Source organism: Homo sapiens, chromosome 1 (genome assembly GCF_000001405.40).
Source record: "Homo sapiens chromosome 1, GRCh38.p14 Primary Assembly".
Taxonomy (NCBI): Eukaryota; Metazoa; Chordata; class Mammalia; order Primates; family Hominidae; genus Homo; species Homo sapiens.
Genome location: NC_000001.11, coordinates 985,479 through 2,019,856, shown reverse-complemented (window position 1 = coordinate 2,019,856; position 1,034,378 = coordinate 985,479). Strand labels below are relative to the sequence as shown.

General features: G+C 57.1%; 44 protein-coding genes, 20 long non-coding RNA genes, 7 other non-coding genes and 7 pseudogenes across 323 annotated transcripts in view, besides 297 other annotated features; 40 read left to right on the top strand and 38 right to left on the bottom strand.

The window, feature by feature from the left end:
* GABRD (gamma-aminobutyric acid type A receptor subunit delta) overlaps positions 1-512 on the bottom strand; it is an 11,414-nt gene extending 10,902 nt beyond the window's left edge. The window contains exon 1 of the mRNA NM_000815.5: positions 366-512. Coding sequence (NP_000806.2) covers positions 366-433 — 68 coding nt within the window. The 5' untranslated portion in view covers positions 434-512. The remainder of the gene's footprint in view (positions 1-365) is intronic.
* Positions 340-917: an enhancer, noted in NCBI's record as "H3K4me1 hESC enhancer chr1:1950379-1950956 (GRCh37/hg19 assembly coordinates)". NCBI's record gives its function as "activates a minimal SCP1, AML or CMV promoter by ChIP-STARR-seq in primed H9 embryonic stem cells {active_cell/tissue: H9 hESC(primed)}" and the evidence as "EXISTENCE:reporter gene assay evidence [ECO:0000049][PMID:30033119]".
* Positions 918-1,496: an enhancer, noted in NCBI's record as "H3K4me1 hESC enhancer chr1:1949800-1950378 (GRCh37/hg19 assembly coordinates)". NCBI's record gives its function as "activates a minimal SCP1, AML or CMV promoter by ChIP-STARR-seq in naive and primed H9 embryonic stem cells {active_cell/tissue: H9 hESC(naive and primed)}" and the evidence as "EXISTENCE:reporter gene assay evidence [ECO:0000049][PMID:30033119]".
* LOC105378589 (uncharacterized) lies at positions 1,769-6,659 on the top strand. Of its 2 annotated transcripts, none has more exons than XR_001737843.3 (2): positions 1,769-4,492; positions 4,857-6,659. It is a non-coding gene; the product is annotated as an uncharacterized LOC105378589 (long non-coding RNA). The 2 variants fall into 2 exon arrangements; XR_001737844.3 differs by having other exon boundaries at positions 1,769-4,676.
* Positions 15,913-16,207: a silencer, noted in NCBI's record as "tiled region #11961; HepG2 Repressive DNase unmatched - State 4:PromP". NCBI's record gives its function as "represses a minimal TATA promoter and a strong SV40 promoter by Sharpr-MPRA in HepG2 cells {active_cell/tissue: HepG2}" and the evidence as "EXISTENCE:reporter gene assay evidence [ECO:0000049][PMID:27701403]".
* On the top strand, positions 16,071-97,900 carry CFAP74 (cilia and flagella associated protein 74). The gene is made up of 39 exons (NM_001304360.2): positions 16,071-16,156; positions 28,882-28,967; positions 30,884-30,968; positions 31,202-31,345; positions 32,822-32,920; positions 34,367-34,471; positions 45,659-45,832; positions 46,810-46,920; positions 47,775-47,877; positions 49,041-49,198; positions 51,024-51,222; positions 53,331-53,486; positions 54,796-54,969; positions 55,990-56,108; positions 59,827-59,893; positions 60,648-60,737; positions 63,073-63,237; positions 64,007-64,166; positions 72,803-72,867; positions 73,418-73,540; positions 75,405-75,526; positions 77,701-77,829; positions 79,454-79,541; positions 80,090-80,263; positions 80,869-81,002; positions 89,521-89,797; positions 90,975-91,073; positions 92,111-92,250; positions 92,829-92,963; positions 93,096-93,205; positions 93,345-93,400; positions 93,510-93,629; positions 93,919-94,074; positions 95,337-95,466; positions 95,928-96,082; positions 96,358-96,490; positions 96,712-96,872; positions 97,134-97,268; positions 97,469-97,900. The coding sequence occupies exons 2-39, from the start codon at positions 28,901-28,903 to the stop codon at positions 97,568-97,570; spliced, it is 4,920 nt and encodes a 1,639-aa protein (NP_001291289.1). The 5' UTR covers positions 16,071-16,156; positions 28,882-28,900; the 3' UTR covers positions 97,571-97,900.
* Positions 30,302-31,501: an enhancer, noted in NCBI's record as "CDK7 strongly-dependent group 2 enhancer chr1:1919795-1920994 (GRCh37/hg19 assembly coordinates)". NCBI's record gives its function as "activates an origin of replication core promoter dependent on BRD2, BRD4, P300/CBP, MED14 and CDK7 cofactors, with strong dependence on CDK7, by STARR-seq in HCT116 cells {active_cell/tissue: HCT116}" and the evidence as "EXISTENCE:reporter gene assay evidence [ECO:0000049][PMID:35650434]".
* Positions 30,434-30,624: a silencer, noted in NCBI's record as "fragment chr1:1920672-1920862 (GRCh37/hg19 assembly coordinates)". NCBI's record gives its function as "represses an EF-1alpha promoter that drives an FKBP-Casp9 reporter gene in an ReSE screen in K562 erythroleukemia cells {active_cell/tissue: K562}" and the evidence as "EXISTENCE:reporter gene assay evidence [ECO:0000049][PMID:32094911]".
* Positions 32,397-33,087: an enhancer, noted in NCBI's record as "H3K4me1 hESC enhancer chr1:1918209-1918899 (GRCh37/hg19 assembly coordinates)". NCBI's record gives its function as "activates a minimal SCP1, AML or CMV promoter by ChIP-STARR-seq in naive H9 embryonic stem cells {active_cell/tissue: H9 hESC(naive)}" and the evidence as "EXISTENCE:reporter gene assay evidence [ECO:0000049][PMID:30033119]".
* Positions 33,088-33,779: an enhancer, noted in NCBI's record as "H3K4me1 hESC enhancer chr1:1917517-1918208 (GRCh37/hg19 assembly coordinates)". NCBI's record gives its function as "activates a minimal SCP1, AML or CMV promoter by ChIP-STARR-seq in naive H9 embryonic stem cells {active_cell/tissue: H9 hESC(naive)}" and the evidence as "EXISTENCE:reporter gene assay evidence [ECO:0000049][PMID:30033119]".
* Positions 39,318-40,275: an enhancer, noted in NCBI's record as "H3K27ac-H3K4me1 hESC enhancer chr1:1911021-1911978 (GRCh37/hg19 assembly coordinates)". NCBI's record gives its function as "activates a minimal SCP1, AML or CMV promoter by ChIP-STARR-seq in naive H9 embryonic stem cells {active_cell/tissue: H9 hESC(naive)}" and the evidence as "EXISTENCE:reporter gene assay evidence [ECO:0000049][PMID:30033119]".
* Positions 40,276-41,233: an enhancer, noted in NCBI's record as "H3K27ac-H3K4me1 hESC enhancer chr1:1910063-1911020 (GRCh37/hg19 assembly coordinates)". NCBI's record gives its function as "activates a minimal SCP1, AML or CMV promoter by ChIP-STARR-seq in naive H9 embryonic stem cells {active_cell/tissue: H9 hESC(naive)}" and the evidence as "EXISTENCE:reporter gene assay evidence [ECO:0000049][PMID:30033119]".
* Positions 46,038-46,205: a silencer, noted in NCBI's record as "fragment chr1:1905091-1905258 (GRCh37/hg19 assembly coordinates)". NCBI's record gives its function as "represses an EF-1alpha promoter that drives an FKBP-Casp9 reporter gene in an ReSE screen in phorbol 12-myristate 13-acetate-treated (for megakaryocytic differentiation) K562 erythroleukemia cells {active_cell/tissue: K562(+PMA)}" and the evidence as "EXISTENCE:reporter gene assay evidence [ECO:0000049][PMID:32094911]".
* Positions 46,463-47,026: an enhancer, noted in NCBI's record as "H3K4me1 hESC enhancer chr1:1904270-1904833 (GRCh37/hg19 assembly coordinates)". NCBI's record gives its function as "activates a minimal SCP1, AML or CMV promoter by ChIP-STARR-seq in primed H9 embryonic stem cells {active_cell/tissue: H9 hESC(primed)}" and the evidence as "EXISTENCE:reporter gene assay evidence [ECO:0000049][PMID:30033119]".
* Positions 48,393-49,174: an enhancer, noted in NCBI's record as "H3K4me1 hESC enhancer chr1:1902122-1902903 (GRCh37/hg19 assembly coordinates)". NCBI's record gives its function as "activates a minimal SCP1, AML or CMV promoter by ChIP-STARR-seq in primed H9 embryonic stem cells {active_cell/tissue: H9 hESC(primed)}" and the evidence as "EXISTENCE:reporter gene assay evidence [ECO:0000049][PMID:30033119]".
* Positions 59,276-59,981: an enhancer, noted in NCBI's record as "H3K4me1 hESC enhancer chr1:1891315-1892020 (GRCh37/hg19 assembly coordinates)". NCBI's record gives its function as "activates a minimal SCP1, AML or CMV promoter by ChIP-STARR-seq in primed H9 embryonic stem cells {active_cell/tissue: H9 hESC(primed)}" and the evidence as "EXISTENCE:reporter gene assay evidence [ECO:0000049][PMID:30033119]".
* Positions 60,827-62,489, bottom strand: LOC107984872 (uncharacterized). The gene is made up of 3 exons (XR_007065354.1): positions 61,704-62,489; positions 61,356-61,493; positions 60,827-60,955 (listed from the first exon to the last, which is right to left on the bottom strand). It is a non-coding gene; the product is annotated as an uncharacterized LOC107984872 (long non-coding RNA).
* Positions 60,927-61,566: an enhancer, noted in NCBI's record as "H3K4me1 hESC enhancer chr1:1889730-1890369 (GRCh37/hg19 assembly coordinates)". NCBI's record gives its function as "activates a minimal SCP1, AML or CMV promoter by ChIP-STARR-seq in primed H9 embryonic stem cells {active_cell/tissue: H9 hESC(primed)}" and the evidence as "EXISTENCE:reporter gene assay evidence [ECO:0000049][PMID:30033119]".
* Positions 61,567-62,207: an enhancer, noted in NCBI's record as "H3K4me1 hESC enhancer chr1:1889089-1889729 (GRCh37/hg19 assembly coordinates)". NCBI's record gives its function as "activates a minimal SCP1, AML or CMV promoter by ChIP-STARR-seq in primed H9 embryonic stem cells {active_cell/tissue: H9 hESC(primed)}" and the evidence as "EXISTENCE:reporter gene assay evidence [ECO:0000049][PMID:30033119]".
* Positions 79,968-80,204: a silencer, noted in NCBI's record as "fragment chr1:1871092-1871328 (GRCh37/hg19 assembly coordinates)". NCBI's record gives its function as "represses an EF-1alpha promoter that drives an FKBP-Casp9 reporter gene in an ReSE screen in HepG2 liver carcinoma cells {active_cell/tissue: HepG2}" and the evidence as "EXISTENCE:reporter gene assay evidence [ECO:0000049][PMID:32094911]".
* Positions 96,015-96,515: an enhancer, noted in NCBI's record as "H3K4me1 hESC enhancer chr1:1854781-1855281 (GRCh37/hg19 assembly coordinates)". NCBI's record gives its function as "activates a minimal SCP1, AML or CMV promoter by ChIP-STARR-seq in naive H9 embryonic stem cells {active_cell/tissue: H9 hESC(naive)}" and the evidence as "EXISTENCE:reporter gene assay evidence [ECO:0000049][PMID:30033119]".
* Positions 97,416-97,600: a silencer, noted in NCBI's record as "fragment chr1:1853696-1853880 (GRCh37/hg19 assembly coordinates)". NCBI's record gives its function as "represses an EF-1alpha promoter that drives an FKBP-Casp9 reporter gene in an ReSE screen in K562 erythroleukemia cells {active_cell/tissue: K562}" and the evidence as "EXISTENCE:reporter gene assay evidence [ECO:0000049][PMID:32094911]".
* Positions 99,214-99,806: an enhancer, noted in NCBI's record as "H3K27ac-H3K4me1 hESC enhancer chr1:1851490-1852082 (GRCh37/hg19 assembly coordinates)". NCBI's record gives its function as "activates a minimal SCP1, AML or CMV promoter by ChIP-STARR-seq in naive H9 embryonic stem cells {active_cell/tissue: H9 hESC(naive)}" and the evidence as "EXISTENCE:reporter gene assay evidence [ECO:0000049][PMID:30033119]".
* Positions 99,807-100,400: an enhancer, noted in NCBI's record as "H3K27ac-H3K4me1 hESC enhancer chr1:1850896-1851489 (GRCh37/hg19 assembly coordinates)". NCBI's record gives its function as "activates a minimal SCP1, AML or CMV promoter by ChIP-STARR-seq in naive H9 embryonic stem cells {active_cell/tissue: H9 hESC(naive)}" and the evidence as "EXISTENCE:reporter gene assay evidence [ECO:0000049][PMID:30033119]".
* Positions 100,342-100,981: a silencer, noted in NCBI's record as "silent region_100". NCBI's record gives its function as "represses an Ori minimal core promoter by ATAC-STARR-seq in GM12878 lymphoblastoid cells {active_cell/tissue: GM12878}" and the evidence as "EXISTENCE:reporter gene assay evidence [ECO:0000049][PMID:35858748]".
* Positions 100,342-101,261: a biological region, named in NCBI's record as "H3K27ac-H3K4me1 hESC enhancer GRCh37_chr1:1850035-1850836".
* Positions 100,460-101,261: an enhancer, noted in NCBI's record as "H3K27ac-H3K4me1 hESC enhancer chr1:1850035-1850836 (GRCh37/hg19 assembly coordinates)". NCBI's record gives its function as "activates a minimal SCP1, AML or CMV promoter by ChIP-STARR-seq in naive H9 embryonic stem cells {active_cell/tissue: H9 hESC(naive)}" and the evidence as "EXISTENCE:reporter gene assay evidence [ECO:0000049][PMID:30033119]".
* On the top strand, positions 100,578-102,266 carry TMEM52 (transmembrane protein 52). Of its 4 annotated transcripts, NM_178545.4 has the most exons (5): positions 100,578-100,675; positions 100,769-100,812; positions 100,923-100,964; positions 101,426-101,604; positions 101,695-102,266. In NM_178545.4, exons 1-5 carry the CDS (start codon positions 100,592-100,594, stop codon positions 101,973-101,975), a joined length of 630 nt encoding a protein of 209 aa, NP_848640.1. In that variant the 5' UTR covers positions 100,578-100,591; the 3' UTR covers positions 101,976-102,266. The 4 variants fall into 4 exon arrangements, with proteins under 4 accessions (NP_848640.1, XP_047275196.1, XP_047275192.1 ...); XM_047419240.1 differs by lacking the exon at positions 100,923-100,964; XM_047419236.1 differs by having other exon boundaries at positions 100,578-100,812.
* A 294-nt stretch (positions 102,267-102,560) lies between these two features.
* On the bottom strand, positions 102,561-104,597 carry CALML6 (calmodulin like 6). 3 transcript variants are annotated; one of them, XM_005244729.4, is made up of 6 exons: positions 104,484-104,597; positions 104,122-104,172; positions 103,242-103,416; positions 102,961-103,105; positions 102,783-102,883; positions 102,561-102,710 (listed from the first exon to the last, which is right to left on the bottom strand). In XM_005244729.4, the coding sequence occupies exons 1-6, from the start codon at positions 104,574-104,576 to the stop codon at positions 102,664-102,666; spliced, it is 612 nt and encodes a 203-aa protein (XP_005244786.2). In that variant the 5' UTR covers positions 104,577-104,597; the 3' UTR covers positions 102,561-102,663. The 3 variants fall into 3 exon arrangements, with proteins under 3 accessions (XP_005244786.2, NP_619650.2, NP_001317242.1); NM_138705.4 differs by having other exon boundaries at positions 104,550-104,597; NM_001330313.2 differs by lacking the exon at positions 104,122-104,172 and having other exon boundaries at positions 104,550-104,597.
* Positions 105,090-105,776: an enhancer, noted in NCBI's record as "H3K4me1 hESC enhancer chr1:1845520-1846206 (GRCh37/hg19 assembly coordinates)". NCBI's record gives its function as "activates a minimal SCP1, AML or CMV promoter by ChIP-STARR-seq in naive H9 embryonic stem cells {active_cell/tissue: H9 hESC(naive)}" and the evidence as "EXISTENCE:reporter gene assay evidence [ECO:0000049][PMID:30033119]".
* Positions 109,432-110,401: an enhancer, noted in NCBI's record as "H3K27ac-H3K4me1 hESC enhancer chr1:1840895-1841864 (GRCh37/hg19 assembly coordinates)". NCBI's record gives its function as "activates a minimal SCP1, AML or CMV promoter by ChIP-STARR-seq in primed H9 embryonic stem cells {active_cell/tissue: H9 hESC(primed)}" and the evidence as "EXISTENCE:reporter gene assay evidence [ECO:0000049][PMID:30033119]".
* Positions 109,432-110,414: a biological region, named in NCBI's record as "H3K27ac-H3K4me1 hESC enhancer GRCh37_chr1:1840895-1841864".
* Positions 110,365-110,414: a silencer, noted in NCBI's record as "silent region_99". NCBI's record gives its function as "represses an Ori minimal core promoter by ATAC-STARR-seq in GM12878 lymphoblastoid cells {active_cell/tissue: GM12878}" and the evidence as "EXISTENCE:reporter gene assay evidence [ECO:0000049][PMID:35858748]".
* Positions 110,435-111,254: a silencer, noted in NCBI's record as "silent region_98". NCBI's record gives its function as "represses an Ori minimal core promoter by ATAC-STARR-seq in GM12878 lymphoblastoid cells {active_cell/tissue: GM12878}" and the evidence as "EXISTENCE:reporter gene assay evidence [ECO:0000049][PMID:35858748]".
* Positions 110,731-113,855, top strand: LOC124903822 (uncharacterized). The gene is made up of 2 exons (XR_007065353.1): positions 110,731-112,630; positions 113,590-113,855. It is a non-coding gene; the product is annotated as an uncharacterized LOC124903822 (long non-coding RNA).
* Positions 112,112-112,261: an enhancer, noted in NCBI's record as "active region_45". NCBI's record gives its function as "activates an Ori minimal core promoter by ATAC-STARR-seq in GM12878 lymphoblastoid cells {active_cell/tissue: GM12878}" and the evidence as "EXISTENCE:reporter gene assay evidence [ECO:0000049][PMID:35858748]".
* Positions 120,361-120,450: a silencer, noted in NCBI's record as "silent region_97". NCBI's record gives its function as "represses an Ori minimal core promoter by ATAC-STARR-seq in GM12878 lymphoblastoid cells {active_cell/tissue: GM12878}" and the evidence as "EXISTENCE:reporter gene assay evidence [ECO:0000049][PMID:35858748]".
* Positions 120,521-120,570: a silencer, noted in NCBI's record as "silent region_96". NCBI's record gives its function as "represses an Ori minimal core promoter by ATAC-STARR-seq in GM12878 lymphoblastoid cells {active_cell/tissue: GM12878}" and the evidence as "EXISTENCE:reporter gene assay evidence [ECO:0000049][PMID:35858748]".
* On the bottom strand, positions 127,131-128,677 carry GNB1-DT (GNB1 divergent transcript). 2 transcript variants are annotated; one of them, NR_168264.1, is made up of 2 exons: positions 128,474-128,677; positions 127,131-127,957 (listed from the first exon to the last, which is right to left on the bottom strand). It is a non-coding gene; the product is annotated as a GNB1 divergent transcript (long non-coding RNA). The 2 variants fall into 2 exon arrangements; NR_168263.1 differs by having other exon boundaries at positions 127,131-127,829.
* Positions 127,986-128,235: a silencer, noted in NCBI's record as "silent region_95". NCBI's record gives its function as "represses an Ori minimal core promoter by ATAC-STARR-seq in GM12878 lymphoblastoid cells {active_cell/tissue: GM12878}" and the evidence as "EXISTENCE:reporter gene assay evidence [ECO:0000049][PMID:35858748]".
* Positions 128,296-128,395: a silencer, noted in NCBI's record as "silent region_94". NCBI's record gives its function as "represses an Ori minimal core promoter by ATAC-STARR-seq in GM12878 lymphoblastoid cells {active_cell/tissue: GM12878}" and the evidence as "EXISTENCE:reporter gene assay evidence [ECO:0000049][PMID:35858748]".
* Positions 128,516-128,705: a silencer, noted in NCBI's record as "silent region_93". NCBI's record gives its function as "represses an Ori minimal core promoter by ATAC-STARR-seq in GM12878 lymphoblastoid cells {active_cell/tissue: GM12878}" and the evidence as "EXISTENCE:reporter gene assay evidence [ECO:0000049][PMID:35858748]".
* On the top strand, positions 128,770-234,571 carry GNB1 (G protein subunit beta 1). 34 transcript variants are annotated; one of them, XM_047418046.1, is made up of 17 exons: positions 128,770-129,037; positions 139,955-140,070; positions 166,560-166,705; positions 167,177-167,287; positions 171,328-171,396; positions 171,821-171,979; positions 180,619-180,667; positions 194,358-194,460; positions 201,982-202,020; positions 203,995-204,101; positions 213,319-213,382; positions 215,276-215,438; positions 226,546-226,612; positions 229,261-229,462; positions 230,588-230,804; positions 232,420-232,535; positions 232,804-234,571. In XM_047418046.1, exons 8-16 carry the CDS (start codon positions 194,404-194,406, stop codon positions 232,524-232,526), a joined length of 1,023 nt encoding a protein of 340 aa, XP_047274002.1. In that variant the 5' UTR covers positions 128,770-129,037; positions 139,955-140,070; positions 166,560-166,705; positions 167,177-167,287; positions 171,328-171,396; positions 171,821-171,979; positions 180,619-180,667; positions 194,358-194,403; the 3' UTR covers positions 232,527-232,535; positions 232,804-234,571. The 34 variants fall into 34 exon arrangements, with proteins under 34 accessions (XP_047274002.1, XP_047274010.1, XP_047274006.1 ...); XM_047418054.1 differs by lacking the exon at positions 139,955-140,070; XM_047418050.1 differs by lacking the exon at positions 167,177-167,287.
* Positions 129,266-129,455: a silencer, noted in NCBI's record as "silent region_92". NCBI's record gives its function as "represses an Ori minimal core promoter by ATAC-STARR-seq in GM12878 lymphoblastoid cells {active_cell/tissue: GM12878}" and the evidence as "EXISTENCE:reporter gene assay evidence [ECO:0000049][PMID:35858748]".
* Positions 130,758-131,257: an enhancer, noted in NCBI's record as "H3K4me1 hESC enhancer chr1:1820039-1820538 (GRCh37/hg19 assembly coordinates)". NCBI's record gives its function as "activates a minimal SCP1, AML or CMV promoter by ChIP-STARR-seq in naive H9 embryonic stem cells {active_cell/tissue: H9 hESC(naive)}" and the evidence as "EXISTENCE:reporter gene assay evidence [ECO:0000049][PMID:30033119]".
* Positions 137,713-138,007: a silencer, noted in NCBI's record as "tiled region #3728; K562 Repressive non-DNase unmatched - State 14:Gen5'". NCBI's record gives its function as "represses a minimal TATA promoter and a strong SV40 promoter by Sharpr-MPRA in K562 cells {active_cell/tissue: K562}" and the evidence as "EXISTENCE:reporter gene assay evidence [ECO:0000049][PMID:27701403]".
* Positions 137,713-138,271: a biological region, named in NCBI's record as "Sharpr-MPRA regulatory region 3728".
* Positions 137,722-138,271: an enhancer, noted in NCBI's record as "H3K27ac-H3K4me1 hESC enhancer chr1:1813025-1813574 (GRCh37/hg19 assembly coordinates)". NCBI's record gives its function as "activates a minimal SCP1, AML or CMV promoter by ChIP-STARR-seq in naive H9 embryonic stem cells {active_cell/tissue: H9 hESC(naive)}" and the evidence as "EXISTENCE:reporter gene assay evidence [ECO:0000049][PMID:30033119]".
* Positions 153,112-153,289: a silencer, noted in NCBI's record as "fragment chr1:1798007-1798184 (GRCh37/hg19 assembly coordinates)". NCBI's record gives its function as "represses an EF-1alpha promoter that drives an FKBP-Casp9 reporter gene in an ReSE screen in K562 erythroleukemia cells {active_cell/tissue: K562}" and the evidence as "EXISTENCE:reporter gene assay evidence [ECO:0000049][PMID:32094911]".
* Positions 156,350-156,409: an enhancer, noted in NCBI's record as "active region_44". NCBI's record gives its function as "activates an Ori minimal core promoter by ATAC-STARR-seq in GM12878 lymphoblastoid cells {active_cell/tissue: GM12878}" and the evidence as "EXISTENCE:reporter gene assay evidence [ECO:0000049][PMID:35858748]".
* Positions 156,430-156,479: an enhancer, noted in NCBI's record as "active region_43". NCBI's record gives its function as "activates an Ori minimal core promoter by ATAC-STARR-seq in GM12878 lymphoblastoid cells {active_cell/tissue: GM12878}" and the evidence as "EXISTENCE:reporter gene assay evidence [ECO:0000049][PMID:35858748]".
* Positions 156,540-156,589: an enhancer, noted in NCBI's record as "active region_42". NCBI's record gives its function as "activates an Ori minimal core promoter by ATAC-STARR-seq in GM12878 lymphoblastoid cells {active_cell/tissue: GM12878}" and the evidence as "EXISTENCE:reporter gene assay evidence [ECO:0000049][PMID:35858748]".
* Positions 167,274-168,086: an enhancer, noted in NCBI's record as "H3K27ac-H3K4me1 hESC enhancer chr1:1783210-1784022 (GRCh37/hg19 assembly coordinates)". NCBI's record gives its function as "activates a minimal SCP1, AML or CMV promoter by ChIP-STARR-seq in naive H9 embryonic stem cells {active_cell/tissue: H9 hESC(naive)}" and the evidence as "EXISTENCE:reporter gene assay evidence [ECO:0000049][PMID:30033119]".
* Positions 168,261-168,761: an enhancer, noted in NCBI's record as "H3K4me1 hESC enhancer chr1:1782535-1783035 (GRCh37/hg19 assembly coordinates)". NCBI's record gives its function as "activates a minimal SCP1, AML or CMV promoter by ChIP-STARR-seq in naive H9 embryonic stem cells {active_cell/tissue: H9 hESC(naive)}" and the evidence as "EXISTENCE:reporter gene assay evidence [ECO:0000049][PMID:30033119]".
* Positions 171,828-172,067: an enhancer, noted in NCBI's record as "active region_41". NCBI's record gives its function as "activates an Ori minimal core promoter by ATAC-STARR-seq in GM12878 lymphoblastoid cells {active_cell/tissue: GM12878}" and the evidence as "EXISTENCE:reporter gene assay evidence [ECO:0000049][PMID:35858748]".
* Positions 178,276-178,335: an enhancer, noted in NCBI's record as "active region_40". NCBI's record gives its function as "activates an Ori minimal core promoter by ATAC-STARR-seq in GM12878 lymphoblastoid cells {active_cell/tissue: GM12878}" and the evidence as "EXISTENCE:reporter gene assay evidence [ECO:0000049][PMID:35858748]".
* Positions 192,946-193,849: an enhancer, noted in NCBI's record as "NANOG-H3K27ac-H3K4me1 hESC enhancer chr1:1757447-1758350 (GRCh37/hg19 assembly coordinates)". NCBI's record gives its function as "activates a minimal SCP1, AML or CMV promoter by ChIP-STARR-seq in primed H9 embryonic stem cells {active_cell/tissue: H9 hESC(primed)}" and the evidence as "EXISTENCE:reporter gene assay evidence [ECO:0000049][PMID:30033119]".
* Positions 220,226-220,275: an enhancer, noted in NCBI's record as "active region_39". NCBI's record gives its function as "activates an Ori minimal core promoter by ATAC-STARR-seq in GM12878 lymphoblastoid cells {active_cell/tissue: GM12878}" and the evidence as "EXISTENCE:reporter gene assay evidence [ECO:0000049][PMID:35858748]".
* Positions 221,599-221,648: a silencer, noted in NCBI's record as "silent region_91". NCBI's record gives its function as "represses an Ori minimal core promoter by ATAC-STARR-seq in GM12878 lymphoblastoid cells {active_cell/tissue: GM12878}" and the evidence as "EXISTENCE:reporter gene assay evidence [ECO:0000049][PMID:35858748]".
* Positions 221,689-221,798: an enhancer, noted in NCBI's record as "active region_38". NCBI's record gives its function as "activates an Ori minimal core promoter by ATAC-STARR-seq in GM12878 lymphoblastoid cells {active_cell/tissue: GM12878}" and the evidence as "EXISTENCE:reporter gene assay evidence [ECO:0000049][PMID:35858748]".
* Positions 229,640-229,823: a silencer, noted in NCBI's record as "fragment chr1:1721473-1721656 (GRCh37/hg19 assembly coordinates)". NCBI's record gives its function as "represses an EF-1alpha promoter that drives an FKBP-Casp9 reporter gene in an ReSE screen in HepG2 liver carcinoma cells {active_cell/tissue: HepG2}" and the evidence as "EXISTENCE:reporter gene assay evidence [ECO:0000049][PMID:32094911]".
* Positions 236,703-236,872: an enhancer, noted in NCBI's record as "active region_37". NCBI's record gives its function as "activates an Ori minimal core promoter by ATAC-STARR-seq in GM12878 lymphoblastoid cells {active_cell/tissue: GM12878}" and the evidence as "EXISTENCE:reporter gene assay evidence [ECO:0000049][PMID:35858748]".
* Positions 236,703-237,087: a biological region, named in NCBI's record as "Sharpr-MPRA regulatory region 14484".
* Positions 236,793-237,087: a silencer, noted in NCBI's record as "tiled region #14484; HepG2 Repressive non-DNase unmatched - State 1:Tss". NCBI's record gives its function as "represses a minimal TATA promoter and a strong SV40 promoter by Sharpr-MPRA in HepG2 cells {active_cell/tissue: HepG2}" and the evidence as "EXISTENCE:reporter gene assay evidence [ECO:0000049][PMID:27701403]".
* Positions 239,182-239,281: an enhancer, noted in NCBI's record as "active region_36". NCBI's record gives its function as "activates an Ori minimal core promoter by ATAC-STARR-seq in GM12878 lymphoblastoid cells {active_cell/tissue: GM12878}" and the evidence as "EXISTENCE:reporter gene assay evidence [ECO:0000049][PMID:35858748]".
* Positions 239,292-239,361: an enhancer, noted in NCBI's record as "active region_35". NCBI's record gives its function as "activates an Ori minimal core promoter by ATAC-STARR-seq in GM12878 lymphoblastoid cells {active_cell/tissue: GM12878}" and the evidence as "EXISTENCE:reporter gene assay evidence [ECO:0000049][PMID:35858748]".
* On the top strand, positions 239,343-268,625 carry NADK (NAD kinase). 12 transcript variants are annotated; one of them, NM_001198994.2, is made up of 14 exons: positions 239,826-239,952; positions 254,411-254,629; positions 257,822-257,905; positions 259,955-260,123; positions 260,614-260,756; positions 262,547-262,750; positions 263,200-263,354; positions 263,514-263,599; positions 264,381-264,483; positions 265,159-265,313; positions 265,474-265,573; positions 265,649-265,806; positions 266,208-266,290; positions 266,797-268,625. In NM_001198994.2, the coding sequence occupies exons 2-14, from the start codon at positions 254,451-254,453 to the stop codon at positions 266,951-266,953; spliced, it is 1,776 nt and encodes a 591-aa protein (NP_001185923.1). In that variant the 5' UTR covers positions 239,826-239,952; positions 254,411-254,450; the 3' UTR covers positions 266,954-268,625. The 12 variants fall into 12 exon arrangements, 11 of the variants coding, with proteins under 11 accessions (XP_047284587.1, NP_001185923.1, NP_001340570.1 ...); XM_047428656.1 differs by lacking the exon at positions 239,826-239,952 and adding an exon at positions 241,387-241,568 and having other exon boundaries at positions 262,547-262,676; positions 263,249-263,354; XM_047428631.1 differs by lacking the exons at positions 259,955-260,123; positions 260,614-260,756 and adding an exon at positions 239,343-239,575 and having other exon boundaries at positions 239,828-239,952; positions 262,547-262,676; positions 263,249-263,354.
* Positions 239,372-239,431: an enhancer, noted in NCBI's record as "active region_34". NCBI's record gives its function as "activates an Ori minimal core promoter by ATAC-STARR-seq in GM12878 lymphoblastoid cells {active_cell/tissue: GM12878}" and the evidence as "EXISTENCE:reporter gene assay evidence [ECO:0000049][PMID:35858748]".
* Positions 239,442-239,611: an enhancer, noted in NCBI's record as "active region_33". NCBI's record gives its function as "activates an Ori minimal core promoter by ATAC-STARR-seq in GM12878 lymphoblastoid cells {active_cell/tissue: GM12878}" and the evidence as "EXISTENCE:reporter gene assay evidence [ECO:0000049][PMID:35858748]".
* Positions 240,672-241,871: a silencer, noted in NCBI's record as "silent region_90". NCBI's record gives its function as "represses an Ori minimal core promoter by ATAC-STARR-seq in GM12878 lymphoblastoid cells {active_cell/tissue: GM12878}" and the evidence as "EXISTENCE:reporter gene assay evidence [ECO:0000049][PMID:35858748]".
* Positions 245,248-245,749: an enhancer, noted in NCBI's record as "H3K4me1 hESC enhancer chr1:1705547-1706048 (GRCh37/hg19 assembly coordinates)". NCBI's record gives its function as "activates a minimal SCP1, AML or CMV promoter by ChIP-STARR-seq in naive H9 embryonic stem cells {active_cell/tissue: H9 hESC(naive)}" and the evidence as "EXISTENCE:reporter gene assay evidence [ECO:0000049][PMID:30033119]".
* Positions 258,906-259,863: an enhancer, noted in NCBI's record as "H3K27ac-H3K4me1 hESC enhancer chr1:1691433-1692390 (GRCh37/hg19 assembly coordinates)". NCBI's record gives its function as "activates a minimal SCP1, AML or CMV promoter by ChIP-STARR-seq in primed H9 embryonic stem cells {active_cell/tissue: H9 hESC(primed)}" and the evidence as "EXISTENCE:reporter gene assay evidence [ECO:0000049][PMID:30033119]".
* Positions 266,204-266,733: an enhancer, noted in NCBI's record as "H3K4me1 hESC enhancer chr1:1684563-1685092 (GRCh37/hg19 assembly coordinates)". NCBI's record gives its function as "activates a minimal SCP1, AML or CMV promoter by ChIP-STARR-seq in primed H9 embryonic stem cells {active_cell/tissue: H9 hESC(primed)}" and the evidence as "EXISTENCE:reporter gene assay evidence [ECO:0000049][PMID:30033119]".
* LOC112268218 (uncharacterized) lies at positions 268,115-274,038 on the bottom strand. The gene is made up of 2 exons (XR_002958243.2): positions 273,960-274,038; positions 268,115-269,942 (listed from the first exon to the last, which is right to left on the bottom strand). It is a non-coding gene; the product is annotated as an uncharacterized LOC112268218 (long non-coding RNA).
* Positions 273,506-273,555: a silencer, noted in NCBI's record as "silent region_89". NCBI's record gives its function as "represses an Ori minimal core promoter by ATAC-STARR-seq in GM12878 lymphoblastoid cells {active_cell/tissue: GM12878}" and the evidence as "EXISTENCE:reporter gene assay evidence [ECO:0000049][PMID:35858748]".
* Positions 273,787-292,472, top strand: SLC35E2A (solute carrier family 35 member E2A (pseudogene); annotated as a pseudogene). 2 transcript variants are annotated; one of them, NR_173244.1, is made up of 6 exons: positions 273,787-274,133; positions 280,153-280,621; positions 280,800-280,935; positions 281,409-281,536; positions 285,022-285,167; positions 287,334-292,472. The product of NR_173244.1 is annotated as a solute carrier family 35 member E2A (pseudogene), transcript variant 1 (transcript). The 2 variants fall into 2 exon arrangements; NR_173245.1 differs by lacking the exon at positions 287,334-292,472 and adding an exon at positions 275,189-275,606 and having other exon boundaries at positions 285,022-286,941.
* Positions 282,566-284,038, bottom strand: LOC100129381 (ribosomal protein S7 pseudogene; annotated as a pseudogene).
* Positions 290,058-290,558: an enhancer, noted in NCBI's record as "H3K4me1 hESC enhancer chr1:1660738-1661238 (GRCh37/hg19 assembly coordinates)". NCBI's record gives its function as "activates a minimal SCP1, AML or CMV promoter by ChIP-STARR-seq in naive H9 embryonic stem cells {active_cell/tissue: H9 hESC(naive)}" and the evidence as "EXISTENCE:reporter gene assay evidence [ECO:0000049][PMID:30033119]".
* Positions 294,568-295,407: an enhancer, noted in NCBI's record as "NANOG-H3K27ac-H3K4me1 hESC enhancer chr1:1655889-1656728 (GRCh37/hg19 assembly coordinates)". NCBI's record gives its function as "activates a minimal SCP1, AML or CMV promoter by ChIP-STARR-seq in primed H9 embryonic stem cells {active_cell/tissue: H9 hESC(primed)}" and the evidence as "EXISTENCE:reporter gene assay evidence [ECO:0000049][PMID:30033119]".
* Positions 295,388-295,617: an enhancer, noted in NCBI's record as "active region_32". NCBI's record gives its function as "activates an Ori minimal core promoter by ATAC-STARR-seq in GM12878 lymphoblastoid cells {active_cell/tissue: GM12878}" and the evidence as "EXISTENCE:reporter gene assay evidence [ECO:0000049][PMID:35858748]".
* On the top strand, positions 295,500-317,478 carry CDK11A (cyclin dependent kinase 11A). Of its 6 annotated transcripts, none has more exons than NR_132739.2 (20): positions 295,500-295,599; positions 297,026-297,149; positions 298,146-298,261; positions 300,402-300,529; positions 303,379-303,511; positions 307,457-307,593; positions 310,217-310,339; positions 310,724-310,819; positions 310,905-311,063; positions 311,612-311,677; positions 312,273-312,332; positions 314,125-314,215; positions 314,832-314,953; positions 315,202-315,307; positions 315,513-315,634; positions 315,711-315,818; positions 315,917-316,033; positions 316,233-316,381; positions 316,588-316,777; positions 316,858-317,478. NR_132739.2 is itself a non-coding variant. In NM_033529.4 (20 exons), the coding sequence occupies exons 2-20, from the start codon at positions 297,039-297,041 to the stop codon at positions 316,948-316,950; spliced, it is 2,313 nt and encodes a 770-aa protein (NP_277071.2). In that variant the 5' UTR covers positions 295,500-295,599; positions 297,026-297,038; the 3' UTR covers positions 316,951-317,478. The 6 variants fall into 6 exon arrangements, 4 of the variants coding, with proteins under 4 accessions (NP_277071.2, NP_001300825.1, NP_001300911.1 ...); NR_132740.2 differs by having other exon boundaries at positions 310,217-310,378; NM_033529.4 differs by having other exon boundaries at positions 300,402-300,499; positions 312,273-312,448.
* MMP23A (matrix metallopeptidase 23A (pseudogene)) lies at positions 318,049-319,918 on the bottom strand (annotated as a pseudogene). Its single transcript, NR_002946.1, has 6 exons — positions 319,785-319,918; positions 319,343-319,510; positions 318,786-318,950; positions 318,599-318,709; positions 318,370-318,496; positions 318,049-318,249 (listed from the first exon to the last, which is right to left on the bottom strand). The product of NR_002946.1 is annotated as a matrix metallopeptidase 23A (pseudogene) (transcript).
* Positions 326,589-326,668: a silencer, noted in NCBI's record as "silent region_88". NCBI's record gives its function as "represses an Ori minimal core promoter by ATAC-STARR-seq in GM12878 lymphoblastoid cells {active_cell/tissue: GM12878}" and the evidence as "EXISTENCE:reporter gene assay evidence [ECO:0000049][PMID:35858748]".
* Positions 327,062-358,379, top strand: SLC35E2B (solute carrier family 35 member E2B). 2 transcript variants are annotated; one of them, NM_001290264.2, is made up of 10 exons: positions 327,062-327,408; positions 328,464-328,881; positions 343,011-343,479; positions 343,658-343,793; positions 344,267-344,394; positions 348,228-348,348; positions 349,706-349,759; positions 350,121-350,193; positions 351,385-351,530; positions 353,838-358,379. In NM_001290264.2, exons 3-10 carry the CDS (start codon positions 343,158-343,160, stop codon positions 354,073-354,075), a joined length of 1,218 nt encoding a protein of 405 aa, NP_001277193.1. In that variant the 5' UTR covers positions 327,062-327,408; positions 328,464-328,881; positions 343,011-343,157; the 3' UTR covers positions 354,076-358,379. The 2 variants fall into 2 exon arrangements, with proteins under 2 accessions (NP_001277193.1, NP_001104251.1); NM_001110781.3 differs by lacking the exon at positions 328,464-328,881.
* Positions 327,233-327,527: an enhancer, noted in NCBI's record as "tiled region #15043; K562 Activating DNase unmatched - State 18:Pol2". NCBI's record gives its function as "activates a minimal TATA promoter and a strong SV40 promoter by Sharpr-MPRA in K562 cells {active_cell/tissue: K562}" and the evidence as "EXISTENCE:reporter gene assay evidence [ECO:0000049][PMID:27701403]".
* Positions 327,239-327,398: a silencer, noted in NCBI's record as "silent region_87". NCBI's record gives its function as "represses an Ori minimal core promoter by ATAC-STARR-seq in GM12878 lymphoblastoid cells {active_cell/tissue: GM12878}" and the evidence as "EXISTENCE:reporter gene assay evidence [ECO:0000049][PMID:35858748]".
* Positions 330,877-331,377: an enhancer, noted in NCBI's record as "H3K4me1 hESC enhancer chr1:1619919-1620419 (GRCh37/hg19 assembly coordinates)". NCBI's record gives its function as "activates a minimal SCP1, AML or CMV promoter by ChIP-STARR-seq in primed H9 embryonic stem cells {active_cell/tissue: H9 hESC(primed)}" and the evidence as "EXISTENCE:reporter gene assay evidence [ECO:0000049][PMID:30033119]".
* Positions 332,520-332,677: a silencer, noted in NCBI's record as "fragment chr1:1618619-1618776 (GRCh37/hg19 assembly coordinates)". NCBI's record gives its function as "represses an EF-1alpha promoter that drives an FKBP-Casp9 reporter gene in an ReSE screen in phorbol 12-myristate 13-acetate-treated (for megakaryocytic differentiation) K562 erythroleukemia cells {active_cell/tissue: K562(+PMA)}" and the evidence as "EXISTENCE:reporter gene assay evidence [ECO:0000049][PMID:32094911]".
* Positions 339,253-339,547: a silencer, noted in NCBI's record as "tiled region #10763; HepG2 Repressive DNase matched - State 7:EnhWF, and K562 Repressive non-DNase unmatched - State 8:EnhW". NCBI's record gives its function as "represses a minimal TATA promoter and a strong SV40 promoter by Sharpr-MPRA in HepG2 and K562 cells {active_cell/tissue: HepG2 | K562}" and the evidence as "EXISTENCE:reporter gene assay evidence [ECO:0000049][PMID:27701403]".
* Positions 341,803-341,852: an enhancer, noted in NCBI's record as "active region_31". NCBI's record gives its function as "activates an Ori minimal core promoter by ATAC-STARR-seq in GM12878 lymphoblastoid cells {active_cell/tissue: GM12878}" and the evidence as "EXISTENCE:reporter gene assay evidence [ECO:0000049][PMID:35858748]".
* On the bottom strand, positions 345,422-346,574 carry LOC100288379 (ribosomal protein S7 pseudogene; annotated as a pseudogene).
* Positions 349,585-350,085: an enhancer, noted in NCBI's record as "H3K4me1 hESC enhancer chr1:1601211-1601711 (GRCh37/hg19 assembly coordinates)". NCBI's record gives its function as "activates a minimal SCP1, AML or CMV promoter by ChIP-STARR-seq in primed H9 embryonic stem cells {active_cell/tissue: H9 hESC(primed)}" and the evidence as "EXISTENCE:reporter gene assay evidence [ECO:0000049][PMID:30033119]".
* Positions 353,913-353,992: an enhancer, noted in NCBI's record as "active region_30". NCBI's record gives its function as "activates an Ori minimal core promoter by ATAC-STARR-seq in GM12878 lymphoblastoid cells {active_cell/tissue: GM12878}" and the evidence as "EXISTENCE:reporter gene assay evidence [ECO:0000049][PMID:35858748]".
* Positions 360,288-361,010: an enhancer, noted in NCBI's record as "NANOG-H3K27ac-H3K4me1 hESC enhancer chr1:1590308-1591030 (GRCh37/hg19 assembly coordinates)". NCBI's record gives its function as "activates a minimal SCP1, AML or CMV promoter by ChIP-STARR-seq in primed H9 embryonic stem cells {active_cell/tissue: H9 hESC(primed)}" and the evidence as "EXISTENCE:reporter gene assay evidence [ECO:0000049][PMID:30033119]".
* Positions 360,467-360,746: an enhancer, noted in NCBI's record as "active region_29". NCBI's record gives its function as "activates an Ori minimal core promoter by ATAC-STARR-seq in GM12878 lymphoblastoid cells {active_cell/tissue: GM12878}" and the evidence as "EXISTENCE:reporter gene assay evidence [ECO:0000049][PMID:35858748]".
* Positions 360,767-360,856: an enhancer, noted in NCBI's record as "active region_28". NCBI's record gives its function as "activates an Ori minimal core promoter by ATAC-STARR-seq in GM12878 lymphoblastoid cells {active_cell/tissue: GM12878}" and the evidence as "EXISTENCE:reporter gene assay evidence [ECO:0000049][PMID:35858748]".
* On the top strand, positions 360,853-384,632 carry CDK11B (cyclin dependent kinase 11B). Of its 27 annotated transcripts, NM_033489.3 has the most exons (21): positions 360,853-360,943; positions 362,359-362,482; positions 362,555-362,601; positions 364,373-364,488; positions 367,291-367,418; positions 370,220-370,358; positions 374,595-374,731; positions 377,349-377,471; positions 377,856-377,951; positions 378,037-378,195; positions 378,744-378,809; positions 379,405-379,580; positions 381,267-381,357; positions 381,974-382,095; positions 382,344-382,449; positions 382,655-382,776; positions 382,853-382,960; positions 383,059-383,175; positions 383,376-383,524; positions 383,731-383,920; positions 384,001-384,632. In NM_033489.3, exons 3-21 carry the CDS (start codon positions 362,593-362,595, stop codon positions 384,091-384,093), a joined length of 2,247 nt encoding a protein of 748 aa, NP_277024.2. In that variant the 5' UTR covers positions 360,853-360,943; positions 362,359-362,482; positions 362,555-362,592; the 3' UTR covers positions 384,094-384,632. The 27 variants fall into 27 exon arrangements, with proteins under 27 accessions (NP_277024.2, NP_001278274.1, XP_006711128.1 ...); NM_001291345.2 differs by lacking the exon at positions 362,555-362,601 and having other exon boundaries at positions 367,291-367,388; XM_006711065.5 differs by lacking the exon at positions 362,555-362,601 and having other exon boundaries at positions 367,291-367,388; positions 377,349-377,510.
* A 570-nt stretch (positions 384,633-385,202) lies between these two features.
* Positions 385,203-387,684, bottom strand: MMP23B (matrix metallopeptidase 23B). 3 transcript variants are annotated; one of them, XM_047432838.1, is made up of 8 exons: positions 387,483-387,684; positions 386,944-387,074; positions 386,737-386,876; positions 386,502-386,669; positions 385,945-386,109; positions 385,758-385,868; positions 385,525-385,655; positions 385,203-385,406 (listed from the first exon to the last, which is right to left on the bottom strand). In XM_047432838.1, the coding sequence occupies exons 1-7, from the start codon at positions 387,636-387,638 to the stop codon at positions 385,528-385,530; spliced, it is 999 nt and encodes a 332-aa protein (XP_047288794.1). In that variant the 5' UTR covers positions 387,639-387,684; the 3' UTR covers positions 385,203-385,406; positions 385,525-385,527. The 3 variants fall into 3 exon arrangements, with proteins under 3 accessions (XP_047288794.1, NP_008914.1, XP_047288793.1); NM_006983.2 differs by having other exon boundaries at positions 385,529-385,655; XM_047432837.1 differs by having other exon boundaries at positions 385,532-385,655.
* Positions 386,166-386,977: an enhancer, noted in NCBI's record as "H3K27ac-H3K4me1 hESC enhancer chr1:1568259-1569070 (GRCh37/hg19 assembly coordinates)". NCBI's record gives its function as "activates a minimal SCP1, AML or CMV promoter by ChIP-STARR-seq in naive and primed H9 embryonic stem cells {active_cell/tissue: H9 hESC(naive and primed)}" and the evidence as "EXISTENCE:reporter gene assay evidence [ECO:0000049][PMID:30033119]".
* LOC124903821 (uncharacterized) lies at positions 388,071-395,100 on the top strand. The gene is made up of 3 exons (XR_007065352.1): positions 388,071-388,212; positions 389,282-394,207; positions 394,480-395,100. It is a non-coding gene; the product is annotated as an uncharacterized LOC124903821 (long non-coding RNA).
* Positions 389,078-389,641: an enhancer, noted in NCBI's record as "H3K27ac-H3K4me1 hESC enhancer chr1:1565596-1566158 (GRCh37/hg19 assembly coordinates)". NCBI's record gives its function as "activates a minimal SCP1, AML or CMV promoter by ChIP-STARR-seq in primed H9 embryonic stem cells {active_cell/tissue: H9 hESC(primed)}" and the evidence as "EXISTENCE:reporter gene assay evidence [ECO:0000049][PMID:30033119]".
* Positions 389,131-389,280: a silencer, noted in NCBI's record as "silent region_86". NCBI's record gives its function as "represses an Ori minimal core promoter by ATAC-STARR-seq in GM12878 lymphoblastoid cells {active_cell/tissue: GM12878}" and the evidence as "EXISTENCE:reporter gene assay evidence [ECO:0000049][PMID:35858748]".
* MIB2 (MIB E3 ubiquitin protein ligase 2) lies at positions 389,252-406,126 on the bottom strand. Of its 31 annotated transcripts, none has more exons than XM_047446594.1 (21): positions 403,775-406,126; positions 403,243-403,349; positions 396,178-396,468; positions 395,912-396,083; positions 394,956-395,062; positions 394,672-394,866; positions 394,429-394,571; positions 394,204-394,311; positions 393,886-393,948; positions 393,103-393,207; positions 392,858-393,020; positions 392,650-392,783; positions 392,413-392,561; positions 392,028-392,184; positions 391,678-391,838; positions 391,458-391,584; positions 391,135-391,368; positions 390,546-390,823; positions 390,291-390,472; positions 390,153-390,218; positions 389,252-389,565 (listed from the first exon to the last, which is right to left on the bottom strand). In XM_047446594.1, the coding sequence occupies exons 1-21, from the start codon at positions 404,395-404,397 to the stop codon at positions 389,327-389,329; spliced, it is 3,804 nt and encodes a 1,267-aa protein (XP_047302550.1). In that variant the 5' UTR covers positions 404,398-406,126; the 3' UTR covers positions 389,252-389,326. The 31 variants fall into 31 exon arrangements, 29 of the variants coding, with proteins under 29 accessions (XP_047302550.1, XP_047302687.1, XP_047302693.1 ...); XM_047446731.1 differs by having other exon boundaries at positions 396,158-396,468; positions 404,224-404,357; XM_047446737.1 differs by having other exon boundaries at positions 390,546-390,724; positions 396,158-396,468; positions 404,224-404,357.
* Positions 389,381-389,630: a silencer, noted in NCBI's record as "silent region_85". NCBI's record gives its function as "represses an Ori minimal core promoter by ATAC-STARR-seq in GM12878 lymphoblastoid cells {active_cell/tissue: GM12878}" and the evidence as "EXISTENCE:reporter gene assay evidence [ECO:0000049][PMID:35858748]".
* Positions 391,051-391,150: an enhancer, noted in NCBI's record as "active region_27". NCBI's record gives its function as "activates an Ori minimal core promoter by ATAC-STARR-seq in GM12878 lymphoblastoid cells {active_cell/tissue: GM12878}" and the evidence as "EXISTENCE:reporter gene assay evidence [ECO:0000049][PMID:35858748]".
* Positions 403,423-403,512: a silencer, noted in NCBI's record as "silent region_84". NCBI's record gives its function as "represses an Ori minimal core promoter by ATAC-STARR-seq in GM12878 lymphoblastoid cells {active_cell/tissue: GM12878}" and the evidence as "EXISTENCE:reporter gene assay evidence [ECO:0000049][PMID:35858748]".
* Positions 403,543-404,592: a silencer, noted in NCBI's record as "silent region_83". NCBI's record gives its function as "represses an Ori minimal core promoter by ATAC-STARR-seq in GM12878 lymphoblastoid cells {active_cell/tissue: GM12878}" and the evidence as "EXISTENCE:reporter gene assay evidence [ECO:0000049][PMID:35858748]".
* Positions 404,693-404,862: an enhancer, noted in NCBI's record as "active region_26". NCBI's record gives its function as "activates an Ori minimal core promoter by ATAC-STARR-seq in GM12878 lymphoblastoid cells {active_cell/tissue: GM12878}" and the evidence as "EXISTENCE:reporter gene assay evidence [ECO:0000049][PMID:35858748]".
* On the bottom strand, positions 412,647-420,424 carry LOC105378586 (uncharacterized). The gene is made up of 3 exons (NR_147951.1): positions 420,241-420,424; positions 419,151-419,200; positions 412,647-412,984 (listed from the first exon to the last, which is right to left on the bottom strand). It is a non-coding gene; the product is annotated as an uncharacterized LOC105378586 (long non-coding RNA).
* Positions 418,090-418,232: a silencer, noted in NCBI's record as "fragment chr1:1537005-1537147 (GRCh37/hg19 assembly coordinates)". NCBI's record gives its function as "represses an EF-1alpha promoter that drives an FKBP-Casp9 reporter gene in an ReSE screen in HepG2 liver carcinoma cells {active_cell/tissue: HepG2}" and the evidence as "EXISTENCE:reporter gene assay evidence [ECO:0000049][PMID:32094911]".
* Positions 418,589-419,248: an enhancer, noted in NCBI's record as "H3K27ac-H3K4me1 hESC enhancer chr1:1535989-1536648 (GRCh37/hg19 assembly coordinates)". NCBI's record gives its function as "activates a minimal SCP1, AML or CMV promoter by ChIP-STARR-seq in naive H9 embryonic stem cells {active_cell/tissue: H9 hESC(naive)}" and the evidence as "EXISTENCE:reporter gene assay evidence [ECO:0000049][PMID:30033119]".
* Positions 419,249-419,908: an enhancer, noted in NCBI's record as "H3K27ac-H3K4me1 hESC enhancer chr1:1535329-1535988 (GRCh37/hg19 assembly coordinates)". NCBI's record gives its function as "activates a minimal SCP1, AML or CMV promoter by ChIP-STARR-seq in naive H9 embryonic stem cells {active_cell/tissue: H9 hESC(naive)}" and the evidence as "EXISTENCE:reporter gene assay evidence [ECO:0000049][PMID:30033119]".
* Positions 419,646-419,695: a silencer, noted in NCBI's record as "silent region_82". NCBI's record gives its function as "represses an Ori minimal core promoter by ATAC-STARR-seq in GM12878 lymphoblastoid cells {active_cell/tissue: GM12878}" and the evidence as "EXISTENCE:reporter gene assay evidence [ECO:0000049][PMID:35858748]".
* Positions 419,722-421,845, top strand: FNDC10 (fibronectin type III domain containing 10). The gene has a single exon (NM_001242659.2). It carries the CDS (start codon positions 419,842-419,844, stop codon positions 420,520-420,522), a length of 681 nt encoding a protein of 226 aa, NP_001229588.1. The 5' UTR covers positions 419,722-419,841; the 3' UTR covers positions 420,523-421,845.
* Positions 419,909-420,568: an enhancer, noted in NCBI's record as "H3K27ac-H3K4me1 hESC enhancer chr1:1534669-1535328 (GRCh37/hg19 assembly coordinates)". NCBI's record gives its function as "activates a minimal SCP1, AML or CMV promoter by ChIP-STARR-seq in naive H9 embryonic stem cells {active_cell/tissue: H9 hESC(naive)}" and the evidence as "EXISTENCE:reporter gene assay evidence [ECO:0000049][PMID:30033119]".
* Positions 419,996-420,115: a silencer, noted in NCBI's record as "silent region_81". NCBI's record gives its function as "represses an Ori minimal core promoter by ATAC-STARR-seq in GM12878 lymphoblastoid cells {active_cell/tissue: GM12878}" and the evidence as "EXISTENCE:reporter gene assay evidence [ECO:0000049][PMID:35858748]".
* Positions 420,569-421,227: an enhancer, noted in NCBI's record as "H3K27ac-H3K4me1 hESC enhancer chr1:1534010-1534668 (GRCh37/hg19 assembly coordinates)". NCBI's record gives its function as "activates a minimal SCP1, AML or CMV promoter by ChIP-STARR-seq in naive H9 embryonic stem cells {active_cell/tissue: H9 hESC(naive)}" and the evidence as "EXISTENCE:reporter gene assay evidence [ECO:0000049][PMID:30033119]".
* Positions 422,344-422,393: a silencer, noted in NCBI's record as "silent region_80". NCBI's record gives its function as "represses an Ori minimal core promoter by ATAC-STARR-seq in GM12878 lymphoblastoid cells {active_cell/tissue: GM12878}" and the evidence as "EXISTENCE:reporter gene assay evidence [ECO:0000049][PMID:35858748]".
* Positions 425,035-425,883: an enhancer, noted in NCBI's record as "H3K27ac-H3K4me1 hESC enhancer chr1:1529354-1530202 (GRCh37/hg19 assembly coordinates)". NCBI's record gives its function as "activates a minimal SCP1, AML or CMV promoter by ChIP-STARR-seq in primed H9 embryonic stem cells {active_cell/tissue: H9 hESC(primed)}" and the evidence as "EXISTENCE:reporter gene assay evidence [ECO:0000049][PMID:30033119]".
* Positions 442,261-442,803: an enhancer, noted in NCBI's record as "H3K27ac-H3K4me1 hESC enhancer chr1:1512434-1512976 (GRCh37/hg19 assembly coordinates)". NCBI's record gives its function as "activates a minimal SCP1, AML or CMV promoter by ChIP-STARR-seq in naive H9 embryonic stem cells {active_cell/tissue: H9 hESC(naive)}" and the evidence as "EXISTENCE:reporter gene assay evidence [ECO:0000049][PMID:30033119]".
* On the bottom strand, positions 442,786-444,910 carry SSU72-AS1 (SSU72 antisense RNA 1). Its single transcript, NR_197593.1, has one exon. It is a non-coding gene; the product is annotated as an SSU72 antisense RNA 1 (long non-coding RNA).
* Positions 443,202-443,371: a silencer, noted in NCBI's record as "fragment chr1:1511866-1512035 (GRCh37/hg19 assembly coordinates)". NCBI's record gives its function as "represses an EF-1alpha promoter that drives an FKBP-Casp9 reporter gene in an ReSE screen in phorbol 12-myristate 13-acetate-treated (for megakaryocytic differentiation) K562 erythroleukemia cells {active_cell/tissue: K562(+PMA)}" and the evidence as "EXISTENCE:reporter gene assay evidence [ECO:0000049][PMID:32094911]".
* Positions 444,721-444,790: an enhancer, noted in NCBI's record as "active region_25". NCBI's record gives its function as "activates an Ori minimal core promoter by ATAC-STARR-seq in GM12878 lymphoblastoid cells {active_cell/tissue: GM12878}" and the evidence as "EXISTENCE:reporter gene assay evidence [ECO:0000049][PMID:35858748]".
* Positions 444,801-444,910: an enhancer, noted in NCBI's record as "active region_24". NCBI's record gives its function as "activates an Ori minimal core promoter by ATAC-STARR-seq in GM12878 lymphoblastoid cells {active_cell/tissue: GM12878}" and the evidence as "EXISTENCE:reporter gene assay evidence [ECO:0000049][PMID:35858748]".
* On the top strand, positions 444,994-478,184 carry SSU72 (SSU72 homolog, RNA polymerase II CTD phosphatase). The gene is made up of 5 exons (NM_014188.3): positions 444,994-445,379; positions 454,941-455,084; positions 474,855-474,994; positions 475,870-475,988; positions 477,690-478,184. The coding sequence occupies exons 1-5, from the start codon at positions 445,300-445,302 to the stop codon at positions 477,789-477,791; spliced, it is 585 nt and encodes a 194-aa protein (NP_054907.1). The 5' UTR covers positions 444,994-445,299; the 3' UTR covers positions 477,792-478,184.
* Positions 445,031-445,190: a silencer, noted in NCBI's record as "silent region_79". NCBI's record gives its function as "represses an Ori minimal core promoter by ATAC-STARR-seq in GM12878 lymphoblastoid cells {active_cell/tissue: GM12878}" and the evidence as "EXISTENCE:reporter gene assay evidence [ECO:0000049][PMID:35858748]".
* Positions 445,431-445,510: a silencer, noted in NCBI's record as "silent region_78". NCBI's record gives its function as "represses an Ori minimal core promoter by ATAC-STARR-seq in GM12878 lymphoblastoid cells {active_cell/tissue: GM12878}" and the evidence as "EXISTENCE:reporter gene assay evidence [ECO:0000049][PMID:35858748]".
* Positions 448,871-449,372: an enhancer, noted in NCBI's record as "H3K4me1 hESC enhancer chr1:1505865-1506366 (GRCh37/hg19 assembly coordinates)". NCBI's record gives its function as "activates a minimal SCP1, AML or CMV promoter by ChIP-STARR-seq in primed H9 embryonic stem cells {active_cell/tissue: H9 hESC(primed)}" and the evidence as "EXISTENCE:reporter gene assay evidence [ECO:0000049][PMID:30033119]".
* Positions 479,233-485,079, top strand: TMEM240 (transmembrane protein 240). The gene is made up of 4 exons (NM_001114748.2): positions 479,233-479,567; positions 480,067-480,173; positions 484,060-484,268; positions 484,350-485,079. The coding sequence occupies exons 1-4, from the start codon at positions 479,511-479,513 to the stop codon at positions 484,496-484,498; spliced, it is 522 nt and encodes a 173-aa protein (NP_001108220.1). The 5' UTR covers positions 479,233-479,510; the 3' UTR covers positions 484,499-485,079.
* Positions 480,354-480,648: a silencer, noted in NCBI's record as "tiled region #185; HepG2 Repressive non-DNase unmatched - State 10:DNaseD". NCBI's record gives its function as "represses a minimal TATA promoter and a strong SV40 promoter by Sharpr-MPRA in HepG2 cells {active_cell/tissue: HepG2}" and the evidence as "EXISTENCE:reporter gene assay evidence [ECO:0000049][PMID:27701403]".
* ATAD3A (ATPase family AAA domain containing 3A) lies at positions 485,172-507,695 on the bottom strand. Of its 6 annotated transcripts, XM_047424288.1 has the most exons (17): positions 507,384-507,695; positions 503,999-504,223; positions 503,769-503,845; positions 502,445-502,546; positions 502,082-502,141; positions 500,867-500,936; positions 499,551-499,716; positions 499,240-499,309; positions 496,958-497,113; positions 496,290-496,346; positions 495,893-496,018; positions 495,460-495,584; positions 494,566-494,617; positions 493,326-493,396; positions 491,995-492,162; positions 490,526-490,634; positions 485,172-485,931 (listed from the first exon to the last, which is right to left on the bottom strand). In XM_047424288.1, the coding sequence occupies exons 2-17, from the start codon at positions 504,039-504,041 to the stop codon at positions 485,785-485,787; spliced, it is 1,599 nt and encodes a 532-aa protein (XP_047280244.1). In that variant the 5' UTR covers positions 504,042-504,223; positions 507,384-507,695; the 3' UTR covers positions 485,172-485,784. The 6 variants fall into 6 exon arrangements, with proteins under 6 accessions (XP_047280244.1, NP_060658.3, NP_001164006.1 ...); NM_018188.5 differs by lacking the exon at positions 503,999-504,223 and having other exon boundaries at positions 502,445-502,690; NM_001170535.3 differs by lacking the exon at positions 503,999-504,223.
* Positions 507,578-507,737: a silencer, noted in NCBI's record as "silent region_77". NCBI's record gives its function as "represses an Ori minimal core promoter by ATAC-STARR-seq in GM12878 lymphoblastoid cells {active_cell/tissue: GM12878}" and the evidence as "EXISTENCE:reporter gene assay evidence [ECO:0000049][PMID:35858748]".
* Positions 507,888-507,947: an enhancer, noted in NCBI's record as "active region_23". NCBI's record gives its function as "activates an Ori minimal core promoter by ATAC-STARR-seq in GM12878 lymphoblastoid cells {active_cell/tissue: GM12878}" and the evidence as "EXISTENCE:reporter gene assay evidence [ECO:0000049][PMID:35858748]".
* Positions 508,188-508,387: a silencer, noted in NCBI's record as "silent region_76". NCBI's record gives its function as "represses an Ori minimal core promoter by ATAC-STARR-seq in GM12878 lymphoblastoid cells {active_cell/tissue: GM12878}" and the evidence as "EXISTENCE:reporter gene assay evidence [ECO:0000049][PMID:35858748]".
* Positions 510,203-510,844: an enhancer, noted in NCBI's record as "H3K27ac-H3K4me1 hESC enhancer chr1:1444393-1445034 (GRCh37/hg19 assembly coordinates)". NCBI's record gives its function as "activates a minimal SCP1, AML or CMV promoter by ChIP-STARR-seq in primed H9 embryonic stem cells {active_cell/tissue: H9 hESC(primed)}" and the evidence as "EXISTENCE:reporter gene assay evidence [ECO:0000049][PMID:30033119]".
* On the bottom strand, positions 510,391-548,092 carry ATAD3B (ATPase family AAA domain containing 3B). 10 transcript variants are annotated; one of them, XM_005244806.4, is made up of 16 exons: positions 547,768-548,092; positions 542,507-542,583; positions 541,112-541,213; positions 540,749-540,808; positions 538,921-538,990; positions 537,554-537,719; positions 537,243-537,312; positions 534,686-534,841; positions 534,019-534,075; positions 533,622-533,747; positions 533,189-533,313; positions 531,943-531,994; positions 530,583-530,653; positions 529,433-529,600; positions 529,186-529,294; positions 510,391-510,652 (listed from the first exon to the last, which is right to left on the bottom strand). In XM_005244806.4, exons 1-16 carry the CDS (start codon positions 547,970-547,972, stop codon positions 510,506-510,508), a joined length of 1,761 nt encoding a protein of 586 aa, XP_005244863.1. In that variant the 5' UTR covers positions 547,973-548,092; the 3' UTR covers positions 510,391-510,505. The 10 variants fall into 10 exon arrangements, with proteins under 10 accessions (XP_005244863.1, XP_011540546.1, NP_114127.3 ...); XM_011542244.2 differs by lacking the exon at positions 510,391-510,652 and adding an exon at positions 522,009-524,372 and having other exon boundaries at positions 541,112-541,357; NM_031921.6 differs by lacking the exon at positions 510,391-510,652 and adding an exon at positions 522,009-524,372.
* Positions 510,845-511,488: an enhancer, noted in NCBI's record as "H3K27ac-H3K4me1 hESC enhancer chr1:1443749-1444392 (GRCh37/hg19 assembly coordinates)". NCBI's record gives its function as "activates a minimal SCP1, AML or CMV promoter by ChIP-STARR-seq in primed H9 embryonic stem cells {active_cell/tissue: H9 hESC(primed)}" and the evidence as "EXISTENCE:reporter gene assay evidence [ECO:0000049][PMID:30033119]".
* Positions 525,941-526,141: a silencer, noted in NCBI's record as "peak11 fragment used in MPRA reporter construct". NCBI's record gives its function as "represses an SCP1 promoter by STARR-seq MPRAs in K562 erythroleukemia cells {active_cell/tissue: K562}" and the evidence as "EXISTENCE:reporter gene assay evidence [ECO:0000049][PMID:32103011]".
* Positions 545,261-546,107: an enhancer, noted in NCBI's record as "H3K4me1 hESC enhancer chr1:1409130-1409976 (GRCh37/hg19 assembly coordinates)". NCBI's record gives its function as "activates a minimal SCP1, AML or CMV promoter by ChIP-STARR-seq in naive H9 embryonic stem cells {active_cell/tissue: H9 hESC(naive)}" and the evidence as "EXISTENCE:reporter gene assay evidence [ECO:0000049][PMID:30033119]".
* Positions 547,949-548,318: a silencer, noted in NCBI's record as "silent region_75". NCBI's record gives its function as "represses an Ori minimal core promoter by ATAC-STARR-seq in GM12878 lymphoblastoid cells {active_cell/tissue: GM12878}" and the evidence as "EXISTENCE:reporter gene assay evidence [ECO:0000049][PMID:35858748]".
* Positions 549,694-570,168, bottom strand: ATAD3C (ATPase family AAA domain containing 3C). Its single transcript, NM_001039211.3, has 12 exons — positions 569,099-570,168; positions 567,735-567,811; positions 567,423-567,492; positions 565,357-565,512; positions 564,338-564,397; positions 563,941-564,066; positions 563,508-563,632; positions 562,677-562,728; positions 560,626-560,696; positions 558,940-559,107; positions 557,149-557,257; positions 549,694-551,473 (listed from the first exon to the last, which is right to left on the bottom strand). The coding sequence occupies exons 1-12, from the start codon at positions 569,171-569,173 to the stop codon at positions 551,327-551,329; spliced, it is 1,236 nt and encodes a 411-aa protein (NP_001034300.2). The 5' UTR covers positions 569,174-570,168; the 3' UTR covers positions 549,694-551,326.
* Positions 557,212-557,271: an enhancer, noted in NCBI's record as "active region_22". NCBI's record gives its function as "activates an Ori minimal core promoter by ATAC-STARR-seq in GM12878 lymphoblastoid cells {active_cell/tissue: GM12878}" and the evidence as "EXISTENCE:reporter gene assay evidence [ECO:0000049][PMID:35858748]".
* Positions 557,292-557,371: an enhancer, noted in NCBI's record as "active region_21". NCBI's record gives its function as "activates an Ori minimal core promoter by ATAC-STARR-seq in GM12878 lymphoblastoid cells {active_cell/tissue: GM12878}" and the evidence as "EXISTENCE:reporter gene assay evidence [ECO:0000049][PMID:35858748]".
* Positions 557,457-558,231: an enhancer, noted in NCBI's record as "H3K4me1 hESC enhancer chr1:1397006-1397780 (GRCh37/hg19 assembly coordinates)". NCBI's record gives its function as "activates a minimal SCP1, AML or CMV promoter by ChIP-STARR-seq in primed H9 embryonic stem cells {active_cell/tissue: H9 hESC(primed)}" and the evidence as "EXISTENCE:reporter gene assay evidence [ECO:0000049][PMID:30033119]".
* Positions 564,779-565,278: an enhancer, noted in NCBI's record as "H3K4me1 hESC enhancer chr1:1389959-1390458 (GRCh37/hg19 assembly coordinates)". NCBI's record gives its function as "activates a minimal SCP1, AML or CMV promoter by ChIP-STARR-seq in naive H9 embryonic stem cells {active_cell/tissue: H9 hESC(naive)}" and the evidence as "EXISTENCE:reporter gene assay evidence [ECO:0000049][PMID:30033119]".
* A 6,806-nt stretch (positions 570,169-576,974) lies between the features above and the next one.
* Positions 576,975-584,167, bottom strand: VWA1 (von Willebrand factor A domain containing 1). 2 transcript variants are annotated; one of them, NM_022834.5, is made up of 3 exons: positions 584,036-584,167; positions 582,373-582,930; positions 576,975-580,776 (listed from the first exon to the last, which is right to left on the bottom strand). In NM_022834.5, the coding sequence occupies exons 1-3, from the start codon at positions 584,106-584,108 to the stop codon at positions 580,070-580,072; spliced, it is 1,338 nt and encodes a 445-aa protein (NP_073745.2). In that variant the 5' UTR covers positions 584,109-584,167; the 3' UTR covers positions 576,975-580,069. The 2 variants fall into 2 exon arrangements, with proteins under 2 accessions (NP_073745.2, NP_954572.2); NM_199121.3 differs by having other exon boundaries at positions 582,373-582,535.
* Positions 578,229-578,378: an enhancer, noted in NCBI's record as "active region_20". NCBI's record gives its function as "activates an Ori minimal core promoter by ATAC-STARR-seq in GM12878 lymphoblastoid cells {active_cell/tissue: GM12878}" and the evidence as "EXISTENCE:reporter gene assay evidence [ECO:0000049][PMID:35858748]".
* Positions 578,995-579,044: an enhancer, noted in NCBI's record as "active region_19". NCBI's record gives its function as "activates an Ori minimal core promoter by ATAC-STARR-seq in GM12878 lymphoblastoid cells {active_cell/tissue: GM12878}" and the evidence as "EXISTENCE:reporter gene assay evidence [ECO:0000049][PMID:35858748]".
* Positions 583,998-584,367: a silencer, noted in NCBI's record as "silent region_74". NCBI's record gives its function as "represses an Ori minimal core promoter by ATAC-STARR-seq in GM12878 lymphoblastoid cells {active_cell/tissue: GM12878}" and the evidence as "EXISTENCE:reporter gene assay evidence [ECO:0000049][PMID:35858748]".
* Positions 584,050-584,239: a silencer, noted in NCBI's record as "fragment chr1:1370998-1371187 (GRCh37/hg19 assembly coordinates)". NCBI's record gives its function as "represses an EF-1alpha promoter that drives an FKBP-Casp9 reporter gene in an ReSE screen in HepG2 liver carcinoma cells {active_cell/tissue: HepG2}" and the evidence as "EXISTENCE:reporter gene assay evidence [ECO:0000049][PMID:32094911]".
* Positions 584,308-586,624, bottom strand: LOC107985729 (uncharacterized). Its single transcript, XM_017003066.2, has 4 exons — positions 586,569-586,624; positions 585,786-585,894; positions 585,455-585,661; positions 584,308-585,321 (listed from the first exon to the last, which is right to left on the bottom strand). The coding sequence occupies exons 1-4, from the start codon at positions 586,622-586,624 to the stop codon at positions 584,707-584,709; spliced, it is 987 nt and encodes a 328-aa protein (XP_016858555.1). The 3' UTR covers positions 584,308-584,706.
* Positions 584,513-585,256: an enhancer, noted in NCBI's record as "H3K27ac-H3K4me1 hESC enhancer chr1:1369981-1370724 (GRCh37/hg19 assembly coordinates)". NCBI's record gives its function as "activates a minimal SCP1, AML or CMV promoter by ChIP-STARR-seq in naive H9 embryonic stem cells {active_cell/tissue: H9 hESC(naive)}" and the evidence as "EXISTENCE:reporter gene assay evidence [ECO:0000049][PMID:30033119]".
* Positions 584,513-585,408: a biological region, named in NCBI's record as "Sharpr-MPRA regulatory region 8235".
* Positions 585,114-585,408: a silencer, noted in NCBI's record as "tiled region #8235; K562 Repressive non-DNase unmatched - State 8:EnhW". NCBI's record gives its function as "represses a minimal TATA promoter and a strong SV40 promoter by Sharpr-MPRA in K562 cells {active_cell/tissue: K562}" and the evidence as "EXISTENCE:reporter gene assay evidence [ECO:0000049][PMID:27701403]".
* Positions 585,194-585,253: an enhancer, noted in NCBI's record as "active region_18". NCBI's record gives its function as "activates an Ori minimal core promoter by ATAC-STARR-seq in GM12878 lymphoblastoid cells {active_cell/tissue: GM12878}" and the evidence as "EXISTENCE:reporter gene assay evidence [ECO:0000049][PMID:35858748]".
* LINC01770 (long intergenic non-protein coding RNA 1770) lies at positions 585,284-589,700 on the top strand. 3 transcript variants are annotated; one of them, NR_125996.1, is made up of 2 exons: positions 585,284-585,669; positions 589,195-589,700. It is a non-coding gene; the product is annotated as a long intergenic non-protein coding RNA 1770 (long non-coding RNA). The 3 variants fall into 3 exon arrangements; NR_125995.1 differs by having other exon boundaries at positions 585,284-585,679; NR_125994.1 differs by having other exon boundaries at positions 585,284-585,679; positions 588,903-589,700.
* Positions 586,745-587,488: an enhancer, noted in NCBI's record as "H3K27ac-H3K4me1 hESC enhancer chr1:1367749-1368492 (GRCh37/hg19 assembly coordinates)". NCBI's record gives its function as "activates a minimal SCP1, AML or CMV promoter by ChIP-STARR-seq in naive H9 embryonic stem cells {active_cell/tissue: H9 hESC(naive)}" and the evidence as "EXISTENCE:reporter gene assay evidence [ECO:0000049][PMID:30033119]".
* On the bottom strand, positions 589,602-593,986 carry TMEM278 (transmembrane protein 278). The gene is made up of 2 exons (NM_001146685.2): positions 593,472-593,986; positions 589,602-592,303 (listed from the first exon to the last, which is right to left on the bottom strand). The coding sequence occupies exons 1-2, from the start codon at positions 593,727-593,729 to the stop codon at positions 592,070-592,072; spliced, it is 492 nt and encodes a 163-aa protein (NP_001140157.1). The 5' UTR covers positions 593,730-593,986; the 3' UTR covers positions 589,602-592,069.
* Positions 593,596-594,461: an enhancer, noted in NCBI's record as "H3K27ac-H3K4me1 hESC enhancer chr1:1360776-1361641 (GRCh37/hg19 assembly coordinates)". NCBI's record gives its function as "activates a minimal SCP1, AML or CMV promoter by ChIP-STARR-seq in naive H9 embryonic stem cells {active_cell/tissue: H9 hESC(naive)}" and the evidence as "EXISTENCE:reporter gene assay evidence [ECO:0000049][PMID:30033119]".
* Positions 596,570-599,691, bottom strand: ANKRD65-AS1 (ANKRD65 antisense RNA 1). The gene is made up of 2 exons (NR_187360.1): positions 599,293-599,691; positions 596,570-597,388 (listed from the first exon to the last, which is right to left on the bottom strand). It is a non-coding gene; the product is annotated as an ANKRD65 antisense RNA 1 (long non-coding RNA).
* Positions 598,581-601,437, top strand: ANKRD65 (ankyrin repeat domain 65). Of its 7 annotated transcripts, none has more exons than NM_001145210.3 (4): positions 598,581-598,724; positions 598,852-599,060; positions 599,265-599,805; positions 600,308-601,437. In NM_001145210.3, exons 2-4 carry the CDS (start codon positions 598,852-598,854, stop codon positions 600,755-600,757), a joined length of 1,200 nt encoding a protein of 399 aa, NP_001138682.1. In that variant the 5' UTR covers positions 598,581-598,724; the 3' UTR covers positions 600,758-601,437. The 7 variants fall into 7 exon arrangements, with proteins under 7 accessions (NP_001138682.1, XP_005244809.1, XP_006710710.1 ...); XM_005244752.5 differs by having other exon boundaries at positions 598,581-598,757; XM_006710647.4 differs by having other exon boundaries at positions 598,581-598,757; positions 598,833-599,060.
* Positions 600,912-601,361: an enhancer, noted in NCBI's record as "active region_17". NCBI's record gives its function as "activates an Ori minimal core promoter by ATAC-STARR-seq in GM12878 lymphoblastoid cells {active_cell/tissue: GM12878}" and the evidence as "EXISTENCE:reporter gene assay evidence [ECO:0000049][PMID:35858748]".
* Positions 601,529-601,608: an enhancer, noted in NCBI's record as "active region_16". NCBI's record gives its function as "activates an Ori minimal core promoter by ATAC-STARR-seq in GM12878 lymphoblastoid cells {active_cell/tissue: GM12878}" and the evidence as "EXISTENCE:reporter gene assay evidence [ECO:0000049][PMID:35858748]".
* Positions 607,778-608,665: an enhancer, noted in NCBI's record as "H3K27ac-H3K4me1 hESC enhancer chr1:1346572-1347459 (GRCh37/hg19 assembly coordinates)". NCBI's record gives its function as "activates a minimal SCP1, AML or CMV promoter by ChIP-STARR-seq in naive H9 embryonic stem cells {active_cell/tissue: H9 hESC(naive)}" and the evidence as "EXISTENCE:reporter gene assay evidence [ECO:0000049][PMID:30033119]".
* Positions 608,666-609,554: an enhancer, noted in NCBI's record as "OCT4-NANOG-H3K27ac-H3K4me1 hESC enhancer chr1:1345683-1346571 (GRCh37/hg19 assembly coordinates)". NCBI's record gives its function as "activates a minimal SCP1, AML or CMV promoter by ChIP-STARR-seq in naive and primed H9 embryonic stem cells {active_cell/tissue: H9 hESC(naive and primed)}" and the evidence as "EXISTENCE:reporter gene assay evidence [ECO:0000049][PMID:30033119]".
* MRPL20-DT (MRPL20 divergent transcript) lies at positions 609,173-611,509 on the bottom strand. The gene has a single exon (NR_170330.2). It is a non-coding gene; the product is annotated as an MRPL20 divergent transcript (long non-coding RNA).
* Positions 609,555-610,442: an enhancer, noted in NCBI's record as "OCT4-NANOG-H3K27ac-H3K4me1 hESC enhancer chr1:1344795-1345682 (GRCh37/hg19 assembly coordinates)". NCBI's record gives its function as "activates a minimal SCP1, AML or CMV promoter by ChIP-STARR-seq in naive H9 embryonic stem cells {active_cell/tissue: H9 hESC(naive)}" and the evidence as "EXISTENCE:reporter gene assay evidence [ECO:0000049][PMID:30033119]".
* Positions 611,366-612,032: an enhancer, noted in NCBI's record as "H3K27ac hESC enhancer chr1:1343205-1343871 (GRCh37/hg19 assembly coordinates)". NCBI's record gives its function as "activates a minimal SCP1, AML or CMV promoter by ChIP-STARR-seq in naive H9 embryonic stem cells {active_cell/tissue: H9 hESC(naive)}" and the evidence as "EXISTENCE:reporter gene assay evidence [ECO:0000049][PMID:30033119]".
* Positions 612,033-612,700: an enhancer, noted in NCBI's record as "H3K27ac hESC enhancer chr1:1342537-1343204 (GRCh37/hg19 assembly coordinates)". NCBI's record gives its function as "activates a minimal SCP1, AML or CMV promoter by ChIP-STARR-seq in naive and primed H9 embryonic stem cells {active_cell/tissue: H9 hESC(naive and primed)}" and the evidence as "EXISTENCE:reporter gene assay evidence [ECO:0000049][PMID:30033119]".
* Positions 612,120-612,309: a silencer, noted in NCBI's record as "silent region_73". NCBI's record gives its function as "represses an Ori minimal core promoter by ATAC-STARR-seq in GM12878 lymphoblastoid cells {active_cell/tissue: GM12878}" and the evidence as "EXISTENCE:reporter gene assay evidence [ECO:0000049][PMID:35858748]".
* Positions 612,490-612,619: an enhancer, noted in NCBI's record as "active region_15". NCBI's record gives its function as "activates an Ori minimal core promoter by ATAC-STARR-seq in GM12878 lymphoblastoid cells {active_cell/tissue: GM12878}" and the evidence as "EXISTENCE:reporter gene assay evidence [ECO:0000049][PMID:35858748]".
* MRPL20 (mitochondrial ribosomal protein L20) lies at positions 612,564-617,948 on the top strand. Of its 2 annotated transcripts, none has more exons than NM_017971.4 (4): positions 612,564-612,726; positions 612,838-612,948; positions 613,971-614,048; positions 617,601-617,948. In NM_017971.4, exons 1-4 carry the CDS (start codon positions 612,640-612,642, stop codon positions 617,772-617,774), a joined length of 450 nt encoding a protein of 149 aa, NP_060441.2. In that variant the 5' UTR covers positions 612,564-612,639; the 3' UTR covers positions 617,775-617,948. The 2 variants fall into 2 exon arrangements, with proteins under 2 accessions (NP_060441.2, NP_001305414.1); NM_001318485.2 differs by having other exon boundaries at positions 617,256-617,948.
* Positions 612,701-613,367: an enhancer, noted in NCBI's record as "H3K27ac-H3K4me1 hESC enhancer chr1:1341870-1342536 (GRCh37/hg19 assembly coordinates)". NCBI's record gives its function as "activates a minimal SCP1, AML or CMV promoter by ChIP-STARR-seq in primed H9 embryonic stem cells {active_cell/tissue: H9 hESC(primed)}" and the evidence as "EXISTENCE:reporter gene assay evidence [ECO:0000049][PMID:30033119]".
* Positions 612,790-612,849: a silencer, noted in NCBI's record as "silent region_72". NCBI's record gives its function as "represses an Ori minimal core promoter by ATAC-STARR-seq in GM12878 lymphoblastoid cells {active_cell/tissue: GM12878}" and the evidence as "EXISTENCE:reporter gene assay evidence [ECO:0000049][PMID:35858748]".
* Positions 614,105-614,397, top strand: RN7SL657P (RNA, 7SL, cytoplasmic 657, pseudogene; annotated as a pseudogene).
* On the bottom strand, positions 617,811-620,327 carry MRPL20-AS1 (MRPL20 antisense RNA 1). Its single transcript, NR_015434.1, has 3 exons — positions 620,168-620,327; positions 619,554-619,699; positions 617,811-619,252 (listed from the first exon to the last, which is right to left on the bottom strand). It is a non-coding gene; the product is annotated as an MRPL20 antisense RNA 1 (long non-coding RNA).
* Positions 619,041-619,584: an enhancer, noted in NCBI's record as "H3K27ac-H3K4me1 hESC enhancer chr1:1335653-1336196 (GRCh37/hg19 assembly coordinates)". NCBI's record gives its function as "activates a minimal SCP1, AML or CMV promoter by ChIP-STARR-seq in naive H9 embryonic stem cells {active_cell/tissue: H9 hESC(naive)}" and the evidence as "EXISTENCE:reporter gene assay evidence [ECO:0000049][PMID:30033119]".
* Positions 619,970-620,029: a silencer, noted in NCBI's record as "silent region_71". NCBI's record gives its function as "represses an Ori minimal core promoter by ATAC-STARR-seq in GM12878 lymphoblastoid cells {active_cell/tissue: GM12878}" and the evidence as "EXISTENCE:reporter gene assay evidence [ECO:0000049][PMID:35858748]".
* Positions 620,320-620,559: a silencer, noted in NCBI's record as "silent region_70". NCBI's record gives its function as "represses an Ori minimal core promoter by ATAC-STARR-seq in GM12878 lymphoblastoid cells {active_cell/tissue: GM12878}" and the evidence as "EXISTENCE:reporter gene assay evidence [ECO:0000049][PMID:35858748]".
* On the top strand, positions 620,522-634,146 carry CCNL2 (cyclin L2). Of its 14 annotated transcripts, none has more exons than NR_146722.2 (14): positions 620,522-620,838; positions 621,186-621,260; positions 621,515-621,624; positions 624,343-624,463; positions 626,397-626,461; positions 627,054-627,178; positions 628,282-628,560; positions 628,992-629,091; positions 629,294-629,398; positions 629,486-629,627; positions 631,114-631,231; positions 631,792-631,903; positions 631,988-632,080; positions 632,275-634,146. NR_146722.2 is itself a non-coding variant. In NM_001350500.2 (13 exons), exons 7-13 carry the CDS (start codon positions 628,295-628,297, stop codon positions 632,624-632,626), a joined length of 1,170 nt encoding a protein of 389 aa, NP_001337429.1. In that variant the 5' UTR covers positions 620,522-620,838; positions 621,186-621,260; positions 621,515-621,624; positions 624,343-624,463; positions 626,397-626,461; positions 627,054-627,067; positions 628,282-628,294; the 3' UTR covers positions 632,627-634,146. The 14 variants fall into 14 exon arrangements, 11 of the variants coding, with proteins under 11 accessions (NP_001337429.1, NP_001337428.1, NP_001307084.1 ...); NR_146723.2 differs by adding an exon at positions 631,347-631,365 and having other exon boundaries at positions 628,282-629,091; NR_135154.2 differs by adding an exon at positions 630,810-630,907 and having other exon boundaries at positions 627,054-629,091.
* Positions 620,630-620,809: a silencer, noted in NCBI's record as "silent region_69". NCBI's record gives its function as "represses an Ori minimal core promoter by ATAC-STARR-seq in GM12878 lymphoblastoid cells {active_cell/tissue: GM12878}" and the evidence as "EXISTENCE:reporter gene assay evidence [ECO:0000049][PMID:35858748]".
* Positions 626,395-626,895: an enhancer, noted in NCBI's record as "H3K4me1 hESC enhancer chr1:1328342-1328842 (GRCh37/hg19 assembly coordinates)". NCBI's record gives its function as "activates a minimal SCP1, AML or CMV promoter by ChIP-STARR-seq in naive H9 embryonic stem cells {active_cell/tissue: H9 hESC(naive)}" and the evidence as "EXISTENCE:reporter gene assay evidence [ECO:0000049][PMID:30033119]".
* Positions 636,752-637,293: an enhancer, noted in NCBI's record as "NANOG-H3K27ac-H3K4me1 hESC enhancer chr1:1317944-1318485 (GRCh37/hg19 assembly coordinates)". NCBI's record gives its function as "activates a minimal SCP1, AML or CMV promoter by ChIP-STARR-seq in primed H9 embryonic stem cells {active_cell/tissue: H9 hESC(primed)}" and the evidence as "EXISTENCE:reporter gene assay evidence [ECO:0000049][PMID:30033119]".
* Positions 637,294-637,836: an enhancer, noted in NCBI's record as "NANOG-H3K27ac-H3K4me1 hESC enhancer chr1:1317401-1317943 (GRCh37/hg19 assembly coordinates)". NCBI's record gives its function as "activates a minimal SCP1, AML or CMV promoter by ChIP-STARR-seq in primed H9 embryonic stem cells {active_cell/tissue: H9 hESC(primed)}" and the evidence as "EXISTENCE:reporter gene assay evidence [ECO:0000049][PMID:30033119]".
* On the bottom strand, positions 640,773-641,217 carry NDUFB4P8 (NADH:ubiquinone oxidoreductase subunit B4 pseudogene 8; annotated as a pseudogene).
* Positions 643,959-644,864: an enhancer, noted in NCBI's record as "NANOG-H3K27ac-H3K4me1 hESC enhancer chr1:1310373-1311278 (GRCh37/hg19 assembly coordinates)". NCBI's record gives its function as "activates a minimal SCP1, AML or CMV promoter by ChIP-STARR-seq in primed H9 embryonic stem cells {active_cell/tissue: H9 hESC(primed)}" and the evidence as "EXISTENCE:reporter gene assay evidence [ECO:0000049][PMID:30033119]".
* On the top strand, positions 644,650-646,121 carry AURKAIP1 (aurora kinase A interacting protein 1). 3 transcript variants are annotated; one of them, NM_017900.3, is made up of 4 exons: positions 644,650-644,703; positions 645,067-645,152; positions 645,412-645,857; positions 645,955-646,121. In NM_017900.3, exons 2-4 carry the CDS (start codon positions 645,101-645,103, stop codon positions 646,054-646,056), a joined length of 600 nt encoding a protein of 199 aa, NP_060370.1. In that variant the 5' UTR covers positions 644,650-644,703; positions 645,067-645,100; the 3' UTR covers positions 646,057-646,121. The 3 variants fall into 3 exon arrangements, with proteins under 3 accessions (NP_060370.1, NP_001120702.1, NP_001120701.1); NM_001127230.2 differs by having other exon boundaries at positions 644,650-644,782; NM_001127229.2 differs by having other exon boundaries at positions 644,650-644,860.
* Positions 644,660-644,839: a silencer, noted in NCBI's record as "silent region_68". NCBI's record gives its function as "represses an Ori minimal core promoter by ATAC-STARR-seq in GM12878 lymphoblastoid cells {active_cell/tissue: GM12878}" and the evidence as "EXISTENCE:reporter gene assay evidence [ECO:0000049][PMID:35858748]".
* Positions 644,860-644,909: a silencer, noted in NCBI's record as "silent region_67". NCBI's record gives its function as "represses an Ori minimal core promoter by ATAC-STARR-seq in GM12878 lymphoblastoid cells {active_cell/tissue: GM12878}" and the evidence as "EXISTENCE:reporter gene assay evidence [ECO:0000049][PMID:35858748]".
* Positions 647,152-647,919: an enhancer, noted in NCBI's record as "H3K27ac-H3K4me1 hESC enhancer chr1:1307318-1308085 (GRCh37/hg19 assembly coordinates)". NCBI's record gives its function as "activates a minimal SCP1, AML or CMV promoter by ChIP-STARR-seq in primed H9 embryonic stem cells {active_cell/tissue: H9 hESC(primed)}" and the evidence as "EXISTENCE:reporter gene assay evidence [ECO:0000049][PMID:30033119]".
* Positions 647,494-647,788: a silencer, noted in NCBI's record as "tiled region #3626; HepG2 Repressive DNase matched - State 12:CtcfO". NCBI's record gives its function as "represses a minimal TATA promoter and a strong SV40 promoter by Sharpr-MPRA in HepG2 cells {active_cell/tissue: HepG2}" and the evidence as "EXISTENCE:reporter gene assay evidence [ECO:0000049][PMID:27701403]".
* Positions 648,047-648,096: a silencer, noted in NCBI's record as "silent region_66". NCBI's record gives its function as "represses an Ori minimal core promoter by ATAC-STARR-seq in GM12878 lymphoblastoid cells {active_cell/tissue: GM12878}" and the evidence as "EXISTENCE:reporter gene assay evidence [ECO:0000049][PMID:35858748]".
* MXRA8 (matrix remodeling associated 8) lies at positions 656,316-667,168 on the top strand. 7 transcript variants are annotated; one of them, NM_001282582.2, is made up of 11 exons: positions 656,316-656,340; positions 661,310-661,401; positions 663,153-663,176; positions 664,105-664,407; positions 664,512-664,613; positions 664,705-665,175; positions 665,348-665,503; positions 665,625-665,664; positions 665,751-665,827; positions 665,929-666,009; positions 666,228-667,166. In NM_001282582.2, the coding sequence occupies exons 2-11, from the start codon at positions 661,353-661,355 to the stop codon at positions 666,251-666,253; spliced, it is 1,329 nt and encodes a 442-aa protein (NP_001269511.1). In that variant the 5' UTR covers positions 656,316-656,340; positions 661,310-661,352; the 3' UTR covers positions 666,254-667,166.
* Positions 661,169-661,288: a silencer, noted in NCBI's record as "silent region_65". NCBI's record gives its function as "represses an Ori minimal core promoter by ATAC-STARR-seq in GM12878 lymphoblastoid cells {active_cell/tissue: GM12878}" and the evidence as "EXISTENCE:reporter gene assay evidence [ECO:0000049][PMID:35858748]".
* Positions 661,619-662,201: an enhancer, noted in NCBI's record as "H3K27ac-H3K4me1 hESC enhancer chr1:1293036-1293618 (GRCh37/hg19 assembly coordinates)". NCBI's record gives its function as "activates a minimal SCP1, AML or CMV promoter by ChIP-STARR-seq in primed H9 embryonic stem cells {active_cell/tissue: H9 hESC(primed)}" and the evidence as "EXISTENCE:reporter gene assay evidence [ECO:0000049][PMID:30033119]".
* Positions 662,789-663,341: an enhancer, noted in NCBI's record as "H3K27ac-H3K4me1 hESC enhancer chr1:1291896-1292448 (GRCh37/hg19 assembly coordinates)". NCBI's record gives its function as "activates a minimal SCP1, AML or CMV promoter by ChIP-STARR-seq in naive H9 embryonic stem cells {active_cell/tissue: H9 hESC(naive)}" and the evidence as "EXISTENCE:reporter gene assay evidence [ECO:0000049][PMID:30033119]".
* Positions 664,466-665,096: an enhancer, noted in NCBI's record as "H3K27ac-H3K4me1 hESC enhancer chr1:1290141-1290771 (GRCh37/hg19 assembly coordinates)". NCBI's record gives its function as "activates a minimal SCP1, AML or CMV promoter by ChIP-STARR-seq in naive H9 embryonic stem cells {active_cell/tissue: H9 hESC(naive)}" and the evidence as "EXISTENCE:reporter gene assay evidence [ECO:0000049][PMID:30033119]".
* Positions 665,097-665,728: an enhancer, noted in NCBI's record as "H3K27ac-H3K4me1 hESC enhancer chr1:1289509-1290140 (GRCh37/hg19 assembly coordinates)". NCBI's record gives its function as "activates a minimal SCP1, AML or CMV promoter by ChIP-STARR-seq in naive H9 embryonic stem cells {active_cell/tissue: H9 hESC(naive)}" and the evidence as "EXISTENCE:reporter gene assay evidence [ECO:0000049][PMID:30033119]".
* Positions 665,729-666,360: an enhancer, noted in NCBI's record as "H3K27ac-H3K4me1 hESC enhancer chr1:1288877-1289508 (GRCh37/hg19 assembly coordinates)". NCBI's record gives its function as "activates a minimal SCP1, AML or CMV promoter by ChIP-STARR-seq in naive H9 embryonic stem cells {active_cell/tissue: H9 hESC(naive)}" and the evidence as "EXISTENCE:reporter gene assay evidence [ECO:0000049][PMID:30033119]".
* Positions 669,818-669,967: a silencer, noted in NCBI's record as "silent region_64". NCBI's record gives its function as "represses an Ori minimal core promoter by ATAC-STARR-seq in GM12878 lymphoblastoid cells {active_cell/tissue: GM12878}" and the evidence as "EXISTENCE:reporter gene assay evidence [ECO:0000049][PMID:35858748]".
* Positions 669,988-670,307: a silencer, noted in NCBI's record as "silent region_63". NCBI's record gives its function as "represses an Ori minimal core promoter by ATAC-STARR-seq in GM12878 lymphoblastoid cells {active_cell/tissue: GM12878}" and the evidence as "EXISTENCE:reporter gene assay evidence [ECO:0000049][PMID:35858748]".
* Positions 670,408-670,587: a silencer, noted in NCBI's record as "silent region_62". NCBI's record gives its function as "represses an Ori minimal core promoter by ATAC-STARR-seq in GM12878 lymphoblastoid cells {active_cell/tissue: GM12878}" and the evidence as "EXISTENCE:reporter gene assay evidence [ECO:0000049][PMID:35858748]".
* Positions 670,439-684,579, top strand: DVL1 (dishevelled segment polarity protein 1). 5 transcript variants are annotated; one of them, XM_005244733.5, is made up of 16 exons: positions 670,439-670,961; positions 677,099-677,168; positions 677,373-677,494; positions 677,701-677,804; positions 678,052-678,190; positions 679,354-679,447; positions 679,541-679,610; positions 679,680-679,819; positions 680,045-680,121; positions 680,208-680,275; positions 680,418-680,495; positions 681,204-681,335; positions 681,421-681,588; positions 681,674-681,880; positions 682,802-682,839; positions 683,342-684,579. In XM_005244733.5, exons 1-15 carry the CDS (start codon positions 670,792-670,794, stop codon positions 682,810-682,812), a joined length of 1,650 nt encoding a protein of 549 aa, XP_005244790.1. In that variant the 5' UTR covers positions 670,439-670,791; the 3' UTR covers positions 682,813-682,839; positions 683,342-684,579. The 5 variants fall into 5 exon arrangements, with proteins under 5 accessions (XP_005244790.1, XP_005244789.1, NP_004412.2 ...); XM_005244732.5 differs by having other exon boundaries at positions 680,418-680,570; NM_004421.3 differs by lacking the exon at positions 682,802-682,839.
* Positions 671,477-672,106: an enhancer, noted in NCBI's record as "H3K4me1 hESC enhancer chr1:1283131-1283760 (GRCh37/hg19 assembly coordinates)". NCBI's record gives its function as "activates a minimal SCP1, AML or CMV promoter by ChIP-STARR-seq in naive and primed H9 embryonic stem cells {active_cell/tissue: H9 hESC(naive and primed)}" and the evidence as "EXISTENCE:reporter gene assay evidence [ECO:0000049][PMID:30033119]".
* Positions 671,748-671,924: a silencer, noted in NCBI's record as "fragment chr1:1283313-1283489 (GRCh37/hg19 assembly coordinates)". NCBI's record gives its function as "represses an EF-1alpha promoter that drives an FKBP-Casp9 reporter gene in an ReSE screen in both phorbol 12-myristate 13-acetate-treated (for megakaryocytic differentiation) and untreated K562 erythroleukemia cells {active_cell/tissue: K562 | K562(+PMA)}" and the evidence as "EXISTENCE:reporter gene assay evidence [ECO:0000049][PMID:32094911]".
* Positions 672,107-672,736: an enhancer, noted in NCBI's record as "H3K4me1 hESC enhancer chr1:1282501-1283130 (GRCh37/hg19 assembly coordinates)". NCBI's record gives its function as "activates a minimal SCP1, AML or CMV promoter by ChIP-STARR-seq in naive H9 embryonic stem cells {active_cell/tissue: H9 hESC(naive)}" and the evidence as "EXISTENCE:reporter gene assay evidence [ECO:0000049][PMID:30033119]".
* Positions 672,938-673,816: an enhancer, noted in NCBI's record as "H3K4me1 hESC enhancer chr1:1281421-1282299 (GRCh37/hg19 assembly coordinates)". NCBI's record gives its function as "activates a minimal SCP1, AML or CMV promoter by ChIP-STARR-seq in primed H9 embryonic stem cells {active_cell/tissue: H9 hESC(primed)}" and the evidence as "EXISTENCE:reporter gene assay evidence [ECO:0000049][PMID:30033119]".
* MIR6808 (microRNA 6808) lies at positions 680,149-680,207 on the top strand. Its single transcript, NR_106866.1, has one exon. It is a non-coding gene; the product is annotated as a microRNA 6808 (primary transcript).
* Positions 681,854-681,913: a silencer, noted in NCBI's record as "silent region_61". NCBI's record gives its function as "represses an Ori minimal core promoter by ATAC-STARR-seq in GM12878 lymphoblastoid cells {active_cell/tissue: GM12878}" and the evidence as "EXISTENCE:reporter gene assay evidence [ECO:0000049][PMID:35858748]".
* TAS1R3 (taste 1 receptor member 3) lies at positions 684,543-688,577 on the bottom strand. 4 transcript variants are annotated; one of them, NM_152228.3, is made up of 6 exons: positions 688,321-688,577; positions 687,919-688,219; positions 687,051-687,833; positions 686,733-686,936; positions 686,478-686,598; positions 684,543-686,351 (listed from the first exon to the last, which is right to left on the bottom strand). In NM_152228.3, the coding sequence occupies exons 1-6, from the start codon at positions 688,509-688,511 to the stop codon at positions 685,393-685,395; spliced, it is 2,559 nt and encodes an 852-aa protein (NP_689414.2). In that variant the 5' UTR covers positions 688,512-688,577; the 3' UTR covers positions 684,543-685,392. The 4 variants fall into 4 exon arrangements, with proteins under 4 accessions (NP_689414.2, XP_047287527.1, XP_016857924.1 ...); XM_047431571.1 differs by having other exon boundaries at positions 686,478-686,595; XM_017002435.2 differs by having other exon boundaries at positions 684,543-686,598.
* Positions 688,578-690,960: 2,383 nt separating this feature from the next.
* Positions 690,961-695,055, bottom strand: CPTP (ceramide-1-phosphate transfer protein). 3 transcript variants are annotated; one of them, XM_011542200.3, is made up of 3 exons: positions 693,894-695,055; positions 692,825-693,021; positions 690,961-692,616 (listed from the first exon to the last, which is right to left on the bottom strand). In XM_011542200.3, the coding sequence occupies exons 2-3, from the start codon at positions 692,944-692,946 to the stop codon at positions 692,094-692,096; spliced, it is 645 nt and encodes a 214-aa protein (XP_011540502.1). In that variant the 5' UTR covers positions 692,947-693,021; positions 693,894-695,055; the 3' UTR covers positions 690,961-692,093. The 3 variants fall into 3 exon arrangements, with proteins under 3 accessions (XP_011540502.1, XP_005244858.1, NP_001025056.1); XM_005244801.5 differs by having other exon boundaries at positions 694,262-695,055; NM_001029885.2 differs by having other exon boundaries at positions 694,755-695,055.
* Positions 694,599-695,098: a silencer, noted in NCBI's record as "silent region_60". NCBI's record gives its function as "represses an Ori minimal core promoter by ATAC-STARR-seq in GM12878 lymphoblastoid cells {active_cell/tissue: GM12878}" and the evidence as "EXISTENCE:reporter gene assay evidence [ECO:0000049][PMID:35858748]".
* On the top strand, positions 695,197-708,257 carry INTS11 (integrator complex subunit 11). Of its 8 annotated transcripts, none has more exons than XM_011541647.2 (19): positions 695,197-695,276; positions 696,570-696,676; positions 697,877-697,949; positions 698,764-698,861; positions 699,328-699,401; positions 700,333-700,561; positions 704,239-704,337; positions 704,419-704,453; positions 704,895-705,033; positions 705,492-705,556; positions 705,936-706,125; positions 706,265-706,348; positions 706,733-706,822; positions 706,908-707,070; positions 707,157-707,264; positions 707,356-707,417; positions 707,489-707,631; positions 707,710-707,839; positions 707,933-708,257. In XM_011541647.2, the coding sequence occupies exons 1-19, from the start codon at positions 695,249-695,251 to the stop codon at positions 707,996-707,998; spliced, it is 1,983 nt and encodes a 660-aa protein (XP_011539949.1). In that variant the 5' UTR covers positions 695,197-695,248; the 3' UTR covers positions 707,999-708,257. The 8 variants fall into 8 exon arrangements, with proteins under 8 accessions (XP_011539949.1, XP_011539950.1, NP_001243385.1 ...); XM_011541648.2 differs by having other exon boundaries at positions 697,873-697,949; NM_001256456.2 differs by having other exon boundaries at positions 696,570-696,965; positions 697,873-697,949.
* Positions 695,279-695,408: a silencer, noted in NCBI's record as "silent region_59". NCBI's record gives its function as "represses an Ori minimal core promoter by ATAC-STARR-seq in GM12878 lymphoblastoid cells {active_cell/tissue: GM12878}" and the evidence as "EXISTENCE:reporter gene assay evidence [ECO:0000049][PMID:35858748]".
* Positions 696,227-696,736: an enhancer, noted in NCBI's record as "H3K4me1 hESC enhancer chr1:1258501-1259010 (GRCh37/hg19 assembly coordinates)". NCBI's record gives its function as "activates a minimal SCP1, AML or CMV promoter by ChIP-STARR-seq in primed H9 embryonic stem cells {active_cell/tissue: H9 hESC(primed)}" and the evidence as "EXISTENCE:reporter gene assay evidence [ECO:0000049][PMID:30033119]".
* Positions 697,500-698,008: an enhancer, noted in NCBI's record as "H3K4me1 hESC enhancer chr1:1257229-1257737 (GRCh37/hg19 assembly coordinates)". NCBI's record gives its function as "activates a minimal SCP1, AML or CMV promoter by ChIP-STARR-seq in naive H9 embryonic stem cells {active_cell/tissue: H9 hESC(naive)}" and the evidence as "EXISTENCE:reporter gene assay evidence [ECO:0000049][PMID:30033119]".
* Positions 700,194-700,884: an enhancer, noted in NCBI's record as "H3K27ac-H3K4me1 hESC enhancer chr1:1254353-1255043 (GRCh37/hg19 assembly coordinates)". NCBI's record gives its function as "activates a minimal SCP1, AML or CMV promoter by ChIP-STARR-seq in naive H9 embryonic stem cells {active_cell/tissue: H9 hESC(naive)}" and the evidence as "EXISTENCE:reporter gene assay evidence [ECO:0000049][PMID:30033119]".
* Positions 700,885-701,575: an enhancer, noted in NCBI's record as "H3K27ac-H3K4me1 hESC enhancer chr1:1253662-1254352 (GRCh37/hg19 assembly coordinates)". NCBI's record gives its function as "activates a minimal SCP1, AML or CMV promoter by ChIP-STARR-seq in naive H9 embryonic stem cells {active_cell/tissue: H9 hESC(naive)}" and the evidence as "EXISTENCE:reporter gene assay evidence [ECO:0000049][PMID:30033119]".
* MIR6727 (microRNA 6727) lies at positions 707,291-707,355 on the top strand. Its single transcript, NR_106785.1, has one exon. It is a non-coding gene; the product is annotated as a microRNA 6727 (primary transcript).
* On the bottom strand, positions 708,180-711,260 carry PUSL1 (pseudouridine synthase like 1). 7 transcript variants are annotated; one of them, NM_001346116.2, is made up of 8 exons: positions 711,137-711,260; positions 710,885-710,942; positions 710,584-710,771; positions 710,254-710,403; positions 710,006-710,176; positions 709,169-709,223; positions 708,786-709,017; positions 708,180-708,527 (listed from the first exon to the last, which is right to left on the bottom strand). In NM_001346116.2, exons 1-8 carry the CDS (start codon positions 711,211-711,213, stop codon positions 708,478-708,480), a joined length of 981 nt encoding a protein of 326 aa, NP_001333045.1. In that variant the 5' UTR covers positions 711,214-711,260; the 3' UTR covers positions 708,180-708,477. The 7 variants fall into 7 exon arrangements, 6 of the variants coding, with proteins under 6 accessions (NP_001333045.1, NP_699170.1, XP_024308825.1 ...); NM_153339.3 differs by having other exon boundaries at positions 708,786-708,948; XM_024453057.2 differs by having other exon boundaries at positions 708,786-708,965; positions 710,006-710,151.
* Positions 710,619-710,748: a silencer, noted in NCBI's record as "silent region_58". NCBI's record gives its function as "represses an Ori minimal core promoter by ATAC-STARR-seq in GM12878 lymphoblastoid cells {active_cell/tissue: GM12878}" and the evidence as "EXISTENCE:reporter gene assay evidence [ECO:0000049][PMID:35858748]".
* Positions 710,759-710,898: a silencer, noted in NCBI's record as "silent region_57". NCBI's record gives its function as "represses an Ori minimal core promoter by ATAC-STARR-seq in GM12878 lymphoblastoid cells {active_cell/tissue: GM12878}" and the evidence as "EXISTENCE:reporter gene assay evidence [ECO:0000049][PMID:35858748]".
* Positions 710,929-710,998: a silencer, noted in NCBI's record as "silent region_56". NCBI's record gives its function as "represses an Ori minimal core promoter by ATAC-STARR-seq in GM12878 lymphoblastoid cells {active_cell/tissue: GM12878}" and the evidence as "EXISTENCE:reporter gene assay evidence [ECO:0000049][PMID:35858748]".
* Positions 711,219-711,898: a silencer, noted in NCBI's record as "silent region_55". NCBI's record gives its function as "represses an Ori minimal core promoter by ATAC-STARR-seq in GM12878 lymphoblastoid cells {active_cell/tissue: GM12878}" and the evidence as "EXISTENCE:reporter gene assay evidence [ECO:0000049][PMID:35858748]".
* ACAP3 (ArfGAP with coiled-coil, ankyrin repeat and PH domains 3) lies at positions 711,927-727,466 on the top strand. Of its 8 annotated transcripts, none has more exons than NM_030649.3 (24): positions 711,927-712,088; positions 715,714-715,771; positions 716,576-716,695; positions 716,882-716,935; positions 717,811-717,869; positions 719,165-719,348; positions 719,655-719,699; positions 719,789-719,884; positions 719,952-720,026; positions 720,501-720,512; positions 721,178-721,290; positions 721,436-721,487; positions 721,744-721,844; positions 721,924-722,035; positions 723,224-723,432; positions 723,577-723,646; positions 723,748-723,842; positions 723,919-724,121; positions 724,303-724,410; positions 725,041-725,139; positions 725,229-725,455; positions 725,658-725,767; positions 725,924-726,034; positions 726,149-727,466. In NM_030649.3, the coding sequence occupies exons 1-24, from the start codon at positions 712,042-712,044 to the stop codon at positions 726,291-726,293; spliced, it is 2,505 nt and encodes an 834-aa protein (NP_085152.2). In that variant the 5' UTR covers positions 711,927-712,041; the 3' UTR covers positions 726,294-727,466. The 8 variants fall into 8 exon arrangements, with proteins under 8 accessions (NP_085152.2, XP_011538908.1, XP_005244772.1 ...); XM_011540606.3 differs by having other exon boundaries at positions 716,576-716,725; XM_024452993.2 differs by lacking the exon at positions 711,927-712,088 and adding an exon at positions 715,065-715,175.
* Positions 711,939-712,108: a silencer, noted in NCBI's record as "silent region_54". NCBI's record gives its function as "represses an Ori minimal core promoter by ATAC-STARR-seq in GM12878 lymphoblastoid cells {active_cell/tissue: GM12878}" and the evidence as "EXISTENCE:reporter gene assay evidence [ECO:0000049][PMID:35858748]".
* Positions 712,159-712,378: a silencer, noted in NCBI's record as "silent region_53". NCBI's record gives its function as "represses an Ori minimal core promoter by ATAC-STARR-seq in GM12878 lymphoblastoid cells {active_cell/tissue: GM12878}" and the evidence as "EXISTENCE:reporter gene assay evidence [ECO:0000049][PMID:35858748]".
* Positions 713,893-714,062: a silencer, noted in NCBI's record as "silent region_52". NCBI's record gives its function as "represses an Ori minimal core promoter by ATAC-STARR-seq in GM12878 lymphoblastoid cells {active_cell/tissue: GM12878}" and the evidence as "EXISTENCE:reporter gene assay evidence [ECO:0000049][PMID:35858748]".
* On the top strand, positions 715,045-715,128 carry SNORD167 (small nucleolar RNA, C/D box 167). Its single transcript, NR_145806.1, has one exon. It is a non-coding gene; the product is annotated as a small nucleolar RNA, C/D box 167 (small nucleolar RNA).
* Positions 715,083-715,683: an enhancer, noted in NCBI's record as "H3K4me1 hESC enhancer chr1:1239554-1240154 (GRCh37/hg19 assembly coordinates)". NCBI's record gives its function as "activates a minimal SCP1, AML or CMV promoter by ChIP-STARR-seq in naive H9 embryonic stem cells {active_cell/tissue: H9 hESC(naive)}" and the evidence as "EXISTENCE:reporter gene assay evidence [ECO:0000049][PMID:30033119]".
* Positions 715,684-716,283: an enhancer, noted in NCBI's record as "H3K27ac-H3K4me1 hESC enhancer chr1:1238954-1239553 (GRCh37/hg19 assembly coordinates)". NCBI's record gives its function as "activates a minimal SCP1, AML or CMV promoter by ChIP-STARR-seq in naive H9 embryonic stem cells {active_cell/tissue: H9 hESC(naive)}" and the evidence as "EXISTENCE:reporter gene assay evidence [ECO:0000049][PMID:30033119]".
* Positions 716,284-716,884: an enhancer, noted in NCBI's record as "H3K27ac-H3K4me1 hESC enhancer chr1:1238353-1238953 (GRCh37/hg19 assembly coordinates)". NCBI's record gives its function as "activates a minimal SCP1, AML or CMV promoter by ChIP-STARR-seq in naive H9 embryonic stem cells {active_cell/tissue: H9 hESC(naive)}" and the evidence as "EXISTENCE:reporter gene assay evidence [ECO:0000049][PMID:30033119]".
* Positions 716,885-717,484: an enhancer, noted in NCBI's record as "H3K27ac-H3K4me1 hESC enhancer chr1:1237753-1238352 (GRCh37/hg19 assembly coordinates)". NCBI's record gives its function as "activates a minimal SCP1, AML or CMV promoter by ChIP-STARR-seq in primed H9 embryonic stem cells {active_cell/tissue: H9 hESC(primed)}" and the evidence as "EXISTENCE:reporter gene assay evidence [ECO:0000049][PMID:30033119]".
* Positions 717,485-718,086: an enhancer, noted in NCBI's record as "H3K4me1 hESC enhancer chr1:1237151-1237752 (GRCh37/hg19 assembly coordinates)". NCBI's record gives its function as "activates a minimal SCP1, AML or CMV promoter by ChIP-STARR-seq in naive H9 embryonic stem cells {active_cell/tissue: H9 hESC(naive)}" and the evidence as "EXISTENCE:reporter gene assay evidence [ECO:0000049][PMID:30033119]".
* Positions 721,738-722,674: an enhancer, noted in NCBI's record as "H3K27ac-H3K4me1 hESC enhancer chr1:1232563-1233499 (GRCh37/hg19 assembly coordinates)". NCBI's record gives its function as "activates a minimal SCP1, AML or CMV promoter by ChIP-STARR-seq in naive H9 embryonic stem cells {active_cell/tissue: H9 hESC(naive)}" and the evidence as "EXISTENCE:reporter gene assay evidence [ECO:0000049][PMID:30033119]".
* MIR6726 (microRNA 6726) lies at positions 723,687-723,747 on the top strand. Its single transcript, NR_106784.1, has one exon. It is a non-coding gene; the product is annotated as a microRNA 6726 (primary transcript).
* Positions 726,919-727,464: an enhancer, noted in NCBI's record as "H3K4me1 hESC enhancer chr1:1227773-1228318 (GRCh37/hg19 assembly coordinates)". NCBI's record gives its function as "activates a minimal SCP1, AML or CMV promoter by ChIP-STARR-seq in naive H9 embryonic stem cells {active_cell/tissue: H9 hESC(naive)}" and the evidence as "EXISTENCE:reporter gene assay evidence [ECO:0000049][PMID:30033119]".
* Positions 727,769-727,838: a silencer, noted in NCBI's record as "silent region_51". NCBI's record gives its function as "represses an Ori minimal core promoter by ATAC-STARR-seq in GM12878 lymphoblastoid cells {active_cell/tissue: GM12878}" and the evidence as "EXISTENCE:reporter gene assay evidence [ECO:0000049][PMID:35858748]".
* Positions 727,832-739,421, bottom strand: SCNN1D (sodium channel epithelial 1 subunit delta). 2 transcript variants are annotated; one of them, NM_001130413.4, is made up of 18 exons: positions 739,191-739,421; positions 738,560-738,631; positions 738,247-738,446; positions 737,542-737,615; positions 735,767-735,879; positions 734,193-734,286; positions 733,579-733,931; positions 732,882-733,089; positions 732,558-732,748; positions 732,261-732,349; positions 732,021-732,184; positions 731,820-731,918; positions 729,469-729,586; positions 729,302-729,380; positions 729,163-729,220; positions 728,904-728,962; positions 728,717-728,792; positions 727,832-728,603 (listed from the first exon to the last, which is right to left on the bottom strand). In NM_001130413.4, exons 1-18 carry the CDS (start codon positions 739,193-739,195, stop codon positions 728,247-728,249), a joined length of 2,409 nt encoding a protein of 802 aa, NP_001123885.2. In that variant the 5' UTR covers positions 739,196-739,421; the 3' UTR covers positions 727,832-728,246. The 2 variants fall into 2 exon arrangements, 1 of the variants encoding a protein (NP_001123885.2); NR_037668.3 differs by lacking the exon at positions 734,193-734,286.
* Positions 728,257-730,550: a meiotic recombination region, noted in NCBI's record as "meiotic double-strand break mapped by DNA meiotic recombinase 1 chromatin immunoprecipitation followed by single-stranded DNA enrichment and sequencing in the germ cells of some male individuals with the PRDM9 A/A, PRDM9 A/B and PRDM9 A/C genotypes". NCBI's record gives the evidence for it as "EXISTENCE:chromatin immunoprecipitation-seq evidence [ECO:0000229][PMID:25395542]".
* Positions 728,257-732,477: a biological region, named in NCBI's record as "CEB15 minisatellite repeat instability region".
* Positions 728,930-728,945: a nucleotide motif, noted in NCBI's record as "nucleotide motif; similarity to the predicted 16-mer PRDM9 C binding motif, CCNCNNTNNNCNTNNC".
* Positions 728,995-729,007: a nucleotide motif, noted in NCBI's record as "nucleotide motif; similarity to the predicted 13-mer PRDM9 A binding motif (LD hotspot motif), CCNCCNTNNCCNC".
* Positions 729,560-731,849: a repeat instability region, noted in NCBI's record as "repeat instability region; Alu fragment from PMID:21087171, which displays instability of the CEB15 repeat region". NCBI's record gives the evidence for it as "EXISTENCE:restriction fragment detection evidence [ECO:0001124][PMID:21087171, PMID:25485533]".
* Positions 729,589-729,601: a nucleotide motif, noted in NCBI's record as "nucleotide motif; similarity to the predicted 13-mer PRDM9 A binding motif (LD hotspot motif), CCNCCNTNNCCNC".
* Positions 729,604-731,657: a tandem repeat, noted in NCBI's record as "CEB15 (D1S172) VNTR, 18 nucleotide repeat".
* Positions 729,929-730,501: an enhancer, noted in NCBI's record as "H3K27ac-H3K4me1 hESC enhancer chr1:1224736-1225308 (GRCh37/hg19 assembly coordinates)". NCBI's record gives its function as "activates a minimal SCP1, AML or CMV promoter by ChIP-STARR-seq in primed H9 embryonic stem cells {active_cell/tissue: H9 hESC(primed)}" and the evidence as "EXISTENCE:reporter gene assay evidence [ECO:0000049][PMID:30033119]".
* Positions 730,774-731,320: an enhancer, noted in NCBI's record as "H3K27ac-H3K4me1 hESC enhancer chr1:1223917-1224463 (GRCh37/hg19 assembly coordinates)". NCBI's record gives its function as "activates a minimal SCP1, AML or CMV promoter by ChIP-STARR-seq in primed H9 embryonic stem cells {active_cell/tissue: H9 hESC(primed)}" and the evidence as "EXISTENCE:reporter gene assay evidence [ECO:0000049][PMID:30033119]".
* Positions 730,941-732,477: a meiotic recombination region, noted in NCBI's record as "meiotic double-strand break mapped by DNA meiotic recombinase 1 chromatin immunoprecipitation followed by single-stranded DNA enrichment and sequencing in the germ cells of some male individuals with the PRDM9 A/A, PRDM9 A/B and PRDM9 A/C genotypes". NCBI's record gives the evidence for it as "EXISTENCE:chromatin immunoprecipitation-seq evidence [ECO:0000229][PMID:25395542]".
* Positions 731,321-731,868: an enhancer, noted in NCBI's record as "H3K27ac-H3K4me1 hESC enhancer chr1:1223369-1223916 (GRCh37/hg19 assembly coordinates)". NCBI's record gives its function as "activates a minimal SCP1, AML or CMV promoter by ChIP-STARR-seq in primed H9 embryonic stem cells {active_cell/tissue: H9 hESC(primed)}" and the evidence as "EXISTENCE:reporter gene assay evidence [ECO:0000049][PMID:30033119]".
* Positions 731,665-731,677: a nucleotide motif, noted in NCBI's record as "nucleotide motif; similarity to the predicted 13-mer PRDM9 A binding motif (LD hotspot motif), CCNCCNTNNCCNC".
* Positions 736,497-736,697: a silencer, noted in NCBI's record as "peak7 fragment used in MPRA reporter construct". NCBI's record gives its function as "represses an SCP1 promoter by STARR-seq MPRAs in K562 erythroleukemia cells {active_cell/tissue: K562}" and the evidence as "EXISTENCE:reporter gene assay evidence [ECO:0000049][PMID:32103011]".
* On the bottom strand, positions 739,250-745,855 carry LINC01786 (long intergenic non-protein coding RNA 1786). The gene is made up of 3 exons (NR_185846.1): positions 745,376-745,855; positions 744,558-745,054; positions 739,250-740,789 (listed from the first exon to the last, which is right to left on the bottom strand). It is a non-coding gene; the product is annotated as a long intergenic non-protein coding RNA 1786 (long non-coding RNA).
* Positions 744,519-745,157: an enhancer, noted in NCBI's record as "H3K4me1 hESC enhancer chr1:1210080-1210718 (GRCh37/hg19 assembly coordinates)". NCBI's record gives its function as "activates a minimal SCP1, AML or CMV promoter by ChIP-STARR-seq in primed H9 embryonic stem cells {active_cell/tissue: H9 hESC(primed)}" and the evidence as "EXISTENCE:reporter gene assay evidence [ECO:0000049][PMID:30033119]".
* Positions 745,369-745,418: a silencer, noted in NCBI's record as "silent region_50". NCBI's record gives its function as "represses an Ori minimal core promoter by ATAC-STARR-seq in GM12878 lymphoblastoid cells {active_cell/tissue: GM12878}" and the evidence as "EXISTENCE:reporter gene assay evidence [ECO:0000049][PMID:35858748]".
* Positions 745,579-746,158: a silencer, noted in NCBI's record as "silent region_49". NCBI's record gives its function as "represses an Ori minimal core promoter by ATAC-STARR-seq in GM12878 lymphoblastoid cells {active_cell/tissue: GM12878}" and the evidence as "EXISTENCE:reporter gene assay evidence [ECO:0000049][PMID:35858748]".
* Positions 746,003-765,945, top strand: UBE2J2 (ubiquitin conjugating enzyme E2 J2). 14 transcript variants are annotated; one of them, NM_194315.2, is made up of 8 exons: positions 746,003-746,191; positions 751,865-751,995; positions 755,027-755,074; positions 756,471-756,511; positions 762,547-762,649; positions 762,727-762,865; positions 763,732-763,812; positions 764,370-765,945. In NM_194315.2, exons 2-8 carry the CDS (start codon positions 751,865-751,867, stop codon positions 764,652-764,654), a joined length of 828 nt encoding a protein of 275 aa, NP_919296.1. In that variant the 5' UTR covers positions 746,003-746,191; the 3' UTR covers positions 764,655-765,945. The 14 variants fall into 14 exon arrangements, with proteins under 14 accessions (NP_919296.1, XP_047300295.1, NP_477515.2 ...); XM_047444339.1 differs by lacking the exons at positions 751,865-751,995; positions 755,027-755,074 and adding an exon at positions 757,467-757,588; NM_058167.3 differs by lacking the exon at positions 755,027-755,074.
* Positions 746,348-746,855: an enhancer, noted in NCBI's record as "H3K27ac-H3K4me1 hESC enhancer chr1:1208382-1208889 (GRCh37/hg19 assembly coordinates)". NCBI's record gives its function as "activates a minimal SCP1, AML or CMV promoter by ChIP-STARR-seq in primed H9 embryonic stem cells {active_cell/tissue: H9 hESC(primed)}" and the evidence as "EXISTENCE:reporter gene assay evidence [ECO:0000049][PMID:30033119]".
* Positions 746,856-747,362: an enhancer, noted in NCBI's record as "H3K27ac-H3K4me1 hESC enhancer chr1:1207875-1208381 (GRCh37/hg19 assembly coordinates)". NCBI's record gives its function as "activates a minimal SCP1, AML or CMV promoter by ChIP-STARR-seq in primed H9 embryonic stem cells {active_cell/tissue: H9 hESC(primed)}" and the evidence as "EXISTENCE:reporter gene assay evidence [ECO:0000049][PMID:30033119]".
* Positions 747,363-747,871: an enhancer, noted in NCBI's record as "H3K27ac-H3K4me1 hESC enhancer chr1:1207366-1207874 (GRCh37/hg19 assembly coordinates)". NCBI's record gives its function as "activates a minimal SCP1, AML or CMV promoter by ChIP-STARR-seq in naive H9 embryonic stem cells {active_cell/tissue: H9 hESC(naive)}" and the evidence as "EXISTENCE:reporter gene assay evidence [ECO:0000049][PMID:30033119]".
* Positions 754,263-755,462: an enhancer, noted in NCBI's record as "BRD4-independent group 4 enhancer chr1:1199775-1200974 (GRCh37/hg19 assembly coordinates)". NCBI's record gives its function as "activates an origin of replication core promoter dependent on BRD2, P300/CBP, MED14 and CDK7 cofactors, and independent of BRD4, by STARR-seq in HCT116 cells {active_cell/tissue: HCT116}" and the evidence as "EXISTENCE:reporter gene assay evidence [ECO:0000049][PMID:35650434]".
* Positions 768,424-768,703: an enhancer, noted in NCBI's record as "active region_14". NCBI's record gives its function as "activates an Ori minimal core promoter by ATAC-STARR-seq in GM12878 lymphoblastoid cells {active_cell/tissue: GM12878}" and the evidence as "EXISTENCE:reporter gene assay evidence [ECO:0000049][PMID:35858748]".
* Positions 771,630-772,410: an enhancer, noted in NCBI's record as "H3K27ac-H3K4me1 hESC enhancer chr1:1182827-1183607 (GRCh37/hg19 assembly coordinates)". NCBI's record gives its function as "activates a minimal SCP1, AML or CMV promoter by ChIP-STARR-seq in naive H9 embryonic stem cells {active_cell/tissue: H9 hESC(naive)}" and the evidence as "EXISTENCE:reporter gene assay evidence [ECO:0000049][PMID:30033119]".
* Positions 772,411-773,192: an enhancer, noted in NCBI's record as "H3K27ac-H3K4me1 hESC enhancer chr1:1182045-1182826 (GRCh37/hg19 assembly coordinates)". NCBI's record gives its function as "activates a minimal SCP1, AML or CMV promoter by ChIP-STARR-seq in naive H9 embryonic stem cells {active_cell/tissue: H9 hESC(naive)}" and the evidence as "EXISTENCE:reporter gene assay evidence [ECO:0000049][PMID:30033119]".
* Positions 772,577-777,404, top strand: C1QTNF12 (C1q and TNF related 12). 6 transcript variants are annotated; one of them, XM_047419982.1, is made up of 8 exons: positions 772,577-772,689; positions 775,360-775,476; positions 775,582-775,666; positions 775,752-775,903; positions 776,305-776,413; positions 776,705-776,795; positions 776,944-777,022; positions 777,211-777,404. In XM_047419982.1, exons 2-8 carry the CDS (start codon positions 775,399-775,401, stop codon positions 777,307-777,309), a joined length of 693 nt encoding a protein of 230 aa, XP_047275938.1. In that variant the 5' UTR covers positions 772,577-772,689; positions 775,360-775,398; the 3' UTR covers positions 777,310-777,404. The 6 variants fall into 6 exon arrangements, with proteins under 6 accessions (XP_047275938.1, XP_011539739.1, XP_011539738.1 ...); XM_011541437.2 differs by having other exon boundaries at positions 772,639-772,689; positions 776,691-776,795; XM_011541436.3 differs by lacking the exon at positions 772,577-772,689 and adding an exon at positions 773,135-773,343 and having other exon boundaries at positions 776,305-776,409.
* On the bottom strand, positions 784,816-787,620 carry B3GALT6 (beta-1,3-galactosyltransferase 6). The gene has a single exon (NM_080605.4). The coding sequence runs from the start codon at positions 787,576-787,578 to the stop codon at positions 786,589-786,591; it is 990 nt and encodes a 329-aa protein (NP_542172.2). The 5' UTR covers positions 787,579-787,620; the 3' UTR covers positions 784,816-786,588.
* Positions 785,253-785,754: an enhancer, noted in NCBI's record as "H3K4me1 hESC enhancer chr1:1169483-1169984 (GRCh37/hg19 assembly coordinates)". NCBI's record gives its function as "activates a minimal SCP1, AML or CMV promoter by ChIP-STARR-seq in primed H9 embryonic stem cells {active_cell/tissue: H9 hESC(primed)}" and the evidence as "EXISTENCE:reporter gene assay evidence [ECO:0000049][PMID:30033119]".
* Positions 786,539-787,220: an enhancer, noted in NCBI's record as "H3K27ac-H3K4me1 hESC enhancer chr1:1168017-1168698 (GRCh37/hg19 assembly coordinates)". NCBI's record gives its function as "activates a minimal SCP1, AML or CMV promoter by ChIP-STARR-seq in naive H9 embryonic stem cells {active_cell/tissue: H9 hESC(naive)}" and the evidence as "EXISTENCE:reporter gene assay evidence [ECO:0000049][PMID:30033119]".
* Positions 787,221-787,902: an enhancer, noted in NCBI's record as "H3K27ac-H3K4me1 hESC enhancer chr1:1167335-1168016 (GRCh37/hg19 assembly coordinates)". NCBI's record gives its function as "activates a minimal SCP1, AML or CMV promoter by ChIP-STARR-seq in naive H9 embryonic stem cells {active_cell/tissue: H9 hESC(naive)}" and the evidence as "EXISTENCE:reporter gene assay evidence [ECO:0000049][PMID:30033119]".
* Positions 787,221-788,378: a biological region, named in NCBI's record as "H3K27ac-H3K4me1 hESC enhancer GRCh37_chr1:1167335-1168016".
* Positions 787,519-788,378: a silencer, noted in NCBI's record as "silent region_48". NCBI's record gives its function as "represses an Ori minimal core promoter by ATAC-STARR-seq in GM12878 lymphoblastoid cells {active_cell/tissue: GM12878}" and the evidence as "EXISTENCE:reporter gene assay evidence [ECO:0000049][PMID:35858748]".
* On the top strand, positions 787,856-802,926 carry SDF4 (stromal cell derived factor 4). Of its 5 annotated transcripts, none has more exons than NM_016176.6 (7): positions 787,856-787,965; positions 790,911-791,389; positions 795,889-796,025; positions 796,500-796,613; positions 800,930-801,088; positions 801,224-801,399; positions 802,169-802,926. In NM_016176.6, the coding sequence occupies exons 2-7, from the start codon at positions 791,085-791,087 to the stop codon at positions 802,343-802,345; spliced, it is 1,068 nt and encodes a 355-aa protein (NP_057260.3). In that variant the 5' UTR covers positions 787,856-787,965; positions 790,911-791,084; the 3' UTR covers positions 802,346-802,926. The 5 variants fall into 5 exon arrangements, with proteins under 5 accessions (NP_057260.3, NP_057631.2, XP_047278067.1 ...); NM_016547.3 differs by having other exon boundaries at positions 802,053-802,926; XM_047422111.1 differs by having other exon boundaries at positions 787,856-788,350.
* TNFRSF4 (TNF receptor superfamily member 4) lies at positions 805,704-808,517 on the top strand. Of its 6 annotated transcripts, NM_003327.4 has the most exons (7): positions 805,704-805,874; positions 806,072-806,194; positions 806,764-806,865; positions 807,153-807,219; positions 807,719-807,915; positions 808,025-808,153; positions 808,232-808,517. In NM_003327.4, the coding sequence occupies exons 1-7, from the start codon at positions 805,730-805,732 to the stop codon at positions 808,300-808,302; spliced, it is 834 nt and encodes a 277-aa protein (NP_003318.1). In that variant the 5' UTR covers positions 805,704-805,729; the 3' UTR covers positions 808,303-808,517. The 6 variants fall into 6 exon arrangements, 5 of the variants coding, with proteins under 5 accessions (NP_003318.1, NP_001397638.1, XP_011540378.1 ...); NM_001410709.1 differs by having other exon boundaries at positions 808,025-808,517; XM_011542076.3 differs by lacking the exon at positions 805,704-805,874 and having other exon boundaries at positions 806,107-806,865.
* Positions 806,577-806,626: a silencer, noted in NCBI's record as "silent region_47". NCBI's record gives its function as "represses an Ori minimal core promoter by ATAC-STARR-seq in GM12878 lymphoblastoid cells {active_cell/tissue: GM12878}" and the evidence as "EXISTENCE:reporter gene assay evidence [ECO:0000049][PMID:35858748]".
* Positions 810,806-811,685: an enhancer, noted in NCBI's record as "H3K4me1 hESC enhancer chr1:1143552-1144431 (GRCh37/hg19 assembly coordinates)". NCBI's record gives its function as "activates a minimal SCP1, AML or CMV promoter by ChIP-STARR-seq in primed H9 embryonic stem cells {active_cell/tissue: H9 hESC(primed)}" and the evidence as "EXISTENCE:reporter gene assay evidence [ECO:0000049][PMID:30033119]".
* Positions 810,830-810,939: a silencer, noted in NCBI's record as "silent region_46". NCBI's record gives its function as "represses an Ori minimal core promoter by ATAC-STARR-seq in GM12878 lymphoblastoid cells {active_cell/tissue: GM12878}" and the evidence as "EXISTENCE:reporter gene assay evidence [ECO:0000049][PMID:35858748]".
* Positions 811,520-811,609: a silencer, noted in NCBI's record as "silent region_45". NCBI's record gives its function as "represses an Ori minimal core promoter by ATAC-STARR-seq in GM12878 lymphoblastoid cells {active_cell/tissue: GM12878}" and the evidence as "EXISTENCE:reporter gene assay evidence [ECO:0000049][PMID:35858748]".
* Positions 813,265-816,349, top strand: TNFRSF18 (TNF receptor superfamily member 18). 4 transcript variants are annotated; one of them, NM_148902.2, is made up of 5 exons: positions 813,265-813,472; positions 814,365-814,487; positions 815,371-815,458; positions 815,621-815,802; positions 815,889-816,349. In NM_148902.2, the coding sequence occupies exons 1-5, from the start codon at positions 813,286-813,288 to the stop codon at positions 816,011-816,013; spliced, it is 705 nt and encodes a 234-aa protein (NP_683700.1). In that variant the 5' UTR covers positions 813,265-813,285; the 3' UTR covers positions 816,014-816,349. The 4 variants fall into 4 exon arrangements, with proteins under 4 accessions (NP_683700.1, NP_004186.1, NP_683699.1 ...); NM_004195.3 differs by having other exon boundaries at positions 815,621-815,823; NM_148901.2 differs by lacking the exon at positions 815,621-815,802 and having other exon boundaries at positions 815,897-816,349.
* Positions 814,482-814,682: a silencer, noted in NCBI's record as "peak6 fragment used in MPRA reporter construct". NCBI's record gives its function as "represses an SCP1 promoter by STARR-seq MPRAs in K562 erythroleukemia cells {active_cell/tissue: K562}" and the evidence as "EXISTENCE:reporter gene assay evidence [ECO:0000049][PMID:32103011]".
* Positions 818,044-818,503: a silencer, noted in NCBI's record as "silent region_44". NCBI's record gives its function as "represses an Ori minimal core promoter by ATAC-STARR-seq in GM12878 lymphoblastoid cells {active_cell/tissue: GM12878}" and the evidence as "EXISTENCE:reporter gene assay evidence [ECO:0000049][PMID:35858748]".
* TTLL10 (tubulin tyrosine ligase like 10) lies at positions 821,921-845,977 on the bottom strand. 15 transcript variants are annotated; one of them, XM_047416842.1, is made up of 17 exons: positions 845,931-845,977; positions 845,536-845,641; positions 845,368-845,433; positions 840,759-840,951; positions 840,524-840,668; positions 840,120-840,200; positions 839,517-839,823; positions 839,256-839,374; positions 838,997-839,126; positions 838,042-838,116; positions 837,411-837,496; positions 836,810-836,981; positions 835,766-835,937; positions 834,748-834,888; positions 823,141-823,257; positions 822,671-822,764; positions 821,921-822,419 (listed from the first exon to the last, which is right to left on the bottom strand). In XM_047416842.1, coding segments are annotated over exons 2-17 (2,310 nt in total). In that variant the 5' UTR covers positions 845,538-845,641; positions 845,931-845,977; the 3' UTR covers positions 821,921-822,009. The 15 variants fall into 15 exon arrangements, with proteins under 15 accessions (XP_047272798.1, XP_047272797.1, XP_047272799.1 ...); XM_047416841.1 differs by having other exon boundaries at positions 840,524-840,951; XM_047416843.1 differs by having other exon boundaries at positions 840,524-840,951; positions 845,536-845,627.
* Positions 827,862-828,062: a silencer, noted in NCBI's record as "peak5 fragment used in MPRA reporter construct". NCBI's record gives its function as "represses an SCP1 promoter by STARR-seq MPRAs in K562 erythroleukemia cells {active_cell/tissue: K562}" and the evidence as "EXISTENCE:reporter gene assay evidence [ECO:0000049][PMID:32103011]".
* Positions 840,187-840,686: an enhancer, noted in NCBI's record as "H3K4me1 hESC enhancer chr1:1114551-1115050 (GRCh37/hg19 assembly coordinates)". NCBI's record gives its function as "activates a minimal SCP1, AML or CMV promoter by ChIP-STARR-seq in primed H9 embryonic stem cells {active_cell/tissue: H9 hESC(primed)}" and the evidence as "EXISTENCE:reporter gene assay evidence [ECO:0000049][PMID:30033119]".
* Positions 840,302-846,801, top strand: TTLL10-AS1 (TTLL10 antisense RNA 1). Its single transcript, NR_173246.1, has 2 exons — positions 840,302-840,492; positions 843,461-846,801. It is a non-coding gene; the product is annotated as a TTLL10 antisense RNA 1 (long non-coding RNA).
* Positions 843,742-844,260: an enhancer, noted in NCBI's record as "H3K27ac-H3K4me1 hESC enhancer chr1:1110977-1111495 (GRCh37/hg19 assembly coordinates)". NCBI's record gives its function as "activates a minimal SCP1, AML or CMV promoter by ChIP-STARR-seq in naive H9 embryonic stem cells {active_cell/tissue: H9 hESC(naive)}" and the evidence as "EXISTENCE:reporter gene assay evidence [ECO:0000049][PMID:30033119]".
* Positions 845,738-845,827: a silencer, noted in NCBI's record as "silent region_43". NCBI's record gives its function as "represses an Ori minimal core promoter by ATAC-STARR-seq in GM12878 lymphoblastoid cells {active_cell/tissue: GM12878}" and the evidence as "EXISTENCE:reporter gene assay evidence [ECO:0000049][PMID:35858748]".
* Positions 848,484-849,051: an enhancer, noted in NCBI's record as "H3K27ac-H3K4me1 hESC enhancer chr1:1106186-1106753 (GRCh37/hg19 assembly coordinates)". NCBI's record gives its function as "activates a minimal SCP1, AML or CMV promoter by ChIP-STARR-seq in primed H9 embryonic stem cells {active_cell/tissue: H9 hESC(primed)}" and the evidence as "EXISTENCE:reporter gene assay evidence [ECO:0000049][PMID:30033119]".
* On the bottom strand, positions 849,519-856,980 carry MIR200BHG (MIR200B, MIR200A and MIR429 host gene). Its single transcript, XR_007065348.1, has 2 exons — positions 856,599-856,980; positions 849,519-856,222 (listed from the first exon to the last, which is right to left on the bottom strand). It is a non-coding gene; the product is annotated as an MIR200B, MIR200A and MIR429 host gene (long non-coding RNA).
* MIR429 (microRNA 429) lies at positions 850,770-850,852 on the bottom strand. The gene has a single exon (NR_029957.1). It is a non-coding gene; the product is annotated as a microRNA 429 (primary transcript).
* MIR200A (microRNA 200a) lies at positions 851,905-851,994 on the bottom strand. The gene has a single exon (NR_029834.1). It is a non-coding gene; the product is annotated as a microRNA 200a (primary transcript).
* Positions 852,659-852,753, bottom strand: MIR200B (microRNA 200b). Its single transcript, NR_029639.1, has one exon. It is a non-coding gene; the product is annotated as a microRNA 200b (primary transcript).
* Positions 856,981-857,916: 936 nt separating the features above from the next.
* On the bottom strand, positions 857,917-891,173 carry LOC124903820 (uncharacterized). 2 transcript variants are annotated; one of them, XR_007065351.1, is made up of 3 exons: positions 891,099-891,173; positions 861,173-861,375; positions 857,917-859,368 (listed from the first exon to the last, which is right to left on the bottom strand). It is a non-coding gene; the product is annotated as an uncharacterized LOC124903820 (long non-coding RNA). The 2 variants fall into 2 exon arrangements; XR_007065350.1 differs by lacking the exon at positions 891,099-891,173 and having other exon boundaries at positions 861,173-862,168.
* Positions 861,115-861,184: an enhancer, noted in NCBI's record as "active region_13". NCBI's record gives its function as "activates an Ori minimal core promoter by ATAC-STARR-seq in GM12878 lymphoblastoid cells {active_cell/tissue: GM12878}" and the evidence as "EXISTENCE:reporter gene assay evidence [ECO:0000049][PMID:35858748]".
* Positions 861,535-861,714: a silencer, noted in NCBI's record as "silent region_42". NCBI's record gives its function as "represses an Ori minimal core promoter by ATAC-STARR-seq in GM12878 lymphoblastoid cells {active_cell/tissue: GM12878}" and the evidence as "EXISTENCE:reporter gene assay evidence [ECO:0000049][PMID:35858748]".
* Positions 861,785-862,024: a silencer, noted in NCBI's record as "silent region_41". NCBI's record gives its function as "represses an Ori minimal core promoter by ATAC-STARR-seq in GM12878 lymphoblastoid cells {active_cell/tissue: GM12878}" and the evidence as "EXISTENCE:reporter gene assay evidence [ECO:0000049][PMID:35858748]".
* Positions 874,421-874,940: an enhancer, noted in NCBI's record as "H3K27ac-H3K4me1 hESC enhancer chr1:1080297-1080816 (GRCh37/hg19 assembly coordinates)". NCBI's record gives its function as "activates a minimal SCP1, AML or CMV promoter by ChIP-STARR-seq in naive H9 embryonic stem cells {active_cell/tissue: H9 hESC(naive)}" and the evidence as "EXISTENCE:reporter gene assay evidence [ECO:0000049][PMID:30033119]".
* Positions 875,801-882,840, bottom strand: LINC01342 (long intergenic non-protein coding RNA 1342). The gene is made up of 3 exons (NR_038869.1): positions 882,747-882,840; positions 878,825-879,032; positions 875,801-877,118 (listed from the first exon to the last, which is right to left on the bottom strand). It is a non-coding gene; the product is annotated as a long intergenic non-protein coding RNA 1342 (long non-coding RNA).
* Positions 878,065-878,586: an enhancer, noted in NCBI's record as "H3K4me1 hESC enhancer chr1:1076651-1077172 (GRCh37/hg19 assembly coordinates)". NCBI's record gives its function as "activates a minimal SCP1, AML or CMV promoter by ChIP-STARR-seq in naive H9 embryonic stem cells {active_cell/tissue: H9 hESC(naive)}" and the evidence as "EXISTENCE:reporter gene assay evidence [ECO:0000049][PMID:30033119]".
* Positions 880,509-881,008: an enhancer, noted in NCBI's record as "H3K4me1 hESC enhancer chr1:1074229-1074728 (GRCh37/hg19 assembly coordinates)". NCBI's record gives its function as "activates a minimal SCP1, AML or CMV promoter by ChIP-STARR-seq in primed H9 embryonic stem cells {active_cell/tissue: H9 hESC(primed)}" and the evidence as "EXISTENCE:reporter gene assay evidence [ECO:0000049][PMID:30033119]".
* Positions 881,009-881,510: an enhancer, noted in NCBI's record as "H3K4me1 hESC enhancer chr1:1073727-1074228 (GRCh37/hg19 assembly coordinates)". NCBI's record gives its function as "activates a minimal SCP1, AML or CMV promoter by ChIP-STARR-seq in naive H9 embryonic stem cells {active_cell/tissue: H9 hESC(naive)}" and the evidence as "EXISTENCE:reporter gene assay evidence [ECO:0000049][PMID:30033119]".
* Positions 882,042-882,141: a silencer, noted in NCBI's record as "silent region_40". NCBI's record gives its function as "represses an Ori minimal core promoter by ATAC-STARR-seq in GM12878 lymphoblastoid cells {active_cell/tissue: GM12878}" and the evidence as "EXISTENCE:reporter gene assay evidence [ECO:0000049][PMID:35858748]".
* Positions 882,212-882,291: a silencer, noted in NCBI's record as "silent region_39". NCBI's record gives its function as "represses an Ori minimal core promoter by ATAC-STARR-seq in GM12878 lymphoblastoid cells {active_cell/tissue: GM12878}" and the evidence as "EXISTENCE:reporter gene assay evidence [ECO:0000049][PMID:35858748]".
* Positions 882,352-882,541: a silencer, noted in NCBI's record as "silent region_38". NCBI's record gives its function as "represses an Ori minimal core promoter by ATAC-STARR-seq in GM12878 lymphoblastoid cells {active_cell/tissue: GM12878}" and the evidence as "EXISTENCE:reporter gene assay evidence [ECO:0000049][PMID:35858748]".
* Positions 882,642-882,891: a silencer, noted in NCBI's record as "silent region_37". NCBI's record gives its function as "represses an Ori minimal core promoter by ATAC-STARR-seq in GM12878 lymphoblastoid cells {active_cell/tissue: GM12878}" and the evidence as "EXISTENCE:reporter gene assay evidence [ECO:0000049][PMID:35858748]".
* Positions 882,912-882,971: a silencer, noted in NCBI's record as "silent region_36". NCBI's record gives its function as "represses an Ori minimal core promoter by ATAC-STARR-seq in GM12878 lymphoblastoid cells {active_cell/tissue: GM12878}" and the evidence as "EXISTENCE:reporter gene assay evidence [ECO:0000049][PMID:35858748]".
* Positions 883,923-885,007: a transcriptional cis regulatory region, noted in NCBI's record as "candidate enhancer chr1.97 targeted for multiplex CRISPR interference". NCBI's record gives its function as "positively regulates NADK gene expression in K562 cells {active_cell/tissue: K562}" and the evidence as "EXISTENCE:mutant phenotype evidence [ECO:0000015][PMID:30612741]".
* Positions 890,873-896,954, top strand: LOC124903819 (uncharacterized). Its single transcript, XR_007065349.1, has 2 exons — positions 890,873-891,366; positions 892,425-896,954. It is a non-coding gene; the product is annotated as an uncharacterized LOC124903819 (long non-coding RNA).
* Positions 896,082-896,900: an enhancer, noted in NCBI's record as "H3K4me1 hESC enhancer chr1:1058337-1059155 (GRCh37/hg19 assembly coordinates)". NCBI's record gives its function as "activates a minimal SCP1, AML or CMV promoter by ChIP-STARR-seq in primed H9 embryonic stem cells {active_cell/tissue: H9 hESC(primed)}" and the evidence as "EXISTENCE:reporter gene assay evidence [ECO:0000049][PMID:30033119]".
* Positions 897,509-897,848: a silencer, noted in NCBI's record as "silent region_35". NCBI's record gives its function as "represses an Ori minimal core promoter by ATAC-STARR-seq in GM12878 lymphoblastoid cells {active_cell/tissue: GM12878}" and the evidence as "EXISTENCE:reporter gene assay evidence [ECO:0000049][PMID:35858748]".
* Positions 903,098-903,147: a silencer, noted in NCBI's record as "silent region_34". NCBI's record gives its function as "represses an Ori minimal core promoter by ATAC-STARR-seq in GM12878 lymphoblastoid cells {active_cell/tissue: GM12878}" and the evidence as "EXISTENCE:reporter gene assay evidence [ECO:0000049][PMID:35858748]".
* Positions 903,188-903,307: a silencer, noted in NCBI's record as "silent region_33". NCBI's record gives its function as "represses an Ori minimal core promoter by ATAC-STARR-seq in GM12878 lymphoblastoid cells {active_cell/tissue: GM12878}" and the evidence as "EXISTENCE:reporter gene assay evidence [ECO:0000049][PMID:35858748]".
* Positions 903,478-904,077: a silencer, noted in NCBI's record as "silent region_32". NCBI's record gives its function as "represses an Ori minimal core promoter by ATAC-STARR-seq in GM12878 lymphoblastoid cells {active_cell/tissue: GM12878}" and the evidence as "EXISTENCE:reporter gene assay evidence [ECO:0000049][PMID:35858748]".
* Positions 903,768-938,034, top strand: C1orf159 (chromosome 1 open reading frame 159). 3 transcript variants are annotated; one of them, NM_001330306.2, is made up of 12 exons: positions 903,768-903,797; positions 904,782-904,835; positions 927,754-927,866; positions 928,292-928,385; positions 928,874-928,981; positions 929,429-929,504; positions 932,260-932,355; positions 932,653-932,718; positions 933,845-933,979; positions 935,351-935,376; positions 935,474-935,942; positions 936,870-938,034. In NM_001330306.2, exons 4-12 carry the CDS (start codon positions 928,314-928,316, stop codon positions 936,962-936,964), a joined length of 1,143 nt encoding a protein of 380 aa, NP_001317235.1. In that variant the 5' UTR covers positions 903,768-903,797; positions 904,782-904,835; positions 927,754-927,866; positions 928,292-928,313; the 3' UTR covers positions 936,965-938,034. The 3 variants fall into 3 exon arrangements, with proteins under 3 accessions (NP_001317235.1, NP_001350454.1, NP_060361.4); NM_001363525.2 differs by lacking the exon at positions 928,874-928,981; NM_017891.5 differs by lacking the exons at positions 904,782-904,835; positions 928,874-928,981 and having other exon boundaries at positions 935,474-935,504.
* Positions 907,054-907,348: an enhancer, noted in NCBI's record as "tiled region #13538; HepG2 Activating non-DNase unmatched - State 18:Pol2; and K562 Activating DNase matched - State 14:Gen5'". NCBI's record gives its function as "activates a minimal TATA promoter and a strong SV40 promoter by Sharpr-MPRA in HepG2 and K562 cells {active_cell/tissue: HepG2 | K562}" and the evidence as "EXISTENCE:reporter gene assay evidence [ECO:0000049][PMID:27701403]".
* Positions 907,567-908,068: an enhancer, noted in NCBI's record as "H3K4me1 hESC enhancer chr1:1047169-1047670 (GRCh37/hg19 assembly coordinates)". NCBI's record gives its function as "activates a minimal SCP1, AML or CMV promoter by ChIP-STARR-seq in naive H9 embryonic stem cells {active_cell/tissue: H9 hESC(naive)}" and the evidence as "EXISTENCE:reporter gene assay evidence [ECO:0000049][PMID:30033119]".
* Positions 926,862-926,911: an enhancer, noted in NCBI's record as "active region_12". NCBI's record gives its function as "activates an Ori minimal core promoter by ATAC-STARR-seq in GM12878 lymphoblastoid cells {active_cell/tissue: GM12878}" and the evidence as "EXISTENCE:reporter gene assay evidence [ECO:0000049][PMID:35858748]".
* Positions 937,757-937,936: a silencer, noted in NCBI's record as "fragment chr1:1017301-1017480 (GRCh37/hg19 assembly coordinates)". NCBI's record gives its function as "represses an EF-1alpha promoter that drives an FKBP-Casp9 reporter gene in an ReSE screen in K562 erythroleukemia cells {active_cell/tissue: K562}" and the evidence as "EXISTENCE:reporter gene assay evidence [ECO:0000049][PMID:32094911]".
* Positions 937,954-938,655: an enhancer, noted in NCBI's record as "H3K4me1 hESC enhancer chr1:1016582-1017283 (GRCh37/hg19 assembly coordinates)". NCBI's record gives its function as "activates a minimal SCP1, AML or CMV promoter by ChIP-STARR-seq in naive and primed H9 embryonic stem cells {active_cell/tissue: H9 hESC(naive and primed)}" and the evidence as "EXISTENCE:reporter gene assay evidence [ECO:0000049][PMID:30033119]".
* Positions 938,656-939,358: an enhancer, noted in NCBI's record as "H3K4me1 hESC enhancer chr1:1015879-1016581 (GRCh37/hg19 assembly coordinates)". NCBI's record gives its function as "activates a minimal SCP1, AML or CMV promoter by ChIP-STARR-seq in naive and primed H9 embryonic stem cells {active_cell/tissue: H9 hESC(naive and primed)}" and the evidence as "EXISTENCE:reporter gene assay evidence [ECO:0000049][PMID:30033119]".
* Positions 939,566-939,665: a silencer, noted in NCBI's record as "silent region_31". NCBI's record gives its function as "represses an Ori minimal core promoter by ATAC-STARR-seq in GM12878 lymphoblastoid cells {active_cell/tissue: GM12878}" and the evidence as "EXISTENCE:reporter gene assay evidence [ECO:0000049][PMID:35858748]".
* Positions 939,726-939,805: a silencer, noted in NCBI's record as "silent region_30". NCBI's record gives its function as "represses an Ori minimal core promoter by ATAC-STARR-seq in GM12878 lymphoblastoid cells {active_cell/tissue: GM12878}" and the evidence as "EXISTENCE:reporter gene assay evidence [ECO:0000049][PMID:35858748]".
* Positions 945,359-945,858: an enhancer, noted in NCBI's record as "H3K4me1 hESC enhancer chr1:1009379-1009878 (GRCh37/hg19 assembly coordinates)". NCBI's record gives its function as "activates a minimal SCP1, AML or CMV promoter by ChIP-STARR-seq in naive H9 embryonic stem cells {active_cell/tissue: H9 hESC(naive)}" and the evidence as "EXISTENCE:reporter gene assay evidence [ECO:0000049][PMID:30033119]".
* On the top strand, positions 945,551-948,890 carry RNF223 (ring finger protein 223). Its single transcript, NM_001205252.2, has 2 exons — positions 945,551-945,841; positions 947,282-948,890. The coding sequence occupies exon 2, from the start codon at positions 947,291-947,293 to the stop codon at positions 948,038-948,040; it is 750 nt and encodes a 249-aa protein (NP_001192181.1). The 5' UTR covers positions 945,551-945,841; positions 947,282-947,290; the 3' UTR covers positions 948,041-948,890.
* Positions 949,794-950,559: an enhancer, noted in NCBI's record as "H3K27ac-H3K4me1 hESC enhancer chr1:1004678-1005443 (GRCh37/hg19 assembly coordinates)". NCBI's record gives its function as "activates a minimal SCP1, AML or CMV promoter by ChIP-STARR-seq in naive H9 embryonic stem cells {active_cell/tissue: H9 hESC(naive)}" and the evidence as "EXISTENCE:reporter gene assay evidence [ECO:0000049][PMID:30033119]".
* Positions 949,794-950,645: a biological region, named in NCBI's record as "H3K27ac-H3K4me1 hESC enhancer GRCh37_chr1:1004678-1005443".
* Positions 950,204-950,603: a silencer, noted in NCBI's record as "silent region_29". NCBI's record gives its function as "represses an Ori minimal core promoter by ATAC-STARR-seq in GM12878 lymphoblastoid cells {active_cell/tissue: GM12878}" and the evidence as "EXISTENCE:reporter gene assay evidence [ECO:0000049][PMID:35858748]".
* On the top strand, positions 950,520-954,222 carry LOC105378948 (uncharacterized). Of its 2 annotated transcripts, NR_168433.1 has the most exons (5): positions 950,520-951,296; positions 951,817-952,059; positions 953,059-953,111; positions 953,259-953,391; positions 954,024-954,222. It is a non-coding gene; the product is annotated as an uncharacterized LOC105378948 (long non-coding RNA). The 2 variants fall into 2 exon arrangements; NR_168432.1 differs by lacking the exons at positions 951,817-952,059; positions 953,059-953,111; positions 953,259-953,391.
* Positions 950,531-950,645: an enhancer, noted in NCBI's record as "conserved acetylation island sequence 30". NCBI's record gives its function as "activates a minimal heat-shock promoter by reporter assays in Jurkat T cells {active_cell/tissue: Jurkat}" and the evidence as "EXISTENCE:reporter gene assay evidence [ECO:0000049][PMID:17135569]".
* Positions 950,724-950,793: a silencer, noted in NCBI's record as "silent region_28". NCBI's record gives its function as "represses an Ori minimal core promoter by ATAC-STARR-seq in GM12878 lymphoblastoid cells {active_cell/tissue: GM12878}" and the evidence as "EXISTENCE:reporter gene assay evidence [ECO:0000049][PMID:35858748]".
* Positions 950,954-951,143: a silencer, noted in NCBI's record as "silent region_27". NCBI's record gives its function as "represses an Ori minimal core promoter by ATAC-STARR-seq in GM12878 lymphoblastoid cells {active_cell/tissue: GM12878}" and the evidence as "EXISTENCE:reporter gene assay evidence [ECO:0000049][PMID:35858748]".
* LOC100288175 (uncharacterized) lies at positions 953,404-960,123 on the bottom strand. Its single transcript, NR_148960.1, has 4 exons — positions 960,011-960,123; positions 959,464-959,577; positions 956,656-956,778; positions 953,404-954,027 (listed from the first exon to the last, which is right to left on the bottom strand). It is a non-coding gene; the product is annotated as an uncharacterized LOC100288175 (long non-coding RNA).
* Positions 953,880-954,380: an enhancer, noted in NCBI's record as "H3K4me1 hESC enhancer chr1:1000857-1001357 (GRCh37/hg19 assembly coordinates)". NCBI's record gives its function as "activates a minimal SCP1, AML or CMV promoter by ChIP-STARR-seq in naive H9 embryonic stem cells {active_cell/tissue: H9 hESC(naive)}" and the evidence as "EXISTENCE:reporter gene assay evidence [ECO:0000049][PMID:30033119]".
* Positions 954,381-954,881: an enhancer, noted in NCBI's record as "H3K4me1 hESC enhancer chr1:1000356-1000856 (GRCh37/hg19 assembly coordinates)". NCBI's record gives its function as "activates a minimal SCP1, AML or CMV promoter by ChIP-STARR-seq in naive H9 embryonic stem cells {active_cell/tissue: H9 hESC(naive)}" and the evidence as "EXISTENCE:reporter gene assay evidence [ECO:0000049][PMID:30033119]".
* Positions 955,358-955,717: an enhancer, noted in NCBI's record as "active region_11". NCBI's record gives its function as "activates an Ori minimal core promoter by ATAC-STARR-seq in GM12878 lymphoblastoid cells {active_cell/tissue: GM12878}" and the evidence as "EXISTENCE:reporter gene assay evidence [ECO:0000049][PMID:35858748]".
* Positions 955,808-955,977: a silencer, noted in NCBI's record as "silent region_26". NCBI's record gives its function as "represses an Ori minimal core promoter by ATAC-STARR-seq in GM12878 lymphoblastoid cells {active_cell/tissue: GM12878}" and the evidence as "EXISTENCE:reporter gene assay evidence [ECO:0000049][PMID:35858748]".
* Positions 957,457-957,957: an enhancer, noted in NCBI's record as "H3K4me1 hESC enhancer chr1:997280-997780 (GRCh37/hg19 assembly coordinates)". NCBI's record gives its function as "activates a minimal SCP1, AML or CMV promoter by ChIP-STARR-seq in naive H9 embryonic stem cells {active_cell/tissue: H9 hESC(naive)}" and the evidence as "EXISTENCE:reporter gene assay evidence [ECO:0000049][PMID:30033119]".
* Positions 958,600-959,443: an enhancer, noted in NCBI's record as "H3K4me1 hESC enhancer chr1:995794-996637 (GRCh37/hg19 assembly coordinates)". NCBI's record gives its function as "activates a minimal SCP1, AML or CMV promoter by ChIP-STARR-seq in naive H9 embryonic stem cells {active_cell/tissue: H9 hESC(naive)}" and the evidence as "EXISTENCE:reporter gene assay evidence [ECO:0000049][PMID:30033119]".
* Positions 959,906-960,545: a silencer, noted in NCBI's record as "silent region_25". NCBI's record gives its function as "represses an Ori minimal core promoter by ATAC-STARR-seq in GM12878 lymphoblastoid cells {active_cell/tissue: GM12878}" and the evidence as "EXISTENCE:reporter gene assay evidence [ECO:0000049][PMID:35858748]".
* Positions 959,906-961,132: a biological region, named in NCBI's record as "H3K27ac-H3K4me1 hESC enhancer GRCh37_chr1:994105-994948".
* Positions 960,289-961,132: an enhancer, noted in NCBI's record as "H3K27ac-H3K4me1 hESC enhancer chr1:994105-994948 (GRCh37/hg19 assembly coordinates)". NCBI's record gives its function as "activates a minimal SCP1, AML or CMV promoter by ChIP-STARR-seq in primed H9 embryonic stem cells {active_cell/tissue: H9 hESC(primed)}" and the evidence as "EXISTENCE:reporter gene assay evidence [ECO:0000049][PMID:30033119]".
* On the bottom strand, positions 963,741-999,737 carry AGRN (agrin). 8 transcript variants are annotated; one of them, NM_001305275.2, is made up of 39 exons: positions 999,484-999,737; positions 997,395-997,656; positions 984,533-984,580; positions 978,977-979,192; positions 978,460-978,684; positions 978,155-978,379; positions 977,695-977,901; positions 976,400-976,618; positions 976,125-976,319; positions 975,834-976,034; positions 975,600-975,748; positions 975,418-975,523; positions 974,580-974,696; positions 974,334-974,498; positions 973,981-974,124; positions 973,769-973,893; positions 973,592-973,697; positions 973,122-973,460; positions 972,900-973,037; positions 972,403-972,530; positions 972,170-972,284; positions 971,962-972,081; positions 971,492-971,845; positions 970,798-970,990; positions 970,406-970,621; positions 970,062-970,291; positions 969,820-969,954; positions 969,528-969,624; positions 969,266-969,430; positions 969,020-969,131; positions 968,814-968,825; positions 968,488-968,604; positions 968,212-968,404; positions 968,042-968,129; positions 967,841-967,864; positions 966,364-966,396; positions 965,880-966,104; positions 965,306-965,409; positions 963,741-965,033 (listed from the first exon to the last, which is right to left on the bottom strand). In NM_001305275.2, the coding sequence occupies exons 1-39, from the start codon at positions 999,682-999,684 to the stop codon at positions 964,876-964,878; spliced, it is 6,207 nt and encodes a 2,068-aa protein (NP_001292204.1). In that variant the 5' UTR covers positions 999,685-999,737; the 3' UTR covers positions 963,741-964,875. The 8 variants fall into 8 exon arrangements, with proteins under 8 accessions (NP_001292204.1, XP_005244806.1, XP_011539731.1 ...); XM_005244749.4 differs by lacking the exons at positions 966,364-966,396; positions 967,841-967,864; XM_011541429.3 differs by lacking the exons at positions 966,364-966,396; positions 967,841-967,864 and having other exon boundaries at positions 963,741-964,480.
* Positions 965,240-965,422: a silencer, noted in NCBI's record as "fragment chr1:989815-989997 (GRCh37/hg19 assembly coordinates)". NCBI's record gives its function as "represses an EF-1alpha promoter that drives an FKBP-Casp9 reporter gene in an ReSE screen in K562 erythroleukemia cells {active_cell/tissue: K562}" and the evidence as "EXISTENCE:reporter gene assay evidence [ECO:0000049][PMID:32094911]".
* Positions 969,067-969,166: a silencer, noted in NCBI's record as "silent region_24". NCBI's record gives its function as "represses an Ori minimal core promoter by ATAC-STARR-seq in GM12878 lymphoblastoid cells {active_cell/tissue: GM12878}" and the evidence as "EXISTENCE:reporter gene assay evidence [ECO:0000049][PMID:35858748]".
* Positions 978,868-979,077: a silencer, noted in NCBI's record as "silent region_23". NCBI's record gives its function as "represses an Ori minimal core promoter by ATAC-STARR-seq in GM12878 lymphoblastoid cells {active_cell/tissue: GM12878}" and the evidence as "EXISTENCE:reporter gene assay evidence [ECO:0000049][PMID:35858748]".
* Positions 979,633-980,311: an enhancer, noted in NCBI's record as "H3K27ac-H3K4me1 hESC enhancer chr1:974926-975604 (GRCh37/hg19 assembly coordinates)". NCBI's record gives its function as "activates a minimal SCP1, AML or CMV promoter by ChIP-STARR-seq in primed H9 embryonic stem cells {active_cell/tissue: H9 hESC(primed)}" and the evidence as "EXISTENCE:reporter gene assay evidence [ECO:0000049][PMID:30033119]".
* Positions 985,735-985,884: a silencer, noted in NCBI's record as "silent region_22". NCBI's record gives its function as "represses an Ori minimal core promoter by ATAC-STARR-seq in GM12878 lymphoblastoid cells {active_cell/tissue: GM12878}" and the evidence as "EXISTENCE:reporter gene assay evidence [ECO:0000049][PMID:35858748]".
* Positions 986,300-986,609: a silencer, noted in NCBI's record as "silent region_21". NCBI's record gives its function as "represses an Ori minimal core promoter by ATAC-STARR-seq in GM12878 lymphoblastoid cells {active_cell/tissue: GM12878}" and the evidence as "EXISTENCE:reporter gene assay evidence [ECO:0000049][PMID:35858748]".
* Positions 986,300-987,392: a biological region, named in NCBI's record as "H3K27ac-H3K4me1 hESC enhancer GRCh37_chr1:967845-968714".
* Positions 986,523-987,392: an enhancer, noted in NCBI's record as "H3K27ac-H3K4me1 hESC enhancer chr1:967845-968714 (GRCh37/hg19 assembly coordinates)". NCBI's record gives its function as "activates a minimal SCP1, AML or CMV promoter by ChIP-STARR-seq in naive H9 embryonic stem cells {active_cell/tissue: H9 hESC(naive)}" and the evidence as "EXISTENCE:reporter gene assay evidence [ECO:0000049][PMID:30033119]".
* Positions 986,529-986,649: a silencer, noted in NCBI's record as "fragment chr1:968588-968708 (GRCh37/hg19 assembly coordinates)". NCBI's record gives its function as "represses an EF-1alpha promoter that drives an FKBP-Casp9 reporter gene in an ReSE screen in K562 erythroleukemia cells {active_cell/tissue: K562}" and the evidence as "EXISTENCE:reporter gene assay evidence [ECO:0000049][PMID:32094911]".
* Positions 986,630-986,769: a silencer, noted in NCBI's record as "silent region_20". NCBI's record gives its function as "represses an Ori minimal core promoter by ATAC-STARR-seq in GM12878 lymphoblastoid cells {active_cell/tissue: GM12878}" and the evidence as "EXISTENCE:reporter gene assay evidence [ECO:0000049][PMID:35858748]".
* Positions 986,830-987,009: a silencer, noted in NCBI's record as "silent region_19". NCBI's record gives its function as "represses an Ori minimal core promoter by ATAC-STARR-seq in GM12878 lymphoblastoid cells {active_cell/tissue: GM12878}" and the evidence as "EXISTENCE:reporter gene assay evidence [ECO:0000049][PMID:35858748]".
* Positions 989,133-990,002: an enhancer, noted in NCBI's record as "H3K4me1 hESC enhancer chr1:965235-966104 (GRCh37/hg19 assembly coordinates)". NCBI's record gives its function as "activates a minimal SCP1, AML or CMV promoter by ChIP-STARR-seq in naive H9 embryonic stem cells {active_cell/tissue: H9 hESC(naive)}" and the evidence as "EXISTENCE:reporter gene assay evidence [ECO:0000049][PMID:30033119]".
* Positions 994,129-995,104: an enhancer, noted in NCBI's record as "H3K27ac-H3K4me1 hESC enhancer chr1:960133-961108 (GRCh37/hg19 assembly coordinates)". NCBI's record gives its function as "activates a minimal SCP1, AML or CMV promoter by ChIP-STARR-seq in naive and primed H9 embryonic stem cells {active_cell/tissue: H9 hESC(naive and primed)}" and the evidence as "EXISTENCE:reporter gene assay evidence [ECO:0000049][PMID:30033119]".
* Positions 995,105-996,081: an enhancer, noted in NCBI's record as "H3K27ac-H3K4me1 hESC enhancer chr1:959156-960132 (GRCh37/hg19 assembly coordinates)". NCBI's record gives its function as "activates a minimal SCP1, AML or CMV promoter by ChIP-STARR-seq in naive and primed H9 embryonic stem cells {active_cell/tissue: H9 hESC(naive and primed)}" and the evidence as "EXISTENCE:reporter gene assay evidence [ECO:0000049][PMID:30033119]".
* Positions 997,266-998,465: an enhancer, noted in NCBI's record as "P300/CBP strongly-dependent group 1 enhancer chr1:956772-957971 (GRCh37/hg19 assembly coordinates)". NCBI's record gives its function as "activates an origin of replication core promoter dependent on BRD2, BRD4, P300/CBP, MED14 and CDK7 cofactors, with strong dependence on P300/CBP, by STARR-seq in HCT116 cells {active_cell/tissue: HCT116}" and the evidence as "EXISTENCE:reporter gene assay evidence [ECO:0000049][PMID:35650434]".
* Positions 999,974-1,000,423: a silencer, noted in NCBI's record as "silent region_18". NCBI's record gives its function as "represses an Ori minimal core promoter by ATAC-STARR-seq in GM12878 lymphoblastoid cells {active_cell/tissue: GM12878}" and the evidence as "EXISTENCE:reporter gene assay evidence [ECO:0000049][PMID:35858748]".
* Positions 1,004,101-1,004,321: a silencer, noted in NCBI's record as "fragment chr1:950916-951136 (GRCh37/hg19 assembly coordinates)". NCBI's record gives its function as "represses an EF-1alpha promoter that drives an FKBP-Casp9 reporter gene in an ReSE screen in K562 erythroleukemia cells {active_cell/tissue: K562}" and the evidence as "EXISTENCE:reporter gene assay evidence [ECO:0000049][PMID:32094911]".
* Positions 1,004,607-1,005,498: an enhancer, noted in NCBI's record as "H3K27ac-H3K4me1 hESC enhancer chr1:949739-950630 (GRCh37/hg19 assembly coordinates)". NCBI's record gives its function as "activates a minimal SCP1, AML or CMV promoter by ChIP-STARR-seq in primed H9 embryonic stem cells {active_cell/tissue: H9 hESC(primed)}" and the evidence as "EXISTENCE:reporter gene assay evidence [ECO:0000049][PMID:30033119]".
* Positions 1,004,748-1,004,797: an enhancer, noted in NCBI's record as "active region_10". NCBI's record gives its function as "activates an Ori minimal core promoter by ATAC-STARR-seq in GM12878 lymphoblastoid cells {active_cell/tissue: GM12878}" and the evidence as "EXISTENCE:reporter gene assay evidence [ECO:0000049][PMID:35858748]".
* Positions 1,005,248-1,005,307: an enhancer, noted in NCBI's record as "active region_9". NCBI's record gives its function as "activates an Ori minimal core promoter by ATAC-STARR-seq in GM12878 lymphoblastoid cells {active_cell/tissue: GM12878}" and the evidence as "EXISTENCE:reporter gene assay evidence [ECO:0000049][PMID:35858748]".
* ISG15 (ISG15 ubiquitin like modifier) lies at positions 1,005,317-1,006,360 on the bottom strand. Its single transcript, NM_005101.4, has 2 exons — positions 1,006,281-1,006,360; positions 1,005,317-1,005,873 (listed from the first exon to the last, which is right to left on the bottom strand). Exons 1-2 carry the CDS (start codon positions 1,006,281-1,006,283, stop codon positions 1,005,379-1,005,381), a joined length of 498 nt encoding a protein of 165 aa, NP_005092.1. The 5' UTR covers positions 1,006,284-1,006,360; the 3' UTR covers positions 1,005,317-1,005,378.
* Positions 1,005,468-1,005,877: an enhancer, noted in NCBI's record as "active region_8". NCBI's record gives its function as "activates an Ori minimal core promoter by ATAC-STARR-seq in GM12878 lymphoblastoid cells {active_cell/tissue: GM12878}" and the evidence as "EXISTENCE:reporter gene assay evidence [ECO:0000049][PMID:35858748]".
* Positions 1,005,468-1,006,697: a biological region, named in NCBI's record as "H3K27ac-H3K4me1 hESC enhancer GRCh37_chr1:948847-949738".
* Positions 1,005,499-1,006,390: an enhancer, noted in NCBI's record as "H3K27ac-H3K4me1 hESC enhancer chr1:948847-949738 (GRCh37/hg19 assembly coordinates)". NCBI's record gives its function as "activates a minimal SCP1, AML or CMV promoter by ChIP-STARR-seq in naive and primed H9 embryonic stem cells {active_cell/tissue: H9 hESC(naive and primed)}" and the evidence as "EXISTENCE:reporter gene assay evidence [ECO:0000049][PMID:30033119]".
* Positions 1,006,278-1,006,697: an enhancer, noted in NCBI's record as "active region_7". NCBI's record gives its function as "activates an Ori minimal core promoter by ATAC-STARR-seq in GM12878 lymphoblastoid cells {active_cell/tissue: GM12878}" and the evidence as "EXISTENCE:reporter gene assay evidence [ECO:0000049][PMID:35858748]".
* RPL39P12 (ribosomal protein L39 pseudogene 12) lies at positions 1,011,567-1,011,797 on the top strand (annotated as a pseudogene).
* Positions 1,012,744-1,013,729: an enhancer, noted in NCBI's record as "H3K27ac-H3K4me1 hESC enhancer chr1:941508-942493 (GRCh37/hg19 assembly coordinates)". NCBI's record gives its function as "activates a minimal SCP1, AML or CMV promoter by ChIP-STARR-seq in primed H9 embryonic stem cells {active_cell/tissue: H9 hESC(primed)}" and the evidence as "EXISTENCE:reporter gene assay evidence [ECO:0000049][PMID:30033119]".
* Positions 1,017,578-1,017,717: an enhancer, noted in NCBI's record as "active region_6". NCBI's record gives its function as "activates an Ori minimal core promoter by ATAC-STARR-seq in GM12878 lymphoblastoid cells {active_cell/tissue: GM12878}" and the evidence as "EXISTENCE:reporter gene assay evidence [ECO:0000049][PMID:35858748]".
* Positions 1,017,768-1,018,117: a silencer, noted in NCBI's record as "silent region_17". NCBI's record gives its function as "represses an Ori minimal core promoter by ATAC-STARR-seq in GM12878 lymphoblastoid cells {active_cell/tissue: GM12878}" and the evidence as "EXISTENCE:reporter gene assay evidence [ECO:0000049][PMID:35858748]".
* Positions 1,019,195-1,019,244: a silencer, noted in NCBI's record as "silent region_16". NCBI's record gives its function as "represses an Ori minimal core promoter by ATAC-STARR-seq in GM12878 lymphoblastoid cells {active_cell/tissue: GM12878}" and the evidence as "EXISTENCE:reporter gene assay evidence [ECO:0000049][PMID:35858748]".
* Positions 1,019,345-1,019,724: a silencer, noted in NCBI's record as "silent region_15". NCBI's record gives its function as "represses an Ori minimal core promoter by ATAC-STARR-seq in GM12878 lymphoblastoid cells {active_cell/tissue: GM12878}" and the evidence as "EXISTENCE:reporter gene assay evidence [ECO:0000049][PMID:35858748]".
* HES4 (hes family bHLH transcription factor 4) lies at positions 1,019,760-1,020,893 on the top strand. 5 transcript variants are annotated; one of them, XM_047426320.1, is made up of 4 exons: positions 1,019,760-1,019,991; positions 1,020,070-1,020,165; positions 1,020,244-1,020,324; positions 1,020,425-1,020,893. In XM_047426320.1, exons 1-4 carry the CDS (start codon positions 1,019,884-1,019,886, stop codon positions 1,020,494-1,020,496), a joined length of 357 nt encoding a protein of 118 aa, XP_047282276.1. In that variant the 5' UTR covers positions 1,019,760-1,019,883; the 3' UTR covers positions 1,020,497-1,020,893. The 5 variants fall into 5 exon arrangements, with proteins under 5 accessions (XP_047282276.1, NP_066993.1, NP_001397629.1 ...); NM_021170.4 differs by having other exon boundaries at positions 1,020,244-1,020,331; NM_001410700.1 differs by lacking the exon at positions 1,020,070-1,020,165 and having other exon boundaries at positions 1,020,244-1,020,331.
* Positions 1,019,795-1,019,934: a silencer, noted in NCBI's record as "silent region_14". NCBI's record gives its function as "represses an Ori minimal core promoter by ATAC-STARR-seq in GM12878 lymphoblastoid cells {active_cell/tissue: GM12878}" and the evidence as "EXISTENCE:reporter gene assay evidence [ECO:0000049][PMID:35858748]".
* Positions 1,020,485-1,020,794: a silencer, noted in NCBI's record as "silent region_13". NCBI's record gives its function as "represses an Ori minimal core promoter by ATAC-STARR-seq in GM12878 lymphoblastoid cells {active_cell/tissue: GM12878}" and the evidence as "EXISTENCE:reporter gene assay evidence [ECO:0000049][PMID:35858748]".

Here is a 1,034,378-nt window from a genome sequence, read left to right as displayed (position 1 = left end):
GGCACCCGCCGGGCAGGGACCCGCGAGTGCCGCGGACCCGGGGACCCTCCACGCGCGCCGCGGAGCAGGGGAACCGGGAGGCTCCGACGCCCTCGCCCAGCCCAGGTTCAGCACCAGGACGGCGGACAGCACCGGGCGGGGGCGGCCAGCGCGGGGGTCGCCGCGTCCCGAGCCCAAGGGCAGCGTCCGGGCGAGTCCAACGAGGGGCCCGCGGGGCAAGACCCCGGGGAGGGAGGACGCGGGGCTCTCAGACTTGGGGTCCGGGGCCCGGGGCTCGCGCCGGCCGCTCTCCCAGCCGCTATCTCGGGCCGACGCGGGCCCCCCACCGCCCCCGACCCCGCGCCGCGCGGACCCCGCCCGCTCACCTGGTGCCGCGGAGCTGCTGCGCGCAGAGGAGCAGGAGCGGGGCCAGCAGCCGGGCGGGCGCGTCCATGGCCGCGGCGGGCTCGGGACGGGGTCCGCGCAAACTTGGCTCCCGGCGGCCGCACAGGCGGCACAGGCGGGCGGGAGCTGAGCGAGCGCGGCGCGGGCGCGAGGGGGCGGACGGAGCGCGGAGCCCGCCCCGAGCCCGCCCCAGCCCGCCGCTCCCTGCAGCCCGGCCCCGCCCGCCGCTCCCCTCTCCTCCCCCCGCCCCCCGCCCCATCCCGCCCCCCTCCGCCAGCCGCGCCCCCTCCCTCGCGGGCAGCTCTCCCTGGCCGGGGTCTGGCTCTCCGGGACCGCTGCCCTCACGCGCCGCAGACGGGACCCTCCGGGTGTCTTCATGGGAGGCGACACCGGCACAAGCCCCGCGTGGACACTGTGGCCCACGGGCGCGGCAGAACCTCGTCCCGAGGCGGTTTGTGGGGGGTCGCACGTCTGCGTGGCTGCTTCTGGCTGCGCCGGCGGTGGGTGGGGAGGGGGCCAGTCCCTGCAGCTGTCAGGAGAGAGACCCCCACCAGCGGCTGCTTCCAAAACCCTCCTGCCTTCGCGGGAGCTGGGGCCAGGCGACTTTGGGAGCAAGTCCTGATCCCTGGGGACCCTCGACGGGGGCGGGGAGAGGAAAAGCAGGTGGGGGCTGCGCCGCAGGCCGCAGTTCTGACTCTCCACACCTCTCATGGCCCCAGGCCCGCCCTCCACACCCCTAGGATCTGGGAAAGGGAAGGCCTCACACTCTCCTGCCTTGGATCTTTTGAACATAAAGTTGCGCTGCCATTTCCTGAAGCTGCTCACAAACTTTAATCATTGTTGTGTCAGTTATTCACTTCTGGGCTCGCGATGTCGCTGACAGCACAGTGTCAACCCCTCGTGAAAACACTTAAAAATGGCGAAGCTGTCCCCGAGGCTGCGTGCTTCTGGATGAAGGGCCCTGGCCGCACAGGGGCAGGTGGAGGAAAGTGCAGAGAGGGATTTGCTTCGGAATTTCCAGCCCAATCCCTACTGTGGGAAGTGGAAGAATGAGGCTGGTTCCAGTTTGCTTGCTTTATTTATGTTATGTTATGTTATGTTATGTTATGTTATGTTATGTTATGTTATGTTATGTTATTTTTCGAGATGGAATCTGGCTCTGTTACCCAGGCTGGAGCACAATCTCGGCTCACTGCAACTTCTGCCTCCCAGGTTCAAGCAAGTCTCCTGCCACAGCTTCCCGAGTAGGTGGGATTACAGGCACCTGCCACCACGCTCGGTTATTTTTTTGTATCTTTAGTACAGACGGAATTTCACCATGTTGGCCAGGCTGGTCTCGAACTCCTGACCCCGTGATCCGCCCGCCTCGGCCTCCCAAAGTGCTGGGATTACAGGCGTGAGCCACTGCACCCAGCCCTAGCCTGCTTTCTTAAATCAAGGAACGGGGCTCTAACAAGCCCAACAGGTCTCAACTCCAAGGCCCCCTTCCCGGCTGCTCACTGGCCCCTGCCGAGAGGGGTCCTTTGGGTACAGAAGCACTGACCTCCCTGTGTTCCCGGGGTTCCTGTCCGAGCCTGTGCTCTGCACACGTGCCCCTTCCCACGTGTCCCTTCCATGGATTAATTTAGGAGTTAATTCATGAAGAGGTGCCCAGAGCTTGGCCCGGCCCCCGGTGAGAGGCATTATTTTTATTCTTCCCCCTCCAGAACAGGGGTCTTGTCCGTCTTCTCCTTGGTGGTGTATTGGATGAAGTAGGTGCTCAGCAAATGTAGGAGGAGGTGCAGACTCCACATCTGCAAAGTCCATGCACCCACTGCGGCCAGCACGCCATCACTGCCTCCGGACAGTGCCCCGCCCTCCCTGTCTTTCCTTCCTGAGCTTTGGAACTAAGCAGTGAGAGTGGTTCATGGTCGCAATCCCTTCAATATCTGCGAAGAGCTTATCTGAGGATATCTTGGTGCTGATCACCTCTGAGAAGCAGCGTTGATCTTGACTCACTGGATCCGATTCATTCAGGATAAGCCACACCCTATTGCCATTTTCTTCACGCTCCTCTATTATCTGGGGCATAAAATTAACATTCAATTTTCTTCTTTTTCTTTTAAGAGACAAGGTCTTGCTCTGTGGCCCAGGCTGGAGTGCAGTGGCACGATCTCAGCTCACTGTAGCCTCCACCTCCCGGGTTCAAGGGATCCTTGCACCTCAGCTTCTGGAGGAGCTGGGACCACAGAGGCATGTCACTGCACCCAGATAATTTTCTATTTTTTGTAGAGATGGGGTCTCACTATGTTTCCCAGGCTGGTCTCAAACTCCTGGCCTCAAGGGATCCTCCCCCGTGGCCTCCCAAAGTGCTGAGATTGCAGGCATGAGCCTCCGTGCCCAGCCAATGTTGAACTTTTGCTGGAAAGTCGTGCTGTTGTGTGTATGTCAGTTGAAGCTGGGCGGGCATCTTAGCCAAATATCTGGTGGTTTGGTGGCATCAAATTGTCTCCTCTTCCTTCAGTCCTAGAGGCAAATGCATGTCCCATCCATCATTCACAGGTTTCTGCAAGGTTTGAAGTCTGCACACTTCATTTCCATTCTTTATTGTTCCTAACTGGTCTTTCTTTCTTTCTTTCTTTTTCTTTCTTTCTTTCTTTTTTGTTTTTGAGATGGAGTTTCGCTCTTGTTGCCTAGGCCGGAGGGCAGTGGCACTATCTCAGCTCATTGCAACCTCCACCTCCTGGGTTCAAGCAATTCTCCTGCCTCAGCCTCCCAAGTGGCTGGGATTACAGGCGCCTGCGACCATGCCCAGCTAATTTTTGTATTTTTAGTAGAGACAGGGTTTCACCATGTTGGCCAGGCTGGTCTCGAACTCCTGACCTCAAGTGATCGGCCCACATCGGCCTCCCAAAGTGCTGGGATTACAGGCGTGAGCCACCACACCCGGCCTCCTAACTGATGTTTCAGTTTGGATCTGAAGAACGGGAATTTTCATAATTTCTTTTTCAAGGTTTTTGAGAATTAGTTTGTTGCCATTTCCGAACTTCCATCCCATTGTGATGTGCATAACCAGTCGGCTTCCTTAGCCTCATCCTCCACCCAGGGAAGCTCCGACCACGCCAGCACCAGGAAGGCCAGCCGGGGAGCAGCCTGGCCCAGGGGTCAGGAGCCGGGGCCTGTGTGACTGGGGCCTGTGTGGCTGGCACCTGGTGGATGTGAGCCCCAGGACAGGGAGTTTCTGTGCCCATGAGATGGAAGCAGCTCACTTCTTGGCCCCTTTCAAGAATCTGGGAAGAGCTCCAGGAGTCAGAGGTCTGGGTGCCAGTCCCAGCTCTGCTCCAAACTGGCCGTGTGACCTCAGCGAAGTTATTTCCCAGTTTTGTTTTCTTCTTTTACAAAATGACAGGGTGAGAGTCGTGATTGGTTTTCTTAGTGTCAGAAGTGCTGAACTCTGTTAGAAAGCGTCTCAGGTTGTTTTGTTTGACAGTGACTACCCACTTTGCAGAGACCTGGGCTGCCCGCTCTCTGGGGAATACTGGAGGTTATGCCCCATCTCCTGTCCTGTGGGAGAACCCACCCTCCGAACGAGGCTCTGGTGAGGTTTTCACAATCAGTAACAAGGCCGATCTCCATCAATGGAAGTCTCCCCGTTTGAGATGGGGTGTGTGCTCCTTACCCAGGCTCCTGAACAAAACCCACCTCCTTGTCTTGGCACCACTGAGAGTGCACACCGAGGGGGCTCCAGCACCAGATTGTGGGAACAGTCACGAGAAAGCAGCTCAGACTTCACACCCAGAGCCCTTGATCCCTACACACCCAGTATTCCTTCACAGCGCTCTTCCTGCTTCCTGGACACGTGGAACTGCTTCTCCATCGGGGAGGATCCATCCAGAGCCCTTTGGGTGGGTGCTCAGGGCAATAGCTGCTGCCTCTTCCTTCTGCTCAGTGCTGGGAGGCGTTACACTTTCCCCATATGGCACGGAGCAGAACGTGCACCTTTGGCTCTGGAAGGAATGAACATCCTACCCGTTAGTTAGCCCTGGGAGTCACTGACTCGGTTCTTCCCTGGACACCAATGTCCTATGGAGCACACAGAAAGCCACGGAAGTGTGGTCTGCGGGTTGAGGTGGGTATTCAGATGCCAGCCTGCAGCCCACTTACATTGTTTCTTTTGGACTGACACCTTGCCGGATGCTCAGATGCCCACAGCGCAGGGGAAGGGACGGCCTAGAGTCCGAGGCGTGGGCAGGGAGCTGGCCCCCGTCCATTGCTGCAGCTCCGCAGCAGCAGGACAGCCCTGGGAGGTGGAGGTGAGTCACCGGGACCTGGGAGAGGAAACGGCGCTCGCTAAATTTAAACCTCCTTCCTGATGTATTTGTGAGGTTGTTCTGTTACTTTCCTGGGGAAATGCACCAAACAGAGAAAATGGCAGGGACACAGAGAAGAACGTTATCGAGTTAGGTGGTAATTATTAATCCTGTGATTTTCAGACGGACTCCGTTCATGTGGATAAGCAGAGGAAATTTGGCAGAAACGACCAAATGCAAAATACGTGTAGCAGCCTGAGACCGGCCGTCTACTGAAACAAAGGATGCAGTTCAGTCGGAAACCACGCTTAGCTGAGTAGCTGTCTTTAGCCATCCAGGCCCTGAGAACCAATGAACAACCCAGCTTGGCCGCTTAGAACATTTTTTCTATACTTGAGTTAAATAGATATCCAAGAACCATTACTCGTTTTTAATGTGGAGAAGTCGGTATTCTATTCTCGTGTTCTATGTTTTTTAAAGTGGCAATTTGAATTATTTCGTGCGATAGAAAACCTTAAACACAAAGTAACGTTTCTAACAAAAGGGCTGTCGATCAAGTGACAAACACGTCCTACTTTTAGATACAAGCACGACTGAGGCAACGGCACGAAGACGCCTAAAGTGGGCTGCTGGGGAGACAAGATCTGGCCGCGAATGGAACTCGCGGCAGCTCATTAACGGGACCGTCCAGCAGGAAGGTGGGTTGGCAGCCTTCTCCCAGGGCTCCCCACGATCCCTACCCCTGGTGTGGCGTGGCCTTCCTCCTCACATGTCGTCTGGACCAAGCAGTGTGTTGTTCTCATCCATAAAGAGTGATGGGCCGGGCACGATGGCCACACCTGTGATCCCAGCACTGTGGGAGGCTGAGGCGGGAGGATCTCCTGAGCCCAGGAGTTTGACACCAGCCTGGGTAGCATAGGGAGACCCTGTCTCTACAGAAAAAAAGTTAGCCAGGTATTCCAGAGGCTGAGGTGGGAGGATCGCTTGAACCCAGGAGGTGGAGACTGCAGTGAGCCGTGATCGCACCACTGCACTCCAACCTGGGCAACAGACTGAGACCCAGTTTCTAAAACAAATAATAAAAAGGCAGGGTGCAGTGGCTCATACCTGTAATCCCAGCACGTTGGGAGGCCAAGGTGGGCGGATCACTTGAGGTCAGGAGTTCGAGACCAGCTGGCCCACATGGTAAAACCCCATCTCTACTAAAATGCAAAAATCAACCGGGCACAGTGGCACACGCCTGTAATCCCAGCTCTTCAGGAGGCCGAGGCAGGAGAACTGGGAGGCAGAGATTGCAGTGAGCTGAGATCGTGCCACTGCACTCCAGGCTGGGTGACAGAGCTAGACACCATCTTGAAAAAAAATAAAAGTTAAATAAAAAGAGTGATGAGGCATCCTGAGATTCATTTATAAAATGCCGTGATTCAGGTCTCAGGGCACTGTCGCCCCTACTCACTTTGATGAAGCCAGTGCTGGGTTGCTGCTGAGGTGGGGAGGTTCATGGGCCAGGAACTGAAGGCAGCCATGAGAGCCAGACCCCTCCACCACCCCCAAGACAGCAGGGAACTCACTCCAACAGCCACCCTGGGATGCTGCCACAGCTGAGCCTGGAGGTGACCGTGACCCTGGCTGACGTCGGACTGCAGCTTTGTAAGGGAGACTGAGCCGGGACCCAGACCTACAAAAGCTGAGATGATAAACACTGTTTTAAGCTGCTGTGTGTCGCAGTGACTCGTGTGGTAGTGGATTTCTAGCAGAGCCGTCGTTCGTGTCTGCCTTCTCTCAGCTCAACACTCTGTAGGGCCACCCATGCCGTTGTGCATGTCAACGGTGGATTTTTTATTGCGAGTAATATTTCATTCCATTGCATGCTCACACCTCGGTTTGTTTAACTGTCTACCTGTTGATGAGCTCTGGGACATATGCAGTTCTGGGCTATTATGAGTAAAGCTGCTTTTAACATTTAAATACAAGTCTGTGTATGGACACATGTTTTCGTTTCTTTTGAATAAATATGTGTGGGATTACTGGGTTTCAAGGGGACTGTATGTTTAAGTTGGTAAGAAGCTGCCAATCTGCTTTCTTTTCTTTCTTTCTTTTTATCTTTTTGAGATGGAGTCTCACTCTGTCACCCAGGCTGGAGTGCAGTGGCGTGATCTCGGCTCACTGCAACCTCCGCCTCCCGGGTTCAAGAGATTCTCCTGCCTCAGCCTCCCGAGTAGCTGGGATTACAGGCGCACACCACCACACCCGCCTAATTTCTGTATTTTTAGTAGAGATGGGGTTTCACCATGTTGGACCAGGCTGGTCTCGAACTCCTGACCTCAGGTGATCCGCCCACTTCAGCCTCCCAAAGTGCTAGGATTACAGGCATGAGCCACCGCACCTGGCCTCCAATCTGCTTTCCAAAGTGGCTGTACTTTGTACTCCCTGCAGTAGTATGTGAGAGTTTAAGTTGCTCCAATGCTGATCAACACTTGACATTGGAAGTCTTTAAGTTTGACCATTTTATGACTGTGTGGAGGTATGTCATTGTGGGTTTAACATGCACTTTCTTTTCTTTAATTTTTTTTTTTTTTGAGACAGAGTCTCACTGTGTCATCCAGGATAGAGTGCAGTGGCGAGACCTTGGCTCGCTGCAACCTCCACCTCCCAGGTTCAAATGATTCTCCTGCCTCAGCCTCCTGAGTAGCTGGGATTACAGGCTGGCACCACCACGCCCGGCTAATTTTGTATTTTTAGTAGAGACGGGGTTTTGCCATGTTGGCCAGGCTGGTCTTGAACTCCTGACCTCAAGTGATCCACCCGCCTCAGCCTCCCAAAGTGCCGGGATTACAGGAGTGAGCCACCATGCCCAGCTTTTTAAAAATTTTTATTTTATTTTATTTTATTTTATTTTATTTTGTTAAATAGAGATAGCATCTCACTACGTTGCCCAGGCTGGCCTCAAACTCCTGGGTTCAAGCAACCCTCCTGCCTCAGCCTCCCAAAGTGCTGGGATTAGCGGAGTGAGCCACCTCGTCTGGCCAGCACGCATTTGCTGAATGGCTAATAGGCATCTTTTTATGTGCTTATTTATTTGAGTAGCTTTTGGTGACGTACGTGTCTGTTCAAATCTTTTAAAAGCCTAATGTTTTTAAAAATGAAGTTGTCAATCTCTCTTATTATTAAGAGTTTTTTCTATATTTTAGGTGCATGTCTGTTGTTGGATATATGTTTCGCAAACACCTTCTCCCAGTCTAAGGCCTGCTGATGCATTTTCACAACAGTATCTTTTGAAGAAACAAAGTTTGCAATGCTGGCGATATGGCCCTGTTTCTGTATGGGCCGCGCCCCACCCTGGCTCCCCTTCCACCCTGGCTCCCCTTTCCTGTGTGGTGGCCAGGACGCCTTCCTAGGCAAGTAGCTGGTGTCCTCGGAGGGCGCACCTCACCCATTTCCCCGCTGTCAGGATCTTGCCCTTGGCTCCCTCATGTCCCATCACTTGGGGGCTGTTGTCTCAAATATTTTGCTGAGTCTTTCAGTTGTTTCAGGCGTGAGGCAAACCTGTCCCTGTTACTCCATCTTGGCTGGAAGTAGAAACTTACCTTCATTTAAAGAACAAAATTAAATTAAGCCAGGCGAAGTGGCTCACACCTGTAATCCCAGCACTTTGGGAGGCAGAGGCGGGCAGATCACTTGAGGCCAGGCATTCGAGATCAGCCTGGCCAACATGGTGAAACCCCGTCTCTACTAAAAATACAAGAAGAAATTAGCCAGGTGTGTGGGAGCACGCCTGTAATCCCAGCTACTCAGGAGGCTGAGGCGGGAGAATCGCTTGAACCTGGGAGGCGGAGGTTGCAGTGAGCTGAGATCCCGTCGCTGCACTCCAGCCTGGACGACAAGAGTGAGACTCGGTCTCAAAAAAAAAAACGCAAAAAACAAACCAGCTGTACTGAGATAGGATTCACACAGCATCAACTTGCCTTCGCTTTGGAAAGTCATTTTCTCCCTGGGCGCGGTCGCTGGGGTCCTGGCACTGGGGCTCGTCTGGCCATTTCTTCTCCCAGCACTTCCAAGTCGCTTCTTGTCTTCTGGCTTCATGGTTTCTCGCAGGAAGTTTGCTGCCGTTTCTTTGCTGCACTTTATGAAATGTGTGTCTTTACACTCATGGTTGTAAAGAGTTTTTCCTTCTCGTTTTCATCAGTTTGGCTGCTGGCCATCTTGGTATGATTTTCTTTTTCTTTTTTTGAATAAATTGTATTCAACCTAGGTTATGTTGCAGCTCACCCCTCGTTACCAGTCTGGCAGCCAAGGAGGGTGGGGACAGGCCCTGAAGGGAGCCCTGTTGTCTTTCTGGGAAGACTCTGCAGTCTTCCTATACTTAGGGGGTGGGGGGCACAGGGTGCCAGCTCTTCCTCGGGAGGCATGAGTCTCCTCTGCAGGCTCTGAGGTTTCAGAAGAATCTGGGCAGCCAAAGCATTCAGGAGCATCCACCCAGATATCCCTGCCCCACGTATCAAGGCACCAGCTCATCTCAACCCAGACCTGGGCGTTGACACAGCAACCTGGCTTTGACTGAGAGTTGGTCGTCTTTGAAATTCAACTACGGGAACTCTCCAGGCCTCGTCGTGGTTTCCAGCATTTCCTTTTCTGCCACGGAGGGGACAAGGACCTCTCTGGCTTTCATGCTTAGTGTCGATGGCTGTTTGACCGTCTGAAACTTTTCATGATGCCTCTCTAGAGTGGGTTTTTGTTTGTTTGTTTGTTTGTTGTTGTTGTTGCTGTTGTTTTGAGACGGAGTCTCGCATTGTCACCCAGGCTGGAGTGCAGTGGCACAATCTCGGCTCACTGCAAGCTCCGCCTCCTGGGTTCACGCTATTCTCCTACCTCAGCCTCCCGAGTAGCTGGGACTACAGGCGCCGGCCACCACGCCCAGCTAATTTCTTTTTGTATTTTTAGTAGAGATGGGGTTTCACTGTGTTGGCCAGAATGGTCTCGATCTCCTGACCTCGTGATCCGCCCACCTCAGCCTCCCACAGTGCTGGGATTACAGGCGTGAGACACCGCGCCCGGCCTAGAGTGTTAATGCAACTTAATATCAGCCAGACCCCTGTACTGTTCTTAATATTGGCCAGAACGCCGTACTTGTACGCACCCTGGGCACCCTCCCAAGCACACATCTTTCTCAAATGCCTGAACCACTGCACCAGCCGCCGTCCTCCCAGGGCACTACAGGGAGAGCTTTACCTCGTGCAGGGCATCCATGTGCCACCCAGGATGGGATCCCATTGCCAGCTGGGCAGTGAGTGATCCAGCTCCAAACCCCATCGTGCCATCTGCCTTCTCAGACCATTCCTGGCACCACCTGTGCCTCTTTGTGCCCTCCAGTAAGCAGACCATGCAATGAAATCAGGAATGCAAAAGACTTGTTGAGAGCTCACACCTATGAAAGATCAAGGCAGAGTTGGGGAACCAGGCTGAGAAAGCCTTCAGGCCACAATACCCGTCCAACGTCTGTGAAAGAAAATTGGGAGGAAACAGAATCGGGCTGGGAGAGCCCGACCGCAATGCAAATCTCTCAACATTTTGGCCAACCCAGTGGAGGGGCATGGCAGGGCTCTGCAGCAGAGAATGCCCAGTGTCCACCAGGAGTCCCGTCTCAGGGGCCAGGGCTGCCCAGTGCCCCTGCGTGCTCAGTCATGGGCCAGGGGCCACCCAGAGAGTGTGCTCTGCTCAAACGCTGTTGCCGGTCCCTGCGGCACGGCTGAAAGCTGGAGGCTCCCTGCACGCCTCACAGCTGAACGCAAATCCATGCTCCAGTGAAGATGGAAGTGGCGCCCCTAAGGCTGCCACAACATTTCGGAATGGTAACTTAGTATCCAGCACCCTCCAAAGGTGGCCGGTGAGGGTTTTATTTTATTTTTAGAGGCAGGGTCTCGCTCTGTTGCTCGGCTGCAATGCAGTGGCATGATCACAGCTCACTGCAGCCTTGACCTCCGGAGCTCAAGCGACCCTCCTGCCTCAGCCTCAGGAGTAGCTGAGACTACAGGCACATGCCACCACACCCAGTTTTTTTTTGTTTTTGAGACGGAGTCTCGCTCTGTCACCAGGCTGGAGTGCAGCGGTGCGATCTCAGCTCACTGCAAGCTCCTCCTCCCGAGTTCAAGCGATTCTCCTGCCTCAGCTTCCTATGTAGCTGGGAATACAGGTACGCACCACCACACCCAGCTAATTTTCGTGTTTTTAGTAGAGACGGTTTCACCATGTTGTCCAGGATGGTCTCGATCTCTTGACCTCATGATCTGCCTGCCTCGGCCTCTCAAAGTGCTGGGATTACAGGCGTGAGCCACCGTGCCCAGCATTTTTTTTTTTTCTTTGAGACAAAGTCTCACTCTGTCACCCAGGCTGGAGTGTAATGGCACAATCTCAGCTCACTGCAACCTCCACCTCCCGGGTTCAAGTGATTCTCCTGCCTCAGCCTCCTGGGTCCCTGGGACTACAGGCACCTGTCACCATGCCTGGCTAATTTTTGTATTTTTAGTAGAGATGGGGTTTCACCATGTCAGCCAGGCTGGTCTGGAACTCCCAACCTTGTCATCTGCCCGCCCCAACCTCCCAAAGTGCTGGGATTACCGGCGTGAGCCACTTCACCCGGCTCCAGATAATTTTTTTAAATTATTTTTTATAGAGCCGGGGTCTCACTATGTCGCCCAGGCTGAATGAACTCGTGGACACTAATATATTTGAAGTGCTTCAATCCACTGCAATTTACTTTTCCTTTTGATACTCAGTTGATGCTTACTTTCGCCAGTGAGAGCCCCTTCAAACTGGCAAATGGATCCTCCGAGACAAACTAGAATCTGTGTTAATTTTCCTGCTTGCTGTTATGATGAGATGTTCTGGGGTCATCTTGTATGTTTTCTGCCTCATGTCTGAAATCCGTCATTTTTCCAAGAAGCCATGGTTTCTTTTCAAGGGAAATGGCAGGAAGAAACAATGGTCTGTGTGCTCCTCGCACCGGGACTGGTGACCGTTTGTAGTCCAGCACAATCCCAGGAATGAGGGTCCTTGTTTCATGTCTGTGCTGTCCACTGGGGTAGCCACCGGCCACAGAGGACTACTCAGCACCTGCAATGTGGCTACTGCCACTGAGGAATGCAATTTTACATTTTATTTGATTTAATTTTTTTTTTGGACAGAGTTTTTGCACTGTTGCCCAGGCTAGAGTACAGTGGTACAATCTAGGCTCACTGCAACCTCCGCCTCCCGGGTTCAAGTGATTTTCCTGCCTCAGCCTCCCGAGTAGCTGGGATTACAGGTGCCCACCACCACGCCCAGCTAATTTTTGTATTTTTAGTAGAGACGGGGTTTTACCATGTTGGTCAGGTTGGTCTCGATCTCCTGACCTCAAGTGATCCATCCACCTTGGCCCTGCAAAGTGCTGGGATTACAGGTGTGAGCCACTGCGCATGGCCTGATTAAAACTTTTTAATGTGGTAAAATATACACAAAACTTAACCACCTTCCCTGTATTACTTATTTGTTTTTTCTTTTTCTTTTTTTTTTTTTTTTGAGATGGAGTCTTGTTCTGTCGCCCAGGCTGAAGTGCAGTTGCACATCTCAGCTCACTGCAACTCAAGGATTTCTTGAGGCCAGGAGTTCTACACCAGCCTGGAAAAGATAGTGAGACCTCATCTCTGCAAAAATAAAAATAAAAATGACCAGCTACACGGGAGGCTGAGGCAGGAGAATGGCATGAACCTGGGAGGTGGAGCTTGCAGTAAGCTGACATTGCGCCACTGCACTCCAGCCTGGGCGACAGAGCGAGACTCTGTCTCAAAAAATAATAATAATAAAATAAAATAGAAATGAATTAGCTGGGCATGGTGGTATACACATGTAGTCCCCGCTGCTTGGGAGGCTGAGGTGGGAGGCTCTCTTGAGCGCAGGAGGTGGAGGCTGCGGGGAGCCATGATGGAGTCGCCGCACTCCAGTCTGGGGAACAGAGCCAGACATTGTCTCTTTGAAAAAGTTACTTTCTGAGGCCAAGGCGGGCAGATCACTTGAGCTCAGGAGTTCGAGACCAGCCTGGCCAACATGGTGAAACCCCATCTCTACTAAAAATACAAAAAACTAGCCAGGCATTGAGGCTCATGCCTGTAATCTCAGCTACTTGGGAGGCTGAGGCAGGAGAATTGCTTGGATCCAGGAGGTGGAAGTTGCAGTGAGCCAAGATCACTCCATTGCACTCCAGCCTGGGTGACACAGCGAGACTCTGTCTAAAAATAAAAATAAAAAGTCACTCAAAATTATCCTTTTTTGTATGGCTAACCCCCCCACATGCCATACAATTAGGTTCATTTGTTTCATTCTGTCTCCAAGTTTTAGATGCTTTTCTATTTTGATTTATTTTTGGTTTTCTAATTACACAGTTCTATAACTGAATGTAAGCACATTTAAAGAGATCTACTTTCTATTCCTGTGTCCTTCTGCCCCAGATAGTAACCTTTTTAATGTAAAAATATATATATATTCTTATTGCCACTGCTCCTTCTTACATAAATACTATACACACTTTTCTGCATCTTGATTTTTTTTTTTTTTTGAGACAGGATCTCACTTGTCACCCAAGCTGGAGTGCAGTGACACAGTCACAGCTCAGGGCAGCATCAATCTCCCAGGCTCAAGAGGTCCTCCCACCTCAGCCTCCCGAGTAGCTGGGGCTACAGGTGTGCACCGCCATGGCCGGCTAATTTTTTTTGTATTTTTTTAGAGTCAGAGTTTCACCATGTTGCCCAGGCTGGTCTCAAACTCCTGGACTCAAGCGATCCTCCCACCTTGCCCCCCAAAGTGCTGGGATTAGAAGCGTGAGCCGCTGCACCTGGCTGGATTTTTTTTTTCTTTTTTGAGATGGGGTTCACTATGTTGCCAGGGCTGGAGTACAGTGGTACAATCATAGCTCACTGTAGCCTCAAACTCCTGGGCTTGAGCAATCCATCCTGCAGCTTCCCAAGTAGCTGGGACTACAGGCTCAAGCCACCATGCCTGGCTCAATTTTTTTTACTTAACAATATGTTCTGGAGTCACTCCACAGCAGAACATAGAAATAAATGGTCCTTATACCTTCTTTACAGCTGACCTCCATCGTGTAGCTGTTCCACAGCTTCCTTAACCAACCAGTTCCATGGACACGGGGCTGTTCTCAGGCTGTCACTGTCCTTTCCTTCTTTCCTAGACAGTATATATATATATATAGAGAGAGAGAGAGAGAGAACGAGAGAGAGAGAGAGAGAGAGAGTTGGAGTCTCGCTCTGTTGCCCAGGCTGGAGTGCAGTAGTGTGATCTTGGCTCACTGCAAACTCTGCTTCCTAGGTTCAAGTGATTCTCCTGTGTCAGCCTCTCGAGTAGCTGGGATTACAGGCATGCGCCACCACGCCCAGCTAGTTTTTGTATTTTAGTAGACAGGGGTTTCACCATGTTGGCCAGGCGGGTCTCGAACTCCTGACCTCAGGTGATCCACCTGCCTTGGCCTCCCAAAGTGCTGGGATTATAGGCGTGAGCCACTGTGCCCGGCCCTTTCCTAGAAAGTATATTAACAGTTCATTGGGAAAGGTCCAGGGAGGCAAAGTTGATAAGGAAGAAGCCCTATCATTTCCGTGGAGTCGGGAAGAAGTATAATCTCTCTTATAAAAGCGAACCTGGGCTGGTAATGGTGGCTTGGTTCTATTCCTCAGATTCTGAGGAGGAAAGCGATCTGGCACTGCGGAAGGTGGGTGAGTGCAGAGGTGCTGTGGTGTCACCCAGCTACTTTCCACAGCCATTCTCACGGGTGCTGGGCATTCTGCAAGGTGTCTTGCCTCTGATGGATCAGGTTATGGGCCAGGATAAAACCAAAGGACCTCCCAGGCCTCACTGTGGCATCAGGAGCCGGCCACCCTGCAAGCCCTACACATGGCGGGCTGAAAGACTGCCAGGGTAGGGGACGCGTCCAATTCACTCGTGAGCCCAGTTCTTGGCATAGAGTGGCCCGGTGAGAGACCACTCCCTTTCCTCACACTCCCATGTCTCCATTGCAAACGGCCCCCACGGACCAGCGGTGCGAGAAGAGGCTCCGGTGTAACAGGATGCACAGTGAGATGGGCTGGGCAGCGGGGGATGGGGACTGTGGGAAAGGCAATGGGGAACGTCGGAACCGGCTTGGCATGTTGGGCCCATCTTCCGTTTTGTTTTTTGTTTGTTTGTTTGTCTTGAGACAGAGTCTCGCTCTGTCGTTCAGGCTGGAGTGCAGTGGCGCAATCTTGGCTCGCTGCAACCTCCACCTCCCGGGTTCAAACGATTCTCCTGCCTCAGCCTCTGGGGTAGCTGGGACTGCAGGTGTGCGCCACCACACCCGGCTAATTTTTGTATTTTTAGTAGAGACAGGGTTTCACCATGTTGACCAGGATAGTCTCGAACTCCTGACCTCAAGTGATCTGCCCAACTCAGCCTCCCAAAGTGCTGGGATTACAGGCATGAGCCACTGTGCCCAACCGGGTTTTTGCTGTTTTTAATTTTGAAACAGGGTCTTGATTTCGCTCAGGCCAGAGTGTGATGGCACCATCATAGCTCACTGACTTTGCTATTTACTTTTACAATTTTTCAGTTGGAGCCTTTGCTGGAACATAACATTCAGAAGTCTTTTTTTTTTTTTTTTTTTTTTTGAGCCGGAGTCTCACTCTGTCATCCAGGCTGGAGTGCAGTGGTACGATCTTGGCTCACTGCAACCTCCTCCTCCTGGATTCAAGCGATTCTCCTGCCTCAGCCTCCTGAGTAGCTGGGATTACAGGCAGCTGCCACCATGCCCTGCTAATTTTTGTATATTTAGAAGAGACGGGGTTTCACCATGTTGGCGAAGCTGGTCTCGAACTCCTGACCTCAAGTGATCCGTCCACCTCGGCCTCCTAAATTGTTGGGATGACAGGTGTGAGCCACCGCGCCCAGCCCGATCTTCCATTTGCAAGAGAAGAGGAAAATCCCCATTTTCACGGGAAACCTCCTAGTTTTTTAGGTTGACAAACGACTCCAAACCATCATGCACCCGCCCCGGTCCTCTGGGCCAACGCGCCGGTGCTGAGCTCCTCCAGGCCCCCCAAGTCTGTCTGTCACCTCCAAGCCTTGGCCCTGGGCCAGGCCTGGCTGTCTGGGACCCCGGAGACGTCCCCGCCCCGCGGCCTGTGGCCTGGCCCTTCAGCCGCGCCTCGGGGCCCGCGACCTCCTTGCCCCGGCCCCGGCCCGCGCGGTCGGTGGTGGGTCGGACCAAACCACCCGCTCCAGCCGGGGAGCAGAACGGGCGAGGCTCCCCCTCCGGCCACGATGGAGTCTTCCGTTGCCATGGAGCTGCCCGCCCCAAACCACGCCGCCGGCGCCGCGGAGGGCAATCGCCAAGGACCGCCGCCTGCCTGAGCAGCCCGGGGTGTCTGTGCCTCCGGAGCCCGAGAACCTGGGACCCAGGCCAGCCAGAGGTGGGTGTGGGGGCGGATGCGTTTGACCCTGGGGCTGAGCTGGAAGGGTTTGACCCCCGCCCCCCAGGCAGAACTCCGTCCCATATGAAACGCCTTTCCCGGAAAGCTGTGCCAGAAAAATGACTTTGTTAATAGTTCTAGTCCCTGGTTCGTTTCAGGGAACCCCGGCGCTGGCACAGCCTCTGTTGAGGGACCCGCCCCTGACTTTGCAGCAGATGTTATAATAAAGTATTATTATAACACATTTACAAAAACATTAAACAAAAATCAAGGGCCAGCCTGTCTGGTGAACAGTTAAGACTCGTGAGTGTCTGCCTAGCTAAAAAGGAGAGCATGGTCCATAGCCCCAAAGTCATTTAGTTTTAGTATGTATAACCTAGTTTTGGAAGCTGATTTGCCTCTAGTATTTTGTTTTTCTTAAAGGAATACTCCTTTTATCTGCATAAGCCAGGTACTGAGGTAGTAAGCAGGCCTGCTGTAGGGCCCACAGTTGAAAAGAAATGGACTGATATTCTCTGCATAACGATGGTGCATAAATGCGCATGTGCGACTTAGAGATTGGTTATAAATCGAACATCAGTAGCCACTACCCAAGTTAAGAAATAGAACCTCATCAGCACCCCAAAGTCTCTCCCCCATGCCACTCACAGACCCGCTCTTCTTGACCATGGCTGACTTTTTCTTTAGTTTTACTACCTATGCATGCGTCCCTAAACAATATAGTTAACTTTCACTTATTTTAAACTTTATATAAACTTTATATTTATATAAAATTTTAAAGATGATATATAAATTTCTTTAGTTTTACTACCTATGCATGTGTCCCTAAACAATATAGTTAACTTTCACTTATTTTAAACTTTATATAAACTTTATATAAAATTTTAAAGAATATATGTGGTGTTATATAAACAATATATAATATAAATATATAGACTATATATAATGCCACATATAGTTTTATGTAAGTTTAATAATATATATTAAACTTCATATAATACTACATATATTCTTTAAATTTTTGTTTTTTTGAGACAGAGTCTCACTGTGTTGCCCAGGTTGGAATGCAGCAGGGCGATCTCGGCTCACTGCAACCTCCACCTCCTGGGTTCAAGCGATTCTCCTGCCTCAGCCTCCCAAGTAGCTGGGATTATAGCATGCCTGGCTAATTTTTGTATTTTTAGTATAGACGGGGTTTCCGCGTGTTGGCCAGGATGGTCTTGAACTCCTGATCTCAAATGATCCACCCACCTCCGCCTCCCAAAGTGCTGGAATTACAGGCGGTGAGCCACCACACCCAGCCAACTTTCATTTATTTTAAATTTTATATAAATTTATTTATATAAAATTTTAAAGAATATGTGTGGTATTATATAAGGTTTATATAAGTTTAATAATATATATAAACTTTATGTAATACCACATACATTCTTTAACATTTTTTGAAACAATCCCAAACTTGTATAAAAGTTGCAAGCTCAGCACAAAAAAACTTCTCGTGAAGGATTTGAGAGTAAGTTGCCTTCATGATGCTCTGTCGCCCCCCACCCTTGTAGAGTGTATTTTCCACAAACGAGGACATTCTCCAACACAGCCACACATGGCCCGAGTCAGGAGAGGACACAGGCCTGTTGCCGTGTTTACCCCTCAGCCTGTCAAACACGCTTTGCCAGTTGATTGCATCAGGGCCCCAGCGTGGAAGGATCCAGCCTAGAGTCACTTTGCACTGAATTCTCACATACCTCTTTATTCCCCTTCAGTCCAGAACATTCCTTGGCCTTGCTTTGGCTGTCATGACCCTGACACCTCTGAAGGTCATGGGCCAATTACTTTGGAGAAAGTCCCTCCATTTGGTTTCGTCTGCTGTGTCCTCGTGATTAGATTCCCACTGCACGTCTCGGACAGGAAAGTCGCAGAGGTGACACCGTGGCCTGTTCATTCCATCCAGTCAGTGGCTCACAGTGGTCACGTTGTCACGTTACTGATGATGTTCACTTTGAGCTCTTGATTAAGGTGGTATCTGCCAACATCTCCACTGGGAAGTTCTTTTTTCCTTCGTAATTAACAAGCATTTTGGCCGGGTGCAGTGGCTCACGCCTGTAATCCCAGCACTTTGGGAGGCTGAGGAGGGCGGATCACGAGGTCAGTAGATCGAGACCATCCTGGCTAACACGGTGAAACCGTCTCTACTAAAAATACAAAAATTAGCCAGGTGTGGTGGCGGTTGCCTGTAGTCCCAGCTACTCGGGAGGCTGAGGCAGGAGAATGGCGTGAACCCAGGAGGCGGAGTTTGCAGTGAGCCGACCCTGCGCCACTGCACTCCAGCCTGGGCGACAGAGCGAGACTCCGTCTCAAAAAAAAAAAAACAAAATGAAAAACAAAACAAAACAAAAACACAAGCATTTTGTAGGAGGTATTTGGAAGCTATGCAAATATGTCATCACTCCCAGGCTTGGCCTGGGAGGCTCTCATGGTGGACACCTTCTTCTCCTGCCTGGGCTCTGATACCCTCTGCTGGACCACACCTGGGGCCGCCCTCTTTCTTCTCAGGCTCTGACATCCAGCTCTGAGCCTCAGCCACGCACACCGGCACCCTCCTCACCCAGCCAGGCACCTGCAAACAGCTCTGAGCCTCAGCCACATACCCTCACCCTCCTCACCCAGCCAGGCTCCGACAGCCCAGCCTGGGCCACTGTGGATCCTGCTCCACCTGCCCTACCCAGGGAACCTACTGTGACAGTGAAGGGAAGGGGGAGAGGAAGAGCATCAGGCGGGCCTCTGTCTTTTTCTCCTCGGGGTTGTGCGAGAGATTCATCCACACAGTGGCACCGTGGCCATCGGGGCTGTCTCTAAGCCTCAGGACCTGAGAATATGACCTTATTTGGACTTACAGTGATGCCTGTAAGTAGCTAAGAGGAGGACATACTAGAATAGGGTGAGTGCCTCATCTGGTATGACCGGTGTCCTTATAAAAAGGAGAAATTTGGACATACAAATGCACACAGAGAGAATGTCCTATGAAGATTGGAATTTTGCTGCCACAAGCCACAGAACTAGCAGAAGCTAAAAGAGAGGCCTGAAACAGGCCCTTCCCTCGTGCCTTCAGAGGAAGCATGGCCCTGCCATCAACTCGGTTTTAGACGATGGCTTCCAGAACCGTGAGACAACTCTGTTGTTGAAGCCACCTAGGTTGTGGTACTTTGTTATGGCGACCCCGGGAAGCTAACACAACAGGTGGGATTTTCTGTAGGGTGTGCTCCTGGGAGAGGAATCGCAGAGCCAGAGGGTGCCATAGGCAGGATGATCTCCCCCTTCCCCAAAAAACCCATGTCCTGGTCCTCCGAACCCATGCGCGTGTTAGGGGACGTGGCACGTCCTTAACTGTGAAGTGCCTGTTGACGTCTTTTGCCCATTTTGCTGTGGGGCTGTCTGTCTTTATCCATTCATGGATATTCCTTACATGGTCTTGACAGTAAAATTCTGGGTTATGTGCTGTGATTGTCTTCTACTTTGTAGGTTTTCTTTTTTCTTTTTTTTGAGATGGAGTCTCGCTCTGTCGCCCAGGCTGGAGTGCAGTGGCACGATCTCAGCTCACTGCAACCTCCACCTCACCAGTTCAAGCAACTCTCCTGCTTCAACCTCCTGAGGAGCTGGGACTCCAGGCGCCTGCACCACACCTGGCTAATTTTTTGTATTTTTAGTAGAGACGGGGTTTCACCGTGTTAGCCAGGATGGTCTTGATCTCCTGACCTCATGATCCGCCCGCCTCAGCCTCCCAAAGTGCTGGGATTACAGGCGTGAGCCACCGCGCCCGGCCTGTAGGTTTTCTTTAACTTTCCCTAGGATGTCATCTGAACAAAAGATTTGGTTTTGTTTATTTGTTTGAGACAGAGTCTTGCTCTGTCGCCTAAGCTGTAGTGCAGTGGCACAATCTTGGCTCACTGCAACCTCCTCCTCCCAGGTTCAAAGGAGTCTCTTGCCTCAGCCTCCCGAGTAGCTGGGGTTACAGCCGCACGCCACCGCGCCTGGCTAATTTTTGTATTTTTTGTAGAGACGGGGTTTCACCATGTTGGCCAGGCTGGTCTCGAACTCCTGACCTCAAGTGACCCACCTGCCTCGGCCTCCCAAAGTGCTGGGATTACAGGTGTGAGCCACTGCACCTGGCCTGAATGAAAATTTTTAATTGAAATGTGGGCGACTCTACCCAATTTTCCCTTTGTGCCTAATGTCTTTAGCGTTTTATTTGAGAAATTCTGAAGTAACAAGGCTCCATTCCCACCCCCCATCGACTCCCCGCTAACACACACTGTAGCTGAATTTTGATTTTTCCCATACGAGTCTTTAATCCACGTGAGACTGATCTTTGGGTGGGTGCCGACAAAGATGTCCATTCCGTGGCTGCTGTTCAGCAACCCTGCTTCTATCCTGCATAGCGCTAGTACGTGGGGGCCTGTTTCTGGCCTCTCTGATCTGTTCCATTGGTCTGTTTGTCTTGTCCAAAGCACTCTACTGTCTTAGTTTTACAGCTTTAGAATCAATCTTGATATCTGGTGGGGCACCCCTTCCCCCTTCAAAACTATTGTTCCATTGTTCTTCCATATACATTTTAAAATTCACCAGACGAGTTTCTCATTCTCTTGCTCTTGCATGTAGACACACACACACATTTCTGTTGGGATTTGGATAGGGGTTTTAGGGAATCTATAGAGCAATCTGGAAGGAACTGACTTCCTGACAACATTGAGTTTGTAGTGCTTGAACATGAGCTATTTATTTATTTATTTTATTTTTTAATTTTAATTTTATTTTATTATTACTTTTTTCGAGACGGAGTCTCACTCTGTCGCCTAGGCTAGAGTGCAGTGGCAAGATCTCAGCTCACTGCAAGCTCCGCCTCCTGGCTTCACGCCATTCTCCTACCTCAGCCTCCCGAGTAGCTGGGACTACAGGTGCCCGCCACCACGCCCGGCTAATTTTTTTTTGTATTTTTAGTAGAGATGAGGTTTCACCCTGTTAGCCAGGATGGTCTTGATCTCCTGACCTCACGATCTGCCCACCTCGGCCTCCCAAAGTGCTGGGATTACAGGCGTGAGCCACCGCGCCCAGGCTATTTATTTAGACTTTCTTTTAGAAAAAACTTTTATTATGGAAAATTGCAAAGTCAAAAAAGTAAAGAGAATGATAATACGAAGCCCCAGGTGCCCGTCCCTGCCTCAGCAACTATCAGCCTCACAGCATTCCTCTCCCATTACCCCTCCCTACGTGTAGATCTGGACTAGCATGTTTCAAAGAAAATCCCAGGCGATATATCATTTCACCTGTAAAAACCTTTGCAGATGCCTCTGACAGATAGAAACTCATTTTTAGCATAACCACAAAATCATCATCAACCCCAATACAATTAATAATTTCTTGTTTTTTTTGAGATGAAGTCTCGCTCTGTCACCCAGGCTGGAGTGCAATGGCACGATCTTGGCTCACTGCAACCTCTGCCTCCCAGATTCAAGTGATTCTTCTGCCTCAGCCTCCGAAGTAGCTGGGATTACAGGTGCCCGCCACCACACTCGGCTAATTTTTGTATTTTTAGTAGAGATGAGGTTTTACCATATTGGCCAGGCAGGTCTCGAACTCCTGACCTCAGGTGATCCACCCGCCTCAGCCTCCCAAAGTGCTGGGATTATAGGCATGAGCCACCACGCCCGGCCCACATTGATAATTTCTTAATGGAAACTAATGCCAGTTTGTGCTCACTTTCAGGAATTGTCTCAAAAATGTCTTTTACAGCTGGTTTGCTTGAATCGAGATTTGAACAAGATCCCCAGGTTGCATGTGGCCGACTTGTCTCTTGAGGCTCTTTTCACTTAAAGACCTCCCCTTCCTTATTTTCCTCCAGGCCATTTATTTGTTGAAGAAATGGGTCGTTTGTTCCATTTATTTTTATGTCTGTCTCCTTTCATGCTGCCCGAGGGGGTTCCTCGCATTCTCTGTAGAGGTCTGTGTGTCTTTTGTTGTATTTCTTCTTGAGTACTTCATGGTTTTTGATGTGATTATAAACGGTAGCTTTTCTAAATCTCATTTTCTCATTATTTCTTCTGATAAATAGAAATATACTTGCTTTTCATTATTGAAGTTGTACCAAGCAACATTACTAAGTTGTTTTAATTAAATAACTTATCTGTATATTTGTTTGGATTTTCTATGTAGAGTCATTTTATCTGAAATAATGACCATTTTTCCCTTCCATTCCTTATGCCTTTTATTTCCTTTTTTTTTTTTTTGAGACGGAGTTTCGCTCTTGTCGCCCAGGCTGGAGTGCAGTGGCTCAATCTCAGCTCACTGCAACCTCCGCCTCCTGGGTTCAAACGTTTCTCCTGCCTCAGCCTCCCAAGTAGCTGGGATTACAGGCGTGCGCCACCACGCCTGGCTAATTTTGTATTTTTGGTAGAGGCGGGGTTTCCCCACATTGGTCAGGCTGGTCTCGAACTCCTGACCTCAGGTGATCCACCAACCTTAGCCTCCCAAAGTGCTGGGATTACAGGCGTGCGCCACCGCGCCCGGCCGCCTTTTATTTCTTTTACATCTGATTGTTCTGGCTGGGGACGTGATGAATACTGAGAAGTGGTTTTAGAGAGCGTCCCTGTTTTGTTCTCGGTCTTAAGGGAATGTTTTTAATGTTTAAGTGTGACGTTTGCTGTGGTAATTTTTGGTATATATATACTCTATCACATTACAGATGTTCATTTCTTCTTCTTCTTTTTTTTTTTCTTTTTTTTTTTTTTTGAGACAGAGTCTTGCTCTGTCACCCAGGCTGGAGTGCAGTGGCATGATCTTGGCTCACTGCAACCTCCACCTCCTGAGTTTAAGCGATTCTCCTGCCTCAGCCTCCTGAGTAGCTGGGATGACAGGTGCCTGCCACCACACCCAGCTAATTTTTGTATTTTTAGTAGAGACGGGGTTTCACCATGTTGGTCAGGCTGGTCTCAAACTCCGGACCTCAAGTGATCCACCCGCCTCGGCCTCCAAAAGTGCTGAGATCACAGACATGAGCGCCCGCACCCGGCCAGTATTTCAGGAGACCTTCTTTCTGTTACTGCCAGTCCACTTAGAAGCCCACATGAGATTACACACACTTAATCTGATTTTTTCTCTATTTTTTCGTATGTTTAAAGTAGCTCCCATAGTGAATAATCTGATCAATCAACGTGAAGTGCAGAATTGAAGCTGCTGAGTCTTCCTGGTGAATTGAACATGCGGTTAGAATGTGTCCCCACTGCCGTTCCTGCTTTTTGCCTAAGTTTTTTGTCTGTTTCTAGACAACTCCACTAACTTCCTGTTTATGCTTCCTGCCTTTCTTTCTGACGCAATGCTTCTTAAGCTTGTGTTTTAGACGTCTCTCTCTTAAACTGTAGAGAGTTTGGGCAGGCACAGTGGTTCACACCTGTAATCCCAGCACTTCGGAAGGCTGAGGCGGGCGGATTACCCGAGGTCTTGAGTTTGAAACCAGCCTGGCCAACATGATGAAACTCCGTCTCTATTAAAAATACAAAAATTAGCCAGGCGTGGTGGCCTGTGCCTGTAATCCCAGCTGCCCAGGAGGCTGGGGTACAAGAATTGCTTGACTCCGGGAGGCAGAGGTTGCAGTGAGCCGAGATCGTACCTCTGCACTCCAGCGTGGGCGACAGAGTGAGACTCTGCCTCAAAAAACAAAAACAAAAACAAAAAAAGTTAGTTTGATTTTTTTTGGTTGTTCTTGGGTTTGTTGTTGTTGTTGTTTTCATTTTGTTTGTTTGTTTGAGACGGAGTCTCGCTCTGTCGCCCAGGCTGGAGTGCAGTGGTGCAATCTCGGCTCACTGCAAGTTCCGCCTCCCGGGTTCATGCCATTCTCCTGCCTCAGCCTCCTGAGTAGCTGGGACTACAGGTGCCCGCCACCACACCCGGCTAAATTTTGTATTTTTAGTAGAGACGGGGTTTCACCGTGTTAGCCAGGATGGTCTCGATCTCCTGACCTCGTGATCCACCCACCTCTGCCTCCCAAAATGCTGGGATTACAGGCGTGAGCCACCGAGCCCGGCCTGTTCTTAGTTTTTAATGCAACTCGATAATATACTTCCCTTTAGCTTGCTTATTTAATCTATATTTTTACTTAGGTTTTAACCTGAAAGTTTCTTATTTTGTCCGTTCTTCAACTGTTTTTTTTTTTCTTTTTTTTGAGACTGAGTCTCATTCTGTCGCCCAGGCTGGAGTGCAGTGGTATGATCTCAGCTCACTGCAACCTCCGCCTCCCGGGTTCAAACGATTCTCCTGTCTCAGCCTCCTAAGTAGCTGGGATTACAGGGATGCGCCATCACGCCCGGCTAATTTTTGTATTTTTAGTAGAGACGGGGTTTCACTATGTTGGCCAGGCTGGTCTCAAACCTTAAGTGATCCGCCCACCTCGGCTTCCCAAAGTGCTGGGATTACAGGTGTGAGCCACCTCACCTGGTTTGTTCTTCAACATTTTTACGAGAATTAAAGTACAGTCCTATCCGGCATTTCTGATGATTTTCAGTGTGATGCCAGCACACTGGCTAGCCATGTCACCACAGTGGAACTTCCACTGCTTCTTCAGCACGCTTTCCTGGGTCTCTCAGTTCCCAATCCCACTGCTCCCACTGGAGGACCACCTGAAGCTGCCCAGTCCTGAACCTTTCACAGCTGTGTGGCGACGTCGGGTTTGTTCTCAGCTTCTCCTGCAGAGGGTCAGCCAGCGCCTCTGTCTGCAGGGACAGCTACCCTCATCCCTCCACCTCCCGCTTCTCTTTGCTCCTGTTTCTCCCAATGACCCTTGCCCTGGTAGATTCATGTACTGAAAACAATAAATCTACCCCCTGTTGTTAGTGAGGACTCAGGAGAGATCAGAGGTGGCTGCCTGTTGGAAGTGCCGTCTTTAACCGGATGCTCAGTGTATATGGTTTAGTGTGATCATCTTCAGAGGAACTGTGTGTGTGCAATGACACCTTTTAGAAGACTGACATCCACGGGGTGTCCAGCAAAATGACGTCGCGGAGGCCGCATGGAATTCACAAGCACAGAGCTGAATAGGTTTGGCCATTTTCTAAATAGTTTCTGAAAATCCTGCCATTCAAAGACTAGCAGCTTAATCAGTTCTTTCAAGTGGAAAAAATATTGTTGGAATTTTACAAGATGCCTTAAAATTCTGCCTCCCAGGACTTTAAAATGCAATTGTTTCTTTGTAAGTTTAAAAAATTACTGGCATTGATACATTAATAATTTATCCAAGAAACATTGCTAGGCACTGAAAATATTTTTAGTGAATTATTCTGAAGCGATTGCTAAGTTAAGCAATGAAACACAGTCCTCTACAATTTTACAGTTTTAGCATCTCATACATAATGTCAACATTTATGTACATTTCACCCGGAATTACTCATTATTTCAATGCAAAATGGTAGTGCTAATTCCCAATGTTAAATGTCTGTCTCTATACTAGGTACATTGACTTAAAGCTTTTTTTTTTTTTTTTTTTAACCCTTTTAGAGTCAGGGTCTTGCTCTGTCACCCAGGCTGGCCTGCAGTGGCACAATCACAGCTCACGGCAGCCTCGACCTCCTGGGCTCAAGTGATCCTCCCACCGCAGCCTCCTGAATAGGTGGGACTACAGGTGCCCACCACCACGCCTGGCTACATTTTTTTATTTTTATTTTATTTTTATTTTTTTTGAGACGGAGTCTTGCTCTGTCGCCCAGGCTGGAGTGCAGTGGTGTGATCTCGGCTCACTGCAAGCTCCGCCTCCCGGGTTCACGCCATTCTCCTGCCTCAGCCTCCCGAGTAGCTGGGACTATAGGCGCCCGCCACCACGCCCGGCTAATTTTTTGTATTTTTAGTAGAGGTGGGGTTTCATTGTGTTAGCCAGGATGGTCTCGATCTCCTGACCTCGTGATCCACCTGCCTCGGCCTCCCAAAGTGCTGGGATTGCAGGCGTGAGCCACTGTGCCCTGCTGATTTATAAGCATTTGACATCAGCTGTTTTGTATATTAATCATGGTACAAGCACAATGTGATTAATAGGCGTTAAAACCAATCACATATTTAAGGTCTAATAGAAAACAGCCACCGGCCGGGCACGGTGGCTCACGCCTCTAGTTCTAACACTTGGGAAGGCCAAGGCAGGTGGATCACTTGATCCCAAAAGTTTGAGACCAGCCTGGGCAACATGGCAAAACCCTGTCTCTACAGAAAATACAAAAATCAGTTGGGTGTGGTGGTGCGTGCCTGTAGTCCCAGCTCCTTTGGGAGGCTGAAGCAGGAGGATCAATTGAGCCCAGGAGTTGGAGGCTGCAGTGAGCTGTGATCGCACCACTGCACTCCAGCCTGGGTGACAGAGTCAAACCCTGTCTCAAAAAAATAAAAGAAAGTTAGCCATTAAATTTAATTCTCACCAGAAAAAAATAAGTAAAGAGTTTGTGATTTTAACATTGTTTCTTTTTTTTTTTTTTTTTTTTGAGACAGTCTTCCCCTGTCGCCCAGGCTAGAATGCAGTGGCGTGATCTCGGCTCACTGCAACCTCCGCCTCCTGGGCTCAAGCAATTCTCGGGCCTCAGCCTCCCAAGTAGCTGGGACTACAGGTGCCTGCCACCATACCTGGCTAGTTTTTGTATTTTTAGTAGAGATGGGGTTTCACCATGCTGGCCAGGCTGGTCTCAAATTCCTGACCTCAAGTGATCTGCCCACCTTGGCCTCCCAAAGTGCTGGGATTATAAGCGCGAGCCACTGTGCCCGGCCTGTTTCTTAAGTGAAATTATTTAGTTCCAACATCTGGACACAGAAGATTCGGTACCAAGAGTTCCACACGAGCAAGCTCCTAACATTCCCAAAATGATAAGCAAAGTGTAATGATAATTTTGAAATTATTTAAGAATTGTTTTTGGGCCAGGCGTGGTGGCTCACGCCTGTAATCCCAGCACTTTGGGAGGCCGAGACAGGTGGGTCACGAGGTCAGGAGATCGAGACCATCCTGGCTAACACAGTGAAACCCCATCTCTAATAAAAATACAAAAAAATTAGCTGGGCGTAGTGGTGGGCGCCTGTAGTCCCAGCTACTCGGGAGGCTGAGACAGGAGAGGGGCGTGAACCCAGGAGGCAGAGCTTGCAGTGAGCCAAGATCCCGCCACTGCACTCCAGCCTGGGAGACTGAGCGAGACTTCATCTCCAAAAAAAAAAAAATTGTTTTTGGTGCCAGATGTAGTGGCTCAAGCTTGTAATCCCAGCACTTTGGGAGGTTGAGGTGGGTGAATCCTGGCTGAGACCAGGAGTTCAAGACTAGCCTGGGCAACAAAGAGAGACCCACCATCTCAACCAATAATTTGAAAATTACCTGGGCATGGCGGCATGTGCGTGTAGTCTTAGCACTTGTGAAGCTGAGGCGGGAAGATTGCTTGAGCCCAGAAGTTTGAGGCTGTAGTAAACTGTGATTGTGTCACTGCACTCCAGCCTGGGCAACAGAGTGAGACCCTGTCACAAAAGAAAACAGAAATTGCCCAACAGTGTTCCAGAGTATCCCTTTACACTCCCACCAGCAACGCGTGACGATGCCAGCCCTTCCATAGCCTTGCCAGTGCTCACTGTTGGCAGCGTTTTGATCTCAGGCATTTTTTTTTTTTTGAGACGGAGTCTCGCTCTGTCACCCAGGCTGGAGTGCAGTGGCGCGATCTCGGCTCACTGCAAGCTCCGCCTCCTGGGTTCACACCATTCTCCTGCCTCAGCCTCCCGAGTAGCTGGGACCGCAGGCGCCTGCCACCATGCCCGGCTAATTTTTTCTGTTTTTTAGTAGAGATGGGGTTTCACTGTGCTAGCCAGGATAGTCTCGATCTCCTGACCTCGTGATCCGCCCACCTTGGCCTCCCAAAGTGCTGGGATTACAGGTGTGAGCCACCACGCCCAGCCAATCTCAGGCATTCTACTCAGTATATAATAGTATCTCATTATGGCTTGATTCATATTTCCTTAAAGATACTGATGTTACACAGTTTCACATGCATATTGGCCATTTGTATATCTCTTTTCTTATGGAATTCCAAATCTTTTGACATTTTTTTCTTGAGATGGAGTCTCGCTCTTGTCCCCAGGCTGGAGTGCAGTGGCACTATCTCGGCTCACTGCAACCTCTGCCTCCCGGGTTCAAGCAATTCTCCTGCCTCAGCCTCCTGAGTAGCTGGGATTATAGGCATGCGCCACCACACCCAGCTAATGTTGTATTTCATTATTTTAATTTGGTATTTGCTGGTGGGAGTGTAAAGTGATACTCGAGGATACTGTTGGGCAGTTTCTTTTTTCTTTTGTGACAGGGTCTCACTCTGTTGCCCAGGCTGGAGTGCAGTGGTGCCATCACAGCTCACTGTAGCCTCACCACGTTGGCCAGGCTGGTCTGGAACTCCTGACCTCAGGTGATCCACCTGCCTCGGCCTCCCAAAGTGCTGGGATTACAGGCATGAGCCACCGCGCCCGGCCTCTTTGACCTTTTAAACTGGAGTTTGGACTTCATGTGGTTGATAGGAGCTCTTCATGTGTTCCAGATGTAAGACTTGTGTCAGATATGTGTGTGCTGCAAATATTTTTTCCTAATCTGTCGTTTGTTTTCTTAATGCCTTCTTTAAGAGAAATGGTTAATTCACCGTCTTTTAAATCTATGATTTTATTGATCTATATTTTGCGATCATCTTTTGCAGCTAATTTCTATCTCCCAGCATGGAGGATGACGGCAGCCTGCTCCCTGAGGACGAGCTTTTGGCCGATGCCCTTCTTTTGGAAGATGGTAATAAAGCTTCTTTCACAGTAACGGAAGTTTCAGCAAAAAGACAAACAAATGACATGCTTCATAGTAGCCCTTTAATTCCCTTTATTTCTGGGAGAGGGTATCTTTTACACTCATATTTTTCTCTCAAAGAGGGAGCTTATATTATTGTCTTTATTTGAAAGAAAGATAAATTGTGGCTGAGATGTTGAAGGCGGCAGACCATAGTTTTCTAGTTTCCAACATCAGTATTGAGAAATCTGATGCCATTTTTATCCCAATCCTTTGAATGTGACCTATTTTTGTTTTCTTTTCCTGGAAGCTGTTTTTAAAAAATCTCTGATGATCTGAAATGTTACTGAGACGTGCCTTGATTTGGTTCTAGTTCTGGGCACAGGCAGGCCATCGCAATCTGGGAACGCATTTCCTTCCCACCCCCACCCCACTCCCCACCCCGTTTTGGGTTCTGTTGTGTGCTGAGTCAGCTCCTGGCGCTGTGTGGCCTTCTCCCCCCTGCCCCCCGCCACTGTCTCCCTCTCCCGCCCCCCTTGTGACTGTGGCTTTCTGCCTTTTCCATCATTTTTACTGAGATTTAATGAAGGGAAGAAAAACTGTGTTCCCTTTGCCGTGTTTTGCCGGAAGTCCGCTGTAATCTTCTGAGATAGTGACCTTCAGCCTCTTTTGTCTGAGAACCCCTTTACATTCTTAAAAATTATTGAAGACACAGAGAACATTTGTTTATGTTGCCTGTATCTTTCCATACTTACTGTATCAAAAATTAAAGCTGGAAACATTTTAATACGTAGCCACTTAAAATAGCAATAACGAACCTATTGGCAGTAACGTTAAGAGTTGGGTTTAATGGAAGACAGCTGGAGTCTTAGAGCTGTCTGTTGTGACGTCACCTGTCATGCAGCCTCTGGAAAACGCCACTGTCCTCTCATGGGAAGAGAGTGAGGAGACAAATGGCGTGCGAGTGTGATCATGAAGACAGTTTTCACCTCACAGGCCCTGAAGGACACTAAGGGACCCTCAGGGTTCCTCGGATTTTGCTTTGAGAACCATCAAGTTAGACTTGTCAAGATTTATCCTAACACTGGCCGGGTGTGGTACCACCAAGTTAGTGCGTGTCAAGATTTATCCTAACACGGGCCGGGTGTGGTGGCCCACGCCTGTCATCCCAGCACTTGGGGAGGCCGAGACGGGTGGCTCACTTGAGGTCAGGAGTCCAAGACCAGCCTGGTCATCATAGGGAAACCCTCTCTCTACTAAAAATATAAAAATTAGCTGGGCATGGTAGGACACATCTGTAGCCTCAGCTACTCGGGAGGCTGAGGTGGGAGGATCCCTTGAACCTGGGAGGCGAAGGTGGCAGAGAGCCAAGATCACGCCACCGCACTCCAGCCTGGGCAACAGAGACTCCACGTCAGGTTCATGACTACGCCGAACGTCATGTTGAGGTCCAAAGGGAGTGGGTGGATGAGCAGAAGGAACGCTCGGGGGCCGTAGGCAGGTGAAAAAGGATTTTATTCAGCAGCAGCTCTCCCCAACGGCTTTGTCTCACACCGTCCGCCCTGTCCTGGCTGGTTAGTCCGGCGGCTCCCACACACACAGCTGCGTGGCCGGCTCTCCCTTGACTTCAGGGTCAGCAGCTTAACTCTTTCTCTGGACACCAGCCAAGCGGTGCTGTGCCCTTGCTCCCCGCTGTCCGTCTGCAAAGACGGATGTCCCTGACTCTCTCTCTCTCTCTCAAGGCGCCAGCGCCCCAGTCCCACTGAGTCACCCAGGCTGTTTACCTCTGCCTGTGCTTGTGTGGCTGCAGTGCAGCAGGTTCCTTACACCCTGTCCCAAAAAAAGAAAAAGATTTATCCTAAAACTTCAGATGCAAATGTTTGATCTGCTTTTTTTTTTTTTTAAACTCTTGCCTTGATTTCTAGAAAGAGATGAATTAGAGGATCCGGAGTTTGACATCAAATGTCTTCTACAGGAAGCTGAGGATGACGTGGACCCGGGACACAGCAGGTAACTCGGAGGATCGGGGGTGGAGGTGGGTGTGGGGGGGTGGGGGTGGGGGTGGGGGTGGGGGGGTGGGTGAAGGGAGCGGGGCGGCTGCTTCCTCCCTCCCACAGGCTGTAGCTCCCGCAGCTCCCGCCCTGAAGCAGAACTGTCAGGCACCTACCCCGGCAGCCACACCGAGGAATGAGTTCTGAGCCTGCAGCTGGGGTGGTGGCAGCTGACGTCCTTTTCATCCTAAGCTCAGTGAAAGAACTAGATACTGATGCTGATAAATTGAAGAAGAAAACAGCTGAGGACAGAACGCAGGCATTTCACCTGCGGCAGAACCTGAGCGCCCTGGATAAGATGCATGAGGAGCAAGAGCTTTTCACTGAGAAGATGAGGTGAGCTGGGGCTGAGGCCGCTGCACCTGCACCTCTTGATGCCCCCCAGGCCGTGACATGGGTGCAGCAGGGGTGGTCCTGTACCTGTCGTCACCCTGAGGGCCTGCAAGGGAGGGTCGCACAGGGTCTCCATGGAGGAGCAGTTCTGCAAGCCCCACCCGGGAGCTAGTGCCCAGCGCTCCCAGCCCCCTTCCCACAGAAAAGGCGGAAACAAGTGGCCCCGCTGCCCCCAGCGCCACCCAGAGTTGCCACCTGTCAAGCTTTCGTTGTAGCTTCTTTCTGTGTTTGTGTGTGTTTGTATTTTATATCTATGGGATTTTGTGCTAAATTATGTTAAAGCAAATCACAGACATGATACGTCACTCCTAAATATTTCAGCGTCTCCTAAAAACTAAAAACATTCAGCGGAGAGTGGTGGCGCACGCCTGTGGTCCCAGTGACTTGGGAGGCTGAGGCCAGAGGATGGCTTGAGCCCAGGAGGTCAAGGCTGCAGCAAGCCTGGGTGACAGAGCAAGACCCTGTCTCTAAAAATAAAAAACTGAAAGACAAATGTTCTTCTGCATAACTTCTTGCCCATAACTCGGGCACCTAACTTGGGTACTTCACCCGGGGAAACTACGATTTCCCTCCTCGGCTCCGGCAGCGCCCGTGTGTTTTCCAAGTGACCGTCATGGCCGGGCGCGGTGGCTCACACCTGTAATCCCAGCACTTTGGGAGGCCAAGGTGGGTGGATCACGAGGTCAGGAGTTTGAGACCAGCCTGGCCAATATGGTGAAACCCCGTCTCTACTAAAAATACAAAAATTAGCTGTGCGTGGTGGTGGGCGCCTGTAGTCCCAGCCACTTGGGAGGCTGAGACAGCAGAATCGCTTGAACCTGGGGGGCGGAGGTTGCAGTGAGCCGAGATCGCGCCACTGCACTCCAGCCTGGGTGACAAGCGAGGCTCTGTCTCGGGAAAAAAAAAAGCGACCTCCAGAGTTCATGCTCTGGGCTTTGCTCCGTTGTTTGTACCTGAGGCCTGAGTCGCCCCCAGGAGCTACCATGTGAACTGGATTCTGTCCCGGCCCATGCCCCACTGGTGACCTGGGCCTGCCTGGCCCGCTCTCTGGAAGATGGTGGAGGAGCTCCAGCTCCTCCCCTCCCGTGGGCCCCAGACCTCCCACCACGTGCCCTTCACACGCAGGAGTGCGCTTGTTTATGCAGACCCAGGTTCCCTCCCGCTCCTGCACCGTCCTCGGCCCTGGGGAGCATGTCACCTTCGGGTGGGGGCCACACAGCTGCCCCTGGGCAGTTTTCCAAAAATGGACGACAAGACCCTGCTTGTGTGGCTTGAAGGTGTTAGAGAGACCCCTGGCCCGGGTGAGGGGGGCTCTGGGGGTCTGGCTCTGCCTCACCTGGCCCCATTGCCACGCCCACTGTCACTTTGGAGGCTGGAGTTTCAGGGAACCATCATCTGACCTTTGTTTCCCTGTTCCAGAGGGGAGCTGCGCGCCTGTCGGCAGAGGCGGGACCTGATCGACAAGCAGCAGGAGGCTGTGGCAGCCGAGATCGCCACAGAGGAAGAGGCGGGCAACATGTAGGTGGCCCTCGCCAGGGGGCAGGGAACCGGGCATGAGGTCAGGGCCGGAGGTTCACTGGTTCACCCAAAGTGAGGCGTGAAGCACCTGCTGTGTTCAGGCCAATGAGGAGCCCCAGTGTGAGGCCACAACACGAACATGCAGAAGCATGTGAGGTCGGCACTGCTGGGGCCTGGAGGGCACTGGGGCTGGATCTCTGGGAGGCAAGGCCGAGTGGGTCAGCAGTCAGGGGAAGGCCTCTTGGGCCACTCTTGCCTGGAGCAGCAGGGTGAGGCAGCTGAGGGCGAGGTGAGAGGTGAGAGGCCTGCATGCGTCCCACACTCCCAGGTGGGAGGGGCCTGGGGGACGCTGGAAACGCCAACACTCACCAACAGGCATTGCTCCGGGAGCCTGGATGGCTCCACGGCTGCAGCTCTGGCCTCGCCTCACCCTCTGGGGGCACCAGGTGCCTGCAGGGCCTGCCGAGTTCAGCCCAGCCCTGGAAGGCCCCAGCAGGGTGCCCGACCTGGAGGGGCTAGTGCAGCCATGGGGAGCAGAGGGCCAGCAGCCAGGGGCAAGGGAACCAGCAGGTCCTCCCGGCCCTGGGGGGTGAGGGGCTTCGGGCCACTGCAACCTCTGCCCCTCCAGGTTTAAGCAATTCTCTGCTGCAGCCTCCGGAGTAGCTGGGATTACAGGCATGTGCCACCACACCTGGCTAATTTTTTTTTGTATTTTTAGTAGAGACAGGGTTTCACCATCTTGGCCAGGCTGGTCTTGAACTCCTGACCTTGTGATCCACCCGCCTCGGCCTCCCAAATTGCTGGAATTACAGGCGTGAGCCACCGCACCCAGCCCTCTGCAGGGTTTTGACCTGCCTCATTCCTGGACTGTGGCACCCAGGATCTAGGGGTGACTGCCATACCCGGCCAGCTGCTCAAAGCCCACCACCCGTGTCCACATGGCCGGGACCTCTGGCCAGCATCACACTGTGCCGCTCTCGTGGGCAACCGCCCACCGCCCGGGAAGTGGTCTCTAGGAACGTGGCTGGGCTGGCACTGGATGTGTGCTGGGGTGGATGATGCCCAGGAGGGGAACAGGAGGGAGGGAGGGGACCCAGGGCGCCCTGACGCGAGGGCTTGGGGCTTGTCGCACGTGCTGGGTCCTTCCCGGGTCACAGGCCTGGATGGCTGCTGCCCCCAGGGGCTTCATGCAGGGGCCACTGAGGGTCCAGGGCAGGCTCCCCAAGCCCTCACTCCCCCTGGGGCTGTGCCATGTGGGCACTGCCTGCCCAGCGGAAAGGGGCATGTGGAGAGCCTCCCGCCAGCCCCACGCTCCATTGGCTAGGTGGCCCAGTGCCGAGATTTCCCTCCTGAGCGAGAGGAGGCCAGGGAGTGCCAGGTGAACCTGGATGGCCCCTGGATGACTGAGGCCTGACACACGCCCGGCCTGTCCGTTCACCACTGCAGGGCCGCTGTGGGCCGCCTCCAGGCCGTGTCCAGACGCCTGTTTGCAGAGCTGGAGAACGAGAGAGACCTGCAGTCGAGGACTGAGGCCGTGCTGAAGGAGAGCGAGTGAGTCGGTGTGCAGCCGGGACTGGCAGCAGGCAGGCCCCAGAACGGTGCGAGTCCTTCCCATCTGGGGGCAGAGAGCAAGATCTGGGGGGTTTTGCACCTGACCGGCAAACTGCGGGGAAGTGGAAAGGGGACTCGGTGAATGCAGTGGTTGGAAGGGTTAGTCTTCACGTTGCCTTTTTCAGTTTCTCTGGGTTTGTTTATGTTCCTAGGAACTCCAAAATCAGGTTCTTTTTCCTCTTTCCTCGTTTCTCATGCTTTGTGCTTCCACAGAACAGCGAGCTGGGTTTTCAAAGCCCAGGAGAGAGACAGCTGCCTCGTCCTAAATGCTTTCCTGTGGAGTTGGGTTGGATGCGTCGAGTTGCCTTCGGCGAGTTTGGCAAGAAGGGGTTTGGGAAGGTGCACGAATTTCTCAGGGCGACTGAGGGGACCCTGAGCTGACCTCAAGTAGGACTCCCGAACCACACAGCCCCCAGCCCCGGGAGCTGCAGCCAGGTCCATGACATCCACAGCACTGACCCTGCACGTGCCCGGGATGACCTAAGCTTTCCAGCCTGGGCAGGGCAGGAGGCACAGAGAGGGCTGAGTGCAGGCCTCAGGCCACCCCACCCCTAAGAGTGCCCATGCCGCCAGCCCTCATGCAACCTAACATCTCAGCCTCACTCCACTGAAGACACCACTGAGCTTTGACCCAGTCTCTGACCTGCACTCACTGTGATGTAGTCACGACCCAGTCTCTGACCCACACTTGCTGTGACGTAGTTTCTGGCCCAGTCTCTGACCCACGCTCGCTGTGATACAGTCACGACCCAAGCTGGTGTCCAGTGCCCTGCACTGTGGCCCCACCTGTGTGGGCAGTGGGAGGGGTGCAGGGGAGGACAGGACGCTGAACCCAGCTGTGGCTGAGCGTGGAGAACACTGTCCCCTGCGACACTCCTTTGACAACTGGCTCTGTCATGCCCCTCTCACTGCTCAGCAGCACCTGCGCCAGGGTGAGGGGCTTCACAGGGCTAATGAACCCCAGAAGGCCTCACTTTACTAGGTTGATGTGATTGTCCACTTCTTTAAAAAAAAAAAAAAAAAAAGTTTTTGGGCTGGGCCCAGTGGCTCATGCCTATAATCCCAACACTTTGGGAGGCCCAGGCTGGTGGATCACCTGAGGTCAGGAGTTCAAGACCAGCCCAGGCAACATAGCGAAACCCTGTCTCTACTAAAAATACAAAAATTAACTGGGCGTGGTGGTGCATGCCTGTAATCCCAGCTACTCGGGAGGCTGAGGCAGGAGAATCGCTGGAGCCCAGAGGTAGAGGTTGCAGTGAGCCAAGATTGCGCCACTGCCACACTCCAGCCTGGGCGACAGAGTGAGCAAGACTCTGTCTTTTAAAAAAAAAAAAAATGGCTGGGCGCGGTGGCTCACGCCTGTCATCCCAGCACTTTGGGAGGCCGAGGCGGGTGGATCACAAGGTCAGGAGATCGAGACCATCCTGGCTAACACGGTGAAACCCCCATCTCTACTAAAAATACAAAAAATTAGCCGGGCGTGCTGGCAGGCGCCTGTAGTCCCAGCTACTCGGAAGGCTGAGGCAGGAGAATGGCGTGAGCCCGGGAGGCGGAGCTTGCAGTGAGCCAAGATTGCGTCACTGCACTCCAGCCTGGGCGACAGAGCGAGACTCCGTCTCAAAAATAAATAAATAAATAAAGTTTTATTTTGAAACAATTCCGAACTTACAGAAGAGCTGCAGAATGGCAGCAAGACCCCCTGTGCCCCTCGGCCCCGCATCCCAGAGCCGTGCCTGAAGCCCATGTGGCGTTGTGTCGAGGGTGGCCCCTCGCCTCCCCCAGTCAGAAGGAGCCTCGGTTCTTCTGTGACAGGCGGACGTTGCGGTTCTGAGGATTGCAGGCCAGGGGCTGTCCCGCACAGCGCCCGTGCTCGATGCCCCTGGGGGTGATGACCAGTCCCTCGGGTGTCCTCTCATGGGACACGTGATGGCTGCCAGCCCCACTGTGGGGCCGCTGGCTTCTTCAGTGCAGCGACACCGTTCCCTTGGAAACTGATGCGTAGCTTGTGGGCAGAAGCTTTGAGGCTGGGAAATCCCGCTCCGTGTCCCCTTTCACACGAGCGCTGGCATCCCTCCGTGTTTCTTGCCAGAATTCATTCCTGCTGTGATGGCTTCTAAGGGGTGAGTTTCCAGTTGCACCATCCCTTCCTATTAGTTGGCTTTCCACCGTTAGGGGAGCGTTCCCCCTCCGTGATCGCTCTCCGTGTAGGCTGGGGGTGCTGTGTCCCTGCGGGTATGATCCGGCCCATCAGGATTGGTCTGGGTGCTCCAGCCGCCTTGCGTTTGGCGGTGGCATCCTTCCGCATCCTGCGTTCGTGTCTGCCGCTCTGTGGGCGTTTTCGGGCACAGTGAGAGGCTCAGGTTCCCTTCTTCTTCCCTGCCCTTGCCTGGACCCAGACCCTTAACCGTCAGTAGACAGAGGTGGGAAACGCACGCAGCTCTGCCTGCCTGTATTGAAAACCACCCGTTCACATCTGTAATTCCAATTGCAACCAAAGCCACAGGTCTATTTCACCCCCTTCTCTGATGGTGTGAACCCTGCCTCCCACCACCCTCATTTCGGGCAGGTAGTTGCCCCATCCCTACCCGCAGGCGGCCCCGAGCGCCCGGAGCCCACCTGCCGCCCTCCTCCTGTGGGCCCGGCTGCTGCCGGACTGCCCGTGGACTTTCCTTTAAGTCAGCTTTATCTGGGTCTAATTTGCATGCAGTACAAAGCATCTGGAACGTTCCCTGCATATCTTCAGTGGGTAGCCCCACCCCACCAGGCAACCTCTGGTCTGCTCTCCACCCAGTGTTAAATTTTCTAGGACTTCACTCCAGCAGATGTTTGCAGGGTGCTCCGATGGAGCTCCTGGGCACAGCCTGAGGCATGGGGCTCATGCATATGCGTGTCCCCGTGTCTGTCCCTGGCGGGGTGTCCTGCATGTCCCTGCGTGTGACCACAGCTGGGACTCCTGCATGTCCCCGCGTGTGACCACGGCTGGGTGTCCTGCGTGTCCCCGCGTGTGACCACGGCTGGGTGTCCTGCGTGTCCCCGCGTGTGACCACGGCTGGGTGTCCTGCGTGTCCCCGCGTGTGACCACGGCTGGGTGTCCTGCGTGTCCCCGCGTGTGACCACGGCTGGGTGTCCTGCGTGTCCCCGTGTCTGTCCGTGGCTGGGTGTCCTGTGTGTCCCCGTGTCTGTCCGTGGCTGGGTGTCCTGTGTGTCACCGTGTCTGTCCGTGGCTGGGTGTCCTGCGTGTCCCCGCATGTGACCACGGCTGGGTGTCCTGCGTGTCCCCGCATGTGACCACGGCTGGGTGTCCTGCGTGTCCCCGTGTCTGTCCACGGCTGGGTGTCCTGCGTGCCCCCCGTGTCTGTCCGCGGCTGTGTGTCCTGCGTGCCCCCGTGTCTGTCCGCGGCTGTGTGTCCTGCGTGCCCCCGTGTCTGTCCGCGGCTGTGTGTCCTGCGTGCCCCCGTGTCTGTCCGCGGCTGGGTGTCCTGCGTGCCCCCGTGTCTGTCCGCGGTTGGGTGTCCTGCGTGCCCCCGCGTGTGACCGCGGCTGGGTGTCCTGCGTGCCCCCGCGTGTGACCGCGGCTGGGTGTCCTGCGTGCCCCCGTGTCTGTCCGCGGCTGGGTGTCCTGCGTGCCCCCGTGTCTGTCCGCGGCTGGGTGTCCTGCGTGCCCCTGTGTCTGTCCGCGGCTGTGTGTCCTGCGTGCCCCCGTGTCTGTCCGCGGCTGTGTGTCCTGCGTGTCCCCGTGTCTGTCCACGGCTGGGTGTCCTGTGTGCCCCCCGTGTCTGTCCGCGGCTGTGTGTCCTGCGTGCCCCCATGTCTGTCCGTGGTTGGGTGTCCTGCGTGCCCCCGCGTGTGACCGCGGCTGGGTGTCCTGCGTGCCCCCGTGTCTGTCCGCGGCTGGGTGTCCTGCGTGCCCCCGTGTCTGTCCGCGGCTGGCTGTGCCAGCCCCCGAGGGTCCCCGGGTTCCAGGCGCTTTCCCGCTGGGTCCCGTTGGAGGCAGCGCCCCCTCCCTCTCGCAGTCAAGGTCTCCGTGGCCAATGTGGTGACTCCTTTTGTCGTCTCTGGGCACTGCGGGCACAGGGGCACTGGACGGCTGGGTGCAGCTTCAGCTTCCACTCAGTGGGATTGTTGCAGGGTCTCTGCAAGGCCTCCTCCCTCTGGAACGGGGGCTTCCAGCGGTAGAGCCCAACGGAGAGAGCACAGAAACGAAATAGCACGGGTGTGTGCGAGGGGCAGCTTGGAGAGCGTGGTCCCCGCTTCCAGCGTCGGTCCCGGGAGGCCTCCGTTGTGGCTCTGGGACAGGTGGCGGCCACGAGGCTGGCCGCTGCTTCGGGACCCAAACCGCGTTCTGGAAACAGCACCTGAACCTTCCCCAGCACGTGTCCCTGCTGCCACACCATGCGCGTCATCCGCAGCCACAGAACAGGCCGCCCCAGCCCTTAGCCGCCTAAGGCAGCAGGCGTGATGGTCTCGGTTTCTGAGGGTCTCGGTTTCTGAGGGTCGTGGTCTGGGCAGGGGGTTGGGCTTGGGGTGTTCAGGCCAGCCCGAGAGAGACCCCGTGGAGGGGCTTCAGGCATGAACAGCCGAGGGTCCTTGGAATCATCTTGGAGACGGGATGCTGCATGTGTCTCACCCGCAGCTCTCCCAGGACCAGCATCTCTGCACGCAAGGGGCCATGGGCTGGCAGAAGCGTCTGTGGACTCACGGGCATTTCCTGGCCAGCAGGTCCCAGGAACCCCCAAAGAAGGCCCTAGAGACGACCCTGCCCGCTCACACCACCTCCCGGTCCTCAGCGCCTGCGCAGGTCCCATCCCTGTGCCCGGGGGCTGCTGTGAGGCGCCCACTGCGATCTGTGCCGGTGGCTTAGATACAGTCTCTCGTTCACCCGTCCTCCCCACACGGTAAGAGGGCGCCCACTGCGATCTGTGCCGGTGGCTTAGATACAGTCTCTCGTTCACCCGTCCTCCCCACGCGGTAAGAGGGCGCCCACTGCGATCTGTGCCGGTGGCTTAGATACAGTCTCTCGTTCACCCGTCCTCCCCACGCGGTAAGAGGGCGCCCACTGCGATCTGTGCCGGTGGCTTAGATACAGTCTCTCGTTCACCCGTCCTCCCCACGCGGTAAGAGGGCGCCCACTGCGATCTGTGCCGGTGGCTTAGATACAGTCTCTCGTTCACCCGTCCTCCCCACGCGGTAAGAGGGCGCCCACTGCGATCTGTGCCGGTGGCTTAGATACACTCTCGTTCACCCGTCCTCCCCACGCGGTAAGAGGGTGCCCACTGCGTGCCAGACGCCGTCCGAAGCCTTTGGGCCTCTCCCATGAATGAAGCAGCAGAGCCCTGCCTGGTGGAGGCTGCTTCGGTGGTGGGAGGCAGGCCGTGAGCGATCACACGCGTGTTCTGCGCAGCCTCGTCACGTGACACCTTCCCATGCCCAGCTCAGCACGACACGTGTGTTCTGCGCAGCTTCGTCATGTGACGCCTTCCCACACCCAGGTCAGTACCACACGCGTGTTCTGCGCAGCTTCGTCATGTGACGCCTTCCCACACCCAGGTCAGTACCACACGCGTGTTCTGCACAGCCTCGTCACGTGACGCCTTCCCACACCCAGCTCAGCATGACATGCGTGTTCTGCGCAGCCTCGTCACGCGACACCTTCCCACGCCCAGCTCAGCACGACACACGTGTTCTGCGCAGCCTCGTCACGTGATGCCTTCCCACACCCAGCTCAGTACCACACGCATGTTCTGCGCAGCCTCGTCACGTGACACCTTCCCACGCCCAGCTCAGTACCACACGCGTGTTCTGCGCAGCTTCGTCACGTGACGCCTTCCCACGCCCAGCTCAGTACCACACGCGTGTTCTGTGCAGCTTCATCACGTGACGCCTTCCCACGCCCAGCTCAGTACCACACGCGTGTTCTGCACAGCCTTGTCACGTGACGCCTTCCCACGCCCAGCTCAGTACCACACGCATGTTCTGTGCAGCCTTGTCACATGATGCCTTCCCACGCCCAGCTCAGCACGACACACGTGTTCTGTGCAGCCTCGTCACATGACGCCTTCCCACGCCCAGCTCAGCACGACACACGTGTTCTGTGCAGCCTCGTCACATGACGCCTTCCCACGCCCAGCTCAGCACGACACACGTGTTCTGTGCAGCCTTGTCACATGATGCCTTCCCACGCCCAGCTCAGTACCACACACATGTTCTGTGCAGCCTTGTCACGTGACACCTTCCCACGCCCAGCTCAGTACCACACGCATGTTCTGTGCAGCCTCGTCACATGACGCCTTCCCACGCCCAGCTCAGCACGACACACGTGTTCTGTGCAGCCTCGTCACGTGACGCCTTCCCACGCCCAGCTCAGCACGACACACGTGTTCTGTGCAGCCTCGTCACATGATGCCTTCCCACGCCCAGCTCAGCACGAAGAAGAGGCTTTGTGTGCACCCCGCTTGGCCACATGGGACCCACGGCAGGGCGCTGGTGCTGTGTCCCGGCCTGCTCTGAGGCTTCCCTGACTGCACCCGTATCCCATCGCTGCAGTGACAAATCCACAAACCTAACAGCTCAGCAGGACGCGGATTTATGAGCTTGCAGTTCTAGAGGTCATTGGCCCAACACGGGTCCCACTGGGCTAAAGTCAAGGTGTGGGCAGGGCTGGTTCCCCACGGAAGCCTCCGAGGAGAATCCATGTCCTCGCCTTTTCCAGCTCCAAAGCTGCCTGCGTTCCTCCTCCATCTTCAAAACCAGCCAGGTCCCATCTGTCCAGCCTCCAACCTTCATCATCACCTCTGCGACTGACCACACTGGCTCTTCAGATAAACTGGACTTGAGTGGGGTCCCCATCTACTTCAGCCCTAGGGACCCCAAAATCAATTAACCACCGCCCCAAACCCCTTCCACCCATCCCCGCTGAGACACGCTGCCCTGCTGCCCACCGAGGAACCAGCCCGGCTCCCTCCCAGGCCTAGCAGCACCCCAGGGCTCCACCACCCCTCCCAGGTCCAGCATCGCCCCAAGGCAACAGGGAGCCCCTCAAAGGCAACATCCCTGCCAGGCCCCCGCGCAGTCCGGAGTGCCCCTCGGTGCTTTCAAAGGGCACAGGACTCTCCTCACTGGAGCCATAATGAAGAACATGTCTTCTATATGTGGTCACACTCACTGTCACACTCACCAACAGCTGGATGCAGTGGCTCACGCCTGTAATCCCAACACTTTGGGAGGCCAAGGTGGGCAGATCGCTTGAGCCCCGGAGTTTGAGATCAGCCTGGGAACATGGTGAAACCCCATCTGTACAAAAAATACCAAACTTAGCTGGGTGTGGTGGCGTGCACCTGTAATCCCAGCTACTCAAGATTACAGGCTGAGGTGGGAGGATTGATTAAGCAAGCCCAGGAGGTCAAGGATGCAGTGAGCTGAGACTGCGCCACTGCACTCCAGCCTGGGCCACAGAGCGAGACACCATCTCAACAACAGCAACAACAAACTTTCCAACGGGTTGTCTCTCCAAACATTTGGATTCCTTCTGCATGACTTTCTGGCATCTAGCTTTCTGCAGTGTAGGTCTCTCTTGGGTCCAGGTTTCCTCGATCAGCTGAGTTTGTGATGGGAGCCGCCTGCAGTGGGTGGGTGAGCTGGTGGCATGTCCACATCAGATGCCCAGGCCAGCCTCGGACAGGCTCTTCCCTCTGCGGTCTGGCAGGGTTGGAATTCATTCCCACACACCTTCCCCCACGTCCTGCTGTGTAGATTGGCTACATTCTTCTCCTCTGGGATCCTTCTCCTCTCAGTTCAGTTCAGACTTTGTTCTTGCCCCTGGGAGCATCTGGGCCAGAGAGGATGGCAAGGGGGTCATGAGGAGCTCTGGCAGCCCCTCAGGGAGGTGTTACGGGGCCCCCAGGCAGCAGAGCCTGCCTTCGAGGGAGGGGAAGGCTGCTTCCCTGTGGACGGATATGCAGAGGGGCTTGGCGGTTTGGGGCACTCGCTCAGATGTGTGCAGATACCCTCAAATGTCCTCCCTCCCATTCTCAAAATCCCAATCTTTCCCAATCAGCCTCTGCTGTGGTCTGAAGGCCAGTGCCCCTGAAATTGGTCTGCTGGAACTCAACGCTATTGTTCGTCAGTCTTTGTGTCACTATAAAGAAATGCCTGACACTGGGTCATATAAAGAAAAGAGGTGGCTGGGCGAGGTGGCTCACATCTGTAATCCCAGCACCTTGGGAAGCCAAGGTGGGTGGATCATGAGGTCAGGAGATTGAGACCATCCTGGCTAACACGGTGAAACCCCGTCTCTACTAAAAAAAATACAAAAAATTAGCCGGGCATGGTGGCAGGCACCTGTAGTCCCAGCTACTCAGGAAGCTGAGGCAGGAGAATGGCGTGAACTCGGGAGGCGGAGCTTGCAGTGAGCTGAGACCGCACCACTGTACTCCAGCCTGGGCAACAGAGCGAGACTGTCTCAAAAAAAAAAGAAAAGAGGTTTGGGCCAGACACAGTGACTCACACCTGTAATCCCAGCACTTTGGGAGGCCAAGGTGGGCAGATCACCTGAGGTCAGGAGTTTGAGACCAGCCCGGCCAACATGGTGAAACCCCGTCTCTACTAAAAATACAAAAACTAGCTGGGCGTGGTGGTGCATGCCTGTAATCCCAGCTATTCAAGAGGCTGAGGCGGGAGAATTGCTTGAACCCGGGAGGTGGAGTTTGCAGTGAGCTGAAATCATGCCGCTGCACTCCAGACTGGCGGAGAGAGCAAGACTCATTTTAAAAGAAATAAAAATAAGAAGAAAAGAGGTTTGATTGGTCAGGGTTCTGCAGGCTGTACAGGGAACGTGATGGCATCTGCTTCTCGGGGCGCCTCGGGAAGCCTCTGGAAGCCTCCAATCACAGTGGAAGGGGAAGGAGCCGTGTCTCCCATGGTGAGAGGGGAAGCAAGAGGGTGGAGGTGCCACACATTTTCAAAGATCCAGATCTTCCGTGAACTCACTCGTCACCAAGGAGACGGCCCACCCGTTCATGAGGGAGCCGCCCCACGACCCCAACACCTCCCACCAGGCCCACCTCCAACACTGGGGGCTCCGGTTCAACACGAGACCTGCGGGGGACACGCGTCCAAACCAAATCCGCCCTGGAGGTGACGGCAGGAAGAGGTGGGGTCTCTGGGAGATTCGGCCATGGGGGCCCTGCCCTCGTGGGGGCGATTAGTGCCTCGTAAAAGGGCTTGAGGGAGCCTTTCTGTCCCTCTGCCACGTGAGGACACAGACAGGCACTGCCTTTGAGGAACAGGCTTTCATAGGCCATCGAAGCTGCTGGCACCTTGACCTTGGACTTCCCGGCCTCCAGAACTGAGGAATGAAATTCTGTTGTTTGCGAAGACCCGGTCGTGGGTGTTTTCCTACAGCAGCAGGAATGGGCGACGACAGCATCTGGGACAGCGTCTTGCCTCTTTACTAAGAGACCCTGCAGGCTGTTAGCTCCCACGGCCACTGGAGCACTGATCACCGGGCAGGGGAAGTGACAGCCAGCAGAACAATGACTGAGCGTTTTCCAGAATTGATGGGAGCATGAATCCTCAGATTAAAGAATTTCATGAGTCACGCGAGGGAGGAATAGAAATAACCCGCCCGTGGAAGCTCCGCGGAGTCCCCCAGACTTGGGGAGCAATGAACGTGCTGCATGACAGGACACCAGCCAGAGATCCGAAGTGACCCATGCTCCCTGGAAAGGAGCCCTCTGTTTAAAATTACCCCAACAAAGAACATGGTATGCCCAGTTTCTAAAATGCAGTGACACAACCTCGATGCCAAAACCAAGTGGGCGTACGAGAGAGGGAAAGTAGAACCCGATCTCAGGAGGCAAATCAGAAAACCCCAAATCAAACATTCAACATTGAAATCCAGCCACGTGTGAGACACGCAGACACACCTCCCTTGCCAAGTTGGAGTTTATATCCTAGGAGCCCCGAAAAAGGCTCAACGTTAGAAATCCTTGACATTAACACGTTAAAAGAGAAAACCATTGAGTATCTCAATTCAACATATGTTCATGATTTTTTCAAAAAGATGTAAAGCAGACTTTATTCACGGAGGGCCAAGGCGGTGGGACCCCTGCCCCGGGTGTTGCAGTGGGGAGAGAGACTGGACTCGGCTCCACAGGAAAAGCTTTTAACGAAAGACGAAGTGGAAATGAACATGATCGCGGGTGTCTAGGACAGAGCTGTGGCACACGTCACGTGGAATGTCAGCAATGCAGTGAGGATGCCGGCTCAACGCCTGCGTCTGACCTTGTCCAGGGTTCTGATCCTCGCGTGGCCAGCCCCGGCCTGAGCCGCATCTCTGGGTGGAACCGTTCGCAGTCTCCAGGAGCGGCTCCTTGCATCCCTCCACCAGGTGTCTCTTTCCAGGCCGCCTCTCCAGCGGCTCTCACCTGGCCGCTGTTAGAAGGACACTGTCCACATCCTCAGAAGGAACTTTCCCAGCCTGAGCCTCCACAGCACACGCACTCCTCCAACTAAAGATTCACCGGAAATTTCCCTGAGTTGTGCCAAGAACCAAGGGGCACTGTGTCATCTGGGGCCACCACAGACGCCACACTCACAGTCGAGGACAAATTCGCCCAAGACCAGGGGTCAGGCAGGTCCCCTGTCATCCAGGACATGTGGCCCCGGGCAGGGCTGGCTGACTCCACGCTCCATAGCCCCCACCCCAGGCACATTTGAAGACTGAGGGGTGGTCTTGGGTGCCGGTCAATTTGCACCAGGGATCCTCCAGCCCAGCCAAAGAGTCACGGCTGTCCCTTCCTGAAGGCCTTCCTCAGGCTGGGCAGGGCCTGCCCCAGGCCCACCGCAGCCAACGGACACAGCCTCAGGCCGGCAGGTGGCACGCGGGAGTGCAGGCCAGGCTCTAGCCGGGCTGGATTGAACCCATAGTGATTTTCCTGAGGTTGGAGGCAGGCAGGGCGGGCCTCAGTGTCTGGGTGACTCAGAGCGGAGATGGCCCCTAGAGGAGGGAGCTAACCCATCTGGGGTGTTCAACATCTGCCTGGAGGATTTGTCAGAACTCAATGCCGAAACCCCCACCCCAGGATGACTGTGGGGCCCGTCTCCAGCTGCTTTGCCTCTTGTTTGAAGGAACACCATGTGGCACATCGAGATCCAGGAGGGGCGACTCGAGGCCTTCCGGACAGCTGACCGTGAGGAGGTGGAGGCCACGGGGCGGCGGCTCCAGGTGCGCGCAGCCGAGCAGCTCTGCAGAGAGCAGGAGGCCCTGGGGAAGGTGGAGCGGAACCGACTGCTGAGGATCAGGTAGGCGACACCCAGGCCCACCTCCATCCCTTCCCAGCAGCTTCTGCCAGCCCCTCCGCCCTCTCCCCCAGGGGTCTCCAGATTCAGCCTCGCCCTCCACATCTGTCCAGATCCACCTCCACCCCTCCCTGCCTCCTCCCAGCTTGCTCCTCCACCGGGCCCTTGAGTCCTTCCCAAGTGTCAGGCACTCCCCTGCACCTGCCCAGAGCCCCAGCCCTCCCAAGATGCCGCAGCCACCATACAGCCGCTAAAGCTGGCTACTAAAGCCACGCTCCAGCAAGACTGCCCCTCCCCTTTCCCTCCGGCAGCCCCTTCCTCTTCCCAGCCAGGCCATTCTCTGGGCTCCATCCCCACCTCTGGCTGCTCCTTTGCACCCCTCCCACGGCCCCCACCTGCGTGGCTGTGGAGCACTCAGGCCCATTCCCCACACGTCTTCTGTCATGAGTCTCCTGCTCAGCCAGGGCCCGGCCACCTACTAGGCCAGTCCCCAAGTGCTCCACAGGCCATCAGGCCAGCTGTCCCAACCTGCCGTGAGCCTCTCTCCTCGGGACCCCCTTCTGGCCTCCATCCCCTCCCCCATCTCATTCCTTCCCTTCAGCTGCCCAGGCCACAAACCCCTGTGGAATCCAGGCCCTGGCTGCAGACACAAGGTCCCCAGCCCCTGCCTCCTCCCTCCCCACAGCACTGCTGTGCCTGCACCGTCCTCTTCCCAGACCCCTGCCCAGCTGGGATCAAACCTTGCCTTTGGTGGCTCCCTGGCACTGGAGCCCCAGTAGCGTGGAGAGTTTGACATCTGTGTGGCCCACGGCATCAGCTCTCCAGGGACCCTCGCTCCTCCCCAAGGGAGGCTGTGCGGGACAGAGCTGAGCGAAAGGGCCCACGGCGTCTCTGGGACACGAGCTCCAGCCGTGCAGGGCTTGGGGGCAGATGGGACGTGTGATGCCGAGTTTCCCTCTGACGGCCCCATATCCCCACAGGAAGTCCCTGAACACCCAGAAGGAGCTCGGGCTCAGGCACCAGAAGCTGCTGGAGGACGCCCGGAAGAACCACAAGGTTGCCGTGCGGTTCCTGAAGGCCTCCCTGGGAAGGTAGGGCCTCCCTTCGACGTCCTTAAGGAGAAACCCAAGAATACGGGTCACTTGCTTTTGTCTTGAAATGCCCTGATTTTATTATTTATTTATTTAAGATGGAGCCTTGCTCTGTCGCCCAGGCTGGGGTGCCGTGGCGCGATCTCGGCTCACTGCTCCGCCTCCCGGGTTCAAGCGATTCTCCTGCCTGAGCCTCCTGAGTAGCTGGGATTACAGGCACGCGCCACCATGCCCGGCTAATTTTTGTATTTTTAGTAGAGATGGGGTTTCACCATGTTGACCAGGCTGGTCTTGAACTCCTGACCTCAGGTGATCTGCCCGCCTCAGCCTCCCAAAGTGCCGGGATTACAGGCGTGAGCCACTGCACCCAGCCTCCTGATTTTATTATTGAATCACCACCTTATCATCAAAAACCAATAAGTGTGTATTTTTAGTGCTGAGGTACTGTTTCTTTTCAGAAGAGGCCCTTGAGATGCGCTGGGCGTGTTCCCGCCATGTCCTCGTGGCCTGGCCCTCCAGGGCATGTTCCCACCATGTCGTCATGGCCCGGCCTCTGCGCCAGCACCTTTTGCCCATCCCACCTCTTGTGTTCTCACCATTAATCACATTCCTGGTGGAAATGATAGCACCGAGGCTCCTGTAATTAACACCCCACACGGCATCGCTGTGTCACTTCCTCGGTTAAAAATGTGGCCGTTTGTGGTGGTGCATGCCTGTGATCCCAGCGCTTTGGGAGGCTGAGACAGGAGGATCACTTGAGCCTGGGAGGTCGAGGCTGCAGAGAGCTGTGATCGCACCACTGCACACCAGCCTGGGCGACAGAGCCTCAAAAATGTTTAAATGTCCTTCCTCAGAATCCGAGAGCAAGAGAAGAAGGAGGAGATGGAGTGCCACGAGTACATGAGGCGACGCATGGATGCGGTGGTGGCGCTGAAGGGCAGCATCTCCGCGAACCGGGTAGGCCCCCGCAGCCCCACCCAGCCTCTCCCTTGGCGCCCTGCCGGGGTCCGTCCCTGGGCCCCTGCTCCTTGGGAGCCAGGCCCGTGTCCTCTGGCGTCCAGGGCTGACCCGCGCACTTGGTGACCCCTGGAGGCTTCCCGAGCCTGTGCCACAGATTTGCCCACGGGTTCCGTGTGGGTCAGGGCCAGGCACTGGAGTCAGGCAGGAGCAGGCACCCCAGCCCTGCTCCCATGGGGCCTGGTCTTGTTGGGGAAGCAGTGGCGTCCTCATGAGACACATGGAGGGCCTGGGTGCCTCGAGGCCATGCCCTGGGGCCAAGGCTGGGGATTCAGGCTGGGAAAATGGAGGGAAGAGTGGGAACAGCATCTGCAAAGGCTCAGAGGTGAGGAGCAGAGGCGGGCAGGTGACGTGCAGGGACACCCAGCCCCACGCTTGGGATGTGCGGACAGTTTGCCAGTGGTCTCTCACAGGATCTGCAGGCGTCAACATTGGTTTAAGGACATCTGTTCAACGGCCCAGTGTGTGAGCATGTGTGTGTGCACGTTTGCATGTGTGTGTGCATGTGTGCATGTGTGACCGTGTGTGCACGTGTGTGCATGTGTGACCGTGTGTGTGCAGGTGTGCATGTGTGTGCACGTGTGTGCAGGTGTGCAAGTGTCTGCAGGTGTGCATGTGTGAGCGTGTATGTGCACGTGTGTGCAGGTTTGCATGTGTGTGCATGCGTGAGTGTGTGCATGTGTGTGCAGGCGTGCACGCGTATGTGTGCAGGTGTGCATGTAAGCACGTCTGTGCACGTGTGTGCAGGTGTGCATGTGTGTCCAGGTGTGCATGTGCGAGCATGTGTGTGCACGTGTGAGCATGTGTGTGCACACGTGTGCAGGTGTGCATGTATGAGTGTGTGCAGGTGTGCGTGTGTGAGCATGTGTGTGCACGTGTGTGCAGGTGTGCATGTGTGATGTGTGCATGTGCAGGTGTGCGTGTGTGTGTGCACGTGTGTGCAGGTGTGCATGTGTGATGTGTGCATGTGCAGGTGTGCATGTGTGTGTGCACGTGTGTGCACGTGTGCATGTATGAACCTGTGTGTGCACATGTGCAGGTGTGAGCGTGTGCATGTGCCCGTGGGTGCTGCTGCTGTCATCTCAGTGCTCTCTGTTTCCAAGGACACACTGCGGAAGTTCCAAGCATGGGACCGTGCCAAGGCAGAGCTGGCGGAGCAGAGGGTCCAGGCTGAGAAGAAGGCGATTCTGGCCCAGGGCAGGGATGCATTCAGGCACCTTGTCCACCAGCGCCGGCGCCAGGAGCTGGAGGCCCAGAAGAGGTGAGGGTGGTGGCAGAGGTGCCACCGGGAGGCACCCGCCCAGTCAGTGGGTGCAGGGAGAGCCAAGGGGGTTCGGCTTCACATTGAGCAAAGCTGCTCTCTCTCCCAGGGCGCCCACTCAGGCGGCTGTGGGGCACGGGAACAGGGGCTCCAGGCTGCTACCCTTGCCCTGCCTGGGCCTGACTCAGCCTGCCCAGCCCTGCCCCTACTCCAGTCCACGCCCAACCCTCGGCCCCTTCTCCCCTCCCAGACGCTGAAACCCCGGCCCCTGTCGAGAGCCTCCGGCTCCTGTCCTGACTTCTCACAAGGAGGGACTGGCGGGCTCTTTCCTGGCCCACCCAGAAGTCTCCAGGGAGCACCAGGCCCCTCCAGGGAACCTGGTGCTGCTGGGCCTGCCCTTGCTCACTCCCTGTCCAGGGCCGTCCACCTGGCTTCCTGCTGCCACGGCCTTGGGGCCCTCCTGGCCCCTCAGACCACCTCCTGCCAGCTTGGGTCCGTGGTGAACACGTTGCTTCTGGCTTCACTCTCTGTTCTTCTCCAAACGGGGGCCCATGTTGCCCTCTCGGACCCCCCACCCACGGGCCCCACTGGGCTTCCTGAGATCCAGACCTCGGGGCCAGGTTCCTACAAGGCCCCTCTCTCCCGCTCAGTCTCGCCTTTCCCAGCCCTGCCCGTAACGCTCCCCAGTGACCTCCACGCAAACCACCCTGTCCTGGGTTTTGCCCGAAGCTGCCCTCATCCCGGGAGCCTGGCCCTTTCTCCCCATCCCAGTCTCCCTGTCCACGGCCCTGGCCAATCACTGCTTAGGATCTGCCTGGGCGGGGGCTCCTGGCCCTCTCACTGGGCAAGGCATCCTCCTCTGGGTGCCACAGAGCCCTGAGTGCGTCCTCCCCACCCCCCTGAGTCACGATCAGAGTTCTCCACCACCCATCAGCCTGCCCACCTGGGCGGGGGGGTCCTGGCAGCAGCTCCACCGCCTATACATCCCTTAGCCTGGCGCAGGCCTGGCATGTAGGAGGCACCCGGGAAGTGCAGCTGCAGTGAGTGGATGAACATCTTTAGCCCTGGTGCTACTCTCAGTGGCAGCCCCACGCCAGCCTAGAAATAAGGGCTTGGAAGAAGCCCTCCGGGCAGCCAAGGCTGCTGGGGGACTGGGCTGCGAAGTGGGCAGGGCTGGGCCGGGCAGGGCTGGGCTGGGCAGGGCTGGGCAGGACTGGACTTGGAAGGGATGGGCTGGGCTGGGCAGGGCAGGGCTAAGCTGGGCAAGGCTGGGCTTGGCAGGGCTGGACTGGGAAGGTCTGGGCTGGGCTGGGCAGGGCAGGGCTGGGCAAGGCAGGGCTGGGCAGTGCAGGGCTGGGCTGGGAAGGCCTGGGCTGGGCAGGGCAGGGCAGGGCTGGGTTGGGCAGGGCTGGGCAGGGCTGGGTTGGGCAGGGCAGGGCTGGGCAGGGCTAGGCTGGGCTGGGCAGGGCTGGGCAGGGCTGGGCAGGACTGAGCAGGACTGGGCTTGGCAGGGATGGACTGGGCAGGGCAGGGCTGGGGTTTAAGCCTGGAACCTCTGGCTTGGCCTCTGCCCATCTGCTTCCCACTGGAGCTTGCGTTTAGCTCCAGGACCAGGAAGTTCCCACCCCAAGAGCCCTGCTGGGTAGGATGGAGTCCCCAGGAGGGAGCTAGGGAGGGGCCGCCAGGCGCTGTCTCACCTGGGGCTGCTGGGCAGGACCGGAGCCCCCAGGAGGGCGCTAGGGAGGGGCCGCCGGGCACTGTCTCATCTGGGGCAAGGTGGAGGCAGGGGACCTCTTGCACTCATCTGAGAAGCGACTCCACGCAGGGCCTTTGAGGAGGAGCAGAAGCTCAGAAAGCAGGAGATCATCAGTCGGATTCTGAAAGAGGAGGCTGAGGAGGAAAAGAGGAAGAAACAGCATCCCCCCACCAGTGCCAGGCACCGGCTGACCCTGAGGGACAAGACCTGGAACTACATTTCTGACTTTTGCAAGAAGACCACAGTCCCAACCAACACGTACACACTGGTGAGCAAAACGCCTTCCTGTAGACAGAAGCCGCACACCTGTGGAGGGCAGGTGGGGCCTCAGGGCTCAGGTGTGGTGAGACATCCTCTGAGGACCTCAGCACCATGGCCACCTGCAGGGGGTTGCTGAGCCCGCTGAGTGGCCGCCACTCAGCTCAAGGACAAGGGGACAAGACACACTACGGACCCACCACATGAGAGAGGCCCATGGCCGCAGCATCCCCAGCAAGGGTCCAGTGTCCTCCTGGTCTCGGTGTGCCCACCAGACCCTGCGTCACCCCCAGCAGTGTTGCTGCCCACCAGGCTGGGACCACCTTGCCTGGCCCTGTAGAGCTGGGTCAGCCGCCTGCCAGGGAGATGTGCACAGCCGTTCAGACCACATGCCTGGGATCACCCTGCTACAAAGCACTCCTGATAGCACCTAGAGGACAGCTTTCCTATCACTCATTCATTCACTCACTCATCCTTTATTCGTTCACTCACTCATTCTTTCTTCATTCATTCACTCACTCATTCTTCATTCATTCACTCATTCATTCACTCATTCACTCTTTACTCATTCACTCATTCATTCACTCACTCACTGATACACTTATTCATTCACTCATTCACTCATTCATTCACTCATTCGCTCACTCATTCACTCATTCATTCTTTACTCATTCACTCATTCACTCACTCACTGATTCACTCATTCATTCATTCACTCACACATTCACTTATTCACTCACTTACTCATTCACTCACTCACTCACATCCAGGGCCTGCTTGGTGTCCACTGCTGCTGCAGGCAACTGGCTTCAGTTGGGGGAATGTATTTCTAGTTTACCTTTCCCTAAAGGTGTGGGGTAGGGACGATGGTCCTCTCCTGAGTCTGGCACAGTGCTGCAGTCTCTGCCCTTGTGTACCCCAAAACCTGAAGGTCAAGGTCACTGCTGCAACCGATGCCCTGCTGGGAAAGAGAAAGCCTTGGGCTGCCTCAGCTTTGGCCTCCACAGGGTCTCTGCGGTGCCCTTCAGGGCACCAGAGAAGGTCCTTTCCTGCTACCCAGGCTCCCAGTGCCTGGGCTGAGCCTTTGCCCCATCCACCCCTCACTGCCCGTCTCACGCCGGGGCCTTTGCACCCGCCGATCCCTCCGCCAGGAGCACCCTGCTGCGCCTCCTTGCTCCAGAGAAGCCTCCCCTGCCCCCACCCCCACCCGTGAGCTGCTCCCTGCGATTTTCTGTGGCACCACCTGTGGCACTATACAGGTCACAGTAACAGCAATGCGCTGGCCCCGTCCAGACTTCCTGTCTGTCGCTCCATAGGACGGTCCCCAGGAAGAAGAACCCTGTCTACCCGGCCCAGTTCCCCCTTCTCCAGCAGGCCTGGGACAGAGCCAGAGCAGATAGGCAAGGCTCCGTCCCCAAACTCATTCTGAGGAAACCACCACAGCCATCCTCCTGGGGTCAGCCTGGGGCTTTTCCCGGGCATGGCTTATATCCACAGAAATGAGAACTGCGCCAGGCGCGGTGGCTCACACCTGTAATCCCAGTACTTTGGGAGGCTAGGGTGAGTGGATCATGAGATCAAGAGTTCGAGACCAGCCTGGCCAACATAGTGAAACCCCATCTCTACTAAAAATACAAAAAATTAGCTGGGTGTGGTGGCGGGCGCCTGCAATCCCAGCTACTCGGGAGGCTGAGGCAGGAGAATCATGTGAACCCGGGAGATAGAAGTTGCAGTGAGCTGAGATCGCGCTGCTACACTCTAGCCCAGGTGACAGTGCAAGACTGCGTCTCAAAAAAAAAAAAAAAAATGAGAACAGATGAGTGCCTGAGGATCGGCGCCAAGGATGCCAGTCCGTGAATTAGAACATTTTCCTATCAAAGGAAATATTTTGCAGACTCTTCTGAGCATTGTAGAAAAATATTTAATAATGTATTAAAATACTTATATTTCAAGTAGAAAAAGTTACAAAACCGTGTGCACCGCTATCTCCATGCAGAGTACGTGAGGCAGAAGAACGGGGGCAGGCAGCGGGCCATACCGGCGGGGGCTGGGCCGAGTTTCTCTTCCCTGTTCTCTGTCATGAGCGTGTCTTTGCGATGTTCCTCTCCCCGACTGCAGGACTACGAGGCTGCTGCAGGCCCCGGGCCCTCTCGGTTGCTGGAAGTCGTTTCCAGTGAGCTTATCCAGGGGGACCCCGGGGCCAGCTCAGAGGAGGAAACGTTAGCTGAGCCCGAGATCTCTGGGCTTTGGAATGAAGACTACAAGCCATACCAGGTATCAGCTCCTGCTCCTTTAGACGCTTGCAGACGGACCCCGGCCCTCTGTCGCCGGCTCGCCACCTCCCACGCCTGCCCCGGCCACACCAGCTGCTCTGAGGCTTCTCCTGGCTGTGCCTGCCATCTCCCGCCACCCTCTCCTGTGTGTGGACGCCCCCCGCCTCCCTCTCCACACTCATGCCTTTCCCTCTTCGCGGAGCCTGGAGGGCACCACGCGTGCTCGACGACCCCAAGCTCCCCCTGACAGACAGCTCGGTCACCATGGTGTAACGGGGAGGGACGGTGGGGCTCCAAAGCTGAAAGGCTGAGGGAATGACTCTGAGCTACTCCGTGTACTATTGGAGAAGCATCTTTCTAGAAGAAGCGTGCAAACTTTCTTTGACGGCCTTTTGTAAGAAACATGCCCCATCTGGCGCTGGGGTCCTTCTGCCTCTGAAAGAGCAGTTACAGCAAGACACGGTCTCTGCAGCAGTGTGGCTCAGGCTGTGGCCCTGTCCCACGTGGGAGGGCAATGCCCGCCGCCCGGTTTCTGTAAGCATTGGCCACCTCTACTGTCAGGGCAAAAGCCACCTGGTTCTGCTGGTTCTGGGGATGCCGGGCTGACCAGGGTGGTGAACAAGACAGGCCAGGCAGAGCCACCACCTGCCCACTGGGGACACCCAAGGGAGAAGGCTGCCTCTGGACAAGAGGAGGGTGCCAAGTGCCCCCCCCACCCCGGGAAGCCAGGGAGGAGGCTGCCCGGCTGCCGGGCATGGGCACCAGCAGGGACAGCCCACAGCCCAGAGCCAGGACCCACGCAGAGTCCAAGCAGCTTCTGAAGGGACAGTTCAGGACTCCAGTTCTGATCTTCCTGGTTGCTGGTGTTGGCCAGGGAAGCGGCTTTTCATCTGAGAAAGCCCAGTGTGTGCTGACACTGCCCGCTCGAGAAAACTGCTTCCTGCAGAACCTTTCAAAACCTTCCTCTTGTCCTGATTTAACAATCTGGAAAGTTCCCCCTCCACATCATTTCCCAGAAATCCACCTGAATCTGGAGCTGTCTGCTCTTGTTTCCTGGTTTCCTCTTTTTTGGAAGTGAGGGGTCCCTGCCTTGTCAATGGAGCAGAAAGTCAGTCGGTCCCCAGGGCCTTTCTGAGCAACTCAGAGCAACTCCCCGGGCCATGGGGCTCTTCCCAGCTCCAGCGCTGGTGGCAGCCGGTGGGGCTGGGCTGTCCGTGCTCTGCTAACCGCTACCCTCGCCTCCGAGCTGCCACCGGCGCCGCCCAGGTGGAGCCGCTAACAGCCCCAGCCTCTGTCTCTGTGACCCCCAGGTGCCCAAGGAGGACGTGGACCGAAAGCCCGTGGGCGGGACAAAGATGGACAAGGACATCCTGGAGCGCACGGTGGAGCGGCTGCGGAGCAGGGTGGTCCACAAGCAGGTGGTGTGGGGGCGTGAGTTCCAAGGACGCCCCTTCAACAGCAAACCGGAGCTCCTCCACTTCCAGGTGAGCCCGCAGCTGGGCCAGGAACGGGACGGGCAGCAGCACAGGACAGCAGGGGAGCCCTGCCGCAGCCCAACCCCTGACACCTTTTGCTTTTTTTTGAGATGGAGTCTCACTCTGTCGCCCAGGCTGGAGTGCAACGGCATAATCTCAGGTCACTGCAACCTCCGCCTCCTGGGTTCAAGCGATTCTCCTGCCTCAGCCTCCCGAGTAGCAGGGATTACAGGCGCCTGCCACCACGCCTGGCTAATTTTTGTATTTTTAGTAGAGACGGGGTTTCACCATGTAGGCCAGGCTGGTCTCGAACTCCTGACCTCAGGCGATCTGCCCGCCTCAGCCTCCCAAAGTGCTGGGATTGCAGGCATGAGCCACTGCGCCTGGCCTGCCTTTCGCTTTTTAACGCTGGAAAACCCGGGGGCTTCCTCAGGAGGCACAGGCCCAAGTGTGGACCTTCTCTTCCAGGAGGTGGAGGGAGAGGGCCCCATCCCCATGGAGGGCTGGACGCCAGTCTGAGCAATGGGGGTGCCGTGGCCCCGAAAGCCCTGTGCCACTTGGGGCAGTGGGGGTCCCCTGAACCTCGGGACAGGGATGTAGCAGGGACAGGGTGGGAACATGTGAGGCTGAGGTTGGTGCCTGGACGCCTCTGCCAAACTCTGCAAGACAGAGCAGGCTGTGGGCTCCTGTATTTGACCCCAGCTCAAGTCCATCCATGGAGTCAGGGACCCACCTTGGAACCCACAGTGTCTGAGCCTTTTCTCTTACTCCCACCTGCGGGCCCCAGCAAGGCCCTGTCCTGCCTCAAGTGGCGAAGGCTCTTATGTGACAGGTTCCACCCCCAGACCTGTCCTTCATGCACCCCAGGGGCCTTCTCGATTCTGGGAGAAACCTTGGAAATTGTTCCCTGGGAACCTCTCCCTAGTTGGCAAATGCTCACCAGCGGTTACCTTGAGGCAAAGCTGCCTCGGTGCTCACAGCACAGCCCCCTGTGACCCGCTCTGAAGCTGCTACCTCGGCCTTTCCCAGGACTTTGATATTGGCAAAGTGTACAAGAAAAAGATCACGTTGGTAAACACCACCTACACGATCAACTACTGCAAGCTGGTGGGCGTGGAGGAGCACCTCCGGGACTTCATCCACGTTGAGTAAGAGGACGGCTCAGACAGGGAGGGACGCGGTGCAGGGACAGCAGGAGGTTCATAGGTCCCTTCATGTTCAGAACGGCTGGAACAGGCTCTATATGGGCATAAGCCCTCAGGTCCGATTTTCACGAAGATTTTGTAGAGGGGGCTCCTCTGTCTTCTTGTGTCAAAGTCGTCCGAGACCGAGCCCATTTCCCTTCACGAATGGCTGGAACTTTGCCTGGCTGCCCAAGTTTCCTTTTGTTTTTCTTCGTTTTGTTTTGCTGCCTTTTTTTTTTTTTTTTTTTTTTTTTTTGAGATGGAGTCTTGCTCTGTCGCCCAGGCTGGAGTGCAAGTGCGATGGCGCGGTCTCAGCTCACTGCAACCTCTACCTCCTGGATTCAAGAGATTCTCCTGCCTCAGCCTCCCCAGTAGCTGGGATTACAGGCACCTGCCACTACGCCTGGCTAATTTTTATATTTTTAGTAGAGACCGGGTTTTACCATGTTGCCCAGGCTGGTCTCGAACTCCTGACCTCAGGCGGTCCACCTGCCTTGGCTTCCCAAAGTACTGGTATTACAGGCATGAGCCACCACACCTTGTCAGAGTTTCCTTTTGTATTGTTATGTTTTGATGTTGACCATTCTGATAAGTTTTCCCTGGCAATTAGCCAGTGTTTTCAGTGTCAAGGTGAAAGCTGTCTTCATTTCAGCACTGCCTCCCTGAATTAAGGCCGTGCTTTCACTCTGTAACAATGTTTCCATTTGCTTCCTTGCAGACTCCACTTACCTGTGTTTTGGATCCTCCTTGCTGGTCTTTGGTGTCTGATGTTTTCCTTCTGGTTGCCTTTAATGCTTTCTGCTTTCCTTTTCTTTGTTTTGTTTTTGACAGGGTCTTGCTCTGTCACCCAGACTGGAGTGCAGTGGCACGATCTCAGTTCACTGCAGCCTCAATTTCCCAGGCTCCAGCAATCCTCCTGCCTCAATCAGCCTCCTGAGTAACTGGGACCACAGCTGTGTGCCACCAAGCCCGGCTAATTTTTCTATTTTTTGTAGAGACAGGGTTTCACTGTGTTTCCCAGGCTGGTCTCAAACTCCTGAGCTCAAGTGATCCACCTGCCTCAGCCTCCCCAAGTGCTGGGATTACAGGTGTGAGCCCCTGTGCCTGGCCCATTTTCTTCTTTTCTCTTTTATTTTATTTTTCTTCATTTTTCCCTCTGACGGCCTTTTCCATGTTTTCTGCAATGTTTCTCTTTTCTTCTGCTCCTTAGTAACTTACTTTTTTTTTTTTTTTTTTGAGATGGAGTTTCACTCTTGTTGCCCAGGCTGGAGTATAGTGGCACAATCTCGGCTCCCTGCAACCTCTGCCTCCTGGGTTCAAGCGATTCTTCTGCCTCAGCCTCCTGAGTAGCTCGGATAACAGGCGCCTGCCACCACGTCCGGTTAATTTTTTGTATTTTAGTAGAGACGGGGTTTCACCATGTTGGCCAGGCTGGTCATGAACTCCTGACCTCAGGTGATCCGAGGCCCACCTCGGCCTCCCAAAATGCTAGGATTACAGGCGTGAGCCACAGCACCCAGCCTAACTTACTTTATTTTTAAGAAAGTTCTTTCTCTTCTACTTCCTGCTTCCTGCCAGTTTTCTCTTTGTGGACAGGTTTGTAGGTCCAGGATGGCTTTCGGATTCCCAGTTCAGGAGTTTCCACTCCCGCGAGCGTTGTGAAGTGCAGCTTCTCAAAAGAGGGTCAGCAAGGGCAGGATCCTCATTCCCCCCTTGCTGCCCAGGCTCCAGAGGGGCCTCCTCTTCTCCCACGAGGCATCTTCCTGAGGCTGCCCCCAGGGGCGCGTGGGCTCTGATGGCCCCTCCCTGAGATCAGCACTGACTCACTGGGACTTGGTATTTTCTTGTGGAGGCTGTGATGTTCTCTTTGGGGAGCTGATTTTAGGTCAGTCTTAGGGTCTTTGTTCCCGTCTCCTTCCTCTCTTCCCTGCAGTTTTTCAGACCTTCGTAGCTCTCTGTGAAGGCGGGCATGGAGAATGCATGCTGGAGGTTGGTGTTTACTTTTCACCTTATGGTTAATTTTAAGTCTGGAGGGTTCTGTGTCCTCTAGTCATGCTGAAGGCATGGGATTTCTGCAGCCCGCCTGTTTCTCTCATTGATCCATGTGGTTTCTGGAGGGCGCGTGCAGAGGTGGGTTTAGGTGGTCGCTGTGCTCTCAGCCACCGAGGCATTCCTCCCCACGCTGGGATGAGAACTTCTCATGGACGGTTATTTTCTCTCAACAGGTTGAGGCCACCACTCTCCTGCCCTCTGCCTCTTGTTGCTGGAGTGGGAGGTGGCCTCGGTCCAGGTGCTGGTTTTTTTGGAGGATACCTGGCTTTCCGCCTGCTTGCTCTGAGATTCTCTCATCCTTAATGTCCCGCAGCTCTGCTGTGCGTCTGGTGTGGGCTGATTTTTCTTAGACCTCACTGTGCTGTTGAATCTGAAGATTCAGATCTTTGAACAATTTTGGGAACTTCTCAGCCCCAGCTCCCCAGGCATCGCCCCTCCCCCATTCATTCTCCGGCTCTGCCCTCCTGCTCCTCCTTTTGAAACCTCCCCGTCGGGTTGGAAATTTCTTGTCTCTTTTTCGCATTGGGTGGTGCTCTAGGTGCTGCTCGGTTCACCACTTGTCCCCTTAGTGCTGCTAATCAACGGTTGAAATTGCTCAGTAAGTTTCTTACTCAGCTGCCCTGTCTCTCATTTCTAAAAATGCCAAGTTCTGTTTTGGATGAGTCTGCATTTCTTGACAGTGTCTTGTTCTTTTCTCACGTCTGGAATTCTCTATTTCTGTCTCTAACCATTTTATCTATACGTCCTCTAACATCCCCACTCCACGCTTCTGTCATCTGAAGGGTTTGGAGCTCGGCCCTGCACTCTGCTGCTGGTTTATGTGAGGCACGCACGTCCACCCTCTCGGATTCTGCTCCTCTCCCCGGCAGCTCCATCCCGGGCTCTGTGCAGTCGGCACCAAAGCATTTCCCTCCCAATTGGAGGAGCTTTGGGTTTGCTTCTGCTGGTGCCGTGGGAATGTTGCCAGCCAGGGACACATTTTACATTAAAATTTTAGCTTGTGCATTTCTAAACCAAGCACATTAGGTAAAATCCAACCTTGTGAAATCAGCCTGGCGTCAGGAATTCCTTGGGGAGATGCTCCCTCACCCTGATCTGGGCCAAGACAGACCAGCTCCCTCAAGTGGCCTGTGCAGTAGGGGCTATTTTTGTGGTTCTTTCCCTGAAAGGGGCTGAGAGGGTCCCGAGGGTCCCAGCTGTCTCAGGACTCCCAGTTCCAGCTCTCTTCCTGGCTCCTGCCCACAGCCCCCTGGTCCCATATTGGTATCAAAGCCCTAGAGCCCCGGTCCCAGGCCTGGCACCTGTGCCCAGGGGAACTGTGGCCCTCTCCGACCCATGGGGTCCCATTTCCTGGCAGTTGGCCTGGGGACTTGCCTCACGCCTTCAGTGATTAACTCCCTCACTCCACAAACGTTCGCACACACTGGAGCGCCCCCTGCCTGCCAGGTACTGGCGGCAGCAGGGAATGCAGCAGATCCAGCACTCCCCGGGGTGAAGGCGGCTGGGCAGGGGGCCAGGCCCGGGATGGGGAGGAGGCCAGGAGGCCCAGCCTGACTGTGCTCTGGGTGGTGAGGCGAGCGTCTGCCCTCCGCAGCACTAACCCCCGTGTGCTATGGGTCACGTCCTGCAGCTTTGACCCCCCTGGCCCCCTGTCAGCCGGAATGTCCTGTGAAGTGCTTGTCACCTTCAAGCCGATGGTGAGTCAGAGGGGCCCGTTCTCTCTCGAAGGGGAGGTGGTGGTGGGTGGAGCCTGTGATCGGGCATGGTGGCGCAGAACATGATGGGGGAAGGATGCACTTGGCCTCTCAGTGAGGATCACGCAGGCCCCTGTTTTGCTATTTTACTTCCAAAAATACACTCAACATATTCCTGAATGCTGGGCAGAACCGCGGCGCAGCTCCTCTGGGTTAGTGGCCGAGGGCGTGCACTCTCGGGTCTAAGTCGGGAGGGCTGGGATGTTCCAGGAAGCTAGTGTCCAGCCCTCCTGAGATGCCCTCTACTGACTCTTTCCCCTGGGGTCACCCGAGCTGGGCAGGTGGCAGGCGGCCCTGGCCCAGGTAGCCACGGCACATGTAACAGGCTAAAGTTACAGGAGGGAGGGGTGTGGTGGCTTATGCCTGTAATCCCAGCACTTTGGGAGGCCAAGGCAGGAGGGTCGCTTGAGCCCAGAAGTTCAAGACCAGCCTGGGCAACATGGCGAGACCCCGTCTCTACAAAAAATACAATTAGCCAGATATGGTGGCGCATGCCTGTAATCCCAGCTAGTGGAGAGGCTGAGGTGGGAGGATCGCTTGGACCCCAGGTGGGGGTGGGTGGAGGGGGGTTGCAGTGAATCGAGCAGGTGCCACTGCACCCCAGCCTGGCCAACAGAGCCAGACCCTGTCCAAAAAAAAAACAAAACACACAAAAGTTGCAGAAGTGTATTGTGGTGGGGGTTGTTTTATGTTTTAGATAAACAAGGATCTAGAAGGAAATATCTCATTTTTGGCTCAGACGGGCGAGTTTTCAGTTCCACTGAAATGTTCAACAAAGAAATGTTCGGTGAGTTCAAAGGTGTCCGAGCCAGCATTTCTCGGGGCATGCTGGCTGGGAACCCCAGTGGGGGACGGCATCTCCTGGGAGGGGGTGCAGGTTGGCGGGGGGACCAGGTGGAAGCTCCAATCTTCACCAGGGGCTGAGCCCCTTCTTCCAACAGCAGCTCAGGTGGGCCTGAGCCGAACCTTAGGTGGGGTCTCGAACGTGGGGCACTCGGACCAGTGCTGGAAAAATGAGACAAACCCTGCTCTGTGTGGAGCCCAGACTGCAGGGCCTGTGGCTCAGGAAAACTTAACATTCATCTGCAGCTCTTGGGGGGATCCCGCCTGATTCTTTTTAACTAAGAAAAATTTCAAGCATAGAGGAAAACAGAACAGCAGAACAAGGCTCCACGCGCTGCAACCCGGACCCCGCATCCTCCCAGACTCCACATTGTCGGCCTCGGACACCTTTGCTTGGTCCATCAACTGCTATATCTGTTGTTGCTGATCCATTTCAAAGTACATTAGTAAAATGTCAACACTCCACCCTCAGAAACTTCAGCATGCATCTCCAGTAAACCAGGAACCCACACATCATTGTCCCCCCGGCCCCCGCCGAGTAATTGGTCAGCTCGCACCGCACCTGCCACACAGCAAACGGCTCCTGGCTCAGCCGCGAGTGTGAAGCCCTCTGCGGCCAGCCCCGTCCAGGCTGGACTCCAGAGTGGCAGCTACGGCAGCACGAGCATCTCCCAGAGGACAGTGGGGACGTCATTATCTCCTAAGAATTCTCAGGTCAAGGCAAGTCTCACAGCCTGAGCCTGCGTCAGCGGGGCAGGAAGAGGCCCATTCTTACACTAGAGGAGGAACAAGCCGGGGCAGGCGAAGGGCAGAGGCGCGCTATGTCCCCCACCCCAGGAAGATCAGCAGACGCCCTCATGGTCACCCGTGATCCAGGCCACGCTGGCCCCAAGCCACCTTTGATGAGCACCTGTGTAACTTTCTCTGTCGCGTGCTTCCTCCTTCACCGCGTGTCGCCGTGGAGAGGGGTTGGGATGAGAGTCACCGATGGTGGCAGAGAGAGAAGTGTTTTCCTCTCAGTTTCTTCATAGGCTCACCAGTGTTTGAGTATTTGGTGTGTTCCAGTCACTTTAGTCTCCCTTCCTCTTGGCACTCAAGTGGCCCCGCTTGGGTTCATGCAGGGACCACTGCCGTCCTAGGGCACCCGAGCAGCTCCTTGCCCTGTGGCTGCCGCCTTCTCCTCAGAGCGGTCACGGTTGGGCCGGCACTCGGCTGTGCGGGCTCTTGGTGAGCCAAGACTCAGGCCCAGGACACCGAGCACCAGGGCCAGGGGCAGCAGGAAGTCCCCCGCCCCCCCGCAGACAGCCAGGCTCCGGCTCCCTCCTGCTCAGCCTGGGAGCCCGGCAGGAGTCTGGTACTGGCCTGCTCCACTCCGGATCAGCATCATGGAGCACGTGCCCGGCGAGGCCCCAGGTGTCCTGGCCAGAGCTGCCCCGGCCTCTCCCGCATTTGGTCTTTGCAGTGTCAAGTGCTCCTCTGTGACAGGAGCACCGAGACCCTCGGCTCCCCTGAGCAGGGGCTTGCTTCTCCCAGGGGAGCGTCCAGGCTGGGGACTGTAAAAACAGTAAAACCCCATCTGAACAAGGGGAGAACAGGACCCAGGCGGTGCAGGCGGGAAGGAGGCGGCCTCCCTTGGCTGGACCCCGACCGCCCTCTGCGAACCACGTCCATTTGCGTCGGTGGCCCCTGGTCCTGCCCCTGGAGCAGGAGCACAGAGTGGGGAGCCCCTGGGCCTCCAAACTCAGAGCCCAGAAAAGCCTCCCGAGGAGGGGCCATTGGGCAGAGCCGAGGTATGGCCCGGGCCTGCATCCTTAGCCAGCACCAGAGCTTCTGTGGCCTGTGGCCCACAGCGGGCATGGTGAGGCACCCCCATGGAGGGCGTGCTCCCGTTCTGGAAGGATGCTCCCTGGGTCCCTGTATCCAGAGTCCAGCTGACCTCACCCAGGAATGACACCATCCATCCTCAGGACCTCCAAAGCCCCGTGTCCAGGCTCCTTGTTTAGGCCCTGCATCCGGGCCCTGCGTCCTCTCACTGAACCCTTGTTACTCCGTGGCGAGGGGGCTCCTGCCTTGATGTTCTTAAAACCAGACTCGCGTGCCACACCTTGTCATGAGCAATACACACCTGATTTCTGGGTTGAATCGTGTACCTGCTTGTGCAGTGCACAACGCGCACAAATGCTCAGGGCAGCCCTGCCTGGAGCCACGTGCAGGCCTCACGCTGGGCACCCTGTGGGCCTGGCACGGTGGCCCTGAGTTCACTCCATGTCCTCTGGCAGCTGTCCCTCGACAAGGAGCTCATTGACTTCGGCAGCTACGTGGTAGGAGAGACCACGTCTCGGACCATCACGCTGACCAACGTTGGGGGCTTGGGCACGACTTTCAAGTTCCTGCCAGCTTCAGAGCCCTGTGAGATGGACGACTCCCAGTCTGCCCTGAAATTAGTGAGTGTGCCACTCAGCCATGGGGGAGTGTGGGGACCTGCCCCCCAAATCCAGTCCCATGTGGGTGAACAGAGGTGACAACATGAGGGTATCAACAGTGGGCCTGGGAGAAGGAGGGCAGTGTGGGGGCCTCCTCAAATCAGCCTAAGCAGAAGAGACCAGCTTCTTCTGTAGGACACCTGCAGTCACCTGGCCTCAGGGGCAGCAGCAGCAGGACACTCCCTTTCTCAGGCACGTAGCAGCAGGGGTGCTGGCCAGCAGCTCCAGGCCCGAGGGCCCCAGGAGACCCAGCCTCCCCCGACGCATCTCTGAAGCCCCAGGTGTGGGGGTGGGAGGACTGGACAGGTGCACTCCATGGCCACAGCTGCACCTGTTCCAAGTGTGAGCGCGTCTTGTCCTGTCACGGGTATGGGTGTCCCAAGGCTCAGGTGGAGAGAAGCCTCAGCCTCTAGCCAGCCAAGGAGGAAGGAGGGTTGGACCAAGAGGAAGATGTGGCTCACACTCCCAGGCTGGGGCAGCACAGCCATGCCCACCCGGCCTGGAGTGAGGGAGGCTGAGGGGTGACTCTGAGTCTCTGGGTGAGCTGCTGCTGTGATCCCACAACCAGGATGGGTGAGACGAGAGCAGGCAGCCGAGGAGGCAGCTGAGGGGCCACGCTGGAGCCAGGGTCCAGCCCCCAACACGGCCTGTCCTCATGGGAGTTCCGGCAGCTGACTGGGAAAAGGAGGTGGGAAACCTCCCAAGCCAGGATGTTGATTCTCCTCTCTAGAGCAGTCTCCTGACCTACGAAGATAAAAGCTTGTATGACAAAGCCGCCACCAGCTTCTCTGAGCAGCAGCTAGAGGGCACGGAGTCCTCCCAGGCGGACATGCAGAGCCGGAAGGAGCTGGAGAAGCTGGACAAGGAGCAGGAGGAGGAGCAGCCCGCAGGTGAGCCAGGCTGCCAGGCCAAGCCAGGGTGGGCGGGCGGTGAGGGCCTCAGGGCAGCATTCCAGGGGGCTGAGGGGCCCAGGGGAGGGCTGGAAAGTAGAGAATTTTCCTAGGCCTTCGATGTTAAGTGACGGTTAAGCAAGAAAATATTCTTATGTGCCACTAAGTGTTGTTTTTGGAGTGGACGAAAATGTACATTCACGTTGACGCTAACCGAAGACTTGAAGGCACCTCCAGCATTGGCCCAGCAGGCCCAGCACGGGCGGAGCCGCACAGGGCGGGGAAGAGGCTCTGCGGTGCCCCCTGGAGGGGCCGGGCTGCGGGGGGCTTCTGTCTAGCTCTGCAGCTGTGGCTGTTGTTAGACGCGCACCAGCGGGGAGAGGTGCCGAGAAACGGGCGGGCCCTGCCCTCCCCATGCCTCCTGCCCTGCAGCCCGCCGCCATCGGGAATCGCTTGCGTCTCCTCCTTGCTTCTCTTGATCGTTTTCCCACATACGCATCGAGATCCAGAAACCTCCGTCCTCCTCCTGTCTGTCTTCGCGTGGTGCGCGTTCCGCACGCCCTGCAGCTCAGCGCGGAGCTGGGCCGGTTCTCCACAGCCTGTGTGAGCCGCACTTCCGGTGTGAGCCGCACTTCCGGTGTGAGCCGCACTTCCGGTGTGAGCCGCACTTCCTGTCCTCACCACTGCGTGGCGTTTCCTTTCCTGAGAGAGCCTCGGGTTCTAGATCCGTCCTTCTGCCAGTGCACACTTGGGAGCGTTCGTGGTACACACTGTTGCGAAGGCCGTTCTGCACTGCCCCTTGGCCTGTGTGTGAGTTCCCACAGGGCACCTGGCTGGGGCTCATGCCTGCATCACAGGGCATAGCCAGCCTCACTGGCATCAGCTAATACCAAAGTGAGTTCTTTTTATGTTGAGACAGGGTCTCTGTCGCCTAGGCTGGAGTGCAGTGGTGCAGTCACAGCTCACTGCAGCCTCGACCTCCCGGGCTCAAGCAATCCTCCTGCCTCAGCTCCTGAGTAGCTGGAACTACAGGCACGCACCACCGCACCTGGCTAGTTTTTGTATTTTTTTGTAGACACAGGGTTTCGCCATGTTTCCCAGGCTGGTGTGGAACTCCTGAACTCAGGCTGTCTGCCCACCTCAGCCTCCCAAGGTGCTGGATTACAGGCATGAGCCACCTCGCCTAGCCCACCGAGTTCTTTTTCAAAGTGGTTGTGCAAGTTTACACTCCCACCAACAGTGTACAAGACTGTGCTGTCCAGCGTGGCTGTCACTGCCACATCTGGCTATTTAAACTTAAATTGATCCAAATTAAATAATAGTGAAAATTCAGGTCCTCCTCCACAAGGGCCACATTTCACATGCTCCATAGCGACCTGTGGGCAACGGCTGCCCTACTGGACAGCCCAGAAGCCCAGCTCTGCCTGGTCACAGAGGGTCCTACGGGGCCACACTGGGCTTGAGGGCCTTGCTTCACATCCGCAGGAGCACGAGGTCACACGGCCCGGGGCTGCTTGTCTGGGGGGCCTGCACCACGGTCTGCTGTTGAGATGTTGCTTTTTGGTTTCCCAGATCACCAGTGAGATTGCGTGTCTTTCCCTGGGCCCATTTACAAGTTGTATCTTCTTTGGTGTGACATCTCTGTTTAAGGCTATCCCTTGTTCTTCTGTGGGATTGTCTGTCTTCTTCTCATTCATTCATAGGAGCTCTTCATGCACCCAGATTCCAGCCCTCCTCCCTGAGGAATGTTGCAGGTGCTGCCTCCGAGTCTGTGGCTGGGCCTTCCTCTCCCTTTATGACGTCTTTTCTCAAATCAAAGTTCTTCAGTCCAGTCTTTGCATATTTACCAGTCATTTCTATTGGAATTTGTTTTTTATGATTTTTAGGCAATTTTTTTCTCCTCCAGGGTCATAAAGACATAGGACATCGCTTTTGTGTTGAGGTGTATGATCCACCTCAAATTCACTCCTGCTTGTGGTGGAAGTCAGGGCTGAGGCTCATTTCCCCTGGTGCGTGTTTGTGTATTCCACGGCACAAGTGGACTCTGCTATCCCATTCGATCCATTCGTTGTCCGTGTCAAAAATCAATTGACCATCCAGGCACAGTGGCTCATGCCTGTAATCCCAGAACTTTGGGAGGCCGAGGCAGGAGGATCACTTGAGGTCAAGAGTTTGAGACCAGCCTGGCCAACATGGTGAAACCCCATTTCTACTAAAAATACAAAAAATTAGCCAGGCGTGGTGGCGGGCGCCTGTAATCCCAGCTACTTGGGTGGCTGAGGCAAGAGAATTGCTTGAACCCGGGAGGCGGAGGTTGCAGTGAGCTGAGATCGCGCCATTGCACTCCAGCCTGGCCTATAAGAGTAAAATACTGTCTCAAAAAAAAAAAAAAAAGCAAGTCAATTGACCATATAAGCATGAGCTTATATAGTTCTCGCCTCTTTTTTCTGATTAATTGATCCATTTAATTATTCTTATGCCAGAGCCATTGTCTTGGTTATCATGGACTCAGACAAAGCCTTGAAGCCAGGTAGTGTAAGTCACCCAACTTTGTTCTTTTTTTTCCACAATATTTGCATTAGGGCCTCAGGATAGTTTAGGTCCTTTACATTTCCACATAAACTGTAGAATCAGCTTTTTTATTTCTACCAAAAAAGCATAGCATGAATCTGATTGGCATAGCATTGAATCTATAGATCAATTTGGGGAGAACTGACATCTTAACAGTATTGAGGCTGGGTGCAGCAGCTCACACCTGTAATACCAGCACTTCGGGAGGCCAAGGCAGGAAGATCGCTTGAGCTCAGGAGTTTGAGACCAGCCTGGGAAACATAGGGAGACTCCATCTCTACTAAAAGTTTTTTTTTAATTAGCCAGGTGTGGTGATGTGCCTCTGTAGTCCCAGCTACTTGGGGGACAAAGGCAGGAAGATGGCTTGAGCCCAGGAGGTCAAGGCTGCAGTGAGCTGTGATTGCACCACTGCATTCAGCCTGGGCGACAGAGACCCTGTCTCTTAAAAAAAAAAAATTGAGTCTTGTAATTCATAACCATTATCTCCTCATTTAACTAGGTCTGTCTTTCTTTCTTTCTTTCTTTCTTTTTCTTTGCTTCTTTCTCTCTTTCCCTCCCTTCCTTCCTTCCTTTTTTCTTTCTTTCTTGCTCATCAATGTGTTATACAGTTTTGGTCTGTTTATCCAGTCTGACAGTCTTTGACTTTCTTAGAACATTTAATCTATTTAAATGTGTTGTGATGATTGATATATTTGGATTCGTTTCTACCATCTTATTTTGTGCTTTACATTGGTCTTGCTTTTTTGTTTCTTTTCTTTTTTTTTTTTAATTTTATACTCTAGCCTTTTATCCTCTTCCTTTATTTTCTTCTCTACTCATTACAATGACCCCTGGCCTTTAAATTGGCCTCAGAACTGGAAACACCTTGGTCGGGCCCAGTGGCTCACGCCTGTAATCCCAGCACTTTGGGAGGCCGAGGCGGGTGGATCACCTGAGGTCAGGAGTTTGAGACCACCCAGGGCAACAAGGTGAAACCCCATCTCTACTGAAAATACAAAAAATGAGCCAGGAATGGTGGCAGGCGCCTGTAGTCTCAGCTACTCCGGAGGCTGAGACAGGAGAATCTCTTGAAGCGGGGAGGTGGAGGTTGCAGTGAGCTATGCTTCTCGTGGAATTCCCTGCGTGCTGAGCCAAAGCTGTGCTCTTCTGAGGGAGGCTGCCTGTGCGTTGGCCGCTCACCGATGCTCTTTCAGCCTGAATGGTATTCTCTGCAGTCTGCATGAGGCGGTTTGCATCACACAGGCTGGCCTCAAACTCCTGACCTCAAGTGATCCACTCATCTCAGCCTCCCAAAGTGCTAAGATTACAGGCGTGAGCCACTGCACCTGGCCATCAAGCAGATTTTCTATACTGTAGGAACTAACCATTGGAACACTTCACTAAAATGTGAATATCCCAGAACTAACTATGGATCAATGCAATTCCAACCAAAATTCCAGGAAGATTTTTTAATGGAAATTGACAAGGTGATTATAACGTTTATATGGAAAACCAGAGGACCTAGAGTGACCAAAACAATTTTGAAAAAACAAATTTCAAGGACTTACACTACCTGATTTCAAGATTACTATGAAGTACAGTAACAAGACAGTGTGGTGGTGAACAGAGATAGAGACCCAACGGAACAAGAGAATCCAAAAATAGACACACAATTATAGTCAACTGGTTTTGAACAGAGGTGCAAAAGTAATTGCTTGGAGAAAGAACAGTCTTTTCAACAAGTGAGGCCATAACAATTGGATAAACATAAGCCCCCTGATATAGTCTGGCTCTGTGTCCCCACCCAGGTTTTGTCTCAAATTGTAATCCCCACGTGTGGAGAGAGGAAAGTGATTGAATTATGGGAGAGGTTTTCCCCATGCTGTTCTCATAATAGTGAGTGAATTCTCATGAGATCTGATGATGTTATAAACATGCTCTCACCTCTCTCTCTCCTGCCGCTGTGTGAGACGTGCCTGCTTCCCCTTCCAACCATGACTGTAAGTTTCCTGAGGCCTTGTCAGCCAGGTGGAACTGTGAGTCAATTAAACCTCTTTCCTTTATAAATTACCCAGTCTCGGGCAGTTCTTTATAGCAGGGTGAAACAGACTAATACACCCCCCTCCAGTTTAACTTTAATTCGTTCCTCACACTGTAAACAAAAGTTACTCAAAATAGATGATGTACCTAAAAGTTAAGCCTAAAAATATAAAATTCCCCCCCGAAAAAAACACAGGAGAGAATGTGTGGCCCTAGGTGAGGCAAAGGTTTTTCTTAGACATAACATTGAAATTATGGCCCCTGGTTTAAAAATTGTAAACTGGACTTCGCCAAAACCAAGAACATCTGCTTTTTGAAAGACGCTGTTAAGAGACTGCAGAGATAAGCCACAGACTGGCGGAAAGCATTAGCAAATCACAAATCCGATAAAAAATTTGTGTCCAAAATATGTAATTTTCAAATCTCAATTGGAAAATAACCCAGTCAAAAAATGGGCAAAAGCCTAGGCGCGGTGGCTCACACCTGTAATCCCAGCACTTTGGGCGGCCGAGGTGAGCAGATCACCTGAGGTCAGGAGTTTGAGACCAGCCTGGCCAACATGGCAAAACCCCGTCTCTACTAAAAATACAAAACTTAGCTGGGCATGGCGGCAGACACCTGTAATCCCAGCTACTCGGGAGGCTGAGGCAGGAGAATCACTTGAACCTGGGAGGCGGAGTTTGCAGTGAGCTGAGACTGCACCATTGCACTCCAGCCTGGGCAATGAGAGTGAATGAAACTCCATCTCAAAAAAAAAAAAAAAATGGGCAAAAGACTGAACAGATGCTTCACCAGAGAAGATACGTACGTGGATGAGAAATTCGCACATGAAAAGACGCTCAACATCATTAAACATGAGATGAAGAAAATGTAAATTAAAACCACAATGGGACACCACTACACACCTATAAGAACAGCTAAATTATAAACAAAGAACAACAAGTTTAACAATAGCAAGTGCCGGTGAGGAGCAGCTGGAATTCTAATGCTGCCCCTGGGGATGCAGAATGGCATGGCCACCAGCGAAACGCTCAGCAGCAAAGCCAGACACCCACCAAGGCCACTCCTAGGTATCCACCAAGAGAAGCGAAAACTTAAATTCCCGCAAAAACCTGTATGTGAATGTTTGTAGAGAGCTTATTTGCAATTGGCAAAAACCAACAACTCTAATGTCCCACGCGTGGGGAGTGGATAGAGAAACCGTGGGGTCCCTGCCACACAGCACTGCCGAGCAGCAAACAGACATGAACCTTTGATAGAGGCAGTGCCGTGGACCAGTCTCAAATGCATCATGCTAAGGGAAAGAACTCAGACGCAAAAGACTGTAAGCTCTGTGACTCCATTTTTGTGACATTCTAGAAAAAGAATATTTTGGCTAAAAAAAGGCAAAACTGTAGAGACAAAATAGATCACTGGTTGCTGGGGCAGGGGAAAGGGTTGACTAGAAAGGGGCATGGGCGACGTGGGCACGGTGGGGCCATTCAGTGTCTTGATTGCTGTGATGAGTGTACAACCACATGAATCTGTCAAAACTTAAGAAAGTTCCACTAAGAAGAGTCCATTTTACTATATGCAACTTATTCCTTAAAAAAATAAAAAATAAAAAAAAAATCACTCACACAGAAACAACAGAAAGTACTGCGGTTGGCCGGGCACAGTGGCTTACACTTGTAATCCCAGCACTTTGGGAGGCCAAGCGGATCACTTGAGGTCAGGAGTTCAAGACCAGCCTGGGCAACATGGCAAAACCCCATCTCTACTAAAAATACAAAAAATTTGCCAGACATCGTGGCACGCACCTGTAATCTCAGCTACTTGAGAGGCTGAGGCACTTGAATCACTTGAACCCGGGAGGCAGAGGTTGTGGTGAGCCGAGATCATGCCATTGCACTCCAGCCTGGGTGAAGGAGCAAGACTCTGTCGAAAGAAGGAAAGGAGGGAGGGAGGGGAAGGAAGGGAGGGAGGGAGGGAGGGAAGGGAAGAAAGGAAAGGAAGGAAGGAAAGGAGGGAGGGAGGAAGGAGGGAAAGGAAAGGAAGGAAGGAAGGAAAGGAGGGAAGGAAGGAGGGAGGGAGAGAAGGAAGGAAGGGGAAGGGGAAGGAAGGGAATGAAGGAAAGGAGGGAGGGAAGGAGGAAGGAAGGGAGTAAGGGAGGGAAAGGAAGGGAGGAAAGAGGAAGGAAGGAAAGGGAAGGAAGGAAGGGAAGGAGGGAGGGAAGGAAGGAAGGAATTGCAGCAATCTTGCATGGTTCAGACATGGGTATTATCAGGCATCAAATATCAAATAAGGATGCTTAATACATTGAAAAGTACTACATGGTGAGACCCCATATCTACAAAGAAGAAAATTTAGCCAGGCGTGGTGACATGCATCTGTAGTCCCAGCTACTCAGGATGCTGAGCCGGGAGGATCGCTTGAGCCTGGGAAGTTGAGGCTGCAGTGAGCTGTGATCACACCACTGCACTGCAGCCTGGGTGACAGAGTGAGACCCTGCCAAAAAAAAAAAAAACAAGAAGAAAGGAAAGAAAAGACTAGAATAAGGAGGCCAGGCCATGGTAGCTCATGCCTATAATCCCAATACTTTAGAGGGCCAACGCAGGAGGATCGCTTAAGCAGATGTTTGCGATCAGCCTGGGCAATATAACAAGACCATGTCTCTACCAATATACACATAAATATATATATATATATTTATATATGCCAAGCATGGCTGCATGCATCTGTGGTCACTTGAAACCAGGAGGCCGAGGCTGCAGGGTGCAGTGATCGCACCACTGCACTCCAGCCTGGGCAACAGAGTGAGACCTCGTCTCTAAAAACCAAAAAGCTGCTGGCCCCAGAATCTGACCACCTGCGCTCAGGTCCAGGTTCTTGTTGCCGTGGTGACTCCTGAGGCAGCCGCACCCCTTCCACTTTCAGAACCGGGGACCCTTGGCCGGGCACAGTGGCTCACGCCTGTAATCCCAGCACTTTGGGAGGCCAAGGTGGGCAGATCACAAGGTCAGGAGTTCGAGACCAGTCTGGCCGATATGGTGAAACCCCGTCTCTACTAAAAATACAAAAATTAGCCAGGCATGATGGCAGGTGCGTGTAATCCCAGCTACTCGGAAGGCTGAGGCAGGAGAATTACTTGAACCCGGGAGGCAGAAGTTGCAGTGAGTCAAGATCACACCATTGTACTCCAGCCTGGATGACAGACCGAGACTCCGTCTAAAAGAAAAAAAAAAGAACAGGGGTCCCTGCGGCCTTTACAACTCCAGACCCCAGAAATGATGTGCATGGTGCTTCAAAGTCGCCACCTGGCTCCTGAAGAGCTCTGCCGTCCAGACGCTGAGCCCGGGGCAGGCTCTGGCAAGCCCGTGGGGGCTCTCCACAGTGACCTGGCCTGGCTGGTGGCCCAGCTGCTCTGACCCGACCGGGCAGCACGACAGAGGCCAAAGGAGAATGCCAACCTGCGCGTGGCCTCTCGAATTGCCTCTGTTCAGGTGCAAAGTCAACAAAAAGTCCTGCTCAGACTTGCAAGGAAACAGCTCTGCTACCCGGGGCCTTGCTGCTGACCAGCTGCCGGCTGGTGCCCCCAGAACCCAGTGGCAGATGGAAACCAGGAGCCTGCCACAGGGAAGTGATGACTCAAACACGCCAGTAGCAGGTACCCGTAGGGAACAGTACGCTACAGCTATGGGAAGTTAGGTTACCAGATATGATGGTAAGAGAAGAAACATCCCCAAAAGATGACACTGTTTTAGAATTTTCTGGACTTAGCTGTCCTTCCCACTCCAGCCTCTAATACCCTCGCCCTGGGCCAACAGGTCGTGAGAAAATGGGGGTCTTTGGGAAAGGGCTTCCAAAGCCCTCCGGGCACGGTGGGGACTGGCTGCACCCTCTCTGGGCCTGGGTGCCCCAAGGGGCCACACGGATGGCTCCACTATGTTCAGAAAGAACAGAGCCCAGGATATGGGTTTGGAGGTGGTGACCACGTCCCAAGGGGGCCTGGGCCACACTGCCTCCACCCTGCCAACCCTCACCTCTGGATCCCCCTTCTCTTCCAGAACCAGAGAGATTAACCACAGTGATACCTCCCAGCGAAGAGCAGACGGAGATCACGCTGGGGGAGGTCAGCCAGCTCAGGCCCTAAAATAGCTGCCACGATCCAAGACACCGCCCACCTTCCCCCAGCCCCAGCTGCACCCCAACCCACTGGCCCTCACTGCTAGGTGGCCCTTGCGTTTGACCAGAGACAGGCCAGACTTTGTCCACCAGGGACTTGCAGCCTCCAGGCCTCTTGTAATCTCAGCTGGCATGGGGCCACCGCCTCCGGCTGTGCAGGACGCAAGCCACAGATTGTTTCCCGGGTGTGGGGCACTGGGTGAAACTTGGGGTGGATGCTGGCCGCGGCCTCCCTGGCTGGGACACGGCCATGAGCTCATGAGCAGGGGGAGGATGTGGAGGAGTTCAGGCTGCCTCCAACTCCGCTGGCTGGGATCCCACGACAGTAAGTCCTCCAAGGGCTGGGCCAGGCCCAGGACATCTGTGGCCAAGTGGCCACCCAGGGACACGGGTCCTGCCACCTTCCATCCTTGCAGCAACATGCCATTGTGAGGGTTGGGAAGGGATCTTAAAAGCCATGAAGCCTGGCAGACCCCATGGCATCTCTTCCTGTGCAGGTAACAGAAGGGGAAATTGGCCCCTTCAGCTCCATCAAGGTGCCCATCGTCTTCACTCCGGTCGTCCCAGGCGACGTCCAAGCCAGGTTCAAAGTCACGTTTAAGAACCCCCAGTGCCCCACGGTGAGTATTCCTGCTGCCACGCCACGCACACACCCTGGCCCCTGCCTCCACAGCCTCATGTGGCAGCTGCCCTTGGCCACAAGGTCGCCATTTGCCCACGCAGGGATGGCCAGTTGGTGGCACGGATGGTTGGCACCACAGTTTACAACACACGCACGCACACGAGTGTGCACACACGCACACTGGCATACACAGGCAGGCATGCTGTGAGCACATACACGCATGCCCATGCAAAAACATGCATGTATACACATGCACACATGCACACACGCAGAGCCCACACACACGTACACACGCACACACGCAGTCCCGCACACATGCACACATGCAGAGCCCCCCCCACACGCACAAACGCACATACACAGAGCCCCCACACACACGTGCACACATGCAGAGTCCTCACACACATGCACACACATGCACACACGCAGAGCCCACACACACACGTGCACACACGCAGAGCCTTTGTTCTTTTTTTTTTTTTTTTTTGAGTTAGGGTCTCGTTCTGTCACCCAGGATGGAATGCAGTGGCAGGACCACAGCTCACTTCAGCCTCTAACCCCTGGGCTCAAGTGATCCTCCTGCCTCAACCTCTCGAGTAGCTGGGATTACAGGTGCGTGCCACCACACCTGGCTAACTTTTGTATTTTTCGTAGAGATGGGGTTTCACTGTGTTGGCCAGGCTGGTCTCGAACTCCTGACCTCAAGTGATCCGCCCGCCTCGGCCTCCCAAAGTGCTGGGATTACAGGAGTGAGCCACCGTGCCCAGCCCCAAGTGACAACTTTCTATGTTTAAACATTTCTCTGCACCCCCTATGCACCCGCATGGGCTGGGGCGGTTGCCTGTCCCAGGTTGAGGCTCCTGGCATCCTCGACAGTGTTCAGAGTCCTCGGCTCACCTCACAGCACCAGGACAGTACCACTGCCTAGGCGGCTTCGTGCTGGGCTGCTGCACTTCCCCAGCCCGGGGCTTGCTGGCCCTCCCAAAACCTCACTCATACTCTCTAACCTCCTGAGGCCCCAGGAGTCAGTGCTTGGGGAGAAGCAGATCTCACTGTCTTGGCTCACTGCAACCTCTGCCTCCCGGGTTCAAGCGATTCTCCCACCTCAGCCTCCCACGTAGCTGGGACCACAGGCACACACCACCATGCCTGGCTAAGTTTTGTATTTTTTGTAGAGACGGGGGTCTCACCACACTGCCCAGGCTGGTCTCAAACTCCTGGGCTCAAGCATCCTCCCACCTGGGCCTCCAAAGTGCTGGAATTACAAGTGTGAACCACTGTGCTCGGCCATAGAAAGGTTTTTTTAAACACCTAAATGTTAATGAGTATGAAGCTGACTGGTAGGTACTTGGTGATCCAGTATTCTGTTCTAGTAGTAGTTGAACATTTCGAAAATAAAAAGAATATTTGGCCGGGCGCAGTGGCTCACGCCTGTAATCCCTGCACTTTGGGAGGCCGAGGTGGGTGGATCCCTGAGGTCAGGAGTTCAAGACCATCCTGGCCAACGTGGCAAAACCCCATCTCTACTAAAAATACAAAAATTAGCCTGGCATGGTGGCGGGCGCCTGTAATCCCAGCTACTTGGGAGGCCAAGGCAGGAGAATTGCTTGAACGCGGGAGGCAGACATTGCAGTGAGCCGAGATCGCACCATTGCACTCCAGCCTGGGCGACAGAGCGAGACTCCGTCTCAAAAAAAAAGAATATTTTGAATGATATGATATGAAAAGTGCCACAGCCGTCCCAAAGAGTTAGAAAACTCAAGCCCATGAAACGTTCCTCCTGGGAGCTGTGTCAGTGCTCACCAACAATGCCTGCTGTGCCCAAGGAACTCCTGTTGCTGAGCTCCTGTGTCCATATGCAGCTGCATTTCAGGGTCGTGGGCGTGGCCATCGATGTGCCGGTCTGGGTGCCGAAGCCCAGCGTGGACCTGAAGATCTGCATGTATGACCGGCTCTACCAGGACTCTGTGCTCGTGCACACGCGGTGAGCCCCCTCCTGTCCATGCACACGGGGTGACCCACGCACACGGGGTGAGCCGCTGCCTGCCTGTGCACACGCGGTGAGCCCCCTCCTGTCCACGCACACGGGGTGACCCACGCACACGGGGTGAGCCGCTGCCTGCCTGTGCACACGCGGTGAGCCCCCCAGTGGCCAGCGGGGACATGGCACCTGGGGCTGCCACGGCTGCTGTCCAGGCCCTGAACGGCATCCTGTGTGGCAAGCAGGGGGCTTAGCAGACATGGTTGGGGAGAGGGACCTTGGTGGGGGGTGATCCAGGATCATCTGGGAGGCGCCAGTGTCATCACGGGAGGCGTCACAGGGAGGCAGGAGGGTCAGAGTCAGGCCGATTTGAAGACACTGCACTGTCGGCTTCCAAGATGGAGGAAGGGCCCCGAGCCCGGGGACACTGCAGCTTCTAGAGGCTGTGAAAGGAGAGGAGAAACCTGTCCCGTAGAGCCACAAGGGCACGGCCCTGCCCGCACCTTGGCCTTAGCTCCGTCTTGGCTTCTGACCTCCAGGACGTGGAGAGAATGAATGTGCCTCTGTGTTGTGGGGCCCCTAAGCTTGGGGCAAATCCTTTCAGCAGCCACAGGAAACGCACTGCCCGCCTGGGCCCGGCCAGAGTCCTCAGCCCCTCGTGGACACAGGCAGGGTGAGCCTGGAGGAGGAAGCCTCCACTTGCAGGGTTTGGCAAGGGCTCCAGACATCAGAGCAAGCAGCCTGCCCTGAACAGCCACGCCGGTGGGAAAGCGCAGAGGGACGGCGAGGCTGGGCCTGCGGGGTTTCCATGACGGAGCCCCTGTGCCACCAGCACCAAGGAGCAGGGTGTGCGGACACAGAGGCCCCGGGCACCGGCCCCAGGCACAGCCACCTCTCCCCGGTGACCTGGGTAGGAACAGCTCCCGCGGCGCCTGTCCTCCTGCTGTCGGACTCCTGTGGGCCCGGCATGGGCCGGGAATGTGCAGCCTGCGGTGACCCGGGAGCCAGCTGCGTGTGTTGGCGTGTCTGCGGTGGAGTCTGCTCGCCTCCGGCATCGTCCTACTACAGCCTCTCAGTGGCCTTGGAAACTTGACAGAAAGGGCCCAGGCGTGTCTGTCGGGCATTGAGGGCTGAGTGGGGCCCAGCTCTGTGGATGGTCTCCGGCTGTGGTTGTGTGTACCTCAGTGTAGCTGTGTGCTCATTTGTATAGACTCTGGCCCCATAAGGGAACCGGAAGGCAGAGCAGCGTCTGCCTGACGGGGAGGGCGCGGTCTCTGAGCACCCGGGCGCCCGCCTCCCATGGGGCCCAGCAGTAGGGGTGCAGAGGCTGGCGTGCCCAGACGCACTGTGGGTGGCCTCTGGGTAGTGGTCAGAGGTCAGAGGCAGGTCTGTGATGGACGGAGATGAGGCTGCCACAGCATGGGTGACTGTCGCATGGAAGCACAGGAGGGAGGAGATTTCTCACTGCCACACCCTCTGGGTCCCCCCTCGTGGATTGCCCGGGGCAGCTGTGGCGGGGCGGCCACAACACTGTTTAGCAGAGGCTCCAAGACGGGGGAGGGGAGGGAGGCTTCACTGTGGGAACAGGGAGGCTCCAGGTGGTCCTGAGGAGGCCGTTGGCTTAAGGGAGCCGGAGGTAGGGACCGGACAGACGCATGGCCTCCCAGGTGACTGGCGGGTACCTTGGCTCTCTCAGGCTCGTCTTGGGTTGGAGGCTGCTGTCATAACCGAGGCCTGTGGCCGTCCCAGGCCCCCCACGTGCCCTGTGCTTGAGCTGCAGGATGTGGGGATGCCCTGGGCAGGAGGCGGGCAGAGCCCTGGAGGGAGGGGTTCCACCCCTCATGTCCCCTCCAGGGCCCCGCACCCAGGGGCTGCCTGGCAGGTGCTCTTCCCGGAAAGCATCTGGTTCCCGAGAGCCCATTAGGACCGTGCTTCCGTTTCGATGTGGTTATTTTTAAGAATTCTTCATCAGATTTCATTTCAGAAAAAACAGCCCTTACAAAGCAGGGCTTTGAGGACTCCGATTGTCGAGGTGCACGTGCATGGCTTGGAGTGGGTGGGCTCTGAGCACCTCTCGGGGGCTTGGGTGCCAGAAATGTTTTAATAACTCCAGGCATTGAGCGCACACAGAATCACGACTGTGGCACCTGACCCAGTGCCCTGCGACACGCCCACAGGTCGAAAGCTGCCCTGCGCCTGAAGTTCGAGGTGTGCAAGGAGCTGAGGGCCCACCTGGAGCTCCTGCCCAAGACAGGCTATATCCAGGCACAGTCGTCCTACTCCGTGCAGCTCAAGTTCCTGCCGCGGTAGGTGCCAGGACGCCAAGGCCGGGACAGGAGGACGTGGGAGGTTGTGGGCTCCGAGGCGCTCCTCGCCACTGGCCACTCCTCTGTTCTCATTGCTGCCGGGATCATCAGCCTCCAGGGATGTGTTCTGGGGCAGAGGCCATGACGCTGGGGGGCAGTCACAGCTGGGTCTGTGGTCCGTTTTGGTTGCTTTTGTTTAAGATGTGAGCCGAGTTGAAGTTCATTTTTTTGTACAGAGGTTTCCAATTATTCCAGCCTCGTTGTTGAAAAGACTGGGAGGCTGCGTGTCTCCCATGCATGGCCGGTGGCTCTCATGGCCACTGAGGGTCTGCTACCTGCCGGGATAAGGTGGCCCAGGATAAGGCTCTGGCTTGCTACGGGTACCCTGCGGTCCGTGCACTCCCCCGCTGTCTTCCCTGTCTTCATCCCTTTCCCAGTAACTCCCTGGGGTTCTGTTTCAAGCTCAGTGCACACCTGACATTTGCTCCTTTACCTGTGTCTTGAGGGTGTCCCTGTCACCCAGCTGTCCCTCGTCTAATCCAAGGCTCTTCCCAGGCCTGCTGGCTGCATCCCCTGGTCTCTGCTTTTGCCAGGTGAACTTTGATTTCTGCGCTTGAACATTTGTTGTGCTTTGGAGACTGGACGTCCTGTGTCCGATCCCAGCCCCCCAGAGCTGCCCTCAGCATCCGGGCCGGGACCAAGGTCCAGACAAATGATGCTCAGTGGAGCTTGGTGGGGGAGGTGGGCGCAGCAGGCACGGGCCTGGTGGGACTAGGAGGGGAACAGGGCGGAGCTGAGCTTAAAATCGGCTGCTTCCTGGACTTGCCCCCGCCGGCCGCCTGTCACAGGGAGGCTGATGTTTTTCTTTCTTATTTTACTTCTCCTGATATTTCTTTCTTTCTTTCTTTCTTTTTTGAGACAGAGTCTCGCTCTGTCGCCCAGGCTGGAGTGCAGTGGCACTATCTCGGCTCACTGCAAGCTCTGCCTCCCGGGTTCACGCCATTCTCCTGCCTCAGCCTCCCGAGTAGCTGGGACTACAGGCGCCCGCCACCACGCCCGGCTAATTTTTTGTATTTTTTAGTAGAGATGGGGTTTCACCGTGTTAGGCAGGATGGTCTCCATCTCCTGACCTCGTGATCCGCGCGCCTCAGCCTCCCAAAGTGCTGGGATTACAGGCGTGAGCCACCGTGCCCGGCCCTTTTCCTGATAGTTCTTTAACAACGTTAACTTATGTAATCAGAGATCAAGCTCTGATTAAAGTGAAAATGCATTTTTAAAGGGCTTTTTAGGATTCCTTTACGATGCAAACTCCATATTAATTTGAAACATGGCTATTGAATTTATTCCTGTTTATTTAAACACAGCTTTTGAGCCACAGTCACTTGTGTTGCTCCCGGGAGTGACTGGCTACTTAGACACGCCAGAGCCCTCACGGGGCCACAGGGGCCACGTGCTCGTGGGTTCTGTGCGAGAGCAGGAGGGCGGCGCGATGCGTCTCCCAGCGCTGATGTTCCAGAGACGCCGTAGCTCTCACGGGATGTAGAAGCACCAGTGACAGTGGGTCTTATTGTCATTTCACAAAATGGAAAGAGGAAAGCACATTCGCCTTGTCTGCCTCTTTCAGACACTCCCTCCCGGAGGACGCAGGGAGGTATTTTGACAAGGAGACCCGAGTCCTGGAGGCCCCGATGACCATATGGGTTGCCGACCAGGTCTGTGTTGGGGCACTTCCCAGGGATGCTGGGCGCTCCTGGGTAGCAGGGGCTTTCCTGGGAGGCCAGGCCCAGCACCCGGGCGAGGGCCCCCAAAAGGGCTCATCCTCACTTGCCTTCCAGGAGGCGTCTAGCGGCCAGAGGGGCTTGCCTGCTGGGAGGGTGCTCATGGGCCAGAGAGAGGCCTCCGAGGCCCATCCAGGCCAGCAGGGCTGTGTCCCAGGCACCTGCACCTGCATGTGCACACATGAGGGGTGCCCCACACACTCAGCTGCACACGTCTATGCGCCCATGTGTGCCGCACACAGAGACACATGCACCCCACTCCACCTGCAGCAGGCTCTCAGCTGCCACCCACCCGCAGCTCCTCCCGCCATGTCAGGGAGCAGTCACAGGGAAGTGGGTTTTATGAAGAGACGGCCTCGTCGTGTCCTGGAAACAGTGGGCCATGGCCACAAGGCAGCAGCAGTGGTTGCGCCTCAGAGTTTGGGGAGCACTTGGTAAGTCTCCGAGTGGCTGCGAGGGCGCCTGTGCCCTTTATGTCTCAGAACAAGCCAGTGGGATTCACCGTGCATGCCATTGTCACCACCTCGGACCTGGAGCTCAGTCCCTCGGAGGTGGATTTTGGCTACTGCACCATCTATGAGGCCATCAGGACGGAAATCAGCCTCCACAACCACTCGCTCCTGCCCCAGGAGTTCGGGTTCGTCAGGCTTCCCAAGGTACCTCCTGCAGCCAGGCCTGGGGTAAGAGGGGTGAGGCTGGGAAGTCCTGGGGACAGGATGCAGCGGCCACTGCTCCAGGGTCCCCCACGCGTGGGCATGTGGCCCAACTTCCGCCTCTCAGCTGCACCCCTCCACACCTGGGCCTCCCCACCCTGCACACCAGCCCTGGGCGTGCAGCCCAACTTCTGCCTCGGTCCTGTGCACCTCCTGCGCTCCAGATCCCTCTCCCCGCTCTTTCTTCTGAAACTTTCCCCTGCTGGGGCCACACAAGGTAGCTGGGACGAGGCCCAAGCCTGGGCACCCCTCACCTTTCCCTGGGCTGCCCCGCCGCCAACACCGCCATCCTCCCTCTCTCTCCCCCCAGCACACACACACATATGCGTGCACACACATGCACATGCTCACAATTGCTCATGCACTCATACACATGTGCTCACACTCACACACTTGCTGACACACACTCGTTGACAGCGACACTCTCACCCTCACATTCGCTCACACACGATCACACTCATCTCTTACTCTCACACTCACGGCCCTGCCGCACGTGTGTCCACATGGTCTCCCCGTGACATGCCCTCAGAGCACTCTTCTATTTCCAGTTTGTGGACGTCCAACCCAACGATGGGTTTGGGACGATCCTGCCCCTGGAAACGCTGCAGTTCTGTGTGATCTTCCAGCCCACCAAGGCCGAGGAACACAGATTCCAACTGACCTGCAAGTCTGAGATCAACCGGTGAGCCTGCCAGGGAGAGGGGACGCAGGGGGCCTGGAGTGCCCGCTCAGGAGGGGCCCCCCTTCCCAGCTCCACCACATCCCCGCCCCTGACCCCATCTGCCTGGCTGACCACAGGGCTGGGCTGGGCAGCACTGCCGGCCAGCAGGAACCTCAAACCTGGGTGCAGAGAGGCCTGGGACCCAGGCAGCCTTGAGTTCTGGGCCCACTCAGACGTGTGTGTTTGTGTGTGTCGTGGGTGTGTATGTATATGAGCATGTGTGTGAGGACAGGCGAGTGTGCCTGTGTGTGTGTGTGAACGTGTGTGCGCAGACGTATCACTGTAGGAGCAGGTGTGAGTGCATATGGGGGTGTGTGAGTGCGTTTGTCAGTGTGAGCCTGTGTGTGTGTGAGCCTGTGGGAGTGTGTGTGTGAGCCTGCAGGAGTGTGAGTGCAGGTATGTGAGTGTATGGGGGTGAGTGCCTATGTGAGTACACGTAGGTGGGTGTGTGAGCTTGCATGTGAGTGAGCGTGTGTGTGTGAGTGCCTTGTGTGTGAGTGCATGTATGTGGGTGTGTAAGGTTGAGTGTGAGTGCATGTATGTGGGTGTGTAAGGTTGAGTGTGAGTGCTTGTATGTGTGAGCATGTGACTGTGAGTGCATGTATGTGTGAGCATGTGACTGAATGTGAGTGCTTGTATGTGGGTGTGTAAGGTTGAGTGTGAGTGCATGTATGTGTGAGCATGTGACTGAATGTGAGTGCATGTATGTGGGTGTGTAAGGTTGAGTGTGAGTGCGTGTGTGTTGGGTGTGTAAGGTTGAGTGTGAGTGCATGTATGTGTGAGCATGTGACTGAATGTGAGTGCTTGTATGTGTGAGTGCTTGAGTGTGCGACCATGCGTGAGTGCATGTGTGTACATGTGTATGAGTGCGTTTATGTGAGACTGTGTGTGTGCATGTGTGTATACACGCATGCTGTGCAGGGCACCCCTCTGGACACAGGTGGGTGGACCTGTGTCCAGAGGTGGACCTGGTGTTGTAAATCCCTGCGTGCTCTGAGGTCTTGTGCGACCAGCCAGTCTCTGCACCTCCCTGAGCCTGAGGGCGGGATAAGGAAGTGGTGGAGAGGGAGAGATGAAACTGGACCCCAGGCGGTGGCTGGTGGTCCTGCGTGGGTTCTTGTTGCTGCTGGGACCGTCAGTCTCCAGGGATGTGTTCTGGGGCAGAGGCCAAGACACTGGGGGGCAGTCACAGCCGGGTCTGTGGTCCGTTTTGGTCGCTTTTGTTTCCGATGTGAGCCGAGTTGAGGTTCATTTTTTTGCAGAGGCTTCCAATTATTCCAGCCTCGTTGTTGAGAAGATTCCATTCTGCCCTGAATTCCTCTGTGCCTTCATCAAACAATCGCCCACATTTGGGTCCTACTGACCTGGGCCACTGGGGCCTCCCTCCATCTCTGTGGTCCTTGAAATGTATTTATTGAAGACGCCAGGTGCGTTTGTCCTGTGGAATTGCCACAGGTGCGATGCTGTCCCGTGGTGTCAGTTCACATGTTCCTCTGTTCTGTGTTGTGGGTTCATGGGCAGCAGCACCTCTGGGCTAGTCAGACAGCCAGACCACTTCAAAAGCCACGCTGGCTCCTTCCCCAGGGCGCTAACGCCCCGTCGCCTCTCCCTCAGCCGCCTTTGGTGCCCAGTGCTTTGCACGTTCCATCCGTAATCACGGCCATGTTGCAGTTTCCAACCCTGTATCACTTTCTGAACTCTCTGAGGCACACGTGGAGTCCTTAGGCTGCTGCCTTTGATTCCTTCCTAACACGCTTCCCAGTTTGCTTCGCCGTTTACACAAATTCCACTCCTCATTCTCTCTCGTCTCATAACAATGTCACCTGTGATTCGACCATTTTCTACTGCTCATTTTCAAGTGCAATTATTTGTTTCTGAACTTTTACATTTTAATTTTTTTTTTTTTTTTGAGACAGGGTCTTGCTCTGTCACCCAGGCTTGAATGCAAGGGGTGCAATCACGGCTCACTGCAGCCTCCACCTCCCGGGTTCAAGCAATCCTCCCACCTCAGCCTCCTGAGTGTGGCTAGGACTACAGGAACACGCCACCATGCCTGGCTAACTTTTATATTTTTTGTAGAGATGGGGTCTCACTATGTTGCCCAAGCTGGTCTTGAATTCATAGCCTCAAGCGATCCTCCCGCTTCAGCCTCCCAACGTGCTGGGATGACAGGCGTGAGCCACTGTGCGCGGCTCTCCTCCTCACTCTCAGAAGGGAGCCCAGTTCAGAGAGCTTTTCTTTTTTCTTTTTTTTCTTTTTTTGTTATTTTTCTTGAGATGGACTCTCGCTCTCTCGCCAGGCTGGAGTGCAGTGGCATGATCTCGGCTCACTGCAACCTTCGCTTCCCGGGTTCAAGCAATTCTCCTGCCTCAGCCTCCCGAGTAGCTGGGACTATAGGTGTGCACCACCACGCCCAGCTAATTTTTGTATTTTTAGTAGAGACAGGGTTTCACCATGTTAGACAGGATGGTCTCGATCTCTTGACCTTGTGGTCCACCCGCCTCAGCCTCCCAAAGTGCTGGGATTACAGATGTGAGCCACCGCACCCGGCCGCAGATCAGAGAGCTTTTCTTTTCTTTTTTTCTTTTTTTTTTTTTTGAGACGGAGCATCGCTCTTGTTGCCCAGGCTGGAGTGCAATGGCGCAATCTCGGCTCACCACAACCTCTGCCTCCCAGGTTCAAGCGATTCTCCTGCCTCAGCCTCCTGAGTAGCTGGGATTACAGGCATACGCCACCACGCCCAGATAATTTTGTATTTTTAGTAGTGACAGGGTTTCTCCACGTTGGTCAGGCTGGTTTCAAACTCCTGACCTCAGGTGATCTGCCCGCCTCAGCCTCCCAAAGTGCTGGGATTACAGGCATGAGCCACTACACCTGACCTCTCAGAGAGCTTTTCTAACTCCATGGCTCCAGAGCCCCCTGCAGTTCGTGTGTGTGTGTGTGTGTGTAGTGCTGAAAAAAAAAAGGTCCCAACTTTCTTAGCTCTGCGTCCTCTGCTCTCTTCTTCCCTTCCATTTTCAGATAACCCACAAACTCAGCCAACATCATGTACCCTCCACCCAAAATACAGATCTTAGACTTTTATCCTACTTGCCTCTGATTTCTCTTTGTTGTTACAGAAACAAACATTCTCCCTCAAGTCGGAGCTGGCTTTGTTCTCCCTCCCTCCCCAGAGCCCGTCACTGTCAGGAATGCCAGGGGTCACACTTTCATTACATACCTGTGTACCTATAACCTAACACACACACGTACACACGTGTATACCTACAACCTAACAGGTACACACGTGTGTACCTACAACCTAACCCACGTGCACACATGTGTACCTACAACCTAGCGCGCACACACCTGTGTACCTACAACCTAACACCCACGTACACACGTGTGTACCTACAACCTAACACCCACACATACAGACGTGTGTACCTATAACCTAACACCCACATACACACGTGTGTACCTACAACCTAACACCCACGTACACACCTGTGTACCTACAACCTAACACCCACGTATACACCTGTGTACCTACAACCTAACACCCACATACACACGTGTGTACTTACAGCCTAACACCCACGTACACACGTGTGTACCTACAACACCCACGTACACGTGTGTACCCACAACCTAACACCCACGTACACACGTGTGTACCTACAACCTAACACCCACGTACACACGTGTGTACCTACAACCTAACACCCACGTACACACCTGTGTACCCACAACCTAACACCCACGTACACACGTGTGTACCCACAGCCTAACACCCACGTACACACGTGTGTACCCACAGCAACACACATACACACGTGTGTACCTACAACCTAACACCCACGTACACACGTGTACCTACAACCTAACACCCACGTACACACCTGTGTACCTACAACCTAACACCCACGTACACACGTGTGTACCTACAACCTAACACCCACGCACACACGTGTGTACCTACAACCTAACACCCACGTACACACGTACCTACAACGTAACACCCACATACACACGTGTGTACCTACAACCTAACACCCACGTACACACGTGTGTACCTACAACCTAACACCCACGTACACACGTGTGTACCTACAGCCTAACACCCACGTACACACCTGTGTACCTACAGCCTAACACCCACGTACACACGTGTGTACCTACAGCCTAACACCCACGTACACACGTGTGTACCTACAACCTAACACACACACATACACACGTGTACCTATAACCTAACACCCACGTACACACGTGTGTACCTACAACCTAACACCCACGTATACACCTGTGTACCTACAACCTAACACCCACGTATACACCTGTGTACCTACAACCTAACACACATACACACCTGTGTACCTACAACCTAATACACACATGTGTACCTACAACACACATGTACACACGTGTGTACCTACAACCTAACACACACGTACACATGTGTGTACCTACAACCTAACACCCACGTATACACCTGTGTACCTACAACCTAACACCCACGTGTACACCTGTGTACCTACAACCTAACACCCACGTATACACCTGTGTACCTACAGCCTAACACACGTACACACGTGTGTACCTATACCCTAACACTCACACATACACACACTTCTACACTTGCACAGATGTAGGGTGACCACCATGCTGCTGTACCCAGTACTGAGGGGCTTCTCAGGCCGCAGGACTTTGAGTGCTGAAACTTGGAGAGCCCCATGCAGACCGGGACCTCATGCCGGTGGCCTCAGACCCCTGCTGCTGGTCTGGATTTTGCTTGTCTCCCCTCAGCCTGGGTATTTTTGTGACTGATCCTCATGGGCACCACCAAAGGCTCCATGTTGGACCCATCAGGTTTGAGGCCTGCGGGCTGTCAGAGCAGCACCTCGTGGGAAGCTTCTAGTTCTAAACGCAGATATTAGAAAAGAGGGTGTGAAAATCAACCATCTAAGCTTCCTTTTCAAGAATTAGGAAAAGAACACAGTAAATTAAACCCAAAGAGAGTAGAAGAAAGACATAAAAAAGGTAAAAGTGGAAGTCAACGAAATAGAAATGCAATATTCAACAGAGAAAAACAACAAACTAAAAGTCTTTCTTGTACAATTTAATAAAATTCATTACCCCCAGCAAGACCAATGAGGATAAAAAGAGAAAACACAAACCATCAATATCAGGAGCGAAAGGGAACATCACCACAGACCCTAACAAATATCAAAGCGATAAGAAGAGAACATGATGAACATCTTTACACCAGGGAACCTGACAATTTTGAGGAAATGGACAAATTCCTCAAAATACACAATGGACACAGGAAAAATATAGAAATACCTGAATAGTTGGGCCGGGTGCGGTGGCTCACGCCTGTAATCCCAGCACTTTGGGAGGCCGAGGCGGGCGGATCACCTGAGGTCAGGAGTTTGAGACCAGCCTGGCCAACATGGTGAAACCCTGTCTCTACTAAAAATGCAAAAATTAGCCAGGTAAGGTGCTGCACACCTGTAATCCCAGCTACTCTCCTGAAGCAGGAGAGTCGCTTGAACCCAGGAGGCAGAGCTTGCAGTGAGCCGAGATTGCACCACTGCACTAAGCCTGGGCGACAGAGCGAGACTCCATTTCAAAAAAAAAAAAAAAAAGGTCAGGCACGGTGGCTCCCGCATGTAATCCCAGCACTTTGGGAGGCCGAGGTGCGCAGATCACGAGGTCAGGAGATCAAGACCATCCTGCCTAACACGTTGAAACCCCGTCTCTACTAAAAATACAAAAAAATTAGCCGGGCATGGTGGCGGGCGCCTATAGTCCCAGCTACTCGGGAGGCTGAGGCAGGAGAATGGCGTGAACCCTGGAGATGGAGCTTGCAGTGAGCCGAGATCGCACCACTGCACTCCAGCCTGGGTGACAGAGCAAGACCCCATCTCAAAAAAAAAAAAGGTCGGGCACAGTGTCTCACACCTGTAATCCCAACACTTGAGGAGGCCGAGGCGGGCAGATCACGAGGTCAGGAGATCGAGACCATCCTGGCTAACACAGTGAAACACCATCGCTACTAAAAATACAAAAAATTAGCCAGGTGTGGTGGTGGGTGCCTGTAGTCCCAGCTACTTGGGAGACTGAGGCAGGAGAATCATTGAACCCGGGAGGCGGAGGTTGCAGTGAGCCGAGATCATGCCACTGCTCTCCAGCCTGGGCAACAGAGCGAGATTCTGTCTCAAAAAAAAAAAGAAAAAAAGAAAGAAAAAAATTGACTACTAATAATAATCAATAATATCTCCACTCAAAAATAATTTTAGTGAGTGCTGGGCGCCACGGCTGTAATCCCAGCACTTTGGGAAGCTGAAACAGGAGGATCACTTGAGTCCAGGAATTTGAGACCAGCCTGGGCAACACCCCATCACTACATTTTTCTTTTCTTTTTTTTTTTTTTTGAGACAGAGTCTCGCTCTATCACCCAGGCTGGAGTGCGGTGGCGCGATCTCGGCTCACTGCAAGCTCCGCCTCCTGGGTTCACGCCATTCTCCTGCCTCAGCCTCCCAAATAGCTGGGACTACAGGTGCCCACCACCACGCCTGGCTAATTTTTGTGTATTTTTAGTAGAGACGGGGTTTCACCATGTTAGCCAGGATGGTCTCGATCTCCTGACCTCGTGATCTGCCCGCCTCAGCCTCCCAAAGTGCTGGGATTACAGGCGTGAGCCACCGCGCCCGGCCTACATTTTTCTAAGTTTTTTGTTTTTTGTTTTTTGTTTTTTTTTTTTTGAGGCGAGAGTCTCACTCTGTCACCCAGACTGGAGTGCAGTGGGGCGATCTCAGCTCACCGCAACCTCTACCTCCTAGGTTCAAGCAATTCTCCTGCCTCAGCCTCCCGAGTAGCTGGGATTACAGGCACCGGCCACCACGCCCAGCTAACTTTTGCATTTTTTTCAGTAGAGATTGGGTTTCACCGTGTTGGCCAGGCTGGTCTTGAACTCCTGACCTCAGGTAATCCACCCGCCTCGGTCTCCCAAAGTGCTGGGATTATAGGCGTGAGTCACCGCGCCCAGCCAATTTTTTTAAGAATTTTTTTTTTTTTTTTTTTTTTTGAGACAGAGACAGAGTCTTTGCTCTGTCACCCAGGCTGGAGTGCAGTGGCACAATCTCGGCTCGCTGCAAGCTCCGCCTCCTGGGTTCACGCCATTCTTCTGCCTCAGCCTCCCAAATAGCTGGGACTACAGGCGCCCGCCAGCACACCCAGCTAATTTTTTTGTATTTTTAGTAGCGACGGGGTTTCGCCGTGTTAGCCAGGATGGTCTCGATCTCCTGACCTTGTGATCCGCCCGCCTCGGACTCCTAAAGTGTTGGGATTACAGGCGTGAGCCACTGTGCCCGAACTTTTTTTTTTTTTTTTTTTTTTATTGAGATGGGGTCTTGCTCTGTCACCCAGGCTAGAGTGCAGTGGTGCGATCTCAGCTCACTGCAAGCTCCGTCTCCAGGATTCACGCCATTCTCCTGCCTCAGCCTCCAAAGTAGCTGGGACTACAGGTGCCCACCACCATGCCTGGCTAATTTTTTTGTATTTTTAGTAGAGACGGGGTTTCACCGTGTTAGCCGGGATGGTCTCGATCTCCTGACCTCGTGATCCGCCCTCCTCGGCCTCCCAAAGTGCTGGGATTACAGGTGTGAGCCACCATGCCAGCCTTTTTAAAGAATTTTTTAAAGCATTTAGAGCCTGTGGTCACAGGACATAAAAATACGCATTTGAATATTACAACATATGAATGAACACTTTCTGTTACCGACAAATGTGATAGGAGTATTGTCCTTTACAGCATAAAATATATACAATTAGGACAAAAATCAATGGGGAAAATACAGTGGAAATAGGCATTTGAGGAAAATATGAAATGTGAAGTTTCCAATGGTTAAAATAACCAGGTCCCGGCCTCTTTTTAATAGATGGTGGCAGGAATCAACTTGCTCATAATAGGCCTCGTAGACACCTGTGCTTCCATTTAGAGAAAAAGATCCGTTTTTAAAACGTCAATAAATATTTAACAAAATAAGCTAGAAATTTCCTTTGCAACTTCCTTTGCAACTATCTAAACTTGTGATTAAATTTTTAGCTACCCAGGACACAGTGGCACTCATCTGTAGTCCCAGCTACTCGGGAGGCTGAGGCAGGAGGACCTCTTGAACCAGGAGTTCGAGGCTACAGTGAGCTGTCGTAGTGCCACTGCACTCCAGCCTAGGGCAACAGAGCGAGACTCCATCTCTATTTATAAATGAATAAATACGGTTTAAAATTTTTAGCCACCCACCTCAAATGTGCACAAGGATACGCTGTATTTTCGAAACTTGTCAGCGGCGCAGTGACCCCCTGGGCAGCAGGAACGTGCATGTCCCTGTGAGCCCCCCCCGGGGCTTGTCCTCCACCCAGTGGCCCCCGCGCCTGCCGCAGAGGGACACGGACGCCCTGCACGGCTGAGGGCCTCCCATGCTGCTGCTTGCAGGTGCTTCAAGCTGTCTTGCCGGGCTGTAGGCGTCCACCCACCCCTGGAGCTGTCCCACTACCAGATCAAGTTTGCCGCCACGGCCCTATACGACACCTCCGTGGCTACAGTGTACGTCATCAACTCTCACCTGAGCATGAGCTCACCGACCCACTCCAAGCCCCGCATTGGCTCAGAGGACGCCTCTCCCATGGGGCCCACGTCTTTCGAGTTCCTGCTGCCCCCAGACTCGCCTATCACCATCTCGCCCTCAGTGGGGACCGTGTGGCCAGGAAAGGTGGGTGTGGGCCCCACATGCAGGCTGGGAAGCAGGAGCTCCACGCCACCTGCATTTACCCCTGGGGTGTCTGGCTCTGCCCACCCTTAACCACAGGGTTTCAACCCGGAGAACAGGGGCGGGAGTGAACCTGACCCTCAGACCCGAGCAGGGCCGAGGAAGGATCCATGGCCAATGTGCATGGGGGCCCAAGGCCACCCCCATCGGGGGGGGTCACAGTGCCCTTGGTCCAGCCTGACCCCGAGAGGCAGGAGCTCCCCAGGCTGCTGGCCTGGCCGGAACCCATCCAGGGCTCCCAGGTTGAGACTGGGGAAGGCTGTGTAGTCCCTTGCACCTGTGGACCTCGCAGGCCGACTGGGAGGACAAGGTGTCGGCCACTCCCACCCAGCACTCTACCTTTCCTGCAGAGCAGAAAGCTCTGGGCCTGGCAGGGCCTTCGGGTGACCCTGAGGGCTGCCGAAGGCCTAAGTGAGGAAGGGCATGTAAGGGACAGTTGGCTCACATGGGATTTCAATGAATGCAGTGATTCAAAATGGATTTCATTCAACTTAGCGAAAGCCACTCGGTGATGGTTCTCACCCCCACACACATTACTGCAGATGCAGCTCTCCTCTCCCTCCCCTACCCTCTCCCCTCGCTCCCTCCCTACCCTCACTCCCTCCCTCCCCTACCCTCCCCCCACCCTCTCCCCCTCCCGCACCATGTCACCCCCAACCCCATACTGCACACTGCCTGTGGGCTCTGTCATGGAGGGACCCTTCTGTGGGAAGCCATTTCCAAGATGGAGGCTCCTTGGAAAGGCTGGTGTGTGCAGGGACCAGGTTAGGGTGTGGGACTCGCCCGTCAAACTCAAGGCAAGGGCAGGCTCAGCTGTCACTGCTGCCCCGAGGACAGGGGACCCAGTCCCGGCCTGTCCAGGACTCTATTCTCAGCACCTCCAATCACAGGACTGCCCCCTGCATGGCCAGAGGGTTTGGTGCTCCCGCCTGCAGCCCGCCCAGCCTCCTGGGGGACAGAGGTCAGGGAGGGGCTTCCTGAAGGGGCACGCAGCCTGAAATCTCAAGGGGGAGGTGACCTTGAGGGGAGTCCACGGGCAGAGGACGGTAGAGTGCCCGCAGGGGCTCCGGGGAGGTGGAGGGAAGTGGCAACCCCTGTGCCCACGCTGGTCTCTCCTCAGAGGTGCCTGGTCCAGGTGGCCTTCCGGCCAGTGCTGCCCGAGAAGCTGATCCGCCAGGAAGCCCTCCCACTCCTGAACAAAGAAATGGAGACCAAATCTGTGCGTGGGGCCCGGGAAGGAGGGGCGTAGGTCGGGGAAGGGCCTGTTGCAGGAACAAACTCCACCGCCTTCGAGTCCTGGGGGGCTCCGGCCACGTGCCGGGAGCACAGGGTAGACCTTTCCCAAGCAATGCACGTGTCGAGCTGTATCTGAGGTTAAAAAGCTTGCTCACCAAGACCCTCCCTTCTCTCTGGAAGGCACTGCCAGGCGGGAGCAGGGAAGGGTGGGCTCTGGAGGTGGGGGCAGTAGGGGCTGTGACCCAGGGGTGCAGCGGATGCAATGAAGGGCCCCTCCAACAACCTGGAGGCCCCGGGAGGCGCACCTGAAACACGGAGTGTCCTGCAGAATCTGCCCCACAAGTGCCGGCCCTGGAGGTGGCCTCGAGGCTCCTGCCACACTCCAGATGCACCCTTCCCAGCCTGGCTTCCTCCCACGGGTTTGCCCTTCCCGGCCTGGCTTCCTCCCAAGGGTTTGCCCTTCCCGGCCTGGCTTCCTCCCAAGGGTTTGCCCTTCCCGGCCTGGCTTCCTCCCAAGGGTTTGCCCTTCCCGGCCTGGCTTCCTCCCAAGGGTTTGCCCTTCCCGGCCTGGCTTCCTCCCAAGGGTTTGCCCTTCCCGGCCTGGCTTCCTCCCAAGGGTTTGCCCTTCCCGGCCTGGCTTCCTCCCAAGGGTTTGCCTTTCCCGGCCTGGGTTCCTCCTGGGCGTGCACTCGAGGGGAAGCACTTGCCTTCGGCCTTCCGCGGTGAAGATAGGGGAAGGCACCAGGGTGGGGACCCCGGTTCTGGCCGCCTCCTCACTCCGTGCCTCGGTTTATCCTCTGGTGAAGCAGACGCCACAGTCTGTGAGCAGCTCTGTGGGGGTCTGTGTGCCCCTCCGCACTGGCTACTGTCTTCCTCGGGCGCCGGTCGGCTTTTGCGTCCCCACATTCAATCCCAACTGCGGCTCCCGCGGTTCCCGCACTGGCCGCAGAGGAGCCACGGGGCACAGCTGGCTGTGTTTAGGGCCCTGCACAGCCCCACAGCCAGTCGCTCCCCCCACAGTTCCGAAAGAATATGGCCCCCCAGAGGAAGGACCTGCATGGACTGTCATTCTCCGTTCTTCGAGCACAGAACCGCGACAAGCTGTTCAAAGTCTCTGTCCCCCACGTCCTGGAGATGCGGAAGCGGGAGCTGAGGCCCAGGTGGGTCCAGGAGGGGCTGCCCCACCTGCTTCCCTCCAGGCCCCTCTGGTGGGACCCACTGTGGCCCCTGTAGAGTCCCCTCCCTACAGATTGCCCGGAATGACCCATGTGGCTGGAAGGACTGATGCCTTCAGACACAGCTGGATCCAGGTGCTGCCTTCCTGGGACCTACCCACCCCATTTCCCCAGGCCTGACACCCCTGCACACAGCCTCAATCCACGGGTGGGGAGCAAAGCCACCACCCCCCACCCAGCCCCCCGGGTGCAGAATGAGCCCTGGGAAAGCTCTAATGGGTGCCTGTGGCCCCGGGAAGGAACATGGCTCTCTAGCCAGGGGCCAAAGGCACCTGCCCCAACCCCTAGCCTCCAGCCACCAGCTGACGAGGACCTGAAGTGAGTGATGAGACCCCCACAGGAGCCAGAGAAGGGTGGAAAAGCCAGTTTGTCAGACACAACTGGGACAGCCACAGCTTGGGACCCTGGGACCCTGGGACCCTGAGGCAGAGCCGCAGGGGTCCGGCCTGGGCCGATGGTGGGTGGGGGCAAGGCGGGAGCGCAAGCCTCTGACTTCCTTCTAGTTCCGACGAGTACCAGGCCGCCCGAGCCACCCTGCTCAGAGCGTTCCAGGCGAAGTTTGACACATTTGTAGTTCCCTGTGTTGTTGCCAGTGGCGACATCAAAGACAGGAAGGGGTCAGAACCCCTGAGCTTCAGGTGCGGGGTGCTCTGGCCAGAACAGGGTGTGGTCAGCCGCAAACGCGCTGTCCCTCTGCTACTGCCCAACTCTGGGGCCTGGGCGGGCAGGGGGCCGCCCACCCTGCCCTCAGCATGCCCTTCCTATCCCAGCCCCCACAACACCCTGTACCTGGAGCTGTGGTGCCCGACGGTGGCACCATCTGTTGTGGTGACGTCCCATAAAGGCAAGACCATCTTTAACTTCGGCGACGTCGCTGTGGGTGAGACGCTAAGCCCCGCCCACACCTCCACCCCGGTGCCCAGGCACACCCACGCCTCCCCCAGCCCCACGGCCCACCCCTGGCAGAGACGCTCCCTGGGGCCTGGGGCTGGGGCCTGACGCTCCCTGCCCCATTTCAGGGCACCGCAGTATCAAGAAGATCTCCATCCAGAACGTCTCTCCCGAGGATCTGGCCGTGTCCTTGTCCACCCAGCTCAGGCGGCCTGCGGGGTGGGAGCGGGGACCGGGGAGGGCGTGGTAGAGCCTGCAGACACCTGTATCCCCTCCTTGACGTGGACCCTCAGCTGGACTTCTCCCTGCTGAACCCCAACGGCCCCTTTGTCCTGCTGAACCACTCCAGCCTGCTGCGTGCAGGTGGGACCCAGGTCCTGGTGCTTTCCTTCTCTCCCCACGAGAGCATCCTGGTGAGTCCCAGGCCCACCCTGGCCACACTGCGGCCCAAGGCTCCCCACACTGCAGAACAAAGGCACTGGCCGGGGCGGGCATCACCTGTGCTCAGGCCTGGGACTAAGCCTGGGTCTGCGAGCAGCCTGGCCCCCAGGCCCTCACACCAGCCGCCAAGTGAGCGGAGCTGACAGAGCCCCCCCAGAGCTGTCTCAACTCCAGCGTTGAGAACCCACTGCCCCTGAGGCAGAGCTCCCCTCGTGGCTCCAGCAGACATCGGTTCCTGGCTGAGCGATGTGGTCTCTTTAGGCTCAAGAAACACTGGACATCATCACCAAGAGAGGCACGCTCACCCTCACCCTCATGGGCACTGGCGTGGCGTCCATGATCACGTGCTCCATTGAAGGCAGCGTCCTCAACATGGGCTATGTGATTGCCGGAGAGTCTGTGTCCTCAGGCTTCAAGGTGAAGCACACGTGGGCCCTGGTGCTGGCTCCAGCCTCCCAGGAGGGGTTTCCACCAGGCAGGACTCAGGCCAGCTGTCAAAAGTGACCCGTGGGTCGGAGAGCCCGTGGGGACACAGGTGGCCCCCTCTACCCCTCCTCTACACAGCTGCCGCCTCTGCCGCCCTCTCCTGCAGGGAACCCGGGGCCTGTTTCTGGGGAGGCTGCAGATGTCCCCTAGTCCTCCCCACCTCCCTGTCCTCCTTGGCGCTCTTTGTCCCTCCTCCTCAGCCCCTGCACAGAGCTCCCCCACCCACCACCCACCCCCTGCCCTGCTGCTTGAACTCACTCCTTTGGAGCTCAGCTCAGCCACCGGGGGCAAGGGTTTGCAGCCCTCTGCAGTGAGCCGCACTGCCCTGCGTGCTCTCATGCCTCGCACTGCCCTGTGTGCTCTCATGCCTTCACACCAGCGTGTGCCCTCATGCCTTCACACCAGCGTGTGCCCTCATGCCTTTGCACCAGCGTGTGCCCTCGTGCCTTCGCGCTGCCCTGTGTGCCCTCATGCCTTCACACCAGCGTGTGCCCTCATGCCTTCACGCTGCCCCATGTGCCCTCATGCCTTCGCCCTGCCCTGCGTGCCCTCATGCCTTCGCCCTGCCCTGCGTGCCCTCATGCCTTCGCACCAGCGTGTGCCCTCATGCCTTCGCACCAGTGTGTGCCCTCATGCCTCCGCACCAGTGTGTGCCCTCATGCCTTTGGACCAGTGTGTGCCCTCATGCCTTCACACCAGCGTGTGCCCTCATGCCTTCGCACCAGCGTGTGCCCTCATGCCTTCGCACGAGTGTGGGTCCGGGAGGGACACCTGCTTCTCCGCCTGGCTCAGGGCGGGTCCTGGAGGCAGAGCCCGAGACGGGCGTTGCATGGAGAAAGGGTGCTCTAAGGAGAGGGGGTGAGGGCAGGGAGGACACAGGTGGGGACGTGGGTTCAGCTAAGCTGGGCCTGAGCGAGACTCAGGCGCCCTGGAGGACAGGTGACACCCCAGAGCTGTCCACGCACCCTAGGCAGGGAAGCCGAGCCCCGGCCTAGCAAAGGCTGATGAGAGGCTGGAAGAAGGGATGTTGGCACACAGCTCAATAAACCGCCACGTGTGCTGGCGTCATCAGGCCACCCGGGTCCCCACTTGGGTGTGGCCTCATAGCACCAGCCAAGTCCTGGGCACCGACGACAGGAAGGGGGCAGCCAGGCAGGGGCTGGCGGGCAGTGACCGCGGCCTGCTCTCTGCAGCTGCAGAACAACTCTCTGCTCCCCATCAAGTTCTCCATGCACCTGGACAGCCTCTCCAGCACCCGGGGCCGGGGCCAGCAGCAGCTGCCGCAGTTCCTCAGCTCGCCCTCCCAGAGGACGGAGGTGGTCGGTGAGCGGGGGGTGGGGGGTGGGTGGTGAGCTGCGGGGGTGGGCGGTGAGCTGGGGGAGTAGGCAGTGGCCTGGAGGGGGACAGTTGGTGAGATAGGGGGCTGGGCAATGAGATGGGCTGCGGGCGGTGAACTGGCAGGGGCGGGTGGTGAGCTGGAGGGGGGTGGTCGGTGAGCTGGCGGGCACGGGCGGTGAGCTGGGTGGGGGGCAGTTGGTGAGGTGGGGGGTGGGCGGTGAGCTGGGGGGGTGGGCAGTGAGCTGGAGGGGGCGGTTGGTGAGATGGGGGGGGTGGGCGCTTGGATCCATGGGAGGAGTGGGGGGCGCAAGGCCATTGGGGGGACCGGGCAGGACAGGGGCTCTGCAGGGGGGCGGGCAGGGTGTAGAGCTCTATGCAGCAAGGCTTGGAGGGCAGACAGTGATTGCAGGTGGAGAAGGCCAAACTGCACCCCACCCTACCCGCAGGGACGCAGAATCTCAACGGTCAGAGCGTGTTCAGCGTGGCCCCCGTCAAGGGCGTCATGGACCCCGGGAAGACACAAGACTTCACTGTCACCTTCAGCCCCGACCACGAAAGCCTCTACTTCTCCGACAAGCTCCAGGTGGTGCTCTTTGAAAAGGTGCGGCTCTGGCTCTGCAAGCTCAGCCCGGCCCGGCCCTGGCCCCACGCAGGGCCTTGCCTTTGGCTGCACTGCTCCACTTTGGAGGCCCTGAGGGTACCATGGCTGGGGGACTCAGCACCACACTGAGGGCCGTCAGTGGAAAGACCAGAGTCCAGGGCCCCACGGGGCCCCCAGGCCGTCCCTGCTTCCTTCCCTGAGCCAGCCCAGCTCTCACCAGCAGGACCCCTGCCGCCGAGCTTCGGGGACAAGGCCACTCCACTTCTTGTCCCCAGAAAATCTCCCACCAGATCCTGCTGAAGGGTGCCGCCTGTCAGCACATGATGTTCGTGGAGGGCGGCGACCCCCTGGACGTGCCCGTGGAGTCTCTGACAGCGATCCCTGTATTTGACCCCAGGCACAGAGAGGGTGAGCCCCTCCCCAGGGAGGGAACAGACACGGGGCCTCCCGGTGCCCCTGTCCCGTGGATGGGGGCCCCGAGACCCAGCGGAGCAGGGCAGGGATTCCCAGCCTTCTACCCCAGAGCCAAGCAGGACAGCCACTGCTAACCAGAGTTCAGGAGTCCAGCTGCAGCCTCACCCCATGCCTCAGCCTGACCCTGAACAGCTCCCCTGGCCACACCCCTCCAGCCAGCTCCCGGCCAGGCCCTCTCTCTCCAGAAGCTGAGGAGCTGAGGCCCATCCTGGTGACCCTGGACTACATCCAGTTTGACACAGACACGCCAGCCCCACCTGCCACCCGAGAGCTGCAGGTGGGCTGTATCCGGACCACCCAGCCATCTCCAAAGAAGGTGCCCACAGCACTGCCCCTGGGGACACCAGGCAGCCCCCTCGGCCTCCCCTGCCCTGGGCAGCCCTGACCCTCCTGGCCTTGCCCCTCACTGGGCTTGTCCTGACAGCCGGGCTTTTCTCGGACTTCCTGTGGCAGCTGTGGGGTGGGCAGCCTGGTCAGAGCTGGGAGGGTGAGTGGAGCTGGGCACCCTCACCCCTAGTCCCACTGCTTCTGGGAGCGGTGCCTGGTCGCCAGCCTACAGGAGCCCCATACCCCACAGACCGTTGAGTTCAGCATAGACAGCGTCGCATCCCTGCAGCACAAGGGTTTCTCTATTGAGCCCTCCAGGGGCTCCGTGGAGCGCGGCCAGACGAAGACCATCAGCATCTCCTGGGTGCCACCTGCGGACTTTGATGTAGGTGCCTTTGGGCTCCAGGCCAGGGAGCCCTGGGAACGCCAAAGGCTGGGTGGGCTGACACCCCTGCCCAGTCCCAGGGGAGGAGGTGGCCGTGGAGGACCCAAGGGAGTCAGGTGGGCAGGGCAGTGGGAAGACAGCAGATCTCCTCTGGGTGCCCACTGACTGAAGGCCTCTTCTCCCCTCCCCTCCTGTTCCAGCCAGACCACCCACTCATGGTGTCGGCCCTGCTGCAGCTAAGGGGGGATGTGAAGGAGACCTACAAGGTCATCTTTGTAGCCCAGGTGTTGACTGGCCCCTAAGCCTCTGCACAGAGCACCCTCGGGCCCTCCTGTCCACCCTCAAAGCCCTCCCCAGGCTGAGGGCCAGGTCATACTACCCTAGAGCCTGGGACCTGGCCATCCTCTGCCAGATTCCAATAGGCCGCCCTCCACATGGCGCCACGGCCACTTCCTGCTGCCCTGGACCCCGCAAGCCCAGGGACATCCAAGAGCACCCCTCCTGAGACCCCAGACTCAGAAGCAGCGAGAAGGCCAGGCCAGCCCTCAGCCATCCTAGCCAGACCCCCTCAGAGCCCCCAGCCCCCAGGAGAGCCCTCCACAGCCTGTCAATAAATTTTTTGTAGGCCAACACATGCAGCCTGCAGTGTGGGTGACAGCAGGTTATTCCCTGGGGTGAGCACAGAATGGGAGGTGGGGACAGAGCCCTGGGGAAGCAGCCCCTCCCCTCACAGCCATGACACCCGCTTTGCCTGGCAAGGGCCTCCTAGAGTGGGGCCATCCTGCAGGACACCTGTGGGGAGGCCACCCTGACCCAAATTCAAGGAGAGCCCCCAAGCCTGGCACCCTGAGCAGCAGCAGGCAGCCCAGAGGGCCGGGGTACAGCTAGAGCTGAGGCTGACCCAGAACCGAGGGGCCTGGGTGGTGGGGAGGGCAGGGCTGCAAAGCCCAGGGCAGGCCCCGGGAACCTCCAGACTTTTCCCAAGTTCCAGGACCCCGGATGACCCCAAGCAAAGGTGAGCAGACGGTGGGGACCCCCCAGCCTACTCATGCCCTCCCCTCCACCCAGCAGGGGCCAGGTGAGGCCCAGCTCCTGCACTGAAGTCTCTATTTGTCTGAGATAAGTCTGGGCTCGGCTTTCTGGGCTCTGACCCACCCTTCAACAGAGAAGACCCCTCGCAGCCCGTGAGATGCTCCTGAAGCTCAGAGTGGTGCCTGCACCCCAACCCTGCCCTCTGGAGTCTGGCTTGTTGGACGCTGTCCCCACAGAGCCCACCCAGCCTGGCCCTCCTGTCAGTGCAGCACACCCACTGTGCCACCCCAACCAGCAGCCACCAGCAGACTGTACGCAGCCTTCCCTGGCCGGGTCGGGGGAGCAGATGGTGCTTCTGGGAGCTTTCCTGGGCACAGGCCTCAGGGACGCCGGTCTTGAGCTGCCTGCCCTCACCCCCAGCCCCCCAGGGCCCACAGTGCCTAGGAACTTGCCATTGCCCCAAACTTCAAGCCAGTGACATTGACCCCGCAGTGGCGTTTTGCAGGATTTCTGTCCAATGGGTCCCTTGCTGCCCTTCCTGCGGCCGACCCACCATGGCTCAAGCTTGCGCCACACCAGATGGGAGGGGAAGGCAGGTTCCGCCAGGTCCAGGCCAGGCCCCGGCCGCAGGAGGAGGTGCTACTGGATGGCAATGTTTCCTGAATAGGCCCCTCTCTTCTAAACCCTGACCCGACTCTCCTGCTGGCAGGCCTCTGGTACTGAGTGGCGAGGCCCGCCCAGCTCCTGCGTGGGGGCCGTGCCCACACCTTCCGGAACTCGGGGCTGTGGCCTCAGGCTGTGCTGTGCACATGCACTCCCATTCCCACTCCCGTGCTGGGCCTCCACGACCAGTGCAGTCAATGTGGCAGGAAGAAGGGCCAGGGGCTGGGGGAGCTGGGCAGGCAGGAAGGGCCCTTGAGGACCGTGGCACAGGCCTTGGGAGGTGAAAGGCAACTTCAGGCAGAGCCCAACAGTGGAAGGAGTGATGCAGTGAAGGGGCAGGTATGGGCAGAAGAGCCACGCAGAGGAGGCCCTGCCCTCCAGGGTCACTGCCCTTGTGGTAGGGGTGGGGGACACTGAGCAGCGCCCACATGTGGAACAGTTCTGAGCAAGGGGTGCATGCCCCTCCTGCAGTAAGATGGACCCTGCCCCTTGCTGTGCTGACCACCTCCCTTAGCCTGACCACCAGAGAGACGGTGTGCTGTTGGTCCCACGGGGAGCAGAGGGCACCAAGAGCCTAACAGGGCCCCTGGCCTGGTGGCAGAGGGATAAGGGTCTGGGGTCCCCCTGGAAGAAATGGCCCCAGGCCTGCCCCTGCACAGGGAGCAGCAGACATTGCAGGCTGAGGGAAGGGCACTGGGCTCCCTGTGGCCCTCGGGAATGGAGGTCACATTCCCCAGGTGGGGCATGGCCCCCAAGGCCAAGTGCTTTGGGAAAGTGGTCTGCACCCAGCGCCTCAACAGCCCAGAGCCAGGGCCAGGCTCCAGCCCCCTGGGCCAGCCCCCAGACAGCGCCTGCAGCGCAGGTCCACAATCAAGTGTCCAAACACCAAGTTCGGGATGCCCAGCATCTTGGTGGCGTTACCCTACAGTCCACCTGGAGCCCGCCTGCGAGACTGGACCCGAGGGACCACACCCAAGGCAGCCACGACTTTCCAGGCCAGCTCCCGAGGGTCCCCGGGCCACGCCCAGACCAGCAGCAGAGCAGGCCACGCTCGGCCGAGGTTAAGGCGCCGTGCCCGGGCTGAGGACGAGACCCACCGTCGCCTCACGAGTCTGGGCCAGGTGGAGCTGCGGGGTAGGGCTTGTGGCGGACAAGCCCTCTGAACACGTTGGGCGTGGCCCAGTGGGAGGGGATTGCGCTGAGCGGGGTATGGTGGGCGAGGCTTACGTTGGGCATGGGGCCAGTGGGCGGGGTTTGCATTGAGTGGAGGCCCAGCGAATGGGGGCGTCTCGTGGGCGAGGGCTCCTGTGGGCGGGGCCTGCGGCGAACAAGGCTTGCACTGGGCGGGGCCCAGTGGGCGGGGTTTATGCTGCGTGAGGCGTCCTGTGGGCGAGGCCTGCGACGAACGCGGTTTGCTCTGGGCGGTGCCCGGAGGGCGGGGTTTACCCTGCGTGGGGCGTCCAGTAGGCGTGTGCGCCTGTGGGCGGGGCCTGCGGCCAGCGGGGCCCGGTGGGCGGGGTTTACTCTGAGCGGGCGTTCTGTGGGCGTGTCATGTGGTGGGTGTGTCCTGTGGTGGGCGGGGCCCCATAAAGCCGCGCCGCCGGGCTTTGCTCCAACCTCCTCAGAGCATGGCCCGGGGGCCGCTGGCCGCCCGCGGACTGCGGCTGCTGCTGCCGCTCCTGCCGCTCCTGCCGCTCCTGCCGCTGCCGCAGGTGGGTCGGGCGGCGTTCTCTCTCGGTTCGGCCACCGCGGGGCGGGTCCCTGCTCGGACCACGCCCCTCCCGGGCTCACCCTTGTCCCCACAGGTGGCGCTGGGCTTCGCGGACGGCAGCTGCGACCCCTCGGACCAGTAAGTCGGGGGGGAGGGAGCCGGGGCCTGGCCCCGCCCTATGGGGAGGCACGGGTGGCGAGGTCGGCCGTCCCATGCCCCGCCTGCTCCAGGTGCCGCCGTCCCCACAGGTGCCCGCCCCAGGCCCGCTGGAGCAGCCTGTGGCACGTGGGGTAAGTGGAGGCCGCGGCGGAGCCGTGCGTCCGACGGTTCTGGGGCGGGGGTCACCGGGGCCAGGCCCGCCAGGCCCTTACCTCACCAGGCCGCCTCCGCTGTCGCCCAGTCCCGGCCGCTGGCGGGAACTGACCTGGAGCAAGCAGGACCTTCCCTCCCACCTCTCCCGCCTGGCCTCCGCGGGAGTCCCCTACGATCCCGCTCAGCAGTGGGGCACTCGCTGAGGACAGCGAGTCCTGGGAGTGAGCCCAAGGCCACCCCTGGCCAGCCCAGGAGAGATAGCCAGGGCAGGCCCAGCAGCCCGAGGCCAGGCTCTGGCCACGGCGGTCTCCGACATGGAGAGACATTGTCTGCTTTTTATCCTGTTAACCTGTCTTCGGTGGTTGTGCCACGACATTCCCCAGGGTGCAGGTGCCCGGTGGCCGAGGGTCAGTCCAGTGGTAGAGCCTTGCTCTCCTAGGCTCATCCTGCTGGCGGTCCTCCTGCTTCTGCTGTGTGGTGTCACAGCTGGTTGTGTCCGGTTCTGCTGCCTCCGGAAGCAGGCACAGGCCCAGCCACATCTGCCACCAGCACGGCAGCCCTGCGACGTGGCAGTCATCCCTATGGACAGTGACAGCCCTGTACACAGCACTGTGACCTGTGAGTGCCTAGGGGCCCGCCAGTTGAGGGTGGAGATGGCGGGGGTAAATGCCAAGCCCGCCTCCACGAACCCACTCTGGTTCCCTGCAGCCTACAGCTCCGTGCAGTACCCACTGGGCATGCGGTTGCCCCTGCCCTTTGGGGAGCTGGACCTGGACTCCATGGCTCCTCCTGCCTACAGCCTGTACACCCCGGAGCCTCCACCCTCCTACGATGAAGCTGTCAAGATGGCCAAGCCCAGAGAGGAAGGACCAGCACTCTCCCAGAAACCCAGCCCTCTCCTTGGGGCCTCGGGCCTAGAGACCACTCCAGTGCCCCAGGAGTCGGGCCCCAATACTCAACTACCACCTTGTAGCCCTGGTGCCCCTTGAAGGAGGTAGGAGAACGGACCAGAGCTTGGAGAACTAATGCTTGGAGCCAAGGGCCCCAGCCCACCCCACCGTCCCACACATTGCTGTGGCCCCAACCTCGGTGCCATGTTACACCGGCCCCTGGCGTCACCCACTAGGCAGGCTGCTGCTTTCAGCCTCAGCCCCTGGCCCAGCCCCAGCAGGCCCTCAGCCTGGAAGAGGCCCCTTGGGCCTAAGCCTCGGGTGGGAGCTCAGGGCCACCTGTGACGTCTGCATCTTCTTGGAGAGAGAATAAAGTTTGTATTTAAGTGGTCTCTGCCTATGTGGGAAGGACTCTGGGACTCCAGGGCTCTGGGAGGAACCCTTGGGCAGCCAACCCCCAGTGCAAGCAGGAAGGGCGAGCGTGTGGTCCCCGGCCTGTACCCAGTCCAGGTTTCAGGCTGGCATTCCTAGCCCTGAGCTGGGCAATGGGTGGTGTCAGGTGTCGTGGCAGAAATGACTGGGGCTGTTTCTGTGACTGGGCCAGGAAAACTCTTTTCCTTCTCCAGCCCCACGCCTTTGCCTGTTGCCCCCCAACCCAGGCTGGGACAGTGAGGCACACACAGGTTGGGCTGGAACATTTATTTTACACGGAGCCGGGGGAGTGGGGGCCAGGGGGCAGGGGCAGCAGCCTTCCCGGGCAGGCCTCCCCCGGCTGCGGCAGCTGCACCTACTGGATCAGCTTGAAGGACTCCCCCGTCATCATGGCCACAAACTCTGGGAACAGAGGGGCAGGTCAGCAGCTTGCCCCGGCCCAGCCAACGGCTCCCAGGGCTCCAGGCCACTCACCCTCATAGTCGATGGTCCTGTCCCCATCCTTGTCGGCCTCCTTCATCATCTGCTCCGCCTCCACCTCGTTGAGGGGCTCCCCTGCGTTCATTAGCACGTACCTACGGGGCCTGGCGCTGAGCCACTCCATCGGCCCTGCCCGTGCCCGCCCACCACCCGCCCCCAACCCGGGCCCTACTTGAGTGTGTTCCAGTCAATGTAGCCCTTGCCCTCTTTGTCAAAGACACGGAATGCCGCCCTCAGCTCGCTCTCCTGGTTCTGGGCCTTCTCATGGTAAACTCCCATTAGTGCCAGGAAACCATCGCAGTTGAAGAACCCTTTGTCTGCAAGGGGCACAGCTGGGGCTCAAGGGATGGGGCACAGCACTCCCCATGGGCTTTGCCTCTTCCCCCCGTAGGCACTGACACCTGACCCAGGGCCCCCCCGAGGCTGCCCACCCCACTCCAGCCATGAGCTCACTGTCTCTGTCCACATCCTTGGCCATTGAGGCCAGCTCACTCTTGGTGGGGTTGATACCCAGCAGGCTCATGAGCCACTCCAGCTCCCCCGTCTTCACCTCCCCGTTGCCCTCTTCGTCGAACATCTCAAAGACTCCCTTGTACTCCTTGATCTGCTCAGCCGACAGGCGCTCTGTCTGCAGGGGACACCCGCACCGGCCTGACCAGGAGCCCCTTCTGCCCCTGTGTCCAGGGAAGGGTCAGAGGTACCCCCTGCACCCATTCCTCCATTGGCAGCCTTTCAAGGTGAGTGGTAAGAGAGGAGGCCCCCAGCGGAGAGCAGGCTTCCAGGACAAGGGGTCACACGCCAGGGGTTTGCAGGGCCAGCAGGGCTCTGCCAGGCAGCTAACAGGGGCAAGGGCCAGACAGGCAGGAGCCAGCGTGCGAGGGAACAGCAGCAGCTGCAGGGCCAGGCGGGCCAGGCAGCGGCCCTGGAGCCTGGCAATGGACACCAGGTGAGGCAGGTGAAGGAAGCCGAGAGCAGGGTGGGGAGGAGCCCAGCCCTGGCCCGGGAAAGGCTTCCAGCCCAGGATTGGGATACAGCCCAGGAAGCAGAACCCTGGGCTCCAGCCTGTGTGGCATTCCGGAGGGAGAGTCCAGCACCGGGCCACACCTGCCTGCCACCACTGCTGCTGCCCATCTGGGAGCCAGCTTTCAGAAAGGGCTGCTCCACCCTGGCCCCGGAACAAGGGCTGTGTTGGTGGCAGCAGGGCTTGGCCCCCTCTTCTACCTCAGCCCCTTCCTGCCCAGGCTCCGTGGCAGGTCATTGCACCTCCAGGTTCCAGCTCAACCTACCCAGCCAGCCCACCAGAGACTCCATCGGGCACAGAGAGCAGCCTTACCATGTCGGTGGTTGTCTGACAGGATTCTGCAGGGTGGTGACACCAGGGCTGCTGTGGGCAGAGTGCTGGGGCAGTGGTGGCAGCTGAGTTTTAGCTGGGCCTGGCTGCCTGGGGTCCCCGGGGTCCAGATTCCAAGAGCCTTTTATGGGTGGGAAATCCTGCCGGCCCTATTTTGGGACAGGCTCTCGGCCTTATCCACAGGGCCCCTTCCCGGCCCGCTTTGGCCTGGGCTTCCCCTGACCCTGAAGATGGGCACCGAAGGCTAAGTGCGGGGGCCAGGAAAGGGCTGAGACATGGCGGGACCCTCACACACGCTGTTCCCCGTGCTGTTCCCTCTTCACTGGACCAAGCTCCAAGTCTACCTTCCCAGAGGTGCGGCCCTCCAGCAGGTCTTCATGGGACCCTGGTCCCATGCTGTCATCACTTACCAGTGAGATTTCTTGTTGAAGACCCATCCTGGCCAGCTGGTGCTCAGTGGCTCAGAGCCTGGCCACCCTCCCATCCTGGTGGACTCAACATTGGCCCCGTGCCAGCATGTCACAAACTCTCAGGACAGGTCGAATGAACAAATGCATGAGGCACCGCTTGACCATCTTGTACAGGAGGGGCTGAGGGTCCACCATTCAGGGAGGAGACAGCAGGACATGGGCTGGGGGTGAAGGGGGAAAGGGAGCAAAACAGGGCCTGGGGGCTGGGCTGCCCGCTGGAAGCCAGGCACAGTTGGGGGCTATTTTGGGGTTTCTCAGGGAAACCTGATCTCCCTTCCACTCAGAACAGCAAAGCTGGCTCCCGAGGGGGCCTGGTGCCCAGGCTGGTCCGTATCAACATGCCACCGTGGAGCACACGCCTGCACACGTGTGTTCCCTCCTCAGACCCGCACTGAGCCCTCCCTGTCTGGGTCTAATTACCCACCAGACTCCCAAAGCCAGGGTCCAGCTCCTCCCTGCCCCACCCAGGCAAGAGTGTGAGGATTGCAGTGGCAGGTCAGGGCCCTCAGGGTCACACTCACACCTGCCCCCCGACTGGCCCCTTGATGGCATGAAGAGTCTGAGCAGGTGGGGCACTCAGTGTCCCCCGCCAGCCCAACCCTCTGCCTGCCAGCAAACCTGCAGCTACAGGATGGCTCCCGCTGAAACCCAGGCCAGCTGCTGAGACTGCAAGATTGACGCTGACGAGGGCAGGCCAATGGCCCAGGGCACCTCCAGCCAAACGGGAGCCGGGGCTGGAGGGAAGCGGCCCTGGGTCTGGTGGGGCCAAGGGAGGCCCTGACCTTCATCCTGGCTGCTCCCTGGCCTCAGCTTTCCCCTGGGCTGGGGCAGGGAACAATTCACGCACTGAGCACCTTCCCCCAGGGGCATAGAATGGAGGGAGCCGCAGCACCCAGGCCAGGGCCCATCCTGGGTTCTGGCTCAGGGTCTCCAGGTACAGGCCAGCTGGGTACAGAGACACAGAGAACTGCACTGGCCTCGTGGCCCTGGACAAGTCCCCACCCCAACAACTCTCACAGCCAGTGGACAGCAGGCTCTGCCTCCTCCGTTCCCAGGCTTCCAGCGTCTGACATTCCTGGGCCACAGCCCTGAAGGTTCCAGACATCCTGATGGGCTTACGAGTGAAACTCAAAGCTGTGACCCCTGGAGCCCAACTTAAAGCAGAGGGCACACCCCCCGCCCCGCCCGTAGGAAGGGGCAACATGGCCACAACCACCATCAACCTCTCTCCTCTCCATCTAGGCTTCTACCCATATCCAAGACCCAGTACAAGCAGCAGAACAGGTCCTCGCCCTCTAACCCTCTCTCCTCATGCTGACCAGCCTCTGTGTGGCCTTCGGACATACCCCGTATCTCTAGGACCTGAGACTCATCCAATCTTTATTTTCCTTCTTGTGTCTCTTCTGATCACCGAAGGGCTATTCTCCATAAGAAAACAGAAAAAGAGGCTGGGCACGGTGGCTCACGCCTGTAATCCCAGCACTTTGGGAGGCTGAGGCGGGCAGATCACGAGGTCAGGAGATCGAGACCATCCTGGCTAACACAGTGAAACCCCGACTGTACTAAAAAAAATACAAAAAAATTAGCCAGGCGTGGTGGTAGACACCTGTAGTCCCAGCTTCTCCGGAGGCTGAGGCAGGAGAATGGCGTGAACCCAGGAGGCAGACCTTGCAGTGAGGCGAGATCGCGCCACTGCACTCCAGCCTGGGCAACAGAGCGAGACTCCATCTCAAAAAAAAAAAAGAAAAGAAAAGAAAACAGAAAAAGAGAAAAACCCTGTAACAATTAGAATGCTGCCTCAGCCACGTTCAGGTGCAAGTGCAGTTGTGTTCATGGCCGTACCCAGTTATGCAGCAGATCTCTAGAACCTTTCACCTTGCAAAACGGACCCCCGCCCCCATTAAACAGCATCTGCCCTCTTCCACCACCCCCCGCCCCCCAGCCTATGGCAATCACTATTCTACTTTCTGTTTTTAAGAATTCGACTCCGGGGGCCGGGTGTGGTGGCTCACGCCTGTAATCCCAGCACTTTGGGAGGCCGAGGTGGGTGGATCACAAGGTCAGGAGTTCAAGACCAGCCTGGCCAAGATGGTTACACCCTGTTTCTACTAAAAAAAATAAAAAAATAAAAAAATTAGCCGGGCGTGGTGGCAGGTGCCTGTAATCCCAGCTACTCAGGAGGCTGAGGCAGAGAATTGCTTGAACCTGGGAGGTGGAGGATGCAGTGAGCCGAGATTGCGCCACTGCACCCCAGCCCGGGTGACAGAGTGAGACTCCATCTCCAAAAAAAAAAAAAAGAATTCGACTTTTTTTTTTTTTTTTTTTTTGAGGCAGAGTCCCGCTCTATCTCCAGGCTGGAGTGCAGTGGCGCGATCTCAGCTCACTGCAACCTCTGCCTCCCAGGTCAAGCAATTCTCTTGCCTCAGCCTCCCGAGTAGCTGGGACTACAGGCACCCACCACCAAGTCCGGCTAATTTTTTATACTTTTACTAGAGACGGGGTTTCACCGTGTTAGCCAGGATCGTCTCGATCTCCTTACCTTGTGATCCGCCCACCTGGGCCTCACAAAGTGCTGAGATTACAGGCATGAGCCACCGCACTCGGCCTGGAATAGGCGTCTTTTTTAAGGCTGAGTAAAATGTTATTCTCGGGATGGACCACACTCGGTTTATCCACCATCTGCTGATGAACACTTAGGTGCTCCCACCTCTTGGCTGTTGGAACTGCTGCTGCAATGAATATGGGCGGGCATGAAGGTGTTTCATAGATGTGATTAGTATTTAAATCAGTAGGCCGGGCATGGTGGCTCATGCCTGTAATCCCAGCACTTTGGGGGACCGAGGCAGGGAGATCACAAGGTCAGGAGATCGAGACCATCCTGGCTAACATGGTGAAATGCCGTCTCTACTAAAAATAAAAATAAAAAAATTAGCTGGGCATGGTGGTGCGCGCCTGTAGTCCCAGCTACTTGGGAGACTGAGGCAGGAGAATGGCGTGAACCCCAAGGAGGCAGAGCTTGCAGTGAGCCGAGATCGTGCCACTGCACTCCAGCCTGAGAGACAGAGCGAGACTCCACCTCAAAAAAAAAAAGAAAAAGTATTTAAATCAGTAGACTTTGGGTAAAGCACATGACCCTCCATAATGTAGGGGGGGGCCGCATCCAGTTAGTTGAGGACCTTAAGAGAAAAGACTGAGGTCCCCCAAGGAAGAAGGAATTCTGCCTCCAGACGGCTGCAACATCAGCTCTTCCCTGGAGGTTGCCTACAGTGCAATCACACGGGCCAATTCCTCAAAATCTCTCTCGTCTGTGTATATGACAGACGTATATATACAGACATACACACATATACACATCCCCCTGCTTCTACCACAGAGGGTCACCGCAGACATCACCACTGCCACTGAGGGTCTCCAGTGAGAAGACACTGAGAGACCCCGCCCCACTCCAGGGCAGCAGCCTCAGCTGCAAACCCACCCCACCTGAGCCACATGACACAAGGTGGTCATTGTGTCCACAGGCAGGACTCTGATGGTCCCTGCAGGTGGTCTAGGACCCCTTCTGTCTGGTTCTGCTTCCCCCTTCCTGTCACAGGGGCTGACCCCTAACAGGGAGCTCCTATCCCAAACTCCATCTCAGGGTCAGCTTCTGGGGAGCCCCAGCTGTGACATGATGGATGTTGGCGGTGGACCCCCCGCTGCCAAGCTGCAACCAGGCACCAGTGCGGGACGAAGACACAAGCCCCTGCACAGTCACCTGTTACACTCACTGGTGGTGTGTTGGAAGGGCAGAGGGATGGACCAGGTAACTGCCACCAATCGAGGCTACAAATGGTAGAAGGAGAGAAAGGGGCACTTGAAAGCCAGGGGTGAGCCCAAGTGTGAGCGTCGGGGGCCCTCTGTGGTTCAGGCAGCATCTCTGCTCTCCACTCTGCAGTGGGAGGGCAGCGATTCGGAGGACCAAGCCCAGGACTTAAATCAGAGCCGGCAGGGCCCTGGTGGGGACATCCAGGTGGGTGTCCCCTGGAGTTTGATCCCCAGGTAGCTCTGAAGCTTCCGCGTCTGCAGGTTTGCTCACCACTCCATAGGAAGAGCTGACACTCCCACCCCCAATGCTGGAAGGACCCAAACCAGAGGCAACACTGGTTCCCCCGAGCCCCACCTGCCCTGGTAGCATGAGGTTGGCTCTGAGGGTGGAGCTGCAGCCGGAACCTCGCTGCGGTCGAGTGGACCCGGTGCTGCTGCGGCATCTACGGGGTCTGGACCCACAGGGCTCCCTTGGGCCTGGAGCACGGGCTCAGTAGGAAAAGGACTTCACGGCTCCCGGCTTCTCCTGCCGTTCCCTTCCTTGTGCAGCTTCTGCCTGAGGCCTCCTCAGCAGAGCCCAGGGCAAGCAACAGTGATGGGGTGAACACCGGAGCCATGGCCCCTTGCACACAGTGTCATCTGCTCAGCCCTGGGCTGGCCCCTTCCCACCCTCATCACCTCCAGCTGCCCCACGGTGGCTTCCTGGAATTCCCCCAAAAAAACTGTCCCTTTGAGTCCTCGTCTCAGTATCTGCTTACGGGAGCCCGGCCTGGACAAGGGTGAAAAAACAAAGTGAAGCCCGAACTCCAGACCCGCAGACCCCACAAGGACGAGGGGATGTGAGCCACAGGGCCCTGCACTCCCAGCACCGCACAGGAGATAGCTAGAGACAATGCCCTGGGCCTAAAACGCAACGTGAAACCTCTAAGGTGGCCACTAAAATGACTGAAACTGCTTGTATAACCTCCACACCTGTGGAGGAAAAAATAATGACGAAAATGTAATAAATCTAACAGAACACAGGAGGGGAGAAAGAAGCATAAATAGAAAGCAGAAAGTCACATTATAAAAGTACATTCAGGGCCAGGCGTGGTGGCTCTCACATATAATCCCAGCACTGTGGGAGGCTGACGTGGGAAGATGGCTTGAGCCAGGAGTCTGAGACCAGCCTGGGCAACATAGTGAAACCCTGTCCCTACAAAAATACAAAAAAAAAAATCAGCCGGGAGTGGTCAGTGGTCCCAGCTGCTCAAGAGCCTGAGGTGAGAGGATCGCTTGAGCCAGGGAGGTTGAGGCTGCAGTGAACTGGGATTGTGCCACTGGACTCCGACCTGGGTGACAGAGCCAGACCCTGTCTCAAAAACAAACAACAATAAAACAAACAAAAACAAACAAACAAAACAGAGGAAAGAGCTCAAATAGTTGAAAGTGGTTGTTTCTGAGAAAGGGCAGGCCGGCGGAGGGGCTGCAGGTTACCAGCCCTAAAAACCATGGATTATTTTGGGAAATGCAGGCTTGTCTTGGAACAAAGCCTTCCGGGACCAGCGCGCAGAGCTGCCAGCAGCCCCGGACCAGCAGCGAGAGCGGCCCCAGGGCTTCTCCCGCCATCCGCAGTCCTCAGCTGGGTTCCATAAAGCCGGGCTGTGCCTCAGCTTCCCTCTGCGAAGTGGGGGAGGAGGAGCGAAGCCCAGCGCGCCCTGAGGTGGGGCCTAGCGCTGCACTAGAGGCTTCTCGCCCTTTTTTTTTTTTTTTCGAGACAGAGTCTTGCCCTGTCGCCCAGGCTGGAGTGCAGTGGCGCGATCTCAGCTCACGGCAACCTCCGCCTCCCGAGTTCAAGCGATTCTCCTGCCTCAGCCTCCCGAGTAGCTGGGATTACAGGCGCCCGCCACCACGCCCGGCTAATTTTTGTACTTTCGGTAGAGACGGGGTTTCGCCATGTTGGCCAGGCTGGTCTCCAACTCCTGACCTCAGGTGATCCGCCCGCCTCGGCCTCCCAAAGTGCTGGGATTACAGGCGTGAGCCACCGCGCGCGGCCGTCTCTCGCTTCTTGCTTGACGTTCACGTGGCACAGCCTGTGGGAGCCGGTGCTCGCCACCGCCGTGCGTCCTAGCGGCGGCGGGGAAAGGCGGGGGAGCCCGGATCACCCGGCCCCGCCCCGTCACCCGGCCACGCCCCGTCATCCGGCCACGCCCCGTCACTTCCCCCCCCCCCCCCACGGCCCGCCTTGACGCCCGCCCCACCCTGTCTCGGCCCCGCCCCACCTGGAAGCCCCGCCCCGCGTCGGAAGCTCCGCGCTTTCCCACCAGACGGCGCTCGCAGGCCGCGCGGACTCGGGGCGGTCCCGGGGCCTGGGCGTCTGGCGTCACCCCGCTTGGAGTGGGAGCTGGGCCGGCCGGGGTCGCCGTCCGAGGCCGGTCGTGGGGATTTCGAGCACTGCGAACACGGCGCCGTCCGCGCCGCCCTCCGTCCTCGGTCACACACGGCCCTGTGAGTTTCCCTTCCGGACTCCCACCGTCGCCGGGAACGAACGGAGGCGCCGGCTGCGGCCCCGCAGGGTGCCCCGACCGCGGCTCCCGAGAGGCCCCTCGCCAGCAGCCGCCCGCGCCGCGGAGGGCTCGGCCCGACTCCCTGCTCCACCTCGGGGCGCAGTGGCAGCCAGGTTCCGGGGCTCCTCCGTCCGCGTCCTCTTCAGCCTCGTTCGAATGTGACAGCAGCTGGGTCATGTTGTCCAAACGTACCAGGAGCCCCAGATCCTCCCTGCAGCGCGTGCCCCAGCGCGCCCGGTGGCCCAGGAGCCCCTGCACCCCCGCAGCCGTCCTGTCCCGCCTCCTTCCAGCTCCCAAAAGGGACCGCAGATGGGGACTGCCGGAGTCCGGGCCTGGGGCAACACCCAGCCTGAGACGGGCAGGCCCTGGGCTCGGGCGGGCATGGATCTGGCCTCAGCAGGGCCCCAGGAGTCAGGTTGACTCAGCCCCTCACTCCTGCCACCCTCTGCAGTGATGGGGGGCTTCCTCCCCATGGTCACTCCCAGAGGTCCCAGCTCGGTGCCCAATCAAGGCCTGACCCCGTGGTCCCCAGGGGCTGCTGGAGAGGCCGCAGGGCAGGAGAGACAGACCCTTAGAAGTATGATGGGGGCCGGGCCCTAGGTAGCTCACACATGTAATCCCAACATTTTGGGAGGCAGAGGCAGGCGGATCACTTGAGGTCAGGAGTTTAAGACCAGCCTGGCCAACATGGCGAACTCCCCACCCACAACTCTACAAAAAAATACAAAAATTAGCCGGGCGTGGTGGCACATGCCTGTAATCCCAGTAACTTGGGAAACTGAGGAAGGAGAATTGCTTGTGATTGAGAGGCGAGGTTGCAGTGAGCCCATGTCGCGCTCGCCACTGCACTCTAGCCTGAGCAACATAGGGAGACCATCTCAAAAAAAAGGCCGGGCGCGGTGGCTCACGCCTGTAATCCCAGCACTTTGGGAGGCCAAGGTGGGCGGATCATGAGGTCAGGACATCGAGACCATCCTGTGAATGGTGAAACCCCGTCTCTACTAAAAATACAAAAAAATTAGCCGGGCATAGTGGCGGGTGCCTGCAGTCCCAGCTACTCGGGAGGCTGAGGCGGGAGAATGGCGTGAACCCGGGAGGCGGAGCTTGGAGTGAGCCGAGATCGCGCCACTGCACTCCAGCCTGGGCGACAGGGCAAGACTCCGTCTCAAAAAACAAAAAAAAGTCTGGTGGACAGGCTGGGCCTACCCCCAGGGGACCCCAGGGCAAGCCTGGGCAGAGCTCCAGGAGGCGTGCAGCAGCGCCCAGCCAGTCTCAGATGTGCGTCAGCCACAGGCTCCAGGGGCCACGTGCCTGGCCACACCTGCTGGTTTCCAAAACACCCAGCACCTGCAGGCCCAGCCTCCCCAGGAGGGGCAGCACCCCTGCTTGAGGACTCCTGGTTCCACCCAAATCCCTGCTGCTTGGGGTCCTCTTCCACCCCTGGGCAGCCCCCATGCCCTCAGGCCTCCCAGACCACCACCTTGGCCTGTGCCCCCTCCAGGACCTCACTGGTCCCCATGCCGTACCCCACCCCTTATTGCCTCCTCCAAGCAAACCTTGCATCAGCTCCCAGGAGACACACGCTGGAGCATGCTGGAGCCTCAGGACAGCATTCTAGACAAACAGCCTCAGGCCCCAGGGGCAGTCCCAGGAGAAGGCCGTGGCTTTGGGGTGAGTCCTGCCTAGGAGTCAAGGGGCTGAGACCCTGGGGGTTCTGCATGGAGCCCTGGGCCTGGATGGCCCTGCTGAAGGGCCACAGCTGCCCCCTCCTGCCCCAGGGCATGTGCTGTGGTGCCTGCCTCCACTTCAGAAGATGTCGGGGCTGCACTTGGGTCCCAGTCATGAGTCCCAGGGACTCCACTGCCCTGATGGGCTGGGCTGACATTGTACATTCTGGACTCCCTGAGGCCAAGGCCTGTTATCTCCAAGCCTTGAAGATGGGAACTAGTGGAGCCCAGGCCTGGGGGCAACACCCAGTCTGAGAGGGGCAGGCCTGCCTCTCACGCCTACCCCCAGAGAGCTTCAGCCACTCCCAAGGGCTGGCCAAGCTGGCCTGGGTGGACACTGCCCATCTTCCCCACGCCCAGGCCAGCACTCCCAGGAGTCCCTCCTGCAGGGATATTGGCAGCTCCAGGACAGTCCTCAGCTACACATGTCCCCACCATGTGCCCTGCCAGCCTGTGGCTCTGCAGGCCCCTGAGACACCCTCCCCATGCCTGCTTCTCCACCCAAACATTTAGAAGCATCTCATGCTAAAAAGGTCCAAAAAGCAGCCCATGCTCTCCCACCTCCGCTGTAACGGCTCTGCTGCCCCGTTGCTTACAACACCCAGGTGTCAGCCTCGACTCCCCCACTGCCCTCGACCCTGTGCCACCAGCAAATCTGTCACTCAGGAATACTCAGCCCTGCCCAACCTTCACAGCCCATCTGCACTCCTCTCTGGTCACCCTGGCCCTACGGGACGTTCTCCTCTCAGCCGCCAGAGGGGGTCATGTCCCTGCTCAGAGCCCCGCTGCTTCCCATCACGCTGTCGCCTGCCCTTGGTGAGCTGACCCCACTGGTCAGCGTGTTAGGCTGGAAGGACTAAGACACCACACTGTGGCCTGTGCTCAGAATTTATCTTTTTTCAGAAAACAGGTGATGAATGCTAATGGCCTTTTTGGCAAGAATGGAAAAGCTGATCCTCAAATTCATGTGGAATTGCAAGGGCCCTGAATAATCAGAACAATCTTGAAAACAAAGAACAAGGCCAGGCACGGTGGATCACTCTTGTCATCCCACCACAGTGAGAGGTTGAAGTGGGAGGATCTCTTGAGCCCAGGAGTTCGAGACCAGCCTGGGCACCATAGGGATACCCTCTGTCTACAAACAAAACATTAAAAAAAAATTAGCTGGGCATGGCCGGGCGCAGTGGCTCATGCCTGTAATCCCAGCACTTTGGGAGGCCGAGGCGGGCAGATCACGACGTCAGGAGATCGAGACCATCCTGGCTAACACTGTGAAACCCTGTCTCTACTAAAAAATACAAAAAAAATTAGGCAGGCATGGTGGCAGACGCCTGTAGTCCCAGCTACTCGGGAGGCTGAGGCAGGAGAATAGCGTGAACCTGGGAGGCGGAGTTTGCAGTGAGCCGAGATCGTGCCATTGCACTCCAGCCTGGGTAACAGAGTGAGACTCTGTCTCAAAAAAAAAAAAAAAAATAGCCAGGCGTGGTGGCGGGCGCCTGTAGTCCCAGCTACTGGGGAGGCTGAGGCAGGAGGATGGCGTGAACCTGGGAGTTGGAGCATGCAGTGAGCTGAGATCATGCCACTGCACTCCAGCCTGGGTGACAGAGCGAGACTCTGTCTCAAAAAAAAAAAAAAAATTAGCCGGGCATGGTGGCACCTGCCTGTGATCCCAGCTACTTGGGAGTTTACTTGGGCCTGGGAGGTAGAAGCTGCACTGAGCCGTGATGGTGCCATTGCACCCCAGCCTGAGTGACAGAGTGAGACCCTGTCTCAAAAAATAAAAATAAAGGCCGGATGCAGTGGCTTCTGCCTATAATAGCAGCGCTTTGGGAGGCTGAGACGGGTAGATCACCTGAGGTCAGGAGTTTGAGACCAGCTTGGCCAACATGGCGAAACCCCATCTCTACTAAAAATAAAAATTATGCGCATGTGGTGGTGCACACCTGTAATCCCAACTATTCGGGAGGCTGGGACAGGAGAATTGCTTGAACCTGGGAGGCGGAGGTTGCAGTGAGCTAGTATCATGTCACTGCACTCCAACCTGGGCAACAAAGCAAGACTCTGTCTCAAAAAAATCAAAAAAAGTTACCATATTACCCAGCAACTCTGGTCCTAGGTATATGTCCCAAAGAATTTAAAACAGATGTTCAAACAAAAGAATGTGTGTGGCCAAGCACAGTGGCTCACGCCTGCAATCCCAGCATTTTGGGACGCTGAGGGGGGGCAGATCACCTGAGGTCAGGAGTTCAAGACCAGCCTGGCCAACATGGTGAAACCCCATCTCTACTAAAAGTGCAAAAATTAGCCAGGCATGGTGGGCACGCCTGTATTCCCAACTACTCAGGAGGCTGAGGCAGGAGAATCGCTTGAACCCGGAAGGCGGAGGTTGCAGTGAGCCAATATCACACCACTGCACTCCAGCCTGGGCGATGGAGTGAGACTCTGTCTTGGGAAAAAAAGGAATGTGTATAACAGCATTGTTTATAATAGCTAAAGGACCACCCTGGGCAATAGGATGGGACCCCATCTCTACAAAAAAAATTTGTTTTAATTAGCCAGGCATGGTGGCAGGCACCTCTATTCCCAGCTACTTGGGAGGCCAAGGCAGGAGGATCACTTGAGCCAAGGAGGTTGAGGCTGCAGCAAGCCATGATTGCATCACTGCACTCCAACCCCACCACAGAGCGAGACCCTGTCTCTAATTATTTATTTATTTTATATTATTTATTTATTTATTTATTTATTTTGAGACCGGGTTTCATTCTTGTTGCCCAGGCTGGAGTGTAATGGCGCGGTCTCAGCTCACTGCAACTTCTGCCTCCTAGGTTCAAGTGATTCTGTTGTGTCAGCCTCCTAAGTAGCTGGGATTATAGGTGTGTGCCACCATGCGTGGCTAATTTTTTGTGTTTGTAGCTCTGTCGTCAGGCTGCAGTGCAGTGGCGCAGTCTCAGCTCACTGTAACCTCCGCCTCCCAGGTTTGAGTGATTCTCCTGCCTCAGCCTCCCGAGTAGCTGGGATTACAGGCGCGTGCCACCATGCCCGGCTAATATTTGTATTTTCAGTAGAGGCAGGGTTCTGCCATGTTGGCCAGGCTGGTCTTGAATTCCTGACTTCAGGGGATCTGTCCGCCTCGGCCTCCCAAAGTGCTGGGATTACAGGCGTGAGTCACCGCACCTGGCCCCCATTTTTGTATTTTTAGTAGAGGCAGGGTTTCGCCATGTTGGCCAGGCTGGTCTCAAACTCCTGACCTCAGGTGATCCACCCGCCTCGGCCTCCCAAAGTGCTGGGATTACAACTATTGAGCCCCTGTGCTTGGCCTCTGTCTCTATTTAAGAAAAAAAAAAAAAAAAGCCGGTCAGGCACAGTGGCTCACACCTGTAATCCCAGCACTTTGGGAGGCTGAGGCAGGCAGATCACAAGGTCAGGAGATCAAGACCATCCTGGCTAACACGGTGAAACCCTGTCTCTACTAAGAAATACAAAAAAATTAGCCAGGCATGATGGCGGGCGCCTGTAGTCCCAGCTACTCAGGAGGCTGAGGCAGGAGAATGGCGTGAACCCGGGAGGCGAAGCTTGCAGTGAACCAAGATCGCGCCACTGCACTCCAGGCTGGGCGACAGCGCGAGACTCTGGCTCAAAAAAAAAAAAAAAAAAAAAGCCAAAAGGTGGAAACAACCCAAATATCCATTCATGAATGTATGGGTAAAATGTGGTATATCCATAAAGTGGAATATTATTCAGCCGTAAAGAGGAAGGAAGTACGGAGACATGCTGTGATGCAGATGAACCTGGAGACCTATGCTTGGTGGAAGAAGCCAGACATGAAGGGTCACAGGCTGTGTGTTCCACTGGCAGGAGGCATCTACGACAGCCAGATTCACAAAAGAAGGTGGAACCGAGGTTACCAGGACCAGGGGGGTGGAGGAGGGTGGTGTGGCTGTTTAATGGGCATGGGGTTTTCTTGGAGGCAGTGAAGTGTTCTGATGCAGGGGTGCTGACGGCTACGCAGCACTGGGAATGTGCTAAATGCCACACATTGTACACTCGAAAATGGTTACAGCACACCCGGTGCAGTGGCGTGCACCTGTAGTCGGAGCTGCTAGGGAGGCCCAGGAGTTTGAGTCCAGCATGGGCAACGTAGTGAGATCCCCCATACCAAGAAAAGAAAAAAAATAGGCCGAGCATGGTGGCTCACGCCTGTAATCCCAGCACTTTGGGAGGCCAAGGCGGGCGGATCACAAGGTCAAGAGATTGAGACCATCCTGGCCAACATGGTGAAACCCCATCTCTATTAAAAGCATAAAAATTAGCTGGGTATGGTGGCAGGCGCCTGTAGTCCCAGCTACTTGGGAGGCTGAGGCAGAAGAATCGCTTGAACCCGGGAGGCAGAGGTTGCAGTGAGCCGAGATCACGCCATTGCACTCCAGCCTGGGCGACAGAGCAAGACGCCATCTCAAAAAAATAAAAATTTAAAAATAAATAAATAAAAATAAAAAATAGTTAAAATGATAAATTTTATGTGTATTTTATCACTTTTTTTTTTTTTTGAGACAGAGTCTCGCTCTGTCGCCCAAGCTAGAGTGCAGTGGCGTGATCTCAGCTCACTGCAAGCTCCGTCTCCCGGGTTCACGCCATTCTCCTGCCTCAGCCTCCCAAGCAGCTGGGACTACAGGTGCCCGCCACCATGCCCGGCTAATTTTTTTGTATTTTTAGTAGAGACAGGGTTTCACCGTGTTAGGCAGGATGGTCTCGATCTCCTGACCTTGTGATCTGGCCGCCTCGGCCTTCCAAAGTGCTGGGATTACAGGCGTGAGCCACCGCCCCCAGGCTTTACCACTTTTTTTTTTTTTTTACAGTAGCTCATGAGGCAGAACCCAACAAAGGGGAGCCAGCAAGTCACCAAGGGCGTGGGGCGTGTGGAGGAAGTCCCTTGTGGAGACCTCTGGGCCCTGAGCTGGGTGGGGGGTGGGGACAGCAGGTGGGACCCTGGCACCCAGAGAGAAAGATAGAGTCCCTGACCTCTTCACAGGGCGGGGCAGTGTGGTGGGGTCTTCTGTTGGAGAGGACGGCCCCCCGAGGCACTGTTGTGACCCGTGCAGCCCGGTGTGGCGTGGCGAAGAGCTCCGCCCAGTGAGCAGCTGCACTGTGGGAGTGCAGCTCCAGCCTGGGAGGACCCCTGGCCCTTCCCCTCTAGGTGCCTCTCTATCCTGAGAGAGCCTTGACCAGGTCCCCTGCTTCCAGGGAAGGCTACTCATGGCCACCCACTGCTGGAAAGGGCCCTGCTGGCATCTGCCTGTCAGTGACCTCCAGCTGCTTCTTTGGGACAGAAGGGCAGCTCCAGGGCAGGCAGGTTGGACTCTGGGTCCATCTCTGGGCTGCCCCTTACCTGGCAGGGCCCAAGAGGGCAGTGGGCAGGGGGCTCGGGAAGGCTCTGCCCTCCGCAGCCCCTTAGCTGGGCACCTCTAGGGGCCTCGCAGTCAGGAAAACCTTGGTGGCTGGACCAGCCACCCACCAGCTGAGGCCACAGGTGCGAACTGTTTCCCCGACAGGTGTAGGAGGAGCCCCGTCCGGGGTGCCGCCCCTGGGAAGATGAATCTCCTGAGCTGCCTGAGCTTCTTCCTCAAGCAGGGCCCTGGCAGGGGAGGCGAAGGGAGCTGGAGGCCAGGGCTGGTCCAGCCACCCCCGCATTCCCTGGACCCCTGGGTTCCCACCCAGTCACCTCTGCTCTCACTCTGGGCACTGGAATGGGGTGGGAGCCTCCGTCATCCTGCACTGGCCAGTGTGGCCCAGCTGTGCTGTCTCCCCACTCTCCAGCCTCAGGGACCCCACCCCAAGCACATCTAGGCAGGCGGGTGACACCTCAGGCCAGGAAGCTTGGCCAGGCCTGGGAGGAGGATGTTGAGGGACCGAGAAAGAGTCTTTCTTTCTTTCTTTCTCTCTTTCTTTCTTTTCTTTCTTTCTTTCCTTTCTTTCCTTTCTTTCCTTTCTTCCTTTCTTCCTTTCTTCCTTTCTTCCTTTCTTTCTTTCCTTCTTTCCTTCTTTCCTTCTTTCCTTCTTTCTTTCTTGAGACAGGATCTGGCTCTGTCATCCAGGCTGGAGTGCAGTGGCTCAACCACAGCTCACTGCAGCCTCGTCAACTTCCCAGGCTCAAGCGATCCTCCCACCTCAGCCTCCTGAGTAGCTAGGACTACAGGCACATGCCACCATGCCCAGGTAATTTTTATTTTTTTTGCGGGGCATGCTAGCTCACACCTATAATCCCAGCACTTTGGGAGGCCGAGGTGGGTGGATTACTTGAGGTCAGGAGTTTGAGACCAGCTTGGCCAATGTGGTGAAACCCCGTCTCTACTAAAAATACAAACATTTGGCCAGGCGTGGTGGCTCATGCCTGTACTCCCAGGACTTTGGGAGGCCGAGGCAGGCGGATCACGAGGTCAGGAGATCGAGACCATCCTGGCTAACATGGTGAAACCTTGTCTCTACTAAAAATACAAAAAATTAGCCGGCCTGGTGGCGGGCGCCTGTAATCTCAGCTACTCGGAAGGCTGAGGCAGGAGAATGGCGTGAACCCGGGAGGCGGAGCTTGCAGTGAGCTGAGATCACGCCACTGCACTCCAGGCTGGGCGACAGAGCGAGACTCCGTCTCAAAAAATAAATAAATAAAAATAAAAATACAAAAATTAGCCAGGCATAGTGGCGCGTGCCTGTAGTACCAGCTACTCAGGAGGCTGCGGCAGGAGAATCGCTTGAACCTGGGAGGTGAAGGTTGCAATGAGCTGAGATCGCGCCACTGCACTCCAGCCTGGGCAACAAGAGTGAAACTCAGTCTCAAAAAAAAAAATGTATTTTTTCATGTTTTGTAGAGATGGAGTTTCACTATATTGCCCAGGCCGGTTTCAAACTCCTGGGCTCAAGCGATCTGCCTGCCTCTGTCTCCCAAGGTACTGGGATAACAGGTGTGAGCCACCGCGCCCCCAGAAGGGATCTTGAGGGTTCAGAGCCCCAAGGCCCAGCTGGGGTGGCTGCCTCCGAGACAGTCCTTCTCACCCCCCAGGCCCTGCCCACTGAGCTCCCTCTCTCAGACCCCCACTTTCTGGGCACTGAGGGTCTTGCGTCCCCGTTTCGGTCTGCTCATGTCTCCGGTGCCTACCTAGGCCACCTTGCTCTCTTGTCTGTGTGGAGGTGTTGGGGGGTGGGTGTGGGCCGCTCTGACTGTCCGTCTCTCTGGGTCACTGTGCCAGCTTCTCCCTTCGTCTCACCAGGATGTGTGCAGGGCATTGTGCCAGCCACACTCTCAGCCTGAGGATGCTGGTGGCCTGTGGGAGGCCGAGGGGGCCCCAGAGAACAGCTGTAGCCTTCCTGCCAAGGGGCCACCCAGCCATGGCAGGAAATGGGGCTGGGGGCTGGGTGGTTGGGAGCTCCAACTGTCCCTGCAGAGGACTTGCAGATGGTGGCGTGGGGCTCCCACGATGACCCCACCCCAGAAGATGCCCTGCAGCACGCCATGGGGGCAGGGGGAGAGCAGAGGCCTGAGCCTGCTCCACCCCCGTGGGCTCTGTCCGCAGCCTCCGGGTTCAGGCTGGGTCAGGCCAAGGGTGAGGCAGCCTGACCTCAGCGAGGGGCAGCCAGCCATCCTTCGTCCTTGACCTCACCATGGGTGAAACCAACCATCCGATGTCCTTGACCTCACCAACCAACAGAGGCTTTGGGTATAAGTAGCCTAGCTGTTGCTCAGCTGCTAGTTTTTAGCCACGAGGTAGGTGGGGACACCTATGCATTTTCCCCATGCCCAGCAGCCTCTGCTCCCCCTGGCGACAGCCCTGCCTTTGTGTTGAGAGCCACTAACTACCGTTGGAGCCACACAAAATCTGAGTGAAGCCTTTCAGAGTCCTCCTGGGGTCAACATCCGGATAGCCGTCTTCTGAGCAGTCTGACTGCTGAGGTGGGGGTGACGGGGCAGTGGGGCTCTACCCAGCAGAGAAAGGAGGAGGCGCCACATGGGGACACAGAGCCATGGGTGGGTGGGCCGGGGGAGAGCCCGACGGGCTCATCTGGATCCAGATAGGCTTGAGGCTCAGCTGTCTGCTCATGACTCCTATTCACTGAGCCAGTCAGTTACCTCTTTTCATGCAAGCTGGCTTAAGCTTCTACTGCTTGCTACAGTGACTCCTGACTGACCCAGCTTGCATGTGTGTGCACATGTGTGTATACCAAGCTCATGTGTGTGCACATGCCCATATACTAGCTGGTGTGCATGCAAATGTGTGTATACCCAGCCCCTGTGTGTTTGCACATATGCATATATACCCAGTTTGAGTGTGTGCACGTGTGTATACCCAGTTTGGGTGTACATGCATACCCAGCTCATGTGTGTGCATACATGCATGTATACCCAGCTTGAATGTGTCTGTACACATGCATATATACCATCTGCTGTGCATGTACATGTGAGTGTACCGTTTGGGTATGCATGTACATGTGTGTATATCCAACTTATGTGTGTATATCCAACTTATGTGTGTGCATATCCAACTTATGTGTGTGCACATCCAACTCATGTGTGTGCACATGCACATTTACCAGCTCCAGTGTGTTTGCACACATGCATGCATACCATCTGCTGTGCATATACATGCATGTATACCCAGTTTGCGTGTGTTCACATGCCCAATCCATGTGTGCATGTACATGTGGGTATACCCAGCCCTTGTGTGTACACGTGCATGTACACCAGCTGATGAGCATGTACATGCATGTATACCCAGCTCATGTGTGCATGCACATGTGTACATACCCACGCTGGGTGTGCATGTACATGCATGTATATCCAGCTCGTGTTTGTCCACATGCATGTATACCTAGCTTGGGTGTGTGTATACACCCAGCTCATGTACATACATGTGTGTATATCCAGCTTGTGTGTGCACATGTGTATATACACAGCTTATGTGTGTTTGTTCACATGCACATATACCCAGCTTGGGTGTGCATGCACATGTGCATATCACCAGCTCCCATGTACGCACATGCATATATACTCAGATTGTGAATGTATGTGCACATGCACACGTACCTGTCTGTGCACGGCTTCTGGGTCTACAGGCAGGGGACGATGCTCTTTCCATTCATGGTTTTGCATCTTTCACTGTTAGGGAGGTTTGTGGGGTTTTTGTTTGTTTTTGAGAGAAGGTCTCACTCTGTCACCCAGGTTTGAGTGCAGTGGCGCGATGATGGCTCACTGCAGCCTCAACCTCCCCTGCCCAAGCGATCCTCCCACCTCAGCTTCCTGAGTAGCGGGTACCTGAGGCACGAGACATCATGCCTGGCTAATTTTTTTATATTTAGCAGAGATGGGGTCTCACTCACTATGTTAGTCTCAAACTCCTGGTCTGAAGTAATGCTCCAGCCTCAGCCTCCTAAAGAGCTGGAATTGTAGGCGTGAACCATGGCACCCAGCCAAGAGGTGTTTTTTGTTGTTTTTTTTTTTTGAGACGGAGTTTCACTCTTGTTGCCCAGGCTGGAGTGCAATAGCGCAATGTCAGCTCACCGCAACCTCTGCCTCCCGGGTTCAAGCGATTCTCCTGCCTCAGCCTCTCGAGTAGCTGGGATTACAGGCATGCACCACCACGCCCAGCTAATTTTGTATTTTTAGTAGAGACGGGGTTTCTCCATGTTAATCAGGCTGGTCTCAAACTCTCCACCTCAGATGATCCGCCCACCTTGGCCTCCCAGAGTGCTGAGACTGCAGCTGTGAACCACCGCGCCTGGCCAAGGTTTGTATTTTAAACCAAAGGTCTGTCACTCCTTGAATGGGGGATGACATTGAAATGCTCCTTGGCCAGGCACGGTGAGTCATGCCTGTAATCTCGGCACTTTGGGAGGCTGGTGGCGGCGGGGGGGTTGGATCACAAGGTCAGGAGTTCGAGAATAGTCTGACCAACAGGTGAAACTCCATCTCTACTAAAAAAAAAAAAAAAAAAGCCGGGCATGGTGGCTCATGCCTGTAATCCCAGCACTTTGGGAGGCTGAGGTGGGCAGATCATGAGGTCAGGAGATCGAGACCATCCTGGCTAACATGGTGAAACCCTGTCTCTACTAAAAATAAAAAAAATTAGCCGGGCATGGTGGCGGGCGACTGTAGTCCCAGCTACTCAGGAGGCTGAGGCAGGAGAATAGCGTGAACCCGGGAGGCGGGGCTTGCAGTGAGCTGAGATCGCGCCACTGCACTCCAGTCTGGGTGACACAGCAACACTCCGTCTCAAAAAAACAAAAAACAAAAAGCGAAAATTAGCTGAGTGTGGTGGCAGGTGCCTGTAATTCCAGCTACTCAGGAGGCTGAGGCAGGAGAATCGGTTGAACCAGGAGGCAGAGGTTGCAGTGAGCTGAGATTGCGCCACTGCATTCCAGCCTGGGCAACGCAGCGAGACTCCATCTCAAAAAAAAAAAAAAAAAAGAAAGAAAGAAAGAAAAGCCCCGCGTTGGCTGGGTGCTGTGGCTAACACCTGTAATCCTAGCACTCTGGGAGGCCGAGGTGTGCAGATCATGAGGTCAGGAGTTTGAGACCAGCCTGGCCAACACGGTGAAACCCCGTCTCTACTAAAAATACAAAAATTAGCCAGGCATGGTGGTGCGCCCCTGTAGTCCCAGCTCCTCAGGAGGCTGAGGCAGGAGAATTGCTTGAACTCGGGAGGCAGAGGTTGCAGTGAGCCGAGATCGTGCCACTGCACTCCAGCCTGGGCAACGGAGTGAGACTCTGTCTCAAAAAAAAAAAAAAGCCCTTCCTTTAGGTTCATCTGTGGTACTTAGGGCCACTGGACATAGTCAGGATTTCTATCTCTGTGCATGCAGTTTTGGGATTCTACAGTGAGGCCAGATGAGCCTGTGATAAAGGACTCTAAGGAAGAAGGTGGATTCTTCCATTGGCCTGCAAGGGAGGCAGGGGCTGGGTGTTGTCAGGTCTTTACTGGAGCTGGTGGTCTAAGCTACGCACCTCCCTCTGCGAGTGTCAGCCCACCTGGGTCTGCTCACCAGAGTGACAAGAGGCCACGTGAGTTTTCTCTGGGGATTCTGGTCCAACTCTAGCAGGGAGAGGAAACATGCCCCCACAATGCATCTGCTCACTTACACCATCACCTCCTCCACCCCCCAGCAGACACCGATTCCCCACTGTGTGTGCACATGTGTACATACCCAGCTCATGTGTGTTTGTGCACATGCATGTGTGTACCCAGCTTGGGTGTGCAAGCACGGGTGTGCCCAAGAAGGATGTGCAATTCATGATTCATGACCACGGGTTGGTGGCCAGGAGGGTCGGGGGTGAGAAGCATGGTGGGGAGCTTCGGAACAAGGGATGAGTCCTGGTGGGGGACAGAGGCCAACTCCCCGCACCTGCAAGACGGGGTCCAGGGGGCCACAGTCAGCCTCCTCTCAGAGGCCCCCAAGGCCCGGCATTCGCTCTGCCTGCCACACCAGCCTCCTGGGCCATGATGTCTGTGACCTTGTAGGGCAGTGACCCTCCCAGCTCTGCCAGCCACTCATTCACCAGCCACAGCAGCCTGCCCTCACTTTGTGCCTGGCTCTGCTGCGGTGACACCTCCTCACTGGCCGCTCCCCATGAAGCTGGGAACCAGGCCCCTACTCAACCCCCTGAGCAGAGCTGCCCTGCTTTGGCCTCAGGGCCAGAGCCTGGTGCTAAACCCACCCTGGCACCCAGTGGGCCTCAGCAGGTGTGTGCTGAGGGTTGGAGAGGTGCCATGGTCCCATTCCTCCACCAGCCCCTTCCTTTGAAAGCTGCAGGAGCTAATTAGGGCTTTCTTCTTGATCACCTACATTCTGCACCCCCTGGGCACCATCACGATGCTCTCCTCTCTCCCTCCCTCCTTATTCTCTGTCCTTTGGGGCCTGGATCTCACTGCAAGTGAAGACGACAGCAGAGGGCCGTGTGGTGGAGAACCTCACAGTGCTGGTAGGAGGAGGACAGACGCCCTGCAGGAGCCCAGAGCCCAGGGAAAGACAAAGGGACCTCTCCTGCCAGAGCTGGAAATCTAGAAACGTCCCCTGCAGCTCTGAGACCCTTCAAAGCCTGGCTGGAGCGCGGCGCCCAGGGCGCGCACAGAGATGGAGCTGTGGGTCCTGTCACATGCACAGATTGAATAATTCGGATTTAAAAGACCTACTTTCACATTAGACCATTTCCTGCTGAGAAGCAGGTGGGGGTGGGGCATCTGAATTGTATCTCCCGCTCCCGTGGGGTTTTAGAGAAGGCCTGGTGTGGAGCCAGTATCGGTGCAGCCGCCTCCACCCCAGGGCCCAGCTCAGTCTTGCCCGGGGTTGGGCACAGCTGACCGGGTATGGCTCTGGACTCAGGGACCCAGAGCTGACCGGGTGTGGCTCTGGACTCAGGGACACAGGCTGATCTCTGAGATCCTTGCAGAGAAGGGAGTGTTACTGGGAAGCGTTTGCTCTGCCAGGGAGAGGGCGGGGTGGTAGGTGAGGGCCAAAAGATACAAGAGGCCTGGGCTGAAGGGAATGGAGGCGGGGCAGGGAGGGCAGGTCTGAGGCCGGCTCTAGACCCCCCTGGGCCACCAAGGGCTCTGAGTGTCTCTTATCTCCAGGGATGGGCCCTGGCTGGAGGTGAGAAGCACCTTTGGATTCACATCGTCCTCAGGGCAGAGGTCTCTGCCTCCCAGGGACTGTGTACTTCAGAGGGCAGCCCCAGGCTGCAGTGAAGACCTGGGAGTAAGCACCCGGGGCCCCTGCTCCTTCCCTCCCTCCTTCCTCTCAACTTTGCCCTCCATAAACCATCAAATAGGATTTCTGCCTGGGCCATGGGGCAAGTTCCAGGGACAGCCCTGCCTTACCTAGAGGACCTACAGATAAGCTGGAGGTGCTGGGGCTGCACCCTGCCCCTTGGATATGGCCAGGGCGGGCACTGGCCTGGGGTCCTCCTGTGTGGCCTTCCTTCATGGCCCTGGCTGTACTGAGATGGGCTGACCAGGCTGATGGTGGCCTGTGGGACAAGAGAGCCCTGGGGTACAGCCCTGCCACTGCCCAGTCTGGCCCGCAGTGTGGTGCCCACTCCTCTTGAGGCTCCTCCATGGCCCTGGGCCAGGCTTGCAGGGACCTTCTGGGGCCTCTCCCATCCCACAGCTGCTGGAAGGTCTCTGGTGACAAACGGCCACTGCCCACTTTGGGCTTCCCTGCTGCTGCCTCAGCCTCCTCTCCCTGCTACTCATTTCCACTTTTAATTCAGGTGGTCATTGAAGGCTGGCATTAGGCCTGCCAGATTCTGAGGGCCACCTCTGACCCCTCACCTGCCAACGTGCAGAACACTGTCCCCCGACTCTGCATCGTCCCTCAGCCCTGGATGTGCCCCATGCTCCACCCTGCCCCTCGAGTGTCCGAGCAGAGAAGCCTTCCTGCGGAAACCCGGCTCTCCTGAAGTCCAACCACTCAGGTTCCTCGCACCCTGCCCTTGTTCTGGCCCAGGTGATGGTTCTGTCCCTCCTGATCCCTTGCTCTGGGCACTGGTCCCTGTGCTGGGTTGCATCTTCCTCACTCAGAACTCAGAGCCTATCAGCCACACCAGCTGTTCTCCGATGACCCCGTGTGCCTGGTGCCACGCTGGGCTGGTGGAGCAGCGGTTAAGAGTGGGCTTCACAGTGCTCACACTGCAACAGGGGGAGGGCCCGGAGCAGGCAGAGAGGCACCTGGGAGGGATGGTTAGGGCTGGGGAGACATCTCCATGGACGTGACACCCGCAAAGGCCTGAACTACACGAGGTTATGGGGAGACCGTCCCAGGCAGATGGAGCCACTGGGCCAAAGCCTGGAGGATGGAATTCGGTGGTGTCGGGGAGCATCAGGAGCCAGTGTCTTGATAGTGGGGAGGGGAGGAGGGGCCTGGACACTGGGGAGAGGGCGGGTGATGGGAACTGTCAATGGTTTCAGGCACAGGAGTGATATGATTGACAATTCAGGCTGTGTCCGCAGTGGCTCCTGCCTGTGATCTCAGCACTTTGGGAGGCTGAGGTGGGAGGATCGCTGGAGCCCAGGAGTTTGAGACCAGCCTGGGCAACACAGGGAGACCCCCATCTCAAAAAGAAAGAAAGAAAGAAAAAAAAACCCAAAATAAATAAATAAAATAAAAATTAAAAAAATTTCACTGGGAATTCACTCCTTGCTCAACTGTGCTAGGCAGGCAGGCGCCCCTGTGGGGGCGGGGCCTCGGTGGTCCAGCGGAGGTCAGAGGCCACGCAGGGTGAGGAGCGGGTAGCATATGGTGGGGTGGAAGCAAGGATGAGAGACTGGTTACACAGGAGATAATCAGAGCCAGGTTCCTCACTCCCAAAGCAGGAGGCCCCTCATTCCGAACAGGTTGAGCCCTGTAGTGTTGGCCTGGCATCAGAGTAAACACGTGGTGCCCAAGAAAAACAGACAAACACGCCCATGAAACTGTGTGTATACATATGCGTGTGGGCATGTACATAGATGTGTTCCCTTGCTCCGCCAGCTGCAATGACACCCCAGTAGCAATGAGCACATCCGGAGCCAGATCCCGGGCTCTGCATGACATTCTCCCACAATGAACCAGGCTGCAGCAGAAATAGCTGGGTTCAGGCTGGGGCAGGGAGAATACAACAGGGCCCTGGAGCATCTCGTGCCAGAAAGAAAGGGCTCCAGAAATGATGCGGACAGGTGAAGTGGGAGGGAGAGAGAAGGGTGGCAAGGCGTGGGTTCCCTGTCTGGTGGAGGCTCCCCTAGGTAGGGGGAAGCGCGTGGCACGGAGGGCAGGTGGCGGACGCATCTGGAAGCCGCACTTACTGTGTGTCCACTTTCTCACACAAGCACCATGCACACAAAACAAGAAGGAAAACGTCAGCTGAGAGAGGCGGGTGGTGTCCCAGGGTGTGGAGAGAGTAGAAGGTGGGAAATAGGTGTTGGAGGTGGCATGGCCCCTTGAGGTTGTGGCCCTGGTTGAGGGGAGGCCCAGTGGATGAGGTTGGGTCTCTCTCCCCTTCAGCTGTGCTGGTGCAGGCCTGGAGGAAAACGGACGCCAGGTTTGGTGTGGAAGGGGAGCTCGGAGGCGATGAAGGCCCAGGCAGGTGGAAGGTGGTGGTTGAGGACCGGGGAGCAGGGCGCTGGCTGGGGAGAGGCAGAGTGAAGAAGCCGAGGGTGAGGGGCAGCCGGAACTCAGCTGGAAAGACAGCAGGAGGCGGTGGGCGCAGGGGCGGGTTCCATGGACGTTCTGGAGGCTTCTGAGGACACCAAGCCTGGAAGCCAGGACATGTGGCCTTCTTGACTTCGTTCCCCTTCCTCACCTGGAGGTCTCCAGTCCCCGCTGTCCACTGCTCAGCGGCATGGGAGGAGTCCGCGGCCTTACCCCGACACTCCCGCCCACCGGCCCCCGCCCCTGCCAGGCGGCCCTGCTCGCAGCAGCGCGAGGAGCCACGGGGTGCTGCCCTCCTCCGCAGCCCGAGGCCCACTTCACACGCACTGAGCCCAAGCGCGAGTCTCTGCCCGTCAGCCGCGTCTGAGCTCGCCGCAGTCCCTGCTTGAGAGGCCGGGGGGCACCTGCGCCTGCCCGGGACCCTGACCTGCTAGCGGGGCCTGTTGCCTCCTCTGCAGGAAGCGATCTCGCCCGCGGTGCCCCCACCCGCCCCGTCCCCGGAGGGACCGCCCCCGCCCGCGGCCTTCCCGCCCCTGCCCTGTCGCTTGAGTGCCCCCCGCCCGCCGTTACCCCACCCCCGCCCCTGGAGGAGCCCCCGCCCACGGTTACCCAACCTTACCCTGTCCCCGGAGGGCTCCACGCCCGCGTTCCCCCCGCCCCATCCCAACTCCGAGGGTCCACTGCCCCGGTCCCCATCCCGCCCGGTCCCCGCAGGGCCGGGCCGCCGGGGGTCTCCCGGGGCAGCGGTACCCGAAGGCAGCAGCACGGCCCCTTTAAGCCGCTCGGACACGCGCTCGGGGCCCGATGCGGTTTGGACGCGCACAGGCGTGCGCGTGCCCGTCGGGCCTGGCGAGCGCGCGCGACGCGCGGCGTGCGTGGTGACGCGAGCGCGTGGGGTTTTCCGAGGCTGCGGGCAGGGGCCCGCCGCGCCCATCCCGATGGCTGGAGGCGTCTGAGGGGCGGACGGAGGCGGCGGCGGCGGCGGCGGGAGCGGGAGCGGGCGGCGAGTGGGGAGCGGGGCCGGGAGTGGAGCAGCCGCCGCGGCGGGACTGGACCGAGCCTCGCCGGCGCGCACCTGCCCGCAGCGCCCGCGGAGCGCGCAGCGCGGCCCGAGCGCGACGACCTGCCGAGCGGCGGCCGAGGCGGCGGTGTGGGCGCGTCAGGCCGCGACGAGGGCGCTGAGGTGAGCGCGGCAGCCCCCAGCCCCGGACCCGGGTCCTGTTCGTCCACCCGCCCGCCCTGGGGGCGCCCGCCCCGCCCCCACCCCACCCGCCGGTCGGGGCCGCGTCTTCCTGCCCCGCCCGGGTGCGGCGGGCGGCGTCCGAAGGGGGGGCCGGGGGCTGGGGTCCGAGGTTCGGGGTGCAGGGTCGGGGTCGAGGGCGGGGTCTAGGGAGAGGAGCCGGGGTCCCAGGCCCAAGGCTGGGGGCCGAGTTTCGGCACCGGGGTGCGGGGTTGTGTGCGCCGCGGGCGCTTCCCGTGGCGGCGGCCGGGGCCCCGGGGGCGCGGGTCGGGCGGGGCCGGGCCCTGCGTGGGGAGCCGGACGTGGCTCTCGGGCCCGCGGCGCGAGAACAAAGGCCGGGCGGGCCTGCAGGCGGGGCGGTGTCGGCGGCCGGAGCCCCCGCGCGGGCCGCCTATCGGGGTGACTTTGAGGGCCGGGCGGCCGCGGGGCGCGAGCGTGGGGAAGGGGAACAATGAAATGGGGAAGCCGGGCCGCGCGCCGCGGTCGGAGTAGGGATTTAAAGCGGAAGCCGGGCGCGGCGTCGGGAAATGGGAAAATAACGGTTTCGGCCCTTTTCGCTGTGTCGAGCCGCTGAGGCAGTCGCGCTGTGGCCTCGCCCTTCTCCTGCCGAGGCCCGGGTCTGTCCGGCGCTGGCGCCCCGCGCGTGTCGACTCGAGGGTTGCGCGGACCCCGGCCCGGCCCCGCGAATGAATGGGCCCGGTGGCCGCGCCAAGATGGCGCTCCCACCGCTGCCTTTGTGGGGCGGCCGCCGCCGCGCCGAGTTTCGGGGCCCGGTTTGCGATATTCCGAAGGCCCGAAGGTGGGGGAGAGGACAGGAAATAGCACAAAGGCTGGGTGTCTTCCTCTTGCCTGGATCGGCTTTTCGGCTGGAAGCGGGGTGGGGGTGGGGAGTGGGGAGATCTGTTGAAAATTCCACAGGGCTGTCGGCTGAGGCTTTTGACTTTTAAGAACCTGCTATATTTTTTCTTGTGAATCGATAGTTGATTCAAATGATATTTTAACATTTCTTGTGTCCGTTAAATTACATGGTTAGCATGCAGAAGCAGTATCAGCTTTTGTTTGCTTAATTCATCTTCATGGAAGCCTTTTTTTTTTTTTTTTTTAAGAGATGGGATCTCTTTGTAAAAGAGATCCTGTTAACCAGGCTGGTCTCGAACTCTGGGGCTCAAGCGATCCTCCCGCCTCAGCCTCCCAAAGTGCTGGGATTAGCGGCCTTAGCCACCGTGCCCAGCCTGTCTTCATGGAAGCTTTTTCTTAAGATTGTGAAATGGGCTCCTGAAGGAAAACGCCGATGTTAAAATTTGTGTTTTGAAAAGGGAGTTGGTGTACATTTACAGTTAGGGTGTACAGTACTGGACTTATGGGTAAATAGTGTAGAAATGGTAACCTATGGTTTTCTTTTGGGGAGCATTGGTTCATTGTATTTTCATGTTGCTATCTATCTGATAACATTAGTCTCAAATAGTATTAGGTGATTAAGCAGTTGCTGGTGAGATTATTAATTAAGAAAATATGAAGATTATTTTTCATGATTAGCAAATGGACGTATTAGTTTTGTGGAAAGTTTCAGTGAACTGCATACTGAATAAGGTCTTTGGAGCAAGCATTGTTATTGATAAGGTTTTTGCATAAGTTATTTTCTAATCTGAAGTGATAGTCTTTTGGGAGAGGGAGGAGCTCTTTATTGAAAGTAAGGTTTTAATTTTCATGCTATTGACATGCATAGTCTATTCTGGATTCTTTGGGAAGGTATGTATATCAAGAAAGTGGATAGGCGGTTCCTTCTTTGCTAACGCTGGGTTCGAGGCTGGGGATGGAGGTGGTGCCACTGACATGGAGACAGGTCTGAGAGCCTCCCCAGGGTAGGACTGAATGGTGGGTTTTGTCTTGGTTTATGCTAAGGCAGAACTTTCTTTACTTTTTGAGATGGAGTTTCGCTCTTGTTGCCCAGGCTGGAGTGCAGTGGCGCGATCTCGGCTCATTGCAACCTCCGCGCCCCCGGGTTCAAGTGATTCTCTTGCCTCAGCCTCCCGAGTAGCTGGGATTACAGCTACCACCACCACACCCGGCTAATTTTTTGTATTTTTAGTAGAGATAGGGTTTCACCATGTTGGCCAAGCTGGTCTCCAACTCCAGACCTCAGGTGATTCACCCGCCTTGATCTGCCAAAGTGCTGGGATTACGAGCGTGAGCCACCGCGCCCAGCCGGTAAGGCAGAACTTTCTAACGATTAGAGCTGCGCAGAAATGAACTGCAACTGCAGGGTCCAGAGGCTGATGCTGTCAACCCTGGGGGAAGGCTGGACTGCAGGTGTTGGGCGGTGGTCCCAGGTTACGAGCATTTGGTTTCATCAACACTGAAAGTGCTCCCCCCGCCCGCCTTTTTTTTTTTTTTTGAGATTGAGAGTTTGGAAAACCAGTTAAGTTCTGAGGTGCCTGTGCCCCCTCCCAGTTAAGTGCGCACTGCCCAGGCCCAGTGTGAGGATGACATTTTATCTTCTGCGGGAACCTTTCAAGATGAGTCTTATAGAGGAAACTGTTCCAACATGAAATTTCAGCTCAGAATTGACTTTCTCAAAAGAGCACATCCACTGGCCAAAAGCTATTTCTCTCGCGTAATCTGAATTTATGACAGAACCATAGTTATCTCATCAGACAAGTACTGACAGTGCTCTTCAGTGATACCTTTAAAATATTGTTTTTTCTTTGATATCTTCAGTTAATTCTGTTTTTTTGGTGGGTGGGAAAGTTGAAGTAAATTTTCTCAGATTTAATTTTAATCTTAGAAGATTCAAGAGACTGCAGAATAGTGTGTGGTTTTTTTATTGTTTGTTTTTAAGAGTAAAACCCACTGGGTGTGGTGGCTCACGCCTGTAATCCCAGCACTTTGGGAGGTGGAGGCGGGCGGATCACATGAGGCTGGGAGTTTGAGACCAGTCTGGCCAACATAGCGAAACCTCGTATCTACTAAAAATATTAAAATTAGCCGGCGTGGTGGTGGGCGCCTGTAATCCCAGCTACTCGGGAGGTTTAGGCACGGGAATCGCTTGAACCCGGGAGGCAGGGGTTGCGGTGAGCCGAGATTGTGCCACTGGGCGACAGAGTGAGACTGTGTCTCAAAAGAGTAAAAACCTCTGTAAATCCTTTTGATGCCCAATGACTTTGATTTCAAAGCTAGTATCATCTAGGTAGATTTATGTTGATCACTTGAGAAACAGAATTTGAAAAGTTAATTTATTTCTCAAAGGAGATGTTGTACTATCCTGCAAAAGTACCAGAGCTTTGTTCTCTTCCCTTTGCTTTGCTAAAAATTTCTGGGTCTTTTGGTTTATTTTATGTGTGTGTTGGTCCACTGGAAAAGTTGTAGCTTTGTAGCTAAAAACAGCTTTGATAAAAGGATGAAAAAGGTCTTCAGGGCATCTCTAGACTTCATCTACCATCAGTTGACTTTTTGTAGCTAATACTTTAATGAATAACATTGGTATTATTTTAGAAGTGCAGTGTTGGCATTTATTATAGTTTTGTCGTTGTTTTTCTCTGCCCGAAAGATTTGGCTCATGTTGGTCTCTAAATTGGATTACATTCTTACTGTCTGTGACTTTGGCTTTAGCATTAGTGGATTGGTAATAGATATTCTCAATTTTTAAATCTGGCTTGACCATATGGCAGGCCATGTTATTTTGAAACCCCTATTTAGTGTAAGTCTCACAAGACATGGAACAAAAATTTTTATAAAATTTTAAACTGGTTTGACCGGGCGTGGTGGCTCACACCTGTAATCCCAGCACTTTGGGAGGCCGAGTCAGGCGGATCATGAGGTCAGGAGATCGAGACCACCCTGGCTAACACGGTGAAACCCCTTCTCTACTAAAATTACTTCTCTACAAAAAATTAGCTGGGCGTGGTGCTGGGCACCTGTAATCCCAGCTACTCAGGAGGCTGAGGCAGGAGAATGGCAGGAACCCGGGAGGGGGAGCTTGCAGTGAGCCAAGATCGGCCACTGCACTCCAGCCTGGGCGACACAGCGAGACTCCGTCTCAAAAAATAAAAATAAAAAAAATTTTAAACTGGTTTACATTCTGATTTCAGGTTTGCATTTGTTAAGAGTGGTTGGAGAGATTATGAAGTAGGCAATTCAGTTAAGTGTTTGGTTTAGGAACACAGAATGAGGAGATAAAATAAATTTAAAATGGAAACTATCAGAAATTTATGAAACTGCAGTGTTCAACATTACTGAAAGAAAAAGCAGGGCCAACGTATATGGGAGTGAGTGTGTATGAAGAGAGAGAAATGCAACATCACATCAGCTGCTCTGGGAGAGGGACAGAGCACCACCTATTTCAAAGCTATGCATTTTGTTCTAGAACTTTGATTGAAGAAATAGAGACAATCTATAGACATTTGAGTTTGCTAGTGGATTAGTGGAATGCTGAAAGCTTTTTTTGTGAGACAGAGTCCCACTCAGCCACCCAGTCTGGAGTGCAGTGGCGCAATCTCGGCTCACTGCAACCACCATCTCACGGGTTCAAGTGATTCTCCAGTCTCAGCCTCCCGAGTAGCTGGGATTACAGGCACCCGCCGTCATGCCCGGATAATTTTTTAAAATTTTATTTTAGTAGAGATGGGGTTTCACCATGTTGGCCAGGCTGGTCTTGAACTCCTGACCTCCGGTGATCTGCCTGTCTGAGCCTCCCAAAGTTCTAGGATTACAGGCGTGAGCCACCGTGCCCTGCCGGAATGCTGAAAGCTTTTTTAAACCTTTTAGCCTCTTGTTCTTGTGTCAGTGCCTACCATTGGGTGCCATGGTAATCAGTGGAAATTACTCCTGGCTTTCAGTGGTAGAAAAGCTTTCTGTTTTATAGAGCAATGTTGCTTGCTTGCTTTTTTTTTTTTTTAAGATTAAGTGGGCCGGGCACGGTGGCTCACGCCTGTAATCCCAGCACTTTGGGAGGCCGACGTGGGCGGATCACGAGGTCAGGAGATTGAGACCATCCTGGCTAACACGGTGAAACCCCATTGCTACTAAAAATACCAAAAAAATTAGCTGGGTGTGGTGGCGGGCGCCTGTAGTCCCAGCTACTTGGGAGGCTGAGGCAGGAGAATGGCGTGAACCCGGGAGGCGGAGCTTGCAGTGAGCCGAGATCGTGCTACTGCACTCCAGCCTGGGTGACTGAGCGAGACTCCGTTTCACAAAAAAAAAAAAAAAAAAAAAGATTAAGTGGAAGTATTTCCTTATTTATGTCTTCTTAAATTAGAATTCTGAGAAAGACCCATTTTTTAAAAGCTTACTGATTTAAAAGACCAGATTAAGATTATCTAAGGTAATTCCTTTTTTCTTTCTTTTTTTTTTGAGATGGAGTTTCCTTCCTGTTGCCCAGGCTGGAGTGCAATGGCGCTGTCCTGGCTCACTGCAACTTCTGCCTCCCGGGTTCAAGTGATTCTCCTGCCTCAGCCTCCCAAGTAGCTGAGATTACAGGTGCCCGCCACCATGCCTGGCTAATTTTTGTAGTTTTAGTAGAGATGGGGTTTCACCATGTTGGCCAGGCTGGTCTCAAACTGCTGACCTCAAGTGATCCGCCCGCCTCCGCCTCCCAAAGTGCTGGGATTACAGGTGTGAGCCACCGTGCCCAGCTTAATTTTTAAGTTTATTCTGTTGAACCTATTTTGCCATAGATAAAATATTTTTATGATTTAATAATTCATTGCTCCAAACTTACTAATGCATTATATCAAGAGAGGACTTTATGTATTAATTCATTCACCTGTTAGAATTGGAATACTGGCCGGGCACGGTGGCTCATGCCTGTAATCCCAGCACTTTGGGAGGCCCAGGCGGGCAGATCACGATGTCAGGAGATCGAGACCAACCTGGCTAACACAGTGAAACCCTGTCTCTGCTAAAAATACAAAAAAATTAGCCGGGCGTGGTGGCAGGCACCTGTAGTCCCAGCTACTTGGGAGGCTGAGGCAGGAGAATGGTGTGAACCCGGGAGGCAGACCTCGCAGTGAGTGGAGATCGCGCCACTGCACTCCAGCCTGGGCGACAGAGCAAGACTCCGTCTCTCAAAAAAAAAAAAAGAATGGGAATACTAAGGGCATCAGTGGAATGTATTCTTGTTTACTGGTGGGTAATCATGTCTCCATGCATGTCTGTGTGCAGTCCTGTAGCACTTAGAAAATATATTCCCTATGTTGATTACAGACACTCAACTTCTGCCGAGTGTTGTAGTTAATAAAGCTTAAAAAATTCTGGGCTGGGTGTGGTGGCTCATGCCTGTAAACCCAACACTTTGGGAGGCCAAGGTGAGCGGATCACCTGAGGTTGGGAGTTCAAGACCAGCCTGACCAACATGGAGAAACCCTGTCTCTACTGAAAATACAAAATTAGCCCAGACGCGGTGGCTCACGCCTGTAATTCCAGCACTTTGGGAGGCCGAGGAGGGTGGATCAGCCTGGCCAACATGGAGAAACCCCATCTCTACTAAAAATACAAAAAATTACCCAGGCATGGTGATGCATGCCTGTAATTCCAGCTACTCGGGAGGCTGAGGTTGCAGTGAGCCGAGATCGTGCCATTGCACTCCAGCCTGGGCAACAAGAAGGAAACTCCATCTCAAAAAAAAAAAAAAAATTAGTCGGGCATGGTGGCACATGCCTGTAATCTCAGCTACTCGGGAGGCAGAGGCAAGAGAATCGCTTGAACCTGGGAGGCGGAGGTTGCGGTGAGCCGAGATTGTGCCATTGTACTGCAGCCTGGGCAACAAGAGTGAAACTCGGTCAAAAAAAAAAAAAAAAAGTCCGGACACTTTATAATTAGATGAGCATGTCAAAAGAGTCTACAATAGGTTTCAGAAAATTTCTCATAGGAATTTTAAAATAATTCCTAAAATCTAGGGAGTGAGAGAAATTCAGTAGTTTTCAAAAGGATTGGCACTGTCTGAGTTAGAGCCCAGCTCAGCTCTGTTGCCTCACTGGCTGATTTGCAGTGTTAGGACTTTTATTCGCACTGAAAATCAAGATCAGTTCAACTTCTACCCTTCCACTCCACAGGAGCTTTCTGTCCTCCCTGAGCCTGCCTTAATTTAGGCCACCTGCAGTGTTAGGACTTCTGTGTCTGTCCTTATCTGTGAAACAGGCTCCTAGAGCCTCCTTCATGGGGTCATTGTGAGGATTAAATGAGTCCTGATGTGGGCACTGATAACAGAGCTCAGTGCAAGGATTAGCTATTTCTGTTGCTGATGGCCTTGCTTTGTAAAAATTTCTTTTATGGCAAGGTTAACAAATGTTATAAGATGACAGTTTACTGAGATTTTTCTTTTTTTCTCCATGGTTCCAGAAGAATATTAATTCAGGGTGTGGAACATGCATATTAGCTATCTTTGCAAATCCCTATCACTTATTTACTGCCTTACTTTCTACTAAATCTCTCACATCCTTATCTTTTCTTGAAAGGTTTTTTTTTCTTTTTCTTTTTTTTTTTTTTTTGGGACAGGGTTTTGCTGTGTCACCCAGGCTGGAGTGTGGAATGTGATGGTATGATCATGGTTCACTGCAGCCTGGACCTCCTGGGCTCATACGATCTTCTTCTCTCAGTCTCACAAGTAGCTAGGACCACGGGCACATGCCACCGTGCCCAGCTAATTTTTTTTATTGTTTGTAGAGACAGGCTGGTCTCCAACTCCTGGGTTCAAGTGATCCTCCTGCCTTAGCCTCCCAAAATGTTGGGATTATAGATGTGAGCCACAGTAACCTGCTCTTAAAGGCTTTCCTTTACCTTTGTAGAATAATCTTGAACTATGCCTCATTTTGAAAACTGGTAAGTTTATGTCCTTTTTTTTTTTTTGAGACGGAGTCTTGCCCTGTCACCCAGGCTGGAGTGCAGTGACATGATCTCGGCTCACTGCAACCTCCACCTCCTGGGTTCAAACAATTCTCCTGCCTCAGCCTCCAGAGTAGCTGGGGTTACAGGCACCTGCCACCATGCCCAGCTGATTTTTGTATTTTTAGTAGAGACAGGGTTTCACCATATTGGCCAGTCTGGTCTCAAACTCCTGACCTCGTGATCTGCCTGCCTCGGCCTCCCAAAGTGCTGGGATTACAGGCGTGAGCCACCACGCCCTGCCCATTTATGTTCATTTTTTTAGAGAATTCTCCTCCTCCCATTTATGAAGCTAGATTTTTTTTTAATTTCACCAAAATTTGTTGACGTCCCTTGATTTGCTGATAGGGACAATAATTAAATATTTTCCACTTGTTTTTATAAAAACTGTAATGGTGATTTGTTTAACAGATGTTGACTTAGCACCTTCTCTCTTTTTTTTTTTTTTTTTTTTTTTTGAGTTGGAGTCTTGCTCTGTCACCCAGCTGGAGTGCAGTGGCACGATTTCGGCTCACTGCAACCTCCGCCTCCCAGGTTCAGGCGCTTCTCCTGCCTCAGCCTCCCAAATAGTTGGGATTACAGGTGCATGCCGCCACGCCTAGCTAATGTTTTTTGTATCTTAGTAGAGATGGTGTTTCACCTTGTTGCCCATGCCGCTCTTGAACTCCTTGGCCTCCCAAAGTGTTAGGATTACAGGCGTGAGCCACTGTGCCTGGCCCCAATTTAGCACCTTACTGGGTGCTGAGGCTGTGAGCCATAGTAGAATGCATGTGATCCAGGGCCTTGCTGAATTCATGGTCTAATAGGGAGCCTGACACGCAGGCACAGAGCGGAGGGCAGTGGCTGTGGCTCCCAGGGACACCACCCTGTCCAGAGTTCAGTGGCAGCTTCTCATTAAAAAAAGCTTTGAGACCTGAATTGGAGTCTGTCTGGCAGGCAGGTGGGGATGGAGGGGAGGAGTGTATCCTAGGCTGATGAGATGGTGTGTTTTTCATCCGGCAACCAACTGGTCTCCTTCACTGTCTCCAGCACCCCGCACAATACTGTGTGCCAGGTGCTCAGTAATTATTTATCAAGCGCATAAGAGCACAGCACATCCAGGGACGGAAGTTCCAAAGGGCTAGGAGAGTGGTTAGACCTGGAAGCCAAAAGGTTTACAGTCTGGATAAAGAGCTTTTACCTTGAGGCCGGGCACAGTGGCTTATGCCTGTAATCCCACCACTTTGGGAGGCCAGGGCGGGCGGATCACTTGAGGTCAGGAGTTTGAGACCAGCCTGGCCAACATGGTGAAACCTTGTCTCTACTAAACATATAAAAATTAGGCTTGGTGGCGCACACCTGTATTCTCAGCTACTCATTAGGCTGAGGCACAAGGATCACTTGAATCTGGGAGGCGGAGGTTGCAGTGACCCAAGATCACCCTAGCCTGGGTGACAGTGTGAGACTCAAAAAAAAAGAAAAAAATGAACTTTTACCTCGAGAGCTCCAGGAAGCCCTGAAAGAGTTTTAAGGAGATTGATCTGATGGGGATCATTACTTGGTAGTTGAGCGTAGAGTGCTCAGGGGAGGGAGGGGACTCTAGTCAGTTGGCAAAGCTGCTGTAGAAGAGGAAAGGGGTCTGGACCAGGTTGACGATTGATAAGACCTGGTGACCGAAGGGAAGGCGAGAGTGGCGAGAAAGATGTAAATGACCACAGGTTTCCGTCTGCCCTCTGGGTGGCTGTGGGTCATGATGAGTTTAGTTTGTGTGTGTTGGGTTTGAGGAGTCTCTGAGGCTTTCTCATGTTTTGCATCGAGGGTACGGCAGGCCTTATACTTTCTCCTCCCTGTCCTTGGAAAACTCCTGGCTGTGTGTTTGCACAGTTCACTCCCTCTCTCCGTTCAGGCATTTGTCATGTATCCCTTCCTCCGAGGGTGTGCTCTGATCTCATTGATCTCTGCTGTTTTACCCCACTCTTGTCTTCGTAGCCTGATAATGCTCTTCCCACTTCTTCTAAGCTCCATGGACACAGGCAGTCTGGTTCACTGCAGACCAGCCCCTAAAACGGTACACAGTAAATGCTGACGTAGTGACTCCTGTGCCTGTGAGTGGGGAGCTCTGGAAGATAGGTCTGGATGGAGGCAGGCCTTTGGGAGTTAGCAACATTTGGGTGATGATTGAAGTCTTGGGGAGCAGTGGTCACTTAGAGCAGTGGTTCTCAAAGTGTGATCGTGGACCCCTGGGGGCTCCTGAGACAGTTTCAGGAATTCACTTAGTCAGAACTGTTTTCATCATCATATATATATATATTTTTTTTTTGAGATGGAGTCTCTCTCTGTCGCCCAGGCTGGAGTGCAGTGGCGCGATCTCGGCTCACTGCCAGCTCCGCCTCCCGGGTTCACGCAATTCTGCCTCGGCCTCTCCGAGTAGCTGGGACTACAGGCACCCCCCACCACGCCCGGCTAATTTTTTGTATTTTTAGTAGAGGCGGGGTTTCACCGTGGTCTCGATCTCCTGACCTCGTGATCCGCCTGCCTCGGCCTCCCAAAGCGCTGGGATTACAAGCGTGAGCCGCCGTGTCCGGCCTTCATAATCATATTAAGATGTTATTTGACTTTTCATTGTGTTGACATATAAAAATAAAATAAAAATTCTATAGAAATACTGTTCTTGGCTGGGCATGGTAGCTCACACCTGTAATCCCAGTGCTTTGGGAGGGTGAGGCAGGAGGATCACTTGAGGCTGAGATTTTGAGACCAGCCTGGGCAACATAGTGAGACCCCATCTCTACAAAAAAATTTGAAAATTAGCCAGGCATGGTGGTGCGTGCCTGTGGTCCCATCTACTGGGGAGGCTGAGGCAGGAGGATTGATGGAGCCTGGCAGGTTGAGATTGCAGTGAGCTATGGTTGCACCATGGCACTCCAGCCTGGGTGACAGAGTGAGGCCCTATGTCTTAAAAAACAACAACAACAACAAAAAACAGCTCTTTTCTTTTTCCAGCTGCATATCTATGTGAGACTGAATTTTCCTCTTAGACTTCAGCTAAAACTGTGTATTGCATCAGGCTGAGAGCAGACACGATGTGAAGATCCATTGCTCCCATTGAGGCAGACAAGGTAAATGTAAAATGTAAAATATGGCTTATCACCAGATTATTTTTCTTAGAAAATAGTTATTCTTTTTTTTTTTTTTTTCCCTGAGACAGAGTCTCACTCTGTCACCCAGGCTGGAGTGCAGTGGTGCGATCTTGGCTCACTGCAAGCTCCGCCTCCTGGGTTCACGCCATTCTCCTGCCTCAGCCTCCCGAATAGCTGGGACTACAGGTGCCTGCCACCACGCCTGGCTAATTTTTGTATTTTTAGTAGAGACAGGGTTTCACCGTGTTAGGCAGGATGCTCTCGATCGCCTGATCTCGTGATCTGCCCGCCTCGGCCTCCCAAAGTGCTGGGATTACAGGCATGAGCCACTGCGCCCGGCCTAGAAAGTAGTTGTTCTTTATAAAAATGTTATGTATGGTAACATGCAGTGGGCTTATTTTCAAATGATAAACATTTTTAGGACATTTCAGTTTTAATTTATAGCACAGTAAATATTGATAGATCAAACCCTCATAAACAAAAGCCCCTGGGGTCCTTAATAGTTGAGGATGTAGAGGGGGTCTGAGCCGAAATATCTGAGCAGCGCTGGTTTAGAGAATGGGCCAGGCCCAGGGCACCTGTGGGGACCAGAGAAGTTCTCAGCTGGAGACAGGCACCCTGTCCCTGCCCCCATGTGCAGTACTGTAGGATTGTGCCTTTTCCTGGGGAGGAGAACTCAGAGATTTGTCAGAGGTGAAGACCCGTTGGTGTAGCTTGAGAAGAGGCCCTTGTGTTAGGGATGTGCAGAGGAAGAGAAACACTTAAAGGAGTGACCAGACTTTGGGAGACTCTCAGCACTAGTGTCGCAGAACCCACAGAAGGTATTCTGAGAGCAGAGGGAATGGTCCGAAGTTGGAGATGGATTCGTCAGTGGTAGAGATTGCTGAGGGCCAGTGAGTTCCAGTGGGGTGAGGAGAGTCTTGTAGGAAAGTAGTCGGAGAGAGAAGTGTGGGGCTAGGGGAGGCTCTGTCTGCATGGATTTTAGATGGGAATACTGAGAGGGCAGCGCCCATAAAGGGGAAGAGAGGAGAGATCTTTTGTAAAATGCGTATTCAGGGCCAAAGATGTGCCAAGGAGAGGCAGGTGATGGGCAGTGAATAAGAGATGCCAACTTGCCTTGGTGAGAGGAATGTTACCTATGCGACAGTGGAAAAGGCTGTGTGCTGAAAAAGATGGCGGACGAGTCTGCTGTAGGGCTCTAGGCATTGCTGGTGCTTCCATGTTGAAAAGGGTGGTCCAAACATTTGAGGAGAGAGTAGGAGGAGGTGAGAAGACAAACCAGACAGACATCTGGGAAAAGAGGGTTCCAGGCAGGAGAAGCCCCAAGTCAGGGCTGTGCTTGGACTTGGAATTGAAATAAGTCCTGGAAAATTGGTTAATCCCCGCTTGGCATACATATTATGTAAAGTGTGTTGGGAGAGGTACTTGAAGGTTTTCCTGTTGAAATAAATTCCCTACAACCTTAGCCTTCCAGTCCCTCTGCCTGACACTCCCATGGCAGTTGGTGCACTTGCGTTTTGCCCTGTTGAAGATGCCTGTGCCATTAGCTCGCATTTGTTGGGTATCTTTCTTGCACCAGGCACCATGCTGGGAACTATGCTATTACTGCGTGGTCCTCACATCAGCTCTGATAGGTGCTGTTAATAGCTCCATCTTACAGATGACTGGATCTACAGGGAGATTAGACAGTTGGCCGTGGTGACAGTGAACTTAGTTCTTGGGTCATTGCTCCTGGAGCCTATGCATTATAGACCTGCTGGTGTGAGCTCTTTCTCCTCATTCATCTGAGAAGACTTCTGTGTCTGCATTTGCCTCTTCCTATGTTAGTAAAAGGAACATTTTTCCACTGGAAAACAGTTACCAACAGTTTTGTCAGTGGCTACTCTATTATACCTTCAAACATGCCTAAATCTTATGTAACTCAACACCCAGTTAATCTTGCTATCTATTCTAGCCACTCTTCTTGTTTTTCTCTCTTTAAACTCCCCAACAGGCAGTCTGTTTCCATTGCCTCCACCATCTATCCTATCCTTTCTCTGGAGATCTTGTTCCTGTTGTCTCAGTTTTATTTTCAGCTTCTTCATTTTGCTAATAAAAACATCTAAAATGTTCATTGTAGTAAATTAGGGGCTTGGCATGGTGGCTCATGCCTGTAATCTTAGCACTTTGGGAGGCTGAGGCAGGAGAATCACTTGAGGCCAGGAGTTTGAGACCAGCCTGGGCAACACAGCTAGACCCTGTCTCTATTTTTAAAAAAATAAATAAAATTTTATAAAAAAGGGAAATTAGGAACATACAGCAAAAATCTATAATCTCTCAATCAGGAAATAACCATGTAAGATTATTATATTTCTTCTAGTGTTTTGTATCTCTCATGCATGTGTGTATAGAGATGTTTTTCCTCGGATTGGGGGTCCCACTCTGTGTGTGTGTGTATATATATATATATTTTTTTTTTTTTTTTTTTGAGACAGAGTCTCACTTATTGCCCAGGCTGGAGTGCAGAGGCGCGATCTCGGCTCATTGAAACCTCCACCTCCCCAGCTCAGGCGATTCTCCTGCCTCAGCCTCCTGAGTAGCTGGGATTACAGGCATACACCACCATGCCTGGCTAATTTTGTATTTTTAGTAGAGACGGGGTTTCACCATGTTGGTCAGGCTGGTCTCGAACTCCTGACCTCAAGTGATCCGCCCACCTTGGCCTCCCAAAGTGCTGAGATTACAGGCATGAGCCACCACGCCTGGCCTGTATATATAGATTTTTAAAATTGTGATTTTTCTACTTTGTAATTGTTTCCAAATGTCATTCATCTTGGAAAACATGAGTAGTAATTATGTAGATATCAGTGGTATTTCTTGTACCTGAATCCACGTGCTGGACATCCTGGTTCTGCCAACTCAGATTTGAGGTCTGGAGCAAGTTACTGAACGTCTCTACCTTAGTTTTCTTGTCTTCCAGGATTGTTGTGAGGACTGAATGACATGCTACAAATAAAATTCTTAGCTTCAAGCCAAGCAAGACCTCAAAGTGTTAGCTTCCAGTACCGCTACTACTGATGGTGTTTGACTCTGCCTTCATTCCTGAAATGCTTCTCCATTGACTGGGTGTGGTGGCTTATGCCTATGACACTTATCACTTTGGGAGGCTGAGGTGGGAAGATTGAGACCAGCCTAGGCAACATAGTGAGACCCCATTTTTGCATGTGTGTGCGCTTGCTCACTGGCTCGTGCACGTGGCCATGCACGCTCGCTCTCTCTCTCTCTCTCTCTCTCGTGTGCACATGCATGTCCTCTCTCTTGCTCTCTCTTTTTCTTAGCTGGGCCTGATGGTGTACACCTGTAGTCCCAGCTATCCAGGAGGCTAAGGTGGGAGGATTGCTTGAACCCAGGAGTTCGAGGCTGCAGTGACCTGATTGTACGACTGCACTCCAGCCCTGTCTCTATTAAAAAAAAACAAGTCCTTCTCCAAGCTGATCTGGGCACTTGATTTCTACCCTTGTGGTTCTGGCTTAGTAAAGGTCTTCAGAAATGACACAATGTTAGTTTCCTGTGGCTGCTGTAGCAAATCATCACAAGTTGGATGGCTCAGAATGAATTGATTCCCTCAGTTCTGGAGGACAGAAGTCTGAAATCAAGGTGTTGGCAGGGCCCCAGTGCTTCTGAAGGCTCCAAGGGAGGACACTTCCTTTCTTCTTTCTGGCTTCTGGTGGGTGCCAGCAGTGTGGCTTGTAGAGGAGTCACTCTCTACCTCTGTTTTACGTGGGCTTTTCTCAGTGTCTCTACTCACCTTATAAGGACATAGTTATTAGATTAGGGCCACCCTAATTCAGTATGACCTCGTTTTAACTTAACTAATCATACCTGGAAAGACGCTCCAAATAAGGTCACATTCCCAGGTTCCAGGTAGACATGAATTTTGGGGGGGGGGACACTGTTGAACCTGCTAAAGTTCCTAGAGCTTCATCCTTCGCCCCTTGTGTTTCTAGCTCTCTTGCCTTCCATGTCTTCCCATTCCCCTTGTGGCCAGCCTTGTGAAATGAAGTCTCTGTTGGAGGTTGAAGAAACTTGTAAGATAATTTACATAGAAAAAGGGGCCGGATGCAGTGGCTCACTCCTGTAAGCTCAGCACTTTGGGAGGCCAAGATGAGAGGATCACTTGAGCCCAGGAGTTTGAGGCTGCAATGAGCTATGATTGTGCCACTGCACTCCAACCTGTGACAGAGCAAGACCCCGCCTCTAAAACAAAACAAAATAGAAAAGGTAAAGTGTCCTTGGCCAGGTGTGATGGCTCACACCTGTAATCCCAGCACTTTGGGAGGCCACAGCGGGTGGATCACTTGAGGCCAGGAGTTTGAGACCAGCCTGACCAACATGTGAAAACCCCGTCTCTGCTAAAAACACAAAAGTTTAGTGGGGTGTGGTGGCGTGCACCTGTAGACCCAGCTACTTGGGAGACTGAGGCATGAGAATCACTTGAACTGGAGAGGTTGAGGTTGCAGTGAGCTGAGATCACACCACTACACTCCAGACTGGTAGGCAGAGCAAGACTTTGTCTCCAAAAAAAAAAAACCAGAAAAAGATAAAATGTCTTCTAAGCATGGGCCCCCAACTCCTGGGCTGTGGTCTCTTAGGAGCCGGGCTGCACAGCAGGTGAGAGGTGGGCAAGCGAGCATTCCCACCTGAGCTCCACCTCCTGTCAGATCAGCGGCAGTGTTAGATTCTCATAGGAGCGTGAACCCCGTCATGAACTGCACACGCGAGGGATGTAGGCTGTGCACTCCTTATGAGAATCTAATGCCTGATGATCTGAGGTGGAACAGTTTCATCCCAAAACCATCCCCTCTGTCTGTGGAAAAATTGTCCTTCACAAAACCGGTCCCTGGCATCAAAAAGGTTGGTGACCGCTGCTGTAAGGATTCTGGATGCTTCACAGAACGAAGCTCAGGAGGCACTTTTTTTTTGTCTTTTTTTTTTGAGACAGGGTGTCACTCTTTGTCACCCAGGCTGGACTGCAGTGGCACCATCTCAGCTCACTGCAACTCCGCCTCACAGGCTCAAGCAATTCTCCTGTCTCAGTCTCCCAAGTAGGTGGGACTACAGGCGTGTGCCAGCATGCCCAGCTAATTTTTGTACTTTTTTTTTTTTTTTTTTTTTTTTTTTAGATGGAGTCTTGCTCTGCTTCCCAGGCTGGAGTGCAGTGGTGCAGTCTCGTCTCACTGCAACCTCTGCCTCCAAGGTTCAAGCAGTTCTCCTGCCTCAGCCTCCCGAGTAGCTGGGACTACAGGTGCACACCGCCACGCCCGGCTTTCTCTGTACTTTGGTAGAGACGGGGTTTCACCGTGTTGCCCAGGCTGGTCTCCAACTCCTGAGCTTAGGCAGTCCGCCCGCCTCAGCCTCCCAAAGTGCTAGGATTACAGACACGCGTGAGCCACCACGCCCGGCCTAATTTTTGTATTTTTAGTAGAGACAGGGTTTTGCCATGTTGACCAGGCTGCTCTTGAATTCCTGGCCTCGTGATCTGCCTGCCTCGGCCTCCTAGAGTGCTGGGATTACAGGCGTGAGCCACCGCACCTGGCCAGGAGGCGCGTTGTGTTTATGCTTTGCTAGTCTTTCTTTTGTGGGAACTGAAGAGTGTTGTCCTCGGTAGCTTCCACAGGGATGGATCGAGGCTGCTGCCAGCATTTGTTCCACTGACTGTCCTTGGGGACCAGTAACCTAGATCAGAAGTCAATGAGAAGACATAAAGAATGCCTCCAAAGCAGGGAATCTTTCCTTCCCCTGTGAAAGTGCTGAGTCCCCTAGAGGCAGGTATGCGTTCCCTCTTGTATTTAGTCCCCACGCTGCCTGCCTGGATACATTGGTGGTTGTGACAGCTGGGGTGTGCCACAGGGATCCTGCTCCACCATGGAGAATTGTCCAGTCCAGCAGTCTCGGTGCCAAGTTTATTTAAGATGGAGTCTTGCTCTGTCGCCCAGGCTGGAGTGCAGTGGCACCATCTTGGCTCACTGTAACCTCTGCCTCTGGGGTTCAAGCAATTCTTCTGCCTCAGCCTCCTGAGTAGCTGGGATTACAGGTGACCCGCCCACCTCGGCCTCCCGAAGTGCTGGGATTGCAGGTGTGAGCCACTGCGTCCAGTCTCGGCGCCAAGTTTAAGAAGAGCATATTGTCATGGCCTTACATCAGTTATATGCTCCTGGGTAACAAACTACCCCAAAATGAAGCGACTTAAAACAGTAAGTCCTTGTTCATCATCATGTGGGAGTATGGATGTGGGCAGGGCTCATCTCTGTTCACTGTGCTGGCCACGCTAGCAAGGGCAATTAACAGTTGGCAGGTAGGCTGGCTTGTGCTTCCCATTGCCCTCACCCACATGGGCTTTCAGCCAGGGTGCCTCTGATCTCCTCAGCCTGCCTCTCCAACAGTCTAGCTCAGGCTTCCTCCCATAGTGGCTGAATTCCAAAAGGGCAGGAGCAGAGTTTGACAGGCTACTTGAGGACATGTTTAGAAGTCACAGTGTCACCTCTGTTGCATTCCCTTGCTTATTGCAAGTTATGAGGCCTAGCATAGGCCAGGAGTGCTGCCTCATGCCTGTAATCCCAGCCCTTTGGGAGGCCAAGGTGGGAGGATGGCTTGAGGCCAGGAGTTTGAAACCAGCCTGGACAACATAGTGAGACCGCATCTCTACCGAAAATGAAGAAAAAAAAAAAAACAAGGCTTAGCACAGGCTTGGAGAGTAGGAGATAGACTCTGGTCCTTAATGGTGGGACTTGCAGAAACCGTGGCCATTTTTCATCACAGCCTTTCCTATACTGTGTGACCTCAAGAACTTCCTGCTTTAGGATGCCCAGTTAATAATATGGTATCTGTGGGATGGAGTGAACTCTTTAACAAATATTTACCAAGTACTTACTTTGAGCAAGACACTGTGCTTGGTGATGGTTGAGTACCGAGAAGTTGCAACTGGTGGTTCATTCTCTGTGGGGAGATGGCGAACTGGAAGAAGCGAAGTTTGGGCCTGTGGTAGGTGCTGTGAGCTGTTGGGTGGAGAGGGCACTTGGTTTAGGGTATTGTTTAGGGTATTTAGAGTAAAGGCCTGAAGGATGAGAAGGAACCAGGTAGGCAAGGAGCCCCTATGCTTCAGGTGGAGAGGGCAGTGATTGCAGAGGCCCTGCGGAAGGGACAGCAGGCGAAGCTCAGCAGAGGTCCTGCGGAAGGGACAGCGGGTGAAGCTCAGCACACAGGAGCAAAGCTGTAGGGCAGAGGTAGGGGTGGAAGCCAGGCCTTGGCCACACGGCCTCAGGCAGGTGCCAGAGGCCCAGTTTGCCCAGGACAGTCTTGATTTATACCAGGTGAGGGTCCTCGTGCAGATGGTGCATTCTCTAGTTTCCAAACTGGCAGAGAGCTTGGATGTTTTCCTTGATGCAGTGGGAAGCCGTTGAAAAATTTTAAGCCTCAAGTGACAAAAGGTGAATTTTAAAAGATTGTTGAGGCTGGGTGCAGTGGTTCATGCTTATAGTCCTAACAGTTTGGGAGGTTGAGACAGGAAGATTGCTTGAGCCCAGGAGTTCAAGACTCTGTCTCTACTTAAAAGAAAAAATTAGCTGGGCATTGTAGCATACACTTGTAGTTCCAGCTACTGGGGAGGCTGAGGAGGGAGCATCGCTTCAGCCCAGGAGTTGGAGTTTGCAGTGAGCTATGATCACACAACTGTACTCGAGTCTGGGCAACAGAGCGAGACCCTGTCTTAAGAAAAAAAAAAAAAGAAAAAAGATTGTTCAGATTGCTGAATGAAAAATGGATTGTCGGGGGCACAGATTGAGACAGAGGTCATTTTAAGGAGACTGTTGATGAGAAATGGCGTGGTTTGGCTGAGGATGGAGACTAAGGAAATGGGAAGAAATGGGTGGTAGAGTCAGCCAGGTTGCTGATGGACCGGGTGTAGGGGAGTAGGGAAAGGAAGGAGGCCAGGATGATTTCTGTGTGTGCTTTGCACATGTAGAGGGTGGTGATGTTGAGCACTGAGGGGAGGCAAATCTGTTGGCTGTGCAGAGCCATGCCTTGAATATCTGAAGCTCAAAATGGGTATAGGGCAACTAAGTGCCAACCGCCGGCTAACAGCCTGTTGGCCTGGAGTCCAGTCTGGAAGTCTTGGTCTTTCTGTTTTTGTGATGGTCGGTGGAGGGGTTATTAAAAGGAGAGGTGGGGTGCCCAGCTATTAGAGGTTAGATCGAGGAGACACGGAGAGGTGGGATGTGACAGTGTAGGGTGCAGTTGAGGAGTCAGGTGAATGGGGGTGGGGAAAGGGTTCCCTTAAGTCTCACTCTGTTGCCGTGGCTGGAGTGCAGTAGCGCGATCTGGGCTCACTGCAACCTCCGCCTCCTACGTTCAAGCAATACTCCTGCCTCAGCCTCTTGAGTAGCTGAGATTATAGATGTGTGCCACCATGCCTGGCTAATTTTTGTATTTTTAATAGAGACGGGGTTTCACCATGTTGGTCACGCTGGTCTCTAACTCCTGGCCTTAAGTGATCCACCTGCCTCGGCCTTAATGTTATCCAAAATGCTGGGGTTACAGGTGTGAGCCACTGTACCTGGCCAAAGGTTCCTTAAATTTAAGGACTGCAGGTACTAGGTGGTCAGCCCTTTTGGTTTCACGGTAGGGAGTGAAAGCCAGATTGGAGTCAATTGAAACATAGGAGATGGAAGAGGAGACCACCTGTGTAGATACGACTTAAAGAAGGTTGCTCTAGAGGGCTCAGAGAAGGAGCTCAGTAGTTGGAGGGTGATGTGGGCAACAGTGGAGAGTTCTGTTTTTATTTTATTTTATTGTTTATTTTTTTGAGATGGAGTCTCTGTCGCCCAGGCTGGAGTGCAGTGGTGAAATCTTGGCTCACTCCACCTCCCAGGTTCAAGCGATTCTCCTGCCTCAGCCTCCCGAGTAGCTGGGATGACAGGTGTGTGCCACCACGCCCAGCTAATTTATTTTGCATTTTTAGTAGAGGTGGGGTTTCACCCTGTTGGTCAGGCTGGTCTTGAACTCCTGACCTCAGGTAATCCACTCACCTCTGCCTCCCAAAGTGCTAAAATGGCTTTTTATATCAGAAATGGGTTGAACTGGCTCTTGGCAGATGATTATTCTTACTGTAATTCCAGCAACGCTAACATGCGTAACAGCGCATAAGGAAGTGTCTGCTGAGCTCAGAATATTATGTTTTGGAAAAGACAAAGTGCGATTCAGAAAGCTGAGTTTGATAGGGAGGGATTTGATTTTTAAACAAGACGGGCTGATTATAGTGGCTTATAACTATAATCCCTGTAATCTCTGGATTTGGGGAGGCTGAGTTGCGAGGATCCCTTGAGGCCAGGAATTTTAGACCAGCCTGGGCACAATGTAGTGAGACCCTGTCTCTACAAAAAGTTTAAAAAACAAAATTAGCTGGGCATGGTGCCTGTAGTCCTAGCTACTGGGATGGCTGAGGCAGAAGGAGTTTGAGGTTACACTGAGTTATGATATGCCACTGTACTCCAGTCTGGGTGCCAGAGTGAGACCTTGTCTCAAAAAAGCAAAAACAAAACCCCACAAACAAAAACATAAGATTGTCTTTGGGCCTGGTGCGGTGGCTCACGCCTGTAATCCTAGCACTTTGGGAGGCCATGGCGGGCAGATCACTTGAGGTCAAGAGATCGAGACCAGCCTGGCCAATATGGTGAAACCCCGTCTCTACTAAAAACAAAAATTAGCTGAGCATGGTGGCGGGTGCCTATAATCCCAGCTACTCAGGAGGCTAAGGCAGGAGAATCTCTTGAACCCAGGAGGTGGAGGTTGCAGTGAGCCTAGATTGTACCACTACACTCCAGCCTGGGTGATGGAGTGAGATGTTGTCTCAAGAAAAAAAAAGAAAAGATTGTTTTTGAATCTGAAGACATAACAAAGCAGCATTACAAGTTGTGTTGTACAAGTGTGTTAGCGTAGGTTGTCCTTGATAAATGGAATATAAATAGCTCTGAAGTTTTTGTATATATTGACCTATTACAAAATCAGAGACTTTCTTTCGGGGTTGGGAGGGCAGTTTGAGGGTAGTTGGGTCATCTGGAAGAAGAGGCAGAAAAGAGGAACCAGCTACGTGATGAATAACTGTGATAAGACAAATAGGCTCCTCTACTGCCACCTCCTTGTTTTTTCCTGCTTACTATTTCTGTGGCTGTGATTGTTGGGATTCACGGGAGGAGGAAGCAGGGACAGTAGGAAAAGCTCCAGTTCCTGATGGACCTGTGTTGCTGGTGCTGCACTGCCTTTTCTCTGACTTCATCCCACCCACCTGAGAGACACTAAGGTGGGGGCTGAGGTCCACCCTGTAATTAAGCTCTTGGGCATGAATGGTTAGCTGAAACAAGACTGTCACCTTCTAGTGAAATTCTGTTTTTTGGATTCTTATAGAAGTCAGTAGTAAGTGTCTGAGATAATGAATGGTCAGATAACAACATAAAGGAGCAGTGGACTGACTAGAGCCTCTGGTCTTTGTAAGTTTGCTTCTTTTTTGTAAGTAACTTATTCTTTTTTTTTTTTTTTTTTTTTTTTTTGAGAAGGTGTCTTGCTCTGTTGCCCAGGCTGGAGTGCGGTGGTGTGATCTCAGCTCACTGCAAGCTCCGCCTCCTGGGTTCATGCCATTCTCCTGCCTCAGCCTCCCAGGTAGCTGGGACTACAGGTGCCCGCCACCACACCGGCTAATTTTTTTGTATTTTTTTAGTAGAGACGGGGTTTCACCTTGTTAGCCAAGATGGTCTTGATCTCCTGACCTCGTGGTCCGTCCACCTCAGCCTCCCAAAGTGTTGGGATTACAGGCATGAGTCACCACGCCTGGCTGTAAATAACTTATTCTTTATAGAAATTAACTTCAGAAGATTTTTTGAGTTCTTAGGCAAATACACTAATGGCATTTGTTTCATGATTGTTAGGCCTAAAACTTTTTCACTTTTTTTCTTTTTTGAGATGGAGTCTCACTCTGTCACCCAGGCTGGAGTGCAGTTGCACAATCTCGGCTCACTGCAACCTCCGCCTCCTGGGTTCAAGCAATTCTGCCTCAGCCTCCTGAGTAACTGGGATTACAGGTGCCCGCCACCATGCCTGGCTAATTTTTTTGTATTTTTAGTAGAGACGGGGTTTCACCATCTTGGCTAGGCTGGTCTTGAACTCCTGACCTCGTGATTCACCTGCCTCGGCCTCCCAAAGTGCTGGAATTACAGGCGTGAGCAACTGTGCCCGGCTAACTTTTTCACTTTTAAAAACGGGAAAACATGGCCAGGCACGGTGTCTCATGCTTGTAATCCCAGCGCTTTGGGAGGCTGAGGCAGGTCAATTGCCAGGAGTTTGAGACCAGCCTGGCCAACATGGTAAAACCCCATCTCTACTAAAAAATACAAAAATTAGTTGGATGTGGTGGCTCATGCCTGTAATCCCAGCTACGCGGGAGGCTGAGGCAGGAGAATTGCTCGAACCCGGGAGGCAGAGGTTGCAGCGAGCTGAGATCGCACCATTGCACTCCAGCCTGGGCAAAAAGAGCGAAACTCCGTCTCAAAAAAAAACAAAAAAACAAAACACACACTATATGAAGGAACCTTTAGATGCATTATTGAAGAGGTGAAAGAGAACTTGAATAGATAGACATAAATACAGAACTTGAATGCAGTATTCCTATATGCATGTGCTTGAATATTTTCAAGATGTCACTTGATTTGGAGAAGTAAATATTTGAGGGGAGTTCTAAAGAAAGAAAAGGGGGAACGTTTCCTAGTAGATTTTTTATAAGTATTATAGGTAAGTGGAACAAAGCAGTCTAGATACTGATCTATAAATTAATGGGAATTTATGATTAATGTAGCATTTACAATCAGTTGGGAATGGATGGTTTGTCATGTAAAAGGTATTGGATCAACTGGCAATCCAGCTGTAGGTAAAGAGTTTCTTAGTTTGACAATAAGGCTATAAGCTATGAAAAGATATCTGCTTAAGCATTCGGAACATATCTACAGCAAAAGATGCCTGTTTGGGGGCCTCTGAACTATAGTTCAAAGGCAGGAAAATTAGAAAAATGTTAGGAATATATATGATAAAGGGTTATTATTTTTAGTATAAAAGCATTTCTAAAATAATTGTTCCAGCAAGTCTATTTTTAGAAATTTATCCAAAGGAAGAAATAAGAGAATGCTTATTATAAAATTAGTTATAAAAGCCAAATATTTAAGACAGACAATGCTCAAAAACTCCTAGCTAGAATTTTTGGTATAAAAGCAAAAAATTGTCAGTAGCCACTAAAATATAAGCTCCATGAGGGTAGAGAACTTCATGTTTTATTTCCTGGTATATCCTCTGACAGTGCCTGGTACATAGTAGGTCTCAATAAATATTTGCTGTATGAATGCCTAGTCATGCTTGTCCAACCTGAGGCCTGTGGGCCGCATTGCAGCCCAACACAAATTTGTAAACTTTCTTAAAATGTTGTTTTTTGGTGGAGTTTCGCTCTTGCCAGGCTGGGGTGAAGTGGCCTGATCTCGGCTCACTGCAACCTCTGCCTCCCAGGTTCAAGCAATTCTTCTGCCTCAGCCTCCCGAGTAGCTGGGATTATAGGCGCCTACCACCATGCTTGGCTAATTTTTGTATTTTTAATAGAGATGGGGTTTCGCCATGTTGGCCAGGCTGGTCTCGAACTCCTGACCTCAGGCGACCTGCCCACCTCAGCCTCCCAAAGTGCTGGGATTATAGGCGTGAGCCACTGCACCCGGCCTAGAATTGAGGTTTTTTTGTTTGTTTGTTTTGAGATGGAGTCTCCCTGTGTGCCCCAGGTTGGAGTGCAGTGGCGCGATCTCAGCTCACTGCAAGCTCCGCCTCCCGGGTTGACGCCATTCTCCTGCCTCAGCCTCCTGAGTACCTGGGACTACAGGCGCCTGCCAACACACCCAGCTAATTTTTTGTATTTTTAGTAGAAACGGGGTTTCACCGTGTTAGCCAAGATGGTCTCGATCTCCTGACCTCGTGATCTGCCCATTTCGGCCTCCCAAAGTGCTGGGATTACAGGCGTGAGCCACCGCGCCCGGCCACATTGAGATTTTTTTTTAGCGATTTTTTTTTTTTTTAAGCTCATCAGCTATTACTAGTTAGTGTATTTTATGTGTGGCCCAAGACAGAATTCTCCAATGTGGCCCAGGGAAGCCAAAAGATTGGACACCCCTGGATGAATCTAAATGTCCATCAATAGATTGGTTAAATTAAGGCAGACTTGGAATGGCATACTGTGCAGTTGTTAAAAAGATTTAAGGTGGCCTTCCTTTATTGGCATGAAGAGATGACCACAATACAGTAAATGGTTGGGCATTTTGAATATGTATAGTTTGGGGAATATGGTATCATTTGATTGACTTGTGAAAAATTATGCACATATGTATCAAAGTCTGGAAGACATCCCTGTGAAACGTGGTATCTCATGGGGTGAATGGAGGAAAGGAACATACTGTTTTAAGATACTGTTTTCTGGCTGGGCGCAGTGGCGCACGCCTGTAATCTCAGCACTTTGAGAGACCAAGGCGGGTGGATCACCTGAGGTCAGGAGTTTGAGACCAGCCTGACCAAGATGGTGAAACCCTGTCTGTCTACTAAATAGAAAAAATTAGCTGGCCGTGGTGGTGCATGCCTGTAATCCCAGCTACTTGGGAGGCTGAGGCAGGAGAATCAGTTGAACCTCGGAGGCGGAAGTTGCAGTGAGCCAACGTTGCGCCATTGTACTCCAGCCTGGGCAACAAGAGTGAAACTCAAAAAAAAAAAAAATAAATAAATACTGTTTTCAAGGCCAGGCGTGGTCTCAAAAAACAACAACCAAAAAACAAAACTGTTTTCTCTTTATTTTTTGGAAAATTCGCCAAAGTCAGTGACAGAAAAAAGGAGTTATTTTTCATTTTGGAAGAAATGTGAAAGTGGATTATTTACATTTAAAAGTTTTAAAAGCTTTCTCAAGTTAGCATGACTGAAATGAGCACATTACAGGAATTTGTTTAAATCTGCCTTTTTAGGTACTGTAGTCTCCTGTTTCATAGACCTTGTAGTCATGTTTCTTGCTGTATCCTGTCACTGGATATTTTTGGATGCTGGTATTGTGAACATAACATAACTGTAATCCGGTAGTTCTTTTTGAGATGGAGTCTCACTCTGTTGCCCAGGTTGGAGTGCGGTGGCACAATCTTGGCTCACTGCGACCTCTGCTTCCCGGGTTCAAGCGATTCTCCTGCCTCAGCCTCCTGAGTAGCTGGGACTACAGGTGCCCGCCACCACACCTGGCCAATGTTTTGTATTTTTAGTAGAGATGGGGTTTCACCGTGTTAGCCAGGATGGTCTCGATCTCCTGACCTTGTGATCCGCCCTCCTCGGCCTCTCAGAGTGCTGGGATTACAGGCATGAGCCACAATGTGTTGCCTGTTTTTTTTTTTTGGTTTTTTTTTGTTTTTTTTTTGTTTTTTGAGATGGAGTCTCACTCTGTCACCCAGGCTGGAGTTCTGTGGCGTGATCTCTGCTCACTGCCACCTCTGCCTCCCGGGTTCATGCCATTCTCCTGCCTCAGCCTCCCGAGTTGCTGGGACTTCAGGTGCCCGCCACCACGCCTGGCTAATTTTTTGTATTTTTAGTAGAGATGAGGTTTCACCATGTTAGCCAGGATGGTCTCGATCTCCTGACCTTGTGATCTGCCCGCCTCAGCCTCCCAAAGTGCTGGGATTACAGGCATGAGCCACCACGCCTGGCCTGGCCTGGTAGTTTTTATAACAGATGTTAGATAGCAATACTCTTCATAACTCTGTACAAGGCAATCAGGCAAAACCAAAGGCCAAGTAAAATGTAATTGGTTAAGCTAATTGTAGCTGATGAAACCTTTACGTTTTGTGAAAGAGGAGATGTGCATCAGCAGCTGTAAGTGAGCACTCTAAGATGCAGTGAGTAAAAGGTGTTGGGAGATGAGCAACTAAAATATAACCTCTTAGTTATAAATTGCAGAACGAAGAATTTTACTCAGAGTACAAACTAGTGGAAAAAGTCTTTCGTATACTGGGTTTTTCAGAGTTCTTAGGCAAGATTATATAGTTTGATTTAAAGACCCAAAAATGTACTTCCTGGGGTGCAGGAATGTCAGGTTTCTGTTAGGTGGAACATGCTCCTCATGGCACAGAATTGGCTACATGAAGTTAACCTACAGGCCAGGTGGTAATCGGCAGGATGGGTCGGCCGGAGGGAATAACTTGTGATGATAGTGGGAGAAACCAGTATCATTGCGGCCGTTTTAACTACCTACTGTGTACTAGGCCCTATGCTATGAGCCAGAAGTTGCCACGCTACAGCCATCTCTTTCTGTGGCCCAGAAGCTAAGAATAGTTTTTTCGTGGGGTTTTCTTCTTTTTTTTTTTTTTTTTTTTTTGAGAGAGTCTTGCTCTTGTCACCCAGGCTGGAGTGCAGTGGCACGATCTTGGCACACTGCAACCTCCGCCTCCCAAGCAACTCTCTGCCTCAGCCTCCTGAATAGCTGGGATTACAGGTGCCTGCCACCACGCCTGGCTAATTTTTTTGTATATTTAGTAGAGACAGGGTTTCATCATCTTGGCCAGGCTGATCTTGAACTCCTGACCTCGTGATCCACCTGCCTCAGCCTCCCAAAGTGCTGGGATTACAGGTGTGAGCCACCACTCCTGGCAAATTTTTTAAATTTTGTTTTTTTGTTTTGTAGAGACAGGGTCCAACTATGTTGCCCAAACTGGATCCACCCGCCTTGGCCTTCCAAAATTTTAGGATTACAGGCGTGAGCCAGTGTGCCTGGCCCAGACCCTCTTGTTTTCAGTCACTGTGCAACACCACCTCCCACAGAAACATTGTTCTGTCCTATTCTTTAAAAAAATGTTATCAATTATGTGCTGCCATATACTACACTGAGAGTGGGGATTCAGTGCTTAAGCATAGGTAGGTTTTCTGAATTTTTCCAACTTAAATCTCCTTTGAAATCTTACTGTGTGTGATATCTGAAATTTGGGTGTTTGCTCACTAAAAGAACCTTGGAAGGAGAAGATCTCAAAATGAGCTATTTGTGGATGAAGAGTGAGTCCTGTGGGTTTTTGTTTTTTGTGTTCTTTTATAGTTAACAGAGTAGCAGCATGTAGAAGGTGGTGGAGCCTGAACACTAGGTTTAGCCATAGAAAGGCAGTTAGGTCTCCTAAGTAGACGTTTCAGTAAAGGGCTTTGTTGACGCTTTGCAATGTCTGGGGTGTGTTTGCCCCACTCCCAAACCCCTCCAGTGGCAGCAGCCACAGTGGGCAAGGGACGGCAGTGCTTTTCTGAATTGGTCAGGTTTCTGTGGGAGATGAGGCTCTAAAATCAGTCAAATTATCTCACATATTACTCAGGTTGGCTATAAATTGCATAACTTACATGATTGGGTGTTGTCACATACTTTCTTTTCTTTGTTTCTCTGTGGCCCTCACTGCTTCCATTTCTAGCCAGCACCACCTCACAACTTGCCCATCTGAGCCTCTGTTACTCATTTGTTTGGTTGGAAAACCTCTACAGCCCATTTGTAGACTGATGGCTGAAGAGGGGCAGTGACCAAGGATTGTGTTCATCTGATGAACAGACGCCAGTGATGCTGTTCAGCACCCTGCACCACCCGGGATGACCCCAGTGTCCACAGTGCTGAGGGTCAGACACATTCAGCCTGGGTCTAGCACTGTGCTCTTAGGTAGAGGGATGTGGCCTGGCGTGGGGCTGAATGAGGTTTGGTTTTCCCTCTTGTGTGTGTATGGCAGTTATTTGTGTGGACTTCAGCACCACTGCAGTTCAAATTCAGCCACCTTGCCTCCTCCGTGGTGTTTTCTAAGAGTCTCCAAGGTGTGATGCCTACGTGTAATACCTTACCGGGGAGCCCTCCTCAGCTTCCTTACCTTTCTGCTGGGTGTATTTGTTCTGCTTCTGTACAAATAAAGTACTGGCCAGGTGTAGTGGATTGTGCCTGTAGTCCCAACACTTTGGGAGGTCAAGGCAGCCGATTGCTTGAGCCCAGGAGCTGGAGACCAGCCTAGGCAACATGGGGGAAACCCTGTCTCTACAAAAATTACAAAAATCGGGGGCATCAGAGCACGGCTTGTAGTCCCAGCTACTCGGGATGCTGAGGTGGGAGGATTGCTTGAGCCCAGGAGGTCAAGTCTGCAGTGAGCCGTAATTGTGCCGCTCCAGCCTGGGCAACTGAACGAGACCCTGTCTCAAAAAAAAAAAAATTAATAAAAATGAAGTACTTTACACTACCGGGTAATAGACTTAGGAAACTGATTGTCTCACTCAGTGTGGGGAGAAGTTAATGGGTGGACTTCTCACTCAGACTGTTGTAATCATCTCCTAATTTACCTGACAAGCCTCCGAAGAGGAGGTCCCAGGAGTTACTTAGTGGCTCTTCATCCTCCAATTCATGGTACATGGGACTGCCACGTTGCTCTGCTAACATATACACTTTACTTAGTTATTTATTTATTTGACAAGGTTTTACTCTGTTACCCAGGCGGAGTGCAGTGGCGCAATCTTGGCTCACTGCAACTTTCATCTCCTTGGTTCAAGTGATTGTCCTGCCTTAGCCTCCCAAGTAGCTGGGATTACAGGTGTGCGCCACCACACCAGGCTTTTTTTTTGAGATGGAGTCTCACTCTGTCGCCCAGGCTGGCGTGCAGTGGTGCGATCTCAGCTCACTGCAACCTCCGACCCCCGGGGCTCAAGTGATTCTCTTGCCTCAGCCTCCCGAGTAGCTGGGATTACAGGCGTGAGCCACTGCGCCCGGCCTCCCTTGAGGTTTAAAGAGTACAGGCCAGTTATCCTGTAGGACATCCCTCACTTTGGGTCTGGTGGCTGCCTCATGGGGGGATTCAGGTTTTGCATTTTGAGCTGAATACCCCAGAGATGTGTCCTGGGGCTTCTCTGGTGAATGCTTCCAGTGCTGTCTGTGTTGCTTGAAGGGTCCAGTTTGAGCTCTAACTGGAGCCTCAGCACCAGCTCTGTTTTAGCCACAGATTGAAGCCTCCTTCAGGGTTGCTTCCAGCTCTGACCTGTGTCTTCCTTACATCCTCTCTTGCCCCTCCATCACTTCTCCCCCACCACCAACCCCCAACCCCCTGAGGATATAAAATCTCTGAGATGTGTCTGTTCTCAAGGCTGCTTGCCAATCCTGCTTCCCTTGAGGGATGCCTTTCAATAAGCAGTTACTGAGTTCCTGCTGGGTTTTTATTATTATTATTATTATTATTTTTGAGACAGTACACAGGGTCTTGCTCTGTCACTCAGGCTGGAGTGCAGCGGTGGGATCATAACTTGCTGTAGCCTTGACCTCTGAGGCTCAGTGATCCTCCTGCCTCAGCTACAGATGTGCACCACCATGTCCAGTTAATTTTTAAAAAATTTTTTTGTGTGTGTGGAGATGAGGACTCTTTATGTTGCCCAGACTGGGCTCCAAGTCCTGGCTTCTAACAGTCTCCCTGCCTTAGCCTCCCACAATATTGGGATTATGGGCATGAGCCACTGTGCGCAGCTGTGCTGGGTTTTGTTCTGAGACACAAAGATTGGGAAGTCAGTTCCCTTTTTTTTTTTTTTTTTTGTGAGACAGAGTCTCGCTCTGTCGCCCAGGCTGGAGTGCAAGTGGCAGCATCTCGGCTTACTGCAACCTCTGCCTCCCGGGTTCAAGGGATTCTCTTGTCTCAGCCTCCCAAGTAGCTGGGACTACAGGCTCGTGCCACCATGCCCAGCTAATTTTTGTATTTTTAGTAGACATGGAGTTTAGCCATGTTGGTCAGGCGGGTCTCGAACTCCTGACCTCAAGCGATCTGTCCGGCTCGGCCTCCCAAAGTGTCAGTTCCCATTTTTGATGAGCGTGTAGTGTGTTACAGCTTACTGCAAAGTGGAGGGGCAGAGCAGTAGGTGAGGCTTTTGGGGTGGATTTAGAGCTGAGCTGCAGTCTGGTCGGTTTGTGGGGACTCTTCCTCCCTCTTTTTTTTTGAGACAGAGTCTTGCTCTGTTGCCCACAGGCTGGTTTGTGGGGACTCTTCCTCCCTCTTTTTTTTTTTTTTTGTTGGAGATGGAGTCTTGCTCTGTTGCCCAGGCTGGAGTGCAGTGGCGTGATCTCGGCTCGCTGCAAGCTCCGCCTCCAAGGTTGACACCGTTCTCCTGCCTCAGCCTCCCAGGTAGCTGGGACTACAGGCGCCCACCACCACGACTGGCTAATTTTTTTTTGTTTGTTTGTTTTTATTTATTTATTTTTTGACTAATTTTTTCAACTTTTATTTTAGATTCAGGGTTGCATGTGCAGGTTTATTTCCTGGTTATATTGCATGATGCTCAAGTTTGGGTATGAGTAATCCCATCACCCAGGTACTAAGCATAGTACCCAACAGTCAGTTTTCCAACTCTTGCCACCCTCTATCATGCCCCTGTCTAATAGTCCCCATTGTCTATTTTTGCCATCTTTATGTCCACAAGTCCCTGATGTTTAGCTCCCACTTATAAATGAGAACATGTGGTATTCAGTTTTTTGTTGCTGTGTTAATTCACTTAGGATAATGGCTTCCAGCTGCATCCATGTTGCTGCAAAGGACATGCTTTCATTCCTTTTTATGGTTGCTATTTTTTACTTCTTCTTTGTTTACTTTTTTTTTATTATACTTTAAGTTCTAGGGTACATGTGCACAACGTGCAGGTTTGTTACATATGTATACATGTGCCATGTTGGTGTGCTGTACCTATTAACTGGTCATTTACATTTACATTAAGTATATCTCCTAATGCTTTCCGTCCCCTCTCCCCCCACCCCACAACAAAAACTGAAAATGGATCCCTTCCTTACACCTTTTTTGTATTTTTAGTAGAGAACAGGGGTTTACCGTGTTGGCAAGGATGGTCGATCTCGATCTCCTGACCTCCTGATTTGCCCGCCTCTCGGCCTCCCAAAGTGCTGGGATTACAGGCGTGAGCCACCGCGCCCGGCCTGCCTCCCTCTTCTTTCCCACCCCTCTCCCCCACCCCACTTCTCCTTCCTCTCCCCTTTTCTCTCCTTTAGTTTACCCTGCTCCCCCTTTCTTTACATTTTCTTTCCTCCCCCACTCCTGCCAATCAGTCTCCGTTGGCGTCTCATCCCTGAGGGCAGATTCATGGCACCTTTATGTCTCCAAATGCCTTTAGGCCACGATACATAGTTCACATTCCCTTTATTGAATTTTTTTGTTTGTTTGAAGAGACAGGATCTCCCTCTGTTGCCCAGGCTGCTCTCAAAGTGCTGGGATTACAGGCTCACATGAGCCACCACGCCCAGCCCTTTGTTGAATCTTTCCATCTAAACAGTTTAACTATTTATGTCCTAGGAAGTTAGGGTAGCCATTTGAAAACTAATCCCCGTCGGGGCGTGGTGGCTCACGCCTGTAAGCCCAGCACTTTCGGAGGCTCAGGCGGGTGGATCACTTGAGGTCAGGAATTCGAGACCAGCCTGGCCAACATTGTGAAACCCTGTCTCTACTAATAATATAAAAATTAGCCGGGCTTTGTGGTGCATGCCTCTAATCCTGGCTACTTGGGAGGCTGAGACAGGAGAATTGATTGAACCTGAGAGGTGGAGGTTGCAGTGAGCTGAGATCGCGCTATTGCATTCCAGCCTGGGCAACAAGTGAAACTCTGCCTCCAAAAAAAAAAAAAAGAAAATAAATACCCATAAATTGAAGGAAACTGTATTTTATTTTTAAATAGCCACAATTACTAATGGGTTGTACAGCTTCTCAAACTTCAGAATCAGATTGGACTCCGTCCCACCCCACCCCTTGTTTCCTGTTCCATGTTGATTTCATGCAGAGCTTGCTTTTTTATCACAGCAGCCACTGCAAACAGGGCTTTATTAGGATGTGACGTCATCGGGAAGGGTGTAGCTCCATCTGCTGTTGGAGCACGAACCCCCTCGAGCTGTGGCTCCCTTGGTGTCCAGCAGCTGATGTTCTGCTGTGCTTCCCTTGGCTTTAAAATGTCTTTCGGTGTCCTCTGAGATGGCTGCAGTGTCCCTGGCATCTTGTTTGTTTTGGGAGCTTAGGCTTTCATGGCCCACAGTCTGGGCTGGACTCATCACTGTGGTCTGGTGAGTGGGGGTAGTATGTTCCCATGAGAAGGGGACCCACCCTCTGGAAGTACCTGGACAAGGGTGGAAGGAGGGATCTGTCCCTTTTTAAGAATCAAAATTAAGTCTTCGGGGTGCTGCCTGTCACCAGAGGGGAGGCCATAGGATGCCCAGGAAGAACCCAGGGATGAGGGACCACAAAGGGGCCTCTCCAACATGCAGAATATGGCTTCTATGGTACAAGTGGAATTTGTCATTGAAAAAAAATAAAATAGTTAAAAACGGACTTTTAGAAGACAGTCTGTGTTTTTCTTGACAGATGCGACAGATGAACTGAAAACAAATGACTTGTCAGAATAACAAGTGACTGCCTTTATTGGATGTTCCATGATTCTGGCCATGGCCTTCTCTCCTGTTTTTGACATAGTAGGCAGATAAGGCAGTGGGGATATTCATGAATGCTTTTAAAGAAAAGAAAAAACACCAGTGACTGTGCAGTTGTGTTTTTATTTTGTGTGTTTTGGGGACTGTAATTGTTCTGGATTCTCCATTATGGATCCATGTGTGCTGCTTTGTGGCATGTCCTCAGCTAGTGCAGTGCCAGAGGGAAGAATTGCAGTAGCCCCTGTACCCGTGGCCTTGTCTTTTGAGGTATGGCACCATAAAATATCACGGTACAGTACGAGAGAGACCACATTCCCATAACTTTTATTACGGTATGTTGTTATGGTGGTTCTGCTTGATTATTAGTTATTATTGTTAATTTCTTACTGTGCCTAATTTATAAATAAAACTTTGTTACAGGATTAAGTTCCTATCATTTGTATAGGAAAAAATACAGCATAAAGGAAAAAATGTAGTCTATATAAAGTGTGGTACTATCCACAGTTTATCTGGCATCCCCTGGGGGTCTTGGAGCATGTCCTTCTCAGATATGGGGGTACTGCTATAAGTGCACATGTAGAGAAGTTTGTTCCCATGTTAAAGATATCGTCATTGCTTGGCCTACCCATGTTCCCTTCTCAGGTACTCCACCCATTGTCCCTTTGGCAAGGGCAGCTGCCCACAGGACTTGCTGTATCCTCCCCAGTTCCACAGTGTACCAGCCACCTGGCCTGCAGACAGTGAGGGAGTGAGTTGGTGCAGAGGAGACTCTGGAGACAGAGACATGGCTGACATTTGATGATTGCTGTGATTTAGAATCCTAGGCTGCGTTGAACCCTGTACAAGATGACAGTGATTGGTTAATAGAGAGATTCACAGAGGAGCAGAGAAAGCACACTGGAAGGAGAGAGAGAGGAGCCAGCCAGCCCCAAGAGCCATCCGAGACTGGGTTCTTGGTTCCTCTTTCCACTTTCTCGTTTCCAGTTTAGTTTCCTTGGGACCTCTCATATTCCTCCTCTCCCCACTTCCCAGTGAGAACCTTGGCTAGACTGGGTAGACTTTTGAAGTGGGGGTAAAGTGAAGTCAGGAGTAGTTTTAATTTTCCATTTCTAGAATTAATGATTTCCTAAAAGATGTAGTTAATACCAAATTTCCCATTAAGGCTTCTCATTAATCAGCAGGATTTTGAGACAGGTGATTGGACAGTGAATTTAATTACCTGGTGAAAATACCTGAAGTGATTAAAATCAGAGTATGCTCTCCATATACCTGGGCTCTCCTGAATGTCTTTACGGTATTACTGTTTTGTAGGATACTTCCCTCAGAAGAGTGAACAGTACAAGAGCCTTTTTCTTGGGCCTTCTGAATTAATAATATTTTTTGTTTTAAATGAAATATCAACTGTTTTCAGAAATTACATTCTTGGTTGTCCCAACATATCACCAAACTGTTAATTGCTACATTAGGTGGGATTGTGGAGGGGGAGAGAGGAACATTAAGAAATTCTAGGCCAGGCGCAGTGGCTCATGCCTGTAATCCCAGCACTTTGGGAGGCCAAGGCGGGCGGATCACAAGGTGAAGAGATGGAGACTATCCTGGCCAACATGGTGAAACCCTGTCTCTACTGAAAATACAAAAGTTAGCTGGGCGTCGTAGCGCGTGCCTGTAGTCCCAGCTACTCGGGAGGCTGAGGCAGGAGAATCACCTGAACCCAGGAGGTGGAGGTTGCAGTGAGCTGAGATCAGGCCACTGCACTCCAGCCTGGCGACAGAGCGAGACTCTGTCTCAAAAAAAGAAAGAAAGAAATTCCGGGCCAGTGCAGTGGCTTATGCCTGTTATCCCAGCACTTCAGGAGATCAAGGTGGGAGGATCACTTGAGCCCAGGAGTTGGAGATCTGCCTGGGCAACATAGCGAGACCCCATCTCTAATTTAAAAAAAGAAAGCCCTATTCAGGAGGTTGTGGCAGGAGGATCACTTGAGGCTGAGAGTTTGAAAACAGCCTGGGCAATGTAGCGAGACCAGCCCATCTCTGAAAATATAAAAGTTAGCCAGGTGTGATGGCACATGCCTTTAGTCCTGGCTGCTCAGGAGACTGAGATGGGAGGATACTTGAGCCCAGGAATTTGAGGCTGCAGTGAGCTATGATGGTGCCACTGCACTCTAGCCTGGGTCACAGAGCAAGATCGCCATCTCTTAAAGAAGAAGAAGAAAGTCCATTGATTAAAAAAATTTGGGAGGCTGCTTTACGCCATGAGTCCTGAGAACACAGTGGTGAAAAGGTAGAGGGCCCTGCCCTGAGCTCCCTGCTTATCACCTTCCCCAGATCAGTGCTGTCAACTTCACTCTTAGGTTAAGAAGGTCATAGCATCTAGTTCTGTAGACACTATTGCCTCCTCCTCTTTGAAATAGCCAAAGAAGCAAACACCAGGTGTCTCTCTTTCCCCAGGTTACTCTGATGTACTTTCCTCACTGGAAAACAGTGACTTAGTGTTTTTTCCTTTTATGGGAGTTTTTTTTTGTTTTTTTTTTGAGACGGAGTCTCGCTGTCACCCAGGCTGGAGTGCAGTGGCGCGATCTCGGCTCACTGCAGGCTCCGCCCCCCGGGGTTCATGCCAGCCATTCTCCCGCCTCAGCCTCCCGAGTAGCTGGGACTACAGGCGCCTGCCACCTCGCCCTGCTAATTTTTTGTATTTTTAGTAGAGATGGGGTTTCACTGTGTTAGCCAGGATGGTCTTGATCTCCTGACCTTGTGATCCGCCCGCCTCGGCCTCCCAAAGTGCTGGGATTACAGGCGTGAGCCACCGCGCCCGGCCGGGAGTTATTGTTTTGCTTGCTTTTTAAGTCATTGCTGGTTAACTTGGATGGAATTTGGGTTCTTTTTTCTTCTTTTCTTTTCTTTTTTTTTTTTTTTGACACAGTGTCTTGCTGTGTCACCCAGGCTGGAGTGCAGTGGGGGCGATCTCAGCTCACTGCAGCTTCCACCTCCCCGGTTCAAGTGATTCTCTTGCCTCAGCCTCCCAAGTAACTGGGATTACAGGTATCCACCACCACACTCAGCTGTTTTTTTTTTTTTTGAGATACGGTCTTGCTCTGTTGCCCAGGCTGGAGTGCAGTGGAGCTATCTCGGCCCACTGTAACCTTTGCCTCCAGGGTTCAAGCGATTCTCCTGCCTCAGCCTCCCAAGTAGCTGGGATTACAGGTGACTGCCACTGCGCCTGGCTAATTTTTGTATTTTTAGTAGAGACGGGGTTTCACCATCTTGGCCAGGCTGGTCTTGAACTCCTGACCTCGTGATCCACCTGCCTTGGACTCCCAAAGTGCTGGGATTACAGGCGTGAGCCACCACGCCCGGATGTATTTTTAGTAGAGATGGGGTTTCACCATGTTGGCCAGGCTGATCTTGAACTCCTGGCTTCAGGTGATCCATCCACCTCGGCTTCCCAAAGTGCGGGGATTACGGGTGTGAGCCACTGCACTTTTTAATTTTTTAAAGACATGACGTCTTACTATATTATCCAGTCTGGCCTCCAACTCCTGGGCTTAAGCAATCCTCCTTCCTCAGCCTCGCTAGTAGGTGGGATTACAGGCATGAGCCAATGCGCCCAGCTTAAAAACTTACTTAGGAAGGAATGTCTGGGACTAACAGGAGATGTATCTGTCTTCCTTAAAACAGGTTTTGTAGTGAGTCCCTCTTGCTGTGTATCTGCTGCTTCATTGTGGTCCCCTTCCTCTACCTTTTTTTTATGACTGAGCTTTTTTGTACTGTCAGAGTTTAATTTAAGAGAAGGATAGCAGTTGGACTGAACATTCCAGGATGGAGACAATAAAGTTAATTTGTCTCTCACATTCAGAGGTAGAAGTGGCAGGCTTTGTCAGTGTTTCAGCAGGTAAGAAATCTTGACTAGTAGGAATAAGTCAGAATCTCAGGGACTCTTTATACCTGTTCACCCTGTCCTTGGGACCCCGCTCAGATTTCTCCACACCAGAGTGGCCTTCTCTGGCCACCTTCTAAGAGAGACCTCCCCATCTCACCTGTTTCCCCTTCTTACGTAGTTTTATGTTTCCTTAGCAATGGATAGCAGTTGATGTATCAAAATAAAGACTTGCACTGTTCGCTTAATGCCTTCCTCGACCAACAAGCAAGTTCTAGAACAGCAAGTGCTGTGTCTTGTTTCCTACGGACTCCCCTGAGCTGTGGTGCCTGGCACATGATTGGAGATGGGCAGGTCGTTGTTGAGTGAGTGAATGAAGCCATACAAATACGAACCCAGATATTGAGGCCACTTTATTGTTAAATGTTTTATCAACAATTGACACTTCTATCCTATTTTCATGTTGTTATATAATATGACTATATATGTACTCAGACTCCCAAGTAAATATTTGTGCTTACTTTACTCTGACCTAAACTGGTGCCTGGCACCAGAGTAGGCTCACAAAATGCTTTTCTCACAGTGACCGCCTAACAAACCTAGACATTAGCTGAGGTTTATAGAGCACTGTGTCATTCTAAATAGCCTGAAGACATAGTTTCTATTATTCCTGTTTCCAGTTCTCTTTCTAAATCACAGATGATTTAGAATATGGGTTATAAAAACATTTCCAACTCAGGGTACTTTCTATATTTTGTGGGTTTTGCAGGAAATAAGCTAAGTTTTGGAAGCATGTCTTTTTTCTTGCTTGGTGGGGAGATATTTTACCTTTAAAAATTGGCTCTCATTCTTTGAGGCAAAAATATGTTCATGTTTCTAGGATTTCTCTTTAAGAGACTAGTGGTCAGAGTTCGGCAGAGACCACCAAAGTTGTCTGGGGTGTTCGTGCCCATGTGTTTGGCCCTTTCTAGGCTTACTTGACTCCCTGGGGAGGAGTACCTGGGAATACAGTCAGTAAGAGCTTTAAATTAGGCCAGGCTAAAAAGTTTGATTTTTTCCGTAGGAGGAGTATTTGAAGACTTCTGAGCGGAGGAGTCGCATGTCAGAGCTGTCCTTCAGAAAGATAAATCAGGCAGTGCTGTTAAGATGGATTGAAGTGGAAAAGAGGTGGGATAGAGACACAGATTAGTAACGGGCCAGGCAAAGATGGTAAGCCATCAAGAGGCTGAAGCAGTGGGAGTGGAGCACAGGGGCAGGAGGGGAAAGGGATGGAAGGGAGGCTTGAGTCTGTGCTGCAGGAGAGCTGGGAGGGACTGCCAGCAGGTTTGGAAAGGAAAGGGGTGCTGAGGCTTGCTTTACACTGGTGGAATCTGAAAGGATTGAACCCTCAGAGCGCTGCAGTGCGTAGAGCTTTCTAGGAACTGGGGTACATTCAGGGAAAGGGAATAAGGAGTGGATCCTCGACTTGAGAGAAGAACCACAAAAGAACCAGTTGAGGGTTCAGAAGGGGGCGTGACTGGGTGTGGCAGATGTGGAGCTGGGTTGGTGAGAGCAGGATGAGGGGCTGTTGCTGGCTCCTGAGTGTAGGGTAGGCCCGTAAGTTGCACTCCACTCAGGGGCTGAGAACCTGTGTGCATAGCAAGGCACACAAGACATTCACTTTTTTTTTTTTTTCTTAAGAGACAGAGTCTCACTGTTGCCCAGGCTGACATACAGTGGCTCGCTGCTGCCTTCAACTCCTGGGCTCAACCAGTCCTCCTGTCTTAGCCTCTGGAGTAGCTAGGACTACAGGTATGCACCACCATGCCAATTTTTTTAAAAAATATTTTGAGGCCGGGCGCCGTGGCTCGAGCCTGTAATCCTAGCACTTTGGGAGACTGAGGCGGGCGGGTCGCGAGGTCAGGAGATCGAGACCATCCTGGCTAACATCGTGAAACACCGTCTCTACTAAAAATACAAAAAAAATTAGCCAGGCGTGGTGGCGGGCGTCTATAGTCCCAGCTACTTGGGAGGCTGAGGCAGGAGAATGGTGTGAACCCGGGAGGCGGAGCTTGCAGTGAGCCGAGATGGCGCCACTGCATTCCAGCCTGGGCGACAGAGCAAGATGCCGTCTCAAAAAAAATTTGAGAGGCAGGATCTTGCTATGTTGCCTAGGCTGGTCTGAAACTCCTGGCCTCAAGTGATCGCCCCCTGGTATTACAGGCGTGAGCCACCACGCCTGGCTCCTAACGTTTGGCATCTCTTTTTATATATTCAACCACAATATGTTGATTTTTTTTTTTCCAGTAAAGTGAATGTCTCTTTATTTATTTTTTTTGAGACGGAGTTTCGCTCTTGTTGCCCAGGCTGGAGTGCAATGGCGCTATCTTGGCTCACCGCAATCTCTGCCTCCTGGGTTCAAGCATTTCTCCTGCCTCAGCCTCCCGAGTAGCTGGGATTACAAGCATGCGCTACCATGCCCGGCTGATTTCGTATTTTTAGTAGACATGGGGTTTCTCCGTGTTGGTCAGGCTGGTCTCAAACTCCTGACCTCAAGTGATCCACCCACCTCAGCCTCCCAAAGTGCTGGGATTATAGGCGTGAGCCGCTGTGCCCGGCCGAATGCCTGTTTAACAGACATTCAGTCTACTGCCAAAATAAAGTAAAGGCTTGTCCTCATGGTAGCCTGCAAGACTGTTTGCATCTTCATGTGAAGTTGTATGGCTTGCTTTTCTGCATTTGTTCTGTCCTCCTCTAGGTGTGAGTAGTGAGGTTTCCTCTTTGGCCAATATTTTTTTAAATTAAATTTAATTAATTAGTTAATTTTTGAGACACAGTCTTGCTGTGTCGCCCAGGCTGGAGTGCAGTGGTATCCCAGGTTCAAGCGATTCTCCTGCCTCAGCCTCCTGAGTAGCTGGGATTACAGGTGTGTGCCACCATGCCCTGCTAATTTTTTTTTTTTTTTTTCTTTGAGATGGAGTTTTACTCTTGTTGCCCAGGCTGGAGTGCAATGGTGCAATCTCGGCTCACTGCAACCTCCGCCTCCCGGGTTCAAGCGATTCTCCTGCCTCAGCCTCCCGAGTAGCTGGAATTACAGGCATGCACCACCACGCCTGGCTAATTTTGTATTTTTAGTAGAGATATGGTTTCTCCATGTTGGTCAGGCTGGTCTCAAACTCCCGACCTCAGGTGATCCACACGTCTCGGCCTCCCAAAGTGCTGGGAATTGCAGGCATGAGCCTCCGCGCCTGGCGCCTTGCTAATTTTTGTATTTTTAGTAGAGACGGGGTTTCACCATCTTGGTCAGGCTGGTCTCAAACTCCTGACCTTGTGATCCGCCCGCCTTGGCCTCCCAAAGTGCTGGGATTACAGGCGTAAGCCACCGCGCCTGGCCGGCCAGTATGTTTTTGAGAAAAATACATGGTGCCACGAAGTTGAAGGCAGCCTTCCCCTGAGGATTATAAAATCCAAACCCAACTGAAGACTAGATTGAATTAACCCCTCATCCCCACACAGTAGTGGCTCAGACAAAGAGGTGTACCCAATTCTGGTTTTATTGAATATCATCTGATAATTCAATAAAAAATTATGAGATACACAAAAAAGCGATTTCTTGTTAAGAGAGAAATAAATGGAAGCCAACTTAGAGATGACCCAGATATTGGAACTGCCAGAGACTTTAAATGACTGTGATGGATGTGGTAAAAGATTGAGTGAGAAAGGTATACAGCATGCATTATATGTGAAAAGATCGAGAATTTCAGGAGGCAGAAACTCTAGAAAAAGTTAAATTGAAATGTTAGAGATTCTTTAAAAACATTATAGATGAATAATTTTCTCAGTGAGTTTGTCAGCAGATAGGAAAGAATCAGTGAAACTGAAGATAGGTCAATAGAAATCCAAAATGAAACAAGCAGAAGAAAATAAACCAGAACAAAAATAGCATTTAGGCTGGGCGCGGTGGCTCACCCTTGTAATCCCAGCACTTTGGGGAGGCCGAGGTGGGCAGATCACCTGAGGTCGGGAGTTCGAGACCAGCCTGACCAACATGGAGAAACCCCGTCTCTACTAAAAATAAAAAAAATTAGCAGGGTGTGATGGCACATGCCTGGAATCCCAGCTACTCGAGAGGTTGAGGCAGGAGAATCGCTTGAACCTGGGAGGCGGAGGTTGTGGTGAGCCAAGATCCCGCCATTGCACTCCAGCCTGGGCAACAAGAGAGAAACTCCATCTGGAAAAAAAAAAAAAATTAGCTGGGTGTGGTGGCGGGCACCTGTAATCCCAGCTACTCAGGCTGAGGCAGGACAATCACTTGAACCTGGGAGGCGGAGATTGCAGTGAGCTGAGATTGTGCCATTGTACTTCAGCCTATGTACAGAGCGAGACTCCATCTCAAACAAAAAAAAAGTGTTGAGTAGTTGTGAGACTATAGCAAACTGTCAAATATACAGATAATTGGAGCCCTAGGAAGAAAACGGGGCAGAAGAAATATTCAAAGAGCTAATGGTTGAGAATTTTTTCATTAGTAAAAGACAACAAACCAGAGGTCTGTGAAGTTCAGAGGACTCCAAGCACCATAAATATAAACAAAAAACCCTCAACACCTAGGCACATTATAGTCAAACTGCTGAAAGTCAAAGAGAAAGTTTTGAATGTAGCCAGAAAAAAAGTATTTCATACAGGCCAGGCATGGTGGGTCATACCTGTAATCCCAGCACTTTGGGAGACTGAGTGGCAGACTCACTTGAGCCCAGGAGTTTGAGAGCAGCCTGGGCAACATAGCGAGACTTCATCTCTACAAAAAAAAAATTATCCAGGTGCTCTGGCGGTGCCTGTGGTCTCAGCTACTCAGGAGACTGAAGTGGGAGGATCGCTTGAGCCTGGGAGGTTGAGGCTGCAGTGAGCCAAGATTGTGCCACTGCACTGTAGCCTGGGTGATAGAATGAGACCTAGTCCCACAAAAGACTTCCTCAGACAAAAGTTGTGGGGTTTGTTGCCAGTAGATCTGCCCTGTGAGATGGAGGAAGTTCTTCAGGCAGAAGTGTATCCCATCACACTGCAGTTATCTTCTGGTGCTATATCTAGTTTAATATAAATCAGACCAGGCAAATGAAGAGATATATACAGCAAGGCCTAGCAGAGTCTCAAGCACACATCCTCCAAGCCCTCTCCCCATGGAGTCTCTCCTGACAAATCGGGGTCAATGAGCTTCTAACCAGGAAGCTCCCCTGAGCCTTGGTGTTGAGAGTTTTTATTGGGGCTTTGTTACTTGGGCACAATTGATAGAGCACAATCTCTAGCCCCTCTCCCACCCCAGTCAGAATGGTTTCAAACCCCAACCGTCTAATGTCATGGTTTGTCTTTCTGGTGACCAGCCTCTATCTTGAGTCAGCTCATCTCAGCAAAAACATGGAGGCTCATGAATAACAAAGACATGCCTATCACTCCGGAACATCCAATAGTTTTTGAAGCTCCTTCTGAGGAACTGGGAACAAAGACCCAGAAGGAGTCTTCAAAAAACATGTAGAAGTAAAATGCTAGACAGTTGTGTTACAAAGAGTGAAAGGGAAGGAATATCGTGACCCTTAACACAGGGATTAGGAGTGCTAACCTGCTGTGCAGTCAAAATTCTTCTATCACTTGACTCCCAAAACATGAACTACTAATAGCCTGCTATTGACTGGAAGCCTTACCGATAGCAGTCAAAAGACAGTTTTTATGTTTTATATATTATATATTTTTGTGATCAAGCTAGAGAAAATATTAAGAAAATCATAAGGGAGAGAAAAATGTATTTACTATTTAATGAGTGGAAGTGGATCCCTCATAAAGGTCTTCCTTCTCATTTTCAGGTTGAGGCTGAGGAGGAGAAAGAGATGGGATTGGTCTTGCTGTCTTGGATGGAGGTGGTGGAAGGGGAGGTAGGAGAGACAGGCATACTTGGTGGAACTTTACTGAAATACATAATTTCTGACTTCTTTCTTTTTCGTTTTATTTTTTCTTTTTCTTTTTTTTTTTTTTTTTGCCTGGGCTGGAGTGCAATGGCTCAGTCTTGGCTCACTGCAGCCTCCGCCTCCTGGGTTCAAGCGGTTTTCCTGCTTCAGCCTCCCAAGTAGCTGGGATTACAGGCGCCCGCCACCATGCCCGGCTAATTTTTTTTATTTTTAGTAGAGACAGAGTTTCACTGTGTTGGCCAGGGTGGTCTGGAACACCTGATCTCGTGGTCTGCCCGCTTTGGCCTCCCAAAGTGCTGGGAGTACAGGCCTGAGCCACCGCACCCGGCCTGCTTTTTCATTTCTCTAAAAAAGTTTCTGTATGATAGCAACCTTCTGTTGTATGCTTTAGTTTTAGTTCCTGTGCCATAAAAGCTCTGTGTCCTAAAGAAGTCAAGTGCAGTCTTGGGGAATGGGGACCTTCTGCCAGATTGCCCAGTGTCCACGTGTTTTTGGCACTGCTTCTTTCTCATCGTTTGGCACCACGTTGGAAGTACTGACATCTGTCAAGGTGTGTTCTGTTAATTCCTCTGGTGTGGTGTCTAATAGCTCTTGAATTTCTCTAAGATCCACATGTTGAAGTCCTTACCCACCCCCCTACCCTTTTAAAAGCATATGCACAGTCTTTTCATGATTTCCTCGTCTGGCTCTCGTAAATCCTGTGAGGTCAGGCGCAGCATCTGGACGTCGTCCTCTCCAGCAGGAGTTGATTGTTTCAGGCTCATGGCCTTCACAGCTTTTTCTGTAACAACCTTGGCATCTTCAGCAGGATAATCCTTCCAGACTTAAACAATGTTCTGTCTATTGGGATTCTCTTCCATAGCATTGACAATTCTTTCCATAGAGTACTGTGTGTTATGAGCCTTAAAGGTCCTTATGACCCCCTAATCTAGAGGCTGAAGGAGAGGTGCTGTGTTTGGGGGTAAGTAGACCACTTCATTGCCGTCAGTATTGAACTCATGGGGTTCTGAGTGGCCAGGGGCCTTGTCCAATATCTAAAGAACTTTAAAAGGCAATCCCTTACTGGCAAAGTGTACTTCCTGACTGCAGACAAAGAACATCGATGGAACCAGTCCAGAAAAAGGGATTTTGTTGTCCCAGTCTTGTTCCACAACCAAGAGACTGGCAACTGGTGTTTATCTCTTCCCCTTCAAGGCTCAGGGGTTAGCAGCTTTGTAGATAAGAGCAGTCCTGATCATAAACCCGGCTGCATTTGCACAAAGCAGTAGAGTTGGCCTCTCCCTGCCTGCCTTCAGTGCTGGGGCTCACTTTTCTTCCTTACTAATAAGTGTCCTTTGTGGCAGTTTTTTCCAGAATAGGGCACTTTTGTCTGCATTAAAAACCTATTCAGGAAGATTTTCTTTTCCTCAATGATTTTCTTCATGGCATCTGGGAACCCTGGTGCCTCTTGGTTGGCAGAAACTGCTTCTCCTGTTATCTTAACATTTTTTAAGCCAACCCTCTTTCTAAACTGATCAAGCCACCCTTTTGCTGGCATTAAATTCTCTAGCTTTAAGTCCTTCACTTTCAGCTAGAACCAGTGGCTCATTCCTATAATCTGAGCACTTTGGGAGGCCAAGGGAGGAGGATTGCTTGAGACCAGGAGTTGAAGACCAGCCTGGGCCACATAGTGAGACCCTCTCTCCATAAAGAAACAAAAAATTTAGTCACGTGCAGTGTGGCACATGCCTGAATCCTTGCTACTTAGGGGGCTGAGGCAAGAGGATGGCTGTGCCTAGGAGTTCAAGGTTTCAGTGAGCTGTTCAAGGCTGTCACCCACTTGGGTGACAGTGAGACTCTGATTGATTGATTGATTGATTTTGAGATGGAGTCTCACTTTGTCTCACAGCCTGGAGTGCAGTGGCATGATCTCTGCTCACTGCAACCTCCGTCTCCTGGGTTCAAGCGATCCTTCTGCCTCAGCCTCCCGAGTAGCTGGGATTACAGGTGCCAGCCACCACGCCTGGCTAATTTTTTTGTTTTTAGCAGAGATGGAGTTTCACCACGTTGGCCTGGCTGGTTTCGAACTCCTGAGCTTAGGTGATCCGCCTGCCTTGGCCTCCCAAACTGCTGAGATTACAGACATGAGCCACTGCACCCGGCTAAATCTTACTCCTTCTATGTGTATTGGCATTCCTCTGTAAAGAAGAGCTTCGCTTTTCCTCTTTTTTTTTTTAATTTATATGTTACCATGTGCTTGTGTGTTCTTTTTTTAGATCCAGTAAGGTATATTCCATTACCATTGTTCGTCATGTTGACCCTCAGATTGTCCTAAATTTGGCCAGCAGACTTCCTTCAAGCTGGTGTGTTTTTGACATGTTCTTTTTAGTTTTGGAGCCCTTCCTTTCTGCCATAGCAAGAGGGTTCCTGTGCCAGACCTTGAGGGAGTGATTTCTCAGAGGAACCCTGAAGCTCCTTTTAAAGGGAACCGTTTTTATAAAACCAAGATTTGGGCTTTGTGTGTGGAGAGGTCGTTGCTTCCAGACCTTTCAGTTGACAAGAGATAGGAGATATACGTGTGTGTGTGTGTGTGTGTGTGTGTGTGTGTGTGTGTGTGTGTGTGTATGGACTTACACACAAATGATTCTACAGCGGAATAAATGTATAGAGAATTTCCATTGTCTCCAAATTCAGATTGAACCCCAGGGGGCCATTCCTTGCTTTCAGATAGTCCGTGTTGTGCCTCCCTTCTCCAGTGTGAGCCTTGCTCCCCAAATAACCATATCTTCGCTTATTTCGCTCTGGCATACATATCCATATTAATATTTTAAGCATTATTATTATTATTTTTATTTTATTTTATTATTATTTTTTTTGAGACGGAGTCTCGCACTGTCACCCAGGCTGGAGTGCAGTGGCACGATCTCGGCTCACTGCAAGCTCCGCCTCCTGGGTTCACGCCATTCTCCTGCCTCAGCCTCCTGAGTAGCTGGGACTACAGGCGCCCGCCATCCCACCTGGCTAATTTTTTGTATTTTTAGTAGAGACGGGGTTTCACTGAGTTAGCTAGGATGGTCTCAATCTCCTGACCTCGTGATCCGCCCGCCTTGGCCTCCCAAAGTGCTGGGATTACAGGCGTGAGCCACCGCACCCGGCCTACTTTAAGCATTATTATGCCACCAATATGACGCTTAAATTTCAGAACTCTATTTGCCCTTAGAATGTACCCCCACGTTTGTACAGTTAGAGTATTCTAAATTAACGTGATGTCTTTAGACCTTTTTTTGGTTGGTTGGTTGTGTTTTACAGGTATTGTTATCTTTTTATTGATACTGAACTCTAATTTTTGTTTGAAAGAAGGCATTTCTAGTTTGTTTTTATCCTGTTTATTAGTATGATCATATATAGTTGAAGATTATGATACAGAGTTGTCATTAAGTTCAGTATTATTTCACATTCTAGTTGTTCAGTGTGTTTTTGAATTAAAGAATTATTTGGAAGGGAGTTTACTTTGTTTCTTACAAGCCCCCAGGCCTTTAGGCAAAACTCTTGGGGCTGGATGTTTTCCGGAATATAGACTTTTTCAGGGTTGAGAAAGATGCAGTGAGTATGTTACATGTGCACCACACTTACGGCAAGGCTTTAATCAGATACCCCAAAGTTTGTAGTAAACATAAGACTGCTCACCCTGAATGTGAGAAAGTCTGCCTAATGCCGTGTGTCCTATTCTGGTTTGGGTATCTCAGAATTGTAGATAACCAGTGGTGCACTTATGTGTTTCCCATCTTAGGATTATGTTGATAGAGAAGAAATCATCCCCCACAAGTATACCTGTACTTGATTAGAAATATTAATGCAGCTTGTAGAGAAATTCTCTAGGTATGTCTCAAGGATTCAGTTTCTAGATTTTGAAAAATGCTGAAATAAAAGTATAAGTACTAGGATATGTGCAAAGAAGTCATATTAATATTTAATATTGCTAAATTAGCTGTATAGAGTCAGTTGATTTTATCAAGAGCCTTGAAAAAGTGCCCATCTTTTTCTTTTTTTTTTTTTTGGAGACGGAGTCTCACTCTGCCATCGAGGCTGGAGTGCAGTGATGCAATCTTGGCTCACTGCAACCTCCCTGTCTCAGGATCAATTGATTGTCCTGCCTCAGCCTCTCAAGTAGCTGGGACTACAGGTGCATGCCACCGTGCCCGGCTAATTTTTTTATTTTTTAAATTTATTTTTATTTTATTTTAATTTTTTTTTGAGATGGAGTCTTGCTCTGTCACCCAGGCTGGAGTGCAGTGACGCAATCTCAGCTCACTGCAAGCTCTGCCTCCCGAGGTCACGCCATTCTCCTGCCTCACCCTCCCAAGTAGCTGGGACTACAGGCACCCGCCACCACGCCCAGCTAATTTTTTGTATTTTTAGTAGAGACGGGGTTTCATCGAGTTAGCCAGGATGGTCTCGATCTCCTGACCTCGTGATCCGCCCGCCTCGGCCTCCCAAAGTGCTCGGATTACAGGAATGAGCCACCGCACCCGGCCAGTAATTTTTGTATTTTTAGTGGAGAGGGTTTCACCATGTTGGCCAGGCTGGTCTCGAACTCATGACCTCAGGTGATCCACCCGCCTCGGCCTCCCAAAGCACTGGGAGGTGCGAGCCCAGCTCCTGATGTTCTTTAAGGGTAGTGCTACTGGTTTAGGGTTACATTATTGTGGGACTGGTAGTCCTGTCCTTAGTGTGGGGTTCTATGAGCTGGATAGTCAGAAAAAGAGCATACATTTGGGTCATCTTGTTTTTAGCCAGAAATGGGTCCAGACAACTCTCCATGTGAATCCAGGCTAAGGTGATTTGATAGCACTTTTAGCATCCTTACTCCAATCTTGAGTCATGATTTGAGCCACAGGGCAATCTAGGCATTAAAATAGAGCAGCTGGGTGCGGTGCCTTGTGCCTGCAATCCCAGCACCGTGGAAGGCCGACCTGCAAGGATCGTTTGAGCCCAGGAGTTAAAGACCAGCCTGCGCAGTATGGCAAGACCCCATGTCTACAAATATATATATATTTTTTAATTAGCTGGGCATGGTGGCACACACCTGTGGTCCCAGCTACTCAGGAGGCTGAGGCAGGAGGATCACCTTAGCCCAGGAAGTCGAAGCTGCAGTGAGCCATGATTGTGCCACTGTACTCCAGACTGGCTGACAGAGGGTGACCCTGTCTCAAAAAAATAATTAATAATGATAAAATAGAGCAGATTATGTATAATTTTTTTTAGTAGTATTTCTCTTCCTACCTGTCCCTTGATCTGGAAAGTACTTGAAAAGATTTATATTTAGTGGTTGAGATAATTGTGACAGTTGAAGAGTTCTCAACTGGGGTCAGTATTGCCTCTCGGGATGCCAGGTGGCTGTTACAGCTGGGGAAAGGAGCACTACTGGCATGCTGCCAGATATCCTCCTGGGGACACACACACACCCCTGCCTAAAATGTTCATTGTGCTGAGGTTGAGACCCATGCTTTGAAACTTGATTTGGTGGCACTTTTCGGGTATGCTCATAGGACCCTGCCCCGGAGCGAGGCTTCGCTTCCTGAAGTCTGGGGTAGTTTGCATCATTCACTGTTTACTCCTGTGTGCCTTTTCACACCCAACTTTTTTTCTGAGGTGAAATTCACATAACATAAACCATTTTAAAGTGAATGATTCGGTGCCGTTTAGTACATTTACAATGTGTTGCAACCACCGTCTCTAGCTAATTCCATGACATTTTCATCACCTCAAAAGGAAACCCTGTACCCATTAAATAATTGTCCACTGCACACACATGTGCATGCACACGCAGACACATGCAGCCCCTGGCAACCACTGCATTCTGTCTCTTTGGATTTGTGTGTTCCGGATATTTCATGTAAATGGGGTTGTATATATGTGGCTTTTTGTGTATGGCATCTGTCACTTAGCATATTTGTGAGGTTTGTCTGTGTTCTAGCAGAGACAGGACCAGGACTTCTTTTTTTTTTTTTTTTGAGATGGAGTCTCACTCTGTCACCCCGCCCAGGCTGGAGTGCAGGGGTGCAACCTTGGCTCACTGCAAGCCCTACCTCCTGGGTTCATGGCATTCTCCTGCCTCAGCCTCCAGAGTAGCTGGGACTACAGACGCCCGCCACCATGCCCGGCTAATTTTTTGTATTTTTAGTAGAGATGGGGTTTCACCGTGTTAGCCAGGATGGTCTCAATCTGCTGACCTTGTGATCTGCCCGCCTTGGCCTCCCAGAGTGCTGGGATTACAGGCGTGAGCCACCGTGCCTGGCAATTTTTGTATTTTTAATAGAGACGAGGTGGCCAGGTTGGTCTTGAACTCCTGACCTCAGGTGATCCACCCGCCTCACCTTCCCAAAGTGCTGGGATTACAGGCGTGAGCCACCACGCTCGGCCTCCTTTATCTTTATAGCTGAATAATATTCAATTGTTTGGATAGACCACATTTTATTCATCCATTCATGCTCAGTGGGTATTTGGGCTGTCTCCACCTTCTGGCTGCTGAGTACTGCTGCTAAGAACATAATGTGTACATGCATTGAATCCCTGCTTTCAGTTCTTTTGGGAATATACCTAGGAGTAGAATTGCTGGGTTATGGGGTAATTCTGTGTTTAATTTTTTGAGGAACTGCCAAACTGTTTTCCTTCCACACTCATTTTTACTGCCGGAAAAGTACGTGCTTGCTTGTACATAAGCAGCATAATTGCAAAACGAAACTACTTTAAGTAAATGAATTAGAATTCACAGTTCAACTGGGAGATATTTCAGTTTGTTGATTCATCTACTGACTCCAGACTAGATGTGTGCATGTGAGTTTGCAGACTCACAAGACACTGAATTAATAGGCAGGTGGTGACCTGTGAAGCCTCCACAAGTGGTCTTTTCACATAGTTTAATTTGAGGGAGCGATTACAGAAGCATCTTTAAATGTTCTGAAATCAGGCCAGGCTCAGTGGCTCAGGCCTGTAATCCCAACACTTTCGGAGGCTGAAACAGGCGGATTACCTGAGGTCAGGAGTTTGAGACCAGCCTGGCCAACATAGTGAAACCCCATCTCTACTAATAAATAATAAAAGGCATGGCGTGTGCCTGTAATCCCAGCTACTCAGGAGGCTGAGGCAGGAAAATCGCTGGAACCTGGGATGCAGAGGTTGCAGTGAGCCAAGATCATGCCACTGCACTCCAGCCAGGGTGACAGAGTGAGAATCTGTCTCAAAAAATTAATAAATGTGGCCATGTGCAGTGGCTCACGCCTGTAATCCCAGCACTTTGGGAGGCCGAGGTGGGCAGATCACGAGGTCAGGAGATCGAGACCATACTGACCAATATGGTGAAAACCCGTCTCTACTAAAAATATAAAAATTGGCTGGGAGTGGTGGCATGTGCCTATAATCGCAGCTACTCAAGAGGCTGAGGCAGGAGAATCACTCGAACCAGTGAGTCGGAGGTTCCAGTGAACTGAGATGATACCACTGCACTCCAGCCTGGTGACAGAGCGAGACTGCTGTCTCAAAAATAAAAAAAATACAATAAATGTTCTGAAATCAGAAGAAATCTAGAATTGGACATATTTTCATTCCACCAGAAGTATGTCAAGAGGAGTCAGAAACCTCTCTTGTGATCTCTGTCACCATTCAAGCCACCTTCCTGGGCACCAGGGCCAGGCACTGGATGGGACCGTGTCAGCAGGAGAGGGACAGAGGGAGGGATTGGAAGTGTCCCAACATAGACTTGCCAGGACTCACAAAGTAGTTATTTAGTGGCTTCCTTGAGATTCAGATGAAATGCTCTCCACTGTCATGCCAAACAGGCAAAGTCTGGATTAAATTAATCTTCAGAATTTGTTGAATTGTATTAGTGTTGTGTCTGTGTGTGTGTGTGCGTGTGTGTTTTGAGACAGAGTCTCGCACTGTCACCCAGGCTGGAGTGCAGCGGCACGATCTCGGCTCACTGCAATCTCCGCCTCCTGTGTTCAAGCAATTCTCCTGCCTCAGCTTCCTGAGTAGCTGGGACTACAGGTGCCTGCCACTACGCTCGGCGAATTTTTTGTATTTTTAGTAGAGATGAGGTTTCACCATATTGGCCAGGCTGGTCTCGAACTCTTTACCTTGTGATCCGCCCAACTTGGTCTCCCAAAGTGCTGGGATTACAGGCAGGAGCCACGGTACCTAGCTTTTTTTTTTTTTTCTTTTCGAGACGGTGTCTTGCTCTATCACCCAGGCTGAAGTGTAGTGGCGTGATCTCCACTCACTACAACCTCCACCTTCTGGGTTCAAGTGATTCTCCTGCCTCTGCCTCCCAGGTAGCTGGGGTTACAGGTGCCTGCCATCACGCCTGGCTAATTTTTTTAATTTTTAGTAGAAACGTTTTTTTTTTTAGTTCGCTGCCAAGAACATAATGTGTTCTTAAAACACATTAAAATTAAAAACATTTAATTTTTAGTTAGCCACGTTGGCCAGACTGGTCTCGAACTCTTGACCTCAGGTTATGCGCCCACCTCAGCCTCCCAAAGTGTTGGGATTACAGATGTGAGCCACCGCGCCCAGACTGTTGTGTGTTTTTGTTTTGAGACAGATTCTTGCTCTGTCACCTAGGCTGGAATGCAGTGGAATGATCTCGGTTCACTGCAACCTCCACCTCCCGGATTTAAGCGATTCTCCTGTCTAAGCCTCCTGAGTAACCGGGATTACAGGCTTGTGACACCATGCCTGGCTAACTTTTTTTTTTTGTATTTTTAGTGGAGATGGGGTTTCACCATGTTGACCATGCTGGTCTCCAATTCCTGACCTCAGGTGATTTGCCTGCCTCAGCTTCCCAAAGTGCTGGGATTGCAGGGGTTAGCCACTGGGCCCGGCCTGCATTAGTTTTTAAATTGTTACTGTAATTTTTCTAGTGATAGGATTCTAACCTCTGTGCCCATACTTTTCAGTTTAATTCAAGGTATTTTCCCTGGGGCATTTCTAAGGATTCTTAAAGAAGTTGAGATCTGATTTCTTATTTTGTTCCCATGCTGAAAAACAAAATATGACAGTACTGCTAAATAAAGCAATTTTGGGGGAGAAATAGTAATAGGGAAGGGTCAAATTTATGTGTCGTTGCATAAAATATAGCTACTAGCAAAATAGAATATTTTATTCACAACCTGAGTGCAATACAAATACAGCCTTTTCTGTTTGTTTCAGACAAATTTACATGTATTGGAGACCAGACCAGAAGCCCTTCTGAATTAAGGTAATTTTGATATATTTGATCCTCATCAGTTTTAGAAAGACAATATATAAATTTCTTCAGAGTTTGTTTTTATAAATAGCTGGTGGGTTGGTTTTTTAAAGAGACAGTGTTTTGCCATGTTGCTCAGACTGGATTCTAACTCCTGGGGTCAAGGGGTTCTCTCACCTCAGCATCCTGAGTAGCTGAGGCTATAGACATACGCCAGCATGCCTGGTCAATACCCTGGTTTTTGTTACAGTTTTTTTCTATCTCTTTTAAGCCAAAGTTGGTTTTCAAAACAATTTGATCCTCAAAAAAAGCTTCCATTTAGTGTTGAGCAAGAAGGTTTAGGGTCCCAGTGATGAGGATTTACCTTCTGAATCAGAGTGGTACATCGCTAGTTTTTTTCGTTAGAAAGCAGGAGAGCCCTTTTTTCAAATCAGATCTTAGTTGAAATACCAATATATGGCCGGGTGCGGTGGCTGATGCCTGTAATCCCAGCACTTTGGGAGGTCAGGTTGGGTGGATCACGAGGTCAGGAGATCGAGACCATCCTGGCTAACACGGTGAAACCCTGTCTCTACTAAAAATACAAAAAATTAGCCGGGTGCGGTGGTGGGCGCCTGTAGTCCCAGCTACTCTGGAGGCTGAGTCAGGAGAATGATGTGAACCCAGGAGGCGGAGCTTGCAGTGAGCCAAGATCATACCACTGCACTCCAGCCTGTGGGACAGAGCGAGACTCCGTCTCAAAAAAAAAAAAAGAAAAGAAAAAAAAGTAAGGTGAACATGATTCAGGAAAACAAAACAAAACAAAAACCTTTTTGTTTGAATAAAGTGGGAATAATGAAGCCATGTTCGTAGTGAGTGAGTCTGGGTGAGGAGGGTACATGGTTTCTTTGTATTATTCTTGCAACTCTTTGAAGTTTGAAATAATTTTAAATTAAAAAGCAAAATTAAATTGAATAGCAATTAGGGGCTGGAACAATTGGATATTCTTTTTTTTCTTTTGAGACAGAGTCTTGCTCTGTTGCCCAGGCCGAAGTGCAGTGGTGCAATCTCAGCTCTCTGCAACCTCCCCCTCCCAGGTTCAAGCCATTCTCCTGTCTCAGCCTCCCAATTAGCTGGGATTACAGGCGCTCACCACCACACCCAGCTAATTTTTGTATTTTTAGTAGAGACGGGGTTTCACCATGTTGGTCAGGCTGGTCTCGAACTCCTGACCTCAGGTGATCCACCCGCCTTGGCCTCCCAAAGCTGTGGGATTACAGGCGTGAGCCACCACGCCTGGTTAGTCAATTGGATATTCTTACGCAAAAGGAGAACTTGACATCATGTACAGAAATTAACTCAGGCCAGGCAAGGTGGCTCACCTGTAATCCCAGCATTTTGGGAGGCCAAGGTGGGCAGATCATCAGGTCTGGAGATCGAGACCATCCTGGCCAACATGGTGAAACCCCGTCTCTACGAAAATACAAAGGAAAAGATTTAGCCACGTGTGGTGGCACGCCCCTGTAGTCCAGCTACTCAGGAGGTTGAGGCAGGGGAATCGCTTGAACCCAGGAGGCAGAGGTTGCAGTGAGCTGAGATTGCACCGTTGTGCTCCAGCCTGGTGACAGAGTGAGACTCCGTGTCAAAAAAACAAAAACAAAAACAAAAAGGCCAGGCATGGTGGCTCACGCCTGTAATCCCAGCACTTTGGGAGGCCAAGGAGGGTGGATCACGAGGTCAAGAGATCGAGACCATCCTGGCTAACACGATGAAACCCCGTCTCTACTGAAAATACAAAAAATTAGCCAGGCGTGGTGATGGGCACCTGAAGTCCCAGCTACTCAGGAGGCCAAGGCAGGAGAATGGCATGAACCCAGGAGGCGGAGCTTGCAGTGAGCCAAGATCACGCTACTGCACTCCAGCCTGGGTGACAGAGTGAGACTCCGTCTCAAAAAAAAAAAAAAAAATTAACTCAATGGATCATATACCTAAATATAAAACGTAAAATTAGAAAAAATGAGATTTTGAATTAAGCAAACAGTTTTTAGATGTGAGATCAAAGATAGAATGCGTAAAAGAAAACATTTATAAATTGAATTTGTTCAAAATTTAAAACTTCTGCTCCTTAGAAAAAACAGAGAACGAAAGACAAACCATAGTCTGGCAGAAAATATTAGCAAATGTCTTTTAGATGACTTGTATCCAGAATAGGTAAGAACTCTCAAAACTCAATTTTGGCTAGGTACTATGGCTAACACCTGTAATCCCAGCACTTTGGGAGGAGGATTGCTTGAAGCCAGTTGTTCGATACCATCCTGGGCAATAAAGTGAGACCCCTGTCTCTTCAAAAAAAAAAAAAAAAAAAAGTTAGCAGTCGGGCACGGTGGCTCACACCTGTAATCCCAGCACTTTGGGAGGCCCAGGCAGGCGGATCACCTGAGGTTGGGAGTTCGAGAACAACCTGGCCAACATGGGGAAACCCCATCTCTACTAAAAATACAAAAATTAGCTAGGTGTAGTGGCTTATGCCTATAATCCCGGCCATTTGGGAGACTGAGACACAAGAATCACTTGAACCTGGGAGGTGGAGGTTGCAGTGAGTCCAGGTTGTGCAACTGCACTCCAGCCTGGGTGATAAAGCGAGACTGTCTCCAAAAAAAAAATTTAGCCAGGCATCGTGTTGTGTGTCTGTAGTACCAGCTACTTGGGAGGCTGAGGTGGGAGAATCACTTGAGCCCGGGATGTTGAGGCTGCAGTGAGTCACGATCACACCACTGTACTCCAGCCTGGACAACAGAGCGAGACCCTGTGTCAAAAAAAAAAAAAAAAAAAAAAGCAATATTAAGAAAACAGGTAACCCAATAAAAAAGAGGCAAGTGACTTGAACAGACACTTTACCAGAAACTGTATAGACAGCAATTGAGTGCCTCAGAAGCTCAGCAGTCAGCGAGATGCAGATGGAGACTACAGCCCACGCCCCCATTAGAATGGCTGTGACACCCACCCAGCGTTGTTGGGCGTGAGGAGCCGGGACTCTCCACATTGCTTATAGGATGTTGGGAATGTGACCCAGCATAACCATTTTGAAAAGAGTTGGTTTTTTTTGTTTTTTGAGTTTGTTTTTTGTTTTTTTGAAATAGGGTCTCACTCTGTCTCTTAGACTGGAGTACAATGGTGTGATCATAGCTGACTGCATCCATGACCTCCTGGGCTCAAGTGATCCTCTGGCCTCAGCTTCCTAAGTAGTTGGGACTATAGGCACGCACTACCATGTCTGGCTTTTTTTTTTTTTTTTTTTTTCTTTTTTTAATTCTTGTAAGACGGGGTCTCAGTATGTTGCCCAGGCTGGTCTTCAATTCCTGGGCTCAAGTGATCCTCCTGCCTTGCCTCGGAAAGTGCTCAGATTATAGTCATGAGTCACTGCACCTGGCCTGGCATTTTCTTGGAATGTTCAACACACACCTGTAGTATGATCCAGCCATTCCACCGCTAGGAATCTGCCCAAGAGAAGTGAAAGCAGATGTTCTCATAAAGACTTGTACATGTAACAACATGCACAGATTTCAAAGTATCACATCTATCTGATTAACTCCACTGTTACACTGGTTGCCACTGCTACATATATTTTTGATTTCTGCAAAAGGGCCTACTGCACTGACTGGATGGAAAGTGTGGCAGGTGAGGCAGGAGGTAGTTTTCTGGACATTACTTAAAACTTTCAGGGCAACAGTTTTACACCTGCTTTCATAGCAAGTCATATTTAGTAAGCATTTACTGTGTCAGTCATGGTTCTAAGGGGCTTGCATGGATTCTAATGGAATTGTCATAGCATGAGCTGTGGGGACTATTACTGTCCCCACTTTCAGACAAAAAAATGTAGGCAGAGAGAAGTTAGGAAACCTACTGGAGGCCACCTGGTGAGAAGAGATAGAGTCTGGGTTAGAACCTGGGGCTTCCAACTTTCCTGCCATGAAGCGTCACTCTGCTTCCAGCCAGGGCTGTCAGACATCATTGGTCCTGCTTAAGTGGGCTGGACCTGCAAATGCCAATAAAAACACGGAAGTTTTTCTAGGAACAGAATTCTAACCCCCACCGCCCATTTGCTGTTGGGAAAGCACATAGTATTCATTGTAGTTTGCAGCAGTAAATGTAAAAACAAAGATTATTTTTATATACTGGAGTGCAGATGGCATGGCACACAGCAGTCTTTCCCTAAACCTAAGGATTTCCAGGCCCCTTATAAAAGGTGCTTGGAGGCCGGGTGCAGTGGCTCACGCCTGTAATCCCAGCACTTTGGGAGGCTGAGGTGGGCGGATCATGAAGTCAGGAGATCAAGACCATCCTGGCTAACACGGTGAAACCCCGTCTCTAATAAAAATTTAAAAAATTAGCAGGGCATAGTGGCAGGCGCCTGTAGTCCTGGCTACTTGGGAGGCTGAGGCAGGAGAATGGCATGAACCCGGGAGGCGGAGGTTGCACTGAGCCGAGATCGCACCACTGCACTCCAGCCTGGGCAACAGAGTGAGACTCCATCTCAAAAAAAAAAAAAAAAAAAGTGCTTGGAGTTTAGCCTCCTCTGTTGTGTGCGCTGCATGATTGTTAGTTTCTCACCACCTTTCCCTGTTAGACCCGTCTTCTGGATGGATGCCATTCATTTCATGAGACTCCATCAGTTACATATAAAGTTTGGCTTTGAAATGATCAAAGTGGGACTTCCAATTTGGCCTCAACATGTTTGAAGATGTGTATCTATTGAATGATTTCCAATTGTCCTAGTATGTGCTAGATTTTGTGCTCCGCCCTAAAAGCAAAAAGAGGCCATAGGCTAACAGGGTTAGAAAAGGGAGAGCAGAATGGGAGATCAGATGTTTTTTGTGATGCATGAGAAATAATAAGGCTTCGGGAGAGTCAGTAGCCACTTCTGGGATTTCAGAGTTCCAAGGGTCAGAGGTAAGCTCTTAGCAGCTGTGCCTCACTGGCTCACCCCTGGCTGTTAGACCCCTCCCTGGAGAATTGCCTTCTGAGGGCTTTGTGACCGCACACCATAGTTCCTGCCCTTCCCCCAGTTGCCAGCGTCTAATGGGTGAGTGAGCTCACTTGTGACTGGGACATGAAGGAGATGATTCTGGGGAGTCTCTTCACTTAGTCCAGAAATCCTCCCTCCATTGTTTGCTTTCTCTCCTTTTTCCCTTGAAGTTTATTTGTTAAAGACAGACTAACCGACCTGCCTGGTCGTCTGTCCTGGAGTGTTTCCCAGGCCATTGTGTAGTACCGTTGCCTCTGTGGGGTCATTGAACATGTTTCCCTGTCTTCTAGTTCTAGAGCTTTGGTCACATTCACTTTTTCGTTAAGATTACTTTATAGGCACAGGCAAAATCCTAAGGTAAGATTTTTAAAATTGTTACCATTGCAAAAAATAGCACCTCAAACAAGAACAGTTGTGTTATTTTTGCCCATCTGCCTGCTGCTCAAATGTTGGCCCATTAGCAAGGTCATGTCTAACAGCCATGCAAAGCAGCATCCTCCCTGCCCTCGTTGGCACACTTCACCCGTTCGCAGTGACTGTGTACGCTCCCAGCCTCTGTAACTCCACGTGATTTACCTGTTTGTCTTCTGTCTCCCTCAAACTAGAATCCAGCCTGGTTCATGCTGCTCAGCACCATGCTGAGGCTCTACAGTGCCTGTTGTGTTGGAGGGAGGGTCTGCGCATGCGTTGCTCTGCAGCTGCGTTAGTGGTCGTGTCCTTTATCAGTTGCGGTGGTCCCCTGCTCCCCTTATTCCTCACAGTATTGTTAGGAGCGGTGCGTAAGGGAAGCAGGGCCTGAGGACTTTTTCCGTTGCCCTTTGAATTCCCACAGTCTTAGTTTTGGAGATTGACCTGGACTTGGGAATGAAAGAAAAATGGAAAAGTGAGTGAAATTGGTTTAAATTCCTCATGCAAACTCCTCTCTTTCAAAATGCTGCTTCGTCTTGGAGGTGAGCTGTGATCCTTGTGTGTTTGGTCAAGTTAGCAAATTTCCTGCCCCGGTGTAAGACACTGGGGCCGGTTTGGACTTCGGAAGTTGTCCAAACCATCCAGAGATGCAGCCATCCAGTGCTGCACAGGAGGCTCAGGGGTGTGCGGCTAGCTGGTGACCAGGTGACTCAGGACTGCCCTGTTGCTGCTTGGTGGTGGGACCACATGTGTGCACTTTGGTGAGCATGGTGCCTGTTGTCCTTGAGATTGTTAGTCAAAGGTACACGTCATAGTTTAATCACTGTGAGACTGACAGAGCACTTTCAGATTGGTTGTCTGATTTAATTTTCATTTTAGCTCTGTGATATAGATAACACCATTCCCATTTTGAATTAAGCAGATTAGAGTAAAAAACAATTTAGTGAAAGCATTATTCTTTGTATGTTGCAGAACCAGAACTTGAAATTATTTTTCAATATCTGTACCCTATTTTGTCATTGGCAAACTTGCAGCCTGAATGTTGTTATTGGTGACTGTGTAATATGGGGTCCTGAGGGCACCGCTGAGGTGCCCCTCCTAGACTCTCAGGGGTCTGGATGAGAGGCCTGGGCTGCTGCATTGCCATGAAGGGTAGAGGCACTACACGGAGCACATTGCATTGCAAATATGAAATATTCTGACTTTAAAAATCTTGCTAACACTTGACTCACAAAGATGTTGTTCTAAAGTAGGGGCAGATCCCTTCACCTGCTTGCTTTTAAGTTATTCAAATCTCTCTCAAAAGGATTTCCAAAACTCAGATTCTGAATAAAAGCCAATGGCAGATATGGGTCATCAGGAAGACTAGACATGAGGCCTTAGCAGAGCCTGTCTTAGTGGATTAGACGGGCGGGCTCTTGGAGTCAGCACAGCCAGAGCTTAGCCGTGACGTCGGCACCGGAGGAGAGGAGCCCAGGCCAGGGAAACCTGGTGGTGGGTGTTCTGGAAGGTCTGGGGGACTGAGGGAAGCGAAGAGAAAAGCAAGAGCAATTAAATGTGAGTAAGACTTTTAAAATTTACATTTATTCTTTAATTTTCAAAGGAAGCTGCATCAATATTACGTTTAGTAGAAAAACGTGACTAATAGTTATAATAAAAATGCTATTCTATCTTTCTTTAAAGTGAGTATATTTTTCTTTTTTCTTTTCTTTTTTTTTTTTTTTTGAGACAAGGTCTCACTCCATGTGCTCAGGCTAGAGTGTAGTGGAACAGTCATGGCTCACTGTAGCCTCAATTTCCCAGGCTCAAGTGGATTCTCCCACTTCAGCCTCCCAAGTAGCTGGGACTACAGGCGTGTGCCACTGCGCCAGCTAATTTTTGCATTTTTAGTAGAGACCAGGTTTTTGCCATGTTGTTGCCCAGCCTGGTCTTGAACTCCTGAGCTCAAGCCATCTGCCAGCCTCAGCCTCCCAAAGTGCTGGGACTACAGGCATGAGCCACCGCGCCCAGACCTATTTTAATTATAATAAAGCAGCTACAATTACTACATGTGACCGGGTGCGTGTAATCCCAGTACTTTGGGAGGCTGAGGCAGGCAGATGACTTGAGGTCAGGAGTTCAAGACCAGCCTGGCCAACATGGCGAAACCCTGTCTCTACTAAAAATACAAAAATTAGCCAGGTGTGGTGGTGCATGCCTGTAATCCCAGCTACTTGGGAAGCTGAGGAAGGAGAATCGCTTGAACTCAGGAGGTGGAGGTTGCAGTGAGCCGAGATCGCGCCATTGCACTCCATCCAGCCTGGGCCTCAGAGCTAGACTCAGTCTCAAATAAAATAACTATATGCAAATTTATATTATTTTTGACTTAGTATATAGTAAGCGTTTTCCCAAATTATTACTGTCTTCCTTATTGTTCTTAGCAATATGTTACAGTTATTCCAGTAACTATTTAGAGACAGGATCTTGCTCTGTTGCCCAGATTGGAGTGCAGTGGTGCTATCATAGCTCACTGCAGCCTTGAACTCCTGGACTCAAGCGATCCTCCCACCTCAGCCTCCCAAGTAGGTAGGACTACAGGCACGTTCCACGATACCCAGCGAATTGCATCAAGTAACTTTTTTTTTGAGATGGAGCCTCATTCTGTCACCCAGGCTGGAGTGCAGTGGCACGATCTCTGCTCACTGCAGCCTCCGCCTCCCAGGTTCAAGCCGTTCTCCCACCTAAGCCTCCCGAGTATGTGGGATTACAGGCACGCATCACCACACCTGGCTAATTTTTGTATTTTTTAGTAGAAACGGAGTTTCACCACGTTGGCCAGGCTGGTCTCGAACTCCTAACCTCAGGTGATCCACCTGCCTCAGCCTCTCAAAGTGCTGGGATTATAGGCTTGAGCCATTGCACCTGGCTGCATCAGGTAACTTTAAAAAGTTAACTTTAGGCTGGGTGTGGTGGCTCATGCAATAGATTAGAGTCTAGCGCTTTGGGAGGCCTTGGCAGGAGGATCACTTGAAGCCAAGAGTTTGAGACCAGCCCGGGCAACATAGCAAGGCCTCGTCTCTACCAAAAATTTCAAAAATAGCTGGGTGTGATGGGTGGAGTCTGCTTGTAGTCCTGGCTACTCTGGAGGCTAAGGTAGAAGGATGGCTTGAACTGCAGTGAGCTATGATCATGCCACTCACTCCACCCTGGGCAAGAGTGTGAGACCCTCACAGAAATTTTTTTTAAAAAATGTAACATTAAGGCTGGGCGCGGTGGCTCACTCTTGTAATCCCAGCACTTCGGGAGGCTGAGGCGGGCGGATCACGAGGTCAGGAGATGGAGACCACGGTGAAACCCCGTCCCTACTAAAAATATAAAAAATTAGCTGGGCGTGGTGGCGGGCGCCTGTAGTCCCAGCTACTCGGAGAGGCTGAGGCAGGAGAGTGGCGTGAACCCGGGAGGTGGAGCTTGCAGTGAGCTGAGATCGCGCCACTGCACTCCAGCCTGGGCGACGGAGCAAGACTCCATCTCAAAAAAAAAAAAATGTAATATTATTTTATTGAAACTGAAAAGTATAAAGAAAAAAATGTTTCTTTGTTCTAGGACCCCAGATTAGCCTCTGTTAACTTTGTATGCGTGTGTTGGTGTGTAGGGGGGTTAGTAAGCAAACTATATTTGAAGAATAATGAGAAGAATAAAAGCTGCTAACCTGTTTCTCTTTCTCCAAAAACAACGCCATAACATCTGGTGTGTGTAGAAAAAAGATGGCGGGCCGGGCGCAGTGGCTCACACCTGTAATCCCAGCACTTTGGGAGGCCGAGGTGGGCGGATCACCTGAGGTCAGGAGTTCAAGACCAGCCTGGCCAACATGATGAAACCCTGTCTCTACTAAAAATACAAAAAATTAGCCGGTTGTGGTGGCATGTGCCTGTAGTCCCAGCTACTCGGGAGGCTGAGGCAAAAGAATCGCTTGAAATCGGGAGGCGGAGGTTGCAGTGAGCCAGCACTGTGCCACTGCACTCTAGTCTCAGCAACAAGAGCAAAACTCCATCTCAAAAAAAAAAGAAAAAAGATGGCTTGCCCTGGCATTGGCGTTTGTCCTTCTTGTACACACAAAAGCATCATGCTTTGTACACTGTTCGTTTTTGTTTCGTTCACTGTCTTCACGGTAAAGATGAACTAAGAGCCACTGAGAAGGCTGTTTATGGGAACCAGAAGGTTGTTTGCTTCCCTTAAGTTCGCTCTTCCTGGCACCTGGTTCCCTTGCAGCCCATGGGGAATGTGATGGTCACGTTTTCTCGTCTCTCCTGCCTCATCCCATCAGCCAGTTCACTGCTGTGCCTGAACTCCTGTACAGGGTGTCTGGTGCATGTCCACATAACAAAAAGATGGTACTGATCATTGAGTTTATCTCCAAAAATTTTTTTCAATTTGATTGTAGAAAATACATTTTTAGGCGGGGCATGATGGCTCATACCTGTAATCCCGGCATTTGGGAGGCCGAGGCGGGCGGATCACCTGAGGTCAGGAGTTCCTTACAGCCTGGCCAACGTGGTGAAACCCCGTCTCTACTAAAAATACAAAAACTAGCCAAGCGTGGTAGCATACGCCTGTAATTCCAGCTACTCGGGAGGCTGAGGCAAAAGAATCACTTGAACCTGGGAGGCAGAGGTTGCAGTGAGCAGAGATTGCATCATTGCACTGCAGCCTGGGCGATAAGAGTGAAACTCCGTCTCAAAAAAGAAAAGAAAAGAAAATATATCTTTATCCTGGAGACTAGAGAATGTAATTTTTTTAAAAAAATTGAAATGCCTGACAATAGATTTTTCTTATCACTTCTATGTGTGGACTGAAGAGGGCCTGACCAGGAAATTTATTTTTATTGCTAACAAAAATTGTGTGTGTGTGTGTGTGTATGTGTGTATGTGTGTGTGTACACAGCGTTTTGCCATATTGCCCAGGCTGGTCGCAAACTGCTGGATTCAAGCAGTCCTCCCGACTTGACCTCCTAAAGTGTTGGGATTATAGCCCACCATGCCCAGCCAGGAATACGCCTTTTTAAAAAAAATTGACAAACGTAGGTTTTGAGTCTCTGAATTGAAACTCAAATGTTGGCACAGCAGAGTGCTATAATAATTTCTGCTATTAACTATGAAAAAGAAGTCCGTCTGGTTTTTTTCTCTTTGCATGTGACTAAAGATGAAAGTTAGCGAGTTTTGGCATTACTACTTCTGAAATTTTGTGAGGTCACTAAGTTATATTGAGCTCATTTTAAAGATACTTAGATTTTTGGTAAATTTGTTTCTCTAGTCTCAAGCAATACAGCTGGGTGATTGTTGTGTACATGTTCTTGTATAATATGTGAAAAGAACATCTAATTAAAAGCAGTATGTAAGATTTCAGGAGTTATCCCACCTAATGATGGAATTTGGGCCTTTACACACCCACCCACCACCCTCCAGCCACAAGAAACATCTCTTTTTTTCTCGAGACAGAGTTTCGCTGTTGTTGCTCAGGCTGGAGTGCAATGGCAAGATCTCGGCTCACTGCAACCTCCACCTCCCAGGTTCAAGCGATTCTCCTGCCTCAGCCTCCCGAGTAGCTGGGATTACAGGCACACACCACCACGCCTGGCTAATTTTTGTATTTTTAGTAGAGATGGGGTTTCTCCATGTTAACCACGCTGGTCTCAAACTCCTGACCTCAGGTGATCCGTTGTCCGCAGCCTCCCAAAGTGCTGGGATTACAGGCGTCAGCCACCGCCCCCAGCCGGAACATCATTTTTGAAGCATCTCAGAACATGCGTTTCTCTTTCCCGAGATCCCAGGAGTTTGTTGTTTTTAGTCCCGTACTATAAAAATTAGCTTTACTTTTTAGTGTTTAAATGATCAGAAACTGTGTGTGTTAACTAAAACAGTTTAATTCGGGGTACTTCATAACATTAACTTGTTTTCTTCATGTTGATTTTGGAAGGATTAAAGTAGCTTTACAGACTAAGAACAATTCTCTATTATGCGTGCGGGGTGCTGGTGAAATAAAACTACCCCCAACTCTGCAAAATTGTGTGCATAATATAATTTGATCATGTGTGAAATACAAGTGAGTAGTGTCAGGGCATGCAGAAAGAATGCAAAGCACAAGGCATCCAGACAGCTTCCATCTGAGACACTGCTCATCTTGTCCTGGCACTCTTACTGCTTAACACATTAACGTCCACAAATCACAGTCGCTAGGATTTATATGTGAAAACCAGGGAAAGAATTAACCAGTCTTATCCCTTAAGAATAAACTGCCCTTGAGGTGTGACCTTGTCCATACCTAATTCCGGTGATGCTCCATGTGTGCAGGGAGGCCTGAGGTATTTTTCCTTAGTGAAGCTTTCCTCATGATTAAAACATCCGTTTCAAATAATGCCTTTAGAAACAACTATTTGGTCAGAAATCTTTCTGACACCGTGTTGCTGTGCAGCCTGCCTCCCCAGAGAGCAGTGGCAGCAGGATGCCTGGTCTGCGTGCTCGTGTTACGGGGCATGCCTTGCAGGCCTTTCTGGTTCTGTGGACCGTAGACATCAAGTATCTATACTGTAGGTTATTCGAATTCCTTTAGGCACACTAGGAAAGTTCAGACTGGAAACTGACGGCTGAGCTTCTTAGGTCATCGGATAGTTTCCCACAGATGGGTTTTAATCTCAAGAAAATAACTGCTATCAGTTAGATTTTGATGTATATTGTATTAGCCTTTTGACTTACACAAAAGTTATAATGGTAAAATTGATCCTCTGTGTAATTTATGTAGGAAATTGAAGTGCTTGCATAAGCCGTACTTGCATGTGAGAGCTAATTGTAAGGGATTAAAGACATTAGCAACTGTGTCCTCAGCTTTGTTATACTTGAGTCATACTTAACAGCCAAGATCTTCAGTCATACATTAACAGCTAAGATCTTGGTCAGAAATGCAGCCTCCATTTATGACATTCTCTTGGGAAAATAAGTCTCTTGTTTAACAAGGTGATTTAGTTTTTACTTTGATTTCAGGAATATTGTCTAACGTGAGTAGGGCGAGAAGGCAGGGCGGCTTGTACTGAGCCTAATTTAGCCTGCACCTATAAGGATCAAGGTGTTGTTTCTGAGCCTCCTGGGATCCCAGGGCTCACTTGGGTGGGAGAGTGGGTTGTCCCTGAGCCAAAAAACTGCTGGACACACCCTGTGTGCTCAGGATTGCTGTGTGAGCATCCTGACAGCTTTTGACCAGTAGCGGTTCATGGTTACTGAGATGAGGTGGCTTTGAGATTCTTGGTTGCCAGGTTGCCACTCACCCCCGTTCCCTGAAGTAACTTCCCCTAGGTCTTCATGCGATAGCTATCCTAAGTGTCAGGTTTTATTTTTTTTATTTTGAGATGGAGTCTCGCTCTGTCACCCAGGCCGGAATGCAGTGGTGTGATTTTGGCTCAGTGCAACCTCTGCCTCCCAGGTTCAAATGATTCTTCTACCTCAGCCTCCCAAGTAGTTGGGATTACAGGCGTGTGCCACCATGCCCAGCTAATTTTTGTATTTTTAGTAGAGATCGGGTTTCACCATGTTAGCCAGGCTGGTCTTGAACTCCTGACCTCAAGTGATCCACCCGCCTTGGCCTCCCAAATTGTTGGGATTACAGGCATGAGCCACCACACCTGGCCTAAATGTCAGTCTTATGTTCTTGGATTTATAGGGAGACCTAGATTTTTTTATGAAAAATGCTTAACAGATTTTTCTTTTTATAACCCACCAGCATATGTTGAGTAGTATTTTAGACATTGTAATATTATGCAAAGCCAATAAATAATCATAATTATATTTTATTTACCTGGCCCTACTTAGCCATTGTATAAGTTCTGATGAATGCTGAAGAAAAGTTCTCTGGTTTGTAATGAGACCATAGTTCTCAGACTTTCCTTTTTTTTTTTTTTGAGACGGAGTATTGCTGTGAAGCCCGGGCTGGAGTGCACTGGCGCCATCTCGGCTCACTGCAAGCTCTGCCTCCCAGGTTCACGCCATTCTCCTGCCTCAGCCTCCCAAGTAGCTGGGACTACAGGCGCCTGCCACCATGCCTGGCTAATTTTTTTGTATTTTTAGTAGAGAAGGGGTTTGACCGTGTTAGCCAGGATGGTCTCGATCTCCTGACCTCGTGATCTGCCCGCCTCGGCCTCCCAAAGTGCTGGGATTACAGGCTTGAGCCACCACGCCCACCTTAAACTTTCAATTTACTTTTCTCACCTGCTTCATTAAATTATCCAACAGTTGTTTATTGATTGTGCTTGTCTTTCTGTTTCAGATCTCACATTCTTGAAGGTGGCATTGAAGAGCACTAAGATCGGAAGATGAGTGAGCTTGACCAGTTACGGCAGGAGGCCGAGCAACTTAAGAACCAGATTCGAGTATGTAGTTGTGTGTGCTTGGTTTTATTAATCATTTGAGTTTCAGGTTAGATGTTACTTGTTTTAGGAAAAATGGTTTACAGGATGACTTGTTCTATGTTTTATATGAAATTGAATCTTAGTTGGCCCAGGATGTACTAATTATAGATCTAGATACTTAGCCTAGTACATTGTTTTTGGGATTTTGCTTTCTGTATACAATTTGTTATTTGAATATACACCAGATGTCTCCGTAGAATTTATAAGTGTCTTTTGCATTCTTTATCATAACCTTGAAAATTTGTGATACCCTGGGCCACTGATCAGACTGTGATATCTACCTCCCTCCCCTGAATATTGGGACTATTGACAGCAGAAAACTTGCTTAAAAGTAAGAGTATTAACAACAATAAAAAAAGTATTTCAGGTATATCTGATGTATTTTTTCCTAATTTTGAAAGATCTTCCCTAGCGGTGATGATTGGAATCTACAGCTTCTGATAGACTGCTAGATGGAGCAGATATATCTAAATCCAAGATAGAGGCCGGGTGTGGGGGGCTCATGCCTGGAATCCCAGCAGTTTGGGAGGCCAAGGCGGGTGGATCACCTGAGGTCGGGAGTTCGAGACCAGCCAGGGCAACATAGTGAAACCCCCATCTCTACAAAAAATATAAAAATTAGCTGGGTGTGGTGGTGTGTGCCTGTATTCCCAGCTACTCAGGAGGCTAAAGTCAGAGAATCCCTTGAACCCGGGAGGCAGAGGATCCAGTGAGCCGAGATTGTGCCACTGCACTCCAACCTGGGCGTCAGAGTGAGACCCTGAAAAATAAAAAAAAAATTGAAGATAAATTTATTTACCGTGTGTAAATAAACTGCACTGTAAAAAGAATACCTTTCACAGAATTCTAAAACATTAAATTCCAGTCTGTGACTGATGTAGGATGTTAAATTGCAGAGTTCATAAACTTTTATTTGAGAGAGAGTTTCACTCTGTTGTGCCCAGGCTGGAGTGCAGTGGCGCGATCTCGTCTCACTGCAACCTCTTTCAAGCAATTCTCTTGCCTCATAACTTTCTGAAAAGGGAGGAGCAGTAGGTCTAAATGGAATTCATTCTGCTGCTCCTACTTTTGTGAAGCAGTACTTCTAGTAAATATTTTATAGAGAAACATTTAATGCAAGTATGTGTTTCCTTTCTGAAACTGCTGATGTGAAGAGTAAGAGAAAAAGAGGCAGACTTCTCAGGAAAAACCACGTCTTCAGTATGTTTTTAGGTTTTGTCCATTTGATGTAAGAGCTTTCTCTTACTCTTGTTTGCTCTGTCAAGCTTTAGCTGTTCTTCAGAGTGTCGCTGTACAGGAAGCTGATGACATTCAGTACATACCTAAATAACAGTTTATAAGCTGGGTATGGTGGTGCGCGCCTGTAGTCTGAGCTACCCAGGAGGATCACTTGAGCCCAGGAGGTTGAGGCTGTATAGTAAGCTGTGATTGCACCACTGCACTGCAGCCTAGGTGACAAAGTGACACCTTCTCAAAATACAGTAAAATAAAATAAAAAACAACAGTTTATTTTTCTGACTCCAGTGCAAGGATGAAGTCAAGTATTTCCTTTTAAACGGCCAATTACATGTTTAGAAAGCCCACCAGGATTTGGAGAGAGAAACACCAACATAATTTTAGGCAACTTGTTCCTGAACTTGAGAAAAAATAATGGAATTCTCTGAGATTTACAGCCAAAGAGAAAACAAAGTATCCTCTACTGTAAGAATTTTAAATCTTAACATTTAAAAGATCTTACATAGGTGAATAGGGAAGACTTAGATTTTTTTAATAGTTTGCTCTGATCAGACTTGTTTAACATGTCCCCTCCACCAAAATTAATCAAATGTGTTCTGAAATATTTAGTTTGATATAAAATTATTCTCTGAAATATCTATTTAAATAAAACCAAAAGGTATTCAAATTTTGCCTGACTTAATACTTAAGCTTCTGCTGTTCATTTTAAGTCAGCATGGTTTTTGGCAAGTAAAAAAGAAAAGCAAAGTGTTGTTATTTAATAATAATCTAACTGGGTTTTTGGGGGGGTTCAGAACACTCTCAGCTCTTTACCACCTGCTTTTGAGACTATATTTCATCTTATAGAAATCAGATTTTTTTTTTTTTTTTTTTTTTTTTCTGGAGACAGTCTCGCCCTGTTCCCCAGGCTGGAGTGCAGTGGCGCGATCTCAGCTCACTGCAAGCTCCTCCTCCTGGGTTCACACCATTCTCCTGCCTCGGCCTCCTGAGGAGCTGGGACTATAGGCGCCCGCCACCACACCCGGCTAATTTTTTGTACTTTTAGTAGAGATGGGGTTTCACCGTGTTAGCCAGGATGGTCTCGATCTCCTGACCTCGTGATCCGCCCACCTCGGCCTCCCAAAGTGCGGGGATTACAGGCATGAGCCACCACGCCCGGCCTAGAAATCAGAATTTTAAAGTTTACCCTGAAAATGTCTTAAATAGTAGGGTGATTTGGCATATTTGAAGAAATTTTGTTTTTCTGACAGCTATAAGTTGTTCACAAATAGTGGACTTGGATCTATTCATAGCAGATGGAAAGAGCTTGTATGGCACAGGTGAAAGACACCCAAATTTAAAAAATTAAGGCCAAAAGGAACTGTTGCACCTCCTTCCGAGGTTTGGACCCTGTCACGTTGTGAATTCCCCAGGGCCTTCTTGCACAGGGGGCTCCCTCTTGGGCTGGCACAAATGTCACGTGACATTCCCCACATGCTCTTGTTGCCACATAAAAAATGTAAAAAGAGGTCGGGCGCGGTGGCTGACGCCTGTAATCCCAGCACTTTGGGAGGCTGAGGCATGTGGATCACAAGGTCAGGAGATCGATACCATCCTGGCTAACACGGTGAAACCCCGTCTCTACTAAAAGAAAAAAAATACAAAAAAAATTAGCCAGGTGTGGTGGTGGTGGGCGCCTGTAGTCCCAACTACTTGGGAGGCTGAGGCAGGGAATGGCGTGAACCTGGGAGGCGGAGCTTGCAGTGAGGCGAGAGCGCGCCACTGCACACTCCAGCCTGGGAGACAGAGCGAGACTCCGTCTCAAAAAAAAAAAAAAAAAAAGTAAAAAGAGAGACGGCCAGGCACCGTGGCTCATGCCGTTAATCCCAGTACTTTGGGATACCAAGGCAGGAGGATTGCATGAGCCCAAAAGCTTGAGACCAGCCTTTGTAAGGTAGAAAGGCCCTGTCTTTTGAAAAAGAATGAAAAGAAACGGGTGGAATTAACCCTAACAAGGTTTTTTTCATTTTTTTGTTTGTGTGTTTTGAGACAGGGTCTCTGTCAGTCATTCAAGCTGGAGAGCAGTGGTGCGATCACAGCTCACTGCAGCCTCCCGAGTAGCTGGAACTACAGGAGCATGCTGCCACACCTGGCTGGTTTTTTTCAATTTTGTAGAGACAGAGTCCACCATGTTGCCCCAGCTGGTCTTGAACTCCTAGGGCTCAAGGGATCTTCCCGCCTCAGCCTCCCAAAGTGCTGGCAGGTGTGAACCACCATGCCTGGCCCAACAAATTTTATCTAAGGCAGTATATCTAAAATATTATTTATTATGCAATGTGTAATTAATACATTTTAATTGAGATATTTGACACTGTTTTTGTCCCAAGTCTCCTGGTTCCGTTTGCTGTGCGCAGCAGCCACAGGCAGGTCATGGCCCCCGCGGTGGGACGTTCACTAGGAGAGGCGCCTAGCTGCTTTGTCTCCGAAGTACCAGGAACCGCGCTGTGTTAGTTCCTTTGCACGAGACAGGGACAGCAAAAGCTGTTGAAGTCCTTTTACCCCAAATGGGAAAGGAAGACTTATTTTTAAAATGTAGAACATTTTTTCCTGATTGCCCAAGGAATACGTGCTTGTTAAAGAATGCAGAGCATAGTGAATCAAACAAGAAATTGTAGATGATTCTAAAAGGGGCTGTTTTCTTTCTTAGATTTGTTTTTCAGCCAAAAGACCCTTAAAGGACCTTGCATGCTCCTTTTGATTATTATTGAGGAAACACAGGCTCTCAGAGGGATTCTGATTAAAACATGGTGTGCCTTAAAATACACAGAGTAGCTGATGGAGTAAGGAAAGCTCCACAGGATGCACAGGCGTAGATGTGTTCTGGAGCGGCATGCCAGCCAGTGCAAGGGAGCAGGGTCCATTCGTGCGAGAGGCAGCTGCAATGGATGCCCGGTCCAAAATGTCCAGCGACTCCATGCTGAGCAGGGCCCAGGCTTTAATTTAGGATGAAACCCCAAAGTAAGTGTGTTACTGTGTCATTTGACAAATCCAAAAAGAATGAGAAATCAACTGATGAGTGGCTTGGATATGTTCATCTCTGGTTTAAGTGGACATCATAATATGTATCTACAGGAGTCCATTAAACTGGAAATTAATCTGAAAGAACTTGAAGACTTTTTCTTCTTTGTTAAGCAGTTATAGAGCTTGTTTCCATTAAAAGACTTCTTCCTACAGTTTTAAAAGTTGAAGGTGTCTGTTCTGCAAAGTGCTGCACTCAGTTAAATAAGCTGGTTATTGGCTAAAATAAAGATTGAATTGAAGTTATCTGTGTGTTGTTTTTACAGTAGTTTTTCCTTCGGTTTAACAGTAGTATCACCACAGTCTGTTACACTGTACCTTAAGAAACTCATTTTAGTCATTGGACACTAACCGGGGGAAGTTGCTTAAATCTCATGTTTTATTTTCTCCATTTTAAATTTTCTTATGATGTTTTAAAATCAAAGGCTGTAACATCAACAAGAATAGTATTTCAAAAACAAATATTAAACTCAGTACTTGCCAGTAAAATTCATTGACAAAAAGACTTCTGCTGCTCTAAGTATTCTTCATCCCCCTTACTCCAAATGTTACTGCTTGCATAGAAATACTCGATTTTTTTGTGTGTGTCTTAATTATAAGCAGAATGACCAATAAAGAGCTTAACTAAAGATGAATTTGGAATGTATAAATTTGGTATATTTATAATAATCTCAGTATAGTTCCTTTTTTTTTTTTTTTTTTTTTTTTAAACAGAGTCTCGCTCTGTTGCCCGGGCTGGAGTGCAGTGGTGTGATCTCAGCTCACTGCAACCTCTGCCTCCCAGGTTCAAGCGATTCTCCTGCCTCAGCCTCCCCAAATAGTTACGATTACAGGTGCCGGCCACCATGCCTGGTTAATTTTTGTGTTTTTAGTAGGGATGGGGTTTCACCATGTTGGCCAGGCTTGTCTTGAACTCCTGACCTCAGGTGATCCACCCACCTCAGCCGCCTGAGGTGTTGGGATTACAGGCATGAGCCACTGCGCCTGACCAATATATTTCCATATTATCAGTTTATAATATTCCCACAAGCTTCCTAAAGTAGAAATCATTTGCAGTGAGCAGTTTGCCCCAAAAGCCTGAACCGCTGGGAACTCGTCCTCCACCTTCCCCATGTGGGGCACTTGGACGCACGCCTGTAAGGGCTGCACATGCCATTTGCCATTTTGAAAGTAGATGGTCAGATGACAGCATATAAACACATTTTTCTTACTAGAAAGTGTCAGCTGGGCATGGTAACTCTCCCCTATAATCCCAACACTTTGGGAGGCCAAGGGGGAAGGATCATTTGAGCCCAGGAGTTCAAGACCAGCCACAGGCAACATGACGAGATCCCCATCTCTACAAAAAAAAAAAAAAAATTAGCCGGGCATAGTAATGCATGCTTGTAGTCCCAGCTATTCAGGAGGCTGACGTGGGAGGGTCACCTGAGCCCAGGAGGTCGAGGCTGCAGTGAGCTGTGATGACATCACTGCACTCCAGGCTGGGCAACAGAGCCAGATCCTGTCATAAAAATAAATAAATACATAGTTTAAAAAAAAAAAGAGGCCAGGCGGGGTGGCTCACGCCTGTAATCCCAGCACTTTGGGAGGCTGAGATGAGCGGATCACCTGAGGTCAGGAGTTCTAGACCAGCCTGGCCAATATGGTGAAACCTCATCTCTACTAAAAATACTAAATTAGCCGGTGTGGTGGCACACGCCTGTGGTCTCAGCTACTCAAGAGGCTGAGACGGGAAGAATCACTTGAACCTGGGAGGCGGAGGCTGCGGTGAGCTGAGATCGCGACACAGCACTCCCGCCTGGGCAAGACAGAGCGAGACTCTGTCTCAAAAAAAAAAAATAGTTGTGATTAAAAAAAAAATTATACCAACACTCAAACTTTAAACCTGTTAGCCATTGTCTTATTTTCCTTCATGTTACGTACCTTTCTATTTCTAAACGTACGTTCTCTTTTGAGATTTCCAGGTCTATTTTCTAGTAACTTTGATCCCTTAGTAATGAAGACACTTGAGTTAGCATTGGTGGATCCCTTCACAGTGCCTACCTGCAGCCGCAGGTCATTTGTAGATGAGCAACGAGAACAGCCAAGAGGCTCATGTACATCTGATTGTCTGGCTCCAGGTCCCTTGCTCGTTTTCCATAGAATTTATTTATTTTTCTTTGTTTTCCTTTATTTTATTTTATTATTATTTTTGTTTTTTTTGAGATGGAGTCTTGCTCTGTTTCCCAGACTGGAGTGCAGTGGCGCAGTCTCGGCTCCCTGCAACCTCCGCCTCCCGGGTTCAAGTGATTCTCCTGCCTCAGCCTCCTGAGTAGCTGGGATTACAGGCGTGCGCCACCACACCCAGCTATTTTTTGTATTTTTAGTAGAGATGGGGTTTCACCATGTTGGCCAGGCTGGTCTTGAACTCCTGACCTCAGGTGATCCACCCACCTCGGCCTCCCAAAGTGCTGGGATTATAGGTGTCAGCCACCACACCCAGCCTATTTTCCTTAAATTTTTAATTTTTATTTTTAGTAGAGACAAGGTCTCACTTTGTTGCCCAGGCTGGTCTTGAACTCATGGGCTCAAGAGATCCTCCTGCCTCAGCTTCCCAAAGTGCTAGGATTACAGACGTGAGACCGCGCCCTCCATAGAATTTAGAATTAATGATTGTTTCTCTTGAAAACAAAGTACTTAGTTAATGCAGTCTGAAGAAAAGTTTTTTTGGGCTGGGTATCTGGTCCTTTTTAGACTTTTTTTTTTTTTTTTTTTTTTTTAATAGACCTTTTCTTTGGGCCACAGCCTTCCTGACCCTAGATGGGCTTTGTAAAAAGAGCAAGTCGTGTGTGCCAGCCTGTGCAGCAGTGAGGGCACAGGCAGCACCAGGGTCCCGGGTGTGTGGGTGCTGCCCCAGCTTGCAGTGTGGTCTCCTCGGTGCTGGCCACAGCTGTGGGTCCCCAGGAATATTGTGCTGCAGGTCTTAGACAGATTTGGGTACTACTGGTTCTCTGTTCAGCGTGGCCTGGACAGTCCACAGATGGTAGTAGACCATGGGGTGTTGAGATGCAAGGAGACTCTGCCGTTCTTTCACATTCTGCTTTTGCTCCTGACAGCTTAGGAAAGCTCTCTTTGAAACTTTGGTATGTGTGGACCTGAGATTGAATGTATCTGAAAGGTTGCTAATTTCTCACTGTCCTTGCTTCCCAGGACGCCAGGAAAGCATGTGCAGATGCAACTCTCTCTCAGGTAAGAGCCCACTGAGTCACGCAGAGCCATCTGCCTGTGAGGAGGCTAGCACGGCACCCACACCTGGAGCCTCGGGAGGGCTCTGCTTGCATTCTCTGTTGCGCAGTGAGGATGCCAAGCCACTGCTTTTATTAAGAAGTCATTCTGATGGTAGGCATAGGAAATAGAGGGGCTTATTGAGATAAAAATGAGATATCTCAAGCCTTGAATAATCATCTACCTGTTACAGAGGGTAATAGTTGTAAAATATTGTTATTGTCTTAAGATATTTTGAAGCTCCTCTCCTCAACAGAATCTGCCTCAGAACTTCTATTTCTAATATCCAATTTGATAATACCTCAAAAAGTTAAACATAGAATTATTGTATGACTCAGCAGTTCTGCCATTAAATATATGCCCAACAGGATTGAACACTGCTTTTCAAACACACACATGTACATAGCAGCACCATTCACAATAGCCAAAATGTAGAAACAACCAAAATGTGCATAAATGAATGAGTGGAGAAACAAATTGTGGTGTCTCTGTGCCCTGGAGTATTATCAGCCATTAAATGGACGTCAGTACAGTCAGAGGCTGCAACGTGGATAAACCCCATAAATATTACGATAGTGAGAGAAGCCAAACAAATGGCTATGTATTGTTTAGTTCTATTTATATGAAATATCTAGAATAGTAACATTCACTGAGACAGAGTGGACTAGTGGCCAGCAGGGGTGTTAGGGGAGAGAGGGAGAGGAAGTGAACAGGGAGTGACTGCTGAATCAATGTCTGGTCTCCTTTTGGAAGATGGTTTGGAACTAGATGGTGGCAGTGGTTTTACAACAATGAGTGTACTAAATGCCACTGAACTGTAGACTTTAAAGTGATTAATTGGATGTTACGTGAACTTCACCTTATTAAAAAAATGAAGTCCATCCCAGCACTTTGGGAGGCCGAGGCAGGTGGATCACTTGAGGTCAGGAGTTCGAGACCAGCCTAACCAACATGGTGAAACCCTGTCCCTACTAAAATACAAAAATTAGCCAGGCATGGTGGCACACACCTGTAATCCCAGCTACTCAGGGGGCTGAGGCAGGAGAATTGCTTGGACCCGGGAGGCAGAGGTTGCAGTGAGCAGAGATCGCACCACTGCACTCCAGCCTGGGAGACAGAGCGAGACTCCATCTTAAAAAAAAAAAAAAAAAAAAAAGATAATAAAAATAAAGTCCAAATAATTGGACAGAAATGTGAAAGAAAAACTATATTCCTACTTCTACTGAAGATGATTAAGTTTTTTACATTGTCTAAATGCTTTAGGGGATGTGCTTTAATTGAGGTTAAATTGTAAGTTAAAGAAAAAAAAATTAGGCTACATAGAATTACCTGAATTTCAATTCTGAGAAGCACTTTGGACTGTCCGTTTTTAAAACCCACTATTGTAATCCACTTACTCCGTTTGCCAACCTAAACTCATTAACATCAGTGTCTATATGTAGGATGGGCTCAGCAGGTGTGTGTACAGCTGGTGCTCCAAGTGATGGTCGTGCAGAAGCAGGTGTCATGCAGGCCCACACATAGCCTGACATAGGAACCAGCTATTAAATTGTGGTGTGGGACATCTGTGTGGTGTCATAAGAAGAGTTGCGAGATCTCAAAGAACTCAGAGACCTAGGAGGAGATGGTCCTGGATGGACAGGGAGAGGAGGAAGGAAGCAGGAAGGGAACAGCAAGTGCTTCAAGGCTGGCCATGTTCGTGTGCGTGCATTGGAGGGCAGGGCACACAGGTTCCTGATGACCAGCCAGACTGAGACTTGGTAAGAGGTACGGAAGGGGTTCAGTGCAGAATGCCACAGTGGAAGCCACTGGAGAACTGTGGGAAGGGCTGGGAAGAGGTAGGCACAGTGGGCGAGCCAACAGCCTTGACAAGGATGGGTGATGAGGAGAATCGTTTAATCACAGATGTTGATTTACAGAAATGTTTTTATTTTCAAGATCACAAACAACATCGACCCAGTGGGAAGAATCCAAATGCGCACGAGGAGGACACTGCGGGGGCACCTGGCCAAGATCTACGCCATGCACTGGGGCACAGACTCCAGGTAGGCGTGGGCATGAGCAGGATGCTGCTTGTTACATTCAGGGGCTGCTCTGTTGTCCTAGGGGAAAAGTACCTGAACCCATTTGCTGTGCTGTGCAGTGAAGAAATTAGGAAGTTGAATCAGAACTCTGGGCACGCAAGGTGCAGCGTTCACAGGTGCATATTCCCTGTCCAGTTTTCCACTTACCTGGGCTGAAAGAACACTGCCATTTCTTCACTGTCTGAATCACATTAATACAAGTTCTGATTTTTCTTTCTCCCTTCTCCTGTCTCTTTCAGTTTCTAGACCTCTGTCTTCCCAGTTCTACTGCATCCTACTTATGTGAACTTGGGGAAGTTACCTCTCTGTGCCTGTTTCTCAGGGCTGGTTGGCCCTCGCCCTCTTGTGATGTCAGTGCCCTGGCTCAGGAAATCACAGAACCTGCCCCGAGGATCCTGAGGGATTAAGTGTATTGAGCCTTAGAACAGCATTGTGCTGTGTGTGCTTTGCTGCGGCAGACACACGGGAATGCGCTGTGAGCTGCTCTCACCATTCTCTCATCTGGCCTGTCTGCCCTGCCTTCCTTTGGTTTACCATCCCAAGAGATAATTCCCTTCATGGGCTCCTATTTGTTCTTTTCTTTTCTCTTTTTTTTTTTTTTTTTAAAGACGGAGTCTCACTGTGTTGCCCAGCCTGGAGTGCGGTGGGGCAATCTCGGCTCACTGCAAGCTCCGCCTCCCGGGTTCACGCCATTCTCCTGCCTCACCCTCCCTAGTAGCTGGGACTACAGGCGCCTGCCACCACACTGGCTAATTTTTTTGTATTTTTAGTAGAGATGGGGTTTCACCATGTTAGCCAGGATGGTCTGGATCTCCTGACTTCACGATCCACCCGCCTCGGCCTCCCAAAGTGATGGGATTACAGGCGTGAGCCACTACGCCCAGCCTCTTTTTTTCTTTTTTTTTTTTTTTTTTTTTTTGAGACAGGGTCTCACTCAGTCATGCTGGAGTGCAGTGGTGTGATCATATCTCACTGCAGCCTCGACGTCCTAGGCTCCAGTAACCCTTCCTACTCAGCCTCCCAAGTGGCATAGGCCACAGGCATGTGCCACCATGCCTGGCTAATATTTTTTGGTTTTTTACAGAGACAGGGTCTCCCTTTGTTGCTGACACTGGTCTCAAACTCCTGGCCCCTAAGTGATCCTTCCACCTCAGCCTCCCAAAGTGCTGAGATTATAGGTGTGAGCCACCACCACTTCTAGCCTATTTCTTGTACTTTAAATTATACCCCTTTCTTCTCCACCAGGCATCTCCCTTCCGTGACCCCACACTCTGATTTAGAGGCTATTACAAAGTCTTATTTGGTGCCTGTTCTATCTAAATAATTTAATAAAGTACTGTTTGATTTGTGTAACTGTGACATGCTCGTTGAAGCACCTGACATAACAATTTTTAACATGCCCTTCTTTGAGTAGTATTTCTTTGTATTCCGTTGTTAGCGTGGAATTTTCTGCTAGGCTTTTTCTTTGTTCGTGAAATTGTCCGCTTTAGAGCACAAACAGCTAGAGAACAAAAGATTCTATCTTTAGTTTGTTCTATATAGTATCCCATACAATTCCCCATGCAAATGAGAGCTCGCATGATGGTTCCAATGACAGCAGGAGTCAGAAAGAATAAAAGTGGGAAGGGGGAGGGTGGGGAAGTGGGGAGATGATATTCTGAGGGTACAGAGTTTTAGTTAGGAATAAATTTTAGAAATGTGCCACACAGCACGGAGAGTAGTTCATAATAACGTGTGTTTCAAAATTGTTAGTAAAGTAGACTTAAGTGTTCCCACCACAGAGCAAATTGGAAGTGATGGGTATGTTGATTAGCTTGATTGATTTATTTCACAATGTGGATATATATCAGAATATCACATTGTACTCCGTAAATATACATATAATTACTTGTCAAAAATTCTTTTAAATATTCAAAATAAATAAGTAACCAGGCACATTGGCTCATGCCTCTCATCCCAGCACTTTGGGAGGCCAAGGCAGGCGAATGGCTTGAGCCCAGGAGTTCAAGATCAGCCTAGGTCACATGGCGAGACCCCTTCTCTACAAAAAGTACAAAAATAAGTTGGTTGTTGTGGTGCGCACCTGGAGTCCCAGCTACTTAGGAGGCCGAGGTGGGAGGATCACTTGAACCCAGGAGTCAGGGAAGCAGAGCTTGCAGTGATTCCAGATCACCCCACTGTGTTTCAGCCTGCACGGCAGAGTGAGACCCTGTCTCTAAATAAATAAGTAAATAAGTAAGAATATACTTTGTGAATTCAAAGTTATTCCTTTAAAAAATTAAAAAGAATTTTTTAAAAAATGTTCTGGCTGGATGCAGTGGCGCACACCTGTAATCCCAGCACTTTGGGAGGCTGAGGTGGGCGGATCACTTGAGGTCAGGAGTTCGAAACCAGCCTCCTGGCCAACATGGCGAAACCCCATCTCTGCTAAAAATTTAAAAATTAGCTGGGCATGGTAGCTGTAGTCCCAGCTACTTGGAAGGCTGAGGCACGTGGAGGTTACTGTGAGCCGAAATTGCACCACTGGGTGACAGAGTGACACTGACTCAAAAAAAAAAAAGAAAAAATGTTGTTACTAGTCTATCTATGTTAGAATTTATTGTCAAAAGTAGATGGAAAACAAAACAGTATGTTACCTCTGGGGCCTTTCCTCCATGTGTGGGAACACTGATGTGCAGATTAGGCAGGTTAGTGGAGTAGACAGTGCTGCTGCTGGGCAGTGTTCAGGTACTCAGAGCACTGCACTGCCAAGTAATATGTCTCCTTCACCAGCTGGGCTCTGGACTGGGTAGTCTGGAAGGGATGAGAGTGACCTGCAGGCAGGTGTGTTCAGGGACCGAAGAGATGGGTGTGTGAACTGAGCAGTGGAGGTGGGGCTGGGGGCTCAGGGTGGGTGGGGTGGGCGCCAGATCCTTGCATGGGAGGCTTTATGTTCCGTCTGTCTCAAACACACTTTGTGCCTTGAAAGCCCCAGGATTAGAAGGAAGAAAAGCAAGGGCTGACAAAACAGGACCAAGTGCAGAATCATGGCCACCCTGTGAGCAAGGCGGTCTTCAGTGAGGCCTGTGGGAGGCTGGGGTGCCACATTGGTCCATGTTCTTGGACAGGGTGCTAGGTGCATGGCATTTGTTGTATAATTGCACAGTCATGAGAAAACCAAAATGATATTATGGAGAACCTCTGCTTTTCAGAGCCTTCTAGAGATTGCTTGTTGTAAATAGCCGTTTTTTTCTGGATAGGCCAGTGTTTGCCTCTTTAAGGTCCAAAAGAGGTTTTTTGGGGGGAGGGTGTGTGTGTGTGTGTGTGTGTATGTATGTGTGTGTATATATATACATGTATATCTATATCTCCTTGTTCCACAAGCTTTTTTTTTTTTCTTTAAGTTCTAGGGTACATGTGCACAATGTGCAGATTTGTTACATAGGAATACATGTGCCATGTTGGTTTGCTGCACCTGTTAACTTGTCATTTACATAGGTATTTCTCCTAATGCTGTCCCTCCTCCTGCCCCCCACCACATGACAGAGTGGGGAGGGTATATATTTTCTTTAATCTTCATATTTCCTGCCTTCATAAACAAATGTTATTGCTTGTTTTTCATGACTTAAAGCTATAATTTATGAATACCAGTTTTTTTGGGTTTTTTTTTTTGAGACGGAGTCTCGCTCTGTCACCCAGCCTGGACTGCAGTGGTGCGATCTCGGCTCACTGCAAGCTCTGCCTCCCAGGTTCACGCCATTCTCCTGCCTCAGCCTCCCGAGTAGCTGGGACTATAGGCGCCTGCCACCACGCCTGGCTAATTTTTTTGTATTTTTAGTAGAGACAGGGTTTCACCATGTTAGCCAGGATGGTCTCGATCTCCTGACCTCATGATCTGCCCACCTCGGCCTCCCAAAGTGCTGGGATTACAGGCGTGAGCCACTGCGTCTGGCCTATGAATACCATTCCTTTAACTGTGTTTGTTTGATTTATGGACACTCGGAAACAGTAGAAATGACTACTAATTTGTCTTTCTGTTTTTTTGAGACGGAGTCTCACTGTCGCCCAGGCTAGAGTGCAATGGTGCTGTCTTAGCTCACTGCAAGCTCTGCCTCCCAGGTTAACACCATTCTCCTGCCTCAGCCTCCCGAGTAGCTGGGACTACAGGCACCCGCCACCACGCCCGGCTAATTTTTTTTGTCTTTTTAGTAGAGACGGGATTTCACCGTGTTAGCCAGGGTGGTCTCGATCTCATGACCTCGTGATCCGCTCGCCTCGGCCTCCCAAAGTGCTGGGATTACAGGGGTGAGCCACTGTGCCCGGCCTAGTTTGTCTTTCAAAACTACATGAGGCTAGACGCGGTGGCTCACACCTGTAACCCCAGCACTTTGGGAGGCCAAGTCAGGTGGATCGCTTGACTTCAGGAGTTCGAGACCAGCCTGGCTGACATGGTGAAACCCCATCTCTACTAAAAATACAAAAATTAGCCAGGTGTGGTGGCGAGTGCCTGTAGTTTCAGCTGCACTCAAGAGGCTGAGGTGGGAGAATCGCTTGAACCCAGGAGCTGGAGGTTGCAGTGAGCCAAGATCACACCACTGCACTCCAGCCTGGGCAACAGAGTGAGACTCCATCTCAAAAAAAGAAAAAAAAAAAAAATATATATATATGTATATATATACCCACAAACATGCGCATTGCACTCCCGCCTGGGTGACGGATGGAGACTCTGCCTCAAAAAACAAAACAAAACACAAATAAAGCTACATGAGAGGCCAGGCACCGTGGTTCACGCCTATAATCCCAGCACTTTGGGAGGCTAAGGCGGGTGGATCACCTGAGGTCAGGAGTTTGAGACCAGCCTGCCCAATATGGTGAAACCCTGTCTCTGCCAAAAATACAAAAGTTAACTAGGCTTCATGGTGGGTGCCTGTAATCCCAGCTACTCAGGAGGCTGAGGCAGGATAATCGCTTGAACCCAGGAGGCAGAGGTTGCAGTGAGCCAAGATTGCACCACTGCACTCCAACCTGGGTGACAGAGTGAGACTCTGTCTCAAAAAAACAAACAAAAAAGAAAACTACATGCAAGGCCCACAATGATTACTTGTTATGTATGTATGTATTAATGTATCAGATGTACATTTGTAATATGTTTATCAATATATTTGTACTAAAAGGCAACTTTTTTTTTTTTTTTTTTTTTTTGAGACTGGGTCTCACTCTGTCGTCCAGGCTAGAATGCAGTGGTGCGATCCTAGCTTACTGAAGCCTTGAACTGCTGTGCTCAAGCAATCCTCCTGCCTCAGCCTCCTGAGTAGCTGGTACCACAGGTGCACATCACTGTGCCCAGCTAATTTTTAAAAAATATTTTTTGTGGGCCGGGCGCGGTGGCTCAGGCCTGTAATCCCAGCACTTTGGGAGGCTGAGGTGGGCGGATCACGAGGTCAGGAGATCGAGACCATCCTGGCTAACTCAATGAAACCCTGTCTCAACTAAAAATACAAAAAATAAGCCAGGCGCGGTGGCAGGTGCCTGTAGTCCCAGCTATTTGGGAGGCTGAGGCAGGAGAATGGCATGAACCCAGGAGGCAGAGCTTGCAGTTAGCCGAGATCCTCCAGCCTGGGTGACAGAGCGAGACTCCATCTCAAAAAATATATATATATATTTTTTTGTGGAGACAGGGTCTCCCTTTGTTGCCCATGTTGGTTTCAAACTCCTGGACTTAACCAATCCTCTTATCTCAGCCTCCCAAAGTGCTGGGGTTACAGGCATGAGCCACCACCCTCCCTCCTTTGAGTAAAATGAAGGGCATTAGGTGTTTTGATTTTTGACAGCTACTTTCAGGGTCCTGGAGCCTGTTAGCTTGCTTCCTGGCCCTTGCCTCTATGTTCTAGGTGAGTGGCACCTCAGATAATTGATTTTTGAGTAGGTAAAGGCACTACTAGGCAACGTGAACCCAGCTTTCCAACAGCTCCCTGACCCGGGACTAGGAGGCATGTCTTCTCTCACCTTCTGGAGGATCAGTGGACAGCTTACGTGTCCCTAATCCCTCTGGAAGTCAGCAGTTATTAAGCTCTCTGACCGGGAGACCTCTGTAAAGGTGATCCTCCTAATCTAGGAGGATGAGCTGCTTTAGATCAGCTCTGATACTCGACAGAAAGTCTCAGAAGGGCTGGGCAGAAATAAAGCTAGAGTGGGAACATGATACCATTACGTAGAAATAATTTTAAATGTTTAATATGTTGATGACAACCTGGATTGAGAAGTTTGCTTTAAGAATTGCAACTGAAGGCTGGGTGCGGTGGCTTACGCCTGTAATCCCAGCCGAGGCAGGCAGATTGAGCTCAGGAGTTCGAGACCAGCATGGCAAAACCCTGTCTCTACTAAAAATACAAAAAAGTAGCCAGGCATGGTGGTGCACACCTGTAATTCCAGCTAATGGGAAGGCTGACGCACGAGAATTGCTTGCATCTGGGAGGCAGAGGTTGCAGCGAGCTCCAGCCTGGGTGACAGAGTGAGACTCTCTCTCAAAAAAAAAAAAAAAAAAAAAATTGCATCTGAAAAATAATAGGATGGGAGCCTGCACTTAGTTTTTAGTTCTGTGATAAATTTTGTAATAAAGTGCAGGTGAAAAGGTTTTTATTTGTTCTTAAACTCATTGACACCTGTATCAAAACATCTAGTTTGATATTAAAAGTGTCAGAGTTATCAACAAAACTTGAGAGAGCGTTACTCCAGCTTTAGGTCAGCTTTAAGAAGCCACATATGTTCACAGCTGAAATAGTTAAAACCTGTGTTTTGAGGCGCTGTGGCTTATGTCTGTAATCCCAACACTTTGGGAGGCCAAGGTGGGCGGATCACTTGAGGCCAGGAGTTGGAGACCAGCCTGGGTAACATGGGGAAACCCCATCTCTACTAAAAATACAAAAATTAGCCAGGTGTGGTGGCACGTACCTGTAATCCCAGCTACTTGGGAGGCTGAGGCATGAGAATCACTTGAACCCAGGAGATAGAGGTTGCAGTGAGCTGAGATCACACCACTGCACTCCAGCCTGGGTGACAGAGCGAGACTCTGTCTCAAACAAACAAACAAACAAAAACAAACAAACAAAAAACCTTGCGTTTGATAGAAACTTTAAAATTAAAAATCCTTATACTATCATTTACCGTACTGACAGATATCCCTGCATCAAACAGTGGAACCTTCTTGCTCTTCCTTGAAAACAGCATTCTGTGCTACAGGGTTCCTTAGGACCTCTCATAAGCAACTGTGGTTCCCAGGAGTTACCTTTCACCCACCTTACTTGCCTGCTAAGGTGAAATTCTTTTGCTCCTTATTCATATTCTCCTTTGTAGTATGGAGCTCCTTTTCAACATGTGGATTCCGAACTGAGCACAGTTGCCAGAGCAAGGAAATAGTTATGAAAAAATTCATGGTCGGGCGCAGTGGCTCAACGCTTGTAATACCAAAACGTTGGGAGGCCGAGGTGGGCGGATCACCTGAGGGTCGGGAGTTCGAGACCAGCCTGATTAACGTGGAGAAACCCCGTCTCTACTAAAAATACAAAATTAGCTGGCTGTGGTGGCGCGTGTCTGTAATCCCAGCTACTTTGGAGGCTGAGGCAGGAAAATTGCTCAAATCTGGGAAGTGGAGGTTGCGGTGAGCCGACGCACCATTGCACTCCAGCCTGGGCAACAAAAGCAAAACTCCATCTCAAAAACAAAAAAAAGAGGCCGGGCGTGGTGGCTCCCGCCTGTAATCCCAGCACTTTGGGAGGCTGAGGTGGGCAGATCACGAGGTCAGGAGATCGAGACCATCCTGGCTAACATGGTGAGACCCTGTCTCTGCTAAAAATACAAAAAGAATTAGCTGGGCGTGATGGTGGGCGCCTGTAGTCCCAGCTACTCGGGAGACTGGGGCAGGAGAATGGCATGAACCCCGGAGGCGGAGCTTGCAGTGAGCCGAGATGGCGCCACTGCACTGCAGCCTGGGCCACGGAGCGAGACTCCGTCTCAAAAAAAAAAAAGAAAAAAAGAAAAAATTCGTGATAGTTACTGGTCTCTGCTCCCGGACCATGCGCAGTGGTGCTGTTGTTTACCAAGCAGGTGAGGAGGGAACGCCTCCTTTGGTTTCTAGGAGACCTTGATTCCAATTTTAGCTCAGTCTGGGAAATTTCATGGGGTATTTTGGGTGAGAAATGTTTCATGAATTTGGAATGTCTAAAAGTGGTTTGTTCTTTCTGTTTGTTTTTTTTTTTTTTTTTTTTTTTTTTTTTTCAGTCAGGATCTCGCTCTGTTGCCCAGGCTAGAGTGCAGTGGCGCAATCTTGGCTCACTGCAACCCCCGCCTCCTGGGTTCAAGCAGTTTTCCCACCTCAGCCTCCTGAGTAGCTAGGATTACAGGCATGCACTACCATACCCAGCTATTTTTTTGTGTTTTTGTAGTGGAGACGGGATTTTACCATGCTAGCATGAGGCCATGCTGGTCTCAAACTCCTGTGATCCACCTACCTTGGCCTCCCAAAGTGTTGGGATTAAAGACATGAGCCTCTAATTTGATTTGTAATGAAACCAAACAGAAACACTTATGAAATGATGTCAGCCTGTCTCAGCTGACAAAGGGAATGGGTGCCAGGGGTGATGTGGCCTGCATTCGGTTGGGGCCAGGCATCTCCACTCTCAACTGTGGTCTGTGACAGTGTTTTTGTTCATGCTTTGAAGTTGGTCTGACATTTAGAGCCTTCCTTTCCTTTCTTTCTTTCTTTCTTGAAACAGAGTCTCACTCTGTTGCCCAGGCTGGTGTCCAGTGGCATGATTGTGGCTCACTGTAACCTCCGCTTCCTAGGTTCAAGCGATTCTTCTGCCTCAGCCTCCCGAGTAGCTGGGATTACAGAGACGCACTACCATGCCCGGCTAATTTTTGTATTTTTAATAGAGACAGGGTTTCGCCATGCTGGCCAGGCTGGTCTTGAACTCCTGACCTCATGTGATCTGCCCACCTCAGCCTCCCAAAGTGCTGGGATTACAAACGTGAGCAACTGTGCCCGACCAGAGATTTTTTTTCTTATAAATAAGTGGCTTTGTCTGAAGCACATGTAACATGGGAGCACATAAGCCACCAGAGTCTGGGTTTTAGTCTGTTGCTCTTGTACACTTTCTGTGTTGTGCGGTACTGATAGGTTTGCTTTTGTCTGTCCCTCCAGGCTTCTCGTCAGTGCCTCGCAGGATGGTAAACTTATCATCTGGGACAGCTACACCACCAACAAGGTAGGGACTGGAGGATTCCCTTCCTTGAAAAACCAACCCAGGAAACAGGGTTTTAAGCTCTGGATTCATTTTGTTAAATCACGTAATACAGGATAGGGAAGGCAGCAGCGGCAAGCTCTGTTTGTTAGTAGTGAAGTTGCGCAGGTGAGATAGAAGCTGAGTCACGTGCCACCTGTCACGGTCTCTTCCTCTGGACCAGGCACAGTTGTGCTGTTGTCCGTCATCTCCTTACCAAGCTGGTGGGAGCTAAGGACCTTCTGTGTTTCTAGGAGACCTCAATTCCAGTTTTAGCAGAGTCTGGGAAGTTTCATGTTTTATTTATAGAGTGCAGAAGTATCACTTTTCATTCAGTTACAAGTTTTTAGAAGAGATCATCTGAAAGACATCATACTTTAAAGTGTAATTTATGTTATTTTCAAGACTTAATCCAAAGTGTATTGTTTTGAATAAAAAGTATTGTCATTGGTCCAAACATGTATGTAAAAGATGTAATTCAGTTTATTTTACTAAAGAATACTAAATGTGTATAAATGATTGCATTAATTACAGCAGATCTAAAACAGTGGGAGAGATGTGGCAGGGTAGATTGTAGGAATGTCCATTTTGGTTATTCCATAAAAATCTTTTGTTTTCGGCTGGGCGCCGTGGCTCACACCTGTAATTCCAGCATTTTGGGAGGCTGAAGCAGGTGGATCACCTGAGGTCAGGAGTTTGAGACCAGCCTAGCCAACATGGTGAAACCTCGTCTCTACTAAAAATACAAAAAATTAGCCAGGAGTGGTGGCAGGCGCCTGTAATCCCAGCTACTCAGGAGGCTGAAGCAGGAGAATTGCTTGAGCCCAGGAGGCAGAGGTTGCAGTGAGCCTAGATCACGCCACTGCACTCAAACCTGGGCAACAAGAGCGAAACTCCATCTCGAAAAAAAAATTTTTTGTTTTCAGATGAGTTCATAGCCATTTGACAGGATAATGCAGTGTTTTCCTTCCAATACGTGTGGGTTTTTTTGTGTTTTTGAGACGGAGCATTGCTCTTACCGCCCTGGCTGGAGTGCAGTGGCGTGATCTCTGCTCACTGCAGCCTCCACCCCCCTGGTTCAAGCGACTCTCCTGCTTCAGCCTCCTTGAGTAGCTGGGATTACAGGCGCCCACCACCACACCCAGCTAATTTTTGTATTTTAGCACAGACAGGGTTTCACCAATTTGAGGCCAGGCTGGTCTCGAATTCCTGACCTCAGGTGATCCACCCGCCTTAGCCTCCCAAAGTGCTAGGATTACAGGCATGAGCCACCGCACCCGGCCTGTTTGTTTTCTTTTGAGACGGAGTCTCGCTCTGTTGCCCAGGCTGGAGTGCAGTGGCGTGATCTCAGCTCACTGCAACCTCCGCCTCCCGGGTTCAAGTGATTCTCCTGCCCCAGTCACTCAAGTAGCTGAAACTACAGGCATGCGCCATCACGCCCAGCTAATTTTGGTATATTTAGTAGAGACATGGGGTTTCACCATGTTGGCTAAGCTGGTCTTGAACTCCTGACCTCAGGTGATCTGCCCGACTTAGCCTCCCAAAGTGCTGGGATTACAGGCGTGAGTGACCGCACCCGGCCTAATGTGGTTTTGATGAGTGGGCAGCACTACTGTTAAGACTCCACCTAATCATAAGTTGTGACTTCAGTAAAACTGGACTGTGTGGATTGAATTTGAATCCCATGTGCAGCACTGGACTTCTCATTAAGTATGCTTCACCTGAGTGGCCACATATGGGAATCGCTCTCTAGATAATTTTGGCTCTTATTTTGTTCTGTTACCTCCTTTGCAGTGAAAGTTGGAGATGAGAAAATCCTGGTGTCAGTGTTGTTTTTGAACATAAAGTTGTTTGCATCATCTGTCTTTCTGTCATTAGGTCCACGCCATCCCTCTGCGCTCCTCCTGGGTCATGACCTGTGCATATGCCCCTTCTGGGAACTATGTGGCCTGCGGTGGCCTGGATAACATTTGCTCCATTTACAATCTGAAAACTCGTGAGGGGAACGTGCGCGTGAGTCGTGAGCTGGCAGGACACACAGGTACCTGTCCTTGTTCATAAGCTTCAAGTGACACAAGCTGTTTACCTGGGGTACATTATATGCTTTGGATACTCACTTTTTATCAATCATTTTTTAATTAATTAATTAATTATTTTTTTTGAGGCGGAGTCTCGCTCTGTCACCCAGGCTGGAGTGCGGTGGCGTGATCTCGGCTCACTGCACGCTCCGCCTCCTGGGTGTTCACGCCATTCCCCTGCCTCAGCCTCCTGAGTAGCTGGGACTACAGGCGCCCACCACCACGCCCAGCTAATTTCTTTTTTGTATTTTTAGTAGAGACAGGGTTTCACCGTGTTAGCCAGGATGGTCTCGATCTCCTAACCTCGTGATCCACCCACCTCAGCCTCCCAAAGTGCTGGGATTACAGGTGTGAGCCACCACACCCAGCCTTTTTTTCTTTTTTTTTTTTTTTTTTTTTAAAGACAGAGTCTCACTATGTCACCCAGGCTGGAGTGCAGCAGCGCATTCTTGGCTCACTGCAACCTCTGATTCCTGGGTTCAAGCGATTCTCCTGCCTCAGCCTCCCAAGTAGCTGGGACCACAGGTGTCCGCCACCACGCCCAGCTAATTTTTGTATTTTTAGTAGAGGCGGGGTTTTGCTGTATTGGCCAGGCTGGTCTTGAACTCCTGACATTGTGATCCGCCTGCCTTAGCCTCCCAAAGTGCTGGGATTATAGGCGTGAGCCGCTGCGCCCGGCCTTATGAATCATTAAATGAGACTGGTTCAAATAAAAGTCACAGTAATGGCCAGAAGTTTTCTGAAAATGAAACTAAAAACAAGCCTGATATGCCTTTACCAGTAAGAAACCTGTGGATTTGCGCTGGACATGGTGGCTCATGCCTGTAACTGCAACACTCTGGGAGGCCAAGGTAGGAGGATAGCTTGGAGCCAGGGGTTCGAGACCAGCTGGGGCAACAAAGCTAGACCCCTTCTCTACAAAAAATGAAAAACAGCCACGCACAGTGGCACACAACTATGGTCCCAGCTCCTCAGGAGGATGGCTCAAGCCTGGGTGGTTGAGGCTGCAGGGAGCTATGATTGCACCACTGCACTCCAGGCTGGGCGAAAGCGAGACCCTGTCTCTGCAAATGAGGCATAATAGAGCCCTGTGGCCGTAAGTGCTAGGTAGTCTATTATTTCACCAAGATTTTATTTACTTGTGACACTAATTCATCATGAAAGGCATACATTTGCTGAAAGAGGATGTACTATTCTAATATTTTACCTCTCTGGCTGTATTATTTGTTCTCAGACATTTTATGCCCCAGTACTTTTTGATAACACTCCGCCCACTTCACATGCAGCCAAAGAAATCAGTTCATGGAGTCACTAGTACTACAGTTGACACCCATTAAGCAGTCTGTTAAATAAGTTAATTTTGGCCAGATTACAAGTTTAACCTTGTCCTTTGAAAGATAATGCTGCTGCTGTTGTTGATTTCTGTTCTCTGTTCTTTTCTGCCTTCTGCTTACTTTGGAGTTGCCTTCTTAATTTTCCAGCTACCTGAAGTAGATCTGTAGGCCACTGGTTTGCTTCCTTTTCAAATAGAATCACTTAAAGTTTTAAGTTTCCCTCTAAGCATGGCTTTAGCCACATCACACACATTTGTTTCATATTGTCTTTTTTTTTTTTTTTTAAGATGGAGTCCTGCTCTGTCACCCAGGCTGTAGTACAGTGGTGCAATCTCAGCTCACTGAAACCTCAACCCCCTGGGTTCAAGCGATTCTCCTGCCTCAGCCTCCCGAGTAGATTACAGGCGTGCACCACCACGCCTGGCCAATTTTTGTATTTTTAGTAGAGACGGGGTTTTGCCATGTTGGTCAGGCTGGTCTTGAACTCCTGACTGCAAGTGATCTGCCTGCCTCGGCCTCCCAAAGTGCTGGAATTACAGGCTTGAGCCACCACTCCCAGCCTATATTGTATTTTAATTATCATTCAATGTGAAATTTTTAATATCCTTGTGAGTGCTTATTTGACTTATAGGTTATTTAGATGTATAATTTTTACATATCTGAAGTTTTCTTAGTTATTGTTGATTTCTAATTAGATGTCATTGTGCTTAAAGACACACTTGGTATCATTTCAGTCCTTTGACATTTGAGGCTTGTTTTTAATGGAGCTGATGGTCTGTCATGGTGGCCGCGCTGTGTGCACATGGGAATGATATGTGTTTTTGTTGTATCTCGGCCTGATTTTCTACATACATGTTAATTAGAGCAAGATTTTTGGCATGTTCAAATATTCTGTGTCTTTCTATGAAATGCTCATGCAGGGCTGTTAAAATGATTATGGATTTTCTAACTTTCCTGTTAATTCTGTCAATCTGTGCTTCAGATATCTTGAGCTCTTTTAGTAGATGCCTTTACATTTGTTGTCTCTTTGTGATTAATTGACCCTGTGACCCTGCTCTCATGATGAACTGTTCTTTCTCACTCATAATGCTCTTTGTTGGGAACCGCTGCTTTTTCTGATACTAATGTAGTCAGTCCTGCCTTCATGGGGGTCCTTTCAGCTTAACTGTGTCTTTGAAAATAGTCTGTTACAGACCTCGCATCATTGTTGGGTCTTGGTTTTTTCTGCCCGCCTTTGGAATATGCTTTTGCACATTTATATTTCTTATTGTAACTCTGCTACTTTGCCACCTTTTTGTCCCTTCATTTTTGTTTTTTGGTTGTTCCCTTCCTACCTTCCTTTGAGTTACTTGATTACAGGCATGAGCCACCACGCCTGGCCTGGGTTACTTGATTTTTTAAAGAAATCTATTTTACTTTGTCTGTGGGCTTTGTAGGTAAACCATTTTGCCTGATGTCTTAGTGGTGTCTTTAGGGATTATAGTGTACATTCCCAATGTCTCGCGGTCCTCTAGTTAACTTGGTCCTAGTTGATAGGAAACGTAAGGAACTCACAGCCACACGGGCCTGCTGTCTGCCCTTGCTCACTCTTGTGGTTTTCATATGCATCACACCTGTGTGTGTTATTAGCTCCATGATGCATTGTTGTATTCTTTACTTTAAACATTCTTAAGAAATTAGGGGTCTTATAATGTGAATAAATATGAAAAGCATGAAATAGGCTGGGCATGGTTGGCTCACGCCTGTAATCCCAGCACTTTGGGAGGCCGAGGCAAGCAGATCACCTGAGGCCAGGAGTTTGAGATCAGCCTAGCCAACATGACGAAACCCCGTGTCTACTAAAAATAAAAAAATTAGCCAAGCATGGTGGCATGCGCTTGTAGTCCCAGCTGCTCAGGAGGCTGAAGCAGGAGAATTACTTGAACTGAAGCGGAGGTTGCAGTGAGCTGAGATCACGCCACTGCACCTCCAGCCTGGGTAACAGAGTGAGACTCCGTCTCAAAGAGAAAAGAATGAAGTAAATCTACTCTGCCCTCCAGAGAGATCTTCCATGTCCAGTGCCCTTCCCGCTCTCCTGCAAAGGCGCCTTCTGCGGGCGTCCTTTCGGCCGGGAGCCCTACCCGGAACAAGTCATGGTTAATGCAGTTCTCAGGTCTGCTGCTAGCAAAGCACTTAGTGTTCATTTCTCTAAGATTTATATTTTGCCTTTATTCTTGAAGGGTATTTTTGCTGGATATCTAGAATTATGGGTTGACTCTTTTTTTAATTTATTTTTCTTTTTTTTTTTTTTTTTTAACAATCTAAAGATTTGGTTTTTAGCAGTTTGCACGTAGGTGCCTCGGTGTGATTTTCTTTGCATTTATTGCACTTTGGCATCTTGAATCTATAAATTTGTCTTTCACCAAATTTGGGAAGTTTTAGACCATGTCTTCAAATGCATCTTCTGTCCTTAGTCCCTGCCCCTCTGTGCTGCAATACACACGCATCTGTGCTGTCCCCGAGGCTCAGGGGGCTGGGGTTTGTTCATCACTTTCCCACTTCTTCAGATTTGTTCCTTTTTGTTGTTGTTAGCACCACTTACTTGCTTTTAACCTTTTTATTTCCATTCAAGTTCATGTACTTGTTACCTCTGATAAACTAAGGCTATCCAGCAGGTTCTTTATGTCAGATATTCCTTCTGCAGTTGTAGAGTTTCTATTGCTTTTATTTAGAAATTTTTTATTTTCCTGCTGAGATTCCCTGTCCTTGTATAATAGCATGTTTTATTTTGCATCCACAAGGAGAGTTTAATAGCTGCCTTTAGAGTTCTTGTCTGCTGATCCCAGCATCTCATCTTCCTGAGGTTGGTCCTTGTGGATCTCTCCTCTGGATTCTGAGTGACATTTTGCTATTTTTTTAGTACATGTAGTAATTTCAAATTGTATTCTGGACATTGTAAATGTTGTGTCATAGAGACTTTGTGTCCGGTTACATTCTCCAGAACTAACTGATGTTTAGTGTCATTGTATCAGGCAGTCTATCTCTGTCTTTCTTGTGTGGCAGCAGCAGAAACCTCTGTTCAGCTTTTCTGCGCTGGCTGGGCTGCATGCCTGTGCACTTCAGGTGTCGGATATCTGGTCAGCCGTGTGTGTAGTTTGGGACTCCCTTTCTGTGGCTTTCTTCTTTGTAGTTGTTATCCTTTCGCTTTCTGGCTGTGGTTGCCCAGTAATCTGTCTACTGGCTCTTGAAGACCTTGGCCACAGGTCTTGTGTGTGAGGCTGTAGCCCTGGGGTTGTCACAGACAGTCCCCTCCTCAGAGAAAGCTCCTTAAGAACAAACCATGTCCTGCCTTTCTTTTCTCCCAGGGGAGACTCCTCCAGTTTCTACCTGCTCCTGTTTTCATGCTTTCAGGTGTTTCGTTTTGTAGTTTGTGCAGTGCTTATAGTTGTTTCTGTGAGAAGGTAATGCCTACAGATAGGAGCCCCTGGCCATCGCTGGGAGTCCAGCCAGGCAGCTCACACTGACCCTGTAAACCACACAGCTCTGTCTGACGCAGCACCCTTTTTGGAAAGGTGTTCTCTATGTTCAGCAGTCCCTTCCCATGACCGTCAGAGTCTGTGCATCTGTTTCCATTGGTAATCAAAGGTTGCTGGATTTAACACTGACTGTATTTGTCTTTGAAACCAAAGAAAGAAAAGCCAAAAATACTCAAGAAAATAAAAAAACTGGTATTAGTAGGAATATTTTAGAAATTTTATTTCCTTCATATTTCATGAAATTTTACTTCTAAGGAGTTGTGTTATTTAAAAAAAACACACACACACATTTGGCCTCTTAAGAGTGTTTGTGGGCTGGGCGCGGTGGCTCACGCCTGTAATCCCAGCACTTTGGGAGGCCGAGGCAGGCGGATCACGAGGTCAGGAGATCGAGACCATCCTGGCTAACACGGTGAAACCCCATCTCTACTAAAAATACAAAAAATTAGCCGGGCGAGGTGGCGGGCACCTGTAGTCCCAGCTACTCAAAAGGCTGAGGCAGGAGAATGGCGTGAACCCCGGGGGGCGGAGCCTGCAGTGAGCCGAGATCGCGCCACCGCACTCCAACCTGGGCGACAGCGAGACTCCGTCTCAAAAAAAAAAAAAAGAGTGTTTGTGAGTCTGGGTGACATAGGGAGACCCGCCTCTACAAAAAATACAAAAACTAGTTGGATGTGGTGGCATGCACTTGTAGTCCCAGCTACTCGGGATCCTGAGGCAGGAGAATCACTTGAACCCAGCAGGCAAGGTTGCAGTGAGCTGAGATCGCTCCACTACACTCCAGCCTGGGCAACAAGAGCGAAACTCCGTCTCCAAAAAAAGCTTATTTCCAGCCCTCTGATCCAGTCTCAGATTTTTATCAAAGCAGATCCCTAAGGGCCAATGCAGGGAGACTCAACGCTTGCTCTTAGAGCTTTGTTCTTTGCATACCTCTCGGGCAGTGGAGACACGGCGGCCCTTGCCTGGATCATTCTGATCAAGATGGCTACAGATACATAAGCATTGATCAGAAGTCCAGCCTAAGGCCTTCATGATACAGCGTGCACAGCTGTCAGTGACAGAGCCCACTGTGGTGGCCAAAACTTGGCATTTTTAGGCACGGTGTCTTCATATAGTGAGAAGCAGAACATTTTCTATATTCATGAAAATAGCGGATTTTTTTCTGACAGGCCTCACAAGCTTGGACACAGAAGGGGATATATGTTGTCTCCCCGTAAACCCTGCTTCAGGAGCCACAACAGGGCAGCTGGTGACTGGGATGTCTGCTTGAGGCTCACTGTTACCAGCCCCAGTATCTTGGCTGCACTGGTGGGCCTCACAGCCTCACACCATCATGGAGGCACTCATGGTGCCCGGGCACTCCTCTGTGCAACCCTCTGAGCCTCACTTTCACATCTTCAAGTTACTTCCTCATCTCTTTCATTTTCCTTCTTACTGAACTTGAAGAAAACACCTCTGCTCTCCAAGTGCATGCCTCGGTGCAGGGCTGGGCACCTTTCCCTCCAGGTCTAGGCTGAGCCTGTCCCTCGCCAGCACGGTCTTGTTTTTGCTCCTTGGAGCCGATCCTGGGGCGGCACAGGTGCTCCTGAAACCACCTGTCGGAGGAGGACTAGTGAGGGACTGGGCGTGGTCATGGCTGACTTCTTGGCATTTGCCCGCCTGCCTTTCAGTGTGTCCTGTGCGCCTCCCTTGGGTGGGGTCTCCTTGCCCCTGCTCCCAACAGGGATGTTCTCCAGGGTGCAGGTAGGAGAACTAAACCTTTCAAAGTGTGTTCATTGTAGAAATTTTGGAAAGGGGGCTGGGCGCGGTGGCTCATGCCTATAATCCCAGCACTTTGGGAGGCTGAGGCAGGTGGATCACCTGATGTTAGGAGTGCAAGACCAGCCTGCCAACATGGCAAAACCCCATCTCTACTAAAAATACAAAAATTAGCTGGATGTGGTGGCAGGTGCCTGTAGTCCCAGCTACTTGGGAGGCTGAAGCAGGAGAAGTGCTGAACCGGGGTGGCGGAGGTTGCAGTGAGCAGAGGCCGCACCACTGCACTCCAGCCTGGGTGGCAGAGCGAGACTCCATCTCAAAAAAAAAAAGGAATTTTGGAAAGGAACTTTGAATCATCATCTTTTATGTTGGGAGACCCTATAATTCCATCCAGAAATACAGTATTATACAATAGTTATGCAGTAGTATTATACAGTATTATATAACTATAGTATTATACTGTCGTTCTGTAACTCAGGAGCTGTAGAGAGTTTCATGGTGTGGTGCACTAATTTGTTCCTATTGTGAGACATTTAGGCAGTTCACAGTTTCCCACAATTTATTATAAACATTGCTGCAGCAAACGCCATCCTTGTAGATGGATGGTTTCTCAAGCCCATCGTCCCGTTCTTGGGTAAGTTTCCTCACAGGGCTGCATCTGGCCACGCTTGTGTGTCCTTCTTGGCTTTGCTGTCTTTGGGTCGGCAGCCATGCTGGGTAGAGCAGTGTGTGCACCCATGCTGTGCTCTTCCCAGAGCCTGGTGATCTGCTCCTTTCTAGACTCTGGACTCACTCTATCCTTGAGGCACCTCTGCTGACACCACATGCCCAGGAGCCCATCTTTCTCCTACGCTTCCACTCTCTGCCGTGCCTCTCTTCAAGCCACCCCCTCTCTCCTGGACTTTAACAGCCTTGTCCCTATAGCCAGTGGTCCCTATGAGACACAGGACAGCCCTTCACACCCACTGCCTATATGACCAGACCACTGCGAGGTCCCCAGGCCGCGTTTCAGCCTCTCCTTGAGGCACTTGGTGCCACCTTTGTGCCCTTGCACCTCCTCACTGGGTGCACACTTTTGTTCAGGGTCTGTTTTCCCTGCCCCTCTGCAGGCTTCCAGAGGGTGGCAGCACAGGCCCCCGCACCAGGGGAGGAGGGGCGTGTTTTCACCTGAAGTGTCCCCCCACACATACCCAGGGAATTTGTTCAAATTCAATAATAACAGAAATAGTAACTGTCTCCATTTACTGAGAACTTCTTATGTGCACAGACAGCTCTGCTCCTCCCATCAGTTCCCCAGTTACATGGGGAGGCTGGGACTTCTAAAAGAACTTAGAGGAATTTTCACTCTTCCTCAGCTGCCATGCTGACAGTGGAGCCCAGGTATTTCTGATTTCAGAGTCTGCAGTCTTCACCACTCGTGGCCTCTTGGCCAGAAGGCCCTACGAGGCTTTCCTGGAAGAAGGGGTTAGACCTGGTCTCTGTTCACAGACTGGGCCTCATGGAGTATGCTTGCACCCTGGGCATTGCACCACCCATCCTGCTCTCCAGCCGCACTGGACACACCTCACCCCCCAACCTGAACATGCACAGACACTTAGAGTGGCCTCTGGTTGGGCAGAACCATCTAACATAATACATATCTTATAAGAAAAAGTTGAACATCTCATGTAAATTATTGGACACTCCTGAAAATGAAAACACAGAATAGTTGTATGGGTACTTGGAGCATGGTTTTCCTATTAAATGCGTGTGTCTTTCAAACCATCATAAAGTCACAAAATTGTAAGTCAGGGGCCATGTGTGGCTTATACATTCGGTCATTCCCCTTGTCCTTCATAGTTCCTGTCAGCTGATGCTTGTCCACATCATTTTATCAGCGCTTGAGAGCTGTGATTTTAGGGTTCAGTCTCTGGTTCTTGGAGTAAGAAGCTGATGGATTCTGTGTAGCTTCACTACAGCCTGCACAGGGTGGGACAGAGAGGTCATCTTTGAGACCTATGAGGTCATGTTTTTTGTTTTTTTGAGGCAGAGTCTCACTCTGTTGCCCAGGCTGGAGTGCACCGCTGTGAACTCGGCTCACTGCAACCTCTGCCTCCTGGGTTCAAGCGATTCTCCTGCCTCAGCCTCTCGAGTAGCTGGGATTACAGACCCAGCACCCACCACCACAGCTGGCTAATTTTTATATTTTTAGTAGAGACGGGGTTTCACCATGTTGGCCAGGCTGGTCTCAAACTCCTGACCTCAGCCTCCCCAAGTGCTGGGATTACAGTCATGAGCCACCGCGTCCAGCCAAGGTCATGATTCTTTCATGCAGTAAACTTGGGAGTGCCTCCGCCTGGTCCCCTGTGTGAGATGCAGGCTGTGCTGAGGTCTCCATGACTCTTCTTTCCTGCCCTTCTGTGCTCACATTCAAACAGGCTAAGTGCTACAAGGCTCGGTGGCCTGGTCTGGATGGGCATCTGACGGGGTGGGGGTGCTTCCCTGAAGCAAGGGTGAGTGTGAACCAGGAAGCCAGTGGAGGAGGGCTCGGGTGGAGACCCGGGAGCATGACAGTGAGCTGCGGGGCACGACAGCAAGCTGCAGGGCACTACAGGGGGCGCCAGGTATGCAGGGCTATCCTCCTCTGAGCTGGACTTGGGTTCACCTTTGTGGTCCCTAGTGTCCCTGTGGTGTGGCCTCCAGGAAGTATTTGACCACGCATACTTTCGTAGGCACGTAGTTAATATTTTGAGCTCTGTCATCTATGCATATTTTTCTTCTGTCAGAGCCAGTTTAATAATGTTTGTTGGCCAGGCATGGTGGCTCACGCCTGTAATCCTAGCACTTTGGGAAGCCGAGGTGGGTGGATCACAAGGTCAAGAGATCAAGACCATCCTGACCAACATGGTGAAACCCCATCTCTACTAAAAATACAAAAATTAGCTGTGTGTGGTGGCGTGCACCTGTAGTCCCAGCTACTTGGGAGGCTGAGGCAGGAGAATCGCTTGACCTGGGAGGTGGAGGTTGCGGTGAGCCGAGATCACATCACTGCACTCCAGCCTGGCGACAGCACGAGACTCTGTCTCAAAAAATAGTGATAATAATGTTTGTTAAATAAATGCTTTGTTTTCTCTGTAATCTTACACTTTCTACATTAAAACCCCAGTGGGTTTCTTCTTTTGGTGCATTTTATTTTTGTTGTTTGCTGATTCACGCAGTGTCGCATGACTCCCTGGGGTGTAGTTGGGGGGAAGGCTTTTCAGTAAACACTCAAATCTAAACAGGTATCCCAAGAATCACCAGTGCCACTGGAACCCCTGAATCTTCAGATTAGGGCCAGTCTGTCACCAATCCTGGGCACACACTAACTGGTTTGTTGACCCTATGCTTTTAGTTCCACAGTAAATACCAGAACTGTGATCAATGTACAAAAGAAATAATGGTCAACAGAAGTCATTAACAACTTGAACTGCCGGGTTCAAATGATTCTCCTGCCTCACCCTCCTGAGTAGCTGGGATTACAGGTGCCCGCCACCACGCTTAATTTTTGTATTTTTAGTAGAGACCAGTCATCATGTGTGGATATTGCGGACTGATTTTTTGTTGTTGCTTTTCCTCATTTTGGAAGTTGTTTAGGACGGGGCATCTTGGTGTGTCCTGCTCTCGCCTCTGATGCTTCCTTCCCAGTGGGAGTGGGTGGGAATACTCAGAGACACAGAATTGTGCCCACGCTGATGTGGGTGTCACAGCCACTGTCCCCAAGAAAACAAACCCACCCACACATATTCACGAGCACCCCCGTGTCTGCAGTGTTGCTGCCATGCCGCGTTCCTGTTGCCTTCGTTATCCCTTCCATGACCTGCAGGCCCTTGCCACCCTGACCCTGTGGCCTCGCCGCCTCCTGCCCTGGCTGGGCCCTCTGTTTGGATCCTCCTTCTCTGAGTCTACTCTCGTCCTCCCTCCTCTCCTGGCTTCCATCTTGTGAGGCCCCTACTTTGTCCTCTTCCTTCCCCTAGCACTCCCTTTCTGATGTCCTCTTTCAGTGATTCTCATTCTCTGTCCCTGCTGAGCGTGGGCTGTAGGAGAGCAGGAGGTGTCTGTCTGGTTAAGGCTGCTTCCTGGGCACTGGAGTCAGCGTGCCCTGAATGAGTAAATAGACGAGGGATCCCCAGCCTTTGATGGGTCAAACAGTAAAGCAGATGAAAGATGTGTATGTTTCATGGGTGTGGTTTCTGCTTCTGCCCCCATCACGGAGCTGTGGGTCTCTGTGGGACGTGCTGTCCTGCCTGGCCAGGCTCTCACCCTCACCAGCAGTGCGTGTGGACCTTCTGCTGTGTGCACAGATGGGAATAAAAGGTCACTAGCATGGTGCTGGTCTTACCTTAGACGTAGAGCTTCCACCGGGCCAATGTGTTTCTCTATGTATGAGGCTGGGTGCAAGGCCTGCTGGATTCAGCTCATCACTTAGGCCTGTTCTTTGCCAGGTTACCTGTCCTGCTGCCGATTCCTGGATGACAATCAGATCGTCACCAGCTCTGGAGACACCACGTGGTAAGTACCTGACCCGGGGCAGGCAGTGCCTTGAGAACCCACAGCCCCTGGCACATTCCTCTGTGAACATGGAGGAAATAAGGTTCTTGACATAATATTAGGCCATCTGTAATTTAAGTGGCCTTAAGATTTAAAACACATAGTAGCAATGTGTGAATTCATTATACTTTTTTTTTTTTTGAGATGGAGTTTTGTTCTTGTCACCCAGGCTGGAGTACAATGGCTCAATCTTGGCTCTGCGACATCTGCCTGCCGGGTTTAAATGATTCTCCTGCCTCATCCTCCTGAATAGCTGGGATTACAGGTGCCCGCCACCACGCCTGACTAATTTTTGTATTTTTAGTAGAGACCAGGTTTCACCACATTGGCCAGGCTGGTCCTGAACTCCTGACCTCAGGTGACCTGCCCACCTCGGCCTCCCAAAGTGCTGGGATTACAGGCGTGAGCCTCCGTGCCTAGCCTCATTATACTTCTAATAAATTTACAAAGTTTAATTTTCAGCAGCTGAGAACTAAAATACACATTTTTTTCTTTTTTTTTTTTTTTTTGAGATAGAGTCTCTCTCTGTCTCCAGGCTAGAGTGGAGTGGCGTGATCTCGGCTCATTGCAACCTCTGCCTCCCAGATTCAAGCAATTCTCCCCTCTCAGCCTCCCGAGTAGCTGGGAACTACAGGTGTGCGCCACCACACCCAGCTAATTTTTGTATTTTCAGTAGAGACGGGATTTCACCACGTTGGCCAGGATGGTCTCTTATCCGTTGACCTCGTGATCTGCCTGCGTCAGCCTCTGAAAGTGCTGGGATTACAGGTGTGAGCCCCCATGCCTGGCCAACATAGATATTTTAACTACAATCAGGCTCAAAGTACCTGCTCTTCTTTTTTTTCCCCTCTATATATTTGTACCTCCTTAGGTGATGATAGGTGGGAGTAGGGTGGGTTTTGATTGTCCCTTTCTGATAGCATCATGTCATTGTGAACAATGAGCACAGACTAAAAATAACAGACGTCACAATTCAAGTGATTCCATCAGACTTCATTTTTAGTGTTTTCACCTTACAGGTAAACGGAAGCCCACTTAAATGCTAGAATTTTTTCATTTGTGGCATCAAAGTACTAAATTAAATGTCCAGATAGTTATTTTATGAGAGTCATTTTAGACTTCAGCTGGCCATGTGGGTTTTTCTGGTCTTCTGAGGCATGATTTGGTGGCAGGAGCTGTGCCCAGCCCAGGGCACAGACCCCTAGTCACGCAGTTGGTGGGGTTCACCGAGACATGGGCCCTTAACCAACTTGTCAGCAAAGCATCTGTGGTATTATAAGGTGTCCTCGTTGTATAAATTTCATAGATTTACAAAAGATTTGTCACCTAGATTGTCAATCTTGAGAAGACTTTATTTATTAGAAGATATTTTTAAAGTGCTTCTGTTCATTAATCATTTTTTTCAGACTCTTTTACGTATCTTGCTTCCCTTCTGCAGTCAGTCCCTCAGGCCCTAGAGAGGAGGCTCCCTGTGCAGTGTCTGTTGAGATTGGCTGATTGGATTTGCATTGCCAGGCCCAGCCAGGCTTTCCTCTGAGGCTGACATGAACGGACAGTGCTCTCTGGTGTTGCCTTCCATGGGTCGAGGCACAGGAGAATAGTATGTTGGTGGGCGTGTGGCCCTCACAGCTGTCCTTACACCTGAGCCAGGCTTCTGCTCTGTGCAGGGCTCTGTCAGCGTCTCACCTTTTGACAGCTTGTTAAGCAGAAATGTGATAGAATACCAGGTATGGCCGGGCGCGGTGGCTCATGCCTGTAATCCCAGCACTTTGGGAGGCCGAGGCGGGCGGATCACCTGAGGTCAGGAGTTCGAGACCAGTCTGACCAATATGGAGAAACCCCGTCTCTACTAAAAATACAAACAAAATTAGCCGGGCATGGTGGCGCATGCCTGTAATCCCAGCTACTGGAGAGGCTGAGGCAGGAGAATCGCTTGAACTCGGGAGGCGGAGGTTGTGGTGAGCCAAGATCGCGCCATTGCACTCCAGCCTGGGCAACAAGAGTGAAATTCGGTCTCAAAAAAAAAAAAAAAATACCAGGTGTGATCACTGAGAACTCAGCTGCTCTCCTGTTTGTGATTCCAGGAAAGGGCAGGAGGACCTCAGAATTGCTGTGAGCCATTTGTTTACCTGGCATTGGCCTTCTCCTGCCTGCCTTTTCTGAGACCCTGTGGAGGGGAGGCCAAGGGAGGGCACAGAGGGAGCAGCCACAGATAGAGTCGCGTCCCCTCCGCCATCCAGGGCCTCCACGTAGCTTCCTGCCACCCCTTCCATGCCCATCCATGACCAAAGAGGGGGCACAGCCTCAGTGGTGCTGCTTGAAAAGTGCCCCCAGCTCCCTGTTTGCTGGCATTTGAGTTGAGGTAGCGATCCCGTCATTCTGAAGCCCAGGCCCTGTGCTCATCTCTGTATAATTTTGCTTGCTTTGCTTTGTTTCCCTTCCAAAGTTGTATTACATTTAAATTTGTCTTTAAACAATTTACGTTTTTAAAGTAACAGTGCAGAGGCTCACTGTGGCCCTGGGTGGTTTGAAGGACAGATTGTCTGTCACATGACTAGCCACCCAAGAAGTTAAGGCTGATGTCCCCTTGTCATTCGCTCCTGCTCCAGTGCCCTGTGGGACATCGAGACCGGCCAGCAGACGACCACGTTTACCGGACACACTGGAGATGTCATGAGCCTTTCTCTTGCTCCTGACACCAGACTGTTCGTCTCTGGTGCTTGTGATGCTTCAGCCAAACTCTGGGATGTGCGAGAAGGCATGTGCCGGCAGACCTTCACTGGCCACGAGTCTGACATCAATGCCATTTGCGTGAGTCTGGGTGGAGGTGTGGGGTCGGGTCCTCTGCCGTCTCTGCTAGCCGTTCAGATTGCTAAATTTTAAACTTTTCTGGATTAGATGTTCTCCTTTCTGATCCTTATACAACCTCATGTACAGATGGGGATACAGAAAACTCCCGATGGGAAACTTCTCTGTGTTGACCACTTGTCTCACAGATACTCACAGGGTGTTGTATGCCAGTCCCCGTTCCCACCTCTACAGCTGAGCAGTGGTTGGGATCCTGGAGGGGAAAGACAGTAAGATAACTCAGGCCACCAGTGGTTACAGAGCCTTACTGGTCAGGGGCACAGCTAACCAGGGAACCTGCCCTCCTCTTTAGCACGCGGATGGCTAGGCAGTGTTTCCAGCCCCTGGCCTTGTGAGGAGACTTAGAAGGATGTATCTGTTGGTTGGACAGAGCTCTGCTGCAGTCCTGACCACAGCCTTGGTCAGCCCGCTTCCCTCCTTCCTCCATGAGATTAGCCCTGATGGCTGGCAGCTACAGCAACATGCACACCTGTCAGTGATGACTACTTTCTCACTATCCTTTGGAATAAATTCTACTCTTTGGGGACAGTAATCACAGTGTCCAAGATCACAGTGTTTGTGTGCCTCCCCAGTGCAAATCCCCTCCCATCCCAGTCCCCTGTAGTTCCTCCCCCATCCCCCCACCCTTTTTTTTTTTTTTTTGAGACGGAGTTTTGCTCTTGTTGCCCAGGCTGGGGTGCAATGGTGCAATCTTGGCTCACCGCAGCCTCCGCCGCCTCCCGGTTTCAAGCAGTTCTCCTGCTTCAGCCTCTTGAGTAGCTGGGATTACAGGCGCACGCCGCCACGCCCAGCTAATTTTGTATTTTTAGTATAGATGGGGTTTCTCTATGTTGGTCAGGCTGGTCTCAAACTCCCCATCTCAGGTGATCCACCCGCGTCAGCCTCCCAAAGTGCTGGGATTACAGGCATGAGCCACCGCACCCGGCCCAGCCCTCTGTTCTTACCAGAGCACAGTCTTGCTGGTCTTTGCCTGCTGTGTTCTCTGCAGCCCTACCATTGAGCAATCCATATTCCCAATGTTTCTTTCTGAGCGTTTACATGATGTCTTGATTTGCTTTCTCTTTCCAGTTCTTTCCAAATGGCAATGCATTTGCCACTGGCTCAGACGACGCCACCTGCAGGCTGTTTGACCTTCGTGCTGACCAGGAGCTCATGACTTACTCCCATGACAACATCATCTGCGGGATCACCTCTGTCTCCTTCTCCAAGAGCGGGCGCCTCCTCCTTGCTGGGTACGACGACTTCAACTGCAACGTCTGGGATGCACTCAAAGCCGACCGGGCAGGTACGTGGCCATGGGGCCTTTCTGTGTCTTGTGGACATTTACGTGGTATCTTTAGAGCAAACACAGAGTGGTTGCATAAGCTGCAGTGTTTTAGTATCGGTGGGACTGTGGCATGGCGTAGCAGGAGTGACAGTCGCAAACTGATGGCCCAGCTCTGACCCTCCAGGCAAGTGGACTCCGAGGAGTACCAGCAGATCTTCCCACATGCGTCGGGGAGGGCTCTGGGGAGAGTCAGTGGGCAGGAGAGGGTCAGCTGTGCAGGCTCCAGGGCCCAGCCCCGTGCTTTCCCCTCTGAACTCTGCTTCAGGGGGAGGAGTTCCATGCAGGGACACCTCTGGGTGCCGTTACAGTTAACATATCAAAGGCAAGCGTGTTATTGCCAGGTGTACAAAAGATGAGACTTCCTTACTAAAAATGGTCATTTGGGCATTTGAATTTGAGAACTGTTGACACTTACAGACTTAGATTCATTTGTCTCAGTACCTGGGAGGACAGAAGGGAGCATGGCTCCAGGTCTTGGCCCTTACCGGGGCTTCCTGCTTCCGGATGGGTGCCACTCCCACCTCCTGGTTAAACACATTTCTTTTTCTCCCCAGCCTGGGGGGACCAGAGTGGAGCCATTTCCAGCCAAGTCTCACAGTCACAGTGCTGTTGAAGGGCGGTGGAAGCCAGCCCAGGCCTTGGCAGAGCACACGCCGGCCCCTGTACTCAGCTGTGTGGTGGCTGCAGGAGGTGGAGGAGGGTGGCTGAAATGGGCCTTCGGATCCCCCTGGGAGGAAGTGGAGCTTCTGGCTGGTGATGATCCAAGCCAAGGTTATTGGGAGTGTTGACAGAAGGCCCCCTCATCACATGACAGTGACAGTGCAGTGCCAGTGGTCTCAGCCACCATCGCTACTCCTGTGTTCTGTGCCTTGTGCTGGGCTCTAGGGATCACAGACAAAGGAAAAACGGCTCATGCCTCTAAGCTCCTGTGTTACAGATTGCTTTGAGATTGGGGCGGTTTTGATTTTTTTTTTTTTTTTTTGAGATGGAGTCTCGCTCTGTCGCCCAGGCTGGAGAGCACTGGCACGATCTTGGCTCACTGCAAGCTCCACCTCCTGGGTTCCAATGATTCTCCTACCCTAGCCTCCTGAGTAGCTGGGACTACGGCCCGCACCACCACGCCCTGCTGGTTTTTGTATTTTTAGTAGAAATGGGGTTTCACCATATTGGCCAGGCTGGTCTCAAAGTCCTGACCTCATGATCTGCCTGCCTCGGCCTTCCAACGTGCTGGGATTACAGGCCTAAGCCACTGCGTCTGATGATAGTTTTGATTTTTTTGATAGTGGCCTTTGCTTCTTTTTTTAAGTTTTATAAGTGAGTGCTGAGAAGTCAATGCCAGGGGCTCTGGATTTATCGATTGCGTGTGTGTGCGTGTCTTTGAATTTTAACAAGGCTGGCCATATGCTGCAGGTTAATTCCCCACGTGGATGCAACTTTCCCTCCCTTCCTGGCCGTGGGAGACTCTGGGTCTTGTCCCATGAGAGATGCACCATCCGTCCTCGTCACAACATGGCACACAGGTGAGATCGATGCCTCTGGGCTTTGGTGTGATTCTGCTGTTGTTTGCTCCCAGGTGTCTTGGCTGGGCATGACAACCGCGTCAGCTGCCTGGGCGTGACTGACGATGGCATGGCTGTGGCGACAGGGTCCTGGGATAGCTTCCTCAAGATCTGGAACTAACGCCAGTAGGTAATGCAGCAGCCCAAATGCCCTTCTCTGAGGAGAACTGTGCGTGTTTCTCATAGAACATTTGAAGTTGTCATTAACGGTTTCTAGATAAATGTTGATGTAGCATTGATTTGGAATTGTGTTGTGGGAAACGTTTACAGAAAGCTGAAGTCACGTGCCCTCAGCTGCAGACACTCATGCAGTGATGGGAAGAGCAGTGACCTGGCTGTGCGTCTGCACTTAGATTCTCTGCCTCTTTTCACATTTCTTTAAACTCTGTTTAAAACAGCATGTGGATGCCATGGAGACTGGAAGACCATTCCAACTTGGACGCGTTACCATGAGAGCATATCCTATCCAACCGTACTAACGTGGACACCCTACACCTCCCCTCAGAACTTCAAAAGGGCAAGATCTTTTTTCCTTCACTTATTGCTGAAACCAAGAGCACAATTCCCATTGAGAGAAAGATCTCTGTGCTGTAAACTAAAACAAATTGTGCATTCCTTCCGGGGCCATCGTCTTTGTTTTCTTTTTTGTCTTGAATGAATTTTAAAAGGAAATATATAATAAAAATGTTAACCAGAAGGTAAACTTGAGTGTAATTGTCAGACAGACACACTTTTCCACCAGTGTATTTGAATTTTAGACCAGTGACCCTGTTTTGTGGCATTCATGCAAAACATGCTGAGGGCTTTGTTCATCTGGTCATCGTGTCCAAATTTCAGTCATGTTTGTAGCAAGATTTTGGAAGCATTCATATTTCCTTTTTAAAATGTATTCCTTTGTGTTCAACAGTTAATCAAAACCAGAGAGTCTAGGGCAGCCTCTCTGATGTTGTCAATGATGTAAATTCAGTCCCTGGTTTTTAATTTTCTGTCTGATGTCACAGATCATTGTTGCACACAAACGTGGCATAGAAAAGAACATGTTCAGAAGCCATGGGGCCAAGCACATGCGGGGACGGTCTCAAATGCGTGATCAGAGAATCCTTCACCTTTGCTGAAAAGTGAGCTCAGATCCAGCACCATGTTCCTCCTGACCCATCCTGTCTATCTTCTCAGTTGAGTTTTTAATCTCACTTTGGGTTTCCTTGTGAAGTTGGAGGGAAGTTTATAATAGCCTAACACTACCCCACCCCCAACTAGGAGGAACCTCTGTTTTCAAGAGAGATGCCTGTCCTGTGCTTGGATAGTCAGTCAATTATTTGTGTATGAAACAATGTACAAATCAATGTTTTGAAAATAATGATCTCAGACTTTCTAAGTTAAATTTTAAAAATTTTGATTGTTTGCCATATTGGGTGGGTTTACTCTTAGAATCGCATGCTGTAGAAATGCTCAAAAGTGCATATGGGACTCAGTCCTTAGGTGTTCTTTTTCTTTTAAGAAATAACCTCTTACAGTTGTAACCATTGCGGCTCTGTCCACTTCTCGTTGCTGCTCTGTGGCACATATCGGAAGCAGTACAGCGCGCGGCTCTACACGCTTGGGTAGCGGGATAAGTCACTGTTTTCTTTATTTCTTTAAAAAAAAAAAAGTTCTGTTGCAAACGACTGCTGTTGGATTCTGAGGGTGGGGAGGGAGAGAGAGGGAGGGAGAGGGAGTGAAGAGCCTGCCCTCCTATATGGATTCTTCAGGGCCCTCCACATCTGAGGTGGCTCATTCCCATCACACACAGATTGTCCTGGTGTTCATTTCAAGGCCAGTGTTCAGCAGCAGCGTTTGGAAAGCAGGTTCTGTGGGACCCCCCGCCCCGCCCCCCGCACTCCTTCATAGCAGCAGTAGTGGCTTCTCCATCCTGTTTTCTGCAACATTCTATACAAAACTGTGCTGTGACCTTGCGGTAGGCCTGGATCTGGCAAAGAGAATACAAATGAAACCCCTTCTTTCTCTTTCCGTCCAACAACTCTGTAGAGCTCTCTGCACCCTTACCCCTTTCCACCTTTTGTATTTAATTTTAAAGTCAGTGTACTGCAAGGAAGCTGGATGCAAGATAGATACTATATTAAACTGTACTGTTATTTAAGATGTAATAAAGCAGTTTGACATGAGGGACTTTGGTGTGGTGATTATTTACGGGTCCACTTCCAGTTTGCAACGCGCCCGCTTCCCTAAGCTGTCCCTGTTGCTGTGAGGTCTGACGGGCCTGCTCATGCCAGGCGGTGCCATGGCCGCCACCACGTCACAGAATCCATGAGTGGCGCATTGGCTCCTCGGAGGGGTTCCTGGGAAGCTCCACCTCACAGGCCAGCAGAGCAGGGAGGTCCACCTGCCATCGCCCAGACCCCTCCCCAGGCATAGGCCTTGCCCACAGCACCGTGGGAGTCTCCACAGGCGGCTGCCTTGCCTTTCTCCTCTGCCATTTCCCTCCCTTAGAATGTCTGAGGATGTTACTCCAGAGACTAGCTTTCCTTGGGACTGAACTGAGTGTTCCTCTTGGTCTGAATATAAAGAACTGCATCTAGTAAGAAAAAAATGAGCACTGGCCATGGTAGTGTGGAAAACCATGGCTGTGTGTGTCCCAAATAGCCGCTCCTAGGCTCCAGAACCATCCACTTCCCTGCTTTCCAAACTGGTGATTTTTTAAAATCTTAAATAGGCAATACAAAATTAGCTGGGCATGGTGGCACACGCCTGTAATCACAGCTACTCTGGAGGCTGAGGCAGGAGAATGGCATGAACCCGGGAAGGCGGAGTTTGCAGTGAGCCAAGATCGCACCACTGCACTCCAGCCTGGGTGAGAGAGCAAGACTGCCTCTCAAAAAAAAAAAAAAAGTAATTTTTTAATTCCCATGGCTCCAGCAGCTGGAACTTTTTTTTTTTTTCTCCCTTGATGTGGAGTCTCGCTCTGTGGCCCAGGCTGGAGTGCAGTGGCGCTATCTCAGCTCACTGCAACTTCTGCCTTCTGGGTTCAAGTGATTCTCCTGCCTCAGCCTCCCAAGTAGCTGGGATTACAGGCACGTACCACGACGCCCCGCTAATTTTTTTTTTTTTTTTTTTTTGAGACGGAGTTTCGCTCTTTTTTGCCCAGGCTGGAGTGCAATGGTGCGATCTCAGCTCACTGCAACCTCCACCTCCCAGGTTCAAGCGATTCTCCTGCCTCAGCCTCCTAAGTAGCTGGGATTACAGGCGCCTGCTACCATGCCCAGCTAATTTTTTGTATTTTTAGTAGAGACAGGGTTTCACCATGTTTGCCAGGATGGTCTCGATCTCCTGACCTTGTGATCCACCCACATCAGCCTCCCAAAGTGCTGGGGTTACAGGTGTGAGCCACCGCGCCTGGCCCAGATGCCCGGCTAATTTGTTGTTGTTTTTTGAGATGGAGTCTCGCTCTTGCCCAGGCTGGAGTGCAGTGGCGCGATCTCGGCTCACTGCAAGCTCTGCCTCCTGGGTTCACGCCATTCTCCTGGCTCAACCTTCCGAGTAGCTGGGTCTACAGGTGCCCACCACCACACCCGGCTAATTTTTGTATTTTTAGTAGAGACGGGGTTTCACCATCTTAGCCAGGATGGTCTCCATCTCCTGACCTTGTCATCCGCCCTCCTCAGCCTCCCAAAGTGCTGGGATTACAGGCCGAGCCACCGCACCCAGCCAAACTTTTTCCTAGTAAGTGAAGAAGGCTCTCAGCAGAAAGTACCTGTAGGCCCCCTCCTCCCCTGGGCACCAGAGAACCCAGCAGCCCCTCCTCTAGGCTGGCAGTCCCTGGCCGGAGAGGCTCCCATAGGGCACTTGGGATTCACGGAGCAGGGCCCAGCCGCCCTGCTCCAGGCAAGGTGCTGGGTGTGTTTCTGACGCCACCAAGGGTGCCCATCTGCCAGCACTGCAAGTGACACTATGGCGTTGTCTCCCTGGTGGGGTGACCTGGTGCTGTTTTAGGCTGCTGAAGTGGGTGTGATTGGCAGGCTGAACGGGGTGGGCTCGCCTGGCTTCGTCATCCCCCACTTTTCCCTGAAATAAATCAGTTCTTCATAGACATGCAAGTTCTTCACAAGCCCTAACCCTGCCAGCTGTCTTACAAAAACCCCACTTAAAATCACTAGAGAGTTGAACTTGTCTTGGAGGCGTCAAAAGAAAAAAAAAATTAAAAATTAAATGCAGAGAGTACCTGAGGCTCTTTCCTGGCTGGCAGTTCCTGGGAGGGAGGGGCTCCAGCAGCCGGGAGGCAGGGTGCCGGCCTGCAGTGGCCTATCTTGGTCCCTGCCCAGAGTAAATAAAGGCCGAGCATCTCAGCACGGCTGCCACACCCCCGACTCCACTTCCTCCCTTTGGGGATTCCTGTTGGCTTCTGTGTCCTAGCCTGGCACCCCGCAGACTGAGGGAGCTGGCATGTGGGACCTGGGACCCTCTGGTGCCCCTTCCCCTTGGCTTTGGCCTGGAAGAGCCAGAGCTGAGGGGGACCCCTCCCTGGGGCGGCCTGCCTGTCCCTTGGCGGGCATGGAGGCCACTGCCCCACTTTCTTAGCAAAACAGGAAATGAAAACGGGCGCCAACAACGTGCACTTGGACAGCGGCACTGACTAAGGCAGTGTGGAAAGAGGAGGATAATTCCACACTGGCTGAGTGAACTGCAATCATTTTCAAACTGTAGGCACAGAAATCTAGTTTGTAGATTGCATTAGCCTGGCCTATGCAGGAGCAGCGCCCTTTGTCGCCAGCAGCTCCGCGGTGTGGGGGCCCCTGGCGCGCTTCCTGTGTCCGGGTCACCTGGCTCCGCCCCGCTTGCGCGGGCGCACCTGTCGCAGGTGGACACAGGCAGTGGAGTGACCTGCAGCTCGCTCCGGCTGTGGGCTGTTCCTGCAGGGCCTCGGACCTCCTTTGACCAAGCGGCGCGGGGTCGCCCCTGTGCTCCATGTCCCAGGGATGGAGGTTCCCCACCTCAATTTTACTCTAGCACGTGGCACGCACGTCCACACTTGAGCAGGACAAGGTTTCCGTTCTGTCCCCTCCGTGTCACGCACCTAGCAGAGGCTGGCCCTCAGCAGGATGCGTGGGGAGGCGCGCTCTGCCCACGCGAAACGGGGACACTTCAGCGGCCTGGCGCGGCCCCCCGCTCCCCCCCGAGCCGGACCTGGGAGCCTGAGTGACTGGGGCCAATAGAAGGGCCGGCCGGGAACCGAGCGCTCCCGGGAAAGGCCGCCTCGGCCCCTCCCACTACTCTCTGGCCTCGCCCTGTCCCCTACCCCCACCCCCCAGCTCCCTTTCCTCGCTGGGTGACCTTGAGCAAGTTACTTGGCCTCTCTGTGCCTCTGGCCCCCGCGTGAAAAATGTGGACAATAAACGTACCAGGCTGTGGCCGGGCGCTGTGGCTCACGCCTGTAATCCCAGCACTTTGGGAGGCCGAGGTGGATGGATTACCTGAGATCAGGAGTTCAAGACCAGCCTGGCCAACATGATGAAACCCCGTCTCTGCTAAAAATACAAAAAATGAGCCGGGTTCAGTGGTGTGCGCCTGTAACTCCAGCTCTGGAGGCTGAGGCAGGAGAATGGCTTGAACCCGGGAGGCGGAGCTTGCAGTGAGCTGAGATCATGCCACTACACTCCAGCCTGAGCTACAGAGCGAGACTTCGTCTTATACTAGGCTGCTTGGTAAGGATCTTGTGAGGACACAGGGAGTCCCAGTCCTGCCAGGTGGTTACTGTTGATGATCCCCGCCCACTCTAGGCTCTCACCACTTCAGGGTCCTGGTCCTTGCTGCTGCCTCTGCCTGAGAGAGAAACACTTGTCCCTGGGTACCTTGGTCAAAACTGTACCCCAACCCCTGCCTGCCCCCACCAATTCTGCTTCTTGCCCGTCTGCCCCACTAGAAGGTGAACACCTGATGGACTTTGGTTTCCACTGTTGAATCCTCAGTATGCCCTGCACATGGCTGGCATCCTGGGAAAGAGGTTGCCCCTCGCCCCAAACCAGGCCAAACAGAAGACTGTCATGTGAGCAGATCCAGACACTGGCCCCTGCAGACGCCCCTATCCTGGCTTTCAGCCTGGGCAGGGCCTGTGCCGGGTGCTGGCTGGAGGCTGGATGAGATGACCAGATAGCCTGCCATACTGATGTCCTTCACTGGGAGCCTCAGTCCTTCCCAGTCATCCTTTCCCCAGGCTCCAGGCCACTTACCCTTGTGGGTTCTGGGCAGACTTCGTTCACCCAGTTTACTGGAGCCAGGCCACCTGAAGCCAACTTCCCTCTCTCCTCAGCCTCCCCAGGAGCAACCTGTACCCCAGTGCACCCCATCCTGCTCCATCCCTCATGGCCTCCGTTCCCCCTTCTCCCTCCACCCTCCCCATCCCTGCTGACCCCCAGAAGAGGATGGGTCCAGGTTTTGGGGGTTCTGAAGTAAACAACATGGGAGCCATCCTTAAAGAATACAAAAAACAATGCGAAATTATGTGAAGAGTCCACTGCCACCTTGAGCAATGGCAGCCCTGGGGCTGAGGAAGGTCAGGGCAGGGGATGCCACCCACTGCTGCCCCATCCCTGGGGCCTGGTCAGGCAGGAGGGGGCCTTTCCTGACCCCCAATCCCTTGAAGGCAGAGCCTCTTCCTGTGCACCATCTGGCAGAAGCCCCCATGATAGCCCTGGACCCTTCTGTTCCTGCTGCGGGAACATCTCTTCCCTTTGGTCTCAGCCCAAGCAAAGCTGCCTCTTGGACCATTCTGGGTGCCCTAAGGAGCCTTCCCAGCTTTGGTCTTAGTTATTGCTGGCCAGGCCTGGGGTGAGGTGTGGGTGTGAGATCTTGGCCCCTGAATCTTCAAGGTCATATCCGGGGCCTGCCCTGAGAAATTGCACAACCTGTCAGCTGAAGGAAACCACAGCCCTGGTTTTGTTTTCTCATCTCTGAAACAGGGAAGCTCTCCTGCAGGCAGTGCCCAGGCCCAGGGTAGACAAAGGGTTTTCATGCCACAGACGGGGCAGCTGCTGGAGCTCCCTACACAGCGGGACACGCGAAGGGCACCTGCTGTGTGACCTGGGGCCCACGACAGTCACTGGTTGCCTCTGCAGAAGCAGTTGACTGCCTCCACTCTAGAAGATTCTACTGAGGCCTGGCTCAGTGCCTGGCTTGTGGGTGCGCCATCTAGATCAAGCATTATTATGCTAATGATCATATGCAAAAACTCAGCTCACGCATTATTATGTTAATGATCTTATCCGCCCCCTCTCCCCCCGCCAAAGAAAAAGAACTGGGCAGCTCAAGGCCGCTTCTGTGGGTGTGGCTGGTGGTCACTTTGAAACAGTTGGGTTTGCAAAATAACCCCGGGAGAAGTTACAGAGCTTAAGAAATCCCCCAAGTTCTCATGATCCTTGCTTCCCTTTCCAGTCACCCTTGGTGCCCTGTACTTCACTGTGGTCCTGAACTGAAGAGCTGTGTTTTTCAGGAAGACTTGGCCAGGCCGTGTTCCGTGTCTCTGGATTCAAGTCCCAGGAGTCCTGACCAGAGAGCAGGTATGCGGGTGTGGGGAAGGGCTGCAGAGGACTCAGGTCCACACCGACCCTGGGCCAGGTGATCACACAGAAAGTATAGACAGGGACTGAACCTCAGAAAACAATGGCTGGGCCAGGTGCAGTGGCTTACGCCTATAATCCTAGTACTTTGGGAGGCCGAGGCGGGTGAAGTTTGAGACCCAGCCTGGGCAAAATGGTAAAACCTCATCTCTACACACACACACACACACACACACAAATATATATATATATGAATGAAGTAGTCGAGTGTGGCGGGACCTACTTGTAGTCCCAACTACTAGGGAAGCTGAAGTGGAAGGATCGCTTGCACCTGAGAGGTCAAGGCTGCAGTGAGCCGTGAGCCCGCCACTGGACTCCGGCCTGGGGGACGAATGAGACACTATCTCAGAAAAACAAAACAATGTCTGGCACCTGGGGGACCAGCAGGTTAGAGCAGCTGGTCGTGCATTGCCAGTTTACCTGACAGTGACTCGAGAGCTGAGAACTGGGTATAGGGCACATTATTGGGATATTTGAGGCCTGAAGGCGCTGATGAGCAGCCACCAGTTCAGCAAGTGCGGGCTGGGTGGGACCCGCAGTTCCAACAAACACTACAAAGTCCGCTCCTGTGGCTTTGGCCTCCTCCCCCAACTCCCCGAGTCCTCCAGCCTGTGGGGTGCGCAAAACACGGCTCCCTGGTCCCCCTAGAGGTGCCCCAGGCCACCGGGTCCTCCCTCCACTGCCAGCCTTGGGATCCCAAGCGTAGACCTCTGAGGACGTTCGTGGGCGTGCAAGGCGCACCTGGCCGCTAGAGGTGGGCGTGAGGCCGATCGCGGTTCCCCCAGGCGCAGGGCCGCCCTCCCAGCCCCGACGGACAGCCCCGAGGGAGCGCAGCGCTGCCGCAGCTGCTCTAAGTTTCGGTTCCCAAATCCGGCTCGGCCCACACCGTGTCACAGCCCGGTAATTAGGGAAGCGGCGGCGGGCGGGGCCAGCTCTCGCGGGGCACCTGCACTCCCCTGAGCCGGCCCACGTGGTCCGGGAGGTCCCGCCCGCGGTGGCGGTGAGTTGGGGGCGGGACGCCGGGCTGGGATCACAATGTCGGGGGCGCCTAGGCGTAGACGTGGCGGGCGGACCCGGGGGCGCCCTCCGGACGCGGCAGGTGAGTGGGGACGGGAGCCGGGGGCCGCCCTCCTCGGGGCGCCGACCCCCGCCTACCCGAGTCGCGGACGCCCGCCCCTGTCCCCGCTGCCCGCCTCCACTCCCTGGTCACTGCTCTCCACCGCGATTCGCCCCTCTTCCCCACCGCCCGCCTCTTTCCCGCCACGCCCGCCGCCTCCCGCCCGCGCGGGGTGTCCCGGCGCCGGTGGGACCCGGCAGACGCGCGGGACGCCCCACGTGCGCGGCAGCGCGCATGCGTGGCGGGTGCGCCTGCGCAGTGGGCGGGCGCGGCGCATTGCTGCTCGGCGGCGCCGGCGCCGGGGTCCGGGCGGCCATGGGGCAACAGGCGGCCAGGGCGCCAAGGGCCAGGTAGCGACGGCTGGCGGCGGCGCGGCGGCGGGGCCTGCGGGCTCGGTCCGGCATGTAGACGCCCCCGCAGGCGCCCGCGGCAGCGAACGGTGAGTGAGCAGACCCGGCCTGCCGTCCGCCTGGGGTCGCCCGCTGCCTGGGGTCATCGCTGCCCGCGAGCGCGCGGCCAGGCGGGGAGACACCAGGCCGGCCCTGCCCATCTGGCCTGCTGAGGAGGCCGTGGAAGTGCTGACGGGCCACCGCTCCGTCCCGAATGGGGCACCAGCACGGCCCAGGGCGAGGCTCGGCCTTGGGGACGGGTCTGAGGGAGGCCGCTGTCCGGCCTGGCTCTCCCGGGCGGGGAAGGTGGGGCCGTCCAGCCCGGACCGCGCTTGTCAGTCGCCTCTGCTTGGGCGGCCAGGTCCTCGGTGTCCGGCCTTCCGTGGGTGGTTTCAGCAAGCAGGAGGGGTCTTTGACTCGTGAAAGCTTAGAGGGGCCCAAACCTAGTGGGAAAGTATGAATAAAAGATTCTATACAGCAGTATTGGCATGGAATTCTCTAAAAACACATCTCTGATTTAGTGCCCAGTACTTGCCAGAAAATTCCAATAGTCTATGGTGATGTTCCTACAGGCGGCTGCCATCCAGTAGGTCAGATGTCAGCACCGGCCTTGAGCTCTAGGTCGTCGTTTTTTTTCTTAATTGTGGGAACAGGGCGTGCCCAGCTCCGAAGGCCTGGTGGAGTTTTCCTTCCCAGGCCAAGGACCACCCCCACCCTCCCATCCCTCCTCCCCAAGCAATGAGATTCCTTTTGGCTTCGATTCCGAGTAACAAGTTATTTTTCCTTTCTTGTTTTGGAACACACTAAGTTTTACATTCAAAAGTTCATTATTCTTGGCTCTTGATGGGAATACATTTCAAAACTCTTCTCTTCTTGTGTTCCATGTCTCTCTGACAGCCTTAGTTGGCCTGAAACTGACATGTTTGCCTTAATAAGTTTTTTTTTCCTCCTGATGTCATCTTGTCTAAGAAGCTAGTTACTTTAACACCTTGTTAGATAATTCCCTTCAAGTACTTATTCCCCTGAACATTGTCCTCTCAAGCCTCTGGAAATTTCCTGTCCCCTTGGAACTTCTCTGTAAGGCCTGTTTGCTCTCAGCAGTGACTTCACTGGGACTTTTGCAGCCACTTTATGGTGTTAGCACGCTGATTCCAAGCTACTTGAGGAATCACAGGTGCCACCGCAGTACCCAACAAAATAGCTTCATCATTTGGAGGTGTCCTCTCGAGATGTTTCTGTGTGTATATGTGTGTGTATGTTAGAAACAGGGCCTCACTCTGTCCTCCAGGCGTGTTTATGGTGGCATGATTATAGCTCACTGTAACCTCAAATTCCTGGGCTCAATTGATCCTCCCACCTCAGCCTCCTGAGTAGCTGGGATTACAGGCCTGCACCACCACACCTAGCTGATTTATAAAATTTTTTGTAGAGATAGAGTCTCACTGTGTTGTCCAGGCTAGTCTCAACCTCCTGGCCTCAAGAGATCCTCCTGCCTCCACTTCCCAAAGTGCTGATCTTACAGACGTAAGCCACTTTGACCAGTCTTTTTTTTTTTTTTTTTTTTTTAAGACAGAGTCTAGCTCTGTTGCCCAGGCTGGAGTGCAGTGGCACAATCTCGGCTCACTGCAACCTCCACCTCCCGGGTTCAAGTGATTTTCCTGCCTCAGCCTCCTGAGTAGCTGGGATTACAGGCGCCCACCACCACGCTCAGCTAATTTTTGTATTTTTAGTAGAGACGGGTTTCACTGTGTTGGCCAGGCTTGTCTCGAACTCCTGACCTCGTGATCAGCCCACCTTGGCCTCCCAAAGTGCTGGGATTACAGGTGTGAGCCACCACAGCTTGCCTCACTTGGACCAGTCTTTTTGTTTGTTTGTTTCATTTGAACTTGGAGGTGGGTTTATGTTGTTTCAGTTGGCAGCCTGCTGTTTGGTTCCAAAACAGCATTTTCTTCTTGAAACAACTGCTGTCAGCAGTTAGATTTCCAGGCTAGCACAAAAACCTGTTTGACTCATAAATCCTTGTAGTGAGGGTGTCCCAGAAAGTTGGCCAAGTCAAGAGCAGTTCTTGTGGAGTGGAGGCGGTGAACAAATAGGGGGAAAGTGGCGCTCGTGATGAAAACGGAAAACAATAGTTGATTTTATTGAGCTTCACGCTTGAGGAAATGTAGGTCTCACTTGGAAAATTAAGAGGCAGGTGGGTGTTTGCGGGACTCGACGGCCTTGCATCTGGATTACCTCCAGTCTGCAGGTGTGGTAGGATGACAGCAAGAGGGAGTGTTGAGCACACAAGCCCAGCACTTGGGGGGAGGCTGTGTCATGGCAGGAAGGTACAGGGCCTCCTCCAGCAGCTCCACTTTCTAGTCCGTATATACCTGTTGACAGTCACCGCCCAGCTTCAGCCGTTCTGGACAAGTGGGTGTCAGTAATGCTTTAGCTTGTAACCCCAGGATTTCATTTCTACTCTCTGTGCTGGTGGCTTATCATTTGCAATCTTTCCTGGCCCACAATTGCAAAGGTCCTAGCATTCATGCATGGGAATGGGGAAGTGAATAAAATGTGTGTGTGTGCTTCAGACAGATGGTGAAAAGTGTTCAGAGAAAAAGCGAAATTGAGGCAGATGGGATGTGAGGATGCCACGCACACTTTGTGCAACTGAAGAGGGAGGTGATGCCTGGCCTTCCCATTCAGAACTGCCCAGACCCCTGTTTTCTTCATCTGCCCCTAAGTAGGTGGAGCCACATCTAAAGAAAGCCCCCTTCAGACCTGTAATCTGCTTAGGTTTAATGAGGTCACAGGGTGAAGCCCTGTGGTCACATGGCTGTAGCACTTTCCAGAAAGTCTTTCTCAGTTTGTATACTGCCAGTGTGCATGCCAGCACTGGGCATTATTTACCGGGGTGAGATGAGATGGGTAATTTAGTGGGCAGTAAGTTTTTTCCCACTCAGGGTTGAGGTTGAATGTTTCCCCATTTCTGTCACTAAATAAATTTTCCTTTTTCATTTAGTCTTGCAACAAATATTGATTGAGTTCTTACATGGGAACGAACTCGTGTATTATGTTTGTATTTGTGTGTGTGTGACTTTTGTTCATGTTCTTTGCACATTTATTTATTGGCATCTTAATGTTTTCCTTGCTACTTTGTATAAGTTCGTTATGAATATTTTCTTATTGTGCTCTAGTATTTTTTTCTAATAAAACTTCCTAATACAGAGGATTTTTTTTTTTTCTTTGAGGCGGAGTCTCACTCTGTCCCCCAGGCTGGAGGGCAGTGGCGTGATCTCAGCTCACTGCAACCTCTGCCGCCTGGGTTCAAGCGATTCTCCTGCCTCGGCCTCCTGAGTAGCTGGGATGACAGGCGCCTGCCACCGCGCCCAGCTAATTTTTTTTGTATTTTTAGTAGAGACGGAGTTTCACCATCTTGGCCAGGCTGGTGTTGAACTCCTGATGTCGTGATCTGCCCGCCTCGGCCTCCCAAAATGCTGGGATTACAGTCGTGAGCCACCATGCCCGCCCTACAAAGGTTTTTTAAAATTAGATTCATGCTATGAGGAATTTGAATGCACTTTGGTGCAGCTAGCATTGTGTGTCCTTTTAAAGCAGTTAATATATCAAACAAATGAATTAAGTGTCAGTCCTGACTCACCCTTGTCAAAAAATACAGTGGTGACCGCGCACGGTGGCCACGCCTGCAATCCCAGCACTGTGGGAGGCCGAGGCACAATGGTGGCCGCGCGCAGTGGCCACGCCCGTAATCCCAGCACTGTGGGAGGCCGAGGCATAATGGTGGCCGTGCGCGGTGGCGACGCCTGCAATCCCAGCACTTTGGGAGGCCAAGGCGGGCGGATCATCTGAGGTTGAGAGTTTGAGACCAGCCTGACCAACATGGAGAAACCCCTCCATGTTGGAGAATTAAGAGGCAGGTCTCCACTAAAAATACAAAATTAGCTGGGCGTGGTGGCGCACACCTGTAGTCCCAGCTACTTGGGAAGCTGAGGCAGGAGAATTGCTTGAACCTGGGAGGCAGAGTTTGCGGTGAGCCGAGATCGCGCCACTGCACTCCAGCCTGGACAACATCAGCGAAGCTCCATCTCAAAAAAACAAAAAATACACTGGTTGTGGTATTGGAGATACTTGTTAAATATATATATATGTGTGTGTGTGTGTGTATATATATACACACACACACATACATAGGTGAAGATAATTGTTTAAAGTTGGTTTTAATATTTAATATTATTTTATAAATTAGTTTACTGCTTAGTCATCAAATTGATCTTCGCAAATAAATATGAACAGAGCTTCTAGGCTGGGTGCAGTGGCTCATGCCTGTAATCCCAATGCTTTGGGAGGTCAACACAGGAGGGCCACCAGAGCCCAGGAGTTCAAGGTCAGCCCGTTCAAGGTAGCGAGACCCTGTCTCTACAAAAAATTTAAAAATTAGCTGGACATAGTGGCTCATGCCTGTAGTCTCAGCTACATGGGAGGATCCCTTAAGCCTGGGAGATTGAGGCTGCAGTAAGCTGTAATTGCACCACTGCACTCCAGCTTAGGTGACAGAGCAAGACCCTACCTCTCAGTCTCTCAATATCTCTATTTCTCTCTCTCTCTCACACACACACACACACACACACACACACACACACACACACACACACACACACAAAATAGAGCTTCTAGGTAATGTAGCAGTAATAATACATTTTTTTTAACATTTTGTGATTTTGATTTGTTTATTTTTTATTAATGTTTTTGTAGAGACGGGGTCTTGCTGTGTTGCCCAGGCTGGTCTCCAATTCCTGGCTTCAGGTGATTCCCCTGCTTCGGCCTCCCAAAGTGCTGGGATTACAAGTGTGAGCCACTGTGTCTGACCTTTATTAACTGTTTATTTTGAAATAATTGGCTGGGTGCGGTGGCTCACACCTGTAATCCCAGCACTTTGGGAGGCCGAGGCGGGCGGATCACCTGAGGTCAGGAGTTTGAGGACCAACCTGGTCAACATGGTGAAACCCCATCTCTACTTAAAATACAAAAATTAGCCGGGTGTGGCGGCGGGCACCTGTAATCCCAGCTACTCAGGAGGCTGAGGCAGGAGAATTGCTTGAACCCTGGAGGCAGATGTTGCAGTGAGCCAAGATTGCGCCATTGCACTCCAACATGGGGGACAAGAGCGAGACTTCGTCTGGGGAAAAAAAAAATAATCATAGACTAATTCATAGGAAGTTGTAAAAATAGTACAGAGAGACCCCTGTGCCCTTCACCAGCTCCCTCTGTGTTAACATCTTTTTTTTTTTTTTTTTGAGATGGAGTTTGGCTCTTGTTGCCCAGGCTGGAGTGCAATGGCGTGATCTCAGCTCACCGCAACCTCCCCCTCCCAGGTTCAAGTGATTCTCCTGCCTCAGCCTCCCGAGTGGCTGGGATTACAGGCATGCGCCACCACGCCGGGCTGATTTTTTGTATTTTTAGTAGAAACGCGGTTTCTGCATGTTGGTCAGGCTGGTCTCAAACTCCTGACCTCAGGTGATCCGCCCGCCTTGGCCTCCGAAAGTGCTGGGATTACAGGCATGAGCCACCATGCCCGGCCCTTGTGTTAACATCTTACACCTCCATACACCTCCATAGTACAATATCAAAACCAGGGAATTGAAATACTGCTAACTAAACTATAGACCTTATTCAGGTTTCACCAGTTTTACATGTGTGTATGGCTCTATGCAGTGTTACCTCTTAAATTAATTATATAACCACTAGCAAGACACAGAACTGGTCTTGAACTCCTGGACTCAAGCGATCCTCCCGCCTCGGCCTCCCAAAGTGCTGGGATTACAGGCACAAGCCACCACACCCAACTGTATTTTAATTTTCTTAACAGTGTTTTGGCTAGGCACAGTGGCTCATGCCTGTAATCCAAGCACATTATGATGCTGAGGCAGAGAGATTGCTTGAGCCCAGGAGTTCGAGGTCAGCCTGGGCAACATGGCAAAACCTCATCTCTACAAAAAAATACAAAAATTAGTCAGGCATGGTGGTGCATGCTTGTAGTCCCTGGTACTCAGGAGGCTGAGGTGGGAAGATTGTCTGAGCACAGTAGGTAGAGGCTACAGTGAACCATGATTACATCACTGTACTCCAGCCTGGGGACAGAGTAAGACCCTGCCTAAAACAGGAAAAAAAAAAAAAATTCAGGGTTCCATTAAGTATAAAAGATTTTAAACACCACTAAGACTTTTTCCAGCTGGGTGAGGTGGCTCACGCCTGTAATCCCAACACTTTGGAAGGCCAAGGTGGGAGGATCACTTGAGACCAGGAGTTTGAAACCAGCCTGTGCAACATAGGGAGACCCCATCTCCACCAAAAAAAAAAAAAAATTTCCAGGTGTGGTGGTGCATGCCTGTAATCCCAGCTACTTGGGAGGCTGAAGTGGGAGGATTGCTTGAGCCTGGAAGGTTGAGGCTGCAGTGAGCTGAGATCACACCACTGTACTCCAGCCTGGGCAACAGTGGGAGATCCTGTCTCACAAAAAGACAAAAAAAAAAAAATTTCCAGTGCTTTCTTCTAAAAAGTTTCATAGTTTTAGTCCTCACATTTAGGTCTATAATCCATTCTGAGTTAATATTTGTATGTAGTATGAGGAAGTGGTTGGGCTTCGTTCTTTTAGACGTGGCTGTCCAGTTGTTCAGAACTATTAGGTGAAAAGATGATCCTCCTCATGTTGAATCACCTCAGCACCTGTCAAAAATTCATGGACTGCATGTGTGTGAGGGTCTGTGGCGTCTACCTTTGGGCTGGCCGTCCTGTTTCCTTGATGTGTATGTCCGTCTTGATGCTGCCACGCTGTCTGGTTCCCGTAGTTTTTCAACAAGTCATGAACTTAGCCCTTCGCGTTTGTTCTTGTTCAAAGTTTTTTCAGCTGGTCTAGATACTTTACATTTTCATGTGAATTTTATCAGCTTGTCCTTTCCTTTAGAGAAGCCTGCTTGGCTTTTGATGGTTGTGTTTGGGTAACATTTGCAGATCAATTTGATGAGAACTAAGATCTCAATATTGAGTCCTCCAATCCATGAACATGGTATGTCTCTCCATTTATTTAGGTTTCCTTTCATCTCTGTCAGCAATATTTTGTAGTTTTCAGTGTGCAGTTCTGACATGTCTTTTGCCAAATATATCCCCACATATTTTATATTTTTAATGCTATTATAGATCATATATATGTATATATATTTTAATAAGATATATATTTTTAATAATATATGTGTGTGTGTGTGTATATATATATATATATATATTTTTTTTTTTTTTATAAGATGAAATCTCACTCTTGTTACCAAGGCTGCAGTGCAATCTCGGCTTACTGCAACCTCCACCTCTCAGGTTCAAGTGATTCTCCTGCCTCAGCCTCCCAAATAGCTGGGATTACAGGCATGTGCTACCATGCCTGCCTAATTTTTTATATTTAGTAGAGACAGGGTTTCACCATGTTGGTCAGGCTAGTCACAAACTCCTGACCTCAGGTGATCCCCACCCACCTCGGCCTCCCAGTGTTGGGATTACAGGCGTGAGCCACCACACCCAGCTGTAAATTATATTGTTGTTATTATTATTATTATTTTGAGACAGAGTCTCTCTCTGTCACCCAGGCTGGGGTGCAGTGGTGCGATCTCCGCTCACTGCAAGCTCTGCCTCCTGGGTTCACACCATTCTCCTGCCTCAGCCTCTTGAGTAGCTGGGACTACAGGCACCCGCCACCATGCCCGGCTAATTTTTTGTATTTTTAGTAGAGACAGAGTTTCACCATGTTAGCCAGGATGGTCTCAATTTCCTGTTGTCTATTGCTAGTATATAGAAATACAGGCGATTTTTGTGTATTGAATTTGCCTTCTGAAACCTTGCTAATAAACTCACTTATTTGTTTTTCTACATAGAAATGTCATGTCATCTGCAAGTACAACTTCACTTGTTCCTTTTCTTATTTTGTTTAACAGACCTACATTTCATGCCAAACCTTTTCTGTCACTGTACCTTTTATTTTTTTCTTATGTTATTGCACTGGCTGTGGCCTCTAGTATAGTCCTCAATAGGAGTAGTTATACCAGACATGTTTTTGTAGGTTCTGGTTTTCATTGAATTTTTCATGGTTTTTTTTTCTTTTTTTCTTTTTTCTTTTTATTGAGGCAGAGTCTCACTCTGTCACCCAGGCTGGAGTGAGTGGTGCGATCTCGGCTCACTGCACCCTCCACCTCATAGGTTCCAGCAATTCTCCTGTTCTCCTTCCTCAGCCTCCTGCATAGCTGGAGTTACAGGTGCCCACCACCACTCCAGGCTAATTTTTTTGTTTTTGTTTTTGTTTTTGTTTTTGTTTTTGTTTTTGTTTTGAGTGCTGGGATTACAGGCAAGAGCCACTGCTCCCAGCCCTTTTTTTGTATTTTTAGTAGAGACAGGGTTTCACTGTGTTGGTCAGGCTGGTCTCAAACTCCTGACCTCAAATGATCCACCCACCTCGGCTTCCCAAAATGCTGGGATTACAGGTGTGAGCCACCGTGTCTGGCCGAATTTTTCATGTATTTGAATAAAACACTGGTATGTCTTTTTTCTTTTTTTTTTTTTCTTTTCATTTGAGATGGAGTCTTGCTCTGTCGCCCAGGTTAGAGTGCAGTGGCACGATCTCAGCTCACTGCAGCCTCTGCCTCCCAGGTTCAAGGAATTCTCATGCCTCACCCTCTCCAGCAGCTGGAATTACAGGCACGCGCCACCACACGCGGCTAGTTTGTTTTTTGTTTTTTGTTTTTTTTTTGAGACGGAGTCTCGCTCTGTTGCCCAAGCTGGAGTGCCATGGCGCGATATCGGCTCGCTGCAAGCACCGCCTCCTGGGTTCACGCCATTCTCCTGCCTCAGCCTCCTGAGTAGCTGGGAGTGTAGGCGCCCACCACCACGCCCGGCTAATTGTTTTTTGTATTTTTAGTAGAGACGGGGTTTCGCCATGTTGGCCAGGCTGGTCACAAACATCTGACCTCAGGTGATCTGCCCGCTTCGGCCTTCCAAAGTGCTGGGATTACTGGCGTGAACCACCGCACCCAGCCTGTACTTTTAGTCGAGACAGGGTTTCATCATGTTGGCCAGGCTGGTCTTGAACTCCTGGCCTGAAGTGATCCGCCCACCTTGGTCTCCCAAAGCACTGGGATTACAGGCGTGAGCCACCACATCCCGCCTGGTATGTCTTAAGCTAGGGAGATATTGACCCACTGGGACAGTACTGTCAATTCTCGCTAAACATTAGAATCTTCTGGGGAGCTCTTTTAAAGTGCCGGTGCCTGGGCTGTACCTTCAGGTTCTGATCATTCAGTCTGGAGGGCACGTAGGAATTGGTGTTGTTTGAAGCTCCTAAGGTGATTGTAGAATGCAGCCAGAGAGAGAACCAGCTTTTGGGTATTCAGAGAACCCGTTGGCTTTGACCGTAGCATAGGGCCCACAGTCTTGTGTCCATAGTTCCTGAACTTTCCTTCTGCCCACCTTGCCATCATCTCACATATTTTAGTTGTTTTATTTAGGCTGCTGTAACAAAGTGCCACAGGCATGGGGCAGGGGGCGGGTAAACAACAAAAATGTTTGTTCTCAGAGCTCTGGAGGCCAAGAGTCCAAGGTCAGGGTCCCAGCTAATTTGGTTCATCGTAAAGACTCTCTTTCTCACTGTAATGGCCATCTTCTCTGTGTCCCCACATGGCTTTACTTTTGTGCCCAGTGAGGGTGGGAACAGAGGTGAGGAGAGAGCTCTCTGGTGTTCTGTTTTGTTTTTGAGACAGGGTCTCTATTGCCTAGGCTGGAGTGCAACAGCACAATCACAGTTCACTGCAAAACCTCAAACTCCTGGGCTCATTGATCCTCTTGCCGGAGCCTCCAAGTACCTGGGACTGCAGGCATGCACCACTGTGTCCAACTGTTTTTGTTTTGGTTTTGTTTTTGTTTTTGTTTTGTAGAGACAGAATCCTGCTATGTTGCCCAGGCTGTTCCTGAACTCCTGGCCTCAAGTGATCCTCTTACCTCAGCCTCCCAAAGCCCTGGGATTACATGAGTGAGCCACCGTGCCTAGCCTGGTGTCTCTTCTTACAAGGATGCTCATTCTGTCTGATCAGACCCCACACTTATGACCTCATTTTTTCTTTTTTTTTTTTTTTTGAGACGGAGTTTTGCTCTTGTGGCCCAGGCTGGAGTGCAGTGGCACAATCTCGGCTCACTGCAACCTCTGCCTCCTGGGTTCAAGCATTTCTCCTGCCTCAGCGTCCCAAGTAGCTAGGATTACAGGCGCCCGCCACCACGCCCGGCTAATTTTTGTATTTTTTAGGGACAGAGTTTCACTATGTTGGTCAGGCTGGTCTTGAGCTCCTGACCTCAGATGATCTGCCCGCCTCAGCCTCCCACAGTGTTAGGATTACAGATGTGTGCCACCGCGCCCATTTAACTCCTTTCTTAGAGGCCCACCTCCATATTCAGCCACACTGGAAGTTAGGGCTTCAATGTAGGAATTTGGGGGGATTGCTGGGTGGAGTGGCTCACACCTATAGTCCAAGCACTTTGGGAAGCCAAGGCAGGAGGATCACCTGAGCCCAGGAGTTTGAGACCAGCCTAGGCAACACAGAGAGACCTTGTCTCTACAAAATAAAAATAAAAAATAAATTTGGGGAGGACACATTCAGTCCATAATGTCACATTTATCCTTTTTAATGCCAGAATCTACCTTGTCCTCATTAAGATTTATCTTCTTTAATGAGAAGGTATGTTTGGCTTTATTTTGTGTGTTTAGCCTCTGTTGAGTGATTTTTATTGTTTCTGTGCACGGCCCCTCTTCTGTTCTTCTGAAGCTTGTTTTATTCTATTTCTGGCTTTATTGGCTTGAATGCTCAGTTCATGGTTTCCCATGGGCTGTGACCCAGCTTTGATGGGATTGAACCGACCCTGGCAGCCTGTTTATGTCACCTCCAGCTTCTGGGTGTTCCAGATGTTGGGTCTGATCTTCACTTTGATCCCTGGGTTGCTTAAGAGAAAGTTCAGAAACTTCCAAGTGGCTGAGGGCTTTTCTTTGTTTCTATCTCTTCCTGGTTTTATTGTATTGTGGTCAGAAGATGAGGTTCTAGGCTGGGCGTGGTGGCTTACGCCTGTAATCCCAGCACTTCGGGATGCTGAGGCGGGCAGATCATTTGAGGTCAAGAGTTGGAGACCAGCCTGGCCAACATGGTGAAACCCCATCTCTACTAAAAATTCAAAAAAATTAGCTGAGCGTGGTGGCGCACGCCTGTAGTCCCAGCTGCTAGGGAGGCTGAAGCAGGAAAATCACTTGAACCCGGGAAGCAGACGTTGCAGTGAGCTGCGATCACACCACTGCACTCCAGCGTGGGCGACAGAGTGAGACTCTGTCTCAAAAAAAAAAAGATGAGGTTCTAGGCCAGGCATGGTGGCTCATGCCTATAATCCTAGCACTGTGTTGGGAGGCTGAGTTGGGAGGATCACTTGAGGCCAGGAATTGAAGACCAGCCTGGGCAACAGAGCAAGACACCCTGTCTCTACCAAAGGAAAAAAAATTAGCTGGACGTGGTGCTGTACTCCTGTAGTCCCAGCTACTTGGAAGGCTGAGGTGGGATCCTGTCTCAAAAAAAAAAAAAGAAAAAGAAAAAGGGGAAAAAAGGGTGAGGTTTTCTATCCTCACCAGTTTTCTTTGAGGCTTAATATTGGTCAGTTTGGTAAATATTTCATTGGCGCTGAATTCACGATGCAAGGCATGGAGTTCACAACATATCTGCTGGTTCAATTTTATTTGACAGCTTTTCTGGACTAGGGTATTTGAAATTGCACACTTTCTCTCTCATTAATGTGTTGTATTGTTTACGAGAAAAGAGCCTGTCTTTTTTTTTTTTTTTTTTTTTTTTTTTTTTTTTTTTTTTTGAGACGGAGTTTCTTTCGTTCTTGTTGCCCAGGCTGGAGTGCAGTGGCACAATCTCAGCTCACCACAACCTCCGCTTCCCGGGTTCAAGCGATTCTCCTGCCTCAACCTCCCAAGTAGCTGGGATTACAGACATGCGCAACCACGCCCAGCTAATTTTGTAATTTTAATAGAGATGGGGGTTTCTCCATGTTGGTCAGGCTGGTCTCAAACTCCCGACCTCAGGTGAGCCACCGCACCTGGCCAGAGTCTTTCTTTTCTTAAGACAGGGTCTCGCTCATGGGCTACCATGCCCGGCTAATTTTTTTTTTGCTAGAGAAGAGTTCTTTGTTGCCCAGAGTGGTCTTGAACCCCTGGCCTCAACTGATCCTTTCTCTCCAGCCTCCCAAAGTGCTGGGATTACAGGCATGAGCCACCACACCTGGCCACACAGTGTGACTTTCTATTTTGTTCTTTTTTGAAACAATTTTTTTTGTTAATATTATTTTACAGAAAAAATTTTGAGATGAAGTTTCACTCTAGTCACCCAGGCTGGAGTGCAATGGCATGATCTCGACTTACTGCAGCCTCCACCTCCTGGGTTCAAGCGATTCTCCTGCCTCAGTCTACCGAGTAGCTAGGACTACAGGCGCCCACCACAGCTAATTTTTGTATTTTTAGTAGAGACGGGATTTCACCATATTGGTCAGGCGAGGCTGGTTTCGAACTCCTGGCCTCAAGTGATCTGCCCGCCTCTACCTCCCAAAGTGCTGGGATGACAGGCGTGAGCCACGGCACCCAGCCAAAAACCTAGAGTAGTTCTTAAATATCTTTGCAATGGAAACAGTCTGTTTTCAAAGTACTTTGGTAAATTGGACTTCAGCCATTTTTTCCCCTTGATGAAATGGAACATATGTATGTGTAAATTATTATTGTTTCATACATATTTATTTACTTTATTTACATTATTTATTTTATTAAATTAAGGCATCAGTGTTTTTCTGACCGAAGTTCTCATTTCCTGACAATGGAAATGGAACAAGAAAAAATGACCATGAATAAGGAATTGAGTCCAGACGCGGCTGCTTACTGCTGCTCGGCCTGCCACGGCGATGAGACCTGGAGTTACAACCACCCCATCCGGGGCCGGGCCAAGTCTCGCAGCCTGTCTGCCTCGCCCGCCCTGGGGAGCACCAAGGAGTTCAGGTACAACTGGGAGGGATGGTTCCTCTTTTTTTTCTCGTCTGATTTCATAATATTCTTTCTTAAAACGATTATGAAGAATTCTCCTGAGTAGTCTGCGTCGATGCATCCGGAAGGTGAGGCTGGGTCCTTGCCCAGGTGAAGCTGTGCCCTTGAAGGGGGATCCTGGCCCATGGACACCTGCCTGGCGCACGTTCCCAGGTGCCAGCACAGGCACAGGGTGCCACCGTGTTTCTCTATCTGTCTGTATCAGCACAGAACCATCTAACTGGCGCCTACGCTGACCCTTGATGTTAGACTGAAGCGCACTTGGAGAGGAAACTTTTTTTTGAGACTGAGTCTCGCTCTGTCCCCCAAGCTGGAGTGCAGTGGCGCAATCTTGGCTCACTGCAACCTCCGCCTCCCAGGTTCAAGTGATTCTCCTGCCTCATCCTCCCAAGAAGCTGGGATTACAGGCGTGCACCACCATGCCCGGCTAATTTTTGTATTTTTGTAGAGACGGGGTTTCACCATGTTGGCCAGGCTGGTCTTGAACCCCTGACGTCAGGTGATCTGCCCGTCTCAGCCTCCCAAAGTGCTGGGATTACCGGTGCAAGCCACTGTGCCTGGCCTGGAAACATTTGCTCTACAGAAGTCACTGGGGTGTGAGGGGACATCCCTCTTGGCTCTGCTTGTTTTGAGAGGCGAAGGCTGGGGGGTTCTGCACTGTGAGCAGGGCTGGTGGAGGCAGAGTTATGAGCGTGGCCTTGGGCGGGCCCAGCCCTCTCACATGTTGGGCAAGTGGCTCCCTCCTGTGCCAAGAGTGCCCACAGCGCTCACCCTTGCACAATGCTGCTTGGGCAACAGCGCCCCGGGCTTTGCATGACGGTGGCCGCACAAGCACAGCTGTGATGGTGCCTGGGGATGGTGCTCTCGGTTCTGGTGATGGTAAATGTGGTGAGTTTTAGGTGGAAGCTTGCCAGAGCCGGCGCTGCCTAACAAGGATCACGACTATCAAATGCAAGGGGGGCTTTTTGGTGAAAAGTAGTCTTAGAAAGCATGTTGTCTTACCCAGTGAGATGGGAGAGCCTGTAGCGCCTCTGACGTGGTGGCAGCCGTGGAGAAACAGGCTACTCCCACGTTTTCTGTCTACAGAGTCGCTGCCTGAGCCAGGAGGCTACGAGCGCTGGTGGCTGCCTTCATCCCGCAGGCACCACGTCACCACTCAGCCTTTCTCAGATGCCTCGTTGCCTCGTTGTCAGTGGGGGTCGTTGTCCTGTACCTCCAGGCCACCCCAGCGCAGTGACTGCGTGAACAGAATTGCTTTGGGGTTTTATTTTTTTTTCCTGTGGGTTCTTTGGCATAATGCACCATTTCTGTTGCATTCTGAACCTGATGACAGCAGCCCTGGGTCAGAGGTCGCCTCCATAGTGAGTGACAGGCGCCTTCAGGGTGAGGTGGGGGAGGAGGTAGCCAAATACGCCCAAGCATAGCCTGTCCTTGGGAAGGAAACATTAAATCCCAACACCCACTTCGAGAAACATTGTTTTCCGCAATAATCTTTTCAGTTCGTAAGTAAGTAAAATTCTTTTGTAATGTACTTCGTTTTCTTCTTCTTTTTTTTTTTTTTTTTGAGATGGAGTCTTGCTCTGTCGCCCAGGCTGGAGTGCAGTGGTGTGATCTAGGCTCACTGCAAGCTCTGCCTCCCGAGTTCAAGTGATTCTCCTGCCTCAGCCTCCTGAGTAGCTGGGATTACAGGCATATGCCACCACGCCTGTCTAATTTTTGTATTTTTAGTAGAGATGGGATTTCACCATGTTGGCCAGGCTGGTCTCGAACACCTGACTTGAGGTGATCCGCCCACCTCAGCCTCCCAAAGTGCTGGGATTACAGGCGTGAGCCACAACGCCCGGCTAATTTTTTGTATTTTTGTGTAGAGACAGGGTTTCACCGTGTTAGCCAGGATGGTCTCAATCTCCTGCCTCGTGATCCGCCTGCCTTGGCCTCCCAAAGTGCTGGGATTACAGGCGTGAGTCACTGCACCCGGCCTGTACTTACCAATTTTTAAAAGGCTGAGGTAAACAAGTCCGTGACCACTGATGGCCACGCCTGTGTCACCTGTGGAGCAGCCCTCAGGGCACCACGGCTCTCCTGGGGTTGTCTGGCCCTGCGAGGCAGCGGAAGGCCGTTCTTCTGCATTGGGACTTGAGGATTTTGTTGGGCCGTTGCCTGGCCAGCTGTGTGCAAGTTTTCTGAGTTTGTGAAGGGACTGGGAGGCTCCCGGGCACCTAGGACGAGGGCAGCCTCAGTGCTGGACCCTGAGGAGCACAGCGGTCCTGACAGCATTCTCCCCAGGACGCGTGCGGCTGCCACAGCCCCTGGCTGGGTGATTTAACTGTGACCTGGCCATGTTTAAATCACTAGGAAAGTTGTTGAGCCGTTCATCTGGCGTCTTTTATTCATTCATTCATTCATTCATTCATTCATTCATTTTGAGACAGAGTTTCACTTTTTTCAGCCAGGCTGGAGTACAGTGGCTCGATCTCGGCTCACTGCAACCACCACCTCCTGGGTTCAAGCAGTTCTCTTGCCTCAGCCTCCTGAGTAGCTCGGACTGCAGGCACACGCCACCAGGCCTGGCTAATTTTTCTTTTTTTAGTAAGGATGGGGGTTTCACCATGTTGGCCAGGCTGGTCTCAAACTCCTGACCTCACGTGATCCACCCACCTCAGCCTCCTGAAGTGCTGAGATTACAAGTGTGAGCCACTGCGCCCGGCCTACGTCTTTTTTATTGACATGAGTTCAGAGTGAACATTTGTGCTAGAATTTTAATCTAGACGATTTAGAGATGAGATGTTGTCTCAGGTTTTGAGTCCCAAATGCAGATCTAGAGAGGGGTCCTGGAGACACTGAGGAATTCTGATCCCAGGCTGGCCCTGGCCCTGGCATTTTCCTTGTTTGGGCTGAAGCTCTCCCCGGCTTGGGTCATGATCTGAGCGGCGCGTGGGCATGCGTGCTCCTCACAGGTGCCGCTCCAGTGCAGCCATGGACCTGGGCAGAACCTTCCAAGGGCTATTGTGTGGCTGCTGGGCAGATGGAGTTGGCATCTTTCAAATTGCATGTATGCCTTACCGTGTAACCTCCTCTGTATCTGTGTCTGTCACTGCATGTCTGGTTTCAGGCCCTGGTGGCTCTGACACTGCCCTCTCCCCACAGGAGGACACGCTCTCTTCATGGGCCATGCCCGGTGACCACTTTTGGACCAAAGGCCTGTGTGCTGCAGAACCCCCAGACCATCATGTGAGTGCTGGGGCCCCAGGACGGGGGGTTCTTGGAAGGGAGAGAACCCCTAGACCATCATGTGAGTGCCGGGGGCCATGGGATGGGGGAGTCCTCGGGATGTGTGTGGAGTTGTGGGATCGCTGTGTTGAGGAAGATTCTAGCACTTCATGTGAGAAGTACATGTTTAGGTCATTTAAACAAAAAGCCACATGGGCGTCCTCCCTGAACCCCCTGAGTGCAGGCATCCGAGCGGGGGCTCCCCAGCTGTGGCTTTTCCAGTGGCTTTGAGAAAGTGGACGGCAGGCGAGCCGGGGCCTGGAGACCGGGTCACAGCCCGTGGGTGTGGCGGCTTCCACATGAGATCCTCAGGGCTGCCTTTTTGTTTCTTTAAGAGTGAGTGAGAATTCTGGGGTGGGTTGCGTTTGCTATTTGATGGTTCAGTTTGTCAACACATTCTGCCTGGAGGCCCGTCATAGTGTCATGGGAAAAACGCAACAGTGATCGATCTGATATCTGTGTTTTATGTGTAAAGAATTATAATCCAGGCTGGGCGCAGTGGCTCACACCTGCAGTCCCAGCACTGTGGGAGTCCGAAGCAGGCAGATCACTTGGGCCCAGGAGTTTGAGACCAGCCCGGGCAACATGGTGAAAGCCCATCCCTACAAAAAACACAAAAATTGGTCAGCTGCGGTGGCTCACACCTGTAATCCCAGCACTTTGGGAGGCCAAGGGGGGCGGATCACGAGGTCAGGAGTTCAAGACCAGCCTGGCCAATATGGTGAAACCCCATCTCTACTAAAAGTACAAAAATTAGCCAAGCATGGTGGCGCGTGCCTATAATCCCAGCTACTTGGGAGGCTGAGACAGAGAACTGCTTGAACCCGGGAGGCAGATGTTGCAGTAAGCCGAAGATCGCACCATTGCACTCCAGCCTGGGCGACAGAGCAAGACTCAGACTCAGAAAAATACAAAAATTAGCAGGCATCGTTGCACACACCTGTAGTCCCAGTTGCCAAGGAGGCTGGGGCGGGAGGATCACCTGAACCTGGGAGGTTGAGATTGCAGGGAGCTGTGATTATCAAAGTGCATTCCGCCTGGGCGACAGAGCAAGACTGTCTCCAGAGAAAAAAGTGAGCTCCCAGCCAGCCCTGAGAGTCGTATTCTGCACCTGGTAGACATCCTCATTGCCTCTTCCCCAGAGAAGCCTTTGCTTCTGGGACTGGTGCCTCAGCTCTCAGGCCTCTGTGCAGAACGGGCTCTCTTCCTCTGTGCAGAACGGGCTCTCTTCAGGGCCTCCTCCTTCACGGAGTCATGGATGCTTCACTTTCTGCAAGGGAGGACCATGCGGAAGGGCCGAGTGTTCCAGCGCGCAGGCTGCTGGGGACTGTTGACCAGAAAGCGCAATGCGGCCGTGTGATACGGGGGCGGCCACTGCATGGCCCTTTGCTGACAGGCACCGGTGCCATGGAGGCTGGGGGCGCACAGCAGGGACGGAGGCCCCAGCCCTGGGCTGTCACCGAAGTTCAGGTCCCAGGAGCCACGGGGGAGTCATCCGAGGAGCTGCTCTGCAAAGTGTGGGCCCCGCGGCAGCGTGCGTCCCAGGCAGGACGGGGGTTGGCCTTGCTGCTCCAGACGCTGACGGAGCCCCTTAGGATGGAAGTGACTCGCACTTGTGCTTTTGAGGCCCAGCCCTTTCAGTGCCACTGGTTCCCGGAGTGTCTGTGACCTGTCACTGCTGCCAAATGCCTGAGGCGGGGGGCCCGACCCCTGTTTGCTTTCCCTCATCCAGTCCATCTGCAGATTCTGTCACTTTGATCCCAAAATATCCAAGCAGCTCCCCTGCACTATTGCCCGGCTGCCCTCCGCTGTGTGGACTCCTGACCACTCGCCGCGGCCTCACCATCCCTTCCCTGCACAGCAGCCACGTGGGTGACCCAGAGTGCTCCACTGCCCTCCCGGCCCCGCCGTGGCTCTGTCCCGCCATCCTGTGCTTGCTGTGTCCCTGGCACCCCACCGGGCCTCTCCCCCGCTGCCTGGTGCCCTCCCTGCACTTCCTGGTCCTGGCAGAGCCACTCCTTTGTCACTCGCATCTCAGCTGCTGCCTTCACCAGCCGTCAGTCACTCGGGCCAGGGCGGGGTCACCGGACAGGTGCATGTTCTGCCTCAGCCCTCAGACCAGGGCGTACTCAGTGGTCCCCGAGCTGCCCGAGGCCAGACAGCCCCGCAGGAGGAAGCGGTGGGTTTGTGGGGCAGCCTTGAGGGGCATGCAGCTTTCTCGGCACCCCCATGGGAGCACGCCCCCTCTGGGCTCTGTGTCTCTGGGATCATAACCTCCCGCTTCCCATCCCCGCTGTGGAGGGGCAGGGCTTCCCATGCATCTGAACTTCCGTCTTCCCTGATAGTCCAGAGCAAGACCCTGTGGGGGCGCCTGGTGAGGAGGGCACCCGCTTCCTGTTTTGTTGTCCAGGGAATTGGTGGGCCTGTGTTGTGGAGGTGCGTGAGTGCCCGTGTGTCACAGTGTGCGTGGCCACCCATGTGTGAGACAGTCTCAGTAGGAGCTGGCCAGGCGGGCCAGGCTGTGGCCATGCTGGCTTCACGCCACCCCCTGCCCTCTCCGTGCAGTACCCACAGCCGTGTGTGCCTGCAAGCTTCACGCCACCCCCTGCCCTCTCCGTGCAGTACCCACAGCCGTGCGTGCCTGCAAGGGCTGGTGTCCTGCTTTGCAGGTGACCCAGGAAGAGGTCGAGGCGCTGGTTTGTGGTCACACACAGCGGTGGGTGCCTGGGCCGGTGTACGACGCCGCTGCTGGTGGCTCTGGCTGGGCTCAGCTGAGCCTCAGGGCTGGAATGGGTGTAGGCCAGGCCACTGGGTCAGTGGTGACTGTTGGCGGGGAGAGCAGGGGGAGCCGTGTGCAGGGCGGGGGCTTTGCTGGCTGACCAGGCCGGAGGACCGTGAGCCACCTGCACGCCCTTGGGCCGGAGCCAAGCAGAGTGACGCAGCGGGCTAGGAGGCAGGGAACGCCCTTCCACCTGACTGTGGCCTGAGGGTGCCTTCCCTGGGGCCCAGCCGGTTCCGCGGGCCAGAGCGGTGGCTGGCGCAGTGCTGGGGCGAGGCTGGAGGCTGGGTACTTGGCCAGGTCTGAGGCCACGGGAACAGAGGGCTTGGTCCCACCCGGCTCAGTTAGGAGCAGGGAGCTGAAGTGTGGCCTCTTTGCTGCTGAACTGAGGACTTTTTTTCAGAAGGGATTAGGCAGGAGGACCATGTGACCAATGAGGAAACTGTTTTGTTTTGTTTGATTTTTATAAGTGTAGGAAGCTCTTTTGACTTAGTTGCTTTTACAACAACTTTACCAAGTCTCATCACAATTGTGTTTTGCTTTGAGTTTTGAGTATGAAGAGCTTAGGCTTCTAGTGTGGGCGCACAGTCAGGACCATACCGATGGGGCGGCCGCGTGTTCGCCAAGCGTGGCCTGGATGCTGTGGACACACTGGCCGGCTCCCAGCAGGCAGGGGCTACCTCGCGAGCCACATGTGTGACCCGGCAGGTGCTGAGCTCATAGGGGATGGCATGAGTGACCCCACGCCTCCCAGTAATGCCTGCACAGGGTGAGTGCTGACCAGCTTCCGAAGGTCACAAGCGATGGGCTAAGGTCTGTGGCCCTGTGGCTGCCATCGGCGTCTGTGTTGTGGTTCTGGGGGTGTTAGTGGGACGGTCACACTCCTGGGGAAGTCACTGCTGGGAAGAGGCATGGCAGGCAGCAGCTTTCTCGATTGGGCAACTTGGAACTAGCTGGCTGGCGCGGTGGTATAAGAACTTGTCCTTTGGGGCTGAGGATAGGCGGTGAGCGCTGACGACGGTGGCCAGCCCCGCTGCGCCCTCCCTTGGCTTCTGGGAACAGGAGCAGGCTCCGTGGTGTGTGTTCCCGGTTCTGGGCTGGGATGTTTTCTGTGACTAACGTGGTAATGGGAATCCCACCGGGGTGGGCCCTGCCTGTGGAGAAACACCGGGCACAGTGGTCGGGGTCAGAGCCAGCAAAGCGCGGGTGGCTGTGTCAGGGCTGCCACGGACTTTTAAACCTGTGATTTTTACTGTGAGAGTGAGTGAGGTTAAAGTCCGTTCATGCAGGGAGGTAGTGAGCTGTGTGCAGGGGGGGAAGCGGGTCCTTGAGGGGTCCTGGGCTCCCGTGGGGCCAGAAACTGTGTGCAGAGGATCCTAGGGACAGAGTCACCATGTCAACTGGTTTGGGTTTTCGTGGGGGCCTGAGGAGGGCATCAAGCAAAGAGTGGCCCAGCCATGGGCTTTCGTGGTCATTTCTGCCCCACCAGCGTCACTGAGGAGCCAGGCAGGCAAGTGGCCGGGGGCTGGGAAGGGCTGTGGTGCGTGCACTTGGGTCAGCGTGGTGCCCGGGTGGGGGTTGTGGGCCTGAGCCTGCGTGTGATGGGCCAAGCAGGTGAGAGGTGGTCACTCCGGACCCTACTGACCCCTGACCCTGTCTCTGTGGCGCGACCCTAGGCCCTGTGAGCCCGTGGCCACCGAGCACGTTTCCCTGGGAGGTGAAAACACCTTTTTAAAGATTTTTTTTTTTATTTTCTAAGTCATACACCTTTTCCGCAAGAGGGAGATCGCAGCTGGTGTGAACTCTTTTCTCCTCCCCTAAAGGCACATTCAGGACCCCGCGAGCCAGCGGCTGACGTGGAACAAGTCCCCAAAGAGCGTCCTTGTCATCAAGAAGATGAGAGATGCCAGCCTACTGCAGCCGTTCAAGGAGCTCTGCACGCACCTCATGGAGGCACGCGGGGCAGGGGGGAAGGGGGCCTGGGGTGCACATGGAGTTGGGGGGGCCTCCATCCACATCACCGCCCCGTGAGACCATGGGAACCACCTCAAGTGCTGGGCAACGGCTGCTTGTCTGGAACTGGGGACTGAGTGGGGATCTGCCGGGTGTCTGGGTTTGTGTGTGCCGCCATGGCAAGCACCAGACTGGGTGACCAACAATGAGCTGGTGGGCTCGTGGCCCTGGAGGCCGGGAAGTCCGAGATCAAGGGGCCACATCTGACGTGGGCCTTCCTGCTGTGTCTTCTCTTCAGAAGAGCAGGCGTGGGGGTTGCGGCGCCCAGGAAAGCCACTCCTGAAATAACAGCCTTAGTCAATTCCTGAGAGGGAGCCCCCTCCGCCCAGTCATCTCTTAAAGGTCCTGCTTCCTCCTGGCGCGTTGGTGATGAAGTTTCAGCGTGAGCGTGGGGGGGCGGGCATGCAGGCCACGATGCCAGGTCTCTGACCACAGCGCCCGTGAGTCGGGAACCTCCCTGCAGGAGGGTGGGGTCTGCAGGTGGAATGAGCAGGTTGGCACTTTGCTTCCAGGAGAACATGATCGTGTATGTGGAAAAGAAAGTGCTAGAAGACCCTGCCATCGCCAGCGATGAAAGCTTTGGGGCAGTGAAGAAGAAATTCTGTACCTTTCGAGAAGGTGGGCTGTCAGCAGCTCTGTCCTTGGTTTCTCCAGCACAGTTCCCCGCCCCATTGGAAGCTTCTGGCACTGTTGCCCTTGTCATTGGTGTCTGCGCACTGCGCCACAGAGGGGCCACTGTGTGACAGCCTCTTCTTGGTTTTGCTTTGTGTTTCCTAGATTATGATGACATTTCCAATCAGATAGACTTCATCATCTGCCTGGGGGGAGACGGGACGCTGCTGTACGCTTCCTCGCTTTTCCAGGTGAAGCGCTGACATTTCCAGACCCACACCAGGTTCTAGTCTAGGTGCTGCGTAACGAGGGGCTCACAAGCATGGCTTCCATTGCTTTTCACCCCTTTATACGAGAGCAGTCACCTAGAGCGGCCAGCACTGAGGCCCATGGTGGCAGCCCGGTGGGGTGCGACGGTGGGGCCAGGGGCAGTGTGGACACAGTGCTACGGCTGGGGGTGGCCAGCGCCCGCCTGGGACAGCAGGGAGTGGCGCAGGGTGGTGGGTCCTGGGAAACGACCTCGCCTACTGGCCCATCCCCTCTGGGCCTCCCTTGAGCTCCTCTTCCTGGTTTCTCAGCAGCACAGCTCTCCCCTGGGGCTGTAGGGCCACGCTGTGTGGGGGACCCTGGCTCTGCCCTTGGCCCACTGCATGTTGGTGACACCGGAAATGCCCGCAGCCCGCCCTGCTTTTCTCCCCATCTCCCCATTAGCACCTGTGGGGCGCGAGGCTCCGACCCCAAGGCTGCCTCCCACCCGCCCTCGCCAGCTCCCCCAGCCCTCCGTGCCCAGGGGGCCGCTCAGCCCTGCCACCTTTGTTCCTCACCAGCTCCCCACACCAACCTTGGCCCTGGTGGCCCGGCCCACCCTGGCCTGCGACGTCCCCCTCCGCTTGTCCACATGGCCAGTCCCTCCTGCAGAGGGTCGGGGTGCTGTCCCCACAGAGCTGGGTCCCTCCTGAGGTGCTGCTGGAAAGCTGGGTGGTGCGGGGGTGCACGGCGTGGGCACTGAGTGACCTCTCCGTCGGCTCACAGGGCAGCGTCCCTCCGGTCATGGCCTTCCACCTGGGCTCCCTGGGCTTCCTGACCCCATTCAGCTTTGAGAACTTTCAGTCCCAAGTTACTCAGGTGATAGAGGGTGAGTTGGAATGTTCTGGAGCCCACAGGAGCTCTGATCATGGCGCTGCTGTCTCGCTTGCTTGCGGGGGGTTTATTTTCATTTAATGATGCATGGAGCAACATTTAAAGGTTTCAAGATTCAGGGATTTCTAAATCTTGAGTGGTTCAAACCTTTTACTGACACTGAGAAGTTTCAGCAGATCACAGGTTGAAGCTGCCATGTGTGTTGGGCAGAAGTGAGCTGATTCTCACTCTCAGAAGGCACAGAAGTGTCGGCCGGGCGCGGTGGCTCACGCCTGTCATCCCAGCACTGTGGGAGGTCGAGGCGGGCGGATCACGAGGTCAAGAGATGAGACCATCCTGGCCAACACGGTGAAACCCCGTCTCTACTAAAAATACAAAAATTAGCTGGGCGTGGTGGTGCGCACCCGTAGTTCCAGCTACTTGGGAGGCTGAGGCAGGAGAATCACTTGAACCTGGGAGGCAGAGGTTGCAGTGAGCCAAGATCACACCACTGCATTCCAGCCTGGGTGACAGAGTGAGACTCCATCTCAAAATAAAAAGAAAAAGGCACAGAAGTGTGTCAACTTGGGAGAAGAAAGAGCCCTCTGACTCCCACTGGCCTCCCTGGGGTGGGGCCCCTGACCCCACTGACTTCCCTGATGCATGCCCTCTGACTCCTGCTGGACCTCAGGGAACGCAGCTGTTGTTCTCCGGAGTCGGCTGAAGGTCAGGGTGGTGAAGGAGCTCCGGGGGAAGAAGACGGCCGTGCACAATGGGCTGGGTGAGAACGGCTCGCAGGCTGCAGGCCTGGACATGGATGTCGGGAAGCAGGCCATGCAGTACCAGGTGAGTGGAGGCGCCTCGGCCTCGGTGAGGGGCCCAGGGTGGGGCGACTTCGGTCCCAGGGATGAGGACCTTCCGGAGAGCCCGGCTGGGTGAGACGGAGGGTGTCTGCGAGCCGTGCGGCATCCCCCGCCCTGAGTGTGCAATGCTGTCGCCCCTCCAGGTCCTGAATGAGGTGGTGATTGACAGAGGCCCCTCCTCCTACCTGTCCAATGTGGATGTCTACCTGGACGGACACCTCATCACCACGGTGCAGGGCGACGGTAAGGCCCGCAGCACTGTCCTGGGGCCCTGAGCGTCCCTCGGGCGGGAGTGACGCCTGCGCCTGTCCCTGTCAGGAGTGATCGTGTCCACCCCGACGGGCAGCACGGCGTATGCGGCCGCGGCCGGGGCCTCCATGATCCACCCCAACGTGCCGGCCATCATGATCACGCCCATCTGCCCCCACTCGCTGTCCTTCCGGCCCATCGTGGTCCCCGCAGGGGTCGAGCTGAAGGTCAGAGCCAACGACACTCCTTTTCCGGTTTGTGAGTCATTTGACCCCGTGCAACACAAAGCCGGGACCTAGCACCCCGCTCTGCCATGCTGGCTCCAGCCTCAGACGCGGCCTCGTCATCCTAGGGCCATCCTGTGCCCCCTCAGATGCAAGCCTTCCCTTGCTGGTGCCCGAGTTCTGTCCATCAAGGTGCCCAGGGCCCGGGTCTGAGGGGCTTTCTGCCATTGTTGGTCTCTGGCGGTGCTGAGCTGGGCCGGTGCCTGTAGGACGTGCACTGCACCGTCCGCAAGGCAGGGTCAGAGCTGCCCAACCTTCGACCTCTGGCGAGCACTCAGGGGTGGGTGCCTAGAAGCGTCCTCCCCACAGCTGGGGGCCCACACCTCTCCCTGCTTGACCCTCAGATCATGCTGTCACCTGAAGCAAGGAACACAGCATGGGTGTCCTTTGATGGACGGAAGAGACAAGAGATCCGCCATGGAGACAGGTGTGGGCTGCATGCCGGGCTGGGCGCTGCCTGCCAACCTCCTCCCCGGGCCAGGCAGCGCCTGCCCTCTTGCGGTTGGCCTGTAGACACAGCTTGTCCCCTAGGGCACCACAGGGCCTGAGTCCCTGGGTCTTGCAGCATCACAGTCGGGGCACCCGTCCTGGGGGCAGCGGGTCGCATACGGTGGCACATGCAGGCCTGGCCCCAGCAGAGGCCTGAGGGTGTCCCCCCTGGCACTGCTGCCCACCCCCACCCACCTCCTGGGACCTCACCCCTGAGGGCCCTGGGGCAGAGTTTGTCAGTTCCCTGCACCGTCCCCTCCAGGACCTGGGATGGCTCTGTCCCAGCACCCATGGGGCACTGCTCAAGCCTGCCTCGGGGAGGGGCTGCCCGGCCCCACAGGAAAAGAGTCCCGGCCATTCCCAGGGAGGGAGGGAGGAAGGGTTCTTGGCCGGGGGTGGGCCTTTCTGGAAGCCCTGGCTCAGGCTGCTGCTCTCCCGTCCCAGCATCAGCATCACTACCTCATGCTACCCGCTCCCCTCCATCTGTGTGCGGGACCCCGTGAGCGACTGGTTTGAGAGCCTCGCCCAGTGCCTGCATTGGAACGTCCGGAAGAAGCAAGCCCACTTCGAGGAGGAGGAGGAGGAGGAGGAGGAGGGCTAGGTCAAGCCCCTATCCAGGCCCGAATCCTTCCGCTGCCCTCCAAGCGCCCTCTGGGGACAGACCAATCTGCGTGTGTCTGTGACCGCCTGTCTCAGTGGCACGGCCACTTCCTTTCTGTAGCTGGGTTAGAGCCTGGGTCTGCCTTTTGTCCAGATCAGCTGTTTTTTTAAAATGTCTGACTTTTTTTGCATTTCTAAAGAAGCGTGAGAAATGGGCTGGGAGTGCTTCTGTCCTGCTGACACCCCGCGGTGGGTCCCTGGAGCGCGGCCTCCAGCTGCCGCAATTTCCATGCCAGGATATTTTTCCGCAAATCAGTCGGTTGAAATTCAGAGGAGTCAGAATGACTCGACCTGTCCTTCAATGTTGATAATAAATGTCTCAGCCAAAAACCTTCCTTGAGCTGCCATGCTTTTCCCCTTGACCTGCACCTCTTCCCCTAAAACTTCTGCAGGGAAGCCCCTGGCGGAGGCGCCATTGAAAGCATGGTCTTGCCAGTGGCTGGCAAGGCGGTTTTGTTCTGCTCAGTTTCTGGAGAGGGTTGGATGCGTCCCCTGCCATCCAGCCCTCCCCGCTTGAGGCCAGCACTGAGTCTGGGACACTCAGCGGGAAGGGGGCTGGCATCGCCAGCGACCCACACATTCCTCACGTAGCTTCTGCTCCCAGGAAGGTAGTTTAAATCCTGTATATACTTTTTAGAGACTCTTTTAAACTTTCTGAAGTGCTGATGTACATACTTTCTCGTACACACTTTTGTGAAGATTTCAAGGGGAAGGGAGTCGTCTGCCATTCAATGTTTACATTTATGTTCTGCAAGACGCTGTCCTCAGGGACCATTAGGGGACCATTCTGTTCAGTGCGATCCTGATGGTCCGGGAGATGAGGGTTTCCGGGGCTAGTGATCGTGATCCCTTTTATTTGCAACTGTAATGAGAATTTTTCACACTAACACAGCGAGGGACTCAACACGCTGATTCTCCTCCTGCCTCTCCCGTGAGTCTCCAGCCTGCCCAGCACCGGCAGCTGTGGAGCACGTGGATGCTGCCTACCCCGGCGCCCGCGTCTTCCACGGGCACAGGTGTGTGGAGGCCGTGGTCGGACCCTGGTGTCCTGGTTACTGCTGCCCGGGTGTCTTTTTTTTGAGTAACTGCTCTCTGAGTTTTGCACACGAAGTTGCCCTCATCTGCTGGAGATCGATAAGGAAGGCACAAGACGTTCTCCTCTGCCCGTGAGGAGCTTCCCGCAGCCGCCTGGCCCAGCCTGGGCACGTTCTCCGAGGCATGTGTCTCCCTGCTCACCCTCGTCTGGGCACCTCAGCATCTGTGGACTTGAGCGTCCAAAAACCCTGAGTGTGATTCTGGGCAGCCGGCCTGGCTTGAAGTCCGCCATGACCCTGGGCACAGGGGAAGCCCAGCCGTGGGCTTAGGAGAGAGGGACCAGCGCCCAGCGTTAGGGCTGGAAGACGGCAGTGTTCAGAATTCCAGCCGCTCATCTGAACACAGAAGGTGTGAACTGACCTCTAAAGCAGCGTGAGATGGGAATGATCTAGAAAACTTTGGATTTTTGAAGTAAATTTTAATGTTTCATATTAATTTCTTGAAAATGTATTAAATGTCATTGAAAGCCTTATTACGCTTTTCAGATCCTTTCAATAAACAAGACTTGTAGAAAATAAGCTGGGTTAATAACAGCTTTCTTCTGACGCCGTGGAACCAACATAGAGGGGTCGGGCAGGGTCACCCCCATTAAATCCTAGCCCCAAAATGCCCATCCACCGAGTGTGGGGCCGGCAGGGCATCCTCCCCAAGGGGCTGGGGGTGCCGCTGCCTCTTCCGGGCAAGGGGGCAGTGCCCTGGCGGGGGTAGGGGTAGACAGAAGGGACTCAAACCCGAGGGGTGGTGTCGACTCGGGCAGGCTGTGTTGCTCCCGGAAGAGCCACTGAGACCAGGGGGAATTGAGTCCCTGCATTCCCGGGGCCAGCAGGGCTGGAAGAGCCCCTCCATCCGGGCTGCCTAACAGGGGCAGCCACAAGCCAGGTGAGGACCCGCTGGCCCCTGGGCCCAGCCTGGGCACCGATATCGGCCTCCCTCCCTCCACTGACGTGGTCCTGCGCCCCGCAACCCCCCCACCCCGCACCGTCCCTGTTGTCCTAACAAGGCCCAGATGAATGTGGCTCAGGGCTTTGCCGGCAGCCAGTCTGCACTACACGCGTGCAAGTCCAGGAGAGACCAAAACGACCACCCTGTGGACACCTGCGCCTCCAGCACCCTGCCCCGTTTTGGGGACGTGAAACCCTGGGCTGTGGGCCCCGCCCTACCGACCTGGAGCGCCTCTGCCTCCCCGGCCTGGAAGAGGCTGTGGGTCAAGCCTAACCTTCTCGGCTTTGGGGAGCACAGAGTCCCCAAGACATCCTCGGGGGCTGCCGGGCTCAGGCTCTGGGGCATGGAAACCTTTTCGAGCCTGAAACGGCGGCATCCACGGTCCCTGCCGGGCCAGTGCCAGCCTGCACCCTGGGCACCTCTGTGCTGGGCCCGGCACCCCCACCCTGCCTCCCACAGCCAGGGTGTCTCCTCAGGTCAGGTCCAAAGGGGCTGCAGCCAGGCCCAAAGACCCAGCCCAAGTCCCATGGCTCCTGCGGGGTCTGGGTGAGGCCTGTCCTGCTGGGAGCCCAGGAGGCTGCGACCCTGCCTGGAGCTGGAAGTCTGGTTGGGGGGTGGTAGCAGGGTGGGGCGGGTACAGGGTAGAGGAGCCGGCCGGAGGAGCCCAGGGAAGGCTGGCGGTGCTGGGGATGTAGGGGACAGCAGGAGCTGGTACATCACCACGTGGTTCAGCTGCTTCCAGCACATCCCGCCCCAGAAGGATCTCAGCCAGGGCATGGGCTGCCTTCAGGGTCTGGCAACACCAAGGAGCCAAGGCAGGTGGTAAACCGAGGCCACAACCTCCTTAGGAGCCTCCACAACCAGGGCGCACAGCTGAAAGAGGAAGGAGGCCCCTGCGGAGAGCAGGGTGGGCAGGAGTGGGTGGCCAGGACAGGTGGTGCCCAGTGACCGGCGGTGGGGACCCGGGAGCCACAGAGGAGCTGGCTCAGCCACCCCTGTGCAGGAGGCACCTGGGGCCTGTACTCAGGCCTCACCCAGGGCTGCCCCACGCCCACATCCTGCTGACAAGCCCCCAGGACCAGCATCCCCACCCAGCTGCTCTGTGCAGAGGGGACAGGAGGCCAGACAAAAAGATGGACAAACACCCACGTAGATTCACACACACACAAACAGACACACCACACAGAAAAATATGCATGGACGCCACTGAGACACGCTAACACCACACACTCAGACACAAACACACCACACACACAGACTCACACAGATACACACAGAGAAAAATACACATGGACGCCACTGAGACACATACACTCAGAGACAGGCAGTGCGCTCTGGGCAACAGGAAGCTTCCTCCAAACCAGTGAAGGGCCCAGGAAAGCATGAGCGGCCCTGACGTGTATGGAGGGTCCAAAGGCTGCGGGAACTTGCCCGTGAGTGACCTTGGCCTGGAGAACTCCCCGGCCTCAGTTTCCCCACCTGCTGATGAGGACAAACTGCAGGGGCATGAGCGGCTGCTGCTCCCCTACTTCTGCGCAGGTGGCCGAGTGGCCTGCAGGCTGGGTCTCCAGGTGGGGACGCTTCCTTCTTCCTCCCCACCCATGGGGCCTTGGCACAGACCCTTCTCTGGGGCCTCAGTTCACACCCCACACTTCCCTGCTGTCCTCAACGCCCCTTGGGAAACTTCAGCTCCTTTGGGCCGGCAGGTCTCACCCTCCTCCCCAGCGGGAGCCCAGACCCAGACTGAGGCTGGCTGGGGGACAAGGAGGAGCCTGTGGGCCGGGGGGGACCCCGAAGGGGGCAGGACAGAGCTAGCCATGACTGCTTTCCTTCCTGCCTTCTACATCATCCAGGACCTGAAGGCAGAGGAAAGGAATCCCACAGCCCATGGGCCGCTCAGCCTGGGTAGACCCTGCCCCGAGGTCAGCAGACGGCAGGGAGACCCAGAGAGGCTGTGAAGCAAGAGCAGCACAACCCGGAAGGTCCCAGTGAGCCAAGGATGCACTTTGGAGGCGGGGTTTGCACAGCGCCTGGACCCATCAGTCTCCCACACAGCGAGGGCGTCCTAACTGATTCCTAACTGACTCCACGTCATGTGGATAGAAATTCATTAATATGCATAACAAATGACTACATGCAAGCAGGAAAACATTTGCAATAATACAGCAGGTCGATGTTCTCAACTAGGAAAACAGTTGCAATAATACAATGCGTGGATGTTCTCAATACAGTCAAAGCTCATATAATCAACACAAAACATTCACAGAAAAATTGTCAAAGGGCAGAAACCGATGACTCAAGGAAGAATATAAATAGCTAAGAAGTAAATGATCAATAATCAAACTAGAACATAATCAAAGAAATTTAAAATTAAAATTATTAATACACTCCTCCCAGGCAAAATAGCAAAGAGAGGGGACATGGTGGCTCACACCTGTAATCCCAACACTTTGGGAGGACGAGGTGGGAGGTCCTTCTGGGGAGAGGAAGAGAGGAAGGCACACAGGCTTCCAGACACTATTCCAAAATCATTAATACGCACACCCCAGGCCCAGCACGGTGACAGCCACCTGCAGACCCAGCTACTCGGGAGGCTGAGGCCAGAGAGCCCTGAGTTTGAGCCCAGCCTGGGCAAAGTAGCGAGATCCCCCATCTCAAAAATAAAATAAAATGCATGGTTCCTCATGAAATGTAAGGCTTTGCTATAAAAACTTTGAGAGGCCAGGCGTGGTGGCTCACACCTGTAATCCCAGCACTTTGGGAGGCCAAGGTGGGTGGATCATGAGGTCAGGAGTTCAAGAGCATCCTGGCTAACAACGGTGAAACCCCGTCTCTACTAAAAATACAAAACAATTAGCTGGGCATGGTGGCGGGTGCCTGTGATCCCAACTCCTCGGGAGGCTGAGGCAGAAGAATCTCTTGAACCTGGGAGGTGGAGCTTGCAGTGAGCCGAGATCGCGCCACTGCACTCCAGCCTGGGCGACAGAGTGAGACTCCGTCTCAAAAAAAAATAAAGGCCGGGCGTGGGGTAGCTCACGCCTGTAATCCCAGCACTTTGGGAGGCTGAAGCGGGCAGATCACAAGGTCAGGAGATGGAGAACATCTTGGCCAATATGGTGAAACCCTGTCTCTACTAAAAATATAAAAATTAGCTGGGCGTGAGGGCACACATCTGTAATCCCAGCTACTCAGGAGGCTGAGGCAGGAGAATCACTTGAACCCGGGAGGCGGAGGTTGCAGTGAGCTGAGATCGTGCCACTGCACTCCAACCTGGGCGATGAGAGCGAAATTCCATCTCAAAAAAAAACAAGGAGTACTTTTTATAAATCTGCTTTTGAAATCATTTGGATACCACAGCGGCCCTGCTGACCACAACAGCTGAGACTGTTGGGCAAATCACCAGACATTTCTGGGTTTCCTGGAAAGTAGGAGAATCTACTTTGTAAACTGCTCTCAAATTTATGAACTCCGTGTGGATAGTGAACTCAGGCAGCAGGCAGGTGGCACTCCACTGCGTTAATTTCACTTCATTTTATAATTTTCTTTCTTCCTTTTTTTTTTTTTTTGACGGAGTCTCACTCTGTCGCCAGGCTGGAGTGCAGTGGCGCCATCTCGGCTCACTGCAACCTCCGCCTCCCGGGTTCAGGTGATCCTCCTTCCTCAGCCTCCGGAGTAGCTGGGATTACAGGCGCCCGCCACCACGCCCGGCCAATTTTTGTATTTTTAGTAGAGACGACGTTTTACCACGTTGGCCATACCAGGCTGGTCTCAAGCTCCTGACCTCGTGATGCGCCGGCCTCGGCCTCCCAAAGTGTTGAGATTACAGGCGTGAGCCACCGGGCCCGGCCCAAAAGTAATCTCTAAAGAGCCCTTTAGCCGTAACTTCATTCCTGAAAATTATTTGGGAAAGTAACGCTAGGAAAACGCTCGACGAAGCTCCGGAGCCGGGGGTCCTCGGGGCCGCAGGCGCGCCCGCGGGTGTCTGCTCCGGATGTCCCGCGGCAGCCCCGACGCCAGCCTGGATACGAAGGCCCCGCCCCGGAGCGCGCCACCAGCCAATCAGCGCCCTGAGGCGAGTCCTCACCCCGCGCGGCGGCCCCGCCCCCCGCAGCTCCGGGCCCAGCTGTCAGAGCAGCTTTCCCTCAGGCTGGGCGGAGCGTGGCCACTTCCGCCAGGAGGCGCCTTTGTGTCTTCTAAGTTAAGCCTATTCAGTGGATTTCTTATTCCTGGAACCCAAACCTGGGCAGTAAACCCTCCGGGGCTTAGAGGCCGCTGCCTCCACAGACTGGCCGATCCCGCCCTGAAGTGCCGCTGGTGGAACAGCCCGGGCGGAACCAACGGGCTGCCGCGGGGGGTGGGGCCACGGTTCCCCCCCCTTCTGCCTTCAGTGGAACGGCCCCGGCGGAACCAACGGGCCACGGGGATGCACTACGCGCACCGTCGTCCTCTCCCTCTGCCTGCAGTGGAACGGCCCGGGCGGAACCAACGTGCGGCCGCCCGGAGCACTCGGCGCGCCGTGTCCCTCCCCGTGTGGCTGCACTGCAGCGGCCCGGGCTGGACCACCAGGCGGCCGCGGAGAGGCACTTAAAAGCCCCGTGTTACCCTAGACCTTAAAAAAAAAAAAAAAAAAAACTGCGTGTTTCCACCCCCGTCGGCCTGCAGTGGAAGGGCCCGAGCAGAACCAACGGGGCAGGGGACGCTGAGCGCGCCGTGTTTCTCCTCCCGTCTGCCTGGAGTAGAACGGCTCGGGCGGAACCAACGGGCAGCCGCGGGGGCGTTGTGGGCCGCGGCGCGTTTCCCCGGCTCCGTGGCTCTGGGGCACTGAGGAGCGGCGCCCGCGGGGCAGCGAGGAGCCCGATGCAGGGTTCTGCGCGTCATTTCCGGTCCCGCGGGCGCCCCGTGAAGCCCACCTGGATCCGCCAGCGCTGTGCCACTCCCCAGTGCCGAGCTCCGAGCTGTCTCCGCGGCCTCGCGCCCGGCCCCTCCACCGCGCACCTCTTAGGCCCCGCCCGCCAGCGTCCCTTTGTTGTGAAGGCGCCGGGGCCTAGCGCTATGCCTGCGGCGGAGACTGCATCAGGCTCTCGGTGGGTTCTGCGTGCGGGGTGCTCTGCTCGGTGATCGGTGCTTGGTGCTGCGTGCTCGGTGCTCGGTGCTGGGTGCTGGGTGCCGGTACTGATGCTGAGTGTGCGGGCGTCCGGGGTTTCCCTGCCCGGATTCGCTCCTGGGGGTCCTTTCCTATGGCTGGCGCTGTGCGCGGAAAACGCTGGTGGGGTTTTCCCAGCTGGCTTTAAGCGTTTTCACGTCCGGGAGTCCACGGCGACCCCCACGCCCTGAAGCCTGGGAACGCGGTGTGCGTGGCCGCAAAAAGAACAACAACAACAAAAAAACACAAAACAAAACACGCAAAAAACTAAAGCAAAACTCCCGACAGCCGAGCCCCGTTCGGTGCCTTTTCTTTTTTTTTTTCTTTAATGGAGTGAAATCTACTTTGCTCAGGAAGCCTGCAAATCACATTTTCAGGCCAAACGAGGCAGTATTTTAGAAGGGGTCGCTGAGGCAGGAGTAGGAAGGCTTTCCACTCCACTCACGCATTTTCAGTGTAGGCGAATCGTAAAACGGAGGGCAGAACGAAAATGAGCGGATCTGGGAGTGCAGGCTGCGCTTCGTCCACATCGATAACAGATGTTTCCTGGTGAAGATGTGTAGGGCGCAGCGGGTCACCTGGTCGGGGGAGGGCACAGGGCGTCCCTCCACGGGGTGCCTTTGGCGTTGGGCACTTGTGTGGTCTCCAGCTTCCGGGTTTTGGAAGCGGAGTGTCCCCTGCAGCCTGAGCCTCTTGCAGGTGGTTTCCTTGGGACGAACTCCCAGGGGGAGGTCTGAGTTCTGGGGCGTGGTTTGAAGATTTGGGACACATTTTGCCTGAAATTCCCTGCTGGCCGTTTGAACCCACCTGGACTTCCTGACCAGGGGCACGGATTCTTAACCTCTGGTGCAGGGGCCTGGCTAGGAGAGGTCTGCACAGTTGGACGAGGTGCAAAGTGACGCTTTGTCAGTAACCCGGCGTTGAGATTCCTGTGGTGGGACGAGCAGCTCCTATGGCTTTATCCCATTTTAAATCCAAGTTTTCTTTTCCTTCTAGTCCTCGGGCTCCACCCGGGGAGCTGTGCCCAGACAGCAGAAGGGAAGGATGTCACTTCTGAGATGAGGTTCAGAAAGGCCTGGGCTCCTGTCCTGGCTGCTCTCTCCCACTCCCTGATGAGCTTGCTGGATGAAAGCTCCTGTCAGGCTGTGGGGCGTCCTGTGGAGAAGCTGGCAAGAAACTGGTGGGGGCCCTTTCCACCTATAGCCAGCAAGGAACTGAACCCAGCCAGCGTCCACCTGAGTGAGCTCAGAGGTGGGCCTCAGCCCCAGTTGAGCCTTCGGATGAGGTCACAGCCCTGGTCCATGGTGTGACTGCAGCTTCAGGAGGGACCTTAAGCCAGAGGTGCCTGGCTAAGCTTCCCGCAGATTGCTGCCCCACAGGAGCCAACATCAAAAGCATTTGTTGTTTTGAGGTGGTAAGTGTGGAATGACTGTTACAGGGCAGTAGAGAAGGAGCATGCACCCTTCCTGCTTCTTATTTGCCTTTTAGAAATTGTCCTCTGTGAATCGCTTGAACCTGGGAGGTTGAGGTTGCAGTGAGCTGATATCTCACCACTGCACTCCAGCCTGGGCGACAGGAGCGAAACTCCTTCTCCAAAAACATAAATTCTTCTCTGTGAAATATGTTGTTTTGTTTTTTTTTTTTCTTTTCTTTTTGAGACGGAGTCTTGCTGTGTCACCCAGGCTGGAGCAGGCGCAGTCTCAGCTCACTGCAACCTCCGCCTCCCAGGTTCAAGTGATTCTGCTGCCTCAGCCTCCTGCGTGGCTGGGATTACAGGCGCCTGCCACCACGCCTGGCTAATTTTTGTATTTTTGGTAGAGACGGAGTTTCATCATGTTGGCCAGGCTGGTCTCGAACTCCTGACCTCAGGTGATCTGCCCGCCTTGGCCTCCCAAAGTGCTGGGATTACAAGCATGAGCCACCATGCCCCGCCAATATTTTTTTTTTTTTGCCTGTTTTTCTAATTGGTTTGTAGGAATTCTTTATACTTTCTGGTTATTAATCCTTTGTCATGTTGCAAGTATCTTTTGCCAGGTTGTGGCTGTTCATTTCACTTTGTGGTATGTGTGTGTGTGTGTATATGTATATATATATATATATTTTTTTTCTTTTTTTTTTTTGAGACAGAGTTTTGCTCTTGTTGCCCAGGCTGGAGTGCAATGGCACAATCTTGGCTTACCACAACCTCTGCCTCCCCTGTTCAAGTGATTCTCCTGCCTCAGCCTCCTGAGCAGCTGGGGTTAAAGGCATGTGCCACCATGCCTGGCTAATTTTGTATTTTTAGTAGAGATGGGGTTTCTCCACGTTGGTCAGACTGATCTGGAACTCTCAACCTCGGGTGATCCGCCCACCTCAGCCTCCCAAAGTGCTGGGATTACAGGCGTGAGACAAGTCTGGCCTTTTTTTTTCTTAAGACAGAGTCTCGCCCTGTTGCCCAGGCTGGAGTGCAGCGGCGCAGTCTGGGCTCACTGCAACCTCCCCGTCCTGGGTTCAAGCAATTCTCCTGCCTCAGCCTCCCAAGTAGCCAGGATTATAGGTGCATACCACCACACCTGGTTAATTTTTGTATTTTTAGTAGAAACAGGGTTTCACCATGTTGGTCAGGCTGGTCTCGAGCTCCCGACCTCAAGTGATCCGCCCACCTTGGCCTCCCAAAGTGCTAGGATTACAGGCATGAGCCACTGCGCCTGGCCCACTTTGTAGTGTACTTTGGTGAAACAGAATTCTTCATTTAGCCAAGTTAGTCCACCTGACCCTTTTTTTAATGGGTCATGCTTTTGGGGTTTGGTTAGAGAAATTATTGTCCTACCCCAAAAAGGGTCAGGAAGACATTCTCTTATATTTTCCTGAGCATAAAGTTTTACACATTTAAGTTTATCATAAGAGCAGGCCGCCTGGGTTCGAATCATGACGCTGCTGCTGCGAAGCCGTGTCTTTCCTTCGTGTGTCTCACGTGGGTGATAACAGCACCTTCCCCAGAGGGCTGTTGTGCGGATTCACCGCTGTGCAGAGAGTGCTTCGGACCCTCCAGCAGCACAGTCAGGGCTGTGTCAGTGTTACTAATTGTCGCTGTTTGTCTACTGATAATGAGATCAGAATCCAGTTTTTCTTTTTGCCTGGCAGCATGGACAACTGTCCTGGTATCATAGACTGAATAAAGTTTCCTTCTTCAGCAATTCGTGGTGCCTCCATTCTGCGTACACCAGACCTGTTTGTTTTTTTTTTTTTTTTTAAGACAGTCTCGCTCTGTCACCCAGGTTGGAGTGCAGTGGTGCAATCTCAGCTTACTAAAGCCTCCGTCTCCCAGGTTCAAGCGATCCTCGTGCCTCAGCCTCCTGTGTACTTAGGACTACTGGCACCCACCACCATGTCCAGCTAATTTTTGTATTTAGTAGGATTTCGCCATCTTGGCAAGGCTGGTCTCAAACTCCTGACCTCAGGTGATACGCCCGCCTCTGCCTCCCAAAGTGCTGGGATTACAGGCGTGAGCTACTGCACCTGGCCTACGTATGTTTATTCTGTTTTGCTTTTTTTTTTTTTTTTTTGAGAGAGGGTCTTGCTCAGTCGCCCAGGGTGGAGTGCAAAGGCGCGATGTTGGCTCACTGAAAGCTCCGCCTCCTGGGTTCACGCCATTCTCCTGTCTCAGCCTCAGCGTCCCGAGTAGCTGGGACTACAGGTGCCCGCCACCACGCCCAGCTAATTTTTTTGTATTTTTGGTAGAGACGGGGTTTCACTGTGTTAGCCAGGATGGTCTCAATCTCCTGACCTCGTGATGCGCCCACCTCGGCCTCCCAAAGTGCTGGGATTACAGGCTTGAGCCACCGCGCCCGACCTCGAGGTCCTTATTCTTTTGCATTTGTTTACTCGCCCAGCCCTGCACCAAGGTCTCAGACTGAACTAGAAGTCCTCATGTCTTGGGAGGACGGCTGCCACCCCCTCCCTGCGCCTCCGTCTCCTTGCAGGACGTGTTTGTCTTCTACTCATCGTGCGTGCATAGCTTTCTCTCTGATTCACACATGCTTTGTGCGTGCATAGCTTTCCCTCTGTGATTGACATGTGCCTCATAGGGCTGGATCTATCTCGAGACTACATAGCCTCTTGTTTCTAAGCTTTATTTTTTTCTGGGACAGAGTTTCGCTCTGCCGCCCAGGCTGGAGTGCAATGGCGCGATCTCTGCTCACTGCAGCCTCCGCCTCCTGGGTTCAAGCGATTCTCCTGGCTCAGCCTCCTGAGTAGCTGGGATTACAGGCACGCGCCATCATGCCCGGCTAATTTTTTGTAGTAGAAATGGGGTTTGACTGTGTTGGCCAGGAGGATCTCGATGTCCTGACCTTGTGATCCGCCCACCTCAGCCTCCCGAAGTGCTGGGATCACAGGCGTGAGTCACCGTGCCCAGCCTCTTTTTTTCATTTTTATTTTTATTTTTTCACTACAAGGCTGCCTTGAAGGACTTCCTTTCGTGTTTGCATCTCGCTTCACTCACATGATGAAATCTGGCTCTCGTCATGTACAAAATGTTTATGTGTTTGCCCAATCCAGAATTCTAACCCATGAGTCAGCCAAAAAAAAAAAAGAAAAGGGAGGCTGGGCACAGTGGCTGATGCCTGTAAATCCCAGCACTTTGGGAAGCCGAGGTGGGCAGATCACGAGGTCAGGAGTTCGAGACCAGCCTGGCCAACATGGCGAAAACCCGTCTCTACTAAAAATACAAAATCAGCAGGGTTTGGTGGCACGTGCATGTAATCCCCACTACCTGGGAGGCTGAGGCAGGAGAATCGCTTGAACCTGGGAGGCGGAGGTTGTGGTGAGCCAAGATCGTGCCATTGCACTGCAGCCTGGGCAACAAGAGTGAAACTCCATCTAAAAAATGAAATAAAAATACAAAAATTCACTGGGCATGGTGGCGGGTGCCTGTAATCCCAGCTACTCAGGAGGCTGAGGCAGGAGAATCACTTGAACCCGGGAGGTAGAGGTTGCAGTGAGCTGAGATTGCGCCATTGCACTCCAGCCTGGGCGACAGAGACTCTGTCTCAAAAAAATAAAAGACCAGGCACGGAGGCTCACGCCTGTAATCCCAGCACTTTGGGAGTCCAAGGAGGTCGGATCATGAGGTCAGGAGATCGAGATCATCCTGGCTAGCACTGTGAAACCCCGTCTCTACTAAAAATACAAAAAATTAGCCGGGCGTGGTGACGGGCACCTGTAGTCCCAGCTACTCAGGAGCCTGAGGCAGGAGATTGGCGAGAACCCGCGAGGCGGAGCTTGCAGTGAGCCGAGATCGCGCCACTGTACTTCAGGCTAGGCGACACAGCGAGACTCCCGTCTCAAAAAAAAAGAAAGTAGCATGGAATTAGTCCTGGGCACCCGGCAGCGGCAGCCACAAAGCCCATCGAGAAGGTGCAGCTGCCAGGCAGGGCGTGAAGGACCCACAGCCCCAGGTCTGCCAGGACGACAGTCAAGTGTGCCAGGAGACCGTCTCTCAAGAGCAAGGATCCGCCAACACGCGCAGAGAAAAACGGGATTCAATTGCTAAAAATCTTTGGACAGTGAACGATTGCATTTTCTTTTTTTCTTTTCTTGAGACAGAGTCTCACTCTGTCACTGAGGCTGGAGTGCAGTGGTATCATGTCGGCTCACTGCAACCTCCGTCTCCTGGGTTCAAGCAATTCTTCTGCCTCAGCCTCCCGAGTAGCTGGGATTACAGGCGCCGGCCACCATGCCCTGCTAGTTTTTATATTTTTAGTAGAGACGGGGTTTCGTCATGTTGGCCAGGGTGGTCTCGAACTCCTGACCTAAGGTGATCCACCTGCCTCGGCCTCCCAAAGTGCTGGGATTACAGGTGTGAGCCACCGTGCCCGGCCCAATTGCATTTTCAAAGTGATTTTAAATTGGTGGTTGAAACCTTTGAGGACATTAAATGTTCAAAACGGGTGATGTGTTTCCTTTTCTTAATATTTTAGCGTCTGCTTCTACGCTTTGCCTGGGAGAGGCCCTGGTGGCCTCGTTCCTGGCGCCCGGAGTCCCTGCTGCGGCCCCACCCCCGGGCGGTCACGGTGACCCATGCTGCCCAGCCTGGAGGTAAAATCGTTCGTGGCTGTGGCTTCAGCATGTCGTCCTCGGTGAAAACCCCAGCACTGGAAGAGCTGGTTCCTGGCTCCGAAGAGAAGCCGAAAGGCAGGTCGCCTCTCAGCTGGGGCTCTCTGTTTGGTCACCGAAGTGAGAAGATTGTTTTTGCCAAGAGCGACGGCGGCACAGATGAGAACGTACTGACCGTCACCATCACGGAGACCACGGTCATCGAGTCAGACTTGGGTGTGTGGAGCTCGCGGGCGCTGCTCTACCTCACGCTGTGGTTCTTCTTCAGCTTCTGCACGCTCTTCCTCAACAAGTACATCCTGTCCCTGCTGGGAGGCGAGCCCAGCATGCTAGGTAGGCGGCGGCTCGGGCAGGGTGGAAGCCGGCCACCTGCCACCCCACAGGGAGCAGCCAGCAACCACCCGGGAGGGCCGGGGGAGCCCAGGTCAGGATGGGAGACCGGGGGTGGAGCCCACTGCAGGCACGGGAGGGGTGATTCTCCCTCTTGTCTTCGGCCCCCTCCCTCCCGCAGGTGCGGTGCAGATGCTGTCCACCACGGTTATCGGGTGTGTGAAAACCCTCGTTCCTTGCTGTTTATATCAGCACAAGGCCCGGCTTTCCTACCCACCCAACTTCCTTATGACGATGCTGTTTGTGGGTCTGATGAGGTAAAGAATCTCCTGGTTTTGGTTGAGTGTCTCTTTTTCTTTAAATGTAAAGTCCCTCTCGTTACTAGAGCGGGGACTCTGCTGGCTGGTGAGTTTTCAGTGCAGACTTTATAAAAGCACCAGGGCTGTCCAGATTTCAGGACACCAAATGAATGTGGCTTCGTGGCTCTCACTGCCACGTGTGTTCAGTCAGCTTCTTTCCGGGCTGGTGGTCTCAGGACAGGGTGCCTCCTTGTCTCTGGGACGTTTTCAAGGGGTGGCAGAAGTCACTTCCCATTGGACGCAGTGCCGTTTCCTGGGGGCTCGACCTAAAGCGTCACAGAAGCGGGTCCAGGCACCATGTTGGTGATGAGGAGGTGGGCGGAGAGGGGCCGACGTGCCAACCGAGCGAGCGAGCCCCTTGGAGAGCCTGCCCGGTGGGTGCAGGCAGACAGACTCGTTCTAAGGTGATGGTGCTTTTGGCTCATTTTTAGGTTTGCAACTGTGGTTTTGGGTTTGGTCAGCCTGAAAAATGTGGCGGTTTCGTTTGCTGAGACGGTGAAGAGCTCCGCCCCCATCTTCACGGTGATCATGTCTCGGATGATTCTGGGGGAGTACACAGGTGAGGCCCCCTGGGCCCCACCCCTCCGCCTGCGCCCCACCATCCCAGGCCTCCATCCGTGGTGCCCGTCTCTGCTGCCTGCCATGGGGCTCTGCCGCGAGGACCACTCAGAGTGGTGCCCACACTGGCAGTGCCTTCACTTCTCTCACGGTCACATGTGCGGGGGTGTCTTGGAGCCTGGCGTCTGCCAGGTGTTCTCACACTGGCATGCGGAGGTCAGGGCAGGGTTGTGTCTCGTGGCCCTAACTGGGTGGGGAGACAGGTGGGGGCTGGGCAGATTCCTGGCAAGCAAGATTACTGCAGGTGCCAATCACTGATCCGAAGAGGACGGGCGGGGGCCGCCTTCGGCCAGCACCATACAGGCGGCCGTGGCCCCTGGTCCGTGGGCCCTCCTGTGCCAGCACCCCACAGCCTCCCCAGCACCCGCCACCACAGGCCTGTCCTGGGCCCCAGCCCCTGACCTCAGCTGCAACCCAGGCTCCTGCCTCTCCCACCTCTTAATGACTCACAGGCGATTTCCAGTGACATGTCAGCCCCATGTCGCGTACCCAGTGTGGCTGCATGAAAACCAGCGAGGAGCAGAGGCGCCCACAGAGCGCGGCATCTTGAACGGAGTGTGGGGGTGCACACGTGTTCGCTTATTTAAGAAACGACAAGATCTTAAGGCCGAGGGAAGTGTCTGTCTGCCTTTGGGGACGGGAGGAGGCCGAGGGTCCAGGATGGGGTTGGGCTTGCCCCACATGCACTTGAGACCCGCACACACGTTTAGGTGATTATAACAAAATCAAAGCCTAAAAGTCAACTCTGGTTTTTTTTTGTTTTTTTTCTTTTGTTTTTTTTATGTTTTTGAGACAGGGTCTTGCTCTGTCGCCCAGGCTGCAGTGCAGTGGCGAGGTCACGACTCACTGCAACCTCGGCCTCCCAGGCTTAGGCAATCCTCCCACCTCAGCCTGTTGGGTAGCTGGGACCTCAGGCATGTGCCACCATGCCCAGCTAATTTTTGTATTTTGTGTGTCTTTTTGTTTTTTCACTGTGAGTATACGTTAGTCATTTTTCTTAACAATTGAAACTGGGAACTCTGGGGATTCAGAATTAACAGCCTTGGCTGTGAGCTTCTTATCGATACCAGAAAAAGTTTGGACCTTGCGTTCCACGTTGTTCTGCTGGGCTTTGTCCGAATGAACCCTTGTGAGCTGCTGTGTCCATTTCACGCGGATTCTCCTGCCCACAATTTCACCTGGGAAGACCGAGTCCTCGAGGATTGCGACGTGCGCAGCTGTCGGAGCGTGGATCCTGGGACGCTTTTGCTTATTTTTTGTACACCTTTTTTGAGTTGGTTTAGGCAGAATTTTCCTCTAAGCAATAGACGACATACTTACCAGTGAACTTTTTCTCCAATTCACGTACTAGCCAGACTTGGATGTTCTGGAATTATTTCAGTGGCAGAAGAAGAACAAAGATTATGATAACTTCCTTTTTTTTTTTTTTCTTTCTTTCTTTCTTTTTTTTTTTTTTTTTTGAGACAGAGTGTCGCCTTGTCGCCCAGGCTGGAGTTCAGTGGCTCAGTATTGGCTCACTGCAACCTCTGCCTCCCAGGTGCAAACGATTCTCCTGCCTCAGACTCCCAAGTAGCTGGCACTACAGCTGTCTGCCACCACACCCAGCTAATTCTGTTGTATTTTAGTAGAGACAGGGTTTCACCCTGTTGGCCAGGCTGCTCTCGAACTCCTGACCTCAAGTGATCTGCCCGCCTTGGCCTCCCTAAGTGCTGGGATTACAGACGTGAGCCATTGCGCCTGGCCTTTTTCTTTTTTTCTTTTTTTGAGACGGAGTCTTGCTCTCTCGCCCGGGCTGGAGTGCAGTGGTGCGATCTCGGCTCACTGCAAGCTCCATCTCCCGGGTTCTCGCCATTCTCCTGCTTCAGCCTCCTGAGTAGTTGGGACTACAGGCGCCCACCACCACATCCGGCTAATTTTTTGTATTTTTAGTAGAGACTGGGTTTCATTGTGTTAGCCAGGATGGTCTCGATCTCCTGACCTCGTTGATCCGCCCGCCTCAGCCTCCCAAAGTGCTGGGATTACAGGTGTTAGCCACCACAGCCGGCCCTCTTTTTTTTTGAGATGGAGTCTCGCTTTGTTGCCCAGGCTGGAGTGCAGTGGCGCAATCTTGGCTCACTGCAGCCTCTGCCTCCCGGGTTCAAGCGATTCTCCTGCTTCGGCCCCCTGAGTAGCTGGGATTACAGGCACGTGCCACCACACCCAGCTAATTTTTGTATTTTTAGTAGAGACGGGGTTTCACCATGTTGGCCACGCTGGTCTTGAGCTCCTGACCTCGTGATCTTCCCGCCTCAGCTCCCCACAGTGCTGGGATTCCAGGCGTGAGCTGCTGTACCTGCCCATGATAACTTTCTCACCACCACCAACTTCAGTTTCCCTCGCTGCTGTAATAATCAGTTCCCTGAGCTGGGCCTTGAGGTCCGAGTTCATCTCCAGCTCCAGAAGAATCTAAGAAGGCAAGAACACCAGGGTCAACCCTCAGTGCGTGTATGAGCACCCCCAGCCTCATTTTTGTGTTTTCTATAGAGATGGGGTCTCGCTGTGTTGCCCATGCTGGTCCTGAACTCCTTATCTCAAGTGATCCTCCTGCCTCGGCCTCCTAAAGTGCTGGGATTACAGCCATCAGCCGCCGTGTCCGGCTTTAAAAAGCAATCCTAAAAATCGTAAACAAAATGACACAGAGGAACCTTATTGCTCATCGAGCCATGCAAGAAAGGAACCGTTTATTTCCAGCAAGTTTAAAACATCGATTTGACCTCCAGCCATGGTCGATGAGATGTTAGAAAACCAACTCTCTTGCTGACAACAACGAGAAAATCTTGATACCATTTAGCAAAAAGAAGTCTGTGGGGGAGGCGTTGGAGAGTGACGGAACTGCCACGGCCTGAGGCACCCGGCTTCCGGAGCCTCTGGCAGCCCAGAGAAGTCTCTGTCTTGTCGCCCAGGCTGGGGTACAGTGGTGCCATCTCAGCTGACTGCAACCTCCGCCTCCGGGTTCAAGTGATTGTCCTGCCTCAGCCTCCTGAGTAGCTGGGATTACAGGCGCCCACCACCATGCCTGGTTAGTTTTTATGTTTTTAGTAGAGACGAGGTTTTACCGTGTTGGCCAGACTGGCCACGCCCGGCCCCGCATTGGGGTTTCTGTTGCATTTTCCTGATGATGGTGATGTTCAGCCTTTTTCATGTGCTTGTTGTCCATTTGCATCTGCATGGTGAAAATTAATTAGTGCAAAAAATAATAAAAACAAACAAAAAACAGAAAATGGATGAGTGCACAGTTCAGCTGTCCCCTCGAGGCATTTTCAGGGCTGTCCTCAGTGGCAGCAGCTTTACCCAGTTTCTGGGCAGGAGTGGCGCTGGGTGTTCGTGGTGGATGATTAGTAAATGGAAAATGGAAACCAATAGAGTACCCTTTTGTTTGCCACATAGGACGTCCCAGTGATCGGGAGGAGCGGGAAGAGCTTCAGCTACAACCAGGACGTGGTGCTGCTGCTTCTGACAGACGGAGTCCTGTTCCACCTTCAGAGCGTCACGGCGTACGCCCTCATGGGGAAAATCTCCCCGGTGACTTTCAGGTGAGCAGAGGAACTTCCCAAGAGTTGAGTGTGTCCAGGTTGTTTACAAAGGAGACCAGAAATCTAGGTATTTTTATAAGGGACACATGTGATTCTCTTCCACGGGGATGACTGTGGCTATGCAGTGTAATTACTAGGCTATTTTATACCCATGCTGTTTGAAATGCAAACGATAGGCCGGGCCCAGTGGCTCATGCCTGTAATCCCAGCACTTGAGAGGACAAGGCAAGTGGATCACTTGAGGTCAGTAGTTCAAGACCAGCTTGGCCAACATGGTGAAACCCCATCTCTACTAAAAATACAAAAATTAGCCGGGTGTGATGCTGGGCACCTGTAATCCCAGCTACTCGGGAGGCTGAGGCAGGAGAATCACTTGAACCCAGGAGCCAGAGGTTACAGTGAGTCGAGATCTCACCACTGCACTCCAGCCTGGGGGATGGGAGCGAGAGTCCTTCTCAAAAAAAATAAATAAAACAAAAAAACAAATGAGAAACTGTAAAATAAACCGTAAACTGTGTGAAATAGGTATTTAGGGAAATCTCCACTAGAAGTCTCTGAGTTTGAAGGTTTTTGAAATTGAGTGCTTTCTGTCTAGAATAGCAGGGTGCTGCGACTAGTTTTGTCTGCAGGAATGGAATGGTCTCTTCTGGGCTGTCCAGTGCAGGAGCCACTGGCCACATACGGCTTCTGAGCCCTTGAAATGTGGAGAATATAACAAGAACCAGATTCGGAATTCAAGCTGATTGCTGTCAGTTTGAACTTGAACAGACACCTGTGGCCACTGCTTCCTGTGCCATGCGGTGCAGCTCTAGAAACGGGGAGGATCCTTCAGCTTCTTTCCACTTCTGTAACTGGGCAGATTGAATGAAGCTGCAATTTATTTGTTTATGTATTTTATTTTATTTTTTGAGATGGAGTCTTGCTCTGTCGCCCAGGCTGGAGTGCAGTAGCGCCATCTCAGCTCACTGCAAGCTCCGTCTCCTGGGTTCACGCCATTCTCCTGCCTCTGCCTCCCGAGTAGCTGGGACTACAGGCGTCCGCCACCACGCCCGGCTAATTTTTTTTTGTATTTTTAGTAGAGACTGGGTTTCACCGTGTTAGCCAGGATGGTCTCGATCTCCTGACCTTGTGATCTGCCCGCCTCAGCCTCCCAAAGTGCTGGGATTACAGGCGTGAGCCACCGCGCCCTGCCTATGTATTTTATTTTTCCCGAAACAGAGTCTTGCTCTGTCACCCAGAGCTGGATTTCTTTGGTTTGATCTCGGCTCACTGCAACCTCCGCCTCCCGGGTTGAAGTGATTCTCCTGCCTCAGCCTCCCAAGTAGCTGGGATTACAGGCGCGTGCCACCATGCCCGGCTAATTTTTGTATTTTTAGTGGAGACGGGGTTTCACCATGTTGGCCAGGCTGGTCTCAAACTCCTGACCTCAGGCGATCCGCCCGCCTCGGCCTCCCACAGTGCTGGGATGACAGGTGCAAGCCACTGCACCCGGCCAAAGGTGCAATTTAAAGACTGGAGACTAGCCAGGTGGACTGGAGGTCAAGGCAGGCAGATTGCCTGATCTCAGGGGTTCGAGACCACCCTGGGCAACATGGGCAACCCTGTCTTTACTAAAACACAAAAAATTAGCCAGGCCTGGTGAAATGCACCTGTAGTCCCAGCTGCGTGGGAGGCTGAGGCATCAGAATCACTTCAGCCCGGGAGGCGGGTGTTGCAGTGAGCCGAGATTGTGCCACTGCACTCCAGCTTGGGCTACAGAGTGAGACTCCGTCTCAAAAAAAAAAAAAAAAAAAAAAAGACTGGAGACTTTTTGGTGGCAAATACAAAGGAATGAGGTTATGTTACCAGCAAGTATAGGAGTCCATGCAGCTGGCATCAGCAGCTGGCCACCTCATACCCTGTTGCGGAAATCAGCGGACCTTTTTTCTGAAACTTCTGATCTGTCATGAGGAGGTGTAATTGTCCCCAAACATGAAGTGAAAAGCCGACGTTGGGGCTGGCGGGAATGGTGGACAGTCAGGTGTAGCTCTCCCTCTTCTCTGCTTTCCGTCTGGTCCAAGTCAGTGCGGTAAATTCTCAAATACCCATCCGAGCTGGTAGCTGTGCACCACGCACGCAGCGTTCCACAGCTGAGGAGCTGGAGCTTGTGCTTCCTCTCACCTGCAGGTCCCGCAGGCCCTGCACCGAGTCGCCTTGTCCATGGCGCTGCCCTGCCCCATGCTTCCTGCGTCCTGAGTAGGAGGTATCTCCGAGACAGGAAAAGTGGCCGCTCTCTCTCACTTTTTCTGGAACTCATGGTGGTCTCCTGGGCTTGGTCACTGTCTCTCACCAGCATGTTTCTTTGTGCGGTCAGGAATTATTTCCAAATGCTCCTGAAGCCTAGTGTTTTAGTGAACATTAGTGATTGTTAGCAGTGGTTCAAAAAAAAAAAACTTTTTTTTTTTTTTTGAGACAGAGTCTTGCTCTGTGACCCAGGCTGGAGTGTGGTGGTGCCATCTCAGCTCACTGCAACCTCCGCCTCCCTGCTCAAGTGATCCTCTCGCCTCAGCCTCCTGAGTAGCTGGGACTACAGGTGTCCACCACCACGCTGGGCTAATTTTTGTTTTTTGTTATTTTATTTTATTTTACTTTTTTTGAGAGATGGGATTTTGCTGTGTTGTCCAGGCTGATCTTGAACTCCTGGCCTCAAGTGATCCACCCACCTTGGCCTCCCAAAGCGCTAGGACTGCAATTATGAGCCACCACACTCAGCCCAATTATTTTTCCTTTTTTTTTTTTTTTTTTTGGAGCCAGAGTCTCACGCTGTTGCCCAGGCTGGAGTGCAGTGGCGCGATCTCGGCTCACTGCAACCCCACCTCCCAGGTTCAAGACATTTTCCTGCCTCAGTCTCCCGAGAAGCTGGGATTACAGGTGCCTGCCACCATGCCCAGCTAATTTTTGTATTTTTAGTGGAGACAGGGTTTCATCATCTTGGCCAGGCTGGTCTCGAACTCCCGACCTCAGGTGATCCGTCTGCCTTGGCCTCCCAAAGTGCTGGGATTACAGGCGTGAGCCACCGCATGTTGCCCAATTATTTTTCAGTAGTATTTTTTTGTTTTATTTAATTTCATTTTATAAGAGCAGTGAATTAAGTACACATTATGGAAAGTTTGCAAAGGGTACTTCCTGTCACCCTTTTTTTGCACGGTCCTAACACTGTGTACTTGGTACCCTTTTCACCCAACAAATGATCTTAAGGGATTGCTTTCCCTGGGGCTACAAAGGCACTGTGAGTGTGTGGGAGATGTTCTTGTTTTTTTTTTTTTTTTTGAGACAGAGTCTCGCTCTGTCACCCAAACTGGAGTGCAGTGAGTGGTGAGATCTCAGCTCACTGCAGCCTCCTCCTCCCGCGTTCAAGCTATTGTCCTGCCTCAGCCTTCCAAGTAGCTGGGATTACAGGCACCCGCCACCACACCCAGCTAGTTATTTGTATTTTTAACAGAGATGGGATTTCACCGTGTTAGCCAGGATGGTCTCGAACTCCTAACCTCGTGATCCGCCTGCCTCGGCCATCCACAGTGCTGGGATTACAGGCATGCGCCACGGCGCCCGGCCTCCTACAGTGCTGGGATTACAGGCTGAGCCCCCACGCCCAGCTTCCCATAGTGCTGGGATTACAGGCGTGAGCCCCCGTGCCTGGCCTCCCACAGTGCTGGGATTCTAGCACCCGACCTCCCACAGTGCTGGGATGACAGGCCGAGCCCCCGTGCCCAGCCTCCTACCTGTGGTGGTTTCCAGCCCTGAGGTTGAGGACAAACCTCTCGTGTTTAACTTGGGAGGAGATGTGTACGTTCCTTTTCTTTTTTGGACTCTGAGTATGAGGCAGGCTGTTCTGAGGTCCCCGTGGGGTGAGCCTGTCTGTCCTCCCTCAGAGCCCACCGTTCCTATCATCATCTAGCACCTGTCCGGTTCCCCACGTGAGCCTTGGGCAGGACGCTGCAGTGTTGATGGTTTGGGTTACGTGGCGTTTACCTGGGCGCCGTCCTTGCTGAAAAAGGAAACGTCCACACTGAATGTTTCTGGGGCGCGTGGTGTGTGTCAGGCGCCCACCCTGTCCCACTCTCCCCAAGGGACAGTAGTACGGCACACTGGGGCCACCAGCCAGCTCAACTCATCCTCCTGTGTCACGCACCCCCGAGGGCGCAGGAGGCCTGAGGAGTGGCTACTGGAGCCGTGTGTTAGGCAGAGGCTTCTGACCATGTCTGAGCTCTTTACCCCCAATCTCGCAGCCGGCGGATTCCCATGCCCGGTGCAGCCTGTTGCCAGCCAGCCTTTGAGACCCAGAGCTCCAGGGCTTGTCAGAGGCAGCATGGGGCTCCAGTGGTCCCGAGTCTCATTTCCCTGCCTGCTCTTTAGGCCTTTGGCACCCATGGTCACTTCACTGGTTTTCCATTTGGCTTCTCACCTGGGAAATACAAAAATAGCCCCTCCTGAAGATAAAATCGTTCAGAAACAGAGCAATAATTCTGACTCATTAACTTCTACCTACTCAAAAAAGTCTGCCATGATGATGGACCGAAGTGAGGCTTTTTAACCCACAAGTAACCTTTTTATTTTTTTGAGACAGTCTTGCTCTGTCTGTCACCCAGGCTGGAGTACAGTGGCATGATCTTGGCTCACTGCAGCCTCGACTTCCTGGGCTCAAGTGATCCACCTCAGCCTCCCATGTGGCTGGAACCACAGGCACGTGCCACCATGCCTGGCTATTTTTTTGTTGAGCTGGGCTCTCGCTTTGTTGCCCAGGCTGGTCTTGAACTCCTCGGCTCAAGCAATCCTTCCCACTCAGCCTCCTGTAGTGTCGAGAATATAGGCGTGGGCTACTACACCTGCTTCAGCCGCTTCTATAAAACCGCTGACCTGTGTGTGGAGGACAGGCCAGGTGTGTGCTCACTGCGCTGCGAAGATGTTTTGTCACGTGACTTTCCCTGGGTTTCCATTTCTTTTTTTCTGCTTTCCTCAAAAACTAATAGAAGACCGGCTGCGGTAGCTCAGGCCTCTAATCCCAGCACTTTGGGAGGCTGCAGATGGCGGATCACAAGGCCAGGAGTTCGAGACCAGCCTGGCCAACATGATGAAACCCTGTCTCTACCAAAAATACAAAAATTAGCTGGGTGTGATGGTGGGTGCCTGTAATCTCAGCTACTCAGGAGGCTGAGGCAGGAGAATTGTTTGAACCCCAGAGGCGGAGGTTGCAGTGAGCCAAGATCGTGCCATTGCACTCCAGCCTGGGCAACAGGGCAAGATTCCGTCTCAAAAACAAACACTATTAGAAAATGCTCTGGAGGTGGCGGGGAGTTGTTGATTTGTGAGGACAGATTGAAAGCAACTCCCAGGGTGGCCTTGTCCACCTCCCCATCGAGAATATGGCTGCCGGCCTCTTTGAAGATTGTGGTCTGGCATAAGGAGAGGTGCAGGCGCCTGGTTCTGAGCACCTTGGAATTTCCAGCCGCACAGAATCTGGTGCCCTCCCCTCCACCCTCACAAGGAGCTGCCATCCTGTTTGGATTTTCTGTTTGTGGACCAGAAACAAACGTTTTTCCAAAGGATTAGCAAATAGGTTGATTTCCTGTGTAACGCTGCTCTGGGGCCTCTTCCTCATCCTGGCAGAAGGAGCCTGGAGCCCATGAGGCAGCCAGCACTGTGCCCTTGCTCAGTCGTGCTGTCCCCTCCCTCTCCCTCAGTCTCTTCTCCATGCCCAAGTCAGTTTCCAGCCGCTGGTCTTCATGGCATTCCCAGCACAGCTGGACACCAAGAGGCAAAACCCAAGGCCTGGCTTGGCCGTGTTAACGATTGTACAGACATTTTTTTAAATAACTTTGTGTAATACTTTTCTAGAATAGTAAGTTCTTGTTGAACTGTCACAGATGAGCTTCTAGGAACACACCGGGTGTGGTTACTTCCACTGGGTGTGTCCATGGTCGTGGTCTGTGCCTTTGTAAACAAACAGAACACTTGAACCACCTTCCGAATTGGGTCATCGGCTTCTTTACATTGATACTTAGAGATTTGCAGCTCTCTAACTTTCAAGGAAACTTCCCCTACTGAAAGGCATAAAAAGGTTAAAAAAGAAAATCCGAGAGTCCCAATTCCCTGTATAACAGCATTAAAATAATCTGCCTGCCTGGAAAGATGAGAACACTGTTGCACAACCCAAAATGTGTTTTTAATTTGTGAAAAATTACCATGGTGAGTCAGACAGTCATTTTAAACAGCTGAACAGAGACTATCATCAGCAAATAGAGCTCAGCTTTGTAGCTGCCTTTAAAATCCTTGTCCCAAATCCGGTGAGCTCTGCTTGCTGCCGCCGCGCTCCTGGGTGATCACTCAGACGGGTCAGTGGGAATAACGGGCCAACAAGACAGCTTTTTACATGTGTCCAAAGGATGGCCTTTCGAAGGCCTGGAAGTATTTCACTGTTGGAAGAAGTAAACAAGAATGACATTCCAGATGGAAATAGAATTCTCTCTCTTGCCTTTGACCAACATGGTACTAAGGGGTTTCTTCTTTCCCAATGTATGTACGTGCCCTGCTGGGGGCCTTACTTTATAGAATGAGAGCATCTGAGCTTCCCTAATGAATCTGGCTAGTTCTGTGTCTGGCTGAGGATACAGGAGTGGGACATCCACTCTCGGATCCCTCAGAGCACAGAAACCTTCAGCTTTGCTGTCTCTGAAGTATTTCCTCCAGTTTCCCTGCGGGCCCCTATGTTTGAGTTTGATGGCTGCTGGATCCTCACTCAACGAAAACTCGGTTGGAAACTGTTCCGCCTGGCAGTCCTTTTTTGTTGTTTTCCATCTCATTTCCCTTCCATCTGAAAGTGGCATTCAGCTGACTTGCTCATTTAGACTGTTCACGGAGTCTGAATCTGCCAACGTGGTGTTGGAGGCTCCACCTTGAAAAGGGCCACAGTCAGGGCAACTTTCCCCATACAGGAAAACTTGAAAATTACATCAACAGTCTACGTCACAGCCAAATTATATTTCCTTTATACCAAACAAAACTATGGAGAACTAAAAGTACATCACACAAAACGTTTATAGTGTTTTGCATGTGACCTATTTCAGTATTTATATAACTAGATTAGTGCTTTCTAGCAAACGGTTCTGTTAATTAGCGAGTCACTGTTGATTCTGCTGTGGTGGTAAGTTGATACCGTGTAACTAATCCCGTGGATGCCTCCTGGTTATTTTTGTCCAAACGAAGCAGCCGTGGTAGTAGCTGTCTATGATTCTTGCTCAGCAAAGTAAAATAAATGTTAAATATGGACTGCTTTGTTTTCTTCCTTGTGGACCTCTGGTGTTCATGCTACTTTGTTCACCGGTGGGGCTGGCTATTGCTAGCAAAGAGGCTCTTCACAGAAGTGGCTGGACCCAAAGTTCTGGTTGGGAAAGGCCTTTGTGGCAGCTCCTATCAAGCGCAAGTGCGAGGCCACCCCCTCCTCGTGGGCTCTGGGGTCGATTTTGTTAGGGTTTGACATGAGTGGCTGCATTTGGGTACTCAACAGATTTCACAAAGGAAGGGTAAACTGGAGATTTTTGGCCGGGCACGGTGGCTCATGACTATAATTCCAGCACTTTGGGAGGCTGGTGGGCAGATACTTTAGGTCAGGAGTTCAAGACCAGCCTGGCCAACATGGCAAAACCCTGTCGCTACTAAAAATACAAAAGTTAGCCAGGTGTGGTGGCGCACGCCTATAATCCCAGCTACTCGGGAGGCTGAGGCAGGAGAATCACTTGTACCCAGGAGACGGAGGCTGCAGTTACCCAAAATTGTGCCACTGCACTCCAGTCTGGGTGACACAGCGAGACTTTCTCTCAAAACAGAAAAAAAAAGGTGCTGTGGCTCACGCCTGTAATCCCAACCCTTTGGGAGGCCAAGGCAGGCAGATCACAAGGTCATGAGATCAAGACCATCCTGGCTAACACAGTGAAACCCCGTCTCAACTAAAAACACAAAAAAATTAGCCGGGCGTAGTGGTGGGCGCCTGTAGTCCCAGCTACTCGGGAGGCTGAGGCAGGAGAATCACTTGAACCTGGGAGGTGGAAGCTGCAGTTACCCAAAATTGTGTCACTCTACTCCAGCCTGGGTGACACAGTGAGACTTATTTCTCAAAAAAAAGGGCAGGGTGCTGTGGCTCACGCCTGTAATCCCAGCACTTTGGGAGGCCAAGGCAGGCAGATCACGAGGTCACGAGATCAAGACCATCCTGGCTAACACAGTGAAACCCGGTCTCAACTAAAAATACAAAAAATTAGCCGGGCATGGTGGCCCAGCTACTCTGGAGCCTAAGATGGGAGAATGGAGTGGAGGCGGGAGAATGGCGTGAACCCAGGAGGCGGAGCTTGCAATGAGCGGAGATCCCGCCACTGCCCTCCAGCCTGGGCCAGAGCGAGTCTCCCTATCAGAAAAAATAAAAATAGCTAGGCGCAGTGGCTCACGCCTGTAATCCCAGCACTCTGGGAGGCCAAGGCGGGCGAATCACAAGGTAAGGAGATCGAGACCATCCTGGCGAACACAGTGAAACCCCGTCTCTACTAAAAAAAATACAAAAAATTAGCCAGGCGCGGTGGCGGGTGCCTGTAGTCCCAGCTACTCGGCAGGCTGAGGCTCGCAGGATAATGGCGTTGAACCCGGGAGGTGGGGCTTGCAGTGAGCCGAGATTGCGCCACTGCACTCCAGCCTGGGCGACAGAGCAAGACTCCGTCTCAAAAAAAAATAAAAATAAAAAAATAGGGAGATTTCCCCAGTTACCAAGAACTCAGGAAGCAACATTAAGAGCTTGGGGGAGGCCAGGCGCGGTGGCTCACGCCTGTAATCCCAGCACTTTGGGAGGCAGAGGCAGGCTGATCACGAGGTCAGGAGATTGAGACCATCCTGGCTAACACGGTAAAACCCCGTCTCTACCGAAAATAAAAAAAAAATTAGCCGGGCATGGTGGCAGGCGCCTGTAGTCACAGGTACTCAGGAGCCTAATGCGGGCGAATGGAGTGGAGGCGGGAGAATGGCGTGAATCCGGGTGGCGGAGCTTCCAGTGACCCGAGATCGCGCCACTGCACTCCAGCCTGGGCAACAGAGCGAGACTCCGTCTCAAAAAAATAAAAATAAAAAAAGAGCTTGGGTACACAAAGCAAGCAGCATTTCATTCCGGGATGAAAAGAATTCCGATACCCATCGCCCTTCTTGGGCCCTTGTCAGTTTCTTGCCACATCTTTCATTTTCCCATTTCAGGCCCAGTAAATGCGGATGTTTATCTTCCATTGTTTGTTTCCTGAGATTCAGATGTCTAAAGCATTTTTCTGTGACTTTTCAAGGCAAGAGGAAAACCTGACATATGGAAAGGGAATTAATTGCTCGTTTTATCCTCTTCTCCTGCAATGCTCTGAATCCATGGGTTTGGAGTGGGGCCCTGGGAGTTGGGGGAAGCACCATACCCAGTGAGTCTGCACTTTGAGGACCCACTGCCAGTGTCAGCTTCAAAATCACATTGTAAAAGGCCCGGCGCGGTGGCTCACGCCTGTAATCCCAGCACTTTAGGAGGACGAAGCAGGCGGATCACTTGAGGTCAGGAGTTCGAGACCAGCCTGGCCAATATGGCGAAACCTCGTCTCTACCAAAAATATAAAAATTAGCCGGGCGTGGTGGCGCGGGCCTGTGGTTCCAGCTACTCGGGAGGCTGAGGCAGGAAAATTCCTTGAACCCGGGAGGAGGCTGCAGTGAGCCAAGACCACGCCACTGCACTCCAACCTGGGCGGCAGAGCAAGGCTCCGACTCAAAAGTAAATACATGAATAAATAAAATAAAATCACATCGTAAGAGCTCTCCCTGCTTTGTTTCTGAGTAAGGTTCAGAGTTAAATTCCGAGATCGGCCTTTACAAGACACACAGACCTGAGGCGCCTCACGAGGTAACCAGCAGGTAAATGGAGCGCGCTCCACCCACCCGCCACTAGGGGTCCCAGCGGTCAAGGGGGTGGAATGCGGGCGTCCATCGCGAAGGCATTCTGCTCGCAAGCCTTGGCACAGGCGCGGGCTTCGCTACCGGAAAAGTCCCGGTAGGATTCCGGAAGCCGGCCACGCGTTCCGCGCAGGCGCAAACTGCTCCAAAAGTCGGCGTCGCTCTGCTCGGCGCCCCGGCCCGCGCCGAAGTCGGAAGTGCAGCTCACGGCGCAGTTTCTTTTGGAGTCCTGGACCTGAGCAAGCGCTGTTTTATGCGTCATCATCCCGCGCAGACACAGGAAGTGCCGCACAGAGCGAGCCCCTGTCGTCTTGAGTTCTGGGCCAGAGGTCGGCTATTATATCATCATTAGGCGTCAACACAGGAAGTGAGGATACTTCTGGCGAGCGCCGGTTGCTGTTTCTTCTCAGGCTCAGGGACCGGCCGCGGCCCCGTAGGGGTGAGTTCCGACTGGGCGGACCAGGTGTGGGAGCGCGACGAGAACTGCGCACCGAGGTCTTTCTTCCGAGCAGGCCTCGGAGCGGGGCGGACCCGGGCCCGGGGGCGAGCGACACCCTCGCTTCCGCGGACAGTCTCATCCCGCACGGAACTTTGGGTGGTGGAGGCGGCGGGTCCAAACGCTGTCTGGAGCCAACGTCTGCCAGGCTGAACCTCAAGTGTGCGGGACTGAACCCGAGGAAATAGCCCAGTGCCCGGGTCAGGTGGCCTTGTTCGCGAGCACATCTCGGAGCATCTCCCCGGTCTCAAGGTGCAGCTGTCCAGTGTGCTAGTGGCTTCACGTAGTCCAAGCGGTCTTTCTAGCAGATTCTGACAGTAAAAGCAGTGTTTGATGAGTGGCAGGTCCTGAGTTAAGAGCCTTTAAACGGATGATCTTTAATCCGCGATCGATACTATCACGTAGGTGTTGTTATTCTGGTTGTACGGAAGACTGAACTGAGGTGAATTACGTTACCCAAGACCATACAAGAATGACAGAAACGAGACTTGATTTCAAGCGGTCATTTTTCAGAACCCATCACTCTTTTTTGTCGCCCATGCTGCAGCGCAGTGGCTGTTCACAAGCGCACTTCAGCCTGGAACTCCTGGGCTCAATCGGTCTCCCATCTCAGCTTGCAGAGTATATGGGACTACAGGCGCTCGCCACCTTGCCTGGCTTACAACTTATCATTCTTGTTTTTTTTTTTTTTTTTTTTTTTTTTTTTTTTTTTGAGACGGGGTCTTGCTGGAGTGCAGTGACGCGACCTCGGCTCACCGGAACCTCCGCCTTTCGGATTCAAGCGATTCTGCTGCCTCGGCCTCCCGAGTAGCTGGGATTACAGGCACCCGCCACCACGCCCAGCTAAGTTTTGTATTTTTAGTGGAGACAGGGTTTTCGCCGTGTTGGCCAGGCTGGTCTTGACCTCCCGACCTTGTGATCCACCCGCCTCAGCCTAGAGCTTACCTTTTTTTTTTTTTTTTTTTAACCAAGTCTTACTTTGTTATCTAGGCTGGAGTGCAGTGGCGCAGTCTTGGCTCATTGCAGCCTTGACCTCTCTGATTCAAGTGATCCTCCTGCCTCTAGCAGCCTCCTTCCTGTAGCTAGGAATACAGGCACGCGCCACCACACTGGGCTAACTTTTGTATTTTTTGTAGAGACGAGGTTTTGCCATGTTGCCCGGGCTGGTGTTGAACTCCGGAACTCCAGCGATCTGCTCGCCTCGGCCTCCCAAAGTGCTAGGGTTACCGTCTTGAGCCACTGCGCCGGGCACAACTTCTTATTCTTAATGAGGATTTATTCTGAATCCCTCAAAAGTGACTAGGTTCAAGTGTTCAGCACCATAGCTTGCTGTGTCCTGATGTAGGCTGAATTATTTTTCTTTTTGCAGTGTTTTAACTCAAATGGGTGATGAAAAGGACTCTTGGAAAGTGAAAACTTTAGATGAAATTCTTCAGGAAAAGAAACGAAGGAAGGAACAAGAGGAGAAAGCAGAGATAAAACGCTTAAAAAATGTAAGCCATATTTTTTTAAGTAAGTGGTTTTCTTAAAGGAGATTTAATTTCTTTGCCCTCATTTTTCCATTAGAACAACGCTTCTTCGGTGAAGTTCTTTTGTACTTCCAAATGTCGCAGGTGAGCCCAAAATGTATTCTAATATTCAGTTGACATTAAAGGCAGATTTAACACACTAAAGCTGTGTCTAGATTGAGCATACATGGAGAATAAAATACGTTGAATGTTAAGTCATTAGCAAAACTGGACTAATTTTTCTCGGTTCATTATTAGTATATTCATAATACTATCTCTAAGTATTTTTAATATAGTGGGAACTTGCCTTGAAATTAATATAAATATTTTACGTCTTTCTTGGTTTGCATGGTAATGTACTCAGGAAACCTTTTTAGTAATTTGGTAAGAGGCATTGGCAAAGTACCTCTTTTGCTAAGATTTGTAGCATCATTTGGGATGTTAGTGAGTACAGGCATACCTTGCACTTCACTTTATTATGCTTCACAGATATTGAAATTTTTCCAAATTAAAGGTTTGTAGCAACTCTGCTTTGAGTATTTTTCCAATAGCATGTGCTCACTTTGTTAGCTTTTTTTTTGTTTTTGAGACGGAATCTCGCACTGTCGCCCAGGGCCAGGTTCACACCATTCTCCTACCTCAGCTTCCTGAGTAGCTGGGACTACAGGGGCTCACCAACATGCCAAGCTAATTTTTTGTATTTTTAGTAGAGATGGGGTCTCTCCGTGTTAGCCAGGATGGTCTTAATGTCCTGACCTCGTGATCCACCCGCCTCGGCCTCCCAAAGTGCTGGGATTAACAAGCGTGAGCCACTGCACCTGGCCAAAAATTCTTTATATTTTATAACACTGGCTCATTCAGAGTACATGTGAAAGTTTGTTTTGGGATGTTGCCCAGGTTTGATTATCATTAAAAATACTTTTATCTATGAAGAAAAAAAAACTTATAAAGAAAATGATTAACTTTCTCTTTGCTTCTTAGTCTGATGACCGGGATTCCAAGCGGGATTCCCTTGAGGAGGGGGAGCTGAGAGATCACTGCATGGAGATCACAATAAGGAACTCCCCGTATAGAAGAGAAGACTCAATGGAAGACAGGTGAGCGGATGTACAGATGTGCAAGACCCAACTGTACACAGCCCTGGCCTGGCCAGTCCTTCCTAGGGTCACTGTGACAACTGTGTGCTATTGTAACTATTAAGGTTTACTCTTTCCTAGAGTTACCGTGACAGGGCGTGTTGTAGCTGTTGTACTACTGAGATTACTCTTTCCTAAGGTTACCGTGACAGGGTGTGCTGTTGTAACTATTGAGGTTTACTCTTTCCTAGGGCTACTGTGACGGGGTGTGCTGTTTTAACTATTGAGGTTTACTCTTCCCTAGGGTTACGTGACGGGGTGTGCTATTGTAACTATTAAGGTTTACTCTTTCCTAGGGTTACTGTGACAGTGTGCTCAGTGTGCTGTTGTAAATACTGAAGTGTACTCTTTTTTTTTTTGAGACGGTGTCTCAAGAGTCTTGCTCACCCAGGCTGGAGTGCAGTGGCGCCATCTCGGCTCACTGCAAGCTCCGCCTCCCTGGTTCACACCATTCTCCTGCCTCAGCCTCCTGGCTAACACGGTGAAACCCCGTCTCTACTAAAAATACAAAAAATTAGCCAGGATGGTCTCGATCTTCTGACCTGGTGATCCGTCCACCTCGGCCTCCCAAAATGCTGGGATTACAGGTGCGAGCCACGACCTAGGATTACTGTGACAGGGCATGCTGTTACAACTATTGAGGTTTACTCTTTCCTAGGGTTACTGGTGAAAGCCTGTCTCTACTACAAATACAAAAATTAGCCTGGCATGGTGGTGTACACCTGTAGTCCCAGCTACTCAGGAGGCTGAGGCAGGAGAATTGCTTGAATGTGGGAGGCAAAGGTTGCAGTGAGCCAAGATTGTGCCTCTGTATTCTACCCTGGGGGACATAGCAAGATTCTGTCTGAAAAAAATAATAAGTCCGGGTGCGATGGCTCATGCCTGTAATCCCAGCACTTTGGGAGGCTGAGGCGGGTGGATCATGAGGTCATGAGTTTCAGATCAGCCTGACCAATATGGTGAAACCCCGTCTCTACTAAAAATATAAAAATTAGCTGGGTGTGGTAGCGCACGCCTGTACTCCCAGCTACTCCGGAGGCTGAGGCAGGAGAATTGCTCGAACCTGGGACAGGAGGCAGAGGTTGCAGTGAGCCAAGATTGCGCCGCTGGACTCCAGCCTGGGCAACAGAGCGAGACTCCATCTCAAAAAAATAAATACAGGCCGGGCGTGGCGGCTCACACCTGTAATCCCAGCACTTTGGGAGGCTGAGGCGGGCAGATCACAAGGTCAGGAGATCGAGACCACCCTGGCTAACACAGTGAAACTCCGTCTCTACTAAAAAATACAAAAAAAATTAGCCGGGCGTGGTGGTGGGCGCCTGTAGTCCCAGTTACTTGGAAGGCTGAGGCAGGAGAATGGCATGAACCCAGGAGGTAGAGCTTGTAGTGAGCCGAGAGTCTCGCCACTGCCCTCCAGCCTGGGCGACAGAGCAAGACTCCAATCTCAAATAAAATAAATAAATAAATAAAATTAAATTAAATAAATAAGATGTGATGTATTTTTACATGCCCCTGAAACTGTCACCACAGTCAAGCTAATGAACCTGCCCCTCACCCCCTGCAGGTCCTCTGAGAGGCATTTCGTTCCATCTGCACAAAACATTGATTTCTTACATTTTTCATCTGAATCTTAAGACTCCTAGGCCGGGCGCGGTGGCTCACGCCTGTAATCCCAGCACTTTGGGAAGCCGAGGCAGGCAGATCACCAGGTTAGGAGATTGAGACCATCTTGGCTAACACAGTGAAACCCCGTCTCTACTAAAAATACAAAAATTAGCTGGGTGTGGTGGCGGGTGCCTGTAGTCCCAGCTACTCCGGAGGCTGAGGCAGGAGAATGGTGTGAACCCGGAAAGGTGGAGGTTGCAGTGATCCGAGATCGCGTGTCTACACTCCAGCCTGGGTGACAGAGCGAGACTCCGTCTAAAAAAAAAAAAAAAAAAAGATGCCTGAAGTTGGAGAATTAATGTAATTTTTTAAATGATGTTTCAGCTTCGTTCCTATCTGAATCATGCATTTTTCTGGGTTGAAAAAACCTCATAATAGCCTGATGCTTTTCCGCACTTTCTCAAGCATGACGCAGTGCTGTTGTGTTTTATTTCAGAGGAGAAGAAGATGATTCTTTGGCCATCAAACCACCCCAGCAAATGTCTCGGAAAGAAAAAGTTCATCACAGAAAAGATGAAAAGAGAAAAGAAAAATGTAGGCATCATAGCCATTCAGCAGAAGGGGGTACAGAAGCATTTACTTTCTTTGACATCATGTTCAAGTGTGGTTTCTTTCCTGTTCCTACTCTTCTGCCTTCCCCAGAGCACCACTGAAAAACCAGAGAAAGCAAACTGTAGCTGAAAGCATAATGGTGTCACAGACCGTTCAGAAGGGCTATAGAGAGAATAGCTGAAAGCATGCATGTGTCACAGACCATTCAGAGGGGCTATAGAGAGCAAACTCTAGCTGAAAGCATGTGTGCGTCACAGACCGAAAACCAGAGAGAGCAAACTAGCTGAAAGCATGCGTGTGTCACAGGCCATTCAGAAGGGCTATAGAGAGAGCAAACTCTAGCTGAAAGCATGCGTGTGTCACAGACCATTCAGAAGGGCTATAGAGAGAATACTCTAGCTGAAGGCCGGGCGTGGTGGCTCAAGCCTGTAATCCCAGCACTTTGGGAGGCTGAGGCGGGTGGATCACAAGGTCAGGAGATCAAGACCATCCTGGCTAACACGGTGAAACCCAGTCTCTACTAAAAATACAAAAAATTAGCCGGGCGTGGTGGCGGGCACCTGTAGTCCCAGCTGCTCTGGAGGCTGAGGCAGGAGAATGGCATGAACCTGGGAGGCGGAGCTTGCAGTGAGCCGCTATCGCACCACTGCACACTCTAGCCTGGGCGACAGAGCAAGACTCCGTCTCAAAAAAAAAAAAAAGAATACTCTAGCTGAAAGCATACGTGCGTCACAGACCGTTCAGAATGGCTATAGAGAGAATACTCTAGCTGAAAGCGTGCGTGTGTCACAGACCGAAAACCAGAGAGAGCAAACTCTAGCTGAAAGCGTGCGTGTATCACAGACCGAAAACCAGAGAGAGCAAACTCTAGCTGAAAGCGTGCGTGTGTCACAGACCATTCAGAAGGGCTATGGAGAGCAAACTCTAGCTAAAAGCCTGCGTGTGTCACAGACCGAAAACCAGAGAGAGCAAACTCCAGCTGAAAGCATGCGTGTGTCACAGACCGTTCAGAGGGGCTATAGAGAGAATACTCTAGCTGAAAGCATGCGTGTGTCACAGACCGAAAACCAGAGAGAGCAAACTCCACCTGAAAGCATGCGTGTGTCACAGACCATTCAGAAGGGCTATAGAGAGAATACCCTAGCTGAAAGCATGCGTGTGTCACAGACCGAAAACCAGAGAGAGCAAACTCTAGCTGAAAGCATGCGTGTGTCACAGACCGAAAACCAGAAAGAGCAAACTCTAGCTGAAAGCGTGCGTGTGTCACAGACCATTCAGAAGGGCTATAGAGAGCAAACTAGCTAAAAGCATGCGTGTGTCACAGACCGAAAACCAGACAGAGCAAACTCCAGCTGAAAGCATGCGTGTGTCACAGACCATTCAGAAGGGCTATAGAGAGAATACTCTAGCTGAAAGCATGCATGTGTCACAGACTGAAAACCAGAGAGAGCAAACTCTAGCTGAAAGCATGCGTGTGTCACAGACCGTTCAGAGGGGCTATAGAGAGGATACTCTAGCTGAAAGCGTGCGTGTGTCACAGACCGAAAACCAGAGAGAGCAAACTCTAGCTGAAAGCATGCGTGTGTCACAGACCGTTCAGAGGGGCTATAGAGAGGATACTCCAGCTGAAAGTGTGCGTGTGTCACAGACCGAAAACCAGAGAGAGCAAACTCTAGCTGAAAGCATGCGTGTGTCACAGACCGAAAACCAGAGAGAGCAAACTCTAGCTGAAAGCGTGCGTGTGTCACAGACCATTCAGAATGGCTAGTCCATTTTTCCTCTGGGGTTTTCTCTCCCCCATTATATTGTTTGGGAGCAGTTTGTTTACATTTAAAATGACCTGAATTCAACAAGTATAGGAGAAAAACACACCCCAAAATGGGTATTTGCTCAAGTCCAAAGAATGGGTTAGGCTTGAGCAGTTTGATCTCGTACCAACATCAGGAGATTCTTACGGGTGTTAGGAAAATTGGACCTGGAGCCCGATTGAAATCTCATTATTATAAATACGCTTGATTAATTAATGTGGCTTCATTGCACAGTGGAGAAGCCCACTGATAGCAAAGCTTTGTTCTGTAGTCTTTGTGAAGAGTGGTTTTTGTATTATAAAACTGATAATTATAGTTTATTCAGTATAGAAAATTTTTAAAAGATGAATATTACAATTCTCTTCTGTGATAGCAGAATTGTTTTTCTTTTTTCTTCTTTCTTCATAATTAGACGCTTACTGCAGATAGTTTTCTATTTTCAAAGTTTTTTATTTAACATAAAATCATGATTATTCGACTGGGTGCAGTGGCCCAGGCCTGTAATCCCAGCACTTTGGGAGGACAAGGATGGAGGATCACTTGAGCCCAGGAGTTCAAGACCAGCTTGGCCAATATAGTGAGACCCTGTCTCTTCAAAAAAAAAAAAAAAAAGATTAGGATTACTTAACATCATTATTTAAATATTTAATGTTCTTGATTTAATTTCATTTTCATGTGATTTTTTTTTTTTTTTTTTTTTTTTTTTTTTTTTTTTTTGAGATGGAGTCTCACTTTTTCGCCCAGGCTGGAGTGCAGTGGCACGATCTCGGCTCACCGCAACCTCCACCTCCCAGGTTCAAGTGATTCTACAGCCTCAGCCTCCCTTAGTACCTGGGATTACAGGTGCCTGCCACCACGCCCAGCTAATTTTTGTATTTTTAGTAGAGACGGGGTTTCACCATGTTGGCCAGGCTGGTTTTGAACTCCTGACCTCAGGTGATCCACCCGCCTCGGCCTCCCAAAGTGCTGGGATTACAGGCGTAAGCCACCGTGCCCGGCCTCGTGAAATTTTTGAAGTGAGGTTTCTTTGCATGACACTTTATTTCTCATTAGGGAAGCATGCTAGAGTGAAAGAAAGAGAGCACGAACGTCGGAAACGACATCGAGAAGAACAGGATAAAGCTCGCCGGGAATGGGAAAGACAGAAGAGAAGGGAAATGGCAAGGGAGCATTCCAGGAGAGAAAGGTGAGTGGGCTGGGTCAGTTGAGGACTTTATGAAAGGGCCGTGGTAGTGTGTCCTGTCACAGCAATGAAGAAGAATTTGGCAATAGAAGTCACATTTGTTGCAGAAGTGGTAGACATGGAAACAGCACAGTGAACGCTGGACGAGGCTGACCAAGAGAACTGTCCTGAGGGAGTGAGTTTTCACTGCATCTGGAAGTAAGAACGGGTGTGATTTGATTGAGGGAAGACAATGAAGGGATCAGAAATCTGCACGTCCCGCCGGGCGCAGTGGCTCACGCTAGAATTCCAGCACTTACGAGGCTGAGGTGGTTGGATCCCTTGAGCCTGGGAGGTCAAGGCTGCAGTAAGCTATGACCATGCTACTGCACTCCAGCCTGGTTGACAGAGTGAGACTGTCTCAAAAAAAGGAGAAGGGAGATCCCAAAAACCTTGAAACAGTCTGGAAATCGGGACACTGGACTCCTAGGACTCCTGGCCATTAGTCTGTATATTCGTTCCCCTTTATGAGCCAGATTCCCAAGAAAGAACATCGGTGTAGCCCCAGATCTGTTCTGTGAACCAGGAAAAAGGCTGTAGGCCAGGTGCGAGCAGGCCCATCTCCGCCTTCAGAGTGAGTCCACAGAAAGCTTGCAAGCTGCTCCAGGAAGAGAGGAGTCTGAAGCGGAAGGGCGTGTGCAGCGATGTTTGCCAGCAGCCAGGGCTGGGTACACAGCATGTAAAGATGATGAGAGGGCGCTGGTTCTTGTTGATGCCGAAGGGTGTGGGAGACACTGAGGCCCAGGGGTCAAGGTCCGAGACCGCTGCTGGGTGAGCAAGGTTTCAGTTGGCCTAGTTCCTGTTAGTGTGTGAAACATTCATGTATGCCACGCCCTGTGCCAGACATTGAGTGTGTCTTGTCCCACGAGAGTAGAGCTTGGGATAGAAGTGGAGGTTGGTAGATGAAATTTGGGCTGTCATATTGATTTCCCAGAAGGTAAAGACAGGAGAGTGAATGAACAAAAATTGTTGGGGGCAGACTTCTGGGTAGGGCCGATTCAGATCAGCCAATCCAGAACTGGGTGTGGTAGCATATGCTACGTGGGAGGCTAAGGCCAGAGGACCGCATGACGCCAGCCTGGGCAACGTAGAGAGACCTTGTCTCTGACAAAAAGGAAACTGATAAGGATAATCTGAGAAGCACTGATGCTTGGAAAACTGCTGAGCTGTGGGTAAAAGCAGTAAGAATCTGACCTTCTGGCCTGAGAGCTGCTCCCTTTACTGCTTCCACTCTGCACTTGGAAGCACGGAGGTTCCACTGGGACAGGGCAGCTGCAGGACCTGCAGTTTCCTTGCTGCCTTGGAAGGGGTTACTCCGTTTAGAGCAGTGGGCAGTGGCCTTGCCCACCAGCATCCTCAGTGGAGGGAGGAAAAGGCCAAGAGGTCTGCTAGAATGAAGTACAGTGTGGTTGGGAGCAGCTGTGATCCCGCCAAAGACGTGCAGCAGAGACTGGAGAGAGCTCGAGCCGCCACCCACTTGTGACCAGCCCTGAGGATGCAGCTGCGTGAAAGGACCTAGCAGAAAATAGAAGCCGCCACAGATGCGAATGACGCCTGAACGTTCAGTGTGCTCCCTGTCCACACACAGCCGTGGGCCAAGGAAGCCTTACTGTGCTCGAGGTATTTGAGCCCAGCCTTTTTCCAGTGCTGGCTAATTGCTAAGCTGTGCAGCCATGGTGGTGACCCCTAGGAAGCCAAGGTTGAAAATTAAAATAGGCATGTGGGAAGGAACGGGGTGGCCATGAGCTATGAGGGAGATGGATTTCACGGACAACCAGACAGGCCTTGGTGGTAACAACGAAAGGGAAAACTTAGAATCCAGAATTGCTACAAATGTATTATCTAAAATACAAAGAAGTATGACAGTGTGACCCGTACTGAGGAAGAACATCATCAGTAGAAACTGTCTTGAGTGTCCAGATGTTGAATTTAGTAAAGGCTTGGAAACAACTTGTGGATGGAGCAGTAGAAATTATCCATTCTGAAGAACAGAGAGAAAAAAACAAGAAAAATGCACAGAGCCTCAGAAACCCGTGGTACAACATCTGCTGTACCAAAGCACGTCGAATGGGGGTTCCAGGAGAGAGGAAAGATATTTGTTACAATAATGGTTAAAAACTTTCCAAATTTTAATTAAAAAATATGCACATTCAAGAGCACAGGAAGTTTGAACTAGAATAAATGCAAAGTCACATCATAGTCAAACTGGCAAAGGCCAAAGAGAAAATGTTGAAAGGGCTCAGAGAAGAATGACCCATCCCATGAAAGGGGAGCTTCAATACCGCCAGCCACTGACTTCTTAGAAACAATGGAGGCCAGAAGGCAGTGGAGTGGCATACTCAAGCTGCTTAGAGAGAAGAACCATCAGCCAGGAATCAAAACTGTTCTACACAAGTGAAAGGGAACGAACGACATTCCCTGAGAAGCAGAGACTGGTGGGATTCATTGTTGGCGAAACCTGCCTTAAAGGAAATACTAAAGGAAGACCTTCAAGTTGAATAGAAATGACACCAGACGGTAACTTGAATCCTCAGGAAGGAAGGACAGGCACTGCAGATAGCAAGTGTAGGTTGACGTCAATATCCTGTAAATATCTCTCCTCACATCTTAGGTTTTACTGGAACTACGATTGTGTAAAATAATTACACTGTTGTCGTGGTATGTGGCATAAATGGACTGCACAAAGAAGACAGGGAATGAAGCTGTGTTACAACAGTTTTATATTGTACTGGACTTGAGCTAGTATCATGAGGCATATGGTGATCCCTAGAGCAACCACTAAGAAAGTTGTTTTCTTAGTGTTCTAAAAAGTACAAATAAATTAAAATGGTATGCTAAACGTATGTAATTTAAAATCAAAAAGGGAAGAATAAAAAAGACACAACAAAGCAAGGAAAGTAAATCCAACTGTACGTGTAATTATATGACATGTGAAAGGTCTCTGTGCCCCAAACAGACAGGGCAGATTATCAGATAGAAAAACAAGATCTAACTGTATGCTGTCTGCTAGAGAACAGGAAAAGACGCAGCGTACAAACATCAGCTGTCATAGGAGAGCTTGAATGGCTGTACTCATACCAGACAAAACAGATGTTAAGAAATATTAGAAACCAGCCTGGCCAACATGGTGAAACCCTGTCTCTAGTAAAAATACAAAAATCACCTGGGTGTGGTGGTGCACACCTGTAATCCCAGCTACTCGGGAGGCTCAGGTATGAGAATCACTTGAACTCGTGAGATGGAGGTTGCAGTGAGCCGAGATTGCGCCACTGCACTCCAGCCTGGGTGACAAACCAAGACCCTGTCTCAAAAAAAAAAAAAAAGCTAGAAACAAGAAGGAGCAAGGACTTCACAGCCAGAAACAGGCCAATACAGCAGGAAGATACAGCAATGATACATGTGAATGCATCTAACCACAGAGCCCAAAATCCATGAAGCAAACACCGATCGAATGGAAAGAAATGGATCATTTATTAATTAGAATTGGAAATGGCAGCTGGGCACGGTGGCTCGGGCCTGTAAACCCAGCACTTTGAAAAGCGGAGGCAGGCGGATCACGAGGTCAGGAGATTGAGACCATCCTGGCTAACATGGTGAAACCCTCGTCTCTACTAAAAATACAAAAATTAGCTGGGAGTACAGGGCGCACGCCTGTAATCCCAGCTACTCGGGAGGCTGAGGCAGGAGAATCGCTCGAACCCGGGAGGCGGAGGTTGCAGTGAGCCGAGATCGCGCCACCGCACTCCAGCCTGGGGGACAGATGAAGACTCCGTCTCAAAGAAAATAAAATAAAAAAATGAAAAAAAAACTTCACGGATTGAATTACGTAGAAAGCCAGCTTACAAATGTGGACAAAAACGCGATAAGCAAGCTTCTGTTTAGGGGGAATGATGGCGTGTGCCTCTTCAGGGACCGCTTGGAGCAGTTAGAAAGGAAGCGGGAGCGGGAGCGCAAGATGCGGGAGCAGCAGAAGGAGCAGCGGGAGCAGAAGGAGCGCGAGCGGCGGGCGGAGGAGCGGCGCAAGGAGCGGGAGGCCCGCAGGGAAGGTAGGCGGCGCGGTGGGCAGCTGTGCTCGGCGGGACGCGTGTCTGCTGCCCCCTGGTGCTGGGCACTTGCTGTCACAGGCGGGCGCTTGGTTCCGGTGCTTGCTTTTCGCCCCTGCCTTTTTTTTTTTTTTTGGAGGCAGAGTTTTGCTCTTGTCCCCCAGGCTGGAGTGCGGTGGCGCGATCTCGGCTCACTGCACCCTCTGCCCCCCGGGTTCAAGTGATCCTCCTGCCTCAGCCTCCGGAGTAGCAGGGATTACAGGCACCCGCCACCATGTTCAGCTATTTTTTTATATTTTTAGTAGAGACAGGGTTTCACCGTGTTAGCCAGAATAGTCTCTTGATCTCTTGGCCTCGTGATCCACCCACCTCGGCCTCCCACAGTGCTGCGATTACAGGCGTGAGCCACCGCGGCCGGCCAGTACGAGCTTTTATAGTCACCCACGTCCTCACCTTAATGGAGATCTTTATTTCTTCACCCAGCTTCCGGTTTCTGTCTCGCGTCCTTTCCTTACACCCCACACAACTCCCTGGAGCTTATTCTTCAAGGCAGGTCTAGGTCTAGTAGTAATGAACTCCCTCTGCTTTTGTTTATCTGAGAATATCCTCATTTCTCCCTCATCTTTGAAGGAAAGTTTGCTGGATACGTGGTTCTTGGTTGACAATTTTGTTGTTGTTGTTTTGAGACAGAGTCTTCTTCTGTTGCCCAGGCTGGAGTGCAGTGGAGCGATCATAGCTCACTGCAACCTCGAACTCCTGGGCACAAGTGATCTTCCCACCTCAGCCTCCCGCGTAGCTGGGACCTACAGGCGTAGCGTGTGCCACCACACCTGGCTCATTTTTCAGTAGAAACAAGGTGTCCCTGTATTGCCCAGGCTGGTCTTGAATTCCTGGGCTCAAGGAACCCTCATGCCTAGCTGACAGTTTTTCCTTTTCACTTGGACTATTTCAGCCCATTGTCTTCTGGCCTCCAAAGTTTCTGATGAGAAATCTGATGATCTTATAGAGGATCCCTTGGATGCTTTAATCTGATGACCTAATTGAGGATCCCTTGGATGCTTTGAAGATTCTCTTTGCCTTAGGCTTTCAACTGTTTAATAATGGGTTTTCCTGTGGGCCTCTTGACTTCATTCTACCTGGAGTTCACTGAGCCTCTCTAATGTTTATATTTACGGTTTTCATCCAATGTGGGGGTTTTGAGGAATTCTTCAGATACCCTCTCTGCTCCTCTCCTCCCTCCTGGGCTCCCACAGATCTGTTGGGGTCCCCGAGGCCGCTCAGCACTGCTCCCTTTTCTTCAGTCTCTTCTGCTTTCTTTTCCTCAGACGATGTGATTTTATTGTCTTCAGGCTCACCGATTATTTCTTCTGCCTGCTCACATCTGCCTGTGAGTTTCTGTTGTGAATATTTACTTTTTAGTGTCTATTGTGAGCATGTACTTATTAGCTCTGGAATTTCTCTCTGGTTTCTTGTTGGATCTTCTGTCTCTGTTGATATTTCCGTCGTGTTCACGCGTCATTTTCTTGACTTTCTCCACATCTTCCTTTCGTTCTCTGAGGAACTGAAGGTTTAAGACAGTTCCCTAAAATCTTTGTCTGGGACATCTACCGTCAGGTGATTTTCAGGAACCGTGTCTGTTGGCTTCTTTTTTTCCCCTCTGAATGGGACATACTGTCCTGTTTCTTTGTTTCTCTTGTGTTTTTCTTAGTCAAAAAAATGGACATTTGATTCTCATGATGTGATTCTTCCTGGTCCCCACTCAAGGGTGTGCACTTGTTGTTTTGGTTGTGCTGGGCTGTGTCTGTGGGGTCGGCCTGTTGTGGAAACTCAGGGTCTTCACGGGTCTTTTCTGAGCCTGAGCCTTTTCCTGGTCACGTGCAGCCACTTTTTAACGTTCCCGTCAATACAGATGTTTTTAATGTTCTTGTCCTGAAGTGTCTGCCTCCTAAAGGGGGAATAGAGAGAAATGAAGGGGGCAACGGGGGACGTGGTGCTCATGCCCTGGAAGTACCTTCAGCTTGGGGGTGGCCGTGGCTGCTGCCTCTTCATGCCTCTGGGGTGGGACACGCAGTCATCACACTGACCTCGGGTGTGTGTGTCCGTCTGCCCACCTGGGTCCGGCGAGCTGCATGCAGGCTGCTGCCTGCCAGCGGGGAGTGAGGTGGGAGCCACTAATGTGCGAAGCGGTGACGTTGATTAATGAATCACAGTTTACTCTCCAAGATTCCCCCTGAAGTTGCAAACCTTCAGTAGACTCCAGAGCACCTCAGTAGTTGCACAGGCCTGATCCTGTGATGCAAGTGTTGTCTCGGTGGGGAGACTGATTCCCAGTGCTTCCTACTCCATCTTTCCAGAATCTTCTCCCGCCCCTTCCTTTTTGACCAGTGAAGATCAGTCTAGAAGGTCCACCTGGGTCCTCGGGCTCACGGCCTCCAGGTTGGAGCTTTTTCTCCCTGGGCTTCCTGGGAGACCTCTGGCCTCTGACCCCGATGCTGTCAGCACCCTGTGCACGCTGTGGGTGTGTCTGCCAGGTGCGGGTGTGGGAGACGAGGCAGCTGTGCCGGGTGGGGCCTTTTGAGGAAGGCAGTGCTGCTAGTGCCATCTCCCTCTCTGCCCTGCGCGCCAGTGTCTGCACATCACCGAACGATGAGAGAGGACTACAGCGACAAAGTGAAAGCCAGCCACTGGAGTCGCAGCCCGCCTCGGCCGCCGCGGGAGCGGTTCGAGTTGGGAGACGGCCGGAAGCCAGGTGAGGCCAGGCCGGCGCCTGCGCAGAAGCCAGCACAGTGTGAGTCTTTTCTGGGGGATGTTTGGCATAAGTGTGTAGGATTCATTTAAAGCCCAGCTAAGTAACCGCTTCAGAAGAAAGTGAGAGATGTGCTGGCTGAAGTCCTCTCGTGTCGTGAGAGGGACCGTGAGTGTCTGTGTGCGGCCAGGACACAGGACGTGTGTTTATCCGCTGGGACATTCGCCACTGGCCCCGTTAGAGAAGTGGCTTCCAGCGTCTGTGGATGAGCTGGTTTCCGACCAAGCAAAGTTAATCGTTACGTGAAAGGCACTAGTTTTGGGGTGGTGGTAGCTTGTTTGTTTAAAAACATTTCCCCAAATTCACCTTTATGGTTTATCTCATAAGTAAAAGAAGAGAAAATGGAAGAAAGGGACCTGCTGTCCGACTTACAGGACATCAGCGACAGCGAGAGGAAGACCAGCTCGGCCGAGTCCTCGTCAGGTACCTGGAACCGCCTGGCCAAGGCCTTGACCACTGCTGCCCAGGAAGGCCCAGGTTCACCCTCTGCTCTGCTGTCTTTCTACAGCGGAATCAGGCTCAGGTTCTGAGGAAGAAGAGGAGGAGGAGGAAGAGGAGGAGGAGGAAGGGAGCACCAGTGAAGAATCAGAGGAGGAGGAGGAGGAAGAGGAAGAGGAGGAGGAGGAGACCGGCAGCAACTCTGAGGAGGCATCAGAGCAGTCTGCCGGTGAGGCACCGCGACGACTGTGTGAGGTGTTGTGACTTCACTATAGTGTTAGAAACCGCAGAGAAGTAGCTGGCGGGCGGGGGAGTTGAAACTCCCTTCTATCTAGGACTCTCTCGGGACACCTCCACATCGATTCTTTTTGTTTGTTTTTTTGAGATGGAATCTTGATCTGTTGCCCAGGCTGGAGTGCAGTGGCATGATCTCGGCTCACTGCAACCTCTGCCTCCCGGGTTCAAGTGATCCTCCCGCCTCAGCCTCCCAAGTAGCTGGGAGTACAGGTGTGCGCCACCACGCCCGGATAATTTTTGTATTTTTAGTCGAGACGGGGTTTCACCACGTTGGCCAGGATGGTCTCGAACTCCTGACCTCAGGTGATCCACCCGCCTCGGCCTCCCAAAGCACTGGGATTACAGGCGTGAGCCACCGCGCCCAGCCTCCATATCCATTCTTGGGAACACTTGTTGCTTAGCTGAAGCGGAGCCCGCATCCTGCCTGTGGCAGCACTCGCCCCGGTGCTGGTCTGAGCAGACGCCTCCTTTCTCTTGCAGAAGAAGTAAGTGAGGAAGAAATGAGTGAAGATGAAGAACGAGAAAATGAAAACCACCTCTTGGTTGGTAAGAACCTCCCTGGAGACAGAGCCCCCTCCTTGTCTGTCTCCGAGTGCAGCAGCCCTCTCCTAAGACAGCCGGTCCTGCGCGGCGTGGGGCACGCCAGGGTCTGGGAGGCCGCCTGATTCGTTGGCCGCTCCAGGCTGTGCCGGTGGGGCCCGCATTCCTCAGCGAGGCACAGTGCTGACCAAGGGCGTCCTGAGTGCCCAGCAGGGCCGAGGAGCTGGGAAGCCCAGGACCAGTTCCCCACAGGGGAGGCCCGTCAGATGGTGGCTCCGGGCCTGTCCCTGCAGAACAGAGGCCTGGCCCAGCCTCCGACAGGCAGTGAGGTTATGTCCTCAGCCTGGTGGACGTGGATGTGGGCTTGTCCCCCACATGACACCCGACGCCTCCTCCCAGCTCAGCATCCGGGCTCTGTCTCAGCCGAGCCTGCCAGCACTCTTAGGCCTCGGTGCCCTGTGTCCAGGGGACGAGAGCCCAGCGCCAGCACCTCCCAGCGGGACACGGGGCAGCCCTGCCACGCGCTTGATGCCCCCGGGGCAGGAGGAGGTTCATGATCCTTACTTACTCCTAGCTTCGTAATTAGGTTCAACTTTTCCAGTTCCAGAGTCACGGTTCGACCGAGATTCCGGGGAGAGTGAAGAAGCAGAGGAAGAAGTGGGTGAGGGAACGCCGCAGAGCAGCGCCCTGACAGAGGGCGACTATGTGCCCGACTCCCCTGCCCTGTTGCCCATCGAGCTCAAGCAGGAGCTGCCCAAGTACCTGCCGGCCCTGCAGGTCAGGCCCTCCCCTCGCCCCGGGCCGCTGTCCGCATTGGCAGTCGGAGTTACCACAGGGGCTGAGCGAAGCCTGGCCCCCGTGTTGGCGTCTGTCGCCTCACAGGGCTGCTGGGCCCACTGGGGCAGTGACGGGCGGGCACAGCCACTGGCCCCTCATGCTTCTAGGTCCCGCCTCTTTCTCATGCTGGACGGAACTGGGTGGACAGGGAGCTGCCCGCAGGACTGCTCTGCGGCTTGAAAGGCAGCCTGGGCGTGCGGCCGCGCTGCTGTCACTGCTGCCCGAGTTGCGTCCTCCTCCGCACTGGAGAGCAGTGCCTTCCACTTGACCCCTGCGTGGGCGGGTTATGTAGGCACCAAGGCCTTGTTACCGGCATCTGTGCAGGGCTTGGATGGGGGAGCGGCTACGGGAGTCAGTGTAGATGTGTGACCAGAAGCCTTTTGCTCAGGCAGCTATCAATAAGGCAGGATATTGTTGGGAGTGATTTGGAAGGGACAAGCCTGAGAAGGTACCAGTGGCCTCGGGGGCCTGGGAGACCGGCAGGGACTCGGCCCCCTCCTTGGTGCCTGTGGGCGGAGAGGTTCTCTCTGGCGCATGCAGCAGGCCTCTGTCGACTGCCCTATGCCTTGTGAGCGCCTCTGCCCCTTAGTGCTGCTGAGCGTAGGCGTCGGGCCACAGGCCACCCAGAGTACGTGACATCCGGCCTGGGCACCGGCCCCAAGGTACACCGAGGGGTAGGTGCCCTGGCATGGGGCATCATGCTGCGCCTGGCAGGTAGGGCCCGTCCTCAGTGTCATCCTGGTACAAGCAGGGGACACATCCACTTTGACAGAGAGACTCTCCGGATGGCCTTTTTTTTGGAGACTGGGTCTGTCTCTGTCATCCAGGCTGGAGTGGAGTGGCTTAATCATAGCTCACTGGAGCCTCCACCTCCCAGGCTCAAACAATCCTCCCATCTCAGCCTCCTGAGTAGCTGGAACTACAGGCGCAAGCCACCATGCCTGGCTAATTTTTTTATTTTGTAGAGAAGAGTTTTGGCCAGGCACAGTGGCTCACGCCTGTAATCCCAGCACTTTGGGAGGCCGAGGCGGTGGGCGGATCAGAGGTCAGGAGTTCGAGACCAGCCTGGCCAATATGGTGAAATCCTGTCTCTACTAAAAATACAAAAATTAGCCTGGCGTGGTGGTGCGTACCTATACTCCCAGCTACTAGGGAGGCTGAGGCAGGAGAATCGCCTGAACCCAGGAGGTGGAGGTTGCAGTGAGCCGAGATCTCACCATTGCACTCCAGCCTGGGTGACAGAGCGAGACTCCATCTCAAAAAGAAAAAAAGAAAACAGAGTGTTGCTATGTTGGCCAGGCTGGTCTTGAACTCCTGGGCTCAAGCAATCCTCCTGCCTTGCCCTCCCAAAGTGCTGGAATTACAGGCCTGAGCCCTTGCACCTGGCTGGGATGGCCTTTTGTTCACACTGGTTTTGTTTCATAATAAAGTGTCAGATGGTTTTGCAAGGAAAGAGACTTTGAAAGAACTGAGCTGCTCCCAGCTCCACCCCCGGCCCAGTCCCAAGGCTCTGCCCTGCACCTGCCCCGTGCTGGGTGTGCCGTGCCTGTGGACGCAGCCGCCCTCCCTCCAGCTGGCATGGCCACTGAGACCTCACACAGGCGCTTCCTTCCCAGGGCTGCCGGAGCGTCGAGGAGTTCCAGTGCCTGAACAGGATCGAGGAGGGCACCTATGGAGTGGTCTACAGAGCAAAAGACAAGAAAACAGGTGGGTGGGGTCCCCTCACCCCACAAAGGCAGGGGAAGTGGGGCAGGGGCTGGCTGCCCGAGAGCTGCGACTGCACCTGGGCCCGCTTCACCTGAGCAGCTACTGGAGGTTGGACCCCTCAGCACCTCTAGAAGCCAGAGGTCAGCCTGGCCCTGGGGCTTTGCCACTCCCTTGCAGTAGCAGGCGGCCTGCCCCACAGGGCCGAGGCCCAGCGCGTGGAGTGGTCTGTGCCGGGGCTGGTGTGCAGGTTTGCGTTCCCAGCGTCCCACCCAAGCAGGTGTGTGAGCCGGGAACTCTGTTGGGAGTCGGCCACTGGGATCCCAGGTGAGGCCGGCTCTGTTGGGGAAGTCGATGTGGAGTCGGCGTGGCCGCTGGGATCCCAGGTGGCTGTAGGTGGCTGTGAGTGTCTGTGGTGTGTTGAGTGGGAAGCCGTGGGTGTTGCCGAGACCTCAGCTGGGGCGTTCTCCTGGTGCCCACGTGCCCCCACCTAGAACGAGACCCCCCTCCGTGAAATGCTGGCGCTTTGGGCACTGCCTGCGGTCCTCACTGAACGAGTCCACTGTTGGTACCGTGACTTTGAGAATGCCTCTCAGTGCCGTCTGTATTTTCTTCACAGATGAAATTGTGGCTCTAAAGCGGCTGAAGATGGAGAAGGAGAAGGAGGGCTTCCCGATCACGTCCCTGAGGGAGATCAACACCATCCTCAAGGCCCAGCATCCCAACATTGTCACCGTTAGAGTGAGCATGGCCCCACCACGCCTGGCCCCGGGTGGAAGGCTTTTCCGACAGGGCCCCGTGCTGTCCTGGGGCCGGGTGCTTCCTACACTCTCCTGCACTTAGTGGAGCCCTTCACAGACCACACAGAAGCAAGTATTTGCCTCCCGGGTGGCACCGGAGGTCCTTACTGTCCCTCAGCATCTGCGCCCGGGTGCAGGGGTGGGTGGGGGCCTGGAGGTGCCCAGCACCCACAGAGCCGTGCCCTGCAGGAGATTGTGGTGGGCAGCAACATGGACAAGATCTACATCGTGATGAACTACGTGGAGCACGACCTCAAGAGCCTGATGGAGACCATGAAACAGCCCTTCCTGCCAGGTACAGCCGCGCCCCGGGGTCCTGTCTGCGTACAAGTGGGGGCAGTGTCCTGGTCACCCCCGCGGTGACAGTGCTGCAGGGAGGGCCAGCTGCATCCACAGGGAAAGCCCTGAGAAGCCTCTGTTGCTGCCGAGGCGAGCGGGCCACCCTGAGTGCCCTGGGCTTGGGGCGGCCGGGTCCACATGGGAGCCTCCCTCCCTCCCAGGGGAGGTGAAGACCCTGATGATCCAGCTGCTGCGGGGGGTGAAACACCTGCACGACAACTGGATCCTGCACCGTGACCTCAAGACGTCCAACCTGCTGCTGAGCCACGCCGGCATCCTCAAGGTGAGCCCCCCTCCGAGTGGCCCATCCCAGGGTGACCCGCCCAGGCCCACCCACAGCCGCCCATCTGTCGTTGCAGGTGGGTGATTTTGGGCTGGCGCGGGAGTACGGATCCCCTCTGAAGGCCTACACCCCGGTCGTGGTGACCCAGTGGTACCGCGCCCCAGAGCTGCTGCTTGGTGCCAAGGTGAGTCCTGGGCGTCTGAGTGCCTCCCCTGTCCCCCATGCAGCCTCCCACAGCTTCGCGGGCACTGGCCTTCCTGAACACCTCTCCTGGCGTCTTAGGAATACTCCACGGCCGTGGACATGTGGTCAGTGGGCTGCATCTTCGGGGAGCTGCTGACTCAGAAGCCTCTGTTCCCCGGGAATTCGGAAATCGATCAGATCAACAAAGTGTTCAAGGTGGGTCTGGCCCTGCCGCAGGTGCGCTATGGATTTCAGAGGAGTTGCAGGAATGGGGCTGCGGGGCGCACAGGTGCTGGGTTGAGATGGGGACCAGGGCCACTGAGAGCCCTCCTGGTGGCTTGTCTTCTCTGACGGGACACAGGTGCCAACACTGTGGGCCACTTGGTGTGGCTGTTGAAGCACCTCTGTCTTTCAGGAGCTGGGGACCCCCAGTGAGAAAATCTGGCCCGGCTACAGTGAGCTCCCAGTAGTCAAAAAGATGACCTTCAGCGAGCACCCCTACAACAACCTCCGCAAGCGCTTCGGGGCTCTGCTCTCAGACCAGGGCTTCGACCTCATGAACAAGTGAGCCCAGTGCAGCCGGGTGGCGGGAGGTCCCGAGCCATAGCGGTGACTTCCCAGTCCCAGGCCTACCTGCTGGCTCACCACGTTCCAGAACTGCTCTGGTGCCTGGCGTCCCATGCCCTGAGCCCCGTCCCAACACAGCCCATCTTTGGGGGACCCAGTGGAGCACACGAGCACCTCCTGGGCCTCTGGCCCTCTCCCCCCAGGTTCCTGACCTACTTCCCCGGGAGGAGGATCAGCGCTGAGGACGGCCTCAAGCATGAGTATTTCCGCGAGACCCCCCTCCCCATCGACCCCTCCATGTTCCCCACGTGGCCCGCCAAGAGCGAGCAGCAGCGTGTGAAGCGGGGCACCAGCCCGAGGCCCCCTGAGGGAGGCCTGGGCTACAGCCAGCTGGTGAGGGGCCTGGCGGGTGGGGCGTGCCCACAGGTGGGGCTGGCTTGGGCAGGGTTCTCACGGTAGCCGACTCGTCCCAGGGTGACGACGACCTGAAGGAGACGGGCTTCCACCTTACCACCACGAACCAGGGGGCCTCTGCCGCGGGCCCCGGCTTCAGCCTCAAGTTCTGAAGGTCAGAGTGGACCCCGTCATGGGGAGAACTCAGCCGGGACCACAGGCGTGGCTACTGCGGCTGGAGCTGCGATGAGACTCGGAACTCCTCGTCTTACTTTGTGCTCCATGTTTTGTTTTTGTATTTTGGTTTGTAAATTTGTAGAATTAAATCATTTTCCTTGTTGTGGAGGAAAGAGCTGTGTTTTCTCCGTGACTTGCCAGGGCATCTTCGGGTGCCCACGTGGGGCAGCACAAACCTCCACACACCCTCTCCCACTCTCGACACGCACGGGGCTGGCTGGGCCGTGATTTGGAAAGGAACTGGTGGGAGCCGGGTGGATTGTTTAATCTTCGGAGCTGGAGACCTGTTTCTGTGTTGGGATGAGCGATGCCCTCTTGCCCCAACCCACTCGTCCAGACCAGCCCTGTCCACACAGGCCCCCGGCCCCCAACCCCCAGCCCCAGCTGTGCCAGCAGACTCGACAGGTTTTTATACAAGGTTGTTGAGTTTTAAAATGTATTAAAATATTCTTCGAGGAAAGCTCCCCGTGTCGTCCTTTGAGTGACCCGGGACCATGTGTGGGAGGGGAGTCGCAGACCACCGGGCTCTAGGGGAAGAGGGTGGGGTGGGCGGCTGTGGCCTCTGACCCCATGTGGGCCAGTGTCTTCCCCAGGCAGGAGGGGAGCTCCTACCTCCTGGGGGGCCTCCACTCTGGCAAGGTGGTCCCCCACCCTGTGCCAGTCCTCCCAGCCCCCACCCACATCTCCTTGCAGAAGATCCTGGAGGCCCATCCCAGCCACATCTTTCAGGAAGCCCCCTTTGCCTCCCTCCCCCAGCTCTGAGCAAGTCCTAGACAGAACCCAGGCTTCTGGGGCTACCCCAGGTGCTGCTCCACGTGCTGCCCCTGTCACTGGGGCCTCCTCTTATCCCACTTTCCCAGGGGCCACCTTAGCAAAGCCCGTCCCGTCCTGTGCTGTACCTGTGGTCCGCTGTGCGGGGAAGCAGGGGTGCCCAGCCCCGAGGACGCCCAGCTCTCGGTGGACCAGGGGCTGGGGTGTCCACCTGCCCAGACTGGCTGCCCGCTGCCCTCCCAAGAATGAGCGAGGAGCCATCAGAGAGAAAGTGCTTTATCAGCCGGGCTCAGCCCCGCACACGGACTCGCCAGGAGTAGGTGGTCAGCACGCGCTGCTGGCGGCGCACCACGCAGGTGTAGGTGCCCTCATTGACGGCGTTGGCGATGATGCTCAGGTGCGCCTCGCCCAGGGCCAGGTAGCCGGGGTAGGAGAACTCCAGGGGCTCCTGGTCCTTGTACCAGCTGCAGGGGGGCGGGGCGTCTCCTGCAGGCACAGCCCCCCCCCGCTGCCTGCCCCGCACCCCTGCCCCAAGGCCGCCCGCGGGCTGCCCACCCCGAGGACCGCCCGGGGCGCTCACTCACTACACTTTCCCTTTCTTGTGGAGGATCTTCTGGCCGCAGCGGAAGGTCACGTTCCTGCCCTCGGGCACCAGCCTGGTTTTGGTCCTGGGGGGCGGTGGGGTGGTGGCCACCGTGGGGAAGGGGAATTCTGCTCCGGGTGGGGGAAAGAGCCCCGTCAGTGCCCCCTCAGCCCCGACCATGGCCAAGGCCCAGCTCCCACGCAGCCCTGTCCCGGCCCCGTGGGCATCACCGTAGCAGAAGTCGCAGCTGCTGGGGCAGAGCCTCTTCATGAGCCGCCGGCGAGCGTCGCAGAAGCCCCTCCGCGCCCAGGACGCGCACACGAACAGCCTGTCGAGGCATCCTGTCGGGAGCGTGGGGAGCACGGCCTGGCTCAGGACCGCCCGGTCCCCGCCCTCCCGCCCGACAAAGGGACTCACCGTAGAGCCGGTGCAGCCCCCACAGCTCGTCCTGGGACAACGCCTTCCAGCCGCGCAGCGTGGCGTTCAGGTGCATGAGCGCCCGGCCGTGTTGTGAGTGCATCAGGCCCAGCGCGTGGCCGATCTCGTGGGCCGCCACGTGCACCAGGTCCGTGAGCCACACGCCTGCGGGCCCCGGGGGTCAGCGCCTGGGAGCCCCGGGCCCAGCCCCGCCGCCCGTGGGCCAGCTCCCCGAGGCCCGGTGTATCTGCTGGAGCGCAGCCGCGGAGCCGCCCTCGGCCGCAGCCACGGAAAGATAAGAATGTTCTGGGCCCAGGCGGTGAGCTCGGCCCCCAGGAATGCAGCTCCAGCTCCCGCTCCAGAGGCGCAGGGGGATGGGAAAGGGAGTTCAGGGCTGCCGGGATGGGGGCTCCCACGGGCTCCCCTCCTTGCCTGCTAGACTCCAGTGGCAGCCACCACCCCGGAAGGTCCCTCCTGCCGTCTGCCCCAAAGCCCGACCGCGGCAGCCCACTGTGCTGCAGAGGAGAGGCCTCCAGGAGGCCAGCCTGGACGGTCACCTTTCTTCCAGCTGTAGCGCGTGGGGCCCAGGACCCAGTACTCGCTGTCGTCGAAGTGGATGCCGCCGTGCGGGGGGAAGAAGGCGTGGGCCAGCTCCCCCGTGGGGCCGTCGAAGCAGTGGTGCAGCGCGGAGACCAGGCAGTCCGTGTGGTTGATCGGGTAGAAGCCTGGGGGGAGCACGGGGCTGAGAGGCCGGGCGCGCAGGGCCGGGCCGGGGCGGGGGCGGGCGCCCACCTATCCGGAGGTCGCTGGGCTGCTCGGGGGCCACCTCGCGGAAGCTGAAGGGGGACACGTCGCTCCACATGCGGAAGGCGGCAGCTAGGGCCCGCCGCGTCTCCCGCGGGCTCAGCAGGTTCCGCGGGAAGGAGAGGATCCTGCAGGGAGAGTGAGCTCAGCGGGCGCCGGCCGCGCCCCCTCCCCCGGGGCCCAGCCAGGGCGCACCTGTAGGTGAGGTTGAAGTGGTCCCAGCGCAGCCTGGCTGGAGTCAGCGTGTAGCGGCGTCTGCGGGGGGCCAGTGGGCCCGGGACCCGGGTGGGGGGGACCGCCGAGAGGCCCAGCGCAGCGACGTCTCCCTTCAGGGAAGAAAGCGTGCGTGGGAGGCATCGGTGACGGTCCCCAGGACCAAAAACTGCCGCGGAAAATGGACTGGAAGGAAACGGGGGTGGGGGTGCCCAGGGCTGGGAGCGGGCGTGGCGGGTCCTGTCTGCCTGTGGTTTCGGGTCTCCTAACCTGAGCGCCCTGTTGCACGTCCCTGGGAACGCGGCCCAGTGGAGGGGAAGGGGCTGAACAGCAGGGCGAGGCCTCCCACCCCTCCCAACAACTGGACACAGGGGCGTCCAACCCTCCGACCTCGGGACGCACATCCGGACCCTCAAACACCCCGCACACCCCGCACACCCTGCACACCCCGCACACGTCCTGTGGGCCCCTTTTCTGAAGTGCTGATGTACATACTTTCTCGTACACACTTTTGTGAAGATTTCAAGGGGAAGGGAGTCGTCTGCCATTCAATGTTTACATTTATGTTCTGCAAGACGCTGTCCTCAGGGACCATTAGGGGACCATTCTGTTCAGTGCGATCCTGATGGTCCGGGAGATGAGGGTTTCCGGGGCTAGTGATCGTGATCCCTTTTATTTGCAACTGTAATGAGAATTTTTCACACTAACACAGCGAGGGACTCAACACGCTGATTCTCCTCCTGCCTCTCCCGTGAGTCTCCAGCCTGCCCAGCACCAGCAGCTGTGGAGCACGTGGATGCTGCCTACCCCGGCGCCCGCGTCTTCCACGGGCACAGGTGTGTGGAGGCCGTGGTCGGACCCTGGTGTCCTGGTTACTGCTGCCCGGGTGTCTTTTTTTTGAGTAACTGCTCTCTGAGTTTTGCACACAAAGTTGCCCTCATCTGCTGGAGATCGATAAGGAAGGCACAAGACGTTCTCCTCTGCCCGTGAGGAGCTTCCCGCAGCCGCCTGGCCCAGCCTGGGCACGTTCTCCGAGGCATGTGTCTCCCTGCTCACCCTCGTCTGGGCACCTCAGCATCTGTGGACTTGAGCGTCCAAAAACCCTGAGTGTGATTCTGGGCAGCCGGCCTGGCTTGAAGTCCGCCATGACCCTGGGCACAGGGGAAGCCCAGCCGTGGGCTTAGGAGAGAGGGACCAGCGCCCAGCGTTAGGGCTGGAAGACGGCAGTGTTCAGAATTCCAGCCGCTCATCTGAACACAGAAGGTGTGAACTGACCTCTAAAGCAGCGTGAGATGGGAATGATCTAGAAAACTTTGGATTTTTGAAGTAAATTTTAATGTTTCATATTAATTTCTTGAAAATGTATTAAATGTCATTGAAAGCCTTATTACGCTTTTCAGATCCTTTCAATAAACAAGACTTGTAGAAAATAAGCTGGGTTAATAACAGCTTTCTTCTGACGCCGTGGAACCAACATAGAGGGGTCGGGCAGGGTCACCCCCATTAAATCCTAGCCCCAAAATGCCCATCCACCGAGTGTGGGGCCGGCAGGGCATCCTCCCCAAGGGGCTGGGGGTGCCGCTGCCTCTTCCGGGCAAGGGGGCAGTGCCCTGGCGGGGGTAGGGGTAGACAGAAGGGACTCAAACCCGAGGGGTGGTGTCGACTCGGGCAGGCTGTGTTGCTCCCGGAAGAGCCACTGAGACCAGGGGGAGTTGAGTCCCTGCATTCCCGGGGCCAGCAGGGCTGGAAGAGCCCCTCCATCCGGGCTGCCTAACAGGGGCAGCCACAAGCCAGGTGAGGACCCGCTGGCCCCTGGGCCCAGCCTGGGCACCGATATCGGCCTCCCTCCCTCCACTGACGTGGTCCTGCGCCCCGCAACCCCCCCACCCCGCACCGTCCCTGTTGTCCTAACAAGGCCCAGATGAATGTGGCTCAGGGCTTTGCCGGCAGCCAGTCTGCACTACACGCGTGCAAGTCCAGGAGAGACCAAAACGACCACCCTGTGGACACCTGCCCCTCCAGCACCCTGCCCCGTTTTGGGGACGTGAAACCCTGGGCTGTGGGCCCCGCCCTACCGACCTGGAGCGCCTCTGCCTCCCCGGCCTGGAAGAGGCTGTGGGTCAAGCCTAACCTTCTTGGCTTTGGGGAGCACAGAGGCCCCAAGACATCCTCGGGGGCTGCCGGGCTCAGGCTCTGGGGCATGGAAACCTTTTCGAGCCTGAAACGGCGGCATCCACGGTCCCTGCCGGGCCAGTGCCAGCCTGCACCCTGGGCACCTCTGTGCTGGGCCCGGCACCCCCACCCTGCCTCCCACAGCCAGGGTGTCTCCTCAGGTCAGGTCCAAAGGGGCTGCAGCCAGGCCCAAAGACCCAGCCCAAGTCCCACGGCTCCTGCGGGGTCTGGGTGAGGCCTGTCCTGCTGGGAGCCCAGGAGGCTGCGACCCTGCCTGGAGCTGGAAGTCTGGTTGGGGGGTAGTAGGGTCGGGGGAAAGCAGGGTGGGGCAGGTACAGGGTAGAGAAGCCAGCTGGAGGAGCCCAGGGAAGGCTGGCGGTGCTGGGGATGTAGGGGACAGCAGGAGCTGGTACATCACCACATGTTTCAGCTGCTTCCAGCACATCCTGCCCCAGAAGGATCTCAGCCAGGGCATGGGCTGCCTTCAGGGTCTGGCAACACCAAGGAGCCAAGGCAGGTGGTAAACCGAGGCCACAACCTCCTTAGGAGCCTCCACAACCAGGGCGCACAGCTGAAAGAGGAAGGAGGCCCCTGCGGAGAGCAGGGTGGGCAGGAGTGGGTGGCCAGGACAGGTGGTGCCCAGTGACCGGCGGTGGGGACCCGGGAGCCACAGAGGAGCCGGCTCAGCCACCCCTGTGCAGGAGGCACCTGGGGCCTGTACTCAGGCCTCACCCAGGGCTGCCCCACGCCCACATCCTGCTGACAAGCCCCCAGGACCAGCATCCCCACCCAGCTGCTCTGTGCAGAGGGGACAGGAGGCCAGACAAAAAGATGGACAAACACCCACGTAGATTCACACACACACAAACAGACACACCACACAGAAAAATATGCATGGACACCACTGAGACACACGCAGGCACCACACACTCAGAGACACACACACAGACACATCACACAGAAAAATATGCATGGACGCCACTGAGACACACGCTAACACCACACACTCAGACACAAACACACCACACACACAGACTCACACAGATACACACACAGAAAAATACACATGGACGCCACTGAGACACATACACTCAGAGACAGGCAGTGCGCTCTGGGAAACAGGATGGTTCCTCCAAACCAGTGAAGGGCCCAGGAAAGCATGAGCGGCCCTGACATGTATGGAGGGTCCAAAGGCTGCGGGAACTTGCCCGTGAGTGACCTTGGCCTGGAGAACTCCCCGGCCTCAGTTTCCCCACCTGCTGATGAGGACAAATTGCAGGGGCATGAGCGGCTGCTGCTCCCCTACCTCTGCGCAGGTGGCCGAGTGGCCTGCAGGCTGGGTCTCCAGGTGGGGACCCTTCCCTCTTCCTCCCCACCCACTCTATCCCCTTCCGGCGTCATGTGGATAGAAATTCATTAATATGCACAACAAATGACTACATGCAAGCAGGAAAACATTTGCAATAATACAGCAGGTCGATGTTCTCAACTAGCAAAACAGATGCAATAATACAATTCGTGGATGTTCTCAATACAGACAAAGCTCATATAATCGACACAAAACATTCACAGAAAAATTGTCAAAGGGCAGAAACCGATGACTCAAGGAAGAATATAAATAGCTAAGAAGTAAATGATCAATAATCAAACTAGAACATAATCAAAGAACTTTAAAATTAAAATTATTAATACACTCCTCCCAGGCAAAATAGCAAAGAGAGGGGACATGGTGGCTCACACCTGTAATCCCAACACTTTGGGAGGACGAGGTGGGAGGTCCTTCTGGGGAGAGGAAGAGAGGAAAGCACACAGGCTTCCAGACACTATTCCAAAATCATTAATACGCACACCCCAGGCCCAGCACGGTGACAGCCACCTGCAGACCCAGCTACTCGGGAGGCTGAGGCCAGAGAGCCCTGAGTTTGAGCCCAGCCTGGGCAAAGTAGCGAGATCCCCCATCTCAAAAATAAAATAAAATGCATGGTTCCTCATGAAATGTAAGGCTTTGCTATAAAAACTTTGAGAGGCCAGGCGTGGTGGCTCACACCTGTAATCCCAGCACTTTGGGAGGCCAAGGTGGGTGGATCATGAGGTCAGGAGTTCAAGAGCATCCTGGCTAACAACGGTGAAACCCCGTCTCTACTAAAAATACAAAACAATTAGCTGGGCATGGTGGCGGGTGCCTGTGATCCCAACTCCTCGGGAGGCTGAGGCAGAAGAATCTCTTGAACCTGGGAGGTGGAGCTTGCAGTGAGCCGAGATCGCGCCACTGCACTCCAGCCTGGGCGACAGAGTGAGACTCCGTCTCAAAAAAAAATAAAGGCCGGGCGTGGGGTAGCTCACGCCTGTAATCCCAGCACTTTGGGAGGCTGAAGCGGGCAGATCACAAGGTCAGGAGATGGAGAACATCTTGGCCAACATGGTGAAACCCTGTCTCTACTAAAAATATAAAAATTAGCTGGGCGTGAGGGCACACATCTGTAATCCCAGCTACTCAGGAGGCTGAGGCAGGAGAATCACTTGAACCCGGGAGGCGGAGGTTGCAGTGAGCTGAGATCGTGCCACTGCACTCCAACCTGGGCGATGAGAGCGAAATTCCATCTCAAAAAAAAAAGGAGTACTTTTTATAAATCTGCTTTTGAAATCATTTGGATACCACAGCGGCCCTGCTGACCACAACAGCTGAGACTGTTGGGCAAATCACCAGACATTTCTGGGTTTCCTGGAAAGTAGGAGAATCTACTTTGTAAACTGCTCTCAAATTTATGAACTCCGTGTGGATAGTGAACTCAGGCAGCAGGCAGGTGGCACTCCACTGCGTTAATTTCACTTCATTTTATAATTTTCTTTCTTCCTTTTTTTTTTTTTTTTTTTTTTGACGGAGTCTCACTCTGTCGCCAGGCTGGAGTGCAGTGGCCCAATCTTGGCTCACTGCAAGCTCTGCCTCCTGAGTTCAAGTGATTCTCCTGCCTCAGCCTCCCAAGTAGCTGGGATTACAGGCACGTGCCACCATGCCCGGCTAATTTTTTTTCGTATTTTTTGTAGAGACGGGGTTTCATCGTGTTAGCCAGGATGGTCTCGATCTCCTGACCTCGTGATCCGCCCGCCTCGGCCACCCAAAGTGCTGGGATTACAGGCGCGAGCCAACGCACCCAGCCTTTTTTTTTTTTTTTTTTTTTTTTTTTTTTTTTTTGTGAGACAAGGGTCTCACTCTGTCGCCCAGGCTGGAGTGTGGTGCTGTGATTCTAGCTCACTGCAGCCTCAAGCTCCCAGGCTCAAGCCATCCTCCCACCTCAGCCTCCCGAGTGGTTGGAACCACAGACACCATCGCTGCGCTCTGACCGGCTCCCGGGGGCGCTCCGTGCCCCTCCTCCTGCCCCACTCCTCTGGGGACATCCCCACCAAAGACCCCACGGGAGGAAACAGTCCCAGCCTCTGGCCCAACCCGGCTGCGGGCGCCACGGGGAAGCCTGGGGAAGGAGGCTGCCATCAGCCTCCTGAAGCTTTACGAAGGTTCATGCAACGGAAACAAAAACAAGTGGAAGTTTAACAAAACGTAAAAGTAATATTTATTTATTTATTTATTTATGAGATGAAGTCTCCCACTGTCGCCCAGGTCGGAGAGCAGCGGCGCTATCTCGCCTCACTGCAACCTTCAACTCCAAGGTTCAAGCGATTCTCCTGCCTCAACCTCCCGAGTAGCGGGGACCACAGGCACGCGCCACGAGACCCGGGTAATTTTTTTTTGTATTTTTAGTAGAGATGGGGGGGGGTTCACTATGTTGGCCAGGCTGGTCTCGAACTCCTGACCTCAGGCGATCCGCCCGCCTCAGCCTCTCAAAATGCTGGGATTACAGACGTGAGCCACCTCGCCCGGCCAAAAGTAATCTTTTCTTTTTTCTTTTGACAGGGAGTCTCGCTCTGTCGCCAGGCTGGAGTGCAGTGGCGCCATCTCGGCTCACTGCAACCTCCGCCTCCCGGGTTCAGGTGATCCTCCTTCCTCAGCCTCCGGAGTAGCTGGGATTACAGGCGCCCGCCACCACGCCCGGCCAATTTTTGTATTTTTAGTAGAGACGACGTTTTACCACGTTGGCCATACCAGGCTGGTCTCAAGCTCCTGACCTCGTGATGCGCCGGCCTCGGCCTCCCAAAGTGTTGAGATTACAGGCGTGAGCCACCGGGCCCGGCCCAAAAGTAATCTCTAAAGAGCCCTTTAGCCGTAACTTCATTCCTGAAAATTATTTGGGAAAGTAACGCTAGGAAAACGCTCGACGAAGCTCCGGAGCCGGGGGTCCTCGGGGCCGCAGGCGCGCCCGCGGGTGTCTGCTCCGGATGTCCCGCGGCAGCCCCGACGCCAGCCTGGATACGAAGGCCCCGCCCCGGAGCGCGCCACCAGCCAATCAGCGCCCTGAGGCGAGTCCTCACCCCGCGCGGCGGCCCCGCCCCCCGCAGCTCCGGGCCCAGCTGTCAGAGCAGCTTTCCCTCAGGCTGGGCGGAGCGTGGCCACTTCCGCCAGGAGGCGCCTTTGTGTCTTCTAAGTTAAGCCTATTCAGTGGATTTCTTATTCCTGGAACCCAAACCTGGGCAGTAAACCCTCCGGGGCTTAGAGGCCGCTGCCTCCACAGACTGGCCGATCCCGCCCTGAAGTGCCGCTGGTGGAACAGCCCGGGCGGAACCGCCCGGGCGGAACCAACGGGCTGCCGCGGGGGGTGGGGCCACGGTCCCCCCCCTTCTGCCTTCAGTGGAACGGCCCCGGCGGAACCAACGGGCCACGGGGATGCACTACGCGCACCGTCGTCCTCTCCCTCTGCCTGCAGTGGAACGGCCCGGGCGGAACCAACGTGCGGCCGCCCGGAGCACTCGGCGCGCCGTGTCCCTCCCCGTGTGGCTGCACTGCAACGGCCCGGGCTGGACCACCAGGCGGCAGCGGAGAGGCACTTAAAAGCCCCGTGTTACCCTAGACCTTAAAAAAAAAAAAAAAACTGCGTGTTTCCACCCCCGTCGGCCTGCAGTGGAAGGGCCCGAGCAGAACCAACGGGGGAGGGGACGCTGAGCGCGCCGTGTTTCTCCTCCCGTCTGCCTGGAGTAGAACGGCCCGGGCGGAACCAACGGGCAGCCGCGGGGGCGTTGTGGGCCGCGGCGCGTTTCCCCGGCTCCGTGGCTCTGGGGCACTGAGGAGCGGCGCCCGCGGGGCAGCGAGGAGCCCGATGCAGGGTTCTGCGCGTCATTTCCGGTCCCGCGGGCGCCCCGTGAAGCCCACCTGGATCCGCCAGCGCTGTGCCACTCCCCAGTGCCGAGCTCCGAGCTGTCTCCGCGGCCTCGCGCCCGGCCCCTCCACCGCGCGCCTCTCAGGCCCCGCCCGCCAGCGTCCCTTTGTTGTGAAGGCGCCGGGGCCTAGCGCTATGCCTGCGGCGGAGACTGCATCAGGCTCTCGGTGGGTTCTGCGTGCGGGGTGCTCTGCTCGGTGATCGGTGCTGGGTGCTGCGTGCTCGGTGCTCGGTGCTGGGTGCTGGGTGCCGGTACTGATGCTGAGTGTGCGGGCGTCCGGGGTTTCCCTGCCCGGATTCGCTCCTGGGGGTCCTTTCCTATGGCTGGCGCTGTGCGCGGAAAACGCTGGTGGGGTTTTCCCAGCTGGCTTTAAGCGTTTTCACGTCCGGGAGTCCACGGCGACCCCCACGCCCTGAAGCCTGGGAACGCGGTGTGCGTGGCCGCAAAAAGAACAACAACAACAAAAAAACACAAAACAAAACACGCAAAAAACTAAAGCAAAACTCCCGACAGCCGAGCCCCGTTCGGTGCCTTTTCTTTTTTTTTTTCTTTAATGGAGTGAAATCTACTTTGCTCAGGAAGCCTGCAAATCACATTTTCAGGCCAAACGAGGCAGTATTTTAGAAGGGGTCGCTGAGGCAGGAGTAGGAAGGCTTTCCACTCCACTCACGCATTTTCAGTGTAGGCGAATCGTAAAACGGAGGGCAGAACGAAAATGAGCGGATCTGGGAGTGCAGGCTGCGCTTCGTCCACATCGATAACAGATGTTTCCTGGTGAAGATGTGTAGGGCGCAGCGGGTCACCTGGTCGGGGGAGGGCACAGGGCGTCCCTCCACGGGGTGCCTTTGGCGTTGGGCACTTGTGTGGTCTCCAGCTTCCGGGTTTTGGAAGCGGAGTGTCCCCTGCAGCCTGAGCCTCTTGCAGGTGGTTTCCTTGGGACGAACTCCCAGGGGGAGGTCTGAGTTCTGGGGCATGGTTTGAAGATTTGGGACACATTTTGCCTGAAATTCCCTGCTGGCCGTTTGAACCCACCTGGACTTCCTGACCAGGGGCACGGATTCTTAACCTCTGGTGCAGGGGCCTGGCTAGGAGAGGTCTGCACAGTTGGACGAGGTGCAAAGTGACGCTTTGTCAGTAACCCGGCGTTGAGATTCCTGTGGTGGGACGAGCAGCTCCTATGGCTTTATCCCATTTTAAATCCAAGTTTTCTTTTCCTTCTAGTCCTCGGGCTCCACCCGGGGAGCTGTGCCCAGACAGCAGAAGGGAAGGATGTCACTTCTGAGATGAGGTTCAGAAAGGTCTGGGCTCCTGTCCTGGCTGCTCTCTCCCACTCCCTGATGAGCTTGCTGGATGAAAGCTCCTGTCAGGCTGTGGGGCGTCCTGTGGAGAAGCTGGCAAGAAACTGGTGGGGGCCCTTTCCACCTATAGCCAGCAAGGAACTGAACCCAGCCAGCGTCCACCTGAGTGAGCTCAGAGGTGGGCCTCAGCCCCAGTTGAGCCTTCGGATGAGGTCACAGCCCTGGTCCATGGTGTGACTGCAGCTTCAGGAGGGACCTTAAGCCAGAGGTGCCTGGCTAAGCTTCCCGCAGATTGCTGCCCCACAGGAGCCAACATCAAAAGCATTTGTTGTTTTGAGGTGGTAAGTGTGGAATGACTGTTACAGGGCAGTAGAGAAGGAGCATGCACCCTTCCTGCTTCTTATTTGCCTTTTAGAAATTGTCCTCTGTGAATCGCTTGAACCTGGGAGGTTGAGGTTGCAGTGAGCTGATATCTCACCACTGCACTCCAGCCTGGGCGACAGGAGCGAAACTCCTTCTCCAAAAACATAAATTCTTCTCTGTGAAATATGTTGTTTTGTTTTTTTTTTTTCTTTACTTTTTGAGACGGAGTCTTGCTGTGTCACCCAGGCTGGAGCAGGCGCAGTCTCAGCTCACTGCAACCTCCGCCTCCCAGGTTCAAGTGATTCTGCTGCCTCAGCCTCCTGCGTGGCTGGGATTACAGGCGCCTGCCACCACGCCTGGCTAATTTTTGTATTTTTGGTAGAGACGGAGTTTCATCATGTTGGCCAGGCTGGTCTCGAACTCCTGACCTCAGGTGATCTGCCCGCCTTGGCCTCCCAAAGTGCTGGGATTACAAGCATGAGCCACCATGCCCCGCCAACATTTTTTTTTTTTTGCCTGTTTTTCTACTTGGTTTGTAGGAATTCTTTATACTTTCTGGATATTAATCCTTTGCCATGTTGCAAGTATTTTTTCCCAGGTTGTGGCTGTTGATTTCACTTTATGGTATGTATATATATATATATATTTTTTTTTGTTTCTTTTTTTTTTTTTTGAGACAGAGTTTTGTTCTTATTGCCCAGGCTGTTGTGCAATGGCGCGATCTTGGCTCATCACAACCTCTGCCTCCCGTGTTCAAGTGATTCTCCTGCCTCAGCCTCCTGAGCAGCTGGGGTTAAAGGCATGTGCCACCATGCCGGCCAACTTTGTATTTTTAGTAGAGATGGGGTTTCTCCATGTTGGTCAGACTGATCTGGAACTCCCAACCTCAGGTGATCCACCCACCTCAGCCTCCCAAAGTGCTGGGATTACAGGCGTGAGCCAAGTCTGGCCTTTTTTTTTTTTTTTTGAGACAGGGTCTCACCCTGTTGCCCAGGCTGGAGTGCAGCGGCGCAGTCTGGGCTCACTGCAACCTCCCCGTCCTGGGTTCAAGCAATTCTCCTGCCTCACCCTCCCGAGTAGCTGGGATTACAGGTGCATACCACCACACCTGGTTAATTTTTGTATTTTTAGTAGAAACAGGGTTTCACCATGTTGGTCAGGCTGGTCTCGAGCTCCCGACCTCAAGTGATCCGCCCACCTTGGCCTCCCAAAGTGCTAGGATTACAGGCATGAGCCACTGCGCCCGGCCCACTTTGTGGTGTACTTTGGTGAAACAGAATTCTTCATTTAGCCAAGTTAGTCCACCTGACCCTTTTTTTAATGGGTCATGCTTTTGGGGTTTGGTTAGAGAAATTATTGTCCTACCCCAAAAAGGGTCAGGAAGACATTCTCTTATATTTTCCTGAGCATAAAGTTTTACACATTTAAGTTTATCATAAGAGCAGGCCACCTGGGTTCGAATCGTGACCCTGCTGCTGCAAAGCCGTGTCTTTCCTTCGTGTGTCTCACGTGGGTGATAACAGCACCTTCCCCAGAGGGCTATTGTGGGGATTCACCGCTGTGCAGAGAGTGCTTCGGACCCTCCAGCAGCACAGTCAGGGCTGTGTCAGTGTTACTAATTGTCGCTGTTTGTGTACTGATAATGAGATCAGAATCCAGTTTTTCTTTTTGCCTGGCAGCATGGACAACTGTCCTGGTATCATAGACTGAATAAAGTTTCCTTCTTCAGCAACTCGTGGTGCCTCCATTCTGGGTACACCAGACCTGTTTGTTTGTTTTTTTTTGAGACAGTCTCGCTCTGTCAGCCAGGTTGGAGTGTAGTGGTGCAATCTCAGCTCACTAAAGCCTCCGTCTCCCAGGTTCAAGTGATCCTCGTGCCTCAGCCTCCTGTGTAGTTGGGACTACTGGCACCCACCACCACGTCCAGCTAAGTTTTTTGTATTTTTGGTAGAGACGGGGTTTCACTGTGTTAGCCAGGATGGTCTCAATCTCCTGACCTCGTGATGCGCCCACCTCGGCCTCCCAAAGTGCTGGGATTACAGGCTTGAGCCACCGCGCCCGACCTCGAGGTCCTTATTCTTTTGCATTTGTTTACTCGCCCAGCCCTGCACCAAGGTCTCAGACTGAACTAGAAGTCCTCATGTCTTGGGAGGACGGCTGCCGCCCCCTCCCTGCGCCTCCGTCTCCTTGCAGGACGTGTTTGTCTTCTACTCATCGTGCGTGCATAGCTTTCTCTCTGATTCACACATGCTTTGTGCGTGCATAGCTTTCCCTCTGTGATTGACATGTGCCTCATAGGGCTGGATCTATCTCGAGACTACATAGCCTCTTGTTTCTAAGCTTTATTTTTTTCTGGGACAGAGTTTCGCTCTGCCGCCCAGGCTGGAGTGCAATGGCGCGATCTCCGCTCACTGCAGCCTCCACCTCCTGGGTTCAAGCGATTCTCCTGGCTCAGCCTCCTGAGTAGCTGGGATTACAGGCACGCGCCATCATGCCCGGCTAATTTTTTGTAGTAGAAATGGGGTTTGACTGTGTTGGCCAGGAGGATCTCGATGTCCTGACCTTGTGATCCGCCCACCTCAGCCTCCCAAAGTGCTGGGATGGCAGGTGTGAGCCAGCGCGCCCGGCCGTTTCTAAGCTTTTACTCAGTAGTTTTAGTCTCTTGGTGACTCGTCGTGATTGTGATGATGATCGTGATGGTGGCCAGATGGTGGCTTCTCATTCTGTCACTCTGATGATCATGGATTGACTTTGTGCTGGGAAGAAAGACTTCCCCTCCTTTGCCATTCGTTCATCAGCATGGCCTTGTGGGCTGTTGTTTTACTGGGGGTTCTGATCCTTTACTGTGTTACGTACTCTGCCTTTCAAGCCCCCTGCGCCCTCCCTCGGCCAACCCTGAGTTCATTCCTAGATCACAAACTTTCGGCGCAGCCAACATGACCGCTCCTCTGGTGTCTTTCCCACCACAGCCCGAGAGTCAGTCATTTTTCAAAGAAGCCTGGTTGGCTTTGTGGAGAATGATATATGTTATTATTATTTTTTGTTTTGTTATGTTGTGTTTTTTAGACAGTCTCGCTCTTTGCCCAGCCTGTAGTACAGTGGTGCAATCTTGGTTCCCTGCAACCTCCGCCTCCGGGTTCAAGCGATTCTCATGCCTCAGCCTCCTAAGTGGCTGGGACTACAGGCACCCGCCAGGATTAATCTTTTTTTTTTTTTTTTGAGATGGAGTCTCCCTCCATCACCCAGGCTGGAGTGCAGTGGCCCGATCTAGGCTCACTGCAACCTCCGCCTCCCGGGTTCAAGAGATTCTCCTGCCTCAGCATGCCAAGTAGCTGGGACTACAGGCGCCTGCCACCATGTCTGGCTAATTTTTTTTGTATTTTTAGTAGAGATGGGGTTTCATTATGTTGGCCAGGCTGGTCTCCTGACCTCATGATCTGCCCGTCTCGGCCTCCCAAAGTGCTGGGATTACAGGCGTGAGCCACCACGCCCGGCCTAATTTTTTGTTTTTTTAGTAGAGACTAATTTTTTGTATTTTTAGTAGAGACAGGGTTTCGCCACATTGCCCAGGCTCGTCTAGAACTCCTGAGCTCGGGTAATCCGCCTGCCTCAGCCTCCCAAAGTGCTAGGATTACAGGCGTGAGCCATTGCGCCCAGCCCCTTTAGTGGAGAATGATATTTAGAAACCAAGGTTAGGGCGCTGGGAGCGCGCTGTGCAGGTGTGACTGTCTCTGGGCAGATGTGCTGTGTTGGGGTGTGTGTGTGCGTGCGTGTCGCCCGTCCGCCCATCCGTTCAAGCCTGTGCGCTCGGGCCCGACAGCACCCTCACAGGCCGACACCGCGGGGGTCATTCCATCCATCTTCTTTCTTCTTTTTATTTATTTATTTATTTGTTTTTGAGACGGAGTCTCACTCTGTGGCCCAGGCTGGAGTGCAGTGGCACGATCTCAGCTCACTGCAAGCTCCGCCTCCTGGGTTCTCGCCCTTCTCCTGCCTCAGGCTCCTGAGTAGCTGGGAGTACAGGTGCCCGTCACCACGCCCGGCTAATTTTTTGTATTTTTAGTAGAGACAAGGTTTCACAGTGCTAGCCAGGATGATCTCGATCTCCTGACCTCATGATCCGACCCCCTTGGACTCCCAAAGTGCTGGGATTACAGGCGTGAGCCTCCGTGCCTGGCCTTTTTATTTTTTTGAGACAGAGTCTCTGTCGCCCAGGCTGGAGTGTGGTGGCATGATCTCGGCTCACTGCGACCTCCGTCTTCTAGGTTCAAGTGATTCTTCTGCCTCAGCCTCCCGAGTAGCTGGGATTACAGGCGCATGCCACTGCACCCAGCTAACTTTTGTATTTTTACTAGGGATGGGGTTTCACCATGAACTCCTGACCTCAGGTGATCCACCCGCCTCGGCCTCCCAAAGTGCTGGGATCACAGGCGTGAGTCACCGTGCCCAGCCTCTTTTTTTCATTTTTATTTTTATTTTTTCACTACAAGACTGCCCTGAAGGACTTCCTTTCGTGTTTGCATCTCGCTTCACTCACATGATGAAATCTGCCTCCCGTCATGTACAAAATATTTATGTATTTGCCCAATCCGGAATTCTAACCCATGAGTCAGCAAAAAAAAAAAAAAAAAAGAAAAAAAAAGAAAAGGGAGGCTGGGCGCAGTGGCTGATGCCTGTAAATCCCAGCACTTTGGGAGGCCGAGGCAGGCAGATCACGAGGTCAGGAGTTCGAGACCAGCCTGGCCAACATGGTGAAAACCCGTCTCTACTAAAAATACAAAATCAGCAGGGTTTGGTGGCACGTGCATGTAATCCCCACTACCCGGGAGGCTGAGGCAGGAGAATCGCTTGAACCTGGGAGGCGAAGGTTGTGGTGAGCCAAGATCGTGCCATTGCACTCCAGCCTGGGCAACAAGAGTGAAACTCCATCTAAAAATGAAATGAAAATACAAAAATTCACTGGGCGTGGTGGCGGGTGCCTGTAATCCCAGCTACTCAGGAGGCTGAGGCAGGAGAATCACTTGAACCCGGGAGGTAGAGGTTGCAGTGAGCTGAGATCGCGCCATTGCACTCCAGCCTGGGCGACAGAGCGAGACTCCGTCTCAAGAAAAGAAAAGGGAAAAAAGCATGTTTAGAACTCGGTATTTGTTTGGAGCTCCTGTGTCTGGAGCTACTTGTGTGTCTGGAGCCCTTGTGTCCATCACCTGCGTACCCACATCCAGCGTCCATGCACCCGAGTTCCCAGGGCTTGTTCTGCTTCTCCCCTCAGGGTGATTGTGTCGTTTGTTTGATCTGTGGTGTGGTTCATGCATTCGTGTTCGTGTTCCATTTCAGAGACCCTTTTCCCCTACCCTTGTTGATTTAATTATTTTTGCTTTTTAAGCAAGCGACATATTTTCATGGTTCTGAAAGTCAGACCTGGAGCCGCCCCCACCTCACTGCACTGCACTCCTGCCTGCCCTGTCACTGAAGAGTCTCCTTATTCTTGGGTATATCCTTCCTGTATTTCTTTTTCCTTTTCTTTTTTTTTTTTTTTTTTCTGAGAAAACGTTTCACTGTGTCGCCCAGGCTGGAGTGCAGTGGTGAGATCACGGTCACTGCAGGCTCATCCTCCCAGACTCAAGCAGTCCCCCCACCTCAGCTGGGCACACAGGCGCACACCACCGTGCCCAGGCCTAATTTTTGTACTTTTTTGGTAGAGATGAGGTTTCGTCATATTACCCAGGCTGGTATTGAACTCCTGGGCTCAAGCAATCCTCCTGCCTCGGTCTCCCAAAGTGCTAGGATTACAAGCATGAACCAACACACCTGGGCAAAAAATGCTCCAACTTTTTTTTTTTTTTTTGAGACGGAGTTTTTGCTCTTGTTGCCCAGGCTGGAGTGCAATGGCGCAATCTTGGCTCACTGCAACCTCCACCTCCCAGGTTCAAGTGATTCTCCTGCCTAAGCCTCCCAAGTAGCTGGGACTACAGGCATGCGCCACCACGCCCGGCTAATTTTGTATTTTTTTAGTAGAGACAGGGTTTCTTCATGTTGATCAGGCTGGTCTCGAACTCCCAACCTCAGGTGATCTGCCCGCCTTGGGCTCCCAAAGTGCTGGGATTACAGGTGGGAACCACTGCACCCGCTGGCTGTCCTGTTTTTTTTTTTTTTTTTTTTTTTTTGAGATGGAGTCTCGCTCTGTTGCCCAGGCTGGAGTGCAATGGCGCGATCTCGGCTCACTGCAAGCTCTGTCTCCCAGGTTCACGCCATTCTTCTGCCTCAGCCTGCCAAGTAGCTGGGACTGCAGGCACCCACCACCACGCCCAGCTAATTTTTGTATTTTTAGTGGAGACGGGGTTTCACCATGTAGGCCAGGATGGTCTCAATCTCCTGACCTTGTGATCCACCCGCCTCGGCCTCCCACAGTGCTGGGATGACAGGCGTGAGCCACTGTGCCCAGCCTCCTGGGATGACAGGCGTGAGCCCCCGCGCCCGGCCTCCTATTCTTAATTTCCAAGGCCCACTTGGGTTGTGGGTGGTCCCCACTTACCATGGTCTGAGTTGTGATTTTCTGACTTTATGATGGTGGGAAAGCAAACGCCTTCAGCAGAAACGCTGCCCTGAGCTCACAGCCGTCCTCTCTCTCACTTCCGGTGGGGTTGTCTGAATTTCACGAGCGGCTCAGCGCGCTTATAGCCACTCTGCATTAGGCGGCTTAGCCCAAATGTCACTGATGTGGGTGTCAGCACGCGGAGGTGGATGAGGCACATTAAGAGCCAAAGGACGGGCTGGGGGCTGTCTGTGGAGATGTCAGTGGCCTTGAAAAGACAGTGCACTGGGGCAAGCGTCTCACGACTGCTGAGTGTCTACCCTGCGGCCCACGGGTCTCCTGGGCTGTGCCCCAGACGTGAGTGGACAGCAAGCGATCCTCCCTCCTCGGCCTTCCAAAGTACTGGGGTTCTAGGTGTGGGCCACCGCCGCTGGCCAAACATGAAGGTTTGACTTACAACTTTGTGGTCTCTGGTCTGAACAGGCACCTGCACCTGGAGGACTCTGAGACCCTGTTTCCAACCATGATGTTTTGCACTTGTGCTCTGATATGAAATGTGTTTGGTCTTTGTTCCTGGTTCCTGGCACAGAAGCTCCTCGAAGCCTTGGAATTTCCTGAGTGACAGGAGTGGTTCAGATCACCCCGGAGCTTATGCTGATCACACCTGAGCTTATGCTGATGAGGCAGGGGGTGGGGCCCTGGAGAGCGGGGGTAGGGGGGACTGGTCGCCAGAACACCAGGTGACCCCAGGATTGGAGGCTGGGAGCTTTGAGCCCCACCCGCCAACCTCAGGGACGCAGCGAGCGAAGGTGGAGATTAAACGCTGTAAAAACCCGTGAATGAGAGATGAAAGAGTGGGATGGTCTTCGGATTGTGGTGCTGGGGGCAGGGGGTGGCGCCCAGAGAGGGCCTGAAACCCAGCACCTGCCCAGGCCTTGCCTGCGCGTCTCTGCGGCCGGCTGCTCCTCTGTTTTCTTTTAACGTAAGTGCTTTCTGCAGTTCTGTAGGGCAGTCCTGTCAAACTCATTGATCCTCAGGAGGGTGTCGTGGGAACCCCGATGTATAGCTGCCGGTCAGAAGCACGGCCCACAGGCTGACCAGCATCTGAGGAGGGGGCAGTCTTGTGGGATCCAGCCCTCGCCGCAGGGGACCTGGCACTCTCCCCAGGGGGACGGCTTCGGGAGGGAATTGAACCAGAGGACACACAGCTAGTGTCTGTGGAGAATTGCTCAACGTGGAAATAACCTGCATCTCCTGTGGGAAGTGTTGTGTGGGAGTGCAGAGAAACTGTGCATTCCTCACAGGACTTTATTTATTTGCTTGTTTATTTATTTGTTTGTTTTTGGAGACAGAGTCTCGCTCTGTCCCCCAGGCTGGAGTGCAATGTCTCGATGTCGGCTCACTGCGATTTCCACCTCCAGGGTTCAAGCAATTCTCCTGCCTCAACCTCTTGAGTAGGTGGGATTACAGGTGCCCACAACCACACCTGGCTAATTTTTATATTTTTAGTAGAGACGGGGTTTCACCTTGTTGGCCAGATTGGTCTCGAACTCCTGACCTCAAGTGATCCACCTGCCTCCAAAGTGCTGGGATTACAGGCGTGAGCCACCAAGCCCGGCCTCCCCCATGTAAACCTTGAACTCTCGGAACTACTTAGGAAGGACCCCGGGCTGTGATCTCTCACAACTACTTAGGGAGGACCCCGGAACCCCCTGGCTGCTCAGCTGGGTTCCAGCACCTGAAGGTGCTGTTGCTTTCCCCTGGGGCCCGTCCCCGAGATGAGAGGAGCACGTGCTGGAATTCCCTCTTTCAGGCACTTTCATGCTTTTATTTCTACACGTGGTGCTTCCCGCACAGCTGACAGCGCATGGTGGAGCCGAGTCGTGCGTTTCTGTCTGTGATTCGTCCCTCAGTCTTCCCCCGCTCCGGTGGGTTTGGGCTTGGGGTCCGTCCCTTTGACACTGGGACTGAGCCCCTCATTTCCATCGTAGCTTCAGCTCCATCAATAAGGTGTTTGTTTCTACTGTTGACAGGCACGTAGGTTGGCATTCTTTTGGTGTTTGCTTTGTCTTGTTTTGCTACTAACAAAAAATGCTCATTAAACACCCACCTCCAAGACTTCTATGAGAAGGTGTGAAGAGCCCACCCATTTTCCCGGGACCGTTTGGCCCTCTGTGACCCAAGTCAGCCTCGGCGAAGTGCTTTATTTTCTTGTTTTTTGTCGCTCCCTGTCACCCGCATGACCTCTGAAAGGTTGCACCCAGCCGGGCACGGTCACTCATGCCTGTAATCCCAGTTCTATGGGAGGCCAAGGCGGGCGAATCACATGAGGTCAGGAGATTGAGACCAACCTGGGCAACATGGTGAAACCCTGTCTCTTCTTTTTTTTTTTTTTTTTTTTTTTTTTTTTTTTTTTTTTTTTTTTTTTTTTTTGAGACAGAGTGTTGCTCTGTCGCCCAGGCTGGAGTGAGTGCAGTGGCGCGATCTCGGCTCGCTGCAAGCTCCACCTCCCGGGTTCACACCGTTCTCCTGCCTCAGCCTCCTGAGTAGCTGGGACTACAGGCGCCCGCCACCACGCCTGGCTAATTTTTTGTATTTTTAGTAGAGACAGAATTTCACAGTGTTAGTCAGGATAGTCTCCATCTCCTGACCTCGGGATCCCTCTGCCTCAGCCTCCCAAAGTGCTGGGATTACAGGCGTGAGCCACCACGCCCGGCCTAAATCCTATCTCTTCTAAAAGTACAAAAATTAGCCAGGCTTGGTGGCGCATGCCTATAATTCCAGCTGCCCGAGAGGCTGAGGCATGCGAATCCCTTGAATCCAAGAAGTGGGGGCTACGGTGAGCTGAGATTGTGCCACTGCACTCTAGCCTGGGCGACAGAGTAAGAGTCCCTCTCAAAAAAGAAAAGAAAAGAGGCCGGGCGCGGTGGCTCACGCCTGTAGTCCCAGCACTTTGGGAGGCCTAGGTGGGTGGATCACGAGGTCAGGAGATCGAGACCATCCTGGGTAACATGGTGAAACCCTGTCTCTACTAAAAAAATACAAAAAAAAACAAAATTAGCCAGGCGTGGTGGCGGGCGCCTGTAGTCCCAGCTACTTCAGAGGCTGAGGCAGGAGAATGGTGTGAACCCAGGAGGCAGAGCTTGCAGTGAGCCAAGATCATGCCATTGCACTCCAGTCTGGCTGACAGAGCGAGACTCTATCTCGAAAAAAAGAAAAGGAAAAGGAAAGAAAGGTCTCACTAGACAGTTTCAGGCCGGAATCTGTTTGCATTTGTACCGTCAGGAATTTCCAGCCTGGGAACAGTCAGTGACAGGAACGAACCGTGGGTGCCTCTGCAGGGGTGGCTCCTGCCTGGCTGCCCTTGAGTTGGCTGAGGAGCTGAGAACTTGGACTTCAGGATTCTCTGACTTCACTGGTCTGACGTGGAGCTCCCAGTGTTTGAATAAGAAGCGGCTGGGCGTGGTGGCAGGCGCCTGTAATCCCAGTTACTCGGGAGGCTGAGGCAGGAGAATCCCTTGAACCTGGGAGGTGGAGGTTGCAGTGAGCCGAGATTATGCCACTAAACTCCAGCCTGGGCGACAGATCGAGATTCCATCTAAAAAAAAAAAAAAAAGAATAAGCAGCCAGCCTCAGGCATTTACGCAGGGACAGGTGTTTACGTGGGGGGAAGATTAGATATCGCCTCCTCCTGCGGCCTTGGAGCTGTGGGGACAGGGATGCTGGGGGTGAGGACGGTTCATGGTAGTGAAGTCCTGCAGATTGGGAGGGGAATGGAGACCCCGGGACCACGTGGGCTCAACTGCAGGGACGGGACAGTCACCCACACAGAGCCGGGGCAGGGCTGTGGGAGCACAGGTCGGTGTGACGTTGGCTGGGGCTCAGCATGCGTGTCCCAGGGCTGGGCAGTTCCACTCCTGCACGTAGACACAGACGAGGATGCTCCTAGTAGCCCGTCCCAAGTGCTTCTTGCCAGAATGGGTCCATTTGTCCAGTGGGCTGCTGTGCAGTGATCGGACAGAGAACCCGCGTCCCAGCGCAGCTGCATGGAGAGGCCTTTGTTTGCAGTCGGCTTCTTGTTTAAGCTCTTTTAATTTTTTTTAACTTTTTTTTAATTTTTAGAGTCAGGGTCTTGCTCTGTTGCCCAGGCTGGAGTTCAGTGGCACAATCACGGCTCACTGCAGCCTTGACCTCTCTTGTTCAAGCAATCCTCCCACCCCAGCCTCCTAAGTAGTTAGGACTACAGACATGCACCACCATGCCCGGCTACATTAAAAAAAAATTTTTTTTTTTTGAGACGGAGTTTCACTCTTGTTGCCCAGGCTGGAGTACAACGGTGTGATCTCGGCTCACCGCAACCTCCGCCTCCCGGGTTCAAGCGATTCTCCTGCCTCAGCCTCCTGAGTAGCTGGGATTACAGGCATCCACTACGCCCGGCTAATTTTGTATTTTTAGTAGAGACGGGGTTTCTCCACGTTGGTCAGGCTGGTCTTGAACTCCTGACCTCATGATCCACCCTCCTCGGCCTCCCAAAGTGCTGGGATTACAGGTGTGAGCCATCGCGCCCAGCATTTTTTTTTTTTTTTTTTTTGACGGGAGTCTCGCTCTGTTGCTCAGGCTGGGGTGCAATGGCGCGATCTCAGCTCACTGCAAGCTCTGCCTTCCAGGTTCAAGTGATTCTCCTGCCTCAGCCTCCCGAGTAGCTGGGATTACAGGTGCCAGCCACCACACCCGGCTGATTTTTTTTTTGTACTTTTAGTAGAGACGGGGTTTTGCTGTGTTTGCCAGGCTGGTCATGAACTCCTGAGCTCAGGTGATCCGCCCACCTTGGCCTCCCAAAGTGCTGGGATTCCAGGTGTGAGCCACGGCGCCTGGCCCAGAACCTTAAGTTCTTGATGTACAGAGAACGGCAGCGTCAGTGAAGTGTGATTTCTGTTTTTTTGTTTCCACTAATTGTGAGCAAACATTAGGGTGGGGACTGGGCTGCTTGTGTGGGTCCCACAGGCTTCTTGGAGCACAGTGTCAGCAGAGAAGGGGAATGGGGGTCCTCATTGCGGGGAGCAGTTTTGCCTGGGATGCTGTGAGTTTCTCAGAGGGAAGCTAAGTGGACAGACTGTTCTGGCAAGAGGGAGATGCTTGCCTTTTGAATTCCAGGTTTGCCTCGACGTCAGGTGGGACGTGACTGGCGTCGTCTGCACACGCCCGAGCCCACGTGCTGTTCCTTGCTCCTGGAGGGGTTTCTTGAGCGTGGCCTCCTTGCCATGTAAATGAATTTGGTTTTAGAAACTCGCTGGTGGTGGCAGAGCCTGTGTAGCGGGTGCTGTGACAGCGTCCCCAGCCAGGGGGCAGCCTTCGAGGTGGGAGGGAGAGGTCAAGGGCCGTGAGGCCTAGTGAGGTGGGGAGTGAGATCCACGCCTGCCATGAGCTCCACCCCTGCCTTGCGGAGCCCTGTCGCGAGTGCTCTGTCCTTTTGCTCTGCCGCACCCTTTGTTGTTGGATTTTCACCTCAGGAAAGCCAGGTAGCTGCTCCACCCCCAGCCAGGGCCCATCAGTCCGGGAAACTGGCACAAAGTCTCCTAGCTCCCTGGCTCAGGGCCCAGCCAGTCCTAGCTCCAGGGAGGCTGCAGCCCATGGAGGTTTAGCTCCCAGCTTGTTGTCACCCCAGGCTAAGCAGTGGGACTGTGCTGCTGAACAGGAAGAAGGGAATGGTGTCTTTGTGGAGATCTGGCACTGTCAGTGGCCCGAGGAGTGGATGAGTCCTTTGTTATTCCGAGGCTGTGGGAACTGGTGGAGGGGTCGGCCTTCTCCTCACTGAGGCCTGGGGTGCCCTTGGAGGCAGCTGTCCTGGTGCACCGAGGGGTCAGGGCACACATGGGTGGCCTGGGAGCGTCTGGGTGGCACTGAGCTGGCGGTGTGATGGGCAGACGGGGAGACCTGGGTGCACAGACACACACAGCAGGGGGAGGGGAGGAGAGAGAGGAAGGCTGCAGAGGCCCTGGCATTGCCGCCACTGGGGAGAGGGCAGAAGCGCCTGTTCCCGGGTATGGGGAGGCCAAGTTTCAGGCACCTCTGAGCACTGCTGGGCAGGTGAGCTGGGGGAGAGGCCGGCCTGAGCACCCAGGCGAGGTCTTCATGGGGGAGGGGGTGGCGTGCGTCCCTCAGTGTGAACACAGAATATTTATGTATACATATGGCACGCACGCAAGTGCATAAACATAAACACAGAAGGAGGTCACGAATGAGGTGGGAACCCCAGTTTCCCGGGGGAGAAGTGAGACGAGGAGGGGTACTGGGTCGGGCAGCACGGCCGGCACCACACGCTCCCAGAGCGCCTTGGTGAGACAGGATGGGCGCCCCTTCAGATGCACAGCCTCCCCCGAAGCAGGAAGAGAAACCCAGGTGTGAGAAACAGGAAATCGGGCTGCCTGAGCGCTGGGATTGAGACCTGGGGGAGGTGGGGTCTCGGTGCTGCGGAGTCACAGTGGCGTCTGTGCAAAGCCCCAGCTGGGGGGATGATTCCCACTGGACCTCAGGAGGAAACGGCTGTTCTGACCTTCCTGGAGCTCGTGGGAAGGGAGGGGGTGTCTCGCCCCGAAGCCACAGTCGCCTGAGCGTGAAGCGGGTGTAAGTGTGGTTTTATACCACGGAGTCTGTCTAGAAAGTAGCATGGAACTTTAGGAGGCCGAGGTGGGCGGTTCACGAGGTCAGGAGATCGAGACCATCCTGGCTAACACGGTGAAAACCCGTCTCTACTAAAAAAAAAAAAATTACAAAAAATTAGCCGGACGTGGTGGCGGACGCCTGTCGTCCCAGCTACTCGGGAGCCTGAGGCAGGAGAATGGCGAGAACCCGGGAGGCGGAGCTTGCAGTGAGCCCAGATCACGCCTCTGCACTTCAGCCTGGGCGACAGAGCAATACTCCGTCTCAAAAAAAAAAAAAAAAAGGAAAAAGAAAGTAGCATGGAATTAGTCCTGGGCACCCGACAGCGGCAGCCACAAAGCCCATCGAGAAGGTGCAGCTGCCAGGCAGGGCGTGAAGGACCCACAGCCCCAGGTCTGCCAGGACGACAGTCAAGTGTGCCAGGAGACCGTCTCTCAAGAGCAAGGATCCGCCAACACGCGCAGAGAAAAACGGGATTCAATTGCTAAAAATCTTTGGACAGTGAACGATTGCATTTTCTTTTTTTCTTTTCTTGAGACAGAGTCTCACTCTGTCACTGAGGCTGGAGTGCAGTGGTATCATGTCGGCTCACTGCAACCTCCGTCTCCTGGGTTCAAGCAATTCTTCTGCCTCAGCCTCCCGAGTAGCTGGGATTACAGGCGCCGGCCACCATGCCCTGCTAGTTTTTATATTTTTAGTAGAGACGGGGTTTCGTCATGTTGGCCAGGGTGGTCTCGAACTCCTGACCTAAGGTGATCCACCTGCCTCGGCCTCCCAAAGTGCTGGGATTACAGGTGTGAGCCACCGTGCCCGGCCCAATTGCATTTTCAAAGTGATTTTAAATTGGTGGTTGAAACCTTTGAGGACATTAAATGTTCAAAACGGGTGATGTGTTTCCTTTTCTTAATATTTTAGCGTCTGCTTCTGCGCTTTGCCTGGGAGAGGCCCTGGTGGCCTCGTTCCTGGCGCCCGGAGTCCCTGCTGCGGCCCCACCCCCGGGCGGTCACGGTGACCCATGCTGCCCAGCCTGGAGGTAAAATCGTTCGTGGCTGTGGCTTCAGCATGTCGTCCTCGGTGAAAACCCCAGCACTGGAAGAGCTGGTTCCTGGCTCCGAAGAGAAGCCGAAAGGCAGGTCGCCTCTCAGCTGGGGCTCTCTGTTTGGTCACCGAAGTGAGAAGATTGTTTTTGCCAAGAGCGACGGCGGCACAGATGAGAACGTACTGACCGTCACCATCACGGAGACCACGGTCATCGAGTCAGACTTGGGTGTGTGGAGCTCGCGGGCGCTGCTCTACCTCACGCTGTGGTTCTTCTTCAGCTTCTGCACGCTCTTCCTCAACAAGTACATCCTGTCCCTGCTGGGAGGCGAGCCCAGCATGCTAGGTAGGCGGCGGCTCGGGCAGGGTGGAAGCCGGCCACCTGCCACCCCACAGGGAGCAGCCAGCAACCACCCGGGAGGGCCGGGGGAGCCCAGGTCAGGATGGGAGGCCGGGGGTGGAGCCCACTGCAGGCATGGGAGGGGTGATTCTCCCTCTTGTCTTCGGCCCCCTCCCTCCCGCAGGTGCGGTGCAGATGCTGTCCACCACGGTTATCGGGTGTGTGAAAACCCTCGTTCCTTGCTGTTTGTATCAGCACAAGGCCCGGCTTTCCTACCCACCCAACTTCCTTATGACGATGCTGTTTGTGGGTCTGATGAGGTAAAGAATCTCCTGGTTTTGGTTGAGTGTCTCTTTTTCTTTAAATGTAAAGTCCCTCTCGTTACTAGAGCGGGGACTCTGCTGGCTGGTGAGTTTTCAGTGCAGACTTTATAAAAGCACCAGGGCTGTCCAGATTTCAGGACACCAAATGAATGTGGCTTCGTGGCTCTCACTGCCACGTGTGTTCAGTCAGCTTCTTTCCGGGCTGGTGGTCTCAGGACAGGGTGCCTCCTTGTCTCTGGGACGTTTTCAAGGGGTGGCAGAAGTCACTTCCCATTGGACGCAGTGCCGTTTCCTGGGGGCTCGACCTAAAGCGTCACAGAAGCGGGTCCAGGCACCATGTTGGTGATGAGGAGGTGGGCGGAGAGGGGCCGACGTGCCAACCGAGCGAGCGAGCCCCTTGGAGAGCCTGCCCGGTGGGTGCAGGCAGACAGACTCGTTCTAAGGTGATGGTGCTTTTGGCTCATTTTTAGGTTTGCAACTGTGGTTTTGGGTTTGGTCAGCCTGAAAAATGTGGCGGTTTCGTTTGCTGAGACGGTGAAGAGCTCCGCCCCCATCTTCACGGTGATCATGTCTCGGATGATTCTGGGGGAGTACACAGGTGAGGCCCCCGGGCCCCGCCCCTCCGCCTGCGCCCCACCATCCCAGGCCTCCATCCGTGGTGCCCGTCTCTGCTGCCTGCCATGGGGCTCTGCCGCGAGGACCACTCAGAGTGGTGCCCACACTGGCAGTGCCTTCACTTCTCTCACGGTCACATGTGCGGGGGTGTCTTGGAGCCTGGCGTCTGCCAGGTATTCTCACACTGGCATGCGGAGGTCAGGGCAGGGTTGTGTCTGTGGCCCTAACTGGGTGGGGAGACAGGTGGGGGCTGGGCAGATTCCTGGCAAGCAAGATTACTGCAGGTGCCAATCACTGATCCGAAGAGGACGGGTGGGGGCCGCCTTCGGCCAGCACCACACAGGCGGCCGTGGCTCCTGGTCCGTGGGCCCTCCTGTGCCAGCACCCCACAGCCTCTCCAGCACCCGCCACCACAGGCCTGTCCTGGGCCCCAGCCCCTGACCTCAGCTGCAACCCAGGCTCCTGCCTCTCCCACCTCTTAATGACTCACAGGCGATTTCCAGCGACATGTCAGCCCCATGTCGCGTACCCAGTGTGGCTGCATGAAAACCAGCGAGGAGCAGAGGCGCCCACAGAGCGCGGCGTCTTGAACGGAGTCGGGGGGTGCACACGTGTTCGCTTATTTAAGAAACTACAAGATCTTAAGGCCGAGGGAAGTGTCTGTCTGCCTTTGGGGACGGGAGGAGGCCGAGGGTCCAGGATGGGGTTGGGCTTGCCCCACATGCACTTGAGACCCGCACACACGTTTAGGTGATTATAACAAAATCAAAGCCTAAAAGTCAACTCTGGTTTTTTTTTGTTTTTTTTTTTTTGTTTTTTTTATGTTTTTGAGACAGGGTCTTGCTCTGTCGCCCAGGCTGCAGTGCAGTGGCGAGGTCACGACTCACTGCAACCTCGGCCTCCCAGGCTTAGGCAATCCTCCCACCTCAGCCTGTTGGGTAGCTGGGACCTCAGGCATGTGCCACCATGCCCAGCTAATTTTTGTATTTTGTGTGTCTTTTTGTTTTTTCACTGTGAATATACGTTAGTCATTTTTCTTAACAATTGAAACTTGGAACTCTGGGGATTCAGAATTAACAGCCTTGGCTGTGAGCTTATCGATACCAGAAAAAGTTTGGACCTTGCGTTCCACGTTATTCTGCTGGGCTTTGTCCGAATGAACCCTTGTGAGCTGCTGTGTCCATTTCACGCCGATTCTCCTGCCCACAATTTCACCTGGGAAGACCGAGTCCTCGAGGATTGCGACGTGCGCAGCTGTCGGAGCGTGGATCCTGGGACGCTTTTGCTTATTTTTTGTACACCTTTTTTGAGTTGGTTTAGGCAGAATTTTCCTCTAAGCAATAGACGACATACTTACCAGTGAACTTTTTCTCCAATTCACGTACTAGCCAGACTTGGATGTTCTGGAATTATTTCAGTGGCAGAACAGGAACAAAGATTATGATAACTTCCTTTTTTTTTTCTTTTTTTTTTTTTTCTTTTTTGAGAGGAGTCTTGCTCTCTCGCCCAGGCTGGAGTGCAGTGGCACGATCTTGGCTCACTGCAAGCTCCATCTCCCGGGTTCTCGCCATTCTCCTGCTTCAGCCTCCTGAGTAGCTGGGACTACAGGCGCCCACCACTGCGTCCGTCTAATTTTTTGTATTTTTAGTAGAGACTGGGTTTCACCGTGTTAGCCAGGATGGTCTCGATCTCCTGACCTCGTTGATCCGCACGCCTCAGCCTCCCAAAGTGCTGGGATTACAGGTGTTAGCCACCACAGCCGGCCCTCTTTTTTTTGAGATGGAGTCTCGCTTTGTTGCCCAGGCTGGAGTGCAGTGGCGCAATCTTGGCTCACTGCAGCCTCTGCCTCCCGGGTTCAAGTGATTCTCCTGCTTCGGCCTCCTCTGAGTAGCTGGGATTACAGGCATGTGGCCCCACACCCAGCTAATTTTTGTATTTTTAGTAGAGATGGGGTTTCACCATGTTGGCCATGCTGGTCTTGAGCTCCTGACCTCGTGATCTGCCCGCCTCAGCCTCCCACAGTGCTGGGATTCCAGGCGTGAGCTGCTGCACCTGCCCATAATAACTTTCTCACCACCACCAACTTCAGTTTCCCTCACTGCTGTAATATTCAGCTCCCTGAGCTGGGCCTTGAGGTCCGAGTTCATCTCCAGCTCCAGAAGAATCTAAGAAGGCAAGAACACCAGGGTCAACCCTCAGTGCGTGTATGAGCACCCCCAGCCTCATTTTTGTGTTTTCTATAGAGATGGGGTCTCGCTGTGTTGCCCATGCTGGTCCTGAACTCCTTATCTCAAGTGATCCTCCTGCCTCGGCCTCCTAAAGTGCTGGGATTACAGCCATCAGCCGCCGTGTCCGGCTTTAAAAAGCAATCCTAAAAATCGTAAACAAAATGACACAGAGGAACCTTATTGCGCATCGAGCCATGCAAGAAAGGAGCCGTTTATTTCCAGCAAGTTTAAACATCGATTTGACCTCCAGCCATGGTCGATGAGATGTTAGAAAACCAACTCTCTTGCTGACAACAATGAGAAAATCTTGATACCATTTAGCAAAAAGAAGTCTGTGGGGGAGGCGTTGGAGAGTGACGGAACTGCCAGGGCCTGAGGCACCCGGCTTCCGGTGCCTCTGGCAGCCCAGAGAAGTGACTCTGTCTGTCTTAAGGCACCACCCTCCCCGGTGCATTTGCTGATGGTTTCTGAGCAGAGCAGTCTCCTGGGGCTGGAGGGGCACAAGCTGGAATGGGCGCCCCACCATGGGGACCCCCAGATGCCAGACCTTCAACTGAGATAGGAATCTGGTGCTGGATATAGGCGTCTATGGCACCCCAGCTGCATGTCAACAGCAGCAGCAAGCCCTCCTTGAAGGGTGAAACGGCATTCACAGTCTCCAGTTTTCTCTACAATTTTCATAAATGTTGTCCGTGATTCAACCAGAGTTTCCAGCAGAGGCCGAGACCAGGTGACGGCAGACGAGAGGACGCCCCTCTGGCTGGAGCCTCCCCGCACAGACTCGGGTCCCTCTGCTACGCCAGGGTCTCGACTGGGCAGTATCTGTGGGTTTCCCACGTTAACTTGTCTCAGGTTTCTCTTTCTTCTTTTGAGACAAGGTCTCACTCTATCGTCCAGGCTGGAGCGCAGTGGCATGGTCACAGCCCACTGCAGCCTCGGCCTCCCCCGTGCAGGTGATCTTCCCACCTCAGCCTCCCCAGTAGCCGGGACACACACCCAGCTAATTTTTGTATTGTTTGTAGAGGCGGGGTCTCACCTTTGCTCAGCCCTGTTCTTGAACCCCTGGGCTCAAGTGATCCTCCTGCCTCAGCCTCCCAAAGTGCTGGGATTACAGGTGTGAGCGGTGTTCCATAGATTTTTTAAAAATCCTTCACGTAAAAGTTTTTTGTTACATTTCAGAAGGAAACAGAAAAGCATAAATTCAATGTGGGCATCCCCCTCCCGGCCCACAGGGCCTCTTTCTCTGCAGTTCCCTGGGGACCATCTCCTTCACACTCACCGTTTCACAGGAGCGTTCACAGAATCAGGAAGGTTTCTGTGGCTCACCTGCCCATGGCTGGGGCTCAGTCTCTGGGGGACGCATCTCATGTAGAGTGAAAGGCGCCACCTTTGCCGTGGGGACGGGACTTATTTGCAGACACGGACTTTGATTTGCTTTATCTCACAATGTGAAGAAACTGACAAGTATTGTTTTTGAATTGAAGGAAGCATCCGTTCCTTTCATAAGAGGGGATGGAAACAGCCTGGCCCTCGGGAGGGAGCGTCCGCCCGGCGGGTCAGCCACTCACAGGGGCTGTCCTCTCGCCAGGGCTGCTGGTCAACCTCTCCCTCATCCCAGTCATGGGCGGGCTGGCGCTGTGCACGGCCACTGAGATCAGCTTCAATGTCCTGGGGTTCTCGGCCGCACTGTCCACCAACATCATGGACTGGTGAGTCACAGAGAAGGTGGGCGTGAGGGGGACGAGACCCGGTGCTCACCTGCATCTGGGTGTGCAGATTCTCAGGTGAGCTGAGAATTCCTCCCGTGAGCCAAAGCAGGTGCGTCCAATGCTGCCCTTTCCTAAAGAGCAAAACAACAGGTATCCCCGGCAGGTAAGTTTCTCAAAAATAAGCCGAAATTTCAGGATGGACGGTCTTGGTACTTAAAATGCTAACCATGGAGACACGGTTAGCTGACAAATGCTGAAATACGCAGATACGCTCAGCAGTGTGTCTCGCTCGGTGTGTCTTCATGCGGCTGCCAGAGCAGGGACAGTCCCCCAGCGGCAGGTTCTGCCTGTTTGGGAGCTGCGCGGCCTCCAGGTCGGGCGGATCCTCTGCTTCCTTGTGGCCATCTGTGTCCTGGTGTCACGATGGCAGGAAGGATGAGAGGCCGACTCCCACAGCGAGGACAGCGCGTGGCAGGCTCCCAGAGGAGAGGGCCCTGTTATTTACGTCTTTGTCACTCGGTAGAGAAGAGCGGTGGACGCTGCACTTCGGGGGCCGTTCAGATTCACCCAGAATTGGGCGTCCACCTCCCTGCCGTGCTGTTAATGGCCACACTCCAGCCCCGGCAAAACCTGCCCTTTGAGAATGACCGGCTTCTAGGCTTTTCCTGCTTTTGAGGAAAGAAAGGAAAAGACACCACCACTGGTGTCTGAGAGTTTATCATTATTACTGATAATCAAAACAGGTTTGTGGTGAGATTTTGAATAATACAGAAGTAAAAATAAAAATATGTTGGGCACAGTGGCTCACGCCTGTAATCCCAGCACTTTGGGAGGCCAAGGCGGGTGGATCACGAGGTCAGGAGATCGAGACCATCCTGGCTAACATGGTGAAACCCCGTCTCTACTAAAAATACAAAAGATTAGTCGGGCATAGTGGCGGACGCCTGTAGTCCCAGCTACTGGGGAGGCCGAGGAAAGAGAGTGGCGTGAACCTGGGAGGCGGAGCTTGCAGTGAGCCGAGATTGCGCCACTGCACTCCAGCCTGGGCGACAGAGCCAGACTCTGTCTCAAAAAAAAAAAAAAAATCTGTTGGGCGTGGTGGCTCACACTTGTAATCCCAGCACTTTGGGAGGCTGAGGCGGGTGGATCACTTGAGGTCAGGAGTTGGAGACCAGCCTGGCCAACACGGTGAAACCCTATCTCTACTAAAAATAAAAAAAGTAACCAGGCGTGGTGGCGGGCACCACTGAGGTCTGGTCATTGTCGCCATCGCTCCGTGTGAGCGCAGACACCTTCTCCCCCTGATGTTCCGTGCCGAGGACTAGTATTGATGCATAACCTCTTTTCTTTATTCTAGTTTGCAAAATGTTTTTTCAAAAAAGCTGCTCAGCGGGGACAAATACAGGTTCTCGTAAGTATTATTCGTCAGTGAAATCTCCAAGTCATAAGACGAAGAGGACTTCCTGCTCACTGTAAGAGTCAGAACACCCCACAGGCCTGACTCCCTTCCTGTCTGGCTTGGGTGGCCTTTACAAGTACCCTGTCTAAGCTCGGGAGGGACCCGCCCGTTTCTCAGCTACTCCCTTGAGCCCCTCAGCCAGCCTGGTGTGCGTTTGCGTTTTCATTTCTGGGAAGCTGCAGCACCCTAGTCCTGTCTAGAGAGAATGAACGTCTTCTGGGCTGGGGTGCCTGGGTGTTCTTGCTGTGAGGGAGCTGCGTGTGAACTCGGCCTGTCCCGACACGGGGGGCCCAGCGTGTTCTGTCACCCACAGGGCCCCGGAGCTGCAGTTCTACACCAGCGCCGCTGCGGTGGCCATGCTCGTCCCGGCCCGGGTTTTCTTTACGGTGGGTTTCAGACACAGGCGTCCCGTCCTTACTTGCCGGGCTGCCTTCTCCGGTGATTCAGGAGCAGAATGACTTCCGTTTCCAGGCCGTGTGCTGGCTGGTTGGGCCCAGCTCCGCTGCGGGTCCTGCTTAGCTGAGTTGCCCTGGGAGCCACTCGGGGTTTGCAGCTCAGATTTCTGTGTGAAGACTTTTATTTTGTTTATTGTTTGTTTGTTTTGTTTTGATTCTTCATCATTCAACTTGAGATGACTTTTAGGTTAGCTTAATTTCTTTTTTTTATTAGAAAAACTTTTTTTTTTTATTTTTATAAAGAGTCTCGCTCTGTATCCCAGGCTGGAGTGCAATGGTGTGATCTCTGCTCACTGCAAAGTCTGCCTACCAGGCTCAAGTTATTCTCCTGCCTCAGCTTCCCAAGTAGCTGGGACCTGCAATTTGTAGACTTCCCTAGAGTCCCCCACACAGAGGGTTCTCTGTGTGAGATGCAGTTTCAAGTTCTTATTGCGGTTTTCTGGATTTTAATCCATTAGCTGTCAAGGCTGACTGACTTGGCCATTCTCCCTGCAGGGAAGTTGTGGTTGCCGGCCAGGGCCATCAGTTCTTGTGCGTGTATACCCAGCAGTGGAAGTGCTGGATTATATAATAATTCTATATTTAATTTTTTTTTTTTTTTTTGGAGATGATATCTCACTCTGTTGCCCAGGCTGGGGTACAGTGGTGCGATCTCAGCTCACTGCAACCTCTGCCTCCCGGGTTTAAGTGATTGTCCTGCCTCAGCCTCCCGAGTAGCTGGGATTACAGGCGCCCACCACCACGCCTGGCTAGTTTTTATGTTTTTAGCAGAGACGAGGTTTCACCGTGTTGGCCAGACTGGCCATGCCCGGCCCCGCATTGGGGTTTCTGTTGCATTTTCCTGATGATGGTGACGTTCAGCCTCTTTCATGTGCTTGTTGTCCATTTGCATCTGCATGGTGAAAATTAATTAGTGCAAAAAATAATAAAAACAAACAAACAAAAAAAACAGAAAATGGATGAGTGCACAGTCCAGCTGTCCGCTCGAGGCATTTTCAGGGCTGTCCTCAGTGGCAGCAGCTTTACCCAGTTTCTGGGCAGGAGTGGCGCTGGGCGTTTTTGGTGGATGATTAGTAAATGGAAAATGGAAACCGATAGAGTACCCTTTTGTTTGCCACATAGGACGTCCCAGTGATCGGGAGGAGTGGGAAGAGCTTCAGCTACAACCAGGACGTGGTGCTGCTGCTTCTGACAGACGGAGTCCTGTTCCACCTTCAGAGCGTCACGGCGTACGCCCTCATGGGGAAAATCTCCCCGGTGACTTTCAGGTGAGCAGAGGAACTTCCCAAGAGTTGAGTGTGTCCAGGTTGTTTACAAAGGAGACCAGAAATCTAGGTATTTTTATAAGGGACACATGTGATTCTCTTCCACGGGGATGAGTGTGGCTATGCAGTGTAATTACTAGGCTATTTTATACCCATGCTGTTTGAAATGCAAACGATAGGCCGGGCCCAGTGGCTCATGCCTGTAATCCCAGCACTTGAGAGGACAAGGCAAGTGGATCACTTGAGGTCAGTAGTTCAAGACCAGCCTGGCTAACATGGTGAAACCCCATCTCTACTAAAAATACAAAAATTAGCCGGGTGTGATGCTGGGCACCTGTAATCCCAGCTACTCGGGAGGCTGAGGCAGGAGAATCACTTGAATCCAGGAGCCGGAGGTTACAGTGAGTTGAGATCTCACCACTGCACTCCAGCCTGGGGGATGGGAGCGAGAGTCCTTCTCAAAAAAAAAAAAACAGAAAAACAAATGAGAAACTGTAAAATAAACCGTAAACTGTGTGAAATAGGTATTTAGGGAAATCTCCACTAGAAGTCTCTGCGTTTGAAGGTTTTTGAAATTGAGTGCTTTTCTGTCTAGAATAGTCGGGCGTTGCGACTAGTCTTGTCTGCAGGAATGGAATGGTCTCTTCTGGGCTGTCCAGTGCAGGAGCCACTGGCCACATACAGCTTCTGAGCACTTGAAATGTGGAGAATATAACAAGAACCAGATTAGGAATTCAAGCTGATTGCTGTCAGTTTGAACTTGAACAGACACCTGTGGCCACTGCTTCCTGTGCCGTGCGGTGCAGCTCTAGAAACGGGGAGGATCCTTCAGCTTCTTTCCACTTCTGTAACTGGGCAGATTGAATGAAGCTGCAATTTATTTGTTTATGTATTTTATTTTATTTATTTATTTTTTTGAGACAGAGTCTCACTCTTTCACCCAGGCTGGAGTTCAGTATCGCAGTCTCGGCTCACTGCAAGCTCCGCCTCCCGGGTTCACGCCATTCTCCTGCCTCCGCCTCCCGAGTAGCTGGGACTACAGGCGACTGCCACCACGCCCGGCTAATTTTTTTTTTTTGTATTTTTTAGTAGAGACAGGGTTTCACCGTGTTAGCCAGGATGGTCTCGATCTCCTGACCTTGTGATCTGCCCGCCTCAGCCTCCCAAAGTGCTGGGATTACAGGCGTGAGCCACCGCGCCCTGCCTATGTATTTTATTTTTCCCGAAACAGAGTCTTGCTCTGTCACCCAGAGCTGGATTTCTCTGGTTTGATCTCGGCTCACTGCAACCTCCGCCTCCCGGGTTGAAGTGATTCTCCTGCCTCAGCCTCCCAAGTAGCTGGGATTACAGGCGTGTGCCACCATGCCCGGCTAATTTTTGTATTTTTAGTGGAGACGGGGTTCACCATATTGGCCAGGCTGGTCTCAAACTCCTGACCTCAGGCGATCCGCCCGCCTCGGCCTCCCACAGTGCTGGGATTACAGGCGTGAGCCACGGCGCCCGGCCTCCACAGTGCTGGGATGACAGGCTGAGCCCCCGTGCCCGGCCTCCCACAGTGCTGGGGTTATACACATGAGCCCCCACGCCCAGCCTCCCACAGTGCTGGGGTTACAAGCATGAGCCCCCACACCCAGCCTCCCACAGTGCTGGGGTTACAGACATGAGCCCCCACGCCTAGCCTCCCACAGTGCTGGGATTCCAGGCTAAGCCGCTGCGCCCGGTGATGTTCTTGTTCTTTAGAGAGCAGGCTGAAGTACTCAGGGGTGAGATGTCATGATACCTGTAATTTACTTAAAAATATTTCATCTGGGTGTGGTGGCTCACGCCTATGATCCCAGCTCTGTGGGAGGCCCAGGTGGGAAGATCACTTGAGCCCAGGATTTGAAGACCAGCCTGGGCTACATAGTGAGACCCACCTCGATTGGATGAAGCTGATGAGGCGGATGTCATGAATTCCTGCGTCTAGATCACAGGACGTGGCCGTTACTTAGGTTTCTCCTCCTCTGCCTTTTTTAATAATGAAAAGTACCCCTCAAAAAAGAAGGGACGAGGGAGCAGGCAAGCCCCGCTGAAAGCTCCCAAACCCCTGGGCTGATCTCACCACCACCGAGGTCCCGTTGAGCACCCCCGCCCCATCCTGGCCTCCAGACCCGGGGTCAGCCGAGCTGCTGGCCGCAGGGCTGATGTCACCGTGACGCTGAGTCCCCCAACCCCACCCAGCCTCCAGACCCAGGCTCAGCCGAGCTGCTGGCCACGGGCTGAGGAGACCATAGCCCTGAGCGCCCCTGCTGCCTCCCCTTGCCTCCGCAGCGTCGCCAGCACCGTGAAACATGCCTTGTCCATCTGGCTCAGCGTAATCGTTTTCGGCAACAAGATCACCAGCTTGTCGGCCGTTGGCACAGCCCTGGTGACCGTTGGGGTCCTGCTCTACAACAAAGCCAGGCAACACCAGCAGGAGGCGCTGCAGAGCCTGGCTGCAGCCACTGGCCGGGCCCCAGACGACACAGTGGAGCCGCTGCTTCCACAGGACCCCAGGCAGCATCCCTGAGAGCAGGAAGCTGCCAGCTGCTGCTGTCCTCGTGACACTGCATCCCCCAGAAATGGGCAGGGACGCCCTCCTCCATGGCCCTGCTGGGGTGCAGGACATGGGGAGCTAAGTTGGCCATTGCCTGCGGCTTTCTCGGTTTGTCGGTGAAGACCAGCAGAAACTCAAACTGGGGATTCCAGGTATCAGCTTCCTGGAGTAGAGACCAGACCAGTAGCTGACTGTGTCCGCCGAGCCCATCCCCGTGTAATGTGAAAACAGCCTCTGAGGCTCCCATGCTGGGGGTGCCCACTTCCTCTCTGGGCGACACCCCAGGGTCCACCGGGAGCCAGAGGTGGGTCCAGTGCCAACGAGAGCCGCTCCCTGCCACAGCCAAGAGAGCCCTCGGCTTCCCACACCAGCCATCGAAGGCCCTGAGGCCCTGGACCGGCGGCAGACTGGCCCTGGGCATGAGGCCACAGAGCAGGGCCGAAGGGAGGGGACAGAGGGCCCTGGAAGGAAGGGTCTCCTGCTGCCACGGTGGGCACTCAGAACTTCTCCCCACCTGACCCAGGGCTGTGGGCATCCTCAGACTATCCCAGAGGCATCGCAAGCCTCAAGCTGCAGCATTGCACGGCACTCAAGGGCTATGACCACGGAGGCCGTTCAGTCGCTTCTGTTTAGAGGAAGGCCCCCTACCTCTTCCACACCCTGCCCTCCTATCCCTTCCACACCCTGGGCTGCGTGAGCTCCCCGCAACCCCAGGGCACCCTGCCCTCCTACCTGTGGGGGTTTCCAGCCCTGAGGTTGAGGACAAACCTCTCGTGTTTAACTTGGGAGGAGATGTGTACGTTCCTTTTCTTTTTTGGACTCTGAGTATGAGGCAGGCTGTTCTGAGGTCCCCGTGGGGTGAGCCTGTCTGTCCTCCCTCAGAGCCCACTGTTCCTATCATCATCTAGCACCTGTCCGGTTCCCCACGTGAGCCTTGGGCAGGACGCTGCAGTGTTGATGGTTTGGGTTACGTGGCGTTTACCTGGGCGCCGTCCTTACTGAAAAAGGAAACGTCCACACTGAATGTTTCTGGGGCGCGTGGTGTGTGTCAGGCGCCCACCCTGTCCCACTCTCCCCAAGGGACAGTAGTACGGCACACTGGGGCCACCAGCCAGCTCAACTCATCCTCCTGTGTCACGCACCCCCGAGGGCGCAGGAGGCCTGAGGAGTGGCTACTGGAGCCGTGTGTTAGGCAGAGGCTTCTGACCATGTCTGAGCTCTTTACCCCCAATCTCGCAGCTGGCGGATTCCCATGCCCGGTGCAGCCTGTTGCCAGCCAGCCTTTGAGACCCAGAGCTCCAGGGCTTGTCAGAGGCAGCATGGGGCTCCAGTGGTCCCGAGTCTCATTTCCCTGCCTGCTCTTTAGGCCTTTGGCACCCATGGTCACTTCACTGGCTTTCCATTTGGCTTCTCACCTGGGAAATACAAAAATAGCCCCTCCTGAAGATAAAATCATTCAGAAACAGAGCAATAATTCTGACTCATTAACTTCTACCTACTCAAAAAAGTCTGCCATGATGATGGACCGAAGTGAGGCTTTTTAACCCACAAGTAACCTTTTTATTTTTTTGAGACAGTCTTGCTCTGTCTGTCACCCAGGCTGGAGTACAGTGGCATGATCTTGGCTCACTGCAGCCTCGACTTCCTGGGCTCAAATGATCCTCCCACCTCAGCCTCCCATGTGGCTGGAACCACAGGCACGTGCCACCATGCCTGGCTATTTTTTTGTTGAGCTGGGCTCTCGCTTTGTTGCCCAGGCTGGTCTTGAACTCCTCGGCTCAAGCAATCCTTCCCACTCAGCCTCCTGTAGTGTCGAGAATATAGGCGTGGGCTACTACACCTGCTTCAGCCGCTTCTATAAAACCGCTGACCTGTGTGTGGAGGACAGGCCAGGTGTGTGCTCACTGCGCTGCGAAGATGTTTTGTCACGTGACTTTCCCCGGATTTCCATTTCTTTTTTTCTGCTTTCCTCAAAAACTAATAGAAGACTGGGTGCGGTGGCTCACGCCTCTAATCGCAGCACTTTGGGAGGCAGCAGCTGGCGGATCACAAGGCCAGGAGTTCGAGACCAGCCTGGCCAACATGATGAAACCCTGTCTCTACCAAAAATACAAAAATTAGCTGGGTGCGATGGTGGGTGCCTGTAATCCCAGATACTCAGGAGGCTGAGGCAGGAGAATTGTTTGAACCCCGGAGATGGAGGTTGCAGTGAGCCAAGATCGTGCCATTGCACTCCAGCCTGGGCAACAGGGCAAGATTCCGTCTCAAAAACAAACACTATTAGAAAATGCCCTGGAGGTGGCGGGGAGTTGTTGATTTGTGAGGACAGATTGAAAGCAACTCCCAGGGTGGCCTTGTCCACCTCCCCGTCGAGAATGTGGCTGCCGGCCTCTTTGAAGATTGTGGTCTGGCATAAGGAGAGGTGCAGGCGCCTGGTTCTGAGCACCTTGGAATTTCCAGCCGCACAGCATCTGGTGCCCTCCCCTCCACCCTCACAAGGAGCTGCCATCCTGTTTGGATTTTCTGTTTGTGGACCAGAAACAAACGTTTTTCCAAAGGATTAGCAAATAGGGTAATTTCCTGTGTAACGCTGCTCTGGGGCCTCTTCCTCATCCTGGCAGAAGGAGCCTGGAGCCCATGAGGCAGCCAGCACTGTGCCCTTGCTCAGTCGTGCTGTCCCCTCCCTCTCCCTCAGTCTCCTCTCCATGCCCAAGTCAGTTTCCAGCCGCTGGTCTTCATGGCATTCCCAGCACAGCCGGGCACCAAGAGGCAAAACCCAAGGCCTGGCTTGGCCGTGTTAACGATTGTACAGACATTTTTTAAAATAACTTTGTGTAATACTTTTCTGGAATAGTAAGTTCTTGTTGAACTGTCACAGGTGAGCTTCTAGGAACACACCAGGTGTGGTTACTTCCACTGGGTGTGTCCATGGTCGTGGTCTGTGCTTTTGTAAACGAACAGAACACTTGAACCACCTCCCGAATTGGGTCATCGGCTTCTTTACGTTGATACTTAAGAGATTTGCAGCTCTCTTTCAAGGAAACTTCCCCTACTGAAAGGCATAAAAAGGTTAAAAAAGAAAATCCGAGAGTCCCAATTCCCTGTATAACAGCATTAAAATAATCTGCCTGCCTGGAAAGATGAGAACACTGTTGCACAACCCAAAATGTGTCTTTAATTTGTGAAAAATTACCATGGTGAGTCAGACAGTCATTTTAAACAGCTGAACAGAGACTATCATCAGCAAATAGAGCTCAGCTTTGTAGCTGCCTTTAAAATCCTTGTCCCAAATCCGGTGAGCTCTGCTTGCTGCCGCCGCGCTCCTGGGTGATCACTCAGACGGGTCAGTGGGAATAACAGGCCAACAAGACAGCTTTTTACATGTGTCCAAAGGATGGCCTTTCGAAGGCCTGGAAGTATTTCACTGTTGGAAGAAGTAAACAAGAATGACATTCCAGATGGAAATAGAATTCTCTCTCTTGCCTTTGACCAACATGGTACTAAGGGGTTTCTTCTTTCCCAATGTATGTACGTGCCCTGCTGGGGGCCTTACTTTATAGAATGAGAGCATCCGAGCTTCCCTAATGAATCTGGCTAGTTCTGTGTCTGGCTGAGGATACAGGAGTGGGACATCCACTCTCGGATCCCTCAGAGCACAGAAACCTTCAGCTTTGCTGTCTCTGAAGTATTTCCTCCAGTTTCCCTGCGGGCCCCTATGTTTGAGTTTGATGGCTGCTGGATCCTCACTCAACGAAAACTCGGTTGGAAACTGTTCCGCCTGGCAGTCCTTTTTTGTTGTTTTCCATCTCATTTCCCTTCCATCTGAAAGTGGCATTCAGCTGACTTGCTCATTTAGACTGTTCACGGAGTCTGAATCTGCCAACGTGGTGTTGGAGGCTCCACCTTGAAAAGGGCCACAGTCAGGGCAACTTTCCCCATACAGGAAAACTTGAAAATTACATCAACAGTCTACGTCACAGCCAAATTATATTTCCTTTATACCAAACAAAACTATGGAGAACTAAAAGTACATCACACAAAACGTTTATAGTGTTTTGCATGTGACCTATTTCAGTATTTATATAACTAGATTAGTGCTTTCTAGCAAACGGTTCTGTTAATTAGCGAGTCACTGTTGATTCTGCTGTGGTGGTAAGTTGATACCGTGTAACTAATCCCGTGGATGCCTCCTCGTTATTTTTGTCCAAACGAAGCAGCCGTGGTAGTAGCTGTCTATGATTCTTGCTCAGCAAAGTAAAATAAATGTTAAATATGGACTGCTTTGTTTTCTTCCTTGTGGAACTCTGGTGTTCATGCTACTTTGTTCACCGGTGGGGCTGGCTGTTGCTAGCAAAGAGGCTCTTCACAGAAGTGGCTGAACCCAAAGTTCTGGTTGGGAAAGGCCTTTGTGGCAGCTCCTATCAAGCGCAAGTGCGAGGCCACCCCCTCCTCGTGGGCTCTGGGGTCGATTTTGTTAGGGTTTGACATGAGTGGCTGCATTTGGGTACTCACAGATTTCACAAAGGAAGGGTAAACTGGAGATTTTTGGCCGGGCACGGTGGCTCATGACTATAATTTCAGCACTGTGGGAGGCTGGTGGGCAGATACTTTAGGTCAGGAGTTCAAGACCAGCCTGGCCAACATGGCAAAATCCTGTCGCTACTAAAAATACAAAAGTTAGCCAGGTGTGGTGGCGCACGCCTATAATCCCAGCTACTCGGGAGGCTGAGGCAGGAGAATCACTTGTACCCAGGAGGCGGAGGCTGCAGTTACCCAAAATTGTGCCACTGCACTCCAGCCTGGGTGACACAGCGAGACTTTTTCTCAAAACAGAAAAAAACGTGCTGTGGCTCACGCCTGTAATCCCAACCCTTTGGGAGGCCAAGGCAGGCAGATCACAAGGTCATGAGATCAAGACCATCCTGGCTAATACAGTGAAACCCCATCTCAACTAAAAACACAAAAAAATTAGCCGGGCGTAGTGGTGGACGCCTGTAGTCCCAGCTACTCGGGAGGCTGAGGCTCGCAGGATAATGGCGTTGAACCCGGGAGGTGGGGCTTGCAGTGAGCCGAGATTGCGCCACTGCACTCCAGCCTGGGCGACAGAGCAAGACTCCGTCTCAAAAAAAAATAAAAATAAAAAAATAGGGAGATTTCCCCAGTTACCAAGAACTCAGGAAGCAACATTAAGAGCTTGGGGGAGGCCAGGCGCGGTGGCTCACGCCTGTAATCCCAGCACTTTGGGAGGCAGAGGCAGGCTGATCACGAGGTCAGGAGATTGAGACCATCCTGGCTAACACGGTAAAACCCCGTCTCTACCCAAAATAAAAAAAAAATTAGCCGGGCATGGTGGCAGGCGCCTGTAGTCACAGGTACTCAGGAGCCTAATGCGGGCGAATGGAGTGGAGGCGGGAGAATGGCGTGAACCCGGGTGGCGGAGCTTCCAGTGACCCGAGATCGCGCCACTGCACTCCAGCCTGGGCAACAGAGCGAGACTCCGTCTCAAAAAAATAAAAATAAAAAAAGAGCTTGGGTACACAAAGCAAGCAGCATTTCATTCCGGGATGAAAAAAATTCCGATACCCATCGCCCTTCTTGGGCCCTTGTCAGTTTCTTGCCACATCTTTCATTTTCCCATTTCAGGCCCAGTAAATGCGGATGTTTATCTTCCATTGTTTGTTTCCTGAGATTCAGATGTCTAAAGCATTTTTCTGTGACTTTTCAAGTCAAGAGGAAAACCTGACATATGGAAAGGGAATTAATTGCTCGTTTTATCCTCTTCTCCTGCAATGCTCTGAATCCATGGGTTTGGAGTGGGGCCCTGGGAGTTGGGGGAAGCACCATACCCAGTGAGTCTGCACTTTGAGGACCCACTGCCAGTGTCAGCTTCAAAATCACATTGTAAAAGGCCGGGCGCGGTGGCTCACGCCTGTAATCCCAGCACTTTAGGAGGACGAAGCGGGCGGATCACTTGAGGTCAGGAGTTCGAGACCAGCCTGGCCAATATGGCGAAACCTCGTCTCTACCAAAAATATAAAAATTAGCCGGGCGTGGTGGCGCGGGCCTGTGGTTCCAGCTACTCGGGAGGCTGAGGCAGGAAAATTCCTTGAACCCGGGAGGAGGCTGCAGTGAGCCAAGACCACGCCACTGCACTCCAACCTGGGCGGCAGAGCAAGGCTCCGACTCAAAAGTAAATACATGAATAAATAAAATAAAATCACATCGTAAGAGCTCTCCCTGCCCTGTTTCTGAGTAAGGTTCAGAGTTAAATTCCGAGATCGGCCTTTACAAGACACACAGACCTGAGGCGCCTCACGAGGTAACCAGCAGGTAAATGGAGCGCGCTCCACCCACCCGCCACTAGGGGTCCCAGCGGTCAAGGGGGTGGAATGCGGGCGTCCATCGCGAAGGCATTCTGCTCGCAAGCCTTGGCACAGGCGCGGGCTTCGCTACCGGAAAAGTCCCGGTAGGATTCCGGAAGCCGGCCACGCGTTCCGCGCAGGCGCAAACTGCTCCAAAAGTGGGCGTCGCTCCTCCGGAGTCCCGATTCCTGCGTCACAGCCCGCGCCGAAGTCGGAAGTGCGCTCACCGGGCTGTTTCTTCTGGCGTCCTGGACCTGAGCAAGCGCTGTTTTATGCGTTATCATCCCGCGCAGACACAGGAAGTGCCGCACAGAGCGAGCCCCTGTCGTTGTCTCGAGTTCTGGGCCGGAGGTCGGCTATTATATCATCATTACGCGCCAATACAGGAAGTGACGATACTTTTGGCGCGCGCCGGTTGCTGTTTCTTCTCTGGCTCCGGGACCGGCGGCGGCGGCGGCGGCAGCGGCGGCGGCGTAGGGGTGAGTTCCGACTGGGCGGACCAGGTGTGGGAGCGCGAGGAGAACTGCGCACCGAGGTCTTTCTTCCGAGCAGGCCTCGGAGCGGGGCGGACCCGGGCCCGGGGGCGAGCGACACCCTCGCTTCCGCGGACAGTCTCATCCCGCACGGAACTTTGGGTGGTGGAGGCGGCGGGTCCAAACGCTGTCTGGAGCCAACGTCTGCCAGGCTGAACCTCAAGTGTGCGGGACTGAACCCGAGGAAATAGCCCAGTGCCCGGGTCAGGTGGCCTTGTTCGCGAGCACATCTCGGAGCATCTCCCCGGTCTCAAGGTGCAGCTGTCCAGTGTGCTAGTGGCTTCACGTAGTCCAAGCGGTCTTTCTAGCAGATTCTGACAGTAAAAGCAGTGTTTGATGAGTGGCAGGTCCTGAGTTAAGAGCCTTTAAACGGATGATCTTTAATCCGCGATCGATACTATCACGTAGGTGTTGTTATTCTGGTTGTACGGAAGACTAAACTGAGGTGAATTACGTTACCCAAGACCATACAAGAATGACAGAAACGAGACTTGATTTCAAGCGGTCATTTTTCAGAACCCATCACTCTTTTTTGTCGCCCATGCTGCAGCGCAGTGGCTGTTCACAAGCGCACTTCAGCCTGGAACTCCTGGGCTCAATCGGTCTCCCATCTCAGCTTGCAGAGTATATGGGACTACAGGCGCTCGCCACCTTGCCTGGCTTACAACTTATCATTCTTGTTTTTTTTTCTTTTTTTTTTGAGACGGGGTCTTGCTGGAGTGCAGTGACGCGACCTCGGCTCACCGGAACCTCCGCCTTTCGGATTCAAGCGATTCTGCTGCCTCGGCCTCCCGAGTAGCTGGGATTACAGGCACCCGCCACCACGCCCAGCTAAGTTTTGTATTTTTAGTGGAGACAGGGTTTTCGCCGTGTTGGCCAGGCTGGTCTTGACCTCCTGACCTTGTGATCCACCCGCCTCAGCCTAGAGCTTACTTTTTTTTTTTTTTTTTTTTTTTTAACCAAGTCTTACTTTGTTATCTAGGCTGGAGTGCAGTGGCGCAGTCTTGGCTCATTGCAGCCTTGACCTCTCTGATTCAAGTGATCCTCCTGCCTCTAGCAGCCTCCTTCCTGTAGCTAGGAATACAGGCACGCGCCACCACACTGGGCTAACTTTTGTATTTTTTGTAGAGACGAGGTTTTGCCATGTTGCCCGGGCTGGTGTTGAACTCCGGAACTCCAGCGATCTGCTCGCCTCGGCCTCCCAAAGTGCTAGGGTTACCGTCTTGAGCCACTGCGCCGGGCACAACTTCTTATTCTTAATGAGGATTTATTCTGAATCCCTCAAAAGTGACTAGGTTCAAGTGTTCAGCACCATAGCTTGCTGTGTCCTGATGTAGGCTGAATTATTTTTCTTTTTGCAGTGTTTTAACTCAAATGGGTGATGAAAAGGACTCTTGGAAAGTGAAAACTTTAGATGAAATTCTTCAGGAAAAGAAACGAAGGAAGGAACAAGAGGAGAAAGCAGAGATAAAACGCTTAAAAAATGTAAGCCATATTTTTTAAGTAAGTGGTTTTCTTAAAGGAGATTTAATTTCTTTGCCCTCATTTTTCCATTAGAACAACGCTTCTTCGGTGAAGTTCTTTTGTACTTCCAAATGTCGCAGGTGAGCCCAAAATCTATTCTAAAAATTAACAAAAACATTCAAATATTCAGTTGACATTAAAGGCAGATTTAACACACTAAAGCTGTGTCTAGATTGAGCATACATGGAGAATAAAATACGTTGAATGTTAAGTCATTAGCAAAACTGGACTAATTTTTCTCGGTTCATTAGTATGTTCATAATACTATCTCTAAGTATTTTTAATATAGTGGGAACTTGCCTTGAAATTAATATAAATATTTTACATCTTTCTTGGTTTGCATGGTAATGTACTCAGGAAACCTTTTTAGTAATTTGGTAAGAGGCATTGGCAAAGTACCTCTTTTGCTAAGATCTTTAGCAGCATCATTTGGGATGTTAGTGAGTACAGGCATACCTTGTTGTATTGCACTTCACTTTATTATGCTTCACAGATATTGAAATTTTTCCAAATTAAAGGTTTGTAGCAACTCTGCATTGAGCATTTTTCCAATAGCATGTGCTCACTTTGTTAGCTTTTTTTTTGTTTTTGAGACGGAGTCTCGCACTGTCGCCCAGGGCCGGGTTCACGCCATTCTCCTGCCTCAGCCTCCCAAGTAGCTGGGACTACAGGGGCCCACCAACATGCCAAGCTAATTTTTTGTATTTTTTAGTAGAGATGGGGTCTCACGGTGTCAGCCAGGATGATCTTAATCTCCTGACCTCATGATCCACCCACCTCGGCCTCCCAAAGTGCTGGGATTACAACAGGCATGAGCCTCCGCGCCCGGCCTTTTTTGTTTGTTTTTGAGACAGTCTTGCTCCATTGCCCAGGCTGGAGTGCAGTGGCATGATCTCAGCTAACTGCCACCTCTGCCTCCTGTGTTCAAGCAGTTCTCCTGTCTCAGCCTCCTGAGTACCTGGGACTACAGGCACCTGCCAGCACGCTCGGCTAATTTTTATATTTTTAGTAGAGACGAGCTTTCACCTTGTTGGTCAGGCTGGTCTGGAACTCCTGACCTCAGGTGATTCACCTGCCTCACCCAGCCTCCCAAAGTGCTGGGATTACAGGCGTGAGCCACCATGCCTGACCTAAACCAAACTTTTATATGCGTTGGGAAACCAAAAAATCTGTGTGACTCACTTTATTGTGGTGTTTTGGAGCCAAACCCAAAATATCTCCAAGGGATGCCTGTACCATATGAGGTATCACAAAGTATTTGGTTTGCAAGATACGCCTTAAGATTCATTTTTGGCTCATATAAGCAACTAACATACTTGGCATAGAGTCTAATGTCCCTTGTCATATATGCTATTTTTAAATTTCTCATCTCAGGTTTCAGATTACAGAGAGTTGTAATTTTAATGTGATAAGATTTGAATTAAAGTTTGTTTGTTTGTTTGTTTGTTTTCCCTGATACGGAGTCTAACTCTGTCGCCAGGCTGGAGTGCAGTGGTGTGATCTCGGGTCACTGCAATGTCCGCCTCCCGGGTTCAAGCAGTTCCGGTCACTACGCCCAGCTAATTTTTGTATTTTTAGTAGAGATGGGGTTTCACTGTGTTGTCCAGGGTGGTCTCGAGCTCCTGACCTCGTGATCCGCCTGCCTGGGCCTCCCAAAGTGCTGGGATTACAAGCGTGAGCCACCACACCCGGCCAAAAGTTCTTTATATTTTATAACACTGGCTCATTCAGAGTATATATGAAAGTTTGTTTTGGGATGTTGCCCAGGTTTGATTATCATTAAAAATACTTTTATCTATGAAGAAAAAAAAACTTATAAAGAAAATGATTAACTTTCTCTTTGCTTCTTAGTCTGATGACCGGGATTCCAAGCGGGATTCCCTTGAGGAGGGGGAGCTGAGAGATCACCGCATGGAGATCACAATAAGGAACTCCCCGTATAGAAGAGAAGACTCTATGGAAGACAGGTGAGCGGATGTACAGATGTGCAAGACCCAGCTGTACACAGCCCTGGCCTGGCCGGTCCTTCCTAGGGTCGCTGTGACAACTGTGTGCTGTTGTAACTATTAAGGTTTACTCTTTCCTAGAGTTACTGTGACATAGCGTAACTATTGAGGTTTTTATGTCACAGTTGTGACTGACTCTCAAGTGTTGTCTGTGGCCCTCCAGACCCTTGCCCCTTCTTTCTGTAAAGAACTTTGCCATGTGTTACACTGATTAATAAAATATACTATATAGGATTTTGCACAGGCCAGGTGTGGTGGCTCACACTTGTAATCTCAGCACTTTCGGAGGCCAAGGCGGGCTGATCAGCTGAGGTCAGGAGTTCGAGACCAGTCTAGCCAACATGGTGAAACCCCGTCTTAAAAGGAAAAAAAGGCCGGGCGCGGTGGCTCACGCCTGTAATCCCAGCACTTTGGGAGGCCGAGGTGGGCGGATCACAAGGTCAGAAGATCAAGACCATCCTGGCTAACACAGTGAAACCCCGTCTCTACTAAAAATACAGAAAATTAGCCGGGCGTGGTGGCAGGCGCCTTTAGTCCCAGCTACTCGGGAGGCTGAGGCAAGAGAATGGCGTGAACCCAGGAGGTGGAGCTTGCAGTGAGACAAGATCATGTCACTGCACCCCAGCCTGGGCGACAGAGCAAGACCCCGCCTCTAAAAAAAAAAAAAGGAAAAAAAAGATTTTGCACAAATAAAGTAGAATGCTGAAAGATACCTGAGGAGGGCCGCTGATGAGAAATGTTCATATTGGCCGGACGCGGCAGCTCACGCCTGTAATCCCAGCACTTTGGGAGGCCGAGGCAGGCAGATCACTTCAGCCCAGGAGTTCAAGACCAGCCTGGGCAACACAGGGAGACCTCGTCTCTACACAAAATAAAAAAAAGAAGATGAGAAAAACTAAATGAGTTTTCCTGCCATAGCAGGTGCCCCTCATGGTCATCATCAGGGTTTTCAGGGCCTAGCTTCTAAGCACCCCTGACAGAGCCTAGAATAGAGACAAGGAAATGGATGAGACTGGGGTAACAGAGCAAGACCCTGTGTGGAAAAAAAGGAAATGTTCTTGTTGAGACCTGTGTGTTCCGACGTTTCTTCCTGTGCCATGAACTGTTTCTCGTTTGTTTTCTTCTCATATCTAGCTCGTATACGTCATCAGGTATTAGTAATTAAAGGAAACACAGCCAGAAATTACGGTATAATGGTTTTCCTGAGAAGCTTAAGGTGTGAATTTTCCCAGAATTTTGGTGATACAGAAATCAGCTGAAGATACTGTTAAATGACGCTTTGAGATTATGAAGATTGTTTTGTTGTTGTTGTTGTTGCTTTGACACAGAGTCTTACCCTGTCGCCCAGGCTGGAGTGCACTGGCATGATCTCGGCTCACTGCCACCTCCAGCTCCCGGGTTCAAGTGAGTCTCCTGCCTCAGACTCCTGAGTAGCTGGGATTACAGGCATGCGCCACCACGCTCGGGTGTGTGTGTGTGTGTGTGTGTGTGTGTGTGTGTGTGTATTTTTAGTAGAGACGGATTTCACTGTGTGGTCACACTGGTCTTGAACTCCTAACCTCAGGTGATCTACTTGCCTCAGCCTCCCAAAGTGCTGGGATTACTGGCGTGAGCCACTGCACCCAGCCAAAATTGTAGGATCTTTTAACAGATTTATTGGGGAATAAATAACATAAAATGAGCTGCCCTTGTTTAAATATGATGTGAATGGCTGGGTGCAGTAGCTCGCGCCTGTAATCCCAACACTTTGAGAGACTGAGGCAGGTGGATCACCTGAGGTCAGGAGTTCAAGATCAGCCTGGCCAACATGGTGAAAGCCCGTCTCTACTACAAATACAAAAATTAGCCTGGCATGGTAGTGTACACCTGTAGTCACAGCTACTCAGGAGGCTGAGGCAGGAGAATTGCTTGAACCTGGGAGGCAAAGGTTGCAATGAGCCAAGATTGTGCCTCTGCACTCTAGGCTGGGGGAAAGAGCGAGATTCTATCTGAAAAAAATAAAAATAAAGCTGGGTGCGGTGGCTCACACCTGTAATCCCAGCACTTTGGGAGGCCGAGGTGGGTGGATCATGATGTCACAAGTTTGAGACCAGCCTGACCAATATGGTGAAACCCCGTCTCTACTAAAAATAAAAAAATTAGCCGGGTGTGGTGGCGCATGCCTGTAATCCCAGCTACTCCTTAGGCAGAGGCAGGAGAATTGCTTGAACCTGGGACTGGAAGGGGAGGTTGCAATGAGCCGAGATCGTACCACTGCATTCCAGCCTGGGCAACAGAGCGAGACTCCGTCTCAAAAAAATAAATACAGGCCGGGCGCAGTGGCTCACGCCTGTAATCCCAGCACTTTGGGAGACCGAGGTGGGCGGATCATGAGGTCAGGAGACCAAGACCATCCTGGCTAACATGGTAAAACCCCGTCTCTACTAAAAATACAAAAATTAGCCAGCGTGGCGGCGGGCGCCTGTAGTCCCAGCTACTCGGGAGGCTGAGGCAAGAGAATGGCATGAACCCGGAGGGTGGAGATTGCAGTGAGCCGAGATCGTGCCACTATAGCCCGGGCAACAGAGCGAGACTGTCTAAAAAAAAGAAAAAAAGAAAAAAAAGATGCCTAAAGTTGGAGAATTAATGTAATTTTTTAAATGATGTTTCAGCTTTGTTCCTGTCTGAATCATGCATTTTTCTGGGTTGAAGAAACCTTATAATAGCCTGATGCTTCTTTGCACTTTCTCAAGCATGATGCAGTGCTGTTGTGTTTTATTTCAGAGGAGAAGAAGATGATTCTTTGGCCATCAAACCACCCCAGCAAATGTCTCGGAAAGAAAAAGCTCATCACAGAAAAGATGAAAAGAGAAAAGAGAAACGTAGGCATCGTAGCCATTCAGCAGAAGGGGGTACAGAAGCATTTACTTTCTTTGACATCATGTTCAAGTGTGGTTTCTTTCCTGTTCCTACTCTTCTGCCTTCCCCAGAGCACCACTGAAAAACCAGAGAAAGCAAACTCTAGCTGAAAGCATACGTGTGTCACAGACCGTTCAGAATGGCTATAGAGAGAATACTCTAGCTAAAAGCATGCGTGCGTCACAGACCGAAAACCAGAGAGAGCAAACTCTAGCTGAAAGCATGCGTGTGTCACAGACCGAAAACCAGAAAGAGCAAACTCTAGCTGAAAGCGTGCGTGTGTCACAGACCATTCAGAATGGCTATAGAGAGAATAGCTGAAAGCATGCATGTGTCACAGACCGTTCAGAAGGGCTATGAGAGCAAACTAACTAAAAGCATGCGTGTGTCACAGACCAAAAACCAGAGAGAGCAAACTCTAGCTGAAAGCACGCGTGTGTCACAGACCATTCAGAAGGGCTATACAGAGCAAACTCTAGCTAAAAGCATGTGTGTGTCACAGACTAAAAACCAGAGAGAGCAAACTCTAGCTGAAAGCATGCATGTGTCACAGACCATTCAGAAGGGCTATACAGAGCAAACTCTAGCTAAAAGCATGCGTGTGTCACAGACCAAAAACCAGAGAGAGCAAACTCTAGCTGAAAGCGTGCGTGTGTTACAGACCATTCAGAAGGGCTATAGAGAGAATACTCTATCTGAAAGCATGCGTGTGTCACAGACCATTCAGAGGGGCTATAGAGAGCAAACTCCAGCTGAAAGCATGCGTGTGTCACAGACCGTTCAGAAGGGCTATACAGAGCAAACTCTAGCTAAAAGCATGCATGTGTCCCAGACCGAAAACCAGAGAGAGCAAACTCCAGCTGAAAGCATGCGTGTGTCACAGACCATTCAGAAGGGCTATAGAGAGAGTACTCTAGCTGAAAGCGTGCATGTGTCACAGACCATTCAGAGGGGCTATAGAGTACTCTAGCTGAAAGCATGCGTGTGTCACAGACCGTTCAGAGGGGCTACAGAGAGCAAACTCCAGCTGAAAGCATGCGTGTATCACAGACCGAAAACCAGAGAGAGCAAACTCTAGCTGAAAGCGTGCGTGTGTCACAGACCATTCAGAATGGCTAGTCCATTTTTCCTCTGGGGTTTTCTCTCCCCCATTATATTGTTTGGAAGCAGTTTGTTTACATTTAAAATGACCTGAATTCAACAAGTATAGGAGAAAAACACACCCCAAAATGGGTATTTGCTCAAGTCCAAAGAATGGGTTTGGCTTGAGCAGTTTGATCTCGTACCAACATCAGGAGGTTCTTACGGGTGTTAGGAAAATTGGACCTGGAGCCCGATTGAAATGTCATGATTATAAATACACTTGATTAATTAATGTGGCTTCATTGCACAGTGGAGAAGCCCACTGATAGCAAAGCTTTGTTCTGTAGTCTTTGTGAAGAGTGATTTTTGTATTATAAAACTGATAATTATAGTTTATTCAGTATGGAAAAGTTTTAAAAGACGAATATTACAATTCTGCTCTTCTGTGATAGCAGAATTGTTTTTCTTTTTTCTTCTTTCTTCATAATTAGACGCTTACTGCAGATAGTTTTTTATTTTCAAAGTTTTTTATTTAACATAAAATCATGATTATTCGGCTGGGTGCAGTGGCCCAGGCCTGTAATCCCAGCACTTTGGAGGATCAATTGAGTCCGGGAGTTCAAGACCAGCCTGGCCAATATAGCGAGACCCTGTCTCTTTAAAAAAAAAAAAAAAAAAAAAAAAGGCCGGGCGCGGTGGCTCACAACTGTAATCCCCACACTTTGGGAGGCCGAGGCCGGCAGATCACGAGGTCAGAACATCAAGACCATCCTGGCTAACATGGTGGAACCCCGTCTCTACTAAAAAGACAAAAAATTAGCCGGGCGTGGTGGCAGGCGCCTGTAGTACCAGCTACTCGGGAGGCTGAGGCAGGAGAATGGTGTGAACACGGGAGGCGGAGCTTGCAGTGAGCCGAGATTGCGCCACTGCACTCCAGCCTGGGCGACAGAGCAAGACTCCATCTCCAAAAAAAAAAAAGAAAAAAAAGAAAAATTAGGATTACTTAACGTTAACATCATTATTTAAATATTTATTTAAATATTTACTGTTCTTGATTTAATTTCTTTTTTTTTTTTTTTTGGGACGGAGTCTTGCTTGTCACCCAGGCTGGAGTACAGTGGCGCAATCTCAGCTCACTGCAAATTCCATCTCCTGGGTTCACGCTATTCTCCCGCCTCAGCCTCCCGAGTAGCTGGGACTACAGGTGCCCGCCACCACACCCAGCTAATTTTTTGTATTTTTAGTAGAGATGGGGTTTCACCGTGTTAGCCAGGATGGTCCCGATCTGACCTTGTGATCCGCCCACCTCGGCCTCCCAGAGTGCTGGAATTACAGGCGTGAGCCACCGCGCCCGGTCTTAATTTCAGTTTCACGTGGGTTTTTTTTTTTTTTTTGCCCAGGCTGTAGTGCAGTGGCGTGATCTCGGCTCACTGCAACCTCCGCCTCCCGGGTTCAAGCAATTCTTCTGCCTCAGCCTCGCTTAGTAGCTGGGATTACAGGTGCCTGCCACCACGCCCAGCTAATTTTTGTATTTTTAGTAGAGACGGGGTTTCACCATGTTGGCCAGGATGGCCTTGAACTCCTGACCTCAGGTGATCCGCCCGCCTCAGCCTCCCAAAGTGCTAGGATTACAGGCATAAGCCTCCGTGCCCGGCTTCATGTGAAATTTTTGAAGTGAGGTTTCTTTGCATGACACTTTATTTCTCATTAGGGAAGCATGCTAGAGTGAAAGAAAAAGAAAGAGAGCACGAACGTCGGAAACGGCATCGAGAAGAACAGGATAAAGCTCGCCGGGAATGGGAAAGACAGAAGAGAAGGGAGATGGCAAGGGAGCATTCCAGGAGAGAAAGGTGAGTCGGCTGGGTCAGTTGAGGACTTTATAAAAGGGCTGTGGTAGTGTGTCCCATCCTAGAAATGAAGAAGAATTTGGCAATAGAAGTCACATCTGAGCCAGGTGTGGTGGCTCACGCCTGTAATCCCAGCACTTTGGGAGGCCGAGGTGGGCGGATCATGAGGTGAGGAGATGGAGACCATCCTGGCTGACATGGTGAAACCCCGTCTCTACTAAAAAAATACAAAAAATTAGCTGGGCATGGTGGCGGGCACCTGTAGTCCCAGCTACTTGGGAGGCTGAGGCAGGAGAATGGCGTGAACCCGGAAGGTGGAGCTTGCATTGAGCTGAGATCCCGCCACTGCACTCCAGCCTGGGCGACAGAGCGAGACTCCGTCTCAAAAAAAAAAGAAGAAGTCACATTTGGTGCAGAAGTGGTAGACATGGAAACAGCACAGTGAACGCTGGACGAGGCTGACCAAGAGAACTGTCCTGAGGGAGTGAGTTTTCACTGCATCTGGAAGTAAGAACGGGTGTGATTTGATTGAGGGAAGACAATGAAGGGATCAGAAATCTGCATGTCCGGCCGGGCGCGGTGGCTCATGCCTGTAATCCTAGCACTTTAGGAGGCTGAGGTGGTTGGATCCCTTGAGCCTGGAGGTCAAGGCTGCAGTAAGCTATGACCATGCTATTGCACTCCAGCCTGGTTGACAGAGTGAGACTGTCTCAAAAAAAGGAGAAGGGAGATCCTAAAAACCTTGAAACAGTCTGGAATTCGGGACCCTGGACTCCCAGGACTCCTGGCCATTAGTTTATATATTCGTTCCCCTTTATGAGCCAGATTCCCAAGAAAGAACATCGGTGTAGCCCCAGATCTGTTCCGTGAACCAGGAAAAAGGCTGTAGGCCAGGTGGGAGCAGGCCCATCTCCGCCTTCAGAGTGAGTCCACAGAAAGCTTGCAAGCTGCTCCAGGAAGAGAGGAGTCTGAAGCGGAAGGGCAGCGATGTTTGCCAGCAGCCAGGGCTGGGTACACAGCATGTAAAGATGATGAGAGGGCGCTGGTTCTTGTTGATGCCGAAGGGTGTGGGAGACACTGAGGCCCAGGGGTCAAGGTCCGAGACCGCTGCGGGGTGAGCAAGGTTTCAGTTGGCCTAGTTCCTGTTAGTGTGTGAAACATTCATGTATGCCACACCCTGTGCCAGACATTGAGTGTGTCTTGTCCCACGAGAGTACAGCTTGGGATAGAAGTGGAGGTTGGTAGATGAAATTTGGGCTGTCATATTGATTTCCCAGAAGGTAAAGACAGGAGAGTGAATGAGCAAAAATTGTTGGGGGCAGACTTCTGGGTAGGGCCGATTCAGATCAGCCAATCCAGAACTGGGTATGGTAGCATATGCTACGTGGGAGGCTAAGGCCAGAGGACCGCATGACGCCAGCCTGGGCAACGTAGGGAGACCTTGTCTCTGACAAAAAGGAAACTGATAAGGATAATCTGAGAAGCACTGATGCTTGGAAAACTGCTGAGCTGTGGGTGAAAGCAGTAAGAATCTGACCTTCTGGCCTGAGAGCTGCTCCCTTTACTGCTTCCACTCTGCACTTGGGAAGCACGGAGGTTCCACTGGGACAGGGCAGCTGCAGGACCTGCAGTTTCCTTGCTGCCTTGGAAGGGGTTACTCCGTTTAGAGCAGTGGGCAGTGGCCTTGCCCACCAGCATCCTCAGTGGAGGGAGGAAGAAAAGGCCAAGAGGTCTGCTAGAATGAAGTACAGTGTGGTTGGGAGCAGCTGTGATCTCGCCAAAGACGTGCAGCAGAGACTGGAGAGAGCTCGAGCCGCCACCCACTTGTGACCAGCCCTGAGGATGCAGCTGCGTGAAAGGACCTGGCAGAAAATAGAAGCCGCCACAGATGCGAATGACGCGTGAACGTTCAGTGTGCTCCCTGTCCACACACAGCCGTGGGCCAAGGAAGCCTTACTGTGCTCGAGGTATTTGAGCCCAGCCTTTTTCCAGTGCTGGCTAATTGCTAAGCTGTGCAGCCATGGTGGTGACCCCTAGGAAGCCAAGGTTGAAAATTAAAATAGGCATGTGGGAAGGAACGGGGTGGCCACGAGCTGTGAGGGAGATGGATTTCACGGACAACCAGACAGGCCTCGGTGGTAACAACGAAAGGGAAAACTTAGAATCCAGAATTGCTACAAATGTATTATCTAAAATACAAAGAAGTATGACAGTGTGACCCATACTGAGGAAGAACATCATCAGTAAAAACTGTCTGAGTGTCCAGATGTTGAATTTAGTAAAGGCTTGGAAACAACTTGTGGATGGAGCAGTAGAAATTATCCATTCTGAAGAACAGAGAGAAAAAAACAAGAAAAATGCACAGAGCCTCAGAAACCCGTGGTACAACATCTGCTGTACCAAAGCACGTCGAATGGGGGTTCCAGGAGAGAGGAAAGATATTTGTTACAATAATGGTTAAAAACTTTCCAAATTTTAATTAAAAAATATGCACATTCAAGAGCACAGGAAGTTTGAACTAGAATAAATGCAAAGTCACATCATAGTCAAACTGGCAAAGGCCAAAGAGAAAATGTTGAAAGGCCTCAGAGAAGAATGACCCATCCCATGAAAGGGGAGCTTCAATACCGCCAGCCACTGACTTCTTAGAAACAATGGAGGCCAGAAGGCAGTGGAGTGGCATACTCAAGCTGCTCAGAGAGAAGAACCATCAGCCAGGAATCAAAACCGTTCTACACAAGTGAAAGGGAACGAACGACATTCCCTGAGAAGCAGAGACTGGTGGGATTCATTGTTGGCGAAACCTGCCTTAAAGGAAATACTAAAGGAAGACCTTCAAGTTGAATAGAAATGACACCAGACGGTAACTTGAATCCTCAGGAAGGAAGGACAGGCACTGCAGATAGCAAGTGTAGGTTGACGTCAATATCCTGTAACTATCTCTCCTCACATCTTAGGTTTTACTGGAACTACGATTGTATAAAATAATTACACTGTTGTCATGGTATGTGGCATAAATGGACTGCACAAAGAAGACAGGGAATAAAGCTGTGTTACAACAGTTTTATATTGTACTGGACTTGAGCTAGTATCATGAGGCATACGGTGATCCCTAGAGCAACCACTAAGAAAGTTGTTTTCTTAGTGTTTTAAAAAGTACAAATAAATTAAAATGGTATGCTAAACATATGTAATTTAAAATCAAAAAGGGAAGAATAAAAAAGACACAACAAAGCAAGGAAAGTAAATCCAACTGTACGTGTAATTATATGACATGTGAAAGGTCTCTGTGCCCCAAACAGACAGGGCAGATTATCAGATAGAAAAACAAGATCTAACTGTATGCTGTCTGCTAGAGAACAGGAAAAGACGCAGCGTACAAACATCAGCTGTCATAGGAGAGCTTGAATGGCTGTACTCATACCAGACAAAACAGATGTTAAGAAATATTAGAAACCAGCCTGGCCAACATGGTGAAACCCTGTCTCTACAAAAATCACCTGGGTGTGGTGGCGCACACCTGTAATCCCAGCTACTCGGGAGGCTCAGGTATGAGAATCACTTGAACTCGTGAGATGGAGGTTGCAGTGAGCCGAGATTGCGCCACTGCACTCCAGCCTGGGTGACAAACCAAGACCCTGTCTCAAAAAAAAGCTAGAAACAAGAAGGAGCAAGGACTTCACAGCCAGAAACAGGCCAATACAGCAGGAAGATACAGCAATGATACGTGTGAATGCATCTAACCACAGAGCCCAAAATCCATGAAGCAAACACCGATCGAATGGAAAGAAATGGATCATTTATTAATTAGAATTGGAAATGGCAGCTGGGCACGGTGGCTCGGGCCTGTAAACCCAGCACTTTGAAAAGCGGAGGCAGGCGGATCACGAGGTCAGGAGATTGAGACCATCCTGGCTAACATGGTGAAACCCTCGTCTCTACTAAAAATACAAAAATTAGCTGGGAGTACAGGGCGCACGCCTGTAATCCCAGCTACTCGGGAGGCTGAGGCAGGAGAATCGCTCGAACCCGGGAGGCGGAGGTTGCAGTGAGCCGAGATCGCGCCACCGCACTCCAGCCTGGGGGACAGATGAAGACTCCGTCTCAAAGAAAATAAAATAAAAAAATGAAAAAAAAACTTCACGGATTGAATTACGTAGAAAGCCAGTTTACAAATGTGGACAAAAACGCGATAAGCAAGCTTCTGTTTAGGGGGAATGATGGCGTGTGCCTCTTCAGGGACCGCTTGGAGCAGTTAGAAAGGAAGCGGGAGCGGGAGCGCAAGATGCGGGAGCAGCAGAAGGAGCAGCGGGAGCAGAAGGAGCGCGAGCGGCGGGCAGAGGAGCGGCGCAAGGAGCGGGAGGCCCGCAGGGAAGGTAGGCGGCGCGGTGGGCAGCTGTGCTCGGCGGGACGCGTGTCTGCTGCCCCCTGGTGCTGGGCACTTGCTGTCACAGGCGGGCGCTTGGTTCCGGTGCTTGCTTTTCGCCCCTGCCTTTTTTTTTTTTTTGGAGGCAGAGTTTTGCTCTTGTCCCCCAGGCTGGAGTGCGGTGGCGCGATCTCGGCTCACTGCACCCTCTGCCTCCCGGGTTCAAGTGATCCTCCTGCCTCAGCCTCCGGAGTAGCAGGGATTACAGGCACCCGCCACCATGTTCAGCTATTTTTTTATATTTTTAGTAGAGACAGGGTTTCACCGTGTTAGCCAGAATAGTCTCTTGATCTCTTGGCCTCGTGATCCACCCACCTCGGCCTCCCAAAGTGCTGCGATTACAGGCGTGAGCCACCGCGGCCGGCCAGTACGAGCTTTTATAGTCACCCACGTCCTCACCTTAATGGAGATCTTTATTTCTTCACCCAGCTTCCGGTTTCTGTCTCGCGTCCTTTCCTTACACCCCACACAACTCCCTGGAGCTTATTCTTCAAGGCAGGTCTAGGTCTAGTAGTAATGAACTCCCTCTGCTTTTGTTTATCTGAGAATATCCTCATTTCTCCCTCATCTTTGAAGGAAAGTTTGCTGGATACGTGGTTCTTGGTTGACAATTTTGTTGTTGTTGTTTTGAGACAGAGTCTTCTTCTGTTGCCCAGGCTGGAGTGCAGTGGAGCGATCATAGCTCACTGCAACCTCGAACTCCTGGGCACAAGTGATCTTCCCACCTCAGCCTCCCGCGTAGCTGGGACCTACAGGCGTAGCGTGTGCCACCACACCTGGCTCATTTTTCAGTAGAAACAAGGTGTCCCTGTATTGCCCAGGCTGGTCTTGAATTCCTGGGCTCAAGGAACCCTCATGCCTAGCTGACAGTTTTTCCTTTTCACTTGGACTATTTCAGCCCATTGTCTTCTGGCCTCCAAAGTTTCTGATGAGAAATCTGATGATCTTATAGAGGATCCCTTGGATGCTTTAATCTGATGACCTGATTGAGGATCCCTTGGATGCTTTGAAGATTCTCTTTGCCTTAGGCTTTCAACTGTTTAATAATGGGTTTTCCTGTGGGCCTCTTGACTTCATTCTACCTGGAGTTCACTGAGCCTCTCTAATGTTTATATTTACGGTTTTCATCCAATGTGGGGGTTTTGAGGAATTCTTCAGATACCCTCTCTGCTCCTCTCCTCCCTCCTGGGCTCCCACAGATCTGTTGGGGTCCCCGAGGCCGCTCAGCACTGCTCCCTTTTCTTCAGTCTCTTCTGCTTTCTTTTCCTCAGACGATGTGATTTTATTGTCTTCAGGCTCACCGATTATTTCTTCTGCCTGCTCACATCTGCCTGTGAGTTTCTGTTGTGAATATTTACTTTTTAGTGTCTATTGTGAGCATGTACTTATTAGCTCTGGAATTTCTCTCTGGTTTCTTGTTGGATCTTCTGTCTCTGTTGATATTTCCGTCGTGTTCACGCGTCATTTTCTTGACTTTCTCCACATCTTCCTTTCGTTCTCTGAGGAACTGAAGGTTAAGACAGTTCCCTAAAGTCTTTGGGACATCTACCGTCAGGTGATTTTCAGGAACCGTGTCTGTTGGCTTCTTTTTTTCCCCTCTGAATGGGACATACTGTCCTATTTCTTTGTTTCTCTTGTGTTTTTCTTAGTCAAAAAAATGGACATTTGATTCTCATGATGTGATTCTTCCTGGTCCCCACTCAAGGGTGTGCACTTGTTGTTTTGGTTGTGCTGGGCTGTGTCTGTGGGGTCGGCCTGTTGTGGAAACTCAGGGTCTTCACGGGTCTTTTCTGAGCCTGAGCCTTTTCCTGGTCACGTGCAGCCACTTTTTAACGTTCCCGTCAATACAGATGTTTTTAATGTTCTTGTCCTGAAGTGTCTGCCTCCTAAAGGGGGAATAGAGAGAAATGAAGGGGGCAACGGGGGACGTGGTGCTCATGCCCTGGAAGTACCTTCAGCTTGGGGGTGGCCGTGGCTGCTGCCTCTTCATGCCTCTGGGGTGGGACACGCAGTCATCACACTGACCTCGGGTGTGTGTGTCCGTCTGCCCACCTGGGTCCGGCGAGCTGCATGCAGGCTGCTGCCTGCCAGCGGGGAGTGAGGTGGGAGCCACTAATGTGCGAAGCGGTGACGTTGATTAATGAATCACAGTTTACTCTCCAAGATTCCCCCTGAAGTTGCAAACCTTCAGTAGACTCCAGAGCACCTCAGTAGTTGCACAGGCCTGATCCTGTGATGCAAGTGTTGTCTCGGTGGGGAGACTGATTCCCAGTGCTTCCTACTCCATCTTTCCAGAATCTTCTCCCGCCCCTTCCTTTTTGACCAGTGAAGATCAGTCTAGAAGGTCCACCTGGGTCCTCGGGCTCACGGCCTCCAGGTTGGAGCTTTTTCTCCCTGGGCTTCCTGGGAGACCTCTGGCCTCTGACCCCGATGCTGTCAGCACCCTGTGCACGCTGTGGGTGTGTCTGCCAGGTGCGGGTGTGGGAGACGAGGCAGCTGTGCCGGGTGGGGCCTTTTGAGGAAGGCAGTGCTGCTAGTGCCATCTCCCTCTCTGCCCTGCGCGCCAGTGTCTGCACATCACCGAACGATGAGAGAGGACTACAGCGACAAAGTGAAAGCCAGCCACTGGAGTCGCAGCCCGCCTCGGCCGCCGCGGGAGCGGTTCGAGTTGGGAGACGGCCGGAAGCCAGGTGAGGCCAGGCCGGCGCCTGCGCAGAAGCCAGCACAGTGTGAGTCTTTTCTGGGGGATGTTTGGCATAAGTGTGTAGGATTCATTTAAAGCCCAGCTAAGTAACCGCTTCAGAAGAAAGTGAGAGATGTGCTGGCTGAAGTCCTCTCGTGTCGTGAGAGGGACCGTGAGTGTCTGTGTGCGGCCAGGACACAGGACGTGTGTTTATCCGCTGGGACATTCGCCACTGGCCCCGTTAGAGAAGTGGCTTCCAGCGTCTCTGGATGAGCTGGTTTCCGACCAAGCAAAGTTAATCGTTACGTGAAAGGCACTAGTTTTGGGGTGGTGGTAGCTTGTTTGTTTAAAAACATTTCCCCAAATTCACCTTTATGGTTTATCTCATAAGTAAAAGAAGAGAAAATGGAAGAAAGGGACCTGCTGTCCGACTTACAGGACATCAGCGACAGCGAGAGGAAGACCAGCTCGGCCGAGTCCTCGTCAGGTACCTGGAACCGCCTGGCCAAGGCCTTGACCACTGCTGCCCAGGAAGGCCCAGGTTCACCCTCTGCTCTGCTGTCTTTCTACAGCGGAATCAGGCTCAGGTTCTGAGGAAGAAGAGGAGGAGGAGGAAGAGGAGGAGGAGGAAGGGAGCACCAGTGAAGAATCAGAGGAGGAGGAGGAGGAAGAGGAAGAGGAGGAGGAGGAGACCGGCAGCAACTCTGAGGAGGCATCAGAGCAGTCTGCCGGTGAGGCACCGCGACGACTATGTGAGGTGTTGTGACTTCACTATAGTGTTAGAAACCGCAGAGAAGTAGCTGGCGGGCGGGGGAGTTGAAACTCCCTTCTATCTAGGACTCTCTCGGGACACCTCCACATCGATTCTTTTTGTTTGTTTTTTTGAGATGGAATCTTGATCTGTTGCCCAGGCTGGAGTGCAGTGGCATGATCTCGGCTCACTGCAACCTCTGCCTCCCGGGTTCAAGTGATCCTCCCGCCTCAGCCTCCCAAGTAGCTGGGAGTACAGGTGTGCGCCAGCACGCCCGGATAATTTTTTTATTTTTAGTCGAGACGGGGTTTCACCACGTTGGCCAGGATGGTCTCGAACTCCTGACCTCAGGTGATCCACCCGCCTTGGCCTCCCAAAGCGCTGGGATTACAGGCGTGAGCCACCGCGCCCGGCCTGCATATCCATTCTTGGGAACACTTGTTGCTTAGCTGAAGCGGAGCCCGCATCCTGCCTGTGGCAGCACTCGCCCCGGTGCTGGTCTGAGCAGACGCCTCCTTTCTCTTGCAGAAGAAGTAAGTGAGGAAGAAATGAGTGAAGATGAAGAACGAGAAAATGAAAACCACCTCTTGGTTGGTAAGAACCTCCCTGGAGACAGAGCCCCCTCCTTGTCTGTCTCCGAGTGCAGCAGCCCTCTCCTAAGACAGCCGGTCCTGCGCAGCGTGGGGCACGCCAGGGTCTGGGAGGCCGCCTGATTCGTTGGCCGCTCCAGGCTGTGCCGGTGGGGCCCGCATTCCTCAGCGAGGCACAGTGCTGACCAAGGGCGTCCTGAGTGCCCAGCAGGGCCGAGGAGCTGGGAAGCCCAGGACCAGTTCCCCACAGGGGAGGCCCGTCAGATGGTGGCTCCGGGCCTGTCCCTGCAGAGCAGAGGCCTGGCCCAGCCTCCGACAGGCAGTGAGGTTATGTCCTCAGCCTGGTGGACGTGGATGTGGGCTTGTCCCCCACATGACACCCGACGCCTCCTCCCAGCTCAGCATCCGGGCTCTGTCTCAGCCGAGCCTGCCAGCACTCTTAGGCCTCGGTGCCCTGTGTCCAGGGGACGAGAGCCCAGCGCCAGCACCTCCCAGCGGGACACGGGGCAGCCCTGCCACGCGCTTGATGCCCCCGGGGCAGGAGGAGGTTCATGATCCTTGCTTACTCCTAGCTTCGTAATTAGGTTCAACTTTTCCAGTTCCAGAGTCACGGTTCGACCGAGATTCCGGGGAGAGTGAAGAAGCAGAGGAAGAAGTGGGTGAGGGAACGCCGCAGAGCAGCGCCCTGACAGAGGGCGACTATGTGCCCGACTCCCCTGCCCTGTCGCCCATCGAGCTCAAGCAGGAGCTGCCCAAGTACCTGCCGGCCCTGCAGGTCAGGCCCTCCCCTCGCCCCGGGCCACTGTCCGCATTGGCAGTCGGAGTTACCACAGGGGCTGAGCGAAGCCTGGCCCCCGTGTTGGCGTCTGTCGCCTCACAGGGCTGCTGGGCCCACTGGGGCAGTGACGGGCGGGCACAGCCACTGGCCCCTCATGCTTCTAGGTCCCGCCTCTTTCTCATGCTGGACGGAACTGGGTGGACAGGGAGCTGCCCGCAGGACTGCTCTGCGGCTTGAAAGGCAGCCTGGGCGTGCGGCCGCGCTGCTGTCACTGCTGCCCGAGTTGCGTCCTCCTCCGCACTGGAGAGCAGTGCCTTCCACTTGACCCCTGCGTGGGCGGGTTATGTAGGCACCAAGGCCTTGTTACCGGCATCTGTGCAGGGCTTGGATGGGGGAGCGGCTACGGGAGTCAGTGTAGATGTGTGACCAGAAGCCTTTTGCTTAGGCAGCTATCAATAAGGCAGGATATTGTTGGGAGCGATTTGGAAGGGACAAGCCTGAGAAGGTGCCAGTGGCCTCTGGGGCCTGGGAGACCGGCAGGGACTCGGCCCCCTCCTTGGTGCCTGTGGGCGGAGAGGTTCTCTCTGGCGCATGCAGCAGGCCTCTGTCGACTGCCCTATGCCTTGTGAGCGCCTCTGCCCCTTAGTGCTGCTGAGCGTAGGCGTCGGGCCACAGGCCACCCCGAGTACATGACATCCGGCCTGGGCACCGGCCCCAAGGTACACGGAGGGGTAGGTGCCCTGGCATGGGGCATCATGCTGCGCCTGGCAGGTAGGGCCCGTCCTCAGTGTCATCCTGGTACAAGCAGGGGACACATCCAGTTTGACAAAGAGACTCTTGGGATGGCTTTTTTTTTGGAGACTGGGTCTGTCTCTGTCACCCAGGCCGGAGTGGAGTGGCTTAATCATAGCTCACTGGAGCCTCCCCCTCCCAGGCTCAAACAATCCTCCCATTTCAGCCTCCTGAGTAGCTGGAACTACAGGCGCAAGCCACCATGCCTGGCTAATTTTTTTATTTTGTAGAAAGGAGTTTTGACCGGGCACAGTGGCTCACACCTGTAATCCCAGCACTTTTGGAGGCCGAGGCGGTGGGCGGATCAGAGGTCAGGAGTTCGAGACCAGCCTGGCCAATATGGTGAAATCCTGTCTCTACTAAAAATACAAAAATTAGCCTGGCGTGGTGGTGCGTACCTATACTCCCAGCTACTAGGGAGGCTGAGGCAGGAGAATCGCCTGAACCCAGGAGGTGGAGGTTGCAGTGAGCCGAGATCTCACCATTGCACTCCAGCCTGGGTGACAGAGCGAGACTCCGTCTCAAAAAAAAAAAAAAAAAAAAATAGAAAACAGAGTGTTGCTATGTTGGCCGGGCTGGTCTTGAACTCCTGGGCTCAAGCAGTCCTCCTGCCTTGCCCTCCCAAAGTGCTGGAATTACAGGCCTGAGCCCTTGCACCTGGCTGGGATGGCCTTTTGTTCACACTGGTTTTGTTTCATAATAAAGTGTCAGATGGTTTTGCAAGGAAAGAGACTTTGAAAGAACTGAGCTGCTCCCGGCTCCACCCCCGGCCCAGTCCCAAGGCTCTGCCCTGCACCTGCCCCGTGCCGGGTGTGCCGTGCCTGTGGACGCAGCCGCCCTCCCTCCAGCTGGCATGGCCACTGAGACCTCACACAGGCGCTTCCTTCCCAGGGCTGCCGGAGCGTCGAGGAGTTCCAGTGCCTGAACAGGATCGAGGAGGGCACCTATGGAGTGGTCTACAGAGCAAAAGACAAGAAAACAGGTGGGTGGGGTCCCCTCACCCCACAAAGGCAGGGGAAGTGGGGCAGGGGCTGGCTGCCCGAGAGCTGCGACTGCACCTGGGCCCGCCTCACCTGAGCAGCTACTGGAGGTTGGACCCCTCAGCACCTCTAGAAGCCAGAGGTCAGCCTGGCCCTGGGGCTTTGCCACTCCCTTGCAGTAGCAGGCGGCCTGCCCCACAGGGCCGAGGCCCAGCGCGTGGAGTGGTCTGTGCCGGGGCTGGTGTGCAGGTTTGCGTTCCCAGCGTCCCACCCAAGCAGGTGTGTGAGCCGGGAACTCTGTTGGGAGTCGGCCACTGGGATCCCAGGTGAGGCCGGCTCTGTTGGGGAAGTCGATGTGGAGTCGGCGTGGCCGCTGGGATCCCAGGTGGCTGTAGGTGGCTGTGAGTGTCTGTGGTGTGTTGAGTGGGAAGCCGTGGGTGTTGCCCAGACCTCAGCTGGGGCGTTCTCCTGGTGCCCACGTGCCCCCACCTAGAACGAGACCCCCCTCCGTGAAATGCTGGCGCTTTGGGCACTGCCTGCGGTCCTCACTGAACGAGTCCACTGTTGGTACCGTGACTTTGAGAATGCCTCTCAGTGCCGTCTGTATTTTCTTCACAGATGAAATTGTGGCTCTAAAGCGGCTGAAGATGGAGAAGGAGAAGGAGGGCTTCCCGATCACGTCGCTGAGGGAGATCAACACCATCCTCAAGGCCCAGCATCCCAACATCGTCACCGTTAGAGTGAGCATGGCCCCACCACGCCTGGCCCCGGGTGGAAGGCTTTTCTGACAGGGCCCCGTGCTGTCCTGGGGCCGGGTGCTTCCTACACTCTCCTGCACTTAGTGGAGCCCTTCACAGACCACACAGAAGCAAGCATTTGCCTCCCGGGTGGCACCGGAGGTCCTTACTGTCCCTCAGCAGCTGCACCCGGGTGCAGGGGTGGGTGGGGGCCTGGAGGTGCCCAGCACCCACAGAGCCGTGCCCTGCAGGAGATTGTGGTGGGCAGCAACATGGACAAGATCTACATCGTGATGAACTATGTGGAGCACGACCTCAAGAGCCTGATGGAGACCATGAAACAGCCCTTCCTGCCAGGTACAGCCGCGCCCCAGGGGCCTGTCTGCGTACAAGTGGGGGCAGGGTCCTGGTCACCCCCGCGGTGACAGTGCTGCAGGGAGGGCCAGCTGCATCCACAGGGAAAGCCCTGAGAAGCCTCTGTTGCTGCCGAGGCGAGTGGGCCACCCTGAGTGCCCTGGGCTGGGGGCAGCCAGGTCCACATGGGAGCTTCCCTCCCTCCCAGGGGAGGTGAAGACCCTGATGATCCAGCTGCTGCGTGGGGTGAAACACCTGCACGACAACTGGATCCTGCACCGTGACCTCAAGACGTCCAACCTGCTGCTGAGCCACGCCGGCATCCTCAAGGTGAGCCCCCCTCCGAGTGGCCCATCCCAGGGAGACCTGCCGGGGCCCACTCACAGCCGCCCATCTGTCGTTGCAGGTGGGTGACTTCGGGCTGGCGCGGGAGTACGGATCCCCTCTGAAGGCCTACACCCCGGTCGTGGTGACCCTGTGGTACCGCGCCCCAGAGCTGCTGCTTGGTGCCAAGGTGAGTCCTGGGCGTCTGAGTGCCTCCCCTGTCCCCCACGCAGCCTCCCACAGCTTCGCGGGCACTGGCCCTCCTGAACACCTCTCCTGACCTCTTAGGAATACTCCACGGCCGTGGACATGTGGTCAGTGGGTTGCATCTTCGGGGAGCTGCTGACTCAGAAGCCTCTGTTCCCCGGGAAGTCAGAAATCGATCAGATCAACAAGGTGTTCAAGGTGGGTCTGGCCCTGCTGCAGGTGCGCTGTGGGGTTGTGGAGGAGTTGCAGGAATGGGGCTGCGGGGCGCACAGGTGCTGGGTTGAGATGGGGACCAGGGCCACTGAGAGCCCTCCTGGTGGCTTGTCTTCTCTGACGGGACACAGGTGCCAACACTGTGGGCCACTTGGTGTGGCTGTTGAAGCACCTCTGTCTTTCAGGATCTGGGGACCCCTAGTGAGAAAATCTGGCCCGGCTACAGCGAGCTCCCAGCAGTCAAGAAGATGACCTTCAGCGAGCACCCCTACAACAACCTCCGCAAGCGCTTCGGGGCTCTGCTCTCAGACCAGGGCTTCGACCTCATGAACAAGTGAGCCCAGTGCAGCCGGGTGGCGGGAGGTCCCGAGCCATAGCGGTGACTTCCCAGTCCCAGGCCTACCTGCTGGCTCACCACGTTCCAGAACTGCTCTGGTGCCTGGCGTCCCATGCCCTGAGCCCCGTCCCAACACAGCCCATCTTTGGGGGACCCAGTGGAGCACACGAGCACCTCCTGGGCCTCTGGCCCTCTCCCCCCAGGTTCCTGACCTACTTCCCCGGGAGGAGGATCAGCGCTGAGGACGGCCTCAAGCATGAGTATTTCCGCGAGACCCCCCTCCCCATCGACCCCTCCATGTTCCCCACGTGGCCCGCCAAGAGCGAGCAGCAGCGTGTGAAGCGGGGCACCAGCCCGAGGCCCCCTGAGGGAGGCCTGGGCTACAGCCAGCTGGTGAGGGGCCTGGCGGGTGGGGCGTGCCCACAGGTGGGGCTGGCTTGGGCAGGGTTCTCACGGTAGCCGACTCGTCCCAGGGTGACGACGACCTGAAGGAGACGGGCTTCCACCTTACCACCACGAACCAGGGGGCCTCTGCCGCGGGCCCCGGCTTCAGCCTCAAGTTCTGAAGGTCAGAGTGGACCCCGTCATGGGGAGAACTCAGCCGGGACCACAGGCGTGGCTACTGCGGCTGGAGCTGCGATGAGACTCGGAACTCCTCGTCTTACTTTGTGCTCCATGTTTTGTTTTTGTATTTTGGTTTGTAAATTTGTAGAATTAAATCATTTTCCTTGTTGTGGAGGAAAGAGCTGTGTTTTCTCCGTGACTTGCCCAGGGCGGAGAGGGTGGACATCTTCGGGTGCCCACGTGGGGCAGCACAAACCTCCACACACCCTCTCCCACTCTCGACACGCACGGGGCTGGCTGGGCCGTGATTTGGAAAGGAACTGGTGGGAGCCGGGTGGATTGTTTAATCTTCGGAGCTGGAGACCTGTTTCTGTGTTGGGATGAGCGATGCCCTCTTGCCCCAACCCACTCGTCCAGACCAGCCCTGTCCACACAGGCCCCCGGCCCCCAACCCCCAGCCCCAGCTGTGCCAGCAGACTCGACAGGTTTTTATACAAGGTTGTTGAGTTTTAAAATGTATTAAAATATTCTTCGAGGAAAGCTCCCCGTGTCGTCCTTTGAGTGACCCGGGACCATGTGTGGGAGGGGAGTCGCAGACCACCGGGCTCTAGGGGAAGAGGGTGGGGTGGGCGGCTGTGGCCTCTGACCCCATGTGGGCCAGTGTCTTCCCCAGGCAGGAGGGGAGCTCCTACCTCCTGGGGGGCCTCCACTCTGGCAAGGTGGTCCCCCACCCTGTGCCAGTCCTCCCAGCCCCCACCCACATCTCCTTGCAGAAGATCCTGGAGGCCCATCCCAGCCACATCTTTCAGGAAGCCCCCTTTGCCTCCCTCCCCCAGCTCTGAGCAAGTCCTAGACAGAACCCAGGCTTCTGGGGCTACCCCAGGTGCTGCTCCACGTGCTGCCCCTGTCACTGGGGCCTCCGCTTATCCCACTTTCCCAGGGGCCACCTTAGCAAAGCCCGTCCCGTCCTGTGCTGTACCTGTTGTCCGCTGTGCGGGGAAGCAGGGGTGCCCAGCCCCGAGGACGCCCAGCTCTCGGTGGACCAGGGGCTGGGGTGTCCACCTGCCCAGACTGGCTGCCCGCTGCCCTCCCAAGAATGAGCGAGGAGCCATCAGAGAGAAAGTGCTTTATCAGCCGGGCTCAGCCCCGCACACGGACTCGCCAGGAGTAGGTGGTCAGCACGCGCTGCTGGCGGCGCACCACGCAGGTGTAGGTGCCCTCATTGACGGCGTTGGCGATGATGCTCAGGTGCGCCTCGCCCAGGGCCAGGTAGCCGGGGTAGGAGAACTCCAGGGGCTCCTGGTCCTTGTACCAGCTGCAGGGGGGCGGGGCGTCTCCTGCAGGCACAGCCCCCCCCCCGGCTGCCTGCCCCGCACCCCTGCCCCAAGGCCGCCCGCGGGCTGCCCACCCCGAGGACCGCCCGGGGCGCTCACTCACTACACTTTCCCTTTCTTGTGGAGGATCTTCTGGCCGCAGCGGAAGGTCACGTTCCTGCCCTCGGGCACCAGCCTGGTTTTGGTCCTGGGGGGCGGTGGGGTGGTGGCCACCGTGGGGAAGGGGAATTCTGCTCCGGGTGGGGGAAAGAGCCCCGTCAGTGCCCCCTCAGCCCCGACCATGGCCAAGGCCCAGCTCCCACGCAGCCCTGTCCCGGCCCCGTGGGCATCACCGTAGCAGAAGTCGCAGCTGCTGGGGCAGAGCCTCTTCATGAGCCGCCGGCGAGCGTCGCAGAAGCCCCTCCGCGCCCAGGACGCGCACACGAACAGCCTGTCGAGGCATCCTATCGGGAGCGTGGGGAGCACGGCCTGGCTCAGGACCGCCCGGTCCCCGCCCTCCCGCCCGACAAAGGGACTCACCGTAGAGCCGGTGCAGCCCCCACAGCTCGTCCTGGGACAACGCCTTCCAGCCGCGCAGCGTGGCGTTCAGGTGCATGAGCGCCCGGCCGTGTTGTGAGTGCATCAGGCCCAGCGCGTGGCCGATCTCGTGGGCCGCCACGTGCACCAGGTCCGTGAGCCACACGCCTGCGGGCCCCGGGGGTCAGCGCCTGGGAGCCCCGGGCCCAGCCCCGCCGCCCGTGGGCCAGCTCCCCGAGGCCCGGTGTATCTGCTGGAGCGCAGCCGCGGAGCCGCCCTCGGCCGCAGCCACGGAAAGATAAGAATGTTCTGGGCCCAGGCGGTGAGCTCGGCCCCCAGGAATGCAGCTCCAGCTCCCGCTCCAGAGGCGCAGGGGGATGGGAAAGGGAGTTCAGGGCTGCCGGGATGGGGGCTCCCACGGGCTCCCCTCCTTGCCTGCTAGACTCCAGTGGCAGCCACCACCCCGGAAGGTCCCTCCTGCCGTCTGCCCCAAAGCCCGACCGCGGCAGCCCACTGTGCTGCAGAGGAGAGGCCTCCAGGAGGCCAGCCTGGACGGTCACCTTTCTTCCAGCTGTAGCGCGTGGGGCCCAGGACCCAGTACTCGCTGTCGTCGAAGTGGATGCCGCCGTGCGGGGGGAAGAAGGCGTGGGCCAGCTCCCCCGTGGGGCCGTCGAAGCAGTGGTGCAGCGCGGAGACCAGGCAGTCCGTGTGGTTGATCGGGTAGAAGCCTGGGGGGAGCACGGGGCTGAGAGGCCGGGCGCGCAGGGCCGGGCCGGGGCGGGGGCGGGCGCCCACCTATCCGGAGGTCGCTGGGCTGCTCGGGGGCCACCTCGCGGAAGCTGAAGGGGGACACGTCGCTCCACATGCGGAAGGCGGCAGCTAGGGCCCGCCGCGTCTCCCGCGGGCTCAGCAGGTTCCGCGGGAAGGAGAGGATCCTGCAGGGAGAGTGAGCTCAGCGGGCGCCGGCCGCGCCCCCTCCCCCGGGGCCCAGCCAGGGCGCACCTGTAGGTGAGGTTGAAGTGGTCCCAGCGCAGCCTGGCTGGAGTCAGCGTGTAGCGGCGTCTGCGGGGGGCCAGTGGGCCCGGGACCCGGGTGGGGGGGACCGCCGAGAGGCCCAGCGCAGCGACGTCTCCCTTCAGGGAAGAAAGCGTGCGTGGGAGGCATCGGTGACGGTCCCCAGGACCAAAAACTGCCGCGGAAAATGGACTGGAAGGAAACGGGGGTGGGGGTGCCCAGGGCTGGGAGCGGGCGTGGCGGGTCCTGTCTGCCTGTGGTTTCGGGTCTCCTAACCTGAGCGCCCTGTTGCACGTCCCTGGGAACGCGGCCCAGTGGAGGGGAAGGGGCTGAACAGCAGGGCGAGGCCTCCCACCCCTCCCAACAACTGGACACAGGGGCGTCCAACCCTCCGACCTCGGGACGCACATCCGGACCCTCAAACACCCCGCACACCCCGCACACGTCCTGCGGGCCCCCCGATAGACCAGACCCACAGACGTGAGGACCCCCCCAACCCGGCACCTGGCCTCCCCCCCGCCGCTCACCTGCGCTGCGCTCCAGGCCGGCACCGCCGGGGCCCCCAGCCGGGCCAGCAGCACCAGCGCGGGGAGGAGGCACAGGGCGACCAGCGCGGCTCCAAGCCAGCGGCGCTCGACGCCTGCCCCCGGGGCCTCCGAGGGGACACGGGCCCCGCGGCCCATGGCAGACTTGCTGTGGGGCTCAGGGCTGCATGGGGCAGCAAGGCGCGGGGGCCCGGGCCGCAGAGCCTCCGGGGAGGATCCGGAGGGGAGGCAGTGGCTCGGCGGCTCGGGTTACAGCCCGGTGTGGTGGGGGGGAGGGAGACGGGGCGGGAGAGGGGGCAAGGCTGCCCCTGAAGGGAACCAGCTGGCCCGTCCGTTGGCCGAGCTGCCTGCTGTCTCCAGCCGGGGGCATGGGGACCCGCGTCCCGTGGGCCAGGGGCAGAGGCCTGGGCATGGCCTGCTGGGCGGGGTCCTCGGAGGGGGGAGCGAAGAGGGCCCCAGGCAGCCCGGGAAGGGCAGCGCCAGGGCTCCCGCTTAGGAAAGGGTAGCAGTGGGGGTCCCCAAGCCCCCACTGCTGGGCAGTGAGTGATCTGGTGGCTTTTTTCCCAAATGGAATCCTCAAAAAACCCCTGAGCCCCACATGAGCGGAGTCTCCATCCTGGCCCAGGCAGCTGAGCTGGGCCGCAGGAGACGCGTCGCTCGCCTGACAGTGTCCCCGAGAGCTGGGAGGGGATGGCCGGATGGGGACGTGGCAGTGAGTATGGGGCGGTGGAGGGGGAGGCGGGGAGGGGGTGCGTGGGTAGGCAAGGGCCGCGGAGGGTGCCAGGTTGCGGGGCGGAGGGAGGGAACTTGCCAGGGTCTCCCGGGGAGCCGGGAAGGGGCGGGCCCTGGCTGCGGGAAGCCCCGTGGAGGGTAGCGCGTGAGGTGGAGGGTGTGTGGCTCCTAAATCCCCGGCTAGGCCCCAGCAAAGGGGAGAGGGAGACGGGAGGGACGGGAAACGGAGCTAAGCGCCGGGCCTGGAGGTCTGGACCGGTCCTGATTGGGGGCGGGGGCGGGGAGCTCGGAGACCCAAAGGTTCGACGGGGCGGCCGGCGTCCAGGCGCGAGCGGCTCTGGGCTGGGACCGAGACCGGGCACCGGCGTCCCGCGGGGCGGGGGTGGGGGATTGGGCAGAGGAGCAGGAGATTCCGAGCCAGACCGGCCTGTGTCTGTCTCGTCCCTCCCCGTTTTCCGCGCCGGCGTCGGGCCCAGGGTGACGGCAGCCCGGCCAACGGGGTCAGCGCCAAGCAGCTGGCGGCGGCCGCGGGCGGTTCTTGGAAAGCGCGAGAGGCTGGGCCTGGCCGCCGTATTTGCTCCGACACCGCCCCCCGCCCCCCCAGCTCGTCACCCCGCCTGCGTGCGCCCGGCCCCCAGACCCTGCCTGGGACGCCCCCCAACTAACTCCCTGCTGGGACGGGACCCCACAGCCCTGGGGAGTGTCGGGCCCCTTGGATCAGAGCGCGAGTCCCCGCGGCCGCCCCCAGGACGGAAGAGCGAGGGGGGCCCGGGGGCAGACACAGGAGTCCCCGCCCCGTCGGACCCGGGCCTGGGGGGCGGGAGGCGGCCGTGCCCGCGCCTGGAGGGTGTCCTGGCCCGAAGGCCGCAGTCCGGGCGGGAGTCTGGACCCGAGAGCCTGGGGCGGGCGGGGCGGACCCAGGGAAGGGCCCCCCCCCCCTCGCCCCCAGGCTCGCCCGCGTGTCCCGAGGGGAGGACCCCAGAGGCGCCCGGTCCCCCAGGCAGACAGCAGAGGCAACGTCCGAGAATCTTTCTTTTTATAAAACACAGGGCGGGGGCACGCGAAGGCAGCTCGGGCGCGGCGGACGGCGCGGCTCACACGAAGATCTGGATGCGGTCGCGGATGGGCTGGCGGCAGATGGGGCAGGCGCTGAGCGCGGAGCCGCAGGGGGCGCATGCGCCGTGGCCGCACTGGAACACGAGGCGGATGTGGCTGTCGATGCAGATGGGGCAGGTGATGCGTTCCTCCATCTGCCGGTAGCGGCTCTGCAGCTCCTCCACCAGCTGGCGCGGCGGGCCGGGGGCGGGGGCGGCGCTCGCCACCTCAGAGCCGTCTGCGGGGTGGGGGACGGGTGTGAGCTGGGAGGCCGGGTGGGGGAATGCGGGGAGCAGGGAGCTGCGGGGGGGCGAGGCTGGGGGCGGGGTGTCACCTGGGACGGGTTGTGACCTGCAAGGGGGGCTGGCGGGGTGGGTGATTTGGAGGCAGAGGTGGGGCCCGGGTGCGGGCAGGAGGTGAGCCGTGGAAATCAGGCATAAGGTGGTGTGCGGGCTGGAGTCAGGGCTGCAGGTGGGCTGTGAGCTGGGCCGGGGTGTGATGGGGGGGCGGTGCTCTGGGTGGGCTGTGATCTGGGGTGGGGCTATGGAGGGAGTGTGATCTGGGAGGGGCCGTGAAATCCAGCGGGGCTGGGGTGTGATGGGGGAGGAGGGTGTTACCTTGAGGCGGGGCTGTGGGCCGGGTGTGATCTGGAGCAGGCGGGGCTGGGGGCTGGGGGCTGGGGGGCCGGGTGTGAGCCTTGGGAGGGCGGGGTGTAACCTGGGGAAGGGCCATGGGCGGAAGTGTGGGAGGGAAGGGGTGGGGGACGGGGACCCGCGGGCCACCAGCTGAGCAGGAGGCGTGTTGGGGGCGCAGAGCCTCACCCACCTGGGCGCAGTTTCTTGCTGACGACCACCTGGCACCTGATGCACTTCTTCATCCTGCGCGCGCACTCTGCGAAGAGGAGAGCGCGGTTGGCTGCGGCCCTACTAGCCGGGCCTCCCCACCCCGGGGCCCCCCACTCACCCTCACACACGGTGCGGTGCTGGCACGGCGAGAACAGCACCAGCAGCGCCAGCTCGGAGCACACCAGGCACTCAGCGGCCTCGGGCCCCGGCGCGGCGCCCACGTGCAGGTTCGTCACGGTGTTGGGGGTCCCGAGCGTTTGCCTGGGGCCCGGGGCCGCGCCCCCGCCCGCCTGCCGCTCCCTGCAGGGGGAGGAGGCGGCTTGAGAGGGGCCCGGAGGCCGCCGGACCCCATCCCCGCCGTCCACGGACTCACCGGAAGCGCTGGGCGCAGCCCTGAAGGGCCTTGAGCACGCGACCCTCGGCGGCCAGGTCCAGCGGGCTCCGACCGCGGTGGTTGGTGTAGCTCACGTCGGCGCCCTCCAGCGCCAGGAAGCAGGCGACCGCCGCGCCCACCGTCAGCTCCGCGCTGCCGGGGAGGCCCGAGGCCTGTAGCTGGGCGGCAGGACAGACGCCGGTGAGGGCGGGCGCCGGGGCAGGCCCGAGGGAGGCGTCTCCTGGCACCTGGCAGCCCCAGCAGCCGGCGCCCCATGTCTAAAATACAAGGCAAGGGCACCTCTTCCGGAACCCAAGTGGGACAGGCAGGAGGGGCGCCCTGCTAGGTGAGCTCTGAGACCCTAAGCTCCACCTCTCCCCATCCCATGGGCACCACCCCTTTCCCAGGCTGCCTAGGGGTGCAGGCTGAAGGATCACATAGAACTTGGCTCCCATCTGCTCCACCCCCAGAACGCCTGGCTCCCTGGGCCATCACTGGAGGGGAAGGTGGACAGTGGCACAGGCCCTGCCCAGAGCCTGCTGCCGGCGCCACCGCAGCCTCTCCAGCACCCCACGCCACACTTCCTCACCCTGGACAGCAGCTGCAAGGGCCCTGGGTCCCCCCCGGCCCCATCAGCCACCAGGGGCAGCAGCTGATGACGCTGCAGCGCCACGTGCAGGGCTGTGTCCCCCTCCTCGTCCTCGGCGTTGACACTGCACCCAGCGTCCACCAGTAGCGGCACCAGCCCCACGTGGGCCTGTTGCACGGCGAGATGCAGCGGGGACTGCAGCTTCCGGTTGCGCACGTTCACGTCACAGCGGCCCTGGGGAGGGGTGGGGACGGGCTCAGCCCAGGGACCCCAGTGGGCCTCCCGCTCCCCGGTCCTTGGGCAGGACTGGGCCGCGTCCGCACCTCCCGGATGAGGATCTGGGCCACCTCGCGGTGGTTGTTGAGGGCAGCCAGATGCAGCGCCGTGAAGCCGTCCTCCTTCTTGGCGTCCACCAGCTGCCGCGCCCGAGCCAGAATCTTTCTCACAGCTCTGTGGAGCAGGGAGGTTGGTCTGGGACCTGGGACTGCCCCCAGGCAGCACAGCAAGAGGCCGGCTGCAGCTGTGTGCCCACCCCACACTCACAGCGCGTGACCCTTGAGGGAGGCATGGTGCAGCAGGGTGAAACCCTGGCTGTTGGTGGCGGTAACATCGATGTTTGGCACCTCCGTGAGGACCTCGACAATGCCGCTGGCTCCAGTGCCCGCCGAGATGGCGGAGTGCAGGGGCGTGTCCGAGTGGGCGTCCTGCTGGGGCGGAGTCAGTGGTCACCTGGGGGTGACTTCTGCTTGGGTCAAGAGCCAGGGCACCCAGGGAGCAGCACTCACGGGCAGGGGGCACCCAGGCCAGGGAGCAGCACACATGGGCAGAGGGAACCCAGGCCAGGGACAAGCACTCACGGGCAGGGGGCACCCAGGCCAGGGAGCAGCACTCACGGGCAGGTTGACGTCACAGCCGCGCTCACACAGGGCCCGCACCACCTCCAGGAAGCCCCTCTGCACGGCCACGTGCAGTGCTGTGCTCTGGGTGCTGTTGATGGCGTCCGCCCGGCACCCAGCACTCAGGAGCACCCTGGTGGCCTCGGGCTGGTTCCTGACAGGAGAGGAAGTGGGAGAGGGAGGGCGCCGGGCCCGGTGGCTGGACGCACAGGCTCAGCCCCGCCAGGCCCGACCCCAGGACGCACAGGCTCAGCCCCGCCGGGCCCCTCCCAGGCCTCACCCCAGGACGCACAGGCTCAGCCCCGCCGGCCGGGCCCCTCCCAGGCCTCACCCCAGGACGCACAGGCTCAGCCCCGCCGGCCGGGCCCCTCCCAGGCCTCACCCCAGGGCCGCGTAGTGCAGTGCCGTGTTGCCCTCGTCGTCCGGCAGGTCCACGCCCGCCCTGGCTTGTAGCAGCAGCCGTATCAACTCCACCTGGCCCAGGTAGGCAGCCACTTGCAGAGCGGTCCTGCCTTGGTTCTTGGTGTCCACCTGCCAAGAGTGCCAGCAGGTGAGTCCCTGGCCCTCTGCCCCTCACTCTCAGACTGGCCAGTATGGGAGGACGGGGTCAGGAGCTTGCCTGCTCTGGGCGCCTCCGCAGCAGGTCCAGAGCCCGGGCTGCGTTACCCAGCGCCACCTCCACCACCAGCCTTCCCGGGTGCTCTGGGTCACTCTTCTGGGCCCGAAGCTTGTCCAGGGCCACGCTCAGTGAGCCTGGGGGCAGGGCTGAGGTTAGTGGTGGCCAGGGGCAGCCCCACCTCCCACTGGCCGCCTGAGCTGTGCCGCACTTTTGTTCTCCCGGGCGCGCTCGGCCACGTCCAGGTTGGCATCCTCCTCGGGCCGGTAGGCCACCAGGCAGGAGGGGCTGAAGGTCCACCGCTGACCAGCGACTGCTACACGCAGGTTCCCGTCTCCAAACACTTTCACCACCTTCCCGACGCGGCCCAGGGCCTGCGGGGAGGGGAGGGGGTCACAGCAGGCTGCAGGTGTGGGGGGCAGCGGCGCTAGCGGCGGGGGTGGCAGGGGGACTCACAGGGGCCATGTCGTCCGTCCACTCGCCATGCCCAGCCTGCAGCCGCTTCACTGTGTCAAGGTCGCCGATGACCCGGACCACGTCGCCCACCCAGAAGGAGTGGTGCTGAGCGACAAAGAGGGGCGTGAGGGGCCCCCCAGCTGTGTGTGGCTGCCCAGGCTCATGCAACAGGAGGGCAACCTGCTGAGCTCCACGAGACAGGCAGGCCTGACTCGGCCCCGGCCCCGACCCCGACCCCAGGCACTGCCAGAGGCTCTGGCTGGACGAGAGCCCCAGGTGTCCAAGGCAGCCCTGGGTGTCCCTAGCCCCAGAGCCATGGGAGGAGTGTCCAGGCAGACAGAAGCCAGCTCTGGGCAGGTGTGAAGCCGAGGTGGCTGGCCCTGGGAAGCTGTACGCTGACCAGCAGCAGGCAACATGGCCAGGGCCCGTGAGCCAGCGTGGGGGTGGGGCCCCAGGACCATGGGGTGCAGGACGGGCCCACTCTGCCCCACCTGAGCCCTCATATGCAGGGAACTCACTCTACAAGCCCGTCTCATGACTCCCTTCGGCGCCTCCTCAAAGGTGCCTGGTATCCAGGACCCCAGATCCAGAGCTGAGCTCTGACGCTTTGCCCCGGGCCTGCCCCTCCCAGGGCCATCCAAGCTGCCACCGCCACCACCTCCAGCCCCCTCCCTGCCATCCTGCTTCCCAGGCAGCCCTCACTACCTCCCCCACCACTCTAGGCCAAGCATCCACCTCCCTGTCCTAACCAGCCACCCCCATCGGCCCCCATACAGCACTAACCAGGAGCATCTTAGCCCAGCCGCCTCCCTCCCGCCCACGAAGCTGTCCTGCCTTCCTGGTGTCCTGGAACAGAGGGAGGCCCTAACCTGCCCATTCCAGCTCCCAGAGACATACCCTCCTCTGGGTTCCTTCACACCCAACCCCCTCTTCTCCTTGACCCCACCCACCTCCACCCACCAGTCCCTCCCCTTCCTTCAGGGCTGGGGACTCGTGGGTGCAGCTGGCACCCTAGTCCTGCCTGACCCCCCAAGGCCAAGGGGGTACGTGGAAGGGGTTACAGAAGCAAGCAGATGAGGCGCAGCCCAGCCCCCCCGGCACCTTGGTGAGCGCCCCGGGGTGGAAGGTCCAGCGCGTCTCGTGGTTGAACTGCACGCGCACGTCCCCGCGGTCCGTGATACGATGCACGGTGCCCGTCTGTCCGATAAACTGTGGCGGGTCATGGAGCTGTGGCTGGGTCGGGCTGGACGCTTGGGGAGGAAGGGGCTGAGGGGGCGGAGGGCTGGGAGGGCAGGGCACACAGGGCTCCACGGCGGGGCGGCTCACCTCCGCCATCCTGGGGTTCCAGCCGCCGTGGCCTTCCTGCATCTCCCGCAGGACATCAGTGTCCAGCAGACACTTGACCTTGTCCCCGTGCTGGAAGGGCTGGCTGTCAGCACTCACCCTGCGCTGCAGCTCCGCCGGCTTGCCTGCGGAGGGTGGCAGACCAGGCCTCAGGCAGCGGCCCCTCCCCTCTGGGACTTCAGCCAAGGCAGGAGGGCTGATGGAGTCAGTGTGACAGCCTCATACCGAGCCTTGGGAGGTGGTCCTTGTAGTAGAAGCCGCCCGCTGCCTCGCCCACACACTTGAGGTCCACCTTGCCCTTGTGGCCCACACGGTACACATTGGTGGTACCATCAGCCCACGTCACGCTGGCCACACTCCGGCCTGTCTCCACATCCCAGCCACGGATGTCCACCACACGGCCCGGTTTCCCTTCCCCTCCTGGGGAAAGAGGCCCCCCCAGCAGGCTAAGGCTGAGCCATGAGCCAGCCACAGCCCAGCCCTGACCCCGCCCCTCTGCCTCCACTCACCATCCTGTGAGCCCCACTCCCAGTCGGGGCCTCGCACCACCTTCGCTCCCTGGAAGATGCCCCTTAGTGGGATCCTCGGGAGGCCCTGGCGGGGACTCAGTGTGACACTGCAAGAGGGTTCACAAATAAAGCTCTCAGAAGAAAACCGCCATCTCTTCCCATCTTGAGCCACTTGGGAGAGCGATGCAGTGGAGCAGGCCCCCTGTCCACCCAGCCTGCTGGGCTCCGCAGCCCCAGCTCTTGCCCGGGAATGGCCGGTCCAGCAGGTCAGCATCCTCCACACGCTGTGAGGAAATGCCCCTGGGCTCAGGGGCCTGGAGCGAACCTGCGGACCACGTTCCTCCAGGGACTTCCCTGATGCCAGGCTGGGAAGGCACCCGGGCCCACCCTCGGCAAGACCTCTGGGTGCGGTCGCTTCATGCCTGCTGCCTCCCAGTGAGCTGGGGCACAGCCAGGCCCAGAGGTGGGCTCAGCATGTGGGAAGGGAGGAATGAGGAAAGCAGGCCTGGCCAACAGCACTCCCAAGACAACCACACCTCCCTCCACGTGCAGGGAGGGCCAGAGACAAAGGTGACAAATGCAGGGGACGGGGTGGCACCTCTGGCTGTCCTTGCCCCAAGCAGGCTAGATTCTCCCCGAGCTGATGCCCTCGGACCAGAGCGCAGCAGCCTCCAAGACAGCCCAGGTGCTGGCTCCGGGTATGGGCTGTCCTCCTGGAGGTCTCATGCCGCCCTGGGGGATGCTGGCTGCCTGATGGCCACTGCTGCCTGTAGAGCCACCCAGAGGCCACCCTCTGTGCCCTGCCCATGGCACCACTGCTTAAGGCCACGGCTCTGGAGAGACTTGCTCCGTCTTCCTGGGAGCGGTCAGGAGGCAGCACCCTCCCCGAAGGCCAAGGCCCCAGTGGCAAGGCCTGGGTACCCGCCGCACAGGAGCCGGTGCGGCCCGGGACTCACGGGCGCGAGTGAGCGGTCTCGTAGCGGTCGAAGGCGTGGGCGAGCTCATGCTTGTTGTGCATGTAGCACTGCGTGCAGAGGTCGTAGTCCAGGCACACACGGCACTTCCAGCGCATCCCCCGCAGCCCGTGCTTCTTGCAGCAGTCACAGATGATGTTGGGGTGCCGGACGCCTGGGGGTGGGGTGGGGTCAGAGGGGCGTTCCCGCCCCCGGGTCCTGCCCGTCCCGCCTGCCCTTGGCGCGCACCGATCTGGGCGTTGTCGTACAGCAGCAGGTCGTGCGCGCCCTGGTAGCCGGCGCGGTAGTTGGTGCGCGTGCCCTGGTCCCACTGCACGACCACTGTGCGGTCGGGTGTCGAGGGGCTGCCGTGGCGGCCAAGCTCCACCACCGTGCCCACGCCGCCCTCGCCGCCGTCCTGCTGGCCCCACTTCCAGTCCACGCCGCGCACCACCCGCATGCCCACCTGCACGCCCGCCTGGGGGTCTGGGTCCATGTTGGGCGGGGCTGCTCGGGACCTGTGGGCAGAGGGGTCCATGGTGGGCCGGGCTGCTCGGGACCTGTGGGCAGAGGGTATTCTCAGGCCACCATGGGACACTCCCGGTCAGAGTGGGCTCCGCGGGAGAGCAGAGAGGCCCAACGGGGCAGGCAGGCTGGTTCAAGCCCTAGGGCCCAAGGAGGCCCGCAGTCTGGCACCAGGGAGGCCGGTGGGAAAGGCGGGCGCCGTGCCAGCCTGGCGCGGGAACTGCAGGGTGGTCTGGGCCCAGGGATCAGGGAGCCTGGCCCCGGGGGCTTCATGAAAGGTTCACAAATAACGCTCTCGGAAGAAAACCACCATCTCTTCCCACAGCCAATTAATGAGCTGGACACTGGACTTCACTAAAGTAAGAGCTGCCGTCCCCCGAGACACTCACATGGTTGGACGGGCAGTGGCAAGTGAGCAGACACCGTGACACGCGTCCCTCAGAGGACTCGTGTCCACACAGGGCGAGGAACTCCTATGATCCACACGAAAACGTCAGACAACCCAACAGAAAAACGGCAAACACGATGCAGGCGCCGTACAAGACCAGCAGGCATCGGCCAGCGGGACCAGGAGGCATCTGTCCCCAGACACTGCTCCTGGGGGACACCAGCTTTGGGCCCTGCACGTCAGGGACAGTGCAGCGAGGCCACACAGCACCACAGAGCCTTCTCTGGAAAAGTGGCCCTGGCCACGCAAGGCACTCACGACAGAGGCCGGATACTCGAGCAGAGGCAGGTTCCTGGGTCCTCAGTGGCCACGGGGTCCTGAAGCGGGGCTGAGTCCCAACCAAGCAGGGACCCACTCGCCACACAGAGCACAAGCCAGAGCTCACCAGCAGATGGAGGGAAGTAGCCAAGTGCAAACGCCATGCCAGGCGGCTCCGTTTATACAAAGGTGCAAATCCAGGCTGCCGGAGGCAGGGATGGAGTCAGCCACAGGGCTCGAGGCCCAGGACTGCTAATCCCCAGTCTGGGCGCTGACCCCCGAGAGCTCACTCTGCAGACGTGAGTCACCGTGGGCTGCCTCTCTCCACCATGCTGGGCTTCAGCACAGTCTCGTTAACAAGAAGAATGGATGTGAACATTAAGAGGGAAAATCAGAAGGTGGAGGCTACAGCTGGCTGTGATCGCACCACTACACTCCAGCCTGGCGGGGAGGGGAGGGCCACCACTCAATTTTCATTAAACCACTAGGACCCCATGGCCAGGGAAGGAGGCAGCCCAGGAACACTGCCTGAAGCAGAGGTGGGGGACACGGCAGTCCCAGGAGGCTGGAGGGACCCCTGAGACTGGGTGGATGTGGCTGAGGATGGGAGGGGGCCCTGCCAACTCCAGGACACAGGCCAGCCTGGGCCTCACAGGCCAGCCCTCCACCTGGGCAGCACTGCAACCCAGTGCTTTGCATCTCAGGCCAGTTCAGGAGACACCCTGGCCCGGGAGAGGCTGCAGGTGAGCAGTGAGGAGGGGCCACAGCAAAGCCCCCGACTCCTGCTCTGACTCAGGGGCCTGAGCCCCACAGGTTGTCCCCCGAGCAAGGCCCGGTGAGGAGCCCAGCCCCACTCCGGAGACTGAGTCCAGTGCAGAGGCTCTGCCTGCAGGGCTGGGCTCCCGATCCGTGCCCCCGATCCGTGCCCCGGCTGCGAGTTGGAGCACAGGACTCCCTCTAATTCTCAGGGGCACAAACTTCCTGGCCAGCTTGGCCTCTCCAATGCTCCCTCCTCACCCTGCCCAGGACCGCGAGAGCTTCCACAGGAATGGGTGGATGTTTTACAAGCACAGCTCTCCCTGTCAGTGACTAAGAGGAGCCCCCACCCAGCAGCCGGGCTCTGCTTCTTCAGGGAAACCCCACATGGCCTCATCTGTCCAGAGGCCTCACCTGTCGGGTGACGCTGCCTCCCTCACCTGTCGGGTGACGCTGCCGAGATGTGCACCAAGGCCTGGGCCAGGGCAGGCTCCAGCACCGGGGCTTCCTTTTCCTGTGGCACCAGTGAGCCCCAGACAAGGAGAGGGGTCCCGTGGGCAGCTCCACAGCCATCAGGGAAGGCAGCTGGCTCTGCCCTCCCCACGGCCTCCTGCAGCCTCCCGGCTGGGCCTCCGCATGAGCGGCTTCCACAGCCGGCAGCCAGAGAAACCCCACCTTGCCCTCGGAGGCCCCGCGGAGCCAGGAGCCCACCCACCACCCAGGGTGACCCACAGGCCCTCCCCATGGGCCCCTGTGGCACTATTCCCCTCGCGGGGCCTCTGAGGGCAGCCCCCAGGTGGTGCACTGCTGCGTCCTGTTTGGCCAGGACCCCACCAGCTTCAGCTTTGACTGAATGGCTGCATGAATGAAACATAAGAACCAGAGAGAATCTGTGCCAGGCTTCTGTGACAGCGGCAGCCCCTGTGTCCCGAGGACCCGCCCAGCACAGGCCGCTTCTAGCCATCCCAGCGCTGACTGCGCCTCACCCAGAGCATGTCCAGGTGGACACAGTTCCACCGGCCAGCCCAGCTCCATGGCCCCACCTGGGTCATGACACTTGACTCTCCAGATCTCTGCAGACCCTCCCATCCCCACTGGGGGCTGTCTTGGAGGGAGGTCACTCCCTCCTGCCCCAGCAGCTCCCCACTGCCTGCTCTGCCACCAGCTGGGGGGCAGGCTCTGCAGGGTTCCTGCTCCCAGGATCCACAAACTGACCTCAGCTTTTGCCCATGGAGCACCCAAGAAGGGTGAGGCATGGCCTGGGCTGAGCTCCCCCACTCCAGCCTCCTCTACACAGGGACCTTCGCCACAGAATGGCACAGGCCGGGGAGGCCGACGCAGCAGTCTGCTGGCGGGGGGACAAGTGAGAGGGGCACTGCTCCTTAGGGTTGCAGACCCCACCCCCTGCCAGGCCGTCCACCTCCACCAGATCCACACGCAACCTCCTCCTTGCCAGGATCCCACCAGAATCGGCCACAGCTGGAATCACACTAAGCCGGGGACTCCTCCCTGCCAAACACCTCCACTTAGCCAGAGCAGGGCTCATCACAGGCAGCCGCAGAACCGACTGGAGGTCTTTGCTAGTAGGGGACACGCATCTGCCGACCCCCGAGATGGGCCCGGCAATGGAGATGAAGGACTTGGGACCGCAAAAAAGCCAATGCCATGAGCCCACACTGTGATCCTTCTGCAGCAGGGGGCGCCTTCTGTCTCTGCGCCCAGACTCTCAGCCACAGCCAGCTTAGCCCAGGCCAGCGGCCACACCTGCCCGACCCGCTGGCCATATGCCATTGGACCTTTCCAAAAAGACAGGGGCAGGGTGCCCCATGTGTGAGCCAATGTGTCCTGTGCTTTGGCAAATCTTGCCCTTGGGGGGATGGGCAGAGGGCAGAGATGTCGGGGAGGTCACCAGCAGGGCCTCTGGGAATCAAGACCAAGCCTTGGCGGCCCCCGCGTCACAGGGGCAGTGGGGTGGAGTGCCAAGGCCATCAGCCTGAGACAGGGTAGCCTGTGCCCCAGACTGGCACCTGTCTGCAGCATGCCCGGTATTTTTAGCACAGCCAGGCAGCTCTCCAGCCCTGGCCCACAAACCCCCACCCTCCCAGAGGCTGTCCCTCATGGAAGCCCACCTGAGTTGGGGCACAACTGGGCTGAACACAGGCAGGGCTTCCTCCCTGGCCTCACTTCTTGTGCCTGGAACCAGCCCCCCACTTGCTGAGGGCTGCCCCAACAAGGGGGACGAGCCTGGACAGGGGAGCTGGGTGCGCCCACCCACTCCCACCTCTCCCCGGGGGCTGGGATGTGAGCACACAGGGGCCTGTAGACCCGGCGCCTCCTCAAGGCCTCCCCTGCAGGGCCCCCACCCCAAGGGTCTGGGGTCTGTCCCACTTCCAAGGCAGTCCCTTCTGTCCAGCATGGCACTGCCCTGGAGTGGCCGCCTCATCTGAGCGGGGTCTCCAGCCATGCCTGCCCGCCTGCCAACCCTTCTGCGGTGCCAGTGTGCAGACAGACCACATGCGCGTGGATCCCAGGCTCAGGAGCTCAGTATCCTGGACCCTCTGGAGGGGCCAGCAGTTTTGGTTTTTTTGAGACGTAATCTCGCTCTGTCGCCCAGGCTGGAGCGCAGTGGCGCAATCTCAGCTCACTGCAAGCTCCGCCTCCCAAGTTCACGCCATTCTCCTACCTCAGCCTCCCGAGTAGCTGGGACTACAGGCGTCTGCCACCACACCTGGCTCATTTTTTCTATTTTTTAGTAGAGACGGGGGTTTCACCGTGTTAGCCAGGATGGTCTCGATCTCCTGACCTCGTGATCCGCCCGCCTCGGCCTCCCAAAGTGCTGGGATTCCAGGTGTGAGCCACTGTGCCCGGCCGCCAGCAGCTTTTGAGGCTCTGCCGCCTTTCTCCTCAGCTCCTTCCTGCAGCTGCCTGCCTGGCTTTCTCACCATTGCCCCAGGGCCAGCAGTCACCCAAGACCTGCCACTGGGCTCCTGGCACCCTGGCCCCAGGGCTCAGTACCTGCCTCCGAAGGCCTCTCTAGGGGGTGTTTGTGGTGGGGGCAGGAGGCAGTAATGAGACCCCCACAGGCAGGGAGGAGGGGCACCCCGCCAGGACCCAGCACTTGTATCCCTTGGTCTCTTCTCAAAGGGGACAGAGTGCACCTGCTTAGGGGCGGGAGGATCCAGCCCAGCATCGAGGGGCCTGCCCCATTCCCATTGTTCATGAGAGGTGGGGGCTGTGGGGTCGCACAAGCAGCCTGCCCATGTCAGAGGGAAGCTTGTGGACAAAAGGGCTCATCCCTTGGGCTTCCCTGACCATCCTGTCCTCCTGGGGCCATGGGACAGGTTCTGGGCTGGGTCTGGGTCAAGCTGACCCCGAGGGTACTGGCCACAGGACCCATCCCCTGGGCAGGCCTGGGAGCAGGTGATGTGGGGCTGGCGCTTGGCACACCCGCTGCAGACCTCAGGTGAGGACTTCCTGGAGGCAGGTGAGGAACACCAGATTAGGGGTAGGAGTGGGGTGGGCAGCCTGGAAATCAAGCCCTCTAGGACAGATGTTCCCCCAAGGGCCCCTCACTCCCTCTGCCTCCACCCTGGACCTGTCCAGCATCCATTCCTTCCTGGAGAGCAGGAGGCCTCTGGGTTGCCCCCTCCTATTTTTCTGTTCTACACCCACAAGGCTCCAGGTGCAGAGGAGGGGACCCGTGGGACCTGATCACCCTGATCACCTGCCCACAGCGGGTGAGCTCTGGGCCAGAGGCTGCTATGGGAAGTGCAGATGTCCAAGGCTAGCCCTGCCCTCACACCAACCTGGCCAAGGTTTCCCAGAAAGACAAACCAGAGACAGCCACAGCCACAGCCCAGCACTGGTGGAGGGGCTCCAGGGAGCAGACCAGCAGACCAGAGCTGTGGCCACGCAGCCCCTGGTGTACATCGTGGCGTACATGGCTGTGGCCACTCCTGCTCCTCCTCTTGGAAACATACAGCCCAGGCTTCCGCTTCAGGATGCTGCCCCACAATGGGTATCTTCATCTCAGTCAGAAATTTACTCAGAGAGTTACCAAATGTTTTTTCCTTTGCCAGAAATGCTAGACTTTGCCATCTACCCACAGTTCACAGGCTGTGCCCCTGGCTGGCATCTGAACCCCGCTGCAGGCAACTGCTCCCGATGTTTAAAATGATGGAGGCAGTCAGGGTGTGAAGACTCGGGCGACAGATCGACAGATGTGCTTTGGCAAATCGGAACTTACCTCAGAGCACACACCAGCCTCGAGGCAGCGTCCCAGGCATTTAATTGCTACTTCCTGGGTCACAGATTCGCTCGGCTACCAGGCTTTCCTGTTGGAAGCTAAAGCCACTGGAGACACAACACAGCAAACCAGACGGGCAGCCAGCAAGCCAGGCTGGAGAAAATGGTTTCTAAAGGCAGTGTCACACATTTAGCATTTACCGTCTTAACCACGCAAGCAGACACCGGGTCTGTTCTATTGCTGCTTAGTTTCTCTTTTTCACAAGAAACTGCAAGCTCTCAGAGGGCAGGAGGACTTCCGAACCATCAGTCAGGAGAGTGTAGGAGGAGAGAGTTCCCTTATTGCAAGTATTTTATCGGAGAAGCTTTAAAAGCCATAGAAACCAAATCCTATTTAGCGAGAAAGTTAGCAAATTGCCTTTATTCAGAAGAAGCAAGTTACATGGAACTGGACATGAGGCTGCCCTCCTCCTTGCACCTCCAGCTGTGCCTAATGACACCGAAATGCCGCTGTGTGTGGCACGCCACAGGCCATGGAGTAGCTCCAGCTAACGCAGATGGACATCCCAGGTGCCCCAGGGAGATCAGGCCCACGGAGTGGGATGAAGCCCTGAGGCGGGGAGGCCAGCATGGAGACACCTGCTGAGGGAAAGCCCACGAGCGCTGCGGCCACCTCCAATCCTGCCCATCTGGGTGGAGACCTACAGGCACCCTGCAGGCTGGGGTGTCATCCCACTCACCGCCCAGGGCTGCCCTCGGCCAGGAGAGCGCCACATTCAGACACTTGTTGCATGTGAGGCAACAGGCCAGGGTGGAACCGGACAAAGGGGGCCTCCCGGGAAGGGCCAGGCTTGCCGGCGCTCCTGCGCTGCGGCCGCTCTGCCCCAATCCTGCAGGTGCCTATCAGAGGCCTGTCTGGCACCTCTGCTTTCTTCCTCCATGGGTTCCGAACTCAGAGAGGAGACGCGGGATTACTCACCACTCCCCTCCACTCGCATGCATGCTCAGACACAAACACAGCCTCTCTGACGTGGCTTCCACGGAGCCCCAAAGTGGGAGAGCCAAGTGCAAACTATCAGGCCGCGGACGATCAAGAGCTCACCTGTCCGGCCGTCCAGTCGCCCGCCGGGCCGCCTTGAGGCTCCTGGGCTGCAGCCCTGATGCCTGGAAACTTTGGGACTGGCCTCTAGCCTCGCTGGGCTTCCAACCCTGTGGCCGAGGGGAGATGCCAAGATGCACAGTTAGCACCTCGACCCGCGGCTCGGTCGCCTGTCTGCCCCCGGGGCTGCCCGCCGGCTCCAGGTCCACTCGGGCCCACGGCCGCGACACTCAGGGCCGCCGCCTGCCCGGATGGGCTCCCTGGGGTCTGAGCGCGCAGGAGCCGCCAGCGCCGGGCCCGTAATTGCGTGCGCCCGGGGTCTGGCGGCCGCGGCTCGCAGACGTCAGGAGGCTCCGGGACGCGCACGGGCGCCGGCGCAGGGGAACGGGCGGGCCAGGGGCGGGCACGGCGGGCACCCCCACCCGGAGCGCGCCCCGCCCCCTGTCATTCGTGCCCGTGGCTCGCGGAGGCCGCCCGGCCCTGTCCGCTGCCAGACCTTGCCAGGGCCGCGCAGTACCTGCCGACCCCAACTTGCCCGGACGTTTCCGTCCCGCCCGCTCCGCTCGGGGGCGCGGGACCGCCGGCCAGTCCGTCTGTCGGTCTGTCCCGGCGTTCGAGGCCACCCACCGGCCCCGACTGCTCAGCGGCGGCCAGGCCAGGCCAGAGCGCCTGCCGCGCGCCGCAGCCCACCCGGCCCGGACGACGACCCCAGCGCCGACCCCAGCGCCGCTGGCCCCGGGCCGCGCGAGGCCTGCCGGGAGCTGGAGTCCCGCGCGGGTGGCCGGACCACAACTCCCAGGAGGCCCCGCGGCGGCGCTGCGCGCGCAGCCCCAGCCCATCCCGTGCGGACCCTACGCCGAGTCCAGCCCGGGGCTGCTGGGCCAGCGGGAGCGGGAACCGGACGGCGCTCGCGTTCTGCCAGAGCGGAGAACGACTCGGGGACGGTGCGGAGGACCAGGGGAGGAGATCCGCGCCCGCACGCACCATCAGCCGAGAGGACGGCCCGCATCGCGCCAGTGACCTAGGAGCGACTCGGGGACGGCTTCGGGCTCCCAGGCCCTCCTGGGCCACCGGGCACTGAGGAGAGCGGCGGCTGGAAACTGTGGGACCCGAAGGGCGGGAGCCCAGGGCCCGCCCCCGCCGGAGCGCCCCCGCCATGGCCACGCCCCCGCCACGGGGATGGGCAGGGCAAGCACCGGAAGTGCGTCACGCGGGAGCGTCTGCGTCGCCTACCCTGCGTGGCGCAGCTAGGTTCCGAGCGGCTTAGCCTCCGGGCGCCTGCGCAGTGGCGGTCCTAGAGACGCACTCGGTTGCCATAGAGACGGGGGCTTGGGAGCGACGTCGCGCTCGCTGGCACTGGCGGCACTTGCCGCGCCGCAGCCACCTCTTTCCGACTCCACCAGTGCGGGCCCTATCCGGGGTTTTGAGTCACGCAGACCTGGACACAGCGAGAAACGGCAGTCCGGGCCCGTCCTCCCGCCCCGGGTTCTGCACCCCAGAGTTGGACGCTTGCTTCTCGCTTTCTCCTGAGAGAAGTCTCCGCGTTTCTGAACAATGCACTGCTAGTTTCTCATTTCTTTCTTTCTTTCTTTTTTTTTTTTTGGAGACGGAGCCTCGCCCTGTCGCCCAGGCTGGAGTGCAATGGCGCGATCTCGGCTCATTGCAACCTCCGCCTCCAGGGCTTAAACTATTCTCTTGCTTCAGCCTCCCGAGCAGCTGGGACTACAGGCATGCGCTACCACGCACAGCTAATTTTTGCATTTTTAGTCAAGACGGGGTTTCACCATTTTGGCCAGGCTGATTTCGAACTCCTGACCTCGTGATCTGCCCTCCTAGGGCTCCCAACGTGCTGGGATTATAGGCGTGAGCCACCGCGCCCGGCCTCTCATTTCTTAATTGTAGACATTGCGTACTTCCGGAGAAGGTCCCTGAGAACCTGGCTGATCTTCCCCGCTGCACCCCTCACGTGGTCCTGTTAGCTCCCAAACTGTCAACCTGAAAGGAAACCCAGAGGCAGGCTCTCCAGGACAAGTGAGTTAATCTGGGAATCGCAGGGGGTTGCAGCCTAGGCTGTTCGTGCCATGACAGATCATAGGCCTATCTGAGAGGGCCGGGCGAAGGGGAAAATACAGATGAGCTCACAAAAGTTGTTTTGTAACAAAAACCACTGGCTGTGGGCGCTTGCTGCAGGAGTGGGCGTTAGCTTGTTGTTGGAGAGAGCCTTACCAGGCCGACGTCCTTGTGCAAGCTGCTTATCTAGAATACTGCAGTCCTGAGGAATTTCCCTGCAGTAAGTCCGGTTACAGGCAAACGTGCAGGACGTGCAGGAGCGTCTTGTGAGGAGGCCTGCTGCAGGTATTCCTGCATGAGAGCTCCCCCTTCGTGGCCTCCCGACTCCATTTGTTTAGGGATTGGTGGAAGTAGTTCCATTTTGGTACCTGCAACTTTCACAGCTGTCGTGATGAAATCAGGCTTAGCTCTTCATGATTGAGTACCTGCTGTTCACTGCTACAGTATAAAACCATGCCACAATTCCTGTACAATCTTTTTTTTTCTTTTGAGTTAATAATTACCTAATATTTTCACATATCTAGCTTTTTACTAACCCATGGCCAGCCTTTTTTTCAAGTACCCCAACGTTTTCGCCACATGCCTAACGATACCGTTTTCCAAAGGCTCAAACACATCCGTTGTGTCTAACTGATTCTCCTGTTCCGACCTAGACCGATCACTTCCTGACCCGGCTGCACAGCTCTTATCTCGAGCTTTTCTCTGCTCTCATCCTTGAGACTCACTTTGTCTGTCTCCTTTCTTGGATTCCCTGTGTAAACGAAAAATAAAATCCTAAGCTCTCTACCAACTGTTTTTTGTTTTGTTTTGTATTTGAGACAGGGTCTTGCTCTGTTGCCCAGGCTGGAGTGCAGTGGCACTATCTTGGTTGACTGCAGCCTCTGCTTCCTGGATTCAAGTGATCCTCCCACCTCAGCCTCCTGAGTAGCTAGGACCACAGACATGCACCACCATGCCGGTTATTTTTAAATTTTTAGTAGAGACAGGGTGTCACCATGTTGCCCAGGCTGGTCTCAAACTCCTGGGCTATGCTGTTTGCTCACCTCTGCCTTCTGAAGTGCTGGGATTGGCTGGGTGCGATGGCTTCACGCCTGTAATCCCAGCAGTTTGGGAGGCTGAGGAGGGCAGATCACTTGAGGTCAGGAGTTCATGACCAACCTGACCAACATGGTGAAGCCCTGTCTCTACTAAAAATACAAAAATACAAAAAAAAAAAATATTAGCCAGGCATGGTGGTGCACGCCTGTAGTCCCAGCTACTTGGGAGGCTGAGGCAGGAGAATTGCTTGAGCCCAGGAGGTGGAGGTTGCAGTGAGCTGAGATCGTGACACTGCACTCCAGCCTGGGGAACAGAGCAAGAATCCGTCTCAAAAAAAAAAAAAAAAAAAGCCAGACGCGGTGGCTCATGCCTGCAATCCCAGCACTTTGGGAGGCCAAGGCAGGCAGATCATGAGGTCATAAGATCGAGACCAGCCTGGCCAACATGGTGAAACCCCGTCTCTACTAAAAATACAAAAATTAGCTGGGTGTGGTGGTGGGCACCTGTAATCCCAGCTACTTGGGAGGCTGAGCCAGGAGAATGGCTTGAACCCAGGAATCGGAGGTTACAGTGAGCCAAGATCATGCCACCGTACGCCAGCCTGGTGACAGAGGAAGACTCTGTCTCAAAAAAAAAAAAAAAGAAAAAAAACCAGCCAGGCACAGTGGCTCACGCCTGTAATCCCAACACTTTGTGAGGCCAAGGTGGGAGGATCACCTGTGGCCAGGAGTTGGAGACCAGCCTTGCCAACATGGCAAAACCCCATCTCTACTAAAAATACAAAAATTAGCCGGGCTTGGTGGTGCTCGCCTGTAGTCCCAGCTACTTGGGAGGCTGAGGTGGGAGAATTGCTTGAACCCAGGAGGCAGAGGTTGCAGTGAGCCAAGATCTGGCCACTGCACTCCAGCCTGGGTGACAGAGTGAGACTCCGTCTCAAAAACAAAAAAAACAAAAAAAAAAAAAGAAAAGAAAAAGAAAAAACAAAAGTGCTGGGATGTGAGCCACCACACCCAGCCAGCCCTCCACCAACTGAACAGATTCCCTTTTGACCAAGGGGACCCCAGAGAAATTTTTAAAACTGAGTTTCCAGCCGGGTGGATCCGCCTATAACCTATAAGCCCCCACTTCAAGATATCCCACCTTTTTAGGCCAAACCAACGTATACCTTCTATGTATGTATTTATGTCTTTGCTTATAACTCCTGCCTTTCTAAAGTGTACAAAACCAAACTAAACCGACCACTTCAGAACCACTTACTGAAGGCTTCTCGGATGTGTGTTTTCCTGGGGCCCACAGTCATTCATATTGGCTCAAAGTAAACCTTTTGAAAGTATTTTGTGAAGCTGGACATGGTGGCTCATGCCTGTAATCCCAGCCCTCTGGGAGGCTGAGGTGATTGGACCACTTGAGCCCAGGATTTAGAGACCATCCTGGGCAACATGTTGAAATCCCATCTCTACAAAATATACAAAACTTAGCTGGGTGTGGTGGCACGTGCCTATGGTTCCAGCTACTCTGGGGGCTGCGGTGGGAGGATCGTTTGAGCCTGGGAAACGGAGGCTGCAGTGAGCTGAGATCGCACCACTGCACTCTAACCTGGGCAACAGAATGAAGCCCTCTTTAAAAAAAAGAAGAGCCCGGGCGTGGTGGCTCACGCCTGTAATCCCAGCAGTTTGGGAGGCCGAGGCGGGCGGATCAGGAGGTCAGGAGTTCGAGACCAGCCTGAGGAACGTGGTGAAACCCCGTCTCTTACTAAAAACACAAAAATTACCTGGGCGTGGTGGCACACGCCTATAATCCCAGCTACTCAGGAGGCTGAGGCAGGAGAATCACTTGAATCCGGGACGCAGAGGCTGCAGTGAGCCAAGATTGCGCTGTTGCACTCCAGTCTGGGCAGCGAGAGCAAAACTCTGTCTCCAAAAAAAAAAAAAAAAAAAAAGAAGGAGGAAAGAATGTCTTATTCAGAGTTTGGCTTTTCTGTTAACAGCTGTTTCCTGGAATCTGCGTCCTCCTCCTTCTGGCTTTACTCCTTTACTTTGCTGAAGTAAGACCCCTAGTAACTTCCTGGGGAGGGCCCATGTCTGGACAGTTGCTTATTCTACTGGAAGGTTCACCAGAGCCCCTGCTTTCTCTCTGTGTCCTGCCTGAGAAGCACAGAGCCTGGCCCACTGCATGCTTTCCCTGCAGTCTTGAAGCCCGGCCAGGACCTTGAGTATTCTCAGTTACTGATGAACTAGGTTGTTGTCTGAAACACTGAGAGATCAAACATGTTGCTAAATATGTGGAAACAAGAGTCACATTTCTTAAATCCTCCTGTAAAACTCTCCACTCTAGCCCCTGGGTGCAGGCATTCCTAGGTGGAACCTCTCCATCTCTTGCTGTCAGCCCGAGGATGTGCTGCCTCCCTCTGTACATAAATTCCCCGAACAAATGCTTTGGGCCGATCACCCTGGCGTTTAGTGCTTCTTTTCTTTGGGACCAACCAGCCCCACCTCAGGATGGTTTGAGGCAGTCCCTTGTTGGAACTTGCCTGCTGCCACTTTTGGGGTGATTCTAGCTGTGGGCTGGAGGGATGAAACAGCAGCGTCGGCAGGATTCCAAAGAAATGGGCCGAGGGAACCAGAAGCAATGGGGAGACCCCCGGATGGCCACAAGATCCCTGCAGCCTGCTTGCTTCACGCCATCTCCTTGTACAGCAGCCTTAGGATTAAAACTCTCTTTCTGCTGCAACCCGTGGTGTTGGCGCAGTGACATTCCATGCATCAGGAAATGGGCCCGCTATGGCCACAACAGCAGAGAGATGACTCTCCAAAGAGTTTCTCCAGGAATGACGGGGAATTGCAGTTTGGGATATGCGTGCTATGGCAGACCACAGGCACATCCAGAGAGGCTGGGACAGGGGAAGCTTCTAAAAAAACAGAAAGGAGAAGCCCACCTAAGCTGCTTTGAAGCAAAGAGCATAGGTGACGGGGACTTTGTGTTAGTCCATTCTCACGGTCTTACGAAGAACTGCCTGAGACTGGGTAATTTATAAAGGAAAGAGGTTTACCTGACCCACAGTTCCACGTGGCTCAAGAAACTTAACAATCACAGCAGAAGGGGAAGTAAACACATCCTTCACCTGGCTGCAGGAGAGAAACCTGCTGAGCAAAGGGGAAAAGCTCCTTATAAAACTACCAGATGTCCTGAGAACTCACTGTCACGAGAACAGCATGGGGGTAACTGGCCCCATGATTCAATTACCTCCCACCAGGTCCCTCCCACAACACGTGGGGATTGTGGGAAATGCAAGATGAGATTTGGATGGGGACACAGCCAAACTGTATCAGGCTTGTTGCAGGAGTTGGCATTCATCTGGAGGTGAAGACGGCCCTTGTCAGGCAAGCGTCCTCGTGCAGGCAGCTTAGCGGCAGTACTGTGGTTTTGAGAAATTCCGTAGTTTCTTTCCTGGCACACCTGGGAGAGCCCGTCCTTCGTGGCCTCCTGGCTCCATTTTTCAGGGTTTGACATAAGTGACTCCATTTTGGTACTGGCCACTTTTGCACTGGAGATCCACAGATAATGTCTTCCAGGCTGAGGTCTGTCACTCCCACAGGTGCACGGCTGAGCTAACTGCCACGTGTGTGGCCTTAGGCCCCTCAGCAGCCAGGACAATATGTTTTTTCTTTTTTCTTTTCTTTTTTTTTTTTTGAGACAGAGTTTCCTTCTTGTTGCCCAGGTGGGATTGCAGTAGCGCAATCTTGTCTCACTACAACCTCCACCTCCTGGGTTCAAGTGATTCTCCCGCCTCAGCCTCCCGAGTAGTTGGGACTACAGGCGTGCATCACCACAACCAGCTAATTTTTGGATTTACTATTAATACAGATGGGGTTTCACCATGTTGGCCAGGCTGGTCTTGAACTCCTGACCTCAAGTGATCCACCTGCCTCGGCCTCCCTAAGTGCTGAGATTACAGACGTGAGCCACCGCACCTGGCCGGTACCTTTTTTTTTTTTTTTTTGAGACAGAGTCTCACTGTGTTGCCCAGGCTGGAGTGCAGTGGCACTATCTTGGCTCACTGCAACCTCCGCCTCCCAGGTTCAAGTGATTCTTCTGCCTCAGCCTCCAGAGTAACTGGGACTACAGACGCGTGCCAGCACGCCTGGCTAATTTTTGAGTTTTTGCAGTAGAGACGGGATTTCACCATGTTGGCCAGGCTGGTCTTGAACTCCTGACCTCAAGTGATACACCCACCTTGGCCTCCAATAGTGCTGGGATTACAGGCGTGAGCCACTGCGTCCGGCCGGTACCTACTTTTTTTTTTTTTTTTTTTTGAGACAGAGTCTCGCTCTGTCACTCAGGCTAGAGTGCAGTGGCACGATCTCGGCTCACTGTAAGCTCCGCCTCCTGGGTTCATGCCATTCTCCTGCCTCAGCCTCCTGAGTAGCTGGGACTACAGGCGCCCGCCACCACGCCCAGCTAATTTTTTTGTGTATTTTTTGTAGAGACGGGGTTTCACCATGTTAGCCAGGCTGGTCTTGATCTCCTGACCTCATGATCTGCCCGCCTCGGCCTCCCAAAGTCTTGGGATTACAGGCATGAGCCACCGTGCCCGGCCGCAGTTACCTACTTTTATAACATATTTGTGGACCAGATTTGGCCCCTGAATGAAAATCAAATGATTAAGGAAATCAATGACTATTTTCAGCAATATGGTAAGTCAGGTCACCTGCAAGATCTTCTCAATGAAACAATAAAAGATCTGTATAATGTGTTTTATTGGTATTATTATTATTATTTTTGAGACAGGGTCTCACTCTGTTGCCCAGGTTGGAGTACAGAGGCGCAATCATGGCTCACTGCAACCTTGACCTCCCGGGCTCAAGTGATTCTCCTTCCTCAGCCTCCTGAGTAGCTGGGATTACAGGCTCGTGCCACCACATCCAGCTAATTTTTTTTTGGTACATTTTGTAGAGACAGGGGTCTCGCTGTGCTGCCCAGACTAGTCTCCAACTCCTGACATCAAGCAATCTGCCTGCCTCAGCCTCCCAAAGTGCAGGAATTACAGGCATGAGCTGCCGCGCCCGGCCTATTTTTTAATTATTTTTTAGAGATGGGGATCTTGCTCTGTTCCCCAGGCTGGAGTGCAGGGGTGCAATCATAGCTCACTGCAGCCTCAAACTCCTAGGCTCAAGGGGTCCTCCCGCCTCAGCCTCCCAAGTAGTTGGGACTACGGGTGTGAGCCACTGTGCCTGGCAAACAATCTGTATAAAATATGGAAAGCACAGGAGGCTGAGGCAGGAGAATGACTTGAACCCGGAAGGCAGAGGTTGCAGTGAGCCAAGATTGCACCACTGCACTCCAGCCTGGGTGACAGAGCAAGACTCCATCTAAAAAAAAATACATATATATATAATTATATATATTATACATACATTATATATAATACATATTATATATATACATATATAATATATAGTACATATATTATATATATATATGGAAAGCATTGTTTAAAATCCATGACTGAGCTGACACACAGTAAGGAAGGGAAGAGCGGCCTTGAAACAGAAAACCTGGAGCACAGGAAGAGGAGGCCCGAGGGGAGTGCACGTCAGGCTTGGACTCATGGAGGGATCCGTATTCTCTCCCATCTCTCCATCTGGCAGGGCATCGACATTTTTGACTAACTGTGTGACCCGTGAGTGAATTCTGCATGTTGATGCATTCAGCATGCATTGTGGCTGTGCTTTGCAGAGGTGCCGGGGACACAGCAAGATGCCACAGGGAGCAGAGATGGGAAGCGATGCCAGCCACACGTGCTCAGGAAGGCCCAGGAGGCACTGGTGTGGACAGAGACAGAGACTCAGCTCTGCTTAAGAAGGAAATCAAGGCCGGGCACGGTGGCTCACGCCTGTAATCCCAGCACTTTGGGAGGCTGAGGTGGGCGGATCATCTGAGGTCAGGAGTTCAAGACCAGCCTGGCTAACATGGTGAAACCCCGTCTCTACTACAAATACAAAATTAGCCAGGCGTGGTGGCAGGCGCCTGTAATCCCAGCTACTTGGGAGGCTGAGGCAGGAGAATCACTTGAACCCAGGAGGCGGAGGCTGTAGTGAGCCGAGATCACGCCATTGCACTCCAGTCTAGGCAACAGAGTGAGACTCTCAAAAAAAAAAAAAAAAAAAAGGAAATCAACAACATCATGACAGTTAGTGTAACTTTGCACCAAAGGAGAAGGGGAAGTCCCAGAACTTTCTTCCGGCTTCACAAAGAAGTCGCACACAGGCCTTTCAGGAGAGAGGCCACACTGGAAATGTTCAGGACAGGACATTGCCAGTGGCAGAGACCGCTCCGAGTGCCAGAGTTAGCACGTGGCAGGTCCCACCTCAGAAGTCCAGCTGTGTAGAAAGCTCCTTTCAGCAAAGGACAGGCCCAAGCATAGTTTAACAACATCAGAAAAGACAGCAAGACGGGCTCCTCCGAATTCTCTGCTCCAGGTGGAGGGGGACCCTGTGAGTGCGCTTGGTGACCCCTGTGGAGATGCGGACAGCAGGGGCCACTCACTGTCCTCCAGCAGCTGGTCACTAAGTAGGCTGGAGGCTGGAAGTTCCTGTTAACCTTCTAGAAAGGTGGGCCTCCCTGAACTGGCAGGTTCCTGAAAAGAAAATAATGTTTTAAGAAAAAGAAAAAAAATAGACAGGCCTGCAGAGCTTAAGCACACCGAAGATTAGGGAACAGGTGGAGTAGAGCTTTTCCAAAGAGAACAGGATATGGTACCTGTGGTGGAAAAGAGGACATAATGACACGTGCAGCGGGAACGGGAGCACCACGGACATTCTGACGCCGTGGTGGAGCCTGCTGGAGCAGCCAGCGGGCAGGGGCCAGGCTGACCCCACGCCTGACCAGCCCAGCCCACGCCTGACCAGCCCGCCCCACGCCTGACCAGCCCGCCCCACGCCTGACCAGCCGGCCCCATGCCTGACCAGCCCAGCCCACGCCTGACCAGCCCAGCCCAGCCCACGCCTGACCAGCCCACCCCACACCTGACCAGCCCAGCTCACCGCACACCTGACCAGCCCAGCCCACCGCACACCTGACCAGCCCAGCCCATACCTGACCAGCCCAGCCCACACCTGACCAGCCTGTCCCACACCTGACCAGCCCGTCCCACACCTGACCAGCCCACCCCACACCTGACCAGCCCAGCCCACACCTGACCAGCCGACCCCACACCTGACCAGCCTAGCCCAGCCCACACCTGACCAGCCGACCCCACACCTGACCAGCCCAGCCCACACCTGACCAGCCCACTCCACACCTGACCAGACAACCCCTCACCTCACCACCCCACTCCACACCTGACCAGCCCAGCCCACACCTGACCAGCCCAGCCCACGCCTGACCAGCCCACCCCACGCCTGACCAGCCCAGCCCACGCCTGACCAGCCGACCCCTCACCTGACCAGCCCAGCCCACATCTGACCAGCCCAGCCCACGCCTGACCAGCCCAGCCCACGCCTGACCAGTCCAGCCCACGCCTGAGCAGCCCAGCCCACGCCTGACCAGCCGACCCCTCACCTGACCAGCCGACCCCACGCCTGACCAGCCCACCCCACGCCTGACCAGCCCAGTCCACACCAGACCAGCCCAGCCCAGCCCACGCCTGACCAGCCCGCCCCACGCCTGACCAGCCCAGCCCACGCCTGACCATCCGACCCCACACCTGACCAGCCCAGCCCACACCTGACCAGCCCAGCCCACCGCACACCTGACCAGCCCAGCCCACACCTGACCAGCCCAGCCCACACCTGACCAGCCCACCCCACACCTGACCAGCCCAGCCCACACCTGACCAGCCGACCCCACACCTGACCAGCCCAGCCCAGCCCACACCTGACCAGCCGACCCCACACCTGACCAGCCCAGCCCACACCTGACCAGCCCACTCCACACCTGACCAGACAACCCCTCACCTCACCACCCCACCTCACACCTGACCAGCCCAGCCCACACCTGACCAGCCCACTCCACACCTGACCAGACAATCCCTCACCTCACCACCCCACCCCACGCCTGACCACCCCACCCCACGCCTGACCAGCCCAGCCCACGCCTGACCAGCCCACTCCGCGCCTGGCCAGCCCACCCTAGTCCAGCCAGCTGACCCTGTGCTGAGCAGCGTGGCCCAGTCCTCGTCCTGCCTTCCCCACGGGCCCCGGTTGTCACTGGCTCCATATGGGGTCTTCGTAGGAGAGCAGAAACAGACAGAACCGGGGTGAGCTTCACATGTGCCTTCTCGCTGATCCTCGGAAACAAGCAGATTCTACTTTGCTCACCACTCTTTCTGCTCACTTTGATGCATTTTAGGCAAAAGCTGCCATCTTGCCAAGGCTCAGCCTCCTGGGCGCTGGGAGGGCAGGAGGATGGCAAGCCCCTGGGGGGAATACAGGGCACCTGCAGGTCCCTCCACTTCCAGGTTCCCTCCACAGGGTCTTGGGTCAGCAGAAGCCCCTCGGTGGGACCTGACTCTACTTCCTGGCCTCATGGGCCCTCTGAGCCTCAGTTTTCCTCTCTGCACCAGGGGACAGCCAGTGGTCAGTGGCCCTTTGGGCCTGACTGCTGCCACTCACCTGCCGACTCGCTGCCTGTCTGTACTAGAGGTCAGGTAGTCAAGGGGCGGGTTCCAGGTTAGGCTCATTTCCTACGTGACCTGGTCACCAAGAGGCATAGCTCCTTTCCTAAGTGCAAAGTATCTGAGCACCTGAGGGTCCGCCGTGAGCCCGAGGGTCCACTATGAGTGCTAAGGGTCTGCTGTGAGGGCCTGAGGGTCCACTCTGAGCCCCGAGGGTCCACCGTGAGCCCTGAGGGTCCACTGTGCTCCAGTCCACTTGGGTCTAATGGAACCACTGGACCTGGAGAAACTGCCCAACCCCCATTGCTCAGAACTGGGTGGCCTGGGCTTCCTCAGGGGGACCCTGGAAGCCGGGGCTGCTGCATCCCTGCTCTACCAGGGAGAAAACAGAGGCCTGGGTGGTGGGGCCGTGGCTTCCGGTCTGCTGACCACCTGCCCTAGAAACATGCTTCAAAACGCTGCAGGCCAGGCTCATGCCAGTAATCCCAGCACTTTGGGAGGCCGAGGCAGGAAAATCACTTGAGGCCAGGAGTGTGTGACCAGCCTGGGCAACGCAAGAGACTCTGCCTCTACAAAAAAAAAAAAAAAAAAAAAAAAAAAAAGAAGCAAAGGAAAGAAGGGAAAGAAAGGGCCCAAAGGATCGGGGGTTAGTTGGATGAAGGCTCTGGCAGGCACAAGCTCAGCTCTGGGGTACCTGTCAGTCTCACGGTAACAAGCAGCCAGCACTGCAGGAAACGGGCAGCTGCTGGGAAAGAGTCCGCTCCACCTTCCCTGAAGGCCCTGGAGGATGGGGCTCCTCCCAGCTCTTGCAGCCACCAAGCCCTGGGCCTGGGGTCTGTGGGGCCCCTCAGCTTCACCCCTCCACTGGCGACGCCACTGTGGATGCTCTTGGGATGGGACCCAGGAAGTCACCTCCTCCCCCAGCTCGGGCCACAGAGATGCCCGGGCCAAGGTGTCATCTGCTTCAGTGGTTGGGCTGAGGCACCTGCAGGGACTGGGACCCCATCCTGCGAGAGCCCAGGGAGACTGAGGATAGCACTTGAGAAAGTCACCCCAGAGAGGGGCTTTCAGGTTCTGATCCCACTGAGGTCAGTATTTGGCCCGGGCTCCGAGCCCAGGATCTGGTGAGAATGGGGCACTCCTACCCAGCACCAGCGGAGAAGCAGTGAGGGTGGGGGGCACCCACCTCTCCACCAGGGGCTCTGTCCCCTCCCTGGAATTTTGGAGGCATGACCAGAAGTTGTGAAGGGCTCACAGGGGCACATTTCTGGAAGAGAAAGCGGTCACTGCTGCTGGAGAAATGGGAGACCCACAGGGGCAGGAAAGGGTGGCTCCCGGGAGCCCTAAGGGACACGTGTGCCAGGATGCTGACACTGGCACCCAGCTCCCAGGGTAAAGGGGCTGCGGGTCGTGAGGGCCATGAGAAGCGGGTGGCTGCTGCCCTGGAGCTCTCATTCTTACAGCTCCTAAGCATCGGAGCCATTCCCCAGGTCCCCAGGGACCCACATGCTCAAGTCCCAGCAGACCCCGTGCCAGCTGCAAGGTTCCCTCAAGGCCATGGCCAGCAGGACACCTCGTCTCTGGAAGCTCCCCCGCCCCCATGTCTCCACTAATGCTGGAGACTTCCATCGTTACTGGTCCAGCCTTCCCCTGCCAGGCAAAAGCATTTCCAACCTGTCCTGGAGCTGGGGCAGTTGGAGAGAAGAGGGGTTCCCAGAGGGCGGCCTGCCTAGAGGGCCGGCAGCTTCCCTGCTACAGTGAGGACTGAGCCCTGGCCAGGGCTGCCCACGAGCCCCCGTGGCCCAGTCACCTGTGTGGGGAGATCAGGAGTGGCTGGGTGGGACCTCTGAGGGGTCCCCTGGACAGACACCCCTCCGGGGGCAGAAGTAGGGTCTCAGAGGACAGGGGAAGCACTCATCAAGCAGGGACCCCGTGGGTGGGGCTCAAGCTGTGGCAGAGGATGGGCCAACCTGGGGAGCAGAGGGACAGCATTTCAGAGACCGTCTGATGCTTCCAAGCAAGACAAGAAGCTGAAAACGTCTGATAGTTATTTTTCTGACACTTTCTATTTATGGAAGTGATACTTACTATTCACGATCATGGTCTGCTTTTAGAAAGCACTCTAGGTGAAAAAGTGAACTCATTCAAAGAAAACATTTAGTGACTGTCAGAATGCTGGTGTGTGTACAAACAGCATTGGAGACGGCGCTCCAGGTGGGGAAGCGTGTGCGCGTGAAAGGCCACCGCTGCTCAAGTGCAGGTGCTAAGCAGAGGTCACTCCCTCCCTCTCCTCCTCACCCCTCCCTGTCCCCTTCCCTCCTTCCTTCCTTAGGGTTGGCCCCAGCTGGACTTCGCAATATCTGGGTCCCCATGGCTCAGCAGGAGGCCGCGGGAAACAATGTTTTCCTCTCGCAGGCTCGGTTTCTGCCACTCTGCTAGCAGCCCGAGGCTCCACTCTTTTCTCTGCTGGTCTCTCTTCCCTCACCACTGGCCTCTCACCAGGAGCTCAGTCCCAGAACTACGTCTGCAACCACAGTCCCTAGCTAGAGGCCCGATGCAAGGCAGGCAGGACCATCTTCATAGGGGTCTGCAGGGTCTGCAGCCACGACACGCCGGGACCCTGGGTTGCAATGGTCAGAAACCCTGTGTTTCGGTGTTGACAATGACTTTGCAGTCCAGGAGGTGGCTGGCTTCAGGTGAGGCTGGATCCAGATGCTGGAAGCAGCTGGGCCGGGCTGGCGTCCTACCTCTCCCAAGGCTGGCTTCATTCTCCCGTTCTTCCCACCACCCACCTTCAGGGCCACAGCAGCTGGAATCCAACACCTGTCAGGGGCAGTCGCCCCCTCACATGAGCTTCAGCAAAGGCCTCGAGGCTAAGGGGTCCAGTCTGGCTGGCCGCGCCCAGGTCATCTGCCAACTCCTAGGCAGGGGAGTGTCAGCCCCACCCAAGCTCCCCATGACCTGAGGATGGATAAAGGGGGCTGCCCAGAGGGAAATGCAGGTGCTGCTACAAGAAGCTGGAATGGTCATGGCACAGGGTGAAGGCCCCAGCTGTCCTCAGGCCAACATGCCAAGATAGTTGGGGGCCGCCCCACCCCATATACCATCATCCAGGCTCCTGCCCTGCCCCACTGCCCATGCCCTCACACCTGGGGGCTGAGGGGCTTCCACTGGGAACTGGTGGCAGTAGGTCGGCTGAACCCCTGGGGAGTTCTGGGCAAGGACATGGGGGTCCCCTGAGTCACCATCACTCTCTGCTTCCCTGGGGCAGCCCCTGAGTCGCCTCACAACGCTGGGGCAAGAGTCAGAGCCCAGGGTTTGCCCTTCCTAAGCAGAGGTGGGAGCTGGGGGCAGGGGGCAGGGAGCGCCTCTCCCAAGGTCTCTGCCCCCAACCTCTCTGCGCCAGGTGCAGAGGCCTCAGCAGACCCTGCCAGGGGCCCAACAGGCTGGTGTAGGGGGTCAGGGCCCTCCATGCCGGGGACGGAGGTGCACCGTGACCACAGTTGGTGGGGGCCTGACCGCTGGGCCGGGGCTCTGGCAGAGCCCCTGAGATCCTGTGGGGTCCTGACCACTGCACTGGGTTTTTCAAGATGACCAGGAATTCGTGAGGCTGGGTGGTGACTCCGTGGGGGGGCGGAGACATGGCCATCCAGAGGTCGGGGACCAAGGACACCGTGAGCAGAATAGCCAGTCTCTCCTCACTCTGCCCCCAGGCAAGGAGAGCACAGGAAGGGGTTGCAGGAACTCATGGTCCAGTTGCCAGAGAGCCCCCCACAACCCCTGCAGACCCAGAGCTGGCTCAGCGGAGGTGCCAGCCCAGCCTTAGGTGCGAGGCTTGGCCTCCTTTCCAGTTAGGGCAGGCCGGCCAGGCCCGGCCACGTCTGCATACACAGTCCCTGGCTGTAGTCCTGGCCCTGGAGGGGTGTCCTGGTTGCTGGGTGATCTATGCAGGGACGGGAATGAGGGGCAGGGGTCTTGGGGTGTGTCCCGCCTTCCCCTCCCCCGTCGGTGCCACCTACTCAGTGCACCGGGTGGGCTTTTTGGATTCCCTTTGTCCAGCCCTGACCTCCCCACAGCCATCGGGAGGGCCCCCCAGAGCGCATCTGGAGGAGGAGGGGGCGCAATGAGGCAGGGAAGGTCGGCGCCCTGCAGCTGCCTCCGCTGCGTGTGGAGCGAAGGGAGTTCTCACCTTGCGAAGTCTCATCTGTCAGGCTTTCCTCCGGGTGGGCGCTGTCCGTCCTGAAAGGAACAGAAGCCGCGGGGTGAAGGAAAGTCTCCGTGCTGGTCCCCACCCCATCGGTATGGGCAGGTACCCTGACTGCGCGGGTCCCCGCCGCGGGTCCAGGGCGGCCAGCGTTGGGGTGCAAGGCCCGGGGTCCTGCGCGTGCCAGACCGCTGCGCCCCCATCGTAAAGCACGAAGTCCCCGACTGGTGTGGCCACGGGCGGTCGCGGAGCTGCACGACGCGAAACGAAGCCGGCCACAGCCCGTGAGTTTCGGCTCGGAAAAGCCGCAGGGGTCCAAGGTGCGCTCACTAGGCGGGAAGCCGGGAGAGCGGCGGCCCTGCCCGCACCCCGCGCCCCTGCCCGCACCCCAGCCCCACCGGCACTCCGGCCGCCTCGCTGCGTCCCCCTCCTCCCCCCCACCCCCGATCCCCCGCACCCGTAGGCCGCGGCCCGGCGAGGGTTAAGGGGGGCGGGGCGAGGGGCGGCCCCGCCTCCGCCGCCGCGCCGGGTCCGAGCGCGCACGGGGCGCGGGGGCGGGTCGGAGCGGGCGGCGGCGGAGGGCGCGGCGCGCCGGGGATCGCGGGGAGCGGGCAGCGGGGACGGCGGCGGCGCGGCCCGCGTGACCCAGCGCCGCGCCCCGTGGCCCCGCCGCAGGATGCGCGCCCCGCCGCTGCTGCTGCTGCTGGCCGCCTGCGCGCCGCCGCCCTGCGCCGCGGCCGCCCCGACGCCGCCGGGCTGGGAGCCGACCCCCGACGCGCCCTGGTGCCCCTACAAGGTGCTGCCCGAGGGCCCCGAGGCGGGCGGCGGGCGCCTGTGCTTCCGCAGCCCCGCGCGCGGCTTCCGCTGCCAGGCTCCGGGCTGCGTGCTGCACGCCCCGGCCGGCCGCTCCCTGCGCGCCAGCGTCCTGCGCAACCGCAGCGTCCTCCTGCAGTGGCGCCTGGCCCCGGCCGCCGCGCGCCGCGTGCGCGCCTTCGCGCTCAACTGCTCGTGGCGCGGCGCCTACACGCGCTTCCCGTGCGAGCGCGTGCTCCTCGGGGCCTCCTGCCGCGACTACCTGCTGCCCGACGTGCACGACAGCGTCCTCTACCGCCTGTGCCTGCAGCCGCTGCCGCTGCGCGCTGGGCCCGCCGCCGCCGCGCCAGAGACCCCCGAGCCGGCCGAGTGCGTGGAGTTCACCGCCGAGCCGGCCGGCATGCAGGACATCGTGGTGGCCATGACGGCGGTGGGCGGCTCCATCTGCGTCATGCTGGTGGTCATCTGCCTGCTGGTGGCCTACATCACCGAGAACCTCATGCGCCCGGCCCTCGCGCGCCCCGGCCTGCGCAGACACCCCTGAAGCGCGAGGCCGCCCGCCCATCTTTGCGCCACCTGCCTGAGGGCGCCTGAGCTCCCAGGTCCTCCGCCCGCTCTCCTCTCCTCATTCCTGCTGCCTCCTTAAGATCCCCGCGGAGGAGGACCTGCCGGCGACGGCTCCGGCACTTTGGCATCATCACACGCCCTTTCCAGCCGGGCGTCAGACTCCCAGACTCTGGCCCCGGATTGGCCCCTGGGCTTGCGCTGCTGTGCCAGCCGCATCCAGGGCTCTCCCCGCTCTCCGCAGGCCTTTATAGAGGCGGCCAGGGCATGGAGCCCCTTCCAGCAAGAGCCATGGGCACTCCGGCTCACCCCGCACCTCCATCCTGTGCCGAATTGTCCCAGACAGACCGTCGCCATTGCTCGGTCACTGTGCTTTGCAGGCCTGGGGCGCAGCTCTCCAAGCCTGTCCTGCCCCGCCCCACCCCACTGGGCTTAGGTTAGCTTCGTGCCTTAGTATCTCGGGCCCACTGCAGGAGCCAACACCCTCTGCTGTCCAGGGGGGGTCTGTGGCCCTAAGATTGGCCGGCCTCTCCATGCATCTGGCCAGCGTCCCCTTGGAGACACCTTCACCCTCAAGCGCTGCAGAAGCATGAGGTGAGGGCCTGCAGCGCTCTGTACCGTTTAGGGTGTTGGACCAGCCGGGAGCCTGGCAGGCCTGGCCCAGCGGCCAGGGTGAGTGTTCTCAGACCCCGGGCAGCTGGTGGTTCTCCAGGGCCAGGTACCCCTTTTGTGTGTGCGACCTCTGACTAGGTCCCTGTGGGAATGGGGCAGATGGCGGCCATCACCACTGGGTCCCAGGGCAGAAGCTTAGATACCGGCCTTGAGCAGCCCGACCTTCCACCGCTGCCTGGATCCCAAGCCTCAGCCGACCCAGGGGACCTTGGTGGCAACGGTGTGACTGACAGCACCACCCCTAGCCTTTGCATGCCCAGGGGTCGAGAGCCAGTATCCGGCCCAGACAATGCCACCCGCCATGGAAGAAAAGCTGACCCTGCCCACCTGCTGCAGACCCGGGCCCCGGGCCGAGGTTGCTTTCTGTGACGACCGCCTGGTGACGCTGGACACCAGGAGGGTTATGGCACTGCCCTCCCCTCCTGGAGCCCCTGGCACTGACCACCTGGACTTGACCTGACTCCTGGTCACTGGCCAAACACCCATCCTCACCCCAGCCACCCCGGGCCCTGGCTGGTGCCGTGTGACACCTGTAGCCCACCTGTGTGTCTTTGCTCCGCCCACCCCTGCGTGGCGCCGGTCAGGCGCAAACCTGGCGCCAGTGTCTAAATGTCCATCATTCTCAGACCAACAGAGCTGTCTGTGTGTTATTTGGGAGGTGGGAGGGAAGGAAAAGGTGGATTCCCCTTCTCCCCACATCCCCTGGGACCCTTGGGTATGGGCTGGTGTCTGGCCCCAAACCCTCTCCTGGCCTGGGTGGCATTGGCCCAGGCAGCGTGTGCGGCACGCTGCCTTGCAGTTCCTAGCAGGACAGGCAGGGTGCCCCCTGTTTGTCTCTGCACCTTCTTGTCCTGGGCCAGCTGTGTTGGCGGGGGAAGGGGAAGACGGTACCTGCCGTGCTTAGAAATAGCCCATTCCCACGGCGACACACTTGAGCTGTGACAGTGGCAATTAGGCTGCTCCGGAGGGGCTCACCTCCCTGCCTGGGCCTCCCTGGCAGAGCTAGAGCTGGGGTGGGGACGGTGGGCAGAGGACAGCCTGGGGCTCCTGTGTGTATCCTGTGCTGAATGCCACCCTCCCTCCCCCACAGGCTCTTCCAGGCTGTCCTTGAGGCACTTGCAGCCAGGGGTGACCCTGAGGAAGCAAAAACAGGCGGGGGGGGGGGGGGCGGAGGGGGAGGGGGAGGAGGAGCCCAGCTCTGAGGAGTGACTCATCCCTAGAGGGGGTGTGCAGCGATGTGTGTAGACAGCCTGGTGGGAGTGGGGGGCTTCCCGTTCCAGCCACCTTCTGCCCTGGTCACCTGCAAGGGTGTTTCCATGTCTTCTACCAGCAAAGGCAGCGTCCAGGGAGCTGGGGCAGCACGGCTCCTTGGGGAGCAGCCGGGAAGTTTCGGAGGCTCCCTGGCCTGCGGTGGGATTCCGGCTTGTTTGTGAGCTTAGGCTCACACGGGCTATAGCCACAGGCCTGTCCTGCCAGTTCTGGGGGCTTCTCAGAGGCATGGAGTCCAGCTGAGGGTTTGCAGAAGTGGCTTGAGCAGCCTGCAAGGCCCAGGGGACAAGCCTTGGCCTGGGAGTGGGCGTCCCTGCCAGGGAGGGGCGTCTGCATCTGAGCTCGTGGTCACTGGCACAGACTGCTCGTTCCCTAGCTGGCCACCTTCCCGGCTGGCCCCATTATCCTCCCAGGGGCATGGGGACCCCCAACCCCTCCTTCTGACCTGGTGCACCTTCCAGTCCCGCCCCGAAGTTTCTTTCCTTCTGCTCTACCTGGAGGAGCCTCCCCTCCCTCTCTCTGTCTCTCTCCATTCTCTCCCTCTCCTTCCCATGTATCTCTCTGTCTCTGTCTCTGGCTCTCTCTCTCTCTCTCTGTTTCTCTCTCTCTGTTTCTCTGTCTCTCTTCATCTCTCTCTCTCCCTATCTCTCTGTCCCTGTCTCCATCTCCCTCCATCTCTCTCTGCCTCTCTGTCTCCATCTCTCTGCCTCTCTCTGTATCTGTCTCTGTCTCTCTCCATCTCTCTCTGTCCCTATCTCTCTGCCTCTTTCCCTCTCTCTGTGTCTGTCTCTGTCTCCATCTCTTTGTCTCTCTGCCTCTCTATCTGCCTCTCTCTCTCCATCTCTCTCTGCCTCTCTCTGTCTCTGTCTCTCTATCTGCCTCTCTCTCTCCATCTCTCTCTGCCTCACTCTGTCTCTGTCTCTGCCTCTCTCCATCTCTGTCTCTGCCTCTCTTTCTGTCTCTCTCCATGTCTCTCTGTCCCTCTCTGTGTCTTTCTCTATCTCTGTCTTTGTCTCTCTGTCTCTGTCTGTCTCTGTCTCTCTGTCTCTCCCCGCCCTGCTCTCTCTCTCCGTCTCTGTCTGCCTCTCTCTGTCTCTGTCTCTGTCTCTGTGTCTCTCCCCATTCTGCTCTCTCTGTGTCTGTCTGTCTCTCTCTCTGTCTCTGTTTGCCTCTCTGTCTCTGTGTCTCTCTCTGTCTCTCCCTGTTCTGCTCTCTCTGTCTGTCTGTCTCTCTGTCTGCCTCTCTCTGTCTCTGTCTCTGTTTCTCTCTGTCTCTCTGTCTCTCCCCGTTCTGCTCTCTCTGTGTCTGTCTGTCTCTCTCTGTCTCTGTCTGCCTCTCTCTGTGTCTGTCTCTCTCGCTCTCTGTCTCTGTTTCTCCCTGTTCTGCTCTCTCTGTGTCTGTCTCTCTCTCTCTCTCTGTCTGCCTCTCTCTGTCTCTCTCTCTCTCTGTCTCTCCCTGTTCTGCTCTGTGTCTGTCTCTCTCTCTGTCTCTGTCTGCCTCTCTCTGTCTCTCTCTCTCTGTCTCTCCCTGTTCTGCTCTGTGTCTGTCTGTCTCTCTCTCTGTCTCTGTCTGCCTCTCTCTGTCTCTGTCTCTGTCTCTGTGTCTCTCCCCATTCTGCTCTCTCTGTCTGTCTCTCTGTCTCTGTTTGCCTCTCTGTCTCTGTGTCTCTCTGTCTCTCCCTGTTCTGCTCTCTCTGTCTGTCTGTCTGTCTCTCTGTCTGCCTCTCTCTGTCTCTGTCTCTGTTTCTCTCTGTCTCTCTGTCTCTCCCCGTTCTGCTCTCTCTGTGTCTGTCTGTTTGTCTCTCTCTGTCTCTGTCTGCCTCTCTCTGTGTCTGTCTCTCTCGCTCTCTGTCTCTCTGTTTCTCCCTGTTCTGCTCTCTCTGTGTCTGTCTCTCTCTCTCTCTGTCTGCCTCTCTCTGTCTCTCTCTCTCTGTCTCTCCCTGTTCTGCTCTGTGTCTGTCTGTCTCTCTGTCTCTGTCTGCCTCTCTCTATCTCTCTCTCTCTGTGTCTCTCTCTCTCTCTGTCTCTTTGTCTCTCCCTGTTCTGCTCTCTGTCTGTCTCTCTCTCTGTCTGCCTCTCTGTCTCTGTCTCTGTTTCTCTCTGTCTCTCTGTCTCTCCCCGTTCTGCTCTCTCTGTGTCTGTCTGTCTGTCTCTCTCTCTGTCTCTGTCTGCCTCTCTCTGTCTCTGTCTCTCTCGCTCTCTGTCTCTCTGTTTCTCCCTGTTCTGCTCTCTCTGTGTCTGTCTCTCTCTCTCTCTCTCTGCCTCTCTCTGTCACTCTCTCTCTCTGTCTCTCTGTCTCTCCCTGTTCTGCTCTCTCTGTGTCTGTCTGTCTCTCTCTCTCTCTCTGTGTGTCTGCCTCTCTGTCTCTGTCTCTGTCTCACTCTCTCTGTCTCTCCCTGTTCTGCTCTCTCTGTGTCTGTCTGTCTGTCTCTCTCTCTCTCTCTGTCTGCCTCTCTCTGTCTCTTCCCGTTCTGCTCTCTCTGTCTGTCTCTCCCCACCCTGCTCTCTCTGGACCATGGCTCTCTGCTCTTCTTCAGACTTGGTGGCCCAGGCTGGGTGGGGAGGCAGGTGGATGTGGCTCTCAGCCTAGCAACCGCCATGTGCCATGGAGCTGGAGCGCAGATGGCTCCACCTGGCCTTTCTCGCTGGTGCCTGGAGCTATACGCTTTTCCAGTGTGGGGCGGAAGGGACCTGCCCTGACTCGGAAGCTGCCCTGGCTTCATCCTGGCTCATCCGTGCCTGCCCTTCAGAAGGCAGGAGCCTTTCAGTGCCTCCATTGTGGAATGGAAACAGCCAGGTAGAGATGAGAACTGGAGCTATTGTTACTACAGCTTGAACTGCCCCGGGCCGAGACCCCTGGAGCCGCGTCCCAGCCGGAACCTGCTGAGACCCCTGGGGGTGTATCCTGGCCCCACCCTGCCGAGACCCCTGGAGCCGCGTCCCGGCCCGACCCTGCCAAGACCTGAGACCCGTGGGGGCGCGTCCTGGCCCGACTCTGCCGAGACAAGATGCCCTTCTTGAAGTTTTCACTTCGATCACTCAGGGGGCCTCTCACCCCTTTTGTGTCCAAAACAGAACCCTAGGCCTCCCTGCTCACCTCCAGAGCCTGGCCCACAGCGATGGCCCCATCTTAGCCAACTGCAAGGCCCACAGCCATGCTGAGTACGGGAGCTGGAGGCCCTGCATGGTCTGGATGCAGGCAGCCGGGCCCTGCTGTCTCCCCAGGTGCCCCAGGAGGGATGGACTCTAGGTCTCCTGGGAGGAACAGAGGGCTGTGAGGCTGGTGGTTCCATGCTCACTTAGGATGGGGGTCTTGACTACTGGACGGGGGGCTCAGGAATGGCCAGGAGCTGCTGGAGACCCTGACCTGGCAGGTGCAAGATTTGGCCAGTCTAGCAAGTCCTGGGTACCTGGCACCAGGGCCTCTAGCCTTGACCCTAAGAAGGGAGCCCTTAGACGGCGTGAGGGGGCCCCTACTTTCCGATGGGCCAAAAGTCTGAAGGGTGGCAAGCACCCGCATTTTCTTTCCAGGCAGGACTGTGGCCTCTCCCAGGACTGTGGTGCCCCTCCCTCGGGCTCTCCTTCTCCTTTGGACTTTACGGATCTTTTCTAAGTGGTATCATCAGTAGTCGCTTTTCTTTTCTTTTTTTCTTTCCTTTTCTTTTTTCTTTTAAGAGATGGGAGATCTCACTGTGTTGCCCAGGCTGGTCTTGAACTCCTGGACTAAGTGATCCTCTCACCTCAGCCTCCCAAACTGCTGGGATTACAGGCCACTTTTTTTTTTTGAGACACAGTCTCATTCTGTTGCCCAGGCTGGAGTCAGTGGTGCGATCTCGGCTCACTGCAATCTCCGCCTCCCAGGTTCAAGTGATTCTCCTGCCTCAGCCTCCTGAGTCGCTGGCATTACAGGCATGTGCCACACACCCTGCTAATATTGCATTTTTACTAGAGACAGGGTTGCACCATGTTGGTCAGGCTGGTCTCAAACTCCTGACCTCCAGTGATCCGGCCACCTTGGCCTCCCAAAGTGCTGGATTCCAGGAGTGAGCCAGCAGGCCCAACTGGCTCTTCTTTTTTTTCTTTTTGTTTTTTTTTTTTTTGAGATTGAGTTTTGCTCTTTTTGCCCAGGCTGGAGTGCAATGGCACCATCTCAGCTCACTGCAACCTCCACTTCCCAGGCTCAAGTGATGTGGATCATTTTTATTTTTTTTTGGAGACGAGGTCTCGCTCTGCCGCCCAGGCTGGAGTGCAATGGTGTCATCTCAGCTCACTGCAACTTCTGCCTCCCAGGTTCAAGGGATTCTTCTGTCTCAGCCTCCCGAGTAGCTGGGATTACAGGCACACGACACCACACTCGGCTAATTTTTTGTACTTTTAGTAGAGACGGGGTTTCGCCATTTTAGCCAGGATGGTCTCTATCTCCTGACCTCGTGATCCGCCCCCCTCGGCCTCCCAAAGTGCTGGGATTACAGGCGTGAGCCACTGCGCCTGGCCTTGTTTCTTTTCTTGTTTTTTTTTTTTTTTTTTTATTTAGATGGAGTCTGGCTCTGTCACCAGGCTGGAGTTCAGTGGCGCCATCTCGGCTCACTGCAAGCTCCGCCTCTCGGGTTCAAGTGATTCCCCTGCCTCAGCCTCCCGAGTAGCTGGGACTACAGGCCTGCGCCACCACGCCTGGCTAATTTTTTGTATTTTAGTAGAAATGGGGTTTCACCATGTTGGCCCAGCTAGTCTTGAACTCCTGACCTCAGGTGATCCGCCCGCCTCGGCCTCCTAAAGTGCTGGGATTACAGGTGTGAGCCACCACATTCGGCCTGTTTGTTTCATTTTCGTGTATTTATTTATTTATTTATTTATTTTGGGACAGAGTATCACTCTGTCACCCAGGCTGGAGTGCAATGGCGTGATCTTGGCTCACTGCAACCTTCACCTTCTGGGTTCATGTGATTCTCCTGCCTCAGCCTCCCGAGTAGCTAGGATTACAGGCATGCACCACCACAGCTGGCTAATTTTTGTATTTTTAGTAGAGACGGGGTTTCACCATGTTGGCCAGGCTGGTCTCCAACTCCTGACTTCAGGTGATCCACCCGCCTAGGCCTCCCAAAGTGTTGGGATTACAGGCGTGAGCCGCCGCGCCCGGCCAGCTTCTCTTGGTGATCCTTGGGTTGTAGACGCATCAGCCCAGTCTCTGCCTCCGTCCTCACAGGGTGATCTGTCTGCCTGTCTCCACCGTCACTGTGTCCAGATCTCTCTCCTTTCTTTTATAAAGATACCTGTAATATTGGGAAAAACGAAGTGCTGTTTTCCTCTTCTCTCACTCAACAGTCCACACTTCTGTGTCCCAGGAGTGTGGGGTTTCCCACACCAAGGAGTTCTGGTTTTTTTTTGAGACGGAGTCTCGCTCTGTCGCCCAGGCTGGAGGGCAGTGGCGCGATCTCTGCTCACTGCAAGCTCCGCCTCCTGGGTTCACGCCATTCTCCTGCCTCAGCCTCCTAAGTAGCTGGGACTACAGGCACCTGCCACCCGGCTAATCCAAGGATTTCAGGAGCTGTGTGTCATGAAACGGAGGAAGAGCAATGCATGTTTCCCTGTGGCACAGCACCATTGACAGCAGGAGGGCCTGCACTAACTTGACATGACCTCATTTCATTTGATTACGCCTACAAAGATCCCTATTTCCAAATAAGGTCACATTCGTAGTTAATGGGCTTCATCATATCCTGTGGAGGACACAGTAGCTACGAGTCACTGTGGACACTGTGTCTTGGGACAGCGACAACTGTTTGGGCCAGTAGCATGGGGGTAAAAGAATTTACCATCGGCCGGGCGCGGTGGCTCACGCCTGTGATCCCAGCACTTCGGGAGACCAAGGCGGGCGGATCACCTGAGGTCAGGAGTTGGAGACCAGCCTGGCCAACATGGTGAAACCCCGTCTCTACTAAAAATACAAAAATTAGCTGGGCGTGGTGGTGTGCGCCTGTAGTCCCAGCTACTCTGGAGGCTGAGGCAAGAGAATCACTTGAACCCGGGAGGCAGAGGTTGCAGTGAGCCGAGATCGCGCCATTGCACTCCAGCCTGGGTGACCAAGTGAGACTCTGTCTCAAAAAAAAAAAAATTTACCAAGACAGTTGTAGGTAGAGAAAGGCACATATGTTAGTGAAAGTAGGAAAACATGTTGCAAGGAGGCAACGGGCAGCCAGCAAGAGAGGCCAACTGCATGGAGACAAAGACTTGCTGGACGTTTTGTAGGGTGGCTCCTGGGTTGATGGCCAACGCCAAGGCAGCGGGGAGCTTCACCTGCGTTCTCCTGTCAGCCAGGGTGTTTGGTAATTTGAGGCGTTTGATGGTGAGCAGGAAGATTGTGAGTTACGTGCATTACTTGTTCAGGAGGGCCATACAGAAAGGCAGACCTACAGCCCATCTCCTTTCTGTCTTTGCTTTCCCCTGCTCCCTCCAGCCCGACTCCTTTCCCCTAATTAGGGCCCCCCACACGGGACACTTTAATTGCAGCTACTGTGACTGAGGACCTCCATTTTATATTTTAGTTAAACTTTTTTTTTTTTTGAGATGGAGTCTCGCTCTGTCGCCCAGGCTGGAGTGCAGTGGTGCGATCTCTGCTCACTGCAAGCTCCGCCTCGCAGGTTCTCGCCATTCTCCTGCCTCGACCTCCCAAGTAGCTGGGACTACAGGTGCCCACCACCACGCCCGGCTAATTTTTGTATTTTTAGTAGAGACGGGGTTTGACCATGTTAGCCAGGATGGTCTCCATCTCCTGACCTCGTGATCCGCCCGCCTGGGCCTCCCAAAGTGCTGGGATTACAGGCATGAGCCACCGTGCCTGGCCGTTAAACTTAAGTTTAAACAAATAACCTCTTATGTTCGGTGCACACTTTGTCAGACGGCACAGTTCTCAAAACTCTTTTTTTTTTTGAGATGGAGTCTCTCTCTATCACCCAGGCTGTAGTGCAGTGTCGCGATCTCCGCTCACTGCAACCTCCGCCTCCCAGGTTCAAGCGATTCTCCTGCCTCAGTCTCCCGAGTAGCTGGGATTACAGGCAGCCACCACCACGCCCAGCTAATTTTGGTATTTTTAGTAGAGACACGGTTTCACCATGTTGACCAGGCTGGTCTCGAACTCCTGACCTCAGGTGATTCACCCGCCTTGACCTCCCAAAGTGCTGGGATGACAGGCATCAGCCACCACGCCCGGCCTACGTTTCTTATTTCTAATGTAGGTGGTGCGGGTCCTTTAGACTCTGTGCTCCGCACGTGAAATACTCAGGTACACGTAGGGCAGGAGTGGGCGATGCCCTCATTTATCGCCTAGATGGCCACGCGCCCCACAAAGCCCGGCCTCCTCCTTTAGGCATCAACTCTCCCCCGATCCCTGTCACCCAAGGAAGCCCCAGGCATCCTTAAAGATTTCCAACACCTGGTTCTCAGCCTTTTTCTCTAAAATACCACAAAAGCAATGGTAGACGACTTCAGCACCCGTGAAACGGTCCCCAGCGCCCTGGTGTCTGAGTTTCTTGACCTCTTTCTGAGAAGGAGCCTGTTTTCCACCAGGGTCCATGGTCCTTCCCGTCCTAGCTTTATTAAAAGCCACCTCCTGTAATCCCAGCACTTTGGGAGGCTGAGGCAGGCGGATCATGAGGTCAGGAGATCAAGCCCATGCTGGCTAACACGGTGAAACCCCGTCTCCACTAAAAATACAAAACGTTAGCCGGATGTGGTGTCGCGCCCCTGTGGTCCCAGCTACTCGGGAGGCTGAGGCAGGAGAATGGGGTGAACCTGGGAGGGGGAGCTTGCAGTGAGCCGAGATCGCGCCACTGCACTCCAGCCTGGACGACAGAGCGAGACTCTGTCTCGAAAAAAAAAAAAAGAGGTCACCTCCACATCCTCGGTTTTCCACCCCACCACCACTTAGCTCTAGGAATAATTCTCTTTTTTTTTTTTTTTAACAGAGTCTCTCCATCCTGGCTAACATGGTAAAACCCCGTCTCTACTAAAAATGCAAAAAAAAATTAGCCTGGCGCGGTGGCGGGCGCCTGTAGTCCCAGCTACTCGGGAGGCTGAGGCAGGAGAATAGTGTGAACCTGGGAGGCGGAGCTTGCAGTGAGCCCAGATCGCACCACTGCACTCCAGCCTGGGCAACAAAGCGAGACTCCGTCTAAAAATAAATAAATAAATAAATAAATAAATAAATAAATAAATAAAAACAGTCTCGCTCTGTCACTCAAGCTGGAGTGCAGTGGTGTGATCTTGGCTCACTGCAACCTCCAGCTCCCGGGTTCACGCCATTCTCCTGTCTCAGTCTCCCAAGTAGCTGGGATTACAGGCGTCTACCACACCCAGCTAATTTTGTATTTTTAGTAGAGACGGGGTTTCTCCGTGTTGGTCAGGCTGGTCTTGAACTCCTGACTGGTGATCCACCCGCCTCTGCCTCCTAAAGTGCTGGGATTACAGACGTGAGCCACGGCGCCCTGCCTGCTCCAGGGATAATTCTTGCCTTCCACTGGGATCCCCAGCTCGGTGCACAGAGTGCTTTTTCGCGGCTGCCATCCTTCATGCCTTCATTTCTCAGCTCACCTAGTTCTGATTCAGAGTCAAAGTAGAGTCTCTGGGGTTGAAAAACGGGGGAAGGGAAGGGAAGAAGGGAAGCGAAGCAAAACGGGAGGCCACCGTGACACACAGAGCTAAGGAAGGCCATGAAAGGGGGTCTCAGGCCTGCATGCCTCAAAACTATCACAAAGGATTCCAAAAACCGCATACTTGCACAAAGTCCACTGTAACCTTGCACACACACAGAAATACTTCTGTGAGGACATCCGCCCAGGACTGCCTGTCCACCCTCAGATGGTTGTCATCCTTGTTATTGATCTTTGTAGCCAAGGATAATTCTTTCTTTTTTTTTTTCTTTTTTTTTGAGACAGAGTCTCGCTCTGTTGCCCAGGCTGGAGTGCAGTGGCGCGATCTGGGCTCACTGCAAGCTCTGCCTCCTGGGTTCACACCATTCTCCTGCCTCAGCCTCCCGAGTAGCTGGGACTACAGGCGCCTGCCACCGCGCCAGGCTAATTTTTTTTTTGCATTTTTAGTAGAGACGGGGTTTCACCATGTTAGCCAGGATGGAGAGACTCTGTTAAAAAAAAAAAAAAAAGGAATTATTCCTGGAGCTAAGTGGTGGTGGGGTGGAAAACCGAGGATGTGGAGGTGGCCTCTTTTTTTTTTTTTTTTTTGAGACGGAGTCTCGCTCCGTCGCCCAGGCTGGAGTGCAGTGGCGCAATCTCGGCTCACTGCAACCTCCACCTCCCGGGTTCACGCCATTCTCCTGCCTCAGCCTCCGGAGTCGCTGGGACTACAGGCCCCCGCCACCACACCCAGCTAATTTTTTGTATTTTTAGTAGAGACGGGTTTCACCGTGTTAGCTGGGATGGTCTTGATCTCCTGACCTCGTGATCCGCCCGCCTCGGCCTCCCAAAGTGCAGCCAAGGATAATTATTTCAAAACAATGAAGTCATCCTTCTCATCTTTCCTTTAAAAACCTTTGTCTTTGGCTGGGCGCGGTGGCCCACGCCTGTAATCCCAGCACGTAGGGAGGCCAAGGTGGGCAGGATCACAAGGTCAGGAGTTCAAGAACAGCCTGACCAATATGGTGAAACCCCGTCTCTACTAAAAAATACAAAAATTAGGCCTGGTGCAGTGGCTCACGCCTGTAATCCCAGCACTTTGGGAGGCCGAGGCGGGCGGATCACGAGGTCAGGAGACTGAGACCATCCTGGCTAACACAGTGTAACCCCATCTTTACCAAAAATACAAAAAATTAGCCGGGCGTGGTGGCGGGCGCCTGTAGTCCCAGCTACTCGGGAGGCTGAGGCAGGAGAATGGCGTGAACCCGGGAGGCGGAGCTTGCAGTGAGCCGAGATCACACCACTGCACTCCAGCCTGGGCGACGGAGCGAGACTCCGTCTCAAAAAAAAAAATCCCAAAATTAGATGGGCGTGGTGGCCGGTGCCTGTAGTCGCAGCTACTCAGGAGGCTGAGGCAGGAGAATCGCTTGAACCAAGAAGGGGCAGTTGCAGTGAGCAAGCTTGCGCAACTGCACTCCAGCCTGGTGACAGAGCTGTGAGACTTCAACTCAAAAAAAAAAAAAAAAAACCAGCAGGGCGTAGTGGCCCACGCCTGTAATCCCAACACTTTGGATGGCAGAGACGGGCGGATTGCCTGAGCTCCAGAGTTCGAGACCAGCCTGGGCAACACGGTGAAACGCTGTATTTACTAAAATACAAAAAATTAGCCGGGTGTGGTGGCAGGCTCCTGTAATCCCAGCTACTCGGGAGGCTGAGGCAGAATTGTTTGAACCCGGGAGACGGAGGTTGCAGTGAGCCGAGATCGCACCACTGCACTCCAGCCTGAGCGACAAAACGAGCCTTCGTCTCAAAAAAACAAAACAAAACAAACAAAAAAACCAAAAAAAACCTTTGTCTTCTTCTACCTCCCTGAATATGCACATACTTTACTGTGGCACACGCGTTCCCATTGCAATCCTATTCCTGAATAAATATTTTACTTTTTTACTTTTGGTGGAGAAGAGTTTATTTAAGGCCGGGCGTGGTGGCTCACGCCTGTAATCCCAGCACTTTGGGAGGCTGAGGCGGGCGGATCACGAGGTCAGGAAATCGAGACCATCCTGGCTAACACGGTGAAACCCCGTCTCTACTAAAAATACAAAAAATTAGCCGGGCGCGGTGGCAGGCGCCTGTAGTCCCAGGTCCCAGCTACTTGGAAGGTTGAGGCAGGAGAATGGCATGAACCCGGGAGGCGGAGCTTGCAGTGAGCCAAGATCGCGCCACTGCACTCCAGCCTGGGTGACAGAGTGAGACCTCGTCCCAAAAAAGAAAAAGAAGAGTTTATTTAATGTGAGAACAGCATCCTCCCGGTGAGTGTTGAGCTCTTGGCAGACAGGAGGCTGGAGAGGGCGGCTCCTCTCCACAGGAAGTCGTTTGGATGTCTCCGCAGGTCTCAGGCTCTCCACAGACAGGGTAGAGGTAGCTCCTCTCTGCTGACAGGTTGTCTGGGCAGCTCTCAGCGGAGGACAGAGGAGAAGGTACTCCTCTCTGCAGCTGGTCATCCTGGTCGCCTCCCTGCCCTCTTCCTCTTCTGGCTGTCCTCTTCGAATAAATATCATTTTCTGCTAGAGAACCCCTCTCTGTTATTTAGTTTGACATAAATGATGCTCTGAAACAGGACCTGAAGGAAGGTCACTTTAAGAAGGAACTGGCGGTTCTTGGAGCCAGTGCCCCATGCTCGCCGAGCCCTATGGGCTCTCTGCTTCCGTGGTTCGCATGCTCTGCCTTGGAGAATCTTCTGTGGCTGTGCTTCCCTCTTTTTAAAATTGCATTTTATTATTATTATTATTATTATTATTATTTAAGACATGGTCTCTCTGTGTTGCCCAGGCTGGAGTGGAGTGGCACAGTGTTGGCTCACTGAAGCCTCAACATCCCAGGCTCAAGCGATTCTCCCACCTCAGCCTCCTCAGTAGCTGGGACCACAGGCTGGTTCTACTATGTCCAGATAATTTTTGTTTGCTTGTTTGTTTTTAAAAAAAGAGTCTTGGCTGGGCGCGGTATCTCACACCTGTAATGCCAGCACTTTGGGAGGCCGAGGCAGGTGGATCACGAGGTCAGAAGTTCGAGACCATCCTGGCTAACACGGTGAAACCCTGTCTCTACTAAAAATACAAAAAATTAGCCGGGCGTGGTGGCGGGTGCCTGTAGTCCCAGCTATTTGGGAGGCTGAGGCAGGAGAATGGCGTGAACCTGGGAGGCAGAGCTTGCAGTGAGCTGAGATTGCGCCATTGCACTCCAGCCTGGGCGACACAGCGAGACTCCATCTCAAAAAAAAAATTAGCCAGGCGTGGTGGCGGGCACTTGTAGTCCCAGCTACTTGGGAGGCTGAGGCAGAAGAATGGCATGAACCCGGGAGGTGAAGCTTGCAGTGAGCCGAGATTGCACCACTGCACTCCAGCCTGGGCAATAGAGCAAGACTCCGTCTCAAAACAAACAAACAAACAAATAAACAAACAAAAAAAGTTAGCTGGACATGGTGGCATGCACCTGTAATCCCAGCTAGTCTAGAGGCTGAGGCAGGAGAATCGCTTGAACTCACAAGGCAGAGGTTGCAGTGAGCCAAGATTGCACCGCTGCACTCCAGCCTGGACTGCAGAGTGAGATTCTGTTTCAAAAGAAAACAAAACAACAACGAAAGTTACTGGGTCTGTCGCCACCATCTGAAACAGTGGTCCATGTGCTTGACAATTCCTGATAGGATCTATGGAAGCTTCTTTGCTCTTCAGAAAATAAGAAGAAATGAAATGGGATTCTCAAACATTAAGTCACAGCAGATTTTTTGGTTCTCCAGCAGGCTATATTATGGCCCAACTTGGGCAAACTGTACTTATTTATCTTTCTTTTTAATTTTTCTCAGCTTCTGTTCTGCTCTAACTCAGGCACATTTTAAAACTGATGGGTGGCCAGGCACGGTGGCTCACGCCTGTAATCCCAACACTTTGGGAGGCTAAAGTGGGAGGATCACGAGGTCAGGAGTTCGAGACCAGCCTGGCCAACATGGTGAAACCCCGTCTCTACTAAAAATACAAAAAATTAGCCAGGCGTGGTGGCACACGCCTGTAATTGCAACTACTCAGGAGGCTGAGGCAAGAAAATTGCTTGAACCCGGGACGCAGAGGTTGCACTGAGCCAAGATCATGCCACTGCACTCCAGCCTGGTCGACACAGCAAGGCGCTGTCTCAAAAACAAAAACAAAAACAAAAAAACCCCAAAACTGGCCGGGCACGGTGGCTCACGCCTGTAATCCTGGCACTTTGGGAGGCTGAGGTGGGTGGATCACAAGGTCAGGAGACTGAGACCATCCTGGCTAATCGGTGAAATCCCGTCTCTACTAAAAATACAAAAAATTAGCCGGGTGTGGTGGTGGGTGCCTGTAGTCCCAGTTACTCGGGAGGCTGAGGCAGGAGAATGGTGTGAACCTGGGAGATGGAGCTTGCAGTAAGCTGAGATTGCGCCACTGCACTCCAGCCTGGGCCACAGCGAGACTCCGTCTCAAAAAAAAAAAAAAAAAATTAATTGGCGGGCGCGGTGGCTCACGCCTGTAATCCCAGCACTTTGGGAGGCCGAGGCGGGCGGATCATCTGAGGTCTGGAGTCTGAGACCAGCCTGACCAACATGGAGAAACCCCATCTCTACTAAAAATACAAAATTAATGGCGCATGCCTGTAATCCCAGCTACTCGGGAGGCTGAAGCAGAAGAATTGCTTGAACCCGGGAGACAGAGGTTGTGGTGAGCTGAGATCATGCCATTGCACTCCAGCCTGGGCAACAAGAGCAAAACTCCATCTCAAAAAAAAAAAAAAAATTTTTATGCTTTGGGGCAGTGGCAGTGGTAACGGGGCTGTGTGCAGGAGGAGCATCGATCGGGCAGGGTGGATGTGGGCTGGGGCAGCCCCGGGTCCCAGGCCCTGCAACGGTGTGCAGGGCGGGAGTGCCCAGTCGGGCTGCATTCCCAGGTGCACGGCGTGCCACTGAGCTGCTCACGTAGCTGCCACCATCTGTGCTGGGCCCAGCCGAGACGCAGAACCTCGTGGACATGACCTAGGAAGACCCAGACAGTGTGCCCCACGGATGTCCTGGATCAAAGGGACCCAGGTTGGTGATTACTTCTACTCCTTTGGCGGCTGTTATTGGCACGCAGCCTACCGGTAGCTGCAGCAAGGGCCATCCTGGACAAGCTTGTGCAGTCCACCCTCTCGGACCTCAGGGTGTACCTGGGGGCATCCACGCCAGACTTGTAGGAGCAGTCCCCATGGCACCGACTGACACTTCTAAGAGCCCAGAAGATACATCTGGCCCCCGTAGGCTGGGCTGGCAGAAGGGATAGCTGAGATGCGTTCTCTTTGCACTTGGTGGGGAGGGTCTGACTCGAGACACTTCCCCAACAGTAGGGAATAAAATTGTCATGGTTGAATAGACCGATTGTGGATTGTGTTCCATCTACTGAGACTGGCACACTGCCTCCTGAAATGAAAGTGGATCTCATCACCAGAGGAGAAATGAGGAACTGCGTATCAGCTAGCCTTCACTGTGTAACAGACCATCCCAAAATTTGGCAGCAAAAACAGGTCACGTATTTGTCCACAATTCTGTGGGTTGGCAATCTGCACTGGGCTCACCTGCGGACCCTCATGGAGCTGTGGTCATTTGTCACATCCGCTACACCTGGATGGTCTAGGACAGCCTGACTCACTTGTCTGGCAGGTGACAGGTTGTTGGTTGGGGTGGCCTGTCTAGCAGGCTGCTTCAGCCTTAGGGCTCCAGGAGAGTGAGAGTAGAAGCTGCAAGATTTCTTGGGTTCTGGGCCTGGAACTGGGGCTGGGACAACGTCAGTTCTACTAAGTTCTTTTGATCAGAGCAAATCACAAGGCTTTGCCCGGATTCAAGGGATGAGAAAGAGACCGTATGTCTTGATGAGAGGAACCACAAAGAATGTGTGGCCATTTTTCACCTAATGCAAATAACTTTGGGTGGGGAAATAACAATATTTATCTCTCTCAGGGGACCTCACTCTGCCTAGTCTGAAGGCAAAAAGACACTGTCCTGGCCGTCAGGGTCTTGGGGAAGAGGTGTTGAGGCAGGGTGAGGCCTCTTCAAGGCTGGATCCACTATAATAGGGGCACCATGTTTTCTGCACTGGTGGGATGGGGTTTTACTGGGTGGGATGTTCCAGAGGGGCTTCTGAAAGCCAAGAGTCCTGGGGGAAAGGGAGAGGTGGAGAAACATGTGAATACATAACCCCAAATCATTTGAAATGGGAAAAATGGTAAAATGAGGTTTTTTAAAATAATAAACCTCCTATACAAACTGCGATCCCCCAAATTTTGGTCTGTATCCTTCATTAGATCACCTATTTGGGCAAATAAAGTTTAGCCATGTGAACATGTCCCATTTTGTCAGAAATACTATCATATAATTGGGATCCAATTGTCTGTTTTTTGTTGTTGTTGTTTTGAGATGAAGTCCCGCTCTGTCACCCAGGCTGGAGTACAGTGGCGCGATCTTGGCTCACTGCAACCTCCGACTCCCAGGTTCAAGTGATTTTCAGCCTCCTGAGTAGCTGGGATCACAGGCATGTGCCACCACTACACCCGGCTAATTTTTGTGTTTTTAGTAGCCATAGGGTTTCACTGTGTTAGCCAGGATGGTCTCCTGATCGTGATCCGGTCGCCTCGGCCTCCCAAAGTGCTGGGATTATAGGTGTGAGCCACCACGCCCGGCCCCCAGGCTGTAAATCTTTAATAAATAAGCTGGTTTTAAATTTGCTGTAAAATAAAAATAGAAATGTCATAAAAATTGGCAGCATACATTTTTGCCTGGGTTTACTCATTAAGAGTCTCACCTGTCGCCCAGGCTGGAGTGCAGTGGCTTGATCTTAGCTTACTGCAACCTCTGTTTCCTGGGTTCAAGTGATTCTCCCACCTCAGCCTCCCAAGTGGCTGGGATTACAGATGCCCGCCTCCACGCCCAGCTAATTTTTGTATTTTTAGTAGAGACGGGGTTTTGCCATGTTGGCCAGGCTGGTCTTGAACTCCTGACTTTAGGTGATCTGCCTGCCTTGGCCTCCCAAAGTGCTGGGATTACAGGTGTGATCCACCATGACTGGTCTTAGAATGATCTCTTTTGTGTGTAATTATTTGATGAGTAAAACTAATTTGATATTGTTGGCTTAATGAAAAAGCTGTATCTTCTGAGTTATTTACAACATATAGGTGCATTTAAAATTCTTATTTAGGCTAGGCATGGTGGCTCACACCTGTAATCCCAACACCTTGGGAGGCTGAGGTGGGAGGATCACTTGAGCCCAGGAGTTCAAGATGAGCCCTGGAAACACAGCAAGACCTTGTCTCTAATGAAAATAAAAAACTAGCCAGGTAGAATGCTGCACGGCTGTATTCCCAGCTACTGGAGAGGATGAGGTGAGTGGATCACTTGAGCTTGGGAGTTTGAGGCTGCAGTAAGCCATGATCCCACCACTGTACTCAAGCTTGGGCAATGAAGGGGTGGGTTGCCCCTCCACACCTGTGGGTGTTTCTCGTTAGGTGGAACCCAGGGAACCAGTGTTCAGCATATGGAGGATCCTACCAGCCTCTGAGTTCCCTTAGTATTTATTGATCATTCGTGGGTGCTTCTCCAAGAGGGGGATGTGTCAGGGTCACAAGACAATAGTGGGGAGAGGGTCAGCAGACAAACATGTGAACAAAGGTCTTTGCATCGTAGACAAGGTAAAGAATCAAGTGCTGTGCTTTTAGATATGCATCCACATAAACATCTCAATGCTTTACAAAGCAGTATTGCTGCCCGCATGTCCCACCTCCAGCCCTAAGGCGGTTTTTCCCTATCTCAGTAGATGGAACGTACAATCGGGTTTTATACTGAGACATTCCATTGCCCAGGGACGGGCAGGAGACAGATGCCTTCCTCTTGTCTCAACTGCAAGAGGCATGCCTTCCTCTTTTACTAATCCTCCTCAGCACAGACCCTTTACGGGTGTCGGGCTGGGGGACGGTCAGGTCTTTCCCTTCCCATGAGGCCATATTTCAGACTATCACATGGGGAGAAACCTTGGACAATACCTGGCTTTCCTAGGCAGAGGTCCCTGCGGCCTTCCTCAGTGTTTGTGTCCCTGGGTACTTGAGATTAGGGAGTGGTGATGACTCTTAAGGAGCGTGCTGCCTTCAAGCATCTGTTTAACAAAGCACATCTTGCACCGCCCTTAATCCATTCAACTCTGAGTTGACACAGCACATGTTTCAGAGAGCACGGGGTTGGGGGTAAGGTCATAGATTAACAGCATCTCAAGGCAGAAGAATTTGTCTTAGTACAGAACAGAATGGAGTCTCCTATGTCTACTTCTTTCTACACAGACACAGTAACAATCTGATCTCTCTTGCTTTTCCCCACAGGGCAACAGAGCAAAACCCTGTCTCAAAAAAAATTTAACAGGCCGGGTGTGGTGGCTCACAGCTTTGGGAGTCCAAGGCGGGTGGATCACCTGACGTCAGGAGTTTGAAACCAGCCTGACCAAGATGGTGAAACCTTGTCTCTACTAAAAATACAAAAATTAGCCAGGCGTGGTCGTGGGTGCCTGTAATCCCAGCTACTTGAGAGGACAAGGCAGGAGAATTGCTTGAACCTGGGAGGCAGAGGTTGCAGTGAGCTGAGATCGCACCACTGTGCTCCAGCCTGGGTGACAGAGCAAGACTCCATCTCAAAAAAAAAAAAAATTAATATCCCTTTTAATAAACTCATGGCCAGGCATGGTGGCTCACGTCTGTAATCCCAGCACTGTGGGAGGCTGAGGTGGGTGGATCAAGAAGTCAAGAGATCGAGCCCATCCTGGCCAACATGGTGAAACCCCGTCTCTACTAAAAATACAAAAATTAGCCAGGCGTGGTGGTGTGTGCCTGTAATTCCAGCCACTCGAGAGGCTGAGGCAGGAGAATCGCTTGAACCTGGGAGGTGGAGGTTGCAGTGAGCCGAGATCACACCACTGCACTCCAGCCTGGTGACACAGAGAGATTCCATCTAAAAAAAAAATTAATTTACACACATACACACGTGTATATGTATAATGTATGTATATATGTGTTATATATGTGTGTGTGTGTATATATGTAATTTTTTTAAATAGAGAGGGATCTAGCTATATTGACCAGTTTGCTCTCAAATTCCTGGTCTCAAGAGATTCTCTCGGCCGGGTGTAGTGGCTCACACCTGTAATCCCAGCACTTTGGGAGGCGGAGGCGGGCGGATCACGAGGTCAGGAGATCAAGACTATCCTGGCTAACCCGGTGAAACCCCGTCTCTACTAATAATACAAAAAAAAAAAAAAAATTAGCCGGGCGCCTGTAGTCCCAGCTACTCGGAAGGCTGAGGCAGGAGAATTGCGTGAACCTGGGAGGCGGAGCTTGCAATGAGCCGAGATTGCGCTATTGCACTCCAGCTGGGCGACAGAGCGAGATTCTGTCTCAAAAAAAACAGAGATTCTCTCACATTGGCCTCCCAAAGTGTTGGGATTACAAGCATGAGCCAATGTGCCAGACCAAACTAGACACATTTTAAGGGACAAGTCTCATGCCTGATGCATGGGTCACACACAGTGTTCACCAAACTGCCTGATGCCCTAACCAGAAACACCCAAACTTCAAACCCGGAGAAGCTGATGTTTTCATGCTACAGACAGCTTTTCCCAAGACTTCGGAACAAGACTGCAATTATAATGAGACTCTTACTCCCCTCTGATTCTGCTTTTTTCACTGGGCAGGATAATGCTGTCACAGGATCCTTAGGGTGTAACTTTCCCAGCCGGAAACCTCTGTGTCTGGGGCGCCTTTGCCTGAGTTTTGCTCGGGCCCACTGGGCCCATTCCACCCACTCAGCCTGATAGGCTGCACTCAGCTGATGCTACTGGCTCAGATCCCACACCTTCCAGGTGAGGAGCGGCAGGGGTGTGTGTGAACAAGCGCGGGGTCCAGTCACTGTGCACAGCCAGGTGTGCCAGCTGCAGTGGGGCAGGCAGCTCCAGGGACTGGCACAGGTGCCAGCTCTGTGCAAGTCTGTAGCTGGACCAGGTGCACCAGAAGTGGCTTCCACTGCAGGCACTGGGGAACATGGTGGCTCCCAGAATCTTGGAGATACAAGGAGCTGCAGAGTCCCCAAGAGGGTGTCATGGCCCCAGCTCAGGGAGTCCCCGAGAGGGTGTCACGGCCCCGGCTCAGGGAGTCCCCAAAGAGGGTGTCACGGCCCCGGCTCAGGGAGCCCCCAAAAAGGGTGTCAGAGCCCTGGCTCAGGGAGTCTCCAAAGAGGGTGTCATGGCCCTGGCTCAGGGAGTCCCCGAGTCTGGGCTCCCCGAAGGGCCACAGCTCTCTTCTCTCCTTGTTGCCCCCAATGTGGCAAGCAGGAGACGTGTTTCAGCCCTGTTTGTATTACAGCTCTTTCAGTCCTGCTATTCAGCAGGTCCCATGTTCTCATCCTGCGTCCAGGAAGAATGAGGTACGTGGACAACCAGAGGGTGAGCAAGAAAGAGAGGAGCTTCACTGAGCGACAGAACAGCTCTCAGGGGACCCGAAGTGAGTAGCTCCTTCCGCAGGCAGGTCGTCCCGAGTGCCTAGTTCTCAGCGGAGAGGAGACCCGGAGTAAGTAGCTCCTTCCCACAGGCAGGTGATCCCCACAAATTGAGGGGATCCCAAGTGGGTAGATCCTTCCCACAGCTGGTAGTCCTGACATCTCTGTGAGTATAGCTGAGTGGGATTTTTATGGGCTTCAGAAGGGAGAAAGTGTATACTGATTGGCCCATGGGCAGCCATGGACGGGCCCAGAAAAAGCACCATAAATCTCATTCTGGACGGCAGACTCCACCCAGAACTGGCAGCCCAGCCCCCATGTTTCAGGAAGTCCCTAGCTTTAATGGGGGTCTTCACTGGACACCCACCCCTTTCCACCCAGGAGCCTGTGTGCCTCCTACTGCCATCAATCATGTCATCTACAGGACCCAGGCTGTTCAGGTCAAGGGTCGCCTACAGGACTGGGCTGAGCCGCCCTCAGCCCCTCCTTGGCCTTGCTCCCATGCTTGTGAGCACTCAAAGTCCAGAGCGGGCCGAGGCAGCAAGGGGCTGGCATGCTAGCACTGCCCTCAGTGTGTGCACACCTGGCTGGGTTGCAACAGCGCCTGGGCTTGGCTTCAGCTTTGTCGGGAGTCAGGAGAGGCCAGGTAGCAGCTGGAGGCACTTCTGAGCTTTCGGGGGCAGGTGGGGTGGCTTCCCAGCCCTGGGATTGCAGGGATACCTGGGTCCACAGCCGTGGCTGGGCAGATGCAGCTGCTCCCAGGAGGGTGGGGCTCCTGTCCTGCCAACTTGGAAGGGGGCAGGGCTCCCACATGCTCAGTGGAGCACAGAGTCCCAGCTGAGCCTCCCCTGCTGTAGCCAGCATCTTCCCAGCAGCCACTCAAGAGAGGCTGCCACTGCCATCAATGGTATAACTGACATTTCACAATCAATAGCTTCTGCTGGTAACTTCACAAAAACCTGACCTAAGAGATCTTTAGTACCTATTGGTTAAATAAGGTATTAAATAAGTATGTCAATACTATATGCTGTATGTGGGTAAATTCCTCTGGAACACTGAGATCCATTTACACACAGAAAGAAAACAGGCACATGGTTACAAGTCTCGTGTAATTTCTATGGCCATTTTATTTATTCAATTGGCTTCCTTTAATCTCTATTTTTCTATTTTTGTTTTCTAATTTTTTTCTTTTTAATTGCTTTCCTTTAAGCCTAGGTTCATGGGTCAAAACCAATATGCAAACTGGGATAGTCATATTATTATTGATTTTACCTTGTATTTTCCCCTTTTAAACTTATTCATTGCCATATTTTGCAAAAGGACAATTTCTTTTTTTTTATTTTTTTGAGATGGAATCTCACTCTGTTGCCAGGGTGAACTGCATAGGCACAATCTCAGCTCATAGCAACCTCCGCCTCCTGGGTTTAGGTGATTCTCCTGCCTCAGCCTCCTGAGTAGCTGGGACTACAAGTGCGCACCACTACATCCGGCTAACTTTTGTATTTGTAGTGGAGACAGGGTTTCACCATGTCGGCCAGGATGGTCTCGATCTCTTGACCTCGTGTTCCACCCGCCTCGGCCTCCCAAAGTGCTGGGATTACGGACGTGAGCCACCGCGCCCGGCTACAAGTACAATTTCTAACAGAATAATGCTGACACAGCACTTTGAGATGATAGAAAGACTACAGAAGTGACAAAAGTTGAAGTTAATAATGGACTCCAGGTTAGACTTAGCCTGAGAGCCACACCCTTCAAACCTCCTTTGATGCTCAAATATGGTAAAAAAGGGTTTTGACAATGACTCCCAGCAGCCACTCTCTCCAGTGTGGGACCAGACCAGCTATCTGGGACAAGTTCATCCCAGCACGGGGACTATCAAAACCTAATTACAGGATGACTCATTAGTGATGCATTTGGAGAAAGATCTCAATCAAAAGGGGAAAATACCCAAGTTGTCAAATAAAAGTGGACTCACTTATGTTTAAAAAATACCTTGACAAAGACAGCTGGGAAAGGCCATGGAGAATTCTCATGAATCAATAATAAGAAAAACTATCACAAGATTCTGCAAAAACCACAACCTTGCACTAAGGCAATCTTACACAAAAAATACTTCAGCAAGGACAGCTGCCCAGCAACTGCCTGTCCAACCCTGGAACGGGAGTACACTTGTTTTTTTTTTTTTTTAGACGGAGTCTGGCTCTGTCGCCCAGGCTGGAGGGCAGTGGCGCGATCTCGGCTCACTACAAGCTCCGCCTCCCGGGTTCACGCCATTCTCCTGCCTCAGCCTCCCGAGTAGCTGGGACTACAGGCGCCCGCCACCACGCCCGGCTAATTTTTTGTATTTTTAGTAGAGACGGGGTTTCACCGGGTTAGGCAGGACGGTCTGGATCTCCCGACCTCGTGATCCGCCCGCCTCGGCCTCCCAAAGTGCTGGGATTACAGGCGTGAGCCACCGCGCCCGGCCGGGAGTACACTTGTTACTGTTCTTTGTAGCCAAGGTTAATTATTTCCAAACCATTATCTTCCTCTTCATTTTTTCTTTAAAAACCATTACTTTCCTGAATGCGCAAATCGTTTACTATGGCACGCATATTCGCCAACGCCCTATTCCCAAATAAATATCATTTTCAGTTAGCCTGTTATTAGGTTGACAATCATTATCACTCCCTCTCCCGTCCGTGGCGCTCCCACGGCAAAACATCAGCCCACTGTCCACCGCGAGGCTGCATCCAGGCAGACAGGCATAGCTGGGGAATGACACACTCGCGTTGACTGGATTTACTGTAACTGGACCCAAATCTCAGACCAGCCGGCGGCCTCTCCAAGGAAGCCCGAGGCGAGGAAGATCCTAGTCGACGTGCACTCCCAACCAGGTCTGTCACAGGTCGGCCCTCGCATTTAAACGTTAAATGTTGAAGGGCTTTCATAAAAGAGCGATGTGCTCCTGCTTGTATGAGCCGGGGCCGGAGGCCGGTAACAGCGGCACGGGACGGGAGCGAGCCTCAGAATGCGGGAATGTCTGTGGGCCTCCGGGACAGTGGAGGGAGCGGGTCTAGTGAAGCGCGACGACTCTGGGGTGGCAGAAGTGAGGACTATGGGCCCCACGGGGACCGAGGGAACGCACAAAATCGTCCCAAGAGACGAAACGCCGGGCCGCGGAAGGGCCCTCAATGCTATCTCCGGCAAGCGCGGCGTTTCGCATCGCTCCCAAAGGCGGCGGCGACACCTTATGACGTCCTGTTGTTCCGCACGTCGTCGCGTCACACTAGGCGCCGGCGCGGGGTGCTGATGTCAGGACGCCGCCGCTTGGCGCCGTGACGCTCAGCCGGGCCTTGTGGAGTGCGGGTCTCTGCTGCGGACGCCGGGGGCCGGCGCGGCGTTGGCCGCCCCCGGCCTCGCCGAGTGCAGCGCGCCCGAAGGCCAGTGCCTGCGCTCCGTCCGCGGCCCGGCGCCCAGGGTGGGCGGGGAGGCCGCCGCGCAGTCGCCGCACGCTACACCGCCGGCGCCGTCGTTTCGCGTCGCCCGCTTCCGGCCACCGCGGCCGCCATTTTGTTCGCGCGGAAGCGCCGCGGTAGGGTGGGAACCCAAGCGGGAGAGCCGCGGGATTTGCGGCCGCCGCCATGCCGTCGTCCCCGCTGCGGGTGGCGGTGGTGTGCTCGAGCAACCAGAACCGGAGCATGGAGGCGCACAACATCCTCAGGTAGTTGGGCTCCACCCTGTCCCCGCGCGCTCTGCTCCGGCGACCGGCCCTCCCTCCTCCCCGGTTCCCCCTGGCCCGCGCCAGGACCCCTGAGAGGAAGCCGGGCCGGGCCGCGCTCGTGGGTCGGCTGGTTGGGATGGCAGCTGGACGGCAGCGCGCGTAGTCCACACGCGGGTGGGCATCACAGGGAAGGCAGGTTCCGGGACGAGGCGCCCGCTGTCCGGTGGTCCTTCGAGCTCTCCGAGGCCGGGCCCGGGGGGCGAGGGTAGCGTCCGCGGCGAGGGGCTGCGCGGCGGCGGCCGATCATGGTATTTCGTGTGCGTCGTTGGCCACCTTCCCTGGAAACGGCGCGCAACACAATCACGGCATACCACGATGTTGTAAATAACAAAGCGGTCTCTTTTTTTAATGCCATGGATTTGTGTGTTTGCTACTTCTTCTTCTTTTTTTTTTTTTGCGAAAGATCCTCTCTTCCTCCCTGGAACGCCTCCAACCGGTAGTTTCTGGAATACAACGTGGACTTGGTTTGGCTCTGCTAGTTTATATTCCCTGCTAACTGGCCGCCTGTGACTCTTGCGTAGCGTATGTCTAATGAAAGTTTATTCCTGCTTGATAACAAGTTTTTTGTTCAGTCACATAGCAAACTGAGAAACTGACCACTTGACTTACAGTTAAAATTTGGTATGTGTCAACTTTGATAGTAAGAAAGTTGAAATGGCTTTTTTACCTCCAAAGTTACCTACGTGAACTTTAAATGAAAACAGTGTTTCGCTTCTCTTCTCGCAGTCCAGCTATAACTTTCCTGAGCAACTTGGGAAAATTAACAGTCCCCCTTTTTTTTCCGTTTTTAACAGTGTCACGTGGGCCAGGCACGGTGGCTCACGCGTGTAGTCCCCGCACTTTGGGAGGCCGACGCACGCGGATCACCTGAAGTCAGGAGTTGGAGACCAAAAAACACCCCCCAAAAATCAGTGTCAAGTGTTCATGATCTGCTGATTCTTTCTCTTTATTCTTTTCTTTCTTTTTTTTTTTTTTTTTTTTTTTTTTTGAGACAGAGTCTTGCTCTGTCGCCCAAACTGGAGTGCAGTAGCGCGATCTCGGCTCACTGCAACTTGTGCCTCCCGAGATCGAGCTATTCTCCTGCCTCAGCCTCCCGAGTAGCTGGGACTACAGGCACCGGCCACCAGGCACGGCTAATTTTTTTTTTTTTTTGTATTTTTAGTAGAGACGGAGTTTCATCATCTTAGCCAGGATGGTCTTGATCTTATGACCTCGTGATCTGCCCGCTCGGCCTCCCAAAGTGCTGGGATTACAGGCGTGAGCCACTGCGCCCGGCTTTTTTTGTATTTTTAGTAGAGACGGAGCTTCACCATGCTGGCCAGGCTAATCTCAAACTCCTGACCTCAGGTGATCTGCCCGCCTCGGCCTCCCAAAGTGCTGGGATTACAGGCGTCAGCCACCGCATCCGGCCAAAGGTTGTTTTTAAAACTAGAAATGTGCTAGAATTACATTGTGCTGGATCTTCATTTATAAACTGCAGTTACCTGTAAAAATTTGATACATTTAAGCAAAACAATGCAAGGCTCACCCCCCCCCCCCCAAGACAAAATTATTGTTAATTGGAATAACAAATGGGCTGGAGACCTTCTGGTTCTGCTGGTTCTCCTTGGTGATCCTTTGTTCAAGATTTTCTGCTGTACCTGCATAACAAAGATGGAGTAGGCCGGGCGCAGTGGCTCACACCTGTAATCCTAGCACCTTGGGAGGCCGAGATGGGCGGATCACAAAGTCAGGAGATTGAGACTATCCTGGCTAACACGATGAAACCCCGTCTCTACTGAAAATACAAAAAAATTAGCCGGGCGTGGTGGCGGGCGCCTGCAGTCCCAGTTACTCGGGAGGCTGAGGCAGGAGAATGGCATGAACCCAGGAGGCGGAGCTTGCATTGAGCCGAGATCATGCCACTGCACTCCAGCCTGGGCGACAGAGCAAGACTCCATCTCAAATAAATACATAAATAAAATAAAGTTGGAGTAGAATATATATTTTTTTTCTTGAGGGGGAGTCTGTAGCCCAGGCTGGAGTGCAGTGGTGCTATCTCAGCTCACTGCAAGCTCCGCCTCCTGGGTTCACACTATTCTCCTGCCTCAGCCTCCTGAGTAGCTGGGACTACAGGCGCCCGCCACCACGCCCGGCTAATTTTTTTGTATTTTTAGTAGAGACGGGGTTTCACCATGTTAGCCAGGATGGTCTCGATCTCCTGACCTCGTGATCCGCCTGCGTGGGCCTCCCAAAGTGCTGGGATTATAGGCGTGAGCTACTGCGCCTGGCAAGATGGAGTAGAAATCTTAACAAAAGGAAATGTTTTAAAAATTCTATTTAGGGCTGGGCGCGGTGGCTCACGCCTGTAATCCCAGCACTTTGGGAGGCCGAGGCAGGTGGATCACGAGGTCAGGAGATCGAGACCATCTTGGCTAACATGGTGAAACCCCGTCTCTACAAAAAATACAAAAAAATGACCCCGGCATAGTGACGGGCGCCTGTAGTCCCAGCTGCTCAGGAGGCTGAGGCAGGAGAATGGCGTGAACCCGGGAAGCAGGAAGCAGAGCTTGCAGTGAGCTGAGATCCGGCCACTGCACTCCAGCCTGGGTGACAGAGCGAGACTCTGTCTCAAAAAAAAAAATTATTTAGCTATCTTGTTAATAAAATCAGGTTTAGCGGCTACTTTAAAGACATGCCAGTCATAACCTCGCTGAGACGATGACTGAAGATGACCAAGTCCTTTTTAGTTCAGAGTGGCCAGTGGCCGTTGCTGGCAGAGCTGTGGTCTCTGGAAAAGGAGCGGAGAGCACCTCTGAATAATGAATTCTTGGGTGTGCTTTTACCTGTGCCGCCATCATTCAAATTTACTCATAAAAGAGTAGACTCAGAAGAGAGTCAAAAGGAAGTAAATTTAAGGTGACATCTATTATGGATATCATGAATATGGATATCATGAAGTTAATTTAGACATAGACCTTCAATTTCCTTTTTTTTTTTTTTTGTTGAAGTCGGAGTCTCCCTCTGTCGCCCAGGCTGGAGTGCAATGACACGATCTTGGCTCACTGCAACCTCTGCATCCCAGGTTGAAGCGATTCTCCTTCAAACCCTCCGAGTAGCTGGGACTACAGGCGCCTGCCACCACTCCCAGCTAACTTTTTTTTTTTTTTTTTTTTTTTTTTTTTTTTTTTTTTGAGATGGAGTCTCACTCTGTCGCCCAGGCTGGAGTGCAGTGGCGCGATTTCAGCTCACTGCAACCTCCGCCTCCCGGGTTCATGCCATTCTCCTGCCTCAGCCTCCTGAGTAACTGGGACTACAGGCACCCGCTACCACGCCCGGCTAATTTTTGGTGCTTTTAGTAGAGTCAGGGTTTCACCGTGTTGGCCAGATGGCCTCGATCTCCTGACCTCGTGATCCGCCCGCCTCGGCCTCCCAAAGTGCTGGGATTACAGGCGTGAGCCACCGCGCCCGGCCAAATTTTTTGTATTTTTAGTAGAGATGGGGTTTGACTGTGTTGGCCAGGGTGGTCTCGATCTCCTGACCTCGTGATCTGCCCGCCTTGGCCTCCCAAAGTGCTGGGATTACAGGCGTGAGCCACCACGCCCAGCCTGCTTGTTGCAGAAATTCTTACTGTAGAAAATGAAAGTGGTCTCTCAGAGGTACCATTTTGGTGTCCGTCTGTCTCCATGTGTTCACGCATGCATCGGGGATAAGCTCTTGTTCTGTTGTCTGCTCCATAGTTAGTATTCACATCATTAGTTTCCTTTTTTTGCCACGAGATGGCTTATTTTCATTATTCATACAAATAATTTTCTATAATACCCCAGTCAAACGGGAGAATTTGGCAGTCCGATTTTGGGGTGGGGGGGGTCCCTGCAGAGACTCACAGACTGGTGGCATTGGCGCTGAGTGCCCAGGTTCACAGCACAGCTTGTGGCTTGTGTCCATCTTGCATGTGGCTCTTCCTCCATGTCATGACTGGGGTCTCGGGGGTAACGGGCAGGAAATCCTTCAGACTCTTAGGAAATTTCACTCCACTTCTCCTGGCCTCTGGTCGGCAGGGTGTTCTTCCATGTCTCGGTTTTCTAGCTTGGCCTTATTGAAGTTGGAATTTATGTCTGTTGTCATTTTCCCTTTTTTTTTTGTTTTTTTTTTCAAGCCAGAGTAAGGCTGGAGTGCAGTGGCGTGATCATAGCTCACCACTTCACCCTTGAATATCTGGGCTAAAACGATCCTCCTGCCTCAGCGCCCCAAAGCATTTGGATTACAGGTGTGAGGCACCGCACCCAGAGCATTTTTGCTTTTGAAAATTACCTGTTTATGTCCTTTGTCTATTGATTTGGGTTTATTTAGAGAGTTTTAATACTCAGAAACTCTGTGTGATAGTGCTTTTCTGTTACACTGGGAAAGCTTGTGAAAGTCAGATTTAGAGAGTCTTTTAGGCGTTAAAAATGATGTGAAAAGCGTAGGAAATGCTTATGGTAAGTGAAAAAAGCAGGAAAATTGTATGCAGTTGGGTAGGGCTACATAAAACTGCACAGGAAAGCTGAAATAAAATTGTCAGAAGGAATTGTAGTTAACTGAGCAGGCACAGTAGCTAGCTGATCAGTGAACCTCGCCCCTTTTAAAAATTTTGGGCCTGGCAAGGTGGCTCTTCGGCCTATAGTCCAGCACTTTGGGAGGCTGAGGGAGGAGGATTGCTTGAGCCCAGGAGTTTGAGCCCTGGGCAACACAGTGAGACCCGCTATCATTACAAAACATTTTAAAACTTAGCCACATGTGGTTGCACATGCCTGTCATTCTGGCTGCTTGGGAGACGGGGCAGCAAGATCACTTGAGCCCAAGAGGTTGAGGCTGTGGTGAGCTATGACTGTGAGCTGTGACTGCGCCACTGAACTCCTGGCTGGACGACAAACCAAGTCTCTGTCTCTAAAAACAGACACAGTAACAATTTCACCCTATTGAAAATCAGCGTGGACTCTATTTTCCTGATAAATCCAAGTGATAGTAAGTGTCGACATGTTAGCGTTCTCTGGGGTGATCATCTTTGGTGTTAGAGACTAAATTGTTTCAAATACCAGAGTCCTGGGAGTCCTCATGTTTCAGGGCAGCGCCAGAAGACTCCGCCGTACGTTTCCACAGAGCCTCCTGCGCTTGGTGCTCCAAGGATTAAAGTGTCCCCTTGGAACCAGTTAGGTTTTTTGTTTGTTTGTTTTGTGGCTTTTTGTTTTTGTTTTTTTGTTTTTTTCTTTTATTTTATTTTTTGAGACGGAGTCTCATTCTGTCGCCCAGGCTGGAGTGCAGTGGCAAGATCTCGGCTCACTGCAGCCTCTGCCTCCCGAGTTCAAGCGATTCTCCTGCCTCAGCCTCCTGCGTAGCTGGGACTACAGACATGCACCACCATGTCCAGCTAATTTTTTTGTATTTTTAGTAGAGACGGGGTTTCACCATGTTGGCCAGGCTGGTCTCAACCTCCTGACCTCAGGTGATCTGCCTGCCTTGGCTTCCCAAAGTGCTGGGATTACAGGCGTGAGCCACCGTGCCTGGCCTTATTTATTTATTTATTTTTACAGACAGGGTCTTACTGTGTTGCCCAGGCTGGTATTGAACTCCTGGCCTCCCAAGTAGCTGGGATTACAGGCATGAGCCACCACGCCTGGCTAGTTTTGTATTTTTAGTAGAGACGGGGTTTCTCCATGTTGGTCAGGCTAGTCTCAAACTCCCGACCTCAAGTGATCCGTCCTCCTCCGCCTCCCAAAGTGTTGGGATTACAGGCGTGAGCCACCATGCCCCGCCTGATGGCTTCTTTATGATAGTTTTTTGGAGTTTTTTTGAGACAGAGTCTCACTTTGTCACCCAGGCGGGAGTGCAGTGGCACCATCACGGGGCCCACTGCGACCTCCACCTCCCGGGTTCAAGCGATTCTCCAGCCTCAGCCTCCGGAGTAACTGGGATTACAGGCGCGCACCACCACGCCTGGCTTTTTTTATTTTTTTATTTTTTTTTTAAAGTAGAGACGGGGTTTTGTCATGTTGGCCAGGCTGGTCTCAAACTCCTGAGCTGAAGTGATCCACCTGCTTGGTCTCCCAAAGTGCTGGGATTACAAGCCCTCTGATAGATTTTTGGTACTTGTAAAGACAGTTGTTTGGCATACCAGACAAATACTTGTCTGGAAGATTAGTTTACAAAGGCGTTGGCCCTTCAGGCGAAGCCTGTTGGTGTCAGGAGTGTTTTCCAAGCTGTCCTTGCTTTTATGTAAGAAACGCTGTTGAGTCGCAAGCTGGCTGCCCTGTCGGTTGCATCAGTTTGGGAGAAATACTGCTTCTGTTGCTAAATAGCCTTTTTGCCATTCGTGAACCTTTTGTTGGGGGAAAAACAAACTGCATTTTGTTTTTAAATAGGCTAACTTAAAGGAACGTCCAGCAGGTGGTGAGTTCTTGTTGGTGTTGGGAGGCAGGCTGTCTCCTTTGGCTGCTGTGATCACGCTGATCCTGGGCTTCTTTGTGCGATTTTTTTTTTTTTTTTTGAAACAGAGTATCGCTCTGTTTCCCAGGCTGGAGTGCAATGGCGCGATCTCGGCTCACTGCAACCTCCGCTTCCGGGGTTCACGCAATTCTCCTGCCTCAGCCTCCCGAATAGCTGGGATTACAGGCGTGTGCCACCATGACTAATTTTTGTATTTTTAGTAGAGATAGGGTTTCACCATGTTGGCCAGGCTGTTGTCGAACTCCTGACCTCAAGTGAGCCACCGCGTCCGGCCCTTGTTTGTGCTTTGACGGAACATATTTTATTGTATGTTGTCTGAATTGGTAAGGAAGTCATTTTAGGCTTGTTGTTTCTCACGTGTGCTCCCTGTGGTATGCCTTGTGTCTGGGCCTCCGTCACCCTCTCAGTCACAACCAACAGTTGACTTTATTGCTTTAACCTCATGTTTCCGTCAGGATCTGTGGTTATGACTGAATGTCAGGAATTTTAATTTTAGCATTTTCACGTTTATTTCACAGTCCGGGTGCCGTGAACACGGGTTTGTAGTCATGAATCGCTGCTATTGTGCCACATTTCTGGCCGTGTGTGGTAGATGTTTGGAGAGCCGGGTTGTGTAGCTCGGAATATCTAGGGATGTAAGGACTGACGCAGCTGTCATCAGCCTCAGGGGACTCAGGTGTTTCACGTACACTAGATGAGCACATCTTCTCTGTGTGTGTGGGTGACGTGTGTGGTGGCGCAGCAGGGTGCCCTTGGGCTCTTTTGCTTCCTCTACTCATCTTCGGAGGTGCGCGTGGAGCCGCATGGCCTGTCCTGCCCCATGGATGGATTATTCTACTTGTCTGTTCTTTTGTGGCTGTGGAAGGCCGGCAGTGGGCATCCTGCAGGCAGCCATGTTGCAGAGGCACGTGTATGTCCGTAGGGCGGGTTTCTAGAAGCCAGTGTCTGTGAGAAAGGCACAGGTAGTTTTCACTTGCTGGGTGTTGCCCCATTATCCGCATAGAGACTGGTTACACTCCAGCAGCCCCCTCTGCCTGAGTTTTTCCTCTCTTGTGACACTGTTACTCATTCAACATTCAGTAATTTTTTTTTTTTTTTGAGACAGGGTCTCGCTCTTGTCGCCCAGGCTGGAGTGCAGTGGCGCGATCTCAGCTCACTGCAACCTCTGCCTCCCGGATTCAAGTCATTCTCCTGCCTCAGCCTCCCGAGTAGCTGGGACTATAAAAGCGCCCGCCGCCTCGCCCGCCTAATTTTTTGTATTTTTAGTAGAGATGGGGTTTCACCATGTTAGCCAGGCTGGTCTTGATCTCCTGACCTCATGATCTGCCCACCTCGGCCTCCCAAATTGCTGGAACTACAGGCGTGAGCCACCGCACCCGGCCTTACTTTTCTTTTTTTAAAATAATATGGAACTCCTCACGTGTCTGTGTGTCATTCTTGCTCAAGAGCGAAGCAGCAGCACTTTTCTGAACAAGAATGACAGGCCTGTAAGAGGAGTTTAGTGTTAATGGAAGTGTATGTGCGCCCTGCGCCCTGAGCCAGGCAGATTCCTTCAGATGCAAACCTTTTGTGATTTATAAATAAAGCTAGGTTGAGAAGTCTATATTTTTTAGGTAATTATAAGTATCAGTTGTGACTTTACAAGAACACATGTTCTATACCAAAGTAACTTTTTTTGTTGTTTTTTTGGGACAGAGTCTCGCTCTTTTGCCCAGGCTGGAGTGCAGTGGTGAGATCTCCAATGTCTGCAACTTGTGCCTGCTGGGTTCAAGCGATTCTCATGCTTCAGCCTCCCAAGTAGCTGGGATTACAGGCACGCACCACCATGCCCAGCTAATTTTTTTTTTTTTTTTAGTAGAAACGGAGCTGGGGTTTCGCCTCCTGGCCAGGCTAGTCTGAAACTCCCAGCCTCAGGTGATCCATTTGTCTCGGCCTCCCAAAGTGCCTGGATTGAAGGTGTGAGCCACCGCACTCGGTGCCAAAGTAACTTTTTTACATGTAACTTGTTGTGACAAACTTAAGTGTGCTTGTCAGCGATGACAGAAGAATTTTCTGGTCTTACCACACTCCATCAGTGTTTGGAGACGACCTCTCTTTCTCCTTGCGTGAACTAGAGCTCATTGGTGGCACATGACACACGTTTCCTGTTCAGCTCTTTTCTCCAGTTGATTAGGAAAAGTATTTGGTCAGTTTCCTCACCTGTGACTAGGAAGTCCAAGGAACAAGCACCGTCGGACCCATCGCGGCATCTGTTCTCTGCCTGCAGCAACCCTGAGCCTGTGGGACTCCTTTGGGTGTTGGGTCTCGGTTCCCATGGAGCCACATCGTGGGGGTGTTGGGAAACTGGGGGAGACAGAGTTTCCTGTGGTGGAGCGGGCAGTTGGACCTTTGTGAGTCCCTTAGGAATCCTGTGAACTTGGATCCTCCAAAGCCAGGACGTTGGTCGATGGCCAAAATGTTCTGATGAAATCTTCCCCAAGTCCACATCAGTCAGTCCTTTCAGTTTAAAGTAAAGCCTTAAACAAGCTATGATGTTCAGATGTGGCTTTGTGATGGTCAGTTCTGGTTTGATTGCTTTTGTGTAACTTGCTACAGCCTGTCGCCCAGGCTGGAGTGCAGTGGTGCTATCTCTGCTCACTGCAAGCTCCGCCTCCCGGGTTCACGCCATTCTCCTGCCTCAGCCTCCCGAGTAGCTGGGACTACAGGTGCCCGCCACCGCGCCCGGCTAATTTTTTGTATTTTTAGTAGAGACGGGTTTTCACCGTGTTAGCCAGGATGGTCTTGATCTCCTGCCTTCATGATCCGCCTGCCTTCATGATCCGCCTGCCTTCATGATCCGCCTGCCTTGGCCTCCCAAAGTGCTGGGATTACAGGCGCGAGCCACCATGCCCGGCCTAGATTAAAAATTTGAAGACATATTCTCTACTATGAGCCAATGAAATTACTCATTTTGTTTCTATCCCATTTGCTGTCCCTTGCTTTTGGAATTTTGTGTCTTAGTGTGACTGTGATTCTTTCTCTCCTTTTGTCTTTCAGCAAACGGGGATTCAGCGTCCGATCCTTTGGAACAGGGACTCACGTGAAGCTTCCAGGACCAGCTCCCGACAAGCCCAATGTTTATGATTTCAAAACCACATATGACCAGATGTACAATGATCTTCTTAGGAAAGACAAAGAACTGTATCCCAGCGGGTTGCCCTTTAAAAACCCCCCGTGTGGTCCTCCCTGGAAGGTGTTACGTGTGGCTCGGGCACAGGAGGCGTGTCACCCTGTGCAGTGCACACACTGGCTCCTCTGTCTTTGCGAGAGCTTGGTTTCTATTCCTGGTGCACGTCGGATCGTCCACGGGTTAGTTCCAGTGCCACCCATGGCAGTAGGCGTGGTGAGGCGCACAGACACGGTGTGGGGTTCACCCTGACGTGGTTCAGCAGAGGGTCGTGACATAGCGTAGACCAGGGATGCTTAGGTGAGGAGGTGGAACCCACAAAATCCCATTGCTTTTCACACTGCAGGGCTGCCCCGTTATTTCCTTTGCAGGTTGGTGTGCGTGCGTGTGTGCGTGCGTGCCTGATACACATGGAGCCGGGCTGCTTCACACATCTGGTGAGGTCGTTAGAAGGTCAGATAAAGAAGAGGGCGGAGCTTGCTAACCAAGCTGTTAGAAGAAATAATGGGAGAGAACATTCCTTCATTTCAGGAGGACACAGAGCAGGCTAGGTCTGCCGCGAAGACTCCTATAGAGAGAAGAGTATTCTTAAACTAGATTCTGATGGACGCAACACCAGTTGCATAATGGTTATGACAATCAGTGCCCGGGTTTTTGACCAGGCATTTCATGGTCACCCCCACGCTAATGGAAAGTTTCTGGATCTTATTTTGTTATAGTGAGTGATTTGTAGTTTTCAGAACGGAGGCCAGGCCAAACGTATTCCAAATGAAAAGAGAATAGGTGTCAAATGCTAAACCTTTTATCTTCGTGTTGGCACTGTTGCCATCCCCGCCCTCTCCCGACATCCCCGCCCTTGACCAGCATCTCTGGCCTTGCCCAGCATTGTCTATGTATTGGCACTCTTGCCATCCCCGCCCTTTCCCAGCAGAGTCTCACTGTGTCACCCCGGCTGGAGTGCAGTGGCGAGATCTTGGCTCACTGCAGACTCACTGCAACATCCACCTCCCGGGTTCCAGTGATTCTCCTGCTTCAGCCTCCTGGGTAGCTGGGATTACAGGCACGCGCCACCACACCTGGCTAATTTTTGTATTTTTAGTAGTCACAGGGTTTCACCATGTTGGCCAGGCTGGTCTTAAACTCCTGACTTCAGGTGATCCACCCTCCTCGTCCTCCCAAAGTGCTGGGATTACAGGCGTGAGCCACCATGCTCAGCCCTACTCTTGTATTTTTTTTTTTTTTTTTTTTTGAGATGGAGTCAGAGTCTCACCCTGTTGCCCAAGGTGGAGTGTAGCGGCTTGATCTCAGCTCACTGCAACCTCCCCCTCCCAAGTTCAAGCGATTCTCTGCCTCAGCCTCCCGAATAGCTGGGATTACAGGCATCCGCTGTCATGCCTGGCTAATTTTTGTATTTTTAGTAGAGACGGGGGTTTCACCATCTTGACCAAACTGGTCTTGAACTCTTGACCTCGTGATCCAGCTGCCTCGGCCTCTCAGAGTGTTGGGATTACAGGCGTGAGCCACCATGCCTGGCCTCTTGGAATATTTAATAAGCTAAAAAATTCTTATACACAGGTAGATTAATTAGGTAGCCAGGAGTGGCCCCTGAAAGTATGTCTGGCAAAACCTAGAACTGCATCCTAGCCATCACTGTACCTTCTGCCCTCCCTGCTGTCTCCTCTGCCAGTTACAGTTAAAAGGTTGTGGGTGAGGACGCTGGGCAGAGTCCCAGGCGTCTGCTGTCAGCTCCCCAGCCCGGCCTGCCTGCCGAGCCATCTGGGCGTCCCACGGTGGAGAGTGTGGTGCTTGTGACGCGGTGGTGCTGGGAGCCATCCTGGTGGCAGATGTGGGCTCTCACTGCAAGTCAGTGTAAGTCCCCAGGGACTGTCAGCAGCACGTCCTGCTGCCCCTCTCTCTGCAGAAGCCCTGGTAACCTGCGTTTGGAAAAATCTCTAAGGATTTCTGAGGAGCTGTCAGGCCATGTCCTTGTCCACCCTGTGTGGGGCACGGCTTCGACATGGCTCTGCTCCCGTCGTGGGCTGAGAAGGAGCAGGTGGGGCTGTGCCTTGGAAAGGAGGCCCTCCCGACATGCCTTTGTGCGAGGTCCCTGTCCATGCTGTCTCCATCCCGGAGCCTTACGGCGATGGGTGGCCACAGAGCCTATTCCAAGAGTCTGGTTTAGGGCTGGGTCTTCCCATCTTCACCTCTGAGTCTTAGGCGATGCGTGACCACGCAGCCCCTTCCAGGAGTCTGGTTTAGGGCTGGGTCTTCCCATCTTCACCTCTGAGTCTTAGGCGGTGCATGACCACGCAGCCCCTTCCCGGAGTCTGGTTTAGGGCTGCGTGCTCAAGAGTCTGGTTTGGGGCTGGGTCTTCCCATCGCCCTGGAGGAGGCTTTTGTCTCATCTCATGATTCACATTAAACTCTGTGCCATGAAGCTTAGCCTGACATCCTGTTTTTGACAATTACTCTTCAGTTAGCACTGTTTATTTTTAAGTTCTTGTATATTCAGTAAGAGAAAGAAAAGCAGAGAGTGACGCACATCCTCACACTCCCTTGATTGGTGTAAGCTCAGCCCCTTCATGTCAGCCCACTGTGACCTCCTGGGTTCCAGACCTGGGAAGTACTTGCCACGTTCTGCAAGGACTGAGTCCAGCTTCAGCAGTCTCATCCGGAAGGACTTGGTATAGGCAGAGGATGAGCCTGTCTCTGGTCATTCTAAAAGAAGGAGCTGAGCCCAGTGTCCCAGAATTCGGAAGCTCCTCCTTTACAGAGGGACTGTAGGGGTTGGTGATCTCCCAGGAAGCATCGGCCCAGAAGAACCCCGCGTGCGTGTGTGTGCTCTTGGTGTGTGGTGGGGGGAAGGAGTGGCAGCAGGGGTGGCGCTGGGACACTGTCAGCCACGGGCTCTGCTTTGGGGACCTCGTGTGGGAAAGGCATTGCCTGTGGTGGCCCCTCAGGAGGCTCTAGGAGGAGCGTGCCTTCATTACCTTATTTCACTCGGGGGGCGTCTTTGCCCCCTAGGTGGGGGCAGAAGGTGCAGAATGGGAAGCCTGCCACTTAGCTAAAGCTCTTGCACATGATGCCCTTGGCCTGGAGAGGAGTGAAGTCCCCAGGCAGTTCCCTGTGGACACTGGCACGATGCCGGGTGGGGCCTCAGGGGTGTTGAGATGTGCAGGTCGGGAGGACCCCGATAACGTTTCCTGGTTAGTGATGGGTGCAGGGGGGCCGCGGGAAGTGACTGTTACAAGTGAGAGCCCGAAAGCAAATCTGCCCCACAGCAGCCGGTGCGTTGGCAGAAGTCATCGCCGTAAACTGCAGTGGAAGCAAGACGGGGTTCAAGATGCGGCCCAAAGATAAGACGCAGCACTTGGTCGAGTGTTCACAGCGTCAAGACAAAGGACGGGCCGGCGCGGTGACTCAGGCCTGTAATCCCAGCACTTTGGGAGGCCGAGGTGGGTGGATCATGAGGTCAGAAGTTAGAGACCAGCCTGGCCAACATAGTGAAACCCCATTTCTACTAAAAATACAAAAATTAGCCGGGCATGGTGGTGCACGCCTGTAGTCCCAGCTACTTGGGAGGCTGAGGCAGGAGAGTTGCTTGAACCTGGGAGGCAGAGCCTGCAGTGAGCCGAGATCGCGCTACGGCACTCCAGCCTGGGTGACAGAGTGAGACTCTGTCTCAAAAAAATAAAAAAGGAAGGACAGTGTGACTTGGGAGGAAAATGCTGCTTGTTCAGAGGCAGGGCCGGGGTCGAGGGGGACCCCACCACTGCCATCTGCCTACTTGCCATGTGGCCAGGGCTTAGGTTTCTCTGTGCATGCCCACCTCGCAGAATTTCTGATAATTAAATAAATTAGGACATGCACACACTGAGCCCGAGACAGTGTTTTAAAGCCTTCAATAAATTTTGGCCAGTTGTCCTATTAGTATTGAAATACTTAATTTATTATTATTATTTTTTTAGATATGGGTCTTGCTGTGTTATCCAGGTTTGTCTCGAACTCCTGGCCTCAAGTGATCCTCACATGTTGGCCTTCCAGAGTACTTGGATTAGAGGCGTGAGCCACTATTCTCAGCTTTCATTTCTTAAATACAAAATCTCCTTGACTTTCTGTGAGGTTGCCTGCTGGTAACCCCATGCTAAAGTGAAAAAATCCTGCATTGAGCCATAATAAGTTAGAGACTGTATTTGGCTCTAGATGGCTGATTTTGGTCTTTTCCCCCACAAGCCAGAAGTGAGCCTGAGGGGTTGAGGGACTTGCTGCCTGTGCCTCTGAAACCTCCCTTGGGGATTGTCAGGGTACGAGTCTAGGTTTGCAGCACTGGGATGCGAGCCTTCGGTAAAGTTAGACGAGCCACGCCTGCAGTTCCAGCCTGGGGAGACCGAGGCAGGAGGCTCAGTTGAGCCCAGGAGCCGGAGGCCAGCCTGGGCAGCATAGCAAGCCTCTATCTCTACAAAAAACACACAGATGTGGTGGGTGTGGTGGCACAGCTACTCGGGAAGCTGAGGCAGGAGGCTTCACTGAGCTGTGATTGCGCCATTGTGCTCCAGCCTGAGGAAGAGAACAAGACTCTTGTTAAAAAAGTTTCATCCACATTTTCTTTTGGGAATTAATAGTATACATACATGGGGCTGGATGCAGTGGCTCACACCTGTAATCCCAATACTGGGAGACCGAGGCAGGTGGATCACCCGAGTTGAGTTTGAGACCAACCTGGCCAACAGGGTAAAACCCTGTCTCTACTAAAAGTACAAAACGCTAGGCATGGTGGCACATGCCTGTAATCCCAGCACTTTGGGAGGCCGAGGTGGGCGGATCACCCAAGGTCGAGAGTTTGGGAGCAGCCTGACCAAAATGGAGAAACCCCCGTCTCTACTAAAAATAAAAAATTAGCCGGCCATCGTGGTGCATGCCTGATCCTAGCTACTCATGAGGCTGAGGCAGGAGAATCACTTGAACCTGGGAGATGGAGGTTGCCGTGAGCCGAAGTTGCACCATTGCACTCCAGCCTGGGCAACCAGAATGAAACTGTCTCCAAAAATAAAATACAAAAAGTAGCTGGGTGTGGTGGCGTGTGCCTGTAATCCCAGCTGCTCAGGTGGCTGAGGCGGGAGGGTCACTTGAACCCAGGAGGCAGAGGCTGCAGCGAGCTGAGATTGTGCTGTTGGACTCCAGCCAGGGTAGTAATAATAGTAGTAGTGTATATACCTGGACCAGGGACGGGGATCTAAGCTCCCCTGACCTTTGTAGACAAATGGGAACTCTACTGTGTAGGTTCTTTCCTTGGGTGGACTGACCGTTTTATCAAGAATTGTTTTTATTGAGATAAAATGTACAAATCATGCACTTCCCTGAGTCGCGTGTCCAGTTCTGTGGGTTTCAGGACATTCATGGAGTTGCAGCCGTCACCACAATTGGTTTTGAGACGCTTTTCGTCTCCCAAGGCCGTTTGCTGCTGCCCATTCTCCTCCCAGTGCCTGTAGCAGCTTCCCGTGCTACAGGTCCGCCCGTTCCACACCGTCCAGTTTAGCTGCTTCCCGTGCTACAGGTCTGCTCATTCCACACTGTCCAGTTCATATGCAGCCTTTTGTTCTTTCGCTGAGCATGCGTGGAACTATTTCTAAGTCCCAGGTTTCTTTGCCATGACTTTTCCTCGCTCAGCCTCAGTGGCACGTGGAGTAGAGCAGCTTTGCGCTGGGTGTCCTGCCGAGGGGCTTGAGCCTGGCTCCCAGGGTCACGTGCAGAGGCTTCTCTATTTTTTTTCATTTTACACTGAAGCCACTTTCCATAGTTGAGCTTTCTTGCAGGATTTTTTCATTTTTGATTGAAAGGAGTCTGGTTAAGCCATCCCAAGCTTGCTTGGAGTGCCTTTGGGGAGAAGACAAGTGACTTCTGTTTCTAAGTTAGTGAATGGCCAGTCTGACCTAGTGAAGTGTCACTCAGCCCAGTGAGGGGGTCCAGGCAACAGCCGCTGGCCCAGAGGGTAGAGGAGGAGGGAGAGGCCGTTGTGAAAGGAGGGCTGGGGTGGCAGACACCGGCCTGGACAGTTCCCCCGCTCCAGGGAAGCCCATTCAGCCACATGAGAAGGTGTGTGGGAGTCTCACAGGATCCTACAGAAAGTTCATCCTGTGTACATGTAAGTTAGTGAAGGTTTACCAGCTTTTTGTGTTATGAACTGCAAAACCACTTGTCTTCAAAAGCAAGTAAACGTGTAGCTCTAAATGTTAATGTGACTGTTGTCCTGTGAAACGCAAGTGCATCTGACACTTTCCTGGGTCTCGTCTGGCCGTGCAGCTGGAGACCAAGCCTGTGTCTGGCATATACTGTTTGTACCTCTCTTGTGGATTTTTTTCTAATTACCTAATTTTTTCTAATGACGTTTGGGGTTTGGATTATTATTATTATTTGGTTTTGAGACAGGGCGTCTCTCTGTCGTGTGGGCTGCAATGCAGTGGTGCTGTCACAGCTCACTGCAGCCTGGGCATCCCAGACTCAGGTGGGTGATCCTGCCACGTCACCCTCCCCAGTAGCTGGGACCAGAGGCCTATGCCATGCCCAGCTTTTTTTTTTTTTTTTAATTGAGACAGAGTCTCACTCTGTTGCCCAGGCTGGAGTGCAATGGCACGATCTTGGCTCACTGCAACCTCCGACCCTGGGTTCAAGCGATTTTCCTGCCTCAGCCTCCCGAGTAGCTGGGATTTCAGGCATGTGCCACCACGCCTGGCTAATTTTTGTACTTTTAGTAGAGATGGGGTTTCACCATGTTGGCCAGGCTGGTCCTGACCTCATGTGATGAGCCCGCCTTGGCCTCCCAAAGCTCTGGGATTATAGGGGTTGCCACTGCACCTGGCCTGTGTTTTAAATTGCACATTTGTTCATGTCCGTCCTCTGAATTCATTGTCTTTTAGGTTAACTTCTGTGTGTGGCCACTTCCCTGTGGACATTTCCTTGTCTCAGAGTAAAATGTGGTAGACTTCTTTTTTGAGATGGAGTCTCAGTCTGTCACCCCTGCTGGAGTGCAATGGCGTGATCTCGGCTCACTGCAATCTTTGCCTCCCGGGTTCAAGCGATTCTCCTGCCTCAGCATCCTGAGTAGCTGGGATTACAGGTGCGGCGTACCACCACGCCTGGCTAATTTTGGTATTTTTAGTAGAGATGGGGTTTCACCACGTTGGCCAGACATGTCTCAAAACACCTGACCTCCGGTGAACCACCTGTTTTGGCCTTCCAAAGTTTTGAGATTACAGGTGTGAGCCGCTGTGTCCGGCCCCATATATATATATATGCTAATTCAGATGAATAGTATAGTTCCCAAAAAGGAAATGCTGATATGAAGCTTTATTTATTTATTTATTTATTTACTTTTTTGAGACAGAGTCTTGTTCTGTCGCCCAGGCTGGAGTGCAGTGGTGCAATCTCGGCTCACTGCAACCTCCGCCTCCCAGGTTCAAACGATTCTCCTGCCTCAGCCTCCTGAGTAGCTGGGATTATAGGCATGCACTGCCACACCCGGCTAATTTTTGTATTTTTAGTAGAGACAGGATTTCACTATGTTGGCCAAGCTGGTCTTGAACTGCTGACCTCAAGTGATTCACCCGCCTCGGCCACCCAAAGTCCTGGGATTACAGGTGTGAGCCACTGCGTCCCGCCCAGCAGCTGTGTTTTAAAATAGTTTTGGGAAGGTATTTGTCAAACAAATGAATGTGTTCCTAAGCCAGACGCCGATTCCCAGAGAAACTCTGATCGTGGGTTTTAGAAAATCATTCATGCCTAAAATGTAAATTACGGCCTTAAGATATTTCAGGTAAGGCCAGAGATACTGGCCTGCTCTTCTCATCTGAGATGACAGAGGTAGAACGGAGCTGACTGGCTGAGGTAGTTGCTGGTGGTCATTTGAGGGTCTGGACAGAATGCAGCTGTGCTGACTGTGCCTTCGTCTTCAAGAGGTAGCCCAGGGTCAGGGCCCACAAGCCTGTGAGTTTTCACCTAGTCTGCAGCAGGTGAGATGCTTTTGCAAAGTAGTTTCACGGTGCCTGCAGTCGCAAGGCCATGGTGGACCCCCCCAGAGCTGGCCTGAGCCTTGTGTGGCTCTGTGTTGAGGCCACGGTTACAGTTGGGTGCCCAGCAGCTCCAGAGATGGCCATGAGACCTTTTCGAGGGGTTCCTGAGTTCTGTTTGTGCAGCCTCTGTGCTTTGCCAAAAAAGCATTCGCTATCAAAATGAAATTTTTTTTTTTTTGAGACAAGAGTTTTGCTCTTTTTGCCCAGGCTGGAGTGCAATGGCGTGGTCTTGGCTCACTGCAAGCTCCACTTCCTGGGTTCAAGCGATTCTCCTGCCTCAGCCCCCGCAAGTAGCTGGGATTACGGGCGCCCCCCACCACGTCCGGCTAATTTTTTGTATTTTTAGTAGACATGGGTTTCACCTTGTTCAAGTGATTCTCCTGCCTCAGCTTCCCAAGTAGCTGGGACTACAGGCACGCCGCCACCACGCCTGGCTAATTCTTTGTATTTTTAATAGAGATGGAGTTTCACCGTGTTAGCCAGGATGGTCTCCATCTCCTGACCTTGTGATCCACCCGCCTTGGCCTCCCAAAGTGCTGGGATTATAGGCGTGAGCCACCGTGCCTGGCCAAACTTTGTGTATTTTTTGTAGAGATGGGGTTTTGCCATGTTGGCCAGGCTGGTCTCAAACTCCTGGCCTCAAGTGATCCACCCGCATTGGCCTCCCATAGTGCTGGGATTACAGGAGTGAGCCACCATGCCCAGCCTCAAAGTGAATTTATTTTTTCGAGACGGTCTCGCTCTGACTTTGATGCTGGAGTTCAGTGGTAACATCATAGCTCCCTGTAGCCTTATGTCCCTGGGCTCAATCCTCCCACCTCAGCCTCCTGAGTAGCTGGGACTCCAGCCATGAGCCACCCCACCTGGCCTGATTTTTTTATTTTTAGTAGAAATGAGGTTTCGCCCTGTTGCCCAGGCTGGTCTTGGATTCCTGAACTCAAGCAGTCTGCCTGCCTTGGCCTCCCAGAGTGCTGGGATTACAGGTGTCAGCCACTGTGCCCGGCCCAGATGTATTTCTTGATACGTTGACATGGAAGTGGTAGCTGGCAAGCTTGTGGCATAGTGTGGTGAGTGGATCCCAGTCCATCCCGGGAGCCCAGAGCATCGTGCTGTGCACAGCCGTGTCGGTGTCACCTGCTCTTCTCACCGTGCCCTTCTGAGTACGGAGCTGCCGTCCACGCTTGTGGCACACTCGGCTGTTCTTGTCACCCACATGCACGACACTCCCTCCAGACATGCCTGCCACAGCCGCCACCTGGCCCCTGCAGCACTGGTTCCTCCTTTCTTGGCCGAGGTGCCACTGCCCAGGCTGTTGGCATCTGGGTCAGAGCCCTGGGCAGTCACTGTGCTGAGCTGCAGCTCTGTCCTCGCTGGAGCGAGGCTCCCAGGAGCTCCACCAGCGCCGCCGAGGCTGTCTCATCCCCGCCATGCACCAGGAGCACAGATACCGGAGCCTCCTGTGTCGGTGCTTTGAGTTTTGCCATGGAAACGGATTGACCCAGCTCTAACCTGACCTTTGAGACCTCTGACCTCCCCTCTGATGTGGGGAGTCTTCTGTGTGTGTGGCAGGGGCATGGCTGTCAGGCTCTGCAGTGTTCCTGTGTGTCCCGTCACTCAGTTACCGGGACAATCTGGCCAATAAGGTGATAGCTGGCCCCCCTCGTGGGTGTGTCTGTCAGGGCAGCAGCACTTAGCATGCTCTGGGATGAGTCATACGTGCAGGGAAGATGGTGTGGCCTTCCGGGGAAGGACCAAGGCTTCCACGGAGCATCAACACCTTCAGGAGACTTGACGTCAAGGAAGTCTCTGCTGCCAGCCACGGTTTGCAAAGGAGAGGCTGAGGGCCAGGAGCTGAGGTGGTCGGGGGTACGTGGGGCTGGCGCCGGCAGCAGGGAACCCAGGATGGTGCTGGGCTGCCCAGGGCTGTTGCTTTCGTGGCTCCAGTGCCTGTGGCCAGCGTGCTGCACCTGACATGGCTTTTTCCCAGGCCGTGGTGGGAGAGTGCGGTCCCTGGTGCCAGCCACACTGGCGTGGCAGTGCCTGTGGGTTCCCTTTCAAGTCCCTGGTGACTCATAGCAGGGTAGTGTGGTCCTGGCCTCTCGGTTCTCCTGTGGGATGGGCAGCTGCGCTCATTCTAACTCCCCGGGATGTTCTGGTCCCACTAAGGCCCCTAGGGAGTGAAAAGAGAAAACCTTGGTAAGGAAAACCGAGCTGTGTTTGGGGCGTTTCCTGGTATGTCCTGGCACCTTGGGGCCCTGGGTGGTTTATCCTGAGAGCAACCACATCAAATGGGTGTGGGTGGTCAGCGAGGGCTCGTGGGGACCCCCAAATGGGCCGGATCCGCCTCATGCTCAGCTTCGTGGGGACCCCCGAGTGGTCCGGATCCGCCTCATGCTCAGCTTCGTGGGGACCCCCGAGTGGTCCGGATCCGTCTCGTGCTCAGCTTCGTGGGGGCCCCCGAGTGGTCCGGGTCCGCCTCATGCTCAGCTTCGTGGGGACCCCTTAGTGGTCCGGATCCGCCTCGTGCTCAGCTTCGTGGGGACCCCTTAGTGGTCCGGATCCGCCTCGTGCTCAGCTTCACTTTTTGCTGATGGTGAATCTCACAACCGCTCCACTCCCTGGAGCTGCACTTCCTCCTCGTTTCTCTTTAGAGGCCCTGGCCACTGACACGTGGTCTCCGTGGCCACCTGACGTCCCCCGGACCTGCTGAGTTCTCACCACTGACGTAGTCTGGTGGTCCCCAGGAGGATCCCTGCTTGAGACAGTCCATAGTGACCACTGGCCTCCTCTGGATGAGGTCTTTATCCTCCGTTTTTTTCAGTAGACAGTTCAGCTGCATTGTCAAGAGAATGTCACACTGGTGACATCCTTCAGATGCGGCCTGCTCCAGTTCGTCTGTCAGCCTGGGTGCCTTTTTTTTTTTTTTTTTGAGACGGAGTCTCGCTCTGCCACCCAGGCTGGAGGTGCAGTGGCGTGGTCTCGGCTCACCGCAAGCTCTGCCTCCCGGGTTCACACCATTCTCCTGCCTTGGCCTCCCGAGTAGCTGGGACTACAGGCGCCTGCCACCATGCCCGGCTAATTTTTTTTTTTTTTTTTTTTTTGTATTTTTAGTAGAGACAGGGTTTCACCGTGTTAGCCAGGATGGTCTCGATCTCCTGACCTTATGATCTGCTGGCCTCAGCCTCCCAAAGTGCTGGGATTACAGGCATGAGCCGCTGCGCCTGGCCACGCCCACCTAGTTTTTTGTACTTTTACTAGAGACGGGTTTCACCATGTTAGCAAGGATGATCTCGATTTCCTAACCTCGTGATCTGCCTGCCTCAGCCTTAAAAGGTTGTATTCCGAAGCTGAATTTCCTGGCAAAACAACTACTGTATTATTATTTTTTTAAATAACTAAATAACTGGAATGTCCTGGGGTGGAGATAAGAAGTCCCTTATGTTCTGTCTGCTGAGGGGGCACAGAGGGGCCGAGCCGGAGACCCTTCTCGGCTGGCAGCAGTGCTGAGGGTGAGGCTGCGGTTACAGATCCAGGGTTTCTGTCCAAGTGAAGCCGGACACCATGGGGCCACAGTGCAGAGACCGGCTTTCCTCCAAGTGGAATGTTTCGGGTTTAGTCTGGTTTTGTGTTGCAGAATAATTCACAATTTAAGACCTTTTTCTTGAAAACTTTAAAAAGTAATTTTTTTTTTTTTTTTTTTTTGAGACAGTCTCATTCTGTCGCCCAGGCTGGAGTGCAATGGCGCAATCTCGGCTCACTGCAACCTCCGCCTCGTGGGTTCAATAGTTTCTCCTGCTTCAGCCTCCCAAGTAGCTGGGATTACAGGCATTAGCTACCATTTCTGGCTAATTTTTGTAGTTTTAGTAGAGATGGGGTTTTGCCATATTGGCCAGGCTGGTCTCAAACTCCTGACCTCAAGTGATCCACCCGCCTCGGCCTTCCAACGTGCAGGGATTACAGGAGTGAGGCACCGCGCCCGGCCAGTCCACCATTTTTGTTATCTGAGAGTCTACTAAGCCTCAGTCTGACTAGATAGTGTGTGGTGATGCCATCTTGCCGTCTGTTGGGTTTACTCCTCAGGCTGACTGAAAGTGTTCAGGAAGGAGACACCGTCCTGAGGGCCATGGAGAGCAGTCACTTGCAGGCAGATGGCCCTGCCCTGGAGCTCAGGCTCTGAGCTGGGGGCTCGGGAGGAATCGCCCTCTGGGCGTGGGGCACAGCTCAGGCACCAAGACCCTGGTAGAAGGTGCTGTCAGTCACACCGGATCATTTGTCAGGAGGCCCTAAAATCGAAGGGGGTCCCAGGCAGGTTCCTGCTCCCTGACCTTTGACCTCACTGCCAGCACCTCCCGGTCCCTAAGGAGGAGGCCGCACAGGGACGATCACAGAAACTGTGCAGAGCCACTTGTGTAAGTACCAGTTGTGTGGGGAGTGGTTACCTTTGAGAAAAATGGGACGGCCTAGTTCTCTGGTTTTCCCAGGGCCTCTGGAAGTGACCTCACCTCCCTGTGCAGGTGCCGTTGAGCAAGCAGAGGGCTTCGCGGAGGAAGCTGTGGCCCTGCGTCCACGCGGCCAGCGTGAGGATGGTCTGCCCTGGGGCAGCCGGCGCCCTCCAGAGCATCTGCTGCTGCACACGTGTAGCAGAGTGCCGGGTCGGAACGCTGGTCAGCCTCACACTCGGTTTCCAGGGGAGTTGCTGATACATTAGTGGAAGATGTGGGGGTGCCGGCTTGGGGATCCCCTGAATTGGAAGGTTCCTGATGAGTTTAGGGGCTGACTTTGCTGTGCTCTGTTGCATTATGGACAGGATCTGAGTCACTGGGCTGCCCACACCGGGCCATTGTTGGGAAAGGTAGTGGTGGCCCGGCGTGGCCCTGCCTGCATGGGGTGAGCACAGGCCTCGGGCCCCACCACCCTCCCTCAGGCCTTCGGGGCGATGTGACGTTGGCGTAAGGATGGGCAAAACGTTCAGGATGTCCCTGGACATGGGTGCTGTGTCCCACGTGGATTTGGGGCAGAGATAGGTTGGGCCGTTGGCGTCCGCGAATCGGGACCCTGGTCGAGAAAGGCTGGTGGGCAGGATGGGAGCTCGGGAAGCAGCGCCCAGTGCAGCAGCTGTCAGGCCTCCCCCTCCCTGACCAGTGGGGATGGGCTCTGGGAATCTGAGTGTACAGGTAGCATTTGGTGCAGCTGGCACACACACGTAGGTAGAATTTGATCGCAAGTGAAATTTACTTTGTACTTCTCAATTCATTTTTTGCTGATTGTAGCCCAACAAAAGCAGCTTGGGTGCTGTGATTTGGGGAGAAGCTGCCCAGCGTGCCTGCTCAGGGGCTCACCCTGCTGCTGTTCCCTTTGCAGCCTCTGGGGTCCTCCCCATGCCTGGCAGGCTGGAGAGCTGTGGGCCACACACTGAGTGTCTTTACTGTGGGGCTTATTTTTCTAGTTTTCATTACTGTTTTTTCATTCCTACAAATGGTGCTATTTATACCTCCCGCAGCCTCTGGGAGACGTGTGTGGCTTCTCCATGGCTGGGACTGCAGCCTTGTTTCTGCCTGCAGGGAGCAGTGTGTGTCCAGATCCAGTGTGTGCTTTAGGCTTTGCCTGGGGTGTGGACATTTAACCCACATGGAAGGTCCCCGTGCAGCTGGCCTGGGGAAGCAGCCAGGCCTGCTCTGCCCTGTAGAGGTTGTTGAAGGCCCGGGCAGCCTGGGGGCGCTGGCAGGACAGGAGCTTTCTGGGGGGTGGATGTGTCCACAGCAGAAACCTGGGCCCAACTCAGTCCAGCTTAAGAGGAGGTCCTAGACCACGAGATGCCCCAGGGTCTGTGCACCTCCCAGGCCCAGCAGGGAGGGAGGGGCGTGTGGTGGGTGATGGTTCAGTGGAGTGAGTGGTGGGTGCAGCCTTCCTGCTGATGAACCACCAGGCCTTCCGGCCGGCACCAGTCCATGGTCCCTGGCTCCGGCAGGCTTGTCCTCCCTGGTGTGGTGCTTTGCTAAACCTCCGCCCTCCCTCCATCTTCCTCCCACAACAGAACAGTGTTGAGGCTCTGCCAGGCGAGATCACTGCCTCGTCCTGACTCCCTGGGCCCGGGACCATCCCTGGCAGGCACTTGAGGGGGGCCAGCAGCCTGGGGCCCGGGGCTCAAGGCCCCGTGGGGTCTGGCGAGAGGCAAGGGCCCAGGCACTGATTCTCTGAGTGCTGGCAAAGGGCCTGTGGTGTCCGCTGGTGTCTGGGAATTGCTGGAGGGTCAAAAGCATTAGGCTTAGCCAGGAAAGTCATGGTTAGGGTTAAACTCATGTCTGCTGAAAATTGCCTGAATTAAAATTGAACAAATGTGCCTTAACTCGAAAGAAAAGAGCAGACATTCAGAATAACACGTTGCCAAGAACCCTGAAGGGTGGCCCCTCTGAGGCACCAGCTACCCCCAGCCGGGCTGGCGTGGAGGATGGCGGGGGTTGTCTGCTGGTTGGGTGGCATGTGGACTTGTCTTGGATGCCATGATTTATATACATATATATATATATACTTTTTTTTTTTTTTTTTTGAGACACTCTCGCTCTGTCTCAGGCTGGAGTGTAGTGATGTGATCTCGGCTCATGGCAATCTCCCCTCCCAGGTTCAAGTGATTCTTGTGCCTCTGCCTCCGGAGGAGGCTGGAATCACAGGTGTGCACCACCATGCCTGGCTAATTTTTGTATTTTTAGTAGAGAAGACGGGGTTTTGCCATCTTTTTTTTTTTTTTTTGAGACAGAGTCTCGCTCTTGTCACCCAGGCTGGAGTATAGAGGCGCAATCTCGGCTCACTGCAACCTCCACCTCCTGGGTTCAAGCTATTCTCCTGCCCCAGCCTCCTGAGCAGTGGGATTACAGGCACCCGCCACCATGCCCGGCTAATTTTTTATATTTTTAGTAAAGATGGGGTTTCACCATGTTAGCCAGGATGGTCTCGATCTCCTGACCTTGTGATCCACCCGCCTCGGCCTCCCAAAGTGCTGGGATTACAGGCGTGAGCCACTGCGCCCAGCCATAATTTTTGTACTTTAGTAGAGTCAGGGTTTTGCCATATTGGTCAGGCTGGTCTCGAACTCCTGACCTCAGATAAGCCATCCGCCTCGGCCTCCCAAAGTGGTGGGATTATAGGTGTGAGCCACCATGCCTGGCTGCAGCCTTTTTTTTTCTTTTTCTTTCTTTTTTTTTTTTGAGACAGAGTCTCGCTCTGTCCCCCAGGCTGGAGTGCGGTGGTGCGATCTTGCTCACTGCAAGCTCCGCCTCCGGGTTCACGCCATTCTCCCGCCTCAGCCTCCTGAGTAGCCGGGACTACAGGCGCCTGCCACCACGCCTGGCTAATTTTTTGTGTTTTTAGTAGAGACAGGGTTTCCCTGTGGTAGCCAGGATGGTCTCGATTTCCTGATCTTGTGATCCACCTGCCTCGGCCTCGCAAAGTTCTGGGATTACAGGCGTGAGCCACCGTGCCCGGCCCCAGGCTGGTAATTTTTTATTTTTTGTAGAGGCAGGGTTTCTTTGTTGCTCTGTGTGGACAGAAAGCTTAGTTTGTTTCTCTGATGGTTAGTCCCCCACAGAATTTTAACGTGATTCTGTGTTGATGACACTTTCTGTTGCATGAGACAATATTCCAGATCTCTCTGGGTCCCTCCTGGATTCAAGGCATCCTCCTGCCTCGGCCTCCCGAGTAGCTGGGACCACAGGTATGTGTCACAGCCCAAGGCCTCCAGCACAAGCCTTATTCTCCCATCCCCAGACTCAGGAGGCCATGCAGCCACACACCGGGGGAGGGTTCCAGACGTCACTGTGGGACGGGAGTGACACCAACAGGGCAGGGAGGGCCAGGACATTGGCTCATGCTGGCCGGTGGCCTCTCGGGATTGGCCACACGTGCTCAACCCATGGGAATCTCACTCAAGGGTCTGATGGGCCTGCTCCTCCTGTTTACGCCAAAGTCCAGAAGGCCTCCGGGGGCGAGTGGGAGGACGCAGAGTGGGTGAGCGGAGCTACCTTCCTCACCGCGGTCCATGTGGAAGCCAGGGCAGGGGAGGGGCCTGCCCACTGCACCCACCCCCAGCACCCCACCCCGTGGCTGCCACATCTCACCTCTGGACAATTTTCTTGGCCCATCCTTGGGAGTTTTTTTTTTTTTTTTTTTTTTGAGACAGAGTCTTGCTCCTGTCACCGAGGCCAGAGTGCAGTGGCATGATCTCAGCTCAGTGCAGCCTCCGCCTCCTGGCTTCAAGCAATTCTCCTGCCTCAGCCTCCAGAGTAGCTGGGACTAAGGCGCCTGCCACGACGCCTGGCTAATTTTTGTAATTTGGTATAGATGAGTTTCACCATATTGGCCAGGCTGGTCTCAAACTCCTGACCTTGTGATCCGCCTGTCTCAGCCTCCCAAAGTGCTGGGATTACAGGTGTGAGCCACCGCGCCCAGCTGGGAGTTTATTTCTTAGATGTGTGTTAACTTCAGCTGAGGCTCCTGTGTGCCTCTGTTTCATGGCCTTCGGGTGTTGGCCGCCCTCTACTGAACGTGGTCCCTGAGGCCGCAGGGACTGTGCAAAGCCGGATGTCCAGGCCCTGGGAGTCCAATGGGGGCAGTCGATTCTATGGATGGCACATCCTCTTTGCCTGCCCTGCCCTGGGCCCTCTCTTGGCCCACTTTTCTGGGTACGTTTCAGGCCCTCATGCCCAGTTGGGGCCCTAGCATGGGTCAGGCCCTCCGCCTGGTGTCGCCTTCTTGCCCGGGCTGAGTCTTTGGTTTCTTTCTTTGTGGGTTCAATGTCGAACGCTTTGCGTCAGTGGGACTTCTGCAGGACCTGGGCGGCGCAGGTGTCCGGAAGATGGGACAGGTTTCTGTTCCGATGGCGCCTCTCTCCCCTTCCTCCCGCCCGGCAGTACTTAGGTTCTTCCTTCAGAAAGGATTTCCCCATGACTTGAAGAGCAGGCTCTCGCACGCAGGCCCGAAACCTGCTCAGCCTCCCCGTGGCCCTGAGCCTGTCTATTGAAGGCCCCGCCTCACCCGCCAGCGGCTCCTGTCCTCTCGCCTTGCTCTGAGCCTTTGCCTCGTGGCACTCACTGGCACCGTGGTTTTGCTGCCGGAATTCAGGTGGGATCTTGCGTCCCTGTGAGCTCATGGCTTGGTCTGTGGTCCCTTTGGTCCTCCTCAGGTCCTCACAGCCTCTGGTGGGGCTTGCAGGTCTAGCCCTCTGGGCGGGGCCTCACCTCGCATCTCCTCGCCAGGAGATCCAGAAGGGTGGCTGCTCGCTCATCCTTGTGTAGCTGAGGAGGCTGCTGCTTTGTCCCTGAAGTAGACATTTCTCCTTAACTGAATGATTCTTAATTTATTGCCTCATCTACATAAATAGTTGAGAATGACGTAAAGGAGGAAAGGACTTAGAACTGTCCAGGCCTCAGGGAAGAGCTGGCCTTGAACGTCCATGAGCTCTGCCAGCCAGTGACACCAGTCCCATCCCCAGGAGCCCCCACGGCCTCACCCCCGGCTGTGTCTTGCTCAGGGATGTGCAGGGAGGGTGATCCCTGTGCCCACCATGAAGCTGCCACTGGACCCCTGCACCCTGACCCCGGTTCCTCTCCGTGAGCCGGTCCCTGCACCTGCCCCTCTGCATGTGGCTGCACACAACAAGGTCAGGCCGTCTTGAGCTCTTTTTTTTCTTTTCTTTTTGAGACGGTGTCTTGCTCTTGTTGCCCAGGCTGGAGTGCAGTGTCACGATCTCAGCTCACTGCAAGCTCCGCCTCCCAGGTTCAAGCTTCTCCTGCCTCAGCCTCCCGAGTAGCTGGGATTACAGGTGTGAGCCACCGCGCCCGGCCTTTTTTTTTTTTTTTTTTTTTTTTGTTGTTGTTGTTGTTTTCCAGAAGGAGTTTTACTCTGTCGCCCAGGCCGAAGTGCCGTGGTGTGATCTCGGCTCACTGCAACCTCCGCCGCCCGGGTTGAAGCAACTCTCGTGCCTCAGCCTCCTGAGTAGCTGTAGCTGAGATTACAGGTGTGTGCCGCCCCACCTGGCTAACTTTTGTATTTTTAGTAGAGACGGGGTTTCACCATCTTGGCCAGGCTGGTCTCAAACACCTGACCTCAGGTGATCCACCCGCCTCGGCCTCTCGATGTGCTGGGATGACAGGTGTGAGTCGCCACGCCCGGCCTCCTAGAATGCTGGGATGACAGGCGTGAGCCGCCGCACCCGGCCTCGAGCTCTTCTTTCCGCAGACTTTGATTCTCAGCGGCTGAAGGACTAAGTTCCCCAGAGATGGACCCGGGTGTCATAGCTGCTTCCAGGGGCCTCGGGGACACAGGCGGGACTCCAATGTGCAGGAGGAGACACACGTCAGGGGTGGGTGTGTGACTTCCACGCTGCTGACAGTGACCCAAGGATGCAGCTCAGGGTCAGATGCCGTTAGATCAACCACTTCAATGTATTATAAAACTATTATAAAAACTATTTTTGCTACCCAGGAAGGTAGCTGAGTTCACTTAGAATTCCTGTCAGCTAGGCTGTTTATCTGAAAGTGGTTACTTGTCCCTGACCATCTGGAATGGCTCAAATGAGCTCCTGCAGACCACAGAGCTCATCTTTGGGAACCCAGTCTCTCTTTTTGGGGAAGTGAGCCCCTTCCTTGGGAACCCCTGAGGCCAGGCATGGCCACTGTGGATGGTGGGAGGATGCCCCACCCTGAGGACCCCAGAGGCTCCTGTGGCCCCTTCCTGGGACTGCTGGGGCCGGTGTGTGTCAGCGTTCACCCCAAGGCCCCCTTTCAGCTGGGCTGGACGCCAAGTGCCTTCAGGCCTCATCCTGCCCTCCACCATCCCATAGTCAGTGAGGCTGTGGCATCTCCCTCCTCGACTGTCTTGCCCTCTTGGTTTTTGTATCAGCGTTTTCCAGGCTGATTGCTGCTGAACCTTCTGTTTTTTTTTCTTTTTCTTTTTGAGACAGTCTTGCTCTGTTGACCAGGCTGGAGTGCAGTGGCATGATCTTGGCTCACTGCAACCTCAGCCTCCCGATTAGCTGGGATTGCAGGCATGTGCCACTATGTCCGTCTAATTTTTGTATTTTTAGTAGAGACGGGGTTTTACCGTGTTAGCCAGGATGGTCTCGGTCTCCTGACCTCGTGATCCGCCCACCTCGGCCTCCGAAAGTGCTGGGATTACAGGCATAAGCCACTGCGCCCGGCCTGGAGCTTCCTTTCTTTGGGTTTTCCGATGTTCTTGACTCTGTTGTAGCTGAGCTAGACTGGGGACTGGGTTTCCGGGTTTGCTTTGTCTCTGCTGAAGGGCTGAGGTTTCAGAGCCAGCATGCACTGCACAGGGAGCAGAGGGAGGAAGAAGGATCCGACTGCGGAGACACAGTGACTGAGGCCAAGGGCAGCTTGGGCCGGGCCAGCAGTGAGGGGAGAGGTCTGGGTAGAAGGTGTCATGCTGGGCGGGGGCGGGGGGTGTCCTGCGGGCCTTGGGTCTTTTTGCCGAGTTGGGGGACAGCGAGGAGCAAGCACCTGCCATCGCCCACTTTGTTTTCTGTGGGACCTCCTAGGACAGTGAGGCCCCTGCCTCACCAGGGCATGGCCCACTCCGCTGTCCAGGCCTTCGTCCCGGCTGCCTCTGCTGTGGGGCAGGGAAGGGGCTGGGTGTCCAGGACACAGGCGCTTCCAGGCTTCATACACAGATGCCTTTTCTCTGACGTTCCTTAACTCCCATGTGTAGCTATACACAGAATGGGATTTTACATATGCTGGACAGAAATAAGAGAATCAAGCCCCGGCCAGAAAGATTCCAGAACTGCAAAGACCTGTTTGATCTGATCCTCACTTGCGAAGAGAGAGTGTATGACCAGGTGGTGGAAGGTGAGGAGGCGGCTGCGTGCTGGGCTGGGCTCCAGCAGCTCTCACAGGGTCTGGGGATGCCTGCAGGGCCCCACCATGACCAGTACAGCCCGTCTAGAGTGGCGGGGGCCGGGGAGCAGACCTGAGTGTGAAGCACCCTGGAAGGCAGGCAGGGCCGCTGGTCGCTGAACCACCCATGTGCTGGCTGCAGCCTCATGGGCTTCAAGGGGCCTCTTTTCTCCTTGGTGTTTTTTTGTTTTGTTTTTTGAGACAGAGTCGTGCTCTGTCGCCAGGCTGGAGTGCAGTGGTACAATCTAGGCTCACTGCAACCTCTGCCTCCCGGGTTCAAGTGATTCTCCTGCCTCAGCCTCCCGAGTAGCTGGGACTACAGGCGTGTGCCACCACACCCAGCTGATTTTTGTATTTTTAGTAGAGACGGGGTTTCACCATGTTGGCCAGGCTGGTCTTGAACTCCTGTCCTCAAGTGATCCGCCCGCCTCAGCCTCCCAAAGTGCTGGGATCACAGGCGAGAGCCACCGCGCCAGGCCCATTTTTCAAGCGGATGGACCCTGTGTGGAGCTGGCGGTGGAGCAGGGAGGGCTGGTCTTTAGTGACGGGGAAGGGTCGCAATGCCAGTCACGGTTCACCCCAGGACTGGCTGGTGGGTGGGGAGTCCCAGACCAGCTTGTGCTGAGTTGGAGATTTGCTCAGGTTTCCTCGAACCATCAGCCGCCTTCGGTTTGAGGCTCATTCATTGTGCTCCCCAAACTGCAGAGTCCAGAAACCACTGGGGCTGGGCTGGGCCTGCAGCCGGCAGAGCTGGGGACTCAGCCACATTGACTGCCTGTTCCCTGGTTTTGGAGCCTCTGACGTCTGTGTCACCTTGTCCCAATCAGATCTGAATTCCAGAGAACAGGAGACCTGCCAGCCTGTGCACGTGGTCAATGTGGACATCCAGGACAACCACGAGGAGGCCACCCTGGGGGCGTTTCTCATCTGTGAGCTCTGCCAGTGTGTAAGTACCCGGCTGGGCGCCGCGCTGGGCAGAGGTTGTGACAGAGGGGAGTGACCGAGGCCGTGACAGAGGGGAGTGGCCGAGGCCGTGACAGAGGGGGTGGCCGAGGCCGTGACAGAGGGGAGTGGCCGAGGCCGTGACAGGGGAGTGGCCGAGGCCGTGACAGTGGGGAGTGGCCGAGGCCGTGACAGTGGGGAGTGGCCGAGGCCGTGACAGAGGGGAGTGGCCGAGGCCGTGACAGTGGGGAGTGGCCGAGGCCGTGACAGAGGGGAGTGGCCGAGACCTGAGGCCGGCCCTGCTGCTTGGGGCAAGGTCTGCTCAGCTCGCCTGTGTCGGGGGCGCCTGCTGGTAGTTCAGTGAGTCACTCCACAGCTTTGGCACAGGAGGCCCCCCTGCAATGCCCTTTGCTCAGCTGAGAGACGCTGCACAGGGACCTCCCCAACACAGGCTTAGTCCCTCTCCCAGGACACGGCTCCAGGGAACGCCTGGTACCTTGTCTCTTCCCCGTGGCGGACACAGCCCCACCTCAGTGAGCAGAGCATGCAGCTCTCCGGGATGCGGTGCAGTCGGAGGTGTGCCCCACGTGAGCCTGGAGGCTGCCAAGGGCTCTGTGTCCGCCGTCCACCCCTGGACTTGGCCTTCTGCACACCTGCCTTCCCCAGTGGGCCCTGCATGTCTCCCTTGCACAGAGGGGCCGGGGCACCCCAAGGCTTCTGTAGCCACCCTGCTGCGGCGTGGAGGTGCTGGGCTGTGACGAAAGGACCTGCCTGAGGAGAGCCCCACGCACCGTCCCGCCTCTGCCTCTGCCTCTGCCTCTGTGATTTGATGAATGTCTGTGAAAGACAGAAAAACAGAACAGCTTCACCAAGAAAGAAGATGGTGTGTTTGGAAAGCCCGGGAGCCAGGCGGGCGGGCGCTGGGAGAAGCTGCTGTGTGGCCGCAGAGGCTCCTGCGCTCCGCCTGGCCCACCCAGCATGGCTTCTGGTCCCCACGTGCCTCACGGTCCAGTGTGGCTGCTGAAGCGCCAGGGACGGTCTTCATGATCGCCTGGCAGGAGAAAAGGTCATAAGAAAATGTCGTCCCAGAAGTTATTGCACGATTTCTGCTTGGGTCACGTTGGCCAGAGCTGAGTCACAGACAGGCCGCTCCTTGCTTAGAGGCACTGGGTGCTGGCCAAGGCTGGGGACCAGGGGACAGTGGAGATGGCGAGTAACGAGCTGCCGGTGCCAGGGCAGGTGTGCCTAGGAGCCGGGCCTGCTCACTCTGGGGCAGCGGCCCTCTGCCAGGGGCTCTGGTGGATGGAGGCCAGGATGCTCCGATGACCAGGCTGCCCCCGCTCGCTTGTTGGTGGTGTGGAAGCGCTGGCGGTGAGGGTTGGTCGGCCCCGCTGTGCATGTGTGGGTCTGAGCCCTGGCCGCCAGGTCTCCGTGCTGGGCCCCTCTCAGAATCCAGCTCCAGGCTCCTCCCAGCTCCTCCCAGCTTCAGGTCCTGTGAGGGTCGGTGGGGAGGTGGGGGCTGCCCGGGACGCTCTCCCCCTGCAGCCTCCGGCCGTCCTTGTGAGGCAGCAGCGGTGGGGTGAGGGCCTGCCTGCTGCGCTGGTTTCTGCTGGCTCAGGCCTGGCGTTTCCCTGGCGATCCAGGTGTTAGGGGGAGCAGACAGGCAGGAGTGGGCAAGGCCCTCACCACGGTCCTGTCCTTGCAGATCCAGCACACGGAAGACATGGAGAACGAGATCGACGAGCTGCTGCAGGAGTTCGAGGAGAAGAGTGGCCGCACCTTTCTGCACACCGTCTGCTTCTACTGAGCCCAGCGCCCGCATGGAGCCGCCTCTGGAGCTTCCTGTTGTTCATACTTTTTCCTTCCTGACATTTGTTTTTACTTACAGGTGTTCTGCTGGTGACGGTAGCATTACCCAAATAAACTGTGCATATGAAATGGGAGAGGAGATGCCAAAACGCCAGATGAAAGCAATCAAGTTTCTTCTTTTCCACTTTTACTTATGAGCAGGATATTGATTACAAAGTTTTTCTTCTTTAACCAAAAAGGAAAGACAACGGTTTGTGTGCACTTCCCGACATACCTGTGTCTTCGTGTGCCTGCCTTCCCTCCCTCCTCCCCACCGGGCCGGACTGTACAGAGCCCTGCTGCGGCGTGTTAGGAATGACCTGGAATTGTCAATAAACAGATGCTGCTGTCATTGTGCCTGGTCCTGAATTCCTGGCCCGACCCTCGCCCCTGAGGAGGTGGCAGAGGCCTAGCCCTGCCGCCCTCAGTGACCTCCGACCACTGCTTGGGAGGAGTAGCTCAGACCTGGTGGTGCTGACAGGGTCTGGGCCTACCCGTGCCTGTGCTGCCTGAAGCGGAAGCCGCCTGCTCCTGCCACAACTGCTGCCTGTGGTGGAGCGGCGTCCCCTCTCCATGTGGAACCCCCCCGGGCGGGGATCCCCCAAGGCCAGCTACGGGGGAGGCTGAGCCGGGAGGATCGCCTGAGCCCAGGAGTGGAGGCTGCAGTGAGCCTGGATGGCGCCACGACCCAGGCTGGGTCCCAGGCATAGCTTCCCGCTGACTTCCTGCTGAGGCCGGGGGTCGGCTCCCGGGCCTGAGACATGGTCACCGGTCGTGGATGAGAGTTTGGCCTCAGGACCCCGAGCCAGGGACAGCCACAGCGGAGTGGTGGCCACTGGGCCTCTGAATGGCCGGCGTCCCGACCCATGGGCCTGGGCTGACCCCCTCGTCCCCGCCCTAAGGGAAGCCTGTGCGGGGCGGCCCTGCCCTCGGCTCCTGTGCCACATCCCTCCGTTGAGGATTCCAGGGGTCATCCCGTCCCTGACCTGTGGCCCCCACGGCCGTGGGGCTGTCGCGACCTTGCGGACCCCACCCTGGAGGCACGTGCGTGCCGAGCGGACTGGGGCAGTCCCGCACCCGGCGACCTGGGAGTCCAGGACGTAGGGCGGAGCAGTGGGGCGGGAAGGGCCTCGGCGCCCCTCCAGGACCGGAGGACTGGCGTCCAGGGTCACCGGACAGGCCACCGGGGCTGGGTCTGACCAGACTGGGGCGGGACGCGAAGCCGAGGCTCCCGGGGAGGGGTCCCGGCCGGCGTCCGGGGGATGGCGGTCTCCTCCCGGCGCTGGCACGGGGCGGCCTGCGGTCTGCGCGGTCCCTCCCGAGAGGCGGAGGAAGGCGGCGGGGAGGGAGGGGGGAGGAGGGAGGAGGAGGCAGGGAGGGGGCCGGAGCCGAGCGGAGCCGAGTCGAGCCGAGCCGAGCGCATCGCAGGGAGGACCCGAGGGCGGAGCGGAGCGCGGCGGGCCGGGCCGAGAGACCCCAGAAAGGCCCCGCGTCCCTCCCCGGCGCCCCCCCCCCCGCGCCTCCTCCCCCCGGCCGGTGCCGGGGTTGCAGCGAGCGGCGGCGGACGATCCAGGGAAGCGCTGACCTCTGCGGAGGCGGCGGGGGCTCAGCATCGGGCCGGGGCCGGGGGGGCGCCGGGGCCGGGGGGCGGCGCTCCGGCCCGGCCCGGCCCCGCCCGATGTCCATGAGCGCGAACACCATGATCTTCATGATTCTGGGGGCGTCGGTCGTGATGGTGAGCGGAGGGGCTTCCCGCGCGCGCCCCCTGCTCCCCGCCCGCGCGCGCCGCCTGGCCCACCTCCCGCGCCTTGTTTACCGCCCGTGCGGCCTGCGCTCCCCTCCCCGGCCTGCGCTCCCCTCCCCGGCCTGCGCTCCCCTCCCCGGCCTGCGCTCCCCCACCCCGGCCTCCGCTCCCCTCCCCAACCTGCGATCCCCACACTCCCTACGCTCCTCTCTCCGGCCTACGCTCCCCCCACCCCGGCCTGCGCTTCCCCCTCCCCGGCCCGCGGTCCCCTCCCGGGCCTGCGCTCCCCCCACCCCGGCCTGCGCTCCCCTCCCCAGCCTGCGATCCCCATACCCGCTGCGCTCCCCCTACCAAGGCCTACGCTCCCCTCACCCCGGCCTGCGCTCTCGCTCCCCGCTTGCGCTGCCCCGACCCCGGCCTGCGCTCCCCACCCCCAGCCCCGCTTCGTCCCGCCCGCTCCTTGGCGCTGACCGGTCATGAGCTCTTCCAGGCCATCGCGTGCTTGATGGACATGAACGCGCTGCTGGACCGATTCCACAACTACATCCTCCCGCACCTGCGGGGCGAGGACCGCGTCTGCCACTGCAACTGTGGCCGGTGAGTCCACAACCGGCGCCGGCTCGACACGCGTGAGCGCACATGTGTGGCGGGGCCCACTCGGGGCGCGGGGGAACCAGCCCCACGCAGGCCGCGAGCCGCCTTCCACCCTTGAGGGCTGCCAGGTGCGCAGGGGGAGGAGCTGTCTCAAGGTGGGCGGGGGTCTCCTGGGGGCGCATGGCTTTAGGACGCCGTTCCTAGAGGCCTCCAGGGTGATGGCGGAATGGGTCACGGGGCCTCCTGGTCCAGCCTGGAGGCCGGAAAGCCGCAGCCCAGTGTGATGTCCACAGTGGAGACCCAAGCCAGCCTCATCAGGGCTGGGGCAGGAAGCGCCTGCTGGCACAGGGCTGGGCCCTGCACTGAGTCCCTGGGCAGGGGAATGCAGGTCAAGGCGGGAAGGGCCTGCCTTGAGGGGCACTGGGCACCACCCCCGGGCTGGAGAGGAGCTGAGGGATGGGCTGGGGGGGCAGCGGGGAGGTGGAGCTTCCTCAAGGTCATTCAGATTGAGGGGAGCGCCCAGACCCCCCGCACCCACCGTGTGACCCCCTCTGTGCACGTGTAGCGATGGGATCCTCTTGGCCATGCATGTTTGTACGTCCATGTACGAAATAAACATCTTCTCATGAGACGCGCATGTGTGTGGCGTCTGTGCATATACATGTGCGTACACACAGCCCCCGCGCACGCACGCATGCACTTCCACCCCTCAGGACACCCTCACGCAGTGGCCGCTGTTAACCCTGCTGAACAGATGAGGAAGTGGACGGAGGATTTAGAGGACAGGCTTTTCCAAGGTCACACAGCTAGTGAAGGACAAAGGGGGCACCAGCCCAGAACCCGTGTTCGTCATCTCTGCTGCCTCCTGCTCCGGGGGTCTCTGTGCATACGTGTGGGTGTGGGGCATGTGTGTTCAGGACAGCTGCATGTGTTGCTAAGCGTGTGACATGCCTATGGGTGCAGCAGGCGTGTCGATGAAGAACACGGGTGTTAGAGAAGGCAGAGATCGGGGTGTCTGTGACCCTCACGTGTGCTGGGCACAGGGTAGGGGGTAAGAGCTTGTGGGGTGGCCACATGCTACCAGAGAGCCCCGTGTCCCTGGCTGGCAGGTCCGACTGCTGAGCAAAGGCCTGAGGTCGGCTCCACTGCCTCCCGGAGGCTGGGCCCAGACCCGAGCTCCAGAGCATCAGAAAGGTGCGGCCTCCACGCACGTGGGCTGGGGCCGTGTGCATCCGCCTGTGGCAGCACACTGAGGGCTCCGCGGGGCAGGCAGAGGCGCCTTAGAGTATTTGCACAGGGCATGTAGGGCGGCTCATGCCGTGTCCAGAGCACGCGTGGACTCGGGTGGGTGCACGCTGAAGGCAGCCGTGTGTGGGAAGCAGAGCCACAGCCTGCTGTAGACGGTATTGCTGCGTGTGTGTCCATGTATCTATGCTCTGTTCACATCTCTACATACAGGATATGTACGTTCAGCGTACAGAGTGCCCTTGTATATTGACAACATATATGTGTATGCAAAGTACATGTATGTCACAATATACAGTGCCGTGTGCTCAGGGACATGTCAAGATGTCTCCGTGTAGCTGCAGCCAGTGTGTGTGCAGACAGCAGTCTTGCACATGCGGTATCTGCGTATCCACCATGCCCGTGCACTGCCATGAGAGGCTCCCTGTGTGTACACGCTGGTGTTCAGAACGAGTGTGTGTACATGTGTAGGCCTCATACGTGCCTATACGTAGACGTTGACGTGGAGAACGTGTATGGAAATCAATGCTCCAAAGTCTGTTGGCAGGCAGCGTCCAAACTAGACATCCGTCCATGCACGTGACGTGGCGCCCCGTGGAGAGGGTGGCTGCGTTTTGCAAAGCCAAGCGAACATGCACTCGCGTGACACACCGTGCACAGGGCGGGGGTGTGGCGCTCCCGGGGCCCATGTCCACAGTATCACGCCATGTCCCGTGCATGTGGCTGGTGTGTATACGTGATGTACACTGGGCCTCAGGTGGACACACCTGGTGTGTGTGGTGCAGGCAGGACACACGTATGTACATGTCACAGACATACGTGTGCAGATAGCATATCTCTGCCCAGGCCTATCTCCTGCTTTCACTTGGGAGACCTGAGCCCTCCAGGAAGGAGGGCCAGGTGCAGGGAGAGGAGCTACAGGTACCCAGGCCAGCCATGGTGGGGGACACAGGCTGTGACCTCTGACCCCCAAAGTTACTGAGCCCCTGGGGTGGGTGAGGACTCTCTAAGGGGTCAGGAACAGCTTCCTCCCCTGAGGGCCTCTGGCAGCTGCACATTCTGGGCAGTGGTCAGCAGCTGCCCATTGGTGACGATGGACGATGGCTGTGGACAGGCTCGTCACCAGGTGATCGGTGGCCACCAGGAATCAGCCACGGTCATGGTCACTCCTCACCGAGAGCCCTGCCACTGAAAGCGGCCACTTTCCGGATATGCTGAGGGGACTGACCTCCGGGAACCCCAGAAGAGCAGGAGGGCTTCAAGGGGAGCGTGGGGCAGGGGACACCTCCTCCCTGTTCCTGGGCTCGGGCCCCAGGACCCCCCAGATCTCACTGAGGGAAGGCACCTGTGTGGTCCCCGCTGGGCACAGGGATGGCCTGGAGAGGGCTGCAAGACCCTGGGTTGGACGGACAGGCTGGGCTTTCAGTGTGGGAAGTACTTCTGGTTGGGGTGTGGAGGGTGGGGTGGTCTCTGGGTCTCGGCTGAAAACCAGGCTGAGGCGCTGCTACGTCACCGAGGGGAAGGTGGGGGAGAAGCAGGTCTGGGGAGAGAGGAGCTATTTTTAGGCACAAGTTTAAGGTGTCTGCGGATCCCACGTGGAGACACAGGCAGCTGGAGCTCGGCGGAGATGTGGGAGGCAGCCAGGAGTGTGGACCGCAAGGCGCGTGGGGCCCGCGGGCTCCACTCCCAGGCCCTCCTGTTGGACTAGGGATCCCAGAGTTGACTGTCTGGGATGCCAGTCCGATCGGCAGAGTCAAGGCCCGGAGACCTTCCTGGGACAGGGTGAGCTGCTGGGGCGAGCTCCTTGGGGAGCTTGTGTTGCCCCAGCAGCAAGAGGCCAGAGGCTGTTGTGGCCTGAGCCTGGGCAGTTCCCCCAAGAGCCCGGGGAGGGGAGGCCGAGGGACATGGAGGCGCGCAGGCACTGAGGACGAAAGGGCCCTGGAGCCTGGACGCCGTCCATCCTGAGAGGAGCGGGGCGGGTCTGTGCCAGGCAAGGGCAAGGGGGCGTCCCCCAGGAAGGGGAGAGGATGGGGTGCTGGGTAGAGCCCCCGTGGCCTCCGACAGCACCTCCCAGGGATAGAGGAGCAGAAGAAACACCAGGGGCAGTGGGCCTGGCAGGCGCGGTGGCAGCCGTGGAGGAAAGGGCACAGCAGCGGGGGGAAGGGTGCATGGGAGTGGCTGGTCTGGGGCCAGCAGGGCTCCCTGTGTCCAGCTCTGCTCCAAGTGGCCTCCGCGGCCCCGGGGCGGGCGGGTGAGCTGTGACCCTGGCCGTGGGGACCGCCGTCCTGAGCCCCCTCCGGGGGAGGCCTCTTCCACCTGCAGCACCTTCCCGTGAGCTCCAGGCCTCAGGGAGGAGGTGCTGAGTGAGGGCCGACACCCTCGCCGGCAGCTGGTCCCGCTGTCTGCCCGGACTTCACGCTCGGCCTCCACAGCCCATGGCCACTGACCTCCCACTCCCTCTGGCCTGTGACCTGGGCCTCGTTGAGTCTGGTGCCCCCTTCCCGACCCGCCCGCCCAAGAGGCTGCTTCAGAGAACCCCCAGGGCGGCCTGACGCGGTCACACCCCCACCACGGGGTAGGCGCCCCGGGGGAAGGCCAGGCCGGGGGTGGCGGGAGAGGTGCCAGCCCGCCCTGCCGCCCCCAGGCACCATATCCACTACGTGATCCCGTACGACGGGGACCAGTCGGTGGTGGACGCCTCCGAGAACTACTTTGTGACGGACAGTGTGACCAAGCAGGAGATCGACCTCATGCTGGGGCTGCTGCTGGGCTTTTGCATCAGCTGGTTCCTGGTGTGGATGGACGGCGTCCTGCACTGCGCCGTGCGCGCCTGGAGAGCCGGACGGCGCTACGGTGAGTGCCTCGTGCCCGCCGCCCGGGAGTGCTGCCGCCCTGGCCGGCCCCAGCCGCCTGACCGCCCCTGTCCCCCCGCAGATGGCTCGTGGACCTGGCTGCCCAAGCTGTGCAGCCTGCGGGAGCTGGGCCGGCGGCCGCACAGGCCCTTCGAGGAGGCCGCCGGGAACATGGTACACGTGAAGCAGAAACTCTACCACAATGGCCACCCCAGCCCGCGGCACCTGTGAGCCGCACGGGGACTTACCGGGGCCACCGAGCCAACCGGCTGCTGTACAGATGTAAAAGGGACCTCGTGGACGCCCGGGCCGGCGGGACTGGACAGCAGCCCTGGGCCCAGGTTGTCCGGGGCTGTGGCCGGCCGGGAGAGTCCAGTGGAAGGTGCTGTCTCTTCTTTTTATAAAGGGGGTTGGGGTGTGGGCTAGGGTGGGGGTTGGGTTAGGGGAGACCCTGCAGTTGGGGGGCAGGACACAAGGGCGGACTCATCCCCAGCGGTGCTGGGGGGCAGGGAGGGTCCTGGGGGGCAGGGAGGGTCCTGGGGGGCAGGTGGGGGCAGGGGCGGCGAGGCGCGCGGCCCGGGCCAGCATCTGTTTGAAGGCGCTGTTTCCCGTGCGCTGCGTCCACCGTCTGTCTGGCCCCAGCCAGCTTGGGCGGAGGGGAGGGGGGCGAGGGGAGCACCCGCGTGTGCACAGCCACAGGGTGGGGTGCAGGTGGCTGGGCCCAGGCAGCATTCAGGCCCCTGGCCCCGCAGTGGCGGGCACTCATGTGAAGCCCACCCCTCTGTGGTCAGTAAATTCTCCAGAAAGCGCCAGCCTCCGCCTCTTCTGTCACCTTTGACCCCAGGGGGACGCTAGGAGGCCCCCAAAACCCCACCCCGTGCCAGCCAAGAGACAGACAGGGCAATGAGGCACCTGTGGGACTTTATTAGGTAAACAGACCCCAGCTCCAGCCACAGGCTTGGACCGGCCAGCTGACAGTGCGGCCTCAGACACCCCCGCCAGGTTCCCTCCTCCCTCCTCTCTCAGGGTCACCAGTGTGTGAAAGATCGGGGCATGCCGGCCACAGGGGGAAGCAGGGTTCAGGCTGCCCCACCTGGGTCTGGCCCTGGCAGGCGCCCCCTCACCTGGCTCTGCTGTGGGAGCCGAGAACAAAGACATCACCTGCCTGGCTCCTGCTGCCCCGGGGGCTCAGCCAGCACCCACCCTCACAGTGGCCTGGGCAGGGGCTGGGGTGCAAAGCCTCACCCTCCCCCTGTGAGCCAGACGGAAAATGCATCTCCCAAGAGTGTCTCGAGGGGCAGGAAGGAGGCCTGCCCCTCCCTAGCCAGTGCCTACAACAGGGGGTGCCCTGGGGGGCAGAACGGCCGACCCGCACCACAAGACATCCTGGGGGACAGAGGCCCTGGGCACAGCCCAGTCCCCACCCAGGAGCATATCCTAAATGTGCAGGGGCCGGCAAGGCAGGGGTGGGAGGGGTCCGCGGCCAGGCTCCGTGAGCTGTGGATCTCCCTGTGGACTCAGGATGGGGAGGGCTCGTCCCCACGCCCAGGCCCTTCCGCCTTCAGCCAGCACATCTTCTGCTGGTGCTGCTGGACAGCATCTTGCACGCGGGTGTCCATCATGGCCTCGGTCAGGACCCCGTCCTCGGAGGCATACGCCGTGGCCTAGTGGGGAGAGAGGCAGCTGAGGGAGGCCGCCATGGGAACCCCCCACCCCAAATGCACGCCAGGGCCCCGAGGTGGGGAGGGACCAAACCAGGGGCTCCAGGATGGCCTGAGCGTGAAACACAGGCTTCCCGCACCTCGGCAGAGCCCAGCACGTGTGTGGACACCGGGAGCAGCCCCTGCAGTGCCCACAGCCCTGCCTGCGTCCTCAGCACTGCTGTTGCTCAATGACTTTCTAATAATAGAAAGCCCAAGGCGGAGCCTCACTGACCGCCGACCCAGGGCAGCTTCCGAGAGGCAGGTGGGAACTGCAGACCCTCTGCGAGTCTCAGCCGTGGCCAGGCAGTGCCCCCGGGTCATAGTGCACCTCAGACCCTCAGACCCTGACCCTCACAGGCCTCCAGGGCAGAGGCAGCCACTGCCCACCTTGAGGCACATGAGTGGTGGCACCAAGGCCACCTCTGCCCCCACCTCCCTGTCCTCCTGAGCACAGGGCTTGGCATCTGGCACGTGAAGGCTGGAGCTGCTGGGGCTGTGGCCCTTGGTGTGGCTTCAGGCAGCCTCAGGTCCAGCCCTTCTGCAATGAACGGGTCACTCTCCATCCCAATGCCAGCGAAGGGCGTGGAGTCCCCAAGGGGAGGCACCCGTGGGTCAGGGTCAGGGTCAGGGTGTGGGGACCCCCACTGGGCACCGTGCTCAGGAGCGCACCAGGACACCTGGAGGAAGCACAGGGCAGGGGACCCTTCCTGGACAGCTGAGTGGGTCCCTCGCCCCGTCCCAGCTGTACCTCCCAGAGGCAGGATTCATCTCACGGGGTGCAGGGGCAGCAGCACACCATCCTCCCACAACACCGTCGCCACGACGGAACCTGCCATGGGGATGACCACGTGGTGCCCGTCCCCTCTGCAAGCGCCCACCCCTCACCAAGAGCCACTGTGTGGGGAGACACTGACCGGAGCCGGACCACCACTGTGGGTCGGGGGCCCGGGAGCGCAGGAGACACTGACCGGAGCCGCACCGCCACTGTGGGTCAGGGGCCCCGGAGTGCAGGAGACACTGACCAGAGCCGCACCGCCACTGTGGGTCAGGGGCCTGGGAGCGCAGGAGACACTGACCAGAGCCGCACCACCACTGTGGGTCCGGGGCCCAGGACTGCTCAACATCATTTTTGGTCTTGAGCGCACCCAAGAGAGGGCAAACAGGTGCAGGGACCCTCAGGGTCCACCCGAGTGGCTGCACCCCACCCAGGGCCCAGCAGAGGAAAGGGGCTATGCAGATGCTCACGGGGCCACCCCTCCAGGAAGCACGGGACCTGGCAGGAGCCCACCAGAAGTGACAGCTAAATGTCACGTGGCGTCCTGGGTGGGATTCTGGGGCAAAACCCAGTCACAGGTGGGTCCAACAGTGACACATGATGTTCACCACGTGGCAAGGTCCCAGGCCCAGGAAGTCTCTGTGCTACTCTTGCAACTTTTCTGGGAACCTAAAATCTTCAAACTATAAAAGTTGAAAGACAAGACCTGGACCTGATGTCTTCACATGTGAATTCACAAAACATTAAGAAGAATCAGTATCACTCCTCAAACTCTTGGACAAATTGAAGAACATTTCCTCACTCATCCTAAGAGGCCAGCATTACCCTCATATCAAAGCCAGACAAAGACACCACAAGAAAAATGACATGCCAATATCCCTGATAAGCATCGTTGGAAAAGTCCTCAACAAAATGCCAGCAAAACCAATTCAGGAGTATAATAAAAAAATTATACACCCTGACCAAGCAGGATTTATTCCTGGAATGCAAGGATAGTTCAACGTACAAAAATCAATCAATGTTCCACATAAAAAATGTTCAACATACAAAAATCAATCAATATTAGCCGAGTGGAGGAAGGAAACTACATGACCCTCTCATCTGATGCAGGAAAAGCATTCGACCAAATTCAAAACCCTTTTATGAGAAAAGAATTCAAGATGCCGTGCATGGTGGCTCACACCTGTAATCCCAGCACTTTGGGAGGACAAAGGGGGCAGATCACCTGAACTCAAGGAGATCCACTGCCTCAGCCTCCCAAAGTGCTGTGGTTACAGGTGTGAGCCACCGTGCCCAGCCCAAATTATTATTTTATTTTTTATTTTTTTATTTTTGAGACAGAGTCTTGCTCTGTCGCCCAGGCTGGAGTGCAGTGGTGCGATCTCGGCTCACTGCAAGCTCTGCCTCCCGGGTTCATGCCATTCTCCTGCCTCAGCCTCCCAAGTAGCTGGGACTACAGGCACCCGCCACCACATCTGGCTAATTTTTTTTTTGTATTTTTTATTAGAGATGGGGTTCCACCGTGTTAGCCAGGATGGTCTTGATTTCCTGACTTCATGATCCGCCCATCTCGGCCTCCCAAAGTGCTGGGATTACAGGCATGAGCCACCGCGCCCGTCCAGCCCCAGTTATTATTATTTTTAGTTTTCGTTTTCGTTTTTTGGGATGGAGTCTCACTGTGTTGCCAGGCTGGAGTGCAGTGGTGCAATCTCGGCTCTTTGCAACCTCCGCCTCCCGGGTTCAAGTGATTCTCCTGCCTCATTCTCCCAAGTAGCTGGGATTACAGGCATGCGCCACCACACCCAGCTAATTTTTGTATTTTTAGTAGAGATGGGGTTTCACCATTTGGCCAGATGGTCTCCATCTCTTGACCTCGTGATCTGCCCGCCTTGGCCTCCCAAAGTGCTAGGATTACAGGTGTGAGCCACTGCACCTGGCCTATTACTATTTTTTTAAGATGGAGTCTCACGCTATTGCTCAGGCTGGAGGGCAGTGGCACCATCTCAGCTCACCGCATCCTCCGCCTCCTGGATTCAAGAGATTCTCCTGGCTCAGCCTCCTGAGTAGCTGGGACTACAGGCATACACCACAAATGTGCCGGGGTAATTTTTGTATTTTTAGTGGAGGTGAGATTGGCCTTGTTGGCCAGGCTGCTCTCAAACTCCTGACCTCAGGTGTATGATATTCTCACTTCAGCCTCCCAACGTGCTGGGATTACAGGAGTGAGCCACCGCACTCGTTCCAAATTATTCTTAGTTTTTTTTTTTTTTTTTTTTTTTTTTTGAGACGGAGTCTCGCTCTGTCGCCCAGGCTGGAGTGCAGTGGCGGGATCTCGGCTCACTGCAAGCTCCGCCTCCCGGGTTCATGCCATTCTCCTGCCTCAGCCTCCCAAGTAGCTGGGACTACAGGCGCCCGCCACTACGCCCGGCTAATTTTTTGTATTTTTAGTAGAGACGGGGTTTCACCGTTTTAGCCGGGATGGTCTCGATCTCCTGACCTCGTGATCCGCCCGCCTCGGCCTCCCAAAGTGCTGGGATTACAGGCGTGAGCCACCGCGCCCGGCCATTATTCTTAGTTTTTAAGACAGGGTCTTGCTCTGTAATCCAGGCTGGAGTGCAGTGGCAATCACAGCTCACTGCAGCCTCCACCTCCTGGACTCAAGTGATCCTCCCACCTCAGCCTCCCAAGCAGCTGGCATTACAGGCATGTGCCACCAGGTCCAGCTAATTTTTTCATTTTTTGTAGAGATGGGGTCTTGCCTTGCTTTCCAGGCTGGTCCTAAACCCCTGGCTTCAAATAATCTAACTTGGCCTCCCCAAATGCTGGGAATACAAGCGTCAGCCACCACCATACCCGGCCTCTGCTTTCTTAGTTGTGGAAACAGACCTGGTTCCAAGTGGGGATGGCCTGGAACAGAGACCTCAGCTGACCCACAAGGACGGGGTTTGAGATCTGGGGCTCTTTGTCACAGTGGCATAACCCAGCCTGTACTGACTAATACAGCCCCCTGTGAACCCCGGCTCCAACATTCAAATCAAGGTACTCGGCTGCTTCATTAAGCTGTCACACGTTCATTCAAAAGCACTGCTAGATTGAGGAACCAGGTTGTTACACAGACTCTGCGGACCCCAGAGGTGGTGATGCCTGTGCGTGGCCAGGGTGCCTTCTGCCCCACCAACCTGGTTTTGCTTTTCCAGCAACCCCCAAAGACCAAAGCTTTCTGGATGGCCACGCCCACACTCCTGTGAGTCCTGGCTCCTCAGCCCTGGAGCAGCCACGGAGCTGCAGGAGGGGTGTCCCCGAAGAACAACTGGCTGTGGGACAACCAGAGGCCACTCCCACCCATGTGTCAAGCAGGACCAAGCCCACAGACTTGGTCCAGAAAACACAATGTCCCTCCACCCCGAACCCCCAACTCACATGGGGCCTGTCCTAACGACCATTTACACAGGGAGGTGCCTATTGGCCAAGGTGAGAGTCAGAAGCCTCCAGCCCCACCTGGCAAAGCTCGGGCTACGGCGATGCCAGACTGGCCTCCAGAGAGCCCCGGGTGACTGTCAGCCACCGACATGGCTCCACCCTCCTGAGGGCACGAGCAGGTGCGCGATGCCTCGTGGAGTGGCCTGACTGGGGCAGGGGGCCCTGTGTCACCTCTGTGCACTGAAAACCCCTCAACAGAAGCTCCCGCGTGACACCGGTGCTGGGACAGGCCTGGCGCAACTGAGCATCTCCACAGCAGCTGGGGTCCCGTCTGGGTGGACGTGCCGGAGCCTGACTCACCTGCCAGGACACGGCCAGCTGAGCGATCTCCCGGCCCGACATGCCCTCCGTCAGCCGAGCGACCTCCGAGCACTTCCTCCCGTAGTCAAACTGGGCCAGCTTCAGGCGCCTGGGGAAGGAGTTCCCAAGTGGGCCGGCCAAGGCAGCAGCTCCCACAACACGAGGTGGAGGCCGGAAGACAGGCAGCGAGGCCGACACCCACGCCAAACATCCTCTTTGGAGGGGCTCTCTACTTCTGACAGCCCAGCTCCACATCCTCCCTGCTGCAGGCCAGGCCCGGACTGAGCAGGGAGTGGCTGCAGGGCCTGGAGATGGCCCCAACCACTCCTCACACCAGCCCTGCCCACAGCTGCTCACTCAGCACCCGCAGGGCAGGTGGCCTTTATGCTGGCAGTGGCGGAGCCCCGACTTCTAGCAAAAGCGTCTGCCTGGAGGCCACAGAAGCCAAGTCATGGTGCCAGGGCTACGAGCAGCCATGGGGGTGGGGGAGCCCAGGGAAGGGGAGGGCATAGGGAAACTGAGGCCCGGAAAGCTGGGCTGGCATGGAGCAGGCGGCAGCGGCAACCAGGCTCTCTTTTGTCATCACTGGCGACAGCAGGGATTTGGGTCAGGTGCACAGAAGGACTCAGAAACCGGGGCCCGGGGGACGCCAAGAAGTGGAGCAGCCTCTGCTCATCTGGAGTGTTCCCGAGGCAGCCGGTGTGTGGTGCCAGGGCCCCTCATCACCTGGAGGGCTCTGCCCACCGTGCCTGCTGCACCCACCGCCAGCAACAGGGAGCCTGACAGCCTCAAGGCACGTGAGCAGCAAGAGCCGTGCCCCACACCACGAGGCTCCAGGGCCGGGTGTGGCAGCTGGAGGGAGGCCAGGCCAGAAGCCAGCAGTGGACCATGAGGAGCCTCTCCCTCCAGTCCCGACACGGGGGTCTCATGAGGAGAGACTCCTTCGAATCCCGACACGGGGGTCTCAGAGCAACACTCCGTATCACCTCCCCTCACAGCCAGGGCCTGGGGGTGGCCGAGCACAAGATTTCCTCACAGCCCTCCTCGTAGTGAAGAGGAATGGAAAAGACGCCGGGCGCGGTGGCTCACATCTGTAATCCCTGCACTTTGGGAGGCTGAGGAGAGTGAATCACTTGAGGTCAGGAGTTTGAGACGAACCTGGCCAACATGGTAAAACCCCATTTCTACTAAAAATTAAAAAAAAATTAGCCAGGCATGGTGGTGGGCGCCTGTAATCTCAGCTACTCAGGAGGCTGAGGCAAGAGGATTGTTTGAACCCGGGAGGCAGAGGTTGCAGTCAGCTGAGATCGTGTCACTGCACTCCAGCCTGGGCGACAAGAATGAGACTTTGTCTCAAAAAAAAAAAAAAAAAAGGAATGTTAAAGGTTTGTAAGTGATGGTGGACTGTGGGTCGGGGTGGACCCTGAGCGAGGGCCCCTGGACGGGGGCTGGTGGGGCGGGACACTTACTGCTTTCCTTCTGTGGCCGGCTTAAGAACATACTTGTCAAAATACATTCTCACCAGGCGCTCCCGTTCCTCCTGCCCTGGCAGGTCGAAGTGGACCATCTCATTGATGCGGTCATTGATGGCCCAGTCGAACTGCTCTGGTTGGTTGCTGGCCAGGACCAGCATGAACCTGCGGGGCGGGGATGAGGATGAGGATGCTGGGGCTGCCGGCCGAGCTGCACCAAGGGGAACGGGGCCTCCTCAGCCCCCACAGGGAGAACCTAAAGTGGCGGGAAACACGAGGACACGGGCACAGCCCTGGTCGGCCACCTGCCCCACTGCACCCAGCTGTCCCCCGGCCTGGCTTCCTGGGCCTCTGTTCTCCCTCCATATAGTGCTTTCCCGCTGACCCTCGCCCAGCCTGATAGGCAGTGCCGGGAACACCACTCTCTCCTGCTGCCTGACCCCTGCTGTGCTGGGAGCAGGGATTCGGGACCCGGAGTCCATGTCGAGAAGTCGCCCACACGTGCCAGGAGCAGGACCTCAGGGGCCCGGGTTCACTGGAGGCTCAGCAGGGCCCCAGCCTTGCCTCTCTGGGAAGGACCCGAGTCAGGGCTCCAGGGAGCATCCACCGGCAGCAGCTGACCTGGGAGCCCAACGTGCCTGAGGAGTCAGCCACGGCCGACCAGCAGGACTTGATCCTCCGTGTGACACGTGACTGGGGCTGGAGGGGCCCAGGAGACCAAGAAAACTCAAAATTAGGGGACTTGGGAGGGACTAGGGAGCCTGGCCATGGGGCGGTCACCCTATGGGGGACCTCTGGGCGGCAGCCCACAGAGGCCACACAAAGTCGGGTGGGCCCCAAGCCTGGAGGGTGCACCCTTGGCCAGCATCCGGGCGGGGGACCAAGGTCCCAGGTTCCGCCCCGACACACAGGACCTGCTGGTGTCCAACTTCCCGTGGGAGCAAACTTGTCTCCATCTCCCACCCCAGGGCACACACACCCTCCAAGGGAGACCCAGCAGAGCCTCACACGATGAGACCACCTCCCTTGCAGGCACAGGACCGCAGAAACCTAGGGGCAGAGGGACCTGCAAGCTGGGGCGGCGGCGCACAGGGCCGTGAGGACAGGACTGACCCCAGCTCTGCCCGGGAGGCCCCCGCATGTTCCTCAGTGACACCCCGTGCTGTCCCGAGCTGGGCCGTTCCCAGGGGACATCCGAGGTGGGCATGTTGAGGCCACGGCAGCTGCCCAGCACTGTGAGCCAGGGCCCCTCAGGTCCCTCGGTGGGAACCAAGGGCGACGGCTGCACAGCCCTGCCCGGGGGCCCAGGACCCGAGGGGCTCCCTCACTTGTTGCTGTGCTGGCCCGTGCGGTACAGGAAGGCGTTCAGTGTGGCCCTGAGGTCCTCGCTTATCTTCTCCTGCAGAGAGAAGGTTCCAGCCTTAGGCACCAGGAGCAAAGCCTTGTAAACAGCCACAGCAGAAAGTCCCACAGGCCTCCCTCCTGCAGGGAGCAGGGACATGGCGACACTTTCATGGATCTACTCTCAAAAGCCTGACCAGGGCCAGGGGCGGTGGCTCACGAATGTAACCTGGATTTTGGGAGGCTGAGGCGGGCAGATCACACGAGGTAAGGAGTTTGAGACCATCCTGGCCAACATGGTGAGACCCCGTCTCTACTAAAAATACAAAAATTAGCCAGGCGTGGTGGCGCACCTGTAGTCCCAGCTACGTGGGAGGCTGAGGCACGAGAATCACTGAAACCTGGGAGGCAGAGGTTGTAGTGAGCTGAAATTGCACCGCTGCACTCCAGCGTGGGCAACAGAGTAAAATTCTGCCTTAAAAAAAAAAAAAAGAAAAAGAAAAGAAAGCCTGACCGGGCACGGGGGCTCACATCTGTAATCCCAGCACTTCAGAACGTCAAGGGAGGCAAATCTCTTTAGCTCAGAAGTTTGAGCCCAGTCTGGGCAACGTGAGGAAACTCCATCTCTACTAAAATTACAAAAAAATTAGACAGGTATTCCACTGTGCCCCTGCAGTCCCAGCTACTCAGGCGGCTGAGGCAGGAGGATTGCTTGAGCTCCAGAGGTCGAGGCAACAGTGAGCTGTGATCGCCCCTGCACTCCAGCCTGGGCGACAGAGACCCTGTCTTAGAATGATAATTAAAAGGCTGGGCGTGGTGGCTCACGCCTGTAATCCCAGCACTTTGGGAGGCCAAGGCGGGAGGATCACGAGGTCAGGAGATCGAGACCATCCTGGCTAACACGGTGAAACCCCGTCTCTGCTAAAAACACAAAAAATTAGCCAGGTGTGGTGGCGGGAGCCTGTAGTCCCAGCTACTTGGGAGGCTGAGGCGGGAGAATGGCGTGAACCTGGGAGGTGGAGCTTGCAGTGAGCCGAGATGGGGCCATTGCACTCCAGCCTGGGTGATAGAGCGAGATTTCTTCTCAAAAAAAAAAAAAAAAAAAGCTGTTTTTCACACAAAGCTTACAGAGAAAAAGAAACTGAACAGAGGGCTGCAGCCTGGCCCAGGCAGACGGCTGTGCCCACCCCACCACCCCATTGTGGCCAGAGGCTTAGTGACACTCACGGTGGCTCGCTTCCGAAGGAAGGCGTCCGCTTCATCCACAAAGAGCAGGAGGCTGTGAACGAGAGGGAGGCCAAGCAGGGCGAGAGTGACACCAGGAGCAGCCCACAGCAGCGTCCGGCCGCGGCAGGAGCAGGCCAAGCAGGCAGATCCCCACGGGGTCAGGCTCTGCCCCATCAGCAGCCCTAAGTCCTGGACTCGACAGAAGCCGATCAGCCTGGCCTCTGGGCAGCTGACCACGGCCCAGCCTCAGAAGGCCGTGGGAAACCAACCACACACGGGGGCGACGAACTCCGCCCCACAGGCTTCACCCCCACCCGGCCCAGTGCAGCACTGGTGGCCGCTTAGAGTCCACGACAGGGACAGGTCTTCTAAAGTGAAAGGTCAAAGGCCAGAGGGGAGGGTGCCAACCATGAGCATCGTGGTTCCAACGAGGACAGCCGAGGCCACAAGGGTGCCCGGGCTGTGCCCTGCGCGGGGTCACTGTGGGACCTATTGAAGGGAGTGTGCCATGCTGTCTTCAGCTAACTTTCAAATGGTTCTAGAAAAGGCAACCAGTGCCCACGCCCACCTGCAGGCGTGTTGGGGGGAGGGCGGCTGTGGAGGAGCCTCCCCTGCAGCTGTGAAGACTCCTCTCCCCCTGCACCCACCCACCTCCCTTCTGCCCTGAGCCAAGTATCCCACTGGCAGCCTCCACACGCTGGGGGCCTCGTGTCCACCAGGGTCCACACTCAGGGGACTTTCCCTCCGAGGGACCCTCCACTGGGCCTCCTGCGTGGCCACAAGGACAGAGCTGCAGAAAGACAGGGTCCCCAAGAGACACCTGGACCCCCTTCCCAGAAGGCAGCCTGCTGGGCCGCAGCCAAGGGCCTGGTGCATGCTGTGGGGACGTCTCACCCGCGCCGGCTGGTATTGGCCCAGTCAAAGAGCTTGTGCATGGCGGTCACGCCTTCCCGCCCCATGGGGGCCACGTCCCCGCCTGTCATGATGGCGTAGTCCATGCCTGAGTGCAGGGCGAGTTTCTGGACAGGAAGAGTGAGGGGAGACAGAGCAGATGTTCCCTCCGCCTCTGCAAAGCCTGCACACTCCACCCGGAGTGTGGAGGCTCTGCCCAGCGTCCCTGCCTGGAAGCCACAGCCTGCCAGACAGGAGACGTCCCCCGCCTGGAAGATGGGAGGCGCTGCTGCCCACACCAGCACCCTGAGCCTACACGAGGGTGGGCAAAGGCCTAAGGGGGGTCCATTCCCCAGGCAGCTGAGCCCCCCAGACACCTGCAGGCAGGTGAGACCCCAGCGGCCCCTGGCCCACCTGTTCAGCCAGGCGCTCTCACCTTGGCAAACAGCGTCTTCCCGGTGCCTGGTGGCCCGTACATCAGGATGTTCCTGTACAGGCTGCGGTTCTTCTTGGTGTTCCTTGTTGCTATGGCGATGTCGCGCACCCGTGCTTCCAGGCTGGGCTGCCGGGGAAGACGGGGGTTTGGAGGAGACACTGTGCACCCATGGAAGCCTCAGGGGAAGGGGCTGCGGGAATGCCTGGGTGCAGACTCGGCTCCTCGGGAAGCCTCCCACCTCAGGGGCAGCCTATCTATCCCCAGCACGGTCCAAGCAGTCGCATCTCAGGACCCAAAAGCTCCTGGGTGCCACCACGAGCGCCAGCAAGGGCCACAGCCCGGCCCAGCTCCAGGGTCCCCTCCCTGCGCCTCCCCGGTCCCAGGCACACCGACTTACACTGAGCACAACACCCTCCAGCGCGTCCTGGGGTCGACTGAGGAGCCGCCGGCTGACCTGCCGGAGGGGAAGGGGAAGCGCCATCGGGTCACCTGCCACAGCCACGGAACAGCCACCAACGCGCACACACACGCTCGGTAACACGCAGAAACGGAGCTGCCCCAAAGCACAGCCAGGACCGGCCCGGAGCTGGAACCCTGCCCCGCCCGGAGACCAGGCGGCTATTGCTGGGATTAGGGGCATTTTCCGGTTCCTTATTGGCTTTTATTTTCTTAACCACCTACCCAGTGACCTGTGGAGAGCAGGCACCTCGGGGGCGGCGAGCGGCGCGGCTCCCCAGGGAGGCCACCAGACGCCGTGGCCTGTAGCAGCTTCCCTGATAGACGGCCGCACACCCAAGTCCCGGGTCTTGCAAGGACCCCGATGTGCTCCCAGGCCCCATCAAGAGCCCTGAGCAGGGGACACCGAGGCAGACAGGGGAAGGGTCTCACTGATGCAGACCCCTAAGGTACAGCGCCAGACAGGAAAACCCACCCGTGAAGCAGTGTGCGGGTGCCCGTTATCCGGGGAAAGGGAAGGGACGGGAGGGTGTGCGTGGGCTGTGCTCGTGGGGCAGAAGGGACTCAGCCAGGAACTGCACTCAGGGAGGGCCAGGCCTGCGCTGCTACCTGGATGGGGTGCCGCAGCGCCTCAAGCACCGTGATGCGGGACGTCTCCCTCACTAGGGACGGCTTCCCCAGCCGAGCCTCGATGAAGCGGCCGGCGACAAGCGTGGCATTCTTGGCTGAGTAGACCCCAACAGCCAGCAGCGTCAGCCCAGCCACCTGCAGCAGAGACACCGCACTGGCGCACCGGCCCCCACCGTCCCTCCCTCTTAGAGCAGGAGACGCACGGGGCTGCCCCCACCCTCTCTCCGCCCGAGGGAGAAGCACAGGGCCGTGCACTGGCCCCACAGGAACGCGAATTCCCGGCCCCGAATCCCACAGCCACGCGGTTACAGGAGGCAGGTGGGGCAGTCACAGCGCCCTCACTCAGGGCCATTTTCTCTGCAACTGGCAGCATAAATCCTAGAAAGCCTCGGTCGCTGAGCGGGGCCCTGGACAGACCCAGCCGGATGTCACAGGGCCACACCCTCTGGTACATTCTTGGCCACTAAAAATGGTACTTTATTCCTGGAAAACAAGACTAACCCAAAATCTCTAACTCGTTTTAAAAATCAATTAGGCTGGCTGGGCACAGTAGCTCAGGTCTGTAATCCCAGCACTTTGGGAGGCTGAGGCAGGTGGATCACCTGAGGTCAAGAGTTCAAGACCAGCCTAACCCACATGGAGAAACCCCGTCTCTACTAAAAATACAAAAAATTAGCTGGCCATGGTGGCACATGCCTGTAATCCCATCTACTTGGGAGGCTGAGGCAGGAGAATCTCTTGAACCCGGAAGGCAAAGGTTGCAATGAGCTGGACCCGCGCCACTACACTCCAGCCTATGCAACAAGAGCAAAACTCTGTCTCAAAAAACAAACAAACAAAAAATGAATTAGGCCAGGCCCGGTGGCTCACCCGTGTAATCCCAGCACTTTGGGAGGCCAAGACGGCTGGATCACTTAAGGTCAGAAGTTCGTGACCAGCCTGGCCAACATGGTGAAAACCCATCTCTACTAAAAATACAAAAATTGGCCGGGCCTGGTGGCACAGGCCTATATTAGCTGAGTGTGGTGACGTGAGCCTGTAATCCCAGTCACTTGGGAGGCTGAGGCAGGAGAACTGCTTGAACTGGGGAGGTGGAGGTTGCAGTGAGCCGAGATGGCACCATTGCACTCCAGTCTGACCACAGAGCAAGACCCTGTCTCTAAAAACAAACAAACAAAAGTCATCGGCGCATTAAGCAGCTCCGTCATGTCCTCACGTGACACGGTCTCACCAACATGGTGGCAACACCACCTGCAACATTCACCGTCACACTGACCAGGCCACCGGCAGGCGCTGCAGTCACAGCTCTGGGCGCCGGCACCACGGCAGAGCAAGTGCCCACTCAGTGCCGGGCACCTACCGTGTGCTGGGCGGGGTGGGGACGGAGGACACAGCCATGTGGGACGTGGGGCGCCACCACAGCAGGCCGGAGGCTGGGCACAAAAGAGTGAGGCTTTAAACGAGAGAAGAATCTGTGAACTTCAAACTCTCAGGGTTTTATAAGGAATAAAGAAGGTTTTTGCAAAATGGAGTCAGGGTTGCCTTCTGGTTTTTTTTTTTTTTTTTTTTTTTTTTTTTTTGAGAAGAAGCCTCACTATGTGGCCCAGGCTGGAGTGCAGTAGCGTGATCTCGACTCACTGCAAGCTCCGCCTCCCGGGTTCAGGTGATTCTCCTGCCTCAGCCTCTTGAGTAGCTGGGACTATAGGCGCCCGCCACTGCGCCCGGCTAATTTTTTGTATTTTTTTAGTAGAGACGGGGTTTCACCGTGTTAGCCAGGATGGTCTCGATCCCGATATCGTGATCCGCCCGCCTCTGCCTCTGCCTCCCAAAGTGCTGGGATTACAGGTGTGAGCCACGACTATCGACAATTTTTTTCTTGAGACAAGGACTTTGTCGCCCAGGATGGAGTGCAGTGCTGCGATCTCAGCTCAGTGCAGCTGCAACCTCCCTGGGCTTAAGTGATCCTCCTACCTCAGCCTCTTGAGTAGTGGGACCACAGGGGCTGCCACCACACCCAGCTAATATTTGATTTTTTGTAGAGATGGGGTCTCACTGTGTGGCCCAGGCTGGCAACTGCGTTTTCTTCTCCCAGCTTGAGAAGGGAGGAGAAGCCGAGGCCAGCAGGTACAACGTGGGCTTCCTCCCTGCTGGGAGAGCTACAGGGCTGTGCAGAGCCGGCAGGGACAGGACCTGGGGCTCCAGGAGGCCCCCACATGCTGCCCCTCAGCCACCTGCCAGCCCTGTTTTATGAGTATGTTTACCGTGGCTGTCACTTTGTCCCAGTCTGTCACAAAGGCACGGAATCCTTCCCCAAACAAGGTGCCAGCCGTCCTGCGGGGAAAGCAGTGGTGTGACCAGGAAGGACACGAAGATCCGTGCCACGCAGCGAGAGCAGGTTGAGGGTGAGGCCCTGACATGGCGGCACGGCCTTGCCAGGACAGAGGGGCAGTGCCCCCACCAAGGAGTCAGCCTACGGCGGCAAGGCCTGGAAGAGCTGGAGAGCGCCCTGGGACCAGCGACTCACACCTGCGGGGCTCCATCTGTGGCCGGCCCGGGCCTCGGCAGTGCTCACCTGATGGACTCCAAGACGGTCTGACGGTGCTCGGCCGCCTTCAGGCGGATCTGCTCGCGGATGATGTCTGCATTCTCCCGCTCGGCCTTGGCGCGCGCCCGGGCCTCGGCCTCCACTCGCAGCATCTCATTCTTGTGCCGCAGCTCCATCTCCCGCTCCACGGTGGCTGCCCCAGAGAGGCAGGGCAGCTCAGCACCATGCAGTGCAGCGCGTCCACCTCCACCCACACTGTGGACCGGCCCACGCCACGGACCGGCCCACGCCACGGACAGACCAACGCCACAGACAGGCCCATGCCACGGACCGGCCCACGCCATGGACAGGCCCACACTGCTGACAGGCTAAGGCCACGGACAGGCCCACGCCACAGACAGGCCCACGCCGCCAATAGGCTAAGGCCACGGACAGGTCCATGCCACAGACACACACAGACCTTGGTAGGGACAGCGCCACAGGCCGGCCCTGCCCATGGATTAGGGCAGAAATCCGACCCAGAGGCCTAGGCAACTTCTCAGGACGAGCTCTTTGAAGCAAAAAACCAGAACGCGGAGTTCTGAAGGAAGCCCCCCTCACACAGAAACACAGCTGTCAGAACTCAGACACGCGTGACGTGCCACGTGCCTGGCTACTGAACATTAAACGCACACACCTCGCCACAAGCCCACCCACGGTGAAGAGTGGTGACAGACGTTTGCCTGGAGCACTCGCCAACAAATGCCACATGGCACCAAATACCTGTGATCCCCACTGAAACCAGGACAGTAAAGACCCATGTTCTAGGCAGAACGCAGAGGCTCACGCCTGTAATCCCAGCACTGTGGAAGGCCAAGGCAGGCGGATAATGAGATCAAGAAGTTCAAGACCAGCCTGGCCAACACAGTGAAACCCTTTCTCTACTGAAGATACAAAAAAATTAGCTGGGCGTGGTGGCGGGAGCCTATAATCCCAGCTACTCGGGAGGCTGAGGCAGGAGAATTGCTTAAACCTGGGAGGCAGAGGTTGCAGTGAGCTGAGATCGTGCTATTGCACTCCTGCCTGGGTGACAGAGCGAGACTCCGTCTCAAAAAAAAAAAAAAGGCCCCTGTACTTCCCATGAAGTGAAGCAGCTCCTGCCCTCCCTGAACAGATCCTGGCGTCCACTCGCAGACAGAGGTGTCTTCCGAGAGGCAGCCCCACCCCGCGGAGCCCCAGCAGGCCTCGCCCACTGCACTGGTAGCTATGAGGGGCCGGGCGGCAGAACTCAGGCTCAGAGTGCACGCCGGGTCCACAAGCAGCCCCCGCCACCTCCGCCCCAGCCAGGAGAGCAGACAGCCTACCTCGCCGCATGGCTTCCTGCTTCTGCACGGACTCCTCCTGCTTCCGTAAATTCTCCTCATTGAGAAGTTGCTGAGAAGAAGCCGCAGAAAAAGAGAAAAGCCTTTAAAACCTGTGACTGTGCCCATGTGTGCGGGGGATGACTGTGCCCGAGTGTGCAGGGGGGTGAGTGTGCCCGTTTGCGGGGTGTGACGGTGCCCGTTTGCGGGGGGTGACGGTGCCCGAATGTGCAGGCGGGTGACTGTGCCCATGTGTGTGGGGGTGATTGTGCCCATGTGTGGGTGGGTTGTGCACCCGTTTGGGTGTGTGTGTGTGTGTGTGTGTGTACCCGTGCGGGGGGTGGGGGGGTTGTGCGTGCCTGTGGGGGGGGGTGTGTACGCCCGTGTGTGGGTGTGTGCCCATGTGCGGGTGTGTGTGTGTGTCCCTGTGACGGGAAGGCGTGTGTGCCCGTATGTGTGTGTGGGGTCTGTGCGCCCATGTGGGGGGGTTGTGTGCGTGCCCATGTGTGCGGGGGGGCTGTGCCCATGTGTATAGGGGGGTGTACGCGCGCCCATGTGTGTGGGTGTGTGTGTGTCCGTCTATGGGGGGGCATGCCCATGTGTGTGTGGGTGTGCGCCTGTGTGTGTGGGGCTGTGTGTGTGCCCGAGTGCGCGGGTGCCAGTGAGCCTGTGGGGGGTATGTGTGCGCCTGTGTGTGTGTGGGGGGGTACGTACCTGTGTGTGGTGTGTGTGTGCGTATCTGTGTGTGTGTGTGCGGGGTGTATGTGCGTACCTGTCTGTATGGGGGTGTGTTTACAGGTGTGAGTGTCCATGTGGGTGTGTGCCTGCCCGTGTTGTGTGGGGGTATGTTTGCGGGTGTGTGAGTGCAGGCCTCTGTGTGGGGGTGTCTGTGTGTGGGCCCGTGTGTGCAGGGGTGTGTGTGTGCCCGTGTGTGCAGAAGTGGGTGCACCTGTCTGTGTGTGCTGGGAGTGTGTGTGCGAGGAGTGTGTGTCCGTGTGGGTAGGTGCCTGTGTCTCCATGTACATGTGTGCACACGTCTGCATGTGTGCCTGTACACGTGTGCTGGTGCGTGTCTGTCCGAGTAGTTTCCCCTGCTCTAGCACCCACCGTCAGCAACCCCAGCGTTCTTGCCCCGTGGCCTCTGACCCACTGACTGGTCCCACAAAGCCACCTACGTTCTCAGGGACGCAGGCGCCTCGCAGGGGAGGCTGAGCTCACCTGCTGCTTCAGTTGGTCCTCGTAGCGCTGCCGGGCCAGCTTGTCTTGATACTGGGCCCTCTGGGGGAGAAGAGGGCGGCAAAGACACATCTCAGCCGGGAGCTGCAGTCTGGGCCGACTGGGCGGAGCGCCGGGGACTCCGACGCGCCATCAGCCTCACACAAACGTGGGGAGGCGCGGGGACCTCCCGTCCGGCTCAGCAGTGAGGGACCTTACAGGTCTTAGGCGTTTGTGCAAGGCCGTTCCGAGGGCAGCTCTAATGGCTGACTCCAGAGTGCCCCGGGACCACACCCAGCTCCCAGTCCTGCCCCAGGCCGCTCCCCGCAGCCGGGCGGCCTCCCTCGCGGCCTCTTGCGCTCTTACGGCCTGGTGCTGCCGGGTCTCCTCGCTCAGGGTCTTCCTCCTCTCCTCAGCCTGCGCCCGGATCTGCTCGCTCTTGAGCTGCTCCACGGCGGCCTCATACTCCTGCAGAGCACAGCACTCACCAGCTGGCACTTGCTCAGGGCTGGCACTGCCTGACAGCCGCTCCTGTGTCTGCACGGCTCCGGCACGGCAGAGACTCCATGCCCAGACTAGTGTGTGCAGCAGGCTCAGGGCTTCCAGCCGCATCTGCACCCAGGATCAGGCCCTGGAGGAATCCAGACCCACAGGCACAGAAGCACCAGCAGAAGCCCGCGAAGGCCCCCCGGGAGGGAGGCCGGACACCCCCTTTTGGACTGCACTGAGGGCAGAGCTCATGCTTATTTTAGGAATCCTGCTGAGTGGACCGGGTGCGACGGCTCTCGCTTATAATCCCAGCACTTTGGGAGGCCAAAGTGGGTGGATCAACTGAGGTTAGTAGTTCGAGACCAGCCTGAACAACATGGTGAAACCCCATCTCTACTAAAAATACAAAAATTAGCCAGATGTGGTGGCGGGCTCTTGTAGTCCCAGCTGCTCGGAGGCTGAGGAAAGAGGTTGAACCCGGGAGGTAGAGGTTGCGGTGAGCTGAGATCACGCCACTGCACACCGGCCTGGAAGACAGACTAAGACTCTGTCTATAAAAAAATAATAATATGAAACAAGGCAGGCACAGTGGCACAAGCCTGTAATCCCAGCACTTTGGGAGGCCGAGGCAGGTGGATCACTTGAAGTCAGGAGTTCAAGACCAGGCTGGCCAACATGGTGAAACCCCGACTCTACTAAAAATATAAAAATTAGCCAGGTGTGGTGGCGGGTGCCTGTAATCCCAGCTATTCAGGAGGCTGAGGCAGGAGAATTGCTTGAACCCAGGAGCGGAGGTTGCAGTGAGCCCAGATGGCACCACAGAACTCCAGCCTGGGAAACAGAGACTCCGTTTCAAAATAAATAAATAAAACGAAATAAAACAAAAAAATCCTGCTGAGTGTAATGAAATGAGAAGATCCAGGCCATCCGGACGACCAGACGCCCTCACCAACACCGGCCCTCCCTCCGGACGACCAGACGCCCTCACCAACACCAGCCCTCCCTCTCGGGCGGCTCTGCGGCAGCGTCTCTCACCTCCCTTTGTTTCCTTCTGTGAAATGAGGCGCCCAAGCTTGGCCCTGGGCCCCACTGCTGCCCATGTACACACCCCCGGCCCTACCCACCGGCAGTAGCCCTACCAATCTCCATGCCCGAACCCCATGTGCGCCCCGGCCTCCCCACCCACACCGGCCCCACTCACTTTGAGCTTGGACTGTTGCTCCAACTGCAGCGTCTGCTCCTGCATCTGTGCCAGATTCAGGGCGTCCTTGGCATAACCTGCAGACGCAAGGACACGGAGGGCAGGTGTTAGGATACACGGATGCCGCTGGGCAGGCACGCACACCAGCCAAGGGGCTTTCTGGAATCCACGGCCACGCCTCGACCTCAAAGCCCCCAGCCCTGCCTCCCCATCCTCCTTCCTAGTCAGACCTGGCGTGACGATGCACCATCCCCAGCACACGGCCTGATGCATTTGTGAGGTTTTATCCCCCCAGGGATGGTCTTGGAGAGCCACATCAGGAAGGCCATCCCACGTGGACGGGAGGAGGCTCTTTCCCAATTCAACAGAAAGTCAGGCGATGGCTAAAGTGTCCTCTATTTTTTCACGTTACATTCGCTTTTCCTAAGCTTCCAATGGCTGTTGTCATTGATCTGCTATCAAGCACATGCAGGCAAGAAAGGGAATGAATAAGAATAGGATACCAGCCAACAAGCTCAGGGTGACGAGGACAAGCATCTGACAACGTCCTCAGTTACGTTTTGTTCCTAGAGGGGAACTGACACAGGTCGATGTTTGGGTGTCGTGGGACAGAAGTACGTATTCTCTGAGCTGCTGAGGCCTCAGCATCAGGTCTCAAAATTTTCTGGGATGACAGTTTTCCCATCATAAAACTTTACCATAAAAATCTTTTGGCTGGGCGCGGTGGCTCACTACTGTACTCCCAGCACTTTGAGAGGCTGAGACGGGTGGATCACTTGAGTCCAGGAGTTAGAGACCGGCCTGACCAATGTGGTGAAACCCCATCTCTACTAAATATACAAAAATTAGCTGGGCGCAGTGGCGGACGCCTGTAATCCCAGCTACTCTGAGGCTGAGGTGGGAGGATGGCTTGAACCCCGGAGACAGAGGCTGCAGTGAACCCAGATCGCACCGCTGCACTCCAGCTAGACAGAGAGAGACTTAAAAAAGAAAAATCTCCATCCGGGCCAACATGGCGAAACCCTGTCTCCACTAAAAAGACAAAAAAAGAGCAGGGCACAGTGGTGCACGCCTGTGATCTCAGCTACTTGGGAGGCCAAGGCTGGAGAACTGCTTGAACCCAGGAGGTGGATGTTGCGATGAACCGAGGTTGCACCACTGCACTCCAGCCTGGGCGACGGACGGCAACTCCATCTCAAATAAATAAATAAACATATAAATCTGCTAACACAGAAAGACACGTAAAGTAGGCAGGGACCCCCGATGCTCCTGGGTTGGTGCGTTGTTCCCGTCTCTCTTCCTCCCGCAGCCCGTCTCACTTTTTTAAGCCTTCAGAGTCAACTGCAGCAAACACGTCACTAACTAGAGCCCAGCGTCTGTTCTCAGCTCAGGTGTAATTTTTGGAGGTGACTGACGCAGGGGGAAGTGCCGTGGGGAGCACTCGTTGCATTTAGACAGAGGCAGCGACGCTTTGGTGTTGGGGTGGGTCTGCTTGGGCCTGTGGTTAGGCACGAACTGGGCTGACGGGCATCAGTGTCAGATTTCAGGAAGCGCCTTGGTAGCTAACCTCGGGGGCCCCAGTGAACAGAGCACAGATGAGACCGGGACCTGCCTCTCAGGGAAGACAGTGCCAGGTCAACGGGTTTGGCTGCTAAGCTCGGGAAGCCAAGGGCTGAAGCGACCCCGGGCTCTCAACCACTCTCACTCTGACCCCGAGGGGACTGAGGGTGTGTCAGTCACCCAGGGTCCTGCCACAGAGCAGTGACAGGAACGTGGGTGTCACGGTGAGGAGCTCTGCCTGTTTCCTCCCGAGGGGACCTTTGGCTGGATTAAGCTGAGGCCACTCCCTCCCCTGAAAATGGCTCATTGACAGTTCCTACCCCCAGTGACTCTGGGGAGGAGGAGAGGGGAAAGAGCAGGTCAGGTGCCCGTGTGGCCTCTCGGTTATTAGAGTGAGAACAATCATTCACCACTTTGGTGTGACCCTGTGCCAGGGACGTGCGTCCCAGCGCGTGAATTCACACCCACAGGGCACGAGGCTCTCCTCCAGGCACCCCCTCTGTGGAGTGCAGGGCGAGCGCTGGTGCTCACAGACAGTTCTGGGATAATGTACTGCTGTGACTTCCAAGGACAGGCCGGAGGAGGGGTCAGGGCACTCTGGGAACCAGGCGGCATGGGGCTATAGCCTCAAGGGACAGAGGAGGCAGTCGGTGAGGAGGAGCCGCCCGTTTGCCTGGAGAGCAGCAAGGACAAAGCAATGGGCTCCGGCCGAATCTCGGCGACCCGCTGCCAGGAAAGGGGCACGGAGGAAGCCAGGAGCGTCGGGAGGGGCCGGGCTTGCAGAGGGGCTACCAGGCAGAGGGGCAGGGCAGGGGGCACCCGGGGAAAGGGGGCAGTCAACTCTGGAGAAACCTCTCTCACCTGCCAGCAGTGAGGCCAGGAAGGAGGGAAGGGATCAGAATGAAAGAGCCCACACCTGGAACACAATCCACAGGAAACAAAAGCCTGATGGAGGGCTCCCCACGGTGCACCTGGAGACCCTGCCCCGGGCCCCGCTCCACCACAGAGAGGGCAGACCAAGGCACTGGCAACGCCGGCAGAGCGGACTGCGGGTCAGGAGCTCCGGGGCCGCCAGGACTGGAGCAACTCAGAGGCACAGGTCTGCACTATGGGGAGGCGGCCTGAGGCTGCTCAACCAGGCCTGTACCACTGCAGGGGGCCGCAGGCTGATCACTACGATTCAGCTTCTGGAAGTGGGAGAAGTTTCAATCTCTAAGTGAAGTTAGCGGGTGAAAACCCCCAGGAACTAGGACACAAAGGAACCCTCCAAATAAGCCTGCAGCAAGAAAGTCAGTCACCAACATCCGCTGTCCTCCGAGGTGCCCTGAAGTCCAGCCCTTGATTCCCATCCTAACCTGATGGTTAAAATTACCGAGGAAGGCCATGAGCAGCGGCTCACGCCTGTCATCCCAGCGCTTTGGGAGGCCGAGGTGGGCGAATCACCTGAGGCCAGAATTCAAGACCAGCCTGAACAACATGGTGAGTGCTCACACCCTGAGGGCCTTGGGTCAGGGGTTTACTCAAGCTGAGCAGCACGGCCTGGCCTGTGGCTTCACAGACCTCGCCGTGCAAATGCTAACGTCTTCCAACAAGAAGTGCAAATCTGCTAGTCTCGTTAGAATCAAGTAACTCTCAAATACGCTTCCCTTGTTACGTGGAAACTGCTAGCAACCACCCAACAAACCCATCTACCCATCTGGCCACGCCTTGGCCTGTGCCACGTGGAGGCGGCAAGCGCAGAAGGATCCCGCACGCTCGGCGGTAACTGAAGACCACGGCCAGCCCCAGACCCTGACCCCTGTAACCTATGAGCGCCACCTCCGCACCGCTTTCCGCACCTGACCCGCTCCTGACAGCTGCAGAGGTGCAAACGGGTGACGGAAAGAGTCCGATCCTCCCGGCACGCGACACGGCTCCGGCCGGGGGTGCTCCGGGGGCGCAGTCTCGCCCGGGAAGTGGCTGCCGACAGCGGCGAGGAGCGGCAAGGGCCAGGGCTCCCGCTTCCCCGGCCCGTCCCGCCCGCCCGCCCGCGCCGCCCCGCCCCGCCGCACTCACGCGAGTGCTCCAGCTCGCGCGCCGCCTTGGCGGCGCGCTCCAGGCCGGTGGGGTCGAAGTTGCTCCATTTGTCCTTGGGCGCCGGCCGGTCTCCCAACCCGCGGTCCCCGCCGCCCTCGGCCCCGGGCTGCGCGGGCGGCAAAGGCGGCGGCGGCCCCGCGCCTTCACCCTTGGGGCCCTTGTTAATGCCGAAGAGCCACGACATGCTCGCACCGCCGCCGCCGCTACCGCCGCCGGGACCCCCACCCGAGTCTGACTCGCGCGCGGCTGGGAGCAGCCTCCACGCGCCGCGAGCCGGTGGTCACCGCCACTGCGCAGGCGCCACACACACCCCTTCCTCCCGGCGATAGAAGCGCGTAAGGGACACGCGCGCAGCCCTTGGATTGGCCCCGAGGACAGTGACGCCATAGCGACGGCGCCGCGACTGCCGAACAGGCTTTGGGAGCCAGCGGGGCGGGAGCGGCGAAGCATCTGGCTACGGGAGCCACGCCGGGACAAAATTCCCGAGGGACGTAGGCGAACCCAAGGCAGCGTCAGCCCCGCGCCGCATCCGCGTGGGCTCCGTTGCTAGGGGCTCCGTTGCTAGGGGCTCCGAGGAGTTCCGGCCTTGGCGGCAGCGGGTGGCAAGTTTCCAGGGAGCCCCAAGGTTCTCGATCCGTGCGGCGGGGCGCCCTGCGGTGAGTCCAGGACGCAGAGAAGAGTCTCGCGGGAACCTCACCCGAGGCGGCACCGGCGCCCGGGCAAGCCGAGCCCTTCCGCGATGAGTCGGCGCCCTGGGGTCGCTGCGCCAAGAGCTCAGGAGAGGCGCCTCCCCTCCTCGGTGTCTCCGCAGCCCGCACGGCCCTCCCGCCCAAGACCCCGGGGCGACCCCTTCCCGCGTGGCGGGGCCAGCGAGCTCCTCTTGCGGGGCGTGGACGGGGCCGGGGTGCCCGGGCAGGCGCCGCCCCGGAGCCCACGGTCCACGCGCTCCCAGCGGCCCTGACTTTCTCCTTGATGGAACTGGTTGACTTCACGGAATATATGGAGTGACTTTTCCCACTGGATTGGAAACTGTTTTAAGCCTGAATAATGTTAGATACAATGAGTTCTAAACTTCCCTTCAAAGAATCAGTATATCAGTATGTTCAGTCTTTGTCCTGCATTTTAAAGTCTACCTTCCTCGCAGTTTCAGTAAACAACCTTTTCCACCAGTTCTAGTCAGTAGTTGACATCTGTTGCCCTGGTCACCTGCTCCGTCCTAACTAATCCCGGTCTCCTGCTTTGACCTGAGTCACCTTTAGTTACCTGTCCCATAACCATTTTTCCCGCCAAACCACTCACCCCGCCACTCTGGCCCATACTCCTGCTCCCTTTAAAATAGCCAATGGGCACTAGTTTAGACTGTGCATTCTAACCCTAGCCAATAGGGGAACCACACAGCAGTAGGGGCTACCCGCGTCAGGAATAAGAACCCCTTCCCCTCCCTTGTCCAAGCGCTCGCCATTGCTCCATCTATGAGATGTCCCCTTCTATAGAAGTAAATTATCTAGCTGAGAAAAATTTATATTCGAGTTCTACTTCTTTGGCGGCACAGAAAATTTACATATAACACAGTGAGCTGCCGAGATCTCGTCACTGCACTCCAGTCTGGGCGACTGAGTCAGACTCTGTCAAAAAAAAAAAAAAAAGCCAGAAAATGCCGGCCAGGCGCGGTGGCTCACACCCGTAATCCCAGCACTTTGGGAGGCCGAGGTGGGCAGATCACCTGAAAACAGGAGTTTGAGACCAGCCGGGCCAACATGGTGAAACCCCTGTCAAAAATACAAAAATTAACCTGGGCATGGTGGCGTGCGCCTGTAATCCCAGCTACTCCGGAGGCTTAGGCGGGAAAACTGCTTGAACCCTGGAGGTGGAGGTTGAAGTGAGCCGAGATCAGGCCACTGCACTCCACCCTGGGCGAGCACGACTCCATCGCCAAAAAAAAAAGAAAAGAAAAAAAAAAGAAAAAGAAAACAGGGCAGGCGCGGTGGCTCACGCCTGTAACCCCGCCAGTTTGGGAGGCCGAGGCAGGAGGATTGCTTGAGCCCAGGAGTTGGAGACCAGCCTGGGCAACAAAGAGAGACCCCGTCTGTACCAAAAAAATAGGAGAGGAGGAGAAAAACCAAATGACTTCCCCAGCAATAGCCAGACGTCCCCCCACCCCCACCCCATGGCTGTAATCAAGGTTTTGGTTATTTATTTATTGAGAGGGTCTCACTCTGTCACCCAGGCTGGAGTGCAATGGTGCGATCTCAGCTCACTGCAACCTCTGCCTCCCATGCTCAGGCGATCCTCCTACCTCAGCCTCCAAGCCAAGAAGCTGGGACCACCGGCATGTGCCACCTGGCCCTTTTTTTTTTTTTTTTTTTTTTTAGAGGGAGTTTGACTCTTGTTGCCCATGCTGCAGTGCAATTCCATGGTCTCAGCTCAGTGCAACCTCCACTTCCCAGGCTCAAGTGATTCTCCTGCCTCAGCCTCCTGAGTACCTGGGATTTCAGGCACTTGCCACCACGGCCGGCTAATTTTTTTTTTTTTTTTTTTAGGAGAGATGGGGTTTCACCATGTTGGCCAGGCTGGTCTGGAACTCCTGACCTCAGGTGATCCACTCTCCTTGGCCTCACTGAGATTCCAGGCGTGAGCCACCGCGCCCAGCCCCATCATCAAGGTTTGCAGGGACTAGCTGCAAAGCGCGGGCAGGGGCGGCATCTATTTGAAGCCGCTGTGTCTGTTTCGCGTGCACTTCCCTCCACCGTGTGTCTGGCCACAGGCAGCTCTGGCGGAGGGGAGGGAGGCGAAGGGCACCCGCGTATGCACGGCCTCAGGATGGGGCACGGGCACCCGGCCCTGCCGTGGCAGGCACCTCCTGTGCAGCCCACCCCTCTGTGGTTAAATCCTCCAGAAAGCCCCAGCTTCTGCCTTTTCTGTCACCTTTGACCCCAGGGGGACGTTAGGGGGCCCCAAACCCCGCCCCAGCCAATAGACACAGCGGTGCGGCCCCCGTGGGACTTTATTACGGGGAGTATTTCCTAAATGTGCGGGGCCGCAAAGGCAGGGGTGGGAGGGGTCCGCGGCCAGGCTCCGTGAGGTGTGGTCTCCCCATGGACTCAGGATGAGGGTTGCTCGTCCTCGGGCCCAGGCCTCCCCCTCTTCAGCCAGCGCATCATCTGCTGGTGCTGCTGGACAGCATCTTGCACGCGGGTGTCCATCATGGCCTCGGTCAGGACCCCGTCCTCGGAGGCATACGCCGTGGCCTAGTGGGGAGAGAGGGAGCTGAGGGAGGCCGCCATGGGAACCCCCCACCCCAAATGCACGCCAGGGCCCCGAGGTGGGGAGGGACCAAACCAGGGGCTCCAGGATGGCCTGAGCGTGAAACACAGGCTTCCCGCACCTCGGCAGAGCCCAGCACGTGTGTGGACACCGGGGGCAGCCCCTGCAGTGCCCACAGCCCTGCCTGCGTCCTCAGCACTGCTGTTGCTCAATGACTTTCTAATAATAGAAAGCCCAAGGCGGAGCCTCACTGACGGCCGACCCAGGGCAGCTTCCGAGAGGCAGGTGGGAACTGCAGACCCTCTGCGTGTCTCAGCCGTGGCCAGGCAGTGCCCCCGGGTCATAGTGCACCTCAGACCCTCAGACCCTGACCCTCACAGGCCTCCAGGGCAGAGGCAGCCACTGCCCACCTTGAGGCACGTGGCTGGTGGCACCAAGGCCACCCCTGCCCCACCTTCCTGTCCTCCTGGGCACAGGGCTTGGCATCTAGCATGTGAAGGCTGGAGCTGCTGGGGCTGTGGCCCTCGGTGTCGCTTCAGGCAGCCTCAGGTCCAGCCTTTCTGCCAGACAGGTCACTCTCCATCCTAATGCCAGAAAAGGGCATGGAGTCCCCAAAGGGAGTCACCCGTGGGTCAGGGTCAGGGTGTGGGGACCCCCACTGGGCGCCGTGCTCAGGAGGGCACCAGGACGCCTGGAGGAAGCACAGGGCAGGGGACCCTTCCCGGACAGCTGAGCGGGTCCCTAGCCCCATCCCAGCTATGCCTCCCAGAGGCAGGATTCATCTCACGGGGTGCAGGGGCAGCAGCACACCATCCTCCCACAACACCGTCGCCACGATAGAACCTGCCATGGGGATGACCACGTGGTGCCCGTCCCCTCTGCCAGCGCCCATCCCTCGCCAAGAGCCACTGTGTGGGGAGACACTGACCGGAGCTGGACCACCACTGTGGGTCAGGGGCCCAGGAGCGCAGGAGACACTGACTGGAGCCGTACCGCCACTGTGGCTCAGGGGCCCAGGACTGCTCAACATCATTTTTGGTCTTGAGCCCACCCAAGAGAGGGCAAACAGGTGCAGGGACCCTCAGGGTCCACCCGAGTGGCTGCACCTCACCCAGGGCCCAGCAGAGGAAAGGGGCTACGCAGATGCTCACGGGGCCACCCCTCTGGGAAGCACGGGACCTGGCAGGAGCCCACCAGAAGTGACAGCTAAATGTCACGTGGCCTCCTGGGTGGGATTCTGGGGCAAGACCCAGTCGCGGGTGGGGCCAACAGTGACACATGACGTTCACCACGTGGCGAGGCCCCAGGCCCGGGAGCTCTCTGTGCTACCCTTGCAATTTTTCTGGGAACCTAAAATCTCCAAGCTGTAAAAGTTGAAAGAGAAGACCTGGACCTGATTTCTTCACATGTGAATTCACAAAACATTAAGAATCAGAGCACTCCTCAAACTCCTGGACAAATTGAAGAACATTTCCTCACTCATCCTAGGAAGCCAGCAGTACCCTGATATCAAACCCAGATGAAGATGCCACAAGAAAAATGACAGGCCAATATCCTTGATGAGCATCACTGGGAAAGTCCTCAACAAAATGCCAGCAAAGTGAATTCAGCAGTATAATAAAAAAATTATACACCCTGACCAAGCAGGATTTATTCCTGGAATGCAAGGATAGTTCATACGAAAATCATGTTCCACATACGAAATGTTCAACATACAAAAAGCAATCAATATTAGCAGAGTGGAAGAAGGAAACCACATGACCCTCTCAACTGACGCAGGAAAAGCATTTGACCAAATTCAACACCCTTTTATGAGAAAAACACTCAACAAGCCAGGAATTGAAACACACGCCCTAAACATAATGAAGGCCATATATCACAAGCCCACAGGTGACATACTCAGTGGTGAAAAACTGGAAGCTTTTCCTCTGAGTAAGGAACCAGGCAAGAATGCTTTACTGCTTCTATTCCACATACCACTGGAAGTTGTGGCCAGGGCCATTAGAGAAGAAAAAGAAGTCATCCAAACTGAAAAGGGAGAGGTAAAATCACCTGTTCTCAGATGATATAATCTTATATGTAGAAAATCCTAGAATCCTGCTGGGCGCGGGCGGTGGCTCACGCCTGTAATCCCAGCACTTTGGGAGGCTGAAGCGGGCAGATCACGAAGTCAGGGGATCGAGACCATCCTGGCTAATATAGTGAAACCTCATCTCTACTAAAAATACAAAAAATTAGCTGGGCATGGTGGCAGGCGCCTGTATTCCCAGCTACTCAGGAGGCTGAGGCAGGAGAATGGCGTGAACCCAAGAGGCGGAGCTTGCAGTGAGCCGAGATTGTGCCACTGCACTCCAGCCTGGGTGACGGAGCGAGACTCCATATCAAAAAAAAAAAAAAAAAAGAAAAAAGAAAATCCTAGAATCCATATTGGAAAAAACAACCCCGTGACATCAGCAAAGTTACAGGAAACAAAATCAACAGCAGAAACAGCTGCAATTCTACATACTAACAATGAATAATCTGAAAGGGAAATTATGAAACCATTTCCATTTACAATAGCATCTGAAAGAATAAAATACTTGGAAATTCACTTAACCAAGAAGGTGAAAGACTTGTACAATGAAAACTGGCCGGGCGCCGTGGCCCACGCCGGTAATCCCAGCACTTTGGGAGCCAAGGCAGACAGATCACCTGACGTCATGAGTTTGGGACCATCCTGGCCGACGACTGCACTCCAGCCTGGGTGACAGAGTGAGACTCCATCTCAAGAAAAAAAAAAAAAGAAAACCAGACAACATTGCTAAGAGACGTCAAGGCAATATAGAGACTGGATGCAATCCCTGTAAAACCCGAATTATTTTTTACAAAAATAGAAAAAGCATTAATACGTTGATATGGAACCTCTAGGGATCTTGAATTGCCAAAGGGAAAAAAAAAACTTATTTTATTTTTTTGCGAGGGAGTCTCACTCTGTCACCCAGGCTGCAAGACAGTGACACGATCTCAGATCACTGCAACCTCCACCTCCTGGGTTCAAGTGATTCTCCTGCCTCTCAGCCTCCCAGGTAGGTAGGATTACAGGCACACACCACCATGCCTGGCTGATTTTTGTATTTTTAGTAGAGACAGCGTTTCACCATTTAGGCCAGGCTGGTGTCGAACTCCTGACCTCAGGTGCTCCACCCACCTTGGCATCCCAAAGTGCTGGGATTACAGCCATGAGCCACTGTGTGTGGGTGGCAAGCCAACCAGGTGCTGAGGCAAGAGACCGAGGGCACGAGCTGTTCCAGTGTAATAAAATATATAAAATAGGAATAGTTATACCAGATATAGATCTTAGATATGATTATATATGAATATCATTCATCATTAGTTTGTAGCAATTGCTCTTTATTCCAATATTATAATAATCCTCGCTCTATAATCATAATCTAGGAAAAACCAGGCCATACCGAGATAGGAGCTGAAGGGACATAGTGAGAAGCGACCGGAAGACAAGAGTGCGAGCCTTCCGTTACGCCCGGACAGGGCCACCAGAGGGCTCCTTGGTCTAGCAGTAACGCCAGCGCCTGGGAAGGCACCCGTGACCTAAGCAGACCGTGGTCTAGCGGTAGCGTCAGTGTCAAGGGAAAACACCCGCTACTTAGCAGACTGGGAAGGGGAGTCTCCCTTTCCCCGGGGGAGTTTAGAGAAGACTCTACTCCTCCACCTCTTGTGGAGGGTCAGGCCCGCCCACAGTTATCCGAAGGCCTAACCGTCTCCCTGTGATGCTGTGCTTCAGCGGTCACACTCCTAGTCCGCCTTCACGTTCCATCCTGTACACCTGGCTTTGCCTTTTAGATAACAGTAGCAAAATTAGTGAAAGTACTAAAAGTCTCTGATAAGCAGAAATAATGGCGTAAGCTGTCTCTCTCTCTCCCTCCCTCCCTCTCTCTGCCTCGGCTGCCAGGCAGGGAAGGGCCCCCGTCCAGTGGACACGTGACCCACGTGACCTTACCTATCACTGGAGATGGCTCACACTCCTTATCCTGCCCCTTTGTCTTGTATCCAATAAATAACAGCGCAGCCTGGCACTCGGGGCCACTACCGGTCTCCACGTCTAGGTGGCAGTGGTTCCCCGGGCCCAGCTGTCTTTTATCTCTGTCTTGTGTCTTTATTTCTACACTCTCTTGTCTCTGCACACAAAGAGAAAACCCACCGAACCTGTGGAGCTGGATCCTACAACTGTGCCTGGCGCGCACACACACACACACACACACAAACTGTTGAAGGACAAAGTTGGCACTGGGCGCGGTGGCTTACCACCACCACTGTGAGCAGTGCAGGATGAGCATCCTTGTAAGGGACACCAGAGTGAGAGCTCAGTCACTCTCTCCGCCACATGAGGACCCAGCAAAGAACACTCCACAGGGAGGGACTGAGCTGGCACCCTGACCTTGGGCCTGTAGTCTTCAGAGCTGTGGGCACACACGCCCCAGTGGTTATGGCAGGCCCAGCAGTCGACCACACTCCTGTTCTCTCTTTTTTTTTTTGTTTTTGAGACAGAGTTTCCCTCTTGTTGCTGAGGCTTCAGTGCAATGACGTGGTCTCGGCTCACCGCAACCTCCGCCTCCCAGGTTCAAGTGATTCTCCTGCCTCAGCCTCCTGAGTAGCTGGGATTACAGGCGCCCGCCACCACGCCCGGCTAATTTTGTATTTTTAGTAGAGATGGGGTTTCTCCATGTTGGGTCAGGCTGGTCTCGAACTCCCAACCTCAGATGATTCGCCCACCTCGGCCTCCCAAAGAGCTGAGATTACAGGTGTGAGCCACCGCACCTGGCCTTGCCAATTAAATTTTTAAGCTACAATGCCCACAACAGGCAACATGTGAACCCCGCCTGTGAACTCAGGACTGAAAGTGAGGGACCAGGCACTGTGGCTCACGCCTGTAATCTCAACATTTTGGGAGGCCGAGGCAGGTAGATCCCTTGAGGTCAGGAGTTCAAGACCAGCCTGGCCAACATGGTGAACCCGTCTCTACTAAAAATCCAAAAATTAGCCGGGTGTGGTGGTCGGTGCCTGTAATCCCAGCTACTTGGGAGGCTGAGGCAGGAGAATCACTTGAACCTGGAAGGCAGAGATTGCAGTGAGCCGAGAACGCACCACGACACTCAAGCCCGGGCAACAGAGCAAGATTCCGTTTCAAAATAAATACATAAAATAATTAAAATGCAATGCAATGCAATGCAATGCAAAAAAAATTCTGCTGAGTGAAAAGAAATGAGGTGAGAATGTCAAGAAGATCCCCATCCTCCGGACAACCAGACGCCCTCACCAACACTGGCCCTCCCTCTCGGGAGGCTCTGCGGCACTGTCTCTCACCTCCCCTTGTTTCCTTCTGTGAAATGAGGCGCCCAAGCTCGGCCCTGCACCCCACTGCTGCCCATGTACATGCCACCAGCCCTACCCACCGGCAGTAGCCCTACCAATCTCCATGCCCGAACCCCATGTGCGCCCCGGCCTCCCCACCCACACCGGCCCCACTCACTTTGAGCTTGGACTGTTGCTCCAACTGCAGCGTCTGCTCCTGCATCTGTGCCACATTCAGGGCGTCCTTTGATGTGGCCTGCAGGCACAGGGGCACAGAGGGCGGGTGTTAGGATACACGGATGCCGCTGGGCAGGCACCACACCAGCCAAGGGGCTTTCTGGAATCCACGGCCACGCCTCGACCTCAAAGCCCCCAGCCCTGCCTCCCCATCCTCCTTCCTAGTCAGACCTGGCGTGACGATGCCCCATCCCCAGCACACGGCCTGATGCATTTGTGAGGTTTTATGCCCTCCAGGGATGGTCTTGGAGAGCCACATCAGGAAGGCCATCCCACGTGGACGGGAGGAGGCTCTTGCCCAATTCAACACAAAGTCAGGCGATGGGTAAAGTGTCCATTTTATCATGATACATATGCTTTTACTTTTTTTTTTTTTTTTGAGACGGAATCTCGCTCTGTCGCCCAGGCTGGAGTGCAGTGGCGCTATCTCGGCTCATTGCAAGCTCCACCTCTCGGGTTCGTGCCATTTCTCCTGCCTCAGCCTCTGGAGTAGCTGGGACTACAGGTGCCCGCCACCACGCCCAGCTACTTTTTGTATTTTTAGTAGAGACAGGGTTTCACCCTGTTAGCCAGGATGGTCTCGATCTCCTGACCTCGTGATTCACCTGCCTCGGCCTCCCAAAGTGCTGGGATTACAGGCATGAGCCACTGTGCCCGGCCTGATGTGGCTTATACATTTATATATATATATATTAGACTGAATGAAGTCTTATTAATAGCAAAGGATAATGAAAATCCCAAACTCGCAAGGTTTTCAACAAAAGTAAAGTTTGCTATAAGTTATCAGTGTAGGCCGGGTGCGGTGGCTCATGCCTGTAATCCCAGCACTTTGGGAGGCCGAGGCGGGTGGATCGCCTGAGCTCAGGAGTTCGCGACCAGCCTTGGCAACATGGTGAAACCCGGTCTCTACTAAAATACAAAAAATTAGCCGGGCATGTCGGCCTGTGCCTGTAGTCCCAGCTACTTGGGAGGCTGAGGCTGGAGAATCACTTGAACCCGGGAGGCGGAGGTTGCAGTGAGACAAGATCGTGCCACTGGACTCCAGCCTCAGCGACAGAGCATGACTCTGTCTCAAAAAAAAAAAAAAAAAAAAAATGCTGGGCACGGTGGCTCATGCCTGTAATCCCAGCACTTTGGGAGGCCGAGACGGGTGGATCACGAGGTCAGGAGATCATCCTGGCTAACATGGTGAAACCCCGTCCCTACTAAAAATACAAAAAATTAGCCAGGCGCGGTGGTGGGCGCCTGTAGTCCCAGCTACTAAGGAGGCTGAAGCAGGAGAATGGCGTGAACCCGGGAGGCGGAGGTTGTAGTGAGCCGAGGTTATGCCACTGCACTCCAGCCTGGGCGACAGAGCGAGACTCTATCTCCAAAAAAAAAAAGAGAGAGAAAAAAAAAGCCAGAGTAAATTTAAAACCTATACTAGAGGCCAGCGGTGGCTCATGCCTATAATCCCAGCACTTTGGGAGACCGAGGCAGGCGGATCACCTGAGGTCAGGAGTTCAAGACCAGCCTGGCCAACATGGTGAAATCCCATCTCTACTAAAAACATAAAAACTAGCTGGGCATGGTGGTGGACGCCTGTAATCCTAGCTACACGGGAGGCTGAGCCAGGAGAATTGCTTGAACCCAGGAGATGGAGGTTGCGGTGAGCCAACACAGTGACACTATACTCCAGCCTCGGCGACGAGTGAGACTCCATCTCAAAAAAAACAAACAAAACAAAACAAAACAAAAACAAAAAAAAACTTACCCAAAGGCATGGAGGCCACTGACAACTATCCTTAATGTAGTAACCCACGGACTGCCGTAGTGCATTACGGGATGACACTTATTTGAAGATAGTTACTTCCAGGTGATTCAAGGAAAAAGACAATGAGTAACTAACAGGAAAAACTCTTGTGGAAATAGAGGCCAGGCTCTGTGGCTCACACCTGTAATCCCTGCACTCTGGGAGGCTGAGGCAGGTGCATCATCTGAGGTCAGGAGTTCAGGAGCAGCCTGGTCAACATGGTGAAACCCTGCCTCTACTAAAAATACAAAAATTAGGCCGGGCACGGTGGCTCACGCCTGTAATTCCAGCACTTTGGGAGGCCGAGGCGGGCGGATCACGAAGTCAGGAGATCGAGACCATCCTGGATAACACGGTGAAACCCCGTCTCTACTAAAAATATAAAAAAATTAGCTGGGCGTGGTGGCAGGCGCCTGTAGTCCCAGCTACTCAGGAGGCTGAGGCAGGAGAATGGCGTGAACCCGGGAGGCAGAGCTTGCAGTGAGCCGAGATCGTGCCATTGCACTCCAGCCTCGGTGACAGAGCGAGACTCCGTCTCAAAAAAAAAAAATACAAAAATTAGCTGGGCGTAGTGGCGAGTATCTGTAATTACTACTCAGGACGCTGAGGCAGGAGAATCGCTTAAACTCAGGAGGTGGAGGTTGCACTGAGCCGAGATCACGCCATTGCACTCCAGCCTGGGCGACAGAGTAAGACTCCATCTCAAAAAATAAAAAAATAGAGTTAATAAAGTTTCCTAATAATTGGTCTGCTCAAGCATGTGAGCTGTTTGCACTCAGCCAAGCCTTCAAGTACTTACAGAACCAGGAAGGAACCATCTATACCAATTCTAAGTATGCCTTTGGAGTGGCTTTTGAGAGGAGTCTCACTCTGTCGCCCAGGCTGCAGTGCAGTGCCGCAATCTCGGCTCACTGTAAGCTCCGCCTCCCGGGTTCATGCCATTCTCCTGCCTCAGCCTCCCAAGTAGCTGGGACTACAGGCACCTGCTACCACGCCCGGCTAATTTTTTTTTTGTATTTTTAGTAGAGACGGGGTTTCACCCTGTTAGCCAGGATGGTCTCGATCTCCTGACCTCGTGATCCGCCCGCCTCGGCCTCCCAAAGTGCTGGGATTACAGGCATGAGCCACTGCGCCCTGCCTGAAGTGGCTGATACATTTATATATATATACACATTTATATATACATTTATACATATATATATATATTAGACTGAATGAAGTCTTATTAATAGCACAGGATAATTTTTTTTTTTTTTTGAGACGGAGTCTCGCTCTGTCCCCCAGAGACTGGAGGGCAGTGGCGCAATCTCGACTCACTGCAAGCTCCGCCTCCTGGGTTCACGCCATTCTCCTGCCTCAGCCTCCTGAGTAGCTGGGACTACAGGTGCCCGCCACCACGCCCGGCTATTTTTTTGTATTTTTAGTAGAGACGGGGTTTCACCGTGTTATCCAGGATGGTCTCCATCTCCTGACCTCGTGATCTGCCCGCCTCGGCCTCCCAAAGTGCTGGGATTACAGGCGTGAGCCACCGCACCCGGCCACAAAGGATAATTAAAATCCCAAACTCCCAAGGTTTTCAACAAAAGTAAAGTTTGCTATAAGTTATCAGTGTAGGCCGGGTGCGGTGGCTCACGCCTGTAATCCCAGCACTTTGGGAGGCTGAGGCGGGTGGATCGCCTGAGCTCAGGAGTTTGCAACCAGCCTTGGTAACATGGTGAAACCCCGTCTCTACTAAAATACAAAAACTTAGCCGGGCGTGTCCACCTGTGCCTATAGTCCCAGCTACTTGGGAGGCTGAGGCAAGAGAATGGCTTGAACCCGGGAGGCGGAGGTTGCAGTGAGACAAGATCGTGCCACTGGACGACTCCAGCCTGGGCAACAGAGCAAGACTCTGTCTCAAAAAGAAAAAAAAAAAAAGGCTGGGCACGGTGGCTCACGCCTGTAATCCCGGCACTTCGGGAGGCCGAGGTGGGTGGATCACCTGACGTCGGGAGTTCGAGACCAGCCTGACCAACCTGGTGAAACCCCATCTCTACTAAAAATACAAAATTAGCCGGGCTTGGTGGCGCATGCCTATAATCCCAGCTACTTGGGAAGGCTGAGGAAGGAGAATCGCTTGAACCCGGCAGGCGGAGGTTGCAGTGACCAGAGATTGCGCCACTGCACTCCAGCCTGGGCTACAAGGCAAAACTCCATCTCAAAAAAAAAAAAAAAAAAAAAAAAAGAGCTGTTTGGAACCAACCCCACCAGGGTGAATAGAAGACATAATATCTATCTATGGCTGGGCACGGTGGCTCACGCCTGTAATCCCAGCACTTTGGGAGGCCGAGTGCGGATCATGAGGTCAGGAGTTTAAGACCATCCTGGCTAACATGGTATAACCCCCTCTCTACTAAAAATACAAAAAGTAGCTGGGCGTGGTGGCACGTGCCTGTAATCCCAGCTACTTGGGAGGCTGAGGCAGAAGAATCACTTGAACCCAAGAGGCAGAAGTTACAGTAAGCCGAGACCAAAAAAAAAAAAAAAAAAAAGGTATTCCAGGCCGGGCGCACTGGCTCACGCCTGTAATCCCAGCACTTTGGGAGGTCGAGGCGGGCGGATCACGAGGTCAGGAGATCGAGACCATCCTGGCTAACACGGTGAAACCCTGTCTCTACTAAAAATACAAAAAATTAGCTGGGCGTGGTGGCGGGCACCTGTGGTCCCAGCTACTCAGGAGGCTGAGGCAGGAGAATGGCGTGAACCCGGGAGGTGGAGCTTGCAGTGAGCTGAGATCGCGCCACTGCACTCCAGCCTAGGCGACAGCATGAGACTCTGTCTCAAAAAGAAAAAAAAAAAAAAAGAGGAACCACACAGCAGTAGGGGCTACCTGTGTCAGGAATAAGAACCCCTTCCCCTCCCTTGTCCAGGCGCTCGCCATTGCTCCAGCTATGAGACGCCCCCTTCTATAGAAGTAAATTTCGCAGCTGAGAAAAGTTAACATTCGAGTGCTACTTCTTTTGCGACACCGAAAATTTACATAAAACACAGTGAGCCGCCGAGATCTCACCACTGCACTCCAGCCTGGGCGACGGAGTGAGACTCCGTCTGAAAAAAACAAACAGGCCGGGCGCGGTGCCTCAGGCCTGTAACCCCAACACTTTGGGAGGCCGAGGCAGGAGGATCGCTTGAGCCCAGGAGTTGGAGACCAGCCTAGGCAACAAAGAGAGACCCCGTCTGTACCAAAAAATAGGAGAGGAGAAAAACCCAATGAGTTCCCCAGCTGTACCCCCACCCACCGACCCCATCCCCACCCCTCGCCATGGCCATCATCAAGGGTTTGGTTTTATTTTTATTTTTTAATTTATTTTGAGACAGGGTCTCACTCTGTCACCCAGGCTGGAGTGCAGTGGTGCGATCTCGGCTGTCACCTCTGCCTCCCATGCTCAGGCGATCCTCCTAGCTAAGCCAACAAGCTGGGACCACAGGCACATGCCACCAGGCACCGCTAATTTTTATTTTATATTTGAGACGGAGTTTCACTCTTGCTGCCCAGGCTGGAGTGCAATGGCGGGGTCTTGGCTCACTGCTACCTCTGCCTCCTGGGTTCAAGTGATTTTCCTGCCTCGGCCTCCCGAGTAGCTGGGATTACAGTCACCTACCACCATGCCGGCTAACTTTCGTATTTTTAATAGAGATGGGGGTTTCACCACATTGGCCGGGCTGGTCTCGAACTCCTGACCTCAGGTGATCCACCCGCCTCAGCCTCCCAAAGTGCTGGGATTACAGGAGTGAGCCACGGCACCTGGATTTTTCTTTTGTATTTTTTGTAGAGATGGGGTTTCACCATGTTGGCCATGCTGTTCTCAAACTCATGAGCTCAGGAGATCCACCCGCCCAGGCCTCGGAAAGTGTTAGGATTCCAGGCGTGAGCTGCTGTGCTGGGCTCCATCAGGGCTTTTTTTTTTTTTTTTAAACAGTTCTGTTGCCCAGGCCGGAGTGCAGTGGCGTGATCTCGGCTCACTGCAACCTCTCCCTCCCAGGTCCAAGCGAGTCTCCTGCCTCAGCCTCCCGAGTAGCTGGGATTACAGTCACCTACCACCATGCCGGCTAATTTTTTTGTATTTTTAGTAGAGACGGGGTTTTGCCACGTTAGCCAGGATGGTCTCAAACTCCTGACCTCATGATTCACCCGCCTTGGCCTCCCAAAGTGCTGGGATTACAGGCGTGAGCCACCTAGCCCAGTCTAACCTGGCTTAATTTTAAATACAAAGTATTGATTGCTGGTTTAAGATTTAGGCAATTCCTTTAAAGAGGAATTGAGGCCAGGCTTGGTGGCTCATCCTGTAGAGGCGGGAGGATCTCCTGAGGCCAAGAGTTGGAGACCAGCCTGGGCATTATAGCAAGACTCGGTCTCTACAACAAATTTTTAGCATTAGCGGGCGTGGTGGTGCACGCCTCTGGGGCTAATTAGGGCCTAGTAGGGTATGGCTACTGGACAGGCTGAGGCAGGAGGATCACTTGAGCCTGGGAGGTCGAGGCTGCAGTGAGCTATAATCACACCACTGCACTCCAGCCTGGGCTCAGAGTAAGAACCCATCTCTAAAAGGAAAAAGAGAGAAATGGAGAGAGCGAGCAGAGGTAGAGAGAGAAATGGAGAGAGCGAGCAGAGGTAGACCGCCCCCCTCCAAGCACTGCAGCTCCGAGGGGTCTGCTCTCCGATGGGACCGTTGCGTGCCCAGGCTCCTCTTCTGTTTCCTACTTCAACCAACAGCCTACACCCTTCCTAAGGACACAAAGTTCAGAAAGCATTGTTTCATCGACCAATATGAGGCTCTGCGCCATGGCACTGTGCTGTCTCGTTGCTGTGATTCCCCCAACCACCCCTGCACCCCACCCTGCCCCCAAAGCAAAGGTTTCCTGTCTGAGAGTCCTCCAGCAGCGAGGACCTGGAGGAGTGACTGTGCAGGTTCCAGATGCAGGTGGACAGCCTGGCCTCCGGCCTGACCTTGAGCCAAGACAGGGACGCAGCTGCCTCCGGAAGCCTGGGCCAGCGGGGACAGGGGCTGCAGTCCCAGAGTAGGCCCCAGCCAGGCAGTGGGTACCACGCTCTGCTCCCAGAATTCAGGCAGCGAGTGTGGTTCCTGAGCTCTCTGCATCTGAGCAGACCTCTGGGGACAGGGAGCTGCATGGCATGCCAGGACTGTGGTCTCCCAGTGTGGCCTGTGGCCCCCAGTGACCCAGCCCCAGGGCACCCAGGACCGAGGCTGCAGTGGCCGACTGCGTGTCTTCCATGGACGATGCCTGGGCAGAAGCGTGCCCTCTTACACCTGGGCGCAGTGTGGTCATGAAGTCACCGCTGGCCCCCACATCACTCTGCAGCCTCATTCTTCTCGGGGTGCCCCTCCTTCAGGAGGGAGGGGCTGGTGGGGCGCAGGCGGCAGTCCCGGGCAGCATTCAGACCCCAACTCGGATGTGGCGCGAGGCTGATGTGAAGCACACCGCTCTGTGATCAGTAAATTCTCCAGAAAGCTCCAGCCTCTGCCTCTTATGTCACCTTTGACCCCAGGAGGACGCTAGGGCGCCCCTGAAACCCCGAGCAGTGTCAGTCAATAGAGAGACACGGCGGTGAGGCACCTGTGGGACTTTATTAGATAAACACACACCAGCTCCAGCCACAGGCTTGGACCGGCCAGCTGACAGGGCGGCCTCAGACACCCCTGCCGGGTTCCGTGGCCCCTGGCCATGGCTGGAAGCAGGGTTCAGGCCGCCCCACTTCTGTCTAGTCCTGGCAGGCCCCCCCTCACCTGGCTCTGCTGTGGGAGCCGAGAACAAAGACCCCGCCTGCCCCACTCCTTCTGCCCCAGGGGCTCAGCCAGCACCCACCCTCACAGTGGCCTGGGCAGGGGCTGGGGTACAAAGCCTCACCCTCCCCCTGTGAGCCAGACGGAAAATGCATCTCCCAAGAGTGTCTCGAGGGGCAGGAAGGAGGCCTGCCCCTCCCTAGCCAGTGCCTACAACAGGGGGTGCCCTGGGGGGCAGAACGGCCGACCGCCACCACAAGACATCCTGGGGGACAGAGGCCCTGGGCACAGCCCAGTCCCCATCCAGGAGCATATCCTAAATGTGCAGGGGCCGGCAAGGCAGGGGTAGGAGGGGTCCGTGGCCAGGCTCCATGAGGTGAGGGTCTCGCCTTGGACTCCGGATAGGGGGTGCTCGACCCCGCGCCCAGGCCCCTCCGCCTTCAGCCAGCGCATCTTCTGTCGGTACTGCTGGACAGCATCTTGCACACAGGCGTCCATCATGGCCTCAGTGAGGACCCCGTCCTTGGAGGCATATGCCGTGGCCTAGTGAAGAGAGAGGGAGCTGAGGGAGGCCGCTATGGGAACCCGCCACCCTTAATGCACGCCAGGGCCCCGAGGTGGGGAGGGGCCAAACCAGGGGCACCAGGACAACCTCAGGGTGAAACACAGGCTTCCCACACCTTGGCAGAGCCCAGCACGCGTGTGGACACTGGGAGCGGCCCCTGCAGTGCCCACAGCCCTGCCTGCGTCCTCAGCACTGCTGTTGCTCAATGACTTTCTGATAATAGAAAACCCAAGGCGGAGCACCACTGACGGCTGACCCAGGGCAGCTTCCGAGAGGCAGGTGGGAACTGCAGACCCTCTGCGAGTCTCAGCCGTGGCCAGGCAGTGCCCCCGGGTCATAGTGCACCTCAGACCCTCAGACCCTGACCCTCACAGGCCTCCAGGGCAGAGGCAGCCACTGCCCACCTTGGGACATCAAGGCCACCTCTGCCTCCATTTCCCTGTCCTCCTGGGCACAGGGCTTGGCATTGAGCACACGGAGGCTGGAGCTACTGGGGCTGTGGCCCTTGGTGTCGCCTTAGGCACCTCAGGTGCAGCAGCCCTTCTGCCACGGACAGGTCGCTCTCCATCTCAGTGCCAGCGAAGGGCGTGGAGTCCCCAAGGGGAGGCACCCATGGGTCAGGGTGAGGGTGTGGGGACCCCCACTAGGTGCCGTGCTCAGGAGTGCACCAGGACACCTGGAGGAAGCACAGGGCAGGGGACCCTTCCTGGACAGCTGAGTGGGTCCCTCGCCCCGTCCCAGCTGTACCTCCCAGAGGCAGGATTCATCTCACGGGGTGCAGGGGCAGCAGCACACCATCCTCCCACAACACTGTCACCATGACAGAACCTGTCATGGGGATGACCACGTGGTGCCCGTCCCCTCTGCCAGCGCCCACCCCTCGCCAAGAGCCACTGTGTGGGGAGACACCGACCGGAGCCGGACCGCCACTGTGGGTCGGGGGCCCGGGAGCGCAGGAGACACTGACCAGAGCCGGACCGCCACTGTGGGTCGGGGGCCCGGGAGCGCAGGAGACACTGACCGGAGCCGCACCGCCACTGTGGCTCAGGGGCCCAGGACTGCTCAACATCATTTTTGGTCTTGAGCCCACCCAAGAGAGGGCAAACAGGTGCAGGGACCCTCAGGGTCCACCCGAGTGGCTGCACGTCACCCAGGGCCCAGCAGAGGAGAGGGGCTACGCAGATGCTCACAGGGCCACCCCTCCAGGAAGCACGGGACCTGGCAGGAGCCCACCAGAAGTGACAGCTAAATGTCACGTGGCCTCCTGGGTGGGATTCTGGGGCAAAACCTGGTCGCGGGTGGGTCCAACAGTGACACATGATGTTCACCATGTGGGAAGGCCCCGGGCCCGGGAGCTCTCTGTGCTACCCTTGCAATTTTTCTGGGAACCTAAGATCTTCAAGCTATAAAAGGTCAAAGAGAAGACCTGGACCTGATTTCTTCACATGTGAATTCACAAAACATTAAGAAGAATCAGTACCACTCCTCAAACTCTTGGACAAATTGAAGAACATTTCCTCACTCATCCTAGGAAGCCAGCATTACCCTCATATTAAAGCCAGACAAACACACCACAAGAGAAATGGCAGGCCAATATCCCTGATGAGCCTCACTGGGAAAGTCCTCAACAAAATGCCAGCAAAACGAATTTAGCAGTATAGTTAAAGGACTCTACACCCTAACCAAGCAGGATTCATTCCTGGAATGCAAGGATAGTTCAATATATGAAAATCAATCAATATTAGCAGAGTGGAGGAAGGAAACCACATGACCCTCTCATCTCATGCAGGAAAAGCATTTGACAAAATTCAACACACTTTTATGATTAAAAAAAAAAAATTCAACTGGTCGGTTGCAGTGGCTCACACCTGTAATCCCAGCACTTTGGGAGGCTGAGGTGGGCAGGTCACCTGACGTCAGGAGTTCGAGACCAGCCTGGCCAACATGGTGAAACCCTGTCTCTACTGCACTCCAGCCTGGGCGGCAAAAGCGAGACTGGTCCCCCCACCAAAAGAAAAGAAAAGAAACAAAAAAAATTAACAAACCAGGATTGAAGAACATGCCCTAAACACAAAGAAGGCCAGCGATCACAAGTCCACAGCTAACATACTCAGTGGTGAAAAACTGAAAGCTTCCTCTGAGAAAGAACCAAGCAAGAATTCTGACCACTTCTATTCCACATATCGCTGGAAGCTCTGGCCAGAGATATGGGACAAGAAAAAGAAAAGTCATCCAAACTGAAAAGGGAGAGGTAAAATCACCTGTTCTCAGGTGACATAATCTTATGTGTAGAAAATGCTACATGTAAGAGCCACCGTGCCAAGCCAAATTATTACTGTTATCATTTATATTTTGAGACAGTTTCGCTCTGTCGCCCAGACTGGAGTGCTGTGGCGTGATCTTAGCTCACTGCAACCTCTGCCTCCTGAGTTCCAGCAATTCTCCTGACTCAGCCTCCCGAGCAGCTGGGATTACAGGTGCCTGCTACCACACCAGGTTAATTTCTTTCTTTTTTTTTTTTTTGGAGATGGAGTATCGCTCTGACACCCAGGATGGAGTGCAGTGGCACCATCTCAGCTCACTGCAACCTCCACCTCCCGGGTTCAAGCGATCCTCCTGCCTCAGCCTCCTGAGTAGCTGGGACTACAGGCGCCAGCCACCACGCCTGGATAATTTTTTTATTTTTTAGTAGAGATGGGGTTTCACCATGTTGTCCAGGCTGGTCTTGAACTCCTGACCCCGTGATCCGCCCACCTCGGCCTCCCAAAGTGCTGGGATTAGAGGCATAAGTCACCACACCCGGCCCCGTCCAGTTAATTTTTGTATTTTTAGTAGAGGTGGGGTCTCGGCACACTGGCCAGGCTGGCCTCGAACTCCTGACCTCAAGTGATCCAACACCTCGGCCTCCCAAAGTGCTGGGATTACAGGCATGTGCCACTGTGCCCAGCCCAAATTATTATTCTTCTTATTATTATTTTTGAGACAGTCTCACTCTGTCCCTCAGGCTACAGTGCAGTGGCATGATCTCAGCTCACCGCATCCTCTGCCTCGTGGGTTCAAGCAATTCTCCTGCCTCAGCCTCCTGAGTAGCTGGGATTACAGGCACCCACCACCACACCCAGCTAATTTTCGTATTTTTTGTAGAGGTGGGGTTCATCATGTTGGCCAGGGTGGTCTTGAACTCCTGACCTCAAGTGATCTTCTCTCCTTGGCCTCCCAACATGCTGGGATTACAGGAGTGAGCCACCGGGCTTGTTCCAAATTATTCTCAGTTTTTAAGACAGGGTCTTGCTCTGTAACCCAGGCTGGAGTGCAGTGGCACAATCACAGCTCACTGCAGCCTCCGCCTCCTGGACTCAAGTGACCCTCCCACCTCAGCCTCCCAAGCAGCTGGCATTACAGGCATGTGCCACTAGGTCCGGCCAATTTTTTCATTTTTTGTAGAGATGGGGTCTCACCTTGCTTTCCAGGCTGGTCCTGAACCCCTGGCTTCAAATAATCTGACTGACTTGGCCTCCCCAAATGCTGGGAATACAAGCGTCAGCCACCACCATACCCAGCCTCCACTTTCTGAGTTGTGGAAACAGACCTGGTTCCAAGTGGGGACGGCCTGGAACAGAGACCTCAGCTGACCCACAAGGACGGGGTTTGAGATCTGGGACTCTTTGTCACAGCGGCATAACCCAGCCTGTACTGACTAATACAGCTCCCTACATACCCCGGCTCCTACGTTCAAATCAAGGTACTTGGCTACTTCATTAAGCTGTCACTCATTCATTCAAATACGCTGCTAGATCGAGTGACCAGGTTGTCACACAGACTCTGCGGACCCCAGAGGCGGCAATGCCTGTGTGTGGCCAGGGCGCCTTCTACCCCACAGACCTGGTTTTGCTTTTTCAGCAACCCCCAAAGACCAAAGCTTTCTTTTATTTTGAGATGGAGTCTCAATCTTTGGCCAGGCTGGAGTGCGGTGGTGCGATCTTGGCTCATTGCAACCTCCAACTCCCCGGGTCAAGCAATTCTTCTGCCTCAGCCTCCCGTGTGGCTGGGATAACAGGCATGCACCACCAAACTCAGCTAATTTTTGTATTTTTAGTAGAGACGGGGTTTCGACATATTGGCCAGGATGGTCTCAATCTGACCCCGTGATATGCCTGCCTCAGCCTCCCAAAGTGCTGGGATTGCAGGCGTGAGCCACCGCGCCCGGCCTGATCAGAGCTCTCTGGATGGCCATGCCCACACTCCAGTGAGTCTCGGCTCCTCGGCCCTGGAGTATCCAAGGAGCAGCAGGAGGGGTGCCTCCGAGGAACAACTAACTGTGGGACAATCGGAGGCCAGTCCCACCGTGTGTCTGAACCCGTCAAACAGGACCAAGCCAAGGGACCTGGTCCAGGAAACACAACGTCCCTCCACCCCCACCACCCAACTCACACGGGGCCTGTCCTGACGACCATTCCCTCTAGGAGGTGCCTGTTGGCCAAGATGAGAGCCAGAAACCTCCCACCACACCCAGCAGAGCCCGGGCACCTGGGATGCTGGACTGGCTTCCAGAGAGCCCCGTGTGACTGTCAGCAACCAACATGGCCCCACCCTCCTGAGGGCACGAGCAGGTGCACGCTGCTGCGTGGAGTGGCCCGACTGAGGCAGGGGGCCCTGTGTCACGTCTGTGCACTGAAAACCCCTCAACAGAAGCTCCCACATGACACCGGTGCTGGGACAGGCCTGGCGCAACTGAGCATCTCCACAGCAGCTGGGGTCCCGTCTGGGTGGACGTGCCGGAGCCTGACTCACCTGCCAGGACACGGCCAGCTGAGCGATCTCCCGGCCCGACATGCCCTCCGTCAGCCGAGCGACCTCCGAGCACTTCCTCCCGTAGTCAAACTGGGCCAGCTTCAGGCGCCTGGGGAAGGAGTTCCCAAGTGAGGCAGCCAAGGCCGCGGACCCCACACCATGAGGTGGAGGCCGGAAGACAGGCAGCTGGCCTACACCCATGCCATATGGTGCCTGGATTGGGGGCCGGGTGAGGCGGGACACTCACCGTTTTCCTTCTGTGGCCGGCTTAAGAACACAGTTGTCAAAATGCAGTCTCACCAGGCGCTCCCGCTCCTCCTGCTGCGGCAGGTCGAAGTGGACCATCACGTCAATGCGGCTGTTGATGGCACAGTCGAACTGCTCAGGCAGATTGCTGGCCAGGACCAGCATGAATCTGTAGGACAGGGATGGGGAAGGAAACGCTGGGGCTGCCAGCTGAGATGCCCCGAGGGCAACGGGGGCTCCTCAGCCCCCTCGGGGAGACTTTTTGGGAGAATCTAAAGCGGCAGCTTGTGAGCACAGGAAACATGGGGAGAACGCAGCCACAGCCCTGGTCACCCGCCTGCCTGCCCCACCACGCCCAGCTGCCCCCCGCCCGGCTTCTCGGGCCTCTGTTCTTGCCCTGTGTGGTACTTCCCCGCTGACCCTCGCCCAGCCTGATAGGCAGTGCCGGGAACACCACTCCCTCCTGCTACCTGAGCCCCGCTGTGCTGGGAGCAGGGATGCGGGACCCAGAGTCCCTGTCAAGATTATGGCCATGCGAGCCAGAAGCAGGACCTCGGGGGCCCGGGTTCAGCAGAGGCTCAGCAGGGCCCCAGCCTTGCCTCTCTGGGAAGGACCTGAGTCAGGGCTCCAGGGAGCGTCGAACGGCAGCAGCTGACCCAGGAGCCCAACGTGCCTGAAGAGTCAGCCACGGCCGACCAGCAGGACTTGATCCTCCGTGTGACACGTGACTGGGGCTGGAGGGGCCCAGGAGACCAAGAAAACTCAAAATTAAGGGATTTGGGAGGGAAGAGGGAGCCTGGACATAGGGCCGGTCACCCTACTGGGGACCTCTGGGCGGCAGCAATCAGACCACCTCCCTTGCAGGCACAGGACCGCAGAAATCTAGGGGCAGAGGGACCTGCAAGCTGGGGCGGCGGCGCACAGGGCCGTGAAGACAGGACTGACCCCAGCTCTGCCCGGGAGGCCCCTGCATGTTCCTCAATGACACCCCGTGCTGTCCCGAGCTGGGCCGTTCCCAGGGGACATCTGAGGTGGGCACACTGAGGCCACAGCTGGTGCCCAGCACTGTGAGCCAGGGACCCTCAGTGGGAACCAAGGGCGACGGCTGCACAGCCCTGCCCGGGGGCTCAGGACCCGAGGGGCTCCCTCACTTGTTGCTGTGTTGGCCCATGTGGTACAGGAAGGCGTTCAGTGTGGCTCTGAGGTCCTTGCTTATCTCCTCCTGCAGAGAGAAGGTTCCAGCCTTAGGCACCAGAAGCAAAGCCTTGTAAACAGCCAGAGCAGAAAGTCCCACAGGCCTCCCTCCTGCAGGGAGCAGGGACGTGGCGACACTTTCATGGATCTAAACTCAAAATCCTGACCAGGGCCAGGGGCGGTGGCTCAAGCATGTAACCCAGCATTTTGGGAGGCTGAGGCAGGCGGATCACCTGAGGTAGGGAGTTTGAGACCAGCCTGGCCAACATGGTGAGACCCCATCTGTACTAGAAATACAAAAATTAGCCATGCATGGTGGCACACCTGTAATCTCAAGCCACTTGGGAGGCTGAGGCATGAGAATTGCTAAAAAATAAAAAATACATTTAAAAAAAAAGCCTGACTGAGGGCTCACATCTTTAATCCTAGCACTTCAGAAGGTCAAGGCGATCAAATCTCTCGCTTTTTTTTTTGAGACGAAGTCTTGTTCTGTCTCTCAGTCTGGAGTGCAGTGGCACGATCTCAGCTCACTGCAACCTCTGCCTCCTGGGTTCAAGCGATTCTCCTGCATCAGCATCCTGAGCAGCTGGGATTACATGCGTGCCCCACGACGCCCGGCTAATTTTTGTATTTTTACTATAGACGGGGTTTCACCATATTGACCAAGCTGGTCTTGAACTCCTGACCTCGTCATCCACCTGCCTTGGCCTCCCAAAGTGCTGGGATTACACACGTGAGCCACTGTGCCAGGCCAAGGCCGGTGAATTTCTTTAGTTCAGAAGTTTGAGCCCTGCCTGGACAATGTGGGAAACTCCATCTCTACTAACGTTACAAAAAAATTAGCCGGGCGTGTTAGTGTGCCTCTGCAATCCCAGCTTCTCGGGAGGCTGAGGCAGGAGGACTGCTTGAGCTGGAGATGTCGCCCCTGCACTCCAGCCTGGGCGACAGACACCCTGTATTAAAATAATAACTGTATGGCTGGGCGTGGTGGATCACGCATGTAATCCCAGCATTTTGGGAGGCCAGGTGGGCAGATCATTTGAGATCAGGAGTTCTTGACCAACTTGACCAACATGGTGAAACCCCATCTCTACTAAAAATACAAAAAACTTAACTAGGTGTGGTGGCAAACACCTGTAATCCCAGCTACTCAGGGGGCTGAGGCAGGAGAGCAGCTTGAACCCAGGAGGCAGAGGTTGCAGCGAGCCAAGATTGCGCCACTGCAAGCCAGCTTAAGGGCTGCAGCCTGGCCCAGGATGACAGCCGCGCCCACCCGACCACCCTCCTGTGGCCAGACAGAGGCTTAGTGACACTCACAGTGGCTCGCTTCCGAAGGAAGGCGTCTGCTTCATCCATGAAGAGCAGGAGGCTGTGAACGAGAGAGAGGCCAAGCAAGGCGAGAGTGACGCCAGGAGCAGCCCACAGCAGCGTCCGGCCGCGGCAGGAGCAGGCCAGGCAGGCAGATCCCCACGGGGTCAGGCTCTGCCCCATCAGGAGCCCTAAGTCCTGGACTCGACAGAAGCCGATCAGCCTGGCCTCTGGGCAGCTGACCACGTCTCAGCCTCAGAAGGCAGTGGGAAACCAACTACACAGGGGGCAACAGACTCTGCCCTGCAGGTTTCACCCACACACCAGCCAACCACACATGGGGCAACAGCCTCCGCCCTGCAGGTTTCACCCACACAGCGACCCAGTGCAGTGCTCAAGAGTCCACGCAAGGAGCAGGGTCTTTTTTTTTTTTTTTGAGACAGAGTCTCGCTCTGTCTCCCAGGCTGGAGTGCAGTGGCGCAATCTCGGCTCACTGCAGGCTCTGCCTCCCGGGTTCACGCCATTCTCCTGCCTCAGCCTCCTGAGTAGCTGGGACTACAGGTGCCCACCACCATGCCTGGCTAATTTTTTGTATTTTTAGTAGAGACGGGGTTTCACCAAGTTAGCCAGGATGGTCTCAATCTCCTGGCCTCGTATCTGCCTGCCTCCGCCTCCGAAAGTCTGGGATTACAGCCGTGAGCCACCACGCCTGGCGCAGGGACAGGTCTTCTAAAGTGAAAGGTCAAAGGCCAGAGGGGAGGGTGCCAACCATGAGGATCGTGGTTCCAACGAGGACAGCCGAGGCCACAAGGGTGCCCGGGCTGTGCCCTGCGCGGGGTCACTGTGGGACCTATTGAAGGGAGTGTGCCATGCTGTCTTCAGCTAACTTTCAAATGGTTCTAGAAAAGGCAACCAGTGCCCACGCCCACCTGCAGGCGTGTTGGGGGGAGGGCGGCTGTGGAGGAGCCTCCCCTGCAGCTGTGAAGACCCCTCTCCCCCTGCACCCACCCACCTCCCTTCTGCCCTGAGCCAAGTATCCCACTGGCAGCCTCCACACGCTGGGGACCTCGTGTCCACCAGGGTCCACACTCAGGGGACTTTCCCTCCGAGGGACCCTCCATTGGGCCTCCTGCGTGGCCACAAGGACAGAGCTGCAGAAAGACAGGGTCCCCAAGAGACACCTGGACCCCCTTCCCAGAAGGCAGCCTGCTGGGCCGCAGCCAAGGGCCTGGTGCATGCTGTGGGGACGTCTCACCCGCGCCGGCTGGTATTGGCCCAGTCAAAGAGCTTGTGCATGGCGGTCACGCCTTCCCGCCCCATGGGGGCCACGTCCCCGCCTGTCATGATGGCGTAGTCCATGCCTGAGTGCAGGGCGAGTTTCTGGACAAGAAGAGTGAGGGGAGACAGAACAGATGTTCCCTCTGCCTCTGCAAAGCCTGCACACTCCACCTGGAGTGTGGAGCCCCTGCCGGGTGTCCCTGTCTGGAAGCCACAGCCTGCCAGACAGGAGACGTCCCCCGCCTGGAAGATGGGAGGCGCTGCTGCCCACACCAGCACCCTGAGCCTACACGAGGGTAGGCAAAGGCCTAAGGGGGGTCCATTCCCCAGGCGGCTGAGGCCCCCAGACACCTGCAGGCAGGTGAGACCCCAGCGGCCCCTGGCCCACCTGTTCAGCCAGGCGCTCTCACCTTGGCAAACAGCGTCTTCCCGGTGCCTGGTGGCCCATACAGCAGGATGTGCCTGTACAGGCCCCGGTTCTTCTTGGTGTTCCTGGTTGCTATGGCGATGTCGCGCACCCGTGCTTCCAGGCTGGGCTGCCGGGGAAGACGGGGGTTTGGGGGAGACACTCTGCACCCACGGAAGCCTCGGTGACAGGGGCTGCGGGAATGCCCGGGTGCGGACTCTGCTCCTCAGGAAGCCGCCCAGCTCGTGGGCAGCCTATCTATCCCCGGCACAGTCCAAGCAGTTGCATCTCAGGACCCAAAAGCTCCTGGGCGCCACCACGAGCGCTAGCAAGGGCCACAGCCCAGCCCAGCTCCGGGGTCCCCTCCCTGCACCTCCCCGGTCCCAGGCACACCGACTTACACTAAGCACAACACCCTCCAGCACGTCCTGGGGTCGACTGAGGAGCCGCCGGCTGACCTGCCGGAGGGGAAGGGGAAGCACCATTGGGTCACCTGCCACAGCCACGGAACAGCCACCAACGCACACACATGCTCGGTAACACACAGAAACGGAGCTGCCCCAAAGCACAGCCAGGACCGGCCCGGAGCTGGAACCCTGCCCCGCCGGGAGACCAGGAGGCTATTGCTGGGATTAGGGGCATTTTCCGGTTCCTTATTGGCTTTTATTTTCTTAACCACCTACCCAGTGACCTGTGGAGAGCAGGCACCTCAGGGGCTGGCAAGCGGCGCGGCTCCCCAGGGAGGCCACCAGACGCCATGGCCTGTAGCAGCTTCCCCGACAGACGGCCGCACACCCAAGTCCCGGGTCTTGCAAGGACCCCGATGTGCTCCCAGGCCCCATCAAGAGCCCTGAGCAAGGGACACCGAGGCAGACAGGGGAAGGGTCTCACTGATGCAGACCCCTAAGGTACAGCGCCAGACAGGAAAACCCACCCGTGAAGCAGCGTGCGGGTGCCTGTTATCCGGGGAAAGGGAAGGGACGGGAGGGTGTGCGTGGGCTGTGCTCGTGGGGCAGAAGGGACTCAGCCAGGAACTGCACTCAGGGAGGGCCAGGCCTGCGCCGCTACCTGGATGGGGTGCCGCAGCGCCTCCAGCACCGTGATGCGGGACGTCTCCCTCACTAGGGACGGCTTCCCCAGCCGAGCCTCGATGAAGCGGCCAGTGACGGCTGTCGCATTCTTGGCTGAGTAGACCCCGACAGCCAGCAGCGTCAGCCCAGCCACCTGCAGCAGAGACACCGCACTGGCGCACCGGCCCCCACCGTCCCTCCCTCCTAGAGCAGGAGACGCACGGGGCTGCCCCCACCCTCTCTCCGCCTGAGGGAGAAGCACAGGGCCGTGTGCTGGCCCCACAGGAACCCGAATTCCCAGCCCCGAATCCCACAGCCACGCGGTTACAGGAGGCAGGTGGGGCAGTCATAACGCCCTCACTCAGGGCCATTTTCTCTGCAACTGGCAGCATAAATCCTAGAAAGCCTCGGTCGCTGAGCGGGGCCCTGGGCAGACCCAGCTGGATGTCACAGGGCCACACCCTCTGGTACATCCTTGGCCACTAAAAATGGTACTTTATTCCTGGAAAACAAGACTAACCCAAAATCTCTAACTTGTTTTAAAAATCGTTTAGGCTGGCCAGGTCTGTAATCCCAGCACTTTGGGAGGCCAAGGCCGGCGTATCACCAGAGGTTGGAGTTCAAGACCAGCCTAACCAACCTGGAAAAACCTCGTCTCTACTAAAAACATGAAAAAATTAGCTGGCTGTGGCTGAGCACGGTGGCTCACGCCCGTAATCCCAGCACTTTGGGAGGCCCACGCGGGCGGATCACGAGGTCAGGAGATCGAAACCATCTTGGCTAACAGGATGAAACCCTCTCTCTACTAAAAATACAAAAAAATTAGCCGGGCGTGGCGACAGACACCTGTAGTCCCAGCTACTCCGGAGGCTGAGACAGGAGAATGGTGTGAACCCAAGAGGCGAAGCTGACAGTGAGTCGAGATCGCGCCACTGCACTTGAGCAGCACACTTGAAAGTGAGACTCTGTCTCAAAAAAAAAAAAATCAAAGACCCAGAAAGCGAACCCGACTCCATTTCGCAAAAACTTTCGTTATTCGGAATAAAACCCTGAGAGTTTGAAGTTCAGATTCTTCTCTCGTTTAAAGCCTCGCTCTTTTGTGCCCAGGCTCTGGCCTGCTGTGGTGGCGCCCCAGGTCGCACATGGCTGTGTCCTCCGTCCCCCCACCCCGCCCAGCACACAGTAGGTGCCCGGCACTGAGTGGGCACTTGCTCTGCCGTGGTGCCGGCGCCCACTGCTGTGACTGCAGCACCTGCCGGTGGCCTGGTCAGCGTGACGGTGAATGTTGCAGGTGGTGTTGCCATGTTGGTGAGACGGTGTCACCTGAGGACATGAAGGAGCTGCTTAATGCGCCCTTGACTTTGTTTTTAGAGAAAGGGTTTTGTTCTGTGGCCAGGCTGGAGTGCAATGGTGCCATCTTGGCTCACTGCAACCTCCGCCTTCCAGGTTCAAGCAGTTCTCCTGCCTCAGCCTCCCGAGTGACTGGGATTACAGGCTCAGGTCACCACACTCAGCTAATACAGACCTGTGCCACGAGGCCCGGCCAATTTTTGTATTTTTAGTAGAGATGGGTTTTCACCATGTTGGCCAGGCTGGTCATGAACTTCTGACCTCAAGTGATCCACCCGTCTTGGCCTCCCAAAGTGCTGGGATTACACCAGTGAGCCACCAGGCCTGGCTTATTTATTTTGTTTGTTTTTTTGAGACAGAGTTTCGCTCTTCTTCCACAGGTTGGAGTGCAATTGTGCGGTTTCAGCTCACTGCAACTTCCGCCTCCTGGGTTCAACCAATTTTCCTACCTCAGCCTCCCAAGCAGCTGGGATTCCAGGCGCACGCCACCTTGGCCTGCTAATTTTTGTATTTTTAGCAGAGATGGGGTTTCACCATGTTGGTCATGCTGGTCTTGGGGTGCAGTGGCGGGATCTCGACTCATTGCAACCTCCACCACCCGGGTTCAAGTGATTCTCCTGCCTCAGCCTCCCGAGATTACAGGCACATGTCACCACACCCAGCTAATTCTTTTCTTTTTTTTTCTTTTTTTTAGTAGAGACAGGGTTTCACTCTTACCAGGATGATCTCGATCTCCGGACCTCGTGATCCGCCCACCTCCGCCTCCGAAAATGCTGGGATTACAGGCCTGAGCCACTACCGCCTGGCCATTTTTTTCTTGAGACAAGGTCTTATTCTCTCGCCAAGAATGGAGTGCAGTGGTGCAATGTTGGCTCACTGCAGCCCAAACCTCCTGGGCTTAAGTGATCCTCCTACCTCAGCCTCTCGAGTAGCAGGACCACAGGCGCCACCATCACACCCAGCTAATGTTTTATTCTTCGTAGAGATGGGGTCTCACCGTGTGGCCCAGGCTGGCAACTGCATTTTTTTCTCCCAGCTCAAGGAGGGAGGAGCAGCCGAGCCCAGCAGGTACAACGTGGGTTTGCTCTGTGCTGGGAGAGCTACAGGGCTGTGCAGAGCCGGCAGGGACAGGACCTGGGGCTCCAGGAGGCCCCCACATGCTGCCTCTCAGCCACCTGCCAGCCCTGTTTTATGAATATGTTTACCGTGGCTGTCACTTTGTCCCGGTCTGTCACAAAGGCACGGAATCCTTCCCCAAACAAGGTGCCAGCCGTCCTGCGGGGAAAGCAGTGGTGTGACCAGGAAGGACACGAAGATCCGTACCACGCAGCGAGAGCAGGTTGAGGGTGAGGCCCTGACATGGCGGCACGGCCTTGCCAGGACAGAGGGGCAGTGCCCCCACCAAGGAGTCAGCCTATGGCGGCCAGGCCTGGAAGAGCTGGAGAGCGCCCTGGGACCAGCGACTCACACCTGCGGGGCTCCATCTGTGGCCGGCCCGGGCCTGGGCAGTGCTCACCTGATGGACTCCAAGACGGTCTGACGGTGCTCGGACGCCTTCAGGCGGATCTGCTCGCGGATGATGTCTGCATTCTCCCGCTCGGCCTTGGCGCGCGCCCGGGCCTCGGTCTCCACTCGCAGCATCTCATTCTTGTGCCGCAGCTCCATCTCCCGCTCCACGGTGGCTGCCCCAGAGAGGCAGGGCAGCTCAGCACCATGCAGTGCAGCACGTCCACCTCCACCCACACTGTGGACCGGCCCACGCCACGGACCGGCCCACGCCACGGACAGACCAACGCCACAGACAGGCCCATGCCACGGACCGGCCCACGCCACCAACAGGCTAAGGCCACGGACAGGCCCGCACCACGGACCGGCCCACGCCACAGACAGGCCCATGCCGTGGACCGGCCCACGCCACCAACAGGCTAAGGCCATGGACCGACCCACTCCACGGACAAGCCCAGTCCATGGACAGGCCCGTGCCACAGACACACACAGACCTTGGTAGGGACAGCGCCACAGGCCGGCCCTGCCCATGGATTAGGGCAGAAATCCGACCCAGAGGCCTAGGCAACTTCTCAGGACGAGCTCTTTGAAGCAAAAAACCAGAACGCGGAGTTCTGAAGGAAGCCCCCCTCACACAGAAACACAGCTGTCAGAACTCAGACACGCGTGACGTGCCACGTGCCTGGCTACTGAACATTAAACGCACACACCTCGCCACAAGCCCACCCACGGTGAAGAGTGGTGACAGACGTTTGCCTGGAGCACTCGCCAACAAATGCCACATGGCACCAAATACCTGTGATCCCCACTGAAACCAGGACAGTAAAGACCCATGTTCTAGGCAGAACGCAGAGGCTCACGCCTGTAATCCCAGCACTGTGGAAGGCCAAGGCAGGCGGATAATGAGATCAAGAAGTTCAAGACCAGCCTGGCCAACACAGTGAAACCCTTTCTCTACTGAAGATACAAAAAAATTAGCTGGGCGTGGTGGCGGGAGCCTATAATCCCAGCTACTCGGGAGGCTGAGGCAGGAGAATTGCTTAAACCTGGGAGGCAGAGGTTGCAGTGAGCTGAGATCGTGCTATTGCACTCCTGCCTGGGTGACAGAGCGAGACTCCGTCTCAAAAAAAAAAAAAAGGCCCCTGTACTTCCCATGAAGTGAAGCAGCTCCTGCCCTCCCTGAACAGATCCTGGCGTCCACTCGCAGACAGAGGTGTCTTCCGAGAGGGAGCCCCACCCCGCAGAGCCCCAGCAGGCCTCGCCCACTGCACTGGTAGCTATGAGGGGCCGGGCGGCAGAACTCAGGCTCAGAGTGCACGCCGGATCCACAAGCAGCCCCCGCCACCTCCGCCCCAGCCAGGAGAGCAGACAGCCTACCTCGCCGCATGGCTTCCTGCTTCTGCACGGACTCCTCCTGCTTCCGTAAATTCTCCTCATTGAGAAGTTGCTGAGAAGAAGCCGCAGAAAAAGAGAAAAGCCTTTAAAACCAGAAAAATGCTCAACACCAATCCAGAGGTTGCGTCCGCCCCAGGACCACAGAACTCCAAGCGTCCTGGGCACCTGGGGACCTGCAGACGCCGCACCCTGACACAGACACGGGTGACATCGGCTGGGACGGCAGTCACTGAGGGGATGGGTTCAGGGTCCCAAACTCCCCAGTGGCAGAAACAGCCCCCACTGTGGCTTCCCTGACAAGGGCCACCGCGGGCCGACCTCCCAACACCACTGCCCTGATTCAGGCTGGGCTTAAGGAAGCTTCTGTCTTCCGCCAATTAAACGTTAAAGCTACAATGCCCACAACAGGCAACATGTGAACCCCGCCTGCGAGCTCAGGACTGAAGGTGACGGTCCCTAAGGACCAGGGAACAGATGTCACCCAAGCTTTTCTCATAGACCCAGAGACCCGCCCGCCGCCACTGACCAGCCCTCCCAAGCAGAACCTCCCAGACTGCCAGCTGGGCGCCCGGGTGGGAGACAAGGAGGCTTGTCGTGCCTGGAGAGCCGCTGCTGTGGAACCCACACAAGGGGTCTGTGTGTGGGGGTGTGCAGGGCGTGTGTGTGCATGCCCTCACGTGCAGTAATGTGTGTGTGCCCATGGGTGCGGGGGTGTGTGGGGGTGGGGGGTGGGGGTGTGCCCTCGTGTGCAGGTGCGTGCCCGTATGTATGAGGCACACTGTGAGTGGGGGTGCGTACACGTGCCCGTGTGTGTGTTTGCGGCGGTGTGCGCGTGTGCCCATGTGTGGGACTGTGTGCGTGCCCGTCTGTGCAAGGGGGTGTGTGCCTGGGTTGTGTATGTGTGCCTATGTGTGAGGGGGTGTGCGTGTGTCCATGCCTGTGTGTGTGTGTGGTGGGGTGTGCCCGTGTGTGCAGGTGGGTGTTTGTGCATGTCCGGGTGTGTGCGCGCCCGTGTGTGTGGGCGTGTGCATGCCCGTGTGGGGGTGTGTGTGCAGGCCCGTGTGTGCGGGGCGGTGTGTGCCTGTGTGAAGGGGTATGTGTGTGGGCTGTGTGAGCGGGCCCACGTGTGCGGGGGGGTGTGTAAGCCCCCATGTGTGCAGAGGGGTGTGCATGCCTATGTGTGATCGGGTGTGTGTGGGAGGTGCGTGCATGCCCCATGCGGGAGTGTGTGCCTGAGGACCCATGTGTGTTTGGGTGTGTCTGCATACCTGTGTGTGTGCGGGCTGTGTGAGCATGCCCCTGTGTGGGGGTGTATGTGCAGGCCTGTGTGCAGGGGTATGTGTGCCTGTGTTGTGGCGGGGTGTGTGTGTGCGTGCCCGTGTTGTGTGGGGGTGTGTTTGCGGGTGTCTGTCCATGCCCCTGTGTAGGGGTGTGTGCGCACAGGGGTGTGTGTGTGTGGGCCCATGTTTCCCCATGTGTGCAGGGGAGTGTGTGGGCCCGTGTGTGCAGGGGTGTGTGTGTGCCCATGTGTGCAGGGGTGTGTGTGCCTGTCTGCCGGGAGTGTGTGTGCGAGGAGTGTGTGTCTGTGTGGGCAGGTGCCTGTGTCTCCGTGTACATGTGTGCACACATCTGCATGTGTGCCTGTACACGTGTGCTGGTGCGTGTCTGTCCGAGTAGTTTCCCCTGCTCTAGCACCCACCGTCAGCAACCCCATCGTTCTTGCCCCGTGGCCTCTGACCCACTGACTGGTCCCACAAAGCCACCTACGTTCTCAGGGACGCAGGCGCCTCGCAGGGGAGGCTGAGCTCACCTGCTGCTTCAGTTGGTCCTCGTAGCGCTGCCGGGCCAGCTTGTCTTGATACTGGGCCCTCTGGGGGAGAAGAGGGCGGCAAAGACACATCTCAGCCGGGAGCTGCAGTCTGGGCCGACTGGGCGGAGCGCCGGGGACTCCGACGCGCCATCAGCCTCACACAAACGTGGGGAGGCGCGGGGACCTCCCGTCCGGCTCAGCAGTGAGGGACCTTACAGGTCTTAGGCGTTTGTGCAAGGCCGTTCCGAGGGCAGCTCTAATGGCTGACTCCAGAGTGCCCCGGGACCACACCCAGCTCCCAGTCCTGCCCCAGGCCGCTCCCCGCAGCCGGGCGGCCTCCCTCGCGGCCTCTTGCGCTCTTACGGCCTGGTGCTGCCGGGTCTCCTCGCTCAGGGTCTTCCTCCTCTCCTCAGCCTGCGCCCGGATCTGCTCGCTCTTGAGCTGCTCCACGGCGGCCTCATACTCCTGCAGAGCACAGCACTCACCAGCTGGCACTTGCTCAGGGCTGGCACTGCCTGACAGCCGCTCCTGTGTCTGCACAGCTCCGGCACGGCAGAGACTCCGTGCCCAGACTAGTGTGTGCAGCAGGTTCAGGGCTTCCAGCTGCATCTGCACCCAGGATCAGGCCCTGGAGGAATCCAGACCCACAGGCACAGAAGCACCAGCAGAGAAGCCTGCGAAGGCCCCCGGGGAGGGAGGTCAGACACCAACCCCACCCCACAAGGCTGTTTCTGGGCAGCTCCAGGCAGGTGCTCACTTTTGGACTGTGATGAGGGCAGAGCTCGTGCCCATTCTAGGAATCCTGCTGAGTGGGCCGGGCGCCATCGCTCTTGCCTATAATCCCAGCACTTTGTGAGGCCAAAGTGGCTGGATCACCTGAGGTCAGGAGTTCAAGACCAACCTGGACAACATGCTGAACCCCCTTCTCTACTAAAAATACAAAAATTCGCCAGATGTGGTGGCAGGCTCCTGTAGTCCCAGCTGCTCGGAAGGCTGAGGCAGGAGGTTGAACCCGGGAGGTGGAGGTTGCAGTGAGCCGAGATCAAACCATTGCACGCCAGACTGGGGGACAGAGTGACACTCTGTCTCAAAATAAAATAAAATAGGCCAGGCGTGGTGGCGCGTGCCTGTAATCCCAGCAGTTTGAGAGGCCGAGGCGGGTGGATCACCTGAGGTCGGGAGTTAGAGACCAGCCTGACCAACATGGAGAAACCCCGTCTCTACTAAAATACAACATTAGCCAGGCGTGGTGGCGCGTGCCTGTAATCCCAGCTACTCCAGAGGCTGAGGCAGATGAATCGCTTGAACCCGGGAGGCGGAGGTTGCAGTGAGCCGAGATTGCGCCATTGCACTCCAGCCTAGGCAAGAGTGAGACTCCGTTTCAAAATAAATAAAATAAAATAAAATAAAATAAAATAAAATAAAATAAAAAATCCTGCTGAGTGAAAAGAAATGAGGTGAGAATGTGAAGAAGACCCCCTCCCTCAGGACGACCAGATGCCCTCACCAACACCGGCCCTCCCTCAGGACGACCAGACGCCCTCACCAACACTGACCCTCCCTCTCGGGCGGCTCTGCGGCAGCGTCTCTCACCTCCCCTTGTTTCCCTCTGTGAAATGAGGCGCCCAAGCTCGGCCCTGGCCCCACTGCTGCCCATGTACACGCCCCTGGCCCTACCCACCAGTAGCAGCCCCACCAATCTCCACGCCTGAACCCCATGTGCGCCCCGGCCTCCTCGCCCACACCGGCCCCACTCACTTTGAGCTTGGACTGTTGCTCCAACTGCAGCGTCTGCTCCTGCATCTGCGCCAGATTCAGGGCCTCCTTGGCGTAACCTGCGGGCGCATGTGGCACGGAGAGCAGGTGTAGGATACACGGATACCAAAGCCTGGCCAACATGGTGAAACCCAACCTCTACTAAAAATACAAAAACCTAGTGGGAAGCGGTGGTTCACGCCTGTAATCCCAGCAACTCTGAGGCTCAGGTGGGAGGATGGCTTGAACCCCGGAGGCAGAGGCTACAGTCACCCAGATCACACTGCTGCACTCCAGCTGGACAGAGTGAGACTTAAGAAAAATAAAATCTCCAACCTGGCCAACATGGCGAAATCCTGTCTCCACTAAAAACACAAAAAAAAGCTGGGTGTGGTGGTGCACGCCTGTGATCTCAGCTACTGGGGAGGCCAAGGCTGGAGAATTGCTGGAACCTGGGAGGCAGAGCTTGCAGCGAGCCGAGATCGCACCACCGCACTCCAGCCGGGGCAACAGAGCGCAACTCCGTCTCTAAAAAAAAATTATTCTAGCAGGGCGTGGTGGCTCACGCCTGTAATCCCAGCACTTTGGGAGGCTGAGGCGGGTGGATCATGAGGTCAGGAGATCAAGACCATCCTGGTTAACACAGTGAAACCCCGTCTCTACTAAAAATACAAAAAATTAGCCGGGCGTGGCGGCGGGCACTTGTAGTCCTAGCTACTCAGGAGGCTGAGGCAGGAGAATGGCGTGAACCTGGGAGGCAGAGCTTGCAGTGAGCAGAGATCGAAGCAATGCACTCCAGCGGGGGAGACAGCAAGAGTCCGTCTCAAAAAAAAAAAAATTATTCTAACACAGAAAGACGTGTAAAGTAGGCAGGGACCCCCGATGCTCCTGGGTTGGTGCGTTGTTCCCGTCTCTCTTCCTCCCGCAGCCCGTCTCACTTTTTTAAGCCTTCAGAGTCAACTGCAGCAAACACGTCACTAACTAGAGCCCAGCGTCTGTTCTCAGCTCAGGTGTAATTTTTGGAGGTGACTGACGCAGGGGGAAGTGCCGTGGGGAGCACTCGTTGCATTTAGACAGAGGCAGCGACACTTTGGTGTTGGGGTGGGTCTGCTTGGGCCTGTGGTTAGGCACGAACTGGGCTGACGGGCATCAGCGTCACATTTCAGGAAGCGCCTTGGTAGCTAACCTCGGGGGCCCCAGTGAACAGAGCACAGATGAGACCGGGACCTGCCTCTCAGGGAAGACAGTGCCAGGTCAACGGGTTTGGCTGCTAAACTCGGGAAGCCAAGGGCTGAAGCGACCCCGGGCTCTCAACCACTCTCACTCTGACCCCGAGGGGACTGAGGGTGTGTCAGTCCCCCAGGGTCCTGCCACAGAGCAGTGACAGGAACGTGGGTGTCACGGTGAGGAGCTCTGCCTGTTTCCTCCCGAGGGGACCTTTGGCTGGATTAAGCTGAGGCCACTCCCTCCCCTGAAAATGGCTCATTGACAGTTCCTACCCCCAGTGACTCTGGGGAGGAGGAGAGGGGAAAGAGCAGGTCAGGTGCCCGTGTGGCCTCTCGGTTATTAGAATGAGAACAATCATTCACCACTTTGGTGTGACCCTGTGCCAGGGACGTGCGTCCCAGCGCGTGAATTCACACCCACAGGGCACGAGGCTCTCCTCCAGGCACCCCCTCTGTGGAGTGCAGGGCGAGCGCTGGTGCTCACAGACAGTTCTGGGATAATGTACTGCTGTGACTTCCAAGGACAGGCCGGAGGAGGGGTCAGGGCAGACTCTGGGAACGAGGCGGCATGGGGCTATAGCCTCAAGGGACAGAGGAGGCAGTCGGTGAGGAGGAGCCGCCCGTTTGCCTGGAGAGCAGCAAGGACAAAGCAACGGGCGAATCTCGGCGACCCCGCTGCCAGGAAAGGGGCACGGAGGAAGCCAGGAGCGTCGGGAGGGGCCGGGCTTGCAGAGGGGCTACCAGGCAGAGGGGCAGGGCAGGGGGCACCCGGGGAAAGGGGGCAGTCAACTCCGGAGAAACCTCTCTCACCCGCCAGCAGTGAGGCCAGGAAGGAGAGAAGGGATCAAAATGAAAGAGCCCACACCTGGAACACAATCCACAGAAACAAAAGCCTGATGGAGGGCTCCCCACGGTGCACCTGGAGACCCTGCCCCGGGCCCCGCTCCACCACAGAGAGGGCAGACCAAGGCACTGGCAACGCCGGCAGAGCGGACTGCGGGTCAGGAGCTCCGGGGCCGCCAGGACTGGAGCAACTCAGAGGCACAGGTCTGCACTATGGGGAGGCGGCCTGAGGCTGCTCAACCAGGCCTGTACCACTGCAGGGGGCCGCAGGCTGATCACTACGATTCAGCTTCTGGAAGTGGGAGAAGTTTCAATCTCTAAGTGAAGTTAGCGGGTGAAAACCCCCAGGAACTAGGACACAAAGGAACCCTCCAAATAAGCCTGCAGCAAGAAAGTCAGTCACCAACATCCGCTGTCCTCCGAGGTGCCCTGAAGTCCAGCCCTTGATTCCCATCCTAACCTGATCGTTAAAATTACCGAGGAAGGCCATGAGCAGCGGCTCACGCCTGTCATCCCAGCGCTTTGGGAGGCCGAGGTGGGCGAATCACCTGAGGCCAGAATTCAAGACCAGCCTAAACAACATGGTGAAACCCCGTCTCTAGTAAAAAAACACAAAAATTAGCCAGGTGTGCTGGCGGGCGCCTGTGATCCCAGCTACTCGGGAGGCTGAGGCAGGAGAATCGCTTGAACCCCAAAGGCAAAGGTTGCAGTGAGCAGAGATGATGCCACTGCATTCCAGCCTGGGCGGCAGAGCCAGACTCAGTCTCAAAAACACACAGAAAAATTACGGAGCAAAGCCGGGCGCGGTGGCTCACGTCTGTAATCCCAGCACTTTGGGTGGCCGAGGCGGGTGGATCACGGGGTCAGGAGATCGAGACCATTCTGGCTAACATGGTGAAAACCGGTCTCTAAAAAAAATACAAAAAATTAGCCGGGCGTGGCGGCGGGCACTTGTAGTCCCAGCTACTCGGGAGGCTGAGGCAGGAGAATGGCGTGTACCCAGGAGGCGGAGCTTGCAGTGAGCCGTGATCACGCCACTGCACTCCAGCCTGGGCGACAGCGAGACTCCGTCAAAAAAAAAAAGAAAAAAAGAAAAGAAAAAAGAAAAATTACCGAGCAAGCCTGCAGTCCCCTCTCCTCAGGAGGCTGAGACGGTTGGACGGCTTTTACCCAGGAGGTCAAGGCCAGACTGGGCGACAAAGCAAGACCCCATCTCTTCAAAACAGAACACGCACTGTCGGTGGTGCCCAGCTAGGACTATCCATGTTAGCCTGGGCCTGGGCCCAAACCTGAATGTCCCTCTGGGGTTATGAGACCCAGCCGGGGCCAGAAACCTCAGCTCAGGATGTTCCCCAGCACCCCGGGGAAGGGCACAGGATGGAACCACAAGTACCACCAGGCCATCCCTCCTTAAACAGGGAAACTCTGTTTATATCTGCTTCACACCAGGGATTCCCTAAATGATCTTCTTTCTAAAAAGGAACCCCTGCTGGCAGGGTGCGGTGGCTCAGGACTGTAATCTCATCACTTTGGGAGGTCGAGGCGGGTGGATCACGGGGTCAGGTGGTCAAGACCACCCTGGCCAAGGTGGTGAAACCACGTCTCTACTAAAAATACAAAAATTAGCTGGGCGTGGTGGCGCGTGCCTGTAATCCCAGCTACTTGGGAGGCTGAGGCAGCAGAATTCTTTGAACCAGGGCGTTGCGGTTTGCAGTGAGACAAGATGGCGCCATTGCACTCCAGCCTGGCCAAAGAGCAAGACATCATCTTAAAAAAAAAAAGGTGGCATGCGGTGGCTCACGCCTGTAATCCCAGCACTTTGGGAGGCCGAGGCGGGTGGACCACGAGGTCAGGAGATCGAGACCACCCTGGCTAATACAGTGAAACCCCGTCTCTACTAAAAATACAAAAAATTAATCACGAGGTCAGGAGATCGAGACCATCCTGGCTAACACGGTGAAACCCCATCTCTACAAAATTAGCCGGGCGTGGTGGCGGGCGCCTGTACTCCCAGCTATTCGGGAGGCTGAGGCAGGAGAATGGTGTGAACACGGGAGGCGGAGCTTGCAGTGAGTGGAGATCACGTCACTGCACTCCAGCCTGGGCGACAGAGCGAGACTCATCTCAAAAAAAAAAAAAAAAAAAAAAAAGGAATCCCTTCTGTCTGGGCGCTGTGGCTCAGGCCTGTAATCCCAACACTTCAGGAGGACAAGGCGGGCGGATCACGAGGTCAGGAGTTGGAGAGCACCCTGGCCAACATGGTGAAACCCGTCTCTACTAAAGATACAAAAAAAATTAGCCGGGCGTGGTGCTGCGCGGCTGTAATCCCAGCTACTCGAGAGGCTGCGGCAGGAGAATCGGAGGCGGAGGTTGCAGGGAGCCGAAATCGCACCACTGCACTCCAGCCTCGGCGACAGGGCGATACTGTGTCTCAATATATAAATAAATAGAAAGAACCCCGGCTTAAACAAGAGTTGAGAACCACTGTATTCTTTCAATGAATTCAGCACCTTCTACGTTCCAGACTCCTAGCCATTTGAACTGCATCGTGCTACAAATCGTTAAAGCCACAGGGGAAAGGAAGGCTGGGGGAAGAGACCCGAGCTTAGGGAAGGTGCAGTCAGTGCTCACACCCTGAGGGCCTTGGGTCAGGGGTTTACTCAAGCTGAGCAGCACGGCCTGGCCTGTGGCTTCACAGACCTCGCCGTGCAAATGCTAACGTCTTCCAACAAGAAGTGCAAATCTGCTAGTCTCGTTAGAATCAAGTAACTCTCAAATACGCTTCCCTTGTTACGTGGAAACTGCTAGCAACCACCCAACAAACCCATCTACCCATCTGGCCACGCCTTGGCCTGTGCCACGTGGAGGCGGCAAGCGCAGAAGGATCCCGCACGCTCGGCGGTAACTGAAGACCACGGCCAGCCCCAGACCCTGACCCCTGTAACCTATGAGCGCCACCTCCGCACCGCTTTTCGCACCTGACCCGCTCCTGACAGCTGCAGAGGTGCAAACGGGTGACGGAAAGAGTCCGATCCTCCCGGCACGCGAGACGGCTCCGGCCGGGGGTGCTCCGGGGGCGCAGTCTCGCCCGGGAAGTGGCTGCCGACAGCAGCGAGGAGCGGCAAGGGCCAGGGCTCCCGCTTCCCCGGCCCGTCCCGCCCGCCCGCCCGCCCCGCCCCGCCCCGCCGCACTCACGCGAGTGCTCCAGCTCGCGCGCCGCCTTGGCGGCGCGCTCCAGGCCGGTGGGGTCGAAGTTGCTCCATTTGTCCTTGGGCGCCGGCCGGTCTCCCAAACCGCGGTCCCCGCCGCCCTCGGCCCCGGGCTGCGCGGGCGGCAAAGGCGGCGGCGGCCCCGCGCCTTCACCCTTGGGGCCCTTGTTAACGCCGAAGAGCCACGACATGCTCGCACCGCCGCCGCCGCTACCGCCGCCGGGACCCCCACCCGAGTCTGACTCGGGCGCGGCTGGGAGCAGCCTCCACGCGCCGCGAGCCGGTGGCCAGGACCACTGCGCAGGCGAAACACACACCCCTTCCTCCCGGCGACGGAAATGCGTAAGGGACACGCGCGCAGCCCTTGGATTGGCCGCGAGGGCAGTGACGCCATAGCGACGGCGCCGCAATTTAGGAGCGTGCTCCGGGGCGGCGGGAACCGGGGTGAGCGGGCGGAGGGCGGGGGGCGTGGTGAAGCGTCTGGGTACCGGAGCCGCACCGGGACAAAACTCCGGAGGGGAGTACTCGAACCCGGCGCAACGTCAGTCCCGGCCCGCAGCCGCGTCGGCACCACCCCGGAGCCCACGGTTCACGCGCTCGCGGCGGCCCCGACTCTCTCCTTGATAGGAATGGTTGACTTCACAGAATTATATGGAGTGACTCGTCCCACTGGATTGGAAACTATTTTAAGCCTGAATAATGTTATATACAATGAATTCTAAATTTCCCTTCAAAGAACCGGTATGTCAGTATGTTCAGTCTTTGTTCTGCATTTTAAAGTCTAACTTCCTCGCAGTTGCAATAAACAACTTTTTCCACCAGTTCTAATCAGTAGTTCATGTCATGTGCGTCCATGTAAAGAGTCCACCAAACAGGTTTTGTGTGAGCAGTAAGGCTGTTTATTTCACCTGGGTGCAGGCGGGCTGAGTCCCAAGAGTCGACGAAGGGAGATAGGGGTGGGGCCGTTTTCTAGGATTTGGGTGGGTAATGGAAAATGACAAAGGGCGTTTTTCTCTTGCAGGCAGGGGCGGGGGTCACAAGGTGCTCAGTTGGGGGAGCTTCTGAGCCAGGAAGTTAAGGTGGGGCAAGAACAAATCACAATGGTGGAATGCCATCACCTAAGGCAGGAACCAGCCATTTTCACTTATTTTGTGATTCTTCACTTGCTTCAGGCCATCTGGACGTATACGTGCAGGCTTGGGCTCAGAGGACTGACAGTTCACATCTGTTCCCCTGGTCATCTGCTTTGACCTGAGTCACCTTTAGTTACCCGTCCCATAACTGTTTTTCCTGCCAAACCACTCACCCCGCCACTCTGGCCCATACTCCTGCTCTCTTTAAAGCCAATGGGCATTACTTTAGACTGCGGTCTAACCCTAGCCAATAGGGGAACCACACAGCAGTAGGGGCTACCCGCGTCAGGAATAAGAACCCCTTCCCCTCCCTTGTCCAAGCGCTTGCCATTGCTCCATCTATGAGACCCCCCCTTCTATAGAAGTAAATTATCTAGCTGAGAAAACTTTATATTCGAGTTCTACTTCTTTGGTGGCACAGAAAATTTACATATAACACAGCTGCAGAGATCTCATCACTGCACTCCAGTCTGGGCGACAGTGAGACTCTGTCTCAAAAAAAAAAAAAAAAAAAAAAGCCAGAAAATGCCAGCCAGGCACAATGGCTCACACCCATAATCCCAGCACTTTGGGAGGCCGAGGTGGGCAGATCACCTGAAAACAGGAGTTTGAGACCAGCCTGGCCAACATGGTGAAACCCCCGTCTCTGCCAAAAATACAAAAATTAACCTGGGCATGGTGGCATGCGCCTGTAATCCCAGCTACTCCAGACGTTTAGGCATGAAAATTGCTTGAACCCTGTGTCATGTGCATCTGTGTGAAGAGACAACCAAACAGGCTTTGTGTGAGCAACAAGGCTGTTTATTTCACCTGGGTGCAGGCGGGCTGAGTTCAAAAAGAGAGTCAGCAAAGGGTGGTGGGATTATCACTAGTTCTTACAGGTTTTGGGATAGGCGGTGGAGTTAGGGACAATGTTTTGCGGGCAGGGGATGGATCTCACAAAGTACATTCTCAAGGGTGGGGAGAATGACAAAGAACCTTCTTAAGGGTGGGGGAGATTGCAAAGTACATTGATCAGCTAGGGTGGGGCAGAAACAAATCACAATGGTGGAATGTCATCAGTTAAGGCTCTTTTCACTTATTTTGTGGATCTTCAGTTGCTTCAGGCCATCTGGATGTATAAGTGCAGGTCACAGGAGATATGATGGCTTAGCTTGGGCCCAGAGGCCTGACACCCTGAAGGTGGAGGTTGCAGTGAGCCGAGATCACACCACTGCACTCCACCCTGGGCGAGCAAGACTCTATTGCCAAAAAAAAAAAAAAAACAGACCAGGCACGGTGGCTCAAGCCTGTAATCCCAACACTTTAGGAAGCCGAGGCAGGAGGATTGCTTGAGCCCAGGAGTTGGAGACCAGCCTGGGCAACAAAGGGACCCTGTCTCTACCCAAAAAAATAAGAGAGGAGAAAAACCAAATGAGTTCCCCAGCCATAGTCAGACGCCCCTGACCCCCACCCCCACCCCATGGCTGTAATCAAGGTTTTGGTTATTTAGAGGTACAGTCTCACTCTATCATCCAGGCTGGAGTGCAATGGTGCGATCTTGGCTCACTGCAACCTCTGCCTCCCATGCTCAGGCGATCCTCCTACCTCAGCCTCCAAGCCAAGAAGCTGGGACCACCGGCATGTGCCACCTGGCCCTTTTTTTTTTTTTTTTTTTAGAGGGAGTTTGACTCTTGTTGCCCATGCTGCAGTGCAATTCCATGGTCTCAGCTCAGTGCAACCTCCACTTCCCGGGCTCAAGTGATTCTCCTGCCTCAGCCTCCTGAGTACCTGGGATTTCAGGCACTTGCCACCACGGCCGGCTAATTTTTTTTTTTTTTTTTTTTTTTTTTTTTTTTTTTTTAGGAGAGATGGAGTTTCACCATGTTGGCCAGGCTGGTCTGGAACTCCCGACCTCAGGTGATCCACTCTCCTTGGCCTCGCTGAGATTCCAGGCGTGAGCCACCGCGCCCAGCCCCATCATCAAGGTTTGCAGGGACTAGCTGCAAAGCGCGGGCAGGGGCGGCATCTATTTGAAGCCGCTGTGTCTGTTTCGCGTGCACTTCCCTCCACCGTGTGTCTGGCCACAGGCAGCTCTGGCGGAGGGGAGGGAGGCGAAGGGGCACCCGCGTATGCACGGCCTCAGGATGGGGCACGGGCACCCGGCCCCGCCGTGGCAGCCACCTCCTGTGAAGCCCACCCCTCTGTGGTTAAATCCTCCAGAAAGCCCCAGCTTCTGCCTTTTCTGTCACCTTTGACCCCAGGGGGACGTTAGGGGGCCCCAAACCCCGCCCCGTGTCAGCCAATAGACACAGCGGTGCGGCCCCCGTGGGACTTTATTACGGGGAGTATTTCCTAAATGTGCGGGGCCGCAAAGGCAGGGGTGGGAGGGGTCCGCGGCCAGGCTCCGTGAGGTGTGGTCTCCCCATGGACTCAGGATGAGGGTTGCTCGTCCTCGGGCCCAGGCCTCTCCCCCTTCAGCCAGCGCATCATCTGCTGGTGCTGCTGGACAAAGTCTTGCACGCAGGCGTCCATCATGGCCTCGGTCAGGACCCCGTCCTTGGAGGCATACGCCGTGGCCTAGTGGGGAGAGAGGGAGCTGAGGGAGGCCGCCATGGGAACCCCCCACCCCAAATGCACGCCAGGGCCCTGAGGTGGGGAGGGACCAAACCAGGGGCTCCAGGATGGCCTGAGCGTGAAACACAGGCTACCCGCACCTCGGCAGAGCCCAGCACGTGTGTGGACACCGGGGGCAGCCCCTGCAGTGCCCACAGCCCTGCCTGCGTCCTCAGCACCAATGTTGCTCAATGACTTTCTAATAGAAAGCCCAAGGCGGAGCCTCACTGACGGCCGACCCAGGGCAGCTTCCCAGAGGCAGGTGGGAACTGCAGACCCTCTGCGTGTCTCAGCCGTGGTCAGGCAGTGCCCCCGGGTCATAGTGCACCTCAGACCCTCAGACCCTGACCCTCACAGGCCTCCAGGGCAGAGGCAGCCACTGCCCACCTTGAGGCACGTGGCTGGTGGCACCAAGGCCACCTCTGCCCCCACCTCCCTGTCCTCCTGGGCACAGGGCTTGGCATCTAGCATGTGAAGGCTGGAGCTGCTGGGGCTGTGGCCCTTGGTGTGGCTTCAGGCAGCCTCAGGTCCAGCCCTTCTGCCATGGACAGGTCACTCTCCATCCCAATGCCAGCAAAGGGCATGGAGTCCCCAAGGGGAGGCACCCATGGGTCAGGGTGAGGGTGTGGGGACCCCCACTGGGCGCCATGCTCAAGAGCGCACCAGGACGCCTGGAGGAAGCACAGGGCAGGGGACCCTTCCCGGACAGCTGAGCGGGTCCCTAGCCCCATCCCAGCTATGCCTCCCAGAGGCAGGATTCATCTCACGGGGTGCAGGGGCAGCAGCACACCATCCTCCCACAACACCGTCACCACGATAGAACCTGCCATGGGGATGACCACGTGGTGCCCGTCCCCTCTGCCAGCGCCCATCCCTCACCAAGAGCCACTGTGTGGGGAGACACTGACCGGAGCCGGACCACCACTGTGGGTCGGGGGCCCGGGAGCGCAGGAGACACTGACCGGAGCCGGACCGCCACTGTGGCTCAGGGGCCCAGGACTGCTCAACATCATTTTTGGTCTTGAGCCCACCCAAGAGAGGGCAAACAGGTGCAGGGACCCTCAGGGTCCACCCGAGTGGCTGCACCTCACCCAGGGCCCAGCAGAGGAAAGGGGGTGAGCAGATGCTCACGGAGCCACCCCTCCAGGAAGCACGGGACCTGGCAGGAGCCCACCAGAAGTGACAGCTAAATGTCACGTGGCCTCCTGGGTGGGATTCTGGGGCAAAACCTGGTCGCGGGTGGGTCCAACAGTGACACATGATGTTCACCACGTGGCAAGGTCCCAGGCCCAGGAAGTCTCTGTGCTACTCTTGCAACTTTTCTGGGAACCTAAAATCTTCAAACTATAAAAGTTGAAAGACAAGACCTGGACCTGATGTCTTCACATGTGAATTCACAAAACATTAAGAAGAATCAGTACCACTCCTCAAACTCTTGGACAAATTGAAGAACATTTCCTCACTCATCCTAAGAGGCCAGCATTACCCTCATATCAAAGCCAAAGACACCACAAGAAAAATGACATGCCAATATCCCTGATGAGCATCGTTGGAAAAGTCGTCAAGAAAATGCCAGCAAAACGAATTCAGGAGTATAATAAAAGGATTCCACACCCTGACCAAGCAGGATTTATTCCTGGAATGCAAGGACAGTTCAACATATGAAAATCAATCAATGTTCCACATACAAAATGTTCAACATACAAAAATCAGTCAATATTAGCAGAGTGGAGGAAGGAAACCACATGACCCTCTCAACTGTTGCAGGAAAAACATTTGGCCAAATACAATTTTTTTTTTTTTTTTTTTTTTGAGATGACATCTCCTTCTGTCACCCAGGCATCTCGGCTCACTGCAACCTCCACCTCCCGGGTTCACGCCATTCTCTTGCCTCAGCCACCTGAGTAGCTGGGACTACAGGCACCCGCCACCACACCCAGCTAATTTTTTATATTTTTTAGTAGAGACAGGGTTTCACCATGTTAGCCAGGCCAGGATGGTCTCAGTCTCCTGACCTCATGACCCACCCGCCTCAGCCTCCCAATATGCTGGGATTACAGGCGTGAGCCACCGCGCCCAGCCATTTTTTTTTTTTTTTTTTTTTTGAGACAGAAGTTTGCTCTTCTTGCCCAGGCTGGGGTGCAATGGCAGGATCTCGGCTCACCGCAACCTCTGCTTGCCGCATTCATGCGATTCTCCTGCCTCAGCTTCCCAAGTAGCTGGGATTATGGGTATGCACCACCACGCCCAACTAATTTTGTATTTTTAGTAGAGTCGGGGTTTCTCCATGTTGGTCAGGCTGGCCTCGAACTGCCGACCTCAGGTGATCCACCCACCTCACACTTTTATGATAAAAACACTCACCAAACCAAGAATTGAAGGACACGCCCTAAACACAATGAAGACCATATATCACAAGCCCACAGGTGACATACTCAGTGGTGAAAAACTGGCAGCTTTTCCTCTGAGTAAGGAACCAGGCAAGAATGCTTTACTGCTTCTATTCCACATACCACTGGAAGTTGTGGCCAGGGCCATTAGACAAGAAAAAGAAAAGTCATCCAAACTGAAAAGGGAGAGGTAAAATCACCTGTTCTCAGATGATATAATCTTATATGTAGAAAATCCTAGAATCCATATTGGAAAAAACAACCCTGTGACATCAGCAAAGTTACAGGATACAAAATCAACAGCAAAAACAGCTGCAATTCTACATACTAACAATGAATAATCTTTTTTTTTTTTTTTTTTTTTTTTTAAAGACAGTCTTGCTCTGTCGCCCAGGCTGGAGTGCAGTGGCACGATCTCGGCTCACTGCAAGCTCCGCCTCCAGGATTCACCCCATTCTCCTGCCTCAGCCTCCCGAGTAGCTGGGACTACAGGCACCTGCCGCCACGCCCGGCTAATTTTTTGTATTTTTAGCAGAGATGGGGTTTCACCATGTTAGCCAGGATGGTCTCAATCTCCTGACCTTGTGATCCACCCACCTCAGCCTCCCAAAGTGCTGGGATTAAAGGCATGAGCCACCGCGCCTGGCCCACAATGAATAATCTGAAAGGGAAATTATGAAACCATTTCCATTTACAATAGCATCCGAAAGAATAAAATACTTTGAAATTCACTTGACCGAGAAGGTGAAAGACTTGCACAGTGAAAACTGACCGGGCTCCGTGGCCCACACCTGAATGAATCCCAGCACTTTGGGAGGCTGAGGCGGGCAGATCACCTCATGTCAGGAGACCGAGACCAGCCTGGCCAACATGGTGAAACCCCGTCTCTACTAAAAATACAAAAATTAGCCGGGCATGTTGGCGCGTGCCTGTAATCCCAGCTACTCAGGAGGCTGAGTCAGGAGAATCACTTTAACCCGGGAGGCGGAGGTTGCAGTGAGTTAAGATCGCAACACTGCACTCCAGCCTGGGCGACAGAGCGAGACTCAGTCTCAAAAAGACAAAAAGAGAAAACCACACAATATTGCTGAGAGACATCAAAGCAACATAGAGACTAAATGCAATCCCTGTGAAAACCTCAATTATGTTTTACAAAAATAGGAAAACCATTCCTAAAATTCATATGGAATCTCAAGGGATCCTGAATAGCCCAGACTGGAGTTCAATGGCACCATCTCAGCTCACTGGAACCTCCGCCTCCAGGGTTCAAGTGATTCTCATGCCTCAGCCTCCTGAGTAGCTGGGATTACAGTCACACACCACCACGCCCAGCTAAGTTTCGTATTTTTAGTAGAGACGGGGTTTCACCATGTTGGCCAGGCTGGTCTTGAACTCCTGACCTCAGGCAATCCACCCACCTCAGCTTCCCAAAGTGCTGGGATTACAGGCGTGAGCCACCGTGCCCGGCACAAAAAGAAAAAAACTCTTGAAGGACAAAGTTGGTGCTGGGCGTGTTGGCTCACCACCACCGCTGTGAGCAGTGCAGGATGAGTGTCCTTATAAGGGACACCAGAGAGAGCTGAGTTGCTCTCTCTGCCACATGAGGACCCAGCAAAGAACACTCCACAGGGAGGGACCGAGCTGGCACCCTGACCTTGGGCCTGTAGCCTTCAGAGCTGTGGGCACACACGCCCCAGTGGTTATGGCAGGCCCAGCAGTCGACCACACTCCTGTTCTTTTTTTTTTTTTTTTTGAGACAGTCTCACTCTGTTGCTCAGGCTGAAGTACAGTGGCACGATCTCGGCTCACCACAACCTCCACCTCCTGGGTTCAAGCGATTCTCCTGCCTCAGCCTCCCGAGTAGCTGAGAATACAGGCATGCACCACCACCATGCCCGACCAATTTTTGTATTTTTAGTAGAGGTGGAGTTCGACATGTTGGCCAGGCTGGTCTCGAACTCCTGGCCTCAAGTGATTCTCTCTCCTTGGCCTCCCAGCATGCTGGGATTACAGGCATAAGCCATGACCAAATTATTCTTATTTTTTAAGACAGGGTCTCACTCTGTAACCCAGGCTGGAGTGCAGTGGCACAATCACAGCTCACTGCAGCCTCCGCCTCCTGGACTCAAGTGATCCTCCCACCTCAGCCTCCCAAGCAGCTGGCATCACAGGTATGCACCACTAGGTCTAGCTAATTTTTTTTATTTTTTGTAGAGATGGGTTCTTGACTTGCTTTCCAGGCTGGTCCTGAACTCCTGGTTTCAAATAATCTGGCTGACTTGACCTCCCCAAATGCTGGGAATACAAGCATCAGCCACCACCATGCCCGGCCTCTGCTTTCTTAGTTGTGGAAACAGACCTGGTCCCAAGTGGGGATGGCCTGGAACAGAGACCTCAGCTGACCCAGAAGGACGGGGTTTGAGATCTGGGGTTCTTTGTCACAGCGGCATAACCCAGCCTGTACTGACTAATACAGCTCCCTACATACCCCGGCTCCTACGTTCAAATCAAGGTAGTTGGCTACTTCATTAAGCTGTCACACATAATGTGCTGCTAGATCGAGTGACCAGATTGTCACACAGACTCTGTGGACCCCAGAGGCAGCGATGCCTGTGCATGGCCAGGGTGCCTTCTGCCCCACAGACCTGGTTTTGCTTTTCCAGCAACCCCCAAAGACCAAAGCTTTCTGGATGGCCGTGCCCACACTCCTGTGAGTCCCAGCTCCTTGGCCCTGGGGCAGCCATGGAGCTGCAGGAGGGGTGCCCCTGAGAAACAACTGGCTGTGGGACAATCAGAGGCCACAACTCCCACCCATGTGTCTGGGCCCGTCAAGCAGGACCAAGCCAATGGACTTGGTCCAAGAAACACAACGTCCCTCCACCCCCACCACCAAACTCACAAGGGGCCTGTCCTGATGACCATTCACACTGGGGGGTGCCTGTCTGCCAAGGTGAGCATCAGAAGCCTCCCGCCCCACCTGGCAGAGCCCGGGCTACTAGGAGGCCGCACTGGCTTCCTGACCTGTGACCGTCAGCCACTGACATGGCCCCACCCTTCTTGCTGGAGCAGGTGCACGCTGCTGCGTGGAGTGGCCCAACTGGGGCAGGGGCCCCGTGTCACATCTGTGCACTGAAAACCCCTCAACAGAAGCTCCCACGTGACACCGGTGCTGGGACAGGCCTGGCGCAACCAAGCATCTGCACAGCAGCTGGGCTTCCATCTGGGTGGGTGCACCCGAGCCTGACTCACCTGCCAGGACACGGCCAGCTGTGCGATCTTCCGGCATGACATGCCCTCTGTCAGCCGAGCGATCTCTAAGCACTTCCTCCCGTAGTCAAACTGGGCCAGCTTCAGACGCCTGGGGAAGGAGTTCCCAAGTGGGCCGGCCAAGGCAGCAGCTCCCACACCACGAGGTGGAGGCCGGAAGACAGGCAGCCAGGCGGACACCCATGCCAGATGCCCCCTTGAGAGGGACTCTCTACCTGTGACAGCCAAGTTCCGCCCCCTTCCTGACGCAAGCCAGGCCTGGGCTGAGCAGGAAGGGGGCGGCTGTGGGGCCTGGAGATGGCCGCACCCCTTCCTAACACCAGCCCTGTCCACTCAGCACCCACAGGGCGCATGGCCGTTAAACTGGCAGTGGCAGAGCCCTGAGTTCTAGCAAAAAAGCTTCTGCCTGGAGGCCACAGAAGCCAGGTCATGGTGCCAGAGCTACGAGCAGCCATGGGTGTCGGGGAGCCCAGGGAAGGGGAGGGCATAGGGAAACTGAGACCCGGAAAGCTGGTCTAGCATGGAGCAGGCGGCAGTGGAGGGGTCGGCAGGGGAGAACCAGGCTCTCTTTGGAACAGAGCAGCTTTTGTCGTCACTGGCGACAGCAGGGATTTGGGTCAGGTGCACAGAAGGACTCAGAAACCGGGGCCCTGGGGACGCCAAGAAGTAGAGCAGCCTCTGCTCATCTGGAGTGTTCCCGAGGCAGCCAGTGTGAGGCGCCAGGGCCCCTCATCACCTGGAGGGCTCTGCCCACCGTGCCTGCTGCACCCACCGCCAGCAACAGGGAGCCTGACAGCCTCAAGGCACATGTGCAGCAGGAAGCAAGAGCCGCGCCCCACACCACGAGGCTCCAGGGCCGGGTGTGGCAGCTGCAGGGAGGCCAGGCCAGAAGCCAGCAGTGGACCATGAGGAGCCTCTCCCTCTAGTCCCGACATGGGGGTCTCATGAGGAGCCTCTCCCTCCAATCCCTACATGGGGGTCTCATGAGGAGCCTCTCCCTCCAGTCCCTACATGGGGGTCTCATGAGGAGCCTCTCCCTCCAGTCCCTACATGGGGGTCTCATGAGGAGACTCTCCTTCGAATTCCGACATGGGGGTCTCAGAGCAACACTCCACGTCACCTCCCCTCACTGCCAGGGTCTGGGGGTGGCCAGGTACAGGATTTCCTCACAGCTCTCCGCGTAGTGAAGAGGAACGTAAAAGAGGCCGGGCACAGTGGCTCACATCTGTAATCCCTGCACTTTGGGAGGCTGAAGCGGGCGGATCACCTGAGGTCAGGGGTTCAAGACCAGCCTGGCCAACATGGTGAAACCGCATCTCCACAAAAAATACGAAAAGTAGCCAGACGTGGTCGTGGGCACCTATAATGCCAGCTACTCAGGAGGCTGATGCAGGAGAATCGCGTGAATCCAGGAGGCAGGGGTTGCAGTCAGCTGAGATCGTGCCACTGCACTCCAGCCTGGGGGACAAGAGCGAGACTTCGCCTCAAAAAAAAAAATGTTAAAGGTTTGTAAGTGATAGTGGACTGTGCCTCCAAACCAGAAGACACGCCACCAGGCTGTTCTCAGGTGGGGATGAGGAAAGGGTGGCAGGACCTCCCTGGATGCGGCCTCTGGGACCCTTGGGGCCCACAGGGCTCCTGCACGAAACCGCAGGGCAGGGAGGTGGTGCCCATCCTGGAGACAGGGCCTGCTGGGTGTGTCCGGAGAACAGGAGCAGGGGTGGACCCTGAGCGAGGGCCCCTGGACGGGGGCTGGTGGGGCGGGACACTTACCGCTTTCCTTCTGTGGCCGGCTTAAGAACATACTCGTTAAGATACATTCTCACCAGGCGCGCCCGCTCCTCCTGCCCTGGCAGGTCGAAGTGGACCATCACGTCGATGCAGGCATTGATGGCCCAGTCGAACTGCTCGGGGTGGCAGCTGGCCAGGATCAGCATGAATCTGCGGGGCGGGGATGGGGAAGGAAACGCTGGGGCTGCCGGCCGAGCTGTCCCCAGGGGAACAGGTGCTCCTCAGCCCCCTCAGGAAGACTTTCTGGGAGAATCTAAAGTGGCAGCTTGTGAGCACAGGAAACATGGGGAGAACGCAGCCACAGCCATGGTCACCCGCCTGCCTGCCCCACCACGCCCAGCTGTCCCCCTGCCCGGCTTCCTGGGCCTCTGTTCTTGCCCCGTGTGGTACTTCCCCGCTGACCGTCGCCCAGCCTGATAGGCAGTGCCGGGAACACCACTCCCTCCTGCTACCTGAGCCCCGCTGTGCTGGGAGCAGGGATGCGGGACCCAGAGTCCATGTCAAGATTGTGGCCACGCTGGCCAGACGCAGTGGCTCACGCCTATAATCCCAGCACTTTGGGAGGCCGAGGCGGGTGGGTCACCTGAGGTCTGGAGTTCAACACCAGCTGACTAACATGGTGAAACCCCATCTCTACTAAAAAAGAAAAAATACAAAAAATCAGCCGGGTGTGGTGGCGCACGCCTGTCATCCCAGCCACTTGGGAGGCTGAGGTAGGAGAATCGCTTGAACCCAGGAGGTGGAGGTTGCAGTGAGCCAAGATCACGCCATTGCACCTCAGCCTGGGCAGAAAAAGCAAAAACTCCATCTCAAAAAAAAAAAAAAAAAAATACTGCCACGCGAGCCAGGAGCAGGACCTCGGGGGCCCGGGTTCACTGGAGGCTCAGCAGGGCCCCAGCCTTGCCTCTCTGGGAAGGACCCGAGTCAGGGCTCCAGGGAGCGTCTACCGGCAGCAGCTGACCCAGGAGCCCAACGTGCCTGAGGAGTCAGCCACGGCCGACCAGCAGGACTTGATCCTCCATGTGACACGTGACTGGGGCTGGAGGGACCCAGGAGACCAAGAAAACTCAAAATTAGGGGACTTGGGAGGGACTAGGGAGACTGGCCATGGGGCGGTCACCCTATGGGGGACATCTGGGCGGCAGCCCACAGAGGCCACACAAAGTCGGGTGGGCCCCAAGCCTGGAGGGTGCACCCTTGGCCAGCATCCGGGCGGGGGACCAAGGTCCCAGGTTCCGCCCCGACACACAGGACCTGCTGGTGTCCAACTTCCCGTGGGAGCAAACTTGTCTCCATCTCCCACCCCAGGGCACACACACCCTCCAAGGGAGACCCAGCAGAGCCTCACACGATGAGACCACCTCCCTTGCAGGCACAGGACCGCAGAAACCTAGGGGCAGAGGGACCTGCAAGCTGGGGCGGCGGTGCACAGGGCCGTGAGGACAGGACTGACCCCAGCTCTGCCCGGGAGGCCCCCGCATGTTCCTCAGTGACACCCCGTGCTGTCCTGAGCTGGGCCGTTCCCAGGGGACATCCAAGGTGGGCACGTTGAGGCCACGGCAGCTGCCCAGCACTGTGAGCCAGGGCCCCTCAGGTCCCTCGGTGGGAACCAAGGGTGACGGCTGCACAGCCCTGCCCGGGGGCCCAGGACCCGAGGGGCTCCCTCACTTGTTGCTGTGCTGGCCCGTGCGGTACAGGAAGGCGTTCAGTGTGGCCCTGAGGTCCTCGCTTATCTTCTCCTGCAGAGAGAAGGTTCCAGCCTTAGGCACCAGGAGCAAAGCCTTGTAAACAGCCACAGCAGAAAGTCCCACAGGCCTCCCTCCTGCAGGGAGCAGGGACATGGCGACACTTTCACGGATCTAGACTCAAAAGCCTGACCAGGGCCAGGGGCGGTGACTCACGAATGTAACCTGGATTTTGGGAGGCTGAGGCAGGCAGATCACACGAGGTTGGGAGTTTGAGACCATCCTGGCCAACATGGTGAGACCCCGTCTCTACTAAAAATACAAAAATTAGCCAGGCGTGGTGGCACACCTGTGGTCCCAGCTACGTGGGAGGCTGAGGCACGAGAATCACTTAAACCTGGGAGGCAGAGGTTGCAGCGAGCTGAAATGGCACCGCTGCACTCCAGCATGGGCGACAGAGTGAGACTGTCTCAAAAAAAAAAAACAAACCCTGACTGGGCGTGGGGGCTCATGACTGTAATCCCAGAACTTCAGAAGGTCAAGGCAAGAGCATCTCTTTAGCTCAGAAGTTCGAGCCCAGCCTGGGCAACAAGGGGAAACTCCATCTCTACTAACATTACAAAAAAGTTAGCTGGGGCCTGGCGCGGTGGCTCACGCCTGTAATCCTAGCACTTTGGGAGGCCGAGGTAGGCAGATCACCTGAGGTCGGGAGTTCGGGACTAGCCTGACCGGCATGGAGAAACCCAGTCTCTAGTAAAAAAAAAAAGACAAAATGAGCTGGGTGTGGTGGTACATGACTGTAATCCCAGCTACTTGGGAGGCCGAGGCAGGGGAACTGCTTGAACCCAGGGGGCGGAGGTTGCGGTGAGCCAAGATCGCGCCATTGCACTCCAGCCTGGGCGACAGAGACCCTGTCTTAAAATAATAACTGTATGGCTGGGGGTGGTGGATCACGCATGTAATCCCAGCATTTTGGGAGGCAGCAGCGGGCAGATTATTTGAGGTCAGGAGTTCTCAACCAGCCTGACCAACATGGTGAAACCCCATCTCTACTAAAAATACAAAAAACTTATCTGGATGTGGTGGCACACACCTGTAATCCCAGCTACTCAGGGGGCTGAGGCAGGAGACCAGCTTGAACCCAGGAGGCGGAGGTTGCAGCGAGCCAAGATTGCGCCACTGCAAGCCAGCTTAAGGGATAGAGTGAGACTTTGTCTCAAATAAATAAAAATAAAAATAGACCGGGTGCAGTGGCTCACACCTATAATACCAGCACTTTGAGAGGCTGAGGCAGGGGCATTACAAGGTCAAGAGATCTAGACCATCATGGCCAACGTGGTGAAACCCCATCTCTACTAAAAATACAAAAATTAGCTGGGTGTGGTGGCGGATGCCTATAATCCCAGCTACTTGGGAGGATGAAGCAGGAGAATCGCTTGCACTGGGAGGCGGAGGTTGCAGTGAGCCGAGATCACGCCACTGAACTCCACTCTGGCAACAAAGCAAGACACCATCTCAAAAACAAAACAAAACAAAACAAAAAACACTCAAAAGCCAAACCTTAACTTTAAGCTGACCTAAAAAAATGCTGTTTTTTTTGTTTTTTTTTTTTTTTTTTTGAGATGAAGTCTCGCTGTGTCGCCCAGGCTGGAGTGCAGCAGCACGATCTCGGCTCACTGCAAGCTTCGCCTCCCGGGTTCACGCCATTCTCCTGCCTCAGCCTCCCGAGTAGCTGGGACTACGGGCGCCCGCCACCACGCACAGCTAATTTTTTTTGTATTTTTAGTAGAGACGGGGTTTCACCGTGTTAGCCAGGATGGTCTTGATCTCCTGACCTCGTGATCCACTTGCCTCGGCCTCCCAAAGTGCTGGTATTACAGGCGTGAGCCTCCACACCTGGCCAAAAATGCTGTGTTTTTCACACAAAACTTAGAGAAAAAGAAATTGAGCAGTGGGCTGCGGCCTGGCCCAGGATGACAGCCGCACACACCCCACCACCCTCCTGTGGCCAGACAGAGGCTTAGTGACACTCACAGTGGCTCGCTTCCGAAGGAAGGCGTCCGCTTCATCCACAAAGAGCAGGAGGCTGTGGACGAGAGGGAGGCCAAGCTGGGTGAGAGTGATGCCAGGAGCAGCCCACAGCGGCGTCCGGCCATGGCAGGAGCAGGCCAAGCAGGCAGATCCCCACGGGGTCAGGCTCTGCCCCACGGAGCCCTAAGTCCTGGACCTGACAGAAGCTGATCCACCGACAGAAGCAGACTCTGCCCCGCAGGCTTCACCCCCACTCAGCCCAGTGCAGCGCTGGTGGCCGCTTAGAGTCCACACCAGGGACAGGTCTTCTAAAGTGAAAGGTCAAAGGCCAGAGGGGAGGGTGCCAACCATGAGCATCGTGGTTCCAACGAGGACAGCCGAGGCCACAAGGGTGCCCGGGCTGTGCCCTGCGCGGGGTCACTGTGGGACCTATTGAAGGGAGTGTGCCATGCTGTCTTCAGCTAACTTTCAAATGGTTCTAGAAAAGGCAACCAGTGCCCACGCCCACCTGCAGGCGTGTTGGGGGGAGGGCGGCTGTGGAGGAGCCTCCCCTGCAGCTGTGAAGACCCCTCTCCCCCTGCACCCACCCACCTCCCTTCTGCCCTGAGCCAAGTATCCCACTGGCAGCCTCCACACGCTGGGGGCCTCGTGTCCACCAGGGTCCACACTCAGGGGACTTTCCCTCCGAGGGACCCTCCACTGGGCCTCCTGCGTGGCCACAAGGACAGAGCTGCAGAAAGACAGGGTCCCCAAGAGACACCTGGACCCCCTTCCCAGAAGGCAGCCTGCTGGGCCGCAGCCAAGGGCCTGGTGCATGCTGTGGGGACGTCTCACCCGCGCCGGCTGGTATTGGCCCAGTCAAAGAGCTTGTGCATGGCGGTCACGCCTTCCCGCCCCATGGGGGCCACGTCCCCGCCTGTCATGATGGCGTAGTCCATGCCTGAGTGCAGGGCGAGTTTCTGGACAAGAAGAGTGAGGGGAGACAGAACAGATGTTCCCTCCGCCTCTGCAAAGCCTGCACACTCCACCCGGAGTGTGGAGGCTCTGCCCAGCGTCCCTGCCTGGAAGCCACAGCCTGCCAGACAGGAGACGTCCCCCGCCTGGAAGATGGGAGGCGCTGCTGCCCACACCAGCACCCTGAGCCTACACGAGGGTGGGCAAAGGCCTAAGGGGGGTCCATTCCCCAGGCAGCTGAGCCCCCCAGACACCTGCAGGCAGGTGAGACCCCAGCGGCCCCTGGCCCACCTGTTCAGCTAGGCACTCTCACCTTGGCAAACAGCGTCTTCCCGGTGCCTGGTGGCCCGTACAGCAGGATGTGCCTGTACAGGCCCCGGTTCTTCTTGATGTTCCTTGTCATTATGGCGATGTCGCGCACCCGTGCTTCCAGGCTGGGCTGCCGAGGAAGACAGGGGCTTGGAGGACACAGTCTGCACCCACAGAAGCCTCGGGGGCAGGGGCTGCGAGAATGCCTGGGTGTGGACTCCGCTCTCCGGGGAGCCACCCAGCTCGTGGGCAGCCTATCTATCCCCGGCACGGTCCAAGCAGTCGCATCTCAGGACCCAAAAGATCCTGGGCGCCACCAGGAGCGCCAGCAAGGGCCACAGCCCAGCCCAGCTCCGGGGTCCCCTCCCTGCGCCTCCCCGGTCCCAGGCACACCGACTTACACTAAGCACAACACCCTCCAGCACGTCCTGGGGTCGACTGAGGAGCCGCCGGCTGACCTGCTGGAGGGGAAGGGGAAGCACCATTGGGTCACCTGCCACAGCCACGGAACAGCCACCAACGCACACACAAGCTCGGTAACACGCAGAAACGGAGCTGCCCCGAATCACAGCCAGGACCGGCCTGGAGCTGGAACCCCGCCCCGCCGGGAGACTGGGTGTCTGTTGCAGGGATTGGGGGCATTTTCCGGTTTCTTATCGGCTTCTCTTTTTTCTGGGTTTTTTTTTTTTTTTTTTTTTTTTTTTGAGACGGAGTCTCACTCTGTCGCCCAGGCTGGAGTGCAGTGGCGTGATCTCTGCTTACTGCAAGCTCCATCTCCCAGGTTCAAGCCATTCTTCTGCCTCAGCCTCCCGAGTAGCTGGGACTACAGGCGCCCGCCACCACGCCCGGCTAATTTTTTGTATTTTTTTAGTAGAGATGGGGTTTCACTGTGTTAGCCAGGATGGTCTCGATGTCCTGACCTCATGATCCACCTGTCTTGGCCTCCCAAAGTGCTGGGATTACAAGTGTGAGCCACCACGCCCGGCCAGCTTTTATTTTCTTAACCACCCACCGAGTGACCTGTGGAGACACTGCCACCCCCGTGTGGAGAGCAGGCACCTTGGGGGCTGGCAAACGGCGCGGCTCCCCAGGGAGGCCGCCAGACACTGTGGCCTGTAGCAGCTTCCCCGACAGACGGCCGCACACCCAAATCCCGGGTCTTGCAAGGACCCCGATGTGCTCCCAGGCCCCATCAAGAGCCCTGAGCAGGGGACACCGAGGCAGACAGGGGAAGGGTCTCACTGATGCAGACCCCTAAGGTACAGCGCCAGACAGGAAAACCCACCCGTGAAGCAGCGTGCGGGTGCCTGTTATCCGGGGAAAGGGAAGGGACAGGAGTATATGCGTGGGCTGTGCTCGTGGGGCAGAAGGGACTCAGCCAGGCACTTGCACTCAGGGAGGGCCAGGCCTGCGCCGCTACCTGGATGGGGTGCCGCAGCGCCTCAAGCACCGTGATGCGGGACGTCTCCCTCACTAGGGACGGCTTCCCCAGCCGAGCCTCGATGTAGCGGCCAGTGACGGCTGTCGCATTCTTGGCTGAGTAGACCCCGACAGCCAGCAGCGTCAGCCCAGCCACCTGCAGCAGAGACACCGCACTGGCGCACCGGCCCCCACCGTCCCTCCCTCCTAGAGCAGGAGACGCACGGGGCTGCCCCCACCCTCTCTCCGCCTGAGGGAGAAGCACAGGGCCGTGTGCTGGCCCCACAGGAACCCGAATTCCCAGCCCCGAATCCCACAGCCACGCGGTTACAGGAGGCAGGTGGGGCAGTCACAGCGCCCTCACTCAGGGCCATTTTCTCTGCAACTGGTAGCATAAATCCTACAAAGCTCTGGTCGCTGAGCGGGGCCCTGGGCAGACCCAGCTGGATATGTCACAGGGCCACACCCTCGGTACATTCTTGGCCACTAAAAATGGTACTTTATTCCTGGAAAACAAGACTAACCCAAAATCTCTAACTCGTTTTAAAAATCAATTAGGCCGGCTGGGCACAGTAGCTCAGGTCTGTAATCCCAGCACTTTGGGAGGCTGAGGCAGGTGGATCACCTGAGGTCGAGAGTTGAAGACCAGCCTAACCCACATGGAGAAACCCCGTCTCTACTAAAAATACAAAAAGTTAGCTGGCCATGATGGCACATGCCTGTAATCTCAGCTACTTGGGAGGCTGAGGCAGGAGAATCACTTGAACCCGCGAGTCGGAGGTTGCAGTGAGCCCAGACTGCGCCGTCACACTCAAGCCTGGGCAACAACAGGGAAACTCCATCTCAAAAAAAAAAAAATGGTTTATGCCAGGCCTGGTGGCTCATCCCTGTAATCCCAGCACTTTGGGAGGCCAAGATGGGTGGATCACTTGAGGCCAGGAGTTCGCAACCAGCCTGGCCAACATGGTAAAACCCCACCCCTACTATAAATACAAAAATTGGCCGGGCATGGTGGTACACACCTGTAATCATAGCACTTTCTGAGGCCAAGGCAGGTGGATCACCTGAGATCAAGAGTTCGAGACCATCCTGGCCAACAGGGTGTAACCCTGTCTCCACCAAAATAGAAAAATTAGCCAGGCATGGTGACCTGCACCTGTAATCCTGGCAACACGAGAGGCTGAGGCAAGAGAATCGCTTGAACCCGGGAGGCGCAGGTTGCAGTGAGCCGAGGTGGCGCCACCGCACTCCAGCCTGGAAGACAGAGTGAGAGCCTGTCTCTAAATACAAACAAAAGTCAACAGTGCATTAAGCAGCTCTGTCATGTCCTCAGGTGACACCGTCTCACCAACATGGCGGCAACACCACCTGCAACATTCACCGTCACACTGACCAGGCCACCGGCAGGCGCTGCAGTCACAGCTCTGGGTGCTGGCACCACGGCAGAGCAAGTGCCCACTCAGTGCCGGGGACCTACTGTGTGCTGGGCGGGGTGGGGGGACGGAGGACACAGCCATGTGCGACGTGGGGCGCCACCACAGCAGGCCGGAGCCTGGGCACAAAAGAGTGAGGCTTTAAAGGAGAGAGGAATCTGTGAACTTCAAACTCTCAGGGTTTTCTGAGGAATAAAGAGGGTTTTTGCAAAATGGAGTCAGGGTCGCCTTCTGTTTTTTCTTTCTTTCTTTCTTTCTTTTTTTTTTTTTTGAGAAGGAGCCTCGCTCTGTCCCAAGGTTGGAGTGCAATGGCAGGATCTTGGCTCACTGCAACCTCTGCCTCCCGGGTTCAAGTGATTCTCTACCTCTGCCTCCTGAGTAGCTGGGACTACAAGCACGTGCCATGTGTAGAGATGGCATCTCACTGTGTGGCCCAGACTGGCAACTGCATTTTCTTCTCCCAGCTCAAGGAGGGAGGAGCGGCTCCCACCAGCAGGTCCAGTTTGGGCTTGTTCCATGCTGGGAGAGCGCCAGGACCTGTGCAGAGCCAGCAGGGATAGGACCTGTGGCTCCAGGAGGCCCCCACATGCTGCCCCTCAGCCACCTGCCAGCCCTGTTTTATGAGTATGTTTACCGTGGCTGTCACTTTGTCCCGGTCTGTCACAAAGGCACGGAATCCTTCCCCAAACAAGGTGCCAGCCGCCCTGTGGGGAAAGCAGTGGTGTGACCAGGAGGGAAACAAAGACCCACGCCACGTAGCAAGAACAGGTTGAGGGTGAGGCCTTGACACAGCAGCCTGGTCCTGCCAGGACAGGGGGGCAGTGTCCCCACCAAGGAGCCAGCCTACAGCGGCCAGACCTGGGAGAGCTGGAGAGCACCCTGGGACCAGCGACTCACACCTGTGGGGGCTCCATCTGCGGCCGGCCCGGGCCTCGGCAGCGCTCACCTGATGGACTCCAAGAAGGTCTGATGGTGCTTCTGCACGGACTCCTCCTGCTTCCGTAAATCCTCATTGACAAGTTGCTGAGAAGAAGCCGCAGAAAAAGAGAAAAGCCTTTAAAACCAGAAAAATGCTCAACACCAATCCAGAGGTTGCGTCCGCCCCAGGACCGCAGGGCTCCAAGCGTCCCGGGCACCTGGGGACCTGCAGACGCCGCACCCTGACACAGACACGGGTGACATCGGCCGGGACGGCAGTCACTGAGGGGATGGGTTCAGGGGCCCAAACTCCCCAGCGGCAGAAACAGCCCCCACTGTGGCTTCCCTGACAAGGGCCACTGCTGGCCGACCTCCCAACACCACTGCCCTGATTCAGGCTGGGCTTAAGGAAGCTTCTGTCTTCTGCCAATTAAACGTTAAAGCTACAATGCCCACAACAGGCAACACGTGAACCCCGCCTGTGAGCTCAGGACTGAAGGTGACCGGCCGGGCACCGTGGCTCACACCTGTAATCCCAGCACTTTGGGAGGCCGACGCAGGTGATCACTTGAGGTCAGGAGTTCAAAACTAGCCTGGCCAGCATGGTGAAACCCTGTCTCTAATAAAAATACAAAAATTAGCCGAGTATGGTGGTGGGTGCCTGTAATCCCAGCGACTTGGGAGGCTGAGGCAGGAGAATGGCTTGAACCCAGGAGGCAGAGGTTGCGGTGAGCTGAGATCGCACCATTGCACTCCAGCCTGGGCAACAGAGTGAGACTCCGTTTCAAAATAAATAAAATTAAAAAATCTTGCTGAGCTGGACGCGGTGGCTCACGCCTGTAATCCCAGCACTTTGGGAGGCTGAGGCAGGCGGAGATCAGGAAATCGACACCATCCTGGCTGACACGCTGAAACCCCATCTCTACTAAATATACAAAAAAAATTAGCTGGGCGTGGTGGCAGGTGCCTGTAGTCCCAGCTCCTCAGGAGGCTGAGGCAGGAGAATGGTGTGAACCCGGGAGGTGGAGCTTGCAGTGAGCCAAGGTCGCACCACTGCACTCCAGCCTGGGCGACAGAGCAAGACACCATCTCAAAAAAAAAAAAAATCCTGCTGAGTCAAAGAAATGAGGTGAGAATGTCAAGAAGATCCAGGCCCTCAGGACGACCAGACGCCCTCACCAACACCGGCCCTCCCTCTCGGGCGGCTCTGCGGCAGCGTCTCTCACCTCCCCTTGTTTCCTTCTGTGAAATGAGGCGCCCAAGCTTGGCCCTGGGCCCCACTGCTGCCCATGTACACACCCCCGGCCCTACCCACCGGCAGTAGCCCTACCAATCTCCACGCCCGAACCCCATGTGTGCCCCGGCCTCCCCGCCCACACCGGCCCCACTCACTTTGAGCTTGGACTGTTGCTCCAACTGCAGCGTCTGCTCCTGCATCTGCGCCAGATTCAGGGCGTCCTTTGACATGGCCTGCAGATGCAGGGACACGGAGGGCAGGTGTTAGGATACACGGATGCCGCTGGGCAGGCACGCACACCAGCCAAGGGGCTTTCTGGAATCCACGGCCACGCCTCGACCTCAAAGCCCCCAGCCCTGCCTCCCCATCCTCCTTCCTAGTCAGACCTGGCGTGACGATGCCCCATCCCCAGCACACGGCCTGATGCATTTGTGAGGTTTTATGCCCTCCAGGGATGGTCTTGGAGAGCCACATCAGGAAGGCCATCCCATGTGGACGGGAGGAGGCTCTTTCCCAATTCAACAGAAAGTCAGGCGATGGCTAAAGTGTCCATTTTTTCACGTTACACATGCTTTTTTTTTTTTTTTTTTTGAGACGGAGTCTCATTCTGGCCCAGGCTGGAGTGCAGTGGCATGATCTCTGCTTACTGCAAGCTCTACCTCTCGGGTTCACGTCACTCTCCTGCCTCAGCCTCCCGAGTAGCTGGGACTACAGGCGACCGCCACCACACCCGGCTAATTTTTGTAGTTTTAGTAGAGACGGTTTCACCGTGTTAGCCAGGATGGTCTCGATCTCCTGACCTCGTGATCCGCCCACCTCAGCCTCCCAAAGTGCTGGGATTACAGGTGTGAGCCACCGCGCCCGGCACATACCCTTTTCCTAAGCTTCCAATGGCTGTTGTCAGTGATCTGCTATCAAGAACGTGCGGGCAAGAAAATGAAAGAATAAGAATTAGATAGCAGCCAACAAGCTCAGGGTGACGAGGACAAGCATCTGACAACGTCCTCAGTTACATTTTGTTCCTAGTGGGGAACCGACACAGGTCAATGTTTGGGTGACCTGGGACAGAAGTACGTATTCTCTGAGCTGCTGAGGACTCAGCATCAGGTCTCAACATTTTCCGGGATGAGTTTTCCCATCACAAAATTTTACCATAAAAATCTTCTGGCCGGGCGCGGTGGCCCATTGAGAAAATATGCAGGACCTTGGGGAGTTAATCATGAAGGGGATTAAAGAATCCATGCCCGGAACCCAGAATCTTACCCGAATATTTAACATACAGCAAGGAAAAGATAAAGGGCCTGCGACATAATTTTTAGACAGATTAAAAGAACAAATGAGAAAATATGCTGGTCGAGGTGTCGAGGATCCTCTTGGGCAAGGAATTTGTCACTAACAGTTGGCCAGATATTAACCACAAATTACAAAAGAAAGAACTAGAAAAATAAGCCTGTAGAAGAGATTCTAAGAGAAAGGGAAAAAAATCTTAGAGGAAAGAGAAAGACTGACAGAAGGAACAGAGAAAGTCAGAGAGAGAGAGAGAGTCAGAGAGAGAGAGAGACAGAGTCAGAGAGACAGAGTCAAAGAGAGAGAAAGACTGACAGAGGGAACAGAGGAAGTCAGAGAGAGAGAGAGAGTCAAAGAGAGAGAGAGACAGGCAGAGACAGAGTCAGAGAGAGAGACAGAGTTAGAGAGTGAGACAGAGACAGACAGAGAGAGACAGAGTCAAAGAGACAGAGAGAGCCAGAGAGAGAGAGAGACAGAGTTAGAGAGAGAGAGAAAAGGAGAGATAGAAGTAGTCAAGAAAAAGCAATGTGCCCCATTCTTTTAAAAGCCAGAGTACGCCCGGCGTGGCAGCTCACCACGCCTGTAATCCCAGCACTTTGGGAGGCCGAGGCGGGCAGTTCAGGAGGTCAGGAGATCATCCTGGTTAACATGGTGAAACCCTGTCTCTACTAAAAATACAAAAAATTAGCCGGGTGCGGTGGTGGATGCCTGCAATCCCAGCTATGCAGGAGGCTGAGGCAGGAGAATTGCTTGAACCCAGGAAAGACAGAGGTTGCAGTGAGCCGACACAGTGCCACTGCACTCCAGCCTCGACGACGAATGAGACTCTGTCTCAAAAAAAAAAAAAAAAACAACTTACCGAAAGGCATGGAGGCCACTGACAACTATCCTTAATGTGGTAACCCACAGACGGCCGTAGTGCATTACAGGACGACACTTATTTAAAGATAGTTCCTCCCAGGTGATTCGAGGAAAAAGACACAATGGGTAATCAGTAACTAACAGGAAAAACTCTTGTGGAAATAGAGTTAAGAGGCCGGGCTCTGTGGCTCACACCTGTAATCCCTGCACTCTGGGAGGCTGAGGCGAGTGGATCACCTGAGGTCAGGATCACCTGAGGTCAGGAGTTCGACAGCAGCCTGGCCAACATGGTGAAACCCCATCTCTACTAAAAATACAAAAATTAGCTGGCCGTAGTGGCAAGCACCTGTAATCCCAACTACTCAGCATGCTGAGGCAGGAGAATCGCTTAAACTCAGGAGGTGGAGGCTGCAATGAGCCGAGATCACGCCATTGTACTCCAGCCTGGGTGACAGAGTAAGACCTCCGTGTCAAAAAATAAAAAATAAAAAAATAGAGTTAAGAAAGTTTCCTAATAACTGGTCTGCTCAAGCATGAGAGCTGTTTGCACTCAGCCAAGCCTCAAAGTACTTACAGAACCAGGAAGGAACCATCTATACCAATTCTAAGTATGCCTTTTAACTGGGCTTTTTTTTTTTTTTTTTTTTGAGACAGAGTCTCACTCTGTCGCCCAGGCTGGAGTGCAGTGGCGCTATCTCGGCTCACTGCAAGCTCCGCCTCCCGGGTTCACGCCATTCTCCTGTCTCAGCCTCCCGAATAGCTGGGACTACAGGTGCCTGCCACCACACCTGGCTAATTTTTTGTATTTTTAGTAGAGACAGGGTTTCACCATGTTAGCCAGGATGGTCTCGATCTCCTGACCTCGTGATCCACTCGCCTCGGCCTCCCAAAGTGCTGGGATTACAGGCATGAGCCACTGCGCCCGGCCTGAAGTGGCTTATACATTAAAAAATATATATATTAGACTGAATGAAGTCTTATTAATAGCAAAGGATAATTAAAATCCCAAACTCGCAAGGTTTTCAGCAAAAGTAAAGTTTGCTATAAGTTATCATCGTAGGCCAGGTGCAGTGGCTCATGCCTGTAATCCCAGCACTTTGGGAGGCCGAGGCGGGTGGATTGCCTGAGCTCAGGAGTTTGCAATCAGCCTTGGCAACATGGTGAAACCCCGTCTCTACTAAAATACACAAAATTAGCCGGGTGTGTCAGCCTGTGCCTATAGTCCCAGCTACTCGGGAGACTGAGGCAGGAGAATCACTTGAACCCAGGAGGCGGAGGTTGCAGTGAGACAAGATCGTGCCACTGGACTCCAGCCTCGGTGACAGAGCAAGACTCCGTCTCAAAAATAAAAAATAAAAAAAAAGGCTGAGCGCGGTGGCTCACGCCTGTAATCCCAGCATTTTGGGAAGCCGAGATGGGCAGATCACGAGGTCAGGAGACCATCCTGGCTAACACGGTGAAACCCTGTCTCTACTAAAAATACAAAAAATTAGCTGGGCATGGTGGCGGGCACCTGTGGTCCCAGCTACTCAGGAGGCTGAGGCAGGAGAATGGCGTGAACCCAGGAGGTGGAGCTTGCAGTGAGCCGAGATTGTGCCACTGCACTCCAGCCTGGGTGACAGAGCGAGACTCCGTCTCAAAAAGAAAAAAAAAAAAATAGGGGAACCACACAGCAGTAGGGGCTACCCGCGTCAGTAATAAGAACCCCTTCCCCTCCCTTGTCCAGGCGCTCGCCATTGCTCCAGCTATGAGACGCCCCCTTCTATAGAAGTAAATTTCGCAGCTGAGAAAAATTAACATTCGAGTGCTACTTCTTTTGCGACACCGAAAATTTACATAAAACACAGTGAGCCGCCGAGATCTCACCACTGCACTCCAGCCTGGGCGACGGAGTGAGACTCCGTCTGAAAACAACAAACAGGCCGGGCGCGGTGCCTCAGGCCTGTAACCCCAACACTTTGGGAGGCCGAGGCAGGAGGATCGCTTGAGCCCCGGAGTTGGAGACCAGCCTGGGCAACAAAGAGAGACCCCGTCTGTACCAAAAAATAGGAGAGGAGAAAAACCCAATGAGTTCCCCAGCTGTACCCCCACCCACCGACCCCATCCCCACCCCTCGCCATGGCCATCATCAAGGGTTTGGTTTTATTTTTATTCTTTAATTTATTTTGAGACAGGGTCTCACTCTGTCACCCAGGCTGGAGTGCAGTGGTGTGATCTCGGCTGTCACCTCTGCCTCCCATGCTCAGGCGATCCTCCTAGCTAAGCCAACAAGCTGGGACCACAGGCACATGCCACCAGGCACCGCTAATTTTTATTTTATATTTGAGACGGAGTTTCACTCTTGCTGCCCAGGCTGGAGTGCAATGGCGGGGTCTTGGCTCACTGCTACCTCTGCCTCCTGGGTTCAAGTGATTCTCCTGCCTCGGCCTCCGAGTACCTAGGATTACAGGCACCTGCAACCACGCCCCAGCTAATTTTTGTATTTTTAATAGAGACAGGGTTTCACCACATTGGCCGGGCTGGTCTCGAACTCCTGACCTCAGGTGATCCACCCGCCTCAGCCTCCCAAAGTGCTGGGATTACAGGAGTGAGCCACGGCACCTGGATTTTTCTTTTGTATTTTTTGTAGAGATGGGGTTTCACCATGTTGGCCATGCTGTTCTCAAACTCATGAGCTCAGGAGATCCACCTGCCCAGGCCTCCAAAAGTGGTAGGATTCCAGGCGTGAGCCACCGTGCTGGGCTCCATCAAGGTTTTTTTTTCTTTTTTTTTTTAAACAGTTCCATTGCCCAGGCCGGAGTGCAGTGGCTCCATCTCGGCTCACTGTGACCTCCGCCTCCTGGGTTCAAGCGAATCTCCTGCCTCAGCCTCCCGAGTAGCTGGGATTACAGGCACCCACCACCATGCCGGCTAATTTTTTTGTATTTTTAGTAGAGACGGGGTTTTGCCATGTTAGCCAGGTTGATCTCCAACTCTTGACCTTGTGATTCACCTGCCTCAGCCTCCCAAAGTGCTGGGATTACAGGCGTGAGCCACCTAGCCCAGTCTAACCTGGCTTAATTTTAAATACAAAGTATTGATTGCTGGTTTAAGATTTAGGCAATTCCTTTAAAGAGGAATTGAGGCCAGGCTTGGTGGCTCATCCTGTAGAGGCGGGAGGATCTCCTGAGGCCAAGAGTTGGAGACCAGCCTGGGCATTATAGCAAGACTCGGTCTCTACAACAAATTTTTAGCATTAGCGGGCGTGGTGGTGCACGCCTCTGGGGCTAATTAGGGCCTAGTAGGGTATGGCTACTGGACAGGCTGAGGCAGGAGGATCACTTGAGCCTGGGAGGTCGAGGCTGCAGTGAGCTATAATCACACCACTGCACTCCAGCCTGGGCTCAGAGTAAGAACCCATCTCTAAAAGGAAAAAGAGAGAAATGGAGAGAGCGCGCAGAGGTAGACAGCCTCCCTCCAAGCACTGCAGCTCCGAGGGGTCTGCTCTCCGATGGGCCCGTTGCATGCCCAGGCCGAGGGGTCTCGTTCTCCGATGGGCCCGTTGCGTGCCCAGGCCGAGGGGTCTGCTCTCCGATGGGACCGTTGCGTGCCCAGGCTCCTCTTCTGTTTCCTACTTCAACCAACAGCCTACACCCTTCCTAAGGACACAAAGTTCAGAAAGCATTGTTTCATCGACCAATATGAGGCTCTGCGCCATGGCACTGTGCTGTCTCGTTGCTGTGATTCCCCCGACCACCCCTGCACCCCACCCTGCCCCCAAAGCAAAGGTTTCCTGTCTGAGAGTCCTCCAGCAGCGAGGACCTGGAGGAGTGACTGTGCAGGTTCCAGATGCAGGTGGACAGCCTGGCCTCCGGCCTGACCTTGAGCCAAGACAGGGACGCAGCTGCCTCCGGAAGCCTGGGCCAGCGGGGACAGGGGCTGCAGTCCCAGAGTAGGCCCCAGCCAGGCAGTGGGTACCACGCTCTGCTCCCAGAATTCAGGCAGCGAGTGTGGTTCCTGAGCTCTCTGCATCTGAGCAGACCTCTGGGGACAGGGAGCTGCATGGCATGCCAGGACTGTGGTCTCTCAGTGTGGCCTGTGGCCCCCAGTGACCCAGCCCCAGGGCACCCAGGACCGAGGCTGCAGTGGCCGACTGCGTGTCTTCCATGGACGATGCCTGGGCAGAAGCGTGCCCTCTTACACCTGGGCGCAGTGTGGTCATGAAGTCACCGCTGGCCCCCACATCACTCTGCAGCCTCATTCTTCTCGGGGGCCCGGCCTTCAGGAGGGAGGGGCAGGTCCCATTCCTATTCCTTCTCTCCAGCTTCCAAAATGACCCAGTAGTTCTGGTCTCAACCTGGGCCAGCATGGGCCCCCTGCTCCTTCCCCACTCGTTCTGGTCTCAGCCTGGGCCAGCATGGGCCCCCTGCTCCTTCCCCAATGGGCAGGTCCTCGCACAACCAAAAGAAGAGCTGCCCAACTGGACCCTCCTGAGCCACGGCCCCCAGTGTATGGCCCTGGGCTACTGGTCCGCCCCAACCACCCACCAAAAGCAGGGCTCCCAGTTCTCCATAGGGCTCCCTGAAAGCCATCAGCCCCTGCCAGCACTCCTCAAAGTGCACTGATTCTCGAGAGGCAAACGAAAGCAGCAGTGCCAGGCCAGGCGCGGTGGCTCCTGTCTGCAGTCCCAGCACTGAGGGAGGCCAAGGCAAGAGAATCCTTTGTGGTCAGGAGTTTGAGAACAGCCTGGGTAACAGGAAGACCCTTATCCCTAAAAAAAAAAATGTTGCCAGGAGTGGTGACTTACACCTGTAATCCCAGCACTTTGGGAGGCTGAGGTGTGTGGATCACTCGTGCCCAGGAGTTCAAGACAAACATGGGCAACACGGCAAAATCCCATCTCTACTAAAAATACAAAAATTAGCTGGGCGTGGCGGGGTGCGCCTGTAGTCCCAGCTGCTCGGAGGGCTGAGGTGGATCGTTTGAGCCTGGGAGATGCAGGCTGCAGTGAGCTATGAGTACATTACTGCACTCCAGCCTAGGAGTGAGATCCTGTCTCAAAAAAAAAAAAAAAAAAAAAAAAAAAAAAAAAAAAAAAAAAAAAAAAAAAAAAGGGACCAGGCAGGGTGCTCACACCTGTAATCCATGCACTTTGGGAAGCTGAGGCGGTTGGATCACCTGAGGTCAGGAGTTCGAGACCAGCCCGGCCAACGTGGTGAAACCGTCTCTATTAAAAATACAAAAATTAGCCGGGCATGGTGGCACCTGTAATCCCAGCTACTCAGGAGGCTGAGGCAGGAGAATCGCTTGAATCTGGGAGACAGAGATTACAGTGAGCTGAGATTGCGCCGCTGCACTCCAGCCTGGGTGACAGAACAAGACTTTGTCTCCCCCCACCCCCCAAAAAAGCAGGAAACACACAGCTACTGCCCGGGAGCTGACAGTCCTAAACTGTCCTCTCTCTGGCGGGAGGCTGTCATGTGGGCTGTGCTTCGGGGACTGGACTTGGTTTATTACTGTCACTATAGAAAATTGACTTGGTTTGGCCGGGCGCGGTGGCTCACCCCTGTAATCCCAGCACTTTGGGAGGCCGAGGCGGGCGGATCACCAGGTCAGGAGATCGAGACCATCCTGGCTAACACGGTGAAACCCCATCTCTACTAAAAATAGAAGAAATTAGCCGGGCGTGGTGGCAGGCGCCTGTTAGTCCCAGCTACTCGGGAGGCTGAGGCAGGAGAATGGCGTCAACCCAGGAGGCGGAGCTTGCAGTGAGCCGAGATCGTGCCACTGCACTCCAGCCTGGGCAACAAAGCCAGACTCCATCTCAAAAAAAGAAAAGAAAAGAAAAGAAAATTGACTTGGTTTATCACCGTCACTATAGAAAATTGACTTGGTTTATCACCGTCACTATAGAAAATTGACTTGGTTTATTACCGTCACTATAGAAACAGGCGACCTGCTTCCCTAGGTGGCTCCCAGCAGCGTGGCCCACGCTTGGACACCCCACTCCCCAGAAATCTGGACTGAGACCCCAGGCCTCTGTCTGGCTTCTCACGAACAGCTGTCTGGAGAGCTTCACGTGCTGGAGAGCTGTTGCTCCGTCATCGCTCACAGAGGCATGGGCCCGAATTTCAGCCCCCTCTGCCTCTCCGTCCAGTGGCCAGCAATGGGCTGTCCAGCGAAGGGCCTCGCACAACCTGTCAGGGACTGGTCTGGCACGCAGCCAGCGTGAAATCCTCAGGTTGGTTCTCTTCAGATGTGGGAGGTGACCGCAGCCCTGCTCACAGAGAGGGTGGAAACTGGCGCAGGTGTGGGAGCAGCCTCCCTTCGGGGTCTCCTCGAAGTACCCAGGGCTCTCCCCAGCGCTGCCCGCCCCCAGCCTTCTGAACACCTGCCACGTGGATCACAACCTTGTCGCTCTTCTCGTCTCAACTAGAAGCAACTGCAGCATGGCCCTTCCCGATTTCCAGGTGCATGTCGAAAAGCGTGCAGTGGCCTTGTGACGTGGCCGGGCCCTTGGCAAGGAAGTCCTGGCGGGTATCAGCCTCTGCACTGCACCCTGGGTGGACTGAGTCGGGGCCAGGATTGTGTCAGGGGAGGTGGAGGAGACGCGGGGACAGCCGGTTCACAGCGGCCTGGACGGAGCACTCCGGGGCCAGAGCTGTTCTGAGACTTGGTGCAGATTCAAAGATTTTAAAATGCCTGGGGCTACATAAGGGGCAGCACTTCTCAGACGAGGGCTTCTGAAAGGGGCATTCCTTGGCACTGAGATGGAGACGGCAGTGCCTTTTCACCCTCTCCGTGAGGCCTTGTGCTGTGCTCAGCCTTGGTGTGCAGAGATGGGCAGAGGGGAGGCAGAGCCTCTGCCAGACGGGTATGTGGGGAGCAGGGTTGTGGCCAGGGCCCCCGCTCTGCCCTCTCGGGATTGCAGAGCTGGAGCTCCTCCCAGCTTCTCATGTGAGTCTGAGTCGTCCACAGAAGCCACTGAGGCCACCAGGAATGAGCCCCTGGTGCCCCGCTGCCACCTGCAGGGTGCTCCGTGAGCTGGGCCTGGGCTCAGTGTGCAAGAGGCATCTCCTCTCACGTGACCGTGGGCTCAGATCTGCCAACACTCCGGAGAACAGGGTAGGGGGCAGGGGCTGCACGAAGGAGATCCTACCCCTCCAGAGGAGGTGGGGCCCGAGGCCCGGGCCTGCAACCCTGGCCACCTGCCGACCAGCAGTGCAGTTGTGAGCACGCCACCTGCAGTGACACACACAGCCCATGGGTCCTACTCAGGCCTCCGTGGCCTGACTTGGGGGCTAAGGGGAGCTCAGGAGAAACCCAAAGTCCAGCCAGCAGGGCCCCCCCACAGACACCCCCTGCACACACAGGCAGGGGGGCCTACTGTGTCTCATGCATCATCACACCGGAGGGCAAACTCTGCGTGGTGAGCCTGGCCCCAGCCGGCCCTCCATGAATGGTGACCACACCCAGCTGGTGGGCGGTGTGGCCTTGGGTTTCTGGTGGGGCCACGGGATGCACAGAGCTGGGTTCTTGGGAGACGGTGCCAAGGCCAGCTGTCCCGAAGGTGGCCCCTGGCACAATGCCCACCAGACCTGAGGGAGGGACTGAGACCACCTCAATGCTGCAGTTCCTGGGGTCACGCAGAGTCCACGTGGGGAAAGGGGCAGTGGACCCCATGCGGTGCAGGGTGTGGCTTTGCCAGCAGAGGGAGCCCGCGTGGCCCTGGGCCCAGGGCTCCGGGCCGTGGCAGAGACTGCGGTGGGAATGGCCCTGCAGAGGCCCCAGCCCCCTTGTCCTCTGCATTCCAGCCACCTGCCCTGGGCCCAGCTCCAAAGGAAGGGGGCCCAAGCTCTCTGAATAAAAGGTGCACATGAGGACCAAGGAGGCCTGACACTGGGAGGGGACAGCTCCACCTCCTCTCCCCGGACACCCCAAAAGGCGGAGACGTTCACAAGCTGTCCTGTCGGCGGCTGCTGTTTGTGGAGGAGTAAAGCATCCTAGCGAGACTGCAGGCTCGGTGTACATCTGATTTACTGAATTTTAAAGTCTGGGATGTTAGTGGGGAAGAGGCGAGGTGAGCATTGCGTGACGCCGAGGACTAGGCGGGGCGGGGACTGCACCTGGCTAGGCACCCCCACCCTGGGCAACTTGCCCACGGACCCCAGGGCAGTGAGTAGTGACAGGAGGTAGCCCGGGGTGAGACCTCTCACAGCAAGAAGATGGTGTGGTTGCTGGGGCCTCCCTGGAGAGTGTCGTCCCTGCGGCCCCTGGGAAGTGCTCCCTCACGACGGAAGGTTTCCTGTCAGTGCGGTCCCGGGGCCTGATAGTGGCGGTGGGCGGGTGGGGTCACGTGTCCTCAAGGTCCTGAATGCCCAGCTCTGCCCCATTCCTCTGATTCCCAGTGGCTGCTAGCTGGACCCAGCTGGTGTCCTGGGCATGAAGGCAGGGCCACCGTCCCCAGCAGGTGCTGCCCTCCTGGCCAGCTGAGCATCCTGGCCACCATCAGCGTCCAGGTGCCCCTACTCGCCCTTCCTCTTCTTCAGAAGCCTTTGCGGACCTGACCTGGGCCAGCTTCCCGCGATTCCCCTTCCGCTTCCTATCAACGTCCAGGACCCAAGCTGCCCGCCCCAGGCCAGCCCTTGCCACTTGGGGCCCGGTCTTCACACGTGGGAGTCTGACCGGGGCTCCTCCCTGAACAGTCCTGGGTCTGACGCTCTCAATTATCACCCACGGACCCACACGACGCCCGGCTCTGGGCGGGGATGGGGCCGGGGCTGCTGCGGGGTCCCGCCAGGCGAGGCCCCAGCCCTGGAGGGCAGGCGCCAGGCGGGGAAGCCCTGCGGCCGCAGGGAGAGGGCCGGGGTCGCGCGGAGTCCGCGTGGGGAAAGGCCGGGCCTGCACCCGTCTGCCGGGTTGGGCGCCTCCGCTCCGGGTTCGGGACACAGGGGCCCTCAGGTAGGCGCCGGCCCTCTCGGCTGGGCGGGGACGCCGGCTTACGGCTCACGGCTGGCGGTCCCCGGGGTCGGGGCGCGGGGCACGGGGCGTGGGCGCGGGCGCGGGCCGTCGGGCGTGCAGGCCTTGGCGGACAGCGCGCTCTCGCGGCCCGAGCGGAAGGCGGCGGTCACGGTCACCAGGTAGGCGGTGCCCGGCGCCAGGCCCTGCAGCGTGGTGCAGTTGCGGCCCGCGGGCACCTCCACCCGCTGCGCCTCCCCGCCCCGCAGCGGCCCGAACTGCACGTGGTAGCCGAGCGCCGCGGCTGAGCCCAGCGCTGGGGCCCAACTCACGCGGAGGCTGCGCGGCCGGGCGTGGGAGATGACGATGCGCTCTGGCCCGGCCTCCTCTGGGGCGGGGAGGGCGGCGAGCTGCGTGGGGGCCGGCCCAGCCCCCGACTCCGGGCCCGAAGCCCCCGGCCCTGCCTCACCGGGCCGCGTGCGCACCCGCAGGATCTGGGGCCTCAGGAGGCGCACGTTGGACTCAGGCACTAGCGCCACGTCGTAGTCCGTGTCCGGGTCGAGGCCGGCCCAGATCCAGTCCGTGGCGTTCCCTGGCAGCTGCTGGCGTCTTGCAGCCCCCGGCTGGGCGCTGGGCACCAGCTCCAGCACATAGTAGCCCGAGTCTGCGGTCAGCAGGGGTGGCCAGGCCAGGCGGAAGCCGCTGGACGTGATCTCCGTGGCATGGAGCTGCTGCGGCCGCATCGCGTCTGTGGGTGGTGCAGGGGGTCAGGGAACAGCGGTCAGTTCCTCCTCCGCTGCTGGAGGGCGGCCCTGGCTGATGGGGAAGATCTGGAGATTGGAGGCCCCACTAGGAAAGACGGGGCCCCGCGGCCAAGGAGCTGCTGGAGCCATGCCCCGCAGATGCTGGGGATTCTCAGAACGTGCCTTGGCTGGGGGAGGACGGAGGAAAGGGTGCAGCCCCCTCAGGCCCTGTCAGAAGCGCCCCTGCCTCCCTTAGCCCCAAACCCAGTCCTTTGTGGAGAGGTGCAGTGGCCAGATCAGTGACCAGGACAAAGGTCCTCAAAGACGGCAGAGTCCACGGTGGTGCCTGAGAGCAGAGGACCAGCCCCAGCCTGAGTGGCCAGGCCGGGGTCTGAGGTCAGCCCGGCTCTCTGAGCTGCAGCTAGGAGATGGGAGACCACAGGGGCAGGCCCTGGGGTTCTGGAGGCGCTGCCTGCCCTGGGTCCCCAGGAGAGTGTGGGGTGGGGTTCTCCAGAGGGGGACTCCTGGACCTGTGACACCAAGCCCCACATAGCCCTCTGAGTGACCCTGCTGTGGCGAGGCTCATAAATGTCTGCGCTGGGTTAAAGCTATCAGGATCTTCCTCCTGCAGTGCTGGGTGCCTGGGCCACTTTCTTCCCATCCCCCACCCTCAGACCCGGCCTCTTTCCCAGGAGCCCCCACCCTGCTGCCTGGCCCCTCGGCACTGCAGCCTCAGGCTTTTCCTTTGGCTGCTTAAGGCAGCCTTTCCTCCTGGTCCCCTCCAGGCGCAGCTGCACTGGGTGACCTGGGGCCACTAGGGGCCAGACGTCCCTGGGGAAACCTTGGGGAGGGCCGTCCACCCCTCTCCAACCCACAGTCCAACCCCTTCCGGCTCTGGGTGGATGATTAACCCACAGACGGAGACTTGGTGAGATCCCCAGGGTTGGCATTTTTCAGTGGCTGCAGCAGGCTGAGCCAGTGGCCGGTTCCTCATCTCCAGCCCCAGCTCCTTCAGGGCTTGGCTGGGGCAGGGAGGTCCAGAAAAAAAGCCAATGGGAGCTGCTCAGCTCCTGCCTCAGGCCTTCCCTGGTCCGGCCTCTCAGGAAACCCTCACAGTGGGCCTGCAGTCCGAACTAGTTCAAAGCCCTCGGCGGCTGTCCCCACCCAGGAGAGGTGCCCTGTGCTCTCTGGGGGGGCAGTCCCTGACCTTTCTGGCTCACCCCTCTCCAGGTATGGTGGGCATGCTCAGGAGCACATGCTGCCCATCTGCAGAGTCCCCAGACTTGGAAGCTTCTTCCTGGGCCTACACCCGGGCTCTGCACTCCCTGGGGCCTCGAGGTCTGGGCTGGACACATCAGCAGGGAGCTACACCTGGAGGTGGCTACTCAAGCCTGCCCCCGTCTCAGCAGGGTACACGGGTCGCCCAGTGAAGAGTGTGCATAGACAAGCTGCATCACTCAGCCCTGCACCCTAGGGGTACCACAGCCCCGGAGGCCCTGGCCGCTGCTCTGGGGACATGAGATCTTCCCAAAGTCTCAACCCAGCCTCTCCTTCTGCGGCTCCCAGCTAGGGCTCCCTGGGCCCTGCCTCCTCCCGCATACCGAGAATGGAGCCCCTCAGCTCTTGGACAATGATGTGCAGGTCATCCACGTCCACAAAGTGCAGGTGCTTCTCGGCAGGGGCTGAGGCAGCGGCTGACAGCTCCAGGAAGTTGCCTCGGCCGGTGCTGACAATGAACACGGTGACGCCCAGGTCCTTGAGCTCCTGCATGGGGGGGCCCACAGGGTCGCTGGAGCCGCCATCTGTCACCCACACCAGCACTTTGGGCACCCCTGGCCGGGCACCTGATGCTTCAGCAAACAGCTGTTCCTTGGCATAGACCAGCGCCAGGCCAGTGTGGGTGTCACCCATGCGCTGGGCAGAAGCACGCACCGCATCCTGGGCAGCCTCACCCGAGCTGTGCTGGCCGAAGGGGAACTCGGTGTATGGCCGACTGCCCACGTGCACCAGACTGGCACGCAGGGCCCCGGTGCCCAGGGGCAGTGGAGCCACCAGCTGCCCCACAAACTCCCGAACCCGGGAGAACTCGTAGTGAGAGACGCTGGCTGAGCTGTCCAGCAGGAACATCAGGTCCCCTCGGGGGGCTGATGCTGGTGGACCTGGGGGAAAGGAGGAATGCTCAGCCTCAGGTGTGGGCCCCCCAGACAGCCCCACAGCAAGGCAGGGTCCCCCAGGGCCCCAGCTTTCCTTAAGTGGATGCTTGCCTTCTCCCAAAGGTCCTAGGTTGGGGGAAAGAGGAACTCTAAGCAAGAGGCCTGTACTTTTGGGGGTTTCACTGCACACTGGCCATGGGATCTAGGGCTCTCTCTGGGCTTGTGTTATCCCATCTGTGAGAGGGCGACTCTCCGCTCCAAGCCCCCACACCTTCCCATTCCTCACAGACCCTGCAAGCAGGTGGAGCCAAGAGTCCTGGCCTAGGCCCCCAGGACAGGCCTGAGCCGTGGGGCTGTTCCCTCCAGGCATGGCTTTCAGAGGAGCAGCCTGAGGCTGGAGTTCAGCCACGCAGCTCAGCCTGCAGGTGAGGCACCCTGGGCATGCACACAGCAGCAGGGGAAGGTGTCGGAGGCACAGCAATGACCACGCCGGATGGCCTGGCTGGAGCCCAGACCCCGCTTACTAGATGGTGGCCCCTCCCCTGGCCTCCATCCTCCAGCCCACCTGGACTCACACAACAAGATATAACCCCCAGCAGCCTGAAAGCCGGAACAGCCCCTCGCAGGCTTCCCCCTTCCTCCGGGCACCTCCGGGGTGGAGGCTGATGCCCCCTACACCGCCCCTCCCCACCAAGCCAGGGCACCAGCGTGCCTCAATTCTAGTCCCGGCCTTGCGGTTTTCCCCAGTGCGGTGGGGCGACTCCAACTTCCCTACCATCCCTCCACTAAGGGCCCTCGCAAGGGTAGGGAAACTGAGGCAGGGGTGCCCCCTTGACAGACATCTCCCTCTTCCTGTCCAGGCCCGCGATCCCGCAGAGATGCGGGCCGGGACGGCCCCTATGCCCCGGCGCTCACGGACGGTGTCGCCTGGAGCACCTGGGCCGCCAGCCTCAGGTGAGCAGGACGCTCCGCCCGCGCCCCCGCCCGGCTCCCGCAGCCTCCCAGCCCGCCCGCCCGTCCGGAGCAGGGGACAGCGACGGCCTTGCGCGGGCAGCGGCGCAGAGCGGTCACCAGAAGCCCCAGCCCCGGCCCGGCCGCCCGCCGCACTCACCGCGCTCCGCGCCGCTCCGCGCCAGCGCCAGCCGCAAGCTCAGGGCCAGGCCGAGCGCCGTCCAGGGGAGCATCGCGCGCGAGGGACGGGGCGCGCTCGGCAACTCGCTCGCTCGCTCGCTCGCTCGGGGCTGCAGGGCGCGTCACCGCGCGGACCAGGCCGGCCCCGCCCCCGGGAGGCCCCTCCCCGAGCGGCCACACCCACGCCGAGGCCACGCCCACGCCCTCCGGCGCGAGCGGAGGGCCACGCGCACAGACCCCGGAGAGGCGCGCACGAGCGGACCCCGACACGCAGGGACACGCAGCACCAGCCGAGATACGACCGAGGCACGCACGCGCAGGCACGCACACACACACACTCCAGTCTCCCTCTCCCGGCCGAGGCTGTGCGGCCCACGCTCTCCACCCCTCTCCGACCCCCAGCCGCGGGAGCCGAGCAGGGAGGTACCAGGCTAGGCCCTCCCCATGCCCACCACTGCCGTGACTCTGGGTGCTGGGGTCCCAGCAGCCAGGCCCAAGAGAACCCCAGGGGCTGGCGGTGGCACCAAAAAAACACGTCCAGACCGTGGTTTCGCCTTGGCCTCCGCGCTGGAGGCGGATAGGTGTCTGGAGTAACAGGACATGTATCCCAGGGACTGACCAGCAGGGATGGGAAGGACCATGGGGTGGAACTTACAAGGACACAGTGGCTTGAAAGGGGACAGAAGACAGGAATTCGAGAGAGACTCGAAGCACCCACGCCACCTGGGCTTCTTGGAGGAAGAGGCATGGGAGTGGGAGATGGTTGGTTGAGGCCCTGTCCAGTGGGACCACACTGGGCCTGTTACCCATATACCCTACCCAGTGAGGGGCCCAGACTCCAGGACCCAGGACACACCCCCAGCAGGACTGGAGGGTCCCACTGGTGAGACAGGAGCTCTTGAGTCTTGGGGTCTTGGTGAGGCCCAGACGAGAGGTGGCTGGTTGCAGGGGGCGTCCTGAGGGACAGTGGCTCCCAGGGCAGATTTCCCCTGCTTGGGTGGGGCTGGGCCAGCAGTGTCCCCTGGACAGGAGAACCCTACCCCGGCCCTCCCTCGGAGTAGCCATGGCCCTCTTCCAGGGCCTCCTCAGCTCAGAGCTGGGAGGTGGGGGACGTGGGGGGGTGTCTGCCAGGATGTCTCCTCCTTCCCCACCCTCTCCTGGAGGATGCGCCGCGGGAGAACGGATGGGGCTCCACAGGCTTCCTTCCTCCCTTTCAGGCAGGTGAGACACCGCGGGGCCGTGCGGACGGCCAGCACTCGACTTTGCCTAAAAAAGGAAGCAGCAGGCTGAGGCTGAGGAGCTGGCGGCAGGAACAAGGGAGAGCTGTGTCCCCGCCGGCGCCCCCCACCCCCCCTGCCGGGGATCTTGGCAGTGGAGGTGCTGGCTGCGCTCCACAGACCTCAGACCTCGGCTGGGACCAGAAATGCCTGGTGCTTCCGCCTGGGCCCGGTGGGGGGACTTTGGGTCCCCAGAGTGCAAGCTGTACCACTTCGAGGGGCCTCGCCAGGCCCCCCAGCCCCCAGTACACAGGGGCTGCCGTGGAGATGACGCTGAAGGCCGCAGCCGCTGGAGGACCTGGGGTCTGACCGGAAGCTGGCTGCAGACCCTGCGGAGGCACGTCCAGGTAGTCAGGCAGGGAGCTGGGCCGAGGGTCCCCCACCCTGGGGAGGCTCACAGCCAGTGGCCCGCTTGTCCCCCACCCTCGCCCAGCAGGCGGGCCACAGTCACACCTCAGCCAGCCTTGCAGGGCTGACGGGGAAGTTTCCCTCACTTCTGGAAAAAGTGAGCGGGTCTTCTTGGCTGTGACTCAGGCCCTCAAGGAAGCGGCCGCCCTCCTCCCTTCAGCTCGCCATCAGCGGGAGAAGGCACAGGAGGCCTGGCCTCCACCCAGCCTGGGCCGAGCTCAGCCACCTGCCTTGCTCCCGGCTCTGCCTGGAGTCCCTCCAGCTAGGAGACCCTCCCCATCAGCTCTCCCCGTGCCCCTCAGTCTTCAGGACTCATTCTTGTGTCCTGCCCTCCCCCCGCTGTCTCCACCCCGGAGGAGGGACGTGGACAGAGGGTCCCAGAGAGCATGGGGTCAGCCAGAGGTGCAGTGTCAGGGCCCGGGCCGGACTTGAGGCAGACACCGGAGGAAGCACAAATATAACAGCCGGAACCCTCCACTCTCCAGGGAGAAGGGCCCGGGGTAAGAGGCAGAGGCAAGGACGGGTCAGGCCAGATCACAGTGGGTGCTGGCCCCGAGCCCTCTGCCTCCTGCAGGCACAGCCCCTGTCTGATCCTGGTGGCCTGGGGCCCCATGGGGTGGGGAGCAGCCTGGTTTGGCTGCGGCCACCCCGCCCCCACGGTCTGGGCCTGGGCTGTGGGAGTCCCTGTGCCTCACTTCCCGGAGCCAGCCTGCCCTGCCGGTCTGTCTGCAGGCAGGTGGAGAGAGTTCCAGGAAGCTGGGGAGGCTGCTGTCACCCGGGCACCGCCCCTGCCCCCACCCGCCTTTGGGAATGCTCCCTCCTCCGCACAATCCAGGCTTCTGCAGAAGATGAAGGGCCTTTTGTCCCCAGCTGGCTGTGGTCATGTTTGACCCTGGGTAAAAGGGCAACTCCTGAGGCCTCTGACCCCACCCCTGACCCGAGCTGAGGGCAGGACGCCCAGGCCCGCACCCGGCGCCTTTTGTTGCTGTTTTCACGTATCTCACAAACGTACTCAAGCACACACAGGAGCAGATGGACGGGGCGGTGAGGGGCAGCAGTGGTGAGGGGCAGCGGCGGTGAGGGGCAGCGGCGGTGAGGGGCAGCGGTGCGGGCCTGAGGCACTGCTCTGGGGTGTGCCTGAGCCCACCCCACAACAGTAAGTGGGGCAGAGCAGGGGTCACCAAGAGAGCAGGGCCCACGCAGCTCCTAGACTCAACCTGCTCACTGGGGTCAAGGACAGGTCTTGGGGGCCTCGGGGGTCACTTTTCACTTCCCAGGAGCCCAGGCCTGCCCCTCTGGCCCCAGAGCTGACCCCCCTCAGTCCCCCGTGCCAGCAGCAGCTGGGGTGGCGGGTAGACACCTGGCGGGTAGCAGCCTGGGTAGGGGTGGGAGCTGCACCATCTGCGTCTGTCCATCCATCCCTCGTCTGTGTGCTGGGCACAGCCGCGCCCCAGCCTCAGTGCTGGGGACACACAGGCGCCGGGCCAGCACTGCCAGGCTAGGAGGGTGGGCGGTGAACAGCTAGGAAAGATACGGTCTACTTGTTTTCCCTGTGAGAACAGGGGGTCACTGGGGACTCGCACGCAAGGGGTACCCGAGGAAGAGCCTTCCAGGCAGAGAGAAGGAACCGCGAGTGCTGAGAGCAGGGTGGGGTGGGCAGGAGGGGCCTGCGCCAGGACTGCAGGGGCAGAGCAGGCTGGGGGCCTTCGGGAGGGGTGGCCGGGTGGAGGGTGTTGCCGGCCTCGACAGGGGCAGGAGGTTCGTCACAGCGAGGACAGAGCCCGGCCCGGTGGGAGCCGGAGAGCAGCAGGCCTGAATGACCCAGGGTTTCCTAATAGCAGGGCCCCTTCCTTGTGTGGGTCCCCTCACTTTGCCTCTCTGCTGGGACATCCTTCCCTGAAAGGGAGAGGAGGACCACATGCTGCCCCTTCCCCAGACACAGTCCAGACAGGCCCAGGCCACAGCCCTGGGCAGACGCAAAACTCCCAGGGGCCTGGACTGGGATAGGGAGGAGGCAGCAGGGAGGGACTGACCTATGTCCACACACCACAAGGGACTCCCAGAGGCGGGTGGGGCGGAGCTGGGAGCAGGGGCCTTAGCCCTCAGACCAGCCCACTCACCCTGGGGAGTTCCTGCCCCACAGCCTGCCCAGCTTACAGGCCTGGGGGCAGGGGCAGGCCAGCACAGGCCGGAGGGACAGAGGGAGCCACATCTGAGGGGTCCCCCAGCTGCTCACACCGTCTGAGGCTGTGCTTGCCAACAACTCTGCTCCCAGGAAATATTTTGCAAATCAGGAAATGACACCGGGCAAGGTGGGAAGCCCACTGCATCCAGTGGGGTGGGGCCCCTTACTGCCTCCCCTGCTCCGGCATGACGTGTGACAGGGACGCAGATGGGACACACACAGCCACACACACACACTCCGGGCTCCCATTTGGGCAGGGCAGGGGCCTCAGCCACCGGGAAAGAACGCCAAGCAGAGGTCCCCACAGCCACCCTGCAGCTCGGCTGCACCCAAGGAGTTCAGGCCCCTGGGCCAGTGGAGAGCTGTGGTAGAGACTGCAGGAAGAGGGAGGCTGCTCCTGGCCCTCAGGCTGGGGGAAGGGGCTCTGGGGGAAGGGGTGTAGAGGCACCCTCAGGGTGGGGGCGGGCCTGGGGACCCAGGGTCCTGAAGTGGAGGGGTTTCGGTCAGGGACACCATGCTGGGCAAAAGTTGGGAGAGATTCATGGGGTCCAGGTGGGGTCCTGCCCCTGCAGGGGCTAGAAGGGCTGGGCAAAGGCCAACTGTATACCTGGGGCCTTGAGGAGGGGAACCCTGGCTGGGGGCCCCACCTCCCCCTCATTTCATGCCCCCCTCCTGGCTTCCCAGATGGTGGCCGATAAGGGAGCTGCTTAGGATCCATGGAAGGGGCCAGGCAAGAACCCGGGGGAAGAACCCAGGGGCCTCAACGCAGGGCCCGTTCTGTCCTAGGGGGTGGGGCCCCTGCCTTCCAACGTGGGGCCTCTTCTGTCCTGGGGGTGGGGCCCCTGCCTTCCAACGGAGGGCCTCTTCTGTCCTAGGGGGTGAGGGGGTGAGGGGGTGAGGGGGTGGGGCCCCTGCCCCGGCACTCGGGCTCTGGCCTTCCTGAATCGCCCCTTCCTTGCTTCTCTTCCGCCGGCCAGGCCTCTGCTCTCCGGGGCTACGGCCTCCCACAGGCACGTTCCTACATCCCTCTGTGAACCGCCCACAGGCCCCCCCACAGGTGTTCCTCTGTGAGCTGGTCGGGCGGCCGGGGCCGGGGCCGGGCTTCGCTGCTCCGTGCCTTCCACCTCCCTGGCGGTGCGGGGCCTCAGGGTGGGCCTGGGAAGCTGGAAACACCTTTGGAAACAGCCGCCTGAGGCAGCTGTGGACAGAAGACCCTGCCCAGCAGCCAAGGGAGCTGGCCTCTCCGCTCAGCCTCCCCACCCCCACCAGGCCCAGCTGTTGTTTTCACGGCTCCGGGACCAGGCGGATCCTCAGCCAAGAGCTTCCCAGGAGAGCCCTCATCTTCAACCCCTAGTGGCGACCAGAGCCAGCCCGGGCAGGAGGGGAAGGAAGGCGGCCGCGGCCCCGGGGAAGCCATCCTGGCAGCTTGGCCACTGGCCCGGCTCCTGTCTGACCAGGAAAGGCATCAAAGCCGGACTCGGATGGAGGCTGGAAAACCCCGAGACTTCTGCTGGACTCGACCCAGCCACACACCAGGCTGTGCTCAAGGCCACGGAATGAGCCTTGACCCTGGCCCCAGACGGAGCCCAGACCTTGCTGGTCACAGGCTGAGCCCTGCTGGCAATATGATGTACTAGATCCCTTAAAAGGCCTTCCAGCAACAACCAACTTCTGGATGAATTACTATGAGCGTACATTTTTAATAGACTGTTGTGTTTCCAAGAAAGTAAATATCTCCGAGTCTCCCCCAAAATTAAACAGCAAAAATAAATAAGGCCAGGTGGGGTGGCTCATGCCTGTAATCCCAACACTTTAGGAGGCTGAGGCGAGAGGATTGCTTGTGCCTAGGAGTTCGAGACCAGCCTGGGCAACATGATGAGACCCCGTCTCTACAAAAAAATTTAAAATTAGCTGGGTGTGGTGGTGCACTCTAGTCACAGCTACTTGGGAGGCTGAGGCAGGAGGATCACTTGAGCCTGGGAGGGCGAGGCTGCAGAGAGCTAGGAGCTCACCACTGCACTCAGACTGGGCGGCAGAGCAAGACTCTGTCTCTAAGTAAACAAACAGACAGAGTAGTGTGGAGGCCTGGATGATGAAGGGAAGTGGTTGGGAAAGCAGATAACTCCCTGGACACACACAGGGACAGAGAGCCAGCCTGCGGCCAGGGAACAAGTATGTTTCTCTGCCTAGGGGCTGCTTAAACCAGGGGTCTCAAGGGTCACTGAGGGGGCCGAGGGTGGTCTCGCCTGGAAAAGGGGAATAGTCTCTGGAGGGAAGCATCCCCAAGTTGGACCTCAGAATTGTCTCCGATAACAGCTGACAATTAAACAACCAAACGTTCAGAGAAACACCATGCTACTGATGAGAATCGGCAGAAACACCAGTCACAGATTTAGACCCCCAAAGACTAGGACACTGGAATTATTTAGTACAGAATATAAAATAACTATATATGAAATATGTTTAAGAAGTGGAAACTGTAATCTAAAAAGCAAGCATGTATCAAGAGACCATAAAAAAAATCAGACAAATCTAAAACACAATCAGATGTAACTTTTAGATATGCTAACCTTTTTTTTTTTTTGAGATGGAGTTTCACTTTGTCACCCAGGCTGGAGTGCAGTGGCACCCTCTCAGCTCACTCCAACCTCTGCCTCCAGTGTTCAAATGATTCTTGTGCCTCAGCCTCCTGAGTAGCTGGGACTACAGGTGTGCACCACCATGGCCAGCTAATTTTTTTTGTTGTTTTTTTGTTTGTTTTTAAGATGGAGTCTTGCTCTTGTTGTCCAGGCTGGAGTGCAATGGCATGATTTCGGCTCACTGCAATCTCTGCCTCCTGGGTTCAAGCGATCCTCCTGCCTCAGCCTCCCAAGTAGCTGAGGTTATAGGTGCCCACCACCACGCCCAGCTAATTTTTTTTTTTTTTTTTTTTGAGACGGAGCCTCGCTCTTTCGCCCAAGCTAGAGTGCAGTGGCGTGATCTTGGCTCACTGCAAGCTTTGCCTCCCAGGTTCACGCCATTCTCCTGCCTCAGCCTCCCGAGTAGCTGGTACTACAGGTGCCCGCCACCAAGCCCAGCTAATTTCTGTATTTTTTAGTAGAGACGGGGTTTCACCGTGTTAGCCAGGATGATCTGGATCTCCTGAGCTGGTGATCCGCCCTCCTCGGCTTCCCAAAGTGCTGGGATTACAGGCGTGAGCCACCGTGCCTGGCCTGGATATGTTAACATAATAATTTAAGATAAAATGAATGAGTTAATCAGCAGATTAGACGGAAGGGAGTAATTTGATGAGGGGGTAAAAGAAAATGGTGAGGATATGGAGAAGGAATTCGTGGTGAAACTGGACACAATTGTTGAGGGATTTCCAGAGCTGATGAACGTTGTGGACCTGTGGCTTACACCAAACAGGGTGGGTGTGAGCTCGGCACAGCTAGGACGCGCTGGTGAGACCAAGGAACACCAAAGTCAGTGAGGAGATCTTAGTGTCTCCCGGAGAGAGCCGACCGAGGCTGGCGCATGTCTGAATGCGAGCCTGGCCATAGGCTGAGCCCGGCTGCCGCCACCCCTGGGCTTCTGGAACCCTGGGCTTGGCCGAGCGTGGGTGTCTCCCCTGGGAGCCCCAGAGCCCTGGACGATGGAGGCCGGGACCTGGGCAGGCGCGGGAGGCCTTGGGCTGGGGCCTGCGCCCCTCCTCTGAGGGCTGCCTGCCGGGCTCTGCCCTGCCCTGCCCTTCCCTCCCCTCTCTTCCCCTCCCCTCTCCTCTCTTTCCCTCACCTCCCCTCTCTTTGCCTCCCCTCCCCTCCCCTCCCCTCTTCCCCTCCCCTCCCCTCTCTTCCCCTCCCCTCCCCTCTCTTCCCCTCCCCTCCCCTCTCTTCCCCTCCCCTCCCCTCTTCCCCTCCCCTCCCCTCCCCTCTCTCCCCCTCCCCTCCCCTCTCTTCCCCTCCCCTCCCCTCTCTTCCCCTCCCCTGCCCTCCGTGGCGGGGGCGGGGCTGCGGGCGGGGGAGGCCGGGGTCGTAAGCCGGGAGCGCTGCGCGCCCAGCCAGGAAGGGGCAGCGGGGGCGACCCTCAGTTTTCCGGGCCGGGCCACGCGATGGGGTCGCGCGCGAGCTCGGAGGCCTCCCGGGGTTTCGCAGCGGCCGCCGGGTCACACCCAGGCGCAGAGTTGCTCGTCCTCGTCGGGGCGCCCCGGGGGGCGGCGGGGTCCGGGGGTCCCAGCGGGCGGAGGCAGCAGCGGGCGGAGGCGCCGGGCTAGGCGGGCGCGGACGGCCGAGGCGAGCACCAGCAGCGGCGGCAGCGAGAGAAGCCCGAACACGATGAGCGCCGCGGAGCCGCGGTCTGAGAACAGCGCGCGGCACCGGGGACCCGGAGCGGGGTGGACCTGGGGGCCGGGCGGGCCGTCAGTGGGGGGCGGGGCGGGGTAATGGAGGGCTGGGGGCAGGGCAGGGTGATGGAGGGGAGGGGGCTGGGCAGGGTGATGGAGGGGAAGGGGAGGGGTGGAGAGGGGAGCGGGCGGGATGATGGAGGGAAGGGGGAGAAGAGGGGAGCAGGGCAGGGTGATGGAGGGGAAGGGGCAGGGCAGGGTGATGGAGGGGAAGGGGAGGCGCGGAGGAGAGGGTGTGGGTGGGTCAGGGTGATGAAGGGGCGGTGAGGGCCGGACGGTGAGGGATGGATGGGCGGGAGCAGGGTGGAGCGGGGAGGGGAGAGAGAGCGGGGTGGAGGAAAGGATGCAGGGCCACGGCAAAGGGAGACGGAGGGGTGCAGGGCGGGAGAGAGGAGTGGGCGATAGAGATGAAAGAGCGGGGCGGGGCGGTAGAGGGGCCGTGGCGGGCTGAGCAGGGCGGGAAGAGGGAGGGGGGAGATGGAGGGATGAAGGATTAGGGCCTGGGCGAAGGAGAGGCAGGGCGGGGAGAGGGGAGGGGGCGGGCCGCTGTGGGCCAGGCAGTGCTGAGGGGTGAACAGGAGATCCGGGACGCAGCAGGTAAAGGGCTGAGCAGGGTCCCTTGAGGGGAGGCTCAGAAAAAGCGCCCACTGCCGCGTTCTGCCCGCTTCTGCCCTCCTGCGCCCTCTCATCACCAGCTGGCGCCAGCCCCCGTGCCAGCAGAAAGGGGCCCGGGGCCCAGAGCAGGCCACAGCCCACTCTGCAGGTGGGGAAGCCCCACGCTGGCAGGAGGGCCTGGGAGGGGCCTTGTGTGTTTGGGGAGGGGCTGGGGGCTGTGGGTTAGTGAAACTTCAACGACATTTTCATCTTCTTTTCCTGGAACCCCGTTCTCTCCCCACCCCCACCCAGCTGTCCAGGCCCTGGTGGCCCCTGGTACAAGGCTGGGAGGCCTCAGGGAAGGGACAGAGCTGTCCCTTGGGTGAAAAACAAAAGCTCTTCTTTGGCTGTGGCTGGTGGGGGTGCTTGGGAGAAGGGGCTGCCAGGGAGGGGCACACGTGTCTCTGAGGACAAGGGGCAATTCTGGAAGGGGGCACAGTGCCTTCAGACCCAGGGCACGCCCACTCCCCAGGACCCCAGCTAGTCCCCCGCCCACGGGGCACAGGCTCACCCTCGAGTGGCACAGGAATCCCAGGTAGACGACGGCGGCCGCGGGCAGGAGCACCAGCAGGAAGGCTGCGGCGGGCAGCAGGAGGTGCAGCAGGAGCCCGGCCAGCAGCCGGCCGGGCAGCAGCGGGGGCCCCGACCACCCTGGGCACGTCAGGGCTGAGGCCTGGTGGTCGGGAGGTCCCCGGGGCAGCATGGGCGCTGTGTCGGAAGCACCACCTCCCCCCTCCTCCTCCTCCGTCTCCCTCCCCTGCTCACTCATGCTCCTGCCACTGCAGGCCTGTGGCCCGGGCGGTGCTCAATGCAGAGTGGTGCTCTCCAGGGCTGCCCTGGAAGACCTTTAACCCCGCCCCACGTTGCAGCCAGTCCACATCCCCCAGCCAGACCGTGGACCCTGGCTAGGGAGGTCCTGCCCTGATGTCTGTCCCAGAGCCACACCCCCACCTCAGTTTCCCCTCTGCCAGGCAGCTGCAGCTCCAGCAGCGCCAGTCTCCAGCCCCAGCCAGCTCCTGGTGCTCTGGGCAGGCCTTGCAGGGCCCTTCCCACCGGGGCCGCCTCCCTCCCTGTGCCGGGCGGGGCTGCAGCTCCCCCACACAAAGACCTCATTTCAAAGGGCTTGACTCCGGTAGCTGCCCCATCAGTAGCTGCCACCTGGAGGCCAGCCCCCCACCCCCTGTCCCAGCCCCAGCCCCGCTGCTCCCTCATCTGAACACCTTGTCGGTGTCCTCCGCCTGCGTCTCAGAGTGGATGAGAGGGGACCTGGGATGCGCGTGAGCCGCAGGGTGTGGGGCCCGTACACGGCAGGCACTCAGCAGGCTGCCAGGGACCACAGGCACCCTCGCGTCTGAACCCAGCCATCCCGAGCAGAGGAAAGGCAGATTTTCCAGGACAAGAACCTGTGTTCCATCATTTTTTTTTTTTTTTTGGAGACAGTCTCACTCTGTCACCAGGGCTGGAGTGCAGTGGCACGATCTCGGCTCACTGCAACCTCTGCATACCTGGTTCAAGTGATTGTCCTGCCTCAACTTCCCTAGTAGCTAGGACTACAGGCGCTCACCACCGCGACCAGCAAATTTTTGTATTTTTTTTTAAGTAGAGACGGGGTTTCACTGTGTTAGCCAGGATGGTCTCGATCTCTTGACCTTGTGATCCGCCCACCTTGGCCTCCCAAAGTGCTGGGATTGCAGGCGTGAGCCACGGCGCCCAGCCCATCATTTCTAGTCAGGGGCAAAACTTTTCCCATCCAAAACCCCAAGCATTTTCTCTGAACGTTACTCCCGACTCTGACTTTTTTTTGAGACAGGGTCTCACTCTGTCACGCAGGCCGCAGTACAGTGGTTCAATCACGGCTACGGCAGCCTTGACCTCCTGGACTCGATCAGTCCTCCCACTTCAGCCTCCTAAATAGCTGGGACTACAGGCACCTAACCACCGCGCCCGGCTAGTTTTGGTATTTTTTGTAGAGATGGGATCTTGTCACGTTGCCCACACTGGTCTGGAACTCCTGGTGTCAAGTGATCTGCCTGCCTGGGCCTCCCACAGTGCTGGGATGACAGGCATCAGCCCCCGCGCCCAGCACAGTCCCTGACGTCTGTCCGTCTCCCAGGGCTTTATTGCACGTCAGCAGTTCCAGCTCCATTTTCTTTTCTTTCTTTTTTTTTTGTCGAGGAGGAATTTTTTGCTCTTGTTTCCCAGGCTGGAGTGCAATGGCACGATCTCGGCTCACTGCAACCTCCATTTTCCAGGTTCAGGCAATCCTCCTGCCTCAGCCTCCCGAGTAGCTGGGATTACAGGCGCACACTACCACGCCCGGCTAATTTTTGTATTTTTAGTAGAGGTGGGGTTTCACCGTGTTAGCCAGGATGGTCTCAAACTCCTAACCTCAGGTGATCTGCCCGCCTCGGCCTCCCAAAGTGCTGGGATTACAGACGTGAGCCACTATGCCCAGCCTCCAGCTCCGTGTTCATAATTAATTGACAGGAGTAGGTGTCTGTGAGCTGAGCCGTTCCCTGTGAGGCCTTCTAGTGGGCTCCATCCCTTCCAACACCTTCCAGGCCTCTCCAGCTCACCTACTTCCTTCAGACTTGTGAACAAGAAGGAGAGTGGTACCATGTGGCGTGTGACATCTAGCAGGGCAGCAGAGGCCTCCCTGCAGTGTCCCTACAGCGCTGGGCACGGTGGCTCACACCTGTAATCCCAGCATTTTGGGAGGCTGAGGCGGGTGGATCACTTGAGGTCAGGAGCTTGAGACCAGCCTGGCCAATTTGGTGAAACCCCGTCTCTGCTACAAATACAAAAATCAGGCCGGGCACGGTGTCTCATGCCTGTAATCCCGCACTTTGGGAGGCTGAGGCGGGTGTATCACCTGATGTCAGGAGTTCGAGACCAGCCTGACCAGTATGGTGAAACCTCCTGTCTTAAAAAAAAAAAAAATACAAAACTTAGCTGGGCCTGTTGACACGTGCCTGTAGTACCTGCTACTCGGGAAGCTGAGACAGGAGAATTGTTTGAACCCGGGAGGAGGAGGTTGCAGTGAGCCGAGATCAAACCATTGCACTCCAGCCTGGGCAACAGAGCGAGAATCCATCTCAAAAAAAAAAAAAAAAAAAAAAAAGTTAGCCAGGCATGGTGGTGGGCGCCTGTAATCCCAGCATTTTGGGAACCTGTGGAAGGCGGATCACTTGAGGTCAGGAGACCAGCCTGGCCAACATGGTGAAACCCTGTCTTTACTAAAAATACAAAAATTAGCCGGTCATGGCGGTGGGTGCCTATAATCCCAGCTACTTGGGAGGCTGAGGCAGGAGAATCACTTGAAACTGGCAGATGGTGGTTCCAAGTGAGCTGAGATCACACCACTGCACTCCAGCCTGAGTGACAGAGTGAGACTCCGTCTCAAAAATACAAATAAAAAGTTTTAAAAAGTTGCAAAACCTCTGCTTTCTAAGTGCCCCCCAACCAGGTCTCTCGCTTATTCATTCAACAAACACTGCTGAACTGCTACTAAGTCCCAGGGACTGTCATCGGAAAAGGAGGTCCCGATCCAGACCCCGAGAGAGGGTTCTTGGACCCCACACAAGGAAGAATTCGGGGGAGTCCACGGAGTAAACTGAAAGCAAGTTTAATAGGAAAGTAAAGGAATAAGAGAAGGGCTGCCCCATAGGCTGAGCAGCGGCCTGGGCTACTCCGACGAGAACACTTATTGTTGTTTCTTGATATGTACTAAACATGGTGTGGATTATTCCGGACTTTTCCGGGAAAGGGGCAGGCAATTCCCGGAAGTGAGGGTTCTTCCCCCTTTTAGACCATCTAGGGTAACTTCCCGGCATTGCCATGGCAACTGTAAATGGTCCTGGTGCTGGTGGGCGTGTCTCATGCTAATGTATTATAATCAGCACATAATGAGCAGTGAGGACTGGCTGTCTTGGTTTTGGTGGTTTGGGGCCGGCTTCTTCACGGCATCCTGTTTTATCAGCGGGGTCTTTGTGATCTGTATCTTGTGCTGATCTCATCCTGTGACTAAGAATGCCTGACCTCCAGGGAATGCGGCCCAGCCGGTCTCGGCCTCATTTTACCCAGCCCCTGTTCAAGATGGAGTCGCTCTGGTTCGAACGTCTCTGCAGAATCACTCCAGGTTCTTTGGATTCATGGCAAAGGGGCTGCGGCCTCTGCCCCTCCGTGCCCCACTGTGTGTGGGTCCTACAAGCATTGCAGAGGCAGCTGTGGCTGCCCCCACTGCGGTGGAACCCGGGAGACGGGAGTCTTGGGAGGGGCCTCCTCGAGGTCCATTCTAGCCGCTGTACCCCTGGGAAGCTGGCGTGAGGTAGTTTCTGTGGCCTCCCTGGCCCTGATGAGTACGGGACTTTCCACCCAGCCCCCAGAGCTCCTCGCTTCTTTCCCGGTCAGCCTTACGGAGCTTTCCTTCTAGAAGAGGAAGGCAGACATTTAAATAAACACATAGATACTTTCCTGTAGTGATAAATGCTAAGAACAAACTAAAACAGGGTTAGAGTCGCACGTTGCCTCAGATCCACCTGTGGTCAGGATCTGGGAAGGTGACGGATGAGTAGCCTGATGAGGTTTGTAGGGCAGGGTCTGTGTGGCTTGGGGGGTGGTGGGATGGGGCCCCTGGTCCCTTGGGCCCTTGGAGAGGCAGTCCTCTAGGGAGTGGGGGAGGCCAGACCAGGGCCCTCAGGAGACCCTGTCCTTGGGGACCTGGGAGGCTGAAGGGGGCTGGGGTGGGAATGGGTAGCCCTCATTACCTTTCCCGTGCAGCCGCTGGAGGGGCCAGGCTGCTGCAGCCACCCCAAAGAGCCATGCTCCCTTCTCCTGCCTGGCCCCAGGTACTGGGAGACAGGAAGATGCCCTCAGCACCAGCCCCACCCATCCTGCCCCAGGCCCCCAGGATCCCGCTGCCCCAGGCCTTGCTGGGGCAGAGCTGCTTTTCCAGATGCAGACGCACCCTAGCAGGGATTCTCCCCACTCTCCCGCCTGCCCCCCGACCCCCGCCCCCACCTGCCCAGGCATCTGTCCCTTCCCTGGCTCCAGACTTGCCCCAGCCAGTCCCCAAAGGGTTTTCGTCCCTCCCATGCCAGCGCCACCCTCTTTTCCAGGCCACCTGCCTGGAGTCCTTGGTGAATCTTTTGTCCTGTCCAGCATTTACAGAAAGGAAGGCCAGAACCTCACCCTGCCCTCCTCCCCAGCCTGGAATCGGGAGGAGGGGCCGGCACCCACCCCTGGGTGGGCTTAGCCAGCTGGGACAGGAGTGGGTGAGGGGGCTGCCCGAGGGTGGGCCCCATGGAGAGCCCTGTGAGGCCTTCCAGGGGCACATCGGGGTACATCCAAGGCTGCGCTTCCTGGGGGAGGTGGCGTCTGAGCAACTTTCGTCCACAAGCATGTTCCTGCTTGTCCTCCCCAACCGCCTGGCCTTTGTTCCCCAGGAGGGCAGCCGAACTGGGGCCCTGGCAGCCAGCAGGGGAGGGAGTATGTTGGACAGGGGGCTGTGCCCGAAGGCAGGGCCTTCCTAAGTGGCTGAGTAAACAGCGTCAGGTGGCCTCAGCCTGGCCCAGGGGACCAGCTGTGTTCTCCCACCCCCTGCAAGGCTGAAGCTGCCACCATTCAGCTTTTCAGCAGCAGACACTCCACCCCAAAGCCTGCAGAAGGGATTTTGTGAAGAGGGTCACCAGGCTGAGCCTCGGCCAGAACCCGTCTACAGAGGACCCTCAGCCAGAGCAGAAAGCTCCTGAGCCAGCTCCCTTGGGTAACAGAGCCAAGCCCCTCTGAAGGCTAAGTGGTAACTGGAATGGGGGGCTCCAGTTGGCCTGGGACACGGCTGGGGGCAGGCCAGAGGCCTCCACAGTGGATGTAGGATCCCTGCTCCCCCCCAGATGGACTCCCAGAGGCCTGAGCCCAGAGAGGAGGAGGAGGAGGAACAGGAACTGCGGTGGATGGAGCTGGACTCCGAAGAGGCCCTGGGAACCAGGACAGAGGGGCCTAGTGTTGTCCAGGGCTGGGGGCACCTGCTCCAGGCCGTGTGGAGGGGCCCTGCAGGCCTGGTGACGCAGCTGCTGCGGCAAGGTGCCAGCGTGGAGGAGAGGTGCACCTGCGCTGGGGGGTGAAGGGGTCCCTTCTCTGGGTGGGGCAGGATGGGGGTCCCAGCACTGGGTGGGTGGAGGAGTCCCTTCTCTGGATGGGGTAGGACGGGGGTCCCAGCGCTGGGTGGGCGGCAGGACGGGGTGGGGCAGGGCGGGGTTCTGGTCAGTGGTCCACCCCCGCGCCGACGCCCTTGCCCCCTCCTCAGGGACCACGCAGGCCGGACCCCGCTCCACCTGGCCGTGCTGCGGGGCCACGCGCCCCTGGTGCGTCTCCTGCTGCAGCGAGGGGCCCCGGTGGGCGCGGTGGACCGGGCGGGGCGCACCGCGCTGCACGAGGCCGCCTGGCACGGACACTCGCGGGTGGCCGAGCTGCTGCTGCAGCGCGGGGCCTCGGCGGCGGCTCGCTCCGGGACGGGCCTCACGCCGCTGCACTGGGCCGCTGCCCTGGGCCACACGCTGCTGGCCGCGCGCCTGCTGGAGGCTCCGGGCCCGGGACCCGCGGCAGCGGAGGCGGAGGACGCGCGCGGCTGGACGGCGGCGCACTGGGCGGCCGCGGGCGGGCGGCTGGCGGTGCTGGAGCTGCTGGCGGCCGGCGGCGCGGGCCTGGACGGCGCCCTGCTCGTGGCTGCCGCTGCGGGGCGCGGGGCGGCGCTGCGCTTCCTCCTGGCGCGCGGGGCGCGGGTGGACGCCCGGGATGGCGCGGGGGCCACAGCGCTGGGTCTGGCGGCCGCCCTAGGCCGCTCCCAGGTACGTCCCGCCCTCCGCCCGGCAGTGATGGGAGGGGGCGCAGGGCCAGGATCCCCAGAGACGTGCCACCGGGGCAGCTGGAGCCAGGCTGGGGGACGGTGTCCAGGCACGAAGGCCCTGAGCGCGCCCCCGGCTGTGCCCCTCCGGTGTAGCCCCGTCCCGTGGAGACCAGGGCGGGATCCGAGGCCCGGGGCTCGGCTTCATGCTGGTGGCAGCAACAGACTCTCCGCCAGCGCCGGGCCTGTGCCTGAGACCCCCGTTCCTGGGCAGCGGGCAGGGTGTTGGCTGCAGATCCTTGGATTTGCTCTAAGGACTCTTAGGGGGAAAAGTGGACGTTTCCAAGCAGGCCAGCCTTGGGTTCGGCCTCACAACATGAGGAAGTGGTGTCAGGAGAGACAGGCCGCTGCGGGGACAGAAGAGGCCTGGGCTGGGCAAACGCCTGGTGGCTCTGCCCCTCGCCTACCGGGCTGAGGCCGGCCCCTGCTTTTCTCTCCTCTTCTAGGACATTGAGGTGCTGCTGGGCCACGGGGCAGACCCAGGCATCAGGGACAGGCATGGCCGCTCTGCGCTGCACAGGGCTGCCGCCCGAGGACACCTGCTTGCCGTCCAGTTGCTGGTCACCCAGGGGGCCGAGGTGGATGCGCGGGACACCCTGGGCCTCACACCCCTGCATCACGCCTCTCGGGAAGGCCACGTGGAGGTTGCCGGCTGCCTGCTGGACAGGGGTGCCCAGGTGGATGCTACCGGCTGGCTCCGAAAGACCCCCCTACACCTGGCTGCAGAGCGAGGGCATGGGCCTACCGTGGGGCTTCTGCTGAGCCGAGGGGCCAGCCCCACTCTGCGGACGCAGTGGGCCGAGGTGGCCCAGATGCCTGAGGGGGACCTGCCCCAGGCGCTGCCTGAACTTGGAGGGGGGGAGAAGGAGTGTGAGGGCATAGAGTCCACGGGCTGAGCCAGACAGCAGGCTCCAGGCTCCACCGCCCCAGTGATTTCCAGGCTCTCTGGCTGAGGCTGCCTGCCTGGAGGGGACATCAGGGAAGAGGCTTCCGGAGGAGGGGATGGGAGAAAGTAGGGGATGTGGCTTGAGCTGCAGTCACAGGCCTTGGCTGGACCAGGGATGGCCCCCAGCTCCCAGGAGGGCCCACTGACCCTGCAGCTCCAGCCTTCTCCATACTTCAACAAAGAATGAGTTGTGGCAATGAGGGAAGAGAGACCCTCTCATAGTGTTTTATACTCAGTACCTGTTTTAAGAAAAAACAACAAGGAAGTAAAACCAAAGACAGGCAGGCAGCCTGGCGCTAGGCCCGAAACCAGGCCTGCGCCTGCCTGGCCTAAACCCAGTAGTTGAAAATCAATTCATAACTTAGAAACCGATGTTATTCATAGATTCCAGACATTGTATAGAAGAACATTTGTGAAACTCCCTGCCGTGTTCTGTTTCTCTCTGACCGCCGGTGCATGCAGCCCCTGTCACGTACCGCCTGCTTGCTCAAATCAATGACGACCCTTTCATGTGAAATCTTCGGTGTTGTGAGCCCTTAAAAGGGACAGAAATTGTGCACTTGGGGAGCTCGGATTTTAAGGCAGTAGCTTGCCGATGCTCCCAGCTGAATAAAGCCCTTCCTTCTACAACTGGGTGTCTGAGAGGTTTTGTCTGCGGCTCGTCCTGCTACATTTCTTGGTTCCCTGACTGGGAAACGAGGTAACTGACAGACGACCGAGGCAGCCCCTTAGGCGGCTTAGGCCTGCCCCGTGGAGCATCCCTGCGGGGGACTCCGGCCAGCCTGAGTGACGTGAGCTAAAGAGCGCTCCCGGGTAGGAAATTGCCTCGGTGGAACACCTCGCCAGAGCAGCCCATAACGGGCCCCCATGGTGGATTAACACAGTGGCTGAACACCGGGAAGGAACTGGCACTTGGAGTCCGGACATCTGAAACCTGGTAAGACTAGTCTTTGGAACTTGCCCCACTCCACCTGAGTAGACGCGTGGCCTGATCGCCCACGGCGTGCCTGCATTAGCACCTTTGTTCTGGTTTTGACTTGACTGAGATCATGTGATACTTTGGTTTTGGTTTTGACCTGGCTTGGATTTCTGGATACTCTGATTTTGGTTTTGATTTTGGTTTGGTGTAAACTGCAAAAGTGTGTGTGTGCCCTTTTTACCTGTTTTTTGTTTTGTGGTGTGAGCGTGGTGTTTTGTCTTGAAGAAGCGTGGGTCAGGCACAGATAAGCCCACCCCACTAGGAACTATGTTAAAAAAAATTTTTCAAGAAAGAATTTAAGGGAGATTACGGTGTTACTCTGACACCAGGAAAACTTACAACTTTGTGTGAAATAGACTTGTCAGCATTAGAGGTGGGTTGGCCATCAGAAGGAAGCCTGGACAGGTCCCTTGTTTCAAAGGTATGACACAAGGTAACGTGTAAGCCAAGGCACCCAGGCCAGTTTCCGTACATGGACAGTTAGAGCAGGTTTTAGACCCCCTCCCCCCTACGGTAGTTAAGAGAACAGCAGCATAAGCGGCTGGCAGAGGCAAGGAAAGACCAGCAGAGAGAAAAAGAGGCCATCTATACCAATTCTAAGTTAATTTAGACTAAACAAGGTCTTATTAATAGCAAAGGATAATTGAAATCCCAAACTTCCAAGGTTTTCAACAAAAGCGAAGTTTGCTAAAAGTTAACAGTGTAACATGTTAATGGTAACTTTTAATCTTGTGGCCTCAGACAGTCTAGTCCAAAGACATAAAAAAAGTTCGCTTTAAAAAAGAAAAAAAAAGGGGAGGCTGAATTTATGTGAAAAGCATGTTATACGGTAAATTCTTGTCCTGAAATATATTAACTGGTTGTTTAAAAGTTTGTAATAAGGCAGAAAGTTGAGATATGTTGAAGAATTGTCGGCGAAAGTTGTAAAACAAAATGTTATAAAAAATTTATGCAAAAAATGTTGTATAATTTAAAAGTAATAAGGCCTCCTGAGTACTATTTTTTTTTTTTTTTTTTTTGAGACGGAGTCTCACTCTGTTGCCCAGGCTGGAGTGCAGTGGCGTGATCTCGGCTCACTGCAAGCTCCGCCTCCCGGGTTCACGCCATTCTCCTGCCTCAGCCTCCCGAGTAGCTGGGACTACAGGCGCCCGCCACCACGCCTGGCTAATTTTTTGTATTTTTAGTAGAGACGGGGTTTCACCGTGTTAGCCAAGATGGTCTCGATCTCCTGACCGCGTGATCCGCCCGCCTCGGCCCCCCAAAGTGCTGGGATTACAGGCGTGAGCCACCGCGCCTGGCCCCTGAGTACTATTAAAAAAAAAAGTTTATGTGCAAGGTGTACAAGAAAAGTAAAATATACCTTTGGTAAAAAAAATTATAAAGGGGCATAAAAATATGGATTTTTACCTACATTAAAAGGTTAAAAAAATTATTGTTTTTAAGAGTTTAAGCAAGTTTTAAAATGTAAATTGTAAAGAAAATTCTGTGTGTAAACATGTTAACTAAAGTTAAAAAGGTATCGTCCAGTTTTTCTGTGAACTGGACATTAAAGTAAAAATGCAACAGGTTTTTCTTAAAGCATCAACCTGCTCTTTAACAAAAGTTATAAAAGGTTAAAAAGAGTCTATAAAATCTTACCTTATGGTCAAACATGAAAAATTGGATAAATATGTCTACAAGGTTTTATTAAAATTAAGTTTAACATTAATAACACACTAATATAAAGGTAAAATTTAGCTTATCTGGTATAAAAATCATACAAGAAGCATTATTAAATATAAAATGGTGTTTAGCTTTCTTTGGTCTAAAAACTAATAAAAATAGGTGCTAAAGGAAACATTCATTTTACTAGAGGATCATGGAAGTTTAAGACTTAAAACAAACTTTGGCAATTAAGACAGCATACCAAGATGCAAAATGCCTGGTTGAAATGGATCAGATATTCCATCTGATGTTAAACAAAAGCAATTGTGATGCTCGTGCACATGGCAGGCCAAAGGCTCTGATTGTCCCCCTTCCACTAAGGTGGTCCTTCAGTCGACCAGGCGTGGGCTGCACGGTAGCTCTTTTCCAGGATTCTACAGCCTGGAGCAGCAAGTCATGCCAAGCTCTCCCCGCTACATTCTGCAGTCCCTGCGGGTCAGCCCCCGAGGGCCATCCAGCTTCCGTCTCCCAAAACTAAGTTCCCTTCGTGTCTCTCACGGCAGGGAGGAGACTTAGCAGTCCTTGGAGACTGGAAGGGATGCAGTGAGCTTAAGAATTTTCGAGAGCTTATCAATCAGTCAGCCCTTGTTCATCCCTGAGCGGATGTGAGCGGATGTGTGGTGGTATTGTGGTGGACCTGTACTGGGCACTCTGCCGAATAACTAGAGTGGCACTTGTGCTTTAGTCCGTTTGGCTATCCCTTTCACCCTGGCATTTCATCAACCAGAGGAGAAAAAAAAAAAAAGACATCGTAAAGCGAGAGAAGCCCCTTATGGGTCTTTCAACTCTCACATCTATTTAGACGCAATTGGAGCCCCACAAGGGACACCAGATCAATTTAAAGCTTGAAATCAAATAGTTACAGGATTTAAGTCAATATTTTGGTAGATGACAGTCAATAAAAATGTAGATTAGATAAACTACATCCATTCCAACCAACAGCAACGAGCTTTTCATGAGTCAAAAAGAAAAACTCATGTCAGCCCCAGCCCCGAGGCTACCTGACCTGACAAAACTCTTTACACTCTATGTGTCAGAAAGAGAAAAAATAGCAGTTGGAGTTTTAACCCAGACCGTAGAGCCCTGGCCAAGGCCAGTGGCCTATCTCTCAAAACAACTAGACGGGGTTTCCAAAGGCTGCCCCCCTGTCCAAGGGCCCTGGCAGCAACGGCCCTGTTAGCACAAGAAGCAGATAAGCTAACTCTTAGGCAAAACCTAAAGTCCCCCCATGCTGTGGTGACTTTAATAAATACCAAAGGACATCATTAGCTAATGAATTCTAGACTAACTAGATACCAAAGCTTGCTCTGTGAAAATCCCCACATAACCACTGAAGTTTGCAAAACCCTAAACCCTGCCACCTTGCTCCCAGTATCAGAGAGCTCAGTGAAACTTAACTGTGTAGAAGTGTTGGACTCAGTTTATTCTAGGGGGCCCAACCACCGAGACCATCTTTAAACATCAGTAGACTCGAGCTGTACGTGGACGGGAGCAGCTTCGCCAACCCCTGCAAAGTGACTCTGAAGAAGACGACAAGCCCTGCTCCAGTCACACCCGGAAGCTGACTGGTCCACGTACAGCCGAAGCATGAGGAAACTCATCGCGGGACTCATTTTCCTTAAAATTTGGACTTGTACAGTAAGGACTTCAACTGACCTTCCTCAGACTGAGAACTGTTTCCAGTATATACATCAAGTCACTGAGGTAAGACAAAAGATTGCTACAGTCCTATTATTTTATGGTTATTGTAAGTGTACCAGGATTCTAAAAGAAACTTGTTTGTATGATGCTATTCTATCCAAGGTATGCAGCCCAGGAAATAACCAAACTGATGCGTGTTATGACCCATTTTAAGCCTCCCATGATCACAGGACTGGTCCTTTTCTAGGTGACACAAGTAAGTTAATAGCTAGAACAGAAGAAAGAGGGGTCCCCAAAAATGTAACCTTAAAATTTGAGGCTGGTGCCGCTATTAATAGTTAGCAGCATGGAATAGGATGCAGTTCTCTAAATTGGAAAAAAAGTTACACAGTAAAAAAAAAATAAGTATATCTGTCAAGAATCACATTTATGTGAGATGTGTCAATACTGGTCTTGTGTCATTTGGGCTACTTGGAAAGAAGATAAAAAAGATCCTGTTTGGCTCCAAAAAGGAAAAGTCAGCCCCTCCTGCACGAGTGGGAGCTACAACCTTTTAGAATTGATAATCACAAACCCTTCAGACCCAAAGTGGAATAAAAAAAAGTGTTAACATTAGGCATTGACAGAAAAGGCTTAGATCCTAGCGTAAGCATCCTAATAGAAGGAGAGGTTCAATAACGCTCTCCACAACCATATTGCAGACTTTCTATGATGAACTAAATGTGTCAGTACCTGAGATTCCAGCAAAAACTAAAACTTTGTTTTTGCAATTAGCCGAACATGGAGCCCAGTCTCTACAAGTCACCTCTAGCTGTGTTTGCGGAGGAACCGTAACAGGAGATCAGCGGCCATGGGAAGCCCGAGAATTAGTTCCTACAGACCCAGTTCCTGATGAATTCCCAGCCCAAAAGAACCACCCTGACAATTTTTGAGTTCTAAAAGTCTCAATTATTGGACAGTATTGCATAGCTTGAGAAGGAAAAGGATTCACTCATCCTGTAGGGCGGCTTGGTTGTCTTGGGCAAAAGCTGTATAACGGTACCACAAAAACAGTTACATGGTGGAGTTCCAATTACACAGAAAGAAATCCATTCAGTAAATTTCCAAAGTTGCAGACTGTTTGGGCCTACCCAGAACTCCACCGGGACTGGACGGCCCCCACCGGGTTATACTGGATATGTGGACCCAGAGCTTATGCTAAGCTGCCTGATCAATGGACAGGTAGCTGTGTAATTGGCACCATGAAGCCATCTTTCTTCTTACTGCCCATAAAAACAGGTGAACGTCTGGGCTTCCCAGTCTATGCTTCCCGCGAAAAACGAAGCATAGCCATAAGTGATTGGAAAGATGATGAATGGCCCCCTGAAAAAATCATACAATACTACGGACCCGCCACTTGGGCAGAAGATGGCTCATGGGGATATCGAACCCCCATCTACGTGCTCAACCGAATCATACGGTTACAAGCTGTTTTAGAAATTATTACTATAAACCTGGTCAAGCCTTGACTGTTCTTGCCCGGCAAGAGACTTTGATGAGAAATGCTAGCTCTCAAAATAGACCAGCTCTTGACTACTTGCTAGCAGCTGAAGGAGGAGTTTGTGAAAAATTTAGCCTTACTAATCGTTGTCTACACATAGATGATCAGGGGCAAGTAGCTGAGAATATAGTTAAAGATATAACAAAACTGGCACACGTACCCGTGCACGTGTGGCATGGACTCAATCCAGGAGCCATGTTTAGAAATTAGTTCCCAGCAATAGGAGGATTTAAAACTCTTATAACAAGAGTAACAATAGTAATAGGAACCTGCTTACTGCTCCCTTGTCTGATACCTGTATTTCTCCAAATGATAAAAAACTTCATCACTACCTTAGTTCACCAAAATGCTTCAGCACAAGCATACTATATAAATCACTATCAATCTATTGCACAAAAAGACATAAGTAGCAAAAATGAGTGAGAACTCCCACTAATAAAAAGTGAGAGTCTCAAAGGGGGGAATGAGGGAAGAGAGAGACCGTCTCATATTGTTTTATACTCAGTACCTATTTTAAGAAAAAACAACAAGGAGGTAAAACCAAGGACAGGCAGCCCGGCGCTAGGCCCGAAACCAGGCCTGCGCCTGCCTGGCCTAAACTCAGTAGTGAAAAATCAACTCATAACTTAGAAACAGATGTTATTCATAGATTCCAGACATTGTATAGAAGAACATTTGTGAAACTCCCTGCCGTGTTGTTTCTCTCTGACTGCCAGTGCATGCAGCCTGTCACGTACCGCCTGCTTGCTCAAATCAATCACGACCCTTTCATGTGAAATGTTTAGTGTTGTGAGCCCTTAAAAGGGACAGAAATCGTGCACTCGGGGAGCTCAGATTTTAAGGCAGTAGTTTGCTGATGCTCCCAGCTGAATAAAGCCCTTCCTTCTACAACTCGGTGTCTTGAGAGATTTTGTCTGCGGCTCATCCTGCTACAGCAACTGATGTGACTTAAACCTGATGATGGATGGAGGCACAGACCTGGGACAGACGGACCTGGGACCTGGACGGACCTGGGACAGACGGACCTGGGACCTGGACAGACCTGGGACCTCGACGGACCTGGGACCTGGGACCTAGACGGACCTGGGACCTGGGACCTAGACGGACCTGGGACCTAGACGGACCTGGGACCTGGGACCTAGATGGACCTGGGACCTAGATGGACCTGGGACCTAGATGGACCTGGGACCTGGGACCTAGATGGACCTGGGACCTAGATGGACCTGGGACCTGGGACCTAGACAGACCTGGGACCTCGACGGACCTGGGACCGGGACCTAGACGGACCTGGGACAGATGGACCTGGGAACCTGGACGGACCTGGGACCTGGGACCTGGACGGCACCTCTGTCTTCCCTTCCTTCCCTCTGTGTGCACACCGCCGGGGCGCTCTTTTCAGTTGCTCTCTGTAGGCCGCGGTGTTCCAACTGTGTTTTCTTAGATTTGTATATGTCACTTTGACAACCATGAATTACATGGCCAAACTTATGGCCACGGCTGTTCTCCTCCCCACTTCCATCCAGAGCCGGTACCCTGACCCACCTCCTCATCTAACACCTGCACAAGCTGATACATCCCCTGCCCTGAGTCGCCCAGGGCCAGGAACAGGTGACCAGGACAGCCCCCATGCACCAAGGCCAGATGGCATTTTTCTTTTCTTATCCTTTTTTTTTGAGGCAGAGTCTCACTCTGTCCCCCAGGCTGGAGTGCAGTGGCGCCATCTCGGCTCACTGCAAGCTCCACCTCCTGGGTTCACATCATTCTCCTGCCTCAGCCTCCGAAGTAGCTGGGACTACAGGCGCCCGCCACCCCGCCCAGCTAATTTTTTGTATTTTTAGTAGAGACAGGGTTTCACCGTGTTATCCAAGATGGTCTCAATCTCCTGATTTCATAATCTGCCCACCTTGGCCTCCCAAAGTGCTGGGATTACAGGCATGAGCCACTGAGCCCGGCCTTTCTTTTCTTTTTTAAATGGAGTTTCGCTCTCATTGCCCAGGCTGGAGTGCAATGGCGCAATCTCGGATCACTGGCAACCTCTGCCTCCTGGGTTCAAGCAATTCTCCTGCCTCAGCCTTCGGAGTAGCTGGGATTACAGGCGCCTGCCACCACACCTAGTTAATTTTTTGTTTTTTAGTAGAGATGGGGTTTCACCATGTTGGCCAGGGTGGTCTTGAACTCCTAACCTCAGGTGATCCGCCTGCCTTGGCCTCCCAAAGTGCTGGGATTACAGGCGTGAGCCACTGCGCCCGGCCAAGATGGCATTTTTCAAGCTGGCCCATTCTGAGCTGCTCACCCCGCCCTCCCTGCCTTTCCCACAGAATCCCCAGCCAAGGCTCTGGCCTTAGCTTTCTCCCCTCTCTCTGCCTCCTGACAAAACACCGGGGCTTCTCATGTCGCCCTGCATAGTGTGAGTGTAGGGGTGGGTTGCCCCTCCACACCTGTGGGTGTTTCTCGTAAGGTGGAACGAGAGACTTAGGAAAGAAAAAGACACAGAGACAAAGTATAGAGAAAGAAATAAGGGGACCCGGGGAACCAGCGTTCAGCACATGGAGGATCCCGCCAGCCTCTGCGTTCCCTTAGTATTTATTGATCATTTGTGGGTGTTTCTCAAAGAGGGGGATGTGTCACGGTCACAAGACAATTGTGGGGAGAGGGTCAGCAGACAAACACGTGAACAAAGGTCTTTGCATCATAGACAATGTAAAGGATTAAGTGCTGTGCTTTAGATATGCATACACATAAACATCTCAATGCTTTACAAAGCAGTATTGCTGCCCGCGGGTCCCACCTCCAGCCCTAAGGCGGTTTTTCCCCATCTCAGTAGATGGAACATACAATCGGGTTTTATACTGAGACATTCCATTGCCCAGGGACAGGCAGGAGACAGATGCCTTCCTCTTGTCTCAACTGCAAGAGGCATTCCTTCCTCTTATACTAATCCTCCTCAGCACAGACCCTTTACGGGTGTCGGGCTGGGGGACGGTCAGGTCTTTCCCTTCCCACGAGGCCATATTTCAGACTATCACATGGGGAGAAACCTTGGACAATACCTGGCTTTCCTAGGCAGAGGACCCTGCGGCCTTCCGCAGTTTCTGTGTCCCTGGGTACTTGAGATTAGGGAGTGGTGATGACTCTTAAGGAGCGTGCTGCCTTCAAGCATCTGTTTAACAAAGCACATCTTGCACCGCCCTTAATCCATTTAACCCTGAGTGGACGTAGCACATGTTTCAGAGAGCACGGGGTTGGGGGTAAGGTCACAGATCAACAGGATCCCAAGGCAGAAGAATTTTTCTTAGTACAGAACAAAATGGAGTCTCCTATGTCTACTTCTTTCTACACAGACACAGTAACAATCTGATCTCTCTTGCTTTTCCCCACAGTGAGTGTCCCCATCGCTCAGGAAATGCGAGTAATAAAAATCTCCAATAACAACAGCTTCTCCATGTCTCCAGTCAGTCATGTCCATAAACTGAAAATCCTGCAGGTAGGCCAGTTGTGTCTGTAATCCCAGCACTTTGGGAGGCCAGTTTTGAGACCAGCCTGGGCAACATGGTGAAACTCCATTTCTACCAAAAATACAAAAATTGGCCAGGCATGCACTTGTGGTTCAGCTACTCAGGAGGTCGAGGTGGGAAGATCACTCAAGCCCAGGAGGCAGAGGCTGCAATGAGCTGAGATGGCGCCACTGCACTCCAGACTGGGTGAGAGTGAGACCCCATCTGAAAAAAAAAAAGTAGTTTTTCTTCTTCTTGTTTTTTGAGACAAGGTCTTGATCTGTCACCCACGCTAGAGTGCAGTGGTGCGATCTTGGCTCACTGCAGCCTTGGCCTCCCGGGTTCAAGCAATTCTCCCACCTCAGCTGGGATTACTGGGGCCCGCTACCACGCCCGGCTACTTTTTGCATTTTTAGTAGAGATGGGGTTCCACCATGTTGGCCAGGCTGGTCTCGGATTTCTGACCTCAGGTGATCCACCTGCCTCGGCCTCCCAAAGTGTTGTGCAGAGCCACTGCACCCGGCCTCCTCTTTTTTTTTAAGATGGAGTTTTGCTAGTTTCCGAGGCTGGAGTGCAATGAATGGCGGGATCTCGGCTCACCGCAAACTCTGCCTCCCGGGTTCAAGCGATTCTCCTGCCTCAGCCTCCTGAGTAGCTGACCATGTTGGTCAGCCTGGTCATTTAAGGTCGGGAGTTCGAGACCAGCCTGGCCAACATTGTGAAATCCCGTCTCTACTAAAAATACAAAAATTAGCTGGGAGTGGCGGTGTGCGCCTGTAATCCCAGATACTCGGGAGGCTGAGGCAGGAGAATCACTTGAACCGGGTAGGCAGAGGTTGCGGTCAGCCGAGATCGCACCTTTGTACTCCAGACTGGGCGACGGAGCAAAACTCCGTCTCAAAAACAGAAAAAAACAAAACAAAACAAGAAACACAACAACAAATGCAGTGCGTCATCCTAGACTGAATCCTCAACAGGGAAAAAAAGGTATAAAAGACATTTGAAGCGAGTTAAATCTGGAGTGTGGGCTGGGTCCGGATTTTGACCATTCTACGGTGTGGTTCCTAAGAGTAAATACACAGCAAAGTGTTTAGGTGTCTCCAGCGTCTCAAATGGTTTAGGAAAAAAATCCATTATGTTTATATTTACAGAGAGAATGATTCAAAAATGGAGCAAAACGTAAATAGTAGGTGAATTTGGTTCGAGAGTATTAAACAAATGGAACAAATGAAAACAGCTGGCACATTTTGGTAGTGAACACTGGGGAGTTTTCCTTGTACTTGTATTCCAACTCTTCTATGATTTAAAAAATATCCAAGTATAATAAACTGTTATAAAGAAACTGCACACCCCCAATTTTTCGATAATATAGCAGAAATATAAAATTACACATAATATAAAACTTCTTATTTTTTTGGGACAGACTCTGGCTCCGCTGCCCAGGCTGTTGTGCGGTGGTGCAATCTGAGCTCACTGCAGCCTCCACCTCCAGAGCTCAGGCGAGCCTCCCGTCTCAGCCTCCTGAGTAGCTGGGACCTCAGGCGCGCGCCACCACCGCTCCCGGCTAATTTCTTTTTGATTTTTTGTAGAGATGGGGTCTCACTATGTTGCCCAGGCTGGTATTGAACTCCTGGACTCAAGTGTTCCTCCCCCCTCGGCCTCCGAAAGTGCTGGGATTACAGGCATCAGCACCACAGCGATCACATTTACCATTTCGAAGCTGAGAATTTCCAGGCATGGCGCGGTGGCTCAGGCCTGTAATCCCAGCAGAAGCCAGCAGTCCGAGAACAGCCTGGCCAACGCGGGAAGACGCCCCCTCTACAAAAAACACAAAAAATTAGCCGGGCGTGGCGGCGCGCGCCTGACGTCCCAGCTACTAGGAAGGCAGAGGCCGCGGCGAGCCGAGGTCGGGCCGCTGCACCCCAGCCAGGGCGACCGGGCGAGACCCCGTCTCAAAATGAGTAAGTAAACAAAGTGCAAGGTTCAGAGGCAACGGGCACTTTCACACCGATGCGACCATCTCCACCTCGGTTCCTGAACATCCTCGTGGCCCCAGGGGGCGGCCTGCCCCTCCCCGCCCGCGCCGCACCCGAGCTCCCCGGCCGCGGGGCCCCCGACCCGGGTCCGCTGCCCTCACGGTGCCCTCGGAGCCACAGCTGCGGCCGGGGCCGTGCTCCGGGACGGTCCGCGTGCGCTGCTGTTTATCCATCGTCCGCGAATAGCCACGGGCGCTGCGGCCCCGTTCTCCTTTCAGTCCCCGCCGCGGCCCCACATCCGCTCCCCAACACGCACCACCACCGCGAGTTCAGGAGCACAACTGGGCACCCGCGGGCTGACGGGAGACGACCTTCGCCCCGGAAGTATCGCAGGGGCTGACCCGGAAGCGCTCGTGACCACCATTTCCGACCCGGGCAAGATGGCAGCGGCGCTGCGCGTGCGTTGTTGAGTGTTCGGGACGCCGGCCTGCAGGCGCCATGGTCTTCCTCACCGCGCAGCTCTGGCTGCGGAATCGCGTCACCGACCGCTACTTTCGGATCCAGGAGGTGCTGAAGCACGCCAGGGTGAGTGCCGCCTGCCCGGCCTGGGCACTGGGCGCCCGGGGTATCCCGCGGGCCAAGGGGCGGCCGGCGCGGGCCCCGCTGACAACCCTGGTTTCTCGTTTTCTGTCCCAGCACTTCCGGGGAAGGAAAAATCGCTGCTACAGGTTGGCGGTCAGAACCGTGATTCGAGCCTTTGTGAAATGCACCAAAGCCCGATACCTGAAGAAAAAGAACATGAGGACCGTAAGCGTGGACCCGGGACACCCGCCGGCCAGCGCACTCGCGGCCCCTGCGTTTCTGCGCCGCGACCCAGCTAGTGTGCAGCCGCCCGGCCACCCTCAGCCCCTTCCTTTCATACCTTGCTTCGAAACTCCGACAAATTATGTCGCCCCGCAGGCAAACTGTGGGACATCCGTTCTCCCGCCCCGCCGCCACCCCCACTGTCACCCCCTGCTCCAGCCCCTCGCCCGGGCCACTGCAGAGCCGCCTTGACACTCTCCCTGCGTCGCCAGCCACCGCCCTAGTCGCTGCTGCTCTCATCCCTCCGGTGGCTTCCCTTCCCTTTGGCAGCTGAAGTCAACCCAGCCCCTTGCCAACCCTCCAGGGCTACTATCTGCTGCCGTGGTGCTCCTCGAAGAGACCACGCCTGCTGCCAAGCTCTGCCCACCCGGAACCCCCCGCATTTCTGGGAGGCTGGCGCCTCCACTCTGTCCACGTGCCGCCTCATTACTGCGCCTCACCACTCCCGTCTCAGCCTCATGAACCTAGCATCTAACGTACCCCGGTTTTTTTTTCTTACCCCGAGACGGAGTCTCGCGCTGTCACCCAGGCTGGAGTGCAATGGCGCGATCTAGGCTTAATGCAACCTCGTCTCCCGGGTTCAAGCGATTTTCCCGCCCCAGTCTCCCGAGTAACTGTGACTGCAGGTGTGCGCCACCAAGCTATTTTTTGTATTTTTAGTAGAGACCGGGTTCCGCCATGTTGGTCAGGCTGGTCTCGAACTCCAGATCTGAAATGATCTGCCTGCCTTGCCCTCCCAAAGTGCTGGGATTACAGGCGTGAGACACCGTGCCCAGCTGGGTTTTTGCTGTTTTTAATTTTGAAACAGGGTCTTGATTTCGCTTAGGCCAGAGTGATGGCACCATCATAGCTCACTGATTTTGCTATTTACTTTTAGAAAAATATTCTTTAGATCAATTAGAGGCTTTGCTGGGACATAACATCCAGAAGTCATTTTTAAGTATCTTCATGTTTTCTTATTTCAGCTCTGGATTAATCGAATTACAGCTGCTAGCCAGGAACATGGACTGAAGTATCCAGCGCTCATTGGGAATTTAGTTAAGGTATGGGTGAGTATGTGGGTCCCACTGAAATTCTGGACATCTGCAGAAACCATCATGCGGGGCGTGGTGGTGCTTCCTGTAGTCCCAGCTAATCAGGAGGCTGAGGCCAGAGGATCCCTGGAGACTGACTTCTGGGCTGTAGTTTGCTATGCTGATGGGGTGTCCATGTTAAGTGTGGTATCAATATGGTGACCTCTTGGGAGCAAGGGACCACCACGTTGCCTAAGGAGGGGTGAACCAGCCCAGGCTGGAAACGGAGCAGGTCACAATTCCCATGTTGATGAGTGATGAGATTGTGCCTAGGAATAGTGCCAGCAACAGCCTGGGCAACATAGTGAGACCACTCTCTACAAAAAAATAAAATTTGCTGGGTGTGGTGGTACAGAGACATGTAATGTCAGCTACTGAGGAGTCTGAAGCAGGGGGATCACTTTGAGCCCCCAGGAGTTTGAAGCTGCAGTGAGCTATGATGGTACCACTGCACTCTAGCCTAGGTGAGAGCAGGACCCCGTCTGACAGAATAAAGAAAGCCATGGCTGGGCAGGGTGGCTCAGGCCTGTGATCCCAGCACTTTGGGAGGCTGAGGTGGGCAGGAGATGGAGACTAGCCTGGCCAACGTGGTGAAACCCTGTCTCTACTAAAAATACAAAAATTAGCCAGGTGTGGTGGCGGGCACCTAGAATTCCAGCTACTCTGGAGGCTGAGGCAGGAGAATTGCTTGAATTTGGGAGGCGGAGGCTGCAGTGAGCCGAGATCATGCCACTGCACTCCAGCCTGGGCAACAGAGCAAGACTCCATCTCTAAAAGTAAATAAATCAAACCCTCCCATCAGACCTGGCGCAGCCTGTTAGCAGTCCATGTGGCAGAGGCGAGGAGTGCCACTCCAGCTGCACCGTAGCTGCACTCTGTCTTGGTGTGGGGTTCTGGCAGGTCTGGGAGCTTACCGCACTGGTTGGCAGCAGAGCAGAATTGGAAACAGGGCACGTCTTTCTGGGATGTAAGTCCTGATGTTTCCCCATTAAGAAAAAAGGCCAGGCATCCCAACACTTTGGAAGGCTGAGGCGGACAGATCATGAGGTCAGGATATTGAGACCATCCTGGCTAACAGGTGAAACCCGGTCTCTACTAAAAATACGAAAAATTAGCTGGGCATGGTGGCCGGCACCTGTAGTCCCAGCTACTCAGGAGGCTGAGGCTGGAGAATCGCTTGAACTTGGGAGGCAGAGGCTGCAGTGAGCCGAGTTCACGCCACTGCACTGCAGCCTGGGCAACAGAGTGAGACTCTGTCTCAAAAAAAAAAAAAAGTGTAGAAAAACTTGACTTTAACTTCAAAGTTTAATTTGAAAGTTTAAACAGGCCAGGCGCGGTGGCTCACACCTGTAATCCCAGCACTTTGGGAGGCTGAGGCAGGTGGATCACAAGGTCAGGAGATCGAGACCATCCTGGCTAACATGGTGAAACCCCGACTCTACTAAAAATACAAAAAAATTAGCCAGGCGTGGTGGCGGGCATCTGTAGTCCCAGCTACTCGGGAGGCTGAGGCAGGAGAATGGCGTGAACCCGGGAGACGGAGATTGCAGTGAGCTGAGATCGCGCCACTGCACTCCAGGCTGGTCGACAGAGCGAGACTCCATCTCAAAAAAAAAAAAAAGTTAAAACAATGAGGCTGGGTGCGGTGGCTTACACTTGTAATCCCAGTATGTTGAGAGGCAGAGGCAGAGGCGGGCTGATCACCTGACATCAGGAGTTCGACAGCAGCCTGGGCAATGTGGTAAAACTCTGTCTCTATTCAAAATACAAAATGAGCCAGGCGTGGTGCTGGCATGCGCCTGTATGCTACTCGGGAGGCTGAGGCAGGAGATTGGCTTGAATCCAGAAGGCAGAAGTTGCAGTGGGCTGAGATCACACCAGTGTACTCCAGCGTGGGCGACAGTGTGTGACTGTGTCTCAACAACAACAAAAAGTTTTAATAATGAGTGATTTCTGATGACATAGCAGGTGAAATAGGAACTTACAGAAAGGAAGGGGAATGTTTTGGAGCGAACGGATGGTTTATGCAAGTGTAGCAAAATCTTGGTGATTACTGAATCTGGTCATTATGCTAGTCCCTCTGCTTGTGTACATTAAGTTTTTCCTAAAAGGTTGAGGGGGTGGGTATTTTGCAGAAGGCACTCTTTGGTGCTTTACAAAGATCTTCAGGGTAGGCTTAGGAGGTTTGACTTTCCCATTTTACTCAGGGAACTGTAGTTAAGAAAGGAGACATACTTGGCCGGGCACGGTGGCTCACGCCTGTAATCCCAGCACTTTGTGAGGCTGAGGCGGGTGGATCACGAGGTCAGGAGATCGAGACCATCCTGGCTAACATGGTGAAACACCATCTCTACTAAAAATACAAAAAGTAGCCAGGTGCGGTGGCGGGCACCTGTAGTCCCAGCTACTTGTGAGGCTGAGGCAGGAGAATGGCATGAACCTGGGAGGTGGAGCTTGCAATGAGCTGAGATCGCACCACTGCACTCCAGCTTGGGCGACACAGTGAGACTCTGTTTCAAAAAAAAGAAAGAAAGAAAGGAGACAGACTTTGCACAAAGCATACAGGTCACAGGTAGTACAGTTAGGTCACAGGTAGTAGGCCACTTTGTCCTCGGTAGCCGAATTTTGTGTTTTTGTTCCTTTTTTTTTTTGGATACAATCTCACTCTGTTGCTCAGGCTGGAGTGAAGTGGCGCGATCTTGGCTCACTGAAAGCTCCAATTCCCGGGTTCACACCATTCTCCTGCCTCAGCCTCCTGAGTAGCTGAGACTACAGGTGACTACCACCATGCCCAGCTCATTTTTTTGTATTTTTGGTAGAGACAGGGTTTCACCGTGTTAGCCAGGATGGTCTTGATCTCCTGACCTGGTGATCCGCCTGCCTCAGCCTCCCAAAGTGCTCAGATTACAGGCATGAGCCACCGCGCCTGGCCTTGTGGTTTTTTTTCTTGTATTTTTTAGTACAGACAGGGTTTCTCCATGTTGGTCAGACTAGTCTCGAACTTCCGACCTCAGGTGACCTGCCTGCCTTGGCCTCCCAAAGTGCTGGGATTACAGGCGAGACACCGTGCCCTGCCTTGGTAGCTGAATTTAATGCTCAAAGAGACGGCCCCCCTTTTCTACTCCTTAAACTCTGGCATTGTTCACTAGCTTCTGAAATCCTCTGTGGTTCTTGCAGGCACTTCCAGGTTGGCTTAAAGGGTTACCCTAGGCCAGCAGTCAGCTCAGTCAGGGTGGTGACCAAGGACCCTGAACAAGGTGTTTGGTTCCCCGGGCCGACATCAGGACTGGAGTCCAGCCTCCCTGCAGATTCCACAGGTGCTTCCCTCACCCGTGTCCACATTTATCCTTCAGCATCCTGCCTGGAAGTCCTCTGCTGTGCCACCCAGATAGGATTCTCCTAGGCCTTCCCTCCCCCCAGGCGAGTGTGCAGCTGGGTTCTTCCTGAGCCAGCGCCGCAACCACGCGGAGCCGGAGTGTGTGTCTCACACTGACAGCAGGTTCTGATTCATTCTTTTTTCAGTGCCAGGTGGAGCTCAACAGGAAAGTCCTAGCGGATCTGGCCATCTACGAGCCAAAGACTTTCAAATCTTTGGCTGCCTTGGCCAGTAGGAGGCGACACGAAGGATTTGCTGCTGCCTTGGGGGATGGGAAGGAACCTGAAGGCATTTTTTCCAGAGTGGTGCAGTACCACTGAGGACTGTTGCTGTATTGATTAGGAAAAGAGACAGAGTAATTTGCAGTTTGTTTGATTTATACTTTTGTTTATCTACAACCCAATAACAGACATGAGGGATGGCCCTGTCTCTCTGGGACAGAGCCTCACAGATGATGTCCATGTTTTGTGTGAATGAAACTCAAACACTCTTCAGTTTTTAGAGTCATTTTCTGGTATCGAGCGACCACACCGAGGAGCACACCCTGCTTCCAAGGCTGCTGCCTTCTGCACACAGTGGGGGATCCCCACCCACCCTGGCTCCCCTCAAGGGCTGCGTGCACAGTGCCCGCTTTCCAGTTACCTGACCCACCCTGAGTCCCTATTCCATTTTGCTCGGGGCTGACCTCAGACATGCCCTGTGGCTCAGCTCTGCCACTACTCAGAACACCAGCCTCAGCTTCCCTATGTCCCCCAGATTCAGCAGCCCAGCAGGGATTGGGGGAAATGCTCCCACATCAGGTGGGTGGTGGCCTGGTCCCTGCAGACTGGACTGGCTTTTCAGCCATCTCCAGGAAGCAACACCTAGCAGACAACTGTCCCTTAACCCCAAGGGTGATGCACACTTCTCCCCTGGTCTTTCTGCCCCCCGATGCCCCTACATTTACACAGCAGTGCGCAGACCCTTGCCGCAACCTGCTTGTCTTGCTGACCCTGCTGTAGGAGCGCCTAAACTGAGTGCCCGTCTCCCCTCCAAAGGCAGCTGGCTTGAATCCTGTGGGAACGTGCCCTTCACCCTTTGCCAGCAGTTGCTGGGGAGTCTTTCCGGCCCCTTTCTCAGACTCACCACCTACCTCCAACCTGCGCAGAACAATCAGCGTCCTGACCACTTGCTAGAGATGGCTTCAGGCCGACCACTCCATCCTCACTGCAGGCCTTCATTCCTTCTGGCTTCCATCACTGCATGGCCCCCTAAGAGGTCCCCCTCCTGGCCCTTGTCACTGTGCCTCATGACAGCCACTACGCCCTAAGCCTTTGGAGGCCAGGGACAAAGTCTCGTTCACTGTCCTTTCCGCTGCATGAGTGCAGTGTCTGGCCAGGTGCACGGGGCACTCAGTGCCTGTCAGCCCTTGGTAAACAGTCCTGGACAACAGGGTCAAGGACAGAGCCCTGGGCGGCCACATTCGGTGCGTGCTCCTGTGTTGTGGCAAAGCTGCCTTTTCTGCGTTTCATGTCAGTGAAGGAAGACAGGGATGTGGCAGAGCCCTGCGGGTTGCTCCCATCACTCACTCGGTTTGTGCCATAGTCCTCCTGTTCCCAGGCGGTCCCAGGGCCTGCCCCTGATGGGCTGGAGGCACCACCAACCTCCCACTCCTCTGGCAGTCACAGCTCAGGGAATGGGCAAGCAGCACCAATGAGAAACCAGCTGTGTGGTGGGGTTTCCAGAGAAGAGGAAATTCCTTCTTTCCTGGAGAGCGTGCAGCTGTAACTCACAGACGAGACATCCCTGAGCTACCAGCCTGGGGAAAGAGGACATGAGTAAAGCTGTAACCATACCGTGTTACCCATAACAGGCGGTGAGGAGAGTGGGTTTTGGTTGGCACTGTTTGAGCTGCAGTATCAAGTCATGGCAGAGCTAGTGGACAGCTGACCTGGGGGTGGGGGTGAGGAGCAATGGTGGCTTCTGAATTTGAGCCCGTCTGAGCTGGGCAGTTACTGGCAGCTCAGTGTGTGAACCTGCAACCACTCAGGCCTCTGCTGCCCTTCCCTCTTCCTGCCTCACCGTTCCCTGCCCCACGCAGGCTTCCCCACCATCCTCACCCGTGGTCCTGTACTAGTCCTGGCAAAGGTTCCGGTAACTGCAGCAACAGATACCTCCTGCCCCTCCTGCACAGCTGTGGTCGATCGCAGGACAGCCGCAGGTGATGAAAAACCGTGAACCCAGGACGGGCAGGGCGTGAGACCGCCTGCGGGAGGATCAGCGATGTCAAGACGTTACAAACGCACGAACCCCCTCGCCGTCTCCCTGGCGTTTGTGAGGTCCTGTCCAAGCTCCTTCACACGTAGATCACCGGGCCTCGCTCCCCCGACTCCTTCCGTGGGCCTGAACCTTGAGGTACTTAGGCCTCCCCACGCTGGAGGGGCTCTGTAGGGACGTCGAGGCCACGTTTCCAGTCATCCCTCCACCCGTCTCTCCCCAGGGGCTGAGTGTTGAAGGCAAGACTTTGCAGGAGTCTGGCGTTAATACGCATCCCCAAAGTCTGGAGTCGATAAGGACTGAAGACACGACGCCGACGGCGGCCGGGGGACACCGGGCATGCGCGTCTCATCCAGGGGGAGGCCGAGCGGAGCCTCTGACCCTGCCCCGCGCCCAGGGTTCAGCAGTGGGGGTCGTCCCGCCCCAGATCCCACCGAGATGGCCCCCCTTGACCCACAGGCCTTTCGAGACGCGAGCTTCCGCGATCCGGGGTCTCTGTGCGAACGTGGGCATCTTGGAAGAGTCCCAGCCCCGCTCGGGGCGCACAGGCAGGCGCTCTCAGCACGGCACCCGCGCCTCCGCTAGGGACAGACATGCTTCCGGGTCGGCCGGCACCGCGGAGTCCCCTGGGTAACGAGCCCGCCCCACCCGCGCCAGGTTCCGGCGTCGGCGTTAGGCGCGTTGCTGACGGGCAGGTTATGTAGCCAATTGCGGCTAGGCGGCGTCGCGCTGGTCGCGGGCCGAACCAATGGCACGCGACGGGGCGGGGCGGTGGCGGCCGTGGAGCTTCGCGAGGAGCCGCCCTGAGGGAAGAAGCCGAAGGGGAGTCGGCGGCACAAAATGGCGGCGGCGGCGGCGGCGGCTGGTGCTGCAGGGTCGGCAGCTCCCGCGGCAGCGGCCGGCGCCCCGGGATCTGGGGGCGCACCCTCAGGGTCGCAGGGGGTGCTGATCGGGGACAGGCTGTACTCCGGGGTGCTCATCACCTTGGAGAACTGCCTCCTGCCTGACGACAAGCTCCGTTTCACGCCGTCCATGTCGAGCGGCCTCGACACCGACACAGAGACCGACCTCCGCGTGGTGGGCTGCGAGCTCATCCAGGCGGCCGGTATCCTGCTCCGCCTGCCGCAGGTGAGGGCGCGGCCGCGAGCCTCCGGCCCAGGTAACCGCTGGGGCGGCAGCCGCCTTTGTTGGCGGCGAGTCGGGCCCGCACCGCCCCCGCCTAGACCCCGACCCCAGCCCCTGCCCCGACCCCAGCCTCGGCGCCATTCCCTAGCCAGCCCATGCCCCTGACCCGGGGCCTCCCCGCCCGCCAGTGCGCTGGATCCCGAGACGGCGGGACGCGAAGAGCCTTTGTGGACGTGGGAAGCGTTTCAGTGTTTGGTTCTGCGTGGGGAGTCCCACGTTACTCGATGACTTTCGGCCGCGAAGGCTTTGAATGGTGCGTTTGAAAATACGGAAACTTTCTTCTACTCTAGGTGGCCATGGCTACCGGGCAGGTGTTGTTCCAGCGGTTCTTTTATACCAAGTCCTTCGTGAAGCACTCCATGGAGGTAAGGCTTCCTCCTGCACTTCATTCCCAGCGAAGTATGTTGAGGGTAAAACGGTTTGTTACTTTGCCCGGTTACTAAGGGAGTGAGTACTTGCCCCCCAGTCTGAGCTCTGTGCCGGAGGGTTCTGTTTCTTGACTTTTTTTTTCCCCTGGGTGCACCTCCCTTTTGGTCTGAATAGCCCTCAAGCCTTTGGCGGCCGTCAGGACGCCGTGGCTGGGGACAAACATGGGCGTGTTGCAATGCTTCCGCTTCAGCATGTGTCAATGGCCTGTGTCCACCTGGCTTCCAAGATAGAAGAGGCCCCAAGACGCATACGGGACGTCATCAATGTGTTTCACCGCCTTCGACAGCTGAGAGACAAAAAGTGAGTCAGTCAGAGCTGTCTAGTCTATCATAGATGCCTATTTTCTTTATTTCTGATTAAGTTACAGTAAGGCTTGTATAACACAATACAGGCCTGAGGCTCTAAACCTGTGGGATATTCATGAGCGCAGTCTCAAGCTCCACCAACAGAGCCTGCTCAGAGGCATCAGTAGATGCGGTTTAGTAAGGGCAGGGGCTCCAGTGAGGACAGTGCGCTGTGGCGGGTCGCGCTGGGGCTGGCTTCCTGCTTTACCCATGTCAGTGCACGGCCCTGCTGCTGCTTCTGTCCCACAAGTTTCTGAGTGCTCTGGAGCAGGGAATCTTAATCTCAGCACTATTGACATTCAGGCTGGATAATCTTTTTTTTCCTCCTGAGACAGGTTTCCTGTTGTCCAGGGCAGAGTGCGGTGGTATGATCATGGCTCACTACAGCCTCAACCTCCTAGGCTCAAGAGTTTCTCCTGCCTCAGCCTCCTGAGTAGCTGGGACTATAGGAGCACGCCAACCATGCCAGCTAATTTTTATTTTTTATTTGGTAAAGATGGGGTCATGCTGTGTTGCCCAGGCTGGTCTCAAATTCCTGGGCTCCAAGGATTTGCTGGCCTTAGCCTCCCAAAGCACTGGGATTACAGATTTCAGCCACCGCATCTGGCTGGGTAATCTTTAGTTGTAGGGGATTCTCCTGTGTGCTGCAGGATTCAGCAACATCCCTGGTCTCGACTCACTGGATGACAGGAGTACCCCACCTTAGATGTGACAGCCAGAAATTCTCTCATACCAGATGTGGGAGCTCACACCTGTCATCTCAGCACTTGGGAGACTGAAAAAGGAGGTTTGCTTGAGGCCAGGAGATTGAGGCTGCAGTGAGCTGTGATGTCACCACTGCACTCCAGCCTGGACAACAGGGTGAGGCCCTGTTTCCAAAAAAAACGAAAGTCTGTTGATGTTGCTTCATGGCCCTGGAATAGTAAAATTTCTCCAGCAGAGAACCGCTGCCTCTGACCTTAGCCCAGGGTTTATGCACCTGAAGTTAATTGAAGTCCTTTAGAAAACACAGCCTCTGGCCGGGCTGGCCTGTAATCCCAGCACGTTGGGAGGCCTAGGCAGGTGGATCACCTAAGGTCAGGAGTTCGAGACCAGCCTAACCAATATGGTGAAACCCTGTCCCTATTAAGAACACAAAAATTGGCCAGGTGCAGTGGCTCACGCCTGTAATCCCAGCACTTTGGGAGGCCGAGGCGGGTGGATCACGAGGTCAGGAGATCGAGACCATCCTGGCTAACACGGTGAAACCCCGTCTACTAAAAATACAAAAAAGTTAGCCAGGCGTGGTGGCGGGTGCCTGTGGTCCCAGCTACTTGGGAGGCTGAGGCAGGAGAATGGCGTGAACCCGGGAGGTGGAGCTTGCAGTGAGCTGAGATCGGGCCACTGCACTCCAGCCTGGGCGACAGAGCAAGACTCCGTCTCAAAAAAAAATAAAAAAAAAATTAGCCGGGTGTGGTTGCGGGTGCCTGTAATCCCAGCTATTCGGGAGGGTGAGGCAGGAGAATCGCTGGAACCGGGGAGTTAGAGGTGCAGTGAGCTGAGATTGTGCCATTGCACTCCAGCCTGGGCAACAAAAGTGAAACTCTGTCTCAAAAAAAAAAAAAAAAAAAAAAAAAACAGCCTTGCCGAGCGCAGTGGCTCACGCCTATAGTCCCAGCACTTTGGGAGGCCAAGGCGGGTGGATCATCTGAGGTCGGGAGTTCGAGACCAGCCTGACCAACATGTAGAAACCCCATCTCTACTACAAATATAAAATTAGCTGGTCGTGGTGGTGCATGCCTGTAATACCAGCTACTTGGGAGGCTGAGGCAGGAGAATTGCTTGAACCTGGGAGGTGGAGGTTATAGTGAGCCAAGAGCGCGCCACTGCACTCCAGCCTGGGCAACAGAGTGAGACTCCATCTCAAAAAAAGAAAAAACATGGCCTCATCGGCCTCCCAAAGTGCTGGGGTTACAGGTGTGAGCCACTGCACCCAGCCCTTTTTTTTTTTTTTTTTTTCTGAGACGGACTCTCACTGTGTCTCACCGTGTCACCCAGGCTGGAGTGCAGTGATGCGATCTCGGCTCACTGAAACCTCCGCCTCCTGGGTTCAAGTGAATCTCCTGCCTCAGCCTCCTGAGTAGCTGGGATTACAAGCACCCGCCACCACGCCCGGCTAATTTTTGCATTTTTTTAGTAGAGACAGGGTTTCACCATGTTGGTCAGACTGGTCTTGAACTCCTGAGCTCAGGCAGTCTGCCTGCCTCGCCTCCCAAAGTGCTGGGATTACAGGCAGAGCCACTGCACCTGGCCCATCTGTATTTAAATAATTGTGCTTTCATTGGTTCTGTGGTTATTGAACTGTGAATATGTACCTTCCTATCGTGAGTCACATAAAGTGCTTTAGCATTTGTGCCACGAGATCCTAAAACTTGCTATGTTCGGTCTATGCTTGTGCACCAGAAGCTGTTGATCTATAAGGAAAAGCAGGGAGGGATCGTTGGGAAGGGATGAGGAGGTTGGCACTGGGCTGTGGGGAGCGGTGTGCAGTTTTGTTCATCAGAGGATGTGGACTTCATAGCGATGTTGTGTTGTGGGGTTTGTGTTAGGTGCTCATAGTTGGAGGTAACGACGGGATCTCAGAAGCCTTGCTCTGCTTGACTGTGGTGCAGACCCTGTGCTCTCTCTCTGGCAGGAAGCCCGTGCCTCTACTACTGGATCAAGATTATGTTAATTTAAAGAACCAAATTATAAAGGCGGAAAGACGAGTTCTCAAAGAGTTGGGTTTCTGCGTCCATGTGAAGCATCCTCATAAGGTGGGTGTGCGGCTCCTGCCCTGCGAGCCCGCCTAGGCCGCTGCTCCTGCCTGGCCGCCTCTCTCCACCTCAGTGCAGTTGAAGGCTCTGAAGAGGACTGAGTGCATCCCTGACTTGGCTTTCCAGTTTCTATTTATAATCTCAAGAATAGTTCCTGACGTATTCGTCTTCTAGTGTCAGCTGTTTATTTTAGTAACACATTTTTAAGTGTTTTGGAAATGGTATTATTTAAGTTTGGGCTTTCAAAAATAGTGGTGAGTTTATAAATGTTGAATTTTAGTTTATGTTTTCCTTTCTCTACAGTTAATTTTTTTTTGTTTTCTTTTTTTTTGAGATGGAGTTTCGCTCTATCGCCAGGCTGGAGTGCAGTGGCATGGTGGCAGTGGCAGTGGAGGCACAACCTCCACCTCCCGGCTTCAAGCCATTCTCCTGCCTCAGCCTCCTGAGTAGCTGGCACTACAGGCACGTGCCACCACGCCGAGCTGATTTTTGTATTTTTAGTAGAGACGGGGTTTCACCATGTTGGCCAGAATGGTCTTCATCTCTTGCCCTCGTGATCCTCCCACCTTGGCCTCCCAAAGTGCTGGGATTACAGGCATAAGCCACTGTGCCTGGCCTTTTTTTTTTTTTTTTTTTTTTTTCTTGAGACGGAGTCTTACTCTGTCATGCAGGCTGGAGTGCAGTGGTGCAATCTTGGCTCACTGCAACCTCTGCCTCCCAGGTTCAAGTGATTCTTGTGCCTCAGCCTCCCAAGTAGCTGGGATTACAGGCATGCGCCACCACACCTGGGTAATTTTTGTATCTTTAGTAGAGATGGGGTTTCGTCATGTTGGCCGGGCTGGTCTCAAACTCCTGATCTCAGGTGATGCACCTGCCTCGGCCTCCCAAAGTTCTGGGATTACAAGTGTGAGCCACTGCACCCAGCCTCAACAGTTAATTTTCTACATTTGCTTTAGTGATAGCTTTACTTTCTCTTATGGAGAAATTAGGGGAATTCTGGCCCCTTTAGTCTGAAATGACTGGCGAGTTTTGCGGCATGTACTGACTGAGGACCATGGCCGTGACACGGTCCCTCACTCCCAGCGTTGTGGGTGCCTTCTGTGTCACATGGAAACAAAGCACTTGTTTTCCCAAAAAATTGTTTCCATCTTTGGTTCCATCTCCTTTTTATTGGTGGGTTTCCTCATCTGCTTGTTCGGCTTTCTGCCATCTGTTCAAATTATCCACAAATTGCCCACCACAGATTGAAGTGCTTTTTTTTTTTTTTTGGAGACGGAATCTCGCTCTGTTGTCCAGGCTGGAGTGCAATGGCGCAACCTCAGCTCATGCAGCCTCCGCCTCCTGGTTTCAAGCGATTCTCCTGCCTCAGCCTCCTGAGTACCTGGGATTACAGGCGTGCACCACCATGCCTGACTAATTTTGTATTTTTAGTAGAGACTGGGTTTCTCCATATTGGTCAGGCTGTTCTCGAACTCCTGACCTCAGGTGATCTGCCCGCCTCAGCCTCCCAAAGTGCTGGGATTATAGGCATGAGCCAGTGTGCCTGGCCTGAAGTGTTCTTCTCTGTTTGCTGAAAGTATGTTCATATTGTGTTTTGGTGAGTTGTTAACTGGGATACAGAGACGTGTAGGACAGGCCAACCTCACTGGTGGAAAGGCATTGAAGACTAGAATGAAACCAGCCCCATGAAGAACGAGGCCTGTGCCGTGGGTTGTGTGGCTGGGCTCACGGGCATGCGTCCTGCCTGGCTGCCAAGGCAGACAGCAGGTGCAATCGCAAAGCTCCCTCCAGCTGAGCCGTCCGCCAGACGTGTGGCCAGGAGCCACTCCTGGGATCTAGCTTGAGGCTCTTGTTTGCTGCATGGACACCCACAAGATCTGAATTCTGGGCTCTTAAGGTTCTTGGTAATAACTGCCTGACCCGTATCTTCCAGATAATCGTTATGTACCTTCAGGTGTTAGAGTGTGAGCGTAACCAACACCTGGTCCAGACCTCATGGTGAGTTGAGCTTCCTTGTTTTATGAGACCAGCAAGGGCAGTGCAGGAATGTGTTGACTTGAGGCACTTGGGCAGTGGGTAGGCAGCCCAGTGACTTGGTTGTGGGCTGGAGTTGTCCGAGTGCCCAGTGCTCCTGCTGTATAAATTCCAATCAGACTCCCAAAATGGGCACTGGCAGTCACGGTAGGTGGCCCGTCCCCTCCCTGCAAGCCTGGACTTCCTGTGTCCCCCACCCTGAAGAGAGCAGTCAGTGGGCTTCCTCTGGGAGCTGTTGACTTGGCGCAGGGGGACCTTTTCCTGGGGAGGGTGGAGGGACAGGCTAGTGCAGACTTGGTCTGTTTCTCCACTGACATTGCATCCCATGGGAGAGGGGCAGAGAAGGTTCTGGGGCCGATTTTAGCAATGCATGTGCTAGAAAGGAACCCTAAAGTGCAATGTAGTATTTGGGGGATTCTGGGGATTCTGGTGAATTTTTTCCCATGGAGTTAAGTCTGTAAGGGTCATATTTTTGCTGACTGAATTGTCTGGTGCTATGACATGTTTAATAGAGAACCTATTTTGACTTTTCTTTTCTGTACTCTTTCAATCAAAGGGTAGCCTCTGAGGGTAAGTGACTAAGACTTCTCCTCTGCTGTCCAAGCGCTTTGGTGCAGGGACAGCGGCATCTTCAGCCAATCCAGTGCAGGCTCTCCACCGAAGGCTGGCTCTAGACTGGTGGTACGCACATAGCATAGCCATGGCCGACTCCTGCTGTGGTTCTCTGACGATTGTGCTTCTTGTTAATCCTCTGTCGTGCTTTGGTAATCGTATTGATTAGAGTTGGTAACTGTCTTGACTTGAATTTTGTCCCTTTAAAACTGCTGTACCTGTATGATAAAGATGCAGTACCTTTCTCTTAAAAAAAAATGCTATGGAAAGCTGTGAGAATTGAAGAGACAAATTGGCTGTGTCAGTGTGGGGTTATGTCATGATTTCTAGAAGCCCTGAAGTTGCTCTTTTGAGCAGCTTTGCATGACACGCTCTGGTAAAAGGTGTGCATCTTTAAATTATTTCATGGATACTTTGAAAAATATTGTATCACTTCAAATACAGCAATAAGTTTATATGTTCTCAAGATTTCATTTGTTTTTAAGAATTTTAAGTTCGTGGATTAATATCACTACTTGAATACTGACAGTTGTTGATTAGACACCGAAAGGTTACTGATTGTTGAATGTATCTGTGTTAGAGCTGTGCACTGGCACGCTTGCATCAGGGGCTGGGGCCACACGGCCGCCACACAGATTCCCCCGTGATGCCTGGAGCTGCTTCCAGAGCCGGGTGTCTCCAAGAGGCACCTGTAGGACTTCCCATTTAGAAATCTCTTGAGTGGGTTTGTATGTTACCTTCTCCAAGGTTTATTTAGGACAGAGATATTGCTGGAAGGTCATGGGTCAGATTCCCTCACAACCCACCTCGTCTGCGGGTGCAGCCCCACTCCAAGGCTCCCCGTTATTGGGGTATGTGAGGAGCAGTAAATATAAAACCAGTTCAACTGTCCTCATGGAATCACCCTTTCTGTTTTTGCAGTATTCATAAAGCTAGTGTAAGGTCTGGTTTTAGTCTATTAAATCTTAGAGATCTAAAGGAAATGCTCAAAATGTAGCCAGGTTTTAAATGCTTTAACTTTTAAAAAATGTAAATTTTTGTATGTTTATAGCTTCTAAATATGAAAGTTAAAGAATGTACTGTGATGAAATGTTCAGTATTATGTTGCTTCTCAGTATCATGTTGCTTCTCAGTATTGTGTTGCTTCTGATTCTATGAATGTTCATTTTAAGACCCCTTGTTGAAATGGGACAGTTGGCAGCGGCTCTGATGAGCCCGAGAAGAGGCCTGCCCTTGGGTGCGGAGTCTCCCTCCGCACGATGCTCCCACGCGTCCAACTTGCACCCAAGGGGCTTTTCCCTCTTCCAAGTGGACTCCTTCAAGGAAGCTGCAGCTCGGTCAGCAGAGAAGGGGCCTGCCGCCAGCGCCCTGGAGGAAGAGGAAGAGGAACCCAAGAGGATGGCTTGTCTCCCAGCAGCCACACCGGCTTTGTGCTCAGCCAGTTCATTTGAGTTTGCATGTTTCTCTGCACTATGGATTTTGAGCATTTAGATTTCTTTAATCAAAAGCGTTTTAGTGACTCCAGTAGACATTTTCTTTCTGAGGCATCGTGCTTTGCATGAGAGCAGGCCAAGGTTGAGGGGAAAAGTAAAGTTAAAGTCGGTTCTCTTTCATAGCAACACGTATTGTCTGACATTCAGCCAGCTTTTTTTTTTTCTAATAATTTCTGTGCCTTTCTGTCCTGTATTTACTGTATTTAGAAAAAGCAGCTAGAATATTTCTCCATTAACTCTTGAGATTCACAGGACTGTCTAGCTCTGAGTCCTAGCAATAGACTCCTTAGAGGAGTAGTACGTTTATCTAGATTTTCTCTAGATAATGCAGGCGGAAGACCTGGGTTCCCGGGTGGGGCATTGCAGTTCTTCCTGTGTTTGGCTTCCAGGAATTACATGAACGACAGCCTTCGCACCGACGTCTTCGTGCGGTTCCAGCCAGAGAGCATCGCCTGTGCCTGCATTTATCTTGCTGCCCGGACGCTGGAGGTCAGTGTGTTGCTACTATGGAGAGATTCTAGTCTGATTTTTTTTTCTCCAGCCTCCAGTAAACTTTACTGTGTTATTCTTCAAATTACTCTAATCTGGGCCAAAGCATTTTCGTGACCAACAGGCTGTTTTTTAATTGTCCTGAGTCTTGCTGGCCGTGAAGTTGAGGAAAGTGTAATGATGATAGTGTTTGTTTTTACAGATCCCTTTGCCCAATCGTCCCCATTGGTTTCTTTTGTTTGGAGCAACTGAAGAAGAAATTCAGGAAATCTGCTTAAAGATCTTGCAGCTTTATGCTCGGAAAAAGGTTCTTCGGCATTTTTTCATGTAACGTATGCGTTTGTGTTTGGCCAGAAACACCTGGTTCTGAACGGACACCTTCTGGCTTTTGCAGGTTGATCTCACACACCTGGAGGGTGAAGTGGAAAAAAGAAAGCACGCTATCGAAGAGGCAAAGGCCCAAGCCCGGGGCCTGTTGCCTGGGGGCACACAGGTGCTGGATGGTACCTCGGGGTTCTCTCCTGCCCCCAAGCTGGGTGAGTCTGTTAGAGTGCAGGAATCCACTCCCCACAAAGGCAAAGACTGGTGACTCTCCCCCGCCTCCATTCTGGGGTATGTGCTCCTTCCAGACATTTTTTTTTTTTTTTTTTTTGAGACAGGGTCTCTGTCACCCAGGCTGGAGTATGGTGGTGTGATCGCAGCTCACTGCAGCTTCCAACTCCTGGATTCAAGTGATCCTCCCACCTCAGCTTTCTGCATAGCTAGGACTACAGGCACATGCCACCATGCTTGGCTAATTCTTTTTGTTTGAGACAGAGTCTTGCTCCAGCCCAGGCTGGAGTGCAGTGGCGCAATTTCCTCTCACTGCAAGCTCCGCCTCCTGAGTTCACACCATTCTCCTGCCTCAGCCTCCTGAGTAGCTGGGACTGCAGGTGGCCGCCACCACGCCTGGCTAATTTTTTGAATTTTTAGTAGAGACGGGGTTTCACCAGGTTAGCCAGGATGGTCTCGATCTCCTGACCTCGTGATCTGCCCACCTCAGCCTCCCAAAGTGCTGGGATTACAGGCGTGAGCCACCGTGCCCAGCTGTGCTTAGCTAATTCTTTATCTTTTTAGTTGAGTCTGGGTCTTGCTATGTTGGCCGGGCTGCTCTTGAATTTCCTGGCCTCAAGTGATTGTCCTGCCTCAGCGTCCCAGAGTGCTAGGAGCATAGGCACCTGGCCTTTCTGTTGATTAGCAGGGAGTATGACAGGTTGTCTGAAATGCTTTTGTTTATCCTGCTGCCCAGGTAGCTTGTCATCTGATGAAGGTGTTATAGTGTGGGGCCATAGATGATACACGTCATCAGACCTAGAGTTCAGTGTGATGCAAAGGGCCTGTCTGCAGTTCTTTTTTTTGAGATGGAGTCTCGCTCTGTCGTCCAGGCTGGAGTGCAGTGGTGCGATCTCAGCTCATTGCAAGCTCCACCTCCCGGGTTCATGCCATTCTCCTGCCTCAGCCTCCTGAGTAGCTGGGACTACAGGTGGCCGCCACCACGCCTGGCTAATTTTTTGTATTTTTAGTAGATATGGTGTTTCACCGTGTTAGCCAGGATGGTCTCAATCTGGCTTCGTGATCCACCCGCCTCGGCCTCCCAAAGTGCTGGGATTACAGGCATGAGCCACTGCACCCGGCCTGCATTTCTTTTTTTGAGACAGAGTTTCTGTCTTGTTACCCAGGCTGGAGTGCAATGGCGCTGTCTCAGCTCACTGTAACCTCTGCCTCCCGGGTTCAAGCGATTCTCCTGCCTCAGCCTCCCAAGTAGCTGGGATTGCAGGTACCCGCCACCACACTGAGCTAATTTTGTATTTTTAGTAGAGATGGGGTTTCTCCATTTTGGTCAGACTGGTCTTGAACTCCTGATCTCAGTTGATCTGCCCGCCTTGGCCTCCCAAAGTGCTGGGATTACAGGTGGGAGCCACTATACCCAGCTTTTTTTTTTTTTTTTTTTTTTCTGAGACGGAGTCTTACTCTGTTGCCCAGCCTGGAGTGCAGTGGCGCTATCTGGGATCACTGCAAGCTCCGCCTACCAGATTCTGGTGATTCTTGTGCCTCAGCCTCCCAAGTAGCTGGGATTGCAGGCGCCCACCACCACGCTCAGGTAATTTGTGTGTGAGTGTGTGTCTATGTATATATATATATAGAGAGAGAGAGAGAGAGACACACACTCACATGTTTTGGGGTTTTTTTGTTTTGTTTTGTTTTTCTTGAGACAGAGTCTCGCTGTGTTGCCAGGTGAGTACTGTGGCGTGATCTCGGCTCACTGTAACCTCCGCCTCCTGGGTCCAAGCGATTCTTCTGCTTCAGCCTCTGGAGTAGCTGGGACTACAGGCGCGTGCCACCAAGCCCAGCTAATTTTTGTAGTTTTAGTAGAGATGGGGTTTCACCATGTTGGGCAGGATGGTCTCAATGTATTGACTTTGTGATCCGCCCTCCTCGGCCTCCCGAAGTGCTGGGCTCACAGGCGTGAGCCCCCGCGTCCAGCCCCATCTGCATTTCTGTGATGTCTGTGTAAGTTCTGGGTCCCAGCTGGGAGCCGGAAGTTACAGTCTGCTTGCGTCGCTGTTTGACCTGTAGAGGGGCCTTATCTCGCTCTACGAACTTGTTTCTTATTGGGAGAGTGTTTTGTGGTTGGCTTTTAACCTCTTGTTCTGATTCTAGTGGAATCCCCCAAAGAAGGTAAAGGGAGCAAGCCTTCCCCACTGTCTGTGAAGAACACCAAGAGGAGGCTGGAGGGCGCCAAGAAAGCCAAGGCGGACAGCCCCGTGAACGGGTAGGACCCCAGGGCTGCCCAGGTGGCTGTCAGGGTTGGCTGGAGGGACTTCTGCTTTGTAACTGGCTCCTGTCCTGTTCACAGCTTGCCAAAGGGGCGAGAGAGTCGGAGTCGGAGCCGGAGCCGTGAGCAGAGCTACTCGAGGTCCCCATCCCGATCAGCGTCTCCTAAGAGGAGGTGTGTGCCTCAGGGCGCACCCAGGAGGCCGATACCGGGGTGGGGCTGTCCCTCGGGGTAATCATTCTCACCCTGAGGTGGTTTCTTGTTTCTCTAAACCTGGAGCTTGTGTGTCTTGTCTGAGCTCCTGTGGGTGTGTGGGGCCTGGCCGGGCCAGATGGTCACACGTGTGGTGGTGCTGTTCTTCCTCCCAGGAAAAGTGACAGCGGCTCCACATCTGGTGGGTCCAAGTCGCAGAGCCGCTCCCGGAGCAGGAGTGACTCCCCACCGAGACAGGCCCCCCGCAGCGCTCCCTACAAAGGCTCTGAGATTCGGGGCTCCCGGAAGTCCAAGGACTGCAAGTACCCCCAGAAGCCACACAAGTCTCGGAGCCGGAGTTCTTCCCGTTCTCGAAGCAGGTCACGGGAGCGGGCGGATAATCCGGGAAAATACAAGAAGAAAAGTCATTACTACAGAGATCAGCGACGAGAGCGCTCGAGGTCGTATGAACGCACAGGCCGTCGCTATGAGCGGGACCACCCTGGGCACAGCAGGCATCGGAGGTGAGGCGGGGTTGCAGTGACTGGTGGCCGCAAGCCCTTCCCTGGGGAGTACCTGATGGCTGCCCTTTGACCCCCGGTGGCTGCCCTTTGACCCCCGGGTGTGCTCTCAGCGCAAGTGGTCCTAGAACAGGATTCTTTTTGGAAATGTCTGTCGACTGGACCTTGGTGGATTTGGAAATGGAACTGAGGGACCGGTGACACGTGCTTCAGACCGGTCTGGGGTGCGGCGCACACCTGGGCCCGTGCAGGGCTCAGCTCGGCAGCAGCTCTGAGGGCAGCTCAATGAAAAAGTGAATGCACACGCCCTTGTTGGCGTGGCCTGGCATGGCCTGGTGCTATCGGCAGCCGCTCTCCACTCCCCGACTGATACTCAATTACGTGAAGCCAAGAAAGATGATTTTTAGAACCTTTGCCTATATTAGGTTGTACTTATGTACATATTTTGCAGTGTTTCACAGGAGAAAGTGGCCTTAACTGCCCCTTATTCTCTCTCCACGTTGTAAATAAACATGTGTTTAATACAAGTTAAAGCTATGTATGAAAACTCAGAACTTGAATCCCGTCAGCTTAAAACTTGTGTAGGGAATCCTGACTTTTAAAATGTGAGGGTATTTGGATCTGTGTTGAAAGTCGTATATTTTTATCTGTGCGGTGCTGAGTGCAGGCCACCAGCTCCTAAATAGAGGTTCCCTATATGCGCGTATGACATGGTGAATAAACACAACTCTCTCCACTCAGGACATCCGGAGCGTTATGGACGTGGTAGGTGGTCGTTCTGTGTGCTTGTGAAAGTGTCCAGGCGTGTGCACAGCCAGTGCGCCCACTTCCGGGCTCCTTGCTCCCTGCTGTACTGAAGTTTTGGATTTTGCATCCAATCCTGTGTGCCTGCCCTTCTGCCGAAGGCTTGTGAGGGGCCTGAGTCCTCTGCCCATCAGGATGACAGGCTCCTTCCTGCAGGGCCATAGGAGGGAAGTTTTGGAAACACAGAATGATTCCAAGGTGCTCTCGTTCCTGAGGGGGACTGGTTTGTAACCCATGACATCTGTGGGCGAGAGAGGCAGCTGGGAGCAGGACACTTGGAGGGTCACCCCACGGGGGTGGCACCTGCACTCTGAGTGCCCCCCACTGTCATCAGCTGCCTCTTACCGTGGACACAGTTTTGGTTTTGGGGACTAGGGGGCCCCACTCCTGGTGGTACCGTTTGGACTTACTAGGGCAGTGGGACATATAGGCCGGGGCTAGTGGGATAACGGGGAGTTACGCCTGATGACTTTTTTGATGGAATCCTGCATTAGATAGCTGGTGGGACCCCCCCTCAGAATTGGGGAACTGAGGAGACTCCAGGGAGGGTGTCCTTCCAGGGAGAGCAGCTATGAGGGGCCCCCTAGCTTCCTGTGCCTGGAAGTAAGAGAACCAGTAAAGGGCCATACACACCTGTACCCAAGAGACCGCTCTCCATTTGCTTTCTTTTTTTACTAAATAATTGTAAAATATTATTATGACATAAAGAACCATTTAAGGCCAGATTTTATGTTCTCCTAATTTGCATTGCGCCCAAATGGTGTTGCAGTAGAAAATGAGTTTTGGCCGCGTGGTGGGAGGCCGGGCGCGGTGGCTCAGGCCTGTAATCCCAGCGCCGTGGGAGGCCGGGCGCGGTGGCTCAGGCCTGTAATCCCAGCGCCGTGGGAGGCCGGGCGCGGTGGCTCACGCCTGTAATCCCAGCGCTGTGGGAGGCCGGGCGAGGTGGCTCACGCCTGTAATCCCAGCGCTGTGGGAGGCCGGGCGCGGTGGCTCATGCCTGTAATCCCAGTGCTGTTGGGAGACCGGGTGCTGTGGCTTACGCCTGTAATCCCAGCACTGTGGGAGGCTGAGGCAGGCGGATCACGAAGTCAGGAGATTGAAACCATCCTGGCCAACATGGTGAAACACTGTCTCTACTAAAAATACAAAAATTAGCTGGGTGTGGTGCTGCGTCCCTGTAATCCCAGCTACTCAGGAGGCTGAGGCAGGAGAATCACTTGAACCCGGGAGGCAGAGATTGCAATGAGTTGAGTTGGCGCCATTGCACTCCAGTCTGGCGACAGAGCAAGACTCCATCTCAAAAAAAGAAAAAGCTGTTACCAAAAGCTATAATTTTAGGTTTTAGGGCAGTAAGCAAGAAAAGGCAAGACCAAGAGTCCGCTAGGGTGGGCCTCCAACCTACAATCTTAGAAGAAATGTCAGTGCCAAAACCGTGGGCCATCCAGAGGGTGACCAATAGCACCAAATGCCAAAACCCTGGGGTTCCCAAGTGTTGGCCAATGAGGGTGCACACAACAAATGCCAGAAACCCCAGAGCAGGTGGAAGGCAGCCAACAGTGTACCCCAAAGGCCAAGCTGGGGCCACAGAACGTGACTCTGGCATCTCAGGGTCAACACAACAGGACCTCTCACGGCCAAGTGTCCTGCCTTAAACAGTTGCCCTAATGCAGTTACTGGGGAGTAAGAGCAAAAACCATGAATGAAGCATACATTTCAGGACAGAAAATAAAATGGGCTGGGCACGGTGGCTCACACCTGTAATCCCAGCACTGTGGGAGGCTGAGGTGGGTGGATTGCTTGAGCTCAGGAGTTTGAGACCAGTCTGGGCAAAATAGTGAAACCCCATCTCTACTAAAGATGCCAAAAAAAAAAAAAAAAGGGCTGGGTGCAGTGGCACACTGACGCCTGTAATCCCAACACTGTGGGAGGCCAAGGTGGGTAGATCATGAGGTCAGGAGATCGAGACCATCCTGGCCAATGCGGTGAAACCCCGTCTCTACTTAAAATACAAAAATTAGCCGGGTGTGGTGGCACATGCCTGTAGTCTCAGCAACTCAGGAGGCTGAGGCAGGAGAATCGCTTGAACCCAGAAGGCAGAGCTTGCAGTGAGACGAGATTGCGCCACTGCACTCCAGCCTGGGCAACGGAGCGAGACTCCGTCTCAAAAAAAAAAAAAAAAAAAAACAAGGGAGTGAGCAAGAGGCAGGGAGATGGGAGAATGGAGGCGACTGGCAGTGGAGGCAACATGAGACAGCAAGACGTGCCGCGGTGGGCGATCAACGCTGCCACACGAACCAGAGGCTCTTTTCAGAACCATCCTCTTTTCTGGCCTGTGGTGGAGCCGAGCAGTGGGCGACGGCCACAGCACCGCCACCTCCTGTGAGATCTGTGCTCCGGCCAGGTCCCAAGTCCAAGGGCCTGTTCCCTCACGGCAGCCAAGCAGTGGATTTGGATACCCCATTGCTTGGCCACCCTGGACAGAACCACATCCTTCTCCCCTTCTCTTGGTTGATTCTCCTCTAACCCCAATTTATTTTTGTCAGCCATTTTACTTTATTTCTGAGACAGTCTCACTCTTATCATCCAGGCTGGAGTGCAATGGCACTCCCGAGTAGCTGGGACTACAGGCACCTGCTACCACACCCAGCTAATTTTTTGTATTTTCAGTAGAGACAGGGTTTCGCTGTGTTAGCCAGGATGGTCTCCATCTCCTGACCTCGCGATCCTCCCGCCTCAGCCTCCCAAAGTGCTGGGATTACAGGCGTCAGCCACTGCGCCCGGCCTCCTTGCTATCTTTGTCCTTTCATGACCACCAGATGATCCGTGGCCAGCAAGCCCCCAAATTAGGGCTTAGCCCATGAGGGTTCTTGTCTTCACCCAGGGAAGAATGCAGGTGGTAGTAGACAGCAATCTTTTTTTTTTTCTTTTTTTTAATCGGAGATGGAGTCTCACTTTGTTACACAGGCTGGAGTGCAGTGGCACAATCACAGTTCACTGCAACCTCTGTCTCCCAGGCTCAAACAGTCCTCCCTCCTCACCCTCCCTCTTGCTGGTGGACATTGTGGGTGTCCACTACTGCACCTGGCCCACAGCAATCCAACAGTCTTGCTCTGTCGCCTGGGCTGGAGTGCAGTGCTGCAATCTCAGCTGATTGCAACTTCCTCCTCCTGGGTTCAAGAGATTCTCCTGCCTCAGCCTCCCGAGTAGCTGGGATTACAGGCGTCTGCCACCATGCCTGGCTAATTTTGGTATTTTTAGTAGAGATGGGGTTTCACCATGTTGGCCAGGCTGATCTTGAATTCCTGACCTCAGGTGATCCGCCCACTTTGGCCTGTGCTGGGATTACAGGCGTGAGCAACTGCACCTGGCCCTCAGCATTCCTTTTATTGAACTGGAGCTGGTTCTCATGGGGCAAGGATAATGCCTAGACAGGGGGCCCAGAGCTGCACTTGAGGGCTGTTGACAACTGTATTTATATGCACATTTACTTACATTAAATTAAGGGGTGAGTTACAGGACTTTCTGCGAAAGAGGTGGTAACGTCTGGATTGTTACTGGATTGTTTTGAAAGGGGTGGTAACGTCTGGATTGTTACTGGATTGTTGGAAAAGTGTGGTGACCTCTGGATTGTTACCAGATTGTTTGGAAAGGGGTGGTGACCTCTGGATTGTTACTGGATTGTTGGGAAGGGGTGGTGACCTCTGGATTGTTACTGGATTGTTGGGAAGGGGTGGTGACCTCTGGATTGTTACTGGATTGTTGGGAAGGGGTGGTGACCTCTGGATTGTTAGTGGATTGTTGGAAAGGGTGGTGACCTCTGGATTGTTACTGGATTGTTGGGAAGGGTGGTGACCTCTGGATTGTTACTGGATTGTTGGGAAGGGTGGTGACCTCTGGATTGTTAGTGGATTGTTGGGAAGGGTGGTGACCTCTGGATTGTTAGTGGATTGTTGGGAAGGGGTGGTGGCCTCTGGATTGTTACTGGATTGTTGGGAAGGGTGGTGACCTCTGGATTGTTACTGGATTGTTGGGAAGGGGTGGTGACCTCTGGATTGTTAGTGGATTGTTGGGAAGGGGTGGTGGCCTCTGGATTGTTAGTGGATTGTTGGGAAGGGTGGTGACCTCTGGATTGTTACTGGATTGTTGGGAAGGGGTGGTGGCCTCTGGATTGTTAGTGGATTGTGGGAAGGGGTGGTGACCTCTCGGTCGTTGCCGTGGACTCTCTAAACTGTCAAGGCACGGGGGGACGGCTTACACCAGTGCGCAATGAGGTCCCCCAGGGATCACCTTCCTGGCCATCTGCCCCTTCCTTCTGGTTTCTTTGCTTCATTCTGTCTGGACCAGGAAGACTGTCCTGCAGGTCTCTCATCTCCCTGCTGCAGTGTGCCGATGGGACCAGGGTATCCTGGTGGTCCCCAGCTGGAGACTGGCTGGCTTAGGAGAGGGCACGTGGTGGCTGCCTCCAGTGGTTCCCCAGGAGCCCCAGCATGGTGGGCATCTACTTGCAGTCACCGCTGCAGAGACGTCCAAAGCACTGACCTGCCCTGCCCTGTGTGAAGGGTCATTCCTGCCCATCCACGAGATGACTGGCCCTGCAAGGCTGCCAAGAGAGGAAGTGCAGGCATCAGGGTAGCCCATCCCTGGGACTCCATGCTGCCTGTGTCTCAGCTTCTGGGCCACCATCTGGAGGAAACTGATGGGAGCTCAGGGGGCTCAGGCTAGGGGGAACGTGGCGGGGGTCTGAGAGCTCAGGACACTGCTTAGCACGCTGAGTGCCCAGAACAGTTCCCAGGCGTCAGCTGTGCCAAGGTGGAGAAATGTGTGTGGGACACGCCCCAGAGGACACAGACAGGGCCCATTGTCCCCAGAGCCTCCAGTCCCACCACTCTGGCAGTGTCCAGCTTCCACACAGGGCGCCTCTACTGCCTGAGGCTTTCCAGAGCCCATTCTGCAGAAAACCAGATGGGGGGCCAAAGTGAGGGTCTGCCCCAGGTCCTTTGAGGGTCCACGCTAGCTGCAGGGCCCCACAGGCTCATTTCTGCCTAGGGACACAGCAAGGGGCATGGCGCCAGCTCCTGGCATGGGTGCCCTGGAGCTCTGGCAACTGGAGCCTGGTTCAGCATCCGGAAAGTGAGGGTCGCCAGCCACAAGGTGGGGGTGGGTTCGGCCTCTGCTCCGAAGTGGCTCAGGTCCCGGCCTCGATCCAAGAGCATTGACCTGAGGGTAGGGGTCCTTGCCCACCAGACCAGGGGCTCCCCCGTGCCACAGAAGCCATGGCTCTCCCCTGCCTGCAGCAAGGCCAGGCCCAGGGGTGACTCCAGCCCCAGGAGTACCTGCAGGAGGAATCCACATGGGGAGGCGTCTGGTGCGGTGGGTGGGTATCTCCCTGGCAGCCCCCAAGGTCGCCCTGGCACTTGGGGCGACTGCAGGTCTTGCCCCATATCTCGTCTTCCCAGGGGAGGCAGGCAGTGGGGTGCTGCCCAGCATCCACGAGGCCACCGTCCCCGCCTCCTTGAGATTTGCCCTCTGCGGGGACCAAAGGAAGGAGGAGCACGTGCCACTGTCATCCCGCGTACGCCCCGCTCCACCTCCTCAGGCCCAGCCCCTGGGGGCTGCTTCCATCCTGCCGGCACCTTCACGGCTCCACAGGCAGCTGCATGAACAGGGGGACTGGGCACAGGCAGGGCTGGGGCCCTGCATGGGGTGCACCCCAAGTTCCTCGCAGGGCAGGGCACCCACACAGAGCAGCTGCTGTGTCATGGAGCTGCTGGGCTGGCTTCGCTGGTGGTAGCCTGACTGGAGTGTCACAGCCCAGGGCACCCTGACCCTGAGAGGACACACCTGGCAGAGAGGCCATTTTGCCATCAGCAGGGGGTGCAGGCCCTACCACCTGGGACAGCTCACAGTGGTGCCCGTGCCCGGGCATCTAGAGCCAGATGCACTGCTCCTGTTCCCTTAGCCTTATGTGAGGGTGCCTGTCTCCTGGGAAGCCCTGTGCCTGGAGCACTGGTGAGCATTTTAATTAGCACCTCTGAAAAAAGGGTAGGCCTTCGTATTTCAACTTTTGGGGTGTAAATACTTCCTTGATGGCCAATTTATCTGAGACAGAGTCTCGCTCTGTTGCCCAGGCTGGACTGCAGTGGTGCGATTTTGGCTCACTGCAACCTCCACCTCCCAAGTTCAAGCAGTTCTCCTGCCTCAGCCTCCCAAGTAGCTGCGATTACAGGCGCCCGGCTAATTTTTGTATTTTTATTAGAGGTGGGGTTTCACCATGTTGGCCAGGCTGGTCTCGAACTCCTGATCTCAGGTGATCTGCCCGCCTTGGCCTCCCAGAGTGCTGGGATTACAGGCGTGAGCCACTCCACCCAGCCCAGCCAATTATATTTTGTTGTCTCTGTCACCCAGGCTGGAGTGCAGTGGTGTGATCTCATGTGCTCAAGCGATCCTCTCACCTCAGCCTCCCAAGTAGCCGAGACCACAAGCTCACGCCTCCATGCCTGGCTAATTTGTTTTTAAAATTTTTTTCTTTTTTTTTTTTTGAGACGGAGTCTCGCTCTGTCGCCCAGGCTGGAGTGCAGTGGCACAATCTCGGCTCACTGCAAGCTCCGTCTCCTGGGTTCACGCCATTCTCCTGCCTCAGCCTCCCGAGTAGCTGGGACTACAGGCGCCCGCCACCACGCCCGGCTAATTTTTTTGTGTATTTTTAGTAGAGACGGGGTTTCACCGTGTTAGTCAGGATGGTCTCGATCTCCTGACCTCGTGATCTACCCGCCTCTGCCTCCCAAAGTACTGGGATTATAGGCGTGAGCCACCGCGCCCGGCCTTCTTAATTTTTTGTAGAGATGGGGCCTCACTATGTTGCAGGCTGGTCTTCAACTCCTGGGCTCAAGTGATCCTCCCACCTCAGTCTCCTGAGTAGCTGGGACTACAGGTGTGAGTCACCACGCCCGGCTAATTTTTGTGTTTTTTGAAGAGACGGTCTCGCCATGTTGCCCAGGCTGGATATGGCCAATTTCAAGTACCAACAACTTCATTCCATGCAGTAGCCATTATACAGCTTTTCCTTCATCACTCACCGTGGCATGGCCTTGGCTCACTCTGCCTCCTGTGTTTAAGTGATCCTCCTGTCTCAGCCTCCTGAGCAGCTGGGATTACAGGCATGCGCCACCACGCCCGGCTAATTTTTGTATTTTGCGTAGAGACGGGGTTTCGCCATGTTGGCCAGGCTGGTCTCGAACTGACCTCAAGTGATCTGCCTGCCTTGGCCTCCCAAAGTGCCGGGATTACAGGCGTGAGTCACTGTACCCGGCCCACAATCCTTAAAAAACAACAACAACAACAAAAAAAAAATTGATAGACCGTTTATTTAAGCAAGAATACATGCAGTTGTCATTGCCAGATTTAATATGAGATGTTAAACGTTTGATCCAATTTTCCTTCTTGGATAAGTTTTTTGAAAACATAATACCAGAGGAAGAGGGTCCCCATTCCAAACATAGCTCCCAAGAGTGAGTTTTTAGGAGTGGGTCTAAAATTAGGGTAGACATTTGCTAATCTTGCACAGATCCGATGAATCAAGGCAGGATCTTGATGAGCCCTTGGCGGTTAGGGACGTCGTACTGAAGCAGGTGCTCCCATTTAGGCTGCGCTCTGAATGGCCAACAGCTGGGCTTGTGCCCTCCGGGTTTCTGGAGATATGTCCTGTTTGGCTGCGCTGAGGGCCGAGGGCAGAGGCCAGGTGCGACGGAGTATATACTTGGGGAGCGACATCTCGGCGACCCAGCACACACCTGCCTATGATGTTCAGTCATCTTAAGATCATTCTCCAGAGGCAGGAGAATCGCTTGAGACTGGGAAGTGGAGGTTGCAGTGAGCTGAGATCGCGCCATTGCACTCCAGCCTGGGTGACAGAGCGAGACTCCCTCTCAAAAAAAAAAAAAAAAAAAAAATGTCGGGCGTGGTGGCTCATGCCTGTAATCCTAGCACTTGGAAAGGCCGAGGCAGGTGGATTGCCTGAACTCAAGAGCTCGAGACCAGCCTGGGCAACACAGTGAAACCGTCTCTACTAAAATACAAAAAATTAGCCGGGTGTGGCGGCGTGCGCCTGTATTCCTAGCTACTCTGGAGGCTGAGGAAGGAGAATTGCTAGAACCCGGGAGGCAGAAGTTGCAGAAGTTACAGTGAGCCGAGATCACGGCACTCCAGGCTGGGTGACAGAGCAAGACGACTCTGTCTGTTTAAAAAAAAAAAAAGAAATAGAAACTTCAGAATTTTTAGGAATGTTGTATCTGTGGCCCGGAGGTTGGAGGAGCATTAAAGGCGGCGTGGCCGAGGGTGGACCCAGGCTGGAGCTCAGGCTCTGCCCTGAGCTGAGGAGCCCCAAAGTCTTGGGGCAAAAGCTGCAGACAGGCAGGGCCCTGATGCCTTGTCAGAGCCTGGCAGTAGCTTGTGGGAGCCAGTGTGGGCCAGGGTGCAGCGGGACCGCTAGCTGTTAAGCTTTCAGGAGTTTTGTACACCAACTGCTACACAGCCATTATTTATAAATCAGATACATTTATGGTTAAATTATGCTAATAAAAGGAAATACTGAAAACCCATAGTTTCATATTTTAATAAGATCACTATTATCCACGATCTTAAGATTATTTAAGTATTATAGGCAGATGTGCGCTGGGTCGCCAATATGTCTTTCCCCCAGTATACGCTGTCGCGTCTGGCCACTCTGCCCTCGACCCAGTCCTGAGGAGCTGGGACTACAGGTCTGTGCCACCATGCCCACCTTTTTTTTGAGTCAGAGTCTCGCTCTATCACTCAGGCTGGAGTGCATTGGCACGATCTCGGCTCACTGCAACCTCCACCTCACAGGTTCAAAAGATTCTCCTGCCTCAGCTTCCGGAGTAGCTGGGACTACAGGTGTGCACCACCACACCCAACTAATTTTTTTTTTTTTTTTGGTATTTTTGGTAGAGATGGGGTTTCGCCATGTTGGCCAGGCTGGTCTCGAACTCCTGACTTCAGACAGTATGCCCGCCTCGACCTCTCAGAGTGCTGGGATTACAGGCAGGTGTGAACCACTCTGCCCGACCAAAATTCTGAAGTTTCTAAAGAAAAACTTTCCTGAAGACAAATGGGTATTTTGGGGAAAACAGGTATGTGCAGCAACTGTGTACTTCCCTTGAGAGACTAGAGTTCCTTTGTTTAAAAATTAGGAATCATAACCCATGCACCCTCCCCGATTCTTCCACTGCATTTTTTCTTCCTCAGATGTTTGTAAAGGATTGATCTTCCTAGTCTAGTTCCAGCTCATCTAGCTTGGCAGCTCTGCTCACACAAGCATCTGGCGCTTCCAACAAGTGTTCCTGCCACTCCTGTGGGCGGCAGCCAGTCAGGTCTGGCCCGGGCATTCATCGGGGTGGCCACTGTCTGCAAGCCTCCCGGGCCGGCTCCATGCAGCTCCTGTAGCTGAATGATAATTCCCCAGCCTTGTAGCAGCTGGGTCCTGCTCTAGCTGGGACCTTTCCCTTTTGGCCTGGAGCCTATTGGGTACAGGGACCCCAACAGAGTGGTCTTCCTCACTTCACCTCCCTGAAATTACTTCCTGAGAGGGGGAAGGACACCCTGGTTCATCCTGCTCCTCAAGACTTTCTCAGACTGAAATGTCCACATCCCGTTTCTTCTACCAGTCCCTAACTCAGGGGAGGTACTTATATCTGCACGTCAATGCCTCAGAAGCCTGAAGGCCAAGGTTGCCAGCCCAGGTTATTTCTGGTTCTCTGGTTCTTCTCAACATGCTCACCTGTTCTCTGATGGATTCTTTGCATCTCCCTGGACCCCAGCCGGGTGAAGACAAACACAGGGGCACCAAGGTGAGGGCTGCTCTGGAGGCACCAGTCTGCTCATTTACGGCCAAATCCACTAGGGGAAGCTGTGCAGCAGGGGTGAAGGGCGGGCCCGCAAATAACGTTCGTAAACCTTCCTGCTTGGAGTCCCAAGTAGCCCCTCTGAGGGGTAACGTAGAGTCATCTGGGGACCTCAGTTGTAGAGGTGGGCCTGGAGCCTGAACTTTATGTCCTCACACTGGCCTATCCTACCTGTCACTCACTGCTTAGCCAGGCTGGGCCCGGCAGATGACCTGGCCTTTCCACTTCCTGCTAAGCGTCCCTGGAAGACCCTCCTGCAAGGCAAGTCTCCGAGCAGGCCCAGCAGGCTCTGCTCCACACCCCTCTCCCACCAGGCGCCCCTGCAAGTCCATGCTGGGGTCTCTATATTAGCCAACCTCACGGAGGTCAAAGGGGCCTGTCTGGAGTAGAAAGGTGAAGCTACACGTTGGCAGCGCCTACTCTGGGGAGCATCATTAGGGGCTCAGCCAAACCCAATCCACCAGAGAGGCTGCTTTTAGTTCTCAGACAAAAAGTGTGAGTCTGATTTTTATTTTATTTATTTATTTATTTTTTTGAGACAGGATCTATGTCACCCAGACTGGAGTGCAGTGGTGCGATCTCGGCTCACCGCAACCTCTGCCTCCTGGGCGCAAGCGATTCTCTTGCCTCAGCCTCCCGAGTAGCTGGGATTACAGGCGCCTGCCACCACGCTAGGCTAATTTTTGTAGTTTTAGTAGAGACGGGGTTTCACCATGTTGGCCATGCTGGTCTCGAACTCCTGACCTCAGGTGATCCACCAGCCTCGGCCTCCCAAAGTGCTGGGATTACAGGCCTGAGCCACCGCGCCCAGCCTGCGTCTTATTTTTTTTTTTTTAACCCCAGGAATGAGGAGTCGGGGAGGCCCGGTACCGCAGGCTCAGTGCTTATTCCGGGTCCTTGGTCTCTAGCAAAAACGGGGGAAATAGCTCTAGACGCTTCCGCCTTCCACGTAACTCCACTTCCGTTGCCAGATACGTCACTTCCGTAGTCTTGAGCCCGCACTTCCGTCGGCCCGTTGGGAATCCGGCCCCTGGGTGGTCCGGAAACGATTCTGGACCTGCGGGTATATCCAGGGCCCGCACCCCCTGGGATTGTGGGAAATGTAGTTTTTTGCCTCCGTAAGGGACCAGGCGGAGCTGAGGAACCGCGCGAGGACTGGGACCGTGATTCCACTAACCGGAAACCGTCGCCTTTCGGGCCCGGCGGGGCCTGAGCCAATGCAGAATCGGGGGCCGCGAGGACGCCAGCGGGCGCTGTGCGTAGGAACCGCCGGGTGGCCGCTGCCGATCGGGGCCGACTTGGGGACGGACCGGAAGTGCCCGAGGGCGGCCGCAGAACGGTCAATTTGAGCCGCGTCGAGGTCGGGCTTGGGAAGGGTCAGCGGGAGGCCTGAGGGCGCCGGGCGCTGCGGCAGGCGGGCCCGGGGTCCAGCCGAGAGGGTCCGGGCGCCAGGCAACGCGATTCGCGCGGGGGTGAACCCGGGGAGGGGGCCGGCCTCCCCGTTCTGGGACCTTTCGGTGCGTCCGAGCGCGACACCGCCCGCGTCGGGGGCTTGGGAGCCTCGGGGCGCGAGCTGTGTTGGAAGCAAAGTCCTCCTTGTGGGTTGGGGTGGCGGAGGGAGAAGGGAAGCGAGGGTCGCGGCGGGACCAGACGCCCCAGTCCCGGCCCGCCCGCGACTACTGAAGGCGCTGCCGCCTGACCTGAACGGGCACTTGTGTTCCAGCTCCCCTGGGACCTGTGGCCGCCGCCCACAGACCATGCTCCTGGGGCGCCTGACTTCCCAGCTGTTGAGGGCCGTTCCTTGGGCAGGTAGGAAGCCGCGCGGGGGCGGATGGGAGGATGCACACCTGGTTAGGAGTGCGGGTCTCAGCAGCTCCGCTGGGGCAGGGCCGGTGGCCACACACACACTCTTTCCCCTCTAAGCTTCCGATGCTCACAGAGGGAACCTCAGGGGTTCAGGCCAGGAATGAGGTGCGGGGGATCCTCGCTGGGACGAACCTGCTGCTCCTCAACCCGACGGGCCTGTGTGGTCTCGCGAGCGGTGACCGTGGCGTCTGGTTTTCTGCAGGCGGCCGCCCGCCTTGGCCCGTCTCTGGAGTGCTGGGCAGCCGGGTCTGCGGGCCCCTTTACAGCACATCGCCGGCCGGCCCAGGTAGGGCGGCCTCTCTCCCTCGCAAGGGGGCCCAGCTGGAGCTGGAGGAGATGCTGGTCCCCAGGAAGATGTCCGTCAGCCCCCTGGAGAGCTGGCTCACGGCCCGCTGCTTCCTGCCCAGACTGGATACCGGGACCGCAGGGACTGTGGCTCCACCGCAATCCTACCAGTGTCCGCCCAGCCAGATAGGGGAAGGGGCCGAGCAGGGGGATGAAGGCGTCGCGGATGCGCCTCAAATTCAGTGCAAAAACGTGCTGAAGATCCGCCGGCGGAAGATGAACCACCACAAGTACCGGAAGCTGGTGAAGAAGACGCGGTTCCTGCGGAGGAAGGTCCAGGAGGGACGCCTGAGACGCAAGCAGGTGAGTGGCCCCCTGCTTGGCCCTGGGAGGGCAAAGTGCTGAGAACACGTTTCTTTGCCACGAATTACTTGGCGGTCCCTCTCTCTGCGTCTTGCAGATCAAGTTCGAGAAAGACCTGAGGCGCATCTGGCTGAAGGCGGGGCTAAAGGAAGCCCCCGAAGGCTGGCAGACCCCCAAGATCTACCTGCGGGGCAAATGAGTCTGGCGCCGCCCTTCCCGCCCGTTGCTGCTGTGATCCGTAGTAATAAATTCTCAGAGGACTCAGCCTTTCCTGCGGGTCTGGAGCTCCATTTGCCGGGTGTGAGGTCTCTCAGGATTGAGGCTGCTGCCAGTCCCAGGTGTTGCAGAAGACCCGGGCAGCAGGGTGGCAGATTGGCCGTCCCTCTCTCTAGCTGGCTCTTGGCCGCCGTCCAGAGGGTGCTGGGCCTGTAGGAGCCCCAGCCTCGCTGTGAGCAAATGTGTGCTGTGTGCAGTTCAGGCTAGGTGCTGTGGGATCACTGTGAACAGATCCCACAGCCCCTCCCTGAGCACCACATTCCCTGGGGAGGCCGACCCGGATGGCAGAAGTACAGGGGGACAGGACTGGGGTTTAGGGAGCACCCGGAATGCACGGGGTGATTCAGGTGTATTTCATGAGTGGAGGGTCGGGGAGGGCCTCATTGGGAAGGCAGGAAAGGTTCTGGTACCACTGGCAGTGGTGGATGGTGCCCGCCAGGCTCCGTGGACGTGATCCTCCAGTGGCCCTCCAAGCTTTCCGGCTACAGGGCCAGGGTGTTGGCCTTCCCAGGCATGTCTGCCATCTCCTGGGGCCCTGAGTGGACGTGGGGACTAAGCAGGAAGAGTTGTCCCAGAAGGGGTTCGGGGCTGGGGGGTGGCTGAGGAAAGGGTCTCGTTTACAGGGCCGAAGAATCCCTGAGGCTTAGGTTGAGCCAGAGGCCCCTGGTGTCTCCACGTTCCTCTGGGTGAAGAGGAGGAACGCATTATTCCCCCCCCCTTTTTTTTTGAGGAAGAGTCTCATTCCATCACCCAGGCTGGAGTGCAGTGGTGCGATCTCAGCTCACTGCAGCCTCTCCCTCCCAGGTTCCAGTGACTCTCCTGCCTCAGCCTCCTGAATAGCTGGGATTACAGGTGCCCGCCACCAAGCCCGGCTAATTTTTGTATTTTTGTTAGAGACAGGGTTTCACCATGTTGGCCAGGATGGTCTCGATTTCCTGACCTCAAGTGATCTGCCCGCCTCAGCCTCCCAAAGTGCTGGGATTACAGGCGTGAGCCCCTGCGCCTGGCTGGAACATGGTATTCCTAAGAGCAGGGATGTGCAGGGGCCCTTGGACTTGGGTAGCAGGGCATGGGTGGGCACTGGGAAGCTGCTGCCCCCAACAGCTCAGCGACAGGAGAGGGGCCTTTGCGTCCGCCCCAGGCGGTTGAGTGGAGGCTCTGGAGCCGCAGCCTCTCCCCCACCGTGTGTGAAGGCTGAAGGCTGGGCTGCCTCTCACCAGAGACGTGGGGGCCTCTTGTCTTTTGTCACAGAAATGTGTCTGAGACTCAAGCTTGAGTTCCTTGCCCATCAGACCTTGGGGAGGACTTGAGCGCTATTCCCAGCAGTTTCTCTAGAACAGGACGAACTTGTGGGTCACACATTGTCCTGGGAGTTGGGCCCTGGACGTGCCAGCCAGCGAGGTCAGTAGGCCTTGGCTGTGGGTCCCTGAGTGCACGGAGGGGTCTGGAGGCTGTAGCGGGTGGAAGTGCGCTTCCCCAGACCACCACAGGGGGGCAGCAGCCGGGCTCCTGGGTCCAGGGCTGGGGACCAGGACAGGTGGCAGGAAGCGTCTTGTGGGGCCCCAGCTGGGGTCACAGGCATCATTCCTGGGTCTGTTTTCCCAGCTGTGAGTGGGGCAGGGCTCCCAGGGCCGAAACTCTCCCAGGTGAAGTGGAGCCCGCTCAGTGCCAAGCCTGGCCCTGCCCCAGCCTCCCGGTGCTCTTGGCCACCACTGGCACCCTCTGTAGTGCTGCTGCCCCCCCGCGTTTCCTTCCATCCCGGGCTCACCTCCCCCTTCCCTGTATGAGGGAGGAGATGTGGGAAGCTGAGTGGACCTGTCCAGAGTCCTAGCCTGCAGAGCTCAGCTGGGCAGCCCGTGGTGGGGAGCAGCCCTACCCAGCTCAGGCACAGCCCTGGGACCCCCCTTGGCCCCGGCCTCCTCCACCCCTGCGTGGGGGCCGGCTTGGGGTGCTCCTGGGAGGCAGGTCAACCATGGCTTTGAGCCGCATCTGGAGACATCTGTGGTTGTCAGTGGGAGGTGCTACTGGCATGGGTGGGTGGAGGCCAGGGATGCTGCCACACACCCTGCACCATGAGGACATCCCCACGACGAACCCATCAGCTCACGTCAGCAGCGGTGGGTACCCCTGCTCCAGACGTCACCATCCCGGCGAGGCGGTGCCTCAGCTGTCCACTCCAGCTCCCGCAACCCAGGCCCCTCCTGCAGACCCACATCCTGCCCAGCCTGCAGAGCTCACCCTGCCTTGGCTTGGAAGCCTTTGTTGCCCAACCACAACCTTGGGAAGCAATTTTGGGGTTTTATTTTTATCTCTGCGGTTGCTCCCAGGCCACAAGAGGCCGTCCCTCCCCTCTTCTCTGTGGGGCCTCCACCCTGCCCCTGCCTGTGAGACATGCACCCCCCTCTCTCTGTTGCCTCTCCCCTGTTCTGGCCCTGGGCATCACCTGGGTGAGGGGCCAGAGGTGGGGTGGGCTGGGCTGGGGGCCTGTGGAGCTGCCAGCGACCTGCCCCTCACCACAGCGTGTCCTGGTGGTGTTCAGAGCTCCAGTTCCAACCAGGACTTGGCTCTGCTGGGGATGGTCCTGGTCAGTGGGGATGGTGCCCCAACCTCACGCCCAGTGGTGGCATTCATCAGTGGCCTCCATAATGGGGCACGTTGGTGAACTCAGCCCCACGCCTCTTCCTCTGGCTGCTGCGTCCCTGGCAAGCTGGTGTCTTCTGCGCCTTCCGCGGGGGCCGAGCCTGGGGCCTGGGGCCTGACCAGCCGCAGAGCTATGGCTTCAGAGCTTTCATGGACCATGGGCAAGGCCCTCAGCTCCCACCCCCGGTGCCCACCCAGGGCCCTGCCTGCTTCAGATGTGTGTGTGTTGGGGGGCAGGGAGGCAGCACACGTGTGTGCCAAGCCCAGAACCTCCAGGGAGCCGAGCTGAGCACTCACTGAACACGCCGTCTGAGAAGCACGCAGGTTGGCGGTGGCAACAGAGACCCTCGGCGTGGAGTGGAGTCTGGGAGGAAAGCTGGCTTCCCTGGGCTGGACCCCCCGAGCCTCCCGGGAAGGGCACTGGGAGGGGGGAAAGAACATTCCTATTTCAGGCTGGAGGAGTCTGGGTCCTGTTTCTGAATGCCATGTTTCTCTCATTCTTAGGTTACTACTTTTTTTTTTTTTTTTTTGAGATGGAGTCTTTCTCTGTCGCCAGGCTGAAGTGCAGTGGTGCAATCTCGGCTCACTGCAGTCTCCACCTCCCAGGCTCAAGCGATTCTCCTGCCTCAGCCTCCTGAGCAGCTTGGACTACAAGTGTGTGCCACTGTGCCCAGCTAATGTTTGTATTTTTAGTAGAGATGGAGTTTCACCATGTTGGTTAGGCTGGTCTCGAACTCCTGACCTCGTGATCTGCCCGCCTCGGTCTCCCACAGTGCTGGGATTACAGGCGTGAGCCGCTGCGCCCGGCCCGATAAGTTCTTTAGAGGAGTTACTTCATTGCACCACTGATTAGAATTAGCCATTTCATACGCGCCGAGCCTAAGTACAGAGTTTAACTTGCCGGGAAGCCATGAGCCAGCCCTGAGTCTGTGTGATTCCTAAGCTTAATTGTAAAAGTAAATTATTTTTATAAAAGTTATGCTTGTGGGCCAGGCGCGGTGGCTGTCGCCTGTAATCCCAGAACTTTGGGAGGCGGAGGCGGGCGGATCACGAGGTCAGGACATCGAGACCATCCTGGCTAACATGGTGAAACCCCGTCTCTACTAAAAATACAAAAAATTAGCCAGGCATGGTCGCAGGCGCCTGTAGTCCCAGCTACTCGGGAGGCTGAGGCAGGAGAATGGCGTGAACCTGGAGGTGGAGCTTGCAGTGAGCTGAGATCATGCCACTGCACTCCAGCCTGGGCGACAGAGCAAGACTTCGTCTCAAAAAAAAAAAAAGTTATGCTTGTACGTGGCTAGTTTAATTGTTTAAGAAGTCACCAGCAGGCGCAGTGGCTCACGCCTGTCATCCCAGCACTTTGGGAGCTGGGAGCATCGCATGAAGCCAGGACTCCAAGAGCAGCCTGGGCAACATAGTGAAACCCTGTCTTTACAAAATAAAAAATCAGCTGGGCATGGTGGTGTGTACCTGTAGTCCCAGCTACTCCAGAGGCCGAGGTGACAGGATGCATGAACCCAGGAGTTCGAGGCTGCGGTGAGCTGCCGTTGTGCTAGTGCCCTCCAGCCTGGGTGACAGAGCGAGACCCTGTCTCCAAAAAGAAAAAAGATTCCTTTAAGAAAAACAGTTGGCTGGGTGCGGTGGCTCACGCCTGTAATCCCAGCACTTTGGGAGGCCGAGGTGGGTGGATCACCTGAGGTCAGGAGATCGAGACCATCCTGGACAACATGGTGAAACCCCATCTCTACTAAAAATACAAAAAACTAGCCAGGTGTGATGGGCGGCTGTAGTCCCAGCTACTCGGGAGGCTGAGGCATGAGAATGGCGTGAACCCGGGAGGTGGTGCTTGCAGTGAGCCGAGATCGCACCACTGCAGTCCAGCCTGAGGGATAGAGTGAGACTCCATCTCAAAAATAAAGGAAAACAGTATCTCTTCCCCCATCCCCACACCACCTTTCCCAGAGGCAATTTTAGTCCTTTTAAATGATTCTTGCGGTAGTACCATGTTTTAAAGTTGGTGACTTTCAGACCTTTTTTTTTTTTTTTTTGAGACAGTATCTCACTCTGTCCCGAGACTGGAGTGCGGTGGCGCGATTTCAGCTCACTGCAACCTCCACCTCCCAGGTTCAAGCAATTCTCCTGCCTCAGCCTCCCTGCTAGCTGGGACTACAGGCATGCACCACCACGCCCGGCTAATTTTTGTGTTTTTATTAGAGACAGGGTTTCACCATGTTGGCCAGGCTGGTCTCAAATGCCTGACCTCAGGTGATCTGCCCGCCTCGGCCTCCCAAAGTGCTGGGATTACAGGCGTGAGCCACCACGCCCAGCCAGACCTATTTTTATTTTTTAAGAGGCAGGGTCTCCCTCTGTCGCCCAGGCTGCAGTGCAGTGGTGCCATTATAGCTCACTGCAGCCTGTAACTCCTGGGCTCAAGCCAGCCTCCCAAGTAGCTGGGGCTACAGGCATACACCACCAGGCCCAGCTAATGTTTTTTTCCAGCAGAGATGGAGTCTCACTAAGTTGCCCAGCCTGGTCTCAAACTCCTGGCCTCAAATGATCCTCCTGCCTTGGCCTCCCAAAGTGTTGGGATTATAGGTGTGAGATACCACACCCAGCCTACTTTCAGACTTTTTTGATCAAGATACAAAATAAGAAATATCTTTTTACACCGCTATCTGATGAACACACCCACCATTGAAAGTTGTACAGAATAGTATCTCTCATAAGTACAATAAACTGAGATATTGCCTATTCTAGTCTTGCTGCACCTTCCTGCCTGTAATCCCGCACTTCAGGAGGCTGAAACAGGTGCATTACTTGAGCCTGGTAGGTCAAAGCCAGCCTAGGCAATGGAGCAAGACCCCATCTCTACAAAAAAAAAAAAAAAAAAAAAAAAAAAAAAAAAGCCAGGTGTGGTTGTGCCCACCTATGGTCCCAGCTACTCAGAAGGCTGAGGTAGGAGGATCACTTGAGCCTGGGAGGTTGACCTGCAGTGAGCCAAGATCGCACCACTGCACTCCAGCCTGGGCAACAGAGTGAGACTGTCTCAAAAATAAAAATGAAAAAGACCGGGCGTGGTGGCTCACGCCGGTAATCCTAGTACTTTGGGGCACAGAGGTGGGCGGATCATGAGGTCAGGAGATCGAGACCATCCTGCCTAACACGGTGAAACCCCATCTCTACCAAAAATACAAAAAATTAGCCAGGCGTGGTCGCAGGCGCCTGTAGTCCCAGCTACTCGGGAGGCTGAGGCAGGAGAATGGTGTGAACCCAGGAGGCGGAGCTTGCAGTGAGCCGAGATGGTGCCACTGCACTCCAGCCTGGGGGACAGAGTGAGACCCCGTCTCAAAAAATAAATAAAAAATAAGTTGCTCCTGATCCACTGAACTGAATTTACACTAATTCACACTCACCAGTTCACATTCACCAATTCATACGTGCCAATCCACACCCATCCACACTCATTCATACACTCACTCAACAATTCACACCTATCGACATTCACCAATTCACACTCATCCACACTACACACACCAGTTCAACTCACCAATTCACTCACCAATCCACACTCATTCACACTCGCCAATCCACACTCATTCATACACCAAGTCACACTCATCCACGCTCTAACAGTCACCAATTCACACTCATCCACTCATTCACACTACACACAATTCAACTCACCAATTCACTCAATTCACACATCCACAACCAATTCACACTCATCCACACAGTCACCAATTCACTCATCCACTCATTCGCACTACACACACCAATCCACACATTCACACTCACCAATTCACACATTCACTCTCACCAATTCACACATCCACACTCAACAGTCACCAATTCACACTCATCCACACATCCACACTCATCCACACTACACACACCAATTCAACTCACCAGTTCACTCACCAATCCACATTCACACACTCACCAATTCACACTCATCCACACTCGCCAATTCACACTCATCCACACTACACACACCAATTCAACTCACCAATTCACTCACCAATCCACACATTCACACTCACCAATTCACACATCCATACTCGCCAATTCACATTCATCCACACTCATCCACTACACACACCAATTCAACTCACCAATTCACTCACCAATCCACTCATTCACACAATTCAATTCACACCAACTCACCAATTCACTCACCAATTCACACTCACCAATTCACACCAACTCACCAATTCACACTCACCAATCCATTCAGACACCAATTCACACCCACGCTTTAACACAGTCACCAATTAACACTCATCCACACTACTTCACACCAATTCACTCAGTCACCTGTTTACTCTCATCCACACGCTTATTCACACTACACACACCAATTTACACTCACCAATTTAATTCACCCATCCACACATTCACACTCACCAATTAACACCCATCCACACTCATCCACACTTCACACCAATTCACTAATTCCCACTCATTTACACTCATTTCACACTCGTTCTCACACTAATTCATATTCCTTCACACCCATCCACACTCACCCACATTCACACTCACCAATCCTCACTAATCAATTCACTCACTCACCCTTTCACACCCATCCACACTAATCCACTCATTCACACATTCACACTCGCCCATTCACCCTAATTCACACTCATTCAATCACACTCATTCACATTTATTCACATTCACAGTCACCAATCCAGTCATTCACCCATTCACACCAATCCACTCATTCACACCCATTCACACATTCACACACCCATTTACACACACCAATCCACATTCGTTCACACTCATTCACGCACACCAATCCATTCACACTCATTTACATTCACACTCGCCCATTCACACATTCACACTCGCCCATTCACACTCATCAGTTCACACTCATCCACTCATTCATTCTCTCACCCATTCACATCCATCCACTCATCCACACCACTTCACACTCACCAATTCACTAATTTACACACCCGTTTACACTCATCCACACCACACAATTCACACCAATTCACAAATGCACAATCACCAGTTCACACCCATCCACACTCATTCACACACAGTCTCACGAATTCACACCCATCTGCACTACTTCACACTCACCAATTCACTAATTCACACTCAATTTATAGTCATCCTTTCACAATCATTCTCACGCTCATACTCGTCCTCCCCTCCCAGGCTCAGGCCATCCTGTCACAGCCTTTCCTAGCTGGGATCACAAGTGTGCACCACTACACCTGGCCTAATTTTTATTTTTATTTATTTTTTTTGAGACAAAGTCTTGCTTTGTCACCCAGGCTGGAGTGCAATGGTGCAATCTCAGCTCACTGCAACCTCTGCCTCCTGGGTTCAGGCGATTCTCCTGCCTCAGCCTCCAGAGTAGCTGGGACTTCAGGCGTGCACCATCATGCCCAGCTAATTTTTTTATTTTTATTTTTATTTATTTATTTATTTTTGAGAGGGAGTTTTGCTCTTGTTGCCCAGGCTGAATACAATGGCACGATCTCAGCTCATCGCAACCTCCGCCCCCTGGGTTCAAGTGATTCTCCTGCCTCAGCCTCCAGAGTAGCTGGGAGTTCAGGTGCCCACCACCATGCCCGGCTAATTTTGTATTTTTAGTAGAGCTGGGGTTTCTCCATGTTGGTCAGGCTGGTCTTGAACTCCCGACCTCAGGTCATCTGCCCACCTCAGCCTCCCAAAGTGGTAGGATTACAGGCATGAGCCACCATGCCCAGCCTTATTTTTGTTTTTTATTTTGTTTTTGAGACAGAGTTTCACTCTTGTTCCCCAGGCTGGAGTGCAATGCTGCAATCTTGGCTCACCTCAACCTCCATCTCCCAGGTTCAAGCGATTCTCCTGCCTCAGCCTCCCGAGTAGCTGGGATTACAGGCGTGCACCACCATACCCGGCTAATTTTTGTATTTTTAGATGGGATTTCTCCATGTTGGCCAGGCTGGTCTTGAACTCTCGACCTCAGGTAATCCGCCCCCACTCAGTGTCCCAAAGTGCTGGGATTACAGGGGTGAGCCACCACGCCTGGCTTTTTTTTTTTTAATATAGAGTCTCACTCTGTCACCCAGGCTAGAGTGCAGTGGTGTGATCTTGGCTCACTGCAACCTCTGCCTCCTAGGTTCAAGAGATTATCCTGCCTCAGTCTCTTGAATAGGTGGGATTACAGGCATATGCCACCATCCCCAGCTAATTTTTGTATTTTTAGTAGAGATGGGGGTTTCACCATGTTGGCCAGACTGGTCTCGAACTCCTGACCTCAGGTGATTTGCCTGCCTTGGCCTCCCAAAATGCTGGGATTATAGGGGTGAGCCTGGCCTTATTTTTTTATTTTTGACTGGGTCTTGCTATATTGTCCCGCCTGGTCTCCATAATCCTGGGCTTAAACCTCCTGCCTCCACCTCCCAAAGTGCTGGGATTATAGGAGTGAGCCACCGCACCCAGCCGATTTTTCTATCATAATTGCGTACATCAAATTTGTAATTATAACCAAGGTAGAAATGTTACATGTAACAGCCGACCTCCCTTGGTGAGGAGGGAGAAGCCACCACGGAGGATCCAGGATGTGCATTCCATGTGGCAGCCGTGGCCTGGCCCTCGCCTGAGGCTGGTGTGACAGCTGCCCTAAGACGTGCCCAGCCGGGAAGGGAGGCGGATGCAGAGTCCCAGAGGTGGAGTCTGACCCTGCAGGTGGAGCCACCGCAGGTAACTGGCAGCACTCAGTGTTCTTTGTTCCCGATTTTAAAATTGATCAGGCATGGTGTCTCACACCTCTAATCCCAGAACTTTGGGAGGCCGAGGTGGGTGGCTCACGAGGTCAGCAGTTCGAGACTAGCCTGGCCAACACATTGAAACCCCGTCTGTACTAAAAATACAAAAATTCGCCGGGCGTGGTGGCTCATGCCTGTAATCCCAGCACTTTGGGAGGCTGAGGCAGGTGGATCACAAGGTCAGGAGTTTGAGACCAGCCTGACCAACATGGTGAAACCCTGTCTCTACTAAAAATACAAAAATTAGCTGGGTGTGGTGGTGCACACCTGTAATCCCAGCTACTCCAGAGGCCGAGGCAGGAGAACTGCTTGAACCCGGGAGGCGGAGGTTGCAGTGAGTCGAGATTGCGCCACTGCACTCCAGCCTGGGCGACAGAACGAGACTTCATCTCAAAAAAAGAGAAAAAAAGCCGGGTGCAGTGGCTCACGCTTGTAATCCCAGCACTTTGGGAGGCTGAGGCGGGTGGATCATGAGGTCAGGAGATCAAGACCGTCGTGGCTAACACGGCGAAACCCCGTCTCTACTAAAAAAAATACAAAAAATTAGCCAGATGTGGTGGCGGGCGCCTGTAGTCCCAGCTACTCGGGAGGCTGAGGCAGGAGAATGGCATGAACCCAGAAGGTGGAGCTTGCAGTGAGCAGAGATTGCGCCACTGCTCTCCAGCCTGGGCAACAGATCGAGACTCCATCTCAAAAAAAAAAAAAAAAATTAGCCAGGCGTGGTGGCGGGCACCTGTAATCCCAGCTACTCGGGAGGCTGAGGCAGGAGAATAGCTTGAAACTGGAAGGCAGAGGTTGCGGTGATTCTGAGATTGCACCACTGCTCTCCATCCTGAGCAAAAGAACAAAACTCTGTCTCAAAAAAAAAAAAAGAAAAAACTGATGGATCTCGCCTGTAATCCCATTGCTTTGAGAGGCCGAGGATCGCTTGAGGCCAGGAATTTGAGGCTGCAGTGGGCCAAGATGTTTGCACCACTGCCCTTCAGCCTGGGTGACACAGTGAGACCCTGTCCTTTTGTTTTGTTTTTGAGACCGAGTCTCACTCTGTCGCCCAGGCTGGAGTGCAATGGCACAATCTCGGCTCACTGCAACCTTTGCCTCCCAGGTTCAAGCAGTTCTTCTGCCTCAGCCCTTGGAGTAGCTCGGACTACAGGTGCACACCACCACACCCGGATAATTTTTGTATTTTTAGTAGAGATGGGGTTTCACTCCTTTCTTTTTTTTTTTTTGAGACGGAGTCTCGCCCTATCACCAGGCTGGAGTGCAGTGGTGCAATCTCGGCTGACTGCAACCTCCATCCCCCAGGTTCAAGTGATTCTCCTGCCTCAGCCTCCCAAGTAGCTGGAACTACAGGCACCTGCCACCACGCCTGGCTAATTTTTTGTATTTTTAGTAGAGACGGGGTTTCACCATGTTGGCCAGGATGGTCTCCATCTCTTGACCTTGTGATCCACCCACCTCGGCCTCCCAAGGTGCTGGGATTACCGATGTGAGCCACCGCGCCCAACCCTTTTTTTTTTTTTTTTTTTTGAGATGGAGTCTCACTCTGTTTCCCAGGCTGGAATGCAACGGCACGATCTCGGCTCACTGCAACCTCCACCTCCCGGGTTCAAGTAATTCTCTTGCCTCAGCCTCCCAAGTAGCTGGGACTACAGGCACCTGCCACCACGCCTGGCTAATTTTTTGTATTTTTAGTAGAGACAGGGTTTCACCATGTTGGCCAGGATGGTCTTGAACTCCTGACCTCAGGTGATCTGCCCACCTTGGCCTCCCAAAGTGCTGGGATTACAGGCGTGAACCATCTTGCCTGGCCGAGACTTTGTGGCTTAAAAAAAAAAAATTACAGAAGGTGGCCCTGGGGCCTAAGGTCATGATTCCGGGGCGATGTGTGTGTACCAGGCAGCCCGTCTCACTGCATTTGCATGTTTAGAACAAGCCAGATACTACTCGAGAGGAGGCAGATGATTTGTGAAATGTTTCTGTATTTTCAAACCTTCTTGCCTGTAGTTTTGAGTCTCAGTGCAACAATTATGCTTCACCCCATCTCAGCAGTGTCCTGACTCTGTTGTCCAGGAGGAGGAGACAGTGGTGGTGGAGGGCAGCTCTCCTCTTCCGGGCCTTCCGACAACCGATCTGGGATCCACAGACAGCCCTGCCTCCTCGGGGCTGCAGGAGGAGGGACCAACACGAATGCAGGCCATGGCTGCCGGGGACGCTGGTCAGGATCAGCAGGAAAACAGTCAGCCAGGGACATGGCCGGGAACAGTCGCCACAAGCGGCTATAACGGATTAACACATTTTCTTTTGTTTTTGATAAACAAGTTTACTTGTAAATTTAGTCAGCATACATAACTAACCAAAACTTCAATATATCTTGAGACCCCCTTGGGGGGCTGTCTCCATAAAAGTGACTTTCCCAGGAGAGTGACTGGATGTGATTGGCCAACACCGTCTTAGCCCGCAGGGGTTCCTGGTGCCGAAGCCTCACGTCCCTCCCCACAGCGAGTTTTCAGAATCCAAAGGCCGTAGGAGAAAGAAGGCTGGCGGTGTTTCCTCTTAGAGGGGAGAAACTCAGCCTGGGTAGGAGACCCAGCCCCACGCAGGGAAAACTGTGCTAACGCTTCCGATGTGCGTGGCAGGTGCGGCGGCGGCGAATACGGTTTGTCCTCGAGCCTAACCCTGTCTGTGTTGGTGTCAGCAGTGGCCCCCCTACCACACACACAGGGTCCCTGGCGTCCCAAGACCACTCCTGGCAGCCCCGCCACTGGCTGCGCCTGGAAGCCGCGTCCTCAGGCCTCGCCTGGCATTTGCTGTCACAGAGGTTGCTTCCTTGGGTCCGTCCGTCCTCGCCCCTCCAGCCTGGGCGCCCCCCGACCCCTGTCTCATTCCCTCCACCACATGCAGCACAGTCCAGGAGGCTGGGGTCCAAGAGGGCCATGGCTGGCACCCGGCTTAGTGCTGAGTCCCCAGTGCCCAGCAAGCCTGGCACCCAGGAGGTGGTCAGCAAACGCTTCTGAACGACAGGAAGTGGGACTCTTCAGCCATCGATGATCCGCTGTGCGGCCACAGGTCCGTGTCTCTGTGTGTGTCTTTCCATGTGTGTCTGTGTGTGTCTCTGTTTCTGTGTGTGGACCTGTGTCTGTGTGTTTGTGTTTCCGTGTATCTTCTCTGTGTGTCCGTGTGTCTTCATGTGCATGCATGCGTGTCTCCATGTGTGTCGTGTGTGCGCATGTCTGTGTTCGTGTTTCCATGTATCTGTGTCTCCGTGTCTTCATGTGCATGCATGTGTATGTGTCTGTGTCTTCGCGTGTGTGCATGTGTCTGTGTTTCCGTGTATCTCTGTGTGTCTCCGTGTCTTCATGTGCATGCGTGTCTGTGTCTCCATGTGTCTTCGTGTGCATGCGTGTGTATCTCTGTGTGTCTCCATGTGTGTCTTTGTGTGTGTGTGCATGTGTCTGTGCACACTCATGGGAGTGAATATGGGCTTGGCTGTGCTGCTTGTGGCTCTGAGTGCCTGTGGTTTTTCTTCCCAATGAGACGGGCTGCCTGGAATGTCCGAGTCACCAGGAATGGCAGCCAAGATCAGATCCTCAGTGCGGGCCGTGGGGCCAGCTGACCCCTCTTGCTCCACCCCAACCCCCAGAGGTGGGGCTAGGAGGACGGTCCAGGGCGCTGGTTTGGCTGGGGGCTTAGCCAGAGCACAGTGATGCCAGTGGCTTTGTCCTGGTTTGTCCTCTTCCCAGAGGGAGAAAAATGCCAGGCCAGGCTGGGAATTAAGTCACACACCCACAGCTCTGCAGACCACCCCCCAGCGAGCAGAGGCTCCACAGTCCCAGCCCAGGAAGGTGCAGAAGAGGCACAGGTCACTGGCCCTGGGAGGAGCAGGTGACCTGGTCACTACCAGGCCTGCTCTTCTCTGTGGCTGTTTCCCACTGAGGGCCGGACAGGGAGGGTCAGGGAAGGGGCCTGATGGCCTCATCAGCCTTTTGTTCCTTGCCCAGGGCCCCATGGGGGTCAGCTGCCCCCAGGTGGCCCTCTCAGAGGTCAGGGCCCTCTCAGACGACAGCCTCTGGCCTGCATCTCCGCTGGCTGGGTCCCCGAAAGTGTGGCTGGAGGCCACTGCCCGGAGAGGGACGGCCCTGCAGAGTGAGGCGAGCCCTGGCCTGAGGCTGTCGTGCGGACCAGGCGCCCCTCTCAGCCCTGCACCCAGAGCCGGGCCCTCCCAGACCCGAGGGCCAACCCTGTCCCCCCACCAAACTGCTGTCCGTCCTCCCTCCATGGGGAGAGAGGGAACAGGGAGAGTGACGGAAGGAGACAGAGACTGCAGAGGCCAAGGCCCCAGAGTGTGCGACGGAGACAGACATGGGCGGGCGGGCAGCTGCCAGCACTAATACAAACCAGTTGGAAAAACAGGAGGAGAGGCCAGCAGAGGCCTCGAGGCCAGCCAGGTGGGGCTTGTTTTTCCAGAATGAAAGGCCCAGGGAGGGAGTGGGGGTGGCGGGATGTGTTCAGCCCTGAAGCCAGTTTGGAAAGGTCGCCGCCCGGGCCAGGACCCTGCTGAGGAAATGGGTCTGACCGGGCTGGGGTGGGGTGGGGTCTTCTGTCCTTACGCCGGTCCGTGTCCTGCCCGTTCCTCTCACTGGAGCAGCCGCAGGTTCCCCTCCCCTCGCCCTGAGACCACCACTCTGATCTGCACTGGGCTTCCCACTGTCTGAGGACTTGGGCACCAGAGCAGGGTTCAGGGGTGAGCCCCCCACCCAGCTGGGGCCCTCGGGGCCTGTAAGGAGAGCTCACTCCAAGTGGGCGGGCGGAACTATGCACTGAGGGTTTCTAGTGGTTGTGGTTGTTCAGATTGTTTTTTCTTGAGGTTTGCTTGATTAGAAGGAGTTGGGTTTGCTACACAGTGCAGGCTGTTATTTCGCATTTGTTTATGTGACTTTGTAAGTTTTCCCACAGTTTCAAATTTGTGCCTTCCATGGCAGGGGTCCCACTCTCCCCTTTCTCCAGGAGGCTTGTAATCCAGCACCTGGTTTCAGGGACACCAGGCTGCACCCTAAAGGCGGGCAGCCCCAGGGGACGGGGCCAGCAGGGAGAGGTCTGCTCACCCCAGCACCCCCAGGCCTCCCAGTGCTCAGGGTCCCCTGTCCCTGGCTGACTCTCCAGGTTGTAAAGGGGACTAGTGACTGGCAGCGTCCATCATCCTGGCCCAAGGGAGCCCACCGTGGCCCCCAGAGGAGACGGGTACCAAGGTCATGCAGGGCCAAGGGTTGGAGCTGGAAGGGCCATCTGGTCTGAAGGAGAGCACCAGCGTGCACCGTGGGTGGGGGCGGTCTCAGCGCTGGGAGGCCTTTCTGGGGCCTGGAGCAGACTGAGGGGAGGACCCTGCCCTGAGGTGGCTCACGTGGGGGGAGGCCAGAGGTGGGGCGGAGGGGCCACTCACCCAACAGTCCCAACCCTTCACCACAGGCCCGGGAGGCTCCTAGACGTGAGACACGATCACGTGGTATCAGGGGCCCATGTCCTCGGACCTTCTTGTCCCTCCAAGGGTGCGGTCACCACCCCTCCCCAGGCCTGACCGGTGAGGGGCTGGGCCTCTGCTCCCACACTGCCCCTCCCCAGCAGGCCAGCAACGATGGGGGAGGCCAAGGGGCCCGGCAGGAGCCAGAGGGGGCGGTCCCCAGACCGTAGACAGGCCCAGGCCTCCGTGATGTCACCGCGGGTGCTAAGGAGGGGGAGGGGGTAGGGCTGTTTTTCTGGAGAGAGACTTAGAGCCGAGTGGGACAAAGCCTGGGGCTGGGCGGGGGCCATGGCGCTGCCATCCCGAATCCTGCTTTGGAAACTTGTGCTTCTGCAGAGTGAGTGTGGGGCCCTGGGAGGCGGGTGGGGGGTGGCACGTGGGGCTGTGCGAGTCCGTTTCGGACAAAACCGCCCATCTGAGCTTGGGCCAGGAGGAGTGGGAAGGTCCCACCAGGGAAGAGGACGGGTCTGGGGGCGCTCGGGAGAGCCGCTTGCCAGAGGCTGTGACGTCTTCAGTTAGACTTTGGCCAGCCTCCCCTCCTAGGGAGTTGAAGCCCAGAGGGCCAAGAAGGGCTGGGGGCCCAGGCACGGCGGCGTCTCCCTCGGGGCCCCTCCTGCAGCCCCTCTTGCTGGGGCTCTGTTTAGGGAGTGGGTCAGTGATTGAAGGGGACCTGAGAACTGTGGGGTCTGTTCCAGCCCCCGCTCCCAGGCCTGGGCTGGCTGCTGACCGGGCACATTCCTCTGGGAAGCTCCCAGGCTCTCGGCCACATCTCTGGGGCAGTTTTCACATAGGATCTATGTGAGGGAGAGCAGCCCCCAGTGATCTAGAGACACAGGATAGAAACAGCTTTTATCACCCACGGGCCCTGGGGTGCACAGACTGCTGGGAGGCCAGGGAAAGTGGAGAGAGACAGGGACCCCCAGGCCAACCCTTTATTGGGATCAGGGCGTTCTGCATACAGGTTTCCCTCAGGGAATTTTTTTGGAGGCAGTTTCTCTCTCGCCAAGGAGGCTGCAGTGCAGTGGCGTGATCTCGGCTCACTGCAACCTCCACCTCCCGGGTTCAAGTCATTTTCTTGCCTCGGCCTCCCAAGTAGCTGGGACTATAGGCGCCCACTACCACCCCGTCCGGCTAATTTTTTGTATTTTTAGTACAGATGGGGTTTTTCATATTGGCCAGGCTGGTCTTGAATTCCTGACCTCAGGTGATCCACCTGCCTTGGCCTCCCAAAGTGCTGGGATTACAGGCGTGAGCCACCATGCCTGGTGGGGGAGTTTTAACTGGTGGGTTTAAGGCAAGCGGCACGAGCCCCGTGGGGCCACGCTGACTGTGGGGGGACTCCGTGGTGCAGCTGCACAGTCCATGTGGGGCGTGGGGTCTGTGGGGACACAGGGGGTGGTCACCAGGGGACAGTGCGTAGGGCGGGCGTCTGGGTGGATCAGCTCGAGGACGGGGGATGTGAATTGGAAACTGTCCCGGGTGGCAGCCCCGCTTCCGGTCAGAGAAAGTCCAGCCTAGATTCAGAGTGGATGCCGAGGCGGCCTACGACAATGAGAGTCCCTCAAGCAGCAACGCGGGCCTGTGGGGCGGCAGCCGGGGTCACGACCCACATTCAGCCTTCAGGCCTCTGCCCTGCGGAAGCACCTCAGGGGCTGCGCTGAGCCTTAGGTGTGGTGTGGGGTCCCCAGCGTCTGAGGGTCCAAGGACCCTCGGGGGCTGGGGCACAGCCCTGGAGGGAGCGTGGGGGAACCCACAGATCCAGCCTCCTTGGTGCTCTGGGTGACTTGGGTGCAGCCAGGTGGAGTGGCCCCGGTGACAAGCACACACCCCAGAACCGGCTGGCTTGGAGCCTGGCCCTGGCCCACGCCCATGCCCTGGCTTCCCCACTCAAGGGCAGGTGCCATCCAAAGCCCAGCACGGTGGCAGGGAGGGCTATGTAGGTCTGTGTGAGAGGCGTCCTCCCTGCACTGAAGTGGGTGTCACAGCATCCACTTTGGGACTACAGGAGGGACTCTGGGGGCCAAGTGGGGGGTCTCGGGGCTGGGTGGGGCTGTGGGTGGCCTCTCCAGCTCACTCCTCTCCTTCCAGGCTCTGCTGTTCTCCTGCACTCAGGTTAGTGACCCCAGCCCCAGCTGCCCACCCCCACTCCCCCTCAGCCCCTCCTATCTTGCCAGGCCCAGCCCCCGGGGGTCCTCAGGCCCTGCCCCTCCCCCACTGATTCCCCCTTGCTCATCAGGACCCTTGGGCACCTCCCCTTGCCAATAACTCCCCCTCCCCCAATGACTCCTCTTCCCCTACCAGGGCCCTTGGGGGCCTGGCCCTCCCCCACAGACTCCCGCACACCCACCAGGGCCCTCGGGGGCCCACCCCTCCCCCACAGATGCCCCCACTGACTCCCCTTCCCCAACCAGGGCCTTCGGGGTCTGCCCCTCCCCTACTGAGTCCCCTTCCCCACCAGGGCCCTCGGGGCCCACCACTCCCCCATGGACTCCCCATCCCCCACTAGGGTCCTTGGGCCCCATGTCTCCCCGACTGACTTGCCCTCCCCCATGGACTCCCCCTCCCCTGCCAGGGCCCTCGGGGGTCCACCACTCCCCCAATGATTCCCCTTCCCCCACATGGGCCCTAGGGGGCATGCCCCTCCCCCATGGAATCTCCCCCACCACGAGGGGCCTCAGGGGCCCACACCCCCCCAAAGATGCCCCCAACCCCGCCAGAGTCCTTGGGGCACACCCCTCCCCCAGTTACTCCTCCTCCTCCACCAGGGTCCTCAGAGCCCGCCCCTCCCCCACTGATTCACCCTCCCCCATCAGGACCATCAGGGTCCGCCCCTCCCCCAGTGACTCCCCCTCCCCTATCCAGGCCCTCGGGGGTCTGCCCCACCCCACGGACTTCCCCTCCACCACCAGGGCCCTCTGGTCCTGCCCGTCCCTTACAGACATCCCTCCCCCACCAGGGCCCTGCCCCTCCCCCACTGACTCCCCCAACCAGGGCCCTAGGGGGCCCACCCCTTCCCCCACCGACTCCCCTCCCCCACCAGGGTCCTCGGTACCCGCCGCTGCTGGCAGCTCCGTGGTGTCCGAGTCCGCGGTGAGCTGGGAGGCGGGCGCCCGGGCGGTGCTGCGCTGCCAGAGCCCGCGCATGGTGTGGACCCAGGACCGGCTGCACGACCGCCAGCGCGTGCTCCACTGGGACCTGCGCGGCCCCGGGGGTGGCCCCGCGCGGCGCCTGCTGGACTTGTACTCGGCGGGCGAGCAGCGCGTGTACGAGGCGCGGGACCGCGGCCGCCTGGAGCTCTCGGCCTCGGCCTTCGACGACGGCAACTTCTCGCTGCTCATCCGCGGTGCGGGGACCGGGGACCGGGGCCGCGGGGTCGGGGCAGGGGTCCGGGGCCGCGGGGTCGGGGGCACCGCAAGGCTCACGCGCGGCTTCCTCCTGGGTGCGCAGCGGTGGAGGAGACGGACGCGGGGCTGTACACCTGCAACCTGCACCATCACTACTGCCACCTCTACGAGAGCCTGGCCGTCCGCCTGGAGGTCACCGACGGCCGTGAGTGCTTCCCCCCCGCCCCCCAGCTCCCGCCCCTCGACCCTCGACCGCCGCCCCGGCCCGCGCGCCGCTGACCGCGCCCCCTCCGCAGCCCCGGCCACCCCCGCCTACTGGGACGGCGAGAAGGAGGTGCTGGCGGTGGCGCGCGGCGCACCCGCGCTTCTGACCTGCGTGAACCGCGGGCACGTGTGGACCGACCGGCACGTGGAGGAGGCTCAACAGGTGGTGCACTGGGACCGGCAGCCGCCCGGGGTCCCGCACGACCGCGCGGACCGCCTGCTGGACCTCTACGCGTCGGGCGAGCGCCGCGCCTACGGGCCCCTTTTTCTGCGCGACCGCGTGGCTGTGGGCGCGGATGCCTTTGAGCGCGGTGACTTCTCACTGCGTATCGAGCCGCTGGAGGTCGCCGACGAGGGCACCTACTCCTGCCACCTGCACCACCATTACTGTGGCCTGCACGAACGCCGCGTCTTCCACCTGACGGTCGCCGAACCCCACGCGGAGCCGCCCCCCCGGGGCTCTCCGGGCAACGGCTCCAGCCACAGCGGCGCCCCAGGCCCAGGTGAAGGAGGCCTCCCTGGGACCCGGGAAGGCGGGAGCCCACCCCACCGGGGGTTGCTCTGCGCCCGCTGTCCCTTGCCCGAGGCCCGCGGATCCCAGCGGGGGCCGTGGCCCGGGTCGGGGCGCAGGTCTTGCTGGTACCTGACGCCGCCCCGACCCCGCGTTCCCCGCAGACCCCACACTGGCGCGCGGCCACAACGTCATCAATGTCATCGTCCCCGAGAGCCGAGCCCACTTCTTCCAGCAGCTGGGCTACGTGCTGGCCACGCTGCTGCTCTTCATCCTGCTACTGGTCACTGTCCTCCTGGCCGCCCGCAGGCGCCGCGGAGGTGAGGCTGCCCCGGCAAAGCCAGCGGCCCCAGGAGACTGAGGTGGGCGGGAGGGTGGTCCTCTGGGCTGGGGGACCTGCGGAAGGGGCGGCACTGCCCCCAATGTGAGTCTCCTTCCCAGGCTACGAATACTCGGACCAGAAGTCGGGAAAGTCAAAGGGGTGAGTGCCCCCCTCCCGGCCCTCCTGGGGACCAGGGCCCCCTTCACCCCACCCAGCTGTAACCTCCTCCCACCCTCGCCATCCAGGAAGGATGTTAACTTGGCGGAGTTCGCTGTGGCTGCAGGGGACCAGATGCTTTACAGGAGTGAGGACATCCAGCTAGGTGAGGCAGTGCTGGGACACGAGGGCACAGGCGCGGCTCCCAGTCCCGGGCTGGGAAGTGCATCCTGGGAGCGGGGACCTCAGCCTCCTCTCCTCCCACAGATTACAAAAACAACATCCTGAAGGAGAGGGCGGAGCTGGCCCACAGCCCCCTGCCTGCCAAGTACATCGACCTAGACAAAGGTGAGCGGCGGGGGCGACCTCAGCCCATCTCAGAGCCCTGCCTGTCCCCATTCCACCTCACCTGGGACCAACGATGGCAGGCACCAGCCAGGCCCGGGGCCCCTGCCACCTCAGGCTCAGAAATCCCTGGGGAGTCCTGCGGGGGGGTCTGCCCTGTGTCTCCCACTGTGATGAGGGTGGAGGACAGCCGCCAACCCGTTGGCGCCCTTGGCTTCCAGGGTTCCGGAAGGAGAACTGCAAATAGGGAGGCCCTGGGCTCCTGGCTGGGCCAGCAGCTGCACCTCTCCTGTCTGTGCTCCTCGGGGCATCTCCTGATGCTCCGGGGCTCACCCCCCTTCCAGCGGCTGGTCCCGCTTTCCTGGAATTTGGCCTGGGCGTATGCAGAGGCCGCCTCCACACCCCTCTCCCAGGGGCTTGGTGGCAGCATAGCCCCCACCCCTGCGGCCTTTGCTCACGGGTGGCCCTGCCCACCCCTGGCACAACCAAAATCCCACTGATGCCCATCATGCCCTCAGACCCTTCTGGGCTCTGCCCGCTGGGGGCCTGAAGACATTCCTGGAGGACACTCCCATCAGAACCTGGCAGCCCCAAAACTGGGGTCAGCCTCAGGGCAGGAGTCCCACTCCTCCAGGGCTCTGCTCGTCGGGGGCTGGGAGATGTTCCTGGAGGAGGACACTCCCATCAGAACTTGGCAGCCTTGAAGTTGGGGTCAGCCTCGGCAGGAGTCCCACTCCTCCTGGGGTGCTGCCTGCCACCGAGAGCTCCCCCACCTGTACCACCATGTGGGACTCCAGGCACCATCTGTTCTCCCCAGGGACCTGCTGACTTGAATGCCAGCCCTTGCTCCTCTGTGTTGCTTTGGGCCACCTGGGGCTGCACCCCTTGCCCTTTCTCTGCCCCATCCCTACCCTAGCCTTGCTCTCAGCCACCTTGATAGTCACTGGGCTCCCTGTGACTTCTGACCCTGACACCCCTCCCTTGGACTCTGCCTGGGCTGGAGTCTAGGGCTGGGGCTACATTTGGCTTCTGTACTGGCTGAGGACAGGGGAGGGAGTGAAGTTGGTTTGGGGTGGCCTGTGTTGCCACTCTCAGCACCCCACATTTGCATCTGCTGGTGGACCTGCCACCATCACAATAAAGTCCCCATCTGATTTTTAGACTTGTCCCAGGTATGCTTCTGAAACTCCGTCTCCTGGGGCTGGGCAAGGCATGAGTCTGGGCCTGGGAGTCCTCGTCTCCACCTGGAACCCCTGACATCATCCCATTCCTTGGGCTGAAAGGTCTGGGTCTGGGTCCTCTGGGAGTCGGTGTCCTGGGAAGGGGACCTTTGAGCTAGTTCTGTGTGGCTTCTGGTCGTGGAGGAGTTCAGATTCCCTTGAGGGCTGACCTGGACGTGAGGAGGGGGGACGTGGTGGTGGCTGTGAGGCCAGAGGGAAGGCCGTGGGAGCACAGCTCTTGGAGAGGCAGAGGGACGAGGAGCGGGAGTAGTGGGATGCGGGTCAGACACTTGCAAAGGGGGCGGGAGCAAAGAGGCTCCAGCAGAGACAGCCCGGGACAGCAGGGTGGTTCCAAGAGTCTTGGCCAGGCCAGCACGGATCTGGCCCTAGAATCCTTTCCCGCTCAGGCATCAGCTGGTTGGGTGCAGGATCTCAGCACAAGTTCAGGCGGTGGGAGGAGTGGCGGGAGCAGGAAGGCCCGTGGCCCGGGGTCCTGGCAGCACAGACCAGCGACTAACTGCTGCTTCTTGAAGCTGGCGTCACCACCCAACCCCATCCTCCAGTCCTCCCAGGACAGTGGGGGTGGGAAAGGGTGACAGTTGCCCACAAGGACCCCACACAAGCATGGATGGGGAGGGAGGGAGGCTGGTCTGGGGAGGTGTGGCTTGAAGATGCACCCCCCTCCCAGCCCGGTTACCTCTGGCCTCACCAGTGGCCACACCTGTCAGGGCCCCAGCTGGACCACATCCGCGTCAGCAACGGGACTGGCCTCAGGCCTCTGGCTTCCAGCCTCTCTTGAGACCTAGCCTGGGGTCAGGCCCTCAGGGCAGGGACAGGCTTCCTCCCTCCCTGGGGCCTCAACAGATAGCCCCTCTTAGGTCTTCCTGCCTGGCTTCTGACCTCTGGGGAAGAGAAGGGCTGCGGGAAGGTGGAGGGGGCTGGCGGCTAAGCTGTCCGGGCTTGGCTGAGCAAACGCCACAGTTCTCCCTCTCAGAGCCCGGGTGCAGGGTCAGGATCCCAGGCCCAAGCTGACCGTCAAGCACTGGTGCCTGCACTGATCGGTTTCTTTCCGAGCCGGTGCAGCCCCCAGCACGGTCAGGGCCCGATAGATGCCAGTTCCATCTCGCCGGCTTCCTGGGGACGGGAACCAAGGGACCCCACCGCACTCTCTTCCCCATCGCTCCAGCCCCGTCCAGGCCCCCTCCTCACTCCCCCCGTCGCTCCTGCCCCGTCCAGGCCCCCTCCTCACTCCCCCCGTCGCTCCTGCCCCGTCCAGGCCCCCTCCTCACTCCCCCCGTCGCTCCTGCCCCGTCCAGGCCCCCTCCTCACTCCCCCCGTCGCTCCTGCCCGGTCCAGGCCCCCTCCTCACTCCCCCCGTCGCTCCTGCCCCGTCCAGGCCCCCTCCTCACTCCCCCCGTCGCTCCTGCCCCGTCCAGGCCCCCTCCTCACTCCCCCCGTCGCTCCAGCCCCGTCCAGGCCCCCTCCTCACTCCCCCCGTCGCTCCTGCCCCGTCCAGGCCCCCTCCTCACTCCCCCCGTCGCTCCTGCCCCGTCCAGGCCCCCTCCTCACTCCCCCCGTCGCTCCTGCCCGGTCCAGGCCCCCTCCTCACTCCCCCCGTCGCTCCTGCCCGGTCCAGGCCCCCTCCTCACTCCCCCCGTCGCTCCTGCCCCGTCCAGGCCCCCTCCTCACTCCCCCCGTCGCTCCTGCCCCGTCCAGGCCCCCTCCTCACTCCCCCCGTCGCTCCTGCCCCGTCCAGGCCCCCTCCTCACTCCCCCCGTCGCTCCTGCCCCGTCCAGGCCCCCTCCTCACTCCCCCCGTCGCTCCTGCCCGGTCCAGGCCCCCTCCTCACTCCCCCCGTCGCTCCTGCCCCGTCCAGGCCCCCTCCTCACTCCCCCCGTCGCTCCTGCCCCGTCCAGGCCCCCTCCTCACTCCCCCCGTCGCTCCTGCCCCGTCCAGGCCCCCTCCTCACTCCCCCCGTCGCTCCTGCCCCGTCCAGGCCCCCTCCTCACTCCCCCCGTCGCTCCTGCCCCGTCCAGGCCCCCTCCTCACTCCCCCCGTCGCTCCTGCCCCGTCCAGGCCCCCTCCTCACTCCCCCCGTCGCTCCTGCCCCGTCCAGGCCCCCTCCTCACTCCCCCCGTCGCTCCTGCCCCGTCCAGGCCCCCTCCTCACTCCCCCCGTCGCTCCTGCCCGGTCCAGGCCCCCTCCTCACTCCCCCCGTCGCTCCTGCCCGGTCCAGGCCCCCTCCTCACTCCCCCCGTCGCTCCAGCCCCGTCCAGGCCCCCTCCTCACTCCCCCCGTCGCTCCTGCCCCGTCCAGGCCCCCTCCTCACTCCCCCCGTCGCTCCTGCCCCGTCCAGGCCCCCTCCTCACTCCCCCCGTCGCTCCTGCCCCGTCCAGGCCCCCTCCTCACTCCCCCCGTCGCTCCTGCCCCGTCCAGGCCCCCTCCTCACTCCCCCCGTCGCTCCTGCCCCGTCCAGGCCCCCTCCTCACTCCCCCCGTCGCTCCTGCCCCGTCCAGGCCCCCTCCTCACTCCCCCCGTCGCTCCTGCCCCGTCCAGGCCCCCTCCTCACTCCCCCCGTCGCTCCTGCCCCGTCCAGGCCCCCTCCTCACTCCCCCCGTCGCTCCTGCCCCGTCCAGGCCCCCTCCTCACTCCTCCCATCCTGGGCCGCCCTCTAGTGGCCTCCGCGCTTCCTGCTGGGGTCGGGTCGGGAAGGCCTCCAGCCCCGCGAGCCCCGGAACAGTAAGCGCGGACGCCCCGCGGCCTCAAGGGACGCCTCGGAAGTCTCCCCTGCCCTGCGGAGAACCCCAGGACTAAATCCCTCCCGCCGCCGGGCGCTCCGACGCCTCCGTGCACGCCCGCGCCCCCGCGCGCCCCGCATCCGCTCGGCCTGCTGCCTGGACCCCGTGGGACCCGGCAGAGGGCACGCGAGTCGGGAGCCTTCGCGGTGGCGCAGAGCGACCGGGCGCCACCTCAGCGCCGCGCACCCGGCGTCCCCGGGGTCCCTCCGCCCGACCCGAGCGCCCCGGCGCCCACGGGCCCACAGCCAGCGGCGCGCGTCGCATGCGCCGGATCATAATGGAGCGCGGGCCCGCGCGCGGGGGCGGGGCCGGGGCGGGGCGGGGCGAGCGATGATCGCCTGCGTCTGCGCATCCTCGCCCCGCCCCCGCCGTGCGCCCCCGTGACGTCAACGCCGCGCGCTCGGGCGCCCCCCCGCGGCCACGCTCAGGACCCCGGGCCGGGCGGTCCCTTTAACGGCGCGGCCCGAGGGGCGCAGGCGGGAGGGCGGCGGGGCTGAGCGCGCCCTCCGTGCTGCGTCCCTCGCGCCGCTCCCGGGCCGGGGGCGGATGGGCGGCCGCGGGCCGCGGGGCAGCAGTCGGGACGCGCGCGGGAGCCGGGGGCGGCGGCCGGGGCCTGGGCGGTCGGGCGGGGGCGCCCGGGGGCCTCGGAGCGTCGGGGCCGAGAGCGGTGCGGGCCGGGCGGGGCGCAGGCGGGCGGGCGGGTAGCGCCCCGCGTCCGAGCCCCGGGCCGGGCCCTGAGCGCGCGGGCTCCGCGCCGCCGCCGCGCCATGGCGGAGACCAAGATTATCTACCACATGGACGAGGAGGAGACGCCGTACCTGGTCAAGCTGCCCGTGGCCCCCGAGCGCGTCACGCTGGCCGACTTCAAGAACGTGCTCAGCAACCGGCCCGTGCACGCCTACAAATTCTTCTTTAAGTCCATGGACCAGGACTTCGGGTCAGTCGGCCGCGAGGCCTGCGCGAGCCTGGCGCGGGCTCGGGGGTCGCACCTGCCCGCGCGGGGACGGGGCGGGGGTCCTGAGCCGTTCGCGCCCCCGGGGACCTGCGACCGCGACGCGCCTCCGCTAGATGCGGCGCGGGTGGCGGCCTCGGCCCGTGTGCGGCGCGCGCCCACCTGTCCGTGGAGCGGGGCGATGGCAGGCGGGGTTCCCGGCGTCCCTGGCCCCAGCTTCCCGGCCCCGAGTCCTGCCTTGGCCCGTGTCAGACTCGGTCGGCCGCATCGCTTCCACCGGGGCTGGCCGGGAGCGCCTGCCGTTGGTGCGGGCTGGGGTCAGGGGCGTGTCAGTGGGAAGGAAGCAGGGTGGGGTTCCCTAGCTGGGATGGGGAGACATGGGGGTACAGGTTCACCAACCTGTCTGCTAGGGTTTGCAGAAGCTTCCCGAGGGTCAAGACAGGTTCTCCTGGCCCCCTTCTGCAGGGTCCTTGTGACAGGGTGGAGGTCAAGGGCCACTGGTGACCATGAAACTTTATTCGCCTACCCGTGTCCTGAGCTTCCTGTGGGCCCCGTCCCCACTGAGCCACAAAGCACTTGCGTTCCCGGAGCAGCCCAGACCATCTGCTGTTTCGGGGCAGCCTGGGTCAGCGTCTCCCTGCTGGGCCTCGGTGGTGGTGTCCCAGGCGAGGAGACCCCTGCTGTGCTGAGCTGGGCCCTCTGGGACAGGGAGCAGGAGCCTGGCGGTCTGCTTGAGGCCTGGCCTGGCCCGGCCCAGCCACCAGTAACCTGAGTCCCTAGTCCCAGCTCAACAGTGCTGGGGGCGGGCTCAGGCCTCGTGGCCCCAGGAGGTGAGCCTCCGGCAAGCGGTGTCCTTGTGTGTGGCCGCTTCTTGGGATTGTGACATTAAGGTTGTTTCTTGGATTCTGTGGTTGCAGGGTCCTCAGGCAGCCCCAGGTCCAGTCAGGCTGGGTCCGCTCTGGAGCTCTCAGGGGGGCCCAAGGGACATCTAGACAGCTGTACTTTCCTTCCCCACCCCCACGACCAGGCAAAGCAGAGAGGGCAGGGTGCGTCCTTGGCAGCCTTTGAAGGCTGGGCGCTCCCCACTCGGCTCAGCGGCCCTCCTGCCCGCTCCGGTCAGGTTGGGCAGGAGGGGGCGGTTTGTTTTCTGAGTCTGGTCCGGGCTCCTCCCCAGCTGGGGCACCTTGCAGTCCCTGCTTCTCTGGGCCTGGGCTGCTTTGGCCTTGAGCATGGGGCATGTGTCAGGTACTTTTGTTTTTGACTTAGTTTATTATTCTAACGAAAGTTACCAAAGTTACTAATGCTGTTTGTTGCAAATGTGTGCCACCAGGAAATGCGTAGTGAGGAGGTGCCCAGCCCCCAGGTTCTGCTCCTGGACCATGCTCTGGGATGAAGCCCTGGGGGAGTCCGCCTTCTGCTCCTGACACCCACCGGGGGCTGCCCAGGGCAGAGACAGCCTGACTGTTGCCCTAGTGCACTTCTAGCAGTGGCTGCACCTGCTGGGCACATTTGGAGGACGCGTGGGTGCCCGGGCCTGGGAACAGGGTGGGCAGGTCTGGGTGTCGAGGCAGGCTTGGGGATGCGGCCAGGAAAGAGACAGGGGAGCTTCAGTGTACAGCTTTGGAGGCTGCAGACTTACAGGGGGCTGGGAGTCAGTGGGGCTGCAGAGGTCAGGGCTGGGCTGGGCTGGGCTGTGGGGGTTGGAAAGAATGGACTGGGGTGATGCTGGAGGTCCAAGACGAGGGCCTTGCTCTGTAGCCTCCCAGGTCCTCTGGCTGGGATGGGGGCCTTGCTCTGTGTCCTCCCTGGTCCTCTGGCTGGTGGCCTCAGGAGCCTACGGAGGACCCTCATCAATTACTTCCTTCATCCCTTCCCCTGAGTTCTACCCGCAGACCTCTCAGCACTGTCTGTTCTGTGGAATAGAACCCCCGTGGGAGGGGCTGGTTGGTCAGTAATACTTTAGCTTAAGCGACTGCTGAACTAGACACTGACCCTGGATGCCAAGCGAATGTAGTTGGAGATGGGGGGAAGAGAAGGCAGGTCCTCGCTGGTCTGGGGTGGCCTTCATAAGAGAGGGAGCTTCAGGCTGGGGACGCTGAGGAGGCCCTGGTGAGTCGGGGGTTCCTGCGCCAGCCCCCGCTGCATTCTCAGCCCAGCCCTGGTTCCCCAGCCTCTGCTCCAGAGCATGACTGACCACCTTGCAGTGCAGGGAGCCTGTGTCATGGCCACAACCACGTGCCCTGGTCTGGACCCCACTCCCCACGCACGGCTTTGGCCCAGTGGGTGAAGGTCCCCCGCCTGTCCTCCACTTTTCATGCCCTGGTCACAGCTATTCTGACCCAAGATCCCCAGGGCTGGGAGGAGGGCAGAATTGGGGAGGGTCTCTGCCTGGTGCTGGGTTTGGTGGTTGGCAGGGGGTCTCGCCCAGCCTTGGGCCGAGGCAGAGGAGGGAGGGTGTTTGGCTCCGGGTCCCCACTGCTGGGTGCGTGGCGGATGCTGGGCCTGCTGGACTTGGCACCGAGGCTGTCTGTTGGGCACAGCTCCCACAGTTCATCTCCGAGGTGGGGGTGACCCAGGCCTGGGACTGGGGGATGGGTGGAGGCAAGGCTGTGGGCCCAAAGCCCTGGTCCCCAGGGCCGCCTGCCATGGGCCTCGGTGTTGTGACAGCTCCTTGTGTCCTGGGTGGTGCTGTGGGGAGCTATGGAGTTGGGGAGGCTCTGCCTGGCCTGGGCTGTGGGGGGAGTTCCCACTCCGCCCTCCCTGGCTGTGCCACTTGGGGTCTGTGACTCAGCCTCTCTGTGCCCTGAGTGCCTCCCTGGTTTTGGGAGGGTCCAGGCAGTTCACCTACTGCACTCATAGCCATGGCCTAGCAGGGACACTTGAGCCTGTGTGTCCTGAACCGGGGGAGGGGCACAGAGAGATCCCAGGACTCGGCACCACCCAGGGGACAGGCTGGTGGAGAGCCCCTGGCTCTGGGGTCAGGGGTTGGGAGGCCACAGACCCCCAAGGCTGAGGGCCCTGACCTGGGGCGTGCACAGGGGGCTCTGAGGGCACAGGATGGCTCTGCACCGCCTGTCCTGGGCCAGCTACCCCTGCCAGCTTCCTGCTCCGCCTTGGGAGAATGGGGTGCATTCGGGACCACGCCACGTCTAGGGCAGCTGGCTGTGGCCTCTGGGAGTCTGGAGGGTTCTCTGCATCCTGTGTGGCCATGCTGGCTCCCAGGGCGCTGCCTCTGAGTGGATTCCTCCCCGGGGCGGGTCTGTGGGGGCAGCACACAGGTTAGCCAGGCCTCACAGGGAATCCCAAGGTGGGGGCACAGTGCCGGCAGGGGCGCCCCTGGCAGCTGCCGTGAGTTTCAGCGGAGGCTGCTACAGAGGCGCGGGGACCCCGGGTTGTGGGTACGCCCCCAATGCCTGGCCAGCCTCCAGCACCCTCCCCCATCTGGCTGGGGTGGGGACGGCAGGGCTCTGCCTGGGACCTGGGTAGCTGATCCCTGGAGCCCCAGGCAGACCCCACCCTTCCCTCTGTGCTGTTTGGGTCCTGCTCCCTTTCTCCTGGCCCAGCCAGGCTTGGGTCTGCACCCTGCCACTGGGGGCAGGGGAGGACTTGTTACACCCTGTTGGGCTGAAGAGGGCGGAGTGAGTAGGGCCTCTGGGTCCTGGCTGGACATCTGTGAGGGGGCAGGGGGCAGGGACATCCCAGGCAGCCTGGGGTCTTCGTGAGGCCCTGGCTGGGTGGGCCATGCGGGCTTGGGCCACTCTGGATGGTGGGAGGGGGCAGGGCCCTCTTCCGGTGGAGCCAGGCGGGTGCTGTACTGGGGTGCTGGGTGGCCGAGTCTCCCTCCAGTGAGTCAGAGGGTGCTGGGTGGCCGAGTCTCCCTCCGGTGAGTCAGAGGGTGCTGGGTGACTGAGTGTCTCCCTCAGGTGAGTCAGAGGGTGCTGGGGTTGGGTGTGGCAGGGGAGAAGCTGCCGGCCAGGCCACCTGGGGCCGTGTGTCAGGGACTGAGGTGGGGACCCTGCCAGGGGCTCTGCTGTGGTCAGGTCCATTAGAGACAAGGGCTCACTGTGGGCCCTGGCCCCCTGGCGGCAGCTAGTGGTGGCCTCGGTGTCCGTGGGGCCCGCCTCACCCTGGGTTGCTCCAGCCTTTCAGGTGTGACAGCCTCTCACTGTGGCGGCCTCAGCCTGGCATGGGGTCATGGTCTTACCTGGGAAGGCTCCTGTGTGGGGGCAGCAGACGTGGAGGGGTCTGAGAAGTGACCTTCTCTGCTCTTTGGGGGCGTCTACCTCATGGCCTGGCCCTGGGTGGCCTGGGGAGGCAGCTGCAGGACCCCAGAGGGCTAGGTAGGGGTCCCTGCTCCCACCTGGGCTGGCCCTGCCTGCTGTCCACTCTGCCCTGAGGCTTGGGGCCTCTTCCCAGCAAGTGGGTGGGCCAGGGCTTGGGTGAGAGTGTGGGTTTGCCACTTTGCCGGGGGCCTCCTGCTACCTACTGCTTCGGAGTCTGGCTGAGTCAAGGTGCCCCGGGGTCAGGGGACCTGGAGCGGCCAGTCGGGGTGGCTCTGTAGCTCGCAGTGGGACTAGCAGCCACAAGGCCGCTTCCTGCCAGGTGTGCGGCCAGGCCAAGCCCCGTCTCCGGGCTCCTATTTCTCCACTGGGCCCAAGTCCCGGGCGTGGAAAATGCTGCTGGGCAGGGCAGGGTGCCACGAGGCGGCGTCCAGATCCTACCCAGCCTGCTGCCTGGGCCCTCAGAGGTCACAGTGTGAGTGTCGACCACAGCCCTGCCTGCCTTGCTCCTTGGCCTGGGGACCTGCCCCTGCCCAGCCATCCCCTCTGTGCCGTGTGGGTTGCCACCCTGCCCTCTGAACTCTGAGCTCGGGTCACCCGGCCTCCTCCTGGTTCGTGTCCCCTGACCCTCTGCGGCCTGCCTGGGTGCCCTCTGCCCCGTTCCCAAGCCTATCTGACCTGGGGGTGGACTGGTGAGGCACCTGGCCAGCTTGCTCTCCTGGGGGCCCTGCCGGCTCCGCATCCCCTGCTGCCCCTCTAGGTCCTGAGGTGCAGGGAGGTTTGGTGAGTGGAGGTCTTTGTCTCCCTGGCTAGGTGGACAGGACAGGAGGGTGGTGGGCGGCCTCTGGGGACCTGTGGGCCCTCCCAGCCCACCTACGTCCGTCCGTCGGGTCTGAGAGTCCTTGTAGGTGGACTGTGAGCCTGACTAGGGGTGCAGGGCAGGGGTCAGGCAAAGCCCTGCCCTCACAGAGCCTGACCCTGGGCAGGCAGGCACAGGGCCTGGGACCTGAGGCTGCTCCTGAGACGCCAGGAGGGTGGAGTAGGGCCATAGGGCATGGCTGGCATGATGGAGAGGAGGCTGCTGGGGGATTTGGGCTCCTGGTTGGGAATGACAGGTCTGAGTGCAGGGGTGGGTGCAGGTGGCCTGATGCCCTGGCTGTTGAGGGGTGGGCGGCTGGTCTGGAGCTGGCTGGGAGGTGGAGCGGTGGACCTGAGGTCTGGGGCAAGGGACAGGGAATAGCCTGGGGAGCCTTGGGGCCCGGTAGGTGCAGCTGCTGCTGCTGAGGAGGCTGGGGCCTGGCCCTGAGGAGTCCCAGTGTGGGGGAAGCCCTGGGGGGGGGGGGCTCCAAGCCCCAGGAACAGATGAGGTGGGGGTGGTTGGAGACAGCGTCTGGGGCCACCACATACATGAACCGAGGGCAGCTGGGCACGGGGGCTTTCCCAAGGAGGCCTCACCCTAGCTGTCCTCCTACCTGGGGGCTGGGGACCAACGCTGCAGGGGACTGAGAGCCTTTGGCTGAGCTGCCCCTGTGAGGATGTCCACAGCCACTGTCCCCATGCTGGGGGGGTGGGGGCCCAGGATGTGACGGAGAGGAAGGACGGTTCCCGAGAGGAGAGTGCGTTAGCAGGGGTGTCCGCAGAGTGACTGGCCCCATGCTGGGGGGGTGGGGGCCCAGGATGTGACGGAGAGGAAGGACGGTTCCCAAGAGGAGAATGCGCTAGCAGGGGTGTCCACAGAGTGACATTGTGTGGGCAGGAGGAGCGCCTGCTCTCCAGGCCTCACCTCTAGAACCGCAGGGTTGGGCCCCCCAGGTGGGGCCTCACGGCAGCATATGCCCACAGGGTGGTGAAGGAGGAGATCTTTGATGACAATGCCAAGCTTCCCTGCTTCAACGGCCGCGTGGTCTCCTGGGTGAGCCCCTGTGTCTTGGCCCCGAAGGCTCGCCTGGGGAGCATTCCAGGGTGGGGCTCTTCCTGGGGGAGGCGGTGGGTGTGGGGAGGCCCTGGCAGGCTGGGTGCGGATAGGGCAGCTTGCTGGCCCCCTGTTCCCTGGGTGCCCTGAGGAGGCGTCCTGAAGGCGGGTGGGCTCCCCTGAGCATGCCTGCTCCCTCCACAGCTGGTCCTGGCTGAGGGTGCTCACTCGGATGCGGGGTCCCAGGGCACGGACAGCCACACAGACCTGCCCCCGCCTCTTGAGCGGACAGGCGGCATCGGGGACTCCCGGCCCCCCTCCTTCCAGTAAGGACACCGTGGGCGCTGGGCCCTGCTACCCCAAGCCTGTCATGGGGGTTGCTGGCCAACAGGGGAGGGAGGCCTGCCTGGGCCAGTAGGCGGGCGTGGCACCTGCTGGGGCTGGGGTCCCACAGGCGAGGGGAGGCTGGGCTGGGCGGCATCTGAGGGGCTGGGGCCACGGCCTCCCCACCCACCCTGCTCTTGTTGCACAGCCCAAATGTGGCCAGCAGCCGTGACGGGATGGACAACGAGACAGGCACGGAGTCCATGGTCAGTCACCGGCGGGAGCGTGCCCGACGCCGGAACCGCGAGGAGGGTACAGTGGTCATGTCTGCCCAGCTGTGGACCCCCAGCCTCCCTGGGACCCCCATGAGCCATGTTCCTACTACAGCAGTTCCTGTCCCCCAGCCAGTGGCGGTGCTTGGGTGGAGGCACAGGCCCAGCGAGCCTACAGTTGAGCTGCCAGCTCCCAGACCCACAGGCATGCAGCACTGCCCAGGCAGCCCCAAACCCATGACCTCTGGGAGACCCTGCAGTCAGTTCCCAACCTGCTGCCCCCACAGCCGCCCGGACCAATGGGCACCCAAGGGGAGACCGACGGCGGGATGTGGGGCTGCCCCCAGACAGCGCGTCCACCGCCCTCAGCAGCGAGCTTGAGTCCAGCAGCTTTGTGGACTCGGACGAGGATGGCAGCACGAGCAGGTGTGTGGGAGTGTCTGTGGGCGTGTATGCCTGTGTGCCCACTTGCAAATGTCTGTACATGATGTGCATGTGTCTGCATGAGGTGTTTTCACATTGCACGTGTGTGCGTGTGTGTGCATGTGTGTGCCTGCAAATGTCTGTGTACATGATGCACGTGTGCTTGTGCACGTGTTCCACATGAGGTGTTTTCACTGTGCACGTGTGTGCGCGCCTGTGTGTGTGCCCGCGTGCAAACGTGTACATGATGCACGTGTCTGCTTGTGCATGTGTGTCTGTGTGAGGCGTTTTCACATTGCGGATGTGTCTGTGCATGTACCTGTGTGCAAACGTTTATGTACATGATGCGCATGTCTGTGTGTGCATGTATGTGTGTGTGAGGTGCGTTTTCACAGTGTGCACGTGAGCGTTTTCACAATGCACGCGTGTGCGCAGGTGTGTGCATGTGTGCGTGTGCGTGTGTGCAGGTGTGCGTGTGCAGATGTGCGTGTGTGCAGGTGTGCTTGTACAGGTGTATGTGAAGGTGTGCGTGCAGGTGTGCATGTGCAGGCGTGCGTGTGCAGGTGTGTGCAGGTGTGCCTGTGTGCAGGGGTGCGTGTGTGCAGGTGTGCATGTGTGTGCAGGGGTGCGTGTGTGCAGGGGTGCATTGTGCAGGGGTGCGTGTGCAGGTGAGTATGCAGGTGTGCATGTGTGCCTGTGCAGGTGTGTAGTGTGCAGGGGTGCGTGTGTGCAGGTGTGCATGCGTGTGCAGGTGTGCGTGTGTTCATGCGTGCGTGTGCAGGGGTGTGCATGTGTGCCTGTGCGCAGGGGTGCATGTGTGCAGGGTTGCGTGTGTGCAGGTGTGTGTGCAGGTGTGTGCATGTGTGCCTTGTGCAGGGGTGCGTGTGTGCAGGTGTGCATGTGTGTGCAGGTGTGCATGTGTGCAGGTGTGTCAGTAGTGGATCTGGCTACATGTGTCTGTGCCCAGTTTGCCTGTCTCTGGGATTTTCGTGTGTGCTCATATGCATATCACGTGTGCAGGGCCTGGGGCGTGGACGTCAGGCACTGAGCCTGCTTTGGAACAAGCCTGGCCTAGACCCCCGATTCCCACTCAGTATTGGGGGAGCGGGTTCCCACCCCCCTACCCATGTCTCCAGCTCCTCTGAGCTCTGACAGTCTGTTCCCAGGCTCAGCAGCTCCACGGAGCAGAGCACCTCATCCAGACTCATCCGGAAGCACAAACGCCGGCGGAGGAAGCAGCGCCTTCGGCAGGCGGACCGGGTAGGCAGCCGGGTGGAGCAGGGCGGGGCTGGGGAGGCGAAGTCAGTGTCGGGCAGCCCCGTGCCTTTTACACACGCCCCCTCTCCTCCATAGGCCTCCTCCTTCAGCAGCATAACCGACTCCACCATGTCCCTCAACATCGTCACTGTCACGCTCAACATGGGTGAGGCCTCGGGGCGAGGGTTGGGGGCAGGGGCAGGGGCTTGGCCGCGGCTCATGGCTCTTCCTGCAGAAAGACATCACTTTCTGGGCATCAGCATCGTGGGGCAGAGCAACGACCGTGGAGACGGCGGCATCTACATTGGCTCCATCATGAAGGGCGGGGCTGTGGCCGCTGACGGCCGCATCGAGCCCGGCGACATGTTGCTGCAGGTGTGTCTGTGGGGGCTGCGGGGTGACATGTAGCTGCGGGTGGGTCCGTGGGGACTTTGGGGTGACGTGCGGCTGCGGGTGGGTCTGTAGGGGCTGCTGGGGGACATGCGGCTGCGGGTGGGTCTGCGGGGGCTGCTGGGGGACATGCGGCTGTGGGTGGGTCTGCGGGGGCGGTGGACTGAGCTGCACATCCTGCCTGCACCACCCTAATCCCCACCCCTGCAGGTGAATGACGTGAACTTTGAGAACATGAGCAATGACGATGCCGTGCGGGTGCTGCGGGAGATCGTTTCCCAGACGGGGTGAGGGCTGGGGGCGCTGGAGCGGGAGGGGCCAGGCAGGGAGGTGGGACCATGGGGGCCTTGCTGTGTGACCACCGTTCCTGCAGGCCCATCAGCCTCACTGTGGCCAAGTGCTGGGACCCAACGCCCCGAAGCTACTTCACCGTCCCACGGGGTGAGTGGCCCTCGGGGCACACGGGGCGGGATGGGGAGGGGGCGCCTACCTAGCCTGAAGGCCTCTCTCCTCTGTGCCCTGCACCCTGCCCTCCCACCCTGTCCATCTGTCCGCCTGTCATCGCCACGTGGCGGCCACCCAGCTGACCCGGTGCGGCCCATCGACCCCGCCGCCTGGCTGTCCCACACGGCGGCACTGACAGGAGCCCTGCCCCGCTACGGTACGAGTCCCTGCTCCAGCGCCGTCACGCGCACCAGCTCCTCCTCACTAACCAGCTCCGTGCCTGGTGCTCCACGTAAGTGGCAGCTCCTGAGGGCCCCAGCAGAAACCGAGGCTTGGAGGGGGCGTCTCTGCCAGCCTCCAGCATGGCCGCCTGTGGCCGTCATGGGGCTGTGACACGTGTGTGTTGCCTGTCCCCAACTCCCTGCACAGACGTGTGCACAGGCACCCGTGCCCACCTTGTGCAGCCCATCCTGCTCATGGTCTGTGTGTTGGGAACAGGGGATGTACGTAGGGCCCCTATGCGGGGAGCACCCACGGCGTCAGAGGCAGGGGCCAGGTCTCCATTCTGCTTCCTGCCATTAACACGACTAACAGCCTGCGCTCTCGGGTGGGGCATGCGGGGAGGGGAAGGGGCCTGCCCTGTTCTCATTACTTCCTGGTCTGCAGGGTGGGGTGTCAGCCCAGTTTGTGCCTAGGATCCTGATGAAAAGTGTCTGTAGAAGTGGGAGACTAAATGTCCAACCCCCCTGCTCACGCCCCAGCCTCACGGGGGTGCATCCTGCAGTGGGCCGGGGCCCTGCTGTCACGCACCGTCCAGCTTGCGCCCTGGCGCAGGCTCTGCCCAGAGGCTCCCCTGGGGGTGCAGGGCCCTGAGTCCCCCGCCTTCAGATGCTGGGGCTGAAGCGGGGCTGTCTGTGCTTTGCAGAGCTGGAAGAGGCGCCGCTGACGGTGAAGAGTGACATGAGCGCCGTCGTCCGGGTCATGCAGCTGCCAGACTCGGGACTGGAGATCCGCGACCGCATGTGGCTCAAGATCACCATCGCCAATGCCGTCATCGGTGAGTGGCCGTCCCCGCGGGCGGATAGTGCCAGGGGCAGGGCTGCTTGCCTCGAGGCTGCGGGCTGACCGCTGGTGCCGGCCAGGGGCGGACGTGGTGGACTGGCTGTACACACACGTGGAGGGCTTCAAGGAGCGGCGGGAGGCCCGGAAGTACGCCAGCAGCTTGCTGAAGCACGGCTTCCTGCGGCACACGGTCAACAAGATCACCTTCTCCGAGCAGTGCTACTACGTCTTCGGGGATCTCTGCAGCAGTGAGTGGGGGCTTCGGGCTTCAGGGCGGGGGGGAGGGGAACGCCGGAGGCCCCTCCGCGGCCCTCACCTACCCTCCCCCGCCAGATCTCGCCACCCTGAACCTCAACAGTGGCTCCAGTGGGACTTCGGATCAGGACACGCTGGCCCCGCTGCCCCACCCGGCTGCCCCCTGGCCTCTGGGTCAGGGCTACCCCTACCAGTACCCGGGACCCCCACCCTGCTTCCCGCCTGCCTACCAGGACCCGGGCTTTAGCTATGGCAGCGGCAGCACCGGGAGTCAGCAGAGTGAAGGTGAGAACGCCGCCCCTACCTGCCCTTCCCCGGCTCCGCCCCCAGCTCCGCCCCACTCCACTGCTGCTCCGCCCCCAGTTCCACCCCACCCCGCTGCTGCTCCACCCCCAGCTCCACCCCACCCCGCTGCTGCTCCGCCCTGCTTCTCTGCTGACCCCAATCCCATGCTCCTGCTGTGTACTTGGGCCCTGGGTGGGCTCCTTCTGGAAAAGGCAAGTGCCAGGGGGATCCAGGAGCCAGTGTGAATGGGGAGGACAGGGAAGCGTCTCACACAGGGGCAGCCTGGACCCCACCTCATCTGGGTGGGATTGGGATGAGGGGCCTCCAGGAGCCTGGCGGCCTGGGCGGCTGTGCCTGGTAGGGGTGGCGGCTGGTGGTTCTCCTATGGTAGAGGCAGGAGGCCCTGAGACCATGTGGCCATGGGCCATGTGACAAGGACAGGGCAGGGGTGGCCAAGGAGTCTGACAGGGTCACTTTCTAGGCCCCAGGACACAGGAGGGTGGCAGCTGCAGCCCGGGTAGGGAGCCTGACGTGGATGGTGCCGTGCATCCTAGCCTTGTGCCCCTGGCTGGGGTGTGTTTAGGGGCCGGGGATCCAGAGTGTTCCTGAGGTGTTGCCTGGTGGAGCAGAGGCCCCAGTGGGTGGGGTTGGTGAGGCCAGCAGGGGCGTCTGCAGGCCAGGGAGGGGTGCAGGTGGCTTCGTGGAGGGCCCAGGAAGGAGGGCGAGAGAGGAGAGGCGGCCAGAGGGTGTGGGACCGCAGAGAAGCCACGCTGGGTGTCTACTGACCCTCGACCGGCGCTTGCGCCCACTTCAGCCCCGCCCAGCCCGCGGTCAGTCCCCACTGGTGGCGGGTGGGTGCTGGGCAGGTGCCAGGCAGCCGGGCGTGTAACTCGTGCTATCCCTTGTCTTGTGCTAAACAAGCCTTAGACTGAAGGACTAGCGGAGCGGACCTTGGGCCGGTAAGCCAGGGTCCCGCCCGGGGTCCCTCAGCATGTCCCCAGCCAGCCACGCCCTCCAGCTCCCACTGCGTCTTGGGAGCCCAGGACAGGGCTGAGCTGAGTCATCCGTCGGCCAGGGTCCTGGGCCGGGGGGACAGTGGGGCCTTGGGTGGGGAATCCAGGATGGCCACGGGGGCACCGGGCATGAGGGGCCCTCGCTGGCACCTCAGTCTTTCAGCCGCAAGACCAGGCCCTCAGCTCAAGCATCGGGGTGAGGTGTGGGGGCGCCCAGCTTGCCCCAGGACCCTGCCTGCCTCCCACTGCCCCCACCAGCCCATGCCTGCCGCAGCTGCCCCTGCGACCCTGGGGGTGCCGGCCCTGTCCTCGCGCCTGCATGGCTGCCCCACCCACCCGTCCTGCACGGGCCACCGTTCCTGCCCGGTCACCTGGCGGGGGCGGTTGTTCTGGACGTGGCCGGGCCTGGTGCTGACAGGCTCCTTCCCCATCCTGTTCTCACTCCCAGGGAGCAAAAGCAGTGGGTCCACCCGGAGCAGCCGCCGGGCCCCGGGCCGTGAGAAGGAGCGTCGGGCGGCGGGAGCTGGGGGCAGTGGCAGTGAATCGGATCACACGGCACCGAGTGGGGTGGGGAGCAGCTGGCGAGAGCGTCCGGCCGGCCAGCTCAGCCGTGGCAGCAGCCCACGCAGTCAGGCCTCGGCTACCGCCCCGGGGCTCCCCCCGCCCCACCCCACGACCAAGGCCTATACAGTGGTGGGGGGGCCACCCGGGGGACCCCCTGTCCGGGAGCTGGCTGCCGTCCCCCCGGAATTGACAGGCAGCCGCCAGTCCTTCCAGAAGGCTATGGGGAACCCCTGCGAGTTCTTCGTGGACATCATGTGACTCGTGGCGCATGCCCCAGCCCTGCCTGAGGTGGGGAGCTGGCGGTCCTGCCGCATGCAGAGCTCGCGTGGGCTTGCCTTCGTGGGGGCCAGGACGGGAGGCAGGGTGGGGGGCAGGCTGGACCACCACCATCTGCCCTGGCAGCCTGGCTGCTCCAGCTCCTGACAGCACCTGTGTCTGAGCAGCCGTGTTGGGGGCGCTCCCTCTCTGCCCCTCAGCGAGAGCCTCGGACCTCCCAACCCCTTGTGTCTGGTGGGGATCCCTCCTGGGATGAGGAAGACCCCCTCGGGCTCTCGGCTGACCCCCACCTCCTGCACAGCTGTGCCCAGGCCCCCAGGGTGGTCCATGCGGGGCAACCCCCTGCGGTGCACAGGCCCCCTGTCTGGAGTAGGGATCTAATTTATTTATTTATTGCCTGGCCGGTGACTCGGGGGAGGAGGCGACCCTGTCATCTGTCCCACCTGCTGCTGCCCCTTGGAGCAGCCTGCACCTTCTCTCCTCCCATCCGGCAACAGTCTGAAAGTACGTGGAGGACGGGACCGGAAGACGAGAGAGGGCTGGACATCCTGCCCACCGTGTCCCAGCCAGGGCAGGGAGGGACCATGGCCCGCAGGGTCAAGGGGCCCCGATGTGCACAGCTGCCACAGGGAGGGAGGTCTTGGGGAGATGGGCAGTCAGGTGGCCCGTCCTTGGTGAGTGCACACACTGCGCGCACACATCGCGGCCTTCCTGGCTTCTCTGGCCCCCACGTGTCTGTGCTGTAGATACTGTATCAAAGTCCCAGCGTTTAGATGGTTAACATAGAGCTGCTTCTGTGTAAATGCTGCTTATTTTAAACACTAAAAAGCGTTTAATTTTATGGGACAGATGTGTGGCCTGTGCCCCTTCTCTCCGGCTGGGCTGCCTTGGAATGAGGCACAGGGAGCTGGTCCAGCCTCCCCTAGGCCCTGCTGGGAGCTGACCCTGGGACTCTGACCGGAGACCCTGTGTGGGCCTGGCGGCGTGCTGGCGTCAGATCCTGGTGGGCAGTTTTCTGTCCATGGTGCTGGCTCCGGGGTCCTGGTGGTCGGTGCTGGCCGTGGTGCTGGACCCCGCCCCCACCCCACCTGGGCTCTGTCCCTGGTACTGGTGACAGTCATGATGCTGTCTACCCACTGGGCAAAGGGCAGAGTAGGAAGCTGGGTGCCACCCCTACCTCGGCGGGCTCTGCCCTGGGCATATGCCTGTGTGCCCCCACCTGGCCTCCCACTGCTGTGGTGCCTGGCAGGGTGCAGGATGGGGGCCCTGGTGGGACATGGTCAGGTCGGCAGGGCCTGATTTGGGCTTCCAGCCATCTGGCCGGGGCCTCCCTGCGTCCTTTTCCTGAGCTCACGGTGTGGGTTGCGGGTACCCTGGGAGCCCTCCGGGCCTCTTTCCAGAACAGTGGGTCTGGGTTACCTGGGCAGGCCTGGTCTGGGCACAGAGGGACAGGGACACAGCTTGGCTCTGGGGCCCAGATGGTCACAGGGGTGTCCACGTGCTCCAGGCCTAGGGCTCACTGTGGGGTCAGGGTCAGGAGACAACCTGGGGTCAGAACCTAGAGCGGGAGGGTCTCTGTAGCGAGACACGGGTCATTGCTGGCTTGGGGGGGATCGCAGCTAAGTCTGGGTTCACCGGGGCTGAGATCACAGGGTTGGGTCACTCATGTTTCCCCTGATTTCCTGTGTTCCCGTCATTCTGGCCTTGGGCATCCCCAGGGCCCCCTCCCAGGAAGAACTCGGGGGTGTTGAGCCCTGGCTGCCGCATGAGCAGGTAACACCTGGGCAGGTGGAAGGCAGCCAGGATGCCCAGGACACAGAGCAGGAGGGCGCCCATCTGCACGGCGGGCCTGAGGACCACCTGCACATTGGCCAGGAGGGGCACAAAGGAGACCCAGGTGATGAAGTAGGCCAGCATGGCAAAGGTGAGGCCACGGGCACGGTTGTAGCAGCCCGGCTGGCTCCGCACCAGGAAAGTGCCCAGGAAGCAGAGAAAGGCCAGCGTGGCATTGGTGGCGTGCGCTAGGCCGAAGCTGACCCAGGAGCGTGTGCGGCAGTGCACCAGCGCCTCCGTGGGCAGCATGTGCCAGTCCGTCACCACCTCCGGCGGGAAGGCCACCAGGTACCAGGTGCACAGTGCGACCTCCACCAGCATGGCCAGCAGCACCACCAGCCAGGCCCAGGGCCCCCGCAGGCAGCCACTCAGCCGGTCTGCCCAGCTCAGAGGCAGTTCTGACTCCACGAAGATCTCGGCCGCCTGCAGGAAGAGTGTGCTCAGGCAGCCCGTGAGCGGGAGGTGGGACAAGGGCTGCTGGGCCAGGCATCGGGCAGGGCTGGGCTGGCCAGGGAACAGGAGGACGCTGAGGCAGACCAGGCCCAGGCACACCAGGCCAAAGCAGGCCAGGGGCCCCCCCGAGGCCTGAACCAGTGGGCTGTCCCGATGGTGAACGAACAGCCCCAAAGCAGCCAGCACAAGGCCCAGCGCCAGGCTCAGCAGCAGGAGCAGCAGCAGCACAGCCGGCTCGCCCCATGCCAGGAACCGAGACCTGCGGCGGAAGCAGCGTGTGCTTCGCTCCGGGGACCACTCATCCTGGCCACAAAAGGTGCAGGCGATGTCGTCTGTGAGAGAGGAGAAGGGCGCTGGGTGTTCGTCTTGTACCCTGTGGGCTCTGGTCTCAGAGTCAGGACTTGGCAGGACCCTCCCCTGCTGCGTTCCCACCCCCGCCTGCCGGGAAGGCGGCTCACCTGGGTTTTGCCGGTAGCTGCCCGCCTCGCAGTCCACACAGTCGTAGCAGCAGGAGTGGAACCCCTTGACCCGGCGCACCTGGCCCTCCTGGCACTGCCGCGAGCACCGGGACACGGGCTTCTGCGCACAGGCCTGGGGTCTGGCTCTGCTCGGCTGGGCATGCCCACGGGAGACTGGAACGGCCCCCACCCCCAGGCTGCGCCCTGCCGCGGGGGCTACCACGGGCACGCCTGGCACACCCACCCTCACCTCACCTGGTTGTCAGACGTGTGCCAGCGGATCTTCAGGCGCTCTGTCCTGAGGCTGCCGTTGAACCTGCCCACGTCGTGGAGCCTGGGCACTGAGCCCTGCCACACCCACAGCTTCAGGTCGTACTCCATGTCCACGTTTCCGCTGCTGTCGAACCGCAGCGGCAGCCCGCCCACGTGGAAGGTCAGGTTGTACATGTTCTCCAGGAGCTGCGGGCGGGGGACGGGGCTGAGCCGCCAGCCACCTCCAGCTCAGGCGTGGTGGCCGTGCCTGGTGGCCTGGGCACATGCAGAGGACAGCACACCCCCATCTCCCGGGCTCACCTGCCAGGGCTTCACGGGGTCCTGCGCGGGGCAGCCTGAGGCGTTGCACTGAAGAGTGTTGTGCAGGGCCTGGGCCACGCTATACACAGCTGCGTAGACAGAGAACGTCTGGTGGTGATTTAGCCCTGCGCTCACGTTCTGCAGCGTGATGCAGTCACACTGCGGGCAGCGCTGGCCCACCACGTCCTCCTCCAGACCCTGCTCCCTCTCGCCCAGGGCAGAGCAGAAGGCCGGGTCGGTGGCCAGGGCCAGGTGCGTCTTCACGTACTGGGGGAACTCGTGCAGCTGGGCACCCCTCTGGAGGAAGCCAAGCACCGTGCCCATCTGGGCCATGCCGGGCAGCCCCATGACCAGGTCAGAGGTCAGCCAGGCCTCGCTGGCCACCCACACCTTGGGCGAGAGCCTGCTGCTGATGCTGTAGTTGAAGAGGGCGTGGGCGGCGTGCACGGAGGCGAACAGCAGCACCACCTGCACGCTGCTCTGGTTCACCTGGTGCAGGACGTCCTGCACCTTCCCCAGCCGCGAGTCATCGGCACGGGGCAGCGGCACCAGGCCCTCGTGCGCGATGCAGATGCCGCGTGCCGCGGCCAGGGCCGAGAAGATGCTCAGGCCCTGCCGGCCGTACTCGTCGTCGCTGCCCAGGGCGGCCACCCAGTTCCAGCCGAACTCCTGCAGCAGCTCCGCGGCGGCCGTCAGCTGCACACGGTCGCTGGGCACGGTGCGGAAGAAGGAGGGGAAGGTCTCCCGGGCGCTCAGCAGCTCCATGCTAGCACCGTAGCTGACCTGCAAGGGCCAAGAGGCATCTCCTGACACAGGGGCTCCCACGGGCAGGGCTGGGTGGGGGTGGGTGATGGTGGGGGGCGCCCACCTGGGGCATGAGGAAGAAGCTGAAGAACTTGCCGGTGACCATGGCGAGCTCTGACGAGTGGGGCCCGATGACAGCCAGCACACGGGGCTGGTACTGCGTGTAGTTGCAGTAGGCGGCGATGTCGCGGCTGCCTGCCTTGGCCAGGAACATGAGGCTGGGCTTCATGGCCACCACAGGCTCCGAGCACGTATCAAAGAGGTCGTAGCCCAGGCGCAGCCCGGGCAGCAGATCCGACTTGTTGTTGATCTCCTCCACGGCCATTTTCATGGCCAGTGCCCAGAGCAGGCCGTTTGAGGAGAACCTGGGGCCACACAGAACCGCAGATGGCCACCTCGGCCCCAGCTCAGGAGCACCCCAGACCTGGTCACCCTGACCCCGACCCAGGCCGTCCCACCTCTGTACCTGGTGCACACAGGGCTGCTGGGCCGTGTCCGGCTGCGGAGGCCAGCCTCCTCGGCCTCGCCCAGGGGGAACAGCCCCCCCAGCACGTAGTCCCCCTTCATCCTAAGTTGCTGTGACAGGCACAATGGGGCCCCCGTCCCAGGGTGCAGGAGAGCCCAGAGGCTGAGGCCCAGGACAGCAGGGCCCAGCATGGCAGAGGCAACTTCCAACAGGCACGGCAGGTGGCTGCCCCGACTGGGGCCTCACATGGAGTGAGCCCGGGGCGGGGAGCGGGCAGAGGATTTGTTTAGCAAAACCCTTGCCATCCTCACTTGCCACACCCTGGGGCCCCAGTGGTGTCCTCGCTTCCTGGGCCTGAAAGTTTGTGCGCGTCAGACTCTGCCTGAGGCCACTGCCAGGCTCTATGGCCAGCGTTGACCGGCAGGCAGGCTCTGCTCAGTTGCTGGCCGTGGCCTTGTTCCCTGCCTGTGGCTGAGCCCCTTGCCACCCCCCGATTCCTGGAGTTGCCCAGCAGGCTGTGGAGAGGAGAGGGGGCAAAGGGGCCTCCAGGGCTCTGAGGTCTCAGCTGCGTGGGAGGGATGCAGAGACACCCAGCCCTGGGGCTTTTCATAAGCACAGAAATGCCTCCTACCCAGCCCCGGGAGCTTCTGGCTCCCACTCAAGGCTGTGCTGGCCGGAGCCGGGGGCAGCAGGGATGGGCCCCCTAGGCCTGCAGACCAGTCAGGCCAGTGGGCAGCCGGCCAGCCAGGCCTCCACCCTGCAGCTGGGGAGGGCCCTGGGGTGGTGGTGCTGCCCTCCCAGTCTGCTTGGGAGCAGAGTTCCTTGAGGGTCTCAGCCCTTCTGCCAGAGTCTGACGCCTGGAAGCTGTAGGAACCGCATGGCCAGCTGTACTCACACTGCTGACCCCCGTCTGGGCCACTCCTGCGTGGCAGGCACACAGGTGGCTCCTGCTGGGGGTAGAGTTTGTTTGCCAGGGGGGCACGCAAACAAGGGAGGAAGGGCCACAGGCAAATGAGCGGCAGCTGGAGCAGCACCAGGTGTGCAGGGCCGGGACTCCTCTGCCTCTGTGTTGCTTTGGGGGTGCCCTCGGGGACACAGCAGACTCCAGGCGCAGGCCCTCCCAGGGGAACTGGGGGGCACTCAGCTTCAGCTAGGGCCTGGCAGACCTAGCAGATACCAGGAGGTGTGCCCTGGCTGGTGCTTCTTCCCCATGGTGTTGTGAGGAGGACCTGTGAGGGACACACACTACCACCGCACATGCATATGGCACATGCTGAGCACACGTGAATATGGCGCACATGCGAACCTGGCACACGAGCACAGGAATGCGGCACACACACAAACGGCACATGCGCATGGTACACGCGAATGGCACATGCACGGCACACGTGCATGGGACACGCACGGCACACGCAAGGAACACATGCATGGCATGCAAACGGCACACATGCATGCCACACGTGCACAGCATACATGCAAATGGCACACGTGTACGGTGCACACGAATGGCACATGCGCATGGTACACACAAATGGCACACGCACGGCAAGTGCATGGCACACGCGCATGGCACACACAAAACGGCACATGCAAATGGCACACACACGGCACACACAATACACACGGAAACGGCACATACACAAATGCCACACATGCATGGCACGCAAGCAAACGACGTGTGGCACACGCGCATCGCACGCAAATGGCACGTGCATGACACAAATGGCACATGCAAACAGCACACACATGGTACACGCAAAGCACATGGCACGCACATGCGCACAGCATACGCTCACAGCACACACGGCATACACAAATGGCACACATGCACGTGGCACACGTGCACGGCCAACACGCAGCACATACGTGCATGGCACATACACGAAAACAGCACACGCTCACGGCCAACACGCATGGCACATGCAACTGGCACCTGCACATTGCACAGATGGCACACATGCACATGGTACATGCAAACAGCACATGCAAACGGCACACGTGCGGCACACGCAAATAGCACACTCGCACTTGGGACACGCAAACGGCACAAGCATGGCACTTGTACAGAAGGCAACACCCGGAGGGAGCCCTGCCCTGGGGCCCACGCAGACCCAGGCAGTTCTCCCGGCCCATACTGCAGTCGGCAGCCTTTGCCGGCACCATATGCAGCTCCCACAGACCCTGAGGTGGGGGTGACATCCAGGAAGACTCTGCTGAATTGCATCCCCTTTCTGTCCAGGCCACTGTTGTGGCTGGGAGTGGCCCCCACCTCCACGCACACATCCCACGCAGGCCTCTCCTCTTTTGCATGGAGAGGCGGATGTCTGCCCTCCCAACCGTCCTCCCAACCCAGCCTCTTGGTTCTGGGTGACTCTGTCTCTCTCTTGTCTCACCTGTACAACAGGCATAGTGATGGGACCTCTCTGGGAGAATGGGCACACAGCAGCCCTGCCTCCAAGGCTGGCCTTTTCTCAGGGTGTTTGTTGAGCCCTGGGGCTAACACAGCCCCCTGAGCCTGGCAGTGGGGCCTCAGCTCCCTTGGAGTTAGGTGCACCCACCTCAGCTGTGTCCCTGGGGTGAGGGCCCTCCCCACCCTCACTGGGTGCCCCTGTGTCCCCCTGCAGGAAATCAGGCACCCAGTGCACCCCAGCGTCTCCCTCCTGGGAGGCTGTGTGATTTATTAACGTTGGAAGACATCACATAGATTGCACTCTGGAAGCTCGCATGTCTGCTGGGCCGTGGGGGCCGTCCCTCTGCCACCCCGAGGTGCTGGGGTCCACTGTGAAGAGCCAGTGGCCAGGCCCCAGGCACTGGATGGTGGCTGGGCTGGTTGTGGCTGTCTGGTAGCCTTTGGCTGGGCCACAGGGTCCAGACCCTCCTGTTCCGTGCCCCACGGGTCTCCTGAGCACTGTGGGGAGGGGGCATCAAGGGGCACGGGGGAGAAGGGACACAGCATTTCACTGGGTGTAGCAGAGTCCCAGCTCCTGGGGGCCTTGGGCTGGGCTGGGCTGTGCAGACCCACGGCCGCTGCGGGAGGCGGCCTGCTGCGTCCCTCGGGGAACTGGTGCCGTGCAGGGGCTACGGAGGAGGCTGTCCCAAGGGCGGGGACTTCCTGGGCCCTTCTGTGAGGAGCCTTGGTCTCAGCTTCCGGCTGTCCTGCCCCCAGTCTGCCTGGCACGCTGAGGGGCAAACAAGGCAGGAGAGGCGGGGAGAGCCCCACAGTGCCCAGACTGCTGTTGAGGGTTTCTGCCAGCCAGGGCATGGAGGGCACTGAGTCCCCTGGGCTCAAGGCTGCCCACCTGGGCAGACACGGGGTCCCAGGCACGGGCCTGAGATGAGGACACATCGGCTGGCAGAAAGGAGAAAGGATGGAGCCTCCACACCCCGGGACCTGTGACTTCACCCTGGTTCGCAGATGCACCCCACAGGCTAGGGGGTGGCGACCTTTCGGGCTCTTGCAGGCCCGGCCCCCACCCCTGCCTGCTCTGCTCTGCACCGCACCCTGGCGAGGCCTGGCTGCGCACGCGTGTAATAGGCCGAGGGGGAGCCGTGGCCGAGGCGTCTTGTTCCGGACCGAGAGGGTGGGCCTCTTCTGGGCTGGTCGCCACCTTCTCTGTCACAGTCTGTGGTTCCTAACCAGCTCAGCTCACAGGGGCGACAGAGGATCTCCTGTTCCCGCAGCGCCCAGAAGGCTCTGCCACGGGACTCACGGCCCTGGCCACCGCAGCCCAGATCTGCAGCAGGAAAGCCGGTGCGGCCCTGGCTTCCCGCCCCTAGGGCAGGTCCAGCAGGGAGTGCTCGGCGTAGAGCTTCTGGGAGACGTTGTAGACACGCTGGATGAAGGGGAGGGCCTCGCCTAGCATCTGCACGGCCTGCTCCGGGGGCCCCACGTTCATGGCCTCCAGGAAGACCTCGCGTGTGGGCAGCGTGCAGAAGGCCACGGTGACGGCGCGGCGCACGACCCAGGGGTGGTAGGCGGCCAGCGAGGCGTTGTAGGAGTCGGCGCAGAGCGCGGAGGTGCGTGCGTCCTCGGGGCTGGTACGCAGGCCCTCCAGGAACAGCTGCAGCCAGTGCAGGGCGCGGTGCAGGCGCAGCACCGTCCGGCAGCCAGACTCCGGGTGGTGGGAGCGGCGCTCCAGGTCCACCAGCCGGTTGCTCAGCTCGTGGGCCACCATGGCCTGCAGGCTGCGGTAGTGCTCGCTCTGCGGGCCGCCCCTGAGGCGCTCCATGATCCGCAGCTTGGAGACCACGTCCTTGGAGATGAATGAGAAGATGGTGCCCAGGCTGTTCAGAAACCTGTGGAAGGGAGCGGGGCTCGAGTCCTCGCCCAGGCCTGGGGCAGCCCGCCTGGGGTGCAGGGGACGCTGCCCAGCCTGCGGGGGCTCACACCCATCTGGAAACGGGCAGCAAAGCTGGTGGGGACAGGCAGTCGGGAGGCAGATGCCACATATGGGACTCGGGCCAGGGGAGCGCCCACCTCAGGAGGCAGCCCTGGCACACGCACCTGACCAGGCCCTTCCAGCTGGCAATGTAGGGGTCCAGCAAGACCTCTTCCTTCTCATCGAGACACTGCTTGAAACTGACCAGGACGACTTTCAGATTGAAACCTGTCTCCGAGTCATCCATTTTTTGATAGGAACGGAAATACAGTAGGGCTGGGGGGCTGTGTCGCTGGGGTCAGCTTGCTCTGTGGCTCATTTTCTGTGTGTGGAGGGGAACAAAATAGCTGCGATCCCATTGCCGCTCACTGAACACTCATGCCCCTCATGGAGCTTCCTCCCAGGAGCTGCCTGGCTCTGCTCCCAGCCAAGCCGCAGGCTCTCAGGCACACCACCCTGACCCACCCTTCATCAGGATTGCGCATTCAGGGACCTTGGCACAGCCCCTCCTGTGGATCAGGCCACTGACTCCGTGTCAGTCCCTGACCCCGAGAGTGGCCCCCTCTGGCTTTATCAGACCACTAGGCCCCGCTGTCTGCAGCAGGTGTCTCTGCTGGTGCTTTCTTGTTTTTGTTTCTCTCTCTAGATGCTGTATCTGCTTTTACCAGCTGGAGAAATACTAAGCCCCTGCCGAGAGCCAAGCACCATCCTAGCCATCTATCTGGGTGCATGGGGAGTGCGAGCAGCCATCTGGGGTGGGGTCAGATGACAACAAAGACAGGAAGTTCTGAAGTCCTAGACAAGAAAACAGACACAGCAGAAAGCAGAGACAGGTGGGGCCGGGGGTGGGGGGATGCTGCCGGGCAGGCTGCCCCATCTTCCTCACTGCTACATCCCCAAAAGCAGAAAAGAGGCTGTAGGGCTGGCACTTGCTGGATGGATGGACACGTGTTTTCACTCCTGTTGCTGAAACTCCATGTCCCACACAGATGGGTTTTACCACTCAGAAGATTGCCACGAGGCTCTTGTACTAGCCCTAGGGAGCCTTCCACGAGTGGCCCAGGCCCTGCTTTGGATTCTGCTGGCATTCACATAGTCACTCCACAGATCCACAGACATCCAGGCACCCATGCTTTGTGTGAGTGTTGCCAAGCACCCTTGCCCTGTCTCCCCGGGTGCCCCACGGGCCCGCACCTGCTCTGGGGAACCTGAGAGTCAGCTGCATTCCACCTCGACCAGGAAGAGGGCCTGGGGGTTCCTAGGCCGGTTGGTGCTGGGAGCCCTGTCCTGGCCTCCCTGGCTGCAGGGACTCCATCGGTGGGGGAGGGGGAAGGGCACCCAGCCGTGGTGAGAGCTCCTGGCCAGGAGCAGGTGGGCAGGTTGCTCAGCACCCTAGGACTGGGCCCTTCATCACTAGGGATCATGGGCTGCAAGCCCTGCCCAGCCCGTGGCCCAGGCTGCTGGAGCACTGGTGCCTGCAGGGTGCTGAAGCCTGGCGTTGCAGGCCCCACAGGTTGGGTTGCATGCTTGGCACCAGGCGGAGGCCCCAGATGTGAGCTCACCGGGCTTCAGGTGTGGGGGATGGCTGCTCCTGGGCCTCAGAAAGATGCAGTCCCATAGACTTCCAGCACGCCCCTCCCCTCCTCGGGCCTTAATTTTGTCCACTGAGAAGATGGTCTCTGAGGCTCTGGGGTTTCCTTCTTGGTCACCAGATATTCTGCGGGCCTTGCCTTCCTGCCCAGATTCGAGCCAGTGGCAAACAGAAGCTGCCAGGAGCTTCTCAGAGCTGTGGCTGGTGGCTCGGTAACAACAGGAAGGGCAGTGGCTGTGCAGGAGGCAGGCAGCTTGCCAGCCCAGGAAGGTGACCCAGGACACCTCCAGGCCTTTCCCAGGGCAGCCCAACGGCCCAAGGTCAGGGCCGGGCGCGAGGGCGGCCTGAGCACAGAGCACGGGGGCTGACAGCAGGCTGGGGGGCCAGCAGGAGACGGGGCCCCACGGCGCCCCAGGCCTTGTGGGTGGGACCAGACCCTGTCGAGCGAGCGCTACGAGTCTCACCTGGGAAGGGGGCTTCAGATGGCACCGGACTGGATGGGCACCGGTTCGGGTCCCTGCTCCACCGAGAGGCCCAGGAAGGGGCGGAGGCCCGGGGTGGTGTTGGGGAGGGGCCGACCTGAGCCACGGCTCCGTCCTGCGCGGGAGCCGGGTCCTCGGCCGCCCGCCCGCTCCGGCCCTCTAGGACGACGTCCCCTCCCGCTCCCGGCCCCTCGGCGACTTCCGGACCGTGCGGGTTGGGTTGGGCAGGTGCGGCCGCCGAGTCCGAGCCGCTCACCTAGGCCGTAGCCGCCGTGCGGGCCCCGTCCCCGCCCACCGCCCCGCCCTCGCCCCGCCCTCGCCCGCCGCCCTGATTGGTTGGATGCTGCCCAATCAGGAGGCCCGGCGCCCCGACCCGCGTTTCCGGCTAGCGCACCGGAAGTTGCAGCGAGGTGGTTGCGCCTGCGCAGTGCATCACCGCAGGCGGGCCTCGCGGGTCCGGGAGCGCGGCGGAGACGATGCCTGAGATCAGAGTCACGCCCTTGGGTGAGTGGGAGCCGCCGGGAGGGCTGTGGGGTGGGCTCCGTATGCGGCTCCGGGCGGGCTGGGCGCCCCGCTCCCTCCCGTTTCTCGTGGAGCCAGGTGCGCGCCGCGGGCGTCCTCCGGTCTCCTCCCCGCGCGGGCCCTGGTGGGAGCCGAGAGGCGGCCTAGTCCCTGCACCCCGGGCCTCCGGCAGTGACGCGAGAACGCGAGCCCCGAGGTTCAGGCGGCCGTGAGGGGACGTCGCAGATGGGGCCGCGGGGCCTTCGCGCTCGCTGTGCGCTTTCGTCGGTGCCTTGACCTCCCCGTGCCGCGCGCTGCCGCCTCCAGCCCTACCAGCCCTTCAGTCCCTTAGCCCCTCAGCCCCGCAGACCCTCAGCCCCCCAGCTCCCCAGCCTCTCAGCCTCCCAGCCCCTCAGCCCCCCAGCCCCTCAGCCCCCCAGCCCCCCAGCCCCTCAGCCCCGCAGACCCTCAGCCCCCCAGCTCCCCAGCCTCTCAGCCTCCCAGCCCCTCAGCCCCTCAGTCCCTCAGCCCCCCAGCCCCCCAGCGCTCCAGTCCCCCAGACCCTCAGCCCAGCAGACCCTCAGTCCCCCAGCCCCTCAGTCCCCCAGCCCCTCAGCCCAGCAGACCCCCAGACCCTCAGCCCCCCAGCCCCTCAGCCCCCCAGTCCCCCAGCCCCCAAGCCCCTTAACCCCGCAAGCCCCTCAGCCCCCCAGCCCCGCTTCTGCCTCCTCACGTCTTGCTTTCTGTCCACCACTCTGTGTGCTCACGCCCGAGTTACAATCAACTCTCACTTTAGCTCTTGTTCTACCTGATTTCTGCAACACTGAAAAAAATAGCAAAAAACGCAAATATGTACTCCTAAAAGTCCTGACAGTCTGGGCACTGTGGCTCACGCCTGCAATCACAGCACTTTGGAAGGCAGAGGTGGGAGGATCGCTTGAGCCCAGGAGTTCAAGACCAACCTAGCCAACATGGCAAGACCCCATCACTCCAAAAAAAAAAAATGCTAAAATTGGCAGGGCGTGGTGGTGTGTGCCTGTGGTTCAAGCTACTTGGGAGGCTGAGTTGTGAGGATTGCTTGAGCCCAGGAGGTTGAGGCTGCAGTGAGCCATGATTGTGCCACTGCACTCCAGCCTGGGTGACAGCAAAACCATGTCTCAAAAGAAAGTCAAAGTCGTAACAGTATAGAACGATGTGAAGAAGGAAAAAATTAGTCAAAATCCAGGGTCTCAGAAACAGCTGGAGGGACATGGTGTTGGTGGCCAGTCATCCTGATGTCCTTAGCGTTTTCCACAGGTGCCTGCCCTGTGCTGTCCTGGAACCTGGTCCTTCCACCGGGCAGGGGGTCGAGGGCACCTTCCAGCACAGACACCAGGACGGGATTCCATGTCCTCCCCCATGGCGTGAGCGCTTCCTCGGAGGGTGCCCCCCGCCCCGGTGTGGACACTGTGCTGTGAACACCCCTGGCCTGTGCACACCCCATGGCATTTTGCAGCTGTTTGCATGGGCCCCACTGCCCTCCCCTGCTCTCTGGGTCCTCCGTGGGGTCCTCCCAGCCTGCCCCTTTCCCATTTGGCCTCTTGGCTGCCTGTTCTGCCCACTCTCTGGACATCTGATCTTTCTGATCTTTCATGTGGCTTCAATTACCCGCAATCTGTACCTGGGTATATTCTCAAGGTCACCTCAGCCAAGGTATCATCAAAGCCGAAGTCCTGTTTCACCGCTTCCCTGCACCAGGGACTGCCTCGGGCTCCGTGTCCGCGCTCACTGGACCACTGCTGTGTCCTTGGGGTCACTCCCACGCCTTGGCCTGTGTGTGGCTACCCCCCCCGCCGCCGGTCCCCCTACCCACCCTGCCCATCCCTCCCCACCGCCGGTCCCCCCACCCACCCTGCCCGTCCCTCCCCCTGCTGGTCCCTTCCCTCCCCCCTGCCTGTCCCTCCCTGCTGCCTGTCCTCCCTCCGCCCGCCCCGCTTCTTCTCCTCCCCTGGACCATCCCTTCCCCACCCCGTCCCTCCCCCTCCCCCACCCTACCCCTCCCCTCCCCTGCTCAAAAGTTGGCTTCTCGGAGCAGTCTCCTGTCATGGTTCTGGAAGTTTTGAGGCTTCCTCATTCTCTCACCTTGCTCTTTTCTGTCATAGTAACCTTCGTCTGGCGTGCTTTGGGTGTCTTGTTTGTCTGCCGTCTGTCTCCTTGCTGACAGGGATATCTCCTCCTGTCTTCTGAGCCCTGTCCCCTCGTGTATCTCCAGGCTCTATTCCCGCACCTTTCCACTTTCCTTCCTGGGATCACTGTGGGTCCTGTCGGGAGGCGGGACTGCCAGTACTTCAGGACTGGGCTTTGGAATTCAGAAAACCAGCCCGGGCCCCATGCCTCGGGGCCGTGTGCCACAAGTGCCTCTGTGGCCTTAGGTCCCTGGGCATGAAGAGGGGCGGCCCTCCCTTCCCACAGGTGCCAGAGGGCCTCTGTGAGCCTGGCGTGGCTTGGGGTAGGAGATGCAGAGGGAGGAGACAGCTGAGACCCTGCTCTCAGAGAGCTCACACCCAGCGGGGGCAGGAACAGGCCTGGAAGAGAACCTGAGATCCCCTCTCTGTGGCAGGCAGCCCCTCGGCTGTGGCCCCGTCATCCTGATGTGTGGTGCTGGCTTTGGACACTTCGAGTGGCTGGCAGGGGGAGGTGGGTGGGATTCAAGGGGAAAACTGTTCACTGCCATCAGACTCCTGCCCAGGCACAGTCTGTGCAGGGGCCGTGACCCTTTCCTCTCGGGCCCCCAGGCCACATGAGGGGGCTGAGTGTGCCTTGGCTGGCCAAGGCCTCTGGCTGGAGCAGCTGGGCAGGGCTGCTTGGCTGTCAGGAGTGTGGGAGGGCTGCAGATGAGGGTCTGTGTTGGGGGCTGCATGGTGTGCAGTGGTGTGAGGCTCGTGTTGCCACGCTGGCCACTGCTGGACCACTGGCACCGTGTTCGCTATGGCATGGCTGAGGCTGTGTGGCGCCCCTCCACAGCCGCACCACCAGAGAACACCCAGTGCCAGCACTTAGTCACTTACTGCCTTGCCTGCCTGGGGAAAGATCCTGGAGAAGGTGGCCTCATTGGTTTGCAGCTCTGCTGGGGGTCCAGCCACAGCCCAGGAGTGACTCTGACCGAGGTGTTGGCCCCACAGACCAGCCGTTGTCTCTGTTGGAGGCTGAGGGCCACAGCACAGTGCCCACTACTTAGCCAGCAGGCCGTGGCCACCTTAAGAGGCCAGGGGAAGCTGGCGGGGGAGGGCGTGTGGGCTGCCAGCCTCCACCCTGGACATGATGGTGTGGGGCATGGTCCCCTGTGTCCCCCTTCCTGTGAGTAGGGGTGGCCCTGCTTCTTGGCCCATGTGTCTGTCCACACAGCAGACTTGGTCCGGTTTCCTCAGTGCACTGGGGTCCTGCAGAGCTTGGGGAGGCAGCACAGGGGGCGGGGGGCGCAGCAGTGACTCATCTGCCCTCCCTCGAGTAGGGGCCGGCCAGGACGTGGGCCGAAGCTGCATCCTGGTCTCCATTGCGGGCAAGAATGTCATGCTGGACTGTGGAATGCACATGGGCTTCAATGACGACGTGAGTCCCTTGGGCAGGAGGCCCAGAGGCTGGGAGAGCCGGCCATCCACAGCTGGACCCTGGGCCTCAGAGCCGGGACAGTGGGGTGGTGGGCAGCAGTGGTTGTGCTTGGATGGCTGCACCCTGTGGGGAGCAGGGATGGGTGGGCCTGGCCGAGGTGAGCCCCTGCATGGTGGGGTCCCCCTGTGCTGGCGCTGAGCCCCAGCCCCGGGGTCCTGTAGGCTGGACTCCGTGAGACCCTGGGCTCAGCTTCCAGCTCACATCTGTCAGTGAGGTTGGGGGTAACCTCGGCCCCTCCGGATGCTGTGAGCAGCCAGGGGTCCTGGTGCCACCTGCGGGATGGGAGTGCCCAGCCTGAGTCTGCACATAGAACCCCCCTTCCTGGGGGCCCCTCCCTGGGGCATGGGTGGCCCCAGATGCTGCCTGGAGACCACTGTGCAACCTGAAACCCCCACATCCTTCCTAGCGACGCTTCCCTGACTTCTCCTACATCACCCAGAACGGCCGCCTAACAGACTTCCTGGACTGTGTGATCATTAGGTGGGTTCCTGTTGGGGGCCTTGAGGGTCCCATGTCTGTGCCTGTGGGGCTTGGGCCACCTTGCTTGGTCTCGGCAGCGTTTGGCAAGGGGCCTGTGCCATCCTTGATCCTCAGGGGGCTTCTAGGCCCCAGGATCTGCTCCCTGCCTGCCTTACTGGTCACACACATGGCCTGGTCTCTGTCTGTTCTTCCGGCCCTGCCCTCTGAACCCTACTTTCTGAACCCGGCCCTCCAGGCTTCACCCTCTCTGATGCCTTCACTGTCTCAGGATCTTTAAACCCCACTGTCTTGTTGGCGATTCCAGAGTCCCGAGTCTGCCCTGACCCCAGCCTTTAGGGTTCAGCAGCTCATGACCCGCTGGTCTGGGTGGCCTCGTCTGGACGGCCACAGCACTCCTGCTGGCCCCCTGCCCTTCCCTGCCCTGTCCTCCCCAGCAGCCAGGCCCGTGAAGCCTGGAGAAGCCCCTTCTCCTCTCCGGAGGCAGTGTCCTCAGCTGCCCCTGAGCCCCTCGTGGTTGTGGTTTCTTCTCAGACACGGTGGGGTCCCCAGTGCCTTCCTGGGGCTTGCCAGGCGCTGCCCTTGCCCTCAGGTCTGTGCCACCTTCACCTGCAGCTCCACTCAGCCTGTCCTGACTGCCTGAAAAGCCAGCGGCTCCCCTATGCGCGGTTCCCTCAGCAGCTTTGCATTGTCTCGCGAGCATGTCGCCGTCACCGACGTGTTCAATTTCCCGTTTGCTTATTGCCTTGCTAGACTTTGAGACTGAAAGTTCCAGGGAGACAGTTTTGTGTTTGCTCATTACTGACTCTTCGGTACTCGGGATGAGGCCTGGCGCACAGCAGGCGAATGAAGGGGCCAGTGACCCACAAGCCCAGAGCGGGGGTGAAGGCTGGGGCAGGGTGGGCCCAGGCTGACCTGTGCTGCGTCCCCCTAGCCACTTCCACCTGGACCACTGCGGGGCACTCCCCTACTTCAGCGAGATGGTGGGCTACGACGGGCCCATCTACATGACTCACCCCACCCAGGCCATCTGCCCCATCTTGCTGGAGGACTACCGCAAGATCGCCGTAGACAAGAAGGGCGAGGCCAACTTCTTCACCTCCCAGATGATCAAAGACTGCATGAAGAAGGTGGTGGCTGTCCACCTCCACCAGACGGTCCAGGTCAGGTTCCCAGGGCCACAGCTGGCACAGTCACTGCCCACCCCCACACCAACCATGCCCTCCGCCCGTTCTACACAGTTTCTGGAAGGCTGGGGCCTCAGGGTGAGCCCACCCCACCTCACTCTTGCGTCCAGCACCGTGGGGACACCAGGAGGCGTCAGCGCGAGGATGCGGGTCCCAGACCAGACTGGGCGCCGACCCGGGAGAGCACGTGCAGGGTGGGGGTATGCACCGGCTTATGAACCCACCAGGCTCTGTCCGAGCGGCATTGAAATGGCCAGAGTGGGACAGGCTGGTGCCCTCAGAGCGCTTGGAGCGGCCAGAGACTCGCTGGAGCTCCCGGGGTGTTGCCGGGCAGGGAGGCAGGGGCTGGAGGGGAGATGGGCCAGCTCTGGAGGGTGCCTGGTTCTGGGTGTGGGTCAGGGAAGAAGTGAAGGTTAAATCAGCGAGTGACAGGTGAAATTCCATTTCTGACAAAGATTATGGGTTTGTCTGTGTCTCACTCGAATCTCTGGGTATTGCTTTTATATTTCTTGAAACTATATTAGGTACCTATGTATTTTGGAACATTTAATTTTCTGATTGAACTTGTCAAAATGAAGTATGTTTATCTTTTTTGTTGTGAAACTTTAATTTTTTTTTTTTTTTGACAGTGTCTCACTTTGTTACCCAGGCTGGAGTGTGATCTTGGCTCACTGCAGCCTCGGCCTCCCGGGTTGAGGTGATCTCCCACCTCGGCCTCCCAAGTAGCTGGGACTACAAGCATGTGCCCATACGCCCAGCTAATTTATTTTGGTATTTTTTGTAGAGATGGGTATGTGTTGCTAAGGCTCTCGAACTCCTGGGCTGGGCTCCAGGGATCCTCCCACCTCAGCCTCTCAAAGTGCTCGGATTACAGGCATGAGTCACCACACCTGGCAACTCCCTCAGTACATTTTAAACCCAGAAAGACATCATTTCTAATGCCTGGTAACACCAACATTTGCTTAGTTTTATTTATATATTTATCCTTTTTGTTGGGCTTCCTGCATTTTTTCTACTTTTTACTTGGGATAATTTGCCTTCTGCCTGAAGAATATGAGTGTGGGTCTGCTGGTGCTGAATTCTGTCAATTTTTATTTGCCTTGGCCAGGCGCGGTGGCTCACGCCTGTAATCCCAGCACTTTGGGAGGCCGAGACAGGCGGATCACGAGGTCAGGAGATCGAGACCATCCTGGCTAACACGGTGAAACCCTGTCTCTACTAAACAAAATACAAAAAAATTAGCTGGGCGTGGTGCGGGCGCCTGCAGTCCCAGCTACTCGGGAGGCTGAAAGGCAGGAGAATGGCGTGAACCTGGGAGGCGGAGCTTGCAGTGAGCCAAGATCCCACCACTGCACTCCAGCCTGGGAGACAGAGCGAGACGCGAGACTCCGGCTCAAAAAAAAAAAATTTATTTGCCTGCAAATGGATTTACTTTATCCTCGTTCTTAAAGGACTTTTTTTCCCTTAGGTGTGTAAGATTTTAGGTTGACAGTATTTTGTCTCTGCACTTTGCAAACAACGTTCTGTCTCTGGGCATGGGCAGCCGTAGGGTCTGAGCAGGAGCCTTGGTTTTTGGTGCTTGTGCTCTGATGGGCTGACATGTATCCTCAGCCTGTTTAGAGTTTGAGGCCTCTTGGATCTGTGGCTTGAGGCCTTCATCATGTTTCTTCCAGTGTTGTTTCTGCCCCGTTCCTGCTCCTCCAGGGACCCCGAGAGCCTGACGTTCAACCTCTTGAAACTCCGTCATCTGTTTGTCTTTCCTGTTTCCTGATGGATATTCCCTCTGGTGTCTTTCAGTTCATGGATTCTCTTCTGGTTATGTGTCATATGGTGTTAAATTCATCTGTTGAATTCTTTTTTTTTTTCTTTTTTTTTTGAGATGGAGTTTCGCTCTCATTGCCCAGGCTGTAGTGCAGTGGTGCGATCTCAGCTCACCTTGAACCTCCGCCTTCTGGGTTCAAGCGATTCTCCTGCCTCAGCCTCCCGAGTAGCTGGGATTACAGGCGTGTGCCACCACACCCAGTTAATTTTGTATTTTTTTTTAGTAGAGACGGGGGTTTCACCATGTTGGTCAGGCTGGTCTTGAACTCCTGATCTCAGGTGATCCACCCGCCTTGGTCTCCCAGAGTGCTGGGATTACAAGAGTGAGCCACTGCGCCTGGCCAAAATTTTGTTTTTAAATTAGCCTGGCGTGGTGGGTGCGTGCCTATAGTCCCAGCTATTTGGGAGGCGGAGGTGGAGGCGGGAGGACGCTTGAGCCCAGGAGTTTGAGTGAGCCATGATTGCGCCACTGCAGCCTGGGTGACAGCCCCACCCTGTCTCTCAATTTTATTTATTTATTTTTTTTTGAGACACAGTCTCGCTCTGTCGCCCAGGCTGGAGTGCAGTGGCGCGATCTCGGCTTACTGCAACCTCCGCCTCCCGGGTTCAAGCAGTTCTCCTGCCTCAGCCTCCCGAGTAGCTGGGATTACAGGCGCACACCACCACATCCGGCTAATTTTGTATTTTTAGTAGAGACGGGCTTTTTCCGTGTTGGTCAGGCTGGTCTTGAATTCCCAACCTCAGGTGATCCACCCGCCTCAGCCTCCCAAAGTGCTGGGATTACAGGCATGAGCCACCGCACCCGGCAAGTTTTAAATGAATAAATTAAATTTAAAAGAAGTCTAGTTTTTTGCCAATTTTTGTTTTTGACACTCTCGCTCTTGTTGCCCAGGCTGGAGTGCAATGGCACAATCTCAGCTCACTGCAATCTCCGCCTCCCGGGTTCAAGTAATTCTGCCTTAGCCTACTGAGTAGCTGGGATTACAAGCACCCACCACCATGCCCAGCTAACTTTTGTATTTTTAGTAGAGACAGGGTTTCACCGTGTCGGCCAGGATGGTCTTGAACTCCTGACTTCAGATGATCTGCCCACCTTGGTCTCCCCAAGTGCTGGGATTAAAGGTGTGAGCCACTGTGCCCAGCCCAGTATTTTTTTGTTTGTTTTTACCGAGATGGAGTCCCGCCCCATTGCCCAGGCTAGAGTGCAGTGGCGTGATCTCAGTACACTGCAACCTCCACTTCCCAGGTTCAAGCGATTCTCCTGCCTCAGCCTCCTGAGCAGTTGGGATTACAGGCACGCACTTCCACACCTGGCTTACTTTTGTATTTTTAGTAGAGACGGGGTTTCACCATGTTGGCCAGGCTGGTCTCCAATTCCTGACCCCAAGGGATCCACCTTAGGCCTGGCCGCCAACATTCTGAACCTTGTCTTTTCTCTGTCATGTATTCAAAGTCCACGCTGGAAACTCCAATTTCAGGTCCCTTCAGTTTTTTGTCCGTTGTCTTTCGTTCTTTGTCCACGTTGCCCGTCCCTTGTGAACTGGATGCTGTGTGTGAGCAACAGGGACTGAAAAGCTCAGTGCAGTGCCCTCGCTCCCCGCCCCGCCTCCCTCCCTGCCCCCGCCCCCCTCACTCCCTGCCCCTGCCTCCCTCGCTGCCCGCCTCCCTCCCTCCCTCCCCGCCCCCACCTCCCTCGCTCCCGCCCCCGCCCCCTCGCTCCCCTTCCCCCACGCTCCCCACCCCCGCCTCCCGCGCTTCCCGTCCCCCGCCTCCCTCACTCCCCGCCCCTCTGCTGTGAGGACACAGCCTGAGCGCAGCCCTGTCCTCCACAGGTAGATGATGAGCTGGAGATCAAGGCCTACTATGCAGGCCACGTGCTGGGGGCAGCCATGTTCCAGATTAAAGTGGGCTCAGAGTCTGTGGTCTACACGGTCAGTGGAAGGGCTTGAGGCTTGGGAGGGGCTGCTGGGGTGGGAGGCACCCTCCTCATGGCATCCTTGATCGTTCACCAGGGTGATTATAACATGACCCCAGACCGACACTTAGGGTAAGTAGGCTGAGGTGTCTTTTTGTCCCGTGGGCCCCCCTGGAGCTCAGGACCCTTGCAGGTGTCAGGGTGCCAGCCCTTGAGTGGCCAGCCTGGCAGTGTCTCCCATGTCCTGTGCGGCCTGGAGAGCCCCCTTCGTTCTGGGCCCAAATGCGCGAAGGCACAGGGTCCAGGCAGGGGCCTCTGTCCCTCCTTCTCTCTCTTCCCAAGTCTCTGGGTGGGTGCCTCTGTCTCGCTCTTCCGAAGTGTCTGGGTGGGTGCCTCTGTCTCTCCTCTCTCTTCCCAAGTGTGCTGCCCACAGCATTTTACCAGCTGGCTCTTTCCAGCCAGAGTGACCTAGGAAGGCGGCTGGGCGTGGTACTGGGGTCCAGCTTGTCACACCCAGCCCTGCAACCGTGGGGACAGTGCATCGTGGCTCACACCCCCACCCCCGTGTTCCAGAGCTGCCTGGATTGACAAGTGCCGCCCCAACCTGCTCATCACAGAGTCCACGTACGCCACGACCATCCGTGACTCCAAGCGCTGCCGGGAGCGAGACTTCCTGAAGAAAGTCCACGAGACCGTGGAGCGTGGTGGGAAGGTAGCTGCAGCAGGGGTGGGGACATGGGCCCTCGGCCATGCTGGGCTGGTCTTTCTGGCAGGCTTGGCTGCCCTTGGCATGGGTCAGGGTCTCAGGGTGGGGGGTACTGCATTTTCAGGCAGGGAGGGAAGAAGATTTGCTCAACATTGAGGAGGAAAACTCAGAGACCCTTTCCTAGGGAGCCCCTTTTCCCTCCTACCTCAGGTGCGGACGAAGCCCTGGCCAGGCTCCTTCTGTCTCTCATGCAGCTCCCTTCTGTCTCTCATGCGGCTCCCTCCTGTCTCTCATACGGCTCCCTTCTGTCTCTGGAGAGCGGCTGGGACGGGACTGGGAGCAGATGAGAGGCTAAGGTCCCTATGAGGCCGCAGCTCTTGGGCACCTGGCCGTGCCCTCACTGGACGCTGCCTGCTGTGTCGAGGGGCCATGTGCCCAGGGCTCCTGCCTTGTGTCCCCCTCAGGTGCTGATACCTGTGTTCGCGCTGGGCCGCGCCCAGGAGCTCTGCATCCTCCTGGAGACCTTCTGGTAGGTGCCGCCAGGACGGCTCTTTAAGGAGCCCCTGGCCCGGCCTGAACACAGTCCAGTTGGTGGGCAGCCCTGTCCAGCGTAGCGGTGGCATCTTGGCCCTGCTTGCTGCTGTCCTGGGGGGCCGCTCGTGTGCTGTGTGACCCCAGGAAGCCTGTGACATCCCGTCAGCGCCACCGTGTGCGGCTCTTGTAGGGGTTCCTGGTTCTCCGCTGAGCCCGGCTGCTGCAGGGCTTAATGGGACAAGTGGTCGCGACTGGACTCAACCTGGCCCGTGCGTGGGCTGTGCAGACACGGGTGTTGGGGGTGACCCGGCCGAGTCCTGCCCTGCAGCATTCTCCCCTGTGGCCACTGTGCTGACTGGGCCGGTGGTCCCCAGGGAGCGCATGAACCTGAAGGTGCCCATCTACTTCTCCACGGGGCTGACCGAGAAGGCCAACCACTACTACAAGCTGTTCATCCCCTGGACCAACCAGAAGATCCGCAAGACTTTCGTGCAGAGGAACATGTTTGAGTTCAAGCACATCAAGGCCTTCGACCGGGCTTTTGCTGACAACCCAGGACCGATGGTGAGGCCCGCGGCAGGGCCGGCCAGCACATCCACACCCGTCGGTCTCCTGTCTTCCGCAGGTGTCTGGGCTTGGGCCTGCAGTGGGGGTGGGGGCATCTGCTGCCCTGACCCCCCACCTGGCCCTGTGTGTCCTGTAGGTTGTGTTTGCCACGCCAGGAATGCTGCACGCTGGGCAGTCCCTGCAGATCTTCCGGAAATGGGCCGGAAACGAAAAGAACATGGTGAGGGCATGGTGAGGTGTGGGAATCTGGAAGCTGGAGGCCGACGGGTTGTCCTTCCACCCATGCTGTCTCTGAGCTCTCACTGGCTTGGCCTCGTGCTGGCCAAGGGACGTGGCTGCTGCTGCTGGGGAACGGGGGCGATGTCCGCCTGGAGCTGCTCAGTCTCTGTGACACAGCTTGTCCACCTCGGGCAGAACAGCCCCAGCCCAGCCCTGGACAGTCTTGTGCCAAAACCTGAGCCCTTTGGAGTCTGCAGCTAGGCTTGGTCGGGCGCCGCTGGCAGGTGGAAACAGCTTCCAGGGGTTCAGGCGGGGGCATCCCGGGCAAGGCCTTGAGGTGCCAAGGCTGGAGTTCCCTGGCTGTGAGCTCTGTGCCTGCCCCCAGGTCATCATGCCCGGCTACTGCGTGCAGGGCACCGTCGGCCACAAGATCCTCAGCGGGCAGCGGAAGCTCGAGATGGAGGGGCGGCAGGTGGTGAGTCTCGACCCCGCACTGGGCTGGCAGGGCCGAGGGGCACCTCCTGGTGGTAACCACTGTCCACGCCCCGTGGCCTCTGTAGCTGGAGGTCAAGATGCAGGTGGAGTACATGTCATTCAGCGCACACGCGGACGCCAAGGGCATCATGCAGCTGGTGGGCCAGGCAGAGCCGGAGAGCGTGCTGCTGGTGCATGGCGAGGCCAAGAAGATGGAGTTCCTGAAGCAGAAGATCGAGCAGGAGCTCCGTAGGCAGCCGGGCGGGCGGCGTGGGGCCCACCTCGGGTCAGCACGGGCAGCCTGGGCTGAGGCTCTCTCTTCCCCCGGGGTCCAGGGGTCAACTGCTACATGCCGGCCAATGGCGAGACGGTGACGCTGCCCACAAGCCCCAGCATCCCCGTAGGCATCTCGCTGGGGCTGCTGAAGCGGGAGATGGCGCAGGGTATGCGGGCTGGGCAGGGCAGGGCAGGGTGCTCGGGGCAGGCGGCTGGGAGCGGCCCTCACATTGATGGCTCCTGCCACCTCCTCCGCAGGGCTGCTCCCTGAGGCCAAGAAGCCTCGGCTCCTGCACGGCACCCTGATCATGAAGGACAGCGTGAGTGCCAGGACGGTCTCTGGAGGGGGGAGGGCCGCTGCTGCGCTCACTGACCTGTCCCTGCCCCACAGAACTTCCGGCTGGTGTCCTCAGAGCAAGCCCTCAAAGAGCTGGGTCTGGCTGAGCACCAGCTGCGCTTCACCTGCCGCGTGCACCTGCATGACACACGCAAGGAGCAGGAGACGGCATTGCGCGTCTACAGCCACCTCAAGAGGTGGGCGCCCGGCCCCGCCCCCCCCCCACTCCCTTGGGCCCTGGAGGCCAGGCAGGGTCTCACCGAGCCTCCCCACAGCGTCCTGAAGGACCACTGTGTGCAGCACCTCCCAGACGGCTCTGTGACTGTGGAGTCCGTCCTCCTCCAGGCCGCCGCCCCTTCTGAGGACCCAGGCACCAAGGTGCTGCTGGTCTCCTGGACCTACCAGGTAAGGGGTGACCCCCACCCCACCGCGGTCAACACAGGTATCAACATTCCTCCCTGTCCTGCACCACCCACAATGCTTTTGCCTCTGCCCTAGGACGAGGAGCTGGGGAGCTTCCTCACATCTCTGCTGAAGAAGGGCCTCCCCCAGGCCCCCAGCTGAGGCCGGCAACTCACCCAGCCGCCACCTCTGCCCTCTCCCAGCTGGACAGACCCTGGGCCTGCACTTCAGGACTGTGGGTGCCCTGGGTGAACAGACCCTGCAGGTCCCATCCCTGGGGACAGAGGCCTTGTGTCACCTGCCTGCCCAGGCAGCTGTTTGCAGCTGAAGAAACAAACTGGTCTCCAGGCTGTCTTGCCTTTATTCCTGGTTAGGGCAGGTGGTCCTAGACAGCAGTTTCCAGTAAAAGCTGAACAAAAGACTACTTGGTACTCTCTTCTTGGTGTACATGGCTGTGTCCTGCACTGTGCCCCATCCCGCCTGGGACAGAGACGGGCATCCAGGGTGCTGGGACCCGGGCAGGGAGGCTACTGTGGAGACCAGGCAGCAGTGCTGTGGGCCCCAAGCAGCTGTGACTGCCCTGGCTTGACCAGCACAGGGTTGGGCCTGGTGTGGCCTAACTTTGGCTTGAGTGTCCAGGGTCATCCGTGGCTCCCGAACTGTGGCCCCTGCAGGGTGCAGGAGGCAGCACCTGTGGACGGACCAGACCCTGCGTCAGCCTGGGGCAAGACCGGCCCAGCACCCTCCCCACCGCTGAGACCACTCCCATGACCAGGGAGTGGGCCAGCCCAGGACGGGCTACGGGCTGGCCTGAGGGACTGCAGCCCTGGGCGGGGGGCTGCTTCACCCCCAGTTGCTGCCGTCAGTGGCCCCTGGCCCCCCACCCCATGCCTCGGCCACAGTAGTCACTGGGCACATGACAGGAGCTTCTCGTGCCTGTTTTTCTTACCGAGGTTCCCGTACAGCACTGACTTGAGGAATAAGCCGTGGGCTGGGGCTACACGTGTCTGGTGCTTGCCCAGGGGATCTTGGCTCTCCAGAATCGTCTTCACCTGGGCAGGTGCCAAAGCCCCCAGCCCCACGGCCACCAGCACAGCCGTCATCCTCCGTACCTGTGACCCAGAGCCACCTGTGACCCAGAGCCGCCCGTGACCCACCAGCACAGCCGTCATCCTCCGTACCTGTGACCCAGAGCCGCCCGTGACCCACCAGCACAGCCGTCATCCTCCGTACCTGTGACCCAGAGCCGCCCACGACCCAGAGCCAAGACTGCACAGGGGCCTGCCCACCCTCAGCCCCACCCCCTGGGGACGGCCCCAGAACAGAGCCTACCTGTCTATACAGGAAAGACTGGCTCTCAAACTCCAGGTTCCAGAACCGCAGCTTCCTGGAAAAATACGTACCTGTAGGTGTCTGTGGGGCAGTGTTTGCCATCCTCAGCCTACTATGTGGCCTTGGACGGGAGAGTGACAGGGTGGGCCTAAAGACGAGCCTGGTTCCCACTAGCTTGGCCACCAGGGGCCCTGGCTGATCTCCTGCCCCCAGTGAGGCCCATTGGAGGGGCTTAAAACCAGAGAAACAATGCTTGGGCAAGGAGGCAGCAGGACCCTGGAGGCTGGGCAGGTAGCCTGGCCATCCCAGAGGGGCTTGCCCTGGGCCCTCACCTAGGGTCCTGGTGCAGGGTCTGGGAACGTGGCTGGTGCGGGTGCCAGAGACCCCCAGTCCTGTACCTGCTGCTCTGCCACAGAAGTCTGGGGCTGGCAGAAGTTCTTCCCCCCTTCAGGGCTCACCCCAATAGGGGAGGTTCTGGTCAGAAGCTGCCACCTGGTGGGTGGCCCTCGGGACAGTGCTGGGGGCAGCAGAAACCACCCCACCAGAACCACTGGCACCAGTGAGACCTTTCCAGTAGCTGCCAACATTCTTCCATCAGGCATGGCAGGGGTTTTTCAGAGACAAGCAGCCTTCCCTGTTCTCCGCTCCCCAGCCTGGGGGGAGGGCACAGCTGGAGGCTGGGGGGCGTCCGGGCGAATCCCCTCCAGCTGTCCAGGTCCTGAGGACTCCCGGCTGCCTGCCTCCCGCCTCACCTTGCCTTAAAACTGGGGGAGGTGCTGGAGCTAAAATCAGCACGTGACTTGAGGGCAGGGCCACAGCCCAGGGGCCCTTCCTCACCTGCTCTCCTCGGGGGTGACCAAGGGGCTGGCTTGGCCTGGGGAAACGGAGACCCGGCGCAGCGTTCGCACGGGGCTCGGCACCGGGCTGCCAGCGGACTGGAAGGCGCTGAAGTCGTGTGTGCCGAGGAGGTGCTGGGCGGCTTCCTGCATGGCGACCATATCCAGGCAGCTTCAGGGACCAGGGTGACCGTCAGGAGGGTGGGGCCGGCCTGCCCGCCCCCTCCCCGCTGTCAGGGCCACACTCACTCTGCCGGGAGAGTCCAGCATAGGTTGCGTTCAAACACCGGCAGCTCATCACGCCGGTGACAGCCAGTGGCCAGGCGGTACAGGTAGGTCCGGGACGTGGCTGCGTGACGAGCGTGGAAGTCGCTGGGCACTCGGAAGGCCCGCAGGACCCTATGGCGGCAGGTAAAGCTCACCGGAGGAACGACCCCGCCCGCCCGCGGTGTCACATTGGCTCTCCTTCCCCCTCGAGCTCCGACCAGACAAGGAAGTCTGTCCAGATCTCCAGCCTCCGCCCGCGACAGATGGAGTCGGGAAGGCACAGCCCCAGGGCTGCTTAGGTCGCGGGCTCACCTGATGGCCGGGTGCCGCAGGTGTGTGTTGAGGGCCTCGGCCAGGACCTCGGGCGGGAAGGGCGGCCGGCCTGAGCGGCGCTGGACGTCCAGGTGCGCCGCGTTGCTCAGGGCGTGGACCCCGGCGTCCGTGCGGCTGGAGATGGTGAACCTGACCGGCTCCACGGAATTCAGCCGCTCGGCGGCCTCCTGCAGGACCGAGCCGCGGGGCGGGCGGGTGAGCGAGGCCGGACCCCGGGGACGCGCGGGCGGGAGCCTCCCCCTTACCCCTCACCGGGCGTCCCGTGACCGGCTGAGCGCACCTCCAGGTAGTTCTGGACCCCGACGGCGCGCTGAGTGCCCCTGACGGCCGCGACCCCGCTGCGGGCAGAAGCGGGCGGAGGTTACCGGGGGCGCCCTGCCCTGGGGTCTCCGCCGCCGTCTGAGGCCAGGGCCGCTTCCTTCCCCGAACGTTTGGAACCCGCGTCCAGAGACATCCGCCTGCCCGCCCGCGCCCTCCTTCCCGCCTCCGCCCGGGCCCACGTGGCGCCCGCCGCTGCGCCTGGGAAACCTACTTAAAGTCGGTGCCCACGTACTGGAAGTACACAAGATAGCGCGCGCGCACGGAGCCTGAGGCCGGCGCCGAACTCATGGCGGAGCCCAGCCGGTGGCGTCAGAGGCGGCCTCCAGCGCAGGAATCCTGCGCGCGCGCGGACGCGGCCTGGTCACGCCCCCCCCCCCTCCCCCCCGGCCCCGGCCGCTCTTGCGCCTGCGCGGTGGCACCGCGCCACGGCGGCCAGAGTCGGGGAGCGGAGGCGGGGCCGGGCTTAGGGAGCGGCTGCAAAGTGCCGGCCCGCCGCCGAGCGCAGGCGCTCTACCTCTATCGCGGCGCCCCGGGAGGCGCGCACCAACCACGCGGTCACCCCGCGCTCTCGCGGGCGTGCATTCGTTCACTCGCTCATTCATTCGCCGCCGCCCACACTCCCCGAGCGCGCCCGTTCGCCGCGTTGCGGCCAAGTCCTCCCAGACGTGGTTTTTGCAAACGCCCTGAGTTGCGCAACGGCCGGGATGGTTGGAGCGGGCGGGCCCGCGCCCTCCCCGCGCCCTCCCCGCGCCCCACATTTCCACCGACTGTCCCCGGAGACGGCCGTGGCAGGCCCCGCCTCACTTCCGGACCGGGGTGGTCCCTGGACGCTGCGAGAGGCGTTTGGCGACGCTCCCCGGCGGTGACAGCGGGCGGCGCGCGCGGGCGGCGGACCTTGGCGACGCTCCCCGGCAGTGACAGCGGGCGGTGCGCGCGGGCGGCTGACTTTGGCGACGCTCCCCGGCGGTGACAGGCGGGGCGGGGCGCGGCGCGGCGGCCTCATTCCGGGGCGGGCGGGCGCCGAGGCGGCGCGGGCGGGACGAGCGGTCCGGGCCGGCGCGGCTGCCGCTCGGCGCCGCGGTCCTCGTGCCAGTGAGCGCCGCGGCCGCCGCAGCCATGACCGTGGAGTTCGAGGAGTGCGTCAAGGACTCCCCGCGCTTCAGGTGCGCCGCCCGGGGCCGCCGGGGTGGGCGCAGGCCGGGGGCGTCGCTGTCGCCTTTGTGCCCGGCGGCGGGGTGGGGAGGTCAGCGCCGGGCCGGGCCGCGGCCGCCGGGGAGGGGCTGGAGGACCGGCCTCGGACAAAGCGGCGGCCCCGCCCCGCCATGCCCCGGGGGTTGGAACAAAAGACGCTCCTGCCCTGTGCGGCCGCCCCGGGTGGAGGGCGTGCGCGTGGGCAGCCGTGGGCACCTCGGGACCGTCCGCCCCCGCTCTGTGTCTGCACCTCCACTGGGCTGAGCCCCTCCCGGGCCCTGCAGTCCAGCTCTGGCCAGGGTCGTCTGGGTCCGTGGGGGCGTCGGCCCCTGGTCTCTGACTTGATCCTGTGTCCAGAGCAGCGCGTGGGGAACAGGCAGCTGGAGCCGCGTTTAAGGCCTGGGGTAGGGTGCTTGGAAACGTGAAGTGGTTTGAATGACCCAGGGGCTTGGAGGGGTGGCGGCCGAGAAGAGCGGCGGGGAAGGTCAGGTAGGGGGTAGGGGTTGTGTGCACACCGAGTCTGCATGTTTTCCATCATTCGTGGCGTGCAGGCGTGTACACCTGCGTGAACTACATGTTCACAGACGTGTGCACAAGTGTGCATCGGCTTTGCTTGGTGGACATTTGGCAAACGACAATGGAGGCAAAGAAACCTCTCTGCATCCCCAAGTGCGCACCTGCGTGAGGCCCCCTCCTCTGCACGAGCTCGTGCGGGGTGCGCTCTTGTGAACTTTGCCCCTCTGCGTGCCTCCCTCCGGACACCAGGCCTTGCACAGGACGTGTGGATGAGCTGTGCCACGGGGCTGTGCTTGCTTCTGCATGTAGCCTGCCGATGAGTGCACGCAAGCGTGTGCACACACCACCTGTCTGTGTGGGTTCACGTACTGTGTTAGCCATGTCAGCAATAGACACATCACCTTGTACACGCGTGTTCCATCACTAGGTACACATGTTGATGCGTGTCTGTGCAGTGTCTCCTTGAACACACATGTATGTGTGGTACCAGTGTGTGCAGGCATGTTTGTGCATGAACATGTTTGCACATGTGTGCTTGATTGTGTATGTGTGGGTGTGCACGCGCGCGCTGGGTCTCTTGGGATCTGCTGGCAAGTCAGCATGTGTGTGGAGGCACGGGGAGCCTCTGTATCCCTGGAGCCCTCACCAGGAGGCTCAGGAGCCTTGGAGTGGGAGGCTCAGGGCCAGCCAGGAGAGTGGCCGCCAGCCCTGGGCAGAGGAACTGGGGCCATCCTCTGCTCTCCCATCTTCTGTTGCTGACCTGGGAAAAGGGGTTGAATAACTTGAGCACCCTAGGATCCTGCATTGAGGACCCGGGCTGTGGGGAGGTGTGGGCATGGCCTCCCTGCTGGGGGCTGGACCCTGGCTGAAGCACCCACCTTCTCCCTGGCCCCTCCGTCAGAAGCCTAATGGACCTCCTCCTCCACGCAGACGGCCCTGTACTGCCCTCTTCCAGTCGTGTGGGGGTGCTGGAACCCACTCACCTCTGGGCCTTCTCTCTGGTAACCGGCTCTCATGGGAGCCTGTTACAGGAGCCAGTTATGGGGGCTGTGGGGCTGCAGTAGGTGCCGTAGAGTGACTGCCCTGGGAAAGTGCCTCACCCCTGTGGGGCATGGACTGGAGTGGGGAGATGAGAATGGCCTGGCCCAGTGGGTTTTGGGGTTAGGCTGTGATTTAACTGGGGTTCGAGGGGCTCCCTGAGGCTGTCCTGGGGGCAGGCCCTAAGGGCGTAACTTGAGTTTCCTGGCCTACCGCCAGGTTGGGGGGCCAGGCAGGGTGGGCGGGAAGATGTGGTCTGTAACGTGGAGCCTGGTCGCCCCAGCCCGGGAGAGGGGGACCCTGCCCGCACCCTCCTGGTCTGGGGAGGGCCTAGTGGCAGCCCAGGTGCAGTGGGCCGGAGGCCAGGGGAGCCCGTGTAGGGGAACCGCCTGGCCTCTGTTCAGTGTGCCCCTCCCCTGGGTGGGGCTTCAGGCGCTGAGTCATGGCTTTGGTTGGGGGGCAGCCTCACCCTCCTCCCCGTCCTCCAAGCTGCTGAGGAAATCCTGGGCTGAGCACAGCAGAGGAGGCCTAGGTCCCCAGGACTGAGGAAGGGAGAGCTGAGGGGCTCCCAGCAGTGGGAGCGGCTCTCGGGGCCTCTGCCAGGGCCCACCCTGTCCCCATGAGCACGTCCGTGAGCTCCTGGGTGCAGCCATCCCCCCTTGCTGGCTCTCCAGGGACACGGGCGCCCCAAACCCGAGGGCGGCAGCTCTGGGTGCAGCTGTCTCTGCATCCGGCCCTGCTCAGGGGTGGCTGCAACTCCTGGGGTGTGGCGCTCTCTGCTGCCTTCTCCTGGGAGGATGGTCCCTTCTCTGTTCTGGGATCCTCCAGCTGAGGTAGAGGTCAGGGTCCAGGGGCTGCAGGCTGGGCACTGGCGGTCAGCGGACACCACAGCGAGATTCCCTCCATCGCCCCCTGCTTCGGGATTCAGAGTCCTCTTAGCCCCTTGGGAACAAGAGAGGGCTGCTCAGAGAGGACCTAGTGTCCTTCTGGGGTGGCTGGGACCCTTCAAGGTCCCTGGCTGGGGCAGCCTGGTGCCTGCAGCTCCAGCTCCTAATTGAGGACACGCCCCATGTAAACCACAGGCCCCTCCCCCGAGGCCTGGGACACCGGTCAGGGTAGCAAGGTACGAGGGACTGTAGGCCCTGATGGCCTCTGCTCCTGGACCCCTGCCCTAGACCTGGAGTCCTGGCCCCAGCCCGGGCCCTGTGGTGCCCAATCCCCAGGAGGCCAGATGGCCCGGACAGCCAGTGAGCCGATTGTGTGGAGGGCTGCCGGGATCCTGGCCCTGTTTCCCTGTTGCCTGCTCCCGGAGGGGGTGGTCACGTGCCCGATCCATCTGCCTCCTGTCTTCCGGGGATTCTCCCGCCGAGGCTTCTCTGGTGATGTCATGCCTTAACTCTTCTCTCCCCAGGCAGCCCCACTGTCAGGCTGTCCTGGTGGGAGTGGGCTCTGAGGAGGATGGCCTACCCGTCTTTCCAGCGGACCATGCCGCTTGCAGCTGTGAGGTTGGGGGAGCCGGGGGCGTCTCTCCCCAGCTGGTCTGGGTCCTCCTGGTGCTGCCAGGACCGAGAGCAGCTGCCCTACTGCCCCCACCCTGTCCCACAGTGCATGGGTGCCAGACCTGGATGGGCTGCAGTAGTGCAGTGGGGTGAGGGGAGGTGCCGCAGGGTTGAGGGGCTCCAGATGGGTCCAGGGTTGACTCTGAACTCCTAGAGGAGAGGCGGGTGAGGCTGGCTCAGCCCTTGGTGGGCACTGTCCCTGAGGGACTCCCAGCGGCCGGCTGTCCTGGGAGAGGCTGGTCCAGCCTTCTTCCCCGAGGGCACAGCAGCGGCTGCCTCTGCCTGCCTGGGGTTGGGGGGGCGGGGGGAAGTGCACTGAACCTGGTCCCAGTCCTGCCCCCGTAGCAGGCAGGCGTCTGTCTCCCAGCCTGTTTCCTGAAAGCCCCTTCCCATGGTGGAGCCCCTCAGGGAGGTGCGGGGGGAGGTGAAGCCCCGAGGGGGCTGAGGCTGCAGGTGACCCCAGCCAGCCCCGTTCTTGCTTTAGGGCGACCATTGACGAGGTGGAGACGGACGTGGTGGAGATTGAGGCCAAACTGGACAAGGTGAAGGGCGGGCCTGGAGCGCCCTGTGCCCGGCCAAGCTTGGGATGGCCACATGGCCAGACTCGCCCTCCAGGCCTTACTAAGCCACTTACACCCCCCATATGTGGAGCATGCGTGTGGTGCTCCAGGTCCTGGTCCCTGTGTCTTAGCATGTGTGTTCCAGGGTGCACATGTCACATGCACACATGTGGCTGGCCCTGAGTCTCGTCCCATCTGGGAGGGGCTGGGCTGTGGTGAGTCCCCGACCCACGGTGGCTGCCCGTCCCCTCTGCTGGGCTGGTGACACGGGGACAGCTGCTGTGTGGGCTGAGCCTTGGTGTGGCTGGGGCTGGGGCTGAGAAAGGGGAGGGGGCAACAGGCCGTGGAGGGGGGAGCCGTGTCCATGAGCCCCACATGGGCTGAGAAAGAGGGGGCAACAGGCCGTGGAGAGGGGAGCCGTGTCCATGAGCCCCACATGGGCTGAGAAAGAGGAGGGGGCAACAGGCCGTGGAGCTGGGAGTGGGCAGCCTTATCCATGAGCCCCACATGGGCTGGTTCTGCTGGTCCTGCTGGCCCTGGGTCCCCTGCCTGGCTCCTGGTCCCTCCCAGCCGAGCCGTGGCGGCCCCACCCTCCCCTCCCAGACGGGCCTCCAAGCCCCAGGCAGGCCCAGGCGTGAGGAAGCTGCACCGGGGCACTGAGTCCTGAGTGCCAACGCCCTGAGTGGAACCTACCCTGGGAGCTCTTCCTGCCTCTGAGTGGCCGTGTGTGGTGGCGAGTGCAGGCGCCAGTGCCCACTGTGCTCACCACGCCCCGCTGGCCCACAGCTGGTGAAGCTGTGCAGTGGCATGGTGGAAGCCGGTAAGGCCTACGTCAGCACCAGCAGGCTTTTCGTGAGCGGCGTCCGCGACCTGTCCCAGCAGTGCCAGGGCGACACCGTCATCTCGGTGAGGGGCCGACTGACCTCTGACCTCAAGGTGGGGTTGGGGGAGAGGCCGAGGGAGGCAGCCCCTTGAGGGCGTCCAGGCCAGAAGCAGGCCGGTGTCTGCACCGCCCAGGGGCTCAGAGGGCGTGGCTGGGTGACCTGGGCCCGGATTTGCCATCTCAGCACGGGTTCCCATCTGCTCCTCCAGGAATGTCTGCAGAGGTTCGCTGACAGCCTACAGGAGGTGGTGAACTACCACATGGTGAGCGCGGCCTCCCTGCCACCTGTGGGCTGTGCCTGGCCTGGAACCGAGCTGCGCTGGCTCACCTGAAGGCCGGCGTCGGGTTGGGGGGGGCACGTTTCTGCTCCTCTAGTCGGGGGGGGGGGGAATCCCACATTTTCAAGTCAGTGTGGGGTTGGGGGACAGCCCTGGGGGCTCTGCCGTGTCCCAGGCAAGGGCCACACTAGACCCTGGGGGAGGGGTGGTTTATCCAGGGTTCCCCCAACTGGGCAGGGCTCTCGTCCCAGGCTGGCCTGGCTGCCATTTGGGTCTGGGTGGCCCCCGGGGGCCCTGGCACTGACGTGGATGGACACACAGGACAGGCACCCGTGAGATGTGGGGCTGCAGCCTGGGAACCTGAGCCGCAGACTGAACAGAGGAGGTCCCGAAGTAGACAAGGCAGGATGGCTCAGCCGTCCCTTTGCTCCTGGTTGTGCCCGGTCCTTCTCTACTTCGGGTTCCGATTCAGAGCCCAGGCTCCAGCTCCCCAGGCCCAGCCCCTGGGTGCTCCCGGCTCTGGCTGAGTGCTCCCTGCTGCAGGGATGGGCACCCCAGGGTGGCCGCCCAGGGCCAGGAGGCAGTGGGGCTCCGGCTCAGGCTGTGATGAGGCAGCCTTGGCCTCTGCACTCATCAAGGGCCAGGTGGGACAGAGGGGCAGGGGTGACAGCCATCGCCTCTGAGTGCCAACTCAGGCCTGGGGGCTGCTCCCCTGACCCCCTTGAGGCCAGCCCTGCAGGGTGGGACCCGCCCCTGCATCTGGGCCTGGGGGCAGTGCCCTCTGCTGGTGAGGATGGGGCCTTCCATCTGGGGCTCTTTCGGGACAGACCCCAAGGATCTCTGCCCGCCTCTGCCCCCAGATCCTGTTTGACCAGGCCCAGAGGTCCGTGCGGCAGCAGCTCCAGAGCTTTGTCAAAGAGTGAGTGGCCCCCAGGGCTGGGGGAAGAACACTGAGGCCACGCTCCCTCCCTTGGAGGGGAAGGGGGTCTGGGGCAGAGCAGAGGCACCTTGGGCCCAGGCCTCCAGGCTGTGCAGCGGCTCCACAAGGCAGAAGGCTCAGAGGCAGACAGCCGGGTGGAGTGCGGGGGGTTCCACACCCTGCATGTGTGGGTGGGGTGTCCAGCCCCCACAGCAGAGAGGTCCAGTCCACGTTGGGTTTGGGGGTCTGGAGTCTGGGGCATGGCTGGGGTCTGGGCTGGACAGATCTTGAGAGTGAGGTGGGGAGGGGCTGGGGAGGCCTGGAGCAGATGATCGGGGTCAGCAGGGGTGCGGGCAGGCCTGGGATAGGCTGGTGAGGAAGGAGGCTATGCCCAGGAGCAAAGAAAGGGCCTGGAGTGGAGGGGGGTGGGGCTGGGCATGGTGGCTCACACCTGTAATCCCAGCGTTTGGGAGGCCAAGGCCAGAGAATGCCAGGAGTTTGAGACCAGCCTGGGCAACGTAATGAGACCTCCATCTCTACAAAAAAAAAAAAAAAAAAAAATTAGATGGGCATGGTGGCACGTGCCTATGGTCCCAGCTATTCAGGAGGATGAGGTGGGAGGATCAGTTGAGCCCAGGAGGCGGAGGCAGCAGTGAGCCATGATTGTGCTACTGCACTCCAGCCTGGGTGACAGAGAGAGACTCCATCAAAAAAAAAAAAAAAAAAAAAGACACCCCCAAGAACCAAAAATAAGCCTTATATGGTGGCACGCACCTGTAGCCTCAGCTACTTGGGAGGCCGAGGTGGGAGAATTGCTTGAGCCTGGGAGGTAGAGGCTGCAGTGAGCCATAACTGTGCCACTGCACTCCAGCCTCCAGCCTGGGCAACAGAGACAGACCCTGTCTCAAACAAACAAAACCAGGCCAGGCGCAGTGGCTCACGCCTGTAATCCCAGCACGTTGGGAGACCGAGGTGGGTGAATCACCTGAGGTCGGGAGTTCAAGACCAGCCTGACCAACCTGGAGAAACCCCATCTCTACTAAAAATACAAAATTAGGCCTGGTGGCGCATGCCTGTAATCCCAGCTGCTAGGGAAGCTGAGGCAGGAGAATCACTTGAACTCGCGAGGCAGAGATTGCGGTGAGCCGAGACAGCACCATTGCACTCCAGCCTGGGTGACAAGAGCGAAACTCCGTCTCAAAAAACAAAAAACACACAAACAACGATGTGGGAGACTCCAGGATCCAGCAGGTGCCCTCCCTGATCTCTCACCCCACCTGGCACTTGGCCTCCAGGGATGTGCGGAAGTTCAAGGAGACAAAGAAGCAGTTTGACAAGGTGCGGGAGGACCTGGAGCTGTCCCTGGTGAGGAACGCCCAGGCCCCGAGGCACCGGCCCCACGAGGTGGAGGAAGCCACCGGGGCCCTCACCCTCACCAGGAAGTGCTTCCGCCACCTGGCACTGGACTATGTGCTCCAGGTCAGCCCCAGAAATGGGCTGGGGGGCGGGGACCAGCTGTAGCGAATGGAGGCCTCAACGGCCTTGTACAGAACTGGAGGGATTTTGAGCAGGAGTGACGATTCTTGCTTTGCCCATGGGTGGGAACTCCAGACATGGGGAAGCAGTCCAGGACCATGGGAGGATGAGGCTGGCCCAGAGCTGGGAGCTGAAGACGACCTGGGGGTCTCAGGGAACCACAAGCAGCTCAGGTGGACTCTATGGCAGGTGCAGGGCTTGGGGCTGCCTCAGCCTCCGGGGCTCACCTGTGGGCTCCCCCTCTGGCAGATCAATGTTCTGCAGGCCAAGAAGAAGTTTGAGATCCTGGACTCTGTGAGTGCGTGGGGGCTGCCCCTGAGCACAGGCTGCATGTTGGGGGCTGGACCGGGTGTGCTTGGGCCTCACCTGTGCTGCCCCCGCAGATGCTGTCCTTCATGCACGCCCAGTCCAGCTTCTTCCAGCAGGGCTACAGCCTCCTGCACCAGCTGGACCCCTACATGAAGAAGCTGGCAGCCGAGGTGAGCCTTTGGGAGGGGTGGGGCTGGGCCAGGCCTCCGTGACCTTCCCTAATGCCACCCCCAACAGCTGGACCAGCTGGTGATCGACTCTGCGGTGGAAAAGCGTGAGATGGAGCGAAAGCACGCCGCCATCCAGCAGCGGGTGAGGCCGCGCAGCCGGCTCCCTGCACACCAGGCGCCTGGGAGGCCCCTGCGTCCTCACCCCATGCCCGGCACACCCTCCCCGCCCCTTCCTCCTGCCTGTCTCCCACCTGCCCTGCCCACACCCTCTCTAGGGGACCAAGGCTGCTCCCTTTGATGTGTGCAGTGGAGGGGCACGTGTGGGTGGGGCCGCTGCTGGGATCTCCTTTTGAGGCGGTGGTCACCTCTGTGGCCTCAGTCACTGGCTCCTTGCGGGGCCTTTGCTTGCCTGTGGGACAGCAGCCCCGGCCACCATCCCGGGCAGAGGTTGGCTGCAGGCAGGAGTGGCTATTTTGGGATAGGGGAGAGCCCCCCAGGAGTTGGGGACGGGTCCACCAGTCACCAGGAGTTGGGGACGGGTCCACCAGTCACCAGGAGTTGGCAGCCGTCACTCACTGGCTTTCTCCCCCTACCCCCTCCTGCTCCGGCCCTCCAGACGCTGCTGCAGGTAAGTGAGCACGGGCCCTGGGCGGGCTGTGGGTCGGGGGAGACCAGATGGGGCGGTGCCTTTCCCTCCTCTACCCCAAGGGCACTTCAGCACCAAGGACACCTCCCACCAGTCTCGGCTCCTGCTGCTGATGCGGCTGTGAGGGGCTGGCTCCGGCCAGACCTCCACATTCCCCGTGGGGTTGGCGGCAGCTGTCCCTTCCCATCCCATGTGGCCTGGGGAGCAGGTGGCCGCCCCTCCCCTCTGCTTCCCTGGCCTGCCAGATGGCGGGACACACAGGGCCCTCAGTGACTCCCAGGCCTCCTGAATGGGGCTCTGTCCGCCCAGCTGGCCACATGAATGGGGCACTCAGGATGCGGAGGGTGGGGGCGCAGCTTCCTTCCTGATCGCAGCCTGCTGGTCCCTGCAGGGCTGGGGTGGGGCCGGCACTCTCGGGCCCCCAGCTGTGAACGTGAGGGGTCTGCCCCACGGGTTGCAGGGCTGGGGGCCTTGCTCAGGTCAAGAAGTGGCTGTGGTGAACAGAGGGTCTCTCGTCTGAGCGTGTGGTCCGTGGGCCGTGTGGCAGCCTCAGACAAGGACCTCACCCCCACCTGTGCTCCGGGAAAGCACGGAGGGTAGCAGGGCCCCTGGGGTGGGCACTGAGGGGGCGGGTTCCATCCCCCCAGGACTTCTCCTACGATGAGTCCAAAGTGGAGTTTGACGTGGACGCGCCCAGTGGGGTGGTGATGGAGGGCTACCTCTTCAAGAGGGCCAGCAACGCTTTCAAGACATGGAACCGGTGAGAGGCCTTCCTCAGGTGGGGGCGGGGTCCTTAGGCGGGGGTGGGGTCCTCAGGCGGGGGTGGGGTCCTCAGGTGGGGGCAGGGGTCACAGCAGCCCTGGGATGGGCCCCGCCTGACTCCCCACATCCCCCCACCCACCTAGGCGCTGGTTCTCCATTCAGAACAGCCAGCTGGTCTACCAGAAGAAGCTCAAGGTGTGCCCTGGGCCTGGGGCTGGGGCCCTGATGGCTGGACGCCCCACCTGGGCCACAGGGCAGACTGGTCAGTTGGGGTTAGCACAGGGCCGGGGCACTAGTGGACGCCGGAGCCGGAACAGTCAGGGAGCAGAGAGCTGGACACGGGGCTTGGGGCTCAGGCAGTCGGCCTCCGGGTCTCCAAGGTGAAGCAGGAAGTGGGTGGTCGGGGCCGGGTGGTGGCTGAGGGCAGGGGCCACAGCGGTGCCGCCCACAGGATGCCCTCACCGTGGTGGTGGATGACCTCCGCCTGTGCTCTGTGAAGCCGTGTGAGGACATCGAGCGGAGGTTCTGCTTCGAGGTGCTGTCACCCACCAAGTGAGGAGGCCCAGCCCAGGGTGGGGCGGGGGGCGTACCTGCCCACCGGAGCTGACGCCCGCCCCTCCACTGCCTGCAGGAGCTGCATGCTGCAGGCTGACTCCGAGAAGCTGCGGCAAGCCTGGGTCCAGGCTGTGCAGGCCAGCATCGCCTCCGCCTACCGCGAGAGCCCTGACAGTTGCTATAGCGAGGTGTGGCCCTTGGTGCCCCTGCCCCAAGCCCGTGCACACACACGTGCCACCGGGGATGGCCCCTGCCCCGCGCCTGTGCACACACACACGTGCCACCGGGGATGGCCCCTGCCCCGTGCCCGTGCACACGTGCCACCGGGGATGGCCCCTGCCCCGCGCCTGTGCACACACACACGTGCCACTGGGGATGGCCCCTGCCCCGTGCCTGTGCACACACACACGTGCCACCGGGGATGGCCCCTGCCCCAAGCCCGTGCACACACACACGTGCCACCGGGGATGGCCCCTGCCCCGCGCCTGTGCACACACACACGTGCCACCGGGGATGGCCCCTGCCCCAAGCCCGTGCACACATGTGCCACCGGGGATGGCCCCTGCCCCGCGCCTGTGCACACACACACGTGCCACTGGGGATGGCCCCTGCCCCGTGCCTGTGCACACACACACGTGCCACCGGGGATGGCCCCTGCCCCAAGCCCGTGCACACACACACGTGCCACCGGGGATGGCCCCTGCCCCGCGCCTGTGCACACACACACGTGCCACCGGGGATGGCCCCTGCCCCAAGCCCGTGCACACATGTGCCACCGGGGATGGCCCCTGCCCCGCGCCTGTGCACACACACACGTGCCACTGGGGATGGCCCCTGCCCCGCGCCTGTGCACACACACACGTGCCACTGGGGATGGCCCCTGCCCCGTGCCGGTGCACACACCTACGTGCCACTGGGGATGGCCCCTGCCCCACACACGTGCACACGCCTGTGTGTGGCTCCTGCAAGCTGGGTGTGTGCTGGTGTGCACTGGCATGCTGGCTTGTGCAGTGTGGATGTGCATGTGTGTGCAGGTACCATCTGCCCATGTGAGGGTGTGCACGTATACACGCGCGTGTGGGAGTGTGCTCGGCACCATCTGCCCACGTGAGGGTGTGCACACGTACGTGCGTGTGCGGGCGTGTGCTCGGCGCCACCTGTCCACGTGAGGGTGTGCGCGTGTGTGCGTGTGCGGGCGTGTGCTCGAGGGGGGGGCCATCTGCCCACGTGAGGGTGTGCGCGTGTACGTGCGTGTGCGGGCGTGTGCTCGAGGGGCCCTGGCCTGCATTGGCTCTTCTGGCTGGGGAGGAGGGGGCCTGCTGGGGAAACCATGCTGGAGCCCCTGCGGGACCGAGCAGCTCCACCCCATCCTCCAGAGGCTGGACCGCACAGCATCCCCGTCCACGAGCAGCATCGACTCCGCCACCGACACTCGGGAGCGTGGCGTGAAGGGCGAGAGTGTGCTGCAGCGTGTGCAGAGTGTGGCCGGCAACAGCCAGTGCGGCGACTGCGGCCAGCCGGACCCCCGCTGGGCCAGCATCAACCTGGGCGTGCTGCTCTGCATTGAGTGCTCCGGCATCCACAGGTGGGCCCCTGAGGGCCAGGCTGGGGGTGGGGGTTGGGCTGGAGCATCCACAGGTGGGCCCCTGAGGGCCAGGCCGGGGGTGGGGGTTGGGCCGGAGCTGGGGGCCTTGCCTCCCCCAGACTCATCCCTACCTCTGCTCTCCAGGAGCCTGGGTGTCCACTGCTCCAAGGTGCGGTCCCTGACGCTGGACTCGTGGGAGCCTGAGCTGCTAAAGGTGCGTGTGGGGCTCCTGGAGGCCACGGGACCCCGTTTGTGGGGGCGGGAGCTGGGGTCTGCAGGTTCGCACTGATGCCTGCTCGCCCTGTCTCCCGCTAGCTGATGTGTGAGCTTGGAAACAGCGCTGTGAATCAGATCTATGAGGCCCAGTGTGAGGGTGCAGGCAGCAGGAAACCCACAGCCAGCAGCTCCCGGTGAGGTGGGGTACAGTCTGGATCAGTCAGGGAGCCCCAGCCTGGGGGCACAGCCTCATGTTCCCCCCTGGTCCAGGCAGGACAAGGAGGCCTGGATCAAGGACAAATACGTGGAAAAGAAGTTTCTGCGGAAGGCGCCCATGGCACCAGCCCTGGAGGCCCCAAGACGCTGGAGGGTGCAGAAGTGCCTGCGGCCCCACAGCTCTCCCCGCGCTCCCACTGCCCGCCGCAAGGTCCGGCTTGAGCCCGTTCTGCCCTGTGTGGCCGCTCTGTCCTCAGGTGGGAGGCCATGCCCCGGCAGGGCTGGGAGGGGCTTGCCTTGGTCGGGGATGGACTCCGTCAAGGGGCTGGTGGCAGGGCTCTGGGGGCACCTCAGGCTCCGCAGACTCCCGGCGTGACCTGGGGTTCCCTGCCCCACCCCGGGCCTGTTCCACACTCTGAACACGCACTGCCCCTGCAGTGGGCACCCTGGATCGTAAGTTCCGCCGAGACTCCCTCTTCTGTCCCGACGAGCTGGACTCGCTCTTCTCCTACTTCGACGCAGGGGCCGCAGGGGCTGGCCCTCGCAGTAAGTGTGGGGTGGGCCCAGCCAGGTGGCAGGGCAGGGCCAAGGAGGCTGGCCTGAAGGGTGCCTGAGTGTGGATGGCCCTTGCCAGGGAATGGAGCAGCATCTGAAGGGGCGGGGGGCCTCCTGGCCACACAGCTGGAGGCCAAGGCCCTGACTGTCAGGGGTGAGCTGTGCAAATGTGTGTGTGGGCTGTGTGCACCTGGGTGTGTGCACACAGCGGGTGGCCCGGGGTGCTGGGGAAGCAGAGGGCGCTGCCAGCCGGCCCTCAGCCTAGGGCCCTTCTGGAGCCATGCTGCCCGTTGGTTGGGTGGAGACATTTCAGCCTGGGCCAGCCACAGACGGGGCTGGGGGGCCCACTGCGGGGGGTGCCGGGTAAGGCGGCGAGCGGGAGGGAAGGGCTTCCCAAAAGGCCTGGGCTTTAGGGGGCTACCCCTGGCACCTTTGAGCTGTTATTTGGTTTTCTCTCCTTTGCTCCTAGCCTGCAGCTGGCTCCCCCCGGCCCTGGGTGGGAGCTGGTCCTGTCCCTAGGGGTGGCCCCTGGAGGGTGGGTGGAGTTCCAGCCTTGCCCCAGGGCTCTGGACGGAGTCTGGGCCTCCCACCCTCAGGACCCCCTTCCCTGCGGACCTGCAGGTCTGAGTAGCGACAGTGGCCTTGGGGGCAGCTCGGATGGCAGCTCGGACGTCCTGGCTTTCGGCTCGGGCTCTGTGGTGGACAGCGTCACTGAGGAGGGTGGGTGGCGTCTTGCCCTCGCCCGAGGCCCCTGCCCAGCCCCTGGGCAGCCCCGGGGGTTGCTTTCCCTGACCGCCCCCTCCCCACAGAGGGTGCAGAGTCGGAGGAGTCCAGCGGTGAGGCAGACGGGGACACTGAGGCCGAGGCCTGGGGCCTGGCGGACGTGCGCGAGCTGCACCCGGGGCTCTTGGCGCACCGCGCAGCGCGTGCCCGCGACCTTCCTGCGCTGGCGGCGGCGCTGGCCCACGGGGCCGAGGTCAACTGGGCGGACGCGGAGGATGAGGGCAAGACGCCGCTGGTGCAGGCCGTGCTAGGGGTGAGCGAGCCACGGGGGCTGCGCGCAGGACACAGGTGCACAGTCGCGTTTGCATCTTCTGTGGCGCCCACACAAGGGTCGCCTGTCCGCGGTGGGGACCACGTTCGGTCCCGGCTGGGGGCGCCCAAGGCCGGGGTCAGGGTGCAGAGGCGCGGAGAGGGGCCGGTGCCGTGGCTCCGTCTGAGTTGCCCCGGCTCCCCAGGGCTCCTTGATCGTCTGTGAGTTCCTGCTGCAAAACGGAGCGGACGTGAACCAAAGAGACAGCCGGGGCCGGGCGCCCCTGCACCACGCCACGCTGCTGGGCCGCACCGGGTGAGACGCGCAACCCACGCCCCGCCCTGTGCCCCGACCACGCCTACCCCGGCCCGGCTACGCCCTGTCCGCCATGCCCTATCCGGCCACGCCCCCGCGACCACACTCGCCCCGCCCCGCCCCGCCCCGACACGCCCCTCCGACCTCGCCCCTCAGCCAGGTTTGCCTGTTCCTGAAGCGGGGCGCGGACCAGCACGCCCTGGACCAAGAGCAGCGGGACCCGTTGGCCATCGCAGTGCAGGCGGCCAACGCTGACATCGTGACACTGTGAGCGCGGCCGGGCCCTCGGGGCTGGGCGGGGCCTCCAGGGCAGGGGCGGGGCCTCCAGGGCAGGGGCGGGGCCTCCAGGGCAGGGGCGTCTCACGCTGTGCCTCCCCGTAGGCTCCGTCTGGCGCGCATGGCGGAGGAAATGCGCGAGGCCGAGGCTGCCCCTGGTCCCCCGGGCGCCCTGGCGGGCAGCCCCACGGAGCTCCAGTTCCGCAGGTGTATCCAGGAGTTCATCAGCCTCCACCTGGAAGAGAGCTAGGGCCGGGCAGGCCGGGCAGCTGCCACCCCGCCCGGCCCGACGCCCCGCATGCCCCGAAGTCCCTGGCGCCCACCCGGCCGCGGCCCTGCGTGTGACCCGCGGGTCGATACCTGGCAGCCCCAGTGCTGGGGCGCCGCGGCCCTGCTCGCCCAGGAGGAGAGCGAGGGCCCCACACTGAGTCTCTTGAAGCCTCACGTTTCCCTGGGGGGGTGCTGCATCGTCGGGTGTCCCTCACCCCACCTGGGGAACCTCTGTCTTCAGGTCACCCCTTTTCAGGGGCCTGGGTTGCTCATGTCACAAGCCACTTTTAAGGCCCGTGTCACCTGTGTCCCTGTGTCCTCAGGGCCTGTGTTACTTCGTGCCCCACTTCTGCCCAGAACACTGACCTGTTAGCTGGCTCCCTCCTGCACACCCCAGAGCCTCCTCCCAGGGCAGAAAGGGTGGCCCATCCAGGGAACCAACGAGTACCTCACTTAGTGACCCCAGCATCCAGGCTGGCGTCGCGGGTGCTGGGCGGGAGGGGCTCTGGCCTGGGTCCTCAGCCCTGGCTGGACGCGGGCGTCCCAAGGCCACGTGGCTGGCCACGAAGGTCCCCGTGCCAGACAGCCCCAGCCGCATCCCGGCCTCCTCCGGAGGCACCTTCTCCTGGTACTCGGCCCAGAGCCTGCGCATAAAGCCACTTTGCCACTTTGCAGCCCTCATCTCATGTTCTTTGTAGCGGACCGAGTGGGTTTGCTATAGGCCTCGTCTGACTTTGTCTTGCGTCTTTTCTCTGTGGACTCTTGAGGACGCCTGAGCCCCAGCCCTGCCCCTGACCAGCCTCCCCCTTGGGTCCAGGGGTCTTTCGGCTCATATTGCAGGGCCTGCCAATGCCTTCACGCACCCCTTCCCCAAAGGTGCCCGGCAGGGAGGCAGGGCCTCCCCCACTCAGCGCAGGTCAGGCTAAGGCCAGTCGGCTGGTCACTATGCAATGCTGCCCTGGGGAGGCTCCCTGAGGGCACAGTGGGCGCTGGACCCGGCCCCCCAACTCTCTTGCCTGCTGCCTGTGACCCTGAAGAACAGAATTGATTCTTGCCCCTCTCCCTGTGTGAGCTTGGCCCCGCCTCTTGCCCCAGGCCCCTGCTGGCGGGTCTCACCCCCCACCCCTCGCTTTGAATAAAGCACTTGCGCCCACTGCCTGCTCCTGGGCTCCCGTGCCTTGCTCTGCTCTGTCTCCGGGGAGTGTCTGTGTCCCTTGCCCTCCCCGAGGGGCATTCCTGAGCCGGGTAGCACTCACTCAAGTCAGACTCCAACAGGCCGCAAGGGGCCTGATGGGGACCTGGGGCTCGTTTGACAAAATCTGGGTCCTGATGCCCCTGGTCCCCATTGTCTCGCCCTTCTACCCTTCTCTGTCCTAGACTGAGTTTCCTGGTGGGAAGAGGGGTGGACGCGAACCGGCGAGGCTAGGCTGGGGCTCGTCCCGCCAGGTGCAGTCAGGGTTTCAGCTCACCGGGCGCGGGGCGGCTGGAGGGGCACACAGGCACACACTGGCCGCCAGGTGGAGTCAACAGCTTTATTTCAGAGCAGCCCAAGTGTGTCCGTGGGGCCTGCCTTGCCTTCTGCCTCCCTGCAGCTGAGGTGGCTAGGCTTGACACACGTACACAGGTGCATCAGACGTGTGGACATGCAGACACAGACACACGGAGCATGGGTACATCACCGCGTGTCGGCACGTCCAGCCGCACTCGTGTGCACGCGGGAACCCCCCTCCGCCCCGGGCCTCCTTGAGACCCACCCCAGGCAGTGTAGGTGGTTTGACCAGAGGCGCCGACATGCCCGGTGCCTGCCTCCCCACGGCCGCGTGTGCTGCTTCCTGGGCTGCTGGTCTGGCCCACCCTGGGCCGCTGGGGAGCCTGCTGCTGCCACAGCTGCAAGGACCAGGCCAAGAGATCGCACAGCCCTGGCAGGTCTGGTTCAGGTGTCCAGAGTCTCAAGGGGCTGGGGCCCAGCCCAGCTCTCTTCGGCTGAGACTCCCGCCAGAACCCCTGGAAGCATCACCCGTGGGAGATGAGGCCCGCTGGGCTCCGGGTCATCTGACGTGCCGCCTGCAGGCGGGGGCATCTGACTGGCCTCTGGCTTGATGCTGGACGCCCCTGAGGCAGGGCTGGCTCTGGGCCAGGAGAACCACGCCCTGCGGAGCCGGCGGCCGCCTAGCACCAGGGTGAGGGCAGAAGCATCGAGCAGCAGCTCCAGGAGCTCCAGGAGGGAGAGGACGGAGGCCCCAAACCACAGGCTGCAGAGGCTGCCCATGGCCGAGAGCAGCTGCGGCACCTGCGGGTGGGGTGCGGGTGTGAGGGGCGGGCCCAGGCCCCCGTGCCCCTTCTGTGCAGGGCCAGCCACTGTCGCTGCCCCCGCTCTAGCCCAGGCAGGGGGCCAAGGCTCACCGAGTACACGGGCGCCTCCTCCACTGAGCGGTAGTTGAGCTCCTGGTAGACGATGTTGATTTTGGCCAGGCTGCTCCTGGGGCAGGATAGAGGCATGAGGGCGCTGGCCCAGACCTTCATGATGGGGAGGGGGGCTTTGAGGGGAGAGGGGCTGTGATGCCTCTCTGGAGGGGGAGGGTGCACCCACCTCTGTCTGTGGCTCTGATGCGGCAGCCCCTGTTCACCTAGCGTGGCCAGAGTCCATCCCTGCAGACGGAAGGTTTGCTGTGGCCACGGCTCCCCCATGCCCCCGGCCATCCTGGGTACCACGGGCGGATGTGGGGGCAGAGACCACGGGGCATAGGCTGGGTCAGTTCCGGCCCTGCCCTTGTCTTGGGTGGGCTCTGTGGGACCTGTGGGGTCTGCCTGGCTGTCCACACCCCCACCCCACCACTTTGGGGACTCACAGCTGACTTGGCGGAAGGCCACCTGGAGGTCCCAGTGGAGAGCTTGAATGCAGACTCCCTGGAAGAGACAGCCGGGTGTCACCTGCCACGCTACCTGGGGCAATGATCCCTGGCCGCGACCCCAACACCCCCGTCTCACCTGCAGGGCCTGGGGCAGCGGGAGGTACAGGGGAGCCGGTGGGTCTCCAGGTCCTGGTAGAGGCGGTAGAAGCAGTGTCCTTGGGGAGGGGTCAGAGGCATGTGTGAGGCTCGCTGTGACCCCCCGGCTAATGGCTGACAGAGTGGGAGGCAGCGAGCAGGACTCACCCCAGGCAGGGTGCCGGGCAGAGCTGCAGTACTCAGCCCCCGCCGGCAGAGGGTGGAGGTAGTAGCCACAGGAGCAGGTCTCCACCATCAGCTGCTGGAAGCAGGACACCAGGCAGGCCTGGGGACAGGGGGGATGAGCAGGGACATGGGATGGAGCGGAGACATGGGGGACGGGGCAGAGACACGGGACGGAGCAGGGACACGGGACGGAGCAGGGACACGGGACGGAGCAGAGACACGGGACGGAGCAGAGACACGGGGGACGGAGCAGAGACACGGGACGGAGCAGAGACACGGGACGGAGCAGAGACACGGGACGGAGCAGAGACACGGGACGGAGCAGGGACACGGGACGGAGCAGAGACACGGGACGGAGCAGGGACACGGGACGGAGCAGGGACACGGGACGGAGCAGACACGGGGGACGGAGCAGAGACACGGGACGGAGCAGAGACACGGGGGACGGGGCAGAGACACGGGACGGAGCAGAGACACGGGACGGAGCAGAGACACGGGACGGAGCAGAGACTCGGGGGACGGACACGGGACGGGGCAGAGACACGGGGGACGGAGCAGAGACACGGGACGGAGCAGGGACACGGGGGACGGAGCAGAGACACGGGACGGAGCAGAGACACGGGGGACGGAGCAGAGACACGGGGGACGGAGCAGGGACACGGGACGGAGCAGAGACACGGGACGGAGCAGAGACTCGGGGGACGGAGCAGGGACACGGGACGGAGCAGAGACACGGGACGGAGCAGAGACACGGGACGGAGCAGAGACACGGGACGGAGCAGAGACACGGGACGGAGCAGGGACACGGGACGGAGCAGGGACACGGGACGGAGCAGGGACACGGGACGGAGCAGACACGGGGGACGGAGCAGAGACACGGGACGGAGCAGAGACACGGGGGACGGGGCAGAGACACGGGACGGAGCAGAGACACGGGGGACGGAGCAGAGACACGGGACGGAGCAGAGACACGGGGGACGGAGCAGAGACACGGGACGGAGCAGAGACACGGGGGACGGAGCAGAGACACGGGGGACGGAGCAGGGACACGGGACGGGGCAGAGACACGGGACGGGGCAGGGACACGGGACGGAGCAGGGACACGGGGGACGGAGCAGAGACACGGGACGGAGCAGAGACACGGGGGACGGAGCAGAGACACGGGACGGAGCAGAGACACGGGGGACGGAGCAGAGACACGGGGGACGGAGCAGGGACACGGGACGGGGCAGAGACACGGGACGGAGCAGGGACACGGGACGGAGCAGGGACACGGGGGACGGAGCAGAGACTCGGGGGACGGAGCAGAGACACGGGACGGAGCAGAGACTCGGGGGACGGAGCAGGGACACGGGACGGAGCAGAGACACGGGACGGAGCAGAGACACGGGACGGAGCAGAGACACGGGACGGAGCAGAGACTCGGGGGACGGAACAGGGACACGGGGGACGGAGCAGAGACACGGGACGGAGCAGGGACACGGGACGGAGCAGAGACACGGGACGGAGCAGAGACACGGGACGGAGCAGAGACACGGGACGGAGCAGAGACTCGGGGGACGGAACAGGGACACGGGGGACGGAGCAGAGACACGGGACGGAGCAGGGACACGGGACGGAGCAGAGACACGGGACGGAGCAGAGACACGGGACGGAGCAGAGACTCGGGGGACGGAGCAGGGACACGGGACGGAGCAGAGACACGGGACGGAGCAGAGACACGGGACGGGGCAGAGACACGGGGGACGGAGCAGAGACACGGGGGACGGAGCAGAGACACGGGACGGAGCAGAGACACGGGGGACGGAGCAGAGACACGGGGGACGGAGCAGAGACACGGGACGGAGCAGGGACACGGGACGGGGCAGAGACACGGGACGGAGCAGAGACACGGGACGGAGCAGAGACACGGGGGACGGAGCAGAGACACGGGACGGAGCAGGGACACGGGACGGAGCAGGGACACGGGACGGAGCAGGGACACGGGACGGAGCAGGGACACGGGACGGAGCAGAGACACGGGGGACGGGGCAGAGACACGGGACGGAGCAGGGACACGGGACGGAGCAGACACGGGACGGAGCAGAGACTCGGGGGACGGAGCAGAGACACGGGACGGAGCAGAGACACGGGACGGAGCAGAGACACGGGACGGAGCAGAGACACAGGGAATGGAGCGGGGACACGGGGGATGGAGTGCGGGCCTCCACGGGGACTGCCCCGTTCCCAGGCCCTCTAGTACTCTCCCAGACCCCTCCCCCGTTCCACCCGCCCACACCCCCTGGCCAGCCCAGCCTCACCTGCCCCCGCACCCCCTGCCAGCCCAGCCTCACCTGCCTGGTGTAGGAGGTGTTGTGTAGCAGCTCCACCTCCACGCCTTCCCCGCCGGCGGTGCAGTGGCCGTAGGGGCTCCCGAGCCGGTGCACCTCGTCCTGGGAGGGGACGCTTCAGTTCCATGGGCCCTGCCCTCACCCCCCAAAGCCCAGGTTGGGCAGGAGGCCTGGGCCGGAGGTTGGCTGCAGAGGCCAGCTCACCTCTCGGATGCTGATGGTGGCCTCCGTCCCTGGCCGGACGCTGAAGCTGTGGTGCCCCAGGAAGGGCGTGTGGTTACGGCCGTGAACCATGACCCTGATGCCGGCCAGCGTGGACAGCAGAGGGAGGTGAGGCTGCTGCTCAACCCTGAGGACCAGGCCGACTCCTGGGAGGCCAAGGGCTGGTGTGAGGCCACCTGACCTGCACCCCTGCCCCCGCACCGGCCAGGGGCTGGCACCCACCGTGGGTGATGCCGGGGCGCTGAGCTGTCCAGACGCCATCGACCGTGTAGCAGCTGCCGTAGGTGGGGTGGTGGAAGGTCCGGAACTGTCTGGAATGAGAAGCCAAGCTCAGACCTTGAATGTCGGCTGCCCGCGCCCGTCACGCTGGCCTGAGGGGCCATGGCCTGCCCTGTGTCTGCGGAAAGTTCCTCCGGCCAGCCTTGGGTGGCTCCCAGCATACAGCCAGAGGGACCCCAGGGGTGCGGCCACGCTCTGTGGGGTGGGACGGAAGGAGTGGCCCCCGCCCGCCACACTCACCGGGCCTGGCAGTCCAGGCCATCGTAACTGCAGGAGAGGACGAAGTGGCCGTCCTGGCTCCCGTGGCTGTCCTCCCATGCCGCGGGCAGCAGGGCCAGGATATCCACATAGTGGAAGTGGTACCAGTCCTGGACAGCCGCCACGCCTGACGTGTAGCCTCGGTAAAAGCAGTCGCCGCCCGTGCTGTTGCACTGGGAGAGGGGAGGGAGGGTCAGCTCTGTGGCTACAGCCCAGGCCCCGCTCCCCACTCGAGGTACCAGCAGCGCAGGGCCGTGCTCCCAGCTCAAGGCCCTGATGGCTGCAGGCCCCGGCTGGGACACTCACCAGTCTGAACCCCACTCTGACCCGGCTGCCCGAGTGGCTCAGCCTCTGCAGACGGATCTCCCGGTCCAGGTGGAAGGGGGGCTCGTGGCGGGGGACAGTGGCGGAGAGGGCGGCTCTGCCTTTGCTGAGGTTGACGTTGTACAGGGAGTCAATGTTCTCCCTGGCAAACTCGTCCAGCAGCTCCAGATGGCGGAGGACCGGACTCGGCCTGGGACGCAGGGCCCTGGAGTCAGAGTTGCCGGCCCGGGGCCTCACACTGGCCCCAGCATCCCAGTGTGTGCTGTCGGGACAGCAGTGCCTCCCCTACTCGGGACGCCCAGTGGGGTGAGCTGGACCCAGAGCTGGAGTTGGAGGCCGTGGCTGCCGGTGAGGTCGGCCCCGGAGCCCAGCCCGCTCGCAGCCCCTCCCACCTTCCCTCCTTCTGGAAAGCCTCGCCCACCCCCACCTCTCCTCCCAGGCTCCCGAGGGCCCTGGTGTCCCTCCAGGGGGCAGTGACCACACTGAGCCCCCTCCTTGGCAGTCCGAGAGGTCCGGGCTGGGCACCGAGGTTTGGGAGGTCACAGTGACCAGGAGGGTGGCATTGACCACACAGAGCCCCCTCCTCGGCTACAGGGGCCAGTGGGGCTTCGGTTAGAGACGGTCACAGGGGCAAGGAGCTGGGGCGGCCACCCCTCCCGCCGACAGCCCTGGCCCTCACCGACGTGGGTTCCCGTCACACAGGGTGACCAGCGGGAGCAGCTTGCGCTCCGAGTGCACAGAGACGGCCATGAGGACCGGGCGGTGCCAGTGACGCTCAAAGAGGAGCCCCAGCTGCCAGCAGAGCGCGACCAGGGCTCCCAGGGACAGCAGCCCCCAGGACGTCGTCTTGAGGCGGTTCCCGCGGGAGCAGACCAGGCGGATGGCGCCGTGGATGGTGGCATTGGTGCAGAAGAAGGTGAGCAGCTCCCGGAACGAGGCGGGCAGCTCCACCAGCCCCTCCTGGTGCCCCTCCTTGGGTGGTGGTGGTGGTGCTGATGGTGGCCCCGGCCTGGGGGGCGTCTGGGCTGCAGCCTGTGTGCAGAGTGGCCTCAGCAGGGCCCGGCCTGCACCCACTCAGGCCTCCCTACCCTGGGCCTGTCATGTCTGTCAGCCACCAGTGCCCCGCCCTACCTGCTCGGTCGCTCGGACAAGCCCCTCCCAGGGTGCTCTGACACTGCGCCCTTCTCCCCGGATACACCCGTCCCTGACACGTCTCAGTGTAGCCTTGGAGCTGAGTTTGAGTTTGGGCTGCTGGGGCAGCAGGACTCAGAGAACAGGGTGCTCAGGCCCTACCTGGCCCTGTTTGCAGGCAGCGTTGTGCTGAGTGGGTCTGTGCTGCCATCCCTTCAGGTGGCAGGGCCTCTGGGGAGCCACAGGCCCAGGCGATCTACCCAAAGGCAAGTACGGTAGCGTGTCCATGCGCCCCGCGTGGGGTCTGGGGCTCAGGGGAAGACTTGCCCTTCTTGCCCCTGATGGCTGCACCCACCCCAGCCCCCAGTGTGGCCTGCTGAGGACCGACTGTGCCAGGCCCATCCAGCCAAGTCCAGGAAGCGTCTGGCCTGGACACCGCTCGGCACTGTGGCTCGGGGTGGCCCCATTGAGCTGAGTACCGGGGCCAGCTGCGGAGACACAAGGGCCCCAGGAAGCCCAGCCACTGCCTGCCCAGTCCCGCGCTGGAGGCTCTGGAGTCCTGGGACAGGCCTAGCTCTGGTCTGCGAGGCTGTCCCGCTGCCCAAGCCTGCTCCGAGGTACTCTGGGGAGGTGCTAGAGCGAGCCAGAAGCTTCGGGGCCTGGGGACACCAGGTGGGGACGGCTCCCCTCGGGTGTGTGGGCCGCACAGGCCTCCAGGCAGCCTGGCCAGGAGCTCCACCACTGGGCACATGGCTCTGCTCACCCTGCGTCCCCAAGGCCATCTGAGCAGGGAGGCTAAGAGGCTCGGAAGGGTCTTTGTGACTCCAGTCCCCACTCCTCGTCTCCACCTGGCGCATAGACAGGGCAGCACCATCCCCCTAGTGGGGGCTGCCAGGCCAGCAGAAGCGGGAGCTGTGGATTGGGGTCTGGAGGGCCAGTCAGGGTCCCCAGGGCTTCTGAGTGAGGCAGGGCCTGGACCCCTGGTCAGAGAGGAGCCGGACCCCACCCTGCATGTGCGCGTGTGTGTGAGACAGGACTACACTGGCCTCTCCACCCTGTCTGGATCTGCGTCGTGCCATGTGGCCAACCCACGGGATGCACAGCGCCTGGACACGCAGTATCTGCAGTGTTCTCCCGGGGTCTGTCCAGCACACGCTATGCACCCCCAATGGTCCAGCACACACTGTGCACCCCCAGTGGTCCAGCACACGCTCGGCACCCCCCGTGGTCCAGCACACGCTCGGCACCCCCCGTGGTCCAGCACACGCTGTGCACCCCCCGTGGTCCAGCACACGCTCGGCACCCCCAGTGGTCCAGCACACACTATGTACCCGCAATGGGACACAGCCTTCTTCAGGATAAGGAGGCACTCAGGGATGACCTGCCCCATTGCCACCATGCAATCCTGTTCCTGATGGCACACGGGGCCAGGCATCGGAAAGAGACCCCCCAACCCAGCCCCTGGTACCTCAAGGTGGGAGCCCCCCCGCCAGCCCCACCCCCCCACCCCTACCCCCCACCCCAATCCCCCCACGGTACCTCGAGGCGGGTCCCCCCAACCCCAACCACCACCTTGGTACCTTGAGGTGGGGCCCCCCAACCCCAACCCCCTCATCCAACCCCCCCAACCCCCTCACCCAACCCCCCCAACCCCCCCACCCCCCTCACTCAACCCCCCCCCCGACCCCACCCCCCTCACCCAACCCCCCCACCCCCCTCACCCCCCCCCACGGTACCTGGAGGTGAGAGCCCCCCCGTGTGGCTGCTTCCATTCTCCCGTCCATGCTTCGGTGCTCAGCCATTGCGGGGGCAGCTGGCAGCTCTGAAGCAGGATGGAGCCTCTGGCCTCCTATTTAAAACAGGCTGGCTGGGCGTGGGACTGTGCTGCAGGCGAGGGAGGACCCAGCCAGGGCAGCCACACCTGCCCCGGACCCAAAAGGGGAATTCCTGGGGGACAGAGATGCCCATCCCTCTGCAGGTGAAATCTTTCCCATCCTGAGCCCTGCAGGGGAGGCCTGGGGTCCTGACCCTGGCTGAGAGTAAGGGGCTGCAGCCTGTGGAGGGAGGGGGAGGACAGTGTTGGGCTGAGACCTCCTTGGAAGCCCCATCTTTCTTTCTTTCTTTTCTTGAGATGGAGTCTCACTCTTGTTGCCCAGGTTGGAGTGCAATGGCACGATCTAGGCTCACTGCAAGCTCCACCTCCCGAGTTGAAGCAATTCTCCTGCTTCAGCCTCCTGAGTAGCTGGGATTACGGGCACCTGCCACCATCCCAGGCTAATTTTGTATTTTTAGTAGAGATGGGGTTTCTCCATGCTGCTCAGGCTGGTCTCAAACTCCCAACCTCAGGTGATCCGCCCGCCTTAGCCTCCCGAAGTGCTAGGATTACAGGCGTGAGCCACCGTGCCCGGCCCAGAAGCCCCATCTTTCTCTGCCAGCTCCTGGAACTCAGATCCGGGGCCGTGGTGGGCTCCCAGCACTCCCTCCCTTCCCTGGCTGACAGACACTGGGTGGGGACCTCAGCTCCCAGATCCAGTGTCTCTCGGGACCAGCCGCCCAGCCATTGGGACAGGTGCTAATGTGGGAACACCAAGGGTCTGGGTGTGGAGAAGGCACCTGCTCCCCCGAGTAGGCACAGGGGCTCGCCCTCCCTGCTGGACACTATAGCTGCCACCAACCACACCACACACTAAGATGACGCGCCACACACTAAGACTTTCAGTCCACACCCACACCACACACACCAAGATGCTGGCACACATGGAAGTGACTCACGACCACCAGGCGCGGTGGCTCACGCCTGTAATCTCAGCACTTTGGGAGGCCGAGGCGGGCGGATCACAAGGTCAGGAGTTTGAGACCATCCTGCCTAACACGGTGAAACCCCGTCTCTACTAAAAATACAAAAAATTAGGTGGGCGCGGTGGCAGGCACCTGTAGTCCCAGCTACTGGGGAGGCTGAGGCAGGAGAATGGTGTGAACCCAGGAGGCGGAGCTTGCAGTGAGCCGAGATCGTGCCACTGCACTCCAGCCTGGGCGACAGAGCAAGACTCCGTCTCAAAAAAAAAAAAAAGAAAGTGATTCACAACACACTAAGACCCCACACATGCTAAGACCACACACGTATGCTAATACCTCACACACGCTACGACCTCACACACACTAAGACCACACACGCTAAGACCTCACACATGCTAAGACCACATGCTACTGTCAGGGTCCAAATCACAGTCTCCCAGGCTGGCGTCTTCAGCCCCAGTGCGGTTGTGTGGAAGGCAGGTGTCCCTGTCCCCCAGGACCACCCCATCCCTGTCTACTGTGGGACCCTAGATATCCAGGTGGCCTCACTGTCCCAAATGACCAGACCCGAGCCGGGCCCAGGTTGGAAGGGTAGGCTCTGTGTTCCTGACATCCTGCCCCAAGTGGTGCTGGGTCCCTGGGCTTGGCTGGGGGAGCCCAGCCCCACAGGGTCCAGCAGCAGAGCCATGGCTCTGAGGAGGGTGAGGTCACCTGCCTGCCGGCTCTGGAAGGAAGCAGCTGCCACCGGTGACGTCCTGGAGAGGAAAGCCATGCTGGAGTCACCCAGGCCTGTGTGAATCACAGCTTCGTCACTGGCTGTGTGGCCTTCCCGAGTTACTCAACCTCTCTGAGCTGATTTCCTTGAGTGCCAGATGGGGCTGGGGTGCCTCTCCAAGCTCGCGGCAGGGGGCTTGCTGATGTCACAGAGACCCCACAGGTCAGCGGCAGGGCCCCCGGACACAGCACAGGCCTGGGGCTTCTCCCCCACCACATCTGGGCAGCTTTGTGCGTGGGCCGCACCTGCCGAGGAGACAGGGCACACATGGCCCGGGCGGCTACTTGGCAGGCGGGGACAAGGTCCTAGGTGCTTGCCAGAGATTGTGGCTGGAAGCAGCCTGTGCCTCCCTGTGTCCCCGGGAGTGGCCTGGCAGACAGCCCAGCCTTGGTGCAGGGTGCAGAGAGAGAAAGAGCCCAGGTCCGGCCAGTGGGGCCCGGTCCAGCCAAAGGGCAGCTTGCAGGAGCAAGGCCCCCGGCTTCCTGTAGGAGGGGGAGCCCTGGCCGGGGGCAGAGCACCCCTTCCATGACCCGTATGCCCTGCAGGGCCTCAGTCAGAGCACATCTCGGCTGGATCACGCAGCTCCCGGCTCCACCCCCCTCCCCTCCTCCCGGGCAAGGCCTCTAAGGGCTGAGGTTCAGTCACCTGTCCCACACCCCTGTATCGGGCCAGAGAGTAGGCAGAGGGGGTAGCCACAGAGCACATGTCCAGCACTGGTGAATCCACATGGTCCTCCCCCTCTTCTGGGCCATCCCCTCGCTGGCCCGGTGCAGGGGGTGGGGTGGGGCGAACCCAGCTCCCGGCATGTGGGGGTCCTGTGGTCACTGCACCATGACCAGGTGAGCCTGAATGAGAGAAGGGACGGGCAGGCATCCCTGGCTCCCTTTGGGCCCATGCCTCTGCTCTCTCCCAGGAAAGACGGCCAGGCCCCATTGACCGAGCATGGCTGTGAGCTCACCTCCTTGGGCCGCTGAGGTGGCCGGGCCACAGGTAACGAGGGAGCGGTGTTGTCTTCTGTGACAGCACTGCCCTGGAGATGGCAGGCGCCTGGCATCTGTGGGACCCCAGCCAGGACCTCCTATCCCAGAGCCCCGTTTCCTCCCCTGGGGTGAGCGTCCCCCACTCAGGGTCACTCTGAGTCAGCCCTGGGACGGTTCTGGTGCAATAGACAGGCAGCCCAAGGTCGGGATTCCCGTGGGCATGGGCAGGCCAGGGGTGGCCTGGGGTCCCTCTGGGGTCCTGCACCCAGGCAGGTGAACAGCCTCCCAGGCAGAGCCCCCTCGGCCCCGGGCATCAACTGCACTGTCCAGTGGAGCCTCCGCAGAACAGGCACTAAGGTGGCACCAAGGTGCCCCCGGCTGCTGGCCTGGGTGGGTGCTGAGGGTGGGAGTGTGGAGCTTGGGGTCTGGCCGGTGTCCCCTGCTGGGAGGAGTAAGGTGCGTGTGGGCTGCCTTCTAGGTTCCCTCATAAACCAAAAATAAAATTATAAGCCCTGAACTGTCTGGATGGACCCCTGGTCTTAGCCATGGGCATTCCAAAGTTAACCTGAAAAACTAGCTCAGCTGTGATGGGAAGGGAGTCGGACGCACCTCATGCCTCCTCCCTGCTGGAATTCAGGCACAGCATCAGCATCACCTCAGGCCTTGAGTCTGATGAGAAGCATTTATAGTTGATTCTCTCTGAGGCTTGTGACCTGGTGGCTTCATCTGCGATAAGACCTTCATCTGCACAACGCCATACTGTAACCAGACATTCCCTTCTACTGATAACAACTCTTTTTTTTTTTTATTTATTGAGATGGAGTCTCGCTGTCGCCCAGGCTGGAGGGCAGTGGCGCGATCTCGGCTCACTGCAGGCTCCGCCCCCCGGGTTCACGCCATTCTCCTGCCTCAGCCTCCTGAGTACCTGGGACTACAGGCGCCCGCCACCACGTCTGGCTAATTTTCTGTATTTTTAGTAGAGACGGGGTTTCACCGTGTTAGCCAGGATGGTCTCGATCTCCTGACCTCGTGATCCGCCCACCTCGGCCTCCCAAAGTGCTGGGATTACAGGCATAAGCCACTGCGCCCAGCCTAATTTTTGTATATTTTTTTAGTAGAGATGGGGTTTCACCATATTGGCCAGGCTGGTCTTGATCTCTTGACCTGGTGATCCGCCTGCCTCGGCCTCCCAAAGTGCTGAGATTACGGGTGTGAACCACTGCGCCCGGCCACCTTTTTCTTAAGACAAGGAGAACGACTCCCTTTTGGGTACCCCATTTGGTTTCTAGCTCGGACGTGCGTTCCTAAGGGTCTTCTCTGTTGCTTTTTCTCCCAAAATTAAGCCCAACTGGCTTGTGCGTGCATTTGCATGAGGAACTGAATTGTTCTTTGCATAGATAAATGAGAGACTGAGTTTTCTCAGCTCCAGAAAGAAAGGCATTTTGCTCCTCCCAGCTGAAAGGCGCCCCTGGGTGACTGTGAGCCAAGTGGGAGTATCTCGTGGGCTGATCCCCCACGACGTGCAGCAGCCCCACAGGGAACCCCCCAACACAATTAGTTTAAAAAGGTTTGTCTGCTGGGTGCAGTGGCTCACGCCTGTAATCCCAGCACTTTGGGAGGCCGAGGCGGGTGGATCACGAGGTCAGGTGATCGAGACCATCCTGGCTAACACGGTGAAACCTCGTCTCTGCTAAAAACACAAAAAATTAGCCGGGCATTGTGGCGGGAGCCTGTAGTCCCAGCTACTTGGGAGGCTGAGGCGGGAGAATGGCGTGAACCCGGGAGGCAGAGCTTGCAGTGAGCCGAGATCGTGCCACTGCACTCCAGCCTGGGCGACAGAGCGAGACTCCGTCTCAAAAAAAAAAAAAAAAAAAAGGTTTGTCCAGGAAATGCACATAGGAGCTGGTCACTCTGTGTTTTGAGTCCTCTCGGAGGTGTTGGACTTCTAGAGAGAGAAACAGAGACACGTAAGAGGGCGAAGATGCCTCAGTGGTGACACACTGGGGAGTCCCGCCCACGACCCGTCCACGACCGGCACACTCAACCTGCTCCACGGAACCCCATTCCACAGCTCGGTTCCTCTGCGCCCCACCTGCTCCACGGAACCCCAGTTCCTCCATACTCAACCTGCTCCACGGAACCCCAGGCCACAGCTCAGTTCCTCCGCGCCCCACCTGCTCCATGGAACCCCAGGCCACAGCTCGGTTCCTTTCAAGAAAAAAAAAAGTGGGAAATAAATAATGTAAGCCTCAGCAAAGACAAGAGGGCGACCTCCTTCCAGGCACCCCGCTGGTTTCAGGCGCCTCTACCTGCAAGTGTTGGTATAAAACTGAACATGTCGCGGGCATGCTGGGTTTCCTAGTGCCCCAGCTGGTTCCATATTATGGTCTTTTGGGGCACATTTTAAACTGATGGGCAAATTCCATCCAGGAAAAATTCAGAGCCCAAAGGTCAGCCTGCAACTACAGAACCATAGAGTTCCTGGCCAGGCGCAGTGGCTCACGCCTGTAATCCCAGCACTTTTGGAGGCCAAGGCGGGCGGATCACCTGAGGTCAGGAGTTCGAGACCAGCCTGACCGACAGAGTGAAACCCCATCACTACTAAAAATACAAAAATGAGCCGAGCGTGGTGGCATGCACCTGTAATCCCAGCTACTTGGGAGGCTTAGGCAGGAGAATAGCTTGAATCTAGAAGGCGGAGGTTGCAGTGAGCTGAGATCGTGCCATTGCACCCCAGCCAGGGCTGCAAGAACAAAACTCTGTTTCAAAAAAAAAAAAAAAAAAGAACTATAGAGTTCCTAAGTTCTCTATCTCTCTGTTTCCTTTGCTGCCTGCCTTAAAGCTGCTGTTACACTTTTTGTTTTTTTTAGGTAGAGTCTCACTGTGTTGCCCAGGCTAGAGTGCAGGGGTGCGATCTCGGCGCACTGCAAACTCTGCCTCCTGGGTTCAAACGATTCTCCTGCCTCAGCCTTCCAAGTAGCCAGGATTACAGGTGTGCGCCACCACGCCTGGCTAGTTTTTGTAAATTTAGTAGAGACGTGGTTTCACCATGTTGGCCAGGCTGGTCTTGAACTCCTGGCCTGAGGCAATCCACTCACCTTGGCCTCCCAAAGTGCTGGGATTACAGTTGTGAGCCACCGTGCCTGACCAGCTGTTACTTTTCTACTGAGATGACATCCACAGTTTGCATCTAGATGTTTCTTTCTGTTATTGTTTTTCTAACTAGTGACTTTGTGTTGATATGTCATGGTTAGAGGTGTAAAGCAAAAGCTGTAGGGTTTTTGGATGAGTGTATATGTGTGTTTAGATGTGTTTATGTGTACGTGCGTGGATTCTGATACATGTTTTGTGGCCACAAGGTATCAAAGTGGCTTAAGGAGTATGCATACATTTAGTACATAATAACAAATTTCATGTGACTTAAGTAAAAAATTTTTTTTTTTTTGAGACGGAGTCTCGCTCTGTCCCCCAGGCTGGAGTGCGGTGGTGCGATCTGGGCTCACTGCAAGCTCTGCCTTCTGGGTTCAGGCCATTCTCCTGCCTCAGCCTCCCGAGTAGCTGGGACTACAGGCGCCCGCTACCACGCCCGGCTAATTTTTTGTATATTTTAGTAGAGACGGGGTTTCACCATGTTAGCCAGGACGGTCTCCATCTCCTGACCTCGTGATGTACCTGCCTCGGCCTCCCAAAGTGCTGGGATTACAGGCGTGAGCCACCGTGCCCGGCCAAAAGTATTGGTAAAGTAATATAAGGAGTGTCTTAAAAACTGTCAGCATACATTTTTGTTTGCATTTATTGATTTATAAGGGGTCAAAACTTGGCATAAGCATTGTAAAACTCTAAACCCAGCTGAAGGCCAGGCATGGGGACTCACACCTGTAATCCCAGAACTTTGGGAGGCCGAGGCAGGTAGATCACCTGAGATCAGGAATTGGAGACCAGCCTGGCCAACATGGCAAAACCCCGTCTCTACTGAAAAATACAAAAATTAGCCAGGTGTGGTAGCACATGCCTGTAATCCCAGCTACTTGGGAAGCTGAGGCCGGAGAATCACTTGGACCTGGGAGGGGGAGGTTGCAGTGAGCCGAGATTGCACCATCGCACTCCAGCCTGGGCGACAGAGTGAGACTCCATCTAAAAAAAAAAAAATTATAGGAAAACGTTCTTTCTACAAAAATTCTTATTATAAGGTAAATAATTTTGTCTAATTCAAAGCTTATTTAAAGTTTATGTATAAAATGAGTTAAAAAGAACAAGGAAATAAGAGAGACCAAGGAAAGTTATAGATATAAAGAGGTCTTTTTGTTAAGTAAGGTTAAAAAAAATAATTTTATATGAGAAAGAATCTTGTATGGTAAATTTTTGTCCTTAAATAAATGACTGGTTGTTTAAAAAAAGGGATGTTCAGCACAAACTAGAAAGTCCACATGTCGTGAACGGTCTGTGTAAGCTGCAATACCTTTGGTAAAAAAGGAATTTATAAAAATGTTACATGATAGATCGGGTGTGGTGGCTCATGCCTGCAATCCCAACACTTTGGGAGGCCAAGGAGGGCGGATCACTTGAGGTCAGGAGTTCAAGACCAGCCTGGCCAACATGGTGAAACCCTGTCTCTACAAAAATATAAAAATTAGCCAGGCATGGTGGTGCATGCCTGTAGTTCCAGCTGCTCAGGAGGCTGGGGCAGGAGACTCAATGGAACCTGGGAGGCGGAGGTTGCAGTGAGCCGAGATCATGCCACTGTACTCCAGCCTGGGCGACAGAGTGAGACTCCAACTTTAAAAAAAAAAATTGTTTTAAGAGGTAATGAATGCTGGTCCATGTCCATTCCTATCTGGCCTACAAAATTTAATGGGCTGTAAATCTTTTAACTGTAAGTCCCTGGGTCATAGGGAGTCAAACTGAGGGACAGGATTGACTGAGGGTGGGCAGCCACACTCGCCCAGCAACGCTGAGACACAATAAAGATTTGGTGGACATGGATGTTGCCTCTGGCAAATCTTGGCCAGAAGGGGGTGAATGTAAACCAAAAATTAAATTCTAAGGCCCCCCCAGCCGTCCAAATGGACCCTTCCTCTCAGCCAAGGGCGTTCCAGTGTTAACCTGGGAACTTGTTCAGGCCATGGCGGGAAGGGGTCGTGGGTCATGCCTCCTCCCTTTTGAAATTCAGGAAAAGCTGACTAGCATTAACATCAACACAGGCCTTAAGTCTGATAGGAAACATTAACAATCTATTCTCTCTGAAGCCGGCAACCCGAGGCTTCAGCTGCGTGGAAAACCACAACCCCTTACTGCAACCCAGACATTCCTTTCTATTGATAATAACTCTTTCAACCACTGTCGGTCAGGATCATTTTGAATCTGCCTATAACATAGAGGTCTCCCCACACCACCCCAATTTATCCTGCTCTTTCAGATTGAACCCGTGTAAATAAATCATGTCTCCCTAAAATGTATAAAAGCGAGCTGTGCCACATGCACCTTGGGCACCTCCCGAGATGTCATGGGTGTGTCCTTAACCTTGGCAAAACAAACTTTCTAAAGGGACTGAGACCTTCCTCAGTTTGCACCCTCCAGGCTGGGTTCTCTGTCCCTCAAGCATCCCCTGGCCAGACAATCCCTGCTGTTCAGAGGCAGCCAAGGCTTTCTGGTCCAACCCTGGGGGCTGGAGGAGGTGGGGGCAGGAGGTGGTAACTGGGTTGGGGGATGTTTTCTTGGTTGCCAAAGCAGAGGGTGCCCCCCGCTGCTCAAGATGCTGAGGGTGGTCCCTGTTGTCCTATTCCTGAAGCTGCCAGAGGAAGTCCCTCCGGAGGGCTGGCCCACAGCAGAAGGGCTGCTCCTGCCCTCAGAGGGCAATCTCAGGGTTGAGAAGGTTACAGCCACCATCTGCCACCAACCTAGCTGCTTGTGCCGATCCCACTGGCCAAGGCCATCGGCTCTATGGCTAGAGGCCTGGGCAGCCTGTGTCCTGCTTACCAGAAGGCCACAGATGCGGGTGGGTGGGGTGGTGGGGTCTTGGCAAGACGTGCTGGCCACACCTGTCCGGGGCACCTTCTCCCTGGGGTGTGACTCAGCCATGCTCCTGAGCAGGGGCCTCTGAGTTGAGCCTCGCTGCAGTCTTCCCAGCTGCAGGGCCCCCACAGGTGTGCTGTCATCGCACACTACTGAGGGACAGACAAGGCAGAGCGGGCCTCCATCTGCCGCGGGCCACAGCCGTGAGTGTGCATGCGAGTGGATGTGCTGGTGCCTGTATCTGCGGCCGGTGTGGCTTCCCTCACATAACTTTCCATGCTGTGAAAACAGTTTGGCCTGCCCTGCATGGGAACGGCAGAGGCCTGAGAGGAGGCAGAGGAAGGAGGCTGGATGCTGAGATGTTCTCCGAAGGTGGAGCCGGTGACGGCAGTAATGGAGGCAGGCTGGATTCCCACGGGCTGAGGCTGCGTGGACACTCCTCCTGGCTTCTGCCCCACGGCCTGCAGCAACGTCTCAGACCCACCAAGGTGTCCCAGAGGGCCAGAGTCAGGGCTGAGCATGGACACAGCCTGCCCTCTGCCCGTAGCCACAGCGGGACTGACCCTCAATATTCAGCCACCTTGCTGACCTGTGGTTGTTCCTGAGAGGCAGTCAGGGTTGGGGCAAAGGAGAGGGCCACAGGCAGCCAGGTGGCGAGGTCCACCTCCTGATCCCCCACCAGGGGACCACCCTCAGCTCCCCGCTGTCCTCAGCGGCCTCTCAGGGAGGCGGTGGGCTGCGCGCCTGCCCCCAGCGTCCCACCCCAGCGCCCCGCCACCTACCGCTCTCTCCCAATGTGTCTGGGGTCAGAGAGAGGTGGAGAGGACGCAGCGCCCCGCGCTTTCTGCAGTCTGTCCAAGGGGAGGTCAGGGGCATCCCGGGGCTGGGCAGGCACCTGCAGGGGAGGGTGCTGCGGCGCGGACGTGGGTTGCAAAGAGATGCCACGCGTGTCACTCTCGGGTCCCTGAACGAGAGAGCTCTGAGCTCCCTGGAGCCCAACCCTCCACTGAGCCTCCAGGGGCCCGGGACGCTCCATGCCCGGGCCGCGCCGCGCCTCCCCTAAGGGCCGGGTGGGGCGTGGGAGCGGAGGACAAGGCGGGAGCCGGGAGGCGGGAGGGTCGGGGTTCTTTCTCCACCGGGGTCGCCCTCAGCCGGGCCTGCCGCCCTGGGCCGTGGCACATGGGGAGGGAAGCGCGCGGCTTCGGGGTCTGGGGCTCTCGCGCCCACTAACGGTGCCCGGAGCCGCCCGCCAGTGCGCAAGCGCCGCCCCGCCCCCCGCCCCATCCCCCACCCCGGGGTCGACGGCGACAGAGAGTCGTGGGCGCGGTCCGCCAGTCTGCCTAGAGCGGCCAGCCCTCCCCCTCCCTCCTCACCGCCCCGGACCGCGCACCGGAAGCAGAAGCTAGGCTGGTTCCGCCCCGCGAGCGGCCATCTTGGAGGCTGAGGCGGCGGCGGCGGCGCTGCGGCGGGTTCGGTGGGCCCAATCCCGGGGCGGTGCGGCTGTTTCGGGCGCGGGCCCCGCTTTTCCGCACCCTGCTCCGGCCTCGACTACGGCGAGCCTGAGCGCGGCGGCGGCCCACGCGCAGCGACAGGGAGAGGTGAGCGCGCTCGCAGGCCTGCGCCGGGTCCTCGGGCCCGCTCGTCCCCCCTGCCGGAGCCGGCCACAGCGGCGGCCCGGGGCTGCTGGGGACCCTGCGCGACGCTTCTCCGTTCGCGCCCGCCGCCCGCGGGGCCCCGGCCCGAGCCTGCCTGCGCGGAACCCGAGGTCGGTTACGGCGGGCTCCCGGAGCTCCGGGTCAGGGTCATGTCGGGGACTTGACCACTCGGCCGGGTTTCCCGTCAGCTGGGACACTTGCAGCTGCCCCAGGACGGGCAGCCTCGATCCTGGTTCGTCAGTGGATCACGGGAGTCTGTGTCGGGGGAGGGCTGCCGTCGAGCCCGCCGTCGCCTCGCCCCTGAACTGTTAGACTCCAGACTGCCCCGTAAACCCCGAGAGAAACGAGCGTGCCCGGGACTGTGCTTAGGGCCAGCGTTTCTGGGAAACCCGGGCGGTGACAGTGGGAGACCACCGCCGGCCGGCGAGTGAGACACGAGCCCGGAACAAGTCTCTAAGCGGCGCCGGGCCTCGCCATCCACACCTGCCAGTTCCCTGCATCCTTTCAGCCCCTGGCCAGGTGTCACCTCCTGGCGTCCTTTTCAGTGCCTGCCACTTAGTGCGTGTGTATTTAACTCTAGTCCGGTTGCCATCCTCTTGCCAGACCCAGATAGGAAGCGGCTGAAAGGTCGGGCCTCAGCCCGGTGGGAGGTGGGCAGCGAAGAGTGTACAGCGGGCTTGGCTGGGGCAGGTCGGTGGCCCCGCGCCCTGCTCCAGGGGAACCAGACTGTGTAATCTGGCTTCCGAAGAAAGGATCGTGAGTATCTCGCTTAGTCTAGCACCTGAGCCTAGGGCGTGGTTGGGTCTGGGTGCCCGGAACTTGCAGTCCGTCATCTGCACGGCCTGGCACCGCTGACCTCCTTAGCAGTTCCACTCTCGGCAGGGATGTGCGTGAGTGACAGGCAGGTGAGCCAGGCAGGTAGGTGAGTGCTTGAGTGACAGGCAGGTGAGCCAGGCAGGTAGGTGCGTGGATGAGTGACAGGCAGGTGACCCAGGCAGGTGCATGTGTGAGTCGCAGGTGAGTGTCCCATTTCCATCGGCCCGGGCTTCCGTCCAGCCTCCGGAGCAGTCTGGTGGAGAAGGCAGAGACTTCCCTGGCAGTCCTGGACCTGGGTGTGCCATGCGCCTGGCCGATGGGTCAGGCCAAGGTTTCCTGCCACATCCCCTAAGCAGGAAAGAGCTGTCCAGACAAAGAGGGACGGGTGAGGGACGCTGGGCAGCCACTGCCTCAGCACCTGGGCACAGCTGCCCTCGGTGATTCACGCTGCTTTAATGCAGTTTCTGTGTGTGAACATTTTTTTTTCCTGTGCCTTTTTGTTTTAAAATCGCCAACTCTTTCTCTCAGCAGGATGATATGCTTGGTGTCCTTTGTCTGTGGGGATGTTTGAAGGGAACCCGAGGCACATATGCTTCAAACTCTGTTCTCACAGTTTGCTTCCTTTGTGGAATTTTTTTTTTTTGATACAGGGTCTCTGTTGGCCCAGCTAGAGTGCAGTGACATGATCTCAGTTCACTACAGCCTCCGGCTCCCGAGTTCAAGTAATTCTCCCACCTCAGCCTCCAGAGTAGCTGGGATTGCAGGTGCCCACCACCACACCCGGCTAATTTTTTTTTTTTTTTTTTTTTTTTTTTTTTGAGACGGAGTTTCGCTCTTGTTGCCCAGGCTGGAGTGCAATGGCTTGATCTTGGCCCACCACAGCCTCCACCTCCTGGATTCAAGTGATTCTCCTGCCTCAGTCACCCGAGTAGCTGGGATTACAGGCACATGCCACCATGCCTGATTAATTTTGTATTTTTAGTAGAGACGGGGTTTTACCATGTTGGTCAGGCTGGTCTCGAACCCCCGATCTCAGGTAATCTGCCTGCCTGGGCCTCCCAAAGTGTTGGGATTACAGGTGTGAGCCACCACGCCCAGCCCCTTTGTGAATTTTTGTTTTCCTTGTCCTTCCTGCTGTCATATTGGGATGAGAAGAATTGGGGGAAATAGCCCCCTGGCCTCCTGGGGGACGTGAGAATGCTGTTCTGTGTGAAGCTCAGGAAGAGTGGCTGGGGAAACAGCAGTTGAATCGTGAACATGATTTTAAAAGCCTCTCCAAGCAGGTATGGGAGAGAAGCTTGTTTGTGACTCATTGGATGGAATCTATTTTATTTTTGCGCGGCTGTCCATGAACTTTCGTTAAACCTGCGGCCTGGCCACTTAGCTAAGCCCAGACCCACCTGCACTTGAATTGTCCAGTGAATTATTTTGTATATGGCAGAGTGTTAGCTTCAGGGTGAGTGTCGAAAGGACAGCCTGTGTGGCGGTGCTGCTTGGGGTCATCACTGTGGCCATCACCAGGTGTTGGCCTGAGGGGAGATCCCTGGCCCATTGGCTTCTTTAGCCAGGAGCTGGGGATGCCACTGTGTGGAAGCACTTCCTTCCCAGGCAGGACTGTAACCCCATCCCTGGTGGGGGCCCTCCTGGGGAGGCACTCCTTAGGCAGAGGAACCCGCTGGGGCCCAGAAGGGCCCTGCGTTGTGTGTGGGGTCACATGGAGGCCAGTGATGTGTGACAGAGTGGGAGGCATTTGGCAGGGAAATCAGGGAGGCCTCTGAAGGCGGTGGCTCTGGCTATGCCGGGAAGGGCCTGGGGAGTTTCCAGTACAGGCTAGGCTGGGAAGCAGCTGTGAGAAGGAGTGTGTCGGTCAGGACTTTGGAGTGGGACCTGGGCCGTGCTGGGTCTTGGGAGTTGGGAACGAGGAGGGCTGGCTGGGGCTGCTCTGTCTTGGGAGCTGGGAATGAGGAGGGCTGGCTGGGGCTGCCTCTGTCAAGGGGCTGGCAGGCAAGAGGACGTGTTGATGTTTATTTGCTTGGCTGTGGAGTATCCTGAAGGGTGGATGGGGGAGTGGGTGATCGGAACAGTATGTTGACTTATGGGTACAGGAGGGCCTTGAAATGGGAAGAGACTAGAAGCTCAGACCTTCTGGACCCACGGGGGGAGTTGGGAGGCTCCTGTGGTGTTGATGGGAGAAGTGATGACATTTTGCGTTAGAGAAGATAATGAGAGTGGGAAGGCTGTGGTGAACAAGGATTGCAAGAGTCAGGGACCCCAGAACAAGAAGCAGGGTTGGGGGTGGTGCTGAGGCCACACATTTGGGAGCACGCGTTGGGTGCCCTGGCTGAGCTCTGCACTCCAGGCCCTGGGTGTGTGGGGTGAGCAGCCAAGCCCTGGCCATTGACATCCTCAGGTTGGGAGCAGACACTAAACAGGCTGCTGGTGGTGGTTCTCTGAGGAGGAATAAACCGGTTAGAGAGGCCAAGTCTGTAGATCTCTTGCAGGTGGAGACTGAAAGGAGGTGGAATGTGTGGCTGTCTACAGGTGTATGAGTTGGTTCTCATGCTGCTATAAAGATGTACCCGAGACTCAGTAATTTATAAAGAAAAGGGGTTTAATGGACTCACAGTTCCGTGTGGCCAGGGAGGCCTCAGGAAACTTACAATCATGGCGGAAGGGGAAGAGGCATGTCTCACATGGCAGCAGGCTAGAGAGAGCGGGCAAGAGCAGGGAACACTGCCTTATAAACCATCAGATCTCCTGAGAACTCGCTTTCACTGGAACGGCTTGGGGAAACTGCTCCCATGATCCAGTCACCTCCCACAAGGTCCCTCCCTCAACATGGGGGATTATGGGGATTACAAGTCAATATAAGATTTGGGTGGGGACATAGCCAAAGCATATCAGCAAGGAAACTGGGTAGAGTAGACTTCCGGTTTGTGGGAACTGGGAGGTCAGGATGGAGATCACTGGTCACTGTCCGTTATCGATGGCCACTGATGTCCACAGACGTTATTAAATCGTGTGGCCATGGCTGGGCGCGGGGACTCACGCCTGTAATCCCAGCACTTTGGGAGGCCGAGGTGGGCAGATTACCTGAGGTCAGGAGTTCGAGACCAGCCTGACCAACATGGTGAAACCCCGTCTCTACTAAAAATACAAAAAAAATTTGCTTGGCATGGTGGCAGGCACCTGTAATCCCAGCTACTTGAGTGGCTGAGGCAGGAGAATCACTTGAACCCAGGAGGCAGAGGTTGCAGTGAGCGGAGATCACACCACTGCACTCCAACCTGGGCAACGAACAGTGAGATTCTATCTCAAAAAAAAAAAAAAAATAAGGTTTGAGTTGGAGCTAGTCTGATGCAGCAGGGAGCCCTGTTTTCATCACCACCCCTCTCCCCAGTCTCAGGTGTGGCTGAGGGGCCTTGGGGTCCCTGATCCAGCCTCCTCTCTTGCATGATGATCACCACCCCTCTCCCCAGTCTCGGGTGTGGCTGAGGGGCTTTGGGGTCCCTGATCCAGCCTCCTCTCTTGCATGATGATCACCACCCCTCTCCCCAGTCTCGGGTGTGGCTGAGGGGCCTTGGGGTCCCTGATCCAGCCTCCTCTCTTGCATGATGATCACCACCCCTCTCCCCAGTCTCGGGTGTGGCTGAGGGGCCTTGGGGTCCCTGATCCAGCCTCCTCTCTTGCATGGTGCCTCGCGCCCCATGCTCGGCCTTCAGTGCTGTCTTGAACGTCCCAATGGAGCCACCAGAGTGACTTTCCTAACAGAAGATATGATCTGCCTTGAGGCTTGGACCCCAAACCCCTGTGGGGCCCGGGTTACCGTGGCTCCTGCCTGTGATTCCAGCACTTCCGGAGGCTGAGGCCTGAGAATCAGTTGAGGCCAGGAGTTTGAGACCACCTTGGGCAACATAGTGAGATCCCAGCTCTACAAAAAAAAAAAAATTAGCTAGGCGTGGTGGCATGCGTCTGTAGTCTCAGCTACTCAGGAGGCTGAGGTGGGAGGATTGCTTGAGCCGAGGTGGTCAAGGCCACAGTGACTCCAGCCTGGGCGACAGAGCAAGACCCTGTCTCACGAAAAATAAGTAAATAAACTCTTATGCCCTGGCCCTGCCTCCCTGGCCAGTCTTATCCCTGCCCTCACTGTGCTTGGGCCCTTGCACACTGCACTTTCTCAGGTGTGGCCTGTTCACCTGTGGCCCCTTCTACCAGGAAGACAGCTGCTCTGCCCAGTGAGTGCCTTGGAGTCTCCAGAGTCCTCGTCCCTCCAGCCGCAGAGGCTCCCCCGTTCTGCGGCTCGTTTTGCTTGTGGCTAGTGGTAAATGCTGGGCAGCGGGCTTCCGGGTGCGGTGAAGGGGCCGGCGGTGGTGCCTGCCCACTTCTATGGTGTGGATTCTCCATCAGTGCGGGGTCCTTGAGCTGAGTTGGAAGGTGCGAGTAGCTGCCCTCAGGAGCTGGTCTGAGGCTGTGGCCCGAATACCCCCTCAAGCCCTGTAAATGTATCCCTGCGTGAGTTTTTGGAGGACAGGAACGAGGCTTTGGGTTTCTCCTCGTCTTTGTACCTGAGCTGTACGTCGTGTCAATGAAGGTGGTGGCGGGACAGACGGGAAGAGAGAAGCCGCAGGGCCTCTGGGTGTCTGGGCGGGTGGCAAGCGAGGGTGACCTGTGAGCTGTGACTCTGGGTGACCGGGCCCTGAATGAATGGCGGGCTGCAGAGGCGGGAGTGGGGCTGCGCCAGGGGAGAGAGCTGTGGCCGGCGCTGCTTCTCGTCGTCAGTGTAGACGTTGCTTTTAACAGATGAGCAGCACCAGCAGTAAGAGGGCTCCGACCACGGCAACCCAGAGGCTGAAGCAGGACTACCTTCGCATTAAGAAAGACCCGGTGCCTTACATCTGTGCCGAGCCCCTCCCTTCGAATATTCTCGAGTGGTAAGGCTCCGCGCCACTGATCGCCCTGCGCTGACTGTCGCTGCCACGCAGGCCTCTGCCGGCCCCTGCTGGGCGAGCCTGGTGCCCCAGTCATGGCATTGGCAAGGTGCTCCTGCACCCTCCCCCGGGGTGAGTGGGGTGCCCAGGGGCCTGTGGACACTCTCTGGTCTTTTCCCAATGGACGCATGCCGGGGACATCACAGAGCCATGCTTGACTCAGGCTGGGGCTGGAGAGAATCTCCGGTGTGGGGCCCTTGAGGGGGGCGGGGTCCAGGTTGACTCAGGTTGGGGCTGGAGAGAGTCTCTGGTGTGGGGTCCTTAGGGGAGGGGTCCAGGTATGCAGGGTTCACAGCTGTTGCTGGTGTGCACTCTAGGCACTTAGAGGAGAAACTGCCTTTCTAGACTCTGCTCTTTGCTTCTGGATATGGGAATTAGCCTGTTTTGGCTTGGAGTATTTGACAGGACTAGGGTCCGACACTCCTGTCCCTGGCACTGGCTTGGGCCAGGTGCCCCGACCCTCAGGCTGACAACGAGAGGACCTGTGCCTCATAAGCATTCACCTCATGGTGACTCTCCCCCTTGCTGAAGTATAGAGTGTGAGAGTGCATACTGCTCTGTCGAAACACTGCCATTACAGGTCTGCTAGTAATTTGGTAAGAAATAAAGTGTGAGAGGCCGGGCATGGTGGCTCACACCTGTAATCCCAGCACTTTGGGAGGCTCAGGCGGGCGGATCACCTGAGGTCAGGAGTTCGAGACCAGCCTGGTCAACATGGTGAAACCCTGTCTCTACTAAAAATACAAATATTAGCTGGGCATGATGGCGCACACCTGTAGTCCCAGCTACTCGGGAAGCCGAGGCAGGAGAATCGCTTGAACCCGGGAGGCGGAGCTTGCAGTGAGCTGAGATCACACCACTGCACTCCAACCTGGGCAACAAGAGCGAAACTCTGTCTCAAAATAAAATAAAATAAAATAAAATGTAAGGATGTTTTATATTTTGATCTTTTAAAAAAAAATTACTTATTATTATTTTTTGAGACAGTCTTGCACTGTCACCCAGACTGGAGTGCAGTGGCACAATCTCGGCTCACTGCAAGCTCTGCCTGCCGGGTTCATGCCATTCTCTGGCCTCAGTTTCCCAAGTAGCTGGGACTACAGGCGCCTGCCACCATGCCCGGCTAATTTTTTGTTTTTGTATTTTTAGTAGAGACGGGGTTTCACCGTGTTAGCCAGGATGGTCTTGATCTCCTGACCTCGTGATCCGCCCGCCTTGGCCTCCCAGAATGCTGGGATTACAGGCGTGAGCCACCACGCCCGGCCTTATTTATTTTTTTGAGACAGAGTCTTGCTCTGTCGCCCAGGCTGGAGTGCAATGGCGTGATCTCGGCTCACTGTGACCTCCGCCTCCCTGGTTCAAGCAATTCTCCTGCCTTAGAGATGGGGTTTCACCATATTGGTCAGGCTGGTCTCGAACTCCTTATCTCAGGTGATCTGCCTGCCTCAGCCTCCCAAAGTGCTGGGATTACAGGCTTGAGCCACCATGCCTGGCCTAATTTTTTTTAATTCCAGAGAAAAGATATTTCAGTGAGTTGAAAGGAAATGTGTTTCGGCTTGGTCAGGGGTCCACCTTCTCTGGCTCACAGAGGAGGCCCAGCCCAGGCAGGCGGAGGATACCCAGGGTGAGGCGGAGCCCCTTGGCCACCAGAGTGCTCTCTGCCCCCAGTGTTGAAAATCACATGTGGCCCCAGGACATCGCTGGCAGGTGAGAGGGACAAGTTCCACGGTAGCCGCCTCCTCGCTGGTTGCGAGGACGTCTTCATTGTGTGGGGAAATCCCTCCCCACAAATCTGTGGGTCAGGCGTCCCCAAGTCCCGGTGCAGGTTCGATGATTCACAAAGAATACTCACCATTAAAATTACGGAGAGAAGTCCAGGCACAGTGGCTCATGCCTGTAATCCCAGCACTTTGGGAGGCCGAGGTGGGTGGATCACAAGGTCAGGAGATTGAGACCAGCCTGGCCAACATGGTGGAACCCTGTCTCTACTGAAAATACAGAAATTAGCCCGGTATGGTGGCGCACGCCTGTAATCTCAGCTACTTGCTACTTGGGAGGGTGAGGCAGGAGAATCGCTTGAACCCGGGAAGCGGAGGTTGCAGTGAGCTGAGATCGCACCACTGTACTCCAGCCTGGCGACAGAGTGAGACTCCACCACACACACACACACACACACACACACACACACACACACACACACAATGGAGAGAAAACACACACACACACACACACACACACACGAGAGAAAACTGCAGTCAGCCAGCGGAAGAGGCATGTGGGGCAAAGTCTCTGTGCTCCATTCCCAGCAGCAGGCTTGGGTTTGGACGGCATGTGTGGAATGTTGAGCAGAGAAACTCATTGGAAACTAAAACATTAGGGGAAGGCCCAGGGACTTTATGGGGCTGGTCCTAGGCACCCTCTGCCTGGCACCTGCCAAAATACCAAAATACCAGACTTCCAGGAGAGCAGGGGCTCAGCGTAGCCCATGTTGCCTGTACTGTTGAGGCATTAAGGACAGCAGCGTCAGTGCGAGAGCCCCTGGCAGGTCCTCGGCAGGTGTCTCTCCCTTCCCCGAGAGAAGACTGCTTTCCCAGAAAAGGCCTGTGGGGTGCGCTATGGGCCACGTGGATCCCATCTTCTCTCAGCCGCCCCAAGGCTGCTGGGCTCTGTCTCAGGAAGAGGATGACTTCTTCATTTCTTCCCAGTTTTCGCAGGTTGGGCACAGTAACAACGTAAGGCCACATTCCTGGGTGCATCGCGTGCTGAGCTCAGAGCCACTGGGTTCCTGGGTCAATGACACATGATAATGGCATTTTTTGAGTAAAACATACCAGCTGGCTCTGCTGATACATCATCCCATTAGTATACATTACTATACGTCATCCCATTAGTAGTTTCTTTTGAGTACTATTTCTGTCACTCAGGCTGGAGTGCAGCGGTGTGACCTCGGCTCACTGCAACCTCCGTCTTCCAGGTTCAAGCGATTCTCCTGGCTCAGCCTCCTGAGTAGCTGGGATTACAGGTGTGTGCCACCATGGCTGGCTAATTTTTGTATTTTTAATAGAGACAGGGTTTCACCGTGTTGCCCAGGCTGGTGTTGAACTCCTGACCTCAGGCAATCCACCTGCCTCAGCCTCCCAAAGTGCTGGGATTACAGGTGTGAGCCACCGCACCTGGCCTAATTTTTGTATTTTTAGTAGAGACGGAGTTTCGCCATGTTGACCAGGCTGGTCTCGAATTCCTGACTTCAGGTGATCTACCCACCTTGGCCTCCCAGAGTGCTGGGATCACGGGCATGAGCCACCGAGCCCAGCCCCCATTAGTTTTAAAGTGATGGCACACATGTCCTGGGGCAGAGCAAGGGGAAAGATGATGGCCGGTGTTGGCCGGTGTTGGCAGTTGAAGCCATGTCTGGTTTCTGGCATTTCTAGCTGGTTTTACTTTCTTCTCTGTGCTCTTCTGTTTCGTTTGGGAATCTGTAAAGCCCAGACACTTCTTTACGTAAAGCAGAAGCCTTATTTATTTGTGTGGAGGAGTGTTTAGTCGATTTGCTGCTGCCCCTGGTCTGAGGGTGAGCTCTGTGTGGGGACTGTGGCTTTGGACACAATCACGGCAGTTCCTGTTCCTTCTGCTCCAGGACAGCTGCTCAAGTCACTTATGGTTTTTCCAGGAGCACGAGAAAGGGCTGGGGGTACCGAGCCGGCCCCGCATCACTAGCTGTGTTCTGTTTAGCCTGCATGTGTGATATCAAAAAACACATTATATATAAGTACATTTAAGAATATACATTTCAAAGTACATCGTTTTTTCTTTGGAGATAGGGTCTCACTCTGTTGCCCAAATGGGATGTGGTGGCACAATCATAGCTCACTGCAGCCTTAAACTCCTGGGCTCAAGTGATCCTCCCGCCTCAGCCTCCTGAGTAGGCGGGCTGCAGGCATGCACTACCACACCCGGCTAACTTTTTTTTTTTAAATAAAGGTGGGGTCTTGCTATGTTGCCTAGGCTGGTGTCAAGCTCCTGGGCTCAAGCGATCTTCCACCGTGCCCTCCCAAAGTGCTGGGATTACAGTCTTCAAGTACATCTTAGTAATGTACTGTGAAATTAAAATTTATTTAAGATTTCAGTTATTATTAAGATGAGCTTCGTGCATGTTATATTGTCGAAACAAAGGTACTTTATGGTAAACTTATAAAGTATAGTCTCTAAGATCCTGTTACAAGAGACTAAAAGCACCCACGGTAGAAGAGACGGGGGTTTTGAAGCCGTGTGGCTGTGTGACATTTCACCTTCATTTGTTCACTGCCTGAATGTGAATGTAATTTTGGCTGGGTTCTATAAACCCCAGGCTTGGAATGATTCAGATTTTGGAGAATTTGCTGTCCTCAAATCCCAAGTAATTTTCTTCTCTCCCTTAGGCACTATGTCGTCCGAGGCCCAGAGATGACCCCTTATGAAGGTAAGGATTCTGTGCTTAGGAGAAGAACACCAGGCGGTTTTTATATTCTCAGTCAGCCTTGCCTGTTCAACATCTTTTATTTGCAAACAGCAGCCTTTCTACTTTGGATGTGTGCTAGTTAAATTGGCTTAGTTGGAACTCCTCCTCGTCTGCTTCTCCACACGCTGGAAGTGTTTGCTCTGCTGATGTGTCTCAGCCTGCAGGGCCGCCTGTAGCGTCTGTGTTCACCAGCCTCTGACACCATAGGGCCATAGCTGAGAAAACCAGACCGGGGTAAACACTGAAGCTGGCCTGTTCTACTATTTCTTAAGACCCAGTGCATATCATCAAAGGAAAGGCACATATATTCAGTTATTCAGTGTGCCTTCTGTGCTGGGCGCCCCCAGGGTTTCGCAATCCCCAGGACGGTCTCTGAGCTAAGTGGAAGTACCCCTGTGTGGTGGCACCTGGGGCTTCGGTAGGCTGCAGGACCTGTCCAGCACCTCAGCCCTTCATCGACTACCAAGGCTGATCCAGCAGCCTGACCCCTCCAGGTCAGCAGACACCACCTAGAGACCTAGTGTCATTTATAGAGAAGATGCTGGAGCTGTCAGTAAGTTTCTGGGGCCTTTGGCGGAGGCTGGCGCCAGCCTCGATCTGGACCAGGTCAGTAGTCAGTGTGCCCGTGAATACTGTCCCGCCGGCAAGCACAAGGCAGAGCAGGGCCAGGTCAGCAGTTGCTGTCCAGCCACAGGGCCCCGGCTTCAGGTGGCTGGAGCAGCAGGCTCTGTTTGCCTGTGTGTGGAGGCTTTGGATGAGATTTCACTAGAAGAGAGTGCTGCTGCTAGAAGAAGGTTTGCAACCCCTGCTTTGGACTGTCGGGAGGGTTGTGGGTGGGTAAGAATGAAAAAGGCTCTCCTGAAGGCATTTTGGCCGAGTTAACACAGCCACACCTGTGGACTCTCCTTTGGCCCAGGAATCCCAGTTCTGGATCATCTGCAACTAGGGCAGCCAGAGTGCGGGAGTACATCTGTAGGGTGGGCCCTCCATCATCGTGTCATTGCCCATGACCAGCGTTGGGGATGCCAGCAGGCCGTGGTGAGATAAGGCCCGGGAGCAGGTGTCCAGGGCGTGTTAAAGTACTTGTTACGATGCGTGTGTGTGCCTTCAGCTGATCTGAAGAATATATACCACCGAGTGAGTAGTGGTCGGCCGGGCGCGGTGGCTCACGCCTGTAATTCCAGCACTTTGGGAGGCTGAGGTGGGCGGATCATCTGAGGTCAGGAGTTCGAGACCAGCCTGACCAACACGGAGAAACCCCATCTCTACTAAAAATACAAAATTAGCCGGGTGTGGTAGTGCATGCCTATAATCCCAGCTACTCGGGAGGCTGAGGCAGGAGAATCACTTGAACCCGGGAGGCGGAGGTTGCAGTGAGCCGAGGTCGTGCCGTTGTATTCCAGCCTGGGTGACAAGAGTGAAACTCGTCAGGAGATCCAGACCATCCTTGCTAATACGGTGAAACCTTGTCTCTACTAAAAAAATACAAAAAATTAGCTGGGCGTGGTGGTGGGGCCCTGTAGTCCCAGCTACTCAGGAGGCTGAGGCAGGAGAATCGCTTGAACCCAGGAGGCGGAGCTTGCAGTGAGCCGAGATCGCTGCACTCCACCCTGGGTGACAAGATCAAAACTCCATCTCAAAAAAAAAAAAAAAAACCAAAATGGGTGGTGGTCTTTGACAAGCAAAATTATGCCAGCTTTACATTTTTTTTGTTTGTTTTGTGGTTTTAGTTTTTTAAAAATAAATAGTGAATATTAATTCTGTATCCACACCCAGTCTCCCTCAACTTCACCAGCTAGGTCAGTTGCTGGTGGAGATGAGCTGCTCCCCCAACAGGGCTGGACACAGTTGGGAGAAGAGGGGGCAGCCCCTGGGTGTGGTGCGGCCGTTGCCAGCCCCAACCCTGTCACTTGTGCTTTTATCTTGGTCCCCTCCCATCGCTTCCGTTGTTCCCCACAACCGTGTGTGGCTCTGTGCTGGTCCTGGGTCTCAGGAAAGCCTCCCTTCAGAGAGAGAATGTGTGTTCCTACTGCCCCTCCCATTTCCCTCTATGGCACTGCTGCTCCCGTCCCCGCGGACCTCCCCCTCACTGGGGGATGCCTTTTGCTCTCTGCAGCCCTGCCCTCTGCTCTCCTTCAGGGTCTCCAGGGAACCCCTCCGAATTGCCACTTGCCGAGGGGCTGTTCTCAGTCCTCAGTTTCTTAGCCTCTGGTATCTGATGCTGCTGACGACAGCTTCCTTCCTGACTTCGGGATTTCTGACCCCTTTTCCTGCCTGTGCATTAGCTGCGTCCCCTCCGTGCACTGGGTTCCGTGGCTGTTCTGCCCCTGGTGCTGCCCAGGCGTGCCCACTCTGACAGTTCAGAGCTGGCTTCCTACAAATGTTGCTAAATCATTCCCCTTGAGTGAATCTGTAGATTTCACACAGTCCTAACAAAATCTCAGTTTTTTATACTACACAAGCTACATGCAAAGGCAAAGGACCTAGAACAGTTAAAACCATTTTTCTAAAGAATGAAGTGGAGTCTGTGGTTTCAAGACTTACCCCAGTGATGAGGGTCAGGCAGTGGTAGAGGAGGGACAGGCCATGGGGCAGAGTAGCCAGCTAGGCCTTTGCCTCAGGCTTTTCAGCAGATGGCCTGGGGTGTGGGGATGTTCAAGCTGCCAGGGACCCACTTCAGGACAAGTGGGTGCTTCCTGATTTTCATCTGGTGCTGTGAACGTCTGTGTGTGTGTGGCTCTTGGTGCCTTTGTCTTGGGTTTCTCTGGCGGGTGACAAGCAGTGGGATAGCCGTCTGGGGCTTCCCGATAGGTGTGCGCGCAGTGAGGCAGCAGGGCGCCCGTCTCCCATCCCGACAGGTGTGCGCACGCAGTGAGGCAGCAGGGTGTCCATCTCCCAGCACCCTCTGCGCTCAACTGGCTGTTTCCTGCCGTGTAAGTCACTCTTGCCCATTAGCACCGAGCTAAACATCGTTCCAGCCTCGCTTTGGCTGTTCCCGCTTCCTCTTTTAAGCAAGCCTGTTTCTTTCACTCACTTTCCAGTTTGGCCTTTCCTTATGATCTCTTGTGTCTTCTGGGTGTCATTCCTGGGCTTCGCCTCTCCCTGGTGGATGTGGCCGCACGCCAGGATGGGTGACAGTGGCACTTGCTCATGCCGTCCCTCCACTGTTGACTCCACCCCTGTTCCTGCGTGTCCTCGAATGCCAGCCCTGAGCAGAGTGCAGAGAGGAAGCTGCAGCGTCCCCCTGCTTGGCCATGTGTGTCTTCAGGGGAGGCAGACAGTGAAGCCGTGTTTTCATTTAGGATCTATGGGAGGGAGAGCAGCCCCTAGTGATCAAGAGAGAGACACGAGGGAAACACGTGCGGGAGGCCACACATGCAGGGAGGCCAGGGAAAGTGGAGAGAGACTGGAACCCCCAGGCCGACCCTTTATTGGGTCCAGGGCGTTCTGCACACAGGTTTCCCTTGGGGAGTTTTAACTGGTGGGTTTAATACAAGCGGGCACGAGCCCCGTGGGGCCACGCTGTGACTGTGGGGGACTCCGTGGTGTGGCTGCACAGTCCATGTGGGGCGTGGGGTCCGTGGGGACATGGGGGGTGGTCACCAGGGGACAGTGCGTAGGGCGGGCGTCTGGGTGGATCAGCTCGAGGAAGGGGGATGTGAACTGAAAATTGTTGCGGGTGGCAGCCCCGCTTCTGGTCAGAGAAAGTCCAGCCTAGATTCAGAGTGGATGCCGAGGCGGCCTAAGATGATGAGCGTTCCTGCAAGATGTAAAGCACTCGAGGGGCAGGGGTGCTGCATCCTACACAGGGTGGGTCTAGAGCAGAAGAGCCCGTGGCGATTTGGGGACTCGCATTGGGGCAGGGCTGTGCACAGGGAGCCCAAGGGAGGACAGAGGCCAGTGCTCCTCAAACCTGATGGCATGCACACGCATACACACGCATGCACGTGTCCTGATGGCACGCACACACATGCCCACGCCCATGCGTCCTGATGGCACGCACGTGCACACGCGTCCTGATGGCATGCACATACACATGCACACACACGTGTCCTGATGGCATGCAGACACGCACATACATGCGTCCTGATGGCATACACACACACATGCACACAAGTGCGTCCTGATGGCATGCACACACTCAGACACGCACACACGCGTCCTGATGGCATGCACACACGTGCGTCCTGATGGCATGCACACACATGCACACACGTGCGTCCTGATGGCATGCACACACACATGCACACACGTGCGTCCTGATGGCATGCACACACTCAGACACGCACACACGCGTCCTGATGGCATGCACACACACGTCAACGCATGCAGGTGTGGCCAGGGAGTCCTGGCTTGTGCACTTGTGGTCCTCTGGTTGGGGTTGGCCCCAAGCTCTGAATTTCCAACCAACTCCAGGTGCAGCCTGGGCAGCCAGCGTGTGGGCCTCGGGCTGGGGCGGGGCTGCCATGAGGCAGCTCATAGAGGGCCTGGGAGCAGGGCCAGGGGAAGCCACACAGGGTGTGCGGCTCTAGATTGATTTGAAGGTGGGGCCAACAGGATTTGCTCATGGAGTGGGTGTGATACCAGGAGGATGGAGTTGCCAAGTTGCCATTTGGTGGAAGTGGCCGGATTTCTGTCCTGGATGGGGGCGTCTGGGCGCTGTGCTGTGGACGGTCAGTGTAGTGGCCTGGAGTGTGCACAGGGCCCGTGGGTGCAGGGTGGGGGAAGTGGCTGAGCAGCCATTGCAGGGCTCCTGATGGGAGGCCGTGAAACTAGGGCGACCCCAGGAGGATGCCAGGACTGAGAGGAGAGCACCCTGTGCTTGGGTGGGCGAAGAGGGGCTGGCTGGAGTGGGAAGAGGGGGTGGGGAGTGGAGGAGCTAGACCAGGGTGGGGCTTTGGAGAGGCGGAGCCAGGAGTGGCCCCTTATAAGGCTATGCCGTTGGGTGGTCAGAAACCAGTGGTATGGCTGGGGGAGGTGGCTCACGCCTATAATCCCAGCACCTTGGGAGGCCGAGGCGGGCGGATCATGAGGTCAGGAGATAGAGACCATCCTGGCTAACACGGTGAAACCCCGTCTCTACTAAAATTAAAAAAAAAATTAGCTGGGTGTGGTGGCGCGCGCCTATAGTCCCAACTACTCAGGAGGCTGAGGCAGAATAATCACTTGAACCTGGGAGGCAGAGGTTGCAGTGAGCCAGGATCGAGCCACTGCACTCCAGCCTGGGCGACAGAGCAAGATTCTGTCTCAAAAAAAAAACAAAACAAAACAAAAAAAAGTGGGAACGTGTGGGTGACCCTGAGGTCGATCTTCAGGTCAGGTTTGGTAGAGCAGGGAGAAAGCCTGGTCAGGTGGATTTGAGAGCTTGGGAGGGGAGGACGTGTGAAGAGCCATGAATGAGGCCCGAATCCAGGGGATCAGGTCAGGGCAGGGGGCATTTGGCAGAACTTGGAGGGGTGTGTGGTGGAGAGTGGTGTGTTTGAGGTGCGTTTTGCTGGCCTTTGGGTGCAGTTGGGTCGGGGAAGCAAACGGTGCTGGAGAGTCGCTGGGTCTGGACCTGAGTCCTGAGAGGGGCGGCCTCAGCTGGGCCTGGAGCTCCTGCTGTGCTGGGGGTGTTGCAAGGAGGCCCTGCATGCCTCTTCCGACCCCTCTGCTCCTGGTGGGGGTGTGTGTGGACACTCCAGGGAGAGGGGTGTGCAGTAGCTGTGGTTGTCTCGAGCTCCCGGGGCAGTGGGGGTCTGGGTCCAGTCGGGTGGTGGGTACAGGTGGGGTGGGGAGGGGCATTGGGTCTGGGTGGTCATGACAGTGGGTGGTAGTGGAGAGCAAGGTCAGTGGGGGACTGAGCCTGGGAGCCGGCTGGGGACGGAGAGTGCAATGAGGACTCGGGAGCCGAGCTGAGGGGGGGGGGGGGGGTGGCGTGGGGGGATGGGGACGAGGTCTCCAGGAGCCCCTGCTGTGGCGGACGACAAGGCCCTTTCTGTTTTGTTTCCATGTAGGTGGCTATTATCATGGAAAACTAATTTTTCCCAGAGAATTTCCTTTCAAACCTCCCAGTATCTATATGATCACTCCCAACGGGAGGTTTAAGTGCAACACCAGGTAAGGTGCCTGGAGGGGCCGCGGAGGCTTTCTGGCTGCGGTGGGGAGTGTGCACTGACGGGGCCCCCGTTTTGCAGGCTGTGTCTTTCTATCACGGATTTCCACCCGGACACGTGGAACCCGGCCTGGTCTGTCTCCACCATCCTGACTGGGCTCCTGAGCTTCATGGTGGAGAAGGGCCCCACCCTGGGCAGTATAGAGACGTCGGACTTCACGGTAAGTTTTAGAGCCTCTCCCTGGTGGGCCGTCAGCCTTGTGTCTGGGGGGCTGTTCTCTGTTCCTGAGTTGCAGCTGCCTTTTTTTTTTTTTTTTTTTTTTTCTTGAGACGGAGTCTCGCTGTGTCTCCAGGCTGGAGTGCAGTGGCGCAATCTCGGCTCACTGCAAGCTCCGCCCCCCGGGGTTCACGCCATTCTCCTGTCTCAGCCTCCCAAGTAGCTGGGACTACAGGCGCCCGCCACCACGCCCGGCTAATTTTTTTTTTTGTATTTTTAGTAGAGACGGGGTTTCACCGTGTTAACCAGGATGTCTTGATTTCCTGACCTCGTGATCCGCCCGCCTGGGCCTCCCAAAGTGCTGGGATTACAGGCGTGAGCCACCGCGCCCGGCCGCAGCTGCCTTTCTTCTCAGTAGGCGGGGCTGGGTGGAGTTCCCACCTTGTCCCAGGCACTGTCGTGGAGACTGCTTTGCTCTGTGGCCTCGTGTTCCCCGCTGCCTCTCGGTCTTGCTTTTATCCACATCCAGCCTCATCCACACCCGCCAGGGGCTCCTCCTTGGGATCTTGGGGTGGGCCAAGGCGGTACCAGTTGCACAGACGGCCCGGGCCTTGTCAGCGGGGAGCCCGGTGCTTTGGTGGCTTGTTTTTCCCTGTCTTTAATAGGAATCAAGTGTGATATCATGAATTGATGGGGGGAAGATTAAGAAGGCTTTGTAAGACTATAAGTTAGTTTGCTGTGAAGAGTGTGCTTATTAAATGCTTTCTGCAACACGAAGACTGCAGCCCTTGACTTTGAAATCATCTGTTTTTAGAATCTTGAAAGAATTGAAATTAGTTTTCTGGCTGATTCCCTTCCCTTCCTTCCTAGAAAAGACAACTGGCAGTGCAGAGTTTAGCATTTAATTTGAAAGATAAAGTCTTTTGTGAATTATTTCCTGAAGTCGTGGAGGTAAGAAAGACGGAAGTGGGTTTCGCCTTCCCCTGCGTTAAAACACTTGAGTTTCACCTCTTTCCAAAGAGTAAAATCTGTGTCCTGAAGCTGCAGACCTCCCCAGGGGATGGCTCCTCTCCCCCAGGAGCCCCGAGGCAGGGGAGGCAGAAAGCCTGGGCTCTGGGGGGTGGCCTGCGGACAGCTGTGCTGGTGGGCCGGGGGCTGGGCCTGTCCCACAGGGGCGTGGAGCTCGTGGTTCTGAGCAGCCAGCTGGGTGGTGTCTGGGGATAGCTGGGAGGCACAGCGGCTGCCATGTGGGACTGGGACTGGAGTGCTCCCTGGTCTTGGCCTCTGTGGCTCAGCCTTGCTCTGGTCTGCCTGAGTGCAGGGGCCAAGGGGCACAGGGCCAGTGAGGCCGGCCACGCTCGGGCCCTCACCTGTGAGATGGGGTCGGAATTTGACACAGCCTAGGGCTTGGTTCTTGGTGGTGGACCGTGGACTCCTGAGAACGGGAGTGCTGGTCCTGAAAGGCGCTGGTTGGAGACCAGCTGCTTTTCTCGCTGTTTTTCTCTTAGGAGATTAAACAAAAACAGAAAGCACAAGACGAACTCAGTAGCAGACCCCAGACTCTCCCCTTGCCAGACGTGGTTCCAGACGGGGAGACGCACCTCGTCCAGAACGGGATTCAGCTGCTCAACGGGCATGCGCCGGGGGCCGTCCCAAACCTCGCAGGGCTCCAGCAGGCCAACCGGCACCACGGACTCCTGGGTGGCGCCCTGGCGAACTTGTTTGTGATAGTTGGGTTTGCAGCCTTTGCTTACACGGTCAAGTACGTGCTGAGGAGCATCGCGCAGGAGTGAGGCCCAGGCGCCGAGACCCAAGGCGCCACTGAGGGCACCGCGCACCAGAGCGTGACCTCGGCAGGCTGGACACACTGCCCAGCACAGGCAGACCCACCAGGCTCCTAGGTTTAGCTTTTAAAAACCTGAAAGGGGAAGCAAAAACCAAAATGTGTGACTGGGCTTTGGAGGAGACTGGAGCCTCAGCCCTGTCCTGGCCACGGGCCGCTGGGGCTGGTGTGGGTGGGCCTTGTGTGCTGGATTTGTAGCTTATCTTCCGTGTTGTCTTTGGACCTGTTTTAGTAAACCCGTTTTTCATTTTATTAGATGTGGTCACTTAGAAATGCAAACTTGCTGCCGACCGCGGGCTGCTCCTGCGTTCTTGGAGCTCCTGGCGCGTTTCTCGGAGCTCCCGGCTCCTCAGCGGGTGGGAACCTCGGGGCCCAGGGGTGGAGCTGGCGTCCGCGGGTGCTGGTCTGGCCTGGCCGTGTGGTGATGAGGCTTAGCGGGGCCAGTGACGGCCGTGGCTCAGGATCCATAAGTCGGGGTTTGGTCTCAGCATTTACAAATGTGTTTACAGTCAGAATGAAACACATTCCTTCTAGAAAGTGCTTGGGGGTTTTTGCTGCCCTGGAAGCCAGGAGCCTGCTCACTCCAACCACAAGTCGCCCTTGACTGCGGCGGCCGCGAGCGGGGCGGGGGCTGCCGGTGCCCTCCGCAGGCCGGGCCTCCTGGGCGCCCCTCGGTGCTGCAGGCTGGGGGGCCTTGGGTACCTGCAGAGCCTTTTCTCTGAATTCCTTATGTCCGGTGGGCCAGAAGCCCGTCCTCCTATGCTGGTGGAAGGCGGAGGACCGGAGTCCCTGCAGAAGGCCCCGTGCACTCGGGGGCCTCCCTCACATCCCGTGCCCCCTGCGCTGGCCTTCACAGTAGGTAATGGCTCCGGCCCGGGTGTTCGCTGTCCACGGAACATGGCAGAGGGGCACCCCGGCCCGGAAAGACGCCAGAGCCAGCAGGGGCTGTTTCGGGCCGCGTGGCTCCCCGGGTCTCGGCCGTCTCCCCTCTTCTGCGTCTGTTCCGTGACTTCGCCTGGGTGGGATGTACCGCAGGTGCATCGCGTCGAGGTGGGGCACGGCCGCCGGCAAGAAACCCACCCTGTCCGGAGGCGGGCGTGAGACAAGCCCAGCCCGCACGCGCTCATCTTTCTTCGTTTTTTGATCAGTTTATTCAGAATTGCTCTATAATTTACCAATTGTATGTATTTAACCTATTCTTGTGGAAAAAAAAGGTCTTTCATTATATCTTTATTTCTGAATTTCATGCTGCTTGTGTCTGTGTGGGCCGGGATGTGTGTCCATCTCTGTGCTCAGGGCTGGGGTGGCCCGTGACCAGGGGGTCACACCTGCTGGCCTGGGGTGGTGTGGCAGCTGCAGGGCAGGTGGGTCCCCACAGGGAATCGCGTCGCTGGAGCCATGGTGTAGAGCCCTCTGCAGGGCTCTCTCCCCATCCCGTACTGGATGCCAGCCCTGCCCTGATCTCCGCTTCTGTGACCGCCAGCATCACTTCCAAAGCCCGGTGTCTCCCGAGGCTCATGGGAGGGGGAATGCTAACGAATAGAGTGTTTACTCAACACGCTACTGCCGGGTGCAGTGGCTGCCGCCTATAATCCCAGCACTTTGGGAGGCTGAGGGGTGGATCTCTTGAACCCAGCCTGGGCAATGTAGTGAGACCCCATCTCACAAAAAATACAAAACACTACCTGGTGTGGTGATGTGCACCTTTGGTCCCAGCTACTCAGGAGGCTGAGGTGGGAGGATTGCCTGAGCCCGGCAGGTGGAGGCTACAGTGAGCCATGATGGAGCCACCGCAATCCAGCCTGGGCAGCGAAGCCAGACCCTGTCTCAAATGTCGTCTAGATGTGAAATCTCAACTTTGTTTTTTTGTTTTTTGGAGACAAAGTCTTGCTCTGTTGTTGCCCAGTGTGGAGTGCAATGGTGCTATCATGGCTCCCTGTAACTGCAGGGTCCAGCCCTACTGGGCCTGTGGGTTCTTCTTGTGTACGGAGAGATGTGAGATCATAGAAATAAAGACACAAGACAGGGATAGAAGAAAAGACAGCTGGGCCCGGGGGACCACTACCACCTAGATGTGGAGGCCGGTAGTGGCCCCGAATGCCTGGCTGCGCTGTTATTTATTGGATACAAGGCAAGGGGGCAGGGTAAGGAGCGTGAGCCATCTCTAATGATAGGTAAGGTCACGTGTGTCTCGTGTCCACTGGACAGGGGGCCCTTCCCTGTTTGGCAGCCGAGGCGGAGAGAGAGAGAGGACAGCTTACACCATTCTTTCTTCTATGTATTTCAAAGACTTTTAGTACTTTCACTCATTGTGCTACTGCTATCTAGAAGGCGGAGCCCGGTGTACAGGGCGGACCACGAAAGCAGACCAGGAGTGTGACCGCTGAAGCACAGCATCACGGGGAGACGGGCCTCTGGATGGCTGCGGGTGGGCCTGACTGATGTCGCCTTGCACAAGAGATGGTGGAGCAGAGTCTTCTCTAACTCCCCCGGGGAAAAGGAGACTCCCTTTCCCCGTCTGCTAAGTAACTGGTGCCTTGCCAGGCGCTAGCGCTACCGCTAGACCAGGGACCCCTCTGGTGGCCCTGTCCGGGCGTGACAGAGGGCTCACACTCTTGTCTCCTGGTCACTTCTCACTATGTCCCCTCAGCTCCTATCTCTGTATGGCCTGGTTTTTCCTAGGTTATAGTTGTAGAACAGAGATTATTATAATATTGGAATGAAGAGTAATGCTAGAAACTAATGATTAAGAATATTCATATATCATCACATCTATAATCTATTTCTAGTGTAACTATTCTTATTGTGTATATTTTCTTTATTACACTGGAACAGCTCATGCCCTCGGTCTCTTGCCTCGGCACCTGGGTGGCTTGCCGCCCACATGTAACGGTGACCTCCTGGGCTCAAGGGATCCTCCAAACTCAGCCCCCTACATATCTGGGACCGCAAGTGTGCGCCACCATGCCTGGCTAATTTTTGTATTTTTTGTAGAGATGGAGTTTCGTCATGTTGCGCAGGCTGGTCTTGAACTCCTGAGCTCAAGGGATCCACCTGCCTCGGCCTCCCAAAGTGTTAGGATCACAGGCGTGAGCCACCGCGCCCGACTAAAATCTCAACTTTTTTTTTTTTTTTGAGACGGAGTCTTGCTCTGTCGCCCAGGCTGGAGTACAGTGGCGTGATCTCTGCTCACTGTGACCTCTGCCTCCTGGGTTCAAGTGATTCTCCTGCCTCAGCCTCCCAAGTAGCTGGGATTACAGGTGCCTGCCACCACACCCAGCTAATTTTAAGTAGAGACGGGGTTTCACCATATTGGCCAGGCTGGTCTGAAACTCCTGACCTCGTGATCTGCTTGCCTCAGCCTCCCAAAGTGCTGGGATTACAGGCGTGAGCCACCACGCCCAACTGAAATCTCAACTTTTAGCGATCATCGGTCAAGCAGTGAAGGTGGTGCCCGTGGCATGTTGTCCGCACTGGCCCAAAATAAAAAATGATGTTTGGGCCGGGCGTGGTGGCTCACTCCTGTAATCCCAGCGCTTTGGGAGGCTGAGGTGGGCAGATTACCTGAGGTCAGGAGTTCGAGACCAGCCTGGCCAACATGGTGAAACCCTGTCTCTACTGAAAATACAAAATTAGCCGGGCATGGTGGCATGTGCTTGTAATCCCAGCTACTCAGGAGGCTGAGGCAGGAGAATCACTCGAGTCCAGGAGGTGGAGGTTGCAGTGAGCCAAGATCGTGCCACTGCTCTCCAGCCTGGCTGACAGAGTGAGACTCTGTCTAAAAAAAAAAAAAAAATGATGTTTGGCCTGTTGGGCCGGGCACGTCTGACCCTCTGTCCCCGTCTCCCTTAGAGGAATCGTGGGCCCCTCTGTTCTTGTGTTGTCACCGGTGGAGGCCGTCCTTGACTTCCCCCTGGGAGCACGGTGTGTCCCCTCGCCATGCAGAGCACACTGTGAAGTCTTTTAATGAGGAGAGAAAAGCCCCTTAAAAGTTGATATTCTGCAGACAGGTGAGCACGTGGCCTCGTGGTCACAGGAAAGAAGAGGCGTTTCCTGTGTTCTGGCAACCTCGAGCTTCTCTGTGAGCGCATGCCCAGGCCTGCCTGAGTGCTGATGAACCAGCCGGCACAGCAGAGCACTCCGGGTCTGAGGGAGCTGCTCTCCCTGCAGCAGGCGGCTGGGCAGGGCACCGTGGTCCTTTGCCATTTTTCCAGGGCCGGGGGGTGTCAGGGTGTCTGCGTTGGGGGGTGCAGGGGGTGAGCAGAGCCAGCAGCTGCACCTGAGCCTCCCCTTGTGAGCAGCTCGTGGCTGTGGCCCAGGGTACCCTGGATCCTTGGTGGGTGACCCAGAGGGTGGGGTCCTCTTGGTCGTCTTCTAGAGGGAGCATGGGGGCTGAGTGTTCCTGCCTGGGTGCCAGGCTCAGCTCATTTTAAAGGTGCCTGGGGTTGGGAACACGAAGCCACATCCTTCCCAGTTAGGCCCAGCCTCCCAGGGTGAGGGCAGCAAGTCACCCAGGTGCCGAGGGAAGAGACCGAGGGCACAAGCTGTCCCAGTGTAACAAAATATATAAAATAAGAGTTATACTTGGTATAGACCATATGTGTCACTAATCATTAGTTTGTAGTAATTATTCTTTATTCCAATATTATAATAATCCTCGCTCTATAATCATAATCTAGGAAAAACCAGGCCATACCGAGATAGGAGCTGAGGGGACATGGTGAGAAGTGACCAGAAGACAAGAGTGCGAGCCTTCCGTTACGCCCGGACAGGGCCACCAGAGGGCTCCTTGGTCTAGCAGTAACGCCAGCGCCTGGGAAGGCACCCGTGACCTAAGCAGACCGTGGTCTAGCGGTAGCGTCAGTGTCAAGGGAAAACACCCGCTACTTAGCAGACTGGGAAGGGGAGTCTCCCTTTCCCCGGGGGAGTTTAGAGAAGACTCTACTCCTCCACCTCTTGTGGAGGGTCAGGCCCACCCACAGTTATCCGAAGGCCTAACCGTCTCCCTATGATGCTGTGCTTCAGCGGTCACACTCCTAGTCCGCCTTCACGTTCCATCCTGTACACCTGGCTTTGCCTTTTAGATAACAGTAGCAAAATTAGTGAAAGTACTAAAAGTCTCTGATAAGCAGAAATAATGGCGTAAGCTGTCTCTCTCTCTCCCTGGCCCCTGCCTTGGCTGCCAAACAGGGAAGGGCCCCCGTCCAGTGGACACGTGACCCACGTGACTTTACCTATCACTGGAGATGGCTCACGCTCCTTATCCTGCCCCTTTGTCTTGTATCCAATAAATAACAGCGCAGCCTGGCATTCGGGGCCACTACCGGTCTCCACATCTTGGTGGTAGTGGTCCCCCGGGCCCAGCTGTCTTTTTTATTTCTTTGTGTTGTATCTTTATTTCTACGATCTCTCATCTCCGCACACGGGGAGAAAAACCCACAAACCCTGTAGGGCTGCCCTCTACACCAGGGCTGCCCGTTTTCCTGCCTGTAGGGCAGAGGGGGAGGCCCAGCCTCCCTCGGTCTAGCCTCCCAGGGCTGCCCGTGTCCCGGCCTGTAGGGCGGAGTGGGAGGCCCAGCCTCCCTCGGTCCAGCCTCCCAGGGCTGCCCGTGTCCCGGCCTGTAGGGCGGAGTGGGAGGCCCAGCCTCCCTCGGTCCAGCCTCCCAGGGCTGCCCGTGTCCCGGCCTGTAGGGCGGAGTGGGAGGCCCAGCCTCCCTCGGTCCAGCCTCCCAGGGCTGCCCGTGTCCCGGCCTGTAGGGCGGAGTGGGAGGCCCAGCCTCCCTCGGTCCAGCCTCCCAGGGCTGCCCGTGTCCCGGCCTGTAGGGCGGAGTGGGAGGCCCAGCCTCCCTCGGTCCAGCCTCCCAGGGCTGCCCGTGTCCCGGCCTGTAGGGCGGAGTGGGAGGCCCAGCCTCCCTCGGTCCAGCCTCCCAGGGCTGCCCGTGTCCCGGCCTGTAGGGCGGAGTGGGAGGCCCAGCCTCCCTCGGTCCAGCCTCCCAGGGCTGCCCGTGTCCCGGCCTGTAGGGCGGAGTGGGAGGCCCAGCCTCCCTCGGTCCAGCCTCCCAGGGCTGCCCGTGTCCCGGCCTGTAGGGCGGAGTGGGAGGCCCAGCCTCCCTCGCTCCAGCCTCCCAGGGCTGCCCGTGTCCCGGCCTGTAGGGCGGAGTGGGAGGCCCAGCCTCCCTCGCTCCAGCCTCCCAGGGCTGCCCGTGTCCCGGCCTGTAGGGCGGAGTGGGAGGCCCAGCCTCCCTCGCTCCAGCCTCCCAGGGCTGCCCGTTTTCCTGCCTGTAGGGTAGAGTGGGAAGTCCAGCCTCCCTCGGTCCAGCCTCCCAGGGCTGCCCGTTTTCCTGCCTGTAGGGCAGAGTGGGAGGCCCAGCCTCCCTCGGTCTAGCCTCCCAGGGCTGCCCGTGTCCCGGCCTGTAGGGCGGAGTGGGAGGCCCAGCCTCCCTTGCTCCAGCCTCCCAGGGCTGCCTGTGTCCCGGCCTGTAGGGCAGAGTGGGAGGCCCAGCCTCCCTCGGTCCAGCCTCCCAGGGCTGCCTGTTTTCCTGCCTGTAGGGTAGATTGGGAAGTCCAGCCTCCCTTGGTCCAGCCTCCCAGGGCTGCCCGTTTTCCTGCCTGTAGGGCAGAGTGGGAGGCCCAGCCTCCCTCGGTCTAGCCTCCCAGGGCTGCCTGTGTCCCGGCCTATAGGGCAGAGTGGGAGGCCCAGCCTCCCTCGGTCCAGCCTCCCAGGGCTGCCTGTTTTCCTGCCTGTAGGGTAGAGTGGGAAGTCCAGCCTCCCTTGGTCCAGCCTCCCAGGGCTGCCCGTTTTCCTGCCTGTAGGGCAGAGGGGGAGGCCCAGCCTCCCTCGGTACAGCCTCCCAGGGCTGCCTGTGTCCCGGCCTGTAGGGTAGATGGGAGGCCCAGCCTCCCTCGGTCTAGCCTCCCAGGGCTGCCCGTGTCCTGGCCTGTAGGGTGGAGTGGGAGGCCCAGCCTCCCTCGGTCCAGCCTCCCAGGGCTGCCCATTTTCCTGCGTGTAGGCCTGAGTGGGAAGTCCAGCCTCCCTCAGTCCAGCCTCCCAGGGCTGCCCACTTTCCTGCCTGTAGGTCAGAGTTGGAGATCCAGCCTGTTCTGTCTAGAGTCACAGGGGAGCTCATTGCCAGTGGGTGACAGAGAAAATTTGGATGCCCTGCCTGTGAGGAGGGGTCTGGTAGCCCTGGGCGGGGGGTCTCCTTGGCCAGGGCACCTGCCCACCCCTCCCTTTGCCCCAAGCCTGGATTGAGGGGTGTTGGGGCTGCCTTTCCCGACCCATGCTAGATGCAGGCCACATCCAGGGCTCACCTGCGGGGGTCCAGCAGGGCTGGTACTGTGTGGGCGCTGTGCCGTGTCCCCAGGGTCCTCCACCACCTTCACGAGCGGACACGGGGCCGGGAGGCTTCCACAGTGCTCTCTGGAGATGCCAGTCAGTGCCTGAGAGCCCGGAGGGCGAGGGGGCAGCCGGGGTCCCTGGTGGGTTCCCAAGCGTCATCCCCATCCCAGCCTGGTCTCCCGTGGCTCTGCCTGTGGATGTGGCCTGGGGCTGGGGTTGACGCTGGGGTCTCGGCGTGGCTACCTTCGTGTCTGGCAAGAGGGGAGGGTCTGGAGTGTTCCGAGCTGTCCATCAGGGCCGGCATGTTGACCTTGGGCCACTGTTAGCCTCGGCCAGGACCAGCGGCTGGAGGGTCTTCCAGCCCCACCTGGCCACCCCATTCCTCCAGCCACTGAGCCCAAGGGGCCTGTCGCCATGATCTGGCCTCACCTTTCCCCCGAGTGGGGCCCCAGCGAGGCCGGCCAGCACCCCCAGGACCCTGGGCCGGGGCCGTGAGTCAGGGCGGGGCACCCGGGGGAGCCTGGGTGAGGAGGTCGTGGGAAGGGGCTGGGGCTTTGGCTGGCTGGTAGCTGCCCTCCGGTGGCTGGCTGCAGAGGCTGCTGTGAGGGGAGCCAGGTTGAGTTCAGCTGGCAGGGAGGGCGAGGAGGTAGGCTGCTGTCTTCACGGTTCCCAGAATGAGGTGGACCTTTGGGGAAGCAATGGGGGCAGGGTGGGGTCTGGGGACGGGAGGCAAGAAGCAGCGGCCGGGGTCAGTGGGGGTCTCCGCCCCGTCTCCGTCCCTGGCCGTCGGGGCGCCCGGGCGGCTGGCTGATCGTCCGAGTGTGAGCCCCCACCCTGGAGCCTGCGAGGTCTGGGGAGGAGGAGGCGAGGGGAGGATTTACTGGGCGGCGGAGTGAGGAGGCCAGAGAGGACGGGGGCTGGGAGCGGGGGCTGGAGCGGGACCCCGGGGGGACCTGAGCGCCGTCGCGCCGCCGTTCCGGGCAGGTCCGCGCAGACATGCAGCGGCGGAGGCCGGGCGCGCCCCTGGGCCTCGCCCCCGCGCGGGGGCTCTGAGCGCCGGCCGTCCCCATGACTGCGCCCTGGCGCCGAGACTCGCCGCGCTGAGCCGCCTCGGGACGGAGCCATGCGGCGCTGGGCCTGGGCCGCGGTCGTGGTCCTCCTCGGGCCGCAGCTCGTGCTCCTCGGGGGCGTCGGGGCCCGGCGGGAGGCACAGAGGACGCAGCAGCCTGGCCAGCGCGCAGATCCCCCCAACGCCACCGCCAGCGCGTCCTCCCGCGAGGGGCTGCCCGAGGCCCCCAAGGTACGCGGCCGGGACGCACGTGGGCCCTCGCGGGGCAGCTTCGGAGCTGGGGCTCTGGGGCGTCCTCCCCCAGCAGGCTCTGTCCCTGCCGGCTCTGCCTCCGGGTCGCCCTTTTCGAGGCCTCGGCCACGGTCCCGCCTTGAGAATCTGCTGCAGCCCAGCCAGGCCGGCCTCTGGGAAGCCCTCTCCTCCTCTGCAGCGGAGACCTGGCCCCCAGCTGGCCTGGGGTGGGTGGGTGAAGGGGGCTTCCCGCGGTTGGGGGCCGCAGTTAACCCTTTGAAGCGTGGGCCTGCCGCGCTCTGAGGAACCTGTTGCTATTAGGTTAATTGCTGATTTGGGGGCGGGGGTGGGGTGGTTCCGGCTGCTTGCTGGATGGTTCACCAGACCCCTTGGGAGTCCAGCGCCCCATGACTCCTGCGGCTGGAGACGCCATGGCGAGCCTGTCCCTTGTGCTTTCTGGGGGTCCTGTGTAGCTAGCACCCCCTCTTGCGGGTTAAGTCCTGGGGCCCCAGTCAGGCCGGGCGTCCTCACAAAGACAGAAGGCCCCAAGCCCACCTCAACCCTGGGCTTCCTCTCTCCTGCTCAGGGTCTCTCCAGGGGTCTTGGAGGGCAGGTCTTGCTGCCGCCGTCGTGGGCCCCAGGACTGGGAGGGGAGCCGCAGTTGCCAGAGCAGCCCCCATCCCCGGCCCTCACACCTTTGATGCTGGTCTCCCTCCTCCCGAGGGCGTCTCTGCTGCAGCCAGCCCGGCTGCCTCTCAGCCCACGCGGCCCCGCTGGAGCCCGAGGTCCCGTTTCCCAGATGGGAAGGCTGAGGAGGGTTGAGGCCGCGGCTCTGCCAGCTCAGGAAGAGTGGGCTGGTTCCCGGCGCTAGGGCCAGGCTGGCAGTGCTGGCAGGGGCGGGGCAGTGGGGGGGTCTTCAGCAGTCCGGGCCAGTCCCCCTGGAAGGGAGGGGGCACCCCACTGCCCAGGGCCACTCCTCCAGAGACCCTGCAGGGTGGCGGGCCTCCCTCAAAGGGTGCCGGCTGGAGGGCTGTGAGGTGTGTGCTCAGGCTGGCCCTCCAGGCTTCCAGGGTTGGGCGGTTCTCCTGCAGCCTGCTCTCTGTTGCCTCTGGCTCTCAGCCCCCAGATAGGCTGAGGTACAGGCCCCTCCAGGGCGCCGGGTCCCTTCAGCACATTGCGGTGGTGGTCAACAGGACAGCAAGCGGATAGCGGATGCCTGAGGAGTGGGGGAGGAATGGGGGGAGGAGAGGGTAGGGTGGGGGGAGGAGGGGAGAGGTGTGGGGGAGGAGGGGAGAAGAGTGCGGGGAGGAGGGGGAAGAGTGGGGGGAGGAGGGTGAAAAGTGGGGGAGGAGGGGGAGTGGGGGAGGAGGGAGATGAGTGGGGGAAGGAGTGGGATGAGGAGTGGGGGGAAGGAGTGGGATGAGGAGTAGGGGGAGGAGGGGGGAGTGGGGGAGGAGGGGGATGAGGAGTGGGGGGAGGAGGGGGAGGAGTGGGAGAGGAGGGCAGAGGAGTGGGGGAGGAGGGAGATGAGTGGGGGAAGGAGTGGGGGAGGAGGGGAGAGGAATGGGGAGGAGTGGGGGGAAGAGGGGGAAGAGGAGGAGGAGGGGGAGGTGGGAAAGGAGGGGAGAGGAGGGAGATGAGTGGGGGAAGGAGTGGGATGAGGAGTGGGGGGAGGAGGGAGATGAGTGGGGGAAGGAGTGGGATGAGGAGTGGGGGAGGAGGGAGATGAGTGGGGGAAGGAGTGGGATGAGGAGTGGGGGGAGGAGGGGGAGGAGTGGGGGAGGAGTGAGGGGCTCAGGGCATCAGGCTCTGGCTGTGTCCACAGAAGCCCCGCATGCCTGCCCTGCTGGTGGCATTGGGACGTCAGGGTTCTGACTCCCCCAAGGGCGGCCGTGGGTCCTTCTCCTGGCCGGCGATGCCTTCCCTGGTTCTGCCCTGAGTGCTCCCCGCTGCCCTGGGGTCCCAGCTCTCTGCAGGGTGCAGCCTCAGTGCGCTAGCCCCGTCCCGTCCCTTCAGCCATCCCAGGCCTCAGGACCTGAGTTCTCCGACGCCCACATGACATGGCTGAACTTTGTCCGGCGGCCGGACGACGGCGCCTTAAGGAAGCGGTGCGGAAGCAGGGACAAGAAGCCGGTGAGCCCCGCCCGGGCTGCTGCAGGGTCTGAGCCCCGGACAGGGTGTGGTGGTAGCTCCCACCGGGTCCCACTGGGCCCCTCACCTGCTTCTCTCTCCCCCCAGCGGGATCTCTTCGGTCCCCCAGGACCTCCAGGTGCAGAAGTGACCGCGGAGACTCTGCTTCACGAGTTTCAGGAGCTGCTGAAAGGTCAGCCGCCCTGCACTGCCCAGAGACCAGACGTGCCTGGGCCCTGTGCTGACCCTGCTGGCCGCCTGTGCCCTCCTCCCCACAGAGGCCACGGAGCGCCGGTTCTCAGGGCTTCTGGACCCGCTGCTGCCCCAGGGGGCGGGCCTGCGGCTGGTGGGCGAGGCCTTTCACTGCCGGCTGCAGGGTCCCCGCCGGGTGGACAAGCGGACGCTGGTGGAGCTGCATGGTTTCCAGGCTGTGAGTGGAGCCGGGAGCTTAGAGCGGGGTGTTGGGTGGGGCCCCACAGGCAAGACGGGACCACACACACCGCCTGACACTCATGGGGCAGCATGTGGGTTGGGGGCTGGGGGCGGGGCTCGGAGGGCGAGGGGCTGCCTCGGGTCAGGGTTGGGAGGCCCTGGGGGCCCAGATCACACTTTATGCCCAGACGGAGCGTGGGTCCCCGGTAGCCGGGAGGCAGGGAGACCCTCCTGGGTGTGGACTCGAGGGTCAGTCCTGCTGGTGCCCACAGTGAGCGTGAGGGTCCCGGGAGAGCTGCTCCGAGTGAGGGGCTGTCGGTTGCAGGCACCTTCCCCAGGCGGGGTCTGTGGGGTGGGGGCCAGGCCCTGCGCTGGCCGCTCACCCACTGCCCCTCACAGCCTGCTGCCCAAGGTGCCTTCCTGCGAGGCTCCGGTCTGAGCCTGGCCTCGGGTCGGTTCACGGCCCCCGTGTCCGGCATCTTCCAGTTCTCTGCCAGTCTGCACGTGGGTGAGCCGGATGGGGCAGTGCCGTGTGCTGTGACGGGGCTGGGGCTGAGCTTTCTGGGGGCGCCTGGCATCGCCGGCCCCGGGTGCGGGTCCTGTTAGGGACCTATCCCCTGCCCCATGGGGGGCCTTGGACTGGGCATGGGGTCCCTGCTGCACGCCTGGCCTCAGGCGCCCCCTCCCCAGCCCCAGCAGCCACTCCTGGGCCTGTCCTGGGATGTGTGCCCTGAAGCCCCTCCCCACCAGCCCCCACCCCGCCCCCCATGCACCACCCTCCCCAGGGCTCTCTCCGCAGACCACAGTGAGCTGCAGGGCAAGGCCCGGCTGCGGGCCCGGGACGTGGTGTGTGTTCTCATCTGTATTGAGTCCCTGTGCCAGCGCCACACGTGAGTGACCTCAGCCCCCGCTCCAGGCGGCAGCCCCCGGACCACCCTTGGAGGGGCTCACAGGCCACAGGGGTCTCTGGGCACTGGAGCAGGTCTTGGCCCCCTGGACCTGCAACGCCTCCCTCTTGCCCTGTGGGGCTGTGTTCAGGTGCCTGGAGGCCGTCTCAGGCCTGGAGAGCAACAGCAGGGTCTTCACGCTACAGGTGCAGGGGCTGCTGCAGCTGCAGGTGAGTCCGGGCCGGGTGTGAGCGGGAGGGCTCGGGTGCACTCGGGCTGGGCCGGGTGTGAGCTCGGTGCACTCAGGGCGCAGACCTCTGGGGCCTCGGCACCTCCTAGCGCAGGGCAGGTGGGCAGACGTTGGCCACCGAGTGGCTGGGCTGTGGCTGCGGTTGTGACGTCCCCGTGCTTCTTACAGGCTGGACAGTACGCTTCTGTGTTTGTGGACAATGGCTCCGGGGCCGTCCTCACCATCCAGGCGGGCTCCAGCTTCTCCGGGCTGCTCCTGGGCACGTGAGGGCGCCCAGGGGGGCTGGCGAGGAGCTGCCGCCGGATCCCGGGGACCCTCCTACTGATGCCCGTGGTCACCACAATAAAGAGCCCTCCACCCTCCCCACTGCCTTCGAGTGCTGCCTGGATGTTTCACTGGGGGTGGAAGCCAGGCTGCCGAGGTCGGCGGGAGATGGGTGGGGGCAGAAGGGTGCTGTTCACAGGGGAGCCCGGTAGCTTGGGGTATGGGCCGTAGAGCCTCCCTCGGGGCCGACTTACCTGGCCCGGGATTATGGTGATGGCAAGAGGCTGGGCGCTGCCCTGGTAGCCCCTGCAGGGGCCACGTCGACCCTGAGGACAAGGACCACTGTCCGTGCCGGCCCCACTCAGCTCTGCCCACGGCCTGTCCAGCCTTGGGGGAGCAGCAGGCCGTGGGGCACTGGAAGCCCCAGAGGTTGGAGAGCAGCACTGTTCTGGGCCCTCGGGAGGCCTGCGTCCTGTGGGGGGCTCTGTGCAGGGCAAGAGGACGTGCATGCCACACACGGGACCGCGTGCTTGCATGTGCTGGCCGCCGCAGGCGTGTGGAGCTGAAAGGCACCCCTGCGGGCTCAGGTGCGCCCAGACCGTGCCGTGCCCGGGGCACCCAGGTGGAGCAGGGCTGGAACCAGCAGGCTTCTCCTCGCCTGCTCTCGGTATGGCCGCACTCTAATGACCAGGGCCTCTCGGGGGCCTTAGGGGCCAGAACTGCCCCATGGAGGGTGGGGTGGGCCCCATATGTGACCATCATGCTGCTGCTCCCTGGCAGGTCCTGTGGATTTGGGCCCCACCCCCACCCCATTTTGGCTCTGGCAAACCCACACCAAAGAGTGTAAACTGGCCTCAGGACGTCCAGGCCTCTGCTGAGCTGCGGAGATGCCATCTCTGGTTGGCATCCAGAGCCCTTAGTCGCTGGTGGGGTTGGGGAGGTTGGAAGAGGCCAGAGCCCACGGCTGTTACCCCTCCCCTGGGACCTGGAGCTGCCGGGGCTGGCACAGAAGGGGCCCTCCCCAAGGCTTGCTGGGCAGTGAGGCGGGACAGCCCAGCCCTGCGACGAGGTGTGTGGGCAGGCGCCAATCGGCACGAGGTGGGCTTGGGTGGTGACCCGTCCCCACCTCTCTCCCTGGGCCCCCCAGAGTGGCGTCAGGGGCTGGGGCTGTCTGGAGGGGCCTCTGCTTCACTTGCCAAGGCTGTGGCCCCGGCTTAGGGGCTCCTCTCTGCCCTCAGCACCCCTTCTGTGGGCACGGCCTGCCCCCTGGGGCCTGGATCTGGAACGGGGGGTCTCCCTTCTGCAGCCCCTGCCCTGCTTGGCCACAGCACTCAAGAGTGCTCCCTTCCAGAGAGTCGGGCAGCTGTGCATCTGTACAGGGGGAACCAAGGTTGTGCCGGGCCCTCCTGGAGCTGGGTCAGCGGGGACAGCAGTGTGGGGGCCCTGAGGAGGCAGAGGCAGGAGCGTGGCCTGCACCTTCCTGGTTGGCGTGAGCCCTGGGCTGCGGACTCCCCTGTTTGCTTCCAGTTTTCAGTGGCTCCTCCCCAAACTGACGGGCCAACCCTGGGCAAGAACGGGCTGGGGGCAGGCACCCAGGATCAGGCAGCACCCAGCCAGGCCTTTCTGAACACCGCCTGGGGCCTCACCATCCGGGAATGGGGGCCCTCTAGGTTCTTCAGCAGCAGCCAGTCCCCCACCCTACCCAGTCCCGGAGGTAGGAGCTGTGATGACAGATGGACATGCCAGAAATGGGACCCAGGGCCGCGTAGAGCAAGATGGTGATGAGAGACAAAGAGACGTGGAGTGGTGGGGCGGGGGGCCGGGGCTGAATGAGTTGGGGGCCAGGGCCCGGGTGAATGGGGGCGGCGGGGGCTGGGGCAGGGACCACGGCCGGGGTGAATGAGGTGGGGGATGGGGGCTGGTCGGGGGTGGCTGGGGGCTGGCATGGGGGCCAGGGTGAATGGGGGGGGCTGGGGCCAGGGTGAATGGGGGGCGTGGGGATGTCCTGGTGCTGGCACCACCTCCCTGGCCTCTGCCTCCTGGTTTCTGCCCCAGTGGGAGGTGATCAGCCACTTAGCCGCAATTCCCCTGGAATGTGCCATCTCTAGCCCCCTCTGGGCACCCAGGAGCAAAGGAATGGACAGGTCGGGGTGGGGTGGGCGGCCTCACAGGAGGGTCCAGGCTCCCAGCCCACCCAGCCAAGGCTCCATCCTCTGGCCCAGCCCAGCTGCACCCCTTCATTCTCTCTCAGCCTCACCTCCTGGGCTGGACCCACACTGCAATGTTTGCCATAGAAGGGACCCTGGACTCTTGACGAGGGTGGGAGATGCCTGTCACTCACCCAGCCGGAGCGTGGGGTCCCCGGGGCAGGTGCAGGCCAGCCAGAGCTGCTGTTGCTTGGGGTCTGGGCTGGCTGGGGGACCTGGGGAGCCCAGGGAAACGGATCTCTTCAGGCCTGTGCCCCCCGGTTTGGGAGCTGGGGTATTGAGTGTCCCAAGCGTCTGGCAGCTTCGTGGACCCTGGCAGGAGCAAAGCCAGAGCAGCCGGCTACGTGCCGGACGGCCTCAACCCGACCCCTGACCCCTGACCCTTGACCCCATGCCCTGAGCGGCAGGGAGCTGCCGGCTTCTCCGTGACCTCCACCAGGGCTGACTTCCCAGAACCGCAGGCCGACCCTGCTGCCTGGCCGGGGCTGGGGGCATCGGACACTCCTGCCGTGGGCTCCCTGCCATCCTGGGAGGGGCCATGCCCGGTGCGGGGACACTCCCCCCACCAACCCTCCAGCTCGTCTGCTCACAGGACCAGCCCTTCCCTAGAGTCCCAGCGCTGGACCTGCCTGACCCACCCTGCCCCGGGGCTGCCTCGGCTGGGTCGGAGCCAGTATTCCCAGCCCTGGTGCTGTCCTGGTCTTGAATGGACAGAAATGCGGACGGGAGCTCAGGGCAGCCAGGAAGTCCTCTTGGGGCCAGGTGCGGCAGCCACCCTGAGGGGGCAGCAGGAGCCAGGGGAGGCAGGGCTGGGGGCTCCTGGCTGTGAGGAGGAGGCTGGGCCCCGCTCCGGCCCCGCCTGTCAGGTGTGGACACCATTGCCCATCCGTCCCCGGTGCCTCAAGGGCCCCACTGTTGGGGTACGTAGGAGATGCGGCTGCCCTGGCCTGGCCCCTGGGGGCGCCTGGGTGTGGACCCTGGGGCTGCAGCCAGGACAGGCAGGCGCTGGAGGCCCAGCTTTGGCATCTTGTCTTCGCATCCTTCTCCCCGCCTCTGTCACCCCTGCCGCCCCTGCCGCCCTGCAGCTGGGAGGGTGTCTGCTCCAAAGGCCCCTCGGACTGCCTGCCAGCCTCTCTGGAGTAAGCCCAGGGCGTTCCTGGGGCCTGTCCCAGACCCCAGACCACACCACACCTGGTGACCACTGTCATCTGGGCCTTGGAACAAGAATGGCCTGGGGGCATGTAGGGGCTGTGTAGGGTCCAAACAGACCTGCCTGCCCTGCTTTGTAAAAATCTATGTACCCAGGTGCCCCGTGTTGACCCCGGGTTGACAGTTGTGTGTCCCTGCGACTGGTGCGTGTGTGCCCACGTGTCTGCACATCTGTGTGGGTCTCTGCCCTGGGACTGGGACTCTCTACAGAGCCAGCAGCACGGCCCCCTTGAGAACAAACCCAGAACAGCCGTCCAGGACCCCGGGCCCGAGCGCTTGGCTGGCCACTCAGTGCCTGGAGCGGGCGTGGCCGGGGTCCCTGGCGTCCGGGAGGCCACATAGCTTCGGTCCTGCCAGGGACAGCAGAGGGGCCCATGGAGCTGTGACGGCTGCTTCGGCATGTGGGGCTCCCTGAACTGCGTGAAGGGGTCCAGGGACGGGGCTCCCACCCTCAGCTGGGGGCTGCTCAGCGCGCTGTCCCAAGGGGAAGCTCTTTCCTGCCTGCAGAGCGCTGCCCTGGGATCTGCTGTGCTCCGACGCCGCTGGGAGCTGGAGCTGGGGGCAGAGCTCGGCGCCGCGTCCTGGGGCCGTCGCTCACGGGCTGGGCTTGGCCAGTCTGTGCTTGGACTCCCAGTTCAGGTCACTCTGAGCTATGGTGACCTCAGGGCCTGTCCCCCAGGGGTCTCCCTCAGCCTGACCCTGACCCAGGAATGGCAGCGTGTCTGGTTGCGGGAACACGCCCTGGCCCTGCCTGTGCCTGCCGAGCCACCGGCGTGTCTGTCCGCCTGCGCATCTGACTGCTGTACAGGTGGGCCTGGCACCAGAGGCCTGGGGACAAAGGGTCTTTGTTTGGGAGGCTGGGGGCAGCCCCTGCTCTGGGCCAGTGACTCACGGGTGCCCGGGCGTGATGATATCTGTGTTGCGACAGCCAGGTGTCATGCGTGTGACCCAGCCCAGCAGGGCCTCCTGCCCACCCCGCCCGCGCCCACGGCCCTCACTTGGGGGTGACGAGAAGCGTGACAGGTGGGGGCTGGGCAAACCCCGTCTCCGCAGGGAAGCGTCTCCAGACCCCTTGGGCCCCCAGCCCGCACGCCCGGGCCTCTCCCTGCCACACAGGAGTGTGCAAAACACATCTCTGCAGCAGGAGGCACCACGGCCGGACTCAGGCCCTCGGGACGGGTGCTTTTTAGGCTGAGTTCAGCTGTTCCTGGGTCGGAAGGTCTGGGTGAGGCGGTTGAGGGTGAGGCACCGTGACCGTCGCCCCGGCGGGGACTTGGGCCTGGCTCTGCCCATCCCTCACTCTCTCTCCGGTCTGAGGTGGGCGGTGGCGGGTGCGGGGCCCCTGGGGGAGGCTGGGGCCGCTGAGACCTTCGGATGCCACCGGAGGGAGGGCCTGGGGCTTGGGTTTCCTTCTGCTCCAGTCACCGGGCTGGGTCCGGCCCTGGGTCAGCGGGGAGGGGAGCTGGACTGCGGCCCTCCTGGGCTCCTGTCCTGCCTGCCCGGCCGGCCCTGGAAGATCTGCGGCCACCTGTGTTTACTCTGGAGGATGCAGCTGAGGAGGTCCTGGCAGGGCCACACTCGTAACCCCTGGCTTCTCAGCTGTGGGCGCGGTCTTGCACCCTGGCTAGCTGAGTTGAGGGGACTTTGCGGCATCTGTGGCCCCGACCAGGGCAGAGTACCCGAGCCCCAGCCCAAGGAGAGGCCTCGCTGGGCAACGCGACCAGGACAGAGGCCGAGGCTGGATGGGTGGGGAGCGCCTGGGGCCTTCCAGATCCTCCTTCCTGCCCCTCCCGCCTCCACCTCCCTTCAGCCCCTTGGCTGCAGCCAGCTCTCCTGGGATCACTCATCCACTGTCTACCTCCACTGGGAACCTCGGTGAGGGAGGCTCAGATCCTTGGGGAGGGAGGAGGGGGTGGGCCCCAGAGAGACCTTCCGAGGAGGACAGGGTGGGGCCAGATCTTGGTTCTTCTCCTCGGGTGGTTCTGACCTGGCCAGCGTGGTGCAGTGTGGCCATCAGGGCAGGGCTAGCGGCACCAGCATCTAGCAGGGAGGGTGCGGAGGGCAGGGAGGCCAGAGAAGGAGGGGCTGTGAGTGCTGGGGGTGGGGACCCACCCTGGCCCTGAGGGAAAGGAGTGTGTACACCCACAGAGGCCAACTTGATGGGGTGGCCTGGGTTTCAGCTCCCAAGGCTGTGGGAAGGTCCTCTGGGTGGGGGCTGGGAGGAGACCTCAAGGGGAGGCCCAGGGGTTTGGGCTGTGCCCCCTCAAAAGCCTCCTCTTTGAGGACCCCAGAGATTGGCCAGGCCTGTGGGATGGACACAGAGGTCTTTCCCCTCAGCCCACAGTGGGAGAGGGAGACGCCAGCTCACCTCAGAGTAGGAAACCAGGAAAAAGCGCCAAGCCCTTCCCAGGCCCCTGAAACCAGGGAGCAGGCCCCACACAGCCAGTCCAAGGAGCTGGAAACTTCTGACAGGCTGCTGTGGGCCCAGGAAGCAGGGCCTTGCGCGAACAAGGGGCCTCCTCTCTCCTCCCGGCCCCGCTCTGGGTGCGGAGGGCCTGGCACGCACCTGTCTCTGGCCACCTGCTCCCGAGGACTCCCCAAGCCGTCTGGGCCGCTGGGGCTTCCATTCCTGCAACGTCAGCTGGTCTCACAGTGCCACAGCTGGGGAGCCTGGGGCCGGTGGGGCCACAGGAGGGCCGTGACCCCCTTAGACCTGAGGACTCTGAGCTGGGACAGTCAGCCAGGGAGAGGGTGGAAGAGTCTGGGGTGACCCAGGCCGCGGGGGCAGCCCTGCTGCAGGCTGGACTGATGGAGGCCTGCCGGGAACAGGGTGTGTGCTGAGCCCTGCGGGGAGGAGATCTGGGCCCAGTCAGTGCTGGGCGTCTGTGATGCCACAAGGTTGCAGGAGCCCCTGCCTGCGTCTGCACCGAAGAGCGCCGGGCACAGGGAACTGGGCTGGCATCCTGGGGCTGCTGGACGGGGCGTCTTCCCTCGCAGCCCTGGAGGCCACGCTCCTGACTCTGGGTAGAGCCCTTCCTTGCCTGGTGGGGTGGGGGTGGAGGGTCCTCAATCCTTGGCCTGCAGAGGCATCGCCTGGGTGTCAGTCTCTAGCCACACAGTGGCTTTTTCCCAGGTCTTTTCTGGTAAGGACACCAGTTCCGTGGGAGTAAGGCCACCTCAGGACCTTGCCTTAACGCAATTCCACCTGCAGAGACCCGACTTCCAGACAAGGTCAGTTTGTAGCTGCTGGGTTAGGGCTTGGAATATCTTTTAGGGGGCACAGTTCAGTCCCGTAACAGGAGCCTTGACAGCCAGGATCCCAGCCAGACACAGGTGGGCAGGTGGGAACCTGGAGGCCTCAGGGGCGGGGGTGCCTCCGGATGCAGGTAGCACTTTGCATCTTGGGGGTGACCAACCAGGCCACAGGCCCGGCGGGTACCCAGGGCTGGCCCAGAGAGCTGGAGCCAACGTCAGGTGCCTGCATGCCAGCCTCAGGGGGCAGAGAGGCAGGACCATAGTCCCCAGGAAGAGGGCAGAAGGGGGTGCTCTCCTCCTGGGGGATCCTGAAGGGACCAGAGCCCATCCTCTTGGCTTGACCTGCATTCCCTGCCGGCCCTGTGCCTCCTGGGGGCTGTGTGCGTGTGGCTGCGCCGTGCCCGTCCAGCCCTGACACTGTCCCCTCCATGGTAGGTTCTCGGGGCCACTAGAGGAGAAACATCCGTGTGGCTGAGGAAGAGTTGGCTGTTTTGTATCCCAAGTTCCCACATGGAAATGAATTCGGTGACCCCCCATCTCCCGAGGGCCTCCTGGTTTGGCCCTGGTCTCCGGGAACCGAGTACCTGGGTGGGTGGGGAGCTGTACAAGCTAAGACCAGGGAAGGACGCCTGGGGGACGGATGCCACGGCCCGTGCACGGTCGATTGGAGCCGCAGGGCAGGGAGGATCTACAGGGCAAGTTCCAGGTGAGACCAGAGAGAGCTGCAGCTGCCCCGGCTCTGGAAGCCCCCAGCCCTCCCGAGGCCCAGCCTTCAGCCCACGTATCCTCTGAACCCGTTCACCACGGTACGGCTGGGGAGGGTCAGCCTGGGGCAGGCTTTGTTCTGATATGAAATTTAATGTCTTAGGCTGAAAAACACTAAATTTCCATTTTTTTGTAGGTCAGAAGTGGTTGCAAACTGGATTTTTAGACTCTTCCTGTTGGGGGTCTCGGACATTTGCTCTTTTCCACAGCGGCCAATTCTTCAGAGCCACAAAGAACTGGGCGACGCAGGCCAGAGGTGTGGGAGTCCAGCCCTTGGTTCGAATCCCGCTCTCCACTGTCCATGGGGTTCTCAGCAAGCCCTCTGGCCTCTCCAAGCACACGCAGGGTTCCTCAAGCAATTCCAAACTCCAGAGAAGACATCCCAGGTAAAATCGGATGGCAGGGACCTGGGACACCGCTGTGACGGGCAGCCCCTGGGCTCGAGTCCACAACTCCCACGGGAGGGCAGGGCCCCATCCTGCTCACACCGGGGTCCCCAGCCCTCGATCCTCACGAGTCCTCGTCCAAGAACAAACTGTGCACACACGGGCGGTCAGTCCTGGATTCAAGGTGGCCCATCGGAGCTCGAACTCAACGGCCTGACCTAGGGACGCCTCCAGTCCCACCCCTACCTTTTGGAGGTGGGAGAATCACCGTGCAGGTCACTGACCCACTGACCACAGATCACCACTCTCTCCCGCCCCCGTTTCTTCCTCCTGAGACCACTGCTGCCTTCAAACGCAAGTAACCCAAACCTGCTCCCAAACCCATGGCAAGACTGACCCGGAGCCTAACCCAGCCCTGCCCCGAGCCTGACCCTGATGCTCGAGACTAGACCCCAGACTGGACCCGGTCCCAAAGTGGGACAACAAAGACCACAGCGGGGACCACCCAGGTCCCCCAGAGAGAAAACCCGCGTCGGACTCCAGGGAGCTCATGGTAACCCCTTGTCCTGGGGCAGCTTCATTTTACTTTGGCAAGGACCGCAGTGTTCGCTTTTCTCATTAAACGAGGGGCTTTCAAGGATGTGTTAAAGTACGTGAGAGACGGGCCTGGTGCCGGCTGGTCCTGTTTTCTTAAGGCGGAAGTTGGGGAACCGCGTCAGCACTCCGGGGTTCGGATTCCTGGAACCTGGGGCAGAGTCTGAAATAAAGCAGCACCGGCCCTGTGTGGCGCGGACCCATGGGAAGCCTTGAAAGGAAAGTCTCTTCAGAAAGAAACAATGGGTTCAGTGACTTGTACACTGAAAAGATAGATGGCCAGTTTTAAAGTTCTCCTGCGTTTAAACACGGGCAGCAGCGGGGTTGACGGTACAGGCACCAAGTTCTGACATAAAAGTCTTTCCTTAAATCATGTAAAAAAACCGAGACGTGCGCACTGCCAACTTACACTCATCGACACAAACTTACAATATTTATAAATAAGTCGCAAGCAAACACTGAGTTACATTTACCACGAAGTCACTGGACAGAGACCAAAATCCCATGAAAGCGGATTGATGTGAAACCACGTTAGATCTGAGACGCAGACGTGAGAAACGCCACTGATAAGAGACACGGAAGATCGGAGCCCAGCCCCGTGAGCCGGTCGGGGACAGCACGGGGGTCAGCGTGCGGCCGGGCCCGGCTCAGGCTCGCTGAGGTCCAGGAACGGGCACCTCCACCTGGACACGGCGCGCTGCCCCGGCAACCCCCAGGGGTCTCCCAAACGCAGACCGGGACGCAGCGACCACAAGCGTGGCTGCGGGACGGGGGCCTTGGGGCCCGGGCGTAGTGCGCCCGCTCGGCACCTGCCCCAAGGCGCCGCCGGGTGAAGCAGGTGTCCCGGAGGGCCGGGCCGCGGCGGCTCAGGGGATGCCCTCCCTTCTCTGGCAGCACTGCGAGGGCGGCGCGGACCAGTCGTACACGTAGGACAGGCGCAGCTGCACCTCGCGCTTGCACAGGCGGCCCTCGCGCGCCAGCGTCGCGTGCTTCTCCAGCATGTCCTCCAGGCTCTGCTTGTGCGTCACCAGGTACTGGTTGCTGCAGCCGCGGGACCGGTATTCGGTGTCGAAGCGCGGGTCGTGCTCCCGCTGGACGTCCACCGGCGCCAGCCAGGCGCCCAGAGACACGTCCTCGCTGTGCCAGGCGCGCAGGTAGTCGCGGCTGAGGCGCAGGTAGTGCACCAGGTCGGCCGAGAGCACGTAGCCGCCGCCCAGCGCGTAGGGCAGGTAGTAGTCGCAGAGTTGCCAGGCGGCCTCGCGCCAGCGCCCCCCCGGCTTGACGCGGCCGCGGCCCGAGAAGAAGCCCCAGTAGAGGCGGCGGCGGCGCGCGGGCTCGCGGGCGCGCAGCTCGGCCAGCAGCGCGTCCAGCCGCGCGAAGGAGTCGTCGTCCGCCTTGAGCACGAACTCGAAGGCCACGTGCTCGTCCAGCCAGGCCAGCATGGCCAGCACCTTGGCCGTGAGGTTTTCGTAGGCGTCGCGCAGCGCGGGCAGCAGCAGCAGGTCCCCGTGCCGCGCCTGCTCCCGCTCCAGGGCGCGCCGCTCCTCGGCGCCCAGGCCGGCCGTGCCCACGGCAAAGCGCGCCCACACGTCGCCCGGGGCCCCGCGCCGCGCAAGCCACGTGCTGCGGATCACGCTGCGGCGCTCGGCGGCGCGGGGCGCGCTGGCCACCAGCACTGCCAGGAAGGCGGCGGCGCGCGCGGGCGCGGGGGGAGGCGGGCTGCGGCCCGACATCGCCCTGGGGTCCCCGGGCTCGGCCGCGCAGCGCGCCAGGTAGAGCAGCGCCGCCCCGCACAGCGCCAGCGTGCCCAGGCCTAGCGCCGCCCGCCGCCGCCACGCCCGCCGCAGCAGCTTCATGGCGCCCGCGCCGGGCCGGCGGCCCAGGCCGGACTCGCGAGTGCGCAGGCGCCGCCGGCTCGGGGCGGTGCGCGTGCGCACGGCGCTCCTGGGAGCGCGCCGGGGCCTTCCGCAGACGCCGAGCCCCGGGGCGCTCGGAGGCCGGCGGCCAATCGGCGGCCGTCACGTGGCCTCGGGCACCCTTGTCATTGGTCAACCTCGGAGCGGCCCCGCGACCGCTTCCGCCCGGAGGAGAGATGGTGGCGCCGGCGTCCCCTCCGTGAGGTCGCGCCCGTTCGCACCGCCCCCGCCCGCAAGAAAGATGGCAGTGGCCTGATCCGGGCCCGTTGGCGGCGTCACTGACGCTTCGCTCCGGTCCTCGGATCCCGAGCGCGGGGAGGCAGACCGGTGAGTGAGGGGCCCGGGACGGCCGCTGCAGGCCGCGGGGCCAAGTGTACGCCGGCCGGACGGCGAGGGCGGGTCTGGAGGCCGCCGCCGCCTCCCGCCTTGGGCTGGGGCATCGTCCGTCCGCTCGGCCTTGAGCCCTGGCGAGACTCCGCCGCCACCGGGGCTCCCGGGGTTCCCGGGGGCAGGGACAGGCCGACGACGCTGGCCTCCCCGGCCGCCGGCACGTCTGGTCTCCTACTGGCCAAAACCTACGAATGCCACCGGGAAACGGAGGCCCAAGGGGTCTGGTTGGACTCGCGTTTATCGGCGAGGCGACCTTGGACAAGCTGCCCCGCTTCCCTGCGCCTGCGCTTCCGCTTCTGAACCGCGTGGACCCTCATCCCCAGTTAGTAGGATTTGGAGATGTGAAGTCGGCTGTGTGGAGCCCTTGATGTCTGGCTCAGAGGCGGTGTTATGAACCCTGTTGAGCTTTTAGAATCTAACCGTGTGTGTTGTTAACTGCCAGAAATAGCCTCGTTCCACCAGAGCTGAAGCCCAGGGATGGCAAAGAAATAGCGTCTCTGCCTAAGCTGTTTCCCACGTCCGTTTTGCAAGGGTGTGTTGATTCCTTGCTGGGAACTGAGCTGCTAGGGGATGGCGAAGTCGAAACCCCATTCCGGTGGGACCGGCCCGCTCCGCTGTGCTGCGAACCTGGCACACCGTGATGAATAGATACTCTGAAGCCAGGAGAGGAAGCGCCACTTGATGGACTCCTGATATTTATAGTTACTTTTGGGTTACTTTTTATTCCCCCTTTTTCGAGACAGGGTCTTATCTTTTTGTTTTTGTTTTTTAAAGAGACGCAGTCTCACTGTGTTGCCCAGGCTGGTCTCACGATCCTCCTGCCTCAAGTAAACCGTGTAACTCATCAAGATATGTAGAATCAAGAACTAGCTTTATTTTCTCTAGGAACAAAGTACAGTCTCTTTGCACACAGCGTGTGTTTTACGACTGTAGTTAGTGGAGTCAGCACCAGGAGGAGGTGTCTTGGTTCTTATCCAGGACTCTCCCCTGGTCAGGCGATCTGGGACGACAGGAATAGAATTATGCCACCACTAGGGAAGGGAAAAGCCCTCAGCCATGTTCAGAAAATCAGGCCGGGTGCATGGCTCACGCCTATAGTCCCAGCACTTTGGGAGGCCGAGGCAGGAGGATCACTTCAGGTCAGGAGTTAGAGACCAGCCTGGCCAACATGGCAAAACCCCATCTCTACTAAAAATACAGATTAGTGGAGAGTGGAGGTGGGTGCCTGTAATCCCAGCTAACTGGGAGGCCGAGGCAGGAGAATCACTTGAACCTGGGAGGTGGAGGTTGCAGTGAGCCGAGACTGCACCACTGCACTCCAGCCTGGGCGACAGAGTGAGACTCTGTCTCAGAAAAAAAAAAAAAATCAGACATGAGCCCCTCACCCAGGGTTTCCTTCCTTGGGGGAACTCAGGCTTGTACCCCTCTTGGTTTGTGGCAGACTGCACTGACTTCAGGACCACTTTCATGGCGGCCCCACTGGTGTTTCTCGATACCTGGAGGCAGCATTTTTTCGTTTAATATTACCCAGGGTAGCATTCGTTGAGCGCCTACTGTGTGCAGGCAGAGTGGCAGGTGCCAGAACAGTGAAGCTGAATAAGACGGCCACAGAACAGGAGTCTCAGTCCATGTGTGTTGAGGGAACAGCTGTGACATGGCGGGGCCTCAGCGGCACCCGAAAGGACCCGCAGGTGTTTGCCGGAGGGGCAGACTGTGAAAGGAGTAGGCTCGTGGGTGAGAAGGACCCCGAGTTCCCTTTGGGATACATGAGGCATGAGGCCCTGTGAGCCCCTGCTTCCCACCAGGACTGGCCACGCCTCGGACGGCAGGACAGACTTCTGGGCTCCTCGGCCTTGGCGTTCGCTCGCGAGTGTGGGCAAGGGCACATGTGTGTAATACGTGCATGCGTGAGTGTGGATGTGTGTGTGCACATCTGTGTGTGGGGGTTGTGTGTTTGTTTGCTGGGACCAGGCCCTGACGCCCTCTGCACTTAGGGTTGGCTGTCTTCGCAAAGCCTGGTCAGTCGGGGGGAGAGGGGGAGCCTCCTGTTTCTTAGTGAGAAGCTGAGGCCGGGGAGGCCACATGACTTAGCTAAGGTCATAGATCTCAAGAATGTTCAAGTCAGGGTCTGGAGAGTGACCCTAACCCCATGGGTCAGTGGCATGATGCCAGGAGGGACAGAGCCGGGCCCCACAGGAAAGCTGTGCTGCAGGTGTTGGGCGATGGGGACAGGTTAGCCCCTGGAGGTGCTGACAGCTCGAGAGAGAGATGGAAAGACGGAGAGACAGGGCTGAAAACTCAGTGTCTGTAAAAAAAAGACCGGGCACAGTGGCTCACGCCTGTAATCCCAGCACGTTGGGAGACTGAGGCAAGAGGATCGCTTGAAGCCAGGAGTTTGAGACCAGCCTGAGCAATACAGCGAGACCCGTCTCTACAAAGAGTAAAATAAAAATAAATTACTGGGCGTGGGGGTGCACGCCTGTGGTCGCAGCTGCTCCGGTGGCTGAGGCGAGAGCATCACCTGAGCCCAGAGCATCACCTGAGCCCAGGAGTTCGTGGTCACGGTGAGCTGTGGTCACCGCTGTACTCCAGCCTGGGTGACAGAGCAAGACCCTGTTTCTAAAAATAAAGAAAAAAACACCACGTGTGGTCCGGAGAAAACAAATGCCACGTGTGGTCCAGAGAAAACAAATGCCACGTGTGGCCCGGAGAAAACAATGCCACGTGTGGTCTGGAGAAGGCAGTGCCACGTGTGGTCTGGAGAAGGCGATGCCACATGTCTGGATCCTGTGAATCGAGGATATGTTTCATGTTGCAGGATAGACGTGCTTGGGGAAGTCTTTGCTGAGTCTTGCTAATGATGTGTCTGTGTCTCTCTGCAGACTGTGAGCTGCTTGTCCCCATCCTGCGGCCGTCCTGGGGACACAGAGCCCTCCGTGGTGCCCGGGGATTGGATTGGAGCCAGGACCTCACTTCCTCCTCTGCCCCTGCCCCTGCCCCTCCCAGCACCTGGCCCACACCCTGCAGCCCGCCCCATGGTCTGGCCCTGGGTGGCGATGGCGTCCAGGTGGGGTCCCCTCATTGGCCTGGCTCCGTGCTGCCTCTGGCTCCTGGGGGCAGTCCTTCTGATGGACGCGTCTGCACGGCCTGCCAACCACTCGTCCACTCGAGAGAGAGTAGCCAACAGGGAGGAGAATGAGATCCTGCCCCCAGACCACCTGAACGGGGTGAAGCTGGAGATGGACGGGCACCTCAATCGCGGCTTCCACCAGGAGGTCTTCCTAGGCAAGGACCTGGGTGGCTTTGATGAGGACGCGGAGCCGCGGCGGAGCCGGAGGAAGCTGATGGTCATCTTTTCCAAGTAGGTGCCGCCATGTGCCCAGACTGGGGGGCTGTCCGCGTGCGCTCGCCTGTGTGTTCCTATCCTGGCTTTGCGCGGTGGGGGGCGCCGGGCCCTGTGTCGGGACCTGCCGGGCTGGGAAGACGTGCCGGTGATGAGCGCCACTTCCAGCCTGCTGTGTTTGCGCGGAGGCCTGCGCTGGCAGCCCAGAGCCGCTCCTTGAATGCCCTGGGTCCGCCGGGGGCTCAGAGGGCCAGAGTGGGCCTGTGTGGCCGTCCCTAGGACAGCCTGGAGGAGCCCACGCGGCACTGCAGTGGTCAGCGTCCTCCATGCTGAGGGGCAGACGCCGGCCACGGGCAGCCTCCGCAGGCTGCAGCCCCAGTTGGACGAGGCCTGGCTGAGGAGTGAGGGGCTGCCACAGGTGGCTGGAGAGCTGGTACAGGGTGCTCTGGGCTCCTCCTGACACGCCCTCTACCCTGTGTGTTTGGGGTCCCTGTCACACACGGGCCGCGTATCACACGCAGGCTGGGGGTGTGTGGGGTTGGCTTGTTTTGCTGGCCTGGTCGGGAGCAGAGCTGTGCTGTCAGTGGCCCATCCTTGGCCGTCACTGCCCCCACCCTGCTGAGTCCCGAGACCCTCTTGCTGCCTCTGTGCCTAGTGCCGAGCTTTCTCCCCCGACCCCATCCCTGAGTCTCGAGAGCCTGTTGTGAGGGGTCCAAGATGGGTCAACCTGACCACTCACCCACAAGGAGCCAGGTCCTGCACGGGCGCCTTACTCCTTACGGCACGGCCGGGGTGCCCTGCGGTGTGGCCCTGGAACCTACTTGCACTCAGCGCTGGCCTCACCCCTGGAGGCAGAGCAGGGTCAGGGCGTGCCCGTGAGTCCCCCAGGCCAGCCAGGGTGCCGGGCAGGGAGCCGAGGTGCAGGTGAGAGAACACCCTGGGCCTCCTGGGACCTGCGAGACCTGGGCACAAGGAGGCAGCCCCCGCCGCAGGGCCTGGCCACGAGCTCACCTTCCCGCAGGGCCTGGCCACGAGCTCGCCTTCCCGCAGGGCCTGGCCACGAGCTCGCCTTCCCGCCGGGCCTGGCCACGAGCTCGCCTTCCCGCCGGGCCTGGCCACGAGCTCGCCTTCCCGCCGGGCCTGGCCACGAGCTCGCCTTCCCGCAGGGCCTGGCCACGAGCTCGCCTTCCCGCCGGGCCTGGTGCTCCAGGACCAGTGCAGAGGGGCAGGTGGCAAAGCTGGTGAGCAAGGGGATTGGGCAGGGCTGGGGTCCTGGGGTGCAGGAGCAGGTAGGAAAGGTGTGAGGACTGGTCTGGCTGTGCCACGGCCCTTGGGCTGAGGGCCAGGCGGGAGGGCCCTGAGGATCCAGGCTTTCGGGCGGAGCACAGGTGAGCTGGTGGGACGGAGGCACGGTGCCAGCTGGAGGACCTGGGCACCAGGTGTGGTGTCCCCTTGCACCTCTCCTCAGATGGTACGGTTCGGGGGTCCTTGCGTGGCCTGAGTTCACTTGGTGGTGAGCTGACCAACCCACGAAGAGGCTGCTGGTGCCCCTGGGGCCTGTCAGGTTCACCACCCCTGAGCTCACGAAGGCCTGGCTCGCGGCATCACAGGGGAAGGGTCCCCGTCCCTGCTCAGCCGGTGCTGGGGGTGGGCTGCACGCCTGGGCGAGGGGAGTTGAGGCTTCTGCTCGGTGCGTCTCCAGCTGGACCGGGGTTTCTTTTTGGTGCCTGTAACGAAACCCCAAGCTGTCTCGTTTGAGGAGGTGGGCATGGGGAGTGGGAAGTAACAGCAGGTCTCCGGGTCTCCCTGACTCCTGCGCCGAGCGGCGACAGCGGCCGCTGTGGGTGTTTAGACTTCCCTTCCCACACGCGGGTCCCTTCTCGCCCTTCTCCTGCGTAGGGCCCCGTCCCTCCAGGACCCACGTTCACTCAGCTGTCCTGTCTCCTCTGTCTCCTCTGGGCTGGAACGGTGTCTCAGACTCTCCCGTTTTTGTGAGGACGTAACAGTTCTGAGAAGGGCTGGGTAGGAGGTTTTAGGCTGTCCCTCAGTTTGGGCTTGTGGGATGTGTTTTCTCCTGACCGTACAGGGTTGAGGGTTTCTGGAAAGAGCCCCCAGAGGGGAGGTGCCATGTTTCCTCCTGACCGTACAGGGTTGAGGGTTTCTGGAAAGAGCATCCAGAGGGGAGGTGCCCTGTCCTAGGGGCTTTTGAGCTTCACTTCCTTCCCGCTTCCCTGCACCACGAGATGCTCCAGGCTTTCCTTCCCGCTTCCTGGCACGGTGAGATGCTCTGGGCTCGCCTCCGTGCCACCTGCCCCAGTGCAATAGCTGCCGCCTTTCCAGGAAGCCCTGTCTCCCGTGGCTGGAGCTGGAAGCCAGGGTCTGGGCACTGGGCGTCTTGCCCTTGTTCTCTCAGGAGCCAGAACTTGATAACATGCGTGTGTGCACCAGCCCAGTCACATCTGTGTTCTGCCAGCCCTGTTCACGTGTGTGTGCTGTGTACACGTGGGTACCGGCCTGTGCACTTGCGTGTGTGCGTGCCAGCTCCATGTACGTGCACCGCCCTGCAGCCGTGTCTTCAGGCACCTGAGTTTGGATGAGTGACTCCTTGCCGACATCTTGACTGGAATCCTGCGCCATGTGGTTTCTTTCCACCTTTTTGCTTTTTGCTCTGCCTCGTGTGTGTCTGTGTCTGTGGAGTGTGTAGAGCGTGTGGAGTGTGTGGCCCGTGTCTGTGGCATGTGGAGTGTGTGGCCCGTGTCTGTGGCGTGTGGAGCGTGTGGCCTGTGTCTGTGGCGCGTGTGGAGCGTGACCGGAGCATTCGAGGATGCACGTGTCCACGTGAGACCCACCAGGTGCCCCACCTGCCACATGGCCACCCGGGTGGCCCCGTCCCCAGCCGGTGTGTTTTGGGGACTGTGGAGCTGAGGGTGCCTCCCAGGCCCGTCCACCTCTGGGCTGCTGCGGCTGCTGAGGGAGGGGCGCGTGTGAGCGGCAGCCTGGCCTTCTTCCATGAGGATCTCTGCCCAGTGCTTCTGAGCCGTGCCTGCGGTGTGTGCACCCTCGAAGCTTGCCTGGCCCAGGTCCCAGAGGCCACACCTGCCTGACGAGGGCCTGCTTGCCACCTCATAACGTGGCCGCGGCTGCCCCTGAGCGGAGCATAGAGGCAAGGGGCCAGGGCACCCTACTCTCGGGGATGCCTCCGGCAAACGCACCAGCCGGGGTCTCAAGACCTCGCACCTCTGGAAGCCCTGCCTCCCAGTGCTGTTGCCCTGGGGGTTAAGTTTCCAACAGGTGAGCTCAGGACACGGGCGGCTGCAGCAGGGGTAGGAGCCTGTGGCTTCCACAAAGACATAATGGTGAAGCCGAGCTCTGAAGCTGGGACGGGAGTGACCTGTCCTGGGGCCTGTGGCCTCCTGACCTGGCCTGCGCTGGCCCCGTGTCCCCAGTCTGTGTCCCTATCCCCCAAGTCTGTGGTCTCTTCCATCCTTGCACACAATGTTAAGTCCCCACACGGTCTTCTTCCTAAATCTCACAACTTAAATTTATATGAAGGATTTTGTTTTGTCTTGTTTTGAGTCAGGGTCTCGGTATGCCGCCCAGGCTGGAGTGCAGTGGTGTGATCACAGTTCACTGCAACCTTCGCATTCCAGGTTCGGGAGGCCTCCCACCTCAGCCTCTTGAGTAGCTGAAACCACAGGTGCACGCCACCGCGCCTGGCGAATTTTCGTAATTGTTTTTGTAGAGGTGGGGTCTCCCTATGTTGCCCAAGCTGGTCTTGAACTTCTGGGCTTAAGTGATCCACCTGTCTTAGCCTCCCAAAGGGCTGGGATTATAGGTGTGGCCACTGCGTCCTGCCTATATGAAGGTTTTTGTGTAGCCATACCTGAAGCATCGAAAATAAAACATGGGCCGGGCCCAGTGGCCACACCTGTAATCCTAGCACGTTGGGAGGCTGAGGTGGGTGGATCATTTGAGGTCAGGAGTTTGAGACTAGCCTGCCCAACATGGTGAAACCGTATTTCTGTTAAAAATACAAAAATTAGCCAGGCGTGGTGGTGCACCCCTGTAATCCCAGCTACTCGGGAGGCTGAGGCAGTAGAATCGCTTGAACCCGGGAGGCGGAGGTTGCAGTGAGCAAAGATTGCGCCACCACACTCCAGCCTGGGTGACAGAGTGAGACTCCATCTCAAAAAATAAAATAAAACGTGAAGAGTGTGACTTTTGGAAGCTGTGGTTGGAGAGTGGGGTCTGGTGGTGATTCTGTGTGACAGAGGGGGAGGGTCCATGTGTTTCCCCGGGGAGGGGACCGTGGCATCCACCTTCCCCAGTGTCTCTGGCGTGGCCCGGCACCCCACAAGCCCCACGTCCCGGACGCTTTTCGCGTTGCCTGGTGGAGCCTGTCGCTGTTGGTGGCAGGTTCACGCAGCCATGGAGTCCTGGGCCGGCGGCATCCGTCTGGCTGTTCGGGGTCCTGGGGGCCCAGTCTGACGGCCACCTGCCCATTTGCTGTCTTGCAGGGTGGATGTGAACACTGACCGGAAGATCAGTGCCAAGGAGATGCAGCGCTGGATCATGGAGAAGACGGCCGAGCACTTCCAGGAGGCCATGGAGGAGAGCAAGACACACTTCCGCGCCGTGGACCCTGACGGGGACGGTACTGTGGCTGGGCCGGGGTGGGTGGGGCGGTGGGCGGGGCGGGCAGGGCCATGGGCCTTGCCTGGTGCCTGGAGGGCAGACAGGCCCTGTCTGAGGGACGGGCGGTGGGGAAGTGTCAGCCGGAGACCCCGAGGTGTGGTGGGGTGCACGGAAGCTGGGTTCATGATGCCAGAATCCTGGTGACAGAGGTGTGTGTGCCAAGCACTGGGCGTGGCCCATGGAGGGCGCCTCTTATGTCTTCGGGGCCTTCATCTGGTGGTGTCTATGCCTCTTGGTGGCCCCGAGGCACAGACGTTGCCGGCTGGCCTCACAGGTGAGGAAACGGGTGTGGGGTGCTGGCCGGGGCCCTGGGGCTCCAGACGCTGGCATCCTGCCGCTTCCAGCCTGGGCAGCAGAGCAAGACCCCATCTCAGTTGAGAAGGAAGTTCAGCTCAGTATCAGAGGCCCTGACAGGTGTGATCTGCTCTTCCAGGTCACGTGTCTTGGGACGAGTATAAGGTGAAGTTTTTGGCGAGTAAAGGCCATAGCGAGAAGGAGGTTGCCGACGCCATCAGGCTCAACGAGGAACTCAAAGTGGATGAGGAAAGTGAGTGCTCAGCCAGGCTCCCGCCACCGGTCTCAGGCATCCTGTGTGTGCGCGCGTGTGTTGTGTGTACATGAGTGTGCCGTGTGTGTCGTGTATGAGTGTGCCGTGCGTGTGCTCGTGAGTACGTGTGTGCGTGCCGTGTGTACGAGTGTGCTGTGCGCGTGCTCGTGAGTACGTGTGTGCATGTTGTGTGTACGTGTGCTGTGTGTGTGCTCGTGAGTACATGTGTATGCGTGTCGTGTGTACGAGTGCACTGTGCATGTGCTTGTACGTGTGTGCGTGTCGTGTGTACGAGTGCGCTGTGCGTGTGCTTGTGAGTACATCCAGGTAGCTGTTCATGTAGGCTCGTGAGTACATGCAGGTGAGTGCGCCCTCACACCCGCTGTGTGCACACGTGTTCGTCTTAACAGCATGGCCCAACCTGGTTGGTGGTGGCTGTCAGGAGGGAAGTGGGTGAAGCCGTTGCTGACCTAGGCGCCGCCCAGGAGTCCGGTGGGGAGCGTGTGAGCTGTGCCTGGGCAGCTTTCAGCTCTGCTGGTCACGGCACCTTCACGGCCGTTACTCAGTTAGGTCCTGCAGAGAATCTGAGGCTGTGAGTCTGGGTTGGGGCCTGCCCCGTACTCTGAAGGCCACGTGAGGCAGAGTTTCCTGGGGAGAGGGCACAGCCTGTGCCTGAGGGCCTGGCCCTGAGGCCTGGGTCTGCTGGAGACATCTGTGTGGCCGTCAGGTGGTCACCAGAGAGCGGTCAGGTCCCAGGGAGAGGCTCTTCCTTGGGTCTGGGGTGTGGCCGTTGGCCAGCAGGGCAGCCTCAGCCCTGGGCGGGTCCAAGCTGGTGCCTCTGCGTGAAGAGGGTGGGGCCGGGTGGGGCCCGGCACCCGGGCTAAGGCCAGGTGAGGGGAGAGCCGGGCCACCCTGCACGGGGCCAGGTCTGGGAGAGCCGTCCAGGCAGAAGCCCCTGCTGGCCCAGTTGTGAGGCACAGCTGAGCGGGTACCGTGGCGTTGCTGCCACCCTGGGGCTCCGTGTGCCCTTCCCGGTCATGCCCGTGGTCTGGTTTGGGGCTTTGAGGAGAACGTGCAGAGTCGCCTGCTCCGTCGCTGCCCGGCATCCTGGGGTGGGTTCTCTGCTGCCCTGCAGGGCGCCCGTGTCGCCCACGGGACTGGTCACGTGATACGGGGCTGCTCCTGGCAGGCTGGGTGTATCTTACACCTTTATTTTTTGTGCCTGCTTAACTTATCAGTAACACACATTTCCTCACCAGAGTCTCAAGGCAAACCACCTCTTCTTTCTTTTTTCATGAGACGGTCTCACTCTGCTACCCAGCCTGCAGTGCAGTGGTGCAGTCTCGGCTCCCTGCAGCTGTACCTTCCAGGGCTCAGGCGATCCTCCTACCTCAGAAGCTGGGACCACAGGCACCATCACCGCGCCTGGCTAATTTTTGTATTTTTTGTACGGATAGATTCTGCCGTGTTGGCCGGGTTGGTCTCAAACTCTTGGACTTAAGTCATCCGCCTACTGCAGTCTCCCAAAGTGCTGGGATTATAGGCGTGAGCCACTGCGCCTAGTCTTAGCCTCTTTCTTTTTTTAATTTTTAATTTTTAATTGTTTAAGAGTGAGGGCCTCACTGTTGCCCAGGCTGGAGTGCAGTGGTGCGATCTCAGCTCACCTGTAGCCTCCACATCCTGGGCTCAATCTATCCTCCTTGGAGGACAGAAAAATAAAGGTGTAAGATACGTTCCTGCCAGGAACGGCCCATATCATGTGACCAGCCCCCATGGGGGCGGCCTCCTGAGTGACTGGGACCACCAGTGTGTGCCACCATGCCCAGCTGATTCAAAAACATATATTTTGTAGACACAAGGTCTCCCCATGTTGCCTAGGTAGGTCTCAAACTCTTGGATTTCAGAGGGTTCAAGTGACCCGCTCGGCCTCCCCCCGTCCTGGGGTTGCAGGCGCGAGTGACCCGCCTGCCTTGGCCTCTCCCCATCCTGGGGTTGCAGGCATGAGCCCCTGTGCCTGGCCTTGACCTTCTAGAATGACGCGGAGACTTTTGAGCCTGTTGGCTCTGCCTGCTCTTTTCCCAGTTCACGTACTCTTATCTGGAGTTTGGTCCTGTCCGTTCTAAATCCTGCAAATTGGACATTAAAAAAACTAAAAGTAAGAGGATCTCCCTGTGTTGCCCAGGCTGGTCTCAAAGTCCTGGGCTAAAGGGATCTGCCTGCCGCAGCCTCCCAGCATGCCGGGATTACAGGCACAAGCCCCAGTGCCCGGCCAAATTGGACGTTATTACTTCCTTTCCAAAAGAGTGGTTTACATTTTCCTCCCCACACACGGTTCGTGCCTCCACCCCGGTCCCGCGTTCCCTGCTGTCCTGACTGCGTCTTTAAGCTTCATCCCGTTGGTCCGGCCTGTTGGCGATGTGCTTGGGGCAGGAGGCCTTGCCCGTGCCCGCCCCCCAACTCTGATTGTGTCTGTCTTTCCTTGGTGCCACTTTATTTGGGTCTTTTCTGCCCAGGACATGGCCCACCTGGACCTAGAGCTCTGTGACATTTCTGTGAAGCCTCCGTCTACCTTTGGGACTCAGCAGAGGTGTGTTTAGAATTCACTCTGCGTTTTGGGGGTCCCCATGCATGCTGAGGTGCTGTTCCCTGCCCACCCGTGTCCGATCCGTCTTGGCCTCCCCGACCTCAGGGTGCCTAGGACCCCCCGACCTCTTTGGGTATTTGGTTTCTGGCTCAGGAAGAGCAGCTGCCGGGTCCTGGAGGAGGGGCCTGGGAAGCGCTGGCAGGCGTCACTCCTGCGACCTCCCACCCCTCCCTGCATGGCTCCTGCGAGGGTCACCGCGTGAGTCCGGGGGCTGCTGTCCTCGCGCCTCAGACCTGATTCTGGGGACCGCGGTGAAGGCGTGGCAGGCGGGCATCACTCCCTTCCCCCGCCTCCATCGCTGCCTCTCTCTGGGTCTGCGTCCTCTTCTCACAGGGACAGCAGTCGTTGACTCTCCCTGATCCAGGAGGGTCTCTCCAGATCCTTCCCTAACAGCAGAGGCCCGGCTCGTGGGGAGGGACTGGGACTCAAGGCTTCTTCACCAGCCTGAGGTTGGTGCTGGGGCTCGGCGGCGGCTGTGAGAATCCTGTGCTGGAGAAAGCGTCTCTCGGCCGGCCTGTCTGGGGCGTCTGTGCCTCTCCTGGATGGGTCTCAGTTTGGCCCCGTCCATCCATCCCAGGAGCTGCGGTGGAGCAGACAGGGAGGGGTGCCCCAGGAACCACAGCCCCGTCACTCCTGTCTTCCTTTAAGTGAACCGGTCGTGTAGATGGAGGTTGTTCAGAAAGGGATAAGATGGGACGGCAGCTGGGCCTCATCCCGCAGTGAGCGCGACGCAGAGGCTGCCGGGCTTGTGGCAGGGGCTTCGGCCAGGGCAGAGTCGGGCCTCACGTGCAGGGGGCTGAGTGTGGGCCTCAACACTGGACTTGGCCACTGACTGCAGTGAGCCCCAAGATGGGGCAGGAGGTGGTGTTTCTGTCCTGGAGACCCAGGGTGGCTTGGGTCCTTGGGATGTGTGGGGACCTCGGGGTGAGGGCCCGTTGGGGCCGGGTGGGCACGGCAGGAGAGCGGGGGCCACACACCCAGAGGCAGTGCCGTGTCCCGGCTGGGAGGGTTCCTGGGAAGCTCTGCTCAGCCCCAGTCTCAGTCATTTCTAGAAACTGTGTTTTCCTCCCTGTGACGTCACACGTGAAGGAAACGGAAAAGGGCAGTGAGTCCTTCGCCCCGCGGCGCCGTGCGCACGTCAGCCTTCAGGGTGATTCCGCTCCTCCAGAGGGGCAGGCGCGGGTGTGGGGGGTGGGGCCCAGGCCCATCCTGAGGGGTCCCAGGCATGAGGGGCTCTGAGCTGTGTCCTGGGGTGGTCTGGGCCATGGGGAGGTTCTGGATCATGTCTTGAGAGGTCTGGGCTGTGTGGGGGGTCCAGGCCATGTCCTGGGGGTCTGGGCTGTGTCTGTGGGGAGTCAGGGCCATCCATGTATTGGGGGTCTGGGGCAGGGGGGGGTCCAGGCTGTCTTGGGGAGTCCGGGCTGTGTGGAGGGGTCCAAGCTATGCCTTTGGGGATCAGGCCTGTGGGAGGCTCTGGGTTATGTCTTGGCGGGGGTCCAGGCTGTGTCTTAGGGGCTGGGCCATGTTCTGGGGACGTGTGAATCCTGGAGGGTGGGGCCCCGGTCTCGCGGGTGGCTGTGTCCCTCGAGTTCAGGCAGCACCTCTCGGAACTTTCTGGATTTGCGTGCTGGCGTCTGTCGGCCTCGATACCCACAGGCTGCGCCCCTCTCAGCACAGGAAGTCCTGGAGAACCTGAAGGACCGCTGGTACCAGGCGGACAGCCCCCCTGCAGACCTGCTGCTGACGGAGGAGGAGTTCCTGTCGTTCCTCCACCCCGAGCACAGCCGGGGAATGCTCAGGTTCATGGTGAAGGAGATCGTCCGGGACCTGGGTGAGGCTGGGTCCAGCCTGGCCGGCACGCCAGGACCCAGGACCGACTGGCAGGGGCCGGGCATCGTCGGGAGGTCGGGGCAGGTCCTGCGGGAGCCCCAGCCTGGGTGTGGGCTGACCCATTCCCGTCTCGCAGACCAGGACGGTGACAAGCAGCTCTCTGTGCCCGAGTTCATCTCCCTGCCCGTGGGCACCGTGGAGAACCAGCAGGGCCAGGACATTGACGACAACTGGGTGAAAGACAGAAAAAAGGAGTTTGAGGAGCTCATTGACTCCAACCACGACGGCATCGTGACCGCCGAGGAGCTGGAGGTGAGCCCTGGCGCAGCCGTGTCCCGGAGCCGGCCCTGCGAGGTGCTGTGGCGGGAGGGGCTGGTGGATCTGGGCCTGAGGCAGGAAGCTGTGCTGGTGTCTGGCCTGAGACTCCATCTGGGCTGGTCACTGGGGCGTTTGCTCAGCGGTGTCCACCAGGCTGCATGGCCGTTGTTGGCGTTTAGGTTCAGACGGATCAGAGACAGGCGAGCCTGGCCGGGCTCCATCCTCAGCCCCTTGCGGAGGCGTCAGGGTTCTCACAGCCCCTTTTTAACGGGACCACAAGGGGAAGCTCATGCTGGGCCCAGCATGGAGGCAGGTCCAAGGCCCAGCAGGTGCAGGTGGGCGGGGCGGCCTGTGCCACATGGCTGGAATTTACCACCTTCCTCTGAAGCGTTTTCACTGGTATCATGTGTAGGCTTGTTTTTCTCCCACTGCTGAGTGAGTCATCTTGTTTTTATGTAGAATCCTGTGATTCCTGGCGACAGCCAGTGGGCCCGGCCCAGGTTAGGGATCCTTCAGAACTGGGGTCCAGGCCTGTGTAGCCCCTGTGCCCCGTTACCCCTGCTGGCCCCGGGCAGGCCTTCCGGGGCCCCCGGCTTCTCCCTGCCCTGTGTTTTCATTTGTGCCGCCTCCCTTCGGGAACCTTCCAGAACGTGCCCACACTCCCGCTGCAGCCAATAGGCACCTTAAATAGCCACTTCGTGCGGCTGGCCGCGGAGCTCGGAGGGGGAAAGGCGACGCTGACCTGTGCCCCGCTCGCCCGCAGAGCTACATGGACCCCATGAACGAGTACAACGCGCTGAACGAGGCCAAGCAGATGATCGCCGTCGCCGACGAGAACCAGAACCACCACCTGGAGCCCGAGGAGGTGCTCAAGTACAGCGAGTTCTTCACGGGCAGCAAGCTGGTGGACTACGCGCGCAGCGTGCACGAGGAGTTTTGAGCGCCCGGCCGCGCCCCGCGCCGCCCCCCACGCACCACCGGGGCGGCCTCGCGGGTGACTCCGGGCTCCGTGGCTGTCCCGGACCCCACCTCTTCCCTGCCGCCCGCCACCGGCCGACCGACCGCGGCTGCCCCAGTTGATGAGCGGCGTGTCCCCTCTGCAGCGCGCACCCCGGCGGGGCTTTGGCTGTGACGCGGTCGGGGCGCGGGGCTGGGCTGTGGCCCCGCGGCGCCGCCTCCTCCCTGGTCCCTCGAAATCGTGGCATCTCACTTCTGAGAACGAAATCTCGCTTCAGTCACTCTGCCGAAGGCGCTGACGGCATCGCGGCCGGAACCTCTGGGCCCGGCCCCTCCCAGGGCCGCCGCTCCGTGGGAAAAAACAGCTCCTCCATTTCCTTGAAAACTGAACGATTATTAAAAATAGATTAAACTTCGCTGGAAATGAGTAGCCAGGAAGTTCAGGGGAGGGTGCCGGGTCCTTCCCGGGCCTGGCGTGTCGGAGCCACCCAGGTCCCGCAGCTGCCGCTGAGAAAATGCAAATATTTGTTGTGACAAGAATCACATACATTTACTTTAAATATAGTTGCCTTTTTTGGTCAGCTTCATTCTTTGGGCGTGAAACAAAACACAACAGCAGCGTGCTAGGTTTGTGGTTACAGTTTCCACTGGAGCGCTGGAGGCTGGTGCTGGGTCACGTGGAGGGTTGGAGGTCATGGCCGGTTCGAGGTGATTCTCCTGGCAGGTGGCAACGGGCAGGGGCTCTGGGAGGACGGAGGGCAGCGCTGCGTTTGTGAGTAGGGGTCAGGGGGCAGCAGACGTGCCCACTGAGTTTGGGGTTTGGACATTTAAGGCAGGAGACAGAGCCGCCTGGGGGTTTTGGGTGGAGGATGGCAAGGTCTTTGGGTGCAGTGGGGCAGGCCTAGCCCCAGATGGGGCAGAGAATGGGGTGTGTTAGGACGGCTGGTGGGGGTCCTGCTCTGTGGCGTGTGGGGGCCCAGGCTGTGTCCTGGCTCTCCCAGTGGGAGCTCAGGGAAGCCGGGAGTGTGTCCTCTTCAGTCTGCCCTGTGGTGCCCATGTGACCGGCCTCTGCCCTGAGCCCACCTGCCCAGGGGCCCCTGTGGGGCCGAGAGGGCGGGTTGGCACCTGGGCTGGTTCCCAGGCAAACGAGATTCACAGAGCCACGGCCAGCGCAGGTGGTGGGAGGATGGTCCCACGCCCTGCTCTAAGGGGCTGTAATTCCCTGGAGCCAACCTTCGGTGGCCTGGACTCTGTCTTTCCCCATCCGTGGCCCCAGGCCACAGCCAGGGACCATCATAGCTGCAGCAGCATTCGACGCCCTGTGCTGAGGGCCGTGCACCCAGAGGTGGGAGGTGTGAGCTGAGGCCATGCTGTGCTGGACATGAAGGCGGGGGGACAGCTGGGTATGTGGTGGCACCTGGCCCTTCAGAGGCCCCAGCCAGCTCCAGTCTGGTACTGGAGGAGCAGTGGCCACTCATGGGCTGCCCTGTGCCGCCCGCGACACTACTGTGTGGAGCGGGGAGCCCAGCTCCTGGGGATGTGGTTCGAGCTGCAGGCTGCCTTACAGACCTTGGGGGTCCTGAGCTCTGGGTCAGTGTCCAGCCTCCTGTGGCCACGCCACACCCGGTTCCATGGACACAGCAGGGCTTTCTTGGACCTGTGACCTTAAGCCCAGGACAAGGAGACCTGAGCTTCCTGGGCAGCTTCAAGCAGGAGGGGCCGTGCCCCATCCTGGGGCCATTGCAGTTGCCAGCAATATGCTGGGGGTGCCCTCTCCATGGTGCACGGGCCCCACTCACTGCACCTGTGGGCAGATGTGGCCACTTAGGCCCCAGGAGAGCAGTGTTGCCCACCAAGACCCCCAGTTCACCTGAACCTCCAAGGAACCAATTGCAAATGTAAGCTTTTTCTCACTGTCAGTGGGAAACCCTTGTGAACGCTGGGTGGAACCTTCCACAAAATGCCAGAACTTTCCTCCTCTGCCCACCTGGGTTGGGGTGTGCACATGCAGGTACACACACTGTCTGGGATGCTCTGAGCCCTTCCAGGGTCCTCTCTACTTGTGGGGACGTGGGGAGGGTGACCAACTTAGGGACCCTCAGTCCGAGGGCGGGTGGCCTCTCCCTCCACTCCCTCCCTCTCCAGGGCCAGCGGGCTCCACGGCTGGGAATTTCCCCACGGGTGGGCCGAGGACAGGCAGCTGTTTCCTGTGCTCCTGGGAGGAGGGGATTTCCAGCCCCTTCCCTGCTGCTCTGTTCCTAGAGGCCCCTCTCCACTTGCAACTTCAAAAATGAACTTTTGGATAATCACAGGCTGGTCACAGTTATTTGAAAGGTGCAGAAAGGGCCCAGGGAGCCCCCAGCCCCGCACCTGCTCCCCAGCTCTCCGGGCAGTTCGCATCCTCTGGGCAAACCTGGAACCTGAGAACTGTTTGCATAGAAGGTGGAAACCTGCCTGCGTGCCCGTGTGCGCCAGGCCATCCAGGACCCACCCTCACCACCTCCTCAGAGGCCTGTCTCCAAACACTGCCACATGGGGGTTAGGGCTTCCACGCAGGAATTTAAGGGGCACAGTTCAGCCATAGACACCTGCCGTGCTCAGGCACACTCAGCGTGGGCTGTGGTCACGGGTGTCTTTTTTTTTTTTTTTGAGATGAGTCTCGCCCTGTCGCCCAGGCTGGAGTGCAGTGGCGCCACCTCTGCTTTGCAACTTCTGTCTCCTGGGTTCGAGTGATTCTGCTACCTCAGCCTCCTGACTAGCTGGGATTACCGGCGCCCGCCACCACGCCCGAATAATTTTTGTAGTTTTAGTAGAGACGGGATTTCGCCATGTTAGCCAGACTGGTCTTGAACTCCTGACCTCAGGTGATCCACCCGCCTTGGCCTCCCAAAGTGCTGGGATTACAGGCGGGAGCCACCGTGCCTGGCCATGGGTGTCTGTCTTACCATGGCTGTGGTCACTGCTGCTCAGAGCTAGTCTTGGGCATACAAGGGGGACCATGCTTCAGCAGTGCCACAGCCCTGAAGGTCCAGACTGAGGAGTTGCCTCTCCTGACTCAGTGCTGCCTCAGTTTACCCACGTGCTCCATGGACCTTTTTGCTGAGGGTCGAGCCGCAGGCCAGGCCCTACTGTGCCCTGGGGTCTGAACACGGTGGTCTTGGGCAGAAGAGGTCAGAAGGCAGAATAAGCCAATGCTGGGGGTGCCCAGACCCCGCCTTTGTGCCCAGCCCACAGCCAGGGTCCCCGGCCTGCCACCTTCCTCCTCCCGCCTCCTCTGCCCTCCTCCCCTCTCCCCTCCCCTCCTCCACAGTCCTTATAGCCACACCCCGCAAGGAAAACCCAGACTCTGGCGACAGCAGAGACGAGGATGTGCGTGGGGGCTCGGCGGCTGGGCCGCGGGCCGTGTGCGGCTCTGCTCCTCCTGGGCCTGGGGCTGAGCACCGTGACGGGGCTCCACTGTGTCGGGGACACCTACCCCAGCAACGACCGGTGCTGCCACGAGTGCAGGCCAGGTGAGGCCTCAGGAGGGGTCGCCACGCACGGGCACTCCAGGGACTGGGGGCTGGGGCAGGGATGGGCCAGCCAGGAGGCTGGTCCTGGGGAGGGGGCGGGTGAGGGGCCGGCCAAGCCTGGCAGAGGAGCCGCCTGGGGGGGTCCACGGGCGCAAGCCTGGGGCCTGACCGCTGCCTGACGCCGGCCTCTGCTGCAGGCAACGGGATGGTGAGCCGCTGCAGCCGCTCCCAGAACACGGTGTGCCGTCCGTGCGGGCCGGGCTTCTACAACGACGTGGTCAGCTCCAAGCCGTGCAAGCCCTGCACGTGGTGTAACCTCAGTGAGCTCCCACCTGGCCCCACAGCCCCACCCAGCACAGGGGGCGGCAGCCTGGCACCCACATTCCCACGCAGCAGCATGGGGCTCCCACAGCCGCAGAAACGAACCTCAAACCACAGCGGGGTCTGCTCCGCCACAGGGGTCCTTCGAGGAGCTGAGGCGTCTCCCAGGGGCACCCCCTCTCCCTCCGGGGGCCCAGACTCGGCCCAGGCCACGTGGAGTCGGGGAGACCACGCTGGCCATGTGGCCTGGCCTTGCTGGCCTGAGCAGTGAGGCTGGGGGGTTGGGCCATGGAGACCCTGCCGCAGGCGGGGCTGGCGGCTGGAGGCGGTGGAGGGGTAGGGAAGGGTGGCTGGGGCTGCCACGGAACCAGCCCCAGGTTGTGGCCAGGAAGGGAGGGCCCAGGAGCCTCGGGGGCTGCAGGGGCTCCAAGTCTCAGGGGAGGCCGCAGACCCCTGCCCACGGCCCTCTGTGTGGTGGGGAGGCCAACCTGTCCTCCAGTGCCCACGCTTCCTGAGGACCCTGTCCACAGCCCCCACCTGACCACCCCCCCATCCGGCCCCTGCTCAGGAAGTGGGAGTGAGCGGAAGCAGCTGTGCACGGCCACACAGGACACAGTCTGCCGCTGCCGGGCGGGCACCCAGCCCCTGGACAGCTACAAGCCTGGAGTTGGTGAGCTCGGTGGCTGCGGCCGGCGGTTGGGGGTGTGCATAGCGGCTGTCTGTGACGCAGATGGGCCGTGGGCCGCAGGGACCTGGCCCCACCGGTGCCTCCTCTGGCATCCTCAAGACCGAGCTCCCGGGTCAGGGCCCACGGGTGGGATGTGGGCAGGGAGGGCTTCCAGAGGCCAAACCCACCACCCAGCCATGGGGGGCAAGTGCCTGCCCCACAGGCTCTGCCCCATGTCCCCAGCACCCGGGGCCTGTGGGCAGCCCCTGACCACCCTATCTTTGTTGCAGACTGTGCCCCCTGCCCTCCAGGGCACTTCTCCCCAGGCGACAACCAGGCCTGCAAGCCCTGGACCAAGTGAGGGGCCTGGCCAGGGGCTGGGAGGGGCTGGGGGGGGGTTGGGGTGGTTAGGAGGGCGGAGGAGCTGGGGAGCTGGGAGGGGCTGGGGGGGCAGGTGGGGTGGGGGCAGTTTTGGGGGAAGGGGAGGTGCTGGTGGCCCTGGGGGCCTGGCTATGTGGCTGGACCTGGTTGGGGAGCAGGAAGCTGCTGCCTGGGGGCAGCCTTTCCCTGTGGGTGGAGCTGGGTGTGTGGGACCCTCACCCTCCGCAGCTGGGAGGCCCTGGGGGCACAGGACAGGGAGGTGCTGGTGGGGGGTGTAGATGTGGGAGAAGGGTGTGTGGCCTTGGAGGCCCCTGTGGGGGGCACGTGGGGCTGGGCAGCGTCCTTGGCTGTCACTGGCCTGGTGTCTGTGGTAGATGCTGCCTGTGGCTGGCCAGCGTGGACCCTGTTATCCCCACCGCATCTCCCGGGTCCCAGGGGGTTTCTGGCCTGAGCAACACCTCCTGTTCCCCAACAGCTGCACCTTGGCTGGGAAGCACACCCTGCAGCCGGCCAGCAATAGCTCGGACGCAATCTGTGAGGACAGGGACCCCCCAGCCACGCAGCCCCAGGAGACCCAGGGCCCCCCGGCCAGGCCCATCACTGTCCAGCCCACTGAAGCCTGGCCCAGAACCTCACAGGGACCCTCCACCCGGCCCGTGGAGGTCCCCGGGGGTAAGGGCGCCTGGCCCAGCCCAGCGGGGCCCCCAACCCGAATAGGAGAAGGGGAGGGCGGCATGGGGGCCCCTCCTGTGGACCCCACCCAGCAGACCCCTTCCTGCAGGCCGTGCGGTTGCCGCCATCCTGGGCCTGGGCCTGGTGCTGGGGCTGCTGGGCCCCCTGGCCATCCTGCTGGCCCTGTACCTGCTCCGGAGGGACCAGAGGCTGCCCCCCGATGCCCACAAGCCCCCTGGTGAGTGCCTCATGGCCCTGCCGCACTGCTCCTGGCGGGTGAGGCCCACCCACCAATCTCTCCTTTTTTCCTCCCCAGGGGGAGGCAGTTTCCGGACCCCCATCCAAGAGGAGCAGGCCGACGCCCACTCCACCCTGGCCAAGATCTGACCTGGGCCCACCAAGGTGGACGCTGGGCCCCGCCAGGCTGGAGCCCGGAGGGTCTGCTGGGCGAGCAGGGCAGGTGCAGGCCGCCTGCCCCGCCACGCTCCTGGGCCAACTCTGCACCGTTCTAGGTGCCGATGGCTGCCTCCGGCTCTCTGCTTACGTATGCCATGCATACCTCCTGCCCCGCGGGACCACAATAAAAACCTTGGCAGACGGGAGTCTCCGACCGGCACTGTGGGCTGCACACCTGTGGCATGGAGGCTTGGGCCGTGCCCGCCTCTGACTGGAGAGGGGTCTTGGGAGGCTTGGGCCGTGCCCGCCTCTGGCTGGACAGGGGTCTTGGGAGGCTTGGGCCGTGCCCGCCTCTGGCTGGAGAGGGGTCTTGGGAGACTTGGGCCGTGCCAACCTGTGGCTGGAAAGGGGTCTTGGGAGACTTGGGCCGTGCCAACCTGTGGCTGGAGAGGGGTCTTGGGAGACTTGGGCTGTGCCAACCTGTGGCTGGAGAGGGGTCTTGGGCCAGGGTGGAGGTGAGGGTAGCGGGGTCAAGTGGGACCCTGGAGGTTGGTCCCTGGGTGCGAGTTCCAGATTGAGTGGGGAGCGGGGGGAGAGACTGGGAAAGCTCAGGCCCAAGGCTGCCTGGGGTGGAGGTTCCTGGCCAGGCGCTGACAAGGGCAGCTGGCCCCTGAGCCCCGGGTTGCCCAAGGAGCTTGGGAGTGGCTGACCCCCGGGGCTCTGTGTCCTTGGAGGAGGAGTGTAGAGACCTGCCCCTCTTCCCCTCCACACCTACGCCCACCCCTTGCTGCACCTGGAAGGGGGTCCCAGGGCCCCTGAGCACCCCGAGGAGTCCCTGCAAAGGGCCCACACGGCCCCTATGTCCCTGCCATAGGTGTCCAGGGGGACAGTCACCTTGGAAACCACAGTTTCTGCTTGAGCCAACTTTCTGTCCACCCTGGGCCCCGGCCGTCCCACTCCTGCGCACTTAAGAGTCCTGGGATCTGAATGAGAATGACCACAGCGACTTCATGTAACGTGGCCCCACAGTGGAGAAACCCAGGCATCCGCCAGCAGCGTGGATGCGCGAGTGCTGGCGTGTTCAGATGAGCTCCCAGCTCCTCGGCCCACACCACAGGTGTCCACAGACGCTCCCAAGGCCCTGGGGCCGTCCCCGGCCGTGCGGGAATCTTCTCAAGCTGGTGTCTGGGAGTGGGGTATCCTTCGAGCAGCACAGAGCCTGCTCCCGAGCGCCAGTCACGCCCGAGGCCACAGCTCGGGAACAAGGCGGGAGCAGCCCTGCAGGCTTCCCGCAGGGAAGACACCCCGGGCGTCTAAGCGACATCTGTGTCCCTCGGGAGGCGGAGGTGCCTGTTCGCCTCCATGGTGTCAGGGGCTGAAGAGAAACACTCCCGAGGGCTAAGACGTCTCACTGCACTTGTTTTTTCTTTCTTTTTTTTTTTTTGCCGGAGTCTTGCTGTGTCACCCAGGCTGGAGTGCAGTGGTGTGATCTCAGCTCACCAACCTCTGCCTCCCGGGTTCACGCCATTCTCCTGCCTCAGCCTCCCAAGTAGCTGGGACTACAGGCGCCCAGCACCACACCCGGCTAATTTTTGTATTTTATTAGAGACAGGGTTTCACCATGTTGGCTAAGCTGGTCTTGAACTCCTGACCTCAGGTGATCCACCTGCCTCGGTGCCCTGGAGTACTGCGATTCCAGGTGTGAGCCACCACGCCTGGCCCTCACTGCACTCATGAGCAAGAAACACACAGCCGAGGCCGGTCACGGTGGCTCACGCCTAGAATCCTAGCACTTTGGGAGGCTGAGGCCAGACGATCGTCTGAGCTCAGGAGTTTGAGACCCGCCTGGGTAACATGGCAAGACCCTTTTCTATGAAAAATAGAAAAAATCAGCCGGGTGTGGTGGTGCATGCCTGTGGTCCCGGCTACTTGGGAGGCCGAGGTGGGAGGATCACTTGAGCCCAAGAGATGGAGGCTGCAGTGAGACGTGACTGGAAAAAAAAAAAGAAATTTAAAAAAATTACTTAAGAAGAAACACATGAAGCCTCATGGAAGGTTTTGCTGAGGGCCTGGCACAGCCTGGACACTCCGGCTACCGTGGCTGGTGTGGCCCAGCCCCGCAGCTGCACCCGCTGCCCCACACAGCGTCCCTGGGCCAGCCTTCCCTCTCCCTGCGTCCTCCAACAGCGCACGCTGCCCACGGCTGTCCAGGCCTCCTGTGCCTGGCGGATGGCTCCCCCCTGCCGGTGTCGTGGAAGTGGGGAACCGGCCCCGGGGGTGCACAGTGGGAGCGCCACGCGCCACTCACAACAGCCCAAGGTGCCGGGACCACAGGTGGCTGTAAGGAAGACGCCCATCTCTGGCCTCGGGCTGCCCTGGACCCCTCCTGCCTCTGCAGCTGGTTTTCTCCCCTGGGTCTCTCTCTCCTCAAACCTCTGTCTTCCACCCACTCTCTGCTAACCACAAGCCTCCCCCCCCGCAGCATAGGGAAGTCAGAGGCCGTCCTGTCCCCCATCCAGCACCTTCACCGAGTTCCCCGGGTTCCTGCACACGGTTCAGCCTGCAGGCCCTGCACAGGGTTGGGGCCGCGCCTCTGAGAGCCCCCCGCCCCCCGCCCCGTGGGGCAGGCGAGGCCAGACCTCCAGGCAGGATGGCGGGTGGGTGGGGGAAGGGGTCAGGTGGCCGGGACTGGAGCGGCCAGATCCTGTGGGGCCCGCAGGTCGACGGCTATGGGAAAGGGGCCTCCTCCCCAAACCTGGCGCCCATACCCATCGCTTCCTGTCTCCTCCCCTCTGGGCACAGCACCCCCCAGGCCCCGTGGGACTTATTCCCCAGCAGGACCCCTTGCCGCACCCCCAGATGGACACGGGGCCACCTCCTCTTGGTCTCCATGCTCACCCTCCCCGCCCCCTCGCCTGACGCCATCTCTGCTGGCAACTCCTGTGCCATCTGTGCCGAAGGCCCTGCCTGAACTCTGGCTCAGTGCCCATCTGCACCCTCCCCGTGGGGCCTCACAGCTGCCCTTCTGGACGTACGCAAGGGCTGTCCCTCGCCCGGCCCGTGGGCTGCTCTGCTGTGTGAATGCCCCGTCATTTGTGTCACCGGTGAGCTGCTCAATAAGATGAACAAGTCACCTCCAGCCTCGCAGCCCAAGGATAGGAGTCACGGGGAGCCGGGGAGGGGCCTTCTGCGGCGAGAGGGATGGGAGGGTGGACGTCACACCCCTGCAGCCCCTCCGGGGACCACCCTGTGTGGCAAGCTGCTCTCCGGCTGTTCAAAGTGTCAGCTGCGCCACGGGGCGGGGGGGAGGGGCTCCTCTGCCCGCTGGCCGCCTCCCACTTGGCCCCATAAACTGCTCGCTCCTCTAACTCTGTCCCTGCCTCTAGATGGATGACTCACACCGTGTGGTCTGATGAGCATTCTTTATTTTTTGTGATGGAGTCTCGCTCTGTCACCCAGGCTGGAGTGCAATGGTGCCATCTTGGTTCGCCGCAACCTCTGCCTCCCAGGTTCAAGCAATTCTCCTGCCTCAGCCTCCCGAGTAGCTGGGATTACAGGCGTGCGCCACCACGCCTGGCTAATTTTTTTTGTATTTTTAGTAGAGACGGGCTTTCTCCATGTGGGTCAGGCTGGTCTCGAACCCCTGACCTCAGGTGATCCGAGGCCCACCTCGGCCTCCCAAAATGCTGGGATTACGGGCGTGAGCCACTGATGGCGCCTCTTTCTATCCAGGGGCCCAGACCCCCTCCCAGCCTCGGGGCTGAAGATCTCCAGGCCTCTCAAAGGCCCCCAGGCCCAGCTGGCCCCACCCCTTTCCTTCCGAGCGTCGGGGCGGCCTGGAGCTGCAGAGACCCCTTCCTTCTCTGCAGTGTCTGAGGGCTGCCTCTCCAAGGCAGGCTCCTACATCTTGGATTTGAGAACTCCGGGGTGTCACAAACAGCTAATTCCTGTCATTTACCTTGGAAAAGGAGGAACCGCCTTACGGGGTGAGGCGGTGGCTGCAGGTCTCAAAAGGGTGTTGAACCACATCCACGCTCACGTTCCCGAGAGCCCCCACCCCCAGCATTCATGGGGGTCTCCACCTGTGCTGGACGGCGCAGAAGCAGGGCTGGGCAATCCAGGGAGGCTTCCTGGTGGAGGCAGGGTCCCAGAACCCCTCGGTGCCCACAGGGGAAACTGAGGCTCAGAAAGACATAGGACAGTCTCCCAAGAGCTCTGCGAGGGGCTCCTCCTCAACTCCCTCCGGGACCTGGATCTGTCTGGTGTGACGGATGAAGGTGGCTCTGAGAGACCGGGCCCTGGGTGCCCGCGGGGGCGGCTGACACTGTCCCGAGGAGGCGCCAGCACCCTCTCGTCTCCCCACCAGCTCCTCCTGGTGCCCCTCCCAAGCCCCGGGGAACTTCCCAGGTTGGCCTGAGGGGGGTCCTGGAGAGCTGCAAGCAAGGGGGAGGGGAGCCCACAGGCCTGCAGCCCATGGTGAGTTTCACACCTGAAGCCAGCCAGGTGGGGTGTGCTGAGCCGAGGGGTCCCTGTCCCCATTCTGTGGGGTTCCCCAGCACGGGGCTCCATGGTTGAGGCTCTCTGGGGGTGGCCAGAATTTGTGGAGACCTCTCGGGGACTCGCAGATACCACCCGGAGGCAGTGGGATGGAGGAGTGATTGGCTGACCCCCGCCCTCCAAGGGGCCCCCATGGGACAAGGTGCTATAAACGCCGCCCCCTGCACTGGGGACACCAATGTGGCCGCAGACTTTGCATAGAAAACCTTTCTGATCCCCGCCAGCCTGGTTTCCCCGCCCCTGCCGGCGACCTGCGGGGGACCGGGCTGTGTCCGCAGTGTCTACACCCCCTCCTCACACGCACTTCACCTGGGTCGGGATTCTCAGGTCATGAACGGTCCCAGCCACCTCCGGGCAGGGCGGGTGAGGACGGGGACGGGGCGTGTCCAACTGGCTGTGGGCTCTTGAAACCCGAGCATGGCACAGCACGGGGCGATGGGCGCGTTTCGGGCCCTGTGCGGCCTGGCGCTGCTGTGCGCGCTCAGCCTGGGTCAGCGCCCCACCGGGGGTCCCGGGTGCGGCCCTGGGCGCCTCCTGCTTGGGACGGGAACGGACGCGCGCTGCTGCCGGGTTCACACGACGCGCTGCTGCCGCGATTACCCGGGTAAGTAAACCGCGTTTACTTAACGCGGACCGGCCAAGGCGTCCCGCGGAAGCCGGGATGGGTGGGCGCCCCCCTTCCCGTGCTCAGACCGGCGTTGCTGAGGTCTAAGGAGGGTGGGCACAGAGCCGCCAGCAGCGGGAGCCTTCCGGAGGGAGGCAGGATCCCAGAGGGAGGCGGAGGTGTGCCAGCTCCAGCCAGTGGCCCCGGCCGGGAGCAGGGGTGAGCCAGGTGGGAGCGCCCTCAAGAGGGGTCTGGGGTCTGGAGGTGGAGGACGGCTGTTCCAGGTCCTGCTGGGCGGGTCGTGAGCCCTTGGCCATCGCCCAGCCCCCTCCTGCCCAGTTGAGGGCCCCCCTGCACCACCGTCTGGCCTGCTGCCTGCCTCTGACCTGCACCTGGGGATGAGGGTTCAGCTGACACGGCTGGTCTGGAGAGGAAGCTGGCAGGGAAGTCACCCCAGAGCTTCTTCCTCCAGGGCCTGTGGGTTGGGAAGGGAGGCTCTGTCCGGAGGCCCAGTGTGGCTGGTGGTGGGGACAGCAGCGCCCAGACACCAGGCAGGCGGCCTCTGAGGTGTCGACGGGCCTCCAGGGGACTGTGCACTGTTGGGGGCCACCCCTGGGTCCTGCAGGGGCAGCTCCTGGTTGCATATGGAGTTAGCACCTGGGCAGGGGCAGCTGTGGGGCGCAAAGGGGGAGTAGCCAGGCCACATGGCCCCAGGAGAAAGAGACAGCTGGATAAACCCAGGGTCCAGACTCCCAGCCAGGAGCCCTCTGCTCCCTGGAGCCAACTGTGGGTGGAGAACGGACAACCTCACTCCCCTGGAGGGCCGAGGGGAGGCCTGGGGAGGAGGGGGCCTCAGCCCAGCTGCTGGGGGGCTGGCCTGTCTCCTGCCCAGGCGAGGAGTGCTGTTCCGAGTGGGACTGCATGTGTGTCCAGCCTGAATTCCACTGCGGAGACCCTTGCTGCACGACCTGCCGGCACCACCCTTGTCCCCCAGGCCAGGGGGTACAGTCCCAGGGTAAGTCCTGGAGGTGCCTCTGGGAGTCCACACAGGCCAGGGGTTCCACTAGGGCCCGAGGCAGAGCTCGTGGGCACAGGTGTCCGGCGAGGACATGTGGTGTGTGGGGTCCGGAGTCCTGTGAGGCCGGGCAGGCCAGGCCATGCTCAGGCACCACAGGCCATGAAGCTCTGGGGGTGTCCTGTCCCTGCTTTCTCAGCCTGGGCTTCTCCATCCAGCACGAGGGCTGTGAGAACCCTGCGGGGAGGTGGGGGCGGGTTCCAGGAGCTGTCTGGCTCTCAGGCCCGGGACACCCATCCTGTCTGTCCTCACCACATACTGAAAGAGCCTGCCCTGTGCCCCCCGGAGTCCTGTCTGGGGCCTGGGGCTGCACCCTGTTCTGGAAGGAGCAGCTCAAGTCCTCTTAGCGGCTTGTTTACCTGACAGGAGAGGTCAGGCTGGGCACATGAGAGCTGGGAGAAGGTACAACTGGGGAGGTTGTGTCAGGTTGGACGGGGCAGGGTCTGGGGTCAACTGGGACCCAGCCTCACTCTCTCTGGGACCCTCACTGTTCTCCACCCTCTGTTCTACTGGGTCCTGCCTGGCTTCTGCCCACCCTCAGCCCCCAATGGGCAGGCCTTTCCCCTCCCTGGCAGGCCCACTGCACTCTGCGCACCTCCCCCAGGTGCCCTCACTGGGCCCCACCCCAGACGCCCCACCTGGGACGGGCAGACATGGGCCCCAGTCCTGGGCCATGAAGAACTCTGTTGAATGGATGATGGGGGGGGCATTCTACTCAGCACCCAGACCCCAGATGGACCCCTGCACTGGCCTGACGCCCTCCTCATCCATCCCAGCAACTCCACCAGCCTCCCTCCCTCCCTCCCCCCACACCCCACACCAGGGAAATTCAGTTTTGGCTTCCAGTGTATCGACTGTGCCTCGGGGACCTTCTCCGGGGGCCACGAAGGCCACTGCAAACCTTGGACAGAGTGAGTCCTGGGTGGGCCCTGCCGGTGGCCGGGTGGTCCAGGCCCACTCTGAGGAAGGGTCCTCTCCTGTCCCTTGCCCCAGACAGCACGGAGGGCAGCAGCCGGGGGCTGATCGGAGGCCGTGTCCGGGGGCTGATAGGAGGCCGCGTCCATGTATTCCAGCTGCACCCAGTTCGGGTTTCTCACTGTGTTCCCTGGGAACAAGACCCACAACGCTGTGTGCGTCCCAGGGTCCCCGCCGGCAGAGCCGCTTGGGTGGCTGACCGTCGTCCTCCTGGCCGTGGCCGCCTGCGTCCTCCTCCTGACCTCGGCCCAGCTTGGACTGCACATCTGGCAGCTGAGGAGTCAGTGCATGTGGCCCCGAGGTCTGTCACAGCCTGGTGCGGGGAGGTGGGAGCATGGCTGCCTGCTGACCGTGGCCCCCCTGCAGAGACCCAGCTGCTGCTGGAGGTGCCGCCGTCGACCGAAGACGCCAGAAGCTGCCAGTTCCCCGAGGAAGAGCGGGGCGAGCGATCGGCAGAGGAGAAGGGGCGGCTGGGAGACCTGTGGGTGTGAGCCTGGCCGTCCTCCGGGGCCACCGACCGCAGCCAGCCCCTCCCCAGGAGCTCCCCAGGCCGCAGGGGCTCTGCGTTCTGCTCTGGGCCGGGCCCTGCTCCCCTGGCAGCAGAAGTGGGTGCAGGAAGGTGGCAGTGACCAGCGCCCTGGACCATGCAGTTCGGCGGCCGCGGCTGGGCCCTGCAGGAGGGAGAGAGAGACACAGTCATGGCCCCCTTCCTCCCTTGCTGGCCCTGATGGGGTGGGGTCTTAGGACGGGAGGCTGTGTCCGTGGGTGTGCAGTGCCCAGCACGGGACCCGGCTGCAGGGGACCTTCAATAAACACTTGTCCAGTGACCTGAGTGGATGCATGCTGGGTGCTGGGGGAGGACGGGGCACCCGGGGCTGGGCTTTGGGGCACCGTGCTCATGCCTGGCCGTGGTCCCCTCCACAGGGGGCAAAGCGGAGGGCAGCCAGGGCCCATTCTGGGAACTCCTGGCTGGGTGGGGGTGGGGCCCGAGGAGGGGCCATTCCAGTCCTGGGCCCAGCGCTCCTCAGGGATACAGGCTCAGCGGCTTCCCCCGTTCTGGGGCTCTTCTCTGGTGCCCCTGGGTCTCTGGTTTCTGGCCACACAGCCTGCCGGCCCCCGGGTGCCATCCAGCACTTTCTGGTGCTGGGCGGCCCCGTCTCCAGGCCAGCCCTCTCTCCTCACCATCCCACCCTCGGCCCGCCCAGCCTCCCACTCCAGGCTCCAGGTGAGATCTGATACAGGCTCCCTCAGCTGCCGGGGAGTGGCGGGCAGGCTGGTGCAGGCGTCTCAGCAGCACCCTGGAGGCACAGCACACCTGGCCCCCAGCTCAGCTCCCAGTGGGGCGGTGGGCCCAGCTCACAGTAGGTGGACGGGGCAGAGGGGACGTCTGCTCCCCTCCCCCCCCAACATGGGACCTGGAGTGTGGAGAGCCCAAGGGTGGCACAGGGACACTGGGGAAGGTGCTCAGCCCTGGAGGCAGGACCCGGCCCTTCGGCGTCGTGGAGTACTGGGCTCGGGGCTGGGTACTGGGCTTGGGGATGGGTACTGGGCTGGAGGCTGGGTACTGGGCTCGGGGATGGGTACTGGGCTGGAGGCTGGGTACTGGGCTAGAGGCTGGGTACTGGGCTCGGGGCTGGGTACTGGGCTGGAGGCTGGGTACTGGGCTCGGGGATGGGTACTGGGCTGGAGGCTGGGTACTGGGCTCGGGGATGGGTACTGGGCTGGAGGCTGGGTACTGGGCTCGGGGATGGGTACTGGGCTGGAGGCTGGGTGCTGGGCTCGGGGCTGGGTACTGGGCTCGGGGCTGGGTACTGGGCTCGGGGCTGGGTACTGGGCTGGGGGCTGGGTACTGGGCTCGGGGCTGGGTACTGGGCTGGAGGCTGGGTACTGGGCTGGAGGCTGGGTACTGGGCTGGGGGCTGGGTACTGGGCTCGGGGCTGGGTACTGGGCTGGAGGCTGGGTACTGGGCTCGGGGCTGGGTACTGGGCTGGAGGCTGGGTACTGGGCTGGGGGCTGGGTACTGGGCTCGGGGCTGGGTACTGGGCTGGGGGCTGGGTACTGGGCTGGAGGCTGGGTACTGGGCTCGGGGCTGGGTACTGGGCTGGAGGCTGGGTACTGGGCTCGGGGCTGGGTACTGGGCTGGAGGCTGGGTACTGGGCTCGGGGCTGGGTACTGGGCTGGAGGCTGGGTACTGGGCTCGGGGCTGGGTACTGGGCTGGAGGCTGGGTACTGGGCTCGGGGCTGGGTACTGGGCTGGAGGCTGGGTACTGGGCTCGGGGCTGGGTACTGGGCTGGAGGCTGGGTACTGGGCTCGGGGCTGGGTACTGGGCTGGAGGCTGGGTACTGGGCTCGGGGCTGGGTACTGGGCTGGAGGCTGGGTACTGGGCTCGGGGCTGGGTACTGGGCTGGAGGCTGGGTACTGGGCTCGGGGCTGGGTACTGGGCTGGAGGCTGGGTACTGGGCTCGGGGCTGGGTACTGGGCTGGAGGCTGGGTACTGGGCTCGGGGCTGGGTACTGGGCTGGAGGCTGGGTACTGGGCTCGGGGCTGGGTACTGGCTCGGCGCGCTCCTCCCGTGTGAGCCCCGGGGAGGCTGAGCGGTCGGGCCCTGCCCCGCGCACTCCTGCCTGCAGCCCGGATCCTCCCCGCCTGGCCCCGGCTCTCCCCACGCGCCCCCCACACCGGGGCTGTCCCGCACCGGCCCCAGAAAACACCGGCGGCCCGCGTAGCGCGGGTCCCGCGGGGCTGACTCAGCGCGGAAACTCCTCGTGGGCGGCCTCGCGTGGGCCTCGGCGCGGAAACGTCAGCGCGGGGGCGGCCGGGCTGACGCACAGCGGACGGGCGGGGGATTCCGCGGGCGGCGGAGCGGGCTCTGGGCGGGGTCTCCGGAGTCTCCGGCTCCTCCCGGGCCCGCCCCGCGCGCTTTACCTGGAGCGCGACCCTCCGGGCCTGGCGGGGGCCCCAGCGTGCGTCGCGGAGCCCGGGGGAGGCGGGCGGGTTCTCGCGCGTGGGGGCGGGGGCGCCTCCAGGGGTCTCAGTGGGGGAGGCCGAGGCCAGCGCGAACCCGCCATGGAGGGGGGGGTCCCAAGGGCGCGGAGGGTCGGGCGGGGCCGGGTGCGGAGAAGGGGCCGGGGTCGCGGCGGAGAGGCCGCCGCCCCCTCCCACTCGGGGCGCAGTGGTCTCGGCTCCACGGGGAGGGGCCCCTCTCTGCTCCCCCTGGAAGCCCGAGCCACTCGCACAGGGCGGCCTCCATCTGCCCGGAAAACCGCAGCCGCCCCAACCTCCCGCTGGGGTCGGACTTTTGAGAAAAGGGCCGGAGGCCACCTCTGTTCCCAGAAGCGCTTCCGGCCGCTGCGGAGCCTCCCCTCCCAGCCAGCCCCCTCCCCACCCTCCACTGAGATCTGGACTTGGCCCTGCGGGAACCCCCCGCAGCTGACAGAGACACCTATGGCGGGGGCCCCTTCGCAGACAGAGCTGGACACAGCCTTTCCCAGCGCCAGGACAGGTGGGGAGGTCCTTGAGGGACAGGTGGTCCCCGGCTGCCCCAGCTGCTGGGATCTGTGCCCGCTGACCAGGACCTGGGTCATCACTGCTGTCCCCTCCGATGCTGGGCTGAGCTCTGAGGACAGGACAGGAGAGGGCTAGCTCCTCTCGGCCAGTGACCCTCATGGGAGGCGGTGGCGCCTGGCGTTGGGGAGGAAGCAGACCCCCGCCTCTCACAAATCTCATCTTCCTGGAAACCAGGAATTGGGGGTCTTTCCGGAGTTGGTAATTCAGTTGTCCTGGTCCCCGTCTTAAAGACACACTCAGGGGAGACGGGCTGGAGGGGGCGGGGGCACAGGGGGCCCCATGGACACGCAGGCCTCGAGTCCTCCGGGGTCCGAGGTCTCTTTAGCTGAAACAGACACGCAGGCCCACTGGCCCTCAGCAGACCCCAGGCCCCCGCTGCTGGTGAGAGTGTGCTGGCCAGGCCCCACGATGGAGGCTGTGGGGATGGAGGGTGTGTGGCTGTACCTGGGTCCGAGTGGGGGGCAGCTTAATCCCCCACACCTTCCCCTTGAGTCCGCTACCTGGCAGCAGGACCCAGGACTCACCTGTGGAAGAGAGAGGGGGAGAGGGAGGTGGGGGGGTCAGCTGTCAGGAACCTCCACCTTGGGTCCCAGGCTCCAGCTTGGCGCCGTCTCCAGGAAGCGCCCTGACCCTGCCTGAACTTCTCGTGTCCCCGAGGAGTTCTGATGCCTTTCCTGTGGCCCCTGGCTGGTCACTTCACTTGAATATTGGGGAGCACCTTGTACTGCCAGATACTCAGGCACCCACAGTCCCCCTCTCCCTGGTGGTCCATGCTGTTGTGACCTCGCAGACGGGTGCTTACGGGCTGGGCGGCGGGGATGTGGCCGTTGTTCCTGGGTTCTCTGGAAACCTTGTTTATTCATTGACTTTTGGGCTCTTTGGGGCACCAAGGACTCCTGAACAGTATCTGGGTCCTCAGCTTAGGTCTTCAGGGGGCCCTGGGTTGCAGGGGGTGGGGCTCGGTCACGCCAGGGCAGGCCACTGCCAGCGTGCACCCTCCTCATGGGTTCTGGCGGTGACACATCCAGTCAGGGCCCAGGGGCGGCAAAGGTTCCATTGTCCCCTCGGGCTCAGGTGACCTCTGCTGACGTCGTGGGGCCCCTGAGCCTGGGGGTGTAACCACACGCGCCACAGGGAGGGGAGCTGGACGGTTCCAATGTCACCAGGGGATGTAGTCCTGACCTGGGATCATGGCGCGACACAGCACCAGGCATGTGGGGCAGAGCCGAGGGCAGAGGCCGGAGGGCACAGGGGCCCCAGGGGCATCAGGGTAGCAAGAGCAGAGGGAGGACCCTGAGGTGATGTGGCCATTAGCGGCCTTGGAAGCCGTCAGGCAGTGTGGCCCTGACCCCTAAGAGCAGGTGTGGATTAACCAAGTCCTGGGTGCTTGGCCAGCCATGGAGGCTTCACCCCTCCCAGGCCCCTCCTGCTTCACCCCTCCCTGGCCTCAGTGGGCTGCAGAACAGGCCGCTGCTGCCCTTGGCCCCCAGAGGGTCCAACAGACCTGCTGGGAGGGGACTGGGGACCCCATCACAATGACAGGTGTGTTCCCAGCCCCTCACCTGGGAACCCCCACTCCAGGCCCCAGCGAAAGGACCATGTTGGTGGGGGCTGCCCCTGGCCTGGGGTGGTTCCTCACTGGCTCTGAGACCTGGGGCCTCCTTTGGCCTCTGTGGTCCCCAGTTCCCTCTGTCCTGCCTTCTCCTCTTCCTGGCGCCCTGGCTGTGCCCCACCTGCTGTGCTGGCCAGAGACCACAGCCGACGGTGCCTTCTAGCAGTGCCGGGGCTGCCGAGTCCCAGGGAATGGAGCTGCTGTCCCTGTGGAGCGCAGGGTGGCCACGTGGCCAAAGCAGATTCTGCTGGCCCCTCAGTCCCCCGTGGCTGCGGAGCAGGGCAGGAGGAGGGACCGGCGACTTGGCCGTGACCGTGTGGAGTCGGAGGCAGGGCATGTGGGGGGTGGGCCTGGGGGCGGGGCCCCCCGATCCTCAGGTCTCGACTTGGGGGGCACAGACACCTTGAGCCAGCCATTGGGAAGAGGCCCATACACTTTAGCTCTCTGGGTGGGAGATGAGTGAGGGGGTGGGTAGTGTGGACGCCTCAGAGGCCCCGGGACGCCAGAGCTCTCCTCGCAAACCCCCAGACCCATGGGGAACAGAACCATCAGCGGCTACACAGGGCTGACCAGGGCCTGGCCAGTGTGGGCTTAGCATGTCTTCTGTGGGACCCTCTTGTTGGGGCTAGCTGCCCTGTGCCCCTCACCCCTGGCTAAGTCCTGGGGCCACTGCAGGAAGGTTGGGGGCTCAGGGAGCTGGAGCGCCAGGCTTGGGGCTTAAAGGCCCAGGAAGGTTCTGTGCCAGGCAGGCTGGGGCGAGCTCTGTGGGTGCCCACGGCAGCAATCCTGGGCTCAAGGGGCTCCTCCTTTGGAGCTCCAGAGGGGTTCAGACCCTTCCTGGGGATGACAGGCAATGGTGGATCACCGGCCAGGCCATGGGGGCCGTGGGGTCACAGGGCGGCAGGAGGGCCCAGGTGCTGAGGGGCACAGGGTGGTGGGCGGGAGCCCAGGATGGGGCAGCCCGGGAGGGAGTATAGACCAGCCGTGGGGAACCCCCTCCCTCAGAACAGCCCCCCAGGACTGGGCCCAGCCGCGGAGACCCCCTCCCTCAGCACAGTCTCCCCAGGGACAGGGCCCAGCCATGGACTGGGGGCTAGTGGGGGCCTGGGGAAGTCCCAGGGGAGCATCTTTCAGGCCAGTGCTGGTGTGGTGGGGGTGACCCCGGTGGGCATGGGCTCAGGGGCGCTGAGGTGGCAGGACTCTGCTGCAGAGACTGTGTTTGTAGCAAAGTGGGCTTTATAGGTCCCTGAGGGCAGGCAGCACGGCTGGGGCGCGGGGCGCGGGGCGCTGGGCGCGGGTGGCTGCCCCTAGGGCCTCGCGTTCTCAGGCTCCTCGCGTTCCTCCTTGGCTGTCCCCGGGGAAGGCTCTTGCGCCGGGTGCCTGTTGCCTGTGCCCGACTGCTCCGTGCCCGGGGCCTGGGGCTCCCCATCGTGGGCGCTGTCCAGGTCGGGGCCGGGTGGCCGGGGACGCTGCGGCACCAAGGGAGGTGGCGCAGGCCTGCGGGCGCCCGGCTGGTCTGGGGCATGCGGCATGGGTGGCCCGGAGGACTTGGCCTGGCGGGTGGGCAGGGGCGGCCAGCGGCGGAGGCTGCACGAGCCCCCCAGGTGCGGCCGCGGGTCGGCCTCACCGTTGTGCAGGAGCACGAAGCGGCGCTGGGACAGCAGAGGCAACATCTTCTGGCCGCGCAGGCTCTTCCGGAAGGTCTCGAGCACCAGGTCTGGTGCGGGTGGGGGAGAGAGGGTGAGTGGGGGGCAGAGGCTGGGGCTGGAGGGGGTGGGGAGGGTGTGAGGGGTGGGACCCAGGTGAGCTGAGGTGTGGGGAAGGTTGGGGCAGGGGGCGGCGCTGCCACACAGGCCCTCGGGAGGTGGAAGAGCCCCATCTGTGGGGGTCTGAACTTGGGAAGAGGGCAGGTAGGCATTCAAGACTGGGCAGGTTGTGGGGGTGTGGGGTGGGGGCTTGGAGGCTCACCCAGGGTCTCGATGACCACACCTGGGATGACCTCCTTCAGGACCTCGCAGTTGGTGTGCAGGGCTGGGTTAGAATTCATCTCCAGCAGCCATACCTGCCCCAGACGCCAGTCAGTCCCTCCTCACCCCGAGCCCACTGGGCCAGCAGGAGGCAGAGGCCCTGGTCCTCATTCAGACAGATGGCTCTGGGAGATTGCTTCCTTCCTATAGCCTTGCTCCCCTGTTTGTCCACTGAAGCTCTGAGGGTCTGAAGCTCTGGCCTGAGGGGGCTGCTCTGAGGAGGGGGTGCAGTTCCATCCTAGCTGCACAGGGGGTGAGCCTCATGGATACACCCATCCCCAGGGCTGCATGCAGGCAGGGTGGGGGCTGACTGCAGATTCTGCCTGGGGCCTGCCAGTGTGGTCAGGGTGTACAGATGGCCCCTGCCTCCTTGCATCTGTCTACTGTGCCCCCCGCCGCCCAGGACAGCACCTTGAAGTTGTCATCAATCAGGAAGTCACAGCCAATGAGGTCAAAGTAACCCAGCTTGCAGTCCAGCTTGGGCTTGGCGGCCAGAAAGCAGTGGGCCATGATCTGCTGCATCCGCTTCTGCAGGGAGGCAGGGAGGCATCCTGGCTGCGGCCCGTAGGCCCTGATCACACCCCAGGTCTGAACAGCCACAGCCACATCCCTCACCTGCACTCCCATCTGAACCCGCACCTGTACAGCCACACCTGCCCACACGTTCGTGCACTCAGCCTCACAGGTTCACAGCCAGAAACTCACTCAACAAACTCGTGCAGCTCCTGTCCTGTGTCAGGCACTGGAGATACGAGAGTGAGGAAAACTCACAGGAAATCTCTGCCCTTGAGCAGAAGAGACGGATAGCAAATGGGATACGTAAAATCTCGAATCTTGGTAAGAACTGTGAATTATGTTGTATTTTAACGTGCTCTGGTTTCATCCTCTGCTCCCCAGCTCAATGGTTGCCTCAAAAAACCAACAGCATGCATCCCCAGAACTGGAGATAGCAAAATAGACCTCATTTATAAAAAAAAATTGTCATTATTTGTTTTCTTATGTCTAGTAGTTCCTTGGAAGATCCCATTTGAAAGGACTAACAGAAAGTGTGAGGGCCAGGCACGTGGCTCACACCTGTAGTCCCAGCAGTTTGGGAGGCTGAGGCAGGAGGATTGCTTGAGCTCAGGAGTTTGAGACCAGCCTGGCCAACATGGTGAGACCCCATCTCTACTAGAAATACACAAGTTGGTCGGGCGCGTGGCTCACACCTGTAGTCCCAGCACTTTGGGAGGCTGAGGCAGGAGGATCGCTTGAGCTCAGGAGTCTGAGATCAGCCTGGGCAATATAGGGAGACCTTGTCTCTACCAAAAAATTAGCAAAATTAGCTAAGCGTGGTGGTGTATGCCTGTAGTCCCACCTACTTGGGAGGCTGAGGTGGGAGGACTGCTTGAGCCCAAGAGGCAGAGGCTGTGGTAAGCTGAGATTGTGCCACTGCACTCTAGCCTGGGTGACACAGTGAGACTGTCTAAAAAAAAGAAGTATGGGCCGGGCACAGTGGCTCACGTCTGTAATCCCAGCACTTTGGGAAGCTGAGGTGGGTGGATCACCTGAGGTCAGGAGTTCGAGACAAGCCTTGCCAACATGGTGAAACCCTGCCTCTACTAAAACTAAAAAAAAAAAAAAAAAAGTATGACGATGATGTCTTATCAAATAATAGAGAATACTGGTGAAGAGAGAAAAATTATAAAAGAGAATCAAATAGAAATTCTGAAGTTGAAAAGTAGAACAAAAGTAGAACAAATAAAACATGCACTAGAAGTGCTCAACAGCAGATTTGAATTGTTTGCAGATAGGCCAATTGAGATTATTTAGTCTGAGGAACAGAAAGAAAAAGGAGGCCGGGTGCAGTGGCTTCACACCTGTAATCCCAGCACTTTGGGAGGCCAAGGCAGGGGGATCGCTTGAGGTCAGGAGTTTGAGACCAGCCTGGCCAACATTGTGAAACCTCGTCTCTACTAAATATACAAAAATTAGCCAGATGTGATGGTGCGTGCCTGTAGTCCCAGCTACTTGGGAGGCTGGTAGGCCGGAGGATTGCTTGAGCCCAGAAGGAGGAGGCTGCAGTGAGCTGAGATTGCACCACTGCACTCCATCTTGGGTGACAGAAACCCTGTCTCAAAACAAAAAATGAAAGAGAGAGAGAGAGGGAAGAAAAATAAAGCCTCAGAGACTTGTGGGTGGGACACTGTCAAATGGACCAACATATGCATAATGGGAGTCCCAGAAGGAGAGAAGAGAAAGGAGCAGAAACAATATTTGAAAAAATAATGGCAGAAAACTTCCCAGTTTAATGAAAAACAACCTACACATTCAAGAAGCTCAATGAACTCAAAGTAGGATAAACTCAGAGATCCACCACCTCATCAGCAAACTTCCAAAAGACAGAGAACGTCGAAATCAGCAGGAGAGAAGCCGCTCGTTATGTATGAGGCATCCACAGAAAGATGAACAGCCAGTTTCTCATTAGAGGTCGTGAGGTGGGCAGGCAGTGGGATGGCACAAATTCCCAAAAGTAAAAATACTGTTGACCAAAAATTCTACATCTAGCAAAAGCTGCTTCAAAAATGAAGGGGAGATTAAGACATTCCCAGATAAACAAAGGTAGACCCGCCCTACCGTCCTTCAGGCTGAAATGAAAAGACACTAGACAGTAACTGGAACTCACAGGAGGAAATAAAGAGCCCCAGAAAAGGTCATTGTGTAATTAAATATAAGAGACAGCATACATGTATTTTTTTGTATGTGATTGTTTTGTCCTAAAAGACAACTGTATACAACAATAATTATGAATCCATGTTGATGGACACAAATATACTGAGCTGTAATTTGTGACAACAGCATGAGAGGGGTGGGGCTGTGTAGGAGGAGTGTTTTTGTATACTTTTAGGAGCAGTGTGTTTTTGTATGCTTTTGAAATTAACTTGGTATTAATAAAAAACTGAATTGTTTATTTTAAAACATTTTTTATTTTAGAAACAGGGTCTTGTTCTGTCACCTAGGCTGGGGTAATGTGGTTTGATTGTGGCTCACTGCAGCCTTGACCTCCTGGGCTCAAGTGATCCTCCCATCTCAGCCCCCTAAATAGCTAGGAGGACTACAGGTGCACACTCCCATGCTGAGCTAATTTTGTTTTTTAGAGATGGGGTCTCACTATGTTGCCCAGGCTGCTTTCAAATGCCTGGCCTCATATGATCTTCTTGCCTCAGCCTCCCAAAGCACTGGGATTACAGGCATAAGCCACCACACTCACCCTAATTGTAGTAAATTAAGATACAATATTAATGGTAATCCTCAGGACAACCACTAAAATAACTCAAAAACATATAGTAAAATAAATGACAAGGTAATTAAAATGCTACACTAAGCCAGGCGTGGTGGCTCACGCCTGTAATCCCAGCACCCTGGGAAGCTGAGGCGGGTAGATCACCTGAGGTCAGCAGTTTGAGATCAGCCTGGCCAACATAGTGAAACCCCGTCTCTACTAAAAATACAAAAAATTAGCCGGGTGTGGTGGCATGCGCCTGTAATCCCAGCTACTAGGGAGGCTGAGGCAGGAGAATCGCTTGAATCCGGGAGGCGGGGGCTGCAGTGAGCCGAGATCACGCCACTGCACTCCAGCCTGGGCAACAAGAGCGAAACTCCGTTTCAAAAAAAAAAAGCTACACTAGAAAATATCTCTCTAAAACAATAGGAGGCAGTAATGGAGAAACTGAGGAACAAAAAAAGACAGACATAGAAAACAAATAACAAAATAGCATATGTAAATCCTACCTTATCAGTAATTATTATTATTATTATTTTTTGAGACGGAGTCTCGCTCTGTCACCCAGGCTGGAGTGCAATGGCGCAATCTTGGCTCACTGCAAGCTCCGCCTCCTGGGTTCACGCCATTCTCCTGCCTCAGCCTCCCGAGCAGCTGGGACTACAGTTGCTCACCACCACGCCTGGCTAATGTTTTGTATTTTTAGTAGAGACGGGGTTTCACCGTGTTAGCCAGGATGGTCTCAATCCCTGACCTTGTGATCCACCTGCCTTGGCCTCCCAAAGGGCTGGCATTACAGGCGTGAGCCACCGTGCCCGGCCCTTTATCAGTAATTATATTAAATGTAAGTGAATTAAACTTTCCAATTAATAGACATTGACGGAGTTTCTTAAAAAAACATGATATACCATCTACAAAAGATACTTTAGTTTCAGAGACAAAAATAGGTGGAAAGTAAAGGGATGGAAAAAGATGTACCACACACGGTAACCAAAGTAGAACTGGAGTGTCTACACTCATACCAACTGGAGTGTCTACACTCATACCAACTGGAGTGTCTACACTCATACCAACTGGAGTGTCTACACTGATATGAACAACTGGAGTGTCTACACTCATACCAACTGGAGTGTCTACACTGATATCAACTGGAGTGTCTACACTCATACCAACTGGAGTGTTTACACTGATACGAACTGGAGTGTCTACACTCATACCAACTGGAGTGTCTACACTCATACCAACTGGAGTGTCTACACTGATATCAATTGGAGTGTCTACACTGATATCAACTGGATTGTCTACACTCATACCAACTGGAGTGTCTACACTCATACCAACTGGAGTGTCTACACTGATATCAACTGGAGTGTCTACACTGATACGAACTGGAGTGTCTACACTCATACCAACTGGAGTGTCTACACTCATACCAACTGGAGTGTCTACATTCATATCAACTGGAGTGTCTACACTTATACCAACTGGAGTGTCTACACTCATATCACAGAAAATAGACTTTACACAAAAATTATTACTGCAGATTAAAGGAAAATTTTTATAACGATAAACCAAGAAGATCTAATAATCATAAACATACACACACCCAACAACAGAGCCTCGAAATATACAAAAAACTGACAGATCTGAAGGGAGAAGTAGACAACTGAATATCCCGCTTTCAATACAGAGACAGAAGATTAACGAGTAAATAGAAGACTCGAACAACATTATAAACCAAACAGACCTAACAGACATGTTGGGAGCAGGCCCCCCCCCAAAATCTGGCCATAAACTGGCCCCAAGACTGGCCATAAACAAATCTCTGCAGCACTGTGACATGTTCACAATGGCCCTAACGCCCACGCTGGGAGGTTGTGGGTTGACGGGAATGAGGGCAAGGAACACCTGGCCCGCCCAGGGCGGAAAACCGCTGAAAGGCGTTCTTAAGCCACAAACAATAGCAGGAGCGATCTGTGTCTTAAGGGCGTGTTCCTGATGCAGTTAACTAGCCCAACCTATTCCTTTAATTTGGCCCATCCCTTCGTTTCCCGTAAGGGATACTTTTAGTTAACTGAATATCTATAGAAACAATGCTATGACTGGTTTGCTGTTACTAAATATGTGGGTAAATCTCTGTTCAGGGCTGTCAGCTCTGAAGGTTGTGAGGCCCCTGATTTCCCACTTCACACCTCTGTATTTCTCTGTGTGTGTCTTTAATTCCTCTAGCGCCGCCGGGTTAGGGTCTCCCCGACCGAGCTGGTCTCGGCACAGACATCTACAGAACACTACACCCAAAAACAGGATACACCTCCTTCTCCAGTGCACATGGATATTCTCCAGGATAGACCATATGCTGGGACATAAACAAGTTTCAAGTGTTTTTTGTTTTTGTTTTTTAATGATCCACTTAATGAATAGTAAGTTTGTTGTTTTTTTAAAGATGGGGTTTTGCTGTGTTGCCCAGGCTGGACTCAAACTCCTGGGCTTAAGCAATGTTTCCATCTCAGCCTCCTGAGTAGCTGGAATTACAGGTATGTGCCAACACACCAGCTCCAATAATTTTTCAATAATTTTTAAAGGGTTGAAATTATAAAGTATGTTCTCTGACACAATGGAATGAAATTAGAAGTCAATAACAGAAGGAAAATTGGAAAAATCACAAATATGTGGAAATTAAATAACAGGCCCTTAAGCAACCAATGGGTCAAAGAAAAGCTTACAAAGGAAATTTAAAATACTTTGCAGCTGAGCATCATGGCTCACGCCTATAATCCCAGCACTTTGGCAGGCGGATCACCTGAGGTCAGGAGTTCAAGACCAGCCTGGCCAACATGGTGAAACCCCCATCTCTACTAATAATACAAACAAAATTAGCCAGGCGTGGTGGCAGGTGCCTGTAATCCCAGCTACTCGGGAGGCTGAGGCAGGAGAATCGCTTGAACCCGGGAGGCAGAGGCTGCAGTGAGCTGAGATTGCGCCATTACACTCCAGCCTAGGTGACAAGAGCGAAACTCCATCTCAAATAAAATAAAAAATAAAAATAAAAATACTTTGAGACAAATGAAAATGAAGACAACACGCAAAATCTTATGGATGCAGCAAAAGTGGTGGTCAGAGGAAAATGTATAGCACTAAGCACCTACCTTAAGCAAGAAGAAAAAACTGAAATCATAACCTAACTTTTGACCTTAAGAAATTAGAAAAAGAGAGTTTGAGACCAGCCTTGCCAGCATGGTGAAACCCCATCTCCATTAGAAATACAAAAAAATTAGCTGGGAGTGGTGGCACGTGCCCTTAGTCCCAGCTACTCGGGAAGCTGAGGCAGGAGAATCATTTGAACCCGGGAGGCAGAGGTTGCAGTGAGCTGAAATCGTGCCACTGCACTCCAGCTTGGGCGACAGAGCAAGACTCCATCTCAAAAAAAAAAAAAATTAGTAAAAGAAGAGCAAACTAAACCCAAGGCAAGTAGTAAGAAGGAAATAATAAAGATAGAGTGGAAATAAATGGAATAGAAAACAGTAGAGAAAATCAGTGAAACCAGGAGTTGGTTCATTGAAAAGATCAACAAAATTGATAAGGACTTAGAGAAACTGACCAAAAAGAAAAAAAAAAAAAGGAGAGAAGAATCAAATTACTAAAATCAGGGGAGAAAGACTTTATATTGATTAAAAGGATGACAAGGGAATACTTTGTACACTAAACAAATTAGATAACCTAGAAGAAATGGACAAATTCTTTTTTTTTTTTTTTTGAGACGGGGTCTCGCTCTGTCCCCCAGGCTGGAGTGCAGTGGTGCGATCTCGGCTCACTGCAAGCTCCGCCTCCCGGGTTCACGCGATTCTCCTGCCTCAGCCTCCCGAGTAGCTGGGACTACAGGTGCCCGCCACCACGCCCAGCTAATTTTTTGTATTTTTAGTAGAGACGGGGTTTCACCGTGTTACCCGGGATGGTCTCGATCTCCTGACCTCATGATCCACCTTCCTCGGCCTCCCAAAGTGCTGGGATTATAGGCATGAGCCACCGTGCCTGGTGAAATGGACAAATTCTTAGCAAAATAAAGCAGACTAAAGATTAGAAAATCTGGATGGACCTATAACAAGTAAAGATTGCAGCAGTATTAGTAATAATAATAATAAACTTTCCCACAGAGGAAAACCCAGGTGGCTTTACTGGTGAATTATTTCAAACAAAGAATTAACAGCAATCCTTCACAAAGACTCCAAAAATAAAAGAGGAAAGAATGCATCCTAACATGCTATGAGGCCAGGGTTACCTTAATACCACCCAGGCAAAGACATTCGAGAAAAGAACACTACAGACCAGTATTGCTTATAAGCACAGACACAAAAATCCTCATTAAAATATTAGCAAACCAAATCCAACAGCATATTTAAATTTAAATGGTTCTATACCATCATCAAGCGGGGTTTGTCATATGAAAGTTAATCAGTGCGATACAACACATTAATAGAATGAAGGGGAAATAAGACACACTCATCTCAGTGGAGACAGAAAAAGCATTTGACAGATTTCAACATCCTTCTAGGATATTAACAAAAAACACTTAACCAATTAGGAACAGAAGGGAACTTCCTCAACCTGACGAGGGCATTTATGAGAAACCCACGGCCTTCCTCCTCAGATCAGGAACAAACAAGGATGACTGCTTTTGCTACTTCTATTCAACATTGTTCTGGAAGTAGCCGGCAATATGTAAGAAAAGAAATAAAATGCATATAAATTTGAAAGGAAGAGGTAAAGCTGTTTCTATTCCAGATGACATGATCCTTATATAAAAATCTTGAAGAGTGCACACACACACGGAGCTAATAAGTGAATTCAGGAAAGTTGAAGGATACAAGATCAACACACAAAAATCAGTTTTATTTTTATACACTAGCAATGGACAATCCAAAAAGGAAATTTAAAAAATAATTCTATTCACAAGTGTCAAAATAATAAAATACCTAGAATAATATTTACCGTAGGTGACAGACTTGTATGCTGAAAACTAGAAAACATTGCTGAAAGAAATGGAAGAAGACCTAGAAAAATGGAAAGACATCCTATATTCATGGATCGGAAGACTAAATATTGTTAAGATGCCACTGCTACGTGACTTACAGATTCAATGCAATGCCTATTAAAATTTCGATGAGGCTGGGTGTGGTGGCTCACACCTGTAATCCCAGCACTTTGAGATGCTGAGGTGGGCAGATCGCCTGAGGTCAGGAGTTCGAGATCAGCCTGGCCAACACAGTGAAACCTGGTCTCTGCTAAAAATACAAAAATTAGCCGAGCGTGGTGGTGGGTGCCTGTAATCCCAGCTACTAGGGAGGCTGAGGCAGGAGAATCGCTTGAACCTGGGAGGCGAGGCTGCAGTGAGCTGAGATTGCCCCACTGCACTCCAGCCTGGGCAACAGAATGAGACTCTGTCTCAAAAAAAAAAAAAAAAAATTTCATTGGACTTTTTCCCCAGAAATGGAAAAGCCAATCTTAAAATTCATATGGAATTGTGGAATTGTAAGGGGCCCCTGAATAGCCAAAATAATCTTGAAAAAGAACAATATTGAAAGACTCACATATCCCAATTTCAGGACTTACTACAAAGCTACAGCAATCAAAACCATGTGGTACTGGCATAAAGACAGACATATACACTAATGGAATGGAACTGAGAGTCCAAAAATAAACACTTGCAGCTCTGGTCAATTGGTTTTTGATACTATGCCAGGACCATTCCATGGGGGAAAGAATAGTCTCTTCAACAAATGGTGCTGGGATAACTGGATAGCCACATGCAAGAGAATGCTGTTGGATCCCTAACTCACACCATACACAAAAATTAACTGAAAATGGATCCAAGACCTAAATATAAGAGCTAAAACTATACCATTTTAGAAAGAAACATAAGTGTAATTTTCACTCTGCTGGATTTGGCAATTTTTTTTTTTTTTTGAGATGGAGTCTTGCTCCATCACCCAGGTTGGAGTGCAGCAGTGCGATCTCCACTCACTGCAACCTCTGCCTCCCGGGTTCAAGTGATTCGCTTGCCTCAGCATCTTGAGTAGCTGGGACTACAGGTGCACGCCACCACACCCAGCTAATTTTTGTATTTTTAGTAGAGATGGGGTTTCTCCACATTGGCCAGGCTGGTCTCAAACTCCTGACCTCAGGTGATCCACCTTCCTCAGCCTCCCAAAGTGCAATGGATTTTTATTTTTTTGTTTTTTGAGATGGAGTCTTGCTCTGTTGCCCAGGCTAGAGTGCAGTGGCACGATCTTGGCTCACAGCTACCTCCACCTCCCGGGTTCAAGCAATTCTTCTTTCTCAGCCTCCCAAGTAGCTGGGACTACAAGCACCCACCACCACGCCTGGCTAATTTTCATATTTTTAGTAGAGATGGGGTTTCACCATATTGGTCAGGCTGGTCTTGAACTCCTGACCTCAGGTGATCTAACAACCATGGCCTCCCAAAGTGCTGGGATTACAGGCGTGAGTCACCGCACCTGGCACAATGGATTTTTAGATATGATACTAAAAGCATGAGTAACCAAAGGAAAAAAATGGATAAACTGGATTTCATCAAAACTAAAAGCTTTTGTGGTCAAAGGACATTATCAAGAAAGTGAAAAGACAGCCACAATATTCCAGAAAAATATTGGCAAATCATATGTCTGATAAAGGCCTAGTGTTTAGAATATGTAAAGAACTTTTGGCCGGGCGCGGTGGCTCACACCTATAATCCCAGCACTTTGGGAGGCCGAGGCGGGCAGATCACGAGGTCAGGAGATCGAGACCATCCTGGCTAACACGGTGAAACCCTGTCTCTACTAAAAATACAAAGAATTAGCCGGGCGTGGTGGCGGGCGCCTGTAGTCCCAGCTACTCGGGAGGCTGAGGCAGGAGAATGGCGTGAACCCGGGAGGCGGAGCTTGCAGTGAGCCGAGAATCACATCACTGCACTCCAGCCTGGACGACAGAGCGAGCCTCTGTCTCAAAAAAAAAAAAACAAAAAACAAACAAAAAAAACTTTCACAACTGGATGGTAAAGAACAGCCACAGCGTTTGAATAGACATTTCTCTAAAGAATATACATAGCTGGCCAGTGAACACATGAAGTTATTTGTCATTAGCAAAATGGAAATCAAACCCACAATGAGATATCCCTGCACACCGACCAGATGGTGATTCTTTAATAAAGAAAGGAAAATAACAAGTGTTGGCGAGATCTGGAGAAACTGGAAAAGTGATTCCTGGTTCCTCAGAAAGTTAAGTGTGTCACCCTGTGACCCACGACTCCATTCCTGGGTATTTTCCCAGGAGCACTGAAAATATATATTCATACAAACATTTTTGTGTGAATATTTATAGCAACATTATTCATAACAGCTCAATAATAAAACTGTGTCCACCAGCTGATGGCAAAATATGGTCCATCCATATGACGGAACGTTGTATGAAAGGGATACATGGCTGGGTGCAGTGGCTCACGCCTGTAATCCCAGCACTTTGGGAGGCTGAGGCGGGCGGGTCACCTGAGGTCAGGAGTTTGAGACCAGCCTGGCCAACACGGCAAAACCCCATCTCTACTAAAAATACAAAAATTAGCCGCGCGTGGTGGCGGGCACTTGTAGTTGCAGCTACTTGGGAGGCTGAGGCAGGAGAATTGCTTGAACCCAGGAGGTGGAGGTTGCAGTGAGCTGAGATTGTGCCACTGTACTCCAGCCTGGGCAACAGAGTGAGACTCTGTCTCAAAAAAAAAAAAAAGAAAAGAAAAGGATACGTGAACTACGTGGATGAACCCTGAAAACACCACGGTAAGAGAAAGGAGACAGGAGAGAGAGAGAAGGTCCATCAGCGGTGACCAGGAATGGCCGGCAATGTAGCTGTGATGGCTCGTTAGTAGTGTTTCTTTTTTGAGGTGATGAAATGTTCTGGAATTGGTGGTGATAATTGCACAACTTTTGAAATACTAAAAGCCACTGAACTGCACACTTTAAGATCGTGAATTTTATGTTCTGTGAATTATCGCAATTAAGAGAGAGTTTGGGAGATGTGAGGAAAGTAACTGGAGGCTCCTCTGAGCGCTGCCGTCCCAGCCACAGTGACACACGCCTGTGGGTGAGGAAGGACCATCCCTGGCTGCTGCTTCCGGGGCCTGGCCGGGGTGACCAAGACAGATAAAAGTCCTTCGGCCAAGCCCCGTTTTTATCCCAGTTTCACACCGCGCTGCTCAAGGGCCTTTGCTGCTAGGGCTGTTTGAAGTACCCCACAGGTACCCCCACAGAAAGGAACCCTGCAAAATTAGGACACTCCACCGCACATGGCCCTTAGCTAGGGAGAGTCCGGGCCTGCACGGGCAGCTGCTGCTGCTCCAGGACACCTGGCCCGGGGGCTGCTGTTGGCCCTGCCTGCCAAGTGGAGGATCTGAAAGGAACAAAGACTCTTCACATGGTGGCTGTCACTGAAGCCGAGCTGTCCCCTGACCCTACGGCGAGGCTGCCCGCGGGACTCGTGCCGACAGACCCCCGACTGGGCTTTCCGTCCGGGCCTTTGCTGGCTGCTGGGGACAGGCACTGCCAGCTAAGTGAGCAGAGACGCTGGAAGGGTTTGGTTCCACACGGTCAGGTCACACTTCAGCGCAGCCGCCCACGCACGCCACGGACATCTGTGTGCCTGGTGCCCAGCCTGACCACACACCCCCGCCCCGAGGGATCTCACTCCCAGACTGGAGGGCACAGTGGACGCACCTTGAGGGTGGTGAAGACCCAGTCCTTGGCGAGGCCCCGGGCCTTCCAGAACGTGTCACTGATGTAGCGGTTGAGGTGTTCCATGCTCCACACCGTGTGCTCCTTCAGCAGCATGTACAGAGGGCTCTTCTTCTGCATGAACTGGGGGCACACGGTGCCTGGAGACTGGCTCCCAGACTGTCCGGAGGGCCTGTCCTCACGGGGGTCCCCAAGAGAACATCCCCCTAACCTAGAAGGCTTCTGCATGAACTGGGGGCACACGGTGCCTGGAGACTGGCTCCCAGACTGTCCGGAGGGCCTGTCCTCACGGGGGTCCCCAAGAGAACATCCCCCTAACCTAGAAGGCTTCTGCATGAACTGGGGGCACACGGTGCCTGGAGACTGGCTCCCAGACTGTCCGGAGGGCCTGTCCTCACGGGGGTCCCCAAGAGAACATCCCCCTAACCTAGAAGGCCTGTTCTCTGGGGGTCCCTGAGACAGCCGCCCCTAACCTTGCTCCCCCGGCCCCACCCTGACCTGCCTGCAAAGACCCTCCCACAAAAACCTTCATCCGCTGAGACCCCCCTTCAGCCGTGAGGACCCCACAGATCTTCTCAGAAGGTCCCTACCCTGGACTCTCCCATGAAGACCCGTCCCCAGAAATCTCTGCCCACAGGGCCCCTCCTCTGACAGCCTCAGAATCCCCTCGGTTCCGACGCCCACCCGCACCCCATCCTCAGAAAACTCAGCTGCGGCTTGGGAGCCAGGCTGCACGCTGAGGGCTACAGGGCTCTGAGCCCTTTCACCAGCTAACGGGGTCCCTGCCACGCCCTTCTTCTGACGTGGCCAAAAGCGGGAGGTGAGAGGCAGTGCTCACTGCCAGCGGGGGCAGCCCAGGCTACTTCCAGGCCTGAGACACCTCCCGGCCTGGGCCACCTCCTTCTGTAGCTGCACCCCCTCTGCACCCCCTAGCAGTGAGAACCTCCTTCTAATCTCATCCCAAGGCTGCAGGGAGGGCCCTCACCCATGGCAGACTCACCTGGTTGGTCAAGTGGCCGCCGAGGTCGCTGGAATGGGGGTCGTAAAGGCTAAGGGTGAGGCGAGCATAGCCGTGGCCAAAGAAGATCATGTAGGGTGTGGTGCAGGCAATGAGCAGGTAGGAGCGCACGTCAAACTTTCTCCCGTCCACCAGCAGCGGGTTCTGGATGTACCTGGGGGCACCATGTCGGGGCTGCTGGGCTGAGCCACGGGGCCAGCCTGGCCTGCATCCCCTCACACCCCACCCCGGGCCTGTTCCATTTCCTCAGCGCCCCGCCTCTGTCCCAGGTGTGACCTCCAGGGAAAGGGGGCATTTCTGGGCCTGAATATGTCAGGGGAATTGGGAGGAAAGGCCTGGCACCCTGATGGGTGCTCCAGGGCATAACCGCAGTAGGAGCCTGGAGGGCTGCCTGGAGGAGGAGGGCATGAAGGTGGCTTTGGAGAGGAAGGGAAGGAGCGCGCCAGGCGGGCGCTAGGCAGAGGGAGCACAGCAGGCAGAGGGGGTGCGCCAGGCGGAGAGCTCGCCAGGTGGAGGGACGCGAGGGAGGAGCCGATGGAAGCTGGGGACGGCAGACGGCAGCTGTGGTCAGAGTGAGGCTCTACGAGGGCCGGGGGTGAGGTCGACAGGTCTAAACCTTCAGCCTCGTGCAGCCACGGGGCTTTCTGGAGGAAGCCTTCCCACTCAGGGAAGGAGTGGTCAGCTTGGCCATAGGCCTGAAGGCTGCAGCTGGCTGGCTGGGCCGGGGAGTAGGGGGGCTGGCAGCCGGGAGGCCACCCAGGCCAGGCCACCTGCAGGACAGAGGGGGCCCCAGCTGAAGGACAAACTGACTAACCCCTCAACCCTGGATCCTGTGTCTGTGACCCCGGCCTGGTGTGACCCCTCCCCTCTGCTGGCTACACGGGGGCCCGGCTGTGGTCTGCACAGGGGCTGGTGGTGCGGCTGCTTTCCACGACCAAGGGCTCCTCGGCGGCCCTGCTGACTGCACCAGTGGGGCCCGGGTCAGCCAGCCCAGACCCTCACCCCTCCGGGCACCCGCCGCCGCACCTCTGCACCACCCGCGCCTGAGGCCCCCGGAACGGCGTCTTGTGGTGGATGGGGTCGTCCTCCATGCTCCGGGTCTTGGCCTGCAGGGCGGCAACTTCCTCCTGGTTCCGGAGCAGGAAGATGCCTTTGCCCTGGTTGGAGGCTGTGGGCTTGCAGATCCATATCTGGGTTTCTGCAGAGAGCGCGGCCTGAGCCCCTGGCCTCGCCCCCAACCCAGCCACGCCCCTCCTAGGGCCCGACCAGGACCCTCCCCTCCAGGCTGCGACCCTCGGCCCGGCCATTCCAACCTTGGCCCTGCGCTAACCACACGCCTGGCCCCAGCTCCTGCCCGTGCCTCGACCACGCTCACCCGGACCAAGCTCCAGCCCTGGCCCCAGTGCCCTCATACCCCAACCTCCACGAAGGCCAGACCCTCCCCTTTCCAACTCCTCAGTCCCCACCCAGACCAGGCCCAGCCCTGGCCCCTTCCTGACCACCTCGTCTCGTCCCAGCCCCACGCAGCCCCTCCAGACCCAGCCCTGCCCTCATCAGCCCCCGCCTTGGTCCAGCCCTCACCCTGTCTCCCCAGGGCCAGCCTGGTGTCCGGCCAGCAGCGTCTCACCATCAAACAAGGTGAAAAAGGCCTCTCTCTCGTGTTTGAGGTCCAGGCGGTAGGTCTCTGGGAAAAACTCTTCCATTCTCAGGACCCTGCAGGGCAGGGAGGCAGGAGGATGAGCTGCTGTCCCTTCGCCCCTGGCTGGGTGGGCGGTTTGAGGCCCAGCCTGTGGCCCGGCGGGAGGGAGTGTGGGCAGTGGCACCTGGCGCCCGCGGCCGTTCTCCTTGTGGGGACTTTGCGTTTCCTGCCCCTTTGCAGCACCCCCCCAACGGGCTGTGCTGCTGGCTGCATCCTTCTGGCCGCTGACCCCCACCCGGGCCCCTCCCGCTGGCTGCTTTTTCCCTCATGGTTGCTCTCCCGGCTGGCACCGTCTCAGCCATTTGTGAGCCACCACCTCATGGCAGTGTCCTCACGGCTGGGATGGGCGGAGAGCGTGGCCTGAGCCCCTGGCCCTGCCCCAGCTCTGTGTGCACTGGGGGGTCAGCGTGGATCTCGGCCTGGCCTGGCTGAACCTCTGACTCTAGCTCGTGGTTTTCCTTTGTGTGGGACCCCCGCCCCGCTTTCTCCTTTTCAGACGACACCAGGTTTAGGTCTGAACTTCGGTCTGAAGGGCCCCTCACAGCTGGGCTGAGTCTACCTCTGTGGCCTGAGGTATCCTGGGCTTGTCCACGGGAGGTCCTCCAGGGCGGGCGCTGCTGCGTCCTTTTCCAGCCTGCAGCCCAGGGGACAGAGGGCCTGGACTGAGGGGCCAGCTCATGGTGCTTGGAGCGGGTGGGGACTGGGGGATGGGGCATGGGTGGTGAGTGGGCGGACTGTGAGTTGTGGTGGAAGGAGGTGGCTGGGTGGACGGCGGTGCCTGGGGGAAACAGCTGTGTTGCTCTAGGCTGGAAGTGGACGCTGGACATGGTGTAAAGCTGGTGTCACAGGCAACCAGGGGCGGGGGGTGCAGATGGAGGCAGCTGCGGTTGGCTGGGCGGGTGCTTGGTGCAAAAATGTCTGGGCCAAATGAAGTGAGGAGGGATAGGTGGGTCCATAGAAGGGCAGTGGGCAGGGCTGGGAGCAGGAGGACGAAGTCGCTAGGATGGATGGCCCAGACTTGGGTGAGCGATGGACGGCCTCACTCAGGGCACCCACAGGTGACGGTGGGCACGGTGTGGGATTGTGGATGGATTGGATGGATGTTTGGGGTGAAGGCAGATTGACAGGTGGGTTGTACCTGGGTGGGTCTGTGAGATGGACAGGTGGGTGGGTGTCAGGCCCAGTGGGTTGGGGACGTGTGGGATCTTCCCCGTTCAGCCACGAGGAAGAGGGTGGGTTTATGGGACAGGGGTTTGGCCCTTTAAAGGACAGGTGGAAGGTGGAGGCAGGTGCTGACGGGTGGGGGCTGGGGCCAGCCTGGGAGCCCAGGTGGCCAGGGGCAGGGGCAAGGGCAGGGGCAGGGGCTGGAGCCAGCCTGGGAGCCTGGGTGGCCAGGGGCAGGGGCAAGGGCAGGGGCGGGCGCAGGGGCAGGGGTGGGGCGGGTGCAGGGGCAGGGGCAGGGGCAGGCGTAGGGGCGGGCGCAGGGACGGGGGCAGGGGCAGGGGCAGACTCACCTGGCCTGGACCCCCCCCGGCACCTTGCTGGCCTTGCTCATGGCCCGTGCCCGTCCCCGAAGGGTGCTGAGCAGCCCGATCTTGGTGGTGAGGAGCTTGTTGTTGGGAAGCTGGTACAGCAGCTGCTCTCCTGGAGGTCAGAGGCCAGGGCTCGTGTGGAGGGAGCGCAGGACCTCGGTCCCCACCCCTCCAACCTGCCCTGTGCTCCGGCCCAGGAGGCCCCTGCAGGCTGCCCGCCTCTGGTGCCGGCTCCCGCTACCTTCCCGGAAGCTGCCGTAGCTGTCTCGGCTCTTGACCTCACACCACTTCAGCGTGTAGTCGTCCCGGCGGCTGTCATGGATGCGCTGCCAGCCCTTGCTTTTGCAGTAGGAGCTGATGCTGCGAGGGGTGGGGGCGGGGGTGACCTGGGGGCCGAGGCAAGGGGTTGGGGATGGCGGGCGGCCAGCGGAGGCCGGGCTGGGCCCCGGGAGCAGGCGGTGGGTATTCAGTGGGACCACGGGCGCCCAGGGCCGCTACTCACATTGTGGCCCCGTTGCTGCCTCCAATGTAGAAGAAGGGCCCCGGCCGGGTGCTGTGGGGCGATGGCTTCCCACCCCCCAGCAGGAGCCCCTCCAGGAGGGCAGCTGAGGGCCCGGCGGCGTTAGTGTCATCCGAGTCTGCAGGCCGGTGGCTGTTCAGGAGCCCAGGGGGTCCGGGTGTGGCAGAGGCTCTTTCTGCCCCCTCCAGGTCCGGCCCACAGTGTCCATCTGCGTCGTGGTCTGGCTGGCTTGGCTGACACCGGAGTCCCTCCTCCTGGCTGCTCCCCATTGGCCTCTCGTGGGCCGGGCCTGTGAACGGGGTGGGGTCCCACCGGGGTGGCTACGGGAGCTGCCCACTCAGCCCGGACATGGCTCAGCCAGTTTGCTCCCAGCCCATTTCTCCAATACCCTGGACAATCCCCCTGGCCCGTCTGGGGCTCAAGTTCAGCCCGAGCTCTGGCCCCACCAGGCGGCCTGGGGACTGCTTACATCTGGGGAGGGGCCGTGACCACCCTCCAGGGCCAGGCTTCCTGCCGGCAGGTTCCAGGTGGGGGTGGGGAGCTTGGAGCAGGGGGCAGGGAGGTCGCCCCTCCGACCCTCCTCACCAACAGGGCAGTGGCCTGGTGCAGGGCAGGGGCCGGGCTGTGAGGCCGGTGCTGGGTGCAGACGTGACGCAGGGATGGTCCCTGGAGGGCAGGGGTCACAATGTCCATGATGATGTCATGGGTGACCCAAGGGGCCATTGTCAGGCCGGGAGACGAGGGGCTGCCCTTCCAGGGGTGGTGCCAGCCAGGCGGAACCCTGGGCCGCGGAGCGCGACAGCTCCCCTCTGTGCCTGCAGAGCCCGGCGCCCACAGCTGGCCCCTCTCTCGGAGCAGCGGGGCATGGCCATGTGTGGATCCTGCCCCTGCCCCATGAGGCCGACTGACTTCCTTGGGTATGGGGCACCCGTCCCAGGGAGGCCTTGGCCTTGGAGAGGTAGGAGGCCACCCAGGGCTGCTCTATTCACCTGAGACTCGAGCCCGAGGCCTCTGCTGGATCCTTGGCCTCTTGCCCCTCTTGAAGCCGGCTCGGGTCCGAGTGGGTGGTCCCCGGCGGTGGATGAACCGGGTGCAGCTGTGGTCCATTGGCCGGGGGGTGCCCGGGCGAGGGCCCTGAAGGGAAGATGCCGCTCTGACCCTCCTGTGGGACCTCCGCGCGGCCCGAGGCCCCAGTGCTTGGATGGAGCAGGCAGTCAGGCCCACCCTGCCCAGGAAAGGGCGCCTCCCAGGGCCGTGGGCTTGAGCCTCTGCGTGCGGCTGGCTCCCGTCTCTGTGGCAGCTGTGGGGCCTGGCGCCGTGTGGGGGCGAGGCTGTCTCTGCACCCTGTCTCTGCCGGGCATGTCCTCCCTGGCCGGAGCGGCTCTTCAGGTGTGGCTGAGCTCGGCCTGGGTGCCGGCTGGAAGGAGGGGCAGCGTCAGGCCTGCTGGGTGGGGCGCCTGCCTGAAGAATGGAGGGTGGGAGGGCTCCTTGGCCTGAGCAGGGGTCTTCTCTGTCTCCGCTGCTGACCCCGGAGCCCAGCTGTGGGCTGTGTGCAGCCGCCTGGTACCTGCCATCAGGGTTCCTCTGCGGCCGCCCCTGGGTGCCAGGCCCGACCCCCAGGACACTGTCTCCAGCAACACCTTCCCATGTTGCAACTTAGGAATTTTCAGCCAGTTCCTCGACAGATCTTTCTACCTCTGTCTCCAGCAAACAAACCCATCTTGGGGCTGCTTGGGAGGTGAGAACTTTTTTTTTTTTTTTGAGACGGAGCTTCATTCTTGTGGCCCAGGCTGGAGTGCAATGGGGCGATCTAGGCTCACTGCAACCTCTGCCTCCCAGGTTCAAGCGATTCTCCTGCCTCAGCCTCCCAGGTAGCTGGGACTACAGGCACCCACCACCATGCCCAGCTAACTTTTTGTATTTTTAGTAGAGATGGGTTTTCTCCATGTTGGTCAGGCTGGTCTCAAACTCCCGACCTCAGGTGATCCGCCTGCCTCGGCCTCTGAAAGTGCTGGGATAACAGGTGTGAGCCACTGTGCCCGGCTTAGGTGAGGGCTTTCAAGGGTTTGAAGGAACTCGCCCAGGAGACAGGGGAGCACACGGCAGTGTTGGGCAGAGGCTGTGGGGGCTCTGAGGCTGGAGAAGGCTGGGGTAGGCCTGAGGCTCCAGGCTGGGCACAGAGCTCGGCACCAATCTCACCCGCAGGAAGCCTTTGTGTCTGCCCCTCCCTGCCCCGCCTGAGTGACAGGAGGGAAGGAGACAACGAGGAAGCCCACGGGCAGGGGAAGGTGGGGAAACTGAGGCAGCCGTCTGCACGATGACCCAGTCGGGTGGGGCCACTGGGACCCGTCCTCAGGGAGGAGCGGAACACAGGCTGGGCCCCCCACCTGTGTCTGGGAGAGCCTCACGCCCTCTTCCTAGGGTGGGCTGGGCAAGAATGGAAGAAGTCAGGAGCCCTGAGACCCCTCCCCACCCAGAACAGGAGGACTTTTGGAAGAGGCTGGACCCTGCGCAGGCACGGAGCAGGTGTGTGCGTGCAAGACTCTGCATTAAATGGGAGACCTCAGCTCCTTCTCATGGGCCCTCAGCACCCAGGATTCCTGCTGGGGAAGGGGATCCTCTAAAGTACTGACTCTCAGCCAAAGGGGCTGCCCAGGCCCAACAGGCATCATCAGAGGGACTCCCAAGTGTGAAGAAGAGTGACACAAGGACAGCCGGGCGCGGAGGCTCACGCCTGTAATCCCAGCACTGTGGGAGGCTGAGGCGGGCAGATCATGAGGTCAGGAGATTGAGACCATCCTGGCTAATATGATGAAACCTTGTCTCTACTAAAAATGCAAAAAATTAGCCGGGCATGGTGTTGGGCGCCTGTAGTCCCAGCTCCTTGAGGGGCTGAGGCAGGAGAATAGCTTGAACCTGGGAGGTGGAGCTTGCAGTGAGCTGAGATCGTGCCACTGCACTCCAGCCTGGGCGACAGAGCGAGACTCCGTCTCAAAAAAAAAAAGAATGACACACAGACACATTTACACACACACACGCACAGACACACAGCTACACACAGACACACACAGACATGTCGACACTTGCACAGATGCACAGACACACCTACACACACAGACACATGGATGCACAGACACACCTACAGACATGCACACACACACCTATAAACATGCACAGACACACCTACAGACACCTACACACAGACACGTCTACACACACACGTACACACAGACACACACACAGACACCCACACACACACACAGACACCCACACACACAGACGCTGACACACACAGACACGCAGACATGTAGACACACAGACACACAGACGCACACAGAGGAAGAGAAAAGGGGAGAAACAGGGAAACAAACCAGCCTGGAAAAGGCTGGGGTGATGGAGACAGGACCCCTCAGAGAGCCGCGTGCTTTTAAAGCAAAGGCACAGAGAATACAAAAGAGCCGGTGGGAATTAAAAATGCAACACCGGGGTTGGGATTTAAGTCAAGGAAACTGCCCAGAAGGGAACCCTGGGGATGGGACTGTGGGTGTAAATCCGAGGTGCCGCACAGCAGGGTCACCGTGGAGCCCCAGGCGAGAGGGGAGGCCCGGGGAGATACAGGCACAGAGCCGGAGGAAGGAGGTGTGGTCCTGGCCAGCCCTGGGTGCCCACCGAGGCCACTAGCAGCCCTCCAGCCTTCCTGGGGACACACAGGGCTGGAACCGGCCCAGGAGGCTCCCAGCCGGGAATTCCAGGAATTCCATACCTGGCCTACCAGGTGTGGAGGTGGGAAAAGGTGTGGAGGTGGGAAAAGGTGAGGAGACATCCGTCCCTCCGGGAAGCCTGGAAGACTCTCACAGGAGTGAGCTGTCAGGGAAAAGATGCAGCAGCTGTGAGCTTGCAGCTGACCTGATGACTGTGTGCCCCAGCCTCTCCAGCTGTACAGCGTCAGCCTCTCTCCAGCTGCACAGCGTCAGCCTCTCTCCACCTGCACAGTGTCAGCCTCTCTCCACCTGCACAGCGGCTGGGAGCAGCAGCCTCTCCACCTGCACAGCGTCAGCCTCTCTCCACCTGCACAGCGTCAGCCTCTCTCCACCTGCACAGCGGCTGGGAGCAGCAGCCTCTCCACCGGCACAGCGGCAGCCTCTCTCCACCTGCACAGCGTCAGCCTCTCTCCACCTGCACAGCGTCAGCCTCTCTCCACCTGCACAGCGGCTGGGAGCAGCAGTCTCTCCACCTGCACAGCGGCAGCCTCTCTCCACCTGCACAGCGTCAGCCTCTCCACCTGCACAGCGTCAGCCTCTCTCCACCTGCACAGTGGCTGGGAGCAGCAGCCTCTCCACCTGCACAGCGTCAGCCTCTTTCCACCTGCACAGCGTCAGCCTCTCTCCACCTGCACAGCGGCTGGGAGCAGCAGCCTCTCCACCGGCACAGCGGCAGCCTCTCTCCACCTGCACGGCAGCAGCCTCTCCACCGGCACAGCGGCAGCCTCTCTCCACCTGCACGGTGGCAGCCTCTCTCCACCTGCACAGCGGCTGGGAGCAGCAGCCTCTCCACCTGCACAACAGCAGCCTCTCTCCACCTGCACAGCAGCTGGGAGCAGCAGCCTCGCAGGGTTGCTGCAAAGATGGAGTTTCCACATGTAATGTCAGGACAGCACCCGCCACACACTGCGCAGTCTGCAGGGCTGTGGTGATGGTGACTGTGGGGGTGACGGGAGGCAGAGAGCTCAGGGACAGCTCAGGATAGGCGGGAACACAAGCACATGTGAAAAGCAAGGCGATCGCCAACTCTGAGGAAAACAAATGGGCACCACCCGGGGAGGCCGGGCAGCTCTGCCCCAAACATCATTCGTGCCGGGATGATATGGACAGGGCAGCGTGTGGAAGACAAGCCCCTTTCACCGTCCACGGGGAATTTCTGCACTGGAAGCTCCAGAAGCAGCAGCATCAGGTGCTTTTTGGAAACAGGCAGTTAGAAAGCGGAAGCACAGCACCCACCCCCCCACCCAGGAAACTGCCTCCGTCTCTTCTGCTGCAGAAGAAGCAGCAGCTGGAAGAGGCAGCCAGGTGCTGATTTCATCGTAAGCCTGAGGCCTCCTTTGGGCTTTTCTAACTTTATGTCCTTATGATGTTCACAAATAACTAAATAAGTTGTGAGCTGTTATTTCTTGTCATTGAAATTAAAGGTGTTTTTTTTTTTAATTTTTTTAGACGAAGTCTCACTCTGTCGCCCAGGCTGGAGTGCAATGGCGCAATCGCGGCTCACTGTAACCTCCGCCTCCCAGGTTCAAACAATTCTCCCGCCTCAGCCTCCTGAGTAGCTGGGATTACAGGCGCCTGCTGCCATGCCCGGCTAATTTTTGTATTTTTAGTAGAGACAGGGTTTCTCCATGTTGACCAGGCTGGTCTCAAACTCCTGACCTCGTGATCCGCCCACCTCGGCCTCCCAAAGTGCTGGGATTACAGGCGTGAGCCACCGCCCCGGACTGAAATCAAAGGTTTCTTAAGCAGCTGCCCGCTGTGTGTGTGGTGAACCCGGGGCCTGAATGCAGGTGGGACGCAGCCTCCCAAGCGCCGGGAGCCGCTGGCTCCTCACGCCTGTCGATCTAGCAAATGTGCTTTGGAGTCTCTGACGGACGCGATTCTGAATCCAGAAGGAAAGCGTCTCACTCCGAGATGCTGACTGACGTGTCCTTTATAGCGGTGGGACTTGGGAAGCCGGTGACGCCCGGTGTGGAGGACGGTTGTGACGCCCCTCGGTGGGGACACGGTGTAAAGGCGGCGTGGAAACTTGGTGCACGACCTTACAATAAATTGTAAAATAAGCGTTTTACCTGGTGAGATGAAAAGACCGGCAGGAGACGGCACCCCGGTAGGATGAACAGAAGAGACTTTTAAACCTGAAGAAATCATCCAAAAAGCGACCACATGTTAGTGTCCTGCTGCGAGTTCTCCCCCCAGAATCCAAGCTTGGCCACGTGGGGCCCTAGGAAGGTACTGACATTGTTCGAAGAGCTGGTGCCTCCCGGCCGGAGGCCGCTGTCAAAGGACGCACGACCTGTGGGCTCAAGCAGCCGTCCGTCCAGGACTTGCTCTGCGGAGGCAGACCTGGTCCCAGGCCACGGAGCTCGTCCCAGGGCTGCCCAGCCCTCCCACCCCACCGGGTACACACACCGTTCCCCGGCCTGGCCTGGACCCGAGCCTCTCGCACGGTGGCGCTGGGGTCCGGGACCCGCAGAGCAGGCTCAGCCTGGCCCCACCCTACCCGATCCCTGTCCAGTCCCCTCCCCAGCCTCCTCCTCTCCTGAGCAGCCTCCCGAGGGGACCCGCAGGCAGGGCGTAGGAGGGCGGGGCCGAGCCCACTGGACCCCAGCTGGTGGCCGCCGGCGCTTCTTACCTGCCCAGCCCACAAGGTCCTGGGAGCCTGGGCCAGGAAACAACAGTGGTGACCTGGCAACCGTCTCCTGGCAACCCCCACCCAGCCGGAACCCAGAGGTGAGCTTGGGTTTTCGGAGGATGGGGAGGGGCTGCTGAGTGGCGGGGCCAGCCCGGGAAGCCGGGCTGAGGGCTGAGGCTGGAGAAGGGCACAGCTTCATGGGCACAGCTGCCTCCCAGTCACTGCTGGGACTGCCTGAGCCTGAGCCCCAGTTGCTGCCCCTCCGCCCGGCCCTCCCAGGATGGTCCCTGAGCCGTCTCTCAGGCCCCACCCATGCTCAGCACCCCAGGACCTGGCCCGGGCCAGGCTCTGCGTGCACCCTGGTGATGTTGGCTGGATACACGGCTGCCGATCCCTGAGCATTCTCTGTGCTTCACGTGGTCGGGTCCCTGTTCTCACTCCACAGCGGACGAGGTGCCACTGTGCCCCCCTCTGCAAACAGGAACCGGGGGCTCCACAAAGTGAGTGCCCCCCAGAGGGGGACTCACATCTATCGGTCCAAACTGCACCTTTCTGTAAGCCCCTCGCTGTGTCACAGACCTCGGCCAAAGTGAAGCATTCCGCAGGGGTTTGGGCCGTGAGGAACAGCCTGCCCGACACCTGACTTGAACACTCTGCGGGGAAAAACACCGAGGAACATCACGATTACCTTCTGCGGGAACAAGGGCCAAACAAACGGCCTCATCCTGAAGCCGTGTGGCCCGGGCCGCTCCCACCCATACCTATAGGCACCCCAGCCCGTAGGCGGCAGTGGGCTCTGGCATCCAGCTGGTCCCCCACCTCTGCAGGTGTTTGCAATGTACCCGTGTTGATGTAAGGCTGCCCTTTCTCCATCTCTGTGTGTCTTTGTTTAACCCTCACATTCTCTCTTTTTTTTTTTTCAAAATACGGAGTCTCACTCTTTTGCCCAGGCTGGAGTGCAATGGTACGGTCTCGGCTCACTGCAACCTCCGCCTCCCAGGATCAAGCAATTCTCCTGCCTCAGCCTCCCGAGTAGCTGGGATTACAGGTGCCCACCACAGTGCCCAGCTAATTTTTGTATTTTTAATATTAATTTTATTTTTTATTTTTATTTTGTTTTATATTTTATATATTTATTATTTTATATATTATTTTCTATATTATTATAATTATTTTATTATTAATTTATTATTAATTTTAGAGGGTTTCATCATGTTGGCCAGGCTGCTCTTGAACTCCTGACCTCAGGTGATCCGCCCGCCTCGGCCTCCCAAAGTGCTGGGATTACAGGCGTGAGTCACTGCGCCTGGCCTGCCCTCGCCTTCTCTTTAAAACACCTAATGATACGAGGTCTGGGAGTCCTGGGCTCCTGGCATGACCCATGGCACGGTCTGATCCCCTCTGCCTCAAACTCTGAGCCTCCAGCCACGTGTCCCCTACCCATCCGTGTCCTTCAGAGCTTTGCGTGGGTCACGAGGGCCTCTGTGCTTAGGGTCCCCTTGCAGGGGGCTGGTGGTGCCCCCAAAAGACAACCACATCATAGCCCTGAAACCTCGAATGTGACCTTATTTAGAAGAAGGGGCTTTGCAGGTGGGGTTACGTCAGGATCTCTAGTGACATCACCCAGGGCAGGCCCTGAATCAATGGCCTCTGCCCCCCTGAGAGGGAGGTGGAGAGAGGAGACGCAGACGTGGGGGAGACGCCGTGGGACTGGGGGGCAGAGATGGGTGACACGGCCACAGCCACTGATGCCTGAGCTGGCAGGGGCTGGGGAGGCAGACAGGGTCCTCTCCTGGAGCCCCCAGAGGGGTGCAGCCCTGCCTGCCCTGTGGCTTTGGAGTTCTGGCCTCCAGATGCGGGCGTAAGCGTCTGTTGTTGTGCCTGCCTGTGTGGTTTTTCAGCAGCCGGGAGGAGAAGCCACCCTTTCGAGAGTGTGGTGCCCGCTCCGGAGCCGCCTCCCCGACCCACGCCGGGGCGGCAGCCTGGGGGTTCCCCGCTCTGTGTCCCTGGGGCCTGAGCTGTGGGGGAAGAAGGGGCCCCGGCTGTCCCTGGGGAGTCCCTGGAAGGAAGAGAGAGCTCTCGGAAGCGGGGCGGTGGGGGGCGTCTCCCACCGTCCTCCTGGTTCTGTCCAGCTGGGAACAGTGTCCTCGTCCCCTCCCCGCACTCCCACCTTGCGCCTGGTGCTCAAGCTTTGAGATGGTCCCGCTGGACCCTGGTGCGGAGCAGACCCAGGAGGCCCCTCTGCCCTCTGGGAGCCTCAGGTCAGGTGGCAGGTGGGGCTGGGGCAGGTCCTGGGCTGAGTGGCTGGGCCTTCGGGGAGCAGGGCCCACTTGGTGGGGGTGACGGGTGGGGGGTTCCTTCGGTGGCTGCTGTGGCTCTCCAGGCTGGGAGCAGCAGATCCGGGTTCGGAAGCTCTGACTCTGGGAAGGGGCCTACGTGTGTCCCCTCCTCCCTGAGGCTGAGGCAGGTGGCCTGACAGGAGCTGATGGGGATGGGAAGGACTCGCCCAGCTCCTCTCCAGAACTGGCCCTTCCGGGAACAGAGCAAGGCAGGGTCCTTGCCCCTGGGCTGGGAGGGAGAGCCCCGTGTTCATCTTTGTGGCGCACCGGCCTTTGGAGGATGTGATCTGGACACACACCTCGGAGGACGGGTTTCCTTGTGTGGGGGGAGAGGGGGTGCAGCGGGCAGGTCCCCCAACCCCTGCAGCCTCCCCTCCCTGGGGCCCCACACAGGCCTGAGGACTCCCCACCGCCCTCAGAAGCCCCCAGGCTCCCCAGCCAGGCACTACCTCGTCCCTCACAGCTTTCCTGAGTTCAAACTTGAAAACTCTGCCCCTTAATCCCAAAATCTGGGTGGTGTGGCAGCCACGGATACCTGTAGCCCCAGCAAGGTTCCTGCGCAGGGCAGGTGGGAGCAGGACCTTGGGCCGTGGGTGTGCCCGGCCCGCGTGTCCAGGTGGGTGCAGCCCCCAGGGCCAGGCAGAATGGGGGAGGCCTGGCACCTCTCGGGCAGTGGGTGGGGTCTCCAGGCAGGCCAGGCCCTGCCACTGGAAGGGAGGTGGCCCCTTTGCCACCAACCTGTGGCTGTCACCGGGGCAGGTGTGGCTGGACCAGGAAGCCCTCCTGGCTGGCGCCTGGCTGCCTCCATCCTGTCCGCAGCCCTCGCTCCTGCTGGCCGGCACCATACGCTCTTGGTCACCTGCTCAGAGAGGCCCCCCAGGGCCACCGGCTGCCCCCTCGGTAGCTCCCTTCAGCACAGGCTGAGGTGTCTCCACTCAGGGACTCCCCCTTCCCCCAGAACCTTGACCTGAGCTGACCACAGGAGAGTCAGGGAAGATTCCTGAGCAAAAGAAGGAGGGAGGGAGGGACGGAGAGAGGAGGAGGAGGGAGGAGGGGGAAGGAGGGATGGAGGAGAGGAAGGAGGAGGGGGAGGGAAAGAGGAGGGAAGGGAGGGAGGGAGCCTCTCCCAGGAACCTTGGGGGCCTCCGGGGCCGGATGCAGTGTCTGGGGTTCTGTCCTCAGCTGGGCCCTTTGCACGGCGGGGGTCTGTGCACGTGTGGTTAAAATAAGGAGCTGGTCCAAGCATGGGTGCGTGAACTGCAGACTTTATTACTATACAAAGACTTTTTTCTGTTTTGTTCCCGGTGCTTATGGAGAGGAGGAGGAGGAGGAGAAACCGCACAGGGAGGCTCTGGGTACGGCCCCGCCAGCCCCAGCAGGGTCCTTCCTGTCACACCCCGTGCAACGCAGCAGGCGCTGTGGAGAGTGAGCCCCACTGCAGTGTGGGGCGCAACTTCATCCGAGGGGTGCTTGGAGGGACTGGCCAGACGGGCACAGCGGTGAGGAGGTGCTGGGATGGGGAAGGTCCCCGAGCTCCGGGCGGTGTTGGATGAGCTCAGGCTCACAGGTGTGGCCCTGCCTGGCCCGAGCTCTCCAGGTGTGTCCAAACCTTGTGTTATATGCACCTTGCAGTCCAGGGCTCACCCGTGCGGTCTGGTGAGGTGGACGCCACATTCTGGGGGTGGCACTCCAAGTTCTTCCCCACACACGTCGCTCAGGCGGCAGCAGCATGGGGGTGGTTTCAGCTGGCCCTGCGGGGGACTGCCCCATCTCCCCAGGGAGGAAAGAGGGTCTGGAGATAGCCCCGGGTGGGGGAGGTCAACCTGCAGATCCCGGCTTGGGGACAGCTCCAGATGACACCTCGTGAGCCGCCTGGGGTGGAGGGGCCCCCAGTGCAGGGCTGCGTGGCCCCAAGCACCTGCCTTCCCTATCCCATGGTCTTGCAGCTGGGCACCGGCCCCGCCCGCCTCAGCCCCAGAGATGGGCCCTGGAGGGAGAGTGTGGTCTGCATCCCACGGCTGGCCCCTGGAGGAGGAGGGCCAGGGCTGGCCCCGGGAACCTCCCAGAGGTCTCTGCGTCCTGCTGCCTGGCCGCTGAGACGCTGTGACATTGTCCCTGCTGGGCATTTGTGCTCCTCCGTGCCCTGGGCTCAGGCACTTTGGGGGGCCCAGCTGCTTCTGTCTCAGCCTCCCCAGGTGGCGAGGGGGCTGGGGCTGTGGGGTGGGGCTCCGGGTATCTGTGACTGTGACCCCAGGGGCCAGGCTGATAGCACGGGGTCCACAGCATCTGCCCGGGGACTACAGCTCGAGGGCCCCAGGAGGCCGGGTGGGCACAGGCCATGGCGAGGGTGGGGCACAAGAGCCCCAGACCCCGGCGGCTTTGCACTGATGGGCTGCGGATGGGCACAGGCCATAGTGAGGGGGGCATGAGAGCCCCAGACCGGGCGGCTTTGCACTGATGAGCTGCAGGGCAGGCAGCTCTCTCCTCTAACGGTGATCAGGCAGCGGATGGACGGTTTTACCAGACAGTATTAGACAGAGGGCCAGGTCTAACCATGTCTGGTAAGACGCCCATCGGCCGGCGGTGGTGTGGGTGGCCTCCGGGTCCTGGGCTGGTGTCTGCGGGGCCTGTGAAGGGAAGGCCCCGGGGGCGGCTCCTGCCACCTCCTGCAGCTGCCCTGATCCCTCCTGGGTCTGCAGAACGAGCCCCCGAGGCACTTCCCTGACAGCCCCCATCCCAGCACCTGGTCCCAGCCCAGCCTGGCTGTGTGGGGGTACCCGGGAGCCACCTGGTCACCCAGGCCCTGCTCTTGGCAAAGGTTCCCTGCAGCCCCTCGCTGGCTTCCTGAAGCTCGGTCGGGTTAATGAGTAACAGTGAAGGGCAGCCTCTCCCCGGTGGCTGCCCCCTCCCCAGGCTGGGGCCTTGTGTGGGGGTGCGGTCCCAGGCGCCCTGGTTGCAGATGGAAAAGATGAAACAATGGGTCATCCTGGCCTGGTGGGTTTTGGACAAAGTTCCTGTTCTTGTTGACTGGGGGAAGGAATGAGACCCCTTGTCCCTCAGAGGGCAAGCGCAGAGCGTCCCCGCTCCCCTGCATGGTGGGGCTCGGGAATCTGAACCCACCTTGTCCTTCCTGCGCCCCCAGCAGACCCTCCACGGAGCCCGGACCACGTGAGAGAGGCCACTGTTGCTCTTCCCTCTCCAGCCCTGGCATCCCAGCCCTATGGCCTTTCCTGGAGCCAGGTCACCCTAAAACCCAGCCTGGGAGGTTGGGTGGGGGAGGCACAGCGGCTCCGGGAGGGGGAGCAGGATGCCCTCCAGGCCACCTGTGGAGGCACCAAGGGGTCCTCAAGGTGTCAGACCCAGCCTGGGCGTGAGTGACCCCGGGGGCACCCCCGGCAGAGGCCGGCCCCTCCCCTGGGGGCTGGACTTCGGAGCTGACACAGGCCCTCTGCCGCCCGCTCAGCCCTCCGCCCTCACCCGTCTGCTGGCCCCGCTCGGCCCTCCGCCCTCACCCGTCTGCTGGCCCCGCTCGGCCCTCCGCCCTCACCCGTCTGCTGGCCCCGCTCGGCCCTCCGCCCCAGCCCATCCCTGGAGTAGGAGCTCCGGATGTGCCTCGGTGGTGTCCCCGGCGAGCGGCGGGTCACCTTTGAACATCGTTACCAGACAGTGTTAGAGTCAAGCTGGGAAATCCAGCACTGTCCGGTAAGATGCTCACAGGGGCCCGGGAGGGACGTGGGGTCCCGCCAGGCAGGCAGGGGCTGCTGTGGAAGCCCAGGGAAGAACCGGAGCGGTGAGCAGCCAGGGGTGGTGCCGGGACCGGACAGGGCTGGCGGAGAGGGGCTTGGGGGCCCTGAGACTGCACACAGGCCCACCCTCCCTGCTTCCTCCAGGGCAAGGGGACCCTGGGGCTGCTGACCCGGGACCAAGGCGGGGGCACTGGTCTGCTCGGTGGCCGGCCCACCCTGTCCGGCAGGAGGGAAGATGGCTGTGGCCAAGCTGGGTGGGGCGGCTTCCTCTGGGTTCCACGTGGCTCCCGGTTGGGCCTTGCCCTCCTGAGCCCTCTGTTGGGTCCTGCTCGGCCCGCACCTGCTGGGTGTGACAGCAGCTCCCGCCCAGGCGCTGTGGGCAGGGCCCGGACACCTGAGCGTCCTAATCCCCAGATCACTGTGGGGCGCCCTGGGTGCAGCTGCAGGAGGCCTTGCATTCCGGGGTCTCTGAGATGCTGGTGGGGGGCGCCCCAGCCCCCTTCCGAAGGTCACGTCCCCCCGTCACTCTCCCCAGAGCCATCTGGCCCGGACGGGGTGGGGTCCGGTGAGCGGGCTGTGTGGGAGGGGAGTGTGGGGCTCGGCGGGAGGCCCTGGGGGCCGGGACGGGGTCGGCCGGTCGCTGCGTGCAGGGCTCCGCCGTCATCATTACCAGGCAGTATTAGAGACCTGACTCCATCCAATGCTGCCCAGTAAGATGGCCACGGCTGCCCGAGCTGGGTCCGGGGGCCGCCCGGCTGAGGGTTGCATGGGACTCGCTGGGAAGCTCAGTAGCTGGGGGGCCTCGTCCTCCTGGGGCACTGAGGACAGCATCGCCGGAGGGCAGGGGCCCGGGTGAGCCCCACCCGCCAGCCCTGCCGAGTCCAGCAGCCACCAGCTTTGGGTCCTGGGGTGGGCACCTGGGGGGCCGAAGTGTCCTGGCCAGACGGCCGAGGACTAGGTCGGAGTGGGGCTGACACGGGCCCTCTGCCCGCCCCGCTCGGCCCTCTGCCCCCACCCCTCTGCGGGGGACCTTCCCTCTGGGTGGTCCCATAGGAAGGCCTGGACAGCAGCCCCAGCCCCCCGGGCCCCACGTGCTGCCTTGTCTGAGGCAGGGGACAAGGGCCTCTGTCTCCAGGATGGTGTTCCAGGAGCTGCTTCCCTGCCCAGCCCCTTCTCTTCTCAAAGGCCCGGTGTCTGCGAGGCTCTCGAGACAGAACGGTCCCCGCCACCTGGAGACCCCTCTCCCATGCTGCCCCGCTCACTGCACAGCGTCTGAGGGCAGGGGGTGCAGGCGGGGGTGGGGGTGGGGGTGTGGGTGGGGGTGCGGGCGGGGCAGGCTCCTGACCCTGCCCAGCCGTCCCTGCGGTTTGTGTGTCTGCTGGTCTGGGGTCTGACCCAGGCACAGAGGCAGACCGGCCACAAACACAGACACAGGCAGTCAAGCCTCAGACGCCGCGAGGGCTGAGCCGCCTCTGCAGGGGGGCAGGAGGAAGTGGGCAGCCCTGTGGCCCCTCCTTGCTCAGGGCCCTGCCTGGAGCCCAGAGACCCTAGGCTTCTACTCCAGGCACACTCAGGACCCGAGGGAGGTTCAGCCCTCAGGCCAGACCAAGGCTCCCCGCCCGCTGGACACGCCGTCCTTCCTGTCCTCCTTCCCACCCTTTCTCTGCAACCACCTGGTGCCAACTGGGCCCAGAGAGCTGGCCAGAGCCACTCTTCAAGTTTTCTGGCACCTTCCACCCACAGAGGCTGTAGGTGGGGCGCAGGCCCTGTGCCGATTCCCCTGTCTGCCCGCCGACCACAACAAAGGTCGTGTCCGCCCGCCCCCGCCTGCTGCCGGGTCCACCCGGTTCCAGTCTCCTCCTCCAAAGGCCACGTCTCCGAGGTCCTGACCCAGCTTCCCTCACGCCTGGACCCTCTCCGGAGACCCCACACCAGGTCCCCTGCCCTGGCCCCAGCCTGTCAGGCTCCAGGGCACCCGGCTTTCCCTTTCCATCACCTCACAGGCCTTCGCCACCAATGCCATCAAATCCCATCAAATCAGTGCTTCAGGAACACAATTTCACCTGTTTTCTGAGCTAAAGGAAACTAAGACTTCCCGTTCAGAGCAGAGTTGAATTTCAGCTCCATTCCTGGCTGCCAGGTCACGTGGGGAGGGCAGCAGGTGCCCGGCACTCGTCCCTTGCAGCTGGGGCCAAACACAGTTCCCAGCCCACCCGGCGGACGGGCCGGCCTCCCACTGCCAGGTTCAGGGCCCGGGGCCAGTGTCCCCAGGCCCTTGGCCACCCAGGGCCAGCCTTCTCAGGAACCCCACAGGGCCAGAGCTGGCCTGGCCACCCCAGGCTCATCAGTCATTGCGTTCTCACCCGGGAGGCTGAGGGGCACACGGCAGAGGCTGGGACCCAGGGACAGACCCGTGTGGCAGGCAGGTGGGAGAAGCCTCCTTCCTAAGTTCCAGGGCAGGATTCCCAGGCGCCTCCTGAGTGCAGAAGCTGTAAAGCCAACGAGCAGCTAGCAGGAGAGGCCGACCCTGGCTCCAGGGCTGGGTGGGGAGATGGTGGCCTGGGCCGGCAGGCTCAGCTGGGGGACCAAGGATTTCGCAGGGCCTTGTGCCTGGCACAGGGGTGAGGGGCAAGGAGTCGGGTGGGCAGGCGGCCGAGTCTTACCGTGGCCACAGGTCAAGAAATGAAAAGCGAAAACGGACCTTCCCTGTTTTCCGAGAGCCCCACGCGGCGCTTTCTTGTCAACCGTCGCCGGGAAGTGGAGCTAGCGTGGCGGTGCCGGTTGAGGTGTTGGGTTAATCATCACCGCGGGGCCAGACTCAGCTTGGGAAAATCCAGGAGTGAGTCAGGAGGCCCAGAGCCGCCCCAGCAAGGGGTTCTCTGCGGAGCACACTCCCCGTGGAGGCGCCCCTCGGCGCACCTGGCCGCCCTGCCCGCCTGCCTGGCCGGGTCCCACCTGCACAGGCTGGGGTGGGGTGGGAGCGCCCGGCGAGGAATGTGATCCCGGCGTGAAAACCTAACTTGTTGGTTAACCTGCCCGACGGGCTTAATCAATGGTGCGGCCTCGAGAACAAAGTGTGAAATCCAACCCTCCCCGACCGCGGGAGCCGAGCCGGGAGTCAGAGGCTGCCGGGGGGTGGGGTGCGGAGCTCGGCCTGGCGGGCACTCAGGTTCTTCCCTCTGCGTCGCCGGAGCTACGCGTCTGGGAGGCAAAGCCGCCATTTCACCCACACGGCGGGCGTGGATTTGCAGCCCTCGCAGGCCGGCTGTGAGCACGGCCCGTGTGTCCGGGCCACGTCCACCCGCCCCACAGAGAACACACCAGCTCCTCCAGGGATCCAGGGGTGCGCGACCTCCTCGGCCCATCTCATCTTCCTCTAGATACTAAAAAATGTTCTGACAAACTCGTTTCGCAAATAAGTATTTGCAAATTACCAAAATGTCTGAAAAGAACCGCAAACTGCATCCGCATTTTCACAAATGCAAACCTTAATTTTGCCAAATTCAATGTGCTGCCAACCATGCTTTTAAACATTTCATCTGGGTTACTAGAAAAACAAAACCAAACCACGTCTTTCCCCAGACACTCAGCGTAAACGGGGCCTGAGACGCTCCCGGGGGGAGGCCTGAGACGCTCCCGGGGGGTTAATTAAAGCATCGGCTCTTCACGCCCTAAGAATTTTGTTCATCAAGAACAATGAACCTTACCTCCCGCCACCATGATCAATCAGTTCCCAAACTTCAAGAAAGCCAGTGATCCGGGCTGTAAAACCGTGTTCAGGTGCCCCCGCGGCAAGTTCAAGGCTGGGCCTCGGTGGGTCGGACCTTGTTCCCGGCTGCGGCCACCGTACTGAGCCGTTTCACATTTAAGTAAAAAACCTCACGAGAGACGTTGCCCCCACCCCAGTCATAGCGCGGGGCCTGGGAACCGGCTCCAGCTTCTCCGGGCTGAGCCCCACCTGTACCAGACCAGCCACGACCCCAGGCACCAACCTCACCGCCCATGGGCTCGGCCGGCCTCTGACCAGAGGGTGCTGAAACCAAGCCCTTCCCACCGCAGACTCCAGAGCCCAAGGGAGACGCGGTCATCCTCGCACCCGGCCAAACCCTTCTACGCACCCACCTCTGAGGCGACAGCTTCCCGTCTCCGCACAAAGTGCCTCAGGACGGCGGTGGCTGCTTCTGGAGAGAACTTTCTAGAAGGCCTGCTGTCAGGTAGGCGGCAAGAACGTGACCCCTCTCGGAGCCTGCCCTCTGCCCAGGCCCTGCCCTGAGGGCACCCCATGCCTGGAGCCCACACACTGTGCCCGTGCCCGGAAGACGCAGCCCGTGGGTCCAAGATGGCTCCACACCCGAAACCCAGCCGCATCTGCGCAGGGGCCCACCTTTCCCTGGGGGGGGGAAGGACCCGCTCCAGCCTGTGTCTGCAGTGACCGGAGCTCCCCTGGACGCTGGCCAGGCTGGCGACAGCCCATCTGTCACCTGCGCCCCTGCCCCACGTCGGCCACGGCGGGGGCTGGCGAGGGCCCCCCTGCAGGGAGCCGCCTCCCCCTGCGCCTCAGCCTCCCCGCTGCCCGCCCTTACCTGCCCCGACAGGTTCCACTGCTGCGGCCGCGGCCCAGGAGCCGGGTTGAGGCTGCTCCCGCCCCGACCCTGCAGCCAGCGCCTCCCCTGTGCCAGGCCCGGGTGGGTGTGAACCGGCTTCGGAAGGAATGGGGGGCACCTGAGCCCGTCCGTCCCGGTCCACGGAGCTGGGTGCTCTGCCTCAGCCAGGGTCAGGCCTCAGGGCGTCCGTTGGCGCGGGGAGACCTGCAAGGGTGAGCTTCCTGCCCCCGCTCAGGCGAGGCCCTGGCACAGGAAGTCAGTTCAGACCTGCACAGGTGGACAACTCGCCCGTCTCTGGGAGAGTTTCGAGGGCGACGGGACAATGGGAGGCGGTGGCGAGGTGGGGGCCTCGGGAGGGAAGAGCCGGCTCGGCGGGGGCTCGCCTTACAAGGAGCAGTGCTCCCCGCCCCACACAGGTGCGAGCTCCCGCTGGCCAATCTCCGCTCCTGGCCCCCGACAGGTGTGTCCCCTGGGCTCCCATAGGCCGGGCGGGAGGCGGGCCAGTGACGGTGACGCAGGCCCGGGCCCCGCAGGCCCCGCAGACTCCGTCCCGCCCCCACCTTGCCGCCCACCGAGGTTGAACAAAAGCCAGGATGGGAAGGCTTCTGTGGGGCCCGTGTGGAGTGTGGGCGACATGGGCAGGGGTAGGGGCAGCCGCGGGCAACTCTCGCCTCTCCACCTCTGCCTCCCCACCCCCCAGCTCCGCAGGGCTCCTTCCCAGGCTGCCTTAGAAGCGGGTAGGGTGGCCCCAGGGTGAGGGGTCACAACCTGCCCGCCGCCTCCCTGCAGCGGTGGTGCCCTGTCCCATGGGGCTGAGGCCTCTCATGGACAGAGGGCAGGGGCCATACCTGCCTGTCTTTGCTCCAGGCCCGCAGCCCTTAATTTTGGAGCAATGAAGGGACCCCCCGTAGGCCCAGGTGGGTCTCAGGATCGGTCTCCTCGCCAGGGGCTCGGAGGAGCTACGTGCCCCCAGTCCCACCCCAATGGGCAAGAGGCTCCGAGACCCCACAGACCCACAGCTGGGGGAATGAGGGAGGGGTGTGGGTGCCTTCCTGAGCCTCCCTGCGAGGCAGGGACAGCTGAGAGGCCCCAGCAGCTCCCGGAACATCCCCATCTGGGCTCTGGAGGTTACTTTGGAGCCCCTGGAGTGGGGGTTCAAGTTTTCTTTGGGAGCTTGGAAGGCCTGGGGGACCAGGGGTCTGGGGGTGGGGAGGGCAGGGCCCCCGCCCGGTCCGGGAAGCGCCCCTCCCATGGCAAAGTGTTTGCTTCTCGCATCTCCCAGAGGAAGAGCCCATAATGAAACGACAAACGGTCTGTAATTAGCCCGACCAGCAGAGAGGTCCCAGCGGACCCCACGGTTTTCCATAATGAGCTCTGGGAGCTCGGTCAGGAGCCTCATCACCGTGGGCCTGTGCCCGGGGCTCCTGGCTCTCTTCTCGCTGGAAACTGGTCCTGGGGGCACCGGTGACCTCTGACCCACTGCCCTTGCCCCAACAGTCCCTCCCCCGGACAGTCAGGGCCCGGCCCACTCTGATGCCCACTCAGGTGTCTGTGTGGGGCAGGTGGGGGTGGGGTCAGGACACACCCGGCGGGTGGGCTCTTGTCTTCTGGGGAGACTAAGGCACCGCCCACACCTCCAAATCCAGAGTCTGCTGTTGGCATCCAAGTGGGAGAAGGCTGGACCCCCGTCTCGGGCTCACACCCCCACTACCCGCACGCCGCCTCACTCACTGGTCCCAGGTGTGGCCCTTGGCCCCCTGCACGGCGGGACCTGCCTGGGAGCTGGTTGATTTTTGGGACAGGTGTAGTCAGATTTCATGGAGCGATGGGGGCGGCTGGTGAGCCACCGCACGCCATGGGGACCAGGCAGAGTCAAGCTTCCCTGGGGCTGTGTCCACACGCTGCGTTGTTCCACGGCTGTGACTGTCCGGGAATGGGCGAGAGGTGGGGCGGAAGCGTGACAGCCCCCCGGGATGGGACGGGACGTCTGGGCAGAGGCTCTGGGGTGGAAGGGCTGGGGGCAGAGCCTGGGGAGAAGCTGCTCTTTCTCCAAGGGCCACGGAGAATCGTGGAGGGCAGGGAAGGACCCTGGGCAGGGCCGCTCTGGGAGGTGGACGTGGGTCCCTGGGTGCTGGCGGAGGCTCTGGGCAGTAGGGAGAGCCGGGGGGCAGGAGGGGCAAAGGGCCCGGTCTGGGGGCTTCGGTGGTCTCGGGATTGGCTGGTGGTGGGTGGTGAAGGCGGGGCTCTTCCCGGCTGTGGTGGAAAACCTGCTGCCTGGGGACTCCTGGTGGGAGCTTGGGGCCTGTGATGTGGGGGTGCCTCCGTGAGAAGAAAGGTCACTTCTGGCCTTAGACCCCAGAAGCCCCCCTCATGAGTCCATGGGCTGCAGCCCTGAGCCTCCCAGGATGGGCCTGGCTCCGTGGGCTGCTCTGAGCCCCGGCCAGCCAGAGCCTGTGCAGCCGCTCCTGAGGGTGGCCCTGGGAGGGCCAGGACTCAGGCACACAGCCCCACCACCACCCTTGGTCTCAGGTAGGTGCAGGGGTGTGGGGGGCACCCCAGGTGTCGCTGGGGCCCACGGGCATCCTCAGGCGAGTCTGGAAGGACTGGTGCCTGGTCGGACGGAGCAGGTGGCCCCCGAGGCCCCTCTGGTCCACGCTGCTCGTGCACACGGCCTCCGCTCTGTCCGGGTCCCAGGAGCAGTTCTTCCTGGACCCCCTCTTGGTCCACAGGAGCCTGGGTTCAGCTCTGACTGAGACAGGGAGAGAGAGCACACAGGTGAGGTCATGCCAGGGAACGCCTCACAGAGCCGTGGGTCCCTCTACTGTCTCCCTCCCTTGGACACAAGCCAAGGCCCCACGGAGGACAGACAGCGGCCCCCGCGTGCCCTCCGACCCAATCAGGCCCAGTGTGAGCAGGAAGCAAACCTCCACTGACCTCCACTGAGCGGAGGGCTTGGCACCTCCTTCCTTCCCTTCCCTCCTCCCTGCGCATCCCCCCCGACCGTCCCTGCGCTCTGATGGCGGCCCCTGGTCAGGACTCTGCCTTCTCCATCAGTTCCAAAGCTCCACCCGCAGACGAAACGCTTGGAGCAACGTCTGCCCTCTGACCTCAGTGGTAAAACACCATCCGGGTGCGGTGGCTCACGCCTGTAATCCCAGCACTTTGGGAGGCCGAGGCGGGCGGATCAACTGAGCCCAGGAGTTTGAGACCAGCCTGGGCAACATGGTGAGACCCCGTCTCTACAAAAAATTTAAAACTTAGCTGGCTGTGGTGGTGCACACCTGTGGGCCCACCTGTGGGAGGATTGCTGAGCCTGGGAGGTGGAGGCTTCGGTGAACCGTGATCGCACCACCGCACTCCAGCCTGGGCCACAGAGTCAGACCCTGTCTCAAAAAAGAAAACACAAAGGCAAAAGGCCCCAGAGTTTTCTGCAGAATTATAAACTGTGTCTACCTGGAACTGAGAAACAGTGAGCGAGCAGCTCACCAGCCCTGGGACGAGGAAGGCCCCAGCCCCGTCCACGGTTCCTCCCACCTGGGCAGCTGTGTCCTGGCCCAGGTGCAGCCGAGCTCTGCCCTGCACAGCACAGGGCCCTCCACCCTCGCTGCTGTGGACATGGAGAGTGGCGGGGCACTGGGCGTGCCCCCGTCGCCCCATAATAAAATCCACTGTGGCCGCTCCCCTGGCTTTGAGGAGGAATATTTGCGTCTGGCTGAACACCTGCTTCCCGGCTTCATGGTGACACTCAGGCCCCACACCATCCTGCCTAATTCCTGAGTAGAGGGAAAATGACTGTGTCTGGCTGTGGAACTGGAGCTGCCTCTGCTCCTTGTGTGGAGCTGCTCGGAGAAGCGGGAGCTTGGCAGCATGGCCCAGACTTGCTCACACGTCCTCACCTGCTTTTCTTTTTTTAAATGGAGTCTGGCTCTGTTGCCCAGGCTGGAGTGCAGTGGTGCGATCTCGGCTCACTGCAGCCACCACCTCCCGGGTTCAAGTGATTCTCCTGTCTCAGCCATCAGAGTAGCTGGGACTACAGGTGTGCACTACCATGCCCAGCTAATTTTTGTATTTTTAGTAGAGACAGGGGTTTTGCCGTGTTGGCCAGGCTAGTCTCAAACTCCTGACCTCGGGTGATCCGCCTGCCTTGGCCTCCAAAAGTGCCAGGATTACAGGCATGAGCCACCATGCCCGGCCCCTCACCTGCTTTTAAACCAATCACGTGGTTCCCACTGCCCTGCTTTCATCCTGGATGAACCTGGGTATGGCTGCTGGAGGACCCCGAGCTGGCCAGTCCCTACCCAGGCCCCAGGGCCCTCGGGTGCCTCTGAGCTCCGTGGATGGCCAGTTCTGAGGCCCTGAGCTGGGGGGAGGATTGCTAACGGAGTGGCTGAGGGCTGATGCCCGCTCTGGGGTGCAGCAGGGCCCCCGCACCGCCCGGGTGCAAGGCTCAGGGAGGGGAGGCCTGGGACGCTCGCTGGCACAGGTCTCTCTGGGGGCAAGGGCAGGGGCAGGGCTCAAGTCTCGGGAGGCCCAGGCCGGCATCCCCCACCTACCAAGGAAGTGAGTGGCCCTGGGGCACAGCGCGTGGCGCCCGAGGCCTCTCTCCTCCTCCACGGAGGGGGCCCAGTGGCTCTGCCAGCTGGCGTGAGCTGGTCGGTGTGGGGCCACTCCACACCCGGCCCCGCACAGTGGCTGCACTTGGTGTCGGAATCTCCAGGAACTGGTGGCTGCCAAAGGTTCCGGCCTGGTCCTCCTGCTGGGTAGGACATTGTCATGGCAGCCGGGTGGGGACCGTGGAGGGGAGGGGGTGTGGCTCTCCGGGGACCAGGCTGGCGGCTGGTGGCAGAGCCGGCCAGAGGGTACCCAGCCCCCAGCCCCCAGCCCTGGCTGGGCCCGAGGTCTCGCTGGGCGGGGCAGGCAGGACAAAGGCCCTTTGTGCTCTGGCTCGGGGCTACTTCCTGATGGCACCAGACACAGGAAGCCACAGGGTCCCCGTTTCTTGGGCCAGACTGCCGAGGGTCCCGCCTGCGCCGGGGGCTACCTTCCCCCTGGGACGGTGCTGGGAAGAAGGGGAGGGCCCAGGAGCCTCTGGAGCTGCGGGCTCAGGGCTGGGGCCCCCCTCAGGCAGGGACACAGCTCAGCGCCGCCCGGGGCTCCTCCGCTTCTTCCGGGTTCTCCGCGCACAGCCCCGGGAGCCGCTCCTGGCTCCTCGGCCACCGGGGCGCCCACAGCGGGCGGGATGGCTGGAGGCTGGGGGCGCCTGCCCAACCCTCCCTGGGGACGGTGCCCCACCCAGGGTGCCAGGCCCCGGATCCTCGCTCCCCCCTCCTGACCCTCCGCAATGTCAGGGTCTTGACCGGGAGCGGGGCGGGGCCCGTGACCCCCTACGGGTTGAGGGGAGGCCCGGTGGCCCCTTCACTACTTGAGGGAGGGCCTGGGGCTAATTTTGGCTTTGCCTCCTCTAGTCAGCACCAGCCTGGAACACAGACAGGCTTTGCTTGGAGAACCCTGGGAGGAAAACCCAGTCTCCTCGGCGGGAAGGGTGGCGCGTCCCCAGGGCCTAGAGTTTGAGATTAAACAGGATCGGGCGGAGGGAGGCCCCTCCCAGCAGCTCCGCCTCCTCGGGGCGCCCAGCGGTCTTTTCCACCTCGTCGCCTTCCCCCTTCCTGCTCCACACGAACCCCGGTAGCAGACACCCGTTTCCACCCCGGCAGGAAGGCCAGGGAGCCTCCAGGCCGATGGGAGGCAGGGCTGGGGCGGGGCTGCGGGCGGGGCGGGGATGGAGGGGCTGGGCTGGGGCGGAGCTGGGGGCGGGGATGGCGGGGATGGCGGGGATGGCGGGGATGGCGGGGATGGCGGGGATGGCGGGGATGGCGGGGATGGCGGGGATGGGATGGGTGGGCGGGGATGGGATGGGTGGGCTGGGGGCGGGATGGGTGGGCTGGGGGCGGGGCTGCAGTCCCTAGGGCTCGCTGGATCCACCTGCTGCCTTTGCCTCTGGACCTTGATTCCAGGGCCCAGTGCTCCCCGCCCAGGCCATGCCCTTCTACCATGCTGCCAGACAAGGCAGGTGACCCCACCATGATTTAATGCTGCACAGAGCGGGGGGCCTCCTGCACCCTCTTCCAGCTAGCTACCTTTTCTCCCACTTTGTCCCGGCTCCTCCCACCTGACCCAAGACCCCAGGCACCTGTTGGCCACTGCAAGCTCAGGGCACCACGGTTCAAGCCAGAAGGTCACTCTGTCCCCAGCCCGAGGTCCTGGGTCCTGGTCCTGCTGTGCGACCTTGGGTCTGCCCACAGAGGGTTGCCACAGGGCGGACCAGCCCAGTGCCCGGGACCTCCCCCCGCCCCCCTAAGCAAGTGCTGGCCCACCTTCCCCCCACCTTCTTGCCCTGAACCAAGCTCTGGGACCTGCCCGTGTCCAGCTGGGGCCTGTGGGTCAGCACAGCCTCCTCAGCCTGGCTCACCCTGACCGGACCCACCTCCACCTGAGGCCCTGAAGCTCCCATGTCCTCCCCCAGGGCTGTATCCCTGATAGCTGTGAGGCTTAGCCACGGCCTCTACTGAATTCTCAGAAAGGCGTTAACCAAAAGTCTGGAAGCTTTGCCCGTGGTCTGAGACACAGCCCTCTCCCGGGAGCCTGATCTGCAGCCTGTCCCTTTGTTTTCTTCTCAGTTATTCATTGAGATCTGCCCCAGTCCTCCACAGCCACCCTCGTCCCCAGAGGCCTCTAGGGCGCCAAATCCAGGGGTGACCCTACGGCCTCCCAGCCCAGCCTGTGGGCAGCCGGTCACCACGTGCCTCTGAGGCTCAAATCCAGAGGTGACCCTATGGCCTCCCAGCCCAGCCTGTGGGCAGCCGGTCACCACGTGCCTCTGAGGCTCAGCCCACTCAGCCACCGGAGCACAGGCATTCCTGGGAACCAGCGGGCTGGGGTGCTGGTGCCGGGGAAATGGAGGGGGTGGATGGAGATGGGGACAAGGCGTCTGGAGGCTGGGAAGAATGTGCACACTCTTCCCTGGTGTCGTCGGCACAGATTTCCTGCAGATTCCAGCTGAGCAGGTGTAGTTTGAGTGGGAGTTTCCCGAGTGGGGACTCCATGCTGGTTACGGCGCCCGGCAGAGCCTGGGTGGAAGTGCACTGGCTTCGCCTGATGACGAGGGAACGGAGGCTGTGGTCAGGTTGGCGGTGCCCTGAGGAATCCCAGGACTCCTGGATGGGAAGAGTGTGGGGTCCTGAAGGCCAAAGGGAGAGAGTGCCCCAGGCAGGAGACATGGCCAGTGCCCACAGGGGTGGCCTGTTTGCAGGCGTGCTGGCGGAGGTTCTCAGATCCACCTGCTGGCTGAAAAGTACTGAAATGTTCAACCATCCGATTAAAGCTTCGAAGAGCCAAGGAGCTGGTAAGAACTCACTAAGCCAAAGCCATGGATAAAATATTGCCTAGAGCACTCTGCCACGTTCCTCGGGGGTCAGCAGATGTGAACTTTTGTTCCAATGTGGAAATCATCCACCAGGAGACCCTCCCCACAAAACCTGGGAGTCCCAAAGGGCTCCACTCCCAAAGTGAGGACGAAGTGAAGTGACTCCATCCTCGCAGCCCCAGTTCAAGTCACTTCCACAGTGGTCTTCCAAAGGCCACTCAGGCCCAGGCAGTATTGTCCCAGGTGTCTGGCAGAGGAAAGCCGAATGGGGCAGTGCCTTTGCTCGAGGCATCAAATCGTCCTACAGATACTTGTTCAAGTACAATGACCAGCACGCCGTCGAAGATAACCAGTCTCGCAAAGATATGATATAAGCAAGAACGGATGGAATCAGACACCAGCAAGCCCCACAGGGGCCTGAGATATTGGATTATCAGACACAGACCAAAAAACACTAAAATCAGTGTGTTGAAAACAAAAAAAGACGTTTTATATTTGCAGAGAACTTTAGCTTATAAAAATTATGTAGTAGATTTAAAAAGACAATGAGCTTTTAGAAATGAAAATATAACCACAATTTAAAACTCAATGGATAGGCTTAACAGAAGATTTAAAATTGCTGAAAAGAAAACTGGGGTCTGGACGCGTTGGCTCATGCCTGTAATCCCAGCACTTTGGGAGGCCGAGGCGGGAGAATCACCTGAGGTCAGGAGTTTGAGACCATCCTGGCCAACATGGTGAAACCTTGTCTCTACTAAAAATGCAAAAATTAGCCAGGTGTGGTGGCAGGCACCTGTAATCCCAGCTTCTCAGGAGGCTGAGGCAGAAGAATCACTTGGACCCAGGAGGCGGAGGTTGCAGTGAGCCGAGATTGCACCGCTGCACTCCAACCTGGGTGACAGAGCCAGACTCTGTCAAAAAAAAAGAAAAAGAAGGTAGGAAGGAAGCAAAAGAAAATTGGGGAACTGGAAGACAGGTAAGTGTAAATTATCCAGAATGAAGGCTAGAGATTTTTTTTTTTTTTTCGAGATGGAGTTTCACTCTTGTTGCCCAGGCTGGAGTGCAATGGCACAATCTTGGCTCACTGCAACCTCTGCCTCCGGGGTTCAAGCAATTCTCCTGCCTCAGCCTCCCAAGTAGCTGGGATTACAGGCATGCGCCACCACGCCTGGCTAATTTTGTATGTTTAGTAGAGACGGGGTTCCTCCATGTTGATCAGGCTGGTCTCAAACTCCCAACCTCAGGTGATCCATGCACCTCATGCTCCCAAAGTGCTGGGATTATAGGCCTGAGCCACCATGCCTGGCTGGCTAGAGATATTTTTAAAAGACAATATGGATAAGGGTGGGAGGGTGAAATACATATATAAAATATAGAGACTTGGAAGAAGAGAGAATGGGAGAAATTAATATTTGAAGAGATACTATCTGAGAATTTTCCAGAACTGTTAAAAGACATCCAAACACAGATTCAAGAAGCCCCATGAATCTTAAGCCGGATAAATACACAGAAATCCCCAGCTTGCCGCCCACGTGAGCCATCCTGAAAGCCAACAATGAAGAGTTGAAAACAGCCAGGGAAGAGTGAGACAGGTTCACTTCCAAAGACCAGTGGTGGGACTGGTGGCAGACATGCCCACAGCATGATGGAGACAGAAGACAGTGGAACAGCTGCTTTACAATATGCACTGGCCAGAAAGCAAAACAAACAACAACCAGAAGAGAGCTGAGAACATTTGCCACCAGTAAACGTTTGCTAAGAGAATGTGCAAAGCACACACAGCCACGGGACGGTTCCAGGCAGAAGGTCTGCTGTGTGAAAAGTGATGAAATCCCAGTTGATTTTGGCTTTGCACAGCAATAATACTAACAATGAATTGCGGCATTTTTCAATATCTGGAATTAAAATGCAATTGTTTGCTGGGTGCCATGGTTCACATCTGTAACCCCAGCACTGGGAGGCCAAGACTGGGGGATGAGTTGGAAACCTGCCTGGGCAACATGGTGAAACCCTGTGTCTACAAAAAATACAAAAAATTAGCTGGGCATGGGAGTGCGCAATGGAGTCCCAGCACTTGGGAGGATGAGGCGGGAGGATCCCCTGAGCCCAGGAGGGTGACAGAGTGAGACCCTGTCTCAAAAATAAAAAAATAAAATGCAATTGTTTACAGTCCCACTAGTGGAGAAACCTGATGGGCACAGCCTCAGCTGGGTGATGGAGGGGAGTGTTGACAGAGCTGGGTCGTGTGGAGAGCCTGGGTCCCTGAGAGGATGATAGAGCCGGGTCATGTGGAGAGCGTGGATCCCTGATGGGATGATAGAGCTGGGTCATGTGGAGAGCCTGGATCCCCAATGGGATGATAGAGCTGGGTCGTGTGGAGAACGCGGAACCCTGATGGGATGATAGAGCTGGGTCATATGGAGAGCCTGGGTCCCCGATGGGATGATAGAGCTGGGTCGTGTGGAGAGCCTGGATCCCTGACGGGATGATAGAACTGGGTCGTATGGAGAGCCTGGGTCCCCGGTGGGATGATAGAGCTGGGTCGTGTGGAGAGCCTGGATCCCCGATGGGATGATAGAGCTGGGTCGTGTGGAGAGCCTGGGTCCCTGAGAGGATGATAGAGCTGGGTCGTGTGGAGAGCGTGGATCCCTGATGGGATGATAGAACTGGGTCGTGTGGAGAGCCTGGGTCCCTGAGAGGATAATAGAGCCAGGTCATGTGGAGAGCGTGGATCCCCAATGGGATGATAGAGCTGGGTCGTGTGGAGAGCCTGGATCCCCAATGGGATGATAGAGCTGGGTCATGTGGAGAGCCTGAGTCCCTGAGAGGATGATAGAGCTGGGTCATGTGGAGAGCCTGGGTCCCTGAGAGGATGATAGAGCTGGGTCGTATGGAGAGCCTGGATCCCCGATGGGATGATAGAGCTGGGTCATGTGGAGAGCCTGGGTCCCTGAGAGGATGATAGAACTGGGTCGTGTGGAGAGCCTGGATCCCTGACGGGATGATAGAACTGGGTCGTGTGGAGAGCCTGGGTCCCCGATGGGATGATAGAGCCGGGTCATGTGGAGAGCATGGATCCCCAATGGGATGATAGAGCTGGGTCGTATGGAGAGCCTGGGTCCCTGAGAGGATGATAGAGCTGGGTCGTGTGGAAAGCCTGGATCCCCGATGGGATGATAGAGCTGGGTCATGTGGAGAGTCTGGATCCCTGATGGGATGATAGAGCTGGGTCATGTGGAGAGCCTGGGTCCCTGAGAGGATGATAGAGCTGGGTCGTGTGGAGAGCGTGGATCCCTGATGGGATGATAGAGCTGGGTTGTGTGGAGAGCCTGGATCCCCGATGGGATGATAGAGCTGGGTCGTGTGGAGAGCGTGGATCCCCGATGGGATGATAGAGCTGGGTTGTGTGGAGAGCCTGGAACCCGGACTCAATGGGGTGATGGGACACTGGGCTCTGGAACTTAGGACTCCATCCTCCTCTTCGCAAAACCCATAACCCCAGAGTATAATCATGAGAAAAACATCAGACAAACCCAAACTGAGGGACTCTCTACAAAACACCTGAGCAGCACTCCTCAAAACTGTCAAGGTTGCTAAACCAAGGAAAGTCTGAGAAGCTGTCACAGACCAAGGAGAGGTGACGAGGCCACGGGGCCTGGATGGGGTTCTGGGACGGAAAGGACAGGAGGGAAAAAGGCTGGCCAGCGTGTGGGGTTTAGCTGCTGGTCATCACTGGCTGCTGCGACAGACGGACCAGCTGACGTGCGGGTCTCACAGTGACGCCAGGTCTCTGTGATCTTTGAAACCCCTGTGCAACTTTTCTGTTGATCAGAAATTATTAGAAATAAAAAGTCTATTTAAATGTGTATTTAAAGTCCCACCAGTGACCTTTGTTGATGTCTTGCTGGTGGCAGAAGTGGCTGCTGTGAGCGGAGGCCCCGGGGGTAGCAGGAGACAGAGACGGAGGCCCCAGGGGCAGCAGGAGACAGAGGCAGAGGGGAGCGGGGCAGCCCCAGGCTGGGCAGAGCAGGAAGGGGCGTGGAGCCTCCGAGTCCTGGAGAGCCGAGGCCACAGAACGGACCGTGGCTGCCCCTCCTCGCACTCCACGCTCCCCCTGGGTGGGGCCGTTCTGGGTTTGGTGCCTTGAGCTCACCCTGAGGCTCTGGCTGGGCCCGAGCATTCTTGAGAGCCTGGCCTGGGCTTGGCAGTGCCACCGTCACCTCCACGTGTTGTCTGCTGGGGTTGCCGCCTCGACTCCGGGGAACTCGCCAGGGGTCCTGCCCCAAGAGACTGTGGGGAGGGGACCCTGGAGGCAAACCCTGTCTGGGACACGGAGGCCGGCCGTGCGGGAGGCAGGCGGCACTCCTGCTGGGTGGGGGGCCCGGGACAGGTGAACTGCGGAAGGGGCCTGGAGCCCGAGATCTGGGTGCCGGAGAAGGCCGTTGAGCGGTGAGGACCCCGGGCTTCTCAGACATCCTGAGCTGCGCAGGAAGGGCCCCCAGGTGGCTCCTCGGAACAGACGGGCAGGGCCCACCCCAGGGGCTGCTGACCTGGTTCTTAAACACACCGTGAGTCCTGAGGTTCTGGACCAGAGATGCCTCCAGACCAAGCCCTTAGGACCAAACTCGGGGAGCCTCAAGGGACGGTCGGTGACCCTCAGCACCATGGGCCCTGGGTAACTGCTCCCCAGCCAGTGTTCCCAGGGCTCGGCCGGGTCCCAGAAGGTGAGGGCACCTGGCGGAAACAGAACCTAGGGCTGCAGGCTTCACGACGCCTGGGAGGGAGCAGGCATGGAAATCCCAGCCCGCAGAACCAAAGCAGCCATGGAAATGTCTCAGGCAAATCACCCGGCAGCAGCCCCACCGGGCACGCAGGCCCTAGACGCAGCCCTGCTGCTCGCCAGGACCCCTCCCGGCCCCTCACCTCTGCTCCCCGGCACCCCCTCCCAGGCTCCTAGAGGCCCAGAGGGAATCTGGGGACTTGGGGCCTGAGAGAGGGATGAGGGCGGCTGCCCCAGGGTCCCCAGGGAGTCCGAGGCTGCCCTCAGGTCCGGTGGGTGACAGGACACCCGGGGTCAGAGCTGTTCCAGGGCGGCCACTTTTTGTCTTTGGGAGGAACAGCCGTGAAAGCTACCAGGACGGCCCCCTCAGGCCTTGGGGTGGACGCCCTGGAAGAGGCCAGTGAGGGGGCCCCAGCTCTGCATCCCCCTGCAGCCCCTGTGAGGGTTCAGGCCCTAGGTCTGGCCTCCTCCCAAATGGGGCCCTGGGGAGGACGAGACAGCCCCATGTGTCCCCCTAGCCCTCGGATGGTCCTGGCCTGCCCCCTGCCAGACCGAGAAGCTCTGGGTCTGGGGCTCCCAGTCTTCTGCTGGGGAAACCGGGGCCTGCTTTGGGGGCCCAAGCCGACAGGGTGAGCCCTCCTGCCCCTCGCCGGGTGGGGCCAGCCCTGCTGGGAGGCTTTCTAGGTGGGGACGGCTGATGACTCACCAGCCTCCAGGAAGGAACACAGGGCAGGCAAGGCCTTCCTGCAGGTGCTGGGACCCACCTGGGTGGGCCTGTGTGTCTGTGTGTGCCCTGCAAACAGGTGTGCAGCTTGGGCCTGAGGTCATGCACCCGCTGGGGAGACGGGAAGCGGCCCTACCCGGCCGGCGGACCTGGAGGCCTCTGTGCACCCCTGGGCCACCACCTCCCACCTTTCCAGGGCACCAGGAGCCCCAGACCCGGAGCGGCCTGGCTGGGGAGCCTTGGAGGCCGAGGATCTTCCTGAGCTCAGGCCTCCACTGGCCACCCCTCACCTGGCCTGCAGCCCCGTGCTCTCACAGCAAACTTCTCCACTGCTCAGCAGGGCCTAGAGTACCTGGAAGGGGGCCTTGGGCAGCCCCCCTCCATTGCCAGCCTTGCAGCCCACACTCAGCACCCCCATGGGGTCTCTGACCAGCCCCCACGCCTCCCCCTCCTCCAAGGGAGGGCTGCAGACACTCCCCATCCTCATAGCCTCCGACTGCTGCATCCCCAAAACCAACCTCCTGACGTCCCAACCCCACATCTGTGTCACCTGCAGGAACCCCCAGACTCCCAGGACACTGGCGTTCGACCCACGGGACCTGCCCTCCTCTGCCCCTTCCCACCACGCCCCTTCCCACCATGGGGCGCCCCTTCCCACCACGCCCCTTCCCACCACGGGACCTGCCCTCCTCTGCCCCTTCCCACCACGGGGCGGGCCCGCGGACCCTCAGCCCTCCAGCAAACCCACCCCAGCCACTCAGCCACCTCCTCCCCTCGGGCTGGGGAGGGGTCTGCAGTTGTCCCCACCTTCAGCTTCCAGGCCCCGCAGCTTGTGTCCCAGCCTCCTCACCCACCTGCCTGAATTTCCGGGGTGTTTGGCCCTGTCTATTCCTCTCCGCAAGGCCTCCTGTTTGGGGTGACTCGCCCCAGCCCCTCCCTCTCGCACCCTCACCAGGTCCCTGGGTCCCCCTCGGCTGCTCATGCCACACAGGGTGCCCCCGTGGCAACTGCACCCCCCTGACCTCTGATCCCGGACCCCACTTCATTCCCTCCTCCTTCCCTCGGGGGCTGGAGGACTGGCTGGGGCCTCGGTTCCTCGTTTATTAGTTTTAGAGACTTTCCTTCGTGGGAGTTCTTTCTTTTCATTCTGAAATAATTTCTGCAGAAGAGTTGCAGGTGCTGCTTCTTCTGGGCCTGACGCTCTTATCCTGAAACTCGGGTGTCCATGCTGCAAACAGAGGCCCCCCAAACACCCGCAGTCCGAGTGCAGGCTGAGACCTTCCCACACCCCAAAACACCCGCAGTCCGAGTGCAGGCTGAGACCTTCCCACACCCCCAAACACCCGCAGTCCGAGTGCAGGCTGAGACCTTCCCACACCCCCAAACACCCGCAGTCCGAGTGCAGGCTGAGACCTTCCCACACCCCCAAACACCCGCAGTCCGAGTGCAGGCTGCAACCTTCCCACACCTCGTCCCCATTTGTAGGCAGGACCCGGGTCACATGATGAGCCATTATTTTCTTTCATCTCCATCAGCCCGGGACGTGCCTGGGCCATTCCCCGACGCCCTCGCAGGTTCCGGGCCAGGACGTCGCACGCGGGGCTCAGGTCCTCGTGGCCCTAGGAAGGCACAGAGTGGTGCTGAGTCCTGCTCCCGACAGTCACCCACGGCGGTTTCCCAGGAACCTCATTCCTTCCACACCATCAGCCGCATTCTACCGTGAGGAGAAGCTTCTCTGCTCCCCACTGACTTACTTTACAGCCCTCAGGGCGACCCCGGCACTCCTGCTTCCGCTGCGGGTCACGGGCTGTCCAGCTCTGCTCCTGTCCTCTCCGTCATTCCTTGAGTCCTTCCTTGCTTCCCAGTACTGCAAGATGCTCCAGGCTCCTCCTGTATCTTTTCTGCACAGCCCAGGAATCAGCCTGGTTCCTCCCGGTGGAGAATGGGATTTAGAAGCCAAGGGCTGGGTGTGGGTGAACTTGCGGCTCCTGGGGTGTTGCTGGGTGGACGAGCTCAGGGATATACGTGCGGCAACCCAGGGACGCACCGGCACCTCGGCTCTCCACCCCCACCTGCTGTGGCGGGATCCACGGGCTCCGGCCCATCCAGCCTTCTAGATTGTGTGACGTTTGTGGCGTATTCATCAGCTTTTTTTCAAAACTTGCCATTTATTGTGATTTTGTTTCAGGTTGTAAATAAATATTTCACTTCTTTCCAATTTTTCATGCTTTATTCTGAACTCTTGTTCTTCCCTTTTTTTTGAGACAGGGTCTACTGTGTCTCCCAGGCTGGGGTGCAGTGGCATGATCTCGGCTCATTGCAGCCTCAGCCTCCTGGGCTCAAGTGATCCTCCTACCTGAGCCTCCTGGGTAGTAGCTGGGACCACAGGCGCCGCCACACGTGGCTAAGTTGTTTCATTTTTTGTAGAGACGGGGTCTCTCTGTGTTGCCCAGGCTGGTCTCAAACTCCTGAGCTCAAGCCATCCTTCCTCCTCGGCCTCCCAAAGTGCTGGGATGGCAGGTGTGAGTCACCGCGCCCGGCCTGTGCTTTTTCTTAAGGAGAGCCCCAAACAATATGAGCCTCAACAGCCAAGACGGGCGCCATCCTCTCTCCTCAGCAACTTACACTGAGTCCCGGCAGGAGGGCCCTTGTGCCCCCCAACCCTCCCTCTTTTTATCAGACCCCTTGCAAACTGCAGCTTGAGTCCTGTCGTCCACCTGTGGGGAGCAGGCTGGGGCCGCTGCAGGGCCTGGAAGATGGGTCCAGACTCACTGACTCCAATCCCCCAACCCCACATTGCTCGGCCCCTCAGCAGGGCTGGCACCTCGGGCTGGGACCTCTGCCTTGAGGACTTTTCCCCTTGGGCTCCAGGCACCGGGGGTCCCCACCTTCCTACCTGGGCTCCAGGCACCGGGGGTCCCCACCTTCCTACCTGGGCTCCAGGCACCGGGGGTCCCCACCTTCCTACCTGGGTTCCAGGCACCGGGGGTCCCCACCTTCCTACCTGGGCTCCAGGCACCGGGGGTCCCCACCTTCCTACCTGGGCTCCAGGCACCGGGGGTCCCCCCCTTCCTACCTGGGCTCCAGGCACCGGGGGTCCCCACCTTCCTACCTGGGTTCCAGTCACCGGGGGTCCCCACCTTCCTACCTGGGTTCCAGGCACCGGAGGTCCCACTTCCCACCTCTCTGCCCCTGGTGGCTCCTTTTCTGGCCCCTCCTGTTCTGACCTCTGAACCCACCGCCCCAGGGCTGTCCTTGGTGTCACCTGGTCCCTAGGCTCTAACGCCCTCTGCAAGTGCAAGTGGCCAGGGGCCACCCAGGTCCATGTAAACCTGAGCACAGATGCCGAGCTTCCCTGGACCTGCCCCCGCCAGCCTCCCAAACCTTGGGATCCTCCACATCCCAGCCCTCGGGAGAGCAGGCTGTGCTTCCAAAGTGCGCCCAGAACCCTGGGTCCTCGCAGCTAAAGGCACTGCCCCCGACGGCCGATGCCCGCAGCCTGGCTGGTGCCACGACGCCCACTGGCCCCGTGGCCACCCTGCACCAGTGCAGCCAGTAAGGATGCGTGAGTTGGGCCAGCCCTGCACTCAGAGCAGGCCCAAGTCCCTAAGAGTCCTTATTGCCCAGTCCCCACTCCCTGCACCCGCTTCCCGCCCTCTGCCCAGGCAGAGCCCCTCCAGAGCAGCCCCCAGTGTCTGTGCATTTCTGGGTTGGGCCCAAGCACCAGCCTTCATGCCTCTCCTGGCCGGCCCAGCAGATCCAGCAAAGCCACCTGGATGTTTCCCCAAGCGGAGGTGAAACGACAGTTAAAAAAACCCCAAAATCCCCAAAAAACCCATTCAAGGTCAACTTCTAACCGGCTCTGCTTCTAGCTAACAGTGGCCTCCCGCCACCGCTGACTACTCTCCTCCCTCAAGGCACAGGGCTGCCCCAGCAGGAGGAGGAGCTGAGCCCCTTTCTGAGGCCACGGCCGGGACCCCCGTGGGAAATTCCGGCCAGAGGTGGCCACAGGAAGGCGTCTCTGTGCACCCTTGGAGGGGCTGGACACTGTCCCCTGCTGGAACCCACAGACCCATGGCACTCCCAGGCTGGGGGGCAGCTTTGCTCCCTGGAGGCCTCGACTTGGTGCGGACCCTGCCCTGGCACCGGCCGGGCCCAGGGCTCCCCCAGACCTGACTCGGACACAGCCACGTTTGCACAGGTGACAGATTTGCTTCCCAAAGCAGCAGTGGTGGCAGCATCAGCATCTAATTTGAGTGAGAATTCTCAGATTCGGGGCAGGGGGGGCTCTGGAACCCCACGCAGTGCCAGGCAGTACTGAGAATGGGCCCTCCCAGGGCTGCCCACCGGCCCCCAGACCCCAGAGGGTGCCAGGAAGGCAGTGGACAGGCTCCTCTCCCACCAGGATGGGGCCGAGAGGGCTCTGCGGGATCCCCTGTGGCCTCCTGGCCCTCCCAGCCCCTGCACTCCCGGCCTCTCCATGCTGCTTTGTGGCCTCTGACCCCTGACCCTCCTGGGTCAGCCAGTGGAGAAGGTCTGCCCCTGAGCCTCAGACGCCCTGGCAGGCCCCACCCTGGCACCACCTCTGCCAACGTCAAAGGCCGCTCCCCCTGGCTCTGCCGGACCTGCAGCCCCTCCGGCCTCCTGGACTCACCTGGGCTCTGCCCCTGCCCCCAGCCCTCGGCCTTCTGGGAGCCCTCCTGGGGGGTCAGCCATGAGGTCAGGGGGGTCAGTGAGGTCATGAGGATCAGCCATGAGGTCAGATCGGGTCGGCCATGAGGTCAGGTGGGGTTGGCCATGGGGTCACTGGGGTGAGCCATAAAGTCAGGTGGGGTCAGTCATGAGATGGGGTTGGGTCAGCCGTGCGGTCAGGTCAGGTCGGCCATGAGGTCAGGTGGGGTCGGCCATGAAGGTGGTGGGGGTCATGAGGTCACAAGGGGGTCGGCCATGTGGTCAGGCGATTACATGCCCTCCTTGCCTTCCTTCCCCGGGCGGCCCTCAGCTGCTCCCGCCTGTCCCCTGGCAGGGCGTGTCCTCTGGAGATACGGGCGGGGCTCTCGGGGCAGAGGCTGGATGGACGGGGCCAGGTCCGGTGCTGGAGTTCAAGTGACACTGACTGAGGTTCCCGGGGAGCACAGGCCAGGAGGGGCCACGGTGTCAGCCAGGAGGGACTGTGGTTGGGTGTGGAGGGGAGGAGCGGGGGGCTGTGGGGTGAGACCCCTCCCGGCTGACTGGGTGCTGTGGGCACTGCCGGCCGCATGCCAGGGTTCCTGCCTCGTGGGGACTCCGGCCTGGGCGAGTGCAGGTCTCAGAGCGCAGGTGCGGCAGTGACCCCAGGCCTCAGTCCTCTCCCCTCCTGGGGGTGGGAAGGGAGGGGAGAGAGGCCCGGAAGGCCGGGGACTCCCGCCAGGGGACTGAGGGAGGCCTCGGAGGGGTGGGTGGCCTGTCTGGGAAGCTGCTCTGGATCCGGCGTCTGGCCTGGCCCGGTCCCCGTCTGCACAGCACACACCACGGAGGAGAAGGAGGAATCGCCCGGAAGCCCCGAGAGGCAGGCGCGGCCCCACAGGCTGTAGAGCCCCTCGAGGTGCGCACAGCCGAGTGTCCCCGGCAGGCCAGGCCCCGGGCCCAGGTGCCGTTGCTGGGGCCCTGTGGCTGGCGGCTCGGCTGATGCAACCCAGGCTCCAGGAAAGGCTGTCGTTATGGGCTGTTTCCCTGGCAGGGAGGGGAGCGCTGGGGCCCTGGGCTCCTGTTGGCAGAGGCCTGACCCAGCTGGGCCAGGTGTGGCCAGGTTTCTCCAGGCCCCTGAGCTGCGGGAGAGTCTGCAGCCGCCCTGCCCTGCCCGTGGGCTGGCTCCTTCCCCCTTTCTCGACGCCGCAGCAGAGTTAATGAGGCCACTGGGCCTCTGCCGGGTAATTGGTCTCCAAAGGCGGGAAAGTGTCACCAAAGACGCTGCCGGGACAACAGCAAGAAAACCGCCACCGCCTTTTCCACTCCCGGGTCTAACTGTGCCCTGGGCCACCCAGCCCGGGGGGAGTAGGCTTGTCTCTCAGAGGCACCGGAGAGAAGACGCACTTCCTCCTCTCCAGGTGCTCAGAGGAGGGCCGGAAACAGGCCTGGGCCTGGGCAGCCGCCGAGGGTGATGGGGCTGCCCGGGGCCGTCGAGAGGGGAGGCTGCTTGCCCGGACCTGGGAGGCAGGTGCTGGCTGTTCTCAAGGGGCTGCGTGTGATGGGAGAAGGGGCGGAGACAAGGTGCATTTTGCAAGAGAGTTTGTGTTTTAATTGGAGCAGAATTCACATAGCATAAAATAATTTTGAAGTGAGAATTTGGTGGCATTTATTGCACTCACAGGGCTGAGTATCCACCACCTATATCAAGGTCCAGAACATTCCGTCACCCCGAGGGAGGCCGAGCTCCCAGGCTGCAGCCACCGCCCCGTTCTGTCTCCACGGACTTGCCTGTCCCAGGGGTTGCCCAGTACCAGGGTCACACACACGATCCAGGGCCTTTCCCGCCTGGCCGAGGGGACCCCACTCCACACAGCCGCGCCCTCAGACACGGGGCAGCTCTGAGCTCCCGCGGAGCCTGTCCAGTTTGTTCACAGCAATGGCCCTGCCCTCAGCCTAGGCTCTAGGAACTGGCAGGGCAAGGGGGCAGGAGGGGGCCCAGCAACAGGGCCACACCCTCAGGGGATGCCCAGGAAGGACGGGAGAAGCCACGCAGGGCTGAGCGTGGGGCGGCTGGGTGCCCTGATGGAGAGCCGGGGCTCTGTCCACACCTGGACACCTCCCGGCCGTGGAGAGCAGAGGTCGGCCTGGAACTGCTCCCGAGATGCAGTGTGGGGCTGGGGGAATAGAGAGCGAGTCAGGCGAGTCCCCAGGCAGTGCAGGGCTGGGAGAATAGAGAGAGGGTCGGGGGAGCCCCCAGGCAGTGCGGGGCTGGGAGAATAGAGAGAGGGTCGGGGGAGCCCCCAGGCAGTGTGGGGCTGGGGGCCTAGAGAGTGAGTCGGGGGAGCCCCCAGGCAGTGAGGGGCTGGGGGAATAGAGAACAAGTCGGGGGAGCCCCCAGGCCTGAGGTAGGCAGCGCGGGGAGGCGGGTTTGGGAGAAAAGCAAAGACCACAGTTTTAGACACAAGTTCGTATGAGAGCAGGACACTTCAGCGACCGTTAGGGCGGGAGGCCGGGCCCATGAGGCTTGAATTTGAGGCGACCCACAAGGCCTCAGCCCGGGGTGGCTCAGCCCAGCTGGGGTCTCTGAAGTTCCCGGTGCCAGAGCTGCCACGTGAGAAGAGGCAGGTGCCGCCCTCCATGGCACAGCCCGCAGCAGGCATGTGGCACCAGTAAAGCCGGGTCCTCCAAAGACGAGAACAGCAGCTGGGGGGGGACCTGGCATTTTCCGAAGACACAAGGGTGTCTGGGGAGAAGGGCTCTGCTGCCCCTGCTCCCTGGTGGACGCTGGCGCTGCCTGGAGCTGCGTGGGGACCTGGCTGACGGGGATCCCTCCCTGCGCCAAGACGCTTGGGGTTGCTAATATCAGGGGTGAGCCGGCCCCTGACGTGCAGGGTGACCATGTGCCTGGAGAAGGAAGATCCTTTTAGAAGGTAGGAGGAGCAGAGCGTGCAGGTGGGGAGGTGGGAGGACAGCAGGGGTCCCGGCTGCCTTCAGAGGCCGAGGGGAGGCTGGGGTCGTGGCAGGAGGCAGTGGGGGAACCGTTTTGCTAAACGGGAGGCTGAGAGGGCGGCAGTGCAGGGGTGCTGTGGGGAGGACGGTCTTGACTGAAAGACGGGGACGGGGTCGGGCACAGTGACTCACGCCTGTAATCCCAGCACTGTGGGAGGCCGAGGTGGGCGGATCATTTGAGGTCAGGAGTTTGAGACCAGCCTGGCCAACATGGTGAAGCCCCATCTCTACTAAAAATACAAAAATTAGCCGGGTGTGATGCTGGGCACCTGTAATCCCAACTACTCAGGGGCTGAGGCAGGAGAATCCCTTGAACCCGGGAGGTGGAGGTTGCAGTGAGCCGAGATCGTGCCACTGCACTCTAGCCTGGGTGACAGAGCAAGACTTCATCTCGAAAAAATAAAAAAAAAGAGAGACGGGGATGGTGTGCTGGGGACTGAGGGCAGACACGGCTCAGTGGGAGCGCAGGGCCCCAGCCGAGGGGTCCAGGCCTGGGGGCTCCCCTCTCCCGAGCACAGAGGGGTCCAGGCCTGGGGGCTCCCCTCTCCCGAGCACAGAGGGGTCCAGGCCTGGGGGCTCCCCTCTCCTGAGGACAGCGTCCACGCCGAGGACTGACGGGTTGACGTGAGGAGGAGGCAGGCGGGGGTGGCAAGAGCCTGTGGGGTCTTCAGAAGCCAAAGAGGGGCCGGTGTTTCCTGTAGCCAGGTCAGCTGTGGAGCCGAGGGTAGGGGAGTGGTCTTGGGCCCTGGGGACCAAAGCCCAGCGTGAAGCTGCCCCCAGGGATCCACAACCATGCAGGGTCTCCCCCGGTCGGCCCACGGGCCCAGGTGCCTGTCTCCTGGGGCTCGGGCTGAGGGGAGCTGAGAGGAGGGAGCAGCATGGACCGGGGACCGTGGGCGAGACGGCTGCGGCCTCCGAAGGCCACTCTCTGGGTGCAGGAGGCCAGGCCGGGGGACGTTCATTGAGGCTGGGGGTTGGAGGGGCACTGTGGGGGGCAAGCGAGAGCCTCTGAGAGGGAGGACGCTTGGCCGGGTTGGTGGGGACAGGAGGGAGTCAGGTGGATGCAGTTGGGGAAGCAGGGATGGGGGGGACAGGGGTGGGGATGAGGGTGGGGACAGGGGTGGGGACAGGGGTGGGGATGTGGTGGGGGCGGGGGGTGGAGGCGGGGGAAGGATGGGGTTGTGGACGGGGCGGGGATGGGGGTAAGGATGTGGGTGGGGATAGAGGTAAGGATGGGGTTGTGGACGGGGCGGGGATGGGGGTAAGGATGGGGGCAGGGACGGGGGTGGATATGGGGGTGGGGATGGGGTGGGGGTGAGGGCGGGGGGATGGGGTGAAGAAGGGGTAGGGGATGGGGACAGGGATGGGATGGGGACGGGGGTGGGGATGGGGGAATGGGGGTGGGGCGGGGGTGGGGACAGGGATGGGGATCGGGGGATGGTGTGAGGAAGGCGTTGGGGATGGGGGCAGGGATGGGGCTGGGGGCGGGGACGGGGGTGGGGATGGGGGTGGGGATGGGGTTGGGGACGGGATTTGGGGAGGCGTGCTAGTGCACGGGGGGCTTTTGAGGAGACGGTTTGCCGGGACCCCCGAGTGCCCACCTGAACAAGTCAAACCGGTCCCATTTCCCGCACCTTTGTCTGGTGGGTGGGAGGCTAAACTAACCGCCTCAGCGCCGCGAAGAACAAAGCCGGGTGGGGCCGTGCCCACCAGCCTCGGAGCCGGACCCAGCTTCTCCCAGGCTGATTTCTGGCCTGGCCCTGGTGTCGGGCCAGCGTTGAAGCCTGAGCTCTGTGGCTGCCAGGGGTTCTGGAGCAGTGACGGGGTGTTGGTGAGCACCCCACACCGTTCCCTGGCTGCCTGGTGAAGGCCGTTCTCCACCTGTGGACTCTCTGGGACCCATTTCACTGCTTTACACATTGAAACCCCCACCTTCTGACCCCAGGAAGCTCCCCAGGACCCAGGTCCCCCGGTTCGACGTTGACACCCCCACCTTCTGACCCCAGGAAGCTCCCCAGGACCCAGGTCCCCCGGTTCGACGTTGACACCCCCACCTTCTGACCCCAGGAAGCTCCCCAGGACCCAGGTTCCCCGGTTCGATGCTGACACCCCCACCTTCTGAACCCAGGAAGCTCCCCAGGACCCAGGTCCCCCGGTTCGATGCTGACACCCCCACCTTCTGAACCCAGGAAGCTCCCCAGGACCCAGGTCCCCCGGTTCGACGTTGACACCCCCACCTTCTGACCCCAGGAAGCTCCCCAGGACCCAGGTCCCCCGGTTCGACGTTGACACCCCCACCTTCTGACCCCAGGAAGCTCCCCAGGACCCAGGTCCCCCGGTTCGACGTTGACACCCCTACCTTCTGACCCCAGGAAGCTCCCCAGGACCCAGGCCCCCCGGTTCGACGTTGACACCCCCACCTTCTGACCCCAGGAAGCTCCCCATGACCCAGGTCCCCCGGTTCGATGCTGACACCCCCACCTTCTGACCCCAGGAAGCTCCCCAGGACCCAGGTCCCCCGGTTCGATGCTGACACCCCCACCTTCTGACCCCAGGAAGCTCCCCAGGACCCAGGTCCCCCGGTTCGATGCTGACACCCCCACCTTCTGAACCCAGGAAGCTCCCCAGGACCCAGGTCCCCCGGTTCGATGCTGACACCCCCACCTTCTGACCCCAGGAAGCTCCCCAGGACCCAGGTCCCCCGGTTCGATGCTGACACCCCCACCTTCTGACCTCAGGAAGCTCCCCAGGACCCAGGTCCCCCGGTTCGATGCTGACACCCCCACCTTCTGAACCCAGGAAGCTCCCCAGGACCCAGGTCCCCCGGTTCGACGTTGACACCCCTACCTTCTGACCCCAGGAAGCTCCCCAGGACCCAGGCCCCCCGGTTCGACGTTGACACCCCCACCTTCTGACCCCAGGAAGCTCCCCATGACCCAGGTCCCCCGGTTCGATGCTGACACCCCCACCTTCTGACCCCAGGAAGCTCCCCAGGACCCAGGTCCCCCGGTTCGATGCTGACACCCCCACCTTCTGACCCCAGGAAGCTCCCCAGGACCCAGGTCCCCCGGTTCGATGCTGACACCCCCACCTTCTGACCCCAGGAAGCTCCCCAGGACCCAGGTCCCCCGGTTCGATGCTGACACCCCCACCTTCTGACCCCAGGAAGCTCCCCAGGACCCAGGTCCCCCGGTTCGATGCTGACACCCCCACCTTCTGACCCCAGGAAGCTCCCCAGGACCCAGGTCCCCCGGTTCGATGCTGACACCCCCACCTTCTGACCTCAGGAAGCTCCCCAGGACCCAGGTCCCCCGGTTCGATGCTGACACCCCCACCTTCTGAACCCAGGAAGCTCCCCAGGACCCAGGTCCCCCGGTTCGACGTTGACACCCCCACCTTCTGACCCCAGGAAGCTCCCCAGGACCCAGGTCCCCCGGTTCGACATTGACACCCCTACCTTCTGACCCCAGGAAACTCCCCAGGACCCAGGTCCCCCGGTTCGACGTTGACACCCCCACCTTCTGACCCCAGGAAGCTCCCCAGGACCCAGGTCCCCCGGTTCGGAGTCCTGCTTCCCCCGGATGCAGCTCAGGATGCCTCTGTGGGTGGTCCTGGGGCAGGATTCCTTCCCGCCTTGTGAACGGGGTCCCGCCCAGTGTGGCCCCTGGGGTCCAGAACCCGCAGGCTGGGCCCTCCCATGACCTGGAGGCCGTCCCATTGCAGAGATAGGGCCCTAGAGTTCACCTGCAACACTGCAAGCCCCAGGCCCCCCAACCTGTCCCCAGACGGGCAGGTCCGTCTTCAGAGAGCTTCTCCCTAAGTTCTCACACCGCAGAATCCCCCCAGACCTCCCCCAAGCACAGCGTGTGGTGCCCCAGCCCTCTGCTGTGGTGACCATTGCCTGAGGCACCGACAGTTGTGTCTGAGTGGGCCAGGCCCTATGGGTCACTCCAGCCACCTTCGCTGCCAGGTGGGACCAACTGTGGCCATCCCACCGCCCAGAGGATGTTCCTGCCCCTTCTCCTTTCCTTGGCCTTTTGTCACTTTTTTTTTTTTTTTTTTTTGAGATGAAGTCTCACTCTGTCGCCCAGGCTGGAGTGCAGTGGTGTGATCTCAGCTCACTGCAACCTCTGCCTCCCAGATTCAAGCAATTCTCCTGCCTCAGCCTCCCGAGTAGCTGGGATTACAGGCATGTGCCACCACACCCGGCTAATTTTTGTATTTTTAGTAGAGATGGGGTTTCACCATGTTGGCCAGGCTGGTTTTGAACTCCTGACCTCAGGTGATCCACCTGCCTCGGCCTCCCAAAGTGCTGGGATGACAGACGTGAGCCACCGCACCCAGCCAGCATTTTGTCTTTTCTAAAATGAATCCCCAGGCCGGGCACAGTGGCTTGAACCTGGGAGGCGGAGGTTGCGGTGAGCGGAGATCTCGCCCTGAGACCCCCCGCCCGCCCCCTGCTCATTCCCACCGGGCAGGAACTCGTGGGCACGACCTCCTCTCGCACAGCCCTGTCCTGAAGGCCTCCATGGGCTCCTGGGATGGGAAGACACCCCTGAGGCGTGAACTCCCTCCAGGCCACACAGGACGTGAGCCTGAACCCAGAGGCTGGGCCACACCTGAGCATGTGCCTGGTGGGAGAGGAGGGGTGCGAATCCCTTAGGGAACCCCTTCCTCTGAGAGTCCTCACTCCTGCTGGCAGGCTCAGGGGTCCCCACTGCAATGGCCAAGACCCCCTGCAGGGCCCACCCCACTCACTGCTGGGGGAACCAGACCTCCTGGACAGAGGACCCCGGGCCCCGCCCCAGGACCCAGCCAAGGGCTGGGCTGGGAGGGAGAGGGGGAGGGAGGCGGGGAGGGTACACGCCCAGTCGCAAGCCCTCCAGGCTTTAAAGCTGTCCAATGGCAGCAGGCTGCTGTGAATGGGGTCCGACACAAATTTGTAAACCTTCTTAAAACATAAAACATAATGGGATTTTTTTGGCAATTTTTTTTTCGCTCATCAGCTATCGTTAGTGTATTTTATGTGTGGCCCAAGACAATTCTTCCAATGTGGCCCAGGGAAGCCAAAAGATCGGCCACCCCTGCTTTAAAGCACCTGCCCTGTTCCCGGAAACCCCCAGCCGGGACTGACGGGTGACTTCAGTCCAGAGGGTGCACAGCCTGCGGGTTCCGGGGAGGGGCCGCGTGGGGGGTTCTCGACCGCAGCCCTCCCACCCCAGGGCCACAGAGAGCCTGCGGGGGGCGGGGCTGAGTGTCCCGGGCCCCCAAAACCCGGCCCAGCGGGGGCAGGGTCCCCGCATCCTCGCATCCTCGGGGTCCGGCCCCTCGTCGCGTGTCCCGGGCTCTGGGCCCCGCCCGCCCCCCTGGCGCCCCCACCCCACGCCGGCCTCGACCCCCGCCACGGTTCCTCCGGTCTTTCCCTGAGTGTGCGCAGGAGGACGGGAGCTCCCAACGCACCGCAGAGGGGGCAGGGGGACCCCCAGGACCCGCCCTCCCGGCACCGCCTTTGTCCCCGCGCACCTGGCGGGGCTCGGGTTTCCCGGGCGGCGCTCGCTCCGGCCGCGCCCTCCCCGCCCTGGGCTCCCCCAGCTCTCGGTGGGCGCCGCGTCGTTAGCTGGAAACCAAAGAAGGGGCGCGACCGAGCCAGGCAGGTGGCCCAGAGGCCCAGGTGCAGCCCCTGCCCCGCCCAGGGCCCGACCATCCCAGCCCAGCCAGCGGGGGTGTGGGGTCCCCACCATCCCACAAAGGCACGTGGGGCCAGGTCCTCAAACTGACCACCCGGCCGCCCCTCCTGCTGCCTCCCCCCAGGCCCCGCCAGTGCCAGGGAAAGGGTTAAGTCCACCTGGCGACCGCACCTTTGTTTGCCCGAGAGCTGCACCTGCGCCCCAATTAACGTGGGCAAATGAAGTGAGACCGGGTCCAACAGGAAAGGAACCGCCCTCCTGTGTGCCAGGCGGCCCGCAGGGACCCAGGGCAGGGCCGGCTCGACACGCCCTGCAGCTCCCACCTGACCCCCTCCTGCCTCCCATCAGAGAAGCTGAAGCTCCCTGTGCTGGATCCTACTTTCTCAGAAGGTTTTAGGCTGGCCACTCAGCACCCCACACAAACACAGCATCTGGCCTAGCTCCTCTGCCCTGCCCAGCACCCACAGGGCCTCCACCTCCACGCCCACCGTCCCCAGTCCCCACCCTCACCCCCATCACCGTGTTTCTCAAAGCCCTGTCCCTTCCCCTTCCCTCGACCACACCATAGGCCAAGGGTTGCAGTAGCCCCCAGCCCAGCCCCCAGGCACCCAGAGGGCTGTGAACAGTGGGCCCCAGGCACACAGGGGGCTGTGAACAGCAGCAGGCTCCTTTTGGCCTTGGCCCTCTCAGCATGCAGCCCCCTGTCTCTTCAGTGGAGTGAGAGGGGCCGGCCTCTTAGCCAGGACTGGTTTGTGCCACCAGGGACCACACCAATTCCAGACCTGGGTTTTGGCCCCTGGACAGAGTACAAAATGCAAAAGCAGAATTTCCAGAAGCCGGACCCTGTGAGCTGCAGAAGCCGGGCCCTGTGAGCTGCAGACAGAATGAGGCGTGTCGGGATGGGAGACACCCGTGCTTCCAGCATTGCAAGGAGAATGTGGAACGCTCCGGAACCCCTCACCCTCAGCCTTGCCCACGGGAGCTGGGGCAGTGGCCCCTGCCCACCTGCACTCACCAGCTGTCCTGGCAGCGTGAGACCAGCCTGGTTGAGGTCTTTATGTCAGAGACCTTTGAACCAGAGCAACTCCATCTTGCACAGGGCCTGGGTAAAATGAGGCTGAGCCCGGCTGGGCCACGTTCCCATGAGGTCAGGCATCCTTAGTTACAGGATGAGATAGGAGGTTGGCACAAGACTGGTCACAAAGACCCCGCTGATAAAACAAGATGCTGTGAAGAAGCCGGCCCCAAATCACCAAAACCAAGACAGCCAGTCCTCACTGCTCATTATGCGCTGATTATAATACATTAGCATGAGAGACACGCCCACCAGCACCAGGACAGTTTAGTTGCCACGGCAACGCCAGGACGTTACCCTAGATGGTCTAAAAGAGGGAGGAACCCTCACTTCTGGGAATTGCCTGCCCCTTTCCCAGAAAAGTCCGGAATAATCCACACCATGTTTAGTACATATCAAGAAACAACAATAAGTATTCTCAGTGGAGTAGCCCAGGCCGCTGCTCAGCCTATGGGGCAGCCCTTCTCTTATTCCTTTACTTTCCTATTAAACTTGCTTTCAGTTTATCAGTGGACTCCCCCAAACTGTTTCTTGCTCGAGGTCCAAGAGCCCTCTTTGGGATCCCTTTCCGGTGACATTTACGCCCAGGGAATTTGTGCCCAAATGCACAGATCAGGCCCCTACCCTGAGGGCCCCCACTGCCTGCGACCATCCCATTCCAGACTCTCCCAGGCCCCTCCCTGGGGAGGGAGGTGGCAAGACCCTGTATCCAGGCCCCCGTGGTGGAGTGGGGTCTCCCGAAGGCCCAAAGGATACGGGAGGAGCCCCCGGGTGGTCAGAGCATCGGGGCGGGGAGGGGACGGTGACCCCGGGGGATGGACAATGGCTGCAGCCAAGATATCTGCCTGGGGGAGGTGGGATCACGGGTGGGGTCTCCAGGAGTGGAGGCCTCGGTGGCTACACGGAGATTCAAGCCCTTTGACGCCGCAGGCAAAGTCAGCCAGGACCCCATGGGTCCGTGACTCAGGAAGGCCCCTGGGAAGCCAGCCATCGCTGCCCAGCCCCCAGGGAGCCTGGCGAGTAAGCCACCCCCTCACGGTGTCCCCCTCCTGAGAGGGGCTGCAGCCTCAGATGGCGAGGAAGCCACACCCCTCACGGTGCCCCCTCCTGAGAGGGGCTGCAGACTCAGATGTCAGATGCTGCTGCGGGATGTACCCATCGGGGAGCCTCCCCACGGGGCCACCTGCTACTGTGGGGCTCTGCGCCTGCACGGACCCCCACCGGCCTCCAAATGTGCAAACACAGGCGCCTCTCAGGCACTCTGGGCCCCTGTTCGGCGGAACGCTGAAAAGGGCTGGTGCCCATCCCACTGAGGGTCCTGCGGGCACCTCAGCAGGACAGCGGACCCCGAGGAGCTGGTGGAGACACCCAGGGCCCTGCGAGGCCTCAGCCTCCCCGTGTCGCGGGGCCGTGTGCAGGGTCTGGGTGTAGGGACAGCCACACTATGCCAGGCCTGCAGGAGACCCCTCCCCCCTGAGGCAGCCCCCTGGTCCCTCGGGGAACTGGATGTTACTGGTGCTCCCAGGACAGCACAGAACTGTTTAGGGAGGGAAGCACTGGTGACCTGTTCTGGTTTTTGAGAGTGGAGTCGGGGTGGCGAGGTGAGGGGGTGAACGGTTTGACAGTGGAGTTGGGGTGGCGGGGTGAGGAGGTGAATGGTTTGGGACAGGGCAGAAAGCAGACGCGGGCATGTGGGGAGGGGGGCGTGAGGGATTTCGCCATGCGGGGATGTTTTGACAGCACTGGTTACCTGAGGCCTGTATTTCTTTCTTTTTTTTTTTTTTTTTTGAGACGGAGTCTCGCTCTGTCGCCCAGGCTGGAGTGCAGTGGCCCCATCTCGGCTCACTGCAAGCTCCGCCTCCCGAGTTCACGCCATTCTCCTGCCTCAGCCTCCCGAGTAGCTGGGACTACAGGCGCCCGCCACCACGCCCAGCTAATGTTTTGTATTTTTAGTAGAGACGGGGTTTCACCGTGTTAGCCAGGATGGTCTCGATCTCCTGACCTCGTGATCTGCCCGCCTCGGCCTCCCAAAGTGCTGGGATAACAGGCGTGAGCCGCTGTGCCCGGCCTTACCTGAGGCCTGTATTTCTTAGGAGAGAGAGAAAACCACTAAGTTTTCTTGGACACAGGAGGGGACCTCAGCAAGGAAGCATGAGCAGCCGCCCTTTTCCAGGAAAAGAAAACAAAATCTACGTCCTGGGAAGCTTTCCCTCCCCACGTCAACCACCTCCCCAGCCAGACCTGTGGAAGGGAGGCTGGGAGGCCTCAGAGTAGGGCCAGTGCCTGCGTAGGGTCAGTCAGCGGGGAGGAAGTGGAACATTAAACCCCAGGCGGAGTCGTCCTGGCCGCCGGCCCAGCCTCTGCCTGACGCTGGGGTCAGAGCCCAGCATCTGCTGAGGAGGCCGGGCAGGCAGGCGGCGGGCAGGGCGCAGGGCGAGGGGTGCAGCCACCGGGAGCCCCCCACACCGGACCCCGAGCATTGAGACTGCAGTGCCCACCCAGCCGGAGCGTCATCCTTGGCAGGACCCCACCAGGAGGGATGTACCAGGGATGCTGGACACCCAGGCCCCGCCACCCCAAAACAACGTCTCCACGTAAACCCAAGCGACCTTCCCTGGGGTGGGTGTGACCTGCCCTCCCCACCACTCTCAGGGCAGTTTTCTCCACCTGTAGCTCCCCCGGGCTCCCCAGGGTTCCTGGTCCTTCTCCTCTGTGTTTCCTGCTTGCTCCTAAAACTCAGCTTTCAGGCGGAACACACAGCCCGGAACCACCCTGCTCTCAGGCGGAACCCGCGAGCACACGCAGCAGAGCTCTGCTCTTCCTGGGGTTTTAAGGATGAGACATTGCAAGGTCCCCCGGGCTACACAGTGACCCCTCTGGCAGGTTGTGCCCCCAGAGTTCATGGTTAGAATCCAAACTCTCAGTACCAACAACGCGAGCGTGTGTGGAGAAGGGGCTACGAGACAGGTGAGTATGTGGGAAGCAGCCGTGAGGATGAGCCCTGGCCGGGTCCCACTGGTGTCCTAGTTGCAGGAGGAGGTTAGGGCAGAGGGACACGGGACGGACCTGCGCAGAGGCCGCCTGAGAGAAGGCAGCAGCGGGAGAGGCCTCCGCAGAACCAGCCCGGCAACCCTGGGACACCGGACCTTCCCCTCCCCCTCCGAGGCTGTGAGAAAATACATTTCTGTTGCTTAAGTCCCCAGGCTCGGTATTTTGTTCCAGCAGCTGGAGCTAGGACAACCCCAGACGCACCCGGCCAGCCCTGAGGGAGGGCGTTCACCGGCTTCCCATACGCATTGTAGGAGGCCGCATGGGCACCCTCCTCAGCCCTGGGCACCCTTGTCGTACCTGACAACCCTGTGTAGATTCCCTGCAAGCATCCAGGGTCCAAGGCGGCCGCAGGCTCCTCAGACAAAGGGCTTCCTCCACACATGGGCTCAGGGCTACGGGCTCCCTGACATCGACCTCCCCGGCAGCCGCCCTGGTGTTTCTCCCATTTGCCAGCGGACACATCCCAGGTGACACCCCACCTCGGAAGAGGCCCTCCTGGCAGGTGCCTGGCCCCAATGCCCAACGCAGGGCTCGCGGCGGCGATGGCGGCGGGTCTCAGGCAGGAGTGGGATCTCTCTGCTGTCCGGTCCTGCCCCTTGCCCCTGAGAGGCCCCACAACCCCACCCCCAGCACACCCTGCATGGGCACCCCCGTCTCAGGCTCTGCCTCCCGTGCCCTGACCCTGGGCGCAGAGGGCCACGTGCCTGTGACTCCGCTTCCCTGGCGGTGAGGGGTCCGGCCTTGTGTCCCATGACTCGGGCTCTGCTCCCTGACGACCTCGCTGGGGCTGCCCCCACCCTTCCGTGGAGTCCTTTGCGACGGTTTCTAAGGGCTCAGAGTGCAGCATTGATTTCAACCATGTGTCTCTGTCATTAAAATAGTCCCCTGACTTTGCCTGTGGAATGTTTTGCTCTCTTCCCATTTTAAGTTAAATGTGGTCAGTGTGACGGAAGGAAATGCGGGTTTTTCTCCAGACCGTCTTGTGCAAGGAGAAGAAGCCTTGAAAAGAAGAGGCACAAACTATCAGGAACGTCCTCGAAGAGATGAGCGAAAGCACGTGGCCACAGAAAACCATGAGGATGCAACAGAAAGAACGACTCCGAGGGGCCGGGCGTGGCGGCTCACGCCTGTCATCCCAGCACTATGGGAGGCCGAGGCGGGCGGATCATGAGGTCAGGAGATCGAGACCATCCTGGCCGACACGGTGAAACCCCGTCTCTACTAAAAATACAAAAAATTAGCCAGGCATGGTGGTGGGCACCTGTAGTCCCAGCTACTCGGGAGGCTGAGGCAGGAGAATGGCGTGAACCAGGAGGCGGAGCTTGCAGTGAGCCGAGATCACATCACTGCACTCCAGCCTGGGCGACAGAGCGAGACTCCGTCTTAAAAAGAATGACTCCGAGGACAGAAACGAAAAGCGCTGGAAGGGACGGAGCCAGGACGTTCCCCGAACGTGACGTGAAAAGGCAAAGAAAATGGGATAGAAAAGGTGATTAGAGGACCTGCTCCAAATTGCAGCAATATTCACCAGAGAAAGAGAGAGCAACAACAAAAAGAAAAGATAAAGAACAAAATCATTTAAAAATTGTAATTCAAGAACATTTCCTGGAGCCGAAGCTCAGGCATTTCCAGACAGAAAGAGCCACTGAGGACCCCGTGAAAGGGATGAAAACGGAACCACACAAAGATCCACCTTCACAGGACAGCAGAGATGGAGACAAAAAGAAGGCCCCAAAAACTTTCAGGAAAAAACCCGCAGAAACAGGTTCCATACCAAGGCCCCGGGGTTGGGATGCCATTGCCGGACCCACAGCAGCCTCGGGAGCCGGGGACCCTGCGGCGAGGTTTTCTCAACTCGCAGGGAAGCGAAGGCCTTGGTGGGGGCCCGCCCTGTGCCCTTCACAGGCAGCTGCAGCTGTGGGCGTGGTGGGGGCCCACCCCCTGCACCTCACGGGGAGCTGCGAGGGGCTTGTTCCACCAAAACACTGAGAAGACAAGAAAGGGGAGGTGTGGGGCCCGGGAAAATCCCACCCAGGGGAGAAGCAATGGGACCTTTGTGACACGGACCACGAAGCCTGCAAGACGCCAGCCCTGCCCCAGGCCCGAGGGAGCCGACCAGCCCCGGGCAGGGCAGGAGGCTCCCGGAGGCCCCTCAGAAATACCTGGCGTGCCGGAATTTAAGTCATGGGGGAGAGTCTGAGGCTGAATTAGTAATGAGTTCAGAGAAAGCTAAGCAAGAAGAAAAGCAAAGGCGATTATTAACTTCAGGGAAACAGCTCAGAGTTCGGGTGAGAACAGGCGGCCACGGTGGACCTGGCACCAAGCTAGTCCCCGGCGCCCAGCAGAGTGACAGCAGAGACCAGGCGCGGCGCGTGACGGCGGGACGAGAGGTGGGAGGGCGGCAAACAGCCCCTTCCACAGGGCAGATTCAGGGCTGACCCTGAAGCTGGAGTGCTGAGAAGCTGCCGTTTGCCAGTGACGTTGGAAGTAAACACAGGAGCCTCCCAGCACACGGAGCTGGTGGCCTCGGCGCGGCCTGAAGATCATATGTGTCCAAGCCTTGCAGAAGTGTTTGACTCTCAAGCAACCTACAGGCATAACTGGTTTTTTTTTTTTTTTTTTTTTTTTTTTTTTGAGACAGAGTCTCACTCTGTTGCCCAGGCTGGAGGGCAATGGTGCCATCTGAGCTCACTGCAACCTCCGCCTTCCAGGTGCAAGCGATTGTCCTGCCTCAGCCTCCAGAGTAGCTGGAATTATAGGTGCCCGCCACCACATCCAGCTAATTTTTTTGTATTTTTAGTAGAGACAGGGTTTCATCATGCTGACCACGCTTGTCTCGAACTCCTGACCTCAAGTGATCCGCCCGCCTTGACCTCCCAAATGCGAACCACTGTGTCCGGCCACAAGCATAACTTTGATAGAAAAGGCAATAACAAATTAAGTTGGTGCGAGCTTTACCCTCTGAGTCCTCGGAATCATTTTTAAAACATAAAGGTTTCCAGAACTCACAGCTGTGAACTTAACTGTTCTCAAGGGGGTATCTTTGATTGATTTTCCTAACTCTTCTACGATAATCGGCCTTTTCCCCTCTTCTGCTTCCTCTCGTTCTGGCAGCCGATGCTCACATCCATAACAGTGTCTGTTTCCCTGGATTTTCCCATCCCAGGGCCACGCAGAGTGCAGCTCCCCTACACGGCCACGGCATTCTGTCCCTCTGTCGCGTGGCCATGCGTGGCTCAGTGCCGTGGGAGCCTCTCCGTGTCTGAGGCCGAGGGCAGGCTGGTGCCCCATTCGCTCTGTGCCTCACAGGCGGCCCTGATGCTCTGTGCTCCAAATCTCTGCAGGACTGGATTTCGGCCGGGACAGAGGAGGCTGTGCCCCCACCCACGTTGTTCCCAATGCCCACGCACCTTGTCAACTGGAATAAATTTGGTTTCCCTGCAAGAGCTCTCTGCCAGGAAATGTAAATCATGGCTTCTCAGTCTCTCTCCCCCTCTGAGGGCCCCCTGGCTGGGTCATTCACAGGCCCCGAGGAACTCTGGGGCCTTCGCAGCCATCTTTTCCTACAGGAACCCCCAGACACCCATAATCATCACGGGGACCCAAGACCCCAGCTTCTCCCGGGGGGCACATGGTCACCCTGTGGCCCCCTCCAGGCATCTCCGCTCAGGCTGTGGGACCCCAGGCCCGGCCCACCTGGCCAGCACAGCCCTGCAGGCCCCAGCTGACCCTCACCACCCCCCAGCCAATAGCAGAAGCCGCCAGCCCTGGGGAAGGCCCTCCGGCTGAATCCCTCCTCTTCTGAGGCCTTGCCCTCCCCGCGGGCTCCGCCTGCCACAACTGTGCCCTGGGCTCACCAGCGGGACCCCCAGGTCCTCCCCAGCACACCATGGAGGCCCCTAAGGGCTGGGCCTTGGCCAGGCGACTGGGGAGGGGCTGGTCCCGGAAGAAAAGCTTTGTGGGGCCGTGGGTGCGGGGGCTTTCGGCTCATCAGAAGCCACCAGCCCTTGAGACAAAACCTCCCAGACGCTGTGGGTCAGACCCACAGAGCCTCAGTCCTACCTGGTCCTGGGAGGGCGGAGGGCGGTGTGGGCCTGGTCCCAGGACGGCGGAGGGCAGTGTGGGCCAGGCGCGGACTCCCCCGGGCGCCCTCATGGTCTTATCTCTGCCCGGCCGGCGGAAGGCGGCGGGAACCTTTGCCTGGTACAACCACTACTGCTCCACAGCCCAGGAATTTGGCATTGAATAATTTTTAACTTCTGCTCTGAGAGAGGAGCTGGCCTTGGATTTAGTGTCCGTGCATGCAGGAATGCCGGGGCTCCATTTTCAAGTAAGTGCCTCGCGGAAAGCCGGCCTCGGAAAAGCAGAGAGAAAAGAGCAAGAAAAGTCAGAGGGGCAGGTCTGGCTGGCATCCAGCGGTGGCCAAGCCCGCAGCCCAGGTCTGACCTCACAGATGGACAGCTCCCCATGTGGGAGAAGCCGCGGGCATCTGGGGGGGGCACCAACTCCCTGGGGTCTAAAGCAGGGTTTGCGCTTCCTGGCAGGGGGGAAAGGCTGCACCTCACACCTCTCTGGGTGCAGAGCGGCTCCGGGACGGCTCCCCTCTCCTGCGCGCCCGCCCCACCTGTAACCCCAGGCCTGGTCCCGCATGATATGTTTGAATGCCAGAACCCGACGCAGCCCGCGCCACGCCCGAAACCTGCACCCCCGTCTTGCAGTCGCTGCCCTTGGCAGTCAGCACGAGCACCAGACCTGGGGGTCCTTCTGTGCTTGTCCGAGGCTCAGGCCTGTGACCCTGGCTGCTGGCTGCCCCCACTCCCACAGCACGGGCCACCAAAGCCCCAGTCCTGGGCCACAGTGGGGCGGTGGCGATGACACCCAGGGCCCTGCGGCTGAACGTGGCCAGGGCTTCACAGAGACCCGGGGCCGCCTTGTCTCCAGCCACGGTGGAGGAGGCAGCGGCCCTGTGGCTCTGCCCATGGAGTTGGGAAACATAAGGCCCAAAAGCAGACTCGTCCTTTAACTGAGTTTCGCTGGGGCCGGCTTGGGGACCCACCTCTCACGAGAGCACTGGCCTGCCGGCATGCCAGAGCCCCTGACACCACACAGGAGCCGGGTGGGGCTGGGCGTAGCCCGTGGTATCGGCCCCCCAGACCTGGCCACCTAGGCCCAGGGCAGCACCCGGGGAGGACGGGGGTCTGGGTGGCCGGTGGCTTCCCGTGGCCGCTGCTCAGCCCCACTCTGTCCAGCCCCCTGGGAGTGGCTGTGGAGGGCATCCTGTGTGCTGGAGGGGCAAGATGGGGAGGGCTCTTGTCCAGAGACCCAGGGGTGCCGTTTCAGAAAACAGAGCATCATGTGCTGGGACCAGACACAGCTCATCTTTTCCAGGGGACGGCGAGAAGGACACGCTCGGTTCCGCACTCTCAGGCTCCTGCTCCTCACAAGGCAAGCGCCTCCAGGGAGCTGCATTTGGGAAAATATCCACCAAGCACTAAAGAAACACAACCATAAAGAACCATAAAGCATCCACGCGGAAAAGCTTATTCAGATCAATAAAGCTGCGGCGGGCCGGGCACAGTGGCTCACACCTGTCATCCCAGCACTTTGGGAGGCCGATGTGGGTGGATCACGAGATCAGGAGATGGAGACCAGCCTGGCCAACATGGTGAAACCCCGTCTCTACTAAAATACAACAAATTAGCTGGGCGTGGTGGCACGTGCCTGTAGTCCCAGCTACTCAGGAGGCTGAGGCAGAAGAATTGCTTGAACCCAGGAGGCGTAGCTTGCAGTGAGCAGAGATTGCACCACTGCACTCCAGCCTGGGTGACAGAGCGAGACTCCGTCTCAAAAAACAAATAAATACATAAAATAAAAGTAATAATAATAAAAAAACTGCAGCGAGGGCCCAGCGTGCCCACCACTCATCAACAAGTCAAAGCGCGAACCCTGTGGGTGCAGCAGCCGGACCTCGGGTGTGCTGGCTTTCCGACACCCAAACCAGCAAACCTCACACCCGCTGCTCGCGGAGGGCCGCTGAAGCCGCAGCGAGGTGAGCGAGACTCCCCACTGGGGACAGAGAAAGACCCCTCCTCCCCCAAGTCACAGAAAGACCCCGTCTCCCCCAAGGCAGAGAAAGACCCCGCCTCCCCCATGGCAGAGAAAGACCCCGTCTCCCTCATGGCAGAGAAAGACCCTGCCTCCTCCATGGCAGAGAAAGACCCCGCCTCCCCCAAGGCAGAGAAAGACCCCGCCTCCCCCAAGGCGGGCGGATCACCTGAGGTCAGGAGTTCGAGACCAGCCTAGCCAAAATGGTGAAACCCCGTCTCTATTAAAAATACAAAAATTAGCTGGATGTGGTGGCGGGCGCCTGCAATCCCAGCTACTCGGGAGGCCGAGGCAGGAGAATTTCTTGAACCCAAGAAGCAGAGGTTGTAGTGAGCCGAGATTGTGCCACTGCACTCCAGCCTGGACGACAAGAGCAAAACTCCATCTCAAAAAAAAAAAAAAAACAGAGAGAATTCCAGGGAGGAGGTCACCACGCCGGTGCCGCCCCGGGAGCAGCTCACACTGACTTCACAGACGCACAGGGAGGCCATGGCGCAGGACAGGCAGACCGGCTGGCAGGCCAGCACTCCAGGCTGCTGAGGGGCCGCTGCTGCCAGCTGACGGGGAGGCCCTCGGCCCCCACCCCGCGGCCCCTGCCCTCCTCCGTCCCCCGTCCTTCCCGGGGGGTCCCTGACTGTGACGGACAGCAGTGTGTTTGGTGTCTCCTGTGCCTGCGGAGCGGTTCTGGAGTCTGTCTATGGAGTCTGCTTGTTTGAAGGCTGCTGTGACTTTCTTATATTTATCAGCAAATTTTGGGGATTTTTTTCCAGCGGGCGAATGGCCCAGGGCTGGAAGCAGGGTCCGTGCTCCCCCGAGCTGCTCTCCTGGGCTTCTTGAGGGCTCAGCTCTCCGGAACGAGGTGGATTGAGGATGGGTCCCCTCCAAGTACACTCCACCCCAGGCCCAGCACGAAGGGTACAGAGGGCGAAAGTCTGGATGGGATACCCCAGCCTGGGAATCTGTGCTTGCCTGGGACTCTCAGCAGGAGGTTGGAAGAGGACGGAGGACCCAGGACTCTTTCTGCACAGGGCCTGGGCCATCCACTCTTTGCCCTGGGGTAACTTGAGGGCCTGTGGAGGAAACATCTTTCCTGGAATCCTGGCCTGAGAGGATGCTAAGGGTTAACCCCTGAGGCTGACCCCAAGGGCGTCCATTCCTGCATAAAAGGCCCAGCTCAGCCAGCCCCATCGGCCACCTCTGTCAGGGGAAGAGTGTAGCTCAGGTGAGGTGTCGGGCGGGCCCCTGCTGGCCTCAGAGTCCACCCCTGCAGGCCACACCTCGGCCGCGGCAGTCCCTTTGAAGGAGAGGAAGGCCTGGAGGAGAGGCCTCGAGGCAGACACACACCCTCCCCTGTCCCCGCCACGGTCCTCCGAGCTCCTCCATGCCTGCTTCTGTGGTAGAGGCTCCTGTGGGGGCAGCTGTACTGGGCCCTGAGACCAAGCACTTCCCTGTGGGGTCAACAGGCCACCTCACTGTCTGAGTGCCACCCTGGGGCGTCTTTCTGGGCCACAGCCCCGGGAGCCGGGAGCTCCTCCAGCACCATGGCCTTCCCTATCCTCTCATCAGAACAGAGAGAGCAGGCACGGGGGCCGTCTTGTACCACGCAGACCAGGCTCCAGCAGCCGGGGCTCCCACCGCCCCTGAACCGATCTGGGGACTCACGGTCAGAGGCCCCCCTTTCCCCACATCCCTCCTGCCTCCCCCAGGCGGACAGACCCCTCGGCCTCCACAGCCGCTCAGCGGCTGCCCTGGGGAAAGCCTTCCATGGCCTTCGTCCTGGTGAGCCCTTATTTGTCAAATAAATATTTGCCCAGGGTGGGGCTTGCCACTCAGGGTCAGGCATTAAATGAGCCTAAAGTCCGCGGAGCCTGCAGCAGTGCCGTGGCCCAGGCCAGCAGCAAGTGAGGGGGAGGCTGGACCAGGGGTCTCTGCCTGACCTGGATGCATCTTCCAGCGCTGAGCTCCTGACTCACAGAGACTCTGCAAGGCCAAGGGGTTCTTGGGGTCTGGAGAACGTGGAGACCCCGGAGCTGATGCGAGGCAGCCTCTCCCTGGGTGGGGCAGTGGGTGGCGAAGGGCCCCACCCTCAGCCTGCGAAGCTCCTTCCAAAGAGAACCTGCAGTGCCTGCCCTGCCTGTGCCCACAGGGCTGCAGTTTCCAATAGAACAGAGGCTGAGGGAACCCGGGAATGTGAGGTCTCAGAGGCAGCAACCCCACGCATGTGGCAGCCCCAAGCAGTGAGCGGACTGGGTGCAGGAGGAGGCCCCAACCACGCCCAGAATTCACGTGGCTTCCTGCATGAGTTAGCTGCTGCCGTGTAACAAGTGACCCCACATGCAGTGGCTGGAACATGCACGTTTACCACGTCTGCTTCCAGAGCTCAGAAACTCAGAGCTGTGGACGTAGCAGGAAGCACAATTGCGAAGTGGACAGGGTGGTGGTTTCTCAGAGCTCAACTGCAGGGCATGTGTGTGCATAGGTGTGTGCCCAGGTGTGTGTCCAGGTGTGTGTGCAGGTGTGTGCCCAGGCGTGTGTGCATAGGTGGGTGCCCAAGTGTGTGTGCAGGTGTGTGCTCAGGTGTGTATGCAGTGGTGTGCGCAGGTGTGTGCACAGGTGTGTGTTCTCAGGTGTGTATGCAGTGGTGTGCGCAGGTGTGTGCACAGGTGTGTGGCGTGTGTGCAGGTGTGTGCGCGCAGGAGTGTGCACAGGTGTGTGCTCAGGTGTGTGTGGCATGTGCGCAGGTGTGTGCAGGAGTGTGTGCAGGTGTGTGCGCAGGTGTGTGCAGGTGTGTGCCCAGGTGTGTGCTCAAGTGTATGTAGAGTGTGCGCAGGAGTGTGTGCAGGTGTGTGCTCAGGTGTGTGCTCAAGTGTTTGCAGATACGTGCTGAGGTGTGTGCGCAGGTGTGTGCTCAGGTGTGTGCAGATGTGTGCTCAGGTGTATGTGCAGGTGTGTGTGGTGTGCACAGGTGTGTGCATGGGGGTGTGGGTGGGGTGTGCTCAGGTGTGTGTGTAGGTGTGTGCACAGGTGAGTGCAGATGTGTGCTCAGGTGTGCGCAGGTGTGTTTTCAGGTGTGTGTGCAGGTGTGCTCAGGTTTGTGCACGGGTGTGTGGCGTGTGCACAGGTGTGTGTGCACAGGTGTGTGTGCAGGTGTGTGCACTGTGTGTGCAGGAGTGTGCGCAGGTGTGTGTGGCGTGTGCGCAGGTGTGCGTGCAGGTGTGTGCTCAAGTGTGTGCTGCATGAGCTTCCGTACTTGCTCCTGGGCTTCTCACTGGCCAGGGCTGGTGTCCAGGGCGAGCCATCCCAGGCAGAGCACACAGGACGCAGCGTTTACAGCCCCATCTGGAGAGCACCACCTTCACTTCTGCCTTTGTCCACAAGGGAGGGGCTTGCATGGGGGAAGAGTAAGCGCTGCCTACCCGGGGCCCTGGATGTAGAACGGCCTGCAGCCAGGACTCCCGTCCGGTGTGTTTGGTGTTGCTGTTTTCCTGGAAGCCTCTGCGTCCCATCTGCGGGTTTGCTGGTACTGGTGGCTGACCGGTTAATGGTATGAAGTAGAGCAGTTTTGAGAAGCTCTGCATTTTGTTTTAGCTTCATGCAGGCACACACGACCCTGCGGGGCCAGGAGAGCAACTGCGGAGAAGGCTGTGCCCTGAGGCGGCAGAGCTGAGGCCAACAGCAACCGCAGAAGTGTGGGGCTTGTCCTCGTGCTGCTCCTCAGTGTTCCTCTTCATTTTCACAGACACAGCTCCGTGCTTTGCACGTATTTCACCATCTGTGTCATATGTAATTAAACTGCATCCTTGCACGGCCAAAGCTCTGGCCTGCGTCTGAGTGACTGGCGTCCCTACGGTGAACCAGGGTTTCCTGTGTGGACGCAGGACTTTGGTGCATAGAGACCCGCGTGAGGCAGAGGGGCTGGTGGATGGGGCCCCAGGTGGGCGTCTGGGGTTCGAAGCTGGGGTGTCTGCCCCACGCTGGCCCCAAGGGTGTTGGTCACAGGCCCCACCTCCCCACGGGCGAGGGGCACCCCTTGATTCAGGAGGTAGAATGTGGCAACAGAGAGAGGTGCCATGGGCACGGGAAGACGCCCCCACCTCGCTGAGTCGCCAGCAGGTAGGAAGGGGGGCCCCTGAGGCACGGGGGCCGTCGGGGGATGTGAGGATGGCTGTGGTCTGAGCTTCGAGGTGCCGTAGCTTCACTTCCGAGGGAGCCGGCCTCACAGGCCGAGGCCAGGGGGCCTTCTGCCACCCACCCAGCCCGGCGGGGCTGCCTCCCATCAGCTCCGAAGATCCCCCAGGTCCTGAGAACCCCTGCTCAGGGTCTCCTGAGGAAGGTCCCGGCCACACTGCCTGACTTCCCGGGCAGGAGTCGGAGCGGCTGGGTCGGCAACGCCAAGTGCAGTGCCCAGGTCCGGGCCCGGCACCCGTGAGGGAGAGACGCCACCTGCAGGCGGGCTCAGGGACCTGGCACTGGGGAGACGAGGGTCCGCGGATGCCCCAGCCTGTGCTCCCAGGGCCCCACGACCCAACCCGAGAGTCTCTGCCTGGGTGCCAGGCCCACTGAGGCCACAGGGGAGGGCGGAGGGTGGGGTCCCGGGGAAGCCATGGCGGGACAGAGGCCCCCCAGCCTCCTGCCCAGCCAGGCAGCCGAGCTCCAAAGGCAGCTGCAACCATCGTCATCTCAGCCCTGGCAAGGTTGAGGCTGTCCCACAGCCGCCGGAGGCTCTTTAGCCAGCACAGGACAGTTTCTAGGGAAGAGACGCCCCCCACACAGAGGGTTCCTGAAGCTCTGAGGAGGGAGCACCCACAGCCCAGCCCGCTGGTCCCCACGTCTCCTGGTCGTCCATCGGCCGAGAGCCCAGTGGGCATCAGGGCCAGTGGCTCAGCCTGGGAGGCTCCAGGACCTCAGGGCTGGCACCCCTCTGCCCAGAGCAAGGAAGGCCCCACCCCACCCACAGAACAGGCGCCACGTGAGGCTGGCCTCACCCCTGGGCCTGCTGCGGCTGCTGTAGGGGCAGGAGTCCCAGATGGGGTGGGGTGGGGGAGGGGGGGCAATCCCAGGGGGCAATGGGGGGAGGGGCAGCGTGGGCACCGGGAGGGGCTGGGGGTCGCCACAGCCCTGTTCAGCGCAGAACACAGGGCCTGCCTCCGCAGAGCAGGAGGCTTCAGCCTCGTTGCAGGGCAGCAGCCTGGCTGGGGAGGAGGTGGGGCCATGAACAGCACTTGCCTCCTTTAATTAGGGGATTAACTGCGTGCTGATAATTGAGCCTCCCCCAGCACCTGCCTGTTTGGAAGAGCTAACACCTCCACCTGCTCCTCCCTTAGGCAAGGAGGCCTCTGGGCCCTGCATGTCGGTGTGGGGGGGTGGACAAGGTGTCCAGGCTCAGCACTGCCGGGGGTAAAGGGCACCCAGCTGCAGTTCTGAGCCTCCCTCGTCCACGCACGTCCTGGTGTAGCTATGTGGGGACTGAGCCCCTTCCCCGTGAGCTGAAGAGCACCCCCCATCAGGGAGGCACGGCCTGGCCTGCTGGGAAGAGCAGCCCTTCTGGGAATGGCCTGCGGATAATTGGAGTCCCAGTGCAGTAGGAAGCCAGCGAGCCTTGGCACGCCAGCCCCAGGGACCGCATAGAGGTGACGCAACAGAAACCGAACCCCACCAAGGCCCCCAAAACCGAGCCCCACCGAGGCCCCCAAAACCGAGCCTCACTGAGGTCCCCAGGAGCCCTCAGGAGGAGCTGCTGTTTGGCACGGCTGGGAGCTCCGCCTCAGTTTCCCTCTTTCCGAAGTCATCTCTTAGGCTTTTTGTTTGTTTTTGAGACGGAGTCTCGCTCTGTTGCCAGGCTGGAGTGAAGTGGCGCGATCTCGGCTCACTGCAAGCTCTGCCTCCCGGGTTCAAGTGATTCTCCTGCCTCAGCCTCCCAAGTAGCTGGGATTACAGGCGCATGCCAGCATGTCCAGCTAATTTTTGTATTTTTAGTAGAGACGGGGTTTCACCATGTTGGTCAGGCTGGTCTTGAACTCCTGACCTTGGGTGATCCGCCCGCCTTGGCCTCCCAAAGTGCTGGGATTACAGGCTTGGGCCACCAAGCCCGGCATCTTCTAGGGGTTTTGAACTATTTGTCCAAATAGCCATGTCCTAGAATAAAGGACAAAGTCAAAGGCCCAGAGACCATTAAGCCCAGTCAGGGCCGAGGAGCTCAGGGATCCCCCACCACAGCTTCCCCCAGCGGAGCTCAGGGACCCCCACCCCCCACCCCTGCTTCCCCCAGCGGAACGGCAGGAACAGGAAGGCAGTGTCATAACCAGGAGGCATCCAGGCCCATGTGAGTGGTCCAACCTCCCGCACCCCTGGGGTGCCCGCCCCACCCCTGCTCACCACTGTGATCTGTGATCCAGCTTCACCGTTTTGCCCTTTAAGAGCTGTAGAACCAGGCACGGTGGGAGGGGGGCAGGTCGCATGAGCCTGGGAGTTCCAGACCAGCCGGGTCGACACAGCAAGTCTCCGTCTCTGCTTAAAAACATTTTTAAGAGGGAATGGTAGACCGTGGAACCACCGAGCACGCGCCCTTTTGAGGCAGGATTTTCTCGCCAGCCAAGGCCCTTGGAGTTGTTCAGGTCCCCCCAGATGGACGCTGCCTCCTTTGTTGTTGTTGGTTTTTTTTTTTTTTTCGTTTTTTGGGTTTTTTTTTTTTGGAGATGGAGTCTCGCTCTGTGGCCCAGGGGCGCGATCTCGGTTCACTGAGACCTCTGTCTCCTGGGTTCAAGTGATTCTCATGCCTCAGCCTCCTGAGTAGCTGGAATTACAGGCGTGTGTCACCACACCTGGCTAATTTTTTTTTATTTTTAATGGAGACGTGGTTTCACCATGTTGGCCAGGCCTGTCTCAAACTCCTGACTTCAAGTGATCCGCCCGCCTTGGCCTCTCAAGAGTGCTGGGATTCCAGGCGTGAGCCACCGCGCCCAGCCGGATCCTGGCCTCTTCATGGTGCCCGCTCCTCAGGGTGTCTGCACGGGGTGGGCTCACCACCCACCTGGGGGGGAGTGTTGTTTCGAGTTTGGAGCTATTAAAATGAAGCTGCCGGCGAGTGTGTGAAGTTTTTATTTCTCTGAGATGAATGCCCCAGAATGCCACTGCTGCCTTCCACGGCACCTGCATGTTCCAATTTTTAAGGAACTGCCAAGGGCTCTCCAGGGGGCCGCACCATTCCGCAACCCCCGCAGTGCATGAGGGACCAGCTGTGGCTGTTTAAATCCTGGCCATCTGGACAGGCGGTGGCATCTCCTTCTGCTCTTAATTCACAGCCCACCAGCAAACATTTTACACTGTATTTACAAATGCGTATGTTCTAACTCGTTTGCAAACACTTTGAATTAACAAAATCTTCCCCACTAAATCACTGATATACCTCCAGACTCGTTAAACATATAGTTTGTTCCTAAAATCTCTTAAGTTTTCCAAGACCCTACATAAATGCAGTAAGATTCCACTTACACTACAGAGCCTAAATAATTTCCTCATTTGAAAGATGATTCAGTGGCAAAGCCGACCCTCTCTCAGGACAAGTTCTCTTGAGCATTATGAATGCCGGGCTGGGCACGGCAGCTCACACCTGTGGCCCCAGGTGCTGTGGGAGGCCAAGGCAGGAGGATCCTTGAGCCCGGGCGGTCGAGGCTGCAGTGAGCTACGATGGCACCACCGCACTCCTGCCTGGGCGACAGAGCGAGTCCTCATCTCAACAAAACATCCCGCCCCTACAAAACCCCATGCATTACAAACATAAGATGGTTCTATTTTAATACAAAAAATATTAGTGCACAGCTTTTTAGTTCCCCAACCTTCCCATACTGCACCTGAAGTCTCTGGGGAGGAAAGTGCTCCCTTTCGGGGACACAAACAGCCCGGTTGGCAGAGGTGGGGTCCCTGGTGTGATCTGTGGGCACCTGCGACTTACGATGCTCCCCTGTGGCTTTCAGACCTAGCATCCCTGCTATAACCTGAGGATGGGATTCAGCCCGTGTGGCCCTTAGGGGAGTAAATGTCGTTTCTGTTTTAGTCTAGAGATTGTCCTTCAACTTGATGCGACCCTACGGTGTCCTTATGTTTCCACCTGGCCTAGTGGAATCCTGCACCCTTTCGTGTTCTCGGGAATGTGCACCCCGTGCGGTTACTCAGGAGGGAGCCTCCAGGGACATCTCGCATGGCCTCGTCTCCCTTCCCCAGGGAGAGGACGAGCTATCCACTGCCCGCCTGACAGACGAGGGAGTGCCCAGTGCCCAGGCAGCTGCTGTCAGGTTGGCCCACGCCGGCAGGGGCTCTGCTCCCAGAGATCAGGTGGGTGCTGGTCTCAGAGCACAGTTCAGCAGGTGCTGGGTGGGCCCTGTTGGGGCCTGCAGCCCGGGCCCGAGGCACACACACATGCACTGCACGGCTTCCCGCAGCTCCAGGACTTTGCCTTCTTCCCTCTGACAGGGGCCAACGTGTAGAGAGGTGCAGACCACCATGAGTGACGGAACAAGGGGCGGGGACACTTGTGGACCAAGCTCCAGCATAAGGACACGGTCACCCAGGGCCACAGCCCCAGGCCAAGCCGAGGGGTAGGGACTTGACACTGACACAGGCAGCTTCCGCAGCTGTGAAACCACCCGGGAAACGCTGGTCTTCAGGAAATAGTCAAGAAAGTGGACGCCAGGCATGGTGGCTCACGCCTGTAGTCTCAGCACTTTGGGAGGGCCAGGCGGGAGGACTGCTTGAGCCCAGGAGTTTGAGACCAGCCTGGGCAAAACAGACCCCCGTCTCTACAAAAAAATAAAGAAATATGTGTCAAGGCATGGTGGCACACACCCGTGGTCCCAGCTACTCTGGAGGCTGAGGTGGAGGATCGCTTGAGCCTAGGAGGTCCAGGCTGCAGTGAGCCACGATCATGCCACTGCATCCAGCCTGGGTGACAGCGTGAAATCCTCTCAAACACAAAAAAACAAAAAGGAAGTGGAAACACTGGCTCAGCTCCACAATGAGTTGCCGCAGACGGCAAGAGCCTGTGGCACAGACTGGACTCCGAGAAGGGGACCGCGACTGTGTCCTCCCCGTGGTCCTCAAACGTCGCCCAGGCCAGGTTCCTCTTAATGGGACCGACACAGAAGCTGCACGTCCGCGGGCGCATGGCCGGAAACCCTGCAGCTGTCAGCGAACCCCTGGTGCTGGGCGCCCACGCCCAGGTGTCCCACGGCCAGACACTGGTGGCATCAACTCCTCCAGAGGCCCTGAGGGAACCCTGGGATGGACCCTCAGGCGAACACTGTCCCTCTAAAGAGAAGACACAAATGTGACTTCCCCAGCTGTCCCCAATACTGTTTACAAAACATCCTCACGCTGTTAAGATGGGGGCTTTATTTCCATTGAAATCTCTGGCATTTAAACTTGGGATGGAACCCGGAGGCGGCGTCCATCAAGGAGGAACAACCCCAAGGCGCATGCAGGACGGGCCTGGGAGCTCCCGGGAGCAAGGGAGCTGGGGGGTCTGGGGGCCTGGGAGGTTGGGGGGTCTGGGGGGTTGGGGGGTCTGAGGGGTTGGGGGTATATGGGGGGTTGGGGGATCTGGGGGTTTTGGGGGGTCTGAGGGGTTGGAAGGGTCTGCGGAGGTTGGGGGGGGCCGCGACACCTGCAGCGCCCCCCCACCCTGCGCGCTGGCCCAGCTAGGAGAGGGCCCGGGGACACCGACAGGATTGAAGCCTTTGATGAGCGGACGGACGTCCCCAGTTCCTTCGGGGAGCTCCTTTAAACATGTTTGCCGAAAGCTGCGGGCGCCGCGGGACGCACAGAGCTGTCTTTTCTCCGAGGGTGGCTCAGAGGCAGAGCCCCGGAAAAACCCACGCGCCCGGCCTGTGGGGCAGCGACGCCGCCCAGACCCCGGGGCCGCCGAGACTCACGGGGGAGCGTCCTGAGACCGCAGAGCCCTGACCCGTCCGAGAGGCGAAGCCCCGGGAGCCCTCTGGGTCCGAGCCGTCCCAGTCCCGCACCCAAGGCAGGGTCTCTCCCGCCGCGCTCCGACACCGGCCGCCGAGGTCCCAGCACTGGCGCCGGCCGCGGACCTGGGGCGCATTTGGCGGCGGCTCGCGAGGCGCTCGGGGCGCTCCGTGGGTCTGGAGGGCGCTGGCCCCGCGCGCCCGCGGCCAAACCTGGTGCAGCCGCGCCGCCTTCTCCGATGAAGCCGAAGCCGCCCCGGCCGCCCCCAAACGCTCCGCCTCCGCCTCCGCCTAAACCGGCGGAACGCTAAGGACGCCGACGCTTGTGCGGTCGCCCGGGAGACCCCGACGACGCCCCGCCCCGTCTCCCGGCAACGCCAAGCAGCCGGCGCGCGAGGAATCCGGGGGAATGTAGTCCCTCCGTGTCAGGGACCCGAGACATGCGCTGGTTCTTCTAGGACTACATTTCCCAGGGCGCTTCGCGCCCCGCCCCGGCGCCCCACCCACGGCCGCGCGCGATGGTACCACCAGGCGAGGGCGGCTCTCGCGCGGGCCGCCGGGAGTTGTAGTTTTCTTTGGGAGCTGCGGGGCCTGGCGCCGGGGCCGGGGCGGAAGAAAGACTACAAGTCCCAGGGGGCGCGGCGCCACCGCCTGAGGGCGGGGTGTACGAAAGAGAAACCCGGAGGGCGCCGGGGTGAGTGAGGGGCTGGGGGCAGGCGTGAGGGTAGCGGGTTGGGGCGCTGGGGTCCGTCTGGGCGGCCGGGTCGGCGCAGGGAGTGCGAGAGGCAGACAAAGGTCGGCGGCCCTGGCCCGGCCCGAGGGACGTTCCCTGCGCGTCCCCCATTGTGCGGCGCGCGGAGGAGCCGCCAGCGCCTGGGCCCGCGTCCTCGTCGCCGCCTCCCAACGAGCCTGGCCGCGGTCCTATGGGGGAAAGGCGCCCGGGCTGAGCGGGACGCCTGGGGAGGGGAAGGGGCGTCTGAGGAGGGCAGGGGGACCCCGGGGAGGGGTGGGGAGGGGGTCCCTAAGGAGGGGAGGGGGTTCCCGGAGCGGGGAGGGGGGGTCCCTGGGGAGGGGAAAGGTTCCCGGGGCAGGGAAGGGGGTCCCTGGGGAGGGGAGGGGGTCCCTGGGGAGGGAGGGGGGTCCCTGGGGAGGGGAAGGGTTCCCGGGGCAGGGAAGGGGGTCCCTGGGGAGGGGAGGGGGTCTCTGGGGGAGAGGGGGCACCTGGGGAGGGGAGGGGGTTCTCGGGGCAGGGAGGGGGTCCCTGGGGAGGGGATGGGACGGGCGCCCGGGGGAAGAAAGGGGGCGCGTTCGCCTCGCCTTCCCGGCAGCCGGGAGTGGGGGCACCGGCGCGGTCCCCGGTGTCCTAGAAGTCGGCCACGATTCAGGTCTTTTTCCCGCGAGGCTTTAGGATTTGTTTTTGTCCGTTTGTCACCTGGAGTAGCCGAGGGCTAGTCGGGGTGCAGTTTTTCGGGAGCGCGTGTTCCGGTGGCAGCGAGTCGATGATTGAGTTTGGGTGTAATTTAAGCCCAGGTGTTCGGGGGCATTTCTTACCGCGTTTCAAAGCAAACGCGGCTTCTTCCCCGGGAACTATTTTGTGGCTGAATTCTTAGCCGCCTCGTCCTGTTAAATTTCAGGATGTCAAACTTGGCCTCCTTTTTTTGGTTTTCATTTTTCTTAGTATTACCAGGGTGTGCAGAGAAGGCAGAGCTGCGTCTTCCTCTTTTATTTTTCCGTAAGTTACTGGGGTACAGGTGGTGTTTGGTTACTTGGTTACATGGGTAAGCTCTTTAGTGGTGATTTGTGAGATTTTGGTGCTCCCATCACCCGAGCAGTACGCACTGCACCCTATTTGTAGCTTTTTATCCTTGTCCCCCTCCCACCCTTCCCTCCGAGTCCCCAAAGTCCAGTGTATCGTTCTTAGGCGTCTTCCTGTTTCCTGATGGCTTAACCTGGGAAACCCTCGCAGAGGGAGCCGGTTTTGAGCCCCAGGGTAGGGGCGGCCGCCTGGGATGTTCAGTGATGCGCCTGATTACTCAGGTTTATGTTCCCCGTTTGCATTCAGCCAGGATCCGTCATGGCCACGTTGTTTTTAACATACATGTTTATGAATTATACAGAAACGTTGTTTTCCTGACACACATCCCGCCCCCAGTACTCCTCCTAAAAGCCAGTCAGGCAGGTGTTTCCACACGCAGTCACCTCAGCCCTGGGGTGCACAGGCAGCATCCCGGGAACCCCTGAGATACCTCCCAGCTGCTCCCTGCCTTGCGGCTGCTCTCCACCTGAGCTTTGACTTACTGGGTAGCTCATTTAAAGAACAGCTAGCGCTGTGGGTGCTGGGGTGGGAGATCGCTTGAGACCAGTCTGGGCAACATAGGGAGACCTCGTCTCTATAAAAAATAAAAAATATTATCCAGGCATGGGGGCAAGCACCTGTGGCCCGTTACAGTAGGTAGCTAGTCAGACATGAGCAGGGCAGAAGAGGGGCCCCCCTCTACCAGGGACATTTGGCTGGTAAGAGAAGGCGGCCCTGGCTGTGCGCGGTGGCTCACACCTGTAATCCCAGCACTTTGCAAGGCCGTGGGGGGAGGGGGGCGGATCAGAAGGCCAGGAGTTTGAGATCAGCCTGGCGAATATGGTGAAACCCCGTCTCTGATAAAAATACAAAAATTAGCCGGGCATGGTGGCGGGCGCCTGTGGTCCCAGCTACTCAGGAGGCTGAGGCAGGAGAATCGCTTGAACTCGGGAGGCGGAGGTTGCAGTGAGCCGAGATTGCGCCACTGCACTGCAGCCTGGGTGACAGAGCGAGACTCCATCTCAAAAAAAAAAAAAAAAAAAAAGGCCTCGAGGGAGCGTGCGCACAACTCCAGTAAACTCTGTGCATGCTCCCTCCCAAGTGCCCGCAGCCGCTGTGCGGGTGGACGGCCCACCCCGAGGGAAGAATCGGGAGACGTAACACCCCGGAAGCCTCCAGCGTGGAAGACCCTAAGTCAAAGGTCAAACTGCGCACTTGATCTCTCAGGTCTCCTGCCTGGCCTTCTTCCAAGGGCGCTTTACTTCCTTTCATTCCTGCTCTAAAGCTTCTTCATAAACTGTTGCTCCTGCTCTAAGGTCTCTTCTGCCTCCTACCCGTCCATCAAACTCTTCTGAGGAGGGAAAAATTGAGGTTCACTGCTGCTAACATGCTTTGGTGTCAGAAGTGGGACATATTCTGCCACTAACAGTCCCAGCTACTCGAGGGACTGAGGCAGGAGGATCGCTTCAGCCCCGGAGGTGGAGACTGCAGTGAGCCGAGATCGCAACGATGCACTCCAGCCTGTTTCACAAAGAAAAGAAAGAGCCACCTCTTCTCACCACTCTGGCTGAGGGTTGCGTGTGCCGAGGTGGAGTGTGGAGCTCAGGTGAGCCTTCAGAGCTCTATTACTGGCAGAATGTATCTGAGTTTCAGCACCAAAGTATGTCAGCAGCGGCCTCGATTCTCGCTGCCTCAGAAGAAAGAATTTGATGGAAGGACATGAGGCTGAAGGAGAGACTGAGGCAAGTTTTTTTTTTTTTTTTGAGATGGAGTCTGTCTCTGTCGCCCAGGCTGGAGTGCAGTGGCACAATCTCGGCTCACTGCAAGCTCTGCCTCCCGGGTTCATGTCATTCTCCTGCCTCAGCCTCCCGAGTAGCTGGGACTACAGGTGCCTGCCACCACAACCGGCTAATTTTTTGTATTTTAGTAGAGAAGGGGTTTCTGCATTTTGGTCAGGCTGGTCTCGAACTCCCAACCTCAGATGATCCACCCACCTCAGCCTCCCAAAGTGCTGGGATCACAGGCGTGAGCCACCGCACCCCACCGACTAAGGCAAGTTTTAGAGCAGGAGTGAAAGTTGTTGAAGAAGCTTTAGAGCAGGAAGGAAAGGAAGTACCCTTGGAGGAGGGCCAGACGGGCGATGTGAGAGATCAGGTGTGCGGTTTCACCTTTTGACTTGGGGTTTTATAGCCTGGCAGGCTTCTGGGGTCTTGCACCCCTTCTCCCCTGATCCTTCTTCAGGGTGGGCTGTCCACCCATGCAGCATCTTGCTAGTACTTGGGCGGGAGCATGCGCCATGTGTTCCCTGGAGGGAGGGAGCATGCCCGGTGTGTTCACTGGAGGGAGGGAGCATGCCCCGTGTATTCACTGGGGGGAGGGAGCATGCGCTGTGTGTTCACTGGAGGGAGGGAGCGTGCGCGTTGTGTTCACTGGAGGGAGGGAGCATGTGCCGTGTGTTCACTGGAGGGAGGTAGCATGTGCCGTGTGTTCACTGGAAGGAGGGAGCATGCGCTGTGTGTTCACTGGAGGGAGGGAGCGTGTGCGTTGTGTTCACTGGAGGGAGGGACCGTGCGCCGTGTGTTCACTGGAGTAGTGCCCATGCTCACCTGAGGCGTTCTTCCGTTACCTGTCAAACGTCCCTAGAAGGTCATAGAACGGTTACACGCCGCCATTTTGCCTCTCAGTGCACACGCTTGAGCCAACTCGCCCAGTTCCTGAGATCGTATCGGGAAGCTGCCCATCACCGGATTTCATGTGTTTTCTAGCTATTGGGAGCCTGTCTTTCCCTGGCGCTGGGTGCAACCAGTTCTTTTAGACAGTTAACAGCCACCTGACCATCACCTGATGGTGGCCTGACATTCCCGGTGGGGGGATGGGCCCGATCCTGCCCTGCTCACGTCTGCTGAGCCACCTACGGCAACCGCCCGACTCCGGTGTGCTGAGCCCACGGGTAGGTGGGCAGCGACTACCATGCATGTCAACAAAGGGGGATGTCTCCTTTACACCCCATCAAGGGGTTTGCGGTATTTGTTTTCTATCAAAGCACGAGAGGGATCTTTAGGTAGAGAGGCCCCAGACAGTTCTTATTGGGCCCTTAAAGCTACGTTTCACGTTGGCTTCCTTTGCTTGCTACGAAGATGACCAGCATTAGCTACACGGATGCAGTGGAAGCTCCAGCCAGCCCTCGGGGCTGTGTTTACCGAGGTTCAGCAGCGTGAGAAACCCGCCAGTGGACCCTCCCGCCTCCCCTTTTCAGTTACTGCTGCCTGGGCGGCTGGAGTTACGGTGAGCGTGGGTGTGGTCTACCCACTGCCCCAGCCGGTGGTTGCTTTTACAGGGTTGTTTTGCAAGATGTTACTTATTTAAAATCACAGTGACCTGAGGCATCATTTTTTTCTTGAAACCAGTTCTTTGTTGTTGTTGTTGAGACGGGGTCTGGCTCTGTCGCCCAGGTAGAGTGCAGTGGTGCGATCATGGCTCACTGTAGCCTTGACCTCCCAGGCTCAAGAGATTCTTTCACTTCAGCCTCCCAAATAGCTGGGACCACAAGTATACGTCACCAAGCCCAGCTATTTTTTTTTTTTTTTTTTTTTGGTAGAGATGAGATCTCACTCTGTTGTCCGGGCTGGTTTTGAACTCCTGGGCTCAAGCGATCCTCCCACCTTGGCCTCCCAAAATGATGGGATTGCAGGCCTGAGCCTCCACACCTGCCCTGAAACCAGTTCTTCTAAGGGAAAATAAGAGTGGTCAAAGAGTGTATAGCACAATTTAAATTCTCACTAAATTTTTCATTGCCTTGTAGAAATTTTCATCCCATTATTTAGCTTTTTGGCTCCAATGAGATTTTCAAAATAGAAAATGCATGTGTTTAGTTACTAAGGCATAATTTACATGCAGTGAAACACACAGAGCTTGTGTCCAGTTCAATTGTTTTGACAAAGGATTCACCAGACTCCTGTCGTGATGTAGAATCTGCCTGTGATCCATGGAGATTGCCTCGCAGGCTGCTCCAGCGCCCGCCTGCCGCGCCAGACAGGAGCGCTGCTGTGATTTTACCGACACTCTGAGTGTTAGGAGTCACACGTGCGGGCGGTTTTGCGTCTGCCACGGCTCACGCAGAGAACTGTTGTTGAGCTTCCTCTGAGGTGCTGCACAAGGAGTGGGTGTGGGATGCGCTGTTGCGTGCTCGTCGTCTCTGAGGGCGCCCGGGTGGGTTTCCGCTGTCTGAAGAGTTGGGCCTATTTTTGTGCACGTGTTTGGCGGGCGTGTGTTGTTTCTCTTGGGAACGTGCCCGGGGGGAAGGCTGCATCCCAGGTGTGGAAGTCCCAGCGGTTCTGTGTGTCCCCACAGCCGAGAGGCTGAGTGCCGTTTGGTCGTGGAGGCTTTAGTTTGCATTTCCCTGACGCTCACCCGTGTTGAGCACTGTCCACTCATCTGTTGCCATTCGCACACGTTTTCTGAGTGTCCGAGGATGTCTTTTGCCCATTTTTTTGATGACCAGATTGTGAAAGTCCTTTATATATTCCATATTCAGGGCTTTTGTCTGGTACGTGTACTGTGACTATCTCCCATTCTTTGATTTGCCTATTAATTTTATTACTGATGTTGTAAACTAAGAATAAAATCCTAAGTCCCCCGCCGACTGAACGAGCTCCCTCTTGGTCAAGGGGACCCCAGAGAAACCTTAAAAATTGAGTTTCCGGCCATAAAAGGATGGGAGGTTGGACACACCTGGTTATACTGCCACCCTTTTTCAGTTTAGACACAACTGACCAACATTAGTGTTAAAGTGGAGATCACGAGACTGACAGACTCTGCGGCAATAAGACGCCGAGTTATAATCAGGACCTAAGGCCGTGCCAGGCCGGGGTTAAGTCACACACCCTTACAGTTAAAGAATAAGGCTTGGGTTTTCTTTTCCTCTAGCAGTTAAGCAGGCACTGGCCTGAGACAAGCGGTATGGAAACAGTGATGGCTCGCTGCCAGGCACTAACTGACCCCCCATTTCACGGCCATAACTACAGCGTCACTTTCCATAACTTCCTCCTGATAAGACACCACTGGCCACGGACTGGTTCTGCTGGTCTATGGAGGATGTGACTGGAGTGACTCCCGGGCCGCGCCTCACCTTTGGCCATATAGGGCCTAATTGTCTTACATGTAAATGTGAAATCTCACCTCTCAGTGAACATGGGTCCTGCGTTACATGCATGTTTATCTAGTACACATGCATTAAGACAGGAGAGAGGAGCGCTTGAGCCCAGGAGTTCAAGACCAGCCTGCGAAACACAGCAAGACACCCTTTTTACCAAAAAATAAAAATAAAATTAGCCAGATATGGTGGCAGGCATGTAGTCCTAGCTACTTGGGAGGCTGAGGCGGGAGAGTTGCTTGAGCCCAGGAGTTCAAGATGGCGGTGAGCTATGATTGCACCACTGCACTCCAGCCTGGGCAACAGAGCAAACCCATCTCTAAAAGAAAGAAAGAAATTTTAAAAAGGAGGAAAGGAAAGAAAGGAGAAAAGAGGAAAGGAAAAAGGAAAGGAAACTGTTCCCATTAAACACTAACTCCCCATTCCTCCCTGCCCCCCAGCCCCTGGCAACCACCGTTGTCTTTTCTGTCTCTATGAATTCGACAACCCTGGGAACCTCATGAGTAGAATCATACAGTATTTGTCCTGTTGTGATGAGCTGCTTTCACTTAGCATAGTGTTTTCAAGGTTCATTCCTGTTGTAGCATGCGTCCAAAATTTCTTTTCAGGACTGTAGAATATTCCACGGTCTGTATAGACCACCTTTTGTTTATCCATTCATCTGTGGGTGGACACTTGCTCCCACCTTTTGGCTGTGGTGAACAATGCTGCTGCAGACATGGTGGCTGTGGTGAACGGTGCCGAGACATGGTGGCTGTGGTGAACGGTGCTGCCGAGACATGGTGGCTGTGGTGGACGGTGCTGCTGAGACATGGTGGCCGTGGTGGATGGTGCTGAGACATGGTGGCTGTGGTGAACGGTGCTGCCGAGACATGGTGGCTGTGGTGGACGGTGCTGCCGAGACATGGTGGCTGTGGTGGACGGTGCTGCTGAGACATGGTGGCCGTGGTGGATGGTGCCGAGACATGGTGGCTGTGGTGAACAATGCTGCTGCAGACATGGTGGCTGTGGTGAACGGTGCCGAGACATGGTGGCTGTGGTGAACGGTGCTGCCGAGACATGGTGGCTGTGGTGGACGGTGCTGCTGAGACATGGTGGCCGTGGTGGATGGTGCTGAGACATGGTGGCTGTGGTGAACGGTGCTGCCGAGACATGGTGGCTGTGGTGGACGGTGCTGCTGAGACATGGTGGCTGTGGTGAACGGTGCCGAGACATGGTGGCTGTGGTGGACGGTGCCGAGACATGGTGGCTGTGGTGAATGGTGCCGAGACATGGTGGCTGTGGTGGACGGTGCTGCCGAGACATGGTGGCTGTGGTGGACGGTGCTGCTGAGACATGGTGGCTGTGGTGAACGGTGTCGAGACATGGTGGCTGTGGTGGACGGTGCTGCTGAGACATGGTGGCTGTGGTGAACGGTGCCGAGACATGGTGGCTGTGGTGAACAGTGCCAAGACATGGTGGCTGTGGTGGACGGTGCTGCTGAGACATGGTGGCTGTGGTGAACGGTGCCGAGACATGGTGGCTGTGGTGGACGGTGCTGCTGAGACATGGTGGCTGTGGTGAACGGTGCTGCTGAGACATGGTGGCTGTGGTGAACGGTGCTGCTGAGACATGGTGGCTGTGGTGAACGGTGCTGAGACATGGTGGCTGTGGTGGACGGTGCTGCTGAGACATGGTGGCTGTGGTGAACAGTGCTGAGACATGGGGCTGTGGTGAATGGTGCTGCCGAGACATGGTGGCTGTGGTGAATGGTGCTGCTAATGTGTCTAGAATTGGTGGATTCTTGGTCTCACTGACTTCAAGAATGAAGCCGCAGACCCTCGCAGTGAGTGTTACAGTTCTTAAAGATGGTGTGTCCGGAGTTTGTTCCTTCTGATGTTCAGATGTGTTTGGAGTTTCTTCCTTCTGGTGGGTTCGTGGTCTCACTGGCTTCAGGAGTGAAGCTGCAGACCTTTGCAGTGAGTGTTACAGCTCATAAAGGCAGTGCAGACCCAAAGAGTGAGCAGCAGCAAGATTTATTGCAAAGAGCGAAAGAACAAAGCTTCCATAGTGTGGAAGGGGACCCGAGTGGGTTGCTGCTGCTGGCTCCGGCAGCCTGCTTTTATTCCCTTATCTGACCCCACCCACATCCTGTTGATTGGCCCATTTTACAGACAGCTGATTGGTCCATTTTATAGAGAGCTGATTGGTCTGTTTTGACAGGGTGCTGATTAGTGCGTTTACGATCCCTGAGCTAGACACAGAATGATATTTACAGTCCTCTAGCTAGACGTAAAAGTTCTCCAAGTCCCCACTAGATTAACTAGACACAGAGCAGCGATTGGTGCATTTACAAACCTTGAGCTAGACACAAGGTGCTGATTGGTGCGTTTACAAACCTTGAGCTAGACACAGAGTGCTGATTGGTGTATTTACAATCCTGTAGCTAGACATAAAGGTTCTCCAAGTCCCCACCGGATTAGCTAGATACAGAGAGTGCTGATTGGTGCATCCACAAACCCTGAGCTAGACACGGAGTGCTGATTGGTGCATTTACAATCCTCCAGCTAGACATAAAAGTTCTCCAAGTCCTCACCCGACTCAGGAGCCCAGCTGGCTTTGCCTAATGGACCCAGCGCCTGGCCGCAGGCAGAGCTGCCCACCAGTCCAGTGCCGTGCGCTACACTCCTCAGCCCTTGGGTGGTTGATGGGATCGGGTGCCGCGGAGCAGGGGGTGGTGCCCGTTGGGGAGGCTCGGGCTGTGTGGGAGCCCACGGGCGGGGGTGCGGGGGGCCTCGGGCATGGCAGGCTGCCGAGCCCTGCCCCGCGTGGAGGCAGCTGAGGCCCGGCAAGAATTCGAACCTGGTGCAGGGGGGCTGGCAGTGCTGGGGGACCCTCCACAGCTGCTGGCCCAGGTGCTAAACCCCTCACTGCCCAGGGCCGGGGGTGCCGGCAGGTGCTCTGAGTGCGGGGCCCGCCGAGCCTGCACCCACCCAGAACTCACGCTGCATGCAGCCCCGGTTCCCGCCTGCAGCTCTCCCTCCACACCTCCCTGCAAGCAGAGGGAGCCGGCTCCGGCCTCGGCCAGCCCAGAGAGGGGCTCCCACAGTGCAGCGGTGGGCTGGAGGGCTCCTCAAGTGTGGCCAGCGTGGATGCTGAGGCCCAGGAGGTGCTGAGAGTGAGTGAGGGCTGCTAGCATGTTGTCACCTTTCACTAAGACATGGTGGTTGTGGTGAACAATGCTGCTAAGATATGGTTGTACAAATGTCTCTTGGAGTCCTGGTTTTCAGTTCTTCAGGGTGTAGAACCACAAGTAAAGTTGCGGGGTCATAGAGTAATTCTGTGTTTAATTTTGTGTGTGTGTTTAGTTTTTTGAGAAACTGACATACTGTTTTTCACACCATTTTATATTCTCAGCAGCATGCACAAGGGTTCCATTCTCTCCACATGCGTTTGCCAACATTTATTTCTGTTTTTTTGGTAATAGCCATTCTAATGGGTGTGGAGTATTTCATTTTGATTTTGATTTGCATTTCCCTAATAGTGACATTAATCGATAGTTTTTAATTGAAGTATTTAATTTAACCATTTGTATTTAATGTAGGTGTTAGAGTGTTTGGGTTGGAGTCTACCATCTTTATGTTCGATTTCTGTTTTTCCACCTGCTTTTCCCTGCTCCTCCTTTGCTTCCTTTTTTGTAGGTAGAGGGATCAAGTTGTCTTCAATTTTATCTCCTCTGCTGACTTTTTAGTTCTGCCTCTTTGTGTTGTTTTTTAAGTGGTTCCTCTGGAGATTAAATGTACTTCACAGAACCTCAGCGAGCGGACTCCAGTTATATTCCGTGCTCTTGTCGGCACGCATTTCACTTCTAGGTATGCTAGAAAATTCTACAACACACTTATTACTATTTTATTTATTTATCTATCTATTTATTTATTTATTTGTTTGTTTTTGAGACAGAGTCTCGCTCTGTAGCCCAGGCTGGAGTGCAGTGGTGCTATCTCGGCTCACCGCAAGCTCCACCTTCCCAGGTTCATGCTATTCTCCTGCCTCAGCCTCCCGAGTAGCTGGGACTACAGGCGCCCGCCCAGCTAATTTTTTTGTGTTTTAAGTAGAGACAGGGTTTCACCATGTTAGCCAGGATGGTCTCACTCTCCTGACCTCGTGATCCACCCACCTCGGCCTCCCAAAGTGCTAGGATTACAGGTGTGAGCCACCATGCGTGGTCCACACTTATTATTTTTACTTTAGTTAATAGTCTAATATTTAAGGGTATATTGTTTTTTAAATCCAATGCCTTTACTTTTTATTTATTTTTTTTTGAGATGGGGTCTTACTCTGTCATCCAGGCTAGGGTGTGGTGGCGCGATCTCGGCTCACTGCAGCCTCAACCTCCTGGACTCAAGCGATCCTCCCACCTCCCTCCCAAGTAGCTGGGATCACAGGCATGTGCCATCACGCCTGGCTGATTTCTGTAAGGGGTTTCGGTGTATTGCCCAGGCCGGTCTTAAAACTCCTGCCCTCAAGCGATCCTCCAGCCTCAGCCTTCCAAAGTGCTGGGATTACAGGTGTGAGCCACTGCTCCTGGCCTTTACTTCTTAAATTGAAAATTTCTATAAACTTTTACGGTAGTTGGCCAGACATACTGAACATATTTGTTGAGTGTTGCAGTTGAAAACCATCAGACTCCAGTTTATTCTGGAGCCAGAGGGCCTGGCCTGGGCCTAACCCTGCCGCCTACTCACAGTGTGGTCTTATGCAAGTCTTTTCCTCATATTTAAAGTGGGGCGATAAGGGGCATTGTTGAAATTAGTGAAATCAGTTTGTGTGTATAAATCCCTTCGCGTGGTGTCTGGCATGTGGCAAGTGCTCTGGAAGTGTTGATTGCTGCTGTTGTTGGACAGTGAACAGGTTTACATCCCTTGGAGACCCAGGATCTGTAGCACAAAAAGACTTATCCTTTCAGCCCATGTTCTCCAAGTTCCCTGCTGCCAAAGCTTTTTTTTTTTCCTTTGAGACAGGGCCTCGCTCTGTTGCCCAGGCTGGAGTGCAGGTGCGTTCCCGGCTCGACCAGCTTGAATGCGTCTGCACTTCGGCTTCGAACTCCTGGGCTCAAGCAGTCCTCTTGCATCAGCCTCCCAGGTAGCTGATATTCTAGGTGTGAGCCACCATGTCCAGACCATGCAGGCTTGTTACTGCCCAGAGTTGAGCACCTGGGAAGCAACACCAGCGCCCACCGTCTAGAAACTAAAATCGCCTTGGTTTCTGGACACAGAAAGCCGTATGATGGGGTTCTACTTCAGTGGGAAAGAGTAAACTTCTAACAGAGTGACCCTGCCATAGCACAACTATAACCATGGACAGAGTATGAAAAACAGCTCCCTGAGGGCTCTGGAGAGTGGCAGATTTTGGAGGGAAGTTTTGACTTGGAGGAAGCAACCAGCACAGTTTCCTGTTTTTGCATCTTTGCCCTGAGGGCAGCCACAGTCCCCACATGATAGTGTGGGGTGACTAACGCACTGATAGAAAGTCCACTGTCTGGGCCGGGTGCAGTGGCTCACGCCTGTGATCCCAGCACTTTGGGAGGCAGAGGCAGGTGGATCACGAGGTCAGGAGTTTGAGACCAGCCTGGCCAACATGCTGAAACCCCGTCTCTACTAAAAATACAAAAAATTAGCCAGGTGTGGTGGCAGGTGCCTGTAATCCCAGCTACTCGTGAGGCCGAGGCAGGAGAATCGCGTGAGCCTGGGAGGCAGAGGCTTCAGCGAGCTGAGATTGCGCCACTGCACTCCAGCCTGGGTGACAGAGCGAGACTCTGTCTCAGAAAAAAAAAAGTAAAAATTCTACTATCTGGCAGGGCAGCTCACTCCTGTAATCCCAGGATTTTGGGAGGCTGAGACGGAGAATTGCTTGAGGCCAGGCATTTGAGACCAGCCTGGACAACACAGTCTCTACAAAAGAAAAGGACGTTACCTGGGTGTAATGGTGTGCACCTGAGGTCCCAACTATTCAGGAGGCCGGGGTGAGAGGATCGCTGCCACTGCATTTCTGCCTGGGCGACAGAGGGAGAATGTGTCTCCAGAAAACAAACAAGCAAAAAAGAAAGTACGCTATCTTCCTTGTTCCAGGAGCAGGCAGGGGAAGGAGCTAGGCACCCATAGCTCCTCGAAAAAGAGAGTAGAAGCCCCAGAAAGAGCCAGAGGGGAGGAGTCCTGTGTATAGATGCCGCTCGTTTCTGGCAGACCCCTGACCCCTGCGTGCACCCTGTGCCATGCAGTGACCTGAGCCACCGCTCACCGCAGGTGTGACAGCGTTTGCAGTTTGAATCTAATGAAATTAATTGCCTGCTAAGTAGAAACATTGATTCTCTTCAGAGGAATATCACAGAATTCCAGTGTCTTCACAATGTAACGTTTGCAATGTACAGGGTACAGTTCAAAATCACTCAACATATGAAGAGCCAGGAAAATGTGAGCCATTCTCGAAGGGAAAGACAACAGATATCAATTGTGTTATGACCTAGCTGTTGGAATAGTCAAAAAAGCACTTTGGAGCAGGTTTAGTGTCTGTGCTCAGTGAAGAAAAGGGAAATGCACGCATAATGAACAAAGTGCCGGAAATCTCAGCGAGGAAACATGTTTAAATGAGCCAAATGGGAATTTTAGGTCAAACAAACACAAGATCTGGCTGGGCGTGGTGGCTCACGCCTGTAATCCCAGCACTTTGGGAGGCTGAGGTAGGTGGATCACCTGCGGTCAGGAGTTCAAGACAAGCCTGACCAACATGGTGAAACCCCGTCTCTACTAAAAATACAAACAGCAACAACAAAAATTTAGCAGGGCTTGGTGGTGGTCGCCTGTAATCCCAGCTACTCGGGAGGCTGAGGCAAAGAATCACTTGAGCCCAGGAGGCAGAGGCTGCAGTGAGCCCAGATCATGCCACTGCACTCCAGCCTGGGGCTGGGGGACAAGAGTGAAACTCTTGTCTCAAAAAAAAACAAGATCTGAAATTTTATTTTATTTATTTATTTTTGAGACAGTTCTACTCTGTCACCCAGGCTGGAGTTCAGTGGCACGATCTCGTCTCACTGCAACTTCTGCCTCCCAGGTTCAAGTGATTCTCCTGCCTCAGCCTCCTGAGTAGCTGGGACTACAGGTGCCCACCACTACGCCTGGCAATTTTTTTTTTTTTTTTTTTTTTTTTTTTTTTTTTTAGTAGAGACAGGGTTTCGCTATGTTGGCCAGGCTTGTCTTGAACTGACCTCAGGTGATCCACCTACCTCAGCCTCTCAAGGTGCTGGGATTACAGGCGTGAGCCACTGTGCTTGGCCAAGATCTGAAATTTTAAAATTCACTGAATGAACATAACAGAAGGGAAATAACAGAGAAAATAGGCAGAGTCCTCAAAGACAGAGGAATAGAAATCATCCAAGCTGGAAAAAAAAAAAAGGGTGGAAGTGATTGGAGGAAAATAAAACAAAACCATGAACAGAGCCTCTGGGACCTGTAGGTGATATCTAAGCCTCAGGGACCTTAGGTGATATCAACATGTCTAACACATGGGTAATTACAGAGGTCCAGGAGAGGAGAGGCACAGTGGACAGAAGTACTTGAAGAAACAGTAACCAGAAACTTTCAAATTTGGTGAAAGACATAAATGTTTAGTTTTAAGAATCCCAAACAGGATAAATGAGAATAAAACCACACCTGGACCCATCACTTCAAAAGTTTGTTTTTTTTTTTTTTTTTTTTTTTTTGAGACAGAGTTTTGCTGTTGTCGCCCAGGCTGGAGTGCAGTGGTGCGATCTCGGCTCACTGCAACCTCTACCTCCCAGTTCAAGCGATTCTCCTGCCTCAGCCTCCCATGTAGCTGGGACTATATGCCCGTGCCACCATGCCCGATTAATTTTTGTATTTTTAGTAGATACGGGGTTTCTCCATGTTGGCCAGGCTAGTCTCGAACTCCTGACCTCAGGGGATCTGCCTGCCTCAGCTTCCTAAAGTGCTGGGATTACAGGTGTAAGCCACCACACCCAGCCCTAAAACTATTAAAAACTAAAGATTAACTTTAAAAATCTTGAAAGCAGCCAGAGAAAAACAACAGATCACACACAGCACAGCACTGTGAAGACTGAGCTGATAAACCATGAGCCAATAGACCGTGAGCCGACAGACTGTGAGCTGATTGATAGACCATGAGCCGACGGACCCTGAGCCAATAGACTGAGCTGATTGATAGATGTGAGCCAATGGACCCTGAGCCGATAGACCATGAGCTGACAGACCCTGAGCTGATAGACCATGAGCTGATAGACTGAGTCTGTGAGATTTAAAAAAAAATTTTTTTTTATACAGTCTTGCTCTGTTACCAAGGCTGGAGTGCAGTGGTACAGTCTCAGCTTACTGCAACCTCTGCCTCCTGGGTTCAAGCGATTCTTGTGTCTCAGCCTCCCAAGTAGCTGGGACTACAAGCGTGTGCTACCATGCTGAGCTAATTTTTGTATTTTTAGTAGAGATGGGGTTTTGCTATGTTGGCCAGGGTGGCATCAAACTCCTGGCCTCAAGTGACCCACCCACTTGGCCTCCCAAAGTGCTGGGATTACAGGCGTGAGCTGCCACGCCCGACCAAGTTTGTGAGTAATTATGGAGACCAGAAGAAAGTGGAACTGCTGAAAGAAAAAAAAAGCATAGAATTCTGTATTCTCTAAGAATAAACATTACATGAAAATATTTTCAGAAAAAGGAAAACTGATAAAATTTGTCACCATCAAATTGTGCTACCGGAAATGCTGAAGATAGTATATACTACAGTGAAACTCAGATCTTTAAGAATGAATGATGAACATCAAAATTAGTAAATATCTGGGGAAAAATTAAAACATCTCTTGGGTTTATAATGTATGCAGATATGACAGCCACAACGTGAAGAGTAGTAGAGGGGATCCGTGGACTGTACAGTTGCAAGGTGTCTACATGTCTACATTTTGCATAAAGTGGTATAATGCTAGTTCTAAGTAGACTAGAAAAAGCAAGGTTGAAATTGCAATTCCTAGAGCAACAACTATGAGAATAATGGAAAGAAGCACAACTAAAGGGCCAAAAGATAACTTGGAAAGGAATTTTTAAAACTTCAAATCACGCAAAAGAGGGCCAGAAAGAGAATAGAGGAACAAAAAACACAGGGACAATCAGAAAACAAATAATAAACGGTAAAAACGGTAGACCTGAAATCCAACGATAGTGTCATTATACACTTGCCAAAGCTCAGCACCAAGAACGTGCAGCACCAAGAGTGCGCCCTCGTGTCAACCATGGACTTTGAGTGGTGGTGATGTGTCACTGTCGGTGTGTCAGCTGCAACAAGTGGGATGCTGAGGGTAAGGCTGTGCCTGGGTGGGCACAGCGGGGAGGCACAACTCCTTGTACTTAACTGCTCAATTTTGCTATGAACCTAAAATCACTGAAAAATAAAGGGCAGCGTGTGTATACAAAGGGACAATCAGAAAACGATTAACATACCTACATCTACCCATAACAGTAATTATATTAAATATTAACATACCTACATCTACCCATAATGATAATTATATTAAATATTAATGAATTAAACCCTCCAGTTAAAAGGCAGAGATTGCTAAAATGGACAAATTAGCAAGATTTACTACATGCTGTCTACAAAAGATGCACTGTGGTGTGTGTGTCTGTCTGTCCGTCTATGTATTTGTTTTTTAAGAGATGGGGTCTTGCCTTTTTGCCCAAGGTAAAGTCTAGTACTGCTCAAACTCCTGGGCTCAAGTGATCCTCCTGCCTCAGTCTCCAGAATAGCTGGGATTAGGGGCATGTGCCATCACACTGAACTAAAAGATGCACTTTAAATATAAAAAACACAAGTAGGCAGAAAGTGACTGCAAAAACCATACATATATAGACAACCCACAATCATAGTTGGAGATTTTAACCTCTCTCTCTCCAATTCTTAGAACAATAGACCAAAAACATCAATAGACAACCCAGAATCATAGTAGGAGATTTTAACCTCTCTCTCCGATTCTTAGAACAATAGACCAAAAACAGCAATAGACAATCCACAATCATAGTCGGAGATTTTAACCTCTCTCTCTCTCCAATTCTTAGAACAATAGACCAAAAACATCAGCAGACAATCCACAATCATAGTCAGAGATTTTAACCTCTCTCTCTCCAATTCTTAGAACAATAGACCAAAAACATCAATAGACAACCCACAATCATAGTCGGAGATTTTAACCTCTCTCTCTCCATTTCTTAGAACAATAGACCAAAAACATCAATAGACAATACACAATCATAGTCGGAGATTTTAACCTCTCTCTCTGCAATTCTTAGAACAATCGACCAAAAACATCAATAGACAACGCACAATCATAGTCGGAGATTTTAACCTCTCTCTCTCCAATTCTTAGAATAGACCAAAAACATCAATAGACAATCCACAATCATAGTCAGAGATTGTAACCTCTCTGTCTCCAATTCTTAGAACAATAGACCAAAAACATCAATAAGACAACCCACAATCATAGTCGGAGATTTTAACCTCTCTCTCTCTCTGATTCTTAGAACAATAGACCAAAAACATCAATAGACAACCCACAATCATAGTTGGAGATTTTAATCTCTCTCCGATTCTTAGAATAATAGACCAAAAACATCAATAGACAATCCACAATCATCGTCAGAGATTTTAACCTCTCTCTCTCCGATTCTTAGAATAGACCAAAAACATCAATAGACAACCCACAATCATAGTCGGAGATTTTAACCTCTCTGTCTCCGATTCTTGGAACAATAAACCAAACACATCAGTGAAGACATGGGGGATCTGAGTAACAGTATCATCATGTTGACCTGAATGGTATTTATAGGAAGTTACACATATCAGGCTGCACATGGGGGCTCAAGCTTGTAATCCAGGCACTTTGGGAGCCCGAGTCGGGTGGATCACCTGAGGTCAGAAGTTCAGGACCGACCTAGCCAACATGGCGAAACCCCATCTATACTAAAAATACAAAAATTCGCTGGACGTGGTGGCGGGCAGCTGTAATCCCAGCTCCTCGGGAGGCTGAGGCAGGAGAATGGTGTGAACCCAAAAGACGGAGTGACCCGAGATCGTGCCACTGCACCCCAGCCTGGGCAAGAAGAGCAAAACTCTTCTCAAAAACAAAAAGAAAAAGTTACGCCAATACTCCTAAGTGCACATGATACATTTTCCAACACAGACCAACTGCTGTGTCCTAAAACAAGTTCCAACGAATTTTAAAAGAATCATACAAAGTATGCTTTCTGAGCACAGAGGAATTAAATTAGAAATCAACCACAAATAAAATAGGAAAAACTCAAATGTTTGGAAATTAACCCACTATTGAATAAACCATGGGTCAAAGAAGAACTCAAATGGGAAATTAGAAAATATTTCCAGGCTGGGGCCAGGCGCAGTGGCTCACACATGTAATCCCTGCACTTTGGGAGGTCGAGGTGGGTGGATCAGAAGGACAGGAGTTCAAGACTATCCTGGCCAGCATGGTGAAACCCCATCTCTACTAAAAGTTTAAAAAATTAGCTGGGCGTGGTGGTGCACACCTGTAATCCCAGCTACTCGGGCGGCTGGGGCAGAGAATTGCTTAAAAACCCTAGAGGTGGAGCTGGCAGTGAGCCAAGATCGCACCACTGCACTCCAGCCTGGGTGACAGAGCGAGACTGTTTCAAAAAAAAAAAATTTGTAACTCAGGTGGGGAAAAAATAACAGAAGAAGAAAAAATATTTCCAACTGAATAATAATGAAAATATAACATCAAAATTGTTGGTGTAGCTAAAGCAATACTTAGAACTCTGTAACTAAGTGCGTGTAAAGGCATGAAAGCAGAGACCTAAGATTCACTCCCAGAAGCCAGGGAAAAAAGAACAAAGCCAAAAAAGGGAAATAAAGACAAATACAGAAATCAGTGGCATAGAAAGCATGAGAAAAATGGAGAAACTTAACAATATCAAAAGCTGATTTTTTCCCTAAAAGATTGGAAAGATTGACAAACCTCTACTAAGAATGGTCAATTTTAAGAAAGAAGAAAGAGCCAGGTGAGGTGGGTGGTTCACGCCTGTAATCCCAGCACTTTGGGAGGCATAGGTGGGAGGACTGCTTGAACCCAGGAGTTTAAGACCAGCCTGGGAATCAGAAGGAGACCCCATCTCTACAAAAAAAAAAAAAAAAAAATTTAATGAGCTGGGTGTGGTGGCTCGAGCCTGTAGTCCTGGCTAGTCAGAAGGCTGAGGTGGGAGGATCGCTTGAGCCCAGGAGGTTGAGGCTGCAGTGAACTGTGATCACACCACTGCACTCCAGCCCAGGCGACAGAGAGAGACCTGTTTGAAAAGCAAACAAACAAATAGAAAGATAGGCCAAGCACGGTGGCTCACACTTGTAATCCCAGCACTTTGGGATGCCAAGGTGGGCGGATCACTTGAGGTCAGAAGTGAGACCAGGCTGGCCAACATGGTGAAACCCTGTCTCTACTAAAAATACAAAAATTAGCCAGGCATGGTGGTGGGTGCCTGTAATCCCAGCTGCTCAGGAGGCTGAGGCACAAGAATCGCTTGAACCCGGGAGGCAGAGGTTGCAGTGAGCCGAGATCATGCCACTGCACTCCAGCCTGGGCAACAGAGTGAGACTCGGTCTCAAAAGAAACAGATAGCACAAATCACCAATATCAAGAACAAAAGAGGCATTATTTCTAAGGATCCTATAGACATAGTAATAGACTATTGCCATCTCTGGTGGCTCACACCTGTAATCCCAGCACTTTGGGAGACCGAGGCAGGAGGATTGTTTGAGCCCAGGAGTTCAAGACCAGCAACATCATGCTTCAGTTTTGTTTCATAGCGAGACCCTGTCTCTACAAAAAATCAAAAAATTAGCCAGGTGTGGCAGCACTTGCTTGTGTTCCAGCTACTTGGGAGGCTGAGGTGGGAGGATGGCCTGGGCCTGGGAGACTGAGGCTGTGGTGAGCTGAGGTCACACCACTTTGCTCCAGCCTGGGTGACAGAGTGAGGCCATGTCTCAAAATAATAGGAGACTATGATGAACAATTTTAGGCCAGTAAATGTAGCAATTTCAATGCAATGGATAAACTCTTGGAAGAATATAACTTGTCAAAAGCAATGGAAATCTGCATGGTCCTCTTTCTGTTCAGGAAATTGAATTAATTACCGGAGAACCTACCTACCAAGAAAACTCCTGCAAATATACATGGTTTCCTGGTGAATTCTATCAAACATTCAAAGAAGAAATCACAATATTCTTACACAAACTCTTTCAGAAAATAAAAGAGGAGGGGGAACGGGTGCTGTGGCTCCCACGTGTAATCCCAGCACTTTGGGAGGCTGAGGCAGGAGGATCACCTGAGGCCAGGAGTTCGAGACCAGCCTGGACAATATAGTGAGACCCTGTGTACAAAAAAAATTATACCTGTAGCCCCAGCTACTTGGGAGGCTGAGGTGGGAGGATCCCTTGATCCCAGGAGCTCAAGGCGGCAGTGAGCCATGATCGCACCACTACACTCCAGCCTGGCAACAGAGTGAGACCCTGTCTCTCTTTAAAAAAAGGAGGGCCTATTTCCCAGCTTGTTTTATGAGGCAATATAATCCAATACCAAAACCTGACAAAGACACCTAAAAAAAATTATAGACCACTATCCTTCATGAACACAGGCAAAAATCCTTACGAAGGTATTGGCAGGTGAAATCCAACAATAGCCTAAGAGGGCAGTACACCTCGGCCAAGTGTGGTTTATCCTAGTGATACAAGGTTGTTTTGATTCATAAATGAATCTTTGTCGTCACCATATTACTAGAATAAAGAAGGAAAGGATGATCACTGAAATAGATGCAGAAAAGACATTTGGAAACATTTATACCTGTTTTATGATTTTTTTAAAAAAACCTCAGTAAACTAAGAATAGAAGGAAACTCCCTGAGTCTGATAAATGAACATCTATGAAAAACCTACACTAGACGTTGTACTTTTGATGGCGAAATATTGAGCATTTTATCCCTAAAATCAAGAACAAGGATGACACCCATTCTCACTCTTCTGTCCAACATTATACTCAAAGTCCCAGCCACTGCAATAAGGTAAGAAAAAAGGCAAATTGAAGTCACAAGGATTAGAAAGGAAGAAGTAAACTGTATTTATTTGTAGATGACATGATTATTTATGCAGAGGGTCCTAAGAAAGCTACAGAGAATTGCTAGAACTATTAAGTGAATTTAGCAAGATTTCAGATATCAAGGCTAAGGTGCAAAGTTTATCGTTATATAGTAGCAGCAAACTATCGGAACATGAAATCAGAAATTACATTCTATTTGTAATAACAAAAAGTAAAATCTTAGTAATTATCTTAACAAAAGATATACAAGACCTGTTCACTGAAAACTATAAACACTGCTGAGATAAATTGAAGAAGATGCGGAGGGATGAAGAGAGACAGCATGTCCGTGATGAAAAGACTCAATCCTGTTAAAACATCGGCTCTGCCAGTCAAAATCGCAGCAGGCTTTTTTGTAGGAATTGACACAATGAGTCTAAAATGGAAACACATGTGACCTGGAATTGCCAAAGCAATTAATCAAAGTGGAGCTGATACGTGCCCTGATTTCAAAGTTTCTATTCTACTTACAGCTTCAGTAATCCAGTCAGCCGCAGTGTCCCTGAAGAATAGACACACAGGTGAGTGGAACAGAATAGAAAGACTGGAAATAGACCCCACCTCTATAGTCCATTGATTTTCAATGAAGATGTCAACGTAATTCCACATGGAAAGAAAAGTCTTTTTAGCAACTGTTTATACATAAGGAAAGAAATGACGCTTGACCTGCATTTCACCATACACAAAGGTGACTCAGAATGCAAAAGCTAAAACTGTAACACTTCTGGAAGAAAGCAGTAAATCTTAGTGACCATGAGGTCAAGGCAGAGATTTCTTAGGACATAAAAAACAAGAACCACAAAAGGAAAAATGGATGCATTCAATTTTATTAAAAATTTCATTAAAATTAAAAACATTTGCTCTTCAAAAGATGTCCATAAAAAAATGATAAGACGGGGGCCGGGCAAGGTGGCTCATGCCTGTAATCCTAGCACTTTGGGAGGCCAAGGCAGGCGGATCACAAAGTCAGGAGATCGAGACCATCCTGGCCAACATGGTGCAACCCCGTCTCTACTAAAAATACAAAAAATTAGCCGGGCGTGGTGGCGGGCACCTGTAGTCCCAGCTACTCAGGAGGCTGAGGCAGGAGAATGGTGTGAACCCAGAAGGCGGGGCTTGCAGTGAACTGAGATCACGCCACTGCACTCCAGCCTGGGCGACAGAGACTCCAATTCAAAAAAAAAAAGATGATAAGACAAACCACAGGATGGAAGAAAATATTTGCAATACATAAGTCTGATGAAGAATATGTGTTTTAGCTGAGCGTGGTGGTGACGCACACCTCTAGTCTCAGCTACTCGAGAGGCTGAGGTAGGAGGATCACTTAAGCCCCGGAGGTCAACATGGCAGCATGCACCTGTAGTCTCAGCTACTCGGGAGGCTGATGTAGGAGTATCGCGTAAGCCCTGGAGGTCAAGGCTGCAGTGAGCCACGATCCCACTACTGCACTCCAGCCTGGGCAACAGAGTGAAACCCTATGCCCCCCACCCCTGCCAAAAAAAAAAAGGTATATGTTGCAACTCCACCCAATTAAACAAAATGGGCAGAAGATGTGAGTAGGCACTTCAGAAAGAAGATATATAAGTGGCTAATAAACACATGGAAAGATGCCATCATTAGTCTTCAGGGAAATGCAGATTGTAACGACACAGAGATACTCCTGCACATGCACGGACACCCTGCGTGCACCCACATCGCCAGTGGGAGGGTATACAGCACAGCCACTGTGGAAGACGGCTGCAGTTCCTTAGAAAGTTAAACGTGCACCTCCCTGTGAGCCAGCCACTCTGCTCCCAAGAGAAATGAAGACAGATGTCCACATGATGACATGTGCCAGGACCTTGGCCGCAGCTCCATCCAGTCACCAGGAACTGGGAGCAGCCCAGGCACCCACTGGCAGGTGATGGGCAAAGGCGGTGACGTTTGGCCAACACAGTGGAAAATCCTCCGACTGTGGAAAGGAAGAAAGTGCGGATAAAACAACATGGAAGGATCTAAAGGTCAGTGTGTGCAACCCCTTTGTGTAAGACCCTAGAAGATACAGCTGCAGTCTGGTCAGCTCCTGGCTGCCGGGAGCCCGGGCTTGTGGGGGCCGCAGCGAGTGCTGGCAGCTGTGTGGGACCGGGCACCGTCCTGGCTGTGGTGGCAGCTTCAAGGGGGTGGTCACACTCACCCGCTTGTGTACTTTACACGGATGTGGTTTATTGTATGTAAAGTAGATCTCCATGAAGTTGACTAAATAGCAGATGAAAGTGTTGATTGAAATCTTGGACTTCTGGTTCCTGAATCAAAATGATGTTTTGTGACTTAATGTGGCCCTCAGGATGCCCTTTAACCAGAGAGGGAGCAGAAGGGTCTGTGATGTCTGGAGTTTTCCACTGAGCAGGGGAAGACGGTCTCTGCTGGGCAAATGTTAAAGGGACAAAAGGACAAACTAAGACTTGATTGCACTCTGTGGGTGGGGCGAGCAGCATGTCTGTGACTTCAACACGTTCCATCTGAAAGGATTTCACATCAGAGAGGAGGAGCTGAATCAGAGGAGAGCATGCTTTTTTTTTTTGAGACGGAGTTCCCCTTGCACAGGCTGGAGTGCAGTCTCCGTTCACTGCAGCCTCCACCTTCTGGGCTCAGGTGATCATCCCACCTCAGCCTCCTGAGTAGCTGGGACCTCAGGCTCCCACCACCAGGCTCGACTAATTTTAAACTTTTTGTAAAGACGGGCTGTGTTGCCCAGGTGGGTCTCCAACTCCTGAGCTCAAGCATTCCGACCACCCCCACCTTCCAGAGTCCTCCGGCAGGCTCACACCTGGGCAGCCTGGTCAGTTTGTGAGGCCATGACCTGAATCCAGCATGGAATGGGTGACAGAGTGGACCGTCCCTGTGCGGAGAGTGGACCGTCCCTGTGCAGAGACTGGAGCTGTGTCCTCCAGGGCCTCCGTCTCCCTGCTGCTCACAGCCCTTGTCCCAGGACCCCGGCCTAGGCCCATCAAGAGGAGCCCCACAGGCCTGGCTGGGCCTCAGCCCCCCTCGGGGTAACTTGCCAGGGAGGCCCCTGAGCCAGTGCAGTGACACCACTTGAGGATTTGTGCGCCTGGCAGGCGTTTCCTCCCTTAGGAAGGCAGGGCCATGGTAACAGGTCCTGTGGCTGGAAGTGCAGGGGGGAGAGAGGGGGTTTGTGCGGGAGGACCGGTGTCCACCAAGTGCAGCCTGGGCCACTGAGCTCCGTACCTGGTCCCTGAGCAAAGGCCGGGCCGAGGGCCCGTATCCCAGCGAGGGCCTGTATCCCAGGCACTCTCACCCGCAGGAGGCCAGGAGGCCAGCTCGGGGGAAACACTCGTGGAGACAGCCCCTCCAGGACGCCCTGCTCGACAGCCAGGGGCCGGCAAGGGTGTGGACAGAGGGCCCGGACCGGACCCAGACCCCGCACCGTAGGCCACGGCCCACCTGGGTTGCCCTCGCGTGACCACGGCCTCACCTGCTGTCTTCATCTGCAGGACTGGGCCGGGGTCTGCAGGGCTCAGCTGAGCCCATGAGCTCCCAGAGCTAACCCCTGAACACCCAGGCGGGCAAAGGGCTGATGTCGGTAGTCCCCATCCTGGAGGGGCAGGTAAGGCCCTGCCTACACCTCGCCCCACCCGTGCCTCCAAAGGCCCCAAGCCTTCACTCTTTCACCCCACCTCCATTTGGCTCCACCTTCCCTGTCGTGGCCCTGCACCCCTGCCACGGCCCTGCCCCATCTCCATTTAACTCAGTCATCTGCCGCGGCCCCGCCCCACCCCATCTCCATTTGGCCCCACCCTCCCTGCCACAGCCCCGCCCACTTCCATTTGGCCCCACCCTCCACCACAGCCCCGCCCACTTCCATTTGGCCCCACCCTCCACCACAGCCCCACCCATCTCCATTTGGCTCTGCCCTCCTTGCCTTGGCCCGCACCCCCCCAACATCTCTTGACCCCACTTTCATTTGGCCCCACCCACCCTGCCTCAGCCCCACTCCATCTCTTTGGCTCCGCATGCTCCTCCCTGTGGCAGGCTCTGCGCATCTGCTCCTGGCATGGCGCTGCGGCACCTCGCCCTCCTGGCTGGCCTTCTCGTGGGAGTCGCCAGCAAGTCCATGGAGAACACGGTAGGTGCCCCCCTCACGTGTCCACGCGGCCTAAGCCAGAGCCTCTGTGGAGGGCGGTGGGCCCTTCCCCTAGAGGGTCTAACCCTTCCACCTTTAGGACACTGATGTCCCAGCCCCAGAGGTGCTGACCAGGTCCACTGCTGGGGTCAGAGGGGCCTGTGCCTCGCAGAGGGGAGCCCTCCGCTGCCTGCTGGGTGAGCGCCTGCTCAGGAATGGCTGGGTCAGGCGGGGCCCCCACGGTGAGGCATCCTGGCCCGCAATGGGAGCACCTCTGCCAGCGGTGACAGCACAGCGTGCCGCGCATCGCTATCGGGGAGTGTAGCTGCGGCGGCTCCAGACTCCCAGGCGGAGCGGGTGGAGGGTGGGGACCCCTCACTGTCCTGGCTGGGGCGTTTGAGGGACCGGACCTGGGCCCCTCCCTGGCGGTGTGGATTCTATCCCGCACTCCGCAGTCACCCCTGGACGCCCTCACCGTTCACTGCATTCAGGTCACGAGAAACAGCACAGCTGTGATCAACACACAAGCTGAGGGTACCCTGAGCCCCCCAGGCCTGTCCAGTCTGCCTGTGGTCAGGGAATGGGCCCTCACACACACCGTAAGTGCCAGCACCCAGCGCACCTGTGCAGTACCTGGGCACCTGGGCGTGAATTCGTCCCCTGAAATGCCAGCCAGGCCCGGGCACTTCCTCTGTGGGGTCAAGCGGAAACCCCTGATGGAGAGCCTCCGGAGACTTGCAGAGAATGTCGGTGGCGCTGCCATGGCCTGCGGGTGCCGCCTCCTGGGGGTGGTTTACTCTTCCAGGCCCAGCTTTTCCTTGGAGACCGCCCACCCAGGGTCCCACAGGGATGTGCACTGTGGCTGTGAGGCCCCTCCTTGCTCCCAGGCCCACAGGGGACAGAGGGCCACCCGATGCTGACTCCAGAAGAGGCCGGAGCTGCGGACATTGAGATGTGCTCCCACGGCACCCCTCAGCCGCTGCTGCTCTGGGCGTGAGCCTGCCTGGCAGGCGCGTCCTGGAGTTTCACTGCCGTGTCCCCTCCAGGCCCAGCTGCCCGAGTGCTGTGTGGATGTGGTGGGCGTCAACGCCAGCTGCCCAGGCGCAAGTCTGTGTGGTCCAGGTAAGCCGCTTTGTCCCAAGCAGATTCCAGACCGGCCCCTGAGCCACTGGTGTGTGTGTGCCCAGGGCCCTCCCCTCGGTGACAAGGACAGTGCTCATCTGTGCTGCGGGACCTGGGGAGTGGATGGGGCAGTGAGGGCTGTGGAGCTTGGGGAAGGACATCTGAGCCTCCTTTCTGGCGGGCGGCCTTGAGCGGCAGCCTCATGAGAAGACTGGCCCAGCAGAGGGCTGGGAGCAGAGGCAGGAGCTGAGATCAGAAAGGTGCCTGGAGAAGGGTCTGGGGGAGTGGCCCATGAGCTCAGCCATTCTCACGGGGCTGTCCTGGCTCCAGGGGCCTCTGGCAAAGCCCAAGACATTTTTGCCTGTCCGTGCTCGGGCAGAGGTGCTGCTGGCCCCTGGTGCGTGGAGTGGAATGCCAATCAACAGGACGCCACGAGGATGCCGGCCTGTGTCAGCGTGCCACGGGCAGGCCCTGTTCATCAGAGGTTCTGGGAGGCTGCGGAAGGGACTGTCTGGGGGCAGCTGGGTGTCAGGAGGTTGAGGCTGGTGAGGGCAGCCAGTGGGAGCAGCCAGGGGAGGGGAGGACAGAGTGAGAAGGTGCAAGGGCCACTCCTTGGCGGCCCTTGGTGAACTTGGGGCTGAGATGCCCCAGCTGTACCTCCAAGGGCCTTGGCACTCCCATCCTGGGGGTCCAGCCCTCCCATGATGGAAGAACCCAGAAGGGCTGCTCCTGGGGACTCAGGGGCCTCGTGAGGAGGGCGTGGTCAAGACGGCGGCTGTGGCAGCCAGTGAGGCTGGGCGCGGGGGTCCGAGGCTGGGCGTGGGGGTTGGGGAGCCCACAGGAAGGCAGTGATGACATCTGAGGCACACGCAGGGTAGGAGGAGGAGGGCACCGCTCTGAGGGAGAACAGAGGGGCTGGGAGGAAGCTGAGCACCTTGGGGTCCTCATCGTCTGATGCTGAAGCCCTGGTGGCTGGGTGAGAACCACTCCCCTGGCACCCCATGGCAGCAAGAGTGCTGGGGCCGTGGCGTCTCCTGTGAGGGATTGTGTACCCCAGGCACTCTGTGGGTGCAGGCAGCTGTGCAGCAGTCACGGTGCCCATGGAGGGGCCAGGCCAGCGGGTCGTGAAGTCCAAGGGCCGAGGTGGCCCCATGCACAGGCGCAGGGTGGGGACCGTCTGGCGCGCGTGGGGAGGGGCCGGGCCTGCGGTGTTGGATACGCTTCCCCCTGCGTGCGGCCCCAAGCCAGGTCACGTCTCCGCTCGGGGAGGCAGCGGGCACTTCTGGGGACAGTGCTGCGCTGGTGTTTGGCTCCCTGCCGTGGACTCCGTTCTTCGGCCTCCGGGGCAGAGACTCTCAGACAGAGCCTCGCTGAAGTCGCCCGAGCCCTGTGCCAGGAGATGCCGGGAGACAGAGGCTGCCCCCAGTGCTGGGAGAGCGCAGCTCCACCCTGGTAGGACTGAGCGGGTGGACTTCCATTCTTCCAAGAGGTGTGTCTGCAGAGTGACCCCTGTCACAACCGTGCCGGGGTCTCAGGCCCACTCTCCACCGCGGGGTCCCCGTGTCGCCGCGGCCCGTTTGTATTCAGATCAGTCTGTGAGGAAGGGTCGAGGCGTGTGGTCCACCCGTGGCCCGCACCAGCAGCCGCACCGCAGTCGGCATCAAGAGTGTGTCTACTCAGCTCTGGGCTGAGTGTTGGAGATATTTAGAAAGTCAAGGAGTAAAAGTCAATTCCTGTCCTTAAAGGCGCCCTGGCCGGTGGGCGGAAATGAGGCTTCAGGCGCAGCGTCGGCCTGGCGGGGGGATGAGGCTTGGTTCTGCAGGATCCCCCGAGAGAGACCCGGGGGAGGGTGCCAGGGTGTGGAGGTGACAGATGGACCAAGGGTCGGGATCAGCTTGGGGCAGGAGGCTGTGCTGCTGGCGGGTGGGCCTATCCTGCTTGGGCGGCATGAGGGAACACGGGGTGCGAGGCAGCCGCTCCAGGCACTGCAGATGGGGGTCTTGGGGGAGGCGTGGGGGGTCCTGGGGGAGGCCGTGGGGGGGTCCTGGGGAGGCGTGGGAGGGTCCCAGGGAGGCGTGGGGAGGTCCCGGGGAGGCGTGGGGGACCCTGGGGGAGGCATGCGGGGGTCCTGTGGGAGGCCATGGGGGGGGGGTCCTGGGGGAGGCCGTTGGGGGATCCTAGGAGAGGCGTGGGGGGGGTCTTGGGGGAGGCCTGGGGCAGGCGTTGCAGTGGGGGTTCTTGGGGAGTCTGTGGGGTGAAGGCTGGGTGGTGGAAGCCGGGCCCAGCCTGCAGTCCTGCAGAGCACGAGTCCCTCCAACAGGCCTGTTCATTCTGGATGCTGCCGCCTACCACTCTCTGAAGTACGCAGTGTGGAGTACTCAGGGTCGGGGTGCTCAGGGCCGGGGTGCTCGGCGTGGAGTGCAGCGTGGAGTACTCGGGGCTGGGGTGCTCGGCGTGGAGAGTGCAGCGTGGAGTACTCGGGGCCGGGGTGCTCGGCGTGGAGAGTGCAGCGTGGAGTACTTGGGGTCGGAGTACTCAGGGTCAGGGTGCGCAGTGTGGAGTACTCAGCGTGGGGTGCTCACGGCCCCGCCATGCTCCCTGGGGGTGTCCTTGTCTGCCGCCCACCTACCCTCCAGAGCATGTTAGTATCTGGAATGAAAGTTATCTCACCAACTCAAATAGAGAATCATTCCCAGGAGACCCAGCTGGTGTGGATTTTGCTTTGGCTGACATGCCCGTCCTCTGCCCCACGCAGGCTGTTACAGGCGCTGGAACGCGGACGGGAGCGCCAGCTGCGTCCGCTGTGGGAACGGAACCCTCCCAGCCTACAACGGCTCCGAGTGTAGAAGCTGTAGGTCTGCCCGGCTCCCCCCGGCTCCCTTCTCACAGCTCCAGCTGTGGGAGACACTGTGGGAGTTGCTGTCTGTGTCCCCACCTTGCCCCAGAGCCACTGTCCACTGGGGAACAGCCCCGGGAGCCCCCTCTTCCCGAGTCTGCTGGGCCATTCGGGACAGCTCTGTGGTGAGGGCTGCTCCGCCCCCTCAGCCCCTCGCTTTCATATTTCCGTCCTGAGATCCCTTCAGGGTGCACGTGGGTGTCCCCGTGGGCTCCGTGCACACAGGCTTCCCACAGTTCTGCTATCCCACAGTTGCTGGCCCGGGTGCGCCATTCCCCATGAACAGAAGCTCAGGGACCCCCGGGCGGCCACATCCTGGTAAGTCTCAGCAGGCCACAGCCACCTCTGCCGGTGTCCTGGGGGCTGGGGGCCGTCGGAGCCAGTGCAGACCCTCACCCTTGACGCAGCCACAGCAGGCTCAGGGTTCTGCAAAACAGCCAGAGGGGAGCGTGGCAGCCCCTGCAGCTTGGGGTCAGCTGGTGTGGGTGGGGGATGTGGGGCGTCATGGGGGGCTCTGCCACATCTCTAAAGGGCCGTAGTTAGGGGAGGCCCTGATGGCCACACCGCACTCTCTCAGGGTCACACAGCTCACAGCCACACGCTCTCAGGTTCACACTCATGGCTCACGGCCACACCGCACGCTCTTAGGTTCACACTTAAGGCTCACACTCACGGCTCACGCTGACACCACACACTCTCAGGTTCACGCTCACGGCCACACTGCACGCTCTCAGGTTCACACTCACGGCCCTGAGCTGGCCTGGGTCCATTGCTGACCTGAGTGGCAGTGTTTTAGGGTGGGGTTGGCCTGGATGGGCTCCTGGCCTCCTGTGGCTCTGTGCTGGGGCAGGAAGGAGCGAGGCCCCCAAGCCTGGCAAACACGCCTGTGTCTCAGGGTTGGGGAGTCTCCTCCCCAGCATCTCAGAGCACACCCAGCAGCCATTGCCAACTGTCCCGAGCCCCAGGCCAGCAGCCCTGGCCTGTCCTGGCCCAGGCAGGTGGAGGTGAGTGGGGTGCAGGAGCACCTGCTGCCAGCTTGAGGCTCTGCCCTGTGTGGGGGCCCCAGGGCCTGTGCTGAGCCCGGAGGAAGGAACAAGGCTGAGAACCCCCTGGCTTTCAGGGGCAACTGGAATCGGAGAGGTGTTTCCGCAGAGCCCGGCCAGGGTCAGCCCCTGTAACGCTCCCAACATCCGAGCTCCTGAGAGAAGCTGAGGCCGGGGCAGGTGGTAACTTTCCCAGACCCCGCGGCCAGATGCCCAGGCATGGCTGAGCCTGCAGGGATGACCCAGGCCCATGTGCAGAGCCCTCGGCACCCACAGCCGGTCCCGTGAGGCTCAGGCATGTTCAGAGAGCAGCGCATCTGCCATGTGCAGGGGGCACCGGGGGCCAGGCGAGGAGCCAGGGCCACCGTCCTGCCCGTCTGCTCAGCGGTGTCTGTTTGCAGGGGCTCCGCGCGTGGCCGCCTCCCTCTTCCTGGGCACGTTCTTCATTAGCTCCGGCCTCATCCTCTCCGTAGCTGGGTTCTTCTACCTCAAGCGCTCCAGTAAACTCCCCAGGGCCTGCTACAGAAGAAACAAAGGTATCTCCCGGACCAGCACCTGCCCCACGGGAGGGCACAGGGCAGGCGGCATCCAGCCGTGGAGATGGGCCTGAGACTGGAGTGTCCCAGGCCAGAGCAGGCTGGCAGAGGCCGGGAGGGAGCAGGGCCTGTCCTGTGGCTTTTGGGTCCCGGTGTGAGAAGGCCCGTCACTTCCCGGAAACAGCCGTGTGTGGATTTGAAGGGTCGAAGCACCAAGGGGCCTTCCTCGGGGCCCAGAACCTCTGCTGGAGCCCTCTTCCGGCAGAGGCGTCTCCCCGGGGCCCTCAGGGCATCACGAGGGGCGAGTGGAGCGGGGCTGGGTGGCTCTCGGCAGTTGGACTTGCCTGGGCTCCTCCAGCAGCCATGGTCCCCCCTCCCCTCTCCTGGGGTCAGGGCTGGCCAGGCTGGTGCAGGGCCCACACCCCAGCCTACGCCACGCCGTACACACGGTCACCCCGGGCCTGGGCACTGACCCCTTCCCACTGGAGAGACGGCCTTGTGACTGTGGTGCCTTCAGGCGGGGGCGGGTTCTGAGCAGGGTCCGTGGTGCCTGCCCTCGTTGTCCAGGGCCGGCCCCCGCAGGGTCCCTGCCAGGCAGATGGTCCAGCCAGCAGTTCGGACCCCAAGGTGAGCACTTGGCCAGACTGTGATAGCCGAGCTGGGGCCTCCTCCCAGGTCTCTGGGCAGCCCCACCTGGCTGCTGTGAGACCCCTGTCCATCCCCCTCAACCTCTCTCGGGGTCTCAGGGCCCAGCCTCCAGTCGGGAGCCCGCTGCCAGGGTCTCCTGCACAGCCAGGCACCGAGAGACCCGGCCTGCTCAGCATCTCTGCCTATGGGCACCCTTGGAGCAGAGCAGGGCTCAGGGCTTGGTCAGCCCTGGTGGCCACGGGACGAGAAGCCAGGTTGGCCACGATGCCACGGCACCCCCATCGCGGGGGCACCATGGAGGCAGAAGCCCACGGCCGTGGGGCTCAAAGCCACCTCGTGCCTGAGGCTCCTCCCGGGAGGGTGGGAGGGCAGCCCTTCCCCTGGGACCCTGGAGCCTGGGGAGACGCTTCTCATGAGGGGGGCTTGTCCCCTCTGCTGAGGCGGGAAGGTGGGTCCAGGGAGCGGGGACTCACCTGGGGTGCTAGGGAGGCCCCCGCACCTGTGAGTGCCCCGGAGGAATGTGGCAGGACCGAGGGCCAGGCTGATGCACCGCAGGGAGAGGTTGGGGGAGACCCTGCAGCCCCGGGGCCTCTGCTGCTCCGAGGACGCCGCACTGGGCTGAGGCTGAGGCAGCTCCTCGCTCTGCTGTCCCGGACGCTGCACTGGGCTGAGGTTGAGGCAGCTCCTGGGCTCCAGGGTGACTCTCCGCTTTCTCCCCCACAGCTCCGGCCCTGCAGCCTGGCGAAGCCGTAAGTAACCCACATCATCCGGGCTGAGCGTCCCTGGCCGCGTGTGCCTGTGCCAGGCCATCCCGAGTCCTCACTCTGCCTTTCTCTCCTTTTCAAGGCTGCAATGATCCCCCCGCCACAGTCCTCAGGTAACAGCAGCTGTCGCATCCCCCTGTGGGGTTTCCCATCTCTGGGCCAGTCCCAGGGTGCTCTGTGGGTTTGTCCCCAAACGGGTTTGCCTGGCTCTGGATCTCGGCCACCCCTGCCCGGGTCCCCAGGAGACCCACCCACAAGGCAGGGCCAGGGCCGGATTTGGCTGGTGCCCCCTGCTCTGGATCTCAGCTGGATTTGGCCGGCGCCCCCTGCCCGCCCCCCTTTAATCCCCGTGACTTCCATGCTCTTTCCTGTTCCCGAGACGTGGGGTCTGCAGGAAAGGAGGACCCACCACGACAGGGCAGACCCCCAATACCTGCTCCTCCTTGAAGTCCAGCTCCACCCGAGGACAGACGCAGCCGGCCTCCGCCAGGCCCTCCTGAGCAGCCATCGCTTCAGTGGTGCTGGGTCAGGCGGACCCAAGAGTCAGCCCGGTTAGGACCCATTTTATGTGCGGGGCCACAGACACAGGCTGAGTGACCGGCGCACAGCCACACAGCTCCAAGGCCATGAGCAGGGCTCACCCGGCCTCCGTCCCCCTGTGCAGAAGTCTGTCATGGGGGCAGGTGACCGTGCCTTTAGGGGACAGACCGTTCTCCATCAAGGCTGGACGTGCCCCGTCCCTAAAGCAGCCCTGTCTGCAAGTGCCCAGCAGACCCCACGGTGCCCGAGTGCCCCGGGGCTGCCAGCTTCAACAGCAGACCTTTAATCTGACTATCCTAGAGTTCAGAAGTCCAAAACCAAGGGGCAAACAAGGCCACACGCTTCCCGAGGCTCCGGGGAGGACGCTGTCTGCCTTCCCAGCCCCTGCCGGCTCAGGCATCTGTGGCTGCGTTGCCCGTCTCTGTCCCCTGGTCCCACGGCGTCTCCCCCACCTCTGCGTCTTCTCTCTCTGCCTCTCTCTCAGGTGGGCCCTGGCCGTTGTTTCAGGGCCTGCCCGGGGAACCCTGGGCGATCACACCTGAGACCCTGACGTAACCCCCTGCAAAGCCCCTTCTTCTAAATAAGGTCACATTCGAGGTCTTGGGACTACGGCCTGCTTGTCGCCCCCTGAGGTGCATGATACTCTGGGACCCACATCTCTGTCTTCGGGGATCGCCTGGCCCTTGTCCAGGCCCCGGGGCCCAGGGTGTAAATGAGAGGACACAGCCGGGCAGGAGGAAGCCGTCCCTTTCCCGAGCTGGAGCTCTGAGGGCGCCTTAGGGGCAGGGGGCATCTGGGTTCCCACCTGGTCAGAGTAAACAGCCCCGGGCGCCTGTGCCATATGCCCACTCCCGAGAGCCTCCGGTGAGGGCTGAGGCCTGCACTGTCCCTGCTGTCCAGGTCCCACTCTGACCTCGCCTGTCTCTGACCCGTTTCAGTACGGAAGCCGCGCTACGTCAGGCGGGAGCGGCCCCTGGACAGGGCCACGGATCCCGCTGCCTTCCCGGGGGAGGCCCGTATCAGCAATGTCTGACCTGGAGGCCGAGACCACGCCACGCACTTGGCGGCAGGGACCCGGAGGCCGACCCCTTGGCGGGAACCAGCACAAAGTGTTGGCATCGCCCGGCGCCCGGGACAGTCCTGGGCACAGCCTCGGCTCTGAGTCCCTCCGCCTCCCAGCGACGGACGCCAAAGGGTCCCGGGCCGCCTGAGGCTCCTCCCCACCACAGCCATCTCGTTTATCGGACCAGGAGCAGGCATCCATGAGACCTCAGAGCTTCAGATCGAGGCCTTGGGGGGTCCGGGCCCCCCCAGGAAACACGGTGAGGCCCCAGCGCCTGCAGCCAAAGCTGGCACGATCTATGGGGCAGGTGCCGCTCTGCCTAGAAAAGCCAGGGGCTCTGCTGCCGTGCCCTCCAGAGCCCACAGCGGGCAGGACTCCTCCAGCACCACCACACCCAGTGGCCCGAGACCCCTCTGAGAACAGTGAGGCTGGTCCTCGTGCCGTTCCAGCCGGTGCCCGGCCAGTGGGGAGGACACAGCCTAGGAACCAGCTGCCTGAGACCAGGGTGCCTCTGGGCTGTCCTCCCGCGTGGCGGAGACCCCAAGCACGCAGCCACCCATTTCCGGAGCTGCAGGATAGAGCTTCCTCTTGATCTCTGTTTTTAAGCAGAAATTCATTGTGCAGAAAAGTCCTCCAGAGCTCTGTGGCCCCGCTCGGATCCGCTGGACCCCCATGCCTGGCTGATCCCTGCCCACGTGGGGCAGGCCCACATCTAACCCCCACAAGTCACTGCCTCACTGCACCTGCCAAGGCTGCCCTGGCGCTGAGTCCTGGGGTCCCTCCCGGAGTTCCTGGGAGAAAGGCGCCGTCGTGGCCGCCTCCCGCACGCCAGGCCCGGGCTCCACCGTGGGTCTCAGACGCCCTGCGGCACCGGCACCGTCTGCTTTAGCATGGGACCCCCCTCTGAGGGGTGGCCTGGCCTTCGGGGTCCCCACGCTCCTTTGCGAAGTCCACTGTGGGTGCCATCATGGTCTCCGGGACCTGGGCCAGCGGGAACGTGGGGGCACTGGGTGTGCTGATATAAAGTCGGCATTACTCAAGCTGCGTTCCGAGCTGCTCTCTCCCGTAGGATGCTCTGTTCTCTAAGTGCAGGTCGGGGAGCAAAGCCCCCGCCAGGCTGGCCCCACGCACTCCGCCACCGTGTGCTGGGGGCAAGGAGGTGGGACGGGGGTGGAGGAGAGTCCAGGTTGGGGCTGCCTGGTTGGGACCCCCCGCCCCGCGCCGCACATTTTCTGCCACAGGCCCATTCCCCAGATGCAACCTGTGCAGGTGGGACCTGTGGTCCCCGAACCCCCAGCTCGGAGTGAGGTGGGACAGAGTGTGGGTGTGCGTTTCCATCGGCCGGCCGGGCTGCGTGGGGGCTGCAGACACGGGCCCCGGGAGGGCTGCCATGGCCATCTGGGGGGGCAGCAGTGTGGGGGTGTTTGCTGACAGTGATGGGCCTGGCCAGAGAGGGCTGAGCTGGGGCAGGACAGGCCTTGAGGGCAGAGGGCCCGGGCACCAGGATGCCAGAGCGCGGGCCCTGCTCTCGTAACCGTGCCCTCCACCCAGGCAGAAACGTCCACTGCCTGGAGGGTCGTGTCCTTAGACACCTGCATCCCTGTCCCCAAAAACCCCCAGCCTGAGGTTTGCAGCCAGGGAGTATCTGGGGGAGCATTGGCTCTGCCCTGGGCCCTGGCCCAAGAAGTGTCCTGGGGCTGGGAGGGTCACTGGTCCTGGGGAGAAAGGGAGGGACTGGACAGCCCAAGGCCACTCTGAGCCCAGTACCCACCGCCCCACCTGATGCCCTGGGCCACGCCCCTGTGACGCGGGAGCCCCCAGACTCCTCCTGTGGGGAAGGAGACAGGGACCGAGATGGGAGCAGAGGGAAGGAGACAGGGACCGAGGTGGGGGCGGAGGGAAGGAGACAGGGACCGAGGTGGGGGCGGAGGGAAGGAGACAGGGACCGAGGTGGGGGCGGAGGGAAGGAGACAGGGACCGAGGTGGGGGCGGAGGGAAGGAGACAGGGACCGAGGTGGGGGCGGAGGGAAGGAGACAGGGACCGAGGTGGGGGCGGAGGGAAGGAGACAGGGACCGAGGTGGGGGCGGAGGGAAGGAGACAGGGACCGAGGTGGGGGCGGAGGGAAGGAGACAGGGACCGAGGTGGGGGCGGAGGGAAGGAGACAGGGACCGAGGTGGGGGCGGAGGGAAGGAGACAGGGACCGAGGTGGGGGTGGAGGGAAGGAGTCCACATCCCCCTGGAAACTCCACTCCTGCATTTGCACCAGGCTGGGCGTCTGGTTTGGAGGATAAAATCGGAAACAGGCACGAACAGCAGGTCCAGCCAGGCAGGGTCTGGAGGCCAGGCCAGACACAGACAGGCACCTCCCAGCCCACCCTCTGAGCAGCCCCCCAGGCCCCATCTCTCAATTCTGGGTCCCCTCCTCCTCCTCCCACCCAGTGGCCCAAACCAAAAACCCAGGGTCATCCTGACACCTCCACATATCCCCCTCAGCTGGCTCCCCACGTCCCCCACCTGCGCACTCGCGATTGGCCCTTGGGCAGCACGTGGTCAGCCAGGACCTGTGGCAGCGAGGGGCACGCCCTCCTCACTGGGCACAGGAGGGACACACTGAGCTGGGCCTAGGGGCGGCCCCAGCACGTCAGGGGCAAAGCTAGACCCAAGTGCACGTCCCGGAGCCCTGCTCCCCCGCACCGGCCTCCCCTCTGCACATCTGGGCCCTTGGGAAAGAATTCCAGTCCCACGGCCAACAGAGCCGCTGCATTTGAGGCAATGGCCCAGCACGGGGCGGGGCGGGGTGGGGCGAGGCCGGGGGCCCCACAGCAGCCTGGAAGGCCCCTCCCCGCACCGGCCGCACCACGTCCCCAGGCCTGGCAGTGCCAGGTGTGACCCGTAACCGAGGCCTGGAGGGGAAGGAGTCCCTGAGAGGGCGTGAGGAGACCGAGTGAAGGAGGTGAGGGGTCAGGTGCTCACACCAGCATCCATGTCTCAAGCATGGGCACGTGTGCTCACACACGCCCACACGCTCACCAGCCCAGCCTCCCGCCCACTGGCTGCGACGGAGGGGACCAGGCGGGCCCACCCCCTGCCCTGGAATCTGCCAGCCAAGCTGCTCTGAGCCTCCCGAGAGCCCTGAGAGACCGTCTGAGCTGAGAGAAGGGGAGCTGCTGGCTCCTCTCCTGCACAGGGAGGCCTGGCCTGGCGCCGAGACCACACATTCCTCCGGCCTTTCCTCACCTTTGCCTCCGGCACGAGTGTCAGCCGGGAGCCCAGAGTGACCTCAGTGCCAGGATATTCCCAGGAGCTGTCGGGAGGACGTTCCCAGAGCTGCAGGGGCCAGGGTGCTTCCTGGAGGCGGCATGTGACCCGAGTCACGGACCTCAGGAAGCAGGAGCCTCCGACGAGTGCTTTCAGGGCCTCACAGCGGCCCTGCACAGAGTCCCCATAGCCTCAGCCTCCCCCCACGGAGTCCCCATAGCCTCAGCCTCCCCCCACGGAGTCCCCATAGCCTCAGCCTCCCGGCACGGAGTCCCCATAGCCTCAGCCTCCCCCCACGGAGTCCCCATAGCCTCAGCCACCCCCCACGGAGTCCCCATAGCCTCAGCCTCCCCCCACGGAGTCCCCATAGCCTCAGCCACCCCCCACGGAGTCCCCATAGCCTCAGCCTCCCCCCACGGAGTCCCCATAGCCTCAGCCTCCCGGCACGGAGTCCCCATAGCCTCAGCCTCCCGGCACGGAGTCCCCATAGCCTCAGCCTCCCCCCACGGAGTCCCCATAGCCTCAGCCTCCCCCCACGGAGTCCCCATAGCCTCAGCCTCCCCCCACGGAGTCCCCATAGCCTCAGCCTCCCCGCACGGAGTCCCCATAGCCTCAGCCTCCCCCCACGGAGTCCCCATAGCCTCAGCCACCCCGCACGGAGTCCCCATAGCCTCAGCCTCCCCGCACGGAGTCCCCATAGCCTCAGCCTCCCCCCACGGAGTCCCCATAGCCTCAGCCTCCCGGCACGGAGTCCCCATAGCCTCAGCCACCCCTCACGGAGTCCCCATAGCCTCAGCCTCCCCCCACGGAGTCCCCATAGCCTCAGCCTCCCCCCACGGAGTGCCCATAGCCTCAGCCTCCCCCCACGGAGTCCCCATAGCCTCAGCCTCCCCCCACGGAGTCCCCATAGCCTCAGCCTCCCGGCACGGAGTCCCCATAGCCTCAGCCTCCCCCCACGGAGTCCCCATAGCCTCAGCCTCCCCCCACGGAGTCCCCATAGCCTCAGCCTCCCCCCACGGAGTCCCCATAGCCTCAGCCTCCCCCCACGGAGTCCCCATAGCCTCAGCCTCCCCCCACGGAGTCCCCATAGCCTCAGCCTCCCCCCACGGAGTCCCCATAGCCTCAGCCTCCCCCCACGGAGTCCCCATAGCCTCAGCCTCCCCCCACGGAGTCCCCATAGCCTCAGCCTCCCCCCACGGAGTCCCCATAGCCTCAGCCTCCCCCCACGGAGTCCCCATAGCCTCAGCCTCCCCCCACGGAGTCCCCATAGCCTCAGCCTCCCCCCACGGAGTCCCCATAGCCTCAGCCACCCCTCACGGAGTCCCCATAGACGCAGCCTCCCCCCACGGAGTCCCCATAGCCTCAGCCTCCCCCCACGGAGTCCCCATAGCCTCAGCCTCCCCCCACGGAGTCCCCATAGCCTCAGCCTCCCCCCACGGAGTCCCCATAGCCTCAGCGTCCCCCCACGGAGTCCCCATAGCCTCAGCCTCCCCGCACGGAGTCCCCATAGCCTCAGCCTCCCCCAACGGAGTCCCCATAGCCTCAGCCTCCCCCAACGGAGTCCCCATAGACTCAGCCTCCCGGCACGGAGTCCCCATAGCCTCAGCCTCCCCCCACGGAGTCCCCGTAGCCTCAGCCTCCCCCCACGGAGTCCCCGTAGCCTCAGCCTCCCCCCACGGAGTCCCCGTAGCCTCAGCCTCCCCCCACGGAGTCCCCGTAGCCTCAGCCTCCCCCAACGGAGTCCCCGTAGCCTCAGCCTCCCCGCACGGAGTCCCCGTAGCCTCAGCCTCCCCCCACGGAGTCCCCGTAGCCTCAGCCTCCCCCCACGGAGTCCCCGTAGCCTCAGCCTCCCCCCACGGAGTCCCCGTAGCCTCAGCCTCCCCGCACGGAGTCCCCATAGCCTCAGCCTCCCCCAACGGAGTCCCCATAGCCTCAGCCTCCCCCAACGGAGTCCCCATAGCCTCAGCCTCCCCCAACGGAGTCCCCATAGACTCAGCCTCCCGGCACGGAGTCCCCATAGACTCAGCCTCCCGGCACGGAGTCCCCATAGACTCAGCCTCTCGGCACGGAGTCCCCATAGACTCAGCCTCCCCCCACGGAGTCCCCATAGCCTCAGCCTCCCCCCACGGAGTCCCCATAGCCTCAGCCTCCCCCCACGGAGTCCCCGTAGCCTCAGCCTCCCCCCACGGAGTCCCCGTAGCCTCAGCCTCCCCCCACGGAGTCCCCGTAGCCTCAGCCTCCCGGCACGGAGTCCCCGTAGCCTCAGCCTCCCGGCACAGAGTCCCCATAGACTCAGCCTCCCGGCACGGAGTCCCCATAGACTCAGCCTCCCGGCACGGAGTCCCCATAGCCTCAGCCTCCCGGCACGGAGTCCCCATAGCCTCAGCCACCCCGCACGGAGTCCCCATAGACTCAGCCTCCCCGCACGGAGTCCCCATAGACTCAGCCACCCCTCACGGAGTCCCCGTAGACTCAGCCTCCCCGCACGGAGTCCCCGTAGCCTCAGCCTCCCGGCACGGAGTCCCCGTAGCCTCAGCCTCCCCCCACGGAGTCCCCGTAGCCTCAGCCTCCCCCCACGGAGTCCCCGTAGCCTCAGCCTCCCCCCACGGAGTCCCCGTAGCCTCAGCCTCCCCCCACGGAGTCCCCGTAGCCTCAGCCTCCCCCCACGGAGTCCCCGTAGCCTCAGCCTCCCCCCACGGAGTCCCCGTAGCCTCAGCCTCCCCCCACGGAGTCCCCGTAGCCTCAGCCTCCCCCCACGGAGTCCCCGTAGCCTCAGCCTCCCCCCACGGAGTCCCCGTAGCCTCAGCCTCCCCCCACGGAGTCCCCGTAGCCTCAGCCTCCCCCCACGGAGTCCCCGTAGCCTCAGCCTCCCCCCACGGAGTCCCCGTAGCCTCAGCCTCCCCCCACGGAGTCCCCGTAGCCTCAGCCTCCCCCCACGGAGTCCCCGTAGCCTCAGCCTCCCCCCACGGAGTCCCCGTAGCCTCAGCCTCCCCCCACGGAGTCCCCGTAGCCTCAGCCTCCCCCCACGGAGTCCCCGTAGCCTCAGCCTCCCCCCACGGAGTCCCCGTAGCCTCAGCCACCCCCCACGGAGTCCCCGTAGCCTCACAGCCCTGCACGGAGTCACCATAGCCTCAGCCTGCCCCACGGAGTCCCCATAGCCTCAGCCTCCCGGCACGGAGTCCCCATAGCCTCAGCCTCCCCCCACGGAGTCCCCATAGACTCAGCCTCCCCCGACGGAGTCCCCATAGCCTCAGCCTCCCAGCACGGAGTCCCCGTAGCCTCAGCCTCCCCCCACGGAGTCCCCGTAGCCTCAGCCTCCCCCCACGGAGTCCCCGTAGCCTCAGCCTCCCCCCACGGAGTCCCCGTAGCCTCAGCCACCCCCCACGGAGTCCCCGTAGCCTCACAGCCCTGCACGGAGTCACCGTAGCCTCAGCCTGCCCCACGGAGTCCCCATAGCCTCAGCCTCCCGGCACGGAGTCCCCATAGCCTCAGCCTCCCCCCACGGAGTCCCCATAGACTCAGCCTCCCCCGATGGAGTCCCCATAGCCTCAGCCTCCCAGCACGGAGTCCCCATAACCTCAGCCTCCCCCCACGGAGTCCCCATAGCCTCAGCCTCCCGCCACGGAGTCCCCATAGCCTCAGCCTCCCGGCACGGAGTCCCCATAGCCTCAGCCTCCCCCCACGGAGTCCCCATAGCCTCAGCCTCCCCCCACAGAGTTCCCATAGCCTCAGCCACCCCGCACGGAGCCCCTCACAGAGCTCCCACCCCTCCCCAGCTCTTGAGTCCCCAGCCCTCCCTGTCTGAAAGCCCAGCCCCAGCCCGCGCCCCGCTCTCTGAGCATCCACCCCTCCCTGTCTGAGCACCCAAATCCGCTCTCTGAACCCCCCTAACCCCCGACTGAGAGTCCTCATGGAACTGGCAGGGGTCCCCCCAACCCCTGACTGAGAGTCCTCATGGAACTGGCAGGGGTCCCCCCAACCCCCGACTGAGAGTCCTCATGGAACTGGCAGGGGTCCGGCCCTTCCTGAGCCCAAGTCCCTGTGCTCCTCCTCGGGGTGTTGCCCCCTGGCCTCTGCAGTCCTGGTTCCCACTTCCCAGCATCCCTTGGGCTCCAGGATGCCCGCGGCAGCCCTGGGGGAGCCTCTGGGTCCCTACTGAGGGGTCGGCGGGCACCTGCATGGGAGTTGCCTGAGGGCAGTCTGTGGGGTGGCCCGGCCAGCTCTCCCACTAGGGTGGGTCCCTCACTCCCAGCCCCACCCAGTGTGGCACCCCCCCAGGCTGGTGTGTGGAGTCCCAGCTCAGGTCCGGCCCAGGCCTCATGGCGGGGATGGGGCTGTGGCAGCCGGGTCGGACCTCCCCTTGCATGAGGTCCACTGGGCTGGGAGAGAGACGCCTCAGTGAGGTGGGGAGCTGGCAGCTGGACAGCCTGGGGGTGCAGCTCTACACCAGGCCCTCGGGCCCACAGCGGGGTGTGCGGGGGACGGGGCAGCCCATGCCACTGGCTGCTCCTCTGAGACCCACACATCCTCCATCCCAGCCCTGCCAGCCTCAGCCCCCAGACTCTCAACCAGCTCCAGCCCTGGTCTTTGCACAGACCAGTCCTGTAGTCTGCTAGGGCATGTGGACATGGCATGTGTGTGTGTGTGGACACAGGGCACGTGTGTGAGAGCATGTGGACATGGCATGTGTGTGAGAGTGTGGACACGGCGTGTGAGTGTGGACACGGCGTGTGTGAGTGTGGACATGGCATATGTGAGCTTCCGGACACGGCACGTGTGTGAGAGCCTGTGGACACGGGGGCATAGAGCGTGTGAACACATGGCCCATGTGTGAGAGCAGCCACGTATGTGTATGGATGAGGCAGGTGAGCACATGGGTGGGTGTGGGCAGGGAAGTGGCAGGAATGGGCTGTGAGGGCAGGCAGCAGTGAGCAAAGGGCAGGGGCAGGCTGGGCATAGGTTGTGGGGGGCTCGGGGAGGGCCCCTGCTAGGAGGCCCACCCAGGAGCTCAGGGGCCACAGGGACCTGGAACTGCGGTGAGCAGCTTCCAGCAGGTGCTCCAGCCTCCTGGGGCTATAGGGAGAGAGGGCTTTGTCCAAGCACACACCCCAGCCCAGACCTGCCCAGGCTGCAGCGGCTGTGCTGACCCCTACCCGGCTCCGACCCTCACCCCTCCCTCCCTGCCCTCCAGCTGCCTGGCCCGCCAAGGAGAGGATGAAGCCAGCCAATCCCTGAGGCTTGCGGCCACACCCTTGGCCCATAGGGTATAAATAGACCTGCTTGGGAGCCCACACCCAGCAACTCACACCTGCCTCAGACCAGAGCTCTGTGCGGGTGACGGCGCACGCATTCCTTGTGTCCCCGCCTGTCTTGGACAGAGCAGAAGCCACACCTGCCAGACCAGTGCCACCGGGACAGCTGCTGGTGGCCGGCCCCGGGGAGGGATACCTGCTGGGTGAAGCACAGGCCGGGCCGGGCCCGGAGAAGAGGAAGCAGACACTGCCACGGCAGGGCAGCCCAGGGCCTTGGAGCCCAACCGTGGCCGGCGAGGAGGACCACGCCCAGGCCCGCTGACCCCCGGCCACCAGGTAAGGCCAGCTCAGCCCGTGTTCACCCCTTACCTGCACAGGCTCAGGGTGGGGCACCATCGTGGAGGGGTGGGGCCTCGTGCCAAGGAACCGGTTCTGTGGGGTACACAGGCCGCAGAGCACAGTCCCCAGGTCCCGGTGCCTGGGGCACTCACGGCCTCACAGTGACGGCGTGTGACTCAGGTGGTCACAGTGACCTGTGTCATCCCGCCAGCCTGTCTGGGACTCACTGGCAAGTCAGGGGTGGGGCGGGGCAGTGCCAGGAGTCACTTCTGGGGCAGCCTCCTGGGCCCCACGGGGACGCACGGCCAGGCCCTTGAGTCTCACTGTCACCCTTGCCCACTTCCCTCCAGGTGGGACCCCTGTGGCTCCCTGCAGCGGATCCTGGGTGCAGGGGAGGGGCGGGAGGTGGAGCAGGGTCCCAGGTCAGCTGAGATGCCCACCTGAGCCATGCCCAGGGGCAGAGCAGCATCCCCCAGTGTCCGTCCCCCAGGGTCCCTGCCATGAAGTGGGATTGGGTCAGGGAGAAGAAACACCCACTCAGTGGGCGGCTGAGGGTGCCCTGACCATCACCTGACCATGAGGCAGTGGGCTGGCCCAGAGGGAATGGCTGGGCTTATCCAAGTCCCACCCCCACACTGTGCACATCAGACCCTCAGCAGCTAGACAAGCCGGCCCCGCAGGCCGCAGGTCGTGCCTGACGTGCACCTTCCTCGGGCACTGACCCCTGCCCCTGCCTGGGCCCTCCCTGTCGTCCCAAAGCCCCCGGGGCTCAGCCCGGTCCCCAGACCCAGAGACCCCCACACCCCACCCTCACATAGCTGCCTACAAATCAGGCCTGCACCGCCCAAGCCAGGCACCCATCCTGGGATCTGAGTTCAAACTCACTTCACTTGACTTGGAGTCCCTGGCCTGCCTGAGAGCCGTATCTGCCAGGGTCCAGGGCCCGCCAGCTCCCTTGGGGTGGCCCTGGCCGAGTCACCCATGCTCTGGGCGGCCTTTTCCACACTGTGGCGTTGTGTGAGTCCCGTGATGTGGGCCCAGCCTTGCAGAGCTCCGACATAAACAGTGACGACTGTGGCTATTGTCATCCTCACCATTATTTCTGCCCGGGCAGCAGGGCCAGCCAGGTGGGGCAGGGCCAACAGGAGGTGTCTGCCGAGCGGTCAGTGAGACCCCCCTACACACGGCCTGCATTCCCGGAGCAGGCCTGGGGCCCTGTGGGAGGCTCACCCCGGTGCAGCCATGTGATGGGGTGGAGAGGACAGGATTGCACGTGGGGCAGAATGACCTCCAGGGGCACCGGAGGAACTTTCTGGAGTGGCGCGCAGGAAACAGAGTCCTTCCCTGGGATCTCTGGGGCGAGAGAGGGGAGGGAGAGATAAAACACCACCAGAAAGGGGCGGCCGGTGATTGCTTACCACAGTCCCTGTCCCACAGCTCAGAGACATGTCGTCAGGCCAGCAGGTGTGGCACACGGCTGTGCCACCCCCTCGCCGGAGCAGCTCCATAGCCTCGATGCCCAGGTCCCCCAGCTCGGCCGGCAGCCCCAGGTCCCCTGGCACCCCTGGCTCGGAGAGGGTGGCCTCCCCCCTGGAGTGCTCCATCTGTTTCTCAGGCTATGACAACATCTTCAAGACACCCAAGGAGCTCTCCTGCACCCACGTCTTCTGCCTGGAGTGCCTGGCCCGGCTGGCGGCTGCTCAGCCTGTGGGCCGCCCCGGTGGTGAGGCTGTACCTTGCCCCTTCTGCAGGCAGCCCACGGCCGTGCCGCCCGCCGGAGCCCCCGCGCTGTGCACCAGCCGCCAGCTGCAGGCCCGGATGCCGGCGCATTTGCGGCGTGAGGAGCCTGTGTGGCTGGAGGGCACCAAGCTGTGCTGCCAGCCACTGCCCACCACACCTGGCCGCGAGCCCGGTTTCGTATGCGTGGACGTGGGTTTGAGCAAGCCTGCCGAGCCGCCCGCGCCCGCCCGGGACCCTGCCCCCCGCCGGGGCCGCCTGGCCCGCTGCTGGGCGCGCTGCAGGGACTGGAGGCGCATGGCACTGGTCTCTGCCCTGCTGCTGATGCTCTTCTGTGTGGCACTCTGGCCGGTGCAGTGCGCGCTCAAGACCGGGAACCTGCGCTGCCTGCCCCTGCCCCCCCGGCCCCCGGCCACCAGCACAGCCGCCTCCCCCCTCGGGCCTCTGACTGATAATTAGGGCCAGCAGCCTCTGCCCAGGTCAGCCGCCCTCGCCCAGCTCCATGGGGCGTCCCCCACTGGGGGGCCCAAGGGCACAGCAGCCACTGGAAGTCGGTCCCCGAGGACGCGAAAGGAGCCTGGCATCTCTGAGGACTCCACCGGGGCCCCACCAAGACCAGGCTCCATTTAGCTTGTCCACCCCTCATTCTCCAGGCTGGGTCCTGACGGGGTGGACAAGAGGATCCCCAAAGCCTCCAAGAACCACAGTCTCACCGGGCGCGGTGGCTCACGCCTGTCATCTCAGCACTCTGGAGGGCTGAGGCAGAAAGACCACTTGAGGTCGGGATTTTGACACCAGCCTGGCCAACATGGTGAAACCCCATCTCTACTAAAAATACAAAAATTAACCGGGCATCGTGGTGGGTGCCTCTTAGCTACTGGGGAGGCTGAGGCAGGAGAACTGCTTGAACCGGGGAGGTGGAGGTGGCAGTGAGCCAAGATTGCACCACTGCATCCAGCCTGGGCGACAGAGGGAGACCCTGTCTCAAAACAAAACAAAAAAAAACAGGCTCGTACAGGAAGGGTCCAGGAGAGCAGCTGGTCAGCATCCCCCCCACCCACACACCCTGTGAACTGCCTGCCAGGGAAGCCCCTTGCCAAGAAGGAAGGGGCCTTGCCGTGCTTCCACTCATGCTGACATTTCCCCGCAGGGCTGGTCCTGCCATTGGGTGGGGGTGCTCATCTTGCCCTCGGACTGTGGGGAGAGAGTGGAGGCAGGGCAGCCCCCCAGTGCAAGGTAACCACAGAAACTTCCAGCTACCCCTCCAACCTTGTGAATTGTACCTTTTAAAATAAATTATTTGTATCCATCTTTGGCAAGAGGGCCTCACCCTGGGTGCCCCTGCTGCAGCCTCAACCCAGAGGATACCCTGACAGAATTAGACTCCCAGCAGCCACTGGGACAGGTGGGCCCAAGGTTCTAGGGGGTCCAACTCCCAGCCCCTCTGGCTGCAGACAGGCTGGGGGTTTCTGGAGTTGGCTGGCGACTCAGCAATGTGAGGCTCCCCAGGGAGATGGGGAGAGGCCCAGGACACTTGGGGCAGGGCAGGCTGGACCAGGGGGAGGGCTTCAGCTTGGTTCAGAGCCCGGGGGCTGACAAAGGGGGCCTTTCTCTTCCCCCATCCTCTGCCGTGGCCATACTAGGCCACACCTCCAGGAAGTCACGCCCCATGGCCCTGCTAGGGTCCCTGACTGGAGAACCACAGAACCATGACCCCTGTGGGAACCCAGAAGCAAAGGTAACAGCCAGCGTGCAGCCTGCAGATCCACTGACTCTCCGGCAACTCCCAGGGCCAGCCTGGCTGGGGAAGAGTCAGAGGTCAGCTACGTGAGGTATCGGCAGGAGGCTCGCCAACCCCAGCCCTACCCCGTCTGTCATCAGCCCCAGGAATCCTGCACCACCAGGCAGGCACGGCCAGGAGGGCCCAGGCCAGGTCCAGCTCACGCAGGCCTCCTCAGCCTTCCCATCCCTGACCCCAGAGCCCAGGTACTTCCTGCTCCAACCAGCTGGGCCTCTGGTCCAGGGTGGGGAGGGCTCGGGAAGGCCCCACAGAAGCTGACTCCAGCTGTGGGGGCCACACCCACCCTTGCCCCAGGTCCCAGCGAAGACACAGAAGGGAGAACACAGCACTTTACCGGAAGGCTGTGAAAGCCGGTGATGTGGGGAGTGCAGCCACGGGTCACAGCAACATCACTCTGTGTCACACACACAGTCATGCCCACGCAGGCCCACACCCTTGTCATCGGCAGGGCCAGGCGCGTGACGCTGCACGGGTGGTCACATGAATATGTCACACACACCTCACTCCACAGACATCCACCCTGTGCCTGATGGGGCCGGGTCCTCACCGGGGCCACATCCCAGACCACGGGAGCAGGCAGGGCCGGCAGGCCGGAGCTGCGGTGAGGGCAGACCCGCACGGAGTGGCCGAGCTGGGGGCGCACGCGGGTTCACACGTGGTCACCGGTGGGCTTCGCAGCCTGTCGCTCCCTCTGCCGCCCCTGGACCTCCCTGAGCTGGGGACAAGCTTGTGGCTCTGTCCTGGACACAGTCCCGGCCCGCAGCTCCGGCCACACGCGGGCGCGGCTAGGCCGGGGGTTCCCTGCGGCTCCTCAGACACCCGCGGCTCCGCAGGTTCGCGTCCTCGCCGTCCCAGGGCTGCGGGGTTCTGCGCGCGGAGCAGCGGCTCAGCCCTGCACCCCGCACGTCCCAGTCCCTCCCAGAGGACTCCGGACCGGCCCCGGCGCTCCACTCACACCGGGGATGCCCGGGGAGCCGGGGGCTGCAACCCGATTAGCGGGGGGCGGCGCCCACGTTTTGGTTCTCGCGCTCCTGAGGCGGCTCGCGCTGGGGGGAGGGGCCGCCGGTCACCATGGCGACGCCCGCACAGGCCACGCCCCGCAGGGCCACGCCCCCACCTGCTCGCGCAGGCGCAGTTACTCGCCCCGGATGTGCCGCTGCAGCGCCAGGTACGTGAACTTGTACGGAGCCTCCGTCTGCACCATTCCCCAGTGCTGCCGCCAAACCAGCTGGATCGTCTTCGGGACGTCGGTGTCGCAGTCCAGCCCTGCGGACAAGCGCGCTTGGGGAGGGGCTACGGATGGGGGGAAGGTGCCGGCAGGCAGGGGCGGGGCTGCTGATGAGGGGCGGGGCTTGCCGGTAGCGGTGGGGTCGTCCTGAGGGGTGGGGTCGTCCTGAGGGGTGGGGTCGTCCGGAGGGGTGGGGTCGCCCGGAGGGGTGGGGCTATAGCAGGGCAGGGCGGGGGGACCCAGAGTGGAGCGGCTCGCCCTGCCTGCGGATGACGTCCACCAGGATGTCAATCACGATGATGGTGCCCGTGCATCCGATGCCCCCACTGAGGACAAACTAGGCGGCCTTTGACGAGAGTGGGGGGCGGGGGCGGGGGCGCCCCCGCCCACCCGATGGCTCCGCCCTCGTCGTCCCGCGTGGCCCCGCCCCGCCGCACCTGCACCTGCACAGCCCGCGTGGCCCCGCCCCGCCGCACCTGCATCTGCACAGCCCGCGTGGGCCCGCCCCGCCGCAGCTGAAGTGCACCACCATGGGCCCGGCCCGCGGCTTGCTGCTCTGGGCCCGGTTCACCTCGTCCCGGAAGCCGAGGACGCCGGCGGGATCGGCCCGGACGCCGTAGTCCGGCCAGCCGAAGTACTGGAAGTGCTGCACCGTACGCTGTGGCTCCTCCTGAGCGGGGCAAGCGGTGAGTGTGACCCCAGGGTGGGAGGAGGAGGCTGAGGCACAGCTGGGTTTCCGGGAGTGCCCAAGCGGAGGGGCTGCGGGAGCCAAGGCGAGCAGGAGGAGGAGGAAGGAAATGGGGAGGGGGCGCCGAGATGGCCCCAGGTGGCTCAGGTGCCTGGGGAAGGGAAGAGGGAGCTGGGGGCGGGCGAAGCAGGCTGTGAGGACAGTTATTTTATAAGGAAAAACCAAATGTGAGGGGTCCATGGGGTCCTGGAGGACCCCCCCACACACACTGGGCGGGGGCTGGAGGGAACACGAGGTAATCTGCCCGGAGCAGAAATGGGCGTCTCTGGTATACAACGGAGACCAAAGCTGCAGTTGGAGAGGTGTGTGGGAGGAGCGGCCGCCAGCCCAGGGCTGAGAATGTGGCCACGTCAGTGACCCCTGTCCAGGCTTGGAATGCACCTCCTGGGTTGAGGGGTGTGGAAGCCCCCAAAGGCAGTGGGGTTGGATGCAGGCAGGTGTGGGGTCTCCCAGTGCAGGCCGACAGCAGGCACGCTCCACAGCCGCCAGGCTCACCTGGCCCGGCCGCCACACCTGCAGCTCCCGCACGCAGTAGCCCTGGGCCTGGCCCTTGCCGAGGACGCGCATGTGCACACGGCCGAACTCTTGGCTGCCGGGCAGCTCTGGCCAGTCCCGGAAACACTTGTTCCGAGGGGAGCGCTTTGCATCAGCCTTGCTGGCAGCACCTCGGCACCCCGCCCCTGCGACCTGCAGAGACGCAGGTGTGTACGTGCAGCCACGGGGCTCTGTGGGAGCCTCCCCACTCCCACGGCGTCCCACAGCCTCCTTGGCCTGGTCGGGAAGGGCCTTGGGCAGCCGAAGATGCACGGGGTGGGATGGGCACTGGGAGCACTGGCACCGCACCCCTACCCGGCCCCGCTCCATCTCCCTGGTGGTCATGACGATGACACGCGTGTTCTCCTGGTGCACCGTGGCCCAGAAAGCAGCCACCGTGGCCTGCAGACAGGCCTGCAGACAGCCCTGCAGGCGATGTACACCCTGCGCCCGCGAGGCCCTGCCCCGCGGGGAGGAGCCACAGCGTACGGTGCAGCACTTCCAGTACTTCGGCTGGCCGGACTACGGCGTCCGGACCGATCCCGCCGGCGTCCTCGGCTTCCGGGACGAGGTGAACCGGGCCCAGAGCCGCGAGCCGCGAGCCGCGGGCCGGGCCCATGGTGGTGCACTTCAGCTGCGGCGGGGCGGGCCCACGCGGGCTGTGCAGGTGCAGGTGCGGCGGGGCAGGGCCACAAGGGATGTCCACCCTGCCCCTGCCATGGCCCGGCTCCTCCTCAGGGTCAGTCTGAAAGGGAATGAGGCCAACTGCTGCTGTTAACAGAGGACAAACAAGTCCATGCAAATGCTATGCAAATGATATGCAAACGACACACAAATATTATGCAAAGAGCCCTGGTGGCTTAAACACACTCCTCACTCCAGGCCAGCAAGGGGCTGAGGACCAATGCCCGTCCAGCCTCTCTGAGGACCCCTTGGAGACTGCCGCCCACCCCTCCCTTGGGGACCCTGGTTCTTCCTGAGCCCCCCAGGAGCAATGGGCCCAGGCCCCGCCTCCCGCACACACCCACCCTGATGTAGTCGGCTCCGGGCCCGCTGTCATCCTCGTTGAGCAGGATGACTCAAGGGTAGCATCAACTGGGAAGGGAGGTGCCGCTCAGTTCTCCAGGGCACAGCTCGTGGGCCTCACCCTGCCTCTTTGCCCGCAGACCCTGTGGTGAGCAGAGATGGAGGGTCCAGGGTATGCAAGGGGGAGCCTCAGGTCAGCGGTGGCAGATGCTCGGCCTGCCCCCCACCTCCCCCAGGCCCGACGGGTGACGCCCTGGCCTCCGCCCTCACAGGGAAGGATGTTCTTGTAGTGATTCTTGGGCTTGTTCTCCACACTCTGCCCCTCCTTCCGAGGGTACAGGAACCGGCATTCCTGCTGCTGCAGCATCTGGAGGTGATGGAGCCTTCAGCTCACAGCCCCGGCCCCTTCCCAGAGCCCGAGATGGCCACCCCCAGCCCGTCCCGTGTGGGCGGAAGAGTACCTAGGTGCCGAGGCAAGAGACTGAAGGCACAAACTGTTTCAGTATAATAAAGAAAATAGAATAAGAATAGTCATAATACAAATTAGATACAGCGATGATCATGAACAATTATCCATCATTATTATAAACATTATTAATCATTAGCTTTTAATATTACTCTGTTGCATTAATAATATAACCTAGGAATAACCGGCAGGTATAGGGTCAGGTGCTGAAGGGACATTGTGAGAAGTGAATAGAAGGCAAGAGGGGAGCCTTCTGTCATGCCCGCATAAGGGCCGCTTGAGGGCCCCTTGGTCAAGCGGTAACGCCAGTGTCTGGGAAGGCACCCGTTACTGAGCAGACCGGGAAAGGGAGTCTCCTTTCCTTGGAGGAGTCAGGGAACGCTCTGCTCCACCAGCTTCTTGTGGGAGGCTGGATGTTACCCAGGCCTGCCTGCAGTCATCCGGAGGCCTGAACCCCTCCCTGTGGTGCTTCAATGGTCACGTTCCTTGTCCACTTTCATGCTCCTTCCGTACTCCTGGTTCCTCTTTGAAGTTCGTAGTAGATAGCGGTAGAAGAAATAGTGAAAGTCTTAAAGTCTTTGATCTTATAAGTTCATAGAAGAAAACGCTGATGCCTGCCGCCTTCTCTCTCTGCTTCAGCTACCTAAGAGGGAAGGGCCCGCTGTCCTGTGATCACGTGACTTGCTTCACCTTGTCAATCACTTAGAAGACTGACCCTCCTTATCCTGCCCCCTTGTCTTGTATGCAATAAATATCAGCGAGCCCAGCCGTTCAGGGCCACTACCGGTCTCCGTGTCTTTGTGGTAGTGGTCCCCGGGGCCCAGCTGTTTTCTCTTTATCTCTTTGTCTTGTGTCTTTATTTATTACAATCTCTCATCTCCACACACGGGGAGAACACCTGCTAAGCTCCGTAGGGCTGGACCCTACAGTCCCAGACCCTGCGCTCCCATCGGGCACTTGCCCCAGCCCCAGGGGACAGAGTCTGAAGGTGACAGCGGTCAGGATGCACCTTGAACTCCACCCAGAAGCCCTGCCTGGCCTTCCCGCTGGCATCAGTGGCCCTGCTACTCCTGCACACAGCCCTCCAGGCTCCGAGCACTGATCCTCGTGGCCTTGAGGGGCTGCCAGGGAGAGACCTGCATCTAAGCTTAGGGCCCCCCAGACCCCACCACACCCCCCCAGGGCCCCGCAGACCCCACCACACCCCCCGAGGGCACCGCAGACCCCACCACACCCCCCCAGGGCCCCGCAGACCCCACCACAACACCCCCAGGGCCCCGCAGACCCCACCCCCCCCAGGGCCCCGCAGACCCCACCACACCCCCCCAGGGCCCCGCAGACCCCACCACACCCCCCCAGGGCCCCGCAGACCACACCACACCCCCCCAGGGCCCCGCAGACCCCACCACACCCCCCCAGGGCCCCGCAGACCACACCACACCCCCCCAGGGCCCCGCAGACCCCACCACACCCCCCCAGGGCCCCGCAGACCCCACCACACCCCCCCAGGGCCCCGCAGACCCCACCACACCCCCCCAGGGCCCCGCAGACCACACCACACCCCCCCAGGGCCCCGCAGACCCCACCACACCCCCCCAGGGCCCCGCAGACCACACCACACCCCTCCCACCGAGGGCAGCTGCCCCGGGCCCCGCACCCCCGCACCTGGCCACCCTGCCCCGGGCCCCGCACCCTCGTCGGGTCATGGAGGTCGCCATGTGCCAGGAGGACACACGGAGGGGCTGGTAGGTTTTCCTTCCCGTGGCCATTCAGGCGCCTGGGGTCTCCCTGGCAGGGGGTCTTCCCTGAGCCCAGTGGACCCCCAGCTGCTTTCCTGGGTGAGGCTGTGCCCACGGCCCTGGTGCCTGTGGAGGGGCTTTTACCTGCTTGAGGTGCACAACCGCCCCCACCTTCCCCATCAATGGGCTCTTCCTGCTACACCGGGTCTCCGAGGGTGTCAAAACGCTCCCCGTCTCCCACTTCTCATCCGGCCGTGGGGGTGGCGGTGAGGGGCCTGGCCAAGGCCGCCCGCCCTTCCCAGAGGCCGCCCCAGCTCGCCGCCCCCTCCCACCTGGGAGTGAGTCATGATGTGCGTGACCTGTGGCTGGCGGCCTGAGCCCTGCGCCTCGTCCCACCCTTGCGTCAGCGCTGACAGCGGGAAGCCCCCAGGATCGCTCTGACTCATGTGCACCAGGAAGCTGCCCGGATGCCCCTTCTGCAGCAGCAGCTTCTCAGCCTCCTTGCCAGACAGGCGCCCGTGGTACCACCTGGGCCAGGCACAGGCGAGCACAGGTGAGGCTGGAGGCCACGGCCTGGCCAGGTGAGGGGGAGAGACCCACACGGATAGGGCAGAAGGCTTAGCGAGACATACGCAGACCTTGGGGGTCCAGGCAGCACCACCACCCGGGCCCCAGAGCTGCTCTGCTCGCCTTTCTGGCCCTCGCCCCACCCAGGAGCCGGCAGGAGGCAGGCGGGCGCTGCAGGGGCGGGCGGCCACCAGGTGGCGGCCTGGTCCTCAGCAAGGAGGGGCCAGGGGCCTCCCCAGACCAGGTCTCCTTCTCTGCAGATGCAGCCCGCTGCAGTGGGGAAACTGAGGCTGGAGGAACCAGCTCAGCCCAGGGTACCAGCCAGGAGGGCAGGGATGGGGCCAGGGGAGGCACCGGCTTCCCTGAGTCACCCTGGACTCCAGTGCCTGAGACCTGAAGGAAGGAGGCCTGAGGGAGGCAGGTGCAGGACCCTGTGCCCTGAACCAGTGCTTAGCAGACGCCGTCCCTCAGGATGCAGGCACACGCACACACACACACACACACATGCACACGCACACACATGAACACACATGGACACGCGAACACACACATGCACACGTACACACGTGTGCTGACACGCGGATGCTGGGCCAGGGCTCACCACTCCAACGCGGGGTCCTGGCAGCCCAGCGGGTACCAGAGCTCAATGGGAACCCCGCTGCACTCCCCAGCTGCACCCCCAGGCTCTGGCAACACGGTCGCAGCCACGGAGGCCCTGCCTGTCCCCAGGGCCCTCACAGGGGAGGAAAGGGTCCTGCTGAGCCCCTGACTCAATGAGCCCTCCCCAAGGGCCTCTCTAAATAGTTCCTTCCTGCCCAGAGACCGCCCAGCACCACGTCCAACTCTCACCACCTTCCCAGGGCATCGGCCCCCCGCACCAAGTCCTCGTGTCCAGGAAGCTGCCCACCGGTCCTCCAGGAGGCCTTCAACCAGACCCTGTCCATGCCCAGCCAGGGCCCACCCACCTGACGGACAGCGTGAAGCCCCCCGGGCTGCTCTCACTGGGCCTGGCAAGGAAGTCCCCACGCTGACCTCTGGATAGGAACAGCTTCTCCGCCTCCACCCTGCTGATGTTGGGGTGAAACCACCTGGAGTGGGGAGAGCAGGTCAGTGCCCAGAGGAGGAATCTGGCCCCACACAAACCTCCCTCATTGTTTCCACGGTAACACCCACGATGGTGGCTTGAGGCCACTGTGCTCGAAGCCGGGAATGGCCACTGGCCAGGGGCTGTGGGGTCCCAGGGACACAGAGGGGCTGGAATTCTCCCCCAAGTGGCAGGGCCTGGGGCCACTGGGGCTCCCTCCTTCTCCACACGCCCCCGAGGCTGTCAGCAGCCCCGTCCACTCCACCCCTCCCAGCCTCCACGGCCAGGATCTCGGACTTCCAGCCTCCAGAGCTGAGGGAAGGAGCGCCTGCCCGCCCAGCTTATGGTCACTGTTTCAGCAGCCCAGCTGCCTGACGACGGGTTCTTATCTCCCAGAGGGCAGAAGCTGTTCCCCGCACTGTGGCGTCCCAGGTCCATAACACTGGAATTGAGACACTCAGTAGAGGGATGGGGGTCGGGGGGAGGAGGGGGTGGTGCACAGGGAGGGGCCGAGAGGCCAGCGGGTGCCTGTGCGGCCCCTGGGAGCCGTGCTCCGTGTCCGGGGCAGGTCAGGAAGCTCGGGGGATGTCACTGCAAACCTCGCGGCCCCATGCAGGCAGAGGCTGGTGCTGCCGGCATCTGGAGGGGAGGCTGAGGCTGCAGCCCTGCCCCTTCCTGGTGAACAGCCCCCCCGTCCCAGGACCTTCCTAGTCTGCAGCCCCCCATGAGGTCAGGGCTGCCCCGGAGCCCACGTCCGAGATCACAACTGCTCCTTACTTTTGTGGCACTGGACTCCGGAGCTCAGGACTACATTGTACTCAGGCGGCAGCCCCAGAGCCCAGAATGTCAGCAAAAAAGAGCCACACCCGTGAGTGACTGAGGGAGGGAGGGAGGGAGGGAGGGAAGGGGTGTGAGAGGGAGGGAAGGAAGAGGGGAGGGAAGGGGATGTGGGAGGGAGGGAATGGTGGTGAGGGAGGGAGGGAAGGAAGGGGGAGAGGGACGGAGGGAACGGGGACAAGGGAGGGAGGGAGGGAGGCGGCAGAGGAAGGAACTGAGGACGTGGGGCTCCCCCAGCCCTCTGTCTTCCCCAGCTGTGCTGTCCACACAGGGGCGGCTTCTGGACACCTGGCTCTTGGGCATCTCCTGGCTGCATAGATGATACCCAGGTGGGGCCTGCTGGCTCTAGGACCTCCGCCCCACGCTGGCCCGGCCTGGTTGTCAGTGGAATCATAACCTGTGCACGAATGGGTGGGGGTTGCTGTGCCCTGGGCAGACCTTGCTCCGGCCCCCATGGCTGGTCCAGAGGAGGAGGAAGGTTGAGGGCGGTCCTGCCCCCTCTGCCCCACAAAGGGCAGCTGCAGGGCTCTTTCTAGAATGGAGGCCTCACCGCAGTCTCTGTTAAAGGCCTCCATGACCAGGCTCATGCCTATAATCCCAATTACTCAGGAGGCGGGTGGATTGCTTGAGCCCAGGAGTTCAAGACCAGCCTGGGCAACATAGCCAGACCTCATCTCACTTAAGAAGAAATAAAAAATAAAGGCCTCCACAGGCTTTCACCCCTGAGAATGGAGCCAAGATCTCCCCTCCTCTGCAGCACCCACAGGTCCTGGCTGGTCCCCCTGGGGACCCCATCCCCGGCTCCAGCCCACCCTGGCCAGGTCCCTCTCCCGGGGCCCCAGCTCCTCCTCCTCCTTCGGGCCCTGCCTCCACTCCTTGCAGCTCCTGCCCCTCTGCTCCCCTCTGAGCACAACTTCTGGAAGAAGTTTGTATGGCTGTGTGATTTGTAAATAGGAATGAATTAAAATTCATGGCCGGGTGCGATGGCTCATGCCTGAAATCCCAGCACTTTGGGAGGCTGAGGCAGGCGCATCACCTGAGGTCAGGAGTTTGAGACCAGCCTGACCAACATGGTGAAACCCCGTCTCTACTAAAAATACAAAATTATCCGGGTGTGGTCATGGGCACCTGTAATCCCAGCTACACGGGAGGCTGAGGCAGGAGAATCGCTTGAACCCGGGAGGCGGAGGTTGCGGTGAGCCGAGATCTCGCCACTGCACTCCAGCCTGGGCAACAAGAGAAAAACTCAGTATCAAAAATAAAAATAAATAAATTAATTAACAATAATAAAATTCAGCAACAGCCACGGTGCCACTGCTCAGGAACACCGCGGTGCCGGTCGGCACGGCCCGTCCTCTCCCTCATCTCCAGAGCCGTGTCCCGCCCTCCAAGCCCACGGAGGACTTGGCTGTCAGGGTTGCCACGGACGTCGGGGCCCAGCCGGTCCTCAGCAGCCTCCGAGGCCGTCAGTGCCGCCTTCTTCCAGTGGCGCCTTCTCTGCGAGGCTCTGTGGAGGCTGCACTTCCCGGCTTCCCACCTTGCCCTGGCCAGGGCCCTTTGTCCTCCTCCTCGATGGGAGCCCCAGGCCCTGGCTCTTCTGTGTCTGCACAGAGTCTAGGCCAGTCCAGCGCCACCTCTTCTCTGAGCTCCAGACACCCGGTTTCAGCACCTCCGTTTGCAAAGTCAGCAGCACGTCTTTCCTAACATCTTCAAAACCCAAAGCTCCTGATCTTGCCCCCGCGGCCCACACCCTCTTCTTCATCTTCCCCACACAGGCAAGGGTGGCCGCCCTGCCCCCGGCCCCCCTCGGCGCTCCCTGCCGGCTCCGATCCATGAGTTCCTCTCATCCTACCTTCAAAAGGTGCCCAGAGGCCACACGCGGTGGCTCACACCTGTAATCCCAGCAGCGTGGATCACGAAGTTAGAAGTTGAAGACCATCCTGGCCAACATGGTGAAACTCCGTCTCTACTAAAAATACAAAAATTAGCCAGGCATGGTGGCATACACCTGTAATCCCAGCTACTCCGGAGGCTGAGGCAGGAGAATTGCATAAACCCGGGAGGTGGAGGTTGCAGTGAGCCAAGACCGCGCCAGTGCACTCCAGCCTGGGTGACACAGTGAGACGCCATCTCAAAAACAAAAAACAAAAAACAACAAAGGTGTCCAGAGCCGACCACTTCTCCTCCAACCGCCTGGGCCTGCCAGGACTGTTGGTTCCGTTCTGCCCGACTCTGACCCCACAGCCAAGCCTGAGTGAGGCCAGGCCTGGCGGGCCAGGGACCAAAGTGTCCTGGCAGGGCCTGCGGGTGGAGGGGGGCAGGCGTCCAGGACCCCGGGTCTGAGGCGTGACCCAGCTGGGAGCGCGAGGAGGGCCCGGGTGGCATTTCGCCACGCCCACCTGTCGGGGCCGTAGACGCTTCTCCTGGGGTCCAGGATTCTGGGCCGCCGTGCGCCGGGCTCACCTGCACGAGGGTCTCACCGCGCCGCTCGCCGGCGCTCGGGGTGCGCTCTGGGCGGCCGCACCCTCCGGCAACTCCGCGAAGGCGCTGCCTGGGCTCCGCCCCCGAAGCCTCGCCCCGATGCCACGCCCCGGGCCACGCCCCGAGGCCACGCCCCCCGGCCTTCTTAAAGGGTCCGCGCCCGCCACTCTTGCCGGGCGCCTGGGAGTTTGGGCTGCAGGCGGAAGCTCCGGCCGTCCCCGCTTCAGAGCCGGGGGTCCCGCGGGCAGCCGGGTCGCGGGTCGCGGGCGTTGCAGGCGGCTCCGTCCCGCCCTCCATTCCAAGACCCTCTGGCTTTTCCGGGGCCGCCTCCACTGCGGACCGGGGCCGGAGGGGGGCGCTCCAGGCTGGGGGGCGGGGCGGGGCCCGCGGGACCGACCTCCCTGGCTGTGCCGCGTCCGCCTCCCTGTAGGTCCCAGCCCCAGGCCCGCCGGTTTCCGGAGTCGAGCTCCCACCGCGGTCTGTCCCGGACACGCGCGCCTCTCCCTCGCCTGCGCTCAGCTGCCATCCTTTTCAGCGGTGGCCCCGGGCTCCCCTGGGCTTCGCCTCTCAGACCCACAGCCTCCAACCTGGGACCCACCAGCGCCTCTCCGCCCGCGCGGCTTCCCTCCTCCTCACCCCCGGCCACGGAAGGCCTCGTCACCCTCCAGGTCCCCTTTGAGTCCTCTGGGTCCTGCGCGCTCCGCAGCGGTTGCTCCCCAAACTGCCTCTCCTGGTTCTGCGCACCCTCCTCCTCCCCTCCGAGGTCCTCCTCCCTCCTCCATTTCTGGCGTCGGGGCTTTTTCTCCTCTCCTAGGCAACACCCAGCAGGAGCACCTGCCTCAGGCTTCAGCCCAGCCTCTCCCTGCCTGGCACCCCTCGGCCCCCTGGACCCCACTCAGGGAACCCCAGCTTCCCCAGCCCAGCCATCCCTCCAGACGCATCAGGGCGAATCCACCCAAAGCTCCGGTGCCTCCAGCTCCATCTCCACGTCCCTGAGCGCCTCTTCTCACCCCCCTCGACCCGCCCATTCTCCCCCAAATCCCTCCCTCTGCTCCCCCTGCAGCCTAGCACCCTGTCCTAGCCAGGGGCGTCTTCATGAAATCTGGTGGCCTCCTGCTTGGAGCCCTCCAGGAGCCTCCCACAGCTCCTCAGGCAGCACCCCCAGCTCTCTTCCCCAGGCCCACGCAGCCCCACTGGACCTGCCCTGCCCATCTCTGTCCAGCCTCTGCTGCTCTGACCTGTGGCCTCTGTCCTGCACGCTGGCCTCTGGCCGCTCCTACGCCTCCGCTTCCTGCTGAAAGATCCCTTTGTCAAGCCACAGGGCCCTGCACACCGTCCAATGGACCCACACCACATGCCCCGCCTCTGGCCTCCTCACCTGCCCTCCCCCTGCTCATGCTTCGGGTCTGGGTTTGGGCGTGTTTTCTCTGGACCTTTCCTGAAAACCAAAGTTAGTCTGCCCCCACCCTGGCCCCCCACCGTCAGCGACCTGTGTGTGGCCACCGCTCCTGGACTCTCTCCTCCCCGACCCCCAGTGCCTGACACCTGCCAGGCACACAGGGTCGGTCAGCATATCCCCAGAGGACCAGGTGATGAAAAGCCCAGAAAGCAAACACTCAGACGCATGGGACCTCCTGGGTGTGGAGCTTGTGGGTATTATCTTTTCATTTTTTTTTTGAAACGGAGTCGCGCTCTGTCGCCCACGCTGGAGTGCAGTGGTGCAATCGCGGCTCACTGCAACCTCCGCCTCCCGGGTTCAAGCGATTCTCGTGCCTCAGCCTCCCGAGTAACTGGGATTACAGATACCTGCCACCACGCCCAGATGTTTGTGTTTTTAGTAGATACAGGGTTTCACCATGTTGGCCAGTCTGGTGTTGAACTCCTGACCTCAGGTGATCCGCCTGCCTCAGCCTCCCAAAGTGCTGGGATTATAGGCATGAGCCAATGTGCCCAGCCATTGGTGTTATTTTATTTCGATGTTTTTGTGGTTTTCTTTTTTCTTTTTTTTTTTGAGACGGAGTCTCCTTCAGCCACTGAGGCTGGAGTGCAATGGCGTGATCTCGGCTCACTGCAACCACCGTCTCCTGGGTTCAAGCAATTCTCCCGTCTCAGCCTCCGGAGTAGCTGGGACTACAGGCACCCACCATCATGCCCAGCCAGTTTTTGTATTTTAGGAGAGACAGGGTTTCACCATGTTGGCCAGGCTCGTCTTGAACTCCTGACCTCAGGTGATCCACCCGCCTCGGCCTCCCAAAGTGCTAGGATTACAGGTGTGAGCCAGCGCACCTGGCTTTTTTTTTAAAATCATTAATACAAAATAGAAAACTACACTTAGTTATTTTTCATAAGAGACAGCAGTTTGCGAAGGGCCACCCAGCTGGCCACACACCCTACCCCTTCTTCCCCTGCTTCTCCCCAGGGCTCACATCTGCCGGTGCTGGGTGCCAGCTCTGTTTTTTAGACAGGTTCTCGCTCTGTCACCCAGGCTGGAGTGCAGTGGTGCAATCACAGCTTGCTGCTGCCTCAACCTCCTGGATTCAAGTGATCCTCCTGCCTCAGCCTCCGGAGTAGCTGGAGCTACAGGTGTGTACCACCACGCCTGGCTAATTAAAGAAATTTTTTTGCAGAGATGGGGTCTCACTATGTTGCCCAAGCTGATCTCCCACTCTTGGCCTCAAGCGATCCTCCAGCCTCAGCCTCCCAAAGTGCTGGGATGACAGGTGTGAGCCACCGCGCCCTTCCCTGAGGCTCAGCTTCTGCAGTGCTGTCACCCACACACTAATTTAGGAAGCAGGTTAGAGGGAGTCCAGGAGCCCAGCTACCCCAGGGGTTTCTAGTTAGGGGCTTCCAGCAGTGCCAAGGGTTGGTTCTGCACACCTGGGCCAGTGAAAAGGCTGCCCAACAGCCCCACGCACCCTGGCTCCCCCCAGACCCTTCCAGTCCTGGGTGCAGCCTCCTCCCAACCCTGTGCTCTGACACAGATGTGGGCCAATTATGTGTGCAGGCACACACACACACACACACACGTGCACGCCAGAGAGCAGGCACACACACCCACACATACACGCCGGAGAGCAGGCACACGCACCCACACACGTACATGCACCCACACATGCACGCCGGAGAGCAAGCACACGCACCCACACGCACACGCACCCACACATACACGCCGGAGAGCAGGCACACGCACCCACACACACGTACATGCACCCATACATGCACGCCGGAGAGCAGGCACACGCACCCACACCCACACGTACCCACACGTGCACGCCAGAGAGCAGGCACACGCACCCACACGCACATGCACCCACACGTACCCGCACCCACACGTACCCGCACCCACACGTGCACGCCAGAGAGCAGGCACATGCACCCACACGTACCCGCACCCACACACACACACCCCCACACGTACACGCACCCACACGTGCACGCCAGAGAGCCTCCTGCCTCCACGGCCCCGCCTCCCACAGTGCTCAGCAGTGTGTGCTCCCCACTCAGGGCCTCATCAGCCACAAGGATCCCTGTGCAGGGCCTGGCTCCATCCAGGGCCACCCAAGGGAGCTCCAAGTCCGTGCTCCCACCACAAAGCGGAGCAAGAAGCCAACGGGCCAGCGCGCTGGTGAGGATGGACAAAAGCAATGCTTTTAAAGTTTTCAGACTTTATTTCACAGCGATTGACACAGAAACATACTAGAGTTAGTAACACGGCACCCAGCCCCACCGCCGCCCGCTTCATCGGGTCCTGCTCCTAGGAGGACTGGGCTGGGGCTGGGGGTGGGGATGGGATGGGGGTGGGGAAGGGACGGGACGTTGCAGTTTAAGGCATTTCTGGCTTCGGAGCCATCCCTGCCACCTCTGCACCTGCCCCTTGACCTTGGTCAGACACTGGCTGGCCCCTGGTCATTCTGAGACAAGGACGACTTTCACTGACGCTGTGGGGAGGATTTGCAGTGAGGCAGCCCTCAGCCGCTCTCAGGCGAGATGGGAAAGATGAGACCCACCACTCCAGGGGTCAAATAAAATCAACACATGAAGAACACAGCCATGGCCAGGCCCAGATACCCAGGCAGGCGGCAGAGGTCAACCCCATCCCACAGTGAGCTCCTCTCGATAGCCCCTCGCAGGGCCTGGGGTGTGGCAGAGGGATACGGTCACGTCCAGGGTGGCTGGGCAGGGCCAGCTGAGGGTCAGGACACCCAGATCGGCCCTGGTCTGGCCTCTGCTCCTCAGCAGCCTGGGGCTGGCGCAGGCAGCACGGGAGCAACGCAGAGCTGTGCCCAGCAGTAACATTGTTTGGAAGTCACAGTATTGGCGCAGGAGGCCGAGGCAGGGCCCAGAGCACACACAGGAAGGAGCAGCTCAAATGGGGGCTTGGAAAGGCCCTGTGGGGTCACCCGGAGGAAGGGCCCCATCAGACCTCAGCAGCCCCTTCCTCTCTGGGACACGAGTCCCGCCTGACGGAGCGAGGGTGATTCAGGAGCCGGGGCTGCTTCCCGGCGGGGACACCGTGGGGCAGGCGCAGTGCAAGGCGGGGGCTCAGCACCTTGAGGCAGGGGTGTGTGTCCTGAGGCTGCCATCCACGCCGAGCCCTCCACGCTGCCACCTCGCCTGTCCATCCCTCGGCACTAGGTCTGTCTGCAGCACGGCTGCCTGGACGGAAGGGAGGCCGGGCCAGCAGTCCCTCCGGCCAACACTCAGGCAAGAAAATCATATCAAAAAGCAACAAGTTTACAAAAATAGAAAATAATTACAGCGGGCGCGGGGCTCTGGTGCCAGCTCATGGGGTGGGGCAGGGCCGCAGCTCTGGCTTGGTGACGGCGTCCTCCAGCAGGTGCAGCGGGTGCCGGCCCACCACCACGTCCCGCAAGCAGCCCACAAAGCCTGTGCCGTAGGCCTTGGGCAGTGCTGGGCCCACGGGCAGCTCCGGCAGGCCCCCTGCAGCACAGACAGTGGGAGTCACCCGGCTGTGACTCAGTGATGCTGATGGGCACCCCAACGAGCAGGTGACCAGCAGGGGGCCCACACCTGGGCACCCGCCTCCCGGCCCCACAGCACTGGGAACTGCAGGGGCTACAGCGGGAGAAGAGAGCCCAGCCCGCCGGCTCACATGCACCCTGACTCAAGGGTGGGCGCTGGGGGGTGGAGTCTGTCCCTCGGATATCATGAGACCCTTGGGCATCCCTCTCTAGTCTCCCCAAAACACTCACCAAGCCACAGGGCTCCATCAGTGTCCAGCTGCGTGGCGCCCAGCGGGGAGGAGCCGGTCACAGGGGCCTCATTGCCCACCTGCAGGGAACCTTCCCTCTGCTCCCTGGGTGTGCAGGGAGGGGGAGACCATCAGGGCCCAGAGTTCCCTCTGCCTCCTCTAGACCATAAGCCCTGCATCCTTCCTATGCCCTGCAGGTGCCTCAGCCTGGAGAACCCCCGAGGTATCACCCCTGGGGGCAAGGATGAGGTGGCCTTGACCCCAAGGAGGGCACTGGGAGCCAAGGCCGGGGACATTCCTGCAGCTCAAGCTTTGCTGGAGGCGACGGCCAGGCTCAGACTGGAGCGACCCCCGGCAGGCTCCGGGCAGGGCCGGGATGCCTTTCAGACGTGGAAACTGATCATTGCTTCTCCTGCATCTTCTTGGCCCTTCCTCCTCCCACTGGCAGTGACCTCGGCTCAGGCAGCAAGGCGTGTCCTCCCTGACCCCTGGTCACAAGTGACTGGACACAGCCCAGCTGGGCAAGTCTGGGCAGCCCTCGCCACTATTCTCGGCACGCTGGGTTCCCTACTCACCTATGTGCCACGACCCGCAACCAGCGGTTGGTGTTGACGGGCACGGTGGAACGCAGCACCACGGGCTGGGAGCCCAGGTTGTAGCTCAGTTGCAGGTGCCCGTCCACAATGGCCAGTGCCACATAGTCTGCCCGCTCCGTGGCCTTGCCACTCCAGAGCACCAGCCCCTGCGTGGCCTCAGTGCGCAGGCTCAGTTCAAAGTGGTTGCTCTGCAGTGCCTTCTCGCTGGAGGGCAGAGGGCAGGTCAGGGCCTCTAGGAAGGTGGCAACAGGACAGGGTGGGGGAGGCGGGAGGACAAGGGCCCCAGCTGCGGAGGCCACAAGGGCTGTGACGGGACCCAGGGGTGGCTGGTGGGCAGACACCGACAGTGGGAGGGAGAAGAGGGATGGAGACAGGGGCAGCCTGGCAGAGAGAGATCAGAGAGACGGGCGGGAGGACAGATGGGCCAGCCAGGGGTCTGCAGGCACTGCTGCCACGTGCTCACCTGTGAAGGGCCCCGGAATCCAGAGTTTCGGGGCTTAGAAGCAGGAAGAGAGGGAGGCGGGTGAGCAGGGGACAGGCGGGGCCAATGCAAACCCATCTCAACACTGTGGGGTGCAAGGAGCAGGCACCCACAGAAGACATGCGTGACCTCGAGGATCACTGGCCGCCCACCAAAGAGCCCAGCAGGGACACCTACACATGCTTGTGCGGACACGAGACACGTGAGGGTGCAGACACCCACGTGCAGACACGAGACACTTGAGGGCACAGACACCCACATGCAGACACCCACGTGCAGACACCCACGTGCAGACAGCAGGGGAGCACAGCCAAGGCTGGGCGCAGAGATCAAGGAGGTAGGCGTAGGGTGGTATGGAGTGGAGACCAGGGGCTTGGATGCCCCAGTACACACATGCATGTGTGCATGCACGCAAACCTACACACGGACACACACACCCCTCCATGTTCACACACATACACACGTGTACACGAACACACACAGACACACCTGAGTGCTCCCCACTTACACCTGTTCATACACACACACATCTACATATCCCCCCATATATACACGCATATACACGGACCCATGCACACACTCGGACACACACCTGTCTCCCCCACATATACACACACATACATGGACCCATGGACACACACTCGGACACACACCTGCGTGTCTCCCTCATATACACACACATACATGGACCCATGTGCACACACTATACACACATGGACCCATGCACACACACTCGGACACACACCTGCGTGTCTCCCTCATATACACACACATACATGGACCCATGTGTACACACTATACACACATGGACCCATGCACACACACGGACACACACATGCATGTCTCCCTCACCTATACACACACATACATGGACCCATGTGCGCACACACTCAGACACACACCTGCGTGTCTCCCTCATATACACACACATACATGGACCCATATGCACACACACACACACGGACACATACCTGCATGTCTCCCTCATATACACACACATACATGGAGCCATGCACACACACGGCCGCATAGTCACACACGCATATCTACATGTCCCCCCCACATATACACACACACATATACATGGACCCATGCACACACACAGCTGGATATTCACACACACTTGCACATCCACTCCATATACATAGACACGCACAGACACAGCTGCATGTTCACACACGCGGAAGTGCACACGGACACAGACATGCATGCATATGCGCACAGGTGTGTACAGCCTCAGTGGTGGGGGTTGGCTGTGGGGCGACCCTCGGCCTGTGCCCTGGGAGGGGCGACTGCACTTCTGAGGCAGGAAACGGCCTCTTGCAGCCAAATAGCGCCGGACCCCCATCCTCCGCCACAAGGGATGGAAAGTTCCCCGGGGGCTCCGGACTCTGCTCCCCACCAGGAAGGATGGAGGAGTGGGAGTGAGAGGGAGCGGGGGGCGCCGAGCTCTACTCACACGGGGATCTCATTGGCCAGTTCGCTTGGAAACAAAGAGACAGACAGTGAGAGGCGGGAGGACCGGGAGGTGAGAGAGAGGCGGGAGGACAGAGGTGGCAGCACCGGGCCGTCCCCTCCTGGGCCCTCCTGGTGTGGGGGTCCGGTGTCCCGCCCCGAGGGCACAGATGGAACCGACAGCCAGCAGAGGATGGCACGTTACCTCTCGGTCACAGCGTTGAGGTACTCGACAAAGGTCCGCCCGTCAAAGGCCAAGGTATCCACGTCCCCCGCTGACTTCTCCACCAGCCCTGTGAGATAGGCAGGTGAGGGTGGGGCCTCGTGGGCTCCGGGCCCATCCGGCCTCCGCCCCCTGCCCTGTGCCAGGCTCACCCTTCTCGCAGTGCGGTCCTGAGAATCCCCCGGGACACAGGCACACATAGGCAGCCTCCCTCGGGACGCAGGAGGCCCCATTGAGGCAGGGGTGGCCTGAGGCCCGGGTGCAGGGGTGACCTGCAAAGGACGTGACGTCCACCTGCCGCAGCACGTGCTCCGGGGTCAGCAGCTGGCGGCCTCCGAGGGAGACCTGCAGGGCAGGGTGAGGGCCTTGTCCCGCCTGCCACCCCGCCCGCCCCGGAGGCCCTGCTGGGACGCCCCGCCCCCACATACCAGCTGGATGGCACCGTCGAAGCCAGAGGACACGGCAGCAGCACGGGCCAGCTTGCTGAAGTCGGGAGCGCCCCCTACGTAGAGCGGCTCCTTCAGGTTGAGGACGGTGTGCGGAACCTGCGGGGACGCCAGGTAAGTGGCTGTGCAGAGCCCACCCACGGTGCAGACCCAGGGCCCAGGCACCTGCACGCACCCGCCCCACCCGCCCATTGCCTATCTAGGGGGCAGCGTTAATCACACAGAAATGGCAGGGTCCTTAGTGGGGGAGGAGCTACCCTAGGGGTTGAGGCGCCAGAGACGGTGAGCGGATGAGAGGCCGACAGTACCTTGCGGGATTTCTGGCCTCCGAAGAGCGGGTGGGGTTGCAGAGCGAGAGCAGAGAGCAGGGAGGCAGAGGAGGCAGAGGACAGGGCAGGCGGCCAAGAGAACAGGACAGAAAAACAGCTCCGTGAGCGCCGGCAGGGGCGGGGCTGCCGCCCGAGGAGGAAGAGCAGGCAGCAGCGGGAGTCCCCTCGCGGCCCAGAGCACTCACCGGGGACTCCCCCAACACACGGGGGCCGTCGCCCACACGCAGGGCACCCTTGCGGCCGTTTCGCTCCAGTGAGACCCTGGTCCAGGCTCCCAGGGTGACTGGCTCCCTGCTCCTGGTGAGGAGGGGCAGCGTGAGTGGGCTCTGTCCACCACCGGCCACGCGACCACCCAGGGCCTGAGCGACCTGCTGGTGCCCCGGCCCCGGGCCAGTGCCCCAGGCCTCCCAGAGCCACCCTTGCCGGCCCACCTGATGACCGCTGCCCCCTTGCCCAGGTCGTAGCGGAACTCCAGGCGGCGGTCCCGCAGTGCCAGCGACACGAAGTCCCCCTTGCCGTCCGTCTTCTGCCCGTTGTAGAGCAGGAGGCCGCTGGGGCCTCGTGCCAGGAACACGACCTCCAGCGCCATCTTCTCCCTGGGGTCATGGGGAGTCGGGGTGTCTTTGCTGTCCCCTCCCCACAGGAGAGACGGAGGTGGGGGCCGGCCCTTCCCCCTGCTCCTGCCCCACCGACCCCAGGTCCCGTGCAAAGGTGTGCAGGCCTCTCAGCTCCAGGTGGGAGAAGCCGTTGAAGTCAGCCAGGAAGGGCCCAGAGCCGTCCTGCCCCGAGGCTGTAGGGAGAGTCACCAAGGCCTCAGTCCTGACCCCCGGGGCCTCCTGCACCCCATGCCAGCCGTGTGTGGATCCTAACTCAAAACCCAGACTAGACTGAGCCGCATCCTAACTGCAATGCTACCTGGAACCTGTACCCGCCCAAACGTTCAACCCCCCCCCCCCCCCTGCCCCGAGAGCCCCACGCCCCCGACCTGTCTGGCAGAAGGTGCCCTCACGCCCCAGGGGGCACTCGCACTGAGCACCACCCTCGGGCAGCACACGGCAGGGCGCCGCCCCATGGCAGGGGTTGGGCTGGCAGGGGCTCTTCTCATCGGCACAGGTTGGTCCTGGATGGAGGAAGACGGGACCGGGACCGAGGTCCCAGGAGGCGTCGGTTGGGTACCGCCCACAGGCCCCGGGGTCCCACTCCCACCCGCCCCGGCCCCACCCTCACCGACGCGGCCGGGCGGGCACTGGCAATGGAACCTTCCAGCCTCCAGGTTCTGGCATGGGGCCCCGCCATGGCAGGGGTTGGGCAGGCAGGGGTGGTCCCCGCACTCGCCCACGCCAGAGCCTCGGGTGGCAGCCCCCGGCCCAATGCCAAGCTCCAGGCGCTGGTTGTTGACGTCCAGCAAACGGATGCACCCCCTCAGGCCGGCGCCCACGAAGGTCCGCTCCAGCGCCCTGCCACCAGGAGGGACACCGGGTCAGGGCTCAGGGGCCACAGGCAAAGCCACCTCGTACACCGGGACCCCAAAGGGCCGGGGTCGGGGCCACACCACCCTCCAAGGGACTCACACGGCAGCCTGGTCCTCGGGTACGCCGCCCACAAAGAGGTCTGTGTCCAGGTTGAGGCCGTCGGTGCCACTGGGACTCTCGCCCAGAACAGGGGTCTCACCATCCACCGAGAGGGTGCCCCGGCGCCAGTGCCGGGACAGCTCCAGGCGGTGCCACTGGCCCGGCTCTACCGGCACGGCACTGGTCAGCACCGCCGGCCCCGAACCTGTGTCAAACCTGAGGGCAGGAGCAGGTGCTCAGGACCATCGCCCGGCCCCGTCCCCACCCCGCCTACCTGAGCTGCCCCGCCCCCGTCCCCACCCCACCCACCTGAGCTGCCCCGGCCCCCCCTCCCCCGCCCGTCCCCTCCCCGCCCACCTGAGCTGCCCCGGCCCCGTCCCCTCCCCGCCCACCTGAGCTGCACGCGGCCATCTAGCAGCGCCAATGCCAGGAAGTCCTTGCCCCGGGCGTTGCCATTGTACAGCAGCAGCCCCTGAGGCTCCAGCGCCCGGAATTCCAGTGCCAGGCGCAGCGTGTGGTAGGCGCGGAGAGTGGGGAAGGCCAGGAAGGAGCGGCCCTCGAAGGCCGGCACAGGGGCGCCAAGCACTGCAAAGGGCGACCGGGAGGGCCGGCTGGAAAAGCTCCGAGGATTCCCCACTTTTATCCCTGAAACCGCCCCCTGCTTTTTTTTTTTTTTTTTTTTTTGAGACGGAGTTTTGCTCTTTTTGCCCCGGCTGGAGTGCAGTGGCGCGATCCTGGCTCACCGCAACCTCCGCCTGCCAGGTTCAAGCGATTCTCCTGCCTCAGCCTCACGAGGTGGGATTACAGGCGCCCACCACCACGCCCGGCTAATTTTGTATTTTTAGTAGAGACAGAGTGTCTCCATGTTGGTCAGGCTGGTCTCGAACTCCCGACCTCAGGTGATCCGCCTGCCTCGGCCTCCCAAAGTGCTGGGATTACAGGCGTGAGCCACCGCATCTGGCCGAAACCCCGCCTTAATCCGGGCTCCTGCCCCCAACTCAAAGCCTGATGGTGGCTTAGCCCCACCCCCAATCCTTGCCCCCACCCTGCTGCCTCCCCGCCCTCCTCTGCAGTGGACATCCTTACCCTTCTCACAGACGGCGCCTCCCCTGCCTGCCGGGCAGCTGCAGGTGAAGCCCCCGCCCAATGCCCAGTCCTGGCAGGTCCCCCCGTGGAAGCAGGGCTGTGAGTCACAGGGCTTTGGAGGCTGCTGGGGGGCCGGGGGCCGACGTCCGGGCACACGGCTGGGGGCAGTGGTGGGGGGCCGACGTGTGGTGGGGGCTGCCGTGGTCTTGGCAACGGGCTGGCTTGTGTGACTGGGGTGCGGGGCCCGAGGGGTCACAGCAGAGGACGGCAGGCGCGATGCAGTGGTGGCTCTGGCCGTGGCTCCCGCAGCAATGGCTCCTGACGTGGCCCCCGTGATAAACGCAGGAAACCAGTCTGCCGGCACAGGGAGCTGTTAGGGTTTCCTGGGAGCAGGGCCAGGAAGGGGTGAGGGGCAGGGGCATGGGCAGAGGAGGGGGCAGGTAAGCTGTGGCTCGTGGCCTGGCGCTCACCAAAGTCCATAAATCGCACGTGCTCCTGCAGCGGCCGCCTCACCCCCAAGGACCGGCGCCTGGACACCTGGATCTGCCGGAGCAGGGCCCGGGCCACGTCGGGTGCCCTGAAGGCTGTGGCTGGGGAGGAGGGAGCTCTGAGCATGGCAGAGCCCCAGGCATCCCCCACCCATTGCCTCCCAGGAAGGGTCCAGGGTGCAGGTCTCACTGGGGTCAAAGTGCACATCCACAATGGCGCGGACGGATTTGCCGGGCCCCAGGTCCCGCAAGCGGACACTCCGAAAATCCTTCTTGACGTCTGAATTCCGGAAGAGGTCGTCCAGCTGTGGCAGGGAGTAGGCAAGGACTTGGGGGGCCGCCCAAGCCGGGCTGCCCTGGTGCTGCTCTGGGTATCTGGGGAGGAAGGCCAGTGGGTAGGTGGGGGCTGCGCCCCCGTCTTACGGTGCTCTCAATGCTCCTGGCTGTCTCCCCGAACAGTTCTGACTTGGGGTCAGCCATCTCGGGCGTGTAGAACAGCTCCTGGCCCTCGACGCCCTCCAGCTCCAGGACGCCCTGGAACACCTTGGTGGCTGTGGGGGAGGTACAGTGAGGCCCTGCCTGGCATCTGCCTGGCATCCAGGCTGGCCCAGGCACAGGCCCCAGCAGCAAGCCACAAGGGTGCAAGGGAAGGTGGATGTTAGTCAGATGGTCATGAGGTTAGTGGGGACCCCAGGGTGGGGCTGGTGTCGGTTACCAGGAGGACTCCTCAGAGCAGTGTGCCACACCGGCTTGCAACGAGAGAGACGGGTTAGGCGTGGGGTCCCCGGCACGCACATGTTTGAGGGGGCCGAGTCCCAAGACCATAACCCCCGGCACTGACCTGCTGCCCAGGCGAGGGGGCAGCACCTCGGCCGAGCCCAGGCTATCCTCACACTCCCCTCGCCCAGCCGTCCACTCACCGGGGCAGTTGGAGCCCTCTGCGTCCAGCGAGGGCGTCTTCCCATCAGAGCAGCAGCCCAACGCGGAGTTGTAGCAGGAAGCCCTCTCGACAGGTGGCCCAGGGGTGGCCACGCTGCTGCCCTCCAAGGGCTCGAGCCCTGGGGAGACGCGCTCTGAGCCCAGGCTCTGGTGGAGCCTCTCGGCGCCTGCCCACCCACCCCAAGTCCTTGATCCCTGCTCACCCCCAGAGCCACCCCCACTGGCCTCCTGGTCCCCGCTCAGTTCCTCATCGCTGCTTCCATCAGTGCTGCCAGATTCACCAAAGGCGGACGCCACCAGGCTGGGTGCAGGGGAGGGTGCCGTGGGGGGCACCGTCAGCACGGGCCACACGGTGGTCCTGGGGACGCTGGCAGTGGTCCGAGGTCGTGATGAGGGCGGAGGGGTGGTCTGGCTGTGTGCGGTACTGCTGGGAGCCAGGGGGAGGGCGCCGGGGGGGGCCGGCAGTGCCTGGCTCAGGAGGAGCCCTGGGGTGGTCACAGTCACGGAGGCAGATGTCGGGTGAGTGCTGGGAGCAACAGCCTCTGCAAGGAGAGGGAGGTTGGCGGGGGGACCGGTTGGGACAGGGTCAGGTGGCTCAGGGCGGGTGGGGCTGGATTTAGGGCAGCGTCAGGCCTTCCTGGTCAGTTCTGGGGCAGTGGCCGTCAGGCCTCACCCTGGCACGGGCCCAGGCTCTGGATAGAGATTTGCAGGCCCTGGCGGCAGGCGATGGTCTTCAGCTGACACTCGTTGCCGTATGTGACTCCATCTGACCCACAGACCTGGGGCAGAGAACAAGGATGTTCAAGGCGAGGCCTCCTCCCCACTCCCCTTCACATCCCACACCCCTCACCTTGGTAGCGTTGGCCTCTGGACAGGTGAGCATCGGGCAGACACAGTGGGCTGAGCCAGACTCCTCCACGCACCGCGCACCGAACTCACAGCGCATCTCCGCACAGGTCGCAGGCGCAGAAGCGTCTGGGGCACGGGCATGGGAAACCTCTGTGGCTCGGGTGACCCCACCCCACCCCATGAAGCCCCAGGGTAGCGCTGGCCCTCACTCACCAGCTTCACAGCCCGCGGGGCCCAGGGCACGGCCGTCTGGACACTGCCCACACTTGGGTCCAGCCACCCCGGGCTTACACGAGCACAGCCCCGTCATCTGCTCACAGTCATCCCGCACGGCGCCTTGGGGATCACAGCTGCAGGCTTTGGGGAAAATCGGGGAGGAACGTGATGTCCGCACCTGGACGGGCTTCCCCACCTCCTCCAGAGCCTGGTCCCCAACCCTGGCTCTGCCCAGCCCCCAGCCAGGTGTGGGTCAGGCCAGGGCCTGGGCAGGTGAGGAGAAGCACAGTGATGGGGGTGAACAGGTAGGAGGGCATAGCCGGTGGCCAGTCCTGGGCCCTGTCACTCACGTGTACAGCCACTCCGGCCATCGGTGACGATGCCTCGAAAGTTCCAGAAGCCAGGCTCACAGCGGTCACACCTGAGGCCCCCCACACCTGGGCGGCAGGAGCACTGGCCTGTGGCTGGGTCACAGGTGCCGCCGTAAGAGCCATGGGGGTTGCACTGGCAGGCACCTGAAAGGCCAGGGCAGGACAAGGTCACGTGGCCGCACAGCCGCACCAGGCCCGGGGTCGGGGCTGAGCTCAGGTACTCACTGGGGCAGCCAGCCAGGCCCACGCCCCGGGCTGCGGTGATATTGTCCTGGCAGCAGCCGTAGGGCGTCTGGGCACAGTGTAAGGGGGCCACAGGCGGCAGCGGGGCGAAGGTGGGGCCTGCAGGAAAGGGTACGGGACTCAGATTTCATGCAGTGCTGGACACCCACCCTGGACCCAGCCAGTCTGCCTCCACCTACCCCCACTGTCACCACTCAGCCGTCCCGATCCCAGCTCCCAGAGGAGCCCGGGAGCCTGGGGCTGAGGACACAGGTGAGGCTCCCACATCTTACGCAAGAACATGTCTGTAAATGCAGATCCAGGAACACACAACACACAGAGCATCCAAAGATCACGGACACGCAGCTCTGTGCACACACACACGCGAGCTTCCTTGCAAATCGAGAAACAGACATCTGAAGACGTCAGCATGCGTTCTCACCCACATTCCTCCAAACCGTACAGTTAACGCCCCTCTGCAGACACACATCTGTGCACGCGCATCACACACACCGGGCACCACTTTTACCTAATTGATGTGATACATCGACCGGATGGACGTATGCAGAGAAAGTGCCCACACGGTGGGGCCCCGCATGGTTCACGCTGCCTCTCAGCACTGAGGCCTGGCCTGGTGCACGCCCACTGACTGATGGACACACACGCCCACACACGCAGCTGCACAAATGTGCACAGGCACCAACACTGGACGATGCTCACTTACAACACAATACACACGTCCACAGGGGCCCAACGCAGCACACGGGCACGCCCACATCCAGACACGGAAACCCAGACGCCGCCCCGCCTGTGCCTGAGACCCCACGTGCAGCCGGCTCACCTCGGCAGGCTCCCTGGGCCGCTACGTAGAGCCCTCGCTGTGACTCACACCTGGCCTTCTTCAGCTCACACTCGGTGCTGTAGGTGACCCCATCTGAGCCGCACACCTGGAGGGTGGTGTCAGTGTGAGCGGCCGCAGCCCCGTCCCCGCCGCCCGCCGAGAGCCAGGGGTACAGAGCTCACCGGGCTGCCTGGGACACTCTGGCAGCTGAAGTCACAGACACACGGCCCGTCCTCCGAGTCCTCGTCCCAGATGCCACCGCGCTGCCGGCACAGCTCCTGCTCACAGTCACCGTCCTCCCCAGAGCCAGAGCCTCCGGAACCGCACTCGGCTGCGGGGAAGGGGAGCAGAGTCACCCAGGGGCTTCTTGTCCAAAGCCAGAGCCCAGCAGTTTTCGCCAGCGTCCCCCGGCCTACCCTGCTCGCACGGCCCTGCCCGGGCCTCCTCGATCTGTGTCTGCTGGAGGCAGGCGGCTTCCCGTAGCTCGCAGGCACTGCCGTAGGTGACACCGTCGCTGCCACACACGGGGCCGGGCGGGGGGTGCTCACACCGGGGACACACACACTGCCCTGCGGAGCACACAGCCCCAAAAGCACACACGGCATCTCCACAGGTCTCTGCAGGAGACAGAGCCAGGCAGGGGTCGGCAGGCCCAGGCTGAGGGAGGCACAGGACCCTGGCCCGCCCGGCCCCAGGGCCTCACTCACCACAGGGTCCAGCTGAGGCCACGTGCAGGCTGATCTGGTGTGTGCAGGCGTGCACGTGCAGCATGCACTCGCTGGGGTACGTGTGCCCGTCGGAGCCACACACGGGCTGGGCCAAAGCCACGCATTCAGAGGGGCACACGCAGCGCCCGGTCTCGGCCTCGCACAGGGCTCCAAAGCGGCACTGCCCGCAGCGGTCTGGGGAGGAGCTTCCATCACCAGGCGACCAGGAACCTCTCTCTCCCCGACCCCCACCAGACCCCTCACCCGCCACTGACCACAGGGTCCTTTGCGCGCCACCTGGATCTCCCGCCCGAGGGTACAGGCCGTGGCCTCCAGCTCGCACGCGCTGCCGTATGTGACGCCGTCGCTGCCGCACACAGGATCGTAGAGGCTCGAGCACGCCTGCAGGCATTCACACGCTGCCTGCCCGTTCTTCACAGCACACGTCGCCCCAAATGCACACTGCACCCCGAGGCATGGGGACGGGGCCTGGTCTGGGAAGGACACAGGGGCTCAGTGGTCCCACAAGCCCCCCCTCCGCTGCAGGCAAAGCCCCCAGCCCCACGCAGCAGTCCCTCTTCCAGGGAGGGGATGGTGGAGGAAGAGAGAACACAGGAGAAGGGCCAGATGCACAGCAGACACGGCAGAGAAAGGGACAGACACGCGGCAGAGGCGAGCGGAACACACACCCAGGAGTCCCCGGTGGCTGCGGGCGAGGCTGCCCCCAAGCTTGGGGCTTCCTGATTGTCCACAGCAGGCTATGGGAGGGCCAGGCTTCCCCAGCCTGCCCAGGCCACTGACCCCTGACCACCAGCATCCCCAGGACACCCATGCATGTGGGGGGGCTCTCTGTGGGTGGGAGGAGCCTGCACCCCCAGAGTCACACCCAGGGCTGCACGGGGGAGGAGGTGTCTGTCCACTTGCTCTGAGGACCACAAGGCCAGGCAGCAGCAAGCCACCCCCCCTGCCGCACCAGGGGCAGACCTCGGGCTGCGGGCTCCTGGAGGGCAGGCACGGCACCTCATCCTGCCAGCAGGTCAGGCTGGAAGACACAAGAGGCGGAGCCGACAGGGAAGAAGAGACCAAAGAGAAGAGACAGACGCAGAGAGAAAGACCAGAAGATGGGCGAACTGACCAAGACGAACACGACGGGACACGACGGCCACTGCCTCCCCCTGGCCCTTCAAGTCCTGACACTGCCTCCAAAACGGCCGACGGCTGCCCATGTCCCAAGAGTGAGGACCCTGGTGTTGTGTCCAGCCTGCCCACCCCAACAGCCTGTGCTTACAGCGTGGAGACATGCGGACAGGCCAGAGGACTCCCAGGGAGGGCGTGGCTGAGGTCAGGGACCAGGGAGCCTGGACAAGGCCCCGCCTCTGCCTCACCAGCCCCCAGGTATCCAGGTACCCTCCGCACACAGGCTCCACCCTCCCCAGAGCCTTCCCAGAGGGACCGGCCCACTCCCAGGACCCCAAGAGGAACATGATGGATGAAGATGGCATGTGATGTCCAGGCAGGGACTGACGCAGGAGCAGCCCACCCCGCCTGGCCTCCACCCCGGGGCGCTCACCACACGGGCCCTGGTGCTTGCTGGGGATGGCACGCTGCTGCCGGCACTCAGCCTGCTGCCGCCAGCAATCACTGTCATACGTGCGCCCGTCCTGGGCACACACGGGCCTGTAGGCCCCGTCACAGGTGACGCGGTCGCAGGAGCAGCGGGGACGGCCACGGCGGGACAGGCACACGGCATTGAACCGGCAGGGCTCCGGGCACTGGTCTAGGACGCAGGGGTGAGGGAGTCACGGAGAGGCTGGAGCACCCTCCATCCCTGCCCTGGGATGTGCAGGGAGCAGGGGAGCAGGCGGCCCTCCCAGAGGGGAGCCGCCCACCTCGACCCTGGCACTGGCCGCAGCCCTCCCCCGGGGGAGCCGCCCACCTCGACCCTGGCACTGGCCGGAGCCCTCCCCCGGGGGAGCCGCCCACCTCGACCCTGGCACTGGCCGGAGCCCTCCCCCGGGGGAGCCGCTCACCTCGACCCTGGCACTGGCCGGAGCGCACTTTCTGCAGGAGGAGACCCCGGGCGGCCCCCGATCGGCCCATGACACAGTCGTTTTCGTAGGTGACTCCGTCGTCCCCACACACTGGCGCCTGCCGGGCAGGGCAGCTCTCGGGCCGTAGGAGCATCTCAGGGCGCCGCGTGCGCGGGTTCACACGGCAGCTGCGGCTCGGGTCAGGGAGGGCGCCCTGACAGGGGTCTGGGGGTCGAGGGCAGGAGTCAGGACGCTGTCGCCGCGCGCCCACAGAGCTCGAGCCGTGCGCCCGCCGCCGCGCTCACCACAAGGGCCGTCGAACTTCTTGAAGACATTCTCCTGGCGGGCGCAGGCGCGGCGCAGGAGCTGGCACTCGCCGGGGTAGTCGGCGCCGTCGCTGCCGCAGACGGTCCCCTCGGGGGCGCCACGGCAGGTCGCGGGGCACAGGCACGAGGCCGTCAGCCCGTCGGCCGAGCGCGCACAGGTGCTGCCGAAGCTGCAGGTCACGTTGGAGCAGGGGTCCCGCGAGCCTGCGGGCGGGGCTTTGCCGGTCAGACGGGCCGCCCCCGCCCCCGCTCCCGCCCCGCTCCCGCCCCGCTCCGCCCCCCAGGCCCCTCCCAGCCCCGCTCCTCCCCGCCGGGCCCCGCAGGCCCCGCCCCCGCTCCCGCCCCGCTCCGCCCCCCAGGCCCCTCCCAGCCCCGCTCCTCCCCGCCGGGCCCCGCCCCTGCCCCCGCCCCACTGGCCCCGAAGCCCCTCCCAGCCTCGCTCCATCTCATAGGCCCCGCCCCTCCCCGCCCCAGGCACCGGCCCCGCCCCGCTCACCGCACGGCCCGCGGCTGAGCAGGCGGATGCGGCGCTGCTGGCTGCACTGCGCCCGCTGCAGCTCGCATTCGTTGCTGTAGGTGGAGGCGTCCGACCCACACACAGGCGCCACCACGCTGGGGCACGGGCTCTTCTTGCAGACGCAGGACGCCCGGCCCGGCCCCTCCGCGTTGGGCTCGCACACGGCGCCGAAGCCGCACAGCATTCCCCGGCACGCTGGGGCGGGTAGGGGAGAAAGCTCAGGGTGCCGAGACGCCCGTACCCACGTCCACAAGCCTGAGAGACCTTGCCGTGCTCGCAGCCCGCGCATTCACCCGCCCCCGCGCCGCATCGGGGGTCCACCACGGACACGGACACGCGTGCGTGCGCTCACAGGACCGGCCCTGCCCCTCGCAGACCCCGCCCGCCGAGGATTCCCGCCAGCCCCGGGCCTCTCCAGGGATGACCTTTCTCCCCCACCCCGCACCTGCAGGCGCGGAGAGGGGCGTCTGCCGCAGGCGGCACCCGACTCTGTTTCTGCGACGGGCGAGCACCCACTTCCCACCCACCTCGTGGGCCTCCAGCGAAAAGCAGAGACGCCTCGAAACCAACTCGGGCACAAGCAGTCCAGGCCCCAGTTCTGCTCAGGAGCTCCTTCCACATCGGCACCGGAGCCCCTCACCGATTCACCCCATGGAGCCGGGGGAGCCCCTTCCCGCGCTGCTGCAGCGTCCAGCACAGCTGAGCCCTGCCGCCTCCCGCCCGGGTCGCACCCAGGTCCCGCGTCTGGCCCTCAGGGGCCTGAGAGCCCCACCGGGACGGGGTGTGAGGCCAGGTCACAGCTCTGGCCCACCTCTGGCGCCTCCCTGACCGCTCCCTGCGCCTAAGATGGGTGGGGAATCTTCTTGCCTCCCTCTCCCCAACTCTTCCCCAGCTTCCCTGGAGAAGTGCAAATTCCTGGCCTCCGCCTCTACTATCTCCTATTCTCCCTGGCCAGCCCCCCACCCGCGGCAGGCCTGTGCCCTTCTGCAGCCTCCCATCGCTCCCTGGGATCCCTGGGGCACCCACACGCCCCCTCCTCCCTGGGCATCCCCCGGCCCCCCACCTCACTCTTGCCTCCTCCATCGCCCTCACTCTCTGTCAAAGCGAACTTCCTTCTTGGAGAGGTGCAGGAACTGTTGCTCATTTTAGTTCTTACAGCTGCAGACCACAGCGCCTGACACACGTCCCATCACCAGACCTCAACGTGGCCAACAAAGCTGCCTCAGGCACGTTAAAACCCAGAGCCCCTGCGGCAGCCCATCCTGAGCACCCCCACCCCCAGCATGGCCCACCCAGGATCAGGGAAGGGTCCGTTAGCGGCTGCAGCTGTCTGGATTTAATAAATGTTTAATTGGGTCCAATTATCATTAATAAGTCATGTCAGAGGGGTGGCTACCACCCATCACTTCCCAGCAGGCTCGTGAAATGGGGCAGGAGGAACCCCCCCCATCTCCAAGGAGGGTGGGTGCACTGGGAGCTGGAGCCAGCTGTTGCTATAGCAACAGCCCACCCCAGGCTCTGGCGCTGTCTGTCTGGGTGTCCCTGCCCCCACCCCAGAAGGCTGAGTGAGGGCCATCCGCCTGCCATCCCTGCAACCTACCCATGCTCCCCCCACCAGATCCCTGTCTTCCTCCCCAAACCTTGGCTGTGCCCCCACCCCTCTTCTGCTACTCTCCCACCTCAGGTCTTACAGCCAGGCTGCTCAGCTCTGCATTACCCACTGTGAGAATGTGGGCAGGTTATCACCTGCCTGGGCCTCAGTATCCCCTTCGGTGAATAGGAGCAATAGGACCTACCTCCCAGGATTGTGGGGTTAAATGGGCCAGTATCTGCAAAGCTTAGAGGGTGCCCAGCACACAGCGCTATGTGGCCCGTCTGCTGCCACTGTAAGTATAGTCATGAGGGCTGTCATCACCACTGGCCTTCCCCCGTCCTGGCTCAAATCAAACTCAAACCACATGCACCCCTGGCCCTTTCACTTCCCTTCTGGTTCCCCTTCTCTCTCCCCTCAGCATCTCCCTCTCCCTTTGGCCCTGCCTTGTCCAAGGCCCTGGGACTCCCAGTCCAAATCCAACGGGCACCTGCTGATGCCCAGCCAGCTGTTCTCCTGGGCTTCGGCTGGACCTGTGGACCAATGGTTCCCCCCAGGTCCCAACCCCATGGCCAAGGACCCAGTCACCTCCCTGCACCAGGGCTCCTGAGCCTTTCTCCCCTTTTGGTCACCTTGGCTCAGCCAGACCTCTCCCAAGGCCCTGACACCATGGCCAAGGGCACTGTTCCTGGATGGCGGGCATGCTCCTCATCCACCAGGACCCGCAGCTCCCTCCATAGTCCAGCCCGAGGTCCTGCTACGTCCCAAGACAGAGCCTTGGGGAAGAAGGTGATGATGGCAGCTCACCAGGGTGAGCGGGGCTGGACTGCTTGCAGGGGCATGGAGAGCAAGCTCTGGGATGGGAGCCTAGAGGTACCTTAGGGACAGGCTCTGAGTGACCAGCTGCTGGACCAATGTGGCAGGGCAGTGGAGAGACCTTGGGTACCTGGCGGGACCTTGAAGCCAGGCTGAGCACTGGCTCCCCATCCCCATCTGGTGTGCAGGGCCAGGTCCTGGCCCCTTCCCCTCTGCCTCCAGGGCCTCAGAGAGTCCGCTCCTCTTGGAATGTGGCCCCAGCTGTGGAGTGGGGGTGGATCTCCCTCACAGCATTTGATGGTGTGACACTGCCGGCCAGCCCAGGGTTTAAAGGTCACAGTGCTGGTCCCTCCCTCCTATCCCCATCCAGGCTGGAAACACATCTGCCCCTCAAGAGTGAGCTCAGGAATCACGGCCTCCGGGAAGCCCCACCCCCCCATTCTCCGCTCACACTGCGGGCTTAGGTGAGGGGCCGCTCCCACCACTGTGCTGAGTCTCCACAGGCCTAGGGGATCATAGAGGCTCCACACGAGATCACCTGAAGACAGGTGCACGTGGTGATGGCACACACGCACGTACCCGCCAGGCACAGCGCATTGCAGCAGCCACGCCCCGAGATGTCTCCCCTGCCAGCTGGCAGGAGGAAGGTAGGCCACCTGACAAGGCCACACTGCTAGAAATGCCAGCACTGGGCTCAGACACATCTGTGCTCCGGTCACCTGCCCACATGGCCCCTCATAGATGCAGGTGACACACCTAGGACCCTGAGAGCCCTGTGTTCCCGATGGGTCATTTTTGGGGGTCCTGCCACGCCTGTCTTAGCTCCACCTCCTGCAGGAGCCCCTCCCCGGCCACTCGGCCTCCCCACCCACTCTCCCGCAGCGTGACGGGTCCTCCCACTGTGTGCAACGCTGGAGGCGGCAGTGCTTTTTATAGGAGCGGGTATATTTAACTCCCTTCCTGGTCCTGGGTAGGCTGGGGGATGGAGAGGATGCCCCAGCCCTGCTGTGAGCTCTGGCCCGTAACTATGACCACAGTTAGGTGGCATGTGGGTCACGATGGCCTTGGTGTGGAGCCCTCCGTGACTCTGTGGCAGGGTGGGCTGTGGCCAGGTGAAGGGGGCAGTGTGTAAAGAAAAGGAGACACTCCCCAGCCTTCTGGGTGTCAGGAAACGAGGCTGAGGATGCTAAGAGAGGGGACCTCCCACCTGAGCACCTCTTTAAATCCAGTTGGCTCCAGGCCTCTGGCTCACAGGTGGTGGAAACGCAGTTCTTGCCCTGGCCCTGCCCGGCCCCAGCCACCAGCATAGACCTGCATAGACCTGTCTCCTCCCCAGGACCCAGCCCACTGGGAGGGTTCAGGCCCCTTCCTGCAAGACTCGGGTCCTTCTCTGAGTCCATACCCTCCTGCCCCCAGTCCTGGGGCTGCCAGGAGGGAGAGGGTCTTCCAGGACAAGCCAGCTGCTCACCTACCTGCTCTCCCAGCCTGTTGCAGGCCCCTGCAACCCGTGTCCCCTCAAATGCCTCAGGTCACAAACCACCCATGGTGCTGTGCTGCCCTGACCCACAGGGCTCCTGAGTCTCAGGAAGGGGGACAGCAACCCCACCGGCATGAGGCCCCTCAGAGGCCTCAATCACCTTGGCCACGCAGACCGGTCTCCTCTCCCCACAGTCCAAGAGAAGCCTGGTGCTCTGAGGAGCCTTTGGGATCTCATAGGAACAGCCTGGTGGGGTTGGGGGGCGGGTGTTGGAGGGCCATCAGGGGCTGGGGGCCAACAGACAGGTTGCAGGGCTAGAGCCCAGGGGTAGGACGGGTTCCCACAGCCACCATTCCCCATTCCCGCTGCCCAGCTCCTCACCCCAGGCCCAGCGCTGCCCCAGGCCAGAGTCCCTGGGACCAGGAGTTGAGTAGCCAAGTGTGGGAGAACCACTGCCCACTTGCTGGTGTGCGGCTTCAGGAGCAAAGCACAGCTGACTACAGGTCACCCCAGCCTGGCAGGCGGTCGAGGAAGCAGAGGGCCTCCATCTCACACCCCTGAATCCAGCTCCGGTTCCCAGGTGCCTAAACTCCACACTCCGAGGGAAGACCCCACCCTATCTTTCAGACCACTGAGCATCCCAAGCTGCCCCCACCTCTCAGCACAGGCGGGCATCACAGGGCCCCCTGCCAAGGCCTGGCCACCTCCTCCAGCCATCATCCCCCACTCCCAAGACCTGGAAAGTGGCCGAGACGATCTATCCAGCCCAGGGCTCTGTCTTCAGATCACTTCAGGATTCCCCAGGTCGTCCTTCCCACCCCATGTGCTGGTCAGGAAGGCCTCAGCACAGCCCTCACAGACAGCCCTGCACACACAACTGAACGCAAGTGAGACCCAGTGATGGGGCAGGTGCTCCTTCCCCACCTGCTGGAAAGGACCCCAGGCCTGGCGAGGGAGCCACCGGTCCCCCCGTCTGTGTTCCTCTGCAAAGCTGACCACTTCCTCTCTTCCCCTCACACCCTCACACCACCCCGATGACAGTGGCCCAAACACCAGGAGCACCCCGGGGAGGACAGGCCCCACCTCACAAAGCAGGTCAACAAGGTCAGCCCGCCCCCTCCATCACTTGTGTCCCCCCATGACAGCCTGCAGAGTCCCAGGGACAGACTGCCGCCCTCCAGGCCCCTCCCCAGACAGCTGTCACTGATCAGGTCAGGGCCCTCCCCCAGCTCAGCCTTCCCTGCAAGCTCCTGTCCACTTCCAGCCTCTGTCCAGCCCCACCCCTTGCTGAACAGGGAGAAGGGAGGACAATAGAGCGGAGCCCCCTGACCGGACTCTGGCCCTGCCCTACAGGTCTGACATCACCTCACAACCTGTGGGTCCCAGGACTTGTTCCCAGTTTTGAGGCTGAGGGGGCTGAGGCCCAGAGAAGTGAGAGCCGAGGTCCAGTGCCGTCAGGCGGCGGCCTCTAGACCCCGAGTTCCTACTGCGGCCCACCGCTGCGGACTCCCAGGACAGACGCAGGTGCCCTTGTCCAGCCTCCTCCTCACTCCAGACACACTCCACACGTCTGGGTGCACACCTCCAAATGGCCCCTGACTCCCAAGAGTGCCACAGCCCATCCAGGTCCCCCGAACTCAGCCCTACTCACCATCAGGAGGCGTCGGAGGCACTGGAGTGAAGTGGGTCCCGGGTTTATCTGGAAGAAAACAAATCCCCAAGTTAGGCTCCTCTGAGCAGGCTCCTCCCTGTCCCATCCCTTTGCCCAGCCTGGAAAGGGGCACCCCTGCCCACCCCCCCCCCCCCACCGCTAGCCCCAGGGATCCAGGCTGCTGAAGGGTCCAGCCCTGACCCCATGGGCTGGCTGAGGTCTGAGACAGAGGCCCCTGCTTTTCTCTGCCCCTCCAGCCAAATAGTCATGGCCTGACCCCTGTCAGATGGGGCCCCAGCCACAGGGGTGCAGGCAGGACCCCCTTCCCTGGAAGAGTCCACCGCAGGTCCTGCCCTACCCCCAACTGCCGGCTCTCAGTGTAGCCGGCTGCCCCTCCCTCCCCAGCTCCCGCAGAAAGTGTTTCTGCAGCTTTGGGTGAGGGCCAGGCCCACTGAGAGCCCAAGGACGGCCTCCAGGGACCGAGGGGTCCGCAGAGTGACCCATCCCATCCCCGGGAAGCTGCCGGGAGCCCCGCGGACCCGCCGCGGCCTCCAGCCTCTATGTGCAGGGGCCTCGGGGTTGGGGCTTGGCCAGTGCGACGCCCCGCCCGCGGCCACCTACAGTTGTTGAGGAACAGCAGCACCGCGAAGCCGAGCGTGGCGGTGGCCAGCAGGATCAGGCAGGCGTTGCAGGGCACCATGAAGCCTCGCACCAGCAGGGAGGCGCCAGGCGGCTGCCGGGTGTCCCGCGCCAGCGGCAGCGGAGGCATGGCCCGGGGCTCCGGCTCTGCGCCCCACTCTCAGAGCGTGGGGGCTCCTCACGGGGTGCCCTTGGGCCTCTTCAGGGCTGCTCGCCCCATCCTGGGACCCCTGGGGCGGCGGACAGCAGCTGTGCCCTCAGAGTTCACCCAGTCACAGCCCTGGGGGTGCCAGGTCCCGGCTCCAGTCCTCCAGGCTCATCGTGGGAGGAGGGCAGAATTCTCCCGGAGTAGAAATCCCAAATGTGGGCTCCGAGGTAGGCGGAGGAGGGACTGGGAGCCCGCAGCCACCCCTGCTGCCCACAGCCTCCCCGGGCTGGCCGCCAGCGCTCGGTCTTCCCGGAGCCCCCGGAGCCGCGCAGGCCGGAGAGGCGGTGCGCGCGGCAGGTGCGCGGGGGCCGGGCGCCGAGGGTCTGCTGTCCCCGTCCCCGGCAGAGGCGGAAGCGGCGATAGGAGCGGGCAGGCAGGAGGGGCGGCCGCGTCGGGAGCGAGAAGAAAGCGCCGCCTGCGGAGGCCGCGCCGGGTCCCGGGCTCCCTCCAGCTCCCCTCGTCCCCGCGGGGCTGGGGAGGTGAGTGAGGGGCGAAGACGCCGCGGAGGGAGGGCGGGAGCAGAGACAAAGGAAGCCGCCTCCAGGGACCCCGGCGTCCGCGGGGAGTTCCAGAGGATCGGGCGGATGCGGACGGGAGAGCGCCGCACAAAAGGGAACGCCGGGCAGGCGGGGCCGGGGGTGCTCGGCTGGGGCTGGGGCTGGGGCTGGGCCCGGGGCCGGGAGCGCTGGGGCTGGGGCTGGGCCGGGACTGGGGCTGGGGTGGCTGAGGCTGGGGCCGAGGGTGGGCCTGAAGGTGTTGGGACTGGGGGTGGGACTGGGGCTGGGCCTGGGGGCGCTGAGGCTGAAGCTGGGGCCGGGGGTGGGACTGGGGGCGCTGGGGCTGGGCCGGGGGTGGGACTGAGGCTGCGGGCGTTCAACTGGGATTGAGTCGAGGGCAGCGGTGGGGCTGGGCCGGGGGAGCAGGGGTCGCGCCGGGCAGCGTCGCGTGCTGGAGCGGAGGCGGGTGCGGCCGGGGCAGGTCGCGGGAGGAGGAAGCGCCTGGGGAGCAGGAGCTGGGCCGGGCGGGTCCGCGCCCCGCACCCGCGGGGGTGAATCGGAGTCGCCGCAGGGGGCTCGGGGGGCCGCGTGCGACCGCGTGTGCGCGTCGTCGTGCGTGTGCCCGCGAGTGTCTGCGCCCGCGGCCCCGCCCTGGCGGGGCGTAGGTGGGGGAGGGCCCCAGGTGCGGCGCGAGCTGGAGGGTGGAGTGAGGTGAGCGGCCCAGAAATCGCCTCGCCCACTTTCCCCTGGGGATTGACAGTGGCTCCTCCAGTCGCCGGCGCCCCCGACTCCCGCGCGGGGCGGGGTCATGCAAATGAGCCCCATGCAAATTGCGGCGGGGACTCCCTGCGGGTCCGTGGGGCTGGAACGCCCCCAAGAGGCCGTTCCGGGAACGTCCGGGCCCTGACGTCACTGCGGCCCGGGGCGGGGAATGGGGGTCTGGGCCCATCTGGGACTCCTGACGCGTAGTCCGGCGTCCCCACACCCGCCCCCGTAGGTCGCCCCTCTCCCTGGCCGCTGCCCAGCCGGGGGATCCGGGGGTAAGGGAGGGGCCCGTCCGGTCCGGTGTGTGCACCATCCCCTAGAGTCCATGCCAGGCCCGACCACCCTGGAGGCCAGAATCTCTCGGCGACCGCACCTCAGCGCCCCCGCACACCCCTGGCCACCCGCAGCCTTTGGAAGGGACCCCTGCGCACCCATTACCCTGCCCTCTCCTCTGTCCCTGCAATGACCGACCCCATTCCCCAAGCCCCAGCTCCAGGAAAGCAAGGACCCGGCGCCAGGGCGCTTCTGCTCCGCCAGTCCCCTCCAGCACCGCGGACCAAGCCATCTGCCACACTCGGTCTCACCCACTCTGCAGACGACAGCTGCCGGCAGCCACCAGTGCCACCGCGTGGTCACACCCAGGCCTCACCTCAGTCCACCCCAGAGGACCCACTGCCCACACCTGCTGCCTTCCTGGAGTCCCCCAGCCGGGTGTCTGGGCCCCTCAACCCCATGGCCTCCATCTGGACTCTCCCCAACGCCTCCTTCCTTCCAGGTGCCCTGTCTCACCTCCTGGTCAGGCTCCTCCAAGGGCCCCAGCCAAATCCCACCAACCCCACCTTAGCTGGGAAGGTCCTGTCTTGCCAGCTCCCTCTCTTGGGACTCCTTTCCACCCCACAGCCAGGGACCAGCACCATGCCCCATCACCCAGACAGGAGGCCTCCACATCTCTACGGCCCTGGAACCTGGTGTTCCAATGAAACCCTGCAGGAAAATCCAAACTCAGCCAAGGGTTCTCACCCACCCCAAGCCACGTCCCATCCAGAGCAGCTGTCAAAGGAAGCACTTGGAGACCCACCCCTGCTGGCCTCACTCTCTCCTCAGGGGAGCTCCTACCCCAACCACCCCACCCTGCTGGACCTTGGCACTGTCCACACCAGGCTGACAGTGTTCCGGCGGTGCTGACTGTGGGTGCCCCGGGCAGGGTCTGACTTTTTATCTCCCCAGCGCAGGGTGTGACCCAGGGATGAGAAAACCCAGAACAGGACTTGCTGTGTGCAGAGGCAGGTGGTTCACATGCATTCCCCATTTCTCACCTCCCAGCTCTGAGTCCCAGGGGCAGTGCCAGGGTCAAACCCAGGCCGTGCTACCAGGTCACGCGCCAGCCCGCCTGCTGCCACCACCTTCAGCCATGGGATCTCTGGGCGGGCTCTGCAGGAGGAGGACAGGTACCACAATGTGGGAGGGGTGGGGGAGCCCCAGGTACGGGCTGGCAGAGGGGGCCTCAAACACTGCCTGGGAAGTTTGCCCCCACACAGAGAGACCCTGGGATCTGCCAGCAAAGGGGGCCCAACAAGCTGAAAGTCACGTGGGGGGCCTGGCTGCCCCAGGCCGACACTGGAATGAGGCTTAGGGCCCCTTGGGCTGGGCCAGGGGAAGGGGAACCAGGCAGGCAGCCTGGCCCCACCCAGCCCCAGTCAGTGTCTGAGCCCCCCACAGAGGCCCAGATGCCTTCAGAAAGACAAAGGGCCATTGAGGCCCCAGGCCCAGCCAGGGAGGGAGCTCAGGCGACATGAGCTATTTTGGGATCTTCAGACAAAATCATTCAGCCCTGACCAGCCCACGCAGGCTCATGTGCAGGAAAGAGTACTAGCCCCCTGGTCCCTGATCTCACACTCACAGCACCATGCACCGCACACACATACACACACATGCTGATCTCACACTCAGCACCATGCACTGCACACACACAGACATGCTGATACACTCACAGCACCATGCACTGCACACACACATGCTGATCTCACACTCAGCACCATGCACTGCACACACACAATCTCACACAGCACCATGCACTGCACACACACACATCTCACACAGCACCATGCACCGCACACACACACACACAATCACACTCACAGCACCATGCACTGCACACACACACATGCTGATACACTCACAGCACCATGCACTGCACACACACATGCTGATCTCACACTCAGCACCATGCACTGCACACACACACACATGCTGATCTCACACAGCACCATGCACTGCACACACACACACGCTGATCTCACAGCACCATGCACTGCACACACACACATGCTGATCTCACACAGCACCATGCACTGCACACACACACACGCTGATCTCACAGCACCATGCACTGCACACACACATGCTGATCTCACAGCACCATGCACTGCACACACACACACACACACATGCTGATCTCACAGCACCATGCGCTGCACACACACACACACACATGCTGATCTCACACAGCACCATGCACTGCACACACACACACTGATCTCACAGCACCATGCACTGCACACACACACATGCTGATCTCACACTCAGCACCATGCACTGCACACACACACACGCTGATCTCACAGCACCATGCACTGCACACACACATGCTGATCTCTCAGCACCATGCGCTGCACACACACACGCTGATCTCACACAGCACCATGCGCTGCACACACACGCTGATCTCACAGCACCATGCACTGCACACACACACATGCTGATCTCACACAGCACCATGCACTGCACACACACACACGCTGATCTCACAGCACCATGCACTGCACACACACACACACATGCTGATCTCACACAGCACCATGCGCTGCACACACACACGCTGATCTCACAGCACCATGCACTGCACACACACACATGCTGATCTCACACAGCACCATGCACTGCACACACACACACGCTGATCTCACAGCACCATGCACTGCACACACACACGCGCTGATCTCACAGCACCATGCACTGCACACACACATGCTGATCTCACAGCACCATGCACTGCACACACACACACACACATGCTGATCTCACAGCACCATGCACTGCACACACACACACACATGCTGATCTCACAGCACCAGGCACTGCACACACACACACATGCTGATCTCACACAGCACCATGCACTGCACACACACATGCTGATCTCACAGCACCATGCACTGCACACACACACACACATGCTGATCTCACACAGCACCATGCGCTGCACACACACACACATGCTGATCTCACACAGCACCATGCACTGCACACACACACACACTGATCTCACAGCACCATGCACTGCACACACACATGCTGATCTCACAGCACCATGCACTGCACACACACACACGCTGATCTCACACAGCACCATGCACTGCATACACACACACGATCTCACACTCACAGCACCATGCACTGCACACACACACGCTGATCTCACAGCACCATGCACTGCACACACACATGATCTCACAGCACCATGCACTGCACACACACACACACATGCTGATCTCACAGCACCATGCACTGCACACACACACACACATGCTGATCTCACAGCACCATGCACTGCACACACACACACGGCCACACAATGGGTATTCCTGGCCTGCCCAGCACCACCCCTGCTCCTTGACCCCCACTCTGCCCCATTCAGCCCCACTGCTGACCCCAGCCCCAGCCTCAATTCTCTCCCTCCACCTGCCCTCATAGACACGGGATGTCCCCCTCCCCCTACCTGCCTGCATAGACACTGATGTCCCCCCCACCTGCCTGCATAGACACTGATCCCCCCACCTGCCTGCATAGATATTGGGCATCCCCCATATCTTTGTGCAACATTAATTTTGTCCCTCAACCCCCACCCATACACTGGGAAGGCACGTTCTCCTCACCTCCCACCCATATGTTCCCGTGTGGACACAGGCACACTCTGGTTGGGCACCCGCAGGTACTTATCCTGCCCTCAGAAGGTGGGGGTTGGGGCCTGGAGTGGGTGGAGCACTGGGGCTCTCTGGCAATTGGCAGGCCCCAGAGGGGCTGGGGCTCGGTTCCTTCGGAAAGGGTGGCGTGGCTGTGGGCGCCCTTGGCCCACGAGGGGCTGGGGCTCGGTTCCTTGGGAGAGGGTGGCGTGGGTGTGGGCGCCCTTGGCCCACGAGGGGCTGGGGCTCGGTTCCTTGGGAGAGGGTGGCGTGGCTGTGGGCGCCCTTGGCCCACGAGGGGCTGGGGCTCGGTTCCTTCGGAAAGGGTGGCGTGGGTGTGGGCGCCCTTGGCCCACGAGGGGCTGGGGCTCGGTTCCTTCGGAAAGGGTGGCGTGGCTGTGGGCGCCCTTGGCCCACGAGGGGCTGGGGCTCGGTTCCTTCGGAAAGGGTGGCGTGGGTGTGGGCGCCCTTGGCCCACGAGGGGCTGGGGCTCGGTTCCTTCGGAGAGGGTGGCGTGGGTGTGGGCGCCCTTGGCCCACGAGGGGCTGGGGCTCGGTTCCTTGGGAGAGGGTGGCGTGGCTGTGGGCGCCCTTGGCCCACGAGGGGCTGGGGCTCGGTTCCTTGGGAGAGGGTGGCGTGGCTGTGGGCGCCCTTGGCCCACGAGGGGCTGGGGCTCGGTTCCTTCGGAAAGGGTGGCGTGGCTGTGGGTGCCCTTGGCCCATGAGGGGCTGGGGCTCGGTTCCTTCGGAAAGGGTGGCGTGGGTGTGGGCGCCCTTGGCCCATGCACCGCACACAGGCTCGAATGCAGACGCTGACTTCCGGTCCACCCAAACGCTCGGTGCCCCCAACCCCAACCAAGGAAAACAGCTGGCGTGGAGTGGTCAGTGCCCACAGGTGCCGCCAGCCAGGTGCAGGGCGGGGGGGGGGGGGGGGCGTTTCCCCACGGGAGAGAGAACGGCCAGCAGGGGAGACGGCAGCTCCGAGGCAGGAATCAGCTTGCTCCCAGCTGTGGGGTCACGGCAGCTGACGACTGCGCCCCAGCCCTCTCTTCCGCCCCGTGTCCACAGCCTCTTTCTCCCACGGTTCTCTGCACGGGCTTTCACCCCTCAATGCACAGCTCCTTCCCGGCTTCCCTGGGAAGCCCCGTGGAGGTGCCAACCGTGAGTGTGTGAATGGGGAAGGCACTGATGATGAAATCAGTGAAGGTCATGGTGAGCCCTGCTCACACCCCAGCCTCCCCTGGGGAGAGAAGGGGGCACAGCCCCTCCCCACCAGCTGCTGTGGGCCGGGGCGGCCGTGGGCCGGTGTTTGTGCTTGTGCTTCTCCAGCGGGGGGTGCGTGGGAGCCTCCCACCTGCGGACACGCAGGGGCTTGCTTCTCCTAGGGCCCAGTGTGAGGGTGGCCAAGGTGGCTGCCAAACGGCGGGGCAGGGAGGCTCAGGCCAGCGACAGACCCCCGCTCCCACCCTGACCAGGCCTGGTCTGACTCCCAGACTGCCCTGCTGCCCCCAGACAGAGTCCCATCTGGGCAGGGGTGGGCATCTGTGTCAGTCTCGAGGTCCCGCAGGCATGTGAGGGACTGTGACCCAGGACCCTCTCCTGTCCTCACTGCCGCCCCAAGGGACCCAGCATGCCTTCATCTCAAACCTTCAGAAACCACACTGGTCATCTCAGAGGCAGCACCTGCAGAAGGTCCTGGGCCCTTTGCCAGACACGGGGCAGCGTGCTGGACGCAGTGAGCAGGGGGCAGGAGAGTGGACAACCAACAGCAAGCTGAGGCGAGACACGTGCACGAGGACAGAGGAAGAGCCCAGCTCCGAGGCCCCCTGGACAGGCCAGGGTCACCCACCACCAGCCTCACACCTGCAGCACCAGCCCGGGCTGAACCCAGGGACATAGGGTGGTAAGAACCATGGCCCACTAGTGGAGGCTCCAGGCAGAATTCTGAAGTGCACAGGCTGGTACATCTGAGGCTGCAGGCACGTGCACACACATGCGTGTACACACACACACAAACACATGCACACACGCAGGCCACACAGCTGGAAACAGCCGGCTGCCTGTAGGACACAGCACGCCCCTTCTCCCACGCCTCTGCTCCGTGGGGGGACTGCAGGAGGAGGGGGCTGGGAGGGGCCGTCTCCCTTTCCCAGGTCCTGCTGTGAGCTGCCCCTGGCAGGGGGCCTTCCTCAGAGGAAGTTCCCAGGATCTGTGCTGGGGGGAGAGGCCCCTTCGGGGGGGCTTCCCTCAGTGCTGCAGGCTCCGCTAGAGACCTGCCTCATTCCCTAGATCCCAGCCACAATCTTGCCACAGCCTGAGGGGCGCACAGGACTGCTCTGAGCCCCAGTGCAGCTCCCAGCAGCTCACCCAGCAGGCAGGAGGTGCAGGGGTACAGAGCCTCCTCCTCCAGCGGGCGACTGTCCATGGGGTGATATCTCAGCCCTGCACTTCCTTTTTCTCATCTCTGAGGGGCAGGCACCTCCTGGGACCCCGGGGTTCCATCCTGAGGTGGGCAGGCCACCACGGTGTTTCCGTCTGCAGCCCCAGCCCCGCTGGGCTTCGGGGGCCCTGGGGAGCCCAGTCCAAGTGGGGAGGGGGTGCCAGAACCAGGACTGCAGGGAGGGGGTCCGTTCCTGCCCCACCCAGGCCGCTGGTGGGGCTGTGGACCTGGGTCCCACAGGTGGAAGCAAAGCCCTGGGCGTGGGGCGTCTGCTTCTGCAGTTGTTTTCCACCCTCCTGCAGTGATGGGGGCAGAGTCAGCCCTTCAGGAAGGAAGCTGCATGGGCCTGGCTGGAATGACCTCTGGCCGGACCTGTGGCCCCGAGGCACGGGCACCCCCTTCCCTGGAGCAGCCCCATCCCGCCTTCTGCAGGCTGTGGGGCTAATGATTCCCTCTCCTGATCTTGCAGGGACAGGAACCTGTCCTCACCCTAACCTCCTTCTCCCCTACCTTGGCCTGGAGGCTGCAGCAGGTGCCATCCCCACCACCACCCACAGAGGCCCCACCAGAGCGGCCAGTGTGGACAAGCGGGAGCGAGCCCAGTTCCAAAACAACCTTCCCTCTCTAGTCTGCAGGAACAATGGAGCCAGGGCTGTTCTCTGGGTGGGGAGTGAGGGAGTGGGGTGGGGTCTGGAAAAAGCCAAGAGTTCCTTCCACCAGCTCAGCCCGGCCCTCTCAAAGAGGTCATCTCCACAGAACTGACCAACCCGATTCCCCTACCCCTCCCACCACCTCACTCCCTTTGGTTTCAGCCAGCAAAGCCCCCCCCCAGGCCAAGGCAGGGGCAAGCCCAGGAGAAGTCAAAGACGGGACAAGTCCATTCACGCAGGCGGGAAGCACCGAGCCCCGACTTCCCACCAGGAGCCCCGGGGTTGGGATGGACAGAGGTGGGCCCTTCACCCGGCAGACCCCCCTCCCAGCTCCAGGAGAAACAGAGGTGGGGCCCCAACTTCCTACCAGGAGCCCCTGGGTGGGGAGACACAGAGGTGAGTGGGGAGGGACAGAGGTAGGCCCTCCGCCCTCCCACCCGGCAGACCCCCTCCCAGCTGCAGGAGGGAGATTGGGGCAGCAGCCTCGAGCCCAGACCTGCCTGGGGGAGGGCCAGAGAGGGGCTCATGGGGTGGGGGTGGGGGAACCAGGGGGCAGGATGAGAACCTGGAGTCAGGAGGGGGCAGGAGAGGGTGGCAGGAATGCGGAGGAGTTGGGGGCAGGAGCTGAGCCCTGGGCAGGAGAGGGGGCTGGCCCCAGCCCTATGGGAGGTCCTCCTGCATCCCAGAAACCTCCCCCAACTCCTAGACTGCCCCACACTGAGGGGAGCCTGGTCTGGGGCTGTCGGGCCCCTCAACCCCAGCACCGATGCTGTCCCCGGTGCCGTGGGACTCTGGGCTTCCCCTAGGACTGCCGTCCTGAGGCCTAGGCAGCTGGCCAGGCAGGGAGGAAGGGAGGGTGCACACGCCGGAATACAGGCGGGCCCGGGACTAGGCCGCCGGGACCCCGGGCTTCAGAGCTGGGCAGGGCCGGGCTGGGAAGGCGCCAGACTCACTCTGACCCTGGCCCCCTGCCCTGTCCCTGTGCCAGGCCCCGGCAGGGGCAGACAACACTCCCTTTCTCTGCTCCTGGCTCCTAGCAGGGAGGGATGGGCCCCGGGCGGCCTGGCCGGCCCTCAGCCAGGAGTCCCTCCTGGGGGCTTCAGGGAGGCTCTAGGACCAGCCTTTGTGAGGTGGGCTGGGAGGGCATGGGCAGTGCCCAGACAGGACAGGGTGGCGAGGGCCGGAGGAGTCGCCCGCTCAGCCGCCAGCCCTGGGCAGCTGGCACTGCGGAGGCCAGGCCACTTCCCTGACAAAGCAGGGGCGGGGGTCTCCTTCCGGAGGGAGCAGCGGGCCTCCCCCGCCCAAAGGTGGCGCAGAGGGAGGGACACATACCTGTCTTAGTTATGCCAGGAATGTGGCTCCCTAGGCAGAGAAGGGGGGAGGAGCCTTTCTGAGGGTTGTTGACTGGGGGAGGGGCCTTGGCTGGGCAGGGCCAGGAAGATCTGGCAGGGCCAGGTGAGAAACTGAGGAAAGGAAGTCCTCAGTAGAGCTGAGTCCAGGTGTGGCCCAGCAGCAGGTGCACCTCAGGCGGTGTCCGGGCAGGGGTGGTGAGGGGCGTGGCCCTCCCCGACCTGGGGAGCTCGGAGGGGCCTTTGTCTCCAGGATGGGGTTCCCATACAAGGTGGGACCCTGTGGTCTCAGGGGTAGCTTCTGAAGACTAGGGGCTGCCCAGACGCCATCCTGTGCCCTGGGAGGTGGGGTCGGAGTCAGATGGGGAGAGGTCAGCTAGGCTCAAGCTCCCTCCATCCATCCCCCTCACTAGGGTGAGGCCTTGGCTACCAGAGGGCCCAGGGTGGGGTTCAATGTCCTTATCTCCTACAGAGCAGGAGATGGACCCACCTCCCACACCACCCAGTGTGAGGGGAGGGGTGGGCACACAGAATTGTCCCTTCTCCAGCCAGACTGGCTCCAGAGACCTTGTCCCTCAGGGCTCACCCCAGGCTTCTGGGAGGCATTTACCCTGTCCCGGCAGCCAGGGACCCCAGCCACCCGAGATATCCCTGGTCTACTTCCACAGCAGAGCTCCACATGTCCCACCGGAAGCTCCTGGGCTCCCCCACTCCTCATGCTGTTTCCCTCCTGAGGCTCCCCTTGGCCCCTGGCTCACCTGCAAGGCCCCTCCCATGACAGTCCTCCCTGGCTAACCCTCCCCTGGCCAGCCCCACCCCAGGGGGTCCGGTGGCCACAGCCCCTCCCGGGTGCTCCCCAAGCTGCATACTGGCTGTGGGTCCCAGGCTCCCCACCTGGAGCTCGTCCCTGAGTGCGACTGCCCACAGCTGGGCTAAGCCACACCCACCTGGCAGGGGCTCCCCACGGACCCTCCTCCCAGCGCTCTGCTCCGCCTGGGCACTCGCTCCAGAGCCAGTGCCTGGCACCCGTAGAGCGGCTTCGGTAAGATGCAGAGCCTCGTTCAGCCGGGGTGACTCTCCTGCCATGTGCCCTCTGACCCTAGAGCAAGTCCTCAGCTACTAAGTCACGGACTCTCGGGCTGGACCCACCTGGCTGTGGGGTTAGTGACCCCCTCTCCTGATCTTGCAGGGACAGGAACCTCTCCTCGCCCTAACCCCCTTCTCCAGCCCCTCCTCAGCTCCTGACAGCCTATCCTGAGTCCACGATGCCCCCATCTTTTCCCCAGACCATGAGTGCCCAGAAGAGGACCAAGGTTATCATGTCCTCCCAGTGGGGGACCCAGGGGACCCTCCTCTGTGCTGCACTGAGGCCCTGGACCCTGAAGGCAGCTTGGGGACCACTGACCACAGGCTGGGGAAAAGGCCGCAGCGTTCCTTATTTTGGGTGCTGCCCCTCCCCCTGCATAGCCCCCAGGCATGCACAGAGAAGGCAAGAGCAGTGGACAGTCCAGGACCCCACAAGGACCCCTCAAGAGCCAGGCTAGTGTCAGGGCAGCAAAGTTTCCTGCCGGCCAACGGAGCAGATCGGAGAGACGGGAAGTCAGGACCCTTACCGTTGCCTTGAGGAGGAAGCACTCTCCAGACCCCCCCACCGACACATCCCTTCCCAGGCAGCCATGAGGGAGCAGACAGGATGTGGGGGCGACAGGGACCTCCTATATTTTCCCTGCCACATTCCCCAGCCAACGATCTCAGTCCCCAACTGGGACTTGTCCTGCGGGGGCTGCCATGGGATTTCTGCCCCCACCAGGCTGGGGTCAGGGAGGGCCACTCCTCGGCCCTTCGGCAGAGCCATGGGAACAGCAAGCAAGACCTCACGATGGCAAATGCCACACCCTCCACATCCGCAGAAGCCCTCGCCGCACAGCCTCGCCCTCCCGCCCGATCTCCACGGCGAGGAGTGCTCGACACGCGGGCCCGTCTAGACGGAGGTCTGGGCTAACACAGGGGCTTGAACAGCTGGGGACATTCACCTGTCCAGCTTCTCCCTAGAAGGGGCCTCCAGAAGGAAGTATGGAGAGCTGGGAGGAGGGGAGGAGGCAGGAGGCCATCTGTTTGCAGGGCTGGGACTTGCCTTGGGCCCCAGGGCCAAAGATGTCTAATGTGAGGGCTTGGAGATGCAGCTGGGGAGCCAGGGACGGAGAAGCAGAGAATGAGGTTGGACCACAAGACACCGTGTGCTGCAGCCTCCGGCACAGCACGAAAGGACCCCGCACAGCGACCCCTGCAACCTGTCCCCCTTGGCCACTGCCCTGACCCCCACAGGCCCCCACACGAGCCCCCCACCACGCACCTTCCACACAGAACTCCACCTCCTCCAGGTTCCGCAGGGTGATCCGCATGAGGCTGGAGTTGAGCATCAGCTCGTTCTTGTGGGCTGGCCACAGGTATGGGGGTGCAGGGTTCACAAAGAAGATCCTGGTGTCCCCAGTGGACACCTGGTTGTCACAGATGAGGGGGTCTCCAAAGCCGCTGATCACCACCTTGTTGCCGCCGTCCAGCAGGCTCTCCCGGGCCACCAGGTCTTTGCCCTTCAAGTACCGCCAGACCCGAACCTGGGGTGGACATGGCGGTAGGTGTCATTAGTCCTCTCCTGGGGAAGGGGCTAGACTGGGGGCTTTAGGTGTTTAGGGCAAATGTCCACAGTAGACTCAAGCCCTGGGCAGAGATGTGGGGAGACCTCTGAGTCAGCCCGCTGGGCGGAAGCTGGGGGAAGCCCACACTGGCCACCACAGCCCATGCGGGAACGCTCAGAGATGCGTCACCTGTGAACACATCCCCTCCCCCAGGTCTAACCAACTTCAGCCACCCCAGCTCCAATAACGTCCCTATCAGCTAAGGCCGAATTTGGGAAGGGGGCCCACCTGGCTTGGGGTGCCTGCCTTCCACACTTCTCCCCACCTGCCCAGTGCTCAGGGCCCACCTCCCAGCAAGCTTGGGCAGTGGAGGAGGGGGATGGGGCGTTGGGGTAAGGGGCCAGCTTGGCCCTGTGGCTGGGCTGAGACGCCCCTTCCTCGGGCTTCTACAGTCTGTGCACTCAGGGCAGCCTGTGAACCACGAAATCAAGTTTGGGCAGTGCAGGGTGCCCCACCCTCCACCTTCTCAGCTCCTGGGGCCCTGAGGGCAGCTGCTCTGACGGTGGCCTGTGGTAAAGGCTACAGCCGACCTGGCGGCCCTCACGGGGACAGGGACCCACGCACTCACGCACTCCCCTGAGAACAAAGCCGGGAGAAGCAGCCCCTTCCTCAGATCTGGGGGGCTGGGGCTGCCGGATGGGGGGAGAGACAATGGTTGGCCTGTCCACTGCGCAGCCCCTGCTGGGAGCCTCAGGACTGCGGCATCCGCAGGGACCCCCTCCAGTTGCGCAGGCAGAGCCTCTTCCACGCCCCCCAACAGTAGGCTCCAGGAGGCAGATGACCCAGGCAGGGGGAGGGCCTGGTGGCTTTCATCGCCTTCCCCCACCCCAGCCACACCCAGGAGCAGCGGGGAGGAAGTCGGGAAAATCCTGCAGGGGCCTGGCAAAGTGCCCTGGCCGCTGTGGAGGAGACTGGGCCGGCGGGGGAGCCCAGCTGTAGCCCGCACCGGCCAGTCTGAAAGAAGCTGCCACCTTCTCCACCTCCGTGGAGGGAAATGAGTGGATTTCTGGTCCCAGGAGATGGTTTTGGGGGTACACGGGCGCCGGCTCTGGGTCCCCCGAGCCCCTACTAGGAGAAGATGGTGGGGGTCCCAGCGTACCTACCCCGGGGGCTCCCAGAAGCACCTGAAGGAGAAACCAGGGAAACTTCCCCTCCCCGGGGTGGGGAGCCCCGGTTCCCGCAGGAGCGCGATGGGGCACCGGCCCTGCCCCCAAGCACACGAGGCCCGGTGACGGCCCCGCCCACCTCTCTGCTCCTGCACGCCCCCCCCCCGCACCACTGCGGCACCCCCCACCTGGCTCCCGGGGTTGGGAGCTCAGGCTGTGCGCCCCTTTTTCTCTCCTGACCAACCCCTCTCGCCCCGGGAAAGGCCTCTGGGGAGGGGAACAAGCGGATCCCAGGCCCAGCCCCCGCTCCCCGCCCGGGCAAAGGCCCCCCCTCCCCAGGCCCCTCTCCTTCTCGGCCGGTAGGGAGGGCGCGCGGCAGCCGCAGTCCGTGGGCGAGGTGCACTTGTCTCCGCGAGGAGGGAGGCGGCGGCGGGCGGAGGACGGCGGCGGCGCAGCAACTTTCCCCGGCGCCCGCGAGTTTCCCGGGACCCGGCGACCCCCCCTCCCGGGGCTTGGCGGTCGCCAAGGGAGCCGGAGCGGGGGCTGCGGAGCGACCGGGGCTGGTTCCCACGGCCTGGGGCGGGGGTCCCGGCGGGGCGGCAGGCGTCGCGAGGGGAGGCCGGGGTCCGGGTGGGCGCACCTTGCAGGAGTACGTGTGCTGCACCGGGTCCACGTTGAGGATCTCCTCCACCGTCCCGGTGAGCACCACGTTCGCCTCCTCCTCGCGCCGCTCCAGCGCGCGCTCCGGGCATGTCCCGCCGGCTCCGGGCAGGACGCACGCGGCCACCACAAGGAGCGGCAGCAGCGGCCGCAGCGGGCCCGGGTGGGACCGGCCGGCCATGGCGCAGGCGAGAGGCGGCGGAGGAGCGCGCGGGCCGCGCCGGGGACGGGACTGGACAGGACGGGACGCAGCTCCGGAGGCGGCGGAGCGCGGGCGGGCGGGCGGGGGGGGGCGGGGCCAGGGCGGCGCCCCTCCCCCTCTCTCCTCCCCGCCCCCCTACCCCCTCCCCGCGCCCTCCTCCTCCCCCTCCTCCTTCCTTCCCCCTCCCGCCCCCTCCCTCCTCCCTCCCCCGGCCCGCCCGGAGGCCGGCGACCCGCGCCGCCGCGAACAAAGCCCCGGGACGCAGCGCCCGGCGCGGCCGTGGGGCGGGAAAGGGGCGGCCCGGGAGGGGGCGGGGAGAGGAGAGTGGGGGGCGGGTCTGGATCCCGCAGGCGCCCCTCCCCCGCCGCGGCCCCCCGGAAGTGCGGCTGCACCCGAGTTAATGCCTAATCTGGAGGAGACGTGACGGGACTGCCGAGGGGCTCCGGGCGGCGCGGAGCCGGGCGGCAGGGCTCGAAGGCCGCCGGGAGGGGCCCCAGACCCGGCCCCGATCCCGCTCCGCAGGCCGCGCCCCTCCCCCGCGGGGCCGGACACCGAGGCTCGGCCGGGCCGGACCCCCCGGGAGCTGCGGCGCGGAGGCGGGTCCCGGTGCCGGGGCGGGCGCTGATTGGCCAGCACGGGGCGCGGCCCCGCCCCTCCCGGCCCCGCCCCCCCAGGCCCCGCCGCGGGGAGGTTCGCGCCCCCTTCCGTCCCGCGGCTGCAAGCGCGGGTCCCGCCACGCCCCTTCCCAGCTCTGGGCCGGGCGCCTCTGCAGCTTGGCCTGGCTGGGTGCAGGGGGAAACTGAGGGCTGGAGGACCCAAGTGGGAGCCTGGCCTAGCTGAAGATTGAAAGGAGGGAGCGGAGGCCCCCTTTGTCCCTTCAGAACTGTGTCTAGGCTGGGCGTGGTGACTCACGCCTGTCATCCCAGCACTCTGGGAGGCGGAGGCAGCAAGATCTCTTGACACCGGGTGTTCGAGACTAGCCTGGGCAAAATAGCAAGACCCCATCTCTCAAAAAAATTAAAAATTAGCTGGATGGGCCGGGCGCAGTGGCTCACGCCTGTAATCCCAGCACTTTGGGAGGCTGAGGCAGGTGGATCACGGGAGGTCAGGAGTTCGAGACCAGCCTGGCCAACATGGTGAAACCCCGTCTCTACTAAAAATACAAAAATTGGCCGGTGTGGTGGCAGGCGCCTGTAGTCCTAGCTACTTGGGAGGCTGAGGCAGGAGAATCGCTTGAACCCAGGAGGCGGAGGTTGCAGTGAGCTGAGATGGTGCTGAGAGGTGACAGCGTGCTGGCAGTCCTCACAGCCCTCTCTCGGTCTTCACGCCTCCTCTGCCTGGGCTCCCACTTTGGTGGCACTTGAGGAGCCCTTCAGCCCACCGCTGCACTGTGGGAGCCCCTTTCTGGGCTGGCCAAGGCGGGAGCCGGCTCCCTCAGCTTGCAGGGAGGTGTGGAGGGAGAGGCATGAGCGGGAACCGGGGCTGCGCGCGGCTCTTGCGGGCCAGCTGGAGTTCCGAGTGGGCGTGGGCTTGGTGGGCCCCGCACTTGGAGCAGCCGGCCGGCCCTGCCGGCCCGGAGCAATGAGGGGCTTAGCACCCGGGCCAGCGGCTGCGGAGGGTGTAGTGGGTCCCCCAGCAGTGCCAGCCCACTGGCGCTGCACTCGATTACTCGCCAGGCCTTAGCTGCCTTCCGGCGGGGCAGAGCTGGGGACCTGCAGCCCACCATGCCTGAGCCTCCCACCCCCTCCGTGGGCTCCTGTGCGGCCCAAGCCTCCCCGATGAGCGCTGCCCCCTGCTCCACCGTGCCTAGTCCCATGACCACCCAAGGGCTGAGGAGTGCGGGTGCACAGCGCAGGACTGGCAGGCAGCTCCACTTGCAGCCCCAGTGCGGGATCCACTGGGTGAAGCCAGCTGGGCTCCTGAGTGGTGGAGACGTGGAGAACCTTTATGTCTAGCTCAGGGATTGTAAATACACCAATCAGCACCCTGTGTCTAGCTCAGAGTCTGTGAATGCACCAATAGACAGACACTCTGTATCTAGCTACTCTGGTGGGGCCTTGGAGAACCTTTATGTCTAGCTCAGGGATTGTAAATACACCAATCGGCACTCTGTATCTAGCTCAAGGTTTGTAAATACACCAATCAGCACCCTGTGTCTAGCTCAGGGTTTGTGAATGCGCCAGTGGACACTCTGTATCTAGCTACTCTGGTGAGACCTTGGAGAACATTTATGTCTAGCTCAGGGATTGTAAATACACCAATCGGCACTCTGTATCTAGCTCAAGGTTTGTAAATACACCAATCAGCGCCCTGTGTCTAGCTCAGGGTTTGTGAATGTGCCAGTGGACTCTGTATCTAGCTACTCTGGTGGGGCCTTGGAGAACCTTTGTGTGGATACTCTGTATCTAACTAATCTGGTGGGGACGTGGAGAACCTTTGTGTCTAGCTCAGGGATTGTAAATGCACCAATCAGCGCCCTGTCAAAACAGACCACTAGGCTCTACCCATCAGCAGGATGTGGGTGGGGCCAGATAAGAGAATAAAAGCAGGCTGCCGGTGCTAGCAGTGGCAACCCGGTCAGGTCCCCTTCCACACAGTGGAGGCTTTGTTCTTTCGCTCTTTGCAATAAATCTTGCTACTGCTCACTTTTTGGGTTCACACTGCTTTTATGAGCTGTAACACTCACCGCCAAGGTCTGCAGCTTCACTCCTGAAACCAGCGAGACCACGAGCCCACCGGGAGGAACAAAAAATCCAGACGCGCTGCCTTAAGAGCTGTAACACTCGCCGCCAAGGTCTGCAGCTTCACTCCTGAGCCAGCGAGACCACGAACCCACCAGAAGGAAGAAACTCCGAACATATCCGAACATCAGAAGGAACGAACTGAAGACGCGCCGACTTAAGAGCTGTAACACTCACCGCGAGGGTCCGTGGCTTCATTCTTGAAGTCAGTGAGACCAAGAACCCACCAATTCTGGACACAGTGCAACTGCACTCCAGCCTGGGTGACAGAGCGAGACTGTTTCAAAAAAAAAAAATTAGTCGACGGGCCGGGCGTGGTGGCTCAGGCCTGTAATCCCAGCACTTTGGGAGGCCGAGGTGGGCGGATCACTTGAGGTCAGTAGTTCGAGACCAGCCTGGCCAACATGGTGAAACTCTGTCTCTACTATAAATACAGACAGGGCACGGTAACTCACGCTTGTGATCCCAGCACTTTGGGCAGCCAAGGGGGGAGTGGATCACAAGGTCAGGAGTTCGGGACCAGCCTGACCAACATGGTGAAACTGCCTCTACTAAAAAATTAGCCGGGTGACACGCACCTGTAATCCCAGCCAGTCAGGAGGCTGAGGCAGGAGAATCGCTTGAACTCAGGAGGTGGAGCTTGCAGTGAGCCGAGATCACACCACTGCACTCCAGCCTGGGCGACAGAGCGAAACTCCATCTCAAAGAAACACAAAACAAAACAAATACAAAATTAGCCAGGTGTGGTGACACGCACCTGTAATCCCAGCTCCTCGGGAGGCTGAGGCGGGAGGATCACTTGAGTGTGGGAGGTGGAGGCTGCGGTGAGCGGTGATTGTGCCACTGCACTCCAGCCTAGCTGAGAGTATGACCCTGGGAAAAGTAAGTAATTTTTTTAAAAAAAGGACTGGGTCAGTCAGGCCCAGTGGTTCACACCTGTAATCCCAGCATTTTGGGAGCCCGAGGCAGGCGGACCACTTGAGGCCAGGAGTTCAAGACCAGCCTGGCCAACATGATGAAACCCCATCTCTACTAAAAATACAAAAATTAGGCCGGGTGCGGGGGCTCACACTTGTAACCCTAGCACTTTGGAAGGCTGAAGCGGGCGGATCATGAGGTCAGGAATTCGAGACTAGCCTGGCCAATACAGTGAAACGCTGTCTCTACTAAAAACACAAAAAAAAGTTAGCTGGGTGAGGTGGCGGGCACCATTAATCCCAACTACTTGGGAGGCTGAGGCAGGAGAATTGCTTGAACCCGGGAGGTGGAGGTTGCAGTGAACCGAGATGGCGCCACTGCACTCCAGCCTGAGCGACAGAGTGAGACTCTATCTCAAAAAAAAAAAAAAAAGCACGGGTGCGGTGGCTCACGCCTGTAATCCCAGCACTTTGGGAGGCCGAGATGGGCGGATCACGAGGTCAGGAGATCGAGACCATCCTGGCTAACACGGTGAAACCCCGCCTCTACTGAAAATACAAAAAAAAATTAGCCGGGCGTGGTGGCGGGCGCCTGTAGTCCCAGCTACTCGGGAGGCTGAGGCAGGAGAATGGCGTGAACCCGGGAGGTGGAGCTTGCAGTGAGCAGAGATCGCGCCACTGCACTCCAGCCTGGGCGACAAAGCGAGACTCCGTGTCAAAAAAAATAATAATAAAAAGGACTGGGCCTGTGGTGCCCCTCTCACCCCAGGCTAGCTACAGATCTCTGAGCCAGAAGCCACAAAGGAGGCCCTGCCCTGCCCTGCCCCCGTTGGGGGTTCAGGAAAGGCCCCTGGCTAAGTGCTTCACTCGCCCATTGTGACACAGGGGTGAGGTGGGGACCCGGACACAAGGCTGGAGCCAGGACACCCCCTGCTGGGCACATGCGGGCACACACAGTGGTCCTGGTGCAGCCAGATGGGGGTCTCCCCACCTGGATATGGACCCCCACAGACCAGGGGGGACTCTGTGTCTCCAGCCGGATCCTCCCGAGGGCTCTGAAAGCTGAGGCCCAAGTGCCCAGAGTCCGGACTCTGCATGTCCCTCTGTGCCCCGTCCTCGCTGCATCCCAGCCGACATCCGTGCCCCGTCCTCCCTGCTTCCCGGCCAACAGCTGGCTTCTAGGAGACTCATTTAGCAAATTGGAATAGGAGAGACAGAGAAGGGTGCATGGGTGGGGGAAGGGGTGTAGCTTGTAGCTTGTACTGAATTGGGGGCCCCCCACCTGGGACAAGCTCTGCTTCCTGGACGGTGTCAGCCCCAACTCCAGGTGCCCTCCACTGCTGGCCACGGCCCCTCCTTCACGCACAGCCTTGAGGGGGTGTACTTAGCCACCCAGGCTGTCTTCTGCAGCTGGCCCCAGTGGTGATGTGAGTGCTCAGGACCTGTCTCTACCCCTCCCTAGCCCAGCCCAGGCAGGTGGAGCAGGCTGTGTAGGCTGGGCTAGGGACGGCTGAGGTCCCCAGCCCCCAGTTCCTATGGAGAGCCTGCCTCACAGCCCACCGGGCAGGCCCCAAGGACTCACCCCTTACTGCTCCCAGGGGCCCACTGGGAGCCTCCCCTTTTGATCTGATCAGGCGGGTCCCTGCCTAAGCCGTCTGCTGTCCCAGATGGAGGACAGGCAGGATGGGCTCCAGCAACTGTGTCTCTTTTTCTTTTCCTAGAAGTTAATTTCCCAAAGGGTGGGGAGAGCTGTCTTACTTCAGTTTCGGGGTGGGGGGCTCCCTATTTTGATCCCTCGAAGCTGTAACTGCAAACCCTTATCCCTTCACTTGGCAGCCCAGGCCTGGTCACCAGGATGGACCCTGGGTTCTCCCTCCTGACTTCTCCCGCCCCATCACCAGGGGTCTGAGGCGGACGCTGGAGGAGGGGCAAGCACAGACACAGAGGCGGCCATTTCTCTTTACAACAGCCTTTATTTCCGGCCCTTGATCCTGCTCGGATGCTGGTGGAGGCCCTTAGCTCCGCCCGCCAGGCTCTGTGCCGCCTCCCCGCAGGCGCAGATTCATGAACACGGTGCTCAGGGGCTTGAGGCCGTACTCCCCCAGCGGGAGCTGGTCCTCCAGGGGCTTCCCCTCGAAGGTCAGCCAGAACAGGTCGTCCTGCACACCCTCCAGCCCGCTCACTTGCTGCTTCAGGTGGGCCACGGTCTGCGTCAGCCGTACCTCGTAGGTGCTGCTGCGGCCCTTGTTATTCCTCACCAGGATGCTCAGAGGTTCGTCGCATTTGTCCACCACCAGCAGGACCGTGCTGCCGGGGCCCAGGCCCTGGCTGGCAAGGGGGACCCTGTCCTGCAGCGCCACACCGCTCGGGTGGACAGCCAGACGCTGCTGGAAGGCGTGCACGCCGATCTTCTGGGTGATCTGCGCCTTCAGCTCTGACACCGACATGGAGCTGCTCAGGGACACCTGGAATTCGTTGCCCGCCAGCATCTTCACCGTCAGGTCCCAGCCCTGCAGGCGTCACACAGGTTCAGAGACTGCGGCGCCAGCCCCAGGCCCACCACACACAAGGCACTGGCTGCAGGGCGAGCTCCTGTACCCAGGGACAGTGCTCCCTCCTGTCTGTCCTCTACATCCCGCCGGCAGGGACCCCAGGCACAGAAGGCACTGAGGGCTCGTTACTAGAAGGCCAGCTGCCCACCGCCATCCCGTGGCCTCCCTTTACCTGCTAGGGTGCCCCTCTGTGCCCCACCCTGAGGATCTCAGGGGTGACCTGCTTTCAGGAGCACACTTAGAACCTGGCCAAGCTCTGAGCAGCTCCGCTCTCCCTGCACCCCTGGGAGACCTTGGCTGGGGGAGGGAGACGAAAATTGGCTGGCACAGAGCCCACCTCCCCCCACCTGTGACATCTGCCTTACCATGGCTGTGGGCTGTGGGCTGTGGGCCACGGCACAAGCTCCTGTACTGGCAAAGATGAGTTCGCTGCCTCTCAGCCGCCGGCTTCGGCAGGCAGCACCGGCCCTATTATAAGCCTGAGGCACACACGTCAGGGGGCGTGCCGCCGAGCCTGCGCTGGTGGCCAAATTTGGCTTCAGTTTCGGTTTCCCTTTCCCGAGGCATGCCCCAGAGTGAGCGGAAGAAACAAAACCGAATGACCGAAAGACAGGGAAAAGCAAAAGTGGCGGGGACTCCGGACAGCGGACGGCATCCCCACCCCCACCCAACACCCTGGAAACACCTAAATATCGCGCATTCCAGATCCTTCACAGGATGCACTAAAGCTGTCATCACATGGACTAATGGTTTCATTTTCCATTTACCAACTTGCAAAATTAGTAAACTTGGAAAACATCCCCATGGTTAATTGAGAAACAAGAACTCCAAACTACCCAGAGATAACAACACTCGGTTTAGGGCAGTATTTGCTCAGATTGGTGTTTTTTTGTTGTTGTTTTTGTGTTTTTGAGACAGGGTCTCTCACTCTGTCGCCCAGGCTGGAGTGCAGAGGCACGATCTCATCTCATTGCAACCTCCGCCTGCCAGGCTAAAGCGATCCTCTCACCTCAGCCTCCCACGTAGCTGGGACCACAGGGGTGCACCACCAGGCCCGGCTAATTTTTTGTATTTTTAGTAGAGATGGGGGTCTCGCCATGTCGCCCAGGCTGATCTCGAACTCCTGGGCTCAAGTGATCCACCTGCCTCGGCCTCTGAAACTGCTGGGATTACAGGCGTGAGCCACTGCACCCGGAGCCTCAGATTGTTTTTTAATAAAAGAGACCTATCTTTTATTTTCTACAAAAATGAACTCTGGGACACTATTGAGAAAGTGAAAAGACAATCCATAGAATGGGAAGAAATATTTGCAAATTATCTATCTGATGAGGGCATAGCATCCAGGACATATAGAGAACTCTTACAACTCAATAAAAAATAAAAATAAAAAAAAAAGGCAACTCAATTTTCAAATGGCCAAAAGACTTCAATAGACATTTCTCCAATGACATAGAAACGGCTGTAAAGTGATGTTCAACATCATTATTAATTGGGGAAATGCAAATCAAAACCCCAGTGAGATGCTATTTCCTGCTGGTATGACTGTAATAATAAAAATAAAGGCCAGGCCGGGTGCGGTGGCTCACGCCTGCAATCCCAACACTTTGGGAGGCTGAGGCGGGCGGATCACCTAAGGTCAGGAGTTTGAGACCAGCCTGGCCAACATTTTTAGTAGAAACCCCATCTCTACTAAAAATACAAAAATTAGCTGGGCGTGGTGGTGCACGCCTGTAATCCCAGCTACTTGGGAGGCTGAGGCGGGAGAATCCCTTGAACCCAGGAGGCAGAGATTGTGGTGAGCCAAGATTGCACCAATGCACTCCAGCCTGGGCAGCAGAGCAAGACAGTCTCAAAAAATAATATAAAATAAACATAAAGGCAGTAACAAGCACTGGGGAATACATAGAGGAACTGGAATCCTGGTACATGCATTGCTGTTGAGAATGTAAAACAGTGCGGCCGCCGCGATGCTCAAAACGTTCAACAGAATTATTGGGAACCCAGCAGTTCCACTTCTAGGCATGTGTCCAAAAGAATTGAAAATAGGTGTTCAAATACTTGCATACAAATGTCCATGGCAGCACAGTTTACAATAAACAAGTAGCAGGAACGGAGCACATGTCCATCAGTGATGGATGGACACACAAAGTGTGGAATGTCCACACAACGGAATATTATGCAGCCATGAAAAGGACTGAGGCACTGATTCATGTGAAAGAACCTTGAAAACGTTATGCTAAGTGGAAAGAGCCAGACACGAAGGCCGCAGAGTGTTGGTTCCATTCACCGCAGGGGAAACGACCGGAACTGGTAGAGCCGCAGCACAGGAAGCCGACCCCGTTACCGGGGGCCAGGGAGGGGGAGTGGGGGGTGATTGCTTCAGAGCCACAAGCCCCTTTGGGGGTGACAATGTTTCAGAACTCCACAGAGGTGATGGTTGGACAACGTGGTAAATAACTAAACGCCACTGGATTTCATTCTTTAAAATGGTTAGTTTTATGTTATATGAATTTCACATCAATAAAAAGCAAAGGTGAAAAGGCCTCACCATACTTTCACTGTTTTGTAACCTGCTTCATTCATGCAACAGTGTATCATAAACATCTATCCAGGCCAGGCGGCTCATGCCTGTAATGCCGGCATTTCGGGAGGCTGAGGCGGGAGGATCATTTGAGATCAGGAGTTCGAGACCAGCCTGACCTACATGGCGAAACCCCATCTCTACTAAAAATACAACAACAACAAAAAAGGCCAGGTACAGGGGCTCACGCCTGTAATCCCAGCACTTTGGGAGGCCGAGGCAGGCAGATCACCTGAGGTCAGGAGTTCAAGACCAGCCTGGCCAATATGGTGAAACTCCGTCCCTACTAAAAATGCGAAAAATTAGCTGGGCATGGGCCGGGCGCAGTGGCTCACCTGTAATCCCAGCACTTTGAGAGACCGAGGCGGGTAGATCACCTGAGGTCAGCAGTTTGAGACCAGCCTGGCCAACATGGTGAAACCCCATCTCTACTAAAAATACAAAAATTAGCTGGGCGTGGTGGTGGGCACCTGTAATCCCAGATACTTGGGAGGCTGAGGCAGGAGAATCACTTGAGCCTGGGAGGCGGAGGCTGCAGTGAGCCGAGATCGCTTCACTGCACTCCAGCCTGGGTGAGAGAGCGAGACCCTGTCTCAAAAAAAAAAAAAAAAAACCCAAAAAACAAAAACACGCATCTATCCGTGTTGGTGGACGCATCTGTGCAGGTTGTTTTAACAACTGCATGTTTCCCATGGAAGAATGAGCCTGTTACAGTACAGAGTTAATTTAGTTAAAACCCATCCCACATCACTGAATACTTAGGCTGTTCCCAAATTGTTGTTGTTACACACAGCACATAACAAGAGAAGGATAGCTAAGACTCAGTAATAAACAAATAAATAAAATATTTAAATAAGATTCAAATAAATAAATAAATAATTTTTAAATAAACAAGTGTAAGAGTGAAAAATCAACATATTCTGAATATGAATCCTGGCCCTTCCCCGTCTCCCAGCAAATCTCAGGGGTCACCAAAATTGTCAGCATCTGAAAACCAAAGAGGAGGCGGGGTGGCGGCTCACGCCTGTGATCCCAGCGCTTTGGGAGGACGAGGCGGGCAAATCACTTGAGGTCAGGAGTTCAAGACCAGCCTAGCCAACATGGTGAAACCCCATCTCTACTAAAAATGCAAAAATTAGCTGGGTGTGGTGGCTCACACCTGTAGTCCCAGCTACTCGAGAGGCTGAGGCAGGAGAATTGCTTGAGCCCTGGAGGTGGAGGTTGCAGTGAGCTGAGATCGCGCCACTGCCCTCCAGCCTGGGCGACGAGAACAAGACCCTGTCTCAAACAAACAAACACCACAGTCCCAGGACTTTGGGAGGCCGAGGCAGGCAGATGGCTTGAGCCCAGGAGTTTGAGACCAGCCTGGGCAACATGGTGAAACCCTGTCCCTGCAATACATAAAAAAATTGGCCGGGCGTGGTGGCGCACACCTGTAGTCCTGGCTACTTTGGAGGCTGAGGTGGGAGGATAGCTTGAACCCGGGAGGTGGAGGCTGCAGTGAGCTGTGATCGCACCACTGCACTCCAGCCTGGGTGACAGAGCGAGACCCTGTCTCAAAACCAAACCAAACCCAAGCAAAACAAACAAAAAACCCAGGATTTTCTATTTATTTTTATCATTTTAGATGCCCTGTTAAACATGGTATATGTTTCCTGATTTCTTTTCTTTTTTTTTTTTTTGAGACGGAGTCTTGCTGTCGCCCAGGCTGGAGTGCAGTGGTGCCATCTCAGCTCACTGCAAGCTCCGCCTCCAGGGCTCAAGCAATTCTCCTGCCTCAGCCTCCCGAGCAGCTGGGACTACAGGCGCCCACCACCACGCTTGGCTAATTTTTTGTATTTTTAGTAGAGACGGGGTTTCACCGTGTTACCCAGGATGGTCTCGATCTCCTGACCTCGTGATCCGCCCACCTCATCCTCCCAAAGTGCTGAGATTACAGGCGTGAGCCACCGCGCCCGGCCCGTTTCCTGATTTCTTAATGCTGACGTACGGTGCTAGAATCTTCCTTTCCTTTTGGTTACTTCATCCCATCTCTGCCAGTTGTCTTCCTGCTTCGACAGAACCAACCCCAGGCACAGGCACCGAGGAAGGTGACCAGACCTGCAGTCACTTGCTTTAGTTTCCTGGGGTTGCTGAACAATGTACCACAAACTGGGTGTTAAACTTCACACCACAGAAATGTATTCTCTCGTAGTTCTCCAGGCCAAAAGCCCAAAATTCATGTGGACTAAATGACCAAGATTGTCAGATGGTGGCTCACATCTGTAATTTCAGCACTTTGGAAGCAAAGCCTAGAGGATCGCTTGAGCCTGGGAGTTTGAGACCAGCCTGGGCAACATAGTGAGACCCCACCTCTAAAAAAAAAAATAGCCGGGCGTGGTGGTGGGCGCCTGCAGTCCCAGCTACTCGGGAGGCTGAGGCACGAGAATGGCTTGAACCCGGGAGGCGGAGGATGCAGTGAGCCGAGATTGCGACACTGCACTCCAGCCTGGGCGACAGAGCAAGACCGTGTCTCAAAAATAAAAATGAAACAAAACGCCGGGCGCGGTGGCTCACACCTGTAATCCCAGCACTTTGGGAGGCCAAGGCGGGTGAATCGCCTGAGGTCAGGAGTTCAAGACCAGCCTGGCCAACACAGTGAAACCCCGTCTCTACTAAAAAGGCAAAATGAGTACGGCGTGGTGGTGGGCACCTGTAGTCCCAGCTACTTGGGAGGCTGAGGCAGGAGAATTGCTTGAACCTGGGAGGCGGAGGTTGCAGTGAGCCGAGATCGTGCCATTGCACTCCAGCCTGGGGGACAAGAACGAAACTCCGTCTCAAAAAAAGAAAGAAAGAAACAAACAAACAAAACAAACAACTGGCTCTGTGTGGCTTCCAGAGACAAGAATCATCTGAAACATAAAGACACAGCAAGTTTGAACATCAAGCAATGGAAAGAAGCATACCACACAAATATTAAGTAAAAGGAAGCAGGTGTGGATATATTAACAAAGTCATTAACATACTAACAAAGATCATGGAAGAAAGCATAATAGACACAGGAGGTCCCATAACGATAAAAGCTTGAGCCCCCTCCCTTACCTTCCCTTCTCCGCTGTCGCCATCATCTGTGCTGGACCCCGATTCTCGCCGTGTCTTCTCACCAGACTTTCAGAATTAAGCGATTCCTGGCCAAGAAACAAAAGCAAAATCGTCCCATTCCCCAGTGGATTCAGATGAAAACTGGTAATAAAATCAGGTACAACTCCCAAAGGAGACACTGGAGAACAGCCAAGCTGGGTCTGTAAGAATTGCACAGGAGCCGGGCGCGGTGGCTCACGCCTGTAATCCCAGCACTTTGGGAGGCCGAGGCGGGCGGATCACGAGGTCAGGAGATCGAGACCATCCCAGCTAAAACGGTGAAACCCCGTCTCTACTAAAAATACAAAAAATTAGCCGGGCGTAGTGGCGGGCGCCTGTAGTCCCAGCTACTTGGGAGGCTGAGGCAGGAGAATGGCGTGAACCCGGGAGGCGGAGCTTGCAGTGAGCCGAGATCCCGCCACTGCACTCCAGCCTGGGCGACAGAGCGAGACTCCGTCTCAAAAAAAAAAAAAAAAAAAAAAAAAAAAAAAAAAGAATTGCACAGGAGATGGCACACGTATTTATGCTGAAGGTCATACCTGAAGCTCACAATCACGTTACCACATCAAGCTGGAAATGTCACCACGATCTGGAGAGTTGAACGTGTTTTACTGGGAATAAACTTTTTCTTTTTTCTTTTCTTTTTCTTTTTGAGACAGAGTTTGCTCTTGTTGCCCAGGCTAGAGTGCAGTGGCATGATCTTGGCTCACCATAACCTTTACCTCCCGGGTTCAAGCGATTCTCCTGCCTCAGCCTCCCGAGTAGCTGGGATTACAGACGCCCACCACCACACCCAGCTAATCTTTGTATTTTTAGTAGAGACGGGGTTTCACCATGTTGGCCAGGCTGGTCTCCAACTCCTGACCTCAGGTGATCCACCCACCCCGGCCTCCCAAAGGGCTGGGATGGCAGGTGTGAGCCGCCGCGCCTGGCGATAAACCGAAATGTTTTATTCCGTGTGCGTTTGAATTTAGAATCTTGAGGCGCAGCTGCTAAAACACCCCCGAGTGTAAGAACTCTGAGTCTGATTTTCTACAACTTGAATTAGGGGAGCTTGACACACACACGTGCATCTATTTAATGTGTAATTTAATGAGCTCTGATGTAGGCACCTGGCAACCCGTCAAACACGGGTCTTCGTGCTTCGTCGCGTCTCTACACGTCTCTACGTGATCCTCGCCCGTGGAGGATCATGCCAAAGCTTCCTGCCTTCCCGCAGAGCCAGGGTGATCTCAGGTGGGTGAGCCCCGTCGGGGTCCGAGGCCCGGGCCAGGTGCAGGGCTGACTTGGCGCCCTGGACTCTCAGGGAGGCTTGAGCCTTGCTCGGGATGGCTGTTGCAGGGGTCTGGCCTCATCCATCTGGAGGAGTCTACCAGCCTGCAGCCCACTCCCTCGCTCTCATTCAAATCCAGACCCTTCCCCGCCTTCCCATCTGGCCAGTCACCACTCCTCAGCCGCCGCCCTGGATGGCACCTGAGTGACTCATGGCTCCTGATGACACGTGGACTTTGGTTAGAGCTCAAAGGTCACTCCGATGACACGGCTGGGCCTCTGCCTGTCCCACAGGACAGGATGGGCTGGGAAACCCCACAGGGGCACCATGGCGCTCTGAGAAAGTCACACCGAGCCTGTGATTCCCTGTGGCCACCGGATGATGACCCGGAAACGTGTCACTGGAGACCCTGGGTTGGCCGCCTTTCCTAAGAAACATGGATTGTTGACGTCCGAGGCTGGGCTGATTACACAGGCAGCCCCTCCCCTCCAGATCCCATGGGGAGGAGCCTCACCCTGTCTCTCCACCTGGGACCAGGAAGGCCGAGCTGCCACCATCTGACCTGGGCCACAGTCTCGCACTGCTGGATCCCATCTTACCGGGCCGGAGCCTCCCCACCCACTCGGCAGGCATGTCACCCCCCAGCTGCAGCCCCCTGTAAGGGCTTCCTGGGACAGCAGGACCTGAGACAGGGCGGAGGGTCCCACTCCACACAGTGGACCCAGTGGGCCACTTAGAGTTGCCTGGTGTCTGGTGGGCTTGGCCCCTGGGGAGGGCATCTGCAGGTTAGAAGCATGCCACTGGCTGCGTCAGGGAGGATAGAGTGGAGGGGCAGGCCCATGAGCAGGGAGGGCTGCCGTTCCAGCCAGGGGGAGGCACCCAGCTGGGGAGGGGTTGGGGGTACGTGGAGCCTGGTGCGCTGGACAAGAGGGACCCTCTTAGACCTAAAGGACCTGGCAGGGGACGCGGGAGCTGCACACCTTTGGGGAGCAGGGGGCCCAGAAGCCCCGAGCCGGACACCTGACCCCACACGGCCACGGACAGGGCCCCCGCGCTGGGCCACGCATGCCCCTCCGCCTGGGGCAGTCACCGGGTGCGAGGTCGACCCACGGCCGGCTTCAGAAAACTCCGACCCACTGGAGACCCAGGCCCAGCTGTCCTGGGGGCACTGCTGCGGGGGGAACTGCTGCGGGGGCACTGCTGCGGGGGCTAGGGCTTGACCATACCAGGCTCCCTAAAGTCCCTGCCACTAAATGACACTTTCATCCCAGCCTTCCCAGGGCCAGCAGGGCAGATAAACCCAGGGGGCTCATCAGGCAGCCCTGCCCCTGCGAGGGGAGGGCAGAGGCAGGCGGTGGAGGGGAGGAGGGGTCAGTGTGTGCTTCGACTCCTCTGGAATCTGGCTGCTGTGACTTGCTTTGGCCGATGGAGTGTGGTGGAGATTTTACTATGTGCGTTCTGGATCCTGGCCTCAAGAGTCCCTAGGCTTCCACTTCGCCCTCCTGGAACGCTGGCCATGTGTTAGGAGGAAGCTGACTGAGAGTGGGTAGGACTCCAGGCTGCACGGCTCTGGCAGAGAGCCCGGCAGCTGAGGGACAGCAGCCCCAGGTGTCCAGCATGGCTACCCTTGGGCCCTTCCCACCCAGCTGACCTTGGCCCAGGGCCGCAGGCTGTGAGAGGCCCCAGGAAGCCACTGGCACTGCCCTGATCCCCACTACGGAAAGAATAGGCAGGTGGTGCTTAAGCCACCAAGAAGGTAGGGATTCCACACGGGCTGTGGTCTGCCCACATGAACAGGAAGGAGGGAGGGTGAGGGGCAGACACAATGGCCGGCCAGATAGGCTTCTCTTGATAAGGAGAGAACAGACAGGGGAGGAGGAAGCCGCAGATGCAGGCTGTGCATCTGCCCGAGATCTCAGGGCTGGCGGACAGCAGAGGCGGGAGCTGGGAGGGGGGCAGAGAGAGTGGAGAGGCTGGACCGTGGAGGGGTGCAGTTGGGAGAAAGGACCCAGTGGGGTAAGTGGGGAGGGGACAGGACCCCTGAAAGAGAGGAAGTCAAAGTTGGAGAATTGCTGGTGTGGATTTTGAAGGCATGGCCGGGAGAGTGACAGGGAGCAGGTGTCCCCTCCTGCAGGAAAGGGGTGCCGATGACTTCAACACAGTGAGGTCTGGTCACAAAGCGGGGGTGGTTTTGGTGGAAAAGGAAAGCAGTCTGGGAGTGCCAGTGAGGAGGGACAAGGGCACCCACCTCGTCCTGGTACAGCAGAGAGAAAAGCAGCGCCTGCCGGGAGCAGGAACAGGCTGGGAGGGCATCCCAGACAGGCAGGGTGGGGAGACTCCAGTACCATCCTGCTTGGAGACACAGCTCCCACCGCTGCTGAGAAGGCATGCAGGTGGGGTGGCAGTGGCACCAGCCTGGTGCTGCTGCTTCTGCCTGAGTCCTGGTCTCTCTCTGGCAGCCTGGATTCCTGCAGCCCTGGCCTTCTGTCACTACAATCCCAGCAAACACCCAGGAACAGCTCTGCGCCCACCTCGGCTCTCCGGGAGAGAAACCCACCCCCACCCCAGCCTTGGTTCCTCGGTGGCTTTGGCCCCAGCTGCCTGAGTGCACAGCCCGCTGCCCTGGGCAGGAGTTGGGGACCATGCTGAGGACCACCTGCAGGGGGTGGCTACAGGTCTCTGATGTCAGGAGTCAGTGTGTGAGGGGGGTGTTGAGGGCCGTGGCGAGATGGCAGCCGCCACCTCTGGGTCAGAGGTTGGGAGGGGAGGTCACAGCCAGCACCTCACAGGCCTTTTGGGGACACTGGCTGTGGTCATGGAGTGCGGCCACAGTGGCCCAATGTGAGGAGACCCCCCAACAAGGCTGAGGCCCCCCCAGGTCCAGCCTAGAAGACACCCCGGTTTTCCCCACAGTCTCCCCACTGGCGTGTGAATGTCCTCATCAGTCACCCCCCTTAGCTAACAGGGGGCTGTGCAGATGCCCCGGGGCCACCCGCCATTTGGAGCTTGACCCACTCAGGGCCAGGAGGTCGGCTGGATTTCAGTGGCTCCCAAGAAGCACCCGTTAGATGGGGGGGAGGGGTGGGGAAGTCGCTGAGCCTCTGCCTCTGTGGAAGAGAGGAAGGGATCAGCGAGGAGGGAGCAGGGGTGAGGAGGGAAGGGTCACTCTCCCTGGGTCAGGGCCCCAGCCCACCTCCACTATTCCAGTCTTGAGTGCCGCACCACAAACCACCCCAAAACAGCACGCTCAGCAACCACCCTACTGTGTGCGGGCAGCCTTGGAACGGGGCGCGCTGGGACCTGCGCCGGAAGCTGCTCAGGAGTCTGGAATCCAATGCTGATTCCTCCACGGGGCCTCTCCTTGAGGCCAGGGCGTGCTCCCTCCCAGCACGGCAGCTGGGTTCCAAGAGCGACTGTCCCAGGACAGCGAGGTACGCATGGCGTCTTCCAAGTCAGCCTCAGAAGTCATGTCCTGCCAAACACCCCATTCTTCCCAGCTGAGACTGTCACAGAGTCTCATGTAGAAGGCATTTCAAGATATGGGGATGGGAGATACTATCACGGCCGTCTCTGAAAAACGCAACCTGCCCCCAACCCAGGTGTCGGCACCATCCTGGGCTGCAGCCCAGGATCCACCCCCACACTCAGAGCAAGGGAACCCCAAGGCCCTCAGGAACCCTGAGGCCCCTACCACAAATCGAGGCCAGATTCGAGAGGCAGGGAGGGGACCATCAGAGGCCAAGGGCACAGACCCAGAGAGACAGACACACAGATGGGAGCTGTCCTGTGGCAAAGAAGGTGGGAGGAACACAGTCCCCGGAGATCCTGGAGTGGGCTCCCTGGCAGGGGGCAGGGAGCAGGGGGGTCTCTTCCTCTCCAGAAGAGCAGAGGCAAGTGCTGGTGGCCCCTCCTGCCTCTGCTCAGCAAGGACCCCAGCTGCTGCCCAGGGGCAGGAACCCTGGCAGATGGGCGTGGGTGCTCACTATGAGTTGGACGCCGTCAGTGGCTTTAAAAGTAGAATCTCCTGGCCAGGCACGGTGGCTCACACCTGTAATCCCAGCACTTTGGGAGGCTGAGGTGCGTGGATCACCTGAGGTGGGGAGTTTGAGACCAGCCTGACCAACATGGAGAAACTACATCTCTACTAAAAATACAAAAATTAGCCAGGTGTGGCGGCACACGCCTGTAATCCCAGCTACTCCAGAGGCTGAGGCAGGAGAATCGCTTGAATACAGGAAGCAGAGGTTGTGGTGAGCCCAGATCGTGCCACTGCACTCCAGCCTGAGCGACAAGAGTGAAACTCCGTCTCAAAAAAGAAAAAAAAAAAGTAGAATCTCCTATTAAGACCAGCCTGGCCAACACAGTGAAACCCCATCTCTACTAAAAATACAAAACACTAGCCGGGCGTGGTGGTACATGCTTGTAATCCCAGCTACTTGGGAGGCTGAGGCAGGAGAATCGCTTGAACCCGGGAGGCAAAGGTTGTGGTGCCACTGCACTCCAGCCTGGGCAACAGAGCGAGACGCTGCCTCAAAAAAAAAAAAAAAAAAAAGTTAGCTCCCTTTTACAGATGAGAAAACAGGTACAAGGAGGGGAAGTGAGCCCATCTAAAAACCAGTGAGGGAATGATCAGTCCCAGCCACGCTTGGCAGGGAGGAGACTCACGCCTGTAGTCCCAGCACGTTGGGAGGCCGAGGCAGGAGCATCGTCTCGGGCCAGGAGTTCGAGACCAGCCTGGGCAACATAGGGAGATCCCCATCTCTACAAAAAAAAAATAAATAAAAACGATCCTCAGGCTCCTCCTTCCATCCCGAACTCCCTGCCTGTCTAGGGACTGGGGGAGGCCCAGAGCCCCCCCAAATTTCTTCCCAAGCCGGGGCCCAGGGGCTGGGGAGATTCAGGCCGGCAGCTCCCCTGGGATGACCCCCAGCAGGAGGCGGCGGCGACTGCGGCCACTGGGGGCGCTCGCGGGCTTTCCCGCCCGGGCCCAGCGCTCAGGCCGGGGAGGGACGCGGGACGGGGACACCATCCACACCACCTCCTGGGCTACGGGGCCGGTCCGAGCCTCTCCAGCGCCGAGGCGCGCGCAGAGAGGTCGGGGCAGGAGAGCCGGGGCTTAAGTGCTCGCGGGGCCACCTCCGAGACGCCCGCCCAGCCCCCGCGGCTTTCCCCAGTCGGCGAGGGGCGCGGACAGCCTCTCGGCGGAGAGGGCGCCACCCCCGCTCCGGCCTCGCAGCCCCCCGCGCCCCTGTGCAAGCGGCGGGGTGTGGGGGGCGCCTCAGGGGCACCGCGGAGGGCCGGGGTCAGCGCCGCGAAGAGGGCGCCTTCCCGCGTGGGCCGCAGGACTTTGCTTGGGGCCAGATTAGACGTGGGGTCCGAGGGGAGGGGAAGCTTCCGCACAGAAACCCTGGGTCCAGGTGCCCGGGCAGGGGCGAACCTGCCAATCAGCCGACTCCCTGGCTCAGAAAAGCTCCCCAAAAAGTTCCCCGACTCCCTCCCCGACCAGAAGCTCCCGGTTCTCGCTGGCCCAGCTCCCCCTCCCCACCTCCCTCGTCCCTGCGCCCCCTTCGCACCCTGGGAATGCCACGCCCTCCCTTGAGGCTTCCCCCCTGAGGACCCCCCACCCCGCAGAAGCCTTTGGGACCACCCGGCGTCAAGAAGGCTTTTGTCCACCCAGGCCACCCACCTAATTCGGTTCTCTTACGTGACTGCTGAGTCTGCCATCTGCCTCCTGCCCGGATTGAAAGCCCGGGAGGGTCTCCACACCCGGGCCCAGGCCAGGCTCTCCAGGGGGCTCAGGAAGCCTCCGCTGCACGGACGCGTGAGGCCGCCGGGGACCCCGAGTGCGGAAAGGACCAACGTGCCCCGCAGCGGCATTCGAAATAAAAACAGCAAACACGAAAATAACCACAGCCCTGTTTTACGCAACCTGCCCCTTTGCAGTTATATTAACAGTGGCCCCTCATTTTTCTGTGAGCCCCACTTTGCTGCTGCTGAGTTCGCCAGCGGGTCACCTGGAAGCACGTGGCGACACGGGCCACATGACGTCATCCCAGCAGGCTTGCGTCATCGCCCCGGGTGCCTGGTGACGTCACCAGCCCGCTCGCGTCACGCGCACGTTCTGCTCCTCGTGGTCCGGCCCGGCCCGCGCCATCACCGGCCCTGCTCTGCGGGGCCACCCGTGCGCCCCTTCGCCGTCCGCTGACTCCGCCCTCCCGCCTGCCGACCCGGCCGCCGACCTTCCCCCGGCTCTGTCGCTCCCAAGGCTTTCTGCAGCCCTCCGTGCTCCAGGCCGCACACCTGAGGGTGGGACCCCCGGAGGCCGAGCCGGTGTCGGATCAAACTCGGAGACCGAGCAGGGCCCAAACCGGGACCGGAGTGGGGACGGGCGGAGGAAGCCAAGAGGCTCGAGACCGAGGCTCGCCCACCCCTCGGCGCCGCCGGACCCTGCGCCACTGGGGGAATTTCCTTCCCGACTTCCCGCGCGGCCACAGCCCCAGCTCCGTCCAGCCCCGGCTCCCGGCCCCCTGGGCGGGAGAGTGAGCCCCGAGACTCCGCCCAGCCCCGGGGGTCCCGGGCCCCGTTCGCCCCCAGCGGCCCCTCCCGGCGCGTTGCTCGGCCCCGGCTGCATCGGGGAGCGCGGGATCACCCGGCCCTGTCCCCAGCGGTGTCGGAGGGGGGCGCGGGCGGGGGCCCCGCATGCCATTGTCGCCCGCGGAGGCCGCGCCCGGAGCCGAGGCGTGACTGACAGCGAGCGGGGGAGGAGCGCGGCCGTCGATTGGCTGGGGCGAGTGTGGGAAAGAATGCGGAGCCGGGTTCACACACCCCGCGGCGGCGAGGCCTTAAATAGGGAAACGGCCTGAGGCGCGCGCGGGCCTGGAGCCGGGATCCGCCCTAGGGGCTCGGATCGCCGCGCGCTCGCCGCTCGCCCGCCAGCCCGCCCGTGGTCCGTGGCGGCGCGCTCCACCCGGCACGGGGAGGCGCGGGGCGCACCATGGCCGCAGACACGCCGGGGAAACCGAGCGCCTCGCCGATGGCAGGAGCGCCGGCCAGCGCCAGCCGGACCCCAGACAAGCCCCGGAGCGCGGCCGAGCACCGCAAGGTGGGGTCCCGGCCGGGCGTGAGGGGGGCGACCGGGGGGCGGGAGGGACGCGGGACTCAGCCGGTGCCCGACCCGCAGTCCTCCAAGCCGGTCATGGAGAAGCGGCGCCGAGCGCGTATTAACGAGAGCCTCGCTCAGCTCAAAACCCTCATCCTGGACGCCCTCAGAAAAGAGGTAAGTCGGGGGCGAAGGCCCGAGACCCGGAGTCTGGGTCGCAGCTGACCTGGACCTCCCGCCTATCCCCGCCCCCAGAGCTCCCGCCACTCGAAGCTGGAGAAGGCGGACATCCTGGAGATGACCGTGAGACACCTGCGGAGCCTGCGTCGCGTGCAGGTGACGGGTGAGGCGCGGGCGGCGGCGGCTTGGAGGCGGGGGGAGGGCGCGGGACCCCCGGGACCCGGCACCGACCTCTCCTCCTGTGTCGCTCCCGCAGCCGCGCTCAGCGCCGACCCCGCCGTTCTGGGCAAGTACCGCGCCGGCTTCCACGAGTGTCTGGCGGAGGTGAACCGCTTCCTGGCCGGCTGCGAGGGCGTCCCGGCCGACGTGCGCTCCCGCCTGCTGGGCCACCTGGCAGCCTGCCTGCGCCAGCTGGGACCCTCCCGCCGCCCGGCCTCGCTGTCCCCGGCTGCCCCCGCAGAGGCCCCAGCGCCCGAGGTCTACGCGGGCCGCCCGCTGCTGCCATCGCTCGGCGGCCCCTTCCCTCTGCTCGCGCCGCCGCTGCTGCCGGGTCTGACCCGGGCGCTGCCCGCCGCCCCCAGGGCGGGGCCGCAGGGCCCGGGTGGGCCCTGGAGGCCGTGGCTGCGCTGAGGCTGTGGCCCTGAGACTGCATCGGAGGCGGCGCCCCGTTCTAGGGCCGTGGCCTTTGCCGAGACTGTAGCAGAGAAAACGTATTTATTATTCCAGAGTCTGCGTCACGAGTTTTCTTTCTTTGTCTTGGTGAAGAGTTGACTTTGGGAGCGCCCCGCAGCCACGCCGCGCCGGGGTCCCGCCCTCCTCCCAGGGCCGCGGTCTGCAGGTGGCTGGGGGCGTCGGGCGGGCCCGGGGGGGCGGGCTGGGGGCGGGACCGAGGACTGAGGGCGACCCCTCCGCTCCGCGCCCTCCGCTCCGCGCCCTCCCCTCCGCATCCCTGCAGCCCCGCATGCGCACCCGCCCTCTGCCCCCGCGTTGGGTTTGCCTCGCTCTGCGGTGGCGGTTGTGAGGGGTCCCCCCGGAGGCTCAGGTGGGAAGCTCAACGTCCCTGAGTGCCCAGAATCTTCCCGGTGCTGGAAGGCGGTCGCGCAGCATCGCCGGGCAAGTTACTTTTCGGAGGCCCCTTTCCCGACTCCCAGTCCCCGGACCGCGGAAGGCGGAGGCTGCGGTCCTGAGCGGCGCTGGGATGAGGGCGGCCGCCCTTGGCCCTGAAGACCCCCGCTGGGTTCTCCTGTTAAGTGCAGAGCTGCCCGTGCCCACCGCAGACCCCTCCTCCAGGCGTCTGTGCGGGGGGCGCCCGGCGGGAGCGCGCGGGTCCGAGCTGGGCTGTGGACACCGAGTGCCGGGGCCAAGGACGTCGCTCACGAGGGCGTCGGCCCTGCCCGCAGCCTCCCCTGCCCCGGTAAGGGAGGTTCCGCCTCCCCAGTGGGTGAGGACTGGGGGCTCCTCCCTCATCGTCCCGAGCACGTGCCGTTGTCGACCACCGAGTTACCAGGCAGCGCCGGACGTTCCCCTGAACCAGCGCCGCGGTCGCCATCCCGGTCCCGCGTTCGGGGGGGTCCGGCGCAGTTCGAGGCACTCAGCCGAGGCAGAGGGTCTCCCCCTGAGCCGCACCCAGGGCCATTTCCCAACTGGGGCCGAGTTCACCAGGGCCCACGGGAGGCGAGCGAGCCCTCCCACCAGCACTGGCCCTCCAGGCCCCAGTCTGTGCCTCCATCAGGAGCCCCCCTGGGCCCTCCAGGACACAGCCGTGCACAGCTTGTAGGAGCCTCCCAGGCCCAACAAGCCAGGCCACCCCTGGCCCCTGGCTGCCCTGCCCCCTCCCTGAGCTCCGAGGGCCAGGCCAGTGACCCTGGGCGGGGTAGCATTGGGCTGGGGGTCCCACCCTTGGTCCCCCCAGCAGTCCTACTCTGGGGGTCCTGGTCCCAGGAGAGCCTCAAAGTAGCCCTTCCCCTTGGGAGCCTGAGACCCCATGAGGGAGGCCCCCTTCTCCTTGGGAGCTTGAGACCCCGTGAGGGAGGCCCCCTTCCCCTTGGGAGCTTGAGACCCCGTGAGGGAGGCCTCCTCAGCAGCACAGGAAGGGACGGTCTTCTTGGGGGCAGCTGGAAGCTCAGCGTGGCCGGGGGAGGGGAGTTGCTCAGAGAAGGCATCAGTGCAGAAGGGGAAGGAGGGCCTGGGGCAGCGAAGCTGGGAGTGTGGGGAGGAGCTCAGGGTAAGAGAGGCACCCCACAAAGTCACCCGGGCTGTGGGTCCCAAGAGGGCAGGGCATCTCTCCACCAGGCTCTGGCCTTGAATGCCCTCTCCACTGTGGCGAAAGGGCCCTGCATAGCTGCCCAGGGACCACTCAGGTTCTGGGGGAATCACAGTCCTTGGGCAGTCCCTTCGCAGTCTGGGTTCCTTTGTGCTCCACACCACCTGCCCCCTGGCTTTTCCCCCTTGTTTCCTCCTAACTTGTCGTCCATCCCATCTGCCGCAGGCTGGGTGGTGCATCATCCGGGCCCAGCTGGACGGGGCTCCAGAGGGCGAGGGCTGAGTCTGTCCAGAAGCTCTGTCCTCAGCACCCAAAACAGGGAAATGGACCCACGGGGACCTAATCCATCCCTTTGAATGACAGAGCTGGGAGGTTTGGGTTAGACTAGCGAGGTCTCAGGAAACACAGCCTGAGGGGCCGGGCTGGACGGGGGCAGCATAGGGGCTGTCCTGGGCTCCCCCTCAGGCCGCCCCCTTCTCAGAGCCCCCCTCGGGCCTCCGGGAGCCAGCCTCTGCCTACACCCAGCCAGGACGCCCACCAGAACCTGCTTAGGCACGCGGGGGTTCTTTCTGCCCTCCCCACCCTGCATCCTGTGGCCCCAGACGTGAGGTGCCCCCTCCCGCGGGGGGTCCTTTCTGCCCTCCCCACCCTGCATCCTGTGGCCCCAGATGTGGGGTGCCCCCTCCAGCGGGGGTTCTTTCTGCCCTCCCCACCCTGCATCCTGTGGCCCCAGACGTGAGGTGCCCCCTCCCGCGGGGGGTCCTTTCTGCCCTCCCCACCCTGCATCCTGTGGCCCCAGATGTGGGGTGCCCCCTCCAGCGGGGGGTCCTTTCTGTCCTCCCCACCCTGCATCCTGTGGCCCCAGACGTGAGGTGCCCCCTCCAGCGGGGGGTCCTTTCTGCCCTCCCCACCCTGCATCCTGTGGCCCCAGATGTGGGGTGCCCCCTCCAGCGGGGGGTCCTTTCTGTCCTCCCCACCCTGCATCCTGTGGCCCCAGACGTGGGGTGCCCCCTCCAGCGGGGGGTCCTTTCTGCCCTCCCCACCCTGCATCCTGTGGCCCCAGATGTGGGGTGCCTCTTCCCGCGGGGGGGCCTTTCTGCCCTCCCCACCCTGCATCCTGTGGCCCCAGATGTGGGGTGCCCCCTCACGTGGGGGTCCTTTCTGCCCTCCCTACTCTCCAGACATTTCCTGCCCCTCCCCACCTCAGGTGGCGGCTGCTCAGCAGCTGGGGTCTGGCCCGGTCCCCCATCCCTGCCCCTCCCCAGCGATTTTTATCTTGGCTTTTGGTTTTCTGCTGAATAGTAGGTGAAAGTCATCTTCTCGGTGGAGGGGGTGTGGCTGGCAGCCCCTGGTCACTTCCAGTTCATCTCTCACTGCCTCCTTGATGAGGACCAAGGGTCAATAAATGTTTGCTGAATTCCTTTGCCTCTGGGGTGTCTGGGCCGTGTGTGTCTGGGCTTGTCTGCCGCGGGGGGAACGGGGCAACACAACCGCAGATCACAGGCTTTTGAAATCTGGAGAACCTCAGTCCCTGTGGTGACCGAAGTCTAGGCCAGGCCCATGAACTCCGGGCGCCGGCAAGTTAGGGATGGGGGTGGGGTTGGGGCTGCCTGGAGCCGGGGCTTGTGAGAGGTGAGGCTGAAGCTCGCCCCGCCGGGTTCTGTGGTCACCTGGGTCCAGGACTGTCTCCTCACCATGCCTGGCTGCTGCCCCACGGCCCCCTGGAGCCCCAGGGTTATACCCACCTCGGACGCAGCCGGGGCAAGGGCCCTGGGGTGGCAGCCTCCCTGATGTCCCACTGTCCCCTTCTGGCATTCACACCTCAGTGTCCTGAGGGTCCAGTGATCTGCAGGATCAGCAGGGTTCTGCCCAGGTGATGGGCTGAGAGTGAGACCCTGTCTCAGAAAAAAAAAAAAATCAGTTGACTGTAAATGTGAGGACCTATTTCTGAACCCTCAATTCTTTTCCATCGATCTATACATCTATCCTTGTTCTATTATCAATCACACTGTCTTCTTGATGACTGTAGCTTTGTAGTAAGGTTTTCTTTGTTAGATTGGGTTTTCTTTTGTTTTGTTTAGACAGAGTCTCTGTCGCCCAGGCTGGAGCGCGGTGGCACAATCTCGGCTCACTGCAACCTCCGCCTCCCGGGTTCAAGCGATTCTTCTGCCTCAGTCTCCCGAGTAGCTGGGATTACAGGCACCCACCATCGTGCCTGGCTAATTTTTGTATTTTTAGTAGAGACGGGGTTTCACCTTGTTGAAGCTAGGCTGGTCTCGAACTTCTGACCTCAAGTGATCTGCCTGTCTTGGCCTCCCAAAGTGCTGGGATTACAGGCTTGAGCCACCGCACCCAGCCCACTGTCAGGCGTTTCTTTATAGCAATGTGAGAATGAACTTACAGTCAGCCTATAAGCTCAGCATGGAGCGTGGAGAGAGGAAGCTGGTGGGCAGAGGAAGGCAGCGGCATCTGAGCCGTTGGGCTCACTCTGACCTGGACAGGGCAACGGGTGTGGGGGACCCTGGGGGTAGGGACAGGTGGAGCTGGGGCAGCTCTCCTCTTCTGGGACTGACTCCAGTTACATGTATATCAGTTGAAGTTGTCCCACAGCTCACTCTTCTATTTGTCAGTTGCTTTTTTTTTGAGATGGAGTCTGGCTGTGTTGCCCAGGCTGGAGTGCAGTGGTGTGATTGTTAAAGACCATTCTTTCCTCCATTGAATTGTCTTGGCACCTGTGTTGAAAAATCGGTTGCCTGTAGGCCAGGCACAGTGGCTCACGCCTGGAATCCCAGCACTTTGGGAGGCTGAGGCGGGCGGATCACCTGAGGTCAGGAGTTCAAGACCAGCCTGGCCACCAAGGTGAGACCCCGTTCCTACTAAAAATACAGATATTAGCCGGGTGTGGTGGCGGTGCCTGTAGTCCCAGCTACTCGGGAGGCTGAGGCAGGAGAATCGCTTGATCCCAGGAGGCAGAGGCTGCAGTGAGCAGAGATCTTGCCACTGCATTCCAGCCTGGGGGACAGAAAAGAGGCTCAATTGGCTTGTGCTTCTGCAGGCTACACAGGTAGCATGGTGCTGGCACCTGCTCAGCTTTTTTTTTTTTTGAGACAGTCTTGCTTTGTTACTCAGGCTGGAGTGCAGTGGCATGGTCTCAACTCACTGCAACCTCTGCCTCCTGGGTTCAAGCAATTCTCTTGCCTCAGCCTCCCGAGTAGCTGGGATTACAGCTATGTGCCACCACGCCAGGCTAATTTTTGTATTTTTAGTAGAGACGGGGTTTCCCCATGTTGTTCAGGCTGGTCTCGAACTCCTGACCTCAAGCAATCCACCCACCTTGGCCTCCCAAAGTGTTGGGATTCCAGGCGTGAGCCACTGCGTCTGGCCCTGCTCAGCTTTTGGGGAGGCCCCAGGAAACTTCCAATCCTGGCAGAAGGAGAAGAGGGAGCAGGCAGGTCACATGGCCAGAGCAGGAGCGAGATGGGGTTGGGGGTGGGGTGCCACCCACTTTTAAACACCAGCTCTCCTGCGAGCTCACTTACTAACCCAAGGACTGTACCACGGCGGGGGGATGGTACTAAGCCATTCATGAGAAACCCACCCCCATGGTCTATACCTTCCACCAGGCCCCACCTCCAACACTGGGGATTACAGTTTGGCATGAGATTTGGGTGGGGACACAGATCCAAACCATATCACTGACTGGCATGTGCCAAACACACCAGATGGCAGGGCGGGCTGTGCTCCAGCATGGGACCCTCCAGCTGCCGATCCCCCCCAACCATGGCCTCTTAAGCCCCAGGCCCAGTGGCCCCCTTGGTCTTGGCCCCCCCAGCCCCGGTCAGGGATGAGGTCTGCTGGCTCTGGCCAAACTTCCTCCTTCACATGCACCGGGAGGAGGCCCAAGCTGTCGGCGGAGACGCCTGGGGGCCAGGACATCGTGTCGTTGTGCACCTTCTGTTTTTCCAGTTCGGCTTTAGGAAGAGGAAGCTCCATCAGCACGTCCCCAGGAAGCTGGTTTGTTGGGAAAGGGGTGAGAGCAGCACTCCAGGAGGTGGCCAATGAACCTACTATGCGGGATTTCGGCTGGACTTTTCCTGACCAAGCCAGGGGCTTAATGTTACCAAGCAGGTTGCAGGCAGGAGGCTGTCACCTGCTTGACAGAAATCCTTGGGGCAAATGCCATCTCCATGTGGAGGCAGCAATGAAAGCATGAAGGATCTGAGCTGACGTTACAGTGAGAGTGTCCCCCCTTCCTGGCACTCAGGCAAGGATGCTCCCCAGATGATGGACACGGGGACCCTCCCCAGATGACAGACACGGGGACCCTCCCCAGATGACGGACACGGGGACCCTCCCCAGATGACGGACACGGGGACCCTCCCCAGATGACGGACACGGGGACCCTGCCAGATGACGGACACATGGACCCTCCTCAGATGACGGACACATGGACCCTCCCCAGATGACGGACACATGGACCCTCCCCAGATGACAGACACATGGACCCTCCCAGATGACGGACACATGAACCCTCCCCACATGGACAGGAAGATTCCAGCAATGTTAGAGATGATAGAATTCATAGACAAGGATATGAAAGCTGCTGCTACAACTTACTCCAAGAAGCTATTCCAGGTGTGGTTGTGTGTGCCTATAGTCCCAGCTACTCAAGATGCCAAGGCCAGCCTGGGCAACAAAGCGAGATCTCATCTCTAAACAAAAACAGAAATAAACTAGAAAAGTGGAAGCTAGAGGAAATATCGAATGTGTTAGGGACTTTGAAGTTACAAAAATCCCAACGGGGAACTTCTAGAGATGAAAATTATGATGTGTGATTTGAGAAATGCACTGGGGGGAAGTACCAACAGGTTAGACACTGGAAAGGAAAACAGTAGTCAACTCGAAACTATAACAATAAAAACTATTTAAAATAAAACAGATTTTAAAAAACAGAGAGGCTGGGCGCGGTGGCTTATGCCTGTAATCCCAGCACTTTGGGAGGCCAAGGCAGGTGGATCGCCTGAGGTCAGGAGTTCAAGACCAGCCTGGCCAACATGGTGAAACCCCATCTCTACAAAAAATACAACAACAACAAAAAAATTAGCTGGGCGTAGTTGCAGGCACCTGTAATCTCAGCTACTTGGGAGGCTGAGGCAGAGAATTGCTTGAACCCGGGAGGTAGAGATTGCAGTGAGCCGAGATCGTGCCATTGCACTCCAGCCTGGGTAATAGAGCAAGACTCTGTCTCAAAAAACAAACAAACAAACAAAAAAACTGAAAAACAGAGAAATAGAATGGTGAGCTGTGAGACAACGTTGAGTGGCCTAACATACGTTTAATTGGAGTTGGTCCCAGAAGAGGGGAAGAAGGTAAAATAGCTGAAGAAATAATGATTGGAGTTTTTCCAAGCTTGATGGGAACCATAAACCCACTGATCCAAGGAGCCTCTCAGCACAAGAACCTGGACAGAGACTCCCGGAGCGTCGCAATCACGTCAACAAAATGCCACGATAAAACAGCAATGCTCACTCCTGCCTCTTACTTTTGACACTCCAGGAAGTTCCTGCCAGAGCAATTAGGAAAGAAAATGAAATAAAAGAGGCTGAGCATCATGGCTCACGCCTGTAATCCCAGCACTTTGGGAGGCCGAGGCAGGCAGATCACCTGAGGTCGGGAGTTCGAGACCAGCCTGACCAACATGGTGATCCCTGTCTCTACTAAGAATACAAAATTAGCCAGGCATGGTGGTGCATGCCTGTAATCCCAGCTACTCAGAAGGCTGAGGCAGGAGAATCACTTGAACCTGGGAGGCAGAGGTTGCAGTGAGCTGAGATCGCGCCGTTGCACTCCAGCCTGGGCAACAAGAATGAAACTCCATCTCAAAAAGAAAAAAAAAGAAAAGAAAAGAAAATGAAAGTGAAATAAAAGGTATCCAGGGCCAGGCTCAGTGGTTCACACCTGCACGTGATCCCAGCACTTTGGGAGGCCAAGGCGGGAGGATCACTTGAGCCCAAGAGTTCAAGACAAGCCTGAGCAACATAGTGAGACCCTGTCTCTACCAAGAAAAGGAAAAAAATGCAAAAATCAGCTGGGCATAGTGGTGTGCACCTGCAGCCCCAGCTACTCTGCAGGCTGAGGTGGGGCGACTGCTTAGGCCCAGGAGGCAGAGGTTGCAGTGAGCAGATATTGCACCAGTGCATTCCATCCTGGATGACAGAGTGAGACCTTGTCTCAAAAGAAAAGAAAAAGATGTGAAACTTTTCAGATGACATGATCTCATATATAGAAAATCCAAAGGAAGCCACTAAAAAAGTTATTAGAACTAATAAACAGGTACAGCAAGGTATAGAATACTTGGAGGGCACAAGATCAATTTTTCAAAAATCAATTGTATTTGTTCACACTGGCAATGAACAATATAAAAATGAAACTTGTTTTTTTGAGATGGAGTCTCGGGAGGGCAGTGGCGCAATCTCGGGTCACTGCAACCTCCACTTCCCGGGCTCAAGCGATTCTTGTGCCTCAGCCTCCCAAGTAGCTGGGACTACAGGCACCGGTCACCGTGCCTGGCTAATTTGTGTATTTTTAGTAGAGACAGAGTTTCACTATGTTGGCCAGGCTGGTCTTGAACTCCTGACCTCAAGTGATCCTCCTGCCTCGGCCTCCCAAAGTGGTGGGATTACAGGCTTGAGCCACTGTGCCCGGCCTACAGTCAACTGATTTTCAATACGGGTGCCAAGACAATTCGATGGAGGAAAGACTCATCTTTAACAAATGGTGCTGAGACACCCGAACATCCACATGCCCGTGAGGGAAGCTGCTCACATTATTCACATCACACACACAGAGAACTCAAAATGAATGACAGGCCAGGCATGGTGGCTCATGCCGAATCGCCTGAGGTCAGGAGTTCGAGACCGGCCTGGCCAAGATGGTGAAACCCCGTCTCTACTACAAATACAAAAATTAGCCAGCGTGGTGGTGGGTGCCTGCAGTCCCAGCTACTCGGGAGGCTGAGGCAGGAGAATCGCTTGAATCTGGGAGGCAGAGGTTGCAGTGAGCCGAGATTGTGCCATTGCACTCCAGCCTGGGCGAGAAGAGTGAAACTTCATCTAAAAAAAAAAAAAGGGCCGGGTGCGGTGGCTCACGCCTGTAATCCCAGCACTTTGGGAGGCTGAGGTGGGCGGATCACTTGAGGTCAGGAGTTTGAGACCAGCCTGGCCAACATGGTGAAGCCCTATCTCTACTAAAAAATACAAAAAGTTAGCCGGGCATGGTGGCAGGCGGCTGGAATCCCCGCTACTCAGAAGGGTGAGGCAGGAGAATCGCTTGAACCTGGGAGGCAGAGGTTGCAGTGAGCCAAGATCACGCCATTTCACTCCAGCCTGGGCGACAGAGTGAGACTCCGTCTCAAAAAAACAAAAACAAAGCAAAACAAAACAGAATGGATGACAGACATAAGAGCTAAAACTATAAAACTTTTAGAAGAAAATATAGCAGTAAATTGTCATGATCTTGGGTTTGGAAAGACCTTGGGCAAAAGTCTTCTTAGGTAGGATACTGCTGTGGTTTGGATATGGCCCCAAAAGCTCATGTGCCGGGAGCTTGACCCCCATGTGGAAGTGTTGGGAGGTGGGACCTTTAAGAGGTGTTTAGCTTATGGAGGCTCTGCCCTCACGAAGAGATGAACGCTGGTATCGTGGGAGTGGGTTCCTCATGGAAGGGGGGTCCAGCCCCTCCTGCTCTCCCACTCTGTCTTCTTTGTCCAGGGATGACACAGAAGGAAGGAGCTCATCAGACGCCAGCACCTTCATCTGCATTTCCCAGCCTCCAGAACTGTGAGAAATAAATTTCTGTTCATTATAAATTACCCAGTCTCAGATATCCTATTAAGGCAGCACAAAATAGACTAAAACAGATACCAGAAGCATAAGTGACCAAAGAAAAAAATTAGACATCATCAAAATTTAAAACTTATGTTTCAAATGGCATTATCAAAAAGTGAAAAGACATCACATATGGGAGGAAACGTTGGCAAAATATATATTGACAAGGAAATTACCCAGAATTCCAAACACAATCAACCCCGAACTTCAGAAAACATTCAATCCTGAACTCCACAGTCAACCCAGAACTGCAGAAACAGTCAACCCCGAATTCCAGAAACAATCAACCCTGAACTCCAGAAAAAATCAACCCAGAACTCCAGAAACAATCAACCCAGAACTCCAGAAACAATCAACCCAGAACTCCAGAAACAATCAACCCCAAATTCCAGAAACAATCAACCCTGAACTCCAGAAACAGTCAACCCAGAACTCCAGAAACAATCAACCACGAACTCCAGAAACAATCAACCCCAAACTCTAGAAACAATCAACCACGAACTCCAGAAAGTCAACCCCAAACTCCAGAAACAATCAACCCTGAACTCCAGGAACAATCAACCCAGAACTCCAGAAACAGTCAACCCCAAACTCCAGAAACAATCAACCCTGAACTCCAGAAACAATTAACCCAGAACACCAGAAATAATCAACCCTGAACTCCAGAAACAATCAACCCTGAACCCCAGAAACAATCAACCCAGAACTCCCGAAACACTCCACCCAGAACTCCAGAAACTATCAACCCTGAACTCCAGAAACAATCAACCCTGAACGCCAGAAACAATCAACCCTAAACGCCAGAAACAATCAACCCCGAACTCCAGAAACAATCAACCCAGAACTCCAGAAATGGGCCAGCCCATGGATGGATGGTCAGCTGCTTTTGACAAAGACAATTCAATAGAGAAAGGAGAGTCTTTTCTTTTCTTTTCTTTCTTTTTTTTTTTTTTTGAGATGGAGTCTCCCTCTGTCACCCAGGCTGGAGTGCAATGGTGCGATCTCGGCTCACTGCAACCTCCACCTCCCGAATTCAAGGAATTCTCCTGCCTCAGCCTCCTGAGTAGCTGAGATTATAGGCGCATGCCACCACACCCAGCTAATTCTTGTATTTTTAGTAGAAACAGGGTTTCACCATGTTGGTCAGGCTGGTCTCCAACTCCTGACCTCATGATCCACCCACCCCAGCCTCCCAAAGTGCTGGGATTACAGGCTTGAGTCACTGCGCCCGGCCGGGAGAGTCTTTTCAACAGTGGTTCAAAAACAACTGTATATCCATATGCAAATAAATTAACAGATTCTTACCTCACACCATATACACAAATTAACTAAAAATAGATCATAGTCCTAAATGCAAAATCTAACCATAAAACTTTTTGGAGAAAACTTTAAAAATCTTTGTGACCTTTAGGCAAAGATTTCTTAGATACGACACCAAAAGAATAATACATCAAGAAAAATGGGCAAATTAGACTTCATTAAAAGGAAGAACTTTTCTTTTTCTTTTTTAAAAAAATTTTGTGTATCCTCATTGTTAAGCATGAACTCTTTTTCAAGACACAGTGTTAAAAACATGAAAAGACTGGGCGCGGCGGCTCAGGCCTGTAATCCCAGCACTTTGGGAGGCTGAGGTGGGCGGATCACCTGAGGTCAGGAGTTCGAGACCAATCTGGCCAACATGGTGAAACTCCATCTTTACCAAAAATACAAAAATTATCCGGGTGTGTTCGTGGGTGCCTGTAGTCTCAGCTACTCAGAAGGCTGAGGCAGGAGAATCACTTGAACCCGGGAGGCGGAGGTTGCAGTGAGCTGAGATCATGCCACTGCACTCCAGCCTGGGCAATGGAGCAAGACACCATCTCAAAAAAAGACAAGAAAAGACAAACCACAGGCTGGAAGAAAATAAATCACATATCTGATAAAAGACTTACATGCAGAATATGTAAAGAAACCTGGGCTGGTGCAGTGGCTCAGGCCTGTAATCCCAGCACTTTGGGAGGCCGAGTTGGGTGGATCACCTCAGGTCAGGAGTTCGAGACCAGCCTGGCCAACATGGTGAAACCCCGTTTCTACTAAAAATACAAAAAATTAGCCAGAGGGCGTGGTGGCACGCGCCTGTAATCCCAGCTTCTGAGGAGGCTGAGGCAGGAGAATTGCTTGAACCTGGGAGGCGGAGGTTGCTGTGAGCTGAGATCGTGCCACTGCACTCCAGCTTGGGCAACAAGAGTCAAACTCTCAAAAAAAAAAAAAAAAGAATTCTGCAAACTCAAAAATAAGAAAACAACCTAATTTTTATTTCTAATTTAATTTTTTGTAGAGACAGGGTTTTACCATGTTGGCCAGGCTGGTCTCAAACTCCTGACCTCAAGTGATCTGCCTGCCTCGGCCTCCCAAATTGCTGGGATTACAGGTGTGAGCCACCGCACCAGGCCACAAACTAATTTTTAAAATGGACAAAATAGGCTAACCACAGTGGCTCACACCTGTAATCCTAGCACTTTGGGAGGCCGAGGCAGGCAGATCACTTGAAGTCAGGAGTTTGAGACCAGCCTGGCCAACATGGTAAAACCCCGTCCCTACTAAAAATACAAAAATTAGCCAGGTGTGGTGTCAGCACCTGTAATCCCAGCTACTCGGGAAGCTGAGGTGGAACAATCACTTGAACCCAGGGGGTGGAGGTTGCAGTGAGCCAAGATCTCACTGCTTCATTCCAGCCTGGGCAACAGAGTGAGGCTCTGTCTCAAATAAAATAAAATGGACAAAATATTTGATCAGTCTTTTTACCAAAGAAGATACATGGATAACAAATGCACACGTGAGAAGATGCCCAGTGTTGTTCATCATTAAGGAAATGCAAATTAAAACCAGAATGAGCGCCTACTGGGATGACTGAATTACAAAGCTGTCCCGCGCTGAGTGTGGGTGAGGACGAGGACACGGAGCCTGGAACCTCTAGTGGGAATAAATAATTGTACAACCACACTGGAAGACGGTCTGGCAGTTTCTCAAAAAGTTAAACATATACCTATCATATGATCTAGCCACTCCAATTCCGAGTATGTACCCAAGAGAAATGAAAGCATGTGTCCACACGGTCAACCCCAGGTATCTGAGACAGGTCTGAATCCATTTAGAAAGTTGATTTTGCCAGGCCGGGCGCGGTGGCTCACGCCTGTAATCCCAGCACTTTGGGAGGCCGAGGCGGGCTGATCACGAGGTCAGGAGTTCGAGACCATCCTGGCTAACACGGTGAAACCCCGTCTCTACTAAACATACTAAAAAATTAGCTGGGCGTGGTGGTGGGTGCCTGTAGTCCCAGCTACTCGGGAGGCTGAGACAGGAGAATGGCATGAACCCGGGAGGCGGAGCTTGCAGTGAGCCGAGATGGCGCCACTGCACTCCAGCCTGGGCGACAGAGCCAGACTCTGTCTCAAAAAAAAAAGAAAGAAAGTTGATTTTGCCAAGGTTAAAGGTTAGGGACGTGCCCGTGACACGGCCTCAGGAGGTCCTGACGACCTGTGCCCGAGGTGGCCGGGGTACAGCTGGGTTTTCTACATTTTAGGAAGACATGAGACTTCAATAATATGTGTAAGATGTACATTGGTTCAGTCCCAAGAAGCGAGACAATTTGAAGAGGGGAGAGGGCTTCCAGGTCACAGGTGATAAAACAGAGGGTCGCATTCTTTTGAGTTTCTGATTAGATGTTCACTCATCTCAGCAAGCAGAGGAACGGCTTTGAATTCTGCTCATCCTGTGTCTGCAAGGAGTTCCCCTGTGAACACGTCCTGAGGGAGGGAGGCAGCTGTTTATTATTTAAATCTTAGAAGCTGTCTTTTTAAAGAATAGAACGGGAGGCAGGTGGGCCCTAAGCAGTTGCCAGCTTGACTTTTCCATTTGGCTCAGTGATTTGGGGGGTCCCAAAATTCACTTTCCTTTCACAGTACAAACACTTGTACACAAATGTTCGTAGCAGTTTTACCTGTGATAGCCCCAAACTAGAAATAATCCAAATGTCCATCAAGAGAGGCATGGATACAGAAACTGTAGTGTATCCAACAATG

Excerpts from the sequence above, each read along its gene's own strand:
- GNB1 (XM_017001061.3), top strand. The coding sequence starts at position 194,404 with ATGAGTGAGCTTGACCAGTTACGGCAGGAGGCCGAGCAACTTAAGAAC. Across the intron at positions 204,102-213,318 it reads CACTGGGGCACAGACTCCAG|GCTTCTCGTCAGTGCCTCGC; the intron begins GTAGGCGTGGGC and ends CTGTCCCTCCAG. Across the intron at positions 229,463-230,587 it reads CTGACATCAATGCCATTTGC|TTCTTTCCAAATGGCAATGC; the intron begins GTGAGTCTGGGT and ends TTCTCTTTCCAG.
- CDK11A (NM_001313896.2), top strand. The coding sequence starts at position 297,039 with ATGGGTGATGAAAAGGACTCTTGGAAAGTGAAAACTTTAGATGAAATT. Across the intron at positions 303,512-307,456 it reads GAGCATTCCAGGAGAGAAAG|GGACCGCTTGGAGCAGTTAG; the intron begins GTGAGTGGGCTG and ends GTGCCTCTTCAG. Across the intron at positions 311,064-311,611 it reads GGCATCAGAGCAGTCTGCCG|AAGAAGTAAGTGAGGAAGAA; the intron begins GTGAGGCACCGC and ends TTTCTCTTGCAG.
- MRPL20 (NM_017971.4), top strand. The coding sequence starts at position 612,640 with ATGGTCTTCCTCACCGCGCAGCTCTGGCTGCGGAATCGCGTCACCGAC. Across the intron at positions 612,727-612,837 it reads AGGTGCTGAAGCACGCCAGG|CACTTCCGGGGAAGGAAAAA; the intron begins GTGAGTGCCGCC and ends TTTCTGTCCCAG. Across the intron at positions 612,949-613,970 it reads AGAAAAAGAACATGAGGACC|CTCTGGATTAATCGAATTAC; the intron begins GTAAGCGTGGAC and ends TTCTTATTTCAG.
- CFAP74 (NM_001304360.2), top strand. The coding sequence starts at position 28,901 with ATGGAGGATGACGGCAGCCTGCTCCCTGAGGACGAGCTTTTGGCCGAT. Across the intron at positions 49,199-51,023 it reads GAGCTGGAGGCCCAGAAGAG|GGCCTTTGAGGAGGAGCAGA; the intron begins GTGAGGGTGGTG and ends GACTCCACGCAG. Across the intron at positions 91,074-92,110 it reads AAGAAATGGAGACCAAATCT|TTCCGAAAGAATATGGCCCC; the intron begins GTGCGTGGGGCC and ends CTCCCCCCACAG.
- ANKRD65 (NM_001145210.3), top strand. The coding sequence starts at position 598,852 with ATGGACTCCCAGAGGCCTGAGCCCAGAGAGGAGGAGGAGGAGGAACAG. Across the intron at positions 599,061-599,264 it reads GGTGCCAGCGTGGAGGAGAG|GGACCACGCAGGCCGGACCC; the intron begins GTGCACCTGCGC and ends CCCCCTCCTCAG. Across the intron at positions 599,806-600,307 it reads CCGCCCTAGGCCGCTCCCAG|GACATTGAGGTGCTGCTGGG; the intron begins GTACGTCCCGCC and ends CTCCTCTTCTAG.
- ACAP3 (XM_011540606.3), top strand. The coding sequence starts at position 712,042 with ATGACCGTGGAGTTCGAGGAGTGCGTCAAGGACTCCCCGCGCTTCAG. Across the intron at positions 721,845-721,923 it reads GAGGTGCTGTCACCCACCAA|GAGCTGCATGCTGCAGGCTG; the intron begins GTGAGGAGGCCC and ends CACTGCCTGCAG. Across the intron at positions 724,122-724,302 it reads TGTGGCCGCTCTGTCCTCAG|TGGGCACCCTGGATCGTAAG; the intron begins GTGGGAGGCCAT and ends CTGCCCCTGCAG.
- TMEM52 (XM_047419236.1), top strand. The coding sequence starts at position 100,592 with ATGGCCCGGGGGCCGCTGGCCGCCCGCGGACTGCGGCTGCTGCTGCCG. Across the intron at positions 100,965-101,425 it reads AGCAGCCTGTGGCACGTGGG|GCTCATCCTGCTGGCGGTCC; the intron begins GTAAGTGGAGGC and ends TTGCTCTCCTAG. Across the intron at positions 101,605-101,694 it reads TGTACACAGCACTGTGACCT|CCTACAGCTCCGTGCAGTAC; the intron begins GTGAGTGCCTAG and ends GGTTCCCTGCAG.
- AURKAIP1 (NM_017900.3), top strand. The coding sequence starts at position 645,101 with ATGCTCCTGGGGCGCCTGACTTCCCAGCTGTTGAGGGCCGTTCCTTGG. Across the intron at positions 645,153-645,411 it reads GAGGGCCGTTCCTTGGGCAG|GCGGCCGCCCGCCTTGGCCC; the intron begins GTAGGAAGCCGC and ends GGTTTTCTGCAG. Across the intron at positions 645,858-645,954 it reads GACGCCTGAGACGCAAGCAG|ATCAAGTTCGAGAAAGACCT; the intron begins GTGAGTGGCCCC and ends TGCGTCTTGCAG.
- CPTP (XM_011542200.3), bottom strand. The coding sequence starts at position 692,946 with ATGGATGACTCGGAGACAGGTTTCAATCTGAAAGTCGTCCTGGTCAGT. Across the intron at positions 692,617-692,824 it reads AGCTGGAAGGGCCTGGTCAG|GTTTCTGAACAGCCTGGGCA; the intron begins GTGCGTGTGCCA and ends TCCCTTCCACAG.
- HES4 (NM_001142467.2), top strand. The coding sequence starts at position 1,019,884 with ATGGCCGCAGACACGCCGGGGAAACCGAGCGCCTCGCCGATGGCAGGA. Across the intron at positions 1,020,166-1,020,243 it reads TGGACGCCCTCAGAAAAGAG|AGCTCCCGCCACTCGAAGCT; the intron begins GTAAGTCGGGGG and ends CCCCGCCCCCAG. Across the intron at positions 1,020,332-1,020,424 it reads GCGTCGCGTGCAGGTGACGG|CCGCGCTCAGCGCCGACCCC; the intron begins GTGAGGCGCGGG and ends TCGCTCCCGCAG.
- ATAD3A (NM_018188.5), bottom strand. The coding sequence starts at position 507,588 with ATGTCGTGGCTCTTCGGCATTAACAAGGGCCCCAAGGGTGAAGGCGCG. Across the intron at positions 499,310-499,550 it reads ACCGTCTTGGAGTCCATCAG|GACGGCTGGCACCTTGTTTG; the intron begins GTGAGCACTGCC and ends CTTTCCCCGCAG. Across the intron at positions 485,932-490,525 it reads AGCTGGCCGTGTCCTGGCAG|GCCACGGCGTATGCCTCCGA; the intron begins GTGAGTCAGGCT and ends TCTCCCCACTAG.
- C1orf159 (NM_001330306.2), top strand. The coding sequence starts at position 928,314 with ATGGCGCTGCGGCACCTCGCCCTCCTGGCTGGCCTTCTCGTGGGAGTC. Across the intron at positions 928,982-929,428 it reads AATGGGCCCTCACACACACC|GCCCAGCTGCCCGAGTGCTG; the intron begins GTAAGTGCCAGC and ends TGTCCCCTCCAG. Across the intron at positions 932,356-932,652 it reads CGGCTCCGAGTGTAGAAGCT|TTGCTGGCCCGGGTGCGCCA; the intron begins GTAGGTCTGCCC and ends GCTATCCCACAG.
- MXRA8 (XM_017001516.3), top strand. The coding sequence starts at position 661,353 with ATGGCGCTGCCATCCCGAATCCTGCTTTGGAAACTTGTGCTTCTGCAG. Across the intron at positions 664,408-664,511 it reads CTTCTCGCTGCTCATCCGCG|CGGTGGAGGAGACGGACGCG; the intron begins GTGCGGGGACCG and ends CTGGGTGCGCAG. Across the intron at positions 665,176-665,347 it reads CAGCGGCGCCCCAGGCCCAG|ACCCCACACTGGCGCGCGGC; the intron begins GTGAAGGAGGCC and ends CGTTCCCCGCAG.
- TAS1R3 (XM_017002435.2), bottom strand. The coding sequence starts at position 688,511 with ATGCTGGGCCCTGCTGTCCTGGGCCTCAGCCTCTGGGCTCTCCTGCAC. Across the intron at positions 688,220-688,320 it reads AGCAGCCCTGTGTGCACCAG|GTTCTCCTCAAACGGCCTGC; the intron begins GTACAGAGGTGG and ends GTGTGGCCCCAG. Across the intron at positions 687,834-687,918 it reads GCTTCTTCCTCATGCCCCAG|GTCAGCTACGGTGCTAGCAT; the intron begins GTGGGCGCCCCC and ends TGGCCCTTGCAG.
- MMP23B (NM_006983.2), bottom strand. The coding sequence starts at position 387,638 with ATGGGCCGCGGGGCCCGTGTCCCCTCGGAGGCCCCGGGGGCAGGCGTC. Across the intron at positions 386,670-386,736 it reads GCCCAGCGACCTCCGGATAG|GCTTCTACCCGATCAACCAC; the intron begins GTGGGCGCCCGC and ends TGCTCCCCCCAG. Across the intron at positions 386,110-386,501 it reads GCGCTACAGCTGGAAGAAAG|GCGTGTGGCTCACGGACCTG; the intron begins GTGACCGTCCAG and ends CGGGGCCCGCAG.
- ATAD3B (XM_011542244.2), bottom strand. The coding sequence starts at position 547,972 with ATGTCGTGGCTCTTCGGCGTTAACAAGGGCCCCAAGGGTGAAGGCGCG. Across the intron at positions 529,601-530,582 it reads ATGGGCCAACACAGCAACAA|ATTCATGCTGGTCCTGGCCA; the intron begins GTGAGGGAGCCC and ends CCTGTCCTACAG. Across the intron at positions 529,295-529,432 it reads CCGGCCACAGAAGGAAAACG|GCGCCTGAAGCTGGCCCAGT; the intron begins GTGAGTGTCCCG and ends CTCCTTCCCCAG.
- MIB2 (XM_047446594.1), bottom strand. The coding sequence starts at position 404,397 with ATGGCGGGGGCGCTCCGGCGGGGGCGGGCCCTGGGCTCCCGCCCTTCG. Across the intron at positions 396,084-396,177 it reads GGCGCGCACGACCTGCTGCT|GCGTCCGGCACCCCAACATC; the intron begins GTACGACAACGC and ends CCCCACCCCCAG. Across the intron at positions 391,585-391,677 it reads TCCCTCAAGGGTCACGCGCT|AGCTGTGAGAAAGATTCTGG; the intron begins GTGAGTGTGGGG and ends CCTGCTCCACAG.
- UBE2J2 (XM_047444326.1), top strand. The coding sequence starts at position 752,088 with ATGGCATTGGCAAGGTGCTCCTGCACCCTCCCCCGGG. Across the intron at positions 762,650-762,726 it reads AGGTTTAAGTGCAACACCAG|GCTGTGTCTTTCTATCACGG; the intron begins GTAAGGTGCCTG and ends CCCGTTTTGCAG. Across the intron at positions 762,866-763,731 it reads TAGAGACGTCGGACTTCACG|AAAAGACAACTGGCAGTGCA; the intron begins GTAAGTTTTAGA and ends CTTCCTTCCTAG.
- SDF4 (XM_047422111.1), top strand. The coding sequence starts at position 791,064 with ATGGTCTGGCCCTGGGTGGCGATGGCGTCCAGGTGGGGTCCCCTCATT. Across the intron at positions 796,026-796,499 it reads CGTGGACCCTGACGGGGACG|GTCACGTGTCTTGGGACGAG; the intron begins GTACTGTGGCTG and ends CTGCTCTTCCAG. Across the intron at positions 796,614-800,929 it reads ACTCAAAGTGGATGAGGAAA|CACAGGAAGTCCTGGAGAAC; the intron begins GTGAGTGCTCAG and ends CGCCCCTCTCAG.
- PUSL1 (XM_024453057.2), bottom strand. The coding sequence starts at position 711,213 with ATGAGTTCGGCGCCGGCCTCAGGCTCCGTGCGCGCGCGCTATCTTGTG. Across the intron at positions 710,943-711,136 it reads TACGTGGGCACCGACTTTAA|CGGGGTCGCGGCCGTCAGGG; the intron begins GTAGGTTTCCCA and ends TTCTGCCCGCAG. Across the intron at positions 709,224-710,005 it reads GTCACCCCCGAGGAGAGCAG|GAAGCTGCGGTTCTGGAACC; the intron begins GTGAGGAAGGGC and ends GTATTTTTCCAG.
- CALML6 (XM_005244729.4), bottom strand. The coding sequence starts at position 104,576 with ATGGGTCTTCAACAAGAAATCTCACTGGTAAGTGATGACAGCATGGGA. Across the intron at positions 103,417-104,121 it reads GTCAGACAACCACCGACATG|ACAGAGCGCCTGTCGGCTGA; the intron begins GTAAGGCTGCTC and ends TGTCCCCTGCAG. Across the intron at positions 103,106-103,241 it reads CAAGGATGTGGACAGAGACA|ACAAAGGGTTCTTCAACTGC; the intron begins GTGAGCTCATGG and ends TGCCCCTTGCAG.
- FNDC10 (NM_001242659.2), top strand. The coding sequence starts at position 419,842 with ATGCGCGCCCCGCCGCTGCTGCTGCTGCTGGCCGCCTGCGCGCCGCCG.
- SSU72 (NM_014188.3), top strand. The coding sequence starts at position 445,300 with ATGCCGTCGTCCCCGCTGCGGGTGGCGGTGGTGTGCTCGAGCAACCAG. Across the intron at positions 445,380-454,940 it reads GAGGCGCACAACATCCTCAG|CAAACGGGGATTCAGCGTCC; the intron begins GTAGTTGGGCTC and ends TTTGTCTTTCAG. Across the intron at positions 455,085-474,854 it reads CTTAGGAAAGACAAAGAACT|CTATACACAGAATGGGATTT; the intron begins GTATCCCAGCGG and ends TCCCATGTGTAG.
- TNFRSF18 (XM_017002722.3), top strand. The coding sequence starts at position 813,286 with ATGGCACAGCACGGGGCGATGGGCGCGTTTCGGGCCCTGTGCGGCCTG. Across the intron at positions 813,473-814,364 it reads CTGCTGCCGCGATTACCCGG|GCGAGGAGTGCTGTTCCGAG; the intron begins GTAAGTAAACCG and ends TCTCCTGCCCAG. Across the intron at positions 815,459-815,620 it reads CACTGCAAACCTTGGACAGA|CTGCACCCAGTTCGGGTTTC; the intron begins GTGAGTCCTGGG and ends CATGTATTCCAG.
- VWA1 (NM_022834.5), bottom strand. The coding sequence starts at position 584,108 with ATGCTCCCCTGGACGGCGCTCGGCCTGGCCCTGAGCTTGCGGCTGGCG. Across the intron at positions 582,931-584,035 it reads GCGGAGCGGCGCGGAGCGCG|GTCCACCAGCATCAGCCCCC; the intron begins GTGAGTGCGGCG and ends CCTTTCCCCCAG. Across the intron at positions 580,777-582,372 it reads GCTGAGGGGCTCCATTCTCG|ACGCGATGCGGCCGCAGCAG; the intron begins GTATGCGGGAGG and ends CACCACCCACAG.
- TNFRSF4 (XM_011542074.3), top strand. The coding sequence starts at position 806,484 with ATGGAGACCCTGCCGCAGGCGGGGCTGGCGGCTGGAGGCGGTGGAGGG. Across the intron at positions 807,220-807,718 it reads GCCTGCAAGCCCTGGACCAA|CTGCACCTTGGCTGGGAAGC; the intron begins GTGAGGGGCCTG and ends GTTCCCCAACAG. Across the intron at positions 807,916-808,024 it reads GCCCGTGGAGGTCCCCGGGG|GCCGTGCGGTTGCCGCCATC; the intron begins GTAAGGGCGCCT and ends CCCTTCCTGCAG.
- TMEM278 (NM_001146685.2), bottom strand. The coding sequence starts at position 593,729 with ATGAGTGAGCAGGGGAGGGAGACGGAGGAGGAGGAGGGGGGAGGTGGT. Across the intron at positions 592,304-593,471 it reads GATTCCTGTGCCACTCGAGG|GTCCACCCCGCTCCGGGTCC; the intron begins GTGAGCCTGTGC and ends CCCGGCCCCCAG.
- NADK (NM_001198994.2), top strand. The coding sequence starts at position 254,451 with ATGGAAATGGAACAAGAAAAAATGACCATGAATAAGGAATTGAGTCCA. Across the intron at positions 254,630-257,821 it reads GGGAGCACCAAGGAGTTCAG|GAGGACACGCTCTCTTCATG; the intron begins GTACAACTGGGA and ends CTCTCCCCACAG. Across the intron at positions 262,751-263,199 it reads TCCATCCACATCACCGCCCC|GAGGGTGGGGTCTGCAGGTG; the intron begins GTGAGACCATGG and ends ACCTCCCTGCAG.
- SLC35E2B (NM_001110781.3), top strand. The coding sequence starts at position 343,158 with ATGTCGTCCTCGGTGAAAACCCCAGCACTGGAAGAGCTGGTTCCTGGC. Across the intron at positions 344,395-348,227 it reads GATTCTGGGGGAGTACACAG|GGCTGCTGGTCAACCTCTCC; the intron begins GTGAGGCCCCCG and ends TCCTCTCGCCAG. Across the intron at positions 349,760-350,120 it reads GGGGACAAATACAGGTTCTC|GGCCCCGGAGCTGCAGTTCT; the intron begins GTAAGTATTATT and ends TGTCACCCACAG.
- CCNL2 (XM_011542216.4), top strand. The coding sequence starts at position 620,551 with ATGGCGGCGGCGGCGGCGGCGGCTGGTGCTGCAGGGTCGGCAGCTCCC. Across the intron at positions 621,261-621,438 it reads TCGTGAAGCACTCCATGGAG|CCCTCAAGCCTTTGGCGGCC; the intron begins GTAAGGCTTCCT and ends TGGTCTGAATAG. Across the intron at positions 624,464-626,396 it reads ATGTGAAGCATCCTCATAAG|ATAATCGTTATGTACCTTCA; the intron begins GTGGGTGTGCGG and ends CGTATCTTCCAG.
- C1QTNF12 (XM_024446907.2), top strand. The coding sequence starts at position 773,167 with ATGCGGCGCTGGGCCTGGGCCGCGGTCGTGGTCCTCCTCGGGCCGCAG. Across the intron at positions 773,344-775,359 it reads GGCTGCCCGAGGCCCCCAAG|CCATCCCAGGCCTCAGGACC; the intron begins GTACGCGGCCGG and ends CCGTCCCTTCAG. Across the intron at positions 776,414-776,704 it reads CTCTGCCAGTCTGCACGTGG|ACCACAGTGAGCTGCAGGGC; the intron begins GTGAGCCGGATG and ends CTCTCTCCGCAG.
- CDK11B (XM_011542490.4), top strand. The coding sequence starts at position 362,372 with ATGGGTGATGAAAAGGACTCTTGGAAAGTGAAAACTTTAGATGAAATT. Across the intron at positions 370,359-374,567 it reads GAGCATTCCAGGAGAGAAAG|GGGGAATGATGGCGTGTGCC; the intron begins GTGAGTCGGCTG and ends GCTTCTGTTTAG. Across the intron at positions 378,810-379,404 it reads TGAAAACCACCTCTTGGTTG|TTCCAGAGTCACGGTTCGAC; the intron begins GTAAGAACCTCC and ends CAACTTTTCCAG.
- SCNN1D (NM_001130413.4), bottom strand. Across the intron at positions 732,350-732,557 it reads GGCCTGGACTGCCAGGCCCG|ACAGTTCCGGACCTTCCACC; the intron begins GTGAGTGTGGCG and ends TTCTCATTCCAG. Across the intron at positions 731,919-732,020 it reads CCACCATCAGCATCCGAGAG|GACGAGGTGCACCGGCTCGG; the intron begins GTGAGCTGGCCT and ends GTCCCCTCCCAG.
- AGRN (NM_001305275.2), bottom strand. The coding sequence starts at position 999,684 with ATGGCCGGCCGGTCCCACCCGGGCCCGCTGCGGCCGCTGCTGCCGCTC. Across the intron at positions 972,082-972,169 it reads GGATGTGCACTTTGACCCCA|CCACAGCCTTCAGGGCACCC; the intron begins GTGAGACCTGCA and ends CCTCCTCCCCAG. Across the intron at positions 967,865-968,041 it reads CTCAACGCTGTGACCGAGAG|CGAACTGGCCAATGAGATCC; the intron begins GTAACGTGCCAT and ends TTTGTTTCCAAG.
- INTS11 (XM_011541647.2), top strand. The coding sequence starts at position 695,249 with ATGCCTGAGATCAGAGTCACGCCCTTGG. Across the intron at positions 706,349-706,732 it reads CCGGAAACGAAAAGAACATG|GTCATCATGCCCGGCTACTG; the intron begins GTGAGGGCATGG and ends GCCTGCCCCCAG. Across the intron at positions 707,071-707,156 it reads GAAGATCGAGCAGGAGCTCC|GGGTCAACTGCTACATGCCG; the intron begins GTAGGCAGCCGG and ends CCCGGGGTCCAG.
- B3GALT6 (NM_080605.4), bottom strand. The coding sequence starts at position 787,578 with ATGAAGCTGCTGCGGCGGGCGTGGCGGCGGCGGGCGGCGCTAGGCCTG.
- ATAD3C (NM_001039211.3), bottom strand. The coding sequence starts at position 569,173 with ATGTCAAAGGACGCCCTGAATCTGGCGCAGATGCAGGAGCAGACGCTG. Across the intron at positions 567,493-567,734 it reads ACCTTCTTGGAGTCCATCAG|GGCGGCTGGCACCTTGTTTG; the intron begins GTGAGCGCTGCC and ends CTTTCCCCACAG. Across the intron at positions 560,697-562,676 it reads TCCTTCGGAAGCGAGCCACT|GAGAAGATAAGCGAGGACCT; the intron begins GTGAGTGTCACT and ends TTCTCTCTGCAG.
- TMEM240 (NM_001114748.2), top strand. The coding sequence starts at position 479,511 with ATGTCCATGAGCGCGAACACCATGATCTTCATGATTCTGGGGGCGTCG. Across the intron at positions 480,174-484,059 it reads TGCCACTGCAACTGTGGCCG|GCACCATATCCACTACGTGA; the intron begins GTGAGTCCACAA and ends TGCCGCCCCCAG. Across the intron at positions 484,269-484,349 it reads GAGAGCCGGACGGCGCTACG|ATGGCTCGTGGACCTGGCTG; the intron begins GTGAGTGCCTCG and ends GTCCCCCCGCAG.
- DVL1 (NM_001330311.2), top strand. The coding sequence starts at position 670,792 with ATGGCGGAGACCAAGATTATCTACCACATGGACGAGGAGGAGACGCCG. Across the intron at positions 677,805-678,051 it reads ACGCCGGAACCGCGAGGAGG|CCGCCCGGACCAATGGGCAC; the intron begins GTACAGTGGTCA and ends CTGCCCCCACAG. Across the intron at positions 679,611-679,679 it reads CACTGTCACGCTCAACATGG|AAAGACATCACTTTCTGGGC; the intron begins GTGAGGCCTCGG and ends CTCTTCCTGCAG.
- RNF223 (NM_001205252.2), top strand. The coding sequence starts at position 947,291 with ATGTCGTCAGGCCAGCAGGTGTGGCACACGGCTGTGCCACCCCCTCGC.
- TTLL10 (XM_047416841.1), bottom strand. Across the intron at positions 839,824-840,119 it reads ACCAGGCCACTGCCCTGTTG|GCCCGGCCCACGAGAGGCCA; the intron begins GTGAGGAGGGTC and ends CCCCGTTCACAG. Across the intron at positions 835,938-836,809 it reads CAGGCGCGGGTGGTGCAGAG|GTACATCCAGAACCCGCTGC; the intron begins GTGCGGCGGCGG and ends TGGTGCCCCCAG.
- LOC107985729 (XM_017003066.2), bottom strand. The coding sequence starts at position 586,624 with ATGACCACAGCCAGCTGGGGACAAAAGGCCCTTCATCTTCTGCAGAAG. Across the intron at positions 585,662-585,785 it reads GCCCTGCAAGGCTGGCTGAG|GGTCTGCAGCCAGCTTCCGG; the intron begins GTGTGACTGTGG and ends GTGCCTCCGCAG. Across the intron at positions 585,322-585,454 it reads GGTCCCAGCCGAGGTCTGAG|GCAAAGTCGAGTGCTGGCCG; the intron begins GTCTGTGGAGCG and ends TTCCTTTTTTAG.